Genomic DNA, 1,134,719 nt, shown 5'->3' on the forward strand with positions numbered 1-1,134,719 from the left:
AATGTGTCGGTTTAGTAAAAGGAAAAGTCTTTCTTATATGGAATGCGTACATTTCGAATACAAACGGAACATCTACAACGTTATTCGAAGCTATCTATGATAGCTTTTATGACATGCATGCTTAACCAGTGACCCTTGAACCCACCTGATGTGACTCGCGAACCAAAAATAAACAAATATCAGATCTCAAGTCTAGTCTAACTAGTCTGTTCTAATGCCGTGCCCATAACTCTTTCAGACCAAGGCGGTCTTAAGAGCATCATGGACCCCCGAGCCAAGGGATTTTCAGAAGCCCTACCTAGAATATTCTTGAAAAAATCCAACTACCTCTCGTTTTTCTGAGGCACTTTTTCTCTTGAAGCCTCCGAACCGTGTCCGGGTAAGCCCATGCGTTAAGACGGCACTGTTTCAGATCCGAGCATTCATTTTTTGGAATTTTAAAAATGTTTTTGCTATTTTGATACTCAAAAATGCATTGAATAATAAATGTCAGCAAATCTTTATTTTTTTTTTTTCCTTCAAATTTTCAACGCCTTTTTTTTTGGAGGAGTAATGATTCACTTCGTTCACATTTTTTAGCCAAGATGATGCAATTCATCCCATACAATTTTTTCAGAATTTTATTGTTAAATTTTCTGTATTAAATCACACTTTTCTGCGAGAGACACTTTCTCCCGGAAGCCATCTTAGAGAAACCCTGAAAGTTTAATTTTATGTGCTGCCCTCTAATGAAAGCCCCGAAAGTTCTATTCCCCATATTTCTAACTCAAAACTTAAATAATCCTTTAAGTCAGGGCTTACTTCCTGAGGTCAGAAGAAAAAACTCTACAGTAAAAAAAAGTAACCCACACGTTTGTGTGGCAGTAGGGTCTGAAAGGGATAAAGAAATTGTAGTGCGTTCCTTTTCACACGAGAAAACTGTCATGGAAGGCTCTTTCTTGATATGTTAATTCTTTGATTGGTGACACGGTTGCGGGACGGTAGTTGTAACTTTATTCTACAATTAGATTGAAAATGTCGTCGCACAACAGCTGGGAATTTCGTTTTGCTAGATTCGAGGGCACAAACCAACTTCTCCATTGCAGACTGTCATTTTGACTGACTATTACCACAACTAAACCGAAATAACAATTCGTAAATATTCGTCTCTGGCCATGGCCCCCACAAGGGGTGGGCTGACAAGGCTACAGCCCTGGGGCCCGTGAGGATTTTAATCATTTTTTTTTGTTTTTTCACGCTATAAATTCATCATAAAAGGGACCCCGTGAAAGTCTGGTCGGGGGGGGGGGGGCCTGTAAAAGATTCCAACCTAGGGGCCCCAGGATGTGGGGGGGCCATGCCTCTGGCACTTCTAACGAATTGGAGCACGTTGGGATGTGCCGTAGGTACACAACAGTTGAAAGTTGAATACAACAAAAAAGTCGTTTCTCTCTCTCTCTCTCTCTCTCTCTCTCTCTTTCTGAGGAATGATTGTTATGTGTTTGGATTGTGCTGCCATCTGTCTTGTTGATGCGAATGCAGCTACGAGGCTTATTTGGCCCGTATCGTATTATATCTGAATTTTAAATGTTGTAGACCCGATTGCTCTTTCCGAAGAGACTTTTTTGAATGGGACATCAGCTCGCATTCGTGCTTCGAAGTTTGATTATTTCAACTGACGAGCCACTTTGACACACCTCTACAACATACGCCACTTCATTCAATAGCGGGATACGAACTTGAACTGACGAATCGAAGTTGTGGTCCGTGTTTCCAACTGTTATTGCTTTACAGCATCCGGAAATTTTCTACTTCTTTATGATTCTTCCTGTATTATTTAAGAAAAAAAAAATTGTAATGCGTTAGCCGCTGTATTGATCGAGTGGTTATAGTGACGGTAGAGCAGAGCTCATTTTGATATCTTTATTTCTGTATTTTTTTTTCACCATCGACCTGTCATCAGTGCCAAAAAGGTAGAAACTCTGTGAATGTCTAAACCAAGATCGCAACAAAGACACGCACGTTGAAATAGGCCAGCGGCTCTCAACCGATGCTCTAACAGAAATGTTAGAGATAACATAGAGGGATCCATAAGAACTTGGAGTAAAATCGTAAGAAATATAGATAGATACAACAAAAAAATAATTTATTCTTTTTTCAACGTACTGTATCTTCTCTCAGATGATATCGCTCCACTCATACCAGAGGCACGAGTGCAATATTCTTGGAATGTCCACGTTTGAATATGTTTACTCTATCCATGTAACTCTACGGAAGATATTTTTCTAAAATGTTTTCAACATTTTTTTAAATACACATTCATGTTTCAGGCAAAATTTAGATAGCAAAATAAGGTATCTAACCAACTGATAAAAGAAAGGGGGAAGGGGAAAATTTGCACATTCGTACTTCTGGCATGCGGGGGATATGAAATGGCTCCCTCGTTCAATTCACTTTTCAAAGGAAGTAGAGGAGGCTTCTTCTGGAAGCTGACTTCAGAGAATGTATACACTGACTAGTAGTAGGCAGAGCCTCCAAAAAATGGCTCGGGGATCCATGATGTTCTTGAGTCAGCTACCTCGTTGGGCAATTTGACTGTTGTGGCGTTGTATTTGTATTCACCATAAGTATTTCATACGATTTCTTTTTGTAAAAACTTAAAAACCGAGTTTAATAATTGTATCATAATGAATATTAACAATTTATCTAGATTTATTCCAATCCACACATATTTTTTAATTTATTTTCGATGAAATATCTCATCCTCCGATTTATAACTCAGATAAATTGATTATTCAAAGGGGGAAAGAAATAAATAAGCAAACCAGTTTCTTCCTCATTTTAAACGTTAATTGTTTCCGATATTCTGGAATAATGATTAGAGCAATTACTCAAGAGTTTTCTACTAAATCTTTCTCCATTTTTCTAATCGGTTTCTTTGTTTCAAGGGAAAAATTCTTGAAAATATTCTACTTCTCTTACTCGTCGTTGTTTTTTCTCCGGAAAGAATAAATTACTGATTGTGAAAAGAGTAATTTTTTTAAAGAATTTCTTTTCCTATTAGCTGACTTAAGCTAGCGTGAAATCTTGAAAATTGGGGTTTAGTGAGCATTAAATACCACACGCCGCTTTCAAACTTTCCCGTAAAAGTGTTTTGTTATTTTTCATTAATATTTTCAAATTTAGTTTTTTAATTATCAGTTTAAAATTTCCCCCCCCCCCACAATAATTTTTAATTGGTATTTATTGGGATATTTTTAACGTGAATAGAAGATTGATTGTTTTAAAATAATCAATACTATTTTCAGAGAAAATTTAGAAAACTTTCTGTGTTTTTTTTTCTGCGTTTACTGTATATGCCTAATAATAGTTGTGGTTTTGTGTATGGAAATTAAGTGTATATACAGTATATATATGTGTATAGGTTTCAAATTAATGTATTATTTGAACCTGAAAATATTCGGAAATTACATGTATTAGTACGTATTTTAGAAAATGTATATTGTTAAAATATCTTTGGTTTAGTTGTGGGGATGCAGCTTAAAATTACGGATGGAAAAATAAATTACTGATAAGTAGAGCTCGGATTACATGCGCTAAAAAGGTGGCACTGAAAAATACTGAAATATGCACTAAAAATGCTGAAATGTGAACTAAAAATAACGATAAATCTGCATTTAAAAATGCCGAGATATGACATGAAATCAAAAATATGTGCGAGAAATGTAAACAAATACATCCAATAATGCTGAAGTATGGGACTGAAAATTAAAAATATAGGTACGCAAATATGAAAAATTCTAATGAGTTATGAGTGCCGGAAAAGCAAAAAAATTCCTAAAAGGTTTGAAAATACGCATATAAAAATTCTGAAATATGTATTTAAAAGTGCTGAAATATACACAAAATAAAAAATTTGCTTTGAAAATTCTTCAAAATGCCCCATGGAGAATATACGTAAAATGAAAAATATGAATTTTTGCAAAAATATGCAGATTTCCTTTAAGAGTGAAAATATGCTGTAAAACAGAAAAAAAAATCATTTGAAATACAGAAGTATGTCGGAAAAAAATTAAAAATATGCACAAAAAAGAAAAATATGCATAAAAAGAAAAGCATGCGCGAAAATTAAAAAATATATGCATATTAAAAGCATTGAAGAACATTTGCCTAGCAGAAAAGAAAAATGAGTAGTAAAACCAAAAACTATGATCAAAAAATGAAGAAAAGCATACATCTGGAAGTGCAAAATTGTCACAAAATATGCCTTAAAATGAACAAAACTCAAAGGTGGAACATTTTCTCGGAAAAATTAAAGAAATTCGATTACAAATCTAAAAAATAAAAAGATGAAAAGAACCTTGGAAACATTAGTACAATACGATTAATAGAAATAACGCTTAAAATATGCAGTTATTCTAAAACTTCGATGATTTTCAAGCATTTATATGCAGTAACTATAAAAAGTGATATAATACTCATTCGCATATTATCGGCTTTACTGATAACCCATAATCAAGGACTTTATACACGGTGCTTAGAAACATACATTCTAGAATCACTGTCATAATAGGAAAATAACAGACAATCGTGGAAAAGAAAAATGAATTTGGGCAACAGATATCTTGAAGAGTTCTTATTGAAATGTCACAATGTAAATTTTTTTCGTTGTACTAAAGAAAGGCAAAAATTTTACCCAACTATCCTTTTTTTTCCTCAAAAATTCTTAATATACAATTATTTTTCTCCCCCAATTATATCATTTTACGGAATTGATTGATATCACAGCTATTGTTCTTTGTTGATATTCTTCCATACTGTAATTTTTGTTGATCGATTCTCTTTCTTTTTCCTTTCAAATCGAGCTCAACTCCGGTCCGCGTATAAGCAAACCCTTACATTCCTAGAAACATAAGTTATTTCCGGCATCATGATTGTTCGCAATGAGTGATGAACCATCACGTAACTCGGCGAAATTTACATTTGGCGAAGTTTTGAGTGGGATTTCTCTCTCTCTCTCTCTCTCTCTCTCTATTGTTTTATTTTCTTACGTGGTTGCAGGTGGTGTTTTCCATTCTTGTTTTAAATTTCATTGTTTTATTTTTTTTAATTTCAAAAAGGCGCTTTCAAGTGATGAATTAATTTTTTTCAATGAAGTTGCCATCATCTTCTGTGAGTAAGATCGTGGATGAGAAGGATAAGACTTGTAATTCGAAATAATAATAAAAGGTGTTCGCCTAGTGAGTTATTTGGCGAAACAAAAGCTCCGCTCCTATTCAAACTATGAGTAAAATGTAATGTCTGAATTATCCGTAACGTTGTAGGTCCGTTGCTCTCTGAGACATTTTAACTGGGGGTAGATTGACTCGCACTTACGCCTCGAAGTTGTCACCTACTACTACTTGACCATTCGTGCATCTTGTAAACATTCCTCAGGGAAGTTTCTAAGTAACTGGTTAAATCAAGGGTTCTCAACCTTTAGAAAAGTGCGAGCCACTTCACCAGTTAAAAAAACGTGCCGTGAGCCACCTAATTACCTCTGGCCACTTGGATGATCTGGAAATGTTTTGTAGTCTGCTTGAGTATTCCCAACTTCGGTCAGTGAGTATTTTTTCCCCACTTTTTTTTTCCACACAATTGAAAAAAAACACATTTAATTTAAATAGTTTTTCTTCGACTTGTCTATTGAACTCAATCCATGAATACCTAATGGTATTAAAGTTGTGGCTCTGATTTCACTCGTCTTAAAACTCTCATTTTGTTTGCTTTGAAGTAACTTCTAAAAATTTTTGAGCTATATTTACGGTAATTTTGTGCTGGAATATCAGTAAGAGCATCATGTGTCACGTCGTAAAGGACGACACGTGGTTATGAAATACATTCTGATAGCAAAGTCTGTCCTTTGTGGGTTTTTTTTTTTCTCAGCAGATAAAGATTACCAACACCATTAGCAGAGAAGCAGCCCCACTTTCTCCTTGGAGTTACAGGTAGTTTTATATTACCTTATAACTGCCCATAAGAGCCTGTAATACCTCATATGGTGTATTTTATATTACCCACTTGCACCTTGGATTGTTTCTCTTGTCAATAGGGAGAGAGAGAGATTGATATATAATTATTCTTCCTTATCTTTACCCTTCTGTAATTATATAATAACGATGTTTTTTCACTTGGGAGACAACCAAACAATCCCATGGTTTTCAGCCGACGTTTTACAAGTGATGCACACTCGCATTCTTTCTGTGCTTTAAATTATATTCATCAGATTTTTCTCCTAGTGGACTTTTTGAAGATCTCACTTTGCTCACATTTTGATTGTTTTACGCAACCACCATCCTACCTGATGTCTTTTTTGGTCGTATTGAAAGAAAATTGCTTTTTAAGGGTTCCCGAGATTATTAAACATGGTTCTAAAAATTATGTGAACTGTCTTGAAATACCAGAATTACTTCCCACTTGAGCCCTTTCTTAAAGCCTAAATTACACTTTTCCGAAAAAAACATCTATTACCTACAAATACAAATACAACGCCACAACAGGCAAATTGCCCAACGAGGTGGCTGACTTAAGAACATCATGGATCCCCGAGCCCCTACCTACTACTGCTACACCCCCCCCCCCGCGGAACCCCCCAACGAATCGGTACATGCGGGAATGTGCGTGTACGTGTAGTGCAACCTGACGTAAAGTTTGTTTCTGTGTAATGCTTGTTTTGTGTAGTGCTGTCATCTGCCCCCAGTTTTACTAACTATGAGTGAAGTGTTATGGCTGAATGATTTACCGTTGTAGCACTGTTGCTCTCTGTGGCGAGACTTTTTAACGGGGAGATCGGCTCGCATTTGCGCCTTGAAGTTGGGAACCACAGAAAACCAACTTCAGCCGACCACCACTGTGGGGTTCGAACCCGGATTCTCGCATCACGTGTCCGGCACTATAACCACTCGACCACTCGACCACCACAGCGGCTCAAAAAAATATCCACCGGATATTTTTTTATGTTTTAGCGTTTTCATTCTGTGTGTTCTGCATAAACCTACTATAAATTCATATTGAATAAGAATTAATTACTTCCGTATTTGATTAAACTATATTTGTCAAAACACTCCCGATCCGTCCAAAAACAAAAATTGGATAATAAAAGCTCACTAACCCCAAACAAATTTCAGCCACGGGAATCCACAAATATCTTCTTTCTGCTTTAGATATGTCGAGGTCAGAGCAGTACATGCAAAAGAATTTGCGCAGCAAACAATATTGCATTTGTGACACGTCTTTCGAGCGCTACTGTATGTCCAACCCAGGGCCGAAACTAGGATTTTTGCCGCCACCCCCAACTTTAAACTTCGGTAATTTTATAACGGTGTTTTTTGTTCCAACCTAATATTGCCACCCCATAAATTCCGTAAATTTTAGAGAAAAAAAATTCTTATATTTTTTCATGCAAAATGAATAGCTTGCGGAAATTTACAATAGAAAATGATTCAAACTTTTTAATCCGTTTCTTCTGTCTCCAAGCTCATCGTAATTCATCCGATTATCATAGGGGGTGCGGCATCTTCGTTTTTATCCTCACCTGGGCTGTCATCGCCATTATCACTTTCAAAGAGGATATCATCTTCAGTTCCTAACATCGCATTGCTGATGCAACACTTTATGAAGGATCGGATGATAATTTCGGCGGAAACAGAATTCCACTCGTCATCATTGGCACACTAGGCCAATGTCAGGTTTCTTCAAGGCACCACTTTTTGTAGTTTCTTTATCAACGGAACTCATCCATTTGATTCTCAAATTCCTTAAATAGTCTTTGAGAGGCTTGATGCTCACATCTAAAGGCTGTACAATCGACGTTAGCCCACCTGGTATCAAAGCCAATGCTTATGATTTCTTAGCCTCTGCTTTGACATTATCAATTCGGTTCCTCGAACACTGCTACAAAAATGACTACTGATTGCGGAGGTTGATATTTCTCATCAAAAACTGACTTGAGTATAAGCCGACCCACCCCCCCCCCCCACCCACTTGAGGAACGAATTTTTCCACGAAAAAAACTTATACATGAGTATATACGGTATATGCACAATCACGAAAAAACTTCTTTTTTTTTTAATGCAATACACGCACACTGGCGCGTTATTGCAAGCGATGCAGCATGCAACTCGACGTGGATTGGTTGAATAAAAAGTGAAATTCAGAATTTAAACTAATCCGAGTCGAGTTGCAAGCTGCATCGCTTGCAGTATCGGGCCAGTGTGTACCCTGCCTGAACCTTAAAACAGATTCGAGTTTGAGGAAAAAAAATTTCTAAATTAAAATTTTCGGAAATTTTTTAATGTGAGAGAAACACAATTTAGTTCTTCTATATTAGTCATATACGAGTAAGAGAAAAGTTGAATTCACTGATTTTGAAAACTTCACAACCAGGTTTTTTTTCTTGAGTTCAAGTTATTTCAATTACGTCCCAAACCCCGTAGGACCACATTCAGATATGCTAATTTGAGAACGGGGATTTGAAAAATATATATATATTTTTCCCCCAAATGAAAATTTAACGCCATTTCAATTCGTGGAAAGAAACTCGCATAGAATGCAATTTGCAATACAAAGCATATGTTTCACGTATACTACCGAGAATTAGGAAACAAACGGAAGTTCTTCTCATTATCTCTAGTGAGTAAAGTATTGCGAAAGCGGCCTAATGTTGTGTCTGAGAATATTTCCTCGATATTCCTCCGAATAGCAGTTTCTCGAGATTTTTGAACAATTGAGAATTCACTCGTGAATTTCAATACGATCCAATAGGAAGTAATTACTACTACTGCAAATGTATGATAGGGAAAATATCACGTCCTATTGTTTTTTTGAACTAAAGAGATTTTCGAGATTGCAAATGACAATGAGAAACAGAAATAATAATACACATTTTCATCACTCATTGTTTCTATGAGTACATGTTATAACGAATGCATGAAATTCTCTGTGGGTTCCCCCCCCCCCCACTACAGATTTTCTGTATACACTACAGTATTGTATACGGTTTGTATCAACCTTGAAAAGCATAGCAATGAGGAATAAATAAAGCTTATTTTGTATCGTGCAAACAACGGGCAAATAGCTATGACGAGAAGCGTAGGTTTAGTTGTTTGTAGTTACTTCAAGCAATATTTTCTTTACATAATTAATACCCTTGATCATCCTCCTATGTAAAGTAAGAAGAATTATTACTAAGGTTGGTTTTCTTAGTCTGATGGTCGGTAATTATTAATCATTAACAAAGTTTTAGCAATACCCATTAGATTGATTAACAATACCATTTCGAATATTACTAAGATTGTGAAAGAATAGAGATGTTTTATAGGTTATACATGTGTTATATGTTGCGGTAAATGTGATATAAAAATCCGGTTATTATACATAATAACCTGTTATTATGCATAATCACTGACCATTTTGTTAAGTTTGATAAATTTCCCTAAATTTACCACTTTTACCGGCAATTATGCATCGTACCCAAGCGTCGTTGATAGATTTAACAGGTACTTTTTGGGTCCGGCGTGGTTGGGTTCTGTGGCTTACGGGCCGGGAATGCCTGCCGGGCCCGGACATCAAGAGAGTTTTTCCAACATGGCGCAGCCGCTAGGTTATATGCTTCAGAGCTGGGCCATTCAAATTCACCAATTAAGCTAAGGTGTTATACATAATTAGAGATAAAGGCGATAAATTTCAAGTATTTATCAAATTTACCAATGACGCTTGGTTATTCTGCATAATCGCTGGCAAAAGTGATAGTGATTTCGGTATTAATCGAATTCAATAAAAAACGCTTGGTTATTTGATATGCTTATGCATATTCGCCGGTAAAAGTGATAAATTTATCACTACGATTGGTAAGTATGCATACTAACCAATTTATCATACTTACCGTAGTATGTATTAATTACCGTAATTTCCTGCGTTTAATGAGCATATAAAAATTTTATTCACAAATAATGAAATCTTAAGGAACGGAAGAAGTTATTTGTCACGATTTTGTGAGGAAAATATTAATTTTTCCCGTGTCACATTTATCTTATACATGCGCCATCTATAAATCTTGAGGAAATTATTCTTCACGAATTAATTTTTCAAAGTATTTCTTTTTTTCCCCAATCTCAGGAAAAAGAAGCTCCAGATAAAGCGTACGAAGATGAACATGTGGCATTTATTCATCTTGATTAAAAATGTTTCAACTGTCTCTCTTTTGAACAGCACATGAAAGCCTTGCTATATTGTAAGAAGATCACCTAAATTTGCGTCGCAGCCAGTAAGTTAAGAACCCCCTGATCCAAGCCATGTTTAATTCCCGGCGGAGAAAATAATTCTTTTTTTCTTTCCTAAGTTCATCTCAGCCATTAATATCCATAAATTATCTTTCTTTGATGTGCTGTAATGTTTTTTCATATTTTTCTTAACCCTTTAAGCCAGTGGTTCTTATCCGGGTTGTCTGCAGCCCGTAGGGCTACAGTGGTGCGAGATGGAGAAAAAATTTCTGTCGTGCTGAGTATTATAAAAAATTTAAAAGATGCGAAAAATCGAATTTTTCAATTCCAAATAATCATACCTACAATTTGACAAAATTTATTGTGCAAAATTTGAATGTTTCCAGCTTGAAGATATTTTCATATGCTTTTTGCAAAGTTTCTTTTTCTGTTGCCGATACTAAAGCCATTTATTATTTTAGCTTAATTTTATGAATGATTGCCATTTAGTAAAAGATGATTTCACATACACATGCAGGATATATGCAGGGTGCATAGCAAACAGAGTGTATAACATTTTGCTGGCGAGCCCTTGATTCTAGAGGTATACTTCCAATTAGAAAAAGTTTCCAAATAGCGTATAACACTCAGATATGTCATTCATATTTTCAGAGGGGTTGTATAGTTTTAAAATAAAAAAATAACTTTTAATACCATTTCCGTGTGCTCCAAAACCCAATTAAAAAGATGTTGTCCTGTCTCTCCTGATGCCAACAAAAAAAATTCCATATTTCTAAGTGGCATATTCACTAAGATATTGGAATTCGAAAAACGGAGGAAAGTGGGGGAAAAACCGGCTCTAAATGTAGAAAAAACTATTTTACTCACATTTAACGCTGTTTGTTTTTTTTTCAGAAATTTCATCAATTTTTCAAATATCTCAGTGAATATTACGCTTATGAAACGTCGAATGTTTTTGCTTATATCAGGAAAGACAGGGCAACAACTTTCTAACTGGCTTTGGGGAGACGGGCATTATAAAAAGTTTTTTTTTTTAATTTTAATAACCATACAACACCTCGAAACATGAATGGCATACCTGAGTAGTCTACCATACGTTATTTGGAAACGTTTTCTAATTGGAAGTATACATCTAGGATCAACGGTTCAACGGTAAAATGCCATACCCCCTATTTGTCATGCATCCTGTATATTGAATGTGAACCAGCATACGTATTCAAATGGAATTTCAAAATTCTGATTTAGTAGAAGTTTTGCGTGCTCAGTAGAAACCATTTCAAAAACTAGCGAAGACAGCTTTGCACACAAATACACGTGCGCGAACATATATTTTACACGCGCAAACACCTCAATTCATTCCCCTTACCTTTCCGAAATGAGGTTTTCATCACTTTTCCAGATGGGAACGACACAAATCCCTTCAATGAAACTGATAGTATGTGGATAGCCCAATTTTTTAAAGAAAGAACCTCAATTTTTTAAGATATTATTATGAAAAAAAAACACCATGACATATTAGTCCCTAAAAATCGACAGGTGCAGTAATTTTAATTTTGTGGCGTTGACGCCTGTGTAAGCAATTTTTTTTCTTAAATAAACCAATTTTGCAATCACCTTTCAAGTTAAGAATTTTTTTAACGATTAATAAGTGAATAATTAATTCAATTAATTGCAAAAAATCTAAAATTTCAATGAATTGACAACATATTGTACAACGGAGTGCGGGAAGGTTAAATCGGATCGCACTGGGGGTTAAGAATTACTACTTTAATGGGGTTTTTTTCTTAATTTTATTGATCCGCATCATAACTGCCACAGTGGAAATCACTAAATCTTCTGCAAAATGCCCCCACACTTTTCCAAGAAAGAATATTTTTCCAGATTTTGTGCAGCCGATAGTGCTTTCCGTTTCCCCCCCCCCCCAACTCCAAATCTAATAAAAAAAAAACAACCGAGGAAAGAGAAAGGCCAGATAGAAAACAAGTTGGGCCAGATAGAAAACAAGTTAGGCCAGATAGAAACAAGTTAGGCAAGATAGAAAACAAGTTAGGCCAGATAGAAAATAAGTTAGGCCAGATATCTCGTCATTGCTGCTGAGAGGGTTACGGCGAAATGTCATGTAATACTCAGTCTGAGTCTGTTCTGTTTCCTTCTCGTTAAAAATATTCAAATGTTTATAAATTTCTCTGGCGTCTCTATTCAAGCGAGTGGCATAATGCTTGTTTTAGAACGATCTGTTCAACTAGGACTGTACTATTTATCCTGGAAATGAATTATCCCCGTCAAAGCGTGGTCCAATAACACTGAATTTTCACACTTTCGCGAACGGCAAATTCTTTTATATTCTCTCGTGTTATTATTATATTAATTTTGAGAGTACTATTATGAACACACCACCATCATTGATGGATCGTAGTTAACTGCTGGTTTTTCATGTCCAATAAGTATTGATTACTGATATCCACACACAGAAAACTTTTCGCCGCAGCTGGAGACGGAGAACACCTAGTTAATTTTTTTTCCTCTCAGTTTCAGGTGATGTCTTGATATATCGGAAGCATAATCGAATTGCCAGTATTTACTTAAATACTCTCGTACAGAAGTTAATACAAGGTGAGTTCCATAATGAAATATAAATAAGTAAAATCATAAAATATATGAAGAAATAATGTTTAGCAAAAAATAACATTCTTTTATCAAAGTAACTTCCCTCAGATGATATCCAATCGTCTCATCGTTCAATTCACTTTTCAAAGAAAGCAGAGAAGACTTGTTTTGGAAGGTGGCTTAATGAACCCTGCACAACTGATATTTCTACCAATTCACGACGCTTTTTCGATACGTGTTGCCGCAAACTTTTCGAAACTGAAACATAATGCATCGTGTAAATACAGGAGTGTACAACTCGGAACTATTGGTGACCCACGACGTCCCAATAAGATATATAAAAAAATGTTTTGTTTTTTTTTAATTAAAAAAATATTAAATAAAAAGTACTTACGTCAAAAAATTAAAAATCCGAATGAATCATCAGTGAGAGGCGCTACCTATATGAATTCAGCTACATATTTGCGAAAATTTTCAAGCTTTTTAGCGACAGCTTTTGGTTAAGAAATGAATGATAAATGCTGCAGAAAAGATCTGTCTTAAATATCTGCGAGCCCACGATATTTAAGACAGACACCCCCGCCCATTATATTTTTGTATCGAGACACATTGGGGGGATCGAAAAACTAGCTGCAATAGGTGATAATTTGTGTAGGAAAGCAATATCTCTAAATGTAGTGTTTGCGATGGCAATATGTACATCGCTGAAGAATTTTTAGAAATATGTTATACTCACGAAACCACAAACGGGGAAGATATTTCCGACATCATGGTAAAATTTGTCAAATTTTGCCATGTCTGCCATCACTGGGGAAAGATACCAACTTCCTATAAACAAACTCGTAGCAGTGAAAAAGGGTAGCACGTCAGCAATGGCTGGCAAACTTGTAAATTTGCCTCAAGACTTACAGCAAAACTGAAAAGAATGTATTGAGGAAATTCTTGAACTACAATTTTGCTATTGAGTCATTTATCAGAATGTCCTTGGAAGGTGGAAATAAGGAGTAGAGCGTTTTCAAGCCTGTGACGAACACTTTGAACTTCACCTAATCCAGAGTCCTCAAAATGCGCTTACTCTCGCAATTTCCTAAAGACTCGGAGAGTGAATTCGACTGGCATTACAAAGAAATATGTTGGTTGTTGGTCATAAAGTACTAAAAAGCATTTTATTTGTACTTTTAAACGAAGTAAAACTGTACTAGAAATGGTAGATTAAGATGTTTCGTTCCTTAATTATAAGACACGGGTGCTATGTATAAGCATTCTTAATTGATGTTAAGGGACATTTCAATGACTAATGTCCTATTTCAAGAGAAAGATCAGCCAATATCACATATTTTTATGTGCTGGCAAGTTTTATGTGCAAATTTGATTTGCTCAAAAGACATTTAGAAGAGAATGTTCTCAAGTATGTTTTCCTATATTAGTCAACAGCTGATCAATAAAAATCTCAGTTGGCGTAGAATTACATAATTTAATGGTTTATATAAAAAAAATTCTCGCACTTCTCTTCGATTCCTGTTGAACAATTAACAATTTTTTAAATGATTTTAATTAGTTTTGGTTTACCAATTAACGAATTTTCAATTACTATTTAAAAAGATTTTAATCACTATTTAAAAAGACTAATTACTAATTAACAAATTTTTTATTACTAATTTTTAATAATTGAAGCAATTGGATGTAATTTTGAAGCAAAATGGCACAGGTCCCGACTAAATTTGGCACCCATCCCTGCGTAAACATAATATGAAAAACCTACCACACTCCCTTCCCCTAAAATCCGGATCTTGCACCATGTGATTTCTGGCTGTTTCCGGCGTTGAAAGCGAAGCTCTCCGTAGGAGAATTATTAGTTATATATTAGCCGTGTATACATTCTCTGAGGCCAGCTTCCAGAAGAAGCCTCCTCTACTTCCTTTGAAAAGTGAATTGAACGAGGGAGCCATTTCATATCCCCCGCATGCCAGAAGTACGAATGTGCAAATTTTCCCCTTCCCCCCTTCTTTTATCAGTTGGTTAGATACCTTATTTTGCTATCTAAATTTTGCCTGAAACATGAATGTGTATTTAAAAAAATTTTGAAAACATTTTAGAAAAATAGCTTCCATAGAGTTACATGGATAGAGTAAACATATTCAAACGTGGACATTCCAAGAATATTGCACTCGTGCCTCTGGTATGAGTGGAGCGATATCATCTGAGAGAAGATACAGTACGTTGAAAAAAGAATAAATTATTTTTTTGTTGTATCTATCTATATTTCTTACGATTTCACTCCAAGTTCTCATGGATCCCTCTATGTTATCTCTAATATTTCTGTTAGAGCATCGGTTGAGAGCCGCTGGCCTATTTCAATGTGCGTGTCTTTGTTGCGATCTTGGTTTAGACATTCACAGAGTTTCTACCTTTTTGGCACTGATGACAGGTCGATGGTAAAAAAAAAAAATACAGAAATAAAGATATCAAAATGAACCAAATAAAAAGACTTTGAAAAATATTCCCAGATTTAAGATAGAAGAAATAATGTCAGTCTCATCTCATTTCTTGGAAAGAAAGAGAGATATTGAATGAAAAAAGAGTAAGAAGTAAGAGAGAGAGAAAGAGGGGTAGAAAGCAGAAATTGAATTTTCGAGATATCTAACGCTTAATTCCACTACTGCACCCTTATTTTCTCCAGACATTTTTTTTTTTTTCAAAGTATGTGTCATAAGCGGTCCCTAAATTCAATGTTTTCGGTTGAAGTAAGTTAGGGGAAAAAAATACTTGGAAAGAGGAATGAAATTGAATTTCTTCGAGTGCTGCGGAATCGTTACGTGAAACCGACGCAGAAAAAATTGGAAAAATAATAATAATCTACGGGTTGGATATATCCATTACAAAAATGTTACGAAAATTTTTGGGGTTTGTTAAAATCATATTTCAATCTATTTCCATAAATACTGAGGCTCTCTTGTTCGATATTTTCCATCTCTTAGAAATATATACTGTATATATGAATTATAAGTATCAATGCTCGTTGCTATAATGCATAAGTTTATCGATAACTAGATATAGCGGTTTCTTTATTTTGATTTGAAGATGGTAATTTTTTTATGTTCTCTGTGATATAAGAAAAACGTGATGAAGCAAATATTCTTATTTTGTCACAGAATTAATATTCGTTGGACTTACGCATCAATGTAATAATAATTCATCAATAATAAGCACTGCTGTAAAGCTCGATGAAAATACCGTCTTTTATGTTCGCGTCTATGGTTAAATCATGTCCACCTTCATAGGAAAAGGCGCGACCAGCAGGAGTGACTATTTCCTATCCAATCTCTTCAGTAGGTTCTGCATCTTGCTCGAGTTCTGATCCAGATATATCGTATAAATAAAAGTCCCAGTCAGATTCATTCCTGCTGTGATGGTCCTTCCTCTGATTGTTCTTTCTTTTAATAGCCCCCTCCCACCTCCCCCTATCTGATTCGATGTATAAGTACTTCCATAGACATGGAATATTATATCTTATTCTTACCATATATGGGTATTTCACTTCTCATTTCCTTAATAATCACTGCAGAGACAGTAAGTTGTGCAGTATCATCATAATTTTGGTACTTGCGGCCCTCTAACTAGATCCTAATGCATTTTAGTATCTGAACAACCTGTAAAATAAACACGAAAAACTCACGATTTAAAAAAAAAGTATGCACAAGAGTGTTTGACAAAATGACGAAATTCTAGACGGCAAAGTTGTGCCATATTTTCACCAAGATTCCTGATACATCCCTGCCAAGTTATATTATTAAATCCAATTTCAACATGAAATTTACATCTAAAAGTGATTTTGAAAGAGTATTATATGCTGTATTAAGTAAAACAAGTAGTTTTTTACTTCCGTTCGAATGAATGGGCGAGACACTTATGTAGGCTTTTTACATGTCGAAAATAAAAACTCCCTACCACTCAACCGCACATGCAGCTCGTCCATATTCCTCTGCGGAACTGCTAAAGAATTGGTACATGCGGGAATGTGCGCGTACGTGTTGTGAACCAACTTGAAGTTTGTTTCTGTGTAATGTTAATTATGTGTAGTGTGCTACCATATGCCATTAATTTTTCTAACTATTAGTGAAGTCTAATGATTGAACAATTGTATCGTTGTAGGCTTGTTACTATATGGCGAGAGTAAAATAAAAACACTGATGTACTTATCATCGTACCCAAGAGCAGAATTATATACGAAAAATAGGTATGTGTAAAATGCGAGATGACCCAACGAACCTACACAATAACTCGCCCCTCTCGACACAAAAGAACGAGAAAGGCGATGGATCCTCATCTGGGATTCAAGCCTACCCTAAGCTAGAGTTCAGTGAGTTTCCTCCTTGTGGGGTTCTATGCATGGTTGCCTCAACATCACGAGTCCCTGGGCAGAGTCATGTTCTCGCACCACATACTTAACTAATGATAGTGACAAGAACCGGGACACCCAGGCTCTGTCACACTAGATGATGTAAGCATATTGTCCTAGGGGCCTCGGGTGCCTCCAGGGAACCTAACCATTTATTAAGCTTGAACAAGATATACTGTACATATATATATAATAGCTGGTAAATAGCTTGTTTACCAGCTGGTACCATAGCTGGTAAACAAGTAATATTTAGCTGTGTGCACGTACTACTTAGTTGTTCTAGTAACAGCTTACAAATGCGCAATCGAAATCAGCACAAGATCTCATCATGTCATCATGTTTGCCCCTTATGGAGATGAGTCCCCGGATAAGGGCACATAGGTTAAGATTGCCCTGGTTCCATGGACCGCTCTGCTGGATTCGGAAAGTTAGTCATTTTGCGCCCGATATTTCACTTGGTAGCTTTATTTCTTCACAGCTCTCTGTGCCCGCCTCCCCAGCACTTGTGGTGGCTCCCCTTTCATCTTGTTTTCTCCCTGCCCCCCTCCCAGAATAAGAATATCCCAGGACCGCAAGAGGACCATATGGCCCGAGGTTGAAAAACGCAGACCTACTATCTCAAGAACTACGCTTTACTCTCTTATACCAGCCCAGCTCTCTAGCGGGAGCAATGTGATAGACATAGGAGTCATATGATCTACTTACTACACCACAGCGGATAACGGATATCGGCTGTAATTAAATAGATTAATTGCTGAACCAAAAAAAACACGATATTCAACTTCACCAAATGTAAATTTCGTCGAGTACTTTTCAAAAAGTGGCGTATTGTTTCATTGTGACCAATCATGAGAGGGTAAATTTCTCTATCATACCTGAATTACATATATATATAGGAATGTAAACTTTGTTTATACGCTCCCCGGGCACTGAGTCAAACGGGAAGGGGGAAGGGGCTACATATCATTGCAGAATTTTATTTATTTTGAAATTATTTTTCATTATATATGACTTTTCATTAATTTTGAAATTACTTTTTCAGCAAATATGAATTTATGTGGCAAGATAATTACGTTTACTGATGATGTGCAGTTATTCTTCACTGTGCTACTTATGAATCTCTTCAAAATACAATAAGTTCTGACATGATAAAAATGAGAGACCGATTTCATGCAAATGATCTGCAACTTAATGTCTTTAAAACTTTCATCAATTCTAAGAAATTATTTTTTTCATTAAAAATATGACTTTTCATTAATTCTGAAATTATATTTTCCTTTTATATGAAAATTTCCTTTTCAAATTTTTCTCACGAAATAGGAATGAAAATTCGTATTTCATGAGAAAAAATGTCGAAAGAAAACTAGTTCATTTACTTAAAACTGTCTGGTGGTTATAATAAAGTGACCAGCTAATGTAACCTATGTATTTTCGTGTTTTTGAAGACAGTATTCAAGTGATCGGCCGAACAATCCGATCCACTTGAAAATAGATGCAGCCACTGGCTTTCCGCTTGCGGATCGATGGAACACAGAGAAAGAAGCCAATCACATTTATCTCGGGAAGTTTTCGAAAGGAAAGGTTCTAAGGCATCTTCTCCGTCCAACCTCACGGGATCGAGTGTTTTGGGAAATCTTCTTCAAACTTTCATAAGCACACACATTCGCTCTTTCTTTCTACTTTCTGTAAAAATAGTTTCTTCTCTTTATAGTGTTATTCACTCGCGCTACCACCAAACATCTGGGGTTAGGATAGAAGAAAAAAAACTAGCGTTTTATATTTCTTCCTTTAGAAAATTGAGAAATAAGGATTTTAGGATCTGAGGGTAAGTGCTCGTAGTTGTATTTAACGGTAGTTCCTTTATTGCAAGGGTCTTCAACCTTTTAGGCATCGTTGGCAAAAAACATTCTATAAAGCCAGAGGGTCAACAAGTTCGACTCCGGCTCGACCGAAAATCATTTTTGAAACCGAGTGGCGTGTTGGTAAGATGCTTGTCTACCACCGTAAAGGTTGCCGTAACGGTCCCAGGTTCAAACCGAGGGAGGATATAGATGAGATATTTTCCCTATAACGAGCTTGAGATGACAACCGATAGATAGCGCCTTCATTTCCAACCCATCTCATAATTGGCAGTAAATTTCTATATAACGATACGGCCAGAGTAGGTGTTTAGTGAAATAGAGGGTCAACAAGTCATACTGCAGTATCTATATTTACACAACAGTATCTTGATGGGTAGGCCTAGGGTGTGTAGTTACAGTAGCTACGTTATCTCGTGTACCAGACGAATTAACATGCAGTGACTGGTTGCTACGAGCACCGAAGATAGCAAGAAGACGTCATGAGGGGGGTTGGGACTTTTGGCAAAACTGAGTTATGCCAAATAACTTGCTAGACGCTTTTTAGTTAATTCTATGGTGGTGCTGCTTGAAAACACATGTAAATGGGAAAATTTGAATAAACCAGACGATTTTCTTTTAATGATACAGTAATAAATTCTTTACCTGTATAAATTTTCATACGTTGAAAAAACTCAATTTTTTTTATGCAAATTAAGTATTATTTCCTGTCTGCGGTCTTTCTCACTGAGAAGTTGGAAAATAAATACAATGAAATCTCGGTATAAAAGGATACTCTGCGAACCATGAAAAAAATATCGTTAATAAGGGATTATTGTTATTTCGAGAAGCAGCTGTTTAACATTAGACTATAGCGTGGCTGGACAAATCTCAGGAACCAGGCCACCATGGTAACTGAAATATGATATTGGCACCTAACCTTCTCTTTGTGTAGTTACTAAATTGTAAGCTGAGAGCAGTACAAAATGTTTGGAATTTTTATCAGCTTATCTGCCAACATGAAAGAGGTTCACTATGCCCTGAAAAATTCAAAAGAAGCATTGTTTTGGATCTTTTTCTTCGGGTAAAAAAACTTTTTAGGCGCTTAAAAAATAGTTTTGGAGCCAAGATTTTTTTTTTTTTTTTTTTGTGTGATTTGTCCAGCCCTGGATTATAGGCTTTTCCAAAAAAAAGACTTGAAAAATATCATTGTGGTGGAATTTATCGTTGTATCGAGTATCGTAGCAGTGATGTTTCATCGTATTATAAAAAATGTAAGTTTATAAAAAGTAATTATCAACGATTTATAAATAATAAAAAATTCAAATTTCACTGAAAAAATCATTTTTTTTTCTTTAGAAGCATGTGTCTGACTAAAAGTTTCTCCATTCCCTAAAATTTCATTCATTTTTCAAAGTGGCGAAATTCCGAATTTTATGCAACCGCGGATTATTCACAGGAAATTGGTTTCCTATCAAAATTTAAACTCATACAATACTTTTAGCGCGGACCACCTGAATACCAGGTGGAAAAAATATAGAGAGTTTGAGAGGAAAAAAAATGAGGAAATATTCGTTTATCAAAGAAAATTATATGTATATAGGGTGCATAGAAAACGGTTGGGGGGAGAGGTATAGCATTTTACTGGTGAACCGTTGATCCAAGAGACATACTTCCAGTTAGAAAAAGTATCCAATTAACGTGTAGTACTCAGATATATCATTCATATTCCAAAGAGTTGTATAATTATTAAAATAAAAAAGAATTAACTTTCTATACAGTCCCCGTGTGCCCCAAAAACCCAATTAGAACCTTGTTGTCCTGTCTCATGCGCGTTTCCAAGTTCTATATTCACTGAGATATTCGAATTAGGCAAAAGGGGGGAAGTTGGTGAAATAACAGCTTTAAATGCGGAAAAATAATTTTACCCGCATTTAACGCTCTTTTTTCCGAAACTTCATACATTATACAAATTTAAATATGGCACTTTAAAACATTGGATTTTTTTTTTCTTTGCCATCAGGAGAGACAGGGCAATAACTTTTTATTCGGTTTATGGAGCACACGGGGGCTGTTTGAAAAGTTTTTTTTATTTTATTAACTATACAACCCCTGGCAACGTGAATGACATATCTGAGTAGTACATGTTATTTGGAATTTTTTTCTCATTGGAAGTATACCCCTGTGATCAACGGTTTGCTAGTAAAATGCCATACCTCCTGTTTGCTATGCACCCTATATTCAAATGTGAACCAGCGTACGTATCCAAATGGAATTTCAAAATTCGGGAAATTTTGAAAACCGCTTAAAGGGTTAAAGAAAACTTCTGGCACCAAAGTATTTACTAGGCTGAGTAGTTATTACAAAAAATAACAGTTTTGAAAATCCACGCTGAAATTTACAGTTAAATAGACTTCTGGAATACAGGACACCGCAAAAAAAACACTTTTTCCTCAAACATTTCTGATTCGTTAAATATAAAAGACCTCCTAGATACCTAATGATATTTTTTTTATCTACTTGATAAATTATTTTAAGCTAAAAAATATAGTTGACGCTTTTACCAGAAGAAATCCGAAGATGATGTCACTCTCCGCTATCCATACAAAGGTTTTTAACAGCTGGCTGATGCGAAGATATATTTTGGAAAGAAAGAACATTCAACTGCCCCTGCGGGGAATCGAAACCCAGTCCTTTCACTTTCCGGGTGACCGCACTAGACTACAGAGGCAACGAATATCTCAATCTTTCCTTGGAGCTTGCGTGCACTGAACAAAATATATCTTCGCATCAGCCAGCTGTTAAAAACCTTTGGATAGCAGAGAGTGACATCCTCTTCGGGTAAGTCGCCATCTGGTGGCATTGTCAGCAATTGTGAGCTTCGGCCAGAGTTATGTCTGACCGTCCATGTACGGTCCAGTTCACTGCACACGAGCTCCAAGGAAAGATTGAGATAATCGTTTCCTCTGTAGTCAAGTGCTGTAGGGCGTTCCCCTGGAAAGGACGTGGGTTGGATTCCCCGCAGGGGCAGTTGAATTTTCTTTCCAAAATATATCTTCGCCAGCCAGCTGTTAAAAACCTTTGTACAAAAGAAATCCTCCCGAAAAAAAAAAAATCAATCATGCAGTAGAATAAGCAGGATATACCAATGAATAGTGTGAATTAGTCTTGAATCGCTCATTACTCGTCTTGTTATTGGTGAAACATTTCTAAACTTTTCTCAAAGAAGTCATCAGATAATTCACAGAAAAAAGGGAAATAGGAAAATAAAAATATATCCTTTGTCTTAGGATTACTTTTTTAAAAAATGTAGAGGAGAAAACTACTAGGAATTTTTGTAAAATTCAAACTAATGCTATCACGACTTTAGACTTCGAAACCGACTTCAGGGTTTAGAGTCTTAGTGAAAGAGCAAAGCGCGCAAAGAACCGTTTATTTACAGTACATCGTTGTTTTCTGACAAAAGAAAAGAATATCCGTACGTTGTTTATATATAGCGTACTTATATATACGCATATATTTTTCTTTCCAACAAACACAGCTTACAACATACGCCATTCAAGGATTATTTCTAAAACTATCTCTTAAAATAGTGCCGCATAGAATGCCAAGAGTGAAAAAATCGTTTTTCTTTTCCCTGGAGAAGACCAAAAATATTTTATTTTTCATACCTGTCATTTCCAAACTGCGGCAGGAAATTTCATATGATATTGAATAACATTATAATGACATGATTTGAGAGAAGGGGGAAAAAAATGCATTGATGTGTCCGTGACATCTTGGCAGATATGTTTTTTATGTATAAATTTTTTTGGGAATAAAATGCAAAATTTTTATTTCGAAAAATATGTATCGCAAATATTTTTTTTTTCAAATTTATTTTCTTTTTTTTTTCAATTTTTTTTTTCAAATAATATTTTTTTTAATAATATTTATTTTTATGTTTATGTATTTTTTACCTTAAAAAAACGTAGCAGTTGCTTGTTATGTGTCACTAACTGAGAAAATATGTTTGTTAATGAAAACGAAATAAAATGTAACTAATTAGAAATAACTCAGGCCCGTCAACTTAGACGTAGCAGGCCCGTCATTCGGGGTGGGGGGGGATCGGGGGCGTTGCCCTCCCCGGATTTAGAAAACACACTAGAAATTGTATATATATATATATATATATATACATACATATACATTGAGTATATGTTCTTTGCCTCCCCCCCCCCCCGGAAAAAAATTGAAATGACGGTCCTGAGACGTACCGTAATTGATTTGTAAAATTTAAATTTCTTGTTGTCGAAATGAGAAATGTTTTTAGCAAATGTTAATTTCCTGCAGATTATTATATTTTGAGAATATATTCAGTGTAAATAAATATTTATATAAATGATATTTTTCTAGAGATATTTCAATGGGACATTTGTGATTGGCATCAACTACTGTTGAATCTTTGTAACGTCCGTATTCATTGACAGAGTTTAACCTGCGATTCCAGTTGAACACTGTATATGGCCATTAGAGATAGTCGGTGGTTCTCATATTTTACTCCCCCCCCCCCCTCCTGCCCGTGGGGTTCTTACCCTAGTCATCATTTACTTGCAGCTCCCCAACCTAGCTTAGTAGATATTATGAATTCGTAAAAGAACCAAGGTCAAAGCATGAACGGTCACACTCTCATCAATACAAAGTTTGTTCAAAAAGTATCCGACCTTAATCTTTCGTGCGCAAACCAATGAAGCTAGGGAGGTGTGATTTGGTGCACGTATTATACATGTAAGGAAATCCAGTGCGCATGCTTGAATTGCCGGCAGACCTCCAATGAATGAGGAAGTATAAGTGAGCGCCGTCGCAATTTTGTTTTTGCAAAACGGCAGGAAAAACTTGAACAATACTACTGCATTAAATTTTGCGTGAAGCTTGGTGATTTCTTAGTGGAAATAATTCGCAAGATTCAATAGACCGTCTGAGATGAAGAAATGAGCACCCACACTGATAAAGAAGTGGTACAACCTTTTCAAAGATGGCCGAAAATCAATGGAGGATCTGCACGTTCTGGTAGTTTCGTCCCTAAATGAGATCATTACTGACGAGGTGAGGACCCTGGTGATGCAGGATCATCAAATCACGATCAGAAAACTTGCAAACGAGGTGAGCGATTAGTGTCGGATCCGTTCATTCTATTTTGACTGATGATTTCATCTTCAGGAGCAGCGATGTCAAAGTCATGCTGACCATCTCCTATGACTCCAGGAGCGTAGTTCATCGCGAGTACGCACCACATGGTACGCACCATCACCAAGGGGGTACTACCAAGAGGTTCTGCGCCGCAGTTGGCAGCCCCTTCACGATTAATGCAGCAGCATTGTTCAAGTTTTTCTTTCCAATTTTGTCAAAAACGAAAATGCGACGGCGCTCACTTACATCTCACCCATCGGCGGTCGAAGTGATTGGATTTTCTTGCCTGCAGAAGCTGCCAGTCGCTGGCAGCTTCTGCAGGCAAGAAAAAATTAAAGCATGCGCACTAGGATTGCCTACATACGTGCACCAAACCACACGCTTCCCTAGCTTCATTGGTTCACGCACGGAAAACTGTGGCCGGTTACTTTTAAACAAACCACGTATCTCCAGTTCGAAGCAACCGTGACACCCGCAGTTGTCGCAACGCTTACTTCAAGAAACACTAATCAAAGTGGATATATTTGCAAACAGAATATTCACTAAGCCAGTTGATATCGAAGCACAAATGAAAGCCGATCTCCTCGTTAAAATGTCTTGCCGTGAAGAGCAACAGTCCCCCCCACTCCCCTAGAACGGTACTAATATTCAGTCACCCCACTTTACTGCCATCTATAAATTTTACAGTTCAAAATTTATAGATGGCAGCGCTAACTCCGAACACAATTCTAGACCAGCACGCACACGTTTAGCATCGCATACACGTACACGTATTTCTCCAGCTCTCCCAGTTGTTTATTTTTTTTACTTCAGTGTCAACAAAACAGCTTCTGAAGGCTATAAAACACAGTTATGGATACTGAAATGAATTCAGTTGTTGGGCTACCCTGTTTTATGAGCGTTTTTCTAATATTGCAGTATTTATTTTATATATATATATTTGACCAGAGGGTAACAGAGGCCTACAACGGTATAAATATTCAATCATTACACTTCGCTCATAGTTTGAAATGTAGATAGCAGCACTATAACAAGCATTATATATAAACAAACTTCACGTTAGTCTCACAACACATACACGTACAGCTTTCAGCATGGCCCAGGTCTTCTTCGACCACCTTAATCTATTACGAGCTGTAATTGTAGGAAAATTCGAATAGACCAAACGGATAGCTCCTTTTTACAAGCAACCAATCAGAGCATTGCAGAAAACACATTGTGGTCACGCCGTTTGGCAGACGTATATTTTTCAATCCTGCCGAGCAACCGGGAGTCAAGATTTGGTAACCAATCCAAGTGGGATCTTCGATCAGCGTGATATTTTTTTATCTTCTAAAGACGACACCCATAGAATATCGAAATTCATTAGGAATTTCGCATTTTTCCCGTAGGTGGCTTATTCGTTGGTGATTTTCTGATTAATTATTATAAGAAAAGTTACTATTCCCCATACATATATATGGACGGGATTTCAGCTTGTAGTAGAGACTTACGCTTTATTAGAACTTCGATGATGTTTGCCACGGATATGGATAAAATGTCAGGTAATGTTGTTTTTTTTTCAATGCCTTGAACCAGAAACTGCGTAAAATTCATTGAACGGCGCACAAGATAGCTTAAGATAGCTATCGTGAATAAATTTTGTCACAGAATGCGTAATGATAATTCATTAGTTAATTCAGGAATTCGTGTCAAATGCACTCGATTGTAAAATTTGAAGATGAGAAAGAAATATGTAAGTTATTTAAGCAAGAGAAAACACAAATATTTTGATAGCCAATTTCTGCATTTTAATTGAAACGTGGCCATGCCATAGAATTCTACATGCATTAAATTCCACGTTAATTAACAAAAATCTCCATTTCATTGGAAGAAACGAAAATAATAACGATGAAGCGAACTTTTCGCAAGTTAAATAGGTAGTATTTTGTTAAAATCTGCGTATTTTCGGATTGAAAACTATTTTGCCATCGCGGTGGACTTGCTTAATTTGTTGCATTAACCAAACCCTTGAAAAATTATCGGTAGGAGTTAGACGCAGCTCCTGGGTACCACACGTGAAATATGTATTTTGAAAGAATGGGAAAACAAATTACACTTCAAAATAAATTAAATCCAACCGAAAAAAGGACGATAATTACTTCTGTGTCGATTGCAGACTATTTGTTTACAGTACAGTTTCGCTGCGATGGTTTTCACGCTGCCGTAAACAAGTACGAAGGAGAGACACTCGAATTTGAGGCAAAATCCCGAAAAAACCGACAGCTCAACGGAAATATTCCACACACGCCTACATAAAATTCACCCAACACGTGGTTCGTTACCTTCACGTTTAAAAATTTTAAAAAGTAAATCAATAAAAGACGAAAATATATATATATAGTGATTTTTCGCAACCAAAGGTAGTTCATAGAGAATTCTTCAATAGAATAAGTGTGTGTTAGTTTATGGTCCAGAAAGCTGAAAGAAGAACGATAGACGAAAAAATTTCAAAACTTTAACAGGGGGCTAATTCCATGTTCAGATGGCAAAATATCATGTCATTTTTCCCAAAAAATTGAGCTGATCGCATTCCGGAGTCTCGTTCGTTAACATTTTGGAAGGTGGTAAAATTTAATTTTCCTCTTTCAGTTTATGAGGAAACAACGGAGGCAAATGGCAATAAGTCAAAAAGCCACAGTAACGTATCGCATGTTGGAAAAATATTATTTAAAAGTTCGCCATCATGAAATTTTAAAAAAAGTGACGTATAATTTTGCCATCCATTTGAGCAAAAAAAAATTATGGTTATTTCGCCAATTAGAACATGTCGGAAAAATTATTTACGTCGGGAGGAAAACTCGCCGCGTTAGTTACTGAACAAAAAAGAAACATTGATGTTCATTCCACGCAAGCAAATTTAAGATTTTCCTCAGGAATACCTGATGCTTCCTCTCCTGGAAAACATTTCCAAATTACAAAAAAAATGGTAGCGTTATTGGCGCAGCTTCGCCTCAAAAGTATCCGCGACAAACAAAGAGAGAGGAGAGGGCTTAAATTATTAGATATTTAACGAGCAATTTATCTCATATTTCCTTTAGTTTTTATTTTGTTTTTGGTTTTAATCCTCTAACACTGTTCCGATGAAGATAATTCGCGTTAGATGCGTCAATGGATACATGAAGAAACTGTCTTTAGTGATACTTACAGCACATTATAAGGAATTTATAAGTCACTGAAACTAATAGATATCGTAATACAGTGGGCATGGGTGATTCGAATTTTGGTTGATTCGAATTTTTGCTGGTTATCCTTGAGTTTTCTATTTAAGTTAAAATTAAAACTCCTTGTTTGATTCGAACTTTTTTCGAATTTTTTGGATAATTCGAAGTTGTTGGAAAAAATTATTTTTTGTATAAGCGAATTTAGAAATTTTATCTGAAAAATTTTGCAAGAAACCAGACTGCTTTTCTCAATGAAGCATCAAATTTTCTAACACAAAAATTAAAGTTTACAAATTCAGTTTTTCTCTATTCTTTCTTTGATAATTTAATGACCATTTTTAATATTGTTCAGCTGGAGTGCATCTAAAATTGTGTACCACTTGACACCGAGTATGATGTTCAACTTATGCATGAAGGCGTAACATTCAAAATCTGAATCTTTTGATCGTCATTAAGAATGTGGAAAGTATTGGAAATTACAAAGTTTGTAATACGTTAATGAAAGTATATTCCCTTCACAACATAAGAATGGTAAGCAAAATTTGGGATTCAGTTTTGTAGCTGATGATCATGAACTGTTTCCGTAAATCAGGCTTTGAACATGGTCAAGAAATGCTGCAGCGATGCTGATTCCAGAAGAGTGTCATACGGTCATACTGTAGCAGCTAAGATCACTTGGTATAATTACAAATTATTAAAATTTGTAAAACAGTTCCATAAAAGTGATGATAAAGTATTTGAATTTTTTAAAATCAATTTTTACATTTTAAAATTTCTATTGATTATCCTATGTGAACGTTGATGATCAATTTGCAATTCGCAGTACTTTAAGAATCCGGGATAAATTAATGGGATAATTCGAACTTTTTCCCGGTGACATAGAACTTCGAATTAACTAAATTCGACTGTATTTTACCAAAATATTATAACTTTTAATAGAAAGATTTTTATGAATTTTTTCTTCTTTTTTAAATTATAAGTCAAATAAAGTATGAATAATAATTATTTCAAAACATTTTCTAGAAGATAATGATACAAAAAAATTTTGACTTCTACTGAAATTAAAAATCCTCTGGTCTGCGGCTCTTTAGCTGAGAATCTTCTCACATTAACACACACTAATCGTCCTTTAATTTTGTCAAAATATATTCACTATAGTTACGATTAATAATAATATTCATTGAATTACTGGGATGTGATTAGCAATCTAAGGAAAATTGACCGCTGGAAAATTCAATGACATCAATTCACTACTTCACCAACTCTGGCCATATCACCATATAGCAGTATATACCAATATACTGCTATTAATGAGATGGGTTGGAAATGAAGCACTGTCTATATATCGGTGGTCGCCTCAAGCTCGTTGGGGAAAATATCTTATCTACATCCTCCCTCGGGTTTGAACCTGGTACCCTGACGGCAACCTTCTATGGTGGTAGACGAGCATCTTAAAACCATGCCACTCGGGGTTACATTAATTCACTGCCAAAAAATCAATTCGTAGAAGGAAAATTCACTGACAATCAATAAGAAGGAAAATTCACTGACAATCAATAAGAAGGAAAATTCACCGACAACTCTTCAGCACTACTGGGTCAGTGACAAAGTGATCGACGTTGTGACTGAACTACCCAGGACCGTTTTAACAGCACTAGAGGCGCCCGGGCAAAGCGATATTCTGAAGTTCCTAATCAGCTGAAAATACCTCTGCTTATAAATTTCTATGTTTTCTTTTAAAAGTCATGGCACTAAATCTCATTATCACGGGACTCTTCATACACTTGAGGCCCGAGTGGGGCCCATGCGTTTAGACGGCACTGGAGCGATCCGGTAAGCGAATTAACGACCTTGTCAGTCAGTGACTGAGTCATTGACTGACTTGCTCATTCATTCACTCCCTTGCTCAGTCACCCACCAGCTCGTTCACACACACAACACACTCAACCACTTCCTTTCTCACTTGGTCACTGGAACTTGCTCATTAATTTACTCTTCTGCTCTCTTGCTAATTCCCTCCACTATAATTTGCTCACTCACTAACTCACTTATTCACTCATTCACTTGCTGGCTTGGTTACTGACTTACTGATTCGCTGACTCATTTGCTCACTCACTCACAAGATGCCTAACTGTTGTCGGTGAATTTTCCCAGCGGTAAACTTTCCTTCCGCTGAATTTTCCTTTTAATGAGAGAGAGAGAGAGAGAATTTTCCTTTCGATAAATTTTCTTAGCTGTGAATTTTCCGGAAACTGTGATGATTTTGAAAATGTTTACATCAAATACCGTTATTGCGAAAATCTCGTTTTAACGAACGCTTTTCTAATCCTCTAGATAAGTTTACATAGGAACAATGCAGAAACGTAGAATTCCTTTATAGCGAAATTACGTTATAACGAAGAGATTTTTCCGGTCTCTTGAAGTTCGTTATATCGGGAATCGACTGTACATCGTCACTCAACTGCTACAAGAGGACACCAGTATCGATTGGTAAGAGACAATTCTAGGTTTTAGTGTCGCAGGGAGTTTTTCCCTAATAGGGTTATAAACAAATGGAATAGCTTACCTCCGTATAAAAAATCATGAAATCCTAAAAAAATCCCGTAACTATAAAAATAAATTCAACAATTATGAAAGAAGCATAAAACTATAAAAGAATCATAAAATAACATATTTTTAAAAAAACATAAAAATGAGAACGTTCATAAAAATTATAAAAAATATTCATAAAATTAGGGGGAAAATCATAAAAATGAAAAAATTAAAATGAGAGAAAAAATAACACAAAATTAAACTTAAAAAAAACCTATAAAAATAGATTGAAAAATAATCATAAAAAACAACGCTTTGATACATTTATACGTGCATTATACATTGCATTTGTAATTCAAACCAACAAACTTGCCGATCAAGAATTTTCCCTTAAATTGTCCGACTTTTTCTTTACGTTCTTTTGTATGTCATATTGTACGTATCAGATCCGCTTATAATGTACCATTTGATCATTTAGTCTAAAAGCCATGTGAATGGCACAAAGAACTCAAAATATCCGTGCTTTTATTCCACCCGTGGAAAAATTAATGAAATCTGTACTTTCTTTTAATTAATGGAGTGAAATGAAGGTTTTTAATTATCGTTTCTCCCGGTAATTGGTTAATTAAGACGACATAATGTAGATTATTTCATTAAAATATACGCAAATAAGTTCTGCTTTAGACTGACCTTTCCAGTCTTTTATCGATCCAGAAAAACACTCAAATTAAATTTTCTCAAGCGACGTTGCACATTTGGCAGTTTCAAACTTCTAAAAATATTTCAATTAATTAGAAGGAAAAAAATTAGAATTTTCATAGATAAGCTTTTGAATAGAATAATAGAAGCCGAGTTTGCCGAAACTAAGTTCAATTCTCTTCAGTTTTGTTCAGTCTTATCTTTCATTATATTGTCATCGCTGTCTAATGTGCGAAACGGAGCGAATAAAGCCCGAGACAATTTAGCAATGATGGAAGTTTTTGGGATGGAAAACTTGGATGAATTCTCTTTCGAGATATATTCCAGATTCTGCGTAGCGTTTCGGTAGTTTGACGACGATATAGAATCCTTTTATGGACCATCATTTACGGATTCTCGACAAAAATTTTATCTTTAAACGAATAAAAACACGGAGATACTCGTAATCACCCGAAGATTTTCTGTGAGGAAGACATTCTTCACGAAAGAAAAAGAATAAAATGGTCTACCATGCAGCTGCAAAACTGATTCACCAGTAATTACTGTGCATCGAAGTACAGTCAAACTCGATTAAACCACTTCGAAGATTCCACGAAATGTTGTCGTTATAACAGCAGTGTCATTACAACTGAGGTTGACGTTTTGTAAGACATTTTAAGGATGAAAAACACAAGATGAAAACTTAAGTCTGTTTAGCTCAAATAACTCGTGAGCTATTATTGTTCTCAAGACCGACTTTTATTGGAAAAAGTGCACAGGGTGTCACGGAACAGCTCTTACAAACTTGGAGGGAAGGTAGAGAACATCGTTAAAAATCATAATCACATAGGAAAGTATGGTCGGGTGGTGGTCGGAGATGCCACCCTCAGGTGATACACTGTATAGAGGCGTAAAGACACAATACAGAAAACAGTGTAAAGCGCTTTGTTATCCAAAAAAGAGTACAATATTACTGTAGTTACATGCATCACCGGAGCTGTTCAAAATTTCGCCCATTGGCATTGATGCACGCATGACATCTACACCGCATGGATTTAATATTGATGAATTTTGCTGCCCTTCTCCCATTCTAGTCTAACTTTCTTGACTACCTTTTCGTGAATTCGCCACCCTGTGCTACTACACGTTTTCCTGCCCCACCCCCCACCCTTCTGCATGTGCACCTGTGTCTGTAAGTCACTCTTTCAATCATTCACGTGCTTGCCCACTGTTTTGATCACTCACGTGATTTCGCACTGTTTTCGTCACTCACATGATTGCACACTGTTTTGCTTACTCACGTGCTTTCAAACTCTCTGGGTGTTGGTCTTTTGCTCACTCACGTGTTTGCAAACTCTCCGGGGTACCCTTTTACTCACTCACGTACTTGCAAACTCTCTGGGTTCTGCAAACTCTCTTTAGGTCACTTACATGATATGATTTCGCACTGTTTTCGACACTCACATGACTGCACACTGTTTTGCTCACTCACATGATTGCAAACTCTCTGGGTGTCACACTTTTGCTCACTCACGTGATTGCAAACTCTCTGGGTGTCACACTTTTGCTCACTCACGTGATTGCAAACTCTCTAAGTGTCACACTTTTGCTCACTCACGTGATTGCAAACTCTCTTGGTGTCACACTTTTGCTCACTCACGTGATTGCAAACGCTCTGGGTGTCACACTTTTGCTCACTCACGTGATTGCAAACTCTCTGGGTGTCACACTTTTGCTCACTCACGTGATTGCAAACTCTCTGGGTGTCACACTTTTGCTCACTCACGTGATTGCAAACTCTCTGGATGTAACTCTTCACTCACTGACCTTGATGTCTGGGCAGAGGTGGACTATTGAGGGTAATACAAATTTCCCCAAACCCTTCTTCCTTTCTACTAATCTTCTTAGCACTCATTCCTCAAATTTTCCGCCCCCCACCCCGTAAATACACAACTGAGTTCGCCACTATGACCACTAGACCACTTCAGCGGCTAACCATATGACCCGTATTTTACGAGACAATTCCCGTAATTTTGGCTGTGTTCTGAATTTTTACAAAATATCTCGTTTCACTTTCTACTCAACGACGCTTGTTTGAATTTTTATTCTTTACTGAAATCAAGAATCGAGATTATTTTCATAACATAAATTATATCATGATGACTCTATTATAATTAATTATAGTCATATAAATATGCTCATATCACGTAGCTCTCTATTTCCTACCACTGGCAATTTTTCAGCATCTTTTAGATGGCAATTTTTTTGGCTGTAATTGGCAACAAATGCATTTGACAGTTTCTTGACTGAAATTAGCAACTTTACTTGCTTCTGATAATTTTTTGGGGACTTTATTTTATTTTATTTATTTTATTTTTTTTGCTATAATTGGCATCTATACTTTCATACGGATTATTTTCTACGGAAATTTTTTTTAGTGATAATTGGTTGGTGGTACCCCCGTATTGATCCCGATTTCTTGTTTCCTGTATTTTTATGAAGGGGAATATGGTCAACTCAAGTATTTATTACGTTGTGTGACGAACGTCGGAATATCTTTCTCTGGCCGGATGGGATCCCCTTGGCGAGCCGCATTTGGCCCGTGGGCAGGACCCCTGATATAAGATAAGGCTTTCTAAGATCAGTCTCTATCGGAGTGTTTCTCAAAGTGGGCGTCACCAACCTTTGTCAGAGGCGTCGCGACTAGCTGAAAATGTTGATTTCTGTGTGCTGATTCTGTATGCTTTGTATGAAGCGGTTCTTCAAAACTAGTCTGGGGGAGCAGCAGATGAACCATGAATATCCAAGGGAGTCACAAGTGACTAAAGTTTAAGAACCATTGCTCTATAGGAATCAGATAAAAATCAGCCGGGACCACCAATTATTGACCTCACAACCGAGGTCGTTGACAACCTATAATTTAAACTATACTGAATAAGAGTTACACACTTGTGTTATGTAATTGATATTTCCTCTATTTATTTTTATAAAAATGCGTTTCATGTTAAATTGAAGTTCGTGTTTCATTTTTATAAAAAAAATTCATGAAATTGGAGATAGAAAAATTATACAAGGAGGAAAAAAAGCATATTTCATATTCACTCATGCAACATATCCAACAATTCTGTTCTGTTCCAAGTGAATTTTTAACAGAAACCAATAAGTGCAATTAGGTCCCCTGATATTAATCATAATCTCCAATAAATAGATGTACTACTCTCTTGCTTGCTGCGCACGAACGATTGAGCTTTGCTCTTTCAAACACACACCCACCACGTTTCTTGATGATGGAACGGAAATCAATGTTCGATACACACTCACTGGACTAAGAACACGAATACAACAACAGGAGATTCTTGGAGATCGGAGGGATTCACCTTTTCAATTAATTAAGAGACTGAGAGTCACATACACTCAAGCAGCGTGAGGCAGAGATAGAGAGATAGCTTTAGACATGAGAATAATAACAATGGAGAGGCCGGTAAATAAATCGCTTCGGTGTAGCTTTTGACGTGCTCCGAATCCGAATAGAGGACTATGAAATTGATCTCGAGTAATCGCGCTGTAATCAAGGGTCGTAGATAACGATTTAGGAAGTTTATCTCACAAGCACTATGGAGGAAACTGTAGGAACATTTCAGTAATTCCCCCTGCAAGTTTATGCAAACCCTGCTTTAAATTCTGAGCACGTACGATGAAAATTCTAAAAAAATCAACAAAGTTTTTCATTGCACACGGTGTAAAGTCCCTATACACCTAGGTTCTTAAGGGATCACCTACCTTTTAGTATGGTAAAAATATTTCTTAGGCCGAGATTACACTATAAAAGTTTAATAAATGTTCTTTTATAAAACTTGAAAAAAAACTACAAATAAGCCTATTGGATGCATGTGTTCGAATGCGTTGAAGCCATGAATGGTATAAGAGAATATGGATGATGACAAAAATTTAAGAGTAAATATGATTATGATGATGCAGATAAAAATAATAATGGTGAATAAAATACTCAACTTGAGGTCAAATAGGAAATATATAATATGTGTAAATCATGAAGTATTTACAATGACGTATGCAGTCCATCAATTTTGGCAGCACCAGAAGTGAAGAAAATAGCCATATACAGTAATACAATATATGTCAAAGATCCGGAACATTGGGTCTGGACATCTCGAGAAAATTTTTAGGCTTTTTGAGTCTAAAAAGGTATCAGTGCTATTATAATTGGAGATTTCACGAAGATGTTCATAATCAGAGTTGTGAAGAGAATCATAACAGTTTCTGGAGAGCCTTTTGGCATAATCCCTGATTGTTTCAATCGAGGTATCTCTGCTTATATGCTTATTTTTTGATGAACCAGGGGGAGTGTTACGTTTTGGAAACGTTGAAGAGCAATAATATTAGGATTTCTAGCATACATCCAGGCAGGAACTGCTTAAGGTAATGGCGGACGAATGATTAATTTATACAGAAAGTTTGTTTTTGACAGAAAGAGGACTGTATTACGCCTGCAAATTTTCGCCAGACACAGAGGCGTACGCAAGAAGGGGCGCAGGGAACCCTTGCCCCTCAAGACATTCGAAGATTAAAAATATTTTTAAATATATTTTTGTAAAATAATTAAAACATCGATAAAAAAAGACATTTGTCTGCTATCTTAATCAATTTCTGCTCATTCAAAATGCTATTTGAAAAGTTTGGTAACCGAGAATTCTCCACTAATACTCGGTGTGTGCCCCCTCCAAACGTCAATCCCGCTTACTCCCCTGACCAGAAAATGTGCAAAAAATATATATTTAAGCTAACCCTATTTTGAACAAAGTTAAACAACACTGAAACTTCCTGTTGAGGTGCTCCGTCTTCCAACATGGAAATTATCAGCTTTTTGAGATTATCGGAAAGAGGACAGATATATTATGGGAGTCCTACGTATATTTCTTATTGCTTGAGAAAAAGTTGTAATGATGGAAACCTATTTGCATTCATTTTTTACACATTTTCTGATTACCCTGCTGCTGCATAAACATTATTTCATTAACAAATTTCGAGATAAACATATTTTTTGGAGAAGTCATCGAACGCTTATTCTAAATTAAAGTTTTGATCGAATACTTTTTCACCGGTATTACCAGTTCATGATTTTTCAAGGCCACATTGCAATAAATTTATGATTTTTTTTCATTTATTCCGTAGTAAAAATGATTGATTTTAACAAAAAATTGCACTAGGATCAAAAAGAACTACTTTGTAATATTAATTTTTGCCTTTTAAACGTAGCAACGGTAGCGTGTTTGTATATGAGAGAAACGTCTACATTTTTTACCACGGGTAGTATCACATCTGAATTTCTCTCTTTTATTTCGGATTAATTTTCATATTTTATACTAAAGTTGTATTCAAATATATAATTTTTTATTCCATTCTGATATTGTTCTTGAAAAACCACAACCAACAACACATCTTTCATAATAAATGAGAGATCTAAGAAACGTTTCTTGAATGCTTTCCTCTAATTCGGAGTGTTTTTCTATGATCAACAGTTGAAAAGTTCAAAGGACATTTATTTATTTTTATTTATTTATTTATTTATTACTTTGAACCCTGTGTTGTGGGATTGTGTGCTGTGGTGAGTCATCTCAAATGACGAAGCAAATTTTTCTTTTGTCCAAAAGGAACTTGGAAAAATAAGATTAGAGCAATTGGTGCAGGAGATGATGTATCACCCCATGTCAAGCAAAAACGGAAAGTTCTAGCTCGTTACGTTCGTTATGTTGCAGAACTTACGCCGTCGACGTAATAGATATAATAACCAAGGAATGCTTCAGTGTCTACTTCAGCTACTTGTTTTGATTTTTGTCAACCAACTGGCAATTACTAATCAATATCAATCGATAGCCTCCAGGCACAAGCCATCCAAAGCTGTTGTTGATTTCGAAATCAATTTTTCTCTCTTTTTTCTACATTACACTAACCAAGCATCCCCTCCCCCTTGCTCTGTCCCCATAGGGGATATAAGAATTTGGTTGTACTGTACAGGCTATGCCAAATTGTTTGCACAATGAATATCTCCGCAACCGTTGACTTTCGGAACATGCTTCCAAGTACAAAAAGTTGTCAAATTACGTGCAGTTATTCAAAATGTCTAAGATTTCCCAAGGGTCGTATACGTAAGAAATAGGTAAAATAACTATTTATGTAGGCCCTATGTACTAAAACTTCCAATTAGTAAAACGTAAATGAGGCTCGGAGAAATGATTTGCAAAAAATAAAAATAAAACTGCAAATTTTTAATTTGCAGTTTATTTGAATTCTAAGTTTTTTGCATTCATCGCCAATGATTGAGGTTGTGGTTCACAAATTGCGAAACGTAAATTAAATTAAAAGTTCTAAAAAATCTGTAACTGTCAAAATAGTTGTCAAAAAATGTAATTGCCATTCACTGTGAATAAACAAATGTAATTCTTTTTATTTTTAATAAAACAATAATCGTGTTGAATTGTACTTGTGTAAAGTGTTTAAAACATGGCAACTTTTGAGCCAATGAAAATTTGCCAACACTGAGATAAGTTGTCAGAACATAGTGATGTTATATATTTAATATATATAAAGTTGATTTCTTTCTTTTTTTATTTGTACAACCCCTCAAACATAATTTTTATATTTCAAGCTTTTTGTAATTGAAAGTATGTTTCTAAAGTCAACGGTTGCAGACATATCTGCCGTGAAAACAATTTGGGACAGCCTGCATAATATGGAGCACTCCGTGTATTTGCTACACTCTGTTCATTGTGTCACACATAGTCATTTCATGCATTCGAGTTCCAATTATAACGGAATCCATACTCTTGAATGTTGCTCTGAATCTCTACAAATGAGCATCTACGCTTTAACCGGGATATATAGGGTTATAGAAGCTAACCTTAATAAATAAATAATTACGACGCTCATTTTACTGTTTCTTTCCTATATTCGAAATTTTGTTCAATTTTTTTCTTTTTTCTTTTTTTTTTGTAATCGAGGAAGGTCAAAATTAAATTCGACAAAACTTGAAATTAAATTTGACCTTCCGTCTACGGTACTTTAAAGCACCAGATTGAATAATTTGTTATATACTATGTTTGAAAAAAAAAAAATTCTATTTAATTTTTTCTAGAAGTAAGTATATTAAGAAAGTAAGTAAGAATGTTAGAAGTAATTTTTTTTGTCTTTAAATAGACTGATCAATAACGTTTCGTATTCAAGTGCTGAAATGCTTCATGAAACTTTTGTGGAACAGTGAGAGGCAGCCCTCTTCTGTAAAGAGTCGTGTTAAGACAAGTAGGCATCCCTGCTGGGTGCAGTAGCCCAAGTCGATAAGATACTCGCCTAAAATACCAAAGGATGTTTAGAGGTGTCGCGAGAGTTCGATACCTGGTTTTTCCTGGTTCAGAAAACTTTCCTGACACAAAGGGTACACCGAAAACGGTGACATGACCTCAGAAAAAATTGTTACCGCAGGGAGTCCCCCATCGAGGGGTTAGCACACCAACCTCTCGATGAGTATAAAAAACAAGCCTGCAGTTCGGAATCGGCTCACAATCCTATATAGTGAGCATGGCCCTGTTCCGTATTACTTAAGGAGATTTAAAATATCTAAAAATAAATTATGTGCTTGTGGGGAAATCGGAACATTTCCTCACTATATTTGGTCGTGTCCAAGCACTGCATCCTACCATCAGCCCCCGATTAATCTAAAACATTTCCACGTCTGGAAACGTCAAGTAATAAAAACTAAAAACTGGGCTGACATCATTAAACTTATCAACTTTCTAGAGGAAAATCTGTCGTTACTGCACAGCAAAAATGAAGAAGATCTCTTTGAATCTGATGAGAGTGGTGAAGACAAGGATGTCTTCACCATGGTGACTAGATCGATGGCCAGATCAGCATCGACACCCCAAATCTAATGACTACGCTGAAATTGTAAAAATGTGTTCACATTTTTTTCCTTCTCTCGGACTGTGACGTGCATTGTGCTTACCACAGATGTTTAATTTTTACTGTTTTTTGTGTTTCCCATAGTGATTTAACTGATGTTTATTTTCTACTCCTCATATACATATGTACTTGAACGGACTGTGACGTGCATTGTGCTTACCACAGATGCTTAAGATTTGAATATTTCTTGTGCTTACCATATTTGCATTTTCGTGTTCTTCATATTTGCATTTCTGTTGTTCCCCGTTTTTTTTTCTCTCGGACTGTGACCTGCATTGTGCTTACCACAGATGTTTATTTTTCATTGTTCTGTGTTTTCCAGTGTTATATAACTGATGTTTTCCCCCACCCTTTTCATACATACTGAACTGTGACGTGCATTGTGCTTCCACAAATGTTTAATTTTCACATTATTTTGTAAATTACTATATATATTTTAAGTCTCCCCCCCCCCCATGTACTTTGAAAAAGTGTTCTCATGTTTGATCGGGTAGGGTGGATGGATTTGATGGGCTGGGGAAGGTGTTGCTACTTTTCCAACAGATACCCTTTACGTTAGAGGTTCCGTAAGGAATATTAACGTGGGTATCTGTCTGGTAGTTCAAGTTCAAGTTCGGAATCGGCAATAAATTGTAGGTCGTGGTCTAATTAGCCCTCGTGTGCAAAAAATGACCGTGGTGCGATAAAAATGATCAAATAGCATCCCTGCTAAACAGTTTATCAGGGGGGGGGGGTTATGGGGGCCGTCATTTCAACTTTTCCAGGGGGACCAAAGAACATGTACTCAATGTATTTGTAATTTTATATTTATATATATATATATATATATATATATATATATATACACCATTTTTAGTGTACTTTCAAAAGCCAGGGGGGGGGGGGCAACGGCCCTCATGGGCTAAACTTAAGGTGGAGGTAAAATACACCTAAAGAAGCATTTTTTTGTTTAGCAAGGTGTGAGAGGTGAAAAGTGTTGAACAAAAAACTCTGATGGGGACCTCAGTGTTGTAAAACTTTCAGTTACTGCTGCAACTGTTCGTGAAACATCATCATCGAAAGGGTACGCCAATCACTTGCTAGACACTGCCAGGCCTGTATCGATGTTGGTGATGGCGCATTTGAGCGCTTATACTGTAATTATTAATGTAAAAAAAACCTCTTTTTTTTCATTTCCTCAGCATTTCGTGTTTTTGCGCTAACACTTTTCATTAGTGACCCCACATAGCTAAACAAAAAAATGCTTCTCTATGTGTATTTTACCTGTTCTTGGAGTTTGGTCCATGAATTGCTTGGCAAAAAAAAAAATTTGCATATTTTAAAACGTTATTGAATTGTATTTACCACGAATCAAGCAGACATTAATCTCATGGCATTAACTTTATTACGCCATACTATACCTCAAAACTAATTTACATGTCAAAGATCTTCAGTGGAACAAGGAAGAGTCGAAAGATTCTTCAGATTTCTCTCTCCTCTTTTTAAAAGTTGAAAATTTAGTAGCCCTATACGCAGGTAGGTATCACCACTATATTTTTGCCCCGCTATATTCTATAAAATGTTTAATATCATTTTATTGGAGCTTATTTTCCCCTCGAAAGGGTATTCTGTTTGATTTGTTCATATCCCACGAGTGTATATTTGATAATAAAATAATTTAATTCACACGGACGAAAATGTTCTTGCTTCAGACTTCATCGAAAATTAATATGTGGAGAGAGAATTATAGAATCAGTTAATATAATAAATAAACACATTTCTCTTGATTATATAAACTAGCAACAGAAATTTGGATCATAAGAAACAGCCAAGAGAAAATCATGAAATTTGTTTTCATTCATAGGAAATAAAAACTTTCCTCAGTGGAATTTAGAATTTCTAAAGATAAAGAAGAAAAATAAAATTTAAAAAAATGTTTTGAAAAAATATAATAATCAGTAAATTTTTAAAATTATTATAAACATGGTGAAAAAGAAACGATCGCCTACGAATTAAAGATAGTTGACGTGGCGGCTTTTAATTTTACAAATTAGATTAAGATTTTCACTTCAAGTATCTATTAATTAGAAATTTTTTGTTGATAATTATTTTCATTACCCTAATAATATTTTATTTCATTTTCCAATTGGAGCGAATTTCATATTTCGTCGTGAATATAAATTTTATTTTTCCACGCAGTTTGACAGTGAAAGTGAATACTTCATGTTCTTCAACAACTATAACCTTGAGAAATATCTACCTCTCACTATATATGTATCTGTATCTGTTAAATATAATAATTTAATCGAGAATGTCAAATATATATAATGCACGAATTTTGATGCACGTAAATATTAGTAATAACATAATACAGTAAATGACGCTCGTTATAACGACCCCACGTTATAGCGACCATTCGATTACAACAACCTATTACCGAATATGTTTCTCATTCTATATAACGACCACGAGATATAACGCCCATTTTAGACGGAACGTTACGGGTCGTTATAACGAGTGGCGACTGCATATACAGTAAACTTTCGGTAACTCGACACCCTAAAAGTATCGACAAACATGTTAACTTAAGCGGATGTCGAGTTAGCGGGGGTTTCGCTCTAAATTTTTGTCCGATCGTTTTTGTGTACGTAATTATACGCATTCAAACAATTCGATTAAATAAAATGCTAATTCTCTCATTAATTTTAATCTGGGGTTGTTTCATAATAGAATCAAAACATAAAAAAATTAACCTCATGAAAAATAATCAAGTATATTTGTTTGTTTTTCTTTCCGCAGAGAAAACAAAAATTCTACACTGTTCAGTTTATCCCGCGATTGTTCGGCTTTTTCCTGAGTGCGTAGGAATCGACGTATCACATCTACAGCTTTCAATGCATCATGGCGAGATGATGTAGATACTTCATCTGAACTGCGGATTTTTTGATTTTCCGATAAAACTAACGGTTTCAATTTTTCTAGTTTGCAGCCAAAAGAACTGTCAAATGTCTGTTTTTACCTCCTTTACATTTTTCGCCTTTGATGGCAAGCGTTTGGTTTGGCGAAAACTAAATAGTGTATTACATTATTTAGATTTGTATATTAAATATTCAAGTGTTTAATAAAAATGAGAAACAATAATTAACACGATATGCTGTGAAATATGACATTTCAAAATCTAAAAAACATGAATATCAAAGCTTTTTTGTAGTGTTACAATATATTTTTGTGTAAATCTTTGATGTGCCCCACACACACACATTAATATGAATTTCAGAAAAATGTTCGGGATATGGCATTTGAAAATTAATGTAATAAAATAACAGAAGTACTTTCTATTTACATGAAACACTATGAAATTTTAAAATTGTTAAAATTATTATTTAATTTTAAAATATAATGTTATATTCAGGGCGTGTTATATATTTTTTTTATGACATTAAGTTTTGTGAGGCTTTGTTTGAAATTTCACTAATTTTCATGCAAATGTTAGAACGAAACGAACATTTTCAGAAATTAAAAAGTCCAATGAGTGTCATAGTATTTTTGAAAACTTTGTTTACAAAGGAATGAATTTTTTTATGACTTTCCAAGAATGAAAATTGTCAGAAATTTTATCGATTTTTTATCTCAATTTTTTTTTCTCCGTAATCGTGAACAGAAATTATTTTTCTTAAGATAGAAAAAAAAAAACATTTTTCCCAAATTTTATTTATTTATTCATTCAAGCATAAAAAGTACATATACAATTGAAGGAACATAAGGTTCTACTTGATAATAATTACTAATTATTTTAATTCTATTTACTCAATTAATTTATGTTAGTTGAACATTTAATTAATTGGAAATTCGCAATTATTTAAAAGAAAGCATGCTAAATTGATATCCAATTTCCTCAAATTAATATGTTATTCAAAATACAAATACAAATACAAATACAACGCCACAACAGGCAAAATGCCCAACGAGGTGGCTGATAAAAAGATGCCCATAAAAATATGGATGTCATATGTTTCGAAAATACAGCAACCCCATTAAAAATGCAATTAACACAAATTATAAACAATATATACACATGATAAAATATTATACAATGCCCATAAAGAATACTTATGGTTGTCTTATTCTAAGAATGGATAGCTTCTCGATTTACCCCAACATGTTTATCGTATTTCTTTTTAAACGTGTCAATTGTGTTACAATTTACTACCTCCGGGGGTAAGCTATTCCATTTATTAACAACCCTATTAGAGAAAAATTCCCTGCGACACCATAACCTTGCATTGTCCCTCACCAATCGATACTGGTGTCCCCTTGTAAAAGCGGTTGATTGGCGGTGTACTAAAAGTTCATGGTCCATCCTATCCATCCCATTGAAAATTTTGAACACTTCGATCATATCTCCTCGACACCTGCGTTCATCCAATGTAAACATATTCAAAAAATGAAGTCTCTCTTCATAACTCAAGCCCTGTGTGCCAATAAGGACACGCGTAGCTCTTCTCTGCACCCCTTCAATCAAGTCTATGTCCCTCTGTAGGTATGGTCTCCAAAACCTTACCGCATACTCCAGTCCAGGACGAACTAAGCCTCGAAAAAGCGGAAGAATGACTTTAGGAGAACGCGAAGAGACCTTTTTGAAAATGAGACCAAGCATTCTATTCGCTTTTTTGACAACCGCTGAACAATGTTCAGAAAACTTAAGTCGCTCGTCAATGAGAATTCCCAAATCGGTGACTCTAGTTGCATCCGGGATAGTGACACCATTCAACTCGTAAGAGAACCGTGGGTTGTTCGAACCAAAATGAGCGACCATGCACTTATCTACGCTAAACGTCATGCTCCATTCATTTGCCCATGCTGCAATCTTGTTTAAGTTGGTCTGGAGCAACTCCCTATCGCTTTCATTCCCGATTACCCCCATTAGCTTCACATCATCTGCGAATTTGCTAGTAATTCCATCGATACCCTGATCGAGTTTGTCGATAAAAAGTGAAAAAAGTATGGGGCCAAGGACACTTCCCTGAGGAACTCCACTTGTGACGTCTGTCCAACCAGAGAATTCCCCGTTCACCATAACTCGTTGCGACCTATCTCTTAACCACGATTCTATCCAATTCAGCAAGTTGCCCCCTATTCCAATCTCGTGTAAACGCTTCAAGAGTTTGCCATGTTGTACCCGATCGAATGCCTTCTGGAAATCAAGGTAAACAACGTCGACATTTTTGCTCTTACCCAAAGCCTTAGTCACGTAATCATAGAAGCAAAGGAGGTTAGTTACACATGACTTCCCCTTCCTGAACCCATGCTGATTATCCGACAATACATTATTCTCGTCTATCCACTTCACAAACTGCCTTTTGATGATAATTTCCAAAATTTTCGAGAGGGAGCTCGTCAAACTCACTGGACGATAATTAGACACCACTTCTCTACTACCCTTCTTAAATATCGGAACAACGTTAGCCAGTTTCCAATCTCTCGGGACGATACCCTCAGCAACACTACTCCTGTATATCTGTGCGACTGGCCCCAACAATTCATTAGCACCTTCCCTGAGAACCCTGGGATAGATATCATCTGGTCCTGGTGCTTTGCTTGCACATACATTTCTTAGAAGATTTAGGACCTCCACGTCTTCTACTTGAATATCGTTGAGGGTTTTATTACCCCATGCAACACCCGTATATCGAATATCATTATCTCCATTAAAAACCGACGCGAAAAAGTCATTGAAAGCACTACACATGCCTACATTGCTCTCTACCTTAGAGCCTCCTATCGAGAGGGGACCAACTGTCCCCTTACATCCATTATTGACGTATCGAAAAAATGATTTTGGGTCAGAGCCAATGTTATCTGCCAACCTAGATTCAACTTCCTTTTTACTATCCCTTATCGCTTTCTTCAACAGTCTTCTTTTATCAGTAAACAATGATAGGTCACCACGTCCACATTTATACTCTCTGAATGCTCTTTTCTTTTCAAGATAAAGGTTCCGCACGCTATCCGTGAACCATAGAGGGTGTGATGTACAAACACGCTTTTTTCGAACAAAGGGTATGACGTCGTGCAAAACAGAGGACAGCTTCGTACTAAATTCTTCCCATTGACTTACCACCCCTACTGATTCCAACCGGTCTTTGAAAACTTCCGCTAACCTTCCTCTCAAAACATCAAAGTTAGTTCTCCGAAAACAAGGAACCAGTCTTTTGTTATCAACCTTACCCGAGGAAAAGTTACAGTGAAATCTGACGATACGATGATCAGTGGAAGAAAACTCTTCCCCCACCGAAACATGTTCAACTAGATCCTCAGAACTAGTAAGAACTAAATCCAAAATAGCAGTACCCCTTGTGGCTTCTGATACATGCTGATACAAAAAATCCAGTAATCACAAGTGACCAGTAATCACATATACAGTATATAACGAATTGGGAAATTTTTTTGAGTCAAAAAAATCAGTTGAGGCATTGAAATACGATAACAAATTCATCGCCATTCATCATTTCCATGTTTTAAAACTTCAATTTCGTTTTTCATTAAAACAGGCATTAGTGATGTAAAATAATCTATTAAACCAGAGGGGCCATTCAAGTATTACGTAAGCAAATTTTTAGCCATTTTTGACCCCCTCCCCCTTTGTCAGCAAAATTTCACCATCAGCTCTGCCCCTCTGAATCCTAACTTATATTTTCATAGAGGGTGGTTGCTGACGTAAGCATTATCCAAACCCCCCCCCCCTTGTCACCAAAAGTCAGCAAATCGGAAACCCCATCCCCCTCCCCCATTGATGATGACGTAATACTTGAACGGCCCCCAGAGAACTCCAATGTAAAAAGTTTTTACTGTACCCTTGATGATTATGAAACTGATCCACGGAATCTAAACAATTTTTGAAATTTTTTTCAGGGTGTCTTTTAATGTTTACGCAAGTTCGGTTCTACACTCGAGAAGATTCGGTTCTACCTTTTCACTGCTTATAATTTTCTGATTGAGCAGAAAATAAAAAATTTGCCACGTCTTATTCATTAAAAATAGAGTTGAAACTATCTGTTGCTTTTAAAAAAATTAAAAAATAGCCCCAATTACACCACCCCTGGTAGAATGTGTTAGTTCATTCACGAAAGCACTATCAAATGCTACGTTAAAAACGCAAAAAAACAAAATAATAATTATTTTCTCTTAGAGTGAGAATATTTGGTGAAAAAAAAATCATTCTAAATACGGAATAAATGTTTAAAAAAATCTTAAATTTATTACTTTGATCTTCAAAATAAGTTCATGAACTGGTAACATCAAGGAAAAAGTGTTCGATCAGAACTTTCGTGGGGCAATGAGTGATGATCAAGTGTTTAAAATGTATATATTAGCTGGAAATATTTAAATGAAATAATGTTTGTGCAGTTATACGCACAGGGTAACCAGACAATGTATAAAAAATGAATGCAATCTGATTTTCATTATTATAACTTTTTCTGAAGCTCTAAGAGATGGCTCCCAAAATACATCTTTCTGCTGATCTCAAAAGCTGGTAATTTCCATGTTGGAAGACGTAGTTCCTCAAAAAGAAGTTGAAGGATTGTTCAACTGTGCACTATGTACTGTGAAAAAATTGCAAATCTTTGCAAAAAATATTAGAGGATTGGCGGTGTTTTTGAGGGGATGGTAAGACTCTTTGTCGTCTTGCAATGTGAATTTGGATGCTTCCCAAAAGCATTTGTGGACACTCAGAATTAAAAATTCTTGAATGAGGTACATGTAAAACTTCTGAAATCATAGTGCACTTTACGATGCAAAGTTCCCCTAGTCCGTTGGCTGTCATGTATGTCTAAAGTTAAATGAAGGACTCTCCATGCGAATTTATGGTAGCCATCTCCAGTTTTAGAGCTGATTCTTGACCCTTCGTTATAAAGTTAGTTGAGACATTTTCCAGTCAACTATTTTCCATCTGACTTGATTTTTCACGCCATTGAAATCGAGACCTCGTCTGCTATCGATTTAAATGAGGTTCAAGTTTTTATTTGCGCAGTACCTAAATCTGTCTTCTCGTGAAAGTTGCTTAAAATATGGTTGCAAACACGAACCTTCTACTTTGATCACTTTGCATTCAGTTATTTCGGGGGAGGGGGGCATGATGGTTCTTCTAGGCAAGTGCAGTAAGTTTCCTATCATCTCTCCTTGTGATTCCGGGTGTGCGACAAGCTCGAAGCTAATTCGCAACACCACCAGTCCTCTGATATTTAGTCCAGAGATAGCTCACTGTACATAGAGCACGGTTAAACAATTAGGTACCAACTACTGTACCTAATTGTACTACTACAATTAGAAAATTTGTCAAATTACAACGTCAGGTTTCAGTTTCTTGCTTTTTTTAATTTTTTTATTAAATGTTTAATTTCTACATCATACAGGGTGTCCATAATTATAAGACCATATTTTAAAGTAGCCTGCAGGCGAAACCAGTCATCAGAAAATTGTGAAATTTTGTGGAGGACTTCATGAAGTGATGGGAATTTGTTTCAGGGGGAAAAATATTAGTCGCACTTGTCGCCACCAGAGGGCATTTTGTTAAGAAACGACACATTTAGGCAAACGTTTAAAATTTTAACAATTGTTAAACACTTTTTCAATTGCTACTGCAACAAAACATGTTCCACATGATGGCCATCAATTTTAGATACCATGTGAAATCGCAAGATGGCATGTTCCACAAATGACAGAAGTGTGTGCGGGGAAATGTTCAGCACGTGGAGTGAAATGCTGCTACCTTTAAGGTCAGGTAAAGTTCTTGGATTGTCACGACTTACCAGACGTTTCAAATGCCCCCAGAGCAAAAAATCACATGGATTAAGGTCCGGGGATAAAGGAGGCCATAGATTAGGGAAGTGTCGACTGATGGCACGTTCTTCTGTAAAATGTGTTTTAAGAACATTCTTAACACACAAACTGCAATGTGTGGAGGAGCTTCGTCTTGCATAAAGATTGTGTCTACAAGGCAGTGACGTGTTTGGAGAGCCGGAACAATTTCGTTCCGTAACAGTAATGCATATCGCTTCCCGGTGATCGAACATGTCACTGGACCTGTAGAATGTAACTCCTCGTAGAAGTAGGGCCCGAGAATAAATGATGCAGTAAATCCATACCATACCATCACTTTTGGTGAACGCAACGGAACCTCTAAGATAGCGTGCGGATTTTCTGGCTCCCAAATTCAGCAGTTGTGAGTATTGGCTGCACCATTCACGTGAAAATGCGCTTCGTCTGTCCAGAGGATATTCCAAGGTCATTCTGAATCGACCTCAACACGAGCTAGAAACTACAGTGAGAACCGGAGTCGAGCGTCATAATCATGTGGAAGAAACCGCTGCACAAGGGAAAGTTTGTGCGTATGATATCGGAGGATATACCGCATGATCTTATGGACAGTTGAACGTGGCCTATCCAACGCCTGCGCCTCACGCGTGACACTAGTGCAACCACGAGAATTTAAAGCTCTGTCCTCTTCCACCTGAAGCGAAACCTCTTGTACTGCGTCTATAGAAACGGGTTTTCTTCCAGGACGAACAGCCAACGATCTTGTGGTTTCAAATTTCGTTATCATACTCCGATGGTTTTTAATATTCATTGGACTTTTTCGAATCCTTTCCCAGTCCGATATTTCCGTAGAACAGTTACTGTGCAATTGCTGTTTTGGTAAAACAATTTGACCAAGAAACTTCGTAAACTTATCGTCATTGTGAGCAGCAAACACATTGAGAAACAAGATCTCCGCGAATGTTTTACAACAGCTGCTGCGTGGCATCACATAAATTTACATGTTTACAACAGGTATTAAAAGTGAAACGCCCTCTGGTGACGACATGTGCAACTAATTTTTTTCCCCCTGAAACAAATTCCTATCACACACTTCACGAAGTCCTCCACAAAATTTCACACTTTTCTGATGACTTGTTTCGCCTGTAGGCTACTTTAAAATAGGGTCTTTTAATTATGGACGCCCTGTATATTAGATAAGTTATTTTATTAATTTAATTATTTAATTATTTTCTTAATAAATTCATCTTGAACTCACTTATGCATATTTTCGCTCTCAAAAAAATATTCTTCTGTATCTTTCACAAATATCATCTCTAAGGACTGTTGAAAACAAACATTGCATTTTCAAGAAATATTTTAGAAGAACTTCATCATTTTTGTACTTAAGTTAATGAATTTTTTGCATGTAAATTTTCACGCTAACTAACTATGTATCTGCTATAATGTATATGCTATTTGTACTCTTCATATTTATTATTTAAAAAAAAGGTCTCTGAATTGGATGCTACGCAGGTTAATTGGATAGTATTTGAAAAAAAATTAGATTTAAACCAAACGTAAGCAATATATGCTATGATTACCAACAGAAATACAAAATTCGCACTGAATCTTTTATTTTTTAAAATATCTAAAAACTACTGAAATCAAATGATGTTTATTGTGAGGGGGGGGGGGGAAAGAAACGTTGGAAAATTCTTTCAAAGTTAAAAACGAATTAATGGAAGTGAAATGATTTCTCAACTAATTGAAGTGGATGTTTTTTGGTTAATTGATTTCGTGTAAATTTTTTTCCCTTTTCTACTGACAAATGAGCGTCAATTCCTTTAAATTCGTTCATTAAGTCCTCCGGGGGAAAATGTAAACAAAGAAAGAACGATAAAAAAAAGACAGCGACGAGTTGAATATTTGTTTCTGTTACGAACAGAAATTAAAACGTTTGTGTGCGTGTCTTTTTTCTCATTCAATAAAAAAATCGAAGATTAAAAAATTTTAAACCAAATAAAATATATAGCCGATGCATAAACTAAAAATTGTTCAAGTAGTTGAAAATTAAATTTCTTTCCTTTTTTTTAACATTTAAAAAATATTTCAAACGTGAAAGAATAGTAATACAGGTTGTCCTAAATTGTTTACACAGCGTGGATATCTCTGAACTATCCGGATGGACTAGTGGATATCGATTAACTTTAGACGCATCTTTTAGTTTTTAAATGACGTGCGGGGTTACTTAAAATATCTTAAATAGATTAATTTAATTTTTTTTCTCCCCGAAAAATCACGCTCCATCTCCCTTAGCTCTGAATTTCGAAATGAAAGCCATCTCTTTACTGTTCGTTCTTCTAAATATGGTTTTGAATATTGTTTCATACACGTTCACACACGCATAAGGTTAATGAGAAGCCGTAAAAATTTTAAACTGCGTTTGTTAGACTTCGTTATGACAATTTGTGACTGTGATCGATATAATTTAAAAAGCTAATCGTGTTACAAATTACAGTCAAAAGTCACGATACAACATGTAAATTATTTTTACCCAAATTGGGCAATATTGGCCCTGGGGCGATCGAAGTAACGGAAATAACATAAATTATTTGATCATTTTTGTCGCAACACAATCATTATCTGCACACGAAGGTAAATTAGACGGGACCTACAATTTATTGCTGATTCTGAACGGCAGTCTTTTTTTATACTCACCGAGTGATTGGTGCGCTAAACTCTCGGTGTGTGACTCCCTGCGGTAGAAATCTTTCTGTGGTCATGTCGATCACAGAAAAAATAAAACTAAGAATTAATCTATACATAAAACATAGAAACTTGACTTTTTTTTGTAGATCCCGTGTGCGTAAACTTCCAATTAGGGAAATGCCAATGTGGGTCTGAGAAGATATATAAAAAATTGCGTATCTTTAAATGTGTGGAATATTAACGGAGATAGTCGTCTTAAGACAACGGTTGCAGAGAAATTTGCTAGTTCAATTTGCCTTACAAAAAAAATTGGGACAGCCTGTATACAGGGTGGATACTATGGATCACCCAATAATTACACACGTGATTACTTTTTTTTTTTTTTAAACCGTATAAAAAAGATTGTCACTTCATAATCCTGCCAAATTCAAAGAACGTACACCAAATGTACAACTTGGCGTTTTTGACGGTGATAAAAATTCTATTAGCCCTAACAAAAAAAAAAAATAGAGAAAGCAAACCAGTTTTTTTACCCTTGAACTCATCATATTTTTACGTGATTGTTATTACCCAAAAGTAAAAATATTTTTGCTTGATCAAGATGTAAAATGCCTGTTGTTTATTTGATTTGTCTTGTTTAAATGAATAAAGTATCACTAATAATTTTGAGAAGATACTTTTTTACTAGTTGTAATTTAGAAAATTTTCAAGGATTTAAATCAGAGTTTTTGTTCTGTCAACCCCCCCCCCCCCTCATTTCAGGAATTTTCTCTCATCGCCAATTCAAGTCACACACACACACCCCATAGCATCTTATGTTACTTAATGGGCGCGGTAGCCCAGGTCGATAAGATACTCGCCTAAAGTACCGAAGGTTGTGTGGAGGTGCCGCGAGTTCTATACCCGGTTCGTCCTGGTCAAAAACTTTCCTGACGCAGGGGGTACATCAGAAAGAGATGTCTACCGCAGGGAGTCACACACCGAAGGTTTAGCGCACCAACCACTCGGTGAGTAAAAAAAAAAGACTGCCGTTCGGTATCAGCAATAAATTGTTGGTTTCGTCTAATTAACCCTCGTGTGCAGAAAATTACCATGTTGCGACAAAAATGATCAAATGACCTATGCTATTTCAGTAACTTCTGGCTACCCATAGCCAATATTGCCCAATTTGTGAAAAACTAATTTACATGTTGTATCGCGACTTTTGACTTTAATTTGTAACACGATTAGCTTTTTAAATTATATCGATCACAGTAACAAATTGTCATAACGAAGTCTAAAAAATACAGTTTAAAATTTCTATGGCATCTCATTAATCTTATGTGTGTGTATGTGAAAAAATGTATATGAAACAATATTCAAAACCATATTTAGAAGAACGAACAGTAAAGACATGATTTTCATTTCGAAATTCAGAGTTAAGGGAGAGGGAGCGTGATTTTTCGGGGAGCAAAAATTAAGTACGCAAAATTAGAGCATCTCAAAGAGGCAGAAAAATCAGTAGTGCCTAGGGCATCAATGAGAGCCTGAATTTCGTCTTTGCAAAGAGGTGGCCCCGGGACAAACGCCTCCTTACAAATAAATACTCCTCCGAATGAAACTCAATCTGAAAAGATGATCAAGTTCTGCACGAATCATATAGACTGAAATGAATTCCGAAGTCATGACTATTAGATTTAGTGAAAATTCGATTCTTGTAAGTAAAAGTAAATTCATGAAGGCGAGTTCATACCACACAAAACTCCAGCGCGATAAAAATCAATTGCAGTCACAAGGAAATGAGAAATCTCCATTGCATCGTGTGGAATTCGGTATGAAAATGTGACTGGATGAATAATCAATAGGGAATATTCGAGAAACGACTCATTATTTTCAATATGTCAATTTATAATATAATTAGTTCGATTAAAAGTTTCTGATTGAATCGTTGTTAATATTTTACCGTTTCCATCAGTCACACCTTCGTCAGAAGCTGCGATTTTACATTCTTCACTGAAGCTTTTTACACGTAACAGTTTTGATGAAATTTCCAAATTGCTCAAAAAATATTGCCTGGTTTTATTGAGCAACATATGGTCTAATTGAAATGACAGGGTAAAAAAAAAAAAAGAACCCTCGGTTAACGCTATGCACTGTATGCACCTTCCCTCAAAAAATGTGACTTGATAGTGAATTAGAGAAAAATTGTCACATTTGGAAAAAAAGTGTTTGTTTTGGTTAAATAATTTTCAAATACATCTTATTTTTGGATCTAACAGCTTAACACTTTACAAAACAGGTGATAAATTTGCCAATATATAAAGTTTATACGTAATAACACGAAAGATATAACGTCCCTCTACGTCTACACGTATAGTAAAAGCACCGATTGTGATAAAACGAGACTGCAAACACCAAACATGGCCCCCGCTCTGTCCCTTGTGGGATATAAGCAGGCTACCTTGTGGCTGGGCCATGCTGGAAAAAGAAAAAAAACACCGTAAGCCACAGGGCCCAACCCCGCCGAGGCCCCCATCACCTCCGAATCACGGCAATCACATCCCCAAAAATCACACCCACCCCCCGGAAACCCCCGCCATGGAGCTCGGGCGAATCGCCCTCAAGAGGCCAACGAAAACATCCCGAGCCATCCGCCTTCATCACTGTGCTGTGTCCCCAACCATCAGCCAATCTGCAACACCAACTTCTCTCATCTTGTCTTCTGTTGGAAGGGTTTTTTCATAGGTCCGAATCTGAAAATAGAACATGAAAAACGGGATACACATGTACAAATTCAGGTCCAATGAACTATAAATATGTGAGTGGGAATTATCAATATTGATCAATTGCTGGTATTAATAATATCACAAGACTGAACGAGCCGGGGTGACTTTCCATTGCCAGTTAGAGACTTATTTAGATATGGATATTATAGACCTAATGACGAGATCAAGTCCGGAGAAAGTACAAAGTTCACTTGAACATACAAGGTTCAGCTGCGCACTAGTGGATTCACCGGCGGTATACATTCGAATACATGAATATATTGATGAAAAACAAAGTTGAGAAAGTATATATAATGTGATTATGAGCAGGTGTCCAAGTGCAACGTCAGAATTTTTATAACAGATGGGCTCTGGGAATGATCTAGACAAAAAGCGATGCCACGAAACGTAAGATATATAGCGTACATACGAGACGGAATTTGGCTTCTAACGGGGGGGGGGGGGGGGGGGTATTCTTTTTTTTTTCTTTCAAACCGAACGTGGTCCATCCAATTCCAACGGGATTGAATATTTTAGTTCATTTTCAAAAAGCTGCAACTCACTTGCAGGGGTGAAAATTTACTTAGTTGGTGCTTCGCGCGTAATTGACGTCACAAACGCCATCTCCCGAAATATTCGTTCGATCTGAAAGCGGAAAACACTATTATTTTTTGGCGTTTAATCCAGGTGCAGTGGCAAGATACTCGTCTTCCTCCGCGAAAGTTATCGTTAAGATCCATGAGTTCGAATCCGGTCAAGAACATTGAAAACAAGTTCTTCGTATACCGAACCTTGGGTGAGACTACCGATAGATGATGTCTTCATTTCCTACCCAACTGCACATTGTCGTTTGGCGATGGGAACAGAGTTGGTTCGTTTTGCAATTCTAATTTAATTTCCATTGAACATACCTAAATTTTATTTTTGTTTGTAAAATGAGGGAAAAAAAATGATTTATTCATATCAAAATGTAAAAAAAAAAAGAAAGTACTTCTTTCAAAAAAAAAAACAAAGCATTCAATCATTCCTCTGTTCCAGCACATCGAACGTCGAGGTGGGAAAATGAAAATCGTGGCATGAATTGAACTTATACAAGGTGTGCACAATTTAGTATACTAATTTCGTAGCTGAATAATTTGCGAAACATTAATTGTAAGTTACCAGTTCAGAGTTGCAGATGAAGTAGTAATGTACCCAGAGATTTTGATAGATGGTGAAGTTATAAAATTTTGAAACTATCTCTTTCAAATGCTTAAAGTCAGTGTTCTTCAACCTATGGACCACGAAGATAAAACAGGGGTGATCCACATTTTTTTTTTTAGTTCTAATAGAATGGAAAAATTTTCAATTTCATGCAACTGATATTAGTAGTATTCTTATGAGTTTAAAGAAAAAATTAGAATTTCAGGATTACCCTATTTGATCTAGGGAAAACAAATACGGGGAATTACAATTTATATTCTAAATACGCAATATCGCTAATTTTCACCAAAAAATGAAATTCCCGATAAAGTTAAATTTATTGCAAATCACAGTGAACAAGAATGTATTTCACGAAATAGAAAAAAAAAAAGAGCTTGTCAGGACCAGGATGACCATATTTTATTAAGGAAAATACCGGAAAATGGTTCATGAATATAGCAAAATACGGGACATCACAAAATTCGGTCTTAAAATCAGTAATTATTGTTGAAATTTCTGAAAATGCACATATGGGTGAAAAAGTAAAACAAATTTCAATCGAAATCGCAGTGAATCGCAATGTAGTTCACGGACGGATGTAATTTAAAAACGTTGAACGTGGCAAATGTGAATGTACATTTATAGCCATAAGTATCATATAACATAACTTAAAATTATGAAAATTATCTTCATTAATGATTTTAGTAAAGATCACAAATTGAAACAAGCTTTGTTGAAGGAACGGGGGCAGTCGTATAAAAAAGTCGGTAAGGCAAAAAGTACAGATGTGTACATGTCCCGTAAAATATGGAATTGTTGCAGACATATTACTGGTTCTTGGGAACAGAAAAGTTGACATCTTGGGAAAGAAAAGTAGCCGTTTGTCTCCGTCTTTAACAGCTTTCTTTTCATTTTGTTTTTTTTTCCTCTGGACCACCCTGGGTAATGAATGCTCATTTCCATGACTTCGCACGAAATTATTTCCAAACAGGATCAAGCTTTATACTTCTAAAGCAATAACGAGCTTTGTTAATTTCTTTAGTAATCAATGTTGCTTTCATTATTGCACGCGATAAGTTAGAGCTGGTGTTAGCTACCGCCATCTCCAGAGAAACTTAAGGACATTAAGACTCCAAAACCGCTCAACTATAAATATTCGTAAACGATCCGAAAGTCAACTAAAGAAAATTCTCAAGAAAAATGTTCTCTTCAGAGTTTCAATTTTAATTTCAAGAAACATCTTGTGCATTCGTTACTCTCAAACTCCCGTCTTTAGAGAAGGGGGAGCCAAATATTTTTTAAAAGCGTATTCGTTTTTCGTCAGCTTAGTTTTCGATTTTATCATCAGGCGTTCACTAAATGAGAACATAATTTCGAAAACAACTCAATTAGCGCCCCTAAAGACGAATGAAATTAGCAAAACTCCAAAAGTCTAGAAAACTTTGATCAGCGAAGAACAGTGTGTGTTGGGATTTCTCGCTTTTACCTATACATACACAGCATCATTCGCTAATTATTGCACCGTTACGGCGCAAGCACTATTTAAAGACACATTTATGCGTCTTCTAATTGCCCCATCCGGGTAAGATGCATCTTATTAACTGTTTTAGAAGTCGATACACGAAAGATGTTCTTCTCAAAGGGATCATGTTGTATCTTCATCCGTTTTAATCTTTCTTGGTCATCCATGACCACATGCAAAGACGCTAACATGGCTGGCATTCTTTTTTTTTTTGGGGGGGGGGGGGCTGGCCTAATTAATCGATTAATCGGCTCACTTAATCGATCAATTGGTAATTGCAGTTAGAAATTTTAGTTGATTTAATCGACTCGACCAATTCGATTGAAATTTTTATTAAAAGTTTGTGAGTTAACTTGACATTTTTGAAAAAACCGATTAAATGTCTCATAAATTGTGTTCTAGACAGAACATTATGGATAAATGGCCATATTTAAAAATATTTGAATCAATATTTTCACAAATTCGATTCAACGAAAATAAATGATTTCAGTTTCAAAATGAGTTTGGTGGGAGTTTTAAAAAAAAGAACACAATTTATTGTCTCTACAATGAAACAGTAATTTTTTTATATTCTTCGAGCATCAGCTCATCGTCTCACAATTACCACTCGAGAGAAGTTTCTTGGAAAACAAGCAACAATATAATCGTAAATAGTTTCGAAATCAGTGAATAATAACCAAAATTAACCGATTTAAAAAAATGGCAAGATCGGAATAAATAAATTATAGGTTTTGGCAATTATTATTAAATTGCTTGAAGGGGTACCCTTAATATCTTAACAATTCCCATATTCGTTTACATCTACCTCAATAGGTGAGTGAATGAATGAAATATATTTTTGTAGCGTCTATTAATAATATATGGTCACCAAAACATATTCAATTAAAGTTCGACTAATCAGTCGATAAATTTTTAAAAAATTAAAAAATTTTAATTCAAAAGTTAAAAATTTGAATTGATTCCCAGCCCTCCTTTTTTTTTAATCAATATTCATTTTTTGAATATTTAAAATATTATCAAAAAATACTTTTTTCTTTAACATTTTTTTACATTAACTACTACTAAAAGGTACATGCACCTCGCATACATTCGTGCTGCGAAATTTCTAACGAATAGGTACATGCAGGAAAGAGCCGTGTATGCGTGAAAATACATGGACCTAACGTATTGATGTTGTCAAAGGTGCGCTTGTTTCGAGTTTTTTCTAGTGCTGCCATCTGACTTTCATATTTTGAAGTGAAGGTAGTAAATGCTATTCCGGATAGGATTACCAACCGCATAAATGCATATCCTCCTTACATATCTTCCTTCAAGCGTCCTCTTACGTTTCGGGAAATTTGTCTTTTTTTGTCCTCCTTTCAAGGTTTCCGGAATTATGTTCAATTATTTCTGGGAAAAAAAAATTTCTCCACTTTGAACACAAAACGAAATTAATACTCATTTTTCCAGTATTTAAAAAAAAAAAAAAATTATCTTGTTTATCGTGTTGTCTTCTTCCTGCGAAAATCAACAGTAATCACTAATCAATGAAGGGTCCTACCTGCCTTGATTCCCCTAAAAACCCCTTTATTACAGATGCGAATGATTGCCATGCAGCGAATTCTATGTGAAAATAAAATTACTTGACAGTTTCTTTTTGAGGACTTACAAATACTTCTTTTAGAAGAACGTCTCATTTAATTTCGGAAAATTTTCTTTTAGGTGCGAAAAGCCAGGGCCAGATTTTGTCCATAGCCTTCATAATGTTTTCCCATCAGCCCCAGGCGACTTAAGAGGGGTCACAAAAAGTTAGGGGTTCACAAGGATTTTCTTCCGGATAAATTAATAATTATTAACCATCAGAAACATTTGAATTAGCAGAAATACAGTATATCAAAATGCTGATGAAGGTATTTCATTAGTCTTACGTATTTAGTCTTTCGATATTTTATTTTTCACAAAAATATTTTTAAAAAAATTTAATTTATGATCTTCCTGGGAGGGACAAACTCCTCCCACCCATGCCCCCCTTCTCTACGTACACTGCTCAAAACAATTAGGAGAGCAAGCGAAAAAGCGTAGAAAACCGTGCGAGACAGCCACGTATTGGCATACAATGGATAGTACACGCGTATCAATGCGCAATACAGAAAAAAGACGTAAAAAAAATTTGGAATTAAGCTTTAGTTCTTTGAAAATATGGAAAAAACATGAAAAGATGATTTAGGGCAACAATTTGGTTACATGTAAACGATAAAAAAAAGTACTGTTTAGACATGATGCATGAGTTTTAATAGGGCGTGTGGTCTCCTCGAACAACTAAGACTGCTGCACACCTGTTTGCCATGGATGCGATGAGGTTATCGATCAGACTTTGGGGAATACTGTTCCACTCCTCAAGAAGTGCAATCTGCAAGTCTCGGACAGTAACAGGCGGCCTTGGTTGCGCAGCAATGCGTCGTCCAGGTCAGGAGAGCACGCTGGCCATTCCATACGCTGTATTGTTTCGGCTTCAAGCATGTTCTCCACCAGACGAGCTCTATGCGGTCGGGCATTATCATCCTGGAAAACAAAGGAATCTCCAATGGCTCCAGCGTAAGGGATGACATGAGGTCGCAGTATCTCGTCTGCATACCTTCGGGCCGTCAAAGTGCCATTCCGAATGATATGCAGGTCCGTACGTCCGCCTATGCTGATTCCACCCCATACCATCCAACCAGCTCGTCTGTATTGTGACCTTTCACGAACGAATGCGGGGTTATTTCGCGTGCCCCTGTCCCTCCATACCAGAACACGTCGGGTGTCACACTCCAGAATGAATCGGGACTCGTCTGTAAACAGCACTTGGCTCCAATCATGTTGCTCCCAATCTCGATGTTCAGCAGCTTATCTTCTTCGGGCCGCACGGTGGCGTGGGGTCAACGGAATGCCGACCATTGGCCTACGTGCATAGAGCCCTCCCTCATGAAGCCGATTACGTACTGTTTGGCTGGACACCCTTCGTCCTGTTGCCAAGAGCAACCGTCTTTGCAGCTGCGTAGCATTCTATGTTCTGTTTCGACGGGCTGTTAACCGTACATACCGGTCATCAGTTGCTGTAGTGGCGCGTGGCCGACCTTGCCCTGGTCGACGTCTAACATTTCCTGTTTCTTGGAATCGATTCCACTGCCTTGCAACAACACTTCTGGCGACTCCAACAGCGTCCGTGACACTACGTTGTGTTTGCCCGGATTCCAGTCTGCCTATAACACGCCATGCCATGGATTCCGGTAAATCACGTTGTTGAGACATCCTCAAGTCACCTTGTCTCAAAAAAAATACTGCGCAATCGAATTTCACAGTTACGGCAGTAAAACAGACGTTTCTGCAACATCCCGATTTCTGCCCTTATCTCCTTTTTCTGGTTTTTGACGTCACGAACTTTGATTAGCATATGAAGTTTTCTTCTTCCGTTTCCTGCTAGGCTTTAAATTATGGATGATTCATTTTATGTTACTTATCGGTATACATCTTTGCGTAATTTTGTTAAAACCATGTGCTCCCCTAATTGTTTTGAGCAGTGTACATCTCTGATCAGCCCCAATTTAATGTGAAGTGGTGGCAGCAAAACATATAGCAAAACTTATTTGGCACATTAATGCACATTGTACATAAACGTGAAGTCTGCGTTTCTTTTCCAATTAAAAAAAACGGATAATCCGGTTGCAATTAAAGATCAATCAGTGTTGCCATTCCCTCAAGTTTTAGATAGCGAAAAATATAAATGTGAATTCTAGTATCATTTCACACGTATACCCTAAATACGTAAATTTTAAAAGTTATTCAAAATATAATGCCTCCTTATAGTGTTAAAATCCAATTTTTTGATGTTATTCGCATATTGAGAAGGCTACCCTACTACTAAAGGCTGTTGCCATTAGAATTCTATAGTGTAAACCCGATTAATTAGCATTAGATTATTATTAGAATGCCCAAATATGTATATCTAATACTCGATATATGCACTAATAGTGTTTGGATATGTGATATTGTAGCTTTCAAGATCACGTATGAAATCGAAGGTATCAGAAGGAGAGGAATGAGGACGTTGCTTGACAGCAGAACTGCACTCGATCGCAAACATTGTGATAGAGCTTCTATAGTATAGAGACGTTGAACAGCTCTTGCATGCATCCTCGGCAATAAACCTAGCTGGTGGTGTAGAAACTATACTAACTATAACTGTTGCCACGCTGTAAACCTAACATATACACAACGAATTCAATATTGTCATCGAAATCTGTATCGTTACTGCGAACGTTCCTGTTGATCCCTTGTCCTTCGTCACCAGACAGTACATGACTGGGAATCAGTGATTTCGATTGGCAAATCACTCGTACTGTCCGTTCGAGATCGGTATATTTTATGCAACATATGTATCTAACTATGCAGTGCAATGTTGGGAATGATATATGTATATTATGGATAAAGATATTTACCCAACACTTAGCTAATGTTCGAGTTAAAGCAATCCCTTGCAATACTGTAAATAAATCATGCGTTGAACGCGCAATTTAGCACAATTAGAACGCCGCATGTTAGAAAAGGGAAAAAAATAGAAGGGGAAAAATGAAAGAAAAACAGTACAATAAATAAGTATAAGAGACATACTTATCTATATATAATACTTAAAGATAAGAGAGTAAGTACGAAGTAGATTTCCCTTTTCACCCTCGCCCTACCTGTTCTCTTTCGCTCTTAAGTGTATGTAGTAAAAAGGTTACATCATATGTGGGAAAAAATCACCAATAGGAGTAATCGGAGGTGAAAAGAACAACCTTTTTTCATTAGGTTACAACAAAACTTCGCGATGATGAAAAGAGAGGAAAGAAAACAGAGAGATCTTGTTTGAATTTATTCCACCGGCGTTCGGACGCAATATTACGTCCTTGATCATAAAGTGGTCAAAAGAGTACTCACGTCACAAAAAAAAAAAACTGCTGTAGCGTACTATAATCGGTACAAAAAATTTGAGATGGTTTTTTTTTTTCAAGTATAATCAGTGAATTATACGCATTAAATTACGGTAAATGGTACTTTCAAGTGCAGCTGTTGATCTACAGGGAATTACTTCCGAAACGAAAAAAATTCAACAGAAAAACTATAGTTTCATCGCAAATTTGCCTAGCAATCATCTATTGCTGAAACTGCAATAATTTAATATTTTCAACGCTGATAGAAACTATCAGTTCGGATATAAAATGAGAAATCAGCATGATAGCGGCTGACTAATATTTCTTCGCACACGGGGTGAATAATTTCCCGTAGATTCAACGAATAATTTTATTAGAAATTAATCAATTCACTCTGTGTACACTATTAATAAGCTTTTAAATGTAGATGGATATATATCTACTTTAAGTTAGTGTATCAGTCAAATGACTCATATACTTGGAATTTGAGAATGTTGTGAAAGAGATGAATACTTCTTTAGCGAGTTCTCGTACTTTCCATTACGATGTAGGGTATCTCTCAGTAAATTGATTCACTGAAAAGGAGAATTTCCAACTCCCCTTGAAAATTAGCGAGGAAACTTTTTTAATGGAAATTTAGTGTTCATCTTCTACAATTCTCAGATTTCATAGTATCGCAAAAGCAAGAGTTCCTTCGAGAGAAAAGACGACGACAAACGATCTTTCTGAAAACAACGATTGACGTATTAATAATATACGGTTCACGTTGAACTCACAAATGAGTTGCCATAGTCATAACTGAAAACCATTGAAGAGTTTTATAGAGGAAAACGAAACTTTTAAATGCTCGCTCGCATCCTGCATTCAATAGCTTTGAAAATGTATCTTGCGTTAGTTCTTGATCATTACTTACGATTTCGCAAAGAACAGCTACGTGCACAGCTCATCTCCATCTGATCAATTTTTCATTAAATTCCCAAATTCAACTTCACAAACTCGACGTAATATTGTATACGTGTAAAATAAGCGGGTAAACTCTTAAATACAGATCCATACGAACTCGAGAAAAATTGGGCAATGTATATCTTATGGTTAATCGATACGAAACGAGTCTTTAGTTTGTTTGGTAGAAAATATTTATCTAATTTATTTATACAATATTGTTCGCCTTGTGGGCCTATACAAGAGAATGCGGTTGAATGTCACATAGATAATGTTTGATATTTTACAAAATAACTAGTGATAGTGGGAGAGTCGACAATAGAGCTAGGAGAGTTTGTTTCATTTACGAATGGGGTTTGAGGAAAAAGAAGTTGTATTTAAAGCAGTCGGTAGAAGCAAAAATATGGTTTTACTTAAATACAAATACAAATACAAATACAACGCCACAACAGGCAAAATGCCCAACGAGGTGGCTGATAAAAAGATGCCCATAAAAATATGGATGTCATACGCCTCAAAAATACAGCAACCCCATTAAAAATGCAATTAACACAAATTATAGACAATATATACACATGACAAAATATTATACAACGCCCACAACGAATACTTATGGTTGTCTTATTCTAAGAATGGACAGAGCTTCTCGATTTACCCCAACATGTTTATCGTATTTCTTTTTAAACGTGTCAATTGTGTTACAATTTACTACCTCCGGGGGTAAGCTATTCCATTTATTAACAACCCTATTAGAGAAAAATTCCCTGCGACACCATAACCTTGCATTGTCCCTCGCCAATCGATACTGGTGTCCCCTTGTAAAAGCGGTTGATTGGCGGTGTACTAAAAGTTCATGGTCCATCCTATACTTCTATAGCGACGTGGCAGTGAAATAAATATACATACGCGTGAAAGTTGGTGAGGGAGAGAAAACTCATCACGAAAAAGTAAAACGCTTTATTTTTCTCCTCAAAACCCGTTCCGTAGAATAACTGATTGTGTGATGCGCAGATGGGTTGTGGTGGGGAGGACGTCAGACATTCGGCCATGTAAGAAAATAAAGTTGGGGGTGGGGGTAGTAGCGCCTATATGAATCTCGGGACACGGAGCAATGAATACCCTGAAGCGCTTGCGCGAAGCAAGCTACCCTCTCTCGTGACTTATTCGTGCTATTAATCTATCTAATAAGAACACAAATTAGCAACCGGTTGTGGTGCAATCAATTGGGAGTCATTCAAGTATTACATCAGCGTTTATAGGATGGGAGGGGATTTCGGATTTGCTGACTTTTGATGCAACGGCGGTAGGGGTATTGAATGATGCTTACGTCGTCAACCACCCTTATAAAAATAATTTTTAATGGCATCTTTACTAAGAGTGCCATAAACGAAAAAAAACTTTTCCCTAGGTTGCGGGCCTCTATAGGGCCTCTTCTATCTAAATAGGTCGTCTATAGAGCCACTCTAGTGTTCCGCGGATGTTTTAAGTGATCTGGAAACGTGTCTGGCCCTCTTAAGTGCTCTACAATTGTGTCCCGGGCAGCAATTCGTAAAAGTATTTAAATAACGTGTCTATTATATATATGTCATTTATATTACTAGAAGCTGTATATATGTACCAAAATACAAAATTTTTTATTCGGTTCTCCTATCGTCAATTAGAAAGCTGTTGTCCTGTATCTACTGAACCCAACAAGAAAAGTTAGTTGTTTCTAAGTGCAATATTAGCTGAAATATTTGAAAATATCGTTGCAGCGGGGTTTCACTGTATTTATTTATTTTTTTTTTTTGTCGGTCTGCAAATTAATTTTCTCCATTTATTTATTTTTTTACGTTCCACAAATTAAAGTATTTATGCATTTATCCCATTTGTTTTTGGCCAGTCCGCAAATTATTTATGGTATTTAATTGTTTTTTACCGGTCAGCGAATCATCTCTTTCATTCATTAATATTTTATTTTGTCGGTTCGAAAATTATTCCTTTCATTTCTGCAGGTCCGTGAAACTCTTATAAAATCTTTTACCGGTCCAAATGTGTGAAAATGTTGAAGAACACTGTATTAAGCTACGAACTCGTGGAAAAATTACCCACGTTCTCCTGCAATTGAAGATTATAAAATATTTTTTTTTAATTCTGAGATGGCTCCTTTTTCAATCAATATATCAAGAATATTATTCATAGAAACATGGATTCTTTTTTTGTTAGACTCAAAAACAGGGTAACAATTTTCAAATTGCAAGTTAAAGAACAGAGGGACCTTATAAAAAATTAAATTCTGTGTAACTCGGTTGTTATACGGCACTTGTTCAAATAAATGACATATCGTTCCCCCCCCCCCCCTTCATGCCAGAAGTATGAATGAGATAAGCAAATTTCCAAAACATGGGAAATGACGTTTGAATATTTATTTTACCCATGTTACTCTACGCGTGCCATTTCCCTAAAATGCTTTGTAACATTCGTTTCAGTAAAGGTTAAACATTCGAGTTTCTGGCAAACAAAATGGAAAGGGTACCAAGGTGACGTCTTCAAAAAGTTTTGAAAAAATTACCACTGATTCTACTCATTTAAATGAGTACAAAAATGTCAAAAATCCAATGGAATTATTATGGGTAATTTAGAAAAAAAATTAAACGCCAATAGTGCCCAAGAATGAATATAAACAACACATGATCAAGTTAACACGCGTCAATACACTATTAACCCTTTTGCTTACAAGCGATTTGTTGCGATTGGCAACAAATTCGGAGGATTTCTATTTAACAAATCGGCGATAAATATGGTAACCTTGTCCTAACCTAATCACACGTAGGGAAAGGGAAAAGAAGGAGAAGGGAAAAAATTAGGGGAGAAAAGGAAGAAGAAAGAAAAACAAATTAAAGAGTAAAACAGTATGTCACAGAAGTGTGTAGGTGAAAGGTATATTTTTTCTTTTCACCCTCACCCTACCTGTTCCGTTTAATGCACTGGCGTTTGGACGTAATATTACATCCTCGATCGTAAAGTGGTTAAAAGGGCTCCAGATCATGTACGGCACAGACAAAGAAACAGAAAAGAGAAATAGCTATTTTCTAGAAGCAGAAAAGCTTGAGGAAAGAAAGGAAAAGAAAGTGAAAAGAATGTTTTTCTTAGATGTAACTTTTTCGTAGATGTCGGTAAACCCAAAAAAAAAGTGCAAATTTGCACATTGATGCTTCTGGCATGAGAGGAAAGATTATCTAAGATAAGCACGTAATTTAAATTCGTTTTCTAATTGAAAATATGTTTCTATCACCAACGGTTGAGAAGAAAAAAAGCTTGAGTAAGAACTTTCTGGCCACGTTACATTTACGTCACAAATAATGTTTTAGCAAAAATTAATAAATACGAAAAAAAACATTCCTTCTTTCACGAACATAAATAAATATACGCTGTCAATAATTAATGAATGATTACTCATGGGTCAAGATAACAATGTCAGAATAATTCTTAAAATTATCTCCGCTCTTTCACTTTTAATATTCACTGTATATCATAATAATCCACTTAAAAGTTTATCCATCACAAAATACACGCTGTGTAATGAATAATCAACGAAGGAAAAGTTATTAAGTCGGTGTCAGGAAAATCTGAAAATTAACGTCTAAGCGTCTCTTATTATAACAATGCGTAGCCTATAATATAAAATATTAAGGAATATTTTCGAATAAACTTTTTTTTTTCAAGAAAACGCTATTAAAAAATACTGATAATTACAAACAAAAAAAATTACAAAAATTACAAAAAAAAATCGAAAAAATTACTAACAATTTTCTATTAATAGCTCAGAACAATAACTGTTTTCAGTAAGCCAATGCACGATATACGCTCACAAAAAAGCTAATTACCAATATAATTATAACAATATTTTTTGTAAAAGCTAAAGTAACAAAAAATATCCATAATTGTTGTATCGGAAAAATTGATGTAGCATTAAAACAAAATTAAATCGGCTCAGCTTTTAATAAGACGTGAAAAAAATTATAAAATGGTATCAGCGCGTAAAAAAATTAATTATATCCAAAAAAAGAGACATCATAATTTCCATTATTATAAAAAAAAATGTATAAATAAACAAACATTTGTTCCTGTAACTAAATTACTCTATTTACGGAAGTTTTTAGAAGAAAAAAATGTATACAAAAGAGCAAAAAAAAAACGAAATTGCTTTTCTGAGCAGATGGTTAACAAGATTTTAATAGTAAAAAAAAAGATAAATCTCTGATATATGAAAAATATTTTGCCGATAAAAAGTTCATGAAAGTATAAAAACCATCTGCGATCAAGTTGCCAAAAAAAAAAAAGAGGGAAAAAAGTTGATCATAAAATTGCAAAAAAAAATGTAATACTAAAATGTACGGGGAAAAAATTTATTTCGGAATGATAGAGCCATAAAATTTCCGTGCATAAAAACAAATTCGTGGCGAAAACAAGTGATAAAGTTACATGCTGTTATCGTTTTGTTTTTTTCTCTTTATTCTCTCTCTTTTTTTTTTTTATAATACATGAATTCAAAGCTGAACCTACAGATGGTGATTGCATGTAGTTGAATTAAACGAATAGCAATTCTATATTTTAAATACATTATACCAGGGGTTCTCAAACTGTGCACCGCGGCGCCCCTGACAAAGGTTGAAGGAAAAAGGTTGTCAAAGAAAAAGTTGAAAATGAGACAAAGGTTGTTGGTTTGTACCTCAGGCAAAAGTGGGGAGGTTTGATTCAGGTTTTGACTAACCTCCTGACATAGGTTTTTCGAAAATATTCTTTGTTAAACAGCTTTGGGGAGCCGGTGAAGCTCGTGGATATTCATTGTATAGGGGGAAAGGGGTTCCGCGGGTGGAAAAATTTGAGAACCCCTGCATTGTACCATATACCACGGGTGCACCATAGCCCACTAAACAATGAATGTCTAGTCGGCCGTGGGTGCACAATCTCCGGCCCTCGGACCAAATGCGGCCTACCAAGGGGCTCCGGCCCGGGAAAGTTGTTCTGGTAGAAAAATATCAATGCACACACAAGACGATGAATACTTAACATGACCATACAGATGGGTTCTTAAACTTTTCCCACCCACGGCGCCCTTTTTCCCTAATGAACGCTTATCAGTGGCTCCCCAGAGCAGTTTAAGAAAGGTTCTCTTCGAAAAAAATTTTTTTGTCAAGGCTGCCGCTCTGCGGCAACTCTCGGAACGTAACCCCCGCGAATACCGAGAGCAGATTGTAATTGATAAGGTATATGAGGCTGTATCATCAATTAGAAGAGTTTTTGGGTTTCTCCGTACGACCCGACCTGACAGTGTGTTTGAAATATACCTCCCCTCCCTTTCTTTAGGGAAGAGGGCTAGTGTTGGAATATGCGTGTAGTATACATAATAGAAAAAGCTAGAGTATTTCTCTTCTTCGTATTATTCTTCTAAGAAATGAAGAAAGCACTATCACCTGCACAAAAACGGAAGGAAAATCGTCTTCTCGTAAAAAGGTGTGGCATTTCAGGGGGTTCGGTTATTTTCACTGTGCCAGTGATAATGCGGATCAGCGAAATTTATAAAACCGCTGAAAGAGTTGACATTAATGGTTGCATCTCTTGATGATTTCATACGCTAGCGTCAGAGAATAAAATGAACTTGCTGACGGCACTTTGCCATGAGAAAATTTCTTTCATAATTAGGAAATGTAAAGGCAATTGAATGAAAAATAATTTGCTCCTCACTTTTGTTTCTATAATTTGATTAGGGGTCTCCAAACTTTCTCGAGTCACGAGCACTGCACATACGCATCATCAAACGAAGAGCACCCCTAATGGTAACTTCGGCATTCTTATGCCTGAAATCTGCATTTTTTAATTGTAATCCTTGAATGCAATTTGTATAGAATGTTTGATTGAAGCGTAGATCAAGTGCTCGCGAGCATATAATGAGACACGAGCATTGAGCACTCTTGGTGCTTTGAGGACGGACCACCTTTTTTCACCACGGTGCTCGCGAGCAACAGGTTGAAGATGGCTGAATTAGATTCTAAATTAAAAGAGAATACATTTTTATTATTCGTCATGGGTGGAGATACTGCATTGCCCCCCCCCCCCCAGCATCAAAGGTGAAGTCAACTGATCTAATGCATATATGTATAGATGAATTGACATCATCATCATCGTGGACCCTCCCCCCCCCCCAAACTTCCAAGTCTATCTCCGCCTATGTTATTCGTATTCAACCTTGCTACCATCTATTTAATTTAGACCTCAGTGTAACACCTATCGCGTTTAACGCCACTCTGACTAAAGCGTCAGTTTTTAAAAGTCTGTGTCAGTATAACTAGCCAAATTCAGCTTGTTTATTGCCTAGTCATTTGATTGTGGAGTTATTTTCATTCAGCCCGTGAGAAATTTAACGAGGTCTTACTGACATATATTCAGAAATCGAAACTACTGTATTATTCTTATAGATGGCAGCAGTGGATTGGTTGGTTGGATCGTTTGCTACCAAAAAAATCTGTTATTTTATTTTTCTTTCCTTGCAGAAATAAAGATCGTTTTCTGAGTGTTTCATTACAGAAAGTTACTGCGAAATATTTCGTAATATTGCACAATTTGTTGCTCGTAAATTATGATGCAAGGTGGTCAAGACATTCCAGGGTCCACTGTTAGATAGGGTGTGCGAGTATTACCTCCAGCGAAAGCCAGATTCTTAATGGAGTGGTTCAGGGTTCGGTGCTGGGTCCGACACTGTTTACCCTGTTCACATACGATATTACCCAGGCGGTTTCACCAATACCCATATTACAATATGCAGATGATGTAAAGCTGTTTGCCACAGATGAAAATACAATGGACTTACAAAATGCATACCATCAGATTCTTCAGTGGAGCTCTCGAAACAATCTACCTATCTCTACTTCAAAGTGTGGATCACTGCATCTGGACAGACAAGCTGACAGTGACCACTTTTGGATAGGCAATGAACCTTTACAACAATTTTGTATCTGCTCAAATTTGGGCATATTAATGAACGGTTCTCTAGATTTTGCTTTTGGAAATGGTTTGCAGGCATGGACGGAGATACGGAGGGGCCATTGCCCCCCCCCCCCCATCATCAAAGGTTAAGTCGACTGATCTAATGCTTATATGTATAGATGAATCGTCATCGTGCCCCCCCCCCCAGACTTTCAAGTCTATCTCCGCCTATGTTTGCAGGGTTATTAGAACTGCATACTTGCTGCGTACGGCCTACCGTAAATGTGATTCATTCATCGTAGTATATGCTTTCTGTGTAGATGTCCGGCCTACCCTTGAGTTTTGCTAACAGGTCTGGAGCCCATATAAGATCAAAGAAATAATGCTCTTAGAAAAGTCCCAAAGATCTTTTACAAAACAATTGCCAGGCCTGGGCGGACTGTCCTACTCTGAGAGGCTCGGAGTTCTTGGTCTACATTCCCTAGAATGAAACAGAATTGTTTCCGACTTGAAAATGTGCAACAAAATGGTCCATAGCATGGTATATTTACCATCGGAAGTCATATTTTTCGTCATTACTGACTGTCAGGTTAACCTGCGGAGACACCCATATCAAATATAGATCCCGATGGCAAGAAAAGAGTGCTTCTTCCACGGCTTCAGATGCAGATCAGCCAGGATATGGAATAGACTACCATCAGACCTTGTGTGCTCATCATACTCAAGATTCGCTTCAACCGCTGCTGACTTTGACCTTACCTCCGTTTACAAAGTGCTTCCCGTTCTAAATTTCATGTCCTGTTCGTATGTTTTTATCCAGTGTAACTTGGGGTATCGGTTCATTACATCTTTCAATTATACCATACGTATTTCTTTATGTGCCTTCCGATGCTTTACTAAATAAATACATATGGTATAATTGAAAGATGTAATGAACCAATACCCCAAGTTACAATTGATCATTTCAACACAATACTGCATAACCTATAGAATTTCTTGTTCAATCGAGAAAAATAGGATGCTAGAGTGAATTAGTGGCTAAGGGTACGTGCGATTATAGTGCACACCGGTTTCCAGAATCGGAAACACGCGTGCACTATAATCGCACCCTAAGTACGGAACACGTATTTCTCTGAGAATCGTCAATTCAAAATGTAGATGGCAGAACAGTCCCCTCATTTGGGAAGGAGGTTGGAAGGGTTAGCTTTAAAAAATACAAGAGAGAGAGAGAGAGAGAAATGGACAAACAAGGTGAAATATATTGAGTATATATGTTCTTTGCTTCCCCCCATTGAAATGATAAGTCTGCGGTAGCTCCAACTACCGTCGATAATATGCGTTCGCCAGGGAAAAAATTATTTCTTTTTTTCTCTGTTTTCAACAAAAAAATGACGCTACTACAACAACTATTGATTTCATTATAACCAGTACCATTTTGTTGTACAGTATTCACATTTTTATACACAGGGTGATCCAAAAATCAGTTAGCATTTAACAATTCACTAATTCAAGGAATAATACATAAAGGGATAAAAATTGACACACATGCTAGAAACAACATTGGGTTTTATTGAAACCTCAAAAAATAATTACAAAAATGGCTAACAAATGTTGTTTCACCAGATAGCAAAACAAGAATTACAATGCATCTGTTAGTAAAGATTGATAGAAAGTTAGCCAGGTACCATCTGTTAGCTCCATTTTTATGATTTAACTTTTCAACAAAAAAAACCCATGTCATTGCCAGCCACTTTGCACGCATTATTCCATGAATTATTTAACTTTCAAATATTAATTGACTTTTAGATCACTCTGTAGAAGAAAACAAATTCAATATGAACACAAATTTCAATGTATAGTACACCAACTGAAGCCTGTGTAAGTTGACTACCTATGGCGTAACAATTTTCTGATCAACACTTACATGGGTTGTAATTCTACAATCCTTTCCTGAAAAATGGTTCAATAAACAGGTGGGTCAAATAGAGGTGGTCAAATTCAATAATTTTACTATATAAAACGTTTTGAGATTATTTAAGGCATTTTTGAGTTATTAGCCTAATGACTTAAAATTTTTTCTTTCTCTGAATGTCAAAATACAGAACAAAAGTATGCATTTCAAAAAAATTTTTTCACACTGGGACATTTTTTTTAAATACGGGTAAAATCACATATATATTGGCATCCAGCAACCTGATCAATGAGCATTAATACGATTATGTATGAGTGTTGATATAAAATCAACAGAAATGTAAGACTCAAACTTACCGCTAAAATTTCTCATTTTATATGAAAAATTCTAAATCCTTTGTTTCAAGCATTCAAAATAATATGATTAAACCTGTTAGAGACAGTGTGTGAATCAGAAACATAGTATTCCCTCATTCAGTCATGCCTATTACAGTGAAATTAATTTAAAAATTATCCATTCGACTGGCAACAATTATGCACAGTAAGGAGGGTGGAGGGCCTTATGAGTAGATACTTATCTACTCATAAGCCCTTGCAAAAAACAGAAAACAACCATAAAAATATAAATATTTATTTTATATATATTATAAAACACTTATACAGAACATGTACTATAATATCTCACTTTCATGACATTGTTTATGAGCCAGATAAAGAAAACCTATACTAGACAACGCTGAAACAAGAAAGATTACATCAAACCAACGGTGATAGAAATTAAATTGCAAATCTCCTAGAACTTCAGTTATTATAGACCTGAAAAAAAGTAATTATTAAGATAAAAATTTCAGAATAAAAGTTTTCAGACAATAAAACTCACAAGATATTTTGCACAAATACACACACTTATTATTTTCTTTCTTTTGATTTACTAAAGTGCATCGGTCGTTATAAAACCAACACTGGCCGATAGGGAAGAAAAAAAAAGTGTAGCACATAAGTAACCATATACATAGCGTTAACGATTTTATTTCTATGTAAGTAACCAGAACAGTAACTAGGATTTTTGCCGCCTGGGGTAAACATCATTTTGCCATCCCCACAGCTTTAAAATTTGATAATTTTGTAATGGTGTTCTTTGTTCCTACCTAAAACTTCTGCACGGGACAGTTGCCCTTCCCCTGCCTCCCTCTAGTTATGGCCCTGTAAGTAACACATAATCTTAAAATCTGGATATGCACTACATAATCTGAAATCATTACCATCATATTTTTCTCATTAATTTTAGATACAAAAATTGAAAATCATTATCTTTGATGTTTATTACCACATATGCATTTGCCAATGAAAAATGTTTTGTGTAAATAAATGCAAGAAACTAAAGTAGAAACAGCATCCTAAAAAAAAGTTAAACTTTTTTTACATTTCTAATAGAAAGGCAAAAGTGTCATACGAAGCATTCATATTTTTCCAGGTTGTTAAGCAGACGTGATGGGAAATTTCTATCTTCCAACAATTTCATTAGTATGGGTGCGAAACATTTTCAAGAAAGTATCCACCAGAATGTTTGCCATCCGTGTGAATGAAATGTCGGAAAACAAAAATTTTCCATCACATTGGCCTAACGGCCCTAAAAATTTAGATTTTTTATTACATAATGGTCACGAAAGCCTTGTTTGTTTCATCATAAGAGGTAGTTGAACAGATGATCTAAGCTACAGACGATTTGAAAATGGCAGGATATTCAGTGAACAAAGTTTCAAGAGTACAAGCCAATCAGCATTATTTGATAAGAATCATAAAACTGAGATTAAAAATTCAGGCACAGTAAGCATACAGCTATTCTCATATAGTTACATTATGACTTTTAAATTGGAAGTGCTTGCACAATTTGATGAACTGAATGAAAATATAAGTAGAACAGCTAAATACTTTTTCCCATTTCTTGATCACGAGTGCAACATTGAAATAAGCAGCAAGAAAAATAAAAGACTTGTAGGCAGAATAAGATGTTGAAATACAAGAAAAAAAACCGATATATTCTATCAATTTTTTAACATCCAAAAAATTTTAAACATAAAATTTTGTAAAACCACAAAGGTTGGTGAAATGTTAAAAACACTGAGAAATAAATTTGATTTTTCCAAAGAGAATGGCTTGCAAATGTGACAGATTTCATGAAATCCAGAAAACATCTATCTGCTCTACACCTAACCATAGCACAAAAAGTAGAAGCTGCTTTATAGAAAGTTTTTGCTGGTCTTGCAAATAAATACTAAAAAAAAACATTGGAAGTTTATGATGTTAACCACAAGGATAAGTCAGGCCTATTTGGTAAAGAAAGCAAACATAGTGAAAGATAAAATATTTTATTTCACATCAGCAGAATTCCTTAATTTGTGTAATAAGTATGAACAACTATAAATGAAATGAATTAAATGTGAATTCAATTTTTATCAAATTTTCCAGGCAAAACACATTGAAAAAAAAGGGGGAATCTTTTTTTTTCTATTACGTGCTTATAGTTGATATTCTTTTAAATAAATTCAGTGGTGGTTTCAACCTCACTTTTCTCAGCATGCCAAGCTCCAACAATCAAAATTTAGTTGACTCTGAAATTTTACAGCATGCCAGCTAATGCAGTGGATGATGTTACATGTTCCCCCACATATTCTGTGACTTGAGTTTTTTACAGTAAATCCATTAAAAAATTCCCAGTTAAAAAGTCTCACAGAGAGCAATAGGCCTCTACAATGGTACAATTGTTCAATCATTACACTTCACTCATAGTTCAATAAATAGATGGCAAATGGCAGCAAGCAAGCACTACACAGAAACAACTGCACTTCCTGTTAGGTTCATAACACGTACACGAACATTCCAACATATACTAATTTGTTAGAAGAGAGGAATATGAACAAAATATATATGTGGTGTAGTAGTAGTAAATGATTAACTGTAACCCAGAGGCACCGGCATGATAAAAAAATTATTACAATGAAAATTGTAAGTTGTCTCATATATACAGACTCAAGCCCATGTGCAAGAGAGGGAGGGATGTATTGCATAGTATATTCATTAATTATCGGGGGCCAGTTCTCCTACAAAAAGTATTCAGAGTCTCAGGCCCCCTTCACAAAATTTATTGGGGGTGATCAAATAACCTCAGCCTCTAGGTTTAGGCATATGTTATAATCCATGGGTTCTCATTTTTCCCACCCACAGCATCCCTTACCCTAACAAACACTTATTTGTGGCTCCCCACAGCAGTTTAACAAAGAATCTCTTTAAAAAGCCTTTGTCGGAATGCCGCTCCAAGGCACTCCTGATAAAGTTGTTGGTGCCACAACAAACAGTTTCACAACCCCTAGTATAACATAATTATGAATGTATTGTTCGTGCTTATAAAATTTCCCAAATTATTCTTCAAATTAGGAAGATGGACAGGGTCTGTGTACCTTGCATGCTCTTGCTACTCCCATATCTCAAGTGAGAACAAACCAAAAGCTTAAAAATTTCTCTACTTGCTACTGCACTAAAGATTTTTTTCATTATCTTTCTTAGAAACAGAGATACAAATGGATATACCTAGAAAGACGGAAAGGTGTCACACTGACCCATCCATATATTTTAGAACACATTCACTGTATAATGCTGCTACCAACATTGTCGCAATTAGGTTTTGTATGGTCGAAATTATTCTGATAGTCTCTTTGAGCATCTAATACAGCAATCTCTATTCATGAGACTTTTTTACCTTCATTCTTATCTGTGGGTGCCAGTTAGCAGGTGTCTCAGTTTTTGTTGTCAAATATTTTTGTCATTTTCTCCGATAATTTTTTTATTCTGCAAAGTAGAAATATCTATGTGCTTATGATTGCTGTAAAAATGGCAAAAAGACAAAGATTCACAGAAGAGAAAACTTTTCAGAAGTTGACAAAGATTTGGTAAAAAAAATACAGAAGCACAGTAGTGGTTATGATGAGAATTCAGAGAATGAAAACTACTCCAGGCAAAACCTCTAAGCAACTGTATTGGTGATGGATGTGTAAATCAGAATGAAAACGTACATCCAAAAATGTCTCAGCTGATCCACAATGAAATAATACAAGATAAAATAAAAGCAAACTATATTGAAGGCACCAACAAAAACCTTGACCTACACCCCAATGTCAAATTGACACCAAAATATCTGAGATTTCAATAATATCCTGTCAATCTGCAGCAAAAAAAAAAAAACTATTAAAAATGAAAGTGTATGAAATATTGTGGAACACTTCCTCGTCAATAGAACGCCAAGGATTCTAAAATATTTTACAAGAAACTCATTGCTTACACAGATATGTATTGCACATCACTTGAATTATGTGAATTTTTTCAAACCTAAATCGACAAGCTTGGTTGAAATCCTTTGGAAAGCACATTGTCAGGTGCTTCCAACTGTGAAAAAAACAAAGCAAGATCACACTCATTGATCCCATTCAGAACCTAGAAGCAACGTAACACTGAAATCTTACCGGAATATAGAAAATAAAAATTTCCCCTGTCTCAAGTTTCCTCAACACTGATGCACATCAAGAGAGGTTGCTTACACTGAATGCTTTAAAAACTAAATAAGAAGAATATATTAATAGATTAATGGTTTCCACCAATTCTTTTTGTTATAACTCTATTATGCCGTAAAAATATTACACCATGCTCTAAAATATTAAAATATTCAAAAATTGCTGGAAAAAGCTATGAGGTCACACAGACCCCTGCCCATCTTTCTAGGTATAGTCCCCCTCAACCTGTTTTTCTATAGTTAATATGTGACTAGAAAAACAAATCTTGAAGAAATAAACTTTTTTCACCTGTATTGTGGTGGCATGTTCATTCGTATCAACAGCACAGAAGAAACAAAATACATTCCCTAGAAACATAGAGCATAACAGGTCTTAGTTATACATAGCAAAAAAAAATTTATCAGGCATAGTTTTTACATATTCAAATAATAATTTTTACATTTTCCAACTTTGAAATACTTTAACCCTTTCAGACCAGAAGTACAGAGGACCAGGTAGAGACCAGAGGTCCACCCCAGAGGAAAAGATGCTTTTATAGAAATTTAAATAATTTTATTTAATTTTATTTAATTTGAGCCACATCTTCTGTAGCAATAACTCAAGCTCATGAAATGACCATTTGTGTGACAAAATTAAATTTATGCTGCTGCCATTTCAATATTTTTAACTATAACTTCTACAAGAAATTATACTTTTTTGATGCAATCCATAACTTTAAAAAATCAGTATATAGCAATGTTTTTCAACTGCTGGTTCATGGGCCAGTGCAGGTGAAATCCAGAATGTATAAATCAAAAATATTGTCACACACATTTAACATTCAAATAAAAAATATTTTTATACCTTGAACACAAAAAAATAATAATTTAAAATATCACTTAAACTTCCATTAACTCACCATTATTTGGGCAAGTGCTAAAACTATAGCGTTTGACGATTTGCTACTGGATATTGCATAGAAAAACTGCAAAGAAATTTCAATTCACTCTTTAACATAAAAAGTACCAACAAAGTATCAATTCCAAAATAAAATAATAAACTAAATTTCAATCGAAACAAACTCCTATTCATTTGTGAAAATGCTATGATAAGTGATTTCAACATTTTATACAATGGCAAAATCTTTACATTCTTGAAGTAAAGAGACAAATGGGCACTATTTTGCACAACTAAAAAATGTGATGAGTCTAATAATACTTTCTTAACCACTTAAAAGATTTGCCCAAACACCATTTGTGTGCTGTGAAAGGGGACTTCCCTGATTTGCCTGTATGCCGCTCAGGCAGCTTATTTTTCTATGCCAATCCATTGATTTGCTTGGCTTTTTCACTTTTTTTATTTTGCAGTGTTTTTAATAGATGGCTTTAGTAGAGCAGTAAAGATTGTATTGCAGAACAAGTGTACATCGATCGGTTTCAAGATCAGGTTTTACTGCTTTTAATTTATGCTGGAAAAAGAGCGAATTTAGTTTGCATTTGTTCGCTGTATCATGCATTACAAACACTATTTCTTTTTAATTTTGTGCTAAAATAAAAGAAGAATGAGTAACAGAGAGTGGCTCATAACAAAATATTTGTATCAGTTAGTTCTTTGGAAAAAAAGCCAACTTTAAGTCAAAATGTCATTTTTTTGCTGTGAATAAAAATTACCATAAATTAATAAATTCAATACTTGTAACAGTTTTAAATGCTGATTTTAATTTATATGATTGATTTGAATACAAAATTGCTTATAAAAAATGTGTTTATTTTTTAAAAAATTTAACATCATTTTTTAAAAAATGATGTTGTTTAACCAAATTTGTAATTCCAACAAGAATTCTTGATATCCTGACATGTATTTTTAATAGTAAATTATTGATTGATATAAACTAAAATACATGGGAAGAAATTTTTGAAAATGAATAAAATTTACTTCATAAATCAATAACTAAAAACTCTGAAAGTTTCTTATGACAAATTTTCTGCTGCACACACAAGAAAACTTTTAATTTCAAAGAACCCACTAATGCACAATAAAATGCTGATGATGATACTTTAAACAAACTGCTTTGTTATGACATAAGAAAACTATGTAGAGGAAATTTAGTGACATATTGTGGCAATAGCAATCTGATTTCAGACTATTTATTCAAAACAGGATAGTTTTTTAAATCTTTCATAGAAAAGCATGTTTACTGTATTATGTAAAAAGATCTATTCATGAAAGACAATGACATATTTTACTATATATACATACATATATATATTTAGGCATACTAAGAGAAGTTATTACCTTTGTGAGAGTAATGAGAAGTCCTCTTATAGAGGTGACCACTATCACACCAACCAAAATGAATGATATATGCTGAGACCAAAACTTCACCTGTAACATTTACAACATATAGAGATATGAAGCAAGAAAATTCAACCAAATTTATCAACAAAAAAAATGAAACATCTAAATATTAAAGCTTCAAACTCAATTTGAAATTTAATTTATAACATCTAAACATACATTCAAAACAAGACTTTTTTACACAAAAGAAAAATCTGTAGAACTGATAGAACAGATGACAATTACTAGATTTATTATTGATTATTATTAATTACAGAAGACTGGGATGTCTGATTTTTTTCCCTCATACAGCAATGTTGCTGGATCTCTCATCAGACTATATATATTATACATGAATACATATTTATATAAAGTTTATAACTAAGGCTAATGCTTATCTAAGACATAGCCAGTATTATGATTAATCACCAGTAATACATAAGATCTAGCACAGAAGAAAAAAAATTGTATTTCATAACTTTGCTGGCAATATTTTTAATTTCTTCTGAATTCAAAAAATATTTTTTATAATTTCTCTTATCTAAAAACTTGTTGCATAATAAAGCATCAATATGTTTCAAAATTGTAAATTATAATGTAATTTTTATCAGTTTATGAATGTAGTAAAAAAAAATCACATAAAATAAACTTACGTCAAAATTTATGCCCATGTAATCAACAGCAATTTCTATGCCTCGTGTCACTGGATCAACTCTACCAACTCGATCAAACACTATGTTTACAGTGCACTGCAAAACACACAACATTTGTAACAAATCTATATACAGAGTGATTATAAAAAAACTATCCCGACATATGGGCCCCTAACTATCATACCATTCACAGAAACTGAATGAAATTTTGGCATAAGGTATTTTGAGGTATGCGCTCAAGAATGATATGGAAAACAAGTGTCACTCTAACAGTTCCGGTTACAGTGAGAAAATTTCGAAAATATCAAATGGCAACACCAAGTTTTTTGTATTGGAATGCGATCTCCATTTTTGCATTTCATGCCTTCTGGGGGGTTATTGTAAATAAGTAAATAAATAGCATTCGAACGGCAACTGTAGCATGAAAATCACCGGCGGTAGATAGGCTAAAAGTGAGGACAACCAATAAGGACAGAGAAGCAGCATAAAATAAAGCATTTTATTGTGTTTCACAAATTTTCCACATGACCTTGTGGAGGACTAATCAGGCTGGGATCTCAGCCGAAGAAACGGTGTGACAAATGAAACGAACATTAATGCTCTGGTGCACGGCAAAGTCCTTTTTACTTTTTCCTTGCCTAGCTCCGGGGATTTTCGTGCTACAGGTGCCATGCCACACTATTTAGTGTTTTTCAGTATGGAGATCGCATTCCAATACAAAAAACTTGGTGTTGCCATTTGATATTTTCAAAATTTTCTCACTGTAACCGTAACTGTTAGAGTGACACTGTTGTTTTCCATATCATTCTTGAGCGCATACCTCAAAATACCTTATGCCAAAATTTCATTCAGTTTCTGTGAATGGTAGGATAGTTAGGGGCCCATATGTCGGGATAGTTTTTTTATAATCACCCCGTATATACAGGGTAAATGAAACTCTACACAAAAACCTTGGAAAGTTAGCAAAATCTACTTCATCCAGTCTTTGATATACATACTGCTTGTTTTAATGACAGTACACACACCCTAGTTGCATGCTTACTGAAAATCGGGGTTGGACAAATCTATTGCCTGCCATGTCTAAGGCATGTGAAAATTTTGACTGAGAACATATTTTTTTTTAACTACATGCCTGACACCTGCATATAAAATACTGATTTGAGCATGCATTGTTTCAAGACAGGCATGTAAACTTTTGGAGATTCTTCGAGCCCAAACAGAAATGATTGCCAATGTTTAAAAAGTGCAACACAACAGAAACAACAAAGTTTTCGAAAATAGTATCAAAGAAATTTTTATGAATTTATTATAGCAAATTTGGCCAGAATGAAAGCAGCATGTCTACACACAAACTTAAAATTTATTTACAAACAGGAGATCTACTATCTTTGAAGGAAGAAACAATGGCATTGGTTGCAGGGGTGGCTTGGACATGGGGAGACCCTGGGCAAAGTAGAAATCAGAGAGCTCCTGCAACTGGGATAAAAGATGTTTAATTAGTCAATGAACATATATAGTGTTCAAATTTTGGGGCCTTAAGCCAAATTCTCCTCTTGCACATGCAGAAATCAATCTCTGCATTTGTTTCAGTCTCGCATAATTTCTTATTAAATTGTACATGGGTCTAATTAGCTAGAACAAATTATTCTCAGACTTGACTTATCTATATAGATAAAAAAAAAATTTGCTCTTTAACGTAAAGATTCAAGTTTGAATGAAAATTAAATGAAAATTCAGATGAAAATAAATTAAACTTTCAATTTACCGCACATTATAACTTCCTTTTTTTTTTATGCAGATGAACAAAAACAATCTACTGAAATGAAAGAAATGTACAAAACTGATGTGTGTTTATACATTTCTTGATATTCATTTCAATATTGATTCTTCTACACAATTAAGAATTTTCAACTTATCATCATAAAATGAATGATTATCAACTATAACTGAAACACTGAGAAATGTGTCAGATGCTTTATCAATGTTTTATACATGTGACATGGTGAAACCTCACTACACAATGATACTCAATATATAACTATAAATCCCTCTAGAACAGGTCTTCAAGCTTTTTTTCCAGTCGCGAACGCTGCCTGTACCCATCATCAAAAGAAGAGCACCCTTACGGACTCTTTTTCCTCCTCTCCGTTGTTTTAGGGTTTGAATTCACAGGGGGGCCTATTCTTCCATACTCTTGGGGCCCTAGGGCACCCTCCAAAGTTGGCTGTATGGGGGGCCTCCTAAATTCATGCACTTAGGGGGGTCTTTGTCCTTTTGGATAGAACAATCAGCAGATCTATGGGGACCTGCACATTTCATGCATCTTACGTCCCTAGAAGATAAAAAAAAATTCTGTGTGAAACCATGCCTGACAACTGTAACATTGAGGGACCCTTCTACTACTTTTATAGGGTACCACTTCAATCTTCAAGTAGTTCAAAAATTGTACATCAAAGATTTCTTTGCTTTTGGCCATCTATGGGAGTTCCACTAGCCATAGCGGGATGGGCATTTTCACCCTCCCTTCCTCACTAATTTTAACCATAGACTAAAGATATAATAGACAGCGCACGCTATTCATAAAACTTGTCGAACGTGAAGAAAAGATGAGCAGTATTGTCAGGTCGGGGAAAGAACAGGTTCTGCGCTATTACATTTGGCTCGTTTTCGCAGAACATAGTGATTTCGTGTTAATGCTAGGATGTTGTTGTAACAAAATTTGACGAGATCGAGAGTGGATGAAAACTTTCCTTCATTTGTTCAATGAATTTCATTCATTCTTTTGTAAAATATTTAGGGAATGTGGGATTTGAAAAAAAAAAATCAATTCCATACAATATAAACAGATATTGAAAACCGAAATTTTTTTATTTTCCAAAATTCCTAATAATTTAAGACTTTTGATTTTTTAAATCATATTATATATATAACCTATCTCTTATATATACAGCCTATTTCATTTATATTTTTAAATATTCTCTTCTCACATTCACTTTGTCACTTTTAATTTCGAAAATTTATTTTAACTAGGGGTTATTAAAACATAAAAATTATCTTCCAAGAACATTAAAATTACTCTAATCATACATTTATTTTGAGTATATAATTATAATGCATCATATTATGTTATGTAATGTAACACATTCACACTCATACCATATTCAGTCATGAAATATTCAAGTAATAAGTAAAAGTTTCATTTCCAACATTCCTGAAAAACCTTTTATAACCTTATCATACAAAAATGTAAACACTTACATAATATTTCAGGAATAAAATTAATTTTTCAAGAAAATTGCAATACCTCATCGTCAGTACTTTTCTAAATTATAAGAAATGAAATTTTGTGTAGCGTATATATGTAATAATTCAGAGTACATAAATGTTACATGTGACATATGTGTAATCTCTTCACTCCAGAAGTATACATATGTGAATCATCATTTTTTTTTAGGCATTAAGTAGTTTTTAGAATGATTCTTTCTTCAAGTTAACATCTGAGGTACACATAGTGACTTCAGATATTAACTCAGATGGTCCTAATAAAGATATTGACTGAAAATTAATTAATCGATTAATTAATTGATTTTCTTGTTTGAGGACAATTTCACATACAGCAAACACAAATTAATCAATAAAAAAATTTCTTTTCTGTAATATTTTTATTGTATATGAAGAGAGATAAAAATACTATTTTTAGAGGTAGTTATACATTTTTATGCAAAACTGCCTATGTCTAGAGGGTGTGTTTTCAATACATTCTGTTTAAATAAAACATTTGCCATAAATTTCTCATTCTGAAAAGTATATTTTCTTCCAGTTGAGCGAAATTCGAATAAGCTCACTAGCTTGCCAAATCTTGCAGAGACGTATATTTCAGTTAAAAGTTAATAAAACTCATTACTTCAATCATTTATTACCAAAAATTCTATTAAAACATTTAATAATGATTTGCGACATTTGAATTTTACCAAAACTTGAAACTTTAATTGAATTAAATCCAAAATGGAATCGTTAAAAACTGGGACCACGTCAGAAATCCATTGAATCGTCCATTTAATATTCCAATTTTTAATTTATAAGAAGGGGAATAAGCAAAAAAAAGTATTCCCTTGTGAAAGGATACTGGTCTCCCTTTCCTAAACTGTTCAGAACATCCGAAAGCTGCACAAGTGCTGACCATTCTAATCAAAAATAAGACCGCATGTGTAGATCGTCATACGAATAGCCATAAGGAAAGCATTGCCAGCGAGATTCCCTGACAGCCTTTTGACCGGAGTCACGTGATTCCGATCTTTGCTTCACATTGTAACCCCTCGTGCATGCTCTATATTATTCTAACTCTGTGGTTTTAACACTGTGCATCTGTGCAACTTTAATAACATCAAACCCCAAATCCAAAAGGACCTCATTCAATTCACTGCTTTTAGTGTATCTAACTTTTTGATCACCACCTTAATATTCTTGTCAAACTTGCATGGGTATGTACTGAATTTAACATTCGTTAGTAACAGGTAGTTTTTAACCACTTCAAAATCTCTTCTAGTCCAACAGGTTAGACTAATTCCCCGCAGTACTACTTTTACTTCAAATTCATCCCTACAAATTGATCTCAATTTCAACACCAGCTCTTTCCAGTTCCCATACTCAGTAAGTATTAATGGGGAATTTTCTCTTTTATCAAAATTTTGATCAGCGATGGATATTTCTTCATGATCCTGGACATTCCCTTCCTGGTCAGGATTCAGACCTGTCTCGGCACCCTGTACAACATTATTATTTTCAGCACCCTGGGATTGACTTGTTTTATCAAAACTTCAGTTCCTTCCCAACATTATTCTTTATTTTCTTGCCACCACAATTTTTGGCGTGACGTTCCCTACTACCAAAATTTACATTCACTGCAGGGTCCCTTTCAACCCCATGACACCTCCTAGACGAGTCAACTATGTTAAATAAAGGTACTTTAAATTAACATGTAAATCAGTTCCAATTTGACATCTATCTTCATCACTCTTGGTATCTAAATTCAATTACATTACTATACAAATCAAAAACCCTCTTGTCCCAGAAACAGGCTTTCCTCACTTTTTGGCATCACTTAAATAATTTGGGCATATCATAATCACACACTAATTAATCAAATAACTTAATCGCTAATTTTTAACTTTTTTTAAGAGTGACTTAGAAAAGTACTTCATAGACATGTCCAGTTCTTGGTCAGCTTCGGCAAGTGGCCCCAGAAACTTGTTTGTGCAGTCCCATATCTTCGGGTTCCTCTCGAAATTCAATACCTTATGATATAAAAGCAGCTATCCTGCACCTTCACACTCCTTATATATATAGTGTATAGTTATCTCCTTATCTCCTATAGTGTGTAATACATAACTAACTCTCTTACCTCCCGATATAACAATAATCCCTCTACTGTGGTATATTTTCTAAATCCGCAGAGTATCCGTATCCTTATATTGAGGTTTTACTTTATTCACATTTGTTACTTTTTTTTCAAATTTAATACTTGGCATGGAATTTTTTAACATGTAAATATCAAAACCATCACATAATTTTTAGAAAAGTTGTCTAACTGATGTCTGATATATACAAGAAAACATCGCACAGCTCCTCTCAATCAAAATTATGCATACTTACAATAAAAATTTTCCATATGCAATAAAATGAGAAGAAATATCCCAAGCAATTAAAGTATTTCCCTTTCAAAGTTTTAGACCAATCTATTCTGTCCTATATGGGAAAAAAAACAGAAAGTCATATATCCTAAAGGAATTTCGAGGAAATATTTATTGTTGCTAAAATATCCCTAGATCAAGATTGAATGTGGAATATCTGCTGGAAGTTGAGTCTAAAAATTGAATCGACTGAAATTGATGTTTCTAATACAGTTGGTATTATGTATGTCAATTGAATCAAAAACAAACTTACCTGCATATTATGTATGTCAACTGACTCTAAAAATAGCTGCCTGTTAAGTTCTTCAAGAGCTTTTACATCTTGTTTTAACTGCCCAATATCTGATTTCATTGAGTTCAGGTCAAACAAGAACATAACATGAGAATTTTGCAAGCATGATCAAAGACAAATAGTCTCTCTTGTTTGAATAGATTGTTTTACATAAAGTTGTTTTGTTTGAGTAAAAATGCACAATTTGTTTTACTGTATCCACCACACACTTTTTCTCTCTCAATTTATTGATTATACAAATATATTGCGTTTAACACTAAAGGGACCCAGAGCTATATAATGAAGGCTGTCTCATTCCTTTAAAGTCTCTCTTATCGCTTCGACTCAGTGGATGTGATCTCTGATCTACTTCGTGACGTCACTGCAAAAGAACTTTTCAGCAGACCACAACAGCACGAGAAACATGCTCCTTTTTTTACATTTTAGTTGTTTATTTACTGTTTTAAGTGAGTAATCTCTCGTTCATGGTGTTGTCACAAGTTATGCATGTGTAATATATTTTTATCATATAAATTTAATATTTTTATAATATAAGTCCAAGGCTTCTAAAATGCAGGCCCGTAACTAAGCTGGGGCAACTGGGCCACTGCCCAAGACAAATGAGAGCCTCACAAAAAAATATACACTTATTTTGCATAATATAACCTTTTCAAGCCCCCCCCCCCAAGAACAAGTCTGTACCGAGGTCCCGAAGGGACACTATGTGTGGTCCTGCTGAAAGATACACCTAATTCAAATAAAAACAAAAATTATTAGAAAATTCAGAATATAATTGAAATTATGTGTCTCGAGTTGGCTTTCAATCAACCTAATTCAAATTAAATAATGTATGTGACTCAACTGAGATGTGTGAGATGGATCCCAGGAAAATATTCTCAGTGGAAGTTACCTCATAAACAAATACCAAATTCTCTCTTTAAGTGTTTAAAATGTTGAAAAAGCAAGCCAATATATAAACGTATACTAATGACAGTAATTGAAAAGTTAATTTTGGAAATAATTCAGTAAAATGAGCAGTACAGCGATTGCAAAATAATTGAAAAGGTAGCAAATCGGGCACACTTGGTTCTGTTTGAGCAATTACGTCAGCTGGTACCAACTCTGGTGCTTCATGAAATAGCCCTTATTATATAGCTCTGAGAGGGACCAACTTTTCATTCTACCTAGAAGGATAATACCAGTCAAAATGACCAGAGGTTGATTTTCAACTCTTGATTTTTTTTATTATTATGCTCAATTATACATACTATAGGTAAACAATAAAATATGAATAATATGATTTTTTCATCATAAATGCAGTTGCAGTCGCACATCACATTTTTATATTTTTTAATATATTTGTTACAGTGAAATGTATTTGCCGCTCACAGATTTCTTACCTGTTTCTTACCTAAATATATAGCTTGTTTTGGTATTACATGGTGAAATCCAACACCACCATCTTTCTTACTGATACAGTGGCAGTTTTTGTTATCAAAATTCGGATTTCTGAACAAATAAAGTTTTTTTAGCTAATTTTAACAACAAAGAAACTATCTTCCCTGTTTTATTATTTTTTTCTACAAATTAACCAAGCATTTATCATTATTAACTAAAGCATTAAGCATTTATTAACCAGCTCGAGCGGAGTGCTTTCAAGCTATCTGATCAACACCATAATTTGTTTCATTATAAATGTTTGTCAGTAAAGATGCTTCCAACTAGCCAAAGCGGGAACATCTATATTAAAGGAAATCTGATGCCATGATTTGACAAAATATTTGTTGTCCATGCAATAAAAGTGTTTAACATTAACGGTCAAACAGGCTGGTCATAGTCTTTCCAGGTAAAACAAAAAAACCTTGGCCAATATTTTTTCATACTTATGATAGTTGGGCAGCATAATATTTCAGTATTTTAAGGAAAAGTCGCGAAATTTCAACATTCTAAAAAATCTGGTTCATTATAAAAATGGAACGAGAAGATCAAAAACCATAAAAATGACCAGTGCTGTAGTGTTAAATAAATGTACAGTAGACTCTCAATAATCCAGACGTGCGCTAGTCTTGCCATTCTGGTAATCCAGCATTTTTAGGTGTGTTTTCTTTGAACATAGAAGAAGAAAACATGTCACACACTGCATGTCTTTGCATATTTTTTAAATAGGCTTTTTCAGTTGACTTTCGGTTAATCTGCAATTTTGGTAATCCGGTACACTCTGGTCTGATACATGCCAGATTAGCAAAAGAGTCTACTGTATTTGTATATATTGTATACCCAGATAACTGAAAGAGGATACTCTCTGTTGTGCCTAACGTTGATGTTACACTCTTCAGCATACCCCAGATGCTAGCACCTTGTCCAGAAAGAGCAGATTGCTGCATCTTTTCTCTCTCAGCAATGGCAATCCTGGAATTATGAGTAATTATCATGTCAATCAATGTGAAAAGATATGAGTGAAATCCAAATAATATTCAAATGCTGCATGCATAATGAGAAACAAGTAAAAATGATGTAAAAGTTTGAGGTTTGCTTATTTTGTTTTTGTACTTTCTATGTCAAAATATATCAATATCTATATATATAAAATTGATTTTCTGTCTGTGTGTCTGTATGTGTGTATGTATGTGTGTATGTATGTTCTCTATACAAATCTACAATTTTAGATCGATCGTCGCCAAATTTTGCATATATACCAAATGGGACCCAACTTGAACGATAGGCTACTTTAAAATTTCGTCAGAGCAGGGCAAGTGCCCCAAATGGGCAGAAAACTGTCAGGCAACAATGCTTTCTCTGCCTCAACAATCACTTTCCGAACATTTACTTTGGTTACCGTGGTTCCCTAGCAATGCGTTTAAGACGTGTTTTATGCCTTTACAATGGTTTGTCATTTCTTCAACGCTGTCAGTATATGTATAATATTTATGCTTTTATAATGGTTTGCCACTTTATTCAATCCTCCCAGTTATGAGAGCTTTTTGAATAGACACCATCATCAGCATCACTTTGAGGGTAAGGCAAAGGATGATCCCCCATAGAAATCAGTGTTAAAATGCCGATTTTAATGTTGAAATGTGGAAATTTGGTGGGGTTTTTTCTGTCACATCAATAATTTTAAAAATTGTATTAAATACTCGATTTTTGAAATATTGAGTTTGCTTAGAGATAGATATACGATTAAATATGAAGTAATTAGCCCCGGACCTACTTTCGAGCTGGATATTCATGCAATAACATTGATTTCAACTTTTTATTTATATCTTCTCAAGCATGAAAATTAATGTCTCCGCGAATTGTCTTTTGATATTCAACTGCATAAATTCATATAGTTTAGGTTGTTTTAAGATTAATTATGGGCCCATAAAGTGCATCGAAGAAATTCCACAGCTTTAATTAAGCATTTTTTGAAGCAGAAACAGGCAGAGATGAATAACTTGAAGTTCAAAAGGGGGGAATCGAAATACCTAGCACCCTTTAAAAAAAGAAAAATATATATACATTTATTTTTTTACGTTTCTTTAAATCTAGATTTGCTTTTTTCATGAGTCGCGTAGGAAGTCGCCATATTGGTAAACTTGGACACGGTTTGCAATTCCCTCAAGGAAAGAGGGAGGTATCACGTGATCCAAAAAAGCCTCATTGAAAAAAACCCGGGCAACGCCAGGTATTATAGCTAGTAACTTTATAATTGTCAATATATTGGAATGGACTAGCTTGGCAGACCTTCCATGATAATCTTTCACTTATGCATTTGTCTCAGTTATAAGATGAATTTATTTTCTGCAGCACTCCTGATCAAAGATATTGGTAAATGATGCTATTCTCTTATATGCCTCTCCCATTTATGCATTTTTTTTTTTTCTTGTTCCCTTGCACCGATGCATAAGTCATAAGTGCGACATCGCTGTATATAGGATTAAAGAGCTCGTGAAAGGGGAAATGTGCATTGCATTATACAGAGTGATTCTATAATTTTACTTGCTGTATTTTACTGACGAACCATTGATCCTAGAGACATACTTCCAATTAGAAAAAGTATCCAAATAACATGTAGAACTCATGTACGTCATTCATGTTGCGAGGGGTTGTATAGTTATTAAGATATGAAAATTAACTTCTTATACAGTCACCCTGTTCTCAAATTCAATTAAAAAATGGTTGCCCTGTCTACCCCGAGCCCAACAAAAAACATTCCATGTTTCCAAGTCATTCACTGAGATATTTGAATATAAAAATTGAAGAAAAGTTGGGGAAGAACAGCATAAACTAATGGACAATACTGCTTTCCCTCACCTTGTTTATGCTGTTCTTTTCTAACTTCTCTCAGATTTTCTAATGCAAATATCTCAGTGAATATTGCACTTAGAAACATGAAATTTCTTTTGTTGGCTTTGGGAGACCCAGAGCATCAAATGTCTAATTGGGTTTTTCAAGACAGGGTGTCCATACTAGGAGTTAATGTTTTTCGAGTTTTCCTCAATCCCGGGATAACGGAAATTGAGACGATCCATCCCCATGATTCAGTTTGTTTTTTAACTAAAGAAGCAGGAAGTAAGAAAAATATATAAATGATGCATAGTATATATATATTCAAAGTTAATATTTAATAATAGGATAAATTTATGTGACAGCAATGATTGCAGATATAAAGAATTGTTTAATATAAAAATTGTTATTTTAATTATAAATGTAAGAAATTTCATTTAAATATAATATCATGAGAAAGTTCAATATTTTAACATATCCATCAAAGCCATCACAACTTTTTACTTTTTGCAAAATAATGTTTCAAAAAACACAAATTGTTCACACAGCCAGCTGATTTGTGCACAGTTTAGTAGCGACATGCTACAGAAAATGCCTGTTTTGCTTCAACAGAAGTTGGTAGAATACTGAGCAGCGCTTGAAGCAAATCATTTATCATAGATGTGTGTTACATTTGATTACATTACTGGTTGGAAATTGCCATATGGCAATATATGACCAAAGTGGGTGTGTGATAAAGTAGCCTAGGGGATCAGCTGCAGGATATGGGAACCATAACTGTTCTTCTGGCTTAAAAAGTTTTTGAATACTAATGACATGCTAGAAACGCCCAAAAAAATAAAATAAAATAAATCTGTCAACAAAATACCACTCACCAAGATGAAGTTATGGCGAGGATAATCTGATCATCTGCTTTCCTAGTAAAAGTTGAAGGCATGACACAATTAAGTCTTGCTGTCCAAAAATTGTGGAGTGTTGCACAAGACAAAAACAACCGATTTGTGCTTGGCTTTCTTCAACTATTATTTCTACTGCTTTCAATATTGTCGGAAATCTACAGAAGAATTTCTCATATACAGTGAAACCTCACTGCAACGCTATTTGGTATAATGATAAATCCCTCAACAACAATATTTTTTCGAACTTTGGTTGGAATTGCCTATAGTCTAGTTAAATTCTTTTCGTCACAATGACATCCTTTCCTATGATAAATTCCTCTATAATGATATTTTTCGAGGAGATTGTAAAACTGCTACAGCAATAATTTTTATACTTCACTCAAATCATCTACATATATATATATTTTTTTTAACTTCTCACCAGTTTTAGTTTTTCAAAGGATAATTAACAACATCAATATTTTACACTATCTACCCTCCGAAAGTGTTAATGAAGTTGCTTTGAAACTACTTTCTGCATAGTACACAAAAGTGTTGTGTGAGAAAACACTTTACAGAGTAAAAGAACCAACTAAACTTTCAATTACATTCATCAACCAATAAATTCCATTCATCAACAATCAATTAGAATTTTTTGCTGCCGAATAAAGGCTTATAAATACATTTTGTGGTGGTACAAACAACCCAATTCAGAAGAGATGTCAGCAACAGCATAAATTTGGCAGCACCTGATGATGACGTCACCTCTCGATATAACGATAATCCCTCTACAATGATATTTTTTCTTGGTTTGCAGAGTATCATTGTATCAAGGTTTCACTGTATTCGAATACGGATGTTTATCTGCCCCCACCCTCTTGTTAGTGCCATCTTAACACATGGGCCCACTCTGGCACAGCTGGGGCCTCAGAAAAATGAGAAGTAGTTTAATTTTTCAAGAATTTTCCAAGAACTCAGAAAAATCTTTTAACCCAAGGGTCCACAATGTTGGGAATAGTACGAGTTTACGTTTGTAATCCCTCTGGTCACCTCCAGATGGCGAAGCTGATCCGTTATGTGACTTTTCGCTTGTCTTCTTTTCCCTTGTATCTTTTTTCCCTAGTATGATATCTTCATTCGACGCCTACGTGTACGCATGTCTCGTCTTGTATTACGTAAAAATAAAATCGTTTCTTCTACGCATTTGCTCTCCCAATGAAAAGCTATTTCGGCCCCGACATATTTTGGTGCACGAAACCCGCCGGAACGAATATTTTGGTGCACGAAACCCGCCGGAACGAATATTTTGATGAATGAAACCTGTCGGATGAACATTTTGACCAACGAAACTCGTCTTAATATGGATCAGGAGAAATTAACGACGCTCCATCGGAAACGGACAACGGTGCGCGCCAAGGTGACTAGATTCGACTAACGCTTAGAAATTCTGTTGATCTTAACATTATCAGCCAATCAGAATCGTGCCACTGTGACGTCATATTAAAATCATCTTGTAAGCGATGCAAGCTGGATCGAGATTAACATTGTTTACATTCGTGACGATTTGTTTACGCTATCAACAGAATTTCTAAGCGTTAGTGAAGAATAGGCCTAAACAAACAAACTCGTCCAAAGATTATTAATTGTCGATGTCCATAAATATTTCACGTCAATTATATTTTTATAAACTGACGTAATGAATTATTTATTTTATTTATTTATATTCTCTGAAATATAATTAAAATACTCTGGAAAAAAGTAAGTGACCGACAATTATGAGTAGAACCCCGATTATATGCACTTAAAAAGTGGCAAAATATGCTTATAAAATTAATTATATAATGTAGAGACAGAATAGAGGCTTTATATATATGTGAGAAACCATATAAGTTGATGAGTGACCAAGTGAGTGTGAAATCGGCTTTAGGAGTGAGTTAGTGAGTGTGAAATCGGCTTTAGGAGTGAGTTAGTGACCGTACAAATGACTGAGTGACAGAATCTGTGAGTGTGGAATTGACTGAGTGATTGCCCATATGAATTACAGAGTAGTTGACCATACGAGTGATTGGCCATGAGTGACGAGGGGAGTCGCGGTATGAGTATCCAAGCAAGCGATTGGTTGGCCATATAAGTGATTTACTGTATGAGTGACAGTGGTTGCTTGTATGAGTTCCAAAGTGAGTGACAGTGATTGACCATGTCAGTGATTCACTGTGTGAGTGACCAAGTGATTGTATTATGCTTTGTGCAAATTCTTGCCACATACTCACCTAACATTTACACATGGGGCAAAATGTCTGGTTTAAAATGAGATATTCGGTCCAACTCATGTATTCGCTCACTTGATGATTCATGATCACTTGCTTTGTCACTCACGCAGTCATTTCTACGGTCACTCATACAGTCAGGGCAGGTTAATTTTTTACAGATAAATGTCCAGCTCACTTGGTTATTCATACGGTCAAGGGAGGCAAAATGTCTGCGGGGTGAAGTATCCACAGCAAAATGGCGGGCAAAATTTCTGGTGTGGGGGCAAATGTAACGAGGACGAAACATGCTAGAGTGTGATATCGGGGGCAAAGATTCCGTGAACCATGGTTGCTAGCACCCACCTTTAGTTCCAACACCACTGAATTGAGCAAAACAGGAGAATAAGTGTACAAGATATTCAATTAAGAAAAAACTTTTATTTCATTACATTGCCTGGGTTTTGTACAATATTGAAATATATATAATTAAATTCAATAAAGCATCCAATACATTTCAATGTGCTTGAAAAGAAAGTTTTATCACATACGAAAACAGGAGACACAAAATGAGAAAAAGGAAATCGGTGTAGTTGTCACAAAAAAATTTATTATATCGGACTTATATTATAATAATATATAATATTTTATTATATCGGTGTATATTACTGTTTAAAATAAACATGAATAATTAATTAGAATTATGAAAATTATCAAATGAAATATAATTAACTTAAGACTATATTTATATATAGGGTGATTCAAAACTCAATGCGCAAACTTTCAGGGGAGGTAGAAAAAAAAACCAATTACATAGGAATATATGACCAGAAACCTCAATCTGATCAGCTGGAATATAAATGAAGATTTGGTGGACCCATCTTATGGCCACCTTGATAGCCCAATTTATCTAGCCTGGATTTCTTCTTGTGGGGGGACCCTAAAAGCCATGGTGTACGAGATGCCCTTCGACTCGGATACAGCTGCAAAGGTCTACAAAATGCTGGGTATTTTGTAAAGTGTTCAACAATCAATGTCTCACCATTGTGAAGTGTGCACAACTGCGGATGATAAGAACTTTGAGCACTTGTGAAACTACACTTGTACTAGTACTCTCCTCTTGTAAAGTATCGCTAAAGAAAAAGTTTTTCCACCTATTATTGGCTTATCATTTCTGCATCTTTGTTTATTCTCCGGCTGATCAGATTGGTGTTTCCGGTCTTGCATTCCTATGTGATTCTGTTTTGTTTTTGTGTTTTCTACCTTCCCTAAAAGTTTGCACATTGAGTTTTGAATCACCCTGTATGCCTTCCTTTTTGTTCTGAAAAAATTGGCAATAATTTTGAACAAATATGACAAAAAATGTGGAAACTGTTCACTAAAATATTTGCACTTTATTTAAACTTTGTTAAATTAACCATGATTAGTTGTTAATTGTTTAATTAACAATATTCTTTAGAGCTTTTAGATTATTTAACGATATCACATTCTCAGGGTCGCAACAAGGGGGGTGCAGGCAGCTCTCATGCCCCGGGCGATGGACCAGAGGGGGCGCAAATTTTATTCTCAAACCCCTCCTTCAACATTACAAGGGGGCAGTGTTTAAGCTGGATAAAAAATTCCTTTCGCAAAAAAGTGAAAATGGGAGAAAAGCTTTAGCAAAATGCTACAATGCTAAGGGGCCATTCAAGTATTGCGTCAGCAGATTTTTAGCCATTTTTGACTTCTCCCCCCTTGTCAGCAGCTTAGAATATTTCATATCTTCAAAAAGGGTGGTTGATGACGTAAGCAACCTTCAAACCCCCCCCCCCCCCTTGTCATCAAAAGTCAGAAAATCCGAAACCCCTCGATGCTGACGTAATACTTGAATAACCCCTAATGTAATGATTGATGGTTGGATGCCTACTCGTTGCGTACCTCGTGTACGCATTTTTGCGAAAGTGGCTACTACTTTTTCCGCATTCTACGATTTTCTTTTGCATTTTGCGAAAAATGCAACCGAGCTTAAACCCTGCAAGGGGGCGCCAAAATGTGCACTTGCCCCAGGTGACCAAGCATCTAGTTGCGGCCTTGCCCATTCTAACTTTTAAAATAAAGCTTTGAAAATTTTCAGCCCTGCAAAACATGCTTAAAAGTATGAGTACACACATATATATATATATATATTAACACAGCGGTTCTCAACCGGGGGCCACGGATGAAAATCTTACAAAAGGGGAGCCACGGCTACTGATATGGGGGGGCCACAAAGAAATTTGTGACATTAAATTTTTTTTAGTCACTCTGACTAAAAAAATTTTTCCCCATTCAAGTAACATTAACATGAGGAAGGAAATAAAAAAAGTGGTTCATGTAATCTCGGTGGTTTTACGACTTGGTGGTGATAGTAGGCCCTGACACAAACTATAGAAGAGATTTAAGCAAAATGGAATAACTGTAAAGACAGAAAATTGTGTGCGTTCAGACTTTTCATTCAAAGAGGGCTGCCATAAAGAAAACAGACAAAGATTTGTTGACCATTCATTGACATTCTTTTGAGTTCTGGTAGTAAATGTAATCCAAGAAGTAGATGAATGACAAATGAAAGCTAAATTGTAGAAAAACCCATCATTTTCATGCAATTACAGATGGATAGCCATCTAGTTTAGCACGAAGCTATCTTCAGCCAGCACTGAGTGGTCTGGTGGGGGAATATATTTATAAAAATCGAATAGAGAGTGATTGCTCTGAGGTATTTTTTATGAATTTTGAAAGGGGGTGCAATACATTGCCTCTGCTGAAAAGAAATAAAGTCGAATTCAGTTATAACGAACTCCAAGAGACCAAATCATACATGAGGAAAAAATACCCGCGAAATTTAATTTTTTAAAACTACATTGCTGTGATAATGTATTGGGACAGGGGTGGCTTAAGCGAGGGCGCACCCGGGCAGCAGGTTGTAAGGGACGGAAGTGTAGACTTTACTTAAGACAACAAAATTTAACACAGTAAAAATTCACGACATCACGCTTTTGAGTCATACTATACCTTGACAACAGAAACGTTGAGAAAATAGACAAGGCCTCTGATCGTAATACCAGAAACAAGAATGTAAGCTATCTGGTCGGCTTGAGGCAAAACCTATACCCGTGTGGAACTTATTTTTTGCGCCTTTACCTATTGTTCCCTCCATAGCCCCTACCTCCTGCGTCAGGGAATCTTTCGTGGGACCCATGCCCGATTTTCCACGGGGCCCCTTCTACAGTTAATTTATAGAATGAAAAAAGAAAAGTTATAAGGATTTAGTCCCGGGCCTCAAGCTGGAGCCCTGTCAGTCCTACCCTTAGAAGGTCATGCCCCTCCCTCACAATTTATCCAAACAATTCCTAACAAAACAGTTTTTTCGGCCCTTCATTTCGGATTTTGCGTCCCTCCAGAACCAACAGTTTGGTTTTTTTTCGCCAATGGAATTTTTTTTACCCATTCACCCCGGATTTAGCATCCTCTTAAGCGGTGCCCCGTGTGGCCGCAATGGGTCGCATGGCCAAGCGCAACCCCAGTACTCTATTACAAGGACCATGTGTGCATTTTTGTTCCCTCACCCATGGCCCCCACAAGAGCCCGGGATAATTCTCATAATTTTTTGGCTTTTTCAGGCTATAAATTAACTATAGAAGGGGCCATGAGAAATCTGACTGGGAGGGGGCCTGCAAAAGATCCCAGCCTTGATATGCATTGATGCCCCACATGTGTTGATGTGAAATGGACTTTTATTTCTCCTTCATCTGAAGGCCCCTCATATAGGATTCTTGCAGGACAAAAAGCACCAATTTTAATTGACCCTTTAATTTTTAAGTGTCGCTTTCCATGGCTTTTAGAACGGAACACACCACTACGATTACATTCGTAGCTGAGTGTGATACCGCGTATTGTCTTGTATTTATTCTGAAGCACATAAGAGGTAGCTGTTTTCTTTTCCAAAGATAATTTCCATTTAATAAAGCCACTATGATTCTCGAAAGTGATGTTTTGGGTCTGAATAATGTCTGAATGCTGCTGCTCAAAATGATTAATTAAAGCAGATCGCACAGAAAACGTACTTGAGCACTTCGGACATTTGTAAGGCATTTTTTTATCAAAGCAAGTTTTGTGCTGAGTCTTCTCATGGCGCCTGCAATTACTGAGCAAAGTAAATTTCTTTTCACAAAGGGTGCAAGCATATTTACTTTCTGTGTGAATTTTGTGCACATTAACTTTATGCCGAAGAACTTGATGTCTAACGAAAGGATGAAGAGTTTTCATGTGTCGTTTCAAACTGCCATAACAAGTGAATTCTTTACAACAGTACTCACACTTAAATGGTCTGATTTTATCCATTCTAAATAATAATAAATTTAGCCCTCGTGAGCAGAAAATTACCGTGGTGCGATAAAAATGATCAATGATAATTATAAATTATTCTTCTACAACATTGATAGCGTAAACAAATCGTCACGAATGTAAACAATGTTAATCTCGATCCAGCTTGCATCGCTTACAAGATGATTTTAATATGACGTCACAGTGGCTCGATTCTGATTGGCTAATAATGTTAAGATCAACAGAATTTCTAAGCGTTAGTCTAGATTCGTTTCAACGTTGGACAGTGCCGGGAAGGAAACCGACTCGGAAATCGACTTCATGGTTTCTCGTTTGACGGAGGAATTGGCCGAATTACTTCGCCTTGACGACGGTATTCACGCTCTACTATCGGACGAGGATTACGCTATTGATATCGAAAAATGCGAGGAATACACTGAGAAAGCGAAACGTGCCTTGTTCCATGCTTCCCTCGTGCTACGAAAACGCAACAAGTCTCCAACGACGGTGCCTCTGGTTGCTACTTCGATTCCCGCTTCAGCTCAACCTACATCGACTTCATCACCATGTGCTCTCAAGCTGCCTACAATACGCCTAGAGCCCTTCCGCGGTTGTGTTGAAGACTGGCCGACATTCTGGCAACAATTCACCTCTTCGATCGACGAGAATCCTCAACTGTCAACCATCGACAAACACGTCTTTCTACGGAGGTATCTCCAAAACGAACCCAAGAAGCTCGTCGAGGGAATCGGCGTCACATCGGAAGCCTACGAGACGGTGAAGAAGATGCTGATCGACAGGTACGGCAACAAGGATACCATCATACAGACCCACATCGATTTCTTCGACAGCCTGCGTCCAGCGACAACTTCATCGCCCGAGTTTCTCAACGACACCTACTTGGAAATTAACGCCCATATTCAAGCTCTCCGATCACTCGGCGAAGATGTCGATAACTACAGTCGGATTTTGACACCGAAGATTCTTCGCACATTTCCTACGGACATTCGTCAACGGTGGATTATCCACTCTAAACGGCAAGATATCTCGGACATGGACATATCCAAGCTGATGCAGTTCCTCGGTGAAGAAATCGACGGATTTCGATTTTCAAGCAAAGTGCAAGGTGAGTTTCCTTTGCCATCTTCGAATTTCCGCCCGACTACGGAAGCATTTCATGTTCGCATTCGACGTAACGAGAAAAATCCGTCACCCTTTTGCCCATTTTGTGAATCGTATGATCATTGGCCCCAAAATTGCTCGGTGATAACTGATGTTCAATTACGAGTGCAGAAGCTAAAAGACACTCATCGTTGTTTTTTGTGTACTAACCGTTCGCATAACGCTAAAACTTGCCCACGCCGTGCTAGAGCTTTCTGTTCTAACTGTAAAAGGAAACATCACGTATCCATTTGTCCTTCACTTCATGCCTCTACTGCTGTTGGTAAAATTGATGTATCGCCCCGTTTTACGTATTTGCAAACTGCACGTATTTGGGTATTCGGTCCCAACGGAAATTGCAAATTGTCTCGATGTGTGTTAGACGCCGGAAGTCAAACCTCCTTCATTCACAGCAGTTTAGTGAATGAACTGCAATTGCATGTGCTGCAATCGGTCAACTTGTCTATTAGTGCATTCGAAGCCGTGCCAAAACAATCGATGTATCGACGTCAAGTGCAATTTTTCTTATCTAGCATTTGGGATAACAGATCGATTCCGATAGTTGCTTTCGAAAGCAATAATTCCTACGCCTCACATCCCACGGCTCCGGTAGACATTGGTGCATTTGCTACTTCACGCAGAATTCAGCTTGCGGACCCTCACGCTTCTGACGACATCCCGATTCAAATTCTCATCGGTAGCGATTATTACTGGAAAATAGTGAAAACTGATTCGCCGGTCAAGTTGTCAGACACTTTCGTTCTTGTTCCGTCTCATCTCGGACATATTTTGAGCGGTACCCGTTCTAACGTTCTTGTCCAACACACTCCTGCTTCGAACAACACTACTGTTCATTGCATGGCTACTACTTGTGCTGAAGAAATAAATGACTCGTTCAAACGCTTCTGGGAACTCGAGGCCATGGGAATCACCGATGTAAACGAAAAATCACTCTCGACTGGTGAAACAAAAATATTGCAAGATTTCCACGAATCTTACAGCCTGGAAAACCATCGTCGTGTCGTTTCACTACCGTGGAAAGAAAGCGTATGCCTCACGTCGGACAATCGACCTATTGCCTCACGCCGCTTTGACACTCTTCGTAGACGTCTGGATAAGGATCGCCCTTTTCGGGAAATGTACATTCAGCAAATGGAACGTTACATCCAGAACGACCACGTCGAAATTGCGCCAGAATCGTCAAGTCCTAGAATTTATTATCTCCCTCACCACGCAGTGAAGACCATTACCATTCTTGAGTCGGAAAAGTGTCGTAACGTATTTGATTCATCGTTTCATGTCATCGAACACCCATCTCTGAATGATGCTCTTGAGACTGGTCCAAATCTACCTTCGACAGAAATTCGTCGGACTGTGAAAAGTTCAATGTTGGTATCTACGTCTCTCCCAGTGATTGACATTTCTCGTTTCAGTTCTTACGCGAAACTTATTCGGGTTACCTCGTGGATTCAACGATTTATATACAACTGTCGCACGTCTTGCAAACTTCATGGCGAATTAACAGCAAAAGAACTCGAAAAAGCGAAATGTTATTGGATTCGTCAAGTTCAAATAGATTGTTTTCCGTCTGACTATGATGCTCTTCGACATGGTAAACAACTTCCAAAAGACTCGAAAATTGCACAATTACATCCATTTCTTAGTGACAATCTGATACGAGTTGGTGGTCGCTTGCAGTTCGCATCACTTCCAGCTGCTTCAAAGCATCCTTTAGTGCTCGATGGTTCACACCCATTTGTCAAACTGCTCATTCGTCACGTACATATTCGTCTCCATCATCTGAGCACGAGAGTGGTACTATCAGAACTGCGAAATGATTACTGGATTCTTCGAGGGCGACAGATTATTAAAAGTGTCCTACGCCAGTGTCTTCCCTGTAAAATTTTTAGAAACACGCCACCGGCTGAAATTGAAGCACCACTTCCTTCGGATAGAGTCACACAGTCGAAACCATTCAGTGTCGTGGGGATAGACTTCGCTGGCCCACTATACGTTCGTAGAAGCTCTATCTCAGTGAAAGTGTATATATTGTTGTTCACATGTGCTGTCACTCGAGCGATTCATCTCGAGCTTGTCACGGATTGCTCTACAGATAAATTTTTGCTGGCATTTTCACGTTTTGTTGCTCGTCTAGGTGTTCCCAACACTGTATATTCGGATAATGCGCAGACTTTTCACGCCGCAAATCGTGAGCTTTCCGTCTTTTGGGGTGCCATGACTTCACCTTCTGCTCACCAATACTACGCCTCCCACGGAATCACTTGGAAATTCATAGCCCCTCGAGCGGCTTGGTGGGGAGGATGGTGGGAACGCATGATTGGTGTCGTCAAACGTTGTTTACGGAAAACATTAGGTCGCGCATCTCTAGATGACGAACAACTGACGACTACGTTGGCTGGTATTGAAGCCGCAGTCAACAGCCGACCATTGACAGCTGATATCGAGTTGGATGACAGCTTCGAACCTCTCACGCCTGCCCACTTCCTGGTTGGACAACGACTGACAACCCTTCCTTCTCACGAAAAGGTTCCTGCAGCTACCGACCTCAAGAAATCGTGGTCACTGCAGCAAGATTCACTGAATGACTTTTGGAGCCGATGGAGGAAAGAATACCTACTAGAGCTGAAGACATTCCACCAAGTGAAAAATAAAGACCAAGGTTTTCAGCTACGAGTTGGAGATGTCCTCCTAAAGGAAGATGCAAGACCTCGACACATGTGGACGAAGGCACGCATATCATCCCTCGTCAAAGGTCGTGACGGCAACATTCGTTCGTGTATTCTACGTACAGCCAGTGGAACAGAAATTCGACGGCCAATTCAATTGGTAATTCCTCTGGAGGTTGACCAGGGTGGGGAGGATGTTGGGAATAGTACGAGTTTACGTTTGTAATCCCTCTGGTCACCTCCAGATGGCGAAGCTGATCCGTTATGTGACTTTTCGCTTGTCTTCTTTTCCCTTGTATCTTTTTTCCCTAGTATGATATCTTCATTCGACGCCTACGTGTACGCATGTCTCGTCTTGTATTACGTAAAAATAAAATCGTTTCTTCTACGCATTTGCTCTCCCAATGAAAAGCTATTTCGGCCCCGACACACAATGTTCTTGAGACGGCCTTGCCTTTTGTCAATAGTGTATTTAGAGTAAGTTTTCAGCCGATCTACCCATCTTTCTTTCATTGATTCTTTCAGCTTTTGGAAATTTTCCTCCCTGTACTTTCCTATAAAAAAAACCCTCTCTAGGCACCATAGAAATGTAACATCTCCTAGAGTAACAATACACCAGAAGGATGCAACAATTATTAACGAGTAACTTGAATATGTTCATTAATGTCTGTTTCTGTCAAAGATGACGGCAGTACCAGTAGCCTGAAAAATAGTACGCCTTAAAATAACATAAAGACACTGCAAAGTTATTTTTTAAAGGTTAAAATAACTGTGTACAGCTAGCTAATAATCTGCTCTTTTTTCCCCCATTCTGTAAAACCAGACGTGGCCCGGCTCTTCCAGTTGGGAATGTAAGCCCTTTACAGGATCTTGAGGCTCAGGGATCCCAGGAAAGGAGGCAAGATTCCTGGGTGCATTTTAGGTGCGGGATTCCAGGAGAAAAGACATAATTTGTAAAAAAAAAGTTAATTTTTATATTTTAATAACTATACAGCCCTTTGCAACATGAATGAGGTATCTGAGTTCTACATGCTATTTGAATACTTTTTCTAATTCAAAATATGTCTCTAGGATCATCATTTTGCCAGTAAAATGCGGCAAGAAGATGGGGACTCAATCTCATATAAAATTTACTGTGAGCCTGGGGGAACTCAAGTGACCTGAACCCTAGGTTCCGGCAGCTATGATAGTTGTCTTTTAGCACAAGAAACTTACAAATATTGTTTTAAATATATTTTTTATTCGCATCCAAGCAACAGGTTTCATAGATAAATGAAAATAAAATAGAAGTGGAATGTATGGTGAGTTTTAAAAGAAATACAATAAACATGTTGGGGTAAATCGAGAAGCTATACATACTTAGAATAAGACAACCATATGTATTCTTTATGGGCATTGTATGATATTTATCACATGTATATATTGTTTATAATTATTATTAATTGCATTTTTAATTGGGTTGCTGTATTTTTTAAATATATGACATCCATGTTTTTATGGGCATCTTTTTCTCAGCCACCTCGTTGGGCATTTTGCCTGTTGTAGCGTTGTATTTGTATTTTAATACATATATCAAATGTACTCTCTCTCTTTTAGTAAAAAGAGTTGAACATTTTACTAATGCAAACCATAAAATTATAAAAAATTTCTTCACTATACCTTTTCTTTTTTATGATGATCATATCCAATGTCTGTAGCAACTTTTTTTCTTGTGCTTGAATATCAGTCTGAGTCACATTCCTAAGTGTACAAAAGATAAAGAGGGTAATATGTGTAAATAATTTAGTTTATTTTTTCTGATTTCAACATACAGTTAACCCTCTCATTGGTATTGATGAGATATCTTGCCTCTTGAAAATCCTCTTATTTCAGCAATGATGAATCCAGATGTATTGAAAAATTAATTTTTCAATCAAACATTTTTCCCTTTTCTGGCAATTGCCAAAAATCAAAGAGGGACAACTTCAAAAGTGCTCAACTTAGTGATGAGCGCTAGCCACTCTTAATGGCTTTTCAACCATTCATGGGTCATTTTTTAGTGTTTTTTAATAGCAGCTCCCAGGCCATAATGAAATTGGAGGGGATCCTGCTTATAACGTTTTCAAAAAATCATGATGAAAAAATGTTGCAAGTGGGAAAACTCTTTAAACAGGAGATCTGAATGCAAACTTTTGAATTAGAACCATGAAAATAAGTCATACTAAGCAGTAAATTTTTCCAAGTGGGAATGTTATATAAACAGGATAGACTGTAAATGTTAAAAGTCCTGATTGAATACCGCTACTTTATGGCACACCACCTCAGATCATATCGCTATATGTGAATTTCCAACCACTGGAGGTTGGTGGGAAATGGAGTCATTTATCAATGGTTGTCTTTGGCTCAGTAGGTAAAGAACTTGTTTCTGATGTTTTTACCCCAGATTCGAACCTGTGGACCTTGATGGTAACTTTCATGGTGAAAGACAATCATCTTACCACTGCACCACTTGGGGCTCTTTGATTGAATACGGATCAAACAAGGGCCCCATAATCATTAAGTTTTTTTTCATTACAAATTTTTTAACTTTTATTTATTTTTTTTTTTATTTTTTTTTTGCTTCATCATTATATTTAAATTTTATACTGGAAATTCTATTTAACATTTTACCATCAAAAGGCGGTTTTCAAAGAAGTGTCCTTCATAAAAATGTTCAGGCCCCGAAACGCCAAACTTTTTATGAAGGCTCTGATTAACATCACCATTTTTTGGCAAAAATATAATTCCCCCATCCCCGATCTGGTAATGACTTAGAGAATCCAGAATTGTTGATCTGTAACCAGCTTCCAGCTAGTACATCCACATTTTCTTTAACTAGTGATACTCATTAAGGTTTGATAATATTAAGTTTAGCTTTGCAGGCCCCATAAGATGAGGCATTTGCACGAGGGTTCACTGATTTTTACTGTGATATCTAAATGCACATCTGTGTGCAGAGGAAAGAGTTAAAGTGCCACCATATTCAAACAAAAATTGCATAAGAAAAAATTGGAATTATCTGTGGAATTACTGAAATCTCCAAATAGCAACATGTTGATTAATAAACTTTTATTCACGACAAAATGTAAATGTAAGGTCAGAAATACTTGTGGAATTACCTCATAAAACAAGCCATTGATGTGTACGGATAATTAACAGCACCAAATCCAGACAGCAAAGCCATCAATGTAACACCAATTACTCCAACTCGACTTACACCTTGCTCAATGGAAAAGATTCCTGTAATGATGAGGAAAAAATCCAAAAAAAGAATAATTTGGATCATTTCAATCACTGTAGAGAAATACAGACTCTAATCAATATATGCAGCAAAATCTCTATGTAATGAAATTCTGTAAAGCAAATGTGTTTATTAGAACATTCACATTTTCATTAATTTCTCAGTTAATTGAAAAGGCAACGTAAGAAATGTTTTGGAAAATTGATACTGCGAGCAAAAAACTCAAGGCTGAATATTGTCCAATTGCTAATAAAATTATTTAAAAAAAGATGTTGATAACGTAATATGATACATGAATGTTCTACAATTTATTACTTGACAGAGAAAAAAAATTTGGAACTAACTCTGATGTAGCTAATTTTGCAACAACTGTGAGCTCTCATTATAACAGACTTTTAACATTAAAAAAAAGATTAATCATACATTGCATGTATTAACAGGGTTAATCAACACATTTCACTTTTTCTAAAACATATGCTGGGTGGGGAGGGGGAGAATTGAATATATCAAACTAATATTTTTCAGGTTTTAATATGGTACATATCTAAGCAATCAAACACAAGACTGATATTTTCCAATTCCAAATGCAAGTTATTTGATGTGTGGTATAGATAAAAAATATTTTAGGTATTCCTTAATTTTATAGAAAAAAGTTATTTTCACTTTATTATCTTACAAATAGTGATTACTAAATTAACATGATCGTTGGCATAGTTGATGCAATTATGAAAATATACATACCATGTTTGGGGCTTAAAATTGGAAATGGATCTCCTATTTTCCAAAATAGGTACATGAAACAGAGCCATGATGCCAGAGTGAAGGGTTTGATCATATGTTGCTGAACTGTAAAAGTGAAATTGAGATAGAGGTGAACCAATGAAAAAGAAAAATGTAAAAAGAATTTGAATTAGAAACAAACTTTTTATAGGTATGAGATTTTTGTAATTTTTAATTTCTACGGTTTTGAAACTTAATTATATTAGATTTTTCAATTTGTTGTTTTCAGATCAATTATTATACAGAGTGAAAAAATTGTAAAAAAAAATTCATCACAATCTGACAACTTCATACCTAGTTTCGTGAATGTATGGAAACTTCATGTAAGTGAACACTGCAAAATCTTGTTAGTGTCTGCACTTAAAGGACAAGACTGATCACAATAACTCGCTAACCTGAGTCAGATCTGAGAAGACATTGGTTCATGTATACTGCATGTGCCATCATTGCTTTGGTCAGAGCTACAGATACATTTAGCTTAATCCAGATTACATTTCTTGCAAGGAAGATGTGACAGAATATGTAAGGACAGGACTGGCACTTTGAAGAAATCAAAGCCAGCATTATTTCCATACTATACTGTGTACTAATTACCTCGTAAACAATATTGGTACAATTATAGAATCTATGTGCAATGGTAAGTGATTTTTATATGAGCATAAATATTATGATAGCTTTAAACAAATTGCTGTAATTTCCTGTCTATAATCTGTGGTAGTGAATATAGTCTACAGACACAAATTTCCCCATTTCGGGAAAAAATATTGTATAGTATGCACCAATAATCTGCATGGGAAAAGTTTTTTTTTTTGTCAATTATTAAATCTTTGGGAATTTAAAGAGTTACTTGCCTTTTCCTTCAGAAAAAAGTCAATTTTTTTATACTCGCATCTATATAGGCGATCTATAAATCCTTGAAAAATTATTTTTCACAAGTTAGTTTTTAAAATATTTATCTCTATTCCTACCTCTCATAAAAAAAACTGCAGATAAGACTAAACAGCACATATAATTTGCTCTAAGAAAAAAATTCTTTGAAGTTTTTTTTTAAACATTTTATTCACATTATATGCAGGAAAATACGGTAACAGGACCTCTAATTTTTTTTATATGGAAAATTTGCTTCGAGATAGGATTTTCCAACATGCGAGTAACTTTTAAGAGAAAACTGATCTTGTTAATAAAGGCACATTAACAAGATCAGTTTTCTCTTAAAAGTTACTCGCATGTTGGAAAATCCTATCTCGAAGCAAATTTTCCATATAAAAAAAATTAGAGGTCCTGTTACCGTATTTTCCTGCATATAATGTGAATAAAATGTTAAAAAAAAACTTCAAAGAATTTTTTTTCTTAGAGCAAATTATATGTGCTGTTTAGTCTTATCTGCAGTTTTTTTTATGAGAGGTAGGAATAGAGATAAATATTTTAAAAACTAACTTGTGAAAAATAATTTTATAAATAAATCAGCATTGCATTTTGAGCATGAGAACTAACCAGTAAATTTCATATCTAAATGTAAAGAAAACTTACCAAAGCTGATGTTACTAAAAATGAAGTAACTTATGTAAAATGGCAACACCACTATCAGCATAAACAATATTGCATAAAGACCCAATTTCCAATGAATATAGCGAGAGCTAGAAGTGTAAAAAAAGTAATAGTTCAAAATATGAATTTGTGTCAGTTTTCTTATGCAAAAATTAAAAATCACAGAGCTGTACACATGTATTCATATGTCATTTCATATATAAAATGATTGGTATAAGAATTTTCAAAGTAATAATCAAAGTTATTGTTACCTAGACTCTAAAACACCAAGAATCTCAAAAATAATGAGTTCAAACATCGTGCAAGATAATGAGAATGTAATGGAAAACATCAATTGAATCAGAACATGATGAACCTAAGCGAAAGAGATTGTTTGTAATCATGTAGCATTTGAAATTAATATCAAGCAAATCATCCATTTTGATCAACTGAATAACAAGACACTTTCTTATAATAGAAATTAAACAGAACTGTTTACAAAATGCATATGCAGTTCTGGAAAAGTAGTCTTATAAGCATTAGTAGTAGTCCCATTAGGGGTCCACAAATAAATTTTTTGAATGGCTTTGCCCTCTCATCATAAGCATGAACATGTATTTGGGGGCCCAACTTCTCCCAACCCCACAAATATTTTCAACAATTTTAACCTACGACCCTCCCTCAATATATATCAAGAATATAAAATATAACATCCCTTCTCTGCATGTATGTACACATTCAAACATTCAGTTCTATATAGTCAAACTTGGTTAATTTGACGTCCACAGCCGCTGGAAAAAAGTTTGAATTGTCCAACCATGTTCAAAGCCTGATTTACCAAAACAGTTCATGATCATTCGTTTTATGAAACAGTTTTTCAAATTTCACTTATCATTTTTATGCTACCAAGGAAATATACTTTCATTAAAGTATTACAATCTGAACTTTCCATACTCTTAATAGCAACAAAAAAGTAGGGCCAGGAATCCCTTGAAATTTTTAACCAGTTAATCAAAAAAAGTCAATCAATCAATCGACTGATTAATCAAATTTCAATCAAATATTTTATAACAAACTTATTAGGTAGATTTTTTATTAATATTAAAGCTATAAAAAATATTTTATTCATTTCACCCCCCCCCCCTATTTGCAGATGTAAACAAATATTATAATATGTGTAGAAATTAAGGCTGCACGTTTGCAATGAGAACATTTTGTGTGCTATCCTGGAGTTTCTTCACTAGGATCTTGCTGTTTTTTTTAAAGAGAAACTGCCACTTTAGCTTAGTCACTGATTTTAAAAGTACTTTCAGTCTTCATACTCTGTTACATTACTCCTTAGAGTTTTACTCACAAGTTAAATTACTCCTTAGAGTTTTACTCACAAGTTACATTACTCCTTGTGTACTCACAAATAGTACGAGGAAGGTGGTGGTGGGGTAATGGTTCTCGAGTATGAAAAACTGCTGTTTATTGCGGAAACAACAAGTGTTGGCCTTCTTTTCATTTCCAATGAACAGAACTAAAAACTGGAATCATCACCAGTTTTTATTGAATCGACTTGTATTTCTCCCATTTTGGAAAATTTGATCAAAACATTGATTCAAACATTTTTAAATACGGCCATTATTTTGTCAAACAAACGAAAATAAATTATCAACTTTAATATTAACTAAACTTTAATTAGCATGATCAAGTCGATTAACTGAACTAAAATTTTTAACTGCAATTAATAATCGATGGATTAACTGAATCGATTAATCAGACCAGCTATACAAAAAAGATTCAGAATTTGAATGTTACATTTTGATCTATAAGTTGAAAAGCATAATCGGTATTGAGTGGTACCCATTACCGATGCATTCCAGCTGAACAATGTTAAAATGAGCATTCAATTACAGACACAAAAAAATAGAGTAGAATCAAAAAACAGAATTATTTTTAATCTTTTATTTGTCTTTAAAGCATTGTTTTTTTTAACAATTTTGATCGAGAAAAGTAAAATCTGACTTCTTGTGTGTGTGTGGAATTCTTCCAAACTATAAATTTGCTCATACAAAAATCCCAAATTTTTTTTCCTTCAACTTTGAATCAATCCAAAAAATTTGGAACTAAACATTAGATTCTATGAAAATCTCAAGAGTTTGTAAAAGGTGTTCGCTCATGCAGGTGGCGAACATTTTCAGGGAAGGGGGGAAAAGGCTGTTATTACTCCCTGCTTAAGTCATACCTATTCATTGGGATCGGTCAGTTAAGTAAGATTTTCCCCATTGGCTGAAGTTATTTCCAAGGGTTCTGGATAATGCATCAGTGCCACTTTTATGATCTTTAAACGGGGAACGAAGCACTGTTGATCTTCATCCTCTCTTCCTTCTTTATTGAAGCAGCTCTTGTATTTTTGAATCTTGACTGTTTTTCTAAAAATGTGTGGGAAATATTTTATGTCTCTGGGGATAACAGTTGTGTGTTCGCAAAGAGAATATTGTGATCACTAGTCAAGGCTTGCTCAGCTGTGGCTGACTTGGCATCATCCTAGCCCAGTCTATAATTTTGTTTATGCTCAACTAATCTGGCTGATATAGATTTTTTTTGTTGTGCCTATATGCACCTCTCCATAACTGCACAGGATACGATAAACCCCAGCTGTTTCCAAACCTATCACGTTGATCTTTGGCTGACCTGAGACACTTAGATTTTTGGTGGGGCCCAAAGATGGTGATGGTCTTGATACCATACCTTGTCATACCAAGTGCCATGAGATTGTTTGTAAATCATAAAATGTAGGGCAAAAACGCTTTTCCAGTTGTGGGTTCTACATTTTGTAGGACATCCTTTGGATGTATGGCCCTCACTATATCCCTGTGGAGTATCTATAAGACTGGAAGGTCTTAGTCAGGTGTAATTTCTCTTCGTCAAATTCTCGAAAACTATTAATTTTGCATTACATAATGGCCACAAAAGCCTTGTTTGTCCTGCTTTTGTTGGAATAAAGTATGGTATACAGTGAGTGTCTGTGAATGGTGAACATAAACTCTTGCTACCCCACATTAGATACATACCTCGTAATCTTTGAAAAGCTGCTTCATAAAAAATACCCATCCACCAGCAAAAAACAGTATCTATAAAATGGGAAAAATTATCAATATTTACCGAAAAATACAGATTAAATAGATGAAATCATTACAATATGAGATTTTAAAATAGCATCAAGTGACCAATAAAATAAAAATTTACTGAAATCCATATCTTGAACAAGGGATACACATATTGTCAATCCTAATATGTTCAATAATGGAGGGAGCAGTGGAAAACAAAAGAGAAGAAGGTTTATAAATAGACTGATGTTATGTAGGCGATTAATTAATAACTAATGATTAAGTGGGATAGCAAATTTTGTATTTACGAAATAAATGGGATAAATGCCATATAAATGTGAAATTTGAAAATTTTGACCAATAAATGTGGAAATTTTATTTTTTTACAACTTTTCCACAAAATGTATATAATTTATACTTTTGAAATGAAAAATTTGTGATTTTACTCAATACTTGTGATAGATAACCCAATGCTTGAAAGAGAAACCACCGACATATCGCTTATTTTTCCAGCTTACTAGCTTCATTTAAATATGCAAGGTTAGGGGTCATAATCAAGGTAGTTTGGTGAATAATTTTTTTTCTTCCTTTGTAAGGAAAGAACGGGGATGGAAATTTATACCCTCTTCTTTGGTGGGCTTTTGTGGTTTTTATGCACTATTATCAGAGCCATAACTAGGCAAGTGCAACAGGTGCACCGGCAAAGGGCCCACTTGGAGGGGGGGGGACCTAAATTCAAATTCTTGCGCAGAGCACAGGAATGGCTAGCTACGGCCCTGACCATTCCCATAATCCTTTGCAATTTTCCCCAATTGCCAACTGAAAGAACAAAAACTGACTTTTTCATTTCCTATGTATTCATTTCCTAATTCAGTAGCCCTCACATACATATGTGAGGGCTACTGAATTAGTCAGCACAGCTTAAAAACAAGTACTTATTTTATCCATTGGTGGTTCATTTCTACACATTTCAAAAAAGAAAATGATGGAGATGAAACTGTATGATAGACTACAATTGTAGGCAGGGGCAGCTTGAGCCATACAGAGTTGTCCTCTGACATTGACGAGCAAAGAGAGGGTTCATTTTCCAAGGAGGGGAAACAGGGAGTGAAGGGAAAAGGAAAACTCGCTAAAACACACCAACATAAAATATTCAACCTACTCTTTTTCCCTGCGACCTTTTTACCTAAAGAAGATAAACAGAATCGCCCATCGTGACGTTTCACGACGTAGCAAGAGACAAACTCAGCAACCCTGACAGGAAGCTGACAAGGCCCCCAACGTAGGGGACCGTGGGATAAATATGAGTTTTTCTTAGAACAAAGCTGGGCGCAGTAACCCAGGTCGATAAGATACTGACAAGGCCCCAGCGTAGGGAACCCTGGGATAAATATGAGTTTTTCTTAGAACAAAGCTGGGCGCAGTATAACCCAGGTCAATAAGATACTCGCTTGAAGTAAGGATATTTAGAGGTGTCACGAACTTGATACCCAGTTCGTCCTTGTCAGAAATGTATGACATCCATATTTGTTATGGGCATCTTTTTCTCAGCCACTTCGTTGGGCATTTTGCCTGTAGTGGTCTTGTATTTGTATTCTACCACCTTGGTCGTCCCCCCCCCCCAATTCCGAAATAAATTTCTGGCTGCAGCCCTGCCCACTCAATGTGGAAACTTGGACGGACGACCCTGGTGGTTGACACTTATTGGTACACATAAACTAATTTTGCATTGTTAATGAACAAATTTTTTTTTTGCGAGTTTCAAATGCTGCTCCATTTTGATGGCAATGGAGTAATTTTATTTGTCAATTTAACCTAAAATAACCTAAAATTCTAAATTTCAACTTTTCAAATTTTAATCGTAAAAAATAAATGCAAAGGAATGAAATGGGAATAAAATTTTCCGGGGAAAAGTTTTTTGTACAAATACATATGTGGCGGTGTTAGTTTGTGGCCGGTGACTGGAGTCAATTGATATTTGAAGAAATAGGAAATACGTTCTCACCTGAGTGACGAATACGATGAGCGTGTCCTCGAGCAGACCCATCGCGAACTGATTTGCGTGAATTAAAAATCCACCTGTTGCGAATTTCTTTATAATGAAAATAATATCGGTGTCCCGTCAAATCGCATTGTTGATGAATAAAAATGTAAACAACACGTTAGGACGACCTGAGCCTTGTCGGCATTTCATCAGTTAGACGAATGGTTAGAAAGCGACATCTAGTGCCAAAGATGCTAAACCTATTACTGGTGCTGGATAAGCGTGAAAAATATCATTGCAGATATATTTTTTTAACACCTTAACGATTACGGACGCGATATCTTTGTTCGAATGCAAGTGGAAGAAATTCATTCTAGCTCTCGTGTTTGCTTTCCTCTTTTCTCATTATCGAAGCTATATTGTAACCCTATGAATGGTTACAGGAGAGAAGCTTTTCTTCTCTCCCTGTTCTTTCTTCCCCTGTTTAGTGATTCTCCCCCCCCCCCACCCGCATCTATTATACATTTTTAAGACTGAGGGAGAGAGAAATAAATCAAATCCTCTCTCTCTCTCCTTCCCCCCCCCCCCCCCCCCCCGTCTATTTCTAACATAAAAACAAGGAAAACAGTTTTTGTTTCAGTTTCATTGCCGATACCTGAAATACAGATCATCAAAATATCCAAATTTGTTGTCACAAGTCTGTACGTGAAAGTGTTTATAGTTTGAACGTGCATTGTGGGAGTCATAAAATAAAAGTCCCAACTATAAATTGATCGTATGATAAAGTAGGTGGAAAATTTTAACACACAGATTAAGATCATGGTGCTGTAACGTTTTTACAGTCATGGTGTTTCAATCGCAGCGATAATTACGAGATATCTCGCCTCCTTAAAACCTTCTCATTACTGCAATGTCAATCTGAGAGAGATGGCGAAGTTTCTTCTCACTAAAACATGTCTTTCCCCCCCTCCCTCCAACCATGACCAATACCAATGGTTGGATATTTACGGGGTGAAGGAGACGATTGTTCCCCCTTTGAGAGGCAAAGTTGCACTATTGTCATAGACAGGATGGCGGGATGGGCATCCACCCCCCCCCCCCGTTCACTATCACTATATACACCCTCAGTGATTCGCACTTTCTTTATGGGCGGAGATACGGGGGCATGGACCATTGCTTCCCCCCCCCCCCAACGTCAAAGGTGAAGCCCACTGATCTAATGTATATTTGTATATATGAGTTGACACCATCATCCTCATCATCCCTCCCACAACAATCATCATCGTGTCCCCCCCCCCCCCCGCAGACTCTCACCTCTTTCTCCACCTATGCCCTTCCCCCGTTATAGAAGTCTGTATCAGCTCATGGTATGGATAATTCACATTGCAAATCGAGAAGCTATCCATACTTGGAATAAGACAACCATAAATATTTTATGAGCACATTGTATAATATTTCTCGTAATTCATTTTTAATTGGGGGTTGCTACATTTTTAAAATATACAACATCCATATTTGTTATAGGCATCTTTTTCTCAGCCACCTCGTTGTGCATTTTGCCTGTTGTGGCCTTGTATTCGTATTTATATTTGAATATACTTCCTCTTCCCTTTGGGGTAGTAAAGGACATGCGTATAGTATAAATTATATAAAAAAAGATATTTCTCTTCCTCGATTTATTGTTCAAGAAGTTGAGAAGGGAAAGCACTATCACCTGCACAAAACCGGAAAAAGTCTTCTTGAAAATGATGTGGCATTTCACTGAGGGTTAACGGATTAGTGAAATTTATAAAACCACGACAATGGTTGATGGGTTGGTCAAATAAGTACGGAAACGGGAGATCCCAAATTGTTGCTGACCTTCAGTAATTCTGAAATTTTTTCATTAATCATGAAATTATTTCTTTTATTAGTTCTGAAAAATTACAGTACTTCTTTCAAAATCTTGAAATTCTTTTTAATAATCGAGAAATCATTTTTGTTTAAATAATCCTGAAACACTTTATCGCAGAAGATCGACAGCCAAATCGATCTGGTGATTCATTTCATGATTTGTTTACTTACCGAAGATCGACTCCGGTGTATGGTGCGAGTCCCTACTATACAGTGCTCTTATACCTTACTTGACAAAAACTACATGAAAGCACCGACGTATTTTTATGCCGTCGTTTTATTTTATTACATGTAAAAATATACACAGTACTTATATATACAGTCAAACCTCGTTAGTGCGTCACGCGATTAATACGTCACTCCGTTTAATGGGTCACTTTTTGGAAGTCCCAATTGTCCTAAGGCAGGAATTGGCACAGCTATGGCTTACTCCGTTTAACGAGTCACTCCACTTACTAAGTCATATTTCTGCTCTCCCAAGAGTAACTCATTAACGAGGTTTGACTGTATATATATACTGTGTAAACAGTCGAACTCCGTTGTAATGCCACCATCCATCATAAAGAGCTTTGCCGCCACATTCTTTGGGATTTGGCGTTGTATAGGATCATGGTCGGAATAGCGTTTCAGAGAAGCTTTATTACATAAATACATACGTTTATTGTGAACTACTGTACCTCAGTGTCTTAGTGTTTTTCAATAAATAAAATAACCTCTTTTATACGCATTTAATTTTAAGATGAGAAGATTCGTAAAACTGTCAACACTGTGAACACAATTACTTAAATATCTCTTGATAATTAAAACGTAGAAAAACATATTCTCACCTTTCAAATTATTTTAATTTTGCATTGATTTAGCGACACATTTTACAAGTAAATAATTTACAAAATGTAAAATAAACAAAGGGAAATAACGGCGGCATTTATTTTAGTCCGTATTGGTTTTAGAAAATCACAAATTTCCTGTTTTTTTTAGTCATTGAAAGAGCAACTCTTTTTGAAAAATGACTGAATGGAGCAAATCGAGGGAGATAATACCACTCGAAATGTAATGACCAGCGAGTAAAAACATGCACTGTTGAAAAACTTTTCTTGGCAACCTTGAACAAATTGGTGCAGTACGCTCAAATTGTACACTTTCCCTTATCAATAAATCTGATGGTTGTTTTGGTCCCTACACATGTTCAGGTATTCAATGTGCTTCCTAAGGCACCCTGACTTCACATTCTTTATTTTTCAAATCATTTGCTCCAAATTATTGTTATGATGACCGATAATAACAGTGGAATGAAAAAAGAATAAATTCTCATCTTCTTTAAGGTAAAAAAAAAAAGCGAAATTATGGGAAAAGAAATCTGGAAATTCTTGGAAAACGAAAAATTATTTTGTATTAGGGTAGGGGTCCAAAAAATCGGGTTGGTTAATCGATGAATTGTTAATAGCAGTTAAACATTTAGTTGAATTAATCGACAGATTTAATAAGATCGAAATTCGATTAAAATTTTTAATAAAAATTCATAATTACTTCTATTTACTTGACGAAACCGATTAAATGTATCCAATTATATTTTTAGATGAGTGACCATATTTAAAAATATTTTAATCAATATTTAGATCAAAAAGTGATTTGTATTTCCTCGACGAGAGGAAATACAAATCGATTCAACGAAAATTAGTGATGGTTTCAAAGCTTTTTTTTCAGTTATTTTCAGTTTGAGAAGACAAGACCGAAATTTTTTGTCACCATTGCGAACGGTATTTTTCGTATTCGTGAGACATCAGTGCCCCTCCCCCTCCCCTCAGTACCATTTGAGAGCAGTTTCTAAAGAAACAAGCAACAGTATGAAAATCGGAAGCAGATTCGAAATTAATGGCTAACCTAAAATGATTGATTTTCTTAAAAAATGAAAAGATCAAAGTTGAAGAAATTCCAGGATCTGAGAGATAAAAAAAATGTCCAACTTTTGCTTCAAGCATGGGGAGCCGTGATTTCTTAATATATTCTAATATTTGTTTACATCTAGCGAATAGGTGAGTGAGAGAGAAATGAATAAAATATATTTTTGTAGCATCACAATTAATACAAAAAAAGTTACCCAATAAGTTAGTGTTCACAAAGTAATACAGTACGCCCCCATACAAGGACTACTTAAAAGCATTCAATTAAAATTTTTTGACTAACGGTTTAAAATTTTATCGATTCCCAGCGCTACTTTGAATTTATCCAAACGATAGTTGGCGTTATAAGCGTTATAACGAGTTGGCGCTAAAACAAGTTTTTTGCATTACAATCCCCTATATGGAAGATTTGTTCACTGAATATTTGTGGCGCAAAGCAGGGTTGGCGCTATAACGGAGTTCGACTGTAAAGTTTTAAGTACTTACTCATGTGTACTAAATCATTTAGAGCAGCGTTTCTCAACCTTTTTGTACCCAAGGATTAGTAAAATGTCTGAAACACTTTGATGAACCATGACTGTATGCCCCGGGGCATTCCTGTACGGGCTGGACTCATTTTTTGCACGCAATTGTCCCGTTTTTTCAACGAAGTTGATTCTAGATATGTTATCTTTACTAAAACTATAAATGTATGCACATAATTTTTTCACAATTTTTAAACTAAGTATAATAATTTTAAGACTATAAATATACATATCCATCTCTCAGATTTTTCTTACATTTCAACGGTTTTTTTTCCGAGCTGCATTTCAACTACAATCATTCATTGCAATTCCCAGTACGCTCCCCTCCTTCATTCATCTTCCATATGTAATTTTTTAGCAATTTTAGCCATAGTTGATTATTTGACCAACTGATAGCAATATTTTTGGTGACGATTGGCAATTTTCTGAGTTTTGCCGTATTTGAAATCCTAATTTTTCCTGAATGGAATGTGATCACTAAGTTTTAACGTTTTTTCGAGAAATACATTTCTTTGCATGATTTGAAATAGACCTTAATTTCAATAACTTTCTGCAATAATTGGTAATTTTATTTGGAATTGCATGTTTTGGCGGCAATTGGTGATATCCTGTATTTAGGATCAAAATTTCCCTATTTTAGCCATGAAATATGGTCACCCATCGTATGAGAGTTTGGTTTTTTATTTAATCCCAAGACAAAATATTACTAATATCAGTTCTACAATTGGATAATTTTTCATTGAATTAGAATTAATTTGTTAAATCTCCCTGCTGACCATCTGCACCATCGTCACGGATTACTTCTCGTTCAAGGTTGAGAAACGCTAATTTAGAGATCAATATCTTTTGATTTTGACCTTTCTCTACAAGATTATTTCCGTTCACTAATGTTACAGTGAAACTTCGTTTATACGACGGTCAAGAGACCGAGTCAAAACTTGGTATAGATGCGTAAGTCGAATCACTGTGACTTTTTTTTAAAAAATGACTCCCCACACAGACATACAAAATATCATAAAATTAAATGTGTTTAATTGCATCTCCAATTCTGTAATTAAAAAAAAATTTAAATCATACTTGAGGGGGAAAAAATGAAACTGCATTTTTGAAATCACTTACTGACTTTAAAAGAAATAAAATTTAGAAGAACGTTACTTTTGGAACACGACATTGGGTGAAAAATTGAAACAAAATCTTCTCAACTTGGGAAAAATTCTCATCTTGGACTATCATTTTTTTAGCAACCAGCAGCTTCGTCTTTGACTTTGTTTCTCTGCTTCATAATCATTTTCAAAGTTGACATAGGGATATTCAACTGTTTTGCAAGATGAACTTTCGTCATTTTATTGAAAATTCTTGTTGAAATCTTCCATCCAGGTTTTTTTTTTTTTTCCAGAGATAGCGCTTTTCGTTTTCTCGACATTACGAACGGTGAATTTGAGATAGCCCACAAGCAGAGCACTATAACGGAAGAAAATTCCACAGGAAATGACCAAAAGAATTTACTTTGTATATGTACCGTATGTGTCTCTTATGGGCAAACCCGTGCGCTTCAAATGCATACAATGGACTTCCTTACACTCTGGGCATAACGCTGAAAACATTAGGAGGAAAGAATTCTTAGAGGACATATGGCCGTCAAAACAATTTAAACCTGTTTCTTTGAGGCCCGCTGAGTTTTACGTATTCTCATAAACAAGCAATCAACAAATCACTAAATGCCCAACGTGAAAATGGTCATCAGATAGCTCAATTGGTATTTTCGCAATCACCCTAACATTACGGCTTTTGCGGTGACAATATGCAAGAAAAACTGCTGCAACAACACGTTTTCCCTACATACAAAAATTGTGCGCATTTGATGGACATAAATGACTTTTTTTCAAAAGATTCGGAGTTCGAACCGAAGTGAAAATGTCGAGTAAATGAATTATTTTAATATTAAAATGTATAGGAAACAATTGCGATTTCAAGTGCAATATTCGCTGAGATATTTAGATTCAAAAATTGCCGAAAATTATTGATTGTCTTGATGTGTTCTATCATTTATATATAGGAGGAATGTTCTTTATTTTCCTAGAAAAAATAATTTACAATCCTCTCAAAGATATCTTCCGGCTTATCATTTTCCATCATTTCACGAAAGCATCGAAATCTCATCTCCCAGAAAATACGAACTCTTTGAAGGAAAATCGGAATTTCAACCGCGTAAAATCAAAAACATCTCTCGTGCTCGAGAACGACGAAAATTAATGTATTGTTATACGGTAAAACTCCTCGTAATGGTCACAACCTCAGATGCGGTCATCCCAGTTTTACGGCCAAATAAAATTATCCGGAAAAAGCCTATTTAAATAATGCATTGCGAACCATGATTAACGGTCTCGGACACCATTTTCATCATTCGTTTCATTGGATAATAACCCCTGAACAGACACTAATAGTTGGAGTTTTGGTTTAAATTCTGCTCACTAGATGGCAGCACAAATTCCTCATATTTGATCTATTTTTTTGGATACTTCTCAATGAAATTTTAGCTTGAAGTTTGTTAATGTCTGCAACTCTGATATCAATTTGGTGGTTTTACTCGTATATTTTGCATGATTTTACGTCCTTTAAAATTACCAACTCTAGTAATTGTCACTCTATCACTAAGAGAAGAGATTCCCAAGAGAATAAAATTGATGCCATCGAATATAGTGAGAAAACGTAAAGAAATGGGAGTTCGTGCTCTTGCAAATGAATTCGGTGTCGGGAGAACGCAGATATTTTCCATTTTGAAGCAAAAGGAACATTGCCATGAATAATGGCTGAAAAAAGAAAAGAAATAAAGTTAGGGAAAAAATAAATTTCCGGAGACAGAAGGACTTGCTGTAGCCGCAGTTGTGTACGAATGGTTTGTTTCAGCAAGAAGCAAGCATTCACCTGGTTCTGATCAGATTTTACAAGAAAAAGCTCTAGAAGCTGCAGAAGAATTCAGACTCATCAATTTCAAAGCTTCAAATGGTTGATTGGATGGTTTTGGTATGCGTCACGAAATTGTACTTAAGAAATTGTGCAGTGAATATGCTGATGTCAACAATGAAGTGTGGGAAGAATGGAGTAAACAAATGCTTAAAATTATCGAGAGATATTCAGCCAATGATGTATATACCAGGAGCTAGCCAACAGCTGGCTCGAGGGACGCATTCGGACAATATTTGAGAAGGTGTTGGAATATTCAACAAAGCCCACCAAACAATGATTGATCAGTTTTTATAAAATATTTCAATTCAGTACTTAAACTTTGTATAATATTTTGTAATTTAACTGTGCATCTGTGCAATAATTATGTACTTTCATGACTTTAAACGTATCTTACAGTATAATTGTCGGAATTTCGGTTATTTGCAAATGAAGAACCCCCCTCCCCCCCCTCATCGATCCGGTCCTCCCCTTTACGGACGAATTTTTTTTCTCTCGCGAATGTCCGCAAAAGAGGGGTTTAGCTGTATTTCGCACACGTGTTTTCACACCCAATCATCACTCTATGTTCCTTTCTCATTCTTGAACACATTCCGTTCTTAAACACGTGCATACTTTGTCACTTGCGCATAATAAAAAATGCAGCACTGCGTAAGAAATAGAGGAGGTCACTGACCTGAGAATTCGGGAGCACCCCTTATTTTATTTACTACCATTATTTTTTCCTTATTTCGAACCTTGACCTCTAAGGGAAAGGGATTAGTTCATAGGCAAATCGTCTCGTAGATGGAAAGACTGCAGACTTCCCTGTGTATAGTCAATCTCTTATCACAGCAACTTTTCTTACCGCTACTGCCACTTCACCAGACATACTCAAAAGATTTTTTTTTTAGGTTAAAAAAAAACTTTCCTTTATGGAAGCCGGGATAAGTAAAAAAAATGTTTTTTTTTTCTTATATTCTTGGTGAGAATCTTACGTCATTCTGGTGTTAGTGCCACAGCATACTGGGAAGTATGGAGAATGGGGAGCACCCCCCCGTAGATATTATAACAATGGCATCTGGGAGAGTTTTGGGGGGGGGGGAGGTTGAGGTTGAGTAATAATGCCATAAAATGAGATGGGAGGAGGGAGTGAAAAAGAATCAGGTCAACCTCATCTCACGCCGGATCCTGAACCTAACGGTACTGTTCGTACTGTAACGGTTTTCCATGTTCGCACCTTCCGGAACTGTTCCAGGAAAATGACATAAATTCCTAAATATTTATTTCTATTGTATAATATTTCTTCAAATTTCGTTTGAAACCATTTATTCATGAAAAACAAATTTCATAATTATTTTAAGATTCTAAATATTGATTTTTTATCCATAAATTTTATTAGTGAAAACTAATATGGTATTTATGAATTTTTTATTCATTTTGAGATTTCAAAACTTTGGTTTAAATCGTAATTTAGAAAACGATAAATATTATTCCCTATATAATTAACCTTCATTCATTCATAGGCACCGGAACTTGCAGACTGAGGCTATTCCGATCCCTCCTCCCCGCGATAACTACTGAATGTACAGTGAAACGCACCCCCTTCCCCTCATACATACGGGCTTTAGTCCCGTATATGTAGGGGATGACTGGCAACTTTCAGCCCGTTCAATGTTTTCTTTATGTCGCCGCGTCTGCAATCATTTCATTCATATGTTATCTTAGAGCCCACATCTTCAACCCATTGCTCGCGATCACCTCGGTGCTGCTCCACGACGCACCCAGAGAGTTGAATGCTCGTGCTGGTGAGCACTTGATCAACAAATACAAATACAATGCCACAACAGGCAAATTGCCCAACGAGGTGGCTGACTTAAGAACATCATGGATCCCCGAGCCATTTTTTGGAGGCCCTACCTACTACTGCTACACCACACATGCACCCCCCCCCCCCCGCGGAACCCCCAACGAATCGGTACATGCGGGAATGTGCGGGAATGAGCGGCAACATCCCAACAAAACACTTTGTACAAATTGCATTCAAAGATTAAAATCATACTGATTTCCTGCATACGAATGCCGAACTTGCCATAAGGATGCTCTTCTGTTTATGACATGGCATAGTGGTAAGCACAGGCAGTGCTCACGAATGGAAAGAGGTTGAAGACTTCTGTCTTGGAGTAAAAATCTATGAGCGATTAAAACTTGAAGTCGAAATGTTCAATGCCAAAGAAATACGTGTATGACTAAATTACCACCATTTTTGTGTAGGCCCACACATATAAGTGTTGTAAATAATTACCAACTTCTTTTTATATATCATCCGATCGCATTTTAATGAGAAAATTAACTTTGAAAACAAATAGGGATTTTCTTAAATGTGTAATCTTTTTTTTAAAAAATCATGATTTGATTGAGGTTTCAATGATAATTATAATTTTCTACATATTTATTCTTGTAATTAGGATATTTCAAATGTTTTATAAGTTATTATAGTCCTACTGTTTAATATTTTGTGCGTCTTAAACGTTATGTCCTGAGAACCAAAATCTCAACGCATTTTCACTATTCGATATTTTTATTTACGGAGATCTATGATACAAAATTTTTATGAATAATGTGTGTTTTTTTCTTTCAGGAATAACCTGGAATTCGGCAGGAAATTCATAATACATTTTATGAAATTGCACGAACAGAATATTATTCAAATATTATTTATATAAATTTTTTTGGAAAAAACTTCAACGTGTAGAAACTTTGTGAAGAATCGTATGATAAATTCTTGAAAACAAGAATTCTATTCGCGTATTACATAATGCATAGTAATAGTTCTTAAAACCATCTGACGTGCCTTCACATCAGGGAACTTGCAAAATGTTTTTCAGGGAAACTGATGCAAATTTTATTTTTATACTCCGATACATTAAAGCGGAACAAAAATCTGGTTGATAAACTTTCGTACCACTCGTGTGGACAGTGCGGCCATCCTTACCCACAACTAGACTTTTGTTGAGCTTCTACACTGTTTCTCACCCAGACTAGAGAAAATTTCACACTCGTATTTCATTGAGAAAATTAAAATAGGTATTTGAATTTATAGATTTTCTTCAGAAACTCGTGATTTGATTAAATGTTTTTCGCTCACAATTAGAATATATTTCAAAGTTTTCATAAGATTTACAATCTTTAACTATTTTTTAGGTTCATTCTTAGAGCTTTCAACTTGACTAATTTTTTAGCATTCAATATTTTTATCCAAGGAAATATGTGTAATAGAAAATGTTAAGGCATAAAATTTCTATTTCTCTGAAAAGATCACTGTTTAAAAATTAAAAAAAAACTCAAACTGGAGAAGTACTTGAATTTATTTTGCAAGAATAACCAGGAATTGAAAGAAAAGTTTAAAAAAAAAATTTCCTGTAAAATTTGCATGCAAAGAATGGAAGTTTGGGTGTAACGTAAATTATTTCTTAATAAAAAATCCTATGATAACTTTTTCCTTTTGTTTTGACATTAAAAAATAAATAATAATTTGGATTTTTTTTTTAGAAATTTGTGATTTTTGGGTAAAGTTAAACAATAATTTTCTCACTTGAATTTAGATATCTGTTTCAAAGTTTTCTTTAGATTTTCCATCTTCTATTTTATAGGTCCGTATTTAAAACTCATATCTTTACTCATTTTTTAATTTTTCGATATTTTTATACATAAAAACGTACGATATTAAATTTCATGACTGATATCTTATTTTTTTTAGAATAAGGCCGATATCACTGTATAGAAGTTTTGTAAAAGCTCTTCGATAAAACTAGGTTAATGCAGCCAATAAGCGTATCGGTACATTCGAGCAAATGTAATTAATAGGCTTATGAGTTGTTTTTTTCCAAGTTTTGAAAAGATCTTTTGTCAAACTTTTATAGTGCAATCCCGGCCTATACATAACCCGGCCTGAGCTAGAACTCTGAAGGAAAATCATAAAGAAAAATTTTTGTCATGAAAATTGACGCATGAACGTAATATAGATGTTTTTTTATAATTTATTGTTTTTTAGCTGAAAGAATTATTTTTCAGAAACATATGTTTCTCTGTTCTCTGTTAGGCTGGGATTACAGTATAAAAGTTTGATAAATGTTCTTTTATAAAACTTGAAAAATATAACCAATAAGCTAATCAGTTACATTCGAGCGAATATAACCAACAGGCTTATTGGTTGTTTCTTTTTTCAAGTTTTGTGAAGGTATTTTATGAAAATTTTATGGTGTAATCCCGGCCATACAGACATTGAAAGTTTCTTTGATTTTTCTTCTGTGAGTGTAAAATTTCATAAAAGAAAATCTTTTTCCTCTTCATGCCCAGATCGTCCATATATAGCATACCACTCCTCATTTCTGTCACCTTCCGATGGCTCCCATTTTTTATTTAAAGAAAGTAGCAGCCAAATAGTTGTGCGATTCTTAGAAGAAGCACGAAATTTTTTAAAATAAAAAAAAAAAAATCAGTTTTTCACTCGAGAGTTATATGATGGTTCTTTTTTCCCAAAAAAAAACCCCATAAATTTATTTCAAGTTCTTTCTTCCACACCTATCCAAAGAGTGTGTTTGTGACACATAACATCTAAAAACCAGGTTATCAAGCCATTTTCCACCCTGTGGGCTACGTGGTCGGTATAGATAAGGCAAATAACAATAATAGTGAAGGGAAAAAAATATAAACACTCGGACATTCCTTTTTTCTGTGAGTGTGTGTGCTCAGCAACGCGTATAGATTCCCCTGTCTTTATCGCTGAACTTTCTAAAAATTCTAAGCACCCCCAGCCCTCCTTATACCTTTTCAATGGACTTTTCTGTGAACGGGCTGTGGATATGATTGTGAGAAGCCTCTCCCTGTTGTTGTCACTGCTATATAGTTCACATAAAAAAAAATGTAATAACAACTAAAAATAAATTCTCTCCCTCCAAACAGTGGTGAGTATCAAATGTGGATGCAGCACTTGTTGGAAGTATGGTGAAAAAAAAAATGGTACCAACTCAAAACTAGAGCGTGATATCTATGAAGTAAGTTAGCGGGGGGAATCGAAAAATAAAAATGAGACTTACGTAGACTGCAAGCGGATGCGATAACAACTCAGGAAGTCCCGGGATGTTCCCGTTTTAGAGCGGAGTCTTTGGAAAATAGGTGGGTACGGAATGTGTGAAATGACTTTTCCTGTAAATTGACAGCTAAAAAAAAAAAAAATCCGTGCCAGTAGAATGTCCAGCTCATTTTTATTATCAATTTTTTTACAGTTGAGAAATGTTGTCATTTCTTATTTTTTGAGCGCTTCTCTAAGCTCTTGAAAATGTTCGATAAGTTTTATTAGCGTTCAAAAAAATTCTCAAGTCGATCATCATATCAGTCGGTTAAGCTATTAGTTGTCGTCAAATTTCGCAGTATGTGCTACATGTTTTATAGTAGTTCCACAAGTTCAGACTATGAATAAAGTCTGATCACGTCAGAAGACAATTTTTCTTTCAGAGCACGGCCCATTGCCAACTTATCTAAAATGCTTCAGACCTTCAGACTCTCCAACAACGAATTCTGTACTGTGCAGTAGGTAAAAAGGGGACCTACTGCACTGTTTCACACAGTGCCCGTACACCAGCGATGCTCATTTCCTACAGGTAAATCCATCTTACATAAACACATGGAAGAAACAAGTCAATAGGTCGCAAGTCCTTACCAAAAAAGTGCGAAATTTTATGAATTCTATGAAGATCCATATGCATATATGGCATACCTAGACCAGACCTTCTGCTAGCCTACCTCCAGAGTCAGACACATCTTCGACTTCAATCTTATCAGATTACTCATCGTATATTACTCGAAGCAAATCCCTGCTAAAGAATAGACTAACAATGTCATCAGAATTCAATAACCTCTATATTATTGTATAGATCTAAGGCAGTGCAGGGCCGCAACTACATATTTTGTCACCCGGGGCAAGCCGGCATTTTGGCGCCCCTTGTTATGTAGAAGAAGCTCTTAAAGGAAGAATTTGGCTCCCCCTTCTGGTTCAGCGACCGGGGCACCAGACCCGTCTGCTCCCCCTAGTTGTGGCCCTGAGGCAGCGTATTGCATCTCTGATTACTAGCCATATGTGACTGGGTTATATGATATTATTATCTTTGAAATGTTAAGAAATTGTGGAATGTGTGTGGGGATGTAGGGTCGCGTAACTAGATTTTTGCTGCCCCACAACTTTAAAATTTTATAATTTTGTAACGGTGTTCTTTGTTCCCACCTAAAATTCCACCCCCTAAATTTTGCCGTCCGGGCAGTTGCTCCCCCGCCTCTTCTGGTTCCGGCCCTGATGGGATGCATAAATATACAACTTTATTTTGCATTTTAAACGTATTGAAAATATGTTTCTCGTTGGTTGCTTTTACGGTTAGAAATACTGTAGAATATGGACCGAGACATCACACGGTCAGTTAGTTAGTAGGCTACATGTTTTATATCACCAACAATCACATTTCGAAAAACATAAATACGTTAGGTCGTATTCGAAATGTACCAATTCGTTAGAAATTTTGTATGGAAATGTGTATGAGGTACATGTGTGGTTAAGTAGTAGTAATACTAGTAGATGTTTTATAGTTGGTTTTCTGCGGTTTTCCAATTTCAACGCACGTATGCGAGCCGGTCTTCCAGAGAGCTCCGTAAAAAGTCTCTCCGCAGAGAGCGAGCAGACCTTCAACATGATACTTACATAACAGGAAAAATTCAAGTATTTACCATCTTTACTTCAAAATGTGAAAGCCAGATGGCAGCACCAGCAACGTGAAACAAGTGCAACTCTTATAACATAAATACGTTAGGGCTACGCATATAGAGTAGAACTTGTTGAATTCGGAATTTTGGATAATTCGAACTTTTACGAACTCCTCTTGAGATTTCTATCTAATTTAATGCGAAAATGTTTTATTTAATTCGAATTTTTTCCCCGATTGTTTTGCATAATTCGAAGTTGGAAGAAAAATATCATGACGTTTGAGTGAGAAAATTTATTTTGGAAAAATTCCATAAGCGGTCAGACTTTGCTTTTCTCGATCAAGTTGTTAGAAAACAAATCTCTTTAAAGACAAAAATAAAAGGTTTAGAAATTCTATTTTCCTCTACTCTTTCTTTGATAAGTTAATGCCTATTTTAAGTTTGTTGAGCTGGAGTGCATCGAGAATGTGTACCACTTTGATATCGATTATACTTTTCATCCTATAAGATCAAGGTGTACCATTCAAAATCTGAATCTTCTTGTCGTCATTAGGAGTATGAAAAGTATCGGAAAGTTTCGATTTTGTAATACGTTAATGAAAGTGTGTTTTTTCTTGATAGCATGAGAATGATTAGGTAATTATACCGGAAACTACAATTTATTGACGATTCCGAACGGCAGGTAGGACTCCCTGCGGTAACAAGCTTTTTCTGCGGTCATGTTACCGTTTCTGTTCCCCTGTGTTAGGAATGTTTCTGGCAAGTACAAAACGGGTTTTGAACTCGCGACACCTCTTAACATGCTGTGGTAGGCCTACTTTAGGCGAGTATCTTATCGACAGCGCCCAAAAAAAACTGTTCTAAAAGAGCCTAAAAAAGACTGATGATTCGGGCTCGGATTTTACCATGTCATATTTTTTTTATGACAAGTCATATTTTAAGCATTTTTGAGCAATTGGGCATATTCCAAGAATTTTCAAGCATTAGATCGTGTTTTTTTTACCAAAAGTTTTAATCTCTGGGCATTAAATACAGTTTTCAAAGATATAGTTATTCACTTACAATGAATTCTTGTCTTTTCTTTTTTAAAAAAAAGAAGTTTTGCATTCCCATTGGCCACTTTTTGTTCTCCGAGGACCTTTTCGCTATGGTTCTGAACGGCACTTGCGAAAGATGTTATTCATTCGGATACTTTAAATCTTCCAGTTCAATGCATTTTCATCATGCTTAAACACGGATTTTTGTGAGGAGGGACACATTCGGTTTTACCACCCCACACATCATCACTGTAAAACTCCAAAGCTATAACAATGTTTAATATATATAACAATAACATATAACTTTTTACCTTTCTTAAATTCTGGCATACTCTACAGCATAGTTTCCCAAACAAACTTTTTGTTCCATCGCCCCCTTCATCAGAAATTTTTTCCTCTTATCGCCCCCAACTCAAGTAAACCCATAGGATCCTATGTTAAATCAGTAGGTTCTATCGCCCCCTTGGACCATTCCATCGCCCACCAGGGGTCGATATTGCCCACTTTGGGAAACACTGCTCTACAACATAGTTTTCCAACCTTTTTTGTCCCACATCACCCACTTCTTCAGAAATTTTTTTTCTTCCATCGCCCCCAACGCAATCTAACCCATAGGATCAGGGGCATAGCCAGAAATTTCGTTCGGGGGGGGGACCAAAGTGACAGAACAATGGATTTGGCCATCTTTTTCCCTTTTTTCGGTCATTTTCTCACATTTTGGGGGGGGGACCCCCCCCCCCTGGCTACGCCCTTGCATAGGATCCTATGTTAAATCTGTAGCTTCTACCGTCCCCCTGGAACATTCCATCGCCCCCGAGAGGGTGATGGGTTTCTCAACCACCTCGTTGGGCATTTTGGCTGTTGTGGCGTTGTATTTGTATTTGTATTTAACGCCCACGTTGGGAATCACTGCTCTACAGGTTTATTTTCAGAGTAATAATTTATGAAATTGTTTCCGGGACTTAAGAGCGAAAATTCTCAGCACCGCTGGTACGCTGTATGGTCATGTGGGGATCATGAGGGATTCGTATCACAAGGACTTGGGCTCGAATACCACCGGTGACGCAGTGGTGGTCGGCCGAAGTTGGTTTTTTGCTGTTTTCTAGCTTCAGACTCAAAAGTGAGTCGATCTGCCCTTTGAAAAGTCTTGCAACAGATCCTTCAACCATGGCCGCAACCAAAAGCAAAAATTATATAGCCCTGCTTACAACTGTACAGATATTCAAGCAGCTATACTTTATCACAATTCGAAATACAGATGGCAGCACACTAACTTCAAGCACAACTCTAGATACGCACTCAGGCGATTAGGTATATCAAGTATCAGAACATACATACAGGTCTGAAAGCGGATAAATTGGTAGCAAATTATGTCCAATGACGGTAGACCGAAGTTGTGGTCGGATTAAAATAAGAAGGACCAATGATTCAACTCTGTATTTTATTTTGTAACATACGTGAAAACTCCGAGCACAAAACTGATTTCATGTGCAGCAACATTGCAATTCAGCTTGCGAAACAATCAACGAGATTGCGGAAACCAGACGTCTGCTTTATGACAAGCCTTCAAATATTGTTCTATCTGATAATTTTTATCGAATTTATAAAAAAGCGTTGCAAAATAGTTTCCTCAAGTATTTCTTAGAAGAAACTAAACAATAGCAGTTTTTTTCCCCCGAACATTTAATTTGAAACTGCATGCCATAAAATTCGGGGTGATTCTTGAGCGTTCTAAAGAACAGTTATTCAGCTTTGGGGGGGGGGGGGGGGGGTTAGGCATGGTTTTCATTTGAATCTGGTGTGAGAATTTTAATTTAAAAAAATTGATGAAATTTTTCTTTATTTTTTAACTTAATATGATAATAAACAATAACGAAAAAAGAAGACATGAAATAACAGGAAAATTATTAAAAATTATAAAGCCATATTTTTGATTTTAAGGTCATATTTTCCCGCTTTTTAGGTCATAAATGCTTGCATATTTTTCAAGATATTTAGATCATAAAAATACGAGTCATGAACAGTTTCCGCAAATCAGGCTTTGAAGATAGTCAAGAACTGCTGAAGTGATGCTGATTCCAGAACAGTGGAATAATGTAGCAGCTATTATTAAAATTTGGAAAACAGTTTCGTAACCAATGGTAGAATTTTAATAATTGATAATAACCATTAGGCTATCCTAATGTGAATGCTGATGATTAAGATGCAATTTGTAATCATTTTTCAGATCCAGGATAAATTAATTGAATAATTCGAACTTTATTCTCCAGTGATGGACTTCGAATTATCGAACTTTGACTGTAGGCTACTAACATTCGGGAAACGGTTTCGCAACTGATGATCAAATTTTAATAATTGGTATTTATTATCTTAAGTTGCAATTTGCAGTTATTTTACGGATCCAGAATAGATTAATTGGATAATTCAAACTGTTTTTCCATTGTGAGTTTTGACTTCAAAAGTTTGATAGCATTTTCACATCTCTAAATCTTATTATGAAAGCTTGTTTCAAACAAAGTGATTGATATCCTACTGGAAATAATCCGTTGCTACTTCATGACAGATTCAAACATCCTCGCCGGATTTAGACAATGACAGAAGATTCGATATCACACAATAAACACGTAACAATTTTTCCTTCTGGATTACGTGAATTTCGAGAAATGGGTTTTCTTTTTTTCACACAAAGAAATTCACGAGATTTGTCAGCGAAATGTAGCATTTTAGTGATGGGGGGGGAAAAGAATCCCAAAACCGTCTTAAAACTCACTGTAAAGGGTCCATTTCTCCTCTTTTTTTTTATTTGCTATTCAGGCCAACGAATGGTCAACTCATCGATCGACTGACCACAACGCTATTGGCTACTTTTCGGTATCGGGGCGTTAGTCGATATAGTTACGTTATCCATTGGTTTTTGGAAAAGAAAGAATATCTCCACCCCTTTTTTTCTTTACAACCCTTCTTTTCTTATGTGTTGAAAGGGAGAGGTTTATATATAAGCACGGGTGTGCAACCTATTTAGTACGCGGGCCAGGTGAAAACTTGTATTTATAGGGTGACCATATAAACTGCATTTTACGAGACTTATCTCTAAATTTTGACTGTATCCAAACTTTTTTTATAAAATGCCCCTTTTGTTTACCTTATTTTCAACGCGGCTTACTCAAATTTTTGAAAACAAGAATAGAATTTTCATGACTTTGAGTCATAATTATCGCAACATAATCTATATCATAATTAATTATAGTCATATGAAAACATTTATTTCACATATTTGTCAAATATCTACGGGTTTTTTTTGGTGAATTTTTTTTTTCACCCATTGCAATTTGCCCTTTATTTCCCAGTCACTGATGATTTTTCAATAATTTTCGCAATATTTGGCAACTTTATTTGCCTTTGATAATTTTTTTGGCCGTCATTGGCAACTTTACTTGCATTTGACAACTTTTCCTGCTTTAATTGGCAACTATATTCACTTTAGACAATTTTTTGGATGCAATTGGAAACTTTATTTGCATTTGACTCTTTTTTTGGCAATAATAGCCTAATAGCCCAGATTTCCAGTATTTTTATGAAGAAAATATGTTCATGCGAGGTATATGTCGTGATGTGTATATTGATACTTTTCTATTGGAACATCTGTCGCGGGCTGGATGCGACTTCTTGGCGGACCACATTCGGCCCGCGGCCCGAAGGTTGAACACCCCTACTTATAAGGATGTAATCTATTAAAATGGAGGTTATGTTCTCTACTGGGATTTTCTACTTGCCTTAACAAAATTAAAATTTTAAATCATAAAAGATTACAGCTGGTCCAGCCAAGTACCTCATTTCGTAGAAGTGATTAATCGATCAATTAATCGTTAATCACTGTCGAAAATTTTAGTTGAGTTTATCAGTTCGGTCAATTTGTTCATCAAATTTGATTAAAGTTGAATTGAACTGTTCATCACTGGAAAATTGAACTAAAATTAAAAATTAAGCATTAAATTCTCGGGAGAAAATTATTTTAAAAAAATTAATGAGACCAATAATTCCAACATTAATCTTGTCAAGAGAATTAATGCTCATAAAATTTTTCCAAAACACGGAAAAACGCAATTAAATCGACTGTTGATGATTTCAGTGGCAATTTTAAATTTGATGGGATGTTTTGGAAGACTAGTGCCAAAATGGATTGTTTCTACTTCAACAACAGTTGTCATATTCTAGGAGCATCCTCTCCCTACAACAGTGAAACCTCGATACAACGATACTCTGCGGACCAAGAAAAAATATCGTTGTAGTGAGGTTATCGTTGTATCGAGAGGTATCATTATCACCTGTCACTACGAAGTTTATGCTGCTGTTTGCATCTCTTCTTAATTAGCGTTGCTAGTGCCACCATAAAGCCCATTTATTATCCACAACAAAAATTTTTTTATTCATTGGTTGATTAGCAAAACTCAGTTTCTACATACTGCAAAAGTGATTTACCGCAAACCACTGCTGTCACCTCACAGAAATACATAGAAAGTATCTTCACGGTAACTTCATAAACATTTTCGGAGGAAAGATGATGTAAAAAATACCGATGCCATTAAACATCCTCGAAAAAAACAAAAATTGGTAAAGGATATAAAAAAACACGTTATAGAGAGGTTTGAGGTTTCACTATTATTTGGGAGAGAATTATCCTTCAAAATATTTTCTTACAGTTTCCAGAGAAGGCAGTAGTATGAAGATTGAAACCAAAAAAAAAAAAAAAAATCGAAATCAGTGACGAACAAAATATAAACCACTTTTCTTAAAAATCCTAATTTGCGAGAGAAAAAAATGAGTAACTTTTGAGCATTTTGGATTGGTTCCAGGAGGTGGCCTTCATATCTTTGTCTATTTCTGTATTTGTTAATATTTAAAAAATATATTGTGAAATGAATATAACACAAATTTTTATAGCATTAATTGATATTCTAGGAGTACACAGAGAACAAAACTTTTGAGAGAGGCTGTCTGATTGGAAAATGGGAGCACAGAGAGTAGCCTATATCTTCTCCAGTGAAATACAGTACGCCTAATCTCTCATGTTTCTCTCATTTATATGGCAATTTTCTGCACTCCCGGTCAAAGATATACAGGGTGTCCTGTAAATGGCGCAGCCTTTGTCTCATCAACCGTCCGTCGTAGAGGTATGATTCTAATTTAAAAAATGTTCCACAGGGTTCAAAAATTACCCTGCACCAGTTTTGACAGTGAAAATACAATGTGTAACAAAGTAAAAAAAAAATCTAAATTTTTATACGGTTCCCCTGTGCTCTAACTCCCAGTGAAAAAATTGTTGCCCTGTCTCTCCTGATGCCAAAAGAAAAAATTTTCCATGTTTCCAAGTGCAATATTCACAAAGATATTTGAATTTGAAAAATGGAGTAAATTTGGGAAAGAACACAAGAGTTAAATGCGGGTAAAACGGATTTTCTCTCCACATTTAAGATGATGAGATAAAGGCCGTTCTAGCGGTCTTTATCTCATCAGAAAACAAAACACCCTGTATAAAGATGTACTATATCAAGATATGAAAATAATACTATTCACTTATACGCCTCTCTTATTTATTCGTCTTTTTTTTTTCGTTCCCTTGCACCAACACATATATAAGTGGAAGATCAATGTATGTGAAAGAAAAACAAATCATACCAATGGTTATTTTCAGGGGACAAATAACAAAAAATTAAATTAAAACTCATTTTGAAAAACCGTGTCCAAATACATGACCTGATCCATTCCATATAAAAAAAGTTCTGCCGTGATAGATTTTTTTTCCTATTTATATTCCAAAAGAACTTTTATCAAGATTTTCTCTTAAGTATACACCTGAAGTATTTATACTTAGAATAAAGAACACTCAGGAATATGAGAAGAAGGAAGAACATCAACACTCATTGTACAGAAAACAATTTCCCTCTAGTTCAAATTAAAGTAAAAGGTTTGAAAGAAATTAAAAATATGTTGCTTCAGCACTGTTCATTTATGAATTCAAAATAACTTAATTAATAACTTAAATTCTATTGTTAAATTTCATAAGTTTTATACATTTCATTCATGTTAAGTCAATTTCATCTATTTCATTAGTTGTCAAAATTAAAACTGGTTTTTTTCTTAATGGAGATTTTTTTGTGACGTGAATATATATAATTTGTGCTTCTGTTCTGTTCTATATTTTTCAATGGATTTGAATTATTGATTGTCAATTGCTTACTTTCAAATTTCCAGTGAGAGCTATGACTGTAGATCGAAGAGAATTTCATGCAATAAAAATGTGTTTGTCGTGATGGAGTGTAGCTTATACTAATTTTCTTCGAATAATAGTAGCCTAATTAAAGACATTTGTTCATGGAAATAATTGCCGTTAAAAACTTTATTTGAGTTAATCAACTCGATCAATCCGATTAAAAATTGTGTGAAAAATTTGTAATTAGCTTGATTTGTTTGACGGAACAGTTGTATCGTTAATTAAATTATGTATCTATGCACAGTAGGCCCTATAACATTTTAGATTAGAGACTGTATTTAAAAATATGTATTTCAATCAATAATTTTTTTTATTCTTCGGCATGGTGATATACAAGTCGATTCAACGAATAATGGTGATTTCAGTTTAAAATTGAGTTTCATGGGAGTTTTAGAAAGATAAGATCAAAATTAATGGTCTTCACTGTAATTTTTACCTTTCAAACAGTAATTTGAACAGTAATTTTTCGTATAATCTTGGAAGAGCTCCTTTCCTCACAAGTACTATTTGGAAGGAGTTTCTAGGAAAACAAGCAATATTATAATCGAAAATAGTTTCGAAATCTGTGACACACTAAAATAACCGAAACACAAAAAATCCAAATAAGATCCAAGTGATCCAAGATCCAATTCTAGGTTTGTCAAAATATGTTTAGCATATCAAATTGCTTCAAGCGAGCAGTCTTAATTATTCCTATATTTGTTCACATCTGCTGAATAGATGTGTGAAATGGATAAAATATATTTTTATAGTATCAATAAATACTATATGTAGTTGCGGAAAATATTCCATAAAAAATTCTATATTAATCGATTATAAAATTTTTTTTACCAGTTAAAAATTTCAATCGATTCCCAGCCCTAATAGAAATTTATCAATACTATGATTTTTATCACCCATCAATTGTAAAAGTTGTGTAAGTTTTAGATTTACAATACGTCATAACTGCCTACGTAATCATTTAATTTTTTCAATCATGTAAAAATATTTATCGATGTCAAATGAATTCAAAAAGGAAGAAGGAAAAAAAATGTACCGTAATTTCTGGTAAATGAGCTGCTGTGATGTTTAAATGAATGATCCATATCCAGAAAAATGACCGGAAAAAAATATTCATAGAAACGCCGTGTATAAGCCCTCCGTATAAGCCGCACGTAATTTTATTCTAGAATAAACGCTATCACATTTGAATAGAACTAAATTCTCTACAAGAATTTTATAATACTGTATAACTGATTAAATATCAACCTGAAATAAAATAAAAAATTTACTGTATATGAAGAAATGTTCATAAAAATTCCTTTAAATCCCTTGAAGTCAGAATATGAGGAAAAAAAATTACTGTTCACAATATAATTTTCCAGGTTTTCAAAATCGTCTTAATTAGACGAACGGAAAAACTTTCGTTTTTAAATAGGCCTATTCTATAGCTAAAATTTAAATTGTCCTTTTTTTTCAAATCCGGAATTTAAAAAATATTTGAAATTAACTTGTTCGAAATCAAACTACTGAACTAACTGCTACTAACATAGGCTCTACCCACTGAGTAGCGAATATAATAAAAATAAAGGAAAATTTACTACAATTTCTGCGAAAGGTCTCTGTCATAAGCAAGCGCAGCAGAGAAAAAAATGGTAAATTTTTTCTGCATCGGAACTTTTTCCTTAGGCCGGGATTACAGTATGAAGTTTTAAAAAAGTTATTTTATCAAACTTGAAAAATGCCCTCAATAAACGTATTCGAGCGAATTTAGCCGATAGGCCTAGTGGTTTTTTTTTTTTTTTTTTTTAAAGTTTTGCAAAGATCTTTTATCAAACTTTTATAGTGTAATCTCTCGGCCTTACCCACTAGTTCATTCTATTACGGGGCCGCATTTCCTAAGATCCAGTTCTCTGAGGAACGAAGGACAACCTTCTCAGGCGGAGATTACACTATAAAAGTTTTATAAAATGTTCTCTTATAAAACTTGAAAATTGCACCCAATAAGCGTATCAGAAACATTCGAGCCAATAGGTTAATTGGTTAGTTCAAGTTTTGTAAAAGATCTCATCAAATTTTTATATAACTTTTATGCGTTTATTGGTTGCATTTTTTAAGTTTTATGAAGTAATTTTCGTAAAATTTCAATGGTGAAATCCTGACCTCAGAGAGATTTCATTGTAATTGACAACCAGAATCTTAATTCCATAAGCCGATGTTCTGCTTAACTTGCATTTGAAATTTTTTTAGGCCTTAATTGGCAATTCACTTGCATTTGACAGTGTTTTCCGATAATTGGCGGTACCCCGCATGGATCTCCCCTTTCCGCACTTTTATTAAGGAAATGTGGTCATCGTAAGCTTTTTTATCGTGTTGATCGTATTTCTTTCAAATCAAGCATAACTCCGTTCTATCGCCATGGGCAATTCACTACCGAGTGAGTTGTGTCGGAAGTGTGTGTACCTAACAGTTTGAGTGCGTTTATAGTGTTGCATCTATTTTTCAGTGCTGTTATTTATGTTTCAGAAGTGAACAGAAGTGAAGTGAGTGAAGAGTAATGATTGAATATTTGTACCATTGTAGGCGTGTTGCTTACTGTGGCGAGACTTTTTAACGGGGAGATCGGCTCGAATTCGCGCCACGAAGTTGGAAACCAAAAAAGAGCCACCTTCAGCCAACCACCACTTTGGCGACGGAGGAGTTCGAATCCGGATCCTGTCAAAGCGAGCCCGTCACTATGCACTCAACCACCACACAGCGGCTGTTGTTTGCATTGGCACGTTTCTACCGGAACACCTTCCACGGGCCGCAGGTTGCGCACCTTTGATCTATGCCATAGATTAGGGGGGGGGGGGTCTTACACCCGTGGCCTACGTTACCCCAACAACGATATTTCAGTGGCCCGCTAAGACACTGAGTAATTGAAAATGTAACTAATAATAACTAAAACAGTTTCAGATAGTGGATTATATAGCATTCCACCATCTGACAAACAAATGGAATGCCATTGAATGCAAAAAGTTGAAGGCCCCTAAATCACACATGCTCAACCCATAGCCCGAGGGCCATATGTGGCCCTATGGCCCTCGGAATCATCTGATGTGGCCATGGCCCCCACAAGGGTGGGGCTAACAGGGCCCGGGACAATTACTATAATTTTTTGTTTTTTCATGCTATAAATTCACTATAGAAGGGCCCGTGAAAAGTATGGCCTAGGGGCCTGGCTCAAGGATGTGGCTAGCGACCTCAATCTTAATTTTGTAAAAATGAACTAAGTAGTACATAACTAGATTCTTTAAGTGACTCGGGCACATTTACAAATCAATTAAGTTGCCTGAGGCACTGTTCTAGATCATTTAAGTGATTCGGGCATATTCTTACCTCACTTAAGTAACCCACGGCACATTCCCAGACCCACTTAATTCATTCGCAACACATTCTGAGTCCACTTAAGTGACCCCGTGGCTCATTCACAGATCCCTTACGTAACCCGAGACACGTTTTCAAACCAAGTGGCCCGCACTCTTCAGAAGGTTGAGCATCCTTTCCCTAATACGAATCTTGAAGGACAAATGATTATTAATAGTTATTAATCTTCCTTGATTTGGAATTCAGTTCGTTATTTACAACCCTATCCGTACTGATTTAGAATCCCTACCCCCCAAGTGAATAAATCTCACTGTACTAACTACGGCTTCGAACCAAAATCAGGAGTGAGTCGTCTAGCACAGTGGTTCTCAACCTTTGAAAACCCATTGCCCGGTAATTTTTCACTTTTTTTTTGGCCCGGCCATACACGCGACTAACAAAAAAAATTAAACTGCGAGTCACTCATACCCGGTGTGACTAGTGTCAGGGTCCGGTACCGGGCCGCGGCCCGGCGGATGAGGAAACTCTGTTCTAGCACCACTTCAAGATTCCAAGTCAATACGCCTAAAAAAAAATAATAATAAAAGATGCATTTAAATCTCTCTCTCTCTATAAAACCTCTCTAAACCATACTAAAACCTCTTGTAATTTTTTAAGCCACCTGGTTAACGCCGTATTAATCACGCATCAACACCCACCTAGTTAGTAAAAGCATAACGGGGGTGGGGGGGGGTTGATTCAATCGCTCATACTCGTGCTCTTTTTCATAGTAAATATTCACGCAATACGCTATAACAAATTACGATCTACTCGATAACCTGCAGAGGCACACACACACAAATAATTCACAGAAAACTGCATATACATTTTTATGAATAGCACGACTATTTTTAGGGCTTTTTTTATATATATTCATGAATACGTCGTGTAAATTGGAAGTTACAACTCACTGACTTCTAATAACTTCAAAGAATAAAATTCTTATTCACTGCACAGGAGGAAAAAATTTTTTTTTCTTATGTATGGGCTCGCCATGGGGATCTTCTGTATACCACTACTTCTTTAGGTTGCCTTTCTCTCGCCCCAGTGATCCTTTTTTTTCCATATATTTATATACATACACACATTTTACGCCCAGGGGGGCCTCCGGGCCAAGAAAGAGAGAGAGAGAGGAGGAAGTCTTAAACTTTTCTTACGTGTGACTTTTATATATTTTTTCTTTCATTATTATTATTTTGGCAAGTCTCGGAACCAGCTGACTTATAGGAAAAGACTAAAAAGCGTGTGTAGAGTGCTGTGAGAGAGGAGAGTGAGAGAAGGGCCCCCCTCTTACCTCTCCTCAGTGATGCGCGAGAGGGTACCGTTAGGCCTAACGGAGGGGACCCTTCACCATCGGAGGAGCCTCGACTCAAAGCAAACGGCGAACCGCTGCCGTCGATGGAATGGCGGCCGCCGTTCCTGCCGTGGATATACAGCATCCGAGTGACGGATCGTATTTCTGTGTGTGACGGAATCATTATCCGTCGAAGAAAAAATTATCTCCGATTCTGTTCATTATTGTGTGCGAGGATATCCAAAGAAAATGATCCCGACGGAAGATGTGAGCCGGAAAAAAAAAAAATGTTTTAATTATTTTTCTTCAATGTATTTCAATGTGGATTAGGCTTAACCCCGAAAGGTGAGTGATGTTACATCTCCGTTTATTTATATTTCATTCCGTTTTACGATTTTTATTCTCTCCACGATGATTTACATTGGCCATTTACTGGATGAGGATATTTTAAAAATGTTTTTTTGGGTGAATTTTATAATTCGTGTCAGGTATTTTGTTGTGGATTTAAATTTATTCTAAATTTCGTCAGCTGCGGTGGGAGCTAAAGGGTTCATGCACCCAAGGTATTATGCAATCATATAAACTTCCTGTCTGGCTTTAGGTCAAGGTTGGCGAAGTAGGCGCGAAGAAATTCCTCCGTTTCGCTCCAGTTTTGTATTTTAAAACCGATTCCAATACATCGGTTGGCTGTCAAATATTTCAAATCGATGTTTGATTCTTTTTTTCGAGGAAGAAAAAAAATATTTAGACAAAAAATGTTTTCGATTTCTTTGAAAACTTTAATGCCGTGACGATTTTTTTCACCCCGAAACGTTTTTCTCCATTCCATTCATTTATTTATATAAGAGAAATATTTATTTTAATTACTTCAAAAGAAATTTATAAAATTTAAAACTTGATAAAAATCAATGTGTTTTTGATTTGATAAATTTCATTGCTGATAAGTTACTGGAATAATAACGTTATGAAATTTTTATCAAAATGATAATTTGAATTCCCTTATTTTGGAAAATATTTAAAAGAAACAAGTTCAGATCTTATAAAAAATTAATCTTGTTTATTTAAATCTTGTAACCAGCTATCGCTTTATAAACACGTATGATTCAGATTGTTATGCCAAATACGAAATCAGAATGATAAATTTTATTGAAAAATATATTTTACAGTAATAGTAATTTTAGTGTTTATTTACATTTTCACTCTAAAATAAGTACACACAGTATCTTTATAACTTAAAGCTAAAATTCCGAGCGTTATTTTCTACTGTAAAATGCTATCAAATGAAAATTGTGTATTAACGAGTTTTCACATTTATTACTTTATTTAAAACAGATTTTTAAAAAAGTTCACAAAATCAAACAAACTGGAATTATAAAATAATAACATACGCCAAATAAGATGAAGTAAAAAGATAAAATTTAAAGCATCAAAAGCAATGCTTATGTTTTTTTACTACAAATACATAATACTTGCATAGTTTGTTATGAACGCAAAATTTCTGTAGCAGTTTATAGTAACCGACTTTATCAGTTGTTTTCAGTTATCCTTTTATAATTCTGCAGTAATTGGCTGTTATCTAATGTGATTCTACTGATATTTGGTATACATGCAGATAAATAAATGAAACTGCTATTACTAACTGTGTTTTGACAAAATTGAGTTGTGGAAGTTTAACAGTGGGAACCTGTACACACGATTCATATTATTAGGCTACTGATTGCCATTGGTATAAATAATAAAGTAACGTAATCTTCTTTAATCGAAATTAATATTTGAGCATTTTATATGGAGGGTACAGATAAAATTAAAGCTGTACTCACTGTGTGTTAACAACAATCGATAATAAACAAAACTCAATTCTGTTGGTAGCGTTGATAAATCAAAAACATATTCAATTACCATCTGAAAAAATACTTGCTATAACTATGACAATAATCGACTTGCTATACAATGATAGTTGTGACTTTCGTCTCAAGTTAATTGTTTGTAAATAATGTAATAAACATAATAAAACTTCATAGATTACAATGTTTGTGTTATGGCTTGGGTATGGAGTGCTTGGCTATAAGCTATGAAACGTTGGTCATTGCTATTGATATTGCTGTTGGCAATCTTATTGCATTGGCCAGATAATTTTTTATCTCTGATAGAGTTATACGTATAGACATCACGTGCTCCTGGCAGTGTATTTGCGTATGTATTTGTAAACAAACACCGTCTATATATTTTAAGAACATCGTACCAGTTATAAGCATTTCAGTTTTTCTATATAAATTTTCCTTATTTTCTGATACTCAAGTTCTAAATACACAAAAACACATAAAAGTTCAAACTTGACATCTACATTTAGTAATAGAAAATAATTTTGATCCCATATGTTGTTATCACTGTCAATATACACTTATCAAGAAGTGAAAATTTTTTCTGCGATCGTTCTAAGATCCACGTAAATATATAGCAACAACGTTATAGTGATAACTGATAATAAGCTCATATTAAAGAGGAGAAATATTTAGAATTGCAAATTGCGCCATGTGTTATTAATAAGGAGATAGACGTTGTTGTTATTTGAAAAATCTCAGCTTATTTTTCTACAATTTCTATAACAGACTGTTTCTGTTGTTTCTTTTTACCAGCAGTAAGCACAGGTACATAAACTCTCTTATGTAAAACTCGTCTTGACGGACACACCCTCAAATCCAATCACCCCTGTTTTACGGTTCAGTAATAATTTTTCTGTGCATAATAAAGGTATGCTTTTTAAACCCCTGATTAACGGTCACTTCTCTTTTACGGACGAATATTTTTGTCCCACTGGTGTCCGCAAAAGAGAGGTTCTACTGTATATGAATAAACAGGCATCTTATATTTAATGCTTTCAATAGAGTCCTGGTTGTGCTTAATATCAGAATTGACTAATTGGGGGGGGGGGGGAGAAAGAAGATAGTAGTAGGTCTGGATTAAATTCAATTGCATTATATCCGAATGTCTAACGAAAAAAACCTCGAAAAATTTACAAGAGAATTTGTAAAATAGCTGTTAAAAACACCCAAACAAAAATTAATTAGATATAACGAGAAGATAAAACGAAATTGTTACATCGGGTTATTTTCACGCTCGTGCAGGGCTAGACCCAGGATAGAGGTGACGTGACGAGGCAGTCGCTTCAGTGCGTAAATTTTTTTTTTTTTTTTTTTTTTTGGGGGGGGGGAGCATTACTGCTGTTATTAATTACCATTTTTCATTAATTTAATGGGACACAATTACTAAACCGCACATGGACCGCGTAAACATTCCTCAGAGGAACGTCTAACGAATTAGTGCATGTCAGAATGGGCTGTGAATGTGTCTAGAGTGTAGTTCGTAAGAAGTGCTGCCGAAATTTAGGAGCAAAAAATTTGGCAGGCTATTTTGCTTGTAAAATTATGCGTGAATTTCAAATGTTTCAAGCCTGATTGCTCACTATTTTTTTAGTAAATACTTATTTACTTATTTATTTGCAACATCTCAATGAGGCTGTCGGCTCGCATTCATGCCTAAAAATTCCAAGCCCTAAAATTTCCAAAGTGAAGGAAGCAAAATATTGTAGCTTAATACTAATCAAAATGGGGATATTTGGCACCAAGATTAAAACAACGGAGTACATGCCATAGGCTTTAATTCAGGTGTGTGTGTGTGCAAAACCGTATTTTAAACATCAGTCTTAACCCGTTTATGTCGGCACCTTGATGCACTTTGAATTCCATTTCGATATTGGGATATTTTGTTGAAATTGCATCAACAAACAATATTCCAAGAGATTTTTGTAATGCATCAATAGGAAGTATGACACTGGACGACAAATGTCCTCAATGAGGACAGCAAAATATGACGTCATATTTGGAAAAAAAATTGAAGTGAAACGAAATTGAATTGCGTTAGTTATTCACATTAAACTCTAATCTAAATAATTAATTACAAAAGAATCACTTGCATGAAAATAACAGTATAATGTCGATAATATAAGGTGGAAAACAAAAATACCCACCCTAGAGAATAAAATATACTAACTTCCAGAGTTCATTTCTAAACCAAAAATGGCTTCTCGAGAATTTTTTCGATGCCAATCTCTGAGTAGGGTTACCATCTACACGTGCTTTAAAATATACAACATCTACATACATAGCCGCAAGGCTAAAATATTATACAAAGTCAAATCTTCGCTGTATTCAAATGAGTACAGGGAGTGCAACTGAAACTGCTCGCTTTTGTGTCATATTAGTATCATTCACCAATTTTAGTTGTAAATGGCGTTGCAAAAAGATTCCGAAAATACGTTCGTTTTTCTTCTGCCAGTTGGACAGAGCTCTAGCCAGTTAAATAATCACAGAAATATTTTTCTTTTTTTTTACATAGTGACTTCCTGTATATGAAAGCTAAAATACGTGCAAACTACGGCATGTATATTCAACAGATAATGGTGAATTAAACAAGGTTTATATTAGAATGAATTATTGATTCAACCAAACACGGTAAATAAGGAAATGAAAGTTAAAATTTTTATCAAAAAGTAATTTATTGAAGTATTTCTGAATAGTTTCATTAATCTATCGACCCCTTATTTTACCAAATATTTGAGCAATTTTCCCAAATGCAAGAATTAATAAAAAGTTCTATAATGACTCGACCTTGATTCACTCAGCGTGAGTGAAAATCCTTTAAAAAAAAAGAAGAGGTGTGCGTGTGCCAGATGGATAATACTCACAAAGAAAATTACAGGCCGTACTACACTCTTGGTACGAGAAAAGAGTAGGAAAAAAACGGTAGAATTAATTTATGTTGTATGAACTGAGGCAGCACCGTTCCTAGTGACCAATAACGATTTAATCATTAAACTATCCATCATTTAATTTACTGTTGTTCCGCACTATCTCATCTATGGTATCTAGAGTGAATTGCGGCACGGAATTCCGTTGTAAATTTTGTTTGTCTTGATGTGTTTTATCACCTTCTCTTCTTCTTTTCCGATGAAATTATATGACGATTGCTCGGTGTATAGGGTTATTATTACCGATCTGATTTAATGATGTATTGCAAATCCGTATTTACTATATCAATAGGGTGTGGATAAAAATACATACTCTGAATACCATTGTCGTATGTTGGGGTCGGCAAAATGATACTTGCCTCAGGAAGCAAAATGTCTAACAATGGCGTTGGGCACGTGAATAGAGTATGAAAAAGAACAAAATTACACCTTGTGTTAGCGAAAAATATCGTTATAGCGAAAAATTCTAATAATATAATTACATCGTCACCGTCAAACCAAAAGATACCGAGGCCACATCGCCATATGGCAATATCGGCTCATTGTCCTCACGGACTGGATACCTCTGGCAATTTATTCATAAAAAAAGCATACATTACAAAATATGCATTACAATCATAACAATCATATAATTACACCAGTCAGCTATGAGTGACTTATCTCTTTTTTCTCCCATTTACTCATTTTCTTGCCATTCTATACAGTGATATAGGAAAGATTTTTTTCCTTTCTTTTTTTTTAACACAATTGAATTCAACAGAATATTTTATTAGAAAAATGCAGAACAAAGACTATTATGCACAGTGACTTTATTGTGTTATTTCTTGTTCTGCGTCACTAGCGTATAATTTTGAGTTTTGCCTTGTTTAATGTCCTGCAAAGTATTAAGGATTTTTTTTTTTTTCGATATTTATGAATTAGAGCCCTTTTCCCTGAAGATTTTTTCTTTTCACACCTATATTGTTTTGTTTTTCACAGTTGTTATTATTTCAAAATAAGTTCGGTTCAAAATGCAGAAATATGCTGAATTTATAAAAAATCGGTTCATGAAGGAATGTCCAGTTCATAAGCTGAAGGAAAAACCACCTCTTATTTAATTTATGTGTTTACTCAATACGTAGCAATATCTTTCCATTCATAAAAAAACAGCATCTTCTCGGGATTTTCATTTGAAAAAAATAAACACTATTACATTCTATTTCATAAATACCCTCAACTTGTTTGTTGATAAGTTCAATTTGCGGTACGAAACATCTGAGATTACTCACTAAAAAATCTCCTCTTCTAATTTAATTCCTAAAGGCATTTTTATCCCTGAGATTCACCAAGTTTCTTCATTCAAATAAATTTTTTGTGGTACCTTACTAATAACAAGAGGCCCTGAAGTTTAGGAACTAAAAATGGTCAAAATAGGCAAGCAAAAAGGCACCTAAAATGTTTAAAATAGTCACTAAAAAGGCATTTATAATTAATGGAAGAAAGGGAAAATAACTAACAGCTGAGATAATAAAGCTCTGCAATCCTGCTAAAAAAATTAATAGCATTCAATCTGTCTACTGTTTTGATAATAGTTTAACTTCGATAATAACGTAGTTATTATGAACTGATTTCATGTCAAAAAGTATTTGTGGTTCTCCGGGATTAGGTCGACTGAGACGATGTGGCCGCACCTGTTACACACCTCTGAAGGCAGCTATGGCCCATTTAATCGATTACCGAATATGTATCTGAATAAATAACCATGGTTGTTAGCTGTGAATTTATGGTATGAAAAAATGAAAATAAAATCAAAACAACATGAGCCTCAGGGTCGGAGTCCTGACAGCTCCTACCCCCCCCCCCACCCCCGTGTGAGAAACTCCTAATTTTTCTCATACATAGGCTGCATTCGTCTGAAACAAAAACCTTCATGTCTAACACCATTTGGTCAAAGCAAAGTTAATGCATGGCAATATCAAGTTTTCTATCTCTCAAGCACTTACACCGATTCGCGTCGAAATGGGGATGGAAGGAGGAGGGAGAGCAATTATTGGTATCAATTAAGAGAAAGAGACAGGGAAATTTGAAAAATAGCAGTATTTCTGAGGTTCTCGATGATCAAAATATCAAAGTTATACAGATTATGACCTCTGAAATTAATGAAAACACTTGCAACAATGTTGAAATAGGCATTTATAGCTGGGAAAACTCAAAAAAGCAGTTTTTACGAAATTTTTTGAAAATAAGCAAAAAAAGGGTATTTATGGCATTTTGAGCTTCCGGGCTCTAATAATAACGCTCAAAAGTTTACTTTGTCTTCTTTTACAGAAATCATTTCTCTGTTCAAATGATTTTTGGAGTCACAATCTGCTGCAAAATGAAGGATATCCAACATGGTATGAGGCTCACTTTTTTCAGCAACGTTTCTATGGGACAACGTATGATTTTAGATGTCTTGGGAGGGTTTTTATATAAGAGGGTTACACTTTCTCCCCGTTTTCCCTTTGTTCGGGCAATTGGAATCCAATGAATATACGATAACTTCGTACCTACTTGAATTTTCTTTATCAACTGTAGCATGAAACTGAAGAAAGGGTGTAAAGTTTCTTAGTCATCACTTTCAGCTTCTATATATCAAAAAAATGAGTGTATAGAGAAATGAGAGAACAACAAAATTTCATAGATATAGTGTTAAAAACCATTCCAAAAGCTGAAGTTGTGCGTGGTGACCGCGTTCTTTCGTCAAATTCACAAATAAAAAATCAGTAAAGAAGTTTGTTGGGAAATTAACCGAAGTTAAAGCTCTTTGGAAAGCAAAATTTGGGAGAAGAATCGGTACTAGATTTACCTTTCAATGGCCCAACATTCAAGAGAAAGTATGTTAGAGGTAATGAAGTTCTGTCTTTTCCTTCACTTGTCGAAAAGTCTGGAAACATTCACACACACTTCCCTTCCCATTTTCCTCGTATAATTCCGATTAATATTTACCAGGAGGGAGGGTATTATAACATTGTGAGTTTCCTACATACTAAGGTTGTTAATTAGCCTTGTATATTAAAATGTTTGGGCTTCTTATGGTTCAAATGGTTTTTTCCCATTTGTTTATACTTTTTTCATTTATGATCATCATCTTGTGAATGATTTTAAAGCACTCAGATTCCACTTCCTTTGATGTGAGTATGGCACTTGGAATCCTTCGCCAACTAAAAATGAAATTATAATCTTGAGAAAGGAACACTGCAGAAAATTATTTTACCCTAAAAAGATCCGATTCAAAAAAATCTGCTGTCACATTTTCTAAGAAGTTTTGTTGACCAACGTAGGTGCTATGTTGAATTTGCACTTATTAAAAAAAAGTAGTTACACTTTTGGCGCGGTGCGCTTTACATTAAAAAAATTCTCATTAAAATTCATTAGAATCCCTCTGAACTAGAGTACCAGAAATTTTTTTTATTAAATAGGCCGTGGGTTTTTGAACTAGCTGCAAGAGGTAAAAATTAACTATTTAAAGTTATATTAGTCGCATCTTTATTACGGAAAATCACAATATTTAAAGTTATTTGACTTGACGAAATGAAAATAATTAAGTTCTTGAGTTAGCAAATATTAATTTTTCATATCCCGTGCACGTGACGTGAGCAAATGATAATTATGTGATTAGTGGGGGAAATAAACTCCAAATCTATTATAAATTAGTAATTTTACCATTAAAAGTTCCCGTGTGTGTTATTATTTTGTGATAATATGTTATTAATTTATTTTTGATCAAAGAGCAGGCTATTCTATACCATCAGGGTGAATTCACATCTACAGACACTCGCCGTGTCGTGTCAGATACAACAAAAATTCTTTAACATAAAACCAATGAACGTATTCATATCTATCGTATCGTGGCAGCGCAGTCGCGAACAGACATTTTTATGTTAAAGAATGTATGCCGTGTCAGACACGACTGGGTGAGTGTCTGTAGATGTGAATCCACCCTTATAACTTAAGGTTTCTTTCGATGTTAGTCTTCTTCGATATATCACAAATAGTAAATACTCTTATTCTTCATGATTTAAGTTTTCACCAGTACGTAAACAAAAGCACGTGGATATTGCACGTGTTAACAAGATTCGTCCGAAACCGGGTTGGACAAATCTCCGAAAATTTACATACCCGACCGGGCATGTAGTCAATAGTATATGGTATCACAACACATTTTGTTCGTTTTCAAGCTGCATACGGGTTTTAAGTGTTTAAATTTTTTGTTATGTTTTACATGCTCACGTCGAGCATTTGGTCGGAAAAAATACATGCTCTGTCGAAATTTTAACATGTCCCGAGCACGTCGAGAAATATATTTGATCAGCCCTGGTGCAAAACACCAAAAACATACACATGATTGGTTTTCCATAAACTCGTATGTGAAGCAAATGTTTCTCAGACTTAATTTATGTTTCATAATACGTGTTGTAGCCTACCATTTGATGGTTTATGTGTAATTTATTGCTTCATTGTCTGCATTGCTTTCCGATCTGTTAAACCATCGGTTTTCAAATTATAATATTTCAGTGAATATTTCATTTAGAAATGTGTAATTTTTTGTTGTTGGCATCAGTAGATACAGGGCAACGACTTGCTAATTGGTTTTTTGAGGAAAGGGTATAAAAAGTTAATTTTTTTTTACTTTAATGTCAACCGCTTATTTTTTTTTTTTTTTAATTACAACCCCTTGAAATATGAATGACGTATCTGAGATCTGCACATTATTTGGATAAGTTTTCTAATTAGAAGTATGCCTCTAGGATAAACGGTTCACCAGTCAGTAATTTGCAATGCGTGCTTTTAGCTATGCACCCTATACAAAATTTACTGTATATAAAATGTCTCAACATATTGTTATGAAAAAGGATTTGCATATTGAAGTATATAACTTTTTTGTACGCTTATGATATATGACTGTTGATGAGCGTAATGAGCAGAATGATCAGGAAACAGCTTTCTTTCAATGCCTCCACGTTATTTCTAAATGAGGCATAAGTTCTGTGATTAAATTAAAAAAAAAAAAGAACTGTTTGAAAGCATGTTAGAAAAGTATCGAAACGAGCATTTTGTAAAGTTTTTGAATTTTCTCTCTTTTACTCTAATGAATCGTGGACATTATTTTTATAATTGACAAAACTCATACAAGAAATCTTAAAAAATGTATTTCCGAATGCTTAAAAGAAGAATTCCGGAATTTAGTAGAAAAATTAAGCTAATTTACCAAAAAAAAGATTTAGAATTAATGAAAGTTATCTCATATTTATAATAAGAGAAATAATTTCAATGCAAATTCAAGAACTTTAACAGTCAAAACGCCCAACGAGGTGGATGAAAACAGATAAACGTTTGCAATAATTTGAGAATTTTTTAGACCAGTGTTTCTCAATCGGGGGTCATTTGTCCTCTTATGGTCCTGGAATATTCTAGGTGGGACACGGCAGAAAATCAAGAGGAAGGAGAGCCATGATAGTGCTTGGTGGGGGAGGGGGACACAGAGAGCTGTGGAAAAAATGCAGATGTGAAGAAATGATGCTTTTTCAAGTGAAAATATCATGAGAAAAAATGTCACCACTTTTTAGCAACACTGCCCTTATAACTAATGTCATCTTAACGCATATGACCAATCCAAGCATTGGCTATGGGTCAAATGGACAATGCCTCATGTCCCCAGGATACCTACTCAGCATCGTCTTAATTCATGGAATGCCTGGAGGCTAATTTCGTTACGAGCTGTTGCTGAGTTAAGAGGCTGTCTATTGTGCAGTCCCGATTATCCCAAAAAAGGAACATAATGTCTTTAGGAAAGCAAATGGCTGTTCTTTGCGGCTTAATGGTAGAGCACGCGCCCGGAAGAGCTCGAGAACCACAGATAGAAATGTGACTTTTCTTTCCAATTATCTACGCTTGGTATCTAGTCATCTGTACTTCGCAAGTATGGAAATTGTTGGGGGCTTGTATTTTGTGTTCTTTGAGGTAGGATATAGGCCCGTGCCTATAATACATAAAGCAGACAATTTCGGGGCCTGAAAATGGGCCTTGGGCACATGCTTCTTTTGCCCATGCGAGAAACGGGCCCTGGCTGGGAGTTAGTTACAATTTTCGATTTGGTAAATGTGTTGGCAGTTGTTTCTAGCCAGGTAGGGGAGCCCCAGAAAAATCACTTTGCTGTGATGATGTTAAGAACACCCTGGGCCTACATGATGAGATCTGGTACTGAGATAGTGCTAATATGTTGTCAAGAGTAAATGCACAAATATGTAAGCTGTTACTTACAGCTCCAGATCCTCTCTTTATGAGCCACATGATGTTGAGACGGCCTTTAGACTGACGTTACTTGTTGTTCATTATACATTATTCACTTTACAATTCAATAAGTACGAAGACTCTTGATCCTGAATGAGGATAAGAAGGGAGGGACCTGTATAAATCAGGTGGGGTGGGAGCACGTGAAGAAGATATTGCCCAAAGGGAGCCGCGCTATAACTTGATGGCCTTTGGGCTTAATGGAGTATTGAAATTTGATCCACCATGTCGAAAACGTTGAAGAACCCTGAACTAGAACTTACTGTTTAAAAAATATTTTTTTAACGAACATGAATATTCATTCCCCGGACAGGAATTGAATCTCGCATCTGATGGACGTCAAAATAGTATAATAGTAACTTGTCTACCCATAATCCATAGAAAGTGCTGTACTATATTCGTTTCACTTCAGTTTCTCTCGTAAAACTAAAATATTCAAATCTTAATAGAAGAACATTTTCTGAGAGAAATCCAGATTTGTTCAGGAGGAAATGAATTATTCTTGGAAGAAAAATAAAAATGACTCCTCACACTCTCATATATGGTGTCGTTTTTTCACCTGCGGAAGTCAGTGGAGTTATATAAGTATATTATCACTCAGATTACGATCCTTTTCCTTGTATATTCTCCCATGATTCCGTTCTCACAAACGGAAAAAATGGAATCACACGTATGTGTCGCTAAATATAGCCACAGTAAAAAAAAAAAGCACATTGGAACAGGTCATGAAGTTCTCAGCGACACTCTCACATGAATACTGGACCGTTATTTCTGGAGAAAGAGGCGAAGGTACCCAAGAAAAAAGACGACAAACGGGGAGTTTTCAGTACCTTGTTTATTATAGAGAAGGAGCGGGGAGGTCAGTGGGTCAGACCCGGAACGGAACGTTTCGGTATTACAGTATTTCTGTCTTTCTTCACCACAGAATATACACCTTCTTCTCCCCTCATAGCGTTTTCTACCACTATAGTATCACCTTCTCCAGGTTGTCACCTGCTGGAACTACCCCTCCTTCCATGACAGCCTCTTTCCAGGGAAGTGACTGAAATGAGGTACAGTTAAGGTCAGAAAGAAGACTTTTTTGTGTGTTCATGAGACGATTCTAGATCAAGGAAAGAGATTTTGGGGTGGAAAATAGGACCTCAAAACTATAACGGGACGTCTTCCTTCACCTCAACTGGTGGTGGAAGATTTCTAGGGTCGGTGAACCCACCCTTGCGACCCCCCCTACCCCTACGAGTTGATGCTTTGGTGACGTAAGATTTTTTTTTTTTGTACAGGCAAGAGGCTTGTGCCCATGACTGTTATAGCTGGAGTCTGTTTCTCCATGTGAGGAATAATGGGAAACGTTCAATCTTCGTCACCAGCAGCAGCCCGCGAGTTCTGTCTGATGTGAATATGTATGTATCCACCTATGTAAGATTGGATCACAGACCTCATTTTACTTCCTAGTTTGAGTTGATGAAAGAAGGTGTCTCTTCCGCGTTTTTGTAGTTGGGTGGGAAAAAAAAACAAGTTTCTGGTGAAATTGGATATGATTACATTTAAACTGCTAGCAAAAATAAATAAATAAATAAAATACATATGTATGCTCTGACAAATTTAACTTAACTTTTCTTAGCTGTGAACGCAAATCGATAAAGAAAGTGATACATCTAATTCTATTTTTTCGAAACACGCTATAGATATGAAGACCGAAATAGCAAAAATAGCTTTTTTAAATGACAAATTCCCTGTAATTTTGTACATATTTTTCCTCACGCTTCATTTTGCATACCTGAAGCACTGTACATTTTCAAATAATGCATTTCTTCAATATATTTTTCTCATTTTTCATTCCTTTTTTTCGTCCAACATGCTTTTGAGAAATTAGGAGTCAGGGAAGGGTTGGCATTTTTAGGGCAATTAGGCATAGCCACCCTTCGGAAACGCCTACGCTTTTCGAACCATACACGCGAGGGAAAAGGCACTAAAATATGAAAAACAGCCAATTTTGGAGGTCCCCAAAAATTTCTGGGGCCCTGGCCACGTGCCCCATTCAGAAGAGACTAAAACTTGTGCCAGAACAGACACTGCACGTGTATATTATTTGGGAATATATAGCGATATACTGCTTGCGCAAAAGGAAAAAAATAAGTTCGTGCTAATTATCTGTAGTGATAGCTTCAGAAACATGATTTTTGATCTGGGGCTGAAATGGGGTCAGCAGTACTGTCAGCTGAGTATCTCCGCATAGGCCTACTTAATGAACATCTCTTTATCCATCAATAAACATTTTCCTATCAAAAGGCAATGTAGTTTTCAGGATGACAAAGCAGAGATACATCGATCTCGAATCGAAATGTGAAAATTCGGTTCAAAGATTACTAGGTATCATTCGGACATTTGGATCAACCAATGTCGAATCTTGACCTCTAAATCCAATCAAGAGCCTACTACTACTAGTACTAGTAGTAGTAAACCGTACATGTAGTACTGCGTAAACATTCCTCTGGGGGAATTTCTAACGAATTGATACATGCCAGGATGTGTGTTGTGTGTCGCCGTAAAGTATTTGTGTAGTCAGTTATACTCAGGGCCGCAACTAGATACTTGTTAACCCTGGCCAATCATGCATTTTGGTGCCCCCTTGTGATGTTGGAAGAGTGGTTAAAGGCTGACATTTACTCCCCCTCTGATCCGGAGCCCGGTTCACTAGACCCACCTGCCCCCCCCCCCCAACTGTGACCTCGGTTATGCGTATTTTGTATTCCGATGGTGCTGCAATCTGCCTTACATACTTCGAAGTGAAAATGGTAGATACCTGAATTTTCGACTCATGTAAATGTGTTGAAGGTCTGTCTGCTCTTTAACAAAAAGCTTATGTAAGTTTCTGAAAGTTAACCTGGGGAGTTCCTCAACTCTTCTTTGATACACAAAGGATCTGGTGTTGCATTGATGGAAATGTAGCTAAAAATTAGCGTTGAGATATCTCACATGCCTAAACATATGCGTACTTATTTCGTAGTAGAAGTATTTACATGCATATCTTAATATATTTGATCTTATTTTATAGATATAACAGCATAATCAATTTGGAATTTGGTTTAATTTGAATTATCAGTCGATTTAATTTTGAGTTTTCTTAATTAAAAATCGAATGTAATCTGAAACCCGATAAAACGAAAGGTGTCATAATCGTTTAAATTAGTTCAGGGGCTCCTTCACACCCCAGGCTGACTTATTCGCCATCTTTGAGAAAAGTGGGACGTCAGTATTGTCTCCATAGCCAATCACTGTTCCCTATCCTGCTTTTATTTTTTTTTCTCAGCGATTGAACGTCACTTTCAAGAAAAACTGGTTAAGCTGCTCCAAGACGAAGGAACGGATTTTCACTTGATACGATTCAAAACTTCGTTTAGACCAAGTCTAATAAACACCGAAAATAGTTCAGACTAACCGACAAACCAGCGGATTCATAATGTTTAACGAGAAAAATATTTGATTCGTATTAAGAAGAAAAAATGTGTTTCTGTATTTTCCTGTGTTAAACCCACTGATGCGAATTTCACTGCTTGGGGGGGGTTGTCGTCGTGTAATCCTCATGAGCAAATTTCATTCACCAATAATCAAACCTTAAGGCAAAGGTGTTCAACCTTTTTCTAGTCGTGAGCACTACCTGTACCAATCATATAAAGAAAAGCATGCTTGGCATACAAATGCATGAAATTAGAATTATACATTGGTACAAAACCATAACGATATGACTAAAAATATCTTATAAAAATTTTGTGATGATACAATCAATAGATTTTCAGAAATCATGTTTCAAACTCAATTAAAATGTCAAACATAGCATTTATCGTAAAACGGGTTTAAAGTTTTTATTCACGGATTATTTATATGCCGCTGTGGTGGTCGAGTGGTTATAGTGACGGACTCGCGATGCGAGGATCCAGGTTCGAACCCCACAGTGGTGGTTGGCTGAAGTTGGTTTTCTGTGGTTCCCAACTTCAAGGCGCAAATGCGAGCCGATCTCCCCGTTAAAAAGTCTCGTCACAGAGAGCAACAGTCCTACAACGATAAATCATTCAATCATAACACTTCACTCATAGTTAGAAAAACTAAAAAGGTGCACGTGTGGTGTAGTAGTAGTAGGAAGGGCCTCCAAAAAATGGCTCGGGGATCCATGATGTTCTTAAGTCAGCCACCTCGTTGGGCAATTTGCCTGTTGTGGCGTTGTATTTGTATGTACAAACACAACACTATAAAGCGGACCGTAACTTCGGTTTGAGCCGCAAATAAGGATTGTTTTGGAATCCACAAGAAATGGGGCTTTCATAAAAAATAAATAATAATTGATATTTCTTCAAAGATGACGTTTCAAACGAGTCGGATAACGTGGGTCGACTGTAATCAAGTTTCTGTTTTGCTAGATACAGTCGGCTCTACTTAATGGGATAACGGATGAATGGATGAAACCCTCCGGCAAGTTCTGCCATAAAGTTCTCCGCTTAATATGATAATTTCGACTTTGTCCCACTTAATGGAATATCAGGCTTCACACGAAAACTGTTAACACACATCAACCACTGTACACATAATGTTTTAATTGAACGAAACATTTGGAACTAGCGGAAAATATGGTATTCAGTTGAGATTTTTAAAAAATAAATTAATTTGAGAGTAGGTACTGGCCCCCAAGTACTCAAGTTATCTTGAATACGCACATTTAATTATTTTATTTTTGTTCTCTGTTGAGCCAGTTGTAACGCAGACGCAAAATATTTAAGGGCCAAGCAAGCATATGAGCCCTCCAAAAACAATAATTGATACATTTTTGTCGGTACAAATAATAACTAAAAATAAAAAAATTCACATGCATATAAAACTGAGAAATAAGTGGCAACAGGAATAGAGTTGATAGACAAAAAATGAAATCGGCATTTAGCGACGTACTTAAAATAAAAGAAGATTATATTACAATGTCAAATAGATAATTTAAGTTTTCTTGAGTTAAACAACCAAGATTTAAAATTTTGAAAAAAAAGATGTACATGGAGATTGTGCACTTATTGACTGAGGAAGTAAGTGAAATATTTTGAGAGCTAAATAGAGGAAAAAATTTTGGAAGCGAGTTTTTTTTATTTGGCCTTGGTACCTGAATAGTAGGCCTATAACAGTGTTTCCCAAAGTGGGCAATATCGCCCCCGGTGGGAGATGAAATGGTCCAGGGAGCGATAGAAGCTATAGATTTAACATAGGATTCTATGGGTTCGCTTGAATTGGGGGCGATGAGAGAAAAAAATTTCGTGAAGAAGGGGCGATGGAATGAAAAGTTTGGCCTATAACGTCTAAATTGTAGACTATTCCAGATTTATGTAATTTCCGATTGAGATAGCATTTTTTTTTAAACATTTTTAAACTTTTATAAACACACAAATCTTGTAGAGGGACCATCTTTAATTGATTGAAAAGTATGCGTGAGTCTATTTTTACCCAGAACGATGCGGATGAAAAGTGTAGAAAGATTGCTCAAAAGCAACACCATCTATATATAAAGCAGATGGTACATAGATATCTGCCATAGATGGTGTTGGCTGAAGTATGTCTCCCCCCCCCCCCAACATGTAACTGCATAATTCAATCTAGATTCTATCAAAGCCGGTATTACACCATAAAAGTTTAATAAATATTCTTTTATAAAACTTGAAAAATGTAACCAATAAGCACATCTGTTACATTCGGGCGAACTTAACTAATCCGCCTATTGGATCCCCATTTTTCCAGTTTTATAAACGAACTTTTATAGTATAATGCCAACACAAAATAAAATAGTTTTAAAATGGATTGGGAACATTTATTCCTGATAAAATAAAATTTCCCTAATGTTGCGATTTAATTCTGCACTCAAATAATTAATATGTGTTTTCCAGGATAGTTTTGAATCTAAAAAAACAAACCCAAATCCTTAAAGGTGTCTACTCTATCTCAAGTATTGTGATCCTTGTAATTACATACATATAATTTTAATTTCATTTTTTATGCCTGATTTATTCGAGAAGCTTTATAAAAATGGATCCCCTTCATCAGTTTTCAGATAAAATGACAATTGAATTGTTTCCCCTCATAATTGGATATTGTGTGCTGGAACAATGCCTCTACACGAAGCTTGTGACTTCATTGAAGTAGACCATCTCACCTATAGCCATTGAATATGCTACAAAAGGGTTAAGATGGTGCATGCGTCGGTCTGCTATATCCAGTGGCTATAAGTGAGAAGGCCTACTTCAGTGACGTCACAAGCTTCGTGTGGAAGCGTTGTTCTCTAGTAGGTTTCGGTGTCTGACCGAGTGGCATGGTGGTAAGATGTTCGTCTACCATCGTGAAGGTTGTTGTCAGGGTCCCGGGTTCGAACCCAAGGGAGGATATAGATAAGATATTTTCCCAAACGAACTCGAGGCGACCACCGATAGACAGCGCCTTCACTTCCAACACATCTCACTAATGGCAGTAGGTTTCGGTTGGAATCGTTGATACCCAATTAACCGGGGTCAACTGTAATTCGAAATTCGGTTAGTACAAAATATCAGCGTTTCTTCGACTTCGAAAGAAGATTTGCTACATTTTAAGAAAATAATTTGAAAGAGAAATTTTTTTAATTTTTGAAATATTGAATAAATAGAGGAAATGATCATCTCGCTGGAGAAAGAGCATTTTGATTTTTTGGGGATATGGATTTAAGAGAGAATGAAAGACGTGGATCATGATTATACTTATCTGGAATCACTTTGTTCCCCCCCCCCCTACCTTGTCAGATATAAAAATAAAAAGTTCTTTTGCTGATCGAATATGATCGGAATGATGACATGATGACCAATAGGGAGAAAGGAACGTCTTTCTTATGAAGAGTCAGTCGGCCGGCCGGGCATTCGACCGTCCAGACACTTAGCGACAAGCAAAAAGAAATTGGATTGGCTTTAACCTCCTTCCTTTTCCTATGACATCCTCATCGCGAGACTTTTTCTTTTTATTTCTTCTTCAGTATTTTGTCTACGTCCCTATCAATCGGACAGAAAACTAAAATAAATAAATAAGAAATGGTATAGAATTCGATGACAGCTTCCTTTTGTTATTTCGTTTTATATTTTTCTCTCTCTCTCATTCTTCTCTCATTTTGAGCTTCTGTCTTGCATTTTCTTATTTTTTCTTTTATACTTGTTTTTCTTTGTCTAAAGAAAATGAGTTTTTGCACCTGAAACAAAACAACTTTGCTCCCTCTTTAATCCTCGATAGATCTCTTCTGGCGTCTTCATTGAGAAAAGAGGAGAATCGAACCCCAGTCTCACCCTCTGCTGCCGTGGGTGCTTCTTCAGTTTTCTTAGGGTTTTTTTTTTTGTACATTCTCACGGGAGGAATGCTTCAGAAAGACGTATAAGAAGCAGCCAGTGTGAGGTGTGAGTGAGGCTTTAGTTGCTATATTTTTATTTTTATATTTTACACACACACACATAGCCCTTGTGTATAAAGTTGTTTTTTTTTCCTGTACCGATTTTTAGTTTTTAGCTGCCGTCTAAAATTCTCTGGCGTATTTACTGTTTTTGATGATGATTGTGATATACTGCTGCAATTTTTGTTTCCAGTGACAGAGTATAAGCCCGAGTTGAGTTTTTTTTTGTTTGTTTTTTTTTTCCGGTAGTCCCTTATTATTGGTTGCCTTTCTTCTGGTTGCCACTTTCATACGTCATATATAAGTTTTTATTATTATTATTATTTTAAGATTTTAAAGAAGAGAGTGGCAGAAAGCTTTGTTTTTAACTTTAAACTTTAATAGGCGGGTTTTAATAAGGCTTAGAAAATACGCTGAAGGTGTTGACGCATGGCCCCACATCTTGGAGCAGGGCCCTTAGACTATCTTAGATGGGCCAAATCTTGGCTATCTTTGGTCAGTCTTTTCGCATGCCCTTCTATAGTGAGTTTATAGCATGAAAAAACGAAAAAATTTGGTAATTGTCCCGGGGCCCCAGGGCTGGAGCCCTGTCAGCCCCACCCTTGTGGGAGGTAATAGCGTTATGTGTTGACGTTATTATTGTTTTAATTTTTAGAGGATTTTTTTTGTTTTAAATTGAAGGAAAGTATTATCTGCAACTATTTCCAGAATATTAAAGAAATCTTATCAATCTTTGAGATATTTAATAGTAATGTTGTAATGAATACACTGGAAATCTCCCAGGAAGTTTGGCGAGCTTCATAAAATGATTTATCAGTAAATTTATAGAGAGAGAGAGAGAGAGTAAAAAAAAACATAAGAGAGAGGTTGATCTCTGGCCTACTGATACAACTCTTTCAGCCTCTCTCACGAAAATAATGCATACAGAAATTATAGACTAGCAAAATATTCTCCCCACAGGGCCCCAATATGCTGAAGACCGACCCTGAGCTTTTACACAAAATTCTCTGTTCGCAAGCAGTATTTCATTTGAGATTATTTTTGGGGGCGAGTTAAATGACTTTTTTAAGGGCCAAATATGAGTAGTATAACCCTGAGGGTTTCTGGCTTCAAATCCCAAACCTGAGGGTTTCTCGCTTCAATCCCAAACCTGAGGGTTTCTGGCTTCAATCCCAAAATTGAGGGTTTCTGGTTTCAATCCCAAAATTGAGTGTTTCTGGCTTCAATCCAAAAATTGAGGGTTTCTGGCTCCAATCCCAAAATTGAGGGTTTCTGGCTCCAATCCCAAAATTGAGGGTTTCTGGTTTCAATCCCAAACCTAAGGGTTTTGATTATTTACAGGTTTATGCACACTAATAGTAGAAAATATAAATGTGTTTCAAGTATTAAAATTTATAAAGATAAAAAAAACTTACTATTCATCATTTGTTTCCGGTGTCTTCTTTTTTCTTTTGATGTTGTTTTATACCACTATATATGCTAGTGCGAGCATAAAAATATCTAATGTCGTTTTTTATGCACGTACTAACATGAAAAGTGATATTTTTCTTATTATCTTTATTCATAGCCACTTGAACCAATACAAAATAATTTTCAACAAATAAAACACAATGGCTTTCTTATATATAAGAGAAAGGATTATGTTTAAGAATAATGAGATACATTTTAAATGAGGATTGTAAATCCTATAATAGATATTGGGCACAATGCCCACTGGCGGTCACCATCCTCCCCAAATACCGCCACCTTCACCACCAATTATGAAGCAAAATTTGCTAAACGTTAAGGAGTGAAATTCAAACATATGCTTTTATTGTTATATTAATCAGAATTTTAAAAAATGTAAAAGCATAGATTTCGATCTACATCTCCAAATATCACAGTTTTTACCAATAACATTTGAAGGAAAATTTGTTAAACGTTGATTATTCATGATATTTTTCTTATTATCTTTATTCATAACCACTTGAACCAATACAAAATAATTTTTAACAAAGAAAACAATGGCTTTCTTATAGGTAAAAGAAAGGATTCGTTTTAAGAATAACGCGATACGTTTTGAATGAGGATTGTAAATCCTGTGATAGATATTCGACACAATACCTACTGGCGGTCACCATCCTCCCCAAATACCGCCACCTTCACCACCAATTATGAATCAAAATTTGGTGAACGTTAACGAGTAAAATTTAAAACATATGCTTCTATTCTCATACTAATCAAAATTTAAAAAATGTAGAAGCATAGATAGAAGAAAAATTTGCTAAACGTTGATTTTATGCAATTTTCACGACTTAAGTAGAAATGAAACAAAATATTTGCAAAATAGTTTTATTCATGCAATTAAAAAATGAATATACTCAATAACAATTTTCACAAAGTCCAAAATATACTGAGAAATCAAATTTGATAATACACCACCACCATTTATAAACATGAATATATATAAGCACCATACAGAAGTATTGTTTGTTAATAATAATAAATTTTCTTTTAACTTTTTTAAATGTCAGAAAACAGTTTTATATATATATTGCTATGACGTAAATGAATGAACTGTAAAAGTATCAAAATAATTATCCTATTTCACACAAACTATAGGAATATACTAAAAATCCTAAATTATATTTCAAACATCCAACAATTTTGTCTATTTCAATAAACAGAGATAGAAACAGACTTTATTAAAATGTCCTAAATATAATTTTTTCATTATATATCACTTAAAAATATTCGATTTCCAATAGTTTTATTATCTTTAACAGTTTATTGTGTTTTTATAAATATCATTCAAACAAAAAAATGTTCTTTTGAAATTGATTCATTACGTCAATGTCACAATCATTCATTATGTTTTGAAATTGATTCAACATGTATGAATTTTTTCATTTAGAAAAATAGATAGTGAAAAAAAGTTCAATGAAATACAAAATATAATAATTGTTGGTTATATAATATATACCACCACCTATTCAAACAATGATTATATAAATTTCCATTAAATCATGAAAACATAGAAATTTTACGTTTTCAAATACTTATGTTCTGATCAAAGAATATATAAGATGCATTTCTAAGATTGAAACATATAAAAAATATCAATTTTTAAACTGTAATGCTTTGATAATGTCAATCATGATAAATTTAGAAAGATAAATTTAAGAGTTACAATCATGTTAAAGTTTTATAAAAAAAACTCGAAATATAACATACTAGAAAAGTTTTTATTTATGAATCTTATGATGACCGTATGACAGTACATTTAAACCATCATCTAATAGATACTTTTTGTCATAAAAGGGAGACAAAGATACTTTATTTAATTTTGTTGTTTTCAAAATATGATTTTTAGAACAGATAATATTCTGAGAGTCTTTAAATATTTGATTGTCAAATAGACATTTTTTATAATGATCAATGTTATAGTTATCAACAACAGATTTTTTTAAACCTTTAGCTCTTTTTTTTATATTTTTACCATAAGAAAATGCATACATTTTTGGTTTTAAGGATACCCATTCCTCGATAGCAATACCGCTTGTTTCATCTTTTAGTGTTCCCGGTATATTTTTATTATGGGAAGAATAGAATTCACTTTTTTTAGGGTAATTACTAAAATCCATTATGTGATTAAAGTTGTTTTTTAAATCATGATACACATCTGACGTTTGAATTTCAAGTATTAAGGAATCAGTGTCTGTATATAGTAATTTGACATTCTTGTCATAAAAATTAACAAAATCCTCATAAAATATTTTATACATATGAAGCTTAGACAACTCAAGTACAGTAAAACCGACTTGAATCGGTTTGTTCAGCAATAGTGCTCGTTTTTTAACTTTAAACATAGCTAAAGAATCGTTTAAGGGTGTAAATTGTTCGACACCTGGATTTGACATTATTTTTTTGCATTGATCTACGGAAGTAGCTATCTGAACATTTATTTTTTTTCTAGGATTTTCCATAGTCTTCCCATAAAATGCATTATTCATTAATTTAAACAAAGTTTTATCTGATTCAGTTTTAGCGTTTCTTTTTAATTCACTGTTCATGTTAACATATGACTTGATCCATTCTACCTGATGGAAACCTAAAATATTATGAATTTTAGTGAGAATCATTCCTTTTTTTAAATAATACTTTAAATTACGGTAATGAACAATATAATTTTTTTTTTCATAAAAATTTGGAATGAGTTTTTTAGTTTTAGACAATTTAATGTTAAATTTTTTAACCATTTCTAACTGATATGGTGATAACATGTTTTCTGTGATTTCTAAATGATCAACAGCCAATGGATAATTATCATGTAACTCATGATAATTCACAGGATAAAATAAGTCAACTTCCAAAATGTATCCATAATCGGAATCATCACTCACCGATAAAACATTGAATTGATCGATTTCTGATTTTTTTAGAAACCGATATTCTGAGAGAGGTAATTTTTCTGTTAAAGATTTACTGTATAAACCATTTACATCTAAGTTTAATATAAAAACGTTTTTTTCTTTGCAATTAAATTTCTGTGTGTACTTATTATTTGCTTGAGAGTATCTATGACCTGTAAAACAAACTCCACCTCTAATACCTCTTTCAATAAAATTAAACATATTAACATTAGTAAAGAGCTCCAATCTGACAGAAGAATGTTTTAACCCCGCGCTCCATGTCAACTGGGGGAGGGATAAAAACTGTACTACATCCAATTCGAAAAAAGATAGCACTGCCGAGCGGAAATTTAGAAAAACGTCTGCTAGTAATGCAACATCTGTTATTTGATAGATTTTTAAATAATCATGAAAAGTTGAGCAATTAAATGATTCCCAAACTTTTTTTGCGTAATAATAATCAGAGTCAGTAATTGATTGTCCTGTTAATAAATTATGAAAAAAAAATTTATCAGGTAAATTTTTGTCTTCTAGTAACTTTACGCTATTGAAATAGGAGTATGGAAAAACTCCTTTTCTTAGTAATAAATGTCTTTGATTATATTTTCTGAAAACCTGATTGAATATTGGAAACGAATAGGAATCTTTTACTAAATTTTCTACTAATACACTCAATGATTCATTTAAAAAAGAAAATGAATCAAGAAATTTAATATTATCTAGAGAGAAGGAAGTGAATTTTTCGAATGAACTTGGGATTATATTGATGTGAGTAAAAACATTTGGAGGTATTGCTTTAATTATAAGATGACTGTCATAGTTTTTAAGTCCGTGAAAAAGTACAGGAATAAAGTATGACGTTTGATAACTTAAATTACAGGAATTATGAGCATAACCGAGTATTCCTAATGGTAATGTATGGTGATGGTTTCTCACAACGACATCACCTGGAATGAAGTTATGTTTGCAGATGTGACATGTTTTTTTGTCAATTTTAATGTCATCATGATTCTCCTCAAGAGGATATGATATTTTCATTCTTTTTAGTAAAATTTTTGATACCTTCGTTATAATATCAATAAAATGTTGTGCTGCATTCTTTCCACAATAAAACTTTTTATATATTATGTTTTCATTATTCTCGATAACTATTATACAATAGGATATAGCTTGATGTTCTTCTTTATCCATTTGATAAGAATTTAATGGTGATGGTTCAACTCCAGATATTTTTTTTGTTATGCATTCGAAATCTGCAAAAATTATAAAAGGATGTTTGCACATTTTCTTTATATCTGTAAATTTTAATACAGGATTTGTTGGCATGATTATTTTTTGAGCTTTATTATGAATGCATGAAATTAAATGGTTGTTCAGTGTTGATTTTCTTTGGAAACCTATTAAACAATTTTTACAAAAAAAATACAGTTTTTTTTTAGTATGCATAAATCGATTAAAGTTTTTAATGAGAAAATAATGATCTTTATAAAGCAAAAGATCTACAGAAATTTTAAAATTTCTGTTACTAATTCGAAGTGGGAAAACAAATTCATCGAAGCCGAATACATTTATAGATATTTGATTCAAGCTTTCAAATGTGTTTATATCTCTCAATTTTATTGGAAATGACAAATTTTTTAATTTGAAAAATTTGAAAAACTTTTTATAATTTTTATGTCTTTGTTTATTGAATTTGGAAGGAAAAAGTTTTGCAATAACTGCATACAGGAAACAAAAATTATCATTGCAATTAATGGTTAATATACATTTTTTGTTTCTAAGAGATTTTGGTAAAACAACGTATCCGCAACCTCCTCTCCATTGGTAATATATTCCGACATTAATTTGTATTTCGGAGACTTTAAAAATTATCCATCCACTTCCTTGCTGTGTGTAAGTTTCTATGCTATTGAGGATTTTTGAAAAAGCTTCTAATAATTTAGCATTAATCTGATTGCTAGTGATTATAACCATAGCTTTCGATGTGAAGTAAGCTGTTCTATATATGTACATATTGTTCACAAACTTTTTAAGTACAATTGTTAGTGTGATAAACATTTTTAAACTATTCATTATAATATTCTTTTGAATAATCTTTTTGAATTTTTTTTTATGTTTCATTAAAGCCATTTCTGGGTCGATTTCACTTATTTTCTTTATGTATTGTCTAATATAACCATTAAATGGTGAATGAGTTTCAACAAACATGGTTGATAAGTATTTTAATTACTATTGTTGTGGTATTGGGGTGGTTAAGGACATGATCATTATCAAAGCATTACAGGATTCGTTTTTTTTCATCATTTTCATTTTACGTCATCATTTTTCAATGCATCGTTCAGATGCTTTATCCCTTTCATCAAATTGGGTAGAAGATCCAATGGCAAGTTAAATCGATTTTTAACTTGATCATTTATTTTCCGGCTAAGATTTATATAGTTAGCACGTTGAAATTCTTGAGTTTCAATTGAAATTCCCTTCCCTAAGTATATCCGAAGGGTTTTTACTTTTTTAAAACCGGTTGACAGATCATCCAATAGGATGATGTCATATTGCTCGTTGCTCTTTAAAGCTTTTGATGAGATGTCTTCTTCATCAGCTACATGATTCTTTCTTTTTTTTGTGATGACATTATCTAACAAATTAAAATTATGAAAATATATTTACTTAAAATTTTTGATAAAGAGTAGGAATTTTTTTAATTAAAAAAATTGTTCACTTACTGCTGTTTTGATGGAGATTTTTTGAACTTATCTTTTTTTTCTTTGATTCAACGCCTAATTGAAAAAACTTTAATAAATTTTGAGGATAATACATCTTTTTAAAAATATTATAAACTTATCTAGTTTCCTATTAAAAAAAACTTACCATTATTCTTAACCTGTGATGTTGAAGGAATGGCGCAAAAATCCTCATCCGAGGAAGAAGAAGAGGAGGTAACTATTTTTTAAAGCAAAGTGAACGGAATGAGTTCACTAATATAAATCATAAGAATCTCATAGAAAAATATAAAATTTGAGTGTACTTACCAGAAAGAGACATCTCGTTCGTTCTTTAGGTCTTGTGATGACAGTGATGAAAAAAAACGAATAGTTTCAGCTGTGAACTAGAAGGCTTTATATACCTTTGAAATTTTCAGCATTTCCATTTTATTTTTATTTGATTATATGTTATATTGAAAGAATTCTAGTGATTAATGAAGAAAAAATAACATATCCTCATCAAAAATATAAATTATATTGATAAGACATAGTAATAACAAAAATATTCGAATCGACCTCGATCAGGATAACGCAATATTATTAATCACTGGATTAATATAAATATTCTTACAAATGTATTAAACTAAGTATAGAAATATGTATCGTTTGTAAATATAAAAATTAAAAACGATTTCGTAAAAATTAGTAGTTTAAGCTCGTTGAATAAGCATAACATACAATCACTTCTACCATTAGTGTTTCGACATCAAGCTATGCACATTATACATCAAAGCCCTCAGGCAGAATCTTCAACGGTCACTCTATAATGAATTAAGAGCGTGGAAAAAAAAAACAAACTTGATGAGAATCTTCCAAGTCCAATTCCAGGAGACCTATCCCCACAACCTTAAAGGACATATTTGACTTACATATATAATCCATTTGTGTTATTTTCACATTTTTCCATAAAATTACCATTAAAAAACATCCAAACAGGTAATTAGTGGAAAACACTCAGTAATTCAATGGTATTTTTGTTTTACATGAAAAAATATATTTATTCTATAGTTTCGACAAATTATTAAATGAAGAAAGCAAAATTGCAATAAAAATACTTTGATCAAAAAATTAGTATTTTTGTTGTAAGTTAACTATAGTAATAATTATATTATTTCACGATCAACTCTTCTTTTGAGGTTCTCAGATAAAATGACACAAATTACTCATTAATAAACATGAGACAAACTTTGTATAATATATGTTTATTACTTAATTTCATATGCACAAATATTACATAAAACGAAAAAGTGATACAACCATTTTTTCGAAAACATAATAGTATCAAGGTTATTAAGATTATAAGAGGGCTTTAACTAGTTTTTTTTTTTTGCTGCTTCGTCGTTTTTCTTTCTTCATTCGTAATGCGAAGATGCTAATAACACAGATTTTCTGAGTCTATCTTTTTTTGCCATAAATTATGTATTTCTTTCACGAGGTCATCCGTTTCTAAAAACTTAAAATAAGCTATCTTGATTGAAGATGTTTCAGGTAGATCGAAATTGTTTTCCATAACATAGCTTATACACTGTGAGATATTACTGTAAAACATTTCGCTGTATATACATGGAACATATTGTCCTGCTTCTAGTTTCATGATGCAAAATCCAAACTGCTCATTTTCAACATTTTTCTGAGTCCATTGATTGTGTAACTCTGCTACTATTCTTTTATTGTTCAGAACTTTAAAGTATTTCAATTCCACAGGACAACAATCTGGATAGCTGAAGTTTTGGCTCATTGCATCTTTTATTGTTAAAATCATATCAGGAAATATCATTTTTCCTGTATGGTATGGCCTTCCATCTGAACCGATGTAGATGTAACCGTATTTTCGATCCATCTTGTAATTGCAAAATGATCAAAATCATATGATACACGGCTTTTATAGACGAGATTGTCTTAAGAATAGAACCTTCTGATTGGTTTAAAGTAAACTCGTGCAATTCTGAATTAAATTAATTTGGGGAATGTATGAGAATCGCAAGACTTGTTTTTTTAGAAAAGAACACACTGTTTTTTCGTTTTTTTCTTTATTGTTTGTCAATTTATCTAATTTTTTTCCACGCACAATATGATTAAGAAAATATAAACAAAAAATACCACACGTTTTTGAAAACGGAGATTGATATACTGTTTCATTGTATTCAATTGTCCTTGAATTTTTATGCATAAACCTTAAGATGTATATATTTTGACATTTCATTCCGTAACTGTCAAAATAATAACATTTATGACTATCAAAGTACATAGATATCCAATGTGAACCCGGTTTATGTTTTTGGTCTAGATTAACAATAAATGCTTTGTGTTTATTCTTTCTTTTCTGCGGAAGTTGATCACAGGCATAAACCCCCGCAAACACAGGTGATAGTAAACTATCACCATGAGCGAATTGAAACAGATCGTTAGAATTCATATTTAGAAATCAGTGTAAATGCTTCTAGATTTATCGATTTGTATCGTTTTTGGGACTTGAGAATAAACAATCAATGTCATCGTCTCTGTTAGAGCTTCTGAAAATTTAATTTCGATAGAAAGATTCGATGTTTCAGGGGTGGAAATCCAGTCACCCTCACTTGAAAAGTCTGGAGTTAAATCCCATGCTATCAAGTAAAAACCGTTAGGATAATCTTCGTAGCTAATTGGTATATCAGTAGAACTGGAAAATTTGTTCAGGTCTGTAAATAATGACATATAATTTCTAACATAGGATGTTGCAGAAGGAGTGTATGGGTTTGATGGGTACGTCATGCCATCCTTTCTCAAACATATATAATTTATGTTTGAATGCCCGAAATTGAATGGATTTTTTCTTTCATCACCGTTGAAATTTTTGTTTGGTACTAGACCAAGAACCAGTCTACTGGGAATTTCACTTAAGAAAGCATTTGATATAACGTGGGATGCCAATCCAGCTGAAACCGTAAAAGTTCGTATGTCAGTTCGTTTAATCGGAAGTTTTATATTTCCTAATTCCAATGCTTTAGCATGTCCTAAAAGAACAGACGGAGCTATTTGTACTTTTCGAACGTAAAGACTAGCGTCTGTAATTTCAAATTTGGTGTCAGATACATCACTCATTAGAACAAATGAATTTTTAGCGCGTTCTAGCTTTATGGTAAGATCAACTCCATTCAATAAGAGTTTTGATTGGTTGGCTAAATCAAAATGTAATGGACCTAACAAATCCATCTCTCTGGAGGCTTTGCAACGTTCATGACGGTGCTTAAGACCGGAGTTTAAAGAGTTCAGAGGGGCATGATCATCCATTTTGCCAGCAGTGTCAATGTAAAACAGTGAACTAGTCAAATGAGTTTTTTGTGCTGTACTCGAGGTGAACAAAAGCGATTCAATATATGCCTTGTATGCATAATTAGCGTAGTTACTTATTGGTTTATCATTCAAAAATACTTGCAACGAAGAAAAACATGTATTCAAAATATAATTTATCGGTGTGGATTTAGAAGTTTCGGGTAAATCTGTACCGTCTTGTTTTACGATTTTAGCTTTCAAATGTAAATAAATATTCGAAGGGTCTATGTATTTCTCAGTGTTACTCCCACTTACTAAAAACTCGATTGGACCTTTTTGTGAGATACTTGCGATTGGTTTTACTTCTACAAAAGTAGAATCATCCACAGCCACTTGAATAAATGGCTTTTCAAAAATATCTAATTCTGATTTCAAACACGGACATCCTCTTTGTTCCATATTGGAATTAAATGTGAAGATATTTTGTTTCAATCGCCTATTTTTATAACTTTAAGAAAATAAATCTTTTCGCTTTTTCTTGGTTAATTTTTTTTTGGTGATCCTGCGCCGTTTTCGGCCAGAACCTTTTTGGATCTTATCAATAACATCGCTAGCAATGGAATCACGCATTTGTGTCAATCTGGATTTAGTAGCTGTTTTAAAATCCTGACCACTTATTACATCATTTGCAACGTTAGCAGATGTTTTCAAAATCTGTCGACCCAAATATCGACCACCTTTGGCTAGAAATGGTGTAACATATCTAAATATATTAGAAAAAAAGCCATTTCCCCGCTGAATTAACCTGCCTTGAAAATATGGTAAGCCTTCTCCGGTTTGTTGATTAATATAGTAATTGCAACAAGCTCGCGCGCACAACATGGTTACATTAGATGTTAGTCACTATAATAAGAAGCTGGAAAAAAGTAGCTTCTTTTATATCTCCATGAAAGATAAGACTAAAAAAACTTTTCCTGACTGGAAACGAATTTTTGAACCAGATGAATCACGTAAAACAACTTCAATTGATTCGATAAAATTTTTCGACACAGAGCAATATAACGGATTAGGAAAGCTAATTATGATCTGCTCATTTTCTTTTTCTTTTAACACTGGTATAATTTTAAGTAGAGGTGCCATTATATTCCCGACAATTTGACTCGAAATGACATCCGTATAGATAAATATTTCTGAAACCCCAGCAAACAACTCGATTTCATGTTTTGAATAATATATACCATGTGGATAGTTTAGTTTTTCAAAACCCAGAATATCCGCTAATTCCCTAGAAAGATTTAACTCGTGGTTCGGTGGTACAATTATTCTCGACATACCTTTTTTCAACATTTGAAAACTAATTTTTTCAAAATGACGTGTTAATTGTTCACCCTTTGAATAGAGACCAGGAGGCAGAGAAAAATTTTCGGTTTTTTGAACTTCTATTTTACGTTTAAATGCCACTTCCTCTATTTCAAAAAAATCTGAATCGTTAACGTCTACAGCGCCTTTATCATATACACTTGCCGTCAGGCCATGAGAAAATTTTGTAACTTCTTTTTTTAGATTCATCATAGCAGAAAAAGATGCAGCATCCTTCTTGTTGATAATCAATTCAAAACCTTCAGAGACTCTAATTTGAACGTATTTCTCAGTTTTATCGAGTGAAAATTCGACTGCATTTCTGCCTGTAATCAACTTAATATTCTCATTTAAAGCTGAAAAAAATGATAAATTAGAAAACTCATCTTTGACTGGTTTAACTGGAATCATAAAGTTTGGGATATCAAAATTTCGTTTATCTATGAGTGTGAAATACTGATTGTCGAGGTTATTCTTCTGCTTACTAGGTAGCCATAAAAACGTATTGTGTGTTGTCGAAGTTAGAACTTTATCCTCTTGAGGTAACCCCAAAATCGCCAACAACTCAGATGCGTTTTTATTAAATTGTATTTCGTATTCATTGGGTAAATTAATCGTAACTTCTTTCTTTTTCTTTTTCACATTAAATGATACCATATTGGTATTAGCAGTGTGTAATATATTTTTATTTATATTCTCACTAAGTGTAGCTGTATCATCTCCAGTTAAAAAAATTCTATATTCTCTGACACCTGGATCATCAATCTGTTCAAAAAATGATACGTGATATTTGGAGTTTTCATCAGTAATGTTGTACCATGTTTTTGGAATTATTATGTCTGTTAAGGCACATTTCCAATTCCCCTCAAGAAACAGTGGATTGAATAATTTTGTAATGAAATGACTCTGTGTATTTTCTGGAAACAAATCGTTATTGGCATTACTTGCGAGCGTTACGTAAAACTGATTTTTCATGTTTTTAAATCCGATTCGCGGATCCATTGATTGAATCTCGAATTGTAGCCTAAAAATTTCACGTAATATTCTTTGTTCTTACCAACTTTACGGGTTTTCAATATTTTTTCAATCTTCCAATATGTACTATCGAGCGGTTTTATAACCTTTTGTAATTCGAATTCGTTAAATCGTCCAATTAGTGGTTCTTTTTTCAAATCTATTAAATCATAAGTTGGTGGTTGAGTTTTATATCGTGCTTTGATGAGAAAAATTTCTTGTGTCCAATTAGGTAGATAAGATTTGTGGAAAACTTTCCTGGTTTTCGAAATTCTCACTTGGTCGTTTATTTTGAACTTGAATTTAACATTGCGGCTAGAACCGTACAGTCTTTCAAAAATTTCCGAATGATGAATTTTTTTAATTTTTGATGGAGCAAAACCAGTGCTGCGGTTTACCGAATCATTGATTGATCTAACTAATGCAGGTAAAAGGTGAATGTATTTATATTTTGAGGTGTATGTGAAAAGCCGATATATCTTGTCTTTAATTTGACGAATTTTTCGTTCAGCCAATGCAGCTTTAAAAGCTGACTGTGTTGAGTAGTGTTCGACATTATTAACTTGAAAGAAAGTCTGTAATTTTCTGTTGAAAAACTCGGTTCCACGATCAGTATGGAGTTTTTTACACTTTTCTTGTTTGAAAAGTGTTTTGAAAGCAGTCAAAACCTGATCTTGTGATTTGTTTTTGAGAGGATGAACGAAAAGTTTCCTTCGAAATACATCAACAACAACTAACAAATATTTTATCCCCTTATTGTACCGAGAATATTTCTTCATGTCCATCAAATCGGCTTGCCATAACTCATTAGGCCCTAAAGCTATTGTGGCTCGAGTTGGAAATTTGTATCTGACTGGTTTATGAAGCGTATAAGTGTCCTGACGCATTAGCCAATCTTTTGCTAACTGCTCAGAAATATTCGCTTTTTTTGCTAATTTCTTCACACCGCCAAAAGAAGCAGGATTTTCCAAATCGTAGTAAATATTCCCTAATAATTCAGCCATTGAGCACCAGGTTCGTGCGTTCTACTTCGTTTACGTGTACTTCTCTTAGGTTCTTTTTTTTTAAATGGAACTCGCACTGGAGTGAAGTAGCCTTCAGGCAAATTCACCGAACTTATATTGCGTTCATCCGGAGAGCTTCTCTTTTTTGGTGTTAGCAGACTTTCTTGGATCGGTGAAGGAGAGTCTTGTGTAAAAGTTCTTTTAACCATATCATTTTGTATCCATTCGAATGGTATTCCAGTTTTAATCAATTTCATAAAAAACAATGGAAAGCCAGAGGGTATTTCTGTGCCACGCCTATTTCTGAGAATAAAACTGAAAATGTCTATGATATGGCTACCTGGCAAAGATTTCCCATCTATTAATAATTGTCCTTGTTCATTCCAAGATAGGTTAGCTTGCATCATTTTATCTATAAGTGGAAGAACGTACTTCCTTGTTGTTTGTGGAATTGATAGATATATCTGCTTAACTATCGGATCTTCGTCAACTTTTTTAGGTGATTCGATAACTGTTTCAGTCACTTCATTTAATTCTTCAGGTTTTTGGATTGAAACTCTAACAGGATCATACGGAGTATGGACCAGTTTTTTGTATTTCGAAACGAGATTATTAAGTATTTTCACTTTGACATCATCCGACATGTTGTTGCTATTCAAAAGATTTCCAATTTCATTTTCTGTTTGTGACTCTTCAGATATTCTCATTCGCCGAGGTAACAAATATTCTTCTGGAACTAAGGCCATTTTTTTAGCCATTTTTTAACGTTGGAAAAGACTGCCTATTGCGCTGATCACAGAAGGAATAAGATATGGTAGGAATGCCCCACCTGTTTGATTAGATAATAACCGTTTCTTGACACGGTTTGAAACCTTCTTGTTAGCAAGCTTTCTAATGACTGACTTATATTTCTTAAGTTTAGAAACATTACAGTTCAGGTCCTTGTTATGTAACGCATTATAGCATACCTCACATATAGAATGCAATTGGGATGGACTAACATTTTTCAGAACAGCACGACGTTGAGATGGATTCGCTTTCTGTAAGAATGCAAGCATATGATAGTTCTTACGTATCGACTTCATTTTGCTGGGGCAAAAACCCAGTAGATACCTTCAGTGTCTGAGAAGCACGAATCTCTCAAACGAAATGTTTTGCTGCTTAATGGATGACAATCAATCAGCAAATAACCATATGGTTTCTCAGTGCTTTTTTTATAAGCATCGATGAAGTATTTTGACTCCCCCGGAAACATCTGACGGGCTAAACACTGAATTTGACTGGAATCCCTGTTGTTCCCAAATAAAATAAGATAATGAGTATTAAGGGAAATATTTCGAAAAAATTTATTTTTAGGAAACAAATTTTGAGTTAACAGTATAACACTCTTATTACCATGATGCGATGTTACCGTAAATAAACGTGATACTTCATCATTTAACGATTCTAATAAATCATCAAGAACCACAATGTTATAATCATCATCAAACGTTTGAGGTATGCCCTGATAAAAATGTATTTTTGATTCTTCTATAAACCAGGGTTGACACATTGAATAACACCATAAAATATTATTTTTCTCTTTCCCATAAAGATTGTGCTTCAATAACTTTCTAACTAATGTTGTTTTTCCACTTAATGACGGTCCAACAACGAGTGCAGTGGATGGAAATCGGAAATGATGAAGATCATTCATTACTACATCCTGTTTTGCAAAGTTTTGTAAATTCATTTTCATTCATCTGCACCCCTACAAAATATGGTTCCAAGTTACCTTGATCACTTTTAAAAAAGTATCTAATGTCGAAAACGTTCTTATTTTCTTTAGAACAAATGTGAAAGAAGTAACTTCTTCCTAGATGTATAGATTTATGGCATGAGGAATTTGAAATATCTACTGTTATAATTTCACTTTCATACACAGTAAAAAAAAAAATAAAGCCAAAACAAACAAAAAATAAAAAAAAACTAATTACATAAAATGAAATGTTTTTAGATTCGATTTTTCTAGGAAAAGAAAGCATCGTGAATGAGATGGTCTTGACCAAAACACGTCTCGTAAACGACTGTAATTAAAAACAGATTTGTTTCCTTTTAAATCTTTTCTCCTCTTCTTACGCACAAGATGATTAAGTGTGTAATAACTCTCTTGATCTCAATCTAGGTCACAGCATGTTAACGTCTGCGTCTTAGAAAAAAGGGAATTTCTTTCTTCAACTATTAAACCATCTGTCATTCATTCAGATTGTTTTTTCAAACCCTCAATTTTGGGATTGGAGCCAGAAACCCTCAATTATTGGATTGAAGCCAGAAACCCTCAATTTTGGGATTGAAGCCAGAAACCCTCAGGTTTGGGATTGAAGCGAGAAACCCTCAGGTTTGGGATTTGAAGCCAGAAACCCTCAGGGTTATACTACTAATATGGATGAAAACACTGGTGAAATTAATTTTAATACAGGTCCATTTGCTTCGATAAGCATAGAACTCTAATTAGAATTTATTTATGTAAACATTTTCTTTATATTTTTCAATATTATCAATTTATTCATTTAATAGGTCTCATACCTTTTAACAAAATTAAAAAATATACTCTGGGAGAAATATCACTAAAAATACCAATTAATCATTGATTTATTTCAAAGTTTTTACGCATATTTTTGATTACATATATAATATCTTACGTCGGTATAAAGTTTTATATATCTCTAATATTAAATTTTTCTCAAATTTTTTAAATAATGTATTAAAAGCAGCTTGCACGCATGATAAAATAGCATCACAACAATGTAATGGGAAAAGAAATGATTCAAAATATATAAAGGGCACTGTTCAATTCGTGAAATGAAGCAAAAGATTAAAATTTCATTGACTCAAACTCATTTAAAATTGAATTTGAAATTTTATTTCAAATAAAAGATTGAGTCAATGAAATTTCAATTTTTCGCTTCATTTCATAAACTGAACATTTTTCTTTACTTTGAATCAATTTTTATTCAATTACATTGATGCATTTTATCATAACGCAAGCTGTTTTTAATGCATTATTTTGAAAAGCTGTAAGTATCAGAGATATATAAGTTTTATATATCTCTGATATATATACATAGGGTAGCATGTACAATCAAGAACATGTGTAAAAAGTTATAGTCAAATAAATCAATGGTTAAATAAAAATATCATTTCTATTTAACCATTGATTTAGTAGAAATATTATTGAAAATAATATATCTACTAGAGCAGTGATTCCCAACGTGGGCGTTAACGCCCTCGGAGGGCGATGGAATGTTCCAAGGGGCGGTAGAAACTACGGGTTTAACAGACTAGTTTGGGCTAGACAGTTTGATCTAGATTGCGTTGGGGGGCGATAGCGGAAAAAATTTCTGAAGAAGGGGGCGATGGGACAAAAAAGGTTGGGAAACTATAGCAGCGGTTCTCAACCGGTGCTCCGTGTGCACTTCCCAGGCTCTCCACGGCTACTCAAGGAAAATAAAATAAATAAGTAAATTTGATAGATAAATGAAAAAAAGAGGCCTGCAGGGTTCCGCCACAAAAATTTTATACAAAAAGGGCTCCTCGAGTCAAAAAAGGTTGAGAACCGCTGTACTAGAGCATAGTTCCCTAAATTTTTCATTCCATCGCCGCTTCTTCAGAAATTTTTTTTCTCTTATCGCCGCCAACTCAAGTGAACCAATAGGATCCCATGTGAAATCTAGCACACTTTGAGAAACATGGTGTAAAGGAATGAAGAAAGTATAATATTCAGAGAAAAATGGATGAGAAATTTCGAAGTTTCTCTTTCAAAGAGTGATAAGAAACTTTTTTTTTTTCAAAAATGTTCGAAACTACAGTCAAATCTCCATACAGCGAAGTCACTTCGTTCCACCGAAGAAATCATTGTAGAGAAATAATTATCAATGTATAGTAAATCAAAGAAAAAATTTGGATGTCCTAAAATATTTTTCCGTTTTATAGTTTTTTATATATATATCTACCAGTTTTTTGTGAGTTCGATTTCAATCGCTTGATAGTTATTTGCACAAAATTCAACACTACGAGATTACTACTACTACAACTACTTAACCGTGCATGCTCCTCGTAAACATTCCTGTGGGACTGTGGTTCCCAAACATTTTGAAGCGCGATTCCCCCCCCCCCCCATGCCTATCATGCGCGTCGTAATCGTGCACAGTGGATAACTTGGCAACCAAACTCAGGGTCACTATTACCAAACGCAGCAGCGCCCAGGGCAAGAATATTTTCGGATTCCTATGTAGGAAGAATAATTTTAGTTGATTTTGTTATAATATTTGAATATTCATAACATTTTCGTGGTTGTGGCACAGGCAACCTTACTTTATTTTACAAAATTATTTTTCAACTAAAGGAGTATTTTCTATTATAGAAAGTACCCCAGTGTAACATTAATTTCAACACAATTAAGTCCCCACAATAATTTCAACCCCCACTCTCCCCCTGCCCCAGTGACTTTACTTCGTCATCAAATGAGCTTCATAAACAGCACGCTAACGTTATTCATTGTTTATTACATAAAATATATACATTTCCCCTATACATTCACATACTACTTATCATTCTGTGTTTTTGATATTTAAAAATATTTTAAAATCAGTTCTTTTCTCTCTGAATCCCTTGTATAGATATTAACTATTTATGAAATATTTTATATGTAGAATTTTATAAAGTTACACTATATCATACATGTACGGTAAATATCTCTGTTCAGCTGAGTTGAGGCTTTGCGTTGCGAAAATTAAAAATAAATTTCTTATTCACCCTTTTTTCATTTTGAAGAATCTCTTGCGATCCCCTTATAGTTCATATTAGTTCGTGTTACTCCTCCATTATTTCATGTCGCTCCCTAGAGCATTGGTACATGCTGGAACATGTGATCTAAGTGTATGCATGGCCCTAACGTATTTATGATTTCAGAGTTATGCGTGTTTTGTGATTTAATAGTGTTGCCAGCTGTCTTCCATATTTTGAAGTGAAAGGGGCAGATACCTTAATTTTTGTATAAGTATCGTGTTGAAATCAAGTAGCCTACATTCAGACTTCAGTATTGTCACCTTTGCAGACGAAAAAATGACTTCATAAGCGTTATAAAACACTAAGCGCAATATATATATATATTTGCTAATTATGCTGACTAAAAAAAATTTTAAAAACTGACGTTATAGGCAGGGTAAAGTTAAAAAGTGATCGACGTTTAATCGAGATCATATTGTAGTAAATAATTGTATTCAAATAGCATGTATAAAGTTTCTATGTACGAGTTATGTACTTCTTAAAAACTAATTTTTTCAGTTAACTAAATTTTTCCCGGACTCTCACATTTGGGTTAATTTACGCTATAGGCCTATTGAAAGAGTTATTTTTCTACTAAAAAATTTCTATGAACCTATTTTTATTATTATTATTTTTTTAGTGTGAGGTGAAGCGATTTCATTATATGGGGAGCAACTACACGTGATTTGTTATAATGCAGTTGAAAAATTGTTCAAGTTATTATTTTAAATAAGTTATTCGAATCTTGTCGTAAACTAAATTTTTTAAGTATTTCAATGCCTCCAAGAAGAGAGTGCTTGTAAAACAAGAATCTACGAAATACGTATATTGGATATTCTTCTTCTCGTTGATGTTTCGGAAACAAAAGGAACGCTTTTCCGTTCATCACCATCAACTGCAACAGCAGTAGCATGTCGTGCTCTCCATGAAAAATCCCGGACTCGTAACTCCCGGAAAACTTCTCCGAAATATACTCGCTCTCTCATAAACGTCCGCATTGATTCGAAGGTCGCGTGACGTTTGTTTGGAAAAGGACGTTGTTGTTATATTCCGTGACAGACGTTATCTCAGCTGCAAGTCTGCATTTGAAGAGAAGAATTCGGCTTATTTACATAATGCGTGTGCCTTTGCATTTTCGTTCATTGCCTTTCGGTTGCTTGTCTGCAAGAAACAGAGATAGATGTGTATTAGAGAGAGAGGACTAGAAACAAAGTAAAATGAGGATTGTACAGTGTGTGTATGTCTGCTTTGACAGAAGAGACGAGGAAATTCTTGTTCACGGAATTCTGCAGGTACATATTTATTACCTTTGTACCTGTTCATTTCATATGTCAAACATTCACTTGTATGTTTAATTTTTTTTAACACAGTACGTACGTATTATAGCGATACCTCAGTGTAGCATCTATCATTTTTAATACCTCGCTTATAACGACAGTTTTTAAAGGTCCCTGACTGCATAATTAGCGAAATGGGCCTACCCTTTAATTTGTCAACCCATTCATGAAGGCATTTTATTCGGTCTTAAGATTGACGTTAACTGAGATTTGTAGACAAAAGTATGATCTAGTACATAGTTTCCCAAACTTTTTGTTCCGTCTCGCCCCCTTCTTCAGAAATTTTTTCCTTACATCGCCCCCAACTCAAGTGAACCCGTAGGATCCTATGTTGCACTCACAGCTTCTATCGCTTCCCTGTGGACCATTCCATCGCCCACCAGGGGACATTGCCTACTTTGGGAAACACTGATCTAGTGCTTTATCGCGACGTTCTTGTGATAAAGCAATGTTATAAGAAATTGAAATAAACTTATATTCATCTTATAGAATGACTGACGATAAATCCTGAAGAGGACCAAACAATACGACGTGGTTATTGAATTGAATATCGTGAGTTGTGAAAAGTTTGTGTTTACTACTTCTTTACCGCACACCAACTCCAGTTATGTATCGCTTACGGCAATTTACAACGAGTAGTGTTGGGGGGGGGGGGGGAATGAAGGCGAAATTTATCGGTGGTCTCACCCGGTATCGGTAGGTAAAGGACTTGTTCCTGATGTTTTTACCTAGATTTGGACCCGTGGACCTTGACGGTAACGTTCATAATGGAAAACGAGCATCTTACCACTGTATGCGAAACTCGGTAAAATGCGGAAAATACTGGTTACTATCAGGGTGTATGAAGGATCGACCTTTGGGGGTTGGGGAAGCACAAAATTTTTCTTTCGGAGTTACAACCCTTCAAAATAGTTTAAATTAACAGAAATTGGTTAAAATAGTATGTAAAGGTGTTTTTTCTTTCGATACTTCATTTTTTTCACAGAAATATAGAATTTTTTTTCTAATTTTTTATCAGCTTGGGGGAGATTCGGGAGCTTCTTTGCCACCCCGCCCCTCCAGCGAATTCCTCTGGTTACTATAAAATATCCACGGTACAAGTTTCACAGGAACGTTTTAGATCTGTGCTGGTCTGTTAGTCTGGACTAGGGTCAGCAACACCGTGAGTCAACCAAAACAAGTCAGCTGAGTCTTTGAGCGTAGGTACTTGATAACCATATTTAACCATTCTTATATGAAATCACTGAAATGTCCCAGGATGGCATTGAACTCAAACTGTGAAAATTTATTGGAAAAACTTTCATCACTTGGATTGGCCACCACCTGAATCCAATAAGCACAAAGGCCACAGCAGGCTAATTCCCCCAACAAGGTGGTTGGAAAAAAGATGCCCATGAAAAATATGGATATCAAATATAACTAAAATACAGCAAACCGAATATAAAAGCATATATCTTGAAAATAGCATATATCTCTGCAACTCATAAATACGAATTGTGTCTACAATGTCAAGACGATGTGTTGTGCGTCAAAAAAAAACACTAGCAAGTTAGCAAAAAGGTCTCGTCACATAGAGCAACATATCTACAACAGTACAAATATTCAGCCATTACACTTCACTTTGGAAATATAGATGGCAGCAACGAAAAAACCAACTCAACACTATATACTCAGACTGTTGAGTACATATGCTCACAAAATGAATTTATAAGCATTTATTAGCCGCAAAAATTCTAATTAATTACGTAGTTGAGTACCTACTAAAATTGTCAGATGTTTCCCTGTGTAAAGTTGTTTACTGTACAACGCTACTATACAGAAAATAGCTTTACGGCTAAATCATTAACAATTTCAGAGTATAAGACAGTGCAAAATACCGATATTATTGAACACCCTCGAAAGAACAAAAAGCAATTAGAAATTTAAAAATGTATTGAAAGTGATTTTGAGTGAAGTCTCAAAAATATCGTTGTAGCAGTTTCGAAATATCCTAAAAAATATCGTAATAGAGAGATTTATCGTAGTAAAGGATATAGTTGTGTCGAGAGACAGCGGTTTAACATTAGACTGACTATAGGCAATTCCAAATAAGATTCGAAAAAATATCGTTGTAGGAGAACTAATCGTTATAACGAGTATCGTTGCGTCGAAGTTTCCCTGTATTTGGATAGAACAAATCCAATCTCAACCGATGATAATTATTACATGATGTAAAGTTTTTCGATCCATAATAATGGTTACATTTTTTTCACAAATGTTATGCAAAAAATTCATCTAGATAAAAATACCTTCGAACAAAATGTTATCTATTTTGTGAATGCATTTTTGTTTAATGAATTAACTTTCAGTTCCAATTTGCCACACATCTATTTACTGTAAATGACTGAAATGTTTCAATTTCATATAAGTATAGTGAAATGTGCGTTCACCCATAGAAGCTTCTACGGCCCAGAAACGCACATTTCACTATCTCATATATCTATAATTTTTAATTACAAATTTGATTTAGAGAAAATAGTATTATGTACGTAAAATAAAATAATGAACCAAATTTTCTATTCTAGTTTGTTGCGTTAAACCAGTGGTTCTCAAACTTTTGTCAAACGCGTCACCCTCGTCCAATTCATGGCTCATATGCAGCTTCCCTGGATAGTTTAGTAGATATTGTTATGAAAGTTATGTAAATAGTTATTATTTTTTTATTATTTATTATGTCATCTTTCACCTGTAAATAGCCATGACGCATTTCTCTGTAAATCTCACTAAATTGACGACAAAATCGGCACGTTTGGTGAAAGCGCCGATAAGTTGGCGCTGTCAAGATGCCAAAAGATCTTTTGAGAAGTTTCTCGACTTTCCTCTGCTTAAACGCCAAAAGAAGAGAACTATATAGAGTTTTGTTGAGATTTCTTATATGTAAAAGAATTCGCCCTCTGGTTAGCCTTTATTTCAAATCGCTGCTGGGAATACGTGTGAATAGCTGTTCTGTAAAATAAATCTGTATTGTCCTTGGAATTGCTTCGTGCTCTGCTATCTCGAGTGCTTATGAGAGATATTATCCAGAATAATATTTTTACTTATAAAAGAACCACTTCAAAACATAAGTAGGCAGACAGATCAATAAGTCCAGCTCGTCGCGACACCCCTGACAAAGGTTGACAACTCCCCCTAGGAGCCGTGACGCACACTTTGAGAAACACTGCGTTAAACCATTGGTGGCTATTCTTTTCCTTACCCGAAGCCAGAAATTTTACTCTCAAGTTTTTTTTCTTGGGCTTATTGATGATTTACAGGCGTTCTGTATACACGGGATCGTGTCATATTTAAACCCTTTATCTACTGACGAGAGAGAGAGAGAACTTTGATGTACCAGGTTAAAAATTTTTATTGTGTAGGAAACAATTTTTTCTTTAATTAAAAATAATATAATTTACAAAATAATTTATATAATAGTTATTTATAACTATATTTATATTTTTTTATTTCTATTTATTGCCATTTTTTCCCTTGTTCTACTTTTCCTAATGCGGTAGATGAAGGGTTAAAGAAATCCCAAAAAAATTCAATTACATTTGAGAGATTTTGAACATATTTTCTTTGAAAATATTTCGTGTAACACATTCGTGTGCCACTCTGAGCAACATGAAGTGCCACACGTGTGCCTCAGATTGACCATCCCTGCATTAAATAAACACTTGTATCGCTCGATTCGTTTTCTGAGTCTGTTATGCCACCTTTAATAAGAATTCCTCTAACGATTCCATACATCCCAACAAAAAAAAAGAGCCCTGCTAATAAATGATGTGGACGATGTTGTAAAGACTTCCCACCCTTATTCCGATATATATGGTCTCTGTACTGCTGCGAGTATATAGGTATATACCCTCTGAGGTACTTCCTCAACATGAGCACGTCTCTATCCTCTGTACGATGAGGACATCCTTAACGAGGATCGAAGATCCGCCAAAAGGCGGACAGAGGCTTGTCTGGACGAGACCTGGAAATGAAAAAGGAAAATAAAAGAAATATAATATATATATTAAAAGAACTCTAGTCTGTAGGGAAGATGGCGGGAACAACGGTGTTGTACTTTTTGAAAGGTTGTTTTTGTGTATGGGGTTGGAGAAAGGAAGTATGTCTTAAAGATCGATGATGCAGTGGGAAAAACTTTGTATAAGACAAGGCTAGTTTGTCTTACACACAGTTGGGTTTTTCTTTCTTCATTGTGTCACGCTGTTGAAATTTCAACTTCGATGACTTGCAGAAGAAAAATTGACTTTTCTTCCCGTTCTTCTAAAAAAAAATCCATTGGTAATACTTCCTAATACTCTAGTCTAGAAAAATGTAATTTCTAAATTTTAATTTCTTAATTTTTATGGATTTTAGTTGATAGTCGTAAAATAGAATCTTTAAAGGTGAAAATTGTATACAGTATTTCTGTGGCTGAGGATATATGATAGCGTGATAATGCACTCTTTTTTAATGTATTTCCACTTCTTGGAAATTAGTATGGCTGTGATTTGTTATTGATATGTACAGTCGAATCCCGTTATAACGAACGCCAAGAGACCGGAGAAATCACTTCGTTAAAACGAAATTTCGTTATAAAGGAATTCCAGGTTACCTAGCATTTTTCCTATGTAAACTTATTTGGGGGATTAGAAAAGTGTTCGTTAAAACGAGATTTTCGCTATAACGGTATTCGTTGAAATGGGATTCAACTGTATAAACATTTCGATTCTGTATTTTTGCGAATTATTGAGAAACAGGGTATACTTATAAGAATGATAGTGTTTTAACCCCTTAACTGTGGAATATGTTTCGGAAAAATGCATAAAAAATGGAAGATATTTTTTTTTCCTGTTTAATTTCGTGCGTTATGTCAATATAAAAAAGATAGACAAACTCAATTTGGCAATTAATTTGAAAAGAAAAGCCAATTAATCTCGCCAAAAGAAAGTCTAATCTCAAGCATTGTGATGTTCAATTACCTAAGTTTAGCTCGGGCGACACAGGTAAGGGGATTAAAATCATTTGCTATGGATATTTTTCACATGTAGTTCGAAAAAATTCAACATTAGTATTACTGTATTTTGTGTTCTTTCGAACGTATCTTAAATTTCATTTTGTGTGATCTTCCAAAACAACAGTTTCAATTTTCCAAATATTACAGCATCTGTTTTATTATTAATTAACATTTTTTAACAGTATTCAAAGTGTTATAATAGGGGATAAAATGAGATATTTGGCAAAATTGTGTTTCTATTGATCAACACTTGAAATTCAAGCATTTAGCATCTGTATTTGAATAATACTAGTAATTTTCGCATAGTAAGAAAATAGTCCGAGAAATCATGTGTTCGAGTTGTACTTTCAATTCGAAATTTTATGAAGATCAGTAAATTGCGATGGCGATGGACCGGAGTTGGGTAAGGGTAAATAAAAAACTCAAAATTGACTTATTAAATATCGCTCAAGATATCAAATGTTCACATGGTTTTAATAACATTAGTAATCATGAAAAACAATGGTCATCAAAATATGGTAAGCCATAAAATTTGGATGAACGTCATGAAGTAGGACCAATGGAAAATAAAAAATTTCGATTATATATTTTTGTGAGAGTTCGCAATTCCAGTTAAAAACCTATGAATCAGAACCATTAATAAAATAAGAATTTGGAAGTGGGCAATATATAAAGAACTTATATAAAATAAAAACTAATGGACGAAGTTTTCATTTCGCTTTCTCAATTTTGAGAACTGAAATTTTTTTTATAAATTTCCTCATCGTTTAGTTTTTTCATAACAGTAAATGGAAGACCTAAAAACCATTTACTAACTCTTCAATGTCTATAAATCTCTCAACTTGTGCATGCAGAGTTGAGTATTGGGAATATCTAATTATACAAAATGATAGGCCTACTCTTCGTACTATATTGTTTTTGAGAAAGGTTCAAACGTGATTACAGCTTAACTTGAGAATGATTGAGACACCTTGTGAATTACAGTACTTTTGAAGCTTTTCCATGTACTTAATAGATTCGCTTAACCAATGCTGTGCGCATGCATTAAAATAAAAGTTTCAATTTTATGCCACTTTGTTTTCACTGTAGGCAAAAAAAAAAATTGATAAATAAAATAAAACAATCCAAGAGAGAGACAGAGAAAGATGACACATTAGATATATTTGTAATTTTTTTTGCTTTTCAGTTGTTTCTCACTACTCCTCTACCAAAAAGTTGTCATTGCTTTTTATTAGGTAATGAGTTTTAAAATTGGATTTTTTAACATTATGAATTCCCCAATGGAAAAAGATTGAAAAAAAGTGAAGGAAATACAAAATGTCTACCATTTTTTTTTAAATCTTTCGTTGATGTTCCCGGAAAAATTGAAGGACAGTTAAAATTCAGGCTTTCATAAAAGTTATTCAATAATTTTGAAAATATAGATTCGATGTACTTGTGCAAATACGAAAAAATTATCAATTCAGAAATTTTATATGCTTGCATATGATAAGCAGTGAAAACTATTAAAAATAAAAATATTGTTACAATAATTTATTTATTTATTTGATAGCACTCTGCTCAAAATGTCATTAATATCTTTTTTTTTTTGCAATCGTACTATTAGTTGAATTTTGCCGTTTCATTGCGTCAACCCACTTTTTAAATTCGGTTGTTTGCAGTTCCTAGGGATGACAATTTTCACATGATTTGAATTTGAAACTACCCACAGTAGCCAATACACATTTCAAAAGCCATGTCCAATTTAAAACGTGCATTTTGCAAGATTTCGTTATTTTTATCAAATTTCACTTTGCAAATATTCAGTTCACTTGTCACTTTTGCATGGATGAAGTAATAAGTATTCTAGTTTTTCAGAAGCTTTTAAATTTTCAAGTGCCATAGTTTTTAAGTCTATAATGATTTTTGAGGCACCCCTTTTTCTTTTAAGTGTTAGAGGAAAAACCTTTCAGTTTGTATATTGAAAAATCCCCAATTTATGTGGATTTCGTCACTAAAAAAGGAAAACGAATGCTGCAAATAGTACTGTAGTGAAAGCTTACTACAAAAATACTCAATATTGAATTCCTCCAAAGCGGTATTTTTTCAGATCTTGTTTGGAATCGCTTAGAGTACAATGTGTTAAGCTCCTTCCCATACAACGCGATATAATCTTTACTACAATAAGCCCCTTTACAACGATATATATATATTTTATATTTCGCTCGCAAATATCATTCAATGTGTTTTAATTTTGTCACACTTTAGTTTTGCCGAGGTCGCCTTTAATAATATCGGTATTTTTCACCACCTGATTACCAAAAGTGTTGATAAATTTTTCCGGTATTGTTACTTTTTTTTGTGTGATAACACTATCTTTTTTTCTTTCAAACTGAGCACAACTATCGCTATCGGCAATTTACTACAAAATGAGTTGCCCCGGAAGTGCGAGTGTGTATACCTAATAGTCTGAGTACGTATATGGTGTTTTGCGTGAATTAGTGCTGAAAAGCTAGGGTGACACCATAGTATATTACGATAAACCTCTTTACAGGAGCAAAGCGTTTACCTGAATTTCGTTTACCAAATAATCTGTTAAAATTTTTTGCGGCGAAGAAATACAGTCAAACCTCGTTAGTGCGTCACCCGGTTAACACGTCACTCCGCTTACCGGTCACTTTTTGGAAGTCCCAATTGTCCTCAGGCATGAATTGGCAAGCTATGGCTTACTCCGTTTAACGAGTCACTCCGCTTAATGAGTCATATTTTTGCTCTCCCAAGAGTGACTCATTAACGAGGTTTGACTGTACTTAAATAGCGCTTTTTTTGGTTGTGCTAATGCCGATTTAGAAAAGGTGCAAACAGTAGCATAAAGTTTATGACACGTGATGATATGTTGCCTCTCGATATAATGACAATATCTCTAAAACGATATTTTTTTCTTGGTCCGCAGAATGTCGTTATATCGAGGTTTCAATGTAGTTGTAACGTATAATAACTGTAATAATGCAAAAAAAAAAATTAGTTGGGTTATAAAAAACGTGCCACACTTTTCGTATCTGTCGTACGAAACAAACCCAGAAGCAAGCCTCTTCAACTTTGACCTACTGGGCGAGAGCTAAGTTGCATTGCAGAAGCAGCACCATGTGGTCTGCGAAGGGCCCCCTTTTGTGGAACGACCTCGTTGAAGGATCGCAATGGTGAGGGGAACACTTCCCGCCAATCACCAAGTTCTTTTTTTTCTTTCAGTGGCAAGGTCAAATCTCCTCCCGCCCCCCTCTTTTTTTTTAAATTTTTTGTGTGCTCTGGTGGACTGGTTCTTGTCAGTGAAAAATTACGTCATCGCATTTATTGTGTTTAGAAATCTCTAGTCAAAAAACACAACCAATGCGTTTCTTTTTAGAAATTTTTCACTATATTTCGCACTCACACAACAACTGTACCGTGAATTTATTTAATATAGTTGGACCCGTAAACAAGTATAACAAGTCGGAAAAAAACGAAACTATTCGTTATACGCGAACTTCGTTATATTCGTACCAGCTTGAGAAATGATGCGTTTAAGCAAGGTAAAACATTTTACGTGGAAAAAAAAATTATAAATGAAAAATAAATAAATAATGAATAAATTAAAATACAGTCAAACCTCGCTAGTGCGTCACCCGGTTAACACGTCACTCCACCTACCGGATCACTTTTTGGAAGTCCCAATTATCCGCATGCAGGAATTGGAACAGCTATAGCTTACTCCGTTTAACGAGTCACTCCGCTTATCAAGTCATACTTTTGCTCTTCCAAGAGTGACTCATTAACGAGGTTTGACTGTATTTCAATAAAGGTGAAAAATTTGATCAAAATCTCAGTTAATTGAATAACGAAGATATTAAATCAACAAAAATATGCGTCAACCGTTGTTTTTTTGTTGATATTTTTGTGGACTTCAAACGATTTACGTTTATTTCATTTTCGCCAAATAAGCATGCAAAATGTATAATGCCTCTTCCTTCCGTAAGAGCACGGAACAGAAATTTTTTTAGGACCATTTGAAGAAAAATAACGGAATTCAAGTAATCCCGAATTATTTTTATGCCTTTCTACCTTTCTTTTTCCCTTTTTGGCTTTCAACCAACCGTATAGCTACAATTTTGAAGCATTGTGTGTTGTGTGAGTAGCGTTTTGCACTTGGACATTCTCAACATTAATTTGCACACGATTAAACCATCACAACTAACGTACGAATCTAGCTTGAGAATGGCAAATGTGTAGGTAAGATTCTTGTGGGAATAAATGACTTCAATTCTTTCTCCCTGATGGGGTTTTTGTAACAAATAAAATTCATATATAACAGAGAAAAGTGAAGGGGGAAAAAAGAAGCGAAATAAGCTTTTATATGGTTACGTGCTCTGTGCGACCGTGAGGATAACATCGCATTAAAAATACCGATTAGGTCAGTAATTTCCAACGGTGTGTGTCGCGTGGCACTTTAATGAGTCTAAAAATCGTGCTGCCTTGCTGTCTTCAGTTGCATTGTGGTAATTCAAAATTAAATAAGAGTTGAACTGTAAACATTCTGCTTTTGATACGGGGGTGGGGGGGGGGGGGGAGTATATAAATATTGTGCAAATAAAAATAAATCTCGAGTAGCATACACAAATCTCACGATAAGATTTCTCTATTGTCGAAGAAATATCCCAAGAAAGGATTTGTCTGAGTAAAGACGATCCAAATTATTTTTGTGAATATTGATATACTGCAAGAAATTAGCATTTTGGAATTTTAACCGTTCTACGTATGCATACTGACATTTACAAACTATGCACAGCGCTTTTTGTTCTGTTTTATATATTCTTGCATGAGTTATATTTGAAAATTTATATCCTGATTTATACATTGATTGGAAAAAAAAGTACATAATATTGATCACACTAATAAGATAAAATTTAAATGTGTGTATATAACTCTCTATTAACTAAAGAATTATGTTATCTTATGTTTAAAAAGAAGTAAAATCAAATCTATAAAACCTTAACCATAATTTAACCAATTTTTGGCACCCTAGTCCCTTGGGGTCACAAAGTAAATGCTCCTAATTTATGTTTACGTTTATGTTTTTTACGTGTGTATGTTCTTTGTTACTGGTTTTTGTCTTTTTGTGCTAATTTGTCACAATGTGTTGTCGTCACAATAGATAAAAATAAATAAATGGAAAATAATGTACTCACTCTCAGAGCACGACTAAAGTTATCTTGGTCGCACAGAGTACGGGTTGCTCGAAGCACGGTAACACAGAGCACGTTACCTTTTAGAGTACCTGTCCAAAACAACCATACTGAAATGTCTTCCAAGGAAAAAGAGGAGACATTATCAGTTTCAGGAAGGTAAATTTACAGATAGAAAGATTTAGATAAGATTAAAAAGAAATTTGTGACAATGCCATGTTTGAAAATCTGTCGGAAATTCGTTACAGACGTCTTTGCTGAAATCGGTGTTCGCTATGAGAAATCAAAATAGCATAGATAAGCTTTACGAAATTCACGGGACAAGAAAAACTTCTTTATATGTAAAATTTCGTAATATACGTGTTCGTTATAAGCGAGTCCGACTGCAGTAACTTACTAGTCACGACTTAAAATGTTTTAAAGTTAGTTTTTAACTCTTACGGCTGACGTTCTGTTTTAAGGAATTCTATTTAGTTTTTAATGAGAATTCATCTCTATGGCTTCCTTTCTATTCCATTTCTAAACTTAAAATTTTTACTCGAATTTCGCGTAATATTGCAAAATTTACAAAGAAAACTTCAACGGTAAGTTCAGCGTTCAACATTTAGTTTTACTTCGTTGTTGGTGTGTTTTTTTTAGTTCTTGAATGAAAATTACTTGCGGCTTATACGAATCTTGCTAAATGTAAAAAAGTCGCATTGTTTCTACTGAAACTATTTTACTTTTGGTCACATTTTTCGTAATACATCTTATACAGAAGTTAGAATAGTAGTTATCAATTTACCATTTGTTCCATTTTAAGATGCTGTGTTTGTCATATTTCATGAATATGGTTAGTTAAATTTTGGTTTTGTGTATTCTCTCTACTCTCACTATTTTTATGTCATTTTTAATATTTTTTGCAAGTTGATAGCCTACTGGATAAGTGGATAAACCAATAAAGTGGATTATATTTCCCAGTCCCTTCCTGTTTCGGAAAATCATAACGAAGAATACGGTGTTAATGAATAAAAAAACACTTAAAAATTGTTTACTTTCAATATGGGATCTTTATATAGTGTAAGATATACGCAAATACGTATAATCACAAACAATGTAAGATATACACTTGCCTAAGGATTTTTTTCGATTTAATTTAGCCCACCTGTTTATACAGTATGTGTGGAAGGCATGTTAACAGTGGCATGCGGGAAGGTACCCACAGAAAAAGCTTTGTTTGCACAATTTTCTGGTATTGAAAATTTACTTAGTAAAAGTAACGATCAATTATACTGTATTCTACCTTATCGTCAAGAAAACAAACCTCTTAAGTGAATATTGTTCTTTCAGTCCCGAGGTTAGACCCTACATTGCAACCAGAAAATTAAAATCGTTCAAATGAAGCATAATAATATTTAGATAATTTTAATCGAATTACGCTTGTTAAATACTTTATCACTGATACAAAAATTATGAGATAAAACTGAAATAAATAAACAAATAGATAAATGCAAAATAAATAAACCATATAAATGTATAATTGCATTTAAAATAATAGAAATTATAATAAATCACATTTTCATCCAAGTTGGATAAATTTGAGTTGTTTTGTGTATTAGTAGTTGTGGATTTATTAACCGCTTCGCTCACAAGCGATTGGCAAGGAATTCGGATGATCTCTTGTTTTGACGAATCTTGTTTGACGAATCGGCGACAAATACGATACAAGTTTTGATAATCTTGTTCTAACCTAATGGGATGTTAGGAAATCTCTTATCTGTAATACAGATAACAGTAGGTATGAAGTATATTTCTCTTTTCACCCTCACAAACCTGCTTTTTTCCCCTCTTATGTATATATTAGCACCTATATTTAACCTTGGAGTAGAAGCTTTTTACCTCCTACTTTTCATAGGGTTACAACAAAGTTTCGTGGTGATGGGGAGAGAGGAAAGAAAATAGCCAGGCTTGAATGAATTTATTCCCCCGGCGTTTGAACGCAATACTACGTCCTTGACCGTAAAGTGGTTTAATGGTAAATTTATGAAAAAATAATAAATAGTATAAATTTGTAATATCGCAAATGACATAATTTAAGAAGCGCATAATATTTATGATTTTAAGAACATTCAAATACTATAAAAGTCCAAGAAGTTGTATTCAGTGTATATATCTTTCTTGCTATATGTTTTAATAATTGTCGCAGGTATCAGTCTTGGTTTTGTTCTGCAATTCTGTTATATCTATGAAATTTATTCTTTACTTACGCAATAGAATTCGGCAACGTTGTCTTACGTTTTTCAAATAACATTCAAACGTCTAAAAATAAATGACTTCACAGTTCGTTATTCGTTTCTTTGAAAATTCTTAAAATTCAAAATGTTAAAGGGTTTATAGAGAAACACATTAAAATGATTCCTAATTTCGACATTGATTGCAATCAATGAAATCATTCATTTTCTTGAATAAGTAATTAAAAAGCAAATTGAGAGCTTGATGCCATATTTTCTGAAGGTTTTAATCTCGCTTTGTATAAGAATATTTGGCAAATAATTTGTTATCTTAGCTTTCCCTGCCCTATTAGTTGATTTATAACAATGAATTGGATAATATTACCTAGATTGAAAAGTATAAAAGTTTTAGTCGCTTTATAATTAGTGGTATGTTACGGGTGGGCGAACGGGTCTCGAACCCTCGGACAGGTTTAAAAACCGAGGACCTTAGTTATTGGAAATCCTCATTAACTGTTAATTCTTATTTCTGATATTATTCCGTTCATCAATTCTAAATTTCCATTAATTCTTGTTAATTGAGCTTGGGTGTTTGTTTTAATATTTTTTGGCATTGCCATACATTCTATTAAAATTACGTTTACTTTCTTCTGGATGCTAACCCCACCCATCGAAAAAATAACAACTAAATTAAATTTCAAACTAGTGCTCGAAGGAGGCCCCCAAAAAATTTTTTAACTTGTGGTAAAACACCCTATCGATAATAAGCATATCATTCTAAACTTCCAGACCTTGACACTTTTACTACTGGGCTGCGATCACTTGACGTTGGATGATTATTTAGAATTCATCGTTTTAGTTTTTCCTTAATTTTTTATATTCCATGAATACATGGGTCACACTTTAAGGCACCTAAACAAGCATTTCTGATCATAGAATTTGCGGTCGAATTGCAACAGCAAAGGCTTAAAGGTTGTTTAGAGAGTTCTCAACAACACTTCACCAAAAACAAATATCATATTTTTCCTACAGATTTGCTGCTATATGTACTATCAACCATTCGAGTTTAGGGTGCATATGCATCTTCGGATTGAATTGGAGTTTGTTTTTTATTGGTGCAGGATCATCAAGGTTATGCTGTGCCAAACAATGATTAAGAGGTATAATGACTTGAGGTAGCTAGGTTGCGTTACCCAGGTTGAAACATGAGAGGATCTACCACATTGGAACACCCTACACCCCCCCCCCCCCCACTCGAATGGTTGATTGCACTTATTGCAGCAAATCCGTCAGAAAAATATGATATTTCTTTTGGTAAAGTGCTGTTGAGCACTCTGTAAAAACATTCTCTACAGCCTTTCCTCTATTGCGATTCTACCAAAAAAATGCTTTTTTAGGAGTATTATATCACCTCTTAAAGTTTGTTCCACGAATTTAAAATTACCCTGTATTTTATAGTCGCTGTATTAATGTTTTCTTCAAAGAAATGTTTACGATGTGCATGTGCCAGTTAGTAGGAGTCACTGTATCACTTTATGGGATTGTTTATTGCCACGTACATTACAATGTCTAAATATTTCTGAGAAAGCGCCATCATGAAACTTTGGGTCTTCTCATCCAACTCTGAATCTATCGATACAAAATGAAGCCGGAAAAAAGTGAGATGGACACAAATCCTAAACAACTTGACAGATTTTCAGACACCAGCATCAAGTAGTATTTGAAGACAGCTTTTTCAGTGGGGAAAAATAGGACTTCCTAACTGTACTTCATGGAATTTAATTCTTCACAGAACAGCTCCAATACGATGATTTCATGACCTTTGAAATTTCGGAAAATGAAGCAGTAACGTTGTTAGATTTTGCCGAGCACAGTTCGAGTCAGAATATATTAGAGCAAGTTAAAAAGAAAAGCTCTAGGTGGGTGCAGGGTATTAAATAAAAATTCTTAAATTTGTAGATGATAACCCTTTGCTTTCGAGAGTTAAAACAGCAAAAAAAAAAAATTAAATTTACCTCCCAGCACATGGAGCACAAAACTCCATCCTAGGTTCAAAAATGCATTGTTCATCAATATGAAAATGTAAGATTTCTTTCTTTCCATTTTTTGTTTTTTTCCTACAAACTACATCCTGTATAATACACGTTAATATTTAATGGAATAACAAAAAATACATAATTTCTTGCTATTAAATCTCTATATGTGCCGTAATGTTTGCTAATAAATTAGAAAACAAAAAGCATGAAAAAGCTATGGTCGGTGAAAAGTATGTCTTGGAATTCTTATAGACATTTCCCGCTTATAACGTTTTTTTTATTGTGGTTTTGGAAAACGTTATAACGGGATCGACTGTATATATATTATTTGAGATCGAGCTTCCATTCATAAAAAAAATTAACGGGACCTATATATATTACGAAAAATTTATTCAGCATAAAAAACAATGTTGTTCGACCGCTGACCCGCTTTGCTGATATAGGGACCGTATCTAAAGAATAAACTAGGCTCTATATCAGCTTTTATTTCTGTCTTCGGCGTCAGAAAGTCAGAGAATTATTTCTCCCTCTTTATTAATTTTTTGCCTGTCCGCAAATTATTTCTCACATTTTCTATCGCCAAATTGTTCAATTATTTTCACCGCTTCGCGAGTGTGAAAGGTTTAAGAACACTGTTTCATAAAACCTATATAGAATCAAAAAATTAATAATGGCATCCAATTGTTATATATTTTTACTGCTACAATTTTTCTACAATCATAGTTTCGTGGTTTCCATCACCTTAACGTATTTCCCTAGGAAATAAGAGAAGCCAAGGCAGCACGCATAACTAACGGTACGGACTAGTCCCCTACTGAGACCCATCATGGTTCCGTTCCCTATAATGCAGTACAATACCTGTTTCCAGCACATCGCGTGGTCTTCCTCTTCTCAAGATCCGATGTTTCCCTTTCTTTTTCTCGCTGTCTTTCCAGATTGTCGTGCATAGAATACGGTATATGTACGTACAAAAAAAAAAAGAAGTCTCAAGCAGGGAGGAGGAGGACCTTTTCTTTCATATAAGTACAACAGAGCGGATGGGACACAAACACTGAAGAGAACCTACGGTCTGTAAACAGCAGTAGCGAGCACCTGAGAAAAGAAATTTCCGGGTTCGATTTTCCAGGTCGTTCCCCTCGTGGGATGGTATAATTCCCGCTCTTAACTCAAACCATTAAGAAAAGTTCCTTCCCAGAAGAACGGTACCCATATACCAAAAAAAAAAAGGTAACGGTACGGCGGTAAGAATGAAAGTTATATAAATGAAAAAGTCACACCTCAAAGAGTAGACCGATTCTAAATTCCTCCCGCTACCTAGATCCGGAAGTTAGGACCGATGAGCCTATTATTCAGAAGAACTGGGTAGTAGTAGTGATTAGCCCTAAACTTTTCTGGGGGCCTTCCTTACAAATTCAGAAGCAACATTTCGTTTTTTTTTTTCCTATAGCCGGCGATTATCTTGCTTGATTATTGCTAGAGTAGAAACTAGGATGTTTCCTACCCCAACACTTTTTGAAATTCGATAATTTTATAATGGTTTTTTTGTTGTTCCACCTAAAGTTTGCCGTCTCCTAAATTTTACGGCCCTGATTCTGTACTGTATACTGCATTCTTCCTTTTTCTTGACAATAAGGTAGAATACAGTATAATTGATTGTTACTTTTGCTGAGTAATTTTTCAATATCAGAAAATTGTGCAGACAAAGCTTTTTCTGTGGGCAACTTTCCACATGCCACTGTTAACATGCCTTCCACACATACTGTGCAAAAGGTGTGCCAAATTAAATAGAAAAAAGTTGTTATTCCCTTAGGGAAGTGTATATCTTACATTGTTTGTGATTATACGTATTTGTGTATATCTCACATTGAAGATCCCATATGGAAAGTAAACAATTATTTAAGTGTTTTTTATTCATTAACACCGTATTCTTCTTCATGATTTTCCATCTATTAACTAATCGAAACAGGAAGGGACTGGGAAATATAATCCACTTTATTGGTTTATCCACTTATCCAGTAGGCTATCGACTTGCAAACAATATTAAAAATGACATAAAAATAGTGAGAGTAGAGAGAGAGGAGAGAGAATACACAAAACCAAAATTTAACTAATCATATTCATGAAATATGTCAAACACAGCATCTTAAAATGGAACAAATGGTAAATTGATAACTACTATTCCAACTTCTGTATAAGATGCATTATGAAAAAAATGTGATTAAAATAAGATTAAAGTAAAAAAATTTCAGTAGAAACAACACGACTTTTTTACATTTAGCAAGATTCGTTACGGCCCTAATGTAAGTATCATAGTGTACGTCTTCCTAATCTTTAGGGGGAGACTTTTTTCAAATGGGAGACCTGCAAGCACTCGTACCTCGAAGTTTGAAAAACGCAGAAAACTAACATCAGCTGACCACCAAATGCAGGGTCGAAACTAGGGTTTTTTCCTAATTTTAATACGCGGTAGTTTTGTAATAAAGTTTCTTTTCTTATTATCTTTTGGAATAAAGGTCATTACTGAATTTTGAAATCCTGAAAAATTCGAATATCATAAAATACTTTAAATTTTTGAATTTTGTTGGTTTTTTACTGCTCATGTTGCATCTAATAAAATATCATGTCGTAGATCAAGTAAAGTTGAACTGAAACAAATAAATTGTGAACACTATCCACTCCAAAAGTTTGCCACCCCACTGCCCCCTGCCTCCAGTCCCACCCCTGTTATCGCCGTTCGATCTTGTCGGTTATTATCCATAATCACTGACCATTTTGGGGAGCGTGATAAATTTTGTTCGTGTTGTTATCGTGTGAAATTATTACATTTATCGGTGATTATGTATAATCCCCGGGTCGTATTGGTACATATGATAAATAGTCAATGAAACTACTAATATTTATCAGAATTGTGCGTAAACTTCAGTGTAAGAAGACGAATTCTGTCGGTTTGGCTTTCACATGTTGATGCATGTGAAGAAAGTGGACATTCGAAGACTGATTAATAATAATAATAAAATGTTTTTAGGGGGGCCCCTGATTTCATATATTTCGGGAGGCATCCAAAAAGTCATGCATAATTATAGAATATACAAAAAATCTGGGAAAGACCAGAAGAAAGAAATTATTTGAGAATTGTGTTAAAAAGAAATAACTTCAAAATTGATTCAACAAATTATTCCAGGATTACAGAAAGAAATAATCTCGTAATTACGGAAAGAAAAAAATCTTTAAAATAGTTCCAGAATAAATAAGAAAGAAATATATTTTTTCTAAATAATCAGTGAACATGTGATTTTTTTTCCCATCTCGCATCCCCAAAAGTGTTCTCCCGCACCCCTGGGGGCACACCCCAGGTTAAGAACCACTGCACTAAAATGGAACACATTTACCCTGTTTTTACCTCTTCTTTCTACACGAACTAATGTGACTATTCGGATCGATTTACCATTACAGCGTAAGGCAGGGGTTCTCAACCAGGGGGGGGGGGGGTCTACGAACCCCTTTGGGGTGCGTGAGTTTGAAGGAGAAAAAAATCAAATTATTTTTACATTGCTATGTGTCCTGAACATTATTCTATTACATACAGGGTCCGTGGCATTTTATCTTATTGTAAATATAAAACAAGTATGTTGAACCTTTTTAGGAGAGTAAGGGCCGCTTCACCGATTTGAAAACCTTCGGCGGACCATTTAAATGATCCGTAGATGTGCCACGCGCCGGTTAAGTGATCTGGAACTGTGTCGTTGGTCACGCAAATGATCTGAAAATGTACCGCGGGCCACTTAAGTGCCCTGGAACTGTGCCATGGTGATATGTAAATATGTCGCGGGTCACTCAAGTGATATTTAATCGTGCCATAGGTTACTGAAGTTATCTTTAAATGTGTCGCGGTTGCTTACATGATCTGGAACTTTGCCACGGTGAGCTGTAAATGGGCCACGGATCACATAAGTGATATTTAATTGTGTCATGGGTTACTGAAGTTATCTTTAAATGTGCCGCTGGTTGCTTAAGTACTCTGGAAATTTTGCTACGGTGATCTATAAATGTGGCATGAGTCCCTTAAAAGTGATATTTAATTGTATCACGGGTCACCGAAGCAATCTTTAATTGCGCCACGGGTCACTGAAGTGATGTTTAATTGTGCCACGGGTCACTGAAGCGATCTTTTAATGTTTAGCTTAAGAGCTCTGGAACTTTACCTCGGTGATTTGTAAATATGCCACGTGTCACTTAATTGATTAGGAATGGCACCGTCACACACGGTCACTTAAGTGATCTGAAATGTGTCGCTATGTTTATTTTTACAAAATTAGGTTTGAGGTCGCAGGCCACATCAGATGTCTAGGAGGGGCCACATTTGGTCTGTCGGTCATGATCCGTTGATCACGTATGGTATGACGGGTTCGAGGAACGTACGTAAAAGGGTTGAGAAGCCCTGCACGTAAGATATTTTTCGATGTACACGAAATCACTGTGCAATTTTGAATAGAACGTAAATATCCCGTAATTTCGAATAATTTTGGAAATTCAACTGCATTATTCTATTTTCATTCAATATGAAAATGTTCATTTACAAAAAAAGAACAACATTTATTCAGTACAGTCGAATACCGTTATAGCGAGAAAATCTCTTTTTAACGAACATTTTTTTAATCCCTCAGATAAGTTTACGGAGGAACAATGCAAAAACCCGAAATTCTTTTTAACGAAATTTCGTTGTAACGAAGTGGTTTAACCGGTCTCTTAGAATTCGTTATAACGGGATTCAACTGTAATAATTCACGTGCATCTTGAATTTGAAAAAAAATGAAATTTCGAAATTTTTATAAATTTTATCCATTATTTGGAGAAATAAATCTTGAAAAAGTTGTTTCTTAATTCCAAAACAGAAATTTCAGATATATTTCCCATTCCTTCATGACACCAAAAAATTTGCATTTAATTGCTAAAAATGAAATAAAACAAAATTTACTAAATTTATATATGCTGCTTTCTTGGGAAGAAATTACACTTTCAAAATCGTTATAAAATACGGGAGAAATTGTTAATTTCGAAATGAGTAGAGAAGAGAAGAAAAAGAAGTATAATTGAGGGAGCCACATATATATCTAGTCGCAGTTTCAGATTTCAAGACATTATAATTATGCAAATAAGGCATGTGAGAAGGATAATTATACCGTGGAATAAATCTAGCCGAATAAAAAAAAAAATAGATGAGAATTTTTAGAGAACTTTTAGGTTATTTCATGCTCACTCTAATACCGCCTGGCAGTCGAGTGGTTAGGGAGCTAACTTCTGACTGTGCAGGTTTGGGTTCGAAACCCGTTTCTGACATGGATGTTTACTGACACTAACAAATTCCCTGAACTGATTTCTTGGGAATAAGTGGAGCTCTCGTTATATTAAAAAAAAACGGCTATAACTTATATCTCAAAATATATACGCTAGGAAGCTAGACAATCTTGGGAATTTTCGAGAAATCTAGCCCAGGAATTCCTAACCTAATTTTGTCGCTACCCAAAATCAACAACACAATCCCATTCGCGCAACCCATGGGTTTATTTTGAATTCATAAATGTTCATTAGATATTCCTTAACTTGTTTGACGTTTGAAATTTAGTAAACTGGACGGTTCCGTCTTAACGGATGGGCCTCGAACCAAACAGGGTGACTAAATTTTGGAAGCGTTCATAAAATTATTTTATTCATAAGTTATTATTGATTATTTTATTCATTATCCGAAATTATTATTTTTTCATAAGTTCTGAAATTATTATTTTTTCATAAGTTCTGAAATTATTATTTTTTCATAAGTTCTGAAATTATTATTTTTTCATAAGTTCTGAAATTATTATTTTTTCATAAGTTCTGAAATTATTATTTTTTCATAAGTTCTGAAATTATTATTTTTTCATAAGTTCTGAAATTATTATTTTTTCATAAGTTCTGAAATTATTTCTTTCAGGGATTCACGAATTATTTCTTTCGTAAATTCTGGAATTATTTCTTTCATGAATTCTGGAATTATTTCTTTCGTGAATTGTGGAATTATTACTTTCGTGAATTGTGGAATTATTTCTTTCTTAAATTTCAAAATTATTTCTTTCTTAAATTTCAAAATTATTTCTTTCTTAAATTTCAAAATTATTTCTTTCGTTGATTCTGAAATTACAGTATTTTTTTCACAGATTTTGAAATTACAGTATTATTTTCACAGATTTTGAAATTACAGTATTTTTTTCACAGATAATTACAGTATTTTTTTCACAGATTTTGAAATTATTTTTTCATAAATTCTGAAAATCACAGTATTTATTTCATAGATTCTGAAATTATTTATTTCATAGATTCTGAAATTATTTCTTTCATAGATTCTGAAATTATTTCTTTCATAGATTCTGAAATTATTTATTTCATAGATTCTGAAATTATTTATTTCATAGATTCTGAAATTATTTATTTCATAGATTCTGAAATTATTTATTTCATAGATTCTGAAATTATTTATTTCTTAGATTCTGAAATCACACTATTTCTTTCATAGATTCTGAAATCACACTATTTCTTTCATAGATTCTGAAATCACACTATTTCTTTCATAGATTCTGAAATCACACTATTTCTTTCATAGATTCTGAAATCACACTATTTCTTTCATAGATTCTGAAATCACACTATTTCTTTCATAGATTCTGAAATCACACTATTTCTCTCATAGATTCTGAAATTATTTATTTCATAGATTCTGAAATCACACTATTTATTTCATAGATTCTGAAATTATTTCTTTCGTGAATTCTGAAATTATTTCTTTCGTGAATTCTGAAATTATTTCTTTCGTGAATTCTGAAATTATTTCTTTCGTGAATTCTGAAATTATTTCATTCAAGAATTCTTAAATTATTTCATTCAAGAATTCTTAAATTATTTCATTCAAGAATTCTTAAATTATTTCATTCAAGAATTCTTAAATTATTTCATTCAAGAATTCTTAAATTATTTCATTCAAGAATTCTGAAATTATTTCTTGCGTGAATTCTGAAATTATTTCTTTCATAGATTCTGAAATTATTTCTTGCGTGAATTCTGAAATTATTTCTTTCATAGATTCTGAAATTATTTCTTGCGTGAATTCCGAAACTATTTCTTGAAATAATTTCTTGAAATTATTTCATTCAAGAATTCTGAAATTATTCCATTCAAGAATTCTGAAATTATTCCATTCAAGAATTCTTAAATTATTTCATTCAAGAATTCTTAAATTATTTCATTCAAGAATTCTGAAATTATTTCTTTCATAGACTCTGAAATCACAGTATTTCTTCATAGATTCTGAAATCACAGTATTTCTTCATAGATTCTGAAATCACAGTATTTCTTCATAGATTCTGAAATCACAGTATTTCTTTAATAGATTCTGAAATGATTTCTTTCATTGATTCTGAAATTACTTCTTTCGTAATTTCTGAAATTATTTTTTTCACAAATTCTGAAATTATTATGAAAATTCATTATCAACAAAAGAATAAAATTTCAGGATTTACGAAAGAAAAAAAATTTCAGAATTTACACAGAAAAAAAAATTAGGATGGAGAAGAATGAATGTTCAGAATTAATGTAAGGAAAAAAAAATTCCAGAATTAATGAATAACTAGAATTGATTAAAATGCAGAATTTACGGAAGAAAAAATTCCAGAATATTGATAAGAATTCATAATTAATAGCAGTGATAATTCCAGAACGGATAAGAATTCAGCATTAATGGAAGAAATAATAATTCCAGAGTTGCTGGAAAAACACAATTAATGCAAGAAGCAATTTCAGAATTGGTGAAAGCCTCCAATACTGTGAGTGCGGGGCCCGGTGCGACCGTACCTGTCACACAACTCTAATGGCAGCTCTGTTTCCATCCACCGGTGCCTAAACCATTATAATGCTTCTGAAACCTACAGTAAACCCCCTGATATAGCCCAAAAAACTGCTCGCGCATTGATGAAGCTGCCATAAAAAATTTACGTCAGAGATTTTCAAAAAAAAGTTTTTGAATTTGATAAAGTCATATTCAATTTTCATCTTCTTCAAAGGTGAGTGGAAATTAAAAAAATTGAATACGTAATACAACTTTTCAATGAGTTCATAAAAAATCACTTTATAGTAAAGAACCGGGGTGTAATCCAGTCAGAAATGATAGTTTATACTAGAATTCTACGACATGTACATTGTATCGCTTATATATGTATTTCATTTTCTTTAATACTATAGCAGCGGCACCTACAAGATGCTAACCTTTAATTATCGGTGGCTGAAAGGAACGCCTCCAGAAGAACAATTTCGCACCATTAACTCGCGAACCGAACCCAGGATCTCAGGAGAGTGAGATAAATTGAGATTGGTTATGACTTGGAAGGAAATGACTAGGGTCTGTGGTAATTCAGTTAGTGCTATAAAAAGAGATGAGTTTTGTGGTTATTACGCCCCATTGCGACACTGTACTTACTTCATCAGGTGAGACGAAAACACCTGCAATCGTAAGAAAAGTGAGAACGGAAAGAAAACTTCTTTCTCTCCCTTGGAAGTTCTTCAGATGGGATCGAAATATAAAGACTTTTTTTTAACTGTATCCGCAGATGGTTGGTTTACACTGAGTCTTTTTTCTTCTGCTCTTGAAAGTTTCTTACGTAACCATAACTTTGTTCACCTGTCTTGAAAGATGTTGCTCAATTTGTCTTCTTTATTTAGTCAATTAAGTCTACTTTATTCATTAGTGGACTTGAGTCGTAACTTTTCCAGAAGTCAGTTCAGGGAATTGTAAAATACATTAAATGTTAATAAATACAGTGATACCTTGGATAACAAAAATAGTTCGTGCCAGAATCATATTCGTTAGCCGAAACGTGGTTTTCCAGTTTCCATGGAAAATCAATCAATTTGTTCCAGAAATTGCCCAAAAAATATTTCAAAGCAATTCTCATGAAATACTAAGAAGCACTGGAAGAAAAAAGACAAACACTGATCACAGACTGAGATAAACAACTTCAATATTGGATGAAGGATAATTTAAAAGCAGATGAAAAACTGAAAATCTTTATATTTTACACTATATATGTAGTTGGGTGCAGTTGGGTTTCGTGAGCCATAGTAAAAAAAAAGTGTGGTGTGGTGTGTTGTGTGATATAGTAAGTTCATTTCTCTCTCTCACACATGCAGATGGAAAAGATATGTTCTTAGTGTCCAGACTGTTCAGTTTGGTATTCTGAGTCTTTCTGTATCCACCAAAACCATTTAAATGTGAGGCTTTATTTATTTTTTAATGCACACAGACACACACACATATATTGAAATTGCTCAAAATCCTTCTGAAAGAGAAGGAAAAGTGGAAATCAATGCATTTTGATTAGCATGAAAATTTAGCTGACGGTGCGGCTGTTTACAATGCCACAGGAATCCATGTCAACTAAAATGTTCTTCAGCCGAATCTGTATTCGTTAGCCGATGCAGAAAGATCACGAAAAAAAAGAAATCTTCGAAAAATTCATAAGCTGAGGTGTTCGTTAACCAAGTTCACTGTAGCACTATACTCTGGAATGTTGTAAAAATGAGAAAAAAAGATATGCCGTTGAACGGTAAAAATTAAAGATAATTTTTTTTCAAAAAGTCCAAAATTTCAGCCTCCTTAAAAACTGCGATGGTAATATGAGTTCTGATATTTGCCTTATTCGTTGACGATTTTTTGAGTACAATATGACCAATATGACCACTCGATTTTGAAACATCAACAGACGTTTTTACAAGATTTTTTATAAAATTTAGAAATTACAGAAAACAGTTCATTTTCTAATAAAAATAGAGAAAACTTTGATGAAAAAATTCGACTGCAAAAATTTAATTTCTAAAGATTTGAAACAAATAAAAGCAGTGAAACAGAAATTAAAAGATGTGAGTGAGTTAAAAAATTAAAGATGTTTAGTGAGTTAAAAACAATAACGTTGGGGGGGGGGGGGTAGAATATTCCGATCATGATATAAACAGGAAATGATAATGACGTTTCATGAAATTTCTTATGAAAAATATATTCCCTTATATGTAGTGAATATTGCTATATGTAGTGACTTCACAAATAGCAAGCCGAATAGGCCAATGTAACAAACCAAATTAAGATAAATGCAGTCGGGGGGAATAAATATAAATAGAACAAAACGACTTCAAAATTTGTGCAATCTGTGTTCTTCAAGATAATCACAACGTGGGTTTTAAAACGTTGCTTCTGTTACAATATGCTAAACCAGAGCCAAACTATGAATCACTCAAAGATTCCTCGAAAGACTGGTTATATTTTAGAGATGATGATTACAAGGAAGAAAATTCGTCTCTGCCTTTACGGGAACTCGAACCCTATCTCTCGTTTGCAGGGGAGAGTCAAAATATTTCTCCCTTGGAGAGTATATATATAGCATAGCTTAGGGGTAGAGCACTCGTCCGGCAAACGAGAGACTCGGGTTCGAGTCCTCGTGGAGGGAGAGATGAATTTTCTTCCACGTAATCATCATCTCCAAAATATAACCAGTCTTCGAGGAATGTTGTATAACCAAGTGGAGAGGACATTTCTACATATATGAATCACTCACCCAAAAAATAACCTAAGCAAATATATCGGAGTGTTGAAAACATCTTGTGACATTGATAACATGAAATACGCTCACACGAAAAACCAAATATTCCAATATCAGTAATGTTTAAAGCCCGGAAGTTCAGGCAAAAATGTATTTTTTCCCTATTTTCATGTTTTTTTGCAATAATGCCTTTTCTTAGATTTTTTCCTGCCGTATAAATGCCCATTTCGATATTGTTTTTTGTTTTATTCGTGAATTTTAGAGGCTTTATTCTGTAGTACTTAGTTATTTTTAACATTGGTAAGTTCAAAATAATTTTTATGTCTAAAAAACCATCACTTTAGTTTGAATTGAAAGGTTCGATCTCTCACAAAATGAAAGTGTTTGATGAATTTTGTGTTCCTCCCGACAAGTCGATTGCCCTCAGTCTGATTTTTGTTATACTTAAAACATTAATTTTTGAATTGCTGCATAATTATAGGAACATTTTCATCTCTATTTTTTGGTGAAATTCGTGTTGCAACTTATTATTTCAATGAAATTTATTATAACCGAGCTCAATCATAGAGAAATTCGATGCAGTGAAACAAGTATGCATAGTTTTACTTTATTTTAATTGTGGTGAACAAATTTTAAGCTTCATTTTATGCGTGTCAAAATAAATTAGTCCCGTACAGCGTCATCTATGTTTGACTGTAAATATCATTTTCTAATTTTACACGTATAAAATTCTGCCCCTTCCCTTTCTATCATTTCTTTTATCCTTTAATTTGCAAAGTAATTGATTATTTTAACTTATTATTTATTGATTATTTACAATGATTATTAACATCTCGGAACGCGTTTTGTGAGTGTATGTATATGCATGGCCCTAACATATGTATGTTGTGCGACTTTTGCTTGTTTCGTGTACTTGCCTGTGCTACCATCTGTGGTCCATATTTTTGAAGTAAAAATGGCAAATGCTTGAAATTTCATGTTATGTCAGTATCATGTTGTAGAACTGCTTGCTCTTTGCGAAGAGATTTTTTTTAACGGGAGACCAGCCCGCATTCACTTCTCGAATTCGGTTTTCGGCTAACGCATTTCGTTAACGAACGCGATTCCGGAACGAATTATTTATTTATTTACACCTTTCAACATGCTGAGCCCAATTACAGAGATGAAAAACTACCATGGACATAAAAATACAATAAAGTAATGACAAATGATGTACAGAAAAATGTACATTATCTTCGTTAACCGAGGTATCACAATATTATTGGTATTAGAAACACACACTCACACAATCATTGTTATTCAGTTACATTTTGCATTTCAAGTATATAGTAAAGTACATTATTACTAAATAATTAAATTGATGAGAGGAGAATACGAAATTATGATTTGATTATTAGAGAGAAGAAAATTTATTTATTTGGATATTACCGTATTTCCCCGCATTGGCCGGTGACAATGAAACAAAAAAAAAAAAGAATAATTTGGTAATGACAGGCTGCTGGGTACAAAAATCTTTTTCGATCTGGTGTGAAATCTATTACATACTCAGTTTTCCACAGTCATTCAAAGAAACAACTGTTTCCATCTGTACAACATTCGCGTGAGCAACTCGACGCGAAATTACCTTCATGCATAGCTCAGGAAAGTGCCTACAACAGACGTTGATTTTCAGGTGCGCGCATCACGCGAACTCGGAAGGAAAAAAAATGTCGTGTTGAGTGAAGTAAACAAAACATGCACTTTTCATGTTAACATGAGCAAATGTTTCAACGAGTCACATATTAGAAAGAAGAAGAGGAGGTCACCGAAAAAAAAAAGCGAGAGAAAAAAAAGTTAATTACAGTGGCGGACATCTTTTGAGGAAACGGGGAGAGAGGGAGGTAATGTGATAATATAAAAAAATGCTGGAAAGTAAAAACTGTAATAGAAGAATCGATTTCGTGTCTGTGAAAATCGGAAGGAGAGCAATAAGTCGTGACCACTTAAAACGACCTGTATAAAGTTCATTTTTAGGTGACCTTCCTTTATTAGATTGTATGTTCAAGTATGTAATTTGTACTTCCGCTCAAAGTTATTACTATTATCGAGGGAGTTTCTTCATCATTGCCCCACAAAATGCATGTCGCATTGCACTACTAGTGTTTTCTCAGATGATCGTTTAACACAATTTTCCCCTCTGATTTAGATGAGAAAAGAAAAAAATTAAAAATCAATTGATAAAATCCAGAATTTTTCAGTTATTTTTAGAAATTTTTTGCTTAGGAGAGAAGCTAATTAAAAATATTTTCTATATAATCATTAATAAAAGTTTGTCGAGCTAATTTCATACAATTATTACCAGATACGGTATCTGTCTATTCTTGTTGATGTTTAAATTCACTTTATAGTAGGTAATTAGTTCAGTTTAATTCGTATAATATTTTATGAAGTTTATATAAGCTTTTTCCCGTTTGAATTTATCTAACTTAAATGCAAAAATGACGTATCACTGAAAATACCAAATTTTGAAACTGCAATTTCTTGAAAGTATGGATAATACAGTATTTATTTTTTTGCTTATCAAAAATACCTTCTTTTGATCATTTTTCTCAAATTTTACGTTATTTCATCGTCTTTCATTTGAGTTATATTTTTGTATGCACAGTAGTTGCAAATTCTGCGCATTACATCCGTGAACGTGTTTGAATCCGATACTAAAATCAGATACAGGTATCCCTCGGTTTACGTGGTTTCGCTTTACGCGATTTTTAAAAGTTTATTTTAGGAATTCCAACCTGCAAAATTTGGCCTGGAGTTTAACTTTAATCCTGAAAAATGGGCTTGCAAATTGAAGATGCCATAATTAAGACATTTGACGATAAAATACTTTGGGTTTGATGATCCTATCGCAGATCTCACTGATAAACAACGTTTGATAACACATATTGAAAATGGCATGAGAAATTTAACTAAGAAAAACGGTTCCAGTGGAACTAGAATTTTCATATTTGCAAGGAGTTTGCGGAATTCTCTGACTTTAATATGAAAGTTTTTATAAGGAGAAGAATAATGCTACTTTTCTCAGCCGAATCTCGACTGTTTTCATTAGAAAAAGTTATCAGCCTAATCATACCAGGATCTTCAGAAAAGAAAACATCCACGCTCATACTAGAATCAATCCGAAGTAGTGAAGACAGGAAAACTATTAATTTAAATCAACCGTTCTAAATTCACGTGATTTATTCATAAGTTTGAATAATTAATTCGTTGGAAAAAAGCTCCTTTGCTTCGTTCAATTTTTTTAATCCTTCTGAAGATAAAACCCCCCCCCCCCCATGTTAAATTCAATTCACTTTACGCGACTATTTTGCAGAACCAATTAATTGCGTAAAAGCGAGAGACGCCTGTAGTTTGAACTTTATTAAATTAAATCGAATAGTCTAAATTTATTTATACTAAAAGAAAAATTTGATTGAATTGAAAAAAAAAAACCAAATTAAATTGAATTAAAATTAATTTATGTTTCTGTTTGATTAAGAAATCGTCCTTAAAATTTATCGAATTTTATTTTCATTACATGGAATTCTTTTCTAAGAGATGAACGGATTTTCGCTTCTGTAAATTGCAACGGAAACGTACAGTCATACTGGTGTTGTGTCGCCATCTATCGCTCAACTCACCAACTAATATCAGAAAAGATCCAAAAGCTATAATTTTATCTAAAGATGCGTGGTGATACTCTGATTTATACTAATGATTGGGATTATACGTTATTAAATGCCTGAATTTCTTAGTGGGGATTATAGACATCATCATCAATAATCCCAATTATCTTTCGCTTTTTTTTTTCTAATTTGTTGGTAATTTTTTTTGCTTTTTAATTTACAAAAAATATTCTTTTTGGATGGTTTTAAGAGGGAGTAGAAGAATTTGATTTGTGCGGACTTGAAATTTCATTACCGCTGAACAACGAGAAATTTTCATATGTTATTATTATATGCTGTTGAGCATTATAGGATGACATGTTGCAAGTGCTTATCATGCGTTGTGTGTAGATTCTATACTAATAGTTCTAATTTAACTAGTAGCATTTGCCCAGGAGAATAGATTTCGACAAGTCATCACATAGCCATTTTTTCCGCTATTTTCTTACAAAAAAAATGCGTCAACTTTAATTCATCATAACTCGATCAGTTGAAGAATGGATTTATGTGGGGGTTTTCCCCCATTTTCCAATATAAAGAGTGTTTTTTATTATATACGATTTTTATAAAACCCAGAAACCATAAAAATTTTAAATTTCGTAATTTTTTTGGAAATAACATTCTTCTGTTCTATGTAGTTAAAAAAAACTATCAAGTCATTTTCGAAATGTTCGAAACATTTTCTGTTAAAATTGAAATTTTTCTGTTAGACAAGGAAACAGATATTTTGTGGATATCATGTTGAGGTGAACTCGGTTAGAAAAACCATCTTGTGTTCGCCGAGACTCGAACCTAGGTCCTCTTGCTTACCGGACACGCATGATGACTACAGTATTTACACTAATGAGATGTGTTGGAAATGAAAGCGTTGTCTATCGGTGGTCGCTTCAAGCTCGTTAGGGAAAATATCGTACCTTTATCCTCCCATGGGTTCGCACCCGGGACAGCAACTTTCACGGTTGTAGACGAGCATCTTACAACCGCGCCACTCGGACGTTACATCTACACCCTTGGATACATTACACCCTGCTTTTCTTATTTTACACACTGGCGTGAGGCGCTGAAGTAGACATTAGTAGCATGCTTCCCGGTATGCAATATAGCTTAGTTTCGAGTCCCGCGCGAGACAAGATGACTTTTCTTTCTGAGTTCAGCTCAGCATAATATCAAGAAAATACCTGTTTCTTTGATATCTTGGGCTGAGGAAAAGTCACCTATCTTTTTTTGTTAGACGTTTTGGCGTTTCCTTGAGACCATGGAGTTTCTGGTGACACTTCTTCATAATCGCAAGGAATATTATGTAATCGTAACCCCAAAACCGGGTTATGTAAAATTTAAAATTCTTTTCCTCCAGCTTTTGGGTAACACCTTAAAGTTCCGTGGCACACTGGCTGGAAATCAAACCTGTATCATTACTTTCAACATACAGTGAAACCTCCCAATAACGGCCACTAACGGGACCAAGAAAATGTGGCCTTTATTGGGAGGTTACCGTTGTTAAGAGGTTCAGTATTTCTGAACCATAGATTACATTTTTTTGGTTACTTGTAAAATTATAGCCCATGTAAAAAAGCTGTTTTTGTAGCACAATACATTTACTTTGTATTGAAGTTACGTGAATTTTTCATGAAGAACTTCATTCATTTTTCTATTGTATATTTCATTCAAAAATTCCATGACGAAAAATGCGTACAGCTGCGTCGTAATCCATGTATATCCTGGGATATGCAGTCTTCAAGAGATCAGATTCATCCTCCGATGCAATCAGCTATTTTTTGTTATCTAGGGCAGTCTTTTCGATTAGTGCTCACCTGAGTTTTTGGTCTATGGCATAGCCACTTGCCAAATTCTTACCCTAATTTCTGCTTTGTTCTGAAACACATCTAGCACACCCATTAACATTTAGGATACTTCAGGAAAGCTCTTGGTCGGCGGACCACATTTTGGAAACCACTGGCGTACGAAAGAACCCATAGTTATTTTTATGCTGGAACAGCTCAAGGAAGGAAAAACTCCTTCAAAGCGAATCTCGAGGGTTATTTTTCTCATGTGATTAAAACATCCTTTTTCTTTCAATGCATTATTTTTCTTTTATAAAAGTGACCGTTATTCTGAAATCGTTTAGTTCGGAGGTTAATTTTAATGTTAATCCAATGGGATACGTTCTGTTCCAACAAAATGTGGCCGTTGTTTAGAGCTTACCCCATTGTTCGGAGGCGATCGTTATTGGAAAGTTTACTGTAGTTTCATTCCGAGAACATCTGGTGGCATCTTTGACGAATTTTACGACACTCCGGGTTACCAATACCATTTAGAAATCAGGCCTACTGGTTTAACACAATGATAACATTTGAACACCCTATTTATTTTTTAAAACGAAAACTTTTTTTACTGATAAAAATTCACAAAGAAATCACACGACTAAACAAAAATCACAAATTATAGACACCCAATTGTGTCTATAAATCATAATAATAAGTCAAAAATCATGTTATTCATAAATATAATGTGTAAAAAGATAATCATAACAAAATTAGTCAGATAAGGCATCAGTGGAGCCTCTCGATAACGGACTGCCTTGAGTCCCAAAATTTTGTCCGCTAACCGGGAGTGTCCATTATGGGAGGTTCCACTGTATTACAATCCTGATGTTTGTTTTTGACTATCTCCTATCCGTTATTTATGAACTTGATATGGTAAAAATTGCATATATAGTATGCCGATAATCAAATTAATATCCGAGTCGAAAATTTCGATACGAAATACGATGAAATCATCTGGATACGAATATTGTACGAAAATAAACGATTCTTTTCTCTGTACCCGTTATTTCCCCTCCTCATTCATACAAACTTTTATTATCTTGATTGTGAAGCAGCCAACGTCTTTTTCGGGAATTGCACTTCTTCCCGAACTTTGGGGAAAAATTGTTCGAAGAACAGACTTTTTAATTTTTCCCATTTCTTTCTATAAAAGTTCGTTTTTGATTTCAGAGGATTTTCTTTTTCCCTCCTTCAAATCGAGAACTTTCTTTCTTTTCTTCTTTTTTTTTTCTTCTTCTCTTATGGGTAGAAGTTTGACATTTGTCGGAACATGGAGCCAATACCGAAAGCACCTCCTCTTGTCCGTCATGTCCATTCGTTTTACACGAAGTACCTAATGACCATTGACTAGAATGGGGTGGAGTTGGACATAATAATAAAAAAGAAAGAAAAAAAATAGATTTTTTTTTTCTGTAAAAAAAAGAAATAAAAATGGGGGAAAAATATGAAATTTCTCTCTCGAATGGTTTTATTTCTTCTTTTATCCTTTTACTTATTATTTTTAGTGCAGTTTTTATAATCGTTTTATATAATATTGTTTATACAATATACAGGGTTTCCTGTGAGTCCTATAATGCTACCTTTATTTCATCAACCATTCGTCGTAAAGGTATGATTCCAGTTTGAAAAATGCTTGAAATGTGTTCAGAAATCATCGTACTATACCAGTTTTGAGAGCGAAAATACGATTTCTCACAAAACAAAAAACTTTAAATTTTCATGTAGTCCCCTGTTCTCAAAAACCCTATTAGAAAGTTGTTGTTTTATGTCTCTTGGGGGGCCAAAAAAAAAAATCATGTTTCCAAGTGCAATATTCGTGGAGATGCTTGCATTCAAAATCGGAGAACAGTTGGGAAAGAACAGCGTAAATTAGGCAAAAAAGCATTTTCCGTTAGTTTGTCCCAACTTTTCTCCGATTTTTGAATGCAAATGTCTCAGTGAATATTACAATAAGAAATGCGATTTTTTTCGGCTTGTCACAATTAACTACCGATCGAGTTTGGTCGGAAATGAAGGCGCTATCTATCTTTCGGTGGTCGCCTCAGGTTCGGTACGTTTGTTATCTATGTGCCTTCGCCAAGATCGAACGCGTGGACCTGACTGCAACCTTCATGATGGTAGACGAGCGTCTTACCCCTGTGTCACTCGGGCGCCACTTACATGATCTGGAACGGCGCCGCGGATCATTTAAGTGATTTGTAAATGTACCGCGGGCCACTTGCGTGATCTGGAACTTTGCCGCGGGTAATTTAAGTGATGTGTAATTGCATCGCGGACGGCTTAAGTGCTATGAAATTGTGCTGCAGGTCACTTGAACGATCAGTAAGTATGTCACGGGTCACTTGAGTAAATGTGGACGGCTGTCGAATTTCTCTGATGTCGAACGTGACCTAAAACCTAATTTTGTAAAAATGAACTAAGCGGCACATTTCCAGACCACATAAGTAACCCGTGACGCAGTTTCAGAGCACGTTAAGTATCCCTTGGTGCAGTTCCGACAATTGGTGATGTTCTGAATTTTTCTGTATGCGAGATCAAAATTTTCAGTATTTTTTCTGAACGGCAAAAGTTTTATTTATTTTTTTTTTTTCGATAAATACATTTTTTACAGTGACCTCAATTTCAATCATTTTCAGCAATAATTGGAATTTTATGGTAGAATCATAGCGATATTCTGTATTTGGGATCACAGCCTTCCTATTTTTTTCCATGAAATATGGTCGCCCATCATATGAGGGTGTGTTTCTTACGGATCATCTATACCATCGTCACGGACCATCTCTGGTCCACGGACTATAGGTTGAGAAAAGATGATATCTAAACTATTTAGCCATGTTTTTTTTTTTAAAGTTAATGAAATACATTTTAAATCACTATAGATAGGCTGTAGAACGGTATCCCTCGCTAAAGCGAATATTTGGCAGCTACTCCCACAATTGACAGCATTTGTAGCAAGAATTGTCGATACAGTCAATCCTCGTTAATGAGTCACTCTTGGGAGAGCAAAAATATGACTTAGTAAGCGGAGTGACTCGTTAAACGGAGTAAGCCAAAGCTGTACCAATTCCTGACCGAGGATAATTGGGACTTCCAAAAGTGACCCGGTAAGCGGAGTGGCGTGTTAACTGGGTGACGCACTAACAAGGTTTGACCGTATATAGGATTTCTCATCTCATTGTCCCGTATTTTCCTCGATCAAACATGGTCATCCCCTAAGTATAATGAAATAACTTCGTACGCAGTATTTGATTGCATATAATTAAATCTGACATGAATGTCGCTCTCCACATGTTACTACAAGATATACAGAAGACTAGATATCTTCACGACATCCAGTCTTCTGTATATCTTGTATAATTATATCCTTTTTACCAAAAAAAGGTCTTAAAAACGTCAATCTCGATTAAAACGACAAAATTTTGGGGAATATTCGATGTCATTATAACCAAGTTTCACGACTATTACTTAACCTCACATTCCCCTTGCACACATTCCTCTATGGCAGTGTTTCTCAAAGTGTGCGCTGCGGCTCCTTGGGGCGTCGCCAAACTTTGTCAAGGATGTCTCGCGGCAATCTGGAGATATCGATTTGTGTGTCTATTTATGCTTTGAAGTCTCTCTTTTTTAAGTAAAACAATACATATCTGCTAATAGCTTATTGAATTGGGTAAGGAAGCCGTAGGTGACAAAAGTTTGAGAACCACTGCTACAGACTTTCTAATTAATCGGTACATGCCGTTATGTGGGTTCTGAGTGGTCCTAACGCAAGGATGCACAACCTTTTCAGTCCACTGGCCTGATATGCGAGATTTTCCACCACAATTGGTGGAAGGACCAAATTTCCTGAATGTTAACGTAATTTTGGTCGTCTTAAACTTATAAAAATTTTCCGGTTTTCTTCAATATCCTATGAATGAAGCTTAGGTCATCTTAAATTTAACCTTTTGCGATTCTATGTCGAGGTGGACTCGACACAGGTCTGCATCAGGAAACTACGGTACATTATTGTTACAACGGATGCTTAAGATAACAGGAAGACCACCCTGTGAATTCGGCTTTTTGGCAGAACTCTCGTGAGCTATAAGTATCGTGTTGAGGTCTACCTGCTCTCTGCGGAGAAATTTTTTAACCCTATGCCATCTATACGTCATTTTAAGAACTTCGTGTTAAAAAATTTCTTCAAAAAAAAATTCGAATCATCTCAAGATGATGAAGCACGCTACTATGCTCATCATCTCTGGATGACGAGAGCACGCTGGGGGTTAAATGGGAAATCCCTGAGACAAGCTCACATTCATGTCTCGAGATTGGAAAGCCACAGAAAACTAACTCCAGCTGACCACCACTGTGCGTCAACGGGATTCCAACCTGTATCATCCCGAAGAGTCCAGCGCGATGCCCACATGACCGCACAGCGACACCAAGTTTGACTGTATAGCGGCTACTGCCAAAGCCCAAACTGGCCGACTCAGTTGACCCGACCAATATACGAAATTCGGGCTTTGGCTGGCCCCTAAGTATTGATCACCATTTACATACAATATATATGATCCCTATGATACAGGGTCATCACCACGTTAGCGTGGTGATAATTGTGATCATTTATAATTAGCGGACCATAATAATTATGGTCAGCTTTTGCAACCGTAACGATCAAACGAATCCGAATATCGATATATTATACAAATACAAATACAAAAACAACGCCACAACAGGCAAAATGCCCAACGAGGTGGCTGATAAAAAGTGTCATATGTTTCAAAAATACAGCAACCCCATTAAAAATGCAATTAACACAAATTATAAACAATATATACACATGATAAAATATTATACAATGCCCATAAAGAATACTTATGGTTGTCTTATTCTAAGTATGGATAGCTTCTCGATTTACCCCAACATGTTTATCGTATTTCTTTTTAAACGTGTCAATTGTGTTACAATTTACTACCTCCGGGGATAAGCTATTCCATTTATTAACAACCCTATTAGAGAAAAATTCCCTGCGACACCATAACCTTGCATTGTCCCTCACCAATCGATACTGGTGTCCCCTTGTAAAAGCGGTTGATTGGCGGTGTACTAAAAGTTCATGGTCCATCCTATCCATCCCATTGAAAATTTTGAACACTTCGATCATATCTCCTCGACACCTGCGTTCATCCAATGTAAACATATTCAAAAAATGAAGTCTCTCTTCATAACTCAAGCCCTGTGTGCCAAAAAGGACACGCGTAGCTCTTCTCTGCACCCCTTCAATCAAGTCTATGTCCCTCTGTAGGTATGGTCTCCAAAACCTTACCGCATACTCCAGTCCAGGACGAACTAAGCCTCGAAAAAGCGGAAGAATGACTTTAGGAGAACGCGAAGAGACCTTTTTGAAAATGAGACCAAGCATTCTATTCGCTTTTTTGACAACCGCTGAACAATGTTCAGAAAACTTAAGTCGCTCGTCAATGAGAATTCCCAAATCGGTGACTCTAGTTGCATCCGGGATAGTGACACCATTCAACTCGTAAGTGATCCAAGTATAGGGATCGACATATACGGACCGGCGAAATCCCGAAATTCGGGCATTGGCCGGATCAACTTCGCTAGCCAAATGAGTTTTGAAGAAGAAGCACGCAATTTTCATAGTTCGGCTTAAACATATAGCTAGCTCTCTGATGCCTGATTGGCGCTGGGTATAGGTCTATATTCCTCCATATATACTTACAGGTACAAAAAGTACGAAATCATTTTCCCTCGTGATTATGTCCTTTCTTTATTTTTGATTTTTTCTTACAAAATCTCTCTACGGATAATTTCTTTTCTGAATTGTCCAAATTCAAATTGATGCCTGATCTGCTCTGCTTGCTTCATCCGACCCCACTGGCGATGGTATATTTTTGGTTAATCTCATCTAAAAATTGCCCCCCAACCAGTGAAAAACATCCAAAAGTCATTAGTTATCAGCGATAGCAGAACTTCATGCATAAACGACGCAGGAGCTGCCATGAGCGAATATAGACCGTCGACAACGTAACCGATGGGGGTCTTGACGTACGCCAATCCTACCAGTATGCCAGCCAGGTGACCGAGAAAAGACGTTCCGCTGGACAGCAGCTGGATGACGAGCAGCTCGACCCACACCACAAGATTCGGTCGCAGTAATATCGGTACGCCGAGGAAATGGTGCACGTGGTTCGGGTCGTAATGCGAGACGAGGACCTTGAGAGCGAATATGACTCCGGAGAAACCGATAGCGCATTGGTGGATGCAGGACTCTTCGCAAAGGCTGGCCAACGCGCACAGCGACACGAACGTGAGGTTTGTGGCGGCGGCGAACAGAAAGATCAGGTACAAGAACTTCATGCTGGACAACTTCTTCTCCAGTAATTGTCCTTTCCGTATGAACGATGACATGTTGTAGTACAGGTGCCAGTCGTCTCCGTGCTCGAACGCCGCGTAGATGAGCGGCTTGTAGTCTTTCTTGTGGAAGACCTTGAACGCGCTGACGCAGACCTCAAAATGCTGATCCCATGGCAAACCGATCATCCGTGTATATATCGCTGTCTGCAGAGCTGTCAGGATGGCCGTCACTGGTGGGATGTTGCGGACCCCGAAAACGCCGACTATGTGATAAACCAATAAAAGCAGGCCGAAAATTTCGATCTTGATCGGGGGTATTTCTGTTTTATAATTCATATCTGATTTCTGATCTGAAAATAATTTATTCCCTGGTCTAAAAAGGGGGAGTCGGATACCGTGGAGGATTAATCTCTATATATACATATATTAACTTGGGTAAAAAAAATTTACATGGCTATTGCAAATCTGACCTACATAAAGACCTCACGAAACTAGAACTACATAACGTAGTAAAAATTGACTGTGATTATTACATTTTATGTGTTGAATGCTATGGCAACGACCATTGAGATGTTTCTGAATGAGGAAATTTATTGCACTTTTTGAAAGACTGTTATCCGTACAGGTAATATGAATGTAATAGCTCAGCATCTTCAAGTACAGTTGGGCCCGCTTATAACGGAGTCGAAAAAAAAAAAACCAACGAAACGGTTCGTTATAAGCGAACTTTGTTATATTAGTACCGGTTTGAAAAAATGATGCGTCTTAAGCGAAATAAAACATTTTTCACATGCACGAGATACTTATTTTTCAATAATCTGAGCATTCCTAAAATGAATAGATTAAAATATATTTTAATGAATACTAAATTTAAAATCTGACGTAATTGAATACCTCAACAAAAATATGTGTCAATCATTGCTTTTTTTTCAGTGATATCTTTGTGGACTTTGAATGTTTTGCGTTTAAATCATTTTTGCCAAATAAATATGCAAAATGTAATGTCTTTTCTTTTAGTAAGAGAGCACACACACCGGAAAATTTTTCCCCTCTTTTTTTTTGGAGCCATTTAAAAAGGGAATGACGAATTCGGGGTCATTCATGTGTGTTAGGTCAGCATCGATGGGGGGGAGGTGGGATGTTTGAATGATGCTTACGTCATTCATTAACCACCCTTTACGAAAATATGAAATATTCTTAATGGCATAAATAACCTCAATCCTTTTTTTGCTTATGAGGTTTTCTGCTAACAAATAAGATTTAAAATGCAGAAAAGTAGAAAAAAGAAGCAAAAAATAGGATTTTACAATCGCTTACCCAAAATAACTTTAGGTAAACTTACATATATAAGAGAAGATTTAGATAAGATTACAAAGAAACTCCTCACAGTTCCATGTTTGAAAATCGATCGCAAATTCGTTATTGGCGTACTTATTGAAATCGGTGTTTTGTTATAAGCAATCAAAATAGCATTGGTAAGGAATACGAAATTCACGGAACACGTAAAAACTCCGTTATATGTAAAAAATTACTAATATCCATGTGTGTTCGTTATGGCGAGTCCGACTATATAAGAAAAATTTCTTGGACCTTGAACCTTCACTCGTATTTTGGGGTGCCATAGATGAGACTATAACAACTCATACCTCTTCATCATCACTCTGCCAATTAAATGCAATAGTGCATTGAAGCCAGAGCGAAAAATTACTGCTTATATAAAAATGACTTACGTAAACTTTCACTTTTTTCAGCTACGTGGTAGTGGTTCAAGGGTTGAAATATAGGGTGGACGCGAGAAGTCCTGGACGCATTTTAAAAACAAATCAAACGATTGACATAAAAAGATGCGGTCTACACTAAAGTAGTTATTAAAGCCCAGACTCAACATAGCATATAAAATGCAACAAAAACGGTGTACAATTAATGTTTATGACAAAGTTGCATAAAAACTAACAGATTTCAATATGAGCGCTCTCTTTAGCTCGGGCTACATCTAAACGGATGGAAGGGTGCTCATGTTAAAATGCGATAGTTTCATGTAACGCGAATTCTGATAAACTTAAACGTGCTGATTAATTATGCACTGTTTAATTTTTATGTTATATCGAGTTTTTTTTCGTTTTACAGTGCCACTCGTGAGTGAAGTTCGAACTTTTTAATTTATCAAAAAAGAACTCTAGGGCATAATAAGTGTTTTTGTGCAAATGGCCCCTTTTTTTATGACAATTGATTTTTTATAAATTTTTAAAATGTGTTTACACGCAAGACGCCTTGTCCACTCTGTATAACCAAAAATGTTTTGTCTGCAAGTTCGAAAAATATCGTCGACGGGAAGTAGGCTTACCGTATTTTCCTGCTTCTACATAATCCACGAAATTATTGATAAAAAGAACATAAGAATTTCTTAGTGCGAGTCATATGTCAGTTTGCGTCTTATCTCTCAATGTTTCTAGAGGTTGGAATAGAAATGAATTTTTTCAAAATTAATTTGCAGAAAATAATTTTTCAAGCATTTGTGATAGAGACGTGACGAGAAAAATCGGCATTTTCTTCCTGCAAAAACGTACCAAACAAACCGTTAAGGATTAACCCTTTCCCTGCCACAATTATTTTTAATGATCCGCATCTGAAATGGCATAGCAGAAACCATTAAACACCCTGTAGTCTTTCATCTTTTTCCATGAAATAGTCTTTCTTCTGGTTTTCAGCAGGTGCTAAGTGGAGGGGCAATGAGAAAATGTGCCCCATTGAGAAATCAGCTTTACAGAATGCCTGGGCCTGTCATCGCTAAAATTAGAAGCTTTTAAGAAGGCGAGATAACTCGTCAATGCAGAAATACGAAGCATCCGGTTTAGTAAGATGACATGCGTCATTGCCGGTGAGAGGGTTAATATTTCATTATTGATTAATTAAATTTTCCGTAAGGATTATAGCTGCAGATTACTCCACTGCAGTTTGCTGTTTTTTCACAGTAGCGAAATTTGCCGATTACACAGGAAAATTTTATCAAAAATTTTAATCCGTGATAATCAAACGAAACGAATGAATGCTTTGACATCTTTTTGGCAAAAACAATTTTTGACTAGGGTTTCACTTTGTGACAGGTTTAATCCCTTAAGACTGATTAATTGTAGCGTATTTCAAATTTTTACATGCATTTTATTCCAAAAAACATTTCATTCTTCACTTTTAAAATTCTGTACAGCAGGTCTCTCATGCAGTATTTAAATAAAAATAATAATTTATGTACATCTGCACCATAAATCACACATGGTTTTTTTTTTCAGTGCGCCTTGTGGTTCCCAACTTCAAGGCGCAAATGCGAGTCGATCTCCCCGTTAAAAAGTCTCGCCACAGAGAGCAACAGTCCTACAAACAGTACAAATATTCAGTCATTACACTTCACTTCTGAGATATAGATGGCAGCACTGGAAAATCATACACAACACTAGATACGCACTCAGACTGTTAGGTACACATACTTACACTTCCGGCACAACTCACTAGGTAGTAAATTGCCCATGGTGGTAGACCTGAGTTGTGCTCGGCTTGAAAAAAAAAAATAATAAGCAGGTGTAAGTGAATGATTGTAATGTGATCTTGCAAAAATTTTTTACCAAAGTGCTTTGTCTCCCAAAAAATACAAATTTTTATACAGTAGGCTCGGTTGTTTTATATGTATACATTTGGCTGGATATGGTCATGTTTGTATTAAGATATATGATCTTATATGGCGTATATATTAAGAAAGGGGCGGAGAAAGAGATCTAGTAGTCATCAGGTAGATGTCTTGTTTTTAATCATTAACATATATTGCATTACGGCCATATACTGCGTTTAGATAATAATCAATCCTAATATACCTCCACCATAGTGAAACTGTGGATATAATGAACAAAATTTTTGCTCCAGTTAGATTTCCTATATATATTGGAAGCCTTTATACTAATTTTATAATTTCTTCAAGAAAACGGAAAAAATTCGCATTCATAGCTGCCGAAAGTGTTCAATTTTGAAATGATGTTGACTGGAAAAAAGTTAAGTATCAGAGCTGCACGTGATGAAACTTTAACATTCATTTTTGATTAATTAATTCTTACTTGTTTTCGAAAAAGGGGAAAAGTAGGCTATTCCATATCTTCCGTCGCATGCCAGAAGCTTTAGAAGAATACTTTATTTTGCTATCTAAGTTGCCCCTGAAACGCAAATGTACATTTATATCCCTATTAAAACATGGAATAACATGGGTAGAATAAAATATTCGAACGTCATTTCCCATGCTCTTTTTTTCCCCAAGGACACGTGCACATTTGTGTTTCTGGCATAAGGGAGGATGATATTGAATTTTATTTCATACTAGCTACTGACTCAAAAAAGTTTTAATGCGAACAGTTTTACAGAGATAATTGCACTCTTTTAATTAAATTCATAAAAGGGTATATTTTTGCTAACTCAGAAGAAAAATTTCATATTTTAGAAAATTATAAAATACGGCAGGAGCCTACATGTTGGAAATCTCTGCATCAAAAAAATTCCTACAAAATGCACATAATGCCAATTAACTGTATTTCTCCGTGAGGAAAATTCCTTTGTCATTATCTGTTTTTTACATGGAAAAAAAAAAGAAAAAAAAATGTAACTTGCTCTCTTCATGAGAAAGAATATTAGTGACTTTTCAGCTCTTTTTCTGTGTGAATATCCTACCTACCTACCAACAATTTTTTTATCTTTTCTAAGCACTCGTCAAATTGTGGTGAATTAGCACACTTTTAGTCCTGAATCATTTGTAACAGCAATAACAACATGCATTTGAAAAAAATAATAAAATTTCTTTCTCCATGAAAGAAAGGACAAACGTTGCTCCGTTCCCCCAAAAAAAGTAAAAAAAAAACTCAAAATATTTTTAAAAGCATAACATTTTTTTTTGTGGGTTCATTAGCTGATATAAAACCTCAACAGTTTCGTGAAATATTATAATGTTATTAAGCACTAAATTTTTGGCATCAAACTATGAGTTCACCTTTCTGGCTAATTTTTTTAAAGTTTACAGCATACGATATTCACTGAATGGCTTAGCACTTAATTTAGAAAATGGAATGGCGGAACTTCAGTGACGAGAAGCTAATTTCATTCACTGAGTGCTGTGTATAAACTGAGGATCGTCTGACTAAAAATTTTTCACGTGATTATCTGAGAGTGTCTTATCTCTCGATTTATTTTCACACACAGGTCAAAACTATTTTGAATGTAGAAAAAAATAAATTTTTATTTATTACAGTAAAACTCTTTTGCGGACATCGGAAGGACAAAAGAATTTTTCGCAAAATAGGGTTAGCCGTTAATCTCAGGGGGTTTAAAATGCATACTTTTCTATACACGGAGGAATTATTATTTGGCCGTAAAAGAGGGGGCGACCGCATCTGAGTGTCCATCAAGAGGATTTAATAACTATTGTAATTATTTGTGTACTATAGCTGTTTAATTTTGAAATACTAACAGATTTTCAGATAAATTTCACCGAAATTTCATTCATAACCATTTTTCATAAATTCAGGAAAAATTCTAGTACCACCCACCGAAACACATTTCTGGGTGCACGATTTGCATTTCCTAACAAATAGCAATTTGCCAATGCAGGAAATAATTGTGAGAATTCAATCAGTGTTATAGGCCTACGGAAGAAAATTCTTATCTCTTGGATGTAAATTTTTAGGTTATAGACATTTTTCGTTTCAAACGTTCGATTTTTTTCGTAATGAGCGTGAATTTTCTAAAAGCCTTCTATTGTTTTGAGTTATTAATCCACTTGTGAAAAATTACTTGAAGTGGTCCAGCGAGTAGGTTATTTTTAATTTAAAAAAATACCAGTTGAGATAGGTTTTTTCTCCGTTTTACTATTTACTGCACTGTTATAACCGTTATTTTTTTAATAATTCTACAAAGATGTGTAAATTTCAATAAATCCATTTTATTTATTTTTTCCACATAAAACCAATACAACACAGTTGAACAAAATATTTATATTATTACTTATATTTACATAATATTATAAATTGTATAGTTGACGTCGGGAAACATTCTGTACAGTAAACATCGCACAAAAAATTACTCATGCACTATATATGATTCCATTTCTTACTCATGGTTAAGTTCAGTGATTCCCAAACTGTGGGTCTCGCATTAAGGAACTGACGGGAGAGAAGGGGAAAAGAGTCGGAAAACATTTCCAGAATAAAAATATTTGATAAGAAATTTATTTTTATCTTCGCAACATTAATGAGAATATATCAAACCAATATATTGCCTTAATTCTTTTAACTGAGCTATATCTGGCCTATATGTATGAATATTATTTATGTAAATTTCACACACCTACAATTATAAGTATATAGACCTACTCAATTTAGAATTTACTAATATATACACACACGCGCGCACATAGAAAGAGAAAAAAAACTATTTGGTTGCGGGTAGAGCAGTGCAGTCACACCGTTCACTTTTGAAATAAGGTGATTACTGTTGAAGAAAGCGCGGAATCCCACCGGAGCCACAGTGGTGGTCGGCTGAAGTTGGTTTTCTGTAGTTCCCGATTTCACCGTGAAAAAGTCTTATCACAGAGAGCAATAGGCTTTCAACGGTACAAATATTCAATCATTACACTTCACTCATAGATGACAGCACTGAAAATTCAAAAACACAACACTAGATACGCACACTTCCGGCTCAACTCAATCGTTAGTAAATTGCCCATGGCGATAGACTGGAGTTGTGTTCGATTTAAATAGAGAAGGAGCGAGAGGAAAGGGGGGTGACAGGTAAGATATTGTCAAAAATGGGGGGGGGGGCCACCAATAAAATATTGTCGTTGATAGGGGCTCACGCTTAAAAAAAACATGGAAGCCACTGTCCTAGCCATTTGAAAAACTGATATTCAAATATAGCAGATTCCGGTATAATTTCACTCATGTAAAAAAATAACATGGATTATCATAATTGTGTTATTGAGCATCTTAATTCTGCTACAAATAAACCTTCTTTTATTTCTGCTAATTGAAAAAAAAAATTTTTTTTGTCATTCTAGATGGCGATAATTGCAGTCCACTGGAGCTGAAAAAACAAGCAAAAAAATTGGTAGTTTAGCGGATGAGAAGCAGTAAGTGTTACATGTTACGTTTAAAATTTTATCAGTAGGTTAATACATATATTCAAGTGAAATTCCGCAGAAGAATGTGTACGAGGTGCATGTATGGTTAAGTGATAGACATATTATAGCGGCTGCAGTTTTTTTTTTAATTTAACAGTAATCTTTGACTACGCATACAATTGAAGGTAAATACTTTTCACATTTCTTACCTTAAAATTATCGTAGAAATGATAATAATTATGCTTTACAATAGAAGTCTGAAGCAACCCAATAGTTGAATCGAACAAAAATTTCTTGGAATCGATCAGTTGGGATTTTTCTTTTCCTGTTCTGGCTCGTTATAAGTTTCTTTTATTCATGAATTCGTTTCTTCATTAATTCGACTCTAATATCAATATCCGTTTCGAGAACGTTGGACCTTTTTGCATTGTATTGACGTGCATCGATACGGATAAGAGGGATGGTTGAAAAAGAAAGAAGGTCTATTATGAGACAATAGGCTTTGACTTAGACTGTCACAATGCACGTCAATACAATCCAGATCAAAAAGATAGCCAAAATCAGATTTAGTAAATTTTGTACTTGATGTGCAACTTATTAATTTATATAGCAGCTCTTAGCTATGAAGATGGGGGTGAGTATGAAGTTTCATTTATTTATCTTATTTTAATTACTTTGAAATGATTAGCACCGATATATATAACTCTCTTCTATATATTTTTTTTTTTTTTCACTCCAAATACCATATGAGACATTTGCTTATTTTTGAAAATGAAGAACAACTTTTGCATGTAGGTAGGCCTACTGTATTTTGTATGACTTATTATAAATTAAACTTTATTGGGTTTGCAAATTTTGTTTGTATTTTATATGGAAAAATTATGAATTTGTTGTTAAAGTAAATAAAGTAGAATTTAAATTTAGTGGATAAGTTCAAAACTAGAACATGTTAAAAAAACCATAATTTTTCCAGTCTTGAATGCTTTGTTATAGCTTGTAATTTCCCTTATACTGGTGCAAACTGTCGATGATGGTTGATAGGAACTAGGTGGTATTACACACCTTTACTTGTACCGATGTAAAAAAAGAAATGTGCGAAGAGTAAGAGAGGAGATGTATACATGCATATTGGAAAACAACGGAAAATAATTGAAAAAAATTAAATTTATGATAGAAAGGGTATAAAAAATAAATGCAGTGGATATCTCGCTTATAACGTTTTTCAAAAAAATGCTCTGAAAAAAATAAAAAGCTGAAGCGGAAAAAGGGAAAAACGTTGTAAACGGGAAATCTCAATAAGTATTAGCCAGAATTGGGACCACGAAAATAAGTCGTACTGAGCGGGAAACGTTTCTAGTTGGAACGTTATAAGCGAAATTCACTGTAGGCTCTATAATTTCTTTAAAAGAAAGAAAACTTTACAAAGTTTTAAGTGATATTACTATGAATTTCTATCACTTTTTTACTTACACGCACAGATACACTTATTTAAAATTCGTTAATAATTTTTTCCGGCTGTGACATCACTGGAAGTGATTGATCTATTTATATTCCGGCGAGAAGTTCAAACTTGTTTTTAGTTCAAACTGCATGAGTCAAACGTTCTTTGGCGCGAAACTTATTTTATGTAAGACTAAAAAAAAAAAAAAGAGGGGGAGAATGCGTCTAAAGAAAAACATTTTAGCTCTATTTTCAAAGTTTTCATCTCGTAATTTTGCAAAATGTAAATTTTGCTTCTGAAAAAAATCCTGAAAATATCCAGGCCGATTCCATGTTAACACTGTATAATGGTATTCATAAGAAAAAGTTTAAAAAACAACATATTTTTGCGATATGATACAGTAAAACCTCGATAAGTCGTCACTACAAGTTATCGAAAAATTATGACGGCTTAAGCGGAGTATCGTCAGTTTAAATGTGCAATGTTATGAAAATCGTATAAATTTATACGATAGATTGATAGATAAAATGATACGATTTCATAATAGAACTCTCTATTGCACATTAATTTTACATAGACATCAAATTTAAAATTTTAGTATTTTAATTCTTCATCAGCAGTTCATGATACAACTACAAAGTAATCTCGAACACTTTTGACTTGGTGGAGGAGACCTGGGCAGGGAAAAGTAAACAGAAGACCTCAACTTTGGAAGGAATGTCTAATTTTTTTCAACAAAGATATTTTGTTTAAATCTCAAGCCCAAATTAGTAGAGCCCATGCTTTCTATGATTATTTATTATCCGTTCCCGCGCGTTGCACTTTGACTGATTAATTTGATTCACATAATTTTTGATTTCCTTGCAGCATGTGTAATCTTTGACGTATCAATAAATTTTGGTTATGCCGGAGATGCCCTGCAAAGTGCTTACTTTGCTTCTTGCGACAGAGCCTGGGTGTCTTGCAGTTTCTCCAGTAGAGCCCATGCAGAAATGAGATCTAGCTTGAAGAGTCCCCAACGTTCCAAAAACCTTAGTCGGCAAATGAACTTCCCCAGCGTAACTTTCGTTACTTAAACTGTTCCGTTTGGGTATATAGGATTTTATGGCGATTTTTAAGCATATGGCAATGCTGTTAACAAGCTCTTTTTTTTAATGGGCGCCATAAAAATAGTCTGTTCCTTTTTCTCAAACTTTTTCATAGTGACGAGTTAACCGAAATTAGCGACGAGTAAACAAGGGTTTAATAACATTTTTGTCTATGAGAGGTGGAAGGGCCTGAAGAAAAATTACGACTTAACCGGAGTGACGACTTAACGAGGTTTTACTGTATTTTCAAATTATAGCTAAATTACATGCATATCAATAATTCCATTGACGCATCCAAGTTTTTATTTATGTAATGCATCTATTAATTCAATTGGAACAAAAGTTTATCAATCAAAGCAACTTTCATAATCGTAATATGTTACATCAAGTAGGTATACAAAAATAATAACCCCATAATGTGTGAAATCAAACTAAACTGAAATAAATTTATTGTTGTTTTTTTCCATCCTGTGAACAAAGTAAATATTTTTCATGTTTATTAATTCATTTACTTATTAATTAATTAATTATTACATAAGTCAGTTATTTGAAAATTCTTTATTTATTACCAACTTTGCTACAAACTCGCAAAGGCATGGAATATCTTTATTGGACATACAATACATATACAATAAATCGATTACTGAAAATGAACAAATCGAATCTTTTACATATAAAAGACGTGAAATGAAGAAACCTTTTTTTTTAATATTTAAAATAAATTCAATTTTATAAGTAGAATCAAATTCATTATTTCCAAAGCAAAAAAAAAATTATAATTTCGAACAATAACCAGTCAATGTAAAGAAGCGATTTATCTGCGTAGACTACAAAAAGAATTACAGTAGGTCTACGTATAGCAAACGCATTCACCAGTAGGCCTACATCAAACAAAATCACAAATAATATTAAATTTCTCGAGATGAAAAACTTAGTTTTTGAAAATTCTATATTTTTTGTATGTTGGTTTTCAATGCTGTTCTTGGCCATTTTTACTATGAATTTTTAAATTGTTTTTCAGATATTTACAAATTTATTAATTTTTATATTTGATGAACTGCTAATAAATTTTTATTTAGAAACATGAGATATAGGCTACTGTATCTCTGCGGATTTAAGTCAAAAGAAAATGAATGTTAATACAGTCGATTCCGCTTAGTACGACCATTTTTCGTGAATTTAACTTTTTTACTATATTGATAATGTCAACTTTTCCCGGATACAACGTTTAAATTTTTAGCTATTCCTGCTTACAGCGTTCGGAAAATTCATATCGCGCTTTTTCGTCCCTTGAAATCAACGTTATTTTTTTTGCCTTTTTTCATGTAAAGAAACGAAAATGTTGATTATGAGGGTGATAGTGGTTAACCATTACGTGAAAACGAGAGGTGCGGTTTTTCTTTTATGGCTATTTGGAATAATTATTTTTCTGCACATATCAACTGAAAAGAACGCTTCTTTTTTTTTCAAGGATTAGACACAATAATTTGAACTTTTTTTTTTCCTTGCTCTCTCACTTTGTCCAACAATAGTGTGCAGAGCATAGGTAATTGCCCTTACCATTGTTCAAACACACAAGATTGATCGAAGTTATGTCTTTGAATAGGGAGACAAAGAGATAAGAACTAGAAAAAGAACTAAAAGAGGTTACTTTTTTCCTTTGTGATTCCAAATTTGCTGCATTAGATAGATTCCAAAAAATGAATCTTCTCATAATGGTGTTATTGACGACCGCATATAACAAAAGAATAAACGGCGATTTCTCTCATGCCCTCCTGATTCTATTGACACAAAATCAAGCCGCAGAAGAGTGACATGGGCAAAAAACATAAACTTGACAGATTTTCAGACACCAGCATCAAGTGGCATTTGAAAGCGATCAAGTGGCATTTTTTTTCAAATGAAAAAAACGGATTTCCGACTACTTCTTGAAATTTTATTCTTCACAGAACCGCTAATACGATGCTTTCATGACCTTTGAAATTTCGGAAAATGAAGCAATAAAATCGTTACATTTTGCCGAGCCCAGTTCGAGTCAAAATTTCTCAGAGTAAATTAAAAAAAGAAAAAGCTCTAAGTTTAGAGGAAAAAATAACAATTCTTAAATTTGTGGATGACATTTTCCATTTAGTTGCAACGTTTGCGAAAGAAATTAAAGAACTGGAAACTTTTCAATATTTTCTGGAAAGGCAAGAAAATGTGCCATGTGTGTGTGTGACGTTATCCAAATTATATGGAAACTTGATTGTTACAGTTTAACGCAAGAGAGAAAGAGTGTTTTAACGCAAGAGGGTTTTATAGTAAGGGGGGAAACAAACAATCATCAATGACAGCGTTTCTCAACCTTTCTGAATCCAAGGACCAGTAAAATATCTGAGAGAATTCTGCGGACCTCTAACTTATAGCATAAGTAGCATGAGCGTTCCGTATTTCACGGGACATTCCTGTGCTGTTCCTGTCTGATTTTATACAATTTTTCAGTTTTTTAACGAAGCTTATTCGAAGTTGTAATCTTTACTTAAAATTTTGAGTAAAGATTACTCATATTATATAAATCATGCTACGATAATTATGGCTAAAAATCTAAATACTTATCTTAGATCTTACATATTTTATGTTCAGCGTTTTTCCGTTAACTATATTTCTGCGAGTCTCAGTAGTCATTCACTTTTCCTCCGATTCATAAGTTTTAGCGATTTCAGCCACAATCGGCGATTTTTAGCAATGCTTTTGGTGATAACTGGCACTGTCCCGTATTTTGCCGTATTTCAGATTACAGTTTCCCGGAATGAAAGTGGTCCCGAGTAATGATGAATGTTTTTGTTTCCATGAAATATATGTGTATTTTAGTTTACTGCGATTTGCAGCAGCCCTTTATTTCCCGACTCTTCAGCAATTTTAGAAAATTTGTAATAAATTGCATTTTTCGGTTACAATTTATTTCATATTTAATATGTGCGATTTCCAGTATTTTCTCAGATTAGATATTGTGGTTATATGAAAAGAATATTACTATAATATCATAAAAACATTTTCCTTTAGTTGGAATTAAAATAATCAAGTCTGCCTGTGGACCACCTGTAGACCATTTCTGGTCCGCGGACCATAGGTTGAGAAACGCTGATCTATGATGTATTTTTTGACAAAGAAAACCCAGGTTCAAAAGATGCATTGTACATCAATGAAAATGTAAAGATATCTTTTTCTCCTTATGTGTATATTTCTCGTTTTTACCCCGCAAAATATATATATATATCCCGTAATATAATACACGTAAATATATTTAATGGAACAACAAATATTTGGTTCTTATAAATCTCTATGTTTATTTAAAATTATTTTAAAATTATATTTAAAATTAGGTTATTTAAATTATTTAAAAATTTCATAAAAAAGCTATGGGCGATGTAAAACGGTCATGGTTTCTTAAAACCGTTATAACCGGGACCGACTGCAGAATTCATAAGAAATATATTTGCATATAAAATATAAAAAATTATCTTAAAATAAAGATACAAGATAGTTAATAACAAACAAAAAAGTAATCTCTAGGACTGACGTCTTCTAAACTTCCAATCGTGACGTGTGTGTGTATATACAGTATATACAATATATATAGTCATGAGAATCTTCAATTAAAATATCATTTTCGAAATTAGTAACACCTAAACAAATGTGATATACTTTTAGATTTTTCAGTGCCAAATAAAAAATCAATTAAGCCTTTCAGGAATTTTTTTACGTTGAATTTCAGTACAAAAAAAATTAGCACAGTATTAAAATAACTTGACAATATAAAATAGACCTACCAATTTTTTCAACAAGAACTACTTGAAAAATTAATTAAGTCATTTTGAGAAGGGCAAATTGCCTATAAGCTAGACTAGGGTTGCTCGTAATTTTCTTACTTATTGGTCAGAGTTTTTATCAAGGAAAAAAAATTAATATGCTGTAGGCTACTTTTTATTTTTATTGTTTGCATAAATCAGTGGTTCCTAAACATTTTTTTACATCCTGCGCCCCCAGTGCAATATGACACATCTTCCCACACCCCCCTTGGATAATGCGTTTTCTATCTTTTAGGAAATTTAGTTTCTTGTAATTGCATCCATTAATTTTTATAAATTCTTATAGTTATTTCATTCCCTTTTCAGATATGGTTAACATTTAATTTCGGCTTCTCATTTTTATTCATTTACTTTTTGGAAATCAATTCAAAACTTAACTAAAAAACCATTACTATTTTTCACAATTTGTAAGAAAAAGATTCAATGAACTCTCCATTTACCGATTCCAGCCGGAACAACAATGTATAAATATTTATTTTGCGTTTTATTGATTAAATTTTTGACGCTTTTCTTGAGTCATGCTCACGGTAGTATCAAAATGTAAGCCCACCATGTTATTTTCGGAGGCACAAATGTAAACAAACAGCAAAATATTTTAGGTATCAATTGTATTTTCTCTTAATGGAAATGGAAAATAAGTATGATTACTAATCGAAAAAGAAACTTTCGCAACGCGGATTTCATGTCATTCATTTCTGTGAGCGAAAGTTGAAAGATGACGTGTCAAAAGATCGATGTGATTCATATTTTTTGAGAATTGAAAACTTCAATTTTTAATTTTCCTAAATACTAAGTAAACATGTGTATTTTTTGTTCCATCACGCAACCCCGCTAAAGAGTCATTGGCATAGTTCAGAAGAAATATGCAAAAGAAGGATCTTTGCTTCGACAAGAAGTTAATGATTAATATTTCTATTCTTTTTCGAATGTATTGAAAAGAAAACAGAATTTTCATTCAAAAAATATTTCACATCTGAATTTAAAGAAATACGTTTTTTTTATTTTTTTTAAGTTTTCACATAAACTAAATTGTGTAAACATGAATGGTTTACAATACACATCATTAGGCCTACCTAGGAACAGATTCTCAAATTCACAAAACCTATAGAAGCCATACAAATTTTACATAGCTGAAATATTTTTTGTTTCTAAAAATACAAGTTTAAGGGGCAGCTCGATATTTTAAAGTATTAAAAATTAATAAGATCTATATCATATTAAGAGCAAAATTAATGTCTATAAAAGTTTAGATTAGTTCAGTGAAACGCATTATTAATATACGAAATAGGTAACCCTTGCACATTATTGCTAAAATCAAATTCAAAATTGTATTATGAAAAGCGAAATTTTCATTTTTGAATGGATAGAAAATTCTATCTCAAATCTAAAATGTTTAACACTTGAAAAAATTTTAATTCCTTTTGTCGAAAAAGTAACAATATTTTTGAAATTATACAATGAAATGGACACAATTTACTTGAGAATCTAGGTCTGTATAGTTACATACATAATCGATCGGCTCATACCATATTTATAAATTCGCTCATTTTCATAAATCTGTCATGAAATCAAATGATAAAGAATACACACATTTAAAACTAATTTCCTTATTTGTCTACCGTTAAAAATCAGTCATATAATGTATTATCTACACATAATTGTAGTGTAATTTAAAAAATTAACCGTACGTCAATAAAAATTGTACTTTACACTACGTTGGAAAAATAACATGCATTTATGCTTTTAAATATTTATTTTGCTTTAATGGAGAACCATTTCTAGTAAAAGGTATAAAATATTCAATCTCTTAACGACATTTCAAGGACATTTTTACATTTATTTAAATTTTAATCCTTTATATCCGACACTGTGAAAGTAAAATAAGAAGAAAATTATAGTAAATTAAAAGTATAAATGTAATGATAATAATAAATAGCTATCGTGCAAATTATTTGGTAAGTCATTTTAGTTCTAATTAAAGACAAAAAAAACCCAATGTTTTTGAAAGAATTAGCTAGTTAAAAACAAATTATCTAACCTGGCACTTACCTGGCAAGTACCGTCAAGATATAAAGGGTTAAAAAGATTAAAATTCAATGATTCAAAAATGGTAGGCCCATAACACATCTTTAGTTTTTTTTAAATGAAATCTTCTAAATAAAAAAGAAGATAAACTGTCAAAATATTTTGCACCTTCATTCCTTTAGGTAAAATAATATTTTTTATCGAACACACAATTCGCTTGAGAGTCATGGTCGGCATCGTTACATGCATAATCAATCAGCCTAATTTATAAATACACTTATTTTCATGAATCCAATTGTCATAAATAAAAAAGAATCAAAGGATACAAAAATTTAAATTAACTTGGATTAATATCGTTGAAAATCAGTTCTCAAAATACGCTCGAGCTGTCGTTTTCCAAATGACATTCAACAACATTAACGCCTTCTTTTAACGACATTTCAAAAATATTTAAATTTATTTGAACTTTGGAAAGTTAAAAATTCAATAATTAAAAAATTAAATTAAATTTCCTTATTGAAATTTTTTTATAACCGTCAAAACATTTCTCACCTTCGAATAAAATAATATTTCTGATTCTAACACACAATTGGCTTGAAAATTGGTGGTCTACATTGCTACCTGTATAATCGATCGACCCATACCATATTTATTATAAATACGATAATTTTCATGAATCCGACTGTCATAAAATCAAATGATGAAAGAAAACATACTGCCTTAGACTTGCACCTTTGAAAATCGGTATAATATATATTATCTACATGTAATTGTAGTGTAATTTAAAAAATAAATCTAACGTCAGTAAAAATTATATTTTGCACAATGTTGAAAAAAAAATAACATGTAAGGGATATAGTCCCTTTCACATGTATTTATTATTTTTTCGTATTTATTTTGCTTCCGTGGAGAGCCTTGGAGAATCATTTTTTAAATAAAAGTCGGTAAAGGTATAAAGTATTTCAATTTTTTTAACCCTAAAAACTTGAATCTATTTTTTATGGCACCTATACGTCTAAGAGACGTAGTTCCTACAGGTATCATCAAGTAGGATTAAGATTTAAAATGCATATTACATTTAGATTTTTTAGGTACCATTCTAGGGTTAACAACATTTCAACAGCACTTATAAATTTATTTGCATTTTAAAAAATTCAATAGGCCTAGTTCAAAAATGGAACAACACATTTAGTTTTCTTCAAATGAAATTTTCTAAATAAAACATTTTTAAATTGGTAGAATGTTTCTCACCTTCATTCCTTCAAGTGACATAATACTTTTGAAATATACAGTGAAATTCAACACAAAGCTCTCTTGATAATCGCGGTCTGCATTGTTACATGCATAATCGATCGACTCATACCATATTCATGAATACACTCATTTTCATAAATCCAATTGTCATACAATCAAATGATAAAGGATACAAACATTTAAATTGCCTTAGATTTCCACCGTTGAAAATCGGTTGTTAAAAAAAAAAAAACGTTCGAGCTACCGTTTTCGTTGAATACGTACCATCGCTGAACGCTCATCTGCATGAGATTTGCGTATTACTACGGCATTGAACACGCACAACAACAACCTACCGCGGCGCCACCTGTGATGAGGAGAGGGAAGGTTTTTTTGCTGTTTATGTGTGGCGACCCCAAGCAGCTTTTAGCGTACTGTATCCGTTTCATCCCTTTATCCCACCCATCCATCCGGCACAATGCATCGCCTCCTATTGGTCGTTTCGAAATCCCGCATAAAAAATGGCCGCCCATCTCGCGGTTTACGTCATGTTTGCTTTTGAATGCGTGCGCAAGCTCTACCTATATCCCAGATTCTCTACGGTTTAGGCTTAGCTAGTTTTGCTCTCTCACTCTCCATCCGTTCCTTCCGTTTTTTTAAAACGGTGAAGCGTGTAGCAGTAGTGTTATCAGTCTCTTGGTAAGCGGTGGTCTAAAGCTGCTTGTTAGGAGGTTATCCCCTCTCCTCCCACCCCCCCCCAGTCACTATAAGAATTGATAACTGAGAAGATGAAGAATGTACTCTTAATGTATTGATGAGCACATAAAAGTCTTGTGTGTATTTTGTGTGTGTGTGTCGGAGCTACTAATGCATATCCCGTAAGAAGAGAGTGAGGAAAAAAGGATATTTTTATCTCGGACATCTCGTGGTGCTGCTCCATAAATTCAGGATAATTTTTTTTTAATCCTGTTTATGTACGATGGTGGTGTTTGTGTGTGTGTGAAAATTCATGGTGGTCACAACAGTGTGATTTTGTGATTTATAAATTCTATTCGAAAGAACCGAAATATGTTATCATGATGTTGCTCTATAAACTGAATTGGGTGATGATGGTTCATACAATCAGAACATGAATTATTTATCGATGAAATCTTGAATTCATGCGGTGGAATTCTGCTTTGTACATTTTCATAACAATTATCAACTGAAGAAGATGATGGAGATTGTTTTCTTATCGATATTTCAGTGAGTATACAAATTGCTGATTTTATTATCCATCTGTTTATCTGTTTTCTTATCTATTTAAGTGATCGAAAATACTGTCATTGTCAAAATTGATTGTGCTTACCTTGTGGTTTTGAGAAACACACCTGTACTTTTAGAGGGGGGAAAATAAATAAATATAGAGACTTCTAATATTATAAATATTTCAATAATTATAATACGATTTAGTTTTTTTGAAAATCATTATTCATATTTCAAATTATATTATGGGAAAGGAAGTAAAATTTTTTTTTTAAATATCATTAAATAAATTACTTTTATTGATTTTGACCAATGGATAGATGTGTTACACAAAGATGATGTAAAGTCTTAGCCATAGTTTTATATCCCGCTTCATCCGTTCCTTATGGGTTTTTTAAATCGGTAAAGCATGTAGCAGTAGTGTTATCGGTCTCATGGTAAGTGGTAGTCTAAAGCTGCTTGTTAGGAGGTTATTCTCCCTCCCCCTCATAAGAACTGATAACTGAGAAGATGAAGAGTGTACTCTTAATATATATTGATGATAGCATAAAAGACTTGTGTGTATTTGGTGTTGTGCGTGGAAGCAGCTATTGCACGTCCGGTAAGATGTGGAGAGAGGAAGAAAGGATATTTTTATCCCGGTCATCTCGTGGTGCTCCGTGAATTCAGGATCATTTTTATCTGTTGATGTATGACATGTTTTTGTGTGTGTATGAAAATTCAGGGTGGTCAGGCATAACGATAACAATGTGACTTTTGAGATTTATAAATTCTAATAGAAGTAACGGAAATATTTTATACACAATATTTCTCTCCGAACTGCATTGTGTGATGACGATGATACATCAGAACATGAATTATTTATTCATCAATAAATGATAATAATGAATATGAAATGATAAATTCATGATGTAGAGTTTTGTGCTTTGTATATTCACAAAACAATTTTTAACTGGAGAAAGTTGGTGATTTTTTTGTCATTTTTTTTTCAGTAAGCATTGCCAATTACTAATCATTTCCATCTGTTTTCTTATCTACAAGCGATCAAAAATACTGTCATTCTCGAAATTAATTGCACTTCTGTGTTTCTAAGAAACGCACCTGTGTAATTTTATAGAGAAATAAAAATATATAAATATAGGGCGATCTTCATACAAGGCGATTTTAATACGAGAGCGAGATATCGCTTTTTGAAAAACATTACTAAAAATATTAAGCAAATTATATTACGGAAAAGAAAAAATGTTGTTTATTTATTTGCTATTACTAATCAATCAGTAGGCTATTATTAACTATAGTGATTTGCATCTCAGTTTTTTATCTGCAAGTGGGCCTAATCAAAAATACTTCCATTCTCAAAATTAATGCGCTTCTCTTGAGATTTCAGAAAACATACCTAATTTTATAGAAAAAAGTATGTATAAATATAGAGGCTTAATATTGTAATATTTCGATACTTATAATGCGATATCTTTTTCCGTAAGTCATTATTTATTTCCAATTATATTATGTAAAAAAACATAGAATTTCCTTTTTTTATTACCATTAAATAAATCATTTATATTGATTTTGATCAATGGCTCTTCGATGTATGGCAATGTGTTATAAATATATTAATATTTTATTTTGTATATGATATTATACATAATTTTGTATACCATATTATTTGAATTTAATTTTGTATATAATATTATACACACAAACATGCGAAAGCTTAGATAGTTTTGCTCTCTCTCTCTCCATACGTTCATTTTTGAGTCAGGGTAAAGCATATAGCAGTAGTGTTATCATCAATGCCTGGATATTGTTGCCCTAAAAAATCTTGAAAAATTACTTTAAGAAATGCCCTAAAAGCTTGAAGAAACCCTAATATTAAAGAAAAACCCATCAAAATGAGAAAACAAAGTTCTCTTAAAAAATCAGTTATGTTCGAATGTCGAAAGAAAATGTTTTGACAGCATCAAAATCACTGCAAATTTTTTTCTGGGGGTTTTTTTTTTCCTCTCTCGTCTATATTTTCCATTAAAAAATAACATTTTTTTTGATAAACGTGTTATCAACCATCTGATTCATGAATCAGTTAGGAACACTGGCGTTTTGGCTCTCAGAAGGGCTTATAAGGCTCCAGCTTGAGGACCTGTGACGATTCTTATTTTTTTTTCACCAGAAATTCACTATTGAAAGACCCGTGAACAATCTAACCGGAGGATCCTGTTGCTAGATGTGGGGGCCATGACTGACGTACTAGGAGAGGGGTGAATAGGTTTTTTGCAGTAAAAAACGAAAAATAACACCCCCCTCCCCCCCGCCCCGAGAAAATCCCGCGTATGGCGATAATTAGGAAGCCAAAAAAAACGTCTTTCATTTTATTTTCTAAGATATTCACGCATATTTTGGCATAACTGCTCAATGCAATCAATAGGCCTATGCATATAACTTTTTCAATCTTTTCCATTGTCAAAAAGTTTAAAAAGGGAAGAAACGTGGAAATTTTCAAACACTGAAAAAGTACAGAAAAATACACAAATGTCATCAACATCCGTGCCCTGGTTATCAGTCTCCTGATGAGCGTTGGACTAAAGCTCTTTGTTAGGAGATGCAATCCCCCCCCCCTTTCCCCATAAGAATTTATAACAGAGAAAATGAAGAAGAATGTAGCCTACTGTTAATATATTGATGAGAGCATAAAAGTCTCTGTGTGTCGGAGCAAATTTTGCACATCCCGTAAGAGAGCGAGGAAAAAGAATATTTTTATCTTGGAAATCTCGTTGTGCTGCTCGATAAATTCGGGATCTGTTTCATGTACGATTGTGGCGTTTGTGTGCATGTGTGTTCGCGCGCGCGAAAATTCATAGTGGTCACTTACAATGATCACAGTGTGGTTTTAGTGATTCATAAATGTCATTAGAAAGAATCGAAATATTTTATCACAATGTTCCTCTCCGAATTGTGTGATAATGATACACCAGAACATGAACTATTTATCGATGAAATCTTGAATTCATGCGGTGGAGTACCTTGCGGAGCTTTGTACATTTACAAAACCATTTCTAACTGGAAAAGTTAATGGAGATTTTTTTTTCTTGTCGATATTTCAGTGAATGGGTTACTAATCACGATTAGAGCTATCAATTATTTTCATCATCTGTCTATCTCATCTATAAGTGATCAAAAAATACTGTCATTCCCAAAATTAATTGCTCTTATTAATTAATTGCAATATTTATAATATGATATTGGTTTTTTTTTATCATTATTGATTTCAAATTGTGGAAAAGAAATCATTATTATTTTTTATTTAATATCATAGAATAAATAATTTTTATTGATTTTAACCAATTGGTTCTTCAATAGACAGCGTTGTATTATTAATGATATACAAACATGTTTACATAATGTAGAATGCGGTAAAAATATAGTAGGCCTATATCATAAATGACGGTACCAGAATAGTTAATACATGTATAATACAATAATACAAGTAAAAGTATATATAGATAAAACAAAGAACCATAATGATCATGGCCCCCACAAGGGGTGGGCTGACAAGGCTCCAGCCCTGGGGCCCGGGAGGATTTTAATCATTTTTTTTGTTTTTTCACGCTATAAATTCTTCATAAAGGGGGACCCCGTGAAAGTCTGGTCGGGGGGGGGGGGCCCGTAAAATATCCCAGCCTAGGGGCCCTGCTTCAGGATGTGGGGGCCATGATAATACATGAATTATAATAACTATGAGTAACATAGCATATTAATTGGGGGGATATGGATCTCAGTATAAACAGAGTTAGTGCAGGCGAATGTACGACAAGATAGATAAATAGATAAAGGCCCATTGAATATTGAATATACGTTGTCTGTATTCGAAAGAAATTGAAATCATTTGTGGGACTTGAACTGCGATTTAAATAATTGGAATCGGGGTCGAAGTAAAATGGGCTATTTTTAATATATCATTAGGGAAAGAGACCTTTATGATGAAACTGTTATCCAGTGGTATAAGTTATCCATCGTATACGGTGTTTACCTTTTAAAAATACAGTACAAGCTATTAATAAACAACTACAATGAAAAAACAATAACAGGTAATAGGCCTACACATTTTTCATGCGAATGTTTCAAATTTTTAGTATCAGTAGGCCTATTCCCTGAATTTTTAGCATCAGTATAAAATGAAACAATTTCAAACAAATTATTTAGATTCATTAAAAATAAAATGAGTCATTCACTTTTTTTTCCCTTTCCGAAGTCGCATTTGAAATTTATTTTAAGCATGAAATTGATACAGGTTTTGTGAACTCGCGTCAAATATCTCATGAGGTCATGAATTAATAAAATATTCCTTTTCACACTCGGAAAAATATGGAATCACATATTCAGTAGACCTATACCATATTGGAAAAATTTTTTTCTAAACCAAGTTTTTTTTAAAAATGAACTTGACTATGCTCAGCGGTTCAACTATGGAGTCATTGACTAGCCAGAATTCCAGAATTCATTGGAATTGTTTAAGATGTTCGTTTGGTTACCATATTCTAGTAAAGGGTACCCTTCCGTCTCATTTGCAACCCTTTACTAGAATATGGTAACCAAACGAACATCTTGAAGAATTTCAATGTGTGTGTGAATTCTGGCTAGTCAATGACTCCATAGTTGAACCGCTGAGCATAGTCAAGTTCATAGCGAAATCTGAACATATTATATAACTACCGACTCTGGTGACCACAACTTTTATAAATTAAACGTCCATTAAAAAAAAATTGCTAAAGTTATTTGATGAGTATCGCATTAAATCCTACAGAAAGGACCTATTCACAACAGCTTACGTTCTTCATACCATTCACATGCTTTAGTTTAGGCCAAGGGTGGTCAACCTTTAGTAGAGTGCGGGCCACTTTAATGGTTTACAAAACGAATAGCGTACCACTTGAGTGATCCGTGAATATTTCGCGGGTCACTTAAATGATCTGGAAATGTGCCACGAGCCACTTGAGTGATGTGGAACTGTCCCACGGGCCACTCAACTGCTCTGGAACTGCGTGTCGTGGGACACTCAATGATCTGTAAATAAGTTGGCTGTCACTTAAGCGATAAATAGATATAGGCCTATTGAATATAGGCCTTAAGGTTGGCTGTCACTTAAGCGATCTGTAGATGTGCCGCGGGTCACCTAATTGATCAGGAAATGGGCCGTGGACCACTTGAGTGATGTGTAACTGCACTACGGGGCACTTAAGTGCTATGAAACTTTGTCGCGGGTCACATAATGGTCTGTAAATATGTCGCGTGCCACTGGCCGATTAAGTGCTCTTCAACTGTGTCGAGGCTCCCTCGAGTGATTTGCAAATGTGGCGCTATAAATTCATTTTTAGAAAATTAGATTAGGGGTCGCTGGCACATCAGATGACTCCGAGAGTTGCATCTGGCTCGCGGGCCACGGGTTGAGCAGGCCTATATATGATGTTCAGTCTTTAACATATTTGAAATGCAAGAATAATTTTATATCGCCTCTTATAGTGGAAAAAAGAAACAAAAAATATTGTAGTTCATAATAAAATAATAGACTGTATTTATATAGTATACACACATACACACACATACATATATATATATATATATATATAATTTTTTCTGTCTTTCACAATAAATTTCTTCCCTTCACGCAGGTGTTCGGTATGTTGAAACTATAGCAGCCATTATATTAGGATGCGTTCGTCAAAACGGCGTGTGCTCAATGCCACCATTTCCTACCACCTGGGATGGTTTTATTACACAATAAATAGTAAAATTGAATGATCGAGTTTTAAGAGAATCATATCTACGTGTTATAATGTCATTTTTTTAAAATCATTTTTAGCTATTTACATTGGCGTTAGCAAATATTTTGCTGGGAAAAAAAAAGTATAAGCCTACTCTCTTTTCTTCAGAAGAAAAAAATTTTGACAACCCTCCCCCCCCCCGCCCAAAGAAAATCCTGTGGACGCCTATAATAATTCATGTGACAATAATTCATTGATTATTATTAATATTAATTTGTTAGTGGGCTACTAAACCACTTTACTGGACTATTTGCCTGTTTTGGCTTTGGATTTTGTATTTGTTATGATCAAGACCGGATGCTGTTGACCTAACAAATCATAAAAAATGGCCACAAAAAAAAGGCCCAAAAACTCGACAAAATGCCCTAAAAATTTGAAAAAATGCCTTAATAAACTAAAAGAAAAAATTCCCAAAAATGCTATTAAAATAACAAAACAAATTTCTTTATAAACTTAACCAATCAATATATTAATTGAAAGTCAAAGAAAAAAATTCTTATAGCAGGCTATCTAATTGAAAATTATATTCATTATCAACATTAGATTTCATTATATTTCCGAAAAGACAAGATAAACTTCTCTCAACATCAGTAGATGTTACTGAGGATGTTTGGAGGTAGAGATCTGATCTACTCACAGTATTAATTTCTCTTCAATTTTTCAGACGTTCCTGTAAGGACATCATGACATAAAAAAAAAAAAATTACATTTAATAAGTCTGTTCTCTCCCCTTCCCTATTTTTTTAAATTTTATGGTAGTAAATTGGCCCCACCCTTTTTTTAGCAAGCTTGCATGATCGGTACCATCAATAAGCTACATACTTTTTTGCAAGGACTGAAGGATAAGTTAATATGATAATATTAACATAAGTTAATATAATAATAATTCACCCCCCTCCCCTCCCTTAGAATGCAAAAAATTGATCTTAGGTACGCGTCATCAGTTCTTCAATATTCCCAAAACAAAACAAAGCTTAAGAAATCTTACTGCATGCAGCAATTCTTACGAATCAAAAACATTAAAACACGAAATCACAGGTTTCAAAATTCCCTCGATAGTGCATTATACCATGTTCCCTTTTATGTAATGAAAATTCCTCTCTCTCTCTCTCTCTCTCTCTCTCTCATCATCCCATGAATATCAAAATTTCATGAATTTACTTTCATTTATTGTTTGGTTGAGTGTGGCCAGTTCTTGGGATTTTTAATGAATAACTAAATTTATCTGGAATTGACTCTATATAAACTTTGTTGCTCGTCTATAAAGGAAGATACAAGAGTATGATACAAGTATGATGTAAGTAATGAATTTCTTTTTTTTTTTCTTTATTTAAAAAAGGTTTTAGCAGACTTTTTCTTTTGAGAAAAAAATTCAAAAAAGTGAAAAATATCCTTTAAATGCCAAAAATGCCCTAAAATCTGAAAAAATGCCTTAAAAGTAAAAAAGTATTGAAAAATGCCAATTTCACATCAACACCCGTTGCCTGTGTAATTTTTTTAAGGAATTTCATTTTCCGCGGTGTTTATAAAACATTTGAAAGGTGACCTTTCCAATATTAATGATAGATGTGGTGGATTCTGATTGTAGAAATTTTCTTAACACGAGGAATCGAAAGTAGCATGCAATGCAGTAGTAACTTAAGGGCTGGGGTGGAATATTTTAAAAAATCCAAAACAAATAACCATAAACTGAGGTAACTCTAGTATAATTTTAACATGGTACCCGCACTGTAATTGTTTGTGACATGATTTCTCTCTGAGGAAAAATATAGCTAATAACCCTTAGCTAGCTTACCGTGCCGGATTACTCAAAATTAGTTATAAATAGGGGGCGGGGGGGCGGTAGAAGACATAATTCTGCTGCATCAAAGTACCCCCGCATCACGCGATACCTTTAGTACATTTTTTTTTCTCTGAAAGCCATATTAGTACTCTTGTCTGATTGTTACTCTAATACTAGCCCGTAGAAATTCTACAGGAGGAGTTTTACAATGAAAAAAAAAACCATTTCTTTAGTTTATGTTTCTTAAAAACATTTTTTCCCCCCTCTCTTAGTAATATCTTTTCTGTTCTTTTAAAGTTCAAATAGAAACTAGAAATTTTATTTTTGTACAGATTTTCCACAATTATGAAAAAAAATAAATCTGAAGTAAAAAAATAAATAATAATCAGATGCGAATTTATAGTTTCCCCCCCGACTGCAGGGTACACAAATTTTGTTGCCTTCTCCCATTCCAGTCTAATTTTCTTGACTACTCTTTCCTCGAACTCGCCGCCCTGTGCTATATAATATAACCCCCGCCTATAACCAGCTTGGCCAACCTACACTTCTGCAAGTACAGTTGTGTTTCCGAGTACACTGGTGACTCTCATGTATAACGTTTTTCAAAGAAACGTCATAAAAAACGTTGTAAGAGGGAAGACGCTTCAAACGGGAGAATTTTAATGAGAATTACTTAGAGTGTTGGAACCACAAAAATAAGTTGTACTAAGCGAGAAAAACGTTTTAAATGGGGACGTTATAGCGGCATCGACTGTATCTAAGCATTTCAGAGCCTAGTTCCTTGCTGTTTGGGCAGAGATGAATTTATTGAAGGTTATATATACAAATTTTGCCACCCTTCTCCATTCTACCAATTTTCTTGGCCAATCATTCCTTAAATTTGCCACCCCTCTGAGCTTGCCACCATGGGCTATAGCCCTCCCCACTCCAAGCCCCTCTCCCCTAAATACGCCACTTTTAATAATAAGTCAAGTTTTAAGCAATTTTTTGAAATGCAGGTGATGGGAAGTTGTCAAAAGATTAAAAATTCTTAATACAAACTTTTACAAAGTTTTATTCAAACACAAAATAGGTAAAAATTGTATAAATATTAATTTATTAAGATTAAATACAATCTATTTCTTCATGTCGACTAGAAACAAATCACCGTTAATTTTTATGGGTGTAGGAATTTCTTTTATCAAATTCGCAGCAGGGTACCAAAGTCAGTCCTCTTCGTCTGGCCAGTTCCAATATTTTCCAATCAACTTCGGATTCAAAGGCCAACAAAAGTGAAAATTTTTGTGATAAAAGTGAAAAAGGTCAGAGCAAACGAAAAGAGATTGCTCTAAAATTACCAAATTTGGACAGCCCCTTCAAATGTACTGTTTACATTTTATCTCGTAAAAAAATTACCTAGTTAACAATACAGAAATAATTCAAACAAAGAATTAATCATTACAAAATTATGAATTGAATAATTATTTACTTGTTTGTTTTCACTTGACGTACGATTTTGGCTGATCAAAGTTTTAAGATGTTTCACAAAATTATGGTGATCACTAAATAGAAGAAACAAGGCGCCAACAATCAGAAGCATCACTCGGAATATACAGTGTATCTCGCTTATAACGTTTTTCAAAGAACCGTCATAAAAAACGTTGTTAGCGGGTAGACGCTTCAAACGGAGCATTACTTAGAGTTGGAACCACAAAAATAAGTCCTACTAAGCGGGAAAAACGTTCTAAATGGGAACGTTATAGCGGCATCGACTGTATTTAAGCATTTCAGCGCATTCTAATTTTTGTGAATAATTCTAGATCAAGAGAGTGACACGAAAACTCAGCCCGCTAAATAATTTCAAGTATGGAAATAATGCTTGTACTGTCACCCTGCCTGTACTACTAAAGTTACCCCAGTTTTTTACGGTATGATTTTGAACTTATGAACAACTTGGGGATGAAATACATTTAAAAAAATGCTTATTATTATTATTATTATATACTAGCTATATATAATATCCGGCTTGTCCGGGTTTTCTTCAATTACTGGGAGGATTGAAAAAGGGACTGTAAGCTAAGTGTAATAAATTATTTTACATATACTAGCAGCATTAAAGAAGCATCATACCATTAAGTAAATCATGCCATACCAAAAAGTAAAGCATGCGATACCATAAAGTAAAGGCATATACGTCTGAAACGGATTGTTTGGAAACCATGGTAACCAAAGTAAACATTCCAAGCGTCATTGTTGAGGCTCAGCAACCATTGTTGTCTGAGAGTTTTTTACCCATTTAGGGCATTTGCCCACAGACACAAAATCAAGTTTATTGATTTGCGTAAAATTTTTACGTAAATTTAATATTTAAGATTAATCATAGTGAAACACAAAACAATGAATAGACAAAACTCTTATAATTTGAACCAACAAAGTAAAATAATCTTTATTTGATTAGGTGAAAATTGGTTAGTAAAGAATGGGATACCATAGTATTCAATATTTTGTTTTATTTACTTTTATCAGGAAAAATTGATTTATTCTCATTGAACCATTTTTTACACGCGTGGACCAATTAGATCAGGACCTACATTCGGAAGCTATTCCTAATTGCTATGCTTCCACATCTGTTACGGGAAATCGAACTTAGACCTATCGAACCGGAAGTAAAGGCCGCAAACTACACTGACGTGACGTGATAATCGCGTCACGTCAGAGACGTTGTAAGTTCTGATTCGTGGAAATTCTTTGATGTGCAAATTATGTGACGCAAATATATATCACAGAACATCCACGAATTCACTACGTCTCTGACATGAAATGAAATCACTTCACGTCAGTGTAGTGTGTTTCAGCCTTTAGTGTGCTAATCATTCGGCTGCCAGATGGTGAAAATTGAATTACTTACTTTGTTAGTTAAGTATCTCTACATTTCTCTCTTGTAAAAAGATGTTAAACTTTTGGGAACTAACATTGTCAGTAAGCAGGGCTGCCCTTACCAGACGCGGGATCTGGTGAAAAAATAATAGAGAGGGGGGGGGCCCTTAGCCCAGATTTTTTTCCCTTCTGTGAGAGGGAAATCAAAAATATTCAGGAAATGAAAATTATGAAAATTCAGAATAAATGTAGAAAATAAATTCAACACCCATGAAGATTCAAAATAAATGAAAGAAATAGTTTCAAAATTGATGAAACTTTTCAGAATCCCAGAACTGATGAAAAATTATAATTTATTTTAAAAAAACTATTCCAGACATGGTGGAAATTCCGAATTTCTGAAAGAAATAGGCCTACCTTAACCTTTAAATGAGTAGCTTTGCATATGTAAAAAGAATTCTTTTTAAACATTCATTATATAGCCTACTGCAGCCAGATTGAAGATAAAAATTCAGAATTACCTTCGTACATAATATGAGGTCATATACTTACCGTTTTATATTTTGAATTTGCACCTGGAAGATGTCCCGATTAACGCCTTTTTTTGTTGCAGAGTATGTGAGGCTGTGATTTCACTATCAAGTTAAAATGATTTGTTTTTTTATAACTTGAAGTTTGCATTCCGAATTTTTTCTTACTATTGTATGAATCACAAAGAAGGTAGTTATATATTTGAAAAGTAGTATTTCTTCAATAAATTTATTTTATCTGCAATTTTTGATTCTCTGTACGTCCTCTTTAAGGTCCTACAAAAGCAGTACAATAAGAAATATATATTTTAAACGATTTTTCCGGCTTTCAATACGTGTGTCACTAACTGAGAAAATAAATTATCAGCTCCAGAAGAGAAATTGAGCATTTAAGGGTTAAATATGCACTATAAAAAGTCATTTGTAATCAATTGAGGAAAAGTGAAAGGAGTAACTAAAAGATACATACACAGTTAGTTAGTTATACATATACAGTTAGTCATACATATACAGTTAGTTATACATATACAGTTAGTTATACATATACAGTTAGTTATACATATACAGTTAGTTTGCATATACTACGTATAGTTATACATATAACATACAATATTAACGGTCCAAAAATTGGCTGAGATTTTGATTGCATCGCTCAATCTACTGCTTCAATTATGAGAATATACCAATTGCATTATATAAGCGAAGTTAATTTGATAATATCGTGCCAAAGAAAAAGTGTTTGTTGTCTCTCATGATTAAGCTCGAGTTCTATTAAAAAAAAATACTATTTAATATACAATTTAGCTAAAATACAAAATAATGGTAGCTGAAATTAAAAAATAATTGTATCAAAACTGTAATGTTTTCACATGGACATATTTAAAAAAAACATTTTCATAATAACGACATATTGGATGAGAATTTTCGAATATTAATCTCTGTATTCAGTCGGTCGACATCGACTTAAAAAAAGATCTCTCAAATTCTAGAGATGATTTTTGCGTATCTGAAGTGCTTGTCATGATTGTTTGCAGTTCACTTGTGTAAAATAAAAAAAAATCGTTGCATAAAAAAATCAAATCTAAATAACATGGACTCTGGGGCTGGAGCCCTGTCAATTTTCGTCCAACCCTGTTGTAGCTATGATGTCAACTACCCTAATGTCAACCAATGGGCTATTGGGGCAGTCAGCGGTTAATCATTCAACTACAATGCTGTACAATGCATGAGCATTAAATGTGAAGCGTGTGGAGAAATAAACTACTAATTTATTCTCAACTTTTCTTATGGTTGGAGTTGCTTTCGCCTAAGAAAATAAGATAACTTTTTTTTGTTTATTATATATATGAAAATTCGACAGTATGTAGATTGCTATCTGAAAGCTAGGTGTGTGTGTGTGTGTGTGTAGCAGAGATGGAAAGTCTGTCACTTCTATGCGTATAACACCAACTTTCATATCTATCGGCAATTATGCCTGTTTTCGTTTAAATGGGACCAAAAGAATGAAGGTTTTCTGATAAGAGGTAAAGATTCAACTAAGAATCGAAGATTTCAGAAAGATAAATTTTTTTGAAGTTCTCAATGCTTAAAGAAGTAGGCTATCTAAGTTCTACAGAACATGGTCTCTAAAATTCACGAATAAACATAAAACATTATATATATATATATATATATATATATATATCCCCCTCCCCTCCTCGACTGGGGTGGAACGTCAGCAAATACAGAACATGTTAAGAAAACAGATATTTTATGTCGAGGCGAACTCGGAAAGAAAAGTCACATGGCCTCCGCGGGGACTCGAACCCAGGTCCTCTTGCATTCACGTGCTACTATCTACAAGGAATGTAAGATGGCCTGGGTTTGAGTCCTGGGGGAGACCAGATGACTTTCTTTCCGAATTCTCCTCGGCATAAAATTCAGAAAATATCTGTTTTTTTATATATACAAGTACTGGGCTGAGAAAAAAGCCGTCCATCTCCACAGCACATGTTGATTGTAAACACATAAAAAAAAGGGTATGCACTATTTTTCATGAAAAATGTAACGCAAAATTCTGCATGAAATATCTTACAATAAATGCTTTTTTCGCACTCTCGTATGAGAAAAGTTATTGATAATTTCATCAAACTCTAATTTTTGAGTTATGTCAGCTTCAATACACAAAACAAAAGCTAAAGAGATGACATTTTTTCTTGTAAAAGACTTGAGCGAACTGATTATTTTATCCTTTTTAATAAGAAGGATAATCTTTCTCTATAACAGTTTGATATTGATGATGTTGCTAATGGATGATTCAATGGTGTCTGAACATTTTGAGAGAGAAACGTCTCTTCTAAATCTCTAGCGTTATTTAACATTTGTGGCATTGCATCACCAACCTGAACCAACGATGAAAACTGTTGTGGTTCGTCTGAAAAAAAAGTGTTCGCAAGATCAGATGCATAAAGTTTTACATAGCAGAAACATACAGAATCTTCATAAATATTTGAGGAATGCAGAATTTTCATGAATGTTGATCAAACATGCAAACTTTCTTCTCATCGTTTCATAAATCTTCCCACGGTCAAAAAGATGTGAAATTGAGGAATAGAACAAAAGGCTGTGGCCCATTGAAACATATTTTTATCGTTGAGTAAATATTGCAATAAGTGCTTTATACACATGCTTGTAAAATCTATCACTGATTTGTATAATATTATAATTGATATAGGATTTGCAAATGATGGGCATTTTGGAAACAGTATTATGCGATTTAGGGGAAAAATTATTTGATTTCCTATAATTCAACCAAAATAAAATGTATAAAACTTTGAATAAAATTTATGCTATTATAAATTTGGGGGGGTCTTAAAAGATGGGGCACTGAGCAAATAAATTCCCATGTTGCCATGAGGAAATCTAGCCCTGTCTCTCTATAGCGTATGGTTTCTGAATTTCCACTATACTCCTGAATTTCCACTTTGAAGAGAACTCCAGACTGCCGCTGGAGGCTAAGAGAACTTGTGGGTTCTGAAGATTTCTCTTTGGATGAGGTCATTAAAAACGCTCTTCCAAAATCTTTCGAGAGGGACGTTACCGGGATTACTAGTTTGAATAGGCTACTTCAAAATCCAAATAATATACTGAATAATCGCAGTGCAGTCTAGCGATATAGAATTAGCGGAAACCAACGACGTAACTTTCACGTACATATGTTTAACCTACATAAGTGGTCAAGATTGTACATTCCAGTTTTTTTTTTTTTCAAGTTATAGGCCCGCTGAGCAATAAACTGTGGCTTGTTGACTTTCTCTTGAATGACTATTTTTTCAAAATGCTTGGAAGATATCAGAAAAACTACTTTATCTTTTTTCCCGGAACTTATTAAGGTCAGCTGTTTATTAAAACAAAATACAGGCTAATTCTTTTCGGTAATTTAGTGAAAATTTGTTTATGTTAACTTCTTTCATTTTGGTTCATTTAAATTTCCACAATGAAAACACATTGAAAATCAATAATATTGTAAATATTGCAAATCGGAAAAAATATCGTTGAATAATTTTTTCAAGTTACTAGAAAAATAATTAAGGAGATACAGATACAAGGCCACAACAGGCAAAATGCCCAACGAGGTGGCTGAGGAAAAGATGCCCATAACATATATGGATGCTATATATTTCTAAAATACAGCAACCCAATTAAAAAATGCAATTCTAAAACTATATATACAGTCGAATCCCGTTTTAACGAATACCGTTATAGCGAAAATCTCGTTTTAACAAACACTTTTTAAATCCCTCAGATACGTTTACATAGAAACAATGCAAAAACCTGGAATTCCTTAATAGCGAAGTGATTTCTCCGGTCTCGTTATAACGGGATTCGACTGTACATGATAAAATATTATACATTGCCTATAAAAAATATTTATGGTTGTCTTTATCTAAGTATGGATAGCTTGTGCCAACAAGGACACGTGTCGCTATTCTCTGCACCCCTTCAACCAAGTTTATGTCCCTCTGTAGGTTTTATGGTCTCCAAAATCTTACAGTATATTTTAATACAGGACGAACTAAGCCTCTGAAAAGCGGAAGAATAATTTTAGAAGAACACGAAGAGACCTTTTTGAAACCGAGCATTTTATTCGATTTTTTGACCACCGCTGAACAATGTTCAGAAAACCTAATCCGCTCGTCAATGAGAATTCCCAAATCGGTGACCCTAGTTGCATCCGTGATAGTGACACTATTCAACTCGTAAGAGAAAAACGTGGGTTGTTCGAACCAAAATGAGCGACCATGCACTCATTTGGTTTGAACAACCCAAAGATTACCCAAAAATTAGATAGTAAGCAGATCTTATTGCCTATTTAACCAAACGGCGTTTTCAAGTTTTATTTACTGTGTAGAAAAGTTTTTCCTAGGAAAATCGTTTCAAGTTTGATTTTTGTGGAAAATAATGGGTCTATATAACACTTGAATAGGTGAAATAATAAAACCGATTTGCCACTACACCCTTAACTCATGATTTAAACCACCGAACCAAGTACAATAATTCTGTACATTATGAAAAACACGAAGAAGAAGTATGTGTACGTTGCAATTGAACATCAAAATGCATTTTTCTAATGAACACACGTTTTGCGAATTTCTCATCTCAGTCGTATCAGGTCACTGACTCAAAGTTCATTCGAATGCATAAGAAATCAATTTCAAGGGTAGGTTCTAAAAACACATGCTTCCTTCAATACTTTTCCCACCTCAGATTTTTCAAATATAAAGGTCGTTAACATCTCAACCAAAAATCTTTCCAATAATTTTCACAGTGAAAAACCAACAAAGAAGAAGAAGAAAAAAAAACCAATGTTTCTACCGGAGTTAGTAGCAACATTCGTTCAATACAATACACCTGTGTTCAACATTTTCCCAATCCGACCATCAACAAAAATCCAAAGTCATTCACCTGATTTTCCCCTTAATTTTTGTGTGTGTATGTGTATTTCTTTTATGGAAAGTATTTTTTTCCTTTGAATTCTCATCCTAAATTCCCACAATGCCGTTGCCCTTTTTTTCATTCTTTTCCATCTAAAAAAAAACCTTTTCTTCCAACAAAAAAAAACCCGATCGCTTTTCTTCATCTGCTACTTACTAGAAAACGGTGTGAGCTTGAATTTCCACAACCACCCCTTATTATATATGAACCTCTCTCTCTCGTTTATACATCGCTCAGTTACACGACTTTCCCATTTATACGACGCTTGTCTTCGGTCGTATTGGTTCCTATACATTTCAGTGTTAAAGTAATTCATTCATTTATTCAACGCAGAACCTCAATTGTTCGACGTTTTCACTTCTACTCGAAGTGAATATATCTTTAAAGAAAAAACGTCACTTATTCCTATCAAATGCGCAAAAATTAACAGACAGTGAAAAACACTTTTGCTGAAGCAGTTCTTCTCGACGTATTGTCACCGTCAAAGTCATAAATTTTAGGGTGATTGCTGGCATGTACAAAAGTAGATAGCCGTCGAGCTGGTTTATTTCCATTCAGAGTACACATTCAAGTGATTAATTAATTTTTTGTTTCTGAGAATACGCCAAAGCGGTGAGCTCCAAAGAAAGGGGATTAATTGTTTGAAAGGTGGTCATATACGGCCATTTCTTAAAGAATGTTTTCTACGATGTTTTTAGCGTTATTTCCAGATGGTGGGGATGTCTATAGGCCTATATATTGTAAGTATACAAAATTTGGAGGGTAGGCTACAGGTTTGCCAATAAGAGACATATATATACACGCACAGTAAGTATATAGGCCTACTGTATCAGTTCTTTTGATTATTTCCAGTGGAATTCTCTTTCGTTGTGGTGCTTTGTTTGCTAGATGTGCCAAATTTATAATGTCGACGAAAAGAAAGGCGCTTTCTGTAAAATATAAACTGGAAATTTTGGAAGAATTTGGCAAGCATTTCAAATTAATGACGATAGTTGATCTTGCAAAACAATTAAATACGCATCAACTTTGAAAATGCTTAGGGTTTAAAGTACAGGAGTAAACTAAATAATGACAGTTTTTTTGTTCATTTCGGTCGTTTGCCCGATTCCGAGAAATTTTAAAGTAGCCTATCGTTCAAGTCGGGTCTCGTTAGTAGCCTATGTGCAAAATTTGGCGGAGATCGGTCAAAAATTGTAGATTTGTATTACAGAACATACAAACAAACACAGAGGAAATAAATTGCATATCCAGTGAAACCCCGCTACAACGATATTCGATGCAACGATAAATCTCTCTACAAGGATATTTTTCGTCTTGTTTGGGAATGTCTATACTATGCTAAACTAATGACTCTCGATATCACGATAATCCTTCTAAAGCGGTATTTGTTCTTGGTGCGCAGAGTATCGTTATATCAGGGTTTCGCTGTATATAAATTCTCAGTAGTGCGACTTACTCATTTATACGACGTTTCGACCCGGCCTCGAACGTCGTATAAACGAGGTTCCGCTGAATTTTTTTTTCTCCCGGAGTTCCTCTGTGAACACCCCACCACAAACTGGAGAGTTGCTACCGGAGAGCTACTACAATACCTACATACTGCAACCTAAGAATAAGAAGTGAACAGCTCCGTGAGTGGTTAGTTCATTCTCACTTTAGTTCACTCCTTCCCCTTCTTTTACATCGGTTTTATATATATATATAATATTTTTTTATCTTTTAAGTTCTTTTATATTTTCCCTTTCGTTCTTCTTATCCTTCCTGGCGAACATAATGGCTGAGCAGAAAATGAAGGAAGTACTGTACGTAGTACTGAGGAGGGCTTGGTAGAGCGCTAAAAAGGTTTTAGAAAAGAAAGGAACGGAAGAGGGCGCTGCAGAGAGAGCGAGCGAGAGGGAACCAAACCATACAACATCACTATCGCCCTACCAGAGAAACGATGACCGGACCAAGCGATTTTTAGTAAGAAAAAAAAATATATATAAAAAAGACATACGAAAAGAATATATTGCAGATGGAAAATTCACCCTTCTTAAAGAAAGAAAAAAAAAGTTTAGTGCAAGAGAAAGGTACAGCTACTACTTTTTCTTAAGAAAAGATAAAAGCATAAGGAGAAGAAGAAAAAAGTAGAGTAATAAAAAGCGATTCGTGCAATTTGGTCGATGCGATAAAGAGAAGGTGTAGGGATGTAAAGGTGGTGGACACAAGTCCGTTTTTACCTTTTCTTTTTGGGGAAAAAAAGTTTTTGCAAGATCTTTACTATTTTATTCTTAAAAAGAAATGAGGGGGGGGGGGGAGAGTTAGAGAATTAGAAAGAAAGTTGAAAATACTATATATAAGTTCTTTTCAGTATTTCGCAGGAAAAAAAGAAGTGTGGGGAGGATTTGAACTTGCCGAAAAGTTTTACTTTGCTTCTGGGCCTTCTAAGTTATCGAACATTAGCTGCCGGTTCTTTTTTTAACTTTTTCTTATATATAAAAGAGAAAAAAAAAAAGAAGTCTGAGGCTTAGTATTAAATAGTATCGAATCCTAAGGCAGTCAGCATGGGAAGGTAATTCTGTAAAATCTTTACTGTTTTTACCTTTTTTTTGGACAGAAGTATTTTCTTCGGTTTTACGGGTTTTTGTTTTTTTTTTTTGGTTTTTTTGGTTTTTTTTTGAGGGGGGGTTTCTGTCAAACTTCAAACTTAAATTTTTTCTTTTAATAAAAAGAATTTGTAGTACTCTGATTCCGGGGGAAAAAAGGGTATTAAACTGTATTTTATAGCAAGATTTTACTGATTCTTAGACTTTTCCATCAGTGTTTCTCTCTACTCCTGTTTTTATTTTTTTTTTCCACCTAAATCAAATGTGGACATTTTTGTAAAGTATTAAATGGACGGAAAAGTAAAAGTTTTTCAGACGGACTGTAAGAAATGTGTTTCTTTTTTTTTCAGTATTAATTCTGTTTTACGCATCTTGTATCGGAAACCAAAATGTGTCTCATATTTTATGTGATTCAATATCAGCGACACATTAATATTCCACTTATTTAACCTTTACTCACGATTGATGTAATGTGGATCTGTCATGTATGCAGCACATTGATTCATCTGTTATTCTTTGGCAATTTTTAACATAATATGGATGATTTAACGAAACCTAAAAACTTGTCTTAATCCCACAATCGAGGTTCTAATTCAGGAATCTTCAACCTTTATTGAGTCGTTGGCACTGCATATGCCCATCGTCAAACGAGGAACACTCTTATGGCAACTTTGACATAAGTATGTGAGAAATCTGTATAATTCTAATCCTTGGATGCAATTTTTACAGGGTATTTAATTGAAGCTTTAATCAAGTACTCGCGAGCACGAAATCAGACACTAGCTTAGAGCACTTTTTGCACTTCACCATGGTTCTCGCAAGCAACAGGTTGAAAAGATGACCTCAAATACAATGGATGAATCTCATTGGATTAATTAACAATTCACTGATTTTTTTTTTTTTAGCTCTTTGTTTGTTGTAATTGAGAAATCATAAATCATGAATCTTGATGTTTCTTAATCTTTTGTACAAGGACACCCCCCCCCCCCCAGGAGGATCCTCGAAAAAGATAGCTTTCAATTTAAAATTTTACTCTTTTATTGGACGCCGAAAAAAGACTTGCGAGTAGATTGAAAGTCGTTCCTATAGATGCCGCGATGTTGCAAACAGTCTGATGTTGCACGAAGTCAAGGAGGTGCGTAAAGGGTTTCACCCTTTTTACGTAACCCCGTTAACAAAGAGATTAAGAACCACAGATGGTAGCACAGTAAAAAAAACCTCTTAAAAAGGGTATTTTTTTATGTAAAAAAATAGAAGTGGTTGAATTTAGTTTTCCCCCCATAAGCCTGCTGTATGTAGGTTAATGTTTCGTCGGATAATACGTCGATGCCAAATCCCTTATTACCAAAATCTCATTCAAATTGCTTTCTCTGAATTGTTATTCAGGTAGAAAAATCTAAGATATCCTATTAAATACATTTAGAATCATTGAAAGAAATAACTTTATATATTTAATTAGAGAAATGATTTAGTAATTATCGAAAGAAATAATTTCGTAATTGGTGGAAAAAATTATTTTTCAATTCATGTAAATTCATAATTATTGAGAAATGTTTTTAGAATAAATTTAAAAAATTCCAGAATTAATGAAAGAAATATTTTCAGGATTATTGAAGACTAGCTATAATACCCGCCGCTGTGTGTCCGGGTTATTCCCATATACTAGCAGCATTAAAGAAGTGACAAACCATTGTAAACGCATATGTATGTCTGAAACACATTGTTAAGAAACCAAGGTAATCAAAGTAAACATCAAAAAAGTCATTGTTGGGGCCCAGAAACCATTGTTGGGGCCCAGAAACCATTGTTGCCCGACTTTCTTTCCCCATTTCGGGCATTTGTGCAGCTCTGACGATTTTTTAAAGTAGCCTATCGGTCAAGTCGGGTCCTGTTTGGTGTACATGCGAAATTTGATGAAGTTCGGTCTAAAATTGCAGATTTTTATAAAGAACATTCAAAGACCAACAGAAAATCAATTTAAACTAATGTATTATACATATACTAACAGGATTAAAGAAGTGACAGGCCATTGTAAAGGCATGTGCACATTTTGAAATGCATTGTTAAGGCACCACGGTAACTAAAGTAAACATTCCGAAAGTTACTGTTGGGACCTAGGGACCCTTGTTGCCCGACGGTTTTTGGCCCATTTCGAGCATTTGCCCAGCTCTGACGAACTTTTAAAGTAGCCTATGGTTCAATCCCGGTCCTGTTTGGTATACGTGCAAAATTTGGCGATAATCGGCTGTCTAAAATTGTAGATTTGTATAAAGAACAAGCATGCATACATACACATACAATACTTTCACATTTATATATAAGATATTGAAAGAAAATTAATTTCAGAATTTTATAAAAAAAATTTCATGTTTAACGAAAAAAATTATCTCAAAATAAATAAGTAAAATTCTCCAATAATATGGGGGCCCCCAGTTTAAGTCGAAGTCCGGAGCCTCATTAGGCCCACCGTTAACGCGCTACTTTGTGAATCCAGACACCGCATTATAACTTGTTGGCTTTCGGACTTCATGGCAATTCGCCCTGCCCCAGGATGTCTGAAATGTTGAAGACCCCTGCGTTAGATGAAGATCGTTTGATCATGGACTACAGTAAAGTACTGAATAGCTAAAGATTCTCTCAATAGTATAGACCCGTATGGCCCTATGAGTTTGACACAGTCAACTTGACCCTAATATTATTATTAATAATTTAATATCGCAACCCAACCATATATTTCGTACAACATTCTACTCCCAGTCAGGTGAATATGGCCAGGCTATGTCTATACCAATCTATCTTGTATTCCAATAGTGGTGATTTGTTCAGATTCTCACCAGATAGCCTACCCCCAGATGCGTCCCTTTTTGCAACTCTGATAATAGGGGCCGTTCAAGTATTACGTAAGCAAATTTTTGGCCATTTTTGATTCCCCTCCCCTGTCAGCAAAAGTCAGCAAAACGCTGACCCCCCCCCCCCCCACTTGTCAGCAAAATTTCGTCATCAGCTCTGCCCCTCTGAATCCTAACTCATATTTTCATAAAGGGTGGTTGATGACGTAAGCATTATCCAAACCCCCCCCCCCTGTCATCAAAAGTCAGCAAATCGGAACCCCCCTCCCCTTATCGATGATGACGTAATACTTGAACGGCCCCATAGCAGAAATGACCTATTCCACAATTTCCTCGAGAGCAAATTTTTTTTTACTCCCTACAATGGGGCTTCGTGCAAATGGGGCTTCTTCCCGGGATTCCATACCTAAAATGCACCCCGGGAATCGTTGAGCCCGGGCCACGTCTGGTTTTACAGAGGGGCGAAAAATGAGCCGATTAGTTGCTGGCTAATTCATCTTATTTTTTATTTTGGGGGCATTTCATTGGCATTAGAAAAATTTTTTAAGCCAAAATCTCACACACACACACAGTCAAGAAAAAGAACACCTTATTTATATAATCTAGGTATTTGATAAGATGGACGTGATCTTGATTTCCGCAGTCACAAATGGGGGCATTTGCTCGGACCATCACAGTTTTATCCCCTAAATTGAAACAGTATACAGGGGGAAGTGGTCCTGCTTTTCCAGGGCTCTCTTTGTTTTTATTACCAAATAATATTACCTTCCTTCGTATTATTAATATTACCCTCAAAACCTCTCTCATGTTACACTAGAATTTTTTTTTTCTCCGGCTCTCTTTTACTTCCGTGAAGTTCTAAAATTTTTGTACAGTAAGCTATCCGGTAAATTCGCTTTTCGGACAACAAAAGTTGTACTGTAGTCTTACTTCCGGCAAACATCGATGAAAAAAAATCCTCGAGCCAAAAAACTAGGAAAAGTGCATGAAGAAAATTTTTTTCAAACAAATTTGAAATAAAAATTCATATTATTATCTATACATAGAAAATTTATTTTCTGTGTGCAATAGAAATCTACAATTTTAGACTGATCATCACCAAATTTTGTATATAAACCAAACGGGGCCTGACTTGAACGATAGGCTACTTTAAAAAGTTTGCCAGAACTGGACAAATGCCCGAAATGGGTGAAAAATTGTCAGGCAACAATGTTTCCCGGGACTCAACAATGACTTTTGGAATGTTTACTTCGATTTCCGTGGTTCCCTAATAATGCGTTTCAGACATGTATATGCCTTTACAATGGTTTTCTCTATTCTTTAATGCTGCCAGTATATGTATAATAATTCATTCTTCTATAATGGTTTGTCTGTCACATTTTCAATCCTCCCAGCAATTGAAGAAAACAGGAGCAGCGCCGCGTATTATAGCTAGTGATTTATATCAAAAAGATTTTGAACAATATTGGTTATTTCTCGAGTTCTTCCACGTCAGAATTTCCCAAACGTAGTTGTGTCTCACCGCTCCCTGTGAGATTATATATACTGTGCATAAATAATATTTTCCATTTTTTTTCCTTGCTTTCCGTGGTTTTTTTTGGAAAAAAAAAGTCTGAATTATCTGCTAAAGTTCATACCCCACATTCAGCTCAAGGAACAACTGTTTGCCCTTTTTCTCAAGAACCCCTCAGAAAATTCGTGCTTCGCCCTCTATTACTTCCCCGAAGATATATTCAGGAGCATAAGTCTTGTTCCATGTACCTACTACTATATATATCCTAAAATTTGAGTCTCGTGCTTGCTTTAAATTCTTTACTTGTATTTATTTATATGTAGTTTTTTTCCCTCTTTATTTTTTTCTATTTTGTTCTAACATTTTTTTTCTCTCTTTTCTCCGTTTCCTCTTCAACTTATATTACGTATATTTATTTTCCCTCCGTATGTAACATTTATTCACTTTTCCGAACAGGCCTTGCATCTTTGTGCTGCCAACTCTGATTAGCACATACGTGCAGACCAAATAAAAATTTTAGTTTCCTTATTATTAATTGATAAAAATTTGAGTCAAGAGAACAACTGACATAAGACTTGATATACAGTGAGTGCACTACAAAAGTTTAGACTCGTATGAAAAGCACTCTTAAATTAAAAAAAAAAAAATGATTCTCTCTCTCTCCCCCCCCTAAAAATATTTTTCGAATGTTTAAATATCAAAAACAGTGCTGTAATTCTTAATAAAATAAGTTTGTGCGAAAAGATCGAAATTCGTATTAGGAAAGGTTTAACACAATAAAGAATTCAAACGATTGGTCGTCGAAATATGCAAATTCGCCACTAATGACGTCACCGCTGTTCAGTATTTATGTTCTCAACGCGATCAGTTATTTGAGATGCTGCAAGCTATAAATAAAGTAGCCTACGTGTTCACCTTAATACGTGGTGATTAATTTGATGATTATGCAATCACAGTAGTTTTCAGACACTACTTGTATCTCAACTAGTGTCTAAATTTTTTCGTGTGCACTGTAGGGTCTCATGTAAACGAAATCGGTTTCAGTCACATTGTAGTTTTATGCATTCATTCCCTTTCCATGACTACAATTGAATGGGGATACGCTACTCTGATTGGAACCTTTTCTATACGCGTCAACGAGTGTCTGTCGAAAGCTACATTAAAGTCCATAAATTGGTCTCATGGAAAATGGTTATCCCGATTTCTATTTGAAATCATCACTTACTCTTTCAAAACATAAACATTTAAAATTATGAACTATTTCACAGAGGTTCGTAAAATCGCTTACCTACAGTCATGCTCAACAGTTAAGCAACGAACTGATAGTTCTCCATTGTAACGGTATGATGATCTAGACAGAAATAGTTATTGGTGCATGCATCGAAATTCATGCCTTCATTAGAGGTTCAAAGATGGTAGTGCACTATCGAGATGACAGACAACGTAGCATCATATGCTCACACTTTTTTCTTTCTGATGCCATGTTTATGAACGATAATGCAAAAGTTAACACTATTTTGTGTTGCCGAGCACCACGTTCAGTCTAAAACGCTGACTCGAATAGCCATAACCCTTCCCAAAGCCTGGTAAGCTGCGACCGAGTCCTTTGCATAAATGGACCTTATACCTCAAAACGCCGTTGATAATCTTATCACTGGTATGGGTGAACATTGTTGAGCCATCATAGATGGTCATATCCTATATTGGCCGATCTTCTCCACAGAACTTTTTGCGGCTCAATATATGATAATCCTGGGATTCTTTTCTGTCTGACACAATTTCTATGTCAGTTATTCGAATTTGGATTTTCTATTTTCTTTGTAATTTCACCAGAGAGTGTCCTTTGCTTCACCCTATGACCTGTGTAAACTAGAGCTGGACAAATCGTAACAAAAATCAAGGCACCAGAACAACTTTTTTGGTCCCCAAAAAATTTTACCCGAAGAAAAATGTCCAAAATAATGCTTCTTTTGACTTTTTCGAGCATAGGGACCTTCTTTCATATTCGCAGATATGCTGCTATAAATTCCAAACATTTTGTGCTGCTCTCAGCCTGCGATTTAGTAACTACACAACGAAAATTTTTATGCGCCAATACCAGTTTTTTAATCGCCATGGCGACCTGGCTCCTTGGATTTGTCCAGCCCTGGCGTAAACTACAACAAAAAATTAAAAACATTTGCTTTTATAAGCATTTTTTTTTTATTTTGTTGCTTAACTTTTGAGCATCAGTGTAATAACCTGCGTGGTTCACGACATTTTATCAAATCATTTGTTTGGAACGTGCTATCTAAAAAATACTGAGAACTCCAGGCTATAAACATTAATGAATATCTTTTTAGAAATTTAAACTACCAGATAACTTTCCTACAGACTAAAAATAAAATCCTAATATCATTCAAACTACCGTTTATCTAGCTAGCAAAATCTGAGTACTTTGGATTTTTTTTTTACCATGTTAACAGCACGTAGCAGCCATCATGAATTGTAAATCTATGGCGAGAGAGAGAAAGAGATTCTGTTTCAATACTTTTAAAGTCTAACAAAGCGATGAGTAAACAGATGCACTCACGTGCAATGTGTGTTCATCTATTGTGCTCGCGATTCTCAAACCACTCGATAGACTGAGAGGGGAAAAAAACCCTCTTGTGTGTGTGAGACTATCTTTTTTAATGATTGCGAAATAAACGTTGAATTTTCGTAAATATGAATATGTACAAGATAAGATTGGGAGGAAATTCTAAAGAGAGCTTCCGTGTTTCGAATCCTTAAAAACGGGGGGCGACGAAGGGTTATGTAAGATTCGTTGGAAAGAAGAATCTAAACCCAGGAGTAGATTTTTCAAAGAGAAACGGGTTTTTTTTTCGGGTTTAGAATACGAATATCATTTTATTCTAACGCTGGCTCTCCATGGCATGTTTTTAGCTCAAAGATAAAAACTAGGAGGATAAAAACCATTTCAAACGAGCTTTTTATGTAAAAAAATGAATAAATATTTTCTCGAAATCATTCTAGATTTTTTTTTTATTCGGAATGTGAGATGAACTATTTATTGGATAGAATATAAAAGGAAAAAAAAAAGAATTAAATTCCATTTTTATCATAGGAATTCTAAACCTACGTTCGTACGACAAGTTTATCGAAATCGCCGATAGTATTGAATACGGGAAAAATGTTGCAAAAAAGAAAAATATTTACTCCCTTTCTCTCTTACTGTATGTGCCATTCAATTTTTTTCGAGGAAAAAAAAAAAAGAAACTGAAGCAGTAATCGCACTGAATAAATGATTCCGAAAACACTCTTCCATAAATCCAATGCATGGTGTTGCATTCCAAGAAATAAATTGCTTCGGTATTTACGCTTTCAAATATAAATGCGCTAACAGATACTGCTACAAATCATATCTGGAAGTGTAGTTTTTCATTTTAGATTTGTTTTGTCATCGCGTAATTTTTTTGTTAGTGAAATAGATATTTAGAGTATGAAACATGTTATTTTTTTCATTGGTTCAAAATCGGTATATACGTAGCCTACACTAATTTTTCATTCCGAAAATTTCAAATACTTTTTTGCACCAATTTTTACTCAATGTTCTTAACGCTTAGAAATGAATTTATTTTTCATTCACTACATGTACAATTAAGAGCATGACTAGATAGAAGCTTGTTGTAGCTTAATAATAAAGATAATAGATTCTTGATAGGGCTGGGAATCGCGCGATTAAAATTTTTAACTGGTTAATCACAGGAATTTTAATTGATTAACCGAATATTTTTAAATGTGTGTGTTATTACTTTGTATCAAACTTATTTAAGTAACTTCCTTTTTAGTAATTGACTCTATAAATATATATTTTATTCATTTTACTTCCCATTTTCGCTGTATGTAAGCACATATTGGAATAGATTAAGAAATTTAGGCTGCCCGCTTGAAGTAGGCCTAATGTTGAACATTTTTGTCAAGTCGTGGAATTTCTTCATTAGGATCTCGTCGTATTTTTCATGAAATTAGTTAGGTTAGTTACTGATTTCGAAACTACTTTTGATCTTCATACTGCTACATTTTTCTCTTGAAACTGCTCTCGAACGATACTGGAGGGGTTGATGTTTCCCGAATACAGAAACTGCTGTTCACAATGAAGCCAACAAATTTTGGTCTTGTGTTTTCTAAAACTTCCATCAAACCCAATTTTAAAATTGAAATCATCACCAGTTTTCGTTGAATCGACTTCTATTCCTCCCATGTTAAAATTGTTTTTAATCAAAATATTGATTCAAATATTTTCAAGTGAATATTTTCTTTTGTGAAATGTTATATATATTTAGGAATATAATTTTAAGAAATCTAATCGGTTTCGTCAAATAAATCAAAATAAATTATGAATTTTTAATAAACAGTTTAATCGGATTGATTGATTCTATTAACTCAACTAAAGTTTTAACTGCAATTACCAGTTGATCGATCAACCGAACCGATTAATACATTAATTGGACCAGCACTCATTTTTGTATCTGTTATTTCTATCCTGCTTAATAGGCCTTTTGTTTCCAACAACAATGTTTTAAGAATGTATCTAGAATTTTAATAATTTCTGGGATAACTACTCTAGCATTCGTTCTTGCATTCATTCGCAAGAAGACTTGTGTTCGTTCTACCGGAAAATTGACCTTCAGAAATGTATGAAGCGGCGCCTATTTGACACTGATCTTCTTAGTCATAATCCGTGCTTGGTGCAATTTTCGATAACGGGTTTATTTTTTAGATATTTAGTCTAACCCAAACTAAGCGAACTTAATCAAACGAAAGTTTTAGTAGAAAACTTATTAAACAACATTTAGGCTACGTAGAGCAGTTGTTCTCAACCTCTATAAGCCCGTGGCCCGGTTGATTTCTTTTTTGTGAGTGGAAGGCATGGTCATACACAACTAATGGAAAATAAATTCGGAAAAATGAAACAGTGAATCGCTGATGGCCCGGTTTGACTGATGGCAAAGAGCCCGGTAGCTAATTTCGCAAATGCACCGCTATTCCACGATTACGCGATTTCAGCCAATCACGTCTCTTCTTGGCTTACGATAATTCCCACTACCGTAATATCGTACGATCTGTTGTGCTTTCGGTCATAAGGTAGCTTCGTTATATAATTACTGGAATGTATTCTTACAGATTAACACGTTGTAAGCTAAAAAAAAAAAAAAAACTTTAATTCGCGTAAGGGAAAAATTAAAATTCTATGGTTAATGGTAGCGAGTGATGAAGGTGGTAATGCATTTCCAAGAAAAAGCGAAATTTTTTTTTGCACTAAAAGTATGCTTTCGATAGTAAACAGTTTTAGGACCACATCCGTCAACTGAATTGGTGTAAGTCATAGCGCATCAGACTGTTTATTTGAAGAACAAAGTTCGAATCTAACTTGTGGATGTTATTAATTTTGTTTTTTTTTACTCCTCCCCCAAAAATGATTTAAATCTTTTAATTTTTTTTGTTGATGCAATACATTTTACAATATATTTTGCCAACTCTTAAAATACAAGTATATAATAAATCAATTAAATACTGTAACAAAAGAATTTTAAGAAAATTAAGACTAATAATGTTCTAAAAAATGTAGTTATCTTTTAGTATATTTTCTCTTCCGAAGTTCTGATTTTTAAATATTTTATAGCTGTTTACGACTATTAACATAATATATTTTTTTATACTATAATCTTTATGTTTATTTTTAGTCGATTTGCTATCGAAAAATGCATTAATAAATTGAAGGAAATATTTTACTAAAATTTGATACGATTTTCCGTGACCCACTTTTAGCTGTTTGAATATTTTATTTTGTACTCTCAGTGTATAAATTTGTTGGTTTAAAAAATAAAATCGTTTATATTGCATTGAAAATAGCGGGCGATTGCACAATGTTGAAATGTCTCGCGGAACATGGGTGGAAATACTGTATTATCTACCTTATTTGCACCGCTGTTCGGCGATCCGATACGAAAAGAAGATATCCTAGAGTTACGTGAATTATCGTAGAAGCTGAAGCAACGTGATTGGCTGGTTGGAAAAAATTACGAAAAAATCGCATAATCGTGGAATGGCGATGCCCTTGCGAATTATGCAGCCCGGTACAGGGCCACGGCCCGGCGGTTGAGAAGCACTGAGGAAGACCTATCACTTGAGCCCGGATTATGTCTAAAAAAAGTGGTGAAACATGCACTATAAATATGCAAATATGCATTTAAAAATGGCAAAATATGCGCTAAAAATCCCGAAAAACTTAAAAATTCCAAAAGACGTACCAAAAATGAGAAAATGTGCGTAAAAAAATCTTCATGCAAGAAAAACGTTTTTAAAATGCATATTTTATATTTCTTGGCGCGCATTTCATTTATAAAAAAAAAATTATCCCCGCATATGTATATATTTGCATATGCATAGGCGTACGCAGAATTTTCTCAGGGGGGTTTAAAATTTTTTTTTCTTCTCAAGGGGGATTTAGCATATAATCCGGGCTCTTAAAGTCACTTTCGAATGAACAGGTGCGAAATATTTTTGTTTATTATCCATCATCAGGTAATGGTCATGACCTGCCATTATATCATAAGTATGTCTCCTTGGAAAACTATAGCTTTCAGTAAGTCGTTAAAATTCTGTATATAGGCCAATAGTATAGGCCTATTTAAATTCTCACATTAATTTTTTTCCAATTTGCATTAAATTAGCGAGAGTGTGTTTTTCGTGAAAATTATACCGATAATAAGTAATCGGAGTGAAATTTAAATAATTCATCTGTATCGAAACTTTCAGATGAATTTCAAATAAAATGACGTTTCTATATGAAGTGAAAATAAAATAAATTTTTCTTAAACTTTAAAATAGAAGAAAAATGTTTAATTTTAGGTTCTAATAAAATGCATTCTAAAAATAAGTCCTCAATGCAAGTCATTAGCCTATCCATTGATTTAAAAAAAACGAGTAATTTTGTCAATGATCAGTTTAAGAATCACATACAAACGCATAGCCTACAAAAAAAGAATGCTCTCATTTTACCAATAATCTCTAAAAGCAAAGCAGCAGCGAGAAATTAATGGAAATTAATTTTCAAAACGATTCACGCAGTATAGTTAGCCTACTTGAAAAAACTTCAGTAATTTTTAGAAAAATCCGCAGGGGAATGTGTATGATGTGCCTAGGCCTGCAGGTTAATTGGTAATTTTTAGTGAACTTTAAAAATAATATTCGTGTGTGTGTGTATATATATATATAGAGCACGATATCTTTTCAAATCTTGTTTGGAATCGTCTATAGTCTAATGTTAAGGTCCTTTCGATACCACGATATCTTCTAGGCCTACGATCAGAGTCGTAATCCGGATTCTTGCCGCAAGGGGCAAACATGACTTTGTCGCCCCCACAAATTAGATAATTTTATAACGGTGTTCTTTGTTCCCACCTGAAACTGCCACCTCCTAAATTTTTCCGCCCGGGCAGTTGCCCTATCCTCCATAGTTCCTGACCTGCCTACGATAAATAACTCTATAACGATATATTTGAGGAGATTTTGAATCCGCTACTACGAAATTTTCCTACAGTTCGCTGAAAATACCCTTCAATATATGTTTAAACTCGCCACATATTTTAATTCTTCCGCCGGTACCGCTACTTTTTGTGTAATAGTAGGCTACACCAAATATTGTATAGCAATTTTTTTTTTCTATAAAAACTTCAAAAAAAATTTTTTCAGTGGCAAAACACACATCTAAGTGAATTTTATCAACTAACCAATTAAATTTTTTTTGCGACGAATAAACACTTTAAATCACATAATTTGGCGGTAACCTACTAACAACGCCCCGATTCAGGAAAGATGCCAACAGCAGCATAAATTTGGTGTTAATGTTGTCTATCGATATAACGGCAATACCTCTACAACGATATTTTTTCTTAGTCCGCAGAATATCGTTACATCGAGTTTTCACAGGGGTTAATGTAAACTAAGACGCAAACTGAATAACTGGCATAGCAGAAACTTGCTAGGCTTCACCTCTCTCTAATAAACAATCTCATCTTTAATTTATTTCTTGTAAGAAGTGATGATTAAATAATGATTAGTACAGGCCTATGTTAACTGTAATTCCTATGTAGTTATAAATTCTTTGAATGAGAGAGGTCGTGCGTTAAAAGCAAGTTAATTTTATTAGCGACCCATTTCGAACTTTCACTTCCGTAAAAATCCTAGGTTTTACACAACTCCGTGCTCTCTCCGTGACATATACACACAGAAATTTCTTATTAAAAATTTTAAATGGATAGAAAAATCGATCGAATTCCAGTTTATATTGATTGACCTAATTCTATACATAAATATCACGGTCGCACGAACCCGATGTGTTACTACAATATTCGACCAATGGGGAGACACTATCATAAGATCAGTATTCTCCCCATAAAGCACCTATTGAGAGCATCGGCAGGACGTCCAGGGTCCTCCCTATACCCTTCAGGCTATTTTGCCTTCTATCCTCAGCTGCCGAATGCTCTCATGCGAGTGGATGACGCTGAACAAGGATACGTCGGATTAACCGAACGGCCTTTCTATAGGCTAAAATCACAATAAGCATTTGCATAGCCGTCTGGCTACTTCTAAAAACTACTGAATACAGTCTTTTGTTGAACATGGATGTTTCAGTAGCATCCCGCAGTATTCTGCAACGTTCATTTAAAAATTTTGCCGTAATCATTCAATACACAAAAGTGCAATGTTTATATTAAAAGAATAGTTTAAATTTTCGTAAATGAAGAAAATGAAATTATTACATTTATCACAGACATTTTACATTTTACGTAGACATTTCACGTTTTGTCACAGACATTTTGCATTTTGTCATAGGCACTTTATATTTTATAATAGACATTTTACATTTTATAATAGACATTTTACATTTTATAATAGACATTTTACATTTTATAATAGACATTTTACATTTTATAATAGACATTTTACATTTTATAATAGACATTTTACATTTTATAATAGACATTTTACATTTTATAATAGACATTTTACATTTTATAATCATAGAAATTTTACACTTCATCATAGATGTATCATACACATATTAGACCTATCATAAATATATTTTAATAACATAAAATTTAATTAATATGATTTAAAAAAATATCGAAAGATAATGAAAACACACGTTTAAATATTTTTATATGTGTAAAACATTCACAAACACAAGATATGAAATGTCAACTCAACATTACCCATGTCAAGTTCTGCGATTTATGAACGCTTGATAGTGTCACCTAAAGTGGGCGATGGTATAATTCGGGGGGGGGGGGGTGTAGAACCACGCCTCCCTTGTTGGAGGGCATGGGACAAACAAGGCTCCAGCTCAGGGGCCCGATACGATTCTCATCACGTTTTGTTTTTTCACGCAATTCATTATGTTATTCATTATAAAGGGCCCCCACCATAAATCCCTAATTACTGAAAGAAATACTGAAGAATTACTGAAATAAATACTGAAGAATTACTGAAATAAATACTGATAATACTAAATAAATATTTCTACAGAACTACTGATAGAAATAATTTCAGAAACATTAAGAGTGATTTCAGAATTGTTAAAAATAGTAGGCCCACTAGTTCTTGAAAAAAATTATGAGTTTGTGAAAAAGAAATAATTTCATAATTAATGAAATTTGAAATTAATCAAAAAATAATTTCAGAATTATTGACATAAATTTGGAAATGAAGAAAAACATAATTGCAGAAGTACCGGGACAAATATCGGAATCAATGAAATAAATAATAATAAAAAAATTGGAATTAATAAAAAAAATTGTTTCAAATCAACTATAAATTCAAATTCAATGAAATAAATAGTCTCATAAGTGCTCAATAATTTGTAGAACCCCTGTTTAATTTCGGGGAATACCACGTTATGGCCCGCGGGCTCCATGGAAAGTTTTAATTTGGCCCGCAATGTCTGAAAGATTGAAGACCCCCCCCCCCCCTGCTCTAAGCAATCAATTTTTTGGAGACTCGATAAGTTTTCACATAAATTAACTATAAGAATATTTATTCAAAAGAATTATTCCTTAAAAGATTATTTCTCCAAACTAGAGAAATGTTTAAAACTCAATCAGTGCCTATGAATTGCTCTAATCATTTCAACTGGCTAGTTATACCTTGTAAAATTGTACTGCGGTCGTTGAATAAACGCTTGTTCCACTCAGTAGAGCCCATAATCCTACTTGTCATTAATTCATGCCTCAGGTACGAAATCAACCGACACACACACAGATAGTAAGTAATACAATAATTACCGGGCGTTAAATTAGCCTTATCCGGACCGAGTTCGCCGTCAACATCCTCATAATCGAGATAGACTCGATAAACAGCGTAATTTTCGTGAAAGTGAAATTGTTGAGAATCGCGTCTCCCGTTTCAATCGGGAAAACAAGGCTATCGTATGCAAATAAATCAAGTGGTTTGTTTCAATTATGTGTAGTACAATGTCCCGCTTCGCTCTGTCTTCGTGTTATTCGAACGGCGTGTAATGTGTCCCAGTGTAATTAATTTGAAGCGATCTCCGAGGAAAATGATACGGATTTCGATGGTTTTGCACAAATCGCTTTCGTTTATTAATTCACTTTGGTTTGAACGAACGCATTCGCTTTTGAAATTTACCTTATCATTTATTTAGCTTCCAAAAGAAAAGACCAAAGTGTTCCGGATATTATTCGGTATAAGTGGTTCTAAGAATTCATCTGGTTGGAATGGAAATTGAGAATCTAAAGTTAATATGGATTCACACAAATCATGTTGAATGCCAATAGCTGCTATTCTAAGGAATTGAATTATGCGTATCTTATGTGGATCCAAACGATAAAACTCTATGTATAGACATACTTTTAGATAGGTAGGCCTACATTCTTTGCGAGTAGAAGCCATTAAGGTAAATAACATCTTACTTATTCCCATGTAACAATCATGTGTTGCAATTTTCCTAACTCCCTTTTTACAAATTAGAATTAATTTTCAATTAAAACATGCGCTTTGAAGACGTTTTTTGAACAAAGAGTTATCTGATGTTACTTCGTTTGCGTAAGGAAATGTAGATAACAATATAGAAAATTATAAATCAATTTAATACGTAAAAAACCTATAAATCATTTAAAAATTATAAACTTTTGATCCTATATTTAGTGACAGACATAAATTTTAAAATCAGTCTGAAGAATATATATGAAAACGAGAAGCCGAAAATCCCGAACAAATGTGAGAATTCCTTTTTGAAAACGCAGTGGAGTATATGGTATCATTACATCGTTAAGTAATAACTATTTTATATTAATCAATAAACTGAAGCTCGATCAATACACATGAATAACCCGGAAAACCCGTTCTGTTTCAGTTGCTGCCATCATGAAGATTAATTCTACTCTCAATAATTTTCGTGTAAAGGCGACCCTCTCTACGGCTGGCTTCCCCCCGTTACCGTATCAACTTTTACCTCCCCTTTGGTCGATACCATGACGCATGAAATTCTCAAATGCTGGACATAGCGTAAATGGACCTGATGCATAAATGCCCGCTCGCTAAAGTATTAAAAAACTGAAGGTGAGGTGAAATATTTTTATTAGGAATTCAACGGTACGATTTCTTTTCTCGACGTAAGTAGCCTATAGGAATCTATAGGGCAATAAACATGCTCGGAGATACGACAATTCCCCCAGCGTCAATGACGTATATGCATATAAATGAATTGGTCTCATCATGTCCCCCCAGCATTCCACGTTTATCTCCGCCTATGGCTAGAAAGTGTTTTTTTAACCGTATTTGTTCTCATTGCCCCTTTTTGAACTACATTTTTTTTCTACTTGTGACCCGTCCCCCATTTCAGACAGGGGGTTCCAATCCCCAAATATCCAGGATTGAGACCTTCACAAATAAAGTTGATTTCTGCGTAAATTTATAGCTTATAAAAATTTCATAACTAAGGTAGATCTTCATATATTCCCGGGCTAGATTCCCGTCAGCCTCCCAATTGTAGAGAGCTTGTTACTGGCATTGTATTTCTAAAAGATTTCGATTTTCACAGGTCTCTACATAGCACCGTTAAGCACCTGCCATAGCTTTCCTTTTCCTTGAATTTCCACCCAGGGTTTCCAATGAAATAGCCGCAAGGGGAGCACATGCCCCCCCCCCCCCCGGGTTAAGAATCACTGGACTATAAAGCTATTCAAGGATGATGTCACTCTCCGCTATCCATACAAAGGTTTTTAACAGCTGGCTGAGATGCGAAGATATATTTTGATATAGAGAGAGAAAATTCAACTGCCTCTCTGCGGGGAATCGAACCCACGTCCTTTCACTTTCCGGGTGAACGCCCTAGACCACTAGACTACAGAGGCAACGAGTATCTCAATCAAGACCTTCTAAATGGAATCCGTACGGTTTAGTAGTAGTATCTGATCGTGAAGCATATCTTGTTGTTCCTTACTAAGCAATGACATTTGAATATTGCTTAAAAAACCTGCAGCATCACAAGTAAATGAGTCTGATTAACTTATACAGTATTTAAAACTTGAATGCAATATATAATATTGCATTCATTATAAATATTGGTAGGCTACTGTATGATGTCAAAAGAAGACAGGGCTCAAAGATAATATATGCCAATAATGATGGTCCAAAACTCAAATATATAGAAATATTGAAGTTATAAACATGATAGTTTGAAGCTATTTCTCACTGATAAAGAAAAAATACCCCTCTTTTTACAAAAATGCGCCTTCAAATTTAGAAGAGTGGAAATAACCCCCCCCCCCCCCCCTCGAGCACCTCGGATTATCTGGAACCTTGAATTATTGAGACTCTACTGATATGTTTCTCAAAATATGCGTCGAGGCTCTTGGAGAGCGTCACCAACATTTGCCAGGGGCGTCGCGGTGAGCTGGACAGAAATTGATTTGCATGCCTTTAAAATGGTTCTTTTTTATACGGGAAAATACCAAACTATTCTTTGGTGCCGCAGATGAACCATGAATTTGGCGAGGGAGCCACGGTCGACAAAAGTTTGAGGACCACTGCTCTACTGTATTGAATGATGAAAAGCGAAGTTTTAAGAACGCACAATATTTGAGCTTAAAAAAAAAATTGTACTTACCGACCTGAAGGACTACCGCTTTTATGAGGTTGTGAATGGATCAAAGATCTGCATACTGTAAGCTACAGAAGGCCATATCATGATTAAGTTAGTGATAAGGAATATAATTCCTTAATATAAAATTAAGGAATTACATTCCGGTCAGATCCAAAGATTCTATAAATTCTCGAAATTACGATATCGCTCACAAATTAACTCCAACGCATTATTCCATCTTTTTGGTATTGGTGCTGTGAACATTTTTTCGAATTCCAATATATGTGAAAGTAATTGTTGACATACGTTGTTTGTTGATAGACGTGTTGTTTTTATAAATCGAGTATTGTTACTTGAACAGTTCTCAATGAGCAATTGTCGTAAATATTTTTTTGCGATATGCCATTTTCATATCCAAATAAAGGTACCAAATATAAATGCAAGGGCACAATAGGCAAAATGCCCAACGAGATGGCTGAAAAAAAAAACGTCCATGAGAAAATATGGATGTCAGTTAAAACTAAAACAAGAATGCCATGTTGCGAATTATAGAGACTTTTCTGTTAAAATCTTTTCTATTAATTACCGACTGCAATTCTCTTTTTGATCTTCAATGCAAAATATATCATTAAGTACGGAATTCGGTGTAAATAATCAAAATTAAACATTATCGCGTAAAAATAGATTCATCAAAAGTAGTTTCCACAAGTCTCTGAATCTAACTAATAAAGCAATTTATCATCAATAACTATAGGATAAAGGAAGGGATTAATATAAATTATTTTAATAAATTGCGATATATCCTTGAGTAGGGAGAAAACAGTTTTGAAGTAGCACATTACAGGATCATCTTATTAACTACAGGGCAATGTAAGTGTTATTACTTAATCCCATTCAAGTTAATTTCATACGCATAAAATCCCTTTCCAGAAATTCACATGATGCTGCTGGAAACTGACTTTACCCCACAGATTGGAAGATAGTAATTTCTTGTATTAATCATGCGCTTATTTAATTTTGCGCAATAGTTGCCTCATATTTCATGTAAGTTCATAATCTGGCAATGTTCTCGAATGAATGACGGCTGGTAATTCTGAGAAATCGTAGTGAAATGAGCTCCCGCAATTTCGCTGCTTGATTTTATTGACTTAATTCTACTTTATTAAATTCTGTATTTATCTGGAGCTGAGCTCTTGTTATGCGAAGAAATAGATTCCCTTCATTTTCTTCGCAATTGCCGTCATGAAAATATTAATCAACAGCTTTTGACTTTGCCGTAAATCATTTTTTTTTTATTCGTAAAATCTCTCGATTATATTACCATAAACATGGACATTTCCTTTTATTTAAAAATATAAACATTATTTTCATATAGTAGGCCTATATATATGTTTTCAAAACATATACTAATTTCAATGCTAATACAACTTACTGCTAACCTTCATACGATTGAAATCTAAATAAAATGATAAAACAAAATATTACGAAAACAAAAAAAAATATTTCTTTTTTAAATGTTTAATTTATTTTATACATGTTATTATTTACTACGTACTTAATTGATATTCATATTAAATTGCTCTTTCAGATGGTAATTATTAATTAATTAATCATTTTAGCAATATTGTTTTTCTGAAGAAATATACCAAAAATATTTTTTGTTTTAAATGTGCATTTTAACAAATTAAAAATATTTATTTTGCTTATTTATATAATCAGAATTTTTCAACATGAAAATTTTCTTTACTTTTAGGTGTCTTTTACCATCTTTTGAAACCTAACAAATTATGGATTAATGAAACGATATTTCATCTTATACATACTAAGGATATCAGATGCTTGATAGAAGGTAAGTTTTCATATAACATGAATTTTTCATTTTTTTTGCTCAGTGTAGGCCTACATCTTTCTCTCTCTCGACGATCTTCTCTTCTTTTACCAAAGACTGGTACACTAGGCTATTATAAATCAATATATATCGTTTTTCAATGGATAACATGGTGCCAATTAAAGCTAGTCTAACTTTCCTGAATAGCTAGCAGCCTTAAGATTGGGGGGGGGGGGGAATTAGCATTCACGGTAATTTTTAGATGAAATTCTGCGACGAAAGAATACCCGAAATTTCGAAGTTATGAACTAACTTGGAATTCATATATTTCTAGGGCATCTTCCTGTCAATGTGCTACATATATGAACCGGAAATTTTAATTAATCCACTTTACCGTATAAGAAATCTGAAGTCTGAATTGGCAACTGCTCTGATACCACCTTTTGAAGGCAAACATAAGATTATATTCACTATAAAAAAAGGGCGTAGAATGTCATCACAAGAATAAAAATGAGTTGAAAGTCATTCTAGAGTTGATTTTAGAACCGTTGCAAAATGGAAATTTGTTTAAATTTCATGCAAATCGAAATACAGTGGATCCGCTTGTAACGTTCCCATTTAGAACGTTTTCCCCGTTTATAATAGGCTACAACTTATCTTCGTGGTTCCAACTCTCAGTAATAAGACTACTCATACAGATGTCCCATTTAGAGCGTTTTCCCGCTTTCAACACTTTTTCATGGTGGTTTGTTTGAAAAACTTTATAAGAGAGATCTACTGTACATACAAGCATTCACCAAATAGAGAGAGAAAAAAATGATGTCTTAACTAATTTATTATTTATATCTCAATAAATTTCAAACAATGAAATATAATCATAATATGTGCTATATATACATCGGTTTATTTATTAAAACGCAATCCACCTAACAACGAAAAACCGTTATATGAACGGAGATTCTATTCCCACTAAATATATTATTCATTTTTTAAATTCGTGAATTTACCTTTTATTACAGACCTACTGTTGTTTATTTTCCAATATAACTACTTGAAACGATCCGGGGCACACCCCCGGGTGGTGGATCTACTTTAAAAATTCCTTTCTTTCTATTCATAAATAAAAGCCAAATATCTATCAATTGCGTGTATAAAAATGGCATTTGTTTCTGAAAGGTGCATAAAAATTACTTATTTATTGAGAATTTTATAACCCACAGTCTGTTAGGCGAATTTTTTAATCTCCCCTCGAAAAGGTTTATGTGTATCAAGATTATTCATTCTTTTAATTTGTCAAAATTTAAAATTTATTTATTAACATAAAATGTATTTGTCGTTTGGAGAAAGCCTGAATTTACACTGGGCTGTCGAATCACTGAAGATAGTCTACGGCAGCGGTCCTCAACCGGTGCTCTGTGGAGCCCTTAGGGCTCCGTGGTCACTCGAGGAAAAAAAACAGTAAATTTGAAAAAAATAATTATAAATATTTTTGAATAATAAAAATAAACCAGTAACTTTGATGAATAAATAAAAAACAGGCCAGGGAGCTCTGCCATAATAGGAATTATGTACCAGAAAACCATGGCCCCCCACAAGGGGGTGGCTGACTAGGTAGGCCCATGGCGATAGACCTGAATTCTGCTCAGTTTTAAAGAAAGGAAAGGCCTAAACAGTGAAACCTCGATATAACGTTACTCTGGAGACTAAGAAAAATATCGTTGTAGAGGGATTATCGTAAAATCAGGAGTCAGCAATTTAACATTAGTGTAGTCTGTAGACATTTACATACAAAATTTGAAAAAATATCGTCGTAGTGGGATTTATCGAGTAGGCCTATCGTTGTAGCGAATTTTCACTGTATATGCAAAGTTTGGCAACTAAAATTGTAGATTTGTATAGAGAATATGCACGTTTCCGAGATTTAACACGGCAAAAAAGAGTCTCAGCTCTGAAGCAAGAGAAAATTTTGGACTTTTCCCAAACTGTAGGCCAACTTTAATGGTCATGCTCACATGACACTGGTACAATTTTTTCCCGTGAATGATCGGTTATCCGAAAAATCAGTTATCCGAACACCCCCAGTCCCCCAACTGTTTCGTATAATCTGATGCTCCACTGTATAGATATAAATTGATACAACACTTATCAGACCACTGTTATAAGAAAATGTTTTATTCATTTATGAGAGGATATTGTTCCGTAGTAGGATGCAATAGGCCTACTGCTCTAATCGATATAAATGCATCAAAACAAAAACTGTCAGCCTTTCATTTTCACGTGGGAGGCTTATTCGTATTTCAGTTTATAAGCTTCTTTTTTTTTCGTCGCCGACCCTTCTCTTTGGCGATACACATGAACTGACCGATGAGCAGATTGTGACCAAATGGGAAAGAAAAAAAGGGGGCAGCAGGGGGGGATGCAAGAAAAGGAGACGAGAAAAAAAAAAAGCAAACTAATCCAGAGCGATGCTCCGTAAGTCCGCATCGATCACGGGCTGTCACGCAGGTCCGGACACTCCCCTTTTCCGGTGACCCTCGGCTGGCCATTCGCTGGATACTAAAAAACCCTCCACCTCACTAGAAATTTTTGCATGTGGGCCACCTCCCTTATTGCGGTCCCGGAAGCCCAGGGGCTTTTTTTTTATATATATATAATACGTGAGTGTGTTTCTCTAATTTTTTTTTTTCTTTTCATTTCTGTGTATAGATTTTATTTCTTTTAAACGTTGAGGAAAATTCTTTTAATTTTTTTTTTTTTTTCTTTTTGTGCAGTTCAATGTCTTTAGCTTCTTTTCCTCTCTCTCAATAATCTTACCTCCTCTCCTCAAAGCTTCCCCTTTTTTCAGGATTTTCACCAGTGTTATTTCATTTTGGCGTGACTGATTGTGAATCGATCGATTTGGTCAATATCGATTATTAGATTTCGGTCTTTTTTGATTTACCTCCTCCTTCCCGTTCTCATCCGGAGGTTTCCCAAATCGATTGGATTTCTGATTAAGTTCTATTCGGTGTGTGTGTGTGTGTTATTTCTCCTTTATCTATTTCTATTTTATTTTATTTTCGATTTTTGTTACTGAGGGGAATTAAATTCTATAAACCTCGCATAGAGCCGTGGTACATTCCTTATAGTACAGTCAAACTCCGTTATAATTATTAAAATTTTGTGGAATATTGGATATCAAGAACACGCAAACAAAGCAATTACACACAAAGCAATCGAAGAACACGTTTTCAAAACCTTTTAATCATCTATGATCCGGTGTATACAGACTATTCTGCTTATAACGTTCCCACTTAAAACGTTTTCGCCGCTTATAGTAGGCCTAAGACTTATTTTCGTGGTCCCAACTCTAATTCTGATTAAGATTTCCCGTTTTTAACTTTTAAACATTTTCTGCTTACAACGTTTTTTAATTTTTTTTTTAATGTTATAAATGGGATCCCCTCCCCACACTGTATTAAGAAATAAATCATCCAAAAACACCATTAAACCTATACCAATTTTATTTTTTCAATCTTTTTCTTATTTTAGAAAGTAGGCTTGCACATATAAGTACAATACTTTTTTTATCTAGAAAGAGTTGATTCTTTGTCAGTCATTTTTTCAGAGCTGAAAACTTTGTGTTCAGAGATTTATAAAATCATACAAAATTGCGGGAATTAGAAATAAAATTCAAAATAACAACAACAGTAGGCCTATTCGATTTCGCTAAGCAGGATTTTATCAGTTAACAAATAACAGTAAAATAAAATAAAACTGTAGGCATATATTTTACCCAGAATTTTCCATAGTAATTAACCCTTACCTGCCACGGGCGTATGCAGTCGATCCCACTTATAAAGTCCCCATTTAGAACGTTTTCCCGCTTAGTAGGACGACTCATTTTCGAGGTCCCGACTCTAAGTACAGTAATTCTCATTAAGATTTCCCGCTTACAACTTTTTTCATGACAGTTTTTTGAAAACGTTACAAACGGGATCCACTGTATATACGACCTAGGAAGTCTGTGCATTAATTGCCATGGGCGTATATATACGGCTTCACTCTTTGTGATCGAATAAGGGTGGCACTGGGGAGTGGATCGTGTAAGATTTCATCTGCAGTTAAAAGGGCTAATAAAAAATACACTCTATAATTTATTAGATTGTGATGCTGATGCATTGTTTCAATTAAAAATAGCCTATGCTAAAAGCACCCATTTGCATCCTTATTTGTAAAAAAAAATTTAATACGTTTTATGGGGATGAACCATAGAGGTAAGTATAAAAATATAGGACCTATATAATCATATGCAATCAAATACAAAACATGAAATTTCATTTCAAATCAATGATTACGGTGACCATATTTTAGCAAGGAAACGTATGTCAAATTCGGACCATAAATGTGGGATTTTGTTTCAATTTTCGTTCAAATGTTGACAAGTACAAGCAAAATTCCCAATTAGTGAAATGGGCTTCTAAGGTGAGCTTCAGGTGAGGTTGTTGTGAAATAGACAGACTGTTATAACGACACCTTGGTTATGATGTCCCAGATGATTCCAATAAAGAGTAATATTAATGAACCTCGCTTATAACGTCGATCAAATTATACGGAGGCATTCCCATATTTCCCCGTAAACTTGCGCAAAGCTTCTTTTTTTATAAAAATGTCCCGTTTTTCCAGTAAAAAGCTTGTTTTAATTAACAATCTTTACTAAAATCGGAAAAACGATAATTTGCATAATTTATAAATTATATTTATTATCATGAACATACCACTCATGGTAATGTGATTATTTTTGAATGTGTTATAAGTCAACGTTTGTGACTGTTATAAGAATATGAGCATTCATCTCACCATATTTGTCCTATTCAAATACATTTTAATTCATTGCAGACTTTGTAGCAGTATTCAAAATTCACACAATAGCCCACTTATTGTTGTATCCAAAAAATTGGAGATATGGTTGAGAGAAAATTTTCCTTTAAAAATAAAAAAAACTTTTGAGAAAAAGAAGCAGTAAATAAAGTAGGCTTATCCCTATCATAAAACTATAAGGCGGATACAGTGAAACCTCGCTACAACGATACTCGATATAACGATAAATCCCTCTACATCGACAATTTTTCAAATCTTGTTTGGAATTACCTGTAGTCTAACTGTTAAACTCCTCTCGATACAACGGTATCCTTTGCTGTGATAAATCCTTCTATAACGATATTTTGAGATTTTTTTTAAAAAAACCGCTACACAATGATATTTTCTAATAATTTGCTCAAAATCGTTTAGAATTTGATTTTAACCTTGACACTTATTTCCGTTCTTCTGAATGCGACTCATTACATCGATATTAATTGCTATCGCCACTTTCTGTGTATGACAAGGCAGCGCACTGCGCTAAACAACTTTACGGTGGGCAATCGCATCTAATTGAATTTTATTAATCAACTAATCTAGCGTTTCTCAACCTATGGTCCGCGACGATTTCACGAGTGCTCCGCAGGCAGACTCGATAATTTAATTCTCATTGAATGAACAGTTATTAAACCTTGCAATTGATATTAGCAATATTCATATGGGTTCTTTTAAAAATATACATTTCTATTTCACTATACAGCATCGAGAGCAATTACAATCGTAATCTAATCGGATATCTAAAGTTTGACAAAAAAAAATTCAATTTATTACCTTAAATGCAATTCTAATTACAGTGCTCCGCTGAAAGGTGGGGGAGATATGGGCCTGCTACACTAATCACAGTGAATATAATTTATTTCACGAAAACAATATTCAAATGATCAAATGACCATATTTCATCGAGAAAAATACAGTGAACTGGGATCTTATAGTAAAATACGGGACATAGGAATACGGGGCGGGGAGGGGGCACGGAAGCAGGCACAATCACTAATTTTTATTGAAATTGCTGGAAAACTGCGAAAAAATCGTTGAACCTGTCAAATATGTAAATGAATATCTATATTTTTTGTCACAATATAATTTACATACTGCTTTTTTGAAAACGCCGTGTATTCAAGACTTTAGTGAATTCGGAAATTTAAATAAAAGCATCGTTGAGAAAACAGGACAAAATGTATAAAAAAAAACTGGAACAACCAAAGTTACAGGAATGTCCCTTAATACGGGACCCACGTGGTCCGTACAATTGCCTCAGACATTTCACTGGTTCTTGCATTCAGAAAGGTTGAGAAAAACGCTGAACTAAAAAATCAATTACAATTTTTTGCTGCGAATAAATACATAAAAGCGTATTTTCTAATGGCCTACTAACAATTCCGATTTAGATATGATGACAACAACAGCATAAATTTGATGAAATGTAATGATGATTCTGCCTCTCGATATAACGGTAATCCCTCAACAACGATATTTTCTCATGGTCAGCAGAACATCGTTATATCGAGGTTTCACTGTATTTAAGAATTTTCTTCAACTTTTTTTTCCACAGCAACGAAATAAATGTTTTTTTTAGAATTTATGGAAACAAAATAAATTTTTTATCAAGCAGTTTTTTCTTACAATTATATCCCTGTTGTAAACTTTTTTACGCTGTAGTCCTAAATTGTAAGGTGTGGATTTGTTTGTTTCGATTAATGTCGGGTAAATAAAGTTTAAATGCAAATTTTTAAGTTCACTGTTGAACCTAATTTCAAAGGAAATATCAATGCAAGTAATTAAATTCAATTAACTGATTAAATTAGATTAATTTAACTATAAATATTCGATTACTTTCTAACGTCATAAACTACAACGTTAATTTTTGTAGTTTCTGCTTTAATTAGTGGGCTTATTCGTTATTAAGTCACCTATCTTATGAAGTCATTTTTATCCTGTCTTAAGGGGTGACGTTATATCGAGGTCTGAGTAGAATCTGAATCTGAAAATAATTAAATTTTCATACCTTTAAAATTAATAAAATGTATTCAAATAAAAAATAATTTCTAATGAATGTGACGTGCAAAAAATTTCAAATTAAACTCTGTAGTCAATGCAAAACAAGTTAAAACCATTTAGAACGTTTTCCCGCTTGGTGCTACTATTTTCATGGGATTCCAATTCATTAATTGCCAAAAATATTTCCCATTTAAATCGTTTTTCCGCTTACGACGTTTTTTCATGCGGGTTTTTTTGAAAAACTGTATCAGCGGAATACACCTAGGCTAGTCTCAGCCACCTCGTTGGGCATTTTGCCTGTTGTGGCGTTGTATGTTGTATTCTGCTTTTGTCAAAGGAAAAATAATAAAATGACGATAAAACTCAGATTTTCATATATATCTTATCTATCATTTTGTGATTCAAAAAAAAGGAAACAATGTTTCATTGCTGGAATAAATTTTAATTAATTTTTATATGTTCATACGAAATTTTGCCTATATGGTATTCTTAGTCATTGTTCAAGAAATTTGAAGTTCTGTGATTGAAAAAATTTTGTTATTTCACAAGTAGCCTATTCCTGATGTTTTTCGAATTTTTAGGATTCAATATTCCCTTTAAAAGGGGAAAAAATAGGTAATTCATATAGTGACATATGCTGTGCGATGTACGTGTATTGATTTAAATGGGGAAAACCGGGGTAAAATCACAAACGCTTTCCTAAATACACATCACAAAAGAATGAGGCCACGCGAATCGGGGGAGGGCACCAAAGAGTTAAGGGGGGCCAGCTCGTCCGATTCAAAAGCGAGGGACGCTAGGATACATAGAATTAGACTAAAATATATATATATTCACACACACACACAACGGAGGAGGCCCCGTATCGGGGGGGGGGGTACGAGCACGCGGAGGACGGTATTGCGAGCCCCTGGGGGTGGGGCTCCCATTGGGGGTGTATATTCCCGAAAAAAAAGGGGGGCCTACACGTGGTTGACGCAGGGATGAGTCAATGATTTTTGAGAGAACGGGGGTGGTTAAAGGACGTGGAAGGGGAGTTTTTATAGAATGGGCCAAGGTCACTGGGTTAGGAAGCTCAGGGGCGCACGCGACCCTGGCGGTAGCGGCCTTCAGACACGGGCCCGTCGTGGCGGGGGAGAGAGAATCGAGGACAATCCGAAATGAGGACACCCAACATTATCCTATTCATAAAAAAATATAGGAGTTCAAGGGGATGAAGAGGGAATAAATGTGTGTGTGTTTTTTTGTGCGTGTGCTATTTTTTTCCCCAAGTCCTTTTTTTTTTTATTCACGAAGGGATATTAATGCGTTTTCTGTTAAATTTTTCTCAAACCAATTATATTCTGGGGTTTTTTTTCCTGTTTTCTTCCCCTCACTCTAGTTCAGATGGAAATGCTCTGATTTTTAGTTTCCATGTCTAATACAGCTTGGAAATTCATTTTATAAGTGGAAGAGATTATTCGTATTTATTTCTAGCGGAATATAGTATAGACTGAGAGTTATTAATCAAAGTATGAGGAGACACGGGGTTCTTTTTGCTCTTGCCATCTGTTGCCCAAACATTTTACCTGCTCCGAGAAGACGCCATATGGAATTGATTTAGCGAATCCGTGAACCGTAAATTGCCATTAATCGGTTGCAAAATAGATAACACTACGACTTCATCCATCACATCATTGCTATTACTTAGCTTTTTAGTTGTTACTTTTGATAACGTTTAGAATGTACTGTGGTGCAGCTCAACTTGCCACAAAGAAATAATATCCTAAACACCAGCTTTTATGATGCAAACACATTTTATACGTAGGTTAGGCCACTGTATTTGTTCTTTTATGCAGTTTACATTTACAAAACATTTTGGAGTAGGCCCAACTTTTGCTCATACTCATCTTCAGTGTATTGAGTAAACATGAAATACAAGTGGTCTTTACATTAATGATTCCGATCATTAATATATTATAGCCCACCGCATACAAAATAATATAGGCCTACTTTTTGCAGGACGTGTTTTGAAAACATTGAGTTAGTGAAAAATCTGATGTGACGGTAAATGGCAATAAAATTATATCCAATCTTAACTATATCAAAACTATAGTGATTTTGTTTGGATCACTCACTAAACATTTACTGTATTTATTTATTCATACATCTCAACACGCAGAGCCCAATTAGAGCCAGAGGGAAAACCACGAACATATCAATACCAAAAATACTATAAAGTAATAAAAAATATAAACAAAAGTAATAAAAATATAAACAAAAGTAATAAAAATATAAACAAAAGTAATAAAAATATAAACAAAAGTAATAAAAATATAAACAAAAGTAAAATAATAACAATAATAATTCATCGAATTTTACACATCAATTAAAGCGGTCATTCATACACAATACAAAAACACAGTTTGAACTTGGTTAATTTGGATTTTGGATAATTCGAACCTTTTTGAACTCGCCTCGAGTTTTCTATCTGATTTAATATTCAAATTTCTTGTTTAATTCGAACTTAATTTTTGCATTTTTTGGATAATTCGAAGTCGGGGGAAAAATGTCATGATTTTTGTACTAGCAAATTTACTTTGGAAAAATTCTACAAGAAGCCAGACTTTGCTTTTCTCGATCAAGTCATTAAACAATAAATTTTTAAAGACTAATAAAAGTTTGAAATTTCTGTTTTTCCCATTTTATTATTATTATTATTATTATTATTATTTTTTTTTTTTTTTGATAATTTAATGCTCACATTTTATCATATTGTTCGGTGAATCCGGAATGTGTCCCTCTTGATACCGATTAGGGTTTTAACCTTATAGGATCAAGGTGGTAACATTTAAAATCTCAATCTTTTGGCGTCATTAAGAGTATGGAAAATATCGGAAAGTTCAGATTGTGTAATACGTTAATGAAGGTATATTTCCTTGATAGAGCATAAGAATGATAAACAAAAGTTGGGAAACAGTTTCGTAGCAGACGATCATGAACTGTTTCCGTAAATCAGGCTTTGATCATCGTCAAGAAATTCTGCAGTGATGCTAATTCCAGAACAGTGGAATAATATAGCAGTTAAGATCAATTATATTGTAATTAAAAAATTATTAAAATTTGAGAAACAGTTCCGTAATTGATGATAAAATTTTAATTATTTATAGTTATTATCCTTGTGAATGTTGGTGTGATTAAGTTGCAATTTGCATATATAGTCATTTTTCAAATCCAGGATGGATTAATTTAGGGGTTCTTAACCATTTTTAGCCGCGACCCAAAATCAACAAAATGATGAGCTTCGCGAGAAACCCCAATGGGACTATTTATTTTTCGAAATAGGTTGAACACTAGTGATATGCAATAAGTGCATTTCTTGCAGGACTGTAAGTGGGTTCGTACGACTCATCTAGGAAGCCCTTGCGAACCAAGTCCTACGAATCAGGGCCCATAGCTCAAGGGTCCCTGGGTCCTGGGTGTTAGTGGATTTGTATGATCCATCTCGGAAGCCCCTGCGAATCAAGTTTGGGTCGTGAACGATAGCTTAAGAATCCCTGGCTGTAAGGGGATTTGTATGACCCGTCCAGGAATCCCCTGTGAATCAAGTTTGAATCGGGACCCATTGCTCAAAGGTCCCTGGCTGTTAGTGGATTTGTATGACCCATCTCTGAAGTCCCTGCGAATCAAATTTTTGTCATGACTCAAAGCTCGAGTCCCTGGCTGTAAGTGGATTCGCATACGATCCTTCTCAGAAGCAGCTGCAAATCAAGTTTGGTTTATGACCAATAACTCAAGAGCCCCTGGTTATTAGTTGATATAAACGACCCATCTCGGAATCCTCGGCGACCCAAGTTTGCGTCGCGACCCATAGGTTAAGAATCCCTCGATTAACTGGATGATTCGAACTTTTTTCCAGTGACTTTGGACTTCAATTGGAAAACTTGGAAAAATAAAACTACCCATATAAAAATCAATCGAAGTAGTAGTAGTGTAAAAAAAAGCAACCCACACATTTGTAGCACCAGGGTCTGAAAATGATGTAGATAGGCCTACGAGTAGAAGGATCACCATTGTTTTCGCAGAAACGGGGCAAAAACCTACTCCATTCATTAGTATTTTATCATTGGTGATAAAGGCATCAAAACCAGAAGTTTTTTATATGCGGAATATAGGATGGAAGTTTTTCTCAGAGTAGTGTAATTCACATATGAATTCGTTACATGGGATTATAACCAAGAAGTTACAGCATAACTCTTATGAGCTTTCTAGTCTCCAGATCTTTCTCCCATCGTGAAATTTAGTGTTTAATCTTCGGAAACCAAGACAAGAGAGAGAGAGAGTATTAAATACAATACATTCAATCTCTTTATTATAGGCCTATTGTACAACCAATAACCACTTGATTTTTGCTGAAATTCAAGATAATTTTATTTATCATTTAATAAAACGAATGTGCAAACATTTTAGACTAAGCTAACCTGTGAGCCCAGAAAAACAGTAGGCCTGATCATGCTACTGTATATCAGTGTTTCCTCAAAGTGTGCATAGCGGTTCGTGGGGACGTCGCCAACTTTTGTCGGGAACGTTGCAGTGATCTGGAGATATTGATTTGTGTCCCTTTTTATGCTTTGAAATGGTTCTTTTGCATGGGAAAATATCTACCACACATACAAAAAGTGTTATGCGGAGATGCCGCGGAAGAACTACAAATTGGACAAGGAAGCCGCTGGTGATAAAAGTTTGAAAACCACTGCTGTTGATATTTAATGCAAGTAGTCCCTACTGTAAAAAATAGAGAGAGAGAAAAGAAATACACACACACACACAGGCCTGCTGTAGTAGATCCCGCTTATAACGTTTCTCAAAAAACGGTCGCGAATGAACGTTGTAAGCGGGAAAACGCTCAAACAGGAAACTTCGATGTGTATTAGTAACAGTTGGGATCACTTCTAATAAATCGTTAATCACTTCTAATAAATCGTTAATCACTTCTAATAAATCGTTAATCACTTCTAATAAATCGTTAATCACTTCTAATAAATCGTTAATCACTTCTAATAAATCGTGATAAGCGGGAAAATATTCTAAGTGGGCACATTATATATAGGCGGAAAATCTACTGTATAAAATTTTAAAAATCCATGTCAACAGGTATTGTAATTAATAAATCGTACAAAAAAAATTGATATTTATTGCAATAATTATGAATGAATAATGAAATTTACATCAAAATATCAAGCAAATAGTTTCCCGTTTAGATTTTCTTATGATGATAACAATGACTGACCAATGTATTTTAAGATTTTTGACTTCATCAAAATTCACATTATTTTTCCTGTAGTTATTTTGTAGAAGTATTCTGATGGCATTCTCCAAAAATTTTAAAATGCAGCACACAATATTTAGGTTTGAAAAATGTGATTGGAATTCATGCTGTTTTCTCAAATATATAGGCCTACTATAGTCATACACTATACAGGTACCAAAACCAAATAAAATATGTTTTCAATTTTTTACCCTGTAACTAGCTCCTAAAATATTTAATTTACTACCATCGTTTATAATTGCACAATCTTCATGTACATCTTTTCTTATTTAAAATCATCAAAATACGTCTATAAAAAAGTATGCAAATAATGATGTGAATTTTGATGTAGTCGAAAATCTAAAAATAGATTTCATTAAAAATAATATAGGTCTACTGTATGCTACGCTATATTTATTTTATGCAGAGTGATTCTAAATTCATGGAACAAACTTCAAAAGGTGATATAAGCATTTTTGATCATAGAATGTACGGTCGAATCGCAATAGCAAAAGTGGTAGAGGGTGGTTTCTATAGAGTGCACAATAGCACTTCACAAAAAACAAAAAAACTTCTACAAAAGCACTTTTTCAAAAAATATCATATTTTTCAGACGGATTTGCTACGACGTGTGCTATCAGCCATTCGTAGGTGCATCAACATCAAGGTTACGATGATCCAAACAATGACCAAGCGGTACAATGAAATCGGTAGAATTTGCATTATCCAAGTTGCACCATGAGAAGGCCTACCACATTACAATACCTTGCACTTTCGAATGGTTGATTGCACTTATTGCAGCAAATCCGTCAGAAAAATATTAAATTTGATTTTGGTGAAGTGCTGTTGAGCGCTCTCTCAAAACACCCTCTACCGCCTTTGCTATTGTGATTCGACCACAAATTCTATGATCAAAAAAGTTTGTCCCATGAAATTAGAATCACCCTTTATACAAAAGAACATACCTACAAAATGATCATTAAAAACATTTGGGAATTTTTTTTTCTTTCTATTCATTTCTCAAATAAGAATTTTCAATTCCTGTTCAGATCTGAATATCGGTCAAACTATTTCCTGACCGAAAACTTTGTGATTGGGACGATACAATGGCTGAATGCGCGCTCGTGGCAATCCACCCCTTTTACTCCAAACATTTTTTTTTTCTTCGGCTATTTATTAAATATACCGGGGCTGAACCAGTGCCCAATCACGGCCTTCGCCCGCAGCTGGCAAGCAACAACATCTCCTCGGTGGCTGTTTCGTGAACGGCAGCTGAGTTTTAACCCTTTGTTGCCTAGCAGCTGTCCAAGGCACGTTTCTATATACGGTTACGAACCATTGGCCATGAAATTTATTAAATTGCCTCAACGATTACGGGCTTCCGATGGACAATAGAAGAAGAGAAAAAAATAATAATAACTAAAACAATAAGATAAAGGGTATAGGAGAGGAGAAAAAAAATGACCGGGCGAGAAGGGAAATGGAATTATGCGTTCAATGGTCAACTGGAAACGATGTTTCGTTTTTGCCTTTTTCTTTCACCTCACTAAATTGTTACGCTTGTTTGCAAACGTTGTACAACGTTAAACTAAGAAAATGAATTAAAATAGAAGTGGGAAGGAAAAATAGTTCTCTTCTAATGAAATTGTTCTGCGGAAATAATGAAAAATGCATGTTGTTAATGAAACAATTTCTTAATTCTTTTTCCGTAAAAAAAACAAAAAAACTCTAGTATTACTTCCCTGAGATTTTGTGTAGTCTTTTATTCGTGATCGAATTTGTAATTGATGATTTTTTAGAATTCCTTTGTTGTTTTTTTCGTGCAGAGTTTTAGAAATAAGTATCGATATGGATATATAATTAATAATTCAGGAAGAAGAAGCGGACATTCTTTGATATATTTAAGAGCCATTACTTTTTTCATCGGATTCAGTCAGAGCAATTATTTTTGTTTCAAGACTCAGATTGTTATACTTTATCTTTGATAAATGATGTCCAAAGGGAATACTTGATTTCCCCGAATCGATATCTTCTCAAAGATTGGCATTGGAAAATTCATGCGATTTCAGTTTCTTTTTTTTTAAGGGGAAAAAAGCAATTACGGCATGTTTTCTTAAAAAAAAATTGAATACGTGGTGTTTTCTATTTCTTCTTTAAAATTATTCTCGAACGATGCGTGTGAATATATATTGTTAAATTCCATTCAAGAAAATCAAACAATTTACTCTAAAGGCCTACCTGATTTGGATTAAAAAATTTCAAATTGTAACGACAAATATAGAATGATTAGATGAACAATTTCAGTTTTCGAATTAATCCTATATGTGGTCCCGTGTGTATGTGAATATACATGGTCAAAAAAACCAATTATAACAATTTCTTTTCTCGATTTTTTTTTAATTTTAGAAAGTACATATTTCAGTGTCATTTCAGTACAAAATACGGCTTTGTAAATACAATACTTTTTTTACCTAGAAATAGTTGGTTCCTTGTCAGTGTCATTTCTGAGAGGTGCTGAAATTTTACTGGTTCAGAGATTAATAAACTCGCATCAAATTGAAGGGCATTGGGAATAAAATTCAAGGCAACAACTATTCAACTTCGATAAGAAAGATTTTATTAGTTTATGGATAACAGTAAAATAAAAGCAAACTGTATATTTTACCATTAATTGGCCATTGTAACTAATTAAAAAATCCACTCTAATTAATTAAACTGCTGGGTCATGTATTTTTTTCAGATTAAAACTATGTCAACACCACCAATTTACATAAGTCTTTGTGAAAAAACATTTCAATGCGTTTTTACGGGGATGTTTTACGTTACACCATTTAATATTCAACCATACGCATTTCTCTATGAACCGAGAATATATTAAATTAAGGATTTAAAATTTTTAGATCATTTTCTCTTGAGAGTTTGTTTGAATTAAATAATTTTGCTACCAATTTTGATGCTTTATCCAAACCAAAAATATCAAATATGCACACATAAAACTAAAATTATACCTGTTTTTTCAATAGAACTTTCAAGAAAAATCCAAATTCAAATAAACCAATTACCCAGAATCATTAAACTTGCAAGTAGGCTACATGAAAATGTAAACGTTGTAGGTAGTCTGATGTTAAAATATTCTCTCGTTACTAGGTTTTTTTGTATGTTTTCTTTGACAATTTTTTAGACGTGTTTCGATATAGAAGAAATGGATTCGGATAACGGTATGCAAATATGGATATATGTTTCTATTTTAAAGATTTTTCTCTCGCGTGCGCTTAGATTTTCCAGTTCGCAATCTATATATCGATTCGAGTTCCATAAATTCTTTCCTGAAGTCCTTTTTTTTCCAGGGGATATATTCTTTCAAATGCATATGGGAAATATACGAGTAAAGAGAGATATATGAGAAATTCAGTGTAAAGGTACTTTTGAATCTGCATTCTAGTAAAAAGGAGTTCACGAGAATGTCTATGATCAAGAAGGAGGTGATGTTTCGTTGTTAATTTAAAATCTTACAAATTTTCTTTCCAATCACTAATTACCACTTATATACCAATTACATTACAATTACCCACCTTTTTTTCAGTAATTGTACACTTATATTTCGTGTCTCGTGTGCTAAATATAGGTATTATAGGCTATATATGTTTCGATAAATATGAAAAATTCGATGATTATGCAGGATCATCGACTATTTTGGTAAGTCTGATAAATTTTGGAAATTTATCACACTTAATAGTGATTAGGAAAATTATTTCCAGCTAGAATTAGTGAACATAATAAATCATCAATGAATTACTTAAATTCACCGGTCATTTTGCGTAATCTTCAGTCTAGGACAAGGGTCTTCAACCTTTTAGACACGATTGGTTTTGCATAATTAACAATTATCATATTTACCGTCGCTTATTTATAGACGCATAATAATGATAAAATAAAAAAATAAATTTCATTGTGGCCACATACCATTTTCGCTTTTAAATTTCAATGGTTTTGTAATGCCACTCTTTTATTAATTCACCGATTAGTTTTTTTTCTGACAAGTTTATTAATCGATTAATATTTTTAATCAACCAGTCGATTAATCGGTTGAAATCTTTGATTAATCAGCCTATTGATCAATTAATTTTTTTTTAGTACCCGGTCGATTCATCGATTACAATTTTTTTAATTGACCAGTTGATTAATCGATTAAATTTTTTAGATTAATCAGTTAAATTCAATGGTGCTAATTTTACGCAGCAGTTATTTCATGGATTTAATTTGAATCTTGATCAAGTTCCAGTAAATCCATGTTCGAGAATCTCTCTCCGGCTAATAGAATTTACGTGATGATCCAGCGTAATTTTGTGGCTGAAATATCTGATGATCATACCAAATATTAAGTGTTTGAATTCACCAGTGACTGAGTATTTGATGATTAACTAACCGAGTATTTGATTTATGAACGAAGTCGTATACTGAAAAGACCGAGACTTTCAGCCTTGAAATAGCCTTCAGCCCTCGTCAAAGTTCAAGTCACCATTTATGTACCCTTGGAGCAGTTCCAGTGTGTTAGAATTTTTTTTTTTTCCTTTCCAGTCAAAAAACCTCTATGATGACGATTGAAAAATCAATGATTGTATCCGTAAATTTTTTTCCTAAAGATAATAAAACCTTTTTTTCCCGATCAAGTGATATCGTAATTTTCCTTTGTTCTTGATGGGACATTATCCATCTCTCGTTTCACCGTATAATCCAAGCTTCATCAGTATTTCATGTCAGATGATTCCTATAAAAATGTGTTTTTTTTTTATTACGTTATTTCAGAATGAAAAAAAAAATGTTACAATTATTATTTCTTTGGGACGTTAACGGTTTAAACACCTGCCGTATTTTATTTTTCCTACGAGAGAAAGAGAATACTATTTTGCGGAAGAAGCTAAAAACATCGTTGACATTTTTCTCATTTTTGTTACGTGGAATAGAAGAGAAATAAAATTATACGAGAAGAAAGAAATTCCCTTGGGTAAAATAAAAGATTTTTTTTTTTTTTTTTTTTTTTTTGGTATTTCGACAAGAAAAACCAATAAAGTATAAGTGCGTACGTACGTATACTGCCATTGGAACATGGAATGTCTATGGGCGGGTACTGAGGACTTTTAAGAGAAGAAGAAAAAAATTCTTGTAAAAATCACGAAATACTTGTATCCAAAAAAAAAAAGAAATTTCTAGAAACTAAAAAAAAAAAAAATTTAAACTTTTAATTTTTTTTTTTTTTTCATTTTCTTTGTCCAATAACATTTCGTTTAGTTTTGGAAGAAACGTCATCGCGTTGAAAAATAGTATTAGAAAAAAAAAAGTAAAAATAAATTCTTGTTTAGTACATATATATAAATTCTCAAAATGAGTTTTCGAAAATATATATATATTTATTTATTTTTGATATATCAGGAGCAGCTGGTTGTGAAGAAATTCGGTAATCAAAAGTTTTTTTTTCAAATTTTTACTTTTGTTACTGTACCCTATTATGGTACAGTTTTCTTTTTGACTTGTTCTTGTGAACGTGTTATAGATGTTTCTCTTACTTTATCTTTTTTCCCCCCCCTTTGGAATTTTACTTTCCGAATTGAAGTTTCCCTCAGGATATCGAAAATTTCAGAACCATTTTTTGTTTCTTTTTAGTATTATATATATAATAATTTTTTTTATTTTATTTTCGCGTTTCTCAGAAATTAATCAAGAGTTTAGTTTGTTTTATCGGGGAATGTACTTTATAAATCGGATTTATTGAGGGAAAATACACAATAAGATGAATGACTACTCAAATAGTCATTATCTTACAATATGTGAGGGTAAGTTAATAATGAGAATTGTTTTATTATTACGGCACAGTTATTATTCATAAACTGTACTTGGTGCAGAGTGTCTGTTATTCTTGGAAAACATGCTGACATCAGCTCTAAATTCTTTAGAGAAACCAATGATGAGTGAATGATCATATCACTGATCCAGAAGCTTTGATTTTATTCAAACTGATAACGAAAGTTACACGAAGCGCAGAAGTGCCTATATGATATATGCAGAGTCTACATTTTAAATATTTTTAGGGACAAATAATTAGCAACAACGTTGACAATATGGAGGTGCGCAAAAATTTTTGGTCACTAACGAAGGTCTATAAAAAAGATGATACAATAGTCTAGCTATGGCTAAACAAACACACTACCACTACTTAACCGTACATGCACCTCGTAAGCACTCCTCTGGGGAATTTAGATCGAACTGCTACAAGCTTCAAAACACTCATTCATATTCTACACATTTAATTTGATCGTGTGTTTCGGCCTTGTTAAACAGGAATCAGGCCAACAAAACAATCGGCCCTTGATTTTACAAATACATGAATATAAATACAAGGCCACAACAGGAAAAATGCCCAACGAGGTGACTGAGGAAAAGATGCCCATAACAAATATGGCCATGTCAAATTCATATTTGGTAAGCTATCAAAGCTATTTTAAAGCTGTAATAATAGCGGAATGTTCAGGTTTCTTGGGGACCAACTTTTCAGTGTCATATTCATACATGGAGAGTAAACTATTCAACTTGGGGCAGACTATCATCTAACAACTCCTGAATTTTTCTACGCCAGTAGCAAAGAGCATCATCTTGATCCCGGACAAAAATGAAATTAGCGTTGTCTTACTGCTATTGCTGCATCATCTCGAGGTAAGTGATAGAATTCAGTGTTTATGGAGACGAAAATTATAATAATAATTTTTTAAAAATGGCCTACAGGACATACAGAATACAATGAAAAGTTAATTTTAGCCGATTATTGTGCTAGCTTATTCACCATGTTTGACAAAAACTGGATTATCACATTGATATCAACTCTGTGACTAAGGATTCATACATGGAACATCTATAATTTATTTTTAAAAAACGTGAAGATATACACTACTAACTAATTCGTTACGTCTACTTACTAAATATTCAAATATTTTCCATTTCTTTTTCACCCACCCTAAATGATAAAATTCTACGGGTCACTATTACGTTTAAATTTAAAGGGTTCGACCCTCTATAGAATATTAAAATCAGACAAATCGGTTTCAAAACCATGGGCTGCAGGAAAATATGTAAAAGAATAATAAAGGACTAATTCAGGTTGATCTCTTTGGTTTTCTAGGACGCCTGTTCGAACAACCTGGATGCCTGAGCAGGAACCCGTAGTTCCGAACTTGTGTTGCTTTACGATTTGTTAACCGCAAGTTCGATTCTCAGGGTACCCGCTTTGGAAGCATCTTCCCTCGTGAGCCTCCAGCAATTTCGATACAACAAGCATCAATGACTCGAATAAACGGTAAATTATTATTACTATTATTACTAAGTTATTGAACGGTACGTCATAGTATGATAAGTAAATAAACATCTCAGTTCCGCGAGAGCGGAGAAACATGGAACAATTTGACTGCGAGTGACTAAATTCATGATTTTTTTTGATCGTTATCAGTTTAATAATTGAGTAATTATTTTTGGATTTGCGCGTAAAATATGTAAAAAAAATAAAGTGTATCGAATATATTCATTGAGGCAGCTCTAAAAATCAAAGAGGTCAACCGTAACATAATCTGATTATCATTATGGCATATCAGCATCAATCATTCACATCCATGGTTTTTAAAATATGTTGATATTGATAAGGAATTAAATCTCTCAATATTTTTAAAGGCCAAATTTGTAATCCGATTCATTTCATCCCCCCCCCCCTCCCTGCAAGGTAGACGGTGATGGAGCTGTAGCTGCAGGAGATGGGGTCCAAGAGTATACTCTAATTTTTTTAATTACATATAATGTAGGCTGCTAGAAATTTTCTAGAAAACCAAAACAAGGAGATGCGATAAAAGTTTTGGTTTGGTGGCCACCACAAGTCTTGATTTAGAGACTTCACTGAAGGATATTAGTGTCGTGATCCGTATAGATGTAAGATACCTGGTCTAAAAGCCCCGTTGAAGGATATGAGTAGCATCTGTCACACAATCAGTATGAATTTCAATTTCATATAATTAATTGAATGAGACAGTTCTGGGTGACTTTAAATTTTATTAATCACTTCCCATTCAAGCGTTTGGCAAAAAATTTCGATTATCTAGATTTGACGATTCAGCAATAAATCTGGTAACCTTGTCCTTGAATTACCTAACCGCACGTAGAAGAAGGAAGAAGTGGGGGGGGGGGGACAGAAAAAATATGAGAAAAGGAAGTAAAACAAGTAGGATAAGAAAAACGGTATAATAGATAAGTGGATAAGAGAAGTATACAGTAGATTTCTCTTTTCATCCTCAACCTACGTGTTCTCTTTCGCTTTTACATGAATATAGTAGAAAGATACATTATATCTGATTAAAAAAACTAACAGGTGTATGCCTATAGAAAAAGCAAGGTGGAAAGGAAATAACTTCGGTTCTTTTGATGAGATTTGTTTGTGTGGACGAGAATTTCTTTTTTACTTTTTACTTATCTGACCCTCCATCCTGTATCAAAAGTAGAGATTCATTGTTCAACTCTTGACTTGACTTATTTTTAAATATCAGGATGTAATTGAAGACAACTCGATCTCTGGGCACTCTGAAGTACCACGCTGCACATTGTTGGATATTAGGCCTACTATCTTAATTAGTATTTTCAACGTAATATTATTTTCAAGATGTCGCATGACATATCTATCTGGCCGATCTTGTGACATAAGTGCAGCGGCATACAATTCGGGAATTATCGTGCGAGACGCTTATTAAATATGACTAGCTGGATGTCCCCCATTTTCGTCTCAATTCATTACAGTGGGTCTTTTCAAAATTCGAATTTCTGACTTGAAAATAAGTCGACTTACAAAACTCAAGTCGGGGAGTGGCTTTGTTTTTAGATATACAGTAGACCTAAGTAGCAAAAAAAATTAAAAATGGCAACACTCAGTTCATCGTGCAATACACATTCCTCTAAGGAATTTCTATCGAATCGGAACAAGCTGGAATGTACGTTCTAATTTTGTGTGTGTGGTCCGTAACCATGGCCCCCACATCCTGGAGTGGGGCCCCTAAGCTGGGATTTTTTGTGGGCCCCCGACCAGACGTTCACGGGCCCCCTTTATGGCGAATTTATAGCGTGAAAAAAAAAATGAAAAAATCATCCCGGGCCCCAGAGCTGGAGCCTTGTTAGCCCATGTCCGTAACGCATTAATGTTGTCAGAGCTGCGCTTGTTGAGTTTTCTTTCTGGTGCTGTCAGCCCTCTGTGATCCATATTTTGAACTGAGGATAGAAAATTCTTGAATTTTCATGTTATGTAAGTATGATGCTGAAGACCTGATACACGGCCTGAAAGGTAGACAAATTAATTGAAAAAAGTGTTATTTTTTTGCTTCCATCATTGCAAACAAAACTGAATAATAAGTTGGTCCACAGTAATCCGTATAATAAATGGATTGCCAGAGTAAGAACCGCTAGCGATAGCAATATCATGAAATAGGGGTCATTTCCCCCTATTGTCACAGTGAAGAATGGGAAAGGATTTGGTCGCTCAGGATTCTTATCTGGTCGCACAGAGCACGTTTTCTAGTTTGTAGAGCAAAAAGCACGTAACGGTGTTGAGACGCCCCTGGTTTAAGAAGGTTCAGCCTCCCCCCTCCCCCCCGTTGTAAGTTAATTTGTTTCTTGCATTTACACCCGAGTATTTAAATGAAACACTCTCACCCCCCCCCCCCCGAAAGAAAAATTGGCCTCTCAACGAGCAAATTCTGTGTACGCTACTGAATTAAATGTCATAATCGTTCATATTACATGAAGAATTATTCAGTTTGCATTAAAAATGAGTCTTTGTACGTAACATTTTACTTATTAAAATGATGTCATCGTTATATTTACTGTTACCTACTCTTTCAGGATATACAATTCCGGAGATGGATGTCACCCATATCGCAGACATCACTGGAAAAAAATGCATTTAATATATATAATTTTTTTCTTTCCCCTGTTGCTAAGGGTAAATATTATTTTCAGGAAGAAAATAAGAAAGAGTACCAAAAAAATTTTTCTTCTTTCTTGTTTCCTCATTAATCCACAAAGCAAGCAAAAAACATCAAACAACGCCATGTCGTCATTAATTTTCGAGACGACCACTAACGGCGCTACTGTTGAGATAGTATTCACGTTGCCAGTTTCTCTTCAAGAAACTTTTCTTCATCCGTCCTCTGGTACTTGATCGATAAGTAACTAAAGTAATGATGATCTGGCTTTTCTTGTTGGCTTCCTTCCTCTTCCTCCACAACCACCACCACCACCATCCGACTCTGTATATAACTATTATCTTCAGCTCCACCTCCAGTGCTGTGTTCTTTCACATCTCCACCCAACCAGCCAACCACCTACGCGGAGTAGTCCCCTATACGTTATAGTCACTTCATCTCCAACCCCTACAGCACCTACTGATACCTCCTTTCTCCGCCATTAAGGTTCAGTTCTTATAAGACGTTCGGACTCTTCCGCAATGAGATCTTCTTGAGTTATTAGTGCCACCATCTTCTTTCTCTCTTCTCTATTTTATTTATTTTTAGTTTCTTTTTTTCCTTACTGTCACCCCCCTTCCCCCGCATCATTTTCTTCTAAAACTACTTTGATATCCTTAGCCCCCCCCCCCCCCACCCTCTAGATCAATTTTATTTACTTTTTTCCCTTCAACTGACTGTCTTGGAAGTCTGTCCTATGTAGTTTCAGTGGGGGAAAGACCACTGTATTTGATAGAGGATGAGGTAGTTGGATGGAGGGACTGAAATATGACGCTTGAGGTGCTTAGATCTTATATATATATATAGCTCGCACATACACACATACACAACACATTCTGTGCCTCTTAGTAAGTCCCTCCTGTTCCTTCTACCATCTGCAATGTGTCTGTGTCTCGCCATTAGCTTCTAAGGCATAGCATCCTCTATTGCTTCACGCCCATCACTATTTTTTTTTTTTGCCTCCTCCGACCATATTGAACTTTGCAGGAGACATTGGATGCGGAAAAATGACAGGCCGATCCATATCTATCCACCCTGGAAAGACGGAGTAGGCTGTTGTTTTGGCAATTCGTGGATTTTTTTTTCTCTCCATTGAAAACTAAAAGAAAATTTAAGTAGTTTATATTTAATTCATGATTTTATTTCTAAACATAGCTTCTTGGCTCTCATGTTGTAAATCATACATGCTCAACACGGATGGTCCGCGGTGCAAATGTGGCACTCAGAGTCATCTGATATTGTCCGTGACCTCAAACCTGATTTTGCAAAAATTAACTAAGCGGCACATAAACAGATCACTTGAGTGATCCACGGTGCTATTCCACATCACTTAAGGACTTAAGGGACCAGCGGTATATTTACATATCACTTAAGTAACGTGCGACATGGTCCCAAAGCACTTGAGCAACCCGCAGCACATTTTCAGATCTCTTAATAGACCCGCGGTGCAGTTCGTAGGCGGATACAGAGAAATGGGTGCCCCTCCCCCCAGTTCAGTGAAAAATAATTGCATTGCTGGCATAGGTGGACATTCGTCCCCAACCCCGTGCATTCGAGAAGCGTGTACCCGCTTGTGGTGCAGTTTTAGATCCCTCAAGTGGCCAGCGACATATTTCTAGATCACTCAAGTGACCTGCGGTGGCCCCCCCCCCCTCCCCCAGCGTCAAAGGTGGAGTCGACTGATCTAATGTATATATGAATGTACAATGTATATACAAATGTATATATGAATTGACATCATCATCATCGTGCCCCTCAAACTTCCAGGTCTATCTCCGCTTATGTTCCAGACATAGGCGTACGCAGAATTTTCTCGGGGGGGGGGGGTTAAATTTTTGTTTCTTCTTCGCAAGGGGGAGGTTTTACGTTTTTCCTGGAAAATAACACTATAACCTCGGCTTGAGAGATTAGAACCCGTAAACCCCCCTTCCCCCGCATACGCCAATCGTTCCAGGTCACTGAAATGTCTCACAGTGAATTTCCGGATCACTTGAGTGAATAGTTCCTGAGCACTCGAGTGCTCAGGAACTAGTGCTCGGTTTGAAAGAAAGCACATTTACAAATCACTTTAGTGACCTGAAGCGCTGTCCCAGCGGGGGATGCCGAATCTCCGGTTCGCGAGCAAAATGTAGTTCGCAAATGGGTTCCACTTGGCTCGCGAAAGATATCCTGGTAGAAAAGCATCAATACGCAAAATAAATGCCTAGGCTGACCATACTTTCTTCATAAAAATACGAGGAATCGGGATTCTTAAGTCATATCACCTATCATTGAGGAAAAAATTGGCAAATGCAGTTAAAGTAGCCGAAAAAATTGTTAAAGGCAAATAAAGTTGTCAATTGAAGCCAACAAAATTGTCAAAGGCAAATAAAGTTACAGAAATGCTATAATTGCTGAAAAATCGTTGCTGTATATTTGATATAGTTTAGGTAAAACAATCAGAGACTATCTCACACATGTAATTTTGGAGTAAAAAACGCCGCAAGATCCGACAGTGAAAAACAACTGGAGTATTTGTTGCACTATGAAAATATCCAATGGCATTTAAGGCAGAGAAAATGATTCAGACCTGTTTGTTCTGTGTCCAGTTTTGAAAGATTCCAAGAAAAAAGTTGGGGGAGGGATTTCTCCAAGTAACAACGACGTCAAAACCAGAGGTCGTGTACCAGCTGCCCAACTAACACACCTAAAGAAAAAATCTTGTTTTTCCACCTCCTGTATATAGATAACAAGAAGATAAGATACAGCATGTGGTCTTCTTATTCATGGGGAAGTACTGACCCGTTTATAAACGCCTATGAATAGGTTGAAGAAATAAGTCCATTTTATGTATAATTCTTAAAGCAAGGAGAAAATAAAACATGATTTTCGAGAATTTCCGTTGTCATTATAGCGAATGTGTTCTGATTTTCATTCATAAATAACTCGCTATAAGCGTTTTTTTTCCCCGTATCTTTCCATTAGCTGTTGACAATTACTTTCGAATTACTCGTAATAGCAAGATTCTCATTATAAGCGGTACTTGTTATTATAATTTGTACTGCATATAACCACTTCAATTTTACGTGCGTATGGAACATATTTTCTGACATGTCACCGAAAATCCAAGAGAGGAGGGATGAAAGAAAATCAGTGTTACGATTGTGCATTTTCATCTTTGTGTAGTACGAATGGTGTTCAAAGTAGAATCTATCCCGGTGTCAACAACATTCAGGGGAAAAATGTGGAATACCGTGAAATTGTGTTGTTATAATCAAGGTATCATTAAAGCCAAAGTCGACGCTTTTAAGATATTGATTTGAAATATTTCCAATATCATATTTTCCTGCAATGGATAATACGCATAAATAAGAAAGTAGATATAAAAATCTACTTTTTAAATCTAAAGTATAAAAAAATTAGATATAAATTTCCATCCCTTAAAATTTCTTTATCTTAATGAAATTTGCATATGGGGATTACACGCCACTGTGGATCATATACGATTAAATTTTTTCTTAAAGTAGTTAAATTCACATCTGAGAATTACGGTGTAGGCCTATTATGCCACGCAGGAAAATTCTGTCATCAGATGCTATCTGCAGTACGTTGTTATAAAGCGGCGTTTCTCAACCTATGGTCCGCGGAACAGAGGTGGTCCACGACGATAGCATAGGTGCTCTGCAGAGCAGACTTGATAAAATTATTCACCCGTTTTAATTGATATTAGTATTATCCACATGGGTTCAAATAAAACTATGCCTTCATACTTAGGTTCAACATATATCATCAAAGAGAATGCAGGAAATTACTATCTTAAATACGGGATGTCAATAAATTTTGACAAAAATTTCTGAATGTTGTGGAAATAAAGGGCTGCTACAAATCGAAGTTAACAAAAAGGAATAGTCTTTCACGAAGAAAATATTCAATTGATCTGATGGCCATATTTCATTGAGAAAAATACATCAAAAACTGGGATCTTGAATAATGATCCCTAAAATACAGGACAACTCCAATTGTCATCAAAAAGCATTGCCAAAGAAAAAAAAAAAAATAGGCACAATAAACCGATCGTAATTAAAATTGCTGAGAAATTGTGGAAAAAACGTTAAACCCTTGACAAATATATGAAAGGAATATTGATAATTTTTGTCATAGTTATTATAATATATATAATTCATATAATGAAAATGCCATGTGTGTGTATATTACGACTTTAGTAATTGTTACCAATTTAAATAAATATCGTTGGAAAAACGGGATAAATTAAAAAAAAAAGCAATCAGGACAACGAAAATTACAGGAATGTCCCGTAATACAGGACGCGAGTGGTCCGCAAAATTGTTTCAGAGACCTTCATTTTTTTCAAAAAGATTGAGAAACACTGTTATAAAGGCTTGTCTACATCAGTGTGCTCTGCGTTGTCTTTGAGTGAGTGGCTTGCTGAAATTTCAATGTGCACGGAAGTCACGAAATATTTCATGACAGGTCAAGCAACGCGCACCAGACCTCTGTCCAACTTGGCTGCATCGAATGACGGTCGGCACATCAAAGAGACTTGCGCCTCTAGGAATAAGTATGGTGGAAGACTGGTGTGGCGCAACAATCGGTTTGTGTTTGGGCGGGGAAAGAAGACAAAAGGAGGAAAAAAGAAGAAAAGGCCAATGTGTCCGGTGTAATCATTAATTACCCCGTGGTAATAGCGAGTAAGCAATGTAGGCATACCTTTAGACGGCTATTTCATCATAATATCAATGAGACAGAAATAAACAAAGTTTTCATCTCTCTGAGATCTTTGTGTGTAAACATTTAGGATACAGCTGTAAAATCTGAATCAATTATAAAAATGTGTGTGTGTGTGTGTGTGTGTGTGTGTGTGTGTGTGTGAGAGAGAGAGAGAGATAAGATTACCCCTCCCCTCCTCATATACTAGCTTGCTTTGGATTATTAATAGGAAGAGAAAAACATCTACATACAAGGGAGCTCAGCCCTTTGGAGAAGGGGAGGGTCACTTCACTGGTTTGAAAACGTATCACGGGTTACTTAAGTGATCTTTAAATATGCCGCAGGTCACTTGAGTGATCTGATAATGCGACGCGGGCCACTTAAGTGCTGTGGAACTATGCCGCGAACCACTTCAGTGATCTCAGACTGTGCTGCGGGTAACTTGAATGAAGTGGAACTGTACCACGGGCCACTTAAGTCCTCTGGGACTGTGTCAACAGTCACTCAATGGTCTGTAAATACGTCGTGGGTCACTTTGTGATGTGTCGCGCGTCACTTAAGCGATCTGTGAATGTGCCACTTAGTTCATTTTTGTAAAATTAGATTTGATTTCACGGGCCACATCGGATGACTCCGAGGGTCACATTTGGCCTGCGGGCCATAGGTAGGGCATATATTATCTATATGGATCCACTGTGTTCTTATGCAAGTGAATAAATTGGGGGGGGATAGAAACTGAGCAAAGATTGACAATTAATATCTTTTATAGTAAACATAGTTATCACACAGTGGGGGAAAAATAGACAATTTTTGAGCTCAGATATATTCTAAGGATTTTTCGAAAAAGCACCACAGAAACAAAACTAGAACTGTTGTAAAATGTGCCATTGCACGCAAGTTCGTTACATTTCATTGACGATAACTGCGACATATTCATTAATATTTCTCGCTGCAGCATCAGGTTTGCGGGAAGATTTGAAAATTAAATTTTAATTTAATCAAAATTATTCAATGTTATAGACCAAACCAGATTCTGTAAGTGGTTCATGCCTCCCCCCCCCCCTTCAAGTGTGGGGCTGACAGTTTCAGCCTGGGGGTCCGAGACGATTCCTGTCATTTTTTATTCGTTCAATTTATGAATTCATCATGGTAGGGCCCTTGAAAAATCTGGCCGAATGGAACGGCAAAGATCTCTACTTAGAGATTCTGGTGCGGGATTCACAAGGGCCATGAAGTAATCCGTCGAGTTTTTTTTTTTTTTTCAGAAATTTTACTAGTGTTTAGGTTGAGAAAACGTTGTTGTACGAGAATTGTCATTTGGGATTTGTCGTTATGGCAAAGGTATCGTATTAAATGAGTTTGACTGTACATTTATTGCAAAATAGTCCCCCTCATCCTGAAATACTTGTAAAACCTGATTATTTTCGCATATGCTTGACTTTGCACATGCTTTTCCAAATTGTACACGAATGAATATGACTCGGCATTTACGTCGCACGTCAGGCCTCCGATTTATTTTATTTTATTTTATTTTTTGTGTAGTTTATGCTTATACTTGCACATGTTACTTTGAATCTCGTATTTGAAAGCATATTGCCAAAGAGGTCCCCGAACTCCTAGTACAGTTGAATCCCGTTTTAACAAATAACGTTATAGCAAAAAAATCTCGTTTTAACAAACACTTTTCAAATTCCTCAGATACGTTTACATAGGAACAATGCAAAAACCTGGAATTCCTTTTTAGCGAAATTTCGTTACAACGAAGTGATTTCTCCGGTCTTTTGGAGTTATAACGGGATTCAACTGTATATAAACTTGTAGGCCTATACGATTCTTTAAATCTATTTATTTGAATGCATATTATCAAAGGGTCAAGACCCTAAAATAGAGAGCCCCGAACTCCTTGTAAAACCTGATCATTTTTGTATTTGCCTGCCCTCGCACGCGCTTTTTGAAATTGTATCTGAATGTACTTGACTCGGAGTTCTTTAGGTCCCACACCAGGGTCTCCGATTTATTTTTTATTTTCACTTATTTCTTTTGTGTGTGTGTGTGTGTGCAGCCTCGCATTTATTTATTTATATTATACATTTCTATATATTATTATATATTATACATTTAATTATTACGTATTTATACATGCTATACAAATACAAATACAACACCACAACAGGCAGAATGCCCAGCGAGGTGGCTGAGAAAAAGATGTCCATAACAAACTAATGTTGCTGTGCTAATGTTGCAAACTAACATGCTACTTTGAATCCCGTATATTTGAATGCATATTCCTCTAGGTACAAAATGTCCTCTAGGTACCCTTAAAATAGGGTCTCCCCCGAACTCTTGTATAATCTGATTCTCTTCATTATGTGTATGACCTCGCCCATGTTTTTTTGTAATTGTATAAGAATGCGCATACGTGACTAGTGGTCTTTTAGATCCCATGATATAGGGGGACCCCAATTATTTTTATTTCTTTTCTCCTTGTAACTCAGAATTTTGTCCGACACGACTATGCCTTCCGAGGCAGATGAGCTTATATCGCTTAAGCAGTGCCTGGTCGTACTCGGTCAGTTCTATTCTGCTCTGCATATTTATCAGGAATAAAATTGATTTGCCTCTTCACGCATTATCCACAAATATTGGGAAATAAGCCGTTCTGTGCCTGGTGTTTGAATTTTTTTTTTCTTCTTCTCGTAGGTGTCTGCATTACTTCCTGTTACGTGGAAGTAAAATGAGTAACCGGAATTTAAAAAAGAGAAAGATCCAGGAAGAGAGAGGAAAAGGAAGAGATAGTCAAAGAATATAAGAACCGAAAAAAAAAATTTAAGAGGAGCAAAAAAGGTATTTTCCCCGTTTTATAAAAGGCGTATGGAAGCGCGGCTCCTGGCAATACACAAGCAAGCAAGCAACCAACCAACCAACCGCATTCTGTTAGCACGTGTCGCATGCGAGGAACCGGAAGGCGCGTCAGGGAAAAGGAAGAACAAGAGACGATCCCCCGCGTCGTCGCTGCGGTGGTTGGTTGTTGCGACGCGCTGATGGAGGTGTCTGATATTGCTTTTGCTCTCTCTTCTTCGTCTATCCTTTGCCAACCCCACAACTCTTTTTTCCCCACGTCTTTTATGAAATCCTTTTGAATTTTGAACAGCCGAACCATTTTTGAATAACTGTTGCGTCGTAAAAAAAAATAATCTTTCCACCCCTTCATACGTCATAGAACGTCAGTGTCAAAAACTGCCACGCGTATGAGATTTACAGAAATTTAGAATTACTGTAAACTCTGCATATCTGATGAATCTTTTCTCAACTCTGCGGTGAAAAAGCTTTCTTATAATAATTAGTGGTTTTTTTTTTAATAGTTTTTGGATGCTGATTACTCGAAGAATAATCTAAAAATTTCATCCCGTCTGGTTTTTGAGATAAAGTGAAAATTAAATTTCAATAGTAATGCACGGGCAACATAGAAACCGCAATGAAACTGTGCGCTATAAAAAAAATATAGTGAATTATTACCGAAGATAATTCATTAATTTTATGGGGATTTGGAAGATGTGATTCCGAATTTTTGGCACTGCTTTTGTCATATTAGCACTGGTTTTTGAGAAAAAGTAAAATTAAATTTCAATTGCAATACCATAGGCAGCGTAAAAATTTTTGGGGCTTCCGCGTACGTTCATTTCTATTTCAAAAACAATGTCATTAAGAAATTGATTATGAACATCACCGTATAACATTCAAATTTTACCCTCTATGATCCACCCCTATAAAAACGGGTGGATTTTTTCTTTTTGTGAAAACAGATCTGAATTGGTGATGTTAGCAAATTTTTAATTGAAACAATACATAAACACAGAAATTTAATTAATTAGAGTCGATATTTTAATTGGCTGAAATAGTTAATTAAGGATAAAATATAGTTTGCCTTGATTGATTTAAATGTTGCCTACAAACAGATACAACTTTAATTATGGCAAATTTGAATAGTATTTGCCTTAAATTTTAATTCCAGACCGCTCAGTTTGATGCGATTTTATAAATATTTGATCATGTAAAATTTTAGCCGATCTTCAAAAAAGGATACAAGGAATCAACTGTATTGTACTTAATGGAGCCGTATTTTGTAATGAAATGACACTAAAAGATTGAGAAATAAAATTGGTATAATGGTTTTTTTTGGCCATGTATTTTTTTTTTTTTGCCATGTATATTTAAAATACACTGGACCAGAGTTAATAATTAATTTTTTTTTTACAATCTATTAAGAAGTTAATTGGTTCTGAGGGTTCAGCAATTGTTCTTTTTTTACCAATACTTGTTTTTAGAATGCAAGTAAACGGCATCTAAATAGAAATTCAAATATTGTCGTAGAAGAATGTGGTGCCTACGATAAGCTAGCAAACATATCTTAACATTTTTTTTGCTCACTGCTGCGCATACCTGTAAGCGGCGCTTATTAAGAGAAATGTGGTAGGTTTTGTATTGAGTTTCTTTCCTGTATCTTTTCCTCCGAAACCATTTTGGTGCAATATTTTTTTTAATATAAATTTACGTATAAAACAGTTTGGAGCACCCATTCATCAAATGGCGTTTTGTGGCTTTAACGAGAGATACATTATTATGTATACATTTTCCTGAAATTCTGACAAAGTGATTCTGAACTCATCATAGAAATTTTCAAAGGGTAATAGACAAAAATAAAACAAACATTATCTTTTTACAGAATGGCGTGGGCCAAAGTGATGCATTTTTCTAAGCATTAGTAGCCTATTTAAGTCTCTATTAAGCACTCAAATGAAAGATATACAAGAGAAATAAATTATATTTATTTACAGCATTAGTAAAAGTTCATTATTCATAATGTGTATTTCTTGCAATGGGTTTTTGTATTCGCAGATGGCACTGTTTGATGTATGAATTATCATGTCTAGTAGGCCTATATCATATAGTACGCCTCCTATGATTTATCATATTTACCAACGACGCAACGCTTGGGTATTATGCGTAATCACCGGTAAAAGAGTGATTTTTTTTACTTATTAAATTTACCAATGACGCTTGGGTACTATGCATAATCAGAGTTAAAAGTGATAAATTTTTCTGAATTTATCACTTTTAACGCTGATTATGGTAGGTTGCCTGATGATTATGCATAATATAAGATTTACTGTAACATATATATGCTATCAGTTGGTTTGAGTTGTCTCAGTCTGATTTTCTGCATTGTAGGTGATGGAATTGGGAGGGGAAGATTTTGAAATTTCTCAAACATGTTATTTAAGTATCCTAGTTAATAACAGAGTCGATCTTAGGTGCGTGTAACAGGTGCGATGACACCGGGCCCTGCGGTTTGGGGTAGGGCCTGCATGTACGGTAATAGAACTGAAAAGTCAAGTGTCAAGAAGAGTTAAGAAATATCGGTTTAAGGGGATTTATCGTTATATCGAGTATCGTTGTTGTGAGGTTCCACTGTATATGAAATACATTTTTTTTCGTAGTGAATGAGGAGCTTTATCTGATTTGATTCTAGAATTTTGATCAATTCTGGAATTATTTGTCATTAATTCTGCATTTCATTCGAGATTCCGCAGTTATTGTGTCGCATAAATTCTGGATTTTCATCAATTCTGGGGATATTTTCTCTCATTAAATCTAAATTTTCATAAATTCTGGGATTTTTGTCTTTGATCAATTCCGAATTTTCATTGTTAAATAGATATTTTTCAGCATTCATATATATTCATATAATGAAATGCATGAATCTTTGGATACAGTATTCCTTACCCCATAAATATATAAAATGTGGTGCTAAGGAGCACCGAAATTATTTACTTTTTTTTTTTTACTCTGATAAGGACTGCATTGAGTAGTCATATGAAAAAAAGTATGTGCAATTTGGTTAACAAAATCGAGAGAGCAATGAAAAAAACATAGAGATGTAATGTAAGTATGTGTGCATACGAGTAAAAATGATTTCTTAAGAGTTCTATCACTGAAGGAAAATGTTGTTCTTTCTTCTGCTTGTTACCCTTTCCCTGAGACCCTAACTTGTGTTTCATATGTCGCACAAGTTAGTGTTTCTCAGGACATGGGTGACTCGCAAGTCAACGGAATGCGCAACCTCGAAGAAAAGAAAACATTTAATTGCGAATTAAGATAAACCAAGTTTTGCTTCTATTAATACAGTATTTCCAAAGAGAGAAGATAGATATGGTATAATAAACAGAAGAAAAATCAACAAAAGACATTGCGACGCATCATGAAGAAGTCGATGGATACTGGAGAAAAAACTTGAATTTCTCAGGTATTTGACATTGAAATGGATCATAACTCAAAGAAAAGACTTCTCTCCTCTCCCAAAGCGATCAATATGCACAGGAATTATTTCAACAACCTTGTGGTTGTTTCGCGAATGTGTCAGCAAGTTGAGAAGTTTATAATGTACTATGTATACAGGGTGCAGAGGTAAAAGGGCGTATGACATTTTACTGGCGAACCGTTGATCCTAGAGGCATACTTTCAATCAGGAAAAAGTATCCAATTAACGTATGTCACACACATTCATGTTGCATAGTTATTAAAATAAAATAAAATAAGAAGTTAACTTTTTATATGGATACCACGTGATCAAGAACCCAATTAGAAAGTTGTTTCCTTGTCTCTCCTGATGCCAAAAAAATAAATTCCGTTTCTAAGTGCAATATTCATTCGGATATTTGAATTCGAAAAACGAAGAAAATTTTAGAAAAAAACAGCAATAAATTCGGGTAAAACTGTTCATCCGCATTTAACGCTGCTTTTTTCTTCTTCTTTTTTTCATCAGAAGAGGCAAGGAAACAACTTTCTAATTAGGTTCTTGAGCACAGGGTGTCAGTATGAAAAGTTAACTTTTTTATTTTAATATTTATACAACCCCTTGCAACATAAATGACATATCTGAGTACTACACGTTGATTGGATAATTTTTTGTAATTGGATGTATGTCTCCAGTACCAACGGTATACCAGTAAAATGCTATACACCCTGTTACCTACGCACCCTATACGACAGTAAATCTATATACTGAAATAACCGAAGGGAACAAATAAGCTCTCAATAAAAGAGACCGATCTAAAAAAGTTTTTCAGAAATTGTTCAGAACCAATGCAGATCACCAACATGTCAAAGCAATGGTTTAATCTCCAGAACGTTTTCAGCTTCATATATCCGTAAAATTTTCTTAATAATATTTCATACATATCGGGGATTTTTTTAATCCAGGGATTCTTAACCATCTTTTGCCTCGAAACCTAAATCAACAACATGATCAACTCTGCGACCCATGAGTCTATTCCAAATTCAAAAATATTTGTTAAATATTATTTAATTTCAAAATGTGTGTTTGGTTTGTGAAACCAGTCAGTGGCTTCTTAAAAAGTAAGGCAACGGGGTTTGATCTGAAAAGATCAGGGAGAACGAATTATTAGTTATCACTAATTCTGGAATTATTCCTTTCATTCATAATCGATTATTCTTCTCATTTATTTTCGATTATTAATTTCATTTATTTTCGATTATTAATTTCATTCATTTTAAATAATTACTTTATTTCTTTTAAAAACTTGGGATATGTTTTTCATTAATTCTCAATAGTGTATTTATTTCAGTAATTCAGGAATTATGTATTTCTTTCATTAATTCTCAATAGTGTATTTATTTCAGTAATTCAGGAATTATGTATTTCTTTCATTAATTCCGAATTTTTTTTCATTAATTTTGGAATTAGACATGTATTCTTTTCATTAGTTTTCAAATTCTCATCAATTAAGAATTTTCATTTATTTTGGTTTAGAGTTTTTGTATTTTGATATAGATTTTTTTCAGCATTTCTCGGTGCATTTTGTAATAATGCTATGTCTTTTTGGAGGCGAACTTCTCTTCTAACGATGCATAAAACCATAGCTCAAGTAGGAACCGAAAAATGCCTGGGTCTCAGCCCGGTTCGCTGAAATCATTAAGATCCCGCCGTCACCCGGCGGCGCAAGAGAGTAGTAACCCTTGTTGTAAATGAATTTGTAAGATCCATCTCCCAGAAGATCCTTTTCACCCAAGTGTCGCTTGTGAACCGATAGTTCAGAAACCTTAATTTTAAACGTGTTAACACACATGGTTATCCTGGTATACCGTTAACGCTCATCGCATAAGCAAATTCTTTAAAAAAAGCTGCAAAATTACAAATGAAAAAAGGTAGTTTGTCTTTAAAGTCAAGTAAATAATATTATTCACACTATTGATTCTTAAAATCATAATACAATTGTACACATGTATCGGATTCTGCTAGTAAATATTCTACAATATAAAAAACATTATTAAAGTATGAAAGTCACTTGTAGATACGTATGAATTGAATTTTATCGATTGGTTTTGGAGGGTTTTTATGATACAAGATTGAAGGGAAAGCTTTGTAGGAAAAAAATAATAATTATATATAGATGATGTCACTCTCCACCCGCTATTCCTCCGTGAATTTATCTTCGCATCAGACAGCTGTCGAAACCTTCGTAAAAAGAATTATGTATATTTTTTTTTATATATTTTTGAATAGCTAGGAATAAAAAAATTCTTCTCTTATTTCATACCGATATTCGATTTCGAGGTAATCGTTAAGAAAATATTTGCTCAACATTTCACCAACTCTAAGAAAAAAATCATCCGCCAATCCGGATAGAGTCCAGGCTAGTCTGTGTGTAGGCAGTCCACTTGTGTTTTATATGTTTTTTGTTAATGGAGAAATTTATTTTTCATCCTTTCACATTTGTATCTAGTTTCTCTCTATATGAGTATCTTCAGGTATTTTTCTTCCAATGTGTGTTTTGGCTTTGGTTCCATATCTCATTTTCTTTTTCTGACTGAAATTCATCTTCGATAGATATACAGTATATATTTTTCTTCTTATCTGTTTTTTTTTTTTTTTCAAAAGAAGTGTCAACGTTTCACAGTTTTGTTTGACGTGCCATACGTTGTTTGCCGTCGCCAGGGACATTGGGACGTCACCAATGGGGCAGCAGAAACCAGTCAAAGGCGGAAAAAAAAAACACATAAAAAATATATACAGTATAACACGCAAGACATACATGAAACTGGACGGAGTGTCTCAAGTTCCCCTACTTGGTCTCACCCGCTTTATTATATACATCTCATATTGACGTTGTATTCCCCAAGTCGATAAATTTTATCGGTAGAGCTACGTGAATATATGTGTGTGTATGTATTTCTGAATAAAGGATAAAAGAATAAAGTATAAAAATATGGAAAAAAAGTGAAAGAAATAGCTATACACCGAAGATGTTAAATGTTTCAGGGATTCCGATATATATTTTGGAGCCTCGGGAAATGTTTTGCAATTTCTGTCGAATATCTCGGACAAGCATTGAGTAGACAGAGTTAGAGGGAGAAAGGCTTTTTTTTTGAAAGGCATGATAGTTCTTCTTTCTGAAACACTAAGAAAAATAAAAAAATTTCTGGTGGTTTCAAATAAATTTTTGAGATGACCATCCGGCGTATCAAAAGTTCTTCTCACTATTCGCCTCCTCTTGGAAATTTCTCTTCTTGTGTCCTTTATTTTATATCATTCGAAGTGACGGTGAAATTTCATGTATTGTCTTCGGATGTTTGTTTTCGCTACCACAGTCCATTCTATATCTATGTGTATGTAGCGTATACGTTATCCAATATCTTTATATTAAATATATAGGCTTACTCTCTTACCAAGTCTGTTTTCTATCACGGATTTTTCTTTGTGAATGAGACTCCTACGTGTTATGAAGATGGTTGTTTTTATTGTAAATATAACCATACTTTCACTTTTTAAAGTGTTAAAAATATCTTATAGGAAAATGTATGATTTTACGAGAATTTATAGTCATTCTCAGAAAGCAATATCCCTTCTGGTATAGAAATGAAAACTCAAAATGCTGTATTTATTTTTTAATGCTATTAAATTTTCAAAATTCTTATCATATCTTATATAGTGAACGAAGATCTTTTGCCAAAACCAATTTTCGAGTTCTTCATTTGTAAGCTTTGACCTTTCCAGCTCTTTGTAATTTATTTTTTTTCATATAAATTCTCGTACTCTTCTAGTTCCAAAATACCTTTAAAATCTCAATATTTTTGCGAATCCAGAAGATATAAATTCTTGTCTTAAATCTAGAGGGCTATCTAAATTTTATATCCATTGCACTAGTTCTATATATCATAAGTAGGGATGGAAATCGATTAAAATTTCTAACTGTTTAGTCAAAAAAATTTAATCTATTAATCGACTGATTAATCGAATTTCAATCAAATAATTTTTGGTGACCATATAAAATTAATAGATGCTATAAAAAATATTTTATTAATTTCACTCACCTATTCGTTAGGTGTAAACAAATATAGGAATGATTAAGATATTAAGGCTATCCGCTTCAAGCAATTTAATATGCTAAACACACATATAATGGCCAAAACCTATAATTTCTTCACTTGGATCTTGTCCTTTTTTTTAATCGGTTAGTTTTGGTTATTATTTATTCAAGGATTTCGAAACTACTTTCGATTATATTTGCTTGTTTTCCTAGAAACTCCTCTCGAGTGGTAATTGTGAGACGATGAGCGGATGCTCGAAGAATACGAAAGCTCATGTTTATAGTGGAGACAATTAATCGTGATCTTGCCTTCTAAAACTCCCATCAAACTCACTTTGAAACTGAAATCACCAGTTTCCGTTGAATCGAATTTGTCGAAATATTAATTCAAATATTTTTAAATATGGTCACTTATCCATAATGTTCTGTATAGAACATTGTTTATAATCGGCTTTTTTTTTTTCAAAAATATCAAGCTAATTCACAAACTTTTAATAAAAATTTTAATCGAATTGATCGAGTTGATTAACTGAACTAAAATTTTTAATTGCGGTTAACAATTGATCGATTAATAGACCCGATTAATCGATTAATTGGACCAGCCTTAATCGAAAGCATGGCCCCACAAGGGTGGGCTGACAGGGCTCTATTTTCACGCTATAAATTCATCATAAAGGGACCTGTGAAAGTCTGATCTGGGGGCCCACAAAAGATCGCAGCCTAGGAGCTCTGCTCCAGGATGTGGGGAGGGGGGCATGATCATATGAGATAAATTTCATGGATGTTCAGCAAATGGTTCAATTGAATCCTAAGTTTGAACCATTCAAAAACTTTAGAAAGGAAAGAAGAGTCACTTGATACATATCCCACCCTGATTTGTTGATCAATTTCTACTAACAGACAACTGATGTAATGCAAATGAAAACTTGGTGTATCGTTTCCATGATATTACTTATTTCAGAAAAAATCTGTCCCTAGTAAAAAAATCCAGTTCAAAAAATGTAAAAAAGGTTTTTTCTCTTTGTTTCCCAAAAATCAAATTTTAAGATTAATTCTATTTTTAAAACTGACAATTCAATTTTGTTCAAAGCAATTTTTATAATGATATTAGAGCTTTGCTGCGAAAACACACGCGGCTTTTAAGAAGTTGCTCTAAGCTGTAAGTACGTATCTAGTAAATAAAACGAGCATGCCATGCGAGCGTAAAATGAAATACGTGTAACACATATTTGCAGGCTCAAATTTATTAATAATTTGAGTCTTGTGGCAATGTTCTATATTACTTTTGTCATTTTCTTCAAACCAGTCCTTGAATTCATTTGAAATAGAAGTCTTGTAAGCTTGGAAATCTTTTGGAAGCAATCTATTATGCATAGGCATACACACGTGTAGCTATTTTTCGAAGACTCATTTTTCATTAGAAAAAGTTCCCTTTCAAAATAAAATTCTTCATTTACTTGCATTCGGTATTATCGCTCACATCTCTCTATATTGAAAAATCAAGATGTTATTATACTGTACCTTATAGACATTGCATATTGTTGTTGAAAGTATAAGAAAAAAATCATTGACAGCACACACACGCACACAAATATCGGAAAAATATTCAAGTTAAGGATACCACACGGTAATGAAGTTAAGGATATATTCCAGAAATGTCAATGAATTTGAATGTACGGGAAAATCACATTTCTTGTGCATTACTTTAAAATATAAAGCATCCGGTACTTTGTCGTGCAGGCAAAAGTATATTTTCTTATGTGTTTTGTTTAAGGGGGGTTGTTGTACGATCTTGGCTTTCCGTGCTTTCCTAAGGGAAAAATCTTCTTCCTTTAAGGAACATTTAAAAATTTTCTATTCGCTTTAGGCACTCAATTTTTTTTTCTCAAATTATATGACACTTTTATATAATTTAACGAGAGCATTTAGGATTTTAATCGTCGGTTATTTTTCTCTTGAATTTTAACTTCAACATCATGCAGCTTTTTCAAAAGCCACTGAAATTCACTCTTACTTTGTGCCATGAAATTTCTTTAAATGTTTTTAATAAGAGATCCTCTCGTTAAAGTATGTACACACTAGTGTTGACAGACACACAAAGTTTCAAGACATTTAAACAAGTTGTGTTAGAAAAAATGTTCCTTATCTGCCAAAAAAACTCAGTTTTTAGAAAAGAGCATTTTAATGGAAAACATTAGCATATATAATGCCTGCTAGCAGTTTATAATAAAATGTGTCAAAAATATACTTTTAGTGCAGGTAGAATAAAAACCTGAACACAGATGAAAAAAATTGTATAGTATTCGAAAATTAAAAAATTCGAGAAAACGTGTTTTTTAGAACATTTACATGCACCACACACACACAACTCCCCGAACCCTTTAATTAGTAGGCATTGAAATATCCAGAGGAAAAAAAAAATTTAAGGGGGTTATATATTGAGCAAATAAGGTACCCTATATAAATGCAATTACATGACAAAAAAACTTATCATTGTGGAAACCACCACAAATAGCACTGGAATTCTAAAGAATATTCAACATTAAGGAAGAAAAAAAATTTTTTTTATAAATTTCACATATTTTTTTAATGAGAAGAAAATTCCTGTTCAAAATCAAATAAGGTTTTTGGGGGTTTTTTTCGATTTTTCGTTGTTTCAAAATGTACATCGTTATTGTAAGCATATTTTTGAAGCTATGACGGTTCTTTCTACTATATTAATTTTTTATTTGACATCATCCCAAAAAATATGAGATATTGGATGGATGGATATATTTTTAAATATTGTCAATATTAAAAAAATATGGGATGTTGCACTTTTCAGGGAACGCACAGCTGCATTTATATGATTTACATAGATTTGATTAGTTTAAGATCGTCATTTATTATTTGCCAACTTACTTTTCTATCATTGTTGAAGAATGCACAGCAATATGCCTCCTTCACACATGGTATTTCCCTCCAAAAATGCAAATGTCATGTGTACCTTTGAGCCTTTCTGCTAGTAATTTTAGAAACTTCATGAACAGCTTCACGGTAAAAATCGAATGTTTAGGAGTTGCTTATGAACATCAATGACGAAACGAGCTCAAAATATGCAATGCCTTTATTTGAAAAATTTAAGAGAACCAGAGCAACACGGCCAAATAGAGGGTTAATATAGTAGAAAGTACCGTCATAGCTTCAAAAATATGCTTATAATAACGATGTACATTTTGAAACAGAACGAAAATTCGAAATAACCCCACAAAAATCTCCATTTGATTGAACAGGAGTTTTCCTCTTATACAAAAATATATGAAATTTATAAAAAAATAATATTTTTTCTTTTACTTCCTTAATGTTGAACATTTTCTAGAATTCCAGTGCTATTTGTGGCGGTTCCACAATGATGATGGGTTTAACACGTGTTGAGGGAATTTATTTATATTTTTCAAAGTGTTGTCCAAAAAAAAAGTACATACACACAGATACCTTGATCTCTCTCATTTTTACTGCCACTTTGAAGCGAAAACTTGCGATCGCTTTGGGGAAATGGAAAGTGAAAGTATTTGTTTCAAATCGTGATATTGTAGCACGCTTCGGAACAGAAAAAACGTTCTTTTTCGAGGATGCGCAGGAGCATTGCTATGAATCCTATAGGGGAAAGATATATAAATAGATAAATAAATAAAAAGTTGTATTTTTTTTTCTTCTTTCCTTTAACATTTTTCAATCCCATCTCCTTCATCTGACCAAATTTCTAGGAAAGCATTCCCGGTGATTTCGCGATTATTTGATCGCGTCGGGTAAAAAGTCGTTTCCAAAGCACATTTCACCTGATAGCTCATCTCATTCCATCTCTCTCCAGAGATTCCAACACTTTTTTTTTTTTTTTTGAACCTTTATCACATTCACCCTCAAGTCACGCTTTTTATTTCATTCCACATGTTGTTGTTTTTTTATTTCTCAGAAGTTTATTCCCATTACTTGTTTTCTGTTTCTCTCGTGTGTATCGTTATTCCACAGCGAAAATGACTCTAATCGGAAGCGTTGAGTGTTGTTGTTGCTGCTGCCGCTGAAGAAAGAATGCAAGGCTATTATTACTTTTTTTTTTTTAAGAGATGACCAATTGCTTCCGTAAAAGTTCGTTTCCAAGATGGACGCTCGCATTTTTTCCTTCTCTGGATCTCCCTCCAAGGCGATTCGTTTCCGAAATAACTATAGAAGGTGGATGGATATACGTATAGAGCGTTCTTCACAAGAGGTAGCTGGAAGGGAGTTAGTTGCGTGTGGGTTACGATAGCATTCCTATACTGCAGTGGAACGTCGTTTATACGACGTTCAAGGGGCATGGTCATAACGTCGTATAAATGGGAAAGTCGCACAACTGAGACTTATTTAAAAAAACTGACCCACCTCTCAACAGACAAACAAAATATTATAAAATTCAATGTGTTTTATTACATCTTCAGTGTTCTGTTACAAAAAAAATCATTTCATATTTGAGGAAACATATTGAATTTTAAAATCGCATTTTTTTCAACTCTCATCTTTTTGTGGCAAATGATCTGCAACCAACAGCTTGGTCTCTGATTTTATTTCTCTTCTTTATATATATATATAATCGTTTTCAAAGGAATATTCAATTGTTTTGCAAAATCAACTTTCGTCATTAATTAAAAATTCTGGTCGGATTCTTCCAAAATTCCCGTTTATCTTTCACACACAGAGAAAGCGTTTTTCGTTTTCTAGTCATTACGAACAATGACATCACTGCCAGTAAGAAAAGCACCATAATAAAAAAAAAATCCCTGGAAATTATCAAACGAACTGATACACCAGACCAGCCTACTGTGTGTGCAACACATGTCCTTTATTCAGACCTGTACCGACTCTCCAAACAATTACAATTCCCACTGTTTGGATATAACACTGAAACAATGGGAGAAAAATTCTGAAAATACATATGGCCGTCTTTCAAACAATTAAAACCCATTTCTTTGGGTCTCGTCGCGTTTGCATTTTCTCAGAAACAAGCAGTAAACTAATCACTTGAATGTCCACTCAAAAATGCGTCATCAACCAAGTTAATGACTGCTTTCGTATATATCAGCAATCATCATAAAATTTATTTTAGGTTGATTTTCGATGGTAATATGGAAGAAGAACTGTTACAGTACCACGTTTTCACTGCCTCACTACAAAAATTGTTCGCATTTGATTAGCATAAATGACATTTTTTTACAGATTTGGAGTTCGAGTCAAAATGAAAACTTCGAATAAATGAATTATTTCAACATTTAAATGTATAGGAACTAGGGCTGGCGCGATCAATCGATAAATTGCTAATCACAGTTAAAAATTTCAGTTGAGTTTATCGACTCGATCAATCTGATTAAAATTCACATAAAACATTTGTAATTTAACTTGATTTCAAGGCAACATTTTATTTTCTGGATATTATGCTGAGGTAAACTCGGAAAAGTCATTATTAACTTGATTTGTTTAACGAAAACGATCTAAATTATGTACCAATTTATAAAATTTTGGATAAATAACCATATTTAAAATCATTCGAATTAATGTTAAGTCGATAATATGTTATGAAGATGCTGTGTGTGTGTGTTCACGACTTTGGGTAAATATATATTACAAAGTCAAATAAGTATCGTTGAAAAAACGGGACAAATTCATGGAGAAAAATCGGAACAAAAAAAACTACAGGAATGTCCCGTAACACGAGACACAAGTGGTTCATCAAATCGTTTCAGATATTTTACTGGTCCTTGTTTTCAAAAAGGTTTAAAAACACTGCTATATTTAGGAAACAGTTATTTTCCGGATATTATGCTGAGGTGAGCTCGGAAAGAAAAGTCATCACGTCTCCGCCGGGACTCGAACCCCGGCGGAGACGTGATGACTTTTCTTTCCGAGCTCACCTCAGCATAATATCCGGAAAATAACTGTTTCCTTGATATGTCTGGCTGAGAAAAAAGCCATCTATATAACTGCTATATTTGTTTACATCTAGTAAATAGATGCTTGAGAAATAAATTAAACATTCTTATAGCATCAGTTACTATCATATAATTACAAAAAGTATTCGACTAACCAGTTTAGAAATGTAATTGATTCCCAGACCTAATTAAATGTATAGAATCAATAAAGACCGAAGCCAAACGTCGTATAAATTTGAAAGTCGTATAACTGAGCGACGTATAAACGAGATTTTACTGTAGTAGGGTAATAGTGAAAGAAAAAAATGTGGCATCGGAAAAAGGGGGGGGGGGAAGTTCGTTTCTGTTATATATAAAATAAAAAAAAATTAAGGGTGGGTGGGAGGACCCTATTGAAACCCTCACTTAGAGAACCCCACCTATCTCAGGCATTAAATTGCAGCACCCCAACCAAACACCCACTGCTCTCTGGTTCCCCTGTTGCTATTGGCGACTCTCTACTGAGCAGTCTCTCCTCCATCTCACAGCTCAGTTTTTACGGGCTCACCCTTATAGTCAAGGTCACCCATCCCTCCTCTCATCTTGGGCATCCCGATATCCTTGCTCCCTCATCCGCCATCTAGGGCATCCGTGTTACCATAGCGACTGCGTCACGTGGTCAAGATCCTATTCCCTTTGCTGGACTTCCCTTCTAAGTTATTTTACTTCATTTATTTCATTTCTATTTTTTTACCATTGCTGTGTGTGGTGGTTTTCGCTCCTAAATTTTTATTTTATTTTATATTTTGTTTCACTTCTTTCTCTCTCTTTCTGCAACGGATTAGTTATCTCGACGAGCCATGAACGTTTCTATTTGATGCGCCATAGCCCGCAGGCCAAATATGGCCGTCGGAGTCATCTGATGTGGCCCGCAACCTCCTCAAGCCTAATTTTGCAATAATGAGCTAAGCGGCGCATTTCTCAGATACTCACGTGAAGCGCAGTGCAGTTCTACATAGCATGAGCATTCCGTGTCATATTCCCAGATCACTTAAATGACATGCGGTAGGCTACAGTTTCAGATCACTTGAGTGACCGCGGCATATTTACTGATTACTTGAATGACCTGCTGCGGCACAATGACAGATCACTCAAACGGCCCACGGCTCATTTACAGATCATTTAAGTGACCCGCTGCACATCTACAAGTCACTCAAGTGACTCGCGGTGCATTTACAGATTACTTAAGTGACCCGCGGCATATTCCAAGATCACTTGGGTAGATTGCGGCATTCTTACAGATCACTTGTGTGAATTGCGACACTTATACAGATCACTTAAGTAACCCGCGGTGCTATTTCAGATCACTTAATTAAGTGGCCCACGACACGTTTTCAAATCAATGAAGTGGTGGTCTTCCCTCTACTGAAGGTTGAGCACCTTTGTCCTAATGCAGGTGGGGATTCAAGACGATATGACGAAAGGGGCGAATAGTGTAAGTTCATTTTATCGTCCCGTATTTTACGGGGCAGACAAATTTTCTCGTATTATTGGGCTCTTCGAAAGGGCAGTCGTTCCCATCACCTCCCTCCCAGATCCGCACCTAAGCGAAGCCGAGGCACATATCTTCAGCTGCGAATGAAGCTGAGGCGGGTCTCTTCAGCTGAGGAAGAAGCTGAGGCAGATAAGTAGTAGTGAAATGTGCGTTTCTCCACGGCCAGAAATGCACATTTCGCTACTACTCAGATATCTTGAGATATATTAAGTGCGAATGAAGCTGAGGCAGATATCTTCAGCTGGGAATAGAGCGAAGGCGGACACTTTCAGCAGCGAATGGAGTAGAAGCAGACATCTTCAGCTGCGAATGAAGCCGAGGCAAGCGGATACAAGGCGACGTGTCGGAGAAGCAACTTAATGTGTAGGTGCCTGAGATCATCCCGTATTTTACGGGACAGAACGAATTTCCCATTTATCCGGCTCTTGGGAAAGGGCAATAGCCTGCATCGCCCGCCCTCCTCCTGGATCCGCGCTTGTCTTAATGGAAGAAGACGGAGAGACTAAGAGAGGCAAGAGAAATAAGAGTAATGGAACAGTGGGCGAAAAGAATAGGATAGAGAGGAAAGACTTACCGGTTCTTTTCTAGAGTTGCATAACGTGATAGTGTGTAAGTTGTGGTTTTTGGCATGTGTATGCACCGAAAGGATTCAAAAATAGACAGTTGTTGGAAGCTCGGAAAGATAGCGAGAGAGGGTTTGTGTGACACGCTCTAAATAGCGACGACCCCAAGGTCCTTTACCCATCCGATGTTGTGTGTGTGACCCTTTTTTTATTTTATTTTTTCTCCTAACCATTTCTACCTCCCGCAGAGTTTTTCCTTCATTCTCGGCCAGAAAGGGGTTTTTTCGTTACACGCGGAATGACTTACTTGTGTTTTTTTTTTCGTTCAATACATAAATGACAGTCAGTTTGGAAATGCTGTGTCAGCGAATTTCTTAACTACGTTTCACTAATCTGGTTTTCAAGCAAGCAAGCATACATTTCCCGTGATTGATTTGCGTACTATTCCTAAAATTAAACAGGATGTCTCGTGAAAGTGATAATTTAACCTGAAGGGGCGAGTGAGCAACACTTTGCTGAGTTCGTTCGCATTTGCTTGAGATTTTACAGATTAATACTGAAGTAGCAGAAAGTGTGCGTGCGTGTGTGATTCGATTTCACGGACTAAATTTTAAAGTAGGGGAATTTTTTTTTTTTTTTTTGCATTTTTTGCATTTTTTTCTTCGGAGATATATTTAGTGTGAAGAACTGGATTTTAAACGGCTGTCTGGGAAAATCGATATCACTGAGTTATGCCCAAATTTTTCATCAAACATTTCTGTGAATAAGACTGAGAATAGAATGGGATGTCTGTCCTGTTATGTTGAAAATGAGATACAATAAGTCTGATGTGATTGTATAATATTCTTTTAATATTCATAACGTCTGAAAATAGGCAGTAAATGAGTTCTTAATAAATTGGACAATACAGCCAAATTTTCAGGATATCTTAATGAGTTCATGGGAAAAAGATTTATGAAATAGTTCAATTTTTCATCAGGATATGATTAAGTGGCGCTATGGCGCTTTTTTATTGAATTTTCTTTTTTCCCATGATCCATATAGCATATAAGCTGGGGTTCTCAACCTATTTTTTTTAACTTGCGGAACCCTTTTCAGTATATAATTTTTATGGTGGAACCCTGTATGCCTCTTTTTTTCATGTATCTATCAAATTTACTGATTTATTTTATTTTCTTCGAGTCCCCGTTGAGCCGCTGGGAAATGCACATGGAGCCCTTTCAGCTCCGTGGTGCACCGGTTGAGAACCGCCGGCATATAGGATGTATACTGAAACTTCTCAGACCTATATAGCACCCGTTCTGGTGGACGAATTCCATTGAAACTTGGTATATACGCTATATGGACCAGGGAGAAAGAAAAATTCAATAAAAAAGCGTCACTTATTCACCTGGTGATCAAAAATTGAAGACTTTTTTATTGCATAAATCTTTCTCCCATGTTCTCATTAAGATATCCCGAAAATTTGGCTGTTATTCGGATGAGTAATTTTTTTAGAAGAACTACTCACACACACTAATAAAAGTACGGGAACTGTAATTATAATCGCCGTGTATTTCTACTTGCGTAATATTTGATGATGTTCCGATTTTAAAATTTATTTGAAAAAAAGACATCTTTCCAAGATCTCGGTATTTTAGAAAGTATAGCTCAAAAAACTGCTATTTACTACCGTTAGTTAAATAGTAATAAGAAAACAAAACATTATAACTATAAGAATTCAAAACAAGACATATATTTTTATACATTTGTCTTGTCCCTCAACGGTGGTTATTTGAATTTGTAATGTTTAACTTTAATGTTATATCATGATTTTTAATGATAAATAGTGAACAAACAGCGTTTTCAACTTATTATGGCGTTTGACTTATTATATGGTATAATATTATCGCTATAATTACAAATACATATTCGTCTTACATATTTGTCAGGTTTAATGTTTTTTGGTAAATTTTTCAGTGATTTTAACTACCATTGGGAATTTTGCCAACTTATGGCACCGTTTTTAATGGTAATTGGCTACGTCGAGAATTTTACCTCATTTAAGATCCTTCTACTTTACCGCACACCATCTCCGGTCATATATCGCCATACGGCAATTTCCAACCGGTGGAGCTGGATGGGAAATGAAGGCTCGATCCACCGGCGGTCGTCCCAGGTTCTGCAGGTAAAGAATTTGCTTATTACGTTCAATGCCCGGATTCGAACGCGTGGACCTTGATGGTGACCTTCTTAGTGGAAGATGAGCGTATTTAATATCCTAGTTCCCCTTATTTTTGGCAATGAAATATGGTCATATAGTCATTGAAAGGGGTTTTTTCCCGTCAAATACATTTTCGTTAGCTACGATTTGTATAACAGACTTTTATTTTCCCACCTTTCACCCCATTTTTTCAGTAATTAGCGAATTTGTCGTGAACTGCATTTTTTTGTGGCTACAATTAGTGATATCCCGTATTTATGATCGCAATTTTTCTTATTGTCCTTGATGACGTATGGTGAACCTATGAAAGCATAATTTTTATCTGAACCCATACGGATATTAGTAATATCAATTTACAACTGAATAATTTCTCATTCAGTTAGAATCGAATTATCAAAACAGCCTGCGGATCACCCATCGTTTCAGACCATAGATTGAGATTCAAAGGAGTACATACCGGCACTGTACATTTTAATAAATAGTTGTACAAAAACTCATGCTATCAAACCCTCTCTGTTTCCTTGTAAGATTTTGTTTTCTCCAGATGCTCAAACATGTAATTTTTCAGTTTCTTCTCACATATGGGAAACTAAGATCAATCGATATTATCTCAAGATCGAATTTAATCAGTGATCCAAGTTGTTACTGTCATCTGACCTCACAAGAATTTTTTTTTTCAACATGCGCAACAGTAGCCCACTCTCGTTGAAATTCCGAGTGTACACTCAAAGATTTTTTTTTCTCTCCTAACAATAAGATGAGGTAAAAGATGAGAAGAGGGCATTCCCTCGAAGTTCTTTTAATCAAGTATTTTGTCCTCGAGGGGGTGGGATTGTATGATTCGCATTGCCGAACCTCATCTATCGTCTCAATCAGTTGTTCTGGTAAGAAAATTAAAAAAAGAAAAGAGAAAGAAACTTTTTTTTCCCCATTTTCTTTTTCTCTGTTTTCTTTTCTTTTTCTTCACCGTGGGGATTAAAATTTATCGAACTGTGTTGTTTTGGAATCCAATAAGAATGAGGAAAAAAGTCTCTTCTCGCAAAGAAAACGGGGGAAAATTTTCTTTTGTCGTCTACATCATAAAAGACGTATTTTTGTACAATCTTTTCTTTCTGTAGATACTCTGAAAAAATCTATTAGAAATATTAGTTTTAAGATAGAAGTAAGATAATCAACTTTGAAATAATGAAAAATTGGATTGGAATAAAAAAAAAGATGCTTTCGAGAGAGCAAGCCTACGTATAATGTGAAGAATTTTATTAATAAAAAACTTTTTCTTTTATAATGCCATTTTCTTTTTAAAATATCAAAACTTCAAATGAATGAAAATACATTAAATATATATTATTTCATTATGGTAGTATAGTCAACGTAGGTTTTAAATTTTTCATTTTGTTTTGTTTTGTTTTGAAGATAAATGATGGTGGTTTGAAGTAGGTCTACTACTCACAATCCTTTGCTTTAGTTCGTAGGCTACTGTGACTAACTTAGGCCTATTATTGACACTAGGTGCTGAAGATTCCAACGTTTTTACTCACGCAAAACCCTTGATGACTTTTTAAACAGTTACGAGACTGTTCCATGACACCTCTGACAAACGTAAATAATTCCCCAGTTAAAGTATTTTTTTATGGCAATGAATCAAAATGACAAAACATTTGCAGGTTTTTTTTTTAAATTCTGAGGAACCCCAGGATTCCACACAGCATAAGTTGAAAATCTATGCTCCGAATTATAAGAGTTTCTATTCGTCAAAAGGCCCGAAATTACACGAAAGTCAAAAACTCATTCTAAATTTCATATCTGTGTTTTGAATTTAAAATTTCTAAATAAATCAATCTAACTTACGAAATTTATAGAGCTGAAATTACTTATTGAAATCTTGAAAGAACTTGAAGAACTTGTGCATCACTTTTTATGAACAGCTATAGCCATTCGCAAGGTCATTCATGAGCTATTCGAAGCTGAAAAATTCTTAGAATATTATACATGCATATTCAAGGAGTTTAATTTACTAATACTTGGAGAAATTTTCCGAATAAGTTGGTATTGGATGAATTGTCATTTATGCTTTAACTTTTTATCCAATATGACCGTATACGTACATTAATAAATATTAAATATCAGTTTGAAAATAACTATTTTTCTTTTAAAAAAGCACTTGGCTACTTTCCCCCCTCTTCTTTGAAGTTCAAGATTCTAAAACTAATTTATAAAGCAAAACTTTCATTAATATCAGCACTCACAATTTTAGGAGGGAAAAAAATCTATAGTTTTTATTTGTAATTTTTCATGTAGCCTACCTTAACTTTTTATAAATAAGCAACTGGGAAGTGTAGGTTGCATAAAGTTTCCGAACGAATAAAAAAAATCATAGAAATGCCATGGTTTGTATGTTGGTTTTCATTCAAAAACTTAAAAACACGCCAATATCCAAATGAAATTAACTTTTTTCGGATAAATAAAAATATGAATTGATTTTTTTAATTTTTTCCAGTTATTTCCTCTTTTAATCCTTTAGTTTAGAGATACCAACCATAAAATTCATGGCAAAAAAAAAATTCTGTATGTTTTCTTGCCCATGACCATAGAAACAACATTAAAATTAAAAACAAAATAATTAAATTTTATTCTTCCTTGAAAATAGGTGATTTAAGAAAAAGTTTAATTTATGGCATAAGCGGCTGAAATGAATGAAATTTTTGTTTTGTAAATTAAGTTTGGAATCTTACATGTTCAGGGGAAAAAAGTTCTTTCGTGTAAGAAAAATATTTTTTTTCCAATGAGTGCAAATACAAATACAACGCCACAACAGGCAAAATGCCCAACGAGGTGGCTGAAAAAAGATGCCCATAAAAATATGAATGTCATATATTTCAAAAATACAGCAACCCAATTAAAAATGCAATTAATAAATATTATAAACAATATATACACGTGATAAAAATTATACAATGCCCATAAAGAATACTTATGGTTATCTTATTCTAGGTATGGATAGCTTCTCGATTTACCCCAACATGTTTATCGTATTTCTTTTTCCGATTTAAAAACCGATGTCCTCAATTGGGAACGTTGGCCGTTGAAAGGGTAAGCACTGTGCGTTTAACTTACCACGAAGTTTCTTTGAAAATTTTATAACATTGCTGATTATAATCATTGAACATTATCCTGGAATAAAAGTCCAATCTTTCCAACGAGATCAAAAAAGTAATATATACAGTACATAGGCCTATATGTTGCTGACAAATACCGAAGTTGGCCACTTCGCCAGCCCAGTTGACCCAGCCAATTTCTGAAATTCGAGCTTTCGCCAGGCTTTGGACGGCCCCTATATGTCGATCCCTGTACATTCGTACATATGTATCATTAAGATATCGGTATTCAGATTTCTTTGATCGTTGGGGTTGCCATAGCTAATAATGCCATAACCATAATAATAATGGTTAGCTATGGCTAATTATAAATGGCCATAATTATCCTAAAAAACATACGCCAACGTCGCGATGACCCTGAATCATAGGGATTGATATAGGGATGTATAGAGATCGATATATATAGGTTCCGGCTAAAGCCCAGTGAAATCCCGAATTTCAGACATTGGTCGGGGGGTCAACTGGGCTGGCCACCTTGCGAAAGTGGCAAACTTCGGACTATATATATGCATATTGCTCATAAAAATTCACAAGAAACCCAGAAACCGTTAAAGTCAAAACGTGAAAAAAAAACTTGTTAGATAGGCCGTGATTTGAAATTAGCCGTAAAAGCTAAAAATTAACTCTAAAAGCTATAACAGCCGTATTTTGATTACAGGAAATTACGGTAGTATGAGTCCATGAAATTTTACGCAGGTAAACTTTTATTATGAATAATATCGGTTGATATCTCAAGACTAAAATATCAGATAAAGAATTAGAAGAGGAAAAAAAAGGAAATCAATCGAGTCTAAATACGGCCTTAAAAAATTACCTTACAGTTGCCACTGAACATCTTCACGCGAAGCATATTCTTTCAATTCAAGCATTCCTTCAATCTTCGCAATTCACATGCAATCAAATACAGTCAAACAAACACAAGGAAAGGGTTATTTATATAGGGAATGATTATTGTGATTTTTTCGACAAGTGGCGACATTTTCGTCAAGAACTGGCGATGCCCACTATATTTATAATCCTGATTTTCAGTGTTTTTCACAATGAATTATGGTCACCCTAATCATAATTAAGCAACAGCTTCCTGCATAACATTTGGGTGCACCTTGATATTTTCCATCAAAAGAGGTATTGAAAAGGTGAACTTCGATAATAATGAAATAATTTCGCGGAGTCTTCAATGCTGTTATAGCCGAGTTTGACTCCATTTGTATTTTATTCATTCGCACGATCCGATTTGGTCTTTGTCTGAACAGATCTTTTTTTTATTTTAAGAAGACCAAGGGTTCTCAGAACTCCTTGTCTGTGATTGTGTTAGGCAAGATGAATGGAAAACAAAGCGAAAGTTCATGGTCTATTTCATGGACGCGTACTCACAGTACATATCATATGAACACACGTGGTGAAGTCTCGTATCCAGAGCACGGGAAACGTAATTTTTTGACGAGTCAGTATCCAGGTCTCGTCAAAAATCTGCCGCGGGTTCAATTCTTTACCGTCGACATTTCCGCTCAACGAACAATAGACGAGAAGTTTTCATCCAATTTTTTTTTTTATTCCTATAGTTTAACAGAAGAGGGAGGGTTTGGATATAACATCGGAAAAGTATAGAAAAAAAAACCCGAAAAAATTTCACTTCTGCTGATCGATAGGTTAGATTGCATCCTCCCCCCTCCCCCATCCTTCCATCCTCGAAATATATAACACTTTTTCCTCGTACATTTCATTAAAAAAAAATGTAGTTTTTTAGCAGTGTATGTAATGTGTGTCCCAGTGACGTCATACCACTGCTGAACCGGAAGCCTGAATCCTAACACGCGTCTGACCTAGATCCGACCGAGTTTCAGCAGCTGGCCTTCTTCCGGCGGCCCGCGACGACTTTGCAGTGAAAGTATAGGAAGTACATAGTACTGTAGTACAGCACAGTAGTAGTGTGGTAGGCCTTCTCTCCCCTCCTCCTCCCAATCCAGAACCTATTTTTTTCTTTTTCAAAAGGTAGGGTTTTTATATAGGAAGGGGTGGAAACTTTACCAAGGGGAGACCCTTTCCATTTTTTTTTTCCTACAGGATTCGAAAGTTCACCCTCCTATTCGCGTCCACACTTTGCAGCTGGATGAACAAAAGAATCCTTCCCATCCGTTTGAATCTCTAACTCCCTCCACCAACCATGTTGTTCGTTGTACGTATGTCTGAAAGGTGTGGGGTTTGAATCCCGTAAGGAATCACTTTTTCTTCTCACACGTCGTTTTTTTTTATTTGGCGATGTCTTAAATTCTTGTATTCTCGCTTTTTCCTCTCACTCTCTCCCTTCAAGGTAGATAACCCTTCTTACTTCCTGGGGTGAATGGCCTTCTTCAAGAAGGAAGAAGTACAGAAGAATAAGAAAAAGCGGAAGCTTAAGAATCTTAGGAGCCCAGTTGGAAATAAAATGTATATGAATGAAAAAAAAAATGAAATAGCTTGTGTTATCCGGAAGTTTTTTTTTTTTGTGCTATCTCCTTTTTTTTGGCAGGTCTTTTCCTATAAATTAAACGGTAGTGTTGGTGACGAAGTTTTCGTTGGTAGGGTTTTTTTTTTTAAGAAGGTGTTTTCCCTTACATGGGGAGATTGACAATCACCAATTTTTCTCTTTAAGGAAGAGTTTTTTTTTTCTTGGATTCAAAGATCAATGACACTTCTTAGAAACGTCAAGAAACTTCCTTCGCCCACTAAATTTTTATTTTTTTTTTAAGGGAAGGGAAAAAAACATCCAGTGACCTCCGCGCATTAGAGTTTGGAATTTATCCTGTGAGAATTTAGTGATTCTCTTGGGATGTTGGAGAGAAAAGGAATTGGAGGAAAGAAGTATAGAGAGAGAGAGAGAGAGAGAGAGAGAAAATGAGAATTTAGCGATTTTTGAGTCGATTGCATGTATAGCAAGGGTGCTCAATATTTTGGAGAGTGTGGGCAAATTCAATGGTTTGAAAATGAGCCGTAGGCTACATGAGTGGTCTACAAATGTGCCGCGTGCCGTTTGAATGCTCTAAAACTGTGCCGCTGGTCACTCAAGGTTTCTGTGCCACGGGGTTATCGTGTGCCTAAGTTATACGAAAACGTGCCACAAATTGCTTGAGTGATCTTGATTTGTGCCATAGGTCGCTCAAGTGATCTGAAAATGTGCCACGGGCCTCTTGAGTGCTCCGATACTGTGTCGCAGGTTACTCATGATGTCTGCAAATACACCGCGGATCACTTAAGTTGTCTGTGAACATGCCGCTTGAATGATCTCGAAATGCGCCGCTCATTTTTACAAAATTAAGTTTGAGGTCCTGGGCCACATCAGATGACTCCGAGGGTTAAATTCGGAGATTTATACAACCACAACAAAGTGAAGGGATTGGAAATAAAATTCAAGGCAACAACTATTCAACTTGTGAATAGTTGTTGAATAGACTTTAAGATTTTATCAGTTTACAGATAACGGAGTGCCCGAGTGGCGTGGTGGTAAGATACTCGTGTACCACCGTGAAGATTGCTGTCCCGGCTTCGAACTCAAGGGAGCATATAGATAAGATATTTTGAAATATAGCGATATGGCCGGAGTTGGTGTTTGGTGAGATAGTAGTTTATAGATAGCGTATAAAACTGTATATTTTACTCTTAATTTTCCATCGTAGTTAATCGAAAAATCACTCTAAGTAAATTGTTGTGTGCTGATGTTGTGTGCTATTGTTTCAATTAAAAGTATGCTAACAGAGCATCCATTTACATTCGTATTAAAAAAAGAAAATCAGTACGTTTCTAAGGACCACCATTATAAATGGCCACCATTATGAAAAGCAGGTTTTTCTCTAAGGAATGAACGGTAGCTGTCTTAGAGAGGTTTCACTGTATAGAGAAAAATTTCAAAAAAGAGAAAAAAAATATGGTCCTAATACAGGAATCTGGCTTTACAGTAATGTTTCAATTTATTTGTTTACTGAACATGTTAATAAACGTATGATGTTTTCATGAAAACTCTACATGATTATCTTTAAATTCATAAAGAAGTTATTAGTTCATTAGTTTTCAGACAAGAAGTTATAAGAAGATGAATGATCTGTTTTAATTCATGATGATACGGGTTTTCATTTAGCTAGTTCCAAATAATAAAAATTTTTGAGATTGTTTTTTAGAAGTGTAACAAAATTAACGTCATATTTTCTAGAAACTGTTTCGGAGGAAAGTCTGTTTACTTTTTGTAGCAACAGATAAATTTCTTTTGAGAATAGTAAAAGCTCGTGGATATATTAAAGTCTTTTACCTTCCTCATTAGTTGCTGATCGACTGAATCAAAATTTCACACGGTATTAATGGTATATGACCATATAACGTTTTTGATATATTTTTCCTTTTTAATTTTTTTACGAAAGTCAAGTTTTTTAATATGCATAATTTTTCTTTCGACTTCAGTGGTTCATAAAAATTAAAATTCTTGAATATAGATCAAGTCATTGATCATACCATAGGCCCATATAATTTTTTTGTGTGTCTATAACATTTCTATTTCAAATAGATAAAATAATGCAAGTTTTTCTAATAAATAGCAATAGTTAAAAAACACCATTGATCTTAATGTATTTCCTCATACTTTTGGTTTGAAATAACGCTTAAAAAAATCATGAAAAAGTAAAAAACAGTTCGTGTTGATTCTCATTAAAAAAAATGGTCGTATATCCAAAATACAAAATCTAAAGCCACAGCAACAAATCACACCTACCAAGGTGGCTGGGGCAAAAAAAGAAAGAGATAAGAAAATATAAATATATAACTATATACTGTTGACGCTCGTTATAACGACCCCACGCTATAGCGACCATTCCATTGCAACGACCGATAGGATAAGTCCTAAATGTTTTCACAAACCGACTATCCTATATGTTCTACTGTCGATATAACGACTCTCCCAATATAACATCCGTTTTCGACGGGATGGTGTCGTTATATCGAGCGTCGACTGTATATAAAAAAGAAATAATATTGGAAAAAAGCCTATGAAAATATTGTTGTTATAAATACAGCAGCCCAAAGATAAAAGTTAAAATTTTCTCGAAACAGATGTTAATTATCGGGTGCCATTTTTTGATCAATACTTTGAAATTTCCCAGGCATATACTGTACGACTATTTATATATATATATATATACAGTGAAACCTCTCTCTATATATAGAACGATGTTCTACGGACCAAGAAAAAAAAAAATCGTTGTAGAGGGATTATCACATTATATCGAGAGGTAACATCACGGGGCATCAAATTTATGCAGTTATTAGCACCTCTTCTAAACAGGGAAGTAGCAACTGGATGCTTGGTCAGCTGGGGCAAGCACGGATTTTGGCGCCTTTTAAAGGAGAGGTTAAAATTGTGAAATTTGCGCCCCTTCTGGTTCTGCATCCGGGGCACCAAACCCGCGTGTCCTACAAGTTGCGGCCTTGCTTCTAAATTGGCATGTTAGTACCATAAAAGAATAAGGTTTCTAGTATTTATCCGCAACAAAAAAAAATTTATTTGATTAGTTCATAAAACAAATTCAATTGAATGCCGTGCTCCTGTGTAAAGTGGTTTATCGCGATACACTTTGGTGTATCACACAAAAAAGTAGGGACACCGAGAAAGCTTCATCGACATTTGATAATCAGGTGGTACCAAATACCGATATTATTACAGTAGATGTTCCCGGAAAAACTAAAATGCGTAATGAGTTTAGTTTTATTTTTTACTAGTCTTTAGTTTTTATAATAGCATTTTTCATTGGGTTGCTGTATTTTAGAAATATATGACATCCATATTTGTTATGAGCATCTTTTTCTCATCACCTCGTTGGACATTTTGCCCGTTGGGGCCTTGTATTTGTATTCAAAAATACATTGAAATATATTTCAAGTGAAGTTATCATTGTAGCGGTTTGAAAATCTTGTCTGAGAATATCGTTGTAAAAGGGTATATCATTGTATCGAGATTAGTTTTACATTAGATTATAGACCAGTGGTTCTCAACCTTTGGAAGCCCGTGGCCCGGTAAATCTATTTTGCGTAAGCGAAAGGCCACGTCGTACACACAACTAATGAGAAATTAATGGGAAAATGAAACTACGAATCACTGATGGCCCGGTGTGACTAGTGTTAGGATTCAACGACGATTAGATGATTTCAAGCAAGATTTGAAAAACAAATATCGTTGTAGAGGGATTTATCGTTCTATCGAGCATCGTCGTAACGAGGTTTCGCTGTATTTAATGATTGTTTGTCAGGAAATTTTTATAAATCATGGGTAAAAATTTCAGCTTTGCAATGGCTGTTCTGGTCATAAGTCTCCTTTAATACGAAACGGTAAAAGAAGGTTTTATGCTGAATGTTTCATTTAAATTTCTTTTTTAATGACGAATTCAATTATAGTAGAAACATTCCTCTCACTCTTATTCGCTCACCACATACACATGAAATCGTCCATTTTTTTTTCTCCCGGAGGAAAGCACCTTTCTTTGTACATGGCGGTGGGAAAAAAGAATTCCCCTGGTAGAATGTCCGAGAGGAAAAAGAGAGAGAGAGAGAGTAGGAGGATAAGTGACGTCACCGTGACGTGTTCTCTCTCAGCATCCGTTGTCATGGTAACTGATCCTAGGTTGATAATCTCCGCCCAATGAGAGGGGGTGGAGTTCTTCACGGGGCGTCACCCAACAACTTGGACGGGGATGCATGGCAAATAAATATCACCGACCAAATTAGAAAGTAGAATATAATGGTGGAAACACAAACACAACACATATGAGAAGCCCTTTAGTTATTTTTGTGCTCATCTTTCTTCAAAAAGAACAAAATCTGTGATTAAAACCTAATTTATGCTAAATTAAAAAAGTTATTTCATTTTGATATTTCGAAATAAAATATATCGAGTGTAGATGAGTATTTGTGCTCTGCTATGGATAAAATTCAACGAAATACATCTCACCGCTATATTTAAATATAATTTGTGAAAGCTTATAATAAAATAACGGCATAAATACATCAACGCAATTTCACGAACTAAAGGAATTTATGAAAGTTTGTGCATATGCCTCACTGTACTGCTTAATTATACTTCTCAATGTGTTGTTATTTATATATTTATAACTTAGTATGATGCAAAAAAGACAAGTAAGGAAGTACAAATTTCTTTCCGCACTGAAAAACTTCCCCGAAATATCTTTTCATACGCTGTTCGTCGTGGAAGAACTAATTACGAATCCATCTAGTGTATATTTATTATTTTTTTTAATTTATGTGAAAAATTATTTTCACGTCCTGTTTAGGGAACTAATAGAAGATTTGAGAAGTAATTAACTCTTGGGAAGGGTTGTCTAATTTAGATCGGTGCGTAAATTCAACCACTATAGTAACTTGAACTGGAATTTGACTTCCCCAAAAATAGGTAAATCAGGCTAAATAGCGTAAACTTGTGTGACGGTATCATTTTCCTGCTGAACGATCATATAACACTCTCGATTCCTTCGCCAACGATTGCCGGACGATTAATAGATTATGAACAAGAGCTAATTATATATCTAATCATATCATAGTGTTAACTAAAAGAGAGAGAGAAAGACTGTCACTTCGTTTCCACACATCCAACTCTGTGGATACTTCGATATCTCCATAAGGAGATATGAAATGAATGTGTCTGATCTATCAGGTTCAATTCATGAGAAATGTTCTTTTCATGAGAAAAGTTCCAACCGTGGTTGCAGTTATAATAAAGAAGTGTTTTCATTTAGACATCGTTAGTTAAATATTAAAAAAGATCTACAGGCCTTGGGCTGTTTTATATTCAGCAAAATATTTTTTTTTCTCATATATTCGAAAAGCACAGTTTATGTTGTATGTACTTCATTGATCATTGATCACATTTTTGTCGCACCACGGTCATTTTCTGCACACGAGGGCTAATTAGACCGGAACCTACAATTTGTTGCCGATTCCGAACAGCAGGCTTGTTTTTTATACTCATCGAGAGGTTGGTGCTCTAACCCCTTTATGTGGGAAGCCTGGTCCATCCCGGAAAATCAGTTTCCTTAATTGTACCTATGACATAATTTTCACGTTTCAAATCTTTCATTGTTCTAAATTGTATAAAAAAGAAATTATATTGGAGGAGTATAAATAGTTAAATTTTTTCCTACTAAATTCTTTCATTTTTTTATATTGAAAATATTGCACGTCTAGATTCTTATGTATTGAAAAAGTTCGAGAATTCAAAAATTCTTTCCTATATCACAGTGTGAAGGGATGGAGGATGATTATACATATATATATATAGGAATGATTCATTTATTCTCTCGACAGTATGAAAAGGCTTGTATTTGTTTTTCATTGGAACTCTACAGCCTAAAACAAAGAACATATTCGTCATTCATTATTCCTAGCCTTGTAAGATAATTACATAACTACACGAATAGCCATTAATGCAGTTACACACACACACACACACACATTGCCTTGAAATAACTAAAATGTAATTGTTAGACGTTAGAAATGCTTGAATGCAGAGCAAAACCGTCATTTGCTCATACCCAAGGCTTCATTCATTGTCATCATCGTGTTACGGTATTTAATCATATTCGACGTTTCAGTTATTTAATGTATTAAAAAGAGCGTCAACAAAAGACCGTGAAGCTAAATTATTAAATTCAGTTATGGTTATAACTGTAACTAAGTTAACATAAATATATTAGAGAATTCCTGTAATCATTTTATAAACCACTACATGAAAAATATGATTTTTTCCAGGTTATTCTAAAACCGGTGGTTACTATCATAAAAGTAAAACAAAAAAATGGTTGCGCTTAGTTTAACATTGATAATAATTATCATCACCATAATTTGGGATAAAAGGGTTAGAGGCTATTTCTGAGAAGGGGGGAAAAATCTTCTGGGGGAGGGGTTAAAATACTATTATTAATTCGGTATAGCAATTTGGCTTAGATCCAATCGACGCTTCGTCCTCTATTAGTGAAATTGTTTGCGCGCTTCTGCCCCTTCCATTAATGAAATATTCACTAATAGTTTGGCGTCGAGTTGTCTTTGTTCCTCCCACCACATCAGGTCTGTTTGCTCTAATTGTATTTGTATGTCGGGAAAAACGCTTCTTTCTGTCTTCAGTGTTTCGCATTTTCCCCGGAAACCATTTGCCCAAAAAGCATCATTAATATTCAATCGTCTTTTATACGCAGGAGAACAAAAGAATCTACGAAAGTCTCCAAGTGAAACGCACAGAATTATCTATTGACTTATTCTGGAAACAAAATTTTCGGCTATTAAGTGATTTATATATCGCAAATGAATATGTGTGTGTGTGTGTACAATATTACTTATTTATGTATTTCTATCTACAGAAAAAGTTCCAACCTACGTGTGAATTACATTATATTCATTTAAAAGGAAGGATGGTATTTCAAGCTGTTTAAAAAAAAAAAAGGAACCATAAATAGTAAAATGAGTAGAGATTTAGAGAATTTATCGTGTTAAAGAGTGAAAAAGACAATTTTTGAGATATTATTTATTTCCAAATGGAATTCTCTTATGGAGAATATGAATTGCTGAAATGGGGAAAATCGATGTTTCATGAAGAAAGTTGCAAACTTTTCTCCAAATTAATATATACTGTTTCCCAATTAATATAATAACGCTCGTAGACCCTGCATGCACAAATGTGTGAGTTGTGCTTTGTCTCACTAATTATTTTTTTCTTTCTTTCTCAGGAAGTTAAACCCTGGCTTAAAGAATTGTGTAAGTTTTGAGTTAGAAATATTGTGATATTAACTTTTGGGGCTTTCATCAGAGGGAAGCACTTGAAGTTAAACTATCAGGGGTTTTTTAAGGTGTCTTCCAGGAGAATGTGCCTTCGGGAAAAGTGTAATTTATTACATAAAATTTAGCAATAAAATTCTGGAAAAAATTGCATGTGAAGATGAATATACCCTTCATTTTCTCTGAAAAAATTTGAACGATGTGAATTATTTCTTCACAAAAAATAGTAAATAGGAAATTGAAAATTAAAAAACAAATAATGAAAAAATAAAGAGTTGATATGACATTTATAGTTTTTCATGTATTTTTTGAGAATCAAAAATTCAAAACATCTTGAAAATTCCAAAAAATGAATTCTCGGGTCTGAAAGGGATAATCTTAATGCGGGCAGGCAATGAGATTTCATGTTCGCTCGCTTGTTTATAGCTTGTTAAACGTTAGTGTTTGGTATTTGGCAATGCCGTTCAGTTTATCATTGCCGTTAATATATAATATACTGTATAATACATTGCCAAAATATATATCATTGCCGTATATTTCCGTTTGAAGTATATACTTCTAAACAGATTTTATATGTAGGCCTACTAGCAGAAATGCCCTTCAAAGAAAAATTTCTGCGGTGGGGAATGGGAGAAATAAGTTTCATGACTGTTTCAGAACAAAAATACTTATGGGAATATTTATCTTTAAATACCCTGAATTTTTTAATTCTATCACATTTTCTAGTATTTAAGAGAATCTCTAGTAACTGCACTTTCCCAAGAATTTTGGTGGAATTATATGCATTAAGAAACATGATTTTGAACATGGCGGATGAGTAAAATGAGTTTCATGGCAAATGGTTTTAGCCGAAAAAGATTATAAATTTATATTCTTGATACAAATTTTATCTTGTCAACTCTCCACTTCATAAGCCCCTTTCAATTAAACTAATCATGAATTGCATTATTTTTTTATACTTGTAATACAGGAAGCAAAATTTGTATAGAACTTATATTTTTATATAATTTGAATTCTTGCTGCATTATTGAAATTAGGGAATTCTCTGGTAATAATTTTATGAACCGGAGAATTATGATGAGAATTATCATGATATGATAATGAATGAATAAATGTTTTTAATATAATTTATGTTTTAATGAAATTAATACTCCCCCCCCCCCCCGGAAATTATTCAAACAGAATTTTTACTATCGTAAAAAGGGGATTATGCCTAATTTAACATACTTGTAGATAATAGTTCACGGAAAGAGACTTTTTCCAGATATTATTCTGACGTGAACTCGGAAAGAAAAGTCATCTGGTCTCCACAGGGACTCTAGTCGAGATCTTACAGTCGGAGCAAGTACTCTAGCATTTCGATTCCCAATTGAGACCACAGATGACTTTTCTTTCCGAATTAACGTCGGCAAAATATCCAGAAAAAGTCGACTTCATTGATAATAGTTATTAACCATAATAATAATTTGTGACAAAAAGATCTGTTGTTTTCTGAAGGAAAGAAATCTTCGAAGATAACAAATTTCAAGATAATACAGCGATCTCTCACTTATACGTTTTCCTCATTTATAAGACGATTTTCTGCACTCCCGGTCAAAGATAAAGCATAATAACGCGATTCACTTGTACGCCTATCTCACTTATAAATCTTTTTTACCTTTACACCAACGCATAAGTGAGAGATCGCTATATCATTATTCATGCGGTATCACAATTTAGCCAATTTCATTTTTCTATGTAATTCAATGAATAAATCATGAATAACGAAACATTTTTTTTATATTTCTTACGTCAATGCACGAGTAAGATTTTGATGATATGAAAATTATTAATAATTTGGAAAATTTAAACAAATTTTATTGGGATTTCCTAGAATTTTTTTGTATCAAATTTCAATATATTAACGATTACTATTGCTAATTGATTTACGATTAAAATTGGCTATATTGAATTGGAAACCCTTTGTCTAATTTATTTTAGACCTTGAAATTGCAATTCTATTGAAGTAATTTTTTTTTATTCTTGATACGTGTGAAAACTTCCGAGTGATTTGACTACAGATATATATATATAATGTACTGTATAATGCATTATATATCTTCTATGAACTATACAATTTTCACTTTCCTCACGTAGTTAAGTTTCCAAAAATAGGTAAACCTGTGAGAGGATCCCTTCCTTTCCCTTGTCACAGGTCAGATTTCCTTTCGGTTCCCGTTATGCGGTCTTAATTCTTTCATGGACGGCAGCTTCCTGGTATGATATAATACAGCAAAAGAAAAATAATTCTTTAACAATCCGTATATAGTTATCCCTTCTTCCTATTTCCTTTCAACGCCATATTATACTTTATTATTCCTTGTTCCAGCCCCCTTCCCCTCCGAGATGTGAATGAACGGTGACGGGAAAAATAAGAAATGTGCATATACGTAAGAAAAAAAAATGTTTCTCCCCCTTGTCATTTGCTTTCTTGCAATAGAAGATGAGGTGAGAAAAAGTATATCTTACAGGGTGACGAACTCGACAATTTCTTTTATTCATATTTTTTGATTTCCTATTTCCTCAAAAAAACAGAGAGAAAGTTCTTCAAAATGTGAAATATTATAACAAAAACATTATTAGCATATTACTTTTATTTCTACAACGAAAAAATGTACTCCGCTCAGCAAATTGACGGAAAAATTTCTCAAATTGGATTAATTTTTTTTGTGTCTGTCGTGATTGACCGATGTCTGTATATTTAGAGCACATCTATTTAATATCATGCGTTTTACGCAGAGGAAGCATGGTTTTATTTTGCTGGTTTATCACTTCGATAACCAAAATTACCGAATAATCACACAGTAGTGTTTAAAAATTGCAGCTAAGTCAATCGACTCGATCAATCCGATTAAAATCAGTCAAAATTTGAATAAACACTTTCATCAAAAATTTGGAAATTTAATTTAATTGGCAAACTGGCTAGATATCTTGAATTATGCTGCATATATTGTATAACATTATAGCAAGGTCACCATGTTTATAAGAAATTTTATCTGTGCACTGCTTTCAGTGGGTGGCTCTAAAAAATGTCTTAATTTTCTTATCTCTTATTTATAATTTTTTCTTATTTTCAATTTTTTTCTTTTCTTTTATTTATTTATTTTTTCTAAATTATAACTGGATCCTTCCGTATTCCCAAGAGATAAGTATGATCTGTAAGGAGAATTTCTTAGTGTTAATAGGCATCCATGCCCGAACAGGGATTCGAACCCAGACCTGCACAGTCAGGGGCTAGTTCCATAACCATTCGTCTGCGTGGCAGTTTTCTTCTTTTTTTTTTATTTCTTATTTATAATTTTTCTTATTTGCAGTATTATCTTTCTTGTTCCGTATTTTTTATCCATTCCCGTATTTATTAGCATTTGGCAAATAGGAACATGAAATAAAAAAAAGAAAATTTTATAGCATCAATAAATAGCATGTGATTACTAAAGCAACGTTTCTTCTAGCATTCAGTAATGTTTAATAATTTAATTTTTAGCACTTATTAGCAACCGATTAATTAGCCGATAAATCAATAAAAATGTGTATTAAACCATTGAAAAATTTCGATTGATTCACATCCCCCATCAGAGAAGTCCACATCTATTTACTTAGTCATGGAAATAGGCGCCTGGTATGCCATCTCATAGCGACGAATAATATGTACTCCGTTTTTTAACACAAATTTAGATGCAGAGACCTACCAAGATTTGTCATTTGCTTTCTTGCAATAGAAGATGGGGTAAGGAAAAGTATACCTTACAAGAGTGAGACGATCTCGACACTCTTTTCTCTGCCTATAATTTTTTTATTTCCTTAAGAGGGGAAAATTCCTCAAAATGCAGAATATATTATTATTATTTTTTAAACTATGAGCGGCACAATAATCAGGAATTCTTTTGTGGGTTTTTAATTAAAAATTCTACCCTACTCCGCGCATTTATAAACACCTCACTGGATAATTTTTTGGTTTGTAATGAATGGTTAACCGATAGATATATGGTTATGGCAAATGCATTTTGTATCATTTTATGAAATTTTATATCATGTGTTTTTTTTCCATAGAGGAAACGTTTTCGTCTCAGTGGGTACGTCGATAGCCAAAATGTACGGAGTATGAGCTCTAAAAGCTATGGTAGCCCGATTAATCGATGAATTGTTGATCTTGGTTAAAAACTTTAGTTGAGTTATCTCGATCAATCCGATTGAAATTTGTCAAAATTGAAAAAAAAAATTCATTGAAGTTTGAGAATTAACTTGATTTATTTGACAAAACTGATTGGATCTCTTGCATTATGCTCTCATATATGTATGACATTATAGCTTAAGGAGCATATTCAAAAGAAACGAGACATTTCATTGGTTCAATGGATGGCCTTAATTTCTTAATTCTTACTTTTATTATTACTCAATTATTATTTTAATTATTATTCTAATTCTAATTTTTACTGTTTTTAAATTCTTATTTATATTGTTTTTAAATTCTTATTTATATTATTTTTAAATTCTTATTTATATTGTTTTATATTGTTTTTACATGTAAATTTTTATTTCTTATAATTCTTATTTCTTAATTTTTATTTCTTAATTCTTATTTCTTAATTCTTATTTTTTAATTCTTATTTCTTAATTCTTATTTCTTAATTCTTATTTCTTAATTCTTATTTCTTAATTCTCATTTCTTATCTACTCTCGTATTTATTTAAATTTGCAAATAGGTACGTGAAATGAAGGAAAGAAAATTTAATAGTATGTAGTATAGTTACCAATGATACGCTGGTTGTAAGTAATGAGCATTTAAAAATAGCCGATGAATTGATAAAATTTTTTTGATTAACCAGTTGAAAATTTCAATCGATTTCCAGCCCTACCAGAAACCCAAATCAAAAGAAAGAGTCCTGAACATAGACATCTGGGGTGGAATAATATGTACTCCATTTTTTGAAACAAATTTACATTCGAAATAAATTTACATTACATTCAGACGTCTACCAAGAAATTGTTCGACAATCAATAGCCTTACTTGAAGTAGATGAACGCGAATGCTGGATAAATAAAATCTGCTATTTGGTAAATTCTATAAAGGCAATTTAATGCTGAAGGAATTTTTTGGCAACAGAATCATCTCAAGGTTCTCCAGATCTTATCAATCCAACGAGATCTCCTGTCTTACCAGTTTACTATTTTATGAGAATACTTAAGCCCGGCCGTATACAAAAACTAGCCACACCACTCGGAAGAAATGCAAATAAATATTATCGTTGACATCAAAGCATCAAAGAGTATATATACACACCAGAATGCTTCATCGGGTCGTGAGAAATTCATTCTCAAAAGGTGGGAAAATTCATTAAAATACTGGGGCATCTTTTCTAATGCTTTCATTGTGGCCAAGCATTGGTGTATTTACGGAGGGGGGGGGGAAGCTAAGCGGGCTATAGCCCAGGGTGGCAAGTTCAGAGGGGGCGAAATTTGATTTATGAATAGTCGACAAAATTAGACTAGAATGGGAGAAGGGCGGCAAAATTCGTGTAGCACACACACGGGTGGCAAAACCATAAATGAGCCTCTGTAGCCAAGGTATGTATTTTTCTACTCTCATAATACATTCCAGTAAGATTTCAGTTAAAACGCAGTGTATTTATGGAAATACTATAAAAGTAGAGGAATAGAGGAATTTTTTCGTGATTCTGTAGACATTTTCTTGTTTTTAAGATCCTATGGATACATTTTTTAAAATTATGTTAATTTCTCTATATAATTATCTTTTAATGTTAATCACATCGCTACAATAAAAAAACTACATCGTTAACACGATGTTCTTCTCTGATGTTCAAAAGAGGACGAACTGCAATTAGATGTAATAACTTTGTATAATGAAAAGCGAACTAATGCGATACAAGAGGAGATTTCCATTGAACACGCCCCCATCCCAGAACTGTTTATGTGTGATTCTCCCGGCCCATTTTTCTCCAGGGATTTTACGCCACAGCGCCCTCTACACATGTATCCCGTAATGATTTTTATTCCAGTTCTCTCCTCCTGATGTCCGCGATGGATAAAGGAATTTTTTTTTTCGTTTAATACTAGAATTGTACCTTTTCTTCCGTTTTCACACTACATTGCATGAAATTACTTTTCTCAGAAAGAAATAAAAAACAAATTTGAATTAAAATTTTAATAAAATCAAAAACATCTCTCTTCAAACTTAAAATAATAATTACACAGTAAAAGTCCGTTATAGCGAGCATGGCTTAACGAATACCGCTATAAAGAGTGATTTGCAAGTGATTCTCAAATAGGTATTGTTAAAGACAAAAAATATTCGGTTATAGCGAGTGGAAATTAGTAGCATTCGCAATAACGTCAGAAGAATTCTCAAAAATTCTCGTTTTTCCCTTCTCTTTCTTCAAGCATTAAACATGATGACTCTCTCATCATGGTGCATGTTCCTCGTAAAAATTACTCTGCGGAATTTATCTCAAAGAATACAAAAGCCATAATGAACACGGAATGGACACAGAAAAGCCAGATTTTTTTTAACCCCTTCTTCCTATTTTTTGGGCTGCATCACTATACGCGTGGGATACGTGATGATTTAATTCGACTTTCGTCTCTTCCAGTGACTAAGAGACCACGGGACCAGAATTTTAAAGTCATTTTCGAATGACTGGAAAAATTCATGTTAAAAAAACTTTCCGATTACTGGGAAAATGTTGACGAGCCCACACACCCATAGAAGTGAGCAAAGTGAGCAGTGATATGATAATTGGGGATTTTAAATTTTCAGTTGGTCAATTAAATCGCTTTAATAATATGAAATGTCTTGTAGAATCAACAGCTGTGAGACCAAAAATCAATTTCATGACTAGAGATCTGATCATTCGTTAATATTAGAAACGATCTAGAAGTCATTTCAGTGCAGGTGTGAAGTAAAAATTTTCTACAATTCTATTACCTGGCAGAGCAAAACAAAAAGGAAATTCACTTATAACGAGAGATCTGTTATAACCACGATTTTCCTCGTAATTGTGAACTGTCGTTACAACGGACTTTTACTGTGTATAATTTTTTTTAGATTACTAGATGGGTTCAAAAAATATTTTTTCAATAAATTACTACACATATGATATGCAGTCGAATCTTGTTATAACGAACTCCAAGGGACCGGAGAAATTACTTCGTTATAAAGGATTTCCAGGTTTTCGCATTGTTCCTATGTTAACTCATCTTGGGAATTAGGAAAGTGTTCGTTAAAACCATATTTTTTTCGCTATAACAGCATTCGTTAAAACGGGATTCTACTGTATATTTGTATTTGTGTAATTACAAAAAAAAATTTACTTGAAATAAAGAAAGCTTTGCACTGGTACCCCTGCTCCATTTATCAAAGACAAAACTTGGTTATAAATTCAAGTAAAATTGACTGTTGGTTTTCTACCAGTGTGTAGCATGGAAATGAACAATACATGGTATGACACCATATATTGTTTGTTTTCATATTGCATATCAATGTGAATCTTATGCTCCATAACACCGGTTACTATATTTTCATGTTTGCCGCTGTTGTTTTAGTAAACATAAAACATAGTAACCGGTACTATGGCACATAAAATTTACACTAACATATATCATGAAAGTGATAAATATATGGTATGATACCATATAGCTTACTATTCATTTTCATGCTGCCCACCGATTTAAAACCAAAAACCAATTTTACTTGAAGAATTATAACAAATAGTTTTGTTTTTATTGAATAAGGGATGGCAAGCGTCCCAATTTAACTAAGTTTCTTGCAATTTATTTCTCCCATTTATGCCGGTCTGCGAGATTGTTCCCTCTATTGCTCCGGCCCGCGAGTAGAAAGTGGTTGAAGAACACTGGTTTGGGCCATATTGTGAATACGTATTCGAGTTTGGGCAAAGTAGTCCGTGGGGATGCGAGACTGGTGCAGCGGCACTCTCTATAATAGAAAATATTAATTGAAAAATAATTTTGTACAATAAAGCAAGGCGGCTGCTTCGAAACCGTGAAAACGTTCAGAATATTCTAAATAATATAACGAATTATCGAATTACATTCTTTTTTTTTTAAGGGAACCTTATGTCCGTCCAGGGCAGATCCATGAAAATAATACCAAAAATGTTTTCTTGTGACCATCACATCGTTTAATATATACACGTATGTGTTACACGTACACATACACACACATATAAATTGCCCCCATGGTATTTATTGTATGTGTTTATTTGTCTGTCTTAAAACTTTATATACTATTCATGATATTGGTATTTTCCACATATGTTTTAATCAGAGTTTTATATTTTTTTATGCATTTTTCATTTTTTATGTGTGAATCCAGGGTATTGTAAATTCCCGGTCCTAAATAGATAAATTGTTTTTTTATTATAGTTTTACGAGGAAGAATTATTTGAAATTTGCGTCCCGTTATTTCTGATATTTCTTTGAATTTGTCTTATTTTAAACCAATCTGTATTTCTGAATAGAAAGAGTAATAGTCTATAAACATAGGTTTTACGAACATTTAATCTGTAGTCATTTATTTGGATATTTGATGGATGATGAGTATTTGGCCTGATTATATTTAAGCTTTTGTTTATTGTTTTGTTGAGTAATCGGATATTGCAGTCATAATCACCTCCCCATACACAAATTCCATAATGAATGGTGGACAGGATCCAAGCATTGTAAATAGTTATCAAAAAGTTTTCTGAAATAATGTTTCGGAGGTTATATATTCTTATATTATAATATTTTATTCTATTGTTGATATTTTCTATATGATTTTTCCATTTCAAATCTCTACTAAATGTTATTCCTAAATACTTGAAGGTTTCAGTCTTTTCTATTTGAGGGCAATCGCAGAGCTCATTCATACAATTTAGAGAGTGATACCTTATCTGAAATGAAATGTCAACGTCATTTCTTCGAAGCTGAAATTTTATGTATTTTGTTTTCGAGACGTTTAACTAGAGTTTATTTCTATGGAGCCAATATTGAATTCGATTTAAGTCTTCTTCTGTATATTGCTTTAATACTTGATCACTTGAAGCTGATATGCTCAATGCGGCATCGTCGGCAAATGTAACTAATTTCCCATGCAGTTGCAAAGAATGAATGTCATTTATATATACTAAAAATGCCAATGGTCCTAAAATTGATCCCTGAGGAGTTCCTTTTCTTATTATCTTATAATCACTTATTATATTATTTATTTTAACAGCTTGCTTTCTATTTTCAAGATAACTCGTAAGCCAGTTAAAAATTTTCCCCCTTAAATCTGCATTATAGAATTTTTTCATTAATATATCATGATCGATACTTTCAAACGCTTTCTTTATATCTAAGAAAAGGGCTAAGTTTTTATTATTTTTATTATTTTCGGTGTAAATATATTCAAAGAATTTCAAAATGGCCATTTCTGTATTCATATTTTTTCGGAAACCAAACTGTGAACTCGAAAAATAACTATGTTTGTCAAGAAAATTCACAATTTTATTTCTAACAACTGATTCGATTACTTTTGAGAATATGGGCAAAATCGAAATGGGGTGAAAATTTGTTAAGTTATTTTTATTTCCGGTCTTATAGATGGGTTTTACAATTGCGTATTTTAATTTTTCCACAAATTTCCCTTCTAATATGGAAGTGTTTACAAGATAGAGTAAGAATTTAGAATGATATTTATACACTATTTTTAACATCTTTGCAGTAATACCATCATAATCACATGCTTTATTATTTTCCAAACTATTTATCACTATTTGTAAATTTTTTTCATTTATTGGGCTGAATGCCATTGAATCTCTTTCGGAGTGTGAAATATGATCCATATGTTCATCTAGATCGGGAGAAACGTTTTCAACTGTGTTGATGAAAAAACCATTAAAATCTTCAGCCAATTTAGCATCATTTAGGGATTCTGGTAAAACAATCCGTGACTGAGGTCTTTTAACAATCATGTTCACTAGTCTCCATTGTTTTCTATTCTTTTTGCCACATTTAAGAAATTAATTTTGAAAATATCTTTCTTTGACGAATTTGATTTTTTGTTTCAGCAAGGTATTAAATTTTTTATAGTCTCTGTATTTCTGTACATTATTAATGTCATGCCTATGAGTTTTATATAGTTTTTCTTTATAATTTATCATTTGTTTTATTTCAGAATTCATCCAATTATGTTTATTGTTAGTATTTTCAGGTTCGCACATCCAGTGTTTCTTATGTTTATTTATTAATTCCAGAAACGCTTCACAGATGATGTCAACATTTTTTTCTTGATATATTTCATCTGAGATTCTCGAAGATTTCATGTAAATATTGAATTTGAAATAGTTAACTTTTTTTACTGAGATTTTGTTCGTTTAATTCATTTTTATTTCCAATTTCTCTATTTATATCGATTTTCAAGACCAATGATCGGAAATCGAGCTTTTAACAATAGCAGTTTTATATATTGAGTTCATTTTTTTATTTCTTATAAATATGTGATCAATACACGAAGGAGTCCGAGATTATTTTTGCACTGGGGCCCAGCGTCTGATACGGGCGGCCCTAAGTTTGGGTACCAAGTTATGCCAACTCTGTACCTTTACGGTGCGCAAGATACGTATTCCTTCTAAGTATACGTATTCCTGCATATACTTGCTGCTGTGTTGACAATTCGAATCTAAAACACATGTGGATAATTCCTAATTTCATTTAAAAAAACCAGTTTTGTCAAGTAAATAATGGAAATTAATTTAATTTAACTTGGAGTTGAGATTACATAAATTAATACCGGGACAAGAAGATATCCGGACAGTGCATTTATTAGCAAAAAGTCGGGACTGTCCTGGATTTCCGGGACATCTGACCACTCTAACCAGAGGGGTAGGCCTCACTTCTACTAGTGATAAAAATAGATTACACCAAGTTGATCACTCAAACACATGGCTACCAAAAAAAATTTCATACGTAGTGGTTAATGCATCTACAAAGGAAAAAGAATTTTTCCTTATACGCCTTTGTTCCTTATACGGCTACAAAGGAAAAAGAGATTTCTAGGATCTATTCGAAGACCTTTCTTTCCCATAGAGAAAGTGAAGTCATTAAAGAGGGTATTAACTGTATAGACAAATTTTATCCCTGGAATAGAATTTACTACAGGCTTTATAGAAGTAGCCGATGCGTTAACTGTGGAAGTAATTGTCACAGCTGAATTAAAGGTAAACAACATAATATGTTGTTTATTATGTTTAAAAGAAACATATTATTTTTTCCTTTTCAAAAGCAAAAATAAAAACTTACAATATTTTCACTAATTCTCAACAGAGAAATTTTTTGTATTGAACATTTTTTTTCACACAAGGTGATTCTTTTTCAAAAAAAAAGTTTATATGGCATCACAGAAATATTTGATTGAGATTTTTCTCCAGAACACTTAAATTGATTAAGTTAATGAATAATGCTTTTCAAACTTAAACCACTAACCACCAACAGTTAATAAAATAAAAATTAGATTGCTTTATTCTGCATAAGTTGATATTTTTTAAGGTGAAAATTTAAAAATAAATAAATAAATTTCATTTAAATAAAAAAAATCAGATTTAAGTTTTAAAAAAATCCTAATTTTTATCAACCCTGGTATAGGTAAAGGCTTCCTCTATCAATTTTTCTATCATGGGAAGACTGTCGTGGATGGGTCTAGCCTCCAACTGTGGATCAGAGACGTGTGAATATAGGGCTATATAGTAGCAGAGGGACAGCTACAGCATCGGCTGATCTAATTCCAAGTTCTTTTTCCTGGATAAATCTGATTGTAGATTCATCGATTACATAATAGCGGGAACCGCAGTAGTAAAGCTAAACATTGTCAATATTAAATTTTTCCGTAAGTTCTCAATATTTTCAGAGAAACATTTGAACAACAGTCTTCTAGAAACATCATTCCAGAAGCACCAGAAAAAAACTTTAAAAGGTTTTTTTTATTTGATACGTATAATCTATCTTGTTCCGATGCAAGAATTAGCACGGAATAGTGCTTTCCAGTAAACTGGGAAGAAGACTGCGAATACGAAAACCGTGAATATGAAGTCCGTTATTACCGACGGCTGACTGTACATTTGCTTAAATATGTCTCTAGAGTTAACTGTTTATGCATATAATGTGCGTTATACATTATATACATTTATGCTACTGATTGTATAACAAAATTTTTACTTTGCTGAATACAACAGTTTCTGCAACTGGAATATTTGTAACTCTTTAAAAATATCCAACAACACTTAAGACAGAGAAAATTATTAACACCTGTTTGGCCTTTGTCTAGTTTTCGAACATTCTAAGAAAGGAAGGGGGGGGGGGGTTAAATAAAAAGATGTCAAAAACAGAGGTCGTGGCCCACCTACCCAACCAACATAACTGCAGATAAAATTGTGTGTTTATTATATATATATATTATATATTTTTTTTTTTGTGTGTGTGTATCTTTAACATTAGCTCTTCCACAGTCACTTGCGAATTACTCGTAATTTCGAGACGCTCCTTATAACGGACTTTTACCGTATACATCACGATTGCATTCAGTGAGAGAATAACCATTTTCTGCGAAATTTTAATGTTTTTTATCTATCCAGAAGATAATGCACACGAAAGTATTTTTATTAATTGCCAAAAAAAAAATTAAAATTATTATTTCTGTTAACATTAGGTTCAGTGATTCTCAAAGTATGCGCCGCGGCTCCTTGGGGACCCACAAACCATTATCAGGGGTGCCGCGGTGATCAAGTCTTACTAATGTGCCTATTCACTACCATGACTTATTCTGGGGAGCCGCCGATACATATCAGCTATGGCAAGGGAGCCTCGAAGACATAAGATTGAGAGCCACTGAACTATTTGATTTGAGACACACCTGTATAAAAGCGTTTACTACATTTTTACAACACTTGAAGTAGTTTTACCGACTTTCGGTGAAGTGACGCAAAATACTGATGTTATTAGACGCCCTCAGTAGCATAAAAACAGGCGACGAGTATAAAATGTATGAAGGTGATTTAGAAGGGGAGAGAGATGTAAAAAATATCGTTGTAGAGCGGTTTTAAAATCTCTTCATTCAGAAAAAAAAAATGTTGTAGATGGATCGTATGTTTTGTATGAAAATGATTTCAACATTAGACAATTGACAATTTCAATCATGATTTTAAAAAAATCGTGATATACACAGGGATTAATCTTTTATCGAGTATCGCTGTAGCGAGGTTTCACTGTATAACCTTATGAGGTAACGGACGATATCCTGAGACTTCTTTTTTTCAGGTACACGGTTTTAACATTCTCCCAATTTTGTTACATTTAAAATAACAGAATAAAAAAAAATGCTATTCGCCATGTGTTTCGCACACTGGATTCATAAAAATTTTGTGCATTTTCTCTATATGTGCCAGAATCTACTGTTGGCATCATTGTGCATCTTTGCCTACATTTGAATTAACCATTTTCTGTTTTGTTTGGGAGTTCATCCCACACACACACACTACATCTTTAATATGACACACACAGTAATTTCACTTCAGTTTTTTTTTTCATTATTTTCAGGATTCTTAGACTGTGGTTGCAAATAAAAGAGAAAAATTCATTGTGAATTAACTGATGTATTTATTATGCAATAAAGTTCTTTTAAAACTCTTTCATATTATATTTTTCATTTTCTTTAGTCGGTTATTATTACCGGAAGCCACGAGTCCCGATGTGATCACATTTAGTGTGTCGTGCACTGTAATTACAGTTGTTCCGAAAATTGGGAGTAAACGGAAAAGACAGCGGTATAAAAAATAGACTATTTGTAACAATCAACTTAGAAATGTAGCAAAAGTCTGGCAAGGTCTGACTTCGACCAGACAAAAATTAGGTTTCAAGTATAGCACCAGCCCACGGAAGTCATCGTTTGGCTTGAAAACTGGCTCAGAGTAGAGCCTGCAAATCTCTGGGTTAGAATTCTTGGGATGGCAAATGCCAACTTTATAGGAGGTATAAGGTTTATACAGTGAAACCTGTCTCTAGGACGGACACTGCATGAGACGAAAATCTGTCTTAAACGGAATCACAATATAGTCTATTCAATGATTAGTGCTTTGATTTGCACCTTTATAAAACGCAAATTTTTCGAAAACGGAATATCAATTCAGTCTCTTGCCTTTGCGTTTCGTACAGGTTTCACTGTATATACTTATAGGTTGGAGATACGGGTGGGGGGAGCATGCCCCCCCCCCCCCAGTGTCATAGGTGGAGTAGAGTTCTCTTGTGTATGCGTGTATATGAATTCACATCATCGTCGTCGTGCCCCCCCCCCCACCACCCCGAATTTCAAGTACATTACCGCCTATGAATATCATTTCTCTGATTCCAACCCTCAACTTTCTGTCCAAAATACGAGAAATGTCAGAGGTATGTGCCGCCATCTATTGGCGTATATAAGAACCGTAAAATAGTATAGTTTAATAATTTCCCACAATGTGGCAGCACAAGTTTGCTCTTAATTTTTCATTTCTACATGTGATGACCATACGTCCCGTATTTCATATGGCAGCTAAGGTTTTCCCTGGTTTTTTTTTTTGGCTGTCCCGACTTTTTTTGCAAAAATGTCTCGGTTTTCAACGAAGCCAACTTGACTTTTTATTCTTCAAATCAACAATCAAAATTATCTTTCCAACACAGAAGTTACATTACGGTAATTAGGATTACAAACTAGAATATTCATCTCACGCATTTGTCTTCTTTTTTTTAAATTCACTATAATTTGAGGCGGTGCATCATTCCAACGATTAGCAACTTTTCTGTGATTTCAAGTACGAGTTGGCAACTTTGCTTACTTTCGGTATCATTTTTAGCGATCATTGGCATTATTTTCTGAGCAAATTTCTGGTATTTTTTTCGAAAAATGTGGTCAGCCACTATCTACTTGAAAAGAAAGAGAGCTTATCATCCAACACCAGCTAGAGCAGAAAGCGTCCACGCGGAGCACATGGCGTCACTGAAATCGCCTATTTCCCCTATAGTCATTGAATATACTGCCAAAAAAGGTTAAGATTTCGCATACGTCGGCTTGCTATATCCAATGGCTACAGGTGAAATCAGTGACGACTTCAGTGACGTCAAAGTTTCACGCGGAGACTTTCTGCTATAGAAGTTGCTGGCTTATCTCACATTCTCAGCGTGACGGCAGTACAATGATACACCCTTAGAACTTGATACCCCTACCGAACTTGCTAGACATGTCCTCTTTTTTGATGCCATTTCAAGAGTCCTCCTACGTTTCGAAAAATTTGCCCTTTTGTCATTCTCTTCAGGTTTTCGGAATGCTTCCTTCCCCCCCCCCCATTTCAGTATGAAATTTTCATACTAAAAACTTTTATCCAACCGAAATAAAATTCTTTTCATTGATATGTGCTTGTAAGCATAGATAGCGGAACTTAGGGGCTGAGGACATTTGAGCCGCCGCCCGCAATAAATTTTGTAAGGAGCAGAGCCCCATCAATAATTTCTGAAAAAAAAATGCAATGCAGTTTTCCTGCATACGACCAGCAACTTTCAGCCCCCCCCCCCAATATATTCTCCCCCCCCCCCCACACACACACACACACACCACATTTTTATACGTTTCGACCGACCAATCGTCGTCAAAATTTCGGCTCGTTCATCCCGATTCATCCTTTTAGGTCAAAATAGTCCCGTTTCATAAGATCTTCTTTCCCCCCCCCCAGATTACTGTTAATCAGGGTAAAATACCCGGTGGTTTCATACTGAAATGAAAAGCGAGTGATTGACGTACCAGCAAACTGTCGGAAACAATTCCACGGACTATAACCTACATCATGAGCGGCGTGACCATATTACACATCGAACATTGAAGGACCGGACACACCCCGCTTTCCATCTCAGAGAGATTCCGAAGCTTTCACGGGGGATGGGTGCATCCGGAAATTTATTAATTTATGTGAAATTAACAAAAAACGGTATTCATATTTACAATAAAGAATCTGGAGTAAAAATTGTGATCATAGCATCATCCACAGATAATCAGTCCGTAATCGTGATAGACCTTATGTAAATAGTCAAAGAATAATTTTGTTTTGTATGTGATAGAATCTGGAATTGTGTGATCCAATCTAGATTATACTAATCTCATCAATCAAACTGTAATAAAATATACATTGACGTCAATATTGCTGGCATCTCCATTTCATTCACACCCGCCGGAAAAGAATAAAACAGTTCACACTTGTCTTCTTAGGCGTAAATTATATTGAATATTAGGTGTCGGTGAAACAACCGATGCTTTTCTTCTTGGCCGTAAGTTATACATTTTAATAGGTAACCATATTACACAGGAATTTTCCATATTTTTAGTGATATTCTTGTGTCTTTTCGCAGTGCCGTCTTAACGCATTGGCTCACCCAGGCACGGCGCGGGGGCTCAGAAAAACGAGAAGTAGCCGAATTTTTCGAGAATAGTCCAGGCAGGGCCTCTGAAAAATCATTTGGTCCGGGGGCCCAAGATGCTCTTAAGACGGCCCTGTCTTTTCGTCACTCTCTCTCACTTTTTTATACATACACTTTTCCTGGATTTTTTTTTTGCGATGCATATTTGAAATGGCAATCTTTTCTGAAATGATGAATGAAGATAGGTTTCATCACTTGTAAATTATACTATGATAATTACGTATAAATATAAATATTCATCTGAGCAATATTTGTTCTGTTCTAAGGTTTTTTTCCCGTGAACTACAAATGTAGAAGAATATGATGAAGAATTCATTGCGATTTCCAATATATTCTTCATCATGTTCTAGCATTTGGGATTGAAAATTTTCTTCTTCTTTTTATCAGAAAATACAGTTATATTCGGGGCCGGACTTAAGCAGATGCAAAGGGTGCTGTCGCACCAGACCGCAAAATATAAGAGTCCGTAAAACTATATTTTATTGCATTGATTACTTATAATATTTTACGATAAATGCTTTGAAAAGCAGCTTGAAATTATATTGGAGAAAAGTATGCGTATTGGTACGAACATTATGCAAATAACCATAATTTGTCCTTTATCGTGTCATTTATCGCCTGTAGATAGTAATTATTTTATGTAAAAGTGAAATTTACGCATTTCTCTGTAAAATTTGCCAAATTGGAAGTAATGTGATCTCGCGAGAATCGTGGAGAATTTTCTCGAAATTCCCTACACCGCATAAAAACGCCACCAAAGCGGAACTGAGGGGCAGTTCGTTGCATTTTTTTGAATACGATATCATATATATGTTAGAGAAGCCGTATGCCAGGGGAACTCTCTGCTCATTGTGTCAAATCGTTGCTTGTAAATGCGTTTACATAGCTGCTGTATATAATAAATCTGTTTTGTCCTTCAAATTGCTTCGTGCTTTGCCATCTCGAGTGCTTATGAGAGTCCTTATACGGAACAATATCTATTTATTAACAGATACACATATGGTAGTGAATCCACTGTCCCCACATCCTTGAATTTGGTCCTGTTTTTTGACAAGTCCCCAGAATAAGATTTTTAGCTTGCTGTTCATATTGATTTTCAAAAAAATATATATATATAAATATATATATATATATATAGCTTTAAATGCGTATTGGAAAAATATAACACCGATACCCCCAGAGCCCTGTCAGCCTCCCCCAAGAGGGCGGCCCATGGTCTTAAAAGTGACATGATCCCTCGAGAAAATAGACTCTCTGGACTCATCACACTATAAGACTTGAAGTGCTAGCTGCCCCGATTCAAAATCGTATTTCATGTACAGTGGATATCGCTCATAACGTTGCAGAAAAACCATAATAAAAACACTGTAAACGGGGAGAAAAACACTTTAAACTGAAAATCTCAATGGGATATTAGTAGGAGTTTGGACGGCGAAAATAAGTCATACTAAACGGAAAAACGTCTAATTGGGGACGTTATAAACAGGATATCCACTTTGTATTAGACATTACTTTGTTTTTCACAAGTCTCACTAAAAGGTGAGGCTCCTTATCCATTTGCACTATCCAGTATGGCCATGTGTTGAAGACGGCCCTGCCCTCTCTTAACCTCCTCAGAAAGGGGTTTTTTTTTTACTGATACTGAACTCCAAGAATATTATTGGGCCTCCTAAATTAAATTTCGGTGAATATGTAGTACAAATAATGATTTGATCTCTGAGCCTTACTCGGGGCCGGGCTTAATCATTTAGCGGCCCATTGCGACAATAGTTTTGCGTCCCTCTTCAATATTATGAGAGAGAGAGAGATAATAATAAATATTATCAATGTGTAATAAAATCCAGTTTTACATCCTCTAATATTTTGCGCCCGGTGCGATCGCACCCTTCGCGTCTGCATAAGTCCGACCCTGACCCAGGGCCACCCTTACCAGATGCGGGGCCTTATGCGAAAATAATAGCAGGGCCCCATTAGCAGCGATTTTTTTCTTCTGTGAAAGAGTGGAATCGCAAAATTCGGAAAATGAAAATTATGAAAATTGGAATAAATACAAGAAATAATTTCAGAATTGGCGTAAATTTAGAATAAATGAAAGCACAGATTCAGAATTGAAATTCAGAATTCCGGAATGGATGAAAAAATTCAGAATTTCAGAATTGAAATTCTGAATTCCCCCCCCCACTTCCGTATCTCCCCCCATGGAACCGGGCCACTGAATGACTAAATGTCCCGTCCTGGTTATATTTGACCAAAGAAAGATGAATATTCTATTACGGTAAAATTACGGTGTTGAAAGAAATGATTTCAGAAATAATAAAAATTCAGAATTAATGCGTGAAATAATTTTAGAATAAATGAAAGTTTATAATTTCTGTATAAAAAAATGATTCCCGTATGCATTTTTTTTTTTTTCAAAATTTTTTAGACTTCATTTGAAGTGATTTTTCAGAGTTAATGAAAACTTATAATTAAAGGAAGAATATTGTCATGGAATTGAAAAAATAATTTCAAAGATAATGAAAGTTTTTAGAGTTAAGCAAAGAAATTATTTCAGAATTGATGAATAAAAGTTTGAAAAAGAATTAGTGTATCCACCACATTTGTTTTTATTTAAAAGTTCAGAGAGGGCCGCAACTAGAGGGGGTGTAGGTGGGTCTGGTGCCGCGGGCGCCGGACTAGAGGGAGCGCCAATTTCACTCTTTAACCTCTCCTTCAACATTATGAGGGAAATACTGCACGTTTTTTTTAGATACATATACCTTAAAGGAAAAATAAGGTCTTATATTTCTTCTCAATGACATACTTTCTACTGTAATTGTTAGATATTGTTTCAAAATATCATACTATTACTACTGCCATCTATAAAATTTAATTAGAAATACTAACTTGAAAACTTTAAACAATGTTACCATTTAATATTAATAGATGACAGCAGCAGTCCTATATTTTAATAATTTCTCAATTTTTGTGATACAGTTCACACTATCACCAATAGATGACGCATCTACTCCATGGTACAATTTGCTTACGAAGACCATATAAGCTCTAATTTACGGGACATTTTCTCCTTTGTCCTATCACATTTTTGCTGTCCCAACGTTTTTCGTCAAATAAAAATGTCTGCTTATTTCCACGACTCTTATTTTAATTTGTGAGGATTAATAAAATCAACAATGAGTATAGTTCGTGAAATTTTCGAGAATTTTCAGTATTTGTTTGTATTCAAATAACCTCCCCCCCTTCACTCTAACAATAGGATATATTCCTCGCAACGAGAGGGGGGGGGGAATGTGAGAAAATGACTGAAGAAAGGGGGGAAAATATGGCCAAATCTATATTGTTCTATTACTTTAGTTTTCCCCCGAACGAAATTTCTGGCTACGCAGTCTGCCTTGCAGGTTTCCCGTAGCTCTTCATTTTTCCGCTCAGAGCAATCTAAACAATAATTATTGATGAAATTGCTTATGAATTTATTAATATATAGTTCCTGGACATCAATTCACAGCAATGCATTCATGAAATGAAAATCCATAGAGCGCGGCGAATTGACCCAAAGGAAAACACATTGACAGAAAAATTCATCCACAACAGTTCACCACCGAAAACTCGAAGGAGTGACCTAGTCGGTACGCAAGTGAATGAACAAGTGGCTGATTTAGGCTTCAAGAGATACATATAGTTTGCTCACTAACTCACTCCGGAGCGAATAACAAGTGAACGAAGGAGTGAAAGAGGCAAGCACATTGGTGCGCAAGTGATGGGGGAAAAAGAAAATTCGAAAGCAACTGAACGAGCAAGAAAGAAATGAGAGAGCAATTAGACGAGAGAAAAAAAATTAGCCAATGATTGAGCAAGTGAGGAACTAAGTAATTTAGTGAATGCGCAACTCTAGTAGACAAGGGAATGAATGAGTGGACAACTTTTAGGGAGTGAGTGGGCAACTTAATAAGTAAGTGAGCAGAGCAACTTGGTGAGAAATCGAGTGAGCAACTCTTCCTCACTCATTTTCTCACTGACCTTGCCACTTTGCTGAAGCAATCGCATACTCGATTACTCACTCACACTCTCAATTGTATACCGATTCAGTCACTCACTTTTCAGCAGGGCCACAACTAGATGCTTGGTCACCAGGGGCAAGCGCGTATTTTGACGCCACCTTGTAATGTTGAAGGAGAGGCTTCAGAATGAAATTTGCGCCCCCTCGGGTCTAGCACCCGGGCACGAGTTCCACCTGCTCCCCCCCCCCCCTAGTTGCGGCCCTACTTTTCAGATACCAGCTCGTTAAACCACTCTCCATTTGGTGAGCAACGATAGAGAAAATGAGTGAATGATCAAGCGAATGAGTGAATGAATCATTGAATTAAGGCGTGAGTGCACGTGATTGTATCACTGAATAAATTATTAGGATTATGTGATTGAGCAACTTAGTTAGACACACTCACTTTCCCACTCATTTTCTCACTAAGCAAATTTTTAGCACTTTTTGAGGCCCCCCCCCCCCATCCCTTGTCAGCAAAAGTCAGCAAAACTCTGGCCCCCTTCCCCCTTGTTAGCAAAATTTCGTCAGCACTGCCCCAACATCCTAACGCATATTGGTGGGATCAGAAACGTACGCGGGAGGGAGGGCATAGGAGGCTCGTGCGCCTCTTCTGTCTCCCAGACGAAAAAACAAATATTTTTTTATTGCAAAAAACATTTAAAAAAAATTAGAATTTCGAAATAAAGTACCTTTATATCTAATTATAATCATTTTCTGTTAATACAAGGGCGTAGCGGGGGGGGGGGCTTGGGGGTCTGGTCCCCCCCGAAATGTGAGAAAATGACCGAAAAAAGGGAAAAAGATGGCCAAATCCATTGTTCTGTCACTTTGGTCCCCCCCCCCCGAACGAAATTTCTGGCTACGCCCCTGTGTTAATATCAATGCTATTTGAAGGGTAAGAACTAAAAATTAATTTCTCTTTAAGAAATTCATTGCAACCCACCTTTTAAGCCATATATGGTAAACCCTTGACCCCCAGACCAAATGAGGCCCTGAAGGTTATCTGATGTGGCTTGCCCCCTCAAATCTAATTTTCAAAAATGAACTAAGCGGCACATTTACAAATCGCTTAAATGGCCCGTGGAACATTTCCAGAGCATTTAAGTGGCCCGTGGCACATTTTCAGATCACTGAAGTGGCCCTTAAAGATCACTTTCACATTCAAAGATCACTTTCTAAGATCAAAAAGCAACCCGCGACACCGTTCCAGAACACTTAAACGATCCGTGGCGCATTAAGTGAGTCCCTTGAGTGACATGGGGCACAGTTTTAGGACACTTAAAAGGCCCTAGTGCGGTTCTACATCACTAAAGTTACCTGCAGAATATTCCCACATTCCTTAAGTGACCCATGGCATAATTACGGATCACTTGAGTGATTAGAAGCGGCCTTGCTTGCTTACGCAATCGCACACTCGATTGCTCACTCAAACTCTAATTTCATCACTCATTCAGTCAGGGCCGCAACTATATGCTTGGTCAACCGGGGCAAGCACGCATTTTGGCGCTCCCTCACAATGTTGAAGGTGAAGTTAAAGAGTGAAATTTGCGTCCCTTCTAGTCCGGGGCACCAGACCCCCCCTTGCACTCCTCTAGTTGCGGCCCTGCATTCAGTCATTCACTTTTTCGGTTACCAGCTATATCTTATTCTAATCTGCACTTGCTCTTCGAATCGGTCACTCTAGAGTTCAGAGATGAACTGCTGTCGGTGAGCTTTCGTAGAAGAATCTTCACGTCGTCTACCCAATATATATTTTTCTATAAAGCAGCATTGTGAGCTATGACATTTTCCCCGCCAATGGCTGCAGTTGATCAGCCATAATCCCAGATGCAATTTGATTACACGAAAATGGCAACACGTGAAGTTGCGGCAATTTTTTGTTTTGGCGTTGGCGTTTATTGCCTTCTCTTGATGTTTAAATACCCTCTCATTATAATAACAGTCGTGATGGTAGTGTCGTCTGGTCACTTCTCCATCCGTGAATAATCGAAAAATAATCGAATGTTAGCGAAATTGATCGCGGGCCAATGTGGATCGCGGGGATGAAGGCGGGGATGTGACATCCAAGATGATGACCTTGGCGAGAAATAATGCAGCTGCTTTCAACCGACTGTAGTTACTACACACTGCTTCTACCGAGTCTTGTATTATTATTATTTAGTTTTTGCCATCGTCTCGACTGCGCCTCGATTTCCTCCGAAGGGGCCGCTGCTACCACCCACGACGACGACGACGCATCATCTCTGTTCAACAAGATTTCAAGTGTTTTCAATGAAAACGACTTCCCCGATAACAACGCAACCGGTATGTATACATATCGTTCATTGTCCATATGCCGTGTTTACAGAGAAGCTTTGGGGGGCTCTGATAGCCCAGGGTGGCAAGTTGGAGGAATGAATGTTTACGGGGAAACTTATTAGAATGTGAAAATAGGGTGGCAAAACTTTTATATCCAGCTCCACAAGTTGTAAAACCACAAATCTGCCTCTGCCTAGAGAGCGAAGGATTTAGTCAGCGAAGTGACCTACAGGGATAAATGAGTGAACAAATGGGAGTGCAAGCACGTAAGGAATCAAAAGAGTGACCAAGAGAGCGAAGAACAACTTGGTGAGTGACCAAAACGAGTCGCCTAGAGACATGGCTGCAACTAGATGTTTGGTCAACTGGGGCAAGCACGATTATTCAATCATTACACTTTACTCATAAAAATTTACGGCAACACTACACATAACAAGCATTAAACTGAAACAAACTTAACATTATATTCACAACAGGTACACACACATTTCAGCATGAGTAAGTAGTAGTAATGGGACAAATACACATTTTGGTACCTCCTTGTAATGTTGAAGGAGAGGTTAAAGGGTGAATTTGTGCCTTCTCTGGTTCAGGGCATCAGACCCACCTGCTCCCCCTTTAGTTGGGGCTGTACCTAGAGAACGTGGGAGTAACCTAAAGATCGAAGGACCAGCTCCGTGAGCAACCAAAACAGTGTACAAGTATATAAGTGATAAAAAAGAGTGCAGGCTTTGAGAGAGCAAAAGAGTGACCCCTAGAGGAAGTGAGAGACCACATCAGTGAGCAACTAAAAAGTGACCCAAACAGTGAATGATCAAAACAATGACCTAAAGAGTGAGGGATCAGACATAGGTGCAAAAGCTACCGATTTAACCGGAAGCCTTCCGATTTTTTAGCATTATTAAAATTTTCCTGTTGGAAACCAGATTCTTCTAATTTTTCATCTCTTTATCGAAAATCCTTAAAAATCTTCAAATTGTGCTTTTGCTTGAATGCAAAATCCTTACAAAGAATACTCTTTTCACCCTTACAGTCCCAGGCTGATCATGTTTTCTCAGGAAAAAATATGGGAAATTTAAAGCGCAAGAAATCTATAATTGTTACTAAATATGAAGCCCAAAGTTACGTATTTTTGCTAAAATCACCGAAAAAAAGTCCAAAAGATTGCGAATGATGGGAAATGAAACACTACTGCAAATCACAGTGGATCAAAATGAATTCTACAAAAAAGTTAATTATGACAAATATTTGAGATAATGTGATAAATGAGATCATTCATGTGGGCTTTCTTCACAGAGAAAAATGGAGGCTCTTCTTGGATCAAACTTCTACTTAAGATTTTAGAACTCTCTACTTGGACTTGATTTTTAACTGGATTGTTCCATTTGATCAGGATTCCAACTCAATTTTCAGTTTCCTCGATTTCTAGTCTTGTACGTTGCTCTTCCATCGTGTCTTTCCTTTGCTGCTTTTCCTTTCTATCACCTATGATAGTGTTCAGCAAATCTTTGCGAAATTTCTCATCAGTTCCTTGCTTTCAAGAATGACATTCTTGCGATCTATGATTTCGAAATTGGGAGAAGTGTTCAACCTTTAAACACTCAGAAGAACCTTAGAGTCCTTTGCCAAGTAATACATAGCAACCTTGTGCAAAGTGCTTAATTCATAAAAGATATATGTAGATGAATTATAGAATAAATAATTAAAAAATATATCTCAATGCAATCAGAAATATTGCTGTAAGAGAAACTCTAATGAATCATACGTAACTGACAGTGCAATGTACTTCCTCCCAAAAACACATTTTTTTTCTTCTTCCTGAGCATGAAACACTTATCTTGAACACAAATTTTTGTGAGTCTGGACGACCTGCTATCGCAATGTCGGGCGAAGATCAAACCAGTTGCGAACAATCTGGTGAAGTCTAAACCGCTTATGAAATCTTTGGCAATGAATCTTGCAAAGACGAAATCATTCACCGAAATCTTTAGTTAGGGTGACTCACTCGAAGACGAAACCTTCTGTTGGGATCTAGAGCCAGAGCGCCTTCCACGAAGACCAAACTCTTGAGTCTGCAACACCCTCAAAAACCAAACTTGCATCCAGATAATTTGTTATCGTTGACATGCAATCCCGGAACCTCTGAGTCTGTGTGGCTCACATGAAGATGAAACTCTAATCAAAATGATTCACTATCGCTAATGCATCTAAATTCCAGGCAGAAGAAGAAACTTTGCAAATCAAGTTGATTTGTTATGGCCACAACATGACTAATTCAAATTCTGACTGGCGAGCCCCATCAGTTTTCTAAATTTTTATTACTCGCACAGACATATAAAATACAAGACGATACACTGACACACATAAGAAAACATGGCATTTCCCTTCACCTTCTCTGATAACAACCAGCTGCCATCCTTCCATATCTTGATCTCATTCGTGCCACAGTACCATCTACTGAATAAACTGCAAGACACCCAGGCTCTGTCCCAAGAAGCAAAGCGGCATCTACTGAACAAAGAACAAAGCTATAACTGAGAATTCACCCCACATTCATATACAGTAAAACCCCTTTTAACGGACATCCCACGGATGTGGTCACCTCTCTTTAAAGGCCAAATAATTTCCTCTTGTATAATAAAAGAATGCATATAAAGCCTGTAATTAATGGTTACCTCTCTTTTACGGACAAATCTTTTTGTCCAGACAGTGACTGTAAAAGTGAGGCTTTACTGTATATAGTCATAATTTTCTTTTGTAAGTTGGAAAAATAATTTTGATCTTTGATTTCAGTGAAAGATAAAAAATTCGAGTAGGCGAATCATTTTTTATTTATTTTTTAAAAATCTAGAGAGCAAAAAATACAGGAAAACAGATTGTATGGCAGGACCGTCACTAGGATTTTTGTTGCCCCAAAACTTTAAAATTTGATAATTTTATAGGTGTAATAATTATAATTTTATAACTGCCACCCTCTAAATTTTACAACCCTAGCAGTTGCCCCCTCCCTTTAGTTCCGTCCTTGCATATTGTCACATATTGCAAGAAAAACTCCAGCTTTCTCATTTATTGGCACCTATGACACCAGATTAATGAGTAACCAAAAGAGTGATATAGAGTATGTGAAAGACCAATATGAGTGACCTAGCGAGCAAGGGACCATGCCACTGAGCGGCAGGTGCAAGGGCGTCGGAAGCGTTTCGAATCTGTGGGTGCCCATCTTGAAATTCATGTAGGAAATTTCGATTTTTGAATTAATTCTGTGGGTGCTCGGACCCATTCTACAAACTTCTGTGGGTGCTCGAGCACCCACAGCACCCCCGGCTCCGACGCCACTGGGCAGGTGTGTGTGTGTGTGTGTGTGTGTGTGTGTGTGTGCAAACATGTGAGCAACCAAAAGAATGAACTAGAGACAGGAGTATTTACAGGGGCCAGGGCTGGATCTCAAATCCTGTGAACTATGCGGTCGCAGAAGGCGCCAACTGAAGGGGGCCAATTTTTTAATCACCAAAATATTATTACACTTGGAAAATGCCCAGAACAGGCCCTGACAGGGGAAATGGCACAGCAGGGTGTAGCGCTGTGCTGCAGATTTGAGCAATGAGTGGGTCTAGAAAACTCTGCGTAAGCCTCTGTGTGGTGATTGGTTCTCAAATTGTGTGTTGCATCAAGCCGAGGATCAGTGCTGTCTTAATGTCAAGTAGGTAACTTAAGGCAGCTACAGACTACTTTGGCGTGATATCACATCAATGCCGTGAGAAATTCTGATTTGTGGGAATGTCATTCCACCTTTAGGCCCACTGGGGCATATGCAGGAATAGGGCTCAAGTTCAGAAAGGTCCTCACTTTGTGAAATGAGATCTTGTCAAAGTTTTGACAGCGAATATGAAAATTAAGTCACAGGTATTTTTAGCTAGGCAAAGGAGCCCCTCAGAAAAATCTCTTTGTTAGGGTGAGATTAATTTCCAATAAGCGTGGTCAACGCCAACAGGGTGACTTTTTTTTGCACTTAGTAATTGCGCCTTTCAATGTGATCAATCCAAGATTTCCTATAAAGAAAAATATGATGTATGGTTGCACAAAATGTACAATTTATTACAGTGAAACCTCGCTTGGTCTTGATGGTCTTGTGCTGACAACGCTCATGGAAAATCAACCTGGGGGCTTGTGGTGCTTTAAAGATGACCCTGCCAATGATGGTCTATTTATGTGCACCTAGATAGTTATCAGTAATATTTACACAACTATTTGCACATATTTGTTTCTGCTTTAGCATTGTTGCGACACTTGACCAGTGGTGAAAGAGAACCCATGAGAAATGAGGACTAGGGAAAGAAGCCATGGTTGTTGGCAAACGGGGCCTAAGCATGGGCGGAGATATGGGGGGGGGGCATTGCCCTCCATCATCAAAGGGGGGGGAGTCGACTGATCTAATGTACATATATGTATAGACATCATCATCATGCCCCCCCCCCCAGCCTTGCAAGTCCGCCTATGGGCCTAAGGTTTTTGTGATTTAGGCAGGCCCATCATTTGGGGGTTCTCAAATTGGCTTTTGAAAATACAATAAAAATAGTATATATATATACATACATACATTGAGTACATGTTCTTTGTCCCCCCCCCCCCGGAAAAAGTTGAAATGACGGCTCTGGGTGTTTAGGACAAGATAGAGAGCCCGTTATAAATGAAGGCAAGGCTAAGGGTGTCTTGAGAGCATTATTGAAACCTCTGCAAAGGGATTTTTCTAAACCTCCTACCTGGCCTAGAGATACCTGTCTAACAATTTGCATACTTATTCTTTAGAATAGAGTGTATCCAGATCTCGTTATCCTGAGGTTCCAAGCCATGCGCTTGTGGGCTGATGTGTTAAGAGGATATATGACTGTTAGGGTGAGAGAACTGCAAATATATTATCATTTAGGGGAACTTTGAGTAAGTGATTGCTACAACATTGGTATATTACTATAAGGCGCCTTTGCCCAAGAACATGTTTAACCATGGATTCCCAAAATAGTCAACATAAAACTACTTCAATTCACTGAGCTGGTGCACATCAATATCACCAGCTTCCTTGTCACGATGTGACAAGGCCCCACCAAGAGTATAAGCGGATACAGGATCAGGGAGACTAATCAATCACTGAGTGTGTATAGTGAATGGGAGGGAATGCCCACCTGGCTTTGCCAATAACACAATTCTTTTACTTAACAGGGAAGGGAGCTCTCAACTCCACCTCCAGAATCTGCTTATGTCCAAGAGCTGTGATGCACACTTTGAGAAACAATGTTTTAAACAATAAGAATTTTAAATTATGTGAAAATGCTAAGAAATTATATTCTTTTCTTTTACAGGAAGTGAGGAAGCTTTCGCAATTTCTTTGATCACAAGAAGAATTCCCTTGAAAAAACGACACGTTTTGAAGAGCTTAGGAGAAAAGTGTTCAATCACGCACAAGTGTACTTCTCCATTTGTTTGTATACAAGGACAGTGCTCTTGTGCATACGAGCATTATGAATACACTCCACAGAGTCAAAAGCATACAGAATGTCGTAAGAAGATAAAATATGGCCACACCTGTGAATTAACCGAAGACTGTAAAGTTAGTGATGGGAACACTGCTTGCATCGACAGCGTTTGCCGATGTATAAATGGCACACACTATATAGGGTCCCGTACAGTCTTGACAAATGACAGGCGTTGCCATAGAATACTGGAACGTAAAGGTGACAAATGTGAAATTGATGAACAATGCAGTCGACTCGCTGATAACCACCACAAGTGCCACTGTGTAGGAATATGCGAATGCACAAGCATTGACCATTATGCCGGATGCAGTATCTGTCATGAAAACATCAAGCGAACTTTTTTTGGTGGCGCTGCCTTCATAGTTCTCCTCCTGACTTCTAGACTCTTCACCAAGATGCGACATTCTACGTCCCCTCAAGACCGTGGCACAGCAACAAACAGTGCCACGTGGAGAAACGGGGGCCAGATGCTTAACAGCAACACTGTACCTGCGGTCGCTTCGACCGAGACGAGTCTGCGCAATAACAGACGAGTTGCTTTGTCTCTCCCAAATGTTTTTCTCATTGATCGGCAGAACTTAGGCAACCTTCCATCATCGCAGACAACACATTTCCTGCCTCATCAAGATGCAGCAGCTGGCCATTCAAACGGGGCCACTGGAGAAACGGGTGACGCACCACCATCCTATGACGATATCGTTGAGAGCGATAGATTGGTATGGAGCGAACCACCACCAGCTTATGAAGAGGTTGCATTAAAGTGCATGCAACCAAGAAAGCCGTGATTCTACCTGACAACATTGTATTCTAGTATATATATGATTATACAAATACATGGGTCCAAAATCCAACGATCCTATTGTCATTTAGAAAAATCAGTTTATCCCTATACGTATGACGTTAAAGTTCTATTCATGTTGAACAGATATATTAAATATTTAATCTTGATCCTCACCCTATCTACCTATATTTAGAATCACTCAATACAGTATCGGGGAATTTATATTGATCCTTGAAACAGCTTCTCCGCTCAAATCAGTTGTTTTTTTTCCTCTTAGCATAATTTCCAAGTCTCCCAGATCTCCCTCGATGCTCTCTATCTCGTTCCAACTCTATCTCCCTTGACCCCCCTCTGCAGAAAATTCTTAAACATCTCAAGTTTTTACCATGATTGCAAAAAAGGAAGTTTTCGTTTTTTTAGGGGGGGGGGGGAAATAAAGCGTTATTATCCCTAAAGCATTTTCATAATTTCCTCTTTGTTTTTCCGTGAAAGGACGTCACCAAAGTTCAACTCCATTGGTCTTCAATGCCCAGCGCATGCTGAGTTTTCAGCTGCATCCTACTAAATCATGGGTAGAGATACGAGCATGGGAGGAAATGCCTCCCTCCCCAGCATCAAAGTCAAAGCCCACTGATCTAATGTATTTGCGTATATATGAATTGACATCATCATGTCCCCCCCCCCCCCCTTCCAGCAATCATTGTGACCCCTCCAGATTTTCAAGTCTGCCTATGTACCAAACATTATGCAAACTGTTTTATCTTAATGTGTAATTTATATTTTATGACCACAATTATTAAATGGCATAAAATGCAATGGCTTGACAAATTGTAGGTCATCATGACCACTAGAAAATCAGTACAGGCATCTAAAATTTTTTTTAATATGCAATTGTTAAATTGGCATTTAAGGACAACACAAAATTTTATGATTTTGTAATAATTTATCTTCCAACATTGGAAGGGGGCTTCAGGACCATAGCATACCTTCTCGAGGGCCCCAGGGTAGAAATTTTCTTGAGCAAAAATATTATGCAAAATACATGTATATTTTTGTGAGGCCCATTTGGCTCGGGGGCAGTGCTCCTGTTGCCCCAGCCTAGTTACGACTCTGGGGGTCATCAAGTTCCAAAAAAGTCTGGGAAAAACCCATTATTTAAGACTGTTTTTCCTAGGAAGAAAACCTGCTCAGCTCCTTAGAAATTTGGCTGGCACTTAAATTTTTTCAGATTTGTCAAGCCCTGAGATGTAACTCGTAATGACTGTGAGATCGTGCTTTACGTTGAAGATTGGAGATCTATAAGGTGATCTCCAGAGCATGACGAATCCCAGGCCACCATGACAGATAGAAAATTGGCTTTGGTGCTGAAAGTTTTCTGTGTTTGATTACATAACTGGATAACAAAAGGTAACCCCTCTGCACAGATCTTAGTACATGGTACATCACAGTCGGCAGACTCCATTTGCTGATTGTCATATGCTGTGCATCTCGCTCCACTCTCTTGGTTGAGATTTTTTCCGCTACCATCGCACTCTCTGAATATCTATGGCTAACCTTGGCCTCTTAGGAGATGCATCATTGCAATCATTCCCATCGGTGAAATTTCTGATCTGGCTTGAAGGGTTAGCATGTTTACCAATGCAGAAAGAGATTGCCAAGTGTCCTTTCCAAGTGGAAAAAAATTTATTTTCTACCATTTCTCTCTCAAGAAAAACTTGGCTCCTAAAGGATTTGGGCAGCGCTTAAATAAACATTTGATTTGTCAAGTCCTGGTGTTCTCGTATTCAGCATCTTCATTTGTTATTCAGGTGTGATAATCCTCAAGGAATTTTTTTGTTACATGAATTTTAATGTTGGTATTTTTTATAAGACCAAAAATAAGGGAAATTTAACACTTGTTATATTGAAGTTGTCCATTATTGAATGCATAACAGCAGTCTTCGAACAAGCTGCTATAAATCACTCATAAATTCATGTCAGAGTTAATGCTGAATGTGACAAACTTTGGAAAGAAAAGTTTGTTGTCTCCCTCGGGAATCCATCTCGACATCTAAAATCTGCCTTTGCTGTTGGGTTGAGAAAATAAAATCTCTCTGATATCAGACTGTTGGTCACCTTTCAACTTGAGGGGAAACTTGAAATTCTCCTGCAGTTGTCTTCCCCACCATCATAATCGTGGATATTTATGCAGTAGAACCTTTTCATCGCTCAAAAAATTATAGAAAAAACAAAATAAAATCCATCAGTTTTTACTGTAATTGAGCAATGTATTTTTTACACCTCTATTTCGAAGCGTTCTCTTTGATAATCTCTCCATCTCGAAAGTTTAATTGTGGTGATGGTGGAGAGGAACACCAAGATTATTCTTTAGGGTTCGCAGAAACCTGGTTTTCTTCTGAAAGTGAAAGAGCTAAAACTTCAGAATTATATTAATCTGGATATCTTATGCAATGCAGACAAAAAAAAAAAATTAATGTAATCGTGATTTTGAAAGAGCGGAATATTTTGCTAATGTCAAAGAAGTGATTTTTGATTATGTGGTTAAGATATAAATTTTTGGTTTTCTCGAACAAAAAATTTCCCATTTCAGTGGTATTTGTAGTATAAAAACTTCATTCTTTTTAAACTTTATTAAAATTCCCTCGTCTCAAAATTTTCCCCCATTTCTAACCCCCCCCCCCCAATAGTCACAGATGAGATATCTCATCCAAACACAAATGGAAGAAATTCATTTCAGCTCTCCCTGTTCCTCTTTTCTCAACAATAGGAAGCTTCCTTATAACCCTATGAATGGGGGATTGTTTTTTTCTTCCCAGTTCTTTCTGTACTCCTGTTTAGTGATTTTTCTCCCCACATACGATGTGTATATCTTTCTATTATATATATAAATACCAAAAAACAAAATATAAGGGAGGGTGAGGGCAGAACAGTAATCTATTGTATTTTTTCCCTTCTATTTATGTATTTTCCCTTTTCTACATCATGTGAACAAGAAACCAGTGCTTCTAGAGTTATCACCCGATACATCAAATAGACATTGTCCAAATTTTTGTGCAAAAACCTGTATGCAGAGTGTTCAAAATAGAGAGGTTCTACTGTATATCCTGATTATTAATAAATCTGCCTTTTATACAAATGATATAAAACTATATTTTTTTTCTTGAAAAAAAAACAAAAACAATTAACTTTTCCCCATATATGTGGGGAAATAAAGTATACCATTCGCAGAGATATGGTGCCAAGTATTTTAGTGGGGGGGAAGAAATCTCAAGACTTCAAATAACCCAGACATTTTTGATTGGTCTCGTCCCAGTATGTTATGAGCTACTGGCTAATTATGATGTCACTTCTACTGATCCCTTCAACTCTCAGAGTTACGTCATGAGAGCAGGGTTCCCACTCGTTCTACTTTTCCTACTTGGTAAAATGTCCTACTTTCTAGTTTTTATCCTACTTTTCCTACCAAAACCTATCAACAAAATTTGTATAATAGATTTTAATTGAGGGAAGGAATCGATATGTCAAACAATGCAAATTAATGCAGTAGATTGCAATTAATTATTCTGCCAAAGCAGGAATGGTGTGATTTTTAAATTTACTTGGGGGAGGGGGGTGTATGTAGACCATTTGGTGGTTTATTAATTTTTCATTTGCTTAGTTTGAGTGTTCAACAAATACAGTAGTCATTAAAACTTCTGCCTGGTGGAAAAAAAAGAAAATTGTATTTACTATTTCATGGTCTTGGGCAGTAATATTCATCATTCAAAATTATGGTGCACATTTAGTGTATTGGTGAAACAACAGTTTGCATAACAAAGCAGTTGAGTACATCTGCCTATTCTAGGTTTTGTGACTGATGATACCCAATAACATTCGATTGTCTTCTGTATTTTTAGGGTATGCAGAGGCATAAACAATATTTACAATACTCAGCAAAGAGCTGGAAATGAAAGTGCTTCATTTGGGAAAAATGATTATACTGGCATTGAGTCTTAAAATTTAAATAAATCCTCTTAACAAAGGGGATAAAGGGATGGGCAACGCAGTAAAAACATTTGGTCCACCTTGACTTACTTATATCAGATCTTGTAATTTACACATTTTGCACTGTGCTTTTGGAAGTGGTCTAGAAAGGGCGTCATTCTTAAAAAACTTATGTCTTCATAATTTGTTGCGTGCATTGTCGAAGAGAGTTGATAGATTGGACTGTGGAAGACTACAAGAAGAAAAAACGAAAAAGAGTGTAATATATATATTGTGAGAGAAGAGAAAAAAAAAGAATTATCTGTGGTTGCTAATACCCTATTTTGGACAAAACTTTTTTAACCAAGTCATTTCTGTCATTTTGCTTTGGCTCGATCAGTCTTACAGGATACTGAAATAGTGTGCTATGTAAAAAAAAAATTTTGGGATTTTTTTGATTATTTTGTCTAAGGGGGGTACCCTCCCTCTTCCTAATTTTTTGAGTGGGAGCCCTGTGAGAGGTAAAATTGATGTGTAAATAATATTGCATTCATATGCAGTTGTTTGCTTGTATAGTTATAATACAAATTCGTGACTGTTACGGCATGATTAAGACATTTAATCATGCGTAATTAAAATATTAGATTTAGCTCCCAGTGGGATATCAATATTCTTTGTTCTCAGGGAAAAAATATATGGTAGAAATCCTGAGTTTTTTTTTTAAGTTGCTGATGTTCAGTAAATGTCTGTAGCCAAATAATTCACACTTGAAAGTTGGATTAATGCATTTCAGGGGAAACAAAATGTCAGGATGAAGCCAAAGTCACATCAAGCCGAAAAAATTACGAAACAAAAAAGTATTTTTATTTTTTTAAACTTCAAACTGTGCAGATAGTCTGAAATATATATCTTTCTGTATTCACAAGGAAAAATTATCCTCTTTTAAAAAAGAACTTGGCATCGCAAATCATAAGTGATTCAGTACCCTACTAAGCTGATCATATATGAGCAATCTGAGCTGTGTGACAATGAGGAAATTTCTTCTAGGGATTAACTCTTTAATCAGAGCATGATATATACTGAGCATGGCTGATTACTCAGATAGTAGACAGCATATCACACAGCTTTCTGTGTTTTCATGAGTGCCATAGCTATCATGCTGATTTTTTTTTTCTCTATTTACCATTCTATCTTCAGATATGTCTAAATTTATCAGGTCTCAGTGCATGCCCAGGTGAGAGTAACCTGTAATTGTAAGTGTAAAAGTAATCTTTTTACAAGTATTTAACATGGAGCAGTGGGTCATACTGCAATGTAATTTTATTACATTTATAAAAAAAAAACCAAAAACTAATTTCAAGATGTGCAATTTTAAAAAATGAAAAACTAAATCCCTCTACCACTTTGAATACCCACTTGACCATTTTAGAGCATTTGAACCTGTCTTTCTTGTACTCACCTGTGAACAAGAGCTGTTTTTTTTCTCCACATTTCATAAGAGCCTCTAACCCATAGTTTCCCAAACTTTTTGTTTCATTGCACCCTTCTTCAGAAATTTTTTCTCTCATATCACCCCCATCCCTGACTCAAGCAAACTCGTAGGATCCTGTTATATTTGTAGCGTCTATCGTTCCCCCGGACCATCCCGTTGCCCACTTTGGGAAACATTGCTCTAACCTATCCATATTCCCTGACTGGGTCATCTTTGGCACATCTTGACCATTAAAATATTATTCTCCTTGAAATTTTACTTCTTGGTGAGAAATATCTTAATTTTTCTTTTATCGTGGCATATATTTATTACATTTTCTTACTACCAACATTTTTTTAAATTTTACTTGAAACCTCTCTCGTAATTTTTGCCATCTTCAAATTCACGACAAATTATCATTAAAGAGGGGGGAAAAATCTTATTTTTCCATATTGGCAAATGGAAGAAAATGAAGAGAAAAAAAACCTGTGTAATGTTAAAAACTGAAAAAATTACCCGATACCGGCAAATTAGAATTGTCCATTCAGTGTTCTTTGTGCCTAATGTGTTATATATAGCTGTTTTTTATGCTCGGTTAATTAATCTAGTCAATTTTATTTCCTATATGCATCCATAAGTATATCTGTGATACATGGTGTATATGTGCGTATATTTATTAAGTACAGAAAATATTTTTGTTGGTTATATAGTGTTACGTAGTCTATTTTTGTTGAGGAATCGAGGTGTATAGTTACGCTGTGTGCCGTCACATGTTCACACACACAATGCAGAGAAACCTGCTCTGCATTATATCGATATATATAAAAAGAAGCCGATACACATTTTGCATCAAAATGCACAAGGCTCGATAAATACTGAGAAAAATATACTTGTACAATGTATAAGCGATAATATCTTATTTAAAACCTCAATTGTGTTTGGAAAATCTCATTGATGTTCTATTATTGGATTTTAGTAAATTTTGGTGCTGTCAAACTTTATGTGAGTAATGCGATATCAATAGTGGATTCCATTATTTGCTTCATAAAATAAAACAATACTAAAAAATATACACAGGGTGTCCAAGCTAAAGGCATCTAAAAGTAATGCCTTATAGGTTACTAAGAGAACCGCATATGTTTAGATATGAAAGTGCTGCACCAGGATACGTCTATTTAAATCAGCTTGTTTTTCTTTTAAAATCATTTGATTTAACTTCCATTTTTTCATTTAACCTGAACGATAGTTAAGTAAAAAGCAACGTTGTTTGGTATGCATGTTATTGAAATATTGTAAACTTGTTGATAAAAAAAATATAGAAGATCTGGTAAACATAGATTTGAACCTAATCCTGATAGGGTGTAAAAAGAAAACTGTTCTATTTCTAGATTTTGTGTGTGGGGAGAAAATTTAAAAAAATATAAGCTAAATATAGATACAACTGCACTTAATATATACAACTGTAATTCATTACAGTGGGGGTTCCCCGATAAAAAAAACAAATTACTTTTTGTATAGTCTCTTAAATTCTATGTCCAAATTACTGATTTAAAATAGGGTTGGTGTTGATTAATGAATCATTTGTTAATCAGTTAAAAATTTTTAGTTGAGTTAATCGGCTCAAGTAAAAAAATCTGATTAAAATTTTTTTAACATTGCATTATAACAGTTCATAATTTCACTTGATTTATTTGACTAAACCTACTAAATGTCTTAAATCATGTTCCTGTTCATAACATTTCATACAAGTGACCATATTTAAAAATATTTTAATCAATATTTTGATTGAATTTTTTGACATGAGGAAACAAATTGATTCAATGAAAACTAGTGATGATTTCTAAAATAACTGAATGAAAAAAAGACAATATCCAAGGTAAGAAATTCTAGGATATGGCATGCTCAGCATATCGTCCCCCATATGCCAGAGACATGAATGTGCAAATTTTAAATTTTCACTTTTGGGTTTATCAGCTGGTTGGATCACTTATTTTGCTTTATATGTAAATTATGAGCAACAAAGCATGCAAGTTGGAAACACATTGTAATGAGTGCATCAATCAATCGGGCGAGAAACTATCTTGTCAATAGAATATTTTTCATTTAGTTCATGCTGAAAGACCCTCTGTTCAACATAGAGTGAATTAAGAAAGGCTCCATATATGATACTGAGTTGTCACCAAACATTTACTTTAAAGAGGAAGGGGCTCATGAATAAACGCATTCTATAAGAAAAATTTTAATCTATGGCAGCGGTTCTCAACCGGTGCTCCGCGGCAGCCCGAGGAAAATATAAAAAACCCAGTAAATTTGAAATTTTTTTTTTAAAATAATATAAATAAATCAGTAACTTTGATGAAAATAAATAAGAAATAAACCTACGGGGCTCCGCCAGAGAAATTACATACCAGAAAGGGCTCAGTGAGTCGAAAAGGTTGAGAACCGCTGATTTATTCTATTAATTCAGGTTGAATGACTTTTCATGTTACACAAACAGATTTTTGTTAATATTTCTTGCTTGTAGTTCATTTGTTTATTGTTCATTAATGATGAATTAAATTTAAGAGATTGAGTGAAAAAATATATACATCCTTAATGATTGATAAGATTTGTTTAATCAATAAACAGTTAATTTAAATAAAAATCTGATTTAAATAAAAAAAAAAGAAATGATTTTAAAATCATGATTTTATCATATCCTGTGCTGCACAGTTGAGTAACCATTTTTACTTATGCGGCTTGTTTGCGAAGGGGTGTGGAAATGATGTCTCGAGCAGCCTCTGTGAAGTAAGGGAAGAAAGAATCCATATTTAATTTCATGTTCATAAGGAAAAAACCTCATTCAGAGCATTATATATATATATATATTGCAGTGTCGTCTTAATGCATGGGCCCACCCCAAGAGAAGAGGGACCTCACAAAAATGAGATCCGGTTGAAATTTTCTAGGATTTATCACGTAGGGCCTCCGAAAAACCACTTGGCCCGTGGGCCCATGATACTCTTAAGATGGCCCTGGTATATTGAGGACTATTTTTCTTTATTTCATGTCCAAAAGTGGCAGTTGTTTGGAAAATCTTTATTCTGAGGTTAATCCAATGGGGATGCATTTTGTTTCAAGAAAATGTGGCCATTGTTCAGAGGTGACCGTTATGGAATGTTTCACTGTATAAGTAATCATTTGTGTGGTTTTTCTCATTATAAAGCTGTTACTTTTTCACATCTTTAGCTCCTGGACACTCTATATAGCAATACATATAGTGAAGGCAATAGCGAACAATTGAACTCGATGTGATGCAGTTCACTATAGAACAATGTTTAGTTTCATGATAAAAAGAATTTGATTTTTAAATTTTGATGCAGGTTTCTTTAATTAACTGCATTTTTGTGTGTGGACATGGGATGTAATTATAACGAACTAAATATTGTATGTGAATAATATTGAATAATAAACTAATATTGTTGTGAGCACAATGTTTTTTTGTTGCGCTTGCACCATAAAAAAATAAAGCATAGTAAAATAAAGCTAGTTACTGTTTTATATTTTCCAATCATTTCACTATTACGAAACTACATGTGCACTTCACAAAAATTCTATGTCTGTGGTTCTCAAAGTGAGTGTTGCTGTAAGCTATCAATATTTATGTATGCCTGTTCAGGGCTTTGAATTGATTCTTTATTGGACTATTTTGGAGAGTGAATAAAATTTCTTCTGTATGGGATTAACATATACTTAGGCAAGAAAGTCACTTCTCTAAGAAATTTCTAACGAATTGGTGGTTCAAAAGCAAAATATGAAACTTAAGTTCTTACTATTGGTCTACTACTTTGCAGGGAAATACAGTAAAACCTCGATAAGTCGTCACCTCAAGTTATCGAAAAATTATGGCTTAAGCGGAGTGCCGTCAGTTTTAATGTGCAATGTTGTGAAAATCATATAAATTTAAAGTAATATGACATTTATTAAAGTATGAATCAAAATAACAATATTAATAAAATTTACAGATTGCGTGAAAGAAAAAATAATTTATCTTTATTTCTTATTACTTAAATTATTGTGGTAAAATACTGTACACTTGGATTTATACTAGCAATTTTTAATTTAGACTAACAGAGCAACTGTTAGAATAGGTAGCTTTTCTTCATAATAGAAACGTTCTATTGCACATTAATTTTACATATACATCAAATTTAATTTTAGTGTTTTAATTCTTCATCGGTAGTTCATGATGCAACTACAAAGTAATCTCGAACACTTTTGACTTTGTGGAGGAGCCCTGGGCAGGGAAAAGTAAACAGAAGAACTCAACTTGGGAAAGAATGCCCAATTTTTTTCCAACAAAGATGATTTCAACAAAGAGAAAGTTTAAATTTCAAGCCCTAAATTAGTAGAGTCCATGCTTTTTATGATTATTTATTATCTGTAGACGCGTTGCACTTTGACTTTAACTTGATTCTTCAATTTACATAATTTTTGATTTCCTTGCACTATATGTAATCTTTGACGTATCAATAAATTTTGGTTATGCTGGAGATGCCCTGCAAAGTGCTTACTTTGCTTCTTGCGACAGAGCCTGGGTGTCTTGCAGTTTCTCCAGTAGAGCCCATGCAGAAATGAGATCTAGCTTGAAGAGTCCCCAACGTTCCAAAAACCTTAGTCGGCAAATGAACTTCCCCAGCATAACTTTCGTTACTTAAACTGTTCCGTTTGGGTATATAGGATTTTATGGTGACTTTTAAGCATGTGGCAATGCTATTAATAAGCTTTTTTTTTTTTTTTAATGGGAGCGATAAAAATAGTCTGTTCTTCTTTCTCAAACTTTTTCATAGTGACGAGTTAACCGAAATTAGTGACAAGTAAATAAGGGTTTAATAACATTGCTGTCTATGAGAGCTGGAAGAGCCTGAAGAAAAATGACTTAACGAGGTTTTACTGTAATTACAATTATGATGGGGGAATGAGTGTATTTTCTAAGTAAACGAACAATAATTAACATTTTTCAGATAATCTTGTTTATGTAAAACTGAATTAAACAAATAAATTTCTACAATTTTTATAGCCTTTGGCATCCTTATTCTAACTCTGAGATATTCTTCACAATGGATTGAGCTCCTTATTTCAGACTTTTGCTTCTAAGCAAGGTTCTCTGGATTCGGGAGTGAGTGATATACAGCTCAACTTTAATATACCTCAGAAATATGTTGGAGTTTTATTTTCATAGAATTAGTTTGCAAAAAAAAAACAAAAAACAAGGGAGATAAAAATTACTGTTATACTTTGGCTAACGAAAAGATTATTCATTCTGGAATCATGACATGCAATTTTTCAAAGGTTTCTATAGAACATTTCATTTCTTCCAAGTATTGCTCAAAATTTAAAGAAGTTTTTTGAAACACGAAGGAGCACTATATAAAAACAAAACAAAAATATTGACCGAAGGCTAAAATAAACAGCTTTAAAATTAATTGGGCTTGAGTGACAGTAATTCTGATTGTTGGCACTAAAATTCAGCCCATAGCACAGCTGCTTTATATTGGCAAGTGCATCCGTATCAAAAATATTTGTTAACCGAGGCAAAAAAATCACAAAAAACTTTGCTAGCCAAGGTATCACTGTATACCAAATTAGTTATTTTTAGTCATTCAGATATAAGTCTGATTTGTTATAAGATATATTGATCCAACCTAAAGAATCAAATATTTCTCTGAATCAGTTTATGTGCTAATTAAAAAAACTGTTGTTAATGGAGCTAAGACCATTAATACTCTTATTTGTTTTCAAATGATTGTCAACCACAGCTCCGCAGAATAGTCAAACAATTTGTGCTTTATTGTCTAAGTGTTTTAACCCTAGAATACTCTCAGAAACATAGATGTATAGGAAATTAACATGCAATTTTAATTAGTATTCTAGGGTTAAAAGATTCGTTTTAAAGTACAGTACAAGCAAGTCAATATCCCCTTCTCGTAACAACGCACACTGGAGAACCATTGCCCTACACTGAAAAATGTGGATATGAGTATTTGTTTACTTACATTCAATTCTTACTTCACGAACATTTACCTAAAAAGAGTTATCTCTCTGTTTCCCGGTTTTTTTTCTTCTCGATTTCCAAGACATCAGTTGGAGCTGCAGACCTGTGCTTTGCTCGAAAATGGTGATACCTTACTTTTTGCTACAATTATACATTCCACTCTTCTGGACACACTTTCAACCAGTTTTTGATAATATTTCAGTATTCCTCCTTTAACCTCAGACACATTAGAATGAACTGGACAGCATCTATTGCAGGGGTTCTTGACCCCTTTGTACCAATAAGTTCACTGCCCCTTTTACGAAATTATATTGTGTTTATAGCGATTCAAGATCCCTTGGAATCTCTCCAAGCATCCCTGCTATATCAGAAGGGCTAGAGAATTTTTTCAGAACCCAAGTCGGTAAAGCTCTGCTAAACAGACTATACAGTATGACAGGAAGAATTATCATATTGGAACATTTCAGGGACGTAACTAGACATTTATTTCAGGAGGAGACGACTGGTGGTGTTTCATGGGAGGGGGGGGGGGAAAGAGAGAGAAACCAAAATGACAATAGATTTAACAAGTCATTTTATGTGTGTCACATTTGCAGGTGGGGACCAGACCCCAAAGTCCCCCCCCCCCCACTACTGCCTTGGAATACACTAAGTTACATAGTGTACCACCGGTTCTAACATGATACACATTACAAAATATAGTGCAAGAACAGTGTAGCACAGAATTGTCTAAAATATGCAGGTAGAGTCTTGATAATCTGTGGTGATCATATATATATATCAGATCACCTCGGATTAAAGAAAACTATCCGAAAAGTAATAGAAAACAAATTTTTTAAGTGGGTGGGTGGACATGACATATTACCAGTTTTGCCTTTAATTCATTGTGAACTGACAAGATGTCCTCTTTATAAGACTCCAGTGCCTAAGAAAGCCCAATATATATATTTTTTCTTTTATAGTTAGTTTATAATTTACAAAAAGAAATTGCCTGTGGAAAGTTCTGACTCAAAAGCTGTCAAAGAACCCAGTCTAGGAATCAAGATCCCTTCAGACTGAAATTACTCTTATTCTGTACAATTAAATGAAAGAAAACTCGTTATTGGCAGAAAGCAAAGAGGCTTTGCAAAAGTATATATGTCTGAGTACCTCAGAATAATTGGAAATTTTGAAACTTGAATTATTAAGACTACTGTATGATCCTGTGCTTATGACACAGTTCACATAAAAGCTTCATCGAAATCAATGTGTCAATTAGTTTCAATCAACGCAAGTTTAATAAACATAACTGAAGAATCCACATAAAAGTTTGCAATATTTGTCTTTATTTACCTGCATTATAACACGGAATCCTCTGTACACTGAATACTTTTCTCTCTCAAAAAAAAAGACATTTTTCAAGCATTTGAATAAGGGGAAGAAATAATCCCACACATGAAGATTAATACGTGAAATAAGAAAATAGTCATTCACACGAGATAAAAACCATAAAAAACAAATCACATTACATAGAAGAAAAAGCCCATATTTTTCACCAATCTGAAAACTACTGTAAACTACACCAAAAAGTATCATTAGAACAATGTAGTGAAACTATCACTTTCATGTGAAAATATATAACAGACATTCAGTCATCACACAATTACAATGGCTTGTTTGAATGCTTTATACAGGTTGTACTGCAAGTCCTAATTTGGGAATCTGGAATTTATCTTGTAAAACATTCGCTGTAGAGGTTGGTTCCAGTTAAAAAAATGCTCAAAATGTGTTCAGAAATCACCCTGTATCAGTTTTGAAAGTGAAAATACAGTGTCACAAAATAGAAAAAATCTAAACTTTTATACAGTACCCGTCTTCTAACTTTCAATTAGAAAGTTGTCCTGTCTCTTATGAGCTAAGAAAAAAAAAATTATGATTGTAATATTTACCAAGATATTTTAATTCAAAAATTGGAGAAAAGTTTGGAAAGAACAAACTAATGGGCAATGCTTCTTTCCCAACTTTTATATATATATATATCCAATTTTTAAATTCAAACATCTCAGCAAATATTGCACTTAGAAACATTTATTTTGGCTCAGAAGAGATGGCAACAACTTTGTAATTAGAAGTTAGAGAACAGGGAAGCTATATTAAAAAGTTTGTTTACTTAGTGACACTATATTTTCACTCTCAAAACTTGTACAGGGTGATTCCTGAACACATTTTGAGCAATTTTTGAATTTGAACCATACCTCTATAGCAAACAGTTCAGATAAGTGCTGAATTAACACTTACAGGAAACCCTGTATACTGAACCAAGGCCAGAAGACTTTCATTTTGTCATTATACAGTGCATTCAATTAAAAATTGTACTTGCTAAGAAACCATTGTATACAGGAGGTAGGACTTCAGTATTCACGGTTCAAAAGTGAAGTGCATGGGACTCCAGCACATAATGCATAAGCATAAAATCTTGTCAAACACTTGCCAAACAAACAATCTTGCCAAATTATGACAATTATAAAATTCCATATTTCCAGACTAGAAGATGATTCACATGACCTAATATCACTTGTGTTTTTTTTACAATATATTTCATAAACTTGTTTGAATGCAGAGAAAAATCCTGAAATAGGGATAGATTTTGTAACCTTGTCTCCCCTATATATACAGCAATCTAGGTCAAAAAATATGTTCTTTCCTGTTCATGTAAGAGAACTAATTACTCAATTGAACCAATTACTTAGATGCCATGGTCCTAAAGGCTGCTACACACTATTCTAACAGGGTCAATGGGATTCATGGAAATTCTGGGGACCAGGACAGTCTTAAGAGCATCATGGGCCCCAGGCCAAGAGATTTTTCTGAGGCCCTTACCAGGCAAATTCTCAAAAATTTCAATCACATTTTACTTTTGTGAGGTGCCCAGGTGGGCCCATGCGTTGACAGCATTGCATGGGACCTACGTAACAGAATTACCACAAATGAGAATTCACACTGTCCACATATCATGTCAAAGTGCAGTGGCATTTACTGTAGTGCAGAGTGGATGTGGGGGAGGGAGGACTGCACATGGTGATGCTATAGGAAGGGCACCACATCAAAAGGAAAAGATAAAAGAAAGGAAAGAAATTTTTGGGAAATACTTTTTATCTGTAAAATTCAAACCACGAAATGATTCAGAGAGAAAAATAAATTTTTGATGGATTTTCATCTAGCTGGGAACACCGCTGTGAATTGGTCATTCTACAAGTATGGCTTATACCCCTGAGGGGGCACCTTGCATATGTGAGAATTTCGTCTCACGCTGCCACTGCAGTACAATTTCAAATTTAATGCACTGTATTTGATTATGAATAGACTGCATTTTGTTCTCAAAATTATTTATTGGGAATAGTGGTTATTGAATGCATATTCTTTTGTGACTATAATACTAAAACTTTTCTATAATGATTTGCATTCATATTATAACAATTTGAAAATTCATGAGAAATTTTCTCAATGACATTCCCGTAGAAAGAATAAATATCTTTTTTTTTTTAGTCACTTAACATAATGAAAGGGCAAATTTATTGAATGCAACTACATACACATTTCTTGTGTATTGAAATCGGTGTGGTTGCAAGATTAATTTCATGCACATAAAAATAAAAAATATTTTCCTAAATGAGCTTATAAAGAAATATTTAATTCAATTTTTTTTCCATCGGCAAAAAAAAAAATATCTTACAATGACCTGAATAGATATTTGAGCAGTTTCATCAATTACCACAGGCTCTATTCAAAAATATATGTACATCATGCCAAATTGAGAACGATATTTGTAAAGTTTATGAAATAATTGCAACATAAATGAGAATAACACCATTTACAACACAAGCTTTGAATATAACACCTATGGTCATAAGCTACAAAACCACAGAAACACAAAAACAATTTTCTGTCACAGAAAACAGACATAAAAAAATAAGCATGATCTTAATATGACACAACAAATTACCTAATGGAAATTTGAATAACTTCAAATCATATAAACTATAGTGTTGAAAAAAAAAATCTCAACTAAAATTTCAACATTCGGTAGAAAGATATATCATATATGTATGTGACCATTCAATATTTGCACAACAGATGGATAAATATAAAGGGATAAACATAATGCAAATAGCAACACACATATAAGTGGCACTTCATCGTCCGATACCAATGACAACACAAATATCAAAAGTGCCACACATAATAATTAAAAGAAATTTTTTACCATCATTACAACAATTTCAAAAAACATGCAACTTTACTGTACAATTCTTTTAAATGCATCATGGAATGAATATACAAAATATTACATTGCAATGTAACATTAACAAATGAAGATGCGACACACATCTCACCCTTATTTTACCATTATTCTTTATTTTTTTAACAAACAAATAACTGAATTTTAATCAACTGCTATGGAGGTGTTATATATTTTTTTACGACAAAATACTTAATGGCAAACTGAAAACCGATTATTAACAATACAAGTGATCTGATGTACTATTTTAGTTTAATTATAGTTTTCCTCATTGTAAGCCATAAAGAGACACTACTATAGCATGAAAATGTACAGTTTTTGATCAGTCAAAATTCAAATAAATTAATCGGAAAAGTCAACATTTTGTTAATTATATATTAAATATAAAGGGATTACTGGATAAAGTTTAACTGTGTGTGTGTGTGGATACCCTATCTCCCCCCACCATTAGCTGGTGTGCAGGAAAATTCTGAACCCAAAAGCCCTTTTTACTTGGGAGAATAGAAACACTTTCTTTTGCTCTGAAATAGAAAAAAAATTACAAAGGAGTTATGGCAGTGAATGTGTGAATCAGGGGGCTCCTAGCAGCATTGCCAACCTTTGTCAAGGGCGCGCGAGAAGATGGAAATATTGATGCATGCCTATTTATGCTTTGAAGATATATATTATGCTTTTATGAATGTACAATATGTACTAAACCATACATGCTCAACCCAGATCCAGTGAGCAAAATTTGGCCTTAGGAGCTATCTGAGATGGCTAGCAACCTCGAACATTATTTTAGAAAAATGAACTAAGCTGCACATTTGAAGACCAGTTAAGTTACCTGGGACACATTTATAGATCACTTGAGTAATCTGGGTAACTGTTCCAGATCACTTAAGTGGCACGCAGAACATTCTCACTTCAATAAAGTGGTCTGGAGCACATTTTGAGATCAGTTCAGTGACCTTCAGCTTCATTCCAGATCATTTAAGCAGCCTGGGACACATTTCTCGATAACTTTGGTGACCCGCAGCACGTTTAGCGATCACTTAAGTGGCTCCGCACTCACCAAAAGGCTGAACACCCTTGTACCAAACTACTTTGGGGAGCCACAGATGAACCATGAATAGGGAAAGGGAACCACGACAAAAGTTTAGGAAACATTGGATTATGGGAAAAGGGGGAATGAAATTACAGAAATACACCAAAGAACAGGGAGTGTGTAAATGTTTTTTTTCTTTTTTCCTTATGGGGGAGGGGGAAGCTGCAAAGCAGGTTTATATTTACCAGTCCACACCATTTAAATCCAATCTTGTATAAGTAAACGATAGAATCAAAGTATAGAATCAACTTCCTGCTTTGAAATGTTTGCTTTTGCCACCATAAATTTTAGTTTATTGTAAATGTTGGGTATGAAGCATAGTCGTTCTAGATTAGATGAACTAAATGGAAAAATTAGTCAACTGCAAAGTATTTGTATTCTTGGATCAGATATGGATAAAATGTAGAGAATTGCACTGCAAAACACGATACTATAATACAAAAATAACAGCGTCTTTATGTAAAATGCAATACCAGTATTTTGCGTAAAGCTTGTGACAATTAAGTTGGAGTGATAAGAAAATGATAGAAAGGAAAAATAAGAATCATTGTCAAATTCCTCTGCAAAATATATTTGCTATAGTGAAAACTTATTTTATTCTGATTCACATATTCACTCAGCATTTAATATAGATTGATATCGGTCTTCTGCATGTATCGTGTGATCTTTCACTGATTGTGTAAAATCTACAGGTGATTCTGGACTCTGCCACATGTTGGGAATGGATCAAACTCCAAAGCATTCAAAAAGCTTATGCCACCTAATTTTTACGGTATGCCGGCTAATGCATGGGGAGGGGGGGATTTGGTATATATAAAGTACACCTTAACATTTTAAATAACACTATAAAGAAAGAAAAAAATCTTAAAACCAGCAACTGGTACATAAACACAGCAACTATTTATCTTATATAAATCCAAAGTTATGAGCTCATACAATTTTTTTATTCTTTTTTGATTGCCATACTTACAGCAGGAAGAATAACAGAATAAATTTGAAATATTTTTCTCTGTTCAGTACAATTTAAAACACCTCTTCATTAAATTTCTGCACTGAATTTCAGGAAATGAAAAAAGAAAAAAAAATTTAGCTCACACTTTTCTCTCAACATTTATCAAGGCAGAAAATATATAGAGTCGAGTAGAACTGCCACGTAACTATTAGGCACTAGAGAAAATTACATGAAGAGAGGTAGTTGTTTTTATGTATATATAAAAATTTACAGAGAGGCCTCACTCGATAAAATTAACAATAAAAAAAAGAGTGCTCAATATAGCTCAAAGCAAGAATCTTCACGAAGAAAAATTTACAGAAAAAAAATTCACATTTTAATTAAATACTAGATTCCCCTCTATGATGTTATTTTTAGAAAATTACATAACAATGTGATTGACGTTTATCAGTAAGTGAGTTTAAAAAATACAAATGAGACGATTATTTGTTGTACTTATATCAAAATTAACTTCTGACCCAATGAGGTAGAATGCGCAGACAGAGAAATGTATGTCACAGTACTTCCCGTCAGGTTAAAAATTAAATTCAACTCTATCTTTTTAATTAAAATTTTTTTCATTCATACTTGAGGTATTTGAATTTGCTATGTAAGCGTCATCTTCACACATGCAAGGTATGTAACTATAACTTCCGATGTTGAACATGCTTAGATGCCTTGTTAATTACTTTTCATAAATAGCGAAGCTTAAAAAAAACACATGGAGATTCTGCAGAGCTTTCAGATTGCTCTATCCTTTGTTTTTGATGAAGAGAATTGTGGTCTACTCAGTTACCTTCAGTAGTTGCAATTTGAGTACCAATAATATTACTTAAAGGTTGTCCTTGAAATGACATAGATGGCATAACAATATGTTCTGACTACCTTTGCTATATTGCCTCTGGCTAGCCCACAAGATTGAAATAGAATTAGAATGATGTGTTTGCTAGCAAGTTAAAGCCCCAAAAACTTGTTTTTGTACATGTAGCATTCTTATGCAAAAGAGCAAACTAAATCCAGAAAAATGTTTTTATTCCACCACATATATGGAGACATATCTCTAGTTGAGTAGTTTACAGGGCTCCCACTCAAAAAATGAGAAAAAGTAGGAAAACGCAGGACTAAAAAGTAGGATGGGGAGGGTAACCCCCTTAGACAACATAATCATAGCATAATGGAAAAAAATTCCTAAAAAAATTTTATTTTTTGCAAAAAAAAAAAATTTAAATAATTTAAAAAAACATTTAATTTTGAATTAACTTTTTTTTTCCCAGCACTATTTGAGTCAAGCCAAAACAAAATGACAAATGACTCGGTTACGAAACCAATTTTTGGCCAAAATAGTGCACTAGCAACCACAGATAATTCTTTGCTGTCTCTCCTCATATATATTACATTCTTTTTTGGAGTCTTCCAAAGTGAAGAGCTTGTCAACTCTGTTCGACAAGGCACGGCAAATTTCGAAGACGTAAGTTTTTTAAGAATGAGGCACCTTCGAGACCACTTTCGAAAGCACAATGCAAAATGCGTAAATTACAAGATCCAATGTAAATAAGGCAAGGTGAACCAGATAGTTTTATTGTGTTGTTCATCATTTTTAAATTTTACTGTTTTGTTCACATTTTACTGTTCAATGCCAGTGTAATCATTTTTGACAAATTAAGCACTTCCATTTCTAGCTCTTTGCTGAGCATTGTAAATATTGTTTATGCCTCTTCATGCCTTGAAAATACAGAAGACAACTGAATGCTATTGGGTAGCATCAGAATCACCAAACCTAGAATACGCCTATGTATCCAACTGCTTTGAAATGCAAACTGTTGTTTCACCTATTTGCACCATAATTTTGAATGATGAAAGTTACTGTCCAAGATCATGAAGTAATAATAATAAATACAAAATCATTTTTCCATCCAGACAGATGTTTTTAATGACCACTATACTTGTTGAACCCTCAAACTAAGCAAATGAAAAATTAATCAATCAAATGGTCCACATACACCCCCCCCCTCCTCCAAATTACCTTAAAAATGATACAATTTCTGCTTTGGCAGAATCATTAATTGCATTCTCCAACATTTGTAATATTTGGCAATATATAAATAGTTTCCTGCTCAATTAAAATCAATTACACAAATTTTGTTGATAGGATTTGGTAAAAATGTAGGAAAAGTAGGACAAAAACTAGAAAGAAGGACAAAACCGAGAAAGTAGGACAAAAGTAGGACATTTTACCAAAAAGTAGGACGAGTGGGAGCCCTGAGTTTAGTTAGCTAATAATCTGAACTACTTCATAAGAGAGTTGTTCTATTGAACTTACTTCCATAACATATGTATGACACCATTACACCAATTTTGTTCAATGGATCAGTCTTATCGCACAAACTTTAATTTTCTGCACACAAAAATTAAACCATGATCTACACATTATTGCTGATTTCAAATGACAGTGGTCGATATTATTTCCATAAGCTTTGTCAAGAGGTTTGCTGTGCAATTTTTTCTATTTCCAGTAGTAGGAATGTGCTGGGCAGTCATCTTGTCATCATTTCTGTTGTACTCCCTCTGTGTCAATTCTATCTTACCGATGAACAACAGGGACGTTTTCAAAAATTCTATGTTTCTAATCAGATTAAACTAGAGAAAATTCTTTCTCCCAGAACTTGCCTCAATTTTATGCATATGTACACATTCGATAACAGTGAAAATCGCTCACACCATGCATTATAAAATGGGATATACGACAATTTTTCTTCCTCTTAGAACTTTGAAGAAATGACAGATATTGTAACAAAATTATATGACAGGAAGTACTGCGATGAGGTGAAACTTGTATTTTGATAATTTTGAATGTGTCAACCAACGATTATGAGGTAGAGTGGTACATATATATAAAACAGTGCTTACAACAAATATTTTTTCTTTTTTGTGCTAGAGTGTAACAGACACATAAAAGTGGGAAATACAATATAGCACTTCTCCAAAGAAGCAGTATACAATGCTTCTAAAACTGGATATTTTTTATGTAGAAAAAATGTTGAATGAACTGGTTTTATTTATTCAAAAAATAGACAACATGATGCAAAAAGCAAACTCGTACCCCCCAGTGTTACAACATGTTATAATCCACCAGCAGGAGTTCAGGTTTAAATTCAGACTAACTATTGAGGTCTTTCTTCGTCACACATGAAATTTTCATTTCATTCAATTAAGGATTTTTTGTTTTCACCTGAAAAATCGTCAGTCGATTTCCCTGAGGTTCTTCAAAAGAATGTTTCTCCCCCTTTCATAATCGTCCTCATCAACATTAACAAGAAGCTTTATGGATTCATTCCCGACAGCTTGCTTTAACGTTTCTGTGATGAACACACCTAAAATCGATTAGAAGAAAAAAAAGATAATTATCTTAAGAAAAGTTAGCATGACGTAAAAGCATGCATATTATATGCATCTTTTTCTTAGTCACCTCGTTGGGCATTTTGTCTATTGTGGCATTGTACTTGTGAAACGTGTATACATGAGACTAAATATGAGATAGCAGATTCCACCTATAAAACTACGTTTATTCTAACACCATGGAATTGCACCAGAACCAGAGTAATAATATTATATAGGGGATTATCAATGTAGAGGGTATCATTATATAGGATTTTCAATCCCCTACATAATAATATTACTCTGGTCCTGATGCAATTCCATGGTGTTAGAATAAGCATAGTTTATGGTGGATTTATAGGTGGAATATGCTATCTCTTATTTGGTCTCATGTATATGTGTTTCACTATATAACAATTTTGAATAAGGACCACTACTGCTGAAGAGATACCATAAAAAACTGACAGAAAAATACAATTTAATTTATATTATGCAGCAAGATAAATCACCCCTATCAAACAGTAATATTGGAAAGGATCATAATTTCTCCCTCCCTAATGAAGCTTAATTAACTTTAAAAGTTATTTTTTCACCTTCTGCAGCGAATTCAAATCTGCTGCCTATAGAATAATTTCTTTCGATGTTCTTTCAGGATTCTAATGAATTTTTATAAGCATTTTTAATGTGTTTTTTAAATTAAGATGAAAATTGAATTTTTTACAATAATCATTACATTTAAACATTTCAATGAAAAAAAAAAGTCGTGGTTAAACATGATTTATGATTGGTACTCTGGGAATTCTAATATATAAAAATGTCTGGAAAATTAATGATAGCACAAACTGCACACATTCAGATGTTATACAAAAAAAAACCACTGTTAAGCTTACCCTACTACCTTGTTATGACTTCGATCATAACATATTAATTGTCTCAGCTTGTTTCCTCAGTCATGGAAAAAAAACCACTCAAATTTTTTTCCCCGGTTGCTTTGGTACTGTTATTTTGTTTATTTCATATGTCATATTGCATATACAGCACATTCTAGTTACTGCAATAATTTTTGGATTTCAGCTTAGTCCGAAAATGTAACGTGTGTGCTTTCCTTTTTTTTTCTTCCTCCCTATCGACATATTCTCTTACCCTATCAACATGTGTCTTCATTATTGCATAGATACATTTGTAATTTTGAAACAACATGTATGATTTGAGATTTACAGCTATGACACTTGTGCATAATGTGCTATGTGATCATGCATAGGATCAATTTTATAATCTTCTAACAATAGAATAAGTAGTATGATGTGTTGGAGGTGAGACGAAATTAAAATGTGAAAATATGGTCCAGTTCTGTGTTATAAGTATGGAGTTTGTTTGTTTGATATGCATATTATGGTTTCGATTGATTATTATGTCATGATTAACTACGCTATGAAGTAAAACATATACTAGTATCCTTTATATGTAGGAAAGATGTTAGAGAAATTATGTAGTTGGTAACACGAATAGATAATTGAAATTTTTAGTGCCATCGGAACGTTTTGATGAACGACTGTGGAATACCGTCATCCTGAGCGAGAAATTCATTTGCTTGTATTCGATTTCACAAGAATTACATTACTGCGATTTCTTTTTGTTGGAAGAGAGTAGTTGATTTGCCTATGTGTCATGTATGATCAGTATTGCAATTATTTTTGTCAACAAGAAACATAGATAGACAGACTTGCTATAAGAGTATAGTATTTTCGACTGTTCTGTATACATGCATTTGAATTTTTTTTTACACACTTCGCATAACAAAAAAAAAAAAATTGTGCCAATTTTTTTTTTACCCCCTTCCCGTAGGTAATATGTTATGATTGAAGTCATAACACATACTTTATGTAAATTATATTATTGTTTCAGATGGCTATATATTGTACATAAAGTGCAGGTGCTTTTCTTTTTCTTCTGGGCTGGTGAAAGGGAATTTTCTCACGGATCATGGGAACGAAAGTTTGACCACATGGCCCCTCGGACATTCCTTAGATGGACGAGGTCCACTTTCACTTGGAAGGGGTTGGGTGGTCTAGGTTCCTGGAAACTATCCGTGATGTAGATCTCATTCAGCACGCTGATTGGTTCAAAGTCCCGCTCCAGCAGTACTATCTTGCAAGTTTCGCTTCACTCGGGGTGATTCTTGATGAGTACGTCGAGGTGTTAAAATGTAGTAAATTAATACTTGAGCACGACTCCGATTTCCGAGCTTGTGGTGTGTGAATATAGTAAGGGTGTATGGAAAGGCACGTCTAAAAGATGGGTATCGTTGTAATCTTTTGTTATTTATATTATATATATATATATTGTGATTATGTAACCAAGGAGTCATGTAATTCTTTTTTCTCTCACAACGCAAATGTCCTAATCATGAAGTAAATGTAAAACTTTAAAAATTCTAATAGACTCGAATCCTTTCTTGAAGTTTCGTTTAAGTCTTTTGATATTTTTAGTATCGAGCGAATATAACAACCTAATGGCACAGCCTGGTCTACATTAAGAATCTTGTAAGCAAGAGTTTTCCAAACTTGTCTCCATCTGCCCAATTCACAGACGAAGAAAAAATCTCCCCTACCCTGCGACGCCGACTCTAAGGATTCTATGTTGTATCTAGCTTCTTTAACACCCCCCCCCCTTCCCTAAACAGAGAAAAAGGGACAATGGAATAGATGGACTAGAGAGAAGGGGCTAGTAAGTTCCACCCCTCCCACTTTGTGAAACACTTTTGTATGCTCCCAGTGAACAACAGACCCTCAAGAAAACATTAACTGCTGCTCCCTGTTGAGCACAAGCACAATAATGGCAAGAACTGACATCTCTGAAGGTAAAATAATAGTCCAAATGTAGATAGAGCATCATGAAAGAAAAAGACAGGGATCAACTTACTAGACACCACGATAAATGAATGAACACCAGGACTCTGCCCAGCTTTGTGGCAGTCTAGAACAAAGTGTGTGTACCTATGAGTCTCGGTGTGTATCTAGTGTAATGTCTGTGATTCCTTATACTTCCATCTATATTTCATATTGTGAGTGAAGTGTAATGATTGAATATTTGTACTGTTTTAGGCCTGTTACTCTCTCTGGTGAGACTTTTTAATGGGGAGAAAGACATCACACCTCAAAGTTGAGAACCACAGAAAACCAACCTCAGCCGACCATCACCATGGCGTCAGTGGGGTTTGAATCCGGGTCCTTGCGATGTGAGTCTGTCACTGTGACCACTCAACCACCACAGTGGCTATTAAGGACACCACAACATTAACTAAATGTATGTTATGGTTACACAAGTGTCTTTTTTGACAAAGAACATGCACTAATTGTGATTGTTGCATTGCAATAACTGGACAAAAACCTTACATGTTTTGTACACAGACATCACATTCAGTTGTGAAAGTTGACCCAATTTGAGAATTGACCGCAGCAGAGACTAGTAATATGATTGTTACCAGGTCTAACCATGAAAATGGCAGTCGAAAATAAAAATTCCAAATTGAGAATATGCTGGGAGTACCTTTCAATGCTTCGAGTAATGATCCATTGAGGTAATCTCTCCAAAAAGCATCTAAATATGCTATTTCGGAAAACTTGATATCACAAACAATGTAGCCAAGATCACGAGTTCGTAGTATGGTATAAGCTTGGTTGAAACAGTCAGCTTGTCGTTCCAAGGGGTCCTGCTTATTAGACGAAACATTTGACTGAAGGATAGCTTCATAATCACAGTATTCAGCCCTCACCCTTAGCCGAACACCTATAAAAACAGAAAAAGGAAACATTTATTGAAAGAAAAACACAGACAAATCACAAGTTCATGATAATAAAATTTAGCCATCAATATAAATTACTTTTAAAAATTTTAGCAGATGAGAAAATATTTTCGATTATTTATAGGCGCCCCTTACTAGCATTTACATGAGGGTTCCTATTGAGTGAAATTCCAAATGTATGTTTCTTTTTGGTTTTCATTTGTTCTATTTACTAGTAAATAAAACAAATTCTCCAACAACAACTAACAATTTACTAATCGCTGCACACTGCATTGATTTGACAAGTAGGAAGGAAATGGTTATGTAGGAAATTCTATGGGAAAAAATACAAAACACTATTCTTTTGCTTACCAAGTTTGTGCATCATGTATTACCATGATGGAGGCAAATATTGAGTGAACTTGGGTTCATGAACCAGAAATAAGTTTATGTCTATGATAATTCAGCATTATACAGGGTGTTCCATAAGCTCTAATGCAGCTTTAATCTCACCAACTATTTGTCGTAGAAGAATGGTTCAATGTTCAAAATATACTCAAAAAAAGTTTTGAAAGTGAAAATGCAGTGTGCCATAAAATAAAAAATCTTAAGTTTTGTACGAGGCCAATGTCTTCTAACTTTCAATTGGGAAGTTTTTGCTCAGTTTCTTTTGAGGCCAAAAAAAAAAAATTCACGTTTCCAAGTGAATATTTGAATTCAATAATCGCTGGAAAAGAACAAAATAAACTAAAGGGCAACACTTCTCTCCCTTATTCATGCTGTTTTTCCCCCCTGAACTTTACTCCAGTTTTTGAATTCAAATATCTTTGCAAATATTACATTTAGAAACAATTTTTTTGTTGGCCTTAAGAGAGACAAAGTAACAACTTTCCAATTGGGTTTTTAAGAACAATGTGTCTATATAAAAATTCAGATTTTTTATTTTGTGATTCATTCTCAAAAGTGATACAGGGTGATTTTTGAACATATTTTGAGCATTTTTTAAATTAGAATCATACCTCTACAACAAATGGTTGATGAAGCAAAGGCTGTGTGCATTAGGATTTTCCGGACACCTTGTATAGTTTGCTAACAGTTTATTTAGCATTATATAGTTAATTTTCTATTTTATTATGCTTTTAAGTGCAATGGTACATAGTTCTTTTTTGATGAGATAATATGCTTCAGAATTTCTTTTTTTAATGCATGTTTCATTTCACATTGGTGATTCATACATGGTGCTGCTAGAACTTAAAAGCTCAGTTTAAGTGGAGGGAATTAAATTCATGGACGTCAAAAGAGTTTTAGACCTATGGGTGCTGATGCTAGGCTTCAAAATAACGTAAAAATTCGGTGCTCGGACACATATACAAGGACAAAAAATACTAGGGGATGCTCCACTCTGACGTATCAATGGTTTTGCCTGTGAAGTTATATAAAAAGTTCCTAATAGGAAGTTTTAAATATCTTGTTTGAAAAAAACCAGGTTCATTTTAAAATGAGTAATAAACAGTAACAAATACTTGTTCCTTGGACAAAAATTGCTACCTACTCTTAATGTTCTATATTTGCTTGTAGATATCTCCCAATCAATCCCATATAGATGGCGCCTTCATTTCCAATCCAGCTAATTAATGGCAGTAAATTGCAATATAGCAATATGGAAAGAGTTGGTGTTTGGTGAAGTAGCTGGAAAACCCCATGTGTTATTCCTGATCATTCATAAATATTATTGAGGTAGAAAGTCACCAGCATATAACAGTGCATCAAATTATCGCCCACTTCTCCTCAGTCAGGAACTAGGTTCCCTAAAAACCCAGCTTTCAGGGACCTAGGCAACTTAAAACCAGTGACTTCACTGCATGTGGTTGACAAAAATACATACCCGGTCAAACTTTTTATGTCCAAGACATTTCAATTAATTTTTCCAGCCCCGATGTAAACAACATCAGGGATTGACAAATTTAAGATGGAGGCACTAACTAAATTTCTTAGTTTTTTTTAATGACGAGAAGACAGTCCAAAATATTTACTTTTTTTCACGACTTAAAGCACCTATGTTTGTAGGTGAACTGACACAAATTAATTTTTTTTTTGTCGTAGTGCCTGAAGACTTCAACTTTATAAGTAATTGCACAAAAAAAATTTTTTTTGCCACAAATGTCAATTTTTTAGTTACCACAATGACCTTAATTGAGATAATAAGCATTGATCCAGGCTTGACAAATGCCAGGTTGCCATGGGGACTAAAAAAATGGAATTGGCACCCAAAACATTTTATGTGTGATTAAATTGCAACAAGAGGTCAAAACAAAATACTGTATATACTCGTGTATAAGCAGAGTTTTATAGTGGAAAGATTTGTTCTTGAAGTGGGGGGGAGTCGGCTTATACTCAAGTTAGTTTTTGATGAGAAAATATAGAGTCAATAGTAGTCATTTTTGTAGCAGTGTTCGAGAAACTGGCATTATTGGCATGGGATATGTTCACACCCCACAGAACCAATAATGTCAAAGCTGAGGCAAAGAAATTGAAAACATCACTGGCTTCGATACCATATGGGCTAACATCGATTGTACAGCCTTTAGATGTGAGTATCAACAAGCCTCTCAAAGACTGAGAAATTTGTGGATCAAATGGATGAGTTTCGATGATAAAGAAACTACATAAAGTGGTGCCTTGAAGAAACCTGACATTGGTCTAGTGTGCCAATGGGTACATCAGGCGTAGAATTCTATTTCCGAAATTATCATCCGATCCTTCAAAAAGTGTTGCATCAACAATGCGATGGACGGAACTGAAGATGATATCCTCTTTGACAGTGATAGTGATGACAGCCCAGATGAGAATAAAAACAAAGATGCCGCACCCCTATGCCCCAAAGCAGAATGTTTAGCACTGTTCTGCAACAACAGTGTTTTGAGCCCTCGGCTGACTGGAAATGTTCTGCGATAAAAATCCCCAAACATGTAATAGTGTTTTTTTGTACTTTTTCTTAAAATTCTTCTAAATTGTTCTGCAGTAGCGCTAATTGTTCTGCGACGGACGTCGCAGATTTTGGCACATTCTGCTTTGGGGCCCCTATGATGATCTGATGAATTACGATGAGTTTGGAGACTCAGAAGAAATGGAATAAAAAGTTTGAATCATTTTCTATTGTAAATTTCTGCAAGCTATTCATTTTGAATGGAAATATAAGAATTTTTTTCTCTAAAATGCACAGATTTTTTGGGGTTGGCTTATACACAAGTTTTCAATTTGTCACGGTTTTGGTGGTCCTGAAGTTGAGGGGGGGGGGGGAGTTGGCTTATACATGAGTATATACGGCATTTGGACATTTTGTCAGTGTGCCTCTACTAACATGGAAAAAAGTCACCAAAATATTAAAGAACCAGGGCATGCTGATTTAAATCAGCTTGATTTTTTAAAAAAAATTGATTTAAATTACAAAATTTTAATTTCATTAAAAATCATTACAAAATTAAAATTTCATTAATATAGCCCTCAGTAGGCTATATTATGAATCAATATATATATACAGTCGAATCCCATTTTAACGAATACCATTATAGCGAAAATCTTGTGGTAATGAACACTTTTCTAATCCCCCAAACAAGTTTACATAGGAACAATACCAGGTAATCTTGAATACCTTTATAATGAAATTTCGTTTTTACGAAGTGATTCCACCAGTCTCTTGGTGTTCGTTATAACGGGATTCGACTGCATAAATAATACACATATATATACATATTAGGAACAAATTCTTACCACAGGTGTACTTTTGATGCGAACTAGAGGGCTCAAAAAATCGACCAGCAGAATTGCTGCTACGTAACACTTGCTTATTACTCGTTTGATGTTGGTTTCGTTTCCTTCTTTTGTTTGGAGGTTCGACTGATGATGAACTGGCAGTAAAACGGACGTGCTCCTGAGAAGTTGACGGAGAGTCAAGACCTGTCTGTATTCTTTCCCGATCGTCTATCCTGAGAGGTTGATTGCTTTGAGAACTTTCATCTACATCTTGAGGTAATTGCTTTGTGAGGTATTCTTCAACAGGATCAACTGGAGCTTTACATAAACAATGATCAAAAAACAAATTCAGATGGATAAACAAGATTTCCAAGTACTATGCTTCAATCAACACTCATGACACAATATAAAATTATAGTCAAAAATATTACACCAATCATTTCAAGTGTACAAACAATATAATTAAGTCATGACTTACAACTTGAATTGAACAGATGCATCATACTATGGACCAAGAAAAGGCTACAACCGATAGAATCATGTATTTGTGAAATGGAAAAGATATAAGCTTAGGTGTAACTAAAAAGTTTCAGTTACTGAATTTCCACAGGCCATACCTTATGTAATACAGGTATCAGAAAACATGGTGTGATTAGTAGTATCCATGCCTCGTTTTATGATACAGCCCAAGGTTCTTAACTATTTCACTGGAATGCAATGCCAGTAAACCTGAATTTACATTCTCCCACCTCTTTCAATGTAATTAAATATTAATTAATATTATAATATTAAATATCATTAAATATTTTCCAAACATAAAAAAAAAAAATGCCACAAGAGATTGCCACTTCTCTTCTTTCAAAATCCCCAGGAAAATTACACATCTAAACTCTCTATCGAGCCTTATAAAAATAATACAGTGAAACTTTGATGCAACAATAATCTGCAGACCAAGAAAAAATATGGTTGTTGAGAAGTCCCCAAAGCAGAATAAGCCAAAATCTGTGATGTACAGATGTCTTGCAGAACAATCAGCACTACTATGGTTGAGATGAATAGCTAAATATTCGGCAGCCGAATATCCGAATAAGCAGAATTTTTGTAAAATTAAAATTATAAATAAAATTAACATTTTCAATTAAAAACAATTATTAGTAATTTCAAATGATTGAAATTGAACTTCAATTAAACAATTTATTATTTAAATAAATATTCAAAAAATAGCAATTGGAAGACTTTCATTATCATAAAAGTATTTCACAATCAAATTTAACGATATATTTTATATTACTTAAGAATGAAATATTTTTTTTCAACACTTTTCACCAATTTTACATTTACTTAAGAAAATGTCAATCATTATTTACTCCCATCTAGTAATGCATCATAAAATTTATGACTTATTTTCCCTCCTTAGATGTTCTTTGTCCTTCACACACACAAAAGTAGCCCAATATATTCCGATTCCTTCATTAAGTGAACTTGTGTAATTCATGCTCACTTACACTTTATTGCAGTGGGGGGGGGGGGGGGGAATTCTATTTTCAGTTTTCCTTTATCCAAGAAATTCACACTGACAAAGCTTTTTTCGAAGAGAGGATATAACACCACACATAAGGGGCCATTCAGGTATTACGTCAGCATCGATGGGGTTTCTGATTTGCTGACAAGGGGAAAGGGGAGTTCGGATAATGCTTACGTCATCAACCACCCTTGATGAAAATATGAATGTTTTTTACTGGCATCTTACTCGGTGCGTCGAAAACAAGAAACACTTTTTGATAGTTTGTGGGCACTTGAAGTAACATTCCCCCATTGATAAGTGCCCTACAGAGCCACTTTAGTGAGTGATCTCTAAATATTTTGAAGATCCAAGTGATCGAAATGTGTCCGGGCTGCTTAAGTGCTCTGGAACTTTGCCACGTATCACTCAAGTGATCCGCAATAATATGACACAGATCACTTAAATATTCTGAGAATGTGCCATGGGTAACTTGAGTGATGTAGAACCGTACTGGGGGCCACTAAAGTGCTCCAAAACTATGTCACATGTCACTCAAGGGATATCTAAATGTGTCACGGATCACTTAAGTGTTCTGGAACTGTGTCCCGGGTCATTTAAGTGATCTGAAAATGTGCCACAGGCCGCTTAAATGCTCTGGAATTGTACCATGGGACACAAGCGATCTGTAAATGTGTCGCTTAGTTTATTTTTACAAAATTAGGTTTGAGCAGGGCAGGGGGGCCTCATCAGATAACCCCCAGGGCCAAGAGTGGTTATGCGATTTATTATTATATGGCTTAGAGAGCGAGTCACAATGAATTTATTAAAGATAAATTTTGAGTTTACAGCCTTCAAATAACATTGAAATGAACAGAAATTGATTATAATAACATATAAAGGTATTTTCTTCCGAAATTTAAAAAAAATTTTTGCATTAAAAAATAAATTTTCGATCATTGGGGGGGGGGGGGGGCATGAGTCCCCCTATATGTCTCTGATCCCACCAATATGCATTAGGATTCAGAGGGGCAGAGCTGATGACGAAATTTTGCTGACAAGGGGGAGGGAAAGGGGTCAATTTTGCTAACTTTTGCTGAAAGGGGGGAGGGGAGGGGTCAAAAATGGCTAAAAATTTGCTTACATAATACTTGAATAGCAGAGGAATGTTCATCCTATCTCTAAGCACTACTACAAAAAAAATTTGGATGAATTTTAAGGAAAGTGTAGGAAACACTATTATGGGGATTGACACCACAGAAAATCTCTAGTTATCTGAAGGATTGTCGCAAAACTGTTTTGGGAAAGAAGTTATTTATATATCAAGAGATAACATCATCATTAGGCACCACTAAATTTATGCTGTTATCAGGGATGCAAGTGCTACTCATCCATTTTGGAGCAGAAATTGAAAATAGAGTAGAAGTAACAACAGACTATATCTGTAATATAAGGGGTAATTTTTCCCTAAAATGCTGAAAGTTTTGCCAAAAATGGGGGAGAGAAAAGATAATTCTAAATAAATTTCCTTCACAAATTAAAGCCCATTAAAAAATTCTCGGAAGTAGGCCATAACTAAAGCATGTAATGCTGAAATGCCAAAACCAATTATTTGACGTTTTGCAAAACATGGGCTACACATGCATGCTGAAAGCCAAAGCAAGAATTTCTGCACCTCCCTTTCCCGTACAACATATAGCAGAAACAAAGCCCTAAAAAATTTTCAAAAAATAAATTCAAAAAAGTTCATTTAAATACAACACCCTATAGGCACTGAAATCTCGAAGCTCATTCAAATAATTCATCATTCAATGCAATCCATCTCAGCATATGCCCTTCTGGGTCATATTTTCAGTCAGCTGGCAACCAGACTCTGGACTGTAGCGTGCCTTCTCAAGGCCCCACGATATTTCTTTGAAAGGGTTATGAAAGATAATGCAAAATAAGTGTACATTTGCAATACGTTCAACTTCCTTACAGGGGTGATGCATCTGAATGAATTTCATTAATCATAGTTTTTCATGATGAATAAATACTTTAAAGCATATTTTTTGACGGTACTAGCACCACTGAATTAGAAAAGATGCCAACAAAAGCATAAATTTGATGGCACGTGATGACAATGTTGTTTCTCGATATACAACCATAATCCCTTGACAACGATATTTTTTCTTGGTGTATGCAGAATATCATTATCTTGAGGTTTCACTCTATTATATTCCAATACCACTATTCTAAAATCACAGAAGAGATTGATACACTTTACAACTGGTGATAGCAGAAATATAGGTTGAACATGTTTTGTTTTGATGTAACCTAGGCCACATAAGCACATTGTAATCAAGTATAGTGATACCTCTGCAAATGAACATTTCGGCCTACAAATATTTTGGTTAATAAAGATTTTTTAAGATGATTTTTTTGTCTTGGCTAACAAATATAGATTCAGCTGAATTTTGATGGCAATCATCATCATCAATGGGAGAGTAAGAATTACTGTAACCAATTACAAGCACCTGATTAACTCATGTCCTCACCTCAGAATGTTTTCCAGATGTACCTCCACTTCTCTCTGAAAGTTTTAGAATCATTTCATGCAAAATTAAAGATTCAGCTGACAGAAAATGCTTCGGAAAAAAAAAAAAAAATGTTTTTAAAGTGTGCGTTCTTTCAGTGCAAGATTTTTAGCATCAAACTGGACATTATATATAGCTCATCTTTTTCATCTGCAGATGAGCTGATAAAATCATAAATGAATAGGAACACGCAGTGTCGTAACTAAGAAGGTGCAACAGGAGCACCCACACAGAGCCCACTTGGAAGGGGGCAGAATGGGCCATAATATGAATTTTTGCATAGGGCACAGGAATGGCTAGTTACGGCACTGGGAACACCTATGAACTCACCTGGGTTATATACATAATAGGCCCTATAAATAGAGAAAGATCGTAAGTACAGTCCTCCTACCACGAGATGAGATTTGGCTACGGCACGTCATGTCACATCAAACGATTCTATTTTATCCTAGAAGGACATGCCAATCGTGAAAGCTCAGTCACTGATGAACTTTTCTCGATGTGCAATCGTTTTACCAAAAAAAAATTGAATAAAATCATCCAACGTGACGTGACGCAGCGAAAATTCATCTCGTGGTCGGAGGACTATAATTCTCATTTATCCAATTTTGAAGCTGTTCATTTTAAGCCTTTGATTAGTTTTGGTCTTTTTTATAGTGCTCCTTGGTGTTTGAAACACCACATTGAAATTTTGGGCAGTACCTAGACATAGGCGGAGATTGACTTGGAAGTCTGGGGGGGGGGGGCCAAGGTCATTATTGCTTGGGGGGGGGGAAGGGAAGATGATGATGTCAATTCATCTATACATATATACATTAAATCAGTCGACTCCACGTTTCTCCCAGCATCTCCGCCCATGTACCTAGAACAAACTAAACAATTTACAATAAACGCCTATGGGAAAATCCCGTTTCAGCTAACAAACATGATGCTGGAATGATTATTAGCTGAGGTATTGTTGTAGTTTTATGCATCATTAATTGAAAAACATTAATTATGCATTATATGTGTTATATTTTGTCTGGTATGTTAAGTTTGATGATGCAGTGCCATCTATGAGTTGGATGGTCAACTATATATATATATATATTAAACTATGCCAAGATAATTTTTTCGTGCTAACACTTTTCAGTAATGTAAATAGGTTAGAATTTCGTGAATTTTTAAAATGTCAGACTTCTTGCTCACCCTCTATATATTTTAAATCATTGCTTTTTTTTTTTTTTTACTATGACATATATGCTTATTATGTGGTGAACTGCTTTCCTGATCAGGATTTATACTTTTTGGGTCAATATAATTAATTCAAGTTCAGCAATTATATAGTAGCCTCATTTTTAACAGCAAATAATATAGAAATACAATGCTAAAAAGCTTAAACCACTGAAACTATGCGCTAATACTATTCACGTTAAACCTATCTGGAAAAGAGAAAAATAAAAAATAAATAAATAACGAGGCCTCCCTACGGGCACACATATGTCAATTTCGCAATATCCTAACACAACTCGAAACCCTAACATATTGAAGTTATACCTTTGGGTTTTCCTCGGGCGAGGAATTTGTGGACCAAATCGTGGCGATTTATTTGAGTTAAAAGTTCTAAAACGTTCTCGAAATCCGTCTCGTCACAAGATGCGGACTCCGCCAGAGCACTAATGAAATCGCGACCCGTTTTGATTTTCGATCTCAACTTCTTGTCGATGCTCCGTCCAGCAGCGATGGTCAAGAAATCTATCTCGTGAGTCGATAAATGGCCGCCGACTTTGTCGATCAACTCGTAGAAATTAGTTTCGCACTTCGGTTTAGGATGGCGTAGTGCCCTCGTCTGCATCCTGTGTTCCGCCATGTTGTTTTATCCCCTCCCTCCCTCTTCGCACAACCACGTAGAATAATAAAAACCGGCTCCCGATTGGTCAATCACCAACGCAGACAACTTGAAAATAGTACCGAAATAAATACCTAAATAGCAATACTTCTTGAAATAAATAAATATTAGCCAATATTTCCGAACAATGACTCTAGTTAGACTATAAAAGAATTTAACTTTACCATTTGAAAACAAAAATCCAATTTTTATTCAACATCAAAATTTCAAAATTTCATTTATTCGAAAAAGAAAAAAAAAGTTTAAACGTGCTCAGTAAAATGCGCGGTAGGTAAATATTGTTTAAATATGGCTGTCTAATGATTCCCGCCATTGCACATCACTGATGAATTTTGGAGTTTTTTTTTTTTTAAATTGTTTTAATCTTTTTCTTTTCCCTCTCTTTTTTTCCACGATCAGATGATTGGTTACTTCCGCCAACTTCCGGATAACGTTTTACGTTAGAGATTATTCAAGATGGCGGACGGAAAGTCTGCGCCTGATCATTGGACAGGTGAGTTGTTGGATTTTTTTTTGCATATTTACAAGCTATTATTTTGCATAATGTAGTCCATGTGCTTGGTCATGTAGAGCCCGAGCATATCAAACAATGAAACCCTCACGTAAACAATATTGTATATTTATTTGTTTATTAGTAATTTTTTTTTTTCAAATACACACATGGGCGCGAATTTCACTGATGAGAAGAGAGAGAGCGAAGCATGCTGCTTCGGGGTTTTTTTTTTCCCTCCCCATACTGTGTGTTTTTATTTATTTATTTCGACCATGCGTGTTTACGCACGGCGTGTGTAAGAGAGTAACAACACATCGCAAATAGCGGAAACAATAAATATAAAAAAATATAATATTGTTTTTTTTTTTACCATTATTTATTGACGAATAATTTTTATCCAGAAAGAAGGAAAAAAAAATAAAATTATTCGAGATCTCTAGTTATTTCCCCTCCCCCTCCCTCGTAGGTGATGTTTGTTTTTATTGGGGGGAAGGTGGGGGCGTATTGAAAATATTTCGCCGGTTTTTTTCACGTGCTATGATTGATTGAATTAATAAACTGGTGTTTTTTTTCGGAATTAGGAAATTTTATTTTATTACACTATCACACACGATCAAATTATTCATCTTGATTTTCCACTGATGACTCGGTTTTTAGTAATATCAACCAGAGGTATCACTTCCTTGGACGCTTATTCGAAATAATTCTAATAAAACGAAGATTTATCACTTTATTTACTTATTTTCTTAATTTGCACATGGATAGCTGAAATAAAACTCATATATGAGAATTTTTACCATGGAGCACATGCATGTGCCTGATAGCTATGAACTTCATATTATGATCTAACATTGAATTCAAACCTTTGTTTTGGTCTTTGATTGAAAATTGTCACTGGTATAAAATATAGTCATTGATTCAAAATTCGTTTTCGCAGGGAATATGTTGAATTATTCTATTCTGAATTGCTCGTTCAGCTCGAAACGTTTGAACACACTGTTGCATTTGATATTTCCATATGCAAAGTTTTGTTCATCTTCATATATAATGGTTTGATTGAGGCATGGACTGGTGGAGCATTTGTCCATGGCCTCATAATTGTAAGATTGTCCCCTCCTAAATTAAATAACACATTTTCAACAACGAATTGAATATCTTTTAATCAAGTTGTGATTCTTCATTGAATCTTGTTCCCTATGTATATAGTGATTTCTCACATGCATCTGTGAAAGGAAACAAAAAACTCATAATAAGTAAGAAACATGTATAAGTGAATAGCATTATTTACTTATATCTTTTTGACTAGGAGTGTAGAAAATCGTTTCTGAACAGAGAGAAATGAGAGGTTATATAAGTGAGAGATCACTAGTTACAAAAAACTTTTTGCAAAGCATTCTCGATGATTTACACTGCATCAAAGGTTGACTGTGATCATGAGTTTGAATTTCAAATTGATCTATTCGAATAGAGATATACTTTCTGTGATTGATATGATTGAGCACAACGTTTTCTTCGTTTGAATCACTCAATAAGATGATGGCTAACTTTCCTCTATTATTCTTTTTGATTGCTTTACTAATAACTTCAGTGTTAATCTAGCACTAATTTCAGTATAGTGTATACAGGAGAGATTAATCTGAACATTTAAGTTGGACAAATGCTTATGATTCTAGTTTTTCTTGTTATGCTGGTGGACGTATGAAAACTTGTGAAAGTCTTTGGTGAATTTTTCGTTGAATATTTTAAAATTTTTGAATTGAATATCAGGGGCAGTGATATGAGCAGTCATAGGGGCAATCTTCCATACCGTAAATGATGTAGCCGAATGATCTATTATACAATGCTTAAGAATGTATTGACATCATTATTATGCCCACCTATCATCCCGTGAAATCCACTTGTGCTTCTGTTGAAGATGTTTGCTATGTTGAAATTTTAAGTAATGTTTAGCATTGTGTGTTCAAAATCATGACCAAATATTGTAAGAATATTTATGATGATAGGTGATGTGGTTTGTGTCTTTTGCATTCTGCATTTGTGAAAAGTTGTATTACCAGTTATGAGAAAAATCTGCTGACAACACAGAAGCTCTTGGCTTTTTGAAATCTTCTTTACATCTTTTTTTTAAATATATTTCTGTTGTTGAGAAAAATCTGCTCTCATTTACCTTTTGAAGTGAGTTTCTTTAATTTAAATGTTTCACATGGATATGGTAGGTTTATGTTCCAGTTTTTCACAATACTCAATTTTATGTTCACTGCGCTACCATAAAAATTTTATGCTCTACAGCGTAGTATTTCTCGATGTTTGGTTCACTAAGATATGACGTTATTCTAATTGAATTGAAATTATTTGACAAATAAACCTCGTCATTATACCTACACAGAATGAAGTAAAAGATTTAGCCCCTATACTTTGTTATTGGTGCACAACCTTCTGTTTCAACTCTCTGGGGTGTAACCCCATTTTGAGCATAACTGTGTGTCTTGCAGTTTGTAATTACTCCCGATTTTTCTTGAACCAAGTGTTCCGTGGCGTTGATCTGTCAAACTCTTACAGACATTTAACTTGCCCTTGGGCCTTAAAAGGTTAAAAAACAACCTCTATGATGTATACCAGTGGTTCTCAAAATGTTGTCACCCACAGCTCTCTTGTCTTGGTCAACATCTATTCGCAGCTCCCCAGAGTAATATTATAAAAATTTGCTTCTTGACAGCGAACTGGGGCAGATCAATATCGGCAGGTCACTGTGACAACCGTGACGTGAAAAAGATTGGCAATACCCTTAGGAGCTACGACACAGACCTTGAGAATCAATTATATAACAGCAATGTGGAAATCTTATGATGCAGCTGGTGATACATACTTTGTTATTGGTGCACAACCTTCTGTTTCAACTCTCTGGGGTGTAATCCCATTTTGAGCATAACTGTGTGTCTTGCAGTTTGTAATTACTCCAGATTTTTCTTGAACCAAGTGTTCCTTCTTACTGTTGTGTAATGAAATGGATATATCTTTCAATGTGGGAAAAGTAAGGGAAAACATTATTTAGGACCATTCTTCTGGACCAAAATACCATGCTAGGCTTCTAAGTAATTGGGCTGGCACCTAAATATTATTTCAATTCGCTAAGTCCTGATGTATGTGTTTGACAAACAAAAATGAGCTCTATGACAAACATTTACCTACTGTACCAGACAATGTTCTCAGGTGTCTTAAATTTGATATTTGCTCAGTTCTAGCCAGAATATTTCCTGATACGGGTAAAGCAGAGATTGCATCAAGATGGCCTCATAGCATGTTGCTATAACAGGAAGTTTCCATACTGAGCAGATATCATGCCAACCTCTTGGTGAATGACAATGCATTCATAATTGTCTATAAATTGTCAATCCTAGTCTGATTAGTTGTTATGCCTAGGAAATCACAGCAGTGTGACAAAAATGATCAAATAAACAAATTGCATTTGCTTCAACTCAACCACGCGGAAGTCTCAGATGTCTTAAAAATATCATTTCTTTTACTTATCTCTTTGGTGATTGCAAAAAAAGCTATTGTTAAAACAGTTATAATTATTCACTATTCATTTTATATCCTTTCTTTTACAAAGAAAATCTTTCTTTGCTTAATATTAAGGATATGTATGAGCTATGGGTCTACATTCATCAATAAAGAATGTGTCTGTAGTTGAAAGAAGTCTGCTAATTTTATCTCATTTATCAGATTTTGATGCTGTTGTGTGTTTCTTACAATTTTTCATTCGTGTGTACAAAGATGTGTAATTTTTGTTTAAAAATTCCTGCTTAAATTGAATGTTGTCGTTTTCTCACATATTCTAGTTCTTCTAGAAAATGACCCAAGTTCAGTTCACATGCATAATGATTAGACATTTTTGCATTTGGTTGATGCTACTCAATTCTTGATCGTTACACAGTTTAGTTTAATAGTCTGTTTAAGAAAAAAAATTGTCATATTTTTCAATGAAAAACAGAATTTGGCTGTTCACTCTCACTCATTTTATCCTGAATGAGAAAGAGGTTTTCCTGGATGGGGGAGGGAATATGCTAGCGATTACATGTTATTTGAGTATGATAAACTACATACAAAATTTATTGGTTTTGCCTGGTGGAATTTCCTAAGGGGTCATTCAAGTATTACGTCATCATCGATGGTGGGGGGTGAGGGGGTTTCGGATTTGCTGACTTTTGATGACAAGGGGGGAGGGGTCAAAAATGGTAAAAATTTGCTTACGTAATACTTGAACGGTCCCTAAGTGTTGAGCGATTGATAAGATTTAAACATTTTAATTTCAAACCTTCCTATTGCCAATATACTGACCACTATTTATAAAGAGTGCTACATGTTTTCAATCCCAGAATAAAAAAATTAAAAAATTTGTATAGGAATACCTCTAAGATATTCTTAAAATTTCATTTTGAGTTACTCCTAAAATCTTTTTTCAGTTTGTTTTAGGTTGATGAACAATCTCTTATTAATTTGCATTCGCTAAAATCCTGTTGCTTAATGCAATTCATATCATCTAATTATTTGTATACTGCTACTAAACCCCAGACATGCACCTTATCCATATTCCTCTGCGGAACCTCTAACGAATTGGTACATGCGGGAATGTTCATGTACATGTAGTGAAACCTGACGTGAAGTTTGTTTCTGTGTAATGCTTGTTATATGTGTAGTGCTGCCATGTACCACCAGTTTTTCTAACTATGAGTGCAGTGTAATGATTGAGTAATTTATCGTTGTAGGCTTGTTGCTCTCTGTGGTGAGACTTTTTAACCGGGGGATTGGCTCACATTTGTGCCTCGAAGTTGAGAACCACGGAAAGCCAATTTCAGCCGACCACAACTGTGGCGACAGTGGGGTTCAAATTTTTGGGTCCTTGCGATGCGAGTCAATCACTCTACCACCACAGCGGCATTATTCCTATACTATAAAGCTCTGATTATCTGAGCTAATATGGATGGGACCTAATTCGGATAATACTGACATGGTTAGATTTTAAGGTTAAATAAAGATATAAATCATAAAAATTATACATTTATATAAAGATTGTTTTAAACCACTATACAATAGAGTAAAAACTCCAGACAAATGCATTGTGAAATTATATTAAATAAAGTACTGTATTTTTTTATATTTGGAATTTTATAGTATTATTATATATTACTGTATGTAGGCCTACCTACTTTGAAAACTGTACCTTCACACATAAAAGCTTTTGCTCCGAGACTGTCGTTGACCCAGTTTTTTGCAAAACATTTTACTGTGCCTACTTTTTCAAAATAAATATCTGAAAAGCCCCTCAGGTAACCTAAATTTTTTTTAAAAATCAATCCAATGGTTAAGAAATTTGGTTATCGCTTTTCAGATGTCGCTTTCTATTTGAGTCCGAGAAAGAACATATTATTGCCATATGTTCAAAATAGGTACAGTAAAATTTTAGAGAGAAAAGTTGAAAAAAAAAATTAACAAAAAGTACTCGTGCCACAGTGACTGAAATAAGTAAGACAAGGTCGGATCTCCAGTATTGCATATGGTAAAAATTACTTGCTTGTTTTGCAAGAGGACTAGGGTTTGTATTCCCACAGAGGTCAGATGACTTTTCGAGTTCGCCTCAGAATAATATTCAGAAAAAGTCTATTTCCTTAAAATGTGTGAATGTTTTGAGGGATATCAGTTCTACTTTTAAATCCATAGAAAACTTGTGAATTCCTTCTGTCAAAAGTATTGAACATTATTCATCATCATTATAGAATTCTAAATAAATTAAACACTGTAAACCTCATAAGTTCTGAATAAAATCTTGGTTTTGAAAAAAATATATATACTGGTGTACATAAAAACTATATAAGACACAAGTCAACAGCATAGTAGCAAAAGTAGAACTTATATCCCTTAAAACATTCACACTTTTTAAGGAAATGGACTTTTTATGAATTAGAAAATTTTATGCTGTGAATACAAAAAGAAAAGTTGACCCTGAGAATATTCTCCTAGATCTTAAAATTTTTTTTTTACTTTTTTCTTTTAAATAATGAAAAACATTTACTAATTTTGTTTATATTATCAAATATAACTCAGTTTTCATTGCATAAAATTTACACAGATTTACATCAGTATGGTGAACATAGATTTGTCCTAAGGCATATTTTGATAAAATTGCATAAAATTTACACAGATTTACATCTGTATAGTGAACATAGATTTGTCCTAAGGCATATTTTGATAAAATTGCATAAAATTTACACAGATTTACATCTGTATAGTGAACATAGATTTGTCCTAAGGCATATTTTGATAAAATTGATTTTGGAACAGCACATTAAATTATTTTGGTAACTTGGATAGATAACAGGTCAATAAATAAAAAGTGAATGTTTGCAAGTATGGAGCATGTTTTTGTAGTCGTACGTGATGTGAAAATTTTAATTTCATGTGAAACATTTCTCTGAACTTGTGAAAGTAAACACACAATGGAAACAAGGCAGTGATTTTGATTCAAAGAAGGGATTTTTGATCCTGCCACCCTCCCCACAAGATGTTCTATTATTAGATCGATATATTGTGAACCATATTTTTGGTTCCTTAAAGTTCATAACAATTGGGATTAATTGTATCCATTCATGTTATATGTCCAGTACTTGAATGCTGCTTATTTTTAAATCTGATATTTGACACTAGGTCTTCTATTGCCAATTGCACCAGTTATACTGTATAACATTTTATCATTTGGAACTTGACTTTTATTAGGTTGATAACACTTTTGATACTTCAATGCTTTGAGGGGCTAAAGATTAAAGAATTATTTCATAATTATAATTAGAGTATGTACATATTGTATGACTACAATAAGTACATTAAAACGCCTATAGTATTACAATTATTTTTTCCAAAAAAATTTATTCCAGAATCGGAGGAAGGGAAGTAATTAATATTGAAGCACCTATTGATTGAGTTCCAGCTTTTTTATGGGCAAAAAATTGGATATTTCAGATTCAATTCAAATTAATTTTTATTTTTATTTCAATTCAACTATAATAAAAATTTAATTTGATAACACATTTCTTTGCATTTGTTATTTGATATAAATGACATTTTTAACTTTTTTTATAATGACGTTTGATAAAGAAATATTTACTTATTTATATAACCAAAAACTAAATAAACCTCAAAAATTCGAGTTCTTGTAGTAATGATCATCGAGAGTGACCGAAGTCTTTACCTGCTAACTTACAATTGCACAACGCATAATTGTGAAGTGTTTAACGAATGAAAGCGTGGATCCCAACGAAACTTAATTAACGTGGGTTCCAAGCAGTCCGGCAATAACACGATATCTTTGTTAGCTGAAGTTGGTTTTATGTACTGTTCAACGTCGGGGATTCTCAATCTCATTCCCGATGGTCGGAAAATAGTAGTTTATAGAAATCATTTAAAGACGAAGTTGAGTGTGCATAAGATCATTGAGAAGAATGTGTAATAAGAAAAATCGCAATGCGGAATTTATAATTTAGAATGTGACTCAGAAGAATTTAGATCTGTTATAGATAGCTATGAATACTCAGTTTGTGGAGTTGTGTTTTTGAGGTGTATAAGCCTACCTACGATGTGCTGGGTACAATAGATTCCGTGTACTGTTACACTCCTGAAATAAAATTGTCTGGTGTGGAATTGCATCAGAAGTATATGAAAACAGCGCCGATCAAATCGTGAACTCTGTTTTCTAGGATTCGAATTGCATTGTATGCGTCGATTTTCTTCATGAACGACGGACGTTAAATTCTACGTGCCACTGCGGATTGTGTGAAAGAGTTAAGGTGGCCTACAAGTCCAAAAGATGTTGCATTCCTCCATTCGCAATGTGCTGTTTCTACGTGCCTATGCAAACCTGCACTGCAATACGTTTGCACAATTCTTTACAGGCCAGACTTATCTAGCTGTCACTATCGTTTATTTAGCCCACTTTAAGAAGCGTTCCGAGGAAGATTTTTAGCCGATGAAAAGGTAGAGCACTTTGCGCGATTTGCATAGATTTCAATGGCAGTTACGTTAAAAAATGAGCTGTGTTATTTATTATTATTATTTTTTTATATCTTTTAATGGAATTTTTCGACTTGCATTGGTTACTTTATTTTACAGTGCGGAAAAAAATTCTATTATTTCTAGAAGTGAAGGAAAACATTTATCTATGAGGATGAATGTGTAATGGGGTATTTTTTTCTCTAATGCACACATTCAAATGCATAATCATGCTACGGACTCTTGTTTTTTGTTTTTCATTTTAACGAACAAATTTTCCTAATAGTTTTCCTGTTTGGTTTTTCTTCAACAACTACCCAGCTTTGATTTTTACTTAAGTTCGTGTTTCGTAAATTTTAGTCTCACAGTTAATAATTACACATATTGATTGACTTAGCTAATTCCAAATAGTCTTTTTCCATAAAAGGACGAAAAAAACACCGATTAGTTAAATGGGGAGAGGGAAGCAGAAATATGTATTTTTTTTTCGATGCTGTAATTACAGTGTATCCCGCTTATTAAATTCTCACTTAGAACGTTTGCCCGCTTAGTGCAACTTATTTTCGTTGTTTTTCCAATTCCTACTAATTATCATCGAGATTTCCCGTTTAGAGCGTTTTCTCGCTCGCAGCGTTTTTTCATGACGGTGTTTTGAAGAACATTCTAAGCGGGATCCATTGTAATCGTATTTTCATACGGGAAAAGACGACATTAGAAATCGATCAATTGAAAAACGTGTATCTTCATATATAAAATGAGTCAGTGAACAAATAATGAGTGAAAAATCCGTTCGAGTGAACAGTACGTAATAATATCAAAACAAATGCGTTATTGAATTTCATTCTCGATATTATAGTAATCAGAAAACATTTCAAAAAACAACATTGTTTTAGTAAAATGGTTGTGCTTTTGTATGCAACTGCTGCCAGAAAACTTGGTCGTTACCTGTGCAGCTGTTGGGACTTAAATCTTATTCAGAGTGTTTTTGTATTTGTGTAGCCATTTGGAATCGTGTGAAGGATATAACGGTGTTCGGTTGCGATTAACCCGTTTATGCCCTCAACTTGGTGTGCTTTGGATTCCTTTTCGATATTAGGATATTTTGTTTGAAATTGCAGCAATAAAGAATATTCCAAGAGATTTTTTTAATATATCAACAGAAAGTATGACATTGGGAAGGCAAGTGTCCTCAATTGAAAACGGCAAAATATGACGACATATTTGAAAAAAAAAAAAAAGTTGAATTTTTCGTGAAACAAAATATTGAATTGTGGTAGTTTATTCACATTAAACTGTAATCAAAATAATCACAAAAGAATCACTTGCATGAAAATAATAATATAATGTCGCTAATATAAGATGCAAAACTAAAGTACCCAGCGTAGATAATAAAATAAACCAACTTCATGACAGAGAGAGAATTCGTGTCTAAACCAGAAATAGCTTTTAGAGAATTTTTTCGTTGCCAGTCACTGAGTAGGTTGTCATCTACACGCGCTAAAATATACATCTAGTTGCAAGACTAAAATATTATACAAAGACAAATCCTCGCTGGACTCAAATGAATTAACTTTACCTTCGATCTACGGGTACAAATGGGTTAACTGTACCTTCGATTGCATGAGATGACCGTGAAAATTCAATTATTCAAATTATTCGAATTTTCAGATTTGCCGCGACGATGGACTACTTGTCCCATCGTCGCGGAATAATCGTGAATATATAGAAGCGTTCTTTTTAAACAAAAAAATCATTTTCGTATTCCTCGAGTCATTTAAGGCCAGACAAACTTTCATGTTCCCTAAATGATTCTGTTTATCAACTGTTTTAGAGCTTTAAATTCAACCCCATGGCATAGATTCAGTATAAAAGAAACCCGTCGAGACGGAATTTCTGTGGTAGTTGAGAAAACACGAAGTTTGGAAAAAAAATCTTCCGTTCCTTATAATTTGTTTTGGTTTCACCCAGTTCCTTCAAAACGGGCTTCAAAACAAGTACTTTTTATTTTTCAAATAGTATCGGATAATGACTTCGTGGAGAGAAGCTATCGTTTTTTTTAGTGAAGTCGTGTGTTAGTGATTTAGCATATTCCACGCTGGTCTTGAAAAAAGTTTTAGTTCATTCCCTGTTCTCACATAAAAAAAAAGGAGTTGATAAAGTTGTGGAAAAATATGTTAACAGCTGAACTCATATTCCCCCGAAAAGAAAAGTGAACCTCTTGGAAAGTGTGAGTACTCAGGACTTTCCCCACCACAAAATGATACTTTGTGAAGAATTTTTTTCTCTCCGGAGGGAAGGGAATTCTCCCCTTTCCATTTTTTTTCGATTTAATTTTTTTTCCAGCCGATCGCAGGTTGCGTCTTCTACCTTGACCCATTTTATTACTTTCTAAATCAGTACTGAAATGTGTACATATATTTTTTTTTCTTATTTAAACAAAAACTTGGTTTCAACTAAGCAGCATTTTTATCTGATCAATGTGTTTCTGATCTATTTGTCTTCCGATGCTGCTTTCATGAAATTCTTTTCCAGGAAACACTTTGAGTGTTTAGCGTCATGACCAGCAAGTTTTATTTGTGTAATGGATCGAATGTCATCAGTTTTTCTTTTTTGGTATTTTTTCATTTCTTTGATTCTGAACAGTCCTACTAACCTTGAAACATAACAGAATTCTCACTGATATGCACATTTTTGAAAACATGTTTGTAGTGTGCTATATCAGAATTCTGTAGTTTCCTGTAAAACGATTTTCTTAGGGTGATAAATTACGAAAGATGGGATTCGTGAAACGAATGGATTAGGCTAATTAATTAGTAATGGGTCATTCTCATGAAATTGGACAAAGAATGTGAAAAAAAATTAAAAATCTACTAAAGAATCCAAAAAGATTCTTAGGGACATTTCTTTTCCTGCTGATAAATAGAATATAGTCAGCAGCAGTTTCTTCAAAATTCATGTTCAAAAAATTTGATTTAAGTTTAACAATGTCAAGAGATAGGCCAATCTGACATGACATTTTGCCTGTGTCAGCACTAACTTGATATTTATGCTTGACACTCGCAAAATGTTCCATTTTGGTGCTTATATTCATTTTGGACAAGCACTCATATTCTGAAGTTATTTTTCAATTGCATATTTATTTATTCATTTTTTGTCATTTTCAGGAGCAAGACATTTTTACATGTTTTGCAACACTGATGAAAACTATGCATGTTGAAAATGTGCTTTTCAGAAATAATAGTCTTTAAACTGAAACATGATGCAAATTGAAAATAATTTTCAATTATATATTTCTCACAAAAAAGGTAGCCAGGAGGACACTTTTTCCCCCTGAATAAATCTAATTTGTGGAGTAATTTGCAATTTCATTAGATCAAAAAGGAAGTTCAAGTGATGGCGACATTGTTTTTAGCCTTTCAAACACAAAATTTGACAGGTAGGAACAGGTAATGCAGGATTTAAACTAATGTTTTCCAAATGTCACAAATGAAAAAAAGAAATTGTAGAAAAATTTCATTTGGCTATAAACTATTGATAAAAATATTTACAATTATGAAAAAGACGAAATATTTAAATACAAATACAACAGACGAAATGTTCAACTAGGTGGCATAAAAAAAGATGCCCATAAAAGATGTCTAAATCTCTTTCAGCGATTTCGAAATACTTTTAGTCGTAGATCCCCAGGAAATCTTGGTGTCTGCCATGGACCATTTATAGCAGCAGAAACTACAGCTATCTAACATCGAGAATATTCTCGAACAATGGAGGACATTTTATCCAGTACTAGTAAATGTGATGCGATAGCAACGTAATCTACTGGGCTCAAAAGAACTAAAACAACGTTTCATATCCCCTATCGATAGCTGTCACCACAAGTGCAATTTTTGGCAAATCATAACAAACATCTGTCAATTCAAATGCGTTTTGAAGGGTAGTAACTCAAAATTTCTCGGGAAGAAAATTTCCCCCTTTCTCCAAAGGTCGATACTACTGATCCTAAAAATACATATTATTAAAAAAAAGAATATATTTTTATTTTAAGATGAAACATCATCAGTTTATCCCCAGCCCATTTTTCAAATAAAAAAAAAAGAAAGAAAAATGAGCTGAGGACAGTGAGAAGGAAATTTTTTTTTTTTGGAAATGAAAATTGGTTCTAGCAAATTTTAAAATTTATTGATGAAAAAATTATAAATAGATTGGTGACTTGTCAGGAAATAGGAACATAAATATAGAGTGGCGGAAAAAAAGTTCTGGGCCAAATATATTTAATGTAAATTGTTGGGGACACAATATACGCCAATTTCGTGAGAATGACCCTCATTTGATTTACGTGAAATTACAGAGAAAGACTGGGCTAGAGATGAATACACAAGCTCTTCAGAAACGAAAAAATTAACAATATGTTGTTAGTGGCTTCATCATTTTAGAAAATTAAAGCTTTTTTAATCATTTGGACTTTTATTTTTTTTTATTTTGGTTATAGAATTAACAGTGATCATCTCTTTTAAACACGCTCAATAAATGGCGAGTGGTTACCACTTACGTCATAGTCCATCTACCTCACGAAAAACCTACCTAATCATTTTTGTATCGCATCCTTTCCGGAGGAACAAATTAACCAGTAGCAAAAACTCTTTTCAAGTGCGATTGCAAAATATTATGAAAAATAATGAGAGGGAGATAAGAAAGGATGTGCATGCATTTATAGGAGTGGTCTCATAAATAGTGACGATGCCCTCTTAAAATACGGAATCATTTCCTCTTGGTTCTCTTTGTTGTCCTTGCGTTGACGGAGGAGCGTGGGGAGAAAAAAAATGTAGTAATTTTGTATTTCTCTTTTCCTGTTTTTCTAATCCATGCGTGGAAACACATTGTCGGTCACCGTTCACCGCTTTCCAATCGAACCAACAGTTGTTCCAAGCTGAAAACAAAAAATTCATCCTCGATTACGTACGCACTTGCGTATGACATTTCTTTATATTGAATTCGTACCATATATATATTTTTTGTTTAAAACGGTTGTCGGCGCTGTGATATTAAATTCAGAATGGATCAATCTTTTTTTTTCGTGGTTTTAAATTATAAATGTTTTTGTTATACTGTTGCCATTGCTTGCAGTATTTACGATTTATTAGTTGTTACGTTAGGTGTATGACATTGCCTATTAAATTTTGTCTTCTGGAAACACATCTTTTAAAAAAGTTGAACGTCACGATGATTAAATATTATAGCTATCTTCTGATGAAAAAAAAATGAAAACAATTATTGTTCGTTTTTGACTATTATTGTTTGCCTCCCCCCCTCTGTAGAGCAATTAGAATTCTTCTCGCGAGCCGTCACGCGTGAAGATTGCTTACTGCAATAGAAATAAATATACATAGATACAACACAGAATATCCAAACGAAAGAAGAGAGTTTCTGAATAATGTTGCCTTCATGCGAAACCGACCACTGTTCGGTAGTAGTTCTCTTATCGCCTTCGTCTCAGCCAATAGAAATCCCCGTAAAACTATAATAATAATAATAATATAATAGTAATAATAATCATTTGAAAGATTGGCGTATATTGCAGTGAGGAAGAATGAATATTTAACTGCGCAATTCGCTCATTTTTTATGCCTTAATGATTTCATTGGTTTTTTTTGTCCTCCGTTTTTTTCTGAAACGTGTTTTTTACGATGAAGTTCCTTCGTTTAACTATTGTATTGGTAAACAGAGTAATTCATATTTTACTTTTTTTTCTTTATCAATAAATTTATGTTTTACACATTGTAGGGAGGATAATTAAAACTCTAACTTCAATGGCAAAAATATAATTAATAAATTTCAAGAGCCATGAGCGCTCTTGATGGCACACGTGGCTTAAGCTATGAAGAGAGACTTGATTTTTTTAAAATGTTCGCATTGGAAGAGCGCAGATGTCGAAGGGTTATGATTGAAGTGTTTAAAATTTTTTCAACGGGGTGGATAAAATGTTATTAATACATCGTCAATCAACTGCTTCGACAAAGGGACACCAGTATCGATTGGTAAGGGATAATTCTAGGTTGTGGTGCCGCAAGGCGTTTTTCTCTAATAGTGTTGTAAATAAATGGAATAGCTTATCTACCGGAGTCGTGAATTCTAACACAATTGTCACGTTTAAAAAGAAATACGATAAACATATTGGGATAAATTGAGAAATTATCCATACTTAGATGAGACAACCATTATTTTTTAGGGCAGTATGTTTATATTTTATCATAATTATTGCTCTTATTGGGTTGCTGTATTTTTGATATAGTTTAAATATATATTCGACGTTCATATTTTTTATTGGCATCTTATTTTCGGCCTCGTTGGGCATTGTCTGTTGTGGCCTTTGTATTTTTTCCTGAGTATTTTTTAAAAAGTGTTGAAAACAGCATGTCACATTATCATTTAGAATAAATTTTCACAAATCAAATGCATGGTTTGACCATAAAATGCTTTATAACATTAATTTTCACGATTTCGTAATCGATACGATCATATTCTTTTTAAGTGATATTTGTCTCAAACTAAACGTGTTACAGTTACTCCATTTAGAAAACAACTGACGAACTCGTTCAGTTTTGAGTGCTTGTGTTATGTCATTCTAATACAAGAGAAATAAAATAAACTGAGGAAAGCTCAATTTATATAGCTTTTCCTTAGTTTTAAAAAAACTTGAAGTTCTACTCCGGGAAGAATGAAATGATTCATTCTCTGAAGTGGTGACCTTTGTTTGAACAATCATCAGCGAGTTGTATCATAAAGGCCTAGACACAGGGCTTCATCAGCTTCACCATGTTATTTGTGTTGTGAGAAATAATAGTAGTTTGAAATGTAGAAATGTCTCATGCTCCATCGTGAATGATATTCGCTATCGCATAACCTGATAATTTCAATCGATCAGGTTATGCGAGAAAGTTCTGATGTAGGTTTTTGATTTCCGACGCTTCAGTTCTTCTCATCTTCTCGATAGCAATATTATTGCCTGAAATTGACTTAGGAAATAATGAGACATGATACAAGATATGAATTTTTAACATAAATGGTGATTGTCAAAGTTCAAAAGCCATTGTAAGATACATATATACCTTGTATATAATATATTTATTAGGCTTACGATGTACGAGAATTATTCATAATTTATCAGTATTCCTTCTGTTTATCAAGAATAATATTTTTGGAATGAGCTTAATTAAATTTTTTTTCTTCTGACATTAAAACCATCTAAATAGTCTAAAGCAATGTTTCTCAACCTGGGGCCATATGGCCCCCTTGCGGTCCTGGGATATTCTAGGGGGGCCACGGGAGAAAATCAGAAGAAAGGTGATCCACGACAGGTGGTGAAGGGAGTCATAGAGAGCTGTGAAAAGAAAAGCTTTAAAAGTGAAACATGGTTGAAAAATATTACTACTTTCAGAATTCATCAGATCCGTCCATAGAACTAGGGGCATCTTAACCCTTGAGTCTATGTGGACATGACCCGGGTCTTCATGTCTATAATGGAGGGAGGGGGGGACTATGATTTTCATATGTAAGCTGTTACTTCCAGCTAAGTATGGAGGGCCCCCAGAGCAACGGTTGATGTGTTGGGAGAGTCGATTTATCGTGCATGCTCATTGGATCGTCTCTTATTTTACACAGACCCTTTTTTACTATATAATTAAACTCCTGGGAGATGATAATCCATCATTTGAATCCGCGCTTAGCCAGGATTCTAGAGATTGTCCTGATTTATTAAAATTGCATTCATAATAAAAAAATAGAAAGTATCTCACTCTTGGATGAGGGTAGAGGGGGCCCTGGATAGGACAGGGGGGCCGCGAGAAAAAATCTGATCCATGAGGGGGCCATGAGCTGAAAAAGGTTAAGAAACACTGGTCTAAAGAACCATCTTATTTGATCTTTTTTTCCCTTTCTCAGAACAGAAGCCTATTTTTCATTATATTTGATTTCCTCGCGGAAATATATTCTATGTTTATCTAACTCATAGGAACACCATTCTGTGCAATGTTCCCAAAGACAAGATTAACGCACCGGGGCTACAGAAATGTTGTTTAATAATGCTTATGGACGGTAAAACTTTCCATATACAGTATTAACATGAATGTACTTATGTGGTGTATCCAACCTTTTCTGGAGCACATTAGGGAAAGAATTTGTTTTGGCCTTACAATACAAACTATGGCTGAGGAAATTCTGAGGCTATAATTACCGTTTTGAACCAAACGAAATGAGCCCCGACTTCCTCAGTGGGAAAAGTCTCTTCGAATAAACCCAAAACTAATAAGAGTTTTCGTGAATCATGCATGTTAGTTGAAAATATTGCTTTTGCGGGCTACATTCATACCTTGTCCCACTGTAGTGGATTATCGTTCGTGTATTAATTAAGTTTTTTGAGAGCTTCGATGAAGAACTTGCAACAATACCGCACCAGATACTCTTGTTCTTCCAGGATTAGAATTTAACATTTAGCGTTATATAATTGCTACATACATAGGAATTTTATTCAAGTAAGTTGTCGGAAAATTATGAATTGTTCTGAAGTTTAATGTCTCTCTGTAAGTAGAACACAATTTTCTTTTTTTTCAACCACAAAAAATGCTCTCTACTTACAGTTTGACTTTATCAAGTAATAAAGGCAACAGAGAGAGAGAGAGGAAGAGAGAGAAATTGCGGTTTTCAAGAGGGAAGTTGGGAAAATTGCACACATACGTACAAATGTAAGGAAAAAAAAAAAAGAAAAACAAAAGAAAAAAAACGAGAGCAGAGAAGGAAAAAGGAAACAGTTCAAGCAGGCAGGCAGCAGCAACAACACAGTAGAGCAGATGCATATGAAGCATACACGTGCAAAAACGCCTTGACGTCACAGTGAGAGCGGGCGAATTTCGTGGAATTCGCGGGGGCCCTGTTCTGGGGGAAGCCCGACATTTCTACTTATCGCCCTTTATCAACTGTTGCCCTTCAGGGCCTCCCTCTTCTTCCACTCTGCTTACAAATTTATCCACATTTGCATTTGCCTTGTTTTTACACGTTCCAAGATAATAGGATACCTTCAAGGCAAAATTGATATTGCTCCAGATGAACTGAATAAATTACGTTGTGCTCCCCCCCCACCTCCATTTTTCACTCGTTCTCAATGTGAATCAACCTTAGTCATACCCATGCCTATGATATTGAGATCAAATATGTTCTTGAAAAGCATCAGAAAACCACTGAGGAAAATGGATGAAAGTTTCAAATTTTGTCTTGTGGGAATGGGAATAACCTCCAGTTCAACGTGTCACTTGGTTCTGTAAATAATTGAAACTATTATTTCACTTTTTACGAATAAATTCCATCACTTCCACCTATTCTTTAAAACAATTGTAGGTAAGTTCTTTTTATTTTATTTCGATGATCAGTAGACGAAACCCGTGGTCGATTGCTGCAAAATTTCCTATATTACTTCATTCATTGATAATACAAATTTTAAATTACAAACTAAAACAACAAGAAAAAAAAAATCGATGTAATTATTGGAATTGATATTTTTGATATACAAAGAGGATATTAAAATTTATTATAGAACGGTCTCTTGAAAAAAATTGTAATTCAATTTGTAGAATATATCGTAGGACCGAGCACACCCCGCTTCATATCTCAGAGAGATATCGAAGCGTGTTTGGAAATTCATGAATAAGAACCTTGAAAAGAGATAGAAAATAAAAAAATTACAATTCACATTCAGCCGAGAGAGATGTTAAAATGAGAACCAACGAGCTGTCAGATAATATAACGCTAACGGACTTATATAGGAGGGGGGTTTGTCAATTAATCCTCATTTTGGAGAAAAGAATTTACTAGAATTGTTTTCATAGAGTCTCACATGCTATGATTTCACAATATAGTGGCGAACTATCGGAGCTGAGACTTGGTTAATTTTTTCTTTGAATAGTTCAGCAATTCGGGATTGCACTTTCGGACTAAAGTCAGAATTGTTGGAAATGTGACTTACACCACTTTGACTCACTCTGTACTTCCACCCTCATATAACCAAAATCGCATTGCTGGATCTTACGCCTTGTGTAAATAAATCAGAATTTGACGGCCGTATATCGTAAAATGTGATTGTCATTTGAAATTGTAATTGGGAGAATACAACATCCTTATTTTTATTCATAACTAGCCATAATACCCGACAATGTCCGGGGTTTCTTCAATTACTGGGAGGATTGAAAGAGTGACAAAAACCATTATAATAAACTATTGTACTGACAGCATAAAAGAAGTGGCAAACCATTGTAAAGGCATATGGTACATGGTACATCCGACTTCAACCCTGTAAAAGCATATGTCTGAAACACATAGTTTGGGAATCGCGACAATCGAAGTAAACATTCCGAAAGTGACCTGGGCCCGAGAAACCATTGTTGCCCAACGGTTTTTCGCCCATTTCAGGCATTTGCCCTGCTCTGACCCACTTTTAAAGTATCCTACCGTTCAATCCCGGTCCTGTTTGGCATATGTTCAAAATTTGGCGACATTCGGTCTAAAATTGTAGATTTATATAAAGGACAAACATACATGCACATTTATAAATAAGATACTGACTGCATCAAAGAAGTGACAAACCATTGTAAAGGAATTATGCATGTCTGGAATGCATTGTTTGAGAACCACGATAACCAAACTAAACATTCCCGACGGTTTTTAGCCCATTTCGGACATTTGCCCTTCTCTAACGAAAGTAGCCCATGGTTCAATCCCGGTCCTGTTTGATATATGTATGCATACTTTAACATTTATATATGAGATTGCCTACATTCGCATTCGTACTTGACATCTCCCACTAAATAATATTTTATCTACGAAGCTCTAAGAAACAAATTACCTGGATAAGTGTTTGTCCTCATCAGCACGTTGTTTGTGATTAAGTTTTAATAAACCAGAGCACACGTATTATGCGCTCACGTATCAGCGAAATATAAACGATATGACGCTGTCTAGTGTTGGTAATGAAAAATATATAGTGTTCGTAATATAATAATTACAAGTTCTACAGTCGCCCTATGTAAGAGATGTATAGTCTTTCTTTCGAGATATTCATTTCATTTGTCAAACTATATTTATCGTGGAATTACTCGAGAGGATATTTGATCTCTCGTTCACAATCGGCTTATTCCGAACGACCTTGATGATGAACGGAAAAAGTAAAAAAAAAAACGCGTTCACCTACTGAAGTACAAGTTACTCTTCTAATCGGGGTCACTAAACGATTGCCAACGGAATTGTGTTACGATTCCACAGAAGGGCAAGGGCGTCGTCATCATCAGCAGCTTAATCAAAAAATTGAAACAATGTTTTTTATAGCGGGAAGAACAAGGAAAAAAAAATGTTTTTTAAACTATATCGCACTTTGTTATCGTATCAGATTCTCTTCCTTCCTTTCTTTACATAAAGGTGGCCTTTAATCTGGGCCAGAATTGCACTTCGTTCCTCTCTTAACGTATCATCAAAACCGCCCTTGGCACTAAAGAGGGGATTTATCTACACTTGGATATTTTTTTCTTCTTTTACGGGCTTTATTTATTCAGGTTATTACTCCGATGAAAATATCATAAAAAAGACAAGAAAATAAATTATTTATTCAAATGATGACTGATCACTACTTAATACAGATACAATGTTGCTGCTTCGCTTAAGTGGTCACGAAAAAAATAAGGAAAAGAAAAGAATCTGGAGGGATATGTTGTACGAGTTGTTTTTTTTTTCAACTTTGTAGCGTTCTGTGGGTGCTGAACGATACAAATCTTGAATATTTTAATGTTTTTGTATTTTTTCTTTCTTTCCTCTTAAGCAACAACGGTAGTTATTGAAGCTTATCGTTCTCCGCTTTTATTTGTTTCCATTTTCTCCAATATATTTTCCTATCTACGTAGAGTCAAAAAGATTTTGCATATATTAATGCACCAAATTTAATTTTTTAATTTCTATTTTCGTGAATTTGCATTTCTCACTTAGAGATTGTACTCTATTCGGGTAAGTTTTCAATTCATTGCTGTTTCAGAAATTGTTTTTGGATATGCTTGAGCAAGCGATGGATGTACAACACATGAGAAGAATTAAGAATTTATTGTTATCTCATCCTGAGCTCTTTTGTGTTGCTGTTTTTTTTTATTCTTTGGTGTACAAATACTTTCGTTGGGAATTTTTTTTATATTTCTCCATAATCCAAAGAAAAATATGCATGTGTGTTATATGAAAATTATCCTTTTATTCAAATTTTTATTTTTCAAAACGGTAGAAAGAAAAAAAATTATTCAAATAAATAAATGAAAGATAATTCTTTTATTTATTTATTTATTTATTTATATATATATATATATATATTATATATAACTAGGTACTGTAATTTTCATCTTCTTTCTTTCACCTCTTAAACTATGCAGAAAAGTAAAACATTTCCAAGGACACTAAAGCTTTAAAAAAAAAGCTATCTTCGTTTCATTGAACGATGTACAAAACGCAAAGTACACAGTAAATTCTTGTTTAGTACAGGGCTTGACAAACCGAAAAAGTTTTAGTCGCCAGCCAAATTCCTTAGCGTCCGAGTGGCGCAGTGGATAGATGCTCGTCTTCCACTGTCAAGGTCTACAGAAACAAGTTCTTTACCTACCGAGCCTGGGGCGACCACCGATAGATGGCGCCTTCATTTCCCACCCAACTCCACTGGTTGGAAATTACCCACCGTATGACGATATATAACCAGAGTTGGTGTGCGGTAAAGTAGTAGTAGCCAAATTCCTTAAGAGCAAAAATGATTTTAAACTCAAGACAAACGAAGCTGAATAATACTTTTTGACTTTTCGGAATTTGTGTCCTTTTTCCTTGTTGAAAAAAACACTGCCACGAAATCAAGAAATTTTGTGATTCCAATTCAACAATCACAAACAAGAAAGTTTAGGCACCACTACCGATTTTACAGTCGCCATGGCAACCTGGCGCCTGGGATTGGTCAAGCCGTAATGTAGTATTCATGTGCTGTGCATCCATCGATTGCCTGTTTTTTGCAGAAGAAAAATACTTCGAATCTTATGTATAAATTCCCTTTAGTTTTTTCATCTGGGTAAAATTTTGAACAATATTGAATTGGCACGATTGTCTGAACCCACAATACTACGAGAATTGTGTAACAATTGACACGTTTAAAAAGAAATACGATAAGCATGTTGGGGTAAATTGAGAAGCTGTCCATACTTAGAATAAGACAACTACATAAATATTTTTTATGGGTATTATACATGATAAAATATTATATATATAGTTTTTAAAATTGCATTTTTTGAATTATGTTGATGTATTTTATAAATATGAGACATCCATATTTGTTATGAGCATCTTTCTCTCAGCCATCTTGTTGGCCATTTTGCGTGTTGTGGCCTTATATTTGTATTAGCTATAAATATTGCAATCGTATTACAGATGTTCATGCGTATTATGTATTATTGATTTGAGACGCGTTTATTGAACGCGTGTAAAAAGATAAGTAGCCAATTACGGTGAATTAAGTAGGATATGCAATATCAGTAGCGGAATGTCCAAGTGAAGTCACAGCTGTAAAGTTGTTAAATCAAAAAATTCTTTAAGAGAAGTAACTTTGGATGTAGAGGACATTAATTAAAATATTAGTGTTTCGAGAAAACATTCTATTCATAAAAGTTAGTTATATAGAGTTTACAGTAGTTCTCTCTAATTTGAATTGATTAAATAACCAGAGAAAGATTTCGCAAAAAAAATAATATTTGAAGTGAATGACCAGTTTTTTTTCTAATTCTATTGGCTGACTTTCTTACACTTGAAGAGACTATATTATTTGATTCGCTACCTGTGTGACTGTTAAACGCATAAAATATCAATTTATTGAGAATGAAGTGGCGTCTCAATTATGGAAGTGTGGCTGCAACAATTTTTTTTAAACATCATTTTGTTTTGTTTTTAGGTTTAAGTTGTTTTTTTTTGTTTCTCGGAATCATTAGAAAATATCGTAGTTCAAAGGTTAATGAAAGTAGAGATGAAACCTGATTTTTTGGAAAATAACACCAAGGTTATCGTTTCAGATTCTGATCAAGTTAACAACTTGGGTTACGTCGTACGAAAACAATCGAGTCATTTCTAATTAAATGCACATTTGACTTGTATTTAAAGTTCATTTCATGTACATCGAGCTCATTTTCAGATTTTTCTTAAAAGGAACGGAACCGTACGTCTCATGGGTACTTTGCTGTAAGTGATTCCAGCTCCTTTATTTGACTGCCAAGATTTTCTGATTATTTCCTTCTCTGAGGTTATCTTCGATTTGCGTTCTTCCGGTGTCATTTGTCTATCTAAATCAGCAGTTTTTTCGGATACTTGAATAAGGGAAGCTAATCACGATCAGCTTCGTTCTGCGAAGTGTCTCATGGACCTGCTGGGTATGTAATAAAAGCTGAATAAAAGGCGGTGGAATACTGCTTTTTAGGAAGTTCATTCCTTATAATTCGCTGAAGCTAGTACCGGCCCTAGCAGTGGAGTAATAACTTGTACGTAAGCAGTGAAGGAAGAGAAACAGGAACGCGGATATGAAAGAGAAGGCTACTATTGAGAGCAGACTGTGGTGGGAAAAGATATATATTTTTTGGTACACTCTTGCAGTTTCTACAGCTCCTCATTGTCGTGATCCATGGCTCTAATATTTCATGGCTCAAACGCGTCTGTTGTTGCCCTTCTATCTTCCCGTGATGATGACTTGGAAGAAACGCGGGAACTAGAGCAGTAGACCTTAAAAAGCATGCATTATTCAGGGTGGGCTAACACTTTTTTTCTCCCGGAGAAGTACTGCCGGTCATCAATTCTATGCATGGCGCAGTGCTTCTGCTGCTTTTGGAGAGGCATGTATACATTGCATACATGCATGCGTGAGTTCAAATGTCCACTATATAGTCTCCCTAACCTTATTAGGGATGGGCCGGCTTTTATAGCCTTTGAAATGTTATATGAGTCCTGTCAACTGGTGTCGATGCACCTAGAGTTCTGTTAGCCCTTTATCATGTTTTTCGTTTTCATAGCGCATCGCGTTATGGATCGGAAATTCTTCAGTCTTGTCTTTTTTCGTGTCATCCACCACCACCACCTCTTCTTTTTTTTCCTGTTTTGATCATTGATTTTTATTTCATTTTCGAGGCCAACCAAATATCGTTTTCTTCCGTACTTTTTTTAGATGATGATAGCTGTTCACTTCACTTTGATCAAGTTTGGGATTATGTATATATGTCTGCATTAACATAACAAGGATTTTCTATTGTGGTTATCTTATATTCGACGGAAAATATATATATTTTTTCATTTCTCAAGCACAAAAGATGGCAAATTCGGTGTCAAACTCGTGGTTATAACTTAATCACAATACAAAGAGGCATATAAAAATGTTTTTTTTTATTAATTCACTAAAAATTACTTATCACGACATACATATTTTACTCTACCGTATATCGAGGTTTTACCGTATATGCAGAATGTGAGAGAACTGAGCAAATGATTATGGATTCAGTTTGCAACATACCATTAATGTGTCAAATGGAATATGAGAATTTTCGTCTTTATGATGTGCCATAGTTTAATACTTAAGAGCCAAGCGTGGATATCTCGAAAAACGGTCTTAAATAATGTTTTTTCGACTCCACTGACCACTTCCGATGTTGGAAGGCACATTCACATGAAATCAGAAAAATTTGTGTCGTCTGTTTGTGACTTCTGTTTAGCAAACGCATGTGGGAAATTTCGGTTGCCAAATGTCAATTTTCTAGTCGGTGTCGGATGGCTCCTGGGATTTGTCAAGGCCGGATATATGGTACCTCATTTCACATTAATCGCACCGTAAGTGTAAGAAGCTATAAAATTTTCCTGTTCACGCATTGATGTAGAATTTGTTGGCAGCAAATAAGTTCAGTTTTTTTAAAACTTAAAAAAATATCGATTCCCCACCCTCAAAAATTCCACGCGCATTGATATTAGTAGTCTTTTTAACTCCCATATTGGGCGTGATCTTAGTTGCTTTTTCGTTAACATTGGGACGATGTATGATCCTGATGTCTGTCTTTCCAAGGACCCTATGTGAACAGTAATGGCAGCTTTTTTTACTTCATCAAGATCCGGTGTCTGAGACGTGACAGCTAGGCTGGCTATTCAATAACAATTACATATTACCAGCTTATATGCAAAGCAATACCACGCGGGATAAACCAACGGTTTTCCTTGAGCTTTTATAACCTTATCTTCTTCCCCCCCCCCCTCCAATACCATCATCTCCTTCATGAACTTCCCTCTCCCAGGGAAAATGGGCAGGTCCGTGAATAATTATGGTATACCACCGATATAATGGAAGACGACGGCTAGTCTGTGTCCGCTTTTCCATCGTTTTGGTTTCTTAGCCATTGCCTTGATGGGTTTTTTGCATACTGACGTTTTTCGCCATTTCCATATAATCTGCCTAAAGAAGAAGAGAAGGAGGGAGGTAAAAAAAAACTATGATATTCTCCTTGGAAAGAACAGAGGTGATGGTTGCCTATGTTAGTATCCGACGTTTCTGCATCCTAAAGGGGCGTTATTCTGGCGCCCATTTCCTCAATAGCCCTGGACTTGTTGGATCATTATATGATATAATGTTATTTGGTCTAACTGTACCAGCTTTTTTTTTAAGAATAAAACTTCTGTGGTAGGTCTGTCTTTTCCAATTGTCTGCCCTCTTTCGGCCTCCTGTATCTGGTTCTAATGCATCCCTTTCCTCGAATCTGGTCCTCCTCCTCTCCATGTCCACATCTTATAGACGAATTTTATGTTACTAAATTGCAGATTTCGCATTTTGTCCTCTTAATCTAAGAAGATTCGTGAAGATCATTTCGGTAATCATAAGAGGAGGCCAATAGCAGTGCCATGTTTGAAGGACGGGTTCAGGGTCATGCACATTCTTTCGAAATTAAACATTTCTTCTCATCACCTGTTTATAGTGGTTTTCATTGAAGCTTTAGCTTTGACTGATCTCTTTCAATCAGAAATAAAATTGTATAGTTTTCAGAAGGAAAGAACGGGGAAAAAAAGTATGTGAAATACTGGAATTTGGGAGTAAAATAATTACAGTACTCCATAACGCATATCAACCACTTGCCACTTATTTCTTTGTAATTAGCTCATTCCACGAAAGGAAAATTTAACTAGAGATGGGAATCGATTAAAACTGGTTAATCGAAAATTTTTAATCAATTAATCGAATACTTTTCGTAACCATATTCAGTAAAACCGGTTGTACACCGGTAGAACGAAAAAGTCATCTGTAAAAGAGGTAACTGTTAATCAGGGGGGGGGGGGAGATTTGAAAAACATACTTTTATTATACACTGGGAAATTATTATTTAGATTATTATGGTAGATAGTGTATAACCATGCCGATTAAAATATTGATTCACAAATATTTCTGAATATTTGTATATACAGTCACCAATCCAAAATGTTATGCATAGTTATAATATGCTAGAGCCCACTGGCCTTTCACAGTTTTGCACACTAAGTAAATATATAATAATTTAAGACATCTAATCGGCTTGGTAAAACAAATCAAGTTAAATTAAAAAATTTTCACGCAAATTTTGATCGGATTTATCGTGTCGATTAACTGATCTAAATTTTTCAACTGCGATTAACAATTGATCAATTAACTCACTCAATTAATCGACCAGCCCTTATTCTAACATATGCATCTGACTCATCGATTAAAGGTTATTAATTTCCTCTTTTTTGAATATGTTGTTTACTTTGCAGTGAAGTTGTGATACTACTTGTATCAAATACTTATGATACTTTGTTTTATTCTTATCATGTGCCCTGTGATCTCCTGTTATTATTGATATTTTTATAAGTTCAACAGAAAAAAGGAAAATAGCCTATGAGCAACCAAATATAGTAATTAATGTATTTGTTCGGGTTTTCATTAAAATGGAAGTGATTACATTTTTTTTAAACTTTAAAAAGTTTGCTTTCATGGTACACGTTTCTTCCTTTGTTTTGAATATTAGCATCATGACCTTCAATACTTTGAAATAGTGATTTATTATATTCGTACATTTCTTTTCGGTCTATTACATTTTTATTTTTCTAGACTTTCGATTCTTCCTTTCTCTTTATCTTTTTCTCCCTCATTTCCATAACTTTGCGTAAGTATTTATCCTTCTATTCACGAGAGAGATATTCAGTGTATCTTTTTTTTTTTTTCAACTGCTTTATCTTATCTATTCATCCTATTTAATACGCACATACCGTCGCTTGGAAAAACATGGTGAAAAGCTGGAATATTTTATTATTTTTGTTTTTATTTTATTCAATAAGAAAATTAATGCCTGAACGATTGGACACACTATTTGGTTTGCACGTGTTTTTAACCTTTTTTGGTCAAACACGTGATCTGTTGTATGCTGATCATAATGATGACCGTGAATTGGAAAGATCTGATTGAAGCATCATGGTAAATTGGATTTTATTTGTTTGTACCGCAGGTGAACGATGATCTGGATCTAAATTGCTGGTGCACACGAAAATACAAATGAAGTTGAAATTCAGAGGGAGTTCCTATTACCATTCTTTCTCCCCTGTAACCAAATCAAACCGTAGCCTTTTCTCAGTGTGAGATTGGATATTCTTTTGGAAAAAATTGATCCGTGATTTTTTCGGGGCAGTATTGAGAGAATAATTTTCGCATCATACTGTGACAAACACAGTACGGTATCAATTTCTTCGGTTCTTTGTAAGGGATTATGTCAACAGGTAACTTCTTTTAAAGTCGATTACGAACGGCTACACGGAAACATCCGCAGACCTGCCAACTCTCCGGATTCAGGCGGGAGACTCCGGATTTTTCATCCTTCCTCCTGCTCTCCGGATTTGTTAAAATTTCTCCGGATTTTGGCAGAAAATTAGATTTTACGCGAGCTTTCACGTTGTCGTGACGTCAATGACTGCCGTCGTCGTTAGAGAAAACACCCATAGAGGACATCCGTGGTCATTTCCATGGAGCAGCCGTACAAAAGTCTTGGTGACCGGCAACTGGCGAAGACGTGACTTAATTTACGTAGCGTTTATCGGCAATCATTTATCAAGGGGCATGACCTTGGTTGCCGAAATTCCTGTATAATCGTTATTGTATTCCATTAAAAGCCGTGCGGTAAACACAAGTTTTTTCGTCAGCAGCTTTGTATTTTGAAGTTTTTAAATTGTTTCCTCCGATTAAATATGTGTTCAGAAAGAAAATATAAAACTTTAAGCTATATAAAGCTAAATATAGAGCTTTTAATAATCATATACCCCCGAGATTATCAATCACTGATAGCATCCACGAAAGGAAACACTTATGTTTTATGAACAGTATATAGATGTGATTACTCTATTTTGCATGGAAGGACTGACATGGAATTATATTCTTCTCAGGGGCAATGCAGAACCTGCCTTGGGGGGGGGGGGAGGAAATGGAAGTTTTCATCTTAATTGATTAAAAAAAATTTTTTTTGTGAATTTTTTTTGATCGTGTCTGAGGGGAGGGGAGAGGGTACCCCCCCCTCGGAAGAAATAAAATGGGGGGGAGGTTGCCCGATGGTGCCTGCTCTCCCCCTCAAACGTAATTGTGTAAAAATGAACTAAGCGGCACATTTGCAGATCGCGTAAGTGTCACAATTCCAGAGCATTTAAGCGGTCCGTGGCACATTTTCAGATCACTCAAGTAGGCCCGTGGTACATTCACAGATCACTCAAGTAGGCCCGTGGTACATTCACAGATCACTCATGTGATCCGCGAACACACTTCCAGAACATTTAAGCGATCCGTGGCAAATTTAGAGATCCCTTGAACACGTGGCACAGTTTAGAGCACTTATACGCTGTTCCGAGTGCGCTTGTACATCACTCAAGTTACCCGCGGCACAGTCCCAGATTACTTAAGTGATCTGCGGCATACTTACGTGATGATAATTGAGTGATGCGTGGCACAGTTCCAGAGGACTTTAGCTGCCTAGACACATTTCCAGATCACTTGGATCCGCGTAGCATTTGGAGATAACTAAAAAGGCTCTAGAGGACTTATCAATAGGGTGAATTTATACAAATTTTGTTTATTTTATTTTATATTATTATTATTATTATTTTTTTTTTTTGTGATAATAGGGTGAATGTTAGTTCAGGTATCCACAAACTAGTGAAAAGTTTTTCTCGTTTTTGGCGCACCGAGTAAGATGCCATTAACAATATTTCATAGTTTTATAAAGGATTGATGACGACGTAAGCATCATACAACCCCTCCCCCCTCCGTCATCAAATCGGAAACACCCCTCTCCCCATCGGTGCTGACGTAATACTTGAATGACCCCAAAAAAGATGAAAATAAAATTTTTATTTTCTAATTTTCTCACAACCCCCAAGGAGGTCCCGACCCACAGTTAGGGAACCACTGTTCTATATAAACCTCTGTTATATAGGATGAGCATTGTATAAAGAGAATCCATTTAAAATCCATCAAATGATTATTATATCATTTAATGTATTTAATGTATTTTTTAAAAGGGCGAAGATGATTGCAGAAATGGAAGCAATCAGGAAACCCTCATTTATCTTTATTTCTTGCAGTTTTTACCGGGTATGTTACTTTTGATTTTAACTCAGCGTCATTGGCGGATACGAAGAGTAGGCAATATCCCCCCCCCCCCCCCGTTCAGTGGAAAAATCGTACTATATTGGCATAGGTTGAAAGTGGACATTCGCCTACTCCCCGTTCGAAGAGCCTGTGTGTCCGCTTATGCTCAGTTTAGTAAATATTTGAGAGTTTTTAATTACCCTGTATATCTATTTAAAGCAGGTCTAACGCAAAATCAATTGGCAGCTCTGCCAAAAAAAATTAGAGGATTGAAATAAGACAATGAATGTGCTGGCAGATACTGAGTTCCTTCCTTTTTGAGAGAAAGAGACAGAGAGAAAAGAAAGATTAATGGTATCGGTTATTAAGATAATTATAACCTGCCGAGAAATGCATGCTTACTGATTGCCTTAACTACCAGTTGGTATATAATGCATACATGCAAACACACTAATGGACTGAACACCGAAGCTCGCTTAACACATTATAATCTCACTTGCCGTTGGGAGGGGGGGGGGGGGGTGCATACGATGATCAGTATTTGATAGTGAAGAGAAAAAAAATTGCTGGAGATTATATATTTCTGAAAGAAACGTTGAAATACAAAGATAGCCACATAATTGATATCATATCTATTACAAAAAAAAGAAGAAAGAAGCAAAATGAAGGCGGGGGACGGGACGGATTTGATGCACTGGGTCTCACCGGTTAAATCTTTTTTTGTTGTTGTTTCTTTCACTCATCATGTTTATTTGAAAAAAGAAAAAAAAAAATCTAAATCTTTTATATTGAATGCTTCAAATAATAAGCACATTGTCTTCTCCGATAATCCTCAATACATATAAGTTTCGTTCCACTAGGGAAAAAGTTTCGTTTTCTTAGGAGCTGTCTTTATTTACTTTGCTAGATGAAAGAAAAAAAAAAAGTCATTAGCATGAAATTTCTTAGTTCGCTTTAGCTTTTTTTCATCCCGCCTCGCGATTCTTTTTTTTTTTATTTTAAGAATGATTTTCTCTCTCAACTTCTTTCTCGTTCTTCATTCACTTCTTTCCGCGAAAACGTGATGTTCTCATGTTCCCGCGGTACGTTGATGTTTGTCATGGAAATGGAATTTAGTTATTTATTTATGTGTATATTTATTTTCTTATCTTCTTCAGGAGAATGGATTTCTTTTTTCCCTTCTTATTCCATTCTGATTACTATTCAGGAGGCTTCTGCTGGGGTCGGTGGAGGACGATGAGTGTTTCCTGCATTTGTTCCCGCCATTAATGGTTCGGGATGTTTCCGTGATCTAGTCACCGAGCGTGGCGGAATGGTGGGACCTACAAATACTGATCTTGTACTCTGTGACCCTCTGGCGGAGGTATTATGCCCTTTGGTTCGTGTTTATATCCGTCACACTGCAAATGAGCAATCATGGTTTGAAAGGATGCCGTTTGGTTTTCTTTAAATGTGAAAAAGAATGTTTTTTCAATACGATGTAAGTTTATAAATGATCATCGATCAATCGCGCGCGTGTGTGTGTGCACATTATCCAATGATCACACATATCATAAGCAGTGCGTTATCTAAATTAATGTTATCGGATTTTCTTTTAGAAATGTATATTTCTCAGAATTTTGTTTTTTAATTTTCCAGATGAAGAAACGGAACCAATGTTTCTCAAAACTCATGGTTCAACACCTAAATCATATAAGTAACGTTAAAAAGTCGTATTATAGTCACTTTTTTTTCCCGATCTACCAATCAGTTTTTCTCAACAAATAAAGATCTTCATAGGTCCTTTAGTCGCATGTAAATGTTCTTACATACACAGTTACACTTATATGTATAAACAACTGTTGTGTACTGACAACCGTTAATCTTTGGAAACATTGATGGTTTCTTTCATTAAATAACTATTTCTTCAACTTGTTTACTTGTAAATTGTGAATGAACTCAGCTGCTTCAGTCCTCCCTCCCCCCCCCCCCCAAAAAAAAAATCACCCAACAACACAAGTATCCTTATTATAATAAATTCGCTTGTCATACTGCTGTCGTTTTTATTTTTATTACTATTTCTTCTAAACGCCGCGTCACGCACTTCGCTGCATATGGATTTATGCAAGTTTAGTCACAAATGTAACAACCGAATCCAACGAGCCGTGGGATTATTCCGCGGATGCACTCATCCCACTCATTCAGATCTCCTGACATTTCCCTCTTACCCATACCTCATCGTGTCTCAAAGTCACAGATAGAATATTTTTTCATGTTTTATTCTTTGCCGTGCGTTTTTTTTTTTTTTTTTTTTTGTTTTTCTTTGTGTTTTTTTGTTTCTTTTTTGGGGGGTTGTGATTTTAATAATTTTCCATTTCATCTTTGACTCTTGGAAAATCCCTTCCTCATGGGTCCCGATCACGCAATGAGGGATGAAAGGGAGGAGGGAATTGTCAGGAGTGAAAATGAAAAATGAAACGTGATGCGGTCGGTTTCTGCCGCCACTGTATTAAAAAAAAGATAAATAAGTCACTAGTCTTGTCACCGAGTCCATGCAGATACAGCGATGCGTGACAGATGACAGAGATTACAGTGTGCATTAAAGTTGCCTTTCATTGTTGCCGTATGTGCTTCGTGCGTATGCAGATGTGGTTGTGTTTGCATGTTATATGTGTACGTGTGATGTTTCTCTTCCCTCCTCCCACAATTCTGGCGCCGGTTGTTTACATGTTTCACGCTCGGGCTATTATCTGCCGTTGAGGAATGCTTTCTGATTTCCCCCTCCCTTACCCTCTCTGACGCGTTTTCCGATTCGCGTGGGGTCAAACGGTGTGTGTAGGGAGAAGACGAGTTTATCATAACGTTCGGTTGCTTTGAGCTGAGACCAAATACTTTAAAAAATGCTAATTTTACAACATGAGAAATATTTTTTACGATGCGAAATTCATAGTGAATTCAGGCAAAACATTGAAAACTCAGAATTCATTACTCTTCTTCAAGCATCAATTTTTTGTAATGTTTTAGAATAGAACTGTTTTTATTATTATGAAGTCTCGATTCGAGTGAAAATGTAGGTGGTCGAATTATACGATAAATTTGTATGAAAATTGCCTGAGTGTAAAACCATAGAAGAGCAAAGCCACGCATATCGATATAGCTATCCCACCACGGCTGGACATATCTATTACTCGACTTGACAGGGACATGTAAACACCTTGGACTGGACATGTATTTTTTCAACTGCTGTCCGACCAGCGTTCGGAAATACGCATCTAAGATGTGTATTTCACCCCCTGGAATTCATTTTCACCCCTCGAAATTTTCTTTGATGGGGGGGGATACTCAAAATGTAGGGGTTTTTTTTTTGAAAATATATGTACAAGACAATAAACAAAGTGTATACGATAAAAAGTATATCAAGGGTTCAGCGGTTAGTTGTAACCTAGCTCCGATCTCTGTATAATGCTCTTTACCTACCTTTATTTTTGAAAAAGGGGGCTGACGCCAAATCGTCTAGCCTTTTAGAGGCAGTCTCTGAGTTCAACTTTGTTGCAAGTATTTGTCTCTTAAAAGATGTTTTGGACGTGGTCGATAAACTATCTGTTGCCCTTCAAGCAGACAACCTTAGTTTTTCAACTCTTGAGAGGTTGAAATTAACGAAATTCCGAATAGAAAAATTTCATAACCCTGGAACGTGTTTGAAAGACTTCACTTCACAATTCGATAAACGAAATGAGTATTACAGACAAATAAAAATTAAAAATGTTAAATTTAGATCAAAATTCCATGAAAGCAAGAAACAGTTTTTAGACCATCTGATTGAAAACTTGGACAACTGGTTTGAAGAAAGTACAATGAACATTTTCATTGACTTTGACGCTGTTTTGAATCCTGTGAATGGCATAATATGTGCAAAAACTTTCTAGTCCAATGATGAAAAAATGATACTTTGTACAACGGTTCAAAAACAAATTACAACCCAAGTTCTGATGAAGCAATGGACAGTTTAATTTGCCTCTATTGTAAAGGAAATGAGAATACTTTGTATATAGATGAAAATGAAGTTCCTAAAGAAGCTCCACTCAGGGAGAAATGGTTATTTGTAAAAAAACTATTACATAAATGTAAAGGAATGAAAATGACAGAATTTTGCAAATATATCAGTGAGTGCAGACGTGGTGGTGATAACACGCCTTTTATGTATCCAGAATATAGAAAGTTGAGCGTAATTGCCTTAAATTCCTCTTTCAACAGCATCATGTGAACGTGGTTTTGCGACATTAAATCATATAAACTCAAGAAAGAGGGCTTAGTTGGTGATGGCCATCTGGACACCCTTATAAGACTATCATGCGAAGGCTCTCCTTCAACTGTCACTGACGAAAGCGTTCACTGCGATGTGGATTTCCAACTGGCTGTTAAGATGTGGGAACAAAAGGAAAATTGTTGAAAAAAAAAAAAAAAAAAAATGCAATGAGTATATACACACATGTACATACATACTGTATCTATGTATTATTAAGTTGGTTCTTTGTTATCTCATATTTTTTATATATTTGTATCAAATCAATATTTAATAATTTTGATATAATAATTTATATAGCAATATTTAATAAGTGTTTCGATTAAGTATTTTTGAAAGTTTTGACGTATGTTTTCATATATGTATCATGAATTTTATATAGGCTACGAATGTCGTGGTGTTTCGTATGGTTTTCACGGTGTTTCAATTCCAATTTAAAATTAGTTTTTACCGTTACATATATGAAAAAAATTACCTCTCATTTTCAAAAAATACCCCTCAAAATTTGGGAGAAGACTGAAATTACTCGTCATAAAAAAATTTTCGGATAACACTGTGTCCGACGCTAGCATATAACCATCGATTCAGGCATGTGTTATTTTAATACATATTTGATCAACCATTTCAAAAATCAAATTAAGCATTAACAAAAAATACGCTTTCATGAAATTCACATTTGATTTTTCATGAACTTTTCATTTTATGAGAATTTAATTTGATTTGAATTGCTTCAAGTTGAAATAGTTCGCCTATATCTTTTTATTCTTAACTTTTAAATATCACAGTAAGCGAAATAAGTGCTTGTAAATGCGCCGTGGCCACTCGAAACTGCTGTCCTATGAATAGTACGATGGTCCAATGTGATACAAGTCCGGCATGTAATTTTTTTAGTATTTGTCCAGCTCTGTCTCCATGCCCCTCTCCAAATGGTGGGGCTAACAGGAACCCAGCCTGGGAGTCCGGGGCAATTTTCATCATTTTTTTGTTTTTCGCACTATAAATTCATCATTGTGGGGCCCCGCCTAAACTTCCAGCCTAGTAGCCCTACTGCATGATGTGGAGACCATGCCTGTCTCTCCCTCTTTATTACTATTTGCATGAAACTAGATGATTGTTAATTATTCATGGAATCAAATGCGCGGTCAACGGTTCCTCATTCAGAATTTCTCAACTAAAACATTAACTCTTTATATCCGACATTGTGAAAAGTAGAATAAGAAGAAAATTATTATAAATAAAAATACAAATGTGATGACAACAAATAGTTAGGTAAATTATTTGGTAGGTCATTTTAATTATAATTAAAAACAGAAAAAAATGTTTTTGAAACTATTAGTTAGTTCAAAACAAATTACCTAACCTGGTACTTTAAAGTATCGTCAGGATATAAAAGGTTAAAACAACATCCATTTTTTAAATTTACATTCACGAATTAGTCTTTCTGAATTCAAAATCAAATTTCTGACGTCGGGGCAACATATTTTGAGCGATAAGGTGTTATCGAAAATTATTTCAAGGAAAGAAGGTAACGATGGAAAATGATGAACCATTGATAAGGAACCTTGATTTTTCAAAAAAAGTCATATATGTTCATTGAATCTCCATATTTCTTTGTCTAACAGCAATAGATGATCGTGCGTCTCGTACAACATAATCTTGGGAAAATATTTCTGTTATAGGCTTTGTTAAACAAACACTCCCTTATGTGTGAACGTGTGTATCCAGATTGTTTCTCCGGTGGCATTTATTTACTTTCCCGTCATTTGATGCTTATTGTGATAATTATGAAATTCTGGGACTCACGGATGAGAAAAAAGAAATTTCCCTTCTTTTCTTATTCCTTAGTCATCCGTCTTTTTTGTATCTACTATCATCGTGTGAATTTAGAATTCCCTTGAATACACTGTATTCCTCACCAGTTTTATTTTTTTCCGTGTCTTGTTATCATTATCATTTTTATTTTATACGAACAGTTACAAATGAGGGATAACGATCATAATTTATGACGTCTTCCGGTTTTTTTCCCCCTTATTTGCTTGATCACTCTTCCTTTTCCAGCCAATTTTTTTTGGCAATTTCTTTCTCTCTGTGACCTGACTACGATATTAATTTTTTCATTATTAAGCAGTGATTCCACACTTTTTATGCTTCAGGAACCCCCTGTGAATGCGCAGCAGTCTTGGGTACCACTGAAAATGCCCATGAAGCGTGAGTTACGTACCCATTATAAAATACGTAGGAGGCTTGTGTACGCCAAAAATGCAAATTCATGGGTAGAGTGTCAACAATTAACTATTTAACCGAACATGAACCTCTTAAACATTCGTCTGAGAAATTTTTTAAGAAATTGGTAAATGCCGGAACGCGTGTTGTGGGTATATGTGTGGCCCTAACATATTTATGTCGTCAGAGTTATGCTTGTTTCGCTGCTATACGCCTTCCATATTTTGAAGTGAAAATTTCAATATTCGTTTAATATAAACATTGTGTTGTAGGTCTGCCTTTTCTTTGCGGAGAAACTTTTTTTAAATGGGCAATCGCAAAGTTGGAAAACCGCCAAAAACCAACTTCAGCCGACCACCACTCTGTCGCTAATGGGGGTTCGAACCCGTCTCCTTGCGATGAGAGTCCAGCAAAATGCCCATACAACCGCACACCCACAGGTAGACTTTCGTTTTGTTTTTTCAAACCGAGCACAACTTCGATGTATCATACTGCCATGGGTAATTTACTACCGAGTGAGTTGTGCCGGAAGTGCGTGTGTGTACCTAATGCTCTGAGTGCGTATATAGTGTTGTGATTTTTCAGTGCTCCTATCTATATTTCAGAAGTGAAGTTAGTGAAGTGTAAAGATTGAATATTTGTACCATTGCAGCCCTGTTGCTCTTTGTGGCGACACTTTTCAATGGGGAGATCTTGCATTTGCTCCTTTAAGTTACGAACCAGAGAAAATCAATTTCAGCCGACCACCACTATTTCGTATCAGGTAGACTGTCTGCTTAGCCTTAGATATGCGTATAAAAAGAAATGTTTAGGATGCTTGCTAATTCTTAGACATGCGCACCCGTTGAAATGCATACGTATGTCTAAGATGTATGCATACGCATGTCTAAGATGTATGCATACGCATGTCTAAGATGTATGCATACGCATGTCTAAGATGTATGCATACGCATGTCTAAGATGTATGCATACGCATGTCTAAGATGTATGCATACGCATGTTTGCGTATCCCTAAATACATGATTGGTGTAATGGTATATAGCTATACTGCGCACGCAAAATAAACAGGTCCTCGCAAGTGAAATTTAAAATTAGAAGGAACGTTGCTGCTGGGTATTGGAACCACTAACTTGGTTACCCGTTCAAATAAGCTCCTAATTCTCGTTACATCATTGGCAATGTGATTCTCCGCAAAATTGAATTTTCCAGCGGATTCGTCATTACCTATTAGTCGCTTGATAGACGACCTTGTAAGTTTTTCTTCTTTTCAACTGGGGCGTAAATATATTTAGAAGGTGATGGAAGAGACTCCCAAGATCTCAGACAGGAGGGTCTGTTAATATAGATATAGCAGAACGTCAGGAATGATTTCACCAAGGCGACGCTATTCGAAGGGAAATGCAAACAGAATAGCCATGAGAGAGTGAGAGTGTGGAGTGGGTGACATTTATCGATCTAGTAATTACCGGGTTCTGTCTTGATTCCTCTTCTACACACGCTGACTCCTGAACTGAAAGGCAGCAGCGTGACTTTTAGAGTAGCACCGAGTCCTCCTCTCCGTATGTCGTTATCGAATACATCGGCCTGCTTATTGAATTACTCTGTAGATCACTCGTTATGTGGGAGTGGCAATCTGAGATGCACGACATGCTATTTCATTTCTATTAAGACTTCTGTTTCCGGCCGTGTTTTTTATAGTTATTGCATCTGTTTATATTTGCTGTTGGAGAGGGGCATATAGACTGGATAATAATAATATAACTATTTCTCTCTCTCTCCAAAAGTTTTTTGTGGGAGAATTACTTTTTTATTTACTAAGGAATACAAAAATATATAACACATACGTTTTTTTTAAAGTATTATATATGAAAGTATGTATTGAGAACTTACGTCATGATGTTCAGTAATTATATACGGAGTGTACAAGGTGTTATTAAAAGTGACTGGAAGTCTAAAGTTCGTTTGAAAAGGCGCAAAAAATACGAAGAATTATCAGCAGCTAGAGTAGAACTGTACCGTGATAATGTACAAAAAAAGATGATTATGGAAAATATATATACAAAAATTAGTATTTTTGTACGGTTCCAATCAAGAAATGACAATTAATAAAATATACGCCTCTCTTTATCTCATACCGAAAAAAGTATTTATTCCTTATTGTACGAATGATAATTCCCTGAAATATCGGTGATCAAAATTCCTTATTTTGCCCATTTTTAACATTTACAAAAATTCTCTTTTACTAATAATTTCTCATATTTTAAAATATGCGAAATTATCAGTAAAAAAAGGAGAAAATTTCCCTAAAATATACGATATGAGTTGGATACGAGTGACAGTAGGGCTCTGGACTGTTTGGCAACGGAATAAGTCCGGCGGCATAGTTCAGGCGTTCATTCTTCAGTAGGGCTCTGGAAAATAAGGCATGGTTAGTTCTTGCAATCTATGTTGAGTGTGAAACAAATACAAGGCCAACAGGCAAAATGCCCAACGAGGTAGCAGAGAAGAAAGATGCTCATAACAAAATGCCATAAACGAAAGGCATTCTTTCATGAAGCTAGTGGTTCTCAAAGTGCTCGTCGCGGCCTAGGGACGTCTCGGTGAGCTGACAATATTCATACGCGCCTGTTCTTTGTTTTGAAGCGGTTCTTTGCTACGGTACTTTGGAAAGCCGTGGATGGGACATCAGGGCAAGGGCGTCGCGGGTGAGGATCAGGCCTGTCATTTAGGGGGGGGGGATGATTGCTCCATCCCCTTCTTTAAAAAATACAGTAGAAATAGACGAACAACTGAAATATATACACAGTGTATATATATATATGAAATGACGGGCCTGGTGAGTGAAAACCACTGCATTACCAATGTCTACCGCCGAAAATTACGCCATGATGAAGTAGAAGTAGGCCCTAGTAGATATGTCCTACATTGACTGGTTCACCGTACGAGTGTCGAGCCCAGTTTTTTTATCTGTTGTTCAAATTGAGAAACTTAAGAGGTATCATTAAATGCTTTCAGTAGAGCAGTGTTTCTAAAACGTTCACTATTTGCGGCTCCCTTCACTTTGTCATTATTTATCCGTAGCTCCCTAGAATTAAGCGCTGCTTCAGAGGTGGTGATCACGCCCCACTCCGCCCCCAGGAGCCGAATTATGTGGGAAAAATTAATGTCTCGAATACTGAGATGTGTAGAAGAGGAAATTTTTACACTAGCTGTCAAAATTAAAATACACAAAGTCGCTAGCATTTCACAAAATTGAATCCAGTTTCATTCCGAGATTTTTTTTTAAGACATTCTTCTACGAAGTTCTTATTTTCCTATCACTTCGGGATGTGAATATTTAAACATATTTCGTGTAGTGTGTGTTCGTTGTCCGAATCGCGTGTTGTCGGTCCATTTCCTAGTCATGTGTATATGTGTTTGTGTGCTTCCTTCAATTTTCGCCAAAATATTCTCATTTCATTCTCCCAGAGAGAAATAAGAAATCGTAAAGAGAGTTGAGGATTGCTGGAGGGTGGGGGGGGGGGCACACAAAAGGAGGAGAGGGAGGTGTACAAAATATGTGTATCTACACACTTACGACGCCCTGTTTTGAATGAGAGATGGTGGCAACAGCAACAGGAATATTTTCCCGTTACAGGGTTATATTTCACAATTCCCCGAATAGTGTTTTATTTCTGCTACCGACTACCCTCAACCTTCCCTCTTATGTTTTCCTCACTACAAAACTGGACCTCGGTGGAGCGTCAAATAGATAAAATATTTATGAAGAGTAAAGGCATAAAAGAATGGCTAGCCAGTGATGTATAACGGTTTTCTTCTTTTCTTTCCAGGGAATATTCAAGCCCTAGAAGTAGACATGAGATGGGGGTTGGGGATGGGTTTTATATCTGGAACCTAATACATAACGATTTCGTTTCGAGAGTAAAGCGGTGGTTCTAGTGAAGCAAAAATATGAGGGGGGGGGGGGGAAATGCCCGCTTCGATATTAATGTTTCCACTTTTCCGGCTATTCATCAAGAATCTTCATTTTTTTTCCCTCAGGGTGGCATGTGTTTTTTTTAGACTTGGTTTATTTCATTATAAATTCAATTTTTTTCCTCCGCCTTCGACTGATACCGGCAATGAATGATGTGTGAGTTCGGTGTAACTTGTTAAACATTAAGGGCAATTAATATATTCAGTTTCCTCTTTTGGCTGATTTGATTGATGTGGCAGCCGTTATGTTACTACATTCAAGCAAATTCGGTTATAACGATCTGTGTTGTAGCGTTATCTTGTTTATAACGCCAATTATTGGGGGTCCCGGCTGATTTCAACTGAAAATAATATTGATGAGTTTTGCTTATAACGTGGATAAAAACGCAACGACCTTGGATACAATGATACTTTTGTTTACGTTTTTATGGTGTTTTCTCAAGAATTTCCTAGAACAAGACCTCACCACGTTGATGGATGAATATTCGTCTGTTGTTCTATTTATGCCTAAAGGTGTATTCCACGCTGGTGCGACACTACGGGTGATGCAGCCTGAAACTCGACACGAATTGGTTAAAAACCTGAATTTCAGGTTTTTTTAACCGATCTGCGTCAAGTTTCATGCTGCATCGCTTGCAGTATCGCACCAGTATGCACCCTGCTTAACGCAACGATAAAATGAAAATTTATTACTCGTTTGACCCGAAAATGGGGCATTCCCGTATTTTCTCACAATTGCCCGACAAACGTGTCCCGTTTTTCAATGAAGCTCAATTGAATTCACAACTTTTACTAAAATCAGGGATTGGATAATTTGCATGATTTATAATTATATCATAATGAACATAATTTCTAAATATTCATTTCAAATATTTTTCACGTGTTTAGTTGTTTTTTTTTCGTGAAACCAATTGTAATATAATGCTTGCTTACTGAAGCTTTTTATTTCCAAGTGTCATAGGTAATATTTTTGTGGTTAATTGGCAATGTTTCGCATTTATGATCTCAATTTTCTCGCATAAATATGTTCACCCCTGACCATAGGTAAACAAAAACTTCATTGTATGGTATTTGATTGAATCTAATTATATTTTTCCCACGCTTAAAAGGTCTTGAAAACGTCAAACTCGGTTATAGTGACAGAATTTCGAGGAATCTTCAATGCCGTTTCTCGAATTTGAATAAAAAATTTGAACTTTCGGAAAAAAGGACAGAAGCTTCTCTTCGCGTATGTTACTGCCGAAGAGTGAAATTGGCCAATTCGCAAATTGGGCAATTTCGTTGTGAATTGTTCAAATTTCGAGCATTGGCTAGCCAGTTCGCGAAGTGGTCGAAGTCCGATAACAAAAGACATTATTCGGTGTCATCGTCACGTTGGCGTATTTTTTCGCGATAATTATATTCACGTTACTTATGGCAACCCATCAAACCGCAGTCACGATGGGGTAATAATTTTTTCGCAAAAATCTGTCAGAAAAACTATATATATATATAATAAATATATTTTATAGTTTTTCTCTCAAATTTCACTTTTTTTCTCTCGTCACATGGAGCTAATCCAATACAGCTGCTATATACAGGATGAATCCGACCTATCCTGTCAAATAAAAGGGGGTGATATACGAGCCCAAGAGGATTATGAAACAACCTACCAACCCTTCCTATTTCGAACCGTTTTCAAGTTATGGTGGATAATCGATTTTGAAAAAAAAATTCGTCGAGTCTGAAAAAAACCGGAATTTGTGAAGTTTCTGATAGACCTATAAGCAATCTAAGCACAAAGAGCAGAAAATATTCTATTAGGACCCACCGATTTCATTGAAATATCTGAATTTAATGGCGAGCTACAGGCGCTGAAAGATTGGCGAAGTTCAAAATCTAATTGTTTTTAAAACAGTTTTTAATTGCGATTCCGCAAATACCCATCTAGCTACAATCGGTCAAATTTGCCAAAAACTTTTCCATTCCACCAGCTTCCGAAAGAGACTAAAATAAACCAAATTGGTTATCTAGTTCAGGAGAAATTTAGTCGTTTGTTTGCAATTCATCACCGATCTCTGCGTTCGTCGAAGTAAGTTTAGTAGGTTTTGGCGACAATTCGATTTATCACTTAACCTATCTCTCAGCGCTTGTAGTTCGCCATTAAACACGGATATCGTGTAGATAGTGGTAGTGTCTGTCACCTTGTAGGATTGTTTGGCAAAATCAAATTGTCGCCAAAATCTGAAACCGCCATTTTCGAATTTCCGTGTAATATCTACTTCAGCGATCTTCAAACTTTTTCTAGTCGCGAGCACTGCCTCTACCCATTATAAAAAAAGAGCACCCTTACGGCAAGTTTGGCATACGAATGCATGAAGTCAGGATGATTTCAATCCTTCAATGCAATTTGTACAAGGTGTTTGGGACGTTCTTCAAGTGCTTGCAAATACGAAATCCCACACGAGCATCGAGCACTCTATGTGCTTGAGGGAACACCGCGGTGCTCGCGAGCAATGGGTTAAAGATGTCTGATCTACTTCTTTCAGTGATGCATTGCAAACAAAAGACTACATTTCTCTTAAACCAGAAAAACGATATGGTTTATTGTAAGCTATTTCGGAAGCTGGTGGAAAAGTTGTTGGTAAATTTGACCGACTGTAGCTAGAAGGGTGTTTGCAGAATTAGCGATAAAAATTTTTGGCGGCAATTCGATTTTGAACTTTGCCAATCTTTCAGTGCTTGTAGCTCACCATTAAAACCAGATATTTCGATGAAATGGGTATCACCTTATAACATTTTTTCTGCTCGGAGGTCTTCTAAAAACTTCACTAATTCTGGTTTTTTCAGACTTGAATTGCTTTTGCCAAAATCGCTTATCCACCATAACTCGAAAACGATTTGATAGAGGACAGAGTTGGTGGGGTGTTTAAAGATTCACTTGAGCTCACTACAAAGGTCGGATTCACCCTGTATAACCACACGCTGGAGACGGAAAACAAAATAGATTTGGCTCGTACACACCGGAGCGTCTTGCATCAGCACATCGAACTGTGGCTACTGTGTGAATTGGCTGGCCAAATCCCGAATCATTTCTGAAAATCGAACATGGACCAAAACTTTCGGCCACTTCGCGAATCGGCTACACTTCCGTCTTTGATAGAGAACTCGTACATTTTAAGCTACATACTTGTTTTTATCAGAATACATTATCTCTTATATAATATCATCAAACCTGATCCCAAAACTGGGAATTTTTTTTTTTGATTGATTGATTTGTGTTTGTTATACGTCAAAGTGCCCTTTGAAAAGGAAAAAAAAAATTAATTTGGCTCGATAACTTTACTAGGACTATTTGAGTTGTGTGCTCTTACGCATACTTCAACTCTGTACTTGAAGAAAGAATCATTACAACTATTAAAAATGAGGTACCCACACGTGTAGCTCTGGAACGAAGAGGGTATATGTAGTCGGTAAACTAGCTGCATCAACTGTGTAAATTGTGGAATTTTAAACCAGGGGGTTATAACGAAAACTGCATCATCAGCATATTTTTTTATTGCATCTGCTTATGCGTTTTACGCAGACAGTGGCGTGTTTACCAGCCGCAAGTATTCTGAGGTGAACACGAACATACGCCGTTACGATGACGACTCTCTTTGCATTGATTACTTTAAATTACTTCACCTGAAATAGTTTTGAAAATAGAAGACCGTAGTATGAAGTTACCTGAAAGCGCTAGTTCGAGTTTTTTTTTCCATCTCCATGTTTTTACATCGTCTCAACAACCCCTCTCCCCGACCTCTTCCTTTTTTTTCCTGTCTGCGAACTTAACATGTCGGTTTTTCTATTTTGGCAGATTACCACGAGGCGGGCTGTGCGATTTTAAGAGTTTGGCATGTTGCCGGAAGAATTTTTTTTTTTTTGAAATGCCCGTTCTCCGTGTTACAGTATATTCGCGTAAACAAAGTAATGTGGTTTCCATCCGTCGTTACGATTTCTGCAGGTCTATCTGGTACATAATCTATTTACTTCGTATATACAGTATTTAAAAGTTTCGATAATGAAATGGGGATCTTCCTCGGTCATTGTATGCTGAAGTGATGAGAATTGAAATATTTTCTGATGTATATGTCAATTGCATTGCCCGTATGAAATGACTTATACAGTGAACGATTGGGGCCGTTAGTATTATTTATTTTTATTTTTTTTGAAGTGTGCTGCTCTAAAGGTAATCAATTGATAAAAATGTGAAAGTGTTTTTTTTTTCCCGAAAGCACAAAATAGGACGTACAAGCCTCAGAGTTCTCTGACTTCGATTATAGCGTCCTTGAGGTAGCTCATTCAGATTGCAAATTTCCAGGTAAAACTCAGCATAGCATCGCTGTGGGGAGAAAAAAAAATCCACTTGACTTGAACTTCACAGGAAGAAAAGAACTTCCTGACCAGAATATTTTCATGCCTTTCGAAGAAAATTCACTGGGATGCCAATGATTTAAAATTCCTGATTTTTGCCATTTCCATCTTTTCGAAGACGACGAAACTTTTGAGACAAAACCAAGAATTTCAAACACTGATATCTCTGAGAAATATTCAGTCAAATGTTACGAGGTGCATTTATTTCAATAGTAAAGTGAAGCTTAAAGAGCGTCATTCTTAAAAAAACTTACATGTCTTCGTATTTTGCTGTGCATTGTCCAAGAGAGTTGACAGACTGTAATGTGTGAGACTCCGAAAAACAATGTAATATATATTGTGAGGAGAGACAGTTGCTAGTTCACTGTTTTGGTCAAAAATACTTTTCGTTACCAAGTCATTTCTGTCATTTTGCTTTGGATGTCAACATTCTTAAAATGTATTATTCGTTATTGTTACAGGTTAAAAGTATTATTTATAAGACTTCGAAATTTAAATGATAGTTTAAATACTTTAATAAAAATTTAATGAAGGTGGACTGATCCACATAAGGAATTTATGCACTGCTCAAAACAATTGAGGGGGGGGGGGAATGTAATTTTTATTCATCTACGATTTTTAAAAATTTTGATTGATAAAATATTGACTAAGAATATTGTAAGGTATTCACAAAGAGTTGTGTCAAACTTTTATAAAAGTAAATATAATAAAAACTACAGATCTCCAAATTGTGTTTTGAACAGTGTAATTGAATCATCAATTTCAAGAAGTGAATATAAACCAAAAAATGGCAAAATTACTTTCTGTAACCTAAAGTATCTCCAAGCTTTGCTCTACACGTTAGTAGCAAGGGAAAAAACTGTCTCTTGAGGCAGATATAAGACCTTGAAAAGTGTTAAAATTGGGCTCGTTTAAGCAGTGTTAATGTACGACTCATACTTTTTTTTTTACTTTCTCAAAAACCTGATTTTTGGACTTGTTCCCTTCTTAAAACTGATGATTGGATTATAATTCGTTATGCATTACTGCACCAAACCACAATGCGTTCCTCCCAGAGATGAGTTTTGTAACGGGATTCTTAGTGACTTTGCAAGTCAGAGAAAAATGAAAAATGGTCCGGGAAAGTCAGAGACAATTTAAAATAATCAGAAATAGTCAGGGAAGTATGCAAATAATTGATAAAAGTCGGAGAGAAATTCGGTGAAGGCAAAAAAAGTAATACTCAAAACATTTAGAAAAGGTCAAGATTTTGAATTGTATTTCTTCGGGAGTTTTGGTCAGGGAAACGATCAATGAACTCTATAAAAGTTAATTTCCTCGAAAACTTGATTGAATACGATGAAAAATATAGCACACTATCTCATTAAGCATAATTGATTTTTTTAAAAATATACATACACATAAAGTTACACGTTGGTATTGACGCTAAGAATTAGTTTGAAGAAACGAAATAGGATGTTTTCAGCTGTACTGTGTCATGAGTCTATTGCTTTTAGATGGCTGATATTTCAAAATGAACCGCAAAGCAGATGCAAATAGTCTCGAACGCGCGTGAGCGGCACTTGTTTTTGATCTCCGGGTCATACGGTATTTCGAATACCCCCCCCCCCCCATTTCTCTTTTCAAGAGGTGATCCAAAAAAAACACACCAGAGATAAACGTGATTTTCTCAGAAGTCCACTCCCTCGACCCGAGTCAGCATTTTCCATTTAAATTTCCGTTTGTCATGCAATGTTTATATGTATAAGTCAATTTATTTTTATCTATAACCGCTAACCCAAAAGGGAAGGTTCTCGCGAACCCACTTACACATAATATAAGATATCGTCACCAAAGTGTAGATATGACGGCATTTCTTTGCCGTTTTAGTCGTGTTTCGTCGCGGCTTCTGAAGTAATCTAATTTGCAATTATAATAGCAACCACAGCGAATAAAGAAGAAATAAAAAGGAAAAAAAAAAAATTGTTCTTTGTGCTTCCCGTATGACCACCATACGAAACAAAAATAAAACTGAATAGCGTGAGGAGTTATGGCAATATAGCTTCACATAAACAGTCTATAAACGCCAGCTTTGTCAAGGCGATGGGGGAATGCTTCTGTTGAATGTATCCATATGTATATTGCTTATTATTTTTTGATTTTTCATTTTTGCATGAATACCATAGAGAAAGGAATAGTATGTTAAAGGAAAAAGGGGGAAGGGCAGTGAGATGAAAACAAGAAGAAAATCTTACGTAAGAGTCTGTCTGACAAGAGAATAAACCTCTTTTTTTTTATAGCTTGTCTGAGGTTTTTACTTGCTTTTGGCCCTTACCTCGTTTTGTATGTGATCTTTGCCTGTTTATCAAATAAATGGGGAGGATTCTTTTGTATGATGACTGCTACTTTTCGCGCCTTATTTTTTATTATTCTTCCTTCTTTTTTCTGTTTATATTCTATATTCTTCATCTTTTTTTCCTCATCATTTTCCCACACCCACCCGTGCTGAATCTACTCAATGATTCCAAATATATTTTTATATACACACGTGTTTTCTTTCTCTCTTTAGCCACGGGCATTTCTATATTTTTCATGCCTTGTTTGTGGCTTCCATATTTTTTCTTTGGTTTTCATTTCGCTCTTGAATCCCGTTATTTATATTTATATCGTGTGGTCACGGAATGCTTCCATGAAAATGGTGGGATTCCAGCGATTGATTATGTTTTTTGTTATTATTATTTATATTTTGGTGTATACCAGGTATATAGTTTTTTTTCTTTAATTCCTTGAACTTCTTTTTTTTATATAGAGAATTTCTTCTATTTTTAGAAATTTTTGCAAATCTCTTAAATCATCTTCAAGTTAGTAGTTACTAAAAATTGTCTGTAATGTCTAGCGGTTGAAACATACATACTTAACCCATGGCCCGAGGGGCCAAATGTTGCCTTCGGACTCATCTGATGTTATGAAACTTAATTTTGCAAAAAATGAACTGAGCGGCATGCTTACACATCAGCGCGGCACAGTTCTGGATTACTCAAGCGGCCCACGGCACGGCACCAAATCACTTGGGTGTCCCGCGGTATCTTCGTAGATCAATCGAGTGACCTGCACAGTTCACAGATCCATAGAGTGTCCCGTGACACGTTTCCAAATCAATGAAGTGGCCCGCACTCTCCTAAAGGTTGAACACCCTTGGTTAAAACAACGGTGTATTTTATCACTCATTGGTTATGAAGAACTAATTGACGATAGAGGGAGACTGGTTCAGGTTTGACTGAATTTATTGTAGATTCTTTAAACTCAGGGTTATTTTTAATCGTGCATTTCTTTATAATCTTCGCTTCATTCCGTCGAAAGTTTTATCTCAAGACTACACTGTATTTTACCTGACTTGTTTGTAGTTTGGTAGCTATGTATTTTTTTTCCCTACGCTGTATGTTGATGCGTTAAAAAAAGAAAAAAAAGTTAATGTAGGTACGCAAGAGAAAGAGTTCTTATAAGTGCGGATTACTTTGACTGATAAGCGTTTTAAATACTCTGATGACAGCTACGTGATGAGAATTCGGGTAGTCTCTTATTTGCTTTCTCGTTTGATGAGAGAGCTTCTCAATTCAGCTAAGCAGTCTAGAACTTCATTCTGTCACAAATAGATATATGGCACGCTGTTATAAATGGTGATTATCATTTGCATTTCTTCCCAGATGGGATCGGTGGAGTCAGTGGGTGCTTATGGATATTGTATTCCGCTGTTTTGCTTAATTAAAAGTGTTGAATGCATAATCAAGTAGAGCGGAATTCTTTGAACACAAAAATGCAGATCGTTTTATCAGAACGCAAAGCGGACTTTATTTTTCAGAAATATCTTTTGCTATTTGAAATTATTTTTAAATTGTTTTTTTTTAATTAGAAATTAAAGCGTGTTAATTATCTGGTCGCAGACTAAAATATTTTCCATCTGTAACATATATTTTATTTAATTTCGAACCATCACTGAATTATTTCCTCGCAACTGAATTTTTGAAATTTTATTTTGATGTAGCAGAAGGTATTTGATTTGCCACTAATCATAGAAATTCGGGATTTGAGTGTGAGCATTCCAGTTGTATTCGTTCTACGGTCCATTTGTTTTTTTCTTTCTTATCTTTTATTTTTGCTCTGCACGTGTCGATTTGCTACGTCTTTCATTTTCTTCTCAAGGAAATTTATTTTCCGTATTTAGTAAGACAGGTGAAGAGGGAGCTCAACGCGATGCATGAAGACAACTAATGCTGCAATCATAGCGCTACAAATGATAACACATCTCTCGTTTCCTGCAGGAAACTGTTCCTTATTGTCGAGGAGCGAAATCTCATCAAATAACTGTTTGTGGTGGTATCACGTATGCGAGAGGCAAAGGGAATGCACTTGTCCGATCTTCTATATTTCTTTTGACCACGATGATGCAAACGTAATATTTCGATATTTTAGTCAGACACGCCGCAACGTTTTCACTCTACTTATTATCATGCTTTTCTTCTTTTATTTTTTACAATATTTCTTGAGAGTTACAATTCGACTAAATGGTTTATGTTATCATTAGAGCCCGGAAGTTTAGGCACTGAAAATGTTCGAAATAGGAAAGCAAAATGACACTAAAAATGTCTATAATAGGCGTTAAAAAAAAGGAATTTATATTGGAGTTTCGAAAAGGCATTTATATTGCATTTATTTTGAATTAGAGTTTATAACAACTACGTCACTATCCAAGTTAAATTGATTTCAACCCAAAATAAAATATTTGAGGTATCTCAGAATTAGGTCAATTCCAGAACCACCATTACCAGACGCGTAGCCCGAAGAGCAAATGCTCTGTGGGGTTCCTTCGAGTTGCGAATTATTCTCGTTCATTCGATGCATTATTTAGAATAATCATTATTATTCCTATAGTTGGAACATAGCTATATCTTGTTCTATTGTTGTAAATTTTCTTTTTAATAATGAACTTTTATATATATTACCGCGTATGCGGGACTCATTCAAACGCGGGGCCCTATGTGGCCGGACACCCCTTGAGGGTGACTAGTCAATTTGATCGAATACCAAATACTATGTATGTAAAATAAATAGCCATGTTTCTTCGCAGCGCATTTGTGGTGTAAAAAATAAAATCAAAACAACATAGGCTCCAGAGCCCTGTCTGTTCCTTCCTACCCCGCCTTGTGTGAGCCATGATGACCTCTTGGACAGTCATCAGTCAGCTATACATATACAAATCAATCCAATGCCTGAGCGAGACATAATGTGAAGCATGTGGAGATACAAATTTATAATTTAAAATAATACAAATATAAGCATCATGTTGAAGGTCTGCCTGATCATTGCGGAGAGACTTTTTTAAATGGGAGACCGACTCCCCCCTTAAATTTCTGCACTGTGAATAAGAATTTTCATACACGGGAAGCACTATCTTTCCCTAGTACAATTAAGGAGCCAAAACACTTAAAATAATTAATTACCTACAGCTTCTAAAAGAGGCAAGCAGCGATGTGATGACAGGAAGTAGTTTCGAAATCATTGACCGACATGAAATAACGAAGAATCTGGTCTAAAATAAATCAATTTTAAACCAGATTTTGTAAAGAGATTCCAGCCAAAAGTGTCAAGATTCAAGCTAAGAAATTCTAGAACCTTTAACTCAAATTAGTACATGGAATTGCTTCCAGCGGCCTGCATCCATTTCTTAATTCATTCCTGCAAATGCATTTGGCAAATAAGTGTGTATTATGAACAAAATAAATTTTTAAGGGAATGCGTGAAGTGAATATAATGAATTCTACATTTCTTATAAATAGCAGTTGAAATAACCACTTTAGATTAATCGACTGATTAAGGAATTGCAATTTTTTTGATTTTTTGACGTTGAAAACGTCATTTTGAAAGAAAATATAGATTTTCATATTTAATGAAAGTAGATTTTATGAAAGATTCGAAACACGGACCCTATTTTGTTTATATGACGCGTAGAATCGAAGTTACGTCCACTTTAGTGTTACGTTTTTACATACCAGTAATACGTGATTAAAAACTTTAAACGTGTTCTATGAAGAATGCAATTTTTTCGACATTTTATTTGAGTTTGAAACAAATTATAAAAATCCATTCGATGTATCATTAGAAAATTTTAATATAATATGCCGCTGTATATTGTTAAGAATATGAATGTCAAAATCTAATGTCTATCACATATATTTAATACAAATACAAGGCCACAACAGGCAAAATGCCCAACGAGGTGGCTGAGAAAAAGATGCTAATAACAATATGCTTGTCATATATTTCTAAAATACAACAACCCAATTAAGAATGCAATCATAAAAACTGAAGACTATATATATACATGATGAAATATAATACAATGCCTTTAAAATATTCATGGTTGTCTTATTTAAGAACGGATATAGCTTCTCGATTTACTCCAGCATGTTAATCGTATTTCTTTTTTTAACGTTTCAATTGTGTTACAATTTACTACCCCCGGGGGTAAGCTTTCCATTTATTCACAACCCTATTAGAGAAAAACTCCTTGCAACTCCTTCCACAGCCTAGAACTGTCGATTACAGTATTGTAAAATTCACACGTACATTAACAGATTAGAGTGTAACTTATGAGTAGAGCTCGGATTATATGCAAATGCATATGTGCATTTGCATATAATCCGCACATATGCATTTGCATATGTCCATTTTTGGCCTTTAGCATTAATGCATATAAATGCATAAAATCAAAGAATTTACATTACAAGTGCATATTTTTGCAGGTTTGTTTAAGCCCACTCAATTTCGTTCATAATTTTTCAAATAAATATCATTCATAATATTTTCATAACATCGGGTTTTTTTTTCCGGCAGGTGAAATTGTGTGAATTGATACATATTTATGAAGTATTTTACGAGTATTAACTGTTTTATTGTAAAGCTATTTCTAGAGATATGTGAAAGCGTTACATTTTTAAAATAATAATGTCGAAATTCGTTTGGTACTGGTACTTCTTTGATTATCGAGCAGGTACAACGAACTCATAATTAAAAAATGCCAGAATAAAAAATATGTAGAAGTTATTTGCATATGCGGGGTGTATATATGTATGAGGTAATATTTTTGTAAATGACTACATATGCATTTAAGAAATAGAAAAGATGTATTCACACATGCTTTTTTTTTGCATGGTGACTTTTTTTAATGCATATTTTCTCATTTTTTGTGCATATTTCGGGGATTTTGTTTTTTTTATCAAGTATTTAGTGCATATTCTGGAGTGTTTAATGCATATTTTGGCATTTTGAATGCGTTTTAGCGTTTTACGTGCATATTTCGGTATTTCAAGTGATTTTTGCATTTTGAGTGCGTATTTGCATATTTTTGGAGCATATTTTACCACTTTTTTAGTGCATATAATCCGGGCTCTACTTATGAGCATACCGTACAATCCTTTCAGTTTTGGTTCATAATCGGCACCATTACTATCTGAATGTACTGTGAAAATAACAAAACATTCCAGTCATGGAATTTTTTACAATCTTGTTTCGAATGAATTTTGCTTAAAATTTTACATAAAATAACTTTTTCATAGAAAATGACAGGTAGTCGAAAATTTATTATAGTTTTCACTATTCAAGACACTTTCTATCAAAAAATGTGATAGAAGTCCACTCCATAGCCATTTTATAGAAAAGTGCTTTCAAACGTAGTCGAATACTTTAATTGCTCGAAAATTTTTTATCCGATTCCTACCCCTAATTAATTGGGATGACATCATTATGAGAAGAAAAGTAAACGGTGCATCAGAATATACACACGAACAAGAATGTTAAGCGTCCTTTGGCCTTCGAGATGTTCACATTCCAGCTTTAGGTGAATAAGTCTTATTAGCATACTAGATATAATCTTCATTCTTGCATTTTTTTTTGCATTCCAACGCTATTTTCGCCTTCTTGAAATAGTTGAGTCTGAATTTTGTTTATTTTTTTACGTATTTGGGAATTCTCATCGTTCGGATTTTTTTTGCTCTTCGAAAAATCACAGACGTGAGCTGACAGGCATGCGAACGTGAAGAAGACGAATGACCGGGAAAATCCGGATACCCGAATAGTTAGCAACCTTGTGACGAATAGATTATATCATCGTTGTGCTTGGAGCCTGATATATGCACAAAACTACTCCATCACATCGCCGTCCTTGTAATGTTAATTGGTAGCTGTCACGAATCGTTGTGAAGTCGGCATTTTTCGTTTGTTTGCTCTCGTTTAGGAATCTTGCTGTTGCTTCCATCCATCCGGCCGGAATCACGGATTTCGCCTTATTCCATCCTTCTCTCCTCCCGTCAGTTCAACCGAATCCGAAATTTAAATTGGATTATTATCGAATACCTGAACACTTGTCGTTGACCTGTAACTGCTCTGCGTACGGAATAACAATATTTGAAACTGCATTTTCATTCTTGTACTGTTTTTTACACGGTATGTAATTATATCGTATGTAGAATTTTAATTAAATTTTAAATGAATGTATTCAACTAATTTATAAAATTAACGCTGTGATAAGATTAAACTAATCTATTAGTTACGATTCTAATTTAATTTTTTTTACACTCTAAATTTACTATTTTTTTCGAGTGATTTGGGGACAATGTGAACTATCTAACAGTTTTTTGAGCCTGCAAAAAAAATTCGTCTGTTCAGGTATTCGAATCAATTGCATATAGAGTAAGATAAGTCTACAAGGAAGAAAATTTAAAGCGCTTCTATACTGTGTTGATAGCGCATTCGCCCTAAGGCTGGTATTACACTATAAAAGTTTTCTAAAAGCTCTTTGATAAAACTCGAAAAATTCAACTAATGGGATCACCGGTTGCATTTGCTCGAATGTAACCGATGCGCTTATTGGTAGAATTTTTCCAGTTTTATAAAAGATCTTTTACCAAAATTTTATAGTGTAATCCTGGCCTTACTGCGAGGGAACTTTGATACGATTCCTTCGTAGGGACTATAGTGAATTTTTCTTTCCAAAAAAATTATCTCTTCATATAACATCGTTTCCTGTAAGGCCGGTATTGCACTATAAAAGTTTGATAAAAGTCCTTTTATAAATCTTGAAAAATGCAGCCAATAAGGTCACCGGTTGCATTTTCTAGAATGTAACCAGTACCCTTATTGGTTAGATTTTTCAAGTTTTATAAAAGGGATTTTATCAAACTTTTATAGTGTAATACCGGCCTAATAAACTGTGGCAGTTACATGCTCGATGTGTGAGGTTGCATGGACCCACTCAATCAATCAATCTCTTCAATCAAGGCCGCTATGTATATGATTGTGAGAATTCGTGTATATATAAGCTGGTGAGGTTTACTTTTAACATGTGTACTGTGAAATTTTCGAATTTTCCCAGTGTTTTCACATCATTTTTTTCCCCCCAAGGAAATTGAAACAATAATTTGGGTGATTTTTGAGACATTAATACAGTTCTCTCTTGGCTTCTCCCTCCTTCCCGCCACACTTATCCCAAGATACTTTTTTTTTTTTTTTCAACCAGCCAGTTAGCTGTGATTGCCACGTGCTTCCATCTAGTGAAGAAAAGCTCAGTTATTTCCTTGAAGTTCTCGGTACGATCACGGTATACTGAATTTTTTCTTTTTCTTGGATCTCTTTCATCGGCAAAAATTGTTTCTGCTGAACTTTCACATTTTTTTCATTCTGTATGTATTGATGAATTCAGTCTAACAAGTTACTGATATTCATAGATACACAGAATAAATCGTTATTTGATGCCATCAGGCCTATCTAATGCTATTTGAAGGCAAAAAATGTGTAACAAAATTTCAAAAAATTTCTGCTTCCGAGATGAAAATAGCCATTTCCTACTTAACTCAATGTGCTGAATACGAATATGACAAAAAAAAAGCTGATTGGGCTACGGTTCTTTTGCAATGTGTACTCATTATTGAGTTATTATATAATAACTCAATATTAATTAATTATATAATAACTCAATATTAATTAATTATATAATAACTCAATATTAATTAATTATATAATAACTCAATATTAATTAATTATATAATAACTCTCAATATTAATTAATTATATAATAACTGTATTAATTATATAATGTAAATATATTACACTGCTCAACAAAAAAAAATCTTGTTTTCATGTTCTTAAGGAAATTTTAATGGTTTAAGGGTATATTTTGGGGGCTGCTGATTCTAAATGTAGCATTGGTTTTGTCAGATTGGCTCTAGTTCTTGAGATAATGGGAAAATTAAATTTCATTAGTAATACATAAAAAAAAAGCATATAAATCACATTGTTGAGAGTATGCATTATCACAAAAACTGGAGCCAATTCGGCAAAACCAATGCTAGACTCTGAATTAGAGCCCCAATATATGTATATATATATGATCCTAAAATCACTAAATCATCTTCGACAATCATTTACTATTTTTGTGTATAACAGTTTCAATGTGGTTTGTATGCTGCTTATGGTATTACCATTGAAATTTAATCTTCACTTTATCTCAAAAACTGGATCCAATCTGACAAAACAAATGCCAGATTCGGAATCAGCAGCCCCCAATATACCCTAAAATCGCTGAAATATCTGTGATTGCAAAATCAGTGTTCAGCAGTGTTATGTTGGATTTTACAAAAGGAACTGGCGTGATTAGTGCAGCAGCGTTAGAATTGAAAAATAAGTCGCTGGTCTGTGAGACCAGTGAATACGAGAACGTACTGGTCCGCTAAACAAAATCTGTTCTAAATAATAATAATTATTATTATTAATTATAATTAATTTATTTACATATATTAGCATTTAAAATAGTAATATACTCGGGGGATCGGTGATTTTCCCATAGGAAATTCTTCCGCAATCAATGTCATTTTGGTGTGTCAAATCACTCACAATGTCACTCAATGTGTACTGCGGAAGACGTTGAACCGCATAATTTCCCTACTACACCTATAGAGATTGCTGTTTTATATAAGGTCTTATAGTTCTTAATTTAATTCATCTTCAGGAAAAACAAAGTCTGTGATTATGTGAAGGAACTCTCCCTGAGTGTTAAAGCCAGATAAGTGGTACATCAGCGATGACAATGTTAACGAATAGTGTGCTCTGTTAGTTGGTTAATTAGGAATGACAGTTTCAAGTTGGGGAAGCTTGGTTTTTTTGGAAGTACAAAAGGATGAAGGTGATATCTTATTTGCCCCAAAGCAGAATATGCGACATACGTCGCAGAACAACAATCAGTGCTACAACTTAACAATCTGGACGAATTTTTAAGAAAAATGTAGAAAACACTATTATGGGAACTATTTTACTGCAGAACATTCCCAGTCAGCTGAGGGGAAATGTTACAGAGCAATGCATTTTTTTTTCAGAATGTTTTGCATTGTGCGGATTATGTAATATGTATGTTTATTACATTAAACATACTAAATTAATCTTTGTTAATTTTTCACAAAAGAAATGGAATGTTGAACTGTGGTTCATCAATGTGTATTGTGGAGAGGGTCCGTTTTTCAGATCAGGAATAGGTCCGGAAAACAGATCTAAATTTCGGCTGGACAGACCCCTTAATATAGTCGCGAATCCTTCAGTACATGTTATTCTGATTCAAGTTTTCTTACGGTATTGAAGTCTCATATTGAAAAGAAATGTGGGTGCTCTCAGCATTTTATTCTGTATTTTGATTTTCTATTTTCGTCTTCTTTCTCCGTAACCGCTGATTTCTTATTCATGGGTGTTTGCATGTTTCCGCAGCCGCTTGCTAAAGATCTCCTGACGTGCTTAGAGTACATTATCCTACCTCGTCTCGCGTATAGTTTCTTGAAAGTCGTAGGTTTTGCTGGTGGTGACTAGACGGTTTTTTTTTTTGCTTCCGTGCCGCTGCTGTTGGTTGCATGGAATATGACCATGGTGCGTGTGATGTTTTCTCGCTGCCTTTAGCAGATAGATATAGCCCTCAATGCTTCTTTTTTTTTCCCGTTCTTATACACTTCTCTGGTTCCTTGAAAGATCTCTTTTGCGTAACATGGTAATGGGGGGATTTTCTTATGACTTGTGAAAACGGTAAGTCAGCACGAACGTGCGTTTACGCCCTCAAGAACTCCCCACAACCCACCTCTTTTTTTTTGGTGAATATTTCTATTCCAGAAAATGTTTTATTACATTTTCTTTTGCGTCTATTGATAGTTGTAAAGCACGTTTTGTTTCAGCTTTTCATGTTTCAAACATCGGACTCTATTTATTTGATCTATTCTTATTAATTGATATTCATCTGATCTGACGATAATAAATTATTATTTTAATCATAACTCATCAATTATCAAAAATTAATAAAAAAAGAAAATAAATAATCGCGCGTGTTTAGTTCGGTTCATTTTCCATTTGTCTGAATAACACTATAAATGTCTTTTTTTTTTTTCATTCTGTTCTTGTTCAAGTTCCCAATGTTTGCATTCGTTTCATTCACGCAGCCGGAAAAAAACCTGTTTGTATATGCAATTGAGATATGCACATTTATTGCTTGTCATCGCACTTATCACAGTGACGATGATAAAAATAAAACGAGAAAATGTAATCTTATGCAATGTTATATCGAAGAAACGTACGTACTTATGTCCTTAATAAGAAATTATTTCGTTGATTTCACCCAGCTTTGAAATATTTTTGTTCGTTGAAATTGGAATTTGCCTGAAAATTTCTCGTTTTAATTTTTCCTACCAAGTAAGACTTTTGGATAAGCATGTTTGAAATTCTATTTGCAATCTTAAACCTTTCACTTTATATCAATTCTTCTGATTAATGGAAAGATTAGATTAAAAAAGTTGCAATTCAGATACAGTGATACCTTGGTTTTCGTCAATAATCCGTTCGGAAACAATCGGCGAAATCCGAAACCGACGAAACCCGAGACAATTATTTCCATATGAATCAATGTAAATCCAATTAATACATTCTAGACTCTCCAAAATACAAAAAACACATTTTATAGAGAATAAATATAGTTTTTAATATATACTAAAAATAGTAAGAAATTATCATTTTTAATAATTTAAAGATGACAAAGGTTTTTCGGAAATATTCTTTGTTAAACACTCTGGGGTGCCAGCGGAGCTCGCGCATAAGCATTCAATAGGGAAAAGGGGTGCCGTGGGTGAACCCCTGACATAAAGGATTTATTAATGCTCCGCGTGGTTAATTTTTACAAAGTTATGTTTCAATTCGTGGGCCACATCAGGTGACTCTGAGGGCCACATTTCTCCCTCTGGCCATGGGCAGAGCACTTTTTTAAACAGTGCATAGCCCAGGTTATATCGACATTCGCCAGTTTCAACCATTGTCCGATTAAGGGGCCGGACGGTGTCGGGCACTATATTATTCATGTACACAACACATATATCACATTCACTTGAATAAAGCAAATACTATATTATATTACAAAATAAAGACGGCAATACTTTACACACGAGATTAAAACTGACATTCAAAAAATTAAGTGGCTGATCGTTATTTTAGCCGACCGCTTTTCGAGCAGCGTCGTCAATCTGCGCGGTGTACTTTACTTCGGTGGTCAGCGTCAAAGTAGTAAGCGACGACCTGTGTTGTGGAACAACAACCTCTTTACTCTCATTTGGCGCCCATCCTATAGCGGTGCCGCTTCACGGGTAGCACTGCCCTAGAGGCGCTTTTGGAACTATCCTACCCCCTTTTCATGATTTACACAGCTACTTTCCTGCTTGCTTTCAAACCGAACACAACTCGGGTCTATCACCATCTATGGGCGATTTACTACCCAGTGAGTTGTGCCGGAAGTGTAACTGTGCGTGTACTTAACAGTCCATGTGCTTATGTAGTGTTGTGTTTGATTTTTCAGTGCTGCCATCTATACTTCCGACTACATCCGTGCCTTTTTGCCTTTTTCCTTCAGATAGTCATGTCGTCTCATCCTTTTTCTGGAAGCAACGAGTGTCAATTTTGTATGGGTTCGCAGTTTTCTACTAAATGAATTCTCCGTGCTTTCATTTCGTTTGAGAACCACCATTCTGAGCCTCGGCACGTTCTGCCGAGGACTGTAAATTTGATGTACGCTGCATGGCTCTTTAGGTAGTTATAAAAGAATACTTGAATGGGACTTGGAAATCATCAGCACAAAATTTATCGCTATAACGAGCTCGTGGGAAATTGAAAAAAAAAGGGAGCGGGGGGGGGGGAGCGAAAGAGAAACACAGTTCGGCGTTATTTTCAACACCTACATAAAAGTTTCATCATAAATTTCCATGGCTATTGTGTTTATTCGAGCTGATGCGATTCATTCCTCCCACCTTCACAACGTAACAAATCAAATATGAATTCAGTAAAATATTTCTTTTGCACACTGTACAATAAATCACAATATTCCTTCAAATGTTCCTAACCTCTTCAGCGTTCTGTCCTTTGTTGTTGTTGCTGTTGTTGTTTTACCGCTATGCAATATATTATTGTTCCCTATTTTTTTTTTACTTTAGTGTCTCTTGTTTCTCCTGAAATATACAAGCTGAATGTCCCATGTTTATGTATTTATTACATAGCAATAAAGCATTGCGTGACGACGTGATGCAAAAGAAAATAATAATAGTAATAAAAAATAACATTATATACATAAGTAAAATAAAAATAAACAAATAAACATGGGAAAGGCAGCTGTAACGTTGTGGTCAACGATTTAGTCTATATTTCTCCGTGTTCTCGCCGGACCCCCTTGTATAAATCTTCCTCCAAAATGTTTCTTTTATGGTAATAAATTCAGAGTCCAAACCGACTCCTTACCCATTCCCCTGTATAACATATACACCGTTTCTCTTTCTCCTTTTTTCTGACTGAAGAAAGTCTTATTGACTTGCGATGTTTAGTTTGTGTTGCATTGCATATGACCACTTCTGCCAGTTGGTACCACACTCTGCCACCATTTCTGGATAAGGAGAGAGAGAGAGCATTTCAGAAGATTTGTGTCCTCAGATTTCACAGTCTACTGCAACTGAGATCCTGTCCGAACGCAAGGACAACAACAACAACGCCTCTCCTCCCTTCCGTTCTTCTAACGGAGCAGATATGAATTGCAAAATAACGGTCTTTGGTTGTGTATAAACAATGATGGTCCTTCAATATAGTTTTTTTCCCGTCTAGTATTTTGGTTTTTCAAGTTGTTTATTTATGGGCTTGTTTTATGGTGATAGGGGAAGCGGATGAAAAAAAATAAAGAAGAATGATCTATTATAAACCGCTTAGCTACCATAGCCAAGTATTTGCTAGTGTAATTTAATGTAGTTTTTTTTTTTCGTATAAGGACTGAATTGTATAAAACTGATTCTCCCCCTCCCCATTATCTGCTAATGATATGTAATACGCTGTGTATAGAGATCTGAAAATAAAAAATCTGCGTTTGATCTCGCGCGATAGAAGTGAAACTTCTAGGTGTCACATGACTAGATTCACGAATTTTCGAAAATTTGTAATTATTAATATGCCAATATAATGTAAATTATGTCAAATAAAGTTTAAAAATGCATCGAAAACGGCATGCACACATGATAAAATAACCCGACATCAATGTAATTGAATAAAAATTTATTCAAAATAAAAGAAAATGCGTTGTATGACAGCGTAGCCAATTAGGAGCTTGACATTCTTTGATTCAAGATGATTCCTGACCTTCTAAAATTTCTTCAACTGCTTATATATGTGCATTGATATAAACCATTTGCTGTACGCTTTTTACAACAGATAAGTGTTTAAAAAAGTTTATTACATCATATATGTAATGTTGATTTCTGTTGTTATTAAATTATCTAGATAATCACTGATACTTAAAACAATACTCTTATTGTGCATAATATTGAAATATCCAGAGTTGCCAACTGTACGGATTGTCCGTAGTTTCTACGGACGGCCGCAATGAACTAGGGCTACGGAGCTACTCTCAATACTACGTAAATCGGTTTAAAAACTCGGGTCTTTGAGTTCCTTGTGGTGTTTTACTTATTTTTAGTATTATTTTTATAAAATTGCATTGACCTACCGTAACGATGAATTCGTATACGCATGTATGATAGTCCGAGAGAAGACAAACTCGGAGTCGATCTGTTTTGTATGTGCATGGAATTCAATCTCTAAAGCCGCGTCTAAACCCCCCCCCCCCCACTCTACTCGATACCCAAACGCGCAAAAACCCGTTTTCCGTCAAAATCGCTCCACGCTGTGGGCTAAAAACAGGTTTTTGAATGGTTCAGCGTTGTGGATCCAGACCTGGCTTAATTTGTATAGTGCATGGTCGAGCTTGCGAACTTGTGTCGGAAAGAATGTTTCGTCGTAGATACCGTAGGAGCTCTGATACAAAGAAAACGGGGATTGGGGGCCCAGGGTGGCTACACGTCCGTATATACGGCCCACAAGGGCGTGCGCAAGTTGGAATTACATTACCCTGTATAGCCTTCTTTTCGTAGCGAGTATTTCCAGAGAATAATTTCCAAGTGATTATTACCGAAAATTTCATATCTCTGCTTGTGATACAGTACAAAAATCGTCTATTTAGCCTTAGTATAAGAACCTAACTATCTGTGCATACAGCCTTGCTATAATGTCATTGCTATGTTGCCATTGAATTCAAGCCTGTCGGAATTGTTTCCTAATGCCTTCGAGATTAAATCATTGGACTAATGACGTAATCTATAAAAATACAGGGAAACCTTGCTTCAACGCTACTCGATATATGGAATAATTCCTATAAAATAATATTAAAATTTTTTTTTTTTGGAGTTACCTGTACTCTAATATTAAATGCCCCTCTCGATAAAGCGATATCCTATACTACGATAAATCCCTCTGTAACGGTATTTTTTGAGAATATTTCGAAAACATTTGTGAGATATGGGGGGAGGGAGAGAAGCCTTCCCCGACCTTGGAGAGGAAAGAGAGAGATGGTTGCGGAAGGAACTGAACCCCTGTACGCTTAAGGGGAAAAGAGAAAAAGAACAGTTGGTGCAAGGTTTCTAGAATATAGAGTTGGTGTCCGAATCTGCTGGGGGGCAGACGTGGACAAACGTGAGAGGTGGAAGTGGGGAATGAAACGGAAAAAGCCATGTTTTAATGTAATAATTGTAAAATGTGTTGGTAGTTTTTTGTACATACGAGTTTTCATTAACGTTTTGACAGAATTGTTGAAATCCCAGAAAAAAAAAAACGACAGTGCTCTCTGGGGTGTGGTAATTGAGCAATTTTCTTGAAGAAAGGGTTTCGCCGACGAGCAATGATGAAACTTCACACCACTATTTCAATATTTTTTGTATTTCATTCAAACTCACCCTTAATATATATTTTTAAATTCCTCACTAGTGTCTGTTCTTTAGAGGATGTTTAGTAACATCCCTATTTTTTGGACTATTTCCTCTGCAAAAGTGTTGATGAAGTTTCCGTGAAACTATTTTTTGTGTGTTACACAAAGGTATTGTGCGGAAAACTACTTTACCGGTTGAAACAATCAACTTAAATTTTATTCAACTAATCGGTTAGAATTTTTTTGCGGGAAATAAATACTAAAAAATGCATTTTATGGTAGTATTAACAAAGAAAATCCAGAAGAAATGTCATGTAAACTACAGCGTAAATTTGGTGGTGCCTGATTCTAATACTTCTTCTCGATATACCGATAATCCCTCTACACCGATTTTTTTTTGTTTCGCAGAGTGTATAACAATATATCAAGTTTATTACCAAAAAATAACATTGTATAGTATATAGTATAATATATTATTATATCGAGATTTCACTATATTACGATCACAGAACTAATTTTAAAGTGAATTTCTAATCTCATAATTAAAAACAAGGAAGAGATTTGAATTGTTAATGAAATTCAATGAAACGACTTTACACGTATTTCAGCCCCGTTAACATGTGCGACGAAATTTCGTTATAACGAAATGATTTTTCCAGTCTCTTGGAGTTCATTATAATGGGATTCGACTGTATCTCTATTTTTACAAAAATATACCTTAAAATTTTAAACCCCTTTCTCTTATAAGGGATTGGCATGATCTCATGAGTCCGCATTTGGATGATCTCTCTGACGAATCGGCGATAAATATAGTAACCTTGTCCTACTCTAACCGCTCGTTAGAAAAATGGAAAAGAAGGGAAAAAACTATGAGGTTTTTCAACAAAGCTTCGCGATGATGAAAAGGGAGTGGAATGAAAACAGAGAGAACTTATTTGAATTTATTCCACTGGCGTTTGAATGAAATATTACGTCCGTGATCGGAGTAAAGTCCGGTGCAAGCCAGAATTTTCGACATTCGCCGTGTTAGCTGGGCTGGCCACTTCGCGAAGTGGCCAACTTCGGGCTTTGGCAGTAACATATAGATACATAAAATACGATAAGGTTGTGGGTCAAAAGTGCTATTGAGATTTTCCAAAGACTTGAATCTCTTTTCATGTTGATACAGTCAGGGGAGGAAATTTATGCTCCATAAAAAAAGTATTGATACACCTCGCAATGCATACGCGCTTATATATATATATATATATATATAATAGTGGCAATATATATATATTCCCCTCCCCCGGTCTGTTTTCGGAATTCCGGATTAAATCGCATTTTCTTTCTTCTACTTTCTTTCGAGAAAAGGGTAAGGAGTAGGTATTCCTTTATCTATTTCCCCCTCGTATATTGTATATATATACTTATATGTGCAAACAGGTCTTTCCTTATGATGAAGACGATGTTCAAGAAGTTATGGTGGGGAGACGAAAAGATAGGAGAAAAATAAATATATATAAAAAAAGGGTAGAACATGTAGGGAAAAGTTTTTAGGGAAAAAAGATGCAGAGGAGAGAGAGAGAAAGAAGGCTTTGAGGTCGGTGTTCACTCGGGTATATTTCACCTCATCCGTCTTTCTCGAGTTGAAGGTGGTAAGTGGGTTTTCCCCGGAATAGGGAAGAAGGAAATGTGTACATATAAGGATGTATGTAAAGGAGGAGTAGGGAACCGAGTATCAGGATATTTACATGGAGCTACTCCTTTAATGGAGTCCAGTTTCAAGTTTTAGGGTTGCCGATGGCAAGAATTGGCGGATAAGAACTTCTTCAATCGAATGGTCACTCTAGAATTTTATTTCCGGGAATGCAGTTTCTGTAAATGGGAAAAGTTTTTTTTCCCCCTCTACCTTTGGAGATTTGGATAAGAATTTATTCCATTTCATTTTATTTATCTTTTTTTTTTTCCATTTCGGAGCTAGAATTTTTCTTTTTTATTATATCAGAAAAAACTTTCTCTCCCTTTGATTTAAATATCACGTACATTCCCTACGATTTTCGTTTCTGTGCTGCCTTTCTTTTGATTTTAAGTTACTAGGCCAGTGAGTAGCCAGTCTAAGTATCCAATCAGTTTGTGGTGATTCTATACTGGCTTCCAAAAGTTAAGCACGCGGCGGCTTATGTATAATAACGACACCACTTTAATCTTGCCCATCTGGATTGGACGGTTAGTGAAACACATGGTACTCGAGCGTACAGTTCCTTCATGTTCACCACAGAGACCAACAGGCCTACAACGATGTAATTGTTGAATCATTATTTTCCACTCACAGTTAGAAAAACTTATGGCAGGTGGCGGCACTATACATAACAAGCATTACTCACAAACAAACTTCAGAAACAAACAGGTTCACTACACGTACACGCACGTGGATGTAACAATTGTGGTGGCCGCTCGCCTACTATAGAAATATACAATGTAGCAATTTATATAACGTGATAACTAGAACCCGGATTATATGCACTTAAAAAGTGGCAAAATATGTTCTGAAAATATACAAATATGCACTTAAAAAGGCTAAAATATGCATTTAAAAAGGCTAAAATATGCACTTAAAAAGGCTAAAATATGCACTTAAAAAGGCTAAAATATGCACTTAAAAAGGCTAAAATATGCACTTAAAAAGGCTAAAATATGCACTTAAAAAGGCTAAAATATGCACTTAAAAAGGCTAAAATATGCACTTAAAAATGCCGAAATATGCATTTAAAAATGCCAAAATATACTATCTTTACACACATCCATATCTTTTATGGTTATCTTTTTTCTGCCACCTCGTTTAGGCAATTTGCCTGTTTTGTCATTTGTATTTGAAAAATCTTGAAAAAAAGATTAAAAATTCGAAAATATGTTCCAAAAATGTGAAAATATACGTTAAAAATCACTATACAAAAAATAAATAAATAAAAAAAAAAACATGTTTTTAAAATGCATATTTTCTATTTGTTAGTGCATGTTCATTTACCTCCTCACATATGCATATAACTTCTAAATATTTTTTATTTGAGCATTCTCAATTTCTAGTTAGTCGTGGCTGTTCAGTAACGAAAATAACAGTAAAAAAAGAATTTCGAGACTATTTCTAAAAGAATTGAACATTTTTGACGCTAACGCTGAAACACACACAGTTGATATTTGAGAAAAAAAATCCCCCGATGTTATGAAAATATTATGAGCAATATTCATTTGAAAAACTATGAAAAAGTAATTGAGCTTCAATAAACCTTCACAAATATGCACTTATTCTGAAAATTCTTTGATTTTATGCATTTATATGCATTAATGCTAAAAAAGGCCAAAATATGCAAATGCATATAATCCGGGCTCTAGTCATAACTCTTCGTTGACTCTTTCTTTTTTTTTACAACCGTACACGGCCCAGTCTCTATCCACAATTTTCGACTTCAGCCATTGGCTCTGTTAAGGGGCAGACCGTGTCGGACAAAACTTTATTTACATAATATATTACATTATCCATAATACAGACATATTCATAAAGTTCAATATTAAAAAAAATCATACAAACACAACAACGAAGAAAAATTACGACGAAAACAGATGGCGAGAATAAGAAGAAAATTGAAACGACAAAAAAACATATATATTCTGTGATTTTACAAAGATGTTAGAGGGAACATAATGCGACCCATTGGTATACATTATACTGTACATTATTTTCGATTTCAGCCGGCGCTCTGTCTTGAAGACCCATTCATTTATAGTTCGGCTGTCCTCTGTTTCACCAGTCCACATAAGACACATCATAAGTCATCAGCTGTGTCTGGTGACTAGTACACAAGTCGACTATGCTCAGGTCTCCGGTCAATTGTTTGAATTATTCGGATTTATTTCCATAATCGATATACTGTATTGCTATAGATAGTAGCAAGGCGTAATCGACGAGCGACCTTCCTCAACTGTTACGTAGTTGTCAATAATATCAAGACAATATCTGCCAGTACTGTGCGCCAAAGGCTCCCAAGTGAAGGAACTGTACGCCCTGGTACCACGTGTTTGTGTTCCATCAACCATCGTATCCTGTAAGACAAGATTAAAGTGGTGTCGTTATGATATATAAGCCTTCGCGAGCTTAACTTTTGGAAGCCAGTGTACGTCAAACATGCACGATGTATAGCTAAAAAATTTCACAGATATTCAACCTGCAGAAGCCACCCGAGATGCTACGAGAGATGCCTAATTCATTGGAGGAGTGATAATGGAACTCATACGTGATAGAAACACAATGTTTTAGTTTTTGCTACTTCTTAACCGTACATAAACCTCGTAGGCATTCCTATGCGGAATTTCTAATGAATCGGTACATTACATATAGAGAAAAGATGGCACTCTCCGCTGTTCCTACAAAGTATGAAAGACTGGACACCAAGCAAAGATTGTTCGAAAAGAAAATTCACATTACTCTGTGGAGAATTGAATCACTAGCCGCTCGCAGTCAGGGCGAATGCTCTACCATTAAGCTACAGGGGACTGATATTTTCTTTCCTTAAAGCGTATATGTGCACTGAATGAGACCGCGCATGAACAGCCTTCGTACTCAGCCAATAGCTTTTAATGTGCATGCCGGATGTGTTGGGAGTGTATGTATGTCGCTTAACGTATTTATGTTGTCAGAGTTGTGCTTGTTTCGTGTTCTTGCTGGTGCTGGTATCTGTCTTCCATATTGAAGTGAAGATGGTAAGTGTTCGAATTTTCATCTTATGCAAGTATCATGCTGCATGTTTGCCTGCTCTCCGCGGAGAATTTTTTTTTTTTTCAAATGGGATACCGCCTCGAAGTTGGAAAACCACAGGAAACCAATTTCTGCCGCCAACGGGTTTGATGCCTAGATCCTCAGAATGAGAGTCCAGCACGATGCACACACGACCTCACAGCGGCTACCCTTTGCTACTGCAAATGATTTTTAGAAACCTGAAAAAGTTTGTCTCGCTCACTAAAGTGTCTTCAGTGATTTTTCTTAAATATCTATAATTTTATAATAGTTTATTTAGGTTCTAGCTATTCCACTCGCCAAAACCAGTAAACTTAATCGTAAACCCTCTTGTTTGCATGGGTTTAATGATTATCATATCATCGAATCTAATCGGCATCGAATTTCCGCATAATTATGAAGATCACTTTTTTTCCCCCCTTCCTGTATCATGATTCGTCGCCAAAATATTGGTGACTACCTTGCCAAATGTTTCTTACATTTTCTTCATGGGAAAGTTATTTTTTTCTAAAAGCCTTTCTTAGAAGAGAGAATCTGAAGTTTTCTTTTTCTACTACAGTACTATCCAGATAGTGAAAGAAAGAAAGATTACCTGTTTAGTCAGCGGACGATCATTGGCAAGTAAAATCCGCTGGCGAAGGAAATTCTTTCACCAAAAATATAGGATGGTGGGTTCCAAAGAGGAAAAACAAAAAAAGAAAAAGTCGTAGGAAGAGACATTTTATCCGTGCGAGAAGAAGAAGCCGTCAAGAGATGGCAGGAACGCGCTTTAAATATTGTTGTCGCTCCAATGGGTTCTTATTTTTTTCATCACATGAGGAAATTTTTTTCGTCCCTTTTCTGCTTTGGCCACCTGATGTGTCAATTTATGTTTTTCCTCTTCTTTCTGATGTATTTCTCTTGGAGGAAATTTTTTTAAATCCAATATTATATATCCAATGGATTACATAGCCATCAAATTTAAATGCTTTCAATTTGTACGAAATGCCCGTTTCTCTTCCTTTTGAACTTTTCATACGGGGCACGACTAAAATGCTACTATGTGCTTGGTGTATTCTATGAACGCTTTGTACAACTTTATTGGATTTATGTGAGAAAATATTCATTTGTGTTGCAGCCGTTTTATACATTTTTCCCAGATTAATTTTCCTCGTTTCTTGATATTATTGGTTTTCCGACTTCGAGCCGGTCTCCCATTCGAAAAATTCTCTGCGCAGAGAACAGTCAGACCTTCAACACGATACTTAAATAACGTGAAAATTCATGTATTTGCCATTTTAACTTAAAAACATTAATAGAGGACAGCACCAGAGAAACACAAAAAGGTGGCGCAGTGGCAAGATTCTCGTCTACCACCAGGCTCGATTCCAAGGATTGGCAAAGAAAATTTCTCCATCGAACCAGAGAGGACCACTGAAAAATGGAGCCTCCTCAATATGCTTTCGGCTCCTGCATGCTCAGGACGAGACAAGTACATGACTTTTTCGTGACAGATTTCCGACCCTGCTCGATTCGTAGTACATTTCTGTACGGTGATATGACCGATGTTGGTGTTCGTTGAAAAGACGGTAGTAAGTATAGCGAAACCTCACTACAACGATACTCGATATAACTATATAAATTCCTCTACAACGATATTTTTTCAAGTCTTGTTTATGCTTATAGTAGTCTAATTATGATCTGGAGCCTCAATATAATGATAATCCCTCTCCAACGATTTTTTTTTCTTGGTCCGCTGAGTATCGTTATAACGAGATTTCATTGTATAACACAAAACAAATATATTTCTGACAATATAAATATGTTAGAGCCTCTCAACACGTTCCAGCACGTATCAGTTCGTTAGAAATTCCCCTAGAGGAATCCTTACGAGTTTCATTTACGGTGAATTAGTAGTTTCTTGATATTGAGATTTTGATATCAATTGAATCAGGGTTCTTTCTTTTTTTCGTTGAAGTTTATTCAGCTATGACCATTAATTAATAAATAGTTTCTCCCAGTTCCAGGCAGAAATTTTATCCAGGATGCTAAATAAGGATGGCTCGTACATAGGGGCATCCAAGTAGAAGTGAACTGGGGTTGAAACGAATCCGGCGTTGTCATTTGAAATCGTTACTCTTCATCAACATTTCGTTCAGCCGCTTGCTCATTTGCGTCGGTTGACTTCGTATACATAGTTTTTTTGGTTTTTTTTCGTAATTTCTTTTCTATTTTTATTCTCTCGGTGTCATCGGCAGTCACATCGTGATTTATGTTTCCTCATTTCAAGAAACATCCGGACAACAAGCGCCGTTTCGGTGGCAGTGTATGAGGAAACCCTAATTATAATTAACTTGTGTTGTTTCAGTGGTTTTCACCTTAATTTGGTTCAATGAATACATGCTTATTCATGAACCAACTGGCTCTGTGCCTGTTACCCGCGAGAGGTCGCTTACTCATAGTTGGTGTTTACTACACAGGATGAAAATGGAAAATTTCTGTGGGCTGTGAAACGATTATCGCATAACTTTAACAGTGTGCTTACTTAATTTTTTTTTTATTGCTAGACAATTTTAATGCTATTTCTTGTTGGAAATTTTATGAAATCAAGATTTCGTATGCTAGGAAACTGATACATCAACGCAAATTTTAAACGTAGCTGGTCAATCAATGATCTAGATCAATGTTTCTTTGTCTTTTTTTCCTCCCATTGCTCTCCTTGGATCATGTTGTTTTCTGATGGTTCCTTATCTTTATTGGGGTCCCCACTTCTAGGAACGAAGCCCTTTCTAATTGTTAAATTCATTTCTGAGTGAATTTAGAATATCTAAAAATTTTATAAATAAAGTGAATCTCCGAATTTCTGGATACCCGTCATCCACCCTTTGATAGAGGTTTACGCGAATTTCTGCTGGGTTCTAAAATTTTTTCCAGTATTTCTCACTCAAATGCTTTACATCTGTTTCTCCCCCACTGGTCTCTGTCAACCCTCCCCCCCCCCCCAAATCACTTGCCACGGCTCCATTTTTACCTCAGTTTCAACTATGTAGCCTAAAGAACATTTGAGGATCGGAGAGGCCTTATGACTTACATTTAGAATCATTGATCTAGATCAGCGAGTCTCAACCTTTTTAGACTCGCAGAGCCCTTTTCAGTAAAAAGTTCTTATGACGGATCCCCGTAGGCCTATTTTTTATTTATTCATCAAAGATACTGATTTAATTTTATTATTTAAAAATATTTATAATTTTTTCAAATTTACTGTTTTTTTTATTATTTTTTTGAGCGACCCCGGATCACCAGTTGAGAACCGCTTGCCTAGATTATACAATCTGGCTAAAATAGCCCTCGTGTGCAGAAAATGACCGCGGTGCGACAAAAATAATCAATGATCTCGCTTAAAGCATTAGCGTCTATATTTTATTGTATTCGATTTTAGTTTTTACGTCACGTACCGTAAATTTTTTTCCCGTCTACTATAGTTGTTGATTGACCATATTGCAACAAATAGGGAGCAAATGTAGATATGCAATTTCCTAATCGCACTTGATCATTGATTTACATTCACTCTGGTATAAACATTTTTTTTAAAGTATTTCTCGCATGTAGAGACATTTACTGATACACATGCTCACCCCCAGTTATTGAAATTAACTTGAAAATTCAATTCGTCATTCCTTTACTCCGACGACTTTCTTGGGCTTGATTGAAAGAAATGAGATGAAGAAAGTGTTTTCAAAAATATGAATATATAGCAACATATATAGACAACATAAACACAGTGTTAGGGTGTCGTCATTCAGCATCTAGGTTACGTTATTTGGTCTCCCCCCACTACTAACAATTTTGCTAACCGTCTGAATTTCCCGGAAGCTAAAAGACCTTGTTAGTAACAACTATTTCCTTCGCTTTCCCAGCCTTTTCTACTAGACGTATTCAACTAAAAGGAAAAACTAGTAATTTCGACACTTCAACCAATGGATTCCTTCATTTACCAACTGGCATACCAGTGATTATTTTAGTCCATTCGGTTTTACTCTGGAAGAGCACTTATTCAAAATTTATATATATAGCCTCTCCCACACTGACAGATGTTAGTTCTGCCTATTTAACACTGGCAGCTGCTCGTATTTCCTGGTTACTTCTGCCTCACTGTGATAATCGCTTTGTTTGTTAATGTCTTCGCTTCCGCTGAAATCAGTAGAAAAGGATGTGATATTTTAGTGTACTGAATATATACTGGTCCTTCCTATGTATATAATTTTGTAGGGTGGTGAATATAAATTTATATATTCGAATTCAGCTGCTTTTATGCGAGTTATATTTAGAGTACCTCCAAAAACTAGGTATTACATTTAGTGCTGCCCCCCCCCCCCGAAAATAAGAGGAGAAATTGCCATTTTCGCTTCAAACATTCTCATTGAAATTTGAAAACCGTAAATTTTTGCCATAAGGAAAAATGAAAAATTTTCCTCGCGATTATTTTATAACTATTAGAGATTATCCGCCGATGGTGTCACTCTCCGCTGTCCATACAAAGGTTTTTTATTTAACACCTTGGTAATGCGAAGATATGTTTTGGAAAGAGAGAAAATTCAACTGCCCCTGCGAGGAATCGAACCCACGTCCTTTCACTTTCCGGGTGAGTGAAAGGACGTGGGTCATTAAGGACGTGGTGATATTAATGATATTCATTATGTCATGTGCAGTAACAAAAATATCAGAAATTATATAAAAATACAAACACAAAGGCTGCAACAAGCAAATTGTCCAACGAGTGGCTGAAAAAAGATTCCCATAAAAATGTGGATGTCAATTATGGTGCAGATAGAAGTCAGCGGTGTTTCCCGATGGACCAGGAATTCTTAACCAGCGGTTCACGTACTCCTTGGGGCAGAGCCGTAACTAGAATTTTTACCGCCCCCACAAATTTTAATTCGATAATTCTATAACGGTGTTCTTTGTTCCCACACCTAAAACTGCCCCCCCCCATAAATTTTGTCTCCCGGGGCAAATGCCCCCTCTCTAGTTCCGGCCTTGCCGCTGCGGTGGTCGAGTGGTCATAGTGACGGACTCGCGTCGCGAGGTCCCGGGTTCGATCCCCACCGTTGCCACAGTGGTGGTCGGCTGAAGTTGGTTTTCTGTGGATCCCAACTTCAAGGCGCGAATGCGAGCCTATCTTCCCTTTAAAAAGTCTCGCCACTGAGAGCAACAGACCTACAAACAGTACAAATGCAATTCAATCATAACACATCACTCACTTCACTCCTGAAATATAGATGTCAGCACCGAAAAATCAAACACAACACTGCATACGCTCTCAGACTGTTACGTACACACACAGTTACACTTCCGGCACAACTCACTAGGTTACTACCTATCGCCCATAGGTGGCGGTGGACCTGAGTTATTCTCGGTTTGAAAGAAAGAAAGTTCCGGCCCTGCTTTGGGGGTCCTTCGAGACAATTTGGAGAGTTTCGTGAGTTCCGATGAGAAAGAAATTATTGGTTTTACATAGTAGATTATCTACTGTAATATACTGAATATTATTCTGTAAAATAGGTCCGTGGCCTTCATTTTCATTTTATTGGCACAGGGTATATTGGAGAACATGAAAGGATAAGAACACCCGAGGTAAACCCTGTCATGACTAGTCCAACAATACCCGTTGATGTGTATGTCTTTGGGCACCCGACTGGTCGTCCTGTACACAGGGCCGTCTTAAGAGCATCATGGGCCCCCGGGCCAAGTAATTTTTCTAAGGCCCTATCTGACCAATTGTCGAAAATTTCAACCGGTTCTCGTTTTTGTGAGGCCCCCGGGCCCATGCGTTAAGACGCTACTGCCTGTACAGTAATGGGGGTATAGAAAAACGTTTACCGTCCAAACTTTTGAAATGTCAATGACACATACCATCCCAATTTTTTTTTTCTTTTCTGTTTTGAATAAACGAGTTTAAATGAACAATCATTTGAGAAATTTAATAGCTGCGCATATTTTACCCATGCATCATGAAATATTCCCGTGGTCATACTTTGTTTTATGAGGTACCGACATTCATCATTACCTTCCAGAATATCTCCGGTTTTCTCGTTTCATGTTTATGAAACTCGTACACCTTGTTTCGAGGATCCCAAACTACGGTCCTCTGGGATTTTTTCCTTTTCCAGCCTCTTGGAGTAAAGTGTTGCACGTCTTGTGAAAATGATAGACGCTTCAGTCTTCACATACGGTACTATACTATCCCGTGAAGTCGAACGAAGTATTTTTATTTATTTTTTTAAGCGCTGTTAGCAGAATAAGTTCTGCTTTCTCTCTCTCCATCTGCCGCTGTTTTCATTTTCCGAAAAGAATTGCTTGAATAAAAAAACTAAATTTTTTTTGGAGGATTTTTTTTTTGTATAAAAAATAAAATAAATGTATACACTGTATATATATACGTACACATATATATGAGACTCAAGAAATACTCCCGAGTATTGTTGAGGAACCAACTCTAAAGTTAGCTGCTGTTGGGTATCGCGTGATGAGCGGGAGTTTTTCCTCTCGCATTTTCTGGTTTTTTTTTTCATTGTTCCTGGGGAAAAATTGTTTGGTTATTCCAGAATTCCTTCTTCACGTTGGAGTCGTTAAGAAGCCAGAATGTTTAGGTTTTCCCGTTTGTCAGAAGCAAGTGTTTACGAAGGGCTTCCCGGAGTATTTCGTCTTGTCTCACTGGCAAAGTTCCGAGTTGTTGAAAGTATATTGGTGGAGATTTTTATTATTATTATTATTTTTTGTTTTATCGTTTTTTTTTTCATTTTTATACTTCAGGTTGATAGCTGTTGTTTCAAAACTGTTTCTTATGAAACTATATGTTAAAGTTCCCTTTCTCTCTAAAAAACAAAGAGGGCGTGAATGACTTTTCTATTGAGGGTGGTGAGTGAGTTATTGGTGATGATATCCATTCTGTGAAAGAAATTTATATTGAATTCAGAATCAATTAATTGAACGCATCTTGTCGTATCCAATATCGACCTTTCCCCCTCCAAAAAAAGGGGGAAAAAGACGAAAAGGGGCAACCAGCATGCCAGCAAGACAACTTTCCTGTACGCAATCAAATGTACGATTCTCTTGGCGTGAGGCTAAGGCCCTCCTCACACGGGGAAACTAAAATCGAGCTCGAGTTGCTTCAACTTGAGAGTTGAGTTGACTAGAACGAGTTGAGTTGCCCGTTCTCCCTCACACGGCGCTACTAAAAAAATATTCAAAGCCCGGGAAACTGAGTAAAAACAGCACAGTCTATTAGTTTTCCTTCTTATCTTCCGGTACTACCTTGTTAACCGGGTTAGGAAAAATCGAAACAAATAAATAAGAAAAATAATTTCTATTATACGTGAAATTGCTAAAGAGAATTTCAGTTCACAGGTAAATACAAAATTTCATTATTTAAATTGATATCATTTTGAAATGACAATAAAATGGTAAAAATTAGATAATTTTTTAGTATAATTTCATGTTTCATTCGGAAAAAAAATTCGCAATAAAATGTCTGTTTTTCCTCTATAAATGTGCCTTTCAGTACCTATATATGTTGGATTTAATATATTTTTATTGTTTATTAGTTAAAATATTGTCACGCAGAATTTTAAGTAGTTTCATGAGATGAAACGAATAGTACTAATAGGCAAAACTAGAGACAAACAACACATGAATTGTTGTTTATGTTTCAGGGAATGATTTTCCCCGAATACTCCCACACACAGATGTGCGTGTACGTGACCTAGATTACAGACATTCCAAGCAAGGGGGAAAATCAGGGACCATCCCTATGGAACACGTGCTTGTTTAATTACATGTAAAAGTAGACAGTATTTTGAAATTTTCTGCAGGTTCTTATCCAGGGCCGTCTTAAGAGCAACATGGGGGCTCCCAGCTATGTATTTTTTTCCTGAGATCCTACTTGGCAAATTCATTTGGTTATTCCTGAAATTTTTTACCAGATATAATTTTTGTGACGCTCCATCTTCTTTTGAAATCGCCCCAGCGGGGGAGTGCCCGGGTGGGCCCATGTGTTTACCACAGACCCGACATCTAGGGGGATCAGGGGGCTATTGCCCCCCCCCCCCCGGCTTTCAAAAATACACTATAAATAGTATATATACGTACAGACAGTGAGTATATGTTCTTTGTCCCCCCCCCCCCCCCCGAAAAAAGTTGAAATGACAGTCCTGGTTTACCATTTCATTCAGTGGCGTCAGAGCCAGGGGTGCAAGCTCAAGCACCCACAGTAATTTGTGGCATGGATCCGAGCACCCCAGAATTGATTAAGAAATTAAACTTTCCGATATAAAACTAAAGACGAGCACACACACCCAGTTTCGAAACAATTCCGACCCCCCTGATTTCATTATAATTTCAAAATAATATGAATTTAAATAAAGAAATCGTGTATTTACCTGTGAACTGAAATTCTGAAGAAATTTCATTATATCCTTTCAACTGATAATTTATTATATATATACTCTGGATTGTTTTTCAATATGAGTCCAAACTCGCATGACGAAAATATGAAGGAATGCTAAAGGCAGTTTCTAGTTTCTTCAACAAAAGTTGGTGGCGACTAGCATGTCAGTTGCCAAGTGACCGAGTCGCGTTCGATATTTCGTCGCCAAGACGCTAATTTCCTCGTGTGAGGGCGTCTAGAGCGATATACGTACTGGTCTTCGGGAGACGGTTTCTCTTATCAGTTGCCGAACTTTAGTTTCCCCGTGTGAGGAGGGCCTAAGACGCGCATTATGAAGATGTGCAACGGAGAATGTTGAAATTATTCTATTTGTCATTTCGTACTACTTACGGTTTCAGTTAAAAAAAAATATTACGATCGGCAGCATTGTTTTACCCAAGGGTATCTTTAACGCGTGCCCCGCGGGCCAAATAAGCCCCCCTCCCCCAAGAGTTTTTTCCTTGGCCTAACGACCATTTTTTGAAAATGGCTGAAAACATTGAACGACGATTTAGTTGAAAAAATTATTTGAATGAATCCGCAAGCCCAGAGAGTTATACTACGGTATTTAGAATTATGCGATACGTAATTTCCAGATTCCTCCGTATTGATATAGGGCAACCCCAGGTATCAGTTATAATGAAAAAATTCTTGCTCACGTTCTATTTTCGAATTTTAAACATGATTTTTTTAGATTCCCAAAATTTGTAGATTCCCAAAAATTTGCCTAAAAAATCTATACATTAATCTACTAAATGACTACGATACCAAATCCAATTGGCTGGCGACAATTTGGGACATTTTTGACGAGAGTGGATATAGTTTTTTAAAATTAAACGTCGATACTGCCCTAATTAAACATTACATACCTTACGTCTTAGAACGGTTGACTTTTCAGGGTGAACAAAAAGATCTTCAGTTTTTTACAAACTTGCTATACCGCAGTGTGCTATAGATCAATAAAAACATTTTCATGTTTGGAAGACTATCTAATAGTTGGCTTAGAAATACATTTCAAGCGCATGTTAATTCAGCTTCGTTTCGGTTTATCTATTATTATCTATTCGGCCATCTATTAGACTGAGAGATAAATACTTCACAGTTGAGCCTCGAGACATGCAGCTTTTGTAATTTACGTAGAAGTGAAACTTAGGAGCATGTATTTTTCGAGTGCCAAACTTACAGAAATTTTCGGGATAATTACTTACTCAGGAATGGTATTTCCAATTTACAAGTACTAACTCTGAAATAACTCCACAATCAAACATATTTATTTTACTACTGTTTGAGACGTCTTCTCTATGGGGATCCATCTGAAAATTAAAACCAATTTTGTAGCCCTGAATAACCCAGTCTTGTGTAAATGTGTTTTTTTTTGGTTTATTATTATTAGTATTATTTTTTGCACAATAATTCGTTGTTGGTTTCCGCGTAAGTGTATGTTGTTGTTTTTTCCCCCGCAATGCTTTCCCACTAAAATTTTTTTCTTATTTATTTTTTAATTCATTTTATTTTATTTTATGTGCAAAAATGAAATTGTGTACCTCCACCTTTAAAATTGGCACCGCCAAATTAAATAAAGATTTTGATTCATTACCACAGCCGTCTAAATAAGGTGGGAGACCTTGATGCCCAAATGAATTTTGGGACTCCTGGTTTCATACAGGTATATTCCAGGGAGGATAAGGCTTCATAAAAAAGAATAAACAATATACCCAATTACAGAATTTATAGAGATTCTCAAAAATACTTTGATGGGAAAATAATTTTAGACTTATTAGAAAAAATTATTTCGGAATTATTGGAGCAATAATTTCAGAATTCGTGAAATTATTTTGTAATCGATAAAATTTTCTAACTATAGTTCCGAAATTACTAAAATAAATAATTTTTGAATTTTTAGAAACAAAGAATTTAAAGTTAGTGAAAGAAACAACTTTAATCAATGAAAGAAATAATTTTGAAATTAGTGATGGAAATTATTTCATTATTTAAAAAAATAGTTCCATAACTATTGAAAAGAAATTATTCCAGAATTATTGAAAAGGAAATAGTTTCAAGATTTATCGAAGAAAATAATTTTTGAAATACCGAAATAAGTAATTACAGAATCATTTGAAGTTATTTCAGAATAATTAAAAGAAGTAACAATTAATCACCAATTTTTCAGAATTGGCGGAAGAAATTATTTCAGAACTAATCAAAATTGGCAATTTCTAAAAGAATAATTTCAGAACAAATGAATTATTCAATTATTTTGCCCCCCCCCCCTTTTGTCTGTTCTATTAAGATGCCACTGTACATTATATGCAATGGTCATGTAAATATGGATTCCATCGCACAATTATAATTACTTCAATATAAGGTGGTACCTTGTGATCTTCGTGGGAAGTTTTGATTTGGCCCGCGATGTCAGAAAGATTGATGATCCTTGGTTTAACTCTTTAAGCAGCATTGATGATGTATCTCGCCTCGTTAAAAGCTAAGTAAAATGTTAGTCCCCCCCCCCATTTTTTTCCTCCTTAAATGTTCCGTTGAATAATAGACTTCACAAATGTGTTGGCTTATCAATGCCAAAGTATTGACAATCCCAGACACATTTGTTTAGTCTATTTCTCAACGGAACATGTTTCCCTATACTCTTCCGTTTGCACCTGGTGGAAATCAGAAGTAAGCCCAATTAATTAAAAAAGATATGGCATTTTAAAGGGAGTTCAGTGATATTTCTACTAAGGGTTAAGTTCATTAAATTGAATTTTCATACTTTCATTACTTCACTGTAACTGTAAATAAAAATAATAAATGTATGATTGCGTGTATATGAAATCGGATGGGACCAAAACATCATCCATTTATGTGGCTGGAAGTTCAGTATATAGCCATGTAACGAAATTTATTTTATTTTCATCAGAATTCGAACCAGCTAGTTTTTGGTTTTGACTTGTTAAATTAATTTTTTTTCCCGTTCTAACGACGTCCAACTGCTGTTTTAATTTTTTTTATAAATTTTGTTTAAAAAATAATTTTTTTTCCAGAGGAGTTTTAATTTTTCGACCGAAAATTGAACGAGTGTTTTTAAATATGAATAGTATTAGTCCTACGTCTGAAAGAAAGATATACACACTCAGTAATTATAAAATAGTTATAAAATCTATATGGTTAGTTATGTATATCAAGCAATTTTTTTCGTATGGAAAATTCTTATCTTGAATGTGTGGGAACCCTCAATAAGATAGATAGTTTCTCTTCCTCTCTTTCTTTGCTTCGTGATTCTCATTAAATGCAGAAACCTGCATTCCCTCCATCGAACTTTCTTCTTCACCTTTCCGGAGATTCGCATCTCATGCAACTTGTATGGATCCCGAGGGTCACTCCTGGTTTGAACTGGAAATCAGGATAGCGAAAGAGAGGGGGGGGAAGGTAGTGTACGTAGAGAAGTAGAAATGGAAAAAAAGAAAAGGGGAGTTCCTACTATCAAAAACCGAATTTTTTCGTTTTTTTTCTGTCCCCCTGTACCCTGCCCCTTCGCTGACCATCCGCTTTTTCCTATCCCTTTCGATTTCTGGTCTCTCTCTCTCTCTCTCTAACACTCACACACACATACAATGTGTTATGCTGAAATTTTCCTTGAATTTACATGTAAACTGGACCCACGGACCACCTAAGGCCTTGAGGGAGGGAAGTGAAGGGAAATGGAGAGGTCTCGGCGGCAGACCTTAAAGAAATGGAAATTGGAGTCCATCTCTTTGCCGGAATCTCCTTGCTCTCAACCCACCTCCCATCATGATTCTCTTGTACGTCCACTGGAGAAATTTCCAGGACAGATTCCCCCTTCCTCGGCCGCCCGCTCACCTTTCGTACTTGCAAGCTCTATTTCAGGTACTCCTGTCCCTTCCTCTATTCTTCCCGGTCCTCTGGATTTCGCCTTCTACAGTCCAGTGGCCGCCTTTGATAGGTGTGAGTGGCCGGCCGGGAAAAAAAAGGGGGGGGGGAGATGTCCAAGATTTTTCGCCGCCTTATTTCATATTACCCCCTCCGCCAATATTTTAACTTTCTTTCACCCTCTCTCTCTCTCTCCCTCCGGCCGCCGCCACGATCCTGTATCCATCGAGATGGAAAGCGAACTGCTGCCAGTGGTGGTGGTGAACTGCTTTGCGTAAAATTGATTTTTTATTTTATTTATTTATTTTATTTCACTTTTTTTTCCTGCTCTGCTTTCTACACATCGCCGCCTTTTTTTCTTCTCACTTGCTTTCCTTATGCATGTAATACCCAGGAAAGGGGGAAGTGTGTGAGGAACACTTTTGCCTTTGGGGGAAAATTGGTCTGTCCACTTCATCCTCTTCCCATTGCATCCTTCTCTTATGATGAGACTCAAGATAGGCGAAAGAGAGAAAGAGATAGAACCACGTAAGGTTCAGAAATCCTGCATTTTCTATTTACCATTCCTTTCACAATTTCACACCCCCTACTTTTTTTTCACTCTTGCTTCTCATGTGTCTTGACCCCTCGGGGTGCAGAGTCTATCTAGTATTTGTGTAAGCTATAGTTTATATACAATAGAAATTTTCTATTCCTCCATTGTATTTATTTATATCTTCTATTCTTAACTCGGGGTGACAAGGGAAGTGTTGGGAGTTGGAACTAACCAAACTGAACTTTCAGAAATCAACCGAAATTTACGCCAAGCATTGCCACTAAAATTCAGAAAACCATGCGTGATTAATACACTTATTCATGGCTAGGGATGTTATTGTTGATAGAGAATATCGTTTCGCATATTACGCACTCATCCTCACAAAAAGAATGTCGCAGTTCACCGTTTTCAAAGTTTGAAGCCAGTTTGCTTATTTCACAAAATGAGAACCTGTTCTCTGGAAGAGATCGACATTCGTACCCTTTAAGTAAGTGCCTTCCAACCTGTGGTATGCGTACTTCCGGGACCACGTGATGGGCGACTCAGTGGAACACGAAAAATAGCTAGTAATTGTGGGAAAAGGATTAAAATTATATATATATAAAAGGTGAAAAATGTTAGTTATGCGCAGCCAAACGAGATGATATGCAAATCGCATACACATTACCACGGGATAGGAAATCACTGCTTCGAGTTGAAGAAAACTTTTGAGTGCTTGATTTAAAAACCGCAAAAAATAGTTCAGTGTTAATCAAGTTGCTATGATGATTCTCACAGATTCTACAGTTATTTACAATCTAAGATATTGCAAATTTGTCCTTTCACAGGAGATAGTTACATCAAAAATCTTACGCAAAACGTTTTTGATTTCAAATCCGATAATGCATAGTATTGATGAACACCGTAAACATATTTAATATCGTTTCATACCGTTCCAGGATTTTAATTTGATTATTATTACATTCAGTTTTAATTAAAAGTAACAGTAAAATAATCTGATAAAAGTAAAAAAAATCAAAAGTTGCTTGTTATAACAGACATATTAAATTTTAAATTTGAATTGCATGCCTCATTTTTTAAAATTTACATATTGCTATAAGCTACTTCTACAATATGATTCTAAATTCATGGGGCAAACTTTAGGAGGTGATATAAAAAACACCTAGACAAGCATTTTTGTCATAGAATGTGTGGTCGAATAGGAATAGCGAATGTTTTAGAGGTGCTTTTAGTGAGTGCACAATAACACTTCACCAGTAGCAAATTAGTAGATTTGTTCATGAATTGTAATGTGATAATCCTCCTGGTAGTTCACCGTGGGTAAATCGAAATCTACCACAAGCCACTGTACAGACGTCACAGTTTGGCGCAGCATAACCTTGATATCCGTGATCCAATAAAAACCAGAATGCAATCATATCGGAGGAAGGATGTGGTACCAACATAATGAAATAAGATCCATTTTTGCATAGGAACTCTACATTACTGAAACACTACATTTCTGCTATAATGGATTAGGTACGGCGACCCCATCTACATGTCACCAGTCTGTCACGATCTCCCTTCTCTCTCGATTTCTTATTGTTGGCCCATCTCCTGGACATTGTATATGCGATTCCCATTGAAAACCTTTAGAGATCTCATCGCCAAATCATTAATGTGTCATCAATGTGTTTCACTACAGAGTTTGCACTTCCACCTTTCATGTTCGACCGCATATTACATCGTGAAAAAGGCTTTTTTTTAGGCATGTTCTATCACCCCTTAAAGTTTGTGTCACGAATTCACATTATATGGCGATTGCATTTGAAGAAAATGAAGTATTGCTATGAGCTTATATATAATTTCTATAGGTGGATTTTTACATTATTTATATTCTAATTTTACTATTCTGATGCTTGTCTGTGTTATGTAGAAGGGAAAGGTTCTAAGGTGACGTATTCAAAAAGTTTTGAAAAAATTATCACTGATTTGAACGCTAATAGAGGCCACGAATGAATTTTAAAAATCACGCAACCCTAGAGTGACGTCATTCAAACAATACATGATCAGGTGCAGCCAACGCCATCTATAGCAGAAGGCCTTCGCGCGAAGCTCGAGACGTCACTGAAGAAGGTCATCTCAACTATAGCCATTGGATATACTACAAAAATATCAAGATTCTTGGAGTTATTTGGGATCAAAAGCTGAGTTGGAGCCCCCAGATCAATCACATTTCCAAAAAAGCCATTAACATTTGTAATATCATGAAGTTGATTGCAGGCAGGCTTCGTGGAGCTAAAGGGCATAAACTTTTGGCTATCTGTTCTAACATTACTTCAAGCTTCATGAATTACAGTTCATTCTTGTGGCATAATAGCTCCAAGAAAAATATTCAAAAGTGTTCTGCTATCTATCACCAATCTCTTCGCATTGCTACTGGTCTTCCAATCTCAACACCGATTCCTCTGTTACTCAGCATCTGTGGAAAACCTCCATTTTCACTGTTTTTGTTAAAAAATGCTACTAATCATATTATCAAAGCAAGAGCTTCCCATTACAGCTCTGTGTTCAAACATATCTGTTCTAATTTCAGTTTTGACCGTCAAGGCTTACATACTAAAATTTTGGATCCTTCTATTATTCAATTCATCAAGGACAACAATTTACTTATTCCTCTTCAACCTCTGTTTTTTGCGAATCCTCCTTGGCTTATCACCAATATTGATTTCACAACCAGTTCTCTTCCATTTCAAACATCATCAAATGATCTCCTCACAAAGCAACTATTTTATGAACATGAACAAAAATTCTGGTCTTGTTCTACTATTATAGCTACAGATGCCTCAAAAGGAGCTCATACCTCTATTGGAATTTTCTGTGCAAAAACTCGTAATTCATTTCAAGCAGCGCTCCATGATTGCTCATCTGTCTTCACTGGAGAATGTGTTGCAATAATGATCGCAGCACTAAAATTCATTGTCAGTAATGAAAACTACATAATTTTATCCGACAGCAAATCAGCTATTCAAGCAATCGCCAACATCAACCCAAAATCACATTCCGTGGTTTTAGCAACTTTTTATGCCTTATATTTAGCATCATTGCGGGCGACAAGAATCTCATTAGTTTGGTGTCCAGGCCACAAGGGGGTCTTCCACAATGAGCTTGCAGATCATCTAGCACGTACAGCAGTTGATTCCGAAAATCCAGTTTTCCCTACATATGCTTACTTCGAGGATGTGATTAATCTTTCACACAAAAATTGGCAATCATCAATTCATCAATATTTTTGTAATCAACCCCTTTATCCAGTTGCCGATCGTTTCTTCGATGCTGTTAAAAAATTTTCTCCCTATTTTACTAGCCGCAAGTTTGAATCACTCTTTTATCGTCTCATGACCAACAGAGCACCTACCAATGGTTACCTTCACAGAATTCATCAAATAAGTTCATCTAACTGTATCTGTGGCAACGATTGTGAATCTAACAATCATTTCTTATTTACTTGTCCTAAATGGTCAATTTTTAGGGAATGCTTTCTGCAGAATGTAGGCCTTGGTAATAATCAGATATCTGACTGGCACACACTCATTGAAGTGACTCCGAGCACTTTGATCAAGGAATTTGAAATTTTCATGGGAAAATGTAACCGTTTTTAACATTGGCTGCTTTCATTTTTCTTGGAGCTGAGATTTTTGTGGTTTTTTTTTTTCTTTGCATCATCTACCAGTTTGTTTGTTTTGTTGGTTTTTTTTTTGCTAGGACTGTTTCTTCATTGTACTTTGTTCCCCACAGTTCTGTTGTTCCTGTTCATCTTCGCAAATGTTTTTATACAAGATTGCACTCTGACATTTTGATCTAAAGCTGTCCTAGAGCCCTAAGCAGGCATAGAGGACGTTAATCTATCTGTATCTGTATCTTACAAAAAAGGGGTAAAGATGGCGCATGCATCGGTCTGCTATATCCAATGGCTATAGGTGAGATGACCCGCTTCAGTGACATCACGAGCTTCGTGCTATAGATTGTCTATAAATTGTCTCAATTTCGAGCACGGTCAAGCCCAACATGTGCGTTGCATATATTGGGCTTGACCGTGCTCGAAATTGAGACAATTTATAAAACCATTATCAACAATATTATTCAGTAATTACATCTATTTCTACAGGAACACAATCAGCGTATGATTTATATTTCTATTTACAATGACCATCATGATACCCGATTATGCCTCTGTGATTCCGGATTTTTCACTGATAAAGTAGCAGATCTGCTCATTGTAGATGAGTGTTTTTGTGACATGACCAGAGGAATGAAGACATTTCATCTAAACGAGAACGAACAATATGACGGCTGGACGCCCAGTCCTCTCAGCAGCGTAAGCTGCGGTGCAAGAATCGGAACTAACTATGTAACCATGAGTGGAACGTCGTCATTCTAAGTAACACGAGACGCTCACCGAACCTCAATGACGTTCCCGGTGCAGAGAAGCGATCGACTGGTGTTGTATGCCGTCTTCTAATTTCTAAATTAAACGTCGGTGTTGGGACTGATTGCTCTAAATGTATAATTATGCTTCAGAGTACATAATTAATAATGTTACGAAGTAAAATTGTTATTTAATAAAATTTCCAAACACATACATCCATCCTTCGGGAACACTTCGATATTTCTCTGAGAGATGTAGAGTGTGTCACGGTCGCATAATTCGCAAGTGCACCACCATTCAAATACAAATACAACGCCACAACAAGTTAAATGCCCAACGAGGTGGCTGAGAAAAAGATGTCCATAAAAATATGGATGTCATATATTTCAAAAATACAGCAACCCAATTACAAATGCAATTAATAAAAATTATAAACAATATATACACGTGATAAAATATTATACAATTCCGCGATTACACGGTTTTTTTTTTGTAATTTTTTCCATACAGCCAATCACGTTGCTTCAGCCTTTCCTATAATTCGTGTAACTCTACGATACCTTCTTTTCGTATCAGATCGCCAAACAGCTATGCAAACAAGATAGATAATTTTGCCACCGATGTGCCGCGAGACATTCCAAAAATGTGCAATCGCGCTATATTTTCACAATGAAATATTTTAAGCCAACAAATTTATACACTGAGAGCACAAACTGAAACATTCAAAAAAAGGCGGATCACGGACATCTTTGCAAATTTTAATAAATTATTTCACCACTTTATCAATGCATTTTTCGATAGCAAATCGACTAAAAATAAACAGAAGAATTATAGTATAAAAAAGTATATTACGCACGTTAATAGTCGCGTAATATTTAATAAAATATTTAAAAATCGGAACTTCGGAAGAAAAAAATATACTTAAAGATAACTACATTTTTAGAACATTATTGGTCTTAATTTTTTCTACATGCTTTTGTTATAATATTTAATTAATTTATTTATTGTATACTTGTATTTTAAGGGTCGGCAAAATATGTTGTAAAATGTATTGCATCAACAAAGAAAATTAAAAGGTTTAAATCATTTTCGGGTGAGGAGTAGAACAAAAAAATTCTTCCTCCAGCTGGTTTCAAACCTAGGTCTTCAGGTTCACAGTCTGATCATAGTGTATCAGACTGTGAACCTGAAGACAACTAAAATTTCGTCTTTTTCAAAATGTATTACCACCTTCAACGCGCGCTGACATTAAACACGGAATTTTGATTTTTCCCTTACGTGAATTAAAATAAAGAATGTGTGTTTGGCGTCACAATACATTCCAGTAATTGAAGTCAGATTGTGACCAACAGATCGTACGGTAGTGAGAATTATCGTAAACCAAGAAGAAACGTGATTGGCTGGAATCGTGTAATCGCAGTGTATTTGCGAAATTAGCGTCCTGGTCCTTCAATATTCAATGCTATAGTATCAGCGGTTCTCAACTTTTTTTGACTCGCGGGAGCCCTTTTAAGCGAAAAAATACTATGGCGGAGCCCCGTTGGCCATTTTTTTTAATTATTCATCATAGTTACTGATTTCTTTTTACTATTTAAAAATGTTTATAATTATTCTTTTAATTTTACTGTTTTTTTTTGTTTTTTTTTTCTCGCGCGGCGGCGGAGCCACTGGAGAGTACACAAAGAGCCCCAAGGGCTCCGCGGAGCACCGGTTGAGAACCGCTGCTATAGATCATAGTTTTCCAACATTTTCTGCCTCATCACCCCCCTTCTTCAGAAATTTTTTCCTACCATCGCCCCCAACGCAATCTAACCCATAGGACCCTATGTTATACCCGTAGCTTCTACCGCCCCCTGGAACATTCCATCGCCCCCCAGGGAGCATTAATGCCTACGTGGGAGAATCACTGCTATAGATGGTGTTGGTACAGCTCAGGAAAAAATAAGAGAAATAACTAGTTTCTAAAACAGAGAAGATGGAAGAAAAAAAAGGATTTTTTTTAAATAGATACTGCCAAGAAGCTAGAAACGATCAGTAGCCAACTGCTATTATTTATAATAATTTTTTGCGGCTTTAATAATTGCATTCCGCCTTTAAACTGTGTTTCTGGGTGAGATGAATGTATTTAATTTTTTGAGGATGACACCTTTTGACATCTAACAAACATCCTTATTAGATGTTTCTTACGCTATTTATTTTTAGTGATTTTTAAATTAGTTGTCACTAAAAATTTCGGTATCGTGGTTGTTTTTGGGGCGTTTCAGAAAGAGTATCCAAACAAAATAAAAATTCAACAGTTGATTCTAAAACAAAAGTTAAACATGGAAAAAAATATCAGTAATAATATTTGTATCAAAAATTTCTCTGAATTATGAGTTTTATATTTATTATTAACATTATTATTATATATTTTTTTAAGCAGGTAAACAGCATCATTTTCATCATCATCATCATCGCCATAGTATTTCCCACAAAGACAACACATCTCTGCCTTGCAGCCCATCCAGTCTGAGTCCATCGCCAAGGTGCCTTTCACCAGAAGCTACCTCTATTGTCGACCAAGGTAAGAAACCAACACATTGAGATTGACTTTGTTGCAAACTTAATTATCAGGGTTTTTTTCCACGTCAAGCATGTCTGCTGCAGGGAAGGAAAAAAGTACACGCTTTCAAACTTTTTTTTTCAATTTAAATTTTCAACTTTAAAATGTGGAGAACTTGCATTTTCTTTCGGTCATTCCCTGAAAAATCATCTCCTGTTGCTAAGCAACAGCATGCATCTCTCTCTCTTTCTCTAGCTCCTTGGAATCTATTCGGTTCAAGATGCGTCGCCCTCTGTCGGAGTCAGCGAGAACGAAAAACGTTGTGATACTTCATTTATGTGTACGAATATTAAAATTCATTCATTATTTAATGTGTGTATAATCGTGAAGGAAACACAAACATTGCGTACATCGTATTTGAAAAAATATCCGTTTGTTGATCAGTTGTTTCGAAGAAGGAAAAAGTCTTCCTTCTGAATATATTAATTGAGTCGGAACATAGTATACATAAATTTATTTGTATAAAAAAGATTAACGCATGCATACATTTATTTTTCATTCGTTTCGTGGTTCTAATTTGAAGAAGTATTTGGTTAGAGGTGTAGGAAGTAGTTCATTTTTCATTTGGTTCCAAACTTTATACCATAAGTTGTATTGAAAAATTTCTAAACTTACGATGATAGCCATTCCAGTCGATTTTTGCTGAATTGTTCGTGAAACTTCGCTATTTTTATTGCATATCTGTATTGGAAAAGCAATGTCTATCGATTTTTCTTCGTTGATGTAAAGTGTCATCAGTATGATTTTGTGTTTTCACTGCGATGTATGAAGTGCCATACATTTTAGATCACTGTTAATACGATTGACGAGAAACCATTGAATGACTCACTCGCTGTTTTGTAATTTTTATCCTGAAAAAGAAAAACTTTTAACCTCTCTACAACGGCGACCGGAGAAAATAGCTGGGAAATTTCGCGGAACAGTGGCAGAGGAACAGAACAGAGTACTCAGAGGAGTGCCTCCTCCTTTAAGAAGATTAAAAAAAAGAAATATCTTTCAATAATATTAAAATATCGAAAGAAAATACCTTTATACGCTATCTTAACCAATTTCTATTAGAATGCTTTCTGAATGACAGTCACTGAAAATTCTCTGGAAGAAATTCCTTGTGTGTGTCCCCCCCCCCCCCCCCCACCAAAAAAAGAAAGAAGTCGATCCTGCGTACGCCCCGATAGGTGGAAATAAGAGAAATAAGTTGTGGACAATCAAAAAATACATAAATGGGAGAAATAATTTGCGGACTGGCAAAAATACTGGCGTAGAAATAATTTGTGGCCCCGCAAAAAATAGATAAATTAGAGAAATAATTTGTGGACGGGCAAAAATACATAAATAGCTGAAATAATTTGCTGCCCCCCCCCCAAAAAAAAATACATAAATAGTAGAAATAATTCATTGACTGTTGACGAATAAGGCTGATCCAGAGACCAATATATAGACTGTATTTTATTTTATTTATTAAAACTAAAATTATTGTTTGTAAGGGCTACATGATTTGGGGAAAAGTTTTGCTGACCAGTGAGTGAAGACTGGTATAAAGTGTGTCTATAATCAGCACCAGTAAAAATGCGGAAAAAAAGGAAAGTAGATTGTATTTGTAATGTTGATATTTGAAAAAATCAATTTCATTCTAGATTACAAGAATGAATATTTCATAAATCAATAGAAAGTTTGCGTTTTTGTGATAAATGCATTCTAATCTTTTGCTTTAAGAGTTGCCACAGATGATAATAATAAATATTTTGCGATCATTAAAGATTAGATTCAATCTTGTGATAATTTTTCTTCTTCCATCATTGCTACTTTATCTCGTTCCGGTTCTTATCTTGATTCCGGAATCGAGTTTTATGTGTAAATAAATAAAAAAAGAGGAGCCGGGTCTAATCTCTTCGGAGGTTTAAGAATAGAGGAGAGAAGTTGTTGATTTCGGTGCTAACTAATGTCGTTTAATTATCTGTTTCTTAATGGTTTTTCCTATTATTATCTTCTACTACATGGTGGTAGGTAGCAAGCATCCTAATAATATTTCGAACATCCATCTCCGATTTCTCCTCCATTGCTCGATTCCATTGTAGAGTAGGCGGGGCGCTGAAATCCGAAGCAGGTGTTTTTGTGTATGGCGTTTGAACCTGTAGACACCTATGGCGTAGTTGTTCTCTCCTATTCTTAATTTGGCACTTAAGTGGTATTTGTTAGGAAAAAAAAAGAGGACGCGTGTTTCTCTCCCCCACCACCACCTTCACTTTCACTTCCAATTGTTTCAACTCGTAGTCTAGTCCAAACTAGTGATTTCACACTTTTGTTGATGGCCGGCTATGCTGTGTGGGAGGCGTGGGCAACCTCCCTTTTCTCTCTCTCTCTCTGTATATATATACACACAACACTCTTGTATGTTGGTCACTGGTCAAGCCTCTCTCCTCAACACAAGTTGATCCGAAGGTTTATATATATATATATATACACACAGGAAAGCGCAATTAAAGATGTTGGATTGTTTGTGATCTTGAGTACATACACGCCTTCCAATGTAGTAGTAGTACTTGACAGGTAGTTAGTTACTCGCAAAAAATAAGAACTGAGAAATATAATCTTCAATGAACTTTTTTCGGGGGGGGGGGGGGGTTGCGTTTCTTGAAAGTTGATGCTGCTTTCGAATCAGTCGTAAAGTAACCACCGCTGAAAAGAAATGTTTCTCTTTTTTCAAAGAAAGTTTTTCTTTGTAATTTTTTTCTTATTGTAACTTCGTTACTTTTCCTGAATCGGAAGTCTAATTGCTAACTGCATCAAGATTTCTGTTGTTTGTAATTTTGGTGTTTTCAGGTGTTTTTCACTTGTGAATGATTTCTATATGAATGAGATTGGTGGAGAAGTAACGAAAAATTTTCATTTCACTTTGTGTCTCGAGAGATATTCTTTTTTTTCCCCCTTTCAATCATCATCGAAAAGAAGTAGTCTCTAGAACGTAATCATACAACGGTATTTTGTTTTGAAATTCTAAATCTTTTTTTAGAATTGCCTGTAATCTTGGTAAATTTCTCTCGATATAGTGATTTTTACTATGATAAATCCCTGTATTACGATCATACGATCATTTTTGTAGGGATTTTGAAATACCCCCCAAAACTATTTTATATCTCGCACAAAATCGCCTTCCAATTAAGTTTTTAACTTTTCCTGAAGGCATCTAGTGATATCGTGATATCGTATTTATGCACTATTTGATCACCGAGAGTGTTAATGAAGTTTTCAGTAATTGCAAATTTGCGTGTGTCGCACACTAGGCCAGAACTAGAAGTGGCTATGGGGACAACTGGTCCAAGCGGAAAATTTTGCAAAGAACAAAATTACTGTTTTAAATTCTTGAATTTTTCAGTAGGGAGGAGGGTGGGGATGGCAAAATCATGTTTACCCCTTGCCCTAACGAAAATGCTAGTTACGGTCCTGGTCACGTACACACACACATAAACCCCTCTACAGGGGCAAACCATTTGAATGAATTTTGTTAATCAAGTAATGAATGATATGTATATATTTTTTCCGGTGAGTAAATACGAATTAGTGCCTTTTCTGGTGGTACAATCAACACCGATTTAGAAGAGATGTCAACAACAACATAAATTTGATGGTGCCTAATCATGTCGTCTCTCGATATAACGATAATCCCCTATAACGATATTTTTTGTTAGTCCGCAAAGCATCGTTATACCGAGATTTTACGGTATTTTTCTAAATTTTTTCAGCTATTATTTTTTTAGTATGGTTTCTTCCATGGTGATAAAGGAATCGTGGTTTTTAGCATGGTTTCTCCATATTCATGATTGACGTTGAACTCTGATCTTATAGATATCCCTGTTTGATGTATGCTTATTTATTCCATCAACATTCTCTTAATATGATAACTATGAGATAACGCAAAATAATTACCAAGGAAAAAAATCTGTATGAATCAGTTCGAAGATTATATTACGTACGTAATTCGTAGCTCTCGAATAATAGTCCTATATGGATCGTAGGATTGTAGTAAGTGTTTACGGCGATAGATGCCGCTAGTATATTTTCTCACTATGTTTTCCATAGGAGATATATAATTGGCGCCTCATTTCACTTTGATTATAAGTATTTAGCATGTTTCAGATCTAGAAATTTCAGAGTTCCAGCCTGTTTTGAAAATTTTTCAGCAGGTATTTTTCAAATAAAAAAGTATTCGTTGGATACCTCATATGAATGCACAGGGTGTATAGGTAACAGGGCGTATGATATTTTACTGGTGAACCGTTGATACTAGATGCATACTTCCAGTTAGAAAAAACAAAAAACAAATAACGTAGTACTCAGATATATCATTCATGTTGCGAGGGGTTGTATAGTTAATGAAATAAAAATGTTAACTTTTTATACCGACACCCTGAGCTCAAGAACCCAATTGCAAAGTTGTTTGCCCTGTGTCTCCTGATGACAAAAATAAATAAATTTTAATAACTACACGACCTCTCTTGCAACATGAATGACATATCTGAGTACTAGACGTTATTTAGATGTTTTTTTTCTAATTAGACGTATGCTTCTATGATCAACGGTTGCCGGTAAAATACCATGCGGCCTGTTACCTATGCGCCCTGTATAAATCGCACCCATTCATTAACTTGAAAAAAAAAGTATTTTTTTCAATCATTTTGCCAATTTTTTAAAACTGTTTTCAGACTTTTGTAAATCAGTATTCAATTTGTTTCCAGAGATTTTGTGCGATGAGTTTATGATTTCTAAGGTAGTATCCAGATTATGAAGTTTATGGTGTTTTGACTATGCTGATTTAAGTTGAACGTATTGGTGCACACGGATGTAAAGAAAACTGCCAGAATATTTTCGCTGTTTTTAATCAAAGATTAAAATTACTTTCTCAATCGTTAGTCGAGATAACGTTGTAATTTTTATCAGCAAGTAATTTTCAGTTTGAATTCAAGTGCGTTCTTGACCGGCCTCTGAAATTCTAGCCACATTACATTTCAGCATAAATTAATAATGAAATGTTTCGAAATGATAATTCTAAAAATAGACGAGCGTGTGTCTTCTCCATGTTCCATCTTCTATTCTTATCCTAGGGACGGTCCAATTTCGGATTTTTATCAGACTGTTTTTGAATATATGTAGGTTTGTGTTATGTTATGAGCTATTGAAAAATCAGCAAACTTTTCTATTCAATCCGTATGTTGTAATTTATCATTAATTACTAAAACTTGAATTAGAAAACTCATTTTCAATGTAAATTTATCTAACAAGATAGGAACTGATCTTCTGTACAATTGAACAGTGATAAATCAACACTTACGAGTGTCTCTTCTTACTAGTAATATGACTCGACAGAGAAAAATATATCTGCAAAATACATGAACATGGAAAGTAATACTAATAACAAAGATCTGCGATGAAAAAGCTTTCTTAAAAGTAATTAGTGTTTTTTATATTTTTTGGGTGCTAATTATTGGAAAAATAATTTAGAAACTGCCATAATGTCTAGTTTTTGAGATAAAATGAAAATTAAATTTGAATAGTAATGCGTAGGCAGCATAAAAACCACATTGATACTGTGCACTATAAACAAATATACTGAAGATATTTCAGTGATTAAAGAATGATTTTGGGGCACTGATTCCGAATCTGTCATTGGTTTTGTGATCTTGGGCTCTACTTTTGAGATAGAGTGAAAGTCAAATTTCAGTGGTAATGCATAAGCAGTACACAAATCACATTGAAACTGTGCGTTATGAATACATATTGTAAATCTGTGCCAAAGATATTTTATTCATTTTAGGACCTATCATTAAAATGACAGAGTATAGGATATACACGTGAAATATATATTTATGAGGTGATAAAATGCGAAAAAATTTCAAAATATTTGGATTTGAGGTATTTTCCCCAAAATATAAAATCCTTTTGTGAATAAAACCTTACTTGATAGAAAAAAATAGGTTGCATATTTGGAATCTGCACTAAAAATAATATGAAAATCATACATTTATCAAAACTAAAAAGTTTTCAAAAAGTATTTTTTTTGTAGACCTGTGTAATTGTAATTTACAAGCATCATAAGTATAAGTGGTAATGAAAACAAATTCAGCTTATGAAAAAAGCATCTTACGCTTTCGACAAGTTGAATCCGATAGCTTTGCCGAACCATACCGTACACTGTATTTATTTTATAAGCAAAATTATTCTTGTTCTGCATCATACAGACTGTACCAAATAATGTAAATTCCTTTTCATATGCCTAAGATACAGGATGATTCATAATGAATGGTACAAAAGTAATACATGTCTGTGGTTGCTGGATTTTATTTATTTTACGCATATGACATAATGTGGAAGGTTAACTTTACAAGTTTTATTTGGTAACACTGAGAAGAAAAACTGTCACCTTCTAAATGTTCACTAGAAGCACTGTTATTTAAAATGGGAATAAGACCTTCCCACAGGACTAATATCCTCCCAAATTATTAAAAAATATCATAAGGTGGAGAAGTTAGTGCATGTTCTATCGCACCATAAGGTCCATTTTACTTATGCTTTCATTTCGAACAGCCTCTGGCTTTTCGACCGAATCTTTAAGACGAGTGTGTTCAACCTTCAGGAGAGTGCGAGCCTTTTCATTGGTTTGAAAACATGTTGCCTGCCACTTAATTGAGTGATCTGGAACACCACCGCAGGTTATTTAAGCCATCTGTAAATGTGCCTTGGGCCTCTTGAATGATTTGTAAATGTAACGGAGTTAGTATGCTAAACTCCCGACCTATACGTACTCTTGAGGTTCTGTGCTGCAAATATAATGATTCTTCGATAATTTATGAACACGTATTTTACTGTATTTGAGTGCTTTTCAAAAGCGCTTTGTCATATATTTTACGGCAGAAGCACATTCGTGATAGCAAGATTATAAATATGCATTTCTGATTGCCTTAGTTTAGTAACTCAATTGAAAATAATTTAAAATGTTTTTGATGATCGACACATTTGTGTAAATTTTTTGTTAACACTTCAGTTTAAAACTATTTCGTAGCACAGCATTCTTCCGCGAACCTTTTAACAAGTGAAATCGTGTGTGTGCCACACATGCGGTAAAAATTCTGGTAGTTGGGTAGTTTTAGGAGAAAAATAGAGCGACAGAAATAGATGGATAGAATGGTGAAGTGGTTTCTCAGCCTCACGGAAAGTGCTGGTTCCATTTACAAGTCGCATTAGAGCAAGAAGAAGAAACAGTTGGAAGCTCAGGGTGCACGGGGAGCGTTTTCTTTTGCCAGGGAGAATAAGGTGTGTGTGTGTGTGGGTATATGTGTGTACTTCTCCTACTAGAAAACACCATTGGTAGTAAGGACCCGAGAGTGAGAAATATAATGCTGTCTCGCCTTCCCGAAGAAATATAGCCGGCTTGGATAAGCGCATCTGGTGTTATGTGTGCGTGCGTTTTCCCGGTTCTATATTCCACCTCCTACTCTCACTCTGCCGCTTACGATTTACGTTAGGCATGGATTTACGCTACTGCCTTCTTTGCCCGAATTCCTCTGGTATTCTTCCACCTCCACCTTATATAGTACCCATAATTCATTCACCTACCGGATCCTTTTCTTAGCTAAGTCTTTACGGCCTCTTCTTCTTTCCCGCCCCCTCCCCTTTACGTGAACCTCCTTCCAGTGGTAGAAACCTATGATAAGAAGAAACATTAGAGTGGTTGCTGGAAAGGGACTCCTGTATGGAATTTCAACGATTATAGGATATTTGTCTTTTTTTATATATCCTCTCGATATAATGTATGGCTTTCAGCTCTTTATGTGATTGCTTGATGGCTGTGAGATCCGACTAACGGCTTAGATATTCGTTCCGATGAGAAATCAAATTTGAATATCCTTTTCATAGTAGAGCAAAATCCGAGAAAAAAAAAATAGTTGACGTGCATTTCATCATCTCCCACCTAGCCTTAAAATCCACGCAGAAAGTTACATTTATACAGCTTATGACGTAATCAACTATAATTCCCGTATTTATTCCTTTATTCTAAGTTGCCTGCAGTCGTAACCACCGAAAGTTTGAGAATGTCTCGGATAAAAGGATGGGAAAGAAATTGAAAGCAAAATAAATCAGTTCCTATAATCACCACTACAGGTTGTTATGCATGCAAATTCAGGTGTGTATGCAAATTTTTTGAAAACATTTGACCAACTGCTGAAGTTCAATGGCAAGGTGTCTAAACATCTCCAGCAAAACCATTTCCATTCTCATTTCTTCATCGAAGAAGAGTATTAAGTCGAGTTTATAATATTGTGTGTTTAAACTCTTTTACAAACACAAAGATTCAGCACCGAAAGCTATGCGGAGATCGAAAATCTCCGCATTGAAGATCCGGAGAACCTCCGGAAAGGAACTTCCGAAATGCTTCACATTCCTTCATTAAAATGTTCCAAAAGTTTCGTAATTTCCTTTTGAATTGTTGCAGCTCCGAACAGAGGAACTTTAATTTTGTGCACACCCTGCATGCACTATACAGGGTGATTCCATAATTGCCGCCTTTTACTGGCGAACCGTTGATCCTAGACGCATACTTCCAATTAGAATAAGCACTCAACGTGTAGACCTCAGATACGTCATTCATTTTGCAAGGGGTTGTATAGTTTTAATAAAATAAAAAAGTTAACTTTTTATACTGCGCCCTGTACCAAAAACCAAATTAGAAAGTTGTTGCCTGGTCTCTGCTTAAGACAAAATAAAAAATATAAAAAAAACCGTGTTTCTTAGTGCAATATTCGTGGAGATATTTGAGAAATAAAAAATCGGATAGGAGTTGGGAAAGAATAGCATAAATTAACTCTGAAAATGCTTATTTCAACTTCCCAACTTTTTTCCAAGTTTTGAATCTATCCTAACGAATATTGCACTTAAGAACATGGACTTTTTTTTTAAATAGGGTTTTCGAAGGTAGTGTCCGTATAAAAAGTTAACTTATTTTATTTCAATAACTATACAATCCCTTGCAACATAAATGACGTATCTGAGGTTTACACTTATTTGGATATCTTTTCAAATTGGAAGTATGCCTCTAGGTTTAACGATTCACCATTAAGAGGCAGCTAGGGAAATTACGGAATCGCCCTGTATACGTAGTGCATAGCTTTCGTTCCGTTACGTAATTTTCATTAGGACTTGTATATTGTGCATTCAAAAAGAGGAAAACCTTCTTGACAACAAATACACCAGATGTGAAAGAATTTTTTTTTTATACATATAAATTCATTTCAGAAGAATACATGAAAAGAATTTGGCTGTTTTATGTAAAAAAAAAAAGAAAGTGAATGAAAATTTTAGCACAGAAAAATGTACAAAATAACTTTGAATTGGGTTAGAAAGCCTTTCAAAGGACTTCTGGGGAGTTTTGTTGCAACCCAATTTTGACTGATGTCGCATTTGCGCCTTGTTTTAAAAAAAAGTTTTCAAGTAACAAACTTTCTGTACAAATAGAACACTTTTGGAAATTAAAAAGTTTAATGAGTGCCATAGTACTTTTTCTGTTTGCAAACAAATTTGGTTTTTATGTATTCCGAAAATAAAATTTTCGGAATACATACAAATTTTTTTTTATGACCGTGAACAGAAATAAAAATTTTTTTAAAAATTAAAAAAAAGTTTTTTCCCAATTTTTGTCATAACATAAACAGTAATTTTAGTTTTGGCAAATGCGCATTTTTATTAAATTAAATTAATTAATTTACATTAATTACAAAGAAAAACTTGCCAAATTAATGCATTAATTAAAACATGCTCAATTTTTCAAAACTTATCAAATATGTTATTCAAGTAGCCAGTCATCATATATAAAAGTTATTCAATCTGGTCAAGAGTTTGTAGAGCGGTCAAAAATGGGCTAACCAATATGTTGAAATCGAGGTCAAAGTTTTTTCGTAGTAGTAGTGTGGGAAATATTGCCAGATGCTGTCGTGAAATAGTTATTTTACTGAGATATCAATAATGCAGAAATAACAATGCTTTCACCACACTCTGGAAATAGTCTTATACAGAGATGAAGAGAACGCGTACCTTTAAAATCTGAATTGGAATTTTTTTTTTTCGGTAGGGGGGTAGGTTCTGAAATTAATCTTATAAATCTTTCAAATAAAAAAGGCTAAGTTAAAAGGGTATAAAACAAACTCGTGGGTCAAATAGTGTTGACGATCCCGATCTTTCCAGAGAAATATTTGTATCAAGATAAACTCATATTTATATTTTTCTTTTGTAGAAAAATAAACACCAATAGAGATACACATAGCTTCTGGGAACTGTGCCAATGTTCGTGTGTACAATAAAATGGAAACCGAACAATTATGCAATTGATTCTGTCAGGATTATCCATAGAAAATGGAGGGGGGGGGGCGGGCGGGGAATAGCATTTCCTTAATGTGTTGAGCTCAAATTCTAAGAATTTCTTGGATAACGCCCTAAATCCTAAAGCAAAAGTGCTGCCGTTATGTATGAGAGCGTTGCATTTCGTTGACGTTAAATGCCAGATTCTCTCACTGGTAATATCCTTCATAGGAATCCGCCGGAACTGCTGTTTGTAAACATTATATCCAAGGTGAGATGTCGTGATAATCAGGTTTGACTGTATCTTATATACAGAGTTCATAACAAACGGGAGTATGACATCTTACTGGCGAACCGTTGATCCTAGAGGTATACTTCCTATTAAAAAATTTTCCAAATAACGTGTAGTACTCAGATGTGTCATTCATGTTTCAAGGGGTTGTATAGTTATTTAAATAAAAAAAATTGGCATTTTATACAGTGTCCGTGTGCCTGAAGATCAACCAATCAAAGTTTTTGCCCCGTCTCTCCTGATGCCAACGAAAAAAATTCCATGTTTCTAAATGCAATATTCAATGGCATATTCTCGAATTCGAAAAACGGAGGAAAGTTGTGAAAAAAACAGCTCTAAATCCGGAAAAACCGTTTTACCTGCATTTAACGCTGTTTCTTCCCCCTCCTCCCAATTTTCTTCTGTTTTTCGAATTCGAATATGTCAGTGAATATTGCACTGAGAAACATGGAATTTTTTTGTTGGCATCGGGAGAGACAGGGCAATAACTTTCTAATTGGGTTTAGGGGCACACGGGGACTGTATATGAAGTTTTTTCTTTTATTTTGATAACTATACAACCCCCCATGAAACATGAATGACATACCTGAGTACTACACGTTATTTGAAAACGTTTTCTAGTTGGAAGTATGTTCGGTTCGCCAGTAAAATGCCATACCCCCCCCCTCCCTATTTACTATTCACCCTGTATATCTTACATTCCCTAAACGTTCCCTAACTTCTATCATTCGGTTCTCACACCTGGACGTAGTAAAGTTAAGTTTCTTCGCATACGTTGGGTGATAGAAAAAAAACTTAAATAGCCGGCGCGATCGAAAATGAGAGAAATATATATATTGAGAGAATAACTACGTGTTTCCGTAAATATCGATGATAAAGCTTGTTTCACTAGTGAAGGCAATGGTCGAGGTTGCTATTATCGCTGTTTAAGATAATCTAACAAGTTTTAAACTTACGGATCAAGTACCTACTTACAGCAGGGGTCTTCAATGCATATGACCCGCGAGCTCTTTGGTAGCGTGTAAAATATAGCTCAGCGGCCCGCAGGCCTCAATGAAATGCCTAATGTGGCTCTTGCTGTGTCAACTATTGAACACATCTGACTTAAGGATTGGATTCAATTTTCGCTGCCAAGTGAAACCTAGCTAACGATTTTTCCGGTCAGAATGCTGTCTTGATTAAATTGCAGAGAAGAAAGTTGCCTTCTACCACCTCAAGCATGCATAATTTTAATGCTAACAGAATGATTTAATTTCCGGACATAAAAAGTATTCTTCTTTATAAAGCATTAAAATATTTGTAAATGCAGCCGCTCGTATTGGAGTGAAGCTGAGAGAAAACGCGAACCCACCGTGGCTTTCCGACCCGTTGTTTAAGTACGTTTGGGAGTGATTCTGAACAAAGAATATATGCTACAATGTAGTAATAATGCTTTAAACGTGCACTTGCGTTCGGTATATATCAGTCTGACAGATATAGGAAACTGGCTAAGTGAGGGGAGATATCGATGTTTCAGGAAAGGAAAATTCATCTGTGCCCTCACGGGCGTTTGCCGGACGAGTACTCTACCAACTAAGCTATGATGATAGAGTACTCGTACAAACGAGAGACCGGGGTTCGAGTCCCCGTGAGGGCGCAGATGAATTTTCCTTTCCTGAAACATCGATATCTCCCCTCACTTAGCCAGTTTCCTATATCTGTCGTATTAACAAGGGAGAGTGACGTCTTCCGTCATATATCAGTCTGTTTTATGTTTTGCCAAAAAATAATACGAATATTCTATATTATCCTACTCTATAAAAGTTTAACGATTTAAGTGAGGTGTCTTCAACTCATGACCCGTGGGGTCACGTATATCTCTTTGAAGTTTTCGCCGTGGCCCGGTGACTATTTTTTGGAAACAGCTACTAAAGAAAGACGACTAAATGAAAAATGCTATAATGCCAGCAGGCTACTGAGAGCTACTCTAAGATCTGTTTGGAAAAAAAAAAAAAAAAGACAGATGCTTTTCAGTTTCACCAGTAATGCTGTGCATTTCATACATGGCCAAGGCCGTTTTGAGTCCGGGGTCCGAAGAATTAGAGCCCTTTGATTTTATGTATTTTGTGAGGGAGAAATCGACGTTCGTGTTTACCGTAATTTCCTGCGTATAATACGCATGTGAAAATTTCATCCATAGTGAAGTCTTAAAAAATGGCAATGGTTGTTGGTAACGTAATCGTAGAAAAACGTTTTTTCTACGATATTTTTCTACTCACATCTATAAATATTTAAAAAATAATTTTTTTACTAATTTATTTTTTAAATAATTTTTTTTGCACTTTCTTCCACCAATGCTGAAAAATCTTTTCTGATTTTTTCTTTTATTAATTTTAAATTATTTTCCTCATCAACTCTGAAATTATTTCTCATCGATCGTTAAAATTTCTGCATACTGTATTTCTCTCCGCTTTAATAAAACTCCATACTTCACAGGAAAATACGGTATACAGAAATGCTACACAGCACTTCAATGAGAGGAACAATTTCAAATTTAATGAGTGAAATAATTTTAGAATTATTTTTAAAAACATCAGAAAACGTTTTTAGCATTGGTGGAGGCAAATAATTTAAAAATTAATGAAGATTCATACTTCATGAAAGAAATAATTTCAGAATGAATTAGTCTAATAATTTTGGAATCGCGTCACTATACATTGTTACATTGAATCCTTGTGGATTTAGGTACCATATCCTATACCACAGGGTAGCCCACGAACGTTATGGAAAGTGTTAATTTGGCCCGTAATTCCTGGAAAAGATTAATTCCTTTTGAGTTAAGTTTTTTCATTATGTAAAATTGTCATCTAACTATGTAAATGCAGCTCCGCCTGTTGAGTTCATAATGCTAAAAAAAACTTCAATCGGGTCTTGACTCTTTATGGAGAAAAAAAAAAGTTTTTCCTTCATAGTCCAAGCTATTCCCAGACCCGATTGAAGTTTGCTTTTTTTTTACCAATATTATACAGTAGTTTTATATGCTAGCTACACACGCATAGATTTTGTTTCGCTAATGTTATATGGCTGTTTCCGACCAAAAACTAAGAGGTAATGAAGCGGGAAGTATTCATCCCCTCTTGCATATCGTTATTGTAAATGACGTACTTTCTCAGAAATGCGATTATATTTTCTCTCACCTTTACGAAGGAAAAACGTATGCTCCAGGAACCTTTTCTTGGAATCTCTAGATACTAATTCTACGAATCGGTTATCATTATTGTTGGTATTATTATTATTCTTTTCATCTCCTGCTGATGTTATGGGAATCTTTATTCATAAGATATACTATATTCGTGTTTATTTGAAGGAGACACGAAATAACTTGCATCTAAATCACCACTTTTTATTTATGCAATGTTTAGCGATATGCAAAAAAATCGTGTTTATTATTCCAGGGATCTTTCCAATCGTAGAGATCGTTAGTTCATTTTACACGTTTACTCTAAGCTTCAGTTCTTTTATAGATCTCTCAGCTCTGGCATCTCATTCTGAAATATTTTACTTCAATTTATCTTTAATTTGTTTTGTGTGTGCGATACACCCTCTCATGTTTCGTATTTTGTCGCCGAATTTTCTTCAAAATTCAAAAAATGAATTTTCTTCTGAAATCTTTTTGTTAAAGTTTTTGGTTAATGTAATGATAACAGTATTAATTTTATAGGACTTTCAACATCGAAAAATCATATGCATTAATTTTGAAAAAAAACTCTCCAAAAGAAAAGGGACCCCTTCCGGTTGCTTAGATCAATGTAATCTTCCTTTCGTAGCTTGTGCATTCAGTGACTCATATGGAATTGGCGTTGGCGTAGAATTAGTTGTTGGGTGGATTTAATTTGTTACTAGCTTGGATATACTCTCGTTTAGAAAGCATAGTCATGTTCATTTTCTTTACAATTTCGGCGTGTGTGTGTGAAGTGCATCATGATAAAATTACAACTAGTTGTTTCGAAGGACACCCAAACCGCGTTGCGAAATCATAACTATTGTGCGCATTACTGCTGTTATTTGTCGATAATACTGATCTACAAATTTTGACAGAACTTCAGTGTCGAAACAAAAATATTAATTTCTTAAGTAAATTCGGTTAAATTTCTTAAGTGTAATTCGGTGTGCTGAACATAAATTTCACCATAAAAAGCTGGATTGGCTACGGTTTTCTCTGAAATCGCACATTTAATTAACAATACACTGAAACGCAATGTAATTGCATAGAAAATTTAATATACAGAAGAAAAAAACACACAATTATACGTACATATAGAAACCTAATAAAAATACATATAAATTCGAATGTATTGCAGCACAATTGCAGTTCATTTATCGGCGTCTGACACGCACTTTGTTTTGTATTGCTCTTGTACTGGACATATAATAGCACTCTTACAATTGTCCAATAGTAGTCAGCCAGCATCGAGGTTGACCATTTTCCCTGATAACGTTGTTCTATAGTCCTTATCACTTTTTCACCGTACAATAACGCTCACAAAGCCCTTTTTAAGTGTTATCAGGGTGTTATCTCAAAAACAAGATCCAATAAAACTTTTTCATGGCGATATTCGTGTTCAGCAGGTCGAAATCATTCGAAATTGTATATTTTCATATCTCACTCAATTTCATTGTTGTCCAGTGTAATCAAACGAAATGTGAAATGGGGCTGAGTTATAAATTAATTAGGAATATTTTGGGAAAGTTACCTACGTTGAATATATTGGACTTTTATATAGCTGATTTGTGGCTTATGCTATTTCCGTGCATAAATGATTACGCACGTATAACGTATGAACTGTTTTATTTATCGATAATTGAACAAATGATAAATATCGAAGGAAAGGGAGGAGGTGAGAGTCACAAAACACATTTTAATTTCAAAAAGCAACGCACAAACACAATCACATACAAAATAAAACAAAAATACGAAAGACATTCAAACAAAATAATACATACTTCCCCGGGCCAGAACTAAGGAGAGGGGGCAACTGCCCCGGGCGGTAAACTTTAGGGGAGAACACAAAACACTTTTATAAAATTATCGAATTTCAAAGTGTTGGGGGTGATAAAGCAACGTAAAAATCCTTGCCATCGTGGCAAAAACACCGCGAGTCCTCTGATATTTTTTTGCGAAGATAGCTCCCTATACCTAAAGGACAGTTAGATCAAACGAAATGTGAAATGGGGCTGTTATAAATTAATTAGGAATATTTTGGGAAAGTTAACCCCTACGTTGAATACATTGGATAATCCTGCAACTTGTATTTGGGGACTCCGTCTTTCAACATGGAAATTACCAGCTTTAAAGATGATCCGAAAGATATAATTCTGGGAGCCATCTCTTAACGCTTCAGAAATAGTTTTAATAATGAAAATTTCATTGTGTGTGTGTGTGTGCATTCATTTTTTTAAAGATTGTTTGCTTACCCTGCGATGCAAACATTATTTCATTTACATATTTCCAGCCAATATGTATTTTTTTAAGCAGGGATCGAACACTTCCTGGGGTCTTGCCAGTTCATGAGCCCATTTTAAAAGCCAAACTGCAATTAATTTATGATTTTTTTTTCTCATTTATTACGTATTTACGTTTTCACTCGGAGAAAAAAAAAGAATTATTATTTTTTTTTGTGTGTGTGTGTTTTAAGCGTAGCATTGCTAGTATTTTTGGGGATGATCGAACAGTTTCTGTCATGGCTCGTATCTACACTATGCAGCTCTTAGAATAAAATTTCTATATACAACAAACCACCGCATGTCCTGTGAGTACACTGGGCAAATAGGCCTAATAACTATTTTCCCACAAGTTTTCAATCTGATTCAAGTCGCGTGGCGAGGATAGCGGTACAGGCAAGTTCCTAACAAATTCGGGCCCTGCTTAAACTTGAATTTTTTGGTCTTATTTAGCCATAGCAAATCCCAGGCGACTAAAAAATTTGAACTGACACCTAAAATTTTCTATGTGTGATTACTAAATTAGTCTATAAACACCACAAAATATTTGGAAGTTACGACAACAGGTTTCGCTTCATGAAAAGGGATAACCAAGTGTCGGATTGACTCCCGAAAAATTTGGCTGGTGCCCTTTTTTTTTTTACATTCGTGAAGTCCTGTACTTGGTGTTCTTTTTTTGAGCAATTGCTAATTTCCAAATTAGATTCTGAAAAAAAAAATGGTTTAGCATTCGTTTATTCTGTAATTATGCATTTAATCGCTTATTGTACACTTACGATATCACTCAGGCTGCGTCACCCTGAGGGATCTCTATTGCAATTCTCTGATGGCGTGAAGTTATTCTCTTCAGTAGAAAACACTAGGCCCCTAAGAATTCCATGACAACAATTTTTCTAGTGGAGTTGTCAGTATAAACTTCCTGTGCCCGAGTGGCGTGGTGGTAAGATGCTCGTCTACCACCGCGAAGGTTACTGTCACGGTCCCAGGTTCAAACCCGAGGGAGGATATAGATTAGATATTTTCCCTAACGAGCTTGTGAACAACCACAGATAGACAGCGCTTTCACTTCCAATCCATCTTATTAATGGCAGTAAATTGCAATATAACGATATAGCCACAGTTGGTGTTTGAAGTATATAAACTTTGTCTCAACTTCAAAAAAGCGGATCAGTGCATTTAGGCAGACGTACCGATCCTAAATATTATCAGCTAGGTAATGAAATGTTACAGCAATTAGATACATGCGTGAATTTAGGTACTGCAATGAACCGCATCCTGGATTATACCGGAATTTCATACATGTTAATGCACGGCATACCGCAAGTGTGATGCGCATACGTTTTCATATGCTTTCTGTGTGTACGTTCTCCCGATTCTGCAGTTTTGCTCGCAAGTATAGAGCCCTTTCAAAATTGAAGACAAAGCTCCTCGGAGAGCCACAGAGATCCTTTACCTTTAATGTGCTAGCACAAGCAGCTGGTCTTATTGCGAGATGTTTCAATTTCTGGGTTTGCACTCACTGGAATGGCGTAGAATCGCAACAGATCTGAAGATGTGCTAAAAACTAGTCCACCAAATGGTTTATCTACCATCGGGAAACCTTTCTTCGAGATTATGGACAGACGAGCTACCCTACGGAGGCATCTCTTCCAAATGAAAATACCAACGGCCAGAAGAGATTGCTTTTTCCACGGATACAAATGCCGTGTGGCTAAAATATGGAACAGTCTGCCATCGGAGCGTCTTCTACGCAAGATTTGCTTCCGCTATTCAAGATTTTTATCTGGCTTCGTATGCGAAGTGTTTCCCTTCTCATTATTATTTCTGATTATTATATTAAAAGTAAACAGAAATGTGGGGAGGAGGGCAAATACCCCTGGTTTTAAAATTTAAGGAGGAAAAGTAAAAACCAATGAGAGATACATTCTCCAGCCCCAAGATATCAAGGAAACACATATTTTCTGGATATTTATGCTGAGGTGAACTCGGGAAGAAAAGCCATCTTGTCCCAGAGGAGACAAAATTACTTTTATTTCCTAGTTCACCTTGGCATAATATCCAGAAACCAGAAAGTATCTCTTTCATCCAAAATGTAATGATTCTTACATTTGCGGAAAAAAAATCCTTTGTTATGAAATAATAAAGTTTCACCGCGGGGGGGGGGGGGGCATCTTGATTTCAGACATGCTTTGGCGGGGCATGATCTAAAAAAGGTTGGGAAACACTGTTCTATAAGCCACATGTTAAACCCATGGCCCGCGGCATTACCTAATGTGGCCCGCCACCTCAAACATAATTTTGTGAAAATGAACTAAGCGGCACATTTATGGATTGCTTAAGTGACCCGTAGTACAATTTCAGAGCATTTAAACAGCCCGTAGCACATTTTGAGATCACTCAAGTACGCCCGTGGTATATTCACATCCCTTAAATGACCCGCGTCACATTTACAGATCACTTTAGTGATCCTTTTAGATCACTTGAGCGGCCCTCAGTGCAGTTATACATAACTCAAGCTACCCGATTCCCAGATTTCTTAAGTGATCCGCGGCATGATTACGGATCACTTCCAATATATATATATATATATATGTATTGGAAGTATATAGCGATAGGCTACTTTTTTTGAAAGTTCATCAAAACTGGGCAAATTTTAGAAATGGGTAAAAATACTGTCAAGCAACGATGATTTCTCGGTCTCAATAATGACTTTTAGAATGTTTACTTTGGTTACCGTGGTTCCTTAACAATGCATTTTAGACATGCATATGCCTTTACAATAGTTTGCTACTTCTTTAATGCTGAAGGCATATGGAGAAAATCCAGCAGGGCCGGGTATTATAGCTAGTTATTTATAAAAATGTTTGATTTGCTTTTTTTTTTTGTAGAAATATAATAGAAACCAGTGTGACTTTATGATTATGTATCATCAACATCTCATTGAAACTTGTTAGATACACTTGATTCGAATGAGCTCAAATTGATTTACTATTTTTCCAAAATCAAAATGTTACATTAACTATTTTAGATTTGATTGTTCACGAGCATTTAAGATTTTATGTGCGGCATTTATGCTTGATAAGTTGGTGTCATAATTTTGTATAATTCTGTCTATATCGCCGTTTTCTCCTCCCAACTCTAAAACTCTGTTCAACAGAAGGTCTTACAACAGGGTGAGATAACATAATGACTCGGACAAGCCCATTCGTATATGCCGAGGGGTGATTCGAAGCTGTATATATCTTGGTGTGTGTGCGTGTGTATATTATGTGTATAGAAGACCAGGCGGAAGAGGAGGTGGTCAGAGCTAAATAGAGAAATTGAGGGGAGCCAAGAAGGGATCAATAGTGAGATACTGCGCATTCAGAGGTTTCAACTCTGAGGGTTGGGGGTGGATGAGTATGCTCTCGCGCGCGCGTTCGCGATTGTGAATGAATCCCAGTATGTATTTATGTGTATGTGTGTGGGGAGAACACATTTCGTGAACTTCAACCTCCCATTTGGGTCTGTATCTTTCCCCTCATGGACATCTGAAAACCACCCACTCCTATTGGAAGAAGTTCAATGCCCTCTACCTAACGTTTGCGAGGGTGTCAGTCAGAGGCCGCGTGCAGCCGCCTTTTGCATGTGATTTTTCGGCGCTCTCTAAGCCCCATGTGCTTATAATAAAAGAGGATTTTTCTTTTCACTCTCGAAACTTACTCCCCCCACCTGCCGTTATGAGGTTTGCTTCCTCTATTTTTCTCATTTTGTATCTGAAAAGGAACCTCTCTTTCTTTTCAGTTCCTCGGCCCTCCGTTGTACGTATTTCTATTTCTGTGTGCCAAACGTGTGTCTGTGCGATCTTCACATTTTGCGATTTCAACGACCGTTGGATGCTTCAGATGCCGCTTAAGATATTTATAAACGACTTTCCCTGAACTTATCATTTTTTTGTTCGGTTTTCAGTTGTACTATGATCACACAAATACATAATGTAGTTATCTACCGTAGATACGTTCTATACTAATTTTACAACAATGCATTATACAGTCATTCTCAGAATGACTAACTGCCTCTGAAACGTCAACGAACTACGGTTCCAGCCGATTTCAATGAACGCTAATGTTAATGAACCTCGCTTTCTATTTCACTGAGATATAATGCCTCTGTGATTTTACAACAAAATTTTCCTCATATTTTCTTTTCATTCACTTCTGTGGTATTTTTCCGAAAAATTCTGTGAATTTTATTTCAACGTGTTGATGAAATGTTTGTCTGCTTTTTCCTAGTGATAGTTGTTCCATGATTGATGCACGGGTTGCAAACTTGCTGCCCGAAGGTCCGAAACGGCCTGTTATTTATAAACCTTTTATATTTTTAAGTTTAAATATAATTTTAATGATCTAGTAATGCCTAAAACTGTGTACGCATAGGCCCAACAGCAAGAGCCATTTTTTTTTTTTTGGAGTGTCCCCTCTCCCCAGTTTAAGCTTCATTTTTCACTGATCTTGACGTTTGAAAAACTTCAACAACACTTCGGTGATAGCGGCACGGACCTTTTTTGAATGTGGTTACAATCAAGTTTGACGGTACTGCTACTGTATGTTTTAAAAAACGTGTTTTCTTCAATTTTGCCGCATTAAAAATTTTACGCAGTGTAGGATAAGACTTCATTAACTTATGATCGAGGTATGTATGGCAGAATTATTTTTCGAAAGATCGACATTACAACTATTGGTTATAAATAGTTTTATTGCATAATTTTGCCTCGGACAACAATTATGTTAAAGGCACACATAGATATCGTGGTATCCTATGAAGCTTACATAAGATGGGCAGTTCCTAAAAACAGAAAAAAAAACAGCATGCGTACAAGTCATAACCAAAACTAACATCTTCCTGGGCATTATAAAAAAAGAGTACGTATACGGAATGTTGCGAATAAAAGAAGGAAAGAAATAGGAAAAGTAATAATAATAATAATAATAATAACTTTTCAGATTCCTTTTGCTTTATGGGTTTTCTCCGAGGCAAAAGAAGATGCATACACATACAGAAAAAAAAAACTAATAATAAAAATCTGGAATAAAAAAAAGATGGAGATGGGGACCTATGTCCGTAAAATAAAAATAAATATATATATATATACGACAAAGAAAAGAGAGATCCCGAAACCTGATCCGTTTTCAATTATTCCTTTACCACTGGGTCCCGATGCCTTGAATTCTAATCAGGTGACATGAAGGAAAACTCCACGGGAAAAAAGAAAAGCCAGGAAAAAAACATATAAGAAAAAAATAAAAATAAAGTAATGTAAGGGGGAATGCTATGAAAGGGGAGGAAAAATAAAACTATTTTCCTGAAGATACGCAATCACGATCCTCGGGAAACTGTGGACGCCAGATCGATGACCGCTGTGACGTCATCTAAATAAAGGAAGTAGATGGCCATTATTCCCGTCTTCGCGAAGCCGCTCATCATAATCGACTCCAGTTATTGTCGGTCACGTTAAGCACCGAAACTATCGATTTATATCTTGTATCGATTTTGATAATGGCAATAATAATATTCTCCTCATAAGTTATTAATACGAAAAAAAAAGTAAGTTGTCCGACCTACATATATCTGTTAAAAAAATGTTTTCTATTTTTAACTTCACTGAAATTATGCTTTGAAACTATTTGATAAGTTTGAATGACATGAATAACTTCTATTCTGCTTTCAATTTCAGACTGCAGATAATCATCGATGCGTAACCGGAACTTTAAAGCGGTTAAAAGTACCTATTTGCCTGAAAAGGCGTAGATCGTTATTTGAAAGAAAAAATTAAATCATTATGATTCATCAATTTTTTTTCTTTGGCTGATTCTGAAAAAAAAAAAAGTCGCATAGTTTTTGGACTGTATCGAATTCCCTTCGCTAAAATGTTTTGCTGAATAAGAAAAAAAAATTGAGGAACTACGATAACAAATTGTAGCAAAATTGTTATTTTTTCCAAATTGCGAAAAAATACCAATTTCTTTCCAACCACTTTCTTGTAAGCGTCACGTTTTGTAATTATTATAGTATGAAATATGTCATTGAATAGAATAGTTTATATTTTTAGCTTGAATAAGTTCGTATAATCGACTACCTCATCAAACTGACTGAAAATCCCGAAATTTGAGTGTTATGAAACGAAAACATGTCTCACTTCAAACGCTCACAACTCACATTGGTGTCTATTGATAAACCTCATTTAGACGTATCCAATTACACCACATGTTCTCGAATATGCGGCTTACTTTACCTTAATTTACCGAAAACAGGCCAAACTATGTCTCAGACAAGTCCGTCGACGCTGCCGTTGGAAGTTAATAGTACCAATTTAAAGAAATGCAACGATAAACTATTAATTTGAATAAGGTACTCGTTCCGTTACCGAACTCACGTGTCAAACAACTGTTATTCCTCAGGAAATAAACGGTATAGATGATTTTTAAAGTTCTTTGAATAATTTTTTTTTTTTTTTTTATGAAGTAGGTAGGTTCTTCCAATTTTCAGCAGATGCAAAGTAAAGGGTATGGAAAAAAGTGTTTCTTTGAGAAATCGACTTAATACTTGCAAAATACCTGGGCTTGTCAATGCTTAAATAAGAAGCTCTCAAAATGGTGAGATATCTCGTCAATGCTGGTGAAAGTACCAGACTGGCTGTCCTGTATCGTAACAAAGTTCAACTAGTTCTCGTTGAAACTTGTGTTTGGGCCCACTTTTTTTTTCTTCATGCAGACCAGAGAGGCGTATTAAAGTCAATTTAGAAGTATTAGTAGTGTATTGTTTCCAACACAGCATTGATATAGGTTAACTTATGCTCAAAACATTTTTATTTAAATACTTCCATTATTTCTTATCATCTTGAACAGCTATGAATATTTTTGCAAATTGCCAATCGGTAGTAAAATCACCGGTTACTCAATTTTCTGTACAAAAGCAGTATATCCCAATATAGTATCGTTAGCTATATCAAGAAATCGTTTACCTTAGTTCTGTTTCTTTCATTTTTGAAGAGATACAGTGGTTCAGAAAGACAAGTACGGTCATATAATAAAAATAAGACAAGTATTCAAAAACTTTGGCCCTCTGGCATAAATATAGAAATTTCACCATGCGTTCGAAGAAGTCAAAACGAATTTAAAAATGACAAAAAAGAACTTGAAATGCCGATGAAGTTGAAATGAAATTTTTCATCAGAGAATGGGAAGAGAAGGAGAAATAAATAAAATGTCCTCATAGTGAGACCACATAAGGAAGGACCTTTTAATAACAATAAAAATGATAAAAACCTTTGTGATGTACTAGAGTTGGAATTGTGAGAACGGAAAAGGGAGCACGCGGAGGAGAGATGGACCAGCAATATAATTTCTTTTACAATGCTATAGAAGAGGTCCTTAATTTAGAGACTCTCGCTCTCTGTGTGACCACGAAAAGAGAGGGTCGCAATAAAAAGATTCGTCGGAAACTCTTATGTGAAGGTGGAAAGGTTTTTTGGAGAAAAATAAAAGAAATAGACAGAGAAACAAGCAGATGGGGGGGGGGGGGCAGGTAGGGAAAGGGTATATTTTTTACGATGGCAAAATTTTACGGTTACCTCGGCACTAGAAGAGTCACCACAAGATGTCAGACCGAATGATGGTCTTTAAATGAACTTCCCGAATGCGTGCTCTGGTGGACAAAAACTAAAGAAACGGCCGACGAGCTTTAAAGTTATTATGCCACGAGAAAGAATCCCCTTTTATTTTTCATTCCCTATCTCTGGTCTTCCAATAGCAATCATTCATCCTTCATTAATGCGAGCTGCGGAATGATCTTTGACGTCTAGTGCGAATTCGCGAATTCATTTGTTATTAATCAGTTCAGTTTACAGTCACTTTATTTTTGGATGCATTCAAATAGATATTTAACTTTTGTGATGTGTGCTTTTATATTGAGTTGCTGTGTTTTGGTTATATTCTACATCCATATTTTTCATGCGAATCTCTTCTCAGCCACCTCATTGGGCGATTTGCCTGTTGTGGTCTTTGTATGTTGTTGTGGTCTTTTTGTATTTTTATTTATGCACAACTCCCGAATGAATTTGGTGAATATGATAAATGTGAAAGAAATCCTGCAGAAATATCACTCATATTCATGATGGGTGTGCACTACCCATATTTTGCCCCAAAACTTGAATTAACTGAAAATAAGTGTTATACTTTAAGTACACAAGGCACGGATGTTGTTAACCTGAAAAATGACCATAGAAATGTCCCAAAAAAACTCGAAAAAATGCTCTAAAATTCGAAAAAAAATACCTTAAAAACTAAAATAAAAATTCTCTAAAAAAACGCAACGCTATTAAAATAGCAAAACAAATTTCTTTAGCAACTGAACAAGTCATATTATTTTGATTCTAGAGGTAAAAGGAAAAAAAAATATTCTAGTGCCTATTGAAAATCACATTCACGCTTAACATTAGATTTCATCAAAAATTACCAATGGAATTTTTTAAATTAGCAATTCAGAATTTATGAGTGCGTTGGGAAATCTAAATAGAAATTTCTAAAAAGACAAGATAAACTTCTCTCAACATCAACAGATGTTATTGGGGGATATTTGAAAGAGTGTGGAGGGGAATCTTGTCTGCTCGCGGTGTTAATTTCAATTTTGAAATTCCTATACATTTTCCCGTAAAGACACCAAAAAATTTTCTGCAAACAATTAGTCTGCTTTTTTCCCATTACTTTTTTGGAATTCCATGATAGCAAATTGGCCTACACCACTTTTAGCACAGACCTTATTGATAGCATCAATAAGCTCCATACTTTACTGCAAGGACCTAATGTTGGAAACCAGAATAATGAAGATTGATCTACTACACACGTCATCAATTCTTCAATATTCTCAAGGCAAAACGAAGCGTAAGAAATCTTACTGCATGCAGCATTCTTAGAATCAAAATCATTCAACACAAATTCGCAGATTTCAAAATTCCTTCTTTAAAAAGAGTTCATGGTAAAGTACATGCAAGTACTTTACTATGTTCCCTTTTAAGCAAAGAAAATACCTCTCTCTCAACATACCATATAGGATCAGAATTTCTTGAATTCATTTTCATTTATTGTTTGTATAAGTGTGGTCAGCTCTAAATACGGAATTAACCTGGAATTGATTGTAAACTTTGTTTGTCATCTGTAAAGGAAGGTACAAGTTTAAGTGATGAAAGTAAGGCTTATTTTTATTATTATTATTTTTGTATAAAAAATAATTTTAGCCTACTTTTTATTTTGAAAATTTTTGAAAAGTGAAAAATTATCCTAAAAATGCCTTAAAAGTGAAAAAAAAAATTGCAAATGCCGTCACATCCGGGCTCTGGTTATAAGGATAAAAGCGATTGACATTTTTAAACCTAATGAACATCACCGATCGAATCCATCATCCTAGACTGAAGTTTGAGCAAAATGCCGGTAAATTTGAGTAATTAATTAATGATTTATCAATACGAGCTGGGGCCCGGGTTGGAGCCCGTGACCCGTCGGCCATATTTAGAATATAGCTAAAAACAAAGATTATTAATTAAAAAATAATTCGATAAAGCCCGCATCACCACTGTTGCGATATTCACAATAAGTATATAGTATTACGATATTCACAAAAGTGCTAGGTATTTGGTGCATTACCAGAGCCTTCTTAACAAGTTGCCCCCCCCCCCCCCTCCCTATACTTATACTTAATGATAATTTACACTTTTCAGGGATGGAAAAGTCAGCATCCAAAAAAAGCGTACATGAATACAGAATTTACAGAAATTCTAAAAACACGTTCATGAAAGATAATTTCAGAATTTTAGAGGGAAGTAATTTCATAATCGATGAAAATTTATGATCAATTAAAGACCGATTTCAGAATTACTGAAAAATATTTTCAGAATTCTTAAAAGAAAATGAAATAGTTTCAGAGAATTACTGAAAGAAATACATATAGGTTAGAGAAATGATTTCAGAATATGTAAAAGTCTGAAATATATATATATATATATATATATATATATATATATATATATATATATATATATATAATTTAGAGCCCTCTTTAAATCGAGGCTCTGTGACCGATCCGTTGAGACACTATTGCGGGATTACGATATAGCACAATCACACTGACACATAACTGTACAATGTACAGTGTACATTACATATGTACACTGACTAACAAGTCCTGATGAGCCCGGAAAGTCTAAAAATGAATACTAAGCAAGCATATCGACCGGGATTAAAAAATGGAAACTGGAAACTCCCTCGGCTTAAGGGAGATTCGACCTGGTACAATTTTTAACCAGATTTAAAGTTTCGAATAGAGCTCCGATTGATGAAACCATTCTATTAAGTTTTGCAGGTTTGTTTGCATGAAGGCTCATTGTTTTGAATGTTGGTAAGCAACGGAAGGAAAAAAGCCAGTATTTCTATTGTCTTTTTCGTACAACCCGGGAGCCTATTTTAATCACCTAGATAAACCAGCGACTCTTTCCCAGCTTTGTTATGTTGCCACTGTCAGTTGCAAATCGCGTGGAGGATGTCGAACGAACTCTGACGAAATAATTATGCCTTATTCAAATAAATAAGTATATCAAATATTTATGTATAGGTGAATAAATGAAATATAATAATGCGACGTCTCTTCCCCCTTCTCTCCAAATCTTATAATGAGTAGCCGCAAATAACACGCAAGAAATAATGTAAAATTCAATGCATCCGCGTGGGAAGCGAAGGAAGGTAAAAGAAAAAGGGTCAGTCTCAAACATTCAACAGTTCTCGCTCTCTTTCGGTGGTTGCAAGACCCTAATTCGTGTATGGTGGACCCCCATAACGTAACAAACTCATCATCATACCATTGGCATTTTTCCTTTATTCGCTATCCACTTCCAACTTGGAAGTGCTTCTGAATTATCTCTCATGTTCGGTCAACTGGAACCTAAAGCAATAAGATAACAATCTCTCTTCTGATAACACTTCGCATACCTATAAGAATGCTTTCTTCCCCTTCCCCCCTTCCTTTTCCTACACCCGTCCTCGGTTCCAGCCAAATTTCCATGTGTCTTACCACTATGCTGGGTTCACTCTCCACCCTCTATCTCTGCACGATAACAATAGGGCTATCTCGAGGAAACCGGAAATAAGACAAGCCATACATTAAAGGCAAAAACCTTAAGATAGGTCTTGATGATCGCACTATCCCGAGGGCGTATCGAATTTTAAAATCGCCAAAAATAAAGCGCGGGGAGCACGGCAGCGACTTACAAGGAACAATGAATGCAGATTATGAGTTTGGGAAGGACGCGATGGTAATCAGAAGCATTCATACGCTAAGGTCTTTTTCTTCATTATTGTTATTATTATTATTTTCGAGAAGCTTCAATGACCTTCTGTATCGATTAAGTGACCAGGTTAAAAATAAGTGCATTATTGCACGTATGAGGGGGGTAAAGAATTGTGCGAAAACTTGCTGGAATGTCTTCAATTATACATCACAACATCGATTCGCATTAATTATTTGCATTAACACTCAATACTCGGAAAGTAACATATTTATTATTTATACTGTTCGGGGGCGTTTGAACTAATATTGTTTGTCGTTCTACGGCTTAAAGAACCGTTTTACATCTATGACTTCAGGTCAGGTATTCTCAACCTGGAGGGAATATCCCTCCCTCCCTCGCGATCCTGGGATATTCCAAGGGGTGGAAATCAACTGGAAAGGGAGCAGGGACGTAGCCAGAAATTTCGCTCGGGGGGACCAAAGTGATAGAACCATAGATTTGGCCATCTTTTTCCCTTTTTTCGGTCATTTTCTCACATTTCGGGAGGGGAACCAGACCCTGAAGCGCCCCCCCCCCCCGCTACGTCCTTGAAAGGGAGCCATGAAATACGGTTAAGGAGGTTTCTTATGTACGGGAGTCCCAGAACATCATTTTACCTGGCGGCCCATACCTACTGTTGAGACGGCCCTGCATATACCCTTCACAAGAGAGAAGATCACTGGACTTTAATCCAGGGGGTTCACCTGAGTTGTGCTCGGTTTGAAAAAAAAAAATCCAGGGGGTCCAGAGATCGACTTTATAAAATCTTTGTTTACTATAAATTTATTTACAAAAATCAATTCAATAAGTATCTCATCTTATAGCGAACAACGTACCTAAACCACTATGCTGGTCATATCGCCTTGGGGCAATTTGCGGCTTGCTACCCATGAGGGGTGGGTAATTCAGTAAGTATAAAGGGCCTCACTCACGGACGGGGGGGGGGCGGCACGAGAAGAAAATATGGTCAAAAGGTTGGATAAATGGACGAAAAGAGGTTGAGAAATACTGATTACGGTTTTGTATGGTGTGTAATTAGATTTTATGGGTGAAAAATTCATGGAGGAGGAGGATAAGGAACTTGCTTTGTGAGAAATTGAATTAATCCTTTCATGCACGAATCTATTCATTAATTCAAAACATTGTAGAATGATTTTCCTCTGTTTAAACTCCTGACATGAATTGCTTTCTTGAACTGACTTGACATCTCTAGATGAGCATTGAATGAGGGTACCTACGTGCATCAGAGGGTTAAAAGGTGTCACACCTTTCAACACGGAGAAAAATTATGCTCTAGTAAAACTACGCTCCCCTTATTACCTTAAAAATGCTATTTACCCATTGATTTATTTCAAATTTTTTATTTTTAATGAAATTTCTAATGGAGCATAGTTTTTTACCATGTTAAAAGGTATGAGACCCCTTAAGTACGACAGGTCCTGCAACATGCGAAATGTATGAAACCCTTCACGTTTAATTTCAATTTAAAATAATATATATTCAGTTGAATTCGTATTGCAATAAAATAGCTCTGAAGATGATGACACTCTCCGCTATTGCTGCGAGGGTTTCTACAGCTGGTTGATACGAAGGTAAATAGATTAAAGAAAATTCAACTGGCTTTCCGGGGAATCGAGAGAGAGAGAGAACACCACCGTCCTCTCACTTGCCGAGCTGGTTGAGGGCCCTAGACCACTGGACCACAAAGCTAACGCATCCTCTTTCTTTAGAGCTCGTGTGCGCTGATCCCTTACGATAGGTCCAGCAATGGGCTGTACATGAGCAACCAGACCTAACTCGGGCCAAAGCTCGCAATTTATGACACTGCCATCAGATGGCGACTTAACCGAAGATAACGTCACACTCCGCCATTACTACGAAGTTTCGACAGCTGGTTGATGCGAAGATAAATCAAGGAAAGAAAATTCCAGGATTTTCGACAGCTGATTGATTTGTACCAGCTGTCAAAACCTTCTTAGTAATAGCGGAGAGTGATAGCATCTTCGGATTAGTTTCCATCTGATCACGCCAGAAATTGGGCCCGAATTAGGTGTGACTGTCCATGTACGGCGCCCCGTTCAGCGCACACGAGCGCTAAGGAGAGGGAATTCGTTGCCTTTTTAGTCTAGTGGTCTAGAGCGCTCACCCGGCCAGTGAGAGGATGTGGGTTCGATTCCCCGCAAAGCCAGTTGAATTTTCTTTCCTGAATTTATCAACTAGTTGTCGAAGAAAACCGAAGATCTGAATAATTTTATACCCAGGGTAAAAAGAGATGAAAACCAACGGTAATAATTTGAATTTCATACTGTCGAAATCGACGAAAAAACACTACCAGTATGATGAAATGCTCAGTATCTCATTTAGGAAAAATATCGCGATGTCAGAGAAAACGATCGATATTGTTCATTTATTTGCATGTATGCCTGATTTCCCCATCATAATCAAATAGGGAAAGCTAAAATCGAATTATATTGTGGAGTCGATTAATTATCTATAATCAAATTACAGTAAAAACCCCCCTCTCTTCCTCTAGCGGAGGAACAAAAAAAAAAAAAAATTTGATCAGAGGTTTGAAATGCACGCTTTTATTATACAAAGGAAATAATTATAAAGAGGGGTGACTGTTATAAAAGAAGTTTGACTGCATTTAATTTTTTTTTGGACTTTTTATTTAGTTTGTTATATAATGCATTGCCGCTATTTCTCGTCTTCGTAATTTTTAGCCTTGAGTGTACCATAAATTTTCAAAAAAATTTGCTGGTCTATATGATAGGGAAAAAGTGATGCACAAGGAATTTCGTACCGAGGTAAGAGAGATATTGGTCTAGTTTATGTGTTTTTCTAAGTATCAGATATGCTCTTCGCAGATTTCAGATTAATCTCCTGTATGCACTTCACTTCTGTTCACACAAAATTTCCGGGTGTAACGATGTAATAAATTTTACAACTCTGGTTTGTTTTTCACTGAAAGCGTCGTGTCCTTCGGAAAAATGTGTTATTCATTATCCATAACGGGATTGTTTTTGTACCGTCAGGACAAACAAAAATATTTTTTTCCCCCCTCTGAAGGAACTTTGAGGTTTCGAGACGTTAATTTTTTTCTCCCGCACTAGAAAGTTTTTAGGTTCAAAAATACTCTCCTCTTCCTCAATTATTTGAAAGAACTGGAAATAAAAAAAAAAGAAGTTCTTGAGCAATAATATGTTTTCTGTTGTCCGCGAACCTTGTTTTTCGTTTTGGGAGAAAGGCATTTGTAAGTTATCCGTTTTTCACAGTTCCAACGAAAATATCTCCGTGATTGGTGGATGGAGTGGGAGGAACACGTGGGGTTAAGGTGATGAAGGCCGAATCTCTATCGAAACGCGAATTCCATAGTTGAGAAATCGAGAGATTTTCCAGGAGAATCTCCAAGAAACTGGAAAGCAATTGACACGTTTTTAAGTTGAAAGGCTCTTGAAGCCTTCCTAATGCATCTTCTTCCTCTTTGCAGTTGTAAAAAAAAATGTTTTCCTAAAAACTCCGGTGATTTTGAGCTTCGTTACTCTCTCTCTCTCTCGCTCTCTTTTTTTAACCATGTGACATACCTCCTAATGTTATACAGATGATTTTGATCTGGTTCCGCAGTTGATGTTTGGAACGTGAACTGCGTCCACCACCACCTCCTTTCCGTATCGAATTCTACAACGATATGGAAAAGTTTGTGATTTTTTTTTCACCTTACAAGTTCACTTGAACTTTCTATCCCTTGGTATTTCTTCGGATTTTTCACACACCCCACCCACCCCTTACTTCTGTTGCCGCTGCCGCAGTTGTGGTGGTATCTGACGAAGTTTTGATGAAACTTGCAGATATAGTGTTACTGGTATTTTTTTTTCCTTCTTTACCTCCTTTTCTCTCTGGTACCTCTTGCTTTTCCACTCTCTCACTGACTGCTTTTGGAGAAAGGGTGGGCGAGGGCACACAAACCATTCCAGGCGGTATCTTCCAGGAAAAATTCAGCAATATCGCTGAGAACTTATAGCAAAAAATGGTTGAAAATCTCGATGGCGTTATGACGTTTCCTGTTTAGCTTCACTAAGTTAAAAGAAAAGTTTTTTTCTTTATTTTGACTTTTTTTTATATATACACGTATATAAAAGAGCAGTGAAGTACTTCTTTGATCTGAAAGGAACAGAATGGGAATGTGAGAAAAGGCTGTGAAAGCGATGTCGAAGATTTGATTTCGTTATAAGTTTTAATCTTTTCTGTTCAAGAAATTTGGAAACTTTTTTTTTCTCTCACACTGGAAAAAGCAGTCACAAATTTTTCCCCTCGAAAAAAACTTGAACTTGCTATGCTTTGCTAAGAAAATTTTGAAGTCCAACATTAATTGCAATGGGGTGAAGATGGTCAGCGCTTTATGGAAATGAATAAAAATTGAAAAATACTGTATGTCGATTCAGAACTGATTCGTATGTATAAAATAAATAAATTCAATATACAGTACCGTTCTGAATAATTTTCGTTTAAGTGTTTTGGGCACATGGAATGAATTGACAGTATCGCCAATATTTTATGCAGAAAAATTTGATTTGAGATTTTTTTTCTTTTTTTTGATTTCTTAATTTTTTATTTGATGCACATTTCATTCCGCGTCACTGGTACATGGTTGCTAGAATCTAAAGGATAAGATTATTTTATTTGTTCAGTCAAAATAGACACATTTTGTGGGTAAGTTTCCTTAACACTTAAACGACCGCTCACGAGATTTCTCGTGTTTCAATGCTGAGACGTAAAAGACCGGCAACGAGATTTCTCGATTTTTAATTTCCTATATGTATTTGTTTTTCATTTCCAAATGAGAAAATCGCCGGTCTTAGGGTAAGCCTACGGGAAATAATATGCGGTCATTTAAGTGTTAAGATTTTTATGCGAATATTTTGGAAATGAAGCACTGTAATATTTGATGTTAGTCGAGGTGTCCCTTGTGCCGTGAAATCAGCCAGGTGTGTGCTGTGTAATATTTAAATTTCCCAAGGACGCTGTTAACTTAAATTGTTTGGGAATCGCTGCTAAGTCTACTTCTCGTCAAGAGCAGTGTTTTTCAAAGTTGGTGATATCGTTTTTTGGAGGGAAGGGTGTGTTTGTAGAAGCTACAGACAAACCATAGGATTCTATATGTGAGTGGGCTTAGTGGGAGGGAGGGGGATAGGAAAAAAAAGTTTTGGGAAAAGGGATCGAAGACTCAGATAAGTTTTCACATCGAACTCTGATAAATCCTGGTTTTTGCACAACTCTCTATAATTGGTACTGCACCCTTCTGATGGCATAATTTCAGGTTTAAATCCTTGCCATATAGAGTGGGAATTGAGATCCCATATTGACTAAAAGAAAAGTTTAATGTGTTATATCTGGCCAGCGCGCGCGCGAATGATGTTCTTCTATAAAATGGTTTTATAAGTGTGTCCTGCTGCTTCTTCGATATTTCATCAAGGTTTTAGGTGTCGCGGTTTCGGCTTGGAATGAGTGTTGAAGATTCCTTGCTAAATCGCCTAGAGAAGCAGAAAAGGAGACGGGATGAAGCCTTCTTACATTAGAGCAAACTATTATGCATCCTCCGGAGTTTGGGTGACATAAGGTTTCTATTTTTATCCATCATCCCTAACCTCAGGGGTGTTTTAATCATCTTTTTCTATTCTTTATCTCTCTTGCTATGATGGACTCCCAATGTGTGTGCTGGTAGATATATATATATATCTCCCTGTTTACGTGGCTTAGGTCCTTCGCACCTGCCTTTCCATTTCACTCGGTGTGTGTATGTGCCTTCTCATACGCTTGCTGGAACTCGCGCGCGCGCGCGCGCTCGAGGGGTGCTTCCAGACCCTCTTTTGCCGGGGTCGACCACCCTCGCCAGTTCGCACTTTGACCCTGACCTCTCTTTCTCCTCCCTCACACCCAGGGTCTCTATATATATTTATTGTATGCCAAGTTCCTGCTCCTACACTGGATGTTGTACTCAGTGTGTGTGTGTGGGGGGGACCTGATTGAAATGGGGGGGGGGGTCCCACACAGTATCCTCCAGTCTGTGCGGAATGGGTGTCTGGTTGTTGATGGTGTGTTGTGGGGTGAGGGGGCAAAACATGGCTGCTGCTGCGACAACAGTCCCGGCTGTAGAGTATCAGACAGCTGCACACCCTCTGCTCATGTCTGGTACTGGGTGTCTGGATCTCTCTTACGGGGCATGTGTTTTCTTGTTTAGCCTCCACCTTCTACTTCTTGGAAAAAATGTCTGTCTCCTTGTAGATGTGACTTAAGAAGATGGGACCAGGGAAGATGCTGGAATTTTGCTGTAGTGTTTTACTCAATGTGCTAGAGTTCTTAGAAACTGAGACTCTCCAGGATTAAACCAAACCACTGTTTTTTTGCTGCCTCTTGTCTCTCTCCCTAGCGTGGGAGAGAGAAAGTGAATGACTGCGCGGGAGGGGGGTCATTGCTCTCGAGTAATGGTACCCTTATTTATACGGTGAGTGTTTATCTGAAAATTCAAAGTATTTTTATGTGATATTAATTATAAGTTGTACTATAAACGAAGCATGTGCGTGTGATTTTTCGTGCTAAATCTTCAGCATCTACCTCTCTGTTCTAAAAAGAAGAGATTTCCTCTGATCACCTCAAATGAATCTGAATTTGGCAATGAATCTGGTCTATGTTAGTTGGTTTAAATTTGATGCTGGTTCACATCTTCGATATAGCTTATTTCCACACAGCACGCTTCTGTAAATTTTTTCTTTCAGTTTAAACTTACTGAATTTATAATAAACATCTATAATTTTAGTCATGGCTTGAAAATATTATAACAGTATAAAGAGAAAAATGAAAAATTGGTTCGTAATGTGACAAAAATAATTTGATAATTTATAATGATTATTATTAAATTTATGGTCTGTTTGTTCCCGCAATTAATTGTTTTTGATCCAAACAAAACACGAAAAAGGGTTTTGTTTTTACCTCCCACTTCAGCAGATTAAATTTAAAATTTAAGATCTATAAAACAAACAAAATATACAAAAATTTAATTTTGATTTTTTGTGATAGATTTTTCTGTAAACCGCAAGGTTTATGCCAGCTGTTCCCAACCTTTTTGGATACACACACCCTTTAGCTTATAATTTTTATGGCGGAGCCGCACAAGACTTATTTATTTTAAAATTTACTGATTTTATTGCAAATTTCATTGTCCTAGAGCGGTTGCAAACAAGGGAGCGCACATGGAGCCTGAGCGTTTCGTGGATCACAGGTTGAAAACGCCCGGTTTATGAGTTATGTGCGTATATGACATTTGATGTGTGAGTAGTCACGCATCATATGTCAAGGTATATCGATGCATCCTTGATAATTTCTCTCTCAAAATTAAAATACCATAATTTCTGATATATAAGCCCATTAATATAAGCTGCACACAGAAGAACGATCAGTGGAAGAAAAAATAGTTTTCGTAAAAACGTCGATGGTTTTTGTGTATAGAAGCTTCGTATAAGCCCGCACCTAATTTTTATTCGACAGCTGAAGAAAAATATGCCGATATTCAATGTAATCAAATCTTGTGTACTTTCATTACCTTTTTCTCTGAGAAATTTATAATAAAACAGTTCTTCCCTAAGTGGGTAATAGCTCCCCGTGGGAGGCGATAGGCTGGTCCAGAAAGGCGATAGAAGCTACGAGTATAATACAGGATCCTTGACTTGAGTTGGGGGGGGGGGGAGAATGAGAAGAAAAAATTCTTCTAAAGAAGAGGGAGTTGACGCAAAAAGTTTGGGTAACTGATATATTGCGACGGAGTAATTTTTTTACTCCGTCGTTTTGATTTGAATGTTTGAATTTGAATGTTTTTCAACTGGATTAAAAAGGGAAAAATATACGTATATGGAAATTTTTTCTTTAAGAATTAATTGAAATCCCTCGAAATCAAGGGGAAAAATTGTTATCGAACAGGCCGTTGCTTTGGGTTAGCCGCAATAGCTAAAAAAAATTTTTAAGCTATATAATCCGTGGCATTTTCACAGGGAAATTACAGAAATTAATGATTTATGATGCAATCAGATCAATTTTATTTTGATTAGTCAGAATAAATGCCACGAGAAATTGTCTCATGGTCTCTTGCAACCTCATTGCGACTTCATAATATCGTTTTTATGGGTACTTTACTCTCCACTCAATTCACCAATATTGTACAGGGTCTTTATAATTAAAGTTCCACTTTCAAATGTGGCCATAAAAGGAAAACTACTGGCTACTGGACAAAATGTTATCAAATTTGGTCAAGAGGTCATGGGATTCGATTTTCCGCAAAAAAAAGGAAATAAAATGAAAATTGTTGAAAACTCATCACCAGTTGGGAATGGCGCTGCATGCAATATTGTTAAACGAAATAAGACATCATTTTAAAATGTTTTTAATCGTTTCTAAAACGAAACTGTTCGTGGGGTTTTTTGCGTAATTGAAAAATGTGATATACCGACATGTCCGTAACGTACCTCCTGATATGCTAAGAGCTACTGCTCAGAACGCAGTAATGCGATTTAACTTTCTTTCAGAAAATTGTGGACGCCATATTAAACATGCTTTGTAATTGAACAAGCCTTTGAACATGGCCCCCCCCCCCCACTCAGAAATGATTAAAAACATTTTTTTAACCGATGCCTGCATGTCTTATTTCGTTTAACAATATTGCATACAGCGCCATTCCTCGCTGGTGGTGAGTTTTTGAACTTTTTTTTTCGCGGAAAATGAAATCATCTGACCTCCTTTAAACTATTACCAAGTTTAATAAAATTTTGTCCAGTAGTTTTCCTTTTATGGCCATTTAAAAGTGGAACTTCAATTATAAAGACCCTGTGTATTGGTTACAACACATTGGAAAAAAAAATTTTGGTAAAATTTATGGCATACATTCAGCAAGAGCAGGTTAAAGCAGGACCGTAACTAAGATTTTTCTCGCTCCCACAATTTTAAAATGCGATAATTTTGTAATGGTTTTCTTTGCTTCCACCTAAAAAAAAATTGCCGCCCCCTAAATTTTGCTGCCCGTGGGCAGTTGCCCCCTCTAGTTAAGGCCCTGGGTTAAAGGTATATTTTTTGTAGTCGCTTTAACCTTTTAATGTCCAGTGTTCTCAATCGGGAATATCAGTTTTATTATTCAGAAAAAAATATTGTTTTTTTCCCCCATGAAAAAAATCTACACTTGATTTTTTTTTCTCCTGAAGGTGTGAGATACCAAACTTAATTTACAAAACAAAAATTTCAATCATTTCAGCGCTGATGTTGACAATTTAATTTTTTTAAATCACCAATTTTTAAGGAAGAATAAAATTAATTTTTTTTGTTCATAATTTTTATGTTTCTATGGACATGGGCAAGTCCGGAAAACATACGAGAAACTTTTTCTTCATGATTTTTTGATTGATATGTCTAAACTAAAGAATCAGAAGGAGAAATAAAAGAAAAAAAATTATAAAAATCAATCTAAATCTCAATTCGGCCGTAAAAGGTTAAATAAATTCATTGTGTAGTACAGTGGGATCCAGATTTAACGAATCACATACAATATTGTGTGACGCCACGTATTAAAATCATTCATAATTTTATTAGTCAGGTATTGTTATCACTTTTGTCAAGAACGGAACTGAACAATATCATAACATGGGAAAATTCGTTTATAGTTGTCAGGAATTGAAATAGTGTTATAAAATTTTTTCCCGTTGAAAGTTGTGGGGTTTTTTTTGCGCATTTTGAAGCTAAGGTTTAACCAAAATTGTTTTTTTTATCCTTAAGTTATCGTTATCAGGCTGCAAGGTCTGCTTAGACCATATAGGGGTTGAGAAGGTGCTCTCTTCCCCCCCTCCTTTATTAATAAGCATTTCTGTACTTTGATGTCGCAATCGAGCAGTAGTATTCGCTGTGATCCATGTAGGGGTGGAGCTGCTTTTTCAGTGGTCTTGCTATAGTTGTCAAAGAATAGCCGTTTCTTTCAGTTCTTGATCAGTTTCTTTCATTTGACGAGATTTGAATTTAAATTTCTGAGCGACTTTCTCAAGGGATCAATGAAACGTATTGTACATTAAAAAAGCATAATAATTTGTGACGCACTTCCATTCTTTCCCTGGATTTTGTAGGGGAAAAAGAAGGTCCCGTTTTAGAATAATAATTAAAAAAATGGAGTAATTGAACATTTTGCAACCAATTAATTATGTGGGACAGAAAACAGTTGTCCTGTTTTACTAATGCCCGTTTACCATACGTCTTGTTAGACCAAACGGGATTTTCCACAAATATAGTTATCATTTGGTTTTTGTTATCAGTAACCCCAAGTCTGATGTGATCACATTAAGTAGCGTATACTGTGCAATAAGACTAGCATTTTAATTTGTTAAGTCAACTAAAATTGTTACATCAGGGGTGAGATCAACACGAATTTGCACACAGACAGTTAAAAATTCATTACATTGACAAATTCGTCAATTTGGAATTAGTTATATCAGTGTCTGTCTGTGTTGAACTGGAAATTTTCAGTTATAATTTTGAATTGAGGTTGATTCACATCTACAGACACGGCAAACAGTCTAACATAAAAATGTCTGTCTGCGCATGCGCAGATACGATAAGATAGATATGAATACGTTTATTGGTTTTAAGTTAAATGATTTATGCCGTATCTGTAGATGTGAATGCACCCTTTTTCTCGATATCGGGTAAGCATACAGTGTCCAAAAAAGGCTTTAACGTAAACCACAGGGTTAAATCTGCAGCAATGTGAAACGAGGGGAAGAGACTATCTTTTCTTTTTACACAGTATGTATTATTTCTTGATAGGTAGATTGGCTGTTTGGTTTTCCTTCTTTTCGATTTCTCTTCTTGTGCGTGACTCAATCTTGTCTTGGGCTGCAAAAATATATAGACGTGAGAAAAAAAAAAAGCAGATTGTTTATTGTTTTTTCTGTTATTACAACCACATCTGACTTTTTATACTTATTATTATTTCTTCAAGCTTCTACAGGAGTACGTGCAGTGGAACTTTCTCCCAGTTAAAAATCCATTAACATGGAGCTGTCAGTCCTCCATCATGTTCGCGTGCAAGCAACCAGCCTTAACTATATAACACGAGTGTTTGGGGGGGGGGGGGGGAGATCGGGAGAGGGGTCATGTCTGACACCTGGGGCACCCATTCCTTGCGCCCTGCTTTCCAACAGGTGAGCTACGGGAGTGTTTTTTTTACCCCTCCTCCGAACTACCTTGCTGATAGATACAGGGTATATTTGTAAGATACTCCCCCGGATTTATATATATATTCAATTTCTTGCTGCGTGTGTGTGTGTGTTGGTAGCTCTCACTCGTTTTATGGTTGAATAGATTTGAGCACCTGGTTGTCATGAGACTGGCCCCCCCCCCCCATGTATTCTTTTTTATGGAAATTACACTTTTTTTCGCTAAGAGAACAAATTTAGAGTAGAAGGAATACTTTTCAGTGATTTAGCAGAAAAATAAATGATGTTGCAGAATTTACCCGATTTATTGAATTCTCTGGTTCCTAAGACCTCTATAGCGATAACTTTTCGCCCCTCAATCTTCTTATTCTTGGTGCACATGATTGCTGTTTTCTCGACGTACTGGCGTGATTATGGCCCCCCCCCCCCCGCTTTCATCTTTCTTCGATTACGTATTTTTCAATTACCTGATCAGCAGTTTGTTTTCTCTGATACATTACAGTTCACGCTTTCGCACCACCCCCCCCCCCCCCATTTATGAGAGGCTCTTGATTTTCCCCTCAGTGGCTAATTGCGCAATTATAGCATTTTTTTGACAAATACAATTACGAATGAATGATGGATAGTGAAATGTCTTGTTTCTAAAATTATGCGACTGACTATTCGGATAAAGGTAGATATGTAGTGATATCATAAATTTGTTAATTGCGCGATTAAGTTATTCATCCCTTAGGCCGGTCGTCTACTGAAGCTACTGCGAGCGAAAACAAGTCGGTAGCTTCCAGTGAACGACCACCCTTATATCCCTATCAGGGGCGTAGGCAGGATCAACCTTTGAAGGGGGCACAGCAATTTCTCTCAGAAATTTTGAATTTCCTAACTTTCAAAAAGCATGTCAAATTAACATACATTCATTAATATATTCATAAGACAGTCGATGATTCGACACTCCAAAAGTGTCGATAAACATGTCGACTTAAGCAAATGTTAAGTTATTGAGGTCTCATTTGATTTCACCCTCACAATTTCAATATAATTTATTTTATTTATTATTATTTATTTGTTATTTTAATATTTTTGTTTGCACTTACACTTGTATATACAGGGTGGGCAAAAAGTCCGTAGAAACTGTAAAAATTCATAAAAACCGGAAAAATAACCGAAATAAAAAACAGTTTGCAGGGTTAGCATCGCTAGTTCACGCGAATTTTTTTAAGACAGGAAAAATTCAAAAACAGCCGATAGGTAGCGCTGACATACACAAGTCAAAGAAAAGATACGCAAATAACGAACAGAATGCCTGCAAATAGTTTTTTACAGCAGTATGTGGTCCACATGACCACCAACACAGGGAATAACACATTGCAGGCGAGTCAGAAATCCGGCAACGGCAGAGTGCAGCAGGTCCACATACACGTCAAATTTACAACGGTGAACTGATTGTGGATTAGGAGCGCAAGTTCTTATAACCGTCTCATTTGCATATTTCCACCTAAGTTGCTCGCGCCAGCGCCACCTATCGGCTGTTTTTGAGTTATTTTTTCCTGTCTAAAAAAATTTCCGTGACCAAACGATGCTAACCCTGCAAACTGTTTTTTATTTCGGTTATTTTTCCGGTTTTCATTCATTTTTACGGACTTTTTGCTCACCCTGTAGTTGAACATTTCTATTCCATCATCGTAAATAAAAAAAAATAATTATCTGCAATTTTTTATGAGAAGTTTCTGAATAACCTCCAATTAGGATAAAAAGAGCATAGCATGTAGTGATGGGAATTTGTTTCAGTGGGAAAAAAATTAGTTTCACAAATTAGTTTCAACAGAGAGCGTTTTATTAAGAAATGAAAGATTTAGGCGAACGTTTACACTTTTACAATTGTTATTGCAACAAAACATGTTCCACGTTGTGGCCATCATTTTCAGATACCATGTGATACCTCCTGTACTGCGTCTATAGAAACGTATATGTTGAAATACAATGAGAGCAATTTTGTGAAAACTTAAGGATTTCGCCAAGGCATGAGCAATTTCGAAAAATTAGTTGTTAGTAGATTATAACCCAGCACAAATTGTAGTGAAGTTCAGCGTGGGTTTAGCCATCTTGTGTCGAATTAAAGAGCCCCACCCATTGAATTTACGCAGTATTGTCCCAACCATGAGAATAACAGAATAACAAATGTCGAGTTACCAAGATAGTCGAGTTATCGAGTTTCTAAAGAATTTTCTTTCGATACTTCAATTTTTTTTACAAAAATATTCAGAAATATAGTCAGTTTTTGATTATCTTCGGAGAGAACCCTTCGTAGGAGGGGGACGGGTGGATGTATGCACTTTCCCGCTCGTACGCCTCTCGTCTCTATGAATATATGTTCTACGAAATTCGCACTTCAGGTTGAATTTCTTTTCATTTACTTCTAAAAATCAAGAAATATAAAATTAAGAAAATATCTCTTCTCCACAAAATTTCAAGTGTTTGAAACTTATTTACAAAGGAAAAACTGTCCGATTCTTTTACTTTTATAAAGAAAACTTCATAATCATAGGCAGTGCCGTGTTAATAGCACCATGGGACCCCGAGCGAAGTGATATTCTGAAGCCCCTAATTAGTTGAAAGTACCCGCTTATAAATTTCTATGCTTTCTCTAGAAACTCATAGCACCGAATCTCACTATCACGAGGTCCCTTGTGCGATTGAGGCATCCGTGCTGTGTGTTAAGACAGCACTGTTTATTGGCGAGAGACTATTAAAAAATATGATATTATGTCAAGGTTTCAAAATAGCACTGTCATTGAAATTTTCAGAGGCGGGGAAGGAAAATGACAAATATTTTGGAACAGTGAAACAATCGCATATATGCGTTTAGTCAAGATACATGTTGCAAAGATAACTATCCAGTGTAATAACTCCCATCTCATAGAATCGTTGGAATAAAAAGCAATTATCACAAATGGAAAACATTATTTCGAAGGTGTCGTTTTAGTTTGTAATAGAAGTGGCTAATTAGTGTGTGGTGCTTTTCAGTTCTCTTGACTCTTATTTCTTCCTTTTTTATTTTAAAAAAAAAACCTGATACATAAAAGTATACTGACTGATAACCGCATGAGTGAAAGCAACACATTCTTGTGTGCTGCTCCTCTTCGAAGATCGATCCACTACAAATACGATATACCGAAATTACACGGAGTTTTTCTGAAAAGTCATCATGTTCGTTATTTTAGTAAACATGCTGCTCGCGCATTATAAAAAAAGAAAATACTATTATATATATATTTTTTTTATAATACTATTGTATTTTCTCCTTCATAGGCGTAGGCAGAATTTTCTCGGGGGGGGGGGAGTGTTGTAAAATTTTTCTTCTTCTGGGGGAGGGTTTACGTTTTTTCCTGCAAAATAACACTATAATCTTGGCTTGCGTACGCCAATGCTCTCTTTCAACTGAAGTTAAAGATTAAAAACAGTGTTTTATTTCTTATTTCATAAGATCGTGAAATGAGTGGCAAAAAAAGACAAATTTTGTAATTATTAATTCTGACCATGTTGTTTGGGCAAAAATACTATTTTTATTATATAATTTTTATTTTCTATTGCGCACCTGCACGTTGCTGATTGATACATCACATCATAAAATACAGTTGATCCCGCTTATAACATTTCCACTTAGAATGTTTCTCCGCTTAGTACGACATATTTTCGTGATCTTAACTCAACTAACTCTCATTAAGATTTCCCGTTCATAACGTTTTTCCGCTTACAACGTTTTTCCCTGGCGGTGTTTTGAAAAACGATTTAAGTGGATACACTGTATAACTCTTTCCATAAAGGCGTTCTCATGAGTTTTACGCCACACCTGAAAAAAAGTTATCGAGCCTGTAAACCTAAGATACAGATGTTTTTCTTTTAATACGAGTGCGAAAAAAAATCTGTTTTAGAAAAACGTTGACCATTGAGCGATTTAATGAACCATGAAATTAGAAAAAACACAAAAAATAAATATTATTGTATGGACCAGTATCATTGTGAATCTCAGAAGTGTCGAAACATTTTTTTCCATAATAATGATGGATTTCCCAAGTGTATTTCATAGTTTTTTCCGTTGCTGCAACAGTACGAAATATAATGCTAATTAAAATATCACATCAGCAAAAAAAAAAAAAAAAATAGTTAAGGAAACGGAAAAAAAATTAAATTTCCCATTTCCTTTTCCACTTTTGCCAATGTTTAAAAATTCAGAGGACGGAAGGAAAAGGAAAGCCACGTGTTCTTGGTAATCCTTTATAAACGCTAAAAACGGTGGAGATGTTAGAAAGTGAAAAAAAAAAAAAAATTAAAAGAGGGAAAAATTGAAAAAATAATCGGTTTTTTTAAAAAATCTTTTTCACTGCAATGATGCGAAGGTGGTGGAGTCATTCAGGCAGTTACCGCCCTCTTTTTATGACGTCATTGTACAACTTTCCCCGCCCACGCTTGCAAAGTTTAGGGGAAAAAAAGGGTATTTGAAAGAGAATTTCCGATAACTATTGATAAGATGGAAAAGAGGAGGAGGAAGAGAGATGTGAAGAGCGTTTTTTCCCCCTCTATTTCTCTCCTGTACATAATAGTGGGCGGTCTTGTTTATGTGTTTGTTTATATACTTTTTTCCCTTCAATGAATAGAAATAGCTGGAAACATTCCACGTCGAATATATACAAGAATTTTTATTCATTTTTTCTTAAATATCATTAAGTTGCTTTGTGCGACGTACGTTTGTTTTGATGGGTTTTTCTTTTTTAGCATTTCTGAAACGAAATCGAAGAAATTATTGTCGTATTATTCGAATATTTTGTCAGCCAATATTGATTGGATATGTCTTTATCGATTTATTTCAAGGTAGTTAAATCAGATCTGACGATGAACGTATTGACCTACATGAACTACGAATATTACGAATTCTCATATATAACGAAGCTTTTCTATTTCCTGTGAATTTCGTGTTGGTTATGTATTATATATTTATGGTAATGTATACAAAAATAACGACATAATCGTGAGTAAATTAATTGAAATCTAAAGTATAGTTTTTCCCTGGTATGAAATAGAATTCATGATTATTCTTCAGTAAGAATTTGTATACAGTCAAACCTCGTTAATGAGTCACTCTTGGGAGAGCAAAAATATGACTTGGTAAGCGGAGTGACTCGTTAAACGGAGTAAGCCATAGCTGTGCCAATTCCTGCCGGAGGACAATTGGGACTTCTAAAAAGTGGCCCGGTAAGCGGAGTGACGTGTTAACCGAGTGACGCACTAACGAGGTTTGACTGTATTAAAAAAAGACAAATTTCTCCAAGAAACATAAAAAGGTAATAGATAGGTTTTTGTGGTTCCTCGAGCTCCAATTCGTTAACTCGCCATTTTTTTTCTTTTCTGAGGAGAGAAATACTTTTACCAATTATTAAGTAATTTATACGCAAACTTAATCTGCTTTGGATGTAAGGGGGAACCCATTTTCAAGTCGTAGGTAGTTAACTATATTCTAGCATATTGATTGCATAAATGATGATACTAGTTTAAAGCCAGAATTAGACTGTAAAAGCTTCATAAAAGCTCATTTATAAAACATGAAAAGATTCAACCAATAAGGTACATTTGAGCGAATGTAACCAATATAATTACTGGTTGTTTTTTCGAGTTTTTAAAAGATATTTTATCAAACTTTTATGGTGTAATCCCAGCCTAAGACGAGTGAAGAATCAGTCTCAAAAATTTTCAGCTTCTTACACTTCCACAACGAATTTTGTACATATTCAGAAGATGAGTGCAAATTTGTGTACAAGAATTTATTTACTCCAATGTTCATGAAATCAAAAATTCCAAAAACTGTGCAATGTTTTATTTCGAAATTGAAACAGTTTTCCAAATAACAGTCTATATATAATTGATTTTCGGCGTGTGTGTCTCTCTATGTAAACGTTTGTCAGAGCTGGACACATGCCCGAAATGGGCAAAAAAACTGTCGAGCAACAATGGTTCCTGCGCTTCAACAATCATTTTCGGAATGTTTAGTTTGGTTACCGTGGTTCTCAGACAATACGTTTCAGACTTATATGCATTTACGATGGCTTGTCACTATTTTAATCCTGCCAGTATGCGTATAATAGTTTATATATGGCTTTATAATGGTTTGTCACTTTTTCAATCATCCCAGTAATTGAAGAAAACCAGAGTAGCGCCGGATATTATAGCTAGTACTGAATAACCGATTTTCGTTGTACAGTTTTTATGTGTCGATTATGCTTGTGGTTTGCTATTAGGCCGAGTAATAAATATTTCATAGTTGAGTTTCTTGATATATGCAGCTTTTCTAATGTACGTAAAAGTTAAATGCAGAAACACGTGTTTTTCGAGTGTCCAATTTGCATATCTGTTCGGGGTAATTTCTTGCTCACGTTCCCAATTTTAACCAAATACTAAGTGTAAATAGTGCGCTTACTGTTTTACTGATTAACTCGATAGTATTACAGATCAAGTTCAACCCATCGTTGATCATTCTGCGTGCATATTTAATTGCTCCGAGATTCCTGTGATTGTCTTGTAACCGAATGCACGTGTAACTTGCCCAATGAATAATACTGATATGTATTCTTGTTTCTAGACGGGCTTTATTACATGTTCTTACATGTCTGTCTGAGTCTCAGTCTGTCGCGACTGAAGTTATCTCTCACACGTATCGCAAATACGTAGTGGACGTTGGGAGAAATGGAACTTAATTGTTTTCCAATCACGTGTTAATTGCATTCACTTCATGTGAGCGTATTTTTATTTTTGCTTCATGAATGTCTCGATGCATAAATTAAACAGGAATCCGACTGTCTGGGTTGAAAATGTCTGGTTTTTTTTTTTTTTCATTTACTTACCTGGAATTCGTTCCAGAGTTAGTGGCGTGTCATACGTTTCTTTCTATGCATTAGGAATTCCTCGTTTGATGCTTCAAAGACAAATATTAATTTCACTTTTTATGGAGTTCGTATCGATAAACCAATTTCGGTTTCACAGAACTTTCTGTAGTAGACTACTGTTTTTACTATCCGTGAAACGTGACCGAAGATTTTTTATATGAGTTATCTATATTCATATGATTTATATTTACCAATCAACAATCTTTTTTATTTGAATATGTGCGTATTTATTCACGAATAATTCCAACTTTATGGTTAATTTCAATTCCAGTTGATAGTTACAAAACTTGACCAATTTTGAATAGCGTTTTGCGTAGGCTACCAAATATAATTTTTAATTTTTTTTTTCAAATAACATGAAACATATATTATGTATTCAACACTTCTAGTGATTTGGAAGTTAAATTCAGATATATTATAGTCATAATTATATCATCTGCACATAAGTTATAGAGCTGTAATCTGACAGTTATGAAATATGAGACGTTGAAAAGAGATTGGAACGTTAAAAATTGTCAAAAAATATTAATAGTAATATCGAACAATCAATATCCTACTCAAGGTATTTGTTTTGCAAGTAAAAAAAGATGCACAGAATACCTTAATATTTTTATTAAAAAATTCAAAAGTGATGATTGGTCACCACTTTCGAATTTTTCTTTTGGGAAATCCGAAATAGGTTGTGGAAAGTACGTATATTGCTTGGTAACTCGAATGAAACAAATCAATATCAAAGACATATTTGCTTTTTTGTAGAATATGGCATTGACGCCGTGGGTGTATGAGACAAGCACACACACACATATCAGTCATATTCATTTGTTATCTGATAAAATTCTGTTCAGGTTCTGCCTTGAGATTCTGTTCATGTATGGACATGCCTGTTATCTCATATGATATCTTCTATCGAAAATTTTGGCAGTCGGTATTTTGTAATATGAAATTAAATTGCAAAAAAATTTGAGTGCTTAGTGACTGAAGGTGAAATAAATAAGTATATATGTATATTTGACTCGAGAAGAGCTTCAATTAAAATTTATTTATTAAGACTAAGATTAATGGATCTTTCTTCGTCCAATCCTCTGAACGATATACAAATATTAGGAAAAATTACTTGAAATCCAACTCTCACTCAGCGAGAATAAACATAGTAGAATCCTGACTAATTAACACAGGACTTCCACGTGTAAAGGGTTTTTTACTTTTTTTTTTTACTTTCTGGTAAAATGTCGTACTTTTTCGGTTTGGTCCTACTTTTTCTACTCTTTTCCCAAATCTTGTCAACAGAATCCGTGTAACTTTTTTTTTAAATGAAAAAGAAATCGTCGAAATATTGCCAAATAATAAATGTAGTAGATTGCAATTAATGATTCTGCCAAAGCAGTAATTTTATCATTCTTTCAAGTTATGTGAATCAATGTTAACCATTTGGTTTATTAATTTTTCTTTTGCTTAGTTCAAAGGTTTTGAGCAATCATTAAAACCTCTGTCTGGATGAAAAAAATAATTTTGTACTTCATAGTATTGGACTATTCATTATACATGGTTACTAACATTCATCATTTAAAATTATGGTGCACATTTTGTGCATAGGTGAAACAACAGTTTGCATAACAAAGTTGGATACAAGTCTTATTCTAGGTTTTGGGATTCTGATGCTACCTAATAGCATTCAGTTGTCTTCTGTATTTTTAGGACATGCAGAGGCATAAACAATGTTTGGAAAGCTCTGCAAAAGGCTAGAAATGAAAATGCTTAATTTGTCAAAAACGATGATGATGGCATTGTGTACAGCAAAATGTGAAAAAATCCCTGCGAAACAGATGGACAGCGCAGTAAAACCATCCGGTTCACCTTCACTTATTTACATTGGATCTTGTTATTTACAAATGTTTGCACTGTAGTCATTCTTAAAAACTTTTCATAATTTTCTGTTCATTGAAGAATGAATTGACAGACTGCGGACATTGAAAGACTTTTCGAAAAAAAAATATATATATTGTGAGGAGAGACCGAAAAGAATTATCTGTGGTTAGTAGTACGCTGTTTTGCCAAAAACTGTTTTTGTTACTGATCTCTGTCATTTTGTTCTTTTTTCATTTAATTTGCCATTTTGCTTTGGTTCAATCCGATCTTATTGGATACTATGAAAAAATGTAATTAAAAAAAATTTTAAATGAAAAAAAAAATTTAGCCCCCCCCCCCCCCCTATAATATTATGTTGTCCAAGGGGTGGGAACCCTGTATTGCATTGTAGTCGTGATTGACATAGATTCGTGTTCCTCACCGTATGGTGGTTCGCATGCGGCAATTGATTCTAAGTTAATAAAAAAATTATTCAATTCTTGTATAATTGATATTAGTAATGTTCTTGTGGGTTCAAATAGAAATTGGACTCTCAAACCTATGGTAACCGCATCTCATGGTATAGGCCTACTAAATATGTGGTGCATAGTCAATTGTAGCCAAAATTTGCAATTTAGGACAAATTAGCTAATTATTGCCGAAATTAATGAAGAGTAGCAAATAAAGTGCTGTGGCTAATCGCAGTAAACAAAAATATATTTCACGGGGGGGGGGGGAACATTTATCACGATCAGGTGACCATATTTTTTCAAGACAAATGCGGGAAATTGGGATTTGAAATACTGCAAAATGTATGGGATATTGACAATTGTTTTCATAAACAATTACCATAAGTTGGAAAAACCAGGAATCTGGTTATAATCTTCATTCTCGGTTTTAGCAAAGATTACAAATTCAAATAAGTTTCGTTGAAAAAACGGGACAATTGAATAAAAAAAGTTGGAATAGATAAAATACAGTGGACATGGTCACGCTACTTTTGCTGTAAGTTAGTTGCTCGTGAATTGTTTCATCTATTTACTTGTCCTTGGGTTCAGGAAGGTTGGAAAACACTGACATAGAGAGAGATAACGTGAACATTATCGCAAACTTTTTAGGAGATGGTTCTAAGCCGAAATGGTGCAGAGATGATCAGAATTATTTAAGATCAAATTATATAGGATAGTTTTTGCTAAAAAATTCCACGGCAAATCTGTTACTTTCTATTGAATCATTCAAAATTTTGAGAGAATATTAATCCCAAACGCATGATTGCAATTTTTATGATATCGGTGATATTAGTGAAATAAAGTTGAAATAACGTTGCCCCTTTATTTTTAGATATTGCTATAAGAAGAATTTTGCTGGTACGTGCTCCTTTACATTTTTAAATGAAACTCTTTGTGTCTTGTCATCAGGGTATTCTCTATCAAACTTTTCACGTTCGCTTCTAGGATCAACTTTTCTCCACTTGGATAGGAATTTAAGGGTTTCACAACCTTTCTGAAACCGAGGACCTGTAAAATATCTAAAATAATTTGTCGGGTCACTGTGGACATACGTGAATATTACTGATATTTGGGGAATGCAATTGAGTAAGCTTCATTTCATTAGAATTAAATTTTCAAGTCTGCCTTGCGGACCACCTGTCCATCTTCGCGGACCATAACACCGCTCATTCTTCGTTTCGGCATTGGAAATAAATAGATTAATAAATCCCTCGGTTAGAAGATAAAAGGAAAGGTTATATTGATTACTTGAATTTTTTTTATATTACATTCGAAAGTATAAATAAAGAAATGTTTCCCCATTTTTTAATTTACAACTTCAGTTTTGTTCTGGACGCTTTTTTTAAGATGAACACACAGATTTTTTTTTTTTTTGGTTTTCCGCGTTTCAATAATTGATTGTAATTTCCTGACGATTCAGACAACAATCATCAGTTGTATTATTTCTAAGTTTGATAGCTGATTTTGACATTCAACGCTTATTCATGATACGTTTGCAATTTTTTTTTTAATTTAAATTTTTGTATTGATAAATATTAGTTCATTAAAACTGTGATTAGCTTTTCAGTTTTTTCGATGCGAAAAAAAAGGGGTACTTTTGTTTATATAAATAATAAATGTTATTCTTTTAGACGGAATGAACATCATGGGGAGACGTCGTTTTTATATTTTGATACATTTGATCGATCGACGTTTCTCTACATTTTAGTATTTAAAGTGACAGGCTTAACAAAAACCCCAAAAAAAGCATAAACAAAAAATGAGCCTATTTCTGACACATGCACTAATTGCTAAAATAATTTCTCAAAATTTCTTATTAAGAAAAAAATCTTCGCAAACTCATTCTAAATATTATATACAGGGTGCATAGGTAACAGGGTGTATGACATTTTCCTGGTGAACAATTGATCCTAGAGGCAAACTTCCAATTAGAAAATGTATCCAAATCACTTGTGGAAGGCCTACTCAGATATACCATTCATGTATCAAGGAGCTGTATAATTATTAAAATAAAAAAAAATTACCTTTTTATACAGTATCCATGTGCCCAAAAAACACTTTTAGAAATTTGTTGCCTTGTCTCTCCTGATGCTAATTAACAAATTTCATGTTTTTAAGTGCAGTTTTCACTGAGATAGGCCTATTCAAATTCGAAATACGGTTGAAAGTTGGGAAATAACAGCATTAAATGCTATCAAAATGGTTTAGTCGTATTTAACGCTGTTGTTTTTTATATTAAACGTAGAATTTTTCGGCATCAGGAGAGACAGGGCAACAACTTTGCAATTGGGTTTTAGAGCTCAGGGTGTCTCCATATAAAAAGTTAACATTTCTATTTTAATAACTACACAACGTCTTGCAACATGAATGACATATCTGAGTACTACACGTTATTTGGATACTTCTTGTTATTGGAAGAAGTATGCTTCTAGGAACAACGGTTCGCCAGTAAAATGACATACACCCTGTTATCTATGCACCCTGTATAATTATTGAAAACCTATTCGAACTTTTTTTTAATGCGAGTAAAGTCGAACTCAATTCCAGTGCGAATGCAATGCAAAAAATTTTCAGTTCATCTCGGAAATACAAGATCCGTAAGATGGCCAAAAATCTTAATTTAATCATGAACATTCACATAGACTTCATAAACAATGTCAGCTGCTACATTATTTCGCCGTTGTGTTATCCGCAATCACAGAAATTTTTTATCTATACTTAATCCCTACTTCACGAAAATAGCGTCTTATGGTCACTCACAAAAACTTGTTTTAACCTTTGTTTCGAGAGGTATCATTCGACTTTCATCTACATATTGGAAAATTTATGCTTCCCGATATTTTGCATGCTGTTAAAAAAAAAAAAAAAAATCGGCCATATGACCTAAGGTTCCCATCATTCCTGACGTTTCTTCACTGTTAATTCAGGGTAAGAAATGATAGTATGTCTGTTCGGTCCAAATGCGAAGGTCGAAAAAAAACGGCACCCATTTTACAAATACAACGCCACAACAGGCAAATTGCCCAACGAGGTGGTTGACTTAAGAACATCATGGATCCCCGGGCCATTTTTTGGAGGCCCTACCTACTACTGCTACACCACACATGCACCCCGCCCACACCCCCGCGGAAACCTGACGTGAAGTTTTTTGTTTCTCTGTAATGCTTGTTATGTGTAATGCTGCCATCTGCCACCAGTTTCTCTAACTATGAGTGAAGTGTTATGATTGAATGATTTATCGTTGTAGGACTGTTGCTCTCTGTGGCGAGACTTTTTAACGGGGAAATCGGCTCGCATTTGCGCCTTGAATTTGGGAACCACAGAAAACCAACTTCAGCCGACCACCACTGTGGGGTTCGAACCCTTATCCTCGCATCGCGAGTCCGTCACTATGACCACTCGATCACCACAGCGGCAACGGAATATACTTCCAGATTTTTAAATTTTATTTTATATTTCGGTTGGATTTATTTTGAAATGCCCAGTTCTAAATTTTACACTTGTTTGACGAATTCAGTCCTTGCACAGTCTGATGTATAGAACTATCGGATACACTAGAAATTGTGAACACGGATTTTATATCATAAGAGATGCAAATGATTGAAATTTCAGCTGTCGTTATATGCATGGCCCGATATTTTTCCCATCTAATGTGTGAGATGCAATTGCAAAAATATTGCCCTTATGTCACTGCAAGCAACTTCAGCTAACAAATTATGAATATGTATTCAATCTGCATACAGTTTTATTCCATAATGATCCACCCAAAATCTGTCATTATCACGCCATGTGTGATATTTTGAAAGTTCTAAAAGTGGGCGCATAAAGTATTAAATTCAACTTTCCCTTTCGGCTTATAGTTTCAAAACTAGGGCTGGGACTCGATTAAAATTTTTAATTGGTTAATCAAAAATTTTTAATCGATTAATCGAATTTTAATCGAATATTTTTTTGTGACTATATATATAATGTTAAGAGATGCTAATAATGTCTATTTCATTCATTTCACTCACCTATTATATGTAAACAAATATAGGAATAGGTTAAGAAATTGAGGCTGCCCACTTCAAGCAATTTAATAAGCTGAACAAAATTGCCATAACCAGTAATTTCTTCATTTGGATCTTGTTTTTTTGAAAAACAATCGATTGTTTTCAGTTATTATTCACTGATTTCGAAACTACTTTCGATTATATGTTGCTTGTTTTTTTTAGAAACTCCTTCCGAATGGTACTTGTGAGGAGATGAAGTAATGCTTCCAAGAATACAAAAAACTAATCTTCACAATGGAGTCAATAAATTTTTTCACTAAAACTTCCATCAAACTCAATTTGAAACTGAAATCTTTAGTTTTCGTTGAATCTAATTTAATTAAAATATCGATTCAAATATTTTTAAATATGTTCGCTTATCCACTTATCCAAAATAGTCTGCATAAAACATGATTTATATAAGACATCTAATCGTTTTTCAAAGAAATTAAGTCAATTCACAAACTTTTAATAATAATTTTAATCGAATTGATCGACTCGATTAACTCAAATAAAATTTTTAACTGCTGTTAACAATTGAGCGACTAACCGAATCAGCCCTATTCAAAACCTTATTCTTTTGCACCTTAGATCAAGTATATATTTTTGAATAATTCAGAGTCATTCTAACTCATGCATTTTCTCAGAAATGTACTTCTGAACTAAAAACTTATTTTTATGTTATTCATAATTGTGCAAGTCTCCTCATAACGGACGTTTACGAATTAAAGTTTTTTATCGGAACGCTCACATTTTTCTTAATCAATAATGACAATGCAATCTTCACCTTTTTTTTTTCGAAGCGATCGCGTGATCTATCCGAGGAAGATTAGTGCTAGTATATGCCAGAATCAGGATTCGAATTCGGACCTGCACAGCCGAAGACCAGCACAGCCACTCGACTGCCAAGTTCCGGTTGATGAATTCCAATGATGGAATATTTTTCTTTGATGGAAAGAAGCAACTTCATTTTAAGGAGATTCAACTATACGTAGGACAATTCGACAATTCAAGATTAATGGTGCGAAAATAAAATATCCCTATGACTGCTGTTACTAACTAATTTATTTCACACGTATTAACATAATAAGGATTAACTTTCCAAGTTTCATTTCGCGACACTAAAAAGTTACCATCTTCTAAATGTTCACTAGAAATACTGCTGGTTTTTGCACACTTGCGCCAGTATAGCATGATCTAGAGCTCCTTCATACCAGATCGATCAAGTATTTGAGAGTCGAACTTTAAAACTACTTTAAAACTGTTCTAAGTCGTATAGGAGTCGGTTTTTTCTCGCACTTATTCCCAAATTAATAAACAAAAATCACGAGGCGTTGAAGTTTTAGCATATTCTAGCATATATACCCTAGGCTTTATACTTCGCTTATGCTTTTATTTCAAACAACAGTGCTTTTAGTGAGAATTTAGGGGAATGACAGCTTTTTCAGTGTTGTCAAATGAAGTTTGCGGAGTTGACGTTTTACGTTGCTTTGATATGTGTGAAATTAATTTGTTGCAGAAGTCAGATATATTTTGTTTTTGTACCATACATTTTTAATTTTTCCCTGCATTTCTAGTCAAGTCCTATGTAGTTCTCGAAACATCCCATATTTTGTGAAAACATGGTTTCATCATCATTATACTATACATTCATCCTTAGTCTTTCTCTTTAGTCTCCCCTAATTTTGTTTATATCCACAAAATATTCAAGAAATTTTTTTTTTTTTTTTTTTAAAGCTCAACATTTCCATGTGAAAAAGCAAGAATTAAAATTTATGTTACGATTGACGATTCAACGTAGAAACCGAAGTACAGTAATGCGAAAAAAAGTAAAATAAATTAATAAATGCTTATATATTCAGTTCTTGCGTAGGCTATTCAATGAATATCATTTGGGGTCTTCTCACTGATATTCTTTTGTACCGAGAAGACTTCTGCTTGCTTGGCCATGTATTTATTGCGACTTCCAGCATTTTCAAGTACCCATATACATACATACAAATTTCGCTGACGAATCTCTTAGCCATTCATATCAGGAGGATCGCATTCTTCCTTCCGTTGACGTTGGCTATTTTTTTTCCCCAGTCGTTATCTTGTGGCTTGCAGGTGACCCATTTACAAGAAAACATGTCGCCACTGCTTCTTCATCCTTCTCATTACTAACGTATTACAATAGACTGATAATATATATATATATTTATTTATTTATTTGATTCATGTAAATGCTTTTTCTCTCGTGAAGAGAATAGGTTTGTTGTTTATCATGTGTGTAAAAATATTCAGTTCCATTCGTAAGAATATTGATGACTGCAGAAGTGTCGGCGTCAAACGTCACCAAAACGATATGCAAAATGATTTTGTGGAATACTTTTGAATGTGGAAGTAAATTACCTCGGAATATATTTATTTTCTGAAGGTTGGTCGTTTACTTTATTGCAATCATCGATGATGTTTATATAGTTAGTACTCGCGTTAAATTTAGATTAAAAAGCTGTTATTTGGTTACCGAATAAAATAACATAGTTTTAAATGACATTTACATATTTGATATGTTTTTGTGGAACGAACATTTTCAGATATCATTCAGTGAAAAGCAAATTCTAGTGTGCTAATTTTAAAATAAAATTCTAGCGTTGGTAAGAAATTTCTAGTGCTGATTTAAATGAAAATTCTAACTTTAATTCAAAAGAAAATTCTAGAGTTGAAAAAAGAAAATTCTAGAGTTGAAAAAAGAAAATTCTAGAGTTGAAAAAAGAAAATTCTAGAGTTGAAAAAAGAAAATTCTAGAGTTGAAAAAAGAAAATTCTAGAGTTGAAAAAAGAAAATTCTAGAGTTGAAAAAAGAAAATTCTAGAGTTGAAAAAAGAAAATTCTAGAGTTGAAAAAAGAAAATTCTAGCGTTAATTAAAAAAGACATTCTTCAGTATTCTAGCGTAATAAAAATTGCATTTATATTTTTGAACTTGCTCATCCGTCTGAACAATGGGCATTTTACAAGCACCAATGGAAAAGCAATCAAAACAATTCGATATTTATCACCATTTAACAGGTAAATAAACCGTTTTAAGATGATTTGTTAAATGACGGCATAATTGTTATTATTATTATTGCCTCACAAAAATCCGTGCAATTTTAGTATGTCTGAATTATCTTTTTTTCCCCCCATCTTACATTTTAATGCAACTGAACTCGTAGTGTTATTCTTATATTAGAAGTGATGTATTAAAATAATTATATAATATGAGCATTAACAGATTTTATGAGTGGGGACTATATATTTTGTAAAATATATATACTCCGAGTTCTCTTCGACTACTGAGTTCGTTACTCATATTTTCTTTTTTGGCTGTTTTCGAAAATTATTTGGAGTTATGACCAATGCTTGCAAAACAGATGATTTTTGAATCAATCGACTTTTTACATTTAATTACCAAGTTTTTCTAAAGGCTTTTCTTTTAGCATTTTGAAACCACGAGCATGGATCATATACATTTTTGTGATTAAATCACGTGAGTTTTTACTCCATCTGGCTTATTTATTTTATTGTGCATATTGGATTAATGCAAATATAATCATTATCAATCAATTAGATCGATTCACCCTTAACCTACTACGAGTGATCCACGACGCGATATTGTAAGTGTGGATATGAAAATTATATTTAAAAAAAAAAAAAAACAACAATTCAATCTGACTTCTTAAAAAATGCTGTACTGCAACTCTAATTCAGATTCTTTCCCTCACTTTATTGAAAAAAATTAAAAATCTATTCAGTGAGATTAACATCGTTATCTGGATGTTAATCTCAGATTAACAACATTGTAATTAAATTAATAATTCCGGAAAATTCCATTTTTAGGCATGTTAAAGGACAAATCATCACCCATTATTGATTAAAGTTTTCATACACCATCAATTAAAAAACGGTTATTGAGAATATGGTATATGAATATATTTTCAAATACTGTATACGATAATTAAGATCAACTCGCAGTGATTTCTCCGACTGTGACCGTTAATATCTATTTTTTATTCCATCTAATGAGAGTACTTTTTGGATCCAATTTTTAAAAAATCCTTTTAAAAGAAAAAATAAATTCAAATCAAATAATTCCAGGATAAAATTATTCTGTAGTTAAATTTATGCAGGTTTGTGTCTGGTTTTCTCACTGCTCAGTTGTGACTTTCTAACATGAGATAAAAACGTTTTGCATGCGTGTTGTGTGTGATTTGGAAGCGCTCATTGCGTAATGAAATACGAAGGCCAATCGAATCAGTTATTGTGAAGTTACATACGCATGCATAAGCTCCTCCTTTACTCGTTGCCGCCTTCTATCGCGCTTCTTAATCACTTGTTGTTACACGTGTCACTAAACTCCGGAGTTTTTTTATACATATATTTCTGAGCTTTATCACACACACACACACAGGCGAACGATAAAGTTCACGGTTTTTTTTTCTCCCTTTTCCTATCACTTTCTTTTCATTTGTTGTTTTTTTTTTTTTTTTTGCATTGTTTTGAACGGCGTTAGATTTTTAATTGTAGAACATTTTATTCATTCCGAGGTATAAGTATTGAACTTTTTGCACAGAGAGAACCTCATTTATTTTCCCCCGGATATACTTTTTTACTAGCTCTGGTTTTTCCGAAACTTTTTGGGATTCGATCGAGTGTTGAATGGGAACGACCCTATAGGTTATTATTTTATTGCGGGAAATATAGTTTGATTCGACCTTCGATGGCACTCTCGAAGAACAACGTGAGAAACGATCGATGACAAATGTCTTTTCGTTAGATGAAACATTGGTCTTGCTCTTTCAATCATATTTTCAGCTGAAACATATTGGGAAGACTTTCCTTCTTCTTTTTCATTCCAGTGCCATTTCTCTACATTTTCTGTCATATAAAAACAAAAACGCGTTTGCTAGACGTGTTATTTACGAGGAGTATAACACGCGAATTCCCATATCAATGACATTTTTGATAGTGGATTTCCATTCAGAGTAGCCAAAAAATAAGAAAAAAAAGCCATATGTAATATTGTTTATTCTAAGGTAGAGGGAAAACTTTTTGTAAGTTACCCCATTGCGTTTGAAATATATTTTTTTAACTAATTTTACCTGAAATTATAACTCGTTTGAATTGATGTGACGTGTTTTGTAACAATTGCTCGACAGCTCGAAAGATATTTTATCTCGTCTTCAATCATTTCGACCAATATTTCCAATTCAAATGTGTGAAATATTTGAGACTCGGTAACGTTGTGAAACACAAGTAATTGTTTTCTCTTTTTATAATTTTGTTATATTGAATTTTGATTCGCGATTAGAAATTAGAACATGCACAACCTATGTCATGTTGGTTTTTTTTTTTTTTTATAGAAATGCCAGGTGGAAAAAGCATGATTGTTAGACACAGACCTATATCTTTTCCGTATGAAATTTTTTTTATCGAAAATGCTGTATAAAACTTGTTTGGCTTGGAAAAGATGGGTGAGGCATATTTCACCAAGGATTGCCTACGCAGGTCGTAAGAGAGTCAAAATTACTTTTAGGGCTAAAAACTCGTACGTTGGATATTTGTTATTTCAATTGGTGCAGAAGTCTTTATGAACTTCTATCAATAGTAGTTGTCTTTTTCTATTTCACACATTAACTGCATTCACCTACGCGCATTATATCGTATAATAATAAAATATTTTATATATTAGCGTATGAAATTTTCTACACAATTAAATATTTCTTTAAATGTCTATACGATCTGGCTCAAAATTCTCGAATGGTCAGGATAAGTTGGACAGTGCTGTCCTTTCATGTTGTAAACATTTGCAAATGGAGATCCGAATCCTGTCACATATACAGTGAAGCCTCGATATAATGATACTCTGTGGACCAAGGAAAAATATTAGAGAGGTTATCGTTACATCGAGAGGTAGTATTATCATTAGTTGCCGCCAAATTTATACTGTTGCTGAAATATTTTCTGAATTGGCGTTGTTAGTACCACAAAAAAATTATTTATAAGTATTTATTCCCACGAAAAACAAAAAAAAATTGTTAATTTATTAGTTGATTGATAAAATTCCGTTTGTTGTTTTCGCTGTGAAGTGGTTTACCTCACAATAGTTTTGTGTACTACACAGAAAGTAACGTCATGCAACATCATCAGCACTTTCGGAGGGTAGATAATGGAAAATATACATGTTATTAAACGTCTTCAAAAGAACGAAAGCTGGCGAAGAATTTGAAAATAATTTGAATGTGATTTCGAGCGAAGTATAAAGAATGTCGCTGTGTAGCAGTTTTAAAATTTCCTCGAAAAATATCATTATACAGGGATTTATGGTAGTAAATGATATCGTTGTATCGAGAAAAGTGCCACATATTTCTATGGGTATTTGCAAATAACATTGAGAAAATATCGTTGTAGGAGGATTTGTCACTATATCTAGTGCCATTGTAGCGAGGTCTCACTGTGTATATATTCATTGATGATACGATTCAAACTGTGTAAACTATCCGCTATTATGAAATTGGGAAGTTAATACCGCATTCAAACCAGTTGTGTATCCACGCCTTTTATTTCATTCTACTTTCAATAACCTTGCTATTGAAAGTATAGCTTGTCTGTATGCTGGAAAGGCATGAATACCTATCTGCTAACTGGAGGACGCATCATATTGTTTCAGTGAATTGCAAGAACTTCATTTAATTATTCAGCTAATTTAGACACTGGAGTATTTCAGAAAATTATTGTTTTGACAGAGAAGAAATAGTGTTCCATAGGATCATTTAATATTTATATCGTCTGTGTTTGTCGTGGGACTTAAATACAAATAATATATATAGAACTGCACTAGCAATCATTTATTTATAATGGCAGTAACTTACAGTCACTTCTTTTCTTTCAACTCATAACTGAAAATTTAGTTGTGACATTGAGCTAAGTGTGATAAATTTACGAATTCATTACATGCTTCTCCAAGAGAGCGGAAGTGGAATACAATGGGACGTGTTTCAAGAACGTGGCAAGACTGCTGTATTGTTATGATACATACATATATATATTGTATTATTGAGTTGGAGGTAAGTTGGAAAGGCAAGAGAACAGACAAGAAGGATATTCTGGGAGAAAGTTCTTGGGTCAGGACCTTTTTTTTTTCTGAAGGGTGTTGTTATTGGGAGGGTATGGATCTCTCCCCCCCCCCCCCAGCCCAATTCAGGGGGATTCTTCATGACCTTGATCTTTGTTATGGTGGGTCATTTCCCTTTTCTGATGTAGTTTTTATTCTTGTACTTTTTTTTTTTTTTTTGACGAGAGAAAAAAATATTTTGGGAATTGATGTCGCACATCTTCCCCACGACTATTGCATTTTCATATAGTGCAACATGGTTCTGTAAGCTTTTGCCACGATATAATTGCAATTATTTTATATGTTCCCAAATATGGTCTGAATTGCTCATGAACAAACCAGACACCTTTTTAGATGTCAGCCAAATTTCCAAGAAACCAAGCACCATAAAATAAATTTCATTTGCATACCACGCTAATATTAAATATTTTAATTGATCTCGTCACCTTGAACTATCCATATGGCGATACTAAGTTATCTTCAGATTAGAATTCAGCAACCGGCCACTAATAAAAGATTTTACGCTCCTCTACAATTTGTTTAATCGCCATAATGACCTGGGATCACATCGGATTTTCCCAACACTGATTACATAAACATTAAATGAACGTTAAGTTTTTGTTAATGAAACCTGATAAATGCTATTGTGATAAAAAATTTCGAACATATCTGAAATCTTATTGTAACACGCAAACCACGTATCCAAATGTCTGGTAAAAGTTTTGTAATTATGCAAGAATCAGTTGATTTTATTCCGATGCCAAAGAAAAGAAATCATAATAGCAAAAAGTTGTTCATGATCCCTTCACACAGTGTGGTGGGTCAGTATACTGTACTAAACATATATTTCAATTAAAGTATAATATACACTTAAGATAACTTCCTGTTGTTATTTCATCGTTAGGGTGTATAATACGCGCTTAAAAATTTCGCTGCTGTGAAAAAAAATATAGTGTAATCTGTACGCTACATATGATCCGCATACGCTAATTTTATCCACTAATAATGGGATCCTTTCCATTACTGAATATTTCATTAATGGGGCATTAATTAGCATATTCGGATCATATGTAGCCTACAGATTACACGATATTGGTGGAGATGAGATTTTGAAAAAAACATAAACTCTTCTATTCACATACGTCATGTGTTATTTTTAGATAGCTTTAAAAAATATTTATTTCTGTTCCAACCTCTCAGAGAAAAAAAAGCTGAAGGTAATAAGCAGTAGTAGATAATCTGGTCGAAGAATTTCGGGTGTTTTTTAGAAACGTAATAATCCATGGATTATGTGTTAAAGAGGAAGGTAATTTTTAAAATGATCAGTGGGCCACGCATTGAAAATTCTTGGTTTGTACAATAACAGCATTTGTTAATCATTATTCAACTCACTAATGTCAAGCATAACCACTATGGATAGCTTTTATGCTGCATCACTAACGGATTGGTTATAATCCCAAATTTAACCAATCTGTTTCGATCTCTAATCCTTTAAGCTGCGATTGCAGTTAAACTCAGTCGGTGAATCTATTCTGATTCTTCGCTACTATAAAAATTATATGTGAAATTTTCTGTTCAGAAAATTTAGTTTTTAAAATTATTGTTATGACAAGACAAACTTGTCTTATGGTGTCTGCTAATAATATTAAATACTATGTACGGTAAATTAGCTGAAGAATCTCATTGAATATTTATATGATGTTTTTAGGGTGTGAATTAGAATATTCATTTATGAAATAGGAAATAGAAATGGTGAAAAATTTCGTACATTTTGGTGTATAGTATATTTGTAGTATTCACCATGATGTATGATTTCATCTAGCACATCACCTTCATGTTTTGAGTCATTTCTATCAAATTATAACTGCACTGATAACTATTTTCATTAAACCTACTACCATGAAATATACAACGTGTCAGATTCTTCTAATAAGATATTGAAATGCAAATCTAAAATCGTTTTTGTTAAATTCGAAATAAGAGTGTCAGTTCGAGTATGGAAATACACGGCTTAGATATTTGCTTCAAAAATATAAATGATTGATTTCGTTATTTCACTTGGTTTAATAGTTTCTAAGATTCATTTAAGTTGGAATCAAATAGACAAAGACAGTTCTAGTAATGAGCCATAATTTCTCAATATTAACTTATTTGTTATATAATCCACATTTGTTTATGATCTCATTCCGAATTATTTTTTTCTTACGAAATTCTATATGATTTTTAAATTATAGTGTATTTATATATGTTACGGTAAATGTGATAAATCGGATAATACACATAATCGCCGGATTTACCACATTTTTCATAACATATATATTGGTGAGCAATACATGTTACGATAAATATGATGCATGGGTGATTATGCATCATCGCCGGTTATGATACCTGTACATAGCCAAGAATCGTCTTGGTAAGTTTAATCAATTTTTCTACATCTATCACTTTTATTAGTGATTATGAATAATTCCCAAATGAAGTTGGCAAGTTCGATTAGTATGGAAAAATCATGCGGAAATGTTTTTCTTCATACATGATTGGTGCACTACACGTATTTTGCTATAAAAATTGAATGCGAATAAGTGTAAAGAAGTTAGAAACATGAAATTTTTTAAAATTCTTTTTTTTAATGTCTTTTTTTTTACGTGTATCAACAAGTCCAAACAAATCCGACATTATCGATAAACATTTATCATACAAGACAGAAGTTTGAGTATAATGTCCCGTAAATTTAAATAATTCATTGACGATTTATCATATTTACAGTACAAGTGGGGATTATACGTAATCACCGGTAATTGGGATAAATGTGCAAAATTTATCAAACTCATCAAAATGGTCGGTGATTATGCATAATTAACGGTTTTATATTACCATAATACATGTAGATGTAAATACCGGCCAGCTAGCTGAAAATGTAATAGTGATATTTCGATGATAATTTGCGTTACCGGAAAAAGTAATTGCATCTCATAAACTTAGAGCTTGATGTTTGCTTTCCGTGAAGGTGACCGAATTTGTGTCTATGCTTTGTGATTTCTGTCCTCGTTGCGATATACATAAACTATTGGAATATTTTCTAAGAAATTGTAGAATTGTTTACGATGACGATAAATAATAATAACTGCTATGATTTTTTTTTTTTTTTTGGTTTTTTCTCAGCCTATTTTTATATTTCGCGCTAAAATATAAGAGACTTAAAAGACACCTAAAATTACTGGTAAAATGGTTAAGATGTCAGTGGTGAAGATGTAGATCCCTTTGAGGTCTGGATTCACCGCATTTATGTATGAAAGTTACTGAATCCCTAAAATATGCTGCTTTATGTAATCATTGGGTGATGTCACTTATACTTCTCTTTTATTTTCCTGCTAGGCTATTATGCAAATATATAGAGTTAATTATATACTAAAAAATTCTAACAAACAAAATGATAGAACATCTATATTCTCTAGTAGGACGTGAGTTTCGACAGATGGATGAATTCGGAGTTAAAGCTTCGTTCATGATCTTTCTCATTTCTTGATCGTTTTTTTTAATAAAAAAAAACAGGATATGGTGCTTTTTTTTTTCCACGAACAAAGATACTTTTACATATAGATCTCCCCTTATCCCCCGATGATATGGGGCGTCCATCTTTAGCCTTCTTAATGAGCTGTTCTCCTTCGCGATTTGTTGGACTTGCGCATTTTTAATGAGCACCCATCTGTATATTTAGATAAGAAATCTTTGTAGTGGGTATTACTGGGAAATGTGGGTGGGCAAGCATTAAATAAAAAAAGAAGAAGAAGTAAAGTCGACGAGGGAATAGTTTGCAGTAGAATGGAAAAAAATGCAGGTTTTTTTTAAGTGGGCGTAGTTTAAAGCGCCTTGGGATCCGCCCATTTCGAAAGAAAATTGGAAATGAGCCGTTCCTTTTCTACACCGTTCTTCCATCTCTCCCACCTGCTCTTTCTTCCACCTTTACGCTTTACTCCAGTTTCCACCCGCTGCTCACGTACCTCCACCCACATATTTAGAGCGGTTCGATTTCTAAGGATTTTGGTGGGATTGAAAAAAAATAAATAAAATGAAGAAATATAAAAAAAAACTGCCCCTCCCTAGCTCCGCTAAATCAACCAATAGGAATGATGTCCCCGCGTTTTGCGCGCCCTCATCCCGGGCATCCCATTGGCAGCTTCTCGCAATCCCTTTTGGAATATGCACATGGCATCAATTCCTCTCTCTCTTTCTTCTTTTTTCCCCCTTCTTTCTTCTACCCTGTCTCCAACCTTCCAACCTACTCCTCTTTCCCCCTCGCTTTTCAGTGCTTCTGCCGTTCTTCATTTTGCTACCACGCTTGCTCTCTCTCTCTCTCCTCTAGCCCGCTAGTGACGGGAATCGATTTTCTCTGGATCAATTTCCATTCTAAAGCACAATTCTTCCCTACCCCAGCATCCGAGTGTATACCTCCTTCACATCCTCTCCATCTTCTCTTTCAGTTTCTGGGGGTCTTCTTCTTCTCTCCTTTCTCATTTCTTCTCTCTTACCTTCTTTCTGACGAGAAGTCTGTCTCGTAGATGATGGAATTTTTTTTCTTTTTTACTTTGCTCTCTTTTTGATGTTGAAGGTATAATGCCTTTTTTCCCTACCTCTCTCCCCCCCTCCCCTTCTCATACGAATACACCCACCATCCTTAGATTGCTTCATCTCTGGCATGTTGTAATGGGAATATGTATTTTTAATCATGGGAAATTTTATGCTGCCCATCACCACTGTAAAGACCAGGATGTCATTTGCGCGGGATTTTTTTTTCCCCATCCGGAATTTTTACGGACCGGCTAGATATTTCTCCCATTTTTTTTATCTTTTTTTTTTCTTACCTTTATATATATTTCTTAAATTATGCTCTTACTGAAATTAAATCCAAATTTCTATGTGGTACTTTATCTATACTTTTTCTTCCAAGTTATGATTACGTTCCATTTTGGACATTCTTCTTCGATTGCAAAAATGGGGGGTCGTTCAGCTGCTAGTAGATATCTACAGAATATTCTCAGTTTTGATATTTTTTGGATGTACAGTTGTATCTGGTGTTACGAGTTCCAAAAGTTCCGAATGATAAAATGCTTCAATTTGTGTACAATTATTCGATTTACGAACTTGAAATGCACTGAAAAAAAAAACCGAATAACACATGAAAATCTTGTCTGTATGAGCAATTCGGAACCAGCAGTGGCTGGCGTTACGTATGTGAACAAAAATACTTTTATTTCGCACACTAACCTTGTTGATTGACTTTTAAATGAGTGCTACTATTGTAGGAATACAGCACATTTTTAAAGGTTTCTCCATGATTTCTAGTGAGAATATGCTTCGTAATGCTAGTTATTTCTGGCAAACGAATTAATCTTATAACTGCAGGGACCAAGTTATAGTATTACATAATGAATAAAAATATCATATTCTTCTCGGTAATTTTTTTTTTCATCCTGACTATTTAAAAATCACTAAAAATACAATTAACCATAGCATTTTCCCATATCGTTTCAAATACTGTAACCCCTTTGTTCACGACTGAATTTGCCCGTGCAGAAATTTGAATATTATTTCAATTTTCTTTTAATGTTTGTTGCAGGTTACACCAGTGTTTTCTGCAGTGTTACCGCGGTGATAAAATTTTCAAAACCACTGAATTATACTGCCATTATATCAAGATTCATCTTCGTGTACTAACGTAAGATAAATGAAAAAATTAAGCAAGTCATTTCTTATCAATACAAATAAACTTTCTTTTTATTCATTATTTTATCGATCTTCGTAATTTTTTTTTTTTTTTTTTCATATGAGTGTCTTGTGGTTTTGCAGTTGAAAACCTATGCTGTGTTTGTGCAATTTTCAATTTATATACAGTAGTTTTTTTTCTTTCAGTTTTTTGTGGTTTCAAATATTGTTTTTTTTTCATCACCTTGCTTCATAATTAAAGAAGTTGGATGGTCAACTAGTAGTACATTATAAAAATAGTTCTCGAAGATTACTCTCAAAGTATAGAGTTTTTTAATAAGATCCATATAACTATAACGACTGCTGTATCATGATTCTTCAAAGACGTTTACAATTTTTTTTGTAACCAACTTCTTTTTCCCTTGAAAATAATTTTTGAAAGGTTTTGAAAAAAAAATGAACCATATATTATTCAAAATAACTACAGATGCAGGGAAAACAATACGTTTTTTTCCCTGGTAATTGATATTTAACCTAAATAAAGCGATATTTTTTTAGTGATAATTTATTGTTTTACTTAAGTGGGGTTTTATAAAAATCGGATTAATTTGGACTACCACATAATTGCTTATAGAGCTTACAGAATTTTTTTTAATGTAAATTACGTGATTATAGTCCCTGTTCGAATATTCTTAGTCTGTACACAAGGCACTGTTTTAATACTCAAAAATTTTGTTCCATATCACTTATCCACGTTTTACAATGCCTATCGCTGTTTAATTTTCAGTAATATTCGCATTGATGTGCTCGTGCTACTTGGTGCTAAATATATTCAGTTTATTAGGAAAAAAAACTTTTTAGATTTATCCTATACATACAGTGAGCGAAATCAATCATTGTAGGATGGAGCCAATCGAACCGATTCGTCGTCAACATAGTCCATGATCTCGAGAGTAGATCCTTTATTCTTTTTCGTCTTCCGTGTATATAGGGTCGCCAATCTTTGTTTCCGGATCGAATGTAGGTAAATAAAATACATATGTGGCTGTGTATGTATGTGTGTATCTGTCTGAGATGTTACTTGCCTAGTACCGAGATGATTGAAACAGTAGAACGACAAAGAAAGAGAGAGAGAAAGTCTTCTTATCCACTATTAGGTTGGTTAACATAATCAATTGGAGAAGAGGAAATACACAGAAACGTTTCCGTTGCTATTCCTTGCTGACAATTGCTCGTTGGTGGAAGAACAAATAAGGGATGCTGTAGGGGTGGGGAAGTGCAGAAAACGATCCCAATGCAACTAGAAATATATCTATCTATGCGTTCTCGTTTATTTCCCTGGACTATTTTAATTGTTTTTTTTCTTCACCTTTTCTGGCTTTTTCTGCCTATGTCTTTATGTGTAGCAGTCTCATTATTGTGGCCGAATATGATTTGTGAAGCATACTTATCTTCGATTTGTTTGCTGTCTGGTGTCACGGTATGGATTAGGAAGTTAGCATGTCTTTGTTATAAAATCAAAACATAAATAAAAAAATAAATGTATATATAATTTGCTGTGTGGGAGAAATTATTCCCCCGGCATTCATTTGTCGAGTTCCATGTGGCTTTCCAAGAATTTGTCGATTTTTTCAAAGACTTTTATGATCTTGATTTGGAAGTAAGACTAGTCCGATTAATCCTGTCGGTTAATCGATCAGATGTCAACCGCAGAAACAATTTAATTGAGTCAATCGACTCGATTAATCCGATTAAAATTTTCATTGAAAATTTGCAAATTAACTTGATTTGTTTGACGAAACCGATTAGATGTCTTATAATTTTTGTTCTTATACATAACTGTTTGGATTAGTGACCATATTTAAAATTTTTAAATCGATATTGTTTTCGACATGGGGAAATACAAATCGATTCAACTAAAACTAATGATTTCAATTTCAAATGGAGTTTGATATGAGTTTTAGAAGACAAGATCAACATTTATTGTCTCTTCTGTGGACAGGGGTTTTCGTATTCGAAAGCAACTTCTCTATTTGATCATTTGGTCATTTTCTGCACACGAGGGCTAATTAGACCGGGACCTACAATTAATTGTCGATTCCGAACGGCAGGCTTGTTTTTTATACTCATCGAGAGGTTCGTGCGCTAATCCCTCGATAGGGTACTCTCTGCGGTAGCAACTTCTCTATCCCCAAGTAATATCTAGGAGGAGGTTCTTAGAAAACAGCATCAATTCTTATGATATAGCTACAAAAAATGTTCGATCGAAACTCGTTTATTCAATCGATTAATTTATCAAAGTTTTCTTGATTAATCAGTTAAAAATTAATTTGGAAGCATCTTCCAAATTAAAGGAAAAAAAAGTTAATTTGGAAGGTGCTGCATTGAAGCAGACTTCGCTTCCTAGGGAAACCCTTTTACAAATCTTAAAAATTCAATTTGAAGTTATTATATGGTCTTATATGTTGTTCTAGAATAGCATTCCTTTGAACAATCGAAAATGTTTGGAAGTTTTCCCCGCGTGTTTTTGTGCACAGTATTTACACTGTAACGGGAAGGTTGTTTTTTTTAATCCAGATTCATTTTGATTGAACTGAATTCATTGCGTGGTAAATATACATTGTATTAGAAATTTCATCAACATTTATCTAGAAATAGAAAATTCTTACAAATAGCATCGGTAACTACTATATTTTAAAACTCGCTTTTCTGCAACACCACCAGCAATTTCGCTGTACCAATGAAAATATTTCTAAACGAAGTTGCCAGTAAAAGAACAAATTTTAAACAATCGGGTTTGTTCCCAACAGCAGATTTTAAAACAGCAGGCTTGTTGCAGAGGCAATGTATTTTTACAAAAATGTTTGTTTGCAGTGTGAAACAAACATGAATTGTATTTCTTCTTCCTTCTGACATTCGTGAAATAGAAATGGCATCGCGTATCCTTCAGAGACTACGTGTTGCAAAACAAAACTTCCCATATGATAATCATAATAGATAAGAGGGGGGAAAAAATCTCTCTCTGATATGTATTACAAAAATAATTTTTGCAAAGTTATGACTAGAGCTCGGAAGTTTAGGCCCTAAAAATGATCAAAATAGGCAGTATAAAAAGACATTTATAATTCATGGAAAAAAGGAAACGTAACTAAAAGCTACGATATGAAAGTATCACTCACTCAATTTACTGTGTGAATAATAGATAATAAAACAACTGCATTGTTAGCCAAGTCAAGTTAATATATATAATATATTATCATGCCAGAAAAAGGCTTTGTGGTCCTTCATGGTTAGGTCGGAGTTTGAATTACTCGAATACTTAACATGAAATTAACTGACATGCAAAATAATGCTACGCTTGCGGAAATTGAAAAAATTTTTTCTCAAAATTTACAAATATTGAGCTTTGTATGTGGTTTTATTCGATTTCAAAAAATGTTTCTCAAACTCTGGAGATATTTTTTGCATATCTAAAATAAATTGCCATGATTGTTTGCAGAGCATTTATTTATGTTGTAAAAAAATAAAATCGAAATAACATGGGCTCCAGAGCTGTCAGCTCCCACTCTGTCCTGTTGGATCCATGACATCAACTGATGGGTTGGGACAACCATCGTCTACAATGCTGTGCAAGACATATTATGTTAAGCATGTGGAGAAACAAACTTCTAATTTATTCTCAGCTTTTCTTCTGCACAGGTTGCTTTCGTCAAGAATTCTTACAATCATGATGCTGATTCGACGATATGGATGATCTGAAAGCAATGTATAGCAGAGATGAAAATTCTTTGCTTTCAATTCTATGCCTAACATCTATGTCCTGTCTCTCAGGCACTCATGCCTGTTTGGCTTTGAATAGAACGAGGGCTTCCTGATAAGAATTAATACTAAGGGCTGAAGATTTTTTTTTTTAAAGAAGGACAATTGTTTGAAGTTGTCAGTGCTTAAAATATCTAAGTTCTACAGAATATTGTCTATAAAATTAGCGAATAAACATAAAACAATGTCGAAATAGGGAGGAAAGGTAGGAAAAATTCAAAAAAGCCATTTTTACAAAAAAGTTCAAAATAAACAAAAAAAAAGGCATTTATGGCATTTTGCCTGAACTTCCGGGCTCTAGTTATAACCAAGCAACCAATGTGTTTTCGCCTGGAAGTCTTATCAACTCTAGTCTAAATATCTAGTCCTGTCTATCGCAATCGCTCTGATGGTTTCAAGTTCATGGTCTAATGTCTTCCGATCTGAACAGATGTTAAATGGTCTCGCTAAATAAGTGCGAAAAGCCGAAAGTTTCTGTTCCATGGGATGGCAAGATCTGAAATGAGGTGGTAATGAGACCGCGGAAGGCTTACGATAGACCGAGGTTTGGAACTGCGATTTCTGTTTCGTTACTAATACGTCCAAGAGAGAGTTCATTGTTAGTAACGAAAAAGAAATTACAGTTCCAAACCTCGGTCTATCGTAAGCCTTTCGCGGTCTCATTACCACCTCATTTCATCACCACAGAAACTTTCGGCTTTTCGCACTTATTTAGCGAGAGCATTTAACATCTGTTCAGATCGGAACACATTAGATCATGAACTTGAAACCATCAGAGCAATTGCGATTGACAGGGGGTTCAGCACCAAGATCGTTGACGAAATAAGTAGAAAATTCTTGAAACCGGCACGAGGAACCACTCTAGAAAATATTACAGAGAGACCACTCAAAGAAAGTGTAGTCATACCCTACGATCCAACTGTGTTGAAATGCATTAGGACTTTTTATTTTCGTGTATTTGCCTTATTCGTTGGTGTCTTCTTAATATTCTTGGGCAAAGTTGATCAACTCTTCTATGAAATCAATTTTGCTGACAATGAAAATATTTTACAATTTCAGAGGTCTGTTCAGCCGAAATTTTGGTCCGTTTTCCCGGTCTTTCACTAATTTCTGAATCTGAAAAACATACCCTTCATAAAATACAAATTAACGAGGCCATAATATTTGAAATTTTATAAATTTTGAACAAAATTTAGCTAGATTGTTTTATTTATTTATACACCATTGTTGGACCAATGTAAGAGGGTGCAGTGATGGGATTTGACTTAGGCGATTGATGCTACATACAAAATCAGAGATTGAAGTACAGTCTACAAAAGATTGTTTTGCTTTTCACAAAATTACCTACTTTTCACGGAATTATGTACCATTTCAACATAAAGAACTTTTTTAATACAAAAACAGGACCTTATAAAACAATTACGGACAACCTCTGAATGGGCTGCACCCTACACTCTAACACAGTGGTTTCCTACGTTTCAGTTCGTGTGGACCCCTTGATTGGATACGAGTCTGGCCCACTAAACCTATGATGGTTACTAGACTGAGTAGCCACGAGCCCCCCCCCCCTCCCTCTTTTACGTCTCTGATCCCAATATGCGTTACGAGGTAAGAGGGCAGAGCCTACGAAATTTTGCTGACGGGGGGGGGGAGTCAAAGTTTTGCTGACTTTTTCTGACGGGTGAAAAATGGCTAAAATCTGCTGACGTAATACATGAACGGCCCCTTAATTAAAGTATATTTCCTTGATAGCATAAGAATGATAAACAAAATTCGGGAAACACTTTCATAACGGATGATCGCGAATCGTTTCCGTAAAACAGGCTTTGAACATGGTCAAGAAATTCTTAGTGATGCCGAGAGATTCCAGAACAATGGAATAATGTTACAAATACGGTAAATTATTATAATCATAAATTATTTAAAATTTGGGAAGCATTTCAGTAACTGATGATAAAATTTTAATAATTGATAATTATCCTTTGTAAATGTTGATGATTAAGTTGCAATTTGTAGTCAGTGTACAGATCCAGGATAGATTAATTCCTAATTCGAATTTTTTCCAGTGACTTCGGGCCAAGTTCGACTGTACTCTGTTGTAACTACAGTATGAGAACGATGTCACATACATTCTATACTAAAAAAAATAAAATGAATTCATTACGGTTATTACATACTTAAAATTTCAGAAGAATTTTTTATACAAAATTTTTTGAAAGAAGATGCAACCGTATTATGAGGGCTGTTCTTCGCTATTCTCCTAATCGATGGTCTTTGGTGCACTGGGCTGTGTGTCACTGTTTACGGTTAATGTATGTTTTTAATAAAATAACATTTGCACCAATTGGTTAAGTAATAATTTTGAGATAATCCCGTTGAACCAGAGATTTCTTGAACCGTTTATACAGCAATTATATAATTATGTTTCATCCATCACTGCACTACATCTCAATGAAAAACATTTTTAAGGCTTGAATTGGATGAAAATTCCGTAGATCTACGCCATTACACGCTCACATTGAGGTTATGTTCTTATAATACAATTTTCTTATCTGGATATCATTGGATATTATGAATGATATAGATATGTTTTCGATCCCTTTATATCCGTCGAATGATTCCCCCCCCCCCCTCTATTTTAGTAACTGTTGTTTCGACTATTGTTTTTCAAATTAACGGTGCTGCCGAGCTGGTGCCTCGTGTCTACTATCTCTTCTTATTTGTTGTTTGCCTTGAAAATGACCGGCATCACACGTTTTAAAGTTGATGTTCGCCGCGTTGTATAACAAATGAGGTCTTGCTTTTCACTTCATATAGTTGTTCTAAATAAGCTTGGCGATTTTTGTAGTAGCTGACTTGCTTACAAAAAACGAGGAGGTGGTTACTTACAAGCAAAGGTGATGTGTTGATATTTATTGGCAATTCATTAAGGTTTTAGTATTTAAAAGTGTATTGCTTATTTTTATAGCATTTTTTAAAATTAAATGCAAATTTATATGTATATGAAATTTATTGTTGTATTCGCGTTTCATTCGACTTACTTGTTTCTGCCTAATATGATATATATTTTTACGGCCTAAAGATATAAATACAAAGATATATATACGTATATATATTATTCAAATGTTTCTGCTGTATTTTTCCTGACTCGTGTTAATTTTGTCCAATCAAATACGTATTCATTCAAATCATGAGGGGATATTAATAACGTGTTTGATTCATGTTTAGATTAAAATGAAAGAAACAATCTGGTTCATTAGGACTGTTCTATTCTTAAATATAGTGTGTGTTCTGCAAATTACATTAATGGTTGAATATCAGTTGTCACACTGTTGTGAGTTATCTCTCCGTTCTGATGAGAGATTAAATGTGTATCATTCCGAACATATCGAACTGATTGGAACTTGGTAGTATGAAGAATTTGCTAACCGCGCGTGCTGGAGGATTCAATTGGCATCCGAATAAACAATAATAGTAAAAAGATAAAATCTCATGTTTAGAAGCAGCGTTTTTCTACCTTTTTTAACCTAAGGACCACTAATTTACAGTTATGTGAGCCTAAGTTTTTTTAGAACTTATGGGAATATCGTTAATGTTAGTTACATATAATTGAATATTTTTCATTTAGTTAGAATTTAATTTTAGTCTCTTCATGGACAACCTATCCCATCTTCACGGACCGAGAACCATATGTTGAGAAACTGTTATAGAGTATGATGAAGCAGCCCTTTTTTCCTTCATTGATGCAGTTGCGAGTTATCAATTTTATTCTTAGAAGGAAAAAAAAGGAAAACAACTAGTGAAGAGATCGTGTCTTGAGCAAGTGTTCGTAACCGTTTTTGTTCTAGCACCATTTTCTCATCCAAGCTCACGGACCACCTGAAATCTCCAACGAACTGGAGAGATTTCAGTTTACTCTCCAAGGAACTGGAGAGATTTTCACTCATTTCATAAATCAATAGGATTTTCACTACCGTAATTTCTCACAAATATGGTTCAAACACCCGTGCTCACTAAAACATCGATAATCGATATGCTAACAACATCTAGTGAACTATTTAATTACTAAAGCAAAGAGCATACATAATGTAATATGGAGATAAGCTGTTGGTTGGGGGTTATGTTTTTCACGTTATCTTGTCAGCGGCAAACACTCTCGGCTACAAGTTACTCCAATAACCTGTTCTGCGCTATCGTTCTGTATTACAGGTAATAGTATTTACATATGTTTAACAAACATTTTTACTGTTGCGTGCGTGTATAAAAATAATTATAGGAAAAATAATAGAAAATTGTACTTTGCTCTCAACTATGGTTCAACCATTTTTATGTACCACAAGCCGTTACCCACAGCTTCGCTCGCGTGGATTCGGTAATCTGAAAATTATTCGTCCATGATACCCCCATACAATATTTGAACCCATCATGACAACCTTGGCTGATGACTTTTCAGAAATCCCATCTTAGTAGGTATTTACACTATAAAATACAATATTGATTAAATTTCATATTTATGGCTTTAGCGATTTAGGCTCAGTGATGATTGCTCCATATAACCTTTGAACCCCACTCTTTAAGGGGGGGAGGCTGAAAATCGGAAAATCTCTTTTCAGTGAATCTCTACAGTATGACAATCTTCAGTGAATCTCAATACAAAAATACTGGCCAGATTAATACGATTCCCCCCCATTGAACCCCCTTAGCGGCCGAATTTCGGAAAATACTCTCATGGTCATGAAACAAAACTTCTAACCGAATTTCATGATGAACTTCAGCGGTTTTGACTCGGCGTGATTTTTGTATGAACCCCCCTTTTTTTACCCCCCCCCCTCTCCCCAGGGGTCAAATTTAGAAAAACCCCCTCATCTTTTTCTAGCAAAGATGATAAAGATGGATATATGATATAGTTGAGGTAGATTCTCTCAACTATGGTACGTAAGCGATTTATAACACGAAATATATACGTTGGGACTTCATAACACAACTATGGTCCAAAATTTAATTTTTTTTAAAAATCCATATTGGAGCTGCAAAAAGAATAAAAAAGATGTTTAATATTAATGCTAATGCCTATGATGTTTAATATCAGCAAAACAATTTTTTTGAATAGCTTGAATACAGAAGTACGATGATTAATCTAGAAAATGGTGTTATTTTGTGCCATAGAGTTGTGTGAAATTACGGTTTCCTAATATGTTACTCATGGATATGAACATTGATTGGCGATCGATTTTCCGGCTCAGTTACTCTTTAAAATCATTGATAAATTATGGCTTGTTTTTTTGGTCAGAATATATAGGAATATTCGAAACTTGTATTAACCAGATGAAAAATATGGATTGTCAAACCCACATCTATTGAATATCACTAGAAACCAATAAATACGTTATCTTTACTTTGCAACATCTTCCTTTCGTAAAAGTCAACACTGACTACCTCACAAGTTTTATTTGTACAGTAAAAAAAAGCTCTTCCAGGGTGAAAATAAAATTTTTCATTCTCGGTTTTTTTTTACGTCTCTTTTTTTTTTTTTTTCATCAACTTCATGAAAAAAAATATGACGGTCACACACACATTTATTAGCACAAAGGTAAACTTAGTAACTGTATCAGCGTTTGACAAATACCAGGCGTCAGGTGGCCATGACGACTAAAAAATTGGGATTGCCGCCTAAATTTTTCTGTATGTGGTTGTGTGTAAATTAGTGTCAGGACAGCACAAATTTTTTTGAATTCCTGTCAGTGTATCTATCGGCATAGAAGACGGTTTTTTATGTCCTGAAAAATGAAAAGTTTAAAGAAATGTAATTTTTTGACCCCTGTTTTTCTCCGAAAAAAAAAAAAGAAATTCTCCTAAATTTTTTTCTTGCCTGGATTTTCTTATTTTTTGTCAAGTCCTGGACCTTATGTACTGAAAATTAATAGATTTCGAAGCGTCGAACTGTTGTTTATGAAATCTCCTCATCTACTCCTGTGAATATTTAGCTGGGTCCACCTCACAATGGATTAAGAAGTTATCAACCGTAACAGTAGTGATTGATGTATTTTGAGAATGCTTACATCTCTCACTTCACATCCCTATCTAGCCAGGTCGCAACTCATGCCTTATTTGATTAGCTACTCGTACTCGATGTCAAAAATAGGTGTATAATTAAATAGGAGGTGTTAATCACCAATAAAATTTGGTGCCGGGGGTTTTTTAAACTGATTTTATGTGAATTTCATGTGTTGAAAATACAAATACAAATACAAATACAACGCCACAACAGGCAAAATGCCCAACGAGGTGGCTGATAAAAAGATGCCCATAAAAATATGGTTGTCATGTTTCAAAAATACAGCAACCCAATTAAAAATGCAATTAACACAAATTACAAACAATATATACACATGATAAAATATTATACAATGCCCATAAAGAATACTTATGGTTGTCTTATTCTAAGAATGGATAGCTTCTCGATTTACCCCAACATGTTTATCGTATTTCTTTTTAAACGTGTCAATTGTGTTACAATTTACTACCTCCGGGGGTAAGCTATTCCATTTATTAACAACCCTATTGGAGAAAAATTCCCTGCGACACCATAACCTTGCATTGTCCCTCACCAATCGATACTGGTGTCCCCTTGTAAAAGCAGTCGATTGGCGGTGTACTAAAAGTTCATGGTCCATCCTATCCATCCCATTGAAAATTTTGAACACTTCGATCATATCTCCTCGACACCTGCGTTCATCCAGTGTAAACATATTCAAAAAATGAAGTCTCTCTTCATACCTCAAGCCCCGTGTGCCAATAAGGACACGCGTAGCTCTTCTCTGCACCCCTTCAACCAAGTCTATGTCCCTCTGTAGGTATGGTCTCCAAAACCTTACAGCATACTCCAGTCCAGGACGAACTAAGCCTCGAAAAAGCGGAAGAATGACTTTAGGAGAACGCGAAGAGACCTTTTTGAAAATGAGACCAAGCATTCTATTCGATTTTTTGACAACCGCTGAACAATGTTCAGAAAACTTAAGTCGCTCGTCAATGAGAATTCCCAAATCGGTGACTCTAGTTGCATCCGGGATAGTGACACCATTCAACTCGTAAGAGAACCGTGGGTTGTTCGAACCAAAATGAGCGACCATGCACTTATCTACGCTAAACGTCATGCTCCATTCATTTGACAAAACAAATGACATTAGTTTTTTCCCCATTAGCTGTTACTTGTGACATATGACAGTATCGTTATTTACGTTAACACATCAAATTAAGCTTGTGGTATAGACGTTAATTCAAAAAAAAAAAATTCCTTAAGAAATTTTGTGAAACATTAATTAATTGCAACACTCCTTCAAATGTATAATAGCTTAATTTAAAATTAGAAATGAGAAGAATCAAATGAAAACCAAAGAAAATGTTATTCTGCTCTACTCCGAAAGCTCTTTTTTGTTTGAAATTCTTGAGTGAACTTTGTTTACAGTTTCTTAGCAGATTCCAACAGTAATCTGGCATCATATGACTATCGCATCTGCTCTGGTATCGGTCCTCCATTGTCTTGATGAAATCGTTATTTATTTATGCAATATTCTTTTCCTATAGCTCAAGTTCACCTTGTTTTTCACTAGTATCACCAAGATTCTCAACTGCTGTGCAAGTAATGAACAAATAACATCCTCGCTTTTCGCTCTGAATCCATGAAAATGAGGATCATTTATGAGCTTTTCGATTTGAGGACCATCAAAAATTCCAGCGTCAAGTTTTGCTGTACTTATTTCAGGCATTTTTTGTCCTATGCATGCAAAGCAATGACCTCTCCCGATCAAGAGCTTTTATGAACTGTTTCGTTTACTCTAGCTTTATATGCAGTGGAGGCAAGATCATTTTGTCTCGTTCGATAAAGATTTCACGAATGAAATTTCTTTCCCCAGCAGGCATGTTCTCTCTTATCTGTCAATTTTTTCTTATCCAGGGTTATGATTTGGCTCTCGTAGGCACAAGTAGCAAGGATATTTCGTGTAGCTTCCTTTCTGATCAAGGAGAAAGTTAACCATTTTTAAGATCACACAAATTACTCATTGATGTTCCTAAAACTTAATCTCCTCCATGACCAATGCTATGGTATCACATTCTTCTTCTTTCATTTTGGTTGAGTGAGTAATGGATATTGCAGAGACTATAAATGAGGATATGAGAGAGAAAAAGAGAAGGAGCGGGGGAGGGGAGGGTTGGTTCATATACACGAGTAGAGTGCATGAATATACGGTACCCAAATTGGCGACTTTGGTCGACAAGTAAACACTTCTCACAGTAATGAATCTGCAGGAATAACTGCTATTCCAGACTCTTGATATTGATACAAAAAACTGTTCAAGGACCATTTGCGCACGGAAATGGATGAATGCTTTGGAAATAAGAAGGGAAAATTTACTTGTAAACTTTATCAACATCACCCTGCAAGACGTCTAGGTCGTGACTGCGGTAAAGTTATTTAGCTCTTACCAATGCGCTATGAGCAGGCTACACGACCAAGAAGTGTTCATTTTAGGAGAGCACTATTGTCGGTAGATTGGTAGCCAGTGATCCTGCAGGAAATACAGTCGCGGAAACTCACTTTTCTGCAACAACAGCAGCAATTTCGCTGTACCATAGATTTTTGAAAGGGAAAACCGAAGTCATCACCTGAAAATAAGCCATAATGCATTTTTGTGCGCAAAAATTAATACAATCGAATCCCGTTATAACGAACTAAAAGGGACCGTAGAAATAAATCACTTCGTTATAATAAAATTTCTTTATAAAGGAATTCCAGGTTATTGCATAGTTACCATGTTGACTTATATGGGGAATTAAAAAAGTGTTCGTTAAAACGAGGATTTTGCTATAACGGTATTCGAATGTATAAGATCTGGTCTTATTTTTAAAGAAACATAGTTATTTTCTCACTACGCATGTAATTAAATCGAATATATTTGAGTTGGCTTGAGAAAAACTGTTTTTTGTTTTGTTCCAAAAACATTTTCTTACTGTGTATACTTCATTTTAACCTCTTTTTTGTTTTCTTTATGACTTGGAAATGTTAAAATTTGATGAATACATCTCATATCCCTTTTTTTTTATTGCTGTTTTCAACCTTCTTGATGACAGATCTGCGGATGCCATCATTTGAATTTATTGCTCGTTCTCTGGACACTATACTAACACTCATGTAATATATATACAGTATATATTGTATTTTTCTCTCTCCCATTTTCGGCACTTATTTTTCACGCCCGACGCGTTTCGGTGTCTCGAATGGTTGTCCTTCGTCATGTTAATGGCCTGCAAAAAAAAGAAAAAATGGATTTGGTATTCCGTTGATTTTGTCACGCGGTTGTGAAGCGGATCAGAAACAACCTACTTACTGGTAAACATAAACGCCTTAGCTTTGCATTTGAGGGTTCATTTGAAGTTGGAACGTAAGAAAGGGCACATAATCAGGCTTTTGGAAAACAAAGAGGGTAAAGACAATGTGGGGCCCCTCATTTTTTTACTTCTTATATTCCCTTGATCTGTGCGAAGAATCTCTCTCATTTTGAAAGAAGGAAAGATAAGCAACTCCATAACAACTATATTTCCCGGGTTTCTAAATTATGTTAGGTTTCTTAGAACTGCTGCCCCTTTAACGGGGCCCCTCAATATGGCAAATCAGCGAGACAATTACTTCCCCGACTAATGTATAAAACATGTTATTCCTTCAACGACATCGAGGTACCAAAGGGGGTAATGAACTTACGGCTTCATTTCGCCATGTGGGAAATCTGGTACGAGTTCACACACTCATACAAAAATATTCCGCGTGATATTTTACTGTCTTGATTTTTAAGAGAAAAAAATGTTTGAACGGCCACGTTGCATATGTAGTATTTTTTTTTGAACACTTGGAAATTATTACACGATCTAATGTAAAAAGGCAAAAGGAAGAGAGAAATGAGGGTATGGATAGCTTTTTTTGCATCAATTCCTTTGGCCCTGAAGGTGCATAATTTTTTTTCCTTGCTTACCCTCTCGAATAGTTTTTTTTTAAAAACCGCTGTCCCCTGTCCAGGGCCTCTAAGTTGAACGACTTTTTCGACCCGTTAATGATAGTACTACAGGTGATGTCGAAACGCGCTCTCTCTTCTCTCCGTGAATAATATGCCAAATAGGCTTCTCGATCTTTCTCTATCCTACGAGGCAGGTACGTGCTTCGGAAACGAGGCTCCGAAGATATAACTTGTTGGAGGAGGCCCCGTGAAAGGAGTTATTGGGCGGCCCCCTTCTCCTTTTTTTTGAATACATTCTTCCCCTTTTGCCCCTGCATCAACTATGTAGAAATACGACAAGAGCAAAAGGTAGATAACTTGGAAGAGATGGCGCCAGAAGATTTTTTACTATCATCAATATTTTTTTTAAACTGTTAACTTTGAACCCTTTTTTTTCTGTATACGATTTCTGAATAATGTATTTTCAGATTTATCAGTGAAACGCTGAAAAAATTAGTAAAAAACAGCGTTAATAATTCTGTGAATTGGATATTCTGTGGTGTCTTCACTCTCTGTAGGCCTACCTAACACCCCATATAATCACAGAAAGGATGTCTACACTTCATGATCCATTCTATCTTTTCTACCAGGGTTTGACTCACTCTCTCTCAACCACGGAGCGATGTGTGAAAGTGAAATTTTGAGACTGGAAAAAAAAAGGTGGGGGAAAAGGGGCTTTTTCTGTCTTTGGGACCTCCAGCTTTGAGACTTTTTCCTCTCAAAAAAAGAAGTGATAAGACGCGGGGGGAGGGGGGTTCTTTTATATTGGACACCCTTGAAGAAGTACGTTCTCCCCTTGCTTTCTCGATTTTTTTTTTTTTTTTTTTTTTTGAGAAATGATGAAATGATGACTGGAATCGCGTGTTGAGGCACGGGGTCGCCACGCGATCCAGTGTAAAATTCTTCCTCCTCAACTACCCACTTTTTAATATCACCATAAGATTTGCTAAGGTAGTTGAATTTTTTTTTTTCGTCTTCTTCTAGAGGCCCCGTTGAAGGTTCACTTTCTTAAGATCGCGTGTCGTACTTAGTACCCTTTTATCGTTCCCTTCAGTTACAAGAGCTTTATTGTCCCAATTGAAGTTTTCGTTTTTCTTTTTCTTCTCTATCTCAAGAGCCCTTCTGCCTGCTCTGCCGCTCTCAAAACATTCATTTTGCTCAGTTGTGTGTACGGATCCTTACTTTTCCAGTTCACCATCTTCATGAAAACGTGTTTCTGCTGTGAAAACATTAGTGCTTGTGTTTCGAAAGGATAGAATTGCCTGTTTTGCTTTGGCTGTTTTATTTCGATATCTTTCTGTTAGAGCTTATAGCGCTTACAAAATTGATTGGAAGCTTCTTAATACTGTTTTAAAAACGGAGAAATGAGTTGTAATCCTACCCTAATCTAAAAGAAAACGCTGCATGCAGGCATATTATTAACACAGTTTTAAAGTCCCAAGTGCATGGTATTTACATAACTGGAATGTCATACAAGTGTTTTTAAACTTTTTTTTTTTGCCTCATTTGGACCATGTTTTGTTCACGCCCCCCCCCCTTTCCAGGAGTGTGACCTTCTACATATTGAATTGATTTTTTCAGTAAAATCTATAAACAAATTTGACCTCTTGTTCCTTGTGCTAAACTTCATTCAATCGAACTCTTGTCCTGGTCCTATGCAAGGCCATCTCGATTTCATGGACCCCACTGGCAAAGTGATGCTCCTGTTCTCATGATGCATGGTTCTCATTATGGCCTACTATGAACATCAGTTCTCTTGCTGGATCCATGCGTTATGATCCTTCGATTCTATGGACAGTTCTGTTAGATTCTGAAAGTAGTCAAACTTTTTCTCATCATATTTCATATAAAAGCTTTTTGCTCACATCTACATTTTTTTCGACCGCTCTTTGTGCCCCCCTAAACATTTGTCACGGTTCTCATTTTCACCCCGCGGCCTGCTTAAAATATTCCAGGGCCACAAAAGGGACTACGTGGTCTTGGGTAGAAAAGCACTGGTTCTCACAGTGTAGTCATTTCATGAATTTTCCTGTTATTTGACCCTTTAACCAATTTTTCTATAAAATAATTACCGGCACAGAAACGACAGAGTTGGATCAATATGATATATTGATTTCAAAACATTTCGTAACCACAGAAACAGCAGTATAGTGAAATGTAATTAATATGTTAGTTATATCTTCAGTATTTCGAGGAAGATCAAGAAATTAACGAAAAGAAGAAATATTCTCTCCCTTTATTAAATATTTGTATATATAATATTTGTATGCTCACAAGATCGTTGTACCTACTTATAAATTGCAAAGGATGTTCTTATGTGAACTTGTTTGCGCTTGTCCAAGTTCAAAAATATATTGAATGTATTTTGATAATCTATCACGTCTATTCAATGGCATAATTACATTTCAGGTTCACAGAAACGTTTGAAAAAGTCCCAAAATCGAATAGAAGGGAAACGTCTAATTAAAATACACTTTTTATCTAGCAAAAACATTATATATAATAATAGAAAACGATTTTCTGTGTTTATAACGCCTGGATAAACTCTGCAAGCTAGTAAAGAAAAAGCATTAGAACTTCTAAATACGAGATAGAAAAGAAAAAAAAAGAAGTCGCTTTTCTCAGCAAGTTCTAGAAACCGGGGGCGATTAGGCGTTATATCGCTATAAAAAAAAATAATAAGAGAAGAGAAATAAAAAAAAAAGAGGAAAAAAATCATTTTAGCCCAAATGACAGATGGTCTTGACTTGTGCGCTCTCGATTCTTTGTACGTTTAATGTGGGATAAATGCTTAAAACTTGAACCCTCGACATCGATGCTGGCCCTTGCTTCGAGAGTTTTTCATCCATTTCTTATTTTCAATATACGTGTGTGTGTGTGTTTTCTTATTTTCCAGATTTCATTTCATGGAGAACGTTTTTAATCTGCTATACTAACAATTTCATCTTGCTTTCACCTACTTTTTTTTTTCAATCTCCTCCTCTTTTGGCTTGCGCACGTGAGACTAAAACTGAGTTTGAATCATTGTTTCTCTAATCATTGATTTCAATTTTAAAAGTTCGTATGGGTTGCTTCAACTTGATAGCAAAAACAGAAATAGAGTTTGCCTGTATTTTTATGTTTCTTTCTAGAAAATCATTTCTCTCTTTCCAAGTCAACCATCATTGTAAACGACTTCCTTCACCTTTTCTTCGAATTTGAATGGTAGATTTTCTATGTGGTGTAGAAAATCTACGATAGAGCATCGATAAAGTTAAATGCAATCGACGCTCGTTATAACGACCATCACCATACCACGGAAAACGGTTGTTATATGGAAAGTTCAAAAAATAGCCTTTTAAAAGAATTTCATATTTAGACGGAATATAAATTATATTATTCATTTTGTTATAATGTATGCAGTCACAATGAAAATGTATCGGGATTTTAAGATCCAAGGGTATCCGTTATGCTTATTTCAGGCAGCCACTTTGAATGAATGTAAACAAGGTGCTAAGATTTTCATCATGTCAACTTGAGTCCATTTCTTGGCCGATTCATTATAAATGTGTTAGTATTGGATGGACGACGTGTCTTCATGATTGATCTCAGACGTTATATTGGATTGAACGATCTCATCTTTACAGTTCGTTATGTTCGATGAAAAATAACATGGGAGGAACAGGAGAAAATTTGAGACCCATCATACCGGTGGTTATAATGCAACGGTCGGAATATGGTGCTACTCAAATAATTATCTAGACTTTGCGAACAGTGTGTGTGAGAGAGAGATCACACGCGTTAAAAACCTTTATGGAAATGGCAATAAAACATTTGTTATGCATACTGTCTGTAATAGACACTTGATATAAATGAAAATTCACGTGCGAAAATGTAATGGTCTTTATTTAAAAGTAGTCCACGTGTTTAAACATACGGACTACTTTTAAAAAAAATTTTACCGTGTTTCTTCTCGTCATTATAATAATATCATCATAATAGCGATGTTGAATGTGTATAATAATTTGAAACAAAAATGTAAACATTTTACAGTCGTCACAAACCTCACTTCGTTAAGTTAAACACGTGTTGTAGAAGGAAGTCTTCTCTATTTATCGTTATTCGATCTTTTACGGAATGTAAAAGCAAGGAATGAAAATTTTTATTTTGCCTATTAAAATATATACACGTTTGTAGCAAAAAACATTCCAAAAACTTGCAATTCAAGAAACGCTGAAGTTAGAAAGTAATTTTACAGTATACGATATCTGGATCGGCGTTTTAGTCTTGACTGGGAGGGAGGGAATTTCTCGAAATATATTCCGTGGTAAACATTTGCATAAAATAGATTGACCACTACTGCTATATAGTAGGAACAAAAAAATTTTGTTAACGAAGTTTTCTCAGAAATAACGTTAAAAGAATTAGATATTTATGTATTTATTCTGGTAGTATAATATTTTTCTGATACTGCACCAGTTAAGTGTCACGACATACCGAATGGTTTTACTTATAAAAATTCTAGTTTTATGTATGTGCGTGCGCAGTCGATCCCGCTTATAACGTTTTTCAAGAAATCGTACTGAAAACGTTACAGATATACATATAATCACCATTTCCGTTTCTTTACATGAAAAAAAGGCGAAGTATGCTGATTTCAAGGGGAGAAAAATTCCGATGTGAATTTTCCGAACGTTGAAAGTGGGAATAAAGCAAAAAATTTTAAACTTTATATCCGGGAGAAGCTAACATTTTGAGAAAGACCTCCTCATTGTTCCACCAGCTCTTTCTTTGTGTGTATATATGTTTTCCCACGTTTGTTTAAAAAATTGATATCCCGAAAGTTTTTCGAAAAAATGAAAGTATCTGAATGAAAACGCTTAATGCTTACATATATGTATTCACATAGACACGTTATTCGGTTGCATAATGTGCTTCTTCCTTGGTTATGTGTACAGTCCGACAGTTAAGACACTAAAAACGGCAAAATAGGCACTTGAAAAAGTCATTTACAATTAATGGAAAAAATCAAAAACATTGATCATTTTTGCCGAACCACGGTCATTTTCTCTACAAGAGGGCTAATTAGACCGGGACCTACAATTTATTGCCGATTCCGAACGGCAGGCTTTTTTTTTTATACTCATGGAGAGGTTGGTGTGCTAACCCCTCGATGGGGGACTCCCCGCTGTAGCATTTTTTTCTGTGTTATATGTACATGCAAAACTGGAATCCTCGATTATAATTTTCGTTTAGTGTAATTACGGATACAAGAACAAAGCATTCATATACAGAAATGCAGTATAGGCTACTCTCGCTAATCCGGTGCATATCAGAACAGGGTGTGCCGGATTTTCGAAATCGCCAGATTGCTAGAAGTGAATTGAAAAAAACCATTTAAATACTATAAACGTCTGCAAAAAATATGTAGTGGCGTGGTTTCTTCTTCTGTCTTCGATTGAAATCCGTCCAGAAACACCGGATTACCTAGAGTCTACTGGTTAAGAATGTTTCCCTTGATGCTTCATTAGTATGGAAGAGCATGCGCTTTGAAATCGTAAGTACCTATGGTTTAGTATGACATTGGCCATCGAATCGTCCAGTTGTTTATTGTATTACGTCTCTAGTAATTTTGATGCCTAGATCCATTTGTAAATCGACGATAGATAGCAGGGCTAACTTCTTTTTAGCATAACACCGCCAATGCCATGTCCCGTCAGTTTCACCACATGTCCCGCAACTATTTAAACATCGATGAAGTTTTATTGACATGGATGCAATTTTAATTTTTTCCATCTCAGAATAACTTCAATTTTTCTTTTTAAATCTTAAAATGAAGTCTTACATTTATGTAATAAAAAAGAGCTCCAATGTATTATTATCTAATTCTTGATTCCATTGAGGTTTCGTCCATGCCCATAAAACTGAATAAATAAATTAATCAAAACTCATCCTTGCTTAAAAAAAAGTAACATGGCATTCCGTATTAATGCTGCGTGTATGAACTCTATTGTTTGCGCTGGTACATATAATATCTGAAACTCAAATGTTTTCTTCCTCTTTGAATCAATTTTCATAATATTGAATTTTCTCACCGTTCTTGTCTGTATTCTAGAAACATTCATATTTTAGCTATTCAAAATAGTTTTTTTTTGTGCTTGTCCCATGCCTATTTCTTTTTTCTAAATGATGATCAATTTTATATTTCATGGATGAATATTATATTCATTTCATTTTTCGAAGAATACATTCTTGATTTGTATTGGGATCAACGGGGAAAAATTGCATTGTGGAAATCTTGTGTAATAGTCACGATCTATTGGAATGACTACATCTCATATCGTTATTCTTTATTTAGCCCACTCGTTTCAACTCAACATCATGTATTTTTAGTCAAGTACATGGACTAATTCTATTCGGTGATGCCTTTCAGTTTCTTTTGAAGAATTTCCCTGCTTTATGGCAAGGTAGCTGGCTTGAAATTTTTCTTGCTACTGCTATTATGTGTGATAAAACGTTAGGCGCCATCTGAAAGTGAAAGTGTTTTGCCTAGAATAGGTTGGATCTAATGTGTATTACCATTCATACATCTTTTCTAGAAATGTTTTCCTCAAAAGAAGAAACATAGGATCATGGTCCATGAGATATCTACGTAAAGGCTTTTGGTATTCTGGAAAATTGAAGATCTTTTTTTTTTTTCCTTTCTTTTCTGAAGAACGACTCTGCATTAAGGATCTTTATTTATTTATTTCTGTTTATTTTTTCTCCCTCGCATCTCACTCTGTCCTCTGCGTTTGTTGGAAATATCGTAAGGTTTTAGATGCGTTCCTCTGGTGCCTCTCATTTTCAGACGCGGCCATCTTTATCACCATAACGCGTCTAATGGAGGGGCTACTTTTCTTTTGAGTCGGATTCTAGGCTCTAAGGAATTTTTGAGTTTCCATCCGCCCTCCGTTGCTTCTGTTTCTCCGTCGTAATACGTGTACGAGAGAAGGGAGAATGAAAAATAAAAATAAAAAAGCGAGGCATCTTTTCCTGAAGTAGGATTTTGCCTCTTACTCTTGAATGTTGCTGGTCTCATTGTTCCTTGAGCACCTCCCAAAGTCCGAGTTTCTTCCACCTTAAGGCGACTGGCAATAGCTGCTCTCATAGAGAAGTAGAAATTGTAAGCCTGTGTATTTTAGCGACGGCGGGGAACTCGCGATCTTTGAAATGACCTGCAATACCTCCAGCCTACCCCCACTACAGTACTATCATACTTATCTTTTTCTATACTTGCATCAGAAAAGGTGTCGAGTTTTGCAGTCGGTGTTATGTGATTTTCCGACTTGCCTGCTTTACAAACGTCGATTCGGATTGGATGTTGTAGAATTTGGGTAGTCGATAAATAAACACGAGTAGGCCTGCTATGGGTATTCGGAATATTTTTCAATTGGAAATTTAGCATGCTTATGAAATCGTTCAAGTATGCAGAGAATTTTTAAAAGAAAATTGTATTCGAATAGAAGACACGATAGACATCCATCATCTTATTCGAGACGAGCTTATATTGATTCAGCTAGATCTTGGTTCTCTAACTACTAAGACAGTTACCAAACTTGCCTATGCACAAGTCTTGGGCCGTGCTCCGCTCTGGGAGAGATGCTTAATCCGAGCTGAAAGGGCCAAAAAAAAGTTTTCTTGACCAAAAAAAACGTGGTCAATGGATGCCAACAATAAGTGCCACATGGGTCGAGATTCTTTCTCAAGCCGTTCCTGTACTGAGGTGCTGTCACATAATCGGGAGATGCCTAAAATTACAATGAAATATTAGTTAAAGTTGAATATATTTTTGTTTCTAATATAATCTTGGCAGGAAAAAAACTACGAATTGTTTCCAAAAGCTTATTTTAATATTGATGTACGGCATTTGTGTTGATTAGTAGATATTCTAACGTGACTCGCTTTTCTTTTTTTTATGTTCATGTAACACAAGTAGAATCTGGTTTTGTTCTAATTAATATTGTATTTCCACTGGGCGTTATAGAATGATTGGCTCCACAACGTGTATTTTCTTTCTTTTTTTCCTGTTGTAGAATTGTGTCGTGGGAGTTAAGGGGGAATTGGCCAGATCCATCGGTATTTGCCTGCTGCCTCATGGGACGAGTAGATCTTAATGGACAGTCGAAGGAGCGAGAGAAAAATCCTCTTCCATTATGGTCATTTCGTTCGGCGACACCTTGCATTAATATATGTTGGATCCACGCGGCCGGGGGTTCGTCTGCTGACCGCGGGTCAGAGCAATATCACGCCCACTGGTAGGGCGTCACGTGTGAGGAACGATGGGACTTTCAGCAGATGATGTGGCTCGGGCCAAGAACTATTACTGTACTCTTGATCCTATATGTGTTTCCTGTTTTGTTTGTTGTATCTTTTCTCTCTCCCTGTTTCTCTTATTTTCTCTTTGTCTAACTTGTATTGTCATCTGCGTGTTGTCGCTCGGTACATCTCGAAAGAGAGTTTTTTTTCCTGTTCCAGATTTCGATTCGCGAACGCCCATCTTCTGTTTCCGAATATCTGTAGGAAATATGGGAAAAGTTTTCACTGTTTACATCTGATCAATCGGTTGTTCGCCATGACCCTGGTTAATGTTTCGAATATGTGTGAGTCTGGTTTGATTTGCGTGATCTTGTTCAGTTCGCACTTTTCTTGCTCCTCCTCCTTTTTTTTCCCTTCTGTTTTCCTCTGTAAAAGACATCGAAATCCGAAGTACATCACTCTCCTAAGCTGTTCGTGATGATGCCGAGGAATTGGCTGTAGTGGCAAGTGGAGATTGTTTTATTAGGTTTATATATTTATTGATAAAATTCGTGATGTATTTTTTCTTCCGGTAAAGATCATGCTCCCCCTCCCCCCCCCCCCACCCAATATGAACGTCAATTATGTTGGTGATTATTTTGAGTCATTAATAAACAGCAGAAAAAAAATCGGTAATATTAGTAACTTATAAATATTTACTTCAACTTGTAACACTGTATACACCTATCTGAGGGACTTGCGTAATTTATTTATTTATTTTTGAAATATTAATCGGACGAAAAATATTTCAAATATATATTCAGTGTAGAATTTTATGAAGTAAACGTGATTTTTGGTGCGGTAGCCCAGGCCGCTAAGATACTCGCCTGACAGGGAAATTACAGTTCCCGGTCTAATTAGCCCTCGTATGCAGAAAATGACCGTGGTGTGACAAAAATTATCAGATTAAAGTAAATGTGAATTCAAAAAACATTGGGCATGAATTACTTATGAAGTAGTAATTCATGCTTACATACACACATACCTACATATTGATTCTGCTTTCATCTCATGACGGCAGTTGACTTCATTCTGATTTGTTCACCATTGGTGACATCGGTACAACTTTTTTTTAATATTCCTATTCACATTTTCGTGTGTAATCAGTGCACTAAGTATGATCAAAAGTTTTTGAAATCCCCTTCCCCCACACACCGCTCTTTACAAGGAATGAAGGACTTGAGTTGCAGAAACATGTCGCTAGGAGGAAGCTCACCTAATAGTCGTCGAAGTTTTTGCAATATAAGAATCCGTCAAAAATGAAATTGACAGTGTCATTTTGAAATGCGCGTTTTTTGTATTTTCTCTGTCGGAATAAACAGAATATTAGACATTAGAGCGATAAAATAGGGCCGAAAAGCTTGAAATGTTCAGAAAGGCTTTTGGTGACCGTGCTTTGATAGAAAACAGAAACAATGAACACATTCAGCTCCTTCCGAAGAGAACAACTGCAGACTTTTCTCGAATGTTGTAACTTTTGCGTAAGGTAAGTCTAGCCTTTTAAACCATGGATTGTCCTTCTCAGGAAAAAAAAAAGAAAGAACACCCCCCCCCCCACACACACACACACACACACACACACCTCCCTGCCAATTCAAAAGATTCCAAGGGGAAAAAACTGAAAAAAAAAGAAGCTGAAGATTATTCCAATGTCCCCGGTTGTCCTTCTTTCCGTCACCCATTTTGGGAAATAGCTGCGTAGCCACAATATTGCCTCTGCTCTCATATTCTTACTATTTGTCTCGCCTGGATATTTTGACTTCTCGATATTTTTCAAATTTAACGGGCCTCAGGCCCGGATTACACGAAAACGTTTTAGAAAAGTTTTTGTAAAATTTGAAAAATCCAACCAATAAGTGTATCAGCGAATGTAAGCGATACGCTTATTGGTTGCATTTTTGCGATTGTTGATAAGCGTAAGCATTCTACAGCTAATTCATACGTCACATAATCACGGTGGAAATGATTTCAGTTTCACGCCAAGTAGTTAACCGTGAATTAGCATATGACTTCTACGGTTAGTAAATGAGTTTTTTCCTCCCTTGATGCAATCCGCGTAAAGTGTTATGTTCCATTGATTCATTCAGTAACACGTACCCAAACATACTCACACATCCCCGTTAAAGGGTTGTCCACGACACGGCTGAACATTTCCGTGTGTTTAACGGTGTGACAAATGGGAAAGGATTTGCGTCATCGGGAGCCTCCTTTAATAATAATAAGCGCAGGAGACTATATGGTGACCGCGCGTTGGTTATGCGGAAGTGAGGAAGTATGAAAAAAAGTACAAGGAAAAAAAATGCATGTAGCTGCTGCTGCAGAAAGAAAAAATAATAATATATATAGAAGAGAGAGAGAGAAATAATTCTTTTTTTTTTCTTCCGTAGATGGGTTTTTCGATGGTCTGTGCATCTGGATTGGGTCACGTATTTCGGGGGCCGTAGCTTTAACGGTCCGGGCGGCGATTAAGTCCAGGCTATCTGCTGCATCGCAATGCCCTCTCGGAATGCCCTGAAATGAATGTCCGCTGTGATTACCGTGGGCATTAGCAGTCGACGGCCGAAATATTAATGGCGCATTTGCCGACCAGAAAATCGCTTTCGTCGGAATATAGGACCTCAGAATTAATGCTCTCCGACTAGAAAATCTTTGGTCTTTCATTTATATATAAAAACTTCTCTCTTCTTTTTTTTATGATTATTTCCTTTCGATCTGTCCTCTCCTGTACAGTCCGTTTATGGTCGATGTCGATGAAATACAACTTGATGACGTATGTGTTTTTACGAGTAACCCAGAGCTCATTTATTTGGGACAACCTTTTCCACACGAGCTTGAATGCTGGAAATTCGTTCGGAATCAGCAGTGTGATGCTTTTTTCTCCTATTCGTTTTTTTTTTTTTTTTTTGAATTATTTTCAATCTTCCGTTTCTTCGGGTCATGACGTTAATTCGGCCCGAGATGTATACGCAATCCATATTTACCAGCTTTATATAAGCTGAATTGATTTCATAGTAGTCCATATTTACAGATGTTGATAATGATTGTTATGAATACTTGATTTATTGTAGAAAGAAAGAAAAAGAAAATTTAACTTTTCCCATAGTTGCACCTCAGCATCTTGAACTGGGTTCGAAACCCACCGTCACCACGGTGGTGGTCGACTGAAGTTGGTTTCCTGTGCTTCCCAACAACGAGGCGCAAATGCGACCCGATTTCCCCATTAAAAAGTCTCGCCACAGAGCAACAGCTTGCAACGATAAAGTATTCAATCATTATACTTCACTCATAGTTAGAAAAATAGGTGGCAGATGACAGCATTACACGGAAACAAACTTTACGTCAGGTTTCGCAACACGTACACGCACATTCCAGCATGCACCAATTCGTTAGAAGTTCCGCAGAGGCATATGAACGAGGTGCATGTGTGGTTTAGTAGTAGTAATAGCATCTAGAACTAGTGTTCCAGACTCTGCCACGAAGCTGGGCCGGAAGAAACCTCGACAATGGGATAAGTCCGGTAGCAAAGTTCTAATCAAAGTGCATTTGATCAGCATCTTGAACTAGTATCTGGATCGAACTTGGGTACCTGAGCGGGTATCTGGTACTTTGTACTTGCTATTAGTGTTGTAATAATACATGGTGTCAGGATCATATGTCACTAGTTAGTCAAACAGCGATTACAAATCAGTAAGATCACATAGCAGGACCGTATTGGAAAAATTTGGCTGCTCGACTCTGAGAGTTCGACAACTGTTTTGAAAGCGTCATTACGTATACTGCCAACACTGCCATTGTTACGACCATATAAAGAGAAAAGAGGTGTAACCATAGGAAAAGACCAAATTGTTCCACAGAGATGTTAGCTATCATCTACGGTGAACCTGGTTTGCTCTCCAGGATAGTTTTTTCAGATGAGCCAACATTACATGTGCCTACCAGTGTTTATAAGGGCAATTGCCGAATTCGGAACTCTCAAGATCTTCCTGCAATTTTGGAAGAGAAACGAAATAATCCCAAAATCAATATGTGATACGCACTTTCACTTACACAATCATTGGGCGTTTTTTCATCCTGCACACGTGGAAGTGCACTTATTTTTCCTACAAAAATAATGTGAGTGTTGCTTTCTATTCTTTTTCAAAGGCCAACGCCAAATTGAAATGCTCCTGTGATATCTGATGTTTTCTCTAATACCCACAACATACTTTATATACAGCAACTTTCTGCACTTGAGTCTTTAAATTTTTGTAAGAAGTCTTTCTCCTTTTTTTTCTGTGACGAATCAAATGCTGAGATCGGGAGAGAGAGATGAGATTTATTCATTTATTTATGCAATATTCAGGGTTCGCTGAATCAAATCAGAATGATTTAATCATTGATTTAAATCATTTATTTTTTTTAAATCATTGATTAAAATAACGAAATTTAAAAATTCTATTTTTCCTTTATTTAAATTCATTTTTCTTGTATTGTGGAAAATAAAATTGTGTAATTATTAAGCAACGTCATGCTAGTTTGAAACACAAATTAAATGCATCTCCCAATTGCGCACGAAACAATATTGTTAATATAATATGTTTTCCAATTACTGGTATTTTACGCGGAACATCTCTTTGATTATACACCGAGTGAATCGAGAAACGCTGCAAAATATGTGATAGCGAATAGCCACAAGGTATTTATTTCAGAATACAGGGTATCCCTCGTGAATATGAAAGCACGCTACGAGAAAAATATACACGGGGGTACAACAAAAAACGGCGACTTGACCGCAGCAAAAAATTGCTACCGCAGGGAGTCCCCCATCGGGGGGTTAGCGCGCCAACCTCTCGATGAGTATAAAAAACAAGCATGCCGTTCGGAATCGGCAATAAATTGTAGGTCCCGGTCTAATTAGCCCTCGTGTGCAGAAAATGACCGTGGTGCGACAAAAATGATCAAATGATCAAACGAACGAGAAAAATATTTGTCGCTGAAGTTGATTCATGTTCTACTAACTATCATGTTATGTAAATAGATCTTAGCGTTCGTATTCTTTGCCTGTCGAGTTTCATACGTTAATGCTATATTGAATTTTGAATTAGGCAAAAATATGTTTTTCTGTTTTTAATAATTATTATTATTAAATAATTTTGCTTGATAAGCAATCAGTCCATTTAAATAAAAAAAAGACCCGATTTGAATTGAAAAAAGATATTTAAATCGAATTAATCTCATTTTTTAATTTTTTTTATCACGTTTTCTCATACCCTAGCAATATTATTTGCTTGCGAGTTACTAAGAATGCGTTGGTTAGTACTAAGATGAATAGATTGGGATTAACAAATAATTTAGAGTGCATTGCATGGAGGACTAATCATTTCTTGATGATCAGTAAATCTACAAATTTCCATCAAATGTGCCGAAGTGTTTCAGTTTCATTTTTTTTTTACTTTATTATTCTTGCTTTGATTCTAGGTTTCATCAAAAATATTTTTTGATGGCAAAAAATAGGAATTATTAATTTCTACTAAAATAATAATGGTGCGTAATTTTATTTAAATTGAATCATTATACATGGTGCCTATTGGAACTTTCTGCAGCGTTATCAGTAAGTCATAAAACTTTGGAAAGCTCTAAACCCTTTAAGCAGCATTGACGAGATATCCCGTCAAACTTGATCCGCTTTATTTCGGTCACCCCGAAATATCTTGGGTTCTTAACAGCTTTTATTTCCAATGTGACAGTTATATTGTGAATCATCAGGAAAATTTTAAAAACCGCTTAAAGGGTTAACGGTCTATTATTGCTATACTAACAAGTCCAGATATTTTGTAGAGTCTATTTCTCTTTCCCCTATACCCCTTACTTTGCACCTGCAGAAAATCGGAAGAAAACCTACCTCATTGAAAAGATATGGCACGTTATAGGGGCTTTAACGATTAATGCGAAAAGGGTTAATGAAACAATTGGGAAGAAATTTACCGGGGGAAAAAATCAGTTCTGATATTGACGTTTAAAAGTTTTTCCCTTATGCTATTATTATACACGTGTTTTGTTTGGTTTTTTTTTTTTTTTGGAACTTGAAACAAAACTGCTCACGCTTCATGGCAGGGTATCTATACATCTCCAGAATAAACATTACTATTATTACTTCTTCCCAAAAGTGTGTGACGGTGAGTTAATTCGAAACGTGCTTTGCTGCTGAAACTACTTCACGAACATGGTGGCTCCTCACCAAAAGCTATGCGGAGATTTTGGATTTCGGAACGGGCTACGAAAAAATTGTCCCCATCCCATTATCAAGACGTTCTTGAAGTTGCGTAATTTTCTGATGCCTAAACTTATACAGCCTGATACTTTTCTGATACAGCCTCAACGGCTGTAGAGATCTCAGAACATGCCAACTTTAGTTATAGCACCCTGTACGAAGTGACTTGGATATATTTGTGCCCAGACAGTGTGAATATACTTTTCGAACGAAGCAAATAAATTAGGCCATTTCCTCGAGATTTACTTGAAGAAATAGTAGCGTTTGTTTTTATAGAAAATTCGAATGCCATGTGAGTGTGTATCTTTGATCGCTGCGAGGAGTTTGGGTAGATAAAATTTGTTGACCTTGAACCCCTTCAGTGACTGGGTCATTGCTCTACTCCACAATGTGTTTGTGTTTACGTTCATTCGGACATAATAGAGAAATAAAGGAGTAAGTGATCCCCCAACGCGTATACTACCATTCCCCACTATAAGAAAGGAACAGAGAAAGATAGAACATCAGGAATAAAAACATTTTTTTTTCCTCTCTCTCTCCTTGTTCTCTCTCTCTCTCTCTTGTATGTGTAACTCCTTAGAGAGCAATCTCGAGTGTCTGTGGGATCTCTAGACGACTTCGGGCTCTTGCTCTTTCTGTGTGTAAGACTTTTTTTTTTTACTTCCTTCTCTTGTATTTTTCCTTTTGTTCGTGATTACGGGCAGTTAATTGACGCCCTGCTCCACTCCTCCGTCCTGCAATCTTGTACATCGTTTCTCTGTTTTATATCCTGGGACACTCTGTTTCACCGCCTTCGCCCACCACAAGCGTTGTGTCTGGGTTCCTAGACGACATTCGGAAGAACACTTACCACAGCCGCGCGCAACCCTTCTCTTCTTCTTCTAACCCTTCAGCTATTAGTTTTGTGCGGTTTTGATTCTGGTCAGTCGGTCAGTGTTTTTCTGGAACGTATCCTACAAGCACACGTGATTCTATTAATATTCGGATTCGCCTGTTCCATTTTTTTTTTTTTTTTCAAACCTTTTCCTCAACAGTTTATTTTTTATATGAAATCATCTCGCTAGGGGTCATTCAAGTATTAAGTCAGCATCGGGGGGGGGGGGGGAGTTTCGGATTTGCTGACTTTTGATGGCAAGGGGGAGGGGGGGGTTCGAAGGTTGCTTACGTCATCAACCACCCCTTTTTGAAGATATGAAATATTCTGCTGCTGACTTTGCTGACAAGGGGGGAGGGGGTCAAAAATGGCTGAAAATTTGATTACGTAATACTTGAATGGCACCCTAGTACAATCGACTTTCCAGTACCACATTTCTACATTGTACATACAGTGGAACATCGTTTATACGTCGCTCAGTTATACGACGTTTGGCTTCAGTCGCAATCAGTTCCTATACATTTTAATGGCTAAAATAGTTCATTCATTCGTAGTTTTCACTTCGACTCGAACTTCAAATCTTTTGAAAATACGTCGTTTATATCCATCAAATGCCCACAATTTTTGTATGCAGTGAAAACGCGTTACTGCAATATTGTCACCGCAAAAGCAATAAATTTTAGGTTGATTGCTGACGTATATTAAAATAGCCAATGGACTAGCTGATGGCCAATGTTTTTAGCGTTTCCCCAAAGGGTAAGAAAGTCCACACACACTATAAGCATTTGGAATATTGCACATTCATAATTGATATTATGAATGGTGTGCTGATAACCTCAAAAAGTGGGTGATTGGGTTCAGTAGGGAAGTGGCTCTGACTAAGCCTCGATCACGTGTTTTATTGAAATATATTTGGAATATACGAGGATGAATGGATAAAGAAAAGGGTCTGAAAGAAGAAATGAAGTGAAATTGAAGGATTTTTTGAAGGAGGAATTCTCATGTTATGGAGTAACCAAGCATTTTTAGGTGCTATGTTAAACTTGTTATTTGGTAATACAGTTGAACCCCGATATAACTAACTCTGATTTAACTAATCCTCGATTCAACAATGTTTTTAGAAGTTTCTGTATAGATATGTGTTCATCTCAACCCAATGCAATGTGTATGATTATTTTAGTCAATTTTCCTCGGTTTAAAGAATAAAAATTTTAGTCTTAGCGGATTCGTTAAATCGGGGTACCACTGTTGTGTGGCCTTTATAAAGATGAGGCTGACAGTACCCCAGCCTCCAACGCTTGAGACAAAATTTAGGTTTTATTCAATTTTCTTACGCTATAAATCGATGAAAAATAATAATAGAGAAATGCTAAAGATTCTTACCTGAGGCTGTGAAAAAGTCCTGGCGTTTAAAAGTCGAACTCCACGATAGCTCTGGTTAATGTTGCCATTGTTTACATAATCCAAGCTACCTAACAGACCTGAATAGCCAAACGGCGAAAGACATTTCATGTGAATGTGATATTGAGAAATCGAATTCCTTCTCCCAAACCTGGCAGTCAAAAAATTAGTTTATGATTGAAGTAAACATATTTCAATCTTAGTTAAAGCTTTTAGCATCATTTCCACAACCCACTGAAGTCCGAATTCATGGACCCTGGGCTTGAAATGGACACACACGCACACCTCTCTACTGAATTTGATTGAATATTCAAGTTTGTTGGTATAAATTATTCTCGTAATATTTTGCACTCAGGTTTCGCATCCTTCGTTAATATCCTCATTTGTAAACTGGTCAAACTTCATTGCCAGGTATCTAAATTATCTCGAGCCATTTCCATTCTTCACATTCATCCATTTCTTTGTTTGACAGCTTGACGTTTAGTTTACAATGTGGTTTGCTGGTGGGAACACTTTTACGGATAAGGTGATTTCGGACCAAAATCTATGCAGAGATATTTGGTCTTCTTTGAGGGGGGGTTTCAAAAATCCTTTCCTTTCTTATCGTAAGGTGTTCGTGAAATTTTATAGTTTTCTGATGGATTAGAAGGCTGTAGAAAGCGCAGAACATGGTAACTTCAATTATGTACAACCTGTACACTTGGATGATAGTATGATTTGAATTCATTTGCATGCGATATATTACTTTGGAAACAATGACTTCCCTGTCAAATATTCTTCCTTAAATGTTTTTTTTCTTTCAAACTTTAATGCCGTTTATGATAAGAAATTGTAAGGTTTAATTTTCTCTCTCCCCACCCCCAAATAAGACGCCAATTGGCTTTTTCCGGACCTTCAATTTACGGTCCACACGTTTTTACGGACTAGTCTTCTTGCTGCAAACATTCCCATTTACGATTTTGCGAACTGTCCGTATGGGTTTGGGAAAACGAGTGTGTATTGTAATATCCATAATTTGATTGTTCTGCATCAGTTACATTGAAATATCTGTTGACATGTTTTTATGATAAAAGGCATAGTTAACATGATCACGTTCTAATCGAATGTCCCTTAATATTATATATCGTGTTATGGTCATCGACAGATAGTAGCGATTTCGGAATTGTACCAGGAATCGTTATTGTTTGTGACTAGGACTGTGTACGATGTTTGTTTTGACGGCCATCGGCCCCATACACGGAAGCGGCGAGTTTGTAACAGGAAAAGAGCATGGGAGAAGAAAAAAAAATCATGTAGCTATATAGACTGACTGAGAGGGGAAAGGGTTGAGTTTATTTCTTTCTCGGTGCAAGGATAAAAATAATAATGAAAAAGAAAAGAGGATGAGTGAACCGGCCGTTACGTGCTACAACTCTTTTCTCCCATTTTTTTTTATTTGAGGTGCTTTCTTTTCCTCCTGATTACGAGAAGTTAATTGACCACTTTTTCTTCTTGGTTCTTTCTGCCTACTTCTCTGTCTCTCGCACATACTTTCTTTCTGTATGTCTCCGATTCTGTTATTTCTCTGTCTCCCCTAACCCTTCTCCTCGAAAGGATGGAGAGTATGAAAGTAGTAGTAGTAGAAAGAGGATATAGCAGTATGTACTAACAGCAATCTAAACATCCACTCACACACGAAGTCATGTTCTATGTTTTTGTCCACTTTTGGTCAGTCGGTCAATGGCGCTATTCCAGACATTGGACTTTTCTCCTCTCTGCCGGCCAGATGCGAATCCTTTCCCGAGAAACGATGAAGTTATGTAACGAGTACTTGATCAGTAGATAATATTTTAATGATGTTTGTTTAATGGTTTCATATCGATTTCTGCTCGAAATGTAAGCATTCTATTAAGAATAACAGACGTATATGTGATCTTTTGTGCCTCTGTATTACACAAAGCCTACTGCTCGAATCTTTTTGGTTTCAAACAATTTTCTTCAAATCAGTGATTGGCAGTAACTGTTGTATTCATGATTTTCAACAACAAAAATATATATATTTTGAATTTCGAAAAATTTGTGAACAATGGATGACCACAGTGAAGAAAATTTTCCATCGAATATATACAGTAACCCTCAGAAAAGTAATGCATTTTTTAGCTTTTCATGAAACCTCGTAAACAAATTTTCGAGTGATTTGGTCTTTAATAACTTGGAATAACTTGTCAACTACAAAAGACTGAATTTTATGGTAGAAAAAATGCATCATGAATTTTATAATGAGATTTAGGAAAATTATAGTAGAATACAGAAAATAATAACTTACAAAATTGCTACACAAAAGGCACCGACAACAGTTTGAGATGTCACAAACTCTACATAAAGCTCACAGAATTAAAAGAACGCTATGTTTCTTTTTTAATTTTGTGTCACCAACTATTCAAAACTTCTTAGATATCCTTCAGCAATGACAGCTTGGCATCTTATGGGCATAGAATCAACTAATTACATCAATATGAAAATGATCCTAGACCTTGATGTTTTTAGTGTAAGACTCTTAGCAACAAGGTGAACGGTGTGGACATTCTAAATTATCTTGTCCATCTGCATGTATTAGGCACAGAAATGAGTTCACCACATAACATAAGAGGACACCCGAACTCACCTTGTTTGTGTACGTACTGTAAATATGATGGTCAACTGGGAAAGATCTTCATTTCTCCTCTTCCTGTAAATTTTCCTTCATCCAAAAATGAAGCTGTTCTTCACAAACTTCGGTCAGTTTCCTCATCGAGCCTTGAACCCACCATCAAATCAATTATATACGTTGGAGAGTCATTAAGTAAGTCACAAAATGTAATTAAAAAATAACTTAAGTGATAATCATTTTGAAACTATTTTTATTTCTCAACATTATCTCCTCCAATATTTATGCACTTATTCCATCGCTTTATCAATTCTCCAATCCCAGCTTCATAAAATTCTTTGGGTTGCCGTCTCAGTCGCATTAAGACTTCATCTTGAACCTCTTCATTATCTGCAAAGTGTTTGCTTCCAAGTTGGTTTTTTAGTGGACTGAACAGATGAAAATCGCTTGGGGCTAAGTCGGTGCTGCAAGGTGAATGTTGAAGAAGTTTCCAACCAAATTTTCGGGTTGTCTCCTGTATTAGGCGAACTGTATATTGATCAGCCCTAATCAATTCTCCACCTGTTGCACTGATGGTTCTGTCTCAATCAAAATGGGACGCCCTCTTCGATCATTTTCACACATTTTTTAGCGGCCTTAAGGAAATATCTCTACCCAATTGTGCACTAGGCTACCTGTACGCGATAAACACTTCCCTCTATAAACTGGAAACATTTCTTTGTGAATATTTTTTGCGTTAAGTCCCTTTGCCCACAAAAATCGGACAACAGCACGCTGATCCTCTATCGTACAATCATCGAGCGCCATCGCAATTTTGAAACTGAATTACACATGCGTGCGAATGCTAGTAGTTGATATGAATATCATAGAACTGGATAATGCGCTGTCATCTTTTAACATTCTTTGGAAGTATTTGTCACTACTCTAAAACGTATCATATGAATTTGTGGTTTACTTCATATGACTCATCCTCGTATATATAAATAAAATTACCAGTAAATATTCAAAATTATAATGTCTGAAGCGTGAATAAGAAATGTTTGAAAATGAAAAATAAATTTCTAAATGATTTCGGAAGAAATTCTCTCGTTACGAGTTGAAATATATTGAAATGGATTCAAGTATAGTAGTCGTATGAATAAATATACTGTATAAAAATAAGGGAAAAATTGAACAGCTTGATAGTTGTGAAAACATAGATGTTATAGAGAAGTCATAATATTGCGGATGTCCTGTTTGTTATTCATTCCTTCTAGAAACTTTTCCGATCTTTCTTTGCTGTATACTCTTACTTCTTTTCCAGATGAAACTCGGAGGCTAGTTAGATGCAAAAGCGGATTTTTTTTTTTGACAGAAATTGCTTACTTACGCCATAACCTTCCGTCTCTTTTGCATATTGTTCCATCCACTCGAACTTCCGTTTCCTGTTTACTACTAAACCACAAGTCATCCCTTCTGCTTTATCCCCACACATCTCAAAGTACATTTCCTCTGACCTTCGTTCCCATTTCTTCCTTAGGCACAAATGTTCCCTGGTTTATATATTCAACCACCTTGACCTTGAAATTTCAGCAGGCCGCCTTTTTTTTTTATCTTCAATTTTCAGGGTCGACCAGGTGCATAGATTCCAGCCCCACTCTCCTTCCACCTAAGATTTTCCTGAATCTGTTTTTTTTTTTTTTTTTTTTTGCTCGTGATATTCATCCTCCCCGTCTGCTACGATATCCATATACGTATTGCCAATGTCGTACTTATGTCCATCTATGTTTGTGAGTAGGGGAGTAAGGTAACACCACTCATATTCTCCCGTAGTTTACCCAGGTGTTCTTGGGAGCAGTTAAATGCGCGTGTGCCTATTTGTGTTGTTTCGCAGAGAATGGTTGTTAAGAATCCCTTCGTAGTCAGCGTCACGTTTGGTAACACATTGCGTAGTCTGTCTCACTTTTGCAAATGTGAAATCTGATTTATTTCTGTCTTGTTTCCAGGTATGAGGCTGTTGGTAGGAAATGGGCTCTAAAGATAGGGTAGCCCCCCCTTCCCCCCACCCTCACCTTCGAATATTTTTCTCTCTTGCTCCACACTCTGTTTCTCGTTTTTTTATATATGTATTGCAGCTGTTTCGAACGGGAAATAGTTTTGTGCTGAAATTTATTGTATTTTGTAAATCCTTTTCCATACGTTGCATATGTATGACAGTATTCATTGTAATATTTATTTGGTAAACATCCAAACGTATCAGACAAACAATTTCGGACTAAAAAGTTTGACCTAGTGTATATCACGTGATAAGTAACTCGCGGCGAAATATAGATTAAGGTATTTTTCAAAGTCTATTTCTACGTTCATTTGTTTTCACATTAATTAACATAATGACGTTGATAATTTAACATGATGTCAAGGTAATTTTTTTCGTATATTTTCTCCTTCACTTTAGTCCATGCTAGTTTGGCGTGTTATCCATTCTACTCGGAATTCGGTGGATGTTCCGAGATGTTAAGGGGTCATTCTAGTATTACGTAAGCAGATTTTCAGCCATTTTTGACCCCTCCTCCCCTTGTCAACACGACACTGACCCCCCCCCCCCTTGTCCCCCTGTCAGCAAAATTTCGTCAGCAGCTTAGAATATTTCATATCTTCAAAAAGGGGTGGTTGATGACGTAAGCAACCTTCATTCAAACACCCTCCCCTCCCTCCTTGTCATCAAAAGTAAGCAAATCCGAAATCCCCCCTCGATGTGCCGTAATTCTTGAATGACCCCTAACGAAATCGGCACATGCTGGAATGTGTGGCCCTAACATATCTATGTCGTCAGAGTTGTGCTTGTTTCGTGATCTTGATTTTGCTGCCATCTGCCGTCCATATTATGAAGTGAAGATGGTAAATGCTTGAGTTTCCATGCTATGATTTCTGTACCGTGTTGAAGATTTGACTGCTCTCCGCAGAGAGACTTTTTCGAATTTATACCTGCTTTCAAATTTGAGCTGCTGCACAATATCGGTAAAATTTTTTATCGCGGAATTCAATCAGCTTGAGTTCTCGTTCACACCAATACATGGGAAATAATAACTTTATTATACATATATTTTTATTTTTAAATTTTGGTAAAGTGTGCGGCGTAATTTTCGTAATTTTTTGCTTCAAAAATCTAAACAGTTCTGCATTGCTATTCGCAGCTTTTTACCTTATTTGTGTTGTGTTGAGTGCGTTGAAAGTAAACGTGAGAAAAATTACTTGATATGAGAGAACCACTTAATTTTTAAACCGCTTCAACACAGATTTGTATCGTCTAATTTTTCGTCCAAGTTGCCTACATTTCAGGAATTACGTTGTTTTATTCTTTGATTTCATTAATTTTTTTAGACTTTACTTTTTTTTAATTGAGATTCTAATTTTCTCCTTTTTTCTGTCGGGTTAAAAAATGCGGCAAAAACTGACAGACTGAATATTTCCAAGTTATACGTAAACTTTATTTCGCTGCAGCACTGAGAGGAGAGGAAAAAAAAACCTATGTTTTATATGGCTCCGTCCATCGGTCCAGAACGGATGGTTATCGGTATATGGATGGGCATTTCGAAAATTTGTCTACCACAAACGTCTTTTCGTATCGCATCGTCTTCATACTGCCGATCTTTGAATGACAACAACGTCTTATCTCGTTGGTGATTTCTTTTTCCCCCTCCCATCCTCCTTCGACTTTCATTCTCTGCTTCTGGTCTTTCTCGAGACGATGGCGATGAAGCAGCAGCACCACCCGTGTGCCAGTCACGTCTACGTTATTGAAATGATGTGATGGTCTGGGCGCGTGCTGTTGCATATGCGAGGCCTCTTTAAAAAGCACGCTGGACGACTGAGACTATGTTTCGCATATGAATGAGCTCGATCGAACAATCACTATACGAGTATACGTAAAACAGTTACTAGAAAGCGGTGGCGGTCGTGCTGGTATGGCAAATGAAGAAAATGGTTGGGCTGGCTGGCTGACTAACTAACCACGACCGTAACACGCGCATGCCACAAAACGTTTGCAAATGGGCTTTCCATTTCTTGTCGAGGATAAGCAAAATAAGTCGAAGAAGCTTTTGGTCACGTTTGATACGCGCGCGAGCGCCCGCTGAATTGGGCGATGGCTTGGAGTATGCGCTGAATATTGATAAACCTAGTGCCTTTTTATCATTCACCTTGACTTGAAACTAGGCTGGGATTTTCTAGTGTTCTAAAAATATCCTTTCTATCAAGATTGCGTGGTCGGTGGGTATGCTCTCCGCCTACTCTCGTCGTATAAGAGATTGAACATGACATTTATTCGATGTTGTTCGAAACATGTTCAGACAGGTATACCTTTTTCCCCCCCATCAACATGCACGGTATACCGGATGAATAGTGGTCGGCTGAACTTGGGTTTCTGTGAAAACGTCCAACTTCAACGTGTCAATGCGAACCAATCTCCCCAAGTCTCGCCATAGAGAGAACAGGCCTACAGCAGTTACCAATGTATAATCATCAACTTCACTCACAATGTTAAATATAGATGGCAGCACTGAAAATCAGACACAACACTGGATTAGGGTTTACAGATTCGCAAACTGAGAAAAAAAGGTTTCGTATGTACCCTTATCAAAATTCCACCAATAGATGGCGTCACTTTTCTGACCAATAATACCGACCAAAACAATAATTTTTCCCAACTCTGAAACAGAATAGAGCCCTACTCACAAAAAAAGCAGAAACAGAAAATTCTAGGAATTTCGATGGCTATTGGTGAATTGGGAAAAAACACAAAAACGCTCATATCAATGAATGAATATATGTTTCAAAGTGGAGAAAAAAAAATTCCCCAGAAAAAAATAAAAATAATTCCGGAAAACCTGAAAAGAAGGACAAAACGGCTAATTTTCCAAAACGTAAGAGGACGCTTGAAATGCCATCAAAAAGGAGGACGGTTGATAGCCCTACACTAGATACGTACTCGGACTGTTTGGTACATATACACCCATATTTCTGGTACAACCCACTCGCTACTAATTTGCCCGTGGTGATAGGACCGGATTTTAGTCCTCGGTTTGAAAGAAAGTACAGTGATACCTCTTCTATCGAAGATGATTCGTTCCGGAATCACGTTCGTTAGCCGAAACTACTCGATTTCCCATAGGCTTCTATAGAAAATCTTTCCAGGTTTGACCCAAAATTTAAAGATGTGTTTTTTAAACATCAAAAAGCGCCGCTATAAAAAAGGTGAAAAACCTAGCCGAATACTAAAATGAGCAACTTGAAAATCGGATAAATGAGAATTTATTGGAAGATGAGATGTATTGAATATATCTTCTTATTTTACACTATGCACACAACCAAAACCAGCTTTAGTAAATTTGTGTTGACAAAAGCCAGTCGAGTTCGTGTGTGTACATACACCTATTTGTGGTCTGATCAGCTCATTTTCGTGTCTGGTACATGCAAATGGGAAAGATAAGCTCCTGGAATGTTCAGACTGTTCAGTTTGATGCGAAAAGTCTTGCACTTAAAAAACGCGTACTCTGCAGATATAGTTTTTTTTCAATGCATTTTCCATTAGCTGAAATTTCAGTTTACATAAAATGATTCAAACGCTTTCAGAAAGAGAAGCGAAGGTACTCCTGTAAAAAAGATTCCGAGGTGGACATAGAGATTCCTCTCTAGGTTCAAGAGACCGATATTTTGATGATGATTGGCGCTAACATTCAGTTCACGATGCTGCTGTAATCAATGATAATGTTCGTTAGCCGAGGCAGAAAAATTACGAAAAAAAAAATCTTCGTTAGCCGAAAAATTCGTAAGCTGAGATATCACTGTATACCAAAGGAGGTTCCCCCATTTACACCATGAATACCATTACGTAAACGTATACATGCACTTCGTAAATATTCCTCTGGGGAATTTCTAACGAATTGATGCAAGCAAGAATATGCTGTGTGTGGAAATGCGTAGACCTAACGTATTTATGTTGCCAAAGTTATATGCGTGTTTCGTGTTCTGGTGGTACCATCTGTTTTCTTTATTTCAAGTGAAAATTTCAAATACCCGAATTTTCATATTATGTAAGTATTCGTGTTGAAGGTCTGCTTGAACACCACACCTCAGATATCCCTGTCCTTCCGAAAGGAAGCAACACTCTGCGGTTTTGCTCGTACAACGCCTTCTCAACAAATGAATGAATTAGTTCGTCGAACGTCGTAACTGTATGTTGTGATGCATTAGGTATAAAGCATAATTCTTTCGGAAAAGCCATGTCGATCGCATCATTATTTCAGCATAAGATTACCATAGTTCCATCTGCTGGAAATCGTTGATAAAATCATATTTCGTTGAATGTGTTCACAACTTCTCAATTTTCAATCTCGACTTTAGCTTAAGGCCGGGATTGCACTCTAAAAGTTTTATAAATGAACTTTTATGAAACTTTTATAGTGCAATTTCGGACTAAAAGAGATTGATGCAAACGTTTTTGATCTGGCCCCAACCCGCAAGCCTTAGAAGAGGGGTATACAGGGACAAGATTAGCAATGCTGGAGAAAAAACTGTCCCGACAAAAATTGGTGTAGTAGTGTCTCGAAATTCGACTCAATTACGTCCTCGAAATGATGTCGATTTTCGAAACCGTCTAGTTGCGAGAAAATATTTCCCATTCGCGAGGACTTCAAGCATACGTAGGGTCCAGGAATTCGAGTATCGAGTACCTGATTCTGAGTCACATCGAATCGTGAGACAGCACTTGTACTTCTGAGATTTATTTACATCAAGTAATTATATTGACACTATTATAATATAATTTTTTCAGCTCAAAATTTCGGATTTAGTGATCAATTATTGCAGTTTGTGTGTTACAGGCTTATCATTCTAATGAATTAACGTTCACATTTGTGAGATGGAGTCAATTTTACATCGCGCCGAAATTTTCACGTTTTTTAGCGAAATAATATTCTATGAATTGTTTCTTCTTGGTCTTCTTTAGTGGTTTTTTCCCCCATAATTTTATGCATTCCACTGCTTTTTGTTCTCAGTTTTTTTTAATGTCTGAAAATCGTAACTTGGACATTCTTGTGAAAGTCATGAAAATGATATTTTTGCGTCATTTTCATCGTTTACCAGCAGTATTTCTGTGTACCTGGCGACAAATAATGATTTTGTCATTTAGATATTAATATAAAAGCATATAATAACTCATGGTCTCTGAAAAATAAATGATAACCACTTTTTTTATGCCTACTTTATTATATCTTTATTATATTTTATTATGATTAATTTCTCAGCCTAGTATAGAAATATACTGGGGGATCATTTTCACCCTTTCGTAGGAATGCAGAAATGATGAGTACAAATTACCTGTTTCATGTAAAAATAAATAGCATCTTATATGCCTATTGCAACTAACTTTCCTTTACTTGATTTTCTGATTGAAAACAGTGGATTTTTATGCAAAATTATGTAATCTTTAACAATATTTGATACCAAAAGACACTGTTGTTGAAAATTAAACTTGATCAAAAGTTGCGCGTTGCACAACGTAATTCGCAAATACAAAATAAATTCAAAAACAACAAAATGCATTTCTGATGTTTTAATTCGTGATCAAATTAATAAATTAGAAATATATTAATTTCATATGAAACATTGATGCAAAAAATACACAGTTTTTAGGTTTCATCAAGATCAATTGAATTTTCCACTCCAAAAAAACATATATTTTTCTTTTCCGGTATCATTTTATTATAAAAGAAAAGAAATTTTCGAACAGTGCAATGTGTGTGGTGAGAGAGAAAGATAAAGTAGAAATGTTCTTTCTACCCCTGTTAGTGCTGGGTAGATCGAACTTTCAAGTTGCGCTACTAACGAGTTTATATAAGTCGTTAGAAATTTCACATGATATAGTAATGTTAGCATAAACATATCAAATTTCCCCCACACACATTTATTTTGCAAATTTAATTAAAATGCAATATTTATATGGGTCGTTCTCACGAAATTGGGGAAAAAATGAAAAAAAAATTATAAAAAAAATTCAATCAAAAAATAAATTTACAAAAATTCACTTAGGGATACTTCTTTACCTGCTAATTAATTAAATGCAGTCAGCGATGAAGTTTGTTAAAAATTCGTGGTTAAAAAAATTAATTTTAATTTAATTATGTTAAAAGATATAGGCAAATCCGACAAGGCATTTTGCCTGTTTCAGCACTTGATATTTATGCTTGTCAGTCGCAACATGTTGCATCTACTTTGGTAGCTCGTTTTCAACTTAAACAAACACTAATATTCTGACCAATTTTTTTGTCAATTGCATTTTTATTTCTTTTTTTTATTTATGTTCTCTCCTTTTTCGTCAAGCTTATGGGGGGGGGGGGGGCAACAGATTTCTAATTTGTCTATGTTTTGCTAGTAGAGCACGAATTGCATTCTCAAAGCAAGGTCTTTAGATGGAACATTTCTGATTAACTTGATGTTGCAACCGAGAAATTTGGATTTTTTAATTTTTTTCCCCTTAACTTTTGATTAAACTTTCCTTCAGGTTACCTAATGCCAGGGGAAAGACATTTTTCATGCAGCACTGGTATAAAAACTAAGCTTGTTGAAAAGTATAATTTGTTCAAAAGTCTATAATTTTCAAAAATAATAGATGTCTCTAAGCTTAAACACGTGGTAAAGTGAAGATAATTTTGAATTATATATATCTATCAAAACAAAAAAAAAACCTGAAGAACCTGGCATTTATTAAAAACACCCAACTCTTTCCTTCTAAATAAACCTAATTTGTGAATTAATTTACAATTCTAATTTATTTAAAAGGATTTTCAAGTGATAGCTATATTCATTTTTATCTTCTCAACACAAAATTTGATAGGTGGCAACTGGTGTTGTAGGACTTGAATGAGAAAAGAAGCTGGAAAAAAATTTCATGTGGTTATAAACTATTGATAGAAAATATTTAAAATTATAAAAAAGATGAAATATGAAAATATACTGGTCCTAAAAATATATATTTAAAAAGAAATAATTTTATTTAGGATAGAAAGTTATTTTAAAATTTTTGAAAAGTAGGCTGGGGACAACCAGGAGAAGACATTTCCTTAATAAATGAAAATTCTTTTGAGTAAATTTTAAAAATTTACTTTTCAGAATCTGAAATATAAATAGAAAGTGGTGAGAGAGAGAGAGAGAGAGAAAAAGAAAAGTTTTGTGTTAAATAATATTTAATGTAAACTGCTGGAAGACACAATTCTGGCCAATTTCGTGAGAATCACTCGTATAGCATAAGTTTGCTATGCATAGTGATTTTAAGTCTCAGTTAATGATATGTCCATAGTGTTATCCCTGCCTTTAACCGTTTTTACCCCTTTACCAGGAAGTCAATTTAACAGCAAAATTACCTCATAAGGTCCTCTATGAGATTAACTTATCTTTTTTTATAGATCTTGTGATCATATTTCCATCAAATTTGTTTGCTATATGTTTTGTTGCTCTGATAATCCATTTTTTTAGTTTTTGTACTAAACACGACTTCTGCTTTTTTTTCTTCCTAGGTAAGAAAAACTTTTTGATGTTTTGGCGCCTATGATATGAGCTAACGATTGTGGTGCTCTTTATTTCAAGCAAGCATTGCATTGAAAATTTTCTTAAACACTCGTTATACCATCCTCATGGATGTATGGTAATATGAATATATATATCTGTTTAAATAGGTTGTTATACCATGTTTATCGCTGTTGTATATTGGGAGTATACTAGGAAGTTGAGATTTTTAATTGATAACTATTCGATTGACAAGCACCTTCTAAACAGAAACTTTTATCCTGCAAAAAATAATTTCATTCATCAATGGAAGAAAAACCACCAGTACTCCAGCTGGAATTCGAATCTGCAAACATAAGCACAGTGGTAAAAAATCAATCATGAACCAATGGAAAACGCCTTTTCCGTTCATTTATACTGTTTCCTCTTCCCAACTTATCACCGATTTTTGAATTCAAATATCTCGGCGAATGTTGCACTTAGAAACATGGATTTTTTTTTTTACTCTGGAGAGGCAGGACAACTTTCTAATTGGGTTTTTGAGAACTGGGTGTCCGCGTATAAAAAGTTAGTTTTTTTATATTTATTTTAATAACTACAAAATCCCTTACAATATGACTGACATGAATATATCTTAGGTTGACACAATATTTGAACACTTTTTCTAATCGGAAGTACGCCTCTAGGATCAACGGTTTGCCAGTAAAATGCGACCAAGGGAATATCCTTACTACCCTGTACACTATATTCACAACATTCATCATCGTATATGCTACGAAAGATTTACACGTACTTTTTTTGGAAAGCACGATTCCTGTACTTTCCTCCCATCAAGAATCTTTGATACACACACAATTAATCGAACATCAGGCAAATGTTTTTGTTAATATGCTGGGTGTGAACTAGAAAATATTATTAACGTCACTTAGCGAAACCACAATATCACTGTGGGACGCTCATTCAGTGAATGCAACCCAGGATAACGAAAGCATCAAGGCAGCTGTTCGTTGGGATCCCTTGTTTGTTGACCATCCTGTATATTTGAATAATATCTACACATGCAAGATCTCGAAATAAAGATCATGATATTGCTGCTACATTTAAAATTTCATAGAAATACTTTGCAGTTTTCTCTGAGTGTACTTTATTTCTACTGTATCTACTCGTTTCTCTTTTGTTTTAATTAAATGTGAGGTTTCCTGACGTTGTTGAGTTAAACCTCAAATAAAAAAATTATGTTATTGTAGTGTTTCGGAATTACTTCGTAGATGCACCTGTATTACGAGTGAGTGCTGACGTACCGGCACGCGACAAGGGCTTTCATGTACTGCCAAGCCGTATAAAAAATAAAAATTCAAGTGCTTGTACAGAATTTTTTTTTTCAAAAGAGGCAGGAGGTTTGTTAAATATCAATTTTTATTTTAAAACCTTTTTTTTTATCCCCTATCGCTCGACATTATTATATTGGCATGAGGTGGGATTTTGTGCCATGAGAGAGAGAGAGAGAGTTTTTCTCCTTATATATACTATTATTACACTAGTAGACCCTGGAAGTTGAGGTTGTTCCGCTAGTAAAAGAATAAAGAAAGGGGAAGTTAGGTGAGGCTTCAATTTTTGAATACAATGTAGCTGTCAGAAAAAATGATGTATCATTGGGGAAGTAATAGCAGATTGAGGGGAGGGGGGGTCCCAAGGCATTCAAGACTATCAGTCACTTCAGAGTCCGTGCTCCTTACCTTCCTTTTTCTTTTCTTGCCTGTGATATTGTTATGTGTGGTATTATGTTTGTCAAGTTCTCTGATGTATTTAGTTTTTGATTAACATATCTCACAAGGATATATTTTTTGCAGACAGGTATTTTGGAAGGTTCTTATTTGGTAATCTTGTACAAAGAGTAATTGACGAAATTTGCTTCGAATTTATATGGGAGAATAGTAATTTTCTTTATTTCGCAATATACAATGCACCAGAGTAGCTCTATGCAACTGGTGCGGCCACCATTCTTAAGGAGGCCCTTTGTGGAGAGCCTGAAAATGAATAAAAAATTAATTTTTTTGTGATTATAGAACAAGAAGGCATCACTTTGATTTTGAAAATGTTCATCATGATCTAAATAATATAAAGAATCGGTCAACATTCTATAGCATATTCGTATCTTGATGGCAAAACACTGCACTTACCAGGCATTACACAGAAACAAACTTTACGTTAGGTTCCCAACACGGATACACACGTTCCAGAATGCACCAATTTGTTAGAAGCTCCGCAGAGGAATATGGACGAGGTGCATGTGTGGTTTTGTAGTATATTCGTACTGTGAGGCGGAGGGGGGGGGGCACGATTTCCTCAGCACCATGCCCAGCGTTTGGTAAGGACAGTCCCGCAATATGATTTAATTTGACCTTTTCGTCCTTAGATTTCTCTTACTACTTACCGTAAACTGGCGTGATTTAAGTACATATTTTGGAAATATTTTGTATTATCTCCCTTATGGCATCTAACATTGCATGTTAACATTTTTTACTAAAAGTTTCACCGCTAGAGAGAGGGTGGTGAAGTTTCTAACGGTTGATTATGTCGGAATGTGTGTGGCCCTCTCGTATTTATGATGTCAGAAGTTTACGTGTTTCGTTTTCTAGTCGTGCTACCATCCGACTTCCATATTTTGAAGCAAAAACGCCAGGTGCCGGAATTTTGTCTAATGTAAGGAAATATCGTGTTGTAGGTCTGACTGCTTTCTAGGAGAGACTTTTTTCCATTGGGAAATTCGCACTGAAATATTCACATATATATCTTGTCGCGCTTCGAACAAAAAAAAAAGTTTTCATTTAAAACCGGTGGCAATGAACATGTTTTCAGTAATTTTAATCAAAAAAAAGAAGGCCGATGTTTCTTTCGTCCGAATGCTGTCCACAGCCGTAATATTAGATAAACTTTCTCATTCCAGACTCTGCTATTAAAGAAGCAATAGACATTACTTATTCATTCTGTAAGGAAGGGAGGAATAAGGTTTCGATAAGGAAAAATTCATTTCCATTCGCATGTAATATGCAATAGACGTTCCTTCTCCTGCTTTCCCTGGACAGCGTGCCACTACCGGACAAGACATTAAGCATAGCTTTTAATAACATCAGTCACCATGTTACCGCCATCTCGGTTAAGACTATGTATTCTGATGCCCATGAATGTTTTGGGGGGTGCCAGCAAGAAGTACGCTGGTAGCCGGCGTAATATATATATGTGTTGATAATCGTTCCCAAAATGTTCCATACTAGTAAACTATATTCCAGTTTTGCGTCGTTTGCGATAAAAAAATAAATAAATACCGTCTTTTTATTTTATTTTTTTTGTCTTGTAATGATTCTCGTGGGATTAATAAAGCGTCTCAGAGTCTATATTTCGATCTTTGCATCATTAATTTTCTTAGGAACTAGGACGCCGGAGAAAATATTTTTCCGTGTTTTTTTATTTTTTTATTCCACTCCAATTTTTTTTTCCCTTCGCATTCTCACCACCCTCTCCTTATTTTTTTTATATATATTTTTTCATCCCTTCTTCTGCCTATTTCCTTTTGGGAAAAATGAGAACCTTTTCTTTTGCCGAGTTGGCAACTTTCTGTGGAGGAGATGTGCTGGGTCTTTTTAGCTGTCACTAGTGTATGTTGGTGATTGCTTTTTACTATATTTTCCAGGATGAAGAATTCTGGATTTTTTTTTCCCTCCAACTCCTTTTTTGGATATATATATATTTTGTGTATACTTCTTTTTTCCGTGCTCTTGTTTTCTTTTTTCATTCGCGAGTTTCGTTTGGGTTTTCTTTGGATGTTCTGCCGAAAGAGCGTGTTAAAAGTTTTCTTTTCATTTTTATTTTTACTGTGCTAAGAATATGTGACGCGAATCCCTAAATAGAAAATTTTTACTCGGTTATATTATATATATATATTTTTTTTTATTTTTCTATTTTTGTACATTTCTATGCTGCAGTCATTTTTATGAATTTTTTTTCTGGAATATACATATATTTTCTTGATCATGTAAAAAGAAAAATGTCAGAATTTGAGTTCCGTGATACAAATTATGGTTACATCGACTTTGATGTTCTTTCGTGGCTTGTAATTTATTACAGTAATACCCCGAGTTGCACAATTTTTTGTGAAAAATGCACATTTCTGAAATTGAAGCATAATCACGGGAGTATTGTTAAGATGTTGGAGATTATTTAGTGATAATCGAAGTACGAATTGTTTTATTAAATCGGAACATTATATATAATGAAACTACATTGATTTTGAGAGGCTACTGTGTGTAAAGATGTAAAAGTTGCCTTGATTTTAGAAGGGAAATCTCAAGTCTTTCATGTTATCTTCCATTTTTACAAAGATGAGTCACCTAAGACCTACAGTTTTAAACTTGTTCCGTAACGGATGAATAACAACTGTACAAGCTGAAATTTTCATCTTAGTCCATATCGAATCAAAATTTCCATTCCAGGTGGCTACGCTGTTTTGTGTACAATTTTTTAAAAATAATTTACGGATCGATGAGAAAAAGTAATTGATGAAAGATGGTTAAAAAATCCATGTGTGTTTGAAAGCTGGAAAGTGCTTCAAAAACAGAGTTTTTTTCTAGAAAGCTGTAAAATTGTTATCATAATGCAAAATTTAACTCGATTCCATTAATTGTGTATAATGACGTGTCCGATTTCCTGGATATATAGCGTAATAGAACGTTTAGGCTATATTTGTTCGATTTTATCGAGACCAAACTCTGGTTATACTTTGCCTTTATATTTAACAATCGCTCAATCAGACTTACCTAGTTATTTCAGGGTTGTTAAGTGTGGTTACATGAAATTTATAATCTCATTGATGACCTCTTTTTTTCAATTAAAAAGGACTTCAGTGTCTTCGAGATATATTGTTATTTCGAGTTGTAGTAGCAGCTTATGAATGAACGGTTCCGATCTCTTCATTGGTGGTCCCGCGGAGAAACCGGTCTGGAAGCTCGGCTGGAGATCACCTCACTCGATGTGCTCATGCCGTTCTTGTAGGCTTGCTTGCTCTGGCTATCTACAAGAGGCGACTGAATGAACGGGTTAAATGCTAGAGTTTATAATAATCCCTCACGTCTGTATTTAGGTTTTTTTTCCTCCGTGTCATGCCCCCCCCCCATCTCAGTTTGTACACTAATGTTAACAGCTTTCAAATTTACCTCTTTATTTATCTCTTGAGAGTTTTCTTTTTTTCCTTTTCCTCATTTAATTCTACTTAAAGGAAAAATTTTTTTTTTCTTCCCCTCAAATCTCGCTCCACACCTTGTCATCAGAAACGTTTAAACGTGTTATTTGGGCCTCGCGCACGACGCGAGTTTCTATGCCCATCAGAAAAAAAAAAAGCAGATGTGAAAATTGTGGCTTGTTTGTACAAAGTTATTTTTATCTGATTTTATCTACCAGGAGGTGGACTATCTTTTCTTTTTTATTCAACCCTTCCCTAACTGCCGGCCTCTCTTATCTGCACTTTCATTTTCTTTTATTACCGCCCATAATCGATTGTTTTAATTTGGAAAAAAAATATCGTTATTCGTATCTTGGCACTAATTCAAGGAAATTAATGGAGTATTAGTATTATCGCACTCATACTTATTATTATTTTTTATATATTGACAGCACTATAAGGAACGATTCTATTGTATCTGGTGGTAATTGCTTTGAACGAATTGCCTGTGCTATCTTTCTTCCTAGAAGTTTTCATTAGATTATAATGAGCGAGTGGATTTCCAATCGGTGTCATGTAATAATACTTCGAACTAATTCGATTATTTAATTCTACGTATTAATTGGAATAATGTTTTTTAATAAAGCCCATAAATAGGTTTTACGTGTGAATTAGATGTTTTTATTGATGTAGGTTGAAACATTTGCTTTCAGCGGAATTCACTAAAAAAAATCATATAAAGTTAATCATACAACGACTGTAATTTCGTTAGTTCAAATGGTTTTTTTTCTTAACCTTTTCGAAAGAAATTAACACCCCTCAGTGTCCCCAGTGTTTTTTTTTTATTAATCAACATCTCAAATTTTTTGTACCATTAGTTAGCTTTTGATATGAAAGATCAAAAGAGTAAAAGTAATTTTTTGTTAAATAATTGAAGTTTTAACTTGCAAATTTTAAATATGCAAATATACAAATATATACAAATTTCAAATTTTAACTGAATGAAACCATATTGGCATTTTCTATCATTTCTCGGTGACACACTGGAAAAAAAATCTATTACTGTTCAGTGAAATCCCAATATTAACGATACTGTGATGACCAAGAAAAAATATGGCTGTAGAGGGATTATCGCGTTACATCGAGAAGCAGCATAATCATCATCACGTGACACCAAATTCACGCTGCTATCGACATCTCTTCGAAACTGGCCTCGCTAGTACCACCAGAAAATGCACTTGGGACTGTATACGCCGCAAAAAATTAAAATTTATCAACATATACAGGAAACTGGATATTATGTAAAGATACTTATTTGGAAAGATATTGATTTTTTTTAGGAGAGAAACTTTTCTCTTTGCCTCTACCGGGAATCGAACTTGGGCCTTCTGGTTGAAGGTTCTCACCATTAAACTCTACAGAGGATATATAATATTCCTTCCTTAGAGTGAAATAATGGAGTTTATATATGCTGAACGGAACCGTGCAATGGACAGTCTGGCACAACTAGCTAATACATCATACACGACAAAAGCCACCAGATGGCTATATTTATTTATGTATGACATAATGTCGCTCTCCACTTGTTTTTGGAAGATATACAGAAAATTGGATGGTGTGTGAATTCGATTCCCGGTAGAGGCAGAGATGAATTTTTCTTTCCTGTTTAGTAAGAAAAAAAAATCAACATCTTTCCAAAAAAGAATCTTCACACAACATTCAGTTTTCTGTATATCTTTCATAAACAAGTGGAGTGCGGCATCATGTCATATAAAATTTATCAATGAAATTCACCAAGATATTGTGCCCCTGTGAAGGTGTTTCTGCATTATGCTTTCGTGTATCACACAGAAAACTGCATTAACCCTTTTATGAAGGTTTTTAACAGCTGGCTGATGCGAAGATGTATTTATCAAAGTGAGAAAATTCAACTGCACAGCTCTAAGAAAGAAATTCAGATATTCGTTGCTTTTGTAGTCTAGTGGTCTAGGACGCTTACCCGGCAAGTGAGAGGACGTGGGTTCGATTCTCCGCACACACACACACACACAAGGGCAGTTAAATTTTCTCTCTTTCCTAAATACATCTTCGTATCAGCCAGCTGTTAAAAACCTACGGATAGCGGAGAGTGACATTATCTTCGGATTAGCTCTCTTGATGATCAGATGATGCGAAACACCGATGTTAGACGCCCTTGAGAGAAGAAAAACCGGTGAAGCGTTTGAAAATATTTTGAAGGTGATTTTTTAGCGAGATATGAGAAAAATATCGTTTGTAGCAGTTTAAAAATCTCGAAAAATGATCATTATAAGGGTATTCATCCCAGTAAAGGATATTGTTGTATCGAGAGAAGTTTAACATTACACAATAGGCAATTACTTCCAAACAAGATTCGGGAAAAATATCGTTGTATCAAGTATAAGCTAGAGCCTGGAAGTTCAGGCAAAATGCCTTTTTTTGCCTATTTTTCAAACTTTTTTGGTAAAAATTATTTTTTTGAAATTTTCGTGCCATAAATGCCTATTTTAACATAGTTTCAAGTTTATTAGTAAATTTCAGAAGCCATAATATTTGCAACTTGGATATTTTGGGCATTCAAAACTTCAAAAGAATTACTCTTTTTATAAAATTTTCCAACACTCGGTATTAGTTATCATCAGAAATCTCACCGCCTTCCCCATTTAGATGCAACCAAGTGATCTGAGAGATTGGTGTTGGCATGCATTAGGCTTGCTTTGACCGGATGATGTTAGACGCGAATGATTTTGTTTCAGATGAACGCAGCTATACATGAGAGAAGCTGAGAAAAATAGAAGTTTTTGTTTCCCCCACAGGCTTCACATGTCTCGTTCAGGTATTGGACTGCGTTGTATATGTATAGTGGACCGATGGTTGTCCCAAGAGAGCTTAAATCTTGAATTGATGCCTTGGCTCACACAAGGCGGGGTAGGAGCAGACAGGGCTCTGGGGCCCATGGGTTTTTTTTCCCCACCATGAATGCACTGTAAACAACCATGGCTATTTGTTGAACATACATATTTAGTATTCGATTAAATTGACAAGAGTCGTCCTCAGGGGCGTGTGACAGAGGGACCCTGTGCTTGAAGAAATCCCGCATAAGTTGCAATATACACTCATGTCCATAAATTGAGGATAATTCAGAATCGCACGGAAATTGAAATCTAAAGTAAAAATTTCACCTGCAGAATTATCACACACATCTGCAAGAATGATATGCAAATTTCAGGAAGCCACCAGATGATGACGATAGTACGTCACAATGGTGAGAGTGTAAGAGGAGGGTATACAAGGAATGGTGGCAAAGAAGTGAAATTGTTCACAAGAGTTCTGTAAGGTGCTCAGTGTGCCATAAGCGAATAGTAGTTATGACACAGAGGACGCATGTGGATGATTTTTTACGTGGTAGAATTATCGGCCGCCTGGAATGTGGGCGTACTCAGATGGAAGTATCCGAGGAACTTGGAATTGCCCAAAGTGTCATCTCTAGGCTTTGGTAACGATTCCAAGATAACGGAAATGTCAGTAGACGTTACAGTACAGGTCGTCCCCGAGTTACAACGCCGAATGAAGACCGGTATTTGGCAGTAACTGCCAAAAGAAGCAGACGGAGCACAGCATCCGTCCTGTCTCGTCAGCTATATGCAGCCACGGGTACCACAGTTTCAAGGCAAACCGTGTACAGACGTTTGGGAGATATTGGTCTATATGCTCGCAGGCCTGTCAGATGTGTTCCGCTCACGGCAACTCACTGTCGGCAGCGATTAGCCTGGAGTAGAGAACATGCAATGTGGACATCGTCACAGTGGGCTTGTGTGATGTTTTCCGACGAGTCCAGGTTTAGCTTGCAGTGTGATTCACGTCGGACTTTCATATGGAAAACGCCAGGTACCCGTTACCACCAAGACAACATCATTGAACGACACCGTTACGGTGGTGCAGCATTGCTCGTTTGGGGTGGAATTATACTGGGTTCCAAAACAGATCTGCATGTTCAAACCGGAACCATGAAAGCCCAAATTTATCGGGACATCATTCTGGAACAACATGTACGTTTGTTTAGGGGTGCCATGGGCGCAGAATTTGTGCTTATGGATGACAACGCCCGTCCTCACCGAGCAAACATCGTAAACGAATGCCTTGAATCTGAGGATATAACCCGTATGGAATGGCCAGCATTCTCACCTGACTTAAATCCGATAGAGCATGTGTGGGACATGCTTGGCCGACGAGTTGCAGCCCGTCAACCACCTCCTACATGTGTACCGGAACTTCGGAGAGCATTGCTGAGTGGAGTGATCTTCCCCCAAGATCAGATCGATAATTTGATACTCAGCATGCCTAGACGTTGTACGGACTGTATTTCATCGCATGGGAGACATACAATGTATTAACCATCATACCAACCATGTAATATTAAGTTTTTGAAAAGGAGATATTTTTTACAATTGCTCCAGGGAGCAAAAATCGTAGTTTTTATGAATGGTATCACATACATACACCATCGTTTTTGTTCTTTATCTTTTGTTTAATAAATGGGCTTTATGAATAAGTAACGTTTGTTTTGTTTCTGAACCTTTATTTGCCGGAGCTGGCAATATCCTCAATTTATGGACATGAGTGTAATAAAGAAAATTAGTTTTTACTTTTTAAAAAAATAGAACAAGATATCCATGTTTCAACTATAGAAATGAAAATGATTATTTAAAATAATACAACAAATAAACGAGAATAATTCCCAATTCGAGGAAGCCCCAAAAATCATTCTCTCTACCGACTCCGCGTCTTGTAATGGTGGTCCTGGAATCTAGTAACATGTTATTTTGGACATGAACTCAATTTGGATAATAATTCAGTCATTATAGACTATAATTAAAACAACAGACGGATTAAGTGCAACCGATTTTTCAACTACTTTCTGAACCCTTAATAACTTTTTTTAAAATTTTTTTAGATATTTTTTTTTCAAAAATTATGAATGCCTGTTTTTATTGTCTATTTTAAGCATTTTTAGTGCTTTTTTGCCTGCCATTTCGACCATTTTTAGTGCCTAAACTTCCGGGCTCTAGTTATAGTGAAGTTTCGTTGTGTTGTCATTATTAATCGGCTGTATCCATAAATATAACTACTACTTAGATAAATACTGTCAATTGAAGACCCTTCATAAGGAATCTTTTTTTTTAAAGGTTTTAACCACAACTCAACGAATCCGACCTGGAAAAAAATTCAGTAATTGGACGAGAAAAATTAATCCTTTAATGATCATGGACGAGATATCTCGTCCAAATGGAAGAAACCCATTTCAGCTGCCCTTGTTTTTTTACCTCTTTTCCCACCATCACGGAGCTTTATTGTTAAATGTCCCCTCGCTGTATCCATTTTGCTGTCCGTATTGTCGGAAGTGCAATGGTGAGACGTAATGTTTTTCCGTCGGAGTGATGAATACCAGTTACGCTTATGACAATCATAACCAGTCTGTCATACCTTTATTGCAACTCTTATCTCTCTATACGCTTTTCTAGTGATCCCCGCACATATATAATGTATCTTTCTACTACATATTTATAAGAGAAAGAAAGGAAAGGTGAAAGTGAAATCTACAGTACTAATCATTTAACATTCCCCCGAACTTCTTTTTATAACACGCGAACAAGGAAACTAGAGATTTTGAGTTTTAAAACTGATTCTTCAAATACGGATCTTCCAAATTTGTTGTCAAAAGCCTGTACATAAAGGAGTTGAAATGGTAAAGGAAACTTTTATTACAACCAGTTTGAACGAAATGAAATTAATAGAACAAGATAGTAAGGTCGAATTGGGCTGATATAACTTCAGTTAAATTGAAAATAACGATAGAAAAAATTTATTCGGTTGGAAAAATAATGAGTTTGTTCCGAAAAAGTATCTTGTATGCAAAAAAATATTTTGTTGTGTTGATTCTCGAAACCGAAGCTCGAAGTTTGGTGGGGGTTTTTTTTTTCAATCTACATTTCTAATGTTTTGATGTGGTAAGGAAATCTTACAAGTATTTCAGTTTTACTCTGCTGACTGCACCTCCCTGAAGCCCACCAAATTATTCTTGCCGTTAGGGAAAAAAGGCGCCCTCTATATGCGGTTCTGAGATACAATTTCATTCCCCAGGAAATCCTCATCCGTCATACCTTTCTCCCGTTTCGACGTCTGGACGATAAAAGTGTGATACATCTGTCAACCACCGCCGTTCGCCTCACCCTTTCCTAGTAGTTCCGACGTTTTATGTAGATGGCGCCTTTCTCCTAGTGAACGCATACTCATGCGAGTATGTATCACTGGTTGTCTTTGTGGGCGTCATTTTCTCTTTTTTACCCCATGGGACGCATATGCAAGTGACGTTCAGGCTCCGCGGAATACCATTCTCGGTGTTTATTTAAACGATATGGCTGTCGTTCTCTGTTGTTTTTTTCTCCTGAAAATCCACTCGAGCATTTTTACCCCCCCCCCTTCCGCCCCATTCCCGGTATTGTTTTCCATGTGTAGATTTCTCCCTCTCCATCTCACTGAGCTATATAGTTTACCAGCAGACGTTCGCCAAGCCACCCTCCTCCTTCGCGAAGCATGCTGGTACTTTTGCCAATCCGTAAGCAGCATCCATTATAGATGAATCTGCCTTTCCTTCCCACCCCCAACTTTTCTTATTCCTCTCCATCATTTCCATTCCTTGAGCAAAAAAGAAAGAAAATGAAAAGAGGTGGTTGGCGAAGACTTAGATGGAACAGAGGCGATGTAAATGCCCCGCTGAATAGATGTATGATATGTATGTATGATATCTTGCCAGCTGTCTGAAGGATCGTCCGAATGTGCTGTATACATTTAGGTCTCCGACGCCTCTTTCGATTTGTTCTAAGTTTTTTTTTTCCAGTTTTTATTATTGTGTTTTCCCCTTCCTATACCATACTTTCCTCTTTCTTGACACCATCTTCCAGCGCCACTATTTCCCGGAGGATAAGAACTTTTTTTTTTGACAGCTCCCGTTTTGCGTTTGCATCCTAATAAGGACGAGAAATGAAAAAGAAAAAAAAAATGGAAACTGAGAAATGGCGGATGCCAATAGCTCCCATGTCCAACGTCCAAAGTTAGAAATTTTTACTTTTCTCAGCCCTTTGTGATGGACACGCCTCCTCCTTCATCCCATTTTATATTTCATGCTTCCTTCCTTCTTTATATTCCTTTATTTTCGAAATGGAAAACAGAAAACAAGATAAAAGAAGAGAGATATCTATGTTGTGCATGCTTCAGTGCCGGTTTCACGCACGTGTCATTCATTTTTACATGATGTCCGGAATGTTTGGCCTCCCCCTTCCCAATGATTTTCGGAATCTCTGATATGAAATTCAGAGATTTTTTTTTGAAACTCGCGTAACTGCAAAGCGTGATTTCAAAAATTTGAATCATCGTTGAAATGACGTCTTTTTTTTCTTCTTTTTTGGTGAAAACTATAATAAAACTGTTTTTTTTTTTGTCGCTTCAACATATTATAATGACTGCCATGTTTTGATGTTTAGATACAGATTCACATGAGATTATATTTGTTTTGTTTTTACCTTTGCATTCTTTGCCACGATTTTTTAAATTTCCTACCTGGAGATGTATGGTTTAAATCAGTGTTTCTTAATCATTTTTCTGCCGTGCCCCCACCTTCCCCGTTTTAATGTCTTCCAGTCCGTGTAGGAGCGAGACCCTTCCAACTTATTGATCTGATTTTTTTAAAGTAAATTTGTAGTGAACAAAAAGTTTTAAAATAAGGTCTGTGATAGACATCCCTGGGCTAAAATTTAGTGAACTTCCCTCCAGTATAGTGCTTTTCAGAATTTCTTTATCGCGCGGCACACTTGAACCACCGCCAGCTAAACTTCCGTGGCACACTTAAATTGAGATTTTCGAAAAAGGTACAGCTTTAATTATTTATTCATTAAGATTTTCATTTGCAATTAAAAGATAAAATTCCCAAAACAAAGCTCAATTAGATATCTGAGCTTGAAGCTTTTGTACAATATATTCTTTTTTGCAAAGTCGAATTATTAGTAGTGTACAGTCTTAAGTTTTCTTCCAAGCATCCCAGCTGTGATCGATTTTTCGTCTTTACATTTTTCGATAGTGCACAGTGCGAGTCCGAAAAAAATTGATTCACACAAATGTATAGGTGTAAAGTTATTGGAAAAATTGGTGAGAGGTGGAGTGTCAAACCCAATATTTCTATAGATATTATGGAGATGATGGTAGTTATATATATATCGGGACTCGGGCTCATGGGCTGTACAAGTAGACGCCCACGCGCAAATGTGTGGTTAAAAATGAATAAATGTTGCGCCGTTTTTAATCAGAATCCTCAGACGAGTTTTATAAATTGAAGCAATTATAAATGGAATCGAAAATACCTTGTTACTTCGTTAGTGTGTAGAATGGTCGATGAAGTAAAAAATATTCTGCGATATCTTCGAAACAAATTTAGGCTTACTGAATGCTAAAAGTCAGGCTGCAATCGTATATTGCTTCAACGTGTTTTATATTTTCAGATGAGATGTTACTTGGAATTCTGCATTTTCAGTTAAATACTTAATGTACCGATATCATAGATTTTAATTCATGTTTTTACACATACTGTTGTAAAATTTGAATTCATTATTTTTTGGACATCATTGGGAGAATAATAAATTAAACCTTGTTAATTTGGTATAAACATTTTCTCTGCAAACCGGTTGAAAAACGTTGCTCTGATAGGAGTTACATGTGGGAGCCGTCTGCATCATAGTTTCCAGTTCGTTCTTGAAAAAGAATGTCACTGGGGAGCGGATCATGTAAGATTTCGGCGGCAGTTAAATGGTTAAAGAAAACATTTTTTGTTATGGGTACTCGTACACCTGTTTCCTGTTTTGAATTTTTGTAAAATAGTATCTCTTATAAAATTCAATCCATTTGGATAACTAACAAAATTGAGAGACAGTAATTGTAGTAGTTTTCTCTTTGATCTTGTTGGTCAGGAACTGTGGACATTTGAAGCATGGAAAGGAATTGCACTGCAATTTCTTTTTCAAATTATTCTAAAATTGTTTTGCTAAAAAAAAATCAAAACATATTTTCCACAAGGGACCATCACTCTACGTGAATTGGGCTCACCGAAATTTTTCAGACTCTACCCCCCCCCCCCAGATAACAGTTCATGAAAAATGTTCCCTCGGATCCTCGAGGGGTCCACGGAGTACTGGTTGGAAAATGCTGCTCTTCAGAGTTATGTGCTCTCTAGCTCAATGCTGACCGTCCTTTCACTCTGTCTCATCTTATGTTTTATTGGTTTGTGTTTGTGTAATTTACAACGACAACAACGTTTCATTAGTGAGAAATATTGGATACACAGAAAGAGAAAAAAAATTACCAAAAAGCCAAATGGCCCATACCGGCAATCACAAATGACAAATAAGAAATTTAACTTTAAAAAAAACTCAGCATTTAGCATTTTAGTTTCTTTGTTACGGCTGGAAATGAAGTGTTATTAAAAGTAACACTGTATATTTGTTGAAGTTTTTTTTTTTAAGTATTAAATTTTCGAGCCAGAAGCGCTGGTTCCAACTTCCTGTGGCAGATAAAATATAATGAATTTTATTTACCATTTTTTCGGTATAAATTATGTCATCATAAAAAGAGATGTGGGTTTTTTTGGAACATTTTTATCTGCTAAGAGTTAGGATTATTGAAATATACAGTGCATGTGCAAACTTAGGCCAACTTAAACTGTATTGTAACTTAACCTGTATATTAGAGGAATATTTAAAATATCGAAGCTTCCGTGAGAGCTTCTACGTTGAGAAAACTCTGGTCTAGACATCATGGGTTTCCATACAGAGCAATGTTCTACTTTACTGCACACCAACTCCGGTCATATATCGCCATACGGCAATTTCCAACCAGTGGAGTTGCGGGGAGGGGTAATGAAGACGTCACTTAAGTTGAAAGAATAACAGCTTTACATTTTAACATACTCTCGAAAAACATAGTATTAGCTCCGATCATATAGGGGCTTCCTATGGTCATAAGGCTTCCCTGGGCCATGCCAGAATGGATCCATTCATTACGTTCGTCCTGGTTTTATGGACAGCTCTGCTGATTTCTCTGAAAATAGTCACAATTTTCCCACAAAATTTAACTTGAATCTTCACACACATAAATTTTTTTCACGGATATCTATGGCCCCCATGAGCACATCAATGACTCTTTTTCCTTTTAATTTTCACCCGTGGCCCGCTAAATATAACCTAGGACCACCAGGGAATCATATGGCTCCAGGTTGAGAAACTCTGGTTTAAATAAATATCGTTCCCTCTTTTTAATAAATTCTCAAACACCCATATCGTGCTTTTACTTTTCGTGTTTCGTTACGTTCAGAAGCATGTTAATAATGACATTCTCTCAGTGGTTGTATCGTTCACCCTTGTCTGATCCTTGTGGGTGAATTCGGTTAAAAAGAAGAAAAAATTCCTGAGGTTCGTGGGACTTCAGTTTTTCAATTCTTAATACCGTACTTGGCTTTTTTCCCTTTTTACCTTAGTTGTTTTGAAGTTCTGATTCGGAAGAGAAAGGATTTCCTCTGATTTGGTGTTAAAGGGGCCCTGGCAAAGGGTTATGACTGAGCATTTAACGACTTCATATCCGAGTCGAAATGAAGTACGAGCTGTGAGCACATTTTTTTATATGACTAAGTTCCATACTCTTCTGTTGGGTACTAAAATGTCCAGTTTTTTTAGTAGCCAGTTGTCACGCAAAGAAGCAGTCGGTCACGCGTGGTGTAACGATGATACTAGGCTTTTCTTTTGGGTTCATCCTCCCCTCTATGGATTTTTGTTTTATTCACTATACACGTCTCGTCCCAGAAAATTCAAAAGTCTCCGACTGTCATACAAAAGAAAACTTGTTGCGATAGAGTTCTGAAATTAGTTACAAAGAAAAGAAAAACATAACATCATTTTTGATCACCGTTTTCTCTTTTCAACACATAGAAATCTGTTTTCACTGTGAATTAGGATTTATTGCATGATGTCGAATCATTTGTTTATTTTTGTCACCCTATGATCGTTTTCACACACGGGGGGGGGGGGGGGATAATTACACCGGCACCTATAGTCATGCTCTTCCCCCCCCCCACCCACATCCTGGAACAGGGCGTCTATAGTGTAAAATCCTTGACGGGCTCTCATCTGGACTTATCACGGTCCCTTGTATACTGAATTTATAGCATGAAAAAACAAGAAATCGTGGTGATTTATCCGGGTAGCATAGCTACAGTCTTGTCAGCCCCACCTTTGTAGGAGAGCCATGCCCATTGGCGTACGCAAAAGGGGGGGATTGGGGTTCTAACCCCCCCCCCCTTCCCTTGAGCCAAGATTATAGTGTTATTTTGCAGGAAAAAACTTACTCCCCCCCCCCCAGAAGAAAAAAAATCTGAAACCCCCCTCGAGAAAATATAATATATATATATATATATGAAATTTACATTATGTTGCAAAATTAATTAATTTTTGTCGAAACTCACCAATACCAGTGCCATAGGCAGCTGAAATATGCAGTGTAGTGTATACATTGTGAAATATTCGTTGTTTATATGTATATATGTGAAAAATTGAAAACAAAATTGATATTGAGGAGAAATGGGATTTGAAAGCATTATATGAAAATTCAAAAATGAAATTAATCGAAGCCAATGTCTAGGGCTCTCATCGGTGGGGGGGGGGGGGGCACTCTGTCATTGGCTTAAAACAGAACGTTTCTCAAAGCATTTGAGCCCGAAAGCCTGAATAAATGCTCGATACCCTTGATTAGGAGCTTTCGGCCTCAAAGCTCTCAGAAACGTTCTGTTCTACGCCAATGTCAGGGTGTTCCCGCGATGAGAGCCCTAGACATTGGCTATAACTTTTTTCATTTTTGAATTCCGATTAATTTCATTTTTGAATTTTCTTATAATGCTTTCAAATTCCATTTCTTATCAATTTTGTTTTCCATTTTTCATTTATGAACAATGAATATTTTGCAATATATATATATATATATATATATTCCTTCGCCGAGAGGTTGAGCCTCGGCATAGCGAACGAGCATTCCCTGTACCAGGCACTTCCTGTTAGCGGACTCTTTCCAGATTTTCTTGGAATGTGTAGAGCAACCTATTCTACTCCCTATTAAGTAACACTGACATTGAGAACCCTTTCTCCAATGATTCTGATTTTACAATGTTTGACAATGACTCGACCGAGTTCAAATAATTATCCTTCTATCCCACGTTACTCTTAATTATTCATGTATTCATTCGGAATGACACTATTACTAAATCATACATGCACCTTGTGTTCATATTCCTCTGACGAATTTCCAACGAATTATTGCATACAAGATTCCTCGAAAGACTGGTTATATTTTTGGAGATGATTACAAGGAAGCAAATTCATCTCTGTGCCTCCACGATGACGCGAACCCTGGTCTCTAGTTTGCGGACGAGTGCTCGACCATTTATATGTTGAAAGGCTCCGTACAAGGACGGTAGCAGCAATCAACTAATAACTCGTGAACGACATAGGCCACCAGATGGCGACATGTATGTAGACATGTCCTCTCCACTTGTTAATAGAGGATTTGGGGAGGCAGAGATGAATTTTTTTCCCCGTTATCATTTTCAAAAATATAACCAGTCTTTCGAGGAATCTTATGTTAACAAGTGGAGAGGACACATACACGAATTGGTACATGTTGAAATATACTTGTATGTGTTGTGAACCTATGTAAAGTTTGTTTCTGTGCAATGCTTGTTATGTGTGGTGCTGCCATCTGCTATCAACTTTTCTAACTAGACGTGAAGTGTAATGATTGATTAATTGTATCGTTGTAAGCCTGCTGCTCTCAGTGGCGAGATTTTTTAACAGGGAGTTCGGTTCGCATGAGTGCCTTGAAGTTAAGAACCACAGGAAACCAACTTCAGCCGTTCACCACTGCGACGACAGTGGGGTTTGAACCCGGGTACTTTCACGTACTCGCGTGTGTTTTCGTTCGTACCCCTTGCTAACATTTTCAGTAATGAATGAACGCCAGGACTCTGGCACTTATTCCGTTGCCGAGTACTCTTCCAGCCCAGCTTTGGGGCAGAGTCTGAAACAAAGTGTTTGTGTGCCAACAGTTTGAGTGCGTATTTAGTGTTGTCGGATTTTTCAGTGCTGCCATCAATATTTCAAATTATTAGTGAAGTCTAATGATTGAATGTTTGGTACCGTTTTGGCCTGCTGCTTGTCAGTGGCGAGACTTTTTGCCATTTTCATTACAATGTATGGCAGTGTTTCTCAACCGCCGGGCTTTGACATCATTCATACCGGGCCTCGAGTGATTAACAGTTTCATTTTTACTCATTGATTCTCCGTTGGTTGGTCGTGCGTTTGACCGGTCCTGCAACTCATAAAAATGAATCAAACCGGGCCGCGGGCTTGAAGAGGTTGAGGGCCACTGATGTATGGTGCTCTATTTTTCCATCACTGAATCCCCCCCCCCCCGCCAAAAAAAAATAGCTCGTCTGTTATAATCGTTGGTCACATATGATGTGCAAAAATTTTCGTTTATATCAAAGTTATTTACTTAGTAAGCGTAAAAAATGATAAAAGTACAATGATCACGAAAGAGTTGCTTGATATTTTTGCCACAGTTACAGTAACATTTTTATGATTAGAAAAAATAAAATTACATGGATTGCTAGTTATCGTAGTGAAAAGCGAAGCTATATTACGATTGCGAAAATTTTATGGCGAATCAGAACGTACGCATGGCGCCCGTGCCCCATCCCTCCCGATCCGAACAAAAATTATGAAAACAAATTCATATTTCGGTAAAAAATTAATATATTGAAAGGAAATACCTGTTATATGATATTTTAACCAATTTTCGTGTACTTTTTGGTCAATTTCCGTTCAACAATGCTGTTTTCTGTTTGTTAAGTGTCATCTTTAATCCGCACCCAATAGTTATTTAATTAACTTTGTTTTTTCTTTCCTTTTTTTTACATAATATAGGTTAACCACTTTCCTAACCGTTATCCATAAATTTAACAAAATTAAACGTGGGAAAACATTATTTTCCACATGCGAGCGATTTATAAAAATCGAAATATTTTTTCTCGCCTCATTTTTTCTTGAGTTTGTTTATTTATTTTGTTAGCTTACTCAATTCTTTGAGACATCAAATTCCAAATGTTTGCTTTTAAGACTGAAATACCTTGAAACCTCGATATAACGATACTCCGAAGACTAAGATAAAAATATAGTTGGAGAGAGATTATCGTTGTATCGAGAGGGATAGTTATCATCAGTCACCACCAAATTTATGCTGTTAGCATATTTTATGAATAGGCGGTGTTGGCACCACCCCAAATGCATTTGTAAGCATTTTATTCACAACAAAAGAAATTATAATTGATTGTTAATATTCAGTTGTTCCTCGCTATGAAATGTTCACAGTACTTTTGTGTACGACACAGAAAGTAGTTTCGCGCCAACTTCTTTTACACTTTCGAACGGCAGATATCGCGATATACCGATGCTATTAATTAAACACCCTTAAAAGAATAAACACTCCTGACGAAATTAAAAAAAATGTTGGTGATTTTGAAAAAAAAAATATTATCGTTGCAGCAGGATTATCCAAATATCCTCGAAGAATTGCATTATGGAGGGGTCTATGGTAGTAAAGGATATCGTTGTATCGAGAGGAGTTTAACATTATACTACAGGCAATGCCAAACAAGATTTGAAAAAATATCGTTGTAGAGGGATTTATCGTTATATCGAGGCTAATTCACCGTTATATTGTAGCGAGGTTTCGCTGTACTAAAATTTTGTCGTCACGTCTCGGTACAGTACGTTCTCGTGAGATATTTTCATCAGCAATTCTTAGTGTGGGACAACTCCACGGCAGTCATATTTTTTTTACTCATCAAGATGTTCATTGAAGAAGTCACCATCGCAGGAAAAAGAATTCGTTGCCCACTGCCCTATATCCGTTCCTAGTCCACCACCCTCTTTATCTCGTATAGACTATGTGGCGTGCGTACGCTTCCAATAGTCTTTCACTTTGTCTGCCGTTGTTTCAAGCGTTGTTTTAAAAGGTTGCCCGGGAGGGTAGTTAGGGGGATCGTTTAATTGGACAGGTTTGCCTGCAGGAACAACTCATCCTTTGCCTCTGCGGGAGACGGACGGTTCCGCGCGCTCTCACTTTTTTAACAACCATTTTCCCTTGAGGTACTATTTCTGAACGACACATGCTCGCTCGTACAACTCCCGAATCCTACTACCACTATAGTATGTCTCGTCACTAGCCCTGGTTTTTTTCTTTTTCTTCTTTTTTGTTTATTTTTAAAAGGAAAACGTTGCACGTGTTTTTTTTTTCTTCTTTGCTTGGCAGCAACCTGATTGTCACACCGAGTTTATGTACTTACTCCATCTTTGCTGCTTATGAGAGTAATCGTTTGTTTCCCTCCCCCCTTTTTTTAATTTCTTCTTTCTATTTTTTTTTTTTCCCCATCCACTGTATATTTTCTCTTCCTCCTCCTCTTCTTTCGCGGGCTGTGACAGCTTTATTTTGATCCACCCACCCAACTTGAGAAGAAAGTGGTTTTTTTCCTGGCTAATTTGATGTTTGTTTATTGTTTGTGTGGAAAACTTGACTCGGTGGCCTGGTGATCTGAAAAAAAAAATATATATATATATATATATATTGCTAAATGCCGGTGGCTCCTCACACAGGTAATTATTTCATGTTTTATCGCTTTTCAACCTTTGGAATACTCGTTAATTTACGGGCATGGTCGTCACGCCTTATCTCTTATTACGAAGAAATTAGTTGTTTTTTATGAGAAATTATTCCATAGTTAATCGATCAAAAATATGACTACAATGAAATTATAACTTCTTAATTTTAGTGAGGATAAATTTATTGGTTAATTTTTCAAAACTTAGAATTCACATGATAATTTAATACCTTTCTTTGTCGGATTGATATTCGCAGAAACATGAAATCCAGATTTTTCATTTAAAAATTGCAGTTTGATTATTTGAGATATTTTTCTTAAAAACAAATTCCTGGTTATTCAAGGTATTTTTATTGAGAAGAAAATTTATATTATTAAGTTGTTGTTTTTTTTATTATAAATTTGATTAATAAGATAGTTAATCGAATTTTATTCTTTTAAGAATAAAATTTTTCTTGAGATTAAAATTTTGATTATTTTTATCATTTTAAGATATTTTTCTTAAAAGTAAAATTTGTTTATTTAAGAATTTTTTAGTAAGTTTTCTTATAAACAAAGTTTTAATTGTTTAAGTATTTTTCTAAAGAATAAAATTTTGATTATTTTTGACTAAAATTCTAAATCAAACCAGACTGCATATCAAATTTTGACAATTTTTTTCTTCCACCAATATATTTTGTATTTGGTTCTTCTCTTTTTTTTAAGAAGCTTGTTGATCATCAGATGGCTGGACATTGTTTGTGTCCGTGGTAGTAATATAATTATGTGGTATATATTTTTCTTCTTCTTCCAGGAATAAATTTATGTGGTTGAGGACGGTAATTTAGAAATGAATATTGTCTATTCATTTGTTTTCTATATTTCATAGCACATTTAGATTTTATTCTCGAGTATAATTAGAAATATTATGAAACATTTGAAGGGGTATTACACTAATGCAACTTATTTTGATACTTATTCACTTCCTCTTTGGCTGCTTCTGCTACTTTCCCCCCCCCCCCATGCGTTCTTTTAAATGTGTTTAGGCTTTTGAACTGTTTTTCCTTCTTTTTTTCAAATATTTTATTTGTGTTTATCTTTATTTTCAAACATATGTCATCCAACCCAAGTTGAATTATGAATAATTGGTGCACCAATGTATCAAGTTTATTATTTTAACCGAATTAATAAGTAATAATAAACATAATTAATGTAATAATAATAATAATAATAATAATAATGGTAATAATTTATTATTGCTTAGTAATTACTTATTAATCGAACGAATTATTTCTAAGAAGACAGTGTGAGGTCTTGTCGGGTTGGTTTTTTTTTCCCTACGTACAATATCCTAAGATATTGATGCAAGTATTAGATTTCAGGTAAAGTATAATTCCCCTCCGTTTTATCATAATGATCCGAATAAAAAGAAAATCCAATATCAGTATACAGTATATACGGTGAATACAGTATACCAGGACTGGACAAATGCCAGGTCCCTATGGTGACTAAAAAATTGGTATTTGCGAATAAAATTTTATTAGTGTAGTTACGAAATTGCAGACTGAGAGCAGCACAAAATGTTTGGAATGTATAGCAGCATATCTGTCAACACGAAAGAGTCAATATGCCCAGAAAAAGTTTAAAAAAAACCCATTATTTTGGGCTTTTTTCTTTGGGTAAAAAAATTTTTGTCTAGATTTTCTTGTGATTTGCCCAGCCTTGCAATATACAGTCAAACCTCGTTAGTGCGTCACCCCGCTTACTGGATCACTTTTTGGAAGTCCTAATTATCCTCAGGCAGGAATTGGCACAGCTATGGCTTACTCCGTTTAACGAGTCACTCCGCTTACTAAGTCATATTTCTGCTCTCCCAAGAGTGACTCATTAACGAGGTTTGACTGTACTTTGCGGTCATTTTTCAATTTTAATTTAATTATTTGAATAACTTTTCCAATGTGAGACTCCCATTGGTTGATTCTTTAATCGGCCACCGATGAATCGTGTATGTACGGTAATATATATATGATATTGGGTGATCTAGAATGGTTTTCTACAACTTTTTTTTGCAGCTGCTGACCAGATAAAGTAGTGAACACTTTCGCGCACCGGCGGAAATGTGAGGAAATAATTTATGGACCGAGAAAAAATAACCAAATGAGAAAATATTTATGGACAAGCAAGAAAGTCAAAAATAATTTGCGATCGGGAAAACAAAGGGAAAATTGGAGAAATAATTTGAACTAGCTCAAATGCCAGTTGTGAGAAATATCTAACCTAACTTGTAGAGATTACTCCAAACTCATTCAGACGAGTTCAGATTATTTGTGATACAGATCGGATTACTTGTTTTACCTGATTCAAATTGTTCTTGAAAATTTTATTTATTTAAAAAAAAGAGGGTGGGGGGGAGGCGATAATTTGTGGACCGACACAAAACAAGTAAATACATAGGTGGACTAATAAATAAATGGGAAAAATAATTTGTGTGCGGAATAACGAAAAAATGAAAAAAATTGAAAATAATTTGTGGACCAGCGAAAATAAATAAAAGAGAAATATTTTGAGCACCGGCAAAACATTGATAAGTGTGAAAAATAATTTTGCCGAAGGCGCAATTAATACATAAATATAATTTGTAGATCCGCTGTCGGCTGAGAGAAGTAAAAACCAAGAAAATACGATGCAGTATTTAATACATCTAAAATTATGTAGCGGCAGTAAGAATTGGTTGGAATTATTTCGCGGAACACTCATCTTCAACAGCTCCAGAACAGAAGCCACAGATAAAAATTTATACAATGCTTTGTGTGTTCTTATGTAAATGTGTAGAAAGGAAGTGGTATTTTCATTCATAAAATGTTTGTACCGCTAGAATTCTTACACTTTCTGCCATCAGGTGGCCCCCCAGTCGAGTAAGTTGCTTCAGTAGTAGTGTGATACAGATCATATCACACCGCAGGGCACTGGGGTACGCAAGGAGGGAGGATTTCGAGATTCAAAACACCCCTTTTCCGTCTCCTTTTGAGCTGAGGATATGGTTCTCCCCCACCCCCTTTAAACTCCATATCCCGCCCCTTCATTTGTAAGCGTAAAAGTTTCAATTATGAATCAATGTCCGCATATGTGCGACCCGCCAAAATTTTTCTTTTTGTTGTTTGGCTGGCTCCTAAAAAATTTTGCCCATCACCGACCTTGGGTATGAATGACATCATCTATGGATCTCCAAAACAATCGTTGTTTAAATAGTGTTTTCAGTCGCCTGATGCACAGTAGTCTTTTGAAACTTCTTTTTGTTATCAAGAGCTTTGGATACGGTTGTAAGAATGAACGGAAAGGTCATTCTCTGAACATGAGATAAGTCCGTTTAAGCAAGAGAGGGCATAACACTCAAATATACCAAATACTTGTCTTTGTATAGATTTATATATCTGTAAGAGAAGAATTGAATGCATAAAAGAGATAGGAGCCTCTCGTAATATGCCTGAAGAAAGAAAGACCCGAATGCCTGTTTCCTGGCATTTATTTAAAATCGAAAATGTTTATCGGAAAACCGTTGAATGATAAACAAAATATCGATCAGTTTTTATTATCGTTGAAATGGGGTGAAATTTCGAACTTGTGCATTTGTGTCTTCTCACCAGTCGTTAGCTGCTTTCTTCAATATTTAGACTTTTGTAGGGGAAGAAATCGATGAATAGCTCTGAATCAAGGAATGTTTTATGTGATTTTTCCTTCTTCTCTTTGGCTTTTTATTTGCTTTGAAATCGGTAAATATGGTGTGTGCAAATTGCTTGTGAAATTTCTGTTCGGCAAATTTCTCGATATTCCGTTTTGGATATTTCTTGAGCATAAACTACTAAATCTCTCCTTTCGTGTTAGTTGTTTAGTTGATATATTTGTGAAATATTTGAATTAGAAACGACCCATTTCATATATTTTGAGACATAGTAATTATCAAATATAGTAATCGCTTATAGTAGTAACAAAATACGGTGAAATGTTTTTTTAATACCGTCTAACTGGAGTAATAACTTGAGGATAAGATTTTTTCCCCTTGAATTTTTCTTTTCCCTTATGATAAAACCCATCAAAGTTAAGTTATCGAATCTCATCATCTAACGAATATCAAAATTCATTGATCGGCGGCAGCTGTTTGCGTCTAAATGTGAAAATTATAGGGTGAAGATGGCTAGTTCGAAAGTTGTACCAAAGGAATGGTGGGAATTATGACCTTAACGTCTTCATAAGCTGGTATCTCAAAACGACCATCAGGATTCGCAGGTTTTCTACAGCTGGCTGATAGGAAGATGCATTTAGGAAAGGAAGAAAATTCCACTGCCCTTCTCTTGATGGGAATCGAACCCACGTTCTCTCGCTATCATTCGTATGGATAGCGGAGTGACGTCGTCCATGGATGAGTCGCCAGCTGGTAGCAGTGTCAGAAATTGTGAACTTTGATCGAGTTATGTCTGACCGTCTTAGTACGGTCCCGTACAGTGCACACGAGCTCTAAGGAAAGATTGAGATTCGGTGCCTTTGTGGTCTAGTGGTACTCAACCTAAAAGTGAGAGGACGTGGTTTCGATTCCCCGCAAGGGCAGTTGAATTTTCTTTCCTAAATTCATCTTCGCATCAGCCCCAAAAGCAGAAAGCAGAACCTTTTGCATTGTTCTGCAACAAGCCCTCGGCTGACTGGAAATGTTATGTGGTAAAAATCCCCACAATACCGTTTTCTGTAGTTTTTCTTGAAAATTTTCCAGATTCTTCTACAAAGGCGCTAATTCTTCTGCAGATTTCGGCATATCCTGATTTGGGGCATCGCCAGCTATTCAAAACCTTCGTATGGATAGCGGAGAGTGACACGGTTCTTGCATCAGGATTTGGTCTGAAGGATGTATTTTTTCACGGATGGACTTTCCTGATATGAAGTATCATCCAAATTTAAAAAGCAACTGAATATTTAGGATAATTTTATTGTAGTATGGGGGGGGGGGAGAGCAGACTTTTAATTTTATTCCTAATATTGAATCTGGAATATTTCTAGGACTTGGGTCAACTCTCATGTTTCAGAAATTTGAGATTTAATTCGTAGGATATCAGAGATGTAGCCTACATGGTGTCAGTAACTAAAGTTGGCATGTTCCGAGCTGTTTATAACTTGAACTACTCATCAGAAAGTTAATAAATTTTAGGAAAATCTTAATGAAGTGATGGAGAGAATTTTTGAAGTCTCTTTTATAAAGACTGAATATCTCGCTTAGCTTCTGATCCGGAATTACCGACTTTGTAAAAGTGTTTCACCAGCAAAGCACGTTCTTGTTAACTAAACGTCACTTTTGCGTTAAAAAAAGGAAATAGAAATGGTTCTTCTAGAGGCATTGGAATGCCCTGCCATGAAAAGAATAGTTTGATCACATGTTTGCAAAAAAAAATTGCATATGCGAATTTGCATAATAAACATCCTCTAGTGATGAATGTCGGCCCAATTTCTCCCCCTCCAAATTTTTCCCATTTCCTCAGTAAGACATTCCCAAAGTTTCTTGGCTCTCTGGTGGGTAGTTTTGAGCTATAGACATAACTCCGAACAATACAACCTCGATTATTGTAGATACCCTATATTATAAAAAGATCGGTGAAAAGAAATACATCCTGAATAATTTATTGACGAAATCTATGAGCAGAATTTGCTGTTTAAAACAGCATGCAGTGAAATCTCTCTCTGAAGGCCACCTCAATACAGGATCAGTGAAATCTCTCTCAAGGCCATCTCAATACAGGCTGTCCCAAAGTGTTTACACAGCAGCTATCTCTGCAACCGTTGGCTTTAGAAACATACTTTCAGTTACGAAAAGTTTTCAAATTGCATGCAGTTACTTAAAATCTCAAAATTTGTTTGAAGGATAGTATACGTAAAAAAATGAAGAAATTGAATTTTTATACAGTCCCCGTGTGCTCAAAAACCCAATTAGAAAGTTGTTGCCCTGTCTCTTCCCAGGCCAACGGAGAAAAATTTCATGTTTCTAAGTGTTATGTCCGCTGCAATATTGGAATTCAAAACACGGAGAAAACAGTCAGGAAAAAACTGCATAAAAACCAACGGAAAATGCTTCTTTCCCCTATTTATTCTGTTCTTTTAAGCCTTTTCTCCGATTTTTGAATTCAAATATTTTAGTGAATATTGCATTTAGAAACGTGGAATTGTTTTCTGTTGGCTTCGGAAGAGACAGGGCAACAACTCTCCAATTGGGTCTTTGAGCTTACGGGAACTGTATAAAAAGTTAATTTCTTTATTTTTTATGTATACGATCCTATTTTCGGCCCAGTAAACCCAAGTTATGGAGCTCATGTCGAATTGTCTTCGTACAAACGTTGAATTCGAAGACATCTTTGGATCTTTATTTTTCATATATACGAAACCACTTTTAATATTCTAAGTAACTGCACGGCATTTGAAAAGTTTTTGTGATTGAAAACTTGTTTTTAAAGTCGATTGTTAGAGATATCGCTGTACAAACAATTTATGACACCCCGTATGGCCTAATTTTTTCCTGGTTCGAATTTTTTTTTCTCACATGTTGGTTATCCTCTCTGAAATGCCAGTTTTTTTTCTCGTCTTTTTCTTCTTTCAAGAATTGGGGATATGTTCCTCTTAGAAAGATTATATTTATATCAATTTCACAAACAGTAAAAATGAGTATTACAATCTAAATTCGACGACTTTTCTTGTACATGAGTGATAAAGTGGTAATCACCAATTTCAGGTGCATTGTCTCTGGAATTGCTCTCGCCATTTTTGAAGGAGTTGTGGTCAGTTGGGCTACTGATCTAGGACGTCGGTCATGACATTCCTCACTGCCGACTTTCTAATTAATCCCACATGTGCACTATGTATTTGAGACCTAGACTTCCAGCAGTGAACGATTCCTCAACTATATCACACCAAACCGGCACTTCACAGTTTGTATTGTGGGACAGTATCACCATCGTGTTGGAATAACAATCGGCTATCGCGAAACGTTTGCCATATAATTTGGGCAACAAGAAAGCGTATAAAGCAAGGGTGCTCAAACTGAGGGGCAGAGCGGGCCACTTCGTTGATTTGAAAACGTTTCGCGGGCCACTGGATAAAGGGACTGGAACTGCGCCACGGGTCACTTAAGTAATCTGCAACTTAAGTAATCTAAAACTGTGCCGCAGGCAAATTAAGTGATCTGGAACTGTACTGAAAATCACTCATTGCAATTTATTGTCATTAATCAGTTGGGTTGGAAACGACGGCACCATCTATCGGTGGTCGCCTCAAGCTCGTTATATAGGAAAATATCTTACTTATATTCTCCCTTGGGTCCTATATTCTCCATCTGGGACCGTGACGGCAACCTTCGCGGTTGTAGACGAGCATCTTACCATCATGCCATTCGGGCGCGACACTTAAGGTATCTGGCAATGTATCGCTTAGTTCATTAAAACAAATAGGTTGGACGTCGCCGGCGACATCAGATGAGTCCGGAGGCAACATTTGCCCACGGGTCATGGGTTTAGCATGGTATGAACAACTGTAAAAAAAAAAAAAAGCTTCTTCACCCATAGTTCCTTTCACAGGAACCAATGAACTACGAGAAACTGCTCCTCATCATTAAGCTTCCGCTACCGATCTTCACTTAAGGCACAATAAAGTCCTGTGAGTGTCATTCTCTCTCAACATTCTGCCAACGTGCTTTCGCGTCACGGGACTATGTATATGCTTGTCACCACTGTAAAGATTGACCATGTAAATGATGCTTTGCATTATGCGGCGTTAATTTTTTGTTTCTATTTTCTGCCCAGTAAACCAAAGTTATGGAGCTCATGCCTAATTATCTTCGTACAAACGTTGAATTCGAACGCACCTTTTGGATCGCATTGCGTATAGATGCGCTCGTAGTGGGACGAAGAAATACGTGGTACGAGAATTTCCGACATGAAAAATAACCGCGTAGTGATGGAGGAAGAGATGTCCGCACATAGTAAAGGGGGAGGAGAGAGAAAATGACCGGAGGGGTTCTGAAATGTAAGGATGTGATGATGATCCCTCCGCAGAAGCTTTTTTTTTAAAGAAAGAAAAGAAAAAAGAAGAGGAAAATATATATATGCACCAATCATCATCAGATTGAGATGAAAACAAACTTGTTTGTTCAAGTCGCGCACCTCGTTGAGTGTCCTCTTATTCTCATTTGTCTCGCTGCCCAAGTATGTACGGTGTGTAACAAAACAATACAATATACAATTGTTTTCGTGACTAATCTTTATTATACAGTCCCGTACCTCTTGGTCGCCCCACTATGTGTGCGGCCTGTGTTCTCAACAAATTCCATGCTGTTTTCCTTGACATCCCTCTCCAGAGAGCTGTGGTTCCTTTCAGTCAAATGTGAAGATCGACCGGGTCCTGGTTACACTGTCAAAGCGCCTGTTCATTCCATTTTATTACATTAGTAATGAAATCAAATATGGCGCTTGTGACAGTGCTAAATTTCCCGATTTGTCACAACGGTTGCTGCATCCGTTAATTTCACCTCTTCAAATTCTATTTCGGCTCGGTTGAAAAAAAAACACGTGCCTACATCATTTTATACTGCCAGGAAAATGTTTAATCATATAGTGTACAACATACTTGGCTCCAGAACGCAAGATAATGTGGGATCTAGGAAAATGTGGTTGCATGATGCACATCCGCTGTCGCAATCTCTTCAGAGACACCACACTTATTTTATATCTCAACTTAATTTGCCTATTGAACTGGACACGTAGGCAAATTGAAATTCGTTTGCTGAACAATACGGACAAGGTTATTCCGAACATCTACGCATATAGTTTGGTGACCGTCAAGTCACGTGGTATGATGGTATTCCACGCATGACTCGACCTATCTGGACCCTGTCGTGAAATTTCTCAGGGTGGACATACAGTTTATCACAAATCAGCTCCGAGTAGCTGTTTTACTTCGCTCGGACACGCTATGTAGAGGCCCAATTTCTAATATAAAACAAGGTTTTTGTTCAAAGATTTTTCTGCGTTATCTCTCCTCCCTCAGTCACATAACAAACACGAATGCTCACATTTCTCAACATCTTGACTAATCAGGTAATATGCCTTTGCTTTTATGGACGTCGGGCTCGGTAATAAGGTTGGAAGTCATATAATATTATGAACGGCCGAAAATGAAATGGTATTGGTGTGAACTCATTGTTTTCACACCCCTTATCTCTCATTGGTGCCTCAAATTAATTTGAGGCATTAGTATGTTTAAATATCTCGTCAAACAACCAAAAACCTGACCCGACCTCATCGAAATTATTTTCTACTATTTCGGGCGAATAAAAGTGGTGTACACTCGTGATAGATATTGCAGTTGGGACTCTACATTCTGATGCAGTTGACAAATAGGACTACTACGTTAATAGTTAAGGCCTCGAAGTGCTCTCAGCTCATTCCTCGAAGGTCACTCACCTGTATGAGATTCGTTTCATGCATGTATCGCATATATTGCCAAAGATACCTGGAAAAAATAAGGAAAAAAAAATAATAAAGACAAGGCATTATAGCCTTTCTGCGCAATCTCAGTAGCCTCCAGGCATACAGCGAATTTGTTGCCCCTCCTGTCTTGAGCCTTCTTTAGCAAGCGGCCTACATAATTTGGGGCCCATGTTTTGGGGACTCTCTGACGTCACGTGTTTGTCGGGTATCGACGTAGTAATATGGTGATGATGGTCATGGGAATAAGGTTTTGCTCAATATGTAGAAATCCTCGATGTCCCTTGGCTCACACCCGTGATCTGGCGGTCTACCTCGATGTACTATCTATCACGTGATGTGGTTTCATTATACATTTACTTCATTGTGACGCGCATGCGTTGCTTAACGTATTCGGCTGACCTTCAGATTTCGGCTCGGTAGTAATTATTCCGTGCACTAATATAACTTATTTAAGGGTCTCGTCTCTTTCATTGTTATTGTTCGAACGAATGGGTGTCACATGCGTCACGCGAAACAAATTCACGCTGCTTTTCTGGAAGATTCGGTGAGATCTCGTTTTGATCGCATTATTTGGGTTTAATTTCTGCCTTAATCGAAGAATTACGAAGGAAGCCACTAAACGTTTTTTTTTTTTTAATTTTTCGAAGCACCGTTTTTCATAATATCAGGCAGAAATAAGTGTAGTAATGCATGACATTCTTTCTCCAACACCATACGATTGGGTGATCGGGCGAGATGTATATGAGGCGTTGAAACGCTTTATTGAACCTCTCATGTCTTGGGAATATTGGTGCCACATCTGGAACCTTATTTTTGGAATAACGTATCCTATATAGTAATAGCTAGCTCTCGATATGTTGACACTTGGAAAAATAAGGGGGAGGATTTTTTTTTTATGCATGATATTCCTGTGCACTTTCGAAAATATTCTATATCTCTTGAATACCAGCTCTTTCTTTCCTTCATCTTACGAATTTCAAATTCGCTGAAGATTCCTGCATTTCCAGAGGTATGAATTGGGGGGGGGGGGGTGTTAGTGGAAAATAAAACCGGGAAAAATGCTCAGGAAAAATATGGATGGCGAGGAGAAATGCATACGAACTGCATATGAATAGCTCACTCTCTCTCTCTCCCTTCTGCGTCAGGTCTATGGTTGAAGTTTTATGAGCCCGGGCCCCTTTTATGGGCTTTCCTATCAATGGGCTCCGTTCGTTTCATATTCACCGGGAAGAACTGCCTGGCCATCCGTGGGAAGACTATTCAGGTGACCCCTTTGGACTTCTGTGTGTGTGGGAGTCGGGGAGTTATGTGAACGATCGAAATAGGCCCGTTTTGACTTCTCCTTTCCATAACTTCCTCCAACCTTCATCCGATTCTCTGAACTGACCACCAGACTCTCGGTCATCTCATATCTTTTATGTATATGAGCATCGGACTTCTACGGGCTTATTCTCCGACATTTCTAAAAGAGATGGAATAAATATTTGGGCTTCAGAGTTTTTAAAGGGCTGCATTCGGAGTATGATTTAGCACTTTCCCCACACTCCTCTCTCTCTCTTTCTACTTAACTTTTTCTTTTCTATCTTTATTTTTTTCAGAGAGAGAGAGAAAGAGAGTTAAGATAAGGGAGAGATGAACTTTTAGGAAGCGTTTGACCCAAGGAAGAAAAATAAGAAAAAAAAAGCCTTATCCAGTTCTTGAGAATATTCACTTTTTATTTTCATTGATATATATTGGCTGCACTCATTCAATTTTATGACGGTTTGTCTTATCTGAACATAATTTTCCGAATTTTTTCTGTTTTGCGAGAAATTGAATTTTTTTAAACTTTTTTTTTATTATTTTCTGGAACTAAAACACATGCACACTCAGAAGTGAAAAAAAACTTGAAGCTTTATAGTTCACGCGCGAAAATGAATCTGATTATCTGCAACTATTCCCTAATACCTTATTCAATATTTTTCAGCCCAACAAGTATTCAAAATTACTAAATCAGACAATAAAAAATTTTAATATATTTATTGCTTCTTCAGACAGAGAAATTGACAACGAGGATCGTTGTCATATTACAAACGAAAATGGTTTGGGTATTCAGTACTTTTCCATCGATATCTTAGAAGAGTTATTCAGCACTCTGATTTTCATGAGAGTCAAGGGCAATTGCTTTTATTAAATTGGTAAATAGATAAGGACTCGAACATCGTGCTGATGCTGATATGCATGTACAAATTCATAGGTGATACTAGAAAATATGCCTATGGATATTATCTGTGTGAGATATTATACATGTTGGAAAAATATTATACGCCTTCCCAAAATATCATACATATTCAAAAGTTGTGAAAAATATTCAAAGAGTATAAAGACATTCACGAGACAAATAAGATAATCGTAAGATATTCAAAAAGTTCACAGATAAACGTTGTATGACAGACACAACATAGAAAAACAACTAATAATTTTACCTCTAGCAACCCATATTTTGGGACTTTCAATATGGCTTGCATTGGACAATACGCCCCGATTAGATGTTGAATAGTTAGTTATCGGGACAAATTCTCTGAAAAATTTCCTGGAAACTACATGAAAAACATGTTTTTTTTTCTTCTCTTTTCCACTGGAAAAATATTTTTTTGACTTACCAAAACGTAATCGAGTGCATTTCTGAGCATTAACTCGAGTTCGCTCAGTATCGTTACAAGTTATAATTTCATTATGGTATTCGAGTTATAATTTGATTTAAATTTTTATTGTGTTTAATTTTAATTTTTTTTATGGATATTTAATGTTTCATTGTGTTTAATTTATAATTTCAATTAGTTTTATTTAATTTTTAATTGCTTTTTAATGAGTTTTCATTTTATTTTTCAATTTGTTCCTTTTTAATTTAATTTTTAAATTTTTAATTTGTTTTATGAGTTTAAGTACACGGTTTGTTATCCAAGTTATCACTTTGTGTGAATAGCCTCTTGTACTAAAAATTTTTTGTATGTACAGATTTTTTTTTAATGTATGAACAAACACACTTGCTTTCGCATAAATCGCTGATAGTCTTGTACTATGAATGATACTTTTATTTTTGTCTCTATCACGAAGAAAAATTGGGATATAAATATCATCAAAATACTTCAGATGGAGAGAATGGAGTTTTTCAAATCGAACGTATAAACCAAATATTTTTTTTACTATTCCAGACTAAGATATTTCAATACATCAGCACTCAAAAATAAAAACGAAAAACCGATATATTCTTTTTTATGGTGTGAGTTGTTTTGAGCAAGACTCTCTTTATCCCGGTTCATCCTCTTGTTCGCTGATTTGCTTGTGTATATGTATAAATATGCTTATGCATATATATATGTGAATATATGAATTTGTGTTTTGTACATTTATTCTTTTGGAGTGCCCCAATTCATATTCACGCCAAGTTTTACACTCGATGCTCAATATATTTATTTCACTCGCAATAGAAGCTTTGGAAAGGGGGGAAAATTTTTTTTCGAATAAAAATGCAAACAGTTGCTTGTCGCTCTTATTCTATCGACAAGAAAACCGCTGAAACAGCGCTCCCATTTCTTTTTATTATTTGCTCAAACACGAAGAGAAAAATGACTCTAGAATTTCTCGTATGCGTGTATGTATGCATTATATGTATGTTTTTTCACTTGCCGAGATGTTTGCATGTTTGGTGGATGCCTCTCATACACGCAAACAGCGGCGTGAAAAGAGAAAAGTGAAGTGCTCTCGCCTACCAATTGGATGCTTTCTTACGATTTGTCTGTGTGTATATACAGATATATACATATCCATATATACTGTATATATACAATTTTTTCCTCCCTTTCGTCGCCCCCTACATTTGTTGAAAAGATGCGAAAATTTCCATATTTTCTCATTCTTTTGCTGAAGTATTTTATTCCTTTATGTATATATATATTCCTCCTTATCATCCGTGTTATATCTTCTGTCCACTTTTCATCCCTATCCATTCATCTACGACGCGTTTGCAATTCTTACGAGTTTTTTTCTACGAGGAATATTGTGGAGAAATGGAGAAAAAAATCGTATTTTCAAAGAACGGACGGCATAGAACACGCGATTTTTTCTATATTTATTTTACCGTATTACTTATAGTGTGCTGCTGGCGAAGGCAATGTAATTTTCGGATTTTTCTCCCTCTCATACTGGAATGGTTTTTTTTTTGTAAGTTTCTTTCTACATCTTCTTTCTTTTTATCATATATTCTTGAGTATTAGCTAAGATATTCTAGTCGCCCGCTTGGTGTGGCATTATGTATTCCTAAGCACATTTCCCACTTTGTTTTCTTGTGTATTTTGTGGGCGTTCATATGCGCTTTCGCGTGAGGGCTTCGTGTTTTTATATAAGATGGATATACGTAAGCCATGTTGATTTATAGCGCTCTCGCATATACATACATATATATGTGTATCAACCTGGTTATTACATTGGCCAGGAGCTTGTTATGGCGAGTGTTGCTTTCTTTTATATCCGTGTATAAACCTACTCCCGGAGTTCTGGTTTTGCGCCATGGTTTAGCAATTCAAATTTTTATCATTTCTTCTCTTTTTTCCCCAACTTTTGATCCCAAAATCCTAAGAACGGTGAAAGACAGTCTAGCTTCACCTTTTTATTATTATTTTTACAGTGTTATATAAAATACTGATTATCATAATACTTTTGAAATTCCCATTTTCACCAGCCAATTTTTTTTTTTGCGTTTAGTTAATTCACAACATGATATCCCGTCTAGAGAGCGATTATTGAGAATAATTCAACGATTCATTGGAGAATAATCGAGGATATTCTTTTTTTCCTTTTAAATAATGAAAAATATTTTACTAATTTGGTTTTTCGTATGAAATATAATTCAGTCTTTATTGTCTGAAACAAAACTATTTTTTTTGGCATAATTTCCTCATAATGACTTTTAGTTTGAGAATATTCTCGGTCATAGTGAGAGGTTTCAAAAGTTTTTGTTATTAAGATGTTGAAAACCTTTACAGATGTAAAAATTTCTTTTTAAAATTATATAAATTCTCAGAAGTAAGTTCAAAGCAAAAGATTAAACCAAAGTTGATTGACAAAGGAAGGTAGCCTAACGAATTACTCACATTCATTCCACGAAGATAACACAACTGTTATTTTCTTCAGTGTACATACACTTGAATTTTGTATCACACGTATTTCTTTGGAAGTTGTGCAATTCAGCCATGGTGGTTTCATTTTCTTGTTTTTAAAGTTTAATATTTTGGGCTACAAACTATGTATTTCCCTATGTTCTTGGCGGGACAAGAATATTCTTGAGAATATTTTCCTTGATGCATCTGTTGAGAATATTTTCCTTGGATATTCTCGTTATTTATAGAGATTATTAACTAGCTATAATATTCGGCGCTGCTCGGGTTTTCTTCAATTACCGGGAGGATTGAAAATGTGACAAACCATTGTAAAGGCATATACATATCTAAAACGCATACTTAGGGAACCACTAAAAACTAAAATAAACATTCTGAAAGTCATTGTTGAGGCTCAGAAACCATTGTTGCTAGACAGTTTTTCCGCTCATCTCGAGCATTTGAACAGCTCTGACAAACTTTTAAAGTAGCCTATCGTTCAAATCGGGCCCCGTTTATCATATATTCAAAATTTGGTAACGATCAGTCTGAAATTGTAGATTTGTATAGTTGAACATACACAAAGAGAGAAAATCAATTTCGTATATACAGATAATATATATTATTTTAAATATTCTTGAGAATATTCTCTGTAAGTTTTACTATTATAAATAACTTTAGGATATTCTCATCGAGGATATATAATAAAAATATTCTCAAGTTATTTATAATAGTAGTCCTTCCAGAGAATATTCTCCTAAAGATCATTCTCGAGAATTTCACATCTCTATATTTCATTCACCAAAATCACGTCCGGGTCATTTCGTTGATTAAGATACATACAGTTAAATTTCCTTTTAAACCATCAAAATTATATATGATGATTTCCCCGACTAATTTTGATTAGGTTTTATTGAAAATATTCCCCTCCCATGTACATGTATTTCAAGCGTATGAAAAAATTATTACACTAATAGTTAATATCTTGGCGATAATAAAAAACTACCTGTATGCATATCTAGAGCAAAATATCATCACTGTGAAATTGATCTTTTGAAAATGTAGGCTACCTCCAATTTTTTATAGCCAAATTTCAAAAAATGCATCTTGACGTTTACGAGTGCAAGTTACGTAGCGAGTGCAAGTTCAGCGGTGTAGCAGGATTGCTGTTCGTGTAGCTCATAGTTATCTAAACTTTTTGTTCCATTGCCCCCTGCTTCAGATATTTTTTCAATATCTCATCGCCCTCCAACTCAAGCGAATCCGTAGGATCCTATGTTATACCCGTAGCTTCTACCGTCCCCCGGACCGTTCCATCGTCCCTCAGGGGGCGATATTGCTCACTGTGGGAAACACTGGTGTAGCTTATGATTTCCTCGACATGAAAAGTTAAAGTCCAACACAGTGGTTCTCAGACTAGGAATTTTTGGCTCTGGATTGGCTTAATGGGGCCACGGGTCAAAATCAAGTAAAATGGGACTCTTGATGGATGGGGTGGGGGATTAGACTTTTGAAAATGTGAAACCATATGTTAAATATTGCGGGGAAAAATTGTCTATTCTTAATAATCAGTAGAAATACCCATAGGACCCCCACAAAAGGGAGACCAACGGGTATCAAACCCAGGGGTACGGAAATCCACTTTATCTATACATTTTTTTATGCTACAAATTTAATGAGAAATCAATTTCATAAATAGACAGGGTCTTCACTTTTGGATGTTGAGGGCTTTGGTCTTCCTTATATATATATATTATCCAAAAGGGGCCATGGGTGAGAAAGGCTAAAAACCACTGGTCTAACACATGTTTTCTGAAAGCTCTTTCTTGTAGTTTTGGGCACGTACTCTGATAGCATTGGTTTTTTTTTTAATGTCATTCGACTACGGTGGTGTAATAAGTAAAATTTTATCTCTTCAGTAATACAAGAAGAAAGTTTATCTATAAGATTTTTTAATGTGGTATTTATTTTATATGGTCCTGGGATTTTGTGTTTGTATATATACGAGTCTAATGAACATCTCCATTTCCTTTTTTCCCTGGTCTTTTCATCCGTTCTTACTTCCATTAGAAAACTTTTTTTTTTCTTTCAACTCTTTCTATCTCTCCCTTCCCCATTCTTTCATGCCTTTTTTTTCCCCCTCAACATTTTTTCTCACTGGTTCCTTTTATTCTTCATTTCTTTTATTTACCCTGAGGCTTCATTCAGTTTCGTACTTTACTAATTTCAGCGAGAATTTCTTGCAGCGACAACTTCAATCCCGCTCATTATTGACTCTTGACCATCCCCCCCGACCACCATCACCTCATATCCTTGCTCCATGTACGGCCCACTGGATATACACCACACTCACTATCTTCTTACTTCCATCCCTTTTATTCCATGTGTCGTCGGAAAATCTTCGTCCATTGGACGCTTCCCGGACACAAAGATCTTAGTGAAGGCTTTCGAGAAGAGAAGAAGACTTTCATTAAGAAATGAGACCTAATTATACGACTTTTTTTTCGCCTTTTTTTAGGAAAGTTTTCGCGACTTTATTCTCACTCAGAATTTCTTTTCCCACACGTTTGTAATGAAGATAGTTTCTTTGGTTGAAAGTGCTTCTATTGAATAAACTTCGTCAAACCAAATTGGATTCCCCCCTCCCTCTTCTTTCTTAATACTTTGAGTTTATGCTCATTTGCTAAGACCCTCATCATTTCACGCAGATTTATTTTTCCCCCGTTCTTCAAGTTTTATAAGGCTGCAAATTTCTTGAAAAAATAAGCTGTAGAAGGAATATTTTTAGCTTTTGGGTACAATACTTTTGTATCTACTCTATTTTGAAAGCATTTACCTCTCTTCGAAATGTTAAATCAATTTTTCAAGTTTCGATCAGCAACTAAATCTGAAAAAAAATCGTAATTTTCAAGTTTACCATTTTGTTTTTGAGAGTTCGTATAATGAAAACATGTCGTGCTCAGAACTGTAGTTAAATTATTTTAAACTTTGAAGAATATATATTAAATTTTAAAATTTATCTTATTCAGTGTTTGTGCAAGTTTCTATACCAATGCTTTTTTCCCAATGGGGAGTCGATTCTGATTTTTTTTTTTTTTATCTAATGTTTTTTTGCTTTTTTCCCTTCATATATATCTTATGGTAAATGTGATAAATCGGGGATTACCCATAATCACCAATCATCTCGGTTGTCTCATAAATTCCCCTACATTTAGTCACTTTTACCGGCGATTATGCATAATTCCCAAATGTAATTGTAAGTTTCATAAATATTGGGAAACCATGCGGAAATATCACTTAAATTCAACCACTTTTTAGTTTCTCCCGTACGTGATAAGTGCACTACACATATTTTGCCATAAAAATGAAATAAAATTCTAATAAGTGTGAAGAAATTAGAAACAAAAAAATATTTTTATCGGTCTTCTAATGTTGGGTCATGTAAGAACATAGCCAATATTACAGATAGAATTCATCATCCTAAACCATAGTTTCCTAAACGTTTTGTTCCATTAACCCCTTGTTCAGTTAACTTTTTTCTTCTCTCATCGCCCCCCCCCCTTTTTTTTCAAGAGCCAATCCTTGGGACCCTATGCTAAATTCATAGCTTCTACACCCCCGCCCCACCCCCGACCATTCTATCTTTCCCCTCAAGGTACGATATCGTCCACTTTGGGTTTCTTGCAGTATTTTACTAATTTTTGTTTTTATTCTTTTGAAATGGCGTCTGTCATCTTATCTTTACCGTGTAAAGATAAATTCCTACATATGTATGTGAGAGAGTTCGAGGGAAGACAAACTCGGACTATAAAAGGGTCGGTGATTGAATTGACGTATCGTTCGCAATTAATAAGAGTGTTGCGATGGAATATTTGAGCCGAATCGAAAGGAATACAGTGACTAGCTTACGATCGAGCCTAATGCTACAAAATGGGAATGAGCAAACAAGCGTCTAATATCGGAACTTCTAAATCGGGAAATCTGAAAAGTATGAGGAATATGCGATTCCAAGGGGGGTCTCATAATTATTTTAGCACTGGTCCTCACGTCTGGTTAATTTGGTTCTGGATCCACGAAATCCACAACGGTTTCAGGGCCAATCAACGGAGAATTTAGATGAGTGAGGACAAATTGCTCTCCTTATGTCCGCTTCCTTATGACGTGCCACAAAGCACGGAAAGTTATTACTCCATTGAAAAGGAATCACGAAAAAACAACTCAGAATGGCAACCTTACGACGGTTTCGGCACTTGTACTAGCAACGTTGCCTAGGAATTCGAAAAAGTGTTCGTTAACGGAAGGTATCCACTATGAGAAGTTTTACTGTATTTTACCTGCCCCAATCTGTTCTATGTGCGGAAGGGAATCCATTAAGCCAGGTCCAGACCTGCCTCTCCACTTGATGCCCAAATTCAGAAAAACCTGTTTTCAGCTAGGGCTGTGGGCTAAAATTAGGTTTTTGAGTGGTTCGACTCAGAGCTAGTTTAAAGCGGGCTTCATTTGCACTAATAGCGTGTGGTCCAGCCCGCAGAACCTGTTTCGGAAAGAATGTGTCTTCGTAGGTACCTTATCTTATTATCTTAGCTCTGATACGACGAAAATCAGGGGGCGTTTAGGGTAGCCAGACGCGCGTATAAACGCCCGAGTGGCGTGGTGGTAAGATACCAAATTGAAGGTTGCTGTCACGGTTTCGGGTTCGAACCCAAGGGAGGATATAGATAATATATTTTTCCGAACGAACTTGAGGCGACCACCGATAGAGAGCTCCTTCATTTCCAACCCATCTCATTAATGGCAGTAAATTGCAATATAGCGATATGGCCACAGTTGGTGTTTGGGGAAGTCGACGCTCGTATATATGCATTGAATAATTATGAATTACTAAGGGACTGGCGACCTCGGAAAGTTGTTTGGGGATGTAGAGGAACTCGTGTGACCCGATTCTCCTAGGTTTCAGTGCCTATTAGGCATTGTATTTAGATGAAATTTCAATTAAAATTTAAAAAAGTGAACTTTTTTTTAATTTTTTGAAATTTTCTTTTCATTGGACTAAGAACTATGATTTTGTTCTCGGGGGGGGGGGGAAGTTACCCTCATGGCAAAACTCAGCGTTCATTACTACTGAGAGACTTCATGCAATGTTGGCATGTCTGCATTTATCGTAACTTATATACGAAATTACCGTTTTCCATAATCATCTAATAATTTTATACTACCATGCATTCAGTCCTGCCCTGATTATGTATGCATGCATGTGAGAGGTAAAATAAGTGCTAGTATGTAGAATCAACTTTAATGTTGAATATATTTTTGTTGCCGACTATTCATTTTGATAAAACTTTATGGTTTCGTGCTTTCCGACAGTGAACGATTTTACGATTTTTTGTAATTTAGGCTCATAATTATATTCTGTTTTTCTTCATAAAAACCAAGTTATCATTGATCATGTGATTTTATCTTTATTATTTATTCATTATTTCTATTATTATTCCAGTGTAAGTGCATTTCATGCCTTCTGGGGTTATTGTAAACAAATAAATAAAAAAAATATATGTGATGATGAAATCTGATTTAAAAAAAGTGCAACGTACTGGCAGTCTATAAATTTCCAAAATGTGTTTTTTCTGATCACTTTTTTTTTGGAATGGCTAAATTGCTTCAACATTTTTTTCTATTTGCAGGTAAGTGATGATAATTCCAGTAGTTCCATAGATAAGAAAAAGTGAGTTTTCCTTTCTCTTTTTTTACCTTATTATTTTCCAATTTATTGATATAACGTAATGATGGTCTATCTAACAAACAACACAAAAGGAATCTCTTACGTTAGAAGAAATCATTTTGCAACGAACGTACCGCTTTTATGACTTTGAGGAAGGTGGTATGCAACTTTCATCACTGAGCCATATCTGCTTGTAATAATTGGTGCTAAATAGAAATGAATTAATTAATTGGTATTGAATAGAAATGAGCTACTGATGAAGGAATTTCATATAGTTCCGAAACGCGTATAGCCGTGTTCGTTTTGGAATTTTGGGTAAATCTAACGTCGATCATTCATTGTATTAATTGGTATTCAATTGGTAAAATCGGACTTTAAGACCAAATTTATTTTTTTAACCTTGATGTAAATTGTTTGTGTACGCTATACCGAATTCGATTACTCACCCTTTTTATTTGACACAGAAGAGAAATAATTTTAAAGGGAAATTAATTATTATTACATTCGTAACAACCGCTTATGGAGTTCCATTATGTGCGTGTTATTTTACCTCGTGTTTGCATTCCTATGCAAATAAGTGTATAATGATCGCCTTATATCCGCATCATCTTAAATATTTATTAATGATAAGACGTTAATTACGCTGCTTATTTTGTGTCTTTCTGTATGTACGGAAATAAAATCCAATTTCTTCGGACCGAAATATTCAACTGTGTTTATATCGAAATATTGAAAAGTTTTTGTTGTCGCATTTCGGTGTACGTACTTCCGTCAGCATCTGAACGATTCTTTTTTTTCTTCCCAAGCACTTTCTCGTTCGATTTCTTTTCTTCTTCATTTCCTCATTTCTCTCTCTCTCTCTCTCTGTGGGCGAAGAGAGTAGTAGCCTCTCTTCGTAGATCGCACATCGCACCCAAGTCATCAACTCGAACTTGGTCAAAATTCTGAGCTTTGAGAAACTTGCAACCTCTGACCTACAGTCAATAGGTCTATCTGGATTTCTTTCTTTCCTTTTTCTGGCTTACTTTTTTTTCCCTTCTTTTTAAAAATAAATAAATAAATGCGTATATATATATATTTCGCTGCTGGAATCGTGAAGTGAGTCTCCGTAGCATTTCCTTGCACTCCATTTCTTTTATTTCTCAATCTTCTTTTTTTCTTTTTTATCCATTTCTTAAAATATATATTTTTCAAAAAAATTATATATTTTTTGAAGTTGTAATTTTTTTTTTAAATTTTAACATGTTTTGTCAGTTCGTTGATTGTTTCGCATATGATGGCTCATTTATTTCGAAATAATGTGTATTATTACTTGAAAATAATGAATCCTAATCCTTTGGATTCCCTTTCTCTTCTAATAAGCCCAAATAAATATTTTCTCGTTAAGTTTGGTGGGAAATAAAATGGGGGAAGACCGACTATATCTATAAGAACATGATAATTTAATTTTTGATAGTGGACTCGCGTAAAATTAAAGAGCAGTATTGTAAATCAAATATTGGTAATTTGTAATGGTTTTTTTTAGGACGACTTGATAATATCGAATAGCTAGCAAAGTTCTGCATTTTGCACTTTTACAATACTGTGATTTGATCAGTTATAAAGACTCGCTTAAGTGATTTTTTTTTACTTGCGATAGTGATTCGGTAAGAATCGTCCAATTCAAAATGATATACTGTATTTTATAAGTTAACGACGCAGGATGATGAGTTGTGCATAAATATTAAGAGTAAATGTTAAAGTTTTTTTCCTTTTTTTTTACAAATGTTCAATATGCCTTCTTTTAGATTTTAGTCACAAGTATGATGTCAAGGCGATATATTAAGTTCTTGTAAAACACGTTCTAATGGAAATCGAATGTAAAAATTGTCTGCCTCCATAGTCTATTGCATGTACAGGCAAAATTTTTAGTCGTTTCAACTCATCACTAAGTGCATTGCTTGTGAGTTATGCAATTTTTATTTCTTGTTACGCATTTGGTTCTTCAAGACATGCGAAATAGGCTGAGAAACACGCTAAACGATGATTTACCGACTGACCATGCGAACGAAAGAACACACAGAACTTTTTGTTAACCAATCGTCAATTTACTTCTTCACCAAAAGAGCTTCATAAACGATACATTAACGCTACTAATTGTTCTTAATCCAAAACTCGGACATTCTCCTTTTATATTCATGTACTACTAATCATTCTGTATTTTTAATTTTAAAAAATATGTAACTTTTAAATTGGATGATTCTTTTTGGATCACCCTGTACAATGAATCAAAATCATCGCGTTACATGGTACCATACGTTTTAGTGTTTGGGTAAATGATCCATTTCGTGTAAAGTTGAGGCAGAATACGCTTTAACGAAGTCTTTAAACCTTGTAATCAACAGAAATTATAAATATAAGTTTGAAATCCGATGCACATTTTAGCAAGTCATTCTCCCCCCTCACCTTTTTTTTGCCATTTACGTTTGTTATAGGGTTTAAAACCAAGAAGTCATTGTTTATAATACTTCTTGTTGTAATATTGTTTATATAGAAGTCATAACTGAACAATTTCAGATGTACTATGAAGTTATTTATACATATACAGTCGAATCCCGTTATAACGAACTCCAAAAGACCGGAGAAATCACTTCGTTATAACAAAGTTTCGTTATAAAGGAATTCCAGGTTTTTGCATTGTTCGTATGCAAACTTACTGGATGATTAGAAAAGTGTTCGTTAAAACGAAATTTTCGCTATAACGGTATTCGTTAAAATTCGATTCAACTGTATATACACACACAATAGTAATTACGTATACTGCTGGTGGATTGAATTTGATCTAAATTTTACTGGCGCAAGGACCAATTAGGTCAAGCTGTGCCATACTGCTGGTGGTAAATATTGATGTTTCCGTTTTTTATGAGCGTCTGAATATCAGCTGGTTTATTCAAGATTATAACGAATGGGAAATGAACTGAAGCACTATTAGCAAAGAAATTTTTTCAAACTTTGTTATTAACATTATCGTTATTTATAATGTTTGTGGTGCTGGGAATAATATATAACCCACACGGGTAAATGGCTTATATCCCGGGAGGGACAGAGCCTGGGTCGCGTCTGCTGTGTCAGGGATAATATATAATAATTGTTTTCATTTATTGACTTATTGAACAGTAAATATTCTCCACCTCTGTCAATTGGTTACAAAATGCATGGATATTAAAATTGAATTTTTCATTACAGATTAGCCAAAACTTCGCCATACAATTAAAAAGATTCTCTAATTCAACTATTGTAACTTTACTTTTAATTTTTCTTTCTCTCCCTTCCCCCAGAAAAAGATAATTTTATTTATTTCGGATTTTAACCATTAAAAAAATTCATATATGCGTGAGCACGTGCTCACAAATGTGGTAGAAATTAAATCGTGGATTTCTGGTATAAAATACATTTATTTTAAAAGAAATTGGAAGAGAGGAAGGGATATAGAATAATTCCGTTTACCTGAGTTTATATAAAAACGCTTGTATATATATATGCGTATGTTTTCTCTTCCCGAAACGAAACGCCATTGACGGAATTATATTTATATGTATTAAATGGAATCAACTTGGCAGAGGAATTTAGATTGCATCGCGGAATACTGAAATTATCTCCCTCCCCTTCCTAGCATATACAGTACATGCATTTACTTCCGCTATACTGTATTGCTTATGTTTTTATTTATTTCTATACTATATTTCCCGGTTCTCATTACCGTACCGCTCGATGATTATTTTCCTGTATAAAAGAGTAGCCCCCGAGAATCGAGTACTTTTAATACTTTATATACCGTATTTATTAATGTTATACAAACAGTTTTCTTCCTTCCTCCAAACAAAAAAATAATAATAAATTTGATGAAAAACCATAACGTAAAGAGAAACGAAATAAACGCTTGAAAAATGTATGAACGATTGTTCAAAGAATAAATAAATGAATATAATAAAAAACGATCGCTTCAGTAATAAAAAAAAAAACACGGAATAAAAACTCAGAGTTTGAGCCTTAGTTGTTGAATAAAACGTATTTCTGCTATTTTAACGGGGGTAAGGGAATTCAATGAAAATTCACAATTTGTTCGACTTTTTTTGGTGTTACACCACCTTCAAACATGTTTTTTTTTCTCTCTCCCCGTTGAAGCTTCAGGTAGCCAGGAAATGGATGGATAAGTAATATGATGTTTTCTGTTTTTGGGAAAAAACGATGTCAAAATTTGATGCTTTATTTATTTCCTCTCATGCATTCCTCGTGTTATTGTAACAGCACATACACACAGAGTAGTCGTTCCGTTTTGTTTTCCACATTTCGCGTTCTTTTCTTATAAATTATATTTTATTCGGTTTTCTTATTTTGTGAAAGTTTTAGATAGCTTTTTGCGTGTGTTTTATAGACTCACCTGCTGAATATATTTTGTGTATATATGTTTTTTTTTTCCTTCCTCAGCCGAAAGTGTGGTCGAATTCGGGAACTTTTGTGAAACTTTGCTTAGGTTTCTTCTTTTCTATGGGAGGAGATGGAGAAATGGGCAGATATTACTTTGTAATGTACATGTATATACATTGCCTTTCAGTCTTCTAAGATTGGGTTACCGAGGGATTGTGAAATACAATTTGAAAGTTTTTCTGGTGCTGACCATTCGAAGTTTCCTGTTATGGTCGTATTTTGGACGTAGTTCTTCCTCGTAATTTTATTTTTTATTTTTTTTGTTCTTGCGCTCTGCGTTTTGAATTAGATTTTCATACCAGGCAGGCTTATAATACGTCCACTATGGCTGTATATTTTTTTATTATTATTCTTTCTTGTAAATCTCATTTTTTCTTCCTGTTTTGACCATCTCGTCGTAGGAAATGGACTTCTGTCTAGAAAATTTCCGGTTTGTATGTAAGTTTTTTTCTTTTTCTTCTACTTTCAAGGGAAATCCGTTAGGAATATTCTAAATCTGTTACATTTTTGTTTCCGTTGTTCATATTGTGTATCTTTATATTCGAGGTATTACCTGTTTTTCCCTCTCCCTCGCTGTTGGCTTGTTCATTTTCCGCATTACGTAAGAAAATGCAGCACATCGGATGACGTCGGGGGCATTTTTCCGAACATCAAAACGTTGTAAAATGTCGGTTTTCTTTTCTTCTATTTCTCTGTATTGAGTTGTTTCTATAGCATGTAGTTTTTTTAGAGGGAAAAAAGGGGGTTTGCCAGCACCGTGCCGAAAGATGGCGCCACGGGTCTGCAGTTTCATGGCCTTCGTGATATCAGTTCAACCTGTCTGTATAACCCGATTATAATGTCTTGCAAATAGATCAATTTACATGATCATTAGATCATATCACACACACACATGCTCTTTTTTTTAACGACGCTTTTATTGACTCAGCGGTCGACGCTCACATGTTCGTCACGTGACTTGATAATGATTAAAACACCTATCGCTGTGTTGATGATGATGGTCTCGCGAGGAATCCTGCTGGAAGGGTTCACAATTAAAAATAATTATGATAACGAGACGTTGTCTGAAAACGGTTGTTGGTTGGTTATAACTGTGGAGTGGTTCTAATATTAGAATACGTCTTGCTGTTTTATTTTTCTCCTTCTGTTTCTTTCCTTTCCCCCTCTGAAGTGGTCTTCGTTTGTCTTATTTGCATAAGTAAACGCCGAGGCAATTTGTTCGTGTCTGAAAGTGAGGGGAGAAGACGGTCAAGAACGCAAAGTATTTCCGCCTTCGGGCTCAGGCCCTTCGTTCTAACTAAAAACTCTGCTCACAATTCTTCGAAGCGAGAACTAACTATAACCAACTGCATGAAGATATGTATTTCAAGACAATCGGCTGTTTGTATACTTGTTGCTTTGTAAAATTAAATTAAATTGCGAGAGTTAATCCTGCTATATCTGATTTACGTCTAATCAATTAATACTTTAAAACCGGCCATACATGTTCGCAGGGTCAAGACTTTATTCTAATTTCAGTTTTTCATTCCTTTTTCTGCTACGTCTATTTCTTTTTCTAATTTACAGAAAATTACAGATAAAATTGATTAAGTTATATATTTAACCAATCTTAAAGGGGTGTTACGACCCCCAAATTGGGTTTTTCAGAGAAATGGCTTTCAAAAATACTCCATTTTGACGCAAACCAACATGCAAAAATTGCGCATCGATTCGTCAATTTTTTTTTCTCTTAAAATCGAACAGAAAATGAATTTCAGAGTAAATGTATACAAGAAAAAAACACTTTTTGAATGCGATTTTCTCAGATTGTAATTTTATGAGCTTGTCTGTAAGTTAAAAAAAAAAACGCACCAAAATTTCTGAAATTCCATGGAAATGTATGTTATTAAAATGAACCTCGAACTTGAATATCTGACCATTCGTTAGAATTTAATGAATTTTTAATGTTCGAAAAAAATATGAATTTCAAAAATCTGAAATCAATATTTTTTAAAAATACTTCCCATTGGTCAGTTACTAAATTGCAGGTTCATTTTACTAACACAGGTAGAACAAACATTTCCGCAAAATTTCAGAATTTTTGGTGCTGTAGTTTTTTTTTTTTTTTTTTCCATCTTATTAATGAGTTGTGAAAACTTCAGAAATTCAATCTGAGAAAAACAAGTCGAAAGTTAATTTCTCTTGAATAATTTTACTCCGTCGTTAATTGATTTTTTTCCATTTTAAAATAACCAATTAATCAATTAACACGAAAGTGTTCGCATTTGATTTCTAATCTTAAAAGAAAATCTTTTTTTTCCTATCAATTCGGGATTTCCCTATTTCTTTAGGAGGAAAAAAAATCTTTGTTTTCCCAAAGAAATAAATAAGTTACTGCATTCCCATTTCTTCAAAATGCAGGGGTGAGAAAAGGAAGTGCCATACATAGTGACGAGATGTTTGACAGAGCACTCGAAATTCTCTTATATGGCAGTGCGTCTCTTAATTTCCCAGAGGAATGAATGTTTACGTGCTGTTCACATACGGTTAAGTATTGGTGGTGCGTCTCTTACGCCGGCAAATGCAGTGTTTATTGCTACGTGGTGGTCAGCTGAAGTTGATTTACTGCGGTTTTTCCAACTTCAAGGTGTGAATGTGAGTCGGTCCCCTATTTGAGAGAACCTCTCAGCAGACCTTCAACAAGATACTTACGTAACACGGGGAAAAAATTCAAGCAACCGCCTTTTTCACTCCGAAATATGTAGAAGATGGCAGCACCAACAAGGAAACGGAACAATTATGACTGACGACCTAACACACATTCTAGCATGTGCCAATTCGTTAGAAATTTCGCTGAAGAATTCATTAATTTCTTTGTGTTTATAAAGTGCATGTGCAGCTAAGCAGTAGTTGTAGTGCTAATTTTTGCAGTGAAAAATCTATTTTTACGAGAGATATTGCTCTCTGGTCCCGGCACACTTTTCATAGTGTCACAATATATTCCGTCTATAACGATAACTCTTTGATAACGATACGTTTCTCGGCTCCAATATATTTCAAGAACATATATGATCGAATTTCCCCCCCCCCCCCACATCAACAACAAAAATTTAATTTATTGTAGTTTGATATCAAAACTGACTTATCTGACAGAGAAAATTTTTTTTTTTTTCTCCTGCTGGATGGTATTCATTTAATTTTAATGGGTGAAGGGCATGTTAGTTTGTTTGATTTTTTTTTTTATTACCACTCAGTTTTAATGATCTCTTTGGTTCATTCATATCTCAAGATGTTTTCACTTCAAGTGCATGTAGTTTTGAAAAAATTCTTCATTATATTTTCCTGATTCCGCTGGAATACTTTTTTCCCCCACTAGTAGGTTCTTTAAGGGCAAAAGAAGTCAAATTCTATTCAGCCCAGAGCTTAAGTATTCAACTTCAAGTTGTTAGTCATAATATAGGGCAAAGCAGTAAAAATATGCGGGTGCCTCACGGCATCTCATCAGGGAATTAGGACCCTCAACTAAGCGTATCTCCTTTCATTTCTGTTACCCCAACCGCCGCCCCTCTATATACATATATATATGTGTGTGCCCTCCCCTCCTTATTTTCACAATATTTCTTTCTCTCTTTATGCTTGTGCAGACCGTTGTTTCCTCGAACTGGGCTAAAGAGGCCCCCCAAAAGAATTTTACTAGGAAAAATACATGTATATTCTATTTTTTGATTAATGATTAACATTTAGGGGGGTGCTATCTCCATCTTGGTGCAAGGGTGGGGCTGTGTTGGTAGATTATGAGTGAGAAGCAAAAAAAAAAAAAATTGGTCATATTCGTTTACCATGCAATCTTAGAAAACCCTTATTTCCATTTTGGAATAAGGTGTAATATATTGTGATTATTCTATCGCTTATCACATCAACCTTGAACGTGTCCGCGTGTTTATCACTATGTAAAATTATGAAATTATTCATAAAGGAAGGAATAGTTGCAGTAATTTGTAAAATGTTATTCAGTGCATTTTTTAAAAGAATCACCTGGAAAATTTTTTATTTGTTTCCGGGAGTAGAATGTTCCAGCTCAGTGTTTGTCAACTTGTATTCCGTGGGACCTCTAGGGATCCGTGAGTATTTCGTAAGGGGTCGGCAGGATCATTTTTTTCATTTATTGCCATTGCACGAATGATGCATTTAGTGCTTTAAAATTATTTGAGTTTTTAACTTCAATTTTTTTTATGACATGCAAAAAAAAAAAAAAAAAAAGAGTATGATTTGACGACGCTTAAATTGACCTTCTCTACAGAGGTCTGTGATATCAAAAAGGTTGGGGAAACACTGCTCCAGTTAGTCCAAAATTATATAGTATATGAAATTGGATAAAATTTTACTTTGCAGTGAATCTCCGCCTATCCGTGGCCTAGTTCAGTGTTTCTTAACTTTTTTTTTTATGCATCACCCCCACTCCGTAGATTTTATTTTCTTCTCGTAATGCCCCTTCTGTTTTGTTCACTCTTGACCCCCCCCCCCCTCTTCCCTTCCGTCCAGGAGTGAGACTCTTTCTAATTATTGATTTTATTTTTTGAGCACATTCGTTGCGAACAAAAAAAAAAAAAAAATGAATAAAGTTGATTTCCAGGCCCCGATATAGATAGTTCACTGATTTCATTAGTCTCCCTGTAGACGGTACGGGTCATGTCTGGATAGGCACATGCGTTAAGATTTCTCTTGTACTACGGTCGGTTCTGCTGGATTCTGAGAGTAGTCACACTTTTGTCCACCATATTTCACGTGAAAGCTTCATTTTTTCAACTTTGTGTAACTTTCTGTGACCCTCCCCCCCCCCCCCCCCACTTAACCATGATTGGTCATGGCTCCCCTTCCAATTGATTTTCACCCCTGGCTGCCCTTAGAATAGCCCAGGACCGGCCCCGCAGTGAGAACCACTAGCCTAGTTTATGGAGCATAATTACAGTCGGGATCAATTCGTATTGATTTCGCGAAATTAGTTGGAATATCGGAAACAAGTACTACTTCCCTAACTTAGTTGTATTTCTTGAATGACGTCGTAATGCAAAAGTTTGTTAGCTCATGAAAATTTCGTGTTTGTAAACCTCTATTAGATGCGTTAGTTTATCGTGCTGACATCGAGAGGATTGGGGGGAAGGGGAGTCATTTGATGCAATTAGCCTCTGCTGCACCTCCGATCTATCAGTGGGTTTTTTTTTTTTTTTTTCTGTAAACCTAATCAAGTCTAACGTCCTCTAAGTCTTTTCTAAAAGTGGAGAGGAAAACTTCTTGATCAAACTCGATTGTTTTTTTTTCTCCCCTTTTACTCACTATCTCTTGAGATAGAAAGAGAAAAACATAAGGTACGGAAACTTATGTGTGTATGTCTATATATAAAGCCTAAAGCAGAAATACAGAAACAACACAAAAGACACATAGAAGGAATGAAAAGCGGAAACGAGGGATTTAAAATGAAGCAGAAAAATAAAAAAGAATTAAAACCCCCCTGTTTTTGTGGGATCAATAATTTGCTTGCGGATTTAACTGAGGCCTGTTGTGGGCGCTCGTTAGGGACACAAGTTGGTGCTTGTCAAGAAAATCCTCTGTTTTTTTCCCCCCATCTCTCTCTCCAGTTAGGCTACTACAACCACTGAGGGGTTTTTTTTAAGGTCCCTCTCTCTTTCTCTCTACAGCTTCCATTGAGTTCTATTCGGTGGGAGGAAGAGTTTTCAGATTTTACCAATCTTTTTTTTTTTTTTAATACTTTGTAAGTTCTCCACGTTCCAACGTTACCGAGGCGCACGTGGCGAAGCTGAAATGGAAAAATAAGTACATCTCTGGGAAAAAGAAGAGGAGAAGCCATAGGAAATAGATGTTTCCAAGGGAGACAGGAGTGTGTCCCGGATTTTTTTTTTTTAAGTTTTTTTTTTATTTCATGTATACAGATTTATATATATACACACATAGAGAAAGAGTTTTTTTATATATATTTTCGTTTGGCAGTTAAGAAACTCCCAGGAAAAGTCTAATCCGAAAGAAATGACCAGCCGGGTTTGTTTTCCGGTCAACGGGAATGAATGGACAGTGGTTGTCTGGAAAAAGGGAGGGGGAGAAGCCCTGAGTCGCGGAGGTTCGGCTGCTTTTGCTAGAGTCCGGGCTCTACTAGGGTAGCGAGGACCATCACACTTTCCACCGGTCGCCCCCCCCCCCCAACCCCGAGCGATTTAGTTTTAGGTGTATTGTGGTATGGTGGGGGAAAAGTTCAAGGGATACTGGGATGTGCTGCGTTACCTTGGAGACGGCACTTGCGTTCCTTTATTTTCAGCTTGGGCTGTCCGCTATACCCTCGTCCTCAAGACTGACCTGCTCTTCACCGCCTATATATTGCCTATCACCCCTCCCTCAACATTTTGTTGTTGTTTTTTTAAAGTTTTCCTCATATTCCTTCCTCCAACTCTGACTTCTTTATCCTTTTTTTTTTTAAAAAGAAAAACGACAATTGTAATGTGAATTGGGTTCGTTATGTGGCACGGAAATGAACAAACGCTGTACGGAATAAAGTTTTGCTGACATAATACTGTTCTCGCCAGTGTATTGTCAGTTATATAGTCAAATAAATTTCAATTCCTAATTGAAGGAAAGAAAGAGCACAAATGAGTCTAATTTCTGAAAATTTATTATAAATTTCAAAAGAAACTGAATCGGTGGAAAGTTACTGCATAGAAGAGGAAGAATAATTGATTGAAAATAGTTATGTATGAAGGAGGAAAATTCTGTAGTACCGAGATTGCAATAGAGTTGATGCGCTCATCAGAAACAGAGCTCTCTCAACGATGTGGAGAGAGTCTGGAGCCCTTAATATATCTTTCGGCTCCTTTTAGCTGATGCTATATTCTGTAAGAAAAATTTTGCCTGCATCAATCAATAATCTCATCAATTGGGGGGGGGGGGACTTTTCACTACTACTACTACTAATCGTACATGCACCTCGTACACATTCTCATATGGAATTTCTAATGAATTGGTACGTGGCAGAATGTGCGCGGCGCGAACGTGTTGTGAACCTAACGGGAAGTTTGTTTTGGCTTAATGCTTGTTATGTGTAGTGCTGCCATCTACCATAAATTTTTCTAACTATGAGTGAAGCGTAATGATTGAATAATTATACCGTTGTAGGCCTATTGCTTTCTGTGGCGAGACTTTTTAACAGGGAGGTCGGCTCACATTTGCCCCTCAAAGTTTGAGTTTTCACTATGGCCACTCGTCCGCCGCAGCGACGGCCGTTTCACTAGAAGCACTGTGCTTAGGCTAAATAAACTAATGTTTTTGGGAGCAATTTCATTATTCGTATTGCATTATAAAGATCATACCGTATCGCCTTACAGATTATAAATTTCTGACTGTTTGAGAGAGAACCATTTGTTGGAGTATAATCCTCCACTAAATTCCATATTATTTCATGTGAAAGTGGTCATCTACAAAGTCAAACCCTTAAATTCTCGGAAGATAAAAGTTACATGGGAAGGAAAAGATCTAGAAGAAGTAAAGAACACGTTATCATAGGAAACAAGATGCGGGATTAAAGAAAGAATCGAGAAATGATAATATATATATATGAAAAAAAGCTGGTGCTTTTGTAAATCCTCCTCTGTCTAAAAAAGTATAGAGAATTTTCAAGTATAATAGCAGATATCGATTCTATTCAAACATTTCCCTACTATGTTCTCTTTCTCCTCCCCCCCCCCCCCCACCTTCTTCTTCAGTGACTTTGTTTCACGTCGAGAGGCTCTTTTTTTTTGGTGATCTTACCTACATAAGCTGCTTATAAAAAGAGAGAGAGAGTATTTTCTATGTCTCGTATGCTTCTACACAACCTTTTCTCTTCCTTCTACCATCTTTTCAATGTTTGTTCTCTGTATGCCTGAAAGTTCTTTATACTTACGTCCATCAGGTAGTCTTTTCTTGGGAAGAAGAAGTCTTATGCATCCATCATGTAAAGTTGCTTGGACAACAGCGTAGGATCGTTGGGTCGGATGCCGTCCGTTCCATATCTCCTCTTCTCTCCTCCTATGGATCATCGGTTGTTGTCCATCTCTCTGTGGATCGCCGTCCATCTCTTTCCTTCTTGTAGCTGTTATCGTTGGATATTAACGATCGCAACGCAACGCAAATAGGCTTTTATTCTCTCAACTATGTAACTCGCATGTATATATATGAATACCTCTTCTATTTATTTATTTATTTTTTTTTTTTTCCATTTTTCCGATGAACCATTCTTTTGTAATCCCAATTGCTGCTTCCTTTGCTATTTTTTCTCTTCTCTCCGTCCCTTTTTTTTGTCTGCCGTTTTGTTCTTTTTTTATAACACTATTTTTTTTACCTCTATATTTTGTTTTTTTCTATGATGGTCAGTGGCCGATAGTGTTCGTTAAATTGAAAAGAAAACTGGTTTTCCATTTTTTTTCCTTGGCGGCCAAAGTGTTATGAATGAAATGCTTGCGTCAGAATTATTATTGTTGTTATTTTGTTGTTGTTTTTTTTTGCTTAGGAAAATGAAGGTGACTTATGATGGTAATGATACGCCGCTTTATTGGCAGAATAATAATGAAATAAAAAAAATTGCAAGAAAGTTCAATGATTTTTTTTTTCTGCGGTTCTATATGAAGTAAGTTAAGGGCGTAATTGATTCATTAGGTCGTGCCACAGCACACTTGTTTTTTTTATTTTTTACTCGCAGCGGGGCTCATTTAGAGTTACGGTTGGAACCTAGCATATTCACTCCTGAATCGATACTGAACCAGTATTCGAAGTATTAATTATTGAGTCATCTAGTAACCTCACGGTTACCTCAGCTGGTGTAATTGATTATCCTGCTCTACATTGAGATCCTTGAGTTGGTAAATCGGTTTTTGGCGTTTTATGATATTTATTTAAAAAATTCATGTGTAATTTTCAGTGGGCCCTACTTATAACGTTCCCAGTTAGAATGTTTTCTCGCCTATCAAGACTCGTTTTTGTGGCTCTAACTAGCACTCATCGAGATTTCCCGTTTAAAGCGTACAGTCGATTCGATGCTCTATCTCGCTCTTTTGTCCTCTCCCCCCCCCCCCCATATATAGCACGCATAAAGAATTTACAACAAGGAGGAAAGAAACCAGATTATAAAACATTGAGTACTATTTCGTGGATATTTTGATAATTTTCATTTACAGCTGAGAAAATAATTTTAATGTAATTTCTCTCCGTGTCATGTTGTTAGCATGAATTCGTTAGATTATTTAAAGTAATTTTATTTATTCATTTTGTCAAATACAAAATTCTTTGTGGCTAGGGCGGGATTACACTATAAAACAGGGTTTGTACAGTCCTTGAAAAAAAAGAGTTCATTTTCACGTCTTTAAATGTTCTTGAAAAATCATTGCAGTCCTCGAAAAAAAATAAGAAGCATTTTCTAGTGCTTATAAGTGCTTGAAGAAAAATTGTGAATTTCTTCCATCAATTTCTGTCCCCCTCAACTAAATTTCCTCTAAACTTGACCCGCCCGCTGGGGCAAAAATGAGTAGAGCAAAAACTACGAGAAATGTCCAAAACAGGACATATGGTCACGCATACGTGAGATATTGTGCTTGAAAAGATGTTGCCTAAAATCTGGCTCAAAAACAGTGCTTAGGATATTGCTTCAAAACATTCTATACTATTGGACTAATGAATGTCAGTTGCATATATGTAGGCTTACCACATTCCCTTGATAAAAATATGGGAAACTCACCGATTGTCACCAAAAATGATGCCAGAGGTAATCAGAGTTGCCAATTACTGCTAACATTGCCAAAAAAATCACCAAAACCAGAAAATTAAGCGCCATTGCATTGAAATAGTAGATTTAAATTAATTCTGTGAGGGAAAAAAACGTTAACATGAAAAATATGTAGTGAATATTCGTAGGCCTATTAATAGTCAGTAAGTCATAATTTTCATGATATAAATTTATGGGGTTGGGGAAATAAGTTTAATACTTAATTTCAGTAATGAATAAAAATTAAGAAGGGCTTTGTTGAAAATACGGGAAATAACTAGAGATTTTTATGAAGAGTCGGGATGGCAAAAATTACATTAAAATACGGGAAGTTCCGAGAAATACGGGCCATGTGGCCGCCTTACATATATATGACCGCATAATTTCTGATTTTTTTTTTTATCGAAGGCAAATTTCAATACTGTTTCAAACATAAAATGTTTTCTACAAAAATGTTATTTATATACCAAATTGCAAGGGAAAGTTTATTTTAGTGTTTATTTTTTCAAAAGCAAGACTTCGGAAGTTAATACAGTCCTTTAGAACGTAATATTGTCTACAAGTTGAAATGAGAACTATAATTGTTTTAAAAATCATATGCAGTAAAACCTCTTTTTTGCGGACACTAGTGGGGCGAAAAAATTCGTCCGTAAACGAGGGGTGACCGTTAACCAGGGTTTTTAAATGCACACTTTTATTATACAAAGGGAAATTATTATTTTGCCTCAAAAGAGGAGTGACCACATCTGAGGGATGTCCGTTGAAAGGGGTTTTATTTAATAAATTAGCATTTCAAACTCGAAATTAGAAATAAGTAAATGTTGAATATAACTTAAAAAATCGAATTAATTTAATTTTTTGAAAAAACTTTGATTTTTATCAATCACTGTATGAATGTCCTTGAATTTTTAAATTTTAACTGGAAAAGTGCTTGGATTGTATTTGAATTTTTTTACTTTCAAACAGTATGAACCATGTAAATGTTTTATAAAACCTTAATAAATGAAACCAGTAGCCTTACCGGGGTTGCATTTTCAAGCAAATCCAACTAATGAGCTTGTTAGTTGCTTTTGCCAAGTTTCATAAAAGAATTTTCATAAAACTTTTAAAGTATAATACCGGCCTTATAGCTAGCTTGCGAGTCCAAAAAAAAAAAACAGTAATCATCATATAACGGACTCTTTTAGACTAAAAAAGTTTTGTCTGCTTATTGGGAGTAAAGGTTCGTTATACTGTATATGAAAATAATAGAGGGGAAAAAAGTCCACATATATAATTCAAAGAAATGGATGGAAACGAATGGAATTGATGAATTGCAAAAAACAGTCAAAATTAGTTAAAAATGTTACTGGCGCGTTAATTGAGTGGCAATTTCGAAATTTTCGTTTATAAAGTCACTCTCAGTATAAATGCGACAGGTCCTGAGGCAGTTGTGTGTTCGGTTGATCAATCTTATTCAAATATTTTGGTCTAGCGATGGCCACGGTTATGTAACTTAACATCGACCTTTGAGTACATCTGTCTTTTTTTTAGATGTTTCTTACAGATCATTGAATCTAAAAAAAGGGGGGAGGGGTGATATGTATGAGTTCTTCATTTCATTTTAATGAGTGTATTGTGTTCATGTGTTTATTTTATTTTTTCTTCATTATGTCTGGTTTTAATCTGTATTTCTCGTTCATTTCATTTAAATGAATCGTCTGGTGCCCGATTTGGTATTCAACTCTACTTATTATGTGTTGGACCTTATTATTTTTCTTCTCCCCAATATATTCGTTGACTGTCTGATATTCGTTTCTCACGCCAAAAAACTTTTTCCGTAGCTCTTTCAAGTCTAGTCATTCGCTAATTATCCTTTTATTAGTATCAGACTTGCGCTGTTTTTTTTTTTCTCCAGGTACTTACTTTCATCTTCCTTCTCTCGTTTCCCCCTTTTTTCTCTCATCTGTTCTTCGTTAATTTGGGTGTATATATATGTTTTTCACTCCTTCCATTTGGCTGCCATTTTTCCCGTCATAATTTATTCATGATGCCCGATGGCTGATTTGCAATTCATCTCGACAGAAAAATCTTGTAAGCGGCGGTGTATTTAAATACCGACTCGCTATTATTGAGCGGGGGTTTATATGTAATAGAAGAAGCGATCATTTACATATTAACCGTCGGCGCTTGATCGTATGCATGGTAAGCGTGACAAATTTCTAGCAGTCAAATTTAATGAGGCCCTTTTTCCTGGTAATAGACATCGAGCGTCTTGTTTTCGTTTGTAGGAAGTTTTTATGCACTGCATTAATTTTTAATTTGTTATTACTATTATTATTATTTTTTAAAAAACGTAATAGGACATTTTAGAATATCGGTGTTATTATTATTTTTTTTTTGTCTCGATAACTTGGATTACACATAAGTCAGTTTTCTTCTTCTTTTCTCCCCTCTATCTCTTCGAGGATACTGGTTATTGCATTCTAATAGCCATAGGTGTGTCCCTTCAATTAAAAAATAACTTTGCAGATGGCAATGAATTTCAAAATGAGTGGTGAACTGACGGCTCATCGTCTGAGCGTTAATGATTCGGCAATAATATTTCGCAAATCCAGTTTCTCATCACTCGACAGTTATATCTGAAATGAAGAAGGGCGGTGAACTGTCTCCCCCCCCCCCCCTCCTCTATTCCTAAAGTACCATCATGGTTTCATGGGTTTTTTGTTTTTTGTGCATGGCGAGAATTAATTATAAAATATTTATAATTGAGTTCTCTGTTGATTGGAGATTCCTTCAGATATTTTTAATCATTTCATTTTTTCTTGATCGGTAAACCAGCGTTTCTAAATCTTTCTGAACCCAAGGACCAGTTAAATGTCTAGAACACTTCGATAGACTACTAAACTACAGTATGTGGGGCTCATCTTTCGTTAACATTTGTGTGAATATTTTACTAATATTTATGGCATAAATATTTCTGCATTTTCTCGTTGAGTCTACTTCCGCAGGCACATGAGTAAATTCATCGTATACGGTTCTTACTAAATTATTATATCACGAACAGGTAGCCCTGTTGCTTCGTATCTGGAAAACGTAGTTGTTTCATACTAGTAGAGCCGTAACTAGGATTTTTGTATTATTTTGTCGCCTCCACTAATTCAAAATTCTGTAATTTTATAATATTGTTCTATGTATCCATTTAAAATTTGCCGCCCCAAAATTTTGTCTCCTGGGGGCAGTTGTCCCCCTCTAGCTCCAGCCCTGCATACTAGGTAGCCGCTATAAGTAACCTAAAAATATACTTGATGCATAGTATTCGGGGAAAATATGGGTGGAATAAATTGAAGAGAAAACAATAGTGAATGCCTAGTAAATGCAAGAATCTGTTGATAATTCATTGCATATGTTTTTTTTTTCTCCCCTTACAGCTCAAATATCCTCCTATTTTAAAGCGTCCTTGTTCGCTCGTAAGACATTGTGTTACTCTGGGAAATCTTTCATCTAGCAAATCAATTTAAAATTTTACATTTGATAATGAGCTTGTGTGAACTGACTCTTCGTCAGGGTAATTAAGCGCATTAGATAAATCTGGACTTTTTTTCTTTATGTCCAAGTTTATAAGTCTGCAGAAATCAAAAACAAACATTACAAAGTAGTGTGATAAAACTAGCAGAAATACATCAAGCCTAGAAAGAGAAATTATAATTTTTTGTAGAACTAGCAATAACTTCTGATAATCTCTGAAGTAAGAAAATGAATATATTCATTTAATTATTATCCATTGTTTTTGTTGTTTTTCTTATCAATGTCTGAAGTTTGGAAGTTCGTCATCTCATTATTTATGACCATAAAATTCTCTCTAAAGATACACAACCATCAAAGTGCAATATAATTCTTCGATAAGTTTATGCATTTATATGAACTGAAACAACGAAAATCTGTTCCAAATAGTGACTACTACTACCTAACCTAGAGTTGTACGCAAGGGGAGTGATCGGGAGGCCTGTGCCCACCCCCTCCCAAGCCGACCAAAACTGAGAGGAAAAAAATTAATCTTTCGGTCAAGAAAATTGAAATATCGATTGAAAATAACCTGTGCATTTTATATTAACAAATTTCTGTTAAATTACATGCTTTTCGAAGGGTGGTAGACCGAACTTTCTCGTTAAGATAATTTTTGTGAGCCCCCCCCCCCCCAAACTTTTTGTGCCCCCTCTAAAGGTCGATCCTGCGTACTCCCCTGACTTTTAACCCTACATGCACCTTGTAAACATTCTTCTGGGTAATTTCTCACCAATTGGTACATTTTAAGCATGTGCGTTCTAAGTGCATGTGTGGCCCAAACATTTTTATATTGTCAGAGTTATGACTGTTGAAGTTCTAGTGGTGCTGCCATATTTTGAAGTGAAGATGGTAAATGCCTGAGGTTTCGTTTATGTAGGCATAGTTTTCAGGTCTGCTTCTACTTTCTTCTACTTTCCGGAGATACTTTTTCAAATGGAGATTCGCTTGAATTTGAAATCAAAATAATGACTGTGGGTGATCACGATGGTATTGTGTTATACGATGACGAGTCGATGTAAAGAACGTCACTGTAAAACCAGCCACAGTTATTGAAATAGTTTAAATGAAGTTTTTCAAGCTACATGTATAGCATTATAGATATTTGTACACAAAAACGTCTTTGTGACGAAGAGTGCATTCACACTAACTCTTTATGAGTAGAATAAGCAAAGAATTCGAGAAATACCGTAACAGGATGTTGATATACGTAGTTGCATCTTCGCTGTACTTCAGTGTTCTTTACAAACAGTAGTCATGTTTGTGGTGAACCGTGCGTAGGTAGTGCAGTTCGATCGATATTCTTCATGCCTTGGTGCTTCGCATTAGTTGTCGATTAATTACTACCGATTTCCTTCTTTTTTACACGGTAATATGCGTTCGTGGACTGTTATAATATTAATTGGGTACATTAAATATGAAATCCCTCGATAGGTCTTTTTTTATATCCCTTGATATGGCTTGACTGTCGGTTCGATCTATATTCCGTTTTATTCTACGAGTCCTCCCATAACGTAGGATCAAAAGTTCTTTTAAGGTTCTTAAATTGTCCGGAGCTAAAAATGGGAAAGGAAGAGAAAAGCTGTAGAGAGAGAGAGTAAAAAAATGGACAAAAAAAAAGAGGAAAAACTTGCCACAGGAATTACGGAGTTTGGATGGTCAGTGCAGAGCCGTTGTAATAAATCGGCTGGCCTTACCTGCCGGGCGTGAAAAATGGGCCCCACCAACATTTCAGTAGAGGCATTTCGGGCCCCATAAAAATCGCCGCTTTTGCGAAATAAAATGGGGGAAAAAATGGCGTGGCCCTCGCTTCCCTACACATACACAACACATAGTTTAAAAGCGTTTCTCTGGAGCCAAGAGGTTGAACATGGTTGGACGGATGGGTGAGAGGGCCTGGTTGAACTGGAGGAGGTGCTGTAAAAGATAAGACTACGTTCTGGAGAGAAAGAGAGGAGAGAAGCAGAGAGCTTAGGAATAAAAAGAGGATGCTGTGGATACTGAGAAGGAATAGTTGTCCTCCTTCCTTCCAGTCCCTCCTCTTTTTTTTCAATTATTTAGTTCCAAGTTGAATAATTGAAAAGGCAGAAGAATAAAGGTTAGAAGAGTAGAGGCATGCCTCCGAATGACTACTAATGGTTTTCCCTATTGACGTTAAACGAATTGAATGTATTAAATCAAGAAGTGAAAGTTCGAAGAAGGACGTATCTTGCCGAACCTTCGTACACGTTGCAATTGCCTCGCTCCAGATCGTTCTAGGTCCACTTTAAATTTGTTTTATCCACTTTGTGAGGCGTTTGTTTCGGGCCGCTTTCGGTAGTCGGTTACGACTAATAAGATGAACGGGAATGAACTGGAGGAATATATTGTTTTCTTCTTTCTTTTTTATATACTCTTCTTTAATAGAAAATAGTTTTCTTGTTGAGCTGTACTCGTAAACTACATTGCAGGCTCGAACATTTTATTTCCTAAACGGTACTTCCCGTAGGTTTTTTTCTTGCCCAATTCTAAAGTTCTATATGCAATAAATAAGATGGGTTTTTTTTTTTAAAGCCGTAGCCCGGTTAAGAAATGAAAGTATAAACGTGGCCCATTTCGATGGATGTCTGCAATTTCATAGGAATAGTGCTGTGTATTTTGAAATAGTAATTATATTAAATGGGGGAATGCATTTGATTTCAAATGCCTGTGTCCTTTAACTACTTAGTTCTTTGAAGATCATGCTTATTATTAGGCTTAAAAAGAAATTCAGTAGAACCTCCTATATCCGGAACAACCGAAATATATGTATTTTTTTTTACTAGTGCTTATCTAAAAAATACACGTACCTACTCAAATACAGGGTTCCCAGAGACTTAAAAAAATGTTAGGGGAAATTGAAAAAATTAAAATTTTTTGGTCAGGAAAAATGTGAAATATTTGATAAAAGTCAGGTCAGGAAAATGTTCTGTTGGAGGGGGGGGGGGAGAGACTGAAACTCGGGAAACGTTTGGAAAGTTAAAATTTTGAATTATGTTTATTTCTTCCGAAGTTTTGGCAGGGAATATATTTTTGTTTTTTGGTCAGAGAAATGATCAAGCAGATTTTACTGGGAACCCTGAAATGTAACAAATTTTGCGGTAAATTAAAAAGAGATCGAGTTATTACGATATCGGGACCAATTACGAATTCTTTCAAGTTTAAACAAATTCTATTTGTGTGAAACAAAAGTAACCATTCTGGTGTAAGGGTAGGGGTGGCCGTACGGGGTACCACTGTGGGTGAGGGAAGGGAGCAATTCTGAGTTGAAGGAGCAGATATAGGCCCCGCACGTTTAGAGATTTTTTTCTCGAACCTGCCCTGACAGGTTGTATATAAAGTTCACTTATTCAGAGCTGTCTGCAACCGTAACTATTCATCAAAATATCATATACCTTTGTAACAAACGAACGGCTTCGCAGGAATGAGAAAAATATTTTAGAGAAAGAAAAACATTAGTTCCGACATTCATCACTGGAGGATGTTTTTTTCGGAAATTCGGGTACACGTGGCGATCTTTTGAAAAATCGGGAACCAAACTGCTCAAGCTTCGTGGAAAGATGTTCTAAACCTCCCCAGCAAACCACTAACATTCTCATTTTTTCATTGAAGAGTACGACGTTTCAATGTTTACAGGATCATACTTTGCTAGTAAAACTTACGAACACGCTCATGTTGCAGCCAAAATCTATACGGAGATTTCCTGTCTCAAAAATTCTCTTTATCCCTTCATTAAGACGTTCCTGAAGTTCCATAATTTTCTTGTGAGTAGTTAAGTCTGTCGATAGCTTGGATGCAACACGCTGGCTGTAATTATGAACAGCCTGCATTTAACTTAGCCTTATGACTTTGTTATTCAAAATCAAACAAAATGAAAAAAGTGTTTTAGCAATATCTGTTTTTGATCATCCAACGGTTCGGAGGATATGACAAGTTATAATCTGTTCGTTAGAAGATACTGTCTTTTTCCTTTCGAATCTAGGCAAGAAGGGAGGAAGAGAAGGAGGTCGTGTCAATCTCTTCGGAGGTCACGTGCTACCGTCATCCATGCATACATAGTCATACAGTAAGCAGAATACCCAATGAGTCATAGCAGATGATCACGATTCTGACTACCGCCAGGTTTTATCATGTACTTCATTTGCATGTCGGCTCCGTGCGCTTCATAATTCATGAGATTTTCCCCCAATGCTTGTATAGATATACATATGAAAAAAAGACGGAAAATTTTGGCTGCCTCTCAGTCGCGAAGGGTTCCTACCTGAATTACCTGATACAAGAGCAGCATTTGCATGGGAAATAAGAATAGGGGCAATAGGGATATCCGATAAGCAGTAATAACTATAACGACGGAGATGGTAATGACGATAATAATAATCGGCCTCGTCAGACGAATTTGCATTAGCTTTTTTTTATTATATTATCTTTCCTTTTCTTTTTTTTAGTTGGGAAACTCTCCCCCCCCCCCTCCAATACTAAACGGTCTTAATGAGATGCTTCGTATTGTCCATGTTAAGTAGTTGGCTTTTTTTCAGCTCGTTGACTTCTTAATGCTCTACAAGACTGCCTTTTTCAATACCGTGTTTCGAGAGGTGGGGAATGAGTGTGTGTATATATACACACACACACATTACATGCATACGAATAATATGTTTAGGGAGGTATGGCATTTTTTCCAATGCTTCTCGTACTTGCTGCTACTGGTTGTTGTTTAATAATAATGAATCTTTTGGGAAACTAGACTGTGTGTATTAGTGTTGAAATGATTTTTATAGGTAGCACTTTTCGAGGTTACAGAGAATGAGCCCGCTTAATTACCACATCGAGAGACTCTGCCTCCCTCCGTCACTTCTTTTTTCTACCAACTTGCACTTATCACTATTGGCCGAATCGTGGCCTCAATTCGGGAGATTAAATATCATCCATGTTCTCAAATACTTGAAAGCTTCGTGAGGGCTCGAAGTCGATCTAAAAATAGTGTGTTCTCGTATTTAATTACGATTGAGGTTTTGGAATATATATATGCTCGTATCTTTGAAAATAAAAATGCTTGTGTGCTATACGGCAGTTTTACACCCCTTAAATGAATCAGTTTTGAGCTTGATGGAATCAAGTACCTCTCAAGTTTCGAACAGTTCTAACGTGTCCTTTTCAAGCTTTATTTAATGTAGACTTTTTCTCTACTTTTTTTTATCGATAATTATGTCTAATATACTGTGTATCTATAATTGAAGTCAACGTGTTTTGAGCTTTCTGCAGCCTTAAGTATTCCTCAGAAAATTATGAAACTTCGGGAACGTCTTTGTGAATGGATGGGGAAGAATTATGACCGAGACAGATCGAAAATCTCCTCATAATGTTTTTAATTATCTTTTTCTTAATTATCGTGTTTGTAAAAGTGTTTCACCCACAAAGCATGTTGTTGTCTCAGCGACTTAGAAATTCAGGGAAATGAAAAGTGATCGGGGGAAATGTTCGGCGAAAGTCAGGGAAATATGCAAATATTTGATAAAAGTCGGAGAAAAATTCTGTGAACGGAAAATATCTAAACTCAAAAAACAACTGGAAGCTTTTGAATTATATTTCTTTTAGAGTTTTTTTGTTAAGGGAAATAAGATTGATGAGATCAATCAAATTCTACTGAGAACCCCTTGAAGACAACGTCATACACTTTAGTGGTGAAATGGGAATAGAAATATTTTTGCTGAAAATGTTTCGACACCGTTCCATGAAGTTGGAATAGCTTGGTCCGACGTCTCTTGGAAACAAATGAGGGTGGCTATAATCAAAGTTGTCATTTTCTAAGTTGTGTACAGCTTCAACTACTCATCAGAAAGCTATGAAATATTAGCAACGTGATAACGAAAGGATGGAAAAGAAAGAAAATCAGCTTTGAAATTAACCACTAGCGCGTACCACTATTAACCACTATGTACGTACGTACATAGAAACATGTACAGGATGGGCAAAACGTCCGTAGAAACTTTAAAAATTCATAAAAACCGGAAAATAACCGAAATGAAAAAACTGCTTGCGGGGTTAGCGTCGCTAGGTCACGGAAATTTTTCTAAGACGGGGAAAAATAACTCAAGATACAGCCGATAGGTTGCGCTCCTAAATCCACAACCAGTTCACCGTTGTAAACCGTGTATGTGGACCTGCTGCACTCTGCCGTTACTGGATTTGTGACTCACCAGCAATGTGTTATCCCCTGTGGTGGTGGTCATACTGCTGTAATAAACGATTTGCAGGCATTCTGTTCGGTAATTTGCGTATCTCTCCTTTGACTTGTGTACGTCAGCGCCACCTATCAGCTGTTTTGGAGGTTTTTTTCCTGTCGTAAAAGTTCCCGTCACGTAGCGTTGCTAACCCTGTAAACCGTTTTTTATTTCGGTTATTTTTCGTGTTTTAATGAATTTTTAAAGTTCTCACGGACTTTTTGCCCACCCTGTACATACATAGAAAACGCCCTAGTGGTTAATTTCAAAACTTATTTTATTTTCCATCTTTTCGTTATCACGTTGCAAATATTTCATAGCTTTCTGATGAGTAGTTGAAGCTGTAGACAACTAAGAAGACAACTTTGATTATAACCACCCTCATTTATTTCCAAGAGAAAAACTCATGCGATATTTTCAGCAGTATAAATTGCATTCTCATCAAACAGTTGCTGAATACTATAAATCAGTGGTTCCCAAGCTTTTTGCAGCGTGACCCCCCCCCCCCTCTTTCGACAAGAATTTTATTTCTGACACCCCCTCATTTTTTACAACTTCAGTTAAAATTTAATTGATAGATGGCGTTACATCAATAATATTCATACGTGCTCAATCAACTCTGCATTTTTCTATCTGTTTTTTTCCAAAAACTGACATTTTCCTATCGAGATACGTCGGTGCTCGTGGTTGTATATGCAGCGGATACATCAACCTGTATTTGATAGCCAATGAGAGTTGAATGATTGTTGTAGGGCTTCCTATCGCTTCAAAATCTGCAACTACATGATTTCGTCAAACCTGATAATTAAAATTTTGCAGGGCTGTCTGCAATCATGAAAAAACAATGATTTTTTTTTTTCATTAATATAACCGTTTTTAAGATTTTCAATTTTAATGGGAAAGTTTCTTTCTCCAGATATCTTGTAGTTTCTAATTTATTAGTTGCGCTCTTCATTTTTGACTAGTGAGTGTGTACATGGATAATAAGCAGCTAGCTCATCTAAGAATCAGAGTGTGTTTTAGGAGTGACAAAAATTTATTTACATTACGAAAGAATAAAATAAGTTTATTTTGAAATGTTTAAATTTTAGATCTTTCATGGAGGACCCCCATCTTTTAATTACGTTGCCGCAGAGGAGTCGTAACCCTAAGTTTGGGAACCACTGCTATAAATAATTGAAATTCACAATTTTTTTTGGTGGTTTTTATAAACTATATGCACGCGTATGTCATGCGGCTTTCGGTTTTGAAGGGATACGTATTTTCAATCATATGTCATGTTTCTCGAACTGCATCTCTTTTAGAGAAGTTTTTTCGCATTCATTGTGGGAATCACCAATGACGCACGATCTGATATGAGGACAGAAAAAAACCTACATGATTCGTAATTATGTGGTGCCTGCGGAAATTCGAACTCAAACCATTTTTGTATCGTCTCCTCGAACCTACCGCGCGTTATAATTGTATGAGACCCTTTTCGTTTTTATTACCCATCTTACACCTGCTTTTCATCGATGTTACCTAATCGTGCACAGGGTATTTGGTGAAGGGGTCATGTGCTCTTCTTCTGAGCAGGTGCATTCTGATTCGATGTTGAAGAGAAAGAAAAGTTCTTTTTTTGCACTTTTTCTCATCCTTGAAAAAATAAATTCTTAATTTTTTTTCTTCTGTATCTGTCATCTACAGTACCCTCTCGTGATGTCACCGACATTCCGATGCTCCATTAATTCTACGGGCCACGGACCAATGGCTCGTCTTCAATTTTTGCTGTGAACCGCCATCTTTTAAGCAAGTATAAAATGGCGTCTTTGGCATAGCATAATACCCTTCTGCATGGTATCCGTATGCAAGAGTGTTGTTGTTGAAACGACTTTGCTTAATCAGTATGCCGTTGTCGAGGGAAGAGATACATAAAAAAACAGAAATAAGATGCCTATCTGACTAATGACCGATGGATTTCGGGTTCCTCGAAGGGGCCCCAACTCGATTTACCAGTAGGGAACCCTTAGAGGGGCCCCACTCATCCTCAAGGCGTCGCCGTTCTCTTGTGTGTTTCGCTCTACCTCCTTCACTATATAAAACCCTGTATCGGGGCCTCATTTTCATGACGTCAGTTGGATGTCTCAGAAAATTGCATGCATTGGACTGATGTGAACTTCCTTTTGGAAGAGTAGGGTTGCAGGTGGTTTCTGTTGCGCGAATACCCACACACACACACGCATCTTCTCCATCCATCCTAGTACTGGTACGCAAGTCATTGCCTTCTTTCGCGGACGAATCCACGCAATTGCCTTAAATTCCCATCGAATTACAAAACTTCACTTCGCCATCGTTGTCCTTACCCTTTTGTTTTCTTCTACATTCTTTTTTACAATTCAATTGGCTTCTACAATTGCAAAATGCGATAACTGACGAACCGTCAGCTACACCATTATTTCTAAAACCTATTTAGATCTACACCAAACTATGTCTTGAAACAATCCGTTGTATAAAAGGATTTCCATGTAAATTATTAAACCCTTTCATTGGCAAGAGCATTGAAATATCCAAAGGAGAAAAAGTTTGAGGGGTTATGCCAAGTAAATTACCCTGAATTCTATTGCATGACAACAAAAATAATTTATTGCCAATATTTAAAAAAATATGGAATGTTGTTCTTCAGGGAACACAGACTGTTTGCCAACTTACTTTTGTATCATTGTTGAAGAATGCACAGTAATATATGTCCCCTCCACACATGGTATTTCCCTCCAAAGTGCAAAGTCAAAAATCGTTGGTGCTTGGACTGTCAAGAAATAGGATAAATGTGTATATTTGAGCCATTTTGCTGTTAATTATAGAAACTTCATGAACAGCTTACTAGTAAAGATCAAACGTTCAGGAATTGCTTAGAAGCATCAATGATGCCGAAACGAGCTCAAAATATACAAATACAAATACAAATACAACGCCACAACAGGCAAAATGCCCAACGAGGTGGCTGATAAAAAGATGCCCATAAAAATATGGATGTCATATGCTTATATAAGAATAAAGTACTTGAGAATATCCAAGACATAAATTGGCCATTAGTAAAATAACAAAGCTTTAATTTGTAAAGCGACTTAACTCATTTTTCATGCAGATGTGTCACCGCTTCAAAATGCAATAGGACATAGATTTTTCCAGAGCTCTGTTAACTGACGTCGGTCTACCTTATGGATAATTTTTTTCCTGAGTGATGTAGAATTTATCGCTGAAGTGCGAAATTTTCCCACCTATGAAAATGCAGATGTAGACCATACATACTTGACCCATGGCGTGCGGGACGAATGTGACCCGTGACCTAAAACATAATTTTGTAAAAAATAACTAACTGCACATTACCAGATCACTAAAGTGATCTGGGGCGATATTCCAACTTGCTTAAGTTTCCTGCGGCACATTTTCACTTCAATTAAGTTGTCAGCTGCACCTGTTTCGGTCTGGGGCAGATTTACAAATCATTTAAGAGGTCTTCTTAACACATTCTCACTTAAATTAAATTGTCCACTGCACATTTCCAGATCATTCAATTAGCCACACGTTTTCAAACCAATGAAGTGGTCCCTTACACTCCAAAACGTTGAACACCCTTGATACAGATCAGTGGTTCCCCAAGTGTGGGTCGCGTAAATGAACTAGCTTGTTCACAAGAGGTTCTCCAAAATAAAAACGTAGAAATAAGTAATTCATTTTTATTTTAACAAATATGTGAAGTCTTTAATCAGCTGAGCTAATTACTATGCATCAATACAATGTAATTTTATGAAATTATACTTGTACAATAATCAGTATATTAAGTTCATACGTATGGGTGACTCTTTTGAAATTGGGTGAGTCTGAGTCACCCTCACCCAATTTCAAAATTGCATATTTCTTAAAAATTATAAACACAGAATGATAAATAGAACTGGGATTATATACTCTAAAAAAAGTGGCAAAATATGAACTAAAAATGTAGATCTGCGCTTAAAAATTCCGAGATATACCAGGAAATCAAAAGTATGTGTGAAAAATGAGAACAAACCCATCTAATAATGCCGAAGTATATCACTAAAAATGGAAAATACACAAAAATATGATTAAAAAAATTCATTTAAAAGTGCCGAAAAATGAAAAAATTCAGAAACATTCTCAAAATATGCATTCAAAACGGTCGAAATATGCATAAAATGAAAAAATGTGCATTTAAAAATGCTTCAGTTTTTCTAAAGAGTAAAAAAATTATCAAAAAGATGTTCATTTTAAAATGCAGAAATATGTACAGAAGTGAAAAACAAAAAATATGCGTATTGAAAGCTCTGCAGTATGGACTAAAAGAAAAGAAAAATATGAAGTAGAACTAAAGAAGTGTTGGAAAAAATGAAGAAAACGTGCATTTTTAGGAGTGCAAAAATGTGCGTTTAAAAATGCATAAAAATATGTCCTAAAATGAACGATAAGCGGTAGTGAAATATTCCCTTGAAAAAATATATGATTAAAAAATATTAATTGTATAAATAATTATTATGTAAATAAAAACTTGAAGAATAAAAAAGATGAAAGTAATCGTGAAACTTTAGTGCAGATTTTTTTGGGATGGTTTTTTAAAGTATGACCTAAGTGACCAATATCTATTGGCGTGTTATTCGTATATTAGTTTTCATGATACTAAGCCTAGAAATTGATGTATGTTTGGTAGAGCTAGGGATGATGGGCTAGTTCGAATTGTGTCGTATAACAGAGAAAGAGAGAGTACAGTGCTAATGATTGTTATTTACGTGAGTTTTCACGAAGCTTCTTCAAAAGTAAATCTCGGAAGAAAGAAAAGGGAAAATAAGCTTCGGGTCCAACTAAAGTAAGAGATTTATATGATTCCCCATCAGTTTTCAAAGCACAATTCACTTCTTTAGTAAATTTGATGTTTGATAAGAAACTGTTAATGTTATGTTTATCAAAACATAACATTAATACTGCAACTGTTTTTTGTTGAATTGAGTTAATTGTTTTAGGAGAATTTCGTTTTTTTACCATGAAAAACTTACCTTACATATAAAACTCTAACTTTTATGTTTCTTATATAATGTAGCTTACAAGGAATTCATTCCTTACAAAAAATGTGGTAGCAGTGTAGACAGGAAACCCGTCGAAATACTTTCCTCATTAATAAGTATCATTTCGTTAGCTGTATGAAGAATGAAAAAAAAAAAATATCACGGCAAACGAAGTCATTGTTATATTATTTCAAGCTTATGCACTGCTGGCGATAATACAGGGTGTCTCAGAAAAGAATCATCCAATTAAAAAAATATATATATATAACTATTCAGCTTTTAATCCGTTTTGATCGAATAATGTATAGGTAGAAAGTGAGATATCTCGATTTTCACGCAGTTGCCGACAGGTGGCGCTAACGCTCGTCCTTCGACCGCCGCTTCAGTGTTTGTCAAGATAGCTACTGCACAACAGAAATCGTTTTGTGTTCTAAGCTTCGCGAAGCGTGAGTCCGTAACAACTGTTAATCGTGCTTTTCGTCGATAAATACTTTGATGTTGAACTGCCTACCGCTCAGAGCATTAGGCGATGATATAAACAGTTCCGCGACACGGGTTGTCTGTGTAAAGGGAAATCCCCTGGCCATCCTCGCATGTCAGATACTCATCTGACAGAATTTCGAGCGTAGTCCACGGAAATCCACTCGCAGTGGATGCAAGCATGCTCGCAAAAGTTTTTTTCATGCTCGCACGAATTTGACTACCGTATAGACATATATAATGCATCCCAAGGTGGACATATTGAGCACCTTTAATTTGGTTTGTAAAAAAAAACTTTATGATTAGCCATGTAATATAAAGTTAATCTTAAGTGTCTATGTTCAATTTTTTTCGTAATATACGCATTTGAAATCGGGTGATTCTTTTTGAAACACCCTGTATAGCTCAAAATTATCAGTGATAAGTTATTTTTTTTCTTAAATATTGTTGAAAACGTGTTTTCGTTGAAGTTTGTTCAAAAAAATAGTTTCCGAAGGTATTCTATGTTAGAAGAGTATCAATGTTGTCAATAGGAAGCGATTACCGTAAATACATTGTTATTATTGTCAGGCAAGTGTTTTATTTAAAAAAATATTATTATTTTAATTTTTTTTAGCAGTTCAACATACATGGATATGAATCGTATTATGGGGGATTGTCGTAAGCAATTCCTCTTTTTGCATTCGGTTCATGAATACTGATATAAGGTGAGAGAAAATCCGGAACACTGCATCAGCATTCTTCACGTTGGAATCAGCTTCATGATATTTTTTTTCCCCATGGACTTTCAATGGCTCTGTATGAACGCTTAGTTCTGGAGAAACAAGAGATTGCTTCTGAAATATTAATAGAGTAATTATATCCAGATCATAATTTATAAGTAATAGTATCTTATTATATTGAACTCGCGTGATCGAGTAATGGCCGATGCGACTTTGCAGTACACTAGTTGAGTATTTGTTTGTGCCTTGTATGAGATGTCGCATCTGGGTTCGATAAACTTGACTTGCAAATATTTTTATATTTTGAGAAATACTGTTTAGATATTTCGAAGGATTTAAAAAACTTCGGTATCGAACGCGAAGCCCCCTTCCCCCCTCTTGACATATAGTTTTTGTAAAGTGACCAGCAACTGGTCAGTCACTTTGTAAAATGGCCACCACGTGTGAAGTGACCAGCCATTTCTCGAAGACACTAGACCTCGAACTTTAACTTATACATAGAACGATATCAAACTAACGATCATGCATATAGCCGGCTACATTTTTCAGAATAACCTGAATGCAGTGAAATCTCGATATAACGATACTCTGCGGAACTCGAAAAAAATATCGTTGTAGCGAGATTTCGCTGAAAATGAAGATTGATTATGTAACGATGCAAATTCTACTAATTATATCACATTTCAATTGTGCGTTTCTTGGGTCTACTTTATTACATCATTTCGAAATTTGGGAAACGGCACGTCTAAACTGCACTTTCTTTTTTTTCTAGAAGAGGAAGCGAGTAATTGCCAAATGAGATATTCGCCCTGTGTCTACCCTCATTTAATTATGGTACGAGGCAAATTCCGAGCTCATCCTCTTTTGGCTACACTTGGCATATTCTGAATTCAAAATGTGTAGCTAACGCGAGTGAGGAAAAACTTAAGGAATCGGTCATCCATGCGTTTCTTTAACCCTTAGCCAAGTGTGACCTCAGAACTAGTAATTTGTAATGGAAAATTTTTTTTTATCTCTCTCTCTCCCTGGCCTTGGGACTGAGAATTGCAACATCAGGGACCCCCTTACGTAGGGCCCCATGACCGTGTGGTCATCAACTTTTGCACCTGAATCACGTTGAAAATGTTGTTCGTGGATGTTAAAAAAAATGCCTATAAGCAAAAGAGAAATGAGGGGCGAATTATTATCAACCATTTCATCATATTGTAGTACTAGATGACGCAAATGGACGGGTAAAGAATTCAGGGTATGGATTAAAAGAGATGATGTTGTGTGGAAGAAAAAAACCACCTAGAGATAAATAATGTAAAACTTCTTGTTCCTGGTTCAAGATGTAATTGAATTTTTTTTCTCTCTCTCACCTTCGTTGTTGGCCGTTAAACTTTTTTTTTTAGATTTAATTTTTTCCCCCGGTCTTTTAAAAACCTGTATAGTTTCGAAATTTCGCATTTTTCTTCCAAGGTCTAAGGGCAGTTACAGGGTTAGTTCCATAAGGAAATGAAAATCTATAAACAAATCTGTGAGTTTAGTGAAGTTTATCTCTCGCGAACGCATATTTCATTTGGCTGCTATGTTCTATTTAACAATCTCTATTTAACATATTTCTTCATCGGATCAATTAACTAAAGACAAAATCTTATGTAACGATACTCTCTAGAACAGGGGTGCGAACCACCGGCCCACCATGGAGTTCCATCCGGTCCGCGGAAGGTGTTCCAGTGAAAAAGTATGAATACAGACAACACGATAAATACCTAGCGCAGGCGGTTCTTGACCTTTTATACCATGAAATTAGCTTTGCGACCCATGCAACTATGTTTACTCTTCGAAATTAGTGAAACCAGGGACGTAATAAGTGAATTTATAACAGTAAATAAATTAGTACGACGCATCTCGGAACCCCCTCCCTCCTGTGAATCAAGTTATGGTCGTGACAAATTGCTCAAGAATCCTTGCTCGTAAGTAAATGTTTACGACCCATTTGGGACGCCCTGCGAATCAAATTTGGGTCGGTTACCCATAACCCAAGAGTCCCAGGCTGTAAGTGGATTTGAACTAACCATCTCGGATGCCCCCTGCGAATCACGTCTGGGTAACCCAGCTCAAGAGTCCCTGGCTGTGAGGGAATTTTTGTACGATCCATCTCGGAAGCTCCTACGAAATAAATTTGGGTCGGGACCGATAAGTCAAAACCACTTGATTGTAAGTGAATTTGTACGAACCATCTCGGAAGCCTCCTGCGAATCACGTTGTGGTCATGACCCATAGCTCGAGTTCCTGCCTGTTAGTGGATTTCTACGACCCATATCTGAAGCCCCTGCGAATCAAGTTTGGGCCAGGACTCGTAGCTCAAGAAACCCTAGCTGTAAGTGGATTCGTACGACCATTCTTGGAAACCCCTGTGAATCCATTTTGAGTCGTGATCCATTCTTCAAGAATCCTTGGCTGTAAGTGGATTTATACGACCCATATCGGTAGCTCCCAAATTTCTCTTGTGACCTGTAGCTCGAAATATCCGAAAAAAAAAATGCTTTAAATTTTTGTTTTACTTAAAATAATAAAAGACAAGCAAAAAGAGCAGTACCGCCATACTTATTGTATTTTTATTCTTGAATAAGATATAAGTGCCATACTATGTGGTCCTAAAAATGAAGAATTTAAAAAAGGGCGCGAAGATTTGAGAGAGAGTGATTGAGAAGAGTTTTTTTTTTGGCATGGGATTTTGATGGTGACCGACGCTGAGACAGTGGATGCCTTCAACTGCTTTCCCAATGATTTTACGTAAGCGATTAAGGAACGATGCCATTGCCCACAATTACAAGTCGGTAAAATTTGCTTCTCTTTCTCAGCGGACCCCCCCCCCCCTCCGAAAGTTAAAATAGACTGTCCATCGAAGCGAGTCATATTTTATGCAACCAGTTATTCATTATAAGGTTGGAGCTGCTTAGTCTTTTTCATAGTGAAATTAGTGGGGGGGGGGGGGGGTCTTTAAGAGGGGGGAAGAGAGAAAAGGGTCTCAAGAAGGAAATTCGAAATTTTTTAGTGCCTGGGATTATCCGAAAACTCGGATTTTCGAGACAATACTGTATATCTTTTACTCGTGCTTCCCCTGTCTTTTCCCCAGAGACCTCTCACCCTCATCCAAGAGCGATACGCTTTCCTCTTATTGTCTTTTTGGTCATTTAAATCGATCAAAAATTTTAATAATATGGTCGGTCTCTGGACCCCTGGGCTTCGCAAGAAAGTAGTTTCGTGAGCTTCTTTCTTGTTCTGATTCTATGAAGGGCCGTCTCCGTCTCAATATCACGGGCCCCGAGTAAAAGAAAAATGTTCTTGAAAGCCCACTACTTAGTTGGAAATGATGGTTCGCGCATTTATATACTTTCTATCGATAATCATAGTACCAGAATTTATCATATTATGTTAGCCTCCCAAAAGACACGAGGCCCTTGGATCATGCCCAGATGGGCTCCATGCGTTTATGTGGACTATTTCTATGAACAGTTATGCTGGATCCCGGAAAATAGTTACACTTTTTCTCATCGTATTCCACTATCCCAGAACTACAAGCGTATTTATAGGAGAGGGAGGGGGCTAAGAGCGGGCTATACCCGAGAGCGGTAAGTTCGGAGGGGCAGTAAACCTGAGTACCTGCCGGACCAAGTGCATTAAATTACAACGGAAGAAGGGCGGCAAAATTTCAATAGCCCACAGGCTGCAAAGCTGGAAATCCGTCTGTATGGCTCCAAATTGAAAATCACTGGTATAAGGAATAAACATAAATCATTAACTGAACATGTAGTGTGAGCGTGCAGTGGCATCAACTGCTGAAAACGTGTCAACATGGTTGTCAGGGCTTCCAAATACAACTTAAAGGAGCCAGGAGCCATATATCAATCACGCTCATAAAGTAAAACTTTGGACATCCTTTTCCTGTTGTGTACAGTTTTTTCTTTTTTCCCCAAATTTTACACTAAAGTTATTACCATTTGCGGTGTTAAAGTTATACTTCGGCGGTGTCGTGGCCACACTGATAAAGAATTACAACCCTATTACAAAAAAATGCTTAATATAATTTTACCCAAAAATATCTCATGACGTGCCATTTTGGGAATCACTTGTGTCTAATTTTTAATAAGCTCTGAGACGCTACAGTTGATGCAGAAGATGCTGAGAAGAATTCTTTTCCCTCGCTTTGACATCTATAACCTTTTGGCAAATTTTCTTTTTTTGTATTTTTATCTAATCTCCTATGTTCCGTTACTATGGGGGGTTTTTTCCCCTTTTCTGTTTTTGTGGCTTGGTATTTACGGTCGACTAACTGAAGTCTGATCCACCATGAAAGTGGCAAACAGAACCATCGCAATATTCATGGGATTGAAAAACTGCTTCGCATACACATTCCACATACCATCTTCTTGCATTCGGTGATATACGATTCTTCCTACTTTTTTTTCTTTTAGAATGGAAATACGTATATATATTACTAGGCAGTGAGACTTGCTGCTAAGTCAGCCCATGATATGGGAATCCTGTACCCTTCTCATATCAACGTTGTTTCCGCCTACGCAACGCTGTGAAATTTGCTTCCCAATTCTTTTTCTTTACCAATTTTGCCTCAGAAGAGTCATGCTGCGGGTTGGTGGCTACGTTGCGGTACGTGGTCAGTCATAACCGGGCTTTTCCTTCTTTTTTTTTTTTCTCATACCCTCTGACCAGTGGGCAGTGACTTCAATTCCTTTTACCTGGCCTCAATATTCCCTTCAACTATTTGCTTACACATATTGCTTTTTTCCTATGCCCCCCCCCCCCACCCCACTTTATTTTTTTTTATTTATCCTTCATTCCACCGTTTCGCACCGGTTTTTTTCTCTCGTCTGTGGTTCCTGGATAGGTCGTTTCCAGGAATTTCAGGAATCTGCGTTCATATTCTTTTCCTCTTCTGTTTCGCCCATTGTTTTGGTTTTGGACCCGCCTTTTTTCATATCCTGCAACATTTCTTTTTCTTCTTTTTCCTCCTCCTGTTGCATTTCTCAGGATTTTCAGCACAATACTTCTCAGGTTTTTCCTTTTTTTTTCGTATCCTTCCACCGTATTCTTCTCCAATTTGCTACCTTCCGAAGTTTGAAGGAATTTCTTTGTTTATAACGGTTTGAATTCAAATGTGATATTTAAGGAAGAAAATACATCTGATTGAATCGAAACGAAAGAATCTATGACTTTATATGAATTACTTGGGAATAAATTCGAAACTTATATAAATTACTGCATTTTTATGCAGGACCTTTTTGGGGGGAAAAATTGGCTCCAGCAAAATTTCTTTGAAGCCGAGCATATTCAGACAAACTTGATACAATACTTATATAACAAGAAAATTAAACTTATCATCTGCACTTCAAAATATCGAAAACATGTAGCAGCAGCAAGAACACAAAACAAGCACAACTCTGACAACATAAATACACTAGTCACACACACACGCACACAATACGTTCCTGCGTGTACCGATTCGTTAGAAATTCCGCAGTGGAATGTGTACGAGATGAGTGCACAGTTGAGTTGTAGCCAGACATATTTTCCTCCCAGAAAAAAACAACCATAATAATTTTTTCTGACTTTTCTTGGACTTCGTTACTTCTTCCCACACGGACCTAAATTCCAAAAAAAAATTCTCTATTGTCTTCATATTCCATTTTAGTAATCATGCGTAATTCTAGGCACCAATGCTAATTCATTTTGGCGTCATATCTAATGAGAGTTATCAAGCCCCCGCTTTAATACTAGCTCAGCTTAGTGTATTGCACCAGAATTTACTCGTTAATAACTCGCTACGGAGTATTTCGAACATAATGAATAAATTAACGATTTTTTTTTTTTCAAATAAATAAAAAAATGTGCATCAAAGCTGTTAGTCCAAGCATCTTCAAGCTGTTGCTCACGATTACCGCGGTCCTCACTTACTTACTAACCGAAATGGCGACCGAGTCTATATTCCTAAGAATTTCTAACCGATAGGTCACCTCCGGGGTAAAAAGAGTATGATAGGGGGCAGGACGAGTCAAGAAGGTGTGAAAAGTTTATCGTATCGAAAAGTACACGCGTAGGGTTAAAATCAAGGGCTGCTGGGAAAAAATGTACATTGCTTACCGCGGTCCTCACTAAAGTACCCAAGAATGTTTGATGCTTGTGCCTGTTTTTTTAACACTGTATATCGAGTTATTTTCCATAGGCGTAAAGTTGTATCCGGCCCACGGGGCGCGAGCCCGCCCTCAATTTGCCAGTATTTCTATAATACCTATAGAGAATACATTGAAAGTTCGTTATAAAGAAAAAGAAAGTTCACAATCACGAGGAAAATTGTCGTTATAATAAATTTCTCATTGTGAGCGAATTACCACTTTTTGCTTAATCAGGATATAAAATTGTTGAAAATTGCTGCTTTTATCTTATCTGTATTAAAACGTCTTTTAGATAATTTCGGTCTAATATTAATGAATGAACAGAAGTCTTGTGATGAACTGAGTTTTGGTCTCGCATCAGCTGATTCTGTAAAACATTCCTGCATAGAATTTTATATCAATTTGTACTCGCTTGGGCAATATATATACTAAAATTGAAATGAAGATGAAAAATAAAGGTGTTATCTATCGGTGGTCGCCCCAGTTTCGGTAGGTAAAGAACTTGTTTCTGATGTTCTATGCCTGGATTTGAACCCATGGACATTGACGGTAATCTTAATAGTGGAAGACGAGCATCTTGCCACTGCTCCACTCGGGCAAACGAAGAGCTGGTATGAGCAGCTGATCTTATTGCGAGAGGCTTCAAGTTGTGGATTGCACTCACTGGAATGGCGTAAAATCGCTGCAGATCTGAAGATATGCTACAAAGAATACCAACGGCCGGAAGAGATTGCTATTTTCACGGGTACAGATGCCGTGTGGCTGAAATGGGGAACAGTCTGCTATCAGAACTTGCATGCGTTGCTTACGTAAGATTTGCTTTCACTATTCATGATTTTGACCTAGCTCCTCATTCGAAGGGGGTTATTGTAAATAAAATAAAATATCAAAGCAATTTTTAGTCGACCAACTGAACAGTTAAAACATCCTTAATTATTATATCACTGCTCACTTGCATGACTGTAAGCACTCGTCAACATTTTTCAGCTGCTTTAGTTTGAGAGTTTTTTTAGCATGATTATTTTCTGTCGTTTGGAAACGACTGTAAACTTAAGTGCTCGGTTCGTGGTCTCTTGTCACTGACAAAGACAAGAGCCGAATAAAAGCATCGCATATCCCATGTGAACAGTGGGCCAGCCCAAAAGTATAGGAAAAGAAGTTTAAAAAAATTAGACTCTTCTGTGTCCATTCTTTGTTCATAGTACCTCAGAGTAATTGTTAAGAGGAGCATATTATAAGAATCATCATGTTTAATTCTTGAAGAGGAAGAAAAGAAAAGCTAGTATTTTTGAGAAGTCTTTTGACGTCATAGCGAATGCTTCGTAATTTTCAACTCGCTATAACGATTTTATTTATTTATTTATATTTTTTTTGTATCTTCAGCATTAGCTATTTGACTAATCATTTGCAAATCACTCGTTGTAAGCCGTACTTTTTATATCGGAGGTTGACTGTATTGGGTTTTAGCCGCCCCTCCCCCCACCTTCTAATATTTTTATTTGCCTAATTTATTAATATTGCCCCTTCCCAATACGTACTTTCAATTAACTTTACACCTATCTGTTCATGTCACAAGAGAAAACTCCATTCAATGATCAGCACTATACTCATTTCTAAATGCGTGCTATCATCGACATGGTACCTGATTGTAATCAAATGCTATGCTTGCTATTCAAGAAAGGTAGAACACTTCTGTACACGTTTATGCTCGCTCGTACTATGCATCCTTACTCATCCGATCAACAGATGGCGCTGTATGACTAATACTTTTTCCTCTGCTTCCTATTCTGGTACATATTAATTTCACGCAGTACTGATATATGCAGCGTGTACAGATTATTCCTCATCGATTTTGAGGGAATTTGTCGCATGACTAAAATATGTAACATGATGTATATTTGACTAATAGGTTTGGGATATATACTGAACACCGTATTGAAAATTATTTTAATGGTGTACTAGGTTAGAAACTTAAGAAGTTTCCTGAATCTTACGAGCTGTATTCATGTAAGAAAGATATTACTATATTTGTATCTCCGGAAATAGGAATCGATTTTGAAGTAGACTAGATTTCTTTCTTAATTGTGACCCTACTTGTGTCAAGGTCAAGAAATTGTGTGGCTGTGCATGGCCTTGGCTTTTAGAAGACCTGGTAATGACTTTCGCCATAAAATGCGTTGATAATAGAAGGGAAAAAAACTATTGGTGTTAAGCGGAAAGGTTCGTCTATAACAAAAAGTAAAAGACCAAAAATTAAAAAAAATAGAAAATTTGTTTTAGCTTTTTTTTTTACCTCGACTTCCATTTTGCTGACCTATTTCCGCTTCTTCCCTTTTGTTTTTAGGTGCCTTTTTTTCTCCTCACCTATATTCTCTTACCTATAACTTGCCACACACGTGTATTTCGTTCGTTCACCCCTTTAGGTGTGTGCTGAATATTGCATCAGATTGTAAAGAATTACCTTATCCACATTTTTTCGTATTGAGAAATCGATATTGAATTATAAGCTCTTATTCAGAATGATAATATGTGCAACGTGTTTAAAACTCGAGCATAATTTGGAATTGAATCTGTGAGCCCAAGGTTCTCAGATGGTTTTTAAGTCCTTGAAAGAGGTATCAGTGATGACGATGAGTAAATTATCAATAGGATGAAATGATTGAAAGATAATCCAGAACTAAAATTTCACGTAAATCCTTGAGCTTATATATTCTTTTATTTGTCCCGAATGTAACACGATGTGCTTATTTTAATATGATGTTTCGTTATGTCTCGACGATACCACGTTTCTTTTCTCAGTTGCTTAGTCAAAGGAAGAGTTTTCTCTTTATTATCGCAGGCCTTTGTATATACTGTATAAGCTCATTATTGCCATTGGATGTTGAGACAGCCCTGCATAGAACTTCCCCAAGTGGGAACAACTGTGGCCCTGGGGCTCGGTGATCGAACTTATTAACGAAATTTTTGTTCACTATAAATTCACTGAAAAAATCAATTCAATAAGTAGAAAAGGATTGCTTCTTGATGAAGGTGGGAGGAGACTGGTTAAGACTGAGGGGGCGGAACTATGTAAAATATTTTAGGGTGCGTTTGTGTTTGTTCTGTACCCTACACGCAAGGAATCATGAACACATTTGGCACAAGGGGGTATGGGGTTGATTATATGGATTTTTCGAGTCTTTCTTTTTAAATGAGTTTTTTGGTTAATTAGCATGCTTTTTAGGAGAACAAGCATTCTGATTCAACGAACCTAGTTTTTAAAAATCGTTAACACACGCCTTTTGTTTGATAAACCCTAATTAGTCATACATTGAAATTAATTCGAGTTCATTTTGTACGTTGCTCTAACAGGATATTGCCACGTAATCACAAATTAATAAGTAAGCTCACTCATATTCTGATTGTTGTGAGTAATTTATGGGCATGAGGAAGCATGAAAAGTAATTTTCATACGTGTTCAATGTTACTCCAAGTTCCAACTCGAATCGAAAATGAATTTAAATATTCTACAAATGGTTTCCATAAGTCCCCTTGTTGTTTCCATGTAGAAAACCGGTTTCTTTCTAGCCATCACACTCTCTTCCAACTCTGCAAGCATATTCACCATTGATGTTTCTTGCCTGGTCTAAATTGGTCTATTCCTCTTTTTTCTTTATGGTTTCCGGTTGAGGACATTTTTATCAGCAGTAGAACCCTGTTGAAAGCCTTTCTTTCCTCTTATAATCACACGATTCCCGTTTATCTCGGCCATAATTCTTCGAACTTGAGATTACAAAAGCAATAACTAATTTTTAGATGTCTCGAAGAGACGAACGACACCGATCACGGTAGATGATGAGGTGCATGCTACATCGTTATACTTTGGAAGATGGGGTACGAACATACCAGCTAAAACGTGTCTGGTCATCTGGTTCCCGTGACGAAATAAGCCAATTGTTTTGTTTTTTTTATTTAAGGAGGAGAGCGGTCGATTCACGGTCGGCCGATCTTTGTTTACGAGTGTTTCTCGTGATTTTGGCGGACACCGTGTTGTTTTCCTTTAGTGTTCCTGATTATTCGTGTGGTTTTTTTTTGTCAAAACTTTTTCAAGTATTCACAGCCTAGTGGCTAATGTTGTTTCAGATCCTTTTGAGATCTTAAATATGTTGTTAGAGAATAGATAATTCTGATCATACATTATTAACTCGCTTTTTAAAACGTTGTTCTTCTAAGAATACATCTACACGTCTATCATCAGTTTCCTATTATCTCTGTTGAGATCTGTCTGCAGCCGTAATTATTCATCTGTCTATACATCAAGCTATAAACTTCACTTCTCTGTCCCTTCATTAAGAAGTTAGCAATTTAGAGAGAGAGAGAGAAAGAAAGAGGAAAAAAAATCAGACATGCACACACCAATGGAAGGCTATTCATTACGCAAATAGTAGCGCACATGCTAATTTTTCTAACCGTGTTATCCATCTGCTCAAGCTCCTTGGCAGAGATTCTGAAAATCTTCAGCAAAACCATTTCCATTTCTTCAATAGTGACTATGCTGTTGGTTTTACAAGAATGTGCTTTGCTGGTGAAATTCTGTACCGGAAGCATTTCGAAGAATTTCTCCCTAGTTTCTCATGGGGCCATTTCCAAAGTTTCATAGCTTTGTGACGAATAAGTTACGGCTGCAAATAGTCAAAAACAAAGGAACAACAAATACCACGCTTTGTATTTCGATTACAAAAAAAAAAAAATTCGTTCAATCAAGTGTTTAAAGCGTTTCTAATCAGTGAAACATCAATATTACGATATTCTGCAAACCAAGGAAAAATATCGTTGTAAAGGGATTATCACCATTCGCTACTAAATCTATTCTGTTGTTTGCGTCTTTTCTAAATCAGCGTTCTTCGAACCACCTGAAAATACTCAAAAGATATAGATTTCATTAATCAATAAAATTCAGTTAGATGTACTGCACATGTAAAGAGTTTTACCGCATTGCACGTTTGTGTCGTACACAAAAAGTAGCAGTACTAACGACTTCTCATCACCACTTTTGGTGATTAAGTGATTCAAAATGCCGATATCATATGCAAAAACAGGTAACGGGTTTAAAACAACATTAGAAGTGATTTTGAACGAGATATATATAAAAAATATGTTGTTGTTATATAGACTGTTCCAAAAAATATTGTGGTAAAGCAGAGGTCTTCAACCTTTTTCTACTCACCATCATGCCTACACCCATCATCAAAAGAACAGCACTCTTACGGCAAGTTTGATATACGAATGCACGAAAAATCAGGGTGATTTTAATCCTTGAATGCAATTTCTACAAGGTGTTTAATCTGGACGTTGATTAGGTGCTCGCGAGCAACAGGTTGAAGATGCCTGTTGTAGAGCATAGTTTCCCAAACTTTTAGTTCCATCGCCCCCAACTCAAGCGAACCTATAGGATCCTATGTTATGCTCGTAGCTTCTATCGGCCCCTTGGACCATTCCATCGCCCGCAAGTGGGGTGATATTGCCCACTTTGAAAATCACTGTTGCAGAGGGATTTATCGTTTTTTCCGAATTACGGAACGTTCCTGTATTTTAGTTCCGAATGGTTTTATGCATTTTTCCCGTTTTTTAACGATGGTTACTCGAATTTGTGAATAAACGATGTTTAACTTTTACGATAATTATCTCTGTAAATACAAATATTCATCTTACATATTTGTCAGATTCAATGTTTTTTTTTTTTTCAATTTTTCAGCGATTTTAGCTCGAATAGGAGATTTTTGTCGACTTATCACAACGTTTTTGACAGCAATAGGCAATTTTCCCATATTTTACCGTATTTAAGATCCTAGTTCCCCTTATTTTTCCTCAATGGAATATGGTTATTTAGTTATTTGAATAAATGGCTATAAATAAAAAATATTTGTTCTCTTCGATTTGTAACAGCCCTTCATTTCCCCACCCTTCACCCATTTTAGCAGTAATCAGCAAACTTGTTGGGATGTAGATTACTCCTCGTGGTGCATGCACCCCGGTTAACATTAAATCTACCTTGTCTTTGTTCTACACCATCTTGAAATATTTTGCTACTAGCATGTTACAGACATATTTTATATGAACTTATTTATATTTAATATTGTTTAGAATTATTAGTCAATTGCACAAGAGATGGCCTTTTAGTTGCGTAAAGCCTTGTATGAACTAAGGGGCCGTTCAAGTATTACGTAAGCAAATTTTTAGCCATTTTTGACCCCCCCCCCCCGTCAGCAAAAGTCAGCAAAATTTCGTCATCAGCTCTGCCCCTCTGAATCCTAACTCATATTTTCATAAAGGGTGGTTGATGACGTAAGCATTATCCAAACCCCCCCCTCCCCCCTTGTCATCAAAAGTCAGCAAATCGGGAAACCCCCCCCCCCATCGATGATGACATAATACTTGAACGGCCCCTAAGGAGAAGTAAAAGAAGAAACGAACTTGTGATAAATTGCATCTTTTTACTACGGTTAGTGATATCCCATATTTAGGATAAAAAATTTCCCGCATTTTCTTCGATGATGTATGGTGAACCTAATAATATGAAGGTTGGATTTTTATTTTAACGCATATTATTATTATCAATTACAACAAATTAATAATTTTTCATTCAGTTGGAATCGAATTTTCAAGTCTGCCTCTGTACCACCTATGCCATCATCTTGGGCCATAGGTAGTCCGCGGACCGCAGGTTGAGAAACCATTTCTCTCCAGATATAATGTTTTGTTTGCTTCTCCATTCATCGTTTCTGTGAAGCATGACTTTTGACTTTTACTGAATTATAATTTTTTTGGGAGTGAAATTTATTTTAAAACAAGCTGGACTTTTTTTTGAATATTTGAAATAAATCTCGAATTGGTTTTTATTGCAAAATTATGAATTATACTTTGTTATTCAAATCGAATGTTCTGCGAATATTTCATTACTCGTGATCTTATCTGGAGAGGATAAAATGCATAAAATGGGAAAATCTCCCGAAGGCTTTCGCGAAGGGGGTTGGGAATTCCCTGGGTCATAGATTTTTCTGCGCATGCCCGCCACGGGGATTAAATCCGTGCTCCTCACTCGTCGGATTTTAAAAACAGACGGCGCACGCGTAGATATTCCTTATTTTCCCTTGCGTTTTGAAAGAAAGGAAAAGAGAAGGTTGCAGCTTCGGAATCAAAAAAAGGGCTTCATATGTATGTAGTGCATTATACGCATTTTCTCTTCTCTGCATTCTTTTCTACCTGGTGCGATATCAAAAATAATTATAAACTTTATTTGTAAACTTTCGATGATAATTTTGTTAGAGGGGTAGTTTCCTCTTCTGTTTTACTATTCTGATCAAAAATTTTTTTGTTATTGTAAATTTTTGTCAAGTTTGTGTTTGTTACACTTTTTCATACTCTACATCTGAGGTTTCCAATGCAAAAGCTCTCTCGGAACTCGTAATGTTTATGAGTCTGTCCGCGGAACCCTTGATGGTTACAAAGCTGTTCCGTGGAACCCGAACAAAATGAGAACATGTATCTAACATACAGAGTGTTCCCACGGCCGTTCTTACAGCATGATTAGCACCCGTTAAAATGATAAGCTGGGTCATCGACTCCTGATTTACATACTCTTCCCCCCTTGAAATCATAATGCCAGATCTGCTAAGCAGCTGAGGCGTCCTGGCCGTACCTAGGTGGGCTGATGCTTTCTGGCGGCCCTGGAAGTCCCGTAAAGTTCACATAAGCTCTGCGCCTGAGCTCAACCAGGTGCACCCAGGTTTCCATCGCTTATGCAGAAGTGTGATCACGTAAGTTCTATGGTTCAAGAATCCTCATTTCTAGCGATACAGTTTTAAAAATACAGAGTAAAAAAAATTTTTTTTAACCTGTAATTTCACCTAAAATTTATTTTAGTCATTTTTTACTTGGAATTTCCCGATAAAAATTAAAATAATATTTATTTCGCTTTCATCGATGCATGGACTTGTAATTCAAAGAAGAAGGAAAAAAACTCCAGCCAATACGAGTACCAGTAACAAGATTTTTTTTTTTCCTTGAAAGTTTTCTGTGTTCCAGGATTTTTGAAGGTTCCGTAAAACGTTATATTCTGCGAAATCCCAGTGAAACTTTCACGGAACCACCAATTAGAAATCTGTGCTGTACGTAGGCACTTTTATGATTTTTGATCCATTTCTCCTGGGGACGGGTTTTTGTTTTTTTTATGACTCATTTCTGGCATCTTCAGTATTTATTCTTGTCGCTGGAAGTGTCCATGCCAATGGTTCCGAACTGAAGTTTAACAAGAACCGCGCCAGTATGCCTCCCAAAAAACACGGAAATGGTACTTGAATGAAATGTCCTGATAAAAGAAGGAAAAATAAATAAACGCTGGATCGTTTCAACCTTGGTATTACATGCTTAGACGATGGAGGTAAGGGGGGGCAGGTTTCTATCCCTGACCTTGAACTTGGGAAAAAGTTTTTTATTTTGTTATTATTATTCCCCAATCTTTTATTGTTTGGCGCCCTTCACTTTTTTTTTTATTGTCTGTCTTTTTCCGTTAGTCAAGGCCGCCCGCCATGTTACGTTGGGCTTTTGGGCGGTACTCAAAGGGTTAGAGAAAAAGCAAGAGTGAAAAAAAAAGTAAATGAAACAGAAAAAAAAGTGTTAGTCGTAGGAAGGAAAGGGTTAGAAAAATACGGATTTACTAACTGTGAAGATACACAAGCAAGAGAGAGAAAGAGTGAGGGTGATAGGGAGCTGAAGCAGAGCGCCGGTGGTGGTGGTGGTAATCGACCGCAGGAGTGCTATAACCCGTTCGTTCTTCTCTCACTTCCTATAGAGCTAATGTTAGGGCTGTTAACGGGCAGGGGTTTCAGAAAGAGCACGATGGCGTCCGCGCCGCCCCCTGCTGTGAAGGCGTTAGCTACCACTGTTTTCTTCATTTTCCCCCCTTTCCACTATTTTATTTCTTTTTTTGGATTTAGCGTCTTCTATTCTTGTTGTGAGAGATGTGTGTGGCTCCCGCCTTTCCTTCTCCCAAGCCTTTAATCTGAACTGTTTTCATCAACTCTAAATGATTCGTCCTAGTCATTGAGATTTATATGATCTATCTCCCCGTCCTCTGTCTGTCTGTCTGTCTGAGATATTGCCGGGGTAGTTATGCTAATATTTCGGTCGCACAATGTGCGATAGCACGAATAATCTTTTTTTAATTTTTTTGAATGACAAAAATTTGTTAAGATTTCATCTTATTCTCAATGAATTACTTCTGTGCAGTCGACGCTGGAGGGGGTAATTATAACGTCTGTTCCATTATAACAACTGGTACGAAAAGTCCGAGATTTTTTTTCTGTATAATTCACTTATTTTCAATCCAATTTCAACGACCTGCAAAAACCATTCAATCCATTAAAACATCATAATTCATACGCGTCGTCCCGCTCATTCTATTGCAAAGAAATTAACAAAATCCTTTCTCAAGTATGTTTGACCTGTTGGTTCTTGTACTTTAAAAATTTAATTTTTATCATTTTTAACGCGATACATTTTCATTGCTGCGGCTTAAATTATAACAAAATGAATAATACTGTACAATGTTTTCCGTCCGAATATGGAATCTTCTCAATTCTTATATGCAGGTGGGTGCTCAGGGGGCCCATGCACCCCACCCTCCCCCAAACTGACCAATAATTAATTAAAAAAATGTAATATTTCGGTGAAAATTTTGTAATACCGAAAGAAAATACTCTATATGCGAAATTTAGCGATTTATGTTAAATTAAATGCTTTTTCAAGGGTGGTAAGTCGAAATTTCTCGGGAAGAAAATTTTTGTTCCCCCCCCCCCAATATTTCTTGTACCCCCTTCAAAAATCAATCCTTTGTACTACCCTACTTGAATTAAATTCATAGATATACATGTGTGCAAAGCGTTAAATAAACTTTTCATCATTGCAGCCAGTTTGAAGATGAAAATTGAGAATAGCCTTAAAAGTGAGGTAATTTTCTTTCCATTTTATATTTTGAATTTGCTAGCAGATCTCCCAATTAACTACAACAACTCTTCGTTCGCTGCAGAGCATGTGTGGCTGTGATTTCGCGTTGATTGTTTAAATATTTTGTTTGTAATTTTTTTTCTTTTTTTACCTTGAAGTTTTCGATTCGAATTTTCTTCTCGTACTATAGTTTGAATCACAAACAATATAGTTATGCATTTGGAAAGTAATATTACTTCAATACATTTATTTCATATACGATTTTTAAGGCTTTGTACCCGTCCTCTTTAAAGCCCTGCATAATTCGGAGTAAATTTTTTTAAAATCATTTTTATGGCTTTTTATACTTGTAATTAACTGCGAAAAAAATTATCAGCTCGAAAAAAAGATCACTCATTTAAGGGTTAAGATGCCAAATTTTATTCCTTTTTAAAACTTAACGACCACGCAGTATAATGTCCATCGATTTACTTCGAAATTCTTAGCCAATAACTTTCAAATCTTCCGGTTTATGCTCATGATTATTTTAATCCACAATTATCACAGTAGAATTGAAGTCGACGATGAGCGAAATCAGAACTCCTTCTCTTTCACCTTTAATTATTTTCTTGTTGCTGATCATGAATGCATTGTGATATGAAGATATGTGACATATCTTCATTGTATTCTTTGATCTTCTTATGTAAATAAAATGAACTTTGTTATTTTTAGATACGAGTGCAACTTTGACGATTACAGTGAAACCTTGCTACAACGATACTTGATATAAAGATGAATCCATCTGCAACGATATATACAACGAAATCTCGATATAACGATATTCTGTGAATCAAGGAAAAAATATCGTTGCAAAGGAATTATTTCTGTATCGAGAGGCAGCGGTTTTATATTAGAGTAGGCTACATTTTCATTTCCAGAAACACTTGAAAAAAATATCGTTATTTCGAGCATCGTTGTAGTGAGGTTTCATTGTATATATTTTTTTATTTTTGTATATAATTTCCTATGTCTGTTGTCTAAAGTTTAATTCCTCTCGATACAGCGATATCCCTTACTGAAATAAATTCCCCCATAATGATATTTTTGAAGAGATTTTGAAAATACCTCAACGATATTTTTTCACATCTCTTCAAAAATTGCCTCAAATATATTTTCATGCTCCTGACTGTACTTTTTTCCGAAGGCGTCTGATAACATCAGTGTTTTGCACTCTCTGAGCCCCGAAAGTATTCATAAAGTTGTATATATACACACACACACACACACACACATATATCCACTTTCAATATATCATACTGAAGTGTAGTGCAGGAGCAAGACACGCAACTGAATTTCATCAATTAAGTAATTAATTATTTGACAAATAAATTGTTATAAATTTATTTTCTGGTTGCACAAACAAGAGCGATTTAGGAGAGATGGCAATGGCAGCATAAGTTTGGTGATGCGTGATAATATTGATGCCTCACGCTATAACGATAATTCTTCTACAACTGTATTTTTTTCTTGGTCTGCAAAATATCTTTACACCAGGTTTTCACTGTAATTTGTTTAGAAATAATATGAGCATATATGTTACGAGCTTGCTTTGATCCAAAGCGATACATGCATTGAAAGACAGTAAATGTGTGAAGGCTAACCAAGAATTAAGAAAGAGAGAAATTTTCGAGCAAACTAAATGAAAACAATAGCTTTAGACCATTTTCTGCTGGTGTTGAATATTAATGGTTATTCCTTTCAAATAGCGAATGGGTGCAAGCGATGGTTTCTGCTGCTTTTAACAAACATCCCTTTTCTTTCTCGATTCGTTTAAACACTAAATTGCAAACTTCGAAAAGTGACTGTGAGGAATGATGGCAACCACCAGCTCTCTTCTGAAAAATTGAACAGTACAATAAAGAGGGATTTGCAAAATTGTTTACGTCTTTAAACACTCCTTACTTCAAACCCCCGTATTTTTTTTCTCTCTCTCTCTCTCTTTCCCGTAATGATAGTCTCTGATCCTCGACCTCGGCGGTATTCAAGTTCAGAGGGTGTGGGTCGGTTGCAGTGGAAGCCCTCATATGCCAATTACCAACTCAACGTTGGAAGTAGTTAATTTAAGCAGTTTACAGCCCGGAGGCTCAACAGTTTCCTTGAATGGATAATGCCTAGTTTACTTGTAAATTATTGTTATTAAGTTTCTTTTGCAATACTGGAGCATATTTTTTTGCCGTTTACTTGGTAGAATAACATCGACATTTATCAGTTTTTTTAAGTATAGCTAGCTGCATGTTTGGTGTGTGTGAGTGCGAATAACGTTCCAGCGGAAGATATGTTTAACTTTTTCATGTTATTCAAACACCGAGAAGCCAGTGATCACATGCTTCGCCATAGTTTCAGTGCACGCAGTTGAGGTCATGAAGCTAAAATACTCCCCAGATGATCGCCTCTTCCATATTTTAATCCAGATCTACGACATTCCTAGATGAATATTCATATCTGGGAAGTCAGTTTCACAATTGCTTCTCATTGAGCTCCTTATAAAAATTGTTTGGAAAGGGAGGGGGGGGGGGAGCAAAAAATAATGTAGATGGCTTTTGCACATTTCTTTTTACTTTTTTTTCCATTCTTTACTTTTTTTTCCTCCTCATAGATTTTTCTCACGAGGAAACATTTCTGCCACCTTTAAATTGCGTTTTTTTTACATCCTTACAATTTGAGAGAAATTGTATATTTTTCAATTGTTTATTACCTTTTTTACTGAAATACTTTATGGTGATTCTACCGTAATCTCACTTTTTGGTCATTTTTATATTCTGTTGTGTTTCGTTACTTTAAAAAAAATTTTGTAACTTCATCATGAAAAATAATTTTGGCATTACTTAATTACTCATGATTGCTTGCATTTTTCTTTTTGGTCTTGCTATTGGCTGTTTAGTTAAAATGTAACAATCAAAGAATTTTTGTTTGCTCTCTAATACGTTCATTAACTCTTATTGTTTTTCTCCATTAAGCATCTAAAATTTTACTCATACCGCTCAAGTCATTTGGACATTTCCATTGAACTTCCGTTATGTACGAATAGTCCTTACGTTTTCCACCTGCTTCCGATTTCCATCTCACGGGCAAACAATTCCAACCATCTGGTGGTGGTCTTTCTTTAGCAATAACAAGACCATTTCTTCGTTTTTCTCCTATATTGCCGTTTCTTCTTTTAACTATCATAACCCTCGAGGAATATGTTGTTTGGTCTCATGACTATTCCAATTGAATAATTACCTTGCGTTAGAAAGATGGTTATGTACTAAGAAACATTTGTTACTTCGGGAACAGTAGTCAGTACTATTTGAAGGGCGTCGCCCTACACACCCAATTCTACGGGAAGCAGAGAGGAAAGAAGACCGCCCATCATTTACAAGATAATTCTTCTCCCCCCCCCCCCCCCGTCCTCCAGACTTTTTTGATATTCTTGCTTTCTTTTCTATTTTCTTCGAACTTGCAAATAGGCATTTGCCTCCTGTGTATGCAAGCATTCATCTTTATGAGATGTTCAATTTAACTATTCTTGTTATGGCTTCTTGAAGATTCCCCCGATTTTTTTTTTTTTTTTGCTATTCCCCTTGTAGCCAAATTTCCTCCTTCTATAATATGGATAGGTCAGGCATAAACATGGGAGAAAAAAGTAAAATAAATAGATGGGCGCGCTGTATTTTTTCCCATCTTTGGTTTTGTGAAATAATTGCTTGAGAAGATGCATGTGCTTGAGTTGGAGCTCGGGGTGGAGAGCTAGTCCTTTTTGCTTGGCCTTCAGGGTAATCTAGGGCTATACATATACATCAAGGAAAAGGGGGGGGGGATTTCGGGAAGGGGGGTTTGGCAAGAATATTTCTTGGAGCGAGAGAGAGGCAAAATCTGGATGTATACGGAAAGGGGGAGTAAGTACTCTATTCACCCTATTCTTGTTTCATTTGTCACCCTCTTGTTCATTTGCAATGGAAATAGATTAGAAGTCTTCTCTTGTGGGGGGGGGGGGGGGTTAGAAATAGAAGAAAAGATGTTTTTCTCCTGGTATTCTGTGCGACACTATTCATGTATCGGTCGCGGTAGATTCCTTTGATTCAGTTTCTACATTTTGGGACGAACCTTTGAAGCGGGAATTTTCCGTTGAAACTGGGTGCTTTAAACTAAAGGATAGTTTTCTTTCATTCTTTGCAACACATTCTTTGACGACGTTGATGAATTGTAATTCAAATTTAAAAATAAATGTAATTCAAATTGGTTTATTTCGGAGAAAAGCTTTTTTTTTTCTGACGCTATGCAATAAATTTGAATTGATATTAACATTCGAAAATTCAGTAATACATATATGCAAAATGCATAAACTTTCCCCCTTTTACGTTATGTGTTATCGTGAAAACTCGATCATGTGTTGAACAACTGAGATCAGACTTGAGAAAAAATTTCTTTCCGCCCTGTTGGAGCCTATCCGTAGGGTGTTTGGGTGGAAACTCTAATCTTCAAATATATTGCTTGCTGTCCAAGTCATATCGGACCATTTCTTGATATCGGAATAACAAAAGAGGACAAAAAGATTTTGGAAATGTTCTGATAGCATAATTTTCTTCAGATTTTCAGATGGCGTGTGGATTTTTACTATAAGGCATAACAATCTTGTGAACGAAAATGGCAATTCGGAAAATCCTGGCACTCACACACACACACGACGTGCACATTATGACTGAAGAATATTGGTTCTCTTCCATTATAACCGAGAAGAAACTTGGACCACACCCTGGGAATCTTCCCCTTGATTAAGGGGAAGGAGTCCTCGCCCCCCTTCTCCTCCTCCTTTTCTATTCTCTGCCTCCATCGCAGTTTATTCAGGAATATTCAAGACGCCCAAGTCACGAGGAGACCTGTCCTAACATCCTCCGGTCCTTGTGTCGCGATCTCTTTATATTATCCGTTGATGGAGCCATCTCCATGCGTTAGACTGACACCCATCCCTTTCGCCCTTCGACCGACCACCAACCACCACTAGCTGCGGCCCGTCAGGACCGGACATCAGTTATTGATAAGCTTATTTTCGTGAGCACTGGGGAATTTCAGTCCATCCAATGAAGTCTTTCCCTTCCTTCCCATGTGCTGTACTTGCCGATATAATATTCAATAGGAAATCTATGTACGGACTCTTCTATTCCTCCCTCGCTCTATCACAGTCACGTAGTAGTAGGTTCGGTCTCTTTCCTTATGGCCTTCCGTTTTCGGCATTCCCTTGTCTTACCGATGTACTTATTATTCGTCACTCCTCTCTTCGTCTCTGGGAATAACTCGCTCTCCGAAAATTTGTAGAGTCGGAAAATCCTATGCTTTTCATGCGACCCACTTATTCCTACCAAACTCGAGAATGATTTCGATTGTTACAAAAAGTAATAAATTTTTATGAACAAATTATTCAAAATCATTAATGGATAAAAAACACGAAATACAATGCCATAATCTATCTTTGAGACAACTTTATGTTCAGAGTTATCAAATTTTCACAACTAAATGAAAAATACTTCACGAAAAATTAATATACTTAGAACTACGAATATCGAGTATAGCAAGTGCCTAAACCTAATAAAACATTATATAAAAAGAGCAGATATATGAAATATTTTTCACACTGAAAATCAACTTAATAATAATAAAAACATCATAATATTTGACTTCGTTAGAAGCATAGATTACGAAACCGTTTTCATGATTGTATTGTAAGGGTATATAAAAGGATATATGAAAACAATTTTAAACAGTTTACAATAATAAAAAAGGGAAATGATGTACGATAATTATATTGAACTTCACAAAAAGTAACTTAATTCTAAATTTTATTCCAACATATACATATATTTTGTATATATATATATACCAAAATATATATATATATATATATATATATATATATATATATATATGATATTTCAGCATAGAACGGGGACCCAAGTTACTGCACAAGCAGGGCATTCGCTATTCTAGTCAGACCCCGTATGCTACTAGTATTATACTAGTGGAAGTAGAAAGTCCGTAAACAGCTCTAGATGAAGAAAACCACAGCATCCGTCTTGAAAATCCCATTGTTGTGACGTCTAGTGCATTGGGGAAGTTATTCAGGGCCGTCACAACATCATGGGCATGGGGCAAAAAAAAAAATTAAATGTTCTGGGGTCTCTTCTTACCTCTCGGAAATACTAACATACCAATTCACAGACTTTTCAAAATCACAGCTCCAGATCTAATTGTCATGGAGTCAACTTCAGTGGCATCGGAGTTGTCACTGCTGAAGCTTCTAAGGCCATTGCCCTACATTCCTTAGCACGTTCAATACACATATACACACATTCCAACATGTATGGATCTGTGGTATTAGTATGGATCTGTGGTTCAGTAGTAGCTGGGATCTTTGCTGGAGCCCTCAGCTGAGATTTTTTTAGGAGGTCCCCCTTGTAGTGAATTTAGTATGAACCAAAATTTTGAAAAGAATCGTTTCGGGTCTCCGATATTCGACTGGAGCCCTGTCAGCCCCACTCCTGTGAAGGCCCATGTCTAAAGCAGTGGTTCTCAAACTTTTGTCACCCGCGCCTTTTTTGCCCATTCATTCATTCCAATCGAGCGCAACTCCGGTCTGTCAGCAGAGACAATTTTTGCCCAGTCAATCAGCGGTTCCCCAGAATAGTCTCCAGCTTCACACATATTAAGAAACACTAACCTAAAGTATTTATAACACTGGCCCGATTAGATTCACACTCCCAAAATTAATTCAATACTCGTAATTTCATACTCGTAATGAAGCTTAAGCCTACACCCACGGGTCTAAAACGCTTCCGACGCCACTGAGTCTCCTCTGTGTACCCGAGATTCCTCTCTTCCATTCAAAAATAAATAAATATGGAGGGAAACAACACTAGTGCTGTTCGGGTATTAGCTTTTCTGAGAGAGTGAATTATCGGAGTTCATGAGTTATTTCATAGGTGGCTACTATCATCTAGAAACAAGATCTTCTCTTTTGAGTTGTTAATTCTTAGTTCATCACATTATTAAATGAAAAGAAATTTTTTCATTTGCAGTTGCGACTGATAAATGGTAAAACAGTTCCTATTGAATATTATGCTCTTGTATAGAATGGGAAATAGTTCTTTAGTGTTGTGAAATAAAAGACAATGTTGAATAGATGTCTTGGACGTGGAGAACTTACTTTCTTATAAATTGATTTGAAGCTTTTGTAAATAATCTCGGTATATTGTATTGATTTATCGTCATGAACTTATATTCTTTGATTCCTACTATTTTATCGTTTTTCTCTTAATCACTTTAATGTTGTTGAAATACGTATATCGGTCTTGAAGTGTAAGAACTTAACCAAAGAAAAGACAAAGGATCAAAAGATGTGCTATATATATAAATAACAGAATAGTAACAGAAAGACAAAATAAAAGGGTGGGGGGGGGGAAATGGTAAGAAATGGGAAAAAGAAAAGATCATCGCTGGAAAACAAAGAAGTCAAGTGTGCTGATCTCTATTCCTCGCGTTCAAAATCCCAATCCATCCATCATCACTAGGCGTCCAAAAAAAAAAGGAGAAAGGGAAAAAAAAAAAATTTTTTTCTTAAGGGATGAAGAAGGGGCATCTTCTTTGCTGCTACTGATGCCCTCGGGGATCAAAGACTTCTGTCAAATATTCACGACAAATAAATGTGCGATAGATGGATAGATGAATGACCAACCACCAACCACTCTTCCTAGTTTTCCAAATGTATATATAGATATGTCTTTTTCCTTTTCTTTCTCTTTCTCCTGTTCTCTGGTCCTCCAATCCTGGCTCGGGACATCTAAGCAGATTGATCGCATTTCGGATTCTGCGAGGAGCATCGCCTGGAATGAAAGAGGTTGAGGTGGACACTGGGTTATTTGTATCTCCTTTTTGGTGTCTCTCTCTCTCTCTCTTCCCATTCGCACGCGTTTCTGTTTGTGTGTATATGTATGTATGTATGAATTTATTTCTTAGATGGCCTCTGCTGTCGCATTTGTGACAACAAGCTTTTTCGAATCGCGTGTGTGTATGTTATGGTGAGTTCTGACGAATTGCATGCTTCCAGAGTTAAGAATCGGGTCCCGATTTTTCAATCTGATTTGTCTGAAAGGGGCATATTCTTCGCACGATCTTTCGGAAAAGGGTTCGCTGTTGGTTCTTACATCAAAACCTACCCCCTTCTTTTCCACTTTTTGTTATTTTTTCCCAAGCCTTATGCGTGTTTATATTTATTTATATTTTTTGATAGATGGAGAGAGATATATTTGCGATAGTGGACATTTTCCTTCTACTTCGTTTTTGTTGCATGTTGTGTGTGTGTGTGTGTTTCGACTGGAATAATATATTAAGCTTAGAGCTAGCTCTCTTTCTATATCTCTTACTGTTTTTTTTTTTCCTCCTGATTTTTTTTATACGTTTACATCGTTGCAGTTCAAAAATTTGTTATAGGAACGATGTATTGGTAGTGATAAATTCCGCAGTGATTAGTCCTTTGTACGTGGCTTTTTACAAATACAGTCGGCCCCCGTTTAAACGGATATCAACGATTCCGGCACATAATATCCGATTAAGCGGGGAACAGTTAAATTGCATTGCTGTTTCATACCGTAGAAAAGATTTTATATTGAAAAAATACAGTGTAGGCCTATGTATGCCGGCTGTAAAAAACACTGTCAATTTTCGTCAATATTGAGATAACGTTATTAATTTGCAGTACTTTCCTTACACTGCACATAAGTATAGGGCACTGAATCCTATTTGAATATACAACAGAGATATTGTACTTTATAAAATAAGCGAGCTCCATAGAAAACCATGCTAAAAAAATCTTTAAACAGCTCTCCTGTAAAATTTCTCTTCTGTGACATGGTGCCCTTTACATTCATCATACAGATATAATCATTATATTATCCGCGCAGAAATATACCAGACCAGAATGAATTAAATACCAAATTTAAAGTTTAATATTCATAATAACATACTAATATCAGCGCCAAAGGCAGCTATAATATGTAGTGGGATATATTCTAGCTGAGTTAGTGTTGTGTATATTAAATGAATTCAAAAGCAAATTAGCTCAATGCTGAGAGAGAAAATCAACAAATATGAAATTTCAAGTTCTAATTGTAATTATCAATTATATGCTTCCACACAAAGATAAAAGATGAAATAATTTTAAACGTAATGAAGATTACTTTGACATTGCAGGGCACCAATTCAGAATTTTTTATAAATTTTAACTGCTCACTTATTTTACCCAATTTCTGTATGCTTTATTAAATAAAAATATTATGTACGTAGTGGGTGATAGGTTTTTACAGTTGTCGTGTGAATTCTAATATTAGATTAAGCGAGAAAAAATTTTAGAAATTATCAAAGTAAACGGGAAACTTTAAATTTATCATTTGTCTCTGTGGGGAAAATTTTGGTTCCAGAGGATTTTATCAGTATAAGCAAGACATCGGATTATCCGTTACCCGATTAAGCGGGACCGACCTGTATATACTATCGTATTTATGCTTATTTTTCCTATTAGTTATGATGGTAGTTAAAATATTGTAAGTCAATCATATCCTTCCATGTTAACATCAAAACCGATGTTCCTCGTTGAATATTTCAATATATAATTTCGCTATCAACCTTGATATTACTTTTTTTTTAGGAAAATTATTGTTCCTCCGAGTACGTAGTAGGAGTATCTGACATCTATAGCCTCACATTTTTGGTAACTAATACACTTAATTGGAAAACTCTCAGTTTTATGTGGCAATGTAATATTGCGGGAAATTGCCATGGAAGAAAATTCAGAATTAATAATTATATTGAAGAAGTGGGGTTCTGAAAACGTTTGTTGTGTCTACCAGGCAGAGGCGTATGATTGGAGGCCCGTTCTCCACCCCGAGGTGACAAAATTAAAAAATATATATTTTTGAATATCTTTGTATAGAATGATCAAAATATCGGAATAAAATACCTTCCCGTGTTATTTCAGTCAATTTCTTGTCTGTCTCAATTTTTTTACCATTAAGTTAATTTAAAAAGCTTTTTGATGTGGTTAGTAACTGAAAATTCTGTGGAACATATCCATTGTGCTCCCCTCCAAAAGTCAATCCCGCGTACTCGTTACTCCCAGGGCCGTGGAGGCAAGTCGGCAATATTTGTGTGCACCTCTGTGTAATGCTTTGAAATGATTCTTTCCTAGAACATTCTACACAGACAAATATTAACATATTAACGATTCCAGAGCAGGCGCAGCTTGCAAAAGTTCGAGAACCGCTGGAGCAAAATCGCTATCAAAATATTTACCTAGCAATTAATTTTGCAATACCTCGTTCATCAGTGTTTCCTCTCAACCGAACGGAATATTTTTTTTTTGGAAAATTATAGGAATTTTCAGAATTTTGTATTAGATTAGATTTACAAGTTTCGTGTAGTTTCTCGGAAAGAAAAAAAATACCACCGAATGTTGACATTCAATCTTCTGTGACGAGGGCTCTTAAAAGCTGCACTCTTTGTGCACTTCAACAAATAGAGCAGCAAAACACGCGCCCGAATCAAATAAACAAGAACTGGGCAAAATTGCCTCCTCCCCTCTCGTTCCTTCCAAACTATTCCACTTCATTTTTTTCCCCACTATGGAAAAGAGAAAAGTATTATTATTCACTCTAGCGAGTCTGTGGGGGCCCGTTTGTGGGGGCCCTACGAGTGAGCGCATCAGTATTTCGTGCTTGCGCTGCTACTGAACCTCTGTAGCCTTGTTTTTTCTCTCTTCTCCTATATATATATATATACATTTATTTCATCCACGAGCCCATTTCTGCATCCCCGCCTTATGAGGGGGCCCGTTTCAGGGGACTTATTTTTTTTTCCTCTAGGATGTTAATACCCTAAAGTTGGAACTATAGGGTAATGTGTTGAGCTTTTTCAGTGGCGGTGGTTGGAAATGGAATGGAGGGATGTAGTACGTGTGCGTATGTGTATGTATGTGCGAAGCAACCAGAATATATAAAAAAATAACAGGGGGTGCATGACCGCCCGATTTCCTGCTTACGAAACATCGTCCTTGTGTATAAGGGATAGAATACCATAGCCAAAATTGGCCAGAATGGGTCTACATCTTCTCGATTTTTTTTAAGTGGTTATTTTTTTTTTTCTGCTCTTTTTATAAAGACAAGTGGAGTGAAAAACGCCCCTATGGCGTTCCTTTTTTTTCCCCCCTTTAAACTTTTTATATCTGTAATTTTATTTTTTATTTTAGAAGATTAAGGCACTCAGTAACCTTGAAAGTGAAATAGAAAAATTATTTTGAGACAACTTGAGGGGGTGGCCAAGAGTTATTAGTTGGTATTATTTCGACTTTGTCTTCAAAGGCGTTTGTTGACAAGTGTAGGCGCATTTTTTTATACTTTGGTCCCTTGGTTTTCCCTCCTAGCTATTTTGTATGGGCAACATAAATGAGCACTTCCGTTAGAAATTTAATTTGTTTTCATTTTGTGTTGGGTGCGATTTCGTTCATTTATTTTGGAATGTCTTTTCTCAGCCTCCGGTTGCCTATAGTTGTTCTTGATATTATTAATTAGGAGTAGTTTTTATAATAAATTCCCCCAGAGTATCATATTTTCTGCGTATAATTCGCGAATTATATGTAAAAGAACTAACTGAACTAATTAAAAATTTCAAAATTTGTATTTCTTGGTATTCATCCGTCTTATTAACACCTTTTTTTTTCTTCTGAGAGGTTGGAACAGAAATAAGTACTTAAAAAAAAAAAGTTCTGAAACGAAAGTACCCTACAGATGGCGTATCTTATTCAAATCCGAGCCAAAACTGACTTTTAAAAAATGATTTCTTTTATTGATTTGTGTTTATGGTATGCCAAAATGTCCTTTCTCAGCCACCTCGTTGGGCGTTTTGCCTGTTGTGGCGTTGTTTTTGTATTTGTATTAATAAAATTAAGTTCAGCCGATATCTTTACTAAGACCATTTGAGTTAGGTACCCTTACGCATACCTCAAGTCAACTTGAAAAAAGAATCACTAACCCTCCAGGGGGTGTTTGAAATTTTCTGTGCAAAATCGAGGGGTATTTTTATCCGCTACGGATATAGAACGCGACAATAGCGTACCCCGCTAAATTTTATAGAGTATGTAAAACGCAATATTCGCGTTGCCCTCGACTAGAGGTCCAGAAACCATTTAAAACTGTTAAAAATGGGATAACACCTCCAGAGCAAAGAGGGTATGGACGCGAGTAGCAGAGAATAAACTTTTTTTTTGAATTTTCAGAAACCACCCCTTTAATTCTCCATGATTTTATTATTGATGAATAAAATTTGCATCTGTGGATTCTTCGCCGCATCATGAAGTTTGAATCTTATTCAAGCATTTGTTTATGCAGATCAGGAGATGGTATTTCATGAAATAAAAAAACAATAGTATGTAAATTCACTTTAATTGTTCACGAATCTGATTCGTCTTCCAAATACAATGAAACCTGACTGAGACGGGCACCGTATGAGACGTCATCTTGTCTTTAATGGAATCGAAATATAGTTCCATCAGTGCTTTTGGACCTTTATAAAACGGAAACCTTTCTAAAACGTAATATTACTTCGATCTTTTGACGTTCCGTGAGATACAGGTACCGTAATTTCTTGCGTAATTCGCGGATACAAATTTCACCACTTTGAGGGGGAAAAGTATCTTTGTATAGTAGTCCCCGCATTGGCGTATAATCCGCAGGTGAAAATTCCGTTCATAAATAATGAAATCTTAAAGAATAAAAGTGGTTGTTTGTCACGTTTTTGTGAACGGGAAAAAGAGACGTTTTTTCTACCTATGTCATTTTTTTTTCATAAATTTTATAAATTGCTTAGGTAGAAAAACCACCAATAGGTTAAAAATATTTTTTGTGAATATATTTAATACATTCAAAATAATATTTTCCACAAAATTAGTATATTCAAAGTATGTATTTCTATTCCAACCTCTAAGAAAGAGAAACTGCAGATAACCCGCACTAAAAAATTCTTAAGATTATGGGTTTAAAAAAACATTAGAGTTATACGCAGGAAAATACACAGTAAGTGAAAATCACAATTATGTAATACGTTAAAAAAAAACTTAGAAAAAGAACATGTATATTCATTTTGACTTGGCCCATTCTGACTTCATAAACTGTCTTGAGAGCATCATGGGCCCCCGAGCCAAGTGATTTTTCTGAGGCCCTACCTGGCAAATTCTCGAAAAATTCAACTACTTCTCATTTTTCTGATGTCCCTCTTCTCTTGAGGCCTTCCGGGCCGTGCTCGGGTGGGCCCATGCGTTAAGACGGCATTGCTCATAAATGGAGCCTATGTAGAATTTTTTGACCTGAAATCACGTAATTAATGTACAGCTCTGAGGCGCATTGTTCCTTTCCCTTGAAAGTTACACGGCTGAGTTACAGCGAATATTCGATCGAAGATTACCTTTAAAAGAAGAGATTACTTCGTAACGGTCTTTGAGCCAAAACCGCAGACAAAAAAGAAAATCGAAAATGAAGAAGAGATGCCTGTTATAATGTAATAGAAAAATATCAAGAGAACAGTGTATATTTCTCATTTTATTTCTTGTCTAGGGATATTATTATACTATTAGAGTAGAGGTACCAGTGAAAAAAAAAATTAAGTCAAGTCTGTGTAAGGGAACTGCTGGGGTGGAGGGTCGCGAATGTTCCACATCAACGGAACCATAACTGATAAAACCGGTTTCTGTCAGAATGGCATCTGAATAGTTATTATATGCATAGAAACGGCAACCTTATTCAAAAACGGTTTCTTTTAAAGAGACGGGCCAGGGGTGATGGTCAGAATCAAGATGCACCCCCTCGATTTCTTTTTACTTCTTCAAGTCTAGGTACATGTTAATGAAGTAGGCAGAAGAGAAGCTGAACGTGTGTGGGGAAAGAGGTTTCTTACGGTATTCAAAGATTCATTTTTATCTTATCTCTTCAAGGACAGTTACAAATATTTCTACTGTACATTTAATAGATTGCGGTTTTCAAGAGAATAGTCATCGATTATTCATCCCGTTTTGCTTTTATTCTTCTTTAAAAAAAATGTAAGTATCGTCGCTGTAATTGCCAAATGAAACAGGCTTCTAGTCCTTTTCATTTACGTATTTATCATCATTACCCTGTGGTATTTGACTATTTCACTTGTGTGTGTGTGTGTTCCCCCCCCCCCCGTATGCCATGCATATTCTTATGCGCCTCCCTTAAAACGCACGTGCATCTTCATACGTGTCAGTTGTTCATAAACGTTGTTTCAGGAACGGTTGTTGATTTTAAAGAAATTGACATGCTCGTTTTCAAAAGGCAAATTATCATCTGGGTACGTTCTTGTTCATTTAATCCCGGGCGTCTTCAACCTGTTGCTAGCGAGCACCACGGTGCTCTCCGAAGCAACCACAATGCTCGATATCCGTATGTTGATTTCGTGTTCGCAAGCACTTGATCAACGATCTGATTAAACACATTGTACGAAATTTCAATCAAGGAATGAAACCCTTATTCCATACATTCAATATGTCAAACTTGCTGAAAAGGTGCTCTTCTTTTTATGATGAGTACAGGCAGTTTTCTCAATTAGAAAAAGGTTGAAGACCTCTGATATAACCACTACCAAACTGCACATACACCACGTAAACATACCTCTGAGGAGATTCTAACCTGTATGCCGAAAAGCATTGCACGTAGATATATCGTCCCCTCATGCCAGAAGCACGAATATGCAATGTCCTTGGGGGAGAAGAGAAACGTGGGAAATGACGTTTGAATGTTTTCTCTACCTACGTTACTTTGTTTTCCTAAAATGTTTTGTAACATGTATTTCAACAGGGATAAACATTCGTGTTTCAGGCAAAACTTAGATAGCAAAATAATTTATCCAACCAGCTGATAAAAAAAAAGGAAAAATTTGCACATTAGTGCTTCGAGCGTGCGAGTGACAATATGCGAGTTTTGCTCTAATGTCTATGAGTTTTTGAGGTGTGCGTGTTATGAGTTCGAAGTGCTGCGATTTTTCTTCTGAGTAAGAAGTTGTATGTAAACAGATGTATGAATTACGCCCATGACGGCCAGAACTGGGAGGGGGGGATAACTGCCCCGGGGCGGAAAAATTTAAGGGTAGAAATTTTAGGTGGGAACAAGAACACCGTTATAAAGTTATCGAATTTTAAAGTTGTGGGGATGGCAAAAATCCTAGTTACGGCCCTGGCCCATGGTTTATATTTATGTTTGCGGGTCCGCTTATCTCTGTGAGTAGACTTTTCAAAGTGGAGGCCGGCTCGCATTCAAACCAACTCCACGCCATCACTCTGACATCTACAGAGATCGAACCATGGCTTTTATGAAACGGTACCATCATGATAACCGCTTATTGATGCTATGATATAATATACAGTAAAATCCAAATATAGAGATACTCTACGTTCCTACAAAAATATCGCTGTAGAGGGAATATCGTTGAATTACAATTGATTAGTTGACTAATGAAATTCTGTTGAATGTTTTGTTCCTGTAAAAGATGTTTACAGCATTACACCTTTTTGTATATTATGCGAAAAGTAGCAATACGACGATTTCACTAACACTTTTGGTGATCAGATGGTGCAAAATACCGATATTGTTAGACGCATAAGAAATAAAAAAAACCATATAACGAGTTCAAAATTTATGATGATGATTATCAAGATGATTTTGAGCGAGAGAAAAAAATATATCGACGTAACGATTTCAAAATTTTTTCAAAAAATACCGTTTTATCTGGAGGAGTTTAACATTTTAGACTATACGCAATTCTAACTAAGATTTAGAATAAATCGCTGTAGAGAAATTCATTGTTATATCGAGTATCGTTGTAACGAGGTTTTACTGTATTGATGAAAAAATTACAAAATTCGAGTTTGTCTTGGTAATCAGATAGGAGAGGCAGAGAGAGAGAGATGGCGCCTTTCGAATTCTTTTTCGTTGTTGGCTCCAATCATTACATCAAATTAAAAGGTAGAAACACATTTCTTCTTTACATTAGTGCTAAGCCACGTATGTGTTGATATTTTACTTTTTCAACGCAAATGAATGACAGTTCTTGAAACAGTTTTATTTTTTTTCATGCATCCGGAATGTATGCGAGTTCAAATTAGTATGTTGAATTCGTGACTAGGTTTAACCTATTGAGCATCATTGTGAATTCTTGTATGGGCTCACGAAACTTCTTCGTTACTATACGCTCCTTAAATCCTAATTAATTCACTTAGATATTGGGCCTAGTGCAGCACAAGTTATTCCGTGTCTTATTACGGTGTATAGTATCACCCATAATTGACCTAAATCTGTAGTTCATCTGGTTCGTGTGTTCTAGTTTCTGTGAAAGAAGCGAACGGAATTCATTTGAAATGACTTGCAAGTTTTCCTCTTCTACAGGGATTTGATAGTTGAGTCTAAACAGATTCGCTTTCTTCTCCTTCACCTCTGCTTTCTTCTTTTCCTTCTCCTTGCTGTAACACATTGAGTCTTGCTGTTCATTAGTTAAACTTCTATTTCTATATAGTGAAGAAAAAAAACCGAACCGTACTACAGCGGGAATTCTCGCTTATTCTCTGTGTCTCATCTGGGACTGCAGTGACGCTCTTGAACTCGGTCAAGGCCAACTAAAATAAGAAACGTGGCAAGAAAAGAACCCTCTTTGTTTAGGCAGAATACCTATTACTTCCAGACACACATACTGCGGGTTCGGGGCTTCTTCGAATTCGTTTGAATGCTTCGTTCTTTTATACATGTAGAGAACGATGTGATTTTTCATTAAAATTGTTTTTGTATCATCTTTGTGTTTGAATTCATCAAAATGATTAGTCTATAATTTATATACCGTTGTTTCAGACTGACTGAGGTACTTAGAATATTGCGTGTATTCTATTATTTTCGGTATTCTGTTCTTTTATGAATGACTCTTCTTCATTCTCATTCTTCAGGTCATTTTGTTTCTTTTTCGGAAAAGATACGCCAGCTACAGACTATTCATTGAATAAAGCAAGATTCCCTATGACCTTGAAAGTCAGGGAAATGAACAACGGTCAGGGAAAATGTTAAATATTTGACAAAAGTCAAAGAAATATGCAAATACTATACATGATGAAATCAGGGAAAAATTCTGTTAAGTGAAATAACTGAAACTCGAAAAGCATTTGAAAGGTTGAGAGGTTTTGAATTATATTTCTTGAGGAATTTTGGTCGGGGAAATATTTTTGGCTTGAGTCAAAAAACGTGGAAGAAGTTATTGAGTTTTGGTCAGGAAATGTCGAGTAAATTATTGAGTTTCAACCGGAGTTTCAACAAGTCAGATGAATTTTTTGAGTTTTGTCAAGAAACGTCAGAGAAATATTTAAGTTTTGGTTAGGGTAATGATCGAGCAGATTTTTATGGAAACCCTGTAAAGAAAAACTGAATACTTAGTGAAAATCCGAAATTAAATCTCTTATTATTCACTGAAAAGATACCGTATGTGGTCACGTATGCTCGCTCATCATCACGTATGTTCAAATGTTGTAGTATATTTTCGTATCATCAATTCTTCGTTCAATATAGATAAGAATAAGTTCCTAAGCCCAAAAGGTATTTAGATGACAATAAAATAACAATGGAATCGTCCTCTTAAAACGAAAGAGGGGAAAAAACGTCTAGGTCTGACCGATTTGCAATTGTAAGGGTTTACTTTTTTGTTTCTACTCGTCTCAGACATAATTATCTTGAATACATGACAATTTGGAGCGATTGTGGAAATCATGCGGATCGCCTTAAGCAGATAAGCGGCAACGCGGATGGATATATGTTTGGCGGGACCGTAATTCCTTTGGCCCCGTCCACAAATACAATCGAATCGGCATGTCCTCTCGAGATAATAAAACAGCGTGAATTACCTCCAACAGCCGGACAGATGGACCCTGTAATGCTCTTTCCCGAGCTTTCGCGTATCGCTTCCTTGTCCTGACGCACATCACTTGTGTACGTGCTTACTGTGATACCTCTGTGTTTCGTCACGATCGTCATCATCATCATTATTATTATTACTTGTACTATTTTGAATACTTCCGCTGGACGCGAAGTCATTCACCGGATCACCAAGCGACTGAGTTGGTTTTTTTTTTTTAATATATCCATTGGTGTCTCCATGCATACATGGCTCCTCATTGTTTCGCAAGACCATTTGCATGGGGCATTTCCACGCTCCAGGAGGCTCTTGCACGAATAGTTTGGCCCCCAGTGCTACCTTTTTTTCCATCCCCTCCTCTCCTTTTTCATTATTATTATTATTATTTTGTTCTCTCGCGGATGAAGACTGTTGGCTGAAATCCTTTGTATAGCTTTTCTCCACCTCTTTCCTTTTATTATTATTATTATTATCATCATCATACAGGAGGTGGGCAGTAGTAGTTCGGCCGCTCAGTTTGCTCTTCAGAAAACTGCATTATCTATACCCTGGATAACCGCGGTAAAGGGCAGATAACGCTGGAAAAGCGGGTTTTAGTTCGCAGGGTTTTGTAGCGTTGGTCATGCTCGGGTATTGCTCGCGAATGAGACAAATAATAATAATAATGAATAAAAAAACTGAGATGTACGGTAGCAAGCGGTATTGTTCCGAATAGTATTTTTTTCTCCTTTTTTTTTCGTTTCTGCAACTCCGCCTCCAAAATTAATGGTACGAGGCGCGAAGTGGACCTTTATCGGCAGAGTTCATCGCTCGTCTACCATTATGTCGTTAATTCTTTTTTATTGTCTATCATTATGTAGGTAAATTAGTATTGCGAAGGCTGTGGCCTTTCTTTTTCCCCTCAACCTTCCTTCTCTTCTTTATTTTTCCACTCCGAGAGAGTTTCGTCTGTAAAGTCGTCCGAGTGATAATGAGCAAGAACAGGTACGGACCAAACTCGGTGGTAATGAGCTATACGATTTTTGGAGAATACTAGTCTGCCGGAGGGAGTTGGTGGTTGTGAGTAAGGCAAGAGAACCATTGCTGATTCAATGTCGTTGGTGTGTCTAGAGACGTATGTAAAAATTTTTCATGGAGGCGGTGAAGAAAAATGTGACAGAATGTAACCTGTTTTTTCCCCTGTAAAATAAGGGCTGCTTCATCAATTGTAACATAGTTGTTACTATTGTTACATAAAACGTATTAGTTTCTCCCGCTGTCACTAGGTGGAAAGAAGTTGTACATTCAACATTATTATCAGATTTACGATCGTATCTCGACTGATTTCTAACCGAAAAACAACCGCCGGAGTTTACTATCCTTGCCTCTGACAAGAGCCCTTTACCGGTCTTAAAAACCATGCCCAAATACATTTAGCATCGCCCTCTCAGCGCAGACCTTACCGTGGCAACCGTCGAACCACGTTCACGGTTAATTTCCCCCCATAAGAGAAATAACCAGTACAATAGTTCTTTGTTGAAATTGAGTCATTATCATATTCGTTACCGATATGGATTAATCGCCATACATGATATAACACGGGAACAGTAGTATGTAGCTTCAACTGGAAATCTGAACGCAGGTCATGGAGTCTAACAACGTGTGAAAGTCAATGGAAGTCGATCAAGCCACGGGCAGAAATTGTGTAAGAACATAACATGCGGGATCTGGAGTGGAGCGATGGCCTGGGGTGTCTATGATTTCTTGGATTTGGAGACCCTTAGCCATAGGATGCATGTTGGGATTTCTGGCGCGCAAACGGAGAATATATATGTATACACACACACAGGTGTCCCATCAAGACCGCCCAAACTCTGCACAGCCAGATTCCTCGCTTGGAATACATAAAAATTGCCTAGTATGGCCCATAATTTTGGTATGGCCCATACCTTTCGAGAGAAATGCGAAAGGAAAGTATGACGTCATAACCGGTGCAAGGAAAAACTTTATTGGACGGCTTGATGTCATTCCACGGCGCGCATGCTTGCCTCGATATGCCTGGATATTTTGAACATCTTCTTATGCAAATACCGATGTTCATGTAATCGATGTCCAGTAACGGTTTTTTTTCCCTCTTGCATCGGATATGACGTCATACTTTTATTTCAAATTCTTCTGGAATGGGGTTGTTTATTTATTTTATTAGTTATTGTTAACTATAGGTCGTACAGGTACAGTTCTTTGGGAATTTTTTATGTATTCCAGGTGAAGAATCTGGCTGTGCAGAGTTTGGGCGGCCTCGATGGGACACCCTATATATATATATATATATATATATATATATATATTATTTATTTATTTATTTATTTATTATTATTATTTTTTTTTTTTTTTTTTTTTTTTTCAAAAACACTAAAAATGATTGAAATAGAAAAATGGCTTCTACGCATTTACATGCGATGGGATTTTATGATTGCGTATTACGATCACAATCGCAAATGCTTACACTGTGCAAAAAGTATCCGAACATAATTTTTTGTGCGTAAACCAATGGAGCCAGGGAAGCGTGGTTTGATGCACGTATGTAGGAAATCCCAGTTAGTATGCTTTAATTTTTTTTGTCTGCAGAAGCTGCCAGTCGCCGCCAGACGGTCGATGAATGTTGGAGTGTAAGTACTTGCCGCCCAATTTTCGTTTGCGACAAAATGAGAGGAAAAATTTGAACAACGCTGCTGCATTAAATGTTGTTGTGAAGCTTGGTGATTCCTGTGTGGAAAACAATCCGCAAGATTCAATAGACCTTCGGAAATGAAGAAATGGGCACCCTACCGATAAAGAGTGCTACAGCCGCTTCAACGATGACCGAACATCTACGGATCGTGAAGCACCTTTAGGTAGGTCCTCAATATCCAGAAATGAAATCGCTATTGGCGAAGCGAGGAAGGGATTTGGTGATGCAGGATCATCGAATCACACACACACGCGCACACACACAGAGTAATAATACTATAGAGTGCGCGCGAGGGGTTACAATGTGAAGCAAAGATCCGGAGTCACGTGATTCCGGTCGAAAGGCTGGTCAGGGAATCTCGCTGGCAATGCTTTCCTTATGGCTGTTCGTATGACGATCTCCAAGTGCTGTCTTATTTTTCATTAGAATGGTCACCACGTGTGCAGCTTTCGGATGTTCTGAACGGTTTAGGAAAGGAGGAACATTATCCTTTCACAAAGGAATACTTTTTTGCTTATTCCCCTTCTTATAAATTAAAAATTGGAATATTAAATTGACGATGCAATGGATTTCTGACGTAATCTCAGTTTCTAACGACTCCATTTTGGATTTAATTCAATTAAAGTTCCAAGTTTTGGTAAAATTCAAATGGCATGAATCATTATTAAATGTTTTAATAGAATTTTTGGCAATAAATGATTGAAATTGTGAGTTTTATGAAGTTTTAACTGAAATATACGTCTCCGCAAGATTTGGCGAGATTTGGCGAGCTAGTGAGTTCATTCGAGTTTTGCTCAACTTGGAAGAAAATATGCTTTTCAGATGGAGAAATTTATGAAAAATATTCTATTTAAATAGAATGTGAGGAAAACTTCCCCCCCCCCTCTAGACAATTGCAGTTTTGCATAAAAATGCATAACAACCTCTAAAAATAATAGTATTTTTACCCCTCTTCGTAACGGTTATGTTTGCATATGCTGATAAATACAGCAAAAGCCAACATGAACTAAGCCGATGAAAAAAAATCTCTCTCTATCTTCGCATTTATTATTAATTTAATTTTTATGGCGAAATATGTGTAGTGCACGCATCTCATACGGACAGAACTAAGTTGTTGAAATAAAGTGATATTTCAGCATGGATATTTTCCATATTCATTAAACTTACTAACTTCATTTTGAGAATTATTCGATTCATTCGTAAAAAGTGATAAATGCTACGAAATTCATCAAACTTACTAAAAATATTGGTAATTATGCATATATTTACCAACTATTATGCATAATTTCTGAAGATAACGCGCACTACGGATTTATCAAATTTACAGTAACATAAACATTATATATTTGTTGTATACAATATTTTGTTTCCTGTGTGTGTATAGATATTTAGAAAGCTATTAAAAACTGTGCCAAAAAAATTTATTTCATGAAATTTATACTGTTTATATTCACTTCCTTCAAATATTATATATTCAATTAAAATTTAAAAACCCATGTGTTAAGAAATTATTAAGAATTATCACTTAATGGAAAATAAATAAATTCCGTTTTCCAATATTTGTTTATTTTATAGAATTTATTTTTTCAAATCTGATACTCCCTAAATATTTCACATAAAAATGAGTGAAATTCATTGAAAAAATGAAGGAAAGTTTTCATCAACTTGATCGAATTGAGTCAAATTTCGTTACAGCAACATCCTAGCTTCTGCGAAAACGCGCCAAATGTAATAGCGCAGAACCTGTTCTTTCCCCGACAATACTGCTCATCTTTTCTTCACGTTCGACAAGTTTTATGAATAGCGTGCGCGGTCTATTTATATCTTAAGTCTATGCGCACACACGATAGGAGAACTTGCAGACGAGGCGAGCATTAGCATTTGATTCGTTCATTCCATTTTGACTGACGATTTGATCTTCAGGAGATGCAGTGTCAAAGTCCTGCTGGTCGTCTTCTATGATTCCAGTGGCGTGGTTCATCACTAGTACGCAACGCACCGCACGGTACAACCATCACCAAGAAGTACTGCAAAGAAGGCCTGCGTCGCAGTTGGCAGCTCCATTACGATTAATGCAGTAAGTAGTCGTGTTCAAGTTTTTCCTGCCACACCGAAAATTCGACAGTGCTCATTTACACTTCCTCATTCATTGGCGGTCTGCCAGCGTCTGGCAGCTTCTGCAAGGAAGAAAAAAAATTCTGTCAGGCGCACTAGGATTGCCTACATATGTGCATCAAACCACGTTTCCCTAGCTTCATTGGTTCAAGCACGAAAAATTATGGTCGGAAATTTTTTGAACAAACCACGTATTAATGTTTCATGAATACAAAAATTGCACGCATTACTAACTTGTGAATGAATAGTAAAAATGCAACTTTTGGGTGAAATTGCGTATGTGTAATGTTTTTCTTCCTTTCTCCCTTTTTTTTTTTTTTTTTTTCCTTTCTTCTCTTCAAATTCCAGCAGCACTTTCATCTAGCGGAATGAAAATTCGCTATAACTAAACCCTCCAAAGCTTGATTACAGATTTCAGCTGGAAAAAGTCATTATGGGATCATAACGGTTTCAGCGGCTCTTCACGTCTTTTCTTCATCTCGCTTATACTCTTGTGTGTGTGTATACACAGTATATAATCGAGGAAACGGGAACTTTCTTTTGATTTTTTTTTCTTACTTTTTTTTCATCCCATCAATGAACGCACACAGCCGTACTTTAAAAGATGAGATAGAGATAGAGAGTGAGCCCACTGAAGTGTGCTTAGTGGAAAGAGAGAGAAACAGTATGTATGTGTATGTGTTGGAAGTCTTGGAGCCCAAGGTCTATATAGGTCATGTGCTGGTACTTGGGGAGGGATGGAGCATTGGATAAACTTGTTGTCCTTTCGTGCAGAAAAATAGACTCCGGGAATCGTTCGGTTTGTCCTAACAACTTTTACTCGTGGCATTGATTCCCAATTAAACGAGGAGAGGTCCAGAGAGCATGGTAGACAACATTCACGAGGAGAAAGATTACGACAACGATGATGACGATGATCGACTCTTGCGTCTGGTGGAGTGATCTGTTAAATGAGTCTCGATCCGGATCGTGTTGATTCTTTTGGTTTTTCAATCGTAATACGAGAGAAAAAAATTAGGAGATGAAAGAAAAATTTTAATCCGTTGGCATTTAGTTATGCAATCGGATCGTTCTTGCACCTGGACATGAGAATAATTTTTTCCTCTTACGTATATTAAGCGTATGGTTATAAAAGACATTGTATTTGATGAGCTGGTGGCGGCCGTTGTGAATTGAAAGCAAGACTCTCACGGATAATATTATCATTCAGCAATTGTTATCACTTTTGTAAAGAACAGAACGCACCAATATCATACATGGGAAAAAATTCGTTTTTTGGTATTGGGGCGTCGGATAACGTTATCTTTTTTTCCGTCAAAAGTTTTTTTTTTTTTTCATTCTGAAGCTAAAGTTTAACCAAACTTACTTTTCTCCTTGTAAGTTATCGTTGTCAAGCTGCAAGACTATATAGGAGGCTAGAGGATGTTCTCTCTCTCCATTCCCCAGTTAAAAACATTTCCGTACTTAAATGTCATAATCGACCCGTAGTATTCGCTGTGATTCACATACGCGTGAAGCTGCTTTTTCAATGCTCTTCCTATAGTGAAGGCAAATGTGTGACAGAAAAAAGTTATTTCCTTCAGTTCTTCATCAGTTTCTTTCCATTGATCAGTACTTTCCTGTACAAGGGCTTTATGAAACGCATTGTACATTTTAAAAAGTATCGTAATTCGTGATAAACATTACACTGTTCCATTCTGACGCCTCACAATGGCTGTATCGAAAAAAAAAAGCAGGATTTTAACTTAAAAGAAAGAAGAAGTTTAGAATTTGAAAAAGAAAAATGGAAAGACTGAACATTTTACAACGTGGAATAACGTGGAAAAAGAAAACAGGGTTCTCCCATTTTACCAATTCCCGTTCGACCTAACGGGATGTATAGCCACCGTACTTGCAAACAGGACTTTTTTCGGATATAGCTATCATTTGGTTATCAGAAACCCCGAGTCCCCCGATATGAACCCATTAAGCGGCGGGGACTGTAGTTGAAATTCCTAAAATAAGTCATACTAAGCAGGAAAACTTTGTAAGCGGGAACTTGTATTCGATAGAAGTAAGGAAAAATGTGTGTGGGGGTCGGGGTAGGAAATGAACTCGAATAACATTTGGAAAGTTGTGGATTTTTCTTATTTTTTTTTAATATAAGCACAGGCATAATGTAGACAAAGTACAGAGACAAATATATACAAAAATACAAACGTGAAAACACACGTTGTGACGTCAAGTGTCTTGATTCTCCCTCCAGCAGGTCTACAGAAATTATATTTTGAATTATATTACTTTTTTTTGGAGTTTTGGTCAGGGATCAAGCTAATTTGACTTCGAATTGCTCTGTGCCTCTTGTCTAACGATATTTTTCTAGGCGTACGGATGACATTTATGGGACATAGATTTGAAGCGTTGTGCAATATCCCAGTTAGAAGTTTTACTAAACATTCGAATTAATCTCGGAAAAACCAACGGAAAAGGGAAAGAAAAGCCACGAAATTCTTAACTCGTTTCGGCGCTCAATGGGTGACGTCTTCAGGTATGTAAATATAACCAATATCACGATCCCCACTTGGGTTAGTTTTCGTATCTTAAATAACGTCAAAATCGTAACTCCCGGTTGCTCAGAGGGGCAATTGACTTGATACGTCCGTTCAAGTCAAACATCGTAATCAGAATTGATCTAACAAATTTGGGTTTGAATGTGTATTTATTAAATTTAATTTCTAGACATTCAACCGAAATATTCAGAACTCCAATGGTTGGAATCTTTATGTAATCGTATCCTTATCAGCAAGAATCGTAATCATTTCAAAAGTAACAAAAATAAATATCAATTGTTTTTAGGATTTTTTTTCAATCTCAGATAAGTAACAAAAGAAAGTTCCATATCCTAGATTAGAAAAGACGTCCATGTTTCTAATCTAAGAGGAATTTTTATCAAGAAAAAAGAACCAAGTTTGGACGCTGTGATAGAGGAAAGAGTGGCAGAGGCAAGTCGTCGCTTGTGACCAACGAGAAGTGACGCGTCACGCCCCCACACACAGAGGTGCTACCGCTGCCGAATTCTCGCTAGCCAACATCCTTGCTGGCTTTCTTCCGCTCCGGGCTACACTACTTACTACTAGGCCGGCCTTTTATTTTGCTCCTTTTTTTCTTTTTTACTTTTTTTTGTTTTTGTTTTGGCATCACCATCCCTCGGAGTTCAGCCTTATATTGTCCGCATCCTTCCTTATTGCAGTTGATGTGCGCATATTTCTTTGCCGTAACCACCGCCCCCCGAGCGAAACTTTTTCCTTCGGGCTTTGTTTTTAAGTAGTATGTGTGTGTGTGTGTTTCTCCGTACATGTGCCGCTGGAAGATAGTGTGAACGGCGGGAAAAGGAGGCAGTGAGTGATTTGGAGGTGAAAGGACCCGACCCATCTCCTCTGCCTTGACGAAAATGCTAGTGGCTATTTTTAAGGACCCCCCCCCCCTTAGGAGGAGAGAAGGCTGTGGCGGAGAGATGTGAAAATCAGGAGTGATTGCGAGTTACAACGCCAGGATGACCCAACACCAGCTATTTTTTCTCTTTCTACTTTTTTTCTGTGTGGCCTCTTTTCCTGTAACTTTCCACAATTTCTTTTCCTTGGTTTTTTTCCCCTGGACACCTCCCTCGTCCCTCTAAGTTTCTTCTCCCGACCCCTCTACGTAAAAAGCTGATGGTGACATTGGCCCTCTTACTCCCAAATGAAGACTTACGAGAAACGTTTTTTGGTTGGCGTCTAATGAAGGTGACGAGGGGTGCTTCACAGCGTGTGTTTGTGTGGGAATGGATGGGTATTGGTGAAAGAGAAGTCGCATCAGCCGGGTCTTGTCCAAGAGTGGGTTTTCACAGATTTGGACGGCGATGGGGGTGAAAAACTTTCCGATTTTTTGTTTTATATATAAATATATCTTGCTTCTTTTTTCTTGGGACAGTGAGTGGTTGGGTAGCGGCAGTTCCTGGAAGACATAGGAATGAATGAATGTCGTTCCAACATTGGCTCTTGTCCGGGATATCTGAGCAGGAAAATATTGCTCAAGTACACATGCGGTCATATTTCGTAATTTGAAAGAAAGGAGAGAAACACGGAGAAAGAGCGGAGAGAAATTCTCAAATTAAAAGGAAGAAAAATCGATGCAGAAATTTTCCCCTATTTTGTTTTCGGGGGCTTTGGAATATTGAAATCTGTGGATTCTTTCATGTGAAAGTGGAGAATTTGATTACAAAAGACACTCACTCGTGTATGATTGAAAAATACATGCAACGAACCATATTGTTTTTTAATGACGTCAGCAGGTTCAAAGTAATAAGTATAAAGTTTTTCATTAAGAAATCAGCATTACAAAATATGTGGACTTGCCAATATGAAAATAAACGATTTTTAAACACACGCCATGTAAGTCAGTGAGAGGGTTAAAGATGCTAATTTTATCGATATTTACATTAACAAGCAATACTTTTGAATAATTTCCGCTATTTTTGTTAACTAAATGCTTCTTCATTCTTTTTTGTTTGATAACATGTATTTTTTTTTTTTTTACAGGTAAGAATTACTTGTTTACTGTCAACGCTTTATGGTTTTTTATGTTGTAAGTCCCTCTGGTAAGCTGTATTGTATTTTCTTTCATGGGTAGTTACATAAATCATTTATCGCTTTTTTTTTCAAATTTAATTAGTTCTGCTGAAAGAAAGGTTTTTGTGTGTTCAATTCCATCGATATTTTGTTTAGTGTAACATTCTTTCCATGAGAGCTAAACAAATTAATTTTTTTTTGAAAGGGATTTAAAGGAAAAAAATTCAGATATATTCCAATTTTTTTTATTCTTTGAACTGAATTCTATTCACACAGTCGTGTATATATAAAACTCAGTGGTGTAGAAACTTTGAATTCTCAATTCACTGTCGTTCACACGTCTTTTTCCTGAAATGTCAATTTTTCCAGCATGGCTGTCTCGCGAACTGACAGTTCATTCAAATGTCCACAACACACACACACACACACACACACTGTCGAATAAATAAGAGCGGGATTTCGCATACGCTTTTGTGTTCTTGAGAACACGAGTGGCCAGTTTGAATGGGATTTGTGTGTGTACATATAATATGTCTATACATATATATTCACACCCCCTTGAAAAAATACGTGTGGGCACGTGGAGAGACTGCCAGTGAAAGCGAAATAGAATGAAACTTGGGTGGAGGGCGGCGCGTTCTTCAGCACCAAGATGGCGCGTATTCCCAAAACTGAAATTTGAAAGGAAATTTTTTTTTTCTTCAGGAATAGGAGAAAGACACACAGGAGAGAAAACTCGGAAAAGTTTCTTTCCATCGGGTTTTTCTGGACTCATAACCATATTGGAGACACCGCATAATACATTTAATGCAGTTTTTATCGTTCTTCTCCAGGATCGAGCTTTAAAATGCATTCTGTGGGTAAGGAATAAAATGGACCTTATACCTGCAGCCTTCAGAGATGCATTCTTTTTTTTTCCTTCCCCCGTCCCTTATAGCTGTAGTTTTATGAGAGATTTTCTTGCCCCCCCCCTTTTCTTCTAAGTTTTTTTTTTCTTTCGAACCATTGTATGATGAGCATAGTAGCTTTATATATTTTATTCACTCCAAGCCTCTGTTCACCTTCTCATGCATCTTTTTTTTTTTCTTCTCTCTGTACTCTTTCAACTGCTGTGCTCTTCTCCATAATACATTAAGCAAAGGCCGAATAGGAAATCTGTAGAAGTACATGTATCTATACATATATACAAAAAAGTACAAATAAAATAAGTATAAAAGAGAATACTGAATACCTAAATTTTCTGTTTTCCGGAAAAACCATACGTGCGTTTCCTATTCCGGAAATAATATGATTCTTTTTTTTATATTTTCATCTTTTCTTTTTTTTCCTCTATCTCTCTCCTCTTTCTCCATATCTTTGGTATTGGTACGAGCTCGCATTCCCTGTATTTTTATATTCCATTTCGGGATTTCTCTTATGCTCCATATGCGTAGTCAGATTTCATTGTCCAGATTTTTTTCTTCTTCTGAGATTCTCTTTTGTTTCATCATGCTAAAATAAAAAGAAAGGGTATCGAAGTTCGTATCAGGGAAATGGAAAACAAAATAAAATTTTGCTTAAGATCCGTGCCTGCCTTCTGTGTACGTTTGTGTGTAGGGAAGAGTTTCGTAAGTAGGTAAAAAAGAGCGTAGAAAATGGTAGGTAAATAAAAATAAATACTGTATAGGCCTATACATTCGAAGTTTTTCTGCACGCATGATTTCATTCGGTTGTATTCGATCATATATGTGTATGGACGGGGAAGAGAATTTCGAAATATTATTTTCGAAGTTCATTCTAGAGAAAGAAGATTCTATTCTGGATCTGCTTCGTTTTTTTCTTTTCTTTTTTTCATGAGATGCTATTTTGCGTTTATTCTTCAAAGAAACGAAAACTAAGGTGGAATAAGTATTGAACAGTAGATGTAAAAAAAACTTTTTCTGAATATATAATATGTTTTGGGGAAATTTTTGATTTATTACGGTGATCAATCCGCAGGTGGTCTATCTCAAATTTTACCTTTGCTATGCCATCAATTATGAAAGTCGTCTTTTTTTTTCTTATTTATCGTTTTATGAATGATTCTGAGGGTTTCTTTTTTTTTTTCTTTGTTTCTGAGCCTCACAGAAGTTGCTGGAATTTAAAAGAATGCTCAAATTTGTGTGCACTGAGACAATTTCGGTTTCGGCTTTGGTAGATAATTATTTTCTGATATTTATCTTGTTATCATAAGACATTAATAAATTATCGAAGTCCGATGTTGCAATATTTATAATAATCATATCAACGATATGATGTATTGGCTTCTGACGTCCGGAAAGGAAAAAAAGTTTGTGTACTGTGCCATGTTAATTCCGCCTGTCAGCAGGGGTTAATCGATTGCGTACGATTTGATTATAGGTTTTGTCAATATAAGAATCTTCATTAGTTCCGTTTTCTCTCAAAAAATTTTACTAATAGCGTCTGGATAGTAATGATCGCATGGTCTCGTGTCATGACGGCTTGTAATAAATCGATCGATATTTATTCATTTTATTCCGTCTCTGCATTGAGTGTGGTCGTTCTGAACTTTTACTGGTGTTTTTTTAAGGGACATGAAAATTTTATTTCGTTTATTTACTTGTTAATAGGACTTGTTAATAATGTTGCTTTTTTCCTTCTTTTGTACCACCACCTGTATTAGAGACGATCTCTTTTTTTCTTTTTCCTCCTCTTTTTTTTTTTTTTCCTTTTCAAGGCCTTTTATTCCATATAATAAGACAATTTTTCATATGTGGGTATTACGATGGATACAGTCCACGTTCGTTATAATCGTCATAATGATCTCCGTTGTTCCATGGACAACGAACGTGATATCGAACGTTTAAAAAATTAGCTTTGTCAGAGAATTTATACTTGGACGGAATAAGAAATTATACTCTTCATTTTGTTGTAATGTTCGCAGTTGCAGTGAAAATGCATCAGGTTAGAGGTTAATAATATAATTGTAATAATTGATTGCATGCACACACCTATATAACGAATTCTCCAATATCAACGGTCAAGGTGTGTCAAACGCAATTGAGGCAAATAAAAACGCTTGATTTTCTATATTTCTCTGTGAAAACAATGACGAGCGTCGACTGCAGCATAAACTTCCAGCTTTCAATTTCGAAAATGTATCACTCACTTCTTTACCTGAATTTCAGTAACAGTTATTTATTTTTTTCAAAATGTGTATGTAAATGTAGTTTTCAAATATTTTATAATTTCGTGATGTGGTTCGTACATTGCCTACGAGTTTCTGAATTATAATATACATGTTATATATTTTTTCTCTTTCTCTCAGTATGATTCGCAGTGTTCTAGAGTTCTGCTGAACCAGTGAGAAATCTTAACTTTTCAATCTCCTATAATTTTTTCTTCTTTTCCTATCAGTATTGATCTCCCTTGGTCCGAGAGTGGACGCATGCACTCACATACATAGTGAGCGTCCACTCTTGTCCAAGTACGGATCTTCTGTTAGGCGATGCGAGCGGGTGCCGGACGTTATTCTCTCTCTCTCTCTCTCTCCAGGGCAGTAGTCTCTCCCTCTTTTTCCCCTTTGAAGCTATTCTTTAATAATTTTTTTCCCTCCTTGTCCACGACCTGGAGGGACTTTTTCCTCGTCCATTCTCCCCCCCCCCCCCTTCCTCTTTACTCCTCTTCAGGAATTTTAGTTCTTCGTCCTTCTCTGCTTCCTCCTGTAGTTGACAGTTCACACCTTTCGCTTTTCTGTCCTGGACTATTCCGTTTTTTTTCATCCCACATCTCTATTTTTTTTTTCTGCGTACAGTTTTCTTGATTCCCCCCTCCCTCCTTCTGGACTCTTTGATGAGAAAAATGAGACCTGCTCTCTACGAGGATGGAAAGACGCTAGGCCCGGGAGAGATGGACTTCTCTTCATGCCCCGCTTCTCCCTTTCCATTCATTCTTTGAAAAAAAAAAAGAAGAAAGATAGGAAGGATGAGAGAAGCATAGGTAGTAAGAGGTTGCAGGTAGGATGTGGGAATACATCTCTTGAAACGTGTCCTCTTTCGTCTAATTGGAAAAGAGAAGCTTGAGGTGTTGATTTCTTCTACCCTTTTCTTTATTTTATCTCGGGGGTTCTAGATTCCAGTTTTGAAATTCACTTCTTCACTGCGTTTGCTGGACTGATCACACCAGAAAGTTTCATACAATGCTGACACTCCTCTGAGCTAAACTATCCTAGAATAAGAGTCATAATTCACTACGCACCACACACACATTTCGGTCACGTTAGATATAGATATTTCCTTTCCCTCGGAGGCCGTTCAAGTATTACGTCATCATCGATGGAGGGGGGGGGAGTTTCCGACTTGCTGACTTTTGATGACAAGGGGGAAGGGGGTGTTTGGATAATTCTTACGTCATCAGCCACCCTTGATGAAAATATGAAATATTTTTAATAGCAACTTACTCGGTGCGCCAAAAACAAGAAAAACCTTTCGATAGTTAGTGGGCACTTGAAGTAATATTCCCCCTTATTGAAAGTGCCCTACAGAGCCACTTTAATGATCTCTAAATGTTTCGCGGATCCAAGTGCTCTGGAAATGTGTCCGGGCCGCTTAAGTTCTCTGGAACTGTGCCACGCATCACTCAAGTGATCTGTAATTATATGCCACGGATCACTTAAATAATCTGAGAAACTTAAGTGATGTAGAACCGCACTGGGGGCCACTTAAGTGCTCCAAAACTACGTCACATGTCACTTAAGAGATCTTTAAATGTGTCACGGATCGCTTAAGTGTTCTGTTACTGTGTCCCGGGTCATTCAAATGATCTGAAAATGTGCCACGGGCCGCCTAAATTCTCTGGAATTGTACCACGGGAGACTTGAGCGATCTGTAAATGTGCCGCCTAGTTCATTTTTACAAAATTAGGTTTGAGGAGGGCAGGGGCCTCATCAGATAACCTCCCAGGGTCATATTTGGTTCGCAGACCAACGGCGTTTATGCGATTTATCATTATATGGCTTAGAGGGTGGATCGCAATGAATTTATTTAAGATAAATTTTGAGTTTATAGCCTTCAAATAACATTGAAATTAACAGTAATTGATTATAATAACATATAAATGCATTTGATTCCGAAATTTCAATGAAAAAAATTTTTTTGCATTAAAAAAATAAATTTTTGATCGTCCGGGGGAGGGTGGTACGAGCCCTTCTATGCCCCCCGTGTACGTGTCTGATCCCACCATTCACCAATATGCGTTAGGATTCAAAGGGGCAGAGCTGATGACGAAATTTTGCTGACGGGGGGGGGGGGGTGTCAGACTTTTGCTGACAGGGGGGGGGGGAGGGGGTCAAGAATGGCTAAAAATTTGCTTACGTAATACTTGACCGGCCCCTTGGATATCTATCTGTAAAATATAAATATCCATCCTAACAAATGAGTGAAATTTCGAGACGTTTTTTTTAAAGATATTTCTCCATGAAATTGTCACCCATGTATTATGTATATATGTATAGATATATATAACGTATAATGTATCAGAAAATCGGGATCACGCGAAAGTAGTTTTTACAAAGTACGCCGATTTAAATGAAATTGGTGTAAATCATGATTTAAATCGCGATTTAAATCACTTGATTTAAAAAAATCATGGATTTAAATCACGGAATGTAAATTTCATTTTCCCTTTATTTAACTTCAGTGATATTGAAGTAAAAGTTACCTAGTATGGTATGCATTTTTGCTGAATACTGTAAATGCGGTGAAGGTGTCGATTAAAATAAATATAAAAAAGATCTGATAATTATAGCCTTGAACCTAATACTTAGATGCAGTGCAGAAAGATAATTGTTCCATTTTTCGATTTTTTACATAGAAAAAATTGAACAATAAAGGGAGAGCCAAACTTAGATATAATTGCAATAAGTATTTGCAATGCATTACAATGAAGCACTAGGGATCCCCTGATGAAAAAACAGAGAAATTAGTTTTTGTATAAAGCATGGAATTTTAAATAAATTTCGATTACAATTGGAGTAAAAAGTTAGCAATTTGAGTTTATTTAATGAAGCCGATTAAATGTCCTAAATTATTCTACCAATGTATAACATTTTCGTTAAGTGGTCATATTTAAAAACATTCGGAACAATATTTTGGTCGAATTTTTTGGCATTGGGAAATATAAGTCCATTCAACGAAAAATTGTGATCATTTCAGTTTTAAATCGAGTTTGATGGGAGTTTGAGAAGGCAAGACTAAAATTTATTGTCTCCACTATGAACAGTAGTTCGTATTCTTGGAGGTATCAGTTCCTCTCCTCAAATCTCTCCATTTGGGAGAAGTTGGGAGGGAAACAAGTATCAACTTGTATCAACACAAGTATCAACAAACAAGTATCAACAAACAAGTATCAACAAACAAGTATCAAACAAACACAATATGATCAAAACTGGTTTCGGCGATTAACTTAAAATACTCGATTTGAAAAGAAAAAAATCACGAGATTCAAATGAAGAAATTTCAGGCTTTGACAAATTATGTTCAGCATACGAGTTATTAAATTGCTTCGAGTGGCAGCATTAATTTCTAGTCTATTCCTTTACTTGTTTATATCTAGCAAATACGTTCATGAAATTAATAAATCACATTTTTATCGCGTCAATTAATATTATATAGCTACAAAAAATATTCCAATTAAATTCGATTGATTAATCGATGAAAAAAATTGATTATTCGGTTAAAAAATTTTGATTATTCGGTTAAAAAATTTTGATTATTCGGTTAAAAAATTTTGATTATTCGGTTAAAAAATTTTGATTATTCGGTTAAAAAATTTTGATTAACCGATTAGAATTTTTTGATTAATCAGTTAAATTTTAATCGATTTCCATCCTTAATTAAAATGGACCTGGTTCGATGTCTAGTTTTGCTGGATACTAGAAAGTAGTCAAAACTTTTCCTTACCATATTTTACAGGGAAATTATTTCTTCAGATCTGAATTATTTTATCTCGGCACCCTGTGCTTCTCCCTTTCATGATGGCTGCCCCTTCATTCGATTTTTATCCGTGGCTTCCCTCCTTTAGAATATCCGAGGACCGCAAGGGCACTATATAGCGCAAAGTTTATAACCGCTGTTTTATGGCATCGATGAAGCTGATGAAACTAAACAATTCAATGTAAAAATAGGCCTACACAAAAACGCGAAAATTGGACTTAAGTTCCTCTTGTTCCAAGATAAAGATTATTCATCTTCAATTTTTGGCGTTAACATAAATTACTTATAATGAAAAATATCAGTTTCAGAGATTGAATTAACATTACTTATGAATCGAAATGCTTTCAGAGGTGACGGAAATATATAAAATGAATCGAAATGATTGAGAAAGTATTTGTGGATGCATATGCAGTCCCTCTCGGAATCGTATGGGACCGGAGCAATATTTCTATCACTCGTGCCTCTTTTTTTTACCTCTCTCTTTCTTGCATAGTACTTTCCTTTTCGTGTCTCTCTTTTCTCCGAAGACGGAGAGAGAGAAAAAAAATGATCCCGAGAAAAAGATAGAAGAGAGAGAGAAATACATTGTCCTGTTGTGAATGATCCCATTGAATGGCGGAACAATCGGCATATAAGGCACTCTTTTCCAGCCAAGCCACATTATTCAATAACCGTATGGGGTTTCCCGGTAGCATCTGTCGCTGGGATTTGCCTTTGGTCGCCCCAGCGCTGCTGCTATTCGATAAGTGCCGCAATACCAAAACCATATACTATATATTTTTTTCGTCTTTTAGTAGTAGTTACGTTTTTTTCCCCGCTATATAATATGTGTGGATGTATGCTTATATATTCGCTATTTTTTATTTTTTTTCGCTTAGTAGTCCTATTAGGAATGAATAGCGCGGATTAGGGCGAAAGAGTGTCGTGATACGATATTCTCCTTGTGAGATCGCTACAGATGTGTAGCACTTTTTTTCCCTTCTCGGTTACTATTTCCGATGTACGGTTTAGGATAATTGTGTCTCTATTATTCAGTTCATAGTGTGTGAATATAAAATGGTGGTAATAAAATATATCGGGCCGGAGTTATTGTTATCTTCATCACCTGTCATCGCTTAGGGTTTCAGTTATCATAATAATCTCGTAAAAATCGAGATACGGTACTGCAGAATTTATTTTCCTCAAGATTTATACAGGGTGCATAGTTGACTCCTCTTGCCGCAAATTACTGGTGAACCGTGGATCCTAGAGGCATACTTCCAATTAGAAAAAGTTTCTAAATAACGTATATAGACCTCAGGCACATCTTTCATTTCCTTACAAGAGGTTGCATTGTTGTTGAAATAAAAAAAAAACACTTTTTATAGGACACCGTCTCAAAAAAATCCAATTAAAAAGATGCCTTGTCTTTCCTGAGCCCAACAAAATAAAATTCCGTTTCCAAATGCAGTTTTAGCTGAGATATTTTGATTCAAAAATCGAAGGGGAATTCAAAAATTTGGGAAAGAACCGCATAACGAGGAAAAGAAGCTTTGTTCGTTAATATGGTTCTTTCCCACATTTTCTCCGATTTTCGAATTCAAATATCTTAGTGAATATTGCACTTGGAAATGTGGAATTTTTTTTGTTGGCCTCGGGTGACAGGACAACAGCTTTCTAATTGGTTTTTTGAGGATGAGTGCTCGTATAAAAAGTTAATTTTTTCATTTCTGTCAATATGAATGATGTGTTTGAGATCCACACGTTATTTAGATATTCTTTTCTAATTGGAAGTATATCTCTAAGGTCAACGATTCGTCAGTAATTTGCGGCAAGGGGGAGTTTGTTAGCTATGCACTTTGTATTTGAACCATATTTTCGATTTGTTTCCTCGTTAAGCTGTTGGCGGATCGAAAGACATTGTAACATTGTACTCTCCCTTGTCCTCTATTTATGTTTCCAAACGTGATTTTTCTACTCTCCATAAAATGATTATAATGGCAATATAAGAATGGGAAAAAACCTTGAAACTGTTTGTGCGCTTTCAAGTATTAGAGTCTGAATTCTAGCTACTTCGTGGTGCCCCCGTCAGTTTTATTCAAAAACTACGGAATGCAAGATTTTTAAAATCCGGGGAACCACATGCGAATATATCTGTGCTGCTCCAAACAAACATACATATCCCTGGGAATGTAGAAAACAAGATGGAAGAAAATGTTGTCTCCGAGAAATGTGTGTTCCGGCGTTGCCTCAATATATCTCTGATTATGGCCTGATTCCGGACGCTTGAGGGAGGGTGGGGGGAAACGGCACTCGGAATGGACCATAAAGCACGTGACCTGTTCGCGGACCGTAAACTCTGTCACGTGGAGTGTGCGGAATGAGGATTATAGGAACGTTCTTTTCTCGTGCTGGCCATATAGTATATCTGGCTTCCCAGTGTCATTAATCCGCTGCTTCTCTCTCTCTCTCTCTCTGCGCTACATCTTTATGTAAGCTTACACAGAAAAAGACCTATAAAATGTCCAATTTTTGTTGTCTCTATTATGCTACATCGTCCAGCTATCGGCTACATTTTCTTCTGCTTTTCTTCTTTGCCTTTACAAATTATATATATATGGTCTTTGCAATTTTTTCCCCGAAATGTCCAAAAACTTCATAAACAAAATACATCTTGAAATCATTCGTCTCGGGGGTCATCGTTTTTGTTAATGTAAAATTCATGATTTATAACGCGCTGTGATTGGACGAGATTTCTCGTTTGTAAAGTCACTACAGTGATCAAAACCATTAAAGATTTTCCAATATCTCTGCGAAACATGGATGAAATTCTACTACAAGAAAATTCCGAACGGCTTAATGGTAATATATTTCTGATGCGTTTTATAGTGTACTGTTTGCCTATTCAGTGGATGGTTTCTGGATAGATCAGAGAAAGAAGGGCGTCGGCGGAGTGTTTCTGAGAGGATTACTCCGAAAGTTGGATGTTGTTATGCTCTCCGAGGATGTTAAGGATGCAAGAGGAGGAATAGGTAGTTTCCAAAACGTGACTCAGGAATCTCTTCAGACTTTTTCTGCTCCTATTTTCTTTTTTCCGAAAGATTTGGTTTGATAGGGAATCGCCACATCAGCATCCTTGTGCTGCTGCTCCCCCTTTTTCGTCCGAAATTACGGTTTCTAGCGAGCGCACGCTTGGAAGATTGGATCCTGCCACCGTAGCAACCGGAATAAAAGTCACTAATGCACATCATTCTTATTATTAGCTCGATGGGGTTCGAAACGGCAGCTTTCGTTCGTACACATTTCGATGCGTTCGTATCAGTCAGTTTTCTTTCTTCACGGCATTATGTCATTTCTCCGATTCTTTCTTCATTTAGTTTAGAATTATTTATAGAGTGTAGTACGCTTGAAAATTTATGAGGAATAATCAATAAATTAGATGAATTCGCATTTGTACTGTGCACGTAACCGTAGTTATGTTCAGTACGTATTAGTGAATTTTAAAAAGCACAGGTTCTATATACAGTAGACGCTCGTTATAGTGATTGTGAGTTATTGCGACCGTTATTTTTATAATGACCGGTACGAGATAAGTTCCAAATGTTATCTTAATCATTCCATGTTTTTTTTTTTCTCATTCAATATAACGAACCTTCAAAGACCATTCAATCCACGTTCAAATACAAACGCCACTACTGGCAAATTTCCGAACGACGTGGCTGAAAAAAAATGCGCATTAAAAGGGTATGGATGTCAAATATATCTCAAATACAGCACCCAATATAACAGCATATATCACAAAAGAAAAACTAATAATTGATACTATATAATACACTGCCCATTAAAAAAAGATCATGGTTGTCTTATCCAAGTATGGATAGCTTCTCGATTTATTCCACTATGTTTATCGTACTTCTGTTTTTAAACGTATCAATTGTGTTCGAATTCACGACCCCCGGAGGTAATCCCATTAGGGAAAAACTCCTTGACACCACAACCTGGAATTGTCCCTCACTAAATAATACTGGTGTCCCCTTGGCGAACGAGTTGATTGACGGTGTATTAATAAGTCATGGTTCATCCTATCCATCCCGCTGAAATTTTTGGACAACTCGATCATATTTCCCCGAGAAACCTGCGTTCTTCCAATGTAAACATATTCAGGAAATCAAGTCTTTCTTCATAGCTCAAGCCGCGTAACTCTTCTCTGCACCTCCTCAATCAAGTCTGTGTCCCTCTGTAGGTACGGTACGTCTCAAAACCTTACGGCATACTCTATTCCAGGACGACTAAGCCTCGGAAAAGCGGAAGAATAACTCTAGAAGAACGCAAAGAGACTTTTTAACAACGTACATGTTCAGCTCCATCCATCCTATTATAAGCTGAGAAATGAACAAAATCCTAGTTTTTCGTTGACCGAAATGAGTTTGACGTTAGAGAATTCGGTACATAAATATGTGCATGTAAATAATTATATTAAAATTTTATAATTATTTTCTAGCTTTATTCATTTCCACTGCAAATGTTTGCATTATAAGAAAATGAATAAGAAATTGTGAATCCGTGAAACGATGAAGGTCGTTATAACGAAAGCAACTATATTTGCTTACTGCAATGTAAATTTATACAGGGCGTATGGTATTTCATAACGGTTTACCCGCATTTAACGCTGTTTTTCTCCAACTTTTCGCTGTTTTCCGAATTCAAATATTTCTGTGAATTTTGCACTTAGAAACGTGATTTTTTTTTTTCTGCATCAAGAGAGACGGGAATAATGTTGTATTTTGGGTGTCCGTATGGAAAGTTGACATTTTTATTTTAATAACTAAGCAACCCGTCCCTCGGAACATGAATGAGATATCTGACTACTACACGTCATTTGGAAACTTTTTTTAACTGGAAGTATGCCTCTAAGACCAATGGTTCGCCAGTAAAATGGCATATGCCTTGTTACCCATGCACCCTGTATATCCTCAGCTTATTTTACTCTGTTGATATTAATAATAATAAAAAATTTCTGAAAGTAAAAAATAATAAGAACTTTGACCTACAATAATGAGAATGAGATAAGCTCGGCTTATCTTATCACATTCAAGAACATTTTTTTTTATTCGTTCCCGCCCACTTGCTGCTTATCTGGTGCTCAGGCTTGTTTGTGAATATGTAGTCGAATCGCTGTTGTACTTTGTCCAAGAGAACTGCTCGATCTCTCTCTAATATAGTGTCAACTTCTGTAGGTTTTTTTTTCCTTCCATTCGCCCGTTTGATTCGAATTGCATTTGTTATGTATATATAATGAATGACGATGCTAGTCGGTGCTTTGAAGGACTTTTTTCCCCCTCAGATCAATGTCCCACTTTGTGTGTTTCTAATGTGAAAGCTGCGAAATTTAATGTGATTTCATTGTTTTTCTATTTCTTCCCGCCCCCATCAGTGACCTCTGTTCCGCTTTCGACATTCGATGGTCATGACCAAAATGTTGTACGCGTATGTTAGAGCTCAAATTGATAAAGTTCACTTCTAATTTGCCTCGAATTTTTATTATTAATGTTTTATTTATTTAGTTTTTCCTATTGCTCTTTTTTGTCAATTGATTATTATTATTATTATTATTCTGTATTCAACACAGTGAAACACATAATATTTTAGAATAAATGAATTCCAAAAAAAACAACAGTAAATTCAAATCATTTCAAATTTAATTTCTTTCCTCGAACATATAACCGATTGGAACAACCTTCCATCAGACATTATTGTTTGTACAACAGTTTCTGATTTCGTTTGTAACATCAATCGTCTCTTCTATCAAACTTCACCATCGCATTCCCTTGTATAGGCCTCGGCCAAAAGCAATATTGTATAAATAAATAAATTCCATTTAGAACAATAATTTCCAAGTGTTTTAGGGGGTTCGCGACATCTTTAGTGATGATATCAGAATTTCAATTACGTCTCAATAGACTCGTGTTCGATCACTCAGTAGTTCAGCGGTACCTTTCAACCCTCTGTAGTTCGCCCTCATAAAAACGTATTAAATTTGTTTTTGCGAATACGGATATAAATGGGTTCTGCTAGCATATTTTTCATTAAAATAATACATCACCACAGCAATGCAATAAATTAGAGTGGTTTTTTTTTCATTACTTAAAATGTTTAATTAAGGTTAAAATGTAGTTTTCTTAATTTTACTGTTATTTATAAACGGATAAAATCTTGCCTCTCTAGAAAAGCTAAATAGCTACACTGAATTTCATTTCAAATTCCCTCCATTTGGCGCGATTTTATAAATCTCGGAATACGTAGAATTTCGGCAGCTCTCAAAACATCAGACAGGCAAGGAATCAATTCTTTCTAGATTTTAAAAAAAAATGTGCCTATTGTACTTATGAAGCCGTATTTTGTATTGAAATGGCACTAAAAGATGTACTTTCTAAAATACCAAAAAAACTGAGAAAAGAAATTGGTATACGGTAGTGGGGGTTTTCTAACTATTTATTTGTCATGTCAAGTGATACCTCGTTATAACGATGCTCGATACAACAATAAATCCCTCTACAACGTTGTTTTTTCAAATAATATTTGGAATCGCCTATAGTCTAATATTAAACTCTAGATACAACGATCAATGCTTCTATAACAATATTTTTTGAGAAGATTTCAAACTCCTACAACGAAATTATTTATGTATCGCTGTAAATCACTTTCGATATATTTAACATTCTTCACCAGTTTTTGTTTTTTCGAGGGTATCTAATAACGTTGGTATTTTGCACTGTCTATCTTTTGAAAGTGTTAATGCAGCTGCCGTGAAGCTACTTTCTGTGTACGACACAACTGTGCTGTACAGTAAACTTCTTTACAGGGTGGAAACAACTTGCTATTTTATTCAACTATTCCATTAGAATGTTTTGCTGCAAATAAATGCTTTAAATGCATTTTATGTTGATACTAAACAACGCCAATTCAGAAGACATGCCAACAACAACATAAATTTGGCGTCTCTTGATGATAATGCTACCTTCCGTTATAGCGATAATCTCCCTACAACGATATTTTTTCTTGTTCCGAAGAGTATCGTTGTATCAGGTTTTTCTTGTATATTCAGATATACATAGGTTTTTGAACACGAGGACGTGTTTGTTTTGGAAGTTAATAAAATTCCATTTTCAAAGTACAGTTGATCCCGTTTAAAACGTTCCCACTCAGGACGTTTTTCGCTTACTACGATTTATTTTTGTGCGACTTATTTATCCCAACTCTGATTAATACTCATAGAAATTTGTCATTTAAAGTGTTTTCCCTCTTACTACGTTTTTCCACGGTGGTTTTTCGTAAACGTTATAAGTGGAAACCACTGGACCTTGCGGTATCCTTGGCTAAACTCACGGTGCTGAATCCACACCTGCCGCGTCACACCGTTTGGGAGTCGCTGATGAAATTCATTAACCCCTTTGAACGACACAGTAGATGTCACCCTCTGTGAAATTCCTTGCATTTTTTTTAATTTTATAGATTTGTGTAGGAAAAAGGGTTCCATTGACAAATCAGCTTTATATCTGGGCTTATCACAATGCCAAAATAAGATATTTTTAAGGAGTCGAGATAGCTCATCAATGCCCCTCAAAGGATTGAGTAGTATAGGTCATAACTACGGCATATTTTCTGGAAAGCCATTCAAGACACGAGGGGGTTTTTTTTTTTTCTTTTTCAATCTGAACTTTCCAATTTTTTTTTATCCCAAAAATAGTCATTTTTCTGATCTGTTGAATTTTCACTTTCTCTCTATATGTTCACTTTTTATTAATTTTTTCCCCTCCACTTCACAGTTTAGTTGCACTTTTTACCTATTGGTAAGTTGAGCTGTGGATTTTGAGTGTTGAGAGTCGATTGACTCTCACTTCCTGATGTGTATGTGGATGACTTTATACCTTTTTTCCGCTCCTCCTGTGGAGACACTATATATTTTTTTCTGCTTTTTTCCTCCAGCGAAAAATTGCTTAAAAAAAATCCCCCATTCCTCTGCCTCGAACCGACGTTTCCCCCCCCCCCCTGTTCCTTTCAAGGGGGCAAAAAAAAGAGAGAAAAATTTAAAGATTTCTTTAACTTATTCTCTTTTTATATATTTTTTTTCTCCTCCCTCCTTTCTTTTCCACCCTTAAATTTCTTTTAAAAACCGCCCGGTATCACTTGCGGTTTTAACAGTCTTGTTGACACTCCCGGTGAAAAATAGGTTTTCGATTGAACAGTTAAAATTTAAAATGGATTACTCGGGAAAAAAGGAGCATTCCACCCCTCACCTTCTCTCGGCGTGTGTTTATTTCGTCTTCTTTCTTTAAGGTCCGCGAAGAAAGCTCGGGATGAAAATCGTAAGAGTTTTGACGGTAGAGACAGGAAAACATGGATTTTTTTTCCTTCCGGGAATCCGTCGTGGCTCCCGGATTCCGATGCGATATCGCGTGTGTCATCTCTATCTGACACAGGGAACTCCAAAGTTGTGTCTTTTTTTATTTTTTCTTTGTGGGACTTTCAGAGTCATGTCTTTTATACTCCGACAGATATTTGAGGATTTTATTAAACAGAAAAAAATATTTCTATTTTAAAAGTATTTCGTATTCTTCGTCTTACAAACTGAGTACCGTATCCCCCACATCAGCCGGCATGCCTTAAAAATCGGAAGACACCAGCTTTTTGAATGTTGTGGTCTGGTTCCTTCTCGGCATTGCGGAAAAAACCAAGTTTAATAAGGATCATATCATACATTAAATTGTGAATACATGATCAAAGAGTACAAAAAACTTTACAGTCTACTAATTTTTTTGTTTAGCTCATCTAACCTGCGACAACAGATGTGCATTCTGACATTCGCATTTGGTTTGCAAAAGCAAACCTGAAGTTCGAAAAAGTAGTTCGTAAAACACAAAGGATCCTAAAATATAGAGAACAAACATACAAGCTTCGAATCAGCCAATTTAGTAGATTCTTATTAGAGTCCAGATATTCAATAATTTCCCAGCATGCCAGCTAGTGCAAGGAACGCTACAGTATTTGATTTTATGGCACCGGAATATCGTGATATTTTTGCTCAGCATTGTGAGCTCTAAATTCTTGATAATCTTTTCTTTTGTGTTAATGAAAGAGCCAAATAATTTCCACGGTATGTGCATTCGTCTAAAACAAAAAAAGTATACAATAACTCAAGCATTTGTCATCTAAGCCCACCTCTCATTTTTATTTGGTACACGTTAGTCACAAAGCGTCTCTGATTATTTCGTGGACTCATTTTCTCGTACATATGCTTCTGCGATATGTTGCAATAATGGATTCTGTGATTTCGTCCATGGATCCATGCGTAATGAAGTTAATCGTAAGCAAATCTCGTGTCATATTAGTAGTCCGATCGTGTTTTTAGAGGTATCATTTTACTGTAATCATTAACTGGCAGTCATTAACCTATTGGAACGTTGTACGTCGAGATCAATAGCACTACTGAATTTCATCTAACGAAGGCGGAAATAATTGTCCATGAATGCGACGAATAATCGTCATCATGTCTGCTATAGATAAAACAAATTTGATTGTAGCTTTCTAAATTTTATACTAATTTGAAGACAGTTCCGAATTTTATCTTTGGTTACCATTGTGAAATAAAGATAGTAGTTTTTTTTTTTTTTTTCAATTTTGTCTTTTTTATTATGAGTCTCAAAATTTTGAAATTTTCACAGCTTGTATGCTGTAGATAGAATGAAATCGTGAAAAAATTTTAAAATTATGATTTTGTAATTGTATGTTCTGCCATAGAAATTTAACTTCATTGTCAACTACTTCGACACCATCGACTTGGTTGCGTTCTAATCATTAACCTGAATGGCGATTTCGCCCGAAGCAGTAGGAGAAGCTCGAGTCGGCTCTTATCGATCAGGCATGGAATCAAAATTCGTCTAATTACCAAATTCCTCCATTCTCTGTTAAAAATTTCTCTCTTTAGAGATTCCATCTCTCTGATTTGTCGCTGGTAATTTTTTTCTCCCGCCTCTCCGTTGTTTCTCATCCAATGAGGGCGCTTTTCCAGTTTTTTTAAAGATAGAATAGGAAGAGAGGGAATAGCTGAACGTTCGTGTGATTTGCATGCAGGAGAACAGAGATGGCGGCTACCGTATCCCGTAACGACGACAGCAAAAGAAGAAAGAGGGAGAAATGGAAAACAGCAAATGAAGGTATTGATTACTAAAACACGCCTTCCATCTTTACTTGGATCTTAGTCTCTCGTTTTCCCGACTTCAAGATTAGGTGAGAGCATTCGAGAAAAACGAGGTTTTCTTTTCCATTTTTCATCGGAAAGAGAAAATTGTAAGAGATTATCAACCATCGCTCCTTGAATGCTGCCTCCATCGCTGTTTGAACGTACTGGTTTTTTGATTGCTTAAATCTTTCTATTGATAAAAAATATGTGATCAATTGTAAATAGTTTCTGATTTTTTCTCCTTAAAATTCTCTTTAAATTGATTATAAAATGAAATTGATAAATTCTGAATTGAGAGGTTTAGGTAAATACTTTTGCTCTTTTTTGTGAGAGGTTTTTCTTCATAGCTCTTTCTGAAAAGTCGAGTTTATTAGTTTATCTATGGGTCTTATTCCTTTCATACCCTGGTGCCACAAATGTGTGGGTTGCTTTTTCTCACTGTAGATTTCTTTTCACCTCAGGGTGTTAAGATTCGACTTGAAGAATTGTGTAAGTTTGAGTTAGAAATATGGTGAATATTAACTTTTGGGGCTTTCATTACAGGGCAGCACTTAGAGTTGAACTTTCAGGGTTTTTTTTAAGATGGCTTCTAGGAGACAGTGCCTCCGAGAAAAGTGTGGTTTATTACGTAAAATTTAGCGATAAAATTCTGGAAAAAATTGTATGTGACGATTATAATATGGCCTGCCCTCAGCATCTTGGCTGAAAGAATATATTATTTCTTCACAATAAAACAGAATTGAATATTTGAAAAAAATAAATATTTGCGGTCATTTATGTTTTTAATGCATTTTTTTAAGTGACAAAAGTGGAAAAAATTGAAAATTCCAAAAAATGAATGCTCGTGTCTGAAAGGGTTATAAGTATAGTAGACTCCAGATAATCCGGTCGTGTGCTATTCCAGCCCGTCCAGTAATGCGGCGTTTTTAAGGGAATTTTCTTCGTTACAGAAGAGGAAAAAATGTCATCGCATGTCTGTGCTGAAAGGTTTGTTATTTAAATGAACTTTTCAATTAACTTCCAGTTATTCGTCGATTTCGACGATCTGGCACACCCTGGTCTAATATGTGCTGGAATATCGAGAGTATACTGTACTGTAATTGAGTTTTCTACATTTCTTCTGTTTGGTTTTTTTTTTCTTTTTTCGCATTCAATTTTGTGCCGAAAATACAGTAGGCTACATGCTATTAACCCTTTCTACCCTGCTGGTTCCAATTAGAATCACTAACATTTTTTGGCTTGCGTAGATCATTCTTTGTAGGGATTGATACCAATTAGCATATTGCAGTTTCATTCTTTTCCGATAAATTGCATGAATTTATGACAAATTATATATTTTTGAATTTAAAATTATATAAATTGAATATTTGCCCCCAAAATTTTTAATGACACCAATCAGGATGTTTCAGAATCTCAGCACTGAAATGCATTTTTCGAAAGAATATTTGATATTGTCATGTTTTATTGAATCTAAAGACGAAATAAATTGATAGGAAAAAAAATTCAGTTGTCCAAAAACTTTTAAGGTCAAAAAGGGTCAACTTTGTGATAAAACAGATATCGTCGGATGAGCGTTAAAGAGCAATATCAAAGAATTGAGGGAAATGCCCGACTAAAATCTGTGTGAAATATTCGAAATATAGGATGAGCGATAGCGGCAGTGGATAGGGAAATGATACGCGCAGGCGCATCGCACCGCCTCGCATCTACCAACTCTTTCTCTCCGATTTGCATGCGCCGTGCGAGGCAGTTTTTGTTTGAATTGCGTCCTACTTTGCATGCGATTGGTTTTTTAGAGTGACTCCCCTGGGGAAGGGTTGGATGATTTTTGCATGTAGCGCGCGTTTCCACTCCTCCCCTTTTTTGATTTCTTCCAATCAAAGCACCGACGCACACGTGCTTTTGTTTCGCTTTACCTAGTTTACCTGGAGGAGAAAAGCTTTTACGTATCACTCTTCCTCCTCAGACTTTGGATCATCTCTTTCCACAGATTAATGATGTCCTTTTTTTCGAATAAGCCGTTCGTAATTCGACTAATGGAAGTCTTTAAAGTAAACATCACGGTTTCTTGTGCAGTAAATTCTCATTCAAGTGCCGAAGTGATGTGCGATCTTTTCCCTAGACAAATGAATTTCGTGGTGAATATATTTCACGCTTAGCGGAGTGGAATGATAACATATTTTTGGATGTAAGGACTTCTTTATTCTAAGGAGGGTTCATTTCAACCAGTCACTGCGAATGAATGATTGTGAGATTTTGTTTGTTTTTTTGTTTTTGTTTTTTTTGCTCTGAATTTCGTATACTGTGCATGTTCTTGCAGAGCATATTCTTCGTGTTATCTCATCTCGAAAAAAGAGACACGGTGATAACAAAGCAACGACGTTTTTCAAACTAAAACGGGAAACTCATCAAGAAACATACATTTGTACCTTTAGACATCGATACTCTTTTTGAGCAAATAATTCATCACGATTTCAACATAATCTTATTGAAAAGGAAGGTTTTTTTCTGTAGGTATATATAGTTGAAGGGCATACACTTCGTTTATTCGTGTTTACCTTATATAAAATGAAGTATTCCATATTTTTATGTTTAATTTTTTTTTAAAGAAATACCAACAATAAATTGGGGGAAAAAATAGTCTGCGCTATGTAATGCAGCTATGACCATATTTTTTTATAAGAAGCTCATCTCACTGTCTTTCTTTTTCTTCCCTTCTACCGACGCCCACTTCCCCTCCCCGAGCTAAAGCTAACTTCTTCTCTTCGGGAAAAACTCTGTCTGTGCTTTCGACTGCAATCAGTTGCTGTCAGAGCCCATTATGAGATCGGCCCAAAAAAAAAAATTATATATAAAGGAAAAAAACAATAAAGAAGAAGAGAAAACTCCTAAAAGCTGATGTCAACGAACACACGGTATGAAAAACTATAATAATAATAAAAAGTAAGGAAGAGTAGAAAGTGAAATAGAAAAATCTTACGGCAACTCGAGCCTATATGGCCTTACACCAAAAATTTTTGACTCTTGAATTTCTTTTGTCATAAAGTTTAAAAAGAATACGAAGGAAAAAGCCCAACGAAATGGAAAAGTAAAGAAATCCCTTGGAATGCATCCCGGGGAAAAAAATGTATCCTACTTGCATCCAGTGCCATCGGAAACTGAAAAATAATAAGGAAAGAGTTTCTTCAAAAGCTGGTAAAAGTTAGTTTAAAGTCATTAGTTTTGCACTGATTATTTACTATAGCCATTGGGAAAACTCCTTATGTCAACTTTTTTTTCTTTCTTTGCTTCGGTTTCCATTCTGGTATGTCACTGTTGATATTTTGATGGCGAAAAATATTCAGTTTTTTCATAGAATGTTCGCACGTAGTACGGAAATCACTTTTATGAAATGTCGAGCGAGTATTCAAGACTTCAGATTTTTTTATCAGGTATTGAAAATTTCAGGAATTGTAGAATATATATATATATATATATATATACACACACACACACACTATAAGTTTCGTTATAACGACAGTTCACTATCACAAGGAAAATTGTCGTTATAACGGACTTCTTGTTACAAGCGAATATCAATTTTTTGCTCTGTTAAGTTATAAAATTGTATAAAATAATTTTTATCTGCATTAAAACGTCTTTTAAATCGTATTTTTTTTTTTCTAATATTTAACGATTGCACAGAGCTGTTTAGTCATGCCATTGATTTTTGTCTCTCAGCTATTGATTCTCCATGACATTTTTGCATAGAATCCGTTGTTCTATGAAAGCAATTTAATCGACCAACTGAACAATCAAAACTCTCGATTATTATATCGCTGCTCACTTCCACGGCTTCATGGACTCAACAACATTTTTCCACTGATCAAAAAATTTTCAACACGATTTTATAATTTATTCGGAAACGATTTTGAGCTGTGAGTCTCTTATTCACTGGAAGAGACAAACGTTTGAATAAAATCATCACATATACTATGTGTATAGTGGAGAAGTAGAGAAGGAAGGGGGCGGGGTTAAAAATTTGACTTGTCCGTGTCTATTCTGTGTTAGAAATGTCTCGGAATAGTTTTACGAGGAGCACGTGCCATGATAAGAGTCATTATGTTTCATTGTTGATCAAAGAAAATGAGAAACTAGCATTTTTTTGATGATTTTTTTGACATAATAGCAAATGCTTCTTTATTTTAAATTCGCTATAACCGAATATTTTTTTGCCCCAAAGCAGAATGTTTTGCATTGTTCTGCAGCAAGCTCTGGACTCGCTGGAAATGTTTTGCGGTAAAAAAAAGATCAACATAATACTGTTTTCTGCACTTTCTCTTAAAATACTTCCAGATCGTCGTTCTGCAGTAGGACTAATTGTTCTGCGACGCGCGTCACAGATTTTGGCATATTCTGCTTTGGGAGCTTTTTTTGTATCTTTAACATTAGATATTTGGCCATTATTTCCACTCCGCTCGTTAAAGCGAGATTCTGGTTAGAATATGTACTCGTTATATTGGACTTTTGTTGTGTATCTCTTTGCAAAGCATTTATTGATAGGTAGGTATCGTATTTAATTGTACGTGTGCGATATATGTGAATAGATTTTTCCCCATGTTGCTGCTGTGAATTTGCCGACAGCGATGTATCTTCCCGCCATTATTTATCTTCCCTCAAATCCCGGTTGCTCACAACAAAACGAGATGAAAATGATTCAGATTAATCTGATGAATACTTTTTGCGGACATATAAGAAAAAAAGCGGAAGTTTGCTTCTGATGTCCTTGGAGAACGATCTAGAAGTACTTATTTTTTTCTCTCCTTTTTCTACCGTTTTGTCTTCTTTATTATTTTTTTTATCTCTTCTCTTTCTTGGTCTCTTTTCTTTCTTTATCGTCTCCGGTAAAGCGGCGAAGGAACATTAAGCGATAATCAAGCGGCCACTGGCTGTTTCTCGTTGTAGCCCGTTCGCGCACTTGCCAAAGTAGTAAACGACACGGTGCGGCTAATTGTTCCATAATTCCTCACGTCTAGAAAGCGGACAGCCTAGGACACCACCCCGAGGGGAATTGGCCTGAGAAAATCTTCCTCCAAACACAGACAACACTAACCCTGAGAGTGACATGTTGTCCCGGAACAGCGAGAAATCGGAACCGAAGGGATAAAAATAAAACGGACTTAATAAAGACGAGGACGATATTGTTCCTCGACTATTTGATTATTTAGATTTCTTTAGTCGAGAAATCACCGCTTATTTAATATAATTAATATAAATTTTATGATGTGAAATGTTCTATTATTACATTAATAGAATAAAAAATATGAATAAATAAAAAGCGTATTATTAATAATATTTATGTGATCTCAATATGTTTCATGCATTACCAATTTCATTGAGTTAATACCTAAATTTAAAAAAATAAAACAATAAAAGACGAATTTTTAACGATATCTGTGTTTATACATCACAAACGGTGCTCCAATCTGGACCGTTTCCTAACCAAATGTGATTGTCTCACAGATAAAATCGCTTATTAAAATGATAAATCATACTATACCTTCCACTCAAAAACTAAAATATCAAAATAAAAGGCAAGCGTTAAGTTCAGTGTTAAAGTTTTCATTTGAAAATTTTGTAATATTACGCGACATTGGACATTATTCTTAAGTATACAATTTTATTTGAAAAGAAAATACCTTTTGAGCACATTGTAGAAAACTAAATCCAACAATATTCACTTAAGATACAAAAAATTTTAAAATCAAACAGCCGCTTCAAGGCCCCTTCTTCAGTGAAAGATAGTCTGTTATAGAGTCATCACCATCGCGCGTGTCGACCTTCTATACGACCACGTGCGAGCGGTCTGCACTATAACAGACTATTTTTCACTAAAGAAGAAGCTGTATTAGCCTTGAAACGACTGTTTGGTGTTTTGAGCAAGTATCGTTGAATTAATTTTCTACACCGATTTTACTTCCCAACTGAACTAATCAAAATCAGAACGTCAGGGAAAAAGAAAGTTGTTGAATGGATGGGGGGGGGGGGGGGGTTGAATGAGCCAGAAGAGGTAAAAATTAGCTTTTATAGTTACGTAAGCAGTGGCGTTAGCTACTAGTACATATACTACTGCTTAACAGTATATGTACTTCGCACTCATTTCTCTGCGGAATTTCTAACGAATCGGTATGTGACGGAATGTGTTGTGAGTGTATGTATATGCATTGCCCTAACGTAGTTATGTCGTCACAATTGTGCTTGTTTTGAGTTTTTGCTGGTGCGCTATCCATCTTACATATTTTGAAGTAAAAATGGTGAATTCTTGAACTTTTCATGCCATGATATATCATGTTATAGGTTTGCGTGCTCTCTGCGAAGAAACCTTTTCAAATGGGAGACCGGCTCTTATTCTCTCCTCGAAGTTGGGAAACCGCAGAAAATCAACTTAGTGGCTTTAGTACTGTAAATTTAAGCATTTGCTATTTAAAACTTTTATTTAAAAAAATCGATAGAAATTACGAGCGATTGTGGTTTTTCTTTGAAAGAAAAACGGCAAAAAACACCATTCCCAGGTATCGGGAGCCCGAGATATTCGAAAAATGTGTTATACTTCTATTCTTCCCCAGTCCATTGAATGCTGCTCGTATTTATGTGTGTATCTCATGCGCTTTATATATGTGTGTGTGTATAGGGATGTTCGAAGGAATCACGCTGATCATTTTCCTGAGCAGTGGCTGTTATCTGTAAGGAATCGGGAGAAAAAAAAAGTCTGTAGAAAAGGGAGTAAAAAAAAAAGTTGATTATTACGGAAAATGGACTGAAATCATCAGCCAAAATATTACACATGGACGATAGCGGGTAAGAAGGACGGCGGGAAAAAATTCTCCCATCACAGCCAATGAATCTCTAGATGAAAGCGTCCGATTAGAAGCGAAAGGACGCCGCGAAGGGAAAATGAATTTACTCACAGTCGCCTTATGTGTTATATGTTATATATATTTTCTGCTTTAGCTCTCACGTTTTTTTTTTATTTTTACTTTTCTTGTGTGTGTCTGTATATAAGTGTTTTTTTTTTTATCTCGCTTTCACCGATTGGCCCCTGGAGGCCACGAGAGCAGCAAAGCTGTACATACATACAATATATACCGTGTGCTCGCGACCGCCGCCTACTTCCACTTTTACTATAGGGCCTTCGTTTCTCCCTTGATGACGCTGGTGAACGGATTAACAAAATAATGGCCGATAGGAAACGAGGTTTTCGGCTAAAAAGCTGTTCCTTATGGGGTTTTTTTTTTACTTACTCTATTTCCACCCTCTCTTCCCTCCTTCTATATCTTAGGATTAGAAGGCGAGAACTAGATACGTTTTGTGTCTTCGTCGTCTTTGCTCCAACCTCCTCCTCCTATTACTATTCTCTTACATAACCTTTAATGCAACGTTGGGAGGTCATCTTCCTTGGTGTCCAACTCCACGCCCTTTTTTATTTGTTTGTTTGTATCAATGTTCATTTCCACGGGCATTTAGTGTGTTTGTTGTTTTTCCATTTTCAGTTGACACCTTATTTTATATAGTTTTTCCATGAATTTAGCTGAGAATATAAGACGTCTTATAAGACTAATCTAACTTATGAATGAAAACTAATTACTTATTTCAGAGTAGCATTAGGATTTCTTCTACTTTCAAATAGACTAAATAAACATTCTAGAATCTTACATTCAATAAATTTATTATATAAAGTTAGGGGAGGGGATCTTGATTGAACCTACTATTTCATAACAATATTAGTTCACCGTATTCAGATTATCATGGAGCAGGGGTCGTTAACCAAGAGTCCACGGACCCCTCAGGTCTCCCAGGAGAGATTATGGAGGGGTCCGTGAGTTTGGTTGAGAAAACGATTAACTTATTGTTTTTACATTACCATTTGCGATATAACTTTGCAAAAAATAGTCTGTGGCCTTCATTTTATTTTCACCGCGGAAATTTTATTCTCACATGGGATTGACACAAAGGGTTAAGAACCCCTGTAGAAGAAACGTCTTAAGAGTTACAATTTCATAATAAAAGCCGTGACTGTATTATTACGATTCTCCGTACTTTCAATTAGATTTTTGTAATAGTATTTTGACTTTCCATGCTAATAATCGTAGTTTCAGTTCGTTAATTACTGATTTGCTAAAGTTTCATGCATTACTTTTACCGATTGGCAGTATTGTACTATTATAACTCCATTTAGATTTGAATCAGAACACCGTTCTCCGTTCCTTTCACAGGAAAAGAAAAAAAAAGTGATAATATCTGTATTTTTTAAATATCATACGCGAACAACTGTAATAAGTTTTCAAACTTGTCGCTTTGATGTCTTTCCCATCTGGTTCAAGACTATTAAAATGTATTCTCGCGCATCTAATGGTCCCACAGATAACCAATTATTTGTTCATTGCTGCTAATTGGTACTTATCTCCACCAGGAGGTGTTTCTTGAAGATTCTTCTTTCTTCCGAAAGATGGATACAGTAGAGTCTATCTGCTGAAATAATTATTATGATTTCGGTGATGAACAGTTAATGAATTTTTCGTGGGATTTCATTGGCAAAAAAAACAATCAAATATGAATCGCGTATCGGAATTGCTAGAAACAGGTAATCAGTAGGATCATTTTCCGATTTACAGCTCATACATGAAAAACTTATTTTCGTGACCGATTGGCCGAAAATGTTTTTTTCATTTATTTTCACACCATAAAGTGAAAATGGATAAAATTTATTTTTTTTTTGTTTTTTTTTTCCAATTTATGGATTTTCTGTAATTTTTTTTTTTTTTTCACGTTTCCGAAAATTTTTTTGGCTTTTCTCGGGTCGTTATCGATTGAAATTATTCTCGGTGTATTAATACATCGAAGTACGAGAAAGAATAGACAGAGACACGAAAATTTCCAACATTCTCAATTTATATAATTTCGATAATTTGCTATTTCCCCCCCCCCCATTTTTTTTTTGTCGAGACTTTCATTTACCGTAATTTTGTTTTCCGAAGTTTGTATAGTCTATGAAACGCTGTATTCATGAAATATACGTGTTTGAAATTATACTGTGTGGATTGTAAATTAAAATTTATCTTCATTTTTTGGTTTGCTTTGCAGCTCGATAAAAAATTCTTCAACCACTGCGTGTCCAACTAATATTTTCATTTCCATTACGAAGGGGGTGGGGGGGGGGTACGATCGAGTATTCTCAGAGTGGCCTCTTCGCTCTCTTCTTCCTCCTCTTCTCATCTCTCCACTGAAGATGCCTGTAAAGTCGGTTTCTTAGCTGACTTGCCGTACTTGCGAGAAAATCCCCATTACAGGCGAGGATTTCCTCCTCCAACGTTTCCTTGCTCTCTCTCTCTCTCTCTCCGTTTCTCTTCCTGGAAGATCTCAACTTCCCGAAGAAAGAGGCAGTTCTTCCAAATCCTACCCAGGTAATAGTGGATATCCTATGATCATGTAATTTTTGAAAGCCTCCGATATATATATATGAGCAGAAAAAAATAAAGAAATAAACTCAAGAAATGAAGAAATTTTTTCCGCACTTTTTTTTTCGTACTTCTGGAATTTTTCTGTATTTTTTCACACGCTATTTTTTTATATTATTATTATCATTTTTGCTTTATCTCTAAGCCCGAAATAGCGGAGAATTATCACCGGGAACAGGCATCGCGAATTAGCACCGGTTGTGTGCCCCCTTGTTACTGGACGGAGTGAAAGGGGCTATTAGTTTTCTGTGGCATGACGACTTGAAACATTGCAGCCCTTCTCGGCTAGAGACCCCTTGCATTGTAGAGATAAGGTTTTTTGGGCTGCTTCTTAGAGCTAGATCCTCCATTTGTCTTGATTACAAACTGCCCTCACCCCTGTACTTCCTTTTTTTTCCCTCCCTTCTCGTCCCAGGTCCTGATTCTTGTTGTTCCTTTTCCTTGAGATTCCACGTGTCTTCTGCTCCACCCTTCTTGCTACCATTTCTTCCAAATATAAGTTTGCTTTCCCTTCCCCCCAACTCTGTCTTGAGATTCACAACCACCGTCCCTATCCGTCCTTCCCCCTTCTCTCTTCACTTAAGCGTACACCTCTGCCTGTCCAGGACAATTCTTCATCTACTAAACACATGAAGGTTCTGGGGAGGAAAACGTTTGTACTGCCGGTGTGTGCTATGTTGGTGAAGCTACCGTTCGAACCAATACACGTTGTTTGTTTGAGATATGGGTGAGTGGATCACCTCGCAATGCAACCATTCCATTAGGATGACCTTCGTAGATCCTCCAAACACACCGGTGTTTTTTCCCCCCTCCTACATTTTTGTTTTTCTTCTCCTCTTTGGAAATTATGTGCTATAATAATTATATTGTTCCTGTCAAAAACGTTCTCAAAATTTCATTTATAATCACTTTCACTGTAATATAACGATACATACGTATCGAAGAAGGGCAGGAAAGAATTTTTTTTTTCCGATTTAGTGTGATCTGACTTGCATTTATGTTTAATTTATTAAATATACTCATGTATATATTATACCTTATATTTTTTCTTCTTTATCTCTGGGTGATTACTTTTGGTATCTAGTTATAGTTAGCTTTCTATTATTACTACTTACGTCCTCATTACTTTACACACAGGGTTCCCAATGACCTATAAAGTCAGGAAGAATATAAAATATTTGGTAAAATTATGGGAAAAATTCTGTGAAAGAAAAAACTGTGTGACACTTTAAAATCATTTTTGCTTTTAAATTTTTTCTTTCTTTAGGATTTTTTGGTCAGGGAAATGATCTAGCAGATTTTGCTGGGAATCCTGACATAGCTATACATGCTATACATAGAATATTCTCTCTACTTATGTTTCTAAGTCACTATGCGTCTAATATTTGTAACATTCTGAAGCATAGCAATGTAATGCGTCATCGTTAATTCATAAGGAAATATTATTTATAAGATGAAATTACATACTTCTCTGACAATATATATGAATAAATATTCAATTTCCAAAACGTTTTGTTCTGCACGCTACAGATAAACATGTGTTGTCAACGCTTTCGTATTAATTTGTGTCTCGTCGTCTTGGGGTTATTCATCAGTCACCGATCTTTCTCCTTTCTACTCTCTCCCTCCTTTCTCCGTGATAGATGTCCGGAATAATTTATATCCTCGTCCTGATGGACGTTCCATCATAATACGATATACTCGTTGGGGGGCCCCTTGGGGCCTCGTGAATCCCCTTACCACCCCTTCCTTTCCTTCCAACTATACCACGCTCTCTTTCGCTTTCCACGATATAAGCAAAAAAGAAAAGCCAAAATAAAAGGAAAAAAGGGAGAGGTTTATAGGAACAGAGGCAAGTCCTGATTTGCTGTCATGTTGATGTAGGTCAACTTGGTCATCGCTGTTATCATTACTGTTATTATTAGCTGCTCGTTGTGGTTCATCTGCTATTGTCCGCCGGGATGGTGCGTATAGGCGAGTGAATGAGTGGGCAGTCGGGGATCGGTCATTTAATTGCTGGCGTGGCCTAGGTTTCGGAATAAAAGAGAGCTGGGCATGTCTTCCGATCCTGTGGATATATTCTTGATTTCTCTGGATAGCTGGGTGTCTTCGTGAGCGTTAAAGTATTCGGATGAATCACAGGAAGAAATATCAGGTTGATATGCAAAAAAATTGGTTGCCTGAATGTATCGTGTTAAATACGATGGCTTCCATAGAAAATCAAAATCTTCGTCCGTATTAGTTTTTTTTAATTAATTTTTACAAGTTAAAAAAAAATACAGTAGTTTTCTTTTTATTTCTATTTCGCCAAATTTTTTGGTTGGGTACATGCCGGTCCTAGGAATTGACCTACCGTGATGTCAGGACATGACTTTGTCGGAACGTGAGCTACTTTCATTCAAGCAACGTTCTGAGTTAATCATGCAGCTCAGTGTTTCTCAATCTTTTTCAGCCCATCGCTCCCTTTGCATCATATTTTCTTCACTTGGACCTCTTTCTTATCCGCCCCCCCCCCCCACTCTCATTCAAGAGCTAGACCCTTTCTACTAATCGAATCGAACTAAATCTATAATCAACAAAAGATCGATCCAATAAGATCTATCTCTGAAACCCTGGGCCAGGCACGGACCCAGACAGTGGTTGATCATCCCTCACAAGAGCCGAATTATACGGGGAAAATAAGTCTACGTAGAATACGAGACGATCCAACGAACCTTCACGTTAAATCAAATATCCCGACACGTCTAGGGTCCTGGGCTAGAGTTCAGTAAGCTTCATTTTTTTTGTAGAGAGTTTTATGCATGGCCGTCTCTACATTGCGGGTCCGCTATCAAATTGATGTTTTGGAGCCCAATACTTAGTTGAAAGTAACAGCTTACATATTTACATACTGCACTTGCATTTGAAAATCATTGTACTAGATCTCATCGTGTTGCCCCCCCCCCCCCCTATGGATATGAGGCTCCAGGTCATACCCACATGGAGCACATGGTATAAGATGACCCTTGTTCTATGGACAGCTCTGCTGGATTCTGAAATTAGTTACATTCCCCCCCCCCTCCCATATTTCACTTGAAAGCTTTACTTCTTCACAGGTCTCTATGACCCCCTTCACAACTTGTGGTAGCTTCCCCTTTTACCTGATTTTCCCCCGTGATCCCCTTAAAATCCCAGGACATCAACGAGCCAGGTTGAAAACCACTGATATAGCGTATCGTGAAAAGAATTCGTAGCTTCATACTACACAAAATGACACACACCCCCCCCCCCCCACCCCAAGATAGTATTTTGCAAGTTAATTATGTTTTTGCACCTTCAAACTAAAAACTGCAAAAACGGGCGTGATTATTTTTTCCACCCTTAACACGTCTCATGAAATAGACCATCTTCCATGTTGAACTACATATAAATGTACATTCATAAAACTATCGTTCATATCATGGATATCCTTGAAATCCCTCTGTTGCTTCAACAGGTGTTTGTCACTCTTTTTTCTTTCTTTCTTTTTTTTGGATATAAGGGGAGTGTGTTCGTACAGGTGGTAAATTACCCTTCTGATGACTCTTCTTCCCTCCCCTCCCTTCCCAGATTTTTTTTTTAATGGAAAAAAAAGGGGTTCAGAGGGAAAAAAATGAAATGCGTTCTGAACGGGGTTTCGACTTCCGCATTTCGCTCTCTCTCCCGTGTTGCTGCGGAGCTAGAATGTTTTACACTACGAGGCGTGAATGTGCTAACGGAAGGGTTCATTTCCGTGGAGTAGGCTTGTTATTGGGTTTAATGGATATATTTTCAAAAGGTTGCGAGGTTAAATATAAAGAGGGATTTTTTTTTTCCAATTCTACCCTCTCTTTCACCCCCGTTAAATTGAGTAGAGTTAGATGTTGAAGCTCGGTACTTTTCCCCCTTTAGTCCATCCCTGATCCTGCCTCTCTTATGTAACGCTATTCAATATTTCAATGCGTAGAGATATTTGATATTCGGAGAAAAAAATTATCCCTCACGTTCGATGAGTCTGAACATGCCTTCATATTATTTAAAATTCTGAGTTTTGAAAATACTGAGTTTTTTACCCCTGTATTTGAACTGGCTCTCCAAGACCGTCCAATCCTTCGGGAAAGAGTGCAAACCATCCCAAGATGGTCTGTCTATCTGTACTTGGGCGCTGTAAGAATAAATAGTGGATATTTTGGGGTGATTATGATTTTGAAGGCACAGATATTTAAAAAAAAACAATAATAAAGTGACACCTTATTTTGAACAAATTAACTTGAGCGGAAAAAAATGAATAAAGTAATAACTTGATCATCTTGACTTATGCGAACTCTGAATCACTGACTTCTGTTGAAAAATGCCTGTTTCTTTGAATTTAAGAGCAAATAAGGTGGTGGGAGGAAAATTTTAAGGACATCTGAAAAATCGCCACATCTCGAAATGCTATGGATGTAAATATATTAAAACTTCAGGACGATAATTAAAAGTAGAAGTAAACATGCATAGGACAGTAATATTTAAAGCCATCCAGTCTTGGATACCGTCCACCAGCAGATGGATACAGTCCATCTAAATTGCACGTCTGAATATGTTGTCTTTGGTCATCTTTACGCTCAGAAAACAAATTCGATTCCACAATTCTACAACGCATGGCTGATCAAAACATTCTCGGCTGTTACGCCGACATGAGAAAAATTCAAATTACTTTCCCCCGACGTCTCAGAAAACAAGCGTGTCTTTATACCTTTTTCCAGGTTTTGACCTTTACTATAATTTAAACAGTTTATTTTTTTTCTGGAACAGTGCAGCACTCATTAAAATTATTTTCACTGGAAAATGTATTGTTTCACTTGTAATTATCGCTCTGAAATTTTCTTATACTTACATTCACGGGTTTTCGAAGTATGACGATTTTTCGGTTGCCCTTAAACTTTTTTCCACCACCTTAGTAAGGTTTTCGTGGTTTTACCGAGATAGAAACGATTATGGTGTTATTATATCTAGAGAATTGTTCACCAGGTCGGAATACCGTTCGAACCATCCACGACCCAGGCTACATCGTCTGGTGACAATTCGATCGGAAAAGCTTACCATACATAACGTTTGTTTATACAAAATATTTTAAGGCAAACTAAATTTTTCAAGAACTGGATCGCAAAAAGAATCAAACGTTTAACTAAATTATTCCTGTAATGGTGTTAATTCGCAAAATGTTTTTCGCAATTAAGTAATATCTTAATATATTACTTAATGCATACTCTATTATTTGACATACAAAATTTTACTCCAATTTACCCAATTATGGTCGATCCCATTTATCGCATAACTTCTTTTTATTACTGTACAGTGCACATTAATTTCTTTTATCTATTGAAATTCTTCTATCTAAGAAAAGAGTGTTTTCTGATGTATGATTCAATAGTATGTTAATTTTTTTCCTTCTGATTTTGAACTGTTCATATCACTTCGAAATGATGTTCATCAAAAGTGTGCTTGTTATATTATATGCAGTTCAATCGCAGCTAGAAACATGAGCTTCACGTTATCCAACACTCCGTATTATGGTGCTTGTGTGTGTATGTATGTATGTATATATAAAGTACAGATCTCGGAAGCGTTATAGTGAGGCTGTACGGTCCATGGTGTTCAGCAAGGAAGACTCGGGTGGTATTCAGAGGAAGTAAATAGCTCCTCGCGCTCTCTTCCACTACACTGTGCCCCGAAACTGCTGCGAGAGCAGACTTATAAATTAAGGGTGCGATGCTACCAGAATGGTCGTAAATGGCTGCGCCTCCACTTCATTCGCCTTGTTCCCGACGCCATTTTCTCCGGCCACATCCACTACATCCTTTCTGAGCTCGCGGGTGAGCGGCGTTTCTAGTGGCAGAATAAAAGTGCGCAACGTCGTAGCCCTCATTAAGCAAGATTGAATCTTTAACTATTCATGCGGGAGAGAAGAAGAACCGCGCGCTTATATGTGTTTTTTCTCCCTCCTTGCGTTCCTCCGTTCTTCTCTGCTGCGATTATTATTATAACAGCCTAATACTATTCGTGGTGAAATGGCCGATATGTGTGTGTATGTGTATATAACCTCCACCAACGGAATGGGCAATCAATCAAAAAAACGGGGTCCTCTTTATACGTTGCAATGGTACTTATTTTTATGTAGCTACACACGCTGTCTCAGCTCATCCCCCCACCCCCATTCTCGCCGCCTTTATTTTTGCTCTCACCTGTATTTCCGTGGGAACTTGTAGCAAGCAGTACGGTATCACAGTCACGAGATTCCAATAAGAATGTAGCGTTGTATGAAATAACTAGTTTTCGTAGTACGGGCGGTCGTGTGGGCATCGTGTTCGAATCTTATCGTGGTGATCCAGGTTCGAACCCCGTTGGCGGCACAGTGGTGTTCGGTTGAAAAAAAAAGTATGTTTTCCATAGTTTTTCAAGTTCGAGACGCGAATGCGAGTCGTTCTCTCGAGTAGTCTCTCCGCAGAGAATTTGCATACTTTCAACACGATACTTTCAGAACATGAAACGTCTAACATTTTCTATTTTCACTTCAAAATATCGAAGACAGATAGCAGCACTAATGTAATACGAAGCAAGCCTAACTCTAAAAACATAAATGCTTTAGAGCCATGTACCCACACTCACATTCCTGCATGCACCATTTCATTAGATCATTGATCTTTTTTTTTTTGCATCACAGTCATATTCTGCACATGAGGGCTGTTTAGAGCTAGACCTACGGTTGTTGCCGAATCCGAAAGGTAGTGTCCGACATTTTTTCCCCCTTTCATATATCTCGCCGTGGGTTTAGTGCACTAACCTTCGGTGGGGGACTTCCGGCGCTGGCGTTGTGTTTGTCCTGTTGTCACTTTATCGCCGTTTTCGTAATACCCTCGGGTATATCAACGATTCAGCTTCAAGACTGAATTTCGCGAAAATTATGCATGTATTATGCTCAATTTCTATTGTTGGGCAAACCTCTATATTGAGAATTTAGATCGACGATTGCCGATTATTACGTATATGACGATAATTTTATCTTTTTGTTGCCTTATCAAAAGTGGCTCTCTGTTGCCTTTGTTATTTAATAAAGTTTCCGGATACACCCATCCTTCGTGAACGCTTCGATACCTTCCAATGGGATGTTCAGCGGGATGTGTCCAGTCCCTTAAGGTTCAATATATCTCGAGTCAGGAAGATTTTCACATGGTCGAATCGGGTATCGAACTCACGGTATGACAACTCTTTGGCACGGTAGACGTTTCTTATTGAGATGAGCTACCGTGCTCGATTCGTTATAAATTCTCCCGCAGAATCTTTGAGGTACGTGAATAGCGAAAACACCGATTAACAGCTCAACTTAATAGATCAAGAAGAATCAGTTATCCTATAGCACTCTGATATTTTATGTTTGTAATCATGCGAGAGTGGATAGTGCCATTTAAAAAGAAAATCCCCAAACAGCCTTCCCTGTGGTTTGAAGTTTCAAATTTTCCTTCATTTTGTTTAGTTCCTTCGGAAGAATTTGTTCCAGAACGTCCTCAGCAGTCGAAATCGGAGCATAAGAAGAAGATACAAACTGATACTGAGTTTCGGTTTCATAATGTCAACATCCCTACGACGGGACGTAGGGTGAAAAGGAAATGAGGGAATCGGTCCCGGCAAGTGAACACCAACTGATGCGGAGAAACGGGATGAACGAAAAGGGGGTGAATAATTCGGCCTGGCTGGACAACCGGTTCCGCTGACCAGTGGACAAAAAAAATGACGAAGTCGTTCTGAAAGAATAAGAAAAAAACTGGCCGGATGGCGGGTGCGGAGGAGTTCGAGAAAATGCACCAGAGAAAGTAGAGGACTGAGAAAGAAGCTGAGAGAGAGAGAGAAGTCTATTTCAGTTGTTCCCAGTCATTAAACCTTCCACTCCCTGAGAAGCACTGAACGTTTCTGGCAAAGCTATGCGTGGCGGTGGTGGTAAAGAGACCTTCCTGGATGGACTTTGGTCCTCTGGTCATCGATTGGAACTGTCTCGTTTCCTCGTCCCTTCTCTTCCCCTCTCCTAGCTCCGAAGACCCTCCACCCCCTCCCCTTTTCACCCTGGAGTTGACCATTACGGGTTTGCATTATTTATGTCTATCCTCTGGAGCTGACACTCCGTTTCACCTCTCATTTTTATGTTTCTTTCTATCTGCCCCGGTTTTTTTCGTCCATCTCTTCGTGGCTACTACGGTCACAGCCGTCTCTCCCGGGACCGGCACGTTTAGTATCTCGGGATTGCCAATATTTTCTTTCTGTGTTTACCTCGAGATCTGCGAATGCGCCGGAAATCGCAACTTGGATGGAAACTCTCAATAGCATCCCAGAGCGTAAAGAGCTGCACCAAGTCATCCTACAGTTTCCTTTGTCAATAGCATCCAGTATCTCTTACGTACAATAACGCAGCTATAAATGCGTAGTCATAAATGTATTCAAGAAAAGGTTGACACCTGTTTCTCGTTGAACATTTCAATCTCCTTATAAATCCAATGCTGCAATTACAGGGTCGGATCAGGAGAATTTTGTTCGTGGAAAGAGTTTATAAATTGATTATGAGGAGTTGTTTAGAAACTCCGTATATTTCCTGATGCGTTAACCATCCCCCCCCCTCTTTTGCGGACACCGACGGGACAAAAAAATCCGTCCGCAACAGGGGGGGGGGGGCTATTCGTTAATCAGGGAATTCAGATGAATACTTTTATTAGGGAAGGAAAGAGCCAATGTGGATGATTGAGAGGGGCACAGAAAGCTAACGAAATTCAAACTTTGTGAAATAATTCCTCTAAGTACATTAAGGTGGGAAAAACTGCTCATAGAATCTCTGGGCATCTTGACGCATGAACCCATTCAAGCGTGGCTCAGGGAGCCTACATGGTGAGATGTGCTGATTTGATTTTCGAGAGCAAGTACGTAAATATGTAAACTGTTACTTTCAGCAAAGTATAGGGCACAGAGTTCAATTTTTTTTCGAGGGTGATGACTCCACATCCTACAGTGGAGCCCTTAGGCTGGGATTTTTGATGAGCTCCCAGACAAGACATTTTACAGGTTTCTCTCCAGTGAATTTATAGTGTGAAAAAAAAAATGATAAGAATTGTCCCTGGGTCCTAGGCTTCAGCACTACCCTTTGTGGAGCCAACCATATCAAGGGCTCATGACGCGAAGACGGTGCTGCATGCAACCTCCCCCAAGAGAAAAGCTCACCGAACCCTTACCCAGTGGTCAGAAGATCGACCATATTCATAAAGTTTTTGTTCATCATGAATTTACTCAAAGAATAATTTCGATAAATAGAGGGAGGGTTTAACTCCGGCAGGGGGGGGGGGTCAGGAAAAGTTAATGGGCCTCGAGAAGAAAATATTGTCCAAGGGGAGCCATGGGCAAAACAGGTTAAAAAAAAAAGACTGCTATAATTAAAGATGGAGCGATCGCTATATAATGCTCTACTCAATAGAATGCTTCAACAATACTACCACGATAAGTAAAGTCAGATCACACTCATGATACCGTTTTTCTTTAGATCATCAACTCGCATGTCAAGAATTTTTAAATCATGTCGTCGTTACAAATGAAAAAAAAAAAAACATATGCCAATTGAAATCATATGCGTATAAGTTTTCGGGCCCCTTTTTTCAATGGTAGCGTCTTTACGAAGTCGATATTTCCGATTGCTGGCTTGAATCAGTGTCCAACGAAGAAAGAAAAATGGAAGGGAGGCAGAAGCACAGCGGGGAAAGATATGGGACCCGCTCGCGAAGAAAAGTAGTATTCGATTAAGAAATCGCATTAGCCTGTCATGCTCAATATGTCGATGATTAGGACCCGGAAAGAAAAGGGGTAGTGGTTCGGTTCCCGGTGCAAAAAAAAAAAAAGAAGAGTTAAATGAAATATCTCCGACACTGGCCATCTCCTCATTTCTCTTCCTCCTCTGCTCTTCTCGGCAATTGCAGGGGCAGTACAAACTCTAGCGAGGAACCTATATTCCTCTTTGAGTAATTAAGATCTCCAGTCGAAGAAGATAGTGGCCGTTTTTCTTCTTTTTTTTTTCCTTGTCCTTATTCTTCCTTCACATATAAATTATTTTTTTTTTTTCTGCTTCGAATCGCCCCCTGATGTGGCCAATTTCTAGGGCCGCCTTCCCCATTTCCCTACCCATTTAGCCTGAGCAGATGATAGCAAAAATCTGTGTGGAGCAGTGTGATTCTCGGGATGTGCTCGCGTAGGTAGGTGGAAGCTAGAGGTACCAGGGAATATATATATATGAGGATACACAAGGTTTGGGGTGTGGGGGAAGAGATCCGTTATTATTAAGGGTGGAGATATCAGGACCTCGATGGTCATTAGTTAAAGGGGGGGGGGAGGGAATATCATAGGTGATTCTTTTGCAGAATTGTGGGTAGAGTCGGGGGTAGAGGGATGTATGTTTCTGGCCTGTCAGGAACAGTTTTTGTGTCCCCTTTCTTCTCTGTGTCCGTCTTACAGATACACACACACATATCGCTTGGACAGTGGCCAGTCTCTGCTGGACGATAACGCTCGACGGTGTTGGTGGTGGTGGCCAGGCTTCCAGCGATGCCTCATTATGTTATCGACTGGGCTTTTAGTTGCTGCGACGATCGGCACACACACATACAATTACAGTTCTTTTTGAGTGTCCAGTATTATATGCGATAAATGAAAAAAAAATGTGTAAAGAGAGGACGGTGAATGTTATTTCCTACACTTATCACGCTTAGGAATTTGGAATGTAGCTTACATATGGGCACGTGATTTCTCTCACTCACACACACGTTAGAAGAGAGTGAACATTATTTGATTACACCTCGATATTTGTGTTAAATTTTTTTTTTGTTCAGTCTTCGAAATATAGGGTGGAAAAGGACCAGGATTATGTGAGCTCCGATTAGTGTGGTCTGGACATACATAGGATAAGATAGACCGTGTTAGGCTTTAGCGTCATTTAAATCAATAAAGCCTTAAATGATGGAAATTAAGTTTAGATAAAGCTGTTTTTAATTGCTGCAAGTGCAATAAAAAGATCGAACGAATGTAATATACAATTTTATGAAGTATTATAATGTAAATTGCAGCTTACAATACTTCGAAGATTACTTCGCATAAAATTGAAGAAATATATATATTTTTCAATGGTCTTTGCCTTCCGAGCACAAATTTTTCATGCAGCACAATGGTGCTCGCAAGCAACAGGTACAAGATCTTTAAAACTTATTTTTCTTATCGATCCTTTTCTCAGAAAAAATAAATTCCGGTAAGCCAACCCACAAGATCCCATATTGTATCTAGGTCCACTCCATCGCTTGCCTTAAGGGGCGATATCGCTTGTTTTGGGTAACACTGGTTTAGTCTCTACGTTTACAAGTCACGGGAGGAGGAAAAACTTCATTTCAGAAAATCCGTTATAAAATATTTTTGAATGTGGTTGCCGTTATGAATCACTTAAATGCACTTAGCATGCTCAAGCACCTATGTCCATATATGTGTATATGAAATATATATATCAAGCTCATTTTCCGTCGGTCTGTGTGTGCGTTCGCAATACAGGGAAATGAGAAATGATCAGAGAAAGTTATAGAAAAATGAAAATATTTGGCTCGAAAGGCAGAGGAAATGGGCAAATATTTGATAAAGATCAAGGAAAAATTCTAGGAAGTGGAGTTGTGTGTGGACTGAAATTTAATTTTTTTTTTTTTTTCATGTGAGTTGGTCAGGAAAATGATTAAGCAGATTTTGCTGGGAAACCTGCAATATAAATCTGCAATCTTTGATCGATCTCCACTGAATTTTGTACATATTCCAAACCAGACATGGTGGTCATAATCAGCTACTTCAAAACTTTCTAGCTCCGACAAAGTTTTGAAGTAGCTGATAAGAGCTTTTCGACTATTTCGCACAGCTATCTAGCTCCGACATAGCTGTGCGAAATAGTCGAAAAGCTCTTCGGCGAATATGGTTTCTCGGCGTCAGGCCATGACTTCCGGAAGTTTTACTTTCATTCGCATTAACTCCCAAACAATGCATTTTTTTTGTTAATTTTTATTTCTTCACAATAGTTTGTCACTTCGTTTATGCTCTCAGTATATGGAAACCCTCCCCCCGGCAGCGCCTTGTATCATTACTAAGTAATAAATAATATAATAAATAGCTATGAATAGTAAAAGAATTTGTATTTTTTAGAAATATCTCTAGTCTCAATTTTTCAGTGTGAGAGCTTTGAGAAGAATTTGTAGCATTTATTAAGTTCTTCGGTTATATTGGTTAGACATCCTCCACTAATAACGTGCAATAAATTCTTTCTCTTCAAGGACGATGAACTTTCCATCCGGAAACTAAAGTTTAAAAAAAAAAACGAAAGAATGAGCTTTTAAGAAAAGGTTCTTTTTTTTTCAATTCTTTCTTTTTTAATACTTTCCAGTTGTTTAGAAGTATTTTGTTGAGACATTTATTATTTTTTCTTTTTCCTTATTTCGCCCAGTGACTAGGTTTTAAAAGGTTGGACAGTGGCGACACACTCTTAAGAAATCCTTGTCGGAAATGTTATTGCGTCGTAAAAGCCCCAACCGTGACAAAAGTGTAAGAAGGGATGGGACGAGGAGTGGTTGGAAGTTAAAGCATCCTTTTTTTTTTTCTCTCTCCTCTCTTTCTCTGCCTGCCTGTGCAGTCTCCCCGTATTTCTTATAGAGCAAGCAATTCATATTATTTTTATTTCGGCTTCCAGAAGAATGTATTCCCCTGACCTACCCTTCTTCAACTAACGTTTCCTATTCCGATCGGACACACGTGTCCTTAATAGTTCATAAGACAAAATTATTTTGTCGCCCGACAGATGGGCTCGAGTCCGTTCAGGGAATTCTATCCTTGAAGTGCGTACGGGGTGTTAAAGAAAACATCAGACGGAATAAAGAAAGGATTGAATTCATAGTGTCCGGGTGAGTGAAATGTCAAACTCGGAACCTCTTGTTCGGGTCATGGTAGAAGTTTTTTACATGTTTATTGGTGAGGATTTTGGCACACTAGTCGTTATATTAGCCCATCGGTATAGAGATAAGAAAAAACCCACTATTGGAAAAAAATTTTCTCGCCATTCAAATTTTTACGAACAAGCTAGAGTCCTCTTTGAATGGTCTTTTCCAGATTTTCGCCAACTTCCACCAGTAAAATGATAATTAATGGGATCTCGCCTTACGGGACCTCATGGCTAAAATTAGCTTCATTAATTTATCACCAATGTATTTTATTACAGAGTTTCCCCCCCCCCCCATTAAATTTTATATTCGATCATACATTCTAGGACGAAAAATGCTTGCTTAAGTGTGTTTTATCATCCCTTTGAGTTTGTCCCATAAATTATAAATTCTAAGTCACCCTGTGTATATATACACACACACAATCACACAACACATTCTTGCATGTAACCAATGTTTTTAGAAATTCCGAAGAGGAATGTTTAAGAGGTGCGTATACCGTAAAGTAGTAGTAAAAAGTGATAAAACTATTAGACAAATTTTTGCTCGCTATTCATGTATTTTAATCATTTTCTAATGGTGCATTTTCCAAGTCTCCCACCAGTTGAAACCTAAAAAATGGCCCAGGCCGTAACCAGAGGAGGAAAGAAATAAAGATTCTAACAATTGCCAGATCATGATGCTCCTGATTAATTGACCGCCGTAGAATTCCTTTCAATCGATTTCTTCTAAATTTTACAAATTTTTTTATCTTTGTTCTCCAAAAACAAGCCTTTTCACTGATGATCCCCATCTTCTTTTTTTTTTTGTCCCAAATACAAGCTCATCTTTCTTCAACAACGATATCATATTTATGTGGCAAGTTCTATTCTTTTCTCCCGTGCTTGCATGCTGTTTTTTATGGCTGCCTTCAAGTGTATAATAAGATCTTATAAATTAGTGTGTTGTTAAAGATCGTTTTTCTCCGCCCGTTTAGCTATAGATAAAGTAAATGTGGAAGGGAACAAAAATAAATATGAAAGTATATACATATATATATATATGAAGACCAACGGTCGTAATGTCACGGATGAAAGTATCGTAAGCACGAATAGCGTTCAATTAACAAATAGTAGTCGGATGATAATACTCTTATATCTGTCTTGTCGTATGTCATCGTTTCTACAATAAAGATGTTGTCGTCGTAGTGTACATACGTATTCAGTAGTGTATTTAAGTGGTTCGTCTTTGTTTCTTTTAGCCTGAGTGGTTATACAGAAGTGCGGGGGGGGGGGCAGACGAAGGAAATGAATAAAAGTAGGTATTCGTCCGTGCCTGAGTTCAATTCCACTTGCAGCCCATGTGCATTATCCCTCTGTGTGAAGCTAGAGAAGGAATTGAGTGTGTGTAGAGTGAGATGGATATATCCGTTCTTGTTTACATTCTGTGATCGTGAAAAATGAAGCTGACTAGCACCCAGGAAAACAGGAAAAGAGCAGCACATGTGATCTCGGCTGTTGACGTTTGAGGCAGCGTGACTAGCTGGACAACGCACGTCATATATACAGAATATGTGTGTTTTTTTTTCTTTTCCCCTCTTCAAAGCATTCGGTCATCTGTACGCGGGTTGTCCTTAGAACTGGTTGCGTGCGGGTGGCATGAAAAGAACATTTGGAAGTAACTTCCATTTGTCGTTGAGCATCCATTTATTACTGTAGGTAAAAGACAAAAAATAAAACATGAGAAGTGGACGAGTTTGAGTGCTGCCCCGTATACTACTGTCTCTTCTTTGGGATTGCAATCGGCCAACACTATGTTTACTCTATCCCTGAAGCTTATTATGCCCTATCATAGATCATTGTGTTCGATTAGCGAGTCTGCCGGGAATGTAGTGACCCATAACCCGTGTGTATGTGTTGACTATGTCCCGTTTTTATTTTCCCCCTTATGTCTTTCGAGATTGGTTACCCGGTATATCGTGCGTCACGGATAATAGTTTCCCCTATATCGTTTGTAGACTACGTGTTATAATAGCTGTTTTACTTTAGGTCTCCGTTTCATAAAGGTCACTTCTGATGATTAAAAGCTTTCGATGCTGCAGAGTTTTTTTGTTTTTCCCCCCTTGTCCACAAGGCAGTTTCGGTCACTTGCGAGAAATTTTGCTCTTGATAACCTTGGTTGTAGTTGTCCACCCAGTATATTACTTACATATACTGGGTGGACATAAAATAACTTTGCCGATGTATGACCCCGTAGCGAAAGCAGAAATCAACGAATTTGGATGAAATTCGAAATGTACCGTATTTTAATGATATTAACGAGCCCCCTGATTTTTTTTAACCTAAAATTTGGAAAGATATATCTGTAATGCTATCCATATTTAAGAAACCCTCTCCTATTTTAGGGCCACCATTTTTTGCACAAAGTGGCTCCTTATATATAATAAGACATGGTAGGTGTTCCAGAGTATGCGCTCGAGAATGTGAAAAGAAAAAAAACCAAACCCTCAGTTCTTGCGGTTACGGCCACTAGAAAAAAATTTCGAAGTGTTCAAAGACAACAGGCACTTTTATGCATTGCAAAATGATCAGCGTATCAAATAAACGTAAATGGCGTAGGCACTGTACCTGTAGCGCCATAAATGTGGCTGCAGGGCACAAAGAAAGATGATCTCGCGAAGGGTTGCTCGGTAAGGGACTCGCGCAGATTTGAAGAAATTCGTCCACCGAGCGTCTAATGCACCAAACCCTTGATGAGACTTTTGTGTACTGCGTTCGCATTTATTTTGATCTACCGTTCCAACACCATTTACGTTTTTTTTTTTCACACAATGCATAAAAGTGGAAAGTGGATGTCAGCATTTGAATTTTTCGAAATTTTGTTGCTGTAACCGTAACCGCGCGAGAGCTAGGGTTTCGTTTCTCACATCTCATTCTTGAGCGCATACTCTTAAACACCAATATTTCGAATTTTGTTTGCATTCGTTGCTTTTTGCGGCCGCTAGGTGCTCGTATATCGGCAGAGTTATTTCATGACTTCCCTGTATGACCACCTCCGTGAATTTCATACTAAAAACTACTTAGTCTTTCAACTTACATGTTCCATTGTTTGTCATTGTACCTTTCGGGGAAGATCCAATTCATGAATATAAATCTGAACCACAATTTGAGTAGGTTAAAAATTTGATAAAATATGATCCTCCGTGGTTTTTTAAATCGCGCCGAGAAGCCATGAAAATAACTTATGAAAATCCTATCCTTAGTACTGTGATTTGAGGTAGACATGGATGCATCACTACGCACTAAGTTATAGCATGTAACTGCCACCGATATTTTTCATTCATTTATTTTTTTAAATATGTGTACGTCTTATATTTCATATTTTCCTTAGATTCATGCAGGGTTGCCTGCTTTCTTCCCGATAGTACGTGCGTGAACGGAATCTTAATTTCTTTGTGTGCACATAAATATATATGCATAATATTTTTCCAAATTTGTTATAGGTGACCGTGGCGATCGGTCCCAGAAAGAGTCGGGAACAGACGGAGAACTGGATGACGAAGCCAGACTCTGTATCGTAGGTAAGTCGGGCTAAATAATGATTCATATAAAGTATATTAGTGATCTGGATTTCATACCACTGAGGAGCCAAGGATAATGATCTTCAAATCTGGTAGTGTCCCGGGAGTCAACCCGTGCCGTTTCATCCTCTCTCATTTAATTATTTCTGTCACATCACGGCCATTTTCTGCACAAGAGGGCAAATTAGAACGGAATCCACAATTTATTGCCGATTTTAAATGGCAGCGTTCGGCATTCACCTTTTTTTTTATTCACTGAGAGGTTAGTGCGCTAATTCCCCGGTGTGGGACTCCCTGCGGTAGCAATTGTTTTCTGTGGTCACCGTTTCTTACCAAGACAAATCAGGTACGGAACACCACTAAACATCCTTGGTACTTGAGGCGAGTATCTTATCGATCGCTACTGCGCCTCCATCCTCTCTCCTCGAAATTATGTCGTTTCATTTTAAGGCGATAAATATTAGTTTTGTTTCATCCGCTCTCCCGCCACCTTCTTATATTGGCGTCTTAACCATGGGGTACTGTAGTGGCCTTCAATGTTTTTCGAGTCGAGCACCGGGGGATGCCCATCATTGGAAGAGGAGCACCAATGCTGTAACCCTAACATATAATTAATTTATGAACAGCATAAGCAAATTCTTGAATGAAACGACACCATATGAAATCCGGCACACCAAGCGTTTTCGATATTTTGAAGCGCACCAAGCTCGCGAGTTGTTATCAGCAGGAAATTTCGGACTAGATTCAATAAATATCAAAACTTGAATAGTTCTGAATTTGGCTTCACGGCACAGACTAGAAAAGGGAGGATGAAAGGAGCAGATTAAAACGGGACACTTCTTATCAAACTGAGGATGAAACGGCGCTATTTCGACGGGAGGATGAATCGGGGAAGGATGAAATGGTCCTCAGCTGTCAAATCTTCACCAGAATGACCAGTAGCAGAGGTCTGTCCAGCCAAAATTTTGGTCTATTTTCCGGACCCTTCACAAAATTCCAGATCTAAAAAATAAACCCTTCACAAAATTCTGGAGCTAAAAAACGGATCCTTCACAAAATAAAAATTAATGAAACCATAAATTTGGCATTTAATTTTTTTTATGTGATAAATTAACTAGATTATTTCGCTTTCCAGAAAAAAATCTTATTTTTCACAAAATCAATGACTCTTTTCACAAAAATAAGGAAAATTTTCACAAAATGGGACCCTACAAAAAATTCTGGACAACCCCTGACTAGTCCCGGTCGAGATGGTCATGTCTGGAAACGTCACCTGAAATCAGTCCCCCTTCCCCGCACTCGGACGTTTCGCGTATTCCGGCGCCGTGACTTTTCATGTGCAACGTATAGCTTTTCAAAAATCCTGAACTTCAGACACCAATTCCTATCGCAGATGGTCATGATCAGTCAGTCTCTGAGCCAGTGACATTTATATTAAAAGCAGGCCGTTCATCCAGCTGCTACAAATGAATGAATGGATGGATGGAGGAAAGAGAGATAGATCTATATAACGGGAGGAAAGAAAATCGTAAGATTATATTCGAGATGGAGGGTAGATTATATGAGAAAGAAGGGAAAAAAACAGCCATTATGTTAGAGATGGCAGTGTTTTTCCACTAAACAGGCCCATAAATATTCGCACTGTAGACCCCGTTGTTAGGTATAGTCGCCCCCCCCCAAACTCCCTCTAGGGTTTTTTTCCGTCCGTTCCTTGTCTGCCAGAGAGTTCCTTGTCCCTACCCAGTATAACCGAGGGACTGTATCCGACTTACGTAATCTTTTGCGGACTTTATCCTGCGTCCTGCTCGAAGTACTCAAGTTTTTCTCACTACTCGTAATATGTGGTCCTTCCCCCCGGGTAAAAAAAAATGTCTGAGGGGATGTGTTTGTGTCCATTTCGCGTATCGAGATTTATAGCGTTCATGTCGGCGGATATGAAAGCTATATTTCTCACATGCGAGAGTCGAGAGGTGAGGAAGGAACGTACAACAGTGGTGTACGCTTACCCATATGGTTTGGCGCTGCTATTGTAACCTACTTTTTTTTTAGCACCCATAACAGATTTAAGATCTTTCATCCCGCACCCTTACTTAGAGCTAGCCTTTTACAGTATGTATCTCAGTTTATTTCTACCTTTTTTTTTTAATTCCGTTGTATGGATGGTCGGCCCATTTCTTGGTAGCCGGGTCCAATTTCCAAGGGCCCTTTCCTGGTTGTTAAGTCCACTTGTGCGCCAGCTGGACAGTCCGGCGGAAACGCTTTACCTAGTCAATTCTTCTTTTTCCCCACTCCATATACTTACGCAATATAACATCTTTTACTCTTTTCGAATGCAGTATATATTGGGAATATACATTTCGCCTGTGTTTATCATGCGTCATATGCAATTTAGAATTTATTTTAAAGCCCTATGTACAAATAATCTAAACGTGGTGGTGGGTTCGAAGGGGAAAGGACATAGAAAAAAAGTTAGAATATGAAAATTTTCGTGACATCTCACTCACCTTAAGTTTAAAAAGAGAAGTATTAAAAAGTGAAATATTTTATCAAGTTTTTCAAAAACGCATTGTCATTTAATTAACGACAAATATTTTGAAGCTTTTGTTTGAAATTTTTTTATATTATGTGAAGATGGACGAGATTCGATCGCAACGTTAGTGAAGATAATTGAGGACTTTGTGATTTTACCCTTCATAATTGGGATGCAAAAAAAAAAAACTGTTAAGGATAAGGTGTCAAATGAGTTCTCTACCATACTTCTCTCGACAATAAAATTATTTGGCTTCCTGCTATTTACTGGAAGACTTTTTGTTCAAAAAAACAAAAACCTTCCATATTTATTCGAAATCAACAATACAAAATTGAAGTTATTGCATTTATGATGTCATTTCAGAAGTTTCAAGTAGCTTGTTCCCAACTTCATCGAAGCAAAAAAAAATAATCACTGTAATAGTACGAGTTTTGTGATTTTTAAAAAGGTCTCTTTTTTCCCACTTTATGACCCTCAGGGGACTACTTTTCCTCCTAAAGTCATTCTTCCGCTTTTCCGAAGCTTAGTTCGTCCTAGATTATAAAATAAAAATTTAAGGGAAACATTGTATGAAACAATGTTTCCCTTAAATTTTTATTTTATCTGCAGCAAAATGTTTTTTCAGTGTGTATTTATAGACAATTTTGCATTTTTTTTCAAGGACGACAGCTTGTTCTGGAGAGAACATTTTGTAGTTGAGGATGCTATAGAAGCTCTAATGCAAAAAAAAAAAAAAACATTGGGGGGGGGGGGAGTCTTAAGTATTGCATTTCATATTCATGGATTACTGAGGAATCGACCTCGTAATGTTTTATCAGCCACCTCGTTGGGCATTTTGCCTGTTGTGACGTTGTATTTGTATGCCGTATTATTTTGTTTTGGAGACCATACTTACAGAGGGATATGACCTTTTTTTGGGGGGGGGGGGAGAGAGAGAGAAGAGGTACGAGTGCTCTTGTTGGCACACAAGGCTTGAGCGATTTGATTTCTTGAATATGTTTACATTGGAGGAACGCAGGTGTGGGAAGAGAGGATATAATCGAAATGTTTAAAATTTTCGATTGGATGGACCATGAGTTATTAATATACCGTCAATCAGCAGCTTCGACAAAGGGACACCATTATCGTTTAGTAAGGGACAATTCCAGATTGTGGTGTCGCAGAGAGTTTTTCTTCTAACGGGCCAGCTAAAAGAATTACGATAAACATTGTGAGATAAATCGAGAATGTTATCCATACTTATAATAAGACAACCATAATTTTTTTTATGGGCAGTGTATTTGTTATACAGTATTAATTATTAGTTTTATCTTTTGTGATATACATTTTTATATTAGGTTGTTGTATTTTGGTTTTATCCGAAATCCATATTTTTTATTGGCATATTTTTTCAATCACCTCGTTGGTCAATTCCCCTGCTGTGGCCTTAGTGTTTGTATCTGTCATTATAATAACTTCCATCTTCTATAACAGTTTTTTAAATCTTTTTTCGCCCATCCCCTTCTTCTTCGGATTATATTTTTGTTCTGCTGTGCCACCCTCATCCAGAACCAAGACTCTTTCTATTTATTGAATTGATTTTTAATTACTTAAAATGTTTTATTTCAGCAATGACAAGCTCAGATATCCTGTAAAGCTGATTTCTTAACAGAACACATTTCACTATTCTCCTTCGCTTTGCACTTGCTGAAAATCGGAAGAAAGCTTACTTCATTAACCCACCATTGAATCACTATTTCATGATTGATTTATATCAGTCGATCATAAATTTTATACTTGTTTACTGTCGAGGTGCGTAATGGCACCTGCCCATGTATGTAATATATCTTTCTCAATCTCAACAAATGGTTAGGTTCCCCGGAGGCACCCGAGTCCCCAGGGACAATGTGCTTATATCACCGAGTGTGACAGAGCCTGGGTGTCTCTCGGTCCCTATCACTACCACTTCATTAACTATTTCAGACCCAGGTGTCACAAATGTGTGGATTTCTTTTTCTCACTGTATAATTTTTTTGGCCTGAGAGAGTTAAGCCATGACTTAAAGAATCGTGTTGAGTATTGTATTTAAGTTAGAAATATGATGAATAATAACTGGGGGCTTTCATCAGAGGGCAGCACTAAAATTTGAATTTTCAGGAGGTTTTTAAAATGGCTTCCAGGAGAAAGTGCCTCTGGGAAAAGTGTAATTTATTGCATGAAATTTAGCAATAAAATTCTGAAAAAATATATTGTATGTAAAGATTAATGTACCCTGCCTGCATCATCTTGGCTGAAAAAAAAAAATTTGAACGGAATGAATTATTTTCTAACACAAGAAATTGAGAATTTCAAAAAATAAAGATTTGCTGACATTCATTTTTTTTAAATATATATATAATATCAAAAATGCAAAAGCATTTAGAAAATTTTAAACGTCTTTGGATAAACTTAGATTGTTTTTTGCTTATATTGCTTTTATTACGAATATCGGTCTTTCCCCCCCCCCCCAACCATCCTTTCATAGGACACTGTGGGAATGATTCTTTTTACTGTACAGTAAAATTTTTATATACATATATAAAAAACCATATATTTTGAGCTGATTAACTTGAACTGTATTTTTTGTTTATACAGTACCAAATTTTCTCGCTTGAGAAGAATGAAACAACTTGAAAGCATATCAGTATACACATTACAAGAAGTCTATGGCTTCTTGTTATACCACACAAAATTTCTTTGTTCTTTTCTGTTCTGATATTTTTCAGCGTCTGTTATTTCCTTCCAATCATGGTTTTTTTTTATCCTTTTTTTTCTCCCCATACAAATCTCGAGACGTTTTTCTCTCCGTCTCTCTCTCTCTCCTTGCCGTTTCATTACTGGGCGTTTTCAGTTGTCACTCTACTTCTGGGTGTAAGGTTCTATCTAACCCTTGTAATGAAGACGCAATCGTTTCGGACACTAGGGCCGCCTTAATTTTCTTCTCTTATTTTTTTTATTATTATTTCCACCTTCCAAGTGGACAGCAGATCCGTTGTTCTCTCTCGGGAGGAAATATGGCTAAGGCCCGGGTGATTCTGCGAGAGTGGTTGGGTGGCATAGATATTCAATAACCTGCAATTTCTAACTCGCAACACTTCTTTGGTCTCTTTCTCTACAGTACTGTACTCTCCATCCTTCCAGTAATAAGGCACGGACAACCCCCCCCCCCCCTCCACCAACTCTCCACCTCATCGTGATGGAGATGTTTCTTCATAGTAGGGCATGCGCTCTTCTGATGCTCTATTCTTAAAAGATGAAGAAGTAGGGATAAGAAAGAAATAAGAAGATGGTAGAAAAAAATAGAAATGGTAGTTTTTGGTGGATGAAGAAGAGAGAGAGAGAGAGAGATGTGAGTCAGGAGGAAAAAAAATACAAAAATAAATAAAATAGCTGTACTAGGTAACGAGGAATTTCTGTCGAAAATGGTCGACTGCCGGCCAATGAGTGGCCATTTTCCGTTGATGGATGGTGGCAGGGCGGCTCTCGATAACAAATTCTTTTATTTTTCTTTCTTCTCATGCTTCTTATTATATTTCCTTCCCCCCCCCCTCTTTTTTAAGAAATATTCTCACCGATGTTTCTAACACTTTTTTTTTCGCCGCCGAGTGTGGGTCACACAGCGATAGTTTTCGGAAATGATGTCTTGAATCTAAAGGTTCACTTGTGTTTGTGTTCGGTGTCCGGCTGATCTATTGAAAATATATTTAAACACGTAGAATACTTTTTGCTTTCAAGATAGAGTCTTTAACAGCTTGGCTGCTAACCTGTATCCTAAAATGCCGAATATGGAAGTCCTTACTACGAAGTTCGAATATCAACAAGGATTCTTTCTTTTATTTATATTGTCTCAGTATATCATATATGATACACTGTTTTTGGAATAGTTTGCCTAGCAGTATTGATGTAGGCATTTTTTTTGTGCTTGGAAGTAGTGAATTTCTAGATTTTTTCCGAGAGAGAGAGCCATGGATTAACGATGACTATAACAAGAAAGCTGCCTCTGTCAAAAGTTCTAAAAACCACTGATCTTTGGTGACAGATACAAAACTGGGACAATATAGAAATTTTTCATTACGTAGGTCAGCGGTAAATTTTCAAGAGGACTGTTTTGTCTTAACCATCAGGAAAGTTTCATTATTGTTGCAACATGTTGGGGATTTGTTTATATTTATCCATTTAAGCAACCATACCCAAACTTTTGGCATTTTAATCGCTCTTAGGAAGCAGATGAGAACATTAAATATTTCGTGGCATTCCTTCTCGATGTGTTAAGGCACCCGAAAATGCTGTAAGATCAGTCAGATGGATGATAGTATGGAACCCCTAAGGGACCACGGCGTGTTAGCTGGGAGTCACTGAGTTGAGGGTTCGAGCAGACATTGTGTGGAATCGATAATTTAACTAAAACTATTATCTTTATCTACGTATAACTTACGTCGCACCATGGTAAACTGCATGCCCACGAGTGTTAATTAGATTGGGACCAGTAGTTTAAAACTGATTCTGGATGTCTCTCACTGGATTCAAACGCATACGTTTTGAACCAGAGATTATTGCTCTGAGAGACCACACACACACTTAGTTTTCAGGTACCTTTTACGCTATTCAACTCAACAGAACAACAAACCCAGATAGGAAAAAACGTGATTGAAAGTGAATTTTAAATCTTAATATATGGTTTTTTTTCTTTTCTTTCTGCCACTGAGTGTCATCTGCACGTTTACGTTGTCGAAAAGAAAAAAAGACATTTGTGAGGGTGCTACAGCTCAATATCTGCCCATTTGTTAGCCGCCATAAACTTCTTGATATAGCCAAGAAACAAAAGAACGTAAAGGTGAACCGGCCAAAAAAAAAAAAAAAAAAAGATCTCCACGTTTCCCTGCATCATGCAACCTTACCCTGTCAAGGTTAATAAGACCAGATGGATGACCAGGATTTCTCTGACGCTCTCTGTATCTCCCTCTCCCGTTTTCCTTTCCCGCATGCAGACCCCCAGGTCGACCGATAACCATCATGGCGAAGTGCGACCTCCAAGGAAACAGGAGAAAAAAAAAGTTGGGAAGAAGGTGTCCACCACCACGTAAGAACGATGAAAGGCCTAGTTTGGATCGATGAATTGGAATCAGAGATTTATATATATATTTCTCTCTCTCCCTCCTTCCTCCAGCCATACCCCTAAAGTCTGTAATTTTTTTTTTTCCTGCAATCGAACATTAAATCCATCAGAAAATCTCGACGTTGTTGCCAGTGGGTGACAGCAATGGTGACATATGATCTTAGTATTGGTTAGGTATTAAGGGTCTGTCTATTTCTCTCTAGATCTCGCAGAGAGAGAGAGAGAGAGAAAGAATTGTGGGATAAAAAAAAAATTCTGCCGTGAGTGAAGCAGGAGAAAGTTTTTGAAGAGAATCGGTGGACGTCATGTGTGGGCTTCCAGTGGCGTAAGGGGGAGGGTGGTAGCGTCCTCAGCAGAGAGCTGGATGGTGTCCAATCTTATCATCATATGTCACTCTGCTGCGATTCTTCCTGTCGTCCGGAATGCAAGTCCTTACTTATGCCCGCGAAGCGCCGATTTACCAGGTATATCTCTGACATGTCACTTTTCTGGACTCCTGGATTCTACGCCGCGTAGAGAAATTTTTTCTTTTTTTCTTTCCTCTGGAACCAAACTTGCGATAAAAGAGAAAAGAATATATATATATAAAAAAACAAGAAAAAGACAGAAGGATTGTCTCTGGAACATCCGGAATAACGTAGCCTCTTTGGTTCCCTACTCCACCTTACTGTGTGTCGCCACTGCTCTCGGGCATCCTCTCTCTCTCTCTCGCTGTCTCAATGGCTTTCCAATAATGATGATGATACTTTTCCATATGTACCTCATCTCATTTTATTTCTCTATCTTCTTCTTTCCTCCCGCTATTCTTTCTGCCATTCTTCTTTTATTTTCTTTCCTATCATTCTGAGCTTTCTGCTGGATTGCTGTAATATATACTCGTGGCTTTATATGTCGTTTATGTGTATGTATATATGTACATATGCTTCCGGGTGCTGATCTGATGCGTTTGAATGCCGATTCGTCGGCCCTCGACTGTCGTGATCGTCCATTATTTTTCTTCTCAAATCGGAAAAGCATTGCAGGAAATACGTGTTTCTTGTGAAGGAACCCGATGATACAAAAGGAATTGGATTTTTGCAAGTTAAGTTAAATCTCTATATCGATGTCACAAGATATAGTATTTTTCAACTTTTTTTATATTTCGAGTTTGAGGAAAAATATATAATAAAATTGCTGTTGAAATAGAATGTCTATGAGAAAGGTTCACTTTAAAGTCGTTCAGGAATTTGGACTTTTTCTTAGTATCTTACGATCTTTATTAGATTTAAATACAGTAAAACCTCGGTAAGTCGGCTCCCTAATAAGTTGTCACTTCGGTTAAATCGTCATTTTTCTTCGGTCCCGTCTATCTTTCATAGATAACAATGTTATTTAACCGTCGCGTCGTTTACTCGTTGCTAACTTCAGTTAACTCTTGATCCTGGAAAACATTGAGAGAGAGAGGAAAAGATGATTTCTATGATTCTCTTTAAAGACAGAGTATAAACAGCATTGCCTCATGTTCAAAAGTTATCGTAAAAGCCTTATGTACTTTAACGGAAAGTGGTGAAAATTACACCGAGGAAGTTCATTTGCCGACTGGAAAAACAAAAGTTCGTAAAAACTTTAGGGACTGTTCGAACTGGATGTAATTTCTGCATGAGGGCCCTCACTAATTTAGGGCTTCAAATCTAAGCAAAATATAATTATTGAGAAACGAGGCATTTTTTCCTTAGTTGAGGCCTTCTAGTGTCTACTTTGCCTTGCCTAGGACCCATAGATTAATAATAGTACATATCTTTAGTCTATGCTAGGACTCCATCAATTCGAAATTGGGCCCCGTGTTCGAGTTTGCCTTGTATTTGTATCATGAATTACTAATAACTGTACCAGTATATTTTACAATGATAAATAAAATACTAAATGCTCAAAAAAGTAAAATTGTTTTTCTTCTTTTAAAATCTATAAATATTGTTAATATTGTAATTTAAATTCATATTTTAACAAATTTTACATTTTGTTTAAAATTATACGATTTACATAATAAACTGCACTTGTCTCACTCTGCTTAAGCCGTCATAATTTCTCGATAACGTGAGTGACGACTTAACGAGGTTTTACTGCAGATGGAAACGCTACATTCGATATACTATCACAAAATAAATACACTAAATTTTATTTCAAATTTAATATAAAGACTTCTTGAATGTGCTGATGGGGGAAAAGGAGAAGGGGGTTCTCCATTTTTTTCAACTTTTTTTCCATTTTAAATGTGTTACTTTATGGCGCCTATCGAAGGACAGGAAAAAAAATAAAATAATAACGTGAGATCTGCGTCGGGTGAATGAGAAGGAACGACGGCGGTGTCACTGGATTTGATTATGTGGCACTTTTACATTCGTTCGCCAGACCCCGAGGATGACGTCTCTTTATTTCCCATGGGCCCTGTCCATCCTGTGCTCTTTCTTTGTATTTCTTCATATTTTTTCACCCCCTATATTGCTATTGCTTTTCTCTTGTATTGTCCTTCCCCGTATTTTTTTTTTTTTTTTTTTTAGTTTTTATGGTTTTTTTTATTATTGTTATCTTTAATTTTATTTATTTTATATTTCATCTACTTGTCTTTCTCGTTTGAATTCGATGTAAATTTATCGGCAAAAAAGTGGATCGCAGTTTGCTCGATACCGTATAATGTTTTAAGGCGCTTATACATTAGCGCGCGGATCATGGAGTGTAAGCATTCGCAATTGATTGCTCAGTAATTTGTACGGTGTTGTGAACGATTCTTGAGTTGTTTGAACGGAACCCGCTTGGACCATCACCTCCTAGATGTCTTTAGGACATTACCTCCGTAATGCCTGGACCCACCCAACGAACACACAGGAAAAAAAGGAATACAAAGGAGGTTTGTGTATCCACAAACGGATTAGAATCGCTGCAGGGGGGGGGGGGGGGGTCATACGTTACAAGATCGGTACGCTAATGTACACGTACCTTTATTCAAACTCAAAGAAAAAGAGAGATCAACTTTTATACTTTTTACTAAATTATAGGAGCAAAAAAAAAACTCATCAAGTTAGAGTCCACATTATACCCAACTTTTCTTCGATATTTGAAATGTAGTCCGGTTAATGAGTTACAAGCAGTTTCCGGGTTATTAGGCCATGGTCGTTTTCTTCCTTACGTAGACCAGGGTCTAATCAACACCACCTATAGAACAAAGTCTCCTCATGTAGCTTGTGACGTCAATGAAGAAGGCCATTTCTCCTATTGGCATTGGATATACTGCAAAAAAAAGTTAAAGATATCGCATGCGTCGGCCTGCTATATGCAATGGCATGAACGCCCGAACTTTGCCACTGGACTTATCCCGTTGCCGAGATCTCTTCCAGCCCAGGTTCGTGGCAGAGTCTGGAACACTTTTATATGCAATGGCAATAGGTGCAATGGCCTTCTTCCGTGACGTCACGAGCTTCTTGCGGAGGCCTTGTCCTATAGGTGGTGTTGGTCTAATAGCCCGGAAACCGCTTGTAACCATCGAGCGCCGGCCATGAAAGCCTCAGACAATATCTTCTAGTTACATAATTTCCAATCCAAGTAGTCGCTGAAACTACAGCTTCTGTATCCAGAACTTGTTAAAACTTTGTATCTCATATGTAAATGTGAAATTTATGAAATTTAATAATTTTGTTATTTCCTGGTTCGCAGTGACCAGAAAAGTCGGGAAAAATTTAGAATGTTGACAAAAGTCAGAGAAATTTGCAGATATTTGATACAAGTCAGTGGAAAATTCTGTGAAGAGAAAAAAAGCTGAGAGTCGAAAAACATTTCGGAAGTTAAGATTTTGAACCACCGGATTTGTAAGTAAATTGCAGGATTTCGGTAAGAAAAGTTACAGGTTTTTTACCTTCTAAAGGTTGGCAGGTGTTTAATAGCTATGTTAGATAATAGAATACCGAAGAAGGGAAAGTGAAATGTCTGTAATTATTAAGAGAGACAAAGGTAATTATCCGAACCTGAAATATTTTAAATGTTTACAAAATCGTTAAAATCTTGAAATATTTATTCCCGTTTCTATCGAATAAGAGCGTGTGTTGTTCTCTATAGAGAAATCGAAGGGGGGAAAAATAGAAGAGTATACAGAGAAATCGCATCTATATTTTATATTCGGTAGCCAGTGAAAATATGAACCAGAGGTTAAACAAATAATTTATGGCATTTTTTCCCCTCGTACCGTACGGTCACTGGTTGGGGTTTCTTGCCTTAGATTGACCCTTACCCCCACCTGCACCTCATTTCTATATCGACGAAGTCCACTCTTGCTGTTGGACCGAATTTATCATAGAGGGTTTCCACGAAATAGATTTCCAAACAGTCTAGTGTACCTTTATATAAATGGGGAATACATTTCTCAGGAGTGGAATCTGGAAAAACCGGACCGGGAGAAAAAGATGAGGCAATGGGATATTTTCATACTAGTGTTTTTCTTTCTTTTTTTTCTTAGTGCTGACGTTACCGTATTTCGAATTCTGACGTTTCACCTATTTTTCTTGAAAAATAATATTCCATTTTGAGAGAGCTACTTTACTTCTCCTCCTACCCCCATTCTATACCGTCCTCTTATTATGGGTGAGTTGAAATATTTTAAACTATTGAAATGTAGTTCTCAGTGAGATTTACAACTTCTTGGTTCAAGGGAAATATTCCGAGCGTTTTTTCCCCTGGAATATGGTGATGGAAGAGGCCTCGGCCGTGCCCCACCGAAATAAGACAAATGGTGCCGAACATTACTAAAAATGTTCTCAGCGAGTGGAAAACTTCAGGAGAAAAGATATTGAAAAATTTCTCTCTTTTTTTTTTTTTTTTTTATCATTCTCAAAAAATAAATCGGTTATATTTCTTTTACGCAAGAATAAAAGATAAAGATAAAAGAATATATTGGAGAAAGAGGAAACTCCCTATGGAATTTCTTGAAACAGTTTATTATTACATCTATATTGCTGCATATAAGATGTAGTCATTTGCGCTTGCTTGCTTATAAACGTTATTATGAAATAATCAGGATTCCAAAATCTCGGTTCACATCTAATAATTTCGTGATGATAATCCTTAAGTAGCTGTAACCCAGAGGAATCTTCAACCAGTAGCCCACTGGCCAAATGTGGCCGTCCGAGCGTTTTGCTGTGGCCTGCCAACCATTTTTAAAAAATATTTACATAGAAAAACTGTTAAATTCCAAAAAAAAAGAATCGTTAAAGAAAGAGAGAAAGAACTCTGGGCCACCGACATCTGTACTGCTGTATTTAGAGCTGTGAGATACTTTCCGGATTCAATAAATAATGCTACATTTGATAGGGGAAGGTGGGGCACAGTGGACCGCTTCTGAAGTTTCTATTTTTTTCTCCGAAATTTTTGAGCCAATCTATCTTAAAAAAAAAAATCATGAATTTCTCTCTATTATTTATATTTACCTGTGGATTTTCTCAAAGCATTAATCTCAATGGTATTTGTATGAAAAAATATTTTGTAAACCAAAAAAATGTGTTCCACTGTGCCCCGACATGGGATACATAGACATATATCCCATGTCGGATATATGGTGAAAATATCCCATAATATTTTGAACACAAATACAGGTTAAAAGTGTAAATTGAACTAGAAATTGTGTTGAAATGCTTTGTTAAATGAAGTTAATTTTTATTTGAATCATTGACGGAAACTACAAAATGAGATGTAAATTGTGAAAGTTGAAGATTAGCAAGAGAACATTGAAATGCGTATGAGAAAAAGTCATTCTAAAATTATGACTTCCATTTGCATTTTTGTTCCTTAGTTCCAAGAGGGTTAAAATAACCCTGGTTTATGTATGGGTACATAGAACAAATAATATTTTTGAATGTGCATTTCCAATAAATTATTTAAATTACTATTCATAGTTTTTAACCCATCACATGAGAACGCAATGATCGAACTATTTTTAAAAACTTGAAAAAATGTTGCATTTTACTGGTTTTTATTATAAATTAGCAAATTTTGAGATGATGTTTAAACTTTTAATTTAGTAATTTCTTTTGACAGTAAACTATATTCTAAGAGTGATTTTAAAATTTCCAAATAACAGTCTTTCGGAATTTTAAATTTTATTATTGTATTGTGAACCTATTCTTGAAATAGCATTCATTTTACAACAAATTTTTTTTAAAAATTTGCGTTTTGTATCTGTTTGCCAGGTTTTAATAATTGAAATCAAAGAATTTTTACAAATAAATTGATATACTGCTTTTAAGGGTAGTAGCGTACGGTCCACTGTGCTCAGTTTTTGAGTGGTCTACTCTACCCCACGTAGACTATCAGTAAGAAACATTTTCGATTTTTTTTTTTTTTCTATTAATTAATAGATGTATTTCATATAGGTTCACAAGTAAATGAGTATCATACGCTTCAACGTTAAGTACTTTTTCTTGCATTCTTCCTGTCTTTGTTGCCAATAAACCTCATAGGTTACATTCGAGCAAATGCATCCGATAATCTTAGTGGTTGAATTTTTCAAATTTATAAAAGAACTTTTAGAAAACTTTTGTAGTGTAAACCCGGCCTAACGTAAATAAAAATATCAAGCTTAAAAAATGAAAAATAAATTAACTTTTAAGGGGTCGTCCACTGTGCCCCTATGTCCACTGTACCCCATCTCCCCCTACATTAAAAAGGCCGTCGTATTAAATTTGGAGGACCCTGAGCCAAAACAGTTTTTGAAGCCTATGATTTCATATAAGCTACACGTGTCGAGAGGTTGAATTCGGCATCCAAAAGGTATACATAACTACAGAATTTTAAGAAATGGTAGATGCCAATACAAAAAGGTCACAACAAACAAAATGCCCAACGAGGTGGCTCAAAAAAAGATGCCCATAAAAAATATGGATGTCAATACATATCTAAACTATATGAAAAATACAGCAACCCAAAAAACACTTTAATGAAAGAAGTAATTTGAGTTATAATTAATTTATGTGAAATTCATTAATTCACAGATTATCGGAAATTATGTCAGTGAGGTCTGCTAGCATAGAAAGGGGGGTTCCTAAGTTGCAAACAAGTCGAAGTATGCACTATTTTGGGCAAATTTTGTCGATAAAAGAAAGTTCCTGCTGCCTATGGAATTTTGCTGACGCTTAAACTTTCTTCTAATTTGTCAAGTCCTGAATTTAGGATTTTATTAATCCTTTAAGCAGCATTGACGAAACATATCGCCTCTTTAAAAGACTCGTATTTTAGCAAAGCCCAGGTACTTCGTGAAGTTGGTTTCTCAATGGAACGCTTTTTCCCCCTCACTCCAGTTTTCTCGAAGTATGCGCCGTGGCTCCTAGGTTGTTTCCTCGTGTCAGAGGCGTCGCGATACTTATGTGTGCATCTTCGGTGTTTTTTTTTTTTTTTTTCAGACCGTTCTGGGTAGCCGTGGAGAGACGTTGACTGAGGAAAGAGCCGCGGGTGACAAAATTTGAGAACCGCTGCTATCCCCGTTAGTTAGGGGCCCCATAAAAAACTGCTTTTGCCTAACCCACCCCAGTATCAAAGTCATGTACTTTTGAGTAATATTTTTTCCGCTACCGTACGCAAAGAGAACCAGCCTGAAAACGACGGATTACTGCACTGGCCGGGCTATAGAGAGTGTGTCTAATGTGGTGTTTCTCAAACAGTGAGTCGCCAATTTTTATCAGGTGTATCGCGATGAGCTGGTGACATTGACGTATGCCTGTTCGATGCTTCGAAGAGGCTATTGTTAGACTGTTTCGAGGAGCCTTGGATGAACGTTGATAAGGGAACCGCGGTTGCCAAAAGTTCCAGAACTACTATAGGCTTGACCGTAGCGTCAAATGACTTCGAATTGTCTCATTTAATGATTTAAAGAAACTCGGAAACACATGAGCACATCCCAGATGGTATAACAGTGTCTTAGATTTATGATAGAAATTACTTTTGTAATTTTTTTTAATACATGTCATGGCTATTTCCTCTTTTCCACTCGAAGTTTATGTCATCGTTTTCCTCGAAAAATTTTAAAATGGGGAAGAAAAAAAATGGTCGAGAACACGTGACGCACGGAAACGCTCAAAAGACGGAACGTTGTCCATCAATAGAAAAACTAAAGGTGCTTTAAAAACATGTTTGAAAAATTTTTTCTCAACATACATACAGTATTCTCTTCTAAGTTTTGTGCTTTCTAGTTTGAATCAATACACTTTTATACTCGTATAAAATATATATACTATAAATTATTTTTTTTTTCGGTTATCGTTGGAACGAGACGGCACTGGATCCATTAAACATTCACACTTCCTCGCAGTTGATGCGGGGTCCATAATTTATAGCGGTCAAGTGAATTCTGTATTTTTTTCACTTTCTCTCTCTCTCTCTCTCTCTCTCTTTCAACCCCCCCCCCCCTCTTGCCCGAAGTTTCTAAAATGGCTTTGGCTATTCATCTCTGACAAGCTGGTAGAGGATACTCATGGTTGCTTGACCAGTGCCTCTCGCCGTTCGCCTTAACACTTGACCAGGTTGAATACTTTTAAATTTTCCTCTCGCCCTTTTTTTTCTTCTGCTATGGACGAAGTTATTTTCCAGGCTGGCCTTGCGTATATAGGCAGCCCATTTACAAGCAGCTTTCAATCTTCTACCTACCTCCCCACAGCCGCAAATATCCAAGGGTCCTACTCAATTATAAAACTTTTCCTTACCTTATTTTTAAGAAAAGGAGTGTGGGTAAGGGGAAGTCCTTTATTTTTGACTGGTACTCCATCACTCGGAGTTAAACTTCCACTACAACTGCTCAGTCGTGCTTGCCCTGCCACTGTCCATCAATTCTAGGTCCTGCATGCTGTGGTAGGAGTTCATAGCCCATGCCCATAAAAATTTCTCCTGTTCCACTTGCCCTTTCCCTTGAATTTCGTTTTCTGGATATCGAGTTTTTCATATGCTTCTTTATTCGGTGAAGGTGTTCGAGTACTACACCACGTTATAGATTCTACTGAGAAGGTAGGGGGGTTTCTCCGTGAAAAAAAAAAGTTTTGTCGAGTTTACGGTGCACACGTAAACGATGTCAGAAAATCTTTCTATTATGTTCATATTATACAAAGTAAGGAACATATCAAAAATTATTTCACTATACGTATACATCAGAAATATTCTATTATATGTTTTTCTCCCGTAAGTACGCATGTTTTTGGCCTTTTTAAAAAATTTCATGAATGAACATAGTATGAATTTACTTTCTTTCGTTTCTTCCAGGGCAGCAACTGGAAACGAAAATTTACCCTATCGACCGGGACCGGTATCCATGTTGGTGCGCCCCCCCCCCCCGTAATTTTGAACAAAAAAGATATTTTATTGTTTTCACATGATTTTCACCTATTCCTAAGAGATATACTTGTGATCTGCCCAGGGAATTTGGTGGTGTTAGTAGATATCCATGCTCGAACCGGGATTCGAAGCCAGACCTGTACAGTCAGAAGTTAGCTCACTAACCACTCGACTGTCAGGCGGCGAACAAAAAGGGGGCTGAAAAACTCACCGCCCCCCCCCGTTCCGGATCAAGCACCTTGAACACCGGTCTTTCCTCCCCCCTCCTCCCCGCTCTGAGTTGCAGCTCTGATTCCATTGCTATTGAAAAATATTACTTTATTATTTTCTATACTTTTTATTTATGAAATTAAGTTTTCCTCTGCGCATTTGTCATAAAATATTGTAATGAATTTCGTAAACGTATTTTTGCAATGCAATACAGTCGGTCCCCCCATATAACGAACGCTAATTTAACGTGTGTGTGTGTTTGTTTGTTTGTTGTGTGTGTGTGTTTTTTTTTTTTTTAGTCCTTGTGCGCATATTTGTGTTAGTCTTAACCCCGATATGACAATGATGTCCTTGATTCATCAAATAACAAGCCGGTTTTATCTGATTCTGTAAATCGAGGATTCGAATGTTTTATAACCTCAACGTGTGGGAGGGGGGTTGCTTTTTCTCGCTGTAGATATTTTCTTTAACCTCAGGGAATTCAACCCTGACTTGAAAGATAAAACACCCCAATGCTTGAAGTCAGGACAGATCTCCTGAGATTAAAAAAAGCATATAAGAATATCTACTCAGCGCGAGAAAACCACCCCTACGTTTGTGCTGTTTGGGTCTGTGAAAAATATCTAAAAGCTATAACCATTTTTGTGTCAAATTTTATTAAGCCTGTGTGTCTAGCCTAGGCCCATTCGTAAGACGATTGTCGGCCTTACAGTACTTTACCTCAGTTTGGAATTCTCATTCTGGTACTTTCTAATATTTTTCCCCCATTCCCTAATCTTATCATCAGACCCTCCGTAAGGAATATTAACGTATACGTCTCTGGTATGTCAAGTTCAGGCATCAGACCCGCTGAGGGTCGTGAAGATCTCGCCGTTATAGTAGCGTAGCCCAGAGCCGGAACTACAAGGGAGCAAAAGGGTTCGTGCACCGGGCTGCAATCTTGATTAGGTGGTAAATTTTGTGGGAAACGAAAAACACTGTTATGAAATGATGTACTCAAAATCACTTTCGCCGAACGTCGGCAAAAATCCTAGTTACGACCCCGACTCGAGTTAATGTCTCGATTATTCGTAGAATAATCAAACGATCTTTTAGAAGAAGGGGGGGGGGGGCAAAAAAACGTTTCGCTAATCGAGATTGGACCCGAATGAATGAAGCATAATTGTTTTTCCTGCCAATTCTTTTTTCGTACATCACGCTTGTGGTGGTCCAGGGAAATGATTGTCCAATAATTTTTTTCTTTTCTCCACCTCATCCCTTCATTCTTCCGGGCTTATCAACTCTTCTCTTTCTAGGCGCACATACACTTACATTGAGAGAAGGAGACACAGATGGGTCTTTACTAGAATTTAAGACCAACCTCTTTTGCTCTAAGACAAGGAATGGGTTTTCCCGGAACAAACCGGAGCTGTCTTGTTTGGGAATTGTATTTCATTATATTTGTCATTCTGTAAAGAGAATTTCTTTTCTCTCTCCGCTCAACTGTTGTTTTTTTTTTTCCCCCTACTTGAAGATTTTAGTATAATTCTGATATTATTTACTTTCAATATTATACCGATACCAAAAATAGACATGCACAAATACAAAGTAGAGATTGGATGAATATTCGGCTGCTGTTCGTTATTCCGCCCGACCGAATAATGCTTAGGTAATGCAAACTAATTTTAAAAAATTATATTAATTGCAATTTTTCCCATAAATATTAAAAATTTACTGATTATATTTTATTGTGTTGTGTGAAAGAGGTTATGTCAGGGTGAGTTTGTAAGATAAGGGAAACATGAAACACTGAAAATAGAATCCTACTGCAATAAGGTGGAAGTGAGCGTAAATTACACAAGTTCACTAACTGAAGGGACCTGAAAAACCTAGACAAAATACGTATTGAGCTACTGAAAGTGGCAAAGAACATCTAGAGTGGAAAAGTAAGTCGCGAATATTATGGTGCATTACTAATAGAGAGTAAATAATGTTTTGCATTTTTCTTAATTAGATGCAAAGTTGTAACGAGTAGTGAAAAAAATTGTGCCATCAAGAACACGCGTGTCACTTCTTTTTCGACTTACTGAATTTCGTGTTATCCGAGGTATTTTCATGAATTTATTTCAAAAATTAGATGCAATAAAAAGCCTTGCATCGTGACAAATCTGTTCACAGAATTCTGCTGCGTGAAATGAGAGCTTTCTGAGTAAGATGTAGGTAGAGACAAAAATCGGTGTTTCCCAAAATAGGCTATATCGCTTCGTGGATGTGGGGGGAGGCGTTAGAAGGTTGGATAGAACAGAAAATCTTGTTAGATGGCTTATCTAGGTGACGAGAGGAATTTGTTTTTGTTTTTTTCGTGAAAAGAGGATCCATGAGAAAAATGAATTTGGAAAATTTTGTACCAGAAAAAACATTTTAAACCTGTAGCTTACTAGTGCTTTGTGAAGCATTTAACAGTGATCCATGGCTGAAGACATTGAAAGACTATTTTTCAAAGCAATGGATATAAAGCAATCTTGTAAACTATAAATACATTCAGAATACCCGAGGTGTATATTTATGTAAACATACCCGTCAGGTATTCCTGAACATGCATAGTGGCATTTGCAGTATATCATGTGTCTTTATTCTGCATTCATTTAATCTTTTTATTGCATTGAAAAATGTGAAAAAGTAATTTATATACACCATTTATGACTTCATTTATTATTTTTAACCTCAGAATATTGAAAGGTCCTTATTATTCGAGATTTCAGCTTACCCAGGTGTTCCTTCATAAGGCCCGGTCTACATAAACTTGGATAATCGGGGCACTTGTAGACTCTTACTAAGATTTATTTTTTTTAGACACATCTCTAATAATACCCGAAGAAATTTGTCGCCCAAGTATTTATTTGCTGTATATGTATAGCAAGGTATGGGTAGTGAAATTCTAATATAACCGCTCACACACAAACGTCCCAATATCAATTTATTCCCAATTTTTTTTCATTACGTTGAATTATGACAAATCAGTGTTAAAAATAAACCTTAGGCCCATAAATTAAATGAATGGGTAGAACACCCTTTCTGTGTCTCTTCGCTGTCACCATTTCTCGGTGTTTTTTTTTTTTTTCATTTATTTATTCCTTTTGTTTTTTGGTTCATTTTGCTGAGTGCTAACCTGTCATATTATCTCGGAATATATATTTCCTAATCTCTCTCTCTCCCCCTTTTCCATGGTAAAATGTTAAGTAATAACATGCATTTTCGAAGATCATCTTTCATCTTTAAAATCTAGCGGCTGACTATTGGTCGAACGTATTGGTGGGAAAAGGAGTTATGGGAAGAGGCGGGGAATGTGTGTGAGGAAAATGATGAGAGCAAGAAGAAAAAAAAAAAGTCATCCACATTTGGAGAACTTCTAGTTTCATGCAATCCATATTTCATTCCAAACCAGAGCCAGCAGCATACACATAAAAAAAATTATATATTTTTTTTAACAATCGAATTTGAGAGGATTTTTTTAGAGCTGTTTCTCCCTCTCTCACTCATTCACTCACTCCATAACTGGTTGGAGAAGGTTGCAGGAGGAGGACACTAGTGTATCTGCAAACCGTTGGACGAATGCGTTTTGCCCTTTACTCCGTCCACTACCGTGTCCTGCTGCACAGGACATCGTACTTTTCTGGTTTAATCTGGCGGAAAACGTCCAGGCAGACCCGCTCGACCCCGTATTTTTAACGTGCCGTGGGCAACCCCCCCCCCCTCGCCCCACTTACTCCTATACCCTGACTCTCTCTTTTCTCTGGTGTGCAGTAATATTTCACTGCACCAAATCGGTTTTTTCGACTGCCGGACACCTACTAATCGTCTCCTCTGTGGCGCAAATTACGGGGTTATCCTGTATTTTTTTATGCCACCTTTCTTTTTCTGTGTGAGTCTCGAAATCTCCAGTCCTTGATATATGGATTCCACGACGCTCCGCCTCCGTATTGCTTGTCTGTTAGCAGCCCCTTCCCTCTATTCGTGCACTTTTTTTTTTTCTGTCCGGGATTTTTTTTTCTGCCGTTTTTTTTCCCGTTCCTTTGCCATGAATTTTCCTTGTCCAGTTTACGAGGCATTTGCCGGGACAGGTCAGAGCTTTAACTGGAAGAGGAATATTAACGATTTTTCCAGACACATCACGTCCAGGACAATATTTTTTCTCTCCCTTTTACCAACCGTCCCACCCTTGTTCGACTCCACATTGTTTCTATCCAGAAATTCCGAGACCCCTCTCTACCCAAGTATTATCCTGAATAGTTTCAGCTTTTGACTTTCCATTTCTAAGATGATGTCTTGCTGTCGTACGTGATGTGATGCAATTTCTTTTTTTTTTTGTCCTAATGTATTTACTGTACGATGGAAAACTACGGGTTTTATCAAAAGGTATACAATACAGAGACTATGATACGTTCTTGGTCAAAGAAATGATTCAAATTGGAAATGGGAAATATTTCACGAAACTCGATACAGTTGATTGAGTCATTGGTCATATTGATGTCGTAGATGCGACCATACTAGAGTACGGGAAGCCGGACTCGCTTGGATTTCCCCTATACCTCGCAATTCCCAAGACCTAAAAAATCAGGGAAATGAAAAATGGTCAGGGTTAATGTAACATACTTGGCAAAAGTCAAGGAAATATGCAAATACAGTATTTGATAAAAGTCTGAGAAAAGTTCTGTGAAGGGAAAATCTGAAACTTGAAAATATTTTGAGTGGTTAAGATTTCGAGTTATATCTCTTTGTTTCAAGTGTTTTGGTCGGGGAAAAAGTTAGGGAAATTTTTATGTTTGGATCAGGGAAAATTATCATGTAAATTTTGCTGGGAATTCTGCATTAGACGTATTTGTCAGTGAAATAATCGTATTTTTCAACTAGTCACCTGAGCATTATGAATATTCGACCACTTATCTTCAATTTTAATGAATTATCGTTTGTATACATATTTTGGTCGATCAAGTATTGACAGAAAAATAAGTTAGAACACTCTCTCGCCGTAGTTGAAATATTTTTTGAATTGATCGAAAAACTACATCGGATTCCAATGTTTTTCCCCTGACGCGTTTTAACGTTAAAAAATATTCATTGTTTATACATTGTCATTCAGTTTTCATGGGTCAAACTTGAAGGGTCGAGAGAACACACCTAATCAAGCATTTTGCGTCCTGGAATGTATGATCGAATATGAAATGTTAAACTCTGTATTAAAATACATTGGTTAAACATTAATGGCGCTAATTTTGGCAATGAGGTTCCCGAAGGTGCCAATAGGAATCCAATAGAAATCACGTGCACGATTCCTAGGAGATAGACTCACAAAAAAAAGTCGAGAGAAAGGAGATATGGTGGGAGTGTTTGAGTAATTTAGAATTTTTCCCAGCAAAAATGGGTCTACTTCATTATGTTAAAACCTATTGCGATTTGACCACACATGCCGTGACTAAAAAATGCTTGTTTATGTGTCTTATATCACCTCTTAAGTTTGTTCCGTGGATTTAAAATCCATGTATGATATTCATTATTCAAAGTCGAAAGCATTCCGAAAATATATTTTGAATACGATCTCAATAACGTGATCCGTCTCATTACCACCTTTGTATTATCTTATTCACACACACACACACAGTTATCAGTTAGATTTTTTTCTCCTCTCACCAACTTTTTTTTGTCTGGCAGTCTGTCCTCGTAGCCGTCGTACTTATTTTCTCTTCGAGATTTCGATTCTTTTCCTCTCTCACACACATATATATGTTTTCCGGAGAAACGTTAACTACCAGCAAATGACGATCCAGTGCGTCTGCTTGCGTCGATTGGTCTATCCACTAAAGACTTGTTTCTCCTGGACACGACTGGAGCAATCCTAGAAAGAAAAAGGTGCCGGGGCCTGCAAGAAAGAGAAAAACCCACCGAGATAGAGAGTAAAGAAGTAAGATACAAGGGAGGTAAACAATTTGGGGACTGTGTCTGGATTTCCTGCGTTACAGTAATTATCGAAGAGTTGGTTTATCCTGTCATAATCATGGTCCTTTCGTTTTTTTTCTTTCTTTTCTTTTCTCTTCTCTTATCAAGATTTTTTTTCTACTTTTGTCCTTTTATCCCGTGTTCTGGATTCAGTACGGAGTTACTTTTTTCGAAAGGAATGGTCATCAAATGACGAAAACAAACAATGAAATTTAAGTCGAGTTTTATGTAGACACGGTCTGGTCACATTTAGAATGCTAATCGTCTTTTTTTATTATCACCAGGAAACACGTCATAAGAACATCTAGTTGGTCCGGAATTACACTATGAAAGTGTAATAAAAAATCTGTTACAAAACTTGAAGAAGAAAAAAAAATGAGCCCATTAGTTACATTCGCTCGAATATGACCGATATGCTTATTGGTTGTATTTTTCAAAATTTATGAAAGTTTATTTTATGAAATTTCAAAAATTCAACCAGAGTAAGATTATCGGTTGCATTTGCTCGAATGTAACCCATGAGCTTTATTGGCTGGACTTTTCAAGTTTTATAAAAGGGATTTTATCAAACTTTTATAGTGTAATCTCGGCCTTAGACACATAATCCACCAATCGCACGGAAAATTATATATTGTGGTATAATGTTCAAGACTTGACAAAAAAATAATAATAATTGCCACCCAATTTCTTAGGAGTCAAACATTCCCAAGAAAAACACTCCTACAAAATAGGTGGTATTTTCCGACTTTTCCGGGGCTCAATTATCCCTAATCCTCAATTAGGGACTGTTTCTCTCATGGTCTCATGAGAAAACGGAGCACGTGCCCAGGGCCAACAAATTTTCGGTCCCATTCGGATGCCAAAATTGGAATCTTTCGATATTTTAGTTTCTTCAGAAAATATAACAATTATTTTTAATTTTTGATCGTGTAGGGGAAAGGATGCATGGTCTCCCTCCATGCCCCTCCGCCCTTGCATACGCCTTTGCCTCGAAGAATGTTGTACATAAAGGGGCCAAAATTCTTTTTTTCACAGGGCCCAAGCTAATGAGGGACAGGCCCTGGTACTATAGGCGCTTCGCTCAAGTGATCTTGAAATGTGCTGAGAACCGCTCAAGTCATGTGGAAATGTGGCGTGGGCCGTTTGAGTGATCTTCAGCTGTGCCGCGGGTAACTTAAGTGACGTGAAATGCCACCGCAGGCCGCTTAGGTATTCTGTAACTTCGTCGTGAGTCACTCAAATGATCAGGAAATGTGCAACTTAGTTCATTTTCACAAGATTATATTTTATGTCGCTGGCCATGGTATGTACTAGTATATGTGAAAACTGCTCATACAGCCCGAAAGCAGAATGTTTTGCATTGTTCTGCAACGAACCCTCGTCTGACTGGAAATGCTCTGCGGTTAAAATCCCCATAATTATGTTTTCTTGCACTTTTTCTTAAAATACTTCCAGATTGTTCTGCAGTAGCGCTAATTGTTCTGGACGTACGTCGCAGATTTTGGGGCAGTATTGCATTCAAAATACCGAGGTTCGTCAGTAATACATCCAGTGCTGATGGCGAATGTGGTATCGAAGAATACCGAAAATAAGAATTGTTCGTGAACGACAGATATGTGTGGCAGGTTGTTTTTCTTGTCTTGTGTGGCGCGTTTCAAACATGCATCAAATACAGAGGTGTAGCTGTAAGTATAATTATTACTAAAATAATTATATACAGCTATACCTATAAATAATTATTTTTTTCTTCATTCTTGGATATTTCTTTTCAACGAATATTCTGCATTTGGATTATCGGAATATTCGTAATTTTTTTAATGGCCAAAAATGTTTATGGAGAAGGGAAATATACTCTACGCGGCCATTTACAAAACAAAGAAAATAATGCCTTCACCGACTCTGAAGGATAAAGAAAAGAAATAGGGAACAAGAGAAAACGAAAAAACCAGAAGAAAAAAATAAGTAAAGACCGGCAGCCGCCAACTTCGGGGATAGCCCTTGTAACTTTTTCTGTCACATCTCTGCGAAGTCCAAGACTAGTGGACAAATGTTTTACATATCTGTTATCCTTTTCTTTTTTTCCTCCAGGACTCTTCTCTGGATCTTCCCTTTTTCCTTTATATATATATATTCTTCTCTTGTTCTTGCTTTTGAAACAATTGAAAATGGAATAGATGGAGGAATCGAGGAAGAACTTTTTCCTCGAAGCCGCTGGGCCTGGAATGGGATGTAGTAATAGATGTAAAATATGCCTCGCGAGGATTCCTTTATTTTGTTGGTCTTTCTTTCTTTCTTATTTCTTTTTTTTCTTTTCGTCTTTGTCCCTGTCGACCTTTCTATCTTGAAATTGTCTACTCTGGTCCGTCTTAAGGGAACGTTTTTCCTTATTTTCCATTTTATTCTTTCTTTAGTTTTCTGTCCTGGATGTGTCTTTCTAGTTTTTCGACCTCCGTCCATCTCTCCTTCCTCCACTTTTTTTTTATGACCTCTATGTGTGAAACACTGTTATTCCCCCCCCCCCCGCACGTGTTCTCCGATCTCCTCTCCCGTACTGGTCAATCCAACTGTCCGTCCCTGCTTTGGTGCCATCTCTGTTCTGGCTGCAATTTTTTTTTCCTTTTTTGTACTGTTTCTTCATTTCAGTCATGGGCAGATCCCTGTCATAGAGATGAGAGAACATTCGAGAGTATAGTAGGGAATGTGTGTTCGGTTTTTGGCTGTCGCCAACTGGACATTTGGTCAACCCGCCAAGTACATGTCCTCATTAAAAGAACGAGTGGTGAGGAAAAATATTTTCCATTGGGTGGTAACTCATTTAAACATGTTGACAGAACGTATTAAATAAATGGGACTGAAACAAATTTAAATATGAGTAAATTTTTGCGTTTAAGCTTTAAAATCACTAAAATAAAAGGCTTTAAAAGCTGATATACGTCTTGTATCTAAGGTTTCACCCGCATTAGAAGGCAAAACCTTCGTTATCACTATCTTCCAGTATTTTCAGGATCGTCGTCACTATCCCATTAACGCCATAGCTTCTGTTGTGAAAGAAATGTATGATATAAAACCCTTTTATAACGTACTGAAAGTATAATTACTCAATTTACGTCATCATCCCTGAGCTCACAAGTATCTTTGAAATATGCAAAATATATTTAATTTTTTTTCTAATTTCGTCCCTTCATTTCAGTCAGAGTCAGAACTCTGTCATAGAGATGAGAGAAAATTCGAGAGCATAGTAGGGATAATGTGTTCAGTTTTTCGCTGTCACCTACCAGGCAACCCGCAAGTACAAGTTCTCATTAAAAAGACGAGTAGTGAAGGTGAAAAACGATATTTTTCATTGAAAAGTGTTTATACATATTAATTGAAAATAAAGTTTCTGTAGAAATCTCCCATCTACCCAATGGAAGGAGCTCAACTAATTTCAGATATGGGTAAATATCTATGTTGAGCTTTAAAAAAGTCAAATTATGAAGCTTTAAAAACTAATAAAAGGCTCGGCTCAAAAGTTTCACCAACATTAGGAGGCAAAAATTTTATGATTGTATCACTGTCTTCCAGAATTTTCAGGATCGGAGGCATTATCAATTGGCACTATTGTCTGTTTCGCCAAAACATGTATGATGAATATATGATATGATGATAAGTGTAAAAATGAAAAATGATTTTAATGAAGGCACTTATATATAAAGGAGAACAAACTTATCTTCCATCTTTGAGGGAACGGGTTGTTTCAAGTCCTTGAGCTGCTTAAGTTCCAGAAATCGTTGGAAAGAAAGAAGCAGAATAGGGAACTACGATTGGCTAAGGCGCTTTGAGAGGCGAGCGGACTCATCGTTTAGTGGCAAAACCAGTTCAACGTGATGTCTAATCGTTACAAAAACGCAGGATAGTTGAACAGCGGCTGGCTATAATACTTACGTCACACTTTGTTCAAAGATGGCGTTTTAGTCACCCTGGTTTTCAAGGGACTCTAATTTTAAGAAAGCTTACTTTAATGCTTTCATTAAACAAAAATAGTTGAATTCTGTATTGAACTTGTGAAGATAGGTTTCCTTGAAAACAATGAATAAATAAATCACGAAACGAAGACTTGACAGAACATTCCGGAATCCTTCCAAAATTAGATTTTTCGAGAATCTTTCCACGCCCTCTCCATAATAAGTTATTGCTACGATTACGGTATTACGTTCTCAACGTCAGGTGAATGTTCGTGTTTTCCTTATTCCAGTGTATGTCAATTTTTGACGTTATTGTAAATACGGACTCATATTGGGGCTTCGGATTTCTCGTACACATACAGTGGGCTTATTCCCGTGTGCGACGAGAGCCTTTCATCACCGTTTCAACAATTTTGATGTTCTCTCGGAAAATATTTGGAATCTCGCATGTGTCCATAGATTTGAAGTTGGCTTATTTTTTTTCAAAACTTCATTTCTTTTTGTAAATCGTTTTTAAGCTTTTCTCTATGAGCGCTGAATCCGTGAAAATAATCTATTTCCAATTACTCATATGTTTGATGGAGTTCTTGAGGAAGATTTTCTTTGATTTATAAAAGAATTTGTTATTATTATTTTTATTCGCTGAAGAACTTGTTATGATGAATGAGAAGTGGTGCCTTAGCTTCTTGTTCCGCGATTGGGAAAACGATTTTGCCCTTAAGTGTGTAAACAGAAAAAAAAAATCGCTTTCAGTAAGTTTTATGAATGTTGTTTGTGACTTAGCGCTGGTACTACAGACCTTAAGCGTAAGAAGCTCGTCCTGTACTCTCGATGGAACTTATCTTTTGACAGCTTGGTGCTGTATTTTCCATCCATGTTAATAAGCATTATCACGTTATAAATAAATATATAACTGTACCTCATGTGGAAGGACGTACGCAGGGTCGACCATTGAAGGGGGGGGGGGCACAAAAAGGTTTGGAGCGGAACAGTAATTTCTTCCAGAAAAATTTTGAGTAACCAACCTTCAAAAGCATTTGAATTAATAGAAATTGATTAAAATAGCATGGCAAGGTATTTTATTTCGGTAGTTTAATTTTTTTACAAAAATATTTAAAAGTAATTTTTAATTGTTGATCGGCTCTTGGTGCGCGCGAGCCCCCCCCCCCCCCCCCCCATGCTTCTGCGTATGCCTCTGCTCTCGTGTGTCTTTTTATCTATTTTGGGGTATTCAAGTGCCTTTTCTGATTTTCTCTCGTGACTTTTTATATGTTGTATTTCAGCTTTAAAATTTTAATATTTGGTGTTTTGGGCCCAAACAAGAACATTTTTGAAGGTTTTTCCTGTTGCGTACTGAGATACATAAATTTTTAAATTTAAATATCGTGTCATTGGAATTTTCAAATCCTTTTTAGTATTGTCCATTTGGCGGGTTTGCTGTCCCGTCGTTTTTTCCCTTTGGCTTTGGTTTGGTGAGCGTTGAGCGGCCAAGTACCGGTTGACCGATGTCCAGTCGCTGTCATCCGTAACTGTAGTCATGGAATGAGCGAGCTTTAAATTTCGAGAATATCGACATTCTCTTCTCTCCCTGGTTCCTCTCACCCCCTTTCAGCTCCCCAATCCTCCCTCTTTTATCCTGCTCCCCAGTGTACTTTCGTTCTTTCTATTTTCCCGGTTTTTCCGGATCGATTCTGGTCAACCCCCCCCCCCTTCTTACTCTTTCCCTCCATTCGATTTCCCCCACTCTTTTCTTTTCATCTACGAATTGAGCGCCTTCTGCCGGTGGTCAGTTCGATCTTATTAAAACGCAAAGCTGGAAATTAAAAAAAAGTAATCATAATTTAATACTTCATATAATAGTCAAAGATTGAACCGGATTATTTCCTATTATGATTCTCATAATATAGCATACTCCGGAATTGTTCTAATCAATGTTGGACATGCCACGTCGTCATGTGGTGCCTTAACATCATGGCCTACACACCCCTTGACTCGGGCCTCTAGGATGATATATTTTTCGCTCTCTCCCAGGCCAGGGTTTTTCACGAGCCCTCCGCAGTGAAATTATAGTTTGAAAAAAATAACAAAACAAAAATAATAAGATTTGTTCCCGGGCCCAGGACTAGAGTCAACCAGTCGGCCCTGTCCTTGGGGCCGCCATGCTTAAAATAATAGAAAATTAAAATTCATGAATATTTTAATGGGTTTGCCGAATAGATTGTTATTACCACTTAGAACTGTGTTCTTGTTGTAACTGCTGTTCGAAATTTCTATCAAAGTGAACCCGAATACTTACGTCTGGAAAAATGCAACTTTACTTATTTATTAATTTTCAGTTTATTCAGGGCAGTAACTAGAGGGGGCGGGGAGAACAACTGCCCCTGGCGGTAAAATTCATGGGGTTGCAATTTTAGGTGAAAACAAAGAAAACCGTTATAAAATTGTCGAATTTTGAAATTATGAGGGGGAGGCAAAAATCCTAGCTACGGCCCTGGTTTGTTTATTTTTTATTTTTTTGATTTTCCATTTGTTTCAAAGAAAGTGTCTAAACACGCATACCTCCGAATAAGGACATACCCATCACGTGACATCAAGGGCGTAGCGACGGGGGGGACTCGAGGGTCTGCCCCCCCCCCCCGAAATGTGAGAAAATGACCGAAAAAAGGGAAAAAGATGGGCAAATCTATTGTTCTATCACTTTGATCCCCCGAACGAAATTTCTGGCTACGCCCCTGCGTGACACTCTCCGGCATGCACCAAGAAATGTAAACTCCCCAGCGCAATGTTTGAAAGGTGCATGTGCTGTTTAAAAGTGCAGTGTAATATCTCGACAACGCATATTCATTGGACCGACACTTATGTCCGCTAACAAGGAGTGTTCCGTTAATAAACAGGGTGATTCCATAATTTCTCTTGCGCATTTTACTGGTGAACCGTTGATCGTAGAGGCATATTTCCAAAAGTATTCAAATAACGTGCAGAACTCAGATACGTCACTGATGGTACAAAGTCTTGTATAGCTATTAAAATATAAAAATATATAACTTTTTATACGGACACGCCTGTCCTATAAAACCCATTTAGAAAGTTGTTGCCCTGTCCCTCCCGGGGCCAACAAAAAAAAATTCCATGTTTCTAAATGCAATATTCACCGAGATATTTCAATTAGAAAATCGGAGAAATGTTCAGAAAGAACAGCATGAACGAGAGAGAGAGATGCAGCGTCTTTTAGTTTATGCTTTTCTATCCCATTTTCTTTTGAATTCAAATATCTCAGCGAATATTACTTTTTTTTTTGCAGAAGGGACGGGACAACAACTTTCTAATTGAGTTTTATAGGACAGAGCATCTGTATAAAAAGTTAATTTTCATATTTTAATAACTATTCAAGCCTTTGTAATGTGAATGGCGTATCTAAATTCTGCACGTTGTTTGGAATTTTTTTGTAATTGGAAGAATACCTCTAGGATCAACGGTTAGCCAGTAAAATGTAACAAGAGAAGTTATGGAAGCGCCCTGCAAAGCGAAATACATTGAAGGCTATTCCACTGGCTTCAAAAGTGTTCGTTATGGGAGGTTCCAGTGTAGTTGAGAAATTTAGCATTTTCGTTCTTGAAGTTATTGAGGATCGATCTCATTATCATGAGTAGATCTGTCTGTGTTTAATTGTATAAAATTGGTTATTCGTGTTAAATTTGACCGCTTTTTGATTCGAAAGTTTGGTAAATTTTCTGAAGCTTGTTTAAGTCTTTGAAGCTGAAAAATGAAATGAATAAAAGGTATAACTGTGTGTGTGTGTGTAAATATGTGTCTCTCTTCGTGGTTTTGTAGGGGGTGGGGAGGCTCCTCACCTGAGCTGAAGTATAGAAGAAGAAAATCATTTTTCTCTCCTTCTCTCGGCCATCTTCTTTGCTCCTTTACTGACAGGAAATGAAGGCATCTGCCTCCCTTTGTGCCTCTGATTGATTGACTGATAGGTAAGAACGTCGCTGAAGAAGAAGAAGCAGCTCTTGCTCTTCAAAGAGAGAGAGAGAGAGGAAGGAAGAAGAGCCCAACAGCAGACACACACAGCGCGCGAGCGTTGAATCTATTTACTTATAGATGCTCCGAGAAAGGGAGAAAGAAATAGGGAGAAAATCTGTTTGCCGCCTTGTGGCGCTGCAATCGCCGCTCGCGATGGGGCGGGCCCCCCTACCGTTCGGTCAGAGGCCGTCAGGCCGTAACAGAGCGCAGTACGCTCCGTAGGGTAGCTGACAACATGCAGCGTCTCTCAACGGCTGCACCACGAACTTGAAACAAAACTTGCGTCCCTTCTACGTGTATTTTTTTTCCTTTTGTATAACCGTGGTGACCAACCAACCCGCAGTTTGTTGTTTTTGTTTTTTTTTTCTTACGCTTTGATTCTTGGACTACCTCGTCGCCTGTGCGGACACGGCAGGTTTTTTTTTCTTCTCGCCGCTTGATCATCATCCTGAATTTTTGTCAGTTTAATTGGATTCTCGTTTTACCGCGGGAAGAAAACAAGGAGCCCGGACGAGTTAAGACGTTTTTGTTCTTCATTCCCCTTTTCCTCCGAATCCGTGCGAACTGATGATGCTGCCGCCGGTGGGGCTCCGGCTCCTGGCCGCCGGCTTTCCGCACGGTTGACGAGAGGCCGCCGCTAAGGTGAATTAAATAATAATTAAGCAAGAAAAAAAAAGGGTTTTTTTCCCGTTGTTGTGCCACACCGACGACTTCCCGGAGATCTCCTGTCGAGAAGACGACGTTCCGAGTTATTCGAAGAAGCCCTACCGGATGGATGCCGTGAACGTACACCCGTTCTTTCCGTTGTTGTGGGCGAGCAAGTTCGGGCCCAGGCTCCCGTGGCCCCCGGCGGCCCTCAATACAGCCTCCTCCTCCCCCGCCGATGCTGGCCGGACAAACGGCAACGTTAACGGTACTGCCGCGGAAGGGAAGTCACAGCTTTTGGCCCAACTACCAGGTGAGTCTTTTTGTTTTCATCCAACTGAACTTAAACCAATTTAACAAACTTTAAATATTTAAAAAAAAATGTTGGAAAAAAAACTTGTCACAAGCCATACTCGCTATTACCGGAAGTTTTGTATCGGTCGGTTCAATGAGTATGAATTGGTTTAAGGCGAAATTATCCATTCTCGTGACCTTTTTCCTCATAAGATCGTGCCCTGTGCAAGTATGAATTTCTGCCCCTCCCCCCGATATTTCATGTTCTTTGAGGCAAAGGCGCAGGACCAGTGCAAGGCCGTCTTAACAGCATCATGAACCCCGGGCCAAGTGACTTTTCTTGTGGCAAATTTTCGAAAATTTCGATCCAGATCTCATTTTTGTAAGGTCCCTCTTCTTTTGAGGCCCCGGCCCGTGCCTGCATTACAAGAGGCAGCTAATTTCAATGCCCTGAAAAAATGTGGGTCCTTGACACGTGTCCCGATTTCCCAATACGAGAAACAGACCCTGTCCATTCTGAGTGTTTATTCTACCTTCTGAAGTTCGAATTCATAAAATAAATTTGTTTCACGCGTATGCGCGCGTGTACACGTGCACACATTTCTAATCAGTTTTCAAAACTAATACTAGTCTCAAATGCGTGTAAACTAGACTTATCAATGGTGTTGACCAGAGATCAATATTTTTTTAGTCGCGAGCACTACCTGTACCCATCATCAAAAGAAGAGCAACCTGAAAAGTTTAACATGAGAATGCATGAAATCAGGATGATTTCAATCCTTGAATGCAATTTTGCACAAGAAGTTAAATTGGAACGTTGATCAAGTGCTCGCGATCACGACATCGGACACGAGCATCGAGCACTCTGGGTGTGATTCAGGGAGCACCGAAAGTGCAATGGGTTGAAGATGCCTGGTATAGATACTAGAGAGCATCGGTTCTCAAACTTTTTCCCTTCGCGGCTCCCTTGCACAGGTGTTTAATTTTTTTTCCAACTGTAGCTGCCCAGTATAATATCGAAAAGAACTTTATAGCACTGAATAGGTGCACTACAATATCTATAATATTGACAGCTCACGACGACGCCCCTAGGAGCCGCGACGCTCACTTTAATAAACATTGATCCAGAGAAAAGTTTGGAATTATTTTCCTAAATGCTTTCCTTGAATCCGTGCGTGCTTTCATTTATCTGTGGTGTGGTATCGTGTGTGTGCATAACGTTAATTAAATGCTTAAAAATCGCATAAACATGTTAGAATACCATTTTTCAAATATAAATAAATGAGTTCCATTAATAAATAAAAATTTATGCAATTCATGTGATCGACCACAATTTTCATCAGAACTTCCGTAGCAAAGAGAAGTTCGAGACAACATTCTTACCCGAGTGAGACATCGTTTCGGCACTCCTCTGACGTTTCACGCATGTTAAACTACCCCAAAAACTCATAACTGTGTTTCCAGCTAGATGAAATGTACCAAGAATTATTTTTGTCTGTGATTCGAGAAAAATATTTTTTTTAGGAAGTTCGGGTAATATGTAATACTTTTTAATTTCCTCGATTATTCCAATTTAAAACACAATAATAGAAACCTTAAATTTGCATGTCTATAAATTTTGGATTCATGCCTTTGCATTGACAAGTGTATCTATCATACCTAAAAACAAGTATTGTGTCTGAGAAAAAAAGACATTAAAAAAAAATTCGTTGAGTAATATCGAATAGGTGGTTCAAAATGAAGACTCATTGATCAACAACAACAAGATTTAATGAGTCTTTCACGATGAACATTTCATCCCTTTTGTTTTTGTAGTTGATGATGCGATGGTGTCATAGTCTATTTATAAGTGTCAGAAATGCAATCTTCTTATTTTGCCCCACAAAACAGCCAAGGTGGACCCACAAAAAACAGGACACGCATCATTTCTAGACCTTTCTTCTTCTATCTTACTAAATTTTACATCTTGTGAAGCGATATTCGAGCCCAACTCGCACAGAAAATACTTATAGTGTTACTTATTACCCGACATACCATCTGTGAAAAATAGTCTCCTCCAACCGGAGAGAATCGCTAGCTAAAAATCAGCGTAGTACAATTGCACATAGCACTCGTGGTTGTGCATTGTGCTTAGTTTCAGATTTTTGGGCACATTTCCAATTATTAATAAGCAGTTTTGAAAACTTTCGTAAGTAAATTTATGTAAGTGGGAAAACAAATATTCTATTATAGCAGCCGTGATGATGGTGACGACCGACGACTTTGAGTCTATAGCATCCTGAGAACATTTTGAAGTTTGTTTATCACTGTTCCACATCGGTGCTATAGTTGAAGGTGGAAAAAACCCGGTATTCTATATTACCCGACTATTCTATATTACCCGACTATTCTATAATACCCGTACTTCCTATATATTTTCCTTTATACTTGGTTTGGCGTCCCGTGCGGCCACACGGGTCGCACATCCCTTGAGTTGCCCGTTTCAATAAATCACATGCATATGCCTGAAATATTTCGAATTTTATCAATGTTACAAACGGCCTAATTTAGATCAGTTTTAAAACAGATTGTTGGATATTCACGGGATATGAGAAAACCATATTGATTTCATATCGTATTATTGGCCTCACATATTACGAATACTTTTTTTATAATCATCAAAAGGTATTCGTAAACCTCAAATACTTACTCACTGATACATCATCTACTGTTTTTAGAAAAATAGAGAAAAAATCATTACGATGCATTATCACAGTTGTCAAACGCTACATCCGATATTTCAGAACATTCGGGTCCGTAAAGTGACTGCAGTAATTTTTCCGCCTTAGTGAATATTCATCGCTTTCGTAGATAATCTTTAATCGCTCTTCAAAGTTCCTTTGAACCTCATTTAAATACAATGAACAGGATAATGAATAGAAGAGAGAAAAAATCTTACACTACGACAAATCAAATTTCATGAGGAAAAATTTCTCAGGAAGTTCTTCAGTATAATGTCTTACAATTATCCGAATATTCATTAGTTTTTATGGGTAGAATCCGCATGTTTCTTATTGCCTCTTTATTTCTTAATTGACATTTTCAGATCATTTCGAATGATAACGAGTGTTACAAAAACAGCAAATAATGGAAATGACCTTCCGTATATCGATGCAAAAAATACTCCAAAATATATATGGAAAAAAATCATAATACATAGCATATAAAAGCTTTTTGGAGTCCATTTTTACGAATTTAAGTCATTTTAATGCTATGTATGGCTTATATTCCGTCAATAATATTCCGTATTGCTTTGTGTAGTTCATTTGGTATAAAAGAATATAGAGTTTTATGTCTAGTGAGGAAGGAAAAAAATGTGTGTGATTCCCTCCCTTTTTTTTCACATATATATTGTTAAAGTAAATAAATCAAATTCATGCTGAAAAGAAAAAATGTAGACTATATTACATTTCTTCTTATTCAAAGTAGAAAACTCCATTTTTTCCATTACTTCTCTGCAAAATCATTCGATCGTCTACAGCTGAAGTCATTAAAATACCATTAATAAATTCCACTGCGAAGATTTCTCATCGCGCAAGGAAAATCTCGCCTCAGATCTGAACCTCGATTTTTGTGGTAAAAGATCAGAAAAGAATGGAATTCTCCCAACAAATACGTATCTATCATTGTCATGGAAAGTATTTTCATTGTCATCGAAAAACATCATTCTGCCATAGAACCGTGTACTTATCGATAAAAATGAATTTCTTATTGATTGCGATGCCAAAAAAAGAAAAATTGAATTTTTATTCAGCCACAGAAGTCGCTATTTTCTTAAATTTTGATACATATTATTCAACCGGTATACAATGTTCATGTTGACCCACGAAACAACACAATTTAGTTTTAGCTTTTTGTCGTAACTACATCAGTATAAAAATGCATATTACTTCATACATTACGAAAATTATTGTACGATATAGAAAAGATATTATTTTTCCAAAAAGTGAAATGTAAATCTTTGCATAAAACTATAAATTGTTTTTCTTCTCTTTCAAAAGTAACCTCGAATATTACTTTTTCTTTGTTTTATAGCCGCACTACGTATGTAGTTGGCAATATATGCAAGCCACTGTATCAAATCCGTTGTAAAATGATCCGATAACAAATGAATTACGGATCTGAAGAACCGGTTTTTTGTGGGCACTTTTTGATATATTTTTCCCCATATAACTGGATTTATTAATCATTCATTTAAAAAAAAAAGAAGTACATCATGGTGCTATTGGCAATATGTATATTTGTCTGATGATATTTCTACCTTTGAAACGCATTTCTTGGTGCTTAGTTGGAAAAATATATTTTTTCACGGAGCCTATTTATTCATTCAAAAAATATCAGTTCGCTAAAATATCATATACTTCTATTCCGACCTGGCTCGTTGTCGATTTCTGCTAAATGGATCTTAATTAATTTAGCTATCTTACATCATAAATTGTTAAAAGTGACCTTGTCATTTTTTTATTGCTGCTATTCTGTTCTATCAATTCAACCGTCGTTATGAACAGAACTGAAGTTGAAACACAAACGAAGTTCTTCGGTAGTTGTCGACCCCATCCTCGCATAATAGTCTGGGAAATTATGTCGCGGAACTCTTTACGTAAGAATTTATTCCTTAGCCTCCTCCTCGCTCGTATTTCTTTGGGAAAATGTCTCCGAAGCGCGAACTTGAAAGCAATTACGGATTTCGTTCGTCATAGGATTTGAAGTTTCTGAAGAAAAAAAAATCCAGTGGATTTTATATAAATCGAGGGTTTTTTTAACGACAACAAATCTTATTTACTTCGTGAAGATTCAGATGTTTTCGTTGATAGGAATAAGGATTTTGTTTATCATAAACTTGCATTCCGAGTTCATTGGTTTTATTTTCTTTTTTCTTTCTGGGTGTGGGTCGTTGTCGAGAATATTTCAAGTTTGTGCGCTAAACGTGACGATAATGTGGAATCAATTTAATCTCTCGTTTTTTTTCTTTTCTTGACACTTCCGGTTTCCAAACGTGTCAATGATTACAACAAGTTCTATAACACATTAAGTTTGCATCTATGTCATTTGTTAATAACGCAGTCCTCTTATTTCGCATCCATAACTCCCCTTGAGATCGGTGTTTCAAGAAATTTGTTAATATAATTCGATGTATCGAAATTTTTACAAATGGAGAAACATCGAAAAGTGATTTTCTCCGAATCCGTTTATAATTTAGCATTCGTATTAACAAACAAAATTTATTCTAAACGTGTTTTTTAATAAGCAACTGCAATAGAATATAGTAGCACGAATTAAGTCATTTACAAGTTTTGAAACTTGTACATTTGAAGAGGACATCGTCCTGATCATTTTGCTTCCCCCGAAAATCTGACTCGACTAGCTTCGTCATTTAGAAATTCAATTACTGTTGTGCTTCAACTTGCCAGTAATCTAAAGTACAAGCAAAATTTTTTCTTCAAAATTCTGCAACTTGCGTGCAAATGATTGTACTAACGAGCATGAAACACGTATTACGGACCATTCATTCAAAGCTGGGACGCACAGAACACATCGAAGCCGGCAGCAGTTGTCGGACAGTAACGAGTTATGAATTTCTCTAGCGCGCAAAACCAATTTTATACAGAATCCGCGAAATCATACGTTAATCGATTTTTATACGAGTGTTAGCAATTTACTGTGTGTAAGATGAATTAACAGGAACTCCACTATTTTACACGGGAATTTTGCTTCTAGATACGAGTTTTGCTTGATAGGAGTAATTTTCAGGAATGAATCAAGCTCCTAGCACTCTACTGTTTTATTAGTTGCTCCGTTAGAAATTTATAGCATTTTTAACTTCGTAGGCTATGTAGTCCTAATTCTTATTCTACCTATTTATTCTTAATGCTAACTAAGTTTGTGAATCGAAACGCAGTCCAATCTCTCTCGGTTTTTGTCTCTCTTTGCCGCTTGAGATTTTCGTTACATTTAATGTTATTTTATAGAAACGAATACAACGAACTTCATCAATTTTATCAAAAAAAGTTTTTGTTTCTCCGTTGTTATTCATACTGAGTTACCAACCCCTAAAACCATCTGTGCATCACCATTAAAACTATGACATGCCGATGTCATGGAATCTTGTTTCATCTTTGCCCTCATGTTGTTTTGTCTTCCAATTAAAATAATAGGCATAAGTGGATGCTGACTCCTCAAACGGAGGGGGGCGAATCACTGAGGGTGTTTAAAGTGCACGAGGGTGATCATCCCTTTCACCTCCTACCCGTTCCGCCTATGATGAGAGGCAACTACAATTTCGAGGATATAGATAAACGTATCTTGGAGATCAGTACCGTATAGTGGTGGTAGGGTATATTCAGTATACAGCAAAAGCCCGTTATAACGAGAATCTCGCTATTGCGAGTAATTCGCAAGTGATTGTCAAAGAGCTAAAGTTAAAGATACGAAAAAATATATTCGTTTATAGCGAGTTATTTATGAATTAAAAACACATTCGCGCGCTATAACGAACGACAACGGAAATTCTTAAAAGCACGCTTTCCTTTACCTTTTCTTTAAGAATTATACATGAAATTGAATGGAAAGAGTGACATTTTTTTTTAATCTTTTCACCCATAGGTATTTTTAAACGGAGCATGTGTCAGTACCTCCCAATAGATAAAAAGACCACAGGCTGCATCTTATCATCTTGTTATGTATATAGCAGGTGGAGAAACGCATGATTTTATTTGTATGTGTGTTTGTGTGTTGGTTGGACACAGATGGGGCATGACCTCTGGTTTTGACATCGGTGTTATTTCCATTTAAAATCTTTTCTTCCCCCTTGTTCTCCCCTTTCTTGGAATTTTCAAAAACTGGACACAGGGTAAACGGGTCTTAAACATTTTTCTGCCAAAAATGTTATTAAACACTTTTATAGTGCAACGAATACACTCCAGTTGCAGAAACTGCTGCATTCCACAAAGTAAAATTTTTGTCACACAATCAAGTATCGTGTATGCATATAAGCAGTCATATATATAACTCTAGATACATATTTCAGCAAAAGTAGTTCAAAATAAAAGTAAAAAGAAAGAAATCTCTATCTACAGTCGATCCCACTTATGTCTTTTTTCAAAAAACTGTCATGAAAACAACGTTGTAAAAGTTTTAAACGGGAAATCTTGATGAGTGTTATTAAGAATCGGTACCTCGAAAATAAGTCGTACTGAGCAGAAAAATGATCCAAGTGGGAACGTTATAGGTGGGTTCCATTGGTAGTTTGTTTCTTCTCCCCCCCCCCCATTTATACGTTTCTATAGTGCAAGAAACTAAATTTCGGTTATAACGAGAAGTCCTTTATAACAATAATTTTCCCCTCTGATATGTGAACTGTTATTATAACGGACTTTTACTCCATTGTTCCAGTTAACCTTACATAGAACATATTCTACCATTTATGAGGGAACCTGGGTCGCCAAGGATATCTCTTCAGTTACACAGCTGCGTTAGAGAGTATACGTTGCCATCGGTCATAACTGAGTTGTAATTCTCGTGATACTTCTGATTCCCCAAAGTTAAGGCATCGTTTCGTGATTGTGTACGGGAATGAAATCCACACACACAAATTATCAACCCAAACTGGTAAAGGGCTTATATCCCGAATAGGGCAGAGCCCGGGACTTGTCTGGTCTGACAGTTATAGCTCATGAATAATTTCATTGCTTTCCTAATTATTCATGAGTGAGCAATTGTTCTTATGTCCTAAATATAAAAAAAAAGAATTAGACTTACTTTGTTCGGATTCGAAAAGTATAATCACCACTATAAGTGAATGTAAAAATACTAACTCCTAAATCTCGTCGGTTATTTATTGTAAAACGCACACACACACATATACCAATAGTTTGATGCTCTTGAAATGGCAACAGCACCAGTAACGTTATATTCCTGGTAGATGAAAACGTGCTTTGAATATTTTCTACTCCATACTGTATTTTTTTCTTATGAGCAGTAGTAGGTCAAGATATGCAAAGTTTTTTTTTTTTTCATGTCAGAAAAAAGACAGTTTTCATTCGCAGTTTTTCTCGCAGAATTTATGGGTTTCGGTTGAGGACACAGTACAGTAGAAACCTGCGCTTTTGTAGAGAACGACGTGACAGGCTTGTGATATGCATTTTAGTATTATTTGTCTGTGTGAACTTTTGGTATGTTTCTTTTTACTAACTCAACAAAATTAGCTGTCGTAAATTAGCCAGAATTACTTTTGTATATCCGGCTTCTTTTTTCATACCTGATATTTATGTATGTAATTACGATATACGATTCTTTCGATGAGAAAGATAGAAAGAAATTAAAAAATAATAATAATGAAGTTCTTGTAATAGCTTAATACGCATTTTTTTGCTTTGGAAATTATCACTTTGAATTTATATGTTTTTCTGTTGATCACAGGATTTTGAATTCAAAACAGAACTTAATGTTATGTAAAATTCAATGGATTATCAGGCTTCTAAGCGAATTAATGGTTTTCTTGGAATATTAGAAGGATTTTTTTACGTATGAGTGAAAAAAATATCAACCTGCTTTGTTGGTTTTGTTTCAGTGTGAAAATGTAATTCCATTAATTCTTTAAACATTCCCATTAAATATTTATCCACAATATTGTAATTTTCTACGGAATTGAAAATTACCACGTAGTTAGTAATAGCGTTAATTATGTTGAACGCAAAAAAAAAATCCAAGTGTAAAAAAACCAAAACACAAACTTTTCTTTGAGTATTCTTCAAATTCAAATGGAAAATGATAAGAGAAGATAAATATGTAGTAGAATAACGCCGTTCGCAAATACGTAATAATGTTCAAAGGCTCACTTGTAAGTCTGTATCGAAATAAATTAAACAAAGCTATTCAGCGTGGTTGTGTCATCTCTACTTTCCATCTCCCATACGAGGGACTATTATTGCGATCTACTATATTTTTGTGTCAATATTTTCAGGTACATAATGAGTGAGCGAATTGTTTTTTTTTTCTTTTGTAATACTTTGAATTTGATTCTTCAATTTCGTATATTGGGTCTTGAACAGAAACTAATAATGCGGCAACCGCTATGTTCGGAGAGAAATATGATATCCGTCATTCATCTTGGGAAAAAAACGACTGGTCAAGTTGATTAGTTGAAGTTTTCTGTGTGTGGATCAAATATCATCTACTCAGATTGGTTCGTGATTTTTCCAGATTCCAGCCACTTCACTGGGCTTTTTTCACTGTTGCAGCTTGCGTATTTATGTGTTTGATGTGATCATGTTATCCTATACAAGGTGCTGGCTGATTCCATGTTGCTGTTCTCCTTCACACAAGTGCTCTGTAGTCTTTTTTTCTCTTTAATAAGGGATCTCCCTGGCTTATGTCTTTCTTCTCATCTGATCAAGTTGATCAGATATAGCTTTGACTATCCAAATAAACATCGTGCTGTTATCTTCCTTAACTTCTATCACTTCGATTTCTCTCTCTCTCTCCTTTTTTTTTCCTTCGCCATTCGAATAATCTGATCGTTTCCGGCTCTTCAAGAATCTCAGGCGTTCCATCACATTCGTTGACTTGCGATATAATATAGGATATGTGTCCTTTCATGCCTTGAAAACGTAAATATTGAGAGTGTAAATCCTATCTAATCCTCTTGTTTATTTTTTTAACTTGTTGGTAATAAATTAAAATGACTGGAACATCATAAAAAGTATCAATTTTTTTTACCGGATTTGTTGTTTCCCCCCCCCCCCCCCCCGTCCGTGTCGTAAAGTAATTCCCTATGCAAGTTACGTCTGGCGTCATTGTATGCAGATCTTGCAGATTAGACTGCAGTAAATCAAAAATTTAAATTCAGCTCACATCATGGCCGAGAGGGAGAGCGGTAGTGGATAGGTTTGCCGCTCGAGCGCCCTTACATACGTACGTCGTGATAAAAATGGAACCTCTTTTTTCGTCATTTTTATTTTATTATTATTCACGGTAAAAATGTATCGTTCCGAAGAGAAGACATCAAGTGAAAAAAAAAATTGTATCGCATGGCTTGTCTTGACTCGCTGCTCGAATATTTACGTATGGTCCTTCACTTCAATCACCCTCCTTGTAACTCTCGCACGCATACCTAATGTGTTTAATTTCTGCTTTGGTTCTCCGTGAACGTCGGGGGAAAAAAAACAACTTTAAGTAAGGAAAAATGCCTCCGTTTTTTCTTCACTATATTTATTTCACTGCAAAAGGAAGGTAAAGCCGGTTAAAAACAAAAAAAAAAGAACATCAAGTTTTCTCTTCCTTCATAAGGATACGTATGATTTTTTTTTTCCTTGTCTGGTTCCGCCAGCTGGCGCCACCGGGTGGTACTTTAATGACACGTGGAGTGTGTCGCGGGAAGGAATTCTTGAGATTCTTGGTGATCTGGTTATTCTATTTCTTCCACATCGGGCGCTGCAGCTCCGTGCATTTTTATCTGGATTCGCGTGCAAGCGAATCGTCGTGCTTGTGGAAAAAAAAAGTTAAAATAGAGGGTAAACAAAACACTCCTCGTCCTCTTCTCCTCCATCAGTTGGGCGTGATCAAATTCAAAACATTTCCGGAGTGATTGTGATTGGTCGTTTTTATGCGAGGAAGCCTTTTTTTTTTCCGATCTCTCCTCTTCCTTTTCCGAAATAAATAGAATCTTGTTTTGCATCCTCATTTTTCATTTTAATTCATCAATCATTTGTTGCTCCGCCTCCTTTTTGAATTTAGAGATATTTTTGTGGAAATGAAATTGAGTTAATAAGTGATGGAATTAAGAAAATTATAAACTGTCATTTGAAAGATATATTTTATTATATAATATGCCACAAAATATATCTCTAGTTGTAATAATTGTTCGTAAATATATCAATTCATCGATTCTGGGAAAGGTTTCAAAACTTAATTATTAAAGAAAAAATAAGATTAATTATAATGAAATTTCTATTTAAGGCTTAAAAATTAATTCGTTAATGATTGCTTTCGGTAATAGTGATTGTGCGGACGAACATAACGATAATCATTGCGGAAACGAAGGCACCGGTATTACTACTAATCCGGATATACACCTCGTAAATATTTCTCTGAGGAACTTCTAACTAATTGGTGTATGTCGGAATATGCCATGTATGTTTTGTGCACCATCAAGTTTGTTTCTGAGAAATGCCTGTTATGTGTTTAAGAAGTGCTGTCACCTACCCTCCGTGTTCGAAAGACAACAACTCGACAGGTTATTTTGCCTGTTGATTATTCGTGAATATTAAATGTTGTACGCCTGATGTACTCTGTGTAGAGACTTCTTCAAGTGGGAGATCAGTTAATATTCGCGCGTTGAATGTGTAAAACACGCACACGCCACATAAAACCAACTTCAGCAGACCACCTTATACCGTCAGTGGGGTTCGAACCTGGGTCCTTGCGATTACCACTCGACCGCATAGCGGCAAACGAACGTATTGAGGATTATTGTTAAAATTTTATCAAATACTATGATTTAAAAGACTGTTGATCCAATTTCGATCAGAACTGATGCCTAGTTCTATTGGATAAGCTTGCTTATCTTTTTGAATGGCTTCAGATTTTCATTAGACATTCACTTTCTAATCTGGGTGATAAAATATTTTAAAATAATTGGGAAAAATCCAATTCAGTTGGAGAGTGGGGAAGATGGGCTTGTTGGCCATTGGCTTTTTTTCCTTGCATTGATTGTCAAAAGGATTAAATTGTTCTTTGTAATATAGCTCTTGATATATACTAGCCTGATCCTTTTTTGGTATTTCCTATTATATAAAAATACAGTATATATTTTCTCATAAGTGAAATATTACCGGAACTTGTGATGTAAATTGTGTGAAATACACCGATGATGTTGAGGAAAAAAATCTCATTTTAATAATATTAATAATATAATAGGGTTCGATAAGATGATAGTGTGTGTGTGTGTGTGTGTGTCAAAACCTATTTAGCAACCTTTGACTGCAGCAGTTTGTAATAAGTAATGTTTGTTTACTCGTTATCTGATTATGATATCTTCATTCATTCATTCGCTGCTATCTCCACTTGCATATCTTTTAAAAAGGATGTGTCCCTGTATTGATATATATATCATCATCATCATCACATATATTTACTAGATAAATATGATTTCGTTTCGCTGTCCTTTCAAATCATTTTATGCTAGTTTTATCTTTTCCCCCTTTTTTCCAAACAATGTTAGCAAGAGAGAAAAAAAAAAAGGTTTATTTTTTATTTTTTTATTGCTGTGTGTGATCTTGATGCACTTATTTTCTCCCTGCCTGCTCGGATTTCTTTCAAGAAGTTTGATATCTTCTCAGTCTCTTTTCTACTTGAGGATATCTTGTCACACGTTAAAATCAAGGAAAGCTTTAATCGAAAATTGCTACCGCAGTCTCTCGCTGGGAACTCAAAAAAAAAGAAAAAAAGAGAAAAGAAAGAGCACTACTGCTGAGTTTACTGCGATGGGAGGTCGGATGATTTTGTGTGTGTAGTGGACACTAGAAAGGATGAGGCTGCTGCTCCTGCTGTCCCTTACTACCAACGTGTAGTAAAACGCTGGAATGGTGTAGGGTAGTAAGAAGCGAGGTGACGCTGTGGCGGCTTCAATTAAACGGAAGTGGGCTCTCCCCTGATGGATCGGGCCTGCTAGTTTCCTGGCCAGCAATGTTGACGTCAGCCTTTGTGACGTCGGAAGCGGTCAGCTGGACCCGGTTTTTACAAGGCGACCGTTCTGTGATAGAAAGGTAGGAGAGAAGGGTTTGGAAATGACCGTTAGTTGGTTTGGGAAAGGGGGTTCGGGAGGGTCAGTCGTGCAGGCTCATATGAGTGTGTTAACCGAAAGGGTAGCGTTACTATCGATTAGGCGTCATCATGATCAATCAGTACCGTGTTGAGAAATAAGGGAAACAGGGTGGAGGGCATATATATCGATGAATCGCCTGGTCGTTAGGTCTTCCTGTACGTGTCGTCTTCTGCATGATGTGGTCATGGTCACACGAGATTCCGCCATGTGTGACGTATATGGTGGTTCTCCGTTACGCTCGGTATGCAGATAAAACAGAAATAATTTATAAAAAAATTCCAACCAAATGAAATCTCTATCGGCAAAATCTGGTTCAAGAAAATTTATACATACAAACATCTCTACCTACTTATCAGCACAGGGTTCCTAGTGACCTAGTCAAAGGAAAAATGGTCAGCGAAAATATATCAATAGCCAAAAGTCAATGAAATATGCAAATCTGTATATAAATTTGATTTTCTGTGTGTGCCTATGTTCTCTATTACAAATCTACAATTTCAGATCGATCGTCACCAAATTTCGCATATATACCAAATAGGACCCGACTTGAACGATAGGCTACTTTAAAAGTTCGTCAGAGCAGGGGGAAATGCCCGAAATCAGCAAAAAAGAACTGTCGAGCAACAATGGTTTCTGGGCCTCAACAATCACTTTCGGAATATTTCTTTTAGTTACCGTTGTTTCCCTAGCAATGCGTTTCGGATATGTATACTCCTTTAGAATGGTTTGTCACTTCCTCAATGCTGCCAGTATATATGTATAATAGTTTATGCCTTTATAATGGTTTGCCTCATTTTCAATCCTCCTAGTAATGAGGCTTTTTAAACAGACGTCATAATCATCATCAGCATCACTTTGAGAGTCAGGCAAAGGATGATCCCCATAAAAATCAGTGTTAAAATTGTCGATTTTACTGTTGAAATGTGGAAATTTTGTGGGGTTTTCCGACACATCAATAATTTTAACAATTGAATTGAATTCTCGATTTTCGAAACATTGAGTTCGCTTAGAAATATATGAAGTCCAGAAAATTAAATATAAAATACTTAGCCGGACCTACTTTTGAGTTGGATATCCATGCAATAACATTGATTTCAACTTTTTATTCATATCTTCCTAAGCATAAAAATTAATGTCTCCGTATTGTCTTTTAATATTCAACTGCATAAATTCATATGGGTGGTAAAAGTTAAAGAAAACCACTGCGTTAACACCTAATAGTTTTGCTAATCCCACAAGCATTGGATGTATCCCAAAAAACTGAAGTTCTGTGCAAGTGAAATTTTACAAACAGAAAGCTGATATAACTTGATACATCAATGATTTCAATTGCAACACGTATTTTCAATGGATAAAGCGAAAAAATTCTGGAAAGCAAGTGCATGATATATGGTCTCTTGATGCAATGCGACTGGACCATCCAGTCATTGATGAATGGTGGAAGAAGATGAAGTGCGCCTCGGGAGTTTTCAGAATAATTTAAGCTTTTCATTCTCGGAACTTTCTATGTACTATAAATGAAATCATCAAAGTGGTGTATATATTGATTTTTTTTTTTTTTTTTTTTGAGGTTCCGTATATCGGAAGAAAACTGACATATATTTGTTTTTATTCTTTTTATTGAGCTACACCAATAACTAGAGGAGTGCAAGAATAATCGTATATTTTTGCGTTTTTACTTGGTTCTTAGATTTTTACACGTTACTATTTATTGCATGAACATATTCAATATCAGTACAGTGGGGTCTTGATAATCCGAGGTAAACCAGACCGAGGCCACCTAGGATTAATGAAAACTCGGATTATTAAAAAAAAAAACCAATAGAAATAGGGGTTTTTTCGTGCGGGGGGTTAGACTTACATATTCGTACCTACTCTTTACTCTCACCTAGTTTGTTCTTAATTCAGTGGCTTAGTTCAGTGATTCCTAAACTTTTTCCACCCGCAACTCCCTTGGCCTTATCATTGTTTATCCGCGGCTCCCTAGAAGTCTCGGAAATAATCACTTCAAAGTACTGAACAGTCACGAATAACCACACCAAAGGCGTTCAACACATTGCCCGCGGGATACTTGTGGCCCACTGAGCTCTTTGATAAGCTATGTATTATAGCTTAGTGAATTGTGGACCCAGCTAGCTGAAACGTCAAATGTGGCTCGCGGGGTGTCAGCGGTTCATGAACCTCTCCCCCTCCGCCCCGCACTTCACCACCTCGTGATATCCATAATAAAGGTTGGTGATGCTCCTAGGAGCCACAACGCACATTTTGAGAACCATTGCCTTCTTGAATTCTCGAGACTCTACTGTAGTTTTATGCACTGTGGTGTGCGTGTTTCGCTTACGGATGCGTAATCAGCCATGAGCCTAGTCTGTTTCCTTTTGAAATGCATCTTCGCGGTGATTTTGATGAATGATTGGCATATATTTCGCTCGGAAAGGCAACTGAATGATTATATACGTACATTAAAAAAAAAATGCTGTTTTGCTTTCTTTTCCTCTTTGGCCAATATTTTTTTCCCTCTCTATCGCCATTCATTTATTTATTTTTTCCTCTTGGTGGTTTTTTTTTTTCTTCGCTTCTCGTTATTGTTTATGGCGTTGTTATATTTTATATCTTTCATTCCCTAGTTTGTTTGTTTCAACAGGGGCTGGTAGTTTTCACGGTTGAACGCACGGTAACATTAAACAGAGAGAGAAAAAACAAGATTGAGGAAAAAAAATTGATCACCGCGCATTCTCACGCACGCACCATCTTTTTTTTTTTCATTTTTCTGAGCTGTATTCCTTGTCGTCTCCTTAACATAACTGCATGCCAATCAAGTCCATTCCTTCGAATTCAATGTGTGATATTCTCTCTGTACATATTTTAACCAGTTATAATTTTTTTTCCACGCCCTCTTCCCCCCCCCCGTCTTTTTTGTTATTGTGGGCGTCATTTAGGGTTCGAGTGTAAATGTACGATTCCATTCTGTTTCCTCATCTCATTCCGTAACAATCCATCCGTAAGATCTTCTCTGTCCTTTATCTTCTTTCGGTCTAGATCTCGTCTCTTTCCTTCCCATCTTTTTTTAATTCTTTTGTACACCGCCATCAGCGAGTGATATGTATGCTGACGTCTTCGGTTGTATTTAATGGGTCATATTCTGAATTATATTTCCCTTCTCTCCTTTTATTAACTCTTCTGTGTCTTTATTGGTAAGACGTTGTTTTATTTATTGGATGTGTTAGGCTGGCTGGCTCTCTCTTTTTTTTTAGGTCGGGAATTCGTTCAAGGAGTTCCTAGCGGGTTATTATTTCTAATTAGTGTAACGTAAAATGATAATCATGACAATGAAACATTTTCGTTGTCTTTTTTCCAGTCTTAAAACCTCCTTCATCATCAAAGACTGATTATAAAAATCTCTGATTATAGCCATTTTTTTGTCCATGATATGCCGATTTCTTTGAAAATTTGAAAACTATTACTTGTAATGTTGTCAAAATCACGATGAGGCAAATTAATCATTTTTTGCGGGATCAAAACAGTCCGGAAAGTATGGGAATTTTCGAAAATCTAATTTTGAATTCTGTTTGTTTAATATTCGCCCTTCTCAGTGAATTGATAAAGGTGGGGAGTGTTCAAGGTGACAAGCTGAATGATGGGAATGTAGTTCTTGGAAGTCAATGTCAGATCTAAGTGTAAAATAAGTGCAGATGATTCGTCTCTTTCTCGGTGTGTAGTTGAGTTGTTTCCTCTTCATCTCTCTCTCTCTCTGCTGGGTCCGTTAGGAAATATGATGGAGGATTGCATTGGAGGTTTTGGACAAGTCTTCTTTCTCCTCAAAGGTTGGTAAAAGACGAATGCCCCGACCAGAAATGGAACACCATATTGGATAACGGTTTTCTTACAGACCTTTTTATTTGATTGAGGATTCGGCCGTCCGAACAACATTAGTCTTAGCACCTGCTGTACCCACTCCTTAACCGTCTGTCTGTCTGTCTCTATTTCTCGTGGTCTTCTTTGCTGCTACTTGCTTGCTATCAAATACTAGTATATATCGTGGTTGCAGTCATTTCCCGTTCTTCCCGAATCTGCAGTTCTTTTCTCTGTCTTTGTTATTTACCCTTGTTGTCCTTTTTTTCTGTCCTCTTTTTTTATTCTCCTATTTTTTTTTATTTTTTTTTTGTCCCCGCCATTTGTATCCTTCTTTTCATTTTACAATCAACGTGTATCTCTTCTTTTCGTCCTATTTCTTTCTTTTTTTCCTTTCTGCATATTTTAAGATGCACAAAAATGTTTTTGAAGCGTCTGAATAGTTTTCGACACCATTAATTCAAAATGAAATCTCTGGGAAAAAAAATTAAGAGAATTGAAAAAGAATTTCTATCTAAGATTTAGAGATTTTTCAATAGAAATTGCTATCTCTTTAAATTCCTGATCAGGTTCTTATGAATTTTAGATTCATAAAATTAGATTTCGTTCTTATAAAGATTTAGAGATTTTTCAATAAAAATTGCTATCTCTTTAAATTCCTGATCGGTTCTTATGAAATGAAGCGTAAATTACAGTGGTGGTTTTTACGCACGAAACTAAGAATTTATTGCCTTTTTAATTTGACAAATCGAGTAGTATTGAGGCACCAGCCAAATTTCTTAGAAGCCAAGTATGATTTCGCTCTTAAGAAAAACATTCGAAATGATGTTTGTTTTTGTTTTCGATTTTTTCGGGACTGTGTATCCACTTCCTATGTTAAGTGACACATTGTCATGAAATCAGAGAATTTTGTCATTCATAGACTGCAATTAGTCTATGTTATGGACAACAATTATTGTAGTCTACAAGTGACACTGATGATTACAGAAAAAGAAACTTTTATGCTTTATACCAATTTTCTAGTTTCGGTGACGATTTGATTCTTGGGATTTGTCAAGCCGTGATCTTATATTAATCCATCGAATTTCATTAATTCGTTTAATATTGATAACATTAAATATTGCATGGTATTAATTGAAAATATTTAAACACATTGTCAGTAGCTAAACTTAGACTCGCTGGATGATCGTTTTTGTTCACCAAATATGGATTCCAATACATTACACTGCGAATTCCTTGATATTCCGTCTTCCTATGTATGTATTATCGTCGTATCTTCTTAAAAATTGGTTAACGTTATGTCTTTTATGTGATTGTAACGAACTTTTTTTGTGTAAAACTCCAAATATATGTATTTATTATACGTAGTTTCATAAATTTTTCCTTCATTTTTATTTTTTTTTCAACTTTTATTCACTGTTTATTCAAAAAAGAAATTCTACGGAAAATTCTGTAGCCATTAATTAAGTTCGTGATCATCGAATTATTCTTCTATTGCTTCCAGACCGAATTGTAATAGGCAATAAAAGTGGTGTGATAATGTTTTGCGTGTTATCAATCATTCTACAATAGAATTGCGTTTGTTCTGGATAATGTAAATGTAGTTTTCGCCGAATAAACTTTTCTCGCGTCTGCATTCGGCTTATCATAGTAAGCAAATAAGCCGATAAGAAAAATAATACATAATTTATCCTCAGGTAATAGGAATATTTCCCAACATATGTCACCTGATTTTGTTAATTTAATATGCATCCACCTCGTTTTTTTCTCCTTTTCAAAATTAAATCAAAAACTTTTTTGTATAGAAATCTCTTATTTATTAATACAGTATATTCCATTGTGTTTTTTTTCTCTTTTATGTGTTTACATTCATTCTCTCCATTCCATTTGTAAGTTTAAAAAGAAAAACAGAAGAAAATAACAAGACAATATTTTTAGGGCGATGAGCTGCCTTGGTTACTCAAACTATGAAAGAAGAAAGATTTGCAAAATAAAAATTTTCGACTTAAACAAAATAACGGAAGTAATAATTCACAAGATACCGATACATCATACAAGGTGAGCCAAAAGACCGTGACTCAATTAAAAAATTATCATTAAATCAACTGATCGGTGTGTGAGAGAATTAAATGAAATTATTCAAAATTTCAAGCATACATACCGTTCTTATTTGTGTAGCATTGGCCATTAAAAGAAACTAAATAATTTCTTCGCCATTACAAGCATTTTAATTCAAACCACTCTCTTATATACGCTATTGGTTGATTTTAACTTCATATTAATTTTTAAAATGAAGATGGGTCGGAAATTACTTACATAGTGTTCGCCATGCATTGGTGCATCAAAATTTTATACCAAATTTCATTCAAGAGTGAAAATACTCTTTCAAGTTTTTCTTTTAATTAGGGCTGGTCTGATTTATCGGGTCGGTTAATCGATCAATTTATCGCGGTTAAAAATTTTTGTGGAGATGATCGATCAATCAGATTAAAATTCGTATTAAAAGTTTATAATTTAACTTCATTTATTTGACTAAACCGATTAAATGTTTTAAATTATTTTCTGTACATAACGTATCAGAAAAGTGGCCATATTTAAAAATATTTTGATAAAATTTTTCGACATGAGGAAGCACCAGTCGATTCAACGAAAACTATTTACGATTTCTAAAATTACTGATTAAAAAACAAGTTCCAAGTTGATAAATTCCAGGGTATGACATGCATGTTCAGCATATCGCCCCCCCCCCCTATGACAGAAGTATGAATGTGCAAATTTTGACTTTTGCGTTTATCAGCTGGTTGGGTCACTTATTTTGCTATCTAAGTTGTGCCACAAACGCAAATATTTATTTCCAAATGTGTATCTCCTATTTTACAAAACACAATTAAAAAAAAAAATTAGGAGAACAACTTTCATAGAGTAACATGGGTAGAGTAAAAATTCCAAAGTCGTTTTTTCCAAGTTCTAGAAATTTGCACACTCACATGTTTCTGGCAAAGGAGGGCGATATTAAATAGCTTCAAGCGACCTCCTTTATTTCTTAATCTATTTCTATATCTGTTTACATTCATTCAGTGGATAGAATATATTTTTACAGCATCGATTGATTGTACCAACTATTGTTATTGATTGATTATTGTTACCAACACTACGTTTGCTATGAATGAATGACATTTGAAAATAATGGATTAATCGGCTGATCAATCTATTAAAATTTTTTGATTAACCAGTTAAAAATTTTAATCGATTCCCAGTCTTACTTTTAATAATTATTTCTCTGTTGTTATTTATTTATTTATTTTTTCAAATGACCCTCTTTTTTGCAAAACTACTCGTTAAAATCTTAGAGAGAAGTGAAATTATCGGAAAATTCCGCAGTACAATATTATATAGCATGTAAGAAACATTATTGAACTAAAGCTTGTGCTACCTATCATATAAAAACTGTTTGTTTAATTGTTACAATTATTAAAGTTGGACTGATTAAAGTTGGTGACTGGTTGCAAAATAACTTTAGCATGTTAGCAATGCAAAGACTGCTGTAGTCCTCCTTAGCATTTTGTAATTGTAATCGAAAAGGTATAAACCAGATTCGACCTGTTTCTGGTCTATATATATATTTTTTCGATTACAATTAAATAAAAGCCGGGGGATGGGCTAACGTGCGAACTGTTCACATCAATACATTTTGCCCGTTAGTGACAGTATCATATCGAAGATGAGTTTTTTCTTTTGAAGTGTGGAAGTATTCATGAGTATCATCTATATCTGGTATAAATTTAAAGCGCGTTGAATAAGGATAACTAAGTTTTATACTTTGAAAGGCAATGCATCAAACAATTTCGAATGTAAAAAAATTAAATATTGAAAATCTATTTTTCTGCAAGAAAATAAGTGAATGTAGTGGATCACGCCTTTAACGTTCCCACTTAGAAGGTTTTCCCCCGCTTAATACGACTTGTTTTCATGGTCCAAGATAGTAATAGAAACTTCCCGTTTGATGCGTTTTCCCGCTCACAACTTTTTTCATGATGGTTTTTTTGCCAAAGAATTATAAGCGAGATCCATTTTAATTCCATTTACTCTTCTCATCTACGCGGAATCATGTCATGTCTAAGCAATCATGTCTTCGGACAGTTGTTCTCAAAGTGTGCATCGTGGCTCCTAAGGGCGTCGTAGAGTGCTGGCGATATTGATGAGTTTTTCTCAACGCTTTAAAGTGTTTCTTTTATGAATACAGAATATCTGTTTAACTATTCTGCAGTGCCGTATATAAACTGTGAGTAGAGCAAGGGAACCGGGGATCGCAAAAGTTTAAGCACTGTCTTTTTTAGGAGGATGGAAATTTATATTTTGTGAATTGGGATTGACTGTTTAGTTTGATCTCGAAATAATTATTTTGAATGGGTAAAATAGGGAGGAATATTATTTTATTTGTCGATTTTTGTAAGATCATGATATAATGATCTTAGAAACGATATTAATCAGCTCTCGTATTGAATTTTCTCTTCATGACTGATTGAGTGTTTCATTAATTCCCAGAGTTTCGGCTACGTCATTTTTTGTTCATGATCAATATGATTCCAGTCGATGTGTTTCAAATGCTTAGTTTATGGTTTTTCACCATCAATTTTGATCATTACAATAGTTATCCTAACTCAACTGACTTCGAATGTTTGAAAGTTTAATAACTCGTGTCAAAATGGTTATGGATGCCTTATTTTAATTTTTCTTTAAATGCGCGAAATAACTCTTGTTCTTGAAAATACCTATGAGGAGATGCAAGTTCTGGGCGTCTCCGCCAGGGTTCGCCCTCGTCAGTGTAAAAAAAAGGGGAGGGGATTGCGCCCCATCCGGGAATAGCTAGAGGGGGAATTGTAGGTGGGTAAAAACGGGAGAAAGAGGAAAAGAAGAATTCGGGGAGCATGGAAGGCGGAATCGTGAGGATTAAGTCCCGAATCGATCTTACACGTCCTTTATGTAAAGCTGACCAACACACACTATATCTATACATCACACAGTTTCTCTCTCTCTCTCCTTCTCTTTCAATTCCCGCTCTCCATTTCGTCCAATGGGGGAAATCTTCTCTATTCTATCTTTCTATCCATCTCTCTGTTGTGCATGCATTAGATGCGGGGAACGAGTGGTAGAAAATGGTCTGGGGGAGAGAGATGCCATTAGTGCTTTTGCTGCCCGGGTTTCACTCCCCCATAGCCTATGTTATTCTGTCTATCTTCTTAGCACTTTCTCTTTCCTGTGTTTTCTGTTCCGGGGGAGTTTTTCATGGCTCTGATCTCGAGTTCCCTTAGCATCTCTCCTCTCTCAAAGCAGCAACTTTCATCTCTTCTTCTATCCGATTTCCACGTGTGTGTGTTGGTTCTAGAAAGTTCGTGTTGCATAATGTACTTTGTTCCTTTAAAGAGGGGGGGATGGTAGAAGAAGGTGCTTCTCTCTCTCATGAGAAGAGAAACCTTTGCTGGAAAGCCCCCTTTAGGCTACTCATCCTTTTTTATTATTATTTCTTCTTTCCTGCAAAATGTCTGAGTGAGAACAACGCGTCGTCGTGTATCCTTGAAATTCGAGTTGAGAGTGTATGTAGAAAGGGGGAGGAGAGGAATCTTTCTGAATGTTACATTTGTTTCGGCCTTGGGTACTGAATGTTATTTTTTTGTTTCCTCCACGGATTTTTTTTCATATTTGAATATCAAAAACTTTGAAATTTTTGATATTGCATATATAAATATTGTCGTTAAAATATTACAAATTCAGGTTCATCCACATTACCGGGTATTAGGGTACATATCGAGTAATTTCTGAGCTGTATTTATTATCGAAAAAATATCCACATGTTAATTTTTTTTTTCTTTTTCAAATTTTATGTCAAATTTTTTCCCTTTATTTTTTTTTTATTTTTGAGAAGGAAATTTCAGTTATTGCTGGAAAACAGTATGACAATCCCATCTCATAAAATGTTGCCAAAGTAATTATTTTAACTAACTAGTTTCAATCAATTCGTTCCATCGTGAGTTCGGTTTTTAATGATTAATAATTTGTATATTCACACCATTTATATAAAACGTTCTAGTTCTCGTTTTTTGTTGTGCATTCGCTTTAAGATGGAAAGTACTAAATACTATAAAGTGTCATCTGATGCCCTCAATATTTACATTCATTCGTAAGTTATTGATGTTTTTTTTACTTCTCGAGATCGTTATTTTGATATGAGCATTGTCATTTTTATGATACCAGCGAAATGAGAAAAATATGTCCTGAAATCTTATTTCGAACCGGGAAATTCCGAACTTACGAGTCGATCAACGAAGCCGACAAGCTACATTTTCCAGTTGTACGCTTGTTTGCCTAATTTTAAGGGGAAATATATATGTATTTTTGAATTTTAATGTTGTTGACATGTACTAATCCAGAAAACATAATTAGAAATTTTTGAATTCTGATTCATATCCCTAATCTAAAAGATCAGAAGAGGAAATAAAAGGAAGAAATGATGAAAACGAAACCGAATTTGAATTCGCCTTGTAAAAGTTAAGTAAAGAAAAAAGATTTAAAAATAATTAACGATGTAAGTTGGAGTATGCTGTAAGGTTTTGGAGACCATACCTACAGAGGGACATAGACTTGGTTGAAGGGGTGCAGAGAAGAGCTACGCGTGTCCTTATTGGCACACAGGGCTTGAGTTATGAAGAAAGACTTCATTTTTTGAATATGTTTACATTGGATGAACGCAGGTGTCGAGGAGATATGATCGAAGTGTTCAAAATTTTCAATGGGATGGATAGAATGGACCATGAACTTTTAGTACACTGCCAATCGACTGCTTTTACAAGGGGACACCAGTATCGATTGGTGAGGGACAATGCAAGGTTATGGTGTCGCAGGGAATTTTTCTCCAATAGGGTTGTTAATAAATGGAATAGCTTACCCCCGGAGGTAGTAAATTGTAACACAATTGACACGTTTAAAAAGAAATACGATAAACATGTTGGGGTAAATCGAGAAGCTATCCATTCTTAGAATAAGACAACCATAAGTATTCTTTATGGGCATTGTATAATATTTTATCATGTGTATATATTGTTTGTAATTTGTGTTAATTGCATTTTTAATTGGGTTGCTGTATTTTTGAAACATATGACAACCATATTTTTATGGGCATCTTTTTATCAGCCACCTCGTTGGGCATTTTGCCTGTTGTGGCGTTGTATTTGTATTTGTATTTGTAAATAATACGAAAGTAATTATTAGGATGCTTATTATTGTTTTTTGACTGAAAATCAATGCTGATTTGTAGTTTTACTATAATCTAATGCGTTGCATGTGCTTTTTTCCCCCTTCATCCTTGAGATAAATTTGACAAACTTCATCAGTTTTTTGCGAAAATACAAAACTATCGCCATGTCGATATTATTTTTGCGTCCTATCTGTTCCCTATTCTCTCTTAATCTTATTTTCCTATGGTTTGCTTGTTTTCGCTATACTCTATTTTCGTTTTGATTCTCTCTCTCTCTCTCTCTGGTACTAGCTCATACGTGCGTCTGTCCGTTGGGTTTACATTAGAACTCATATAAGAGATACGGTAGAATGTGAATCTATTTGAAATTCAATTCATCTCGTGGTCCAACTCGCGTCCAACATTAGAATTGAATTCCGTACCTTTGGGCTTTTTTCTTTTCCCGGGGATGGGCACCGAAAGTTCGAAAGCAATAAAATCTCATGGGAAATCTCATAGCTTTTGAATTTTGCTTACCTGAGAGACCCTGTGGTAACCGAATTTTTTTTTTTTCCCTACTTCGCCAGGAGTTTCGGGCATGAGTTTTACTGCCAGTGGTCCGAAATCCTCTCTGGACAGTCCCCTCCCCGTCCCTGTTGATGTATTATATTTGCCTGAATATTAGAATTTTCTTTCGTTCTTTATTGTATTTTTTGCGCAGTAGGCTTTCAGTTGTTTCAACTTGAACAATGTTTGTCGAGGCTTAAATATAATATTAACTCTATTGTATTTGAGAAAATGTTTCTATAGTGTTTTTGAAAACTATATGTATCTCAATTTGGCCCATCGTTGACAACGGACAAAACGAATGTTCCTCAATTATACATCTTCGTATTTACTGTATATTTTATGAAAACATATCAAGAATTAATAAACAGCAATTTTCTGTCGAAAAATTTTAAATCTTAGAAATTTTTCTTCAATTCTCTTAATTTTTTCCCCAAAGATTTCATTTTGAAATTTTATTGTAGAACGAAAAGAACGCTACGAATGGATGTTTCGGTAAATAATTACTTCGGGCCTTCAGAAGTAGAGACATTAGAAACAAGTTAAATGTTTTTTTATTCAATTGCGTAATAACCGTTTTTCTTGAAATAAGTGACGAATGGACGTGTGACTCATGCGTCGCAGTATGTAAATAACGTAGCAAGCACAATTCTAACAACATGAATGCGTCGTAAATAAACTTAGACCACGCATTTCGACATGTACTAGTTCGTTAAATTCCCTAGAGGAATGTGAACGAGGTGCTAGGCGCCGCACCCTCCCAGAATAAAATTCATTTCCCATGTAATCACTGTTTTTTTTTCCTTTTTTTATGTTCTACACAATTAAATGTGTTATGATATGATTACTAAATGCTGAGAATCATTCTAAAACTTTCGAATTCAATTTAATGAATATAGTCCATTCAGGTAATATGGAATGTCACTTTTATTTTTTCGATTACTCCAATTTTAGACATGGTAGAAACCTGAGATCTGTATTTCTATAAAACTAGGTTTCTTGTTTTTGCATTGACAAGTATGTCGTATTTGAAAATAAATATAATATCTTAGGTATTAAAAAAAATCATTTTCGTAGGGTATATGGGTGGTTGAAAATGTAGAAAACTGATTGATCAAAAAACAATGAAAATTTCATCGTTTGTTTTTGTAGTTGATGATGCTGTGGTGCCATAGTCTACTTACAAGAGCCACATATGTAGTTTTCGTATTCTGCCTTTAAAACAGTCAAGTTAGGCCCCACTGAAAACAGGATACATTATTCCTAGACCTGTCCTCTTCTTACTAAATTTCCCATCTTGTGAAGAGATATTCTAGCCCAACTCACACGCACAGATAATACTTATAGTATTCCATATTACCCGACACACCATGTGACAAAAATAGCTATATACCTAACCTGAGAGAATCATTAGCTACAAATGATGACCACAGCACACTAAAATACAACACACGTGATAGACATTATGCTTTCCCAAATTTCCATTGTGCTTTCCCAAATTTCCAGCAATTGATAAACACTTTTGAAAACTTGCCTAAGTAAACTTCTTAAAAGAAGTGGGAAAACATTCTCTTATAGCAGCCGTGATGATGGTGACAACCGAGCGACACTGACTGTATAGTAGTGGTTCTCAAGCTGTATTTCCCCTCCCCCTGCGGTCCTGGGATAATCTGGAGTGAGCCACGGGTGAAAATCAAATGAAAGGGGGAGCCACGACAAGTGGTGAAGGGGTCACAGAGAGCTGTGAATACATAAAGCTTTCAAGTGAAATGTGGGGGAAAATGAGAACACTTTCAGAATTCAGCAGAGGTGTCTATCGACACAAGGCCATCTTAATCCATGAATCTAATGTGACATGATCCAGGGCCTAATGTCCATAGTATGCCTAGAAGAGAAGATCTGGTACTATGATTTTCGAGTGTAGGAATATGCATGTAAGCTGTTACTTCTCAGCCAATATTGGGGGTGCCAGAACATCGATTTGCTCAAAGACCCATAATATTGAGATGACCATGAATAGAATCCGAGAAGAAGGAAAATCTCCCAATACCGTATTCCAGAGTAGGCACTGACCCAGTGTGATATATCGGGAGAACATTTATCGCGTCTCCCGATGTTCGTTGGATTGTCTCGTATTTTGCACAATCCCGTTTTTCCTTTATAATTGTGCTCTTGGGAGGGAAGATCATACATTTCTAGATCTGTACCTGGCCCAGTGTTCCAGAGTTGTATCTTATTGATAAAAAAAAATTAATTATAAATTTAGTTCTGACTAAATTCAGTGCAATAAGTAGAAAGGGTGTCTCTATTGGATGAGTGTAGGGAGCCCCGGATAAGACTGGGGGGGGGGGGGGGAGATACGAGAAAAAAATTTGGTCTAAAGGAGGCCATAGGCGAGAAAAGGTTGAGAAACAATGCTCTATAGCATCATCTGGGCATTTTGAAGTTGTTTATAACTTTTGCTAAAGGCAGAAGAAAACTTGGTACCCCGTATCAGCCGAATGTACTGTATCGTCCCCTGATGCTAGAAGCACGAATGTGGAAATTTTCGCTTTTTCTATTTTTTTAATCATCTGATTGGATACCTTGTTTGCTATCTAAGTTTTGCATGAACTGCGATTGTGTGTATCTATTGAAACACATGTTACAAAACATTTCAGGAAAAAAACTTCCATAAAGTAACATAGGTACAGTAAACATTCAAACATTTCCCACGTTCTATTTTTTTTTCCAAGGACATATCACATTCGTGCTTCCGGCATGAGGAGGACTATATTTGAATGTTAAATGACGATGGTTTTGATACAGCTTCTTTGATATTGTGTTTTTCGAAACAAAAACTAACGTATCTCCCGCGTCGAGGTAAGAGCCGCTAGCCTCTAAATTAATGTTTCCAAAAACAAAAATAAAATCTTCGATGTATAGGCCAAGAATTACAGGGATTAGAAATATGAGTATCATAGTTTAATTTATTTTATGGTTTGATCTAAAAATTTTGAGTTTTTTCTCGTTTCAGTCAATGTAGGAGTTTGAATATGAATTTTAGTAATTATCCGTGATATACGAATACATATTGCATGAGTCTTGTGCACACATGTTGCACATATTTTCCTCAAACCCAAGTATCTGTCACTCAATGAAATCGCTTTGCAAGTATTACGTTTGTATGTCTGAACTATTTTCTATGTTTCGGTACTATCAGTCAAAAATGTAGAAATAGTAATAACTTTGCATATGTGAAGGAGAACACAAGAATTTCGTCTCTATTTTTTTCAGTGGCTTATGCATCTATATTGTATATATTTTATTTGTTTGATTCGTATTTCGGACAAGTACGGGAAATAGCTCGGCTGCAGGCAGCGCGAGTGAAAGAGCTGCTGCCTCTCTGCACTCATCAAGTAAGCACCGAGTAAGGCGCTTAGTAGGAAAGTTGTCGATTCTGACGATTTAAGAAGTGAATCTTCCATGACGTTGTACTTTTTTTTTTCCCCTGCTTTTTTTTTCCTTTAAAGCTGACAGCTGCTTATACACATTACATGTCTTCTATTTTCTTTTTCGCTCTCTCTCGCTTCCCTACCGAGTTTAGAGCAGCAAATCCAACGGACATCTGTTACGTTTGCTGGTAAAAGCGAATTTGAGTGACTGGGTGGATATTATAGAAATTTCCGTTTCCTCGGAATCTCCTTCACAACTTAAACCTCTCTTTCCTGTAAAAAAAAGGACGAAGTGATTTTCAAGTGCTTACTTAAAGCCCTGCTTACCTTATCTGTGTAATATGTGGGCGAAGAACCACCCCCTGGTGATTTGTTGTTGTCTTTTTCAGCCAATGATCTCTCTCTTGATGCGATGGTTTTATTTACGGTCCGGACGTTCATGTGAGGCTAAATGTACGTGGTGATGATCTTTGTTTTCTCGCGGTGCTGTTTTATTTGCTAGAAATTACCAATAAATGAGGAGGTATCTCAACTTCACGAATCTAGAACACAATCGCTTAGATTTGAAATTGTAATGCGATGTCTTGGTTCAAGAATGATTTGCTTGTGTCTGTGTCCTCCAAAATATCGCTTGACCTTCCAATTTCAAATTCGTAAGATTAAAAATAACTGCTTCCAAAAGTCGAAAATTTAATACTATAAAATAGAAAGTCTGTCGAGTTTAAGAGATTTTAGTTTTCTTTTACTTCTGGGTTACTTGAATTACCGTTCGCGCTCGTGGTTTCCGATTCAGCGATGGCGAATACTTTTAAAATAAAAATGGAATTGTGTAGACTTGTATTTAATTAGATTTTTCAAAACCATTGAATTTGTTTACAACGAGAAAAGCATTAGGAATTTTTCAGAATGTACTTTCATAAAGATGCATTTACAATTAGGAATTATATTTCATAAAGTTTTTCTCAGTTCTATAATGCTCTTTTACAGCCGTGAGCGGATCCCAGACGGTGGGGCGACTTATTGTGCAAGTTCGTATGATAGTCCTGTATTGTACGGGACAGACCAATTTTTCCCATATTATTCGGCTCTTAGGAGGGTCCATCACGCTCCTCTGGATCTGTGCCTGTTTACAGCATTGTTTCTTCTAAAGGTAGTCTATGAGATGTGTTTCGTAGCAATGCAATGTAGTTTATGTGAAAATATAACAAGTGGCTATAACGTACGTGGCACAGTGAGTCCTCGGTTCCCTCGTTGTTTTTCACTAAAGGTCCTTTGATAGACGCAAATTGCAAGAGAAAGATGTAGAGCAATTTTCCTAAGTGGGAAATATTGCCCCCGGGTGCAATAGAATAAGTCCAGTGGTGGTAAAAGCTACGGGTATAACATAGGATCCTATAGATTGGCTTGAGTTGGGGGGGGGGGGAGCGATGAGGAAAAAAATTTCTGGAGAAGGGGGCGATGGTACAAAAAGTGTTCTGGGAACTGATTTGGAGCAACATAATTTCCCAAACTTTTTGTTCCACCGCCCCCTTCTTCATAAATTCTTTTCCCTCATCGCCCCCATCTCAAGAGAACCCATGTTATATCCGTAGCCCGTAGCTTCTGTCGCCTTCTGGGCCGGTTCATCGCCCCCAGGTGGTGATATTTTCCACTCTGAGAAACACTGATTTAAAGAATGAAATTCTCTATTGTGTTGGATGGAGCATGAGTTTTGTATGCCATTAAAAAATTCCCTGTTCCTTCTTTACGAAATTTAGCTTAAATCTCATGCCCCTTCTTGGATTTCACTCAATTACGTGATTTGCGCATTTTTAATTGGCATTGACAGTCCACAGACGTTTTACCATAGCGTATTATCGTGGATGGAAAAAAAAATTGAATGTAGTCTATAGTTTTCTCTTCCGTGCGACTAATAATTATCAATATTGGTTCTGACTATATCAGTCATGCTTAACATGCTATTTGTCTCGGATATTCTATGTGAGAGAGGTGAGTGGGTCGTGAAATGAAAACTCGCATGTACTGTCAAATTACACGGAAGAAACCTTGTTTTACCCTCGTAGTTTTAGGGGGTGTATGGCCATCGATATGAAGGTTGCGTAAGATATCTACGGAGGTGGGCAGGGAGGGCAAGGAAGGATGGACCGATGCTAGAATCATGGAAGTGTAGTTGTGCCATCGTTTCTCGCGCCCTCTCGGCGTCGAGCATGTCAAGCTTTTTTGAAACAAATAGCTTTAACCATGGCCGTTACAACGGTTATTACAGCAACCGTCTGCCCACTTAGTGTAATTGTGTCCGCTAGTGCCCTCTGATCAATAGGGGAAGGGGGGAGGGGTGAAGAAGCATGATAGGAAAAAAAGGAACAGAAAAAAAAAATTCCCGAACTTGGGATAAATATAAAAAAAATGGCCGCAATGAAAGGCCTATAAGCTAGCTAGTTGGTCCTCGGCCAAAAGAAAAAAAGAGAGAGAGAGAGAAAAAGAAAATGTATCAGAAAGTAAAAAAAAAAGAAGAAAAGGAAACATTAATCAAAAACCCTCAAACAAAATGCCTACCCCCTAAAACTGAATGCGATTTATAAATGTATTCATGACGATCGCTCCTCAGAATTACCCGAATCGTTTTATGAATATTATTATTATTATTACTCAGACCATTTGCAAAATAACTCTTCTTTCTTCTTCGCCTCTTCTTCTTTGGCGTTACCCCCATAGGAACATTTATCCTACTTTTAATCGTGTTGGAAATTCATTTTGCTGCAGCTAATGCTTCTTTTTTTATATATATATGTTCACCTATCTATCCTACCTCCTCCTTTCTGTAACCACTTTCGATTATTCTTTTATATATATATACTGCTGCTATTTTCTAACGGTTGTTCAGCTTCGATATGAACAATTGAACCATGCGAGAGAGAGCTTCTAGTTATAGCTTTTTAGCTTTGTCTTGTCTTCTCCTACTTTTCCCCCCTCCATCCCTCTAAACTGCGACCCTGTATTTTTCTGCACAGTAATTTTAGGGGTTTTTTTTTTTCCTCCTATATGTATATTCTATTCTATCCTCTTTATAAGTTATACGCTTTCAAAGAATGGTATAAATCAAAAGTGAAAATAGTTCTGTTAACTGCCATTAGGGGGCGCGATAACTAGGCTTGCATTTTATATTTATTAATGGATCGTTTCTCCGACGTGCGTCGTAATTCTCACTTCGGTCCATTTTGTTTCGGAATCTGATCTCTCTCTCTTTGTATTTTTCCCCTCTAATTCTTTTCGTTTTCACGCGTGTCACTTATGCCCTTGATCGGGCAGTGTTAAATTTTCAGTACCTTCGAATTGCTAGTTCTCAACCTAAATGCGATAAAACTGGCTGAATCAGACAGGAAGGAACATGGTTTTATGAAGTACTAAGAGCCGGCAGTACGACCGATGTTGCTAAAAATTATTTTGACTTGCATGAAAAAAAAGTAATTTTGCCATTGAAAAAATATAACTTTGTTTTTCCAGTTAAACAATAAAACTCTAAAACAGTAGTATGATTTTCTAATTAAAAATAATTCTTCCAGAAATTGATTATTCATAATTTACAGCAATAATATTGTGTCGCTAAATTTCAAAAATTTGCGCCGTAGCCCAACAGGAGATTTTTGTTAATCGATGCTAATAGAGCCTCGTGATGTGAAAAGGGATAAACAAAATATGCCGAAGAAAACAATTGTCAGTGTGACTATTATTATTTTTTTATTATTATTTTATTATTATTATTATTATTATTATTATTATTATTATTATTTTATTATTATTATTATTATTATTATTATTATTATTATTATTATTATTTTATTATTATTATTATTATTTTACATTTTATTCATTCATTTATTTTATTTTTATTTTACCAAACAAAACTTGGTTAACGAGGAGCTATCTTATTTTTGTAGCAAACTCTTCAAATGCTCTTTGTACCCGAAATAACTGTACATGAATGAGATAAAAACGTGAAAAAACTATAAGTGCCTAGGCTGCCATCAGACTTGACAGGTTTTTTTATTCACGCTGAATACAGTTTTTAATAAATTAGAGAGTAATAAATTTAATTTTACTCTATATTTTAATTTACTCTCTTTTAATTTAATTTATTACTCTGAGTACATCTCAGAGTAATAAAGTAAAAAAAAATTTTTTTTTTTTTTTTTCTGTATCGGTTAGTAGTGAAATTCATCTTAACAATTTTCATTTGTGAATTTAAATAATGGTTTTAAAAATTTTTAAAAGCATTTTTTTTCTACAAACATCATGTGATTGAAAAGATCGTTTTTATAACAGCCAACAATATTTCAGAAACTGTATTCGTAAAAATTCGTGTTACCTGAAGGGAAATCTCACTTCAACGATACCCGGTATAAAAATGTGTTCTGAGATTTTGAAACCGTTACAACGATATTTTCTGTTATCTCTATCAAAATCGCCTTTAACCCTTAAGGTCATAGCTTTGGATATATATACAAAGGGTTCAGTTTGAAGATGAAAATTCAGAATCGACTTTTTGCAGATAACGTGAGGTCATGTTCTTTCCATTTTGTAATTTGAATTTGCTGGTAGGTGTCCCAGTTAACGGCACCAATTCTTTGTTTCAGAGTATATGTGGCTGTGATTTCGCTAATTTGTTAAAATGTTTTGTTTATATTTCTTCCGCCCCCTTGAAGTTTGCAACCTGATTTTTTTTCTTATAGTTTGAATCACGAAGAAAGTAGTTATAAAGTATATTTTGAAAGTAACATTACTCTTTTTAATACATTAATTTATGGGTGATTTTCGAGGCTCTACACGGCCTCTTTAAGGTCCTTTATAAGCAATACAATTCGAGATGCTGCCTCTTAATATAATAGTAATCCAAGTATGATGTCACTCTCCGCTATCCATACGAAAGTTTTTAACAGCTGTTTAAAGCCTTCGTATGGATAGCGGAGAGTGTCATTATTCTCGGATAAGTCGCCATCTCGTGGCATTGTGAGCAATTGTGAGCTTAGGTCTGAATTAGGTCCGACCGTCCATTTACGGTTTCGTTCAGTGCACACGAGCTCTAAGGAAGGATTGAGATATTCGTTGTCTTTGTAGTCTATTAGTCTGGGACGGTCGCCCGGCAAGTGAGAGGACGTGGGTTCGATTCCCCGCAGGGGGCAGTTGAATTTTCTCTCTTTCTTAAACATATCTTTGCATCAGCCAGGTGTTAAAAACCTTCATGTAACAATAATCCCTCTCAAATGATAATTTTTTTTCTCCGTAGTCTGATTATCGTTATAACGGGTTTTCCCTATATTCGTAAAACTGTGCTAGCCGTATTTTAAATCTCAAATTTTATCTTCCGGAAACATCTGTCCATGAAAGAGTTCCTCTTGTAGTTCTGATTTCGACGTACAATATTTAGTTACACATTTATGGTATTTTTTCTCCCAAAATTAACTTCGTAATAAAGGTAAATTCAGATTCGATATTGCCATACTAACACATTTTTATTTTTTATCAGCCATAAATCGGGATGTACACGTGTGCCATTGAAGAAGGAAAAACAGATTTATTCCTTTTTTTTTCCGAATCTGACCCGACATCAAGATGGCGGCTTTGCTTCTCAACCGCGTTAGTTACCATGTATCACTGCTTCTTCGGTTGATTTCACAGTTGCCTTTTTTGCTTATCAACGTTGTCTCGACTCTCTTTTATATTTATTTATTTTCAAACCAGCATTTATTCGTGGCAACTACCTTTATGGTCCTTATTCTAGAGAGCGGTGTCGATCGCCAGTTAATTAAGTAGCTTTATTGTTCCATGATCATATAGGCATCTATTGAAGAAGTCACGGCTGTAATAATAATAATAATAAACGCTGCCTGAGAACAACGAGAAAAGGGAGGAGGGGAGCGGGGAAGGGAGACCCTTCTACAAAAGCGTTCCTGGCGCTCACACCAACGTTGATTAATTATGATACGGTAGTGAGGTGTGAATCAAGAAAAGTGATAAGATATATAATTTTTTTTGTTCCTAGACAAAGCCGAGGAAATGACTTTTAACAGTTTTTTTTCTCTCTTTTTTTATATTCAGTTCATTCAGTATTGTTTAGTGAATTCCGACTCTGCTGAGTGGTTTTTCCTACGTACGCGCGGTCACAAATTCTCTGATGAGTTTTGGTTTCTGGCCCAGTTTTTTATTTTTCCTTTTCACTCATATTTTTATCTCCACAAAAATTATTTTTCCACCTCTTACCGAGTAGCGTTTCTAAATATAGGTTTAGATTGTAAATATTTATCATACTCTTGTGCTATAAATAGAACCACTAATTCAATTAGAAATTGCCATATTTGAATCACAAAAATGTTAGCGATACCACCTCATATTGAAGCTTCATTATTTGCTAATTTTTGGTTCGATAATTTTGAGCCTTAATCCTTAAATGCGTAGCTTTGTATGTGTGCAAAGGGTCCTTTAAGCGTTTACTACTGCAACCAGTTTGAGGATAAAAATTCTAAATTGCCTTTGCACGTAAAGTGAGGTCACGTTCATTCCATTTTATATTTTGAATTTTCTGGTAGAGGTCCCAATCAACGAAGTTTGCAATCCGAATTTTTTTTCTTAAAATAGTTTGAATCACAAAAGTGATAGTTACATATTTGAAAACAACATTACTCTTCAATATATTTATTTTATGTGCTATTTTTAAGCTTTGCATGTCTTTGATTAAGACCTTGTATGAGCAATACAATATGAAATAGATAAATTAACTATGGAATTTAACGATGGAAAAAATTATCAGCTCGAAAAAAAATTGAGCATTCAAGGATTGGTTATTGAAATTGTACACCATGGGTCCCATCAGAGGCGCCAACACAAAGAAAATATTAGAGTGGTTGCTGAAAGTTGCTGGTCGTCCCGTGTATACGGGACTCAAACTGAAAGAAGCTCTGGGATCCCGTCGGGTGTGGAGATGTCACGGTGTGAATATATATGCCACAGTCCAGAGGCGTCGACATAAAGAAAACATTAGCCCCCTTCTAAAATTTATTATGGGGAGGGGCTCAAATGGCTTTTGCCCCTAGGTTCTGGCACCTATATATATATATGCCACAGTCTAACTTGTTAGCCGTTAAGCTTCATGAAAATATTTTCTGGACCTCACTGCATTTGTGCTGAAATCGGCACTCCCATCCACTATTTAACAACAGGTAAATTAACTGCACATGGCTGTGCCCGCTGCTAGTAATGCCATACTCTGGATCAGAGAGATTTTTGAAAACAAAAGTCGAATAAATAAAAGTCAAGACCTTGAAGCATACTATAGTTCAGGACGAATTAAGCCTCGTAAAAGTGGAAGAATGACTTTAAGAGAGAACGGTATAATGTAACGGTTTTATTATTTTGTTAATGCATTTGAACTACGTATGCATTTAGATTTGTCCGACGAAAGAAGAGGAAAATCCTGATTCAATTTCCTTGAATTAAAAATAATCCTTGTTTTTTAAATTATAAATTACTAGAATACAGGTGGAAAGTTAATTTCAGGAAGGAATTATTCATGTTCGGTTTAGGTATATCAAAAAAAAGGAAAATACAAGAATGAGAAACCCCCCCCCCCCTACACTTGTAACTTTTGATTGCATATATTCAGATTTATTTGCCCAGATGGCTCTACAATTCTACGGGGCCAAATTATTTGCATTTGGTGAAAAAAGAATAATTTCAAAATGCGCATATTACGCAAAGCTCCGAACGCATGTATGATTAGAAACCCAGGTGAAGCTGCGATCGTTGACATGGCCAGTTGTTCGGATGCAAATATTTGTGCCGGTCGGTGTATTTCTCTGATTTGTATTCTGTTGCTGTTCGTAGTAAAAATAGAAAAGTTTTTGTTTTTTTGTAGAGAGAAAATAATTACGTATGCGCGTTCTAGGAAACGAATTTTTATCTGCCCCTCATATTTCTTATTTGATTTATTGGTGACAATTCGTGAAATTGGAAAGCCATTTTTATATTTCCAAGTGGGGAAAACTTTTTTGCTTTGTTTTTCTTCATTTGATTATATTTTTCTGTTCCCACTGCTACACACACACACACACACACAATAGGATTAAGATGCACTGCTGTTATCAATCCACTCACATTATCTTGACGTCCCGCTTTCCTTTATCATCATTCAGGATATCTTACTTTTCTAATTAGGAAAATTTATTTCCCATTTCCCGCTCCATCTCTATCTGGCTCCCATTTCTGGCTTTCTGCCGACAGCAACGAGGAGAGCAATGCCAATTTCGATATCTTTCAGTTGCGGTGAAAAATTTGAATGTCGGGTTGTGCGTGTGTATATGTAGGTTTTGTGGTCCAATTTAACGGCGGCTTTGTCGTCTATCGTATTCCTCCTCCTTAGATAAGTGGAAAATAATTAGCCTCATCGCTCTCAGATGGATATTTATATTCTATCATTGTACACATTTTCATTCCCTCGAAAACTCGCTTTTGGGATAGTCAAGATCTCATAGAATATTTTACTTACTTTATTTTGATATTGAATCCAGTTTTAGATATAATGTCGGCAAGCGGTTCTGAACGTGGGGCCATGTGGTCTCTTTGTGGTCCTGTGATATTCTGGGGGGGACGAGTGAAAATCAGATGAAAAGTGATGAAGGTTTCGCGACTTTCTGTGACCCTAAAGTCTTCAGGTGAAATATGGGGGGGGGGGAGGGAGGAATGTGACCATTTTCAGAATCTAGCGTCATCAAGACTGACCATACCTTCCATAGGCGTATGCAAGGGGGTGCAAAGGGGGTCATGCTCAAAATTTCTGGGAAAGAAGATTTTGTGCTCTCCCAAGCCTTTTAAGGGGGCGCAAAAGGCTTGGGAAAGCACAAAAATCTTCTTTCCGAGAAATTTTTACCACAACCCCCTTTGCACCCCCACTCCCCTTGCATACGCCTCGGGAAGGCATGATCGGTCTTGATGACGCTAGATTCTGCGTAAGTCCCCCACCCTTTCCTCAATGGAAATATAAGCTACGTGTCCTGAGACGTGGGGCCATGGTGGAAGAAGAACCTAGTAGAACCGTCCATAGAACAAGGGCAATCTTTACCCATGAGTCTATGTGGACATAACTTTTGACCTCATATTCGGGAGGGGGGGGGTGGGCACACACTATAATTTTGAAATGTAAATTTGTAAGCTATTACTTCCAGTTAAGTAAGGTCCCCAGTACATCATTTTTTCCGGGATCACGAATGCATAAAAACTTCGCAAGAAGGAAGCTTACTGAACTCTAGCTGAGGGTGATGTGTGGGAAGGTTGATTTATTGTGCAGGTTCGTTGGTTTCCAACATCAAGGCGCGAATGCGAGCCGATCTCCCCGTTAAAAAGTCTCGCCACAGAGAGCAACAGGCCTACAACGTAACAAATATTCAATCATTACACTTCACTCACAATTTGAAGTATAGATGGCAGCACTGAAATATCAAGCGCAACACTAGCTACACACTCAGACTGTTAGGTGCACTCACTTTGTTCCAGACTCTGCCACGAAGCTGAGCTGGAAGAGATCTCGGCAACGGGATAAGTCCGGTGGCAGAGCCCCTGGCGTTCATTCATTCATGTGTAGGTTCGTTGGATAGTCCCGTATTTTATATAGACCTATTTCTCCCATATAATACGGCTCTCGGGAGTGTCCCCCCCCCCCTGGATCTGTGCCTGGCTCAGGGTTCCAGAGATCCATCTTATTAATAGAATGTTTTGTTCATTAAAAAATTTAGCTTTGATTAAATTCAATTCGATTAGTAAAATGGCATCTCGCTCTTGAATGAGAGTGAAGTGGAGTACGAGCAGAGAATATGGTTCAGCGGGGAGGGACATGGGCTTTAAACGGTTGGAAAACAGTGATACAGGCCATCGCGAGGGGCCATATCTGCTCACTATATAAGGTTTTCGTCCTTATTTTGTGATGGAATTTTTTTCAATGAAGAAACGAACTCTGTTGGTTCGATTTGCATTCATCATCGACGATGTGTTTGACAGTTCTTGGTATCATGCCAAAATCGGCGAAAATGTCTGCTGTATATGCATGTATATTTATGGAAGAATCTGCGTCTGTAATTTTCGCCAAGCGTGCGGATTGCCCGCACGTGGTCACTGCTATTTCCGTCTTTAAGAGAGTGAGGAAGATGGGGGGGGGGGGGAAGAAATAAAAGGCCTGGCTGATCTCCTGAATTTGTCGCCGGAAGGCGTCGGTCTAACGTCCGGGATATATATTTTTTCGGTCTTTCTTTCTCTTCCGTCCTTTATTTCCTTCCTCTTTCGGACGATCCGGCTTCTCTTTCGGAGTCATCATTTTCCTATTTTTATGGCCAGCCCCCTTGGCCACTGGTCACCTACTAAATGCTGAGGCCATAAAAATCAAAATGACCCTGTTCCTTCATCTCTTTCTCCCTCCCCCACCGATTCTATTTTTTTTTTTCTTCTCTCACCTCTTTCTTTCCGTCAGCCTCTTTCTTTCTTAGCGCCTTGATGGGAGTCCAGCCTTGGCTTAGCTGGGGCGAAGAAAAATTGCGGTTGTGATGGGCGCTTTTTTTTCTCCTCTCTCTCTCACTCTTTTTTCCCCCGCACTTGCCCATTCCGCTGTTTCTGTACAATCGTTTTTCCAAGTGTCTCAAACTCGCAAAATGCATTTTGGAATAGTGTGAATCAATCAATATCTTAGTTTTTGAATTTTCGTCTGGTGAAATCAATGTATTCCGAAGAAATTATTTTGAAGAGTAATTTCGCTCCTCCCAAAAAATTTAAAAGGTATTTCTATAAATAGAGAAAGGGTATTTTTTTTTATCAGTGAGAAATAACTCCATTGAAAAACTCACTAAAATTTTAAGGAGTATTTTCACTCCTCAACGAAATTTAGAGAGGTAAAACTGAAAATTTTGATGTGTATTCGCGAACACAGTGTAATTATTTCAAGTTTGAAAAAAAAAATTAAAACTTGTAAGTGGCGAGAAATATGTCAATAACTGCAGTATTTTAGTTCTTTCTGTTGCAGTTTACCGAGTAATCGTGTTTTTGATTATCTAGCAGTTTGTCGTTCGATATCTCATTCCATCGAAATCCGAGGAATATTTACGAGCTGCATATACGGTTTAGTTGCAGAAGTAGATTTTTTACTTTCATTTTTGATCTTACTTCAAAAAATACTCCCGTCATATTTACCTACGTGAGATTTTTTTTTCAGAGCCTAATATTGCTGTTTAGGAAAAGCGTTGATATCGTAAAATTTATTTCTAGAGTCAAAATTGATCATTTACGTTCTGGTAATCTATGTCAGATTAGGAATCGCGAATTTTTTTTTTTCCTAAATCGGTTATTTAAAAAATTATATCTTTTCGATATCTTTTTTTCTCTCCTTGTTGAGTGGGTTGAATAATTACCCGTGTATATAGTTATACATGCCTGTTCTATATTTATGTATATTAAATGCAATGGTTCCTTTTTTGTCAATCCGTCGTGCAATTGGATGGCTTTTTCCATTCGTAGTTATATGCGTCACTGCGAAAAAGATGGTCGTGGCATTTGGATGGAGATATGGACGGAGTTGAAGGGGTCGGTAGAGCAGAGGAGGAGCTCTTTGCCTATCCTCTCCCTCGTATTTCCTCGTCCTGCCCCTCACATTAAAAATGCTTCAGTGCTGTTTGATGCGTCCGTTGCATATGTCGTTCCCAGCAGCTCCTTCTTGCATGCAGAGATCCAACTTCCCCCCTCGTCCTTGGTGTCCGAGAGCACGTCTTTTCGCTGCTCGCCGTTTATCCTCGGCTCGTCGGACGCACACATGCCCCCAACATCTTTCTCATCCTGCATCCCCCCCTTTATGCCTTTTTACTTCCTACTCTTCCCTCCTCGGTCTTCCTGTATTGCTTCCGTATAACGCTGTATATGGTATGCATAGTATGTAGGTTTCTCTGGATGTTCTGCTCCATTCCATCACTCTTGGTACTTTCTTGCATGTCCCGCCCTCTCGGTCCTTTTTTTTTCCCCTTTCCTGTATTACATTCATACGTAAGGGATGGGGTGAGGGAATCTCCTCCAGGTTCTCGACATGTGCACACCGAAACATATATATATTCAACATTCAAAAGCGGATTTTGCATTTTTCCACGATTTGATATTCGGGAGCGAACGGAAAATATAGCTGTCGTTTTTCTTGGAAATACAAGCTGAACATGTCTCTTGAACTGCAACAAATACTATACTCTTCTTGATATCGAAAATAATAATTAATTGGTTTTAAACTTGGTGCAAATTAGAGAAGAATATTATATAAGGCTACTTATATTTCGAACGAATATTTATCCTTCAGAATTTCATTTTGGTGAGCCAAGTCTTTACGGTAAGTAAACAAAACTACACATAAGTATGACAATTTCAATAACTTTTTCCTTTGTTTCGTGATATAGGATATATAACGCTTTTTTTCGTAAGCATATTTTTCGAGAAAGTTTTTTATTAAATCCTTCATTAGCTCTGGCACATGATGTCTCATTCGTGAAGTTGAGGACTCAATGATTAAATAATAATGTGTGTTTACTTTAGTGCGACTTCTGTAAGTGAAGCCTTCTGCCACGAAGCTGGGCTGGAACAGATCTTGGCAACGGGATAAGTCCAGTGGCAGAGTGTTGGCGTTCATTCATTCAGGTAGATGAAGGCCCCCTTTTAAATGATAATTAATATTTTTTGATATTGTGTAATCGAAGAAATAAGATAGCCATCTCAAATAATTTTTAATTATGCAAATATAACGCCACAACAGGCAAAATGCCTAACGAGGTGACTGAGAAAAAGATGCCCATAACAAATATGGATGTCATATAATTCAAAAATGCAGCAACCCAATTAAAAACACAATCACAAAAATTATAAGCAATATATACACATGATAAAATACTATACAATGCCCATAAAGAATACTTATGGTTGTCTTATTCTAAGTATGGATAGCTTCTCGAATTACCCCAACATGTTTATCGTATTTCTTTCTAAACGTGTCAGTTATGTTACAATTTACTACCTCCGGGGGGTAGTATTTGTTTGAAAGGAACAAATGTGTAAAAATTAGTACGTAATTTTTTTGTCTTTAAGTGGTTATTTGGTATGAAAAATGAAACAAAGTATTTTCTACATGTGTAGAAAAATGATTTTCCTAGATTCTGTTGTACAATATTGATTTTTTTTTGTTAATTAACATATATTATGTTAGTGCACGTTAACTTTCTCATAATCAATGTTTTCATTCAGCTAGTAATACACTCGCGACACTTAACGAGAGCCGCCTTCAAAATTGTAATATTCAAAATGTCTAGTAGAGTATATGGCTAATTTTTCTGTGTAGTGAAATTTTCACCGAAACACTGATGTATATTCGTTAGTGTACTCCTAAGTAAAAAATACCTCATAAATTTTCGATGAAACGTAGCAGCTTCGTTGTAAGACACGATTATACTTATAGAAAAATGTATCATACGTATAATGTAGTCCGTGTCCGTTAAAATGCCAGAGTAAAAGCGTTTCTAAAACACCAATGTACACCGTCTCAATAACGCCATTAAACTCCGTATTTTTAAAAGATAAACAAAAAATACAGTATTTTTTTCGAATATATTTGCTAGATTCTCAGATTCTCACAGAATGTAAACAGTAAAATGCAGCTTAATCAAATGATATTTGAACGTTATAATAGAGTATTTAATTTTTTCCCTTAAGGGATTTTATCAAACAACCGCTTCTTTTTTCTGCTACATCAATGAATTTATGATTGCAATTTATAGTGTGACTGCTTAAAAATTGAAAGAAGATCTTTCGACTACATACTCTTCGAATTCCTAGCAGCCGAGAGCTCGCAATGTTCGGCAGGCCTGTGTGTGAAATTTTAGAAGTAACATCTAAAAATAGTATTTCAGAATTTACCTTTAAATTATAACATTTCTGGTCTCAATTAACCCTTCTGTGTTGGAAGGCCGTGGTACAGAATAATCTTACGAATATACGGCTCTATGCGCCATTAGTTTTTACACACTCCTTTCCTTTCTCAATTTTTTATCCTCAAAGTGTACGATTTCATTCCCATAATCATTTTTCACATCTAGATTTGTTTGTGGAAAATGTTGGTGCGAAAACTCCTTTTTCTCCAGTTTCATACTTGTAATTTGTGAAAAAAAAAATTGTTATAATCTGTTATAATCTAAAAAAGTTATAATCTGAATTTTTGACGATCATGCGTCTTGGGAATTAGCGATCTTACCGAACCGTTTGTATTTCCGGGAAGTTGGCAAAATGAAATCACTCTAAATGCTCATATCTCGAGATGATTTCGCACTGTGTGTAGAGAAGGCGGTCTATTTACAGATCTTTTTAGACAAATACGCGATAGTCCATTCATATGAGTACATCTTCAGATTTGTTTACAAGACCAAACAAGTATTACACGTTTGAAAAGTGCGTTTACGTTCAAACTTGTCGCCATGTTGATTTAACAGCCTCTATTTCCGTTCGACATTTTTTTTAAATTATAATATTATGACGAAAAGAACCTTTCGGTGTATTCAGTGCATCCTCTAATATCATACAGATCGCAACTGCATTGTATAGGCTATGTTACGATGAAAGTGTAAATTCGGAGACTGCATAATCGCTGACCATTTTGGTTCGTTTCATAAATTTTTGTTTCGTATATTGAGATTTCATCACATTCACCGCTGACTGTATAATCGCCAGCTTGCATCAGTAAATATGATAAATCGCCAATGAGTTACCGAAATTTCTGTATATTTATTCATAAACTTCAGTCTAGGACGATAAATTCGATCCACAATGTTGGTTACGTTTGCAAATGTTGATATGTTTGAAAGAAAGCGACAATTCTTCTTCACACTTAATTCAATGTTCATTGCAAAATACATGTAATCTACGGAAAAAACCAGTAAGTCGTTAAATGAAGGTGATTTTTCCATATTCATCGAATTCTATAACTTATATGGGAATTATGAATAATCGCCGATAGATGTAGTGAGACTTATCAAACTTAACGAGAAGATTTTTGATTATGCATCACCTGTTTTTCACTTTTACCATTACATATATTTTCGTCGTTCAACAAAAGCGTGAGAATGAATGGTCGACAAAGAGAGGTCATTTAATTCATTGCTCTATATTGATTATCATCCTGCACTGAGTTTTCACACTCGTTCACGCAGTTCACTTTTGTGAGCTCTGACTTTTCAGATGTCGCTGAAATGAGAGGGTGTTGTAGAAATGGAGAGAGGGATGGGACGAGCAGTATCGAATCGAGGGAACCGAATAAAATCGAATTCCCCGCACACGAACCCTTAAAGTGAGTTTTCCCTCCTTCAGCATTAATTTGCCCCCCCCCCCCCTCAACCTCATGATGATATTCCGTCTCTGACTCATTTTAATATATTATCCTCCCCCGCGGTGCTTTACCCCAACTGAATAGAATAGCACCTTCAGCATGTGAATAGCTCCTCCCACATGCTCTTTGTATCCCTGTGGTGCATATGCACAAGTGTACTTTTGTACAGGGCTTTTCTATCCCCCCCTCCCTTATTCAAGGTTGGTTATAATTTTTTTAAGCCCCATTTTTTTTTTTTTTTTCCTTTTTTTCAATTTGCTCTTTCCAGCTCTTTATAATTTTGTCTGACATGTTGAATGTCCCCCTTCTGTCATGTCAAAGTTTATTGGCCTTTTTCGTATCCAATTTATTTAGTTGGTGCTTCCAGGACACGAATAGCTATTTTCGCTAAATTTATGTTCTTGTTAACGAGTTTTAATTTACTCAAATTCTGATTTCTCTCTCATTTTTCCGTCTCATACCGGTTAGTGTAGATTAATGAGCGTGAGCTTGCTATGATTTCAGTAATGATTCATTTACGTAAATGTTAAAAATTTATTAATGTTAGTTTATCTCTACAGCCCGGAGGTGCAGGCAAAAATACCATGAATGCCTTATTCTTCATTTTTCCCGCCAAAAATATCTATTTCGATATTTTTTTAAGTTCAACCGTTATTTTTATAGGCCAAAATTTGTTTAACTTGGATATTTCAAGCTCTGAAAACTTCATCGATCTCTTTAAAAATTTAAATTCGTACTATGCATATTAATACACTTATATATTAATTCCTATAAGAAAGAGTTAAGCCTCATCTATATGCTTATAGGCGTTTGAGATAGACATCTGACAGAAATTTGTGCTGTCAGGCGTAGAAGTGAGAAAGACTTTTCATCTCCGCTACAGTTTTTAGATAGCAATCAACATCCCATCAAATTTATATCGCGATAGTAAGAATTCTGATTGAAACGCGTGTAGATCTTTTGGAAATGAATCTTTTGTTCAAGTGACTACGTTAACATTTCTTCTTTATTCAAATGTCTTGTATTTTCATTGACCAAAAATTCGTATGACGTGTAAAAATGTTTTCTCTTGTGAAATACAATTAAATGTGTTATCAATGTCTTTTTTTTTTAATCCGAACTACGTGCATGGTGGACACCATCTAAATTTTCTACTCTTCTTTCAAATTTTTTCTTCCAACAGACCTGAAAAGATAAGATTTATGAATTCGTAGTTAGTTACATGCAGTGTTTGATAAAGTTGGAAACATAAAATATGGGGGGTATCGGGATCTTTTTTTCCTTGAATAATGATATTAAAATGAATGAAAAACTTATACATGTGATTATGCGTATTATCTTTAATGTAAAAATGCAGTGTTATGTTGTTATACAGCCGATCTATTTCGTATGCTACACTTATATTGTGTGCCCCCATGCAAATATTACAGAGTTTCTAGTGACCTGGAAAGTTCAAGGAAATGAAAAATGGTGAGCAAAGATGTAAAATATTTGGCAAAAGTTGGGGGGGGGAATATGCAAATATTTCATAAATTTCAGGGAAAAATTCTGTTAAAGGCTACCACTAAACCATACATGTACCTCGTCCATATTCCTCTGTGGAACTTCCAACGAATTGGTACATGTTGGGATATGCGTGTCCGTGTTGTGAACCTAACGTGAAGCTCGTTTCTGTGTAATGCTTGTGTAGTGCTGCCATCTGCCACGCATTTTATGAACTATGAGTGAAGTGTAATGTTTGAAAATTTTACTGTTGTAGGCGTGTTGGTCTCTGCGGTGAGACTTTTTAATGGGGAGATCGACTAGCATTCGCCTCTCGAAGTTGGGAACCGCAGAAAACCAACTTCACCCAACCACCACTGTGGCGACGGTGGGGTTCGAACCCGGGACCTCACGATGCGAGTCCGTCACTATGACCACTCGACCACCACAGCGGCTTAAAGGAAGAGGCTGAAAAATTCTGTTAAAGGAAGAAATTTGAAACGTAAAGTAACATTTGTTTGAAAGTTTTTTCTTTCTTAAATTGGTTTGATTTTGTCAAGAAAAACAAAGTCATTTCGTCAGCAAAATGATGAAGCAGACTTCGCTGGGAACCCTGTATTCAGTGAAACCGTGATATGCGATTCAAATTCAGAAAGGATCGCTTGGTGTTAACTCTTTCGCGTTTGTTCCGATAATGATTTCTACTTCTATGTAAGCGTATGTTTCGATTATTTCAGTCTCATAAGCGTTAATTTATTTTTAATTTTTATGTTCATTGAAATTTCAAAGATCTTAAAAATTTTAAAGTGTTTGACTAGAAAGGTCTGAAATTAGAAAGGTCTAAAAAATACCCCGAGTTGATGTACCTAGAAACGTGGTACTCAAATTTGATGTAATTAACAAGTTGATTTTCCGATCGTTCTGAAATTAACTAGCTTATTATGTAAGTAAACATCATGTATTCGAAAAGATTGTATCTGTTTATTAGACTGCACGCAACACTCCGTCTAATACAACCGTGGATTCGACCATAAGGAAGTACGATTTTTTTTGAAACATCAAAAGTTACGGATTGAATTGACACCATCGGAAATTCGGGGATCGCCTTACGATGTTGTAATGCAGTATATTATTTTTCTACGATTTAGCAGCTGACCCAACACACTGTAAATTTTTTCGGCTTTTTTTTTTTTTTTATGCTTTTTTTTTTTTTTTTTTTTTTTGTAGCAGTGAATTTTAGCCGTTCTATCTCTCTTGCTTCGCTACGCATCCGCCGAACGCTCGCATAGTTTGCCCAACTGCTCATGTGCACGAGTTACGCAGAGAACCGATGGAGTCACGACGGTAGAATTATTGCGTGCATAATGAATCCATTTTTTCTTCTTCATCGAATAGTATTCCCATGCGCACGTGTTATAACTATTTGTTTAACGACCTTGTTCCAATGCATGTCTTTTTGTTTTTGTTTTAAAAAGTAGGATTTTTTTCCTTGAAGAAATGGGTCATGTATAGAGAAAATTTTGTAAATTTGAAGGGAAAACTGTGCGTTGGAATGTGATAAGTTTTAATTATGCCTAAATATTGTGAAATATTTGTTAAATGATTTAAGTCGTTTTTTTTAAGTCGTTTTCGATTTAAGTCGTTTGATTTTCTTCGATTATACCGGATTCAAATAATCGTCCCGATATAATTACAGAAGTCTACTTTTGTAAAATTGGAAATATTTATTTCATGTAAGTCGATATCGTCTAGATTTTTCAGTTATTATTTGTACAATACGTGTTGTCTTGAGATTAATAATAGCTAGCTACACTAAAATTCCGTTATAATGCTAACAGCAGCTCACACTCACGGGAAAAATTTTCGTTACAACAGACCTCTCGTTGTAAGAATATTTCAATTTTTGTACTCTGTCAGGTAAAACTTCTCAATTCTTCACCTGTATTATAATTGTTTTTCAGATCATTTCGTTCTTATATTGACAAATGAAGAGGATTTTAATTGTGAAATCGATTTTTTACTCACAGCAGTTGATTCTCTAAAACATTTCTTCATAGAATTTCATATTGTCAAAGAGATTTGGCCGACCGACTGAGTAATATGATTTGTAATTCATCCTCAATTTTAATTTTCGAAAATTGGAGATTTTAGAAATTTTGTTGACGTTATGACGGAAGCTTCCTAACTCGCTGTCGCTAACGAATATTTTCTTATATTTTCAGCATTAGCTCTTTGTCGGTCACTTGAAAATCCCTCGCAATGGCAAGATTTCTCGTTATAAGCCGTACCCGTTATAACGGACTTTCACTGTCTCGGCATTTTTTTTATTTCTCATCGTCCAATTACCGAACACAAATCAGGATCTTCCTCATTTTATTTTATTTTTTCAAAGTACCGTAATAGCTGTAACTGCTCTTTTTAAGTAGCCACCCTTACTTTAGATATTTTTTCGACTTTGACCGTTAGAAAATAATTAAACATTACGGAGTGTTGACCTTTTAAGCAGCAAAGCAGAAATCACAGAACAACCCTTTAAAATTGTACTGTCTTTTTTTTAATAATTACGTAGGCTCTCTTCCGATTTCCAGCAGTAGGAAAGATAGACGTATAGAGGGGAAAGTGTTCACATTGATAAATCACACTTTTTCAAATATCTGGGCTTGTCAATGTTAAAATAGGTGGCATTTTTAGGTGGCGAGATAGCTTGTCAATGCCGCTGAAAATTTGCAAACCGTGCCAACTGTGGTACACCTTGTTATTGGTTGTACCGAGAACTTACCAGTTTTTGTGCAGTGAAGTGAGTGTATTGGAATTTGATATCATGCTGAGGGTTTTCAAATTATGGTATTCGTTATCGCGTTCTTCGGATAGAGTAAGAGTGGTATCCCGAAGGCATCCCTCCTCCTCCTTTCCTCGTTGATACGCAGCTGTCTTGAAAACAGAAATTGCAACCGGCCATCGTCCGGTCGATTCCCGGTCTATTAGTCGTGGTGATGTCTTCCGGATATATTGAGGACTGTTCCGTTTATATCGATGGCTCGACCTTGTTGTCTGCCCCCCTCCCTCCTTCCCCCTCTTTTTCTTTTCTTTCCTCGATTAACCGTCCGTTGGGGCAAATCCTTGGTTATGCTTTTGGGAATGAGTGTTAGAGGATGTGTGGGGGGATAGTATAGCTCTTCTTCAGCTTAAAGTCTTCTTGTGCTATCGGTGTTGGTTGGCGTGTGAGGTTAGCGAAAGGTGCGTGTTATGTCGCGGCAACAAGAGCCAATTCCCTGGATGGGCGAAAGAAGAAAGAGAGCGAATGTGCGAGAGAGCCATCTTCGCTTGACAGGTCTATGATCGATCGAGTTGGAATATCATTTCTCTGGTTGTGTTGGGTGTGCGATGGCATTTTCTGCTGCCGATGGGCTAGTGCCGATTCCTTCAAGTTCTGTGTATGTGTGTATTGAGTGGTGTGTAGGGGATACCGAAAGCGATGTGGTGGTATGAACATACCGAGATATATGGAAGAAAGTTTTTGGCTGGAGGGATGGTTAACGGTGTGACTGACGCTAAGGGATGTCATGCCTTTGCATTGAGGTGGAATTTGAGCAATGCATGATATATCTATTAATTCATTTCGTATGTTTTGAAAGAATACCAGCCAATTTGAATTTGATTGGAGGTTGGAACGCTATTCTTGCGGTGTTTTTTTTCTCCCCTTTCAGTTTTTGAGCAACATAGCATAAATCATTGAAGCGGGCTTCTTTCTCATTTTTAGCGAGGGCAAAGTGGGGGGGAGTGAGTATGAAAATGTGCTAAAATTGACAAATTACCTCAACAAATTATCTGGGCTCATTTATTGCTAAAATAAAAGGCTTTCAAGAAGGCAAGATATCTTGTCGACGTCGATGAGAGGGTCAAGCATAACCTCGTGTTAATAATTGTTTGCAGTGAAACTTCTATGTAACGATATTTTGTAGGCCAGGAAAAAATATCGTTGTAGAATGATTATCCTTATATCGACGGGCAAAATTTTTATCACGTGCCATCAAATTTATTCTTCTGTTGGTATCTTTTCTAAACCGGTGTTGTTAGTACCACCATGAAATGTGATTTTCAGTATTTATTCGCCGCAAAAAAATTTAATTTATTGATTGATTAGCTAAATTCAGTTTTATGTATTTCCCCTGCAAATAGGTTTTCGCAATATGCTTTGTTGTATCACCCAAAAAGTATCGATACTGAAAACTTTAATTCTCTGTGAGATCATGTAGTATCAAATACCGATACGAGTTTAAAAACACATAGAAGGGTGTTTTTCGAGTGAAATGTTAAAAAAAAAAATACCGTTGTATATAGCGGTTTCGAAATTTCCTCAAGAAATATCGTTATGGGGGTGGGGGCGTTTATCGTATTAAAGAATATCGTTGTATCTTGAGGAGTTTAACAATATACCGTATAGATGATTCCAAACAAGAGTCTATTCGTACGTGCTATTTTTCCTCAAATAACAAATGTAATAATTTATAGATGTTTATGGAAAATATGTGTAACGAGTCAGCTTTCTGTTTCAAATATCAATAGATGTAATTGCGTTATCGATGTCAGAGTACTTCTCGGTGTTGAGTGACAGTTCCCCGAGTAAGATGACGAAATTCTCATTTGCCAAGAATTTCTTGTCATTTGTAGGAATTTCCTTCGGTGAATAAAACGACTGAAAATTTAGTGTTTCCTCTACCTTGAATTTTCTTATTGTGGGCATTTTCGTCTGTGCACTATTCTCTTGAATGTTCGGAGTCTTGATATCGGTTTCTCATGTATTCAAATAAATTTCGTGAATGCATCTATCGTTTCCTTCCAGAAGTAACGGGTTAAAATCCCTTTCCGTGTTCAAAATAGCTCTTGCTTTGCTTTCATCCCATGATGGTGTGGTAAAGGGGGGGGGGGAATTCCAGTTTCGTCTCCTCCTTTTTTTTGGGAAATTCTGGTTTTTCTTCGTCCGGGACTCGAATCCCGGACATGCCTCTTCCATATCTGTCTTCGCTGGCTCTCCGGATCATTAAACTTTATGGCCGATTTCTCGGGCATTCGGGAGCGGATCGCTGTTACGAGCCCCAAGTGTAAAAAGAAATGCTCGTGTGTGTGTGAGAGTGCCCCAGACTAAGAAAGTATAAGCGTGAGAGAGAAATATATATATATATGTAAGGCTAAAGGATGTGTTGAAGAACCGTCGAACCGCTTCCCATATAAGTGTGTGTGATGGTGAAGGTAGGTTGAGAACTTCGTTTTGTGTATGTTGTGCGCCGTCACGCAATCTCATCGCCTGGTTTTTAACTGCTGCGCCACCTTCCACTTTCTGGAGCAGTGACTAAAACAGGCCATAAACGCTTCGGGTCGTTCCCGCACGTACTGCGATTGTTGCGAGGGCGTGAGGCCGCTGCTGGAATTCGACCCGAGTTTCTTTCCGATTTTTCCGCTTTTTTTTTTAAACCTCCAACTCACTTGTCCGAATTTTATTCTTGACGAGAGGTAGAATGCTTTTCCCCTGAATTCATTGTGAAGTCTTCGATCCTTTGTAAAAAAATTTCCATCAATATTCGTAAGTGGTGTCTCGGTTAAAAGTGCATGCTTTATCGTTTCAATTTATCCTTCAGAGACCGGATTTCGATTTCATGCTATTCCTTTATACCGGTATACAATTTTTCGTGTGTGGGCGGCAAAGAATATGGGGTAGGAAATACCGGCCAAGGATCATGACCGAAAACTCTTCCCCCATGAAGAGCCATATTGCTAAGAGCATTTTAATTCTTTGATAATCCAAGGCGGACAAAAAGCATTGGTCAACGAGCTCACCTTCCACATTCTCAAATTAGATTGGATTTTTACAACTACCTGAAAACCATGATAGAATCGCGTTCCGGGACTGAAGTCCTGCCAGTCCCACCTTTGTAGTGACCATGTGACCAGTGTTAATATTCTAGCCAATGCTTCTGGAAGGATTTATTCCAGTTATTTAATCCTTTCGTGAGTTTAAAACAAAAAAAATTTTCTCAGAGTAGGTGACGAATTTCCCAGATTTAAAATGCATCAGACCTATCTTATCTGATGTTAAGACTAAGTTACACTGTCTAATGTAGTGTATATCTTTTTTTAATGAATTCAGATTAATATTCATTTTAACGTTAGGAGTTTTATAGTACCGAGATTTTTAGTAACTCTTAACGTTAAAATGAATATTAATCTGAATTCATTGAAAATAGGTTATACACTTCAACATATTGTAATTGGTTTTTTTTATTGTAAGTGTATGTTATGCTGAAGAAACTTTCAAGTACCAGGTGAAGCAGTTCGTTGTGTACTAAATTATATTTTGTTTTTAGGCTTTAATTTGAACTAAAATGGCCTACCAAAATATTTACATGATAATTATTTCATTTTTTTCATAATGTGGTAGTGAAAGGGTTAGTAAAAGTTGCTTATTCCGGGGTTGTTCTTGTTTAAGAACGCCAAGATTCTTTTTGTTTGTTTGTGCGGAAAGATATTGTAATTTTCTGTTGAAATTATATGCACCGTGTATCGCTTCCTGACATCTGTACTGTTGTTGACGGAAGTTTTTGGGAACAGTTGAATTTTAAAAAAAAAAGATTTTTTTCCAGAGGGTTTGGGGGTGCAATGTCCTTACGAAACCCCTCATCTGAGAGTACGCGGAAGTAATGATTAAGGGGGGCGGTGTACTACACTCTGACTCATGGGATAGTCCTATGGGGGAAATTTTTATGCGGCACCTGGCCCACGGGGTCTTTGCCCCTGCACACGCAAAAAAAAAATCACCTCGTGCTGTTCTCGTGTGGGCCATGCGACCGACCCCGGGACCTTATTGTCCCGTTATGTATTTTTTTTTTCTCTTTGTACTGTATTATAGTACCCGGAACTTGCACTTTCAATTCAGGAGACTTTTCCCGAATTTTTTTTTTTTTTCGTTTTTACTATTTGAAACTGTATTGTTATAATGGGAAAAGTGCAGTATTATATACAATAGAGCAGGTAAAAAAACTACATATGAGTATGGTGTTTGGGAGGGAACAATTTTTTTCCACCAGTCAATACCCTCGTTGATGGTGCATCTGTGATCACTCTCAGAGATAACTTTTTTTTATCTCATATTTTTCCATAGTTTCGAATCGTGGATGAGATGCACAATCATTATCAAGCTATCGTATTTTCTATGGTAGTCTCATTGTAGAATTTTTTCTCGTCTATACAATGCTTTTGTCTTCTTGAGTATTGCTTGTATGTACCTATGGGTGGGACGTTATATATATGGTTATCTTCTCGCATGACGCATATCTCTTCTGAATTAAATCTAGTGCGTACTGCCGAGAATACTTGTCTACAGTTGCGTCTGATATCGGTCTTGGTTTCAGTAAAAGATGCGATATTATCAGGTCAAAAACAATATCTTGAAATTATATTAATGAAATTTTCGAGCTATAACTTGGTATAATACATAAGTTCGTGTTCAACTTGATTCTGCTGCTGTGGGTTAGGAGGATATTACTTCAGTACAATGCAAATATGTGTCAAAAAACCTGACCAAAAAAAACTCCATTAGTAGAAATGGTGGTGTGAATTGAATCACGTGGCAAGTGCCATGTGATTCAATTGAAAATGTGAAGGCCAAAATTAAAAATCACTTGCAGTTTCCCGTTTCACCAACAGCGTCTTATGTCATCAGGGATGCAATTTGGAGATGTCTGTATACTGAATTTTTTTTTAAATTTTTGGCACCTGTGGTTCTCTGGCTTCCTTTTCCTAACGGTCACAACTTTCTTACGGCTTTTTTTTACTTTCAAATCATACATTGCCCATGTGACTAGATAATCGCCAGTTTTAGCTATTGCTCCGGTTAATGGGCTGGGCGGTGTCGGGGTAATTTCATTTCTTTTGAATATAATAGAGTAAAACATGTCAGTTTGGACACATCTCTTCATTGGGTGGTTTAGAATAGAACCAGCTATAAACGTATAACATTGAATGTCTGTAATACTCTAGCTCTATATTAAACATTTCTCTAACATGGACAGATTTTAATTGAACCGTATGTGTCCATCTTCGACAAGTTTTACTGTACATACATCACACCCATTATAATTGTTTGGGAAAAATCTACAACAAACACCGATTACGGCACTTTACACACACAGTGTTTACAAAAGAAAATGTACACAATAAAGTTCTATATTAAGGAGTAAGGGGGAAAGAAGGTCGCGACAAAGCCACACAAATGCGATGAAATAAATTACTGATGCCCGTTCGCTCTGATCGTCTTGGTCTTACTTATAGCTGTAAAAATTGTGGAAATGTTCGGATAAATTCCATAACCTACTATTAATCACCATAATAGATGCACATCAATATTTTCTGCTCGGCTCATTGCGTCGTCCCCGAGAGCGTGACGCACACTCTAAGAACCACGGGTAAACTAAATGCTTATAGCCAGTTATTAATGTATATAGTAAATTAAAAATGGATATTCCTTGTCTTTGTCAACGAAAAACAAGTAAATTTAAAAATCTGTCGTATGATAATTTGCAAATTCGATTAAATCGATGCTTCACATTAGAAAAAAAAATTCGCCCAAAAATTAAAATTTATTATTCGATTCTTTTTAACTCTCAAATGCGTAATTTTGCATACACGCAAAGGGCTCTTTAGGGCGGTATTCATGGTTTAAACTATAGTCACAATTTTTTGATAAGAGATCGACACGGATTGGTTAAATTCATGTTTTTAACCAATCTATGTTGATTCAAAAATTGTGACTACAGTTTAAACCAAGTCGGTGAATATGACCCTTGGACATTCGTTATTGCAGCCAGTTTGAAGATAAAATTTCAGAACCGACTTTGCATATATGAGGTCGTATTCTTTTCATTTTATATATTGAATTTGCTGGTATATGTCCGAATGCACGCAACAACTCTTAGTTTGTTGCAGAGCATGTGGGTTTGTGATCTCGCGCTAATTATTTAAATATTTGGTTGGCAGTTTTCTTTTCTTTTCACCTTAAGTTTGCAACCCAATTTTTTTTTTCCTTACTATAGTTTGAATTAGAAAGAAGATAGTTATGTATTTGGAATGTAATATTACTTTAAAATACATTTATTTTATGGGCGATTTTTCATTTTTCAGGCGTCTTAACGTCCTGTATGAGCAGTTCATTTCGAGATAGATTTTTTTGTTTGATAATTTTTCAGGCTTTCAGTGCCTTTTTCCATACGTGTCATTAACTATGAAGAAAATTATCATCTCGGGAAAAAAATTATTGAGCATTTAAGATTGAATGTTTTGTTTTCGTATCGTATTAAATTAATCATCCACATCCAGGGCATTGTACTATGTATGTATTTATTTTATCGAACCACATAGTTGAAGAGAAATCTTTTACAACCGGTACAGCTCCCAAAAGCTTTCTTAAATGGGGGGAACTATTCCTATACAGTCCGTATTTTTCATGGAATTCAAGCTGGAAAACAAAAAAAAAATTCGGTTCCACGTTCACCCATTCCAGAAAATTCGTTTTCTGTATTGACCGATGATAAGAATAAAGAGTGTGTGTGTGGGGAGGGGGGTATATAACTCAGGAAAGGAAATGGCGTGAATTCGATTGTGTGTTATGAAATGAAGGTGAAAAAAAAAAAATAACGAATAAAAGTGTGAGGTCGTGCATTTCATATAAAAGGAGAAGAGGGCAAAAATCTTGTGTTAAAAAAAATATATATATAATTTCCTTCTACAAGAAAAAAAATTGCAGGGTATCATTCCTGTTCCCAACTGCAAGAAAAAGGCACGTGCTCCTGGAGGGTCTGTTTTCGTCTTCAGCTCCCTATCGACCCTCATCGTATCCACTCAGTCAAATCATCTTGGTTAGCTATGGTTTTCCCCCACTCCCCTCTGTCTCTTTCAGTTTCAAAATGGTTCACAATGAAGGTGGGAGGGGAGAGAATTCTCTCTAATTTGCCACCTGTATATACAGTCAAAAAGGTACGGCTAGTTATAGATGCCGAATAGCTTTTGTTAATGCTACGCCGTACGCACTATCCCCGGAAGTTAGTGAGAAAACTAGCAAAAATAGGGAGAGAGAGAGAGAGAGAGTTTTTTTTTTTTTTGATGAGGTCATGGTTCATGGTATGATCTCAGTACTGGTTTTGAATGTTGAAAATATATATACGTATGCATGCACGGGAAATCTATCCTCTTCGTGAATCATTCGGGATTATTTCGGGGAAAGATAAGAGGGAGGGCTTCCTGAATATTTACTATTCGTTCTGTTTTTTTCTTCCTCCTTTCCTCTCCCATATGCTTGATTATGTTCGGAGTGAAGCGTGCCTTTTTCCATATGCACATTTTTCATAGTCGTTTCCTCTTGCAGGCATAAGATTTCAGTTATCTGGAGCCGCCTGAGGAAAATTTTATCGACCTTTTTTTCGACTTTAAATATTTTTATTCCAGAAAAACATTGTTTGTAATGAATTCAGAGTAAATCGTCTAGGTCAGCGTTTCTCAAACTTTCTGTTCTCAAGGACCAGTAACATGCCTGGAAAAACTCGACGGACCACTTATTTACAACATGAAATAAGTGACCATATGTCAATATTTCTCATATTTTTACACTTTTTTTTTTTCATTTCGACTTTCTTTATACAGTGATCCCGTGTTTTTAACTAAGCTGTTTTTAAATTTATAATATTTTCTAAAATCGTGCATGGAGATAATTATCATAAAATATTTTTTTATTACTTATGAAAATTATGTTCACAATTTCAATTCTCTGCAATTTCCAGTAACTCTGCATTTCCCACACATCTGTAATTGTTCTAATTGTTCAGCATTTTCAGCAACAACAGGTGATTTTGCCGTTACGGCAACGTTTTTGTTGAAAATTCGTGCTGTCCCGTTTTCCGCCGTATTTTAGATCTTGATCGCAGTTATAAACTCTCCCGCACTTCGGCAGTGGCAGTTTTTGCAACAATTAGCAAATTTGTCGAAAATAGCATTTTTTGGCTAAGATTCGAGGATCGAAATTTCACTTATTTTTCTCAATGAGATATGTTTGAAGGTATTTTTTAGGAATCCATAAGGTATTACTATACCAATTACAACAATTGAAAATAATTTTCCATGTCTGTCTGCGGACAATAGTTGAGAAAAGTTGGTCTAGGTCTGTTTTATCTTGATGGACAAGTTTTCATTAGTCAAATTACGCTTTCCTCGTGCTCCGAATTCGTGTTGATATCCTTGAACCAACTTGTATATAATGTACAAATGCCACACACTCATAAGCGAAACATCTTTCTAAAAGCTCTCCGCACCTCAAAAGGGGAGAAATCACACTGCTATTTTTGTGAAGCAATGTTTTTTCGTAGGTGAAACGAAGAAGGAAGAGATGACAACTTTGTAGAAAGGATAGATGAGATGTATATATATTGAGAGGGAGAGAGAAAGAGAGATAGAATGGATACATATACTATATAAAAAACATAAATTCCCTTTTAAGCGTTTTTCGAACAGCGCGCTTTTCTTCATAACAACTGGCTTCTTTAAGATATACTTTAAAAGCCGTTGCGGTATTTTATCGTCCCGTAGATTGACGAAGAAGAGTGTGTGTGTGTGTTGGAATGCCCTATTTTTGTTGCTGCTTTTTTTTTTTTTTTTTTTCTTTTTGGCGCTTTTAACTCATTCTCCACCTTCCTCAAGAGACGCATGGGTTCGAGTCTCCGCATTTTCCAAGTGGTCGGAGACCCGAAGAAAAACATGATTGATGGGATGAATTTTGCCTCTCTTTGCTCTTCTTTTTCTTCTACAACTTGATCTTAGGTCCATCTCTCTCTTTTTCTATTTTTTTTTTTTTTCCTTTTTAACGCTTAGAACGCCGTCAAAATAATTCCGCCCCACGTTTCAGATGTTTTCGGAAGTTTTTTTTTCCTTGGTGGAATTAAGTTTAACCAAACTCGGCATTTTTCGGGTTTTCTGTGCTTCCCTGTCCATTCTTTGTTGCCTAGAAATTGTGCTGGGAAGCGCTAATTTTTTTTTCTCTCTTCTTTGGAATCTAATTTTCAAGTTAAAATTCTAAAGATAGTCATTTCTATATTAAATATTTTCTTTCTAAAATTATCAGCTCTTTTTTTCCTTGTTACGATTTTCAAATATCAGCGGGATTTTTTTTCCTGACTATTTGCTCATAATATTCCCTCTGAGGATCACCAACGAAAATCGCAGCAACTTATTGTGAATGTTGATTTCTTCACGGCACAATTAAAAACAAGAACAATTAAGAAACAACGTTAAAATTAAAAATTTTATCTATTTTAATTGTTTATAATCAAATTCTTTCATATATAATAATCAGATTCTCCATCAAATTCTATATCGAATGCAGTTTATAACACAAAAAGGGTTTTGTTCTTTGATATTTATTTTTTGTGAAATTCATTTAATATCTCTCAAACGCTTTCGGAAACTAATGTGGCGATCGCAAATGAATTGTCAACTATTTTTCTAAAATGATAAAAATTTAGTCAAATTTTTTCCGTGTATATCATCTGAATTCATCTACGTATTTGTGTATATTGGTCTGGCTTAAGGTTACGCTAAGCCAATACTACTACCCCAATTAATCGCTATGATTTTGGAGAACAAACTCTGTCTTAGATTTCATAATTTCGAGTTTCCCGCAAAACGAAGAAAAATATTTACCAGAGTTGACGTGAAAGAACGCGCTCCGCTCGCCATCTATCGGGCCCGATGTGAACCGACAACGGAACCGTAAACAATAAATCGTCCTGGATAAAGGTCGTTATACTTTTATGTGGGCTTCCTTTTTATTATTGGGCAAGTTAATCAGGTCAACGGTCGTTTTCTTTCATTTTGTGTGTTTGAAAATAATGAAGACAATGATTAATTTTAAGAGGGAAAAGAAAGAAAAAGGTGTCGGACCAACTAAAAATGGTTGCTGGGCCGTTGAAACTGGGCGAAAAATTGTTTTTTCAAATGCTCTTGTTTAGGCTTTGACATAATAATACAGTAATTATTATTGTTATCCTTATTCCATTCATTACATGCATGTTTTGTTGAGAATGCGACTTTGTTTTAGTTCTATTTACACACAATATTTTGTATCACGCTTTGTACTTGTAATTTTTTTTTTCCAGACATCAATTGGTGCACAATTAAGTCGTAATAATTGCAAAAAATGTAAATAAGGCATACATAAACTATTATTGAAATATCAGGAATATAATCTTGTATAAATTTCCTGGTATTGTTTATTGAAGTAGAAAAAATACTGCCATTTTTGATGTAATCTTCAAATGTGTCTGTCTAGTATTTTGAGTTCTTATACTTTGCTTAGTATTATTGGATTCATAATTCCAAACCATGTTTAGCAACTTTTAAATATTTATAATTCTACTTACAAATTCGTGTAATGAAGCCTATTCGATGAAATTTATTTAAAAGATGGTATTACTGAAGACAAGTAAATAATTCGAAACACAGAATATGTTCGCAGAATTTCAAACGAGTTTTCGAAATCTACTCTGTTCAGCAATTCGTAACGGATATTTTTTGTAAATTCTAGTACAGTAGAAGCGTTCGAACTGGAAAATAAAATACAAATTGGTATTGTTCTTTTCCTACTCTTGTTATGATTCAGATATCAGTAATTTTTCGCTTTTATTTCGTAATCGCATCTTTTTATTCCACCCTCGTATACGAGTGTATACGTTATTTTTCTTCTCTCTCTCTCTCTTGTAGAAAAATATATATGTAATTTGTCTCTGGACCCAAAAATCGTTCGTCCACCATCTTACGCTCGGACGAATACCTGAAGAACCTCCAGCGGTACGACATCCCGGGATTTAATCATCTTAAGTTAGAAAATACTTTTTTCTTCTATTTATTTTTTTCTATCTTGCTTTTCTCCCTATCTTTATTTTTTTCCCCTTCTTAACTTTGCTATGACCATGGGTCTCTTTCTCTCTCAATTTGATATAAGGTCTTTTCTTTTTCATTTTTGTTGCAGTAGCGTCCACTATCGCAGCATATATATATATATATATGTGACTGCGCGTGTCCAATGTCTCCACCTTTAACTAGTGCTGCCAAAGAAGAAGGAATAGAATATCAAGGGATGGGGGAAGTAGCATTAGAAAAAAAGAAAAGAAAAAAATTATATATATCTTCATCCGGATTGAAAACATGGGATCCTCCGTATCGATTTTTAGTATTAGATTCCTACATATATATATTTTTGTATTTTATTCTTTACTCTCATTCTGGATACGGTCAGAGAATTTCCTTTTCCATATCTCCTATTTCTTTTTTTCCTTGCTGTTTCATATATATATATTCTTTATTTCTTCTCAGTTATTCCAGTTTTTGGTTCTTCTTATTCTCTACTTGAAACGTTCTTTTCGTTGACATTGTCCAGCGGTCTCTGCATATAATCTTGTTGCCGGCCATTGTCCAGCTAAACAGAGAGAGAAAGCAAAGCAAGAGCAGTAGAAATGTTACTAGCTGGGGGGTTTCTGCGTCTCTCTTTCCTCTTTTAAGAAGTACGTACGTTTGTATGTAAGGGAGCAAAAAAGCAAATAGGGGATTCTAGAAAATATTATTTACCATGCAGAGATCTTTTATCCGAGTGTATTATACTTTGCGCGCGCGTATATGTGTGCGCTGCACGAGTCTCTCTCCGTCTTTATATTTTGATTTTTTTTTATTATTGTCCTGTGTGTATAGATACGTACATGGATATATATATGCGTGTGCTTATATCTTCCGTGTCCACTTCCTTTGAATATCCACATCTCGAAAGGCGGAAGTGGGTTGTCGCGTTATTTCGCGAGAAAAAAATGTCAATAGACTTCTACTTGCCTTACTCTAGAAAGTATCGTTTCTTCTCCGCCCTCGAAGGTAAGAAAGGATCTTATCGTTTTATTCTCCTCTTTCGACCTTTCCTTTCTCGGCATTATGTAAATGCATGAACCTATTTTGTAGGTGAATGAATATTCTCTTTTATCTGCCAACTTAGAAAATGTCGGCTCGCTATTTTTTCAGTGAGACATTTGTAACAAAAATATTTTGGCTCTTATTTTATGTATAGTTTCTACTGTTCCAAAATTGCGTAGTAGTTTTTTAGGAAACTCTATGTCAGTGTTTCAACCAACATATTCTTTTAGTGTTAAGTCTTACTCTAAAATTGGTGTAATTACGAACTTGAGAACCACTTATTTCTAGTATCGGTATTTCTTTCCCAAAATCAGAGCTCTTTGCAATTATTGTTTACTTAGGTCAGGGTGCATGTTTTTTTCTTTTACGGTATACTTCTGTAAAACGGTATTCAGCGTTAAAACATTCTTTTTTTATTGCTATTTCACGTATAAAAAAATTATTATTCTGACAATTACGGTAAACTGTTCATTCAGCATTCAATAAGTGCAGAATCATTTCCCTTATAAATATTGAATGATATCGATATGCGTACTAATTGTTTCTCGACTTTTGCCTTCAATCTTTTTTTCAAGTTCTTTATGGTTTTACTGTAAGTGTCCGAGCATTGTCATTCGCGAATTTTGTGATTTATTATACTTGTAAAATCATATCTCATTCACTACAATGGTTTCTTGTTTCAAAGTTGATTGGAGCAAAAATAATTTTGATTGTATGTGAACCATGGTCCTAAAAAATGGTGAACGGTATTCGGATAATTTTTCCGTACACTTTCACTGTAGCATTTTCACTGTTGTCATGTCAAAAATGAAAAACTTTCGAAACCGACGAAAGCACGTTTTTCCGTAATGTTTGTTTCTCCTCATATGTGGTAAGCTAGCAAGAAAGCCTACCAGCTGCATCGTATGTAATTATTCATGCCAATCATGTTGCGTTCTTTGTTCGTGGAATGAAACATCGGAAGAGAAGGGGAAAGTATTTTCTTATTGCCTATTTTTTTTTTATTTTGATTTTGAAACTATTTTTAGCCACTTTTTCTCCATCCTCTAAAAGCTTGAAAATACTGTCAATAAGCATTCAGACCTGCCAACTCTCCCGATTTAGGCGGGAGACTCCGGATTTTTCATCCTTCCGCCCGCCCTCCGGATTTTGGCAGAAAATTATATTTTACGCGAGTTTTCACGTTGTCGTGGCGTCAATGATTACCGTCGTCGTTAGGGAAAACACCCATAGAGGACAGCCGTAGTCATTTCTATCGAGCAGCCGTAAATAAAAGTCTGTGTGACCGCATTTAAGCAACTGGCAAAGACGCGACTTCGTTTTCGTAGCGTTTATCGGCAATGATTTATCAGGGGCATGACCTTGGTTGCCGAAATTCCTGTATAATCGTTATTGTATTCCATTAACAGCCGTGCGGTAAACACGTTTTTTCGTCCGCAGCTTTATAATTTGAGTTTTTTTAAATCGTTTCTTCCGATTAAACATCTTCGGAAAGAAAATATAAAACTTTAAGCTATATACAGCTAAATATAAAGCTTTTAAGAATTCATATACCCAAGATTATCAATCACTGGTAGCATCCACGAAAGGAAACACTTATACTTTATAAACATTATGTAGATGTGATTTCTCTATTCTGCATGGAAAGACTAACATGCAATTAAATTCTCCTCAGGGGCAAGGCAGAACCTGCCTTGGGGGGGGGGGAAGAATGTAACTTTTTATTAATTTATTTTTAAAAAAAAATTCGATTTTTTTTTTTTATATGAACTTTTTTTGATCGAGTCTATGAGTGTCAGGGGGGGGGGGTACCCCCCTCAGGAGAATCTCCGAATTTCTTGATTTCAAAAGTTGGCACGTCTGAGCATTGTATATGCCATGCCAAATACGTTCATGATTCTTCATTTCATATCTTCGATTCAGATGAAGTTTACCTAAATTCAATAAAGAATGCAATTAAATCAGGTAGTCGTCATAATGAACGAAGTACTCTGTGGATTGTAATTAAAATTATGTTGGAAATTTGAATGAAAAAAAATTATTGCACGTTTTTTAGTTGTATTTTTTTTTCTATATTAATTTAAATACCCTTGTCTGCTAATATAATACCGTGTTAAGTTTAATACTTGACTTTCTTTTTAGATTCCGTATTATGCATATTTTGGTTATAAGTTCTCTGATGAAGATGTGTTCATCAGAACTCTTTTCTACGTGTTTCACAGAAGTCGCTGAAATTTATTTCCAGAGCGTGTTCATTATAATGTTATGAAATACTTTGAGTAACTTTTTTTTTCCTTTCTTCCACAGGTAAGAAAACTATGTTGTTGTATCCACATCTAAGTTATGGTAAGCGCTTTTGTGTGACATTTCAAATAAGGCTTTCCTTCCTCGCGTATTATTTTAAAGGCGATATTATTGCAAAAGCGGGTTTTGGACAAAATCAGTATCCTATTCTCTATCAGTGTAGATTTTATGGTTTATCTTGCGGTACAGTGGTTTCGTTGAATAAAATAATTTATTCAAATGTGTATTTATTTAGCAAAGAGAATCTAGTTTCTGTGACCTTCTCATCAAAAATTCTCTACGAAAGGGAGAAAAAAATGAGGTCTAGGATGACCTCATTCAAATTCGAATGACTTAGCACTTGCCATTAGATGTCTCATAGCCTGTTTATCACTGTCGTGTTTTGTCTCTCCCATCTCTTTCTGGAATTTCTCTCGTCCTTTTTTCTGTTCAGGGGATTTTCATTCATGGATTCAGTCTTCCCTGTTTTGCTCCCGTAAAAAAAAAAAGATGTATGAGTTTACATTTACCTTTTCTCTTCACCTAGAATATTTCTTTGAAAAATTACCATTATTTTTACCCGTTTATCTAAACATTTTCTAACCTTGCATGATTCTTGTAAAAACATAGAATTTTTTTTCCTCTCCCTGTTATCATGAGCCCCTTATTGCCCCATGTATATGTGAATATACATGGCAAATAGATGCTGAAACCCCCATTATACCTATTTCTTCTCTCTTTTTTTTTTTTTTTTTATGGTATTTTAGAAAGTACATATTTCAGTGTCATTTCAGCAGTACAAGTACGGCTATATAAGTAAAATACTTTTTTATCTAGAAAGAGTTGATTCCTTGTTGGTGTCATTTTCAAAGTTGATCATTTGACCATTTTTGTCATACCACGGTAATTTAAGAGCTGTCGAAATTCTACGTGTTTAAAGATTTATAAAAGACCACAAAATTAAGGGGATTAAAAATGAAATTCAAGATAAAAACTATTCAACTTTGCTAAGCAAGATTTTATCTGTTTATAACCTTGCTTTGATTTAAATAACATTAACATCAAAGCAAACTGCACCTTTACCCTTAATTAACCATAGCTATTTCAATAGTCCACATGTTAACTAAATTGCTGTGCTGATGGATCAAAATATGCTTACAGCACCCATTCACCTCCGTATTTTGAAAAGCAATCCAATACGTTTTCATGGAGATGAACCATAGAAAGTAACATCAGTGTGAGGCAACCTGGAACGTTCTTCATTTCAAAATGATCAATGAACATGCTATAATTATTCTACCTATGAAATTTGTTTCAATTAAAATTTCATTTTGGTTGTTACTTTTCTCGACGTGCCATCTGCCATCGTTATCAACGGAACAATTTCCCAGAATATACTCATCGATAGCAATAGTAGTTCACTATATCTTCATAAATGTAGGTATAACTCTCTGCTTACGCCCTAGTTTCCCGAGAAATTCCGATTCTAATGTCGTAGCATTTTCGGGAGGGGAAATCGTCACATACTTCCTACCGCATATTCCCCTCCCCAAAAAAAAATATTTTCCAGAGGAAAAGACTTCGTGCAAGAAAATTCAGTCGTTGCTTTTCCGCACCAGAGGATACCAACTTCCTAATAATGTTAAAAAGATACCCGGGACACGACCCGTGGTAAATTCGCAAGAAGCCTTCTGCCGTTTTCTTACCCCCCCCCCCCCCCCCGTTAGATATTTTTACGTTCCACTCTGGGTATGTGGCCCCGGAATTGACAATTGCTATCGCATTTAAGATGCCGGTCGAAGTACTCGTTTTTTTTTCTCCTCTCCTGGGCCATGGACGATCCTTGCATCCAAAACAGGAGAATCGAAATGAATGTGTGTGTGTGTAGATCTGTCCGTCTTTTTCCTCCCCAGTACCTCCTTACTCGTACCTCTGATATCCTTTCCTCTAATACCTCCTGTCTTTTCGTGTCCTGGAAATTTTCTGCTCGTGGTACTTTTTTCTTTCCCTCTCATCTACTTCTTTACTTTCTCGGACCTTTCCTTCATTTTTTTTCTCCCTCCTCCCTTTTTCCCGCCATTTTCTTTTCTTTCTCTATTAGTAAGGTCGTGAAAATCGCGATTCTCTCTGTTTTACGAGAGACGTCTACGACACTTTTCGAGTGTTGCTTCGGCTTATCAGACTCCCATTCACAAGGGCGTTCGTTACCCAGGAGAAGGAACTCTTACAATAACGAGGTTGTAACACACTTCGCCCATCAAATATATTTCCTATAACATCGGGAGACTTTTTTTTCCCCTCAAGCTAAATACATCGACTGTGTGTTTGTGCTCAGTATATTGTGTGATATACGTGACATAAATAGCTGTAAATTGAACAGAGATATTACAGTACGTATTATCAACTTGTATTGATCTTTGTACTGTCAGATAATATTATTTATTGACTAGTGTTTTTGAATCTCGACTTTTAATTGTTTTATTACCGAGAATACTGTGAAACAGTGGTTCTCAACTCGGTGCCTAACTCGCGCTTATTCTTATTGTCCTTAAACCCACTGATAAATCATTATGCTACAATTGCAAATGAAGCCGTTTTTCACAATAAATTATACATTTTCGAGCAGAACAACAACAACAACCAGATACAGACATGTACAACAACAACCAGATACATGTACATGTATCAGCCGCGCCACTATTGCGTTTCGTCGGTGGCTCTCTAAACTTTTGTCTGTCGCGGCTCCCTTGCCCAATTCAAGATTCATGTGCGGCTCCTCAGAATTGTTTAGTGGCTATTTTCAGTTGTAAAAGTATCACTTTAAAACATAAATAAACACACATCAATATCTCCAGCTGGCCGCATCTTCCCTGACAAACGGTGTCACCGCCCCTATGACCACAACGCACACTTTGAGAACCACTGTGCTGCGCCTATCATTTTCGGTAATAACTGATTTATCGAAATGATATCGGATTTTACTGATTTAAATTTAAAATGAAATTTCGTTAGAAAAGATGTTAGTGGGGTGCTCGTCCATGGGGTGTATCCACGGCAGCTCTAGAAATCGGAAGGTATTCCGTATATTCGAATGAAGATGAATTACAAATTAGAATTCAGACTGAGAAATTTACTGATTTTTCATTGTGGACAAAAATGCTCGAAAATTATACTCAAAGGCAAATAACGCGTGATCATAGGCAATTTTACTCTTTGTTACGTTGCGTTTGTTACGTCAAATCGCAGTCAACATATCACGGTGTAGGCACCGGCTATAATCAATGATTTGATTATAGCAGGGGTTGTGATTATATCACAGTTTGCACGGAGGTTTGATTCTCCGCAAGGGCAGTTGAATTTTCTCTCTTTCCTAAATATATCTTCGCATGTGTCAGTTGTTAAAAACCTTCGTATGAATAGCGGAGAGTGACATCGTCCTCGGATAAGTCGCCATCTGGTGGCATTGTCAGTAATTGCGAGATTTAGGTCCGGACGTCCATTTACGGTCCCGTTCAGTGCACACGAGCTCTAAGGAAAGATTGAGCTATTCGTTGTCTCTGTAGTCTTGGGCGCTCTCCCGGCAAGTGAGAGGACGTGGGTTCGATTCCCCCGCAAGAGCAGTTGGTTTTTCTCTCTTTTTTAAAATACATCTTTGCATCAGCCAACTCTTAAAAACCTTCGTATTGATAGCGGAGAGTGACATCATCCTCGGAGAAGGTGTTTAATTGTGATTCGGAACATCGACAGCTTTTCCTGTCAAACTGTTACAAACTTTTCTATAAGATTTCATTATTGGTAAATAAACTTTGCAAATTTAGTCAATGACGATGAATTTTTTTCTAAAAGTAGACAAATTCGCATCTTTGGATTATACGCAGGAAATGACGGTATATTCATCATCGGTTTGTGTTTACTGTAAGGAAAAGCGATTTGTCTCTATTATTTAACATTTAAATTCTTTCTTATTCTAGCATATTGCGTTGAAGCTGCTACATCTTTTATTTCTCATTGACCATTTCTTTGCGGTTTTATTCTCTGAAATTACTTTTCTTTCGTTTAATTGAATGTCATTTAATGATGGTGGTGGTTTTTTTTTCATTACTTCTTTGAAAGAAGCGCAAACAAGAAAGTCCGAGTTAATTCGTTGCATACGATCTCTTCGTGAACTCTGTTACATAGAGCTAGTTTTAATCTTTTTTAATGAATTCTGATGGGACGTCGTCCCAATCCCTCCCTGCCATTCGGTGGAGAAAAGTCGGGGGAAAGTTAATCCAGAATCCTAGTATGTGTAGGAATTCCATAGGTAGGTTCGTGGAATTAAAGAAACCCGGTGAGGTAGAGGAAGATATCATCTTCCTCTCTTACTTTCTACCACGCTCCTACCACCTACTATAGCATTCGCAACAGCTTGAGCATTAAATTCCATCTTGTGGCCGTAATTGAAATAGACTAATGGGGTCCCACCCGATGAAAATGGCTTCGTACAGCTCCCGCAGCCTCATGAATGAAGCATGTTGCAGGAGGGAAAAGAAAAGAGTTTTGAAGAGAGAGAGAGAGAGAGAAAGAAAGGCATATAGAGGGCTAGACGATCCCCCACCCCCCTTCATTTCATCAAATTCCCTTCGTCCCGTCCTCCTTCCTTCTGATACCCTATAGTGAGTTTGCACGACCCCTCCTGTTTCCTCCATCCACTAGTATTCAGCGGGGCCCCCTCTTTCTCTTCACTTTTTTTCTTCTGGATCTTTCTTTCTTGAGAGTCGGAGGTGGCGGTATCCCGACGCATTAATGTTTCAGTAGTAGAAAGTTGGGTCATTAAGCGATCGTGTGCGTCCTCTCTTCACTGCCGCCCCAGGTTAGATGATGAGGAGGACGGGGCGCAATCTTTGCGCGGGAGCCGTCGGCTGCCAAACGCGGAGACGGCACCTGCTTCCCCGCGGCATCAACGTGTCTTTACCGGCAGCTTTTTTTGCCGCGTAGTGTCCTGTTCTCCCGAACGGAATGGAACACATGAATATGGGCGCACGTCCCGAATTTATCTCCATATCTCTCTATAATTTTGTTTAAAATTTATTTTAAAAGATAATACTTAACTTCGTATATGGTGGAGCGATTATTGATTAATTTGGTTGATAAAAATATCTTGTGAGAGAAAAGTTAAATAATAGTTACACTGTGATTTTTCTTTTAAGAAGTCTTATATGGTTTTACAATTTGTATTCCAATATGTCTGCGGTAAAAATGATAATTGTGCCTTCCTCATTTTGTTATTCGTCGAGAGTTTTAACTTTTCTACTTCACACGTTGTCAGAGTCCGTTGTCGAGGATCTTTTTTTATGAGCTTTGTCCAGTCGTGTGTGTCCCCCCCCCCCCACAGCCGGAGCAGGCTCCGCCAAGCTGGAATCTTTGGTTGACCAAACAAGCCAGGCTTTTCTATAGAGAATTTATAGCATTAAAATACAAAAATGATGATAATTGTCCCAGTGCTAGAGCCCTGTCAGCCCACCCTTGTTGGGGCCATGTGATACATCCTAATTCTCTGCGTATAATCCGCATGTGCAAATTTGATTCATCAATAATGAAATCTCGATGAGTGGAAGAGGTTGTTTGCCGTGGTTCCCAAAACAGAACTTTTGCGTTTTACACAACTGACCGGAAATGTTCAGCTGTAAATTGCCCGTAGTAGTGTTTTTTTTACACAGAACACTTCTTTTCTTAAAATTCTTTCCGAGATTGTTCTGCAACGTCGCCGTTTTCGTCATATTCTGCTTTGGAAAGGGAGGGGGGGGGGGGGTCACGGTTTTTTAGAAAAAAAAAATTCGATTTTTTTCCCACTCATGTTTATACGCATCTATAAGTCTTTAAAAGAAAAATTCTTAGATTAATTTTTTAACTGTTTCTATTCCAACCTCTCAGAAAAAAAAGCTTCAGATAATACGCAGTGTGGGAATACAATCTGGACTAAGAAATTCAGTTTTTTTCTGAATGAATTATACGAAGGGCAATGCGTTCGTTTTATTCAATTAGATCTTTTGGTATATCATTATCATTACTGCATGTTTGCATGATTTGGACTGTGCCTAGATGGCAACATTGTTTTTTTAGTATGCAGTGAAATCTCGAATACCATTTCTGCAAACATATTGGGTAATTAAGATAAAGATGCCCGGGATTAGACCTGTAAAGCGACTGTATAGCTTTTATGTTGTTTTGCGTAATCACTCGCGGTGTATTTATTATACAAAGCCGTGGTTTTTCTATATTAATTTTTTTTTTACTCTGAAAGTTTTCTGTAAGCAGCTTGTTTTTTTTAAATTCATAATAAAATTAAATCACCTCAGTGACTCATTCCGATTTCATTATCTTCAAATTGTTTTATGCATACAAATATAAAATACAAGGATGACGTCACTCTCCGCTACCATACGAAAGTTTTTTTTAACAACTGGCTGTTGCGAAGATATATTTTGGAAAGAGAGAAAATTCAACTGCCCCTGCGGGGAATCGAACCCACGTCCTTTCACTTTCCGGGTGAACGCACTAGACTACAGAGGCACCGAATCTCTCGATGTTTCTCTCTTTCCAAAATATATCTTCGCAACAGCCAGTTGTTAAAAAGCCTTCGTATGGTAGCGGAGAGTGACGTCATCCTTGTATAAGTCGCCATCTGGTGGCAGCGTCAGTAGTTGTGAGCTTGGCCTGAGTCTGGTCCGGCCGTCCATGTACGGTCCCTTTCAGTGTATACGAGCTCCAAGGAAAGATTGAGAGATTCGGTGCCTCTGTAGTCTAGTGCGTTCACCCGGAAAGTGAAAGGACGTGGGTTCGATTCCCCGCAGGGTCAGTTGAATTTTCTCTCTTTCCAAAATATATCTTCGCAACAGCCAGTTGTTAAAAAACCTTCGAAATATAAAATATTATTCACTTTATTTCTTTCCCTTTTTTCATAGAAATTTGGGCCACGTAAGTGCTCAATCAGTTTTGGAATTTCGCTGTTATTTGGTCAAGATATTGAGCGTTATTTTGTATCAATGTCCATAGATCACCTGCAGCCATACGTTTTAACTGGTTACATTTGTTCTCGGATTATATTTTATTTACGGGAAATAGCTAAACATAAATTGGTTACATACAGTGAAATCAATCTTCTCCTGGTACCGGTGGGGCAAAAAAATTCATCTGTAAAAGAGGAGTGACCGTAAAAAAAGGGGGGTTGACTGAAAACAATTTTCGAAGAACATCTTGAACCATATTAAGTACTGCGCATATGCGAGTGAAAAGTAATAATGTGTGTTTGAGTTTCGCGTTCCAGCATGTTTATACCTATGGAATTTGTAATATCAAGTTCTTATCCAAAAGTTTCAGTTTTGCAATATTTTGTCCATCTCGAGCTATACTATACGTGACGTTGTATATATGTATCGCTTCTCTAACGCATCCCGCAGTATATCTAGTGTGGTGGGTGGTCAGTTAGGACTTTCGCCATTCAAAAACTGAATGACAGGCCAATAAGCTGGACGCTTCAATCTGTCAAGCGGGGAACAGTTTGCACAGGGCAGGAAGTAGATAGGGAGAAGAATCTTGTACGTGTGTGTGTGTGTGTGCTTTCTTCAAGTCGGCAGACCTGCTAGTCTTCTTCGATAGTGTTCAAATCCTAGGCGAGATGTCAGCATCTGCCAAAGGGAACAGTGGCGTAATAGATTTTGTGTCCTCTTTTCTTTCAACACCCGTTTCCGCTGTTCTTACTGAGAAATCCCCGTGGGCATCTTGTGCATGCAATATCTCACTTGAATTCATTCGATGGATAACAGTTTCTTTAAACCACTGTTTTTATGGACAGTGAAACAGTAGAGTGACTCGTTGATTTATTTTTTGCTATAAAATCTGTTATGGGAAGGAAATTTTTGTTTTGCGATAATAATCAAGTATAAATTAATTATATTTGCAGTTGGTCTGAACATTTAATTGAATGCTTTTTCATCATACGCATATGTACATTCATCACGATCATCAACACGCGTGTCTATAATGACGAAGGGAAGCCCATCTCCTGTGTAGCTTAGTGGTGAGAGCACTCGTCTGGCAATCGAGGGACCCGGGTTCGACTTCCGGTAGAGGCAGAGATGAGTTTTTTCCTTCCTTAAAAAATCAACATCTAAAACAATAAATATCTTCACAACATCCAGTTTTCTATTATCTTGCAATTAATTCATTAACTAACTGTTTTAAAAGGAACAAAAGGAGTTTTAAAATCACGGAATTTATGTATTTGTCTAGTCATTTGACATCGGCTTTGAATTTCAAATACCGGTCTAATTAGTTTATGCGAGGCATAAAATGATCGCTTCGTTATAAACCAACTTAAGAAAATGGACACGCGCTTCATGTTGTGAATCTGTCGAAATGAATCTTATTTTTTGTTGCCTTAAACAAATTACAATCACGCAAACTTATGACTTTATTCATTAAGAAAATACGTGTAATGTTCAGTACAGTAAAACCTCACTACACAACGATACTCTATATAGCGATACATCTACCTATAACAGGTTTTTTTTTCCGAATACTGTTCGGTTTTGTTGTTAATCTAAATTTTAGTCATCGATACCGTCTATCACGATAAATTTCTCTATAACAGTTCTTAATAGGGGTGTCCACACATCTGGGGTTGCGGGAGATCATTTTGGGGGGTGCGAGATAGAAAATAATACCTAAAATATTTCGCGGCTTATTTACATTTTTGTACCTCGTGTTATTATCATGCTGCACTTATATTTGATGCTATCGTGAGCATGGCTGACAGTTTTGAGAGTATAAACACAAAGTGTCACAAAATAGAAAATATAAATTTTTATATGGACTGTCTCAAAAATTGGAATGTGGCATTCTTTTTAGGCTTCAGGAGAGACTGCAAATCAATTAGATTTTTGAGCATGAGGTCCATATATAAAGTTGAATATTTCATTTTATGACACACCGTTTGACACTCTCAAAACTGGTACAGGGTGATTTTTTAACACATTTGGAGCATTTTTAAATTGGAGCGATTTCTCTACGACGAACGCTTGATGAGATAATGGCCCAGTTAGTACTTACGGGACACACTGTATACTGTTGTACCGACTGGAATTAATAAATGAAGAATAAACAATTCATTAAAACTTTTTCCCAAATTTTGATAACATGTTAAAAAATCAGTAACTTTGTTTGTTTAGTTTGGAATTTATTAAAAAAAAAAAAAAAAGTCAAGAACCACTGTTTTCTATAATGAGAGTTTTGGAGAAAATTTAGAACCACAACTATATTTTTAGATTCTTTGCTCGAAATTGCCAATAAGCGATTTTTAAACGGCTCGCTGGGTTTTGTTCTTCTGATGGTTTCGTAACATCAGTATATGGCATCATCGGACCCCTTGAAAGCGTTGGCGAAGTTCCTCAATTTAATTCACTTGTAACAAAAAGTAGTCGTTGTGAATCATCAAAACCACCTATCTTTATTAGTTGGTGCTAAGCTCTCTGGCATTCTCTAATATCCAGAGGGGGCTGAGCAAATCATGAATTAATGGGTCCCCTGTGACTGCGGTCAGAGATCTTTGGTTAATCAGTGAATGTATATTGTTCAAATTTCAAGGCCCATTATTATATATGCCGAACTCTGGTCCTGCATAACTGAGGTTTCTACAGGGTGATTCCATAATTCCCTCTTCCCGCTTTAGGCTGGTGAATCGCTGATCTCAGAAGCATACTTCTAAATAGAAAAAGTTTTCAAATAACGTGTAGACCTCAGATATATGACATTCACGTTTCAAAAGGTTGTATACATACTTATAGAGTGAGAAAACTAACTTTTTGTACGGACGCCCTGTCCTCAAATGTCCAATTAGTAAGTGGTTTTCCTGTCTCTCTTGTGGCCAACAAAAAAAAATTCCATATTTCTAAATATTATATTCGCGAGATATTTGAATTCAAAAGTATATGAGAAAAAGTGGGAAAGAACAGCATAAAGAGGGGAAAGAGGCTTTGTTCGTTAGGTTTTGCTGGTTTTTTTTTTATTTTTCGTTTGTTTTGTTGTTGTTTCCCAACTTTCATTGAATTTTTTATTTAAATATCTCAGCGAATATTGCAGTTACAACTGCGGATTTTTTTTCTCATCAGAAGAGAAAGCGCAACAACTTTCTAATTGGGTTTTATTTGTGCAGCGTTTCCGTATAAAAAGCTAATTTTTATATTTATTTTAATAACTATACAACCCTTGCAACATGAATGGCGTATCCGAGGTTTACACGTTATTTAGATACTTTCCTAATTGTAATTATTCCTCGAAGATCAACGGTTCGCCAGTAAAATGCGGTAAGGGAAAGTATGTAATCACCTTGTATATTATGAATCAAATAGGTATAGTGGCATTTTTTGAGAAGCTGTGAATTGATTAGACGAATTCGTTTTTTCTGTTGATCATTGTCTCGCACTATTTCGTGTTTATGTTAATTTTTTGCCATGAGTTAGATAAATGGCACCAAAAAAAAGGGGTCATCAATAAGAAACTGAAATACCATTGTTACTTAAAATACTTAAAAATATTATTGATAATAGTATCAAATAATATGTATAATACTGCTCAAAAGGTGAAGATCACCGCTATCTGTAGTTCCACTTCTCTATTTTGAGAAATAGATAAGAAATTGGGAAAAAATGTAAGGAACTGGAAAGTAATAAAAGATACAATGATGGCAGTGAATGTACTTTAGAATAAGCATCATATTAACCCTCAGCGTGCTCTCATCATCCGGGGATGATCAGCGTAGGAGCATGCTCAGTCATCCAGGGGATTATAATTTTTTCTTTTAAGACAAAATTCACTATATGACGTTTAGATAGCGTACGCGTATATAGAATCCAATCTAATATCAGTTTTCTTATTATTATTTCTTCTCTATTTTCTGACAGGTTTGCTTTTGTACATAGTTGCGTAGTGGTAAAGTGCTTGGCTACCCCCCCCCCCCCCACCCTCCAATCGCTATTTTGGCGCTGATTGTGGGTTTGATTCCAGATTCTTTGTTTGAACCACACCTTTTTTCCTCCGATTATATTCAATTTGCAAGTCTGAGTTTGATTGAATGTTTTCCACAAAAGACAACTGAAAAAATATTATTTTAAACTCAGCCGCACTGAGAGCAGCTTTTCTCGGACTATTCCGCAGCCTAAGTGTTAATCAACTAATTTATTTATTTATTTGTGTGTGCAAATGAATTTTCTTAAAAACATGAAAAGATCCCGAAAACGCCTAAATTTGGTGACCTCCCAATGATGATGATGCCTCGATATATAACTAAAATCCCTCTACAACGATATCTTCTCATCACTCCGTAAAACATCTTTGTATCGAGATTTCACTGGACACGAGATTTCAGGGGAGAAGCCTAGAAATACATGTGTTAAGGAAAAGCACCGAGAAGTGCCGCGGATTGTTATTTTTCTCTGTTTCTCTTTCTTTCTCGTCATATCGCCGGGAAATCGGAGCGACAGAAGCCGCGTGTGGTGCTGCCCGCTGGAGTGATGGAGTTGTTGGGTCGTCTGTGTCTTTCCGAGCGTGTGTGCTGGGATCTGCAACTGGCCTCAGCCCAATCCCTTGAGAGCAAATGTGAGGGAGCTAGGAGTGCTTGTTAATTACTGAGATTGTGGCGAGGCAAAAAAAAGACTTCTTACACACAATAGTGTGTTTGCAAACGCCTCTGAAGTGACAGAGAATGGTCTCGTTCTTCCTTTCTTACCCTCCTCCTTTTTCACTATCGTTTTGCGTTGTGGAGCCTTCGCTAGAACACGATGTTTTAGTTGTTGTTTCACTTATACACTAGAGAAAGAGAATATATAAGTTGACTAGAAATGCTTAATTATTGCATTTAATGTTAGAGAAATTTGTTGAGAAAAATGTGTAAACATTCTCTCAATTTTTTTTTAGTTTTTTATTTACTTGAAGTTGTTTTTCCTTCATGTTGGCATGTGTGATGATGACATCGGTCGCTTCGGTCAGTTGCTTAATTATTCAATTTCTGTTGAGAGATTGGGTTCATTTGAATCGACTCGCATATATTTTGACCACATCATGCATTACACATCACATTTACACTTACTTTTTTTTCACCGCATTCCAACCCTGGGTATATCACCATACAGCAATATAATACCGATCGAGTTTTTTTGGGGTCGGAAAATCTTTCTCCCTAAAGAAATTCATGTTGTAGTTCCATCCTCGTCTGGGGCGCGGAGGGAACTTTCGGTAAGTATATATTGGGAAAAGCCATCTTAATATACAGTAGTATACCCACTATATCGCGTTCATACTGTCATTCTACGAATTTAACAACACTTTTGAATATTTGCAAAAAATATCAAGTACATAAATTCTTTCATGTCGCCATCAGTATTTTGAATGGTCAAATTTTCTTAATTTTTTTATGAACGATTCGGAAAAATGGAAAGCTAATATTCTTTTTTATCTGATTCTACTATTTAGTAGATACGGTAATATGCTCTCAGTTGACCACTCTTTTGATCTCCAGCGTCATCTGTGCTGTAGTGACAGTGTTGCTTTAGTTATATTTTTCGAAATTTCCTTCTCTTTTCTCCTCGCAATGAAGGTTTAGCTATACTGTATTTACTAACAGTCCACGTGGTCTTCAGGAGTGGGAAAAACTGCCATATGAAGGGGATGGGTAGATAGAACCTATAAATTATCGATTGCTTGTATAAAATAGCTAATAAAACAAAAGATCTTCCACGTTCCCTCTCCACCATCATCTATCTCGATAATTAAATTCTCTCTCGATGGACTCGAGACCCTTATCATTCACTTTCTCACATCTCTCTCCTCCTCCATCTTTTTTTCGTCCCTTTCGTCTCCCACCGTGTCCAGGTAGGCCGGACAAAAAAAAAAACCAAACTGAAACCAGCATTTAATGGTTCAAATTTTTGTCTCTTACACCAACCCCGTCCCCACTCTTCCTTTAACTGGCTCCGGCCGGTCGGCATCGGTCAAGCGGACGGGAGCCGGACACCCGCGGAAGAGTGATGTCGTCTTGCCGGTTCGTCTGACATAGATGAAACGTCCGTCACAACGGGCACTTTGCTTGGGTGGGGAAGACGGGCAGAATATCACAAGTGCTTCATCCTCTTTTCCCCTTGTAGTAGTAGAACTGTCCTTATTCCGCTTTTTTTTATACCATCTTTACTGGTCATTTCTTCTCAGTCCTTCGTCAGAGATTTTTTTTTTCTTACCATCGGCCAATTCCTGAGTCGAATCCAGTCCACTGGTTCTCGAGGATGGATAGATGAAACCCCCATCCCCTCTTCCTCTTGTTTTTTTTCTTATTCTTTTTGTATTTTCGTCTACCCTGTCGTTTCGTGGATCTCACATCATCCATACTGACTAAAAACGAGCTTCAAACGTTGGAAGGTGGAAAGAGAAGTTGGCAGCGGAGGTAAAACGGCTACAAACAAAAACAAAGCATTGGAAAAACTAATGCGAACGTTTTTTTTCCCCCCTCCTTTTCCCGGGTTCTCAAAGGAGGACCTTTGGTCACTTGGGCATTGCTGAAAAAGAGAAGAATGGATGGATGGACCGGGCAACGCATGGCGACTCGCTACAATTTTTCTACGTGACAAACGCCAGAAAATTTTAGGTGCCATGTATGGCAAAGTCTTTCCTCTTTTATTTTGGATCGGTAGGGGAAATGAATGTTCGCTTTTCCTGTCTAAGTTTCTAAAAAACAAAATGTAATAGAAAGTTACTGTAATGCTACTTAAGGAAGTTGAAAGATTTATTAGTATCCTTTGCAGAAAGTTCCATTTTGTTTTATGTCCAGGGAAGCTTGTCGTAACTTGGAAGTTTTTGGTCTTAATTGGCATTATCATGTGACTGGCATCGCAGTAAACACGGTTTCTTCCTTTTATACGTTCGTTCTCCTCTTCTTTATGAAAATAATAGGTGTAATGATTATATAAAGTAAATTCTGCAATAGCTTGTCACTGCGGAATTCTCGCGCAGAGTGCAACAGGCCTACAGCGGTATAATGTCCAATCATTACACTTCATGCATAGTTAGAAAAATTGATGGCAGATGACAGCACTACGCATAACAAACATTACAGAAACAAACTTCATGGAAGGTTGACTACACACACGCACACACTCCAACATGTACTAATTCATTAGAAGTTCCGCAAAGGAATATGGACGAAGTGCATGTCTGGTTTAGTAGCAGTAGTAACAAGCACTCAAATACTTTCACTGCAGAAATGTTTAGGATTTTTTTTTCTTAGAAACAAGATAAAGTGCTCCTTATACAGTATTGATGTGCGACTCCTCTACTTTCCCTGATATGAAATTTCTAGACCGAACATTATGTTAGTAGTTAGATGTCAAATCAATTTTAAGAGAGAATTGATTATGTGAGATTTTTCCCGAATTATAAAAATGTCCATGTCATTAATTGTGTTAATATTCAAAGATGTGTATTTTGTTAAATTCGAGATTATTAATTTGGAACAAAATTGAGAAATATGGCGTAAACTGGACGGAAAGAGAAGCTTTCTTGCATGTATAGAGTTGTTGCTGTGAAAACTCGCAACAGGCGAAGTTGCGTCTATAAAATATATTTGGTTATATTATCGATTTAGTTGATCATATGGGAAGGAAATGGGAAAATCCGGTAGCTTATTCAATATTAGTAAATTATTTTATGAAATTTTGGACTTGTAATTTTCATACTGCAATTGAACCGGAATACGTACCTTTTATCCTATTTTTTATCATTTTCTCAATATCTTGTTATTGTAATAACTGTATAATAATAATGAGTACGGTTTCATGAAAATAATTTTTGGGCCGATATTTACAAACACACTTGTTTGCATGTAACCATATTTCTATAATTATTTCTCTCAATGAAAATCGTTGCTTTAATCCCGGTGCATCTGTCGCCATCTGTTGGTATTGAGAAGAGTCTAAAACGCGCTGAGTTGACAGATATCGATCGAATTTTGTATATTTCCTTCCTATCCTCCAATGTTTAATTCCTAGTGGAGTGTTGGGAGTAGACACTGTGTTGGTGTGCTTTTGTCGCTCTTACCCGCCCTTGTCCGGTTTTCTCCTTCTTCAGCCTTCCTCCTTGCTCCAACGTGACAGACTGGGGCGCCTGGTGCTCCATCCAATAGCTTTTGATGCGATGAGAAGCGTGAGCAAATGCCGCTGGACAGTCAGACAGACCCTTCGAGGGAATGAACAAGGCCTTCATTAAGAATCTGGTGAAAAGGGAGGTGACGTATTTGGCGAAGAGATAGCCAAGAGGTTGTTGGGGGTGGCAAGTATCATAAAGATTGATTCCTTTGCTTGATTACGAAAAGGAGCGAAGTGACAGAAAAGGGGAGAGAAATGCGCACACGCAGACTCTGGTCATTAATTTAGGTCTCGTTTGTCCGATTCATTAATGTTATTCCGATTTTGTTTTTGTTTTTTCTCTCGTTTCCTTTATTCATTTTTGTCTCGTCGAGTCGTTCTCATTGGGGGAAAACTTTATTTTTTTAAAAATGCATCTGTAGCTCGAATCACGAAAATGTGTTTCTGTTTTTATTGACGTAAATGTAATCAATTTTATCCTTTTTCAGAAGCAAAATCAACTATTTATACATCCATGGTAATTGTTTCCTCGTGTAATTAGTTGTTGGTGTATTTTTTAGTTCACGAAAATACGTTGCTAGAGATATGCAAAAATATTTTTATGTTCTACCTTGAAAAATTGGAAGATACGTTTCACATCAGTTTTTTGCTTCTTGTTTATGAAAGTGTCCTTTGGACTGTATAGTTCTCAATGGTTATGAAGTGAAATGATTCTATGGATAAAAATCATATTAAATGAGCTTCTTGCAGGGGTGTCCGTGCTAAAAGTATCCAAAAGTAATGACTTTTACTGAGAGATAGCTCATTAGCCATGAAAGTGCTGCACTGTCGATCATTGGCTTACGCAAAGTGAGCAAAGCCAAGATTATGGTGTTAATTTTTGCAGGAAAAAAACGTAAACACCCCCCCCCCCATCCCACTAGAGATAATTCTGCTTACGCCTATGCTGTCGATAGGGGATTGCTTTTTTGACCACTTTCTCTGCCAAGATCGATCGTGCACTCTGTCGACAGTTGCTTTGAAACACTTTTCGAAACAGTTGCGTTTACAGTCGGCTGAAATTTCTTTTCCGGGGTTATCCAACTTGAAAATACAAATGCGAGCTGATCTCATATTCAAATGAATCGTCTTCACAGAGAGCAATCAGGCCCACAAAATTTAAAATTCACTCATACTACACGATACAGGCAAAAATAGTCTGACGAGTTGTTTGCTTCTGAAGTGGGAAGATAGATGGCAGCATTGTCGGTACACATAATAAGCATTCCTCAAAAATCAACTTGACGATGGTACACATCACCTACACGGCACACTCCGACATGCACACGAGTTCGTTAGAAGTTCCTCAGGGGAATGTTTACGAAATGCATATGCGATTTTGTAATAGCATGTGAGCGTCACAACATAAGGTAGTGTGTGCCTAGGCCAGCTGAATTTAAATCTGTGAAGTGTGATGAACGTCATGTGTGAACTGAGTGGAATGAGAAGCCGGCCAACTGATTTGTAACATCGGCTGCAACAGTTGATTTAATAACATCTGAAATGTTATTGAGAACTTCGTGAGAGGATCAAGTACCATTTGGATATCTGCATAGCTATTAAATGTGTTCACATTGAACTTAATTAACTTGAAAATATATATATAACCCATAGAGCCCCTTGCCTTCTACAATACAAGTTAAATTCATAAGTAATAATGTGCGGTTCTCTGACTATAAACCGTTATTTTTAGATACTTTAAGCTCGGACATCCTGTATTATACGGAATTGAAATCTGTGAAATTGGGAAAACTGCATCACATTACAATAAGTTGTAGAAGCGCTGAATGGAACTGTCATTCGAACCGAATAAAAAAAATCGATTGTAAAATACAACTGGAAATCCCCCGTATTTTTTGTGGTGTATGTGTGCACGTTTCTTTTATGTACAACTTTAGGAACTTCTGGAATGGCCTTTCCAGGAATTACTTGTTACTGTAGACTGCTGTAGGAAATAGAAAACGAAAGAAAAAAAAGAATGTTGTGGTCGTTGAAGTTTTTTCCGAAGGGAAATGGGCCGCACACGGAAATTCGGACATGCAGAATTCTCGGGATTTCGGGAAGGAGAATAAAAGAAGAAAGGGAAAAAAAAGAAGATTGGTCCTAGAAATTTATTCACGACTTGCACGTTACTCAAACAATACGAATGTCCCAGGAAAAAAAATCGCGGATGAAATTGCTCTTGGAAAGCAAACTGGGTATCCATTTTGTTATAAGGGCAGCACAGAAAGGAATAGAAAAGCAATGGCCATTTCCGGGACCACAAACGTAGAAAATGCCTATGCATGAAGTTCACGGAACGGCACGTTGGAATAGTTTTTCCCTTCTTCCCCCGTTCCCTTGTCAGAACTTTCCTTGCAGTATACGCTAACATTACCTATTCCGTGTAGGCCATTTTCCTGTCTGTCCATGTATATTCAATTTCTCCTTCACTCCCACCTTCAGTGCAATATGTTGAATCTGTCATTATGGGAAGCTGTCTCATTCTAGCTTCACTTGATGCTTCCCAATCCCATTTGTGTATGGTATATTGCTTGTGCCTCACATGGAATGTTTACGTGAGTTTTATGAATTTCGTAAAGTTTACGGGAAGGAAGACTGAATTTTTTTTTGTCCCCTTATTTCTATATTTATTGAAATACCTTATATTCACGACTCGATCGAATGTAACATTGCCGATTCAAATACCATTTTTTGTGAAAAAGTATTATGGTTTAAGTTGTAATAGTGGAAATATAGTGGAAAATGTTTAAGTTAAATGCACAATCAAAATGACGCTATACAGTCGACGCTCGTTAGAAAGAACCTCGTGGTTCCATGGGGTTTACGTACGTTACATGACATTATATTAGGAGGAGGTTGTATCGAAAGCTTGAGTAAAAATTGGCTTTTTAAGAGGATTTCATATTTGGACGGAATAAATATGTTATTCATTTTGTTATGATGTAAGTAGTTGCAATGAAAATTTTTCACGTTAAAAAATAATTAAATTAAAAATTAAATACAGTCGGCTTCTCTCTGTTGTTACACGACTCCCCATCGTTTCGTCGAAAATCAACGTTATATCGTGTGGTTGTTGTATCGAAAGGAAAATATATAGAATACTCGTTAACATGAAAACATTTGAAACTTGTATAACGTGTGCGGATCGATACAACAAGTGTCTACTGTATAATAAAATTGCAATAACTATAATTGCATTCACGTACCGAATTCTCTAATATCAAATACCTATGTATCAATTTGAAAAACTTTTGGGGGGGGGGACGGTTCTGAGTTTGGACGTTGTATAAGATTGAATGGTCATTGTATGTTGTTATATTGAATGAAAGATGACATGAACGGGAAAAATTTTTAGACTTCTCGTATCGGTCGTTGTGATTGGACAGTCGCAATGACGCATATTCGTTATAACGAGCGATGACTGTATTTCATCAATACGTCCCAACGTATGATCCACTGACAGACGTGAAAATTTAATTGCAATTAAAAAGAAATTTATTCAATGAATATCGTCTATGTCCACATAGGTTGGAATGAACCGTTATGATCACATACTGTATGCCAGTGGCCAGTTAAACTGTTTTGTACATTTTGGGGCTTTTCGGATTCGAAAATTTGTAGCATAAAATTTTAAAATTTCCAGAATAACACTTTGTTTTCGGGTAATTATCAAAGTTTGAAAAAATCGAATTATATTTGCTGGTTGACCTTTGCCTATGTAGATGTAGGAATACGTTTATTTCTGTAATTAATAATTTTTTTATTCACTACATTCATAAATGAGAATCGGAATTCTTTTGCGGAGTGACATTTGAAATAAGAAAAACAATTTTATTTTCCTACATACACACGAAAAGAAAGGATATGGTTGCTTTTTGACGTATATACTTGCCCCGCCTCTTTTGCAATAAAAAAAGACGAGATTGCAGTTAGAAAATTTTATCTTAAAAGGGAGGAGAAGATGGTTTAAGGAGAGAAGAGAGAGAGAAAAAAAAGAGAGTAACGAGAATAAGAGAGAGACCTTAAAGTTATGGTGGGGGTCGAGTGACAAGAGGGTGATTGAGACGTTTTGTAAAGGTGCGTGGCTGGTGTGAGTTCGACATCCGTCATAATCTGTCATCCGCCTCTATGCCCTAACGCTCTCTAACGCCACTTTCCCTGTCACTTTTCTTTTTTTTTTTTATATTCTTCTCTATTTTTCCCTGATAGAAACCATAAGCAGGGGAGGGACTGCGGTCATTTTTCTTATACGCGGCATGTGATCAAGACACACTCTTTGCCACCACTTGCACCAAACCTCGTGCGAAACTTTTTCTTCCTTCCAAGTTTTTCACCTGAGTTTTCATTTCTCTCTCTCAGGCCTCCCGTTTCCTCTTTTTATCCTGGACAATATCGGAGGTTTAGGATGTGAGAGATGAATATTTCCAGTTTGACGTCTGCGTCGTGTGCGAAAGGTTTAACCATTGCCTGCATAGTCTGTGCTGGCTGTCTGTGGATGATCATATATCGCTTTAACCACTTTTTTCCTCTTCGCGCATTCCCTTCAAGATGACGAGGATGCATTTCGCTCTTTCAGATGTCTTTGCTAGATTTCAATTCGTTATGTGTCTTCTCATATTTTCTGAACTCCAGCGGTAGGGTTTACGACATTTAAAGAAATGGAATGGGGTAACTTTCTTTGATCTTTTGCTGCTTTTCTGAGAAATCTTTCTATTGTGAAGGGCGCATGATGAACATTCATTTCTCATACATCGCTATTAAAGTTCTGTATCGTCATTTGATTTATGAGTACGCACGTGAATACGACAATATGAGTACGCACGTGTGTTGTGAACATGAAATGCATGAAGAACTTGAATAGAGGAAAGAGCATATTATAACATAACTTATGCATATTATATAACTGCCAGGCATTCGTCTCGCTCTAAACCTATTTTATTAAATATTTCGATTGCGTCTGCAGATCGTCATGTCATACTGTGATACTTATGATTTTGAAAAGGCATCTCTCGATTACAGTGATTTTATAATACAATGCTTCTATGTTTTTTCCCAAGATCGAAACCCGCGGACCTGACGGCAACCTTCATGTTGGAAATTGGGCATATTCCCACTGCTACATAGGGTTATACAGGGGGACAGGGCGGTTGCGTACCCCCCCCCCCACGCCTCGTTCAATAAAAAAAAAAAGATCATTTATTGACGTGGGTGGGTGGGCGGAAATGCACATTTTCTCCCCGTTCATTATACTCATCCTCAGTGATTCGCCCCCCCCCCCTCGTGCACACCTTTAAGCTCAGGTATCCTCAGAACCGGAAAAACCCATTAGAGTGAGATCGGGGAATTAAGGTGGCCAGTTTTCTTTGGCTGTGTCTTGCACCGGCGTTTATTATGCCACACGTACTATTTCAACGCTATTCGTGGTTTTCAACTGAATGAATGAACGCCAGAACTTTGCCACTAGACTTATCCCGTTGCCGAGATCTCTTCCAGCCCAGGTTTGTTGCAGAGTCCGGAACACTTTATTTTGTGTCAGAAAAGAAAACAAAAGTAACAGGAAATAACGTATAACGGGAATAACGTATAATAAATAAAAATGTGGTTTTTGACTGCGCCGATCATTTAGTTATACGTAAAAGTAGGTGTTTCTATTTGAATTTTTCCAAATTTTGTCACCTTGACCGCGAGAGCTAGGGTTTTTGTAATTTTTTTCTTCACTCACACATGCTATGAAAATCTCATATCACGAACATTCGCGTTCGTTGATCTTTACGGCCACTGGAGGCTCGTATACCGGCAAAGTTATTTCAAGACCACCCTGTATGTCTATTGTCCACTTATATATAAGCTCTCGTCGATCAAACTATCCTTTCGGGGTTTCGGTACGTAAAGGCCTCGTATGCAGCATCACTTCAAGTGCATTAATCAAGGTTCAAACCTACAGAATATTCAGAGCTGTTTTTCCGGATGTTCCATATGTATGAACCGATTTGGATTTTTCTCCTCTCGCATTCTTCATTATGGTCTCCTTTCTTCCACAATAACACCAGTGCTACTCCCGGTCCATATTCACTTCCTCGATGGTCAGTCATATCATACTCGGCTTGCGTTTGCGCAGAGGGCTCGAAATCGTGCATGATGCGGGAAGAACCCGCTGGAAATAGCCCCAGGAGGATAAGGGGAAATCTAAAAATCAATTTTGGGGAATGGAGTGCGTTTTGCACTTTCATTCCCTCCCACCCCCCCCCCCCTTCCATGATTGATCTGACATGTACAAGACATCGCCGGCTTGGGGGCCATTGAGCCCATACACTTCTATACATTCCCTTCCGTTTGTCCACTTCCAAATCCTTCCCATGCCTCTTCTCCGGACATCCCCCTCCCCAGCATTTCTTTTTTTTCCATCCTTTGGGTGGAGAGAAAGACATTTTCTTTTCTCTCTCTGTAATATACAGCTCCCCCCCCCCCCGTCCTCTAAATTTAATTTGCTGCTGGACTCTGAGGACGGCATTGCAATGGTCTGAATTTTTTCTCTCCCCTCGCTATTTCTCTCGTCCTTCGCTACTACCTCTTATGATTCCAACACTACTAGATCCCACCATGCTGACTTGTTTTTAGGGTTGTTTTTTGATGCGAAAACACGTCGCCAGATCGGCAAAGATGCTCGAAGTGAAAAATGAAACGCGTAAAAACTGTAATTTTTTTTATCACTAAAAAGATTCAGGCTAATCGATATAGACCAGTGGTTCTCAACTCAACCTAGGGCCCTGAAATATTCTGGGGGTTGGGACTCACGGCTGAAAATTAATCGAAATAGTAGGGCCATAACAAGCGGTTAATGAAAAGGGGGATTAAAAGCGGTTTAAAAAATATCAACCAATTAATTTAAATATTGAGGGTGAAAGTGTGACTACTCTTATAATCTTACCTGTAGAGTCCCATATGGCTAGTTCGTTTCTCGCACGTTCAAACGGTATATGCCCAGGACCCACAAATTTTCGATTTCCCAAAATTGGCTTTTTTATGTATTTGTAGGCACAGACCACGTACCCCCGTCTTCCTGTACGCCTCTGCCTCAAAGAACACTGTGGGTAAGGGAATTTTTGACTACGATAACGGCCACAAGAAGAAAATGAGATCCCGTAGGTGGCCCATGGGTGAAAAAGGGTTGAGAAACATTGGTCTAGACCAGTGATTCCCAACGTGGGCGTTAACTCCCCCCCCCTTGGGGGCGATGGAAAGTTCCAAGGGGGTGGTAGAAGCTACGGGTGTAACATAGGATCCTATGGATTAGATATCGTTGGGGGGCGATGGGAGAAAAAAATTCTGAAGAAGGGGGAATAGAGGATAAAAAAGGTTGGGAAACTATGGTCTAGACTGTAGATCAGTGGTTCTCAAAGGCTCCAGGGAGCCATAGAGGAAAATATCGCACAAAAAGGGAGCCATGGCTACTGATAATGGGGCCAGGAAGGAATTTATTAAAAGAGTGACTAAAAAAATTAATTTCAAACAAAATGCATAAAATATTTTTTTCACTATTTTTTTATTCTTTTTTTATCATCACGTATTCCCAAGAGATCTTTACGATCTTTCCAGGGAATTTGTTAGTGCGTTAGTAGACATCCATGCCCAAACCCAGACCTGCACAGTCAGAAGCTAGCTCCCTAACCACTGAACTGTCAGGCGGCGTTTCCTTATTTACGTAACATTAACATAAAGATTTGATTGATTTTTCAACACCGAGCATAAGGATCTAAGTATTTGAAAGATGAAATTTAGCACTTGAAGTATCAGATATTTTAATAGTTTCACCAAAACAAGCACAATGACATTTTTGTGTGTGTGTGTGTTCATCAAATTTTTCATAAGTAGGGCTCTGATGTTCATGACCTAAAGATGAAACGTCGTTGCTGATAAGTTATTAGCTACTGCATTTCTTCTTTGGGTCATAAAAATCAGAGTCTTAATCATAAGCTTGTGTTATCAATAATTATAAGGTTTCGAGATGAATGTATTGATAATGACACTTTAATGATAGTGATTGATAGTAGCATTTATTTGAAGACAACCAACCAAAAAAACTGCGTTAAATGCGGATAAAACGGTTTTGTTGGCATCAGGAGAGACAGGGCTACACTTTGTAATTGGGTTTTTGAAAGCACACGGTGTCCGTATAAAAAGTTAACATTTTTATTTTAATAACTATACAACCCTTTGCAACATGAACGACATATCTGAGTACTACACGTTATTTGGATAATTTTTCTAATTGAAAGTATTCCTGTAGGGTGAACGGTATGCCGGTAAAATACCATACGTCTTGTTACCTATGCACCCTGTACATTACATATAGTAGTGTCTGTTATACGAAATATTGTGTTGTATTTAAGCCAACTCACGCGTTGCTTCGTTCGCCTGCGAGAGAGAGGCCACATTATGAACCAAAAAAAACACTTAGAGATAGCTTGTCACCCAACGAGACATCAGATTTTCACGATGAATGTAAATCTCGCTGTATCGAAATTATAATCAACGAACCAATAATTTTTTTATTTGAAATCTGATTATTTATAATTTCTGATTAGTTTGGAATTCATATTTATCCAAATTCAAATTTACCCAATAAAAACTAATTCAAACTTCATCCTGTACAGTAACTTGATGACATTATGACGTCTTCAAGCGCAAAGCGGTCTTTCAAGTATTACGTCAGCAAAACACTGAACCCCCCTTTCAGCAAAATTTCGTCAGCAGCTTAGAATATTTCATATCTTCAAAAAAAAGTGGTTGATGCCGTAAGCGACATTCATTTATACACATATACATTAGATCAGTCGACTCTACCTTTGACGCTGGGGGAAGGGGGGGCGTCAAAGGTAAGAGTAGACTGATCGTGCCTCCCATGCCTTACCCCGTATCTTCGCTCATGCCTTAGAGCTCGGATGCGCTGAACGGGGCAAATTCAGCCCCGGCACAGCAAGGGCACTTGGCAGGCGCAAGGGCAGTTCAGTTTTTTCTTTCCTCGATTCATCTTCTCATCAGCTAGCTGGCGAAACTTTCTTATTAACCGCGAAGAGCAACATCATCTTCGGATCGTCATCTGGTAGCAGTGCCAGCAATGTGAGGTTTGGCCTGAGTTAGGTCTGGCTGTGTATGTACGGCCCCATTCAGCGCACACGAACTCTAAGGAAAGCGGATTCATTGCCTCTGTAGTCTAGTGGTCTAGGGCGTTAAATTAATAATAATCGTGATTATTTATTGTTTAGATTATTTATTTTTTTCCGGGTTGGAAAAAATTTCGAAACGCGGTTAAATTTTGGATGGCATTGCGTATTTCAATCAGCCTATAGAAATAGCCTTATATATATAGATAGCCGGCTTTTGAAATTCGAATCGGCAATCAAGTTTTGGGAAATATTCCTTCAGGGAATCTGGACAAGTCATACTTTCAGGGCAACACAAAGTCCTTTCATACAATTGACGCATTCGTGAGGAGGACAGAGTTGAGCAAGGAGAACACAGTACACGTCGAAATTCCAAGAGGGAAGCGGAACGGAGTGTGAGGACCGATATAGAACTTTGGGCGGGGGGGGGGGGGTGGATGAAAGCCGAAATGGAATGATTCTGGTTGTCCAACATCGTTTCCAAGGAGAAGAAAGGCGATGAAATCGAGGGATGCACCACACATTCACAAAAAAAAAAAAAATTGCACATGGAAAGTGGAGAAGGAAAAAAAGGAGAAGAGGCGCTAAATATGCATCCCTGAATGAAACCTCCTCCTGCATCCCGATTTCTCTCCTCCCTACGCTCCCATCTTTTAGATTTTTATTTCTCGCATTCCTACAATGACCTCAAAAACGGCCAGAACAATAATGAGATGGGATGACCACCGGAAGGAATACATTTGGCGCGCGATCAGTAACTTGGCGTCATGTGACCCGGGCAATCACAATATCAGTCGAAATACAAATACAACGCCACAACAGGCAAAATGCCCAACGAGGTGGCTGAGAAAAAGATGCCCATAAAAATATGGATGTCATGTATTTCAAAAATACAGCAACCCAATTAAAAATGCAATTAACAAAAATTATAAACAATATATACACATGATAAAATGTTATACAATGCCCATAAAGAATATTATGGTTGTCTTATTCTAAGTATGGATAGCTTCTCGATTCACCCCAACATGTTTATCGTATTTCTTTTTGAACGTGTCAATTGTTACAATTGCTACCTTCGTTTGAAGGGGGATGGACATATTTCGACACTGTATTCATGTTTAGAATTTTTATACTTGGAAATGAAGTGGCGGAAATAAAAGGCGTTATGTTATATTTTAGACCATGACGCACTGTATTATTTTGTGTGTGATTTTCTTCATCCAGTTTTATTTAGTAGTATACGGGACAATAAAAATTGAAATAAATCTTTCTCAATGCTGATTATTCGGAAAAAAGATAAAATGTCTAATTCATTAGAAAATGAAGTCATAATTTTTTTCCGACTAGTCAACCTGCTATCTAGCCGGTATAATCTAGAGCAGTGGTTCTGAACCTTTTTTTGCCCATGGCCCCCTTTCAACCATCTCTCATTCCTGTGGTTCCCCTTGCGAGCGACCATGATTAATTTCCTACCCCCCCCCCCCGTTTTCCCGTTAAAAGACAATTATTCAAGTACTGTTTGAAGCATATAAATATGTGTTTGAATTTAATTAATTTTTAATTTATGAAAATAATGAAAAAGCAAAATAAAACATAATACAATAATACAACATAGTAAAAAATATAATAAATTATTTTCAATCGATGTAAACTTTGGGGTCATTCAAGTATTACGTCAGCATCGGGGGGGGGGGGTTCTGATTTGCTGACTTTTGATGACAACGGGGGGAGGGGTTGAATGTCGCTTACGGCATCAACCACTTTTTTTTTGAAGATATGAAATATTCTAAGGACTTCACACCAGGGTTTCTAAAACTGTGCTTCGCGGCTCCCCGACAAAGGTTTTTTTTAAGATTGTTAAACTGTTCTGGGGAGCTGTGGATAAGCGTTGATTAGGGTAAGGGGCGCCGTAAATGGAAAAAGAGTGAAAACCCCCTGCTTTACACCCTGTACATCGTTGTTAATATACGTTTGCGACTTCTGTTTGTTCACAGCAATAGAAATCACGTGCAAGTTCAGATTTCTCCTCCTTTTTATTTACCTCTCTCTCTCTAAACAAAAATATTTCTGGCTCGTGAAGCCATTTTCCGTGTCCTAGAATTGCCTGTTGTTGCCTAGGCACATGAAAAATCTGGAAACTGCTCTTCAATGGAAAGATGGAGTTTAGCGGGAAAGACGTTTTTTCCTTTCAGAAAGAAGCACCTGGAAAGTGGGTGTCGTTCAAAATTCTGCGGGGAACTGGTTTCCAGGTCTTTGTATCTACTTTTACCTCGATCTGTGGCTTTTTCTATAACACTGATGACTGACTGATCTTGTTTGATTCGAAGAAGGGTTTTTAGTCTATGCTATCTTCTTTTGACAGTCAGTGCAAGTTTCTTCGGACGATATAAAGATCCTTTTTTTTTCTCCTTTTTTCCGCCGTCGACGTTCAGCAGCAGCTGTTGCTGAAATGGGAAATGATATAATATAGAATATGGAGAATAAAATAATAATGAAAAAAAAAATGGCTATCCAATAGTGCAGTTATTCATAACGGCATTCACCCGGCTGTTGATAGGAACGGTTGATACTTTCTCTCTCTCTCGAATAATATTGTTTAAGTATCTTGAAAACGGCATAAAGCAGTGGTTTTCAAACTTTTGCCTTCCGCTGCTCCCCTTTTTTTTTTGTCTGACCCATATATATTCAACCCATGGCCCAAATGTGGCCCTCGACCTCAAACCTAATTTTGTAAAATTGAACGAAGCCTCATATAAACAGATCTCCTAAGTTACTCGTGGTATATTTACATATCACTTGAGTAGCATGCGGCCAAAACTTTTAAGCAGCCCGCGTTATATTTACAGATCATTCAAGTTCACCTGCGGCACTCTCCCAGATTACTTAATTAAGTGACCCATGGCCCGTTTTCAAACCTATGAAGTGGCCGCACTCTCCTAAAGGTTCAGTTTCCGTAGTCTAACCAGTGTTATCCGAAAAAATAGTTTTGAAGAGTAGTTCACTTCTCACCAAAATTTTAAAGGCTTTTTTTTGCATGTAAAACAGAGAAATAACTCTGAGAAAGAAATTATCTAAAATTTGAGGGTGTATTTTCACTTCTCAACGAAATCTGGAAGAGTAAAATTCAATTCTGATGCGTATTAGCGAACACTGAGTCTAACAAAAACCGCTTCATGGTGTTGATTAATAAGAACAGCTGACCGCGGCGTCCACTTTGATAATTACTAGAATAGAAGATTTAATTTTTTTTTTGGAAAGAATGATAATTTACAGAATAATAAAAATTGTTTGTTCCAAATTGTTTTTCCGAGCAAATCCCAAGTGGAACATGTACTACAGGCCCATTAAGACAAGCAACAGAGGACGTTCAAAAGTGCGATATCAGTTCAGAGTTCGATAATTGCTCTATCCCCCCCCCCCCTTCAGAAATGTTGTTGGTAGTCGGATCATAGTTGATTTTTTCGTGATTTCTAAACTTTGAAGTGCAAATTCGAGCCAATCTCCCCATTATAAAAATATCGCCATACTTTTATGACGAGCACAGACTCTACAGCGGTACAAAACTTTGACTATCACACTTAATTCACAATTTTAAATATAGATAGCAGCACACACACAACACTAGATACTAAAGCCGAACTTGAGTAAAACACACTCCCGGCGCAACTCGCTTAAATACTCCTGAAGGACGGTGAAGCAGTAGCAAAATCACTCGAAATGGCGTTACACCGAGAAAGTGCTTGGTTTAGAAGAAAAAGAAAATTTCCTGGTATAGAGTTGTCATTGCACCAACCTCTCAGCGAAAGACATGAGTATTCGATATCGACTGTGAATGCCTGACCTGGTCTAATTAGTCCTCGTGTACAGCAAATTACCCGTAGAGGTATTAAAATTAAATTATTGAATTATTTTAATGATAGTAATAGTTAAATAACTATTGAATTATATCGAATCCTAATTAGCCTGAACAAATATGCGTAACTTGGTTTTATTAGATGCAAGACAATACTCGTGTTAAATACTCATGATGAGTTTCATTTAGTTATGAATCGTGCCTTTTCATGTTGGTTGTATTAATGACGGTATATGTATATGAAGCGTTGAGATTCATATTGACTTATGTTGTTTATTCCTATATTTATTTATTCTTCGCTTAATTTTCGCCCTTATCGAGCTTGTTCTTGGTTCAGTAGGAGAGACAATATTATTTTATTTTTCTCTCTATTCGTCTTGCTTTTTCTTCCTGTGTCATCACTGCACTTGCATGAATCTTATTGGGTATGCAATGGAGATGACTATGGTAGTTACGGGGGTGGGGGGGGGGGAGATTCTATGTGTCATAATATAGAATTTCTATCATTAGTTTTTACAGAGTTCCAATCCAATTGGAATGTTATGCTACAATTTTAATGCTCTCTTTGAATCAATTTTTTTTTTTTTCTCTCTATTTGATTATCCGTCAGATCGAGTATGGTTATTATATGAAGAACATGTTAACATGTTCCAGTGGCTTCACTCTAAAGTACGGTTCCTACCCTTGATAATAAATGATCTTATAAAACCCTGATTTAATGAATTGTTATTGAATCGAGAGAAATTAGGGGGTTAGAGATTTGCAAAGATATACTCACATGGACTTGAATATCGTTAGACTCAGGTTTTAATCGGGATTTGACTGTTCCAGTATAATTTATTTATTTTTTCATCTCACAAAACAAACATGTCCAATTAAAATGGAATGAAAAAAAAACCGTTAACAGCACAAGCAGGCAGGGAATAATACATAGATGATAATAAATAAAATATATGTACATAATTTTTCAGGTTCACTTCAGTGGGTGGGGGGATGTGTCAAAAAAGTGAATGAGAATTTACACAAAAAGCAGAGAATTTCTCAAGTTAGTTAGTTCGGTATGGTGGAGCTTTTCAAAACACGTAGGACATTTTTCTACTTTCAACTATTTTTACGAAATTTTTTGTTTGAATTTCTTGCTGGTGTAGTTTACACATAAAAAATATGAGAGCTTGAATACACATGATACAAATGATTTTTTTATTAGCTCAGTGACATGTTCAAGAGATTTAAACAAATTCCACCGTAAGAATTTTTGCACATTAAATCGATGGCTATTATAGACGGACAACTATCACATCTTCATGATACTGCTATTTTTTCATTCTTTATTGGTGTACAATACTTCGTTCTTGGGTTTTATTTCGTCTTCTTCTTCTTCTTCTTCAAGCCATTATTATATGTCCACGCCGGAATGTGGGTGTTCGACCATTGAGAGTTTATAAATATGAACTCTCTCCATATTGTAGATGTGTACTTGGCGGATAGGTAGGACTGAGCGTGTTTTCTTGTTTTTTTCTTACTCTGGATCATTTTTGATCGTTGACTGCAGGCGTTCGTTTGCTCTGATATAATCTAAGCTCCCTCCACCTTCACGGAAAAACGGACAGCAGCAGCAGAGTTCGAGAAACCTCTTGAAGGTCAGTTTACGGATAACAACACGGCAAGGACTGTTTTCGGTGTCGTACACCATGATTCTATTACTGCTGGCCTACTTGCTCGTGAGTCATTCAACATTTTTTTTTTTTCAAGCAAACTAAAGAGCCTTTTCCTTGCCAAGTTTTCTTTTCATAAATACGATTTAATGTTCTTTAAGAAAGAAAAATATTTTATGCCCATGACGTATATATCAATGTCTTGCCCGGTTGTGTTATCTATAACGGGAAAAAGTGATGTCGCTTGACTGTATATGATTATAACTCTTTATAATACAGTAGATCCTTATTATAACGGACAGTTAAAAAAATTAATAATAGTAAAGGGGTGCTTATTTTTATCTGAGGAGTCTTACACTCCCAACGAGAGATTAAACATCGGTCGTTGTGTTATTTTGCGTAAACATGGATGCGCTGCACTACTCATACCGCTCGCCAGCCAGAAAAATTAATATTGATGGAGTGTGCATGTGTAAACATATTTTTCGAATTCAACTAATGTTGAAGGCTATTATATTTTTTATAATATAGAATAAACACTTTTAATGGGTTAACTACTGTACTTTCATTAATGTACACCATATAGCATTACACCCTATAAGAATTATTTGTTATAATCCGGACTTTTATTAAAACGGACAACCTTTAGCCCCAATTAGTCCGTTATAATGAAGGTTCTAATGTAATTTCTTACCGCGAAATAGCCTCGGTCATATCGTTGTTGCAACGATTTACTTCTGATTGAATCTGGTCGCTTTAATATTTTTTTACTATTCTTTTCTAACGATTATATGGAAACTAATATCGACGAAATGTAATACATGTAAATCAAAATTACTCCACGGTATTGTTCTTATTCATTCGGTTAATTGATGCATACATGAATGAGCAGTCTATATGAATATCTATGAGCATATCTATATAAATGAGCAATGTATATTAATGTATATTTTCGTTAATCTGTTCATCCGGAATGTAATGTTATTTTCATCTTAATTTTTATGTTTGTTTATGTTTGTTTTATAAAAAAATTTTACTTGATATGTTATGTTTCCGCAATTTTTCCTACCTGTGAATAAAATTTACATGGATATACAGTAAAACCTCGGTATAACGTCATCACTTTTAACGTCTCCCGGCCTATAACTTCACTTTTTATTGATCCCTGCCGACATATTAGTGAATGGTGATTACTCGTTATTAATCCCCCCCCCCCGCTTATGAAGAAGTCATCTTTATTATCTTTATTCAGCCCCCATGGGTGACGCTATACCGATATCTGTGACTGTACTGTATTTATCTCGAACTTTAATCATATTTATTACATTGTACGAAATAGGATTAAATATTTTTAAAATTTTAGGATAAATATTAGAACGGAAAACGAAATATGATTAAATATTTTTCTAGTATTTTCCAATTTGCATGCTCAATAAGATTGACTTCTTTTTTCAGAGTCAGGTATGAATGGAGATTTCTCGAATGAAGAAGAAGAAGAAGAGAACTCGCAAGGGAGCAGCTCTAGTCACGTGTCTGCCAGCGGGGACATTAGCGGACGGGACGCGGACAGCGTCTATTCGGACAAAGCCCTCAACCTCGTAAGTGTCTGCCTATTCAGATAACTTTTATTATAAAAATTATCATAAATTAAATTATTAAAAAACTAAATTTCATCATGTTATATTAAAATCGATTTTTTTTGATGGAGTTTATATGAATGTCGTGTAATTATATTTCTTTGATTAATGTGTGTGTGTGCATCAATCATTGAAACAATGAGCAAAATCCATCATTAGATGGCATGTAGTACGTGGCTGTAATTTTCCGAATTCGTGGAGTGAATGCAACCCGGTTTCCTATTTTAAAATTCAGAAAGAACCGGTAAATCTTTAACTTACATAACATGAAAAATCCATTTGTCATTTTCGCTTCAAAATATAGAAAGCAAAGAGCAGCACGAGTGTAACGCAAAACAAGCTTAATTTTGACAACATAATACGTCAAGGTCACACATACACACACTACCCCTCTCCCTCGTCCTCCTGAATTAAACAACTTCATTCGAAATAAAACAGTGGCAGTGCATTGCAAGTCACTGTTTTATTTCACCTTCTAGTTCATTACTTAGTGGGCCCCGGGGTTTAGTTATATATTTTAATGGAAACCCCATACTCTTTTATTGGTGAAATATTAATGGAACAAGTATGTACAAAAAAACTATTCAAGCTGTCAAGAAAATCGCAATTTTTGCGACAAAAGGAAATAGTAAAATGAATGGCATGAGATGGGGAAAAAAGAAGAAAATTTAATATATTCTTCTAAAAAAAAAAAGAGCAGGATGCAATCTTTCACAGTCCATATCGAATTGCGATTTGAATTTCCTTTGACCAGGGAATTTGAATTCCTGTTTCCTTACCCTCACCTCCTCCCTTGCTGTTGCACATGTCCATCCATTTTCTTTCTTGAGCTGCTGACCACCGATACAGCGATTTGCAAAAGAAAAAAATGAAGAAAATTTTTTTTTCAGCATTTCGATCGGCACAGCCCCACCGTGATATACGCATATTTTTTCCTCGTTGTTGTCCAGTCCTCCCCCCCCCCCCCCCCCCGTATGTCCTCCCTGCCCACGCGTGTCAGTTTTCAGTGTCAAACAGGAAACATGCAAACAAGGAAACTAAAAAAAAGGAAAATATATATATATGGTGCTGTTTCCCTCCTGGTAGAAGATGGTGCAACAAGGAGTGTAACAGGAATAAGAAATCGAGCCCGTTGCCCGCATACGTTTCCAGAAATTTTCCTTTAGGCTCGCCAAAGGTGGTATTTTTCCTGCTGGGATGTGATTTATCTCGTTCTCTGTGATTTGCATCCAATTCGAAATCCCATACCTCCCTAGTCTTCCCTTCAGTTTTTTTCTTTCTGCTGGACATGCTATCTACATCTTCTAGGCTGCCACGTTGTCAAATTTATCGCATTGTTTATATCGCCAATACTGTTATTTGGTGAATGAAATCGACAATATTCAACTTTTTCTCAAGGCTTAAATTAATAAAAAGAATTTTTTTTTAATATTTCAGAGACGAACTTTTCTGAATTTCCAATCGAGTAAATTTTCTTCGACTATATTTGGTGAAATTCGATTTCGTTTTGTTGAAGTGTTTGCCTGTGCTGTTCAGATTATCTTAAATAAATGTGTAAATGATATTAAATATTTCTATCATTTAATTTTGGTTCAAAATCCTCAGAGGCGGATTTATGGTTTTGCAGGCCTGCGCTATAACACGCTTCGCCCCCGCTCCCGGAAATACGCCTCTGGCTCTAGGTCACTTTTGGTCGCTCACATACTTACCTGTTTTGATCACTCACATGCTTACACGCTGTTTTGATCACTCACATGTTTGTACGCTGTTTTGATCACTCACATGCTGTTTTGGTCATTCATATTCTTGCGCACTCCCTGGGTACTCTTTTGTCGCTCACTGACCTGATTCTTCGTTCTATAGGTCGCTCTTTTTGTCATTCACATTCTTACACACTGTTTTCGTCACTCGTGGTGTCTTGATCTCTAGGTCACTCTCACGCTCAAACACTCTCTGTGTCACTCTTTTAGATGCTCCTTGACTGGATTCCCGCTCTCTAGATCACTCTTATTGGTCGCTCACTGACTGGTTCTTTGCTCTCTTGCCCAAGCCCTCACGTACTTGCACTCGATTTTGTTCACTCACATGCTGGCAAACTCTGTAGGTCACTCGTTCAGTCACTCACTGACTTAGTCCCTCGCTCTCTACACAGAGGCAGATTTATGGTTTTACCGTTTGTATGCTAAAATTCTAATAATTTTCTTAACCACTTATTCCCCAAATTTGATGCCCCTCCGAATTTGTCAGCCTGGTCTATAGCCCGCCAAGCCTCTCTGTGAATACGCATCTGAAAATCCTTGGGCAACTAAGATTCACGATCTACCTTTCTTTAGGTCGCTCAAACGGAAAAAGTGTCTTCTTCTTTTTCTGTTATATGCTACTAAAAATACAATATGATAATGATTATCTTAATCAGGGTTCTCAAACGTTTTTCCATCCGTGGCGCCCTCACCCTAATCAGCGCTTACCCGGAGCTCCCCAGAGTAGTTCAACAAAGAATCTCTTCGAAAAACTTTTGTTGGGTCGTCACTTGTTGCACACAGTTTTACAAATCCTTGATCTACGTCATCATTTTTTTAACGGGTTTACTGACGAATATGATGGTTTTGTTTTTGTCCAAAATTTTTTCCTTTGTCTTTGAAGAAAATTTTTTTTGATTTTGGGAATGATTGGTTTTTCTTCTGTTGAAAATAAAATTTGAAAAATCGAAAGAAAAGAAGAAAATTTTGATGAACAGCATCGCACTCTCTTCTAATTTTAACCCTTTATTCATTAATTTGCTTTCAAGTGGAATATCATTTTAATGTTTCAATCACTTCATTTTTTGTCTACCGACTCTTTATCTACCGACGGTACTTTGAAGTACCAGGTTTGATAATTTGTTATGTAATTATTTGAAAGACAGTGTTTTTTTCTAATTAGAACTAAGATCACCTGCCAAATAGTTCACTTGATGAATATTTCTTTTATTACAATTTTTTCTCCTTATTCCACGTTTCATAATGTTGCAGATAATGTGCTAATATTGCAGCAGCCCTTGATGGTAATCAATGAAATATGTAAAGTTAGTTTAAAATGTTAGTGTAAAGTTAGTTTAAAATGTTAGTGTAAAGTTAGTTTAAAATGTTAGTGTAAAGTTAGTTTAAAATGTTAGTGTAAAGTTAGTTTAAAATGTTAGTGTAAAGTTAGTTTAAAATGTTAGTGTAAAGTTAGTTTAAAATGTTAGTGTAAAGTTAGTTTAAAATGTTAGTGTAAAGTTAGTTTAAAATGTTAGTGTAAAGTTAGTTTAAAATGTTAGTTAAAAGTTAGTTTAAATGTTATAATTTTTATAGAAATATAAACTTTTAAAAACTAGATATTTTTGGTTCACTTAATTTTTTTTTCATAATTTTTGTAACTGTTTTCTCAAGTCATAAAATTTTCCATTATTTTTTTACAGTACACTATTAATGTATTATATTTATCAACGTTATATATGTTTTCCATTCCAATTTGTTAATTTTTTATTAATTTAAATAAATTTTCTTTATTATCAAATTATGATGAAACTGTGCTTGAAGCTATCCATTGTGAAAAAAGTTATACGAATTATTATATCAGGATATTTGTTTGCTCTTTCCATAGAGAATGATCGCACTTGCTAGAATTGGCGAGAAACTGACCAGGGTTTTGTTTCACATCAAGAAATATTTGAATACGGCAACCTTCGTCGATTTTTCCACCCTACCTTTCTTCCCACCGCTACTCGATATTTGGTAGTCCACCCGATGTCTCTCTCTCTCTCTCTCTCTTCCACCCACATACCATTTTTTCTCGTCGACCGTGCATTGTAATTTTGCATGGACAAGCGGGAGGAGGGGGGATTGTGAGAGAGTATCCGTGGCCATCGGTTAGGGAAGTTTGATGCCAGGCAGAGTGGGAGAAGGAAATAGGGATTCTGACCAGAGGCTTTGGGCTATTCGTTTGATGCAAAAGAGCTTTGGGGAGACCCCTGATGGTCACTGGGATTTTATGCATATAGTGGACAGGCTGAAAGATACCGCCAGAAACCCATGAGATGGATTTTCTTCCTTGTGAATTCGGGAGAAGGGGAACGAGTTTGAATTACGTTTTGAATCTTTCCCTGTCCCTTCCTGGCTAAGCCATACTCCGTTTCCTTTCTTTCCTACTATGTTACCGTGTAATCAGTATCTATCTCTCTTTTCGGAATTCGAAAACATTCCTTATATATCTCTGCTTTTCTTTTCTTTCTTTTTTTAGCTATCCAGGCTGTAGCTATATCTCTTGTGTGATGCCTATGCAGATGTCATGTGTCACATACTCGGATTTTTTCCCATCTCCCTTTCTCGGGAAATTACCATGTTTGACTTCTGTATCACGCATGCTTTCCACTCTAAAAAGAGCGTGTATATATACGTAAAAATGGGTTTTCCCTGAGCTCTCTTCTGTGTCTATGGTAATGTGGCCTTCTCTCTACCTACACTGGATAAAACTTCCATTTCCCGAGTGACCATCTAGTTGTTTGTGTTGCATGCTGTGCTTGTGCGATGTTTGTCCAGACTTTTTCGTTTTAGTTCTTTGAAATCCATGCTGTGTGGGAATACGGTATGCGGTCTAAGCGGAAAAGGTTTTTCTTCATACGTTTTGCTGCTTCTTAAAATTTACTAGCACCTGTTTCGGTGGGCATTAAAAGGAAATAATATTCGAACTTTTCTACAATTGGTCATCGACATTCAGTCCGTAAGATGCCGCTCATGATTGACAATTAGTTATTCAAATAATAATTTGAAGAATATTGATGGTCATATAATAAGCTGCTCGACAAGAACATGCATCTGTTGGACTTAAACGGTGACGACCGATCACCCAATTGAGGGCAGATTTTGACCCGAAATTTAGTCTTGTCTATGCTGTTTATATCAGTCACCTAATGCTACTAACCTCTCAGAAAATGTATCTTTTTTTCCTTTTTTTAAATTCCTTTAATAAGCATGGTAACGGAACTTTCATGTAGATTGTTTTGAGATATCTGCACATTTTGTTTCATTCGCATTATTCGTGCTTCAAAAACTTGACTCGTGAACATCATTGAGATATTTTTGTTTTTCAGGCTATGGACGACGATGACGAAGATGATGAAGAGGATGAAGAAGATGACAACGACGAGCCCATAGACGCCACTATCCATCCTAGGGGTTTGCACCACCACTCGGTGACAAACGGGCAGGGGCTGCTGCCTCCCTCCAGCACGTCCAGCATGTCAGGTCAACAGCAGCAGCAACAGCATCACCACAACCTCCACAACAGCAGCAACTGTCATCCCATCAGTTCGTCGTCGATCTCATCTAACAAGAATCCTTCGTCGTCTTCTTCCTCATCGTCCCCTTCTCCGACATCGTCGGGCATCGCTACCTCGACGGCCGCAGCTCTTGCTGCTGCAGCCGCCGCGGGACAGCTGTCGCTTAACCAGGTATTAATTCATCATCGACTGTTTTAATATTTTATGCCAGTCAGATATAGACAAAAGTGAACAAACCAGTGAAACCAAAAGTCAAAAATTGGCAAAAATGTGAATTGATGTGATTCATATATATATGTAGATATATATGATACTTTAAATCTTGGGGAGCTCTGGTGGAAATTAATGTTCATTAACCGCATGATATTATCTCTGATGTATCTCTGCGTCACGTCTATGAAATCCACATTTTTGTACTACTACTACTACTTAACCGTACATGCATCTCGTACGCATTCCTCTACGGAATTTGTAACAAATTGGCAAATGCCTTAATGTGTGGCCCTAAAGTATTTATGTTATTGAGTGGCGCTTGTTTCGTGTTCGTGCTGCCTTCTGCCTTCCGTTTTCTGAAGTAAAGCTGGAAATGCTTGAATTTTCACGTTATGTCAATATCGTGTTGTAGGTCTGCCTGCTCTCTACGGAGAGACTGTTCTAAATGAGTGACCGGTTCGCATTCGCGCTTCGAAGCTGGAAAAGTGCAGAAAACCAACTTTAGCCGACCACCACTGTTGCGGTCAACGGGGTTCGAACCTGGATCCTCAGGACATTTTTGAACTGCACCAATATTTATTTCAGCTTCTCCCGGCAGTTAGCATTTAAACAAACATACATCTCAAGAATCGTATCAAAATAATCAGTAACCTCAATTAGTGTGTGCGGTTTTTTTTTTTGTTTTTTTTTTTGACGACTATTTCAAAAAAAATTTGCATTGTTCTTGGACTGCAGAATCACACAGAAAATTTTGTGCGACGAGTTTCCGGCGATCTGAAGAGTCAGAGAAATACTCAAATATTCAAAACAAAAATCCTGTAGTAGAAAAAAACTGAACTCGATAAACAAGGGTTACAAAAGGTTGCTCGATACAAAAGGTTGAGATTCTGAATTGTATTTTTTTCTTCGGAGATTTTGGTCAAGGAGAGTTTTGGTCAAGCGGAGTTTATTGGGAATTTTGCAACACAGATTTTTCAGTCGCCTTGGGGACGTAGGCAGTGCAGTCTTAAATTTTGTACTTCGCAAAAATGAGAACTGGTTGAAATTTTCGAGAATTAACCAGTTAGGACCTCAGAAATATCACTTAGCCACCGGGGGCCATTATGTTCTTAAGACGGTCCTGGACCTAACGCCTAGGATTTGTTAAACATGACTCGTTTATGTTGGCCATCCGATTGAATCTGTGTCTCAAGAAATTGAAATTATAATTGCTCTGTGAAGTTTTGATATTTTTCTAATAACAGTATGAAAAGAATCATATACAGCGTATAACATTATTTATTTGCTTGATGAAGATATGTTTTTTTCATTGGATGCTTTTTTTTCTTTCCCCTCCGCTTTCAGCTTATGGTTGCTGGAGCTCAGGGCCAGCAGCAAATGTTGATGTCTGGTCTTGCCCAGCAGCTTAAAGTAAGTTTTAATTATTCCTAATATATATGCCTCAACACTTCCAAATTTCTGGATATTTATAATTAGAGAATCGTGTTTATAATACTGTACTGACACATACAAAATTAATGCTATATGATATTATACAAAAAATTATTTTAGTTAACATCATGTGATGAAATATTTGGAAGTCCCCCCCCCTCCCCCATCATTGGTTCAGTATTCTCATTTGCATATTGATTTTTGAAATGTGTGTGTTCATCACTCTTGTTCAATTTCTTCAATGATTGTATCCTGTTTTCGTTATTGCTCAGATTCCAGTTAACTCAGGACTTGCGGGTTTGCAACTCAGTGCTCAGGATCTGCAGCAGTTGCAACAGCAGCTGCAGCAACACAGTTTACAAAGTATGCAGCAGTTTGTGTTTATGCAGCACAACCAGCTGCCTGCTAACGTTCAGGCTCAGCTCTTTCTTCAAAACCAGGTATATTATACTGCATTTTTTCCCCCCGATTCATGATGTGGACATTTTTTGCCGGTGCCAGAAACTTTGAGATCGCTCTAACGTTATGTTGTAATTCTTAGGGTCTTCTACAGCAGGGTCTTCTGCAAAATCTTCAACTCCATGCCAGTCAAGCTTCATTATCTCAGGGAGTGCTGTCTCCGCAGGCAGCCGCAGCAGCAGCTTTTGGCGCTCAGCAGCAACTTCAACAGTTGCAGCAACAGTCACAGCAGCAACAACAGTCGCAACAGCAAACGCCATCGCAACAACAGCAACAGACGAGACCTCAAGCGCCTCAGCAGCAGCATCAGTCACCAGCATCGCAGCAACCTCCCCCTCCTCCTCAGCCACCCTCGTCATCCTCATCTCTACCTCCTTCAGTACTGCAATCCCATCAGCCCGTCATCATCACTCAGGCACAGATGCCTCAAGCACAAAAGGTAAATTATTTTTTGCTTTTTCGATCCCTGATTAAGTCTTAATGACTAAGCCCACTCACTATGCTTTTTTTTTTTCTGCCTCTCACCATTTCGCTTTTTTCAAATATTTTTGTATATTCATGCTCAGAGTCCTGTTCACCCGCCAAAGCCAAGACCTACAGAACCAAGTCCAGAAGAAATGACAGATCTTGAGGAGCTCGAGCAGTTTGCAAAAACGTTCAAGCAGAGGAGAATCAAACTTGGTAGGATTTTGAGACGCGTTCTCTTCTCTTCTACATCTTATTAGTTTTTCTATGCTGCTTTACTAAATGCATACAATACCACATTGTGCAGAATCAATCAGATTTTTACATTTTCTTTATATTATGGCGTTCAATTCGACCGCAAACGAGTGAAAGACCGTGTTGGATTTTATTCTAAAATTTTTCTATATATACTCGCGATTTTTTCCCCCTTTGTATGGTGTCGTGCGGGTGTACCACTCCATATATTTTTCCTCTATTCTACTAGAATATTCATTCTTACTCGTCAGGTGCAGTTCAGAATTCGATCCTAATATGTTTCGGAGACACGAGACGGGTCTCTCGGAACGGACACAGGCCGTGACAGTTGTGTATGGATTGGCATTTGAACGGTACTGGGTCCGAAGTTATATTCGTAATTCGATAAAAATCTCGCAAGTGAAATTAATTTTTCCTTCTCAATGAAGGTTAAATAAAGTTTCAAGTGGAAGAGATTTTCGTTGAAGAGAATGAAATACGCCCCCGGACCTGCTTTAGTGCTGCTTCTAAGATGTTTTTCAAATATCATCCATGTTTTAATATAAAAATTTTGTCTTCAGACTACGCTGGTATGCATGCCGATTATTGTATTAAATTTACGTTTGTATTGACATGTTGTTCTGCCCACAGGTTTCACCCAGGGGGACGTGGGTCTTGCCATGGGCAAGCTATACGGCAATGACTTCAGTCAGACGACCATCTCGAGGTTCGAGGCGTTAAACCTCAGCTTCAAGAACATGTGCAAGTTAAAGCCACTGCTCCAACGATGGCTGGAGGACGCGGATGCCTCCATGAACAACCCGGCGGCTTTGACCAACGCCCATACGACGCCGGAATCCATCGGCCGGCGGCGCAAGAAAAGGACCTCTATCGAGACGACCGTAAGGCTGGCCCTTGAGAAGGCGTTCCTGCAGAATCCGAAACCGACCTCGGAGGAGATCTCCATGCTTGCGGAGAATTTAACCATGGAGAAAGAAGTGGTTCGGGTCTGGTTCTGCAACCGGCGGCAGAAGGAGAAGCGCATAAACCCGCCGACGACCACGGCTCCCATGGGTGGCGGCGGTGGTGGGTCCCTGATGACGACGTCCTGTCCACCATCTCTGGTCTCACCGGTCACGCCACCGGGCATGGCCCTGTCGATGGCTGCTGCTGCCGCCGCGGCCGCCCTCGGCATATCACCTCCGACTTCTGCAGCCACAGCTACCTCAATCGCCGCCGCAGCCGCTGGGTCACCTCCGGATTCACCAGCGGCCACGGCCACCGACCTATCTATGACGTCTGGTACGACGTCCTCCTCCTCCGTGCTGGCCGCAATCTCTCCGACCAGCGCTGCTCAACATGCTACCTCAAGAACCCCGGCCATCGTCTCGCCCAACAACAACAACACCGCTACCTCCATCGTCAAGAGTGAGTAGTCCCCCCCCCCCCACTACGTAACCCTTTACTTCGTGATCATGTGTGTACGTGATCTCTGGCCCCCCATTTCCCCCAATTCCTCCTTCAAACATCAGCAAGGAAAAGTAAGAAAGAAGAAAAAAAACACACACAAACGAAAGAAACACGAAAAACTTCCTTCTCTTATTAATTACTATTACAATTCAGGCACGTGCGTAATGCGCGTTTTGCCCGACCACAGTTCCTAGAAACAGCATAAATCAAGCGTTTAATAAATATTAAAAAAAAAAAGTAATGAGAAGAAATTCATATCAATGTTGATATAAAAAAAAAAGTTGAGAACTCGTCCTTCGTGGCAAGAAGTGTCCGTATAATTGAAGTAAACGATGATGGGCATGTTAAAGCGAGTCAACTTATGTGAACTTGCTCGAGTGGAGAAGATGAAATTTGCCGGCAATCGTAGATTGAATGGAGAAAAAAAAAAGTGTGTGTGTGTGTGCGTGCGCCGGCGTTATGATATACCTCATTGGAACATCATATTTTGAACCATATTATTATTATTATTATTAAACAACAGGCTTCGGCCGTTCCTCTAGGGCAGGGATTATTACTATGATGTGTACAGTTTTAAAACTACACTTTCCGCGTCTGCAGTGTCTCAGGGAACTTATCATCATAATTTCTCAGTCTTTTTTTTTTCTCCTTATTTTTACTTTACAATGTTATTTGATTTTAATTTACTTGTTATATCAAAAATCCCTTTTCAATTGAATCGGTTGATTTTTTTTTTTTTTTAATATTTTAGAATTTTTTGTTTTATTATGAATGCAATATTCGTAGCCATCAAGGTGTATTTGCGGGAGGGAGACAAAGCCAATTGAAATTTTTTTTTTTTCAAATAATCCACTGTAAAATTTGACACATAAGAGAGGGGGGGAACTTGTGTTTGTTACGTATCGTAAAAATAATTGAAGATATTTAGATTCAATTAAGTTTGTTATAAAAGAATTATTTGATGTAAATGAATCAATATAGAATGTAATTTTATTTTGTTTATAGTATTCAAAAATTTTTAAAGTATTCCCCTTTTTTTTTTCTTAATCTCCGTTCCGGTTCTAAATCTCTCAGGACGTTTCACCACAGTATTAGAGGCAGTAAGATGAGAAAAAATAAATTGACTTGTTTGATTATTTATTTTGAGAAAAATTTACGGCTGTGTTGATGGAGCGATTTATTTTGGGTTTTTACATTGTTGCTCAAGAAGTGTTTGTTTTACACGTCACTTTGTGTAAAAGAAAAAGTTATCTATGTATTTGTCTGGTTAAACATTTATAGTCGAATGTTCAGTCAAATAAATATTTAGTATACTTTTTTTAATATTAAATTACCAAGTTCATTGAATTGGATCAGTACCTTTTCATATATTTTTACTCGAACACTACAATGTTCTCGAAATTTCGTAGTACTCACTTATGAACAAAATTGAAAAGATCTATATTTCTTTTATAATTTTTCCTGCTTTTTTTCGCATGTACTGTATTTAATTTTTTTTTTACCAAAAAAGAAAAAGAAAAGTGAATAACCTTGATGGCAAGCGAAAATTAATAATTTATTTCATTATTGTACCTTTTTAAACCCCCCCCCCCATTTAATTTCAAAATTTGCAATCATATTTCTTAAAAAGGCAGAATATGGCCATGTAAGAAGATCTTTCTTGGAACGTGTGCGCACATTGTTTTTTCCTTTTTAATTAATTTTAAAACAAAACAAAAAAAAAAACTCAATCAAAGTTCCTGTGATGTGCGCATCCCATTTTGATCCTCTTGTTTTTGTTTAATTTAATTAATGTATTTGGAAACAGATTTGATAAGTTTTGGGATGAAAACACGTTCTTTGAAGACTTTTTAGCAAAAAAAAAAAAAAAATTGCATGGCCTTGTTTCTTAGACTACAGACTCTCCGTTGGTGTGTTGTAGATGATGACGATGAGAAGAAAAATATGATAATATGGAGAAGAGAGAGAGAAAGAAAAAAAAACTAGCATGAGAGTGTGGTTCTTTGTAAAACAAAATGGCTCTACTATCTCAGGGTTTCAAACATAAAATGGAAAAAAAAAGTAAAAATAAATAAAAATACTGTGCTGGCTAATTTTTTTTTTTAAGAAAAAAAAAGAAAAACTACCTTTGCTGTGACGTCATGTAATTTACATCTGGGACCTGTGTGCGTCGTTTTTTGCCCATTTGCGAAAAAATGCATCAATTTTTTCAGACTTGCTCTGCTGTGAAAAAAAAAGTATATATATATAAATATATAAAAAAAAAAGAAGAAAAAAAAAATGTTTGTGGTGGTGGGTGGGAGAGAAGAAGCGATGGCAGTGGTGGTTTTGACCTGCCAATGTCCCATTGACCAGCGTGTCCATTCTCTCCCATCCCCACTGGTCAAAATACCTCATTCTTAGCGTTTAGACGAAAAACGTTTATAGTTTGTAATCTAGTGTTGTTTTTTTTTATTGTGTTTGTGTTTATTTGTCATTTTAATCTTATCGCCTGCCTTCCTTCTCCCAATTCAAAAAAAAAAAAATTCTATTAATTCCTTGTTCTGTCAATTGTTTTTCTTTTCTCGTGTGACCACTTAGAGTGCTCCAGATACGAGTGCAGTTGATGGCAGGGCCACTTGATCTTGGTTTATTTGATCTCGATTCCATAGTATCTTCAAAAAAAATAATCTAGTATTCTTTTTATCTTACGTATTTATTCATTTTATTCATGCATTGTTCCTTATATATCAAATACATGGACCAATAATTTCTTACGAAAATGTTTATTATGGTCGTAATGGAATTGATATTAATTCCTATTTCAGATCGTAACTTCTGCTTATTTATCCGAATTAGATGTCACGTGGCCCGGCCTTCTCTCTGTCAGGTCCAATTCCTCTGATTTGTCCAGTTTTTCTTTCCTGCTCCCGTCGTTCTACATTTTCTTGTCTTTTTTTTTTCATATTTTCTCATTCTATGCTTCATTTTTGTTTACAACCCCCGTATTAGTTTCTGTAAGTAAATGCAATCGAAATCAAAAGATATACAGCTCAGGCAAGTGGTTATATACACTCAGGTTGATTGTGTAAGAAAATTACTAATCACAATTACATTTTAATAATTAGTGTGGTTTAGCTATCGCTTCAAGTACAATGAACAAAGGAAAAAAATTATTATCTACCAGGCAGCCCTGACCAGATTTTTAACCTAATGTTATTTTATTAATTCTAATTGATTTTTATAATTAATAAAAACAATTGCTCTCAATCAAAGTACCTATATTTTTATTTTTTAATTCGTTTGCAAACCTTTTAGAATAATCTCCAAAATTGTTTCTCTGAGTTAGATATTTTTAATGTTTCGATACCATAAAATTAATAATTCTGCATATTTCGTTTAATCTCGTATTAATCAACTTAATCGACTCGACTGGGAGCTTCTTTTTTTTTCATTTGGTTTAGTCGCTATAGGAAAGTCCTATCGTTTCGTTTATTTATTATGTCGTCGTTACTAGGATGGCTTGAAGGAATTATATTCTGGGCTGTACGTAGGTTTGTTCATTGGGTTGACATCCGTGGAATTTCGGCCACTTATATTGATTGCAAGTGTGTGTTGTTATGGTTTTTTTTTACCAACGTCTGATTGGCATAAAACGATCTCGATGTCCTCTTAAAGATTTCTTTTGGATTGTTTTTTTTTATCTATTTTCATCTTAAAAATTCCTGCTTCTTCCTTCCAAATCTCTAGTCTCCTGTAGTGGTTGGTTTGTTGTCTTTTTTTCAATATTTTATGAATAGAAAACAATAAAGAAGGCAATGAAATTTTCATTATTAATTTTTTTCTCCTCTTTTTAATTAATTTTTTTGAATGAAATTATCACAGGTCTGGGAGTTCCTCTCCATTCTGGCCTTCCATCTGGTGCTTTTTGGTGAAGGTTCCTATATGAAAGAGTGTGACCTTGTCCTGGCACAGCCGTTTCCTTGTATAATGAAGTGTCGAGAGTTTGTTTTATTCCCCCCATCCCTGATGTAGAATCTTCCAGAATGTGTACTATATTCATTTAAGGGACGGTGTGTTTCGGTCAGGGTCCACTTACGCCTTTATTCTGCTCTTCGAGCGTTCCTGTTTGTGTATCCAGAGAGATTTTTTGATCTTGTAAATTTACTGTACTTTGCACACATTGAATTAAAATTATATCGTCCAGTGTGAGATTCCCCGCTAGCACTTTCTTTTAAAAAAAAAAAATTCCGAATCACTTTTTTCTGAAATATTTTTTTTCCTCCTCCTACATCATGTTTCTGTATCGTATGCCTTCCCTCCACACATCCCCTGATCGCAATTTTCTGAACATCGGCCGTTAAAACAGATTTTAAAAAAAACGGTAACCGGTGATGCTTTGCAATATTGCTTTTATTCGATTAAGTAGTTTTATCGCTATTATGATATTTGACGATATTATTATTGGATTAGTAACGTGTTTAAGTGCTGTATCGTTGATATGTTCTTATGCTTAGCGATAATTAAAGAACATTGCGAAAAATGCGTGGCTGCTTTCAATTTAACCTCACTATTCCAACACGCCATCGTAATTTCAAATCACGCATTTTCGTTTAGTGGAGAATGAATACAACTTGTGAAGCTGTTTTCAACTACATTTGTTACTGGGTGATTCAAATTTGTCCACGGGGACATTTCTGCAATCATTTACATTAGAAGTATACTTCCAGCTAGAAAAATTTTTTAAATGACATACGGTTTCTTAAAACGTTGTAATTTTTTTAGGGGCTGTATAAAAATAAATGAAGAAAGCAACTTTCTATACAGAACCCATGGTAAAACTTCCAATTGCTGGAATGAGGAACCTGCTCCGAAAAGTGATTTGCAAAGAATTACATATTCCTAAATGCGATATTTACGGAGATTATCGACTTTGAAGTTTTCACCTCTCTAATGATTGAGGTGTGGATTCCAAAGAGTGAAAATTTTGTAAAAAAAATGTAGTTATCGGTTTTACGCTTCAATAATTTCAATAATAAATCCCTCCAGTCAAGTTCGGCCACGAAACCATCTTCTCACTTGCGTTTTTCATGTGACCAGTCGTTTGTAGTGGAAGCCACCAACCTGTATTTTCTGAGAGCGCGGTAGCCCGGTCGATAAGATGCTCGCCTAAAGTACCTTATTTATAATTCAAAATAATTTTTCGACTTAGCGGAAAAAAAACATTAGAAAATGATGAAAAAAATAATCTCTAAATGAAATAAAAGTAATAATTTGATTTCATTCCATTAGTACAGTCCCTAAAAATATAAATTTGCCAATACACAGCAATAAGTTGCCAAAATTTAGTAATTTTCCTTCTTTAATATCTCAATGAATAGTGCATTCAAACATATGGGGTTATTTGCAAATAAATTTTGAGAGCAGGTTCTACATTTCACTAATTGGAAGTTTTAGCAGGCGGGGACTCTTCAAGGAAAGTCAATTCCTATATTTTCTTTTTATGTATGCGACCCCTCAAAAAATTCTGACATTTCAAGAAACAAAAAAATTTTTCGTATTTGTAAGTATACTTCTAAGATGGTCCTAGGAACGAACTCAAATCACCCAGCAGGATACAAGGTGTGTTGGAATGGCAATGGTAACATTTTACAGCAGCCATGTGAGAAGTATTTGGTGGTTGTGTATGGCTTTGTTAGTATATGATTATTTGATTTTTTTTTTTAAATCTTATTTGATCAGTTGTATGAATTTTGTTTTATTCCTCCGCTTCGTTGAATTTTCACAAATCGAACCTCTGAATTTCTTGAATTTTCCTCGTTTTTTTTCTTTTAAAATTATATGATATTCTTACAACAATATTTTATTTATTTCCCCTCACTGTCTTCCCACCTTGTGATTCTCCTAATAACTTTTTTTCTTCATATAGCTTTCAATGTATAATTTTTCTTTAACATCGATTCAGAGGTGTTTTATGCGTGCATGTTGATTCAATATTTTGTATCGTTAATATAAGTGGAGTTTATTGTATAGATTGAATTGTGGATTGATTTGAAATCTTATTTTGCTGAAGCGTGCGTAGAATGTTGCATTATAAATGGGAATTGTGTAATCAATTTTGATTGTTTATTTTTTTTTTCTGGATACATACAAAAAAAAGTATTTTTGATTGATTCTTCTTTTTTTTTTTAATGTAATTATTTTATTTTCGATTCACGGATAATGTTGAAATTGTTTGTCTGTTGATGATATGTTGATATTCTTAACAGAGATGCTTCAGTGTCTCCATGATTATGAGATTGAATTGAGCGTAAATGGTTTTAATTTGTGACACAGAATACAATTGATTTAATGTATTTTGATAAATTTATTTCAAGAATTTTTATTAATGAAATCAAAAAAAAAATTGCGTTGATATATATCGGAAAATGAATTGCGGTCTTATATTTGTCTGGATTGCTATTTTAAGTAGAATTATTTTTTGGGAAATGTTATCGATTCCGAGAATTTGCTAAAAGACACTGTCGCATCTCTTTTTGCTGTAGAAATTTGAATTTTCTGTTGCGAGACGATTATATGAATTCCCCCCCCCCCCCATGAAATTGTTCATTAAGATTGTGTTTGGTTTTTTTTTTAAATATTTTTTTCTTAATTCTTGATGTGACGCAAGTGCGTACTGGGACAAGGGGCCCCAAAAACATGTTACACCATTTATCTGAAGTGCCAGGTGCCCCCTGTCTCTGTATGCTGAAATGCGAAAAAAGTTGGTTTCTTTTGGATTGTGTATAAACTAGAAGTCTGGTCTGTACTGCTGCTTTCCTTGAGGGAATCCAGGGGATCCCCCTATCCGTTCGATTGTTGGGTGTCGGAGGGGGCTCCACTGGTTCCTTTCCCTTCCTCAAAGCCATTCGCCCTTTCCTTTCAAAAAAATATATATAAATTCCTTTGCTCTATGATCGGATGGTGATGGCTTTTCTCCAAACTCATATATTTTTCATATCATGCATTTAAAAAAGAAAAATAAATGAAAAATTCTGATGAAATCAACCATGTATAGTAATGAAAAAAACTGAATGAAAAAAAATTATCCGTAGATATACAGAAAAAAAAACTGATGATGAATGATAATAATAATTGTGTTTTGTGTGGTCTACGTTCTTCTGTGTCTTTCGCTGTATTCGTCCGGGGTACCCACCGGGTGAGGGTCTCTTTGCGGGTAGGTGTGTAATATATTATATCTCCTCTACTCTGGTGGGGCATTCTTCGGCGAACGGCAATTCAGGGACTTCTCCATTCCTTGTGTCAGGTAATTGCATAAGTAGGAGTTTTGAGACACATGTCAATATTTTAATGGTAAAAATGCATGTCAATCTCCCGTATATACATATATATTTTTTTCGTTTGGCCCCCTCCCTCTTTTGTGCTGAATTCACAACATGAACGGACGCATCCGAAATGTGAAACATAGAGCTTCCGTCTCAAATTCTTCTCTTCTTTCAGACAAAAAAAAAAAATTTTATTTCATTATATTCAAGCTGCAATTTCTGTTTAGCTACATCAATATGTTCTGTAACAATTGCAATGTTTGATGATAAAAAGAAATATCCATTTAATTAGTAAATGATATAGTCTAAAATCCACCGTTTATATGGAGACCTTATGGCATTATTTCCCGGGAAATTCGTGTATTTTTCAGTAATTTTGGCCGTCCGGGTTTTATTTTTTATATGAAATTGTCAACCGTTAATCAACTGTTAAAATTATTTTCCCAACTTATTATAAATATTTGTCTCGCATATTCGTGATTTTAACATTTTTAAATGAATTAAATTTTAAACTTCTTCGATTAGCAGTATTCATTGTGCGTCTTGATGATCTTCCATTGATTTCAGTTGCAATTGGCAGTTTTGCTCATTTTTTGCATCGTTTTTAGTCACAATTGGCGATTTCTCGACTTTTCCTTCGATGAAATGTGGTCACTGATGATAAGGTTTTCATAATTTATTTCAAAAATCTATAGAATCGCACTTATTTCTCGGAACAGTGGAATGCAATTTGAAACTCCGAATGTCTTTTTGGAATTAGATCCTAATTGATTTCGGTCCTAAGTAATTGCGTTTTTTAAAGGATTTCTTATCCTTCTGTTCCAGCCAGGGTGACCATATTACGACGTTACCGTACTTCACCCTTGATTTTGGTCGTCCCGATAATTTTTTATAAAAATGTTCATTTTTTTCCCGTATTATCAACTAAACCTACTTGAATTGTTCTTTTCTGAAATTAAATGGACAGGTTATTTTCCCAATTTATAAATTTTATCATGATTTAACCTCTTTACCTTCACGTACGTATAATACTACGTCCAAACACGAGGGGAATAAATTCAAATAAGTTCTTTGTTTTCTTTCCTCTCTTTCTTCATGGTAACCCTATCTAAAGGGATTACACTTTCTTTCTTTATTCCTGTTAATGATTTTTGTTCCACACATATTATGTACATGTATCTTTCTACTATACATGTAAGAACGAAAAAGAGAACTCTAAAAAAACTCTTATCTGCCTTATCTATTATAGTTTTTCATTTTACATATATTTTTTTGTTTCCTACTTTCTTTTTCTTTTTCAAACGTACGACCAGGTTAGCACAAGGTTACCAGATTTATCGTCGATTCGTCAGATTGAGATAATCAAACTTTCTTGCCAAAAACTTGTACGTGAAGTGGTTAAATATGAATATCCAACTCGTGTATTTTTCCAAGATGTCGAACTTCGTTTTTCGTAGAATGCATTTCATTATACTGCGATTTATAGTGGTCCTTCACTTCCAGCGATTTTTTTGGTTATTTCAACAATAATTAGCGACTTGACTGACTTTGGGCATCAATTTTGGCGACAATTGGTGATTCCTCGTACTTTTGTCAGGGAAATAATAGTCAGCCTAGTTTAAGCGATAATTGCAGATTCGATAGCTTAATAGTTTATCCTGTGTATACGTGGCCAACGCGTTTTATTCCTCTAGATTTGCGTTATGGCTCCTGAGTGTGTATAACGATAATAATTTTTATACATCAAAGAAAATGTATTTAAATTTCATCCACATTAGTGCTCCGTCGCAGATATTTCTAATAACTATTCATTTTCCATAATTTAAATAATAATAATAATAGTCATTAAATGGACGTTTACTTGAAAATAATTAAACACTGTTCAAAAGACGAACGGAAGTTCTTAAATTCATATTCGGATAATGTCCGTTCTAGTGATTCATTTCATAAAAAAAAATTGTTTATTTCCAAAGCTCCATCTGATTTTCACGAACCTATTCTCTTACTACAGACTGATTTATCATTATTTTCATTAATATAGTACGTGCAAGGAAACCGAAAATTAATAATTGAGATTAAAAATTTAAACAATGTTTGTTATATGTAATTATATTCTACTTCCGTTTTTTGTTTGTAGATTGACATAGAAAACAAAAACCAAGTGTTTGTTTATTTTGTATTGCCCCCCCCCCCCCAATTTATCGTTAATAGTGTTGTTTACCCTTTCATGTCAAAAGTGGGATAAAAACGTTTTTTAAATTGTTGTGTGAAGTAAAAAAAAAAAAAAAAATTGTTTATTTCCACCCCCCTTTTTTTTTCTTCCCCCTTCTCGTGCTTTCTTATATATATAGATTATATGTGTATTTGTTTACTTTCTTTTCTTAATATTTATGAAAATGATATACCTCATTTGTTTATACTTTTGCCAATGTAGCTATAAACTATATGGAAAAAAAATGGAAAGAACGATTTTTTTCCCCCCGTTTGTTTACTTTTTGTGAAAAAGTAGTGTATGTTGTTTATATATTAAAAAAAAAAAATTACATAGTTTACCCGTGTATATATATGTTTTTTTTTTTTTGGTACAGTTTTTCTTTTATATATTTTTTTATATATGATTGTCAGTCCTTGCCTTTGGTTATGTCCACCCCTCCCCGTTATCGAAGAAGCGAAATTTCAAGAAAAAGATTGTGTTCTGTTTTTTTTTTTTTTATGAATCAAATTTCGCTGCTGCTGCATATTGATGATGATAATTAATTTCATATATGATTGTTTTTATTTCCTCCCAATTATACCTCTCTTCCTGAAATTCTGGAGCTCTCAATTTGTTTGTAATTTTTATGTGTGTGAGACTTTTTTTTTTCCCCCGTGTCGCTCCCGTCAAAATATTTCCTATAATTTTCTCCCCGTTTTTATTGCCGAACTGATATATCTATATATTCTCGTCTATGTTATATAAATTTCTGAGATGTGTGTGTTATTATTTTTTTTCTTCCCCCCCGAGGGAGCCGTTCAGTAGGAGGGCAATAAAATTGACACAAATTTCTGTTTATTCAAATTTTCCTTATTTATGTGTGTGTGCGTTATTTTCTACAACAGTTAAAAAAGAATAATCTGGAGTTTTTTTAGTGGGTACTGTCAACGGAAAAAGTTCCTCCGTTAGTTAATTATTATTCAAATCGGCGCAACAGAATTAGATTTTATTTGAGGTAACACTTCATTGTACTCTGCAGTGCCTGGCTAAAGTAAATTCACATATAGTCGACCCCGCTTAATCGGATATCAACGATTCCAGCACGCGATATCCGATTGTGTGAGGGAACAATTCAATTTTACAACGTTAGTACAGTTTGTAGATTTGAAAACTAATGAAGGATTTTAAGATTAAGATTAATAAAGCTTCTTGAATAAATCAGACATCAAAAATTAAATGAAAATTATATTTAATTACAATGATCCCAATATACCTAAGATTTTTACTTTTCATTAGGAAAGTTAGTGTCCTCTATTGGCTCAACAGAGAAAAATAAAATAATTGAATCTACGTGTTGAAGACAACTTGAATACTTCGAGGCCAGTAACTACTCTCAAATGTATTTATCTTGACTTAGTAACATATTTTTTTCCATCAATTCCAAATGTTTCATTAAATAAAAACGTGTATGATGGTTGATTTGTATTAACAGTTAACGTGTGAAGCGCAATATTCGATTAAGCGGGGGGAAAAGTCGTTGAAATTATCATATTAAGCGGGAAACTTTAATATTGTCTCTATGGGGAGAATTTTGGTGCCGCAGGATTTTATCCGTTTCAGCAATATGTGTCTGTTATCCGATTAGTGCCGACTGTACTTTGAAACAAGGGTGCTCAATCTTTAGCAGAGCGAGCCACTTTTTTGGCTCGTAAACGTGTCGTGGGTCACTTGAAGTGATCTGTAGGTGTGCTGCGGGCCGCTTGAATGATCTGTAGGTGTGCTGCGGGCCGCTTGAATGATCTGTAGGTGTGCTGCGGGCCGCTTGAATGATCTGTAGGTGTGCTGCGGGCCGCTTGAATGATCTGTAGGTGTGCTGCGGGTCGCTTGAATGATCCGGAATAGTGCGTGCCGCGTTTGACTTATTTATGTGGAACTGCACTACGGGCCGATTTGATGCTCTGTGATTGTGTAGTACGTCACTTAAGCGGACTGCGGCATATTTACGGATTTCCTAAGTGATCTGGTTACTCGCCGCGGGCCACTTAAGTGATGTTGAACTGCAGGTAACTTGGATGGTCGTAAATGTGTCCGTTTAGTTCATTTTAATAAAATTAGGTTTGAGGTCGCGAGACACATCAGATGACTCCCGCGGACCATGGGTTGAGAACGTATGCTTTAAAATGTTTTCGGATCGTGTTTAACGGATTGAGCACGAAATTGCCATGGACGTCATGCAATATCTCAACGCTTATTTTTTCCCAGAGATTCGTGATAATCTTTCACCAAGATCCTTTTTTGGTGGATTCACAAACAGTCGACTCCGCAAACCCACCTCTCAAATAAGTTTCATAGGCCTGACTTTGTGCGTGACAATCCACCAACAGGTGAACTCTTTCAACTAATATTTCACAATTCGAGACAAAAATGTATTTTTCCAACGTCAACTCTGAAACATAAGAAGAAAATGTCTATTAAGAGAGAGTTGAATAAATATGGTCATTATAAGCATGTTAACATACCGAATTCATTTTATCGCTGATATTGGTGCAAAACAGAAGGTGATACTCAATCCGAATCTAGCTGCTTGCAATCGGCAACTTTACTTGCCCTTGACTTTTTTTTTTTTTTGCTGCTATGATTGGCAGCTTTACTTGCCTCTGAAAATTTCTTGGCTGTAAATGGAAACTCTCTTAGACTTCAGCTATATTTCTGGGTGAGATGAATATACTTGAATTTTTTCATAATTGTTTGGGACGACACCTAGGGGCCGATTCCTTGTAACTGATATTTGAATCACGAAATCGGAGAAAAATTGGGAAAAAACACTCTTAATAAGGGAAAGAAGCGTTACCAGTTAGTTTTATGCTGTTCTTTCCCAATTTTTCTCCAATTTTCAAATTCAAATATATTGGGCTTAGAAATGTGTTTTTAGACAGAGCAACAATTTTCTCATTGAATTTTTGAGCACAGGGTGTCCGTATAAAGAGTTGTTTTATTTTAATAATCATACAACCCTCCTTACCTCTGTATGCCTCTAGGGGCGGGACAGCAATATATGATTCATTGATACAACCCTCCTTACAACATGAAAGACGTATGTGTTCTACACGTTATTTGGATACTTTTCCTTAATTGGAAGTATGCTTCTCGGATCAACGATTCACCAGTAAGATGCGGTAAGAGAAATTATGGAATCGCCCAAAACATCGTACGATTAATGCTACGGATAATAGTTTTTCATATGCCAGGGCAGCGTTCGACATGTCGTATTAGCTTAATTAATGTAATGTTGCACATACGGTGCACACCACTGTATGATTGTACAAGGTGTCAGTAAGTGCTGAAGCGGCCTTTATCTCATCAAGCGTTTGTCGTAACAGTATGGTTTCAATTTAAAAAATGCGTTCAAAATTAAAAGTTGCCCTGTACCAGTTTTGAGAGTGGAAAATACAGTGTCACACAAAATAAAACAATCTACATTTTTATTCGGTCTCCCTGTCCTCTGGCTTCCAGTTTGAAAGTTGCTGCACTGTTTTTTCCAAGTCCAACAACAATATTCCAAGTTTCTAAGTGCAATATTCGCTGAGATATTCAAATTCAAAAATCGGAGAAAAGTTGAGAAAGGACAACGTAAATGAGGGAAAGGAGTGTTATATTCGTTAGCTTTTTTGCTGTTGTTTCCCAATTTTTCTCCAATTTTCGAATTAAAATATCTCTTTAAATATGGCAATTCAAACGAGATTTTTTTTTTTGGGGGGGGGGGGGCTCAAGGGAAACAGGCAACAACTTTCTAATTGGAAGGTAGAGGACAAGGGGAACCGTTTAAAAAATTTATATATTTTTTTATTTTGTGACACACTGTAGTTCCACTGTCATAACTAATACAAGGTAAGGGTACGAACACATAGTGCACGCTGATTTCCGATTCTACAAGTAAGTGCCATTACGGACTGGTTAAAAACCCTGAAATTCAAGTTTTTTAACCAATTCGTAACGGAGCGGATTTGCAGAATCGGAAACCAGCGTGCACTATGTGTGTTCGTACAGCACCTCCTAGAGATAGGCCTCTGCACTGTTTGCCATAAACGTCATTCAGACTACCAAGCAAGTTTGCCTCATTTTGAAACACGGCATCTTGTTTCGTTTCTTCTTATTTTGGCGTAGAATCTTCCTGATTGGCTCACAAATACCGCATAGTGATCAGATGCGGAGCATAGAAATCGTCAATTCTGAGCCCGATCATTTCTTTTCCTCACGACGATGATACTGGCACTATATTCTGAGGGAAAATGGACTGCTTACTGACGTCACAAGCAGACTGTCGAGGCCTTCTATCTCTAGGAGGTTCTGGTTCGTACCCTAATTTTTGAACGCCTGTTGAGCATTTTTTAAATTGGAATCGTACCTCTACGCCGGACGGTTGATGAGGAAAAAGGCCGCATTAGCACTTACAGGTCACTCAGTATAACCTCGTATACGTATACACGCGTAAGTGTCTGCAGTGAGCACCATAGCTGATAAAACAAAAGGTTAAAAAATAAGGCGTTTTTATATAAAACTCGGAAGTGTATTAGTATGTTCATATTGTTTTGAAGCTTTCCTTCAACTGCACTAAATCAAGCAGAAAAAGATCACTTTGGAAGCCATAAAAATACTCGCCATTTAACGTTAACAACAGCCGAAGCCACTAACCCTAATACGCGTCGTCCATTTCGGTTTAATGTTTCGTTCGAGTGCGTTTCTACTTCTCCTTTTTATGTGATCGCCATTATCCGATGTCAGCGAGCGATTTTCAATTTCGTATTATTTTCGATGACGGTATTATTAATCGCAAAAAAAAACGGCAATGGTTTCGAGTCCCGAGAGTCGTTTATCTTCGCGTTCCTCGTTTTTATAAATTGATATCTTTTAAAAATATATACAATAAATTAATTCAACATTGGAATTTGATGTGGCGTTAACTGCATTAATCTTTCATTAAGTTGCCAGCAATAATACACCCGGGGTTTCTCCATATACTGGGAGCATTGTAGAGTGGGGGAGGGGGTAAAACTTTTGAAACATATTGTTTGGGAACCAAGGAAACATTAACCAATGTAAACATTCCAAGTCATTGTTAAGGCCTATTGTTGCTCGGCAGTTTCTCGGGTGTTTGCCCAGCTGTGACGAACTTTTAAAGTAGCCTATCGTTCAACTTGTTCAGAGCCGCTTTTAGGGGATGTGCGAAAGGTTCTGTCGCACCAGGCCCGCGGTTTAGGAGACCTCGCACTAACGGTAATAGATCTGAAAAAATACAGTTGATCCCGCTTATAAGGTTTTTCAAAAAACCACCATGAAAAAACGTTGTAAGCGGGGAAACGCTTTAAACGGATAATCTTAATGAGGATTATTTACAGTTGAGACCACGAAAGTAAGTCGAACAGAGCGGGAAAACGTTATAACCGGGATCGACAACTGTATATCAAATGCATTTTTTTCAACAATATTGGGATTTCTTCTCCCAATTCTGGATTTTGATCAAGTCTAAGATTGTTTTTCTCATTAATCCCGGATCATAATCGATTCTGGGATTTCTCTCATGAATTCTGAATTTTCACCAATGTTTCGGGGTGTCTTTGATCAATTCTGAATTTTCATTGGTGTATAGATATTTTTCAGCGTTCGTGCATATTCTGTGATAATGCATGGATCTTTAGATGCCTGATTCCCCCTCCTACAAAGTACACAAAATTGGAGCTAAAGAGCCCCGAAATTATTTTTGCACCGGGCCCCGCGTCTGATAAGGGTGGCGCTAGTCCTGTTCGGTATATATATATGTGTGTGTGTGTACGTATACCGATCTGCAGCGGAGATCGGTCTAAAACTGCAGATTTATATAGATAACATACACAGAGAGACAGAAAATAAATTTTATGTGTAGTTAAGTTTAGGTGTGAATAGTTATATAATCATAATGAATATTCAATCTAAGATTATCAAAATCACTTGGTCTCAACCAGGGCCGTAACTAGATGTGGGGGGAAACATTTAGGTGACGGCAATTTTAGGTGGGAACAAAGAACACCGTGTTATAAAATTATCGAATTTTAAAGTTGTGGGGCGACAAAAATCCCATAGTTACGGCCCTGGTCTCAACACTTTATTTCAAAACCGTGCTTCGTGTGACTGCCAACAAAATTAGCAGCAACGATATGCTACGAATTTCAACCGAACAACATCAAGCGAATGATTTCGGAAAATAAATAGAATGTTGAAAATATATATATATACAGTGAAACACATTTTCCCCTGAACCGAAGCCATTGGAATGGAATTCGGGAAAATTTTGTAATTGATTGAAATCATTTTTCCTGCAAGTCTTCAATTCTGTAAAACCAAATAAAATCATAAATTCGTTTCTCTTTGACATTTATAAACAGCAATAATTAATAGTAGGCCTATATTTGAATTACTTTGCCCAGTTGATCCGGCCAATGTCCGAAATTCGAGCTTTGGCTGGCCCCTATATGTCGATCTCTTGGGTTGCCATATATAGCTAACCATAATAATTATAACTAGCTATGGCTAATTATAAATGGTCATAATTATCGCAAAAAAAACGCCAACGGGGCGATGACCCCGAATCATAGGGATATATAAGGGGGCCGGCTAAAGCACGAATTTCGTACGTTGGAAGGATCAATTGGGCTGGTCCACTTCGGGCTTTGGCGGTAGCATATATACAGTCAAACCTCTCTTTCTCGAAAAATTTGTTTCTCCATAAACTCTATACCTCGAAAAATAAAACAAATCCTTGCATTAACTGTACTAAATAGATCTAATAATTAATTTTATTAAAAATTTAATGATTGCAGCATGCATGCTAAAATGCATGCTTCTAGTGATAAATATTACTTAGGTATGTATAGTTCAGTACAAGTCGTAACAATGTGATCTGGTTCAACCGTGTTCTTTTTCCGGAATCCCGGAGGGGAAAGGAGTTCAGATTCGCGGGAAATTCCCGGTTGCATTTTATGTGCGGGGATCCCGGGCGAGAAACCCTAACTCATACTACACAGTGTATTTTTTTTTTTTTTTTATAATTATATATAAATCAAATTTATTGTTATCATATAACAGTACAAAAAGAAAAAATTTACCAAGGAGTCAATCAAAAAATGACCCATTCTGGTAAATGCTAGTAAAGAAAACCCTTATGCTAGTTTGACCCTTATGCTAAAAATGCTAGTTTAAACCCTTTTTGTGGCATTGACGAGATATCTAGTCAATCCATCTCTTGCCCCTTATTTCAGCATTGACAAGCCCAGACATTTTGTAATATTGAAAAAAATTTCCAGTAATTTTTTTAGTAGGGAATCTGGAATAAATAAGTAACTTGAATTCAGAGTCTTTGTTTTTCACTCTCATTTGAATTCATTTATCAACTAGTGGTCCACCACTGATAGATTGCTGTAAGTTCAGGACGTGAAACGTTTTTGAAACGGCAAATTTCTTTGTTTCAAACATTGTACTAGGCAATTCCAAACAATATTTGAAAAATTGTATCATTGCAGACTCTACAATGGTACAATTTAAAAGGGAACTTATCCCTACGTTGCAAATACAATGCTCCTCTGACAACTACTTGCGTGTTAAGGGAATTTTCGCGTACGGGGAAAATCGCGCTCGTCTGACGTCGGCCCAAGAAGCATAGGTGATACAACTTGGGGATGGATACATGCAATCTAAAAATCAAACATTCAATTAGAAATCTGGGTCTCTGTAGTTTTATAAAAAACTCATATCGAAAATGGCAAATCCCTAAAAGCTTCATGGCGAACGGTTGGGGCACCCGCTACCACTATTACCACGTTATTGTACATGAACCTCGCGATCATTCCTCTTTTGAATTTTTCTCGAATTGGTACATGTAAGAATGTGTGTTCTGAATATATGTGCAGCCCAAACGTATTTATGTTGTCGGAGTTATGAGTGTTTCGTGTTCCAAGTGGTGCTGCCACCCGTCTCCAATAATAGAAGTGACTACTACGTGGAAACTACCACGAGCGCTAAAAAGTCACGTACACGCACAACAAGTCTTGCGAATACACGCAACTTAGTAGCTTCTAGTGGTCGGCCGACCTTAATTTTTCTACGAGAATAAGTTTATTTTGTAATCGCGCTCTGCTCCATCCACTCATAATGAAGTTTGAAAAATGTATTTTCTGGCATTACAATGCGAATTTGTTCACGCAGCACTAAATCTTTGATAGATCACAGTCTGGGAACCACTTTGAAGACCAAACACACTCCGCTTCTCATCGCAGCGAGGTATCGAAGCGTCATGAGAACCAATGTATTTATATAAAATAATTATTTTTTCGAAGTCCAAAAAACAAATGAATGCGTATTTTCTGAAACATTTTAGCGCATGTTTTTCTTGTTTTAAGTACATAATTTCAACGTTCAAAACTAATTTATGGGACTTTTCTTAGTACATATTTTGGCCGCTATGCGGTCGTGTTGGCATCGTGCTGGACTGTACTCTAATCCTGACGATCCAGGTTTGAACTTCCGTTGACGGGACAGTGGTGGTGGTTGAGTGAAGTTGATTTTCTGCAGTTTTCCAATTTCAAGGTGTGAATGTGAGTCGATATCCCATTTAAGAAGCGTCTCCGCAGAGAGCAGGAAGGCCTACAAGACGATACTTACCTGACATGAAAAAATTTACTTCAAAATATGGGAGATAGATAGCAGCACCAACAAGATTGCAAAACGAGCATAATTCTGACAACACAAATAGGTTAGGACAGTGTTTCTCAAAGTGTGCGTCGCGGCTCTTAGAGTCGTCAACAACCTTTGTCAGGAGTGTCAGGTGGAACTAGAGATATTGATGATTGATTATGAAGCTTTGAAGTAGTTATATTATGATAAAAATATGTACTATAAACTATTCTAGGGAGCAGCTGGTGATAAATGTTTGGGAACCACCGGGTTAGTGCCAGACATATACTCAGAACTCACATTCCGGCATGTACCATTTCGTTAGAAGTTTCGTAGAGGTGTATGAGGTGCATGTTCGGTTACGTAGTAGTACATACAGTCGCCCCGCTTAATCGAAAATCAACGATTCCAGCATACAATATTCGATCAAGCGAATATCCGATTATGTGGGGGACAATTCAATTGCCATTTTATAATGTTAGTATAGTTTGCGTAGTGAAAACTGATGAGGGATCAATATTAATAAAGCTTCACGAATAAATGAGACATCAAAAATAAAATGAAAATTATATTTAATTATAATGATCTCATACCCAAGATTTTTACTTTTCATTAGGAAATTTAGCACCCTTTATTGGCTAACAGAGAACAAAAATAAAATAATCGAATGTACGTGTTGAAGACAACTTGAATACTTGGAAGTCAGTACCTACTCTCAAATGCATTTATCCAGACTTAGTAACATATTTTCCACCAATTCCAAATGCATTATTCAATAAAAATACTATGCGGTTCATGTGTAATTAACAGTTGGCGTGTGAAGCATAATATATATATATATAAAATTGATTTTGTATCTGTGCCTGTTTATAAAGACACTGCAGCAGTAGCCTTTTTCGATTTAAAGAAATCTTTTGATAAAGTTTGGCACAATGGGCTGCTGTTTAAGATGATTCGCATGGGAATGCCGTATAACATCATCAAATTTGTGAGCAATTATCTCGACTCGCGCTCTTTCCGAGTACAGATAAATGACTCAATATCTAATTCTAGACAGATTCGTTCATCAATAGCTCAAGAAAGTGTGTTAGGTCCTATCCTACACAATTTTCATATGAATGACTTCCCAGTTGCCCCTAAGGGTTTCACCGCTCTTTATGCCGACGATAGTGCCCTTTGTTGCACAGATAGGGACCCTGGCAAGGCCCTTTCAAACTTGCAAGAAATGGTAAGATTGGTCGAGCGCTGGTGTGTGCGAACCCGTGTTGAACTGAATGCAGATAAAACCAAATTCATGTGGTTCACTAACAAGTCCTCATTACCACAACAAGCACACATAGAGGTACAAGGAGTTATAGTCAACCCAGTCATTCACAATAAATATTTGGGGGTGATAATGGACAAGAGATTCAGTTTCTCCCGGCAGCGTGTTGATGCCATCCGTAGGGCGACCGTGGCCTCGGTCATGCTCAACAGACTAAGCCACAGGCACTCAAGTCTTTCAATTCGAAATAAAATTATTCTGTATAAGATGGCAATTAGACCGATTCTTCTGTATGCTGCGCCTGTCTGGTTGTTCTCGAAGAAAATGAATATCATCGCTCTGGAGAGATTTCAGAACAAGACTCTGAGGAGATACACCGGACTACCTTGGTACGTTAGAAACGTTAATATCAGACGTGATTCCGGAGTGGCTGATGTTACGTCATTTGCAAAGAAACTGGCAAAGAACTTATTTGATAAATTGAACGATTCTGAATTTCCACACCTTGCGGAGATTTCATCATACGACAGTTGACACAAAGCACGATTAAAAAGACCAAAAAATTTTCTACACATGCCTCGACCTGTGTTGCCAGGTCTATGAACATTTAAAAACTACGAAATTATTGCTCGGCCCTTGAGAGCCGAGCTTGAAAGAAAAAAAAAACCCTTGGGTCTCAGGTGAACCTACGTCTTCACCCACCTTATTAGAATCTAACTATCATTGCAAAGCGCACTACTGCACAGGAATTGGCAGAGATGAAGGGGGTTTGATGGATTATAACTATCCATTGGAACCCCGTTTCACCAATTACGGTTTTCGGTTTTTCGGTTATCTGTGCCTGTATGTGTTTGTTCTCAATACAAATCGGCAATTTTAGATCTATCGTCACCAAACTTTGCAAACAGGGCCCGGATTGAACGACAGGCTACTTTAAAAGTTCGTCAGAGCAGGGCAAAAAAACTGTCGGGTAACAATAGTTTTTGGGCCTCAACAATCACTTTCGGAATATTTACTTTGGTTAAACGTGGTTCCATAGCAATGCGTTTCCGAAGTTCATATGCCTTTACAACGGTTTGCCACTTCTTTAATCCTGTCAGCATGGCCCCCACATCCTGGAGCAGGGCCCCCAGGCCAGGATCTTATGCGGGCCCCCGACCAGATTTTCACGGGCCCCCTTTATGATGAATTTACAGCGTGAAAAAACAAAAAAAGGTGAAAATCGTCCCGGGCCCCAGGGCTGGAGCCTTGTCAGCCCACCCCTTGTGGGGGCCATGCCTGTCAGTATATGCATAATACAGGGTGTTTCAAAAAGAATCACCCGATTTGAAATTGTTCCGATTGTATGTTCATATATTACGAAAAATATTGAACATACACACTTAAGATCAATTTTATATTATATGGCTAGTCAAAATATTTTTACAAACCAAATTAAAGGTGCTCAACATGTCCACCTTGGGATGCACGGCGTATGTCTATATAAGTTAGTCAAATTCGTCCCAAACTTTTGCGAGCATGTCTGCTTCCACGGCTGCTGTTATGCGTATCTTCAGTTCGGCTAATGTAGTTGGAAGGGTAGGCACGTAGTCCTTTATAAACACCCACTAGAAGAAATCGCAGTGTGAAGTCCAGCGATCTTGGAGGCCACTGATGTTTAACTGAATTGTCAGGTCCCGTATAGCCGATCCATCGTTTAGGAATGCGATTGTTCAAAAATTCTCGAACGTCCAAGCTCTAGTATGGTGGTGTCCCGTCCTGGGGGAAAATGAAGTCATCCGAATCGGTTTCTACTTTTGGGAAAAGACAATCTTGAAAAACACTGAAGAAGTGGCCGAAGGAAGAGCTTAAGCGCTATCTGTCGGCAACTGCTTGAAACTCGAGATTTCCCCTCTTTCTACCTATACATTATTCGATCAAAACGGATTAAAAGCTGAATAGTTATGATTTCTAAACCGGATGATTCTTTTTGAAACACCCTGTAGTTTATATGCCTTCATAATGGTTTGTCACTTTTCCAATCCTCTCAGTAATTGAAGAAAACCCGTTAGCGCCGATTGTATAAAATTTGAAATTATCATACTAAGCGAGGAACTTAAATATTGTCTCTACGGGAGAAAATCCGGTGCCGGGGGATTTTATCCGATTAAACGGACCGACTGCATTTTGGGATTTTTAGTGAATATAATCTGAGTTGTGATTACTTATAAAAATAGTAATGATTTTTTTCCCTTTTATTGAAACAATATTAATATATTTATTAACACCAACGATAACCAATAGTCATTTATTTACGAATAAAATTACCTGCCACTAACGTCCGCAATTCATATCGAAACCTCTCTCTCGATCGGGGAGAAGAGCTACCGTCTTTCGGAAATAATATCGTAAAAAAATGTAATTTACTGGATCTTTGTAAGCCGAATATTAGATTTTCTAACGTTCCTACTTCCCCATACCTTTAAATAATAATTAAATAGCAGGCTGATTATGTTGTCAAGAAATTCATAACATGCAAAAAAAAAGGTTATTTATTCATTTCTCCGTCGCAATTTTCCCCCAATACATACAAAACAAAAAATAAATTAGAAGAAACCCGTAAGGAAAAGAAAATTGAGAAAAATAAGAGAGGAAGGAAGAGAAATGCCGAGGAAGGCTAGAATTCATAAATTGAGACCAAAATGATGACATACGAGGCCTTAAAACCCATTGTTCCATTACGGCGTCCAACGCTTAGTGGCGCATCACTCTTCATAACCTCTGGACGCAACTTTATTGCGAAACGCTGTTCCCGTGCTGATAGGCACGTCCAGCCTTGCTGACCATTCCACCCTAGCTCTCTCTTCTACCAGCTTTGAATGACCATCTATCCTTCTCACGAGGAGTTCCTCCCCCACCCCTGATTTTTCCCACCCATCCTCTTACACTATATACATATATACGTAGTCCGTCAGCCATTTTTATTCGCCCCCCCCCCTTTATTCCGATCGATCGAATTTTTATTTTTTTCCCCTATTTCTTGCTGTTTTTCTGCTGTTGCCCCCAATGGATGGGTGGTGGTGAATTTCTACTTCTTCTCTTGGGAGTCGGTCGGAACTTTCCAAGGAAGAAGATAATAAAAAAAAAATAGCCGCTTTGCATCTTATATATACCACACCATTTTTACGAGCTCGAGCCGTAAATGGGGATGACCAGTCCAGGATCCGCCGTTATTGGGGCACAGGGGTGTAAAATTTTGAATAAAATTTACGGCGGCTGCAAAAGCCTCCCCGTGATGCTTCCATATACGCACTTGCTCTCGCTCTCTCACTCGTAAGAGAGAGTCGCAGGAAGCTATTTCGATCTAGTGGGAGGGGGGGGGGCGCTATCATGACGGAAGGATCAGCAGTGTATTAATAGACGAACAGCGCATGTGCGAGGTACAAGTGTTCAAAAAAAAAGAAGAAAGAAAGACGAACTTTTATGATTATTCAATCATTTATAGAAGAAATTGGTAATAATAAATAATTGGCTAAATAAATATAGATTGCAAAATGAATGTTTTAGGTTTCCGTGAGTTTTATTATTTTTTCTGTAACATCTGAAATGCTATAAAATTACGGAACAATTGTTTTATGAAGTGCAATAGAGTTATTCAAATTAAAGGAATCCCATTTCAGATAAGGACATTTTTAAATAGCTGTAAGAAAGCTAAAATAAGGGAATTTAAAGCTAATAAATTACTCAAACAATAGAAAAGAAATTGCTTTTTCTATTTATAAAATTTTACATAAATTTATGAAAATCGGCTCACAGATTACTTGTACTTATGTCGCCAGTGTGACAATACACATCTAGATGCATTGATTCACACATCAAAATTGAATTTCACCACTTCAAATTTTGGATAATTTTTTCAATACATTCACTTCTCTGTTCTTTCTAAATAAATATAAATAAAAAATAACCATTTACAAAACTGCCCCTTAAAATTTTGGAGAGGAATGAAACTACTTTTCAAGGGAAATTATTTTTTGAATAACACTGTTTCGCAATGACTTCTAGAGTATATAAGTTCTCTCCATCCCGCATATATCTTTGAATGAATGCGTAAAATATTTTGGTAGTTCCGAAAATTTGAGTTTTGCTCAATATATATATATATATTTCATTTTTGAACTTCACATGAGTTTTTATTGAAAAAATTTTAAGTTGTTAATTTACCTTGTTAATTTTAAAAATAATTTATTAGGTTAATTTATTATTTTTTATTATAGTTTATTAAGTTTTTATTTTAAAATTAACAAGGCCCTATTCCTTGTAGGTTCAGCCCTGGGAAAACAGGAATTTATGCTCCCCACCTTTATATAATATTCTTTGAAGCATAGAGTATTATTGTGTAACATTTATGTATAATTATTATCAAATTAATTCTGAAGTATGCTATGGTCTCTGCTTCTTTTGCACCTTAATAAATTCAATACTTCAATCAGATAAAATGGCAATATTCTATAAAATGATGGGAAAACTAAAATATATAAGATAGCAATTTTTGGCTATTTGGGGGGCCTAAACACATGCCTCATTTCTATGAATAGATCTCATGACAGCTATTTAAAATAGTCATTTACTGTGCATGTGCCTCAAATTAAGTTTCAATAAGATATATTCCATCAGTGTTGGTATCACTGAGATAGGGTGAAAGTCATTAGATTGTCTTATGAGCCTAAATATCAGGAAATATTCATGATCATAAGAGAGTAGTTGACATGGATTTTATTTAATAAGATAGCTTGAATCATTAGCAAGGTGGAATCTCATATTTAAATTCAAAAATTCTGGTGATTGATTTGCTAGATTCACACAATCATAATATGCATTCAGTTCACAAATTTCCATAATATTTGTTTTCAGCGAAAGAATTCTAGTTAAGTGATGATGAAAACTTTCAATAAAACCTTCTTGCCTGAGAAATTGACACAGAATATACAAATACAAATACAAATACAACGCCACAACAGGCAAATTGCCCAACGAGGTGGCTGACTTAAGAGACATCATGGATCCCCGAGCCCCTACCTACTACTGGGGGGAAGTGAAAGGGGAAGCCTACTATGAAAGGGGAAGTCTGTTTTGCTCTATTCAATCACTCAATTGATTAAAATCATTTCATATTTACAATCTGAAACTTGATTCAGGTTTTTGAATATGAAAACATGAAATGTCTGTCTTTTGAATCTTTGTAAGATTTGGCGTTTAAATGGTACAAGTATTTTTTTTAAATTTGAAATAGGGGGTGTAAAGCTATTTATTTGATAAGAAATTTCTTTTCCATCTCTTAAGCTTCGGCTGAATAAACAGAGAGAGATTCATAAAAAGAAGCTGCAAATTTTCATAATAAAAAAAATAAAAAAATTTATTAAAGCTTATATTAAACATAACAAAACTGTTGAAATAAATGAATTATTTCACCACGAGAATATATTGTACATCTTTGGAGCACATCACACAATTAAATCTTAATTAATCATCTAATTCTGCTCAATCCTTACCAAAAAAGATTTTCTGAGACATTGTTCTTCAAATTATTTCAGATTCCTGATGAATAATTTTGAAGTTTCTTCTGTCATCATTTGTTTGTTTAATATAACACATTTTATGCTTATTCAAAATCTTCTCTGAAAATTTGAATTAATTACTGCTGCCATCAAGCATCTTTAATGCGCAGTAATATTGCATGTCCTTTCATGTGTTTCAAGTAATTTCATCTAATTATGATGCAGAATGTCTTCGATTATCAAAAACTTGGAATATAAACCATGATGATCATGGAAGATTACTAAGTACAATAAAAAGTCTTGTTCTTGATTATTTGCGCAATATGGTTCCAGTCAGTTAAACATCATAAAATATACTGGCCAAGACATATCGAATGAAGAACGCTATGCAAGAGCATATGATCTGGAAAAAGTAAAGATGAATTGTGTTAATAGTTTACTTATGCTGCTACTTATCTTTAGTCTTACAAAAGAATAAAGTTGATTAAATATACAAGGAAACTATAAAGTATTTAGTTGGTGTTTTATATATTTAGGCACATATTGGTTCAATAAAGTATGATTTATGAATTTTTTGGGAATATGACTATTCTATGATATGACTATAACCACATGCTTGGCATAGCTGGGCAAGCACACATTTTAGCACCCTATTCTAATGTTGAAGGAGAGGTTAAAGGGTGAAATTTTAGGTTGCAGCTCTGACTGCAGCAAAAATCACATATATCTGGCACAACTTAAGATGTCTATTTAAACAGAAAACAAATTTCAAATTTTTGTCAATTGATAATTATTTGTCAAATATTCTGTTCATGTTTAATGTGGATGTTCTTGTTTTTAATTGGCAAAGATACAAAGACAAGAAAATGCAAAAACTTATTTTTTTAAATTTAAAAAGTAATTTTACCACACAAATTGCATATCTAAGCCTGTTTTCATCTTTTCGTCACAGTACGATTTTAAAAAATAAATTAAATAGCTGATTATGTTTAAACAACTTCTGCTCATTTTTTCGAGATTCAAGAAATGCAAGATATGCAGAAGACTGGATGTTGTGAAGATATTTATTATTTGAGATGTTAATTTTTTAAGGAAGGAAAAAACTCATCTCTGCCTCTACTGGGAGTCGAACCCGGTAGAGGCAGAGATGAGTTTTTTCCTTCCTTAAAAAATTAACATCTCAAATAATAAATATCTTCACAACATCCAGTCTTCTGCATATCTTGTATTAACAAGTGGAGAGCGACATTCATGTCATATTCAAGAAATAATTCACCATTCTATAAAAGCCACATAGTATACACAGAAATATAACCCTACCCAGCAAAAACACAACCAAGTTTCACAAATTCTCACACTTATTACACTATTTTAAAATATCATATTAAACTGACAAGACTATACTTTAGATTTTTATCGACTATCTTAAGCATCTTAAGACAAGATGATACACAAATTAAATGGCAGAAGAAATGAAGACTAATACAGTAACTATTACTTCATCAAGTAACTGATAAATCTTCTTAAATAGTTGAAAACAAAACTAACCTGTAATAGAAGTAAATATAATGTGAGTGTTCTTTCATTGGTAGGACCTTTCAATTTCAAAAATAGATTGATTAAAGTGAAATTGGAGCTCTCTGCAAAGCCATCATCTTTTTCTGATTCTGTGTATGTGACTAGACCAAAAAATCTCACGAACTGCAAACTGAAGCGTCCTAAAATACCCAATGATGAAGGTTTCAGTTTGACAGTACTTGGATGCAGAAGGTCGGTTTCTACATCATACCTGAAAAATTATCACATGCCAATGTAATTTTGATTGTTTCAGAATATAATAAGAGCTGAATTTATTTTATTTTTTGCAATAAATATTCATTTTGTCAAGATAATTTATACAATTATAATTAGCTTACACAGATGTATATGATGTAAGACTAAAATTTTAGTATACAGAATTGATATTATCAATTGTTTTGACTAATTGTACTGCATAACAATCAGTAGTGAATGGAAAGCTAGAATATTTTTTTTCAAATTTATATTTCTATTCACTCACTTTGGTAGCCTATGACGAGGACAAGGTACAAAATGAAAAAGCTGAGGTACAGAGAATAAAAAGTTGAATATTTGTGGGATGAAAAACAGAATCATAGTCTTGCTGAAATGGCCTAATATTCCCACAACAGCAAACGTCATTCCTGCAAAGTAGCAGTAAGTATCACCGACAAATACAGCAGCTGGATACCTATAGAGAAATCAATGTTATAACTTTTTAAGACAAATGTGAGAGCCTACAAAAATCACTAACATTTGAACAAACATTACAGGCAAAAGACAGCAATGGCTATTCAATGAAGTATCTCTTGAATGATATCAATAAATATAACACAAATAACAGCACAGACTAATAAGGTTTTAGCAGATAACGACTGAAGACTTCTGATTGAAAGTCCTTTTCTCCTCTAAGCTGAGCACGTGAAATGAAAATGAAAAGTTCTTGTAAACTTAGAATATTTATTTTGCAGTGGGAATTAATTCACTATATTCTTATACTTTGTGAAGCATAGCTTGACAAATCCCAGGTGCCAGGTCAGTATGGTGACTAAAAAATTGGTATTAGCACCTGCAATTTTCTATGTGTGATTATTGGTTCCAGAAAAAATACACTTGGCTCCTAAAATATTTGTGGTTGGCACCTACATTTTCATTTTTTTCTTAAATTTGTCAAGTCCCAGTGTAGAGTAAATACTTGCTTACACATGTAATAAAAATGAATATACAGTAGGAACTTCCAAAGCCAGATGAATCCATATACCTGACACTTCGGGCAAATTTTTTTAAACTTAAATTTTGTCTTTCAGTCTTCTCTAATACATAGACCATTTTATTTCTTTTGTGTACCACTTAGTGTTGGCATCTACTGTGATTTTCGAGCTTCTGGGAAACAATGTTGGCAACTGTGCATCTCGATGTGATTAGTCAGAAAGGCAACTTTTGATTGAAAAAAAACTTTTTTTCTTCATTTCATTTATCTGCACTGTACAATTAACCTTAGTGTTTTAGAACTTGTCCAGCACTTTATTTTTTCTGTGAATTTTAAGTGAAGTGTGTGACAAAGTTGGATTTGTGAAAAAGCTAGAATGTGCAACATAAGTGCAAATATTGTGTGGAGAACATGGAATCGAAAAATCTACAGTTAATACAATCAATATCTAGAAACAAAGAAACATCCAAGCAATGACTACAATTTCTTTTAAAGAATACAATTTTTTTTTCTATAGATAACGAGAAACGGTATGTAAATTACAAATTATAGTTTTAATTAAATTATCTGTTACTACATGCATACACATTGCTTTATTAATTTCTTTTGAAGGAAAATATGAATCAAAGTGCTCAAAGAGGTATATTTCTGCTTTAAATATGAAAGAAGATTCCTCATCACAAAATCACCTAGGTCCGAAGAAGTCCGGATTTAAGAGAGGTCCTACTATGTATAAATAAATATATAAAAGGGAGTATTGGATGGGAACTAAAATATAAAAAACATGATTCTTAACCCTTTGACCGACACATCAGAAATCACTAAATCACCTTTAAAATGCCATATTGTCCCCCCTCATGCTAGAAGCACAAATGTGCAATGTGCTTGAAAAAAAATAAAAAAAGAATGACGTTTGAATGTTTACTCTACCCATGTTACTCCATGGAAGTTATTTTCCTAAACTGTTTTGTAACGTTTGTTTCAATAAGAATACACATTTGCATTTCAGACAAAACTTAGATAGCAAAGTAAGGTATGCAAACCAGCTGATAAAATAAATAAAAATTTTGCACATTTGTGCTTCTAACATAAGGGGAGGATGATTACTTTATTAATGCAGTAGGCTTTCTTCCGATTTTCTGGAAGCGCAAAGTAAGTCACTTGTGGTGGCAGAGTGGTCATAGTGATGGACTCGCATCACAAGGTCCCGGATTCAAACTCCACCGGCGCCACAGTGGTGATCAGCAGAAGGTGGTTTTCTGTGGTTCCCAAGTTCAAGGCACAAATGCAAGCCGATCTCCCCATTAAAGAGTCACTAGGTAGTATACATTGCCCATGGCGATAGACCTGAGTTATGCTCAGTTTGGGGGGAAAAAGTGCAAAGTAAAGGGGATGAAAATGTGTGCTCTATTAAGAAATCAAATATAAAAAATATCTGAGCTTGGTGGTGATAAAATAAAAAAGGCTTTTTTTGACTGGATATATATGGCCTTTCCGGTCAAAGGGTTAATTGAGACTCATCCTCTATGACTTTGCTTCAGACGGATTGCAAAACAGTACTAGGATGAGATAACGAATGTGACATCTTCACATGAAAAGCTCAGGGTTCTTCTAAATGTATTCATTTAAACAGTTTTAATTTTTTGCCATCTTAGGTGTGAGTTTTTAACAACAATACTGATAAAATGTGCATTCGAATCTGAAATTCATAACTGCCCTATTAACTGGAAAAACCAGTAGTTCAATAAAATCATACGAGCATAAATTCAATAAATAATATTGTGGCTAAGAGAATATTTTTCACAGTAGTGAAAATGATTTTTCCAGTGATTTTTTAGTAAATTAAATAGACTAAAAAAAATAGAACATAGTAGAAAAAATTCAGTTACCAGTTGTAGTACAATAAAGCAGAGCTGACTGCAAGAAATACTGGCATGAAATATAAAGAAAACAGATGAGCTTGCCAACAGTCCCCTGAAAACAAAGAGTAAAAATCACATACAATGCCAAAAATTATGTACTACACAAAAGTTCATTATATAATATCAATAAAATGATTTCCCTAACTCTATTCACCACATTTAACTGATTAAATATGTGATTTTTTCAACTTTGAATCATCACATTGAACATGAAAATATAAAGGTATTTTTCAAAGTATCTACTTTTATTATTAGTAAGAAAATCGTGATATTAATAACCACGTAGGTTAAGTATAAAGGTGAACCTACCAAATAGTTCAATGATGTTGAAAACTATAATAGAAGCTCCTATTATAGTTGACTGCCCAACTTCCAATCCATTTATACCAGCATAGATATTGATTGCATTGGTACAAAACACAGCCAACATTCCCATGAATAAGTAATAGAGAGGACCTGAAAGAAACCCACACATACACTGGTGTAAGAAATTAAGAGAATTTGCAGACTTGGTTGATTATCTCTAGAACTACTGTATCGATTTTAATGAAATTTGATATGTACATACATTGATACAATACAAAACAAATAACCATTCAATAATTGTAATACACACGCATAATCGTGCGTAACACTCGTTGGAGTCGGAAGGTATGAAACAGCAGTTGCAGAACTAACAAAAAAAAATGGGTTAATAGATGGGTAATTAGGGGTATGGTCCTTACAGATATACGGGTCTCGCAGCGTGATTTCATACTTGAAATAAGGCAGTTTATCATTTCCTGTGGCAATTGGTCCCACTCGTTCAGCAATGCTGTTTTCATTCCCTGAATGGTTCCCGGAGGGGGGGGGGGGGTTGCGAGTTACAATTGCCCCCCCCCCCCAGAGCTCTATAGGGTTAAGGTCTGGAGATCTGGCTGGCCAATCCATCCGGCGAATGTCCTCACTCTCTAGAAAATCGTCGAGCAGAAGAGCTCTATGTGGCCTCGCGTTATCGCCCATTAAAATGAACTCAGGGCCAACTGCACCCCTGAAAAGGCAAACATAGGGCTCCAGGACCTCATCCCTATACCTCACACCAGTCACAGTGCCTCTTTCAAAGACATGGAGAGGTGTGCGGCCATCCAACATGATGCCTGCCCAGACCATTAAACCTCCTCCGCCATAATGGTCGATTTTGCGGACATTGGAGGATAGGTAGCAGGTCCCTGGTTCTCTCCATATGAACATACGGCAAGAATCTGTGCTTAGGCTGAACCGGGACCCATCTGTGAAGAGAACGGTCGCCCATTGATCCATACTCCAATCTCTATGCTCTCTGCACCATGATAAACAGATTCTCCTGTCTGTAGAAGTGAGCGGGACTCAAACAGCAGGTCTTCTTGCAAACAACCCTCTCTCATGAAGTCTTTTGGAAACAGTCACCCTTGATACACGGGTTCCAGTGGCTGCATACAAGTCACGGGAGAGCTGAGAAGCTGTAGCACTCCTGTTATGCCTCGCTATAATCGATAAATGGCGATCTTCTCTGGCCGTCGTGGCTCTTGGACGACCTTGCCCAGGCTTTCTCTCGATGGAACTGTTTCCATAAGTTATGCACGATGCTAGGCGTTAAATTGAACTCTCTACAAATCTGGACTTGAGATTGGCCTGCTTCTAGCCTCCCCACAATTCGCCACCTCATTCCATCATCTAAACGTTGGTGGTGACTCATTTTTACTGTTACAATTTGAAATTAACAGATTGCTGCAAAATAACACCAAGAAATTCGCCGAGGTGTGCTAGCGAACGAAATGTGTCTTAACTTAAGCGCACTTATAAAGCCTGTTTCTCTACTGGCCCCGCCTTTTTCTCTACTGTACGCTTACGTATTTGACGTACAATATTTGCATTTTTGTCTAGAAGCAGTGATTTTACATTCAGCTCAGTTCTTTTCATGAAATTCAATAAAATATGCAAATTCTCTTAATTTATTTCACCAGTGTATATAAACAAGTCTTGCACACTATAATTAAGAAAGTAATTTATCATTAAAATAAGTAGGATTTTATTTTTTTGGTCACTCCCGGTTTATAGTAAAAGGGGGAAAAACTGTTAATTTTTCAATAATCTTTTTCTGATGCTTTTATGAAGTTGGTTGATCCTCATTCGCTGTTACAGGCTTGAAAAAAAATTATAACATTTCTAAAAATACAGGTCAAGTAGAATAATTGATTATGGAAACAAATACACTCACTAATCAATATTTAATGTTCATTCAAAATATGTATCACACAATATATCTCCCCTAATAATCAGTATCTAAAACCTCTATTCATAAAAAAATTTGAAAGCACTCAAGAATTTCAAAACATTTATTTCAAGCATTCACTATGATGCTCAAAATACTCAACCTAAATAAAGATCTTTTCCCAGAAACTGTCTAAATGGCTTTGGAATGATGATAGTGGTGCCATTATATGTGACGTAGTAAACCATCAGCAACGGTAGGGATGCCATGGTCGGCAATAACAGCTTGTGCCTCCATTTCAAGTCCAGAACATCATCAGCGAATCCAAGAAACAACATACAGCAAATGGAGAGAAGAGCAGCAATAAGTTCTACAAACTACGGGAAAAAGATTTTTGGTATACGATTTGATTCATATTAAAGGCTGAAATACATATCTGTATGAAAGAGGTAAAGGGCACTACGTGCATTTTCAACAACATTGAGATATCACTATTAATTTGCTGTACTTTCATTACACTACATACAGGTAAAGGAGAAACTAAGTCCTTATTTCACTAAATGGCAGCTATTCACTTTATAAAACAAGCAAAAATAGAAAGTCCAATAAGAAAATCTTGAAACGGCTCTCCTGTAAAATTTTCATTTTCGGCACATGGTGCCCTTTACCTCCAACACACAGATATGTGTGCATATATAATAATAATAATACATAAATTCTGATGTAAATTTTTAAAAATCATGTGGCTTGCACACACACACTTAGAGGACATTATGCAGGCTTTATGCATGTAAATTAGAAAAAACTAGGATGTGCTGAGCATAGGCAAGGAAATTGCCTGTAACTAGACTGGGCAACCGGGAATCTGAGCTAAATGGTTGGCATAAAAAATTACACCCATTTCGCATAATAATAATCCTTTTAAGGAAGCCCACAGAAAAAGTTTGCCCCCAGGGCCTTGAGAAGGCACCCTAAGACCCTGTATTGGAAATTTTAATTACTTTTTTTACAGGAAAAAGTACTATCAATAGACTCAATCATGAAGCATTATCCACAGGAAAAAAATCATATAATTTCTAGACAGAATAATTATAACTGAAAATTAGAAAATAACATTAGATATAAAATAGGCAGACACTCTGGCAGTCGAGTGGTTAGGGAACTAGCTTCTCATTGTGCAGGTCTGGGTTCGAATCCCGGTTCGGGCATGGATGTTTACTAACACTAACAAATTCCCTGCACGGATCATGCTGATCCCTTGGGAATACGTGCGGATCACATTATTACTAAAAAAAAAAAATCCCCCTGCTAAGCATAAAATTCAAATAATCCATTCTATTAAGAACGGATGGCATTCTAAAGTAAAAATATTTTGAATGCCAATTGACTTACAATAAAAGAAATATATATATATATATAAAAATGACTTCTTACCTCATGATGAGGAAAATCGTTTGAATTTTTTGTCCAATAATGTATAAAAGGTACAGGTATGAACAGGAACATTAAGATGAGGAACACGCACCCAGCAATGACACCAACTGCTTCAGGACTTGATTTAAAAATGTAAAAGAATAAAAATAAATATTTTCAAGGAATGATAAATATACATAAACAGCCAATAACGAATTTTGATTGATAACTTTCCCTTGATTATAATTACACAAGCACACTAAGATTTTAAATAAAAATATTATCAACTATAAGATTTGTTGTAACTTTTCATTCTTCAATTTCACACAGGGTAAATTTTAAGTACAATTTTTCCATATTTATCGCATAGTAAACAAAATATATATGCCACAACAAGGCCCAACTGAAACAAATTCTGCCATCTCTTACTGGGAATCTTTCGAATCTCAACGTTTGGAAAAAGAAAATTGCACAAAAATAGGGCAAATGGCTCACCCCATGGGCAGAATCATCGTATTAGCATCTGCTCTAAACACTGCAATGATTTTAAAAAAAACTGATGCAATGTTTATTACATCTCATTGCAATAAATGTCACTCACCTTCCTCTAGTGATGTTTATTGCAATCATAGGTAACCACTAGTGCTTATTACAGCACCATCTTCACACATGGAGGCTTTGAGCATCAATCGCATAGAGCAGGGGTTCTCAAAGTGTGGGCCACAGTGTCCTGTCCTGGTGCACCGACAACCTTTTTCAGAGGTGCCGCGGAGCGGTGATGTTGACAAAGGTTCTTTAAAGTGGTTCTTTATAAAATTACTCTCGGGAGTTGTAGATTGATTAGAGAAAAGGCTGTGTGGGTGAAAAAAGTTTGAGAACCCGTGACAAAGGGAAACCTCTATGACAATGAGATTTGGCACATTGGTTTTGGAGAACAAGCACATAAATTTGAAAATGTTACCTCCACAAAATACCAGATAGGGACTTCCGTACATAACTTAGCCTAGGGCACATAATACTATAAGTGTTATTCTGTTCCATAAAGGGTTTATGGGGCTATAAAAAAAATGGCTCTTTGCATGTGGTTTTCTAACAAATTGGTGCGTGCCATGGCGTCGAATATGCGTATCATTCGCTCAAAAAACACTGACATCTATCTCAGAGTTTAAGCTACGGTCGCATTTTTAGCAAAATGCAAAAGAAAATCTTAGAATGTGGAAGTGATAGCCACTTTTGGAAAAATGCGTGCAGGAGGTACTGAACGAGTAGACATCCAACAAGTAATCATTACATTAGCATTGTAGCATTTTGCTGAAGCTTTTCTCCCCGCTTTCGCTTTTTTGTGAAAGGAATTTTTTATCTAGCTTAAACCCTGATCTATCTTCCAAGTAGGAAGTAAAGGTGGCAGATACCTGAATGTTTTTTTTCTTTCCTGTGTCTAAAATTTCGATGAAAACAGCAATTAAATAACTTATTATCAGTTTTTTAGACTATTTTTAGGACAAAAAAAATTTTTTTGCACTTATTTTTCAGATGAAATTTCATACTTTGAGACACTTATCGTAACTTGATACTTGGTTAATACCGTCTTTGATTATACGAAATATACTTTGAAATAAAAAAAACCTTACATTTCATGAGGGTCTTTCTTACTCATGTCAACTCCCTTCAACCTGGCTCTGATGAACATGTCTCTGAATTTCGGGATGACTCTCGATGTCAATACGAACCCGGTCAAAGAGAAGACAATACTCGCTCCGAGTGATTGAGCGATTTTCATCGCCGCTGGCGAGTAAATATGAATCATTTTTAATCGAATTTGAATTTATTTGGCGCTCGATTCAAGAATGGCTTTCCAGTTTACATGACGGAGAGTCGAGTGAAACTAGAAACGCTTAGTTACACATCATCAGTCGCTAATGTTTACATTTTTTTGTGGAAATCGCTGATATAGGACGGCTTTGACTGGACAATCAAGGACGTTGTTATGATTAAAATTTCTCATAAGGAAAGTCTTTTGATTGAAACCATGACCATATTATCCGTTTTCCAAAAAAAGTTCCCTCTTCTTAGATTTTGTTCTTGTAATAATAATTCTGAAATTAATTGCGAACCTTCATGAATAATGAAGTTATTTCTTTCACTTTTCAACTTTTTTTTTCCGTTCTGAACTTTCATCGATTATGAAATTATTTCTTTTATTTCAATGAAAATTGCCATCTATCAACAGGTAGGAAAAACTTAAGTTGTTTGAGCTTCATCACTAGATGTCAACTCAAGTACCATATTATAATCGATTACAATATATTTTATCGACGTTTAGAATTTCTATCGGCAGATGGCACTGCTCCATGATATCGACCTCGAACCAGAATTTATGGATGGGTAATAAAGTTCGCTTTCTTGACAATAAAAATGTGTTCACTTCTATCTGAACAACGAGGTGGCTAGAATATTTAAAAATAAAAAACATGGCGTGGAATATCGCCTTCATGCTTGGTGCCCCCCGAGACAATTATCATTTTTTATTTTCTCATGCAAAAATTCACTATAGAAGAACCAGTAGAAATTCTTGCTGGGGGGGGGGGGGGGGAAGCATCAAAGATTCCAGCCTAGGTGCACTGCTGGATGTGAGAGCCGTGCCTATGGTGTTGTTTAAATGTCTCTCGCCACCTTAGCAGCTGAAGCCCCCCCCCCCGTGTTTTGCCCATGTGACGGCCGTAATCAAACTGTATGGAAATATGATATTTTAAAGAAATATAAGCAAATATTTTCAAGTTTTGGTCATCTTGAGGGAGGTAAGCAGCCCCCATGCCCTCTCCTTCTGCGCGCCTTTGTCCCTAAGGACGCTATATATTTAAGGTAGGGGTCCCGAAAAAATCATGTCTGTCCAGGGCCCGAATTTGTGAGGAACAACCCTTGACTGTGGAGACATTTGTTAAAGTTATGAAACGCTACCGTCTCTACTTCAGCACGTCACGCAGCAGCGCGGGAAATAAAGAAAGCAAAGTCGTGTCTCCTGTGGGGTATACGGTCGCGCATTCACTGTATTACAAGAGGACCGAGCATGGATCCCCACAAAAATCCTGGGGCATAGGACGATTGTTATCATTGTTCATTTTATCTATCCTGGGGTCCGCCAAAGGTCACATGACCAAGGGCCATGATGTTGGATATAGGGGTCATCAACCTTTCTTGAGTCTCGAGCACTGCCCGTGTCAGTCATCAAAACGAAGTGCACCCCTTATGACAACTTTGGCATGAGCATGCGTGGAATCTGCATATTGTAATCCTTGGATTAAGTTTTTACAGGGTGTTTAATCGATCGAGTGCTTGCGAGCACGAAATAAGACACGGGCATTGGTCACTCTTGATGCTTCCAGGAGCACCATGATGCTCGCGAGCAACAGATTGAAGATGACTGCAGTAGGATATGGGGGGTTCGGAAATTTATGCACCCATCCTTCGGGAACGCTTTGATATCTTTCAGGAATAAGGGTCGGGACGTGTCCGGCCCTTCAATATAGGACATGGAACCGGGGCTCGACTCCCGTTGGAGACAGCAAACTTTTCATTCCGAGTTGACCTCAGCATAACCGGACAAGAAAAGTCTGTCTTCATCATGTGTTATTGCAAGCATCTTTGACCTGTTGCTCACGAAAACTACGGTGCTTCCTGAAGTACCAGAGTTGTCGATGTTTGTGTCAGATTTCGTGCTCACAAGCACTTCATCAACGTCCCAATTGAACACCCTGTACGACTTGCATTCATGTATAAAAATCATTCTGATTTCAAACATGCGTTTCTCAAACTTGCAATAACGGCGCTCTTCTTTCGATGATGGATACCGGCAGTGCTTGCGACAAGAAAAAGGTTGAAGAGCTCTGTATTAAGAGTCATTCAAGTATTACGTCAGCATCGATGGGGTTTCGGTTTTGCTGAATTTTGATGACAAGGGGTGGGGGGGTTTGAAATATTCTTACGTCATCAATAACCTTTTATAAAAATATGAAATATTCTTAATGGCATCTTACTCAGTGTGCCAAAAACGAGAAAAACCTTTCGCTAGTTTATGAGCACCTTAACTAACATTCTCCCTATTGATAAATCCCCATAAATCCTCTACAGAGCAACTTTAGTGATCTCTATATGTTCCGCGGATCCTTCAAGTGATCTAGAAATGTGTCGCGGATCGCTTAAGTGCTTTGGACGTGTGCCGCGCGTCACACAAGTGATTTGTGATTATACCACTACTACTACTAAACCACACATGCACCTCGTCCATAGTCCTCTGCGGAACCTCTAACGAATTGGTACATGCGGGAATGTGTGTGTACGTGTAGTGAAACCTGACGTGAAGTTTGTTTCTGTGTAATGCTTGTTATGTGTCGTGCTGCCATCTGCCACCAGTTTTTCTAACTGTGAGTGAAGTGTAATGATTGAATAATTTATCGTTGTAGGCGTGTTGCTCTCTGTGGCGAGACTTTTTAATGGGGAGATCGGCTCGCATTTGCGCCTCGAAGTTGGGAACCACAGGACACCAACTTCAGCCGACCACCACTGCGGTGACGGTGGGGTTCGAACCCGGATCGCCGCGATGCGAGTCCGTAATTATGACCACTCGACCACCACAGCGGCTGTGATTATACCGCAGACCACTTAAGTAATATGAGAATGTGCCGCGAGCAGGGCCACAACTACATGTTTGATCAGTCGGGGCAAGCACGCATTTTGGCGCCCCATCATAATGTTGAAGGGGAGGTTAAAGAGTGAAATTTGTGGCCCCTCTAGTCCGGCGCCCGGAGCACCAGACTCGCCTGCAACCCCCTCCCCCCCCCAGTTGCGGCGCTGGCCGTGGATACCTCGAGTGATGTAGAACTGCACTGGGGGCCGCTTAACTGCTCTAAAACTATGCCACACGTCACTCAAGAGATCTCTATGTGCCACGGACCACTTGAGTGTTTTGGAACTGTGTCGCGGGTCACTCAAGTGATCTGAAACTGTGCCACGGATCACTCAAGTGATCTGAAACTGTGCCACGGGTCACTCAAGTGATCTGAAACTGTGCCACGGGTCACTTAAGCTATCTATGTCAGGATGGCCGAGCGGTCTAAGGCGCCAGACTCAAGGTTGTACTTAAGCTATCTGTAACTGTGTCGTTTAATTCATTTTTACAGAATTAGGTTTAAAGTGGCGGAAGTACAGTCAGATAACCCGAAGGCCCACGGGCCAAATGAATTTAGCATCCATGGCTTAGAGTGTGGGTCGGAATGAATTTCTTAAAAATGAATTTTGAGTTCTTAGCCTTCAAATAGCATGGAAATAAACAGAATTTGATTATAATAACATATTTATTTATTTATCCGAAATTTTCATTTTTAAAAATATTTCTTGCATCAAAAAAATAAATTTTTAATTGTCTGACGGGGCACGAACCCCGCCTATATCCCCACGCGTACGTCTCTGCTTGATCCCAGTATGCGTTTGCAGGTAGGGGCTGAGCTGACGAAATTTTGCTGATAAAGGGGAGGGTTAGAGATTTCCTAACTTTTGCTGACAAGGGATGGGGGTCAAAAATAGCTAAAAATCTGCGGACGTAATACTTGAATGGCCCCTAATGAGCTAAGAAAAATCTCTCTGTACACCAGTAGTAGATGTTTGTCTACCCCCATGGAGGCTGCCGTTAGGCACGCTGGTTCGATCCTGGTGAAAGACATAGATTACAAGTTCTTTACCTGTCTCACCTGAGGTGACCACTGATAGATGTCACCTTCATTTCTGACCCAACTCGATCGGTAGTAAATTGCCGGATGGCGATATTACCGGAATTGGTATGAGGTAAAGTAGTAGTAGTAGCAGCCCCCCCCCCATGCAAAAATGGTATATATATATATACAAATATATATATATATATACATACATTGAGTACATGTGCTTTGCTCCCCCTGGAAAATGTCCCTCCCCCCCCGGAAAAAGTTGAAATGACGGCCCTGAGAGTAGTAGGCATCTTGTAAAATTCTGATGCCTCCACTCTCGAATTTAAGAGACATACGCGTTTTTGGAGGGGGAATTGGGGCTCATGCAGTACCTACCCAAGATGACCGAAAATTGAAAGAAAAATTTCAAAAAAAAAAGTTGTACTATTGAGAAAAAATATATTTAAATGCTGTTTCTCTCTCTCTCTCTCTCTCTCTCTCTCTCTCTCTCTCTCTCTTTCTCTCTCACTAATTTTCCGTAAATTTTAAACACTTTTAAAAACCAAATTTTCCTGGAGAAATTGTTATGCTCCTCCTCAAAACACAAATTACCCTGTGCGCTCCTCTCTCAAAAGTAAACTGCTTACGCCCCTATCCCTTTTCCCATGACGTACTTTTTATTATCCTTCGAAAAGGGAACTCTCCTATCCACGTGGCGGAATCCCAAATAATAAGAACCTGGTCTAAAGCAGAGATTTTCAACCTCCGAGACAGTGCAGGCCCCAAAAAAAAAAAAAAAATTCCATGAAACCCAACGGCCAACCAGTCACTGAGGTATCTAGATTCACATCGTGGAATCTTAACGGGCGTACCCGACGAGGTCCAGGGCTCCGAGTCAAATAGTGAGCCTTGCATTTTGGAGCATTTTATTTATTTTGAAATAATCTTTTCATTAAATATGAATTCTCATTAATTCTGAAATTATCTTCTCATTAAATACGAATTCTCAGTGATTCTGATATTTTTTCATTAAATATGAATTCTCAGTTACCCTGAAATTAAATTTGATATGAATTCTTTTTGTGGTTCTGAAATTATCCTTTCATTGATGTGAATTTTCATTTATTCTGAAATTGTCTTTTCATTAACCCTACAATGCATGATTTTTTATTTTGAGCTGATAATTTTTTCCATAATTAATGAAGCCTGTAGAAATTTTAAAAATATTTAAAAAAATCTATTCCGAATTGTATTCCTTATACAAGGTCTCAAAGAGGGCGTACAGATGACGTAAAATCGCATATAAAATAAATGTATTGAAGTATTATTACTTTCCAAATATATATACATAACTACCTTCTTTGTGATTCAAATTATCGATAGAAAAAAAATTGGGTTGCAAACTTTTAAACGTAAAAAAAAAATGAAATGCAAATAAATCATTTCGACTCTAAAGTCCACGATTTTCTTTTATGACCGATTACAGAAGAAATTATCTTTTGATATGAATTCTCATTGGTTCTGAAATTACCTTTTCATTGAATGTGAATTTTCATTAATTCTACAAATTATCTTATGTGAAATTATCTTTTCATTAATTATGAAATTATCTTTTCACTGAATATGAAAATTGTCATTAATTCTGAATTTATATTTTCATTAATTCTGAAATTATCTTTGCATTAAATAACAATTTTAATTAATTCTGAAATTATCTTTTCATTTTATATATGAATTCTCATTGGTTCTGAAATTACCTTTTCATTAAATTTTAAACTTAGTTAAAATTTAAGTGAATTTTCATTAATTCTAGAAATTATATTGTCATTAATTCTGAAACTATTTTTGCATTAAATATGAATTCTAATTAATTCTGAAATTATCATTTCATTAAATATGAATTTTGATTGCCTAAAACACTTCCTAGCTTCCCTCCCCCCCGCCCTGTATATCCGCCCTTACATGGTTTCCTAAGCATCACGGCTCCACACAAAAAATTTGAAATATTTAGCTCAACAACACGGGACGTATGGTCATCCGATATGAATATGCGGGGTCTGACGTCATGAGGAGAATGAAGTTCTTGTTTTGTTTCTTATTTCGCAAAGGGGAAGAAGAGAAAAACTGTCACGTACTTTCCTATCAATTTGACAGAGGAAAACATCTTGTCTAACCGGTAGCCAGCTGAGGGTCAATTTAAATATGTAAGAAGAGATGATGATGTTGTGGTGGCTAAATTTATCGACGTAATGAACCTTGCAGTTACACGTGTTTAGGGTAGGATAAGAGAAATATAGAAAAAACAACTCCAACTTCGCGGGGAGGATCCTCCGTACGATTATAGTTATGAATTAAAGATGTGATGTCCGATGAGCAGTGGAAAAGACAACATCCATCTCAGTGGTAGTAAAGTTTTCAAAGACTTATCTAGAAGGATGATCGCCAGGGCGTCTTTCTACCCGACTCTTCTCTACAACATAATGATGGAGAAAGTGTCGGGGAGGCAATGGTACAACAGGATAGACGAGACCGTCATCTTGGGCGCTTTGCCTTTCCGCAGCATCACCGAACAGGTAAAATTCCGTATTTTCTAAAGCAAATCGACTGTTATTGTTTTGTAACATTTCTCAGGTATCAATTGAAGGGGGGGGGGAACCCTCTCATTATAGAGCAGGGCCCCTAGGCTGGGATCTTTGGTGGGTCCCTTACCAGATTGGTGTCACTTGGCACATAATAGTCGGGCCTCCTGTATAGGATTTTTCAGGAGCCTGTAGCAAGTGAATTATTAGTGTGAAAAACAAAATAGTAATAAAATTTATTCTGGGTTCTTCCTTCACATGAACTGTACAAGGGTGATGCTGCAGAGAGAGAAGAATGATTTTTTTTTTTTTCACACTAAATTGAATCCCGAAAGTGGTAAATGTTGTAAGTGCCAAAACTAGTCATTTTAACATTACTGATTTACCAGTCAGTAAACTGGTAGGAATCGGTAAGAATCAAGAACTTCCGTAATTGAACCGATTCAGCAAAGTCGGATATGGAACTGTGACCAGGGACCTTAGTCATCTCCTAAGGATGCGCAAAAGAATGTAGAGGAGCATGATTCTCCAGTCAAGCAACGATCTGTTCGAAAATTCGACATCTATGATCAAGTATATGCTAGGAACTATTCCAGTGTTCTGAAATGCATTCCACTAAACGTGTCTGGTCCGTACCAATTTACTACTGAATCTGGAGAGGTGATTAGATATGACGTGGATCAATTATTCAAGTGTGATTTGCCACCGAATCTGCCAATAGTACAACCTGATGAGGACCTCATACCAGTTCAACCACCATCCCGTCAATGTGACTGGTTGGAGCAGTCCAAGCTTGCGGATATGCCAGTCACTTGTCCAGAAGAACCATCGATTCTTGAAACAGTGATATAACTTAAACAACATCAGTAAAAACTGGTATTTCATTGTTATAACCAATTCTTGCGATCTCAGGAAGGCCCCTGTGAATTTGACTTCTTAAGTGAATTAATAAGCCATAGAAAAAAACCAAAGACCAGCATCCACAAGGCGTACCTCATTGCAGGGGAAATATATAAAGTAGGAAAAACCTCTGGACCACAAAGGGTTATGTTAAATATCATGTACATGCTAGATGTCTGCCCCCTTCCAGTAAGTTCTTACTGGAACCTCGTTTCAAAATATCAGTTTTTATACCTACGGATTTAATTACAAAAAATATAACTGCACAGAGAAGTAATAGAACTGCAACAAACTTTCAAATTTTATTTGTGCAAGGTTTGAAAACCTTGCAAATGGTCTGTCAGTTTGAGGAAAAATGAATTTATATATATATGTCTGAATTAAATGAATGGTGTTTATAATAATAATTTAAGATTTATTTTTCTTGATAGCTGTTAGACAAAGAAAATGTCAGAGGTGTCATCTCTATGAATGAAGACTTTGAATTGAAATGGTGGGTCCCATCAGCAGAGGTGAGTTTTGTAATAATTTTTTTTATTCATCGAAATATTCAAGTATTTTTTTTTTTTTTTTTTAATATCCATTATTGCTATGATAAAGTTGTAAAATATATAACACTTTATTATAGTTGACTTGTTGTTGAAGAAGATATTTTTTAACATGTTTCTGGATCACATCCTGATGGTGGGATGCAAACAATGTAAAAATAGGGATTATCTTAATACAAATAGGAACAACAACTTAAGTATACCCAAAATGTAATGAAAAACAACAGTTAGATGCATTTTGGAACTATGTGAAGTTCCTTCTTCAGTAGCATAGAAAAAGAGAAAACACGGACAAAAAAATATAATCTTGTGTACAAAGTTGCTTGTGGTTTTGTTTGTTGAGGTTACATTTTTTTGTCAACTCGTGTATGCTACAGAAAGAATTTCACATCGTTTGAAAACCTGTCAAGCTGTTGTTTCATCACATTTTTGGGTATACTTACGTTGTTGTTATGTCTTTTATTTCACCCAAAAGATAATCTCTTTCTAATGGTTATCTTACCTAACTTTGATTATGTTTGTTTACATTGCTTAAGATGGTACCATTCATTAAAAGATTACTAACATTTTTGTCAGTTTTTAGATTCTAATTAGTTTCTAAGCGGTAGTGTTGAAAAATAAATTGTGAAGTTTTTTATTTTTGCTATTTTTTTCATTCTTATTATGATTAAAACCTATCGTAATTTTTCGTTTATTTTAGTATATAATTTTTAAAACAATGGTAAAGGATACATTTCTAAGTAAGAAAATAAAATTTTGTGAAAAGACCCAAGGTTTTCTAAGTTTTAACAATTTTACAAAATCATTAATTTTGCAGTGTTTGTTTTACCTGCTCCCATATTATGTCTGTGCAACAGGATGCCCACTTATACAATGTGTTAAACTAAAAATCATTAAATAAAAGATAATTTTGTATAATACAGTGCTGTTCAAGTGATAGAGCCCAAGTTACATAGGAAAGAAATCTGTGAAAAAATTGTAAGAAAATGTTGTTACATGGGTTTACTCTACCCATGTTATTCCATGGAAGTTGTTTTCCTAAAATGTTTCATGCATGTGTTTCAATAGGTATACACATTCATGTTTCAGGAAAAACTTAGATAGCAAAATAAGGTATCCAATCAGCTGATTAAAAAAAAGACGGTGGGTTTGTTCATTCATGCTCCCAGCTTGAGGGGTGATATGCAGTTAAAATATTGAAATACATAGATAAGGTATGGAAATATTTTTTTTTTGCAATCTGATTGACCAATGATTATACGGAAACAATATCACATCATTATTTGAATAAAGCCATCTGTCACTTCAAGAAAACCAGCATTTTTCAGATGAAGAATCTTTTTTGTATAAATTATTTGTTTGTATTATTCAAGTGGGATGTATGCCTTAAAGTTACAACATTAATGAGTCAGTAGAGAATGTGAACAAAGGGGGAAAAAGTTCTGTTGACGTAAAATTACTGATGCTTTCATTATTGTTTTTTTCAAAATAAGAATTTTAACACATTTAAAATTTTTATCTAAAACTTTAATGTAAATGATAAGAAATGGAAAATTTTTTAGTATAGAGTATCCAAATCTTATTTTTAGCACTGGAGCATTATTCGTATTCTGCTTACTCTTTTTCTTTATTTGGTGGTTGTTTTAATCAGCTGCTGGTATTCCTGCTGATTTATGAATAAACATTCTGAAAATATTTTTTGAAGGTCATCTAAATTTGTTGAAGGCTTTCAAAATGTTCTTCTTTCTTGCATAAATAATCATATGCAAGATCTTAGGTTGTGAAAATGTTACCAAAATATATTTATATATACAGTCAAACTCTGATTTAACAAATCAAGGTCAAGATGAACATAGCTATACATGCAAGAAACTAGAAAAAATTAATTAAATCGGGATATGACTGTAGGCCTGTATATGTTTTGTTTTTGGTATGATGGCTTATCGAAAAATGTAATTTTTTTTTTTTTTTACCCTTTGATGATTAAATAAAAAGCCTATATGAACACATAGACTTCTGGTATTTTTTAATTGCATATAATACACTCGTTATGTGAGTGTGACGAAGAGTGTTTGGTCGAACTTATTAGCAGTCTATCCATAAGATTCAAACCAGAAACATTAAACAAAAGTACAAATGACTGAATTCAAGTGCCATAATTTGTTGGTTTTACATAATTCTCTTTCTTTCCTACCACCATGATTAGGCCTATCATATTCAATGGTTTCTGTTGACATTTTAATGTGAATTTGTCGTCTCTAATTTTATAATAGGAGTGGAGTAAAAAGGGAGTTACCTTTCTGCAGTTGAGCACACAGGACATTTTTCATGCTCCTAGTCAAGAAAAGCTTGAACAAGGAGTGGATTTTATCACAAACTTTGTGGGAACAGGCTTCAGTGTTTATGTCCATTGCAAAGCTGGCAGAACGCGTAGTGCTACTTTGGTTGGTTGCTATTTAATGAAGGTACTTTTTATATTACCCTTTTCCTCTTTTTTTACAGTGTACATAAAATGAAATTTAAACAGTTTTTGGAATCTTATTTAACGAACATTCATGTTTATATTTTCTTATTTAAATAGAGGCATGGTTGGACACCCGCTCAAGCTGTGGACTTGATGCGTATGCAACGTCCTCATATTCTTCTGGGTAGAAAGCAGTGGGACGCTTTGAGCATTTTCTATGCGACAAATGTTTTGTCAAGACCAGTTTGAAGCAAGATAATGTTTCCTGGATTTGAAGAAAGAAAAAAAAAAATTCACACACACACAAAATATTCAAGATTTCTGTATCATGAGAGCTAAAGAAAGAAATGAAACTATATCATGGAAATCACTATTTATATATTTTCAAATTGAAAACACAAATCATGAATAATTTCAAATCGACGCTTCGGTGCTGTATCATGTTTTTATTCCTTCATAAATATTAATAATAAGGGCTTAAATGTCTTCCACTTCATGAAAATGTCAAGAGCACTAAAAATATTTTGTTGCTGTTTTTATTATAGACAATCACAAATTATTTCTGTGATTATTTTTGTGGCTTAATTATTGCCCATTTGTGTGTTTTTTTAGCATACTAAATGGGGTATTATAATTTTTTTTTGTACCTTTACAGCTTGATATACAAGGAAGCAGTTTTTTTTTAATAAATTGATTCTCAGACGTATTTGTAAATGAGGTGCTTGAAAAATGCATATGTATACACATATATATTTTTGTATGCATGTGTAACGTATCAGAAACTAATACTGACTGCATCAATATTCTTTAATTTGAGATAAGTTTTCTTCGTTGGATGCCATAGAATTTTATGTATTTTTGATGTATGTATAAGTTATTATGAGGGAAATTTTTTTCCGTAGGGTGAACAAAAGAAACCTTTTAATACCACACATAAAAGAACTTTGATTGCTCACCTCAATATTAAGCTGGAATGGAAAATAAGTTGTTTTAATGATTATATATATATATTACTGCCTTAGATGTCACGCTTTACAAGAAATATTGATCACAAGGTTTTGAATTTCATTTACAAAGATATATGTAAATTTCATGGTGTTAATATTCATTTTGTATAATATCAAAACAGATTTCTTTTGAGAATTATCGAAAGTGTCACTTGAACAAAAGTTGGGCAATCAAGGTCTCTTAAATCTTGAAAAAGATACAAATATTGACTGAAGTTGTAGATTATTTACGTTACCATTACACGCAACAATATATTTTATCCATTGCTTCTTGAAGTTTCAACTGTGCAATAATTCTTATTTTGAGGTAAATTTTGATTTTCAAATAAACTTGTTAGGTGGTAACTATCATTTTAAGATTGAAAACGATAATCAAGCTGAACATATGCATATCCAATCATCAATCAAAAATATAAATAAGTCAAATTGAATTATGAATAATTTCTCTTATTTTTGATTAAAGTTTTATTACATTTCTCAAATTGGGAAATTTTTATTTATATTTTAAGTGAGCTAATTTTTTTTCCTTTTCACCTAATTTCAAAAAGTTAAATCTTTTTAAAAAAAATATTCTGACTGGAATTCAATTTTCTTTAAAACAATTTTGTTAAATATAACAAAATTGTTTTAATGATACAACATGGTATGATATGGTAGAAAATTGTATATATATAACTTTTTAATTTTTTTTATACATAATTGTCAGTTTTTTAATTTAAAGTTTAAAACCCATATATGTTTGTGTTTGTGGATATATTAAATTTATTTATTTTGTTGCGATATTGAAAATATATTTATATGTATCAGGTTTTCCTTGTACAAACTTCTATATCGAAATAATTTTTTCTTGAATATTTCTATTGATCTTTCAAGAAACAAATTTTGCTATTCCCATTTTTAGGTTTTGGGAAAGAAAATGAATATATTAACCATATAATGAAAACATATTTATATATCATTAGAACTATGAGATCAAGGAAATTAATAATTTATATTCATTTTTTTTGTTAAGTTCAAATTCTGAGTTTAGAAGTAAATACACTTGATATTTAGTTCTATTAATTAATAAGTACAGTAAACGCTTGTTATAATGACCCCAATTGTTCTATGAAACAGATGTTATAAATTTTTTTGAAAAAAAAATTTAAGAAAATTCAAATGCAGACACATTAAAAAATACTATTCATCTTGCTATAATGTTGGAATAAAAATGTATCTGGTCAGAAAATAAAATTTGAATGCAAAACACGCATCGGGAAAATAATCAAAGAGAGTGTAAAATTTAAGGTTTGAGGATATATATTGCGTTGCACTTGGCAGTCATGAATGAACGTGATCAAGAGGGTCTGATTTCTGCATAAAAACAGTTCTCTTTCCACACAATTTTCTTTTCTGCTGCTGGATTCTGAGAAGTGGGGGTGGAACAGTTAGTCAGACATCCTGTTGTGTCTCTTGTGATTATAAAACACAGAGCTCCCCAATGTCCAGGTGAAACATTTAAGGTTGGATTTATTCAATTTAAAATGAAATATATACTTGAGCAACAAAAGCAGAGCTGAGTTTGGACGTTTTGATCTCTTCAGGCTGTTATATTGGATGAAAAATAACATGGCATGAATAGAAAAACATTTGGGATTTAATGGTACTAATTGTTATAATCAATGGTTACTATAGTTTAGTTATGAGTGCTGACTGTACGATATAAATTATTTTAATAAGTTGTAATATACGAGATATTCTAAAATAAGGTAGTTAATTTCATAAATATGTATTTTATTTTGAATAAAGTGCAATGCCAAATGAAGAGAAAAAAGTTTTTACCCTTCCAGTTGATATGTTTAAAAATGAATATACGTATTCTGAATATATAAACATGAAAATTCAAGCATTTAATTATCTTTATTTCAAAATATGGAAGGTAGATGACAACGGAAATACGTTAAGGACATGCATATAACATACACTCACACAACACTTTTCAACTCATTAGAAATTGTGCAGAGAAATGTGTACGAGGTGAATGCATGGTTAAGTAATAGAGTCTGAATATACCTGTAACTTTCATTTAAAATTTTTTTGTCCCATTCTGATTTTCCATTGACATAATTTGTTTTGTTACTCCAGATATTGGATTGTTTTGGTTTCATATGTGAAGGAAAATGGAGTTAAAAACTCGTGTATTTTTTGTTATATTTGTAAGATTAGCAGCAAGGTTTGAAAGTAAACCTATATAGATTCTCAGTTCAAACACATTTTAATGTATTTTATTTACAAGCATCTACTTTATATTTGAATGGAAAATAATATTTGGTTTGTCAGATTTTTGGCATAAGTGTTGGAGTAAATAAAACTATATTTTAAAAAAGAGAATTTTAAATGTATTTCTATAATAAGGTTGTTTTGAAAAATGCACGTTTGAAAGCATGCTATAAGTTCTTGTTTTGTTTAAAATCTAATTAAAACTAATATATTGAATATTATCTAACTAGTTTCGAGTATCAGTTCATTGTATCTGGAATCAAAACTGATCATGTAGCAAATACTTTCAAAAAAATATTTTTTGTGACATAAAGCAGGACCCCAATTATTGAGCTAATGTGGATTGAACCTAGCCTAACTTCAATAGCCAAAAACTGAAAATATCTACGGAGTTCATCAGATTTTTTGTTAAAAGGGGCCATATACATACTGCATTCATGTGAGCTCAGAAATATTTTCTACACTGAGGGTGCTTGTTCCGAAAAATGAGATCACATTTTTATAATTGTAATGAAATTTCGAACTTTAAATTCTAAACATCTCTTTAATATAAGAATCTTGTTTTTTTTTTGTAATTTTATAAGAATATGTTTAATTGAGAGACTTAATTATACTTTTAACTTACTGAAATTTCAGAAGCAGGCCTGGTATTTTCATGATGACATTTTCATAGAAAGTAATTCAGTAGCCTTTATTGTATAGTGATTGTCTGAAAACTCAAAACCATAAAAAAATTTAGTTTTGCTTGACAGTTTTCTCCTTGCTGTGTTTTACCTTTTTCTTAATTCTATTCAGATGAACATTAAAAATTTACACATTACATTATGTATATATATTTTATTATCCAGTATCTTGAAGTACAAATTTTCATTCATCAAGTTAGTCATTGGTTAGTTTCATCACCTAACTTCATCACTAAATGTACCTCATCATTATTATCGGGAAACAAGATTTCATACATTTCTGTTATGTTCGATTTTGTTTGAGGGTTATCTTGTTGCTACTGTTACTTTCAAGCCAAACTGGCCTAGTATGACATTTTATAATCATTGCGTATCAAGTAAAAAATAGTATATTAGTTGTATTTTGTCCCTTAGGAATGATATTTTCATACTTAGCAGATTAGTTCCACCATTGTGATACAAATCTGCATTAATACAGTGAGCTTAAAAGTATATACGAGTGAGCTTAACAGATAGATCATGAACTTATACATATCTAGTAAATTTTTATCCAATTTCATTGTCACAATGTTAATATATAAAACAGCAGATCTACTATCAATTTTTCATTTATATATATAAGAAATCTTATTCTTAATTACATATATTTCAAATACATAAAAGGTTTAGATGTTTCACAATTATAAAAACGTATATAGCTATTTAAACATGAAATGAGGAATAAATTACAACTGAACTATTCAGATTATTCTAGAGGTCTTATTATATCTAAGGCCAGGATTACACTATAAAATTTTGATAAAGTATATATTACAAAATGAAAAAAAACAACCAATAAAATAAGCCTGTTGGCTACAGGCTTACATTCGAGTACATTCATTGTTACATGATCTACATTCAAGCTAATTCAACCAATACGCTTATTGGTTGCATTTTTCAAGTTTTGTAAAAGATCTATCAAACTTTTATAGTGTAATCCCGGCCTAAGAGACTTCTGGCGAATGTGTCATGAAATATAGTCAAGCTCACTATTCACAAAAAATAGGTAATCAATATTTTCAATTTTTATTTCAATGATTTTCCTAAATCAGAACCATGTAAAAAAAATTGCTTACACAGTATTACTACTATTCAATACATAAATATCAGATATTATGAAGTTTTGAAAAAGAATCGAAAATATTATACCTAATTTGAGTGAAAAAATATAGCTTCTTAAGATAGAAAATTTCTAATAGAATTTTTGAGGTGAAGCAGAAACAGTGCATAGTCTTTCTTGTCGTAGTCATGTTAATTTTGGATAGTAATCTGATATCATTACAGCAAATATACAATTATAGCAAACAATTTTATTATAGTTTAGAGACAGCTTTCAGACACACTTATGTTTATAAAATGAGACACCTCTTATCTATTGAGAGTGCAACAGACATGTTACAAAAGTCTAATTAGGACAATGTTTTAAAAGACTGCACTCTTTCCGGACTACTAAGAAAAAATTTTGATGGTGAAAAAATATGGTAGATGTGTTTAACATATTATACGAAACATTACAATTGTGTAACGTAACTCTAGCAATTAGATGTATGACAAACGAAGATGCTTGGTTGACTCATTCCAAGAATGAAATTGATAATTTCCACCAGTACTTGCCCATGACTTATATCATGGTCTAGGTTCTATCCCTATGATGGTATCGATCATTAATCCACTCCTATGGGTTTTTATTAAAAGGAATTTCCTTGCATCACCCAAACATTAGTGACGCACAGCATAAGTTGTCCCCAAATAATGTCTCATTCATGATCTTTCAATCTATATTCATGTGCATATTTAAAGCTTTGTCTACAGAGAAATTTTGTATGCCCATGATGGAAATCGGAGTGACGTTCCTTCATTAGCAATCCCATGAACTGTCAATAATTTGAGCTGAGAAATCTCTTTAAAATATTCAGTTAAATCTGCCACTATAATTAGTAGCATACTCATGAACAGTATATATCTAGTAAATGACATCTGGATACCTTAGCATTTGAGGGAATAAATTTACAATCACTGAAACCTTAGATAAGGATCTTATACGTGTGTGCTCTACAATAATTTGCACTGGAAGTAATGTTAAGTAATTGAAGTGTACAAATGTTCATCTAGAGACAAAAAAAATCAACTTGTGCTTAGATGTTAAATGTTTTTTATAACCTGATTTGCCTTGATTCTCTGTGATGTTATTTGCTAATTGTGGGAACAAATTTCTTTTCATGTTGGCTGCACAGCTTCTTTGAATATTGATGTGATCAGTGTACTTATCATTATTGGTCTCAGTGATGAAATTTATTAATTTGTAGTAATTAAGGAAGTCCCTCATTTTTGAATTTTAATTTTGAAGTGTAAGTGCAAATCATTTTCTTTGTTAAAATATTTATTGTTGTAAAAACTGTATTCGCAGTAAATTTAGTTTATGAAATGAGTCAGTCTTTTTTTTTTTTTTTGGTTTCAAATAACCTCATTTGATATATAAATATTCATGTGAGCTCCCACTGTTATACAAGTCATCTAATTTCAAAATCTGATAGATCATTTTTGACAAATTTCTCGAGAAAAAAAAAAATTGAATTATTTGTAGAAATTTTTTTTACAAATTGGTATTGGATAGACATAGATCTTTTCGCATAAATATTGACGAAATTTTAGTTTTGCATAAATATTGCTTTCAGAGAATTTTTTTCTTTTGGATCTATTAGGTTTTGCAATTTGCAACCAAACTATGGGAATTAGCCACTGTGGTGGTCGAGTGGTCATAGTGACAGACTCGCGTCGCGAGGTCCCGGGTTCGAACTCCACCGTCACCACAGTGGTGGTCAGCTGAAGTTTTCTGTGGTTTCCAACTTCAAGGCGCGAATGCAAGCCAATCTCCCCTTTAAAAAAAGTCTCGCAACAGACTAACAAACAGTACAAATGATAATTCAATCATAGCACATCACTCACTTCACTTCTGAAATATAGATGGCAGCACTGAAAAATCAAACAATACTACACACACACAGTTACACTTCCAGCACAACTCACTAGGTAGAAAATCGCTCATAGATGGTGATAGACCTGAGTTGTGCTCGGTTGGAAAAAAAAAACTATGGGAATCTATGCTTACAGGCATCTTGATCTACCTGCTTTTGAAACTGATTTCTTTACTGATCTGGTTTTGCAACCAACCGCTACTTTCAGAAAGCAAAATGAATAGCATCTAGAAGATGCTAGATTTAAAATGTAACTTTCCCCTATGCTTTATTTTCCTACAGATCTGATATGTAGGATTAAAAATAAACGACATGATCTGAAAATTAAAAAGGATCTATTTTCCATGTATGGATCTATCCATCCCCCTGAAGAGTGATGAATAATATGCATAGAATATAGGATCCTATTTGTTGCCTTGAGAGGAGAGGCAATGAGAAAAAAAATTCAGATGAAATCTAGTGATTGAACAAAAAGTTTCATAAACTAATTTATAGTATGTGAAAGATTGTATTAATTTGACATGGAAACATTTTCATTACACAATAGAAAAAAATCTTTGAAAAATTATTTTAATTTGCCTGATTAAAAAAAAAGTAGGTCTATACAACCAGGAAAATTTAATAACATTCAGGGTTATAACAGGAAGGAGAAAGTGTTTGCATTTAAGCCAAAACATAAATAGAGCCAGAGTTGTAAAAAACCCGGGAGGGTTATTTCTAAAAAACCCATTTTTTGGGGAAAAAAACTAAATTTTTTGGGCAAAATGGGAAAAACTGAATTTAATTTTCCCCCCACAACTTCAAAATATCTAATTTAAACATGCACATACATCCTTTACGTGTACATCTTATATTGTCTAAATATGAATTTTTGGTGCATGTTAAACTATGTATTTGATTAATAAAACTGACCATACAATAAGGGAATAATTGTTCACACACAAACACACCCACTTCTGCATAATTGCATTTGAAGCTTGAGTTGTATGCAGAACTGTAGCAAGAAGATTGTTTGAGGTAAAATAAATGAATTTGGATAATGAAAATTCTGAGAAATCAGGATGGTGCTTGAATTTTTTTTTCTCATAATTTTTCAAACCCTGTAGAAAATATATCTAAAATTGTCCTGATCCGTCAAAAATAAAACCTTTAGCTATGTAACCAGAACCATAGTTTTTTTTATTTTAAATCGAACCCAAACTTTCAGGAGCTAAAGTCAAGTGCTTCTTTTTACCTTGAATTTCTTACTGTTGAAGAATATCTCTGCTTTATTAAAAAATTAAGAAATATTTCAAAAGCAGTAATAATAAAAAATCATCTGGTTAAAATGAGATAGCAGTCATTTTGAGGATTCATTATTCTGGAGGAATTTTCCACTTGTCCAAATTGGCCATTTTTGGGAACTTAAAACTACAGAATAACTTGAATTATCATTAAATACAAATGCCAATAACATTATTGTATATTAATATCACTTTATACAAAACAACCTGTCATGTATAGTAACAGACTTACAGAATGCCTTCATCTGGCTGACAATTTTAACAGCCCAATTTCCGGGGTTGGACTTATATTATGAGCATCTTGAAAAATCAAGCTCAGGCTCATTTTCTGGTTAGGTCTTATTTTCGAAGAAAAACGACTTTTTGTCATGTTCCACTTGAAGGTGTTAGTCACCAATGTTTAATTCAAGGATCCCACAGTCATTTTCTTTCTGTTATGAGACATTATTTTTGTCTTTTAATGTTTCAGTTATGAAAGTCCCTATGTGCCTGTATAAAATTTATAAAAAAGTAATGCAAACATGTAAATATTTTTTGAATAAAAATTCAGTATATATATATTGGTTAACTTCTTCATAGAGGCTTCAATTTATTTATAAAAGGATTTGTGTGTGTGAAAAATTATTGTGTATTACAAATAAGCAATTTCTTTGGATATGTTTATTACATATAACATATCAGGTATATTACATATCTAAGTTCATTATGACATTTTCTGTTTGCAGTTTCTTGTAACATTTTAATATGTTAATCTCGCATCTAATTACTTAAAAAAAGGCTTACTACTTACATAAAAAAATCAGAAAGTAAAGACTAAAAAAATTAGTCAGAAGAATTATAAAAAGTGTCTGTGATTCCAAGAAATTATTTATCACATTTTTGTTCGCAAAAAAAAAAAAAATCTTTTAAAAATACTTCTAAATATATATATTCTAAACATTGCACTATGCAGCAATTTTTGGAACACATAAACTAACCTTAAAATAAAATTTTAACCTGAAAGCAACACATTTTCTTCAAAAACAGTTTTTCCCAAAAAACACTGGTTTTTTAGGCTAAAAACCAGCCCGGAGGGAGGAGAATGGATAGAATAGAATCTACCCGAAGAGAAAAATTTGACAACCCTTAATAGAGCAGGGTTGAAGCTACAGTGGCATTTATAGCAAAATGCGAAAGAAAATCTTACAGTGCGAAAGAAGTAGTAGCCACTTTCGCAAAAATGTGCACAAGAGGTATGAAACGAGTAGACATCCATCCATCAATTATTAACATTTTAGCTTTTTGCTAAAACTTTTCTTATTTTCAATTTTTTGTTAAAGGAATTTTTTATCTAGCTTAAACCCTGAAAAATAGAGGTTATAAATTTTTTTTTTCTCATCAACTTAAGTTATCACATGCAAAAGCAATTAATGTGATGCCAGAACATTATTTATTTCAATGTCTTCCAACTTAGCTAGCCTAACTTCTTAGCTTGTAAACAGTTTTGAAGTAAATTAGTCTTTTTTTTGTATGTTTCTTGCATGATCATTTCAAAATATGATGCATAATACTTTTGAGATAGAAAAAATTTCAAATCATTGTTATTTGTGTGGGTTACAAGTTATTTGCTTTCGAGGGAGTTAGTTCAGTTTTCAGTTAATTGTGAAAAATTTGAAGTTAGAGGTTCTTGCTTATGAATAAAATATAATTGCAAAAACTTATAGATACTAGTCTTTATTACATAAAAGAAAACAATGAATTGTTTAAGAAAGGAAGTTGTAATTAAGAAAGAAATGTTATGAACTGTGTGAACTAATAACAAAAATATATGAACTAACTCTTCCTCAAGTATAGGCCTATATATAATGAAAACAAGATGCTAATGAGTGTGGAACATAACTGTTTTTTATTGACTATGTAAAAAAGAAATTGAAATCTAATCACCATAAAACTATAAATTCATAGCTCTGGACTATAAATCAACACCTTTTTGTGCACTGTGAATTATTTTCACAAAATTGGGTTACTCACAACTTCCAAAGCATTCGAATTGCTTGCATAAGCCCTACATCACTGTAGTTGAAATAAAACAAGCCACCTAATGTTAAAATTGAAAGAAAATACACGCCGGCTAATGCAACTTTTGCCAGTGCAGGACCAACCACTGATGGACGAATGTAATCAACAACTATGGCTTCAATACCCCTGGAGAATAAAAATTTAAAATCATGTTTCAGTAAATAATAAATTATTTAAGGAATAAAAAAAATATGATTGAACAAGCTTACATTTCTAAGATTTTTTACTGACATATTATGTAGAAACTGAATTTTTATTTTGCTTTACCATTTGTAGTCATGTGGAATTATACATCTGCAGAAAAAATATCTACAGGATATTTGTTTATCATCATCTAATGAAAATAAGACAAAACAGACACCTTGTAGACAGATTGAAATAATTTGCAATGAATATGATTGCAGCTATGTGGTTGTGTGGGCATTGTGCTGGACTCATCGTGAGGATCCAGGTTTGAACCTCGTTGGCAGCACAGTATAGCCAGCTGAATTTGGTTTTCTGTGGTTTTCCAAATTTGAGGTGCAAGTGCGAGCTCTCTCTCTCTCTCTGGTCTCCCATTTAAAAAAGTCTCTGTGCAGAGAATAGGCAGTCCTACAACACGATACTGACATAACATGCATATTCAAGCATTTACCATCTTTACTTCAAAATGCAGCACTATCAAGTACACGAAACAAGCAAAAAAGTTGACAACATACATATGATAAGACTACGCATATACATACACTCACACAAAATGTTCCGACATGCACTGATTCGTTGTAAATTCTGCAGAGAGATGTGTATGAGGTGCATGTTTGGTTTAATAGTAATGAATATGACTGAATGAATTATCTAACAATCCCTACCTGCATTGCACACACACACACGTAATGTCCCGATTCTATTATATAAATCCAGAGTCAAATGTTAAACACATTATGTTTGATGATTTTCCGGTTTGTATTAAATTAAGTGATAAATAGATTGGTGTCATATTAAAATAAAAACCATCTGGTGTGTGATAGACAATTTCCCCTCTGAGAGCTTGGTAGCAAACATGTTAAAATATAAGTATAAGTTTAGACGTTATCTGAAAAAAATGTATGAACCCAAAACTTACAATGAAAAGTACTTTTTATTTATCAAATACTTTCTTAAAAAAACATGACATACCAATGAACATGAGCAGTCAGTGCAACTGCAGCCACATAATCAAGTGCAGTGTTGGGAAAGGCAAAAGCTGCTGGCAGGATACCCAATAAGCCAGCAGAAAGAACTCGCTCAGCAGTCCAGATTGGTGTGTGGTTGTGAGCTTCAAAATAAAAAGAAATGGCAGGAATTATACATAATTAAAAAAAGTATTACTTGCATGTAAACTTTGCAAAATACTTTGACTTAACCATATCAGGTGTATTTCACAACCTAAAAACTAATACCTGATACTAATTGCATGACATTTTAAATAGGTCTAAATACTAACACGAAAAATTTTAAAATATATTGATGAGTATTATACACAGAAGTATTGTTATACCTGCATGTGCTGTCTGAGCACAACTATTCTTTCCCGTTGATACCTGTTGACTTGCTAGCAGCTGAGGAGATGGACTCGTTCGCTGTAAAATAACTGGGACCAAAGCCTTGGTGCTCCTTAAGCTCTTCTGTATTTGGGCTAAAATGACACGTACAGATATAGTTTCAGCATAAAATGTTTATAAATGATAATGAAGCAGATTCATGGTTATGTGAAGATCTCGCATTCTACTTTGTTTCTTGACCACCCATTCCTTAAATCTGTAGTCTTTCTGAAACTGCAGCCCTGGACTATAGCCCGCTAATCTATCCTGTTAATATGCTTCTGAATAGGCTGAGATCTTAGGTGGTATCAAAGATGTATTTACTGCAGGGCGGCAAATGGAACAGCTTTGGCATAAGGTCCACGCCAGGTTGGTGACTTTTTTTCCCAATAGTAGTCAACACCAACATGATAGTGATGGATTGCCATACCTGTTCTAGATCTTTTTTATCCAGGTGATGCTAGTTGCTGCTTTCTGTGTCCGAGTGGCATGGTGGTAAGATGCTCGTCTACCATCGTGAAGGTTGTCGTCAGGGTCCCGGGTTCGAACCCAAGGAAGGATATCGATAAGATATTTTCCCTAACGAACTCGAGGCGACCACCGATAGACAGCGCCTTCACTTCAACCCATCTCACTAATGGCAGTAAATTGCAATATAGCGATATGGCCAGAGTTGGTGTTTGGTGAAATAGTAGTTGCTGCTTTCTATAAAAGCCTCCTCTCTGATTTCTTCTAAATGATGATACCCCATAGCTTTTTTTTTTTCCCACAGCAGTTTGAATTCGAAAAATTGTTGATGCTATTCTTCTTCCTTCCCATCTGTGTGTGTATGGTATACCTATACAGCTAGTAGGCGGATTGGATATTATTTCATCATGTTGTACCTTTAATTACTTTTATTTGCATACCATTATCGGTTTATTGTTTAAAAGAGTGGGGGTTTTTATTTTTTTATACAGAGAATATTTAATTATACAACTGTTTTTATCAACAGAACTGAGACTTTTATACCCTGATCGGTTTATTATTTAAAAGGGAGTCCGGGTTTTATTCTTTCATACCCAGAATATGTATTATTTATACAACACGAAAGACTGCTATTTATTTAAAATAGTCTCAATACTTTATGTTGTTTCCATGCTGGTGATTTTTTATTCTGCGACCATAGCATCAGACTGCTTCTGTGGGCCGTCTGATGTGTTTGGCGCCATAAAAAAAAGTCACCAAAAATCGCCAAGAGCTGGACCTTATACCAGAGCTGTTCCCTGAATTTTTCTCAGGCCTCTCTATAAGTACATTTTGGGTTGTAAAAAATTAAATAATAGAATTTCCCCCCCCCCCCCCCCGAGAGGGCTGGCGAAAGGCAATGATCTCCAAACAATTTTAAGCAATACAATATAATTTTATTTGGAAAGCTTATGGGAACCTCATGCATGCTAAATAAAGAACCAAGATGAAAACCTCATCGATGGAAAAGCCAAACCAAATGACTATAAATATTCGCTGCCACGGATCTTAACCTTGGTAATTGAACTTTCGGAGAAATATACCCGCCAATGTGTTTGAATTTAAAATGAAAAGAGAGATGAATACTTCAAACAATACAAACCTCGGCAAATTTGACTCGACCAAATGAATGCCATTGCTTTCTATAAAACTCTTGAACAAGAAACAAGACTTTCTATCTTGCCCTGCAAAACAAACACCGGAGCAGCAGAGGATATTCCTATTCCAATAGAATTATGCAGGGCTGTCGGCTGCAATGACCATTCCCTGACTGGGAAGCAGAAGGTGAATGAAAAATTTCGAATAAGGATATGACAAAAAAAATAATTGAAATCGATTTCTTTGTTAAAATAAGATGGCAACACGTTCTTTTTGTTTACCATCAATAGAAAACGTGGTTTACACGAGAGGAGATGGCTCCAGATTTAAATAAACTTCGAAATGTTGATCTCGCGCATTATATCAAAACTAATTGGCTGCAGTTTGGTTTTGTAAGTTGTGTGAAATTATCTTTGCAATTCGTAATTAAATCTAAGCATTGAATAGTCTATGCTTTTCGTTTAATGGAAGAGTAAATAGTCCTTTGTCTCACATAATACAAATACATGGGCCACAACAGGCGAATTGCCCTACACGGTGGCTGAAAAAATTTTCCCATAAAAAATATGGTTGTCAAAATGCCCAATATAAAAGCATACATCACCAAAAAGTAAAATATACACTGCCCATAATCACAAAAGAAGATCAATAAAAATTCAAATACACCGGGAAAATATGAAATTTCTAATGCATTTCGACACACTATGGGGGTGATGTCTTCAGAGGATAAATATAATATGGTCATCACGCCGACCGGGTATCCCCCCCGGATTCGACACCAAATTTTTAGTGGGGTTTTCGCAGGAGCCAGTTTGCATGCACAGCGTGAACTGGATTGGACTGTTTTGAGTTGGCAGAAATGGGTAACTTTATCACGCTATGCGTATATGTTTTCCCAGCTTGGTGCATCAGCTGTTCTGTTTGTTTGCTCTGGTCTAAAAGGGAAGGGAAAAGCAACGCAAAAATGAAGAGAAAATAGGCGAAAGGAGTGGTGCACGACACATCTGACTGCCTCATAAGAAGTTGGCCAATCATCATGCCCGATGCCAAGCGCTGGCATGAGGCGTGTTGTTCTCTGTAGGAAAACAGTCTTCAGTTTTCCAGTTGATTAGTGGCTGCCCTGTCTCGGTGATCTGGGTGTTCTGCTCCTCATTGCATGCAGTGCAGAAAACTTGCCCTTAGGGAAATCCCGCTTTAACTGTTGGCTTTATTAGGTTTGCAATATATAAAATGATAACATAGTTTGGCATTTAATAGGCTTTTTCTCAACACTTCCCTATTATCTGACATTTTAGCTTATCTGATGTTCCGTTTATGTCGAATATAAGCGAGACTCGACTGCATTTGAATATTCATTGAATAAAAGGTATTCCAGGAGTGCCCATGTTTGCAAGGGCAATGACTGATGTCACCATAAGGTGATGTGGTCATGGTGCCTCCTGGCTCCAAAATATTTGTAATTCATCATAATTATTGCAGAACATAAAATAACATTTTCTGTGTATATTTTATTTGTGATTCATTTATACCCTTAGGTCACAAAGAAAGTGCTAAAACATCAAACAAATATGATTACCACATTATTTGAAACATTTTGTGAACTTCACCAATTTCCGAAACTTGTTTCAAAGTTATTTCTTGCGATTGAAGAAGTGGTAATAGAGAGTTCTGGAGGAATCCTCTTCAATCAAGCTTACATTGATGTACCCATTTCAAAAACATTTGCAAAATGTGTTTCCAGTCTGCCGATTGGTCAGACATATGATATCTGGAAACTTTTTGCTGAATTTTATTTTGAATGTTTGAGAAAAGCTTTGCTTGGTCAGTATCCACAAGGTGAGTAAAATTGGTTTATGTGATTGAACTTTTCATCTTGACGTTTTACAAATAATCCATTCATGTTAATAGGCCTAATAATAAAATTCTTTTATAGCAGATCTAAAAACCATTTTTATTAATGGTAATATCACTTTTACATTATCCATAAAATGGTTTTTGAATTAAATGCTATTAAATACTGTTTTTGTAATGTTACATACAGGCTAACCCCAATTTAACTCCACTATTTATTTCAAAGAATTCTGGCACTATAACAAAATTTGGCATTATATCAAATCACTGTTCAACCCATGTAATCCCTATATGTGGAGGATTTGTTCACTGAAACTTTCCAGTGTTACTAAGCAGATTTGGAGTGACATGAGTGGGGATGCTGTAACAGATGTTCAACTGATCATATGTAACATTGAACTTGATGATTTCTTATAACATCTAAAATTGGGGTTTAAAAAATTAAAAGAGTAAAAAATGATGCTTGACAACTTAGTGGTTTAGCATGTCTGGTTTCAAATTTCATCATGCTTTTCTCTGTCACTGTTGAGCAAAAACCTACTTGAATAGGAAACATTTTGATATTGAAAAAAGAATCAGGAATGAAAATAAGGCCTTAAAGGTCTATTCCTAAAAATAGATTCCCAAACTCTTTTTTTTCTATTGCTCACTTCCTCAGCATTTTTTTTTCTCATCCCTCCCCGAACTCAAGCCAACCCATAGGATCCTGTGTTATACCAATAGTTTCTATCGCCCCTCTCCCAGATCATTCTATATTCCACCCCCAGGGGGCGATATTGCCCTCTTTTGGAAACACTGGTTTATTCATACACACTGGTTTATTCATACACACTGGTTTATTCATACACACTGGTTTATTCATACACACTGGTTTATTCATACACACTGTCATGACTTGTCTGTGCACCAAGAGATCCATCACATCTCTCAAAAACACAAGTATTAAATTCTGAACTGCACATGACAAGTGTGAATGAATTCTCTAGTATAGTGGTCCTCAACCTTTTCCGACTCACAGAGCCCTGTTTAACTCGAGGAGCCCTTTTTGTTTTTAGTATATTATTTATCTGGCGGTACCCTTTAGGCCTATTTTTTTATTTTTTTTTGTTTATCAAATTTATGGATTTTATTTTATTATCCTCCAGTCGCCACGGAGCCTCACACAGAGCCCCAAGGGCTCTGCGGAGCGCCGGTTGAGAACCGCTGGTCTAGTAGAATGAAGAAAAATATTTTTTTGAACTGAAATGAAATGAATCTCCAAAAATGAAGAGTACCTGTGACTGTTGTGTGGGGATAGGCGTTTAACTGAAACTTAAGTAGGGACTTTTTAAGCTAGAAAAAATAAATAAATGATCATCAACATGCTGATTCAAGTTTTTATATTTATGATGTTTTTGTCATGGTGTTTTAATTTGTTTAGCGGCAGTAATGATAGTTGCTCAGCTGTTTTCTACTTTTTTGCTCCACTGTCATCTGTTTGAGGATGCAGTATTTCCCATTGTGTACAGTAAAAGCCTACTGTTTCTGCAGCAAACTCATCAAGCCTTATGTGAATGTGCAGATTTTGTTTTCAGAAATGCCACTCAAGAAGTAAGTATTTCTGTAGTCTTAACCCTAGAATATACTAACTCTACATCATCTCAGAGGCGTAGAGGTATAGGCAGTTAACATGCAGTTTTATCAGTTTTTTTAGTTAGTATTGTAGGGTTAAAAAGTACACTGTTAATTATTTAAAAAATAAATTTGCTTTCTCACTTTTGTTTCTTCTTAAAAATGAAAGTGATAATTTATCTCAGACAAAATTCAATTACAAGTATTCAGTTTAAAAATTTTAACATTATTTTTCAAGAAGTTAACTTGTGTTATGTTATAATTATTTTGCTTTTGAGTGTTGTAAATTTTGTGTTTAATGTTATAAATTTTGATGTTGATCTCACACATTACTATTTTTTGCAGCATGACAATCTGCAGATCTCCTTCCTGTTAATCCTCAGTTCATATAGAGAAATAAAATATGCTTATAACATAGCAGCCAAAGCAATTAACATAGATGGTACAGGGCTGGATGACAAATGCTGTGGGTTTGATTTTTTGACCTCGCATGAAGAAAATCAGTGCAGTTTTACTGATGGGCCAGATTTGTTCTCTAAAGAAAGAGATAAACGTTTTGTTTATGTTTTAGTAAGTTTTCTTAGGTTCTTCTATATCACGTAAATCCTCAGATCCTCTGTAATTCAAAAATGGATGATGATTGCAGAATTTAATATACTTAATTAAGGATAAAATAGTTTCACAAATTATCACAGATTTGGTGTCACTTTTGATAACAGGTTATCTATGTAAATATATCTGTATGCTGGCGTTAAAAGACACCATATCCATTTTTGTCAATATTGGAATAACACTGCATTTTCCTTGCAATATACATAGGTATAGGACACTAAACCCTATTTCAATAAATAACAGAGATATTCACTTTATCAAGCAAGCCATCTCCATAGAATGCTGTACTAGTAAAAAATCGTTTTTTAAACTGCTCTCATGTAAAATTTTCCTGTTGTGGCATGGTACTTTTTACCTCTGACATAAAGATATATCTCATTGAATTATGGTTGCCATTTTAATGTACACAGGTTGGGGAGGGGACCTCATTATACATACATAAGTTAGTATAGTTGAAATTGTGAGAATATACATAACTTAAAATTTCAAACATGTACTTTTTGTAAATGCTTGAATTGATAAAAAATCATCCAAAAAAGGATGCTTCAATTTTATATTGTTTCTATATTTTAGATGTCTAAATTTTAGAATTAAATTATTATAGTAGAATCCGGCCTAATGTGGCAGAAGGTTGGGCTAAATAACAGAAAAGGTAAAATACCATATGAAAGAAGGCTATGTTTTGATTTTTATAATAACTGTATGATAATAAACTGGCTTTCTCTTTGAATTGTAGTGCAAGTTACTAATTCAGAAGTCAAAAGAATGGGTGGTACAAGAAGAGGATGGAGACACGAATGAATTTTCTAAATCAGCAGTAAAATTGATTTTACCACTAGTTATAACTTCACCAGATGATTTTGCTGAATGGGACTGTAATGTAATTTTTTTTAACATGCTTATCTTGGAACTTTTCAAATTAAAATGTCTTTTGTTACATACATATGTTACAGTTAATGCGATAAATAAGATATTATTCATAACGACCAGATTTTCATTGGCTATTATGCATAATAACCAGATTTCTCACATTTACTGTAACATATATATTCATTCTCTTTCTTTCTGGGAATAAGTATCAAGTAATTTAAAAGTTAGCATCTGAAAGAAGAAATAAGTATTTTACTTTAAATTGCAGTTCAAATGAATTGGTTCAAATTCTTTGGTTTTAAAGTTTATGTATTTTGTCAGCACCTAAACTATCTTAATGTCCGAAGTCTGGCCAGTTCACATGCTGGCCAAGTCATTTGTTTAAAGTTTCAATTATAAAAGATACTCAATTTTTTTGGGCTTTCGCTGACAAATTCAATTTTGGCTGAATCAGTCAGATAAAACATTGTCCATCTATTGTCCATCTATTTTAAATCTAAAAGTTAAAATGAATTCATTTATTATAAGGGGTGATATTATTGCAAAAATGGTTTTTTTACCTTAAAAGTCAGAATTGCGGTGGCCTGCTCTTCATATGGTGATGAAAAATTTGAAACTCTCAACCGTTTATGGGACAACACAAATATTTGATTTAGTTTGTGAACCAGAGTTCAAAAATCAGATAACCAAATGTATCATTTGCAAATGCCACAAGCATTTCCAGTAAGTAGTGCTAATCATAAATTCAAATAAGAATAATTCTTCCTCTTAATCTTATTTTTGAACAATCTCATTTAAATTCTCCAAGAAAATAAAAATTGTTGTGTCTGTGACTCCAGCCATGAAAGTCTATGTGTGCTTATGTACCTTAACAGCGTTACTTCATTTGTTTTAGATCAATAACCTTGATGATAAGAACTATGGTGCATCTCTTTGGTTTGAATTTCTTCAGAATCTACCTTTCCTAGCTAGTCTTATGGATAAAACAGAATTGACATCGCTATGTTCTTCATTCATTAACATTTTGGTCCAAGCACAAGACAAGTAATTTTTCAATCTGGTCTTTTCATCTTTGTTAAAGTGAAAAAATTATGTATTTTTTTCTCATAGATTTTAAGTCAAGCTTTAAAAAAAGGGTCAGTTACTAGTTTCTCTTGATACATGATTGTATAGATAAAAAATAAGCTGAATAAAATTAATTAAAATCAACCTCTCATGTTCTTTGTTATTTTGCTTCAAAATTTCACAACCTTTTTCAAGACATCAATGTATTTTAAAAAAAATTCTGGAATGATGTCAATATGACACAAGCTTAAATATAATAAAATAATTTTAATGAAGTGTTGGTTTTTCTCAATTTCTTTATAGAGTAACTGAAGATAGCCATGTAACCAGTGCAGCAGCTATTTTAAAATTCATTGAAAGTAGACATTTTACTGATTCAAAAGATTTCCAGTCTGCATTTGTGACAGCAATATGGGCACATTGTGGAAATGTACTTTGCTCTAGAAAAAGGTTAAAACTTTAATTTTTAACGGAAATTTGAGTTTTTTTTGTGAAATTTTATTAGACTTTTAAATCTTTTTTTTAATGTTAACCTGTTTAATGCATATAGTTACAAAGTGAAACCTCACTGCAAAAATGGATATGAGGTAAAACATATATAGAAAACATGAATATGATTTGCACTGGACTCTGAACAAGTGAACACATGACTTTCTCACATTTAGGAGGGATAAAATAGTACATGAAAAGGAGAAAGAGTTAAAGTTAAGACGTGATACAGAAATAGCAGTTGTCATCAGGTTTGTTTTATAGATAATAAGTTAATCCTTTGTCTTCCTTCAATTAGCATCCCCCTGACTCCGAACAATGAGAGCTTGGAAGTGTTGTCAATCTCTTTCACATATCTATTTCATGTAGTGTCTTATATATTTGTTTCATTTTTTTAAAATTTCTCCTGATGATGCCAACCTCTAGTATTGAGGAGACATCGAGTACTAACCCTTACCAACAAAGTGTTCAAGCCTTTAAAAGCCACCTTTCATCTGACAGTGGCCATGAGAACCTAATCAGCTACACACTTTTTCTTTCTTTCAAACTGAGCACACCTCCAGTCTATCGCCATGGGTAATTTGCTAACAAGTAAGTTGTGGTGGAAATGTGAATGTGTCTGTGCCTAACCATCTGAGTGCATATTTAGTATTGTATCTGATTTTTCAGTGCTATATTCCAGAAGTGAAGTGTAATGATTGAATATTTGTACTGTTATAGGCCTGTTCTTTCTGTGGTAAGAATTTTAAATGGGAGGTCGGCTTGCATTCACACTTTGAAGTTGGGAACCATAGGAATCCAACTTCAGCCAACACCCACTGTGGCACCAGTGGAGTTTGAATCCTGATCCTCGTGATGAGAGTCCGTCACTAAGACCACTTGACCACCGCAGCTACATACTCTGTCATATAGTAAAATTCTGTCTTTAACGAAACCTGTATTAAGCAGAAATCTAATTTCAACAGAAAAAAATTGTGGTCCCGTGATTTCAATGCCAAAATACACATTAAAAACCTGGATTAAACAGAACCTGTCTAACATGGAAACATAAAGAAAAATTGTACCCTTTAACGGAAAATTTCACACTATCACTGGATGATTGGTGACCAATAGACCAAAGAATCATACAAAATGTTGAAGTGCTCCACCAAAATTTTTTATGCAATCTATGCTTGCGAATGTGAGTTCTACATCATCCTCCCTTAGATTAGCAAAAACCATTTATGTACTTGATGCTGTGGTTTTGATAAGCCAAATGTAGTAAAGCAGTTGCTCTCTGATATCGCAACAAAATTTTACAGAAAAGCAGGCTTTTCCACAGGAGAAATTAGTGTAAGGGTTGAATTGACAAATGATACGCAAAACTTTCAAAATTGTATGCAAGCTGTCAGCATTCTGTGATCGCAAGACTGAGCAGGGCCAGAATTAATTAGAGAGAGGCAAATGGGGCAGCTGCACTGGTGGCGAAGTTCAGGGAGTGGCAAACTTTAGGTGATATCAAAAACACTGTTATAAAATCATTGAATTTACTATGTTTGCGATTTTACGATTTTTTTTCCATCGAATCTGCTAGGGCAGCAAAAGCATGTTGCTTTTTCCCGATCAAAAACCCTTGTTATGGCCCTGATGCTGAGAATTACATAAACACAGACGATAAAGTGCAAACACCTGAAACGACAAATATTGACAACCTAACTGAAAATTTTTGAGGAAATTAAAAAGAACATAAATGTCATTATTTTAGAAGAAAAACAGTGTAGGTCAGAATTTTATACAGATCCTGTCAAAACCTAAGTACCGTATTTAGTAATTATAGACTAATTATTTATTTATTTATTTTATCTAGTTTTAAATTATTTACTTTATCTTCAATTTATTTTTATTCCATTTCAATCACTCATGAGATAGTTACATAATTTTACACATTATATCAGTTGAACCTATATTAAGCGAAAACCTGTATTCAACAGAAAAAAATCTTGGTCCCTTGTGATTCCATTGAGGACAGGTTTTATTGTATTATTTAAAAAAAAAAACCACTTATCTGCATTAGCTAAGCGGTTTATTTGAGCTTGTAAAAAACTGAAAGAACATAGGATTATAGGTAGATATAGGATGACAAAATAAAAATAGCTTAAAATGCTCATATAAGCCATGACTTTGTAATAAAACAAGTTCAATAATATTGTTACGAAAATTATGATTAGTGCAATGTTTTGAAAACTCCTTTCGTTAACAAAGCCACAAGGAAATAGAAGAGACCATGCAATTAGTTTATAACATTCTGTGAGGTTTCTTCGGCCAGGACCGAAGTGTTGCTTGTTTGGAACTAGAATTGTATAAATAGAATCATCTCAAACTATCTTTTTTTTCAAAGTTTCGTACCTATAAAAAGTGGTGCCGTCACAAGAGAGGAGGAAGAGTTGTTGTTGTTGCTTGATCCTCAGAACGAGAAATCTACTTGTAGCGTATTTTTCATGAAACCGCTGTCTGTGTGAATACATGTAAATTAGCTGTTCTGTGTGGATAAATCTCCAATGTCCTGCAAATTGTTTCATCCTTTGCTCTTTTCAAGGACTTTTGAGACATTATTCGGAACAATATATTGTTTTATGAATTATAATTCATTACCTTTTAGGAAAGCAGATCTTCAACAAGAAGATACGACTTGTTGTGCAGAGCAGATTTTCAGGGAAATGTCCTCTTCCCCTCAAAAATGGATAAAATATGCTGAATCTACTCCTAAAAGCAAAGACAAGAAAGCCATCACCATGTGGAACATTATTCAAACATCCAGCAATATACTCAATGAAGGACTGAATGATGCATCTCGTTTTCCATGTAAAATGAAAATCAAGGAGGCCCTCAGAGTTTTAAAGGTTTGTAATGAATTTTCAGTGATATTTCAACTATGTGAAATTTCTTGGAATATATTCTGTAAAAAAGTAAGTTATGTTTCATAATATATTATTGCTATCATTTCAGATGATTAACTACTTACCCTTAGAGTATTTAACTCTGGGGAATCAGATGCGTTGTCTTCTGGGATTGTCAACTATATTTTTCTGTTTGTCCAATTCTCGCTGTGAGGCAGAAGATTCTACTATACAAGAAGTGTTGAATGAATTGTGTAAAGTGAAAGTTGCTATATTTGAAGGAGTTCGCAGCATATGGCTGTTTGATTTTGTAGCAATATCTCCATATATGACCTCTGTTGTTGCTGTTCTTAAGAAATTACCTAATGAGGTATTTGCTCTGATTAGCCATATTTTCATTTTGTGTATTATTTGGTATTTCTTTTATTTTTTTTATGGATGCTATTTTCAGTGACTATTTCTGACTCATGTGTGAAATTGCAGTTTAACTTGATACAAATTTTTGCTTTTAGGGGAGTTAGATATTCTTCATGTTGTACATAATCAAATTGCTGTTTTTTCTGTTAATACCAAATTTGGTTAGCATGAAAACATTTTTTCGTATTTCTTCGACATTGTCTTAGAGATTTGACTGCACTATACTATGAAAAAATTAAAGTTGATCTAAACATGACTAAAAATAGCATAATATAGTATTCTTTCTACAATAAACATTAATTTTTTCTTAGAATTTACTTTTCATTGTATTGTCTTCCTTCATGGACATGTGATTTGAAACAAAAATATATGAATGGGAATAATAAGGGATTATTTATGATAGGAAAGTTTAGGGACTATTTTCCCTCATAATTTAAAAAAAAACTATGGCAACTGTCTTCTTCCTTTAAATTCCTTCACATCATTTGTTTACAGGTTTTATTTGTGCAAAATGAATTATTTTATTTGAACAAATGACTGATTCAAATGAATTGCTTATTTTAACAAATGAAGAGTCCTAATGAAACATTACATCGAGTTGATTCAAGTGATTCTAAGGAATAATTTATATGCCTTTTATATAAATTGTTATTTAAAAGATACATTTTTTTTTATAAAAAATTTCTATAAATTGCTATCTTAGGCTATTTCTTAATTTATTGGCTTATTCATTTATGTATTAGGCCAGGATTACACTATAAAAGTTATCTAAAAGTTCTTTTATAAAATTTGAAAAATTCAACCGGTAAGATTATCAGTTTCATTTGCTTGAATGTAACCTATGAGGTTTATTGGCTGGATTTTTCAAGTTTTATAAAAGGGATTTTATCGAACTTTTATAGTGTAATCCCGGCCTTAATGATGGAAATGTTATCAAAGGAGTTTTCAAGTTTATATTTTATTAAGATAGCAATTTATTTATTATCAAAAATTTTGATTTTTTTAATTGAATATGCATTTTTGAATTTAAGGATAATTTTTGTGATAAATATGTTTCTTGATATGTTAATTATTTAAAAAAATGTTTTAGACTGAATTTAGTTGATGTATATATAAAATGTTCTATTTTGCAGGCTGACAGTTTGATATGGCCTCAAAAATTATTATTCCATTTGTTCAAGATGGTCACAAAACAAGCCAAGCAGCTAGAGTTACTCAATCCATTTGTACTACAGGTGATTTCGTCAAGTCATGATCAATTTTTTAATGATAATGTTGTATATTATTTTTACATGTTTTCATTAATTGTAATTTAACATTCATAGATAACTTCTGAAATACATGAGAGTACTCCTGCTGCACTGTCTTTCTTATGCATCTGCCATCGTCTTGTACAGGTAAGATTTTTTTGAGGGGGGGGTGGCTGTGAGAGGATTGAATTATTTTTAATTGCTCTGAACTATATTTTTAAGTTAAAAATTACAATTTTAAAAAATAATAAAATTTTAGTTAAGAAGAAAATTTAACCTTATATATTTAGTGATTCTTCCTGATTCTATATTAAATTTTCAAATACCATGTGTACTGATAGTTAATTGCAGTTATCTGCTTAATTCAGTAAAACTATGAACTTTGATATACATGGTGTAAAAGATAAGCAAAAATTTGCAGAATTAAGTGGTTCTTTTTTTAAACTTTTTAGTCTTGCTCTTTTTCACCTGAAAAAAAAACAGTTATTATCAACGTCTCTCTCCCAAAATTTTAGTCGCATTATATGAGAATCTATAAAAGTTTTATTAATTCTCGAAAAATTATCTTGTAGAGCAATTAATTTTATAATAATATGCAATCTTGTCGAAGAAATGTGCAAATTTTTATGGTTCTAATCACAAACAAATTTGTTTCGCTCTCCAATATTTTAGCTTCTGAATCATGCATACCTTCATCCTGATTTGAAAAAAAGCTGTGAAAGCCTGGCCTCATACCTGTGTTCAAACATAGCTAAGTGTATGAAACATTTCAAGAGATATGAGGAAAAGATCTGTTCTGTCCTTGTGAAGTGTTATGCTGACTTGGTAGCACTCTTAGCTGGTCCTAGCTGCAACTTCAGTAAAGAAGAAAAAGAGAGATGGCTAAAAAACCTACCAAAAATTACAGAGTTTGCTTTAGAAGCTATCAAGAATGCGGATTTAAATGTAAAATTTAAATTTTTATTCCAATAATTTGTTTTTATTATTTTTCAGCATAAATAAGTTTCATTTACCATAATATGATATTTCATTTTACAAAGATAGATTCAGGATTTTATGCTATTGTCAATATCCTTCATTTTGCATTTTCTTTTAGTGCTGTGTTTGGTTTTATTTGAATCATCAAAAAATTATGTTGGTTATAAACTGGCCTATGTTACATAACTTGTTTCTTGATCACTGATATGAAAAGATCAAATAATGTTTGTAATAATAAATACATTTTTATCACTACAATTATTGTTGTGATGGACATGTAAAATTTTATTTTGCTGAAAAATGCCATTGTTTTATTAATAAAATTATGCATAACACATATTTAATAATACAATGTTCTATGCCTTACTTGATGAAAGTTCTCTTTGTAACTGTGTGTGTGTTCTTTATCCCTGCATGTGAAGGTATGTGCATAAGTTACAAAAAAATTTCAGTTCACATTTTTTTGCTTCTAGAAAGTTTTACTTCAAAAGGTTGGCCTATATTTTTATGATAAATTACAGTAAAAAGCAAATCAGAATTTACTTTTAAAGACTGAAATCTATGATATTCATGAAATTTTTAACCTGGGTAATTTTTATTTGATCTCAAAATCCTTGCTTTTTTTCCACAGATAATTTTTTCCTTGGCAATCTTTTTGTCATTATTCAAACTACATCAAATTATTTTCTCTCTCAAATAGAAAAGACCAGGTGAAAATGTTAATCTTAACTATATGAAGTATATTTTTATGTTTTTCAAATGCATTATACTAATCTAACTGTTCAATTTGGATGCTCATTTTCTTTTTATTCTCAGAATATTTCAGATACAGAAGCATTTATAACATTCATACTCAAAATTTTGACACATCAGAAAGAACTGGAATCAATCATCGAAAACAGATACTTTCTTGAAACGTGGAATGTGTTGTGTTCATACTACATCAAGAAGAGACAAACTTTTCATACGTCATTTGCCTTATCACAAACTGACTTGGAAGAAAAGATTGACAACAAAGACCATTTCCTGTGTTTGTGTTATTCCAAATATTTGAAAAAGCTAATCCCTAATGATACTCATACATTATTTTCAAAAACAAAGTCTTCATGCCATGTTGACCAGCATCTTTTAGTTAACCTTTCTCAATTGGAATCAAGCGTATTAACTTGTTTAGCAGAAAAATCTTCAGACGAAGAGTTCAAACTTATCATTCAAGATCTATTGAAAAACATAGTAAGATGTTCTTATAATTATATTATTGCAGTTATAATTTATAAAATTATTTTTGCATCTTTCTCTCTGTAATTATTACAGAGGAACCTTCAAGTAAATAAACTATAGTGCTTCGTATAACTTTATATTTTATGCATTTTATCTTTCTGTTGTATTTTAGAATGATTAAGAATAACGTTTGTCTTTTTCACATTTTTTACCATTTATGACTAGTAATTTTGTTTGATCCCAAAATTCTGTCTCCCGAAAATCTAAGGTCTGTATTACCCGAGGCAGGTCTAGTTTATATCAGCTCAGATAATCAGAGTCCTACTGTATATAGTTTTGGACTTGATGAAGTATTTGTGAAACTGTGAAAATATTTTTAAATTCTGTGTATTTGAAATTTTTTTAAATTAAAAAACAGGGTTCTTTATTTTGTAGGAAACATGTATATCTTCTGCTGAATCACTAGATGTTGTAGAATATCAGCTTTTACTACAAATATTTATTACATTAACTTCAGACTCATTAGACAGGAGTAGAATGAAAACTTTGTCAAAGGAAGTTCAAAAGGTTTGTCTTGTGTTCGTTGTATTTTTGAATTCCTTAGCATAAATATGTTACTGCTTGTTCAGTTTTATCGATAGTTATCTCTTGCTGATAAGAAACTGACCACAAAAATTCATTATCTGCATGAAACATAAATGCTGTATTACATACATTCATAACATGGGAGTCATAGCACACTCATCTATTGAGTTGTGCTGGAAGTGTGTGTGTGTATATCTAGTGTCATGTTTTTGAATATAAAGTGTTGCCATCTATGAGTGAAGTGTAATGATTGAATATTTGTACTGTCGTAGACCTGTTGCACTCTGTGACGAGAGTTTTCAAGTCTAGAGAGTCACGGATAAGTGTTGATTAGGGGTAAAGGATGGCATGGATAGAAAAAATTTGAAAACCCCTGCATTAGTAAATACCTCATTTATCCAGAACTCTATAAAATGATGTCTGTTTTGTTGGTGATAAAAAATTATCACTGATGTCTGAAGTTCTCCTACTAATGAAATGAAGTTGTTAATGAAGGCAGGGAGACCTCACAAATGCAAATAAGCAATGAAAACATCTGAGTGATTTTTCAAAAAATGTTGCTTCATTGGAGCAGCAAAAAATTGTGACTCATCAGAAACAATTTTGCTATGAACTTCATGATGCAGCTGCAATGACAATCATCCAGAAATTTTGATTTACTGAGGTAAGCCATATCCTAATTGTGTCAGATAAATTGAGGTTCTATTGAGTTTTCATATCATACAGAGAAGGAAAAAAAATCAGTTGAAAAATATCACAGGAAAAACAAAAATTAGAAGGACTGATTGTTATGAGCCTTACTTGTGTCATGTGCTCTAATTATTTTCCAGAAACTGATGAATCAGTTCCTTGCCAGAATGGAGGTTCAAGGATGATAATGCAGTTAGTGGGTCCAACAGAACAGAACACATATCAAGACTTCGCAAAGCGTTTGATATTTTTGCAAGGTAGGCTTGAAGACACAGCAGTCAAAATTGCAGCTGTTCAAATCAGAGATCAAATTCTTGGGACACAAAATAAAAAAAAAATGGTATTCTGTCTGATAGTAATAAAATAAGAGCTCTCAGTGAATTGCCTGCACCAACAAATGTTCCAGAACTACGATTTTTTTTAGGTTCAGTGAACTATTACAACAGATTTGTCAAGAACTTACGCACCTTTACACGAACTTCTGCAAAAGAACAAATGTTTGAAATGAAGCAAGGTTCATTAACAGCCCTTTAAAAGCATCAGAGAGTAAATATCATCTGATATACTGCTAGTACATTTTAATCCAGCAAAATTGATCATGATATCTTGTGATGCCTCAACCAGAGGTTTAGGAGCTGGGATCCAACATCGTGTTGATGGCGAACTGAAAATGATTTCTGCAGCTTCCAGAACATTCAACCAGGCCGAACAGAACTATTTGGCCATTGATCGAGAGGCCTTGACCATTATTTTTGAACTGCAAAAATTTATAAGTACCTGATAGGCAATCACTTCACTGTACAAAGTGGCCACAAACTGCCCGAATGCATGCTTGGTAATGATAAGGAAGTACCTCATTTGGCTGCTTAAGATTAATAAGATGGGCCATCACTCTGAGTGCTTTTGATTATGAAATCAAACATCTGCCTGGCACAGAAATGTGTGTTCCTGATGCATTGTCTTGACTTCCTTTGCCTGAAAAAAGCATCAGTGATTTTGAGAGCAGTGCAGCCAACTACAGAGTTGTGAACCATACAATAAACGAGTTCTTTCTAACATGAAGAATTCTCAAATCTCAAACAGAAAAAGATCCTGTTCTAAACGAAATTATTCTGCGCACAGAATGTGGATAGCCACAGAACAAAAAATTGGATAAGAACCTGTATCCATTCAAGAAAACTTCATGAACTGTCTTATGAACAAGGGATTTTAATGTTGAACAATCACATTGTAATACCAAACAAATTGAAGAACTGTGTGATGGAGAAAATTCACGAAGGTCATGCTGGCATTGTTTCAATGAAATCAATATTTCTAATGTATGGTGGCCATGCATAGAAAATGCTTGGATCATGACATAGAAAATGCTTGGACTGTAACATAAACCATCCAAAAATTTGTGAATCACCTCTATTGTTATAGAATAACACAGGCAAATCTTGGGATCGAGTACACATTGACTTGCCACAGCTGAATGGTGATAATTGGCTTTTCATCATTTACTCTCATTTTTGATGGCTAGAAGCATTTAAGCTAAAACAAGTTACATCAGCTATGTGATTAAATGTTTCCAAAAGCTGTTCGCTTCATATGGAATTGGTCGCATAGTTGTGTCTGACAATAGACCACAATTCACATCATCTGAATTCAATGAGTTTTGTAACAGAAATGGAGTAAAACACGTCAGAACAACTCCATGTATACTATTCCAGAAGCAATGGCTTGGCAGAGCGAGTAATTCACACTTTCAAGACAAGATTCAGAAAAACATCTAATCAGTTTGAAGACCAAGAACTCCAACTACAAGTCTTATTCAATTATCGTGCCACTGTACACTGTGCCACAAATGCTACTCTGACTAAACTGTTCCTCAACAGAGAACTGTGTACTTTATATGACAGGCTGAAACCAGATCATATAAGCAATGTACCAAGCCTAAAGTCCAAACTGTACCATGATTGAAGATCACAGTACAGGGAATTCAACACTGGTGACAAAGTATTGTTATGCCAAGAAACAAGTCCTCTATGGGAATCCACAGTCATATAGCATCGAACAGGTTTTTTTGTCTTTCTTATACAACTACAGATGGTTAATGTGCTCATGCAGATCATTTGAAAAAGAAAGAGGAAAAAAGGCAACTATTGATCAACATGAAGTCGTGACCAATCACCTGAAGAAATGTCTCAGTTTGAACATTCAACATGCTTCAGTGAAAATCATGAACAACCCACAGAGTCTATCCCACATCTGGATGATGATGACAAAGAGCAACAAGCACCTGCACCTTCACCTTATGGATCTTTGAGGAGATCAGAGCGTGAAAGGAAATCACCTCTGAGATTTCACGAGAAATTTAACTATGCAAATGGGGGAGGGGTAAATGTAGGGTATCTGACAACACCGAAAAAGAACAGTATTACTGGGCAGATGATGGCAACACCCAGAGAGAGAGAGAGAGTGCATAGATTGTCAACAACAAGAACGGTCACGTGATCCCGTCTCCAAGAACAAGAACATCGTTATTTTGTATTTTGGTATTGAATTAGTTAAGTAACTTAGTTTAATAAACGAATATCCCACATACAGGCAAATTATCTTTGTAGAGACTATCGTTATGTAAGATTTTCAGTGTATTTCATTGCTGTATTTTGTTTTCTTCGAAAGTTACAAGTTAGATATGTTTCAATTTGATAATTTCGTGAAATTTTTTTTTATCTTTCCTATCTTAACATGAATAGGTGTTGATGAAAATCCATTTCTTATTGAATCAAGCATGCAATTTACCAAGGTGTTTGCTTTACATCGTGATTCCTTCACTAAACTTCATTTCTTTCATCCTCAAAAAGAAAAATGTAAGTTTTGGTTTTTGGTGGCACATGTTGAAACATTGTGTTCAAGTTATTCAAGTCAGAATCATTAATTGAAAATTCAAAATTTTTTGTTTCTGTATATGCCATTTAATTTGCCCAAAAAACTTGGTTATAACGAAGATTCTGCGTGTAACTATAGTTAGGAACTCCTGGAGAATTTGTCAAACCCTCCTCTATCTCTTAATTATTGAACACATTATATAATTGCTAGGGCTAAGATTTTTATGACCTAAAAATTGACAGAATATGCTTCATAAAAATTCATTTATGCCCAAAAAGAATGAAAATATGTCACAAAAACATAAAAAATATGCTTTTATAAAATGAGCTGACTATATTTCCTGGAGAAAAATACGGGAAATAACAGAAAATCACCAGTCATGTTCCAAAGGTGCATAAATGAAATTGCCAAAATAGTTGCTATCACCAATCATTGCCAAAAATGATGTCAAAGGTAAGTTAAATTGTCAATTATTGCTAATAATTGTCGATTGCAGGAAATGAAGCTGGAGCAGAGAGAGTTTGGGGGGGGGATAATCTTTCTTCATTGTTAAAACAATACTGGAATATGTAAAATAATGCTCCAAAATATAAAAATATGCTTTAAATTCTAAAGATCATGAAAAATGCCATAAAATTACTAAAAATCCTGAAAAGATTACTGAAAGTTACTGAAAATCTTGAAAAAATGTGAGGCAGCAGCAATTTTGGATATTTATACTGTGATTGCACATAGCTTTTCAATATCTCAAAATTTCAACTGTGTAGGTTGTAATCCAGCTTTTAAAGTACACGATTAATTAAAAACATTATTTAATGTTTTCAATTATGGTAGGATATTAAAATTTTGCTCAATCTTTCACTTTTTCTGAAAACAGTAATTGGAAATTTAAGCTCTGGAAACCTGAAAAATGCACCCTAGTTTGGCCCAACATTTTAATGAGCCAAGGTAGGTCATATTTTTGTGCCCCTTGGTAATGTGTTAATGAGTACACTTAAAAAATTAATTATGCATTGTATCAAGGCCATAGTGGGGGGGGGGGGGTGAGGTCTGGTCATTTATGCCCCGAAAGGTTATGAAATGGCAGATATATAGGGAATAACAATGCTTTTATAAATCTATTGTCCTATCACTTTGGTCCCCCCCCCCCCTGAAATGCCAGTTGTCCCCCCTCCAAAATAAATTTCTGGCAGTAGCCGCACCATGTATAACTATGTTTATTTCATTATTATATTATTTAGCACTCCATTTAATGCTTTAAGATAGGAAAAAGTGAAGTGGGCAAAGTTAGGGATATGCAAAGGTAACATATTGGACCGAATGTTTTTTTACTAGGATTAAGTTAAATTCCTTTTTTTTTTTATTTACATATTCATAATTTAAGATAGCCTATCAATATAAAAAAGGTTACCAGAACTTAAAAGTATTAATGATATTGGGTTAATTGGATTTGAAAGTTAAAAAAAAATGTTCCAAAGTAGCCCAAATTTACAGTACTTTAATTAAAGTAAAAACACAAATCAAATTGGTATTGCTTTCAAAAAATTTGTAATGTAAAAATTTTTGAAATTTTGTTTCTTTGAAGCACATTAGTAAGCTAATATCATTAAAGAGAAAACTATTACTTTTTGATATGCTTGTTTCACATTATCATGAAGCAGTTCAGATTATTCATGTGTTCTTCATTGTCTTTTTTTTAAGCTTGACCTTCCAAAAATAAGCGTTGTACAATGCATTCACTCGTTTCTGTCTACACAAATAGACTCATGTGCTCAGCAACCAGCTGTTTTTATCCTGTTGTTCCAATCTCTGTGGAATGTGTTGAATGAACTTTTACTTCACCATACCTTCGTATTCATCCATGCAAGATATTCATTCATTCCTTGTATTACAAATATCCTTTAAAGATACAACTTTATATATGCAATGGGCATTTATTAGTAGTTATTATTTTTAGCTTGTAACCCTACATTATTTCCTAAGGGTATGAATTTGTTTTAACTCATTTGTATCCTTCCAAGAAATTTGCTATCTTCACCATGCATTGATAAAGAAACTGGTTTTCACATACTATGAGAGAAAATTATTTCACTCTTAGTGATAATGGATATATACCCACAATTTCACGGATTCTTTGGGTTTTAGATTGAAATGGGCTAAATTATTGGCTTTGATTTTGTTTATTAAAAACACAAAAAATATTTATGTTTAAACACAAATATTGAGAAAATGTATTTAGTTATTGTACTTAAGTTTTTGTTTCTGAAATATGTATAAAACATTTCTGTGTTGTACAGTAACTTTATATTTCATTTTTTCGTCGGGTTTAGAATGAAAAAAAAAACTTTAACCTCTTCAATCCTGGCATCACCTGTGGAAGGCACTAGATTGCACTTAAAAAAAGTTCTACCTAGCTGAATGAAATGTTCACAGAGACTTCAAAATCAGTTCTAGAGGCTGTAAACATTTGGTTTTAAATTATTCTTACTCATCTGTCAACATAAACTAATTTTAGGCAGTATGACAGTTAAGAATAAATGTTAAAAACCTAAGTTTTCTTCAGAATTTGAGGTTAATTAGAGCCAATTTATTATCGATTGGGTGAAAAAAACCAACTTGTCTCTCTCTCTCTTAGTTGTAGAATGATTACACAGGGCAACATATAATTTGGTTCCGGGGGTGTTTTTTTCACTGATTATATGTGAATTTCATGTGCTGAAAACAAATGTAACATTGGTTTTTACCTACCAGCTCTTGTTTGTGAGATATGAAGGTATCGTTATTTACATTAATGTATCTAATTAGACTTATGGTATATATTTTAATAAATTAAAAAAAAAACCTTAGGAAATTTTGTAAAACATTTTAATTAATTGAAAAAAAGCACACACACACAGCAAAAAACTCCTGTAAACCCACAATAGCTCAATTTAAAATTAGAAATGAGAAAAATTAAATAAAAACCACAAAGAAAAAGTAATTCTGTTTTACTCCCAAAAGCTTCTTTTGTTTGAAATTCTTGAGTGAAGATTTCAACAGTAATCTGCCATGATATGAGTATCGCATCTGCTCTGGTATTGGTCCTCCATTGTCTTTATGTCTTGGTTAAATCGTTCACCTTGTTTTTCACTAGTATTGCCAAGATTCTCAAGGAAGCAGCTGTGCAAGTAATGAACGAATGAAATCCTTGATATTCATTCTGAATCCATAATGTGAAGATTGTTTATGAGCTTTTTGATTTTTGAGGATCAAAAATGCAAACTTTAAGTTGGTTACTTTTCTGTACTTATTCCAGGCATTTTTTGTCCCATGTATGCAATTCACAGGCTACCCTGATCAAGAGCTTTCATGAAATGTTTCATTAACCCTTGCTTTATATATGCAGCGGAGGCAAGATCCTGTCTTATCCGACTGAAGGTTCATAAATGACATTTCTTTCTACAATAACCATGTTCTCACTCATAGGGCACTCTTTTCTTATCCAGTGGTATGGTGTGGCTCTCCTACCCCATAAGCTATCAAGAAGCAAGGACATATTGTGTAGCTTCCTTGCTGACCAAAGAGAAAGTTAATCCCTTTTTAAATCTACACAAATTACCCATTGCTGTTTGTGAAACCTAATTTTCTCCATGTCCAAAACTATGGTATATTCTTTACAAGTTTTACACACAATGTGTGTAGCAGGGTTTAAGCTAGATAAAAAATTCCTTTAGCAAATAAGCAAAAATGGAGGGAAAATCTTTAGCAAAATGCTACAATGATTGATGGTTGGATGTCTACTCATTTTGTACCTCCTGTATGCATTTTTGCAAAAGTGGCTACTACTTCTTTCGTATTCTAAGATTTTCTTCCGCATTTTGCAAAAAGTGTGACCGTGGCTTAAACCCTGGTGTAGTCCAAACTTTACTGGGGTCACACGAAGCCTAACGCCAAGGTACTCAAGATAAGCTCTTTTTTAACAAAATCAAGAATTGCTTTTCTGTTCCATTTTTAGGGCCACATATGTAACAAAATAAATCAGGATGACAGTCAGGATGATGTCAGTCAGAATGACAATTATGTAACAAATAAATCAGGAACACAACTTCTTCGACTGGACATCATTCTTTTCATAAATTTTCAAAAGAAGGAACCATTTTTGGCACAACTCATTCGGTAGTAAATTACCAATGGCGATAGACTGGAGTTGTGCTCTTTATAATTTGTGACAGATGTAAACAAATATGGCTTCATATAATCAGTTCGTAACAGTACAGAGAAGAGAGGAGAGGAAGAAAAAAAGCTGGAACCAATCCACCTAAAAAACTCAACCACTACTCAATGTTAAGTTGTATAGTCAAATATTATATATTTTTGCTACACTGAATCTCAAAAAGTAGAGCTGATAGAGAAAAACTGTTTTCATATTTGAAACCAGCATATCAAATAGTTAAAATTAGTTAAAAAATTCCAAACACCAAGCAAAAAATTCTTTTTCTAGAGCTGTGTTATTTATTACAATTCTGCTCTAGTGAACCCTGTTTATAGCTAACCTTCAAATAAAACAAACTATGACTGCTCCCAGAAACCCGTCTTGAAATATATTGCTCTGCTTAAGTGTGGGAATGTGCTATTGATGGTTAGAGCTTGAATAAGAGCCAAACACACATAATTAAAATTGCAATTTATTTCTAATACTACTATTTTTTTCTTCATATTGTATTAACATAGTCTTTTGTAGTAGACATAACGTGACTAAAATAATATTTTTTTCAATGTCACACCAAATGTTGCGTCTTTTAAATAGCAGAGTTCAGCCATATCATGTAGAGTGATTATTTTCCCCCAAAAATGAGAATTTCTCCAATTCATAAATCAAAATAAATGACTGTATTTGTGACACTTGTTTCCTACTTCGACATGTAAAGCAACATGACATTTACAGCAATTATTTTTTAACTTTTCAATTTTAGACACTTAGAAAGAAAAGTAAACCGTGATACTATGCCGTTTACTTTTATTACCTTGTAATAAAGTCATGGTTTACATAGCCTAAATTTTATAGCTCTGCAGTTAATTCACAGCAGTAGCCTATCCAGTAACTTTTTGTTCCCAACCTTCTGATTTTAAGAGATTCTAATAAATTCATTAAAATGTTCAATTTCATTTTGATATCAGTGTTATTGTTTTTTAATTCCTGAATAAAAATTATGTGTAGCTCATAAAAAGCTGGAGGGGGAAATGTAATAAAGTTACTGTGTTTCTCTATGAAACCTTTTTTCTTTCACTAGTTTTTCTTGGTGCGGCTTATTTACCAAAATTGAATTTTAAAAAAAATTTCACTATGTGTCCAAATTTCTAATTATTAATAATATGTCCATGATTATTATTATTGCATGGTATATAATGCATCAATTTCAGTTTTAAATTCTTAACCAATTCCACTACTAATGAAATCAGTCATCATAGCTGGAAATCAAGACGTGCTTTCAAAGTATGATTATGAAACTCAACAGAAAATTGAACTCTGCGCACAAAATCTGAACAGGTATGAAATCATATATCATATGTCATATATATAAGTATATATGTCAATCATATCATCATGTGTATATATTTACCAACATATTTCTATGAAGTTTCAAATCAGTTATGTAAAAATTATAGATTTATTTATATTTTATTTTTTCACAGATTATTTACATCTCTTGCCAATTATCCAGAAGAATTTTCCAAAATGGTGCCATACATTATCTCGGAGTACGTCGATTCGGTTCAGCATGTTACTGTCCACCCATCTATAAAAGTAGGCAAACTGTTTTTATTTTAAATTCTGTTCTACATTTTTATTCAGAAATGAAGTATCATATTGCTGTACCCTAAGGTTACAATTGTTTTGTATGTGCTTGTCACTTATCTCTGACCACTACTTCACCAAACACCAACTCTGTCATATCGCTATATTGCAATTTACTGCCATTAATGAGTTGAGTTGGAAACGAAGGCACTATCTATTGGTGGTTGAGATCATAGGCAGAGATAGACTTGGAAGTCTCTTTGACGTTAAGGGAGACAATGTCCGCCCATGGTCATGCTCGTTAAGAAACTATCTTATCTATATTCTCCCCTGGGTTTGAACTTGGGACTGTGATGGCAACCTTTATTGTGGTAGACAAGCATCTTAGCCAGTGGTCGAGGGATAAGTGACAAAGTGCAAATAAGTGGAAAGCCCGTGATCAGGGATACCGCAGACACCATCACAGTTAAAGCAATGCGTGTTTTGAGTTTATTTTGAACGTATATATGGCTATTCATTTTTAATTAATCAAGAAGTAATCATCTCACATATCTGCTTCGCAAACTACAAAGGTTGTGCCTTTCTCTCCACCCCCCTCCCCCAATAGGCACAGAGCTGCCCTTAGGGGATGTGCAACAGGTGCGGTCACACTGGCCCCAATGCTTTGTGAGGCCCGGCACTCACAGTAAATAATTGGAGGCCTCACCAATTCTTAAATTATTTCTTGCATTAAGTCTTAATTTCCATCAATCGCAGAATTATTTCTTTCATTATTCTGAATTTTCATCAATTATTTCTTTTATGAATTCTGGAATCATTGGTTCTGAATCTTCAATTTCTGGAATTAGTTATACTCCAATGAAAATTCAGAACTACTGAAAAATTTCTTTCAATTATTTATAACTCGCCAATTCTAAATTTTCCTTAGTTTCAGAAATTGTTTCTCTCATTAGTTTAAAATCAGCTTCAGGGCTGAATTTTCATAAATTTCTGTGTTTATTAGCATTTAATACTCTGAAACAATGGATGCCAATCCTACTCCCCCCACAATATATACAAAATCAGGGCAAAGAGGCGGGTCCTAAACATTTTTGGTGCCCCAAAATTTTCACACTGGGCTCTGCTTCTGATAAAGGCAGCCCTGAATAGGCATTCAGTCATATTGGGAGAGCTCAGACCCACTATTTCTTCAGGTATTATGGAGATGGTGACAAATATATATATTGGGGGCATATTTGCAACCCATACGCCCCCAATACAAGTCATCTGGCCAATTAATTTCTTCATGCGCTACCCTGTTGCCACTTTTTATGCAGATGCACATGCTTTCTTCCCCAAAATTCTGTCTTGAAATATCTGCATTTTAAAGATTCACCTTGTAGGGAACGAAATAGGAATCAACTCAGATTTAATTACAGTAGGGGGTAGTGTTATCTGAAAGAATATTTTTGTAAAAATAGAAAGTTGTAAAAAGAGGTGTATCTTTTTGTGAAAAACAGAGTAATAATATATTAAAGAAATAATACACTTGAACTACAATTTTTAAGGAGTATTTTCACTCTTCTATGAAATTTGGAGGGGTAAAATTGAATTTTGATGCATGAATCACACGTCTAGATACGCATTGGCAAACACTGGTAGGGAGATTATAAGTGGAGTTGTTGCTATTTTGCAATATGGTAGAGGCATTTTCCACCATTCTCATGATGTGAATAACTTCAAAAATGCAATTTTTGAAGTTATTCACATCATGAGAAAAAAAAATTCACATCATTCTGAAAACTTTTTCTTTTTGAGCTGGGCTATCAATATGTCGAATGGTCCGAAAATTGGCATATGTTATTCCGTCATAGGCACCACTCCCAAAGCAGAATATGCGAAAAACTGTACACTGCAGAATAATCAGTGTAGCTGCAGAACAATGTGAGAAGAATTTTATGAAAAGTGTAATAAACACACTGTTATATTATATATATGGGGGAAGTTTTACCACAGAACATTTCCAGTCAGCTGAGGACTCTGCAAAACAATGCAAAACATTCTGCTTTGTGGGGTACTACCATTTCTTATGGCCATGGTGGAGTAGCACATCATGGCCAAATGACTGGTTAACAAGCTATCAAGTATTATTAATTAACTATGAGCTATTCACATGTTCTATTTTATTTACCAAAATTGCACTGTTTGGAGCTATGTAAGTCATATCTTTTTGAAATTTCAGGCACACATAGTCTCTGGAATCAACAGATTGCTTAATATATGTAGCACAGAGTCTGTAAAAATGTTAGCAGTCAACATCAATCACAGTTGCAGGGAGATTTACACATCCTTGGTGAAAAATAATAATGAACATCGAGCTGCAGCTCATATTTAAAAATGTAAAGATTCTGTTGTTGATGTAAATAAAAATACAGTACACACACATTTCAAGAATATTTCAAATTATTGTTTTTAAATGTCAAGTACAGTCGGCCCTCTGTATTCACAGATTTCATATTCACGGTTTTCGTATTTGCGGCCTCTTTTCCAGTTTTCTGCGAAAGCACTGTATATCAGAATAAAATGTAAAAATTGCATGTGTTAAATGTTTTAAAAACCCCTCCTGAAGTGTTTGCTAGTGCTTAAGTGCTCTATATGTCTTCTAACTCCACATCTAGCATTCAACAGCTTGTTTCGATGTTATGTGAGCTCTCTATACACATTACTCAGCAGTGATTGTGCAGGCATTCGAAGAAGATACAAATCATGGATGAGTTTCACAATGCCATTAGCATCACTGCTAGAACTGTGGAAGCTATAATGATGGGAAAATCTCGTATTGGAAGAACTTTTGGCCAATGTATGCCTGAGGATACATTCATTTCTACGGAGACAGCCAAAAAGGTTATGAAGGATATTATTACATTAGCAAAGAAGGTGGATAGAGAAGCGTTCAATGAAGTGGACATAGGAGAAAGTGAAGAATTAATCAACAGGGGAGGAATTAATTAAACTGACTGCTGCTTAAACTAAAGCAGTATGGCATGATGATCAGGATCAATAAGTTGACTATGAGTAATACAGTGCAAGGGCTTCATAAGTTTAAATCGGCAATGAATTGTTCCATGACATAGATCCATCTATGGTATGTTTTTCCACATATAGAAAAATTGGAAGAGGAAGCTTTGTTACCATACACTTTCTTTCAACCCTGGCTCTATTGATTTAACCAATTTTAGCCCTGTCGAGAGGTGGACGATGTAGAAAGTGAACATACTCTATTAAATTAACTGACACGAAGAAGAAACAGCTAACAGATACTATAATATTCTTTCAAGGAAACATGAGAATCACTGCCCCTTCTACCACAAAAAGCAGGTATAAAGGAGATGTCTAAAAAACACAAATTCATGGTTTGTGTTATTCACAGATTTTCCGTATTCGTGGTATAATATTCCGCGAATATTCAGGGATTACTGTGGTCTATTTATTTTAATTTACGAAAAATAGTTTGAATTCTTTTTTAGAAGACGTCAAATGACATAATATCAAACTTTCTACAAATATTGCTTGATTCTGATTGTATAATTTTTTTTCCAGTTTATATTCACATTATTCATGTTAGTATGCATCATACTAAAAAAATTGATTGGATCAAGTCGCTTTACTGTACTAAGATGTATGAAAAATATACTTCAGAAAATATCGCAGAATCAAAATACAGTGAAACGCCTGTGTAACGATATTTAAGGGACTGAAGAAAAATATTCTTATTGATAGCATATATTAATACTATGAAAAGTGCATTAATACTAGAGATTAATATTGTTATATAGGCAATTATATCATTATAGATGGTATCGTAAAGTGAGAATGTACCAAGGTCTATTAGAAGTTGTCACAGACGTAACACGTGTATCCCGCTGCTTGTGGAGATGTGTTGAGAAATCAAAGCCCCTATTAATTAATTATTTTTAGTTTCACGGTAACAAGTTTCATTGTTATATGTAAAAAAACTGCAACAAAAAGGATAAAACGATGTGAAATTTTTAATTAAAAAGAAATAAACTTTCAACATCTGCATATACAAATATAGAAGAAAATAATATATAAATACACAGAGTAAATGAAATCTGGAAGCGACATATACAGATATCATCTTCAGTGAAAAAACTTTTTCTTTGTCTCTTATGAAATTTCTTTATGATTTTATTTCATTAGTATGCTTAATATCTTAACATGTCTCAATTAACACAAGGAAAAATTATATTTAAAAAAATACACTCAGAATATCAACTAAAACTTTTAGTTGAAAATTTATGTGAAAAAATAATAAACTTTATTTTCTTAAGAAAATATTAAACATGAACACGTAAATGACGACCTTTCCTTTCATGATACAAAATCTTAGTGAATTAGTACAAAATGAAAATACAGGTGATGGAAACGCTAGAGTTTTCCCCTCTCTCTCCATCACAAGTTTGATTCAAGGTAAAAAATCATAATCTAACTGTAGCCAGATTTGTACATGAGTTTGTAACCAAAAATCACTTGTCCAAACTGCAAGTTTTCATCATCATGTGTCAATGAAACATCTAATTCTGATAAAAAAAAACAAAAAACACATCACCTCACACACAAAACCTATTTCGAATACCAAGAATTTAACTAGTGACGTGTGTGTATAACTATGAATAAAAAATTTCTTCACAACAAAGGAATAAGTTTTGATCATGGTATGCATTGCTACAGGTAAGAGTTTAGGAACATTTTAGTTACAAACGCTGCTTGATCAAAAAAAACAAAAAACAAAAAAGAAACATACTTTAACATGCATTAGTTGCAAAATTTAATAAATTTACATCAACATTTTCACCAAAATCATTAATGGATCAAGAACACTCCAGATTGATAACAAATTCCATAGGATTTTGATTGAATTCAGATTGGGATGTGGTGGTGGCCAATCCAAGTATTCGAATAGTGCCACATGCTCTCTTAACCAATTTTTCACAGTTCAAGATCCACACATCTTGGCATTGTCACTCTGGAACATGCCATTACTTTCAGAGAAGAAAATGCCCATTGATAAGTAAAGACGGTTATTAACCCTTAGATACACAAGGTAAAGGTTAAGATACACAAGGTATCTAAGGTCTATCAAGGTATCTATATATTGGTTTCCCCTGACTCTCAAGGTGCCAATATATTGGCTCTATTTTTATATTTGTTATTTGATGCACAAAAATGATAACTGAAGATGATTTGTTTGTTCATTTATACTGTACTTTCGAAATGGAGGCTCCTGTTATAACTGTAGTAATAACTATACAAACAAAAGCAATTCTATCTTTCCCTGTTTGTCGGACGCAGATAATCTGTCACCATGAGGCATCATGCAAAAAAAAAATTCATGTAGAGGAGACTGGGGCTATTTGATATACAGCTACTTCCCCCCCCCCCCCCGTGATGAGCATTGAACACACTATTATTGCCACTAAAACTACCTGAGGGGGTCATCCATTATAGTTTCAGTGTGATGGGAGCTCCCAAAGAGGAAGGACATCAAGTTCCTTGAGTTCTTGCCAAGAAAGTTTTTTTTTTATTCTGTGAAGCCTATGAATAGGTTCAGGTGCTTTCAAAAGTTGTGATGGGTAGGGTGATCAATAATGTTTTGTATTCAAGTGCTGAAGTGGTTCATGAAACTTTTGTGGAACAGTGAGACATCACTCTTCTGTAAAGAGTCGTGTTGGAGCAAGTTAGCATAACAGCTGAGGGACATGTTTGCATAGAACACAAGTCATATAGCAGCTTACAGATTTGGTATACCCGTAGCAGAATTGTGCGAAAAATAACAACCACCAGTTCAAGTGAGCAATGAACCTAATTTTGACTACAGAGCTGTGAATGATGACCGACTTGTTCTTTTTGGTTTTTTGTAACTTTTTCTTTACATTTCTTTTCTTCTTCAAAATATTGAGTGCTTTATATGTACATAATTTTTGTTATGCATTTTTGTATTGAAATAAAAGTTTTATAGTTACCAACTTATGTTTATTCCTCAGATCCTATAACTTTCACGCCATGCAAACTTACCCAGAGGTTGTGCTAACTTGTCCCACATCTGGGGCAAGATGGCATAGTTTTTAATAATTTTTTAACAGATTTGACGAAACAAGAATACAATTTTAAGTGATATTTTCATCACTAATTTGTAGCCAAGAAGCTATTTGCAGCATCTGCCACATTCGCTGTGAGCATTACAGGAAAAAATAGTAAAATCAAAAAGTAAAAACTATGCCTAGTCCCGGTCTCCTCTAAACTATGTTTTGTTCATGTCCATCCAAATTATGATATCCTACACCACAAAATAAGCTTGCAAGTTTCAAATAAGCATAAGCACAAATAAGCATAAAGTTTCAAAATTTTTTGATGCACAGAACTTTTAACCCTAGGCTGGCCCAATAGAAAAAACATCAAAATCATAGCACTTCCGCCTGAGTAGGTATGAACCACAAAAACTCTTTTTGGGCACACAGTGTAGCAGTCACAAACATATAAAATGGAGCAATCTAATTTTAAAGCAAACCTCAAGCAATAACAGGACATAAACATGATATTATGGATACAACATCTCTTTGACATTTCCATTTATGCACTATGCAAAAAAAAAAATCCAAGCCTAAAAATAGCAAAAAATATATGAAGTTGATAACAGATTGTACAAAATGTAATAAATCATTCTAAAGACATTTGACAGCCATCAAATGATCAATGTTCTCTCCAACTTTTATTTTTCATTCACAAGCCTGTTTATTTTCTGTGTGGGGTATGGTAATATGTCACATACACTGATGGTATATTTGTTAGATTTGCATGTGTGCAACTATGTACAGCTTAGAAGGGGAGCATTGGTTATGATCGAGAATAGCTCAATCTCGCTTGCATCCTCAGGAATATTACCTGCTCTTTGCTCAGAAAAGAAACTCTCAACAGCAATGAACTGCCACAAAAGTCTTGTGTGTTTAATAGATGCTCAATATTATACTGGGTTTTTTTTTCCTCCAGTTATCCTTATTCCTCTATATTGTGGGGGAAGGGGACAAAAACATATACTGACCTATGCACAGAATGGGGAAGGTTCGAGAAATTTAACCTTTGTAGAGTTAATATTTACCCAGAAGCACTTCAAACATGTTATAAAATATATGTGATACAATAGAATTTCACATTTAAAACTCTCAAAACAAAACTGGACTGAAAAAGTTTTCAATGATATATGCATTTATATTTATATAATGCCATGCCCATTTTTCTTTTTGGGGCATAACATTTGCATAACATTGCCGAAAAAAATTCAGAGCAAAATCAAAAAATTGTTCTCAGAAAAAACTGCATATCACATACCACCACTGGTTTCTTTCGTAAAAGTATTATTTTCAAACCCCTGTCTCGCACACTCAGCCTATCTGGGATTTCTTTCGTGTAAGGAAACGAGCAAGTTCTTTATGTCATCCACTTTATCAGACCAATATTCAGGAGTGGTTTCGATTAACAATGACTCAACTAATGCAGCTATCTCGATACAGTATGGAGCGTACTGGATGTTGAATATGTGGAAAGAAGCAAGGTAAGCGAAGAATGCCTCTACAAAGTTTTTGCAGTTGCACAGTTTTTTCATTTCCACAAGGATGGTGAACTTTGCTTCTTTGTTTAGTGCTTCTTCCAGCGGTTTATTGCAAGCAATTATGGGATAAACGCTTTTTGTGTCCTGAAAAGAAATAGTGTTCAATATTTACTAGAATCACGGGCCATCGAGAAAATTTTTCCCAACAACCTGATAAAACATTTTAGCAGTCTTTTATGATTTTTTTATAATGATCAAAGGGTGAAATTGCTTCTTAAATGAGATGTATTTGTTTTCAGATACAGTGCATGCAGCTTAATGTGATCATTCATGCGGTATAACTATATCCGAAAAAAAATTGAAAATAGAGTAAGATGATCATACTTATTGCAACTATGTAGGGTTGTACATCCCATCTGATCGAACAGGACGTATGGAAATATAATTTTTTTTTTTTATATAAGTGGTTGCAAAATGTTCATGCAAAGGAATCGTGTCATTTCCTTTTTTCATAATGTTCTAAAACAGGTCACTTGCGCTTTTAAGCTAAAATGTTGCAATTACTATTATTATTCAGTCATTAATGAGGAGTTTGACTCTGTCTAATGCCCCAATTTCCAACGTGAGCCCCATGGGGGGAAACAATGTGATTTTTAGGGGGGAGGGCAATCAAGATACATGAAAATTCATATTTAATAAAAAAATTAATTTCACATAATTAATAAAAAATTCATTTTCATGGGAAAAATAATTTCTCAGAATTCAAGAATAATTCATATTTGATAAGGAATAATTCAAGAATAATTCATACTTGATAAGGAATAATTAAAGAAAATTCTTATTTAATGAAAAAAAAAAGACCTTCGAATAAATAGAATTCTCCAATAATGTAGGGCTTCCTATTTGACTCAAAGCCATTGGGCCTGCCTATTGAGACGTCATTGTATAAATAGCTACAGTATGACTTAGGCCACTTATGAGTATATACAGTATGACTTATTGGCCACTGGGCTTTATGGAAATTGTTTTTGGTGTGCACTGTCTAAAAGGTTGAAACCCTTGATTTAGGTTGATAGATTCTGGCTTCCTCCAGTGGATAGATCTTTTTCAAATACACTGTAATTAAAACTACAGTAAAACCTCTCTCGATGAACACTCTTTAGTTGACAATTATGTCAACAGGCATTAGTGTACTTTGATATCTATTAATGGGTACTTCTAATTAGCTAACATAATTTTCATTCCCATTTGGGTGTCCGTTATTAAGAGGTTTTGCTGTATATGTCACGGAAAGGGGACAGAAGCGTAAGTAGGACCTACTTCCGGAAGGGAGGAGCATGCAGGCTAATTTAATGTTCGAGTTAAAAACAAATTTTCTTCTGGAGAGATTCTCTGTGTTCTCAAATTTAACTACAATTTTTCACTCAAATTTGAATTTTTAACTTCAAAAAGTGTTTCAAATTCATAGAATTTCATTGAATTCATGATCGTCCTTACCCCATGTGTCTCTCTTAAAGGGGGAGCATCGGGATTTTACAAGATGCTTAAGTGGGGCATGGCCAAAAAAAAGGTTGGGAACTACTAGTCTAATGTGTTTTACAAATTACAATTTTTTTTTGTATTGCATACATTCCGTGGATCCCCTGAGAAAGTCTTTCTGCAGAGTAATTGTGAAACTGCCCAAGAACTGAAGGAATGAAAAGAACCTCAAAAAATACACCTTAAAACTTTTTTTCTTTCAAACAGAGTACAACTCAGGTCTATCACCATCTATGGGCGATTTACTACCTAGTGAGTTGTACCGGAAGTGTAACTGTGTCTGTACCTAACAGTCTGAGAGCGTATGTGGTGTTGTGTTTGATTTTTCAGTGTTGCCATCTATTATTTCAGAAGTGAAGTGAGTGATGTTTTATGATTTAATTACATTTGTATTGTTTGTAGGTCTGTTGCTCTCTGTGGCAAGACTTTTTAAAGGGGAGATTGGCTTGCATTCGCGCTACACCTTAAAACTAACCCCTCAAAATTTTGGAATTTTCTTCGCCCTAAATCAGCTGGTCCATCTTCCCTTAAAATTGATACCATTGACTTTACTTCTCACCTTGATATCGCCACAGAACTTAATCAGACTTTTTCCTCTGACCCCCCCCCCCCACTCCTTTTCAGTATTCCTTTTCCGATTCATTATTCAACTCCTGTCTTCTTCACTAAAGCAAGCCTTCTGAACCTGTTAAAAAAACTGAAACCCCAATCCACTGGCCCCAATAGGATCCCAAATTATATTCTCAAATTTTCTGCAGATGAAATTTCTAATTACCTTTAAATTATCTTCAAAAAGTCTCATTAAACTCATCTAACTTGCCCTCTGACTGAAAAATTAATAGGATTATCCCAATTCATAAATCAGGATCTCTTTCAAATCCCCTTAATTTCAGACTAGTCGCTATCACCTCTACTTGCTGCCAGCTTTTTGAGCACATAGTTGTCATGGAAATCGTCTCATACCTTGATTCAATAAACTTCTTTTTCTCGAATCAACATGGCTTTCGATCATCTTTATCAGTAACTACCCGATCTACCCAATTAGCTCTTTTCATACAGGATTTATCAAGCAGTATCGACAAAAACATCCAAACTGATATAACTTTCTTGGATTTCTCTAAAGCTTTTGATAGGGTGCCCCATAATAAACTTCTACTAAAACTCCAAAACCTTGGCCTATGTGTTCAACTGCTTAAATGGGTGGATTCCTTCCTTACCAACTGCAGTCAGTTTGTCTCCTTCAAGGGCCAGAACTCCCCATTTCACCAAGTTAAGTCTGGCATGCTCCTCTCGCCATCATTATTTTTGATTTATATCAATGATCTTCCTAATTTTTTTTTTTTTTTTTTTTTAAATATAAATCAAATTTATTGTTATCATATAACAGTACAAAAAGAAAAAATTTACCAAGGAGTCAATCAAAAAATGACCCATTCTGGTAAATGCTAGTAAAGATTAGTATGGAAAACAGAATAGTCAAATAAAAAAAAAAAAAAAAATCAAAATTATTCAAATTAAAATAAAAATTAATGGCAACAGAGGAGTGCAATTTAAAAACAGTTCTACATGCTGCAACTAAAAATATAATTTTTTTAGATGTTGGAATGAAAGCAAAAACGACTAGATGCAGCATGTAGTTAAATTAAACTGTTACGTTATTTAAGGATTATATGAGCAAGTGAAAAAAACATTAAAACAAATTTTCTATACCATCTAGTGAGAATATGTATTGCTTGACACACTTTTTAAAGGATGATAAATTAGTATTGTGAGTGATTTCTGGTGGTAATGTATTGTAGAATTTTGGGATAAGGTAAGTAAAATGTTTCTTCAACAGTGTTTTATGAGGCAGCGGAAGTGAATACATATTATTTAATCTATTTGAAGATCGAGATGTATTTAAAGGCAAGGAGAATTGACCTTTGAATAGGAGGAGAATAGATTTATAGAAATATAATTGACGTAATGTAAGTATTCCAAGATGTTGATGAAGTTGTATTGATGGTGTAGTAAAGTTATTTGTGATGATTCTAATTATTCTCTTATGGAGGCTGATTATAGGGTAAAGGGTTGAAATATAGTCAGAACCCCAGACAGTTAGACCATATAGTAGGAGTGAGTGAAACAAGGAATAATAAAGGGTTAATAAAAACGACTGATTCAAGTAGGATTTGAGATAGTAAAATTTATAAATTGCTAGTCGTAGTCTTTTTTGCAAGTACTTGATATGACTCTTCCATTTAAGATTGTGATCAATATATACTCCAAGGTATTTAATTGTAGTAACTTGTTCGAGACATGAACAATTACAATCAGAATTAATAGTACAATTGCAATTATGGAAAATTAAATTAGGGTGAAAGTGAGTGTTAGATTGGGAAGAGAAATTTATAAACTTAGTTTTTGATGTATTTATCTGAAGGTCGTTAGCAACAAACCACTTTCGAATTTTAATTAAATCAGTATTGATTAGGTTAGTAAGAGATTGAAAATCATCAGATGAGTAAAGTAATACTGTGTCATCGGCGAAAGTTATGATATTGCCATTTATGTTTAAGTTACATAAATCATTTATGAATATTAAAAATAATAATGGTCCCAATACAGATCCCTGAGGGACGCCTTTCACTATTTCCAATGGGGTGCTAAGGCTATTGTGAATTTTAACTGATTGTGTTCTATGAGTTAAAAAAGAAGCAATTAGATTCAGAGTATTACCTCTGATTCCGATATATGACAACTTATTGAGTAATACATGATGATTCACGCTATCAAATGCTTTTCTTATATCAAGAAATATTGCAATGGTTTTTTTAGATTTATCAATATTTTCAGCGATAAATTTAGTAAATGTTAGTAGAGCAGTTTCTGTGTTTTTATTAGGAAGGAATCCAAACTGGTTGTTAGAAAAGAAACTGAAATGTGACAAGAAAGAAAAAATTCTATTTTTGATAATTGTTTCAAATATTTTTGAGATAGAGGGTAGAACTGAGATTGGTCTGAAGTTGTTAAAATCATTGGGATCTCCAGATTTATAAATAGGTGTTACGATAGCTGATTTTAAAGACCTCGGGAATTTACCATTAGCCATACATATATTTATTAAATCTGGGAGAGTATTCAAAATATTATATGGTAGAATTTTCAAGACCTTGGTATTGATTGTTTCTGCAAAGGATCCAGAAGTGGGTAATTTTTTAATAATTGTCAAGATTTCATCAGCAGTTGTTGGAAAAAGGTATATTGAGTGAGAATTCGATTTCATGTATTGCTTAAAATCTTCATTTATGTTGATATTGAGTGTGGAAATATTAACAAAATGGGAATTGAAGTTTTGAGCCAGAGAAATAGGATCAGAATCAGAGGAAAACAGTTTATTATGACCATCAGTTTTTTTAATTATACCATCAATGAATCTCCAGCGTTTTGTGGGAGTGTTACATTTTGAAAATTGGTAGGAAAAATATTCAAGTTTAGCAGATTTTATTTTGGATTTGACCAGCTTTACAACATTTTTATAGGCTATATTTTCAGCTATATTTAATGGGATATCGAATGGAAATTTTCGTGTTTTATAATACAGTTTTTGCTTAATTTTTGTCAGGTGTCGTAATTCATGAGTGATCCAAGGATTCAGCTGCGATCTATTGTTTTTACAATTGATATATCTAGCGTGATTGTGTACTATTGTTTCAAGTTTAAGTAAAAATTCTTCAAAATTATTAGAAGGGTCAATATTATTGAATGAAAAATATGAAGTTTCCGATAATCAAGTTTTTTAAACTGACGGATAGTTAGTTTTGATCTGATAGCTGAAGTGGATATACTAAACATTCCATCAATCACCATATTAGATTCTTTGCAGATGATTGTGTCATCTACCAAACAGTGCACAACGAATCTGACCAAGCATCTCTCCAAAATAATGTATCGAAATGGTGCTAGTCCTGGCACACACAATTACCCCTTAATTCTTCAAAAACAGATTTTTTTTAAAATTACTCACAAAAGACTTCCCCTCGTTTCTTCTTACACTATCAATAACTCTTTTATCACTGAAGTTTCTAATTATAAATATCTGGGTGTAATTATTTCTGCTGACCTCTGTTGGAATCTCCATGCTGATTACGTGTTTCGTAAGTATCTCCAAAAACTCTTTTTTTCTTTGTCGAAACCTCAAAAACTCCACCCCTCACCTCAGACATCTCTGCTTCCAAACCTATATCCTTCCTGTACTCATATGCCTGTAAAATCTGGGACCCCCATACTTTCTCAAACATAGACAAATTAGAATCTATTCAAAATAAATCCGTCCACTTCATTCTTAACTGTTGGTCATCCTCTGCCTCCGCCACTGAACTCAAGCGCCAACTCAATATGCAACTGCCTTTTACCCATAGATATATCTCTCGATTAACTTTCCTTTTAAAAATCATTCATGGCCATTTTCATATCGACACTTCCAATTTTCTAACTCCAGCTTCATCCTTTTCAAAAAGAATTAACCATTCACAAAAATTGAAACCCATCCTTGCATCCACAGATTGTTTAAAATTTAGTTTCTTTCCTCGAACAATAACAAATTGGAACAACCTCCTGTCAAACATGATTGTACAGACTGATTGTACAACAGTCTCTGCTTTCCTTTGTAATATCAATCGTCTCTGTCAAACTTCACCACTGCGTTCCCTTGTATAGGCCTCAGCCAAATAATATTGTATAAATAAATATTTTTTTTACATTAAATTTGTCTCCACTATAGGTAGGGCTATTGCAAAAGTAGCTTCATGCATGCATGATAATGTATCATAGTAATCCATGTATGCATGAAACGGCTACTGCCTCAATAGGACATTGTGAACCCAGTACAGAAATGTTTGTAAACAAGGGAAAGGGCACTTTTCTGACCCTCTACATAGTTTTGCAGGTTGATAATGATAAATTACGGGGGGGGGGGGGGAAATGTCTAGTTCAACCTGAGCTTCAAAATGCTCAAAAAAATTGATTTATGTTATCAATTTTTTTGTCGTCCAAAGTCCTAATAACTATAAAACATTTTTTCCCATGTTATGATAAGAAATTTATCAAATATGATATTGGATAAGAAATTTTGAACAAATTAGTGCATGCCTGACAGTGATGTATTATTGTCCCTAAGTATTTATGAGTGTCTGAGACTTACATCTGTAACTTTAATCAAAACTTGACTCAATTGTTACTGGAATTATTAAGCTCTAATGCAGTTATTTTCAATTAGCATTTGTCCAAGGACGACTCCCTAGCTCAAACACTAATGGAACTAAGGACTCCCTAGCTCAAACACTAATGGAACTAAGGACTCCCTAGCTGAAACACTAATGGAACTAAGGACTCTCTGGCTCAAACACTAATGGAACTAAGGACTCCCTATTTCAAACACTAATGGAACTAAGGACTCTCTGGCTCAAACACTAATGGAACTAAGGACTCCCTATTTCAAACACTAATGGAACTAAGGACTCCTGGTGCTATTTCATAGTCACTATATCATTGTCATTATAAGTATGCCTCTGTTCCAAAGCACGTCCGTGGACCACTTTTGAAAATCACTGTTCTATTTTGTTCAGGAACCAACTTTCAATAAAAAATTTAAATACTCGCCTCAGCAAACGACAGAAATTTCCTTATATCCCTGTCAAGGTACATTGGTAGAAGAAAAATTGCAGCAGCTGACTTCATACCTAAATTAATGATAAGGAAAAAAATGAAAGGATAAATTTAGTTTATTTTTTCCTTTATTTGATAAATCTGTTGCATATATATCTAATAGCAAATATATTTTGATCAAACTTTATCTAAGGAAATGGTAGCAATTGCTATTAGCGTAATCTAGTGACAACATGGTAAACAGTGCAAGAGTTAACAGTGCACTTACAAAAAAAAGGCAATAAAGTTTAACAAAAATTATATGGGTCAGTGCATTAAAGACATGGTAGCAGTGCCGTCTTAACGCATGGGCACAATTCAGGAAGGTAGGGTAGAAGTTAATGGTGCAACACAAGATCCTATGGGTTAGCTTGAGTTAGGGGGGGGGGGGGCGATGAGAGGGAGAAAACTGTCTGAAGAAGGGGGGGCAGGGCGGGTGAGTGGAACTAAAAGTTTGGAAAACTATGATCTAGATTGATAGGCAAGCAGGTCCAGTGAGTTTGGGGCCTCAGAAAAATCATTTTGCTCTGGAGGCCCCCATAATGCTCTTAAAACGGATGTGCATGGTTAATCTTTGTCATTCATTTAATGGGTAATTTTTAGTTTAAAATTCAATGCTTGCTACCAACTCTTGGCTGAAAATATGGAGGCACAAACTCCTGTGTGCAGGTCAATTTGGCTAATTTTAGGGGTTTCCTTGGTTCACAAACCAATTTTTAGAAAAATTTAATTACTTAAGTAATACAGTTGATGCTCGTGACAATGACCACTCGTTATAACAATGGTTCTATCGTAGCAACAAGTCCCAAATATTTCCTCATCTCCTCCATGTTATTTTTTACCCAATATAACGACTGGTAAATGTAATTTAATCCATTACCATGACCAAACATCTCTGCCCCCTCCCGGCTTTTTGTTGTATTTTGTCCACAATTTTTGCAAAATTGACAAAATCAGTCATTGAGTGTTTGACCTTTGATACTTGGAGAAAAAAGGGTATGAAACATAGATTGTTTAAAGTTAAAGCATTGTCACTTCTACAGAAAACCTGTTGCCTAACTATCACCGTCACTGGAAACTTCTCATACGCTGGCTAAATCTCACGTCATATATGATTGGTTTTTATCTTATTCCAAATTTCTCAATATGAATATTTCTCTTATACAGGCAAGTTAACTTGTATTTTCGTACATGTAGTGAAAAATAAGTAAAGGTTTTGGCCACATACAGTATTTTTGTTAGTACAATGTTCACACTGTAGTATGTATTTAAATTATGCTTTTTTTTCTCAGCCAGAAACATTTTCATTGCAACATTATAACAAAATGAAAGAATTTTTTTTAAGCCCAATATGGAGAAGCTAAACTTTATAATTTTTTTTAAACGTTCAGTGTAACGGCTGTTTTTAGTGGAACAAAGGGGTCATTATAATGAGCGTAAACTGTGTAAAGAACATGAATCACAAAAGCACAATGGGCAAATGTTATATGGTCTATATACAAAAAGCACTCCTTTCTGTGTCTTCATTTTAAGTGTGTGTTTCATTAGCATGGATAACTGTTTTCTTCTCTCATATATATATTTTTTTTATGTTATATTCTTTCTCATTAATGTGAACATCTCATCAGATATAATGCAAACAAAATTTTCATGAAAAAATGTTTTACTAGAAAACACTGATTTTCTTGCAGAGCTTAATTTCAAAGAATGATGTGTAGTATTGTTTCCCATACGGTCAGTGGGGGAATCATCTTATAATCTGAAGGATGGCATAACTAAGTGGAATAAACGTACCTTGATCCATTGGTGGATTTCAGCAAAAATAGAATACATAATGTGACAAATTAACAAAGAATATTCCAATGACCTTTATCTTTTTTTATAGGATAATGAAATCTTTTACATCATTCAAATACGTCATTCTTTAGTGCAGAGGAAAATCTGGGTTCTTTGGATGCGCACAGTAACAAGAGTTTACTGCATTCACAGTTTTAGGCTAAGCATTCACATCAAACAGCTACAGTTCTGTTGGCGATTTCATTTTTCTGTGGCACATTATTTATCAATGCTCCAGCAAAACACTCATTGAAAAATATTTCTATAGAGCAGTTGTTCTCAAACTTCTGCCACCTGCGACTTCCTTGTTTCGGTCAACTTTTATCTGCAACTCTCCAAAACATTCTAAGGAAGAGCCACTTAAAAGCCCTGAACAGCCACACATCAATATCGATAGCTCACCCTGATGCCTTTAGGAGTCCTAATGCACACTTTGAGAATCACAGCTCTAGAGAATTTGAATACTCATGAGGCAAATTTCAACTCCTCCCCTCCTTCATAATTACATCATGAAATCACAAATATAAATGATTGCATGAGAGGAAAACAAGCATCAATATACTAAGTGTTCACACTGAAACTTGCAAAACTGTCTTTTAACTTACATTTCATTTCATCCTCTGATTTGACTTCTTGGAGCTTTTTCTGGACAGTTTGACAAACAGAAGATGAGGAAGACGATGGCACATTCTCAATGATAGCATATGAATATCGCTCTAAATTACTCTTATATGTATCATAGTTTACATCACCTTTCACACGATTGTATTCCAGCAAAACCTAACATGAAAATCAGAAAATGATTTTAAAAAAGTGATCATTAAATAGATAAATGTATAATTAAAAAATTATGTGATGAAACTAATAATGCTATATTTTGAACATGTGTTATTGCACCTCTCTATAGCACAATATATTCAAACATAATATTCTATATATTAGAAGATTTGAGAAAGCTAAACCAGAATCTTCTGTAACTAACACATTGCAAGAGGAGAAAAATAAGATCTTAAATTTTAAAGATGGAGCTTATTTCAGGAGACTGTACACTTCAATTAACAGCAGAATAAAAAGAGTAAGAATAGGATGACCAAGACCTGGATCAAACTATAAAATTTTGATAAAAGATCTTTTACAAAACTTGAAAAAAAGCAACCAATAATAATATTAGTTATATTCACACAATGTAACCGATGCTCTTATTGGTTCCATATTTCATGTTCTGTAAAAGAACTTTTATAGTGTAATCCCAGCTTAAGAAAATTTTCTTTCTCCTTCTTGGGAGGGTTGCTATAGTTTCTTGTACAGCATCTTGCCAATGTTCTAAACAAAAACTACTAAAATACATTTTCACTGTCCTATTTTCAATTTCTTGCTAACAAAATGTTAAATCTTTCTTGATAACATTGCAAAAATTTAATGAAAGTTAAAAAGATCTAACCTTTTCATCACAACTGTATCTAGAAAGTTTTATTCCTAGGTAGTTATATATATGTTTGTTAAATTATTCAGCTACTTTTGAAGCAACAAGGTGAAAATGTTACCTCTTTGACATTGAAAAGTAATGGGTAACGTTTCTGGATTGCTGCAACATGAGGGGCATTGTTCACAATGTATCTACGCCTTGCCTTAAATGTCGAGTCCATTTGTTCACTCATTCCAAAATGCTTTACTTCTTTAACATGCAAATTTGCTAAATGAGTAGCTGCAATAGGTATAGAAAATATGAACTTATAAATGAACTGAAATATGAAAACTTAATTGACACACAATTTACCCTCTTCCTCCTATACTTTTGTATATGGGGAAGGGGTATATGATTTCTTCAATCATTCACTCCAGCTTTAAAATTCAGATTATCAGGAAGTTATCTTATAAGCTTATTTTCTGATCTATAAGTATGTGACAACAAAAATGGTTGAAATGAAAAATAATTTCGCCTTATACGAATTCAATGAGCCTGGAAATGTTTTGTCTTCTTCCTTACATTGTTTTCGACAACATTAAATCTGTGGTCAGATGGCAAAATGTCAAGCCATTTTTATAAAAAATTGAGTTGTTCACATTCCGGAGTCTCGTTCATCAAAATTTTTGAAGGTGGTAAAAACCTGTCTTTCTTATGAGGAAACAATGGCAATGCAAATTGTAATAATTCAAAAAACCACAGCATCACATTTTGGCAAAATACAGCAAAATCTCGTTAAGTCGTCACCCTAATAAGTCGTCATTTTTCTTCAGGCCCTTCCAGCTTTCATGGACAACAATGTTATTAAACCCTTGTTTACTTGTCGCTAATTTCGGTTAACTTGCCACAATGAAAAGGTTTGAGAAAGAGGAACAGACTATTTTTATGGCTCCCATTAAAAAAAAAGAGCTTGTTAACAGTATTGCCATATGCTTAAAAGTCACCATAAAATCCTATATACCCAAAGGGAACAGTTTAAGTAACGAAAGTTACGCTAGGGAAGTTCATTTGCAGACTAAGGTTTTTGAAACGTTAGGGACTGTTCGAGCTAGATCTCATTTCTGTATGGGACCCTACTAATTTAGGGCTTCAAACTTGAACAAAATACCTTTGTTGAAAAAAATCAGACATTCTTTCCTAAGTTGAGGTCTTCTGTTTACTTTTCCCTGCCTGTTAGTCTCAATTAAAAATTACTAGTATAAATCAAAGTGTACTAGTACATTTTACAACAATAAGTTAAGTAATAAAAGATCAAAAAAGGTAAAAAATTGCTATTATTTTTTCTTTTGCAATCTATAAATTTTATTAATATTGTTATTTTGATTCATACTTTAATAAATGTCATATTACTTTAAATTTACACGATTTTCACAAGATTGTGCAACAAAACTGACGGCACTCTGCTTAAGCCGTCATAATTTTTCGATAACATGAGGTGACGACTTATTGAGGTTTTACTGTATTGTTTACAATTTTTTTCCATCGTGAAATTTTTAAAAAGTGACTTATAACATTTTGACATCTGAGCACAGAAATATAAACCACCATTAGTAAATACAGGGATAAAAATATTATTACATGAACAAAAGTGTAAAATCCTAAAACTGATTCGTTTCTGCTTGAAACAAATCCTAGTCTGTTTGTTTTCTAACCACCTCAGTGGTTATTTTGCCTGTTGTGGCCTTTGTCTTTTCATATTTGTATAAAAGTATCATATCATTTTGTTAACTTTCATGATAGTTTCATTCTCCACGTAACTGGAAAATAGTAACATATACTACTATAGTTCATTTGCAGGTCTATTTCTTAATTATAAAGGAGTTACAAACGTATTTAATAATTGAAAAAAGACATATTTCATCTAATTTAAAGAAAATAATAGAATCACTTCAGCAATTTTGCATTATATAAATATTGAATTATCAATTTTCTTATCAAGCAGCTTATGCATGGAAAATGTTATATGTGAAAAGAAAAATTCATACAGAAAATTGGGGAAATACAGTCATTTTCAATTTGTAACTGATCTCTTCCTTTCTCTACATTTTTTATTTTTGAGCTGCTTTCTACATGTTCAGGTTCTATTATCATGAGATCATCATCATCATCCTCTATCTGTACAAAGGCCTCATTTTTCTTTGTGTCAACTGCTGTAAGAAGTAAATGTACCATGATCAACTAATATAAATAAAATTATAGTTACATAATTTCTCCATTTTAATAGTGTAATAATAATAATACATCCAGGCATATATAAAAATTTAAAATAAATTTATTATGAAAGAAAGTTTCACTACTAAATTCGCTTTCTTTTTACTACTTACCACTTCATAAGCAATGACCTAAGATTTATGGAAATTAACAATCTGGTATTCATCTTAACATATAGTTTTGGCATGCAATACTATAATTTTACTTTTATTTTCTTTAAAACAAATCTTTCTCACTCATCATGAGATAATTTGAATTGAAACAAAAAAAATTCATCTAGATCTCAAAATATAAGATATTATACCTTCAGATAGGAGGTGATTCCCTGAGTTTCTCTTCTCCTTTATCTCTGTCTTCTTTTCAGTTTTCTGTTCAACAGCCATCTCAACGCTTATAATTGAACAATTTGCTTCTGGCTCTGTGAAAAAAAAAATATATATATATACACACACACATAGTAGGAGCAATAAATGTAGGGTAAAAACATCAAGAGATATGAACATAGAAAATAAAGAACTAGCTAACAATGTTTGCACTTTCTGGATTGTATGATATTTTTTCAAAAATTCGAGAGAGCTGCTCCAGCAAAAAGTTTGTAAACCTCTGGTCTAAAGTACCTGCAATCTCTTTATCTTTTTTCTTCCTTTTTGTCCCAGCCACAATGTTTGCTATGAAATGTGAAAACAAAAATAATGGTCAATCAATATCATGGTAACATTAAATTTTTTGAATTTCAAGAGGGGACAAAAAATTAACAAAACAACAATCGATGGTCAAGCAAACAAACAATTGAATAAACATGGACGAAAGAAGTTAAGGTGATTTCAAAAATAATAACCCAATTATTTCTGGTTATCTTCTTCCACAAAATCTGAATATATGAATATGTCAGCAGTAGAAGAGTAAATGCTGTGAGACAGCAAAGTGATTAGCACTGGTAAGTTCAACAGGTCCATATTCAAATCATAAATCAGGTATGAGTGTCTCTTCACAGACAGAATCAATTCAGATTTGACTCAGAAATGTAAATCCCAGTGTAATTAGCTTATAATAGTGAATAAATTATATTTTATTAAGCCTGGTCAAATAAAATGAATAAAAAGTAAGTAATTGTGTAAGAAGGAGGGAAAACCATTTCTTCTCGGAATACAGATAATGTGATTATTAAACTTTGAACTTCATTTAGCAACGATTTCCAATATAATCTGAGCATAAATATCATTTTCACACTTTTGAAAATTGTAATGGTGAGAAATGATACATCAATAAAACCAATGTGTAACTTTTCACCATGTTGATTTACGATGGTAGAACCGTAGCATACCTTCTCGGGGCAAACATTTTCTTGGGGGGGGGGGGGGGCCCTCAAAAAGAAAAAATTATTTAAAAAAGTACATTTTGTGTGAGGCCCCCATTCAGCTCGGGGCAGTGCCGTGGATTATAGTATTAGACATATTAGCAAAAATTTTGAATTTCATAATTGGAAGTCGTGAAAGCAAGGTGAATAATATTAAAAATTTTGATTTCTTTCCTAAGTTTCTCAAAAAGATGATGATAATTTTTTTTTTCAAAGATAAGCAATTTAGCAGTTGATGTGATATTCATTTTCAAAAAATTATCCTTTTTTTACAAAAGTCTCGGCAGCCTAACAAAAAATTCTTAAGCAAATACCTGAATAAAATCTTAGTTGAAAAATAGTTCAATGTTTAAGACAGAAATCCTGAGAGATTTTAAGAAAATATATTAATGAGCTAAGAGCATACGTTTTTCAAGATGAGTGCTATTTCTTTTACATCTATTGATGTTTCTTTTAGCAGGAACAACCACCTTTTTGTTATCTGCTCCTGAAAAAGAGTATCAAGTTAAAAACTGAAAGGAAAAACAGAAAATCTGTACAAAATAGCTTTATAACATCTCAATCTTTGGTTTTTAGCACAGCATGTAAAGTAATACTGTAAAAATTACACATAATAATACCTTCTATATTGATAATCACCTATATAACTGTATTTCTCTCTGATGTCAATGAAATTTTTACAATATTTATATGTTCCACTTATAATGATAACTCTTTTATAAGGATATGTTTCTTGGGTTCCCCTGAGTGTCATTATATGGGCAATTATTATTATAGAGGGTATTTTTCACATAGGATTTTTTATATGTAGTTTTATTGTGAAGTGCATACCTTGTTTAGGTGAGTTAACAGAGTTCTTGATTCGATCTGATGCTCTTTTTCTCTTTCCATTTGCAGCATTACTACTTGAATTAACCAAATTTTCTACAGAAAAGAACATAAGTTACTGAATCAGAATGAAAACACTTGATGAGAAAATGAGTGTATGAAAAGTAATTCTTCACTGCATGTTGCACAAATCAGTATCAATATTATATCATATGAGAAATTTTAATAACAGATCTATGGTTATGGAAGAATAACTGCAGATCAGAAAGATTTTCTTATAATTATGTGTAACGTTAACATGAAGTTCTGAATATCTGAGAACTTATGATACAAATTCCATAGTTGACTGCTGAAAAAACTGCAATAATGTAATTCAACACCATGGCACAAGACTTAAATAACATTCAAAATATCACAAATTACTGATACCTTTCAAGCTTCAGGTTACTTAGTAAAGATTAAATTTCTCACACTAACAACAATTTTTAGGTTAAAAAAAGAAAATCTTACCTGCAAGCATGAAAACTGCATTATGTTCGCTATCATCATATAGTGCTGAACATGGCGAACGTTTTTCAGAGTATATACATTTTGTTTTGTTCATTGACATTGGTTTGACAACCCTGTTGATTATATCAATGGCTTTTTGGTGAGTCATTCTTGGTGAATCTTGAACGAATTCAGCTTGTGTAAATGTGTTCAAAATCTCATCCAATACCTGAAAATTAAAATAATTAAAAACACATTTATGTCAATAAACACTGCATCTTCACTACAACACTGTATTGGTACACTATATGCACTACAAACATCCATAAAACGTGAATGGCAAATGAAAACAATGACAGATGCACAGACAAATTCTAAAAGTTTTGTGTTGCTATCAGATCCTGATTTGGTGATAACACATATAAATTCTTAGGTGCCAATACCAATCTTTTAGTAGCCCTAGCAACTGGGATCTGTCAAACCTTGCCCATAAGCAAATATGATAACAAATAGACAACCATAATAAATGAAAGCTACTCTCGAGCAGTCATCTGGGGTGGTCAAGCTGTGGCACAATAATTTTTGAAATTTATTTTCAATGTGTATGTCACTCTACTATTTTTACACCACCAGACCTTACGTCCCGTTTTTACAGGACACAAGCATTCCGCTCCCACAAAATATTGTTCTGCAGCTCTCTTAATTTCATAAAAGTGTTCAGTTTGTCACTCTTTTGAGTTCTCAATTTTTTTTATTTTGAGTTAGAAATTTTATTATTGCAATGCGCATTGTGTTTGCTCATGCATGTAGATGCCCATTGTACCTAAACGATGTTAGGCATAGACACAGGAATAATGGTGCCCGGGTTCCCCCCTCCCCCCAATAAACATTGTTAGAGGGCTTACAATATTTTATTTCCCTCACCCCAGAATTCATGGATATACAAGAACATACAATGAAATTATATTATATATACATGTTCCCCATGTGGACAATCCTGAATCTTGTATACATGGCCATTCGGTAACTATACCCAAAGATGAAAAACCAAATAGAAATGCATTGAATAGAAAGTAATCACATAAGAGTGCTAACCATACTAAACATAGGGTTGGCACAGCTACAAGATCATCATTCATAAAAAACAGACTTTAAAAATTGAAGAGAATTTCTATAAATGAAAAATGGAATAGAATTTTTTTTTAATTTTTGAAAAGTGCTTATTTATATCCAATGAGTTACATTTCCAAGCAAACGATCACACATCAATTGTTGTGTTGTTTTGTGTAAACATGCACTGCATGACTCATACTGCTCACCAGACAGAAAAATTAAGATTAATGCAGTGTATATTAACACATCTCTTTAATTCAACTTATGTTGAAGGGTGTTTTTATTTGATATATATAATACACTTCTTATAGCTAACTACTGTACTTTCATTGATGTACACCTTGATGCATTACACCCTTATAAGACCTTTTTGTTACAAACCGGACTTTCATTAACACAAACTTTTAGCCCCTATTAGTCCATTACAATAAGGTTCTACTGCACCTATCTTATGTTATGAGTTCCCTCCCCCTTCCCACGAATGATTGAAGATAATCTAGTTATTCTAGCATGTACTCCTTCATGAATGTCTAACAATATAATTCCTAATTTTTATTCTCATTATTTCTTATTCTGGTACAGTTAACTCTCCAAGCTGGTTCAGAAATTTAAATGCAAGACCCTATTTGCAGTATTTAAATGAAAAAAAACTGAACTTTGTGCATTATATTTTTTAATTTTAATTCGAAAATTGTAAAAAAAAAAAAAAAAAGTTATGTTATAGTAAAATGTTTACTCCATGCACAAAAAATTTTACTGTGATTATTTTGAAAAATAATCAGGCGGTAAAAAATTTCTCCACTTGTGATGTACGTGTAGGCTACTGAGATCTGCACAGAGGAGCTAATCAAAAATGTTAATTACCTCACCCAAGAAGCAGCAACAGCAGTTCAATTTTCTAACTGTTAGGATAGCATACTGAAGAATGCTCTCCAAATTACTTGCGGACATGATGCCAGCGAACCATTCAACCGTCCTCTGAACATGACGATCTGGCCTACACACCCTATGAATCAGCAATTTGTACTGGATAACAAGATCAGAAGCTCTATTTACACCTTTCTGGAGTATTCGTTTTCCAACTTGGTCAAAGCGTGTACAGACCTAAGTAAAACAAACACATCAATATTTAAAAAAAAGTTTAATAGTTACTTTAACTTACAGTAACTTAGTGGCGAAGTCATTTCATTCTAAGTTGCTAGAATTCTTAGCTATTCAAAATATGATGTTATATTAGTTATTGAAAATTGATGGCTGTACTCACGTTAGTGTAATCTGAGCTGCAACTAAATACTTTATCAGCTGTGACAAGTGTGTATTTTGGTGTCCTATGTCATGTAGAAAGAACATTAAGGGGGCAGATATTGTCTGAGGCTTTCATGGTCAGCATTTAATTACTTTCCAGTTTTGGGCGATTAGGTTACGGTGCAGGGCATTTTCTTCTTAATGTTTCATCCACATCTGTGGAAGGCATCCTCTGAGGTTAAATGGATGTAGGTTTCCCCTTAGTTGCCGCTCTGACTGTACCTCAAATCAGCCATCATACCGTAAAATTCCTGGCATTTTCCCGGGAAAAGCGGAGTTCAATAAGGATCACACAATATATTCAGAAGACTGATATCAATGTATATTAAATACTGAATAAATAAACAAATCAAAATAGTTTTGACTGTAGGAAACGAGTTTTGTCTAGGATTTGATCACTTGAAAAATTTGAACTATCTGCAATGTAGTTCAGGTTAAACAAAAGTTATCCTAAGATGCAACATACAGAACTCTAGTAAACAGCGCCAAATCGATTTGGTGACTAGATATAAGTCACAGATATATGACAACACCGGAACATCTGTTTTAGTGTCAAGGAGGATGATGTTGGCAACATATCTCTGTATACCGTGTATGGGGAGAATTCACTGCCAAAAACGCCATCAATTAAAATTTACAGACACAAAAGCACCTTTTATTGACTAACGCAACAGTATAAAAAGCTCCTACTTGCACCTACTTGACAGTACAGAGACTGTAATTTGAGCTTGAAACTATTTCTAGTTCCGCACGCAATATGCGTGTATGCGCGCATCAGTGGATACGGGTATACACTCGACTTTCGTTTCTAGAATTGAAGATACGTAAATGTGACCACTATTCAATTGATAGAGGGCGGTTTTGTTAAGTATGACATACTGTCCTAAGCTTGACAACGCTCCCGAATGAATCACCATAATGATTTCTGGATGTTGGTTTCAAAACATCCTTCACTAACATAGCTCTAGATATCTGAACCCTTTTGAAACTTACCCATCGGAAGTGACCGACGTCCTCGTAAGAAGCACGTGCGAATATTTCTTCTAGTACTTCATCGGGAAGGTCTAATATATTGAGTTTCGGGGTGTCCTCCATGACGTTCGGATAATTCGATACGCGTTTACAAACATTAAAACCGGGACGGCTTTGACCGCACCTCAGTAATCACTGTAAGAAAAATCTGTGCGGCCTCCACCCTGCTTCATGCAAGAGATGTCTTTGCAGCTGATTGCCTTGGATAATTCAACCACAATCGGACAGCAGATGTAGTGAGACTGATCTGACCATATCAGATAACTCGATACACGGTATCATACAGGACACTGCCTTGAAATTGCTGAATTCCTGAATATTTGCAGATCGGGGGTTTTCGCACAGACATCATAACAATCACTGTAGTCCGTTTCAGGTTAACTTTGCAGTGAAGAGGAAGCTACGAGTGAACCTCATCACTCGTTGCTATGGCAACCAATGTATCGATGCGCGGCCTCGGTAAGGTATGGACGATTTCTAGGATATCGCGCCAAAATGTCATTGTGGTTGCTATAGATCATAGTTTCCCAATCTTTTTTGTCGCATCGCCCCCTTCCTCAGAAATTTTTTCTCCCAGCGCACCCCAACGCAATCTAACCCATAGAAACCTATGCTATACTCGTAGCTTCTACCGCCCCCCACGGGGCGTTAACGCCCACGTTGGGAATCACTGCTATAGATTTTTGGATAATGGTAACCAATATTTTTTTCTAATTTAAAAATTTCAAACGAAGAAACATCTGTTCAAAACTATATTTTTTCATTATTTTTTTCAAAATCATTAAAAAAAATTTAAATATTCTGTATAAATGATCAGATCCCAAGATGGTCTCTCTGGGCGGTCAGCGGTCATGTCTGTCTGTCTGTATAAATGATCATCATAAAACTTCGATTTATGGGAACTTCATTTTGCGGCGAAGGAGTACACTCTCTACCTTTCTCTCCACTGCAAAGTTAACCTGAAACGGACTATAGTATGCGTACAGACACAGATATGATCCCCATAGAATTCAATTTTAAAATTTCAGATCTTACTGTAGGAATACGGGCCGCTGCGCTGTTGTGTGAGCACTCTCATCCATACGGAGCAAGGCAGCAACTAGATACTTTGTCACCCGGGGCAAGCCGGAATTTTGTCGCCCCTTGCATGTAGAGGAAGCAGTTAAAGGGTGAACACGGCGCCACTTCTGATTTATCGCCTGGGGCACCAGACCCGCCTGCTTCCCCCCCCCCCCTAGTTGCTGCCCTGATTCGGAGGACCCTTCCAACACTACACTAGAAATATCTTTAGTGTGGTGTTGAGTCAGGTGAAGTTGGTTTTCTGCAGTTGGTTTTCCAACTTCAAGGCGTGAAAGTGTGACCCCCCCCCCCTTCCCCTCCCCAGCTCTCCCATTTAAGCTCTCCCAATGCAGCCGATTCCCCGCTGGGGCAGTTGAATTTTCCCTTTGGGGTCATTCAAGTATTACGTCAACATCGGGAGGGGGGGGGGGGTTTAGGATTTGCTGACTTTTGATGGCAAGAGGGGGAGGGGGATTTGAAGGTTGCTTACGTCATCAACCACCCTTTTTTGAAGAAATGAAATATTCTAAGCTGCTGACGAAAATTTGATGACGGGGGGGGGGGGTCAAAAATGGCTGAAAATCTGCTTACATAATACTTGAATGGCCCCTTTCCAAAAATATATCTTCGCATCAGCCAGCTGTTAAAAACCTTTGTAAACGGAGAATGGCCTGTATTCAAACGTTCAATAATCACATATGATAAAAACTTTGAGAAATCCTCTTATACTTGAATTAAACATATCGGCTTTCAAAGGGCATTGATTATACAAATTACACATCTCATAAATAGAGGACCGTCGCAAAATATTTGTTCGAGGTTTAGGCAGTGAAAAGTTCTACCTATTTCGAACTGGTACAGAAAACTCCACAAGCTGAAGAAAATCGTAATTACATTATTTACAATTTTATACAAAAAGCGAAGGTAACTTTTTCTTCTTCGGCATTGTAATGATTAAAAAAAAGCAGTTCAGTAGTACTTATATGTCATTAATGTAAACGTAGAATTTTTTGTTTATAAAATATGTAACGCTGAAACCTGTTCTGGACTCGTTGTAGCATTAGTGAGTATAGATTCTTGTGTGGATCCTATATAAAGAGCGATATTCCAGTTTCGGGAGCACATAACCCTAAAAGGTGTCGCAACCGTTGAAATTGATTTGAAATTATTGCCGCTCCTCACAACAAATACTAACAGTTTTAAGCACTTATTGGTGAGATCGTATCGAATGTAAGCTTGGAATAAAAAAAAAACACCGAGGTCTTTGGTAACAGAAACACGACCGATTGAGATTCCATCAATAGTGTAGTCAAATTCGTTCGATGGCAATTTTCTTGTATAGCTGAAGACGTGGCATTTACGAATATTGAGCCGGAAGAAATTGGCACTACTCCAATTATCTTATATCTCTCATTTTCAAAATAATAATAACAATACTGCATTCAACACTTAGTGTGTTACGAAGATACAAATATTTGCAGGAGAAAGAAAGGAAAAATAGAGATCATGAAATACCTATATACGACTCGAATTAGATCTCAATTTTAAAGAAGCGCTTGTTTACATTTGGCTGACTACGGAAGATGGAGAATTTATTTTCGTTCTACGGAGCTGTGTTTATTATTGAAGTACCCCCACCCCTCCTTGTCGCTCCTCACCTTGCCGTGTGAGTAAGCTGTGAAGTGATGTTTAATCTGAACACCGTCAATCAACATGGAACGAACTAATACAATCTCGGACTTTTTTCCCTTTTAATTTAGAAATTCTACTACATCTGGAATGAAGAGACGGAAAAAGTTCCAAGGTCTTCTTAATACCGGAGTAAAATTTCAATATTATTATTGCAGTTAACTTTAGATAGCTTTCCAACTTAAAGCTTGTAAGAGAATAGATTCTGAAATACAGTCAAATCTCGATAAGAATATAAATGTGAAACTACTGGAGAGGAATAAATTCGAAAATATAAGTTATTCTAATTTAATCGTTTAATTATTGACTGAGAATATTCAGAAATAAACCATAACGTACATAGTGTATATCATGGAAACGGACGAAAACATGGTACTTGTATAAAGAAACGAATCAGAAATAAAGTGTATACAAGATTATTTTCTGTCAAAAAAATGCAGTGATTTTTGAATCTCTCTCTCTCTTTTTGTACTTCTTTCGTGAGAAAGTCAATCACTCTTTTGCAAGCTGACAAATTCTGTTGCTGAATGCTGATTTCTATTGCTTAATGATAAGTTGTACTGATAAACGTTAAATTCTTTTGCTAAATTCTATATCTTCGACAAAAAACTTAATTCAATTAATTAATAATTTTTATATTTCTTAATAATTAAACCGTTAATTCGATTTATCGGAACGGAAATTCCAATTTTATAGTGGGAGAAAGAAAGATTTATTAAAATGACAGTGCAATTCTAATGCTAAATTCTATTGCTGAATGTTAAATTCTATTGCTGAATGTTAAATTCTATTGCTGAATGTTAAATTCTATTGTTAAATGCTAAATTCTACAGCTAAATATTATTTTTTCAAATTTCTTTCATGCCCGGAAACTTCGACATAAAAAAAACTTCAAATTAAAGGAAATTTTTAACACTAAAGTACGGAAAAAGTTTTGGGGCCGAGTGAAAACTTTGACTTAAACAGATATTCAAGTTATCGGAGTTCGACTTATCAGGAATTGACTATCTTGATACCTATTTATTTTCATTAGACTGATCTTGTGAAAAAGAGCATTTGTTGGTAGATTGATCAAAATAAGTTGAAATTAAAAAAAAAACTCTATTTATAGAGTTTAAAAATGTTAGAAAATATATATATCAAAACTTTATAAATGTTCATTTTTTTAATGGATTTCGAAGAGACCAAGATCAGTGATCAAGAGATTATAAGAGACCAAGACCAATGGATATGATACGGTAAATGTGATAAATCCGGTAGTATTATGCGTAACAACCGGCTATTATGCATGATCGCAGACAATTTTGGTGAGTTTGATAAAATTTTCCTAAACTTACCATTTTTACCGGTGCTTATGCATAATACCCCACACAAGCGTCGTAGGTAAATTTAATAAATACTAAAAAAATTATCACACTTACCAGTTGTTACGCATAATACCGAAGCGTCGTTGGTAAACATGATAAATCGTACTAAACTCATCGCATTTGCGGTTATCATGCATAATTGCCGTTTAGTATTGGTAAATATGATAAATCAGTCCCATTGCCGTAATAAGAATTAATATTTATATGACCGTACTTGTGAGTCGTAAGTCTGAACCGGGTATGATGAACACTGATTCAACGAATTTTTCCGAACATCCCCAAATAACTCAGAATTAACGCATATTTGACGAATTCCGAAATCAGACCTCGATCTAATGAACTCCCATTCAACAGATTTTACTAAGTATCCCGATATAACGAACTCTCATTTAACAAATTTACTCTCACACCCCCGATATAACGATCTGCTATTTAACACACTTTGTCATCGTATCCCGATATAACGATCTCTCATTTAACAAATTCTTTGATTTAACGAATTTTTGCTACCTAATTGTTAAAAAGTAATTTCTTGTTTTCTAAATGCAGTAGAACCCCAAATATTTTTATTCGTTAAATCGATAATATATATATATATCGCTGTTGCGTTCAACACAAATATTCGCACTTGGACAGGATTTCACTAAAAAAAATCGTTGGATTCATTAAATGGAGTTCGTTATATCGGGGTGAAGCTATATTTATTGAACGTAATATCGAGACTCATTCGGGAATTTTTTCATATTTATCAGTCACCAACTATACTTGGGTATTATGCATAATCACCTGCCGGTAAAAGTGATAAAGTCATCAAACTTACCGAGAAGATGGTGAGTATGTATAATAACCAATTCATTGCATATACCGTAACAGATACCTAGATTAGAATCAATGTGTTGGCATGATTTTTGTGTGAATGGTTAGAAATGAAGAGAAATTCCATTGTGAAAAAATGACGAGAACTCGATATATTTCAAAGGTTTTTTTACTGTTATAAAATCAGTGGCGTACAGTACAGAGAAACTACCAGCAGGTGTCGATGATGTCTCTTACCAGTTATTGTTATACATTTGAGGAAGACCCCACTGCTGAGGTGTCAAAACCCACGATCCCTGGGCGTTCGCTTTATTTTTAGGTGTCATCGTGCTGGATCCTTCAGCCTGGGTGGATTTATGAATCCTTCCTGAAGGACGTTGTTGTTGCCTTTCTTCTTCGCGACCCCTGGATCTGCGAAGATTCTTTTTCCGGGCAGACGTGATAGTGTGGCTTTTCGATACGGTGCTTTCACTCGTGAAGTCGGCTTCTGAAGGTTCTCCCTCTTTCTCTATAGTGTCCGTGTCGTCCATGTTGTCGTTCGTCGCTTCCTCGTGATGTCTCTTCCCGGGTCTCCAGCCGCTGGATCCGAACGGTGAGGTGTAGGTTATCTCGTGTGGCATCTTGTTCACCGTAACTCTGTTACCCCTGCTTCTGGAACGTTGGGCTTGCTTTGTAGCGCTTTCTATGTGCTGCGGTCGCAGGTGGCCACCGGGTGTCCAAGCTTGAGACACGAAAACGTTCTTCTTGCTTTTGTCATTGTTTGCCGTCCGTTTGTTCTCGTCTTCTTCCCAATCTAACGGCACGATCACCTTGTTTTGAGAAAGGAAAAATGTATAATAAAGTTTATTTATGTTTTAGATATTTTTCGAGAAAAAAACCCGGTTTTTGACATGCACAGATAATTAAAAAGATATGATATAATCTAATCATCAATTCTTTGGACTGGTAAGCAAGCAGAGAGAAAGAAAGAGAAGGGGAGAGCAAGAGCAGACCTTCAACATGATATTTGTATAACATGTACAAGATGAAAATTTACCATCTTCACTTCAAAATATGGAAGACAGACGGAAGTACCAGCAGGAACATACAAGCCCAACTCTGACAACATAAATACGTTAGGGCCACTCACAACACGTTCGTGCACGTACCGATTCGTTAGAAATTCAGCAGAGGAATGTGTACGAGGTGCATGTACGGTTAAGTGATTATGTATTTGTACTGGTCAAAACGTACGGCTTCGTAGTTACTGAAAAATTAGAGTACAGTACGATTGAAACTTGCACGAAGTACAGGTAGTATTTTAACGTGAATTTAATTACAGTAGACTTTCGACTATTATGCTCGCGATTATCCGGTCTTCCTATCATCCGGTTTTGTTAAAAATTAACGCATAATGTTCGTCGAGCTTCCAAGCTGCACAAAAACCTGTTTTGGCTGCGCAAAATCGACCATTAAAATCTCCCTCGCTGTGCTAGCCACACCTCAAAACCGGGCCGGTTTTTGCGCGGGTTAGAGCATAAGTGGAAAATCATTGCGTCGCGGAAGAGGGCTAAAAGAGAGAGTACCCCACCCACAGTGATCAACAAGACTTTTAAAAACTAAAACTGAGTTTTCCCTCTTTCATCTTAGGTCTACCTCTTGACATTTGCGTTATGAATAATTATTAATGAAGAGTGAAATAAGTTTAAATAATTTTTGTAAGAATAGAAGAAACTAATTATAAAGTAAGAAAACTTGCCATTTACGTTAATGATTTGTTTATTGTAAAAGCTTACGGTACGTGTTCATACAGTATACATGATTTTACATTTCCTGCAATCAAGATAGACGTAAAAGAACTTATCCTAAAACGTAAAATTATGGGGCCAATATTTTTATACTTGGACCGTTAATTCTGTAATAAATTTTTGAAACGTACAGCTCACAGTACATAACAAACATTTACCAAGTACTCGCCTACTTAGAAGTCAGAAAATATGAATAGGAGCGGGGTTTTGGTATAAAAAGGGTGGTTTTGATAGTAATGGGTTGAAGTAGAAAGTGAGCATTTATAGACCTCCGGCCTATCCGGCTTTTTTGTTATCCGGCCCACCCTTCCGCTACATTAGGCCGGATAGTCTAGAGCCTACTGTACCATATATGGAATAATTAGGGTTTTAATTAAATGTATGTAGAAAGTGTCATTTGGATCATCTGAGCAGGCATCGGTCCCATCAAGATTAGATACTCAAGATCCAACAGTCCTGTAATTGACAGTAGTGACGTCGCATCGAATAAATATTGAGGCAAGATTATTTCACATTGACCTATGTATATCATTTAAATAAGACAAAAAAAAAAATTCTGTAGGTGGAATTGAATTCCACAACTGACCTCATCTGCTAATGGTAGGCTCTCATGAAGTGACATCAGCTCTTCGTTTCGCAAAGAATTCGGCAAAAAGTCGTAGACGTCACCGTCGGCCAGTTCATTGATATCTGGCCAGTCAGCTGGACTTGCCATCATCTTCGCCATTTGCGGTCTGCCATAGTTCGGAGCGAGTGATTCTCCTTCCGTGAGATAGGGAATGGCTCCGTTGTCGTCCAGGCTCACTACATCGAAAAATTCCTCTCCAAGATCACCCAACTAGAAAAATATAGGCAGTATGTTTCTGAATGCATCCTATGTATTTTCTTTGCGCACGCACGCACGCACGCACGACACACACACACACACACACATAGTGGATGTAATTATGTATAATTAATATTAAGCAATAACATCCAGTTTCATTTCGTTCTTTTAAAAAGTATAATAAAACCAGTCAGTTTGGATATCCCGGTATCCTATACACTTCTACATACTGAACAGTTTTCAATAGAATCGGCAATAATCTAATACCACAGAATGCCCACAATACAGTTACGAAAATTAGGTAAATAGTCATTATTGCTATTATTATGTAATAGTCCTCATTTATTGTCATTCTTAGCCTGTAAATAAGCATTAATGCAATTTTCTCTAAATCTCGCCAAATTGATGTCAAACTTGTCAAGTCTGGCGACAGCGATGATTTGGCGTTGTCATGTCGCTAAGAGAAGTGTAAAGATATCGCGAGAATCATCGAGATTTTTTTTTAAAGGTTAATTATCCCCGATAGTGGTGCCGCCTCTACCTTGGACACTTCTCTAACTTGGACAGATTTTAATAGAACCATAGTTGTCCAATTTGGGCAAGTTTTACTGTATTTAGAAAAAGAAACCATCTTGCTTATTCATATGTAAGTTTTATTAGTCTTCGATGCAAGCTTTTAGATTTAAGCTGACACTTCTAATGAACTTGATTGAATACGTCACAGATTTTAATTAAATTTCGAAGGAAATCAGTTGGTATTTTTGGAATCGTCTGTTGTAGGCCCATTAATATTTTACTAAGTGATATATAGCCTATATGTGAAGCAACTTTATATGTAAATAAAATTTATTTCTTCTTCCAATTATTCTTTTGACTAGCACAATAAAATAATTAACGGAATGTGTTTATATGAAATTCAATTTCGAACATTTTAATGAGAGCCGAATCGAAGACACCATTTCGCTCATCTTTTTTCTAGCCAGTAAAATATGTTAACGTAATCAAAACAAAGAAGAAAAATATACGTATATCCAAAGGGGATGCCAGCATTCCAGTTTCTCAAGAGAGAAACCGAACTAGTGAATAAGAAAATAGAAAAATGAAAAAAAATTACTCTTGTAGACGGCAGAAAAAAAGTTAAAAAAATATCAGATTTCAAAAGGATCATAAACTTTCGCATTCATAAACATTGATTCATATGTATAAATAAAGTGTAGTGGGCTTCATAGGATGCAGAAAAAAGTTCTTTCGACTGAAAATAACTTGCGAACGGAAAGAGTTACAGTATGGAACTTTAAAGGTCTATAGAGCAAAGTGACTACGCCTAATCAGATTCAACAAACACAATAACATTTGAGGAGGATTATAAAAATTAAAATTTATATACGGTCCTAGAACCATATAATGTCAGTTAGTAACATTTACACTTCTCTTTTTTTTCTTTCTTAAAAATTCACCCCCCCCCCCCCCCCCCAACATATGAATAAAAATTTACCGAAATATTGGTAGTTGAGATCCTTGGTTTTTTCACTTTATTTCTTCATATTCTTTTTGATACTTGGTGAAAAAAAAACCATGTAAAATGGGAAAATTTCACCAATCTATATTTCGACGAGTTTTTATGCAAATATTATGGGATAAATCTATTTTGTTATACTGATTCAATACTGTAAATTTTAACTCATTCACTTTTTTTTTTGGATTGAGGACCAACCGTACACACAATTCTAATTTCTGTGATCCCCCAATTATTATTTTACGCACTTTTATTTAGTTTTTTGCATTTGCTTCGTCGCGTAGTCAGTTTTTACTAGAATTATAAACATCATATTTTTTTAATACACATTTTTGTTTAAAAAACACATATTATGCATGCATGTTTTTTACTTCAAAACACACAATACCCAAGAAATTGACTATGGCAGTTGTTTCCAAACTGTGTAGTAATTTATGAACATCATTTTTATTTTATTTTGGTGAAGTTTCGAGATTCAACTCTGCTATTGCTATTTAAATATATATATATATTTTTTTAAATCGGGGCTGTTGAATAGTATTTACTTGTTAACTAGGAGAAGACCATTCAACTCCTTCATTATGAGGACTTGAAGGAATCGACTAGGAGTAAAGGCTTAAGCCTTAAGGTCTAATCCGTGCCTTCTCGTGTTGCAGCCCGTAAGTAGCCATATTTAACACGTAGTGAACGCGGATGGGCTTCCTCCAACCCGCGCTGGCAATCGTGGAGAGAGGATTACGGCCAAAAACTCTCTAAAAAGAAACGTGATGATGATTTTTAAATCGGTAACGGTTTTTTTTTTTTAAACCGGAATTACTAGTTTTATGAAACTAATTTGCTCTTTCAATGATTAACATTTTTCCCCATCAGATAATCCGAACATATATTTCGAAATATCACGTTTTTATTCTCTTGCGACATGGCATCATTAGATAACTTCAGTTGTAACTTTGTAAATTTTCAATTAATGGGTATTTTGAACTCTCAACTTTTATTTTATCCGAATTTATTTTTTTGGAAGAAATATATGTGCATATGAATATGTGAGCATAAAATTATCTTTCATTATTATTTATCTTCCAACGTAATTAGAGATACCTCGTTACCGAGTACCTAACGTACCTCGTTTAACGAGTAATTTTCATAATCGATGATCGTTATTCATTTTAATAAGAATTCAAAAATTTCACCAATGTTATAAGATTTGTTGAATCGGATAAAAAAAATGAATAAATGTAACTAACAAACGGTTTGAAACAAAATGTTGATTTAGTTTCTAATGAAAGCAGCGTATGTACTATCTATTACCTGCTGTTGAAATTCCGGCCATACTACGTGAGGTTGCATTTCTGGGTTCAGTGCATTTAAATCGATTTGAACCAACTTCGGTGCCATTTCTCCATACTTATACAGCACGAGTCCCGGAAGGGATGGTCGCAACGCCGATAGGTCTATGGTTACCATCTGAGAATTGTCTTGATCATCTTCTAGCTCAGATTGCTGACCGTAATGATTTCTTTTGATTCTGTGGAGGGGGTACAACGACTTCATAGAATAATCCTGTTTTTTTGGCATGCCGAGATCGGTCTTAGATAGGGTGGTTGTGCTGTCGGCCGCTGACCGTTTCAATGGAAATGAATCGCAGTTGTTACCAATGGTGATCGCCGCTGCGATGAGGGTGGATATTGTAAGACTCCAGAGACTCATTGAACCTTATAAAAAAAATTTGAATTAAGACATTTAAAATTAAAACACAAAATGGTTATATCTGGATATGGAATTGCCAAAATAAAAAATCTCCAAATAAAGTCTTGATTTCAATATTGCAGTGGAATTTCTCTACGAGACTACCCTCTATTTCTCAAGAAATTGACTCTTTGGAAAGATGGTTCCTTGATAAGGGGAGTTAATGTATAAAGAGATGAACTTTTTTGAGGTGGCTCTGTTGAGAGATTCCAATGTAGATTAGGGGTTCTTGATCTTTCGTTTTACGCGAATTCTTTGCACCAATACGACGAACACCAGGGATCCCCCAATGCCAATAGAATGAAGGCCACGGACCCTTATACATAATAATATTCAGTACATAATAACGCAGAAACAATAACTTTGTTGTTTTCTCATCCAAGCTCATGAACACCTCTGAAACACCCCAAAGTGTCGTGGGCCCATTGTTAAGAACCACTGCTGTAGATCTATTCATTAAGAGTTATCCAGGGTGTCCCATAAATTTGCAAATACCGTGAAACTATGTAACTACAATGATACTCGATATAACGATAAATCCCTCCACAGCTATATTTTTTCAAGTTTTGTTTGGAAAGGTCCATACTTTAATGTTAAACCGCTGCCTCTCAGTTTAACAATAATCGATCTACAATAATATTTTGATACAACGAGTATCGTTATATCGGGGTTTCACCGTAGTTTTGAAATTCCTAAAAAAATTGAAGGAATTAGTATATTTGAATGAGGTTTACAAAAGATTTATTCTCACGAAGGGTTTTTTTTGCACAGAAAAAAAAAAATAGTTCAAATTTTTGTCTATAGAGAGCGTTGCAAGGAAGTCCGGCAGGAGTGATTGTACCTGAACCTTTCTTCAATTTCTTAAAATTCAGCCAGTGATTCGTAGCTGAGATAGAACAATTTCACCAATAGTACTTTATTCACCATGTCACCATCACAATGAAAACCTTGTGCAAGCGTCAGTAACAGGAAAATTCATAAATAAGCTGCTAATCATACACCCAGCAATTTATAGGACTCGGATTTGCATATTTCCAGTGTTTTGCTATCGGGCAGAACCCTTTATCAACAAAATAATTTTAAACTATTTTTTTTCTGTACCAAAAAAAAACTTCTTCGTGAGAATAACTTTTCGCAAACCAACATTAAAATATACAAAATTCCCTCAATTTTTATGAATTTTCAAGCAATTAATGAATTTACTCGAAACCCCTATATTTGACCTTCCGATAAAACTCGGATTTTTTAGATGTGTCCAGCACAGATCTATGAACGAAACGCATTACATGATTCCCATAAAATTTGAAATTCACATAAACCAATACATAGAATTTTCGACTATGATTCAATGCATATATAATCAGCTGGATTGAATAATGCAATCACTAAAACAGTTTTGTTTTCTTTCAAATCAAAGTGAGATCTCGAAGAAAATGGGAATTTCCGAATTTTTATGCTGTTGATATTTTACAAAAACTAGTCCGAATGCGAGTGATGCATTTAAAATGAATGCTATTTTTTTGAATATATATTCTGTGTTGAAATAAAGTGAGTCTAGTGAGTAGAGTGATGGGAGATTAATGTAAAAATAACAGAGAATAAGTAATGACGACGAATTACTTTGATGACGGTGTTATCTTTCTCCCCCATTCAAATACAATGAAAAGTTTCATTAGAATTTAGAGCTCATTCATTTCTTTTACGAGCTATAGTGTTCTCTGCATACACGCATCACTCGCACGGTGTCTCAAATGGAACTTGAGAAAATATCATCGTCTTTTAGACCTTTTATCTTCTGAGAAATAACTCATTTTCTGTTACACCCACGCATTGAATTTTATCTATTTTTCCACGCTTTTACTCTCTCCGTCTTTCTTATCTTCACATGTTACGTAATCAGCCTCTCTGTCTCTTTATCCCTGTCTCCTTAGCATAAAACTCCTCCTGAAATTGCGCTGATACATAACACCGTCTTCTGAAGTTGAATTTTTACATTCATGAAATTTCTAGCTTGATAATTTAATAAATTGACGCGATGAAATGAACTATTCATTCATAGATCAAACATTTACTTGGCGTGAACGTTAGATATTCATGGAATCGTTTCAACCAATTTTTTTGCCACGTTCTTAACGAACGTGAGAAATAAAAGGGGGGTTATACGATAAAGTTCTATTTTTAACATCGTTTTTTATAATGCTGCAATTGAATTTGTGAATCTTTTGTTTTAACTCGACCCATAAATACATTAGAGCAACTAAATCGAAAATTTATTATATTCATTACTTTTGACTATTATATTTTGACTTAAAATTAGTCAAACCCCAGTTACAAAAAACTTAGAGGGACAGAAAATTCTGTTCTCTACATCTGATCTAATAAGAAACCATTATGTGGAATCGGATCAAAATATCGTTTGTTACTGGATTCGATTACGCTTCAAATACAATTCAACACTAAAAATACATACACTGACCCTCGCAATTCCATATTTGATAAATAGAAAATATTCACGTATTTATTTATTTATTTAGAGATTTTTTTAAAAAGAATTACTCACCTTTTTCGGTGTTTCTAGCTGAAGTAAATTGATGTGAAGTTAAAAGAGAATCCTGTGTAAATTATGTGGGAAATACATAATAACGGTGTTAGTCTAAATCATGTTTTGATCTATTTTTCTGATGCAATAGTAATGACAAAAATGAAATTTTATAACTTATATATTCAAAAGTTTTTGACAGATATATAAGAATGAACACATATTCTTACAAACTTTAAATAAAAAGTACTGGCGTCCTTGTCAGAAAGGGGTACAACAGAGACGGCGATGTGTCCGTAGAAAAATATTTCTACCGCAGGGAGTCCTACATCGAAGAGGTTAGCGCATCAACCTCTCGGTGATTATAAAAAGAAAAGGAGCTGCCGTTCGGAATCGGTAATAAATTGCTGTAGGTCTCGGTCTTATTAGCCCTCGTGTGCAGAAAATGACCGTGGCGCGACAAAAATTATCAATTATCAAAAGTACTGGCTTATTCGACTTCCGATGCGATTAAAATATTTTGTTACTATAGTTTCGGGCCATCCCAAATGTTCTGAATATTTAATTTATCTTTACTTGTCACTGAGCGAAAGAAGAACGTTCTCAAGCCATTACCACTATTCTTCGTATATGTTTTACAATATACATGACTATAGAAATACATTATGAGCACTTTCGATTTCCTCCGGACCCCCCCCCCCCCCCCCAACCTCCTCAGCAAAAAAAAGTTTTAAGGTATTTTGGGCATTTTCAAAATTCCATCCGTGTTGAGTAGTATATATTCTCTTATAGAATAGTTTTTCCCCTAATAGGGTTGCTTTTTCTCTAATAGGGTGCTTTTAAATGGAATAGCTTCCCTCCGGGGGTAGTAAATTGTAACACAATTGACACGTTTAAAAAGAAATATGATAAACATGTTGGGGTAAATCGAAAAGCTATCCATACTTAGAATAAGACAACCATAAGTATTCTTATGGGCATTGTATTGTATATTTCATCATGTGTATATATATATTGTTTGTAATTGCATTTTTAATTGGGTTGCTGTATTTTTGAAATATGACATCAATATTTGTTATGGGCATCTTTTTCTCAGCCACCTCGTTGGGCGTTTTGCCTGTTGTGGCGTTGTTTTTGTATTTGTATTTGGGTGTTATGGAATAGTCGGGTAATATGGAATACTGGGTTTTCTCTGGATTCAGCATGGTCTAGGTCTTTGACCACCTGCTTATATCTCTTCCTTGAGACAGAGCGGCGGGACATGTTCTGGTCGGGAGGAGGATCCAGGTTTGGCCTCGAAGTGGAACAGTGATAAATAACTTCAAAATGCTCCCGTGATGCTATAGAGTCAGTGCTATTTCCAGAACTTTTTAAAGACAAGTGCGTTCAAAAGCATTTATCAAGTATTAAAAATGTGCCCAATAATTTCGAACTAAGCCTAATGTGCATTTTTCTCTGCTATTTTTTCAAATTTTTTCACAGATGATGTGTCGGGTGATATGGAATACTATAAGTATTATCTGACAAGAAAAGGCACCCAAGGTGTTCCCAAAAGTTATGAAAAAAATTCAAGTACATTCATTTCACCTAGAAACACATAAAAAAAATTGCGGTGGAGTACAATTATTTACCACTTTGCGATCAAGGACGTAATATTGCGTCCAAACACCAGTGGAATAAATTCAAACACGTTCTCTCTGTTTTCTTTCCTCTCTTCTCATCATCGCGAAGTTTTGTTGTAATCCTATAAAAAAAGTTGATCTATTTACCTTCGTTTATTTCTAAACTCGTACTAGCGTTCCCCCCCCCCCCACACACACATGATGTATCTTTCTACTATATACATTAAAGAGCGAGAGAACCGGTGCGATGAGGACTGTAAAAAGAGAGAAATCTACTTCGTACGTACTCTCTTATCAACTTATTTATTATACTGTTTTCCTTTCATATTTTTTCCCTTGCTTTCTCTAACTTATGGTTAGGTTAGGACAACGTTACCCTATTTATCGCCGATTCGTCAAATAGAAATCATCCGAATTTCTTGCCAATAGCTTATAAGCGATGGAGTAAAAGACACAGAAAAAAAAAAAAATTAAGAATGACAAAAGTTGGCCATTCATCGCCTCTCGTGCATCTTGGTTATAGAAATGTGCATCTTGGGAGAGAATATCCACAAAAAAATTTTCATGCTCACACTTTAGCTCTCCTTTTTCGTTTCTGTTGAGCGAGTGGGAAATAAAAAAAAAACTTTTTAACTGTGCTATACCTCAATCAAGTGTTATTTGAATAACATCGATCCAAAATTCTAGGGTTGCGGGAGTTTGAATCAAATATTAATATTTAAAATTTTTTTATGAGTGACCCATAATAATATTGATGAATTTTTTCCATATTTTTGTGCACAATTAAATGAGTCAAATCAGTGGTAATTTTTGAAAAACTTTCCGAAGACGTCACTTTGTGGGACCCTTTCCTTTGAGTTAGGTTAGAATATCTCTTCAAGATGGAAAGTTAAGTAAGATAGAAGGAGAAAGAGAAGTCTAGAAATAATACGTGTTCTGATCTCTTGGGGGGGGGGGGGGGTCCACTGTTTTGGGAAGATTACGTTCGGGACTCTTGTAAATAGATTATAATAAATTTTACATCATTTTACAACTTTTCATTGTCATAGACTCATTAAATCTTGTTTTCGATCAATTTGAATTATTTTACTTTATTTCTAACCCTTCCCCCCCCCCCATTCCATATTACCCTACGAAAATTATTTTTTCCTTAGATATGATATTTATTTATAAATATGATACACTTGTCAATGTAAAGACAAGAATCCAAACTTTATAGAATTGCAAGTTTCAGGTTTCCATAATGTTTCAAATTGGAATAATCGAAAAAATAAAAGTGGTATTCCATATTACCTGAATGCGCTATATTATCTAACTTGTTTGCGGGCCCAAAATATAATCTACAGGTATGTAGATTTCCATTGCATGCCACTAGAGAATGATTTTTCTTGTGAATAATTCAGAAAAGATCGAAACAAATGAAAGTTGTTGATGATTGAGCGATGTCCGATCAGAATGGGGAAATGGGAATAAAACATCTTGGATTATCTCATGGTATTTGATTTGTATGACAAAAGAAAAATAGGGTATTGAATATTCATCTTTAGAGTTTTCCTCCAATCTAGTTTTACCAAATTTTCGTGAGCTCTACTCATTTGAGATAATTAGAACTATCTGACCAAACATAAACTTTCCCAACTTTCAGGAAATAAAAGCACATCATCTACACCAATATTATTAAACTGAAAAGCTATAAATTTTTTTCTAAAAAAAATTAAGAGAAATGAGATATAAATAATTTTCTCATATGGGAATGCTTCCCGATGATATAAGGGAGGGGGTGTATTTTTTTCCATTTAGGTGATGGACATAAGTAAAGAAAATTTTGTCAAAGGTACCGTAATTTTCGGCTTATAATCCCGCATTGCATAAGTTTTGCGACGAAAATCACATAAAATAATAATAATCACGTATTTCGTACCATGGTATGATCTGCGGAATATATGCCGATTTAATATTTAAAGAAAAAGAAGTAGCATTTATAAAAAATAAAAACCCTGATATTTGACATAAAAGGGCAATTATTTTTATTAGTACCATTTTAATATTATCATTATGATTTTTTTTTTTCACTACAATCTCAAGTTTTTAGTAAAATCGAGCTTCCAAAATCGAGTTTTCTAGTGTCCGAAGGTGCGATTGTGACTAATATCATTTGTGTTAGTTTCATTTTCATCCCTAGGTAATAAATCAATGTGTCACCATATTGGATAAAAACACACCATTGTCACACATTTCTTCTACCTTAATACTACCTTCATTCCCACTTATCACTAGCTCTCTGCAGTGATTCTTGTAAAGAAATAACGATACTTTTATTTTCTGCCTTGGGTGCGGTAGCCCAGGTCGATAAGATACTCGCCTAAAGTACCAACGGGTGTTTAGAGGTGTCGCGAGTTCGATACCCGGTTCGTCCTTGTCAGAAAACTTTCTTGACGCAGGGGTACAACAAAAACGGCGACATGACCACAGAAAATATTTCTAACGTAGGGAGTGCTCCATCGAGGGATTAGCGCACCAACCACTCGATGAGTATAAAAAACAAGCCTGCCGTTCGGAATCGGCAATAAATTGTGGGTCCCGGGGTATAAACAATTATCCCTCGTGTGTAGAAAATGACCGTGGTGCGACAAAAATGATCAAATGATTAATTTCCTGTCTTTGTGTACTGTATTGTAATCCACCACGTCAAAACTTTTGATTTTGTATTTTACTTTTAATTAAAGGACATTGATACCTGGATCTAATTGCTGGATATTTTTCGTAAATTCCACCAATGAGGATGAATAATTTTTTGCATTAACACAGTTTTATTTAGTGGGCGCACTGTACATGTTATCGAAATTTAATGACCCACACTTGACAAATTTCCAACTTTTTTATGCCGATAATCCGTGGATTCTACGTAAAAAATTACGGAACATTTTAATGGCCAATAACAAAAATTTAAAACCTTTAGAAAACAGTATGATTTGAAATCTTAAATTTTTGAAACCAAGTTATATAAAGTCAGAAACATAATAAGAGGAAATGGAAATATTTTCTATAACGATTATTTTATATCCAGAAACTTCTTATATGTAATTAAGTAACAATAACACATTTTCTTAAAATTCACGAATGCAGTCAAATTTATGTCACGTGAGTTTTTTCTGATACTTTTTTTTGTGGTATAATTTTTTTTTTCAATCAAAAATTCTGAAACAAAAATTTCAGACTGGAAGTTTGATTCCACGCATTCCTCGGGTTCTAAAATCCACCACCTAAACGGATTTCAATTTATTAACTGTACTCAAAATCTCAGTATGAAAATATTAAAAAAAAAAAATTGAAAACCTTCACATCACAAAAAAAAATACATCGCAAATATTTTTTCATTCAATAATCATTTTTTTTTAAAATATCTAAAACGTCATTTATCATTGCTATAAATATCAAGCTCTTAATAATTTCTTTCAGTTATACGATATGGGAAGGCCAGTGACTCGAATCAGATGATTGATAAAAAGGAGAATTTTTTAACTCATTAATAAAGAAATTTTATGTCTCTTAAAACTTCTAATTCAAGTTTAGGTGCATTTCTAACATGTTCCACAACAAAGATCAGAGCTTTTTCGACTTTTTGCGTGGTAAACGGTAATAAATATTCAACTATTTCGAATGACTGCTAATAACGAGAAAAAAAAAATTTACATACCTTACGTTTCCGTGTGCTGAAATGAAATCTCGGCAGTTTTCCTGGAAAAGTGAACTTTTCCTTTGAGAGCTTTCCCGGAAAAACTTACTTATTTAATTTCGACGCTAGCTCCCTCTCTTGGAAGAGGTCATATAGGCGGTGCCTTTCAAGAGAAAGATAACTTTTCTCTTTTTTCCACCCCACATTTGATAGGAAAAAAAAATGTACTGAACGGGAGGTTTTTCATTCATGAGTTCTTCGAAACAGTTTTTCAAGTTGACTATTAATTTAATTCTTTGTTTTGACAGGTCGACAAGAAAGGCAAAGGAAATACATTTTTTTTCAATCATAAATCCTATCATTCTCTTTGCAGAAAAATTTAATGGGAAAAATATACGGTATCGTTAAATGTATTATTATCATACTAGAAATAAAAATTGTTTCAAGTTGTGTAAAATGTATAGTATACACAATATATGTGATAAATTACACATAAAAAAGAACGGTTTTTTTAAAAAAAAATTCATGCTTTTTAATACGCATTGTTTTTCATATGAATAGTTTGGGTAATAAAGTTGGGGTAAATCGAAAAGCTATCCATACTTAGAATAAGACAGCCATAAGTATTCTTTATGGACATTGTATAATATTTTATCACGTGTATATATTGTTTATAATTTTTTTAATTGCATTTTTAATATGCTTGCTGTATTTTTGAAATATAAGATATCCATATTTTTATAGGCATCTTTTTCTCAGCCACCTCGTTGGGCATTTTGCCTGTTGTGGCGTTGTATTTGTATTTGTATAATTTTTCAATGAAATTAATGTTTTCATACATAAATAGCAATACTGTACCGGTCAAGGTTATATTGTACATACAGTACGTATATTTTTTTCTTTTTTTGCACAGTTACCCATCCCTAAAGCTTTGACTTTGATTACTCTTTGTTTCACGAAGATTAGATTGAAATTTTGTCATTTTTCTATTCATATAAATTCTTTCTGCATGCGAAACTTCATGTTAAAATAAATAAGATTGTATATATATAGAAAAACTATAGCAAAAAAAAAGGTGGACTACTAGAAAATTAAAACAAAAATTAAATAACATAATTCAACAATTCTAATAGTTCATGGTCCGAAATTATTTTAAATCATTCATTTTTCAGAGATAAGTTTTGTTTTTTTACAGGTAGTGTATTATATGTTATGATTTATTCTGATGTATCATACTACGATAAAATATTGCATCCCATTAAATATTATAAACCTCAATATTAAAATATAAATGAACATAATCTATATCATATTGGAATAAAAATTATAGCTTCGATAAGAACATGAATAACTTGTAACAAATATCTAAAAAAATAAAAGAAATGCAAAGAAATCTAGTAGAAGGTGCTTGTCGGAAAAAACAGAAACATCTTTTCCGTAATTTATGTATTATTGTACTTTCAATACGTATCATATGTATATTTACATAGTTATGATATTACTGAATTTCAGGAATGAAAAACTAAACATTGTTTGTGAAACTGGAAAAAAAAAAAGCAATAGACTTTTTTTCACACGGATTAGGCATGAGCGAAAAACCTCTTGGTAAATTCAAGCAAGAATCACATATTTCTCGTCAAGCAACCTATGCCACGCAATTTAAACGAAGATAAACATGAAAAGAAACCTCACAAACCGAAGAATACATTTGTGTAAAAAAAGCAAGGTTTGCTTTAAAAAATATATTGTGAACATATTTTAGATATATACTCATTTCTTCTCTTGAAGGAAAAAAGAAGAAATTAATTTCTACTATTTTCAAGTGGTTCCTAAAACTAAAACAGAAAATGGAATTTTTCCTACTATTCAGAGAAAAACTGAAAAACCACAGAAAGAGAAAGTATCAAAAGTTTGTATTTTAAAACGTATTGAAAATGGATAACCGTATTGATATCCGATACACAAAACATTTATTAAAAACATAAGCACCACAGAAATAAGTACAAATACCCAATATTGATTTCTCCTTTAAAAATCCAATGAACTAAAGAAATGTTAAAATGAAAATAAATTATTTCCTTTCGGCTTCCTGTTCTAGGTGTCGCTGTGTATCGTGCAACAACTTCGGCTTTACTATTCTAGTATATCAGCTCTTTCTATCTCAATTGATTCTATCAACTGCAAGGAAATAAATCGTTTCGTCCACTTGAGTCAGTCGACGTATTTCTCACGTTGACGTTTACACGGAACACAGTCCCCATAGAATAAGTAGAAAATGTCGCTTATCATATTATGTCTTATTGGTTGGAGTCAATGATTTTGTTTCTTTTCTTTTTTCATCCTTCATTTCCGTACGAGATCTTTCTATTAGAAAACTTCAGTTAAGACTAAATAAATTTTATCTCTCTATATTAAGTAAAAGAAATTACTTTTAAAATAAAATAAAAAGGCTAAAAGACTTTACAGAAAAAAAAAGACTTTTCAAGAGGAAAAAAAAGGAAACTATAGCTTAAATAAGCTCGATTTTATAAAGATTTATGATAACTATAGAAACCTTCTGCAACAATAGTTATTTTTTTGCTAAAAAATATTTTTAATGCGAGTACGCGTATTTTATAATAAACTACTCTTATTTTAAGAAAAGCTTGTGAATTTTTTTTAAAATTCATTGATTAAGTTGTTTCGATTTTTTTTTTTTAAAAAAACAAAGAAATAAGCTACTAAAAATAATCGCAATAATTTGCGGGGATTGAAAAAACATTCAAGATGTAAAATACTTCACTAATCTCTTTTGTGAAGCTCACAAAATTTTCAGTTCATTCACAAAAAAAGGAGAAATGTAATAGAATTTCAGAAATAATTAGAAAGAAACATTAAATCTTTATAATGTGCCTAATTCACTGAGAAAAAAAAACTGTATTAGGCACTTCAACGTTTCTGAAATTGGACATTTTATTTAAAATATTCAACTAAATCCGTAGATCTTTGGGATTAAATAGATTTACTTTTTCCCAATAAGCAACGTTTTATTTCTTTTTTTTTTCCATTTACAAAAGAAAAATTTATTCTTATTATCACTCCAAATTTTTCTGCTTACTGGAAACAACCAAAAATACAGCTTATATCATAAATAAGAATTGAAAAGAAAAAAATTGTATTTCTCATTCTTATGAATACGTTTCGAACTATTAAATTTATCAGCTTTTAAGTGTTATATCTTTAATTACCTTTAAAAAATAGTCTTGATAAACATCATCATTCATCTTTACTAACATTTATTGTTTCTTTCTGATATCGAAAATAAATTTAGCAAACGGTAGACTTTTAGAAATCAAAAGGAGAATATAATTTTTAAAAAATTGTATTTTTGATGATTATATACGCTCTCTCTCTCTTTGCGTAAAATTTCATTAATTATCAGGGGTTTTTGATGCTGCACAGACTTCTATTATTGTCTAAAAGAATTTATTTTCCTTCACGAGTTTATTTTTCTCGACGCACGAATAATGTGATAAGCTTGGTTTATCACAGTAAGGTAATTTACCATCGCTACTCACAGGAGATAGGAGTTAAATCGTTTAACAGAAGGACATAGAATTGGTTGAGCGGATGCAGAGAAGAGCTACACGTGCTCTTGTTGGCACACAAGGCTTAAGCTATGAAGAAAGACTTGATTTCTTGAATATGTTTACATTGGAAGAACGTAGGTGTCGGGGGATATGATCGAAGTGTTCAAAATTTTCAACGTGATTTGTAGGATGGACCATGAATTATTGATACGCCGTCAATACTCTAACCTTGCGGACACCAGTATCGATTGGTAAGGGACAATTCTAGGTTGTTGTGTCGCGCGGAATTTTTCTCTAATAGGGTTGTTAATAAATGAAATAGCTTATATATATACCTCCGGGGGTAGTGAACTCTAACCCAAGGACACGTGTGTTAGAATTGACACATTTAAAAATAAATACGGCAAACACGTTGGGGTAAATCGAGAAGCTATCCATTCTTAGATAAGACAACCATAAATATATTTTATGGGCATTGTATTATATTTTATCATGTATAATGATTATATTTCTTCACTTGAAAATGATATTAATCACAACCCTCGTAAATTTTGGTCTTTCTGCCGAAATTTAAGATCCCGTAATTGCTTTCCCAGTGTCATGTCTTATTGTGACAGATCATCTTCTGATTTTCCTGTTATCGCTGAATTTTTTAAAGATTTTTTTAGTTCAGTTTTTCGCAGCTCCAACAACTTGTCTGCGTCTGAACTACCAAGTTATGATTTTGCGAATAGTTGTTGTTTTGGTTCCATTACTGAACAGGATGTTTTATCTGCTATAAAAAAACTCAAAAGTCGTAAAGGCCAAGGCGATGATGGTATTCCCCCATACATAGTTAAGGGTTGTGGCTCATATTTAGCTGGTCCTCTGTCTATCATTTTTAATATCTCTATTAGTTCTGGTGTCTTTCCTTCAATTTGGAAGACTTGCTCAGTGTTGCCTGTCTTCAAAAGTGATGATAAATCTGATGTTTCAAATTACCGACCTATAGTTAGTTAAAATGAATTCTATTTGTAAAGTATTTGAACTTATCATTCATGAAAGAATTTATGGCCACGTTCGTTCCTGGTTTTCTAGTTGTCAACATGGTTTTATTGCTAAGAGATCTTCATTAACTAATTTAGTCGAATTTTCTCAAGATGTAGCTCAAACTATAGATAATAAGCAGCAAATTGATGTTGTTTATACTGATTTCTCAAAGGCTTTCGATTCAATCAATCATATTCTTCTTGTTCAGAAGGTCAGGGGTTGGGGCTTTTCTGGACATCTGCTCAAGTGGATTGAGTCATACCTTACTGGGAGATCTCAGAGAGTAATTTTCAATGGTTGTAAATCCTCTTCTTATGCATGTTTTTCTGGTGTTCCCCAGGGGTCGATTTTGGGTCCCTTATTTTTTATTTTATTTATAAATGATTTACCTGATTGTATCGATACTAAATGCTTAATGTTTGCTGATGATGTAAAAAATTTTCATGTTATTAATAATGCTGATGACGCTGCTAAATTACAAGAATCTATTAACAAACTTAATTTATGGTGTGTAAATAATATGTTGTATTTAAACATTGATAAGTGTAAATGCATTACCTATAGTAGGAGGCATTCTCCACTTATATACGATTACAGTATTGATGGTCAATTACTTCTAAGGGTTGATTGTGTGAAGGATTTAGGTGTTATATTTCACAGTTCTTTTTCGTTTAACCAACATATTAATTATATAGTGTCTAAAGCATCCAGAAGTCTTGGTTTTATAATTCGTAATAGTAAGCTTTTTCACAATGTTGAAACTATTTTGTTACTTTTCAATTCCTATGTTCGATCTGTTTTGGAATACTGTAGCATAATTTGGAATCCACATTGCTAATTTAATATAGTTAAAATTGAACGTGTTCAAAACAGGTTTTTACGCTATGTATATTTTAAGAAACATCAGTCATATAATCACTACTTATCAAACGAAATACTTCGCTCATCGTTCTGTTATGATTCCCTTGAAACTCGCCGTCTCAGGGCCCTTACTAGGTTTTTTGTAAAAATTATTCACTCTGATATTGATGCACCTGATATTATAAACCTTATTACTTTTTATTGCCCACGAATCAATCTTAGATGTCGTAATCTTTTTTATGTCCCTCCATATCGTTCTGATGTTTTGAAAAATTCTCCATTGTACCGATTTCTGAGATGCAGTAATACTGATGATGTATATTTTTAAACTTTGAATTTTGTATATATATGTTTTTCTTGTATTCATATATGCAAACTGTAACTGGGCTTTTGCCTGTAGTTTGTATTTAAATAAATAAATATATATAGGCTTTAGTCTTTATGATTGCATTTTTAATTGGGTTGCTCTATTTTCTAGAAATACTATATATCCATATTTGTTATGGGCATCTTTTACTCAGCCATCTCGTTGGGCATTTCGCCTGTTGCGACCTTGTATTTGTATTTGTATGCCGTAAGGAGGGCTAATGAACATCACGCATGTAAAAGCCTAGTGTTTGTTTCATTGCAATATAAATTGTATTGCTAAAAAGACACCCTTCGAGGATATGTGATTATCCATTTATATTAAGTTAATATTTATAAAGGAATTGCCGAGCAAAAACAGGTTCAATACTCACAATGTAAGCTCGAGCATTTACCTAATTTCTTATTAAAGCCCGCATAAAACTATTTGTCACACTTTTGTTATTGAACTGTTAAAATAAAAAATATGAAGTAAAAAATTCTAGTTTTACAAATACAAATACAAGACCACAACAGGCAAAATGCCCAACGAGGTGGCTAAAAGAAAGATGCACATAACAAGTATGGATGTCATATATTACTAAAATACAGCAACCCCTCAATTAAAAATGCGCCGATCACAAAAATTATAAACAATATATATATATATATATATATATATATATATATACATGATGAAATATTATACAATGCCCATAAAATGGTATTTATGGTTGTCTAATTCTAAGTATGGATAGCTTCTCGATTTACCCCAACATGTTTATCGTATTTATTTTTAAACGTGTCAATTGTGTTACAATTTACTACCCCCGGGGTTAAGCTATTCCATTTATTAACAACCCTATTAGAGAAAAAAATCCCTTCGACACCATAATCTATAATTGCCCCTTACCAAACGATACTGGTGTCCCCTTGTAAAAGCAGTTGATTGACGGCAAATTGATAAATCTCATTTCTCATTTCAAGAAGCTTATTTATTTTTCACTGGCACATTCCTGATTCTTTTTCGGGACTTTGAATGTAATAAAGAAAAATTTCTTGAATAACTTTAAGCTTTTTCTATTTTATTTCCTACTACAAATAGAAACAATTTACTTCGTATTAAAAATATTTCGATGTAGCCTATGCGAAAAATAGAAACGAAACAAAACGCATCTAACATTGAGATCATTTCCTTTTACACCCGTTAATGACTGTTCGACGTACCTTTACATCGATTCTCACTGTATTAAGCGAATAAATACACGACATCGCTAAACGTAATTAATTTCTACTTAATCTTTAATTACTAAGTTATATCTTAATTTCAAAAGCTAGAGAGAGAGAGGGGGAGAAAAAAGAGAAATGGTGTCTTTCACGTTGTATAAAATATGATGCCGAGACATTCTTTGACTCGTAAACAATGTGCATCGACATTAATTAATTTCTAAGAAATACGAGTATTAATTAGAGAGCAAAATTTATATATATTTATATACTTTAAGTGTACCGCAGCTTGTGTGCTTGGTTTCGATGACTTATGCTGTAATTCACCTTAAACTTAGGACGTGGGTAGAAAATTATCCCCGTTCGTGAAAGCATCCCTGTGGGAGTTTACTTCTTATCGAACAACGGCTGATCTTTTCAGAAAAATCGAGTAACTTTTACGAGGATCGGGATTTTGTTTTCGTTTGCCCAATGACCTATGAGCTATTTTACGGTTATTAATGGCTTTCTCAATAATTATACTCTTTATTTTTTTTCCTTTGAAAAGCGTCACACGTATTATTTAGTATAAAGTTCTCCTCCCAATGGGCTTCCGGAAGGAAAGAGTCAGAGTGCTTTTGGAATATACTTAATCCCTGAGTGATACTTTTCCCAGTTAAAAACTTTAATTCAATTCAGGTTCCAGTTGCATTCGTCGTCACGAAATCAACACACGCTAGAAAAAAAAGTGCGTGGTTTGTAAATTACTCCACTTTAGCACGCAGCCGTTTTGCCGAAACACAAAATTTTTGATGTAGATGCCACATCGGAGTATTATGAAATTGTGTTTGAAATTTATAGGGTGTCCCATAAATCAGTGTAGATGGTATAAAAATTCATAAAAATTGAAGGCATTGGTATATTTGAAGGCGATTTGAGAAAAAGTTATTCCAACGAAGAGGATTTATTTTTTGATACAGGAAAAAAAAGTTCAAATTTTTGTCGACAGAGAGCGTTGCATGAAGTCCGGCAGGAATGAATGAACATAAACCTTTCCTCAATCTATTCTGTGTCCTAAGCGTTCATAAAGCTGCAACCGGTGATTCATGGCTGAGGTAAAACAACTTCACCAATCTGCTTTACCCACCAATATCAGCATCACAATAAAAACTTTATGTAAGCGCCAGGAAACTTCAGAAATGAGCTGTTATAATCATATATAAAGCCTTTTATAGGACTCTTTTATGCATATTTCCAGTGAATTTCTTCCGTGAAGCACCCACTATTGACAAAAATGTGAACTAATTTTTTTCGCTTGCAATAATAATAATAATAGTCTCTTCCGGAGAATGACTTTTTTCGTAAACCCACATTAATATATACCAATTACTTCAATTTTTATGAATTTTTAAACTAGTTACGAATTTATGGGATACACTGTATATATATGTATCAAAAAATGCATAATATTCCATCGACGAGCCTCTTGTTCTAGGAAACAAAAAAAGTACTCGGATAGAGAGTAGCGATTTTTTTTATCTTTTCCTTTGTCTCTTTCATTTTCAAGCTGTCGGGACTCGATCCGTATAAAAGGCATCAGCGCTCCTGCAGTTCCCAGTCTCAAGCAAAACACGAATTTTTGTATTACTTTCACAGTTGTGGGTCCCTTTCCGAGAAGGGATCGAAAAAAGAAAGAAATCGAACCGTTCATTTCCCAGGAGGGGTTTATAATGAATTCAGGAAAACATTATCCCAGCTTGTAGGAGTACACAAGCTCTTGTGTACTCCTACATGCACATAGAAGATGTAGAATTTTTTGTTAGGTTGTTGTTGTTGTCCAACATGAAAAAGGGGAAAATAGTGTAGAAGTATATTTTGTATTATGAGAGTAACTGTATCCTAGTGGTCTACGAACTTGCTTTATAAATAGCGTGATGTATGCGCGCAATCAGATCTCTTTTTTTCCCATATTTTCAGTTCAAATAGAATATGGAGGAAAACTTCAATTTTTTTTTCTTTTCGCTGCTTTACATAAATAAAAAGACTAATAGAGAATATTAAATAAGAAAAACATACAGGTCTAAGGAGTCATAACTCTGAAGTAAAAATTGTGCACTAAAAATTATTGCTAACTTTTTGCCTTGAACAGGATACTTACATAACACGGAAATTCAAGCATTTACCATCTTTACTTCAAAACGTGGAGTACAGATGGCAGCACCAGCAAGAACTGAAAACAAGCACAACTCTGACCGCATAAATACATCGGTTCCAAAATTACTTCTTCTATCAGTTATGAAATTATTTCTTCCCTCAGTTTTGGAACTATTTCTTCTATCAGTTATGGAATAGTTCTTCATTCTCGGTTCTGGAATTATTCCTGTCAGAAATTCTGAATTTTCATCAATTTTCATGAATTTTGCAATTATTTCTTTCATTACTTCTGAATTTTCATCAAATTTTCGATTATTTCTTTCATTAATTCCAAACTTTCATTGGCACTGGAACTATCCAATTATTTCTCATTTTTAAATCATCAATTTTTCACAAGATTTTTCACATCAAGTTTTCACACTCTCAGATCATTGGGCCGTAACGTTAATTAGTTATGAAATTATTTCTTTCATCAATTTAAAAATTTCTTCAGTTCTAAATTTTCATCGATTAAAAATTTCATTTTTTTTTTTAAATTTACATTTTAAAGGTATCTACATTTTCCTGTGAACGGATATTTTTGGCATTCTCCCATACATTCTGTGATAATACATGAATCTTTAGATGCCCGATATTCCCCACCCACACAAAACATAAAATCAGGGCTAGGAACCCCGAAATTATTTTCGCACCGGGCTCCGCATCTGATAAGGGCGGTCCTGTTAGTCAGTATGTAAAATAATCAGTTTTTATGTAAAACTAGCTGATACCCGGCGACGTTGCCCGCCCTGTAAAAAATTTGCATATATATAGCTAATTAATTATTTCTTAATCAAAATATTTCTGCATTCAGTAAGAAAAAATTACTTTCATTTTTTAATTAATTTTAATTATTTTAATTTTGTTATTATTATTAATAATATAATTTTAATTAAAAACTTCAGGCAATCGCTTGTGGATACACAATGTTTTTGTTTGTCCATCTGGTGTGTAGATGTACAAATTTTTAGGATTACCAACACGCGAACAGGCGACGTAAAAACTGGGCTCAAGTAGGTTGATACCTGCCACTACTAACAACTGGCCTTGCGCTCTGTTGATTGTCATGGCAAAAGCTAAACGAATCGGGAACTGTAATCTCTTGAAAGTGAATGGCATTTCTTCGGTGATAATTGGGATACGTGGAATGAAGACTTCTTTTTCTTTGTCACATCCAGTTAGAATCGTTGCTTCGATGATGTAATTGTGCAATTTCTTCACGCAGAGACTGTTGCTATTGCAGAGTATCGGTGTCTCCAAATTTCTTAAAATCATTATAGGTGCTCCGACTTTGAGGGTCAAGTTGTGTGGTGGCACACACGGAATACCCAAAGAGTTCAGAAATTCTGCAAGATACAGAACTGTCTGCGCTGTGTCTGTGACAGTGCAAACCGATTTGTAAGATGTGGAGTCTCCCGGAATAATTTTTAGGATTTTTCCGTTGATCTTGTTCACACTGTCATTTTTCGATGCTAGAATCGCTTTCTCACAAAGCCATTCATGGTTTTGGTGATTTTGTTGAATGTTTGGGAAGACTTTGTCTGCAAGTTCTTGAACCGAGTTTATATATATAAGAACTGGCAAAATCCATTAGGGGAACGTTATCAGTCCAGTGCTTGGGTCTACGGGAATTCTTCCACTGTCAAGTTTGATCAACTGATGTGAAAATGATAGCAGTGCTGAGTCATTTTGCAGTAGAACTCGCATGTTGGTGGATAATGATAATTTTTTAGCTTCATGCCAGAGTGTTGATGATTTGAGGCAAGCATTGAGTTCATCAGCTGGCGTTGAACAATTTTATTCTCGGTTTTGTCGTCGTAGTTGTTGTTCTCTGTTGTTAGTGACGTCATACGTCCAGCTTGTGCAGCGAATATTATTCAAACGCCTTTTAAGCATTTTTTAAATTGAAACTATATCTCTACGATGTGCGGTTGATGAGATAAAGGCCGCATTAGCACTTACAGGACACCCTGTATACAGGCAAGCAAAAATACCCGGCGCTTCCCGGGTTTTCTTGAATTACTGGGAGGATTGGAAAAGTGACAAACCGTTATAAAGGAATAAATAATAACATAATAAATAATAAAATAATATAAATAATAAATAATAACAGAATTAAAGGTGTGACAAACCATTTTAAAGGCATATATTCACGTCTGAAACGCATTGTTGGGAACCACGGTAACCAAAGTAAACGTTCCGAAAGTGATTGTTGAGGCCCCCAAAACCATTGTTGCCCGACAGTTTTTCGCCCATTTCGGGCATTTGCCCAGCTCTGACGAACTTTTAAAGTAGCCTACGGCTCAATCCCGGTCCTGTTTGGTATATGTGCAAAATCTGGCGACGATCGGTCTAAAACTGTAGATTTGTATAAAGAGCATACATACATACATACATACATACATACTTTCACATTTATATATAAGATAACCGATTTGTTAAAAAATGTGATTCATTCTAGGCCTCGCTGCTGGAATCCTTACTCTTTGACTTTGAAAAGGCGAAATCTCTGAGTGCGAGAAAGAGCGAGACGGCGCGAGACACGCGACATTCGAGAGCTTACTTAATACTGATCTAATATATATAATCACACTCATTTCATATTCAGCTTTGGCAAGGACAAAATCGATCGTCGGGTGTGGAAAAGTTTCAAAATTCGCGTACAAATGTTCAGCTTCAGGAAGAAAAGCTCCGTCGACGACGACAAGGCGGCTCCTTCATCGCAACCGTCCACGTCGGAAATGGCATCATTGTCGGCAATGATGACGCAGTCGCGCAACGACGACGAGAGCGACACTGCGGCCCAGGATGGCAAGTCTACCCGAGATTCAAAGCATTCGACAAAGAAGACCCCCAAGACCAAGTACCAGATGTCCGCCGGCAAGAAGTGGCCCACGGGTGACTGGGAAGCCATGGTCCGCAAAGGCGGGCCTCGCCTTCATCACAGGAAACCGATCTTTCCCGTCGACAAGATCCACCAGATGATCAACGATGCCAGGTCCACGGAATTCGACGCATCGGTGCCCATATTCCTGGGAGCAGTGGAAGAATACATCGCGACCGAGATCCTGGAGCTGTCCGGAAACCTGGCGGTGGCGAGAGGATCCGTTGACATAGTCGAGCACGACCTGGTGGCTGCTATATACAGCGACAACGATCTCCGTGCCACGCTGCAGGATTGCGTCGAGTACTGAGTGAGTGCGGAAAGTGTTCTTCCGGACTTCTGCAGGGAGGTGATTGGTTCTGAGAGAAACAAGATTATCGCGTCACGTATTATAAGCACTTATATTAGCAAAATCGAACTTCATACCACATATTATTATTATTCTGTACATTCATAAAATATAGTTTGGAAGGTAACTTCATTTTGTCTCAGTCAATCAATGGTATTTTAGTTATTTAAGAATTCGTGCGTTCCGAAGTACTTTCAGATTCTAACCTGACCTATGAAAAAAAAAAAAAAAGAGTATCGCATCCAGAGATTTGTAAAGAGGGTTTGTCTTCATCATTTACCCAAGTTCCTGAACTGGCTATGATACCTAAGCCCCTCCCCTCCTCCTCCGACAGCAGTCATAGTTTCGAAATGGAGTCTTCCTTATATACAGTACCAATTTACTAATATTTTCACCAAAGCTTCAGGCTTTTTTAGAATACATCTTAGTTCGCCTCCATGCAGGCCCGTAACTAGGCTAGGTAACCGAGGAACTGCCCTAGGGTCAAATGGACCCCCCCCCCCTCCACAGAAAGTGTATATTTATTTTCATAATCCATTCTAGTGGGATCCCAATAAAATATCTGCTCTGGAGATCCGAGAAGGCAAGCTATGGCCCTACCTTTATGATGCCTTTCTACCTGGTCTGGAGGTAGAAAAGTAGAAACCTAACCTAACTTTAGCCTGTAATAAACCTCCCAAATCGATGGCAGGTCGTAGATTTACGGAAAATTTACCGCGCCTTCCGGAAAATTCACCGACAACAGTTCGTCACTACTGGGTGAGTGACCGAGTGATTGATCAGGTGAGTGAAGGTATGAGTGAGTAAATGTATGAGGGAGCGAGTGCCCATATGAATGACCGAGTGAGCGACGGTATCTGTCACCGTATGTGTGATCAAGAGAGAGAGAGAGAGAGAGAGTGAGTGAGTGGGTAAATGACCGAGTGAGTGACGGTATCTATGACCGTATGTGTGATCAATTGAGTGTGTAAGTGACCTAGTGAGTGTGTAACCGTTTGAGTGATAAAGTAAATGGGTGAATTATCAAGAAGCGATTAATTGAGTGAGTAGCTACGTGAGTGGGTGAACGAGCGATTGAATGACCGGAAAATGAACCACTAAACGGGTGAATTACAAAGTGGAAGTGGTTAATCGGATCAGTGACCGCATGAGTGACCAAGTGACTCGCTCACCTGCTCACTCCTTTTCTCACGTGTTCACTCACTAGTTCTCATTTGCTTACTCGCTTATATTTCCTCCCCTGCTCATTTACTATTTCCCTCACTCACTTGCTCAATCACTTGCTCATTGGTTCAGTCACCTACTCCTAATCTATCCACTAACTCACTATATTACTTTGGCGATGAATTGTTCATCTGTGAACTTTCCTAGCGGTGAATTATCATGTCGGTGAAACACTTGACGGTGAATTTTCCTTTATGAATGGTTGTCAGTTAATTGTTGTTCCGGCGGTGAATTGTTGGCGATGAATTTTCCGCACACGTATCAGGTGAGCATCGTCTAAATAAGTCCTATAGTAAAGTAGAAAAGCTCTCAAAAAACGTAACCCCCAAACGTGAATTGAAACGCTGAATCCTATTTCTAATTGCTCCTTCTCTACTTCCCCGAGGCAGTAATGGAAGGACTGCCACCTGCCCAATCTTGAACGGTTATACCAAGATCTTATAATCAGACAGAGACAGCAATATCAGTTCACAAAACTACCTTTGCTTAAATGCGTGATTGCATACGCACCTGGCTGTTAGACAGTAAATCTGGTGTTTCTCGCCTCGACACATCTTCAAAAATAATAGGTACACATGCGCACTTCCGGCACAGCTTATTCGGTAGTAAATTGCCCATGGCAATAGACCGGATCTGTGCTCAAGTCGAAAGAAAGAAAGAAAAGGTCACTAAGCGATCAAATTGTGACCTATATAGTGTGTAAGCATAGGGATCACGAAAAAAAGTGGTCTAGATACTGGGGGCGGACTTATGGTTTCGCTGCATGTGGGCCACACGGATTTTGCCTCCCTTCTCCCATTCTAGTCTGATTTCCGTACCCATTCATTCTCCTCAAATCCCCCCCCCCCCTGCCGGTACTAACCCTGACCCTACAAATACGCCCGTGTCTCCAAGACAGTCTTTTGGTCACTCCCATGCTCACACATTCTCTTCGTCACTCTTCTGGTCACTCACTGATCGTTCCCAACGTCGAGGCGTAAGTACGAGCCGATGTCCCGTTAAAAAGTCTTGCCGCCGAGAGAAACTGGCCCACAACAGTACAAATATTCAGTCATTACACTTCACTCATAGTTCGAAATATTGATGGTAACACTATGACAAGCATTACACAGAAAAAAACTTTACGTCACAACACATGCATACACAGCTTTCGGTATCGGCTCAGGTCTTCTTTGACCACCCCTTTTTTTTTTACCAGGCAGGGACCTCTGGGTCTGTCCCGCTAGGGATATACGACATTTACTCAGCTGAGTTGGTCCGTGCTGAAGAATGCTTTTTTTTTTTTTTTTTTTTTTTCAAACCGAGCACAACTCAGGTCTATCGCCATAGGCAATTTACTACCTAGTGAGTTGTGCCGGAAGTTAAGTGTGTGTACCTAACAGTTTGAGTGCGTGTCTATTGTTGTGTATGATTTTTCAGTGCTGCCATCTATATATCAGAAGTGAAGTGAGTGATGTGTAGTGACTGAATATTTGTACTGTTTGTAGGACTGTTGCTCTCTGTGGCGAGACTTTTTAACGGGGAGATCGGCTCGCATTTGCGCCTCGAAGTTGGGAACCACAGAAAACCAACTTCAGCCGACCACCACTGTGGTGACGGTGGGGCTCGAACCCGGGCGAGTCCGTCACTATGACCACTCGACCACCACAGCGGCGCTGAAGAATGCTGAATGTGCCCGACCGGGGCGCCCTCGAGATACATTCGATGGCTTCCCGCTTCGGCACATCCATACCCCTCGGTTGGGATCTTTGGCGGACCTCAAGTTTAACATTTCATGGACCCCCCCCCCCCCCTCCATAGTCAACTTATATTGTACAAAATAAAAATGAGAATCACCCCGGATCTCGGGATGGAGCCTTGACAGACCCACCCTTGTGGGGGAGGGTATGCTCATCCGCCTTATTTAAATGCAAGTATGACTTCAATATTACTGCTATAGCCAATCACTGTTCTCCGCCCCCCCCCCCCATACTTCCTTCTCTTTTCCAATTAGACGCCACTCGAAATCGAAAAACCATTTTTTTTTGTTCAGAGATGGATCTATTCTTCTTTCCAAGCACCTTAGAGCAGTGTTTCTTAATCTTTTTTCGCCCGTGGCCACCCTTTGAACCATTTTTTTCACTCGCGCCCCCACTTTTCCTATTCACGCCTTTCCTCCATTAAAGAGCGGCACCCAACCTAATTATTGAATTAATTTTTCAAGAAAATTTATGGTGAAAGAAAAAAAAAATTTATGACTAAAGTCGACACTTTTTGATCAAATGAGGGTCCTTGGAGGGAAAAAATAATACCCTTTGACCCGTGTTTATCTAGAAGTGTAACAGCTTACATATCAACAGGGCCGGTTCTTGACATTTTTTAAGCATAAACGAAGAATATTTTAGGGATAAAAAATCGCCCCCTCCAGTTTAAAAAGAAATCGGCTTGTTTCAATTAGAGCCTTCGGTGGCTGCGTAGTTAGCAGGATCCAAGATCCGGCCCTGCATATTAACTTAATCTCGAAAGTTATGAAACCAGGTCTCATCATGAGAAATGTCCTCACCCCCAATGACATCAAGCTCAGGGCCATGAGAGTGTGACTCGCGGTACAATTCCAGATCATCAGGAAATCAGGGTACCCACTCCTTGTTGTTCACAAATAATAACCCACGGCACAGTTTTAGGTCACTTAAGGGGACCCGCGACATATTCACAGATCACTCCAGCTGCCCGTGGCACATTTTTGCATCGCTTAAGTGATTCGTTGCATATTTACAAAATACTTGAGTTATCCGCAGCTGTTTCAGATCACTTAAGCGGCCCACAGCACATTTCCAGATCACTTAAGTGTGGCACATTTACAGAGAAACATTTTAAGGGCACTGTTACAGATTACTCAAGTGACCCGCGACACGTTCTCAAACCAATGAACTGGCCTGCATTGTCCTAAAAGTTGAACATGGCCCCCACAAAGGGTGGGTCTGGCAGGGCTCTAACCCTGGGGTCTGGGATGATTCTCATCATTTTTTGTTTCTCACGCTATAATTAACTATAAAGGGGCCCGTGAAAAGTCTGGTCTGGGGGGGGGGGGGTCTGCACATCAGAGGCCTAGCCTAAGGGCCCCGCTCTAAAATGTGGGGGGCCATAAGAGGTTGAGCAACCTTGCTCTAAATCAATTCTCTGGGTACCCGGACCCGTTGCACTCTTGAGCAAATTTACGTGAGTGCTCAAGCATCCACAGCACCCCCCCCCCCGGCTCCGACGCCACTCATAGCTCCCCCTTCCACTTGATATTCACCCGTTGTTCCTTTACAGGGTCGGAACTAGGAGGGAGCAGTTGGGTCTAGTGCCCTGGACCAGAGGGGACACAAATTTTATTCCCAAACTTTACCTGCAACATTACAAGGGGCGCCAAAATGTGCACTTGCCCCGGGTTCGGTGACCAAGAATCTAGTTGCGGCCCTGGTCCTCTACAGAATATAGCAAGACCACTTGGAGGGTGCCATAACTCATACTGCAACCGGTCGAGAACGCCGATCTGATTGCTGACGCCTAAAAGCTGAATAAATCTTGAACCGCTTTGCTGACACAAGTCAAAAACTATTAAAGCGACACCTTTCGAGAGTTTTCAAACTATGAAACATCTCTGTGTTGACCAAAGCTGCATTAAGAGTTCAAGCGGCTTTGGTGTTGACGATTTCCCGTTTCTCCCATAACGATGCGCAACTGAACCGAACTGTGTACGAAAATTGTTGAAGGTTATTTACGTTTGTGTTTTGGGTGAATAGGTTGCAATTATGAACCCGTTGAGAAAATGCCTAGGCATAGTCCCGCTTCGTATTTCAAGAACTCATTGCCCTCAAAAATTTGCCGCTTCTCTTAATTTCGTGAGGTATGCAAAGTTCTCTTTCATCAAAGATTATTGCTATCCTATACATGATATGACTTGTAAACACGACTAAAACACTTTATTCATGTATTGAAGTTGCTCTGAGAGCAAATCAGGCAATAAGCCCCCCCCCCCCACAACCAGGATCGAGTGTTTCCTCGTAGTAGAATAAACATCACTTAAATTTAGTGCCTCCCCTGCAAGTGCGGATTAAGAAGAGGGCGATCGCCCCTTCCAACAGTCGGAATAATAAGGGAGAAAAATTTTCTGTCCTGTAAAATACGGGGTGATGCTGTGCACTTACACAATACGTCGCTTCTCCCACACGCATCGCCTTGGATCCACATGCCTCTGCTGCATTTGCAGCGGAAGATGCCCTCACTCCACCGAAGCTGAAGATGCCCTCACTCCACCGAAGCTGAAGATGCCCTCACTCCACCGAAGCTGAAAATGCCCTCACTCCACCGAAGCTGAAGATGCCCTCACTCCGCCAAAGCTGAAGATGTCTGCCTCCGCTCCATTCGCAACTGAAAATGTCTACCTTTACTTCATTCGAAGTTGAAAATATCTGCCTTGGTCTTTCTCTCAAAGCTGAATACATCTGCCACATTCGCAGCTGAAGATATCTGCTTTCCTACTTTCGCTCTATTTGCAGCTGAAGATGTCTGCCTTCACTCCATTGGAATCTAAAGATATCTCCTATTTCTTTGTTTTCTTTTAAGCCAGGTTTTCCTAGGAGCAGCTTCTTTTGCGCAGGGTGAACCGAATAGGACTATTTCGTGGCAGCAGAAACATGCAACTTTATTTGGCTACACGTTTATTATTAGCTTCTCGTTTGGCTTTTCCTAGCATGGTGCATCAGCTGTTCTACCATTTGCATGCCCCGGTCTGAAGAGAAGGGAAAGAAAACACAACCAAAAATAGAGTATTGGTCAAACACCTAGCACATGATACATTTCACTCCTCCAGAAGCATTTGGCCAATCATGCCTGACATAAAGCGCTGGCATGAGGTATGTTGCACTCTGTAGGAAAGCAGTCATACTGCTTTTCTTATTGGTGAGCAGACAGTTTGTCGCACTGAGTGATTCACTTTGCATGCAGCACAGAAAACCTGCTCTTAAGAAAGACACAGCTTTAAGACATGACCATCTGAATTGAAGTTTACTTTTGGTTACAAAAAACTCTGAAGCTGCTGGAAGAATAAAAGAAGATAAACGAGTTCGTAAAATAGAGGGAATTTCAACACTAGCTCTATGGCATGCTGTTCGGGACCAGTTCGTAAAAAAAGAGCATGTTCGTACATTGGAGGTTCTTAAAATTGAGCGTCAATTGTGCCGAAGAACTATTTGTCTTTTTTTATTTTAATCTTTTATTTTTTTCATTGTTCCAATTAACTTATTTGTCTTTTTATCGATAATTTTTGTGATATGTGATATGGACTACTGAAAAGAATTCCCTTCCAATCAATTCTCAGTAATGATTTTCCTCTGGAGGTTGTTATTGTTTTATATTCAATCTTGAAATTATTTTTGTTAAAGGAATGCTGGTCATCAGTGGTTCCCGGATCCAGAGTATATAATGGAGTTTCATAAAGGAATATTGTGTCCCGATGAAGAATCACGAAAGAACTTCAAATGGGAGCCTCCAAGAGAGATAAGTATGAAAAAAAAACCAGTTGTTGTAGCACCAAAATCATTCATTTTTAGTGAACATAAATATGTGCTATTATGATAATGCAATTTATAATTCCATATGAGCATGCACCATAATGTACAATTCTCAGGTTTTATTTTTGTATTTCAATTGACAGACAAAAACGTGGAAAGAAATAAAATTTTTCGTCAAAGGTCATTTATTCGTATCAAGTTTACAATTACCAATTAATATTTTTTGCTAAAGTCATTTCTGATAAGATTTCCACAAAATAACTCAACCATCATGTCTTTCACTTTAAGAATTCAATCTCAAAATTTGCAAAGAAAAATAATATGACTTGCAGTTAAATAGAATACTCGCCAATTAATCTGGATAAGTTCGTTCGCATTCACTTACCTCTCTATCAGTGTGTTGGTTGAATAAGTCCATTAACTTGAATTTATTAGTTATTCAGCAATCCTGGATTCATCAGGAGGCATAGAGCCAGGACTCTAAGTAAGGTAGGCGGGAGAATGACCATCATTGTTCTCGTTGTGAAGGGTCTACTACTTTACCCCGCACCAACTCGGTCATGTAGCCATACCGCAACTTTCTACCGATAGAGTTGGGTAGGACTAAATGTTAATGTTAGAACTTCATGTTAAGACAAACAATTGATGATAAGTGGAAGAGTCGTTTTAAACAATCTCCCACAAAGAAATTTTTGCAGCAATTGCTCTACGGAACTACACAGTCTCCGAAAGAATAACTTACGTCACATATAAAACACCAGGAAAATTTACATAATCACAGAACATAAATAATATCAAATTTACGTGTAAAAATGGCAACATTTACGGACGATCGACCACAATTGCAGAACCTCTACCACTGCAAGCGAAAACTGAAGGTACACTAAAATTCACACTTCCAAGTATACAAATACAAAAATGACTAAAAATGAAGTAAAAACCAGACCTGGGCAATGGGAATCAGAAAAATGTTACAAACAGTGTGTACAGTAGAGCATAGATTACCCGAATACTTTTAATGACCGGACATACTCCTCTTCCCATCTTAGAGAAATATCGAAGAGTACCCAAAGGATATATCCGGAAATTTCTATTACAAACAACAAAACATTGTCATCTCAGACGAAGGCAAAAAAAAAAAACTTATAAAAATGATCATCAATCTGAAATCATATAACAGATAATTAAAATCTAAACAACAAATGTCAATGGGCAATCAAAATTATAAACAAGATTATAAGATGATGGCATATAGTCCACCTTATAAAGAATCTAGCAATCATCAGTTAATCGAATGATTGTCAATAATTAATATAAAATTTTGAATTGCTGTGGATCAGCTAATCAGTCATCCATGTTTTTACATTGTCCAGTTTCCACATATCAGTAAAAAAAATGAGTCTCGGCTCTGAAGCCAAAAAAAGAAAATTTTGGACTCCTTTTCCTAAACTGTACTACTGGCCTACTTCAATGGTAATTTTGAACTTGTCAAACTAGGCTAGTCAGTTCTCTGTGTTATTTGTAATGTGTGTGATACAAAATATATTCAGTTTTTCTTTGTTTCTATGATACGGGTACAATATTTTTTCCGGGAATGATCGGTTATCTGAACACTCCCAGTCCCCAGTTGTTTCGGATAAATAATGCTCTACTGTATTCTGTTTATTGTATTCTCCCGCACTAGCTGACATGCCTTAAAAATCAAGGGACACCTGCTTTATGAGTTTTGGTTCAATAAGGATCACTGAATACATAGGCCTATGAAAGCCAATCTATATTTAATATTGAACAAGTATGCAAATCAAAATAAATTAATGGTATTTCACTATAGCAAACATGTTTTGTGCATGAATTTGATAAAAATAATGAAAATTGAGCATTTGCTTCTCACTCTAACCTAATTATCATCAGCCTAATGAAATGTAGATAATGTGTTTTTCTCTTCTTGCATGTTCAGAGATTGAAGAAATGTGCTGTCGCTTTAGTATTTCAATATCATGTTCTCTGCTGTGCATTTGTTTAATTTTTTGCTCTTCTTATTCAAATTTTAATAACAGTCAAAGAATACGAAAATGTTTCACAATATATTAATTTTTCCATTTGGCTCATGTAATCTCTGAGAAAGAAATATACTTTGTATTAAACATTTACAATAAACTGCGATTAATAGTAGTGTAAACAAAATGTCAAATTTGATCAATCTCCAATGCGTAGTTCGTAAAACCATAGGCGGAGATAGACTTGGAAGTCTGGGGGGGGGGGGGCACGATGATGATGATGTCAATTCCTGTATTCATATACGCATTAGATCAGTCGACTTCACCTTTGATGCTGCCCCACCCACGCCCCCCATATCTCTGCTCGTGCGTAAAACACAAAGGATCCTAAAATGCTCACAAGAAGTAAATCAGCCAATTAAATCTATTCTTAGAGTCCAGATATTTAGGAATTTTCCAGAATCTGTGATTGAAATTGCCTGGCAAGCTGGTCTCCCTTGCTGTTTCCCAGCATGCGAGCTAATACGGTGAGATGTCATCGGCTCACCAATACAATAAAATGCCTTGAAATAAATAACAGGTGCCCGGTTGCTATGACGAATGTAAAAAGTTTGTATTTGTACCTAAAATTTTATATGCAAGATTAAAAAGTGGAAAATCTGAAATTCTAGGGCACAAAAATCTCAAGAATCCCATATGAATATGTCTACCAGCATGGAAATGTGTTCAACGTTCCAAAAAACTGGAAAAAAGGAAAAGATTAGTTTGGATTTTTTCTCTCTCAGAATTTTGGCTCTCAGTAATCTATTGTTAGGAGCCAATCGACTGGATGTTATATTTTTGACATAAAGAAATATGGTCAGACTCCAAAGCAGAATATGCCAAAAATTGTAACGTACGTCACAGAAAAATCGATTTTGCTGCAGAACAGTTTTAGGAAGAATTTTAAAAGTATAAAAACACTATTATGTAGTAATTTTTACCACAGAACATTTTCAGTCAGCGAAGGGCTTGTTGCAGAACAATGCAAAACATTCTGCTTTGGAGTGGTCAGGGATAGAGATTTCTGCACTTCATGAGCTTTAGTTCTGGTAATCCAGCTAATTTCTATTTAATTTGCTATATATTAGACCTGAAGTTCAATTAGATTTCTTTTCTTTTACTTCTATAACTTTCTTTTGAGATACTATTTATTCTTAGTGATATTTGTAAGTATAATCTTGCTAAAAAAAATATAACGGAATAATTTTTTTTCCTAGTTAAGGCCAGAATTCCAGAAAAAACTTTCACCAATACTATTTTGAATTTCGGTCCTCAACACCCAGCTGCTCATGGTGTCCTACGGTTGTTACTGGAGTTGGATGGAGAAGTAATACAATATATTATTCTAATCGATTTATTCCAGTATACACATTTATGATATGTTTTATTCATCATGAGTACTTCAGATTATTCCATCTTGTTGCAGATTTTATTCATAATTAACTTTAAATGAAAGTAAATTAGGGAAATCAAGTTTCCTAATCAGTAATACAACATCAAGATTCTAGAGCACAGCAGTAAAGAAAATTTTTTTTATAATTTTTCAAATTATATTGAACAACTACTAACTGATTCTTTCAACAACAAAAAACCACCTGCAAGTTAGAACTTAATGAAAATTCTAGTACAATGCTATGAGAACAAATAATTCTAGATTTTTTATCCGAAAATTACTGTATTTTTCAGATGTTGTACATGAGCATATGTGAGAAAAAAAAAATTGAAATTTCTTTGTGAACTTACTGGGAGCACGGTATTGGTGTATCCACTTCAATTTTCTGTGTTAAAATTCAATTTACATTCAAACACTGTCTACTTGCATTCCAAAAACAAATATTTGTTGAAAAATGCTTGTTAAATACTTAAAACTGATTCTGAATGATTTAAAAATTTAATTAATTTAAATTTTAATGTTTTATGGTGATGTTCATAGTCTATGTCTTGGGGATAGTGTTTTTTTTTTAATAAAAATTATACATACACCATACACATGACTTCAGTGAGGGTGCTGCAGGAGATGGGCCAAGAAAGAGGATATGTGTAAACAACAGTTTTATTAACTCTTTGGGGCTAGGTGGGTTAAAAACTGTCCCACCTTTTGCTTAGCTTTTTATGCACAGTCATACTGTTTAATATTTTATTTAAAGTTTTTCATTCAGTTGGCAATGCTATGCCGTAAAAAAGGACTTATTGAAATGTTATTTTTTTCTTTCTTGAGCAATGTTTTATGTTAAATAATCAAAATGAGTGTTTTTCTCCATTTTTTTATAATAAAAAAAATTCTGTGCAACTAGAGTTTTTATTTTCTTTAAAATCGTGTGCCTCAAAGAGTTATGTGAAAGTGATAAATAATGACTTATCATGGGTAAGTGTTATCACCAATTATAGTATTAAACACCACATTATAGTATTTTCTATAAGGCATATATTCATACTCAGCTGCTTATTAAAACAAATGCTTTTAATAAGCAGCTGAGTTTTATGAGCAACAGATCTAATTGATTAGATTACTGAACTTAATTTTACTTAGATTAAACTAATTAAAAACAAATGGTTTTAATAAGTGGCAGGTAAAGTTTGTAAATTTTGACTTTGTTCTATGTTCATATTTCAGACTGTGGTACGCTCGGATCCACATATCGGGCTTCTGCACCGGGGAACGGAAAAACTCATAGAGTACAAGACTTACACCCAAGCTCTACCGTATTTTGATCGACTTGATTACGTGTCTATGATGTGCAATGAACAGTGCTATTCTCTAGCTGTAGAAAAGCTTCTTAATATAGATATACCTAAAAGAGCTAAATACATACGTGGTATGTTGTATCGTGCTATTCTTTTTATTTTGTAATTTCTCTTTTATTTACTAATATACATCTGTGATAAAGATGCAAGTTAGAACTTAACATCAGAGATGAGATGAATATTTGGTCGATATTCAATATTATGCCTATTCAGTCCTTTTGCTGAATATTCAGTTTGGCTGAATATTGCTTGGGTATTCAGCCGAATATCTGTAAATCTAAGTACATCAAACTAATTTTAAAAAATTATATTAGTTGGAATTTTTCTCATAAATTAAAAATTTACTGATTATATTTTATTTTATGGTGTAAACAAAAATTGCTATGGAACATGGTGTCGCAAACTACGCTGAGAGGGTGAAAATCGTGAAAAACGCATGCACACACAGGCTCTGAGTCCAGAGGAGACAAAAGGTGGATGTCAGTTGATCGCTGAACACATTCATGGGTTTGCTCATCATATCTGTGTGACTTTTTCCTATGGGGTCACATTAAATTACTCGTTCATGCAACACCTGTGGACACACCAGAGGATCTTGCAGCACGGATTGTTGTCGCTGCGACAGACATCAAAAGCATACCTGGTATCTTTGAGTGCATCTGGGAATCATTTTCACGTCATTGTAGACTACTGTGCAGTGATGTCATGGGCCGCCACTTCCAAAAACTCTTGCAATAATTAATCAAATAAATATTTTTGTAATATAAATTTGTAATTAATCAATTTTTAATTAATCAAATAAATATTTTTGTATTTTTTGTCATTCTAGCGTGACGTCAAAACCTGCATGTGTTTTTCATGATTTTCATCCTCTCTACTTGGTTTGCAACACCATGTTCCATTGCAATTTTTGTTCCTCTTGATGTCTACTAACAGCCCTCTGAGTTTGTCGGCCCATTAACAGAACACCCTGTATTTATATTGTTAAAGTTGGGCCTATTTCGTGTTCTTGCTAGTGCTGCCAACTGTGTTCCATGTTTTGAAGCAAAGATGGTGAATGCTTGAATTTTCATGTTATGCAAGTATTATGTTGAAGGCCTGCCTGCTCAGAGACAGAATGCTGCTCACATTTGAAGTGCAGTTGAAAAACTGCAGAAAAATCAGCTTCAGCTGACCACCACTGCACTTCAACAGGATTCAAACCTGGATCCTCACAAGAGTCTATCATGCTCCCCACACAATCGCGAAGCTGCCAAGTTCACTACTGAAGGATGTATCAAGGCAAGATACATATTAAGCTACTGAAAGAGGCAAAAAGAACATCTAAAGAAGAAAAATAAGACAAATTTTATGACACATTACTAGTTGAGAGTAAAAAAATGGTTTAAATTTTCTTAATTAGATGTAAAATTGTAACAAGGGTTGAAAAAAATTGATTCTTTAAGTACTATTAAAATACAATTTTTCATTATTAAAATTTGATTGTCAGTACCATTGAAATAAAAATCTTTCAATTTGGCCTACCATTTTTTAAATATTTATTCAAATAACAAATTGCATCATTTAAACTCAATATCCAACATTTACAATTACCAATAATTTTATTTTCATTTAAAAACACCAATTGTATTCATAATTGTGGTGAATTTTAAGAAAATCGATATTTGGCCAAAACATTATCAGACTATTTGGTTATTCAGCTAAATCACTATTCGTCCCATCCCTAGTGATAATTATCATCATCAATGTGATTTGTGATAACTTGTTAATTTTATGAATTGAGAGAAAAAGTTATTTTTTTTGGTTCAGCTGACAACTTTAAACAGAAGAGTCTCATAAATATCATATAACTTAGCTTTCACAATTGTATATTTTTTTAAAATGGTAATTAAGTTTATGAAAATATATTTTTACGTATAATTTTAATTTTTTTTCAGTTCTTTTTGCTGAAATTACAAGGATTCTGAACCATATTATGGCTGTAGGAACTCATGCTTTAGATGTTGGTGCACTCACACCTTTCTTTTGGTTGTTTGAAGAAAGAGAAAAGGTATGTAATAATAGTAAAACCTCTCTTTTGTAGATGCTGGTGAAAAAAAAAATTCTTCCGTGAAGGAGGGGTGACCATTAATGAGGGGTTTGAAATGCATACTCTTATTATACAAGGGGAAATTATTATCTTTTGGCCATAAAAAGAGGGGTGGCCGCATCTACGGGGGTGTCAGTTAAAAGGGGTTTCACTGTATATAAGGCATGAAATTTTTTTTCCCTCCCTTCCCATAAAATTAATTAAGTACATTTTCTTGTTTTTCCTCTCAGCTAATGGAGTTTTATGAGCGAGTTTCTGGTGCCAGGATGCATGCAGCATATGTCCGTCCTGGTGGCGTAAATCAGGACCTTCCTTTAGGATTGCTAGATGATATTTATGAATGGCTTGAGAAATTTGGACAACGAGTCGATGAAATGGAGGACTTGCTGACTGATAATCGAATATGGCGTGCAAGGACTATAGATATTGGTATAGTTACAGCAGAGGATGCTCTTAACTATGGCTTTAGGTAGGGGAGAAAAATATATTTTTTGAAATTTCGGAATGAATTTCTCCAAGACCATGATACATTTCTTTAATTGATTTCAAGAAGTGAGGAGTGGTGAAAAAGCAGGGTTTCTTTTGGCTTCTTAACACTAGAACCGCTGCACTTTCGGTATACCTAGAACCACAGACTGGGTCAATTTGACCAAAACTGTGAAAAACAGTTTCTTAGCGAAAACAGGAATTTATTTTCGGTTTCTGGGTTTTTCCCTACTCTTATTCAATGTTGTTTAATTGCGTATTCATTGTGGAAAACTATATTTGTTTATGAAAATAAAATGGCGTTTAAAATTAACTTAAAAAAATGACGTAATTCAGTAAAAGTAAGATTTCGTATACATTATTTACTTTATTCAGTCCAAGAACATTTTCCAGTAATCCCATAATGACAAAGATGTAAAATAAGCGTGTCAAATTGAGTATTAAAAAGTCTTTAATATGATTCTGTCAAATAAGTATTGATTTCTTACTGATAAGTGGAATTTATGATGAGCAGTTGAGCAATTTTTTTTCATTATTCTTGCATATTCATCGCATGCTGAAGTTGCACAACGCATACAAAAATTAAGTTTTGTTTCCACATTTTTATGTTACCTCACATCAGACTCGTTTATTTTTATTTATTACTATTATTTTGATCACTCACGAACAGTTACATGATCAAGAGCGCACGAACATTTCCTTTTGCGCAAGGGCAACGCGTATGATGAACGCAGCTCTTCAATAAGATTTTAGAGGAACTGCTTTTAAAAAATAGTTCTGGCCTTCTGTACTGCTCTATACAAAATCCAGGAATATTTTTATAGTGAGATCCAGGATGTTGTAGAAAACATCTGTGATACCCCACCTTCACCGAATATTCTCTGGGCATTTGATCGCTACAACTACGATCGTTACACTTTGTTGAATTGTAGTGTGAAATAGTTTGTGTGTGTGTGTGGAAGCTCTTTGGGGTACTACTGCCAATATCGACTGCCAGATGAAGTGTGCTGAGTAATGAAAAACTTATATCATTCTTCCCTTGATAAATTGTCATTGTGTCATCATTCCATACAACTGTAGTTTCTCTATCTTTATTGCATCAGATAATATTGCTCTTCGATTTTGTCTCACTGTCTCTACTAAGCTCATATTTTTTGGCTTTTAGCATTTGGTCCAGCTCCAGTGTAGTGAAAAAAGGTGTCGGTTGAGGCATTTCTGCCCTTGTTCTCAAATGGCTTGATCAGTTGCATCGCTATGTGCTCTGAAAGAGAGAGATTCGTTAGACACTGATATTTCCCAAGATTTGGAAATCCATTCAAAACGTATTTGGTGCAGGCCAGAATTTTATTATTTTTCTCTGACATTGTTTGCCTACAGAAATTTCAGCTACACATTTTTTCTAGAGTTAAGCTTTTACTCTCCCAAAATCTTTATTGAGTCTCGTCAGAATTCCAGGTATTCAAGTTTACAAAGGAAAAAAAAATATTTAGCATTCTCCCATTCAAAAAAAGATAATCTGCTCTGACAATGAATTGGTCTTGACCTTGAAAAAAGATCTTTATTCTTTATTTACAAATAATTTTAGAAAGGGTAATCACTTCCAAGAAAATTCTACACCCCTTTTTTCCTATAGAATAGTACGTTGGGTCAAAATGACCCAAACCGCGGTTCTAGGTATAAACGCTTATAGCTCTGAAACACGAAATGTGAAGATAATAAAATTTTTGTGAATTAATATTCATATGATATCAGGAAAAGTCATGAAATTTTTTTAATATCTGAGTTGATAGTGATCTAAGTTTTCAAGATAAATGAAAACGAGGTTTGATTTGGGTCAAATTGACCCACTCTGCAGTTCTAGTGTTGACATACGTACAATAGTTTGAAGAAAAAAAAACCAATCCTGAAATCATTTTTTTTTTATGAGGCAAGCATGTAATATATCAATAAATATTTTGGTTAAGAATACACTATATGCATAAGATTATCATATTTATGAGTATTTCTTAACTTTTCATAATTCTGTCTATAAAATTGTAATTGCAGATTATTGTAATTGGTTCATTAAAAAATTTCACTGTTTATTTAAATCTATTGTTATTAGTGGAGTCATGTTAAGAGGTTCTGGAATCAAGTGGGATCTTCGTAAAACGCAGCCGTATGATGCATATGCTGACATGGAGTTTGATATTCCCATTGGTGTTAAAGGAGATTGTTATGATAGGTAAAAATAATATAGCATAAGGCTCATCTTTTTGTTTGTATTTTCATTTATATGATGGTGTCTCTATGTAACAAAATAAGTTTCTTTTACCATTTCATTTGCACTACTATGAAAAATGAAAAACTTTAAAGAAGGAAAAAAAATCTTAATTTCATAAAACAGTCCTGTTCGGGGGGTTTAGTGATTCAGTACATTTCTGTGTCAAGGTTGCAGAGAAAAGATATGCTTCTGCAATGGACCCAACTGTTGAATTTCATGCTAATAGTTTTACCATTTGTATTGTGAGAGAGCTCTCTTGATTCTAGGCTTTAAAAAAAATTGTATTTTTTCCTTAGTGTATTCATTCATTTTGTTTGAAATGGCTCAAAAGCTTTCCGGCAAAAAAATTAAGGTAGTTCTATAAAGGGAATCTAAGGCTGTTATAAATACCTCTGGCTTGAGCAACAGTAATTCTAAACATAATTTATGCAAACATATTCAGTTCACAATGTGGCTGTAATATGTTTGCAGCATCTGCTTAAAGATTTTATAACAGAGTCTGAGAAATCATGAAAAAATCTTTCTTAGCTAAGACATCACTGTATTTCAATATTCTATGAATGCTAGATAAAAATGTTCTATTTGAGTTTGACATCTCAGATGTGTTTTATTTTCTTGAACAGGTATTTGTGTCGTGTTGAAGAAATGAGACAGAGCATGCGTATAATCTATCAGTGTATTAACAAGATGCCGCCTGGGGAAATTAAAATAGATGACCACAAGATCGTACCTCCAACGCGACATGAAATGAAGACATCTATGGAATCTTTGATACATCACTTCAAACTTTTCACCCAAGGTTATCCTGTTCCTCCTGGTGCAACCTACACTGCGATTGAAGCACCAAAAGGAGAATTTGGTGTTTATTTAGTATCTGATGGTTCCAGCAGGCCTTACAGGTGTAAAATAAAGGCACCTGGTTTTGCACATTTGGTATGTGTTCTCGAATTAACTATTTCTTTAGTGCCATTCACTAAATTCAACTGTAGTTCCTGAACATAATGTTCAAAAGGATTACGGGCTGCTTTTGGAATTTTAAGCTTTTATAAGCTTTTAATAAGTTCACATTTATAATTTTAAACTTTTAAATTATGACTTCAAAATATGGAAATTGTTGTCAACATAATTTTTATTCTTTCTTCCAGGCTGCTATTGACCATGTCGCAAAGAATCATATGTTGGCAGATCTAGTTGCTATAATTGGTAATTATTTATCACTATTGAAAAAAAAAATTCAGCTCTATATTTAGTCTGATTCCGAACTCATGCTTTGTAGACTTGAATTTTTCACCACAAGTTCAAAATACCCCCCTCCCATCACCATGCAGTAGTCTCTATAATTTGATTCCCAAAAGTTTGAGGTTCTGGATCATTCTGGGTGTGTGCTGGATCTCTCTGTTATTTTGCCAAGAACATGTTTTGTTTTATTTTTCTTAGTCTAGTAATGCTAATTTGAGGTATTTGCCAGGAAATAAAAACATAGATATGACTGTAATGGCAAGGCATGATGATGTAAATTCACATACATGAGCCTTCTCTGTCACTGGCCCCTCTTTATCTCTGTCATCCCTATACCAGGCCCTCAAGCCAGATTTTTTCACAGGTCCTCTCTATAGTAAATTTATAGTGTAAAAAAATATTTTTATATCAAGTTCCTAAGGCGGGAGCCCCTGTTATAAAGAAGACATGAAGCAGCCCTAATCTAATAAATCAAGAATTAAAAAGGTAAGAGTAAGCGTGATGACATAGGTTCAAAGAAAACAAGTTAGAACAATTTCATCAGGTGAGAATAAGTCCTAACCAACTCAGTGGCACTAGGATAAACCTTTTATTTTTCTTTTAAATTTTCACTATACAGGGTGTCTTGTAAGTGCTAATGCGGCCTTTATCTCATCAATCGTACATCGTAGAGGCATAGTTTCAATTTAAAAATTGCTCAAAAGGCATTCAAAAATTACCCTGTGTCAGTTTTGAGATTACAGTGGATAAAATACAGTGTTGCACAAAATAAAAAAAACTAGATTTCTATACGGTGCCCATGCCCTATAACTTCCAATTAAAAAGTTGTTGCCCTGTATTTTCTGAGGCCAACAGAAAAAATTCGATGTTTCTCAGTGCAATATTTGCTAAAATATTTTTATTCAAAAATCAAAGAGAAAAGTTATGAAAGAACAGCAAAAACTAACGGAGAACGCTACTTTCCCAACTTTTCTCAGATTTTGAATTTAATTAGCTCTGCAAATATTGCACTTACAAACTTGGATTTTTTTTGGCCTCAGGAGAGACAGGGCAAAAACTTTCTAATCGGAAATTAGAGAACAGGGGTACCATATAATTTTATTTTGTTACTCACTGTATATTCACTCTCAAAACTGGTACAGGATAATTTTTAAATGCCTTTTGAGAATTTTTTAAATTAAAACTATACCTCTACGACAGACAGTTGATGAGATAAAGGCCATATTATCACTTACAGGACACCTTGTATACTTAATATTTACACTAAATAAATATAGAAAAAAAAGGCTCCCTCCCCCAGTATCTCAAAAGTTGTTTTTTTTGGGTAATCCAACTTTTTAGTAATCAGAGGTAGTCTGTCACCTCTTATCAAGACTACTGTACATACATTGCCCCCAATTTGTTTATTTCATTGTATAATTCATTGTAAAATTCAAATTTGAAAAATGTGATAATATGACTGTGATTCAGAACAACTTACTAAAGAAGAATGAATGGTTATCATAATCAATTTTCAACTTTTTGTATGTAAAATAATAATCTAGACGAGAGTATGGGGTAAAAATATCTTTTAGTTGTTTTTTCACTTGTTTTGTTTTTTTTTGTCTTTGGACGTAACTTAGAAATCCCATTGCTCACATTCCTCCACGAAAAAAAAATAAAATTAGCTGAAATCCTCTAAAAATGAAATTTTTTATCATGTTAAGTTTGATATCAATGTTGTACAGGGATGTTATTAAATACATTGAAATATTAATTATTCTCTCTCACATATGAAGAGTGATGAATTGAAATAAGGATTTATGCAGAAATCATCAAAGTTGAATTCTTTCTGAATTTTTTTATTTGTAAAACATATCTCTCAGATCTCATGTTGATGGCTTTTTTCCCCATTTAGGAACTTTAGATGTTGTGTTTGGTGAAATTGATCGTTGAGCTCAAGAAAAACTTTTTTCTGTTTAGGTAAGAACTAAAATTTGTACAGAAGACATTACAATTAGACAAATGTTTTGAAATAAACCTGTGTCTTTGATGTAGTATAAGTGGTAGTTTTCTAATTTTTTGCTGTACTCCCAATATTTTCACACTCCTTCCAGTACCTTCCCGAGAAGGTATACCTCCAAGTTTGACAGTTACTAATCATTTGTATTCTCAAAATCTATTCCTTCAACACATTGATGACAATATACTGCAATGTGAATAGATTCTTTGTTCTTGCATATATTCACTTTTTGATAGAAACTTGACTGCAGTATTTATTGTCCCCCCCCCCCCCATTATTTTATCGAATGAAAACCATTTTTGCAAACCCCATATTGTACTGCAGTTGGGCTATGATGTGAAGGAGGTAAAACCATGCTCCTGGCCATGTTTAGTCTTCTAAAACATCTTTCAATGTCTTTTATATCACCATCAAGTGAATGAAAAACTATTCCTCATCGATGAGTTGACATTTGTTAAATTTACTTCGAATGAAAAACTATTTCGCATCGATGAGTTGACATTTGTTAAATTTACTTCGAATGAAAAACTAATTTGAAAAACATTTTTAAATGAAAAACTTGCTGCATTACAGTCCTAAATATCTTCGCCCAAATGCCAATCCATGTTTTTTTATAAGACAAAAAAATAAAATATGCAAAATAAATATCTAGAACATCAACATTCACAATTTATTTTTCTTCATGCTCATAAATTATAACGCTGATCAAAGTTTAAATACAAAACATGTTGATCCTTATACTTTTTTTTTTCAAATATATCATTAAAAAGTTTGATTCAACTAATTTTATAAGTAGATGTTCATATATTTTACAAATTTATGTTTTGGTTTTATAAACCAGTGAACAGCTTCCATTATTGACATATGATGAGCTTAGTAGGATGCTGAATCATTTATTAATTATTTGTGATACAAGAAAAGAAGGGAAACATTTTCCCATGCATATACAAGGAAAGAAATATCTCTGACTACTTACGCAGTTTAGAAGGATTGAAAATTATAGTTATTTTTTAAGAAGGTAATATGATGATTACTTTATAATATTAGAATGAATGTGAAGCAGATTCAAGAATAATTCCAAATGATAGTATTATATAAATATTGTAACAAAAATTAGTTTAGGAATAAACACACATTGCTGTCCATTTAAGACAAATTTTCTCAATTTAATTCTTTGAACAAATTTTTGAGAGTTATGTTTTAGTTCTATAATTTCGAACAAGAATGTGATCTTTAACATTTTTCTTGTTAAACTTGAAAATATTAAGTGTGAAATACCATTAAGTAGTTGGTGACATTTAATTTTTCAATGATCTCAAGAATTCCTAATTACAGATTAAATTTCAAACCAAACTAATTGAGAAACTTAGTACTTAATTAACACAAGATTAATAAAATCATTTTTAAAACTATCTAAAGTTTACTATTTTGTCTCATTAAAAATTTCATGTTTTTTATATGTTCAAATAAGTTTGGTTTAATACAAGCAAATTTCTTGGATGGAAGAACTTTCTGATCAAAGACATTAATTAATGATCATTTATCACATTAACTCTTGGGGGTGTTAAGTGTCCTTCAAGAAAAAATGTGTGGGCATTTCTTCCTCCTTATTATCTATCACTAATTCAAGAAGAAATTAATTGGTATTGATGCTTTTGTACATTAAATTGAACAGTGTTTTGATTAAAGTTTTCAATTTATTTTTTTTCACAACAAATTCTGCTTTCAGATCAATGAAAAACAAAAAATTACAATGATAAGCATAAGTTAAAAACCAAATATAGTTCAAGACATCATTATCAGAACCATCTAATAAAAAAAAAACTAGGGCTGGAAATAGATTAAAATTTTTAACTGGTTAATCAAATTTTTTTTAATAGATTGACCAATTAATCAAATTTTAATCTGATATTTTTTGTGACCATATAATATTAATAAATTTTATAAAAATATATTTTATTCATTTTACTCACTTATTTGGTAGATGAAAACCAATATAGGAATAATTAAGATATTAAGGCTACCTGCTTCAAGCAATTTAATATGCTGAACATAATAGACAAAACCTGTAATTTTTTCACTTGGGATTTTTTTTAAAAAACAGTTATTATTCACTGAATTTGAAACTACTTTCAAAATAAATTGCAAATTTTTGCTTGTTTTCCTAGAAACTCCTCTCAGTAGTACTTGTGAGAAGATAAGCTGACGCTTTAAAGAATGCAAAAACTACTGTTTCATAGTAAAGACAATAAATTGCGGTCTTGTTTTTTAAAACTCCCATCAAACTCACTTTGAAACTTGAATTGCATTTGTCAAAATATTGATTCAAATATTTTTAAATATGGTCACTTATCCATAATGTTCTGTGTAAATTATGATTTATAAGACATTTAATCTGTTTTTTTAAAAATATCAAGTTAATTTACAAAACTTTTAATAAAAATTTAAATCAAATTTGACTTAACTAAAATCTTTAACTGTGATTAACAATTGATTGATTAACTTACCAGATTAATAGCTTAATCGGACCAGCCCTAAAAAGAACATATTGATTGCAAAAACTTAAATGGAAAATTTTTCTACATTTAAATAAAATCAGGACTCTGACAAGACTTAATAAACAGAATCCCCTTCATCAAGGAAAAATATTTCCTTTATAATGAAGCCTCTTTATAATTTCATCAGCTTTTACTCTAATTGTTAGGATGTAATTTTCATTAAATTTATACATAGTTAGCCATAATTGATTTAATAAACTTTTTTTTTTAAGCACATCTTCCTTTATTATATTATTTCTGTCTTTAAGTGAAGATTACAAATCATAAAGGGTTACCAGAAACAAGAGATAAGACTAACAATTTTGAAAAGTATATTAATAAAAAAATACGAGTGGAACAACACATGCATATACCAATTAGTAATTGTGTGTAATTTTTTGTGTAAAGTAATTGTGAATTTTTTTAAAATAATGTGATATTTAATTCATAGAATGCTTCAAACATGGTGGTAGAACCACAAAGCATTTTCAGTTCTAAACATCAATTTTTTTTATATATCAAAGCTAATTTTTCTAGAAACATTGATCAAATGATTAAAAAAATATTATATACCGCAATAAATATAATTCTCAGCTCATAAGTAGCACACAATAACTGGAATTTCGCACCTAAATTTCAACTCTGCACCAATATGTGGTCAATGTAATTAAAATGAATCACTTCAAATATTTTTGCGCAAAAAGTACAGACATGAAAATGAAAAGGAAAAACATTCATCCACTAAATTACAAAAAACAGTTCCTATAATTCTTGCTAAGGAAATGTTTACCACATCTATCAAGTACAATACAGATGCATAATTATACAAACATAGCATACTCCTCTACACTATGCTCTAATGTGATTGGGGGGGGGGGGAACAAAACACATACATTCACTAAATTGAACAAAACTGCATAAATCAAAATAAAACTTAATAATTTATCTACAAACAACAGCTATAATTCCATCAAAAACACATATTTATTTACATAACACCGTAATATTGATGAGTAAAACCATTTGTTATCAATTTCAAGCTAATAACATTGATTCGATCGTTCACTTGTTTTTTTTCCTCAACATTTTGTGACAATTCATATATATTTTTTGTAATCATTGATATATGTTAGATGAATGTATGCACCTCAAAGTCACTTTAGAATGAGGATATGCAACATGAATCATGAAAGGCATCATGTGAACATGAGGAAAACAATTTGTTAGTATAAAAGCAACTTTTAGTTGATCTGAGGCTCACAAAAAGACAAAAAAACTAACAATATGGTATTAATGAAACCCGTAACATGAGAATTGAAATGGAATTGTTATGATTCAATGAATAGTTGGATTTTACTGCTAAGAAAAACTGATTTTTTTCGGAAGAGAAAAATATATTTAAAAAAGTCTTCAGATATATTAAGTAATCTATTCCTAAGATAATCAGTATTAATTTTTTTTTTATGCAAAAGGCTGTAAATTTACAGTAAAAAGGATTAAATACTGAATATACAGTAGACGCCGCTTATTAGAATCATGGATAATGTTAATTACCCATCTGGGTATTGTTGTATTGTTATCACTTTCGCAAAGCACAGACTGACCAAATGTTTACCCATAACATGAGAAAAACTTTGTTTATATTATCTTCCTCATCCACAGTTTTTTTTTAAAGCTAATGTTGAACCAGTCTCATTTTTCCCTATAAGTTATCATTATCAATGTATAATGCTATGTAGGAGGTCAGAAGGTGTACTCCTCTTGTATTGATGACCATTTCCGTACTCAGTTCACAATGTCCTAATCGGGTTGAAGCATTTACTATGATCTGTGTGCTTGTAGAACTGTTTTTGCAATTGACTTCCTACAGTCGAAGCAAATGTAAAGGTAAAAAAAAAATGAAGTCCTCGTTCCTTTAGTTCTGTCATTTTCAGTTGACTGCCAAGATTCACAGTTCCTTGACCGAAAGACTTCCTCCGGGTATATATAGAACATACCGTACATTTAAAAATATTAGAATAGAACTTTTTAATGCCGATTACAATTCCTTGCAATTGCAGAATAAAAAAAGGCAGGATTTTAGCTCGATACAAAAAAGTTTGTTTTCAGAACATTATGGGGTAAAAAAATGAGATAGAACATTTTTCAACAAGATTTGTGCAAAAAATGGAACTGTACTGTTTTTCACATGAAACAGGAGATATAGTAGTTTGCTTTTGGGTTTGTTTCACATACAGTAAACCTCCATATAATAATTCTCTGCAGACCAAAAATATTGTTGTAGAGGGATTACTGTTATATCAAGAGGCAGCAGTTAAACATTAGAGTAGAGTACATTAGAGTTTCCAAACAAGACTTGTTTAGAAAAAATATTGTTATAGTGGGATTTATCGTTATATCAAGTATCGTTGGTTTCACTATATATCAATAGATTATTGCTATCAGAAACCAAGATTCCATATGAGATCACATTAAGCGGCGTGCACTGTAATCATGGCTGCAACTAGGGAAAGCAGGCAGGTCTAGTGTTCCGGGCGCTTGACCAGAGGCGGCACCAAAATTCACGCTTGCCCCGGCTGGCGAACCAACTAGTTGGAACCCTGACTATAATATAATTTTTAAAATAAGTTTTTAGTAAAACACTTACCATAATTGGAAAATGAAGTATGAGGAAGCATGCTCAATATATTTTCTTATGCCAAACCAAATTTAAAAGGAAAAAAAATGCATGAAGGTAAATTTATATCAGATTCAACTTTTAACAATTCTCAATTTTAAAGGCACTGAAACATGCTGCGATTTCAGTGGTGTGCACAAAAATACAATTAGTAGAGAAATACAGTGGATAACTAATTTTTAATAAACAGAAATGATTTTCTCTCACTAACCTTTTTATGTCTATCGCATTTTGTATGTAATAAATATATTTCATCTCGTTATTTTACAATATCACAAATAAATTACACCAATGTTTTCACAAAGAAAGATTCAAGAAAAGCTCATTACAGACTTGATATAGGATCATGATTCAAATTCAATTTACATTTCACTCATCGTTTCATTCTAGAATGAAAAGTTTATTACATGTGTTTATCCTTTTCATTTCTTTGGGAGTGGTTTTCATAGCAGGTTATGCAGTCTTAGTACAAAAGCAATAAAAGTATGATGAATGAGTACAATAATAAGTTTTCAAACTCAGGTTTTAGAAAAAACCCGTCTGAATATACTTATCACTCCTAAATACCATCCAAAAGAAAAACAATATGAGAAATCTCACTTGTGTGTTTACAACAGGCATAATGACAATTTTGAGAACTAATTTTGAGGTAGAAATTCTTGCTCACTTCAGGCATAATACTAAAGAACCTTTCTCATGATACCACAATTACATCCACATTTTTATGGACCTTTTTTTTCAGCCACCCCAAGGGCAGTTTGCCAGTTGTAGCCTTTTTATTGGTATTTGGATTTTTTCTCTGTATAATTTCCCACAGATAATTTTTTTTTAAACCATAAACACCTAAAAGGCAACCAATTTCAAAACATAATTAAATTACTCATAGAAGCCACTTATACAGGGTGTCACTTATTCTGTCCACCGATTTGGATTAGCAACCTTATCAGAATTCGCTTACGAGGTTTACTTATACCGTTTGAGAGATAAAGTTGGGAAATTATAGCAGACCATGAGACATTAGCTGAGATAGTGGACATGGAGGAAATCCTAGACACTTTTACATAAAATGCCCCAAATGAGGATATGGCATGTAATTTGCTCGTGTTGGATAAAACTATACTTTTTCCCCTTTCTTTCAAACTGAACATAACTCCGGTCTATTGTCATAGGCAATTTATTACTGAATGAGTTGTGCTGGAAGTGTGCATGTGCAACTGAGTCTAATTGCATATTTAGTGTTGTGCATGAATTTTTAGTGCTGCCATCTGTTTTTCAAACTATAAGTGAAGTGTGATGATCAGTATTATCCAAAATAATAATTTTAATTGAAAATAATAAAATTAATCTGAATTTTGAGTAATTTTACTCCACTCAAAAATTTTAAGGGGTAGTTTTGTAAAAAAAGATGGTTTTTTAATGAGAACATAGCTATACATAAACTGTTAAAAAAAAAATAATTACCTAAAATTTGGAGGTGTAAAATTGAATTTTAATGTGTGAATCAGGTATCTAGATGCATATTTGTGAACACTGAGTGTGATGATTAAATATTTGTACCATTGTAGGTATGTTGCTCTCTGTGACAAGACTTTTTGACAGGTAGCTTGACTCACATTCATACAAGCACTAAAGCCACAACAGGCTAAATGCCCAACTAGGTGACTGAAAAAAAGATTCCCATAAAACCCAACTTCAGCCAACCACTAATGGGCTGCCGTTTGAAGAACTAAGTGTTATTGAAAAAATATTTAGTATTTTTAAAAGTTCATTCAAAATGCAATGAAAATTTTGTCAAACATAAGTAGAAATGAAAATGGTTCTGCCGCATCGAAATTTTTTTATCAGTTGAAATTTCAAATTCAGTCTTGTGGAAGCTATTTTCTGTTTTTCATTGCAATAATACACTAATGGACATTCGAAATAGGGAAGCACAATAACAAAAGGGATATTAAGTAGTCCTTTAAATGGAAAAAACGAAACTCTACATTGATTAAATTTTGTAAAATGATGAATGAATAAAAATGGTAATAATGAAGAAAACAACAACCATGGTATTGTCAAAATTAAGACAACATATTAGTATTGATTAAAGCATACACAAATACACATATTTGATAATAGTTCATAAAAACTAATCAAATTCAAAATAATGATTGAAATTAAACTAAATCACAAATTTGTAATAAAAAAATTAAATATCTGTGTAAATGTTTTTACATATGGAATGTACAATAATTTAATGAACTTGTATGAGATGAAATGCATTGGAGAGAGATGATGAAATGTGTACAGAAACTCAATTATGTAGGCCGTACTAAAATTAAGGAGGAAGAACTTTTTATGCATCAGTATTTACAGTAAAGCCTCAATTAAGTGGGGGTAATAAATCTAGAGTCACCTCGATCGGTAGAGATGATCCCCAGAAATGTGGGAAATAAACGTCTGTGCTGATCATTTCGAATGAATAAAAATCAAATTTTAATATATAGTGTGTCTCAGAATCCTAAGGCTAAAATTAAAGGAGTGATAGCACACTTCAAAACAAATAATTTTTGCAATGGAACCCAGGGTCACAACTCACTTATTTGGCGGATACGTGGATCATCCCACATCCTGACTTGGCATTTTTCTGACATCATAGGAAAATTTTTTGCCCAGTGAGAGAAGGAGAAAAAATTCTTCCTTCCGGTCACAAGCATTTGAGAATGGAAAAAATATCTCTTTTCATCTCTAATGCAAAGTATGACAAATCAAAAAAAAAATTTTAGGCACCAACCAACTTTCTGAGGAGTTGAGGAATTTTTTTTTCAAGAAAAACAGCTTTAAATAACTTTAGTTTTACTTTTCTAGGACATAGTGACCCCTTTCTATGTTAGTGGATGTACAGATAAAAATTCTGAAACATTTCCCTAGACTTCAATTTAATGATCAGGAATAGTAAATTTCTGGTGCCAATACCAATTTTTTAGTCGCCATGGTGACCTGTCACCTGGAATTTGTCTAGACTGCTCTAATGGTATAATGGCATGTAGGGGGGGGGGATATTTTTTCCTGGTTATTAATTATACTCATGGTTACTTAAGGAAATTTTTTCTCCATATTTTGATGCCAGTGGATTAAATTCCATGTTAACATACCATTTAAAAAAAGTTATCAGCATCCCTAGGTTCCATTAGAAAAATTGTTAATCTTGATACATACTATCCTTCTTCTCATATTAGTGCAGAGTTCTAAGACACCCTTAATAATGATAATCGTAAGGAACTGCCTTTGAGAAGCTGATATGGAATTCTACTGAGAAGATATTTTGAAACTTGCAAAATGGTCATGCCAATGTGTACAATAAAATTGAGACCATGTTGAGAAGCAAAGAAAATGCTGAAGAATAAGATCACATTCTTTTTATTTTCTAACATTAATAAAAAATATATATATATTTTTTAATTCTTGCTCATTAATTTCAGTATGGAACCTTACAGATTGGTTTTTGTTTAAAGCATAAAAAATATAAAAATAAGTTTCTAAGCAACAAGTTTATAATATCTGCTTATTACTCCAGTACACATGTATAAAAGTACTTTGGTTTTTTTAACATAGCTACACAATGAAAAAAAACCATGAGTGGAAAAAAAATTAAATGAGATGATAAATATATCGCTAGTGAGAGGTGGATGTTATTAATGGCAGGAGATACTTTTTTTGAGATTAGAATTCGGAAGAAATTTGTCATACTTCATAAGATGCTAGATTTTCAAAGTTTCTTGGTGCACCCTGGCATGGAAATATCCATAGAAGAGGTGTTCCTACAATTATTAAAGAAAAAGGAATATAAGAACTGAAAGAGTTATTTTATCAAAATGACATAAGTGTATCTACACCACTCGACTTGTAATCGTGTGATTTGCTAAGCTCTTGAGTAGCATGGACAGAGTGATGAGAGTTCACAGAAAAACAAATCATAGTTTATATCAGGCCATCTGATATATTAGAAATGAAGTCAGATCTCATATAATGTTACCCGTGGGGAAATCGAATAAAAGCAAGGTTAAAAACTAATTTCAGAAGTTCTACAAGAACTTGGTGCGAATAAGCAACAATAAAACCTGACTATTGCTGTTCTACAAATGGAAGAAGAAAAAAGAAGCATCACATTTTTACTACTATCTCTCACTTTTATTTTTCCTAGATTTTTGTTTATAATACTCATAATTATTTCTGGATGGTTGAAAGTTTACTAAATATACATTTTTACAATGAGGCTTTTGGATCATGTAATATTTCCCTCTTTCTTTGAGGGACATGCAAACCGTAGACAAGATAACCAATATGGTGACATCCTGAGCGACTCCTGAATGACACAAATCTAAATAAAAGAAACCCAAAAATGAATCTTTTTTTTTCTTCTTTTTGATGGCTGCTAGATATTTTGAAAATTTTCTTGAAGTTCAAGTTATCAATCTGTCTGTTTTTGCATCAAAAAATGCTTGATTAAAGCTGTAGAATTTCTTCAATGTAATTTATGGGCCCATAATTAATTTCAAAACATCCTAAACTATATGGATTGATGAAGTAGGATATTATAAGACAATACGGGGACATTAATTTTCATGCTTGAGAAGATATAAATTAAAAGTTGAAATCAATGTTATTACATGAATAGCAAACTCAAAAGTAGGTCTGACTAATTATTTAATATTTAATTTTCTGGGCTTCATATCTCTGAGTCAACTCAATATTTCAAAAAGCAAGAATTCAATTCAATTTTTAAAATTATTGATGTGGCGAGGAAAACCCCTACTGAATTGCTGCATTTATACAGTGAAATCAGCAATAACATTGATTTCTATGGGGATCATCCTGTGTTTGTCCCTCAAAGTGATGCTGATGATGATTATGATGTCTATTCAAAAAGCCTCATAGCATAAATCTGTGGTCAGATGGCAAAATGTCTCAAGTCACTTTTCCCAAAAAAATTGAGTTGCTCGCATTCTGGTGTCTCGTTCATCAAAATTTTAGAAGGTGACTAAATTTTGTTCATCTCTTTCAGTTTATGAGGGACCAACAGAGGCAAATTGCCAATAAGTCAAAAGCCACAGTATCACATTTTTGCAAAACATTGTTTACAAATTTGCCCTCGTGAAATTTTGAAAAAGTGACTTGTTATATTTTGCCATCTGAGCACAGAAATAAGCAAATATGGAATGTCGTACCATAATCACATGATTGAACCTTCATTTTTAAATTAAAAAAATAAACACATTTACCTCTTCCAAACACTTCACTCAAGAGAGCCATTTTGGGCTTCCTTGGCCTGTGAGGTCCTTTCTTTTGCAGCTGCTCAACAGCTGTCTCATCTGTTAAAATTGCCTGAAACTAATAAAGCAAGATGTTTTTCAGATATTTAATTCAAATTATTGGGGGAATCATGTCAATAAGTGAATACAAATTTAAGTGTACAATAAAAAAAATTCACAGGGGAAACTCATTTGTTTGGGGGGAAGGGGGTGTTACATAAATGATAGACTTTTACAGTGGAATGGAGAGCAAATTGTATTTGTGCCCCATAAAAATTATCTTGATTTCTACTTATGGCCCTGTGCTACACATGTCAATTTTAACTGTTAGGAGATGCAGAACTTTATTTGAATATTTGCACATATATACAATTTTAACCATTTCTCTACGAATTTATATTCAATCATTCAATGGTGTCCCAATGATTTTTCCTGATTATAAAATAAGTATTAATCACAAACGTTCGGTATGACATTCAAATATGATAAATACTTCAGTCTTGTTTAGAAATTCAAAAAATAATAACTTGAAAAAATTAAAATCTAAATGTTGCAAGGATAAATCATCAAAAATACCATTATTCATTGATCCATACCATTATTATGGTCACAATAACAAAAAACTGACCTGGTCACACATGATCGCCACCACAAATATTCCAAATAGTAGACTTTCTATCAGTAATATTACAGAATGTATCCTGAAAATGAAATAAAACTATTTGAGCAAGTAATAATGATGATTAAAGCTTTTTTTTTTTCAAATCAGTAAACAAATAACAAATTATTTTTTGTTTTTTTCATACAAAATGCAAAACGGGAAAAAAAGATACTCACACACGATGCTGTCGGAACAGCAACTGGTTATTGCAGCCTTCGCAGTCTTTCACCCAAGAGACTATAACCATCACTGCAGAATATACACTAGCAATGCCTATTAAAAAAGACAGAAAAACTGTCAACTTTATTTTTCTACATTGATGAACACAAAAAAATAATAATTTAAAACTCCTTTTGAATTTTCACATTATTTCTGCACTCTTGGAGCTCATGAATTTTACACTACTTATGAGTAGTTACTGAGTCTCCGATTTCTACATGGACAAAAGTGGGCAATTTGGCCAAAATGCCTAATATTTATTCTCCACAAACACTGTTTCCTTAGCATAGTTAAATTAACAAAGTGTTAGGGAAATAAAAAAAACTTTGCTTGGTTTTACTTTAGACATTTTTGAGACAAATAAACCATTTTTTGTTACTGCATATGTTTTTGGCCTTGGACATTAAGAGCTTGTTCGGGGCGGGGGAAAATTATTTTCAAGCAGCTTATGCCTGAGACATTGATGTTATATAGGACTAAATATAATTTTGTAGCCTAAATATAATTTATTAGCCTATATATATGACATGCAAAAAAATAAATATATGATTACTTACCAACAAAGACTAAAAACTGTATGAAATACTTTTGATTAAATTCGCCAACACAGTTATTGATCCTAGAAGCACAATAAGTGAAGAATCAAATATGCACTCGCACTTGATCACAATTCGATTGAGATTAATAATCTCATAAGGTCATAAAAACAAAAGGCTTCTTAAATTGAATTTAGATTATTTCAAACATGTGAATATTTAAGTAGACATACAGTATAGTACTGAAATAGGTGGCTGTTTGCTGGATCAGAATCTATGCAATATAAATGATTTAACTTTACCATGGACAATGATGATCCATTCTACGAATACATCTTTGGCAGATTCTACAATGATGAGCTCTGGGAGGTCTATACGTCTCGCACCTTGAACAGACTGTCCAATCATCCTAAAATAACATAATCATGAATATTTAGCTTCAATCATTAAAACATTTAATTTCAAAAAAATTCCACTTCTCTCTCAAATGATATCTGGCTAGCATTTCATGCTTTTAAGCCATTTTTCACAAGAAAAAAATTACACTAGAAATCCCACCGATTCAAACCATGTTTATCTAAACAGCTAAAAAAAAAATTACATAAAGAATTTGACCCTAAGCAAAGAGCCACCTCTTCTTGAACACAAGCGAACCCACTATCTCTGGGTAGATTTGTAGATGGTTGCCACAATTCATGCTAATTAAAGTTGCAGTAGAACCTTATTACACTGGACTAATAGGGCTAAAGCTTGTCTGTTATAATGAAAGGCTTGTTTATAACATAATTCTCATAGGGGTGTAATGTAACAAGATGTACATCAATGATAGTTCTGTAGTTAATTATAAAAAGTGTTTATTATCAAATAAAAAACAGCCTTTGATGTAGGATGAATTAGAAAAAAACGTGTGTGTGTGTATATACTGGATCAATCTTAATTTTTCTGGTTGACAAGTGGTATGAATCATGCAAGGCATCCATGTTTACACAGAACAACACTACGTCTGATGTTGAATTACTTGCTTGAAAATGTATAAAGTTTGTCAGATAAAAATAAGCATCCTTTATTATTATTATTACAATTATTTTAATTGTCCTTTATAAGTGAGGTCTGTCACATAATGACTAATTATACTTTACCATAATTTTTGGAAGAAAAATCTCATTACTGTAAGTGCAGCGCCATAGGGGGAGAGGAGATAGACTTGAAAGGTTGGGGGGGGGGACATGATGATCACGATTTCATATATATACTATATACACTAGATCAGTCAGCTCTGCCCCATATCTCCACCCATGGCAGCACCTGTGAAAAACTGACTATTAATATTTGAAATTTGTTAATTGCTACATCAAATATAAGCACTGTACCTGTGAAAGATTTCCTAATACCATCTGAAATCAAACAGTTCGATATATGCAGCAAACATTTTTTTTTTTCAATGATGCAATAGCTTCAAGAAAGATGGGCAACAATTATCGTTGAAGAGGATTTTTGGTCTGTAACTCTTATCTAACACCAACCATTAAATGTTTTAAAAATAATCATGTTGAAAAGATTAATCGTGTAATCAGAATGTTTTCCAATCTGAATAGGTTCCAATCCTGATTAGTTTGTATTAGCAGAGTTCAATTGTACATCAGATATTTATCAGAAAAATTTTGAGGAGCCAAACTCACACATACAGCTATATAAAAATATTATAAAATTATTACTTTTGAGACAGGTGAACTCATTCCACTGTGTAAATCAGAGAAATCAAGGAGACTTTGCGGCAGAGGAACTAATCCTGGATCAGAGAACACTGCTCTAACATGGGCCATGAGTAGAAGAAACACAACTGTGTTAAAGCAAACTACGTTGAAGGCACCCCACAGGCTGCAATAAGAAGAAAGGAGGAGAAATTATATAAAGTACAAGTCTGCCCCTCTTATAACGAAATTGAAAAAAAAAACCCCAGAAAATTTGTTTGTTATGCACGAACTTCATTACATCTGTACCAGTTTGAAAAATGGTGCATTTAAGCAAAAACAAAAAGGAACATAATTAACAAGCACATGCACATATTTTAATAATATAAGTACTTCAAAACATATAGATTGTCACATAATTAATTCTGTATATTTAAAAAAATTAAAATTTAATTGAAATTTTATATAATAGAGTAAGGTGAGCAAAAATGTGTTAATCATTACTAGTTTTTTTTCCTTGATATAATTTTGGATGTTGAATATTCTGTGCTAAAATCATATTTGCCTAATAAGCATGCCAAATGTGAAGTCTTTCGGTATGGTCCTGGTCAGTGGAACATATGTACAATATTTCCTTCTCACTTTTTTCCAATAACTTAAGAGCTGTATTCATATCAACATGAGCTCCTTGATGTTGACAACATGAATCTCTTACAGATGTTCAGCTCACTATTCTAGCATTAAAACTTTTCTCTCCATTGGAATTTCTCTTCAGTTCCTTTTTGCTCTTCAAAATCATGAATAACAAACCTTGAAATCCCAAATTTCTTTGATACCTCATTTTTTGTCCATTTTTGACTTGCCAATTTTAAGCCAACTATATAGCGACTAGTGGTTATGGTCTTAAAAATAAATACCCCTTCTCTTCTTCCTTTCAATACCTTCTTCAAGCAAAATAAGAATCAATGGAGAACAATAAAAAAAACTAAGCACAGAAGATTTTTCATTAAAATACCAAAAAATGCACCAACGTCTTCTGGGGGGGGAAAAGAACATTTTCAGCTGCAACTAAATATTGTAGACAGGCAAATTTTCAGATACGAAGATTTAGATAAGAATACAAAGAAATTTTTGAAAACCAGTTGAAAATTTATTATAGGCATAATCTGCTGAAATCAGTGTTCATTATAAGTAATCAAAATAACACACTTAAGTGATACACAATAATTATGTATTATTCACAGGACAGGTGTAAAAATTCGCAATATCCGTTTTTTATAAGCAGGTCCAACTGTACTATCATATATGAGAGATTTTCTCAATTAAGTAATTAGGGGCTAATACAGCCCGGAGTGGCGAGCATTCTAGCATTAAAACTGTCCTGTAAAGTACTACTTCATCCACACACCAACTCTGGCAGTATTGCTATACCCAATTTATTACTTAAAAAGTTGGATTGGAAATGAATGCCATGTATTTGTACTCGCCTAAAACATCTTTATCTATATTCTTCCCCCCAGATCGAGCCTGGGACCTGGCGGCAACCTTCGTGATGGTAGATGAGCATCTTGCCATCACTGAGAGATGGCACCTTCATTTCCAGTCCAACTCCTTAATGGCAGTAAATTGTGGTATAGTGATATGGTCGGCATTGGTGTGCGGTGAAGTAGCACTGGGCGGCAAGTTCGAAGGGGTCGCAAATTTAAAGGAATGATTGGTCAAGAAAATCTGTGGAATAATAGAATTGGAGCAAAAATGAAGTCACAATCTGTAAAACCATGGATCCGCCTGTGCCTTGGTCAGTGAATCATCAAACGAGTAACCTAAACAGTGTGAAAGCCCGAGTGACATAGAGAGGAACAGACTAGGCCAGTGAAAGACCAAAAGAGTGACCTATAGTGGCTGCAAGTACGTGAATGACAAAAGAATTATCTACAAAGAGTTTGAGCACCACAGAGACCAAAAGAGTGACCTAGAGAGGTTGTAAGAATAGAAGTGACAGAGAATGAGCTAAATAGAGAGGAGGGGCTAGGTCAGTGAGTGACCAAGAAAGTGTGCAAGCATGTGAACAGCCAAAAAATATAGAAGCATATTTACAGGGCCGGGGGGAGCAGGCTGTAACCTAAGGCGTCTAATTTGAGGCATGATTGGCTATGTAAATTTGGATTTATCGGCGCAAGGACCAATTTGGTCAAACTGCGGGCTATTAGACTAGAATGTGATGGGTGGCCCACAGGCAGCACAACCATAAATCCGCCTCTGATTAAAAAATTAGCACAATTTGAATTTAAAAAAGAAAAAAATGACAATTCATATTAAAAAAAAATTTAGTGGAATTTCCGATGAATTACCTCGACGACATCGTTGGTAATACCATCCACTGCACGACGGCATAGTCAGCGTAAAACACAGCTATGTATGTCAAAATGATACAAATAATACCACAGGGATCAGCCCGACATACAGCCATAATAACAACAACAATAATGATTATAATACTAATCTACCGGGATTATTAAATCCATACATCTTTATTCATTTCAATACAAAATCTACAATTTGATTCTCTCTAAGATTCTCAAGTCATTAAAATAAATTTAGGATCGGAAGCAACTTTTAACATTTACGTACGTGTTGACAAATAATGCTTCACATCGATTGTGGTCAATGCAAAAATCGATTGGAATTTCATGAGTCTCAGAACCATATTTCTATAAAAAATAACGGGACATTGGGGAAATGTTGCTAAGAAGTTTGTCGGTGAAACAGGCATTTACTGCTTATACTGACTCGAAGTAAGGGTCTCTATATAAAAGAGCGATGATTTTCTTATATTTCGGAAATGGTTCGAGATTAATTTATACGTACGTGATTTTCAATAAAAATAAAATCAATTATTTGAACAAATCAAATGCCACTGCTATCTGTTGATGAAAATTTAAAGTCAGCTTCAGTGACTGAACAAGTTTGGTGCAGCCATCTAGCGATGAACTTGCTGACGAGTTTCAGAATATAAAAACGTGAATAGATGGCGACACACATTATAATATAAGTTCCAAGCTCAGTAAGTCGAAATTCTCATTTCACCTGTCGTCTGTTCATTCCAGATTGTTTGGTTTGATCACGGAGCTATAAGTAAACTTTGTGGGTTTGATATCAAGATGTGAGACCTGTACAGCCATCTAGCAATAATTTAGCGAACTCACCAACGAGTATCTAGATATCAAAAATGTAAATAGATGGCAGCACACATTTTAGTTTCAACACGAAATCCGACATTTAACTTGTCGTGTGCTTCATTCCAGGTTCTTTGCTTTGAACGTCTCTTTATGGGCCGAAGAAAAGGGCTAGACAGCCATTCCATTCAGTTTAGTTTGTGGGTTTTTCTCGTAGCGAAGTGCACAGAATGAAGATTTTTGCTCTTACACCCGAACTTCAGAATCACCACATAAGTCATCTTTTATTTTCACAGTAGATGACAACACAGCCAGTATGAATCAACACAGTGTTTTAGTGATTGATAATGATGGCTACAGATTGGTTGTTGTAAAAGAAATAAACCTTAGTCGGCTGTGGATTTCAATTGAAATTATTCACCATCTGTCATCACCATTATTGAATTTCGAGCTTCAACCAGTTTGTGCAACTAGGTTTTGCTGCTGCCATCTTTTGACGTAAAGAAGAATCAAAAACGCATTCCTTCCCTATTAAAGTTTAATGTTGAAGCGTGGCAACGAATCAAACATAACCCAAATATTACGTCATCATCACATGATTTTGATCACGTGAAAAACATCATAAAAGCTTGCAAAATCTTTTTCCTCGTTTTCATATTTCCGTGACGTAAAAACTGACTCATCGCGATTTTATAGAGTGTCAGTTAATATTTAATAACATCGATCATTGCATTAGTTTGTTTTGTTTTAGCTTAGTTGTGTTTTAGTATCTATCTATCTCCTCAGCAGTGAGCATGCTTCGTTCTTGCTTACTTACTTATTGGATAGAAAATGTTTAATTTGTATTGTGTTTTGTTTGAATTAATATTTGAATTTTTTTTTAATTAAATTTTAGCGTTGGTGAATTACTCCTAAGGAGTCATGGCGAATAATCATGGTTTCCAGGGCCAACCTTTCCTTCCGGAGCCCCCACCACCATATTCTCCAAGGACACCTCCTCCTCAGCAAAGAGCGAATATCCCTGCTGCTGTGAGTATAAAATTAATGTCCGATTTATTTATTTTTTTCTTTTTTAATTATGTTATTATGGCCTCCATGCTGAACCTTCAGAGGTGCTCCTATATTCTAATTTACCTGGGACTCGGGCAAAATCTGGGTCCTTTTTAGTGGAAGTGGGTCCCTCTCGAAAAAAAATTAAAGTGTGCCCCCCCCCCCCATCATTCACTGGGGGAACAGCTTTAGTATAATCCAGAGATTGGCGATTTTGGTGTCTTTTTTTCGTTGCGCTGAACACATCTGATGATCCGATTTAAAGTCGCCAAGGCCTTAACTGATGTTACAGATGCCGAAAAAAAATTTCAACATAGAAAATATGGCAATAATGGAAACCGATTACCATGACGGCCACATCTGGGATCTGGGCCTCAAGGCTGAGTTCTTTGATGGACCCCTGAGCCAGACTTTTTTACGAGCCTTTCTATAGTGCATTTATAGTATCAAAAATTAAAATTTGTCCCCAGCCCAGGGCTAGAGCTAGTACCCTCTTAAGGCATTGGCCCACCTGGGCACCTCTAGAAAAGGGGGCCTCACACAAATGACATCTGGTTGAAATTTTTGAGAATTCGCCTATATAAAGGGCCGTAAGAAAATCACTTAGTCCAAGGGCCCCCCCATGATGCTCTTAAGATGACTCTGGCTAGAGCCCTGTCAGCCTCACCCTTGTGATGAGGGCCATGCCGATTACCACTGTGTAATAATGGGTTCCAAATGCGAGGAGGGTGTGTGGAGGCCTGTGGGTGCTTTCTTCCCCAAGAAGATCAAAAATATTTTTAAATGTTTTTGTAGAAAATTAAAATATTGAAGGAAGAGATACATTCCGACGCTATCTGTTAATTTAAAATTCTTGAGTGTTAGTGACCCAAAATTTCTGTGAAAGAAATCCATCTCTGACCTTGAAGTTTTCACACTTTGTTGAAATAGCTTTATGAAATTATAACTTTTTACTGTTAAACTTGAATAGTATTGTCTCTGGGATATATATCGAATAAATTCAGATTTTGTCGGCACGGAAAGTTCACACACAGCATTTGCACACTTTAAGAGCTTGACAAAGCTCTTATTTAAAATTCGATCAGTTTATAGCCATAACTCTGTTCAGAGAGGAAACGTCACTCTCTCTATTATTCATATGAATTATGAAGTTCGGAAAGAAAATTCACATGCCATTGTAGGGAATCAAACCACTGATCGCTTACAGTCCAATTGCTTTACCGTTAAGCTGCAGAGGACTGGCATTTCAGTGCAGTTAATACAAAATGTCATGTCAAAATTCCCAATATTTTATATCACTAAAAGCTTCTTCACATGTGTTTACTTGCTCTTTAAAAATATAGGACTACTATTGGTCAGAAACATATGCCATTTCTACAGAACACATGCGATGAAGCTTTTAGTGGCACAAAAAAAAAATAAATCCAGACTTTTGACATGTGACTTTTTCCATGAACAGTGATGAATTTACCTTAGAGCAGTGATGGGCAAATTTTTTTATTCGCAGACTAGAAAAAAAAAAAAATCTGCATCTGGCCAAATGCCCATAGTTTGCCTATCGTTGCCTTAAGGAACTCGTTGCCTCTTATGAACGTTAAATGAGACCATACATGTCAGCCTCCTTGTCTATGCAGTCGGTTTGATTTCCTGCAGAAGCATAGGAATTTTCTTTTCAAATTCTTTTCAAATACACTTTGTATCCAGTCTTTCGTACTTGAAATTGGAAAAATTGATGGCATGTGGAAGCACTACACATAACAAGCGTTAGGCCGGTATTACACTATAAAAGTTTGATAAAATCCCTTTTATAAAACTTGAAAAATCCAACCAATAATGATTATTGGTTGCATCCTAGAAAATGCAACCGGTGACCTTATTGACTGCATTATTCAAGTTTTATAAAAGGACTTTTACCAAACTTTTATAGTGTAATACCGGCCTTACATAGAAACAAACTTCACGTTAGTCTCGCTACACATACACACATTCCAACATGTACCAATTTATTAGAAGTTCCGCAGAGGAATATGGACTAGGTGCATGTGTAGTTCAGTAGTAGTAGTCTTTCTTACTGTGTATAACTGTTTCCTCTGGTTTCAAGGCGAGAATGTGAATCGTCTGTCATTTAAAGTCTCTTCATAAAGAGTAATTTGATAAACAACATTTGAAATTCATGTGTAATATGCAGGCAATTACCTGCTGCTGACTTGTTGCTTCCTTATTTGGAAGACAGGTGTCAATACTTCCCAAACACGACAACAGATATTCCTGAAGAATCATGTTCAAGTTAGGTTCACAACAGTTACATAGCACATTTGGGCATGTACCAGTTTATTAGGAATTCCCCAGAAAAATGTTTATGAAGTGCTGTGCAGTCTAAGTAATTATAGTCATACTTCTGTACTCATTGCATTCCAAGGAGAATGATGAGATTTTGTGCATGCTTGGAACTTGTCAACCTATTTACAAGAAAGCAGCACATTCCGAGTAACTTTTTACCTTCAGCCATGTCCAGATGGATCATTCTATGCTCATGGTGAGGGCGATACTTGTGTAATAATCATCACCACCAACCAAAAAATTGAGCAGTCAAAGCCGTCTGGATGGCAAGGGGAACTGACAAGTGATGTATATGCGCTCTGTGTGTTTTTGTATGTGCTCTGTTTGTCTTGATTTAAATAAAGTGATAATACAACAATTCTGACATCAAAACTGTGCACACTGTACATAATGTTAAGATGAAAAACACTGTATGTCTCTTTGCTGGTTAAGAACTTTATCGGATCCATAATCTCAGTTCAATAATCAGGTGCATGTTATGGTTAAGTAGTAGCTATATGCGGATGATTTGCTGCTGTTTCGCATAAAATTATCTACGTGACTAAATTGCTTGTGATGGTTAATTTAATGAAATAACTAATTTTTGTGTGTGATATCTCTAACATAGTTGACAAAAGATTTTCTCATATTACAAGGTAAAAGAAAAGGTTTTCACCTGTGTCTTGACAAATATTAGGCACCTAGTCTCCATGAGGACTTTGAAGTCGGTAATGACGCTTTAAATTTTCTGTATGTGATAGCTAATTTAGCGTGTAAAAATGACACAAAACATCCTGACTTTATGAAAATTAATTGTGACCTGAATTATGATTACCAACTAGAGAAAGGGTAAAAAAAGGTAAAAAAAAAGATTAATACTGTTTTTCCTGAGAAATTTCGCTAGCGCCTAAATCTTTCTCAAATTGTCATACTCTGGTTTCCGCGTGTGAAAAATCAGTGCTTATCCTATGTTATTATCTTATTTTATGATGATATTTTAAATTCTGAATTATAAATTTGTCACCTTAAAGCTAGAGGAACGTTACTCTAATTTCTTTTTTTTTTAACATTTCACATTAAATAGTTAAATCCAGGTGTCAAATATTTTCTTGGTACAGAAAAGATTAAAGTTTCTTTCATTGAGCTCTGAAAAATCTTTAAAACAGTTTTTTGGCTCTTTTATAAAATTGGTTTTTGGATTAACATTCCTCTGGATACCTAAGGTACAGTACTGATTTTAAAATAATTTTTGTACTTGTCAAATTTTCATCATTGCTCCTTACTCTTTCAGGCTATATATATCCCTCCTAACTCTCCTCAATATCCACTTTATGGGGTAATAATGGCTCTGACTAACTTGGCTTTTATTTTTCTGCTGTTGCTCTTATATCTTCTGCCTGTATATATATATATTTTTTAATGTTATGTGTTTGCTTGCCTGATAGCTTCTGTAGTTGATGCTTTAAATTTTCTGTATGTGATAGCTAATTTAGCGTGTAAAAATGACACAAAACTTCCTGAATTTATGAAAATTAATTGTGGCCTGCCTGAATTATGATTACCAACTAGAGAATGGGTCACAAGTTGGGGTCACCATCCATAACATTTTCAAGTTTCACTTGAAAATGTTATGGATGTATAAAAACTCCTTTATATTTTTAATTTAAATTTAATTTATGGTTTTAATTTTTTTCCCCTTTTCATCATATGTACTATTTCAAACAATTTATTCTAAAACCAGATTAAAATAACCGTAACTGATCACATTAGCTGATAATCTGAAATAATCGCAAACATCATGCCAGATAGTTCTTTTAAAAGCTATTTTGTTTTCAATGTGTTGCAATTTAGTTAACAATCATCATCAATATGTCACTCACTCAAAATATAGTTGCACACACGTATGTGTATAAGTTTTTTATTGAAATATGAATTTAATAGAAGATTGTGTACATTTTGTACACATTCAAATGTTTGAGCTCTATTGTACTATTGTATCTAATTATGCATTGTCCGATATTCATCTACCTATGCATTATCACATTTGAATACAATGACCCCCATCCCCTCTTACAGGTCGAATAATAAGTCTTATTTGAAAGGATAACCATATAAAAAAACCCTCCTTATGGCCACCCGTCTCTTATGGATAATTTTTTTTACCCTTTTTATTTTTTTCCAAAAGAGATTTTACTGTACTAGAGTTGCTTTGCATATTGCTTGAATGCATGCATGATCTGTATCTGTCAGTGATGTTAATCAACGACTGGTTTTATATAATCATTGAAATTAATGTGTCAAAATCGAAATAAAATATACCTGATTTAGTTTATTTCTTTCCATACAGACAAGTATCCAAGGCACATTGACGAATGTGGGAAAAGAAGTTGGCGGGTACTTGAAAGGCTTGACAAAAGCTGGTGTGAAAGCTCTGAACAAAGCATTGGAGCACCCAAACATGGTTAGTTCTATTTGTTTATATCAGCTTTCATTTACTATATTGCCACTAAATTTCACCCAGTGCAGGTTCTTGACATTTTTTAAGTATAAGCAAATAATATTTTGTTGATAAAAAGATCGACCCTTTCAGTTGATGCCTTCCGCTGTCATAGTTTGCAGGATTCAAGATCCGGCCCTCATTAACATTACACTGAGCCCCAAAGCAGAATGTACCAAAAACTTATTACACAAAAGTAACACTTCTGTGCATAAACCAACACTTATGTAAATTTTTACTGCAGAATAATGCAAAAAATAATAATAATCGGTGTATGTCTGTGGCCCAAACATATTTATGATATTAGAGTTTTTCATATTTCATGTTTGAGAGATGCTGCCATATTTCTTCTGTGTTGGAAGTGAAAAGGACAAGTGCCTAAATTTTTTTATGTAATATAAGGGTTAAAACACAGATTTAGACTAAATGAAGACCAGCTTCTAATTATAAGAATTATTTTTTGGTTTGCTTATCTTGTATTAATTTTATCGCATTTTCATTATATGTGGTTTCAGAATTGTCTCAAAACAGGGAATGTCATTCAGTTCGTGTCTCGCTCTACAGGCCGCACGTTACAGATATTACAAACTCCTGATGGAAGACTTGTATTAGATGCATTAGGGGGAGAGGGTCATGAATTCTTCAATGGTAAATTCATTATTGTTATATGTCAAGTGCTGTATTTATACTAACACTGTGCTGTAATATTTCTGTTTTTTAAGACATTTTCTGCGGCTTACTCAGGGCTCCCACTCGTCATACTTTTGTCCTACTTTCTAGTTTTTGTTCTACTTTTTCAATTTTTTTTTACTAAATCCTATCTTTGAAATTTGTGTAATTGGTTTTAATTGAGCAGGGAATCATCGATTTATTGCCAAATATTACAAATGTTGTAGATTACAGTTAATGATTCTGCCAAAGCAGAAATTTTATTGTTTTCAAGGTTATTTTTGGAGAGGAGGTAGCCCATTTAGTTTATTCATTTTTAATTTGCTTACTTTGAGGGTTTAACAAATAGAGTGGTGATTAAAAACTACCTGGTTGAAAAAAAATAATTTTGTACTTACTACTTCATGATCTTGGGCAGTAACATTCATCATTCAAAATTATGGTGCACATTTTGTGTATAAGGCTGCGATTACACTATAAAAGTTCGATAAAGTCCCCTTTATAAAACTTGAAAAATCCAACCAATAAAGCTCACAGATTACATTTGTGCAAATGCAACCGATAATCTTATTCGTTGAATTTTTTTTTCAAATTAAAAAAAAACCTTTTAAAAAAACTTTCTTAGTGTAATCCCGGCTTATTTGACACAACAGTTTGCATAATAAAGCAGTTGGGTACATAGGCCTATTCTAGGTTTTGTGACTCTGATAATACCCAATAACATGCAATTGTCTTCTGTATTTTTAGGGCATGCAGAGGCATAAACAATATTTACAATGCTCAGCAAAGAGCTAGAAATGAAAGTGTTTCATTTTTCAAAAACTATTACACTGGTATTGAACAGTAAAATGTAAACAAATCCCTTTAAAAGAGAGATGGCAATGCAGTAAAACTTTCCAGTTCACCTTGACTTATTTACATTGGAGCTTGTAATTTACACATTTTGCACTGTGCTTTTGAAAGTGGTCTTGAAGGAGCGTCATTCTTAAAAAATTTGCATCTTCATAATTTGCTGTGCATTGTCAAAGAGTTGACAATTTGGACTGTGTGTGGAAGACTAAAAAAAAAGAAAAAGGTATGTAATGTATATTGGGAGAAGAGACTGGAAAAGAATTATGTGTGGTTGCTAATACACTCTATTTTGGCCAAAAATTGTTTTTGTAACCAAGTCATTTTGCTTTGACTTGAGTCAATCTTATAGGACATTGAAATAGTGGTATGAAAAAAAAAAAATTAGGAATTTTTTTATGCTATTATGTTGTCTAGGGGATGGGGGTACCCCCCCCCCCCCATCCTACTTTTCAGTCCTGCTTTTTCTTACTTTCTCCAATTTTTTGAGTGGGGGCTCTGGGTTTATTATACTCACAATGGATAGCAGAGTATATTGCTCTTTAACTTTTCTTAAAATCTGTTCCAGTGGAACTCGCCAAAGAAAAACCTAAAAATACTGAACATTAATTATTTTGCTTCAACCATTAATTTAATTTGCTTTCAAATACAGTGAAATCTCTATAGAAGAGAATACATCTCCCAATGAAGTTAATTTTTTCCTTACCTGTTTACCTCATTTAAGGGCTCACCTTTATGAGATGCTTGTTTTTGAGGAATGAAGGATGGCTCTATCATAGAGTTTTCACTGTATTAAGAATTTATACTGATCATTTACTAATGCCTAAATTAATACTTTAATATACAAGTAACAAACTTTTTTTGAGGTAAAACTGATATTTTTACATTCATCCTGAAAGTATGGTGTATATGTGATGCATGAATTGCGTAAAAGTTGATTTTTTTTGTATAAATTATATTGGTGTGTCAGAGAATGATATTGCTTCTAAATTAAAAAATTCTTGCCGCAACCTCCCCATGCTTGACAAATATTTCTGTTGAAATTTTGAAAATATTTTTGTCTTTATCGCAAGAATTGCAAATTAATATTTAAAATTTTCAAATGATATGTTTAACTTAGCGTGAAATGAAAACCAGTTTTCATGAAGGTTTTGTGCTTTTTTCAGTAAAGATTAGTATTGTGTGGTTCTAAATCTTCGTGAATAAGCTTCATTATATTTATTGACTTTTTTTTTAATAGTTTTTGTTTTAATTTTTCAGCTCATTTCACAGTTGTTGAAGATACAGAAAAGTACATAATGTTGCATAACAATTTCAACTATCTTGCTATCAAAGATGGTATTGCCCAGTTATATGCTGCTGTGAGTGACTTTTATTTCATTCTTAGCTCAGTTACATTTGCTGCTTTGAATTGCATAAAATTATAATTTTTTTTGTGAAAATGAGGTATTGCATCAGTATGATGATAAAGATCATGATGCTCATAATGTACAGCCACCTCGTTGGGCATTTTGCCTGTTGTGGTGTTGTATTTGTATTTTCAAAGAAAGAAAGCACTGTTTTCATATTTTTCCCCCTTGTCTCTTTGTAGGGACCTTCAGGTATTCCAACACCAGCTTGTAGATTCAAGATTAGAGAGGTCCTCTTGCAGACCCAGTTTGTTACGGTTGAAAATGTTGCCGAAAAAGGGCGGTTTTTGGCAGCTCTACCAAATGGGCAGCTGAAATCGGCTCTAGTTGCCACTGCTTCTGATCAGGATTCACACTTTGCTCTTCGAATCATAGTAGGTTGCTTGTGCTCTACAGATTTTTTTTTCCCCCATCAAGTCTATGCTCATAATGTAAATTTTTTAAGTATGGTAAAAAAACTACTTGAGTATTCAATTTCTGATTCATTTCATGTTATTAACCTTTTTTCCCTCTCTCAAATTTTGCAGTACAGTCCAACAGGAGGAATTCCACCCAAAAAATGAAAATGTGCCTGTCAAAGAAATGAAAATGTTTGTATGCATCTGTCGCTATTAATGCCTGCTCATGAACTTTTGGGAGAATATCACCATTTCATGATATCCCTCAATTGTCTTGTTTCTTTGCATTTAATTTGAATGTTTTGGTTTTGTCATTAGTGTAACTAACCAGTGTTTGATTTTTTTCCTCCTTGCAAAATCATATCAGAAGAATACTTTATGTTTACATAAAAGGTGATAAACATTGACTTGAACATCTCAGGGCTGTTCACTCTGAAGACAATACATTTTATATTTCCATTGATTTTAATTTGTTTTATTTTTATTAAAAGTTTTATTTTTTGCTAGAAAAATATTCATTTCAGTATATCAAAGTAGAGAAGAAATAAGTTTGTGATTGTTAATAGGAAAACCAACTATAATTTTATGTATACACTATGAATTAAAGGTTTAGTATGAGTCAGGAGATGCACTTTTTGTATAAGGAAAGCAATGTCACTGTATAAATATCATGATTGTAAGTATTGACATATTTTCATCTAAGTATGTACAAGTCAAAAAAGAATCTTACGTGGTTCAAATCCCAATCGAGCTGGTTACCAGGTGTGTTCATTTGTCATTAACTCTAGATCATAAGGATTAATTACTGTGGGTATATTTAGCATGTCTTAAAACTAGGGGCTGTATGAGCAAGTGTGAAATCAAAGCTGGCTTACTAATTAAAAGGTAACATAGAACAAGAAACAGGTTCTGTCATCTTTTGCAGTCAGTTGTACCAAAACCTATATCTTATAGCCAAGCCTAAGCTCTGCACATGTGAATGCTATTGCTTGCATAAATGAAATTCCCAATGTTTTTGTATGCAGAAGCATGTTTTGCCATTCTGCACAGATGTTGAAATGTTGCAAGCAGAATAACAGGTCTGTGCCGGTAAAAAGCATTAGAGGATACAATGCTTATACAGACCAAATGATTGTAAATGAAATTTTCTGTGAAAATCTAATGTGATATCAAATATTACCTCATTCTTTTGAGATATATGAGGCAAAATGTTGGTAATTTTTGTGATATGTTTTTATTCAATTTCTCTAAAGAATATATTTGCATCCTATGAAAATTAGGTTTTCATAATTAATGCAATTATTTAATGTTGTTGCACTATGTATGCTCTAAATTGATTTTAAAAAAACAAAGACTGCCTTTGTTCAAAAATAGGGAAAATTTATGAACTGAGTTTTGAAATATTTGTTTTGTTTCAAAAATATCCATCCACTGCATACTTCTGAGTTCTTTTTCTTTAGCTGTCCTTCAGCAAGAAAAACAGCTATTAGCTGCAAGATTCTGAGCATTATAAAGTCATTTGTTTGTTATTTTATGTCTCGATTCTATTAGAGCAGGAGTGTGCATGCAAAGTGTCCATAAAGAAAAGTACCAATGCAAAAAAAACACACAATATGATAGGTTCACCAGTTTCTGATCTATTTAAGCCCTGTTTACATGTGCAAGATTGGGGATTACTTTAGTGATTGCCTGCAAGGCAACTTTTTTTCCTCATGGGGAAAAAAGGGACAAAGATCCGTCAAAAGAGTTCCATCTTTGTTGGGGGTAATAGTGTGTGTGACTCCGATCTCTTCTCCTATAATCCTTTGTGCCGTGAAAACCACTGTAAACTCCTTCGTCCGCTATCTTGAACCAACCACTTCCATTCAACCCACGTAACCACTGTCAGACCAGATGCGACCCAGGCTCTGTCTCTTCAGGGATATAAGCCTTTTACCCATGCTGGGGAGAACTACGTAACCACTGACGACTTCCAGAATACCGACATAAACTAAATGCCATGTAAACGGGTTGTAGCAAAAATCCCTGTTATGGATAACTTCCCGGGACATTTTATTGCTCATATAAATGGAGCTTTACGGTAGCCAGAATGCATATTTGGCCCTTACACTGAGAAGATTGTGCACCTGCTGTTTTAGAATAACCTTAAGTGAATTATTCACCTACAACTAGAGAATCTCCAGACATTATTACTTGCTTATACGTAATTTTTCTACATATTTCTTGACCCATTTTGGACTGACTTTGCACAGTGCTTTGTTTTAGAAAGGTTTTCAATTAATTTTCATACAAATTTTTATATGAAATGAACATTTTTGAGACATTTCTAATGAGTCGTATTTTTTAAAATTTGCAAAGAAATTCGATTTTTTTCTTCATAAAAGAAATTTTACCCTAATTTTCTATTCGAAATTTTTTTCGTAACCATGAACAGTGAAACCTGTCTGGACCAAAACACACAGTAGTGTGCAACAGCTTTTAGATAGAAAATGTAGGAGATGGAAACCCGTCTTGAACAAAAGATAGTCTGTTCAATTATTAGTGATTTGAAGTGCACCTTTATAAAATAGAACATTATTTTATTCTCGTTATGTTTCATTTCGTGCAGGTTTCACTATATAAATCATTTATGCAATTTGCTCTTAAATTGGCAGAGTGGTCAAAAATGGGTTAATGACTTGTAATAAGGAATCAAGGGAATTAAAAATAATATGTTCAATGTATGTATGTATGTATTGTTATATTTTCTCTCTGTTGTTATCAGTACAAAGTGTGATGTATGAACATTCCAGAATTAATCATATAGAAAGGATATATTTCATGAAAGGAATTTTATTCTTATGTTATAAAAATGTGTATGTTTTGATGTTGGCCAATAGGCAAATATAGTTCTTCAGAAAGTATACTGATGAAATGCATAAAAAATATGTAATCTACAGTTCATACTTACAGGATGCAAATACTTGGAAAATCCTATATAATGATATTAATCTCTGGTCTTGATGCATATTATTTCATAGTGTTAACATATTTCATCTGTATAACTCCTTTATAATGATGCATTTCTCCGGTCTCTTGAGTAATGTTATATTGGTGTTTGTGTTTCAGTACATTGTATAATCATAAATACAATTCTTATGCAAAGTGTCTTTTTTATGTGTGTCATTTTTTTAAATCTTCCAATAAGAAATTTGAGTTAAATTTTCTTTAATTTGTGTTTCACTGTGTGGTATTGAAGAACCAAAAGGGGGAGTGGTAAATATTGTTATGGTTTTGGTTAAACCTATTTTTAATTACTTTATAAGATGATATGGGCAACCTTGGAAAATAATTACATGATTCCCCCCCCCCCCCATTATTTGTGAAAATTGAAAAAAATACAGTAGCAAAATTTTGGCATCTTGAAAAATATTGTTGAATGATTATATGCTGAGTGTTCTACTTTGATATAATCAATCCGAGCTTCTTTTAAAAGTGAAGAAAAATTTCTTTTCATGAAATTTTGTAATTTATAGAGCTAAAATGAAAATCTGTGATAATTCGTAAATTCATAATAAGAAATTCAGCTCAATATTACTATTAGTATGGGATATCTGTGTGGTTTTTGGAACTTTCTTTATTATTAAGTATGTATTAATGTAATGTGCATCCCTATCATTCTTCATTAATAGTTTTAATCATATATTTCTTTACTTATTGTGATTATGATGAGAATTACCTGGGACATGACAATAACGTATTTATTTTACTTTTTTTCTTTGGAAAACTTTCCTTGGAATTATTCTCAAATTGTTATTGAGTTATGAGCATATTTTAATTGTTGTAATACATAATTGCTTTAAATATACAACTTCTTAAAATTATTTTGCTTTAAATATTTTACAAACAATTTTGAAATAATTTCAAAAGAAAAGGGTGCTTTTGAGAGAGTTATGTTTATTACTGGAAGCACATGACTTTGTCTACAAAAACTTTGAAATATTCATTATTTATTTTCATGATAGCTATGTATAAATATTTTGCTGCATTAAAATATGCACACCGGTACATGTTTAGGAGTGTGTAATTTTCTTTGAAAAATCTTTTTTCACTTATATGAATAAATTTTGAATGAAAAAGTTCATATATTTTGCTGCTCACAATGTGTTTTTCTATTTTAGTGGTAAAAAAGGAATTTTTTATGTAGATATTTTTCAGCATTTCTCTGCTCAAATTTATGCATTCTTGAATGTTGACTCCTCCTCTTTTCTCTCCAGCCCAAATCGATAAAATTTTGATTCAAGAGGGGGGACTCCAAAAAAAATGATTGGATCCCCAAATTCATCAACGAAACAAAAACTCCTGGACTTCATATGATTCATTAATGCAGTGATTCTCAAAGTGTGCGTCACAGGGACATCGCGAGGAGTAGGTGATTTGCGCTCGATCAGTGCTTTGGAGTGAGTGATTCTTTTCTAGACAATAAATCATAAACGATTACAAGGTCAAGGGGGCCGCAGATGCGAAGACTTATAGAACCACTGTATCGGTGCTGTCTTAACGCATGGGCTCACCCGTTGCCTCAAGAGAATGGAGAGGGGCTCACGAAAATGAAAATCGGTTGGAATTTTCGAGAAGTAGCCAGGTAGGGCCTCAGAAAAATCACTTGGCCTGAGGGCCCATGATACTCTTAAGACTGCACTGCATTAATGGTGCAGCACTTGTCAAGTCTTTTTTAACTTGTTGATGAGCTAAGTGCCCACAGCAAAGAGAAAAAGTGGTCACTGTGGGATATGAGCTTCTTCTGTTTGTAACTTCTGTGACACTTCGGTTACGTCTCAACCGTCTGAGACAGACGGGCTCTGCTCCCGAGTGGTGCCGTTTTAAGATGCTCGTCTTCACTATGAAGGTTGGCCATCAAGGTCCATGGGTTCGAATCCGGCCATAGAACGTCAGAAGCACGTTCTTTACCTACCGAGCCTGGGCCGATCACCGTTGGATAGATCCTTCATTTCCCACCCAACTCCTGTTTGGAAATTGCCGTATGGCGATATATGACCGGAGTAGGTGTGCGGTAAAATAGACGGACTCTTAACTTAAGGATAGTCTGAATCACTAAAATATGGCTCCAGAGATGTTTCGCAGACCACTGTAAAAGGTTCCTAGTTACATTTTTCATAATAAAGCGCAAATCAGAATGAGATATCGCAAGTGACTACGTGGCACAACGCAGTGGATCCTTAGTGCCTTTGGTGTTCGACCGAAGGGGTTCTTGGATGAGTTTTGATAAATAAAAACTTCTACCCCTAGAACCAATACCACACTTAAGACATCCCTAGTGTGATATTGCAAAAACAAAAAATATCGACAGCCGTGATTCCCGAAGGCTACAGCGTGAGATTTCGGAAAAAAATATGTTGGAAAGTCCGAGGTGAGATTCCGTCTGCAAACTGGGATGGCTCTGGATCAGACGAGTGCCACAAGATAAAAAAATTTCAAAGGGTGCCACGAACGTAAAGTCACCGAATTCCTGTCTCAGAGTCAGATCCTTTTTTTTCTAAAAGTGGCCCACCAGAGTATGAATTAATTATAAAATGGTCTTGCCACTTGTAAATTAATAGCATCCGAACACACAAGATATTAATGAAATTCTAATAGAAGTTTGTGTAATGCACAGACGGGAATATTCAGGGATTATACGTATCCGTAAATCCCTCTGAATATTTAGATGTTTTGAATCAAAAATCAGACACTGGTCAGTTATAATTATTTTGCTCTAAAAATATGACCATCTAACTTGGCTATTTTTCCTGCAGAAGCATCGTATTATTACGAGAAACTAAGTAGCTCCGCCACTGAAACAACCGGTCGTTGAAAAAAAAAGTAATAATCAGGGGGAGAGAGAAAGAGAGCGAAATAAAATCTTGAAGAGATGATTTTCGTTATTCATCTTCAAATTGCTACGTTGTTGACTTAAATCTTATAATATAAATACATTAGTTAAAAAGTGTATAAATTCAGTTATTTTATAGAATAAAACTGGCTGGAATAAAACACTTATTCCACATTTTAACTAGTAATTCTATGAAATAACTTTAACGATGACGTATATTCAAAAGGAACAAAATATATATATACGTTCCACGTTTCTTTTTCCATAAAAAAAAAAAAATTTTAGCAGTCTGTCACGCCAAAAAATATAACGGAAAAGATTTATTAGAAATATTTCGCTTTTTATTCATTACAACATTAAAATCATTAATTTATTATCATAAAATCGGATCGCTTCCTCGTCGGATCATTAACCTATATTGGTCGTTTTATTTTTCAAAATGAGTAAATGATCTGTATCAGTAGTTTCTGGTGAGAAAAAGCTAGTTTTATGTTAAATATAAACTGAAGAGCCAAAAAAACTGGTACAGGCATGCGTATGCAAATAAAGAGAGATGGAACCAATCAGAGTACGGTGCTGCGGTCGGCAACGCCTATATAACACAACAAGTGTCTGCCATAGTTGTTAGATCGGTTACTGCTGCTACAATGACAGGTTATCGAGATGTTATAGTCGGCGCACGAGAGACGGGACATAGCATCTCCGAGGTAGCGATGAAATTTGGATTTTCGCGTATGACCATTTCACGAGTGTATCGGGAATCCGGTAAAAAATTAAATCTACGACATCGCTGCGGCCGGAAAAAGATCATGCAAGAACGGGACCAACGACGACTGACGAGAATCATTAAACGTGACAGACGTGCAACCCTTCCGCAAATTGCTGCAGATTTCAATGCTGGGCCATCAAGAAGTGTCAGCGTGCGAACCATTCAACGAAACATCATCGATATGGGCTTTCGGAGCCGAACGCCCACTCGTGTACCCTTGATGACCACGACACAAAGCTTTACGCCTCGCCTGGGCCCGGCAACACCGACATTCGACTGTTGAGGACTGGAAACACGTTGCCTGGTCTGACGAGTCTCGGTTCCCATTGCTTCGAGCTGATGGACGTGTACGGGTATGGAGACAACCTCATGAATCCATGGACCCTATATGTCAACAGGGGACTGTTGAAGCTGGTGGAGGCTGTGTGATGGTATGGGGCATGTGCAGTTGGCGTGATATGGGACCCCTGATACGTCTAGATACGACTCTGACAGGTACATAAGCATCCTGTCTGATCACCTGCACCCATTCATGTCCATTTTGCATTCCGACGGACTTGGACAATTTCAGCAGGACAATGCGACACCCCACACGTCCAGAATTGCTACAAAGTGGCTCCAGGAACACTCTTCTGACTTTAGACACTTCCGCTGGCCACCTAAATCCCCAGACATGAACATTATTGAACATATCTGGGATGCCTTGCAACGTGCTGTCCAGAAGAGATCTTCACCCCCTCTTACTCCTACGGATTTATGGACAGCCCTGCAGGATTCATGGTGTCAATTACCTCCAGCACTACTTCAGACATTAGTCGAGCCCATGCCACGTCGTGTTGCGGCACTTCTGCGGGCTCCCTACACGTTATTAGGCAGGTGTACCAGTTTTTTTGGCTCTTCAGGGTATATATAACTTATAGTTAAAAATTTCACTTTTTTTCCCTCTCGCATTTTCTTATTAATAAATAAGAGGACATCATATGCTTATTCAGTTCACCTTTGAAAAACACGTTACATAAAAAATCCGTAATTCCGTAATTTATTTCTTGCCAAATGAATAAGGAAAACTTATTCGACTGCTGTAATTACACGAGATGTTTGAAGTAACGTTTATAATGAAAATTTAAAGAATCGTCGAATTTTATGTAACTTTCGAATATGAATAGGGCATTATAAGGACGACGATATTTCATCAAGAGGAATACGGGATTTCGGAAAAGTAAATATATACGATATCTAGTAAAGATATAAAGGAAAAAAATCATTACCGGTATATATAAAATAATTCCCAATCGTTTTTAAAAAACTGCCTATATACTAACCGCAATAAAAAAAAATTACATTCACGTCAATAAAAAGTCCATTGAAATCCATATCTACCAATATGGGAAAAAAACCACGAAGGAAAAAAGTTAAATACTTCTGTAAAAATATAATTTTGAAAATTTTATTCGAATTATCCATCCAACTCGACTAAGCTTAGTTGAAAATACGGGGAAAAAAGAAACATTTAAAAAAAATCAAAAAGCCGGAATAGCCAAAATTTCGAAAATATGGGAAAGTTCCGTGGAGCACGTATTATATGTTCATCCCCAAATATTATAAGGTACAAAATAAAAAAAATGGAGGTTGAAAATTTTTTTTTTATCGTTGTTTAGATCTACGGGGGGATTTTAAATTCAACGTGGTCAAGAAAGTTCGAGTAGAATTAGAAAAGAAGGGGTGTGGAAAAACCACAATCTGTGTGTGTGCCTCTACCTAGATAGAGAGCAGGAGACTAGCACAGGCACCGGAACCCAGGAGCTGAGGCCATTTGAACCCCCCCCCCCCCCAATAAATTTTGTAAGGAGGCTGAACCCGCTACCCCACCAATAATTTAGGGAAAAATAATGCAATGTACCCTTCCCCTCTTGTGTACGCACCTAAGTCTCGTATTTACGGGACGACTAGCAACTTTCAGCCCTCCCAATGTTTTCTTCATGTCGGCGCCTCTGGAGACTAGACCAGTAAGTGAGAGTGCGGCAGTATGTGAGCGACCAAGAGAAGAAGAGATATCTGAGCAACCGAAATAGTGTTCAAGCACGTGAGTGACCAAAACAGTGCCATAACTGCGTAGCGAGGGGGGGGGGACTTGGGGGTCTGGTCCCCCCCCCCCGAAATGTGAGAAAATTACCCAAAAAAGGAGAAAAGATGGCCAAATCCATTGTTCTGTCACTTTGGTCCCCCCCCCCCCGAACGAAATTTCTGGCTACGCCCCTGCCGTGCGGCAAAATTTAGGGGGGTGGCAGTTTTAGATGGGAACAAGAACACCGTCATGAAATTATCGAATTTTAAAGTTGTGAAGGCGGAAAAAATCCTAGTTATATAGGGCCCTGCTAGAGAGTGTGCAAACATGTGAGTGAGAAAAACAGTGCCATACAGAGCGAGGGATCAGGTCAGTAAGCGATCAAAAGAGTACTCTAGAGAGTGTTTAAGCGTGTGAGCGGCCAAAGGAATGTCCTTGAGAGCATAGGCGGAGATAGACTTGGACGTATGGGGGGGGGGGCAAGATGATGCTGATGTCGATTCATCTATACATATATGCATTAGATCAGTCGATTTCACCTTTGATGCTGAGGGGGGGGGGCATTGTAGCTCCCCCATGCCCCCCCCCCCTGTATCTCCGCCCATGCTTGAGAGAGGGAAAGGGGGTATATACGTCAGGGCTGGACAAATCCCAGGGGCCAGGTCATCATGGCGACTAAAAATTGGTAAAGGCGAATAAACTTTTTCTTTGTATAGTTACTAAATTACAGGCTGAGAGCAGATCAAAATGTTTGGCATTTGTAGCAGCATATCTGCCCACATGAGAGAGGTTCACTATGCCGTGAAAAAGTCAAAAGAAGCATTATTTTGGATCGCTTTCTTCGGGTGAAAATTTTTTTGGCGTCTGGTTTTTCTTGCGATTTGCTCAGCCCTGGTCTGTCAGTGTGTGATCAAAAAGTGACCTAGAGACTGCGGAAATATTTGAGTGACCAAAACAGTGTACCAGCATATGAATGACCAAAGGATAGATATAGCCATGTGAAAGAAACCGAAATATTTTCCTGTTGGATACATTTTTTAATTACATGTAAACAAAAAATCTTCCTTGGTTAGATTATCCGGGATTTTTATCCGGATTAGCTGCGGTCCAGAAGAATTATTATTTCCATACGTTTCGTCCATATCTGCAGGGACAACTAATAGCTTCAGTCGCCAGTGGACACCAGAGCTCTCATCCACTCCATTCAAGTTTTCACTGAGGATAATTATGCATGGTCCCTACAACCTACAAGAGGGCCACTAAGCTGTGACTTTTGGCTGGCCCCCTCCACAGTTAATTTATAGCATGAAAAAAAAATCACGAGAATCGTGCCTGGTCTCCGGGCTGGAGATCTCTCAGCCTCGCCCTTGTGGGGGTTGTGTAATTATCTAACGTAGTAGTGAACAGAAGCAATGGAAAAAAACTATTTCTGGTCCGGAAGCCTACATTATTCCGAGATCTTCACTTTTTGTATCTGTATTTTCTTTTAGTTCTTCTCTATAAGAAATTATGACGCGATTTTCTTCTTTCTCAAAACACAGAACCCTTTCCTTTTTGATGTTCTGTAGGACTCATTGGGAATGGATCGGGGTTTTTTTTTCTTTTGTTAGCTATGGAGAGGTAGGAGAAAGATGAGCTGGTTTTACATAGGATTTTAAGAGTTGCATAAATTTTATCTGAAAATCCAGCTTATCAGTCGGATTCATTTGTTTGATTACTGGCAACTGGGATAAAAGAAACATTTCGTCTGGATCAGAACTTTGTAAAGTGTGTGTGGACTGAACAGCACTCGCTTTTAATCTATCCGTGATGTCTTGCTTGAAACTATCAAGCTTTTGTTTCTTCGATGGGCTAATGGAATTCGAAGAAGCTCGAGTAACATGCAGAACTTGCACAGGTTCAACATCAGCTATAGTAGAACCATAGCTGGTGTTGACAGGTTCGGAAGTTGTTTCTTCGCTGTTTGATTCTTCATCTTTCATATTCACAGAGATTCTGAAAAAAAAGTTAACATCGTTTATTAGAAACACGACGGATAATGTTACCATTCGAGATTATTATCACTTTTGCAAAGAACAACACGGACCAATATTATAACATGAGAAAAAATTCGTTTATAGCTATCGGGACATCGGATAATGTTATAATTTTTTTTCCGTCGAAAGGTTTTTCCCCCTTAAGTTATCGTAATCAGGCTGCAAGACTATGTAAGAGGCTAGAAGCTGTCCCCCCCCCCCCCCCCCGTTGGCAAGCACGTCCGTTCGTAATGCCGTTATTACTGTAGCATTCACTGTGATTCATGTACGTATGGAGCTGGGAGCTGCTCTTGCAATGGCTTTACTAAAGTGAAGGCAAATGCATGACGAAAAAAAGGCCTTTCTTTTAGTTCTTAATCAGTTTCTTTCAGTGACTAGATTCGAATTTCTTCTTCCAATTGACTTTCTCAAGGGATGTATGAGACGTGCAGTTTATATTGTACATGAAAAAAAAAATATCGTAATTCGTGATATAGGCCTACATTAGCCAATTCCATTCTAATGTCTCACAATGGCTGAATAACAAAAATGCTCAAAGGGAAAAAATTTCCACTTTTAGAACGGAATAATAAAAAATTGAACGATTGAACATTTTTCAACCAATTATGTATGAAAGAAAAAAGACAGCAGTGGTGGTCGAGTGGTCATAGTGACAGACTCGTCTTTCGAGAACGCGGGTTCAAATCCCCACCGATGCCATAGTGGTGATAGTCTGAAGTAAGTTTGTAAGTTTTCCGTGGTTTCCAATTACAGGGCGTGAATGGGAGCCGATCTCCCCGTTAAACTTTGCCACAGAGAGCAACAGTCCTGCAACGGTACAAATATTCCGTCATTGCACTTCACTCATATTTCGAAATATAGATGGCAGCACTATAACAAACATCACACAGTAACAAACTTCATGTTAGGTTCACAACAAATACACAGTATCCAGCAGCTTCGATCACCTGCTTATACCTCTTCATTGAGAGAGCTTCACAGAGCGGCGGGACATGATCTTGTAACATAGGAGGAAAGGAAAAGGGAGTTGTCTCGTTCGACCAAAACGGGATGTCTGATCACCGAACTTACAAACGGTACTTTTTCGGATATAGTTATCATTCGGGACTCGAAACCTCCCGAGTCCCGATGTGATCTCAAAACACCATGGATTGCAATTTTTCCCTCATGTGAATTGTTAATTTATTACGTATTTCGTTTTGGGGTCATTCAAGTATTACGTCAGCATCGGGGGGGGGGGGGTTCGGATTTGCTGACTTTTGGTGACAAGGGGGAAGGGGGTTTGAAGGTTGCTTACGTCATCAACCACCCCTTTTTAAAGATATGAAATATTCTAAGCTGCTGACGAAATTTTGCTGACAGTGGGGAAGGGGGTGTCAGTGTTTTCCTGACAAGGGGGGGGGGGAAGGTCAAAAATAGCTGAAAATCTGCTTACGCAATACTTGAATGGGCCCCTTTACGTTATTGCTTTATTCCTTGAAATGATAAGATATTATTTGTCTCTATTGTGTATATTTTCATTTATTTCTAATTTTTTTACATTAAAAAAATATTTTACTAAATAATTTGTGCTTTTCTCATTTTGCACATAAAGAATAAGAAAAACACATGAACCCAGGAAAGAACAATGGGAAGATGACAAAAATTCAAAAAAAGAGCAAGCAATATCATTTCGATGTCAGAAACTTGGAAAAGAGGGGGGGGGGGGCAAACATTATGATAAAATAAGAAAGACATAAGCACACATGGACGTCGGAAAGGGCAAACGATGGCGAAAATTCAGAAAAAGGGCAAAAGAGGTCAGACATTTGAAAATAACATGACAAATATTATGGAAAGGTACTAAAGGCGTGAGCAAATGGACATGCCCCCCCCCCCCCGAAGCGTGGGGCTGACAGGGCTCAAGCCCAGGTGCTTGGGACGGTTGTCATCATTTTTTGTTTTTTTGCACGCTATAAATTAACCATAGATGGGCCCCGTGAAAAGGCCGGCATGGGGGGGGGGGGTCCGGCTCCAAGATGTGAGGGCCATCCATTCACATGGACGCCGGAAAGGGCAGCTGGGACATGACTCCACCCCCCCCCCCCTCCCGAAGGGTGGAACTGACCGGGTTCTAGCTCGAGACAATGCTTGCCTTTTTTTCTTTTCTTTTTTTCACACCAAAAAAAAAATTCATGATTGAAAGGCCTGTGAATAATCCACAGAGTTATAATAGTATTACATCTTTAGTCTATGGAATAATCTGACCGGGTGCCCACCAAAGATCCCAGCCGGGCGGGCCTATTGCTGGATGGGAGGAAAGCGTGAGTGGGAGTCAAGAAAACTTCAAGAAAGGGGCAAGGAAGGCAGAAATGTGAGGGGGGGGGGGAAGCAAACATTATGAAAATAAAAGGGCAGAACTTCAAGAAAGAGAAAAGGACAGGAAATTAGTAAACATTGAAATGGAAATACCTTATTCTTATACTGGGATAAATAAATCTGGGAAAATTGCTCCCATTTTGGGCTGCTGAATTTTTAAATATTTATTTGACATCCATTTTTATTGGCATTTTTTATTTTTTCAGCCACCTCGTTGGCAATTTGCTTGTTATGGACTTTGTATTGGTATTTATACAAGGCAATAAGGTATACATACTCTTTCTGTTTCTTGTAGAGTGACCGAAGGAAAGAAATTTGATTGTGAAATATGTAGGGTTTCCTACATGAGGAATCTCCACTTTTCTCGCCTTTGCGTTTGATACTTTTCAAGTAGCTGTCTTTCATGCTTTTCCATCTTTTTTGCACTTGCTTATCTGCGTAATTAATCAAAAATAAAAAATTAAAACGTTATTTAATTTACATAAGTGTTTTTGACAGGATAGGAGCAATCATAGGGTATATTTTTTAATAGTTAATAATATTTAGTAATTCAATACGTTTTAGACCAGAGTTCCCCCACACTTTTCTCCTAATTTTTTCCTTCAGTTTTTTCATTTCGATATCATGCCCGTGTGCAGGGTCGCAGTTAGGGGGGAGCAGGTGGGTCTTGGCACGAGTGATCATCGTGACGTTCAAACCCCACCGTCGCCGCAGTGCTTGTCAGCTGAAGTTGGTTTTCTGCGGTTACCAACTTCGAGGCGCGAATGCGAGCCGATCTCCCCGTTAAAAAGTCTCGCCGAAGAGAGCAACAGGCCTATACAACGGTATAAAAATTATTCATTCATTACACTTCAATCTCTTTGAGTTGAGCAAAAACTCATAGTTTAAAAAAAATTGATTGCAGATGGCAACACTACACACATAACAAGCATTACACAGAAACAAACTTCACGGAAGGTTCATTATACATGCACACACATTCCAACATGTACCAATTCGTTAGAAGTTCCGCAGAGGAATATGGACGAGGTGCATGTCTGGCAAGGTTTCTAGTCTGGGCATGTCTGGTTTAGTAGTAGGTGGGTCTGGTGCCCCGAACCAGAGGGGGGCGCAAATTTCGACCTCTAACCTCTCCTTCAACAGGGCTCTAAAATGCGTGCTTGCCCCGGCTGACCAAGCATTTAGTTGCCGCCCAGCACGCCAGTATGTGTGTTATGCTGAAGCATTTCTCTTTTAATAGTGGGTTTTCAAACTTTTTGAAGGACGACCCCCCTTTTGACGAGAATTTTATTGGCAACCCTCCCTTTTTTCAGTTAAAATTTAATCGATAGATAGCGCTGCACCGATACTATTCATACGTGTATGATCAACTCTGCATTTTGCGAATTTTGTGAAAAACCGACACTCTGTCTGCCTGTGAGTGGGTGAGAGAGAGAGAAAAGAGAAGCATGAAACGAATGATTTTTTTTTTTTTCGTGTTCAGGTGTATTTTAGGTTTAACATAATTTACGTTGAGAAAGAATAAAATAAATTTATTTCAAGACGTTTAAATTTTGGAAAATCTCTCAAGACCTCGCCCCTAGATCATATACGACCCACAGTTTGGGAATCACTGGCCTATAGTATCAGGCACGCGTCTTCGCTGATTCTCATGATGCTGCGAGCTCATTCTCGAAATAATTAAATGACAGAAAATAATCGAAATACCGATTTGTGCAAAATCCTTTATCATCCAGCTACTTTCAGCAAGTAACTCAAATTACAGCTCACTGTATCGCCGATATCTTTTTTGAATTTTCTGCACATTTGATTGGAACTGTTAAATAAATAGTACTATATATATCTGACAACCAAATTATGAAAAAATAAGATTCTGGTCCCAGCCCAGCGTGAAACAGAATGCTAAGGCACAATAGTTGCCGCTGTTCTCTAATTTACTTGGGTCCGAGGACCCACTTTATTGGCAAAATTTGGGTTTTTCTTGAGTGAAAGTGGGTCCCTCTCGAAAAAAAATTAAAGTGTGTAGTGTATGGTCCCTCCTCCACCACCATCATTCACTGGTATATCTGTGAATCAAATAATTCATTTCTAAAAACATGTTCAATCCAAAAGTTCATTGAAAAAAAGGATTATAATTTGCCAGTTTATAACTTACTATGTTCTTTTAATTTCATTTTCAACCTACTGGGGAGGGCGTTCCATGGGACGTGTAAATCAAATTTTTATGAGTCCTTTTCCGAAATTCCGCGTATTTGACGCACAATAACGCGTCAGCGGCATCTTTGAGAGGTAGTATTTTTATGACTTGCATATTTTTGTATGTTTCCCTATTTTTATGCGATAGAGTATTTTTCATGATTTCAGTGATTTTAGGGAATATTTTTACATTTTACGAGCATTTGTTTCGCATATTTCAGCATTTAAAATGAATTTTTTCCCCATACCTCAATTTCTTGCGGCTTATACGAGATTGAGGTAAAAATCGGGGGTGGATCTTGGTGTTGAAGACATCTGCTCATTCATCTTATTGGCATTATCAATTCTTAAACCCCTTTCAGCAAGCTGGAGATAGAATGTTCTACAGAGACTTGTTATAAGCTAGTCTTGCACTCAAGGTTGCCTGGTGGTCCCTCAGATTCCCCATTCAACTGTCCTTTTTCTCTTTAATAATAGTGTGGCTGTTAAAAGATTTATGATCCAATCGATTCTGGACAGGTCTCATAGATAACAAAGTCTCAATAATTTCATGTCCTTCGCTGTTTCCGGAAAAGGCTATATCCGGTAGGGAACCTGAAAATTGGTCTGTAGGTTTTTCCATGCGTCACCTATACTGATTCTGTGATACACATGAGGTAGATAGCAAACTGAAGATTGCCGTGAAAGCAACAGCCATTTTTTTAAAATAGTAATTAATTGCATAATAATTATATAATCCTCACATTATTTTGCTAAAATTATTGTTACCGGAAAAGGAATACATAATTTGAGGTCCTTCATTTGGGCTTTATAGGGCATAATTTTAGTTACTTAGGGCATGTTTTTAGTTGTTTTTTTTTGGGGGGGGGGGAACGTAAATGAATTTTTTTTATACAGCATTTCCTATCAGGCCATAAAAGTCCTAGCCCTACATATTATTGTTGAATAGAAACAAAACATCGCCAATTCGTTTATTAAAAGAAATCGAAATTTCGCCAGTTTGGCTTTTACTTCGATTACTAGTACAGAATGATGTCGGTCTTCGTGTTCTTTCGTGAACGCTGTTTAAAAATCGTGCGGGAAAAAAAACCAATGTATCCAAAGTATTGAAATGAAATACATTTTATGGAACTTACTGAGTTTGCTTCTTTCCTTGTTTTCCATCTCACGCCATTTTTCGCCGGCGACAGCCGCAGTCACTGAAATCCAAGATTCCATCTTCGTTCTCCGGCTTTTAGAATCGGGATTTTTCATATCAAACAAGCACGGGTGTTTTTTAACTTCTGTAATTATCAGTTCGCTATCTAAATAACCGAACATTATGAAAAATGACGGAAAAAAATTAAGGGGAAGAAAAAAATGAATAGATGACGCAGCAGCGTCTTTTCTGGTTTGCGTGACCAAGCTGCAGTGAAAACCAAAGCGTATTAAAGACGTATTATTGATACGCTTTGGTGAAAACAGTAAATATAGATGAACGCTTTCCCTCCCCTCCCGCCAACGACCTTGGAGACTCGAATTGTCCAGCGGGATTTCACGCCGCGTACAACCGGTTCGGGTTTGCTTATAATGGTCGGTGTTTTTTACTTTTTTCCCCTCTTTTAGGCAGTGCCGTCTTAATGCATGGGCCCACCCGGGCCCGGCGGGCCCGGCCCGGGGGCTTCACAAAAATGAAATCCAGTTGAAATTTTCTAGGATTTACCAGATAGGGCCTCCGAAAAACCACTTGGCCAGGGGCCCATGATACTCTTAAGACGGCCCTGCTTTCAGGTGGTTATTCCAGCTTGAGAACACACCTACGTAGCCATTTGTTTGCTGTTTTTCTCGCAGGTGTAAAGTAGCAACACGAATAGAGTGATAAAACACGCTCAGAGGCGGATTTGTGGTTTTGCTACCTGTGTGCTATGGAAATTTTGTCGTTCTTCTGCCGTTCTAGTCCAATTTTCTTGTGACCCACTCGTTTCTCTATTTCAGTGGTTCTCAAACCTTTGCCAATCGCAGATAAATTGTCCAATTCATCGCTCATCTTCGGCTCCCCAGAATAGTTTTACAGAAACCACTTCAAAGCGAAAATCAACATCGCCAGCCAGTGCCGTCTTAATGCATGGGCCTATCCGGGCACTGCCCGGGGGCCTCAAATGAGAGGTAGTCGAATTTTTCGAGAATTTGCGAGGCATGGCTTCAGAAAAATGACTTGGCCCGGCGGTGGTCCACGATGCTCTTAAGACGGCCCTGTCTCCAGCTCCCCCCTCCCTCCAACGACGCCACTAGGAGCCGCGACGCACACTTTGAGAAACACTGCTCTAATTTAACGCACTTAACGAACTTGCCACCCTGGACCCGTTTGCAGTGCCGTCTTAAGAGTGTTATGGACCCCGAGCAAATTGATTTTCCCGAGGCCCTCTCTCTATCGGACTAGAAATGCTTGCCTATACCATTCACATGCTTATAATCTCGAAAATCTTAACCACGTCGACGCCGCTAATTAAAATAACGGATAATGTTATCATTTGGGTGTTTTTATCACTTTTCAAAAGAACGGAACGAACTAATATCATAACATGGGAAAAAAATTAGTATATAGTTATCGGGCTTCGGAAAATGTAATCAAATTTTTTTGTCATCGAAAGTTTTTTTCGCATTCAGAGAAGCTAAAAGTTTAACCAAACTTTTCTCTGTAAGTTATCGTTATCAGGATGCAAGACTATGTAGGAGGCTATAGAAAGTGTTCTCTCCTTCCTTCTTTGTTGACAAACATTTCCGTACTCCGTAATCGGCCGTATATTCTCTGCGATCCATGTACGTGTGGAGCTGCTCTAGCAAATTGTATGACAAGAAAGACATTTTCCTTCAGTTCTAGATCAGTCAGTTGACCAAATTCAACTTTCTTTTTCAAGGGATCTGTGAACCGTATTAAAAAATTAATCCATGATTTTAGTTTGACAGTTTCATTCTAACGCCTCACAATGGCTGAGTAAAAAAAAAAATGTCAGACTTTAGCTTGAAGAAAGAAAAAAAAGGTTTCAGTTTTTTAGAATTTCAAAAAAAAGAAGAAAAAAAAATTAACGATTGAACATTTTTTTCAACCAATTACAGTGGAAATTCGGTAACGAGCAAGAATTTTGAACAACTTTTGACTCGGTTAACGAGTGATGATTCGCATTTTTTACGTGCAAAAATTTTGCCGTTTGTTTATTTTCTCATTATCACAACTGAGCTGATGGTTTTTCGCTTTTGTCCACACACACGTACACTTTCTTTCTTTCAAATCGAGTACAACCAACACCACCATAGAACAAGGCCTCCACACGAAGCTTGTGACGCCAATGAAGAAGGCCACTTCTCCTATTGCCATTGGATACACTGCAAAAAAAGGTTAAGATATCGCTTGCGTCGGCCTGCTATATCCAATGTCAATAGGTGAAATGGTCTTCTTCAGTAACGTCACGAGATTCATACTGAGGCCTTGTTCTATAGGTGGTGTTGACACAACTCAGGTCTATCACCATCTATGGGCGATTTTTACTACCTAGTGAGTTGTACCGGAAGTGTAACTCTGTGTGTACCTAACAGTCGAGTGCGTATCTAGTGTTGTGTTTGATTTGTCAGCGCTGCCATCTATATTTCAGAAGGGAAGTGAGTGAGTATGATTGAATTACATTTGTACTGTTTGTAGGTCTGTTACTCTCTGTAGCGAGACTTTTTAAAGGGGAGATCGGCTCGCATTCGTGCCTTGAAGTTGGGAACCACAGAAAACTAACTTCAGCTGACCGCCACTATAGCAACGGTGGGGTTCAAACCCAGGTCCTCTGCCAGCGTGCTTACTTCGAAAAATGAACACCAGTACGAACGTGGTTGCTTACGGTACGAAACTAGATGTAGCATCGTAACCACACGTATGTGAAGTTGTTGTTGTTTTTAAATTCTGTTTGGGGAAAACTGTATTGAACGTAACTTTAAGGGGCTAGCTCATGAACAAGGGCCACCATTTCTAGAGAGATTGCGTCCTTGGGGAAGATCACGGGACTGGAGGTGCATGAGCCCAACATTCCACTGCGCGCAACAGCAAGAGCTTATGCACGGGATCTCGTTTGAGGAAAGGGGACATCGAGTAATACTACTAACAATCACCGATCGCAAGGGGCTGCAACGATTATTATCATCATCACGCGTCCCGGAGTATTGAGGGCAACGATGAATCGAACCGAATAAATGTTTAAGTATCACACAAAGGAAAGCGGATCCAGGTTCTTGCACTTTTGAAATCTCAGAATAATAAAATCGCACAAAGGTCGAAAAAATGACAACTATGAATGTAAACACACTTTCACTCGAATGTAAAATCTCCCTGATCTTTACTCTCTTCCTGTTTACTCTGAATTTCTCATCATTATTCAGTGACACGATTCAATTGACATAACATTCGTTTGCCGAAGCAGAACTGGAAATTGTGCAATCTCCTCTTTCTTTTTCCGTAACATCAAACATAATGAAAAATTTTATTACGATCTTGTTTGTTCTTATCATTTATCAGTAATTTAATTCTGTGATTTCGCGGCAAGCACTAATACCAAGAACCCCCCTCCCTCCATCCCATGGGCCCCCACAAGGGTAGGACCGACGGAGCTCTCCATCCAAGAGTGTCGGACGATTTTTGTCTTTTTTTTTTTTCACTCTATGAATTAACTACAGAGGGACACGTAGAAAGTCTAGCCTGGGCACAACGCCAAAGATTAATGGGGCCCTGCTGCCAGATGTGGAGGCCATGGTCCCATGCCCCCCTTCCCCGCCCTCCATGAAACTACTCTTTTTTTTTTTTTAACCAATTTTCTTAGCTTTTCTGTCATCCTGATTCAGGTTATTATAGACTGGCTGCTATGCAATCATGTGGGTATCATCGTGGGCTCTGAGCATCCAGGTTCAAACGCCAGACACGGCATTATGATGGTCGGCTGAAGTTGGTTTTCTGTGGTTCGCAATTTCAAGGCGCGAATGCGAGCCGACCTCCCCCGTTAAAAAATTCGTCTCCCCACAGAGAGCAGCAGGCCCATAACGATAAAATCTCCAATCATTACACTTCACTCTTGGTTAGAAAAGTTGTATGGCAGATGGCAGCACTACACCAACAAGCATTACACAAAAACAAACTTTACGTTAGGTTCACATCACGGACATGCACATTCCAACATGTACCAATTCATTAGAAGTTCCGCAGAGGAATATGAACGAAGTGCGTGCTTGGTTTAGTAGCCTCCGCGAAGAATAGCGTATGCACCGAGAGTCCTCTAATCCTCGGATCCATGCATACGATCCTGGTACACATGTGCACTTCCGCAATATGGGCCTGAACGTCCCTGTACTAAGAATATTACTAGTTTTTACCCGAGAGGCCATGCCTGGACCCTGTGTTTTTAAAGGGAATTTTGCTATTCAGTCGAATAATGAGCAATCTGCGACTGCGAGATATTTCACAATATGTTATTATGTCATTATCACAGTCATCTTTAATACAGCTACTTACCGGTAATAGCATCTCATTTGTTAAGCCTAATGTGCATACTAATGGACTTGCAATATTTTCCTCCATAATGAGAACCAATTTTAATTCGGGTAATACTTAAACTAAATCGGGTTGTAGCAGGGGCGGTTCGAGCTTAACTGCCGCCCGGATGCAAAGCCTCACGTGCCGCCCCTACAAACGACTCTGGTAGGAGACTGACAGGGATTGAGCTTAAGGAGAACCCTTTGGAATCAACCTAATGGTTTTAGGACAAAAGCCACACATCATTGTTTACCAGGAAAATTGTACGTGACCATACGTGAGAAATTCCATGAGAAAATTGGAGAAACCCGCATCAGGGGTGTCTTGACCTGCCGATCGTGCCCAAGTCTCATGTGCCGTCCCTAAAGTCGAGCCTAAGATACCGACGGGATAAACATGACGTTTTTAGTATGATATCGCTCATGATCGTTTATTAAGCAAAATGTGCATGACCATACGTCCCGCTTTTAAAGAAACTTTCTCGCTCTTTGATCTAAGGATACTTTATTGTTCTTAACTGTACCAGATGACTTAATTCCCATTACAGTTCTTATTGATGAACCATCATTATCAGGGGTGGCTCGACCATTGAATGATCAAGGTATTCAAAAGCGTAATGCCATATGGGTTCTTACTATTGGAAATTGAAAAAAAAAATGTTGATGGCTAAGTAGAGCCTAAGCTGCCATTCCTTATAATTCACCACCTGGGTGCATCACACCCCTGGCGCCCTTGCTCAAGCCGTCCCCTGAACCCCATGCTTAGGAACCGAAATTGAGGTTTCAAGAATTTATTTTCCGCAATGAGATCCGGTGTCGGTGTGATAAATATCCAAAAAAAAATGTTTCTATAAATCAAAGATGTCTCTGAGATTGAATCTTCAACAAACTTCCGTTTCCTCTATACGTGTGTTTGCGGAAGTTAGAAATACAGCGTACAGAAAATATAATCTTTCACAAAGAACATTTCGTTTTCACACTCTTTCTCTCTCTCTCTCTCTCTCCTCTCAACACATAAAAAATAGTGAAAATTCATAAATTTTACACCATGTGCAAGACCGCCCCCCCCCCAAAGGCATTTGGGGTTTTGGTCCTTTATACGGGGGGGGGGGGCTCAATGCCGTCTTAAGAGCATCGTGGGTCCCCTGATCAAATGATGTTGCTGAGGCCGTACCTAGCAAATTCTTGTAAATTTCAACCAGATCTCATTTTTGTTAGGGCCCCCCCCCCGGGCCGTGCCCGGGTGGGCCCATGCTTTGAGACGGCACTGAGCGGGCGGCAAATTCAAGGAACGAGTGGTCCAGAAAATAATTAGTAGGATGGAAGATGGCAAAATCTGCCTAGCCCACATGCGGTAACACTATAAACCCACCTGTATCTAGAGAGTGAGGGAATAAGACAGTGAGTGACGTAGAGGTTTGCAAGCATGTGAGTTATCAAAATATAGTTCGAGCATGTGGGAGTGATCAAAACAGAGTAATTCCAGAATGTGGGAGTGATCAAAACAGGGTAATTCCAGAATGTGGGAATGATCAAAACAGAGTAATTCGAGCAGGCGAGTGATCAAAACAAAATAGTTCAAGCATGTGGAGTGATCGAAATAGTAGTCTAGAGAGCGAGGAACAAGTTCAGTGAGCCACCAAAAGAGTGACTTGGAGCATGTGCAAGCATGAGTGACCTAGAGTGTATGCGAGCATATGAGTGACCTAGAGTGTATGCGAGCATATGAGTGACCTAGAGTGTATGCGAGCATATGAGTGACCTAGAGTGTATGCGAGCATATGAGTGACCAAAGCAGTGCGCAATAAATGAATGACCGAAAGAGAGTATATGAGCTGAGAGGGACCAAAAAGGAGCAAGCATGTAAGATGGGAATGACCAAAAGGGAGACCTAGAGAGCGAGGTACCAGGACAGTGAGTGAGAAAAAAAAATGCGTAGAGAGTGATCGTCAGTGAGTGGCCAACAATGTGTGCAAGTGTTTGAGTGACCAAAAGAGTGACTCAAAGGAAGAAGTGACTCTCCTGAATTTTGGATTTTAATTTGCAATTATTTTTTCGTAAATTCTTAATTTTAATCAAGTCTCGAATTATTTCTCTCATTAGTTTCAAATTTTCATTAGTTTCGGAATTCTTTCATTGGTGTTGGAATTAATAATGCGATCCTCTTTAGTATATTTCCAAATTTTCCTTAGTTTTTGAATTATTTCATTAGTTTCAAGTTTTCGTCGATTCGGAATTTACGGTATTTTAACGAGTATAAGAAACCCCTTTTTGTCAAAAATTGGATCCCGTAGATAGGAGGGTGTTTCTTATACATGGATATACATATTATATTAGATGCGAAAAGAGGTAATATTTTATGTGGTTCAAATGCGTAATTATGTAGCAAAAAGAAACACTTAAGAAACACTCAAGTGATAAATTTTCATGACTCTGAAGTCGTTTGAATACTTAAAATTTGGTTTTATTCTGCATGAATGCACCAACGGGGAGACAGGAATCAGCGCGGCTGTCTTACTCCGTTTAACGAATCACTCCGCTTAGGAGGTCATATTTTTCGTGTCCCAAGATTGACTTACTAACGAGGTTTGACTGTATATCCTTTCAACTTTTTCCCCACATTTTAAGCCTAAAATATCGGGGGGTTCCTTATACACGTTAAAATACGGTACATCGGAAATTCATTAATTTTTGTGTGAGTTGCATCACAATCTCATTGTGAATCCATATTTTTGTATAGACATTTTCAGAATTCCCATACATTCTATGATAATATATTTATTTTTATGTGACACACCTCACCCTTCCCAAATATATGCAATGGGGGTGAGGGGCTCAAGGAGCATCAAGGATGTTTGGAGCCCGGGGCAATGAAATCTTCAATACACCCCAGTTAGTTGGAAGAATAACTTCAATCTATATACTGTATATATATCGTTTAGCTTTTCATAAGCATTTTCATTGCTGCAGTGCAGCCACTTTGCCACTTTTTTTGACACATTATCACAAAAAAATATATTAATACGAATGCGGTCGCACCTGTCACACAACCCCCAATGGAGGATCTGTTCACAGTTCAGTTCAGCTGATTCAATATCATTTAATAATTAATTTAGATTTTTAAAGATATCTGCAGTTTTTTCGGTATATGCTATGTGTCATCGCGAGGATCCGGGTTCGAACCACGTTGACGGCACAGTGGTGATCGGCTGAAGGTCGTTTTCTACGGTTTTCCAATTTCGAGTCATGAATGCGAGCCTATCTCCCATTTGAAAAAGTCCGTCCACAGAAAACAGACACACTTTCAACATGATACTTACACTCTGAACGCGTTCCTGTATGTACCGTCAACCCGAAAGATAACCAGGCCACATCGCCATATGGCAATATCAGCTCATTGTCCACACGGACTGGATACCTCTGGCAATTTATTCATAAAAAAGAATCCATTACAAAATATACATTACAATCATAACAACTATAAAATCATAATCTAAGTATAAAATCAATTGTAATGTACCAATTGAAGTTTACGAGGTGCGTTGTGTATAGCAGTGTGTTTCTCAACCCTTTTCAGTTCATAGACCATAATTTTTTCTCATGTAACCCCCCCCCCCCCCCAGTCTCCTCCAGGCTCCTACCTTCATCCAACAAGAGCTAGACCCTTTATACTTAACCAATTTCAAATTTATAATGAATAAAAATTGTTACATAACCTCGATCTCTGGAACTATGTGCCATACACTGTTCCAGAAGGGAGGGGGGGGGGGAATGATCATCCCTCGCAAGAGCTAAATTATTTGGGGGAAATAGGTCTGTGTGAAATACAATAGACGATCCAACGGACCTGCACAATAAATCGACCCTCCTGACATCACATAGGCTAGAGTTCAGTGAGCTTCCTTCTCGTTGAGGTAATATACATAGCTGTGTCAACATCATGGATACCCGGGTCCCCTTCAGAAGATCCTAGGGCCACAAAGGGGCCAGCCGTATGGCCCTCGGTTGAGAACCACTATACACCAGTAGCTATATTTAAAGAGACGTCTGCGAAAATCCTGCATTATTATGCCTAAATTTTTAATCCCCTTCATTATCAGCCATTGACCGTCTAGATCAGTGATTCCCAAAGTGGGCGTTAACGCCCTCTGGGAGGCGATGGAATGTTTCAGTGGGGTGGTAAAAGCTATAGATATAACATAGGATTCTATGGGTTAGATTGCGTTGGGGGGCGATGGGAGAAAAAAATTTCTGAAGAAGGGGGCGATGGGAGGAAAAAATTTCTGAAGGGGGCGATGGGACAGAAAAGGTTGGGAAAAGGTTGTTATGTCCTAGATCATCAGTGGTTCCCAACCGGGGGTGCGAGATGGGGGAAAAAATTACATGTTCACTGATTATTCAAGGAAATTAAAATGATGATAGAAATTAAATTTTTCAATTCCTAAAAAAATATGAATTATACCAATATTTTGATGCCTCATCTTCTGACTTCTTCTGGCAGAAATGTGTCATACGAATTTTGCGTTGTAAAAGTTTTTTTTTCAGATTAGCGATAGTACTTGTTTTACGTGATTTGTTTACATTAGTACCTCGTGTTATTAGCATGTTGTGCTCAGATTTGATACTATCGTGAACACACATGACTCTGGAAAAACGTCAAAAAATTCAGTCAAGCGTCAAAGAAACATTAGTTAAAGTTGTTGCAGCTGGAATCGATAAGTGAAGAACTTATTCTTTGAATCTGTTTTTCTAAATCTAAAAAAAAGTAAAAAAAATAGTATTTTTTAGTGTCGTTTTGAATAATGAAGCCGAAATTAAATATTAGCCGTAGCCGAAAAGACATTTAACAATACTTGAAAGAATTCATAGAAATTAATTATCGGATAATTAATGTAATCAATTACAGAAAAAAAAACCTGAATTTTCTAACAGATAAAAAACGTATTATCCAAGGGATTGCGGGAAGGTAAGTCACACACATTGCTCTGGGAGTGCGGGAAGGAAAAAAGGTTGACAACCACACACACTGGTCTAGATAGTGTGTTTAGAAGCTTATATGAAGTGTGACTAAAAACAAAGTTGATTTATGAGCTACACATGACAACATGGAGAAAGGGAAATGTTTCTATTTTCTTCAAAGAGAAGAAAGAGGTAGAATGTATTGATTAACCGTTCCGCTAATTGACCATGAACTACAGTGTATACCTGCTTCTTGAATGCGTAATCACTTATTTGAGTTGTAGAATAGACATTAAGCAAATACATACGGTACTACTCGAATGAGGACTACTTCAACTGTGTACTTACTACGAAAGGGGGAAAAAGGAAATTCTTTTTTATTAGAGATGTCACGGTTAGATGCTAAGAGTAAATACTCACTTTCCAACTTTTTCTCTCTCTATTTTGTTTTTTTGCCCGATTTTTCTCACCCTATTGAAACGCTGAGAAGAAGGAAATCTTCACTAAAAAAAATGAAAAAGAAATGAGTGAAAATGAAGAGTATAACAACCAGAACGAGCTAGAGTAGGTCACCTATAAAAAGACGCCCTTTAAAATTACGGGTATCGTCCAGTCCAGGTGCTAGTCCAGAAAAACGAAAACGGTATCTTAGTGTTGAAAGTCTGAAGAGATCTTTGCCGATACTAACATCGAAATGAATAACATCGCTTGGTTTTTCGCTGTCGCTGTAATAATTGGTGAGTTCATTTGATTCGCTTATGACATCACAGTTAAAACCTTTCATATATTTTCCATAATCTTTCACGTAAGTCCGTATTTTGTGTTTTGGTCATTTTCTGCACACGACGGCCAATTAGTACGGGACTCGTCGTCCTAAGAAATGATTTTGAAAAGAAATTTCACTCGTTTCCAAAATTTTAAGAGATAGTTTTGTAAGTATTTTTATATAAGGAATGAGCCTATTAAAAACAAACTACCTAAAATTTGAAAGAACATTTTCACTCCTCAACGAAATTTGGGGGAGTAAAATTGAATTTAGATGCTTGAATCACGCAGCATTCATCGACATTTTGCATTTTTTTACACTCACCGAGATGTTGGTGCGCTAACTCCTCGCTGTGGGAGCCCCTGCGGTAGCAATCTTTTTCAACGGTCATGTTTTCGCCGTTTCTGTTGTACCTCCGTGTCAAGAAAGTTTCTGGCAAGGACGAATCGGACATCGAACTCGCGATACCTCTAAACATTCTTAAGTACTTTAGTCGAGTAACTTATCGACCTGGGCTATCGCGCTCCAGTATTTATGTTTTATTTAACCATTTGAATACTGATGGGACTTATATGTCCCACGAGCATCCGCACCATTGACTATGACTGAGACACATGTATCCCACTACGATGTCTCAGCCTGTGATTTGAAAACTGTTTCATAAAAAAATTCCAAATCCTAAATTCATCTTATTTGTGACATAGTTTGTTTACTTTCAAAGTAAACCGGGGCCAAATTTTCTTTAATTCATAGTCAAAGGGTTAAAAACTAGATTTTGATTAGCGTGGGCTACTTAATGGCTTTATAACCGGTCGTTGCCCCCTTGAGTGATTTTTTTAAACTGCTCACGGACAAAATTGAAATCAAATGGCATGAAATTTCACACTGAACACCACACTGAGAATTTAAAATAATAATGAGGATCAGTGTGGTGCCTTAACTGGTGCTTGTCGGTTCCGAATCAAATAGCGAAACCCTAATCATTGAAGAATTTTTTCGTTAAACATTTTTTATCAATTTTTTGTGTTTGTGCCTTTTACATTTAAATGAATTTTGACATTGGCGATTTTCGATTTTTGAATTTCAATCACGGTTTAATCGGATTCTAGGAACATCGAATGAGCATATGCAGGAAAAATAAATAAGTGTGATCAGAGAAAAATGCAATCTAATGATAGTTTTTAAATTCCAATAGCCTAATATTGTCTAAGAAATCGCTGCAATTTTTATGTTTCACAGATTACGTATGAATGTTTTGCGAACAAAATCCAAAAGTAACCATAAAATCCAAAAGTAATGTGAGGATCAAGTCTGCATTAAAATTTTTTTTTTCTTTTCAAATAAATAAAACATTATGGCATTTGCAGTGAGGGGATTGATGTAAATGCAAAACTGCAATTCTAACATACGCTCAAACTCGAATCATCATACTGCCGATCCTGGAATGCCACTTGTATGAAACATGAAATCTGATAAGCACAATTGATCAAGACCTTCGAGTACAAAATCCAGCTTTAACACCAAGCATTCTCTGTGAACCACAGAGAGCAACAGCCCTACAGCGGCAAAAATCTTCAATCATTATACTTCACTCATAGTTCGAAAAATAGATGGCAGGTGGCGGCACTATAAGCATTACACAGAAACAAACTTCACGTTAGGTTCACAACACGTACGCGCACATTCTAACATGTACCGATTCGTTGGAAGTTCCTTTGAAAAACATGGAGGAGGCGCATGTGTGGTTTAGTAGTGCGCACCGCGTAAATGCGAGCCGGTCTCCCATTTGAAAAAGTCTCTCCACAGAGAACAGGCCCACCATACTTACATTACGTGAAAATTCAGACATTTGCCGTTTTAATTTCGGAATATGGAAGACAGATGGCCGCACAATACACTCAGAACACTCGTTCCGGAATGTACCGATTCCTTAGAAATTCGCCAGAGGAATTTTTTAGGAGATGCTTATACGGTTTAATAGAAGTAGAATTGAGCACCTCGAATGGCAGATTGAAGATGCCTGGTGAAGTTGACCTTTCAGTGAATATGTCGAATTCGCAAAGATCAGTGAACCCTTTAAATTGTAAAAATATATAACCCTTATAATTGCAAAAATATATAACCCTTATAATTGCAAAAATATATAACCCTTATAATTGCAAAAATATATAACCCTTATAATTGCAAAAATATATAACCCTTATAATTGCAACACATCAACACATTTTCAATAATTCATTCGTATGAGACACCCACGAGAGAAGTCACACTTTTTTTCAGCTCCGACAGACACTGCACGCTTGGCCAACGTTCTCCCGTAGGGGACCGGGTGAGAAGGATATCTCAGCCCGGCCAAGGGAGTAGAACCCGGGGACCTAGGCCACAGTCAGGCCGGACGGGTCCCACTGATTACTGATCTCCAATTTCAGTGAGAAAACTTCAAACACGCCGCAAAAGAGATCGAGTGCTATATAACCCTTATAATTGCAAAAATGTATAACACTTATATTTATAAAAATATATAACTCTTATAATTGCAAAAAAAATGTAAGCTAACTGATTGATTATGTTTGCAATTTGAATTAAATATTCAACTTTTTCTGACTCGTATTATTTTTAATGCAATCTCGATATGGTACTTAAAAACAGCAAAAAATCGTAGTCAGCTAACTAATTAATAATCGAAATGCATGTAAAATTGCAACATGAAAGTTGTAAGGTTTCTCTTTTCTTAAAATTGCAAAAAAAAAAAAAAAAAATTCAGATGGGTTATCGACCTGTCGATGAGCTGTCGGGGATGATCTTGAACGAGCGCATTTCATTTCTCTTTTGCCCTATTTCTTTAGAACGAGGAAAACAAAAATATAAAAAACAAATGTACAAGAAATTTTTTTTATTATAAATTTCTTTCTAAAGGAAAGAATAGACAGGAAAAGGAATAGCGAACACAAAATATTAGAAACGTAACAAAAAAGTAGAGAAAATACACTATTGTATGAAAAAAAACAACCCCGAAATGTCTTACTTTGGGCCTTTTGTCCCATTCAATCTCATTTCAACAAAACGAAATTATCAAGGTTAGTGATCTTTTTTGATGTCAGCACCCCACCCACTGTGAAGCGGAAACTGGCCGTAACATGAATAATCGAGAGCAGAGCCGTGTTCTTTGAAGATATCAGAGCGGGCTCCAGCGGGTCGTTGCCCAAGGAGAAAGATAAGTATATTTACGTATCTGTTGTTCTCTCGAAACAATAAGATATAGATAGAGATAAACCCTCCTTCTATATCTAGGTCTTTTGTCTCGAAGACCAATTTAAAAACATTATACCCCTGTGGATGCAAATCTTCGACCACACCGTGAGGGTTTTTTTTCCCCCGAACATCTTATTAGAGCACATTTTAGGACACAACCCATTTCCTACCAACAACTGCTGCCTCTGAACTGTCATGATAAGATGCATTGCTTCAGAAATAATGATGAGCACAATTGAAGCGTTCCTGTTACACAATGTTTTGTGTGCCACCGCCATTTTAATTTACTTCTTAAACTTCTTGATTCTTCGTGTAGTTCAGTTATTTTCAAACTTTTGTCACCCGTGGCTCCCTCCGCTTTTCCATCGGTTACTCGCGGTTGTCTAGGAATGGTATAGAAAAAAAACTAGACCACTTGTTGCTAATGCGCATGCGCTTTCAGAATGGACCCGAAGACAATATTCTCCGGGTTAAGGTAAAAAATTCCTACTTTAAAAAAAGAACTTTTCAATTCGAAAAGAAAGTGATATGACCCACATCAATACATCTTGGTTACAATATCCCTGACGGAAATTGGCGATGCACACTTCCCTACTTGGTTGTTGAGAAGCCAACTTTGGACAACCGCACGAACAAGTGGCTGTATTTGTTTTAAAAATGAAAAAAAAAAATTGTGGAAAAACCAGCTTTGCAAAGCTCTGAACCCCACGTGAACCAGAAGTATTTCACATCTGCAGTCTTTCTCCTGGCATGTGGCACAGCTACTTAATCGTGCATGCACCTCGTACACATTCCTCTAAAGAAGTTCTAACGAACTGGTACATAATGGAATGCGTTTATGTGTGTGTTGTGAACCTAACGTGTGTGTGAAGATTGTTTCTGTGTAATGTTTGTTACGCGTAATGCTGCCATCTGCCATCAATTTCTCTATGTGGCACAGCTAAAAGGTCACAACTTTCGTCCTGCAAAATATAACCGAAAGGTTCACAACCTTCGCCCTACAGCATAGCTAAAAGGTTCACAATCTTCGTCACGATAGATCTCCCTTTACAATTTTACGAGTTTCAGAAAACCCCACGGGAACCAGATTAGCTTTGCGCAACTGCAGCCTTGGTATAGCCAAAAGCTTCACAACCGTCGTCCTGCAGCGCAGTCGAAAGGTTCACAAGCTTTTTCACGATAGATGTGCACAGTTTTCCCACACTACTTTGCACTCCGAATTTAATAAACGATCGACAGAAGTTGCCATTACCTTAGTCTCAAGGTCAATAGCTTTCAGCTATTTTTCAATATCTGATTTCTTGACTATAACTCGGCTCCAAGAGTCTAGCAGTTTGCATCATGATAAATTCTAATTCTTTCTCTCTCCCTTGCCATCTCCAATACTTGATTGCTGAGAAGCAACTGCTCCAACACGTACCTGGAATAAATTGGTTTCAGAAGGAAAAAATTTCTTTCGGAAAACCCCACGTTAACCAAAAGAGTTTTGTGCAACTGCAGTCTTTGTCATAGCCGGGGCCGCAACTGGATACTTGTCAGCCGGGGCAATCGCTAATTTTTTAGTCCCCGTGTAATGTAGAAGGAGCAGTTAAAGGATGAATTCGGCGCTTCCCTCTAGACTAGCACCCGGGGCTAGAGCCGTCTTAAGACCATCATGGGCCCCGGGCCAAGTGATTTTTGCGAGGCCCTACCTGGTAAATTCTCGAAAATTTCAACCAAATCTCATTTTGTGAGGCCACTTCTGCGTTCGAGGCCGCGGGCTGCGCCCGGGTAAGCCAATGCATTAAGACCGCACTGCCCGGGGCATCATACCCGCCTGCTCCCCCCCCCCGTTGCGAACCTGCTATTGCCTGTAACTTGGTTCCCCCCCCCCCCCATAAAAGCCTAAAAGTTCATATAATCGGTTTTAATTCTTTGTCTCTCCCCTATCTCCTCAACTTGATTGCTGAGAAGCCAATTATGAGTAATAGCATACCCTTTGCCATATTTCTTTGCGTCGGGATTGCAATCGATGCTTGTTTGATCGGCAGAAGTTGACGTTGTTTACGCCACACACAAGGTAGACAGTTTTCACTTTTTTTTCTCACGCCATGATCTCTTCGCTATAACTCGGTTTCCCTATAATAGTCTAGAAGTTCACATCATGATCTACTCTTTGTCTCCCCTCCCCCCTTGCCCTCTCCCGTACTTGATTGCCGAGAAGCCAACTATGGCACGAACACGTACTTCGAGTAAATTTGTTTTCTTTAATAAAAAATTTCGGAAAACCCCACGGTAACCAGAATAGTTTTTTGCAACGGGTTTAGTGTCAGACTTGCACATGAAATTTATTTTTCAACTTTTATAAAAATTGTAGCTGCCATTATTTTAATGTCTACACGTCGACAGTTCTTTAGCCCCTTGGTTACTACATCGTTCATACGCGGCTCTGTCCAGAGCAGTTTACAAAAAATTGAATGGACACATCTCAATACAAGTCGTCGCGGCTCCAAGGGGTACCAAGACACACACTTTGAGAACAGCTGCTGAAGAAGTGGGTTGCCAGAAAGCTCATGGACCAAAAACTTTTTTTGTGGGGGGGATTTTATATATTTTTGGAGGGAAAAGTCAGCATCATTAAAGAATGATAAAATTTTACAATTAATGAAAAATAATTTTAGAATTGACATAAACAATTCCTTAACAATAAAATTTCAGAATTAGTGGAAAATAATAGCAATAAAAAAATTTCAGAATAATGAAAAATAATTTCAGAATTGGTGAAATTTCAGAAGTATAGTGTGAAAGGAAATATAAATATATATATATAACTTTTCTCTTTCTTTCAGAAATAGTGGAAGTAAATCTCAGAATTATGTATTCAAGAAAATTCAGAACAGATGAAAATGTTTATCATTCGTAGGTCCTCCTTCACTCTAGGCCCTGGGACAGGCCATGGCCCACTAAACAATTAATGTCTTAAACAATCTGAATGTCTAGTCGGCCGTGGACAGGCCCACAAATTTTGATGTCATTATTTGACTACAGATTTGTGTTTAGTGATTTTAAGACACCTATAACTAATCTTGCGGAATTCTATGTCCCGAATTCCACACAGTTGATTAATTAAATATTTATTTAAATGTAGAAAAATTTTTATTCTCATCTCTATATACACAGGTACCAGCAGTCAGATGGTGTCGGCGCAATCGTGTCACTTGCGCGAGCTGGATCTCTGCGCGGCCACTCTAGTTCTCTTCAACCAGAGCCCGACTGGTGTTGCTACCAACGAGCCGGATCTCAACAGACAATGCACGTGAGTAGGAACAAAACTTGAGAATTCCCTGTGTATTATGAAATAGTGATTTGTCATTACTAACGCGACTATTTACTAAGAGACTCCCCCCCCCCCCACATATTTTGATAGAAATGTTCCACTTCTCCCTGGAGAACCCACTTGAATTCGTTATTTTCATTGGAATTGTGGATATACACAGGGCGATTCGGAAAAACATCGCCAGACTGAAAGGACAATTCAGGCATACGATAACAATCCAAACTCAGTCAGGAATATAGATGCGCAAACGTCATCCGAAGCCGCTACAGGAAGTTGTTACGTCACACACTTATATACTTATAAAGCAATCCCGAACTCAGCATGCACGAAATCGAAATTCTGACAATATACTAAATATGTTGGGGGCCCCCACATTCCGACGTGTACCGATTCGTTAGAAATCCGGCATGTGGACTGCATGCTTGCTGCTACTACTTAACTGTACATGAACTTCGTATACATTCCTCTGCAGATTTTATAACGAATCGGTACATGTCGGAATGTGCGTTCTGAGTATATGTGTGGCCTTAACGTATTTATGTTGGTGAATCACGACTTCATGCTTTCTGAGTTCGGGATTGCTTTAAAAGTGTGTATCGCAACAACTCCCTGTAGCGGCTCCGGATAGCATTTGTGCACCTATATTCCGATGTGATTTTGGATTGTTATTGTAGGCCTGAATTGCCTTTTTAGTTTCACTGTGAATCACCCTCTGTTATTAAATTTACAGAGTGATGTCGGTGCCTGCGTTGCTGCGGGTGATAGAAAAAAACCCTTAGAATTAAAAATTCAGAGATCAAAATCTCCTACATAATGCTCAAGCTAATTCCCCCCTCCCGCGTACGCATGTGCCCGTGCTTATCTGAATGAAATATGGTTGCCCTCCCTAATAACCTAACAATATAGAAAGATTTTGTATGCCCTTTAAAATACGATGAACCTAACAATAAGTCACCCCTTTTGACACGAAGCTCGTGACGTCACTGAAGAAGGTCATCTCATCTATAGACATTGAACATACTATAAAAAATGGTAAAGATGGCGCATGCGTCGACCCGCTATATCCAATGGCTATAGGTGAGAAGACCTTCTTCAGTGACGTCACTAGCTTCGCGTGAATATATAGATGGTGTTGATCTGATCAAGGTCAGTGCAGTTTCAACGCATGGGTCCACCCGGTAGCGGCCCGAGAGCGTCAAGTGCATCATTAAATTCCGAAGAAGAATGTGTACGAGGTGCATATTTACGGTTTTTGTAAGTAGTGATTGTAGTAGTAGCCTCAAAAAAAGGGCAGGGCCATGTTAATCTTCTCTGTATAATTCCAAATTTTGTATATGTACTGCCGTTGTCATATAAAAATTGAATTATAATTTTTATGAATAGCTATATCAATGAAGCAGAGCAGTGCTTCAGGAATTTCACTGTCCGTTGCATGACGCCACTCCAACGAGAGCTTCTGGGCTTTGTGAGTGAAGGGTCTGAGAAGTTACTGAACGAATACTGCACGCCAGGAACAAGTCTCAGAGCTAGTAAGTATCTCATGATCGTGATGCCATAGCGATATACAGTTCCGAAAAAAAAAAACCAATACGGTATACCGCTAAGAATACTCGGCATTTTTGAGTAGAATTTCATTCTTAATGATTTTCACACGTATAATAAGAGAGAGAGAGAGATCCAACACAATGAGAGTTTGTCGTCTCATTTTTCAGATTATCTTAAACATGCTCCATGTCTGAATGACGCACACAACCTACAGAAGGATTGTCTGACTGATCTGCAGGCAGCACTAGAGACCATTGGCGGCTCAGAATTTCAGAAAAGGATTCCCATGGCCTGCTGGTGAGTTTTTTCTTCCTGGTTTCGAACGTTTGTTGTATTCAGAATACTCATGAAATCAGAAAAGTTTCTGACATTACCCCTAATTAACTAACTACACACTTATATATATTTTTTCCATTAGTGGTTATCAGAGGTACATGACGTGTGCGAGGGTCACTGTCGAGAAGAAATGCGGCAAAGCAGCGGTTGATTTCATGCAGCTGCTGTTGAGAAATGCCGTATCCCGTCTTCCAGAGATTGTATGCACCGGATACGGCTCAGAGAACAGAGAATGCTCAGACCTCCTGCCACCACCAGGAACTGCTCCACAGGGCTCCAGGTCCGACTCCGTATTGTCCAGGCTCTTTGCCGCATACCTTGGAAACTGATGAAGTCACATTTTTCTCCGCAGCTTTTAAATCATCTTCATTCCCAATTGAAGGACTGGAACGTGTTTCGCCACTACCTCCTATATATAGGAGGTTTCGCCCTTCCCCACTTCATCCGCTGGTTAGAATGGTGCTGTTTCATCCTCACATTGATAAAGTGGGTTAGTCCATATGGACGACTTCAGAACTTTGAATTTGAGTATTTCTGAGACAGTGTCTCCTGCGAAGCACTAAAAGAGTGCTTGATGTACCTGATTTCATAGTTATGAAGTCTTGAATGGCACCCCAGTCACGAATTCACATATTATGCTCATGACGGGGTTACCACATTGGTGCCCCTCTACTCGAAAAACATTCAAGACCATCATGGCCTTCATGACGTAATTATTAACCTTCACATGTGTGTGTGTGGGGGGGGGGGGGTAGAGGGACGGAGCAGCACTACAGCCTAGAGTCAGGATCGATCCCGTTTTATTATCGTTGTATAAAGTAACTACAGAGGGGACTCGTGAAAACCTCAACTGTGATCTCGCTAGGGTCCTAGCCTGTGGGCAGGGAAACAAAAATTCATTACGCATCACTCATAGTTTGAAAAATTGATGGCAGATGCAGGCACTGTAACAAGTATTATGTAGAAACGAACTTCGTGTTCACAACACCATACACGTACATTTTGCAGCACGGTCGAGGTCTTCTTCGACCACGTGCTTACATCTCTTCATCGAGGCAGAGCGGTGGGCCATGATCTATTTCACACAGGGGAGGAAACAAAAATTTACTCTGCCGCCAGAAGCAAGTATCAATTTTAGCGCCCCAATTCGTAATTCTGAACGAAAAAGGAGTAATCTTCTCTACCTTCCTGGATCAGCGCCTGGGGCACCAGATCCACTCCTGCCCTATCACTAGTTGCAGCTCTGCCCATAAGACCCAGGTTCTAGGGTTGCAGTACCTCACTGTAAAATGCCAAGGTTATAAAGGGGGGGGGGGATAGACAGAGAGCAAATATATGGCATATATCAACTGAGGATGAGATGGCACTACTTCTCACAGAGGATGAAACGGGGCATCAACTTGTTTTATAGAACTAAATTCATTTGGTGTTTTCTCTTTCCTCCACATCAAAAATTTTATGAAGAAGCTATGAACACGCATACGAATTTTGAGAAGTAAATATGTTCCGATATGTTTTGATATTGGTAATGTGATCTCATCACAGTTAGAATATTATCTTATGTCCGGTTCCAATATATATCAGTGATTCTTAAACGGAGGTGCACAAGGTTGAATGAGAATTCACGGAGATGCAACCAAGTTGAAAAAGAACTTCCTGAAGACGATCAACATAGAATTTTAATGAAAAAAATTTGTAAAGCCCCGTTTTCCTAGGAACAGGTTTTTCTGCGCCGCATACAACGTGAAACTCCCAGCGTGGCACGTTGTGCATTCATCAATGGGATGAAATGATGACTGTTCAGTCAGTCATGACATCAAAGCATGACTGTTTTCCTACAGAGCGCAACACGTCTCACGCCAACGTTCTTTGTCCGGAGTGATTTTACGACTGGTTCTGGAGGTGTCTACTGCGTCGCATATTTTATGGATATTCTCTGCATTTTCATGATGTGCGATGATTTTTGAAGTGGAACTTCTATAGCGACATAACAGTGAATTTCTGTGAGGGAGAGAAAATCATCACAAAAAGTGAAACGCTTTCTTTTCTTCAAACCCCGTTCCGTAGAATAACTGATTGTGTGATGAAGCAGATGGGTTGCAGTGGTAGTGGGGAGGATGTCAATATACACACATTAGGCCGTGTAAGAAAATAAAGTTGGGTGAGGAAAGGTAGTAGCAGCTACGGGTCGGGACACGAAGCAATGAATATCCTAAACCGCATGCGCGGAACAAGCTACTCTCTCTCGTAACCTATCCGTGTAAGAAAATAAAGTTGGGTGGGAGAGGTAAAGTATAAAGTCACACTGTACTTAACTTCATTAAGTAGCGACTATGGATCTTTACAATCAGCAATGAATATCCTAAAGTGCATGCGCGGAGCAAGCTGCTCTCTCTCTCTCTCGTGACCTATTTGCACGATTAATATATTAGTATATTTCGCACTCGAATGCAAGTTTTGTGACGGCACAGTGCTCCTAATTGCCTGCGCTGTCATAACATTCACAAGAGAGAGAGAGCACCTCATCTTTTTTCTTTTTTTCCTTAATCTTCACTCCTGTAATAGACGTCAGTCCCAATTAAAAATCCCCCCCCCCCCGATTTAGAGCCAACCACGCTTATTACCAGAAATTTTTAGTGAATAAATTTGCCACACATGGGAGTTACAGCGGGTTCAATTATGATTCCATATGATGCCAAACTAGTTAGAACTCTGCGGGGCGGATAGTGTCGGGATTAATGGGGTCAAGTTTAGGGGGGGGGGCGAGAAGTTTAAGAAAAATGAGGGGCCAACAAGAACAATCTCATTTAAAATTAAATTTAAAATTTCTAAACTCAATTTTAAATAATTAAAATTAAATTTATTTGAGGTGAGTCTAGTTATGTCAAACCTAGAAGTTTCACTTCTATCGAGCAAGATTCTCAAGTAGATTTTCCTTTTCTAAAAAAAATAATTATTACTGAAGTGTAATTGTATTAATAATAAGGATAATAAATATGATAGAAAAATTCCAAAAAAATCAAACATTAGATTGTTATAAAAATTTTATATTTTTCAGAAAGGAAAAATAATTATCAGTAGTTAATAATAATTATATAAATAGAATTTTCTTCTTTCTTTTATAATAAAAAAATAATAATAACCATCAAAGCTACCACACTCTCCTTCTATTTTGTCCCCAAAACGTTTCCTCAGACCTCAAAATTTTAAACAAAATAAACAATAAACGTATATCGGTTACATTCAAGCGAATATAACCAATAGGCTTATTGGTTGCATTTTTCAAGTTTTATAAAAGAACTTTAATCAAACTTTTATAGTGTAAAGGCCCGTTTACACGCGTTAAGTGATTAAGTAGGTAACTAAATTTTTAAATTACCGATTTTTCAAAAAAGTGTCCACACAATAAGTGATTAAATAGATTAAGAAGTCACCAATTAATAAGGCGAGTACGCGAAAAATACCCGAACTCCTAATGCATTTCGACACCAATGGGTGTCGTCTTCAGAGGAAAAGATATTTAACCACCTATCACGCTGACTGAGGATTGCACTTGCATTGAATGCCAAATCTTACAACTCTCGATTTCTCCGCCGAAAAAAGTACGCCTGTTCACTTCAAACATCGTGGTCAGAATGAAGTACATCAGCATTAAGTAGATACTCATCAAAGCGTAATAAAGAAATTATTAATACGAAATAATACGATACATAAAGAAATTATTAATACGAAATAACTTTTATAGCATTTTAACATTTATAACATTTCTTCATAAAGAAATTATTAATACGAAATAATACGATACATAAAGAAATTATTAATACGAAATAATACGATACATAAAGAAATTATTAATACGAAATAATACGATACATAAAGAAATTATTAATACGAAATAATACGATACATAAAGAAATTATTAATACGAAATAATACGATACATAAAGAAATTATTAATACGAAATAATACGATACATAAAGAAATTATTAATACGAAATAATACGATACATAAAGAAATTATTAATACGAAATAATACGATACATAAAGAAATTATTAATACGAAATAATACGATATATAAAGAAATTATTAATACGCTTTAATGCCCATTAGATACTTTTTATGGAGGGCAAGTGCAACTAGCGCATGAGCATAGAGCCTGCTCAAAGGGAGGGAGAAGTGTTTTTTTTAAGCTTATATAAGCTCTCACTACCAACAATGTATCTAATTCATAAGAAATTTCACACAATCGCGGGAAAATCAGTCAATATGGGAGACTTGTAAGAAATTCTAAGGGTTCATTGAACTTAAAAATTATTAGAAATTCTATGTTTTAAATTTAATGCAGTGCTTTTCTTAACGTTAAATATACGTACCAAATTATGTATTTTACCAATAGATGGCAGCAAATTCGTTTTGGGTGAGGAAAATGTTCCAAACCCATCCAGTTCTGAACATACGTACACCATCCTCCACACCAGCTCCCGATATTTTTGAATCTTCAATTTTTTTTCAACTCCTGGGAACACGTCGACCGAATACTCCATAGCTTCCACTATTTCCAACATCGATTGATTTTTAGCTTGTTTTTTAAGGTAGTTTACATTTCTATAGTTCAACGAACATTCATAGCAAAGATATTCAACAAATTTGAAGGTTGTGTCTTCCGGCTACTTCGCCATCCTATATTTCCGCGGAATTCTTACTAAACGGAAGCAAGGAGACGACGGAGCTTGAACAGGTTCACGATTAAGATCAAAATAACCCTATCCACGCTAGAGAGAGAGAAAAAAAAAATCCCTTCCAAGAGTGGCAGGATGTGTGAAAGTGTTTCCTCTCATTAAGGAAAATTAATTTTATAAGATATCTGGGTTTGTCAATGCTGATATAAGGGACCTTTAAGGAGGCGAGATATCTCGTCAATGCCGATTAAAGGGTTTATACCGTTAATAAGATTTTGAAGGGGAAAAAGCATTTGTCAAATCATTTCTGTTCAATTCCGTAAAAAAATAAGAAAGCTTTCGGAAGATTAAGTGCATTTATTCTTATCTCACTAGTAATCGCTATATTTTCATTCCGATCACATTTTCCTCAAACTGTCATTTCGATCATGTGATGAATAATTTATTTTTGTTCCCCACACGTATAATAAATTAACTACATCTTTTTTCACAAATAAATACCGAGCTTTCTTATGTGTATTCGTACTTTTCGTTTTTTTACATGCAAGAAAAATGATTGAATTTGAATCTTTTTTTTTTTTCTTTTTCGTAATAAACATCGAAAGATGCATGAAATCTCTGTGACTTGGAGTCTCTTCTTTTTCAATAAAATCACTTATTCTTACTAAAAGAAGGTCTGAAATCAGAATTTATTCTTAGAACTTTTTTTCCCGGGATGAAATTAGTAGGTAGTATATATATATTGAAGGAAAATATATATACTGCAAACAAAATTTCTACAATAAATTAAGGAAACAGATTTCCTGGATATTATGCAGAGGTGAACTCGGAAAGAAAAGAGATCTCGTCTCCACCGGGACTCGAACCCAGGTCATCTTGCAAGCCTGTGACTATCATCTGTGCAACTGGAAGACAAGAGACCTTCCTTATTTCACGCCCTGTGACGTGAGGCGCAGAAGTAGAGGCGTTTTAGTATAGCCTCTCTAAACTTCAGCAAATGGTCCCCAGGTGGAAAAGAGATACACAGCTTTTTGCTGAGCCCAAGATTTCAAGAAAACAGATATTTTCTGGATATTATGATGTTTTCAGATACTTTAACAAATATTTTACAACAGATATTTTATTCAGATTTGTAACAAATATTTTCTGCGTGCAAAATGATGTTCTTGGGCACCGTAATAAGCTGGAAGTAACAGCTTAAAACATAATGGGCCACAGGGAATTAAGTTTTTCTGAGGTTCCCTACCTCACTTTAAATGATTACTTACCAATTAACAAATTACACGCTTAATATCGAAAACCTTAAATCTATCTCATCTTTGATATCTCATTATCAAGGCCCCTCTGCACTTGAGGTCCCGGGCCATGTCCGGGTGAGCCCATGCGTTAAGACGGCACTGCTTACACATCGTACTAACTCTTGAAAAGCATAGTACTGTACCAGATCTCTTCGTGTAGCCCCCCCCCCCCCCCCGGTCAGAGCTGGATGAATCCATGCGTTGAAATGGCCTATGTTTAATGGGTGTTTTACTGCTGGAACTTGAAAGTAGTCACAATTTCCCCCACTATATTCCTCTTAAGAGCTTCAGATTTCTTCACATCTAAATTTTTTTCCCGGCTCTTAGTGGCCCATTTAGCCACTTGTCATGGCTCTCCTTCCATTTCATTTTCACCCATGGCTCCTTTAGAATATTTCAAGACCGGAAAGGAGCTGTATGGCCCCAAGTTGAGAAAAAATTTCACTCTTCAACCTCTCCTTGAACGTTACAAGGGTGACGTCAATGCTTGCCTCGACTACCCAAGCATCTAGTAGCGGTCCTATTTATTATAAAGGGCAATTATATCAGTAATCATTTTAGTAATTATTTCTAGTGTACTTATGATGGAAAAGTTCAAAAGTACCGATAAAAAGCGAATTTTTCAAGGATAAAACTATATCATATGAATTTTTTTTAATATTTGGTGGAGTATATAAGGCAAGGCTTCCAGTGCATAAATGGTATCATCATACCAAAGCAGCATAAAAATCAGAACCCATCTATAACATGAAAACAAAACTATGTGTTAAAAGTTCTGAAACATTAACCAGTTTTCAACTGCGGGTCATGTGAAAATAAACAACTTTATGGTGCAGTTACAACATGAGAGCAGGACCGCCACTAGATGCTTTGTCAGCCGGGACAAGCACGCAATTTGGCACCTCCTTGTAATGTTGCAAAAGAGGTTGAAGCAGTGTTTGTTTGTCAAAGTGTGCGTCGCGGGTCCTAAGGGGCATTGCGGCGAGCTGAAGATATTGATGTGTGTGCCTATTTATGCTTTGAGAATTGGTTCTTTTACATGATAAAATATCTACCAAACTATTCTAGAGGAGCCGCAGATGAACCATGAAGTGGGCAAGGAAGCCACTGGGTAAAAGGATGAAATTTTTGCAGCCCCTCCAGTCCGGCGTATTAGACCAACCTCCTCCCTCAGTTGCGGCCCTGCATGGGAGTACAAACTCCTGTCCGAGGGCTAAGTTTTAGCTCCTCCAACCTAACAAAAGATAAACTTTTGAAAAAAAAATCAAAAGGATCGCGGTTTTGCTTACTCGTGCATTTTATACAATTGCTAAATAATTTTATTTATTGGTTATTAATTACACAAGTTGTCGAATGTTTTGCAGAGTAACCAACTTATCAAATCTTTTGGTCAACAACAACTCAGGCACATCCAACTCACTTGTCCCAATTTTTTCCATTGTGTAGTCAGGAAACGGTGCCAAGCTCCAGTGAGATGTCCGGTTCGAAGAACATGTATCAGCTTATGCCCCCCTTAATATACTGATTTACCGGCTGATGTGCGAATATCAGTAAACTATAATACACCAAACTATTTGATTAAATGAAAGATTATATACTCGGCTGCTGGAACGAATCGAAAGAATTAGCTAAAAGCCGCCTAGCAGTCGAGTGGTTAGGAAACTAGCTTCTCACTGTGCAGGTCTGGGTTCAAATCCCGGTTCGGGCATGGATGTTTACTAACACTAACAAATTCCCTAGACGGATCATGCTGATCCCTTGAGAATACGTGAGGACCACGTTATTATTATTAAAATAAATAAAATATGGGAGTTCTTGCAAATATGGGGAAGCTGGTCATTCTAAGATGCTTTCAAGACGACATCACTCGGGTTCCAACCCCTCTGGCGGCACAGTGGTGGTCAGCTTAAGTTGGTTTTTCCTGTGGTTCCCAACTTTGAGGCATGAATGTGAACCAATCTCCCTGTTGAAAAGTCTCGCCACAAACAGCAACCGAACAAATATTCAATTATACTTCACTCACAGTTTGAAAAATAGATGGCAGCACCACCAACTCGTATATTACTTCAGTTACACACTTCCACACAACTCATTCGGTAGTGAATTGCTTATGGCAATAAATCATAAATATGCTCAGTTCGAAAGAAAGCCTTTTAAAATGCATGGCATCATACTGGAAAGGTTCTCAACATGGGCAAAGATGTGATTCTCCCCAACATCAAAAATATGTGTGGGCGACACAATATACATGTGCATGCATGCACATTTGCAATTACATAATAATTATCTTGTGTCCCCTTCCCCCAAAAATCTTCAAGTCTATCAGCATTTAATCGGGATGACCATGCCTTGTTTAAAAAAAAAAATTTATGGACCTCAAAATAAAGAAAATATTTAACAATAAACAGGAGCCATAAATTCGAAGAAAATTTTCCAAGGCAAAAAAAAAACCAACCATGTGGTATGCTCATGATGGAAGAATACCCAGTGTGTAGTTGGTAAAACCTCAGACTATGAATCGACATAAGGCTTGGCTAGTTTTTTCTCATTGCCAATTGATGGTCATCTCCATGATCGACTAGTACCAAAATAAGGCAGCACTAGAGCAACAACATGAAACAAGCAAAACACTTGCCACACACACTCACATGTTCCTGAACGTACCAATTTCTCAGAAATTCTACAGAGGAATGCGCACGAGGTGCATGTATGGTTAAGTGGTAATACCAAATGCAGAGCTGATATTAAAATGAGTAGTACAGGGTTTTTTCTCACCCCTCTGTTAATTTAAAGTATATTAACAGTATATACAGAACAGAATAGACTGAGCACGACCAGACTTTGTTGCTTGAGATAAGCTCATTGCCCCAGGGGGCGTGGTCATGCCGGAGAAAATTCTGAGTTACAAGTTTTTTTTTGTTTTTAATAATAATTGGGTCCCTATCATGGGATCTAAATGACCTCTCTAGTCATGTATATGCATTCATATAATGGTCACAAAAAACGTGTACACGCGCGAGGTCAGCCATTTAACAAAGATAATCAGATCAGGAACCATTCAACTATTACGTCAGCAGATTTTTAGCCATTTCTGACCCCCATTAGCAAAAGTAAGCAAAATTCTGACCACTCTCTCCCACCTCCTAAAGCATATTGAGATCAGACACATACCCCCCCCCCCCTTCCCAGATGATTAAAAATGAATTTTGATGAGATTTTTTTTTTCAAATTATGTCAGAAGAAAATACCTTGGCTAGCCAATGATTACCAATTTTTTTCCGAGTGCAAGGTGGACTAACACAACGTGTGTTCAAGTATTTCAGGAGAATATAGTAAATAAATACATCAAACATTTTCCTTTTTTTAATATCCCACCAACGCACAAACCAGTTACGGTCATGACTTTCCATCTTACTAGAAAATTGTTTTCAGAGAAGTAGTTTCTTTGCTTGTCCCATGAATAATCTGAGCTTGTTTTCTAATCCACATCATACAGGAGCATAAATGGTACAGAAGTTAGGGGGTGACGATCCATCATTCACAAAAAAAACTATATCCTTAGCATAGGTGGCAGGGTGAAAGTAGACAATTCTCCCCAATCATCATACACTCTCTGTGAACCAAATCCCCCCATTTGAAGACCACGTATCTATCTGCTTTTATGTAAGGGAGTCCAGTAAATCACTCAAGGGCAACACATGTGACTCACTGAGTGGACACAAAACAGTTTAGCCTGACTCCCTTCCCCAATACTGAGATAACGTGACGGACAGTCTGTAAAGGTTTATTAGAGAAGACCTATCAATGGGGAGGGAGGAATGTTAGTTGAGATGCCCACAAACTAGGGAAAGGTTTTTCTCATTTTGGCATTCCCAGAATAAAGATGCTATTGAGAATACTTCACATTTTCATAAAGGTGGTTGATGATGAAAATATCCTTTAAATCCACCCCCTCCCCATCTCAATGCTGATGTAATGCTTGAATGGCCCCTTCCACAATAAGTTTGCGGTTACCTAAGAGACAGTATGCATTCATACAGTATATTCAGTGGAACCTCAATAACAGACACCCATGGCTCATGAAAGGCATTTCCACTACCAAGGAATTCATATTTGATGGGGGGGAGGGTACCAAAACACATTCAAGACTTGTGAAAGGGTGCAGGAGATAAAAGAACGAAACTTGTGAAAGTGTCCTTTAAGACAACGTGTCCAATATGGGAGGTTACATTATAGCCTGTATATATACTACTGCTCCTATACAGCGAAACTTCATTATAATAATACTCAATATAATGATTAATCCCTCTACAACGATATTTTTAAAGCACCTCACAATACAACAACAATCCCTCTACAGTATATATTTCCTTGGTATCAAGGTTTCAATGTATGTTGAAAATCAAACAAAATTCTAGTTACCCTTCAACATGAATTTTCATTTTTATTATTAAGTAAATTAAATCTTAAAGACATTTACGTAAAAAAATACTTTTCCATCAACAATGATATAATTTAGCCAAACTTTAAAATTTCCAATTATTTCTTTGCATTTCTAATTTACAAACGAAAATGTCCGAGCCTTCTATTTCGAATGTCATTCAAATCTGGGTACATATTTGATGATCCCGAAAAAGAGGATGGATGAGACTCTGAGTAATTCTCTCTCAGACTTGCTTCGGTGGCCATGCGCACCTGTTCGTCTTCACTGATGTCCGTCCGCATGTAAGTAGAATGATCATTTGAACCCGTCGGTAATCTATACCCAGTCACTCCTGAGCGGGGCATGAACCGCTGAGCTTGTGGTGGACGTCCACCGCCGGAACCGAAGGATTTCAACAGGGAATAAAAGCCATCCAAAATGGGACCCAGGGGACCTTTGACGTAACACAGTCCAACCAGGATACCAGAAAGGTGTCCCAAGAAGGATACGTTCGGTACAACCAACTGGATCAACAAGAGTTCGACCCAAACCGCGTAATTCGCGGGCATGAATATCGGGATCCCCATCATGTAATGCGTGTTGTTGGGGAAATAGTAAGAAGTCAGGACCTTGAGCGCGAATATCAATCCGGAGAACCCGACGGCGCAACTACTCACATAATTGTAGTCGTAGTCACTGGCAAAGACGCTCAAGCCGACGAGCACCGCGTTCGAGAGCACCGTCAACATCAGGGTGAGGTAGAGGAACTTGGGTCCTCCGAAACGTCTCTCTAGGGCACGTCCTTTGAGTATGAACGAAACCATGTTGTAGTACAGATGCATGTCGTCTGCGTGTTCGAACGCGGCGTACAACAGCCTCCGGTACTGTCCTTTGTACCACACGGTGTAGGCGCTGACGCAGACATCTGAAGGCTTGTACCACGGAGGGAATTTATTGAAGAGCCGCAGGAAGATGGCCGTGTGGATCGCGACCAGGGACAGCGTCACTGGCGGGATGTATTGGACGCCTATCACTCCGAAGACTTGATAGGCCAGAAGAAGTATGCCGTAACTAGGCTGCCTCCTCCTACCAGGCTGCATTTTGATTGTTACTGTTATCACAGTTTTTAATTTCGATTCCGTTCAGATTAGAACCTTTTCTAAATGCCGCGATTTCATCTCAAAAACAAAAACACCATCATCATCAAAACAAAGTAAGTTATAATTTTCGAACAGGGAAATTTAGAGCACTGAGTGACTGATTCCATGAATAATCAAATGAGATCTAATAATTTTGAGCATTAATACGTTTATTTACTAATAAAATAGAATTATATATTATTTTGAGGATTATTTATTTAGAGATTTGTTATTTATGATTTTATTCCCAAAGAATTTTTAGTGGAAGGTGGCGCTGGCTGTAACACTGAATAAGATGTGGATTTTACGATTATCTTAGAAATAGTTTTATATGTGTTTGTTTGTTGTAGTATGATTTTTTGATTGCGTGGATTTTGATTATATGTTGAAATTAAAATTAACGCGGGAAATTTCTCGTTTCGAATGATGCCGCTGCTGACGTTTCAAATGTTGCCGCGAACTGTAACTGCAACTGTAACCCCGCCTACTTGTAATGCGATTCTAAGGCGTTTAGTTTGAATGAGTGCGTATAAGATACGTTTATATCCCGCGTAAAAAATCATCGCCGCGTAATCAGATATTATAAATATCGACGCATCCCCGAATCGGACGTGGGAAGAGGTTTGCGATCAGCTACTCGGCCATCAGCTGCGATCCAAGTACAACGTGAGTATGTTGCAAAACAACCAAATCGGGGCTAAGGTCCCTGACACGGGTACGCCGTCATCCGGGAATCAGGGCATTACCAAAGTTATCATAGCCAATAGTGCCGTCAATAATCAGATAAATGTTTCCTGTGCAAATAAACCGGCCAATATGACGTCTAGCGTGGGATCTCAGTCCGTACTGTTGACTAGTCCTGCAAAAGCATTGGCTTTTCCTAAGAATATCTTACTCGGAGGGACTCAGCAGATAATAAAGCCCGCACCGGGGACCCCGAACAAACAAGCTTTTTACGTGTTATCACCCGTTAAACCCGCTGCGAAAATAACTACAGTCATACCATCACTCAAATCACCCAAACACAGACCCATTGCTCCTGCATCCAACATCACCTTTTCATCCATTCTCGCCTCCAAGGCTATCCCAACTTCCACAGTTACTACATCAGCTGTTGTGCCGAAAAACATCACCATACAGCAGTCACCTACGAAACTGATACTCAAACCTGTGGTGTCGACAGTCAGTGCCGCTGCTCCTCCAACTACGGCGGTGGCAGCAACTCCGAACGTCTTGCCAGTCACCTCGACACAATTGACGACAACTGCATCAACCTCACAAGTTCAAGTATCTGGAAATAAGTTACATTATGTACGTTTGGTATCGGCACCAACAACTGTTGCATCATCGACTGCAGCGGCGACAAAACCAACAGTATTGCCAGCTAGGTCCATCTTGACTTCAGCACAGACATCAGCGCCCTTAACAGCTGTATCAAGTGATGGGCAAGTTCGCTTGAATGTGTCCATACCTAATTTGGCTGGTACAAAGCAAGTACAAAACAAAACTATCCAGAAAATTCTGTTCCCTGCTCCATCTATGAACCAAGTTGCATCTGGCAAGCCTAATACGGCTTTGCAAGTTGGTCAGATACCTCCAGGTACTCTCATACCCTTGGGTAGTGGTGGTCAAGGTTATGTTGTGGTTCCTGCCAATTACATAGGACAGCCACAAGTTGCAACAACTCTCGCTCAGGTGGTGTTCAAAAGTATTCAAAGTTCGAGTGTTCAACATACCTCTGCCGGAGCGAATGCAACTGTTACTACCACCACTTCTTCTAACATTCAAAATGCAAGTGTTCGTCCCATCACAATTTCAACGTCTGGAAGTGGAAATATAACATCATTTGTACCAATCGCTCCATCTGGTTCAGTCAACATGATATCATCTGCAATCCAGCAGCAGCAACAACAACAGCACCAATCTCCGCCTGCTCAGTCGCAGCATCTTCCTCCGCCATATTTATCAGACCACATTTCTTCGGCTTGTGAAGCTCGTCCTCGCAAGCCATGCAACTGCACAAAGTCTCAGTGTCTGAAACTGTATTGTGAATGTTTCGCGAAAGGTGAGTTTTGCAATACCTGCAATTGTATTAACTGCTATAACAACTTGACGCATGAGGTTGAACGACAAAAAGCCATCAAGGCTTGCAGAGATCGCAATCCATTGGCGTTTCGTCCCAAAATCGGGAAAAGCCAAGGATGTGAACAAGAAAGGAGGCATACCAAAGGATGCAATTGTAAAAGAAGTGGTTGCTTGAAGAACTATTGTGAATGTTATGAAGCCAAGATTTTGTGTACGAATCTGTGCAGATGTTTCGGGTGTAAAAATTTCGAGGACAGCTCCGAGAAGAAAACGCTGCTGCACCTGGCAGATGCAGCAGAGGTCAGGGTCAAACAGCAGGCAGCAGCAAAAGAAAATCTCTCATCACAGTTTGCAAGTATGTCGACTAAGTTGTCGATGGGACGAGGAAGGAAAAATGGGAAATTGCCCGTTGCCCTCATAAATGAAGAAGTTATACAGAAAACTATACTTTGTATGCTTACTCAAGCTCGTGCAGCAGAAGAAGAAGGAATGAGTGATATTGATACCGAGAAACGTATCCTCCAAGAGTTCGGCAGTTGTCTACGCACTTTAATTTCTCATGCAGATCATGCTGCAGATTCAGAGTCTGATAACGAGTTGAATGATTAGATTTTTTTTCAAGTTCAAGTGGGTGCATGATAAAGGGATAAGCTGCGCTATATTTATATTTTACTGGGTTTTTCCTCCCGTCTAATTCAGCAACCGTTGGCGCAGCGTTTGCTGACATGGAAGACTGTTTACATGAAATCTCAAATCATTTTATATTATTTGATGCTAAAATTTCTTATCACATCAACTGCATTACATATTCTTTTTTATTTAACAATTTTATCATGAAAAATGTCTTTTTTTTACATTTTGATTGAAAACCTGTTTTATTTTATCTTTTTTTCGAGAGTATTGACTATCATGTGTATCACTTGAATTTATCTCATCGAATCCCAGATGCTTGCTGAGTGTAGATTCATTTTTATCACGCTCTTTAATAATATGGGCTGCCAATGATTTTGAATTCTTGCAGTAAGCATTAGAAATGCAATCATAGTATTGATCTTGTACGATAATATATGCACACACATAAACGTGATCCATCTCGTGATATATTACATTTCATGTGCAAAATAGACATATTTGTGTTTTGAGGGGGGGAAATACACTGTTTCGTGTTTAGAACTACACAGGCGATTTGTGTATGATTTTAACTGTTGTTATTCTGTTTTTATTGTCTTTTAAGATGCTTATTTTATTTTCCTATGATTGGATTGATGGGTTTTCGCAAATCGCTAGGGCTATCAGATGTCAGTAGTAAGACCCTGTTGCATCCCTATCGTAATTTTATGAAATGAACACACACAAAATGTATGGCCGTACCATTGGTTTAATGGGAGTCTCCGGACAGATTAATATTTAACACAAAAGGATTTGACAAATCCCAGGTCTCCATGGCAACTAGAAAATTTACATTGGCACCTAAAATTTTCTATATGTGATTGCTGCTAAACACAGCTACCAAGTCTCTGGAATTTCTACTTCCTCTCCCGAACTCCCAAAAATTCTTATGTCTCCCAAATTTCAACAGCGATTGTAACTATCCTTACTTTTAGGGGGGGGGGATTATTCTCAAAGAATTTACTTGTAAAAAAGATGTTGCTTTTGTTTTTTATTCCCGAAAATACAATACAAGTATCATAGGTGTACTCAGAATTTTCTCGCGGGGGGGGGGGGGGGTGTGTTTGCGTTTTTTCCTGCAAAATAACACTATAATCTTGGCTGGGGGGGGGGGGGTTAGAATCCCAACCCCCCTTTTGCATACGCCAATGACAAGTATGATGTTGTAGCCATTGCATTAAATAACAAAAATTTAATTTTTAGGGGGGGGAAAAGACAGAATTTGCTTGTCAGTGAGCTTCGAGTTGACCTTTCGACATCCGAATAGGTGAGATGACATTTATTTGATTTGACCATGTGTCCGTCCTGTTGCGTTGGCGAGATTTGATTTGAGAGTAGCAATGGCAAGTAATTTAATCTTCTGGTTGGCTATGATTGGTGACCCTGAGCAAATCAGCAATGGCTTGCATGCTGCAATGTTTTTTGAAGGGGAAAAAATCTTTGCAATTTTACTTTTATTGATGAAAAGTCCCTACATGTTTTTTCAAAAACCCTTTTATATTACTTTTCGTATGGAATTTGTATCAGTGCGAAAACCTCCCTAATTCTCATTCTCCAAAGTTGGCTGCAGTGGTCTAAGAATGAAACAAAATTTCCTTATTTCAAGTCTTTTAACATGGGAAGGGTTTATTAAGTCCTGTAAAAAAATTAAAAAATTTTAAATATTAAATTTACATCTGATTAGCTTACCTGGAAGAGACTTTGAAGCTTGGGGCGGCCTAAAACCAGTAATGTCTCTCTATTCTAACATATTCAATCATACTTTAAATTGTAATAATTTGCTGAAGTTACGCTTAGTGAGACAAAGAAGTTGCTATGACAAGAAGATATAAAAATGCTGAAATAAGCATGATGTTGTTAGTTAATTGAACGTCTAAATATGGGCTTTAATCATCTCTGGTGGGATTTTGCCTTCTTGAACATAGTAACGTTTTAATGATATATCATTAAAAGCTGAAGATTCAGAAATTCAAGAGTTAAATTATTAATCCTCCTAAAATTATTAAATTTTCTGCCACTACTATGTTCAAAACAAAGTCACACCAGATGATCAATTATGAATCAAAATCAATATCTCCACTTTTAATTAACCTTCAACATCATGTTTATTTCAACATTTTTATATCTTCATCTTGTCGTAACAGCTACTCTTTGTCTTTCTAAATGTAACTCAGCACAATGTTACAATTATATGGTTGAGGTATGTACGTTAATATATATTACGTATATACCCCTGTATGAAGAAGAACATCGAGAGACTGAAATAATATTCCATTTTAGACAAATTTGCGTTTTATAAAGTTGCAAATCAAAGCACTAATCATTGAACAGACTATATTTTGATTCCGTTTAATTAAGGCAGGTTTTGGTCTCATATAATGTCTGTCTTAGACAGATTTCACTGTATATGGTCAACTGTGGAGGGTCTTAAATTTCAGAGCTTAAAATCTGGTAACCCTAGCAACATCAGCTCTTGGTATAATTTTTTCAGTGATGTAAAGTTATATATAAAAAAAAGTTCTAATATTCTGCAGGTTGCTGCATAACTCCTTCTCAGGCTTGAAGGTTTGATGAAAACATGGTAGAAATTAATGTTACTTAATGTTTTTTAAGTAATTTATTTTTGTTACAAATCTGTATGTTTGTAAGTTGCATTTTAAGTAGTTCAGAAAAGTACATGGTGATTATAATTAAAGTTCCCATATTCTGAGTAGTTTTTCTCAAAAACTACTAATCCGAATACAGCCAAATTTTTAGGATATTTTAATGAGATATGGGGGAGATATCTATGAAATAAAAAAATTAGTTCAATTTCGATCACCAGGTGAAAAATTGGTTTTTACATTATCCCATCGTCCATATAGTGTATGGAATATGTCTACCCGAATAGGCGCTACATAGATCTGAGTAGTTTCAGTATACTGACGCTGCTCCAACCTATGTAGCATCCATTCTGGTGAATGTATTACATTGAAACTTGGTGTATACACCATATGATCCATGGGGAAAAGGAAAACTCTATAAAAAGCTCCACTTTTTACCTGGTGATCGAAAATTGAATTAATTTTTTTATTTTTTATTTCATAAATCTCTTTCATGGTCTCATTAAGGTACCTTAAAAACTTGGGTATATTCAGATAAGTAGTTTTTGAGAAAAACTATTCAGAGTGCAGGAACTTTAATTATAACCACCCTGTATGTACATCACTTGAGTAGTCCTTTGTTGCAATTGCATTGCAAAGATAAGTTTGGAAGTTTTTCTTCTGAGTTATCAACATTTCTTTGTAAATAAGTATAATTTCTTCATGTACAGAGTCTGGTTTTTATCAATCAATGCTCTTGCCATATGGTTAAACCGTAGATTTTAAAATTTTCAACTCATCCAGTCTTGATTCCAAGACAATCTGAATCAATTTGAAATAACGGAGTCAACAATTGGGGTGGGGGTGTAGTAGATGTTTTAATGGTTAACAAACAGAAAAAGTTCTAAACATTTTAGTGTCCTTTTATATCCCTTAATACAGGGGCCTTCAACCTTTCAGACATTGCCGGCCAAATAAAATTTTCCAAGTAGTCCGCAGGCCACCAAGTCATGCATACCATGGTATTCTCTGTTATCAAACTGTATTTTCCAAATTATTGAATATTTTTATTTGCTCTGAATTTGTTTCTCCCATTAAATTCAATTTTTTTTATTTATTAAATTACTTCCTTTCATCAGTTAATTAATTCATTAATTCATTTACTAAATATGAAATTTGCTCTATAATTCTGAAATTATATTTTCTTCACAAATTATTACTTTTAATAATTTTGACAATTGCTCTTAACAATTCTGAAAGAACTCTCAATAGTTCTGAAATTATTCCTTTCGTTAAGGTGTTTTTTAGCATTTCTGTAAATTTTTAATTATGTATATCTTTTGGATGCCACATTTGGCCTCTCAAAATATTTAGCCTATATGAAATCGTATGCTTCAAAAATTGTTTTAGCTTCAGGTCCCCGAATTCATTGTGATGGATGTATCAAATGTTCAGCATAACTATTGAATCTGGGAAGTATCTCGCAGAGAGAGTTCTAATTGCAGGAGTAAAGATTCCCAATGGCCAGAGCTCTTCGACAATTTTTTTTTTTAATTTAATAATTTTTCTATGTAAAGTAGCTATTTGTAAAAATGGTCAGCAGGCCTCATGAAAAAGCTTGGAGGGCCACGTTTGGCCTGCAAGCCATGAAGACCCCTTCCTTTCCTTTTGCCCTAGAGAGGGAGTTTTGCAGTATCATTCATTCTCACTAGGTAGTAAATTGCCTATGGCGATAGACCTGAGTTGTGCTCGGTTTGAAAAAAAAAAAAAGTATTCATTATAAGACTGCGTGAAAATGTTTGCCACTTTCTAAGATAAGTCTTTCTCTTGCTGCAATCGTACTTGAATGTACGATTGTATAGGCCTATGTAACCATACCTATTTTAGTAGAATCCATAGGATTTGGTTTCTTACCCTGAATAGTTTGAAACACCAACCCACAACCATCTTCAAAATAATTTTCTCAGGTGATTGTATACATTTTCTAGTGCTTGCACAGCTTCTGGAAGCAGTAAATGTCTCAAAACAAGGGTGCCATCTCGTGCCTCATACTTTAGGAGGGTCCTATGTATGTTAGAGATCATTACAGGAACAAGAGTATAATTTTCATCATCACTGTCTGGAAGCCATGTTTCACATCCACCAATAATGTTTCCAGTTCTGTTTTTTGGGAATAAATTTGCATCATTAGCGGGAGTCCAATGATGCGTGGAAGTCCATCCAAACGTGAGGAAGTGGAATTCTGAGCTCATTCAGCATGCCGTGAAATGTGGGGGATTCCAAAAGATGGTTTGCAGAGATTCAACAAAATGTAGAGAGATGTGTTTTTGTGTCATCAGATGAGGCAAAACTGAATCACAGCGGGCATTGTAGATGGTTTTCAGAAACTCTAGTCATTAGAAAATTTATATAATCCTCAAAGATCATTTTGAAGATGACTGTGTGCTATTTTAAATTTTTTTGTAGTGTTTGTTGATTTTTTTTATTATTTAAAACTACCCTGAGGGTGAGAAATACTTGTCCAAGTATTCTCCAAGTGTTTTTTGATCTTGCAAGTCATAGAATATTTAATAAACTGCATTAATTCCTTCTCTCGCAAAATGACTTTTATAAATCCTTATGTCAATGGTACACTCCTAACTGTAAATATAAATTTATTTTTCTTGGACTTTAGCAAAATTGTCTATATTCTACTTATGTGTGGAGGATTTTTTTTACTGTACATGATGCTTATAATTAAATTTAAAAATTTTTGGTACGATTTAAAAATGCTTTAAAGTAAGAACCACTGGTAAGAATGACTTGGAAATTTACATGAAATACTCCTGAAGCAGTGTTTACCAATATGCATCTAGATGCATATTTCACGCATCAGAATTCATATTCCACCCCTCCGAATCTGTTGAGGAGTGAAAATACTCCAACTTTTGGGTAATTTTTTTTAAAGTTATTTCTCTGTTTTTCATTTTTTTTTTTTTAACTCTTTTTGGCAAAATTGTCCTTTAAAATTACTCTTATTCAAAATTATTTTTTTGAATAACATTTTCCTGAAGCAATGAAATGTTGTTGGGCAAAAGGGGGAAAAAAAAGTGAAAATTTATGATAGGTGGTGCTGTATACGTGAAATATTGGAAATTTGCTGGCAGAGTGGAAACAATAGCCAGCGATGGCAAATTAATTAACATAGCAGAATTTCATAATTCATGGAAACATCATAAAAATGATGGCACAGGGAAAAACTGATTTACTCAAGAAATGTTCAACATCTTGTCCAGCATGTTCTACTACGCCTCCGCAGGAAGTCCCATATCAAAGGGTTAGAGCACCAATTTCTCGATGAATATAAAAAAAACTGCCTTTCGGAATTGGAAATAAATTGTATATCCTGGTCTAATTAGCCCTCGTGTGCAGAAAATTACACAATTTGAAATAATATACTACATAATTACATGAATTATGAAATTTCTCTGTCGTAATTTTTCCCTGACTGACTATTGTTTCCATTCTGTGAGCGAATCACACTTATGCCACTTATTGGTAAATTTTTCAGATTTTTTTCCTTTTGTCAAACAAAATTCAATTGCTTCAGGAGTATTCATGAAAATTATTCTGACCAGTGGTTCATATTTTATAGCATTTTGGTTGCAGCTTTAATTATAATCAACTTGTATATCGTGGCAAATTGGTTTCAAAGCTAGTATTGTGGCTTTACTCAGACCCATTGTGTTTTTCAAGTATTTCTCGTTACACTGGACCAAGCATCTGAGATTCTGTATAAAATCCTTAGATTTTACGTACGTACGTGTGTGTGTGTGTGTGTGTGTGTGTACAGGATGTATAGAGTATTCTGTGTATATGTAATTGAGGTGTAAAAGAAATAATTTGCATGTAAAATCATTACTCGTGTAGATAATCAATTACATTGTAATTTTTCTATATATATAATCATAATTTTTATTTGTAAATACAAAATCATACAAAGTCATGTATCATATGTTAATAATCATGCATGTTTTAAATTTTATATTATCTGCTGTACACATCGGGAATGTTTCTTTTATTCTCGTAGCGATGAGATTTTTTTTAGTTACATAGTGGTACAATAACAATTGAAAAATTTGTTTTGTTTTTTTTATCAGTTAATTTTATCTTATAACAATTTTAACTAATGCTTATAATTTTTATTTTTAACCATTTCTTCTCATTTGGTTTTTGACTTTCCTTCATCTGTTTGGTTTTTATTCTATTTTTACGAGTGTTTTCTTATCTGCGCTGTGTATAATTTTTGTCTGATGGTGTGCGAGTATAGATAGGAGTGCATATTATTTTTGAAATGGGTTATATTCTTCCAGTTGGTTGGTCATATCAATAGGATGTAATGACATTTAGTCATCAGATTATATCAATGTTTGAATGAATTTCAAGGTTTTTATTTTAAACAACATACACTATGATGATTTTTTTTCTAACAAGAATATTTTCTTAACGTGGCTCTTAGAATCAGTCGGTTATTTAATATCGTCTCAAATTTTATATATTATTATTTTTTTTAAAGAATAAAAGGAAATTTCATTTTCGTGGATGTATGTTGCACGTCTTTGTTTTTGGGTATTTGTAACAATGGAGTTTATTGATCACTGGTATTCCAAATTTTTCTTTAATTGACAAATTCTTTTTAATCTTTCTCATTTATCATATTCTTTTACCGTTGCATGACTGTATTAGAAAATGTTGCAAAATTAAATTTCTTCAACAGTTATTGATTGCAATTTTGATAATTATCTTTTACTTTTTTTTGTACATTGCGAAAAAAATATTACAGAATGTGCATAATTGAAGCTCTTTTGTTTTAAGCTATCTACAGCTGAAACTATTTATCAGGAAAAACATGTAATTTTTAGAATGCTTTTATGAACAGTAATCTAAATAAATTACTTTTGCCTAAAGACTAGCAAAGAAAGAACAGAGACAACATATTGCTGGCAAATGATTGGTTTCAAAACACCCACACAAGTTTCAGCACTTGTGGTTGCTGTTTTCAAGGTGAAAACAAGGAAGGCTCTGTATTCAATAAAATAATAACTCTGACCCCACAGACACTTACTCTCATCTCATTTTTTGTTGAGTGTAGTATCTTGCTTGTTTTTGCATCGAAATTGGCACCCCGTGAGTGCTAAAACGTGTCAGTGTGAGAGCCATAACTCATGGGTGGAAGCAAACATAATTTTGCCACCCTCTCCTGCTAAATTCAATATTTTTTTTTTTGTTCACACCTAAAATTTGCCACTCAGGGCAGTTGCCCCCCCCCCCCCAAAGTTCTGGCACGTGTTTGATGCTCACAAATTTATTATTTGCCGTTTTATTACATGTCCTGCTGTGATATTTTATGTTCTTTCTTTGCCTTTATGAACATTTTTAACAAGAATTTCCAAAGACTGAAAATCTCTTTTGGCGTGGAATCACAGTGTTTGCAAAAAAAAATTCACCAGTATCAGGGGCGTTGGAAAATGAGAGAAATTTTGATTTCTGAATCCATTCAGGGGTGCTCAGACCCATGCCGAAATTACAGTGGGTGTTACAGCACTCCTGTTTCTGAAGCCAGTGCTCTTTCATCCATTTGCTGACCTGGGTCCTCTCTAACGACTTGGATCCTCTCTCAAAGTCACTTTTTTAGTCATTCATTGACCTGGATATCTCTCATTATTTTTGTCATTCACTGACATAGATCCTCCCCCCCTATATTTTTGGTCTTTCATATGCTTGCACACTCTAGGTCACACTTTTAGGTCATTCACCGATGTGGCAACACTCCCAAGGTCACTCTTTTGGTCTTCACTGGCATATGTCATCTTCCCAGATCACTATTTTTGTCATTCACTGACCTGGATTCTCTCTCTAGGTCACTGTTTTGGTCACTTTCTAATTGTCCACTGACCAGATCTATCTATGAGTATCTATGTGTCACCAGAGTATCTATGTGTCACTTTAGTTTGCTCACACTCTTGCACACACTAGCTCACTCTTTTGCAGGAGCGCTGGAAATGTTTGAACTTGTAAGGGTGTTCATCTTGATCTTTACAAATGAAATTTTGATTTCTCTGAATCAATTTAGAATGGTCAGGCTCATGTCATGAATTACCGTGAGTGCTTGAGTACCTTTGACTCCGACGCCACTGACTAGTATATCACATTTTTGTAAACTCAACATCACACTTTTTTGGTGAAGAAATGAGAATGTAAATTTTGTTCAGCTGGGGGGCATCTTCAGATGCCCTGCCAGGACTCTTGAGTAGTTTGCAAAAAATTAGCATATGCACTGCAATTTCACCCTCAGTGGTAAATGTTAAAACCATTTTTAAAAACAAATTCAATTTCTTTTTTTACCATTTATTAAGGCATCCCTAAAGTTTTATAGCTTTCTGATGAATATTTATGCCTGTAGACAGCTCAGAATAGGAGGGGGCTTTGATTATGTAACCCTGCATGCAAAATTTTTCTAGGGATTTTTAATCTTCTCAGTCAATCTTTTGCTTAAAAGCAGCTTCTTTGAACTGCGTTGTTCCAGGATAGAAAATCAATTATTGTGTTCTAACAATCTGTATTTCATTTTGATTTCAAATGTTAGATTGATATGAGAATAAATATAATTTTTTTTGAACTTCAATTTGTTCATTTCATATACCAGATGTTCATTCATCAGGCTTATTTTGTGTGTTAAATCATGTTTTTAAGATGTAGAAGCGTTTAATTTATTTTCTTTTTCACAAGATGGCACAAAATGAATTAGTGAATGAGTTTAGTGTTATAAGGCCATTATGATATGGTTAGAAAATATTTACCTCTGAGCTTTCCAAAGACACAAACAGTTTTTCCACCTGTCTGGTCATTGAACAGAAAATTTTTAAAAGACAAAGGAATACATGGAAATATGTATGACAGCTCAACTGGCAATGTTTGGCTTACAATTATTTTTCTTAAAATCACTTGGCAATTACAAATGCAGTTGGATCCACCTGTAATGAAGCCAGAAAAACAGTGAAAATATTTGTTATACACATACTTTTTTATATCTACACCAGCTTGATAAGCATACATAAGTAATACAAAATTCCCAAGAAATAGAAAAACCTTGTGTTATATATATATATGAAACTTTGAAACAACATTGTTAGTTATGAGCGAGTCCAACTGAAGAGTGAAATATATTGGTTTAAAATATTTTTTTTTTAAAAAAGCAACTCATTGTAATGAATTCATTGCATATTTGTAGGTGTACCGGCATGTTCAAAAAGTTCCAGAACATTTTTTTATTATAAAAGAATGGGTACAGATAATAACTATTTATTTGGTGTTTCCTTCAAAGTGCTTACTACCCTGTGCAACTATGAATGTTTCACAGTGTTCATAAGATATTAAATGCAGATGCAATTTTTTTTTCTGCCACATTCTCCAATGCTTCAGTTGTTTTTCCTTGCACATTAGAACTTGACGAGCATTGTCCCTTGAACAAGAGAACACGTTTACTACTACGTCATTCCTAATTAAGTAAATTCTTCTTCGTGGAAAAACAAAAAAATCCAAGTGGAGGATGAATTAGCGTCCTCCAAGAACAAAAATGGACTTGGATTAGCCATGTCAATGACATTAGAGGATTCTACTCTTTCTTTACTGAAAAAGCAGTCTTAAAACTACAGTATATACTTGTGCATAAGCCAAGTTCTTTTTTGTTAAAAAAATTGTTCTTATATTGGCCACGGAAGAGGGGGGTGTCAGTTTCTGAGAAGAAAAGCCACTTCAGGATCACTGTTTTGATGATTCTAAAGCGAGGAGAGTAGGCTTGTACAGTGGCTCTCATCCTGGAGTCATATTGCCTCCCACATGGTCCTGGAATATTCTAAGGGGGCGACAGAGGAAATCAGACAAAAAAAAAGAGCAACCACAAGTAGTGAAGGAAGCCATTGAGAGGTGTGAAGAATTTGAGCTTTTAAGTTGAATATGATATAAGAAAACGTTACAACTTTCAGACTCCAGCAGAGCTGCCCATGGAATCGGGGCTGTCTTGACTTATGTTGGGCATATACGGGGGGCCTCATGATGAGATCTGGTACTATTATTTTGAATGTAAATATGTAAGCTATTACTTCCATCTAAGTTTGGGCTCCAGAACATCACCTTGCCTGAGGACTAATGATGTTGAAATAGTCACACATAAAATCCCCATTAGAAGGAAGCTCAGTGAACTATATCCCTGGGTAGATGTGGACCCAGGGTGATGTTGCAATTGTAGGTTCGTTGGATCGTCCCATATTTTGCACACAATTTGGCTCTTGGGAGGGATGATCACACTTCTCGAGCCTGGTCCAGGGTTTCAGAGATCGATCATATTTATGAAATTTTTGTTCATTATAAATTTAGTTTTTATTAAATTTGATAAGTAGAAAAGAGTATATATATGGGATGAAAATAGACAGCCCTGGATAAGACGGATGATCACGAGAAGAAAATATTGTCCGAAAGGGGCGATATCTGAAAAAGGTTTAGAAACACTACTAGTATATATAGTAGTTTAGCCATTGCACATCAAATTTTTTTGTTCCAGCATTCCCAGCAACTCTAGTTTTAAAGAAGGGCATTGAGAAGTGATGGAGACATTGAAACAATAAGTGGGGGGGGGGGGGAAAGCTTGCAATCTATATTCATATCTTTTGTATGAACACTAGTAAAAATTCATAGTTTTGTGTGAATGCAGGGTAGCCTTCTAAGAAATTGCTACATGAACAGATATTATCTGTGTTTATTCCGCTTTTAATTAAAAAAAGGTTTTTTGGAACTTACAATTAGATAATAGATAAATATGGATTTTTTTTTTAAATTTCTTTCCTTGTATGCTCAGACAGCATTGAACAAACCTACATAGGCTTCTCCCCTAGAATAGTGGTTCTTAATCTTTTTGAGACTAGAAAATTAAATTTCCATGGGTCAAAGCCTGGTCTTCTTGAAGTTTGCTTGTTCAAAAAATGAAATAAGTAATTACAGCTTTCATCACATGCTATTTATAATATGACTAATATTTATCAACTGATTTAAATTAATTAACTAATTAATAAAATAAATTATCATTAGCTTAAAAGACTGGTTTTTCAGTATTTTCTGATCTATTACAAGCAGAGAATGAGATATAACATGTTTCATCAGTACCAAAAATTATCATTAGGAAATATAATTGATTACATATCAAATGATGACTTATTTGATGCTACAAAATATTAGTTTTCTTAAACATAAAATTTTGATCACAGTGGGTGAAAGACATTTTGTTAGCATAGCACAGTGCAAATAAATACAAGTTTTTTTTATGTTGACTAATCGACAACATTCTCAAAGCAGAATGTTTTGCATTGTTCTCTGACGAGCCCGCGGCTGACTGGAAATGTTTTGCGGTAAAAATTCCCATAATATTGTTTATCTACACTTTTTTTAAAATTCTTCCAGAGATTGTTTTATTTTTAGTTTCACCTATAGTTTTGATTATATTTAGTTTTACCTAGAAAAATCCTTGGTTCTAGACTAGGAAGTTTGTTCACTCTCTTATATGATTTTTAAGGAACAAAAGATACTTTTTATGTACAGTCGGCCCCCCGTATTCGCGTGGGTTACGTTCCGGGGGTGACCGCGAATAACCGAAACCATAGTTTTCTTCTTGTATATCTCGTTTATTGAACATCATGGGAAAGAGCAGGGTGACGCAGAGGATAGAACGAAATGTAAAAGAGGGTGCAGCGATTGTTGGCGATGTTTTCTGAAAGAACATTGTGATTTCTGTTTGTCGTATCTTTTTCATATGATCAAGTATGTTGTAATATGATGACAAGGCTTCCTCCACCAATTTTTCTAAATGTGAAGAGTTTACCATATGGGGATCTGTGCCATGAAAATAATCCATTGCTGATTTGAACGTGCGAAGCCTTTCCGCTATGTTACTCATGGTGAACCTGTCTTCTACTTCTTTATCTTGATCTTCATCTGGTACCGCTTCAGTTTCAGGAGCAGTCAACCTGCATTAATTCCTCCTCGGTCAACACCTCTGAATTGCTATTAATTTAGCTGTTCGACTTCCTCTATATCCATATCATTGAACCCTTCTCCACCCACCTGGATAACACTGATGGGTACCAGATTGAACAAGTTCATAAAATAAATCAGCGATGAAACTATGTAAAAGTGAAGAATAATTTCAGTTATTTTCAAAAGAAAAAAAAATAGTTTAAATTTAATTTTTCCAGAAAATGAAAATTTATTTAAAATATGGGACGACTGGCAACCCTAAAAAGGTCGGCCACCACTGCCATAAAGGGTAGAAATCTTGTGGAGTGAGATTTTTAAAAACAATATTCTAACCATATCTTCACTGGCTTAATTAATTGCAATCGAAATACTGTTTCTTTTTATGCCAAACATCACGATGATTTTAAGTTCTTTTCACCACAGTGATTTTCTTACAGATCATATTCAATAACTTCTTTCGAACTCGCGAAAGTATGTTATTTTCTTGCATAATGCTGTTGAGTACTTTTTTTTTTTTATTAAGTAAAAGTTTTTTAGAGATATAATTTCCGTTGCATATTTAATAGTAATTAACAAGACTGAAAATAACTTAAACAATTACAACATAATCACATATATTGGCATTTACTGTGGTTTGTGTGGTAAAAATTAGTGTACTTGAAACGAAAAGAAAAATTAGAAATAAATTGTAACAAAGGTGGTGTAGTAGTAGTAGGTAGGGCCTCCAAAATTCTTTGCTCTTATTAATTAATTTTGTATTATAAAATTACACTCCTGAGATTTAAGAAATATGTATATAACTTTTGTGGTGCAGCCAACGTTTAATTCTGGAGGTGGAGTTTGCAACAAAATTATAAGATTGATTAATTTCCGTATAATTATTTTAACAAGCATTAGTGAATAAATCTTGATTAATTACAAATAGTACGTGAATATTTTAATATTTTTAGGTTCTTGAGTGTTTTTTCTTGAGACAAATATCATTATAAACATTGCTGTATTATGTTGTTACTATGCCCCCGTAATGAAATGATTTTCCGCATTGTAACAGGTTTAGTAGTTTCATTAAAGAATGTCCTATGAGTTTATGGAATTCAAACTTTTCTTTTTTTTTGCCATGATTCTTTTCCGATTATAATGAATTATATCACTATGAATGTAAAAAGTCTCATAACGGTTCACATTAATCAAGCCATGGCTAATTCAAACAAATCACTGTGATAATTATGTAGTAGTGGTTCAATATCCCTTCTCAATGTAAGAATATTTTCTAAATTTATATATTCCTGCCACTAAATCCTTTTGTATGAAGTAGTTATTTTTTATTGCATGATATTTTTTTTCTCGACTTCATTCATCAGATGTCCTAGAAAAGAACTTAATTTTCACTTCCTTATTTGTGTGCAAATATATCGAGTAATTACTACCTATTATACGCGGGGCGTTTCAAAAGTAAGAGCCATTTGGCTGAAAGAATGGCAAATTAGATTAGGTCGCGCTTGCACGGTGACTTTTAAATTGTCCTTTGGGCATGTGAATGCGAGATATTTCGAATAGTATAAAGTATCAAAATAAAAAAAATTGAGACTGACCGAAAGCTAAGATAAACAACTTCCTAATTGTATGAAGGAGAATTTAAGGAAAGATTTTAAGAATTAAACATCTTTTTCGTATTTTACACTATGTACGCTATGCAGTAGGATTCGAGAGCCAAAGTGAGGGGGGAAAAAGAGTGAAATAGTATAGTGATGTATGTTGTGAGTGCCGTCTTAACGCATAGGCCGGGGAGGGGAGAAGCCTCAAGAGGAAGAATAGAATTTACAAAAATGAGATAAAATGATTAAAATTTTCGAGAATTTGCCACGTGTGGTCTCAATAAAATCATTTGACCCGGAGGCCCACGATAAGATGAAAAAGATGAGTTCCCAGAATATCCAGACTGTACGAATGTGAGCCGATCTCCCCGTAAAAAAAAGTTCGCCACAGAAAGCAACAGGCAGTGGCGGATTAAAGCGGTCGACGCCCTGGGCGCAAAAGAAAATATTGGACCCCATAAATTAGAAAATAGTGTGAGGTTTGGATTTTTCGGGGCCCTGGGCACTCACCCGTTGCGCCTGCCATTAAATCCGCCTCTGGCAACAAGCCTACAACGGGACAAATATTTAATCATTATACTTCACCAACGAGTTGAAATGTAGATGGCTGTGGTGGTTGAGTAGTAAACCCCCCCCCCCCCCACCATCACCACAGTGGTGATCGGCTGAAGTTGGTTTTCTGTGGTCCCCAACTTCAAGGCGCGAATGCGAGCCGATCTCTCCTTTAAAATGTCTCGCCACAGAGAGCAACAGACCTATAAACTGCAAATGTAATTCAATCATAACACATCACTCACTTCACTTCAGAAATATAGATGGCAGCACTGTAAAATCAAGCACAACACTACATACGCACTCAGACTGTTAGGTACTCATACTTCCGGCATAACTCAATCGGTAGTAAATTGCCCGTGGCAATAGACCAGAGTATAGTAGTGCTCGGTTTGAAAAAAAATGTCCAGATTATGTTCAGTTTGGTATCATTTGTAAATACATTTTAAGCTTAATTTAATTAAGCAATAAGTAATTTAAGTGCTTACAGTATGCACTGAAACCATTCAAGTGTGTGTTTAAGGTTTTTATTTATTTTTATTACAGTATATATTACACATTTTCTGTTCGCTTAATCTTTAATTTTAAATGAAATGGCTCAATATATTTCTGAAAGACAAAGAGCGATGTATCTGGAAACAGAAGTGCCCTTAGGGGTGTGCAATAGGTGCGGTCGCACCGGGCTCCACATTTTGGGAGAGGGCCCAGAAATTATCATACGTTAATGATAATTTCTTTCGCAAAATCTGAATTTTCAGGAATTCTGAAGTTTTATCACTGCTTGAATTCTGAAAGTTCATCAATTGTGGAAGTATTCCTTTTTTATATATATATACTGTATATACATATATTTGGTTTTTTTTTTCTGAATTTTTATCAGGTCTGGAATTATTTCTTTTATTTGTTCAGAATTTTCATCAATTGCGGAAGTTTTCTTGCATCTATTTTCTGATTATTCTGAATGTTCAACAATTCTAAAATTCTGAATTTTCATCAGTTCTGGAGTTATCTCTCATTTATTCAGAATTTTCATCAGTTCTGGAGTTATCTCTCATTTATTCAGAATTTTCATCAGTTCTGGAGTTATCTCTCATTTATTCAGAATTTTCATCAGTTCTGGAGTTATCTCTCATTTATTCAGAATTTTCATCAGTTCTGGAGTTATCTCTCATTTATTCAGAATTTTCATCAGTTCTGGAGTTATCTCTCATTTATTCAGAATTTTCATCAGTTCTGGAGTTATCTCTCATTTATTCAGAATTTTCATCAGGTTATTTTTTTATTCATTCTAATCTGGAATTATTTCTTTCATTTCTGAATTTTCATGTGCGTGCTGGCTATTATTTATTTGATTATTATTATCTGCTAATTATTTTTCTCATTTTCGATTCATCGTTTCTGAATTTATGTTAGTCCTCAGACAATTTCTTTCATTAGATCTCAGTTTTAATTGATTTTGAGGTTATTCCTTTCATCAATTTCAACTTTTTTTAGCAAGAAATTTTCATTAATTTTTTTTAAAATTCAAATTTAATTTTGTCTATATTTAAAAAAAATTTCAATTCAATATAGCAATAATTTCTTTCATAAATTCTGAATTTTCATCAATTCTGTAAATCTGCATTTTCATCTAGAAAGAAACGATTGTGAAATTAGTTCTTTTATAAATTCAGAACTTTCACCATGCTGGAATTGTTTTTTTAATAAATTCTAAATTTTCTGCAATTCTGAATTTTCAGCAATTCTAAAAGTATTTCATTTGTATTCTGAATTTTCATAAAATTCGAAAAGTATTTATGCTAATTTTTCATCAATTCTGAAATTACTTCTTTCATTTATTCTGAATTTTCATGATTTTCATTTTCTGAATATTTTCGATTTCCCCCCCCCCCCACAGAAAAAAAAATCGATGCTAAGGGGGGGGGGCGATACCTCTTTGGCGCAGCATGGATGTATTTTTTTTTTTTTTTTTTGTTGCCACAAAAAAATCTTACGATATCCTCTCAAACATTTCTTAAGAATGCGGTTGCAGAGCGCATGGCCGACACTTTTCGAATCGGGTAAATTTGCATAATATCTTTGACGAGTCCGTCTGTAGTAAATATATAGTGTGAAAAAATATAATTGATTCTCATCCCAGGCCATGAAAAGAGTTGTGCAGAAGCGGTTTTATGGTTTCCCACCCTTTTCACATTTCTTGTCTAATTTTTTTTTAACCACCCATTCCCGAAACTTGACGCCGCTAGCCATCCCGTAAATACGCATAGAAAGCATAGATCGTCGTTGGCTTCAACATAAGTAACTTCTTATACAATAAAACCTCGTTAAGTCATCACCCTAATAAGTCGTCACTCCGGTTAAGTTGTCGTTTTTCTTCAGACCCGTCCAGCTTTCATAGACAACAATGTTACTAAAACCTCCTTTACTCGTCGCTAATTCCAGTTGACACGATAATTAACTTTCCATAGTCACGATCGTGACTATGGGAAGTATGAGAGAGAGAGAGGAACAGATTAGTTTTAAGCCTCAGCTTGTTAACAGCATTTTCATATGCGTATAAGTCACCATAAAAGACTTATGTACAAAAAACAAAACAGTTCAAGTAACGAAAGTTACGCTGGGGAAGTTCATTTGCCGACTAAAGTTTTTAAAACGTTAGGGACTGTTCGAGCTAGACATGATTTCTGCATTGGACCCACTAATTTAGGGCTTCAAATTAAAAAAAAAATCTTTCGTTGAAAAACCAGACATTTTTTCCCAAAGTTGAGGTCTTCTAATGCATACTTTTCCCTGCCCAGGGCCTACCCCGCCCCCAACTAAGGCAAAAGTGGACCCTGTGTTCGAGATTACCTTGCAGTTGTATCATCAACTATTGGTGAAGAATTAAAACATTAAAACTGAATTTCACGTATATGGGGCCATTCAAGTATTACGTAAGCAGATTTTCAGCCATTTTTGACCCCTTCCCCCGTCAGCAAAATTTCGTCAGCAGCTTGGAATATTTCATATCTTCAAAAAAGGGTTGTTGATGACGTAAGCAACCTTCAAACCCCCCTCCCCCCCCTTGTCATCAAAAGTCAGCGAATCCGAACCCCCACCCCCTCGATGCTGACGTAATACTTGAATGACCCCTATGTAAAATTAATGTGCAATAGTTATGTTCTGAAGAAAAGCTAACTATTCTAACAGTTGGCGCCGATTAGTTCAAATTAACTTAAATAGTATAAATCAAAGAGTACCAGTATATATATATATTTTATCCGAGCGTCCAAATGGCACAGTGGTAAGATGCTCGTATTCCACTATCAAAGTTACCGTCAATATCCATGGGTTCAAATCCGGGAGTAGAACATTAGAAACACAATTTCTTTACCTTCCGAACCTGAGGCGACCACCGATAGATGGCGCCTTCATTTCCCACACAACTCCACTTAAGATGTCATAATGTGTCGATCTTACTTTTCGTTGTTTTACTATTATAATGTCTCTTGAACACACTCTCACATATATAAAGAGAACGAAAGTTGCTCTAGTATTCTGTCATCTGCAGAGCTCGGCTTTGAAAAGCTCTGAAAAATAACCTCACTTTTGGACACATGGAAATGCTGCATCACAAAAAAGAAAGTTCTTACCATGACCGATCCCGAATTTGTTATACGGGGCCCTGCCTGGACAAACCTACTTGGAACTCCGAAGGGCATTCCCTTTTACTGCCGTGGGCTAGACGGTAGTAAAAGGGAATTAATTTTATGATCACTACGTGCATTTTATTTTGACTTCAATTGCTTAACAAAGCCATAATTATCGATATGTCACATTAAAGATAATATAATATACAAAATATCTCTAAGGATCGCAAAAGGCAGAGCACAGGTGGACCCGTGATTTGAGGCGAATCTCTAGAGCAGTAATTCTTAACCGCCGGGCCCTGACTGATTCACAGTTTAGAGGGCCGTAAAGTTATTTTCCTACCAGACTGCCAAGGCCGTCTCAAGGAAATCAGGGCTATGGAGATGCAAACGATTTTCCGTCACATCCCTCTCGAGCCTCAAGTTTTTATATTTTCTGGTGGAAAGTCGACATAATAACAGGATATACATGAGAAATGCTGTTACGCATACGAGACAAGAATTCATAAAAAAAATCAGAATTAATCAACGAAACAATTTAGGAATTAATGAAAATACAGAATCAGTGAAAGAAATAATTTCAGAAATAAAATAATGAGAATTTCGGAATAAATGAAAAAGAAATAATGAATAATTTCAGAATCCATTGATAAAAAAGAATTTCAGAATTAATGATGAAGAAAACATCTTGGAATCAATCGTTCACACATTTCGGGTCAAAAATAAAAGAGGATAGGAAATACCAAGCTAGGATCAGGATCACAGGCTCTTCATCATAAACAACTATGTATTACTATGAGCAATTTTAATCGCTTTGTATAGTAATCCAAGGTATAAAGAAAGATAAATAAAAAAGCCAATGGCACCAAAACAAGCCTTATCCTTCAAATTCTCCTACTACACATTAATTAATTGGATTTTTTTAGAATTATTTTAACGTAAAAATTTTTAGTACCAAGATTAGCCAATGGAACTCAGTGTCACAGCTGAACCTGGCCCGACTTAATCTTATGGGGTTATAAAGTATCGACATTAAGCATCTAAAATATATATATACATATATTTATTTATATTTTATCGTATTTTCGTATCTAAATTCACACGGTAGCGTCTTAACGGGTGAGCTCAATTAGAGGCTTGGTCAGCCGTGGTAAGCATGCATTTTGGTGCTCCCTTGTAATGTTGAAGAATAGGTTAAAGGGTGAAATTTGCGTCCCCTCTGGTTCAGCGCCTAGGACAACAGACCCACCTGCACTTCCAAGTTGCGGCCCTGGGCCCAAACGGGGTCCGGGATAAACAGTAGGCCCTAGATTATTTGAAAACTTCAGTTATTATTATATTATTTTTCCCTTTAAATATGAATTTTTATTAATTCTGAAATAAGTTTTTCGTCAAATATGAATTCCCATAAGTTCTGAAATTTTTTTTATCAACTATTATTAGTTTTTACTTAAATTTTTTCATTAAATATAAATATTCCTTAAAATTCTGAAATTTTTCCATAAATTCTGGAAATAATTGTCATTAATTCTGAAATTATTATTTTTTATCAAATATGGATTTTCAGTAATTCTGAAATTATTTTTTTCTTCAGATATGAATTTTTATAAATTTTGAAGTTATTTTTTCATCAAATGTACATTTCCATAAATTCCAAAAATTTTCATTGATTCTGAGAAATTTTTCAACAATTCTGAAACTATTCATAAACTTTGGAGATATTTTTCACAAATTCTGAAATTATTTTTGCATTGAATATGAATTTCCATAAATTCTGGAACGATTTTTTTGATTCTTTTGAAATTTTCATTAATTCTGAAATTATTTTAACTGTCACCAAATACGAATTCTCATAAATTCTGAAATTACTTTTTCATAAAATATGAAATTTTCGTGTGAAACCATTTTTTTCATTTATTCTTTAATTTTTCATCAATTCCTTTTTGAATACTGAAATTCAGAGGCCATTCTTTTACACCAATTCCATTTTACCACACACCAACTCAGACGCCAATTTGCAACCATTGGAAGGGATATGATGGTACCGTGTATCGGTGGCCACCCCAGGTCGGTAGGTAAGCAAATTATTTTTGTGCTTTGTCTTTTCCCGGATTCGAACCAAACGGAAACCTACATGGTGGAAGACGAGCTTCTTACCATTGAACCACTCAGGCACTTAAAAAAAAATAACTTCATATAATTCTAAAAATAATTGCAAAATTATAAATAACTTCGTACAATTACGAAGTT

The 1,134,719-nt window shown here is 35.5% G+C and overlaps 17 protein-coding genes and 1 long non-coding RNA gene across 35 annotated transcripts; 9 read left to right on the forward strand and 9 right to left on the reverse strand.

Annotated features, from left to right (window-relative positions):
* Nucleotides 1-70,938: 70,938 nt before the first annotated feature.
* Nucleotides 70,939-110,203, reverse strand: GPHR (Golgi pH regulator). 2 transcript variants are annotated; one of them, XM_089243645.1, is made up of 15 exons: nt 110,064-110,203; nt 108,023-108,082; nt 105,236-105,339; nt 104,967-105,073; nt 103,398-103,502; nt 102,535-102,655; nt 101,057-101,137; nt 86,118-86,227; nt 83,801-83,889; nt 83,510-83,602; nt 77,858-77,953; nt 77,163-77,252; nt 75,787-75,852; nt 75,177-75,235; nt 70,939-71,139 (listed from the first exon to the last, which is right to left on the reverse strand). In XM_089243645.1, the coding sequence occupies exons 1-15, from the start codon at nt 110,103-110,105 to the stop codon at nt 70,995-70,997; spliced, it is 1,368 nt and encodes a 455-aa protein (XP_089099771.1). In that variant the 5' UTR covers nt 110,106-110,203; the 3' UTR covers nt 70,939-70,994. The 2 variants fall into 2 exon arrangements, with proteins under 2 accessions (XP_089099771.1, XP_089099772.1); XM_089243646.1 differs by lacking the exon at nt 83,510-83,602.
* Nucleotides 110,204-136,052: 25,849 nt separating this feature from the next.
* Nucleotides 136,053-341,600, forward strand: LOC149076118 (uncharacterized). 8 transcript variants are annotated; one of them, XR_016194031.1, is made up of 6 exons: nt 136,053-136,390; nt 218,543-218,614; nt 267,298-267,393; nt 317,922-318,020; nt 338,176-338,244; nt 341,510-341,600. It is a non-coding gene; the product is annotated as an uncharacterized LOC149076118 (long non-coding RNA). The 8 variants fall into 8 exon arrangements; XR_016194033.1 differs by lacking the exon at nt 317,922-318,020 and adding an exon at nt 327,835-327,862 and having other exon boundaries at nt 136,055-136,390; XR_016194034.1 differs by lacking the exons at nt 317,922-318,020; nt 338,176-338,244 and adding an exon at nt 327,835-327,862 and having other exon boundaries at nt 136,057-136,390.
* An 8,705-nt stretch (nt 341,601-350,305) lies between these two features.
* LOC149076119 (uncharacterized) lies at nt 350,306-357,129 on the forward strand. Its single transcript, XM_089243648.1, has 2 exons — nt 350,306-350,756; nt 356,105-357,129. The coding sequence occupies exons 1-2, from the start codon at nt 350,543-350,545 to the stop codon at nt 357,061-357,063; spliced, it is 1,173 nt and encodes a 390-aa protein (XP_089099774.1). The 5' UTR covers nt 350,306-350,542; the 3' UTR covers nt 357,064-357,129.
* A 14,922-nt stretch (nt 357,130-372,051) lies between these two features.
* On the reverse strand, nt 372,052-391,807 carry LOC149076120 (death effector domain-containing protein-like). The gene is made up of 4 exons (XM_089243649.1): nt 391,410-391,807; nt 385,815-386,114; nt 381,809-382,048; nt 372,052-378,255 (listed from the first exon to the last, which is right to left on the reverse strand). The coding sequence occupies exons 1-4, from the start codon at nt 391,720-391,722 to the stop codon at nt 378,125-378,127; spliced, it is 984 nt and encodes a 327-aa protein (XP_089099775.1). The 5' UTR covers nt 391,723-391,807; the 3' UTR covers nt 372,052-378,124.
* Nucleotides 391,808-392,158: 351 nt separating this feature from the next.
* On the forward strand, nt 392,159-881,289 carry LOC149076121 (uncharacterized). 4 transcript variants are annotated; one of them, XM_089243651.1, is made up of 10 exons: nt 392,159-392,254; nt 477,685-477,825; nt 744,041-744,118; nt 869,682-869,824; nt 874,974-875,333; nt 876,720-876,785; nt 877,079-877,246; nt 877,348-877,704; nt 877,832-877,946; nt 878,616-881,289. In XM_089243651.1, exons 1-10 carry the CDS (start codon nt 392,218-392,220, stop codon nt 879,398-879,400), a joined length of 2,250 nt encoding a protein of 749 aa, XP_089099777.1. In that variant the 5' UTR covers nt 392,159-392,217; the 3' UTR covers nt 879,401-881,289. The 4 variants fall into 4 exon arrangements, with proteins under 4 accessions (XP_089099777.1, XP_089099776.1, XP_089099779.1 ...); XM_089243650.1 differs by having other exon boundaries at nt 392,182-392,254; nt 477,682-477,825; XM_089243653.1 differs by lacking the exons at nt 392,159-392,254; nt 477,685-477,825 and adding an exon at nt 511,504-511,836.
* A 22,978-nt stretch (nt 881,290-904,267) lies between these two features.
* Nucleotides 904,268-914,718, reverse strand: Alg7 (Alg7 dolichyl-phosphate N-acetylglucosaminephosphotransferase). Its single transcript, XM_089243654.1, has 8 exons — nt 914,400-914,718; nt 912,790-912,907; nt 911,519-911,732; nt 909,435-909,581; nt 909,093-909,177; nt 906,496-906,684; nt 905,985-906,225; nt 904,268-904,839 (listed from the first exon to the last, which is right to left on the reverse strand). The coding sequence occupies exons 1-8, from the start codon at nt 914,573-914,575 to the stop codon at nt 904,774-904,776; spliced, it is 1,236 nt and encodes a 411-aa protein (XP_089099780.1). The 5' UTR covers nt 914,576-914,718; the 3' UTR covers nt 904,268-904,773.
* Nucleotides 914,719-920,595: 5,877 nt separating this feature from the next.
* LOC149076123 (phosphatidylglycerophosphatase and protein-tyrosine phosphatase 1-like) lies at nt 920,596-928,321 on the forward strand. Its single transcript, XM_089243655.1, has 4 exons — nt 920,596-921,037; nt 922,375-922,455; nt 924,765-924,956; nt 925,073-928,321. The coding sequence occupies exons 1-4, from the start codon at nt 920,834-920,836 to the stop codon at nt 925,202-925,204; spliced, it is 609 nt and encodes a 202-aa protein (XP_089099781.1). The 5' UTR covers nt 920,596-920,833; the 3' UTR covers nt 925,205-928,321.
* Nucleotides 928,322-935,067: 6,746 nt separating this feature from the next.
* On the reverse strand, nt 935,068-938,590 carry SdhD (succinate dehydrogenase, subunit D). Its single transcript, XM_089243656.1, has 4 exons — nt 938,428-938,590; nt 936,776-936,913; nt 936,415-936,553; nt 935,068-935,385 (listed from the first exon to the last, which is right to left on the reverse strand). Exons 1-4 carry the CDS (start codon nt 938,459-938,461, stop codon nt 935,208-935,210), a joined length of 489 nt encoding a protein of 162 aa, XP_089099782.1. The 5' UTR covers nt 938,462-938,590; the 3' UTR covers nt 935,068-935,207.
* A 102-nt stretch (nt 938,591-938,692) lies between these two features.
* Nucleotides 938,693-964,012, forward strand: LOC149076125 (unhealthy ribosome biogenesis protein 2 homolog). The gene is made up of 19 exons (XM_089243657.1): nt 938,693-938,815; nt 939,959-940,259; nt 941,695-941,864; nt 942,231-942,455; nt 943,234-943,377; nt 944,263-944,411; nt 944,736-944,882; nt 947,560-947,800; nt 947,907-948,167; nt 949,348-949,449; nt 949,540-949,611; nt 950,137-950,409; nt 951,259-951,675; nt 952,099-952,230; nt 955,680-955,793; nt 957,514-957,706; nt 961,237-961,339; nt 961,486-961,597; nt 963,810-964,012. The coding sequence occupies exons 1-19, from the start codon at nt 938,738-938,740 to the stop codon at nt 963,960-963,962; spliced, it is 3,387 nt and encodes a 1,128-aa protein (XP_089099783.1). The 5' UTR covers nt 938,693-938,737; the 3' UTR covers nt 963,963-964,012.
* A 1,587-nt stretch (nt 964,013-965,599) lies between these two features.
* LOC149076126 (uncharacterized) lies at nt 965,600-988,208 on the reverse strand. Of its 2 annotated transcripts, none has more exons than XM_089243658.1 (12): nt 988,016-988,208; nt 986,582-986,821; nt 984,626-984,833; nt 984,119-984,211; nt 983,694-983,774; nt 982,548-982,598; nt 982,235-982,348; nt 981,705-981,869; nt 979,799-979,959; nt 978,860-979,034; nt 976,374-976,453; nt 965,600-969,338 (listed from the first exon to the last, which is right to left on the reverse strand). In XM_089243658.1, the coding sequence occupies exons 1-12, from the start codon at nt 988,115-988,117 to the stop codon at nt 969,033-969,035; spliced, it is 1,776 nt and encodes a 591-aa protein (XP_089099784.1). In that variant the 5' UTR covers nt 988,118-988,208; the 3' UTR covers nt 965,600-969,032. The 2 variants fall into 2 exon arrangements, with proteins under 2 accessions (XP_089099784.1, XP_089099785.1); XM_089243659.1 differs by having other exon boundaries at nt 968,907-969,338; nt 981,705-981,866.
* A 4,952-nt stretch (nt 988,209-993,160) lies between these two features.
* On the reverse strand, nt 993,161-1,006,800 carry LOC149076127 (uncharacterized). The gene is made up of 5 exons (XM_089245494.1): nt 1,006,719-1,006,800; nt 1,001,421-1,001,472; nt 998,423-998,826; nt 995,359-995,610; nt 993,161-993,794 (listed from the first exon to the last, which is right to left on the reverse strand). The coding sequence occupies exons 3-5, from the start codon at nt 998,819-998,821 to the stop codon at nt 993,219-993,221; spliced, it is 1,227 nt and encodes a 408-aa protein (XP_089101620.1). The 5' UTR covers nt 998,822-998,826; nt 1,001,421-1,001,472; nt 1,006,719-1,006,800; the 3' UTR covers nt 993,161-993,218.
* Nucleotides 1,006,801-1,024,058: 17,258 nt separating this feature from the next.
* On the forward strand, nt 1,024,059-1,038,797 carry ND-49 (NADH dehydrogenase (ubiquinone) 49 kDa subunit). The gene is made up of 10 exons (XM_089243661.1): nt 1,024,059-1,024,228; nt 1,025,766-1,025,884; nt 1,029,151-1,029,260; nt 1,030,548-1,030,749; nt 1,032,616-1,032,728; nt 1,032,998-1,033,236; nt 1,035,358-1,035,477; nt 1,036,140-1,036,449; nt 1,036,662-1,036,719; nt 1,038,653-1,038,797. Exons 1-10 carry the CDS (start codon nt 1,024,134-1,024,136, stop codon nt 1,038,688-1,038,690), a joined length of 1,404 nt encoding a protein of 467 aa, XP_089099787.1. The 5' UTR covers nt 1,024,059-1,024,133; the 3' UTR covers nt 1,038,691-1,038,797.
* Nucleotides 1,038,798-1,043,626: 4,829 nt separating this feature from the next.
* Dnz1 (DNZDHHC/NEW1 zinc finger protein 11) lies at nt 1,043,627-1,055,034 on the reverse strand. Of its 2 annotated transcripts, XM_089243662.1 has the most exons (9): nt 1,054,724-1,054,959; nt 1,052,397-1,052,559; nt 1,050,984-1,051,090; nt 1,050,703-1,050,764; nt 1,050,103-1,050,199; nt 1,049,894-1,049,966; nt 1,049,236-1,049,344; nt 1,047,704-1,047,774; nt 1,043,627-1,043,898 (listed from the first exon to the last, which is right to left on the reverse strand). In XM_089243662.1, the coding sequence occupies exons 1-9, from the start codon at nt 1,054,840-1,054,842 to the stop codon at nt 1,043,761-1,043,763; spliced, it is 939 nt and encodes a 312-aa protein (XP_089099788.1). In that variant the 5' UTR covers nt 1,054,843-1,054,959; the 3' UTR covers nt 1,043,627-1,043,760. The 2 variants fall into 2 exon arrangements, with proteins under 2 accessions (XP_089099788.1, XP_089099789.1); XM_089243663.1 differs by lacking the exon at nt 1,043,627-1,043,898 and having other exon boundaries at nt 1,046,818-1,047,774; nt 1,054,724-1,055,034.
* A 1,084-nt stretch (nt 1,055,035-1,056,118) lies between these two features.
* LOC149076130 (uncharacterized) lies at nt 1,056,119-1,068,860 on the forward strand. 5 transcript variants are annotated; one of them, XR_016194039.1, is made up of 9 exons: nt 1,056,130-1,056,336; nt 1,056,444-1,056,577; nt 1,060,209-1,060,253; nt 1,061,265-1,061,378; nt 1,061,930-1,062,062; nt 1,064,193-1,064,293; nt 1,064,524-1,064,715; nt 1,064,869-1,068,003; nt 1,068,045-1,068,860. XR_016194039.1 is itself a non-coding variant. In XM_089243664.1 (8 exons), exons 2-8 carry the CDS (start codon nt 1,056,470-1,056,472, stop codon nt 1,064,902-1,064,904), a joined length of 729 nt encoding a protein of 242 aa, XP_089099790.1. In that variant the 5' UTR covers nt 1,056,130-1,056,336; nt 1,056,444-1,056,469; the 3' UTR covers nt 1,064,905-1,068,860. The 5 variants fall into 5 exon arrangements, 4 of the variants coding, with proteins under 4 accessions (XP_089099792.1, XP_089099793.1, XP_089099790.1 ...); XM_089243664.1 differs by having other exon boundaries at nt 1,064,869-1,068,860; XM_089243665.1 differs by having other exon boundaries at nt 1,056,130-1,056,247; nt 1,064,869-1,068,860.
* Nucleotides 1,068,861-1,074,057: 5,197 nt separating this feature from the next.
* LOC149076131 (uncharacterized) lies at nt 1,074,058-1,081,438 on the reverse strand. Its single transcript, XM_089245495.1, has 3 exons — nt 1,081,172-1,081,438; nt 1,078,117-1,078,273; nt 1,074,058-1,075,440 (listed from the first exon to the last, which is right to left on the reverse strand). Exons 1-3 carry the CDS (start codon nt 1,081,353-1,081,355, stop codon nt 1,075,056-1,075,058), a joined length of 726 nt encoding a protein of 241 aa, XP_089101621.1. The 5' UTR covers nt 1,081,356-1,081,438; the 3' UTR covers nt 1,074,058-1,075,055.
* Nucleotides 1,081,439-1,091,140: 9,702 nt separating this feature from the next.
* LOC149076132 (uncharacterized) lies at nt 1,091,141-1,102,531 on the forward strand. The gene is made up of 5 exons (XM_089243668.1): nt 1,091,141-1,091,272; nt 1,097,713-1,097,848; nt 1,099,253-1,099,398; nt 1,099,582-1,099,711; nt 1,099,833-1,102,531. The coding sequence occupies exons 1-5, from the start codon at nt 1,091,230-1,091,232 to the stop codon at nt 1,100,077-1,100,079; spliced, it is 702 nt and encodes a 233-aa protein (XP_089099794.1). The 5' UTR covers nt 1,091,141-1,091,229; the 3' UTR covers nt 1,100,080-1,102,531.
* Nucleotides 1,102,532-1,110,154: 7,623 nt separating this feature from the next.
* LOC149076133 (rhomboid-related protein 4-like) lies at nt 1,110,155-1,111,356 on the reverse strand. The gene has a single exon (XM_089243669.1). It carries the CDS (start codon nt 1,111,251-1,111,253, stop codon nt 1,110,291-1,110,293), a length of 963 nt encoding a protein of 320 aa, XP_089099795.1. The 5' UTR covers nt 1,111,254-1,111,356; the 3' UTR covers nt 1,110,155-1,110,290.
* A 436-nt stretch (nt 1,111,357-1,111,792) lies between these two features.
* Nucleotides 1,111,793-1,115,084, forward strand: LOC149076134 (protein lin-54 homolog). Its single transcript, XM_089243670.1, has one exon. It carries the CDS (start codon nt 1,111,965-1,111,967, stop codon nt 1,113,984-1,113,986), a length of 2,022 nt encoding a protein of 673 aa, XP_089099796.1. The 5' UTR covers nt 1,111,793-1,111,964; the 3' UTR covers nt 1,113,987-1,115,084.
* The last annotated feature ends 19,635 nt before the right edge of the window (nt 1,115,085-1,134,719 follow it).

The sequence above is a fragment of the Pholcus phalangioides genome, unplaced genomic scaffold, assembly GCF_987345545.1.
Source record: "Pholcus phalangioides strain wild (caught in Gottingen) unplaced genomic scaffold, Ppha-v1.0 ptg000015l_1, whole genome shotgun sequence".
Classification (NCBI taxonomy): domain Eukaryota; kingdom Metazoa; phylum Arthropoda; class Arachnida; order Araneae; family Pholcidae; genus Pholcus; species Pholcus phalangioides.

Bases quoted from the DNA above. Each gene is read 5' to 3' on its own strand.
- LOC149076123 (XM_089243655.1), top strand. From the start codon at position 920,834: ATGAGCAGTGGAAAAGACAACATCCATCTCAGTGGTAGTAAAGTTTTC. The intron at 922,456-924,764 runs GTGAGTTTTGTA...ATTTTATAATAG, and splicing joins GGTGGGTCCCATCAGCAGAG to GAGTGGAGTAAAAAGGGAGT. The intron at 924,957-925,072 runs GTACTTTTTATA...TTATTTAAATAG, and splicing joins TTGGTTGCTATTTAATGAAG to AGGCATGGTTGGACACCCGC.
- GPHR (XM_089243645.1), bottom strand. From the start codon at position 110,105: ATGGGTCTGCTCGAGGACACGCTCATCGTATTCGTCACTCAG. The intron at 108,083-110,063 runs GTGAGAACGTAT...CCCATTTTATAG, and splicing joins TCATCGTATTCGTCACTCAG to ATACTGTTTTTTGCTGGTGG. The intron at 103,503-104,966 runs GTAAGTTTTCTT...TCACTTTTACAG, and splicing joins TTTTAGTAACATCAGCTTTG to TTCAGCAACATATGATCAAA.
- LOC149076121 (XM_089243650.1), top strand. From the start codon at position 392,218: ATGGCGGACGGAAAGTCTGCGCCTGATCATTGGACAG. The intron at 477,826-744,040 runs GTAAGAAACCAA...AATTTGTTATAG, and splicing joins TACCTCTATTGTCGACCAAG to GTGACCGTGGCGATCGGTCC. The intron at 877,705-877,831 runs GTAAATTATTTT...ATTCATGCTCAG, and splicing joins AGATGCCTCAAGCACAAAAG to AGTCCTGTTCACCCGCCAAA.
- LOC149076127 (XM_089245494.1), bottom strand. From the start codon at position 998,821: ATGAGTCTCTGGAGTCTTACAATATCCACCCTCATCGCAGCGGCGATC. The intron at 995,611-998,422 runs GTAATAGATAGT...ATATTTTTCTAG, and splicing joins GGCCGGAATTTCAACAGCAG to TTGGGTGATCTTGGAGAGGA. The intron at 993,795-995,358 runs GTCAGTTGTGGA...TCTCAAAACAAG, and splicing joins GCCTACCATTAGCAGATGAG to GTGATCGTGCCGTTAGATTG.
- LOC149076134 (XM_089243670.1), top strand. From the start codon at position 1,111,965: ATGTTGCAAAACAACCAAATCGGGGCTAAGGTCCCTGACACGGGTACG.
- LOC149076125 (XM_089243657.1), top strand. From the start codon at position 938,738: ATGGCTCCAGATTTAAATAAACTTCGAAATGTTGATCTCGCGCATTAT. The intron at 938,816-939,958 runs GTAAGTTGTGTG...TTATACCCTTAG, and splicing joins ATTGGCTGCAGTTTGGTTTT to GTCACAAAGAAAGTGCTAAA. The intron at 950,410-951,258 runs GTAAAATTTAAA...TTTTATTCTCAG, and splicing joins TCAAGAATGCGGATTTAAAT to AATATTTCAGATACAGAAGC.
- LOC149076126 (XM_089243658.1), bottom strand. From the start codon at position 988,117: ATGGAGGACACCCCGAAACTCAATATATTAGACCTTCCCGATGAAGTA. The intron at 984,834-986,581 runs GTAATTAACATT...TTTAATTTTCAG, and splicing joins GTTGCTGCTTCTTGGGTGAG to GTATTGGATGAGATTTTGAA. The intron at 981,870-982,234 runs GTATAATATCTT...TACTTCTTACAG, and splicing joins GAATCACCTCCTATCTGAAG to CAGTTGACACAAAGAAAAAT.
- ND-49 (XM_089243661.1), top strand. From the start codon at position 1,024,134: ATGAACCCGTTGAGAAAATGCCTAGGCATAGTCCCGCTTCGTATTTCA. The intron at 1,035,478-1,036,139 runs GTAAAAATAATA...TTTCTTGAACAG, and splicing joins AAAGGAGATTGTTATGATAG to GTATTTGTGTCGTGTTGAAG. The intron at 1,036,450-1,036,661 runs GTATGTGTTCTC...TCTTTCTTCCAG, and splicing joins CACCTGGTTTTGCACATTTG to GCTGCTATTGACCATGTCGC.
- LOC149076133 (XM_089243669.1), bottom strand. From the start codon at position 1,111,253: ATGCAGCCTGGTAGGAGGAGGCAGCCTAGTTACGGCATACTTCTTCTG.
- LOC149076130 (XM_089243664.1), top strand. From the start codon at position 1,056,470: ATGGCGAATAATCATGGTTTCCAGGGCCAACCTTTCCTTCCGGAGCCC. The intron at 1,062,063-1,064,192 runs GTAAATTCATTA...TTAATTTTTCAG, and splicing joins GGGTCATGAATTCTTCAATG to CTCATTTCACAGTTGTTGAA. The intron at 1,064,294-1,064,523 runs GTGAGTGACTTT...GTCTCTTTGTAG, and splicing joins TTGCCCAGTTATATGCTGCT to GGACCTTCAGGTATTCCAAC.
- LOC149076131 (XM_089245495.1), bottom strand. From the start codon at position 1,081,355: ATGTTCGGTTATTTAGATAGCGAACTGATAATTACAGAAGTTAAAAAA. The intron at 1,078,274-1,081,171 runs GTAAGTTCCATA...TTAATTACGCAG, and splicing joins CAAGGAAAGAAGCAAACTCA to ATAAGCAAGTGCAAAAAAGA. The intron at 1,075,441-1,078,116 runs GTATGTATACCT...CTTTTTTTTCAG, and splicing joins CTCTACAAGAAACAGAAAGA to AATCTCTGTGAATATGAAAG.
- Alg7 (XM_089243654.1), bottom strand. From the start codon at position 914,575: ATGATTCATATTTACTCGCCAGCGGCGATGAAAATCGCTCAATCACTC. The intron at 909,178-909,434 runs GTAGGTTCACCT...CTTTGTTTTCAG, and splicing joins CAACATCATTGAACTATTTG to GGGACTGTTGGCAAGCTCAT. The intron at 904,840-905,984 runs GTTAGTTTTGTT...TACTTTTTCCAG, and splicing joins TATATTTACTTCTATTACAG to ATCATATGCTCTTGCATAGC.
- LOC149076132 (XM_089243668.1), top strand. From the start codon at position 1,091,230: ATGAATAACATCGCTTGGTTTTTCGCTGTCGCTGTAATAATTG. The intron at 1,097,849-1,099,252 runs GTGAGTAGGAAC...TTTTATGAATAG, and splicing joins GATCTCAACAGACAATGCAC to CTATATCAATGAAGCAGAGC. The intron at 1,099,399-1,099,581 runs GTAAGTATCTCA...CTCATTTTTCAG, and splicing joins AGGAACAAGTCTCAGAGCTA to ATTATCTTAAACATGCTCCA.
- LOC149076120 (XM_089243649.1), bottom strand. From the start codon at position 391,722: ATGGCGGAACACAGGATGCAGACGAGGGCACTACGCCATCCTAAACCG. The intron at 386,115-391,409 runs GTATAACTTCAA...GTTTATGTAAAG, and splicing joins CGCCCGAGGAAAACCCAAAG to CTCCAGTTGATCCTGTTGAA. The intron at 378,256-381,808 runs GTACTCCCAGCA...AATCGATTTTAG, and splicing joins ATTACTCGAAGCATTGAAAG to GTGTGTTCATCACAGAAACG.
- Dnz1 (XM_089243662.1), bottom strand. From the start codon at position 1,054,842: ATGGCTGTATGTCGGGCTGATCCCTGTGGTATTATTTGTATCATTTTG. The intron at 1,052,560-1,054,723 runs GTAATTCATCGG...TTCTTATTGCAG, and splicing joins TTACCAACGATGTCGTCGAG to CCTGTGGGGTGCCTTCAACG. The intron at 1,051,091-1,052,396 runs GTAATAATTTTA...ATGTTATTTTAG, and splicing joins TGAGTTCACCTGTCTCAAAA to GATGATTGGACAGTCTGTTC.
- LOC149076119 (XM_089243648.1), top strand. From the start codon at position 350,543: ATGCAGCTGCTTTCAACCGACTGTAGTTACTACACACTGCTTCTACCG. The intron at 350,757-356,104 runs GTATGTATACAT...TTTCTTTTACAG, and splicing joins CCCCGATAACAACGCAACCG to GAAGTGAGGAAGCTTTCGCA.
- SdhD (XM_089243656.1), bottom strand. From the start codon at position 938,461: ATGGCATTCATTTGGTCGAGTCAAATTTGCCGAG. The intron at 936,914-938,427 runs GTTTGTATTGTT...GTGTCATTTTAG, and splicing joins GTCGAGTCAAATTTGCCGAG to CCCAAATACAGAAGAGCTTA. The intron at 936,554-936,775 runs GTATAACAATAC...TTTATTTTGAAG, and splicing joins TGCTCAGACAGCACATGCAG to CTCACAACCACACACCAATC.